The sequence below is a fragment of the Lissotriton vulgaris genome, chromosome 3_1 (assembly GCF_964263255.1).
Source record: "Lissotriton vulgaris chromosome 3_1, aLisVul1.2, whole genome shotgun sequence".
In the NCBI taxonomy this organism is placed as follows: Eukaryota; Metazoa; Chordata; class Amphibia; order Caudata; family Salamandridae; genus Lissotriton; species Lissotriton vulgaris.
Window position 1 is genome coordinate 1,769,910,818 of NC_141689.1, and position 1,153,433 is coordinate 1,771,064,250.

Here is a 1,153,433-nt window from a genome sequence, read left to right on the forward strand (position 1 = left end):
TCCTCTATTCTGAATGATGGATCCCATGGAGTTGATACCGCTACGAGTAATCTGCCTGACTATAACATGGACTCTGCTCATAGCGTGGCACTGTGTTTAGATTAGAGACCAATAAACACACCCACACGTGTTGATCGCAACAAGCGGGAAATAATGTCACTGACACTTAGCGGCCATCTTGGAAGGACAATTTCTCCATCTGAACGGGTACATGGTTTTCGCCAGCAAGATCAGGAAAGAATCTTTTTTTTAATAGATGCATCTGTTAAAATATTCCTGTCTTATAGACTGTTTAAGTTATTTTTTGTAATCGATTTCGAAATCTTAGTTCCGTCCGCTTTGTTTAGGGAGGGGCTAAATCGGCTGTCACTATCTAAAACAAAGTTCAAGTGACAGGTGTAAGAGATGAAGCGTTTAAGGTTTTCGAGACAACAACGAAACTACTTTCGTTTTGTCTCAAGCTCGTTTAATATTCTGTGCACGATTTTATTTTTTACTGTTTTGCATACATGCCAACATTTTAGGACAGGGACGTGGGAGATTTAAAATAAAAAAATCGGGAAAACGAAATTTCCCCATTGACTTCTACTATAGAAAATGCAATATCAGGCGGGAGACAGCTAAAATAAAGTCATTTTTGGCTTGGAAAATCGTTAGTCTCCCGCCTGAATCGGGTCTATTGGCATGTATGGCTTTTGATATTATCACATTATAATCAACAGTTTGTCCAATCAGTGGCTTTTGGTATAAATTTATCACGACACCTGTTTTATGGTCGTCAGTGTCTAGGTTCTTTAAAGCGAATAAGTCTCACACATTTGGAGGTCTGGCGGAGCTGTGTCACTCGTAATTGCCATGACAAGCGCATTTAATGTTCATGGTTATTAATCTGTTCTTTTCAACCGAAGAAAATTGGAGCGTTATAACACATTTGATAGGGTCAAATTTACACTGTTAAGGTAACACATGAAAATATTCTTATAGAGTAATCTAGTTTGTAGTGAAGGGGTTGTTTAGTAAGCATAAATAGGAACAAATGTGCCCAATAAGGAGGAACATTGGGTTCAACTGAATTGAAAACCTGGAGGGAAATACGAGCATAACGTGGAAAATATGGGCTATAGTCAGGGCTGGCCATGAGCAAGCTGGGCGCCGTCCCGGGGCGCCAATATTACAAGGGGTGCAGCATGGAGCTGCCTGACTTAATGTTATCCAAACAGCAGCTCGTCCATCCCACTTGGTCTCAATAGGGTGCCATTAACGGCTTTGTAATCAGTCTTTAATGTACCTCAGCCAAATTGTTATCAACCCCTAGCCCTCCTCCCATCTTCCTCACACCTCCTGTTGTCACACCGCAAACTTCGGAGTTTTGTTTTTCAGAGCTTCACAGTGTTCTTGTACTGGAGACATTTGTGATGATTTTATCACTAACAGGGGGGGGGGGGAGAGAGATATATCGAAATGGATTCGTTCTCCCTGGTCAAATGTACATAAACAAAAAGAATCCACTCCTTGAGTGTAGAGCGTATCCTCCAAATGTGGGGAACACCCTTGTTGTTTTTGGTCTCCTCACACACCAACAGGCCCCTTGGTGTCATGCTTCATCATCGGGGTCATCGTACCCCTCTACGGGGTACGGCGTGCTGCGACCTACGGATACGCGGGAGCACTTAAGATGACTATGTGTGGTGTGGATCGGGTATTTTAAATGTGAGTGTATAGTGGGGTTTAGATCTAAGTGAGTGAAGTTTAAAAAGAACCTGGCCCGTGGGGTAACAAAAAACATTTAATGGGCCCACAGGCTGGTGCTATTAAAATAGAGTGTGGGAGGTTAATAACGCAAACAATGTGCATTACCTCCTCTCTGTGTGCCTTGACATGTTTCGGTGAAAACACCTTCTTCAGGACGGGGTACACAAATCCCCACCATACTCACGTTTCTCTATCTTATATCAGGATTTCTAATAAAAGTGAGACAAGACAAGAAGGGATTCAGCTTCCGACAACCGCATAAACATGACAACTTTGCTCCCTCAGAATAAGAGTCAATCTCTAGAGTCGTGTGAAACAATAGACAGCTATTTCACTCAGTCAGTTGTGCATATTTAATTTCACCAGGGTGCAGAGAATAGAGAGACGGGCGTTTTCAATAAAAGGTATTATTTATTGAGCAGTCTTCCTTCTCATGCAAGAGAAATGAATTGTCACAATTGCAATACTTAATGTAAAGTAAAGTACGTACAGTAAAAGGAGTATTATGAAATAATACTGTAAAAGCATTGATATGGTTTCTTAGCCATAAGACACTTTAAAATGGATAAAACGAATATACATATATACATAGGCTAACGTGCTCAACTGGTGCTTCTAAAATACGCCTACCCCGGTGTACCTGACCTAAGCCTAATAAGTGGGAAGGAGCAGTTTAAGTTAAGTAGGTTTGTTTTCAAGGATCTGTTCAAGAATTCTCTCTAAGGGTTTAGTCAGCACTATACCTTGGGAATAGAATGTAGGAGGTCTGGTATCTCCCTCTCAGGACCCGATATCCCGGTCACCCGCAAGGGTAGGCTGGAAACGCCGGAGCTGGATTTTCTCGGCAGGAGAAAAGACAGCGTCTTTCTCAGCGCGTCAAAGAGGAGGGGCAGCGTCCGTGGGCTTCTCGCTTCTGCTGGGCTCTCGGAAAGTACATTAGCTGCTCTGCTCCAGAATCACCACCGTGTGTTTGCTTAAGGCAACGTTGGTATATTTATACCCAGTGGCGGCTGGTGACATTTGGAAGTGGTGGGGCGTAAAACAATTTTCGGACTGAAACACACTGGCATGGTACAGGTATTACAGCGTGTCAGTGTCAAATAAATGTACCGAATCTGATTTGTGGCTCAGATAATATTTTGCCAAACAATGTCATAACTCAATCTCAAAATCAAAAAACTAAAAATGTGCTCTAACAGATCAAAATATTAAGACTCCATCCACTACCAGCTAGGCCCTCTTACCCAGCCAAAATTTCACCAAGTATGCTGAATATAGCACATGAAAAACGAGCGTGTCCAGCAGAGACTAAATACTATCATCTGTACATCTGTGGCACTAGAGGCTGTTCAAGTTTCTAGATCTAGAGAGAGCACTGAGATGGAACAGCTACATGCTCTGATGAAACGCTCGGAATGACTGAATACGCCTGAAATATTGGAAAGGAATAAATGACAACAACAGACTGTCAACAGCACAAGAAAGGCGTGCCCATTATAAAAACTGGAGAGCAGAGGCATAAGTAATTAAATGGGAAGAGAGTTGGAGATAAAGGAGGTAAAGTTGTTATTCAGATTTCGTAAACACCACAGAGGAAATTAAATGGCAAACTAGGTGCAAGACGTGGACCCAAATAGGCTTTGCATTTTTGAGTGGGAACTTGCGAAATTGGGCAGACTCGCTGGGTCAAGCAGGAACCTGTGCAAGGGGAGCCCATAAAAGTACTACGTTCTTTTTCCAATGATTACCGCCTCCCTTTTGCCCTGGGAATCATTCATTTTAAACCAGTTTATTATGCTGCCCTACTATAGTGCAATTCCTAGTCAAAACCCGCTGCATCCCGTTGTAATCTGGTAATTACAGACAGTTTACTAATTAAATCCCAGCCCCATTCAAAGCAGCTTCAAGACAACGATACATATTCATAACCTGGAACGCCGAGGCAGCAGAAAACGGCCGCTCTGTGTTGTCCTTGCCCTTTTGTGCTTCTCCCCACATTGCTTTTTGCCCCATGAGCTGCTCCCTGTTCCACAGTGCGCTTTCTCTCACCCAAGTGCTTTTGACCCCGTCTTCTGTGATCCATCCGCCCACCTGTGTCCTCTGTGTTGTTTCCACCCCCGCTCTCTTTGTTGCTTACATGCCATACGTATTGTTTTTTATGCTTTGGCGCTAACATTTTTTTTATTTATCAACCCAACTTAAATCAGTAAATAAATAGGAAAAAACTGCAAGAAACTGTGTGATGCGTCCTCTGGGCTTTGTTAGTGTTTGGGAGGACGGAGAACCGACCGCTAAAATCACTGTAGACAACTGACCACACACACAACACACATGCATGAGCACACACACACAACCTCCCCCAACCCCACCCCCCAGCTGTGCAAGCTACGGGTAGCAGACCTTCAAATTGGTAAATACATTTTTATCGGGGCGTAAAATCGGACTGACTGCCTCATCATAATACAAATTAAAATAAATGTAAAAAAACTTACCTTGGCTTGGCTTCCCGCTCTCGACTCGAGTCCTGTCCCGAGGGCCGATACTGCAGACTCCCGCGCGCCATCCTGGATTTTTTGAATGCCTCCCTCGTCACCGAAGGCTGCAGGCAGCCTCCCTCCCCTCCATGGCAGCCGGCGCTGATTGGTTCGGCCGGCTGCCCTAAATACGTCATGTCTCCTACTCTGCATGCTGCAGAGCGGAGAGTGGGAGGAGGCTTGGGGGAGCGGCTTGCCCACTGTTGCTAATACTGTCTGTTTGGACAGCCTCTCAGGCTGTCCAAACAGTCCGTATTCACAACAGTGGGCAAGCCACTCCCCCAAGCCTCCTCCCACTCTCCGTTCTGCAGCATGCAGAGTAGGAGACTGAGGCTCGAGGAAGTTTGCTGACTGATTTCTCGCCGTGCGAGAAGGGCAGGCAGAAACAAATGGTAGTTATAAATAAATAACTACCATTTGTTTCTGCCTTCTTCTCGCACGGCGAGAAAACAGGGGGGGCGGCGCCCAAACGCCCCCACGGTAAAACCGCCACTGTTTATACCTGAAAGGTGCCGAGTTTGACGTAAGGTTTGGACATAAGACATCAATAAAGATGTCACTAAGAACTGGCCGTTCTTACAGTGCTCGCAGGAGTTCTATTACAAATCAAAACAAAGCAAGCGGGGCGTTCCCAGGTTGCTGAAGGTTTGGTGTGTCGAAAGAACTCGGTGTGCTCTCTAGGAATCCAAGGAAGTAGCTTTTGCCGAGCCTTGGACTGCAAGGGCGATTTACTGAAATATGGATCTGATTATTATGCCATTATAGGGATATTATTGATTATAGCCATATAGGGGCATAAAGTCACAATATTGAATCGGGTTCCTAGATAAAACACATCACCCACTCAACGGTTTTATGTCCATCAATTACTAAAAACTAAGTGTTGGAACCTGGGATGTCAGGTCACCTAGGGTAGCCTGGCCTAGGGTAAGTCACATTCACTAGAGGCACATGTGTGAAGGTTGCAAACCACCCCGCAGTAAATTAACGCAATAACACACAAAAAGGACACTACACCAATATTGGAAAAATATGGTCCTTCTTTATAAAAATAAATATCATCAAGTTTTCTTTTTCTGCTGGACCTTTTCTATCTCCTTCCTACTGGAGTTTCTTAATTATGTACCTCTTTGCCATTAATACATTCAATGAGGACTACAAGCGATTCACACATTTCAAATTGTCAGCAATATTTGGGTTAATCAATATTGGCACATCTCCTTTTCCCAAAAGATTCACGTTATCTCCCTCCAGCATTGAACAGTGGATACTTCCTCCCCCTGTTCTATTTAGTTCAATTACATAAAGCATTTGTCGAATGGCACTTTCACTGGTTTCCTTCCTTGACCCCCTCTGAAAAGGAAAACAGGCATCACACTCAACAGTATTGACAGGATTTCTGAATCGACAACTCGCTCTGCCCTAATGACCAATGAGGCTTTACTGTGCAGTGTTCGAGTACATCGGGTGAATTCCCAGTCTCAATATTTTGAATTAGTCAATTCTGCCCCTCGGATCCACCCTAGGGTCTTGTGGGGAACTCTTAACTTTTGGACCTTTCAGTACTGTGGTCCGGTCCTTCACCAACCCAGATTCCCACCTTACTTGTGGTTCGTTGAAGGTGTTCGTTTCAGCTGTTGTGGGAAGTCGAAGGTAACTGGAGCTCACCGCCGATCTCTTGCCTACCAGCGTCGCCTCCCCTCCTCACCAGCCAGGCCACTCAAGAATAGGGGCCGTGCTGAGGAGAGGTCGCACTGGTCTGATCTCACCGTTGGGAGCTTCCGACTGTGTCCCGCTGATTCCTCGTCAGGGAGCCTCCGTAGATTGTAGGGCAACTGCACCACGGGACAAGCGCGGGGAACAGCGGCTCTGAAGTAGCACCACCTCTCTTTGAAGACTGCTGTCTCCTCACGGGGCCTGCGCGGGGATTAGCGGCTCTGTAGAAGCGCTGCCCCTCTCTAAGACTGCTGTCTCCTCACGGGGCCTGCGCGGACTCGCGTCTCCTTAGCTCTTCCCTGCCGCTGATTCCGCCTCCGCCCCAGAGCCACTACAGCTTCCGGCTGCCTTCTTCCCTCTTCAGCAGGAAAGATCTATCACCCCTGACTACGCTACCGGGATGAGGGCTGCGGGTCCGGCAGCTCTCCCACGACGTCCACGCCACCTTCCTCCCGCGCCTCAAGAGGACAAGGCGAGCACCTGACAGCAATCCCAATCGCAGGTTAGGGGGCAGATGGTGAAATGGGAAGGACAAAGAGGAAGGAGGGGTGATCAGATCCCTCTGGCACACACCAACCCCTGGGGAGCTGCTTAAGATTCTCGAGCAGTTACCAGTCACTGGACAGAGGCTGGGGACAGGGGGGGCACACTCCTCCAAAGTCTCTCCAACTGGGCAGAGGACTGCGCTCCACAGCGCCACAGTCTCCTTCTCCTACCCACACCCCTTACTTCCAAACTAAGGGTTGGACAGGTACCCAGGGTCTTCCGCAATCCGAAACAGCAGGGACAAGTCAAGTAACCCAAGGGAGGAAGGGTGGTGAATCAATAGGTCAACCCTTTGACTATCCTACCCCCCGCCTTCAGCCACAGCTTGTCCTCCAGCTGACTCTCTCTGGTAAGACAAAATGGCTGACCAGCATTCCGCCTTTTATAGGCTGACCCTCAGAGGTCCAGAAGGGACCAGAAGGTTCTGGAATGCCCTATTCTTCTCTATGGGACAGGTTCTAGGTTTGTCAGTTAGGACAGTTGGTAGCCACCATTTTGTGACTCCAACTATATTCCTGTCAGGAAAGGCCTCTAGGCCTGAGGTGAAAAACTATGAGGGTGAAAGAACACCTATCCCCTTGACCAACACCTTGAAAAAGCTAGTGGACACAAAAATTAATAAAGGTATGAGGGGCAAAAAGGGGACAAAATAAATAATAAGTTGAAGGGACTATGCAAAAAGTCAGACAGGTCTAACACGCGTACCCCCCAGCTGAAAGTGGGGAGAACTACCCAACCCCTTGGGAGTCCTCATCACTAAGGCGGAAATACCTAGAGAGACCGTCTGCATTGGCGTGGTCAACTCCAGGTCGATGTTCCACCCGGAAGTCCATTCCCTGTAGGGAGATGGACCACCTCAACAGCTTGGGATTCTCCCCCTTCATTTGCATCAGCCAACGAAGGGGTCGGTGGTCCGTCTGAACCAGGAAGTGCGAGCCAAAGAGGTATGGCCGCAGCTTCTTCAGAGCCCACACCACCGCAAAAGCTTCCCTCTCAATTGCACTCCACTTCTGTTCCCGGGGAAGCAGTCTCCTGGATAAGAAGACCACAGGTTGATCCAGGCCCTCTTCATTCAGTTGCGATAACACTGCCCAAATGCCATGTTCTGATGCATCTGTCTGGACAATGAACTCCTTGGAGAAGTCTGGGGCCCTCAGGACCGGTGCCGCACACATTGCCTGCTTCAGTTTCTCAAAAGCTTGCTGACAAGCGTTCGTCCAAACTACCCGTCGAGGTTGTTTCTTAGAGATGAGCTCTGTGAGAGGCGCTACAATAGTGCCATACCCCTTCACAAAGCGACGGTAGTAGCCTGTGAGGCCCAGGAAAGCTCGGACCTCAGTCTGTGTCTTGGGGGGTTCCCAGGCCATGATTGCCTCAATCTTTGCCTGCAGGGGCTGCACTGTCCCCCTACCCACCAAGTGTCCAAGGTACACAACCGACCCCTGCCCAATCTGGCATTTGCTGGCCTTGATGGTCAATCCAGCTTGTTTCAGGGCCTGGAGAACTGCTTGCAAGTGTTGCAAATGGTCCTCCCAACTGCTACTGAAGACAGCAATGTCATCCAGGTAAGCAGCAGAGAAACTCTCCATTCCAGAGAGGACCTGGTTCACCAGCCGCTGAAATGTGGCAGGGGCATTTTTGAGCCCAAAGGGCATTACGCAAACTTGGAAGTGTCCCTCAGGCGTGGAGAAGGCTGACCTTTCCTTTGCTCCATCTGTCAAGGAGATCTGCCAGTACCCTGAAGTGAGGTCAAAGGTACTTAGATATTGGGCAGCTCCTAGCCGGTCAATTAATTCATCCGCCCTAGGGATCGGACAAGCATCAGTCTTTGTAACTGAGTTCAGTCCCCGGTAATCCACATAGAACCTCAGTTCTGGTGTGGTGCCTGGTGGAGCGACTTTTGGCACTAGCACCACCGGACTGGACCAAGGGCTGTTGGAAGGTTCTATAACTCCCAGCTCTAGCATCTTGGCAACCTCTCCATGGATGCTAGCCTTCACCTTGTCGGACAGCCGGTAGGTCTTCGACTTCACTGGTGGGCTGTCCCCTGTGTCCACATCATGGGTACACAGGTGAGTCCTTCCCGGGACAAGGGAGAACAACGTAGAGTACTGCTCCAGTATCTGGCGACAGTCCTCCCTCTGCTCAGGAGTTAGAGTGGGAGAGAGAATCACTCCCTCCACTGACCCATCCTTCTCTTGAGACGAGAACAAGTCCGGGAGAGGTTCGCTTTCCGCTTCCTCTCCCCCATCAGTCACCATCTTCAAAATGACCTCGGGCCTCTCATGGTGGGGTTTGAGTCGGTTGGCATGCAGCACTCGTAGGGGCTGTCGAGGGGTCTTAAGGTCCACCAGGTATGTGGCCTTACCCTTCTTTTCCAACACTTCAAATGGGCCTGTCCAGCGATCCTGGAGGGCACTAAGCTCTCCAGGTTCCATCACCCACACTTTCTGGCCAGGCTCCAATTCCACCTGGCGAGCATTGTGGTCATACCACTCTTTCATGACTGCCTGGCTGGCCTCCAAGTTGTCAGAAGCTTGCTTCCACAACTTCGCCATTTGGCTCCTGAAGGCCAGCATGTAACTCACCACATCCTGGGGGGGGTTTCCTGGGAGACTTCTCCCAACCATTCTTCACCAGGCTGAGAGGTCCGCGTACAGGGTGCCCATACAGAAGTTCAAAGGGGCTGAAGCCCATTCCCTTCTGTGGCACTTCCCTGTAAGAGAATAGCAAACAGGGTAGGAGGACGTCCCATATCCTCCGCAGGCTTTCGGGCAGACTTCTGATCATGCCCTTCAAGGTCTTGTTGAACCTCTCAACCAGTCCATTCGACTGGGGGTAATAAGGAGTGGTGAACCGGTAGGTCACTCCACACTCCTTCCACATCGCCCGCATATAAGCTGACATGAAGTTGGTCCCCCTGTCAGACACAACTTCCTTGGGGAATCCCACTCAGGTAAAGATCCCCATTAGGGCTCTAGCCACCACAGGTGCAGTGACTGTCCTCAGAGGAATTGCCTCTGGGTACCGTGTGGCATGATCCACCAGAACCAGGATGAACCTGTGACCAGCTGTTGTTGGTGGATCTAAAGGCCCTACAATGTCGATGCCCACCCTTTCAAAGGGGGTGCTAACGACTGGAAGTGGTTCCAGGGGAGCCTTCAGCTTCACCCCTGTTTTCCCACTGGCCTGGCAGGATACACATGTCCGACAGTAAGTGTTGGACGCCACTTTCATCTGAGGCCAGTAAAAGTGAAGGACAAGCCGAGCAAAGGTCTTGTCCTGACCTAAGTGTCCTGCCAAGGGTATAGCATGAGCCAATTCCAGCAGACAGGCTCGGTATTGTTGCGGGACTACCAAGGCCCTGGATGAACCAGGTAAGGGTACCTTGGGTTCACTGTAGAGGAGTCCATCCTCCCAGTAAATATGGTAGTGTCCCGTAACATCACCTGCTGCCTGGGCTTCAGCCTGTCGCCTCAGTCCCTCAAGGGTAGGGCACTCCCTCTGCCCCTTACATAATTCCTCTCTGGTAGGACCTCCCTCCACATGCCACTCAGCAGGGATGGGTAAATCCTCCAGAGAGTCTACTTCCCCCTCCACGGACTCCTGGTCCACCACCGCAGGTGGCCGATCTGTCACATGGGGTGTGGAAGCCGAAGCAGGCTCTTCCTGTCTCCGGGTCTGTCCCTTTTTGGCAGCGGGTTGGGCCATTGTTCCAGGCTCCAACCCAGGCGAACTCCCTCTCTGGGCAGTCGCAGACCGCGTGCTCACACAGGCCCAGTCAGGTGTACCCAGCATCGCAGAGTGCGTCCGGTATTCCACCTCTCTCCAAGTGTTGTGCTCCATGTCATTCCCCAGCAGACAATCAACTGGCACGGCAGGGCTTACGGCAACTCGAAGTGAACCTGCAACCCCCTCCCACTCAAAGGGAACCTCAGCCACTGGATAGTGGCCCATTCTGCCGTCAGCCATCGCGGCGGGGTGGAGTACATGGGGAACCACCTGCTCTGGAGACACCAGTTGACTTCTCACCATAGTCATACTGGCTCCTGTATCTCTCAGAGCCTCCCCTCTCTGGCCATTGATGGTGACCCATTGCCCATACTTTGCAGTATTTGGGGGCACCTGGATCTTAGGAACCATCTCCCGTTCTCCCAAGGACACTAAGGTGACACCCGCCCACTCACCCCCCTTATCTAAGGGCAACTCCTCCCCGAGCGCTACACTAGCTACTCCTGGTGGTTTTCCTCCGGTGGGAGGGGGTGGTCTCTTTGGGCATCTGACATCTCCCTTATAATGTCCAACACCACCACACTCAAAACAGTGGAGAACCCTTGGTTGCTGGCTTTGGCCAGGATTAGGGTTTCTGGGCGGGTTTGCCTTAGGGGTGAAACCTGTTCCCTTTCCTTGGAAATTGTTTTGGGGACCATTAGAGAACTCCCTCTTTTTCTCTCCCCCCTCCTTCTTCTGGGGGGCTCCCTGTCCGGCCTTTTGGGAATCCCCTCCAGTCCCCTTTGAGGACACCCGGGTACTTGCCCAGATGTCCGCCTCCTCTGCAAGCTTCCGGGGATTGGTCAGCTTGCTGTCCACCAGGTGTTGGCGCAGCTCGGGAAAACATTTCTCGAGGAGGTGCTCTTTCAAAAATAGATCATACAACCCCTCATAATCCTTCACCTCACTGCCCTTGACCCAGCCCTCTAAGGCTTTCTTTGCGTAATCTAAGAAATCCACCCAATTCTGGGTACTCAGTTTATGACTTCCCCTAAATTTTTGTCTATATTTTTCGGGGGTAAGTCCAAACTTTTTCACCAGCGCCACTTTCATTGTAGGGTAGTGGGTTTGCTCATCCCGCTCCAGAGCCAACAAGGTATCCCTGCCAGCAGGTGGCATATACTTATACAGCCCACCCCCCAGTGGGTTTCTGAGATCCCATGAGCCCTTAAAGAGACCTCATATGCGGCTAACCATTTGGCAATGTCATCACCTGGGGTGTAACTAGCAATAACATCCTTGGGTAGATAGGGTCTGGGTTCTCTGGTGTTTTATTTGGTTTCGCTGCCACCATTGTTTGGATTAGGAGACCTTAATGTTAAGGCTTGAAGGTCTAGCTCCTTTATTGTTCGTTTGTGGGCCAACCTCCTGTCCTCCCGCTCCATTTCTAATTTAGCTAACTCCAATTTCAGTCTCCTCTCTTCCCTCCTGTCTTCCAGCTCGGCGTCAGTAAAACTCCTCACTGAGACGCTGCTGCCCTCCCTTGAAAGTGTCCTGGGACCTGTCAGCAGATTCCCCCCTTCAGCTTGGTACAGCATTGCGGTCTCAATGACAGTGTCCCTATCACTCTCTTCTGTGTCCCGTTCCTCCTTTTTATGAGCTTCCACCCATGCCCTTATGCTTGTCTGTAACTCGCTTTTCTTGGCACCTTTTTTGAAGAACACCCCCTGTCGTTGACACCACTCTTTAAGTTGGGTCACAGTGTAGGTCTCTAGCTCTTCAAGGTTTAATTCCATTCTTCAAATATGGGATCAAATGAGCACTCAGGAGAGAACTAAGAAGCGTGATCTGAGGATAACCTCCACCCACCACCAGGAACAAATTTGGAAAAACAAAAGTAAAATCAGGAGGGCCGCTAGGAGAAAACTCCTGGTGTAGGCTAGTGTATTACGTTCAATTACTACTGAGTAGCTGCAACCACAGTCAGGATCCCACCGCTAGACACCAACTTGTTGGAACCTGGGATGTCAGGTCACCTAGGGTAGCCTGGCCTAGGGTAAGTCACATTCACTAGAGGCACATGTGTGAAGGTTGCAAACCACCCGCAGTAAATTAACGCAATAACACACAAAAAGGACACTACACCAATATTGGAAAAATATGGTCCTTCTTTATAAAAATTAATTTTATCAAGTTTTCTTTTTCTGCTGGACCTTTTCTATCTCCTTCCTACTGGAGTTTCTTAATTATGTACCTCTTTGCCATTAATACATTCAAGGAGGACTACAAGCGATTCACACATTTCAAATTGTCAGCAATATCTGGGTTAATCAATATTGGCACATCTCCTTTTCCCAAAAGATTCACGTTATCTCCCTCCAGCATTGAACAGTGGATACTTCCTCCCCCTGTTCTATTTAGTTCAATTACATAAAGCATTTGTCGAATGGCACTTTCACTGGTTTCCTTCCTTGACCCCCTCTGAAAAGGAAAACAGGCATCACACTCAACAGTATTGACAGGATTTCTGAATCGACAACTCGCTCTGCCCTAATGACCAATGAGGCTTACTGTGCAGTGTTCGAGTACATCGGGTGAATTCCCAGTCTCAATATTTTGAATTAGTCAATTCTGCCCCTCGGATCCACCCTAGGGTCTTGTGGGGAACTCTTAACTTTTTGACCTTTCAGTACTGTGGTCCGGTCCTTCACCAACCCAGATTCCCACCTTACTTGTGGTTCGTTGAAGGTGTTCGTTTCAGCTGTTGTGGGAAGTCGAAGGTAACTGGAGCTCACCGCCGATCTCTTGCCTACCAGCGTCGCCTCCCCTCCTCACCAGCCAGGCCACTCAAGAATAGGGGCCGTGCTGAGGAGAGGTCGCACTGGTCTGATCTCACCGTTGGGAGCTTCCGACTGTGTCCCGCTGATTCCTCGTCAGGGAGCCTCCGTAGATTGTAGGGCAACTGCACCACGGGACAAGCGCGGGGAACAGCGGCTCTGAAGTAGCACCGCCTCTCTTTGAAGACTGCTGTCTCCTCACGGGGCCTGCGCGGGGATTAGCGGCTCTGTAGAAGCGCTGCCCCTCTCTAAGACTGCTGTCTCCTCACGGGGCATGCGCGGACTCGCGTCTCCTCAGCTCTTCCCTGCCGCTGATTCCGCCTCCGCCCCAGAGCCACTACAGCTTCCGGCCGCCTTCTTCCCTCTTCAGCAAAAATTAATAAAGGTATGAGGGGCAAAAAGGGGACAAAATAAATAATAAGTTGGAGGGACTACGCAAAAAGTCAGACAGGTCTAACACTAAGCAATAAAGATGCATGTGTATTCCAACCCACCCCAAAATACATTTTGCATTCGAAATGGTGTATGCGAAATACACGGAACGTTATAGGTACTGTACGACATCCATTGGCACTGCTGATTGTAGTGTAAGACAAGTGTCTAACACGCATTCTTCTCCGCATAGCATACATCGAAGCACAGGTAAGATGCAGTTCTGCCATATAGGTCTGAATAAAAGAAACCAGGTCATATTCAGATCTCTTAGCCTGGATAATCCAAGGACTTTAGTTATGTGGTCCAGGTAGCGTATTGCTAGGATCGTTTCTTCCATCGTTGCCGGAGTCATGTCTCCGTTTTGGCTTGCCATATCGGAGCAGAAGAGTCAAAAATAAGATTCCTGCTACGAGTCCCAAAAGCAGTGGTAGGCCACCAAAAACCGAATGGACAAAATTGGGAAAGATGCCCAGGACTGCTTCGAAGGGTGTTAACAGTCCCGAAAAAATTGTCTTAAATACATTTGAGATACCACTGGCATCTGACATATTTAGGATTTGGCTTAGCATTTCTATGAAATGCACGGGCAATTAGTTGATAAAAGTGTATGTATCTCTGCCGTTGTCCTTGCAACTTGAAGATCATACGTTTCTTTTGATGACGTGATGGGCACTGTTGTCTGTAAAAGCACAGACTTCATTCTGCTTAAAGTATCAATTCGTATAGAAGAGATATTCAACGGAGGCCAAATCGTCGCCTCTGAGTCTCCAGGGCCGTTTGGATACAATGCTTGCATACAGCAAGTGACCATGGAACTAACGCTTACGAGATATGCTTTCCCTGGCACCATGCCACAACAGCTGTGGTCCGTTATTAGAACGTAACTCCTGTTAGAAAGTTGTCTAAAGAATGGCTCTATCTATTTTGCAGGTGTGCCGTGCTGGTGGCATGAAAGGTTATTTGAAGTCCCCTCACAGGCCCCATGTAAATTAATACCTTGGCACAGAAGTATACCGCTTAGTGATTGTTTACAATTATTACCACTAAGAAATACATTCTGGTTTTTGTCACTAAAACATGTTAGGTAATTTCCATGATGACTTAATGTACCCTTTACCCAACCTTTCATACTGGCCTGCTGGTATATACTCTGGGCATTTTTTAAATTGGAAAGTTGTTATCGGAATTGTGATAATCCCGTGTATTATCCATTCAATGACAGGTCTTTCTGACATCGTCAATGGTAATCTCTCAAGTTTTTCAATGCTCAGAATCGTATAGTCTGCTCCTTCCTGTGCCAAACTGATTTGTTTATCAGTAAGGTTAAAGATAGAGAACAATGACGTTGTGTTGATTAAACGCCAAGGCACATAGCCTGAACGCAGGTTTTGCAACGTCCAGCCTAGCTGTACAATAGAACGTAATTGGGACTGACCATGTTGTAACATTAGCAAGTCCTGATCTATTATGATACAATACTGTCCAGTGAATATATTCTGGAGGACAGAGTCATTAACCCGTTGTCCACAACAGAAAGTGATTTTTCCAAATTAATACGATCAATTTTTTCGTATTTTCTCTGCTGTCTCAATTTGAGTCACTTTCCATGCCTCATTGTAAGCAGCGTATATACTGGCCGCTATGAAACGTTTTTGACGCTGTTTGCGTGGTCCCATTATGAAATCGCGCAAGTCAGCACCATCTTTAAGTAAAGATAAGTGTTGCTTAATTTCTGCCAGTGTGGATGTTTGTAGCCATTCAAGGCATAGTTTCCCTACACTGTATGTTGTTACTATCCCTGGATGTTGTCTCTGGGAGTATCTAGGGTCTGGTCTGGTCATTTTTAACCCCTGTGTTTTGTTCAGGAATCTATCTTTACATTTATTTGTGTCTGTTAGCCAGATTAACCACTTTTTCCAATCAGGATGTGTTCTATTTTGATGTAAAATTTTGGATAAGTCTATCTCAATATCTGTGGTTGTGTTATCAGGTATTGGCTTCGGAATGGACGGTTTGTTTAAGTCTTTGATTTTGGCTAGGCCAAAACAGGTAGTTTGTTGAATGGTGTCATTCAAGAACATTATTTGTTCTGGTATCATGCAGGCTCTAAATGATGCTTCTAGGCCTTGTACCTGCCATTCTTTTGTACCCCAGATGGTTTTTGTTTCAATGTTGTTTTTCCAGAAATCAAAACCAAATGTAATCATTTTTTCATAAAATGTTTCAGAATAAATCAGTTTGGTATTTGTCAGCATGTTTTTTTCCCTGTTTTATCTAACAGTTTATAATAAAAGGTTTCTGCATCACTTGTGTTAAACCATGAGAAGTATTGGAATTTCTCATAGAATGTTTTTGAACTGCTTTTAGGTGGAGTTGCACAATGTTCCCATTGATTATATTTAAAAACATTTCTAGGTTGAGCAGATTTATGCAAATAGTGGTCTGCATAGTGGGTATAGCAATATATCTGTTCATAATTCTATGAACCTTGCAAATAATCATGTTCTGTAAATTTTGCTTATAATACTAAATCTGACATCATATTATTTATGCTTTCAAAATCCCAATCATCAGAGAATGTACTTGATTTTACAAAGTCACTTAATGAAACCTTAAACTGATGAGGATATTTCAAGAGTTCGACCGGTCCATATATTTCGTAATCTGTTTTGTCCCAAACTACCCCGCCGGGTATTGGAATTGCTGTGACATTCACTGATGATAGTTCTCTTTTCTCGATGTGAGATGACTTGTGTGGCTTCAGAACTAAGTTGATGTTCTGACTTGCTGTGTCCATTGTACTGTAATACATTTTCCTAAAATTAAAACTAAAATGAGGCAGAGTAGGAGTATGAATACCCCTGATACAATCCAAATCAATCAACGGTGCATTTAGATATGCTTCTTGTAGTTGATGAAATAGTTCTGTTGCTTTGTCTTTAAAAGTCTTTGTTGCTGGTGTTACTTCAGGCTCGCTTTGATCTTCAGAAAAGTTATTGAAATTGATGAAGTAGCCAGATGCAGTTCTGTCAATTGTTGGAATTGTTTTTTCAATTTGCCTTTCATTAGCACATTCTGATGCTACATCATTGTAGACTGGTGTTTCTTGACGAACTGTTTCAATTTGGGTTTCAAGAGGCACAAGTTCTATGGCATTTCTGCATAGTCCTTTTTTAGGTCTCGTAGCGATACAGCGCGTCAGCGCTGTACTCGCCGAGATCTTTTGTCATGGACTGTGCTTCCCAGGAGACAGCCTCGGCCACGCGCATTGCCTCTTCAAGGAGGCGATTTCCGCTGGTCACGCGCTCGCGAACGCGCTCAGCTGCTGTCTCCTGGGAAGCAGCAACACCACACGCGCATGCGCAGAAACAGCGACAGACACACACACGAGCGCTCATGCACGCACGCACCCACACATACAGCGAACCCACCCCCGCCGTCGCATGCATACACACACACACACGTGCACCGAGCATCCCCCCCACCCCTCCGTTGTCGCACCCCCCACCCCTCCCCTCCGCCGTCGCACCCCGCCCCCCACCCCTCCCCTCCGCCGTCGCACACACACACGCAGACATACAGGCATTCTCTCCCCCCCCCCGCCCTGCTCACCGGTCAAAGGCCCTCCGGACTTGTGCAGCCTCCGACCGCGGGGCTCTCCCTCGGTGCTGCTCCAGGCACTCCGTGGGCGCGGGCTTCACAAAACGGAAGTCCCGCCCCACGATAGGTTTCGTTTTGTCAGTCCCGCCCCACGATAGGTTTCGCATGCAGCTCGTCTGTCTGCTGGGCCGGTGTCGGCTCGGTTTGTATCCTCGTCTCTCCTCGCTGTAGTCCGTGATGTGGCAGTAACTTGTACAGCTAGTGCATTGGTGAGTAAGTCAGTGTTCAAAAGCGTGGTAAGCCGGGGTGGTTCCATACATGCAACTTGGTTGATCCAGGGTGTGATCAGTGTGTTCCTGGGTTGATGAAGGGGAGAGTGCTTTGTTGGTCCATGGGTCTTTCGATTGCTGTTTGTCTAGTAAATGTTTTATTTGGTCGGGGTATTCCTCAGTAATATTAGCAAATTCATGAGTGATTTTTGTGGGATGTGGCGTCACCTTGGAGGTCATTAGGGATACCTCACGGTTAAAGGGATATACCTCAGTGGTCTAGGCACTTCATTAGTCTTGTGACTTTTTTTGATGCCTCTTTTGGTCGAGTAGGGGGACCATTTGCAGTCCACCGTCGAACATTTATTGTGATCCTTCTGGAGGCTAGAGCAAGTAACAGTGTCCCACAGGGGAAATGTTTCAGAAGACCGCAAACCTAAGACCCTCAAAATTTGTTATCCCGGACTCTGAGTGCACCGAGTGCGAGTACTGTGCTAGATTACTATTGTAAATTATGAACTGCACAGTAATAAAAGGCTCTTTGTGACAAAAGCAGTAACCCACAGACCTATTCACATAAAATACACTGTTATGCTCTGCGTGGTACAAGTTCGTTGCAGCAGTCATTGACTCTTAAAAATGGTTATGAAAAGAAGGCATAAAACAACTAGCTTATAACATGGAGAAAATAAAAAGTGCTGAACAAGCACTCTAAGACAAAATCACAGCAAGAAAACTAGAATGTGTGGCGCTGCAGAGAAGTTTCCAATTCAACAGTTATGTGTTTTAACCACTCAGTCTACTTTTTTTTATCTGCAATGCCATGGATATCTGCAATCTTGATTGAAGAGATCGGCGACTTCTTAACTTTGACAAAGGAGTTTTTGTAAACTAAATGGCAAACCCCCAGCTGTTCTCATCGCGCTGCGAAAAAACTGCTTATTATGAAAAAGTGAATCACACAGCCATCGACACACAAGAATCCCGTTTGCACTTCCTGGTGCACTAAATGCCACTCAAGACTCAAGTGCTTCTGTTCCTCCACATAATTTGCCTCATCAGAAACGGGTCCGTAAAAAAATTGACAAAGAAACTGTTTCACATCAAAGATTCAAACGTTTGCATAGGAGAAAAACAAGGCTTTTGTTCATGAGCAAAAATAAATCCATATGCATGGTGAAGGAACAAGATGAGTGATGTGGGTTACTATTTCCATGACACAAGTGAGGTAAATGGTTAAAACATGTTTACAGTTAATAGTACCCATGCTTTCCTTTTTGTAGTAACACCAAAAATGAGTTAACGCCCCGTCTTTTCATACATTTTATGTGATAAATGAAAAGAAAAATAAATCATTTTTCTTTCCCTCTAAGCATGACACCTGGCAAACGTACAACATATTTCAAAGTTGATTGATCAGGAAATACAAAACTACACATCCTATAAACGGGGCTGCCTCAAAACTAATGGGACCGTGCATTCTTTTACATATGTGATCATCGAAATAATGTCTGAAATATTGATAGCTTTATATAGCATCTAATTTTTCTACGTTTAACTAGAGAAACTGGTTCGTCCCCCACTACAAAAGCGGACAATGACATTGGTACTAAAATCATACAACATGGTAGCTGCAGGAACCAACTGGCTCCGTGTAATTTTCCTCATCTATTGTTGACGTTTGCACCCTTACACCCCTGTGTCCTCACCTCTATGTGCAAGAACCTGCCCCTCCCGCTGCACCTGTTAGGCTCGCTTGTGTGCACTCCTCTCTGCCTCCCGCTCTGTGCACCTCTGCGCCTTCCTATGCATTCTTCTGTGCATCTCTACACTCCCTGTCTCTTTCGTGCTGTGCGCATCCATGTCCCTCCCCATCCCCGCTTGCACCTCTCGGCTTCTCTTGTGTGCATCCCTCTGCCTCCCCGTGCCCTGAGTTTATGCTTACCTCTGCGCTTCCATTGTTTCATGTGTGCACGTCCCTGCTTCCTTGTGTGTGCACACCTCTATCCCTTCTCTCTTTGTGCATGCTCCTGTCATAAGAACGGACGTGGTACAGGTAGGCTGTTTTTTATTTATTTATTAGTTTTCACTTTTATATAGCGCAAACTTTACCCGCAGGTATCCGAGCGCTTTAAATCAGCATGCTTATAACAAGCAAGACTAGCACTCTATATTACTGCCAACTTAGCTTAGCATAAGCAACAGCTAACCACTCACAAACAATGTTTATATATCGATTGCAAATGTAAAAAAAATTAATGCAAAGCATTGTCATTTACAATGCCAGTAACTCAAACTTTATTGCTGCGAGACCTATTGCATTGCAAATGCTTGTTATTCACTGCAGGTTATCAAATGTGATTAGTCTCTCAGTTTGAACCTCTTGGATTATAGCAAATTTTGGTATTCTGCTATTTCTTGGGAGTCCACTTGGCCTACTACTTATTATTGGCCACATGATTGTGGTTTTACCAGGTCGATGGATACAACTCGGTTCTCCTTTTTACCAGCAGGGGGCAGTAGTACAACTGATCTTGTTCCGTTGATTGCTAAGACAGGTACTGCTTTTCTGTAAGAAGGCCCAAATTCCTTCTTCACCGCTATTTTCTCTCTGACCAGATCCCCAATCTTTGGAATCCAGACAGGTCTTGCTGGGACAGGTGGTGTGTCTTCAGTGGTTGTTGGCTGCGGTTTTAACTTTATGTTTCTCAGGGCGTTTCTTGTTTCATTTAAGTCCTGTAAAACAGCCAAACGATCTTTGATGTCAAAGCATTTTTTCTTATCTTCTACCACTGAAGCATGACTATCTAAGTCCTGAACATACATTCTAGTTCCGAACAATAGTTCGTACGGGCTGAAACCTTTTAGAGAATTTCTTGGCAGATTATTAAGACTATGTTGGACACTTGTTAAATGCTGGACCCACCCATCACCCGAACCTAATACCTTTGCCGTTATATATTGCTTTATGTCTCTGTTTTTTCTTTCCACAACCCTGTTTCACTCAGGATGGAAGGGACAAGAGTACCGCAATCCAATGCCCATGCTGGTCATGGCCTCCTTATAAGCTCGAGAGCTAAAAGCAGGACCCTGGTCAGAATGAAGCATGGCAATTGCGTATGTGCCGATAAAGACTAGCAAATCTTTTATAATAGTTCTGGCGTCAGCCGAGCGCTGGGGCTACATTCTTAAGTGATTTTAGTCTTAAAAGGAATTAATAGGACGCTGGAATTTATGTATAGATAGCCTTTTGCTAACTACAGAAATGGCCATGGCAATACTCCGGTTGGCTCGTTACTGCGGTCTCTGTTGCAGTCTGGACAGCTCATCGCAAATTTATAATGTTGCAGGCTCATCCCCGGCCACCAGTATTCTGATTGTAATTCTGTCAGAGATTCCTTCATCTGTTTGTGCCTTGGACCTTCACCCATGTGTGCGTCTGCTATTAATAAGACTCTCCTGTTCGTGTTTGGAATTACCCAATCCCCCACTCCAGGGATTCGAGCAAAAGGAACGGAGTTTGCGTCAATTATGTATGTATATTTGAGTGGATAGTTCACGGGTAGTGCTTCACAGTTGCCTTTTGAAGACGCTTTTACCACCAGCATCGTTTCCCCGTCTATGTATTTTTCTGAACGCTTTTTTGTGGCTACCGAAGCCGGTTTAGTTGCTTCCGCTGTGGCTGTATTAGCCAATGAATTCCCTGCAACGTGAACGCCATCACGTTGATGACTCAGAGTGTGTATCACGTGAGTCTTTTGTAGTTCTTTCTGTGAAAGAACTATTTGTTCCCAAAGCATTTTATGTTTGATTGTGGCACCTGTGTCATCTTTGTAATCATTTTGAACCCAGTTCTGCAAATCATTATTGTAAGATTTGACGCAGAAATGCGAATCACACATTATTAGTGTCGGGAATTCACGTTCCGCATTTTCAAGCGCCATCTTTAAAGATCTGATTTCAGCTCGTAGAGCCGAACAGTTTCTCAGAGTTTCAGTTTTTGTTATTTTCGGTCTGAATTAACCGCAGAGCCAGCGACCTTTAACAATCGCGCAGGCTGCATTGTAGGATTTATCATCTACATTGTAATGCTGTACAAATCTGTCTGTATAGATTATACAAGAGTATTGTTGGAGAGGCAGAATTTCGATTGGTAGAGGATATTCTTCTTCATATTTTAAATCATTCAGTTTTTTCATGTTCGGGACAAAATAGTATGTCACGTCTTCTGCAGCAAGAGAATTTTCCCACTGTATCCATTTCGGATCTAGTGCCAATGTTTTTAGATTTACTGGGCTGAATAGTGCCTCGAAGACTGATTCTGCTGTGAAAACAGTTATTCTTTTGCCTTGGGCTAGGGCTCGTTCTCTTGCTACAGCAGTTTGAACTGCCTTTACAGTATTTTCTGTGAGACTGAATGTTTTTTCTGCTTGTGTGTACAAATGTGATTTGTAAGCTATTGGTACCGTTTCTCCTTCATTAGAGGTCAGGTACGTGAATCCGCATCTTCCTGGGATGACTCAGATTACAAGGTTGCATGTATTGTCACGTGTTTCTAATTTTGTTTTAGCTAACATGTCTGTTTGCTATGATCTCAAAATTTCTGTGTTTTTTTTTGAGTCCAGTTGATTGGTTTAAAATCAGGTTTTATTAATTCGTAGAGAGGTTTAACTCTCTCTGCATAATTTAGAATGTAAGTTCTTCCGAAATTCAGGAAGCCTAGAATCGATTGTAAGTTCATCAGCGTTTTTGGTGCTTGGAGTACAGCGCACTTCTCTAAGAAGTTGTCTGCTAGGCCTTTGCCTTCACTTGACAATTCGTATCCTAAAAATAGGACAGTTAGATGGGCAATTCGTGACTTTTTAAAGTTGAATTTGTAACCCTCTGCTGGGAACCCAAGTATTATGGTGTTCACTCTTTTCAAGTGAGTATCCAAGTCGTCGTCTGTGAGATAGATGTCATCGACATAAGATAATGCCTTATCATCATACATTTGTAGTAACTCTGTTACTCTGGCTGAGAATAATCCTGGGCTGTTCTTGAATCCCTGTGGGAGTCTACAAAAATTTTTCTGTGACCCCATTATTGAGAAAGCGGTCAAGTATCTGCTTTCCGGTGCAATATTTTGACAAAAGAACCCATTAGAGATGTCTAATGTTGTTTTGTATTTTTTGCGAACTATGTTATTCATTAGTGCCGCACTGTGCGAAATTTGTACCGCAAATGTTTTGCAACATGAGTTAAGGTGTCTGTAGTCCAAGACTAGACAATACGAATCGTCTGGTTTGGAGACAGGAAACAAAGGATTGTTCATTTGAGAGGTGCATGTTTCAATCACCCCTTGGTATTCAAGTTGATCTAAAATCTCCCTGACTTGTTTTTTAGCTTCTTGCTTAATCGGGTACTGCCTTTGTGCAGTAGGTTGACATTTTAACTGGATTTTGTGAGGAGGAAAGTCCTCATCCCATCCTACATGATTCTTATATAATGCAGGTGCTTGAGCTACTGCCCATTTTCTTGGATATATATATTTTCTGTGAATTGGAATATGTTTTGAGAAGGCAAGCATAATCATTTCTTCGCCACGAGGGCACTCCCTGACAAACTCTGGGGGGCCAATCTTTCTCAGCTAACAGGATGTCATAGCCTTTTGAGAGGTTATCCCAAAACAGACCCCTTATTTTCCTAGTCTTATCTCCCTCTGTACGCAATGTTATTTCGTATATTTTATGAGGTTCGCTAACTCTGGTATCTGCAGTTTCCACTTGAATGTATTCATTTGTGTCCACTGTCTCCAGATGATTCATCAGGATCTTGCGAGCTATGCTGATTTCTGCTGCGCTGTCTAGCATTGTCTGTGCCCACTCTCTGTTTTTCAGCTGTGTCCTCAGTATCCTCGGCATGTTTGATTATTTTAATACTGGCTACCTTCTTTTTTGGAAATTGTAATTTTTTACTTTGAGCAGGTTCCTTGTCTTTGGACTTGGTTGCTCTTCCCTGTGTTCTGACCGTCCTCTTCTTTCCGATTTCTGCGAAAAAGATCGAGAGGGACGTGTATCAATATCTTGATATCTATCAGGCTTTTTCAAATTATCCCTATTTCTGAGGTTGTATCTTTTTTCAGAGGGCTCCCTTTGGGGAGACTGGTGTTCTCGATTCGGAGTTTTTCCTCTCCGCCGAGGAGACCTTCCTCTGAACTGGAAACTTTTTTCTTTGGGAGTGGATTGTTTATTTCCATCCCAGCTCTTTTTAGGAGTGTTTAGATTATTTTTAATAAATATCTTTTCAGAATTTTCAAGTAGTTGGGGTTTTACCGGTTTCCCACCCAAACTATCTCTACCTAGTTCTTCATAGCATTTTTCTATGATTCTGGCAAGCTCAATTGGTTGATCCGTTATATCTGTTTCTTTCAATTTTTGGTGGATCGCCACAGATGCTGCTTCTCCTTTTATGTTGGCTAATAATATAGCCGAGACTTGCTTGAAGTCTTTCAGTAATTTCATACCAAGAGTTAAAGCAGGTTCTGAACCGTATTCATTCTGAATTTGTTTTAGCACATCTGGTATTACCACCAGAGACGGAACACCATGTGTTTTTGTGTAAATGGAAGCAAAGACCGTGCCCCAAGTGTCACAGTCCTCCACATATGGTGCGACCCCCATTGGAAGGCAGATAGTCAGAATCCTGTGTTTCTCAATAGGGGTAGTATTCGGGAATACTGCCTCTATTTGAGTTATTTTCTGTGCTAGCCAGAATGGAATTTATTCCCGTTTTGCGGGTGTTTTTCCCAGACATGATTGTATGTTCTGTGGTGTAATTTTATTTGTGTTCCCCTGATGAGGGGTCAGCTGTGGAATATTAATAGCTGGTTGGACTGTTGTAGTCCGCATTACATATTGGACTAACTGTCTGTGAATTTTAATTAGTAATTTTAGCTGTGCTAAAAGCTCTTCTCTTGACATTTTTTCAATGTCTGGATGTGGTGTGTAGCTGACTAGAACCGGCCACGTTGCTCCTGGTCTACCTAGTGGACCGAGTCTGGTGATGTGATCATTATGTTTTAGGGCGCCTTTAAACCAGAGCAGGTGCTCTTGGTAATTTAGTGGTATTTCAATATCCTCGAAAGGTGTATATTCTTCCGGTGGTTCCTCTATTCTGTAATAGTGGAATTCGTGTGTTGTAGCGTTTGCCGCTGGAAAGTTTATCCATGAATAGAATACCTCTGTCTGCCGATATTCGTGTGCCTCTATCACAAAAATGACTGTACCACCTCGTGATGACAGTCCGTTTTCTATAAGTTTTAAAGTTATAGTTTTTCTTATGTTTGCCGGGATGATAATTGCATCCGGTTCATTAAACCCTGTAACATCGAAACCCCGTTGATTCGCATATACTGCGGCTTCACCGGTTTCGTTGTTATCGCCATTTTCTGACATTGTTTTAATAAAAGTTTGCAGAGCAGGTTTCCAAGGAAACAAAATATTAGGTGCACAATATTTTGGAACACTGTATCTTTCAACGTTGACTAAACCAGAAACTCTACATAGGAATCTCTTCCTACTAAGTTCCGGCGGATTTTAACCTTTCACCCACTCCAGACGTCTATTGGAGTATTTACGGGAGAAAGGGTCTGTGTGAAAAAGCACGACTGAGTTACTCTAACGTCTTGCGTTAGTTTTATCGCCTTACCAAACGTTGGGCGCCATGTAGTGTAGTTCCTATTTTACCAATAGGCTCTGCGCATTGGAATAACATAAACAGCAGTTTAGACGTAGGACTGCGGTCGTCTATGTCTCTACTGACTATGTTAGATTTAATTTAGGTTTGCGCCAGCCAGCTCAGAGGTCACTGGAAACTTTCTTGACTGAATTGGAAGTGATCAGCTTCCCTGGCTCAGACAAGAAGGGATTCAGCTTCCAACAACCGCATAAACATGACAACTTTGCTCCCTCAGAATAAGAGTCAATCTCTAGAGTCGTGTGAAACAATAGACAGCTATTTCACTCAGTCAGTTGTGCATATTTAATTTCACCAGGGTGCAGAGAATAGAGAGACGGGCATTTTCAATAAAAGGTATTATTTATTGAGCAGTCTTCCTTCTCATGCAAGAGAAATGAATTGCCACAATTGCAATACTTAATGTAAAGTAAAGTACGTACAGTAAAAGGAGTATTATGAAATAATACTGTGAAAGCATTGATATGGTTTCTTAGCCATAAGACACTTTAAAATGGATAAAACATATATACATATATACATAGGCTAACGTGCTCAACTTGTGCTTCTAAAATACGCCTACCCCGGTGTACCTGACCTAAGCCTAATACGTGGGAATGAGTAAGTAAGTAGCAGTTTATAGTTAAATAGGTTTGTTGCCAAGGATCTGTTCAAGAATTCTCTCTAAGGGTCTAGTCAGCACTGTACCTTGGGAATAGAATGTAGGAGGTCTGGTATCTCCCTCTCAGGACCCGATATCCCAGTCACCCGCAAGGGTAGGCTGGAAACGCCTGAGCTGGATATTCTCGGCAGGAGAAAAGACAGCGTCTTTCTCAGCGCGCCAAGGAGGAGGAGGGGCAGCGTCCGTGGGCTTCTCGCATCTGCTGGGCTCTGCAAGGGACAGCTGTTCTGCTCCTGTATTCTCTACCACCACCGCTGTGTTTGCTTCTGCTGGGCTCTCGGAAAGTAGATTAGCTGCTCTGCTCCAGAATCACCAAAGTGTGTTTGCTTAAGGCAACGTTGGTATATTTATACCTGAAAGGTGCCGAGTTTGACGTAAGGTTTGGACATAAGACGTCAATAAAGATGTCACTAAGAACTGGCCGTTCTTACAGTGCTCGCAGGAGTTCTATTACAAATCAAAACAAAGCAAGCGGGGCTTTCCCAGGTTGCTGGAGGTTTGGTGTGTCGAAAGAACTCGGTGTGCTCTCTAGGAATCCAAGGAAGTAGCTTTTGCCGAGCCTTGGACTGCAAGGGCGATTTACTGAAATATGGATCTGATTATTATGCCATTATAGGGATATTATTGATTATAGCCGTATAGGGGCTTAAAGTCACAGTATTGAATCGGGTTCCTAGATAAAACACATCACCATCAACCCTTTTGAAGGCTTGAGCAGCACAGAACCGGGACCTAGCGTGGCCGACTGGGACGAGAACCTCAGAAAAACACAGATCAAAGTAGCTCTCCGCGGCCTCCTTATGACAGAGTATTTAAGAAATAAAATAGCACCTCAAGGTTTACTGGTCAAAAACAAACCTTTCATCTTTCAAAATGATAAAATTTTCAAGAAAGAATGGTCACTAATCTCGTGGCACTGCACACGAGATTGGTTAGTGCTAATATTAAAGACAGCCAAACGGATCACGCAAGAGTTAAAGATCGACATACAAAAAATTGAGGTCCAACTAAAAACGTATATAAAACCAGCTGAACTAAAGAAAAGATTGGACGAACTGAACCAACAGATGTCGGATTTCGAGGCCACACTTAAACAGAGCAAATTAAAAAAACTGGGGAAAGACGAGGATCGCTTTACCCCAGAGACTGCGTACCCTTACACAAAAGATGACTACGTTCCACGCAACATGAACAACGACATTGACAGCGACGGTTCCGACACAGGATCGTCTGGGTCAAGCACAAACAGCAACCCCAGGTATAGTGGAACACCAAGACAACGAGGTCAACAATACCCTAGACAAAGAGGATGGAGAGGTTATCAACCGCAGCCATACTACTCCCAATTTGGGGGGCCGGGCCCTTATCCTCCATATAATTATGGTCCACCACCACCAGGTCCTATGTACCCTAAAAGGTCAAACGAGTTCGACACTGGGTTCTGTCAGGACCAATCTTTTTTAGCGTCACCTCCAGGAACACGCCGCGGCCGAAACAGAAAAGGAAGCACAGTAATGTGGCAAGACCCAATACAACCGGATCCCCGTATGAATACGAGGAGCATGACAGGGGCCCTACCGGACAACCCATCAACCAGCCGGAAGGGGACCTAGTGATAAATATCACCCCGTGGGAACTATCGGACCCTCAAAAAGAGGTGTTGAATAAAGGACTCGGTTTTGTCCCCACCAACAAATTGGATATTTTCAGGTTACATTCTGAAGTACAGGAGTTCATTCGAAAGATCAAACTACAAGTCTTTTTCAAAGGGAAAGAGAAGAGCCCCGAAACCGACACATGTTTGAGACCTAAGTCCACCTTCACACCACCAGACAACACTCTTCCAGTCGAGGTTCTGGCTTTTGAAAATGCTGTAATGGGCGAACTAAAAAATATGACCAGAGTACACCAGCAAGTGTTCCACAACACCAGCCGCCGGTAACAGGAGGCTATTCGCGAACTGTCTAACAATCAAGACATAACCATCAAACCCGCTGACAAAGGAGGAGCTTTAGTGGTGCAGACAACAGAAGCTTACAAAAAGGAGTGTATTAGGTTGTTATCAGATGAACGCAATTACACCGTCCTTCCCACAGACCCAACAGAATCCATCAGGATCACCATCGGAGGCATGGTGGAGGAAGCCCTAGCACACAACTGGCTTTCCAAAAAGGAAGCAGAATTCCTAGTACAAAAAACTCTGAGAATACCATACTTTTACTGTATTCCCAAAATACATAAGAGTCTGGAAAATCCACCCAGTAGACCAATTGTCTCAGGCATTGGCTCCATTTTGGAACCACTCTCGAAATTCTCTGACGCATTTTTGCGCCCCCTGGAGATAGAGCAAGTATTCGCAGGTGACGCGACTTGCTTGTATCGAGAACCTCGAATAACATTAATGAAACTAACTCAACAAGTTTTGTCTTTCTAATATTGCATTTTACACTACACAAGGGTGTCCCAGTGCCGCTTGCCTATGTGTCTACTTATATTAATGAAGCTTGCAAATAACATGGTTGCTGCTTTGCGGGAATCTAGTCTGCGCATGCGTCGGTCATGTCCACGTGATGTGACGCACTCGCAGTTCTGGAGGGAATTTTTCACTCATGCGCAGTATTGCTAAGTTGGCCGCTTTGTTTCTCACATGCTCCGTGCTTGCACTGCTGCTTTGGAAAAGCAGTTTTTTCTGCTTAACTCCTAATGCTATAGTTATTATAAAGTAAGGGATATAGTATAGCCATTCACGGTATACAGTGTATTCATTTTATTCTGTGTCTCTAATTTGTTTTCGCTTACTTTTCATGTACCATCCTCGGGGGGGTCTGGGAAGCACCGCTACTCCATCTTGAAGTCAGGGTAGAACCAGTCATGTGACGGGGGAAGAGAAAGTCACGCAGCAGAGGAACCCAGCCAGCTGGCAGCCAAAGCCAAGATGTTCATGGGAACCTGCTCCCTGACCTAGCTGAAGAAACTGAACAGTTACCTGCAATTGCAACAATTGTATTTGGTTGTGTATGTACCCCATTGTCTGCCGAAACCTCCCTTGCCATGGGAACTGGAATGTAAGGGGTGGGTTCGAAAATGAATATTAAGTCTGAGAAAGTCCAAATTCAAGGAGGTACCATGACCTAACCTCCTCACTTGCCCAATCAGAAATTAGGGAACTTGTCACTTGCAACATTTGTGGGTGGTACATTGTTCCCAAAACAGTATAATTTGCCCAGGTTTAGCTAGAGAAATTGTCCGACTTGTCCGAATACCTGACGTGTCACTGACCCAACGAACTCTATAGGTGATTGATACAGAGAGCGGCGGAGCACTCTGTCCGTAATTTCCCCAGACTCAGTCGGAGTTTAGGAAACCTTAAGTGCTGGCGAAGCACTTTGCTTGGAGGTTCGAGAACCCAATCAGGGTTATTGGCAGATTCCTTGCAGAGAGGGGATAGCGCAGGCGTTGCATCCGAAGCTGAAGGTGTTGGTCGTACCCTTTGGTGAGCCCAGTCCTGATTCCAAATCCTGAGGTTATCCTGTCCTGACTGTCTATGAGCTGTACCTGCTCGCCTACTGGCTACCTAAGTCCTTTAGGGTCCTTTCCCACCTTTCCCAACTAACCCGTGACCAGGGTTGGTCTTCATTCTGTCCTAGGTAAATATAAATTGCGTGGGTGTTGGTCTATCGAAGTTTCTCTTTTCCCCTTCCTGAATACAGAAAAGTTACCTATTTGTCTTTTACCCTGTTCCTCTCTATAAATAAGTTTCTTGTATAATTGATGCTTTAGCATGTTTCATTCTCTCCCTACCCGTAGCCGAATTTAGAATCACATATGCATATATAGTTTGTCCCACTCTTACCCTCCTTTTAGAAACTAAGCACATCTGTATGAGTAGATTGCATAAGTTTCGTTTCCCATAGGCTGTTAGTGATAACTGAAAGTCTGCTCTAAATAGTATGTTCCCTCTTCTCACCCGCCTTTAGTGAAGTGTACAAAATCTGTTGATCTATATTTAGCGGGTTCCTTATTTTTCCCCTTCCTTTTATTTCCAAATCTCCGAATGTTTCTTACCTTAATTCATTGTTATACTATTTTCTTAATCTTAGTAATAGATAGTTTGATTTGTGTTAACCTGTGGCTCATCGAAATTGAAGAAAACAATAACTAGATAAAGGTTTTCGAAACTTCCTGCATTTGCGGTTATTATAAAGAGTATAACGTAATTGAAATGATATATGGTATTTGTGTTATCTACTTTCTCCACAGCTAGCTCCTCGACCCATTGTGGTCTTAGGTACCTGAATGAGGATTGGTAAGTCAGGTACACGGTAGTAAATAGAGAAGAACCGAACTGCTGATAGTAGTGTGTGGGTTACCTGATTAAAATATATCGAAGAAATTTGTTTTATGGGCCCTAGTGTGCATATTTAGTAGCAATACTGGTCGGGTGACCTGCGCGCTCTATCAGTAGTTTTCTGGTAGCAGAGGATGGTTAGGACTAGTTGAGACAGGTAGATAGGTCAATTGTTGATAAACCGTGAAAAATGTAAATGTGCTGCTAACAATAATTTGTTTTCCCTTGAGATCGATCAGCTATAAAAACAAATTGCTTTGAAATGTTATGAAATGTTTAAAATGTTTTTTTGAAATGCTGCTATATGATGTTTTTGTATTAACCATTTGTTAAAGTGATTGTTATATGTTGTCTGGAAAATCCCCGGGGGCAGAATAGCGGGTGGTGAGGAGAATCCACTTGCAGTGAGGTCACTTACATTGAGGAAAATTAGTGCATGGTTAGGTAGAACTGGAAGCGCTAATTAGGGTTTTCTGAATGAGTAGTTGAATAAATGATAGCAACGAGTTCCCTATTGAAACTTCAGTTGTGATATTACCTGGTAAGGATCACACGAGGAAGGAGTAGTAGGTTAATCGGAGCTTGAGTGATAGCAAAAGAGTTCGCTAGTGAAACTTTGGACTTAGTATATATCCCGGAAAGAGTGGATGAGTCAAAGGAGTAGCAGGTTCTCTAATGCTTGTGTGAAGGGTAGGCAGGAGGGTCTATTCGTAGCGTTTGAAAAGTAAATAGAAGAGGTTTACTTGCAGTGAAACAAATACTTTCTGTCTAGACACTCAAGTACAGTGGCGAATGTTATACGTTGTAAACTAAATAGAGCACTTGCACTTTAAGAAAGAAATCAAGTTTCCGTTACCTTGTGAAGGAGGGAGTCAGTCGCGGAGCTGCGCTGACGTCACTCTGTGCCGCGCTGGTATTGGTCAGAACAGCGGGTGTGTAGCGGAGCTGGAATTGTAAAGGAGGGGCGAGTGCCGGAGCATGAGATCGAATCTCACGAAAGGGCCACGCACCCATTGGTTGAAGTTGTTTGCAATCTCCGTATTGATTGGTCATTGAGATTTACAAGGCACGCTAGTATTGGAAGAACGTTTGTAAACAAAAGAACATACTTTTTTTTTTAGTCTGAGTCAGATTTACGAGGTATATGTGGCATTCCTTTAATCCAGAAACTCGACCTGATCCAAGGTACTTAGGGTTTGTAAGAGATCAGTGGAAGGGTCTTAAAATAAACGGAATGTACGGGAGCAAGAGAAAAATGACTCTTGTAGACAAAATGAAGAATTATTTCAAGAAAGACAAGCCCATAAAAACCAGAGAAGGAGTTATTATTCCACCACCTAATACTCCTGCATCCTTTATGATGTTTGACAAAGGGTATCATACCTGTGTATGGTTGGGAAATTGGGTGGAATATACTAAGGAGGATGGAGTTTTAGCTTTTCCATTAGATGGTACCTTTAATGGTAGAATTTTGTTCAATTTGAGAACCAGAATGAATGATTTACACCCCAGACCAAGACTGATGCAATATGAGGCCCTAGACGAATGGGAAATTGAGGCCTTCGAGAGAGATAGACCCAGAATGGATAAAGGGTTAGCGAAATTTTATCCGAAAAATCAGAGAGAAACTAAAGAGAAAAAGATGAAGCAGTGGAGACAGAATATGATGGTAGAAGGACTATTCCCAGTACGAGGCGTAGATGAACCCATGGGAGGGAAAAGGACAGAGAAAACCCGACACTTAATGACTGCGGGGGATTCGGGAGACGAATATTTGGAGGATTTATTAATGAAAAATCCACCTCCATATGATGAGGAGTCTAGGTCCTTGAGTTCAAAAAATCAATTTATCAAGCCGTCCAGTAATAGGAGGGCCAGCACAACTGATACAGCAGGTTCAGGTTATAGGCCTAGTAGCAAAGAGGGATTCAGCATGCCCGATACAACTGTACCATGTTATAGACCGTCCTGTGGTGAGGGACCAAGTACTACCATTCCAACTGCCCCGAATCTTTATCCACCCTTAATTCCACAAATAGTACATGAAACTTCTATGGAAAAGGTTTTACAGGACCGAGAGAAAGAGACCTTAATTAAACAAAGAACTGAATTGATACAGAAAATATCCCAGTTAAATTCAAATCCCGAAGCCCTGACAATTCCAGTAACTATTGGCCCAGTCGTTCCTCTTTATGGGGATAGACAAGCTAGTCCAAAGACTCCAGTTATTACTCCAGCTGTAGTGCCGCCAAGAAGAGAGCCCCTAATTGTTGATGACCAAACCAGTGAATGTGAATCTATAATTTCCTTAATGGACTTGCCTATAAGAGAACCAGAAGTTAGTGCATCAAGAAAGAACACTCAGACTAGTGCCCGAGAAGTCCTGATAGAAACAGCTTCAGGTACTCGAAGTGCCACTGTAGTGACTCCGGAGGAGATAGATCGATGGACTCGAGAATTAGAAAAGGGAACTCCTCAGCCAAAACCATTAGATATTTACAAATTAAGAATAGAACTGGAAGAACTAATGGCTGGGAACGTGGGATTAGACAGGCTTAACACTCTTAATGAAGAAGAGCTGTTGTTCATATGTAAGAGCATTACAAGAAATACCAGAGCATTCCATGAGAGATTGATGGACACTGCAGCTAATATGGGAATAGATGTCAGCAGGTCTAAGGTATTGCAGAAACCATACAGAGCAGAATTTTCTGACAAAGACTTGGAAAACATGAACGTGTCAGGGAAAAAGGTGCAAATAAGAGAATTATTACACCTGTTACAGAAATGGGGAGATCTAGATAAATGGAAAACAAGGTGGGCAAAGAAGAAAGAAGACAATAGGTCCCGACATGTGTCCACTGAGTATGTCCTAAAAGAAACAGATAAAGTTGAACCATTGTATCCCATGAGAGAAGTGCCAGGTGGAAAATATGTACATCATCCCTGGTCCCGGCAGGATATTGTGTCCTTCACAAATGATTTCCCAAAATTACAAAAAAAAACCTGTAGAATGGTACAGGCAGGTTGAGAGGTTTATTAAGGTTCAAAAATGTCTCCTGAAAGATCTAGATGGATTCTTTGATATTGTAGTTCCCGTAGACTTGCGGACAGAATGCAAAATTGCTGTTGACTGGCCTAGTGAGGAGTATGCCAGAGACACTAGGACAGGAGCCCCCTCAGCGGAAGTGATGAGGAAATATGACCAGGTCATACTGTACTTAAAAGGAAAGGTGCCCGCTAAAGAAACTGATTGGACCCGCATAGATAGAACTACCCAAAATCGTGATGAAACAGTTCATTCATATTATGAACGACTGTTACAGGTGTTCAAAACGTACAGTGGAATAGATAACATTGAGATGAAGGATATGACCCATTTCATTTATCAATTCGTGTTAGGGTTAAGACCTGAAATTTCACAGTGGATTAAGGACAATAAAATTTGTTGGCAAGCTAAACCTATAGATGAGGTCCTGAAATACGCCAAGTATTGTGAAGATGAGATGGAAAATAAAAGAAAAGCATTAAAGGAGAAGGTCATGTGGGCACAAGTGAAACTGGCAGAGCAACAAGAAAAGCAGTTAAGTAAACTGAATAGTAATACCCAGAATCAAAGCCCTGGGGGTGGAGGGAAGCCCAGAGTTAAAATGAGCCGAGAGGAAGCCAAAAAGAGGTTCCCCTGTCACGGTGCGGTCAGATAGGGCACTGGAGAGACGAGTGTCCAATGTTGTTGAATGGTAACATGCCCAATAATGATTTGAATCCACAGGTGCAGAAAGAGGGGCCACAAAAGACTCAGCAACAGGTAAAGCAGCCACAGCTGCCTCGCGCACCTAGGCCAAACTATAAGAATAGAGCACAACAGAGTGAGGAAGTCGAAGTTTGGGAAGGGAGGATAGAAATGCAGCAACTTCGCAATTCCTGTTGAATGATACATTTCTCTGTGATGAACCTTATTGACGGGGCCTGAGAGGGGAGGGCGAGGAGTGCGTGCTTGGCGCCTCCTTGCCGGTAGACCAGACAGGGCCATATATTGTAGGAAAGGTTGAAGGGAATGATGTCACCTTTCTGTAAGACACTGGTGCTACCCGTTCTACTGTGAGAACAGCAGATGTCCCAACCCTACCCCTCTCGGGAGAAGAAATCCAAGTAGTGGGTGTTTCTAATCAGATAATTAGTAACCCAGTGACCGAGCCCATGGAAATCACGATAGGAAATTTCAAAGAGATGCACAGATTTGTCGTCTGTGACTCCAGTCCAGTGAACCTGTTAGGACACGATTTGCTGTGCAAAATGAATTGCACCATCTTTTGCACACCAAAAGGCGCTGAAATTCAGACCCCAGATGAAGATGGAATTTACAAACTAATGTTAATAAGGCCTGACACAGAAATTCAAAGACTGACAATACAATACTTACCTGAAGAACTCCAGCAGACAGTGAAACCTGAGGTGTGGGATTTTACTGGTAAAGATGTAGGATTAATGGCAAATGTTGACCCAATCAAAATAGCCATAAGAGAAGATGCAGTCTATCCTAATACCAAACCGTACAAAATGAGCACAGAGGTAAAGGCAGGGGTTGCCATTGAAGTAAAAAGATTGTTGGAAGCAAACATCATACAGGAGGTAATGAGCAGTCCTTGTAATTCACCTATAATTGGAATCAAGAAACCAAGTGGTAAGTGCAGGGTAGTGCAGGACCTGCGCAAGGTAAACAAAATTGTGGTTCCTTGCTCTCCTATTGTACCAAATCCTGACGTAATCTTGTACCAAATTCCTTGGAATGCTGAATGGTTCACCGTCATTGTCTTGTGCCACGCATTCTTTTCAATCCCATTGCATCCAGACAGTAAATTTATTTTTTCATTTGAATTCGACAGTCATGTCTATGTCTGGAATCGTGTCCCTCAAGGGTACACAGAAAGCCCTTCAATCTTCAATCAGATTCTGAAAAAATGTCTTGAATCCTTGGTCCTACCTAGGGAATCAGTGCTGGTACAATACATAGACGACCTCTTGGTGGCGTCTAAAAGTCAGAATGACTGTGTTGTTGACACCATTGCCTTACTGAACCATTTGGGGAAAGGAGGGCATAAAGTATCACCAGACAAATTACAATTCTGTACCACTTCAGTGAAATATCTGGGGCACCAGATAGAGAAAGGTATCAGGAAAGTAACCACAGAAAGAATCAGGATAATTAAAAACCTGCATCTACCCCGTACTCAAAAAGAGATCAGAATGTTCCTTGGGGTTGTTGGATACTGTAGACAGTGGATTGTGGGATTTGCAGTTTTAGCAAAACCATTGATAAAAATGACCAAGAAAGGAGCAAAGGACCCAGTATAGTGGGATGAAGAAAGCATGTCAACTTTTACAAAATTACGAGACTGCCTGTGTGCTGCTCCTGCACTGGGAATGCCTGACTACTCGAAAGAGTTTGCACTGTTTTGTGACACATGCGACAATTGTGCATTGTCGGTTCTGACCCAAGCGCATGGTTTGACTAGACGTCCTGTGGCATATTTTTCTGCCACTTTAGATCCAGTGGCTGCTGGATTACCCGGATGTCTGAAAGCAGTAGCTGCAACTTGCATGAGTCTTGAGCAAAGTGAATCCATCGTCATGGGACATCCTGTAACTGTGTATGTTCCACATGCAGTTGTAATCTTGCTGACCCGAACTAAAACCCAGTATCTCACTCCTAGTCGGCTGACTAAGTATGAAAGGATCCTGGTGGGTGCAGCAAATGTGACCATTACTCGCTGTAACTTGTTGAATCCAGCTACCCTATTGCCTGATTCCCTCATTGCGGAAGCAAAAGGAGAGGTCGAGCATGATTGCATAGACCTAACTGAGTTCAGTACCAAACCACGCCCAGACATTAAAGAAATGCCCTTACCTATTGAAGATTACCAACTGTTTGTGGATGGCTCATGTCTAAGACATGAGGATGGTGGCTTAAGTGCTGCTTATGCAGTGTGCACACTAGAACGTGCAATAGAAGCATCCTGTTTGTATGGAGTCAAGTCTGCACAAGTGGCCGAATTGATTGCATTAACCAGAGCCTGTAAAGCTGGGAAAAATAAGAGAACAACCATATATACGGACAGCCAGTATGGTTATGGGGTTGTGCATGATTTTGGCCAATTGTGGCTGCAAAGGGAGTTCCTGACCTCTTCAGGTACTCCAATCAGAAATGGGAAGGTTGTAATCCAGTTACCAAAAGAATTGGCAGTGGTCAAGTGTGCTGCTCACAAATCTGGCAATGACGATGTGACAGCAGGTAATCGATATGCTGACCAACTAGCCCAACATTGTGCACGTTACCGAATGTCAGTTAACATCAAGTTGGGGGGACATGGAATCAGCTGCCAACTTGTGGTGTTTGAAGATGTGCAATCATGGGAAGAACTGAAAGATTTGCAAAACGCAGCAGGACCAAAGGAAAAGAAAAGGTGGAAAAAGACTGGTTGTCGGGAAAGGAGTGAAGATGGTGTCATGGTTTACACCCATGGTATGCCTGTATTGCCTGACAGCTTGCTTGCTCCTATGGCCTGGCTGATACATGGGGATACACACATAGGCAGGGACGCTATGGTTAGTGTCTTTAACGAGACATGGTACAATTCGAAATTCAGGAACATTGCAGAGGCACTTTGCCAGAGGTGCTTAACTTGTCAACAGTTTAACCCTGGAAAGAAAACAGTAGTTACGCCAGGTACAATTGGAAAGGCAGAAGGTCCCTTTGTCAGATTACAAATTGACTTTATACAATTGCCCCTCTGTAAAGGAATGAAGTACGTCCTTGTCATTGTCTGCTTATTTTCAAAATGGGTAGAAGCTTATCCTGCCAAAAGAAATGATGGAATTACAGTAGCCAAATTGTTACTGAGGGAACTGATACCTAGGTTCGGTTTTCCAGTTACAATTGAATCAGACAGAGGTGGGCATTTTCACAATGAGATAATAGAACAGCTCTGTGCAGCATTCAAAATCACCCAAAAGGCAAGGCGCTGTGTTAAAACCTCTTCCTCGCCCCAGTTGGTATAAGCCCACGAGTTCTCATATGCGCGGCCGGCCTCAGCACGAGGTTGTAGGCTTATCGCTGTGTTCACAATAAAAACAGATTTGAACAAAATCACCCAAAAATTGCACTGTGCATATCGCCCAGAGGCTTCTGGAGTGGTAGAACAAATAAATGGCACTATCAAATCAAGATTAGGGAAGATGTGTGATTCCACTGGAATGAACTGGATAGACGCCTTGCCCCTTGTCCTGATGGGAATCAGAAGTATTCCAGATTGGAAGACAGGCCTGAGCCCCCACGAGATACTGATGGGAAGAGTAATGCGACAAGCATGGGTGCCAGGACACAAACTGCTAAGCATTTCTGATGATTTGGTAGAGTACTGCAAGCAACTGGGTGACCAAGTGCGTTCTATCTCTCACCAGATTGGGGAAGACGCCGTCTCCAGGCCAACAACTCCAGCCCATAATCTGAACCCAGGGGATTGGGTTGTGCTAAAGAAACACACTTGATCGAGTTGCCTTGCACCGAAGTGGGGAAAACCGAGACAAGTGATTCTTGTTACCACGACAGCGGTGAAGTGTGCGGGTGTGCCGAAGTGGATCCACGCCAGTCATACCAAAAGAGTGACTGAAGACGAAGGAACTGATGCTGAAGGTTGTGCAGCTGAGGGGTCTCCTGACGTTGGTCCTGAAGTAGCTGATGACGAGCAACCAAGCACCAGTCAAGATGAGTGGGTCCCAGTAATTGATCTGACATTTGATCCCATAAGAACCAGAAGATACACCTATTTAGATAGAGAGTGGAGTAGTGAGGACGAGACCGGAATAGAAAAAAGATAACCAGATTATCGAGATTCATGTCAGATCAGACCACGAAGAAGGACAGACAGGGACAGAACAGGCTATCGACACGCCTCCAAGAACTCCTGAAATTGAAAAGGGACAATTAGGAAACAGAGCAAAAGTTCAAGCGGAAGAAAATCAAGGGTTCGAAATGCTTGAACAGGATCAGATAGGAATAGATAAAAGAGTTCAGGAAGAAGAAATTGAAACAAAACAAAGCCAAATCTGACATACCCCTGAACAAGCACCAGCTTAGTGACCAGGCAGAAGAAGAAGACTTAAGACCTGGAACTAGTCAGATAGGTAGGGAACAAGAAACCCTCGAAGCAGATGTACCCCAAGTGAATGAAAACAAAAGATCATTAGACGAAAGCCCAGTAACAGTGCCAGTTAAGAGATTCAAGAAAAAGAAAAGTGAACCCAGATACATCAAAAGACTGAGACTGAAAACCGTAGAGGAAAAGCTTGAGGACAGAAAAAAGGCTGCTAGTGAGAAGGAAAAATCTGGAACTAAGCCAAAGAGAAAAAGTGCCCGACTAAGGAAACAAAACAGTAAATATCAGGATCCTGAGTGGACTTTTCTGGTACTAGAGGAGTTCGAAGATCTTGAAATAAGTGACGAAAGTGAAGAAGAGGTGATTGCCATTCAGAGCACCGAAGAAGAAGAACCGACCTGAAGTTGCTCGGTGTAAGAATTTTGATAAAGTTACAAAGAGGGGTTGAAAACTTCTCTTAAGCCCAAGATGTCTGATTCCAGTGTAAATGGAAGACCTAGGCGTAATTGGTGTAAAACGTTTTGTCAAATATGTGTGTGTAGTGTAGCATTAATTATAATACTTTGGATAGGACTTACCATAACCATTCCCTCTACGATGAGCGAAAACCCAAGTCTGTACCCCAATAATAATTTACCGGACGACACTGTGGAATCTCACACTAGAAACACTCCAAAAAGTATAGATGCATTAGACAGACCACTTAAAATGAAACAGAGACAAGTAGACTCAGAAGCACCAGATGAGGAAGACTTACACTTCAATAAAAGGGACAAATACCTACCTCAAGGACACGAAATCTGTACTGCAACTATTACAGAACCTCGACTTTGACTCCAGCAGCCAACTATTACTAAGCCTAGATGTTGAAAGCCTGTACACAAGCCTCCCTCATGATGAAACCATTAACATAATTGAGGAGGTGTTGTACAGTGCCAACTGGAAGTACCAGACCCCACGTGGTGTGGTAATGGAGTGCATCACTCTGGCACTAACAAAAAACGTTTTGGAGTTCAAGGGAACCCTCTACCTCCAGAGCCATGGCATCAGTATGGGCAGTACATTCGCGCCGAGCCTGGCAGGACTATATGTCCATCATTTGGAAAGCACGAAAATTCTACACACCGACAACTCATACAAACAACATATCGTCACCTGGAGGAGATATATTGACGACGTGCTTGTAATCTTGCAGGGTGACCACCAAACAGTAACAGAGTTCATGCAGTGGCTGAACCAGCAGAATCATTTCTTGAAATTCACCCACACAGTCTCTAACAAAGAACTGGTGTTTCTTGATCTAAACATTTTTTCTAAGGATGGCAAATTGCACACTACCACACATTTCAAACCAACTTCAAGGAACTGCCTCCTCAGGTATGACAGCTTCCATCCGCGTCAACTACGGACCAATCTACCGTACGGACAATTTCTACGACTAAGGCGAAACTGTACCCAGGTCAAGGCTTACAAAACACAAGCACAAGATCTGAAAAAGAAATTGCAAAAAAGACGGTATCCAGAAAAGATCATTGATGTAGCGATGAAAAGGGCCAGAAACAATAACAGGGAAGCTCTGCTGGAGAACAAAATCCCAACAAATGCGGTAAACACTAGACCTATATGTGTTACCACTTACAGCTCCAGCACCAACGAAGTGTCCAAACTAATGAACAAACATTGGCGCATTCTAAACAGTGGGACCCTGAACATTGAGAAGCCAAGGTTTGCTCACAAAAGAGGTAAAAATCAAAAAGACATGTTGGTACACACGCACCCAAAACCACAACAGCAAGTTCACCTCTCACAACATGGCCTGGGAGGCCATTACCCTTGTGGAAACTGTGCAAGCTGTCACCTCACTCAGAAAAGTAAACATTTGAGCTTCAGCAACGGTACCAAGTGGGAACAACGAAAACTAACTAACTGTAATAGCAGAAACGTTATTTACATGATTACCTGCCCGTGTAATTTAGAGTACATTGGCATGACAACGAGACCAGTGAAGGTGAGAATAAGTGAGCATAAGAGCAATATACGTTGCAAAAAAATCACAACGAAAATGGCGACCCATTTTTTGGAGAACGAGCATTGTGTCAACGACATAAGGTGGACAGTGGTTGAACAACTACAATCAGAACAAGGACTCTTTGAAAAAGAGCAAAGGTGGGTTTTCCGCCTGGGGACCAGTACCCAAGGCCTGAACGATGATATTCCGTGGGGACAACTGACCTAGGGATGGTCTACCCAAGCATCCCCACCTACACTCTTACAGACCATAAAAAACCACGTTAAGGTCAAGCGCGTGGATTGATACTGTAATACTCACTTAACTTAGAAGAACCCCATCCGACCGGTTCCAATGTACTATAGAGCTATGAGCGTAAGACTGAGCCATTACATTGATGTGCCTAACATTGAACCCAATCTAGCCTTACCCGATCTACCCAGTGAACTACACCTTTCCATACACCATAGGATCCCGTCCTGGATTTCTTAGGATTTATCACTAATATCTAGTGGGTTTTACCAACCCCCACCATTGGTCAGGTAACACATCCATAACGTTATCGTAGTAACATCTTTTTTCCAATAATTAGCCTGAATAAAGTTCAGGAAAGAAGAACGGTACACGCATGCGCCCGCCCACTTCAACCTAACGAGCGAAATACACGTGAGGGTGAGCAGAACGCATGCGCGGCTCAACAGACACACACATCTGTGCCGCCCGCTTCAACCCAACGAGCGCAACACACGTGAGGGTGAGCAGAACGCATGCATATACGTCTGTGCCGCAGGCAGCACGCATGCACGATAACGCAACACTAAGGCATGGGGACGCGAGCAGTACCGGCATCAAGCCCTTACAAGGGCAGGCAGGAAACGCCAATTATCCAATCTATCAATGATCGGAACCTGAAAAAAGTACAAATACCGGTACCTGGCACTCCCTTTGACACAACCACCGGAGCCACGGAGGGGTCGGTCGGGAGGAATTTCCTCGCTGAAATCGTCAGTAGAAAAGATAGAGAGCAGCATTATCTCCACGATGCCAATGTAAGTAAAAATGAGACTCTGAAACTCCATTTGTTTGACAGGTGCTAAATAGCAGAAAGGGACCCTGACGTTGGGCTCATGAGGCATTTCTACCTCTACAAAACAGTATGTTACCAGTGTATAGGGGCATGTAGTGTCTTTTTTTCTTCACAGGAGCACCCAACATTATATTTGACAACCCCTAACCACTAAGGGTGCAATGTTCTAAATATCGCTAAAATGCCGAATTTACAAAAAAAAAGTGTGTGTTTTATGTTATATGTTAGTGAGTCTAGTTTGTCCTTTTTTTCCACTATAGGCACAATGGACACCTATAGTCTGATACTTTTACCGCTATCATGTCACCTGTAACCACCGGTCAACGTAACCTATGGTTTTGAAAAGTAGACCACCACAAAAAAATGTGTTGTCTATTTCTCTCAACAGGTCGACCAATAAGCGACGTTTTTGTTAGGTACATTATTACCTGCACTTTAAAATCTAACTTTTATTAGAAATCCTGATATAAGATAGAGAAACGTGAGTAAGGTGGGGATTTGTGTACCACGTCCTGAAGAAGGTGTTTTCACCAAAACATGTCGACGCACACAGAGAGGAGGTAATGCACATTGTTTGCGTTATTAACCTCCCACACTCTATTTTAATAGCACCAGACTGGGGGCCCATTAAAAGTTTTTTGTTACCCACGGGCCAGGTTCTTTTTAAACTTCACTCACTTAGATCGAAACCCCACTATACACTCACATTTAAAATACCCCATCCACACCACACATAGTCATCTTAAGTGCTCCCGCGTATCCATAGGTCGCAGCACGCCGTACCCCGTAGAGGGGTACGATGACCCCGATGATGAAGCATGACACTAAGGGGCCTGTTGGTGTGTGAGGGGACCAAAAACAACAAGGGTGTTCCCCACATTTGGAGGATACGCTCTACACTCAAGGAGTGGATTCTTTTTGTTTATGGACATTTGTGATGATGACTTTCCTTTTGCCCCCTACTAGCTCAGCCACCCCTATATCTTTATTTTCGACATTGCATCTTTTATTCTTGAGGTCCCCTTAAAAATATTTGACTTGTTATTTGGGTGACACTGTGAGGTTTACGTATTCAAGTGGCTGAAAAGAACTGTGATTGTATTTGGATTTACCACTTAAAAGTTGGATTAGATTCAGAAGCCTAAATTTGAGAGAGCAGAGCTTCTTTGCTTTCTAAGCAGACGACATCTGAAGGAGTCTTGTGGTGTACTTCCTTTCCTCTTCAAAGCAGGCTTTGTGATGATGATCGTCTGAGTTCCACAAGTTTTAGTTTTCTTTCACATTTTTTTGATAAATACAGAGGAGGTTTGCTTGTATTTGACAAAGTGCAGAGTTTTTTCTTGAGAATGCAAATCTTTCATTTTGCCCTTTAACTTAGATCAGAAGTTCTTTGTAGGTAGTATTAGGGCCTTCTTCGGAGATATGGAGAAGATGTATAATAGGGGAGATGTATGCAAAAGAAACAATTGATGGACGGAATGCTGGACAATGCAAACATTCACCCCCAGTCATAAGGATCTGGGTTTAATCCATCATTCTTTTGCTCACCACACCACCCTATGGCACGGTGAGCAAAAAAACGATGGATATAGGCCCAGATCTCTGTAGTTGGGTGAATTTGAATATATGACATTGTTCTGCATTCCATCAATTGTTCTTTTTGTAAAAGGGGAGATTTATACATATAACATATAAAGTGTGGAGAAGTGTGGCTCACCGGTTAGAGGAGGCAGACCCGGACGCAGAGGTCAGACCCGGGACCAGGGTTCAATCCCCGACGCGGCAGGGTCTTGAGCTCAAAATGTCCGCGGACTCGATAATTATCGCCTCAGTGCCTACTCGAATCATGGGTTCACACTCTGCAACTCTGGGCAATAGCTTGCTTAATCTCCACTACGGCCACACCGCGAGGGGATGCCTGGCTTTCACCTTGGGGATGCCCAGTAGGGGTTATCTCGCGGGGAAAAGCCAGGACGGGTTCCCAAAGCAAGCGCCTTGAGACCTTACGGTGAAAGGCGCTATATAAGAACGTATGATTTACGATTTATTTATTTATAGTGGTATTGTAGTACGGGTCAGATCACTGGGGGGCATGAGCTGCCGGGGCCACTCGGCCTGCGTTCTGCTGGGTAGGGTGAACGACCCACCGCCATGCGGCATGCCCTCCCTCGAGTCGGACGGTCCATGCTGGGTGGAAGCTCTTTGCTTGAAACAACAGCCGAGGCTGGCCAAGCAGTCCATCCCTAAACGGCCCGAGACTGCCCAATCGATCAGAGTACAGCCGAGGCATCCCCTGGCAGGCCACCCTGCGCAGGGGGGGGGGGTATGCTGGTTTAGCATTCCCTGCCTGCCTGCTGCCGGAGCAAGCAGACTCAGAGAAAAAGGACCATCGGAAAGGGGCCCAAGAAGCAGGTGCGTTCCAGGACCCCTGGGGGCCCGGCGGGCAGTCCCCTGTACTGCCTTCCCCCTCTCAGCATGGCCGGACCTTACGGAGTTCTGCCTGAACAAACTCTGAGAAAAAGGACCATTAACAAGGGGCTGAGAGCCAGGTGCGTACCCGGGCCCCTGGGTGTCCCGGCGGACGGGCCCCCGTACTGCCTTCCCCCTCTCAGCATGGCCAGACCTCACGGAGGTCTGCCTGAGCAAACTCTGAGAAAAAGGACCATCGGCAAAGGGCTGAGAGGCAGGTGGGTACCCGGGTGCCCGGCCGGCGGACCCCGGTACTGCCTTCTCCCTCTCAGCATAGCCGGACCTCCTGGAGGTATACCTGAGCAAACTCAGAGAAAAAGGACCATGGGCAAGGGGCTGAGTGGCAGGTGCGTACCTAGGCTCCTGGGGGCCCCAGCAGGCGGGCCCCGGTACTGCCTTCCCCCTCTCTCCATGGCAGGACCTCACGGAGGTCTGCCTGAGCAAACTCAGAGAAAAAGGACCATCGGCAAGGGGCTGAGAGGCAGGTGCGTACCCGCCCCCCTGGGGGCCCCAGTGGGCGGGCCCCGGTACTGCCTTCCCCCACTCAGCATGGCCGGACCTCACGGAGGTCTGACTGAGCAAACTCAGAGAAAAAGGACCATTGGCAAGGAGCTGAGAGGCAGGTGCGTACCTGGGCCCCTGGGGGCCCCGGCAGGTGGGCCCCGGTACTGCCTTCCCCCTCTCAGCATGGCCGGACCTCACGGAGGTCTGCCTGAGCAAACTCGGAGAAAAAGGACCATTGGCAAGGGGCTGAGAGGCAGGTGCGTACCAGGGCCCCTGGGGGCCCCAGCGGGCAGGCCCTGGTACTGCCTCCCCCCTCTCAGCATGGCCGGACCTCACGGAGGTCTGCCTGAGCAAACTCAGAGAAAAAGGACCATCGGCAAGAGGCAGGTGCGTACCCTGGTCCCTGGGGGCCCCGGCGGTCGGGCCCCGGTACTGCTTTCCCCCGTCTCAGCATCACCGAACCTCACGGAGGTCTGACAGAGGAAAAAAACTCAGAGAAAAAGGACCATCGGGAAGGGGCTGAGAGGCCGGTGCGTACCCGGGCCCCTGGGGGCCCCAGTGGGCGGGCCCCGGTGCTGCATTCCCCCGTCTCAGCATCTCCGGGCCTCACGGTGGTGTGCCTGAGCAAATTCGGAGAAAAAGGACGATCGGCAAGGGGCTCAGAGGCAGGATCGTACCCGGGCCCCTGGGGGTCCCGGCGGGCGGGCCCCGGTTCTGCTTTCCCCTGATTCAGAATCGCCAGACCTCATGGAGGTCTGACTGACCCTCTCCCTAGTGATCCGGAGGAAAATTACCCCCCTTTCTTGTAATCCATTCACTCAAGGTGACAGAGGGAACCCAAGGCGCGAACGTATCCGACCTCCTGGAGCCCTCGCTGGGATCGGGGAGGCAAATGCCACCTCATCGGGACTTCCAAAGAAGCTCAGCCATCTGGTCGCCCCATAGGAAAGCATTGGGTGCGACCAGATGGCCGAAGAACAGGTGCGACCAGATGGCCGAGGGGGAAACGGTGCGATGGCCGAGGGGATCCGGGCGACCAGATGGCCGGGCACGAAAGGGAAGCCATCTGGTCACCCTGTGCCCCAACGAAAGAGTGAGCAGGCGCCAGGGCATGGGGGCATGGAAGCATGGGGGACAGGAGGGCCAGGGCCCCAGCTGGGCCCCACGCCATGGAGGCTGAAAAGGGGACCCGACAGGCCAAACTTGCCCTGTGTACCATTCTTCACATCCACAGTACAACTGCGTACGGTAGATAGTTCTCCCACATCAACATACAGACCTAGTACTCCCTCCCTGGGCACCTCCACATGACCCATGACCTCTACACCTTCATTACACTCTTCCAAAACTGTCTGTCTGAGCAGTATGGCAACCCCCCCCTACCCCCCCAGCAGATTGAAACCATTACAGGTGAGTATAGCGCTCCATATATGTATTTGATGATACATTGTGACCTATGTGTGTTCTCGACCGGACTGTAGTTCCGTGAGTTGTGGGTCTGGTTCAGTGGTTCCGAACCCGCTCGAATAAGGTCGTCGAAAATAGACGATTTTGGTGTCAGCGGACCGCAAATGACGAGTGTAGCGTGTATGAGTGTTTTCGCATGAATCGATCTATGAGAACACTACATATTCGGGGATTTCGTTTGAACCTTCGGGTTCCATTTTGTGTACGGCAGCCATTTTGAGTGGTTGCCCTCACATAGGCCGAAGACTACGGCCGAACGAGTCCTTGAGGCACATATGTCTTAGCTGACTTCTGAATGACCTGGCCGAACTGACTCCGTGCCCGAGGCTGACCTCGCTGAGCCAGTTCCTTGTTAAGCAGCTGGTCAGATAAAGATCAAAGAGTAGGGCAGGCCGAGTTTATGGTACACTGCTCCCACCTTTCTATCTCACTTTCAATCTGCTTCTGTTCCTTCCTTTACAACATAATTACTGATTTGGGTTGAGGGTTTATGATGGGTTTGTCCGGCCTGACTGAACAGGATAATGGAATGTGCTTGGTCATTTCTGGTGGGCTGGACAACGGAAAGTGGGATTGTCGTCATACGCTACTTTCAAAATGTCACTCTGCGATTGGTCAATTTGTATGAACCCAATGCTAATTTGGAATGTTGCCTGAGGCTTGATTTTTGGCATAAAAGACAATGCTCCACTCATTGAATTTGTGCAGTCTCTAGCGAACCACCCGTGTGTGCTTCGTAGATCTCTGTTCCTGGTTGCAGCCAATAAACTTTGGTCTTTGACGTCATCAAGAAGTATTTTGTGTCTCTGTTTGCCAAGACAAGGGAACTCAAAGGCATCGGGCGTTTTCCCTGATGCCGCTGGGTTTTAAAACCCGGTCCTTCAGGACTTGGATCCCTGTGTATGGATGGGTTGAGTTTGTTCCACACTGTGGAATGCTTTGACATATCCCCACACATTTTTTTTTATTGTGATATCAACAAAGCATACAAACGAATGCATCTGGTCATACATAGGCATATAAGAAATCAAATCAATTGAGGAGCATCACACGGCCTGTCTGCCCACATCCCGAAGGCCGGGCGGCGTTGACCCCAAGGTCTCTTACGATACATGCAACGCTTCTACTCGTGTATGCAATCAGTGTAGTAATAGTACAACTTTACTTTTTAGAAACCTCTAACAACTAGAGGTGCCAGTCCTACTCCCAACCTTACTGTAATCATGTGGTGATTTAACGCCTTCAGAGTCCAGTGACACATCACAAGCCATGCACCAGATAAGTGCTCCCAGACGTGAAACAGAAGCCAATACACTTTCTCCATTTCAGACACGCTCAGTACCAGCAGCCCCACCACCACCCAGCCCAATAAGGGAGCCCTCCGCCCAATCTGCCTCTGTTCCTACTGCAGGCTCATCCTGACGCCTCCACATATCCCCACACATATGTTGTAGAATGATGGTAATTGACTGCAACATCAATTTCAGTATTGGTTTTGTTTATTGATCGTTTTTGTGCGGGGAAACGTGAGTTAGTGATGGGTGCTGGACAAAATGGGGGGAATCCAAAGTTCACAAAGGGAGATGTGATGCCTTGCAGTTTGAGTCACCAGAGTCCACACAACAGTGCTTGCCATCATTGGTCAGACTGCAACCAGCAAGTCCATGTGGGGGAGTAGGAGAGTCAATGAGATGATTCTGTTGCACACAGGCTCCAGGTGCCAGACCAGGTGTCCTGGGAGATGTGCATGGCCCGCTGCCTCTCAGTGTGTCTTCCGTGGACAACCCACCTTCCTTGGGGGACCCTCATATGCAGGCGTTGACGATGCACGGGACGCTCCGTCGGACAATTCCTCCTCCTCCTCCCTCCTTGTGCCTGGTGGCCGTCTTTGCCTTGAAGTGTCTTGCCTGGTGACACAGGGAGGGTGCTGCATGTTGTCAGCAATCCGACGGAGCGAATGGCTAATGTCCCTTTGCACCGCCAGGAGCTCAGACAGTCTGGCCTCCATCTGTCCTTAGTGTTGTTGTTGATTGGCGTGTTGCTCGGCCTGCAGGTTTTTTATCTCTGTGAGGGCCCCCACTACCTGGCTGAACTCCCTGGTGTCCCGCCGGTATGCCTCCATGATGTTGCGGAGCTCAGACATACCGGGACCTGAAGCTGTCTGGTCAGGTTCTCGCCTCCGCCTGCTGCCACTCCCGCCACCCCTGCCCACAAGAGCCTGGCCTGCCGTTGTGGGCACATCGGCTCAACGGGACCCCTGAGTGATGCCAGTGGTGGTGTTGTCTGCCCCCTCCCTGGTGCCCATCGAACCTTGTCCCTCATTGTCAAACTGCTTCAGTTCTTGAGTGTGGGCAGGGCTCCGAGCTGTCTGCTGAGATGTGGCAGGAATGGTGGTGGCAGTGGGTGCAGGTGCCTGATCCAGATGCTGCACGGTTTGGGGCACCAGAGGTGCCAGGTCGGTGGGGGTCATCCATGGAGTGGTGAGAGGCGTCGCTGTCGGTGGGATGAGGGTCCTGCAGAGCCTGGGACTGTGAATCATCTTCCCCATCGTTGGGGTTTGATTCCGCACGTTGCCCTGTGGGTGTGAGAGACAGACAATGTTAATGCCATGTAAGCAACATCCATTTCTCATACACATTGTAGTTGGCACTGTTCCACCTGGTAGTTGTCCATGCTTTGGATTTTCCTCAATGTTCACTTGTGGATGTGTATGTTGTGGGGTCCGATTGATATGTGCTCCTGAGTCATTGACATGGGGGGGCATATTTACTATAACTGGCACAGCCCTGCATATCGGTACAAAAGTGGGTGGTGATGGACGGAGCATCTGAACCAATCAAACACTCACACCCAGTCAACAGATCTGGGTATAATCCATCACCGTTCTTTAGCCCACTCTGCCACCCCAGTTCAGACATGGCCATTTGAAAATCAGTCTGACCCTGTGCCTCATGGGAACATTCCAGCCCGAACTGCCAAGCCATGCCTTCCCTGGACCGGTCTCAAGCTTCCTAGGACCGGTTTCAAGCGACTCACGTCTGAGCATACCCTGCCAACTTATGGCGAACAAAGCGGTACAAAAGGGGGTATGCTCAGACGTGAGTCCCTTGCTCACTTTGCCACTGGATTCAAGCAAGCCTGGCTGAAGACGGCTGTAATGCCAGAAACCGGTCCTAGGAATCTTGAGTCTGGTCCAGGGAAGGCATGGCTTGGCAGTTCGGGCTGGACTGTTCCCATGAGGCACAGGGTCAGACTGATTTGCATATGGCCATGTCTGAACTGGGGTGGCAGAGTGGGCTAAAGAACGGTGATGGATTATACCCAGATCTGTTGACTGGGTGTGAGTGTTTGATTGGTTCAGATGCTCCGTCCATCATCACCCCCTTTTGTACCGCTTTGTCCGCCATAAGTTGGCAGGGTATGCTCAGACGTGAGTCCCTTGCTCACTTTGCCACTGGATTTAAGCAAGCCTGGCTGAAGACGGCTGTAATGCCAGAAACCGGTCCTAGGAAGCTTGATTCCGGTCCAGGGAAGGCATGGCTTGGCAGTTTGGGCTGGACTGTTCCCATGAGGCACAGGGTCAGACTGACTTGCATGTGGCCATGTCTGAACTGGGGTGGCAGAGTGGGCTAAAGAACGGTGATGGATTATACCCAGATCTGTTGACTGGGTGTGAGTGTTTGATTGGTTCAGATGCTCCGTCCATCATCACCCCCTTTTGTACCGCTTTGTCCGCCATAAGTTGGCAGGGTATGCTCAGACGTGAGTCCCTTGCTCACTTTGCCACTGGATTTAAGCAAGCCTGGCTGAAGACGGCTGTAATGCCAGAAACCGGTCCTAGGAAGCTTGATTCCGGTCCAGGGAAGGCATGGCTTGGCAGTTTGGGCTGGACTGTTCCCATGAGGCACAGGGTCAGACTGACTTGCATATGGCCATGTCTGAACTGGGGTGGCAGAGTGGGCTAAAGAACGGTGATGGATTAAACCCAGATCTGTTGACTGGGTGTGAGTGTTTGATTGGTTCAGATGCATCGTCCATCGCCACCCCCTTTTGTACAGCCCTGCATATCAGCAGGGATTCACCAGTCATTGTGCACCACACCTATGCCAGCACAGATGCAACGCATTCACATTGTGGAGCACCCTGGTGGAAAAAATGGGTCAGCAGCATCACACATCTGTGCTGTATAAGTAGGCGCATTGCTGGAGTAGCGTCACCAGCGCAAGAGAGCCCCAGCAATGGTCTGTGGGGCCCTATCTGCACAATGTTGCTTCATTCCTTATGCCTGCATCAGCCATGCACAGGGTTTTGACGCAGCATGTGCTTAAAAGTGACAGAGTTAAATCTTGTAGATTTCATATAGCCACTTTTGGGAGGCGTGCCTGCGCCATTATGCCCACCCCCCTCTGGCCCTGCACCAGTACACCTACTTGTGGCGCAGGGCTTTAGAACGTGACACATCTCTCAGATGTGTCACCTTGTAAATTACCAGCACCATGGCGCCTCTTTTTTGCCGCAGCTGTGTCAGCAGCGTGTAAGAAGCGCAAGTGACGTGTGAATGTGCACTATGCATTAGTTGCTTGGATGCTTCATCAGACCTGAATTGGTTTAGTTGTGTTACATGACCATTGTGACAGTGCGGAACTCCATTGCCTATCTCAGGTGGGTATGTTTGTGTAAGGGGTGTGTGTGACAGCCTGTGGTGGTAGTTGGAGTCTGAGTTGGCACTGGGCCTCCCTCGTAGTGTGGCTGTCCCCCCATGGAGCATGCTGCCATGACAGTGGCTGTGAGTTCCTGCCCAAGATATCTGACCTTGTTGTCCTGGTGTTTGTGTTTGCACTGGTCACTGGAGGGCCTTGTGCTGCCTACACCAGAGCCCAATCTCAGCTAACTTGTCAGTACATTCACACTCCATGTGCATTGAGTATGGTGCATGGTTGTGTACCTGCACAATATTTGATGAGTACAATTGCACATGGGCATCCACAGATGTTTATAGGGGTGGGCAGATTTTTAGCTTCATCACCATCCCCCTTGCACCCTTCTCACCCTCCGCCTTGCACCCTTCTCACCCTACCCCTTGCACCATCCTCCCCTCCGCCTTGCACCCTTCTTACCCTCCTCCTTGCACCCTTCTCATCCTAGCCCTTGCACCATCCTCCCCTCCGCCTTGCACCCTTCTCACCCTCCCCCTTTCACCATTCTCACCCTACCCCTTGCACCATCCCCCCCTCTGCCTTGCACACTTCTCACCCTCCCCCTTGCACCCTTCTCACCCTACCCCTTGCACCATCCTCCCCTCCGCCTTGCACACTTCTCACACTCACCCTTGCACCCTTCTCACCCTCCGCCTTGCACCCTCCGCCCCTCTGTCTCGCACCCTTCTGGCCCTCTGCCTTGCACCCTTCTCACCCTCCCCCTTGCACCCTCCTCCCCTCTGTCTTGCACCCTTCTGGCCCTCTGCCTTGCACCCTTGTCACCCTCTGCCTTGCACCCTCCTCCCCTCTGTCTTGCACCCTTCTGGCCCTCCGCCTTGCACCCTTCTCATCCTACCCCTTGCACCATCCTCCCCCCGCCTTGCACCCTTCTCACCCTCTGCCTTGCACCATTCTCTCCCTCCGCCTTGCACCCTTCTTTCCCTCCACCTTGCACCCTTCTCACCCTCTGCCTTGCACCCTCCTCCCCTCTGTCTTGCACAATTCTGGGCAACCCCCTTGCACCCTTCCCATCGAATGTAGGGTGCTGCCATCTGGGACAATGGGACCATTTGTAAAGCATGATGGACTAGGGCCGGCCCTGATTGGTCCGACACCAGAAACACTGGCGATCCAGGAGGGGCCAAGAGCCCCGCTTGCCCCCCCCCTGCGGACACACAGGAAATTGGGTCCGATTTGGGGGTCCCACAATGCATTTAGTGACACCCACCCTCCCAGAATACTGGATGTCTATTCTTGGGTCTGTGCTTCCTATAGCATGGGACATGGCATTGCCTTGGTTTGTCAATGGGACATACACATGTTAGTGGCATTTGCGTTCTTTTTGCCTGTAGTTATGGGCAGCTGGCGCTTGGCGCTTGTTGCAGGCATTTCTTGTACTTGGAGCATAGATGCCATTACCCCCACGTTACATGAGTTGTTTGTATACTCACCAGGCTCTACGACTCCTTCAATGCCATGTACTCTCACCGGTGGTAGCAGGGCCATGACCTTCTCCTCCCAGGGATGGTACTGTACTGGTCTGCGGGGACCACCGCCTCCAGTACCTTGGCTCTGTAGGTAGTCGTCCATCTTCCTCTTCACCATCCTCCGCAGATCGTACCACCTTGCCTGGCAATCCCTCCTGGTGCGTCTGATGGGTGCAACAGCATTCACCTTATTGACGATCCTCTCCCACATGCGTGTTTTCTCCACTATGCTGGTCTGTCTGACCAATGCACCAAACAGCTGTGGCTCGACTCTGATGACTTCATCTACAAGGATCTCCATCTCCTCCTTTGTGAACTTTGGATTCTTGTGTGCGGACATGGTGTGGGGTGAATGTGATTGGGGGGCTGAGGGTGTGTATGGATGTGGGTGTGTGGGTATGAATGTGAACGGGGGTGTGGGTCTGAATGTGATTGGGGGTATGTGTGAAGGTGGATGTGTGCAGTTGTCTGTCTCTGTGGCTAAATGTGTGTTTTGCAAAGGATCATGGTTTGTGTGTGTGGTCCCTTTTTATTGGTCCATTTGTGGGTGGGGCTTAGTTTGAATTTTTGGTGGGTGTGTTATAAGGGGTTGGATCTGAGTTAGGCCCCCTGTTTGCCTGTTTAGATCTGGCCAGGACATTCATTTCCAATGGTTTGTACACAGGAGATATGTTTTATGGTGTTGTGCGAGTCGTTTGCACCCTCCTTATGCTGTTTTAATGGGTTTGGTGCGCTTCGTTCAGGGGGGTTCGAATCGTATTTGCTTTTGTGGCTCGCTCATACGTGACTTTTTTCGAGGGTTCGCATGCGCTTCGTTCAGGGGGGTTCGATTCGTATTTGCTTTTGTGGCTTGCTCATATTCGATGTTTATACGGGGTTCCCGTGCGCTTCGTTCAGGGGGGTACGAATTGTATTTGCTTTTGTGGCTCGCTCATATGCGACGTTTATACTGGGTTCGCGTGCGCTTCGTTCAGGGAGGGTTCTAATCGTATTTGATTGTGTGGCTCGCTCATACGCGATGTTTTCCGTACAAATCGCAGCTCATACACGAAGACATTTACCAGTACGAATCGCGTTCTCGGTCCCCGGCCAGGATCGTACTTGTCCCGAGTCCGTATCGTACGGATTCTCGCTTGATTTTCGTACGGTTCGCAAGGATTCGGACGTATTTTTGAACAACGGATCATACTACGCGATTCAGACGGATTTGTACGATTCGTACGGAAACGGCTACGAATACGAATCGTCGGACGGTTTTCTTTCCCGAATCGGAATCGACCCCTTAATATGGAAAACCCGTTTTTTTAGATATTTCAATCCTTTAAAAGAAACTGGCAGGCAACTATCTCAAAGTGCTTCATGGAAAATGGTTGAGCCCATCCTGGTTTGTAGGGACCAGGATGCAAACGGGTGATGAAGCATACCACTACTAGAATGAATCAGGGTCTTAAAAAAAGATCCAATGTTTTTTGTCCACATGATTTGCTTACCATATGCTTTGCTGTGACTTACATCTTGAGTCTTCAGACATCATGGTTATAGACTACCTTTGAAGTGTATATAATTAAGTTAGGGAGACAGCATCCTATACTGCTGAATTTCTCTCGCCCTTTCCCTTCTAAATATTCTCTGGTTGTATTCAGGGTTAGTAAATGTAACTGGATGTTTAAGTCATGTGATTGCGGTTCTTTCTCCCATGGTATTGTAGTTGGATAACACTGGTATGATGCGCTGCTGTTTAATGTAACAGGGATATGACAGCATAATCCTCCCCTTGGTGTCCTTAGGAGAGTCAAAACTTTCAGACACAAAAAATAGTACATTTTACTTTCTTAATAATAATGATGCTTGTGGGATTAAAAAACATTACTATTGCATGCAAATATTTGTGCCTGTAAACGACCCTGTACCATTAATGTGGAGCACAAGCAAGATTACTCAATAAAAGGGGTCCCCTCCTAATCTTCCTCTGCTTTGTAGTAACAGGGTAAGCTGTGCCCTCTCTAGAGTTAGTGTCCCAGGCCAGGGGATACTTTCAACACCCATGGTCTCCCCCACATGTGCACTGTTCTTCACAGAAGCTATCTAGAGATAGGGTCGCCACCTGGCCGGTTTTATACCAGTATGGTCGATATTTTAATGTACCTGCCGGTACAAAAATTGGAAAAATCATCCAAAGCAGATATTTTCCCCTTATTAGTACATAGGGGACGATTACAATGTAGGTGGGCTCGACACCGACATCTATAAACACAGTCAGACCGCCGCATTAGGATGCAGTCGGTGGGACCGCGTTGCCCTAGCTTCCGACAGGCTCAATGAGGCTGTCGGGCTGTTGACCTGATCTCATTCCCCACAATGGAGGCAGTGACTTCTCAGGCACCACCGTGGGGATTAGGATCCACCTTTCTGCCAACCATTTCATGTTGGTTCTTCTGACATGAAAGGGCTGGCAGAAATACTTTTTTGGGTGCCTGTTCTTGTGGCACTCGGCTATGGGGAGGCACCACAGGGGCACCCTTAAATATACCTGCATCGTGTGGCCTGCACCGAATGCTGCCTACCACAGGGTGCAGCGATGTTTAAAAACATGCCTTTTGGCATTGGAGCTTGTGTTGCGGCCCTTTTCCGGGCGGCAGTTCAAGCCTCACTGCAAAGAGGCATGTTTCCGACCGCCAATCGTAATTTGTCGGCCGGTCTCGTACCTGCAACGATGGCGGTCGTATGCTCATCCGACCTCCATCGTAATCAGCCCCTTAGTTTAAACTGTCAATGTTTAAGGTAAAACACTTTAAAATGTGTTCTACATCTGCCCTAGTGACCGGTAATTAAAGTAAACAAAGACAAAAAGGGAATATTAATAATGAATAAAGAAAATGTTATATGAGTTACGTTCGGGCCTTTGCAGAACCTTAAAACGTAAACAGGTGTCTGGTCAGGGCTGTTTCTGCCATTAGGCAAGACTAGGCGGCCACCTAGGGCGGCAAAAGGGGGAGGGCGGCAAAAACCAGGAGTTTGAGTTCGCCTGTCACTTTCTTGCAAAAGCTTAGGGATGCAGTGGAGGAGAAAGTTAAACGCAGCCCATCTTGTCACCCCAAGCATGTTTCTGAAGTAAAGGGAGAGCAACAATCCATTTGTGTTTCAGTTGTATGTGTATCTTTGGCGGCTCGGGAATTATGGTTAGGCTCATCACAGCTCTGACACTCCGAATAAACGCTGCTGTTTGGGGGCGGTCGGCTCCAGTGGAGGGAATCGGAAAAAAATAACAGTGTTCCCCGGAGGGAACTAAAGGTACCGTATCAAGACAGCGTCTGATTCGATAAAGATAATAGCTTCAAATTCAATTTTCATCCATGTCACCAAGGACCCAACGGAATTCATCCAGAAAAATCTGACACCACCGTTGGAGCGGCTGAAGCAAGATATCAAGTTTTGGGCGACGCTGCCCTTGACACTACTGGGCAAAGCGGCGCTCTATAAAATGATGTCGCTGCCGCGCTTCCTATATATCCTAGAAAATACACCATACCCGGTACTGCCAGGGTACTTCAGGCAGGTGTCAGCATTGGTATCCGGTCTCATATGGAGCAATCGCCCGGGGCGCATTGCTCAGGCTAAAATGTACAGGGGTTGGTATGACGGGGGGATTGCGCTGCCGAACCTGCAATTATATTACTGGGCCGCTCAATTAAAGCCCATTAACCAGTGGCTGCATGCACCCCAAGAAGACCCGGCATACAGGGCTGACAGGGCACAATTGGGTACTAATAGCATACTGGCACCTCTGTACAATCAATGCCTAGTGCACAAACTGGTGGGACCCATGAGACTTACCGCAGCACTGTGGCACACAGCACAAGCAAAACTGGGGTGGAAGGGGCAAATCACACAGCTAACCCCATTGTGGGACACCCGGGCCCTGGGTAACCTGAGATGCAGTAAGGGTTTTACACACTGGGACAACATCGCTATATCCACAGTGGGAGACCTGTGGGAAAAAGGAACTGTGATCCCCTTCGCCCAGCTGCGACAGCTATATGAGCTGGGACCCACGGAATCGTTCCGGTATGTACAGATCCAGCAGGCCCTGCTTACAGCCATCCCACTAGAAGCAGAGGTCCCAGAGGCATCCCCACTCGAAGATCGCCTCCTCATAGATTACATGCAAGAACATGCTACGGCCCTCACTTACCGCAAAATGATTAATAACCTACCAGACCCTATGCTAAAACTGAAAGACAAATGGGTGGGGGACTTAGGAGAAATGGACGAATTTGAATGGAACGAAGCACTGTCGTCGCCTAAGGAGGTGGGCATATCGGCAAAATTCCGGCTTGTGCAGCTTAAAATTTTACACAGAGTGTATTACACAAGGAAAACACCACACTTAATACAGCGGGCACAACATCCCTATTGTCTTAGCGGCTGTGGGGAGGAGGGAACTTTATTTCACACTATATGGGAATGCCCACACATCCAGGAGTATTGGAGACAAATAATGCGCACCATATCCCAAACATTGGGAGTGTCCCTGGTCCCTGAACCACGTAAGTGCCTACTCAACATCTGGGAACCGAATGACCTCTCCAGACTCGGGCACCTATGGTCCACGTTAGGTATGATGATAGCAAAACGTGATATAGCACAGAAGTGGGGTGCAGTAGAGGCCCCCACGTTGACACAGTGGTGTATGAACATGGACAGGGTGATGATAACAGAGAGGGCAGTGTACATCAGTAGGGCCTGCCCACGTAAATGGAACAAGATATGGACTCCATGGAATGGGTTCAGGGGGAGATTTGTGAACCCCTGCAGAAGGATGACCCACTGACATCAGACGAGGAGGGGGAGGACGAGTAGGAAGAATGAAGGAGGAGGGGCGGATTAGTGACCCTTCAGTCCAACTCAGATTCATGATAGGGAGGGGGAGGGACTGGCAGACAGGCTAGTCTGACTTAGTAGTGCATTACAACAGAGGCACCCACCTACAAGGGAACATGGTAACAGCCGATCCAGTGGTAATGGCTCTGCTCACCCACAAAAGACAATCCACACGTGCAATAATGGGACAGGGGCTGCGCTCTCGTTTCCTCGTTTGCCTTATGATCCAAATGTGGTAACTTCCTTGTTTTTTGTTAGGTTATTGTTACAAAATAGAAAAACCAGACCTATATACATCAGGAGTCAGGATGCGAGTGATGTACACACATTATTCTGTAACGCCGCCGAGCCCCCGGGATGTCAGCACTTGGGCTGTGTTATCCAGACAGATTTGAATGCATGCGAACGTGATGCGACCGGTCCCTGGGGTTGTAGGCCAGAAGCTGTGTATGATTCGAAAGGTAAAATAAAGGTCTTGAAAAAAAATATATATATTTTCATGGCCCTAGGGAGGTGCCAACTGAACTCGGTACTACGCGTTCCGCTTCAATTAATATGTACTGCATTGGCTAAGGAGCCGTGGCCTCCTTTAATAAACACCCAGCGACTCGACAACCTCCCTACTAACCTCTGCATAAAATATTAATCAGACCTGGCATATATTGGCTCAGCAGCAGGTGTGCAATAAGCGGCAACTTATGGTCTGAAGAGCAAAATTAAATCCCTGGTCAATAAAATAACATAAATGCTAAAGGAGGTGCAAGTCTGTATGAGTTATTATACATATTCCAACAGATCTGCAATTATAACAAGGATGTGGCTATCAAATACCCATGGGCATATATATCCAGATAGCCGTGCTATGCTATCCAATTAAAGCCCCAATGTCCAGTTACTGCCTCAATACCAGCCACAGCACCACATGAAAAAGCACATCTATGTATGAAAGTCACAGCGATCAGGAACAGCATCGATGGTAGCAGTGCAGGTTTCAATCATATTCATAGACTTCTGCTATAAGGGCTCAGGGAGATTCTCCACTGGGAAAATTTTGAATGATATGGGGGTCAAATTTTACATTGATTGGCTCAATAGCCATTGGTGTGCCAAGCCAGTGCAGCCTGACGCTCCCCAGGCGTGGACCCCATTCATTCAAAATGTGCAGTGGATACACTGTGTATGTCAATTGGTGCACCTAATATGAATTGGGTGTATTCCCTTATGTTAACAATTACATAGAGTATGCCAGTGCCAGCATTTTGCCAAGAATTACTTTACATATGCCGTTGCCAGAAATGTGTAATTTCCACTCACAAACACACGTGCTCACATGTTCATACAGACACACATTCTCTCTCTCTCTCTCTGTCTCTCATGCATGCATCACAATCACACACACACACACAAACGCATACACATGCACTCACGGTCTCTCTCACACATAGACAGTTTTTCCCCAACTTTCCAGGCATCAGCTGCCAACATCAATCCACTACTGCTACTCAACTGCTGTTGCATGGACCCTCAGGCAGCATGCAGTTACTTCTAGGCTCAGGCTCTGAGGCAGGTAACTGAAAGCTGACAACTGGCTGTCTTCACTGCGCAGAGTTCAGTTTTTCACTTCTCGATTTTTCTCTGTACCCTCTCAAATCATGTCACAGGATCGAGTGAAGTCCGAGAGGCTCCTGAGCTCACCCTTTGATGAGATGGAAGACGATGAGATGACAGCCTGGTCTAGGGATGGGCCAGTCGCCAGGGCCAGTCTACTCTGCAACAAAACGAGCAGAGTTGCCACTGTAACTTGGCAGTTGAAGTTCTCAAAGAGTGCTAAACGATTTTGTTGGAAGACAAAGAATGAAAGTGTATAGAGAGTGAGAAACTGCAGAGGCCTGGATGACAGGGGGACAGAGTGATGGTTGTAAAAGGGAGGGGGCGGCATTTTTCAATTCTCGCCTAGGGCAGCAAAACACCTAAAAACGGCCCTGTGTCTGGTATTTTTTCTATGGGAATGGTCACAACCCTGTTTAGAGACCACTGAAAAGGCCACAGTATATTTGCCTCATTTTCACATAATCAATCAATCATACAATTTGTAAAGCGCGCTACTCACCCGTTAGGGTCTCAAGGCGCTGGGGGTGAGGGGTGCTGCTACTGCTCGAAGAGCCAGGTCTTGAGGCACCTCCTGAAGCTGAGGTGGTCCTGGGTCAGTCATAGGTGGGTGGGGAGGGAGTTCCAGGTATTTGCTGCCAGGTAGGAGAACGATCTTCCTCCGATGGTGGTTCTGCGAATCTGTGGGATGGTGGCGAGAGCGAGGTTGGCTGAGCGGAGCTGGAGGGCGGGGGTGTGGAACGTGAGTCGGCTGTTGAGGTATTCCGGGCCCAGGTTGTGGAGTGCTTTGTGTGCGTGGGTGAGCAGTCTGAACGTGATCCTTTTGCTGACGGGGAGCCAGTGGAGATCTCTCAGGTGGGTTGAGATGTGGCTGTCGCCGGGGATGTTAAGGATGAGTTGTGCGGAGGCGTTTTGTATTCGCTGGAGACGGTTCAGGAGTTTGGTGGTTGTTCCAGCGTAGAGGGTGTTCCCGTAGTCCAGTCGGCTGGTGACGAGGGCCTGGGTGACTGCTCTTCTGGTTTCGGTGGGGATCCATCGGATGATCTTCCGGAGCATGCGCAGGGTGTTGAAGCATTAGGAAGAGACGGCGTTGGCTTGTTTGGTCATTGTGAGCGACAAATCCAGGATGAAACCCAGGTTGCGTGCTTGGTCTGTGGGTGTCGGTGCGGTGCCCAGTGCCAAGGGCCACCAGGAGTTGTCCCATGCTGAGGGGGATTGTCCGAGGATGAGGACCTCAGTTTTGTCCGAGTTGAGTTTGAGGCGGCTGTGCTTCATCCAGTCAGCTACCTCCTTCATTTCTTCCTGGAAGTTTGATTTGGCGATGGCTGGGTTCTTGGTAAGGGAGAGTATCAGCTGGGTGTTGTCAGTGTAGGAGATGATGTTGATGTGTTTTCTTGCGATGGTGGCGAGGGGGCTCATGTAGATGTTGAAGAGTGTTGGGCTGAGAGAGGATCCTAGGGGTACACCGCAGAGGATTTCGGTTGCCGAGGATCGGAAGGGGGGAAGGCGGACTCTCTGGGTTCTGCCAGTGAGGAACAAGGTGATCCATTCCAGAGCCTTCCCCTGGATGCCTGTGTTGTTGAGGCAGTGTACTAGGGAGCGGTGGCATATGGTGTCGAAGGCTGCAGAGAGGTCCAGGAGGATGAGGGCGGCTGTTTCTAGCTCAGAATCTGGACTGGGAGGGGTCAAGCAGGTTGTTGTCCTTGAGGAAGGCGGTCAGTTGTTTGTTGACGGTCTTCTCAATGACTTTGGCCGGGAAGGGGAGAAGCGAGATGGTCTTGAGGTCCCGGGAGTCTGCGGTGGGTTTTTTCAGGAGGGCGTTGATCTCAGCGTGCTTCCAGCTTTCTGGGAAGGTGGCTGACATGAAGGAGCTGTTAATGACGTTCCGTAGGTGGGGTGCGATGGTGGTGTCGGCTTTGTTGAAGATGTAATGAGGGCACGGGTCTGCGGGGGAGCCCGAGTGGATGATGTTCATGATGTGGATGGTGTCTTTACTGCTAATGGGGGTCCAGGAGTTGATGGTGGTGGTGGGGGTTGTTGGGCTGGTGTCCGGGGGTGGAGATTGGGGTCCGAAGCTGTCGTGTATGTCTGTGATCTTGCGGTGAAAGAACGTGGCGAGGGAGTTGCAGAGGTCTTGCGAAGGGGTGATGTAGTCGTTGCTGGAATCAGGGTTCGAAAACTCTTTGATGATGTTGAAGAGTTCCTTGCTGTTGTGGGTGTTGTTGTCTAGTCGTTTCTTGAGCGAATTCCTATTGGTGTTCCGGATCTGCTGGTGGTATTCGCGGGTGGCGGTTTTGAGGGCTGTCATGTTCTCCGATGTCCGTTCCTTGCGCCAGATCTTTTCGAGGGTGCGGCAGGATTTCTTTGCGGCTTTGAGGGCGTCTGTGAACCATGAGGGTTTTCTGGTGGTGGTCTTGCTGTGGGTGTTTTTTAGTGGGGCGACGTCTTCGGCGCAGTTGGTGAGTGTGCGAGGTTGAGTGCTGCGAGTGAGGATGTGGTCCGTCGGCATAAACGCCTGACGCTGGTGCTGGAAACCAGGGTCCGAGCCTCGGGGTCGCGTCCACATCCTGTGATTCTGGGTAAATCACTTAATCTCCCCGTGCCTGAATGTGTTATGTAAATACGGTGCTCATGTAAAACGCTCCAATACCTTCGGGTCGAGTTCACGCTATATAAAATATGCACAAAAAAAACCTCTGTAAAACTTCCACATCCCTTGCATGGTGATGTCAAACTAAGTAACGCTGTACTAGTGGAGGAAATATATATACTGGAGCAACTTTGCTGAGTTTGCAGGTGTTGTTTATTGCGACAGATAGTAACTAAAGTTTGTTAGTGAAAATATGCGAACTGAAGCAGTTGTTATTATATACGCTTCTCTTAACAAAATTACGGGACATTCTGTAGAGTGCATTTCTGCGCCTTTATAAGAAAGAGTACGGTAGTTTGTAAAGCGCTGTATTTGTCTTGCGCGTCTATTAAGGACAGCATCGGGGCTGCTGAGGGACACGTCTATCACGTGCTTTACGGGTGCCCCCTGCTCAGCAGTCCTGGCCCCTCTGCTGGGAGTGGACTCGCCACATATTACGCAACCCTTGCAGTAGGCTCGCCACAGTGGCCGTCAGAGACCATGCTGGCTCAGGTGTTGATGCTCCGGCGGTGGCTTCTCGCCGCTCCCCCTCTTTCTCTGGGGTGTGTGCCCAAAGCTGCCTGCTCCTCTCTCGGCTTCGCCCTTCAGGGCCAGCTGGACAAGTTCGGGGGAGTCTCGGTATCTCTGGACGCCCCTCACCCGGCTGACCGCCTAGACCCGGCCTCCTTCCAGCGCCACCTACAGGGCAAGTGTGATCCTCGACACCGCACACAGGTAGCCCTGCTTTTACAGGGCGTGCTGCTTTACATTGCATAACATCTCGTGTCTGCGATATCACAGGTCACCGAGATCCCGACCCCTTCAAAACAAATCTAGTTACACAAGCAATCTCCGGAAACAAACTGACACCTAGTGTACAGAGCTGTGAAATCTTTCTGAAGGTCTTTCAATTATAGGTTATTTATTGTCCTTAAACCCGAGCTGGGATGTTAAATACAATCACGTACGAATGAGCGACAGTAACAGAAAATGTATTGAAGGCATGTAGTTAAGCTCTTACGTTTACACTAGTGAATAACTTGACACCTCTACTGTTGTTCCTAGCACAAGCACCCTTTATTAATTTAAATAGAAATCGTTACATAGTTACTCATTATCCTGAAAATGTTTCAGGCCAGCCTTCTTCATACAACGTTGTACACCAAAGACCCAGGGCTCATAGACCTGGAGTCAGAGCACATTTTTTATTTTCGTTTTTTTAATTTAATGCGATTTTATATAGCGCGAATTTTACCCGAAGGTGTCAGAGCGCTTTACATAAGAACCAGTTGCAAAACATAAGGACTTAGGATTACATGCTTCGACACAAATAATGCTAACACGCACGCTTTAAAAAAAAAAAAAGTGTGTGAGATGGTGTTTCTAAAAAGGGTCGTTGCCTACATATTTTAGGTCGTGGATTAAAATTGTAAACGAAATGTCTGCGAGTGCGATTCCCATAGTGTGCAGCCAAGCACCGTACTGACATTTTGGTTCATATCTGAGCTTTGTTACTGCATCCAGCTATATACCACAATAACTGACATACCTAAAACCAACCAGGACTACTGGCTTTGTCTTTGGTTGTTAGTTGTTTAAGATACATGAGTAACCGCAATGATATTGTGCTGAAAATTCATATTCAAAATTTTTCAGTTCTGTAATTGAGAGACTGTGAATTAAACATTACCAAGGCCTATGGAAGGTGTAGCGGTCTTTAGAGTGCCTCAAGCACTCCTGTTATGTTCAGTCTGTGTTAGACATGTACGCACTTTTTATTTCTCCACAACTCATCCATCTGCATATCTAGCACCTCCAAACACACAACGCACCCACTCACCGTAAGCACTGCATTTTCATTTACTTTCGTCTGGCCAATATTTTGGTAATTGTATACCTCCTTCACGCACATTTTCAGAGAATCAGAATTGCAACTGGAATACATGCCCTTTGCGCTGTACACTCTGAAGAGAGGCTAAGGGTTTGATGACTATGAATTTTGAACACCTTTATGATCCACTGACGGGCACAGTGAGAAATTCGCATTGCCTTTAGCCTCAACTCTGTAGTGCTCAATTGTGTTATCAGTTGTAAACAACCAGCGGCAACTCAGTTCAAAGTATACACTATACAAGAGTAATATGCGACACAAAGAAAAAAAACATAACACCCTGGAAATAGCTAACACTCTTATAGAATGTAAGATTAAGTAAAACACGTAAAATATAAACAGGAACTAAATTGCTGATGTTGATTACCTTCTCTTTATTTACATAGATTTTTTAGTATTCTATCAGTATGTTTGCCATTACAACTAAGGACCAGTGGTATAACAGTAACCCTTTTAGCCCCCGTGGTGCGGTGCCCCCCAAGCTCCAGGTAGCCCCCTCCGGCACTATGCATGGGCGGCCCATGACCTGAGATCTTCTGACTGGTCTGGATCATGGGGGCCACTCCACTTACTCTAAAGGTAAGGGCCCCTTAAGCTTTGTTACGCCACTGGTAAGGATGTGAATAGAGGGCCTGACAGGGACCCTTTTCAACTATGTATTCTTTACTTAAGGTGCTTTGGGTCATCCTCTTCCAGTCGTTGGCTTCATTTGCCTTCCTTGGAAGTGCAGCTGTTGACCAGCAACATTGTCCATCGTTGACGAATATTGTAGTCTATTTTACTGTAGCATTGTATTGTACTGTATAGCATTGTATTGAAGCATATGTATAGGTCTTACTTGCAATATGTTTACTGGTTAAGTGCTTACTCATGGATAGTAGGATATATTGTGTAGGTAGGGTGTGTGGTTGAAAGAATATTGTTTTCGCTTTGAACCTGTGTTGGAAGTGTTTTCATATTGCTCATGATGACCTCTTCCTCGCGTTCTTCTTCCACCCAGCCCGTGGTGCTTCCCACCTCTCCTAGCTTGTCTGTAAAAGCAAAGTTTAGGTATATTTTTGCTGGGGCAATACACAAATGCAGACATTATGAGGATAGGTTTTTTCAATTCTAAATATTACTTGAAAGAACAGTCTAGGCACACAAAGGCATAGCGCTGATACCCCATAGCCCCCTAGACTCCCCCTTTGCATGCAACCCCAGGGTTGAGAAAAACTGGAAAAAGACAAGGACACCAGAATTGTTGTTGGAGAAAACGTGTTGCAGGTTTATTATTGCACATGTAGGCAAGACAAAATTGGGTTAACTTACGGACGATCCAGGATGGCCAGCGGATAAACAACCTATCCTTACCGCCCATCTAATTGGTCAAAGAGCGCCTGAACTACATACCAACGGGCGGTATACCTTTTGGCGTCCTCCACCCTGTGACCCCCTAGAGCTGAACTCACTCTAGTGGTGGAACAGTACAGAGCAATTCTCCAGTTGCTCAGATTTACAACTGCCCGTGGGACAAACAGGGCGCTGTCACTTTTTTCCCGGGGTCCTGCTGTAAGGACTTGTGGGTAGTTAGCCTGGAGCACCCCATCTGGGCTTCCTCCTTGGTTGCTTTCTGTACCAGAAACCCTTGGATCGCACGTAAGTCCACCTGCAACACAAAAAAGTTACCACATTTGCCAATATAAGAAAAACCTTCCATCTCTTGAAAACATAGGTAGGTGGAGGGTGGGTTGTCTTTAAATGTCCGCCAAAGATGGTGATTGGCTGCAGGTGCCGGGTATTTATCCCCAATTCAGCTCCTCCCCCCAAAGGTGCGTCTGCCCCCGTAAGTGCTTGCCTTGGTCCCGGAAGTGGGCTGGAGGCTTTCCAACCTGTCTGAACCCCTCTAAAATGGGATGGTCGTTGGAGGGGGGAGAGGGTATTGTTCTGAGGAGCATGTGGATGCCGCGCTAGGCCTCTGCCCGCCAAAGTGCTCACGCGGGTAGCCCTATAGTGCTGATACCCCATAGCTCCCATTGAATCCCTCTTTGCATGCAACCCCTGGGCTGAGAAAACCTGAAAAAAGACAAGGACAGCAGAATTTGTGTTGGAGAAATCTTTTTGCAGGTTTATTATTGCATATATAGGCAAGACAGAATTGGTTTAACTTACGGGCGATCCAGGACGGCCAGTGGGAGAACAACCTATGCTGACCGCCCACCTGATTGGCCAAAGAGCACCTGGACTACATACCAACGGGCTCTCTACCTTTTGGTGTCCTCCACCCTGTGAACCCCCTAGAACTGAACTCCTGCCAGTGGCGGAGTGGTACAGGGCACGCCACCAGTTGCTCAGGTTTACAACAGCCCATGGGACTAACAGAGTACTGTAATTTCTTTACCCGGAGTCCTGCCGTAAGGAGTCGTGGGTAGTTGGCCTGGAGCATACCCTCTGTGCTCCCTCCTTGTTTTTTTCTGCACCAGAAACCCTTGGATTGCCCCGTAACTCCGCCATGCCCCTAAGGGCAGCAGTACCGTTGGGTCATCCTCCTCCAGTAATTGGCTTATTTTGCCTTGGAAGTGCAGCTGTTGGCCTGCCACATTGTCCATCATTGACGCTTATTGTAGTCTATTGTACTGTAGCATTGTATTGTACTCTATAGCATTGTATTGAAGCATATGTTTAGGTTTTACTAGCAATATGTTGGCTGGTGAAGTGCTTACTCACATAAATAGTGGATACATTGTGTAGGTCAGGTGTGTGGTTGAAAGAATGTTGTTTTTGCTTTGAGCCTCTGTAGGAAGTGTTTTCTTATTGCACATGATGACACCTTCCTCACGTGCTACTTTCACCATCCCCGTGGTGCTCCCCACCACTTCTAGCTTGTCTGTAAAAGCAAAGCATTAGGTATATTTTAGCTGGCGCAAGACAAAAAATCAGACATTAAGGCTTGTTTTTCTCCATTCTTCATATTACTTGAAAGCACAGGTCTAGGCACACAAAGGCATGGTGCTGGGCGGCTGCTGCGTTCATTTAACTAGTGTTTGAGGAAGATGGTGTCTCTTCTCCTAGAGGGCTATACATTTGCTCCTTTGGCTACAGCAGAGGACCAACTGGTTGAGTATTTGTTTCAGTTCAGAGTCCTGTTGAAAGTAAGTTAGGCCTGGGCAAGCATTTTACTTTAAATTCTGACACTTCATTATGATTTGTAGATTCTGTTCAGAGTTTCCGGTGTAAAAATATTTTAAAAATAAAACCATGGTGTTTATAGTTAGTCAGTCAAAAGCTTTTATTTCGGTTAAAAACCATAAAAAGGCATATTTACATACAACAATGCAGTTTTAGTAGGATTATACATGATAAAATATTAAAAACCTCAAGGGATCGAATTTCTTAAATAAAGATTAAAATGTTATAATTGCATGGATAAGTATTTCACTAACGCTCCAAGGATTCCCACCGGGCTGCCCAGTTTACTTTTATAAAGGAAACCCTCCTAATTTCTTCACAGCAGGTTACCCTGAGGGTAATAATTGGTGAGAATACCTTTTTTTTAATGTTGCACACCTTGTAAACGACATGGACAGAAGGAATTTAGATGTTACCTAGACTGTTAAAAAGGCAGTGTCCGTTTTAAGGATTCTATAGTTCTCCCTATAGTCCCTAATACTCCTGGACTTACAAAATTGAATTATCCATTTCGCTCTAGCCCGAGAGTACGAGAGGCAGAAGAGCAGAACATGCAGATCTGTCTCTCCGCTTCCCTGGCACCCTGGGCAAGTGCTCACTGGAGGTGTGACTTTTGACCACTTAGCTGTTGCGTCCCTAATGGGGAGAGAGCCATGCCTAAACTGGGTATAAAGTTTCCTGGCCAGGGGGGGCTGAATATCTTCCAGAAATCTCTCAAAGTTAGGGTGGGCCTTGGTCGCTAGGAAGGTGTCAGTCAGCCTACCCAGAGAAGAACTTGAAGCTACGAGAGCCAAACCATACTCTCTGAGTGCCATACTCAGAGTTTTCTTAGGGAACACAGGGCAGGTCTGCTCGGGGGAAGACCACAGATCCCCCCCTGCCAATGGCCCTGGAGAGGTGCTGGATGTGCTTTAGCCATGGAATATTGCCCGCACCCCTGGTTACTAACAGGTCCCGTAGATCCTCCCTGTAACTCTAGTTCCGGGGTGGCCCATAGTCGTCTCCAATAAAACAGAGGATGATTCGAAATGACATCTTGGATAGGGTCCAAACTCAAATCTAGCCTTAGTGGGGTAAGAGGTGTGCTCTGTGGTAGCCTCGAAAGGCGCCTCATAAAGCTGTTCTCGGTGAGGGAGAGAGGGGACACACTTGCATGTCCCCAAATGTCCGCGCCAAATAGTGCGCCACCTCTTGCCTGGGCTTTATATATTTTGACAGGCGGTCCCACCAATTTGAGGGAGGATTCGTTAAAAGCTTTTAAAATACTGCCCGAAGATTGGGCAAGCTTCAGATTAGCTTTGGTAATGTGCGACCCCCAATCCATTCTGTCATTTAAGGTGACCCCCAGGTACTCAAAAGTGGACACCCGGTCCAAGGCCACTCCATCCAAGTGCGGGTGGGGACAATTGGAGCGTTTCAAGTTGAACACCATGTACTTGGTTTTAGTAAAGTTAATTTCTAGGTTCCTCACTTTACAGAACCTAGAAAAGGCCTCCAATGTATGCTGGATACCCCCCGATGATTTAGACAATAGGAGGGTATCATCAGCGAACATTAGTGCCGGTACCTTCAGATCTTTTGCTCCCAGTAGGAAGGGAATCAGGCCATTAAGAAATAGAGAAAATAGCGTGGGGGCAAGGACACACCCCTGCCTCACGCCCCTTTCCACTGGAAACGGGGTTGACAGCTCAACACCCCTCCCGTGCCTCACCCTGGCATACGTGCCCTGGTGCAAACGTTAAAAAAGATCACACAGGTAGGCCGGTGCTCCCATCTCCTTTAAAATAGCCCAAAGCTTGTTCCTCTGGACCAGGTCAAAAGCGGACCTGAGATCCACAAATATCAGGTACAGGCTGCCCTCGCCCAAGATGACCGTTCTCCAGTATACCAGCTGTAAGCCTGAACAGCTGATCGATCATAGAAACCCCCGCCCGAAAACCTGCCTGCAGGGAGGTTAGGATGTGGTGGTCGTCCATCCAACACTGCAACCTGGTTAGGAGGACTATGGCAAAGAGTTTATGGAGGACATCGATCAGACTTATGGGGCGATAATTGGCCGGGTCCAAGGGAGACGCCTTCTTGTGGATGGGTATTATTTCTGCCCCTAGCCAGGTCGGGGGGATGTCCATGCCCTGCATGATTCAGTTAAAAAAGGTGCAAACATATGGCGCCTAAACCCCTTGCTCGGTCCAGTATAGATCCCCAGGAATCCTATAAGGCCTGGGGCCTTCCCCGGTATCAGACTCCTGATTGCTGCCTTGACTTCCAGTGTCGTGCATGGATAACTATCATGGGCACTACCCAACGCAACGGCTAGATCAGGGGAGTTTGAAAATTCAGCTGCCACTACTGGGGGGGGGGGGCACGCAATCTAGTGAGTAGAGGGGCTTAAAATGAGCAAGCCACACCTCTTCACAGAGGTTGGGGACAACCGCGGACAGCCCTGTGGCCGGACCTCCTCTTCTCACCAAGTTCTAGAAAGCCCTTAACTCCCGGGCATCGAGTGCTGCTCTAATTTTCTCCCATCTGTCGGCTTCCCACTCCGCCTTAGCCGCTTGAGTTAGATTTTTATATATTTGCCGCGCATTCCTATTAGAAATCTGTGTGCCCGTTTTCACCTCCTTTAGGAGGGATGATTTTGCCTCCCTACAACTTTTATTAAACCAGTGGTCTCTCTTGGAGGTTTTCCCCCTACCAATTTCGTGAGCTGTGAACAGACCAGCCAGTGTCGTAAATAGCGTAATGTGAGTGGTCTGGAGGGCCAAGAGATACCAGGTCTCAGAGTTACTACTCCTCAACTCGCTAACCTCAGCTAGGGCCCATGCAACCCGATTATATATCTCTGCCAATTTATCAGGTGCCTGGGCGACCCTCTCCCACCTGACTCGCCTGCCACCCGCTGTTAGGAGTAGGTTCTGGTTAATAAGGGGCCCTACTCCGGCCTGTATAGTTTGGTTCTGGGGGAATGGGCTAATTTGAGTGACAGCAGATTATGGTCGCTGTCGACTCTTGGGATTACACGGAACGTTTTTAAGTGAGCCCAGAATTCCACGTTGGTCAGAATATAGTCAATTGTCGTGCTTTTCCCTGGTCTATTATAGGTGCGAGCGCCCAGTATATCAGATGGGAGCCTGCAATTGCAGGCCCTTAGGGAAAATGCTACGACTAACTTATTAATCGCGAGAGCCAACGGCATCAGGCGGTTTTCTGGGTACATGGAACATTCCGGGATTAGCCATGACTCATCCTCCTCAGTAGTGACGGATGGAATCCCCGTGAGCGGCTCAAAATGGCAATTGAGATCAGCCCAAATAATGAAGTAATACAGGGGGGGGAAAGAGGATAAGAGTACCTCCAGGGCTTCCAAGGCGGATAGACCTTTTTGACGGGAAAAGGGGCGTAGATAGATATTAATTACTGCCAATACCATACCCTCTTTGAATGACAATGTGATGCACAAGATGTACAGGCAGTTAGTATCAATTACCTTTTCTGTGCACCCCAGATGGACTGCCACCCAAATACACAACCCTCCAGAGGGTCTTCCTCTTGGTCCCTGGACTGCCGCTCTATGGTATGATGCAAAACCTACCCTCACAGGGGCAGGCAGTAGCCAGGTCTCTTGGAATAAACAGAAATCATACCCATCCACCATCTTCCTCCACTCAGGGTTTAGTTTATAAACATTGAAAATAAGGTTTTGAGCTTCCTTAAGATATATGTTTGCTTTTCCTCCAGCATTTTGAAATATTTTCTCTTTTACCTTTTTTAAACAGTGCTTTACAAACAAGCATGGGCAAAACCAATATCTTTGCACTTACATTAGGCATGCCGGACCTATTTGCTTTGCCTTTGCTTGTTCCTTTTTCTTTCAGCACTCCATGGCAGTGCACATTTTCTAGATCTCTCCATCGAGTGCTGCTTCCACCCCACCAAACACCCCTGTATGTTCCTTGTTATTCCCTTCCTTCTCCCAAGCTTGCTCATTGCTTTCCCCTCTCCTTTCTGGGTTTTCTTTTTTGTTGTTTTTTTTGGCCTTTCCTGGGCCCAGTGAAAAGCACCTCTATTGCTTCCTCATCACTGCCCTCTCCGCATTGCTTTCCCCACTCATTCCTCTGTTGGTCTCTGCACCCCTCTCAGTCCTTCAATTAAAAAAAAAATATATTACTTTTTTTTGTATTATCTGTTGCTACCATGTGCTGCGCCACACTGAAACGTCAATGACATTTTTTTTATTCACCAGTCCAAATTATGTGCACCATCTTGGTTTGGTAAATAAACAGCCAAAACATTGTGCCCGAGTATCCATGGTGATGCGTGCAGTGGCATTTTTCATCACACAACCATGTGTCTAGGAAATGACATTGCTGCCAGTACTGTCTGCGTCATTGCGCCTTTTGTTTTCTTTTTTTTCCCAATGGTACGCAATATCGGCAAAAAGCATTGGCAAAGCGAATAGGTCAAAAAGGTGAGACCTATTGATTTTTTCCAATGCTTTTTAGGTCTCGCCTAGCGTTGGAGCGTGCATGCTCTCCTCGCTCTGCGAGGCGTCTTGTAACCGATAAGATTTCTGAAGTGGAGTTGAAGCCCCGCCCATCATTTTGATTGGCTGCCATCATCATTTATGCTAAACACTGGCCTCCGATTGAAAATGAGGCTTTTTTGTTACTGCCTTGACTCCTTTTGGCCCCGCCCATCCCAACTGGATCGTTTCCTTGCGGCGTTACATGGTCTCCTTGAATTGCTCAGTGGGCACTTTTTTCTTGTTCGCGCAACGGGTACTGCTTGTTATTAGTTGTATGTTCATGCTCAGCGTGGCTACCACTTTAGGGACACTACGCTCCGTTTATTTATTTTTTAAACTTTAATTTGGAACGCGGTGTCCGCTTTAGGGACACCACGCTGCGTTTATTTGTTTATTTTTACTATAATTCGGCGCGCGGTGCCCGCTTTAGGGACACCGTGCCCCGTTTATTTATTTTATCTTGTAATGATGTGGCGCAGTGTCGCAAACATACCATGGCACCCTGGACAGCGCCGGTTGTTGTTTTTATTTTCAATGACCTTCTCTGGCATCGTGTATCCCCCTCTGTCTCCTCACTCCCTCTCCCCACACAATTGTCAGTCCACAACTTCCGCCCGAAGGCTGGTGTCCTATTACTGCTCTTGGTGCCCTTAGCCCCCACCTTCCAATTCCTCACCGTGAGCGGGGGCTGCCCTAGGATTATGAGAACCACGACTTCCTAGCGCCCCCCATTTGTCACCAAGAGCTGGAACGTCCGTGTTATTATATTCCCTTCCCCCCTAGCCCCAGCATTCCTCCCGTAGAGCGGTTGGTGTACTGGCATTTGAGATTTAGAGCTGTGCAGTGCGGACACAACGTGTTGATTAGGCAGGACAGAACTGGAGTCCTGTTTTCAGTTAAAGCCCCTACCCCCAGAGCGAGGGCTAGGGCAGCTGTCTAGGACCCCCTTGCTTTCAGATGCGGCCCCCTCCCTCCTCTCTGCTCGGTGCAGCGGGTGGGGCAGTGGCAGTTCTATAACTTCTATTTATGGATTCAGTTCATGGTTCAGCGCAAGGCTCGGCACGGAGATTTACATACTGATTTGTTTGGGTTAAAAACGGAAAGGCAGCAGAGCATCAACAGCACGTCTCCAGCAGCCCCCTGAATGTTTAACAAGCATTCGCAATGCAATAGGTCTCGCATTTACGCGAGTTTAAGCTATTGGCATTGTAAATCACAATGCCTTTTATTTATGTTTTAACACCTTGGCTGCTAAAGAGATTATCCTGCTGTGCTGGGCCCCTATGTAAATGGGTGTGGTCGTGACGGAACCATTCCGTCATCAGCACAGCCCAACCGTGACTGATGACGGAATGGTTCCGTCAAAAGCATCGAAGGGGTTAAAAACAAAAAACAAAAATAAAAGGCAAGGTCATTTGCAATGTCAATAGCTCCCACTTGCGTAAATGCGAGACCTATTGCATTGCAAATGCTTGTTCTATTGTCTATTTAGGCGTGCACTTCTGCCTGGATTGAAATGTAAGAGGGATTGTTTTGCAGTCTGCAAGTGTTATGGTAGCCCACGCGAGAGAACGCTGTCAAAATATTCTGATAAATGGATGCTACAGTAAAGAAAGCAACCTTTTTCTGTTGCATCCATCCCTTGAGTGTGATGTCTAGCATAAGTTTTGTATTGGACTAGGATACTTGCAATCCAAAATACTATGCTTTGACATATTTCCACTCTTTTATAACTTTGTATGTGTGCTGTACAGTATAGCATGTATACAAATGTAGAAAAACTCTGAGAAAAGAAAACCTTTCTCTAACGTTATGCCTGTCTCGAGGAGGTGTATAATTTTGGTGCAAAACCAATGTTAGTAGATGGGGATTTTCTTCAAAATCCCACAGATAGTTGCATGGGAATAACCATGTACTACTAACTGTATGCCCCATTTACGCAAAGTAGTGCTACATATTGCAATGCGATATTTTGTGTTACTTTGAAGCTACTTTCCAGCGCAAAGCATAGATGGGGGAGCAACTGGATCCGGGGGTACAAATAGTATGACTCTGGCTCCCAAGCATCACATGGATAGAAAACAGCAAATAAAAAGATGATTCTCTTCCAGTGGATTTGCGTGATTGTTAAGTTCACTAGAGAAAAAACTGTGGGTTAGGTTACAAATAAAATAAACACCATAGGAATGAACAGCTTTTTTTTTTTTTTTTTTGAAACTTTTTTTGATACTTCAAGTAAATACAAGCACGGGCCTATAACCATCCCGGCCGGCCACTAATCAAATCATAAATGCAGCAAATCAATATAAGGAGATACAGCAGCCAAGCTGGGGACGCAGAAGTGTCCAGGTTATAACTTGTATTTCAAGCAGAGCGGTTGAAAAGCAGGATCAAAGAAGGTTCATTTTCCAATAAAGAGAGACTCAAAAATCAGTGCCGTACAGTCATACATGGTCCTACAATAGTAAGCCGGAAGCAAGTATCCGCGCGAAATACAAAAAACGTTCGAGATACTGGGGTAAGGCATACGAGTCAGGATAAACGTACGAACAAACACTTGCCGTGGCAAAGCTGCATCCCACCCCTCGACACCAAACATACTGTAGGAGACACGAAGCTTGATGACACCAGAAGGAAAGAAATACAAAGGGCCATAGAAACAAAGAAAAGACAAATCAACAATCCCCAACCCCCTACCCCCACCCTGCACCCCTGCAGAAGGCTATGGCCTACCCCCCCAGCAGCGTGCCTGTCGTCCTAAAGGAGAAAACCCGAAATGTAGAAGAAGGGAAAGAGAAAGGAAGAAAAGAAGAAAAATAGAAGAGTATGGAGGAGGGCCATCAATCTGGCCACCCGGCCCCCCCCCACCACCGCACAGAATAAACATCTTAAATCAGAATCAGTGTAGTCATGGAAAACATTAAACACCAATAGCACCATCAATGACATCCCGACCGAGTGTCCCCCAAATCACCATCAGCCAACAATCAGTCCACTGAGTCCTAGGCAGTCTCACCCCTGGCCTCTTCGGGCAGTTATACCAACATATGTCCATCCATCAAGCAACGGACAAAGCAACATAGAGAGGTCCAATAATCCGGGCAGACCGGGTAGTAGTGTTACTCCATGGGACTCCAGCCACCATAACTCAGCCGAAAAAGTAAAGCGGAAGCCCGCCCTCGGCAGTATCAAATCCGGAAACAGCCTCCAGCCCGAACATAGTCTCACCAGCCAGGGAAAGAAAGTCATACCATCCGTCAAGCACTGAAACCTCGCCGGGGCGGCACGAACCATAAATCTGTGTTGTTTCTTCAGCAGCTGATGAGATATGTGCCCCGACGAGTCGCCCACTTGTACAACAATCTGGTCGACAGCGAGGTCACGGACCGGGTCTCCCAGCGTCTCTATGAACATAGGCAGAGCCGCAACACCCATCACTGACGCGGAGACGGACTCGTCGACTCGTCGCGGAGATCGAACTATGTCCGCACGGGACGATGGGACAACAATGGCAGCCATCCTTCTTCCCAGATCCCAGGCATTACAGATCAGGGTCGAATGCAGAGTTGTTAACGCAGCCAATATATCCTCGGAGGTGGGTCCTTTCTCATGCCAACAGGCCCCAGGATTCTCCCGTACAGCGGCTTCTCTGTCCGGAGGTGGCCTGCGTAGGGGGGTGCCCGCCGCCATCTTAGTTAACACGGCCCAGCCCTTTTCCACAGCACCGAGGGATTAGGCCCCACACCAAGACGCCAAGGTCCCAAGGAGTCAAGGCAGGCGTCCCAGGGAGGGGCCACCAAAGGGCTAAACAAAATCTCCGCCGCTCCCTGGGAGCCGCCCGCGGATTTCAGGCAGGGCCATTCGTTATGTCCGGACACAATTCTGGAAAGGGGGCCTCCAAGATCGGGCACTCCCCTCGATCCTGCTTCACCGCACACCCCACGAGGCACTCCGTCAGATGGACTGGGTCATCACCGTCGCCATCGGCCCATCGGACCGCCGGTGCTCTCCGGCCGACTCCTCGTCACCACCAGTGGCCGCTGTTGTCGCACTTGAGGCCGGCTGCCCTGCTCAATCGACACCCCGGTCCCAGCTCTACGAAGGCCTCAGAACAATCGGGGACAATACCACGGGATTGTCGCACACAGAAGCCTCAGGAGCAAACGGTTAGTGAAAGTTTTCCATTGCATATTCAGATATGCCGTTACGGCTCAGGATAAGTGCCAGGATATATGTGCGGGGCGAAAAGGCTCCCGGAGCCGAGCGGCTATGCGACCATCCCGATTGCCATCTTGGCTCCTCCCCCCTGAACAGCTTTTCTAAGCAGTGCAAGGGACTTCTATCGTGGCACATTTATTTCTAAAATTGACAGTCCTTTGGGAAAGAGGGAAGAGAGGCAGGATAATTATCAAAACAGGGGAGGAGAGGTAGACGGTAGGGCTTTAATGATAGGTCCAGCGTACTTGCCCAAATAACTGTGTAACAAGAGGAGTGGTAAGCAGTTCCTAGGTGAGGTAGTAGTCACCTTTACCCACCTAGACAGTTGTATCTGATGGAGAGAGTAAAACAGGGGTTGTGTTAGTGTAGGACGAGGGGGATTCCTCCATTTGGAACTAGGGCGCTCACACACCCAGCACGCTAGGTGTCATGCTTCATCATTTGAGCCTGCTCCTCGTTGGGCCGGCGCTGGAATGCCCAACTGGCACCCTTAAAGGGGCTCTTTGTCTGAGATCTTTTATTCCTTGCCGTAAGGGTGCAGTGGGGGTGAAGGGGCCTAGTCTAATGTAGATGTATGTGTTGTGGTTTAAAATAGGTTAAGGATTCCTCTGAGAGATTTTATTTTGTTGGGTACCTTACCTTGGATAAAAATGAATGAGGAGGGTAGTGGGTTCTTTGTGTTAAGTGTAGGAACCTCTACTCTACTCCTTGGTGGTCGACATGTTTCTCGCCATTTTATTGTCTAGGAGAGATCATTGGCAATTCTTCAGGACTGTGAAAAAGAAGGACATTGGTGAAAAGAAAACTATCTACAAGTGGGGGAGGAAAGTAAATGGAATTCTACTTGCCACCTTCAAAACACACCTAGAGTGAGCCTCCTAGGTGATAGAGACCGCCTGGAAATAAAAAGAACAGACATCCACATGCATACCAGTTAGTGTGTAATTACTCTTGGAACATTGTGTTAGCAAAAACACAGCAGGATAAAAATGCATATAGTGTCTCAAAAAGTTAGTTAAGTTCATACCTAGCTGAGTGACATAAATCATCCAAGTGTGTGGAAGCAAGCAAACACAGTAAAAACACCAAAACAGGGGCTCACCCAAACCATGAGGCTGATATGGACTCACCTAAACAGTAGGGAGTGATGGCCTCATCTGGTGCAGTGGTAAGAAGAGACATGCAACAGTAGTGTCCCTATGATACGGGTAAGAAAACAATCAATGTAAGTTTAAGAATAGCAAGCGTAACGGTGGGTAGGACGGAGGTCAGTGAGAGCAGCACGCACCATGCAACACGTGGAGAGACTGACCCCGCTTGTTGGCCCACTCGTTTGCAAAGTAATGAGGAGTTCTTGTAAGCTAATCTTGCCATCAATGCAGAGGGAGGCGTGCCACATTATCACTTTAATTCCCGGTGCCAGACTCGTCCACCGAAGCTGTTGGGGCAAAAGCGAGGTGTCCGCGAACGCTCTGTAGGGATCAATAAAGTTTGACTACCCGAGAGCGTACAGAGGAGCAGACTCTCTTAAAACCCCGGCTCTTGAGGGCATTGAGGCGCCGGGGGAGCGGGGACTAAGTGATACTATAGTAGGAGCCCCGCCATGATGAGAACAAAACCAGCCCACTGTTACCGCCCGCACAAAGCAATTCGCAAAATCAGGGAAACACAGCGCGAGCCGTGAAACTCGGGTGGCGAGCGGAGGTCACCTGTCAGACTCTAAAACCCCTGAGAGGCCCCCCGTGCTACGCTTAACTGTTCCGAAGTCCGGAACTGCTGATACGACCTACCCCAACCGCTGCTCCTCAGGATAGGAGCGAGGATAGTGAAGCAGTGATTTAAATACACTCTCCACTCATAGGCCTAGTGGAGGGAGGGGGAGTGGTCTAGAGTGAGAGGGGTGTGAGTTAGTGTTTGTCGGTAAACTTTAGTGAACCGCCTGTAGGAGAAAGGTGGCGGCCATCTTAGAGAGGGGAAGAAATTCAGTATGGCAGTGCGCGAGTGTCAGGCAGAACACTGTTTGAAGATGTGTCAATTAGTGTGCCGCAGATAGGGTTAATGCGCTCTGGTGAAAATAGAGAAGCGACCCAGAATTCGCATCAGTGGTAGTAACACCAGTAAGTGTTATATGTAACTAACCCAAAATGAGGGGGCCGAAGGGGTTACGCAACGGTCATGCCCACTCGTGGAGGTGTGTTAGGAGGACCCTGTGGATGGCCCTGGAACGTGTGTCCAGGAGGATACTGTGGGCCAATCAGGACAGAGCCAACTGAGGTTAGTAGAACAAGGGGGTTGGCGATTGTGAGGGAAACTTGAGTGGGGACCAGTCAATGTGACCGAGCACCCCACGGGATTTTGTCATTTAACCCATTTAGAACTGTTTTCAGGCGATATATCCATCTCTGTTCAAGTCTGAATAGGGCGTTGGATGTTATCGTTGGATGTGATTCAAGGATGAGCCATTTGATGCTTTCTGGTGTGTGCCTGCTCTCTAAGCAGTGGGTGTAGAGTCTAGTGGTGGTTTTCCCACGTCTGATGTTGCTTTTATGATCTGTGATCCTCACTTTTGCTGCTCTCATAGTCATTCCCACATAAAGTTTTTCGCAGGGACAAATCAGTAAGTAAATGCAGTGACTTGTGTTACAATTAGTATGTTTCTGCATCACCCATGTAAAAGTGTCAGTCAATCTGATCTCCTTATGGACGGAAGTCTGCGGACAGGCTAGGCAGGAACCGCAGAGGTGGTGGCCAGTCACAGGAGGGAGGCTCCACAGGTTCCTTTGTGTGTTGCAGCTTGTCGGACGCGGTCTAGTGTGTATGAGCAGGTCCTTGAGGTTATTGGATCTCTTGAAGGCAAAACGTGGTTGTGTGATTGTAAGATCACCTGCACTTAGGGTTCACAAGAGAGGCAGGATGCCAGGTATATGGTTCTTTGAGAATGGCTTGAGTGCAGAAGGATACCTGCAATAGACCTTTGGGAGGAATAAGCTCACTGTGCTATCCCTAAAGAAAGAAAAGAGACAAAACAGTTACATACTGTTGACGCAAAAATGCTGTAATAAATGGAATTGTGAGACACAAAAGGACAATTTTTATGCTGCAATTTTTTTTTAAATCAATGCCTCAATATCCTAGGGGGAACCTGGCCCTCATCATGAATGTTGCAGTATTTGACTGTGGCTTAAAGAGTCCAGACCGGTTTTGCCGTGGTGCAGTTTTATCGTCCACGTCCTGAGTTCTGCAGACCAGAAAGGGTTTTTTCACGGTAATATACCTAGTGGAGAAGTGTGGCTCAATAGTTAGAGCGTCAGACCCTGAGGCAGAGGTCTGGCCCGGGACCAGGGTTCAATTCCCCGCCTCGGTGGGTCTTGGGCTCAAAATTCCACGGACCTGATAATTCTCGCCTCGGTGCCTATTCCAATCATTGAGTCCCACTCTGCAACTCTGGGCAATAGCTTGCTTAATCTCCACAACGGCCCCCACAACGCTAAGGATGCCTGGCCTCCACCTTGGGGGTGCCCAGGAGTGGACGCCTCACATGGAAAGCCAGGATGGGTTCCACAGCGGTATTCGTACAAGCGCCTTGAGACCCTTGCGGGTGAGTAGTGCGCTATACAAGTATCAATTTACATTTACATTTTTACATGTGTCCTGTTTGCAGAGGGAAAACTCTGACTTGTGCATTTTTTTCCTGCACAAATTTTGCCGGGTTTTCCCAGACAAAATATCTACCTGGAAATTACACGGGTTGGTATGAAACTACTGCACCACTCAGACTTGCAAATGTTTAGGCCTAAGTTCGAGAGTCTTTGCTATGCATTGATAGGAACAATGAGTGGTAATGTGAAGGCTGTACATTTTCCTCGTAAGGGTAGGTAAACTCACCATTCTGAAAGAGGTGTTAAGAGTCTGCACTGCTCTATAAAAACATTTCTTAAATAGGAGAAAACACAAAAGCTTGGATTGGTATGGAGAATATGAAAATTTAATGTTGTTGGCCAGTGTAGATTGTATACATGTATTGGTAATTATATAGCATGATCCTAGCTGTGGAACAGTGGGGCGCTGAACGCCGTACAAGCCCATTGATCCAAATTGACATTGTTTACAATGATTCAGAAAAGGGGGTGGTGATGAACAGAGTGTCTGAATTAAGCAGACCACTCTTACCCAGTCCAAAGATCAGGGCTTGATCCATCACCGTTTTTTAGCTCACTGCACCATCCCAGCTCAGAACTTGGCTATTTGCAAATTAGTCTGACCCTGGCCCAGTGCATCATGGGAACAGGGCAGACCAAACTACCAAGCCAATTCTTATACTGGGAAGGAAACAAGCTACCGGGGACCGGTTTCTGGCATTTCAGCCGTCTTCGGCCCGGCTTGCTTGAATCAATGAGTCAGCTACAAATAGGTTCCTATTGTGTAGAATTGTAGTAATTTATGAATAGATGCATGTTGAGTTTTTTCCTGAATTGCAAAAGATTTAGTGCTGTTATAATGTAAATTGAGATGTTGCTCTTGTATTTGGTTTGTAGGTAGAAATTATGTGTTTCTAGTCTTTGTGCATTTCTTCATTTCTGTCTGGCGGTGACTTCATGGCTCCTCTTGTGGCGCTGCCCATCTGAGGTCTTAAGTTTCTTGGCCTGGTATGCATTGGCTTGGCTTTGGGTAGCCTTATAGGTTATGCTGCTGGTCTTGAAGATAATACAGTCTTGGAGTGGGAGCTAATGTAATTCTTGGGTTGATGTGGTCAAACCTGTTTATGGCCCTGATGATTCCAGTTGCAACTTGTAGTATGCTTCTCTGGGATACCAGTGTGATGTTGCGGAGGCACAAGAGCAATGTTTGCACTATCATCATCAAGTCAGATGTGGCTTGCATAGTTTCATTTTTTCAGGAGAGAGCTGGTACCATGCAGTCTTAGTTTTGTTGTTGGTATGTTCTTTGCAATAGGTGTGTGTTGAACGTGTATCCAATAGATTTTGCATTAGTTGTAGCTGTATGGAAAGCCATCAAGGTTCACGTCAGATAGCTTTTATTTTTTTTAAATGTCCTTTTGCCATTAATATCTGCCTATTTCAATAGATTTCTACTTGCGTTTTTTGAAAGCCAAATTTATAGGACAAGCACGCAAGCATTGTAATATGAACTGTTGAGTCGCTAAAACCTCACCATTTAGAATTCGTTACTCTTAAGGACTAGAGCAGCGGTGATCATGGCTGACTTGTGTCCTCTTGTCTTCTCTAGATTCCATAAAGCAATGGAAAGGAGAAGGCAGAATAGCAGTGTGGCTCCACATTCCCATACAGCAGAGCAGGTTGATTCCCAGTGCTGCATCAGAAGGCTTCACTTTCCACCATGCAGAAGCGACCTGTGCCACCATGACACTGTGGCTGGGAGACGGGCAGAGCAGACTGCCAGGATATGCGACCCATCAAGTCGGAGTTGCAGGTTTGTTCTTAGTACTACTCGGTGATTTATGTTTTTTGGGACCTGGCCCCAAACATCTGTTGCAAAAGTTTAATCTGTGCACGGGATCACAACTTTCATGATTTGATTGTTTGGTAACTGTTTTTCACAAAGGATTGAATCTACCATGACATAGATTAAATTGGTGAAGCAATTCATAATTGTGTAAAATAAACAGTTATTAGGCAACTTATTCTTGTCTACACACAGGTCACCAGCGTGTTTATGTACCACATTAACCGAAAGGTGTGGTGGGTATAACAGTTGTAAGCTTTCTCAGGACTGTCCAGCAGCTGTCCAGAAGCAGTTGAATTCTTGCCACTTTTCCAGGATATCCTCATCAGATAAATTTAAATACATCAAATGTAATGGATCAAGTTCGCATAGTCGATGGTTAGCTTGAAAATCTGCTGGGGGTCCAGTGCTCCTGGAGCAGCATTGGACATCTCTGGTTTAAATAGTAAAAAGAGATTCGCAAGTAACTTACATTTATATGGATTTTTCTAACCTTATCAAATGTCGATGTTTTGAGTTCCCTGACTAACCTGGGCACCAAGTCAGTCTACGACTTATGAATAAATGAATGAATGATGAGACTTATTAAGCTCGAACAAATACCTGGTGGCGTCTTAACCTTGGGCGAAACATATGAAATATGAGGTGAGATGCTAGCAGTTGTGCCACCTACTACAAATCGTGATAATATTTAAATGTGAATTTGTGTCTTGCGGTTTACAAATCAAAAACTCAAACTCAGAGGGTGTTTGTGGAGGTAACGAAAAGATGAAACAAGCCCGCCACCAGTCGATACTTCTATTGTTCCATCCCGCTTTCCTTGTATAGCTCTCTTAGTGACATCCTCAGGGTGTTCTATTCCTCACTGAATTTTCTAGCTGTGCTTTGATATTACGACCTGCAGGTTATTGGCAGTTCATTGCTTCAGGTGCATTACTCTGAGCTATTCCCAACATAATGATCCTAGACAACTGAACCTTCCAATGCCGGCACCAATCCTGATCACAACAGAACACTAGCCAACAGTGACTAAATTCCCAGGAATGCTACAGTGGGATCAGTCATGACTGAAACAGGACACTGCACCAGTGACTAACCTAAGGTCCTGGTACGCGACAACAGAATCCTTTCCTTGCTTAATATAATGAAGGCAAAATGTACAACAGTGGTGCACAGACTGAATAGGAGCTATTGCATTGGAAACGTGATCTATTTCCACTGATTAGTTATGAAATTGGGAGTGCACACCTATTAGAACACTGTAATAAAGCTTATCTCGTTTCTGACGTTTATGGTTAAGGTGCTGCAGCGAAGCACACCCTGTCAATTTTTGTGTAGGAATTAAATAGGTTAAGCCGAGTACGTGTACCTGGTGCGCTGCGCACAATTCACTGAAGGACTCCTTTCTTAGTTTAAGATTTTTAAATGTTTGCTATAAATGAATTCTCAATAGTCATCATATGCACAATTGCAAAACTTAACATGCTATATACAAAATGGTAAATCAAAAGGTTATGCTCAAAAGCAACATCATGTATTCACTTTCATGAGATATAACATATAACATCATATCATTTTTCTATTTCCAAATTAACAATCGTTGGCAGATGTTTCAAAATTTCAACGGCTTGTTTGAAGTTGAGCCCAATGCATTTCGGGACTTTCTTGTCCCTTCATCAGGGGCAAGTCTTGTTGCGGTAGTTCAGTGGTTCGGTGTCTCTAAGGATTGGGAGATAACCCGGACAAATTCTATCTGCCGCTAATCCCTGAGGGTAAAGACTGTACTCAACTACTCCCAAATGCATTGGATACTAGTAACGTAATCCCACGATCGCTTCTTCCTGCTGCACTATTGCCACGGAGCCACATTACGATCCTGTTGTGGATGGCTGTAATCACTACAGGTCAGACAACTGTAGAGAACAACCTGCAAAGGAATCTTTGCTACTGGAGGTTACATAAAGCCTTCCCAACTGTGCTTCTCAGCACCTTCACCCTGGTGACCTCCCCATCTTGATTCATTTTGTTAACATTGCATAGTTCGGTGGTGAGTTTCTTGTCAGTTCGTAGGAGCGATTTCTCAAATCTCACCTGAGGTCAGGATGCCTGAGGCCCGATTGAGTGGTGGAAAACCCAGTGACAGATCTTACAGTGCTGAAATCTTTTGCTGCAAATCCAACATCAGTTTTAATAAATTCAGCGGATTTAATTCCATAGGCGTCAAAGAGGTCCCCCACCCTTATCCACCTAACCTGTCTCCGTTCATTAAATCTAGTCTATATACAGGGAAAAGACTGTAGGGCCTCAAGGGGAAGCCGTAGTGAAAGTGAGGGTACTGCCAACCTATCCCAAATGCCGACTCTTCCCTTGGTCACTTGGGAGGAGCCAACGTTTCTGTAACCACAGGTCCTTCTACACGTGCACCTTTGCTATCATCTGGTCTACAAAGCACCGTTGGTTTTCAGACTCTGCCCTTCCCCATTCCACCATGTACCATAGTTGTGCCACATGATAATATCTCAATAAGCAGGGTAGATCAAGCCCTTCTCTTTTAGGTTTAACTTTGTTTTTATTGGCATTCAGCAAAAGGATAACATAGAATTCCAGAAGTTTGCACCATGCTGTGCACTGTACGGAGCATTTTGCAACACATACTCATTCTTGACATGCAATAAATGGGCGCCCCCAGTATGGCCCCAGGTAGGCTCACTAAAATGTAAGTAATGTCTCTATGCTTTCTGGAATCACGCGCCAACTCGTAGACAGCAATGCTATTAAAAAAGATAAGGAAAAGAACAGACCCCCTCTCCCCTTCCCCCTCCCTCGAACTGGTGTGCTTGGGAGCGACTGTCTTCTAATAGGGACACAAGCAGAAATATACTGCAGCTTTGCTAGGCTGGTGATGCAGAGCCTGTGAGGCAGAGCAGGCGTAGGTATCTAGGGCATGTGATTTCGTTCATTTCAGTTGACAAAAGTGAGAGCAGCGGTTGCCAGATTTCGTTAAAACTTGTCATGGAATTGGTGAGTGAGGCCTGTATGTGTTCCATAACTAGAATGTACCATAGCCTGTGTAGCCACCCTAAATATGTCGGCTTTACCCATGTTCCCCGGTGTGATAAGATGTTTTGGAGAGCTGCCCCCAATGCTAGCCCCATTTGTTACCCTTTTCGGGACCTTAGTGGATAGGTCAGTAGGTTAGGTTCACCCAAAACCATTTAAGCTGGGAATCTCGGGATCTGTGTGTCAAATTGGCGATCCACATCGTCCAGGATCGCCGACCAATAGCTCGCCAATTCTGTGCATTCCCACATAAAGTGTACTAACATGCTGTCCGCTCCGCACCCACGTCAACAAGTTGGGCTGCGATCTTGGTTCCCCCTATAAAGACGGACCGGAGTCCAGTACCAGTAGATAGCAACCTTTACTGCCATCTCTCTGCTAGCTGTATTGCATGCGGTGTGAGTAGCATGGTAGTAGATATCTGTCCACTCCGGCAGTGGGTTCTTTTGGGGCTTGAGGGTGTACCACCTCATATAACTCAGAGATCATTTTCTTATCCGTGTTCTTCGTATAAAACCATTTTTCAAATTTTGGCAACTTTTGTAAGACCTTTGTTAGCACCTCTGTATTGAGTAACCAATGCCATAGTTGCAGATAGTGAAACCGTTCGGTCTCTGGGAGGCCATAATCTGTGCGTATGTCATGGAAAGAAAGGATCCCCTCCAGATCGAAGAAGTGCCTTGCTGCCTTGCATACCGCCTCCCTCGACCTCGGAAACGCCCTTTCGTCAGCCCCCAGGGAAAACTCCTTGTTGTCGAGAACGGGAGTCATGGGCGAAGGAAAAGAGGACAACCCCTTCTTAATGGCGACCCTGTACCCGTCCCAGACCTTAAGCAATGAGTGTGTGATGGGGAGCCCCTGAGATTGAGAGGTTGATCTTCACTCTTAAGGACTGGAACCTTCCAAAGCGATAGTTTGACCAGCGCCCTGTCTTGGAACAGCCATCTCATTTCGGATTCAGATATGCTCCACTCCACTAGATATCGGAGCTTTGCTGCCCTGAAATGTTCTAAGACATTCAGTATCCCCAATCCCCCCTCTTCCGGCCATAAGTAGCCCAGTTCTTTCCGCAGCCGAGACCTAACTCCGGCCCTCACAAAGTGCTGGAATACTTGTTGCAGTTGATTGCTGCCACTCTTCCCAGAAGGGATAACTCGTGATGTTTCCACTGGTGTAGGTCCTGCTCGATTTGAGAGGCTAGTCTGGTATAGTTGAGCGTGACCGTGTGGGACACCGACGGGCCCAATTCAATGCCTAAATAGTGCATGGATGTCTTTATCTGTATACCCGCGTACGTGTTCCGGCCTGAGGCAAGTGATTATCTTGTTTGGTTCAGCCATAGGATCATTGATTTCCCGACGTTAACCCGGAAACCCAAGACCCGGCCAAAGGCCTCCAGTTCCCATATAAACGCTGGGATCAATTGCGCTGGTGCTTCAAGGGAGACGATAATGTCATGCTCATAGAGACTTATTGTGTGTCTTTCCCCCCAAATGGAATGCCCAGTATGTTGGAATTCTCTTTGATCTTCTGGGCAAGCGGCTCAATTTAGAGGGCAAAAAGAAAGTGTGACATTGGGCACCTATGCTGGGTTCCTCGTTGTATCTCAAATGGTCTGGATGTAACCCCATTCACCGTTATAGTTGCCGTAGGCTTGTTGTAGCAACTCCCCACCCAGGGCCGAAACGTCCCACCTAGCCCAAAATGGATCAAGGTTTTATCCAAAAAGTCCCAGTCTACCTGGTCAAATACCTTTGCGGCATCTGCTGATAACAGGAGGGCATCCATATCCGTGCGGTGAGCCTTATCATTGAGGTGGAATAGGTGTTTGGTATTATCGCTGCTTTGCCAGTTTTGAATAAAACCGGACTGGTCGGGCTCTATGATGCCCAGCATAAGGGGTCCCAGTCGAGCTGCCAGTATGCCCGTGAGCCACTTCAAATCCACATTAAGCAGCGACACCAGTTGATAGGATCCGCACAGGGCTTTGGCAGTACAACTAGGGAACCCGCTAGCATGTCCGTGGGAATCGTCCCCGGACCCGTGAAGGAGTTAAAAAGTTTTGTCAATACCGGGGCCAACACCGTTCAGAATGTTTTATAAAACCCGGCTGAGAAACCGTCCGGTACTGGTGACTTCAGAGGCTTGAGAAGCGAGATCGCCCCAATGACCTCCTCAATACATATAAGCTCATCTAACGTGTTTCCGTGGGTTGGAGCTAGGGCGGTTATGTGGGACCCCTCGAGATAGGCGTCGACATGGGCAGGTAAAGGGGTCTTCCTGCGATACAGCTCAGCATAAAATGATTGAAAGACCCAAGCTATCTCCTCATCGCTGTCGGCAATGGTGCCCGAGGTCGAATTGAGAGAGTGTACTTTGGAGTGTAAGGTGCGGACTCGCAGTTTGCTCGCAAGCATGAGCCCTGTCCTGTGGCCTCCTATGTAGTACGAGTGCTTAAGCCTGGGCACCGCATACTCTGCCCGGTCGAGGTCGAGTCCTGCTAACTGGGCCCGCGCTGCTTTCAGTTGACGCCAGACATTGGGTGACCCAGTCCTGCTGTGCACCCTTTCTAGTTCCAAAACTTGGGCAGTGAGCTGTTTGCGTTTAGTCCTAACCTCTCTATTCTCTGCAGAGGAAATCACAATCCGTTCTCCCCTTACAACCGCCTTAAGAGCCCCACACAAGGTGGACTTAGAAACATCTGGGGAATCATTCGTGTCGAGGTAGACTGTGATACGTTTGAGTATCTGTTTCTACACAGCTGGTTTGTCTCTCAATCTCCAACCCCCACCCGTCCTATGTGATTGCGACACCCACAGGGTCGCTTGTACTGCGTCTTGGTCGGATAAGGTCGCCAGCGTTATATTGACATCTCTCACCGATGCGTTCACCTCCGCTGTACTCAGCAAATGGTCTAGAAGGGAATACGTGTGGTGTGTGTGGGAGTAGTAGGAAAATTGCGAGGCGTGGGGATGAGCTGCCCTCCATATATCTATAAGCCCCTGGTTCTGTAGCCACTGCCGACCCTCCCCAGAGATTGCTCCTATCTGAGCATATCTGTGGCTAGACTTGTCCGCTGACAAATCCATATCTAAGTTCAGGTCACCTCCTACAATTACCAATCTCTCCTGAGGCCAGGACATCAGACAGGGCCGCTTTGAGGAACTTCTCTTGTCCAGTGTTGGGTACACAAAGAGACCCCACTACCAGGGACGAATCCCAACCCACAGCTTTTATGCTAAAAGCCGGCTTCTGACTTCCGCTACTTTATCACCCACTTTCCTGGCGAAGCTTTTAGCCACCAATATAGCAATCCCTGCCTTTTTGTCCTGGGTGTAAGAGAAAAGCTGTTGAGGGAATGCTCTGGACTGCAGCCTAGGCCAATCCTTGGACAGAATATTCGTCTCCTGTAGGAGACATACATCCGCCCCTGAGTGCTCGAGATATGACAATATGGATTACCATTTGTTAGGGCTATTCAGGCCGTGTACAGTAAGGGTTAGAATGTGCATCTCTGAGTGTGTCATGTAGTGTAGGTGGTTGATCGCAGCTGTATCTACCCGCTGGCCAGCCCTCGCTGTTAAACCATGCCCCTCCTCACCATGCCCTCAGCCAGCCGGCTATGCCACCTACGCTTGCCTGGACTCCCGGTTAGCACACTAGTTCCCCTCCTCCCCCTCCCTAACCCCCCCCATTGTCCAGAGCCCGCTGGGCTTGATCATGCGTCTCTGGAAGAAAAATTGAACAGGGACATCTCATGGCTTGAAAGATGGAATCTCCCTTCCCCCACCCCAACCCCCCCTACCGCTCTTCGTATGGTATCAGTCCCCTCTTCAATCAGGAGCTATCATTAGACGCTGTATCCTTGAGCACCAACTCCAGTGCTGCCTTTCGTTCCTGCGCCATGTCTTTGGGGTCTGGCCCACCAGAAGCTCCTGAGAGATGTCTGGTGCCAACTCTATGCCATCGTTCTCGGGGTGGCCGTTGACTAGTGTTGAGCTTATCATCAGGGCTAGGAAGTGGAAGGCCCAGTAGCTTACAGGCCTCTTGCAGTGATCGGATCTGGTGTAACCTGCCTTCCCATTTACATAATATTCTAAATGGGTGCCCCCAGGAATATGCCACCCCTTTGTCTCATAGGTGGGAGGTCACTTCTCGAAAGTCTCCCCTTTTTGGAGGGTGATGGCTGCCAAGTCTTGATATAATGCTATGTTGTGGCACTGGTATTGAATTGGTTGTTACATTCTGGCCTCCCGGAGAAAGAGTTCCTTCAGGGGTAGTCCGGCAAGAAGGCGAAGATATCTGGTGGTGGCGCCGGGGCACTCCGTTGCAGACCAACTCTGTGGGCTCTATCAATGCAGATCTCCAGGTCTGCTGATTTCCCTAGTATGTCTTGAAACAGGGCCTGCAGGTATTGGACCATGTCTGTTCCTTCTGCGTCCAACGGGACTCCCCGCACCCGTATATTATTCCGCCTCGAGCGGTTTTCAAGATCCTCCGTATGGGCCTGGGGGTCGATTTGCTGCTCTCTCAAGCGGATCACCTCATGCTGAAGTTCTGTCATCTCCTCCTCCCTTGTTTGCTCTTGATCCTCAATCGCGGGCATTTGGTCTCCTAAAGTGTCCACACCCGTCGGATCACTCTCACTTCCCCCGCCACTTCACTTTTCAGGGTTTGAAAATCGTCTCGCAGAGTGTTGAATAATGTCTCTAGAACAGCACGGGTAATCGGGCCCTATGCCCCCTAGGCTTTGGAGCTTGTCGGTGTGGGTTTAATGAGCATATCCTTTAATGTTCGGTCCTTCTTGGTTCACTGCGCCGTCATGTCGGCAGGGGACAAGGTGGGTCCGCGGCTGAGTAGCCCACCTGGTCGCGATGAGGGCCAGCTTCTGACTTCTTGTACGCTGGTATGTGGCACGCAGCCATACTGTCTTCAGTCTCCTTGGATTCGCTGCTCCACTCCCTAAGACATCGCAAGTGAGAGCCCCCCACCCCTTTCCACTTCTTCAGAGGGTCAGTGGTAGGTGGTCGTACCTCTGATGAGCCAATGTGGATAGAGTCTTTTAGGATCCGAGCTTCTGCACGACTGAGGGGGCAGAGCTTACAATGATGAGGCTAAGCTTTATCTGTTATGTGGTGGCCCGTCCCCAAGGGTCTGCCCGTGCCCCCTTTTCTGAATGATCTGGCTCTCCGGGTCCCAAAAGCCCTCAATCTCCAGGCAGTGGTCCCCGTTGCTGTCCCTCCACTCTGAGTGGGGCGCCCCCCGTAAATATCCACCTCGCCCCGTCTGTAGTACTAGCAAGCCTGGGTTTCCTCAAAGAGGGATACCTGCTGCACCCCCGCTCCAGCTCCCAGGGTTGGATCACGAGAAGTCATGGGCCCCAATGCCAGACCCTCTCACGTTCTCCAGGATACGGTCACCAGCCAAACCCCAATTCCGCCGTCTCTCTGGTTAGGCCAGGTTTGCCTGTGTGAGTGGGCCTCCACTGCCCTCTTCATGCCAGGCCTCGCCGCCTTCTGCCTGCGTTGGTCAGAACGCTATGAGGCCGAGTTGGCACTTCCTGAGGCCTGTGTCAGACGCTCGGATGCCTGTGAGCCTCCCTGCCTCTGAGCTCTTGGTGGACGAGGCCTCCGACTTTCTTCTTGCAAGGCCTGCTGCGTGCTCCCTTGGGTAATTCGATAGTGGCTGGGCCCTAATGCTTCCTCGCCTGACCCGCGATGATCACTGCCAGGCCCCCCCCCCCCGCTGTCGTAGTTCTGGCTGCTGACCTTGTTCCATGCTCCTCCGCCGACAACCATGCCCCAGGCAGATCAGGTGCCAGTCGATTTCCCTGGCTGATGCCCCTTGTGTGTGACCGTTCGCAACTAGGCTCACTCCGCCTCCAGCCCTGTTCGCCTTCCCTTGCTCCCTGTAGCTGGGCCCTGCGCCGCCGTATCTCTGGTCGCACCCTGGCGAAGCGTGCCAGCTGGTGTGGTTCAATGGTGGTGTACGCCCGGGCCTGATCACGCTGCCGCCCAGGCCGTGCGGGTTATCGATAGGCCCCCCCCCCCCCGGCCACCGGAGCAGTCCCTGGGAGCTTGCTGCGGTTATGTGTGGGCGCCAGCCGGTGAGTCTGACCGTTGCCCTCCTGCGCTGCGCCCAGCCTCCTTCCCCTGCTTATTGCCGCTCTTACCGCCTTTAGGCTGCCTACGTGCGTCCTGCGCCCTCCGCTGTCTCACCGGCCCCTGATGGCGAGGCTCCGGTGACCTCTTTTGTGGCCTGTAGCCCAGCCTGTTCCCAATGATTTTTACCATTTTATCATAATTTGAATTGAATGGAATCCGGATGAACAAGGATATTGCTCAGAGAGACAAAGGAAGAAATGACTAAATTCTCCACTTGTAAGTCCAATGAGCGTCACGGGGGCCGTAGTAAATGACAGTCAGAATGCAATAGTATGCAAGTTCCTATAGATTCTTCCTTTGTCTCTCTGAGCAATATCCTTGTTTCATCCGGATTCCATTCAATTCAAATTATTGATTTTGCACCTATCAAGCCATATTATTTTGACCTAAAAACCCACATAGGTTTCAGATCACTTGACCTTGCCCTGACGAAGCTCCCAAGTTAGGGGAGCGAAACGCGTTGGCTGTCTTGTGCACCTTCAAAAAGAAAAAATCAATAAAGAAAAAAATATATTTTTTATATGACTCATTGCCTCTGGAATTTACTTTGACTTTGGTGCTGCCTCCACGTGTCTTCGATCTATTGTAGTTCTTTGAGATGACAGGCTAAGGGAAGAGGGAGGCAGTGACGTCATGAATTCTCTGCTTTAGCAGCTTAAGTGGGGGGGAACCACTAATCGTCTCGCTATCTGCATGGCTGCAAGCAAAACATATCTTGTGGATAGCAGGACATAACTTAGAGGTCGGGTCAAATGCTGTTATGTAACCCAAAATCAGTAAGGAAGAAATAAGTTATGTAAATGGGGAAAAACAGACAGAAGGAACAGCAAACAGTTAGAGAGACCAAGACAAGTAAGAAAAAAATAATGTCAGAAATGAAAAAACTGTGGTAGTATCTATAAAGGAGAAAGTGGAGAAGGGAGAAAAATTGAAAGGAAGACAGTATGAAAAGACTAAAGTAAAGGTAACATGGAATTGTGGGTGAAAGAAAAAAGGAAGGATAAATTCAAGGACTGATAATTGAGAGAATGAAAAGTGAAAGAATGAATGGCTAGAATGGTAAAAGTATGGATAGATTTATGTTTGAAGAAAATGGTCGATGGGTGGCTGGACAGATGGATGAAAACATGGAAAGGGGAAAAGATGGATTGATGTGAGAGCAGATTGATGGATTTTGCCATTTTTATTGCTGCCATTCTGCAGAGCCAGCACAACTCTTGAAGTTTCTGATGAATTGATTTTATTAATGGAGTATAATTACTAGGAGCTATCTGTTCTAAGGCGAAGGGGATATGAAACCATAAATATAGGATTGATGCGACAGTCTCCTGAAACAGAAAGCGTGCACGCAGTATCTTTACTCGCTCGTCCTGCAGCAGGAAATTCAGTATCTGGAATGTCATCATATTGACTTTGAACAGTGGCGGCTCCTCATCAGTGACGGAGGAGCGTCGCCCCACTTCCTGGCTCAGTCAGCAAATGAAAAATAAAACAATGTCATTGTTTTTTATTTTTCATTTGTCGGCTCTGAGCCAGCTTACGCAGGGAGGGGTGGGGCATGGAGAGAAGGCGTGCTATGTGATCTCCGTAAGTGTGCATATGTGTTTGGCCGGCCGTCTCAGACCAATCCCCGCGCTGCTCTCACATGAGAGCAGCGCGGCGATTGCAGGTAGTCCGTGACGCAGCCCCATTGCTTGCTAGGACCAGGAAGGACGAGGCACGATGCGGGAGGCAGGCGGCAGCTCCAGGTAAGTGTTTAATTTTAAAATACATTTATTATTAAACTACCCCGCGTGCGCTTCCCTTCATTCACTTGCATAACTAGAAAGTGCCAGTGACTTGTAAAACTTTGTCTCTGAGTGAAAGGTCGGTCACAGTGGGAATGCAGCCCTAACTGTTACCCCAAGGCCTGTGCTCCAATGGAACAACAAGCCTTCTTGATTTGCTTTGGGGACAGTGAACAGCGTCTGCTTTGACCCTTGCACGCTACAGTCAGGTCTTTAAGTGTGGTGACCCTGCCATTTCTCAGACCCAGCAGTAATTCATATAAAGGAAGAGATAGGGACATATTTTCAAGTCCTTAACTTAAGCAAAACACTGATCAATTTCTTAACAATGACTGAAAACACTTTTCTAATGTCAGTAATGTGATACGTATTTACATTTCACATTTCCTTTCATCCTGCCTTGCCTATGCATGTTTTGTTCCAAATGTGTGTTGCAGGTGTATTTTTTCATGCAACAGATGAGTCTTTTACAGCACATTCTGTGAACTGAGTAATCTCTTCCTGTCTGGGTGAGATCAGGGTGTGTATGGCTCTTCTTGATGGGGCACAATTGAGAGCTCTGGAGTTGAGGCTGGAGGCAGTGCTAGTTTCTCACACTGCATGCCAGTTGGTCATAAGTGGTCGGATTTCATGCCTATGAAATCGTTAGGTCTCCGCTGAGTGCCCAGAGCAGTGGTCACATATGTGGCAATTGTAATTGCCATTTTATGTGAAAGTGGGTATACAGGTCTGTGAGATATCGAATTACACGAGAAGAGTAAGGATATCACTGCGTTCATCACCCCATTTGGTTGTTTCAGGTGTAATAGGATGACCTTCAGATTAGCGTCTGTTGCTGCAATTTTCCAACGTGTCATGTAGGACATTTTAGTAGATTGTAAAAATGCTGTCTGTTTTCAAGACGATATTTTAGTATTTGGAAACAGTGAACAAGAACATATTTCTACTTTAGAGAGCGTACTTTGTGCTCTTAATGACCATGGTTTAACCATTAAGCATGCTAAATGCAAATTTGGAGTACATTCAGTAAATTATCTTGGTCATGAATTGTGTGAGGAAGGTATTAAACCCAAATCCGATTTAATTGAAGCCATTAAAGCAGCACCACATCCTTTATCCAAAGATGATGTCAGATCTTTTTTGGGTTTAACGCTAAATACATCCTTAATTTTTCTTGTCGTACGTATAACATTAGACAATTGATTAAAAACAAAAATTAATTTGCATGGTGAACTGACTGTGAAGCAGAGTTCAGGGATCTTAAAAAAGCAATTGGCACTGCCACTGCACTTTCTTGTTTTGATCCTTCTCTCATGTGCATCAGCACTAGCAATGCAAGTTCAAAAGGTTTGAGTGCTGTGCTTGCACAAAAATATGAATCTGGAAAGAATGCATTATTTCACATGCTTCTAGAGCACTCACTCCAGCGGAAGAGAAATATTCCACAATAGAAAGAAAAACTTGAGCCTGCGTATGGGCGTTATAACACTTTAGAGCGTTGATATGGGGTAAAGCTTGTATAATTAGAAGTGATCACAAACCATTAGTGCGTTTACTCACCACAGAGGGCATGTTAAAGGCTTGAGCGCGCATTGCACCCATGTCAATGCGTTTGCAGGATTTAATTTACACTATTATGTATGTCCCTGGAAAAGAAAGTCACAGCTGATTTTTTATCCAGAATGCCTTTACCCATCAAGGAAGATCTTTATAATGAACTAGCAGCCCGTCCCGACGTTGTCCGGGTATGAATTGCTGCCGGCCAATAGTATATTGTTTTGTAGGATTTCGTTTTGATTGCATTTCTTATCTGTGACAGGCCTGTGAATCGCTCCGATTCACAGTGCACTGCTGATGCACTTAAGAGTGCGCGTTCAGTAGTGTGTGAACTCGAGTTTCCCTACTTTATTTTTCCTTGCAATATTATATAGCGCAAACTCGACAACATGGCATGAGCACAATTTACATTACAGAAGAACACATTCATTTGTGGTAGGCACGGGGAGACAAAGCGATTTGCCTGGAATCACAGGATGTTGAGCTGATGCCGAGATTTGAACGTAGCTCCCCAGCTCTAAAGTTCGCAATTCTAGAACTTGTGGCGGGAGGTGTGTCTAAAAGTGTATGTCGGTGCTGGCCATCAATGAGAGAGACCTGTGCATTTTTCATATCGGTGGTGAAAAAATATGAGTATGTTGCTGGAGATGTGGGCCGCCGGGCCACCAATGTACTTACTGGGGGAGGGTAAACACCCATTATTCCGCAACTTACTTTCCGCATACCATCACTCCGCATACTTTCATTACGAAAGTACCATGACTCCGCAATGCCATTATAACGCATGCCATCACATTTTATATGCTTTTACCACGCATACATTTACAACGAAATTCGTTGTAAATGTATGAATGGTAAAAGCATGTTTTTTTTAATGTTTGGATAAGGTAAGTATAGGTATAGGGGTATATGTTTTGGGGTACTCGGGTATATGTTTTGGGGTGTTTGGGTATTTTAAGGGTTCAGATATTGTTTTGGGTTATGGGGCACAGGGGTAGTTTTAGGGTTTAGGGATAGGTATGGGTTTTGGGGTACAGGGGTATTTTTAGGGTTCAGGGCTAGGTTTGGGTTTTGGGGTATAGGGGTATTTTTAGGGTTCGGGGGTAGGTTTGGGTTTTGGGGTACAGGGGTATTTTAAGGGTCCAGGGCTAGGTTTGGGTTTTGGTGTACATGGGTATTTTTAGGGTTCAGGGCTAGGTTTCGGTTTTGGTGTACAGGGGTATTTTTAGGGTTCAGGGCTAGGTTTGGGTTTTGGGGTACAGGGGTATTGTAGGGTTCAGGGTAGGTTTGGCTTTTGGGGTACAGGGTTATTTTTATGGTTCAGGGGTAGGTTTGGGTTTTGGGGTACAGGGGTATTTTTAGGGTTCAGGGCTAGATTTGGGTTTTGGGGTACAGGGGTATTTTTAGGGTTCAGGGGTAGGTTTGGGTTTTGAGGTACAGGGGTATTTATAGGGTTCAGGGCTAGGTTTGGGTTTTGGGGTACAGGGGTGTTTTTAGGGTTTAGGGCTAGGTTTGGGTTTTGGGGTACAGGGTATATTTATAGGGTTAAGATGGGTTAGTGTTTAAGGGTGTTGGGGTATTTTAAAGAGTAAGGGTGGGTTATGATTATGGGGTGCAGAGGTATTTAAAGGGAGCATGGTGGACACCCGGAGCTGGAATGTACAGAAACTGGGAAGAAAAAACAATGAAATATTGGGCACAACGCTCACAGCACAAGATATGAGACATGGCATGAAGGGCGGAACGTACCACACGCCCCCAGCGTTTGTCACACCCACAGCACACGCCCACAGCACAATGCAGACACGCCCACAAGGGACTACTTTGCTGGCACGGTTCTTTTACCTTTTAAATGTATATGGTGGGCGTCTGCATAGCCTATGTCCTTCTGCTGCAACTGCCCTTTCCAACGCTGTATTGGGTGTTGTGATTGGTGCTGTGGTTCCTGAGATTACCCGCCTCAAAGGTTTGGACTCTCTCTTTATTATATTAGTATAGATGGGAACTTTTACACATTGCTATGGTACACAATGAAGGTCCCATGCCTATTGATCAAACTTTGTTGGTGCAGAGAATTTAACAATGACATGCTTTTAAAACAACAAGTTACATTTCAAGTGATTGGCCCAATAAAAAGAACATTAGTTCAGAACTCAGGAGTTTCTGGGAAATTGGAGATGAACTATCATGTAATAACAACATTATCAAAAGAGGTGATTGGGCTGTTCCTCCCAACAATTTAAGATGTTCCATAGTTTTACAAGGCCATGAAGGTTATAGTGGGATTGTAAGAACTAAACAGGCTGTAAAAAATTTATATTGGTGGCCTGGGATGGACATGTTCATAGAACGTATTGTAAGAAACTGTATTATTTGTGCCAAGTCTGATAAATCCCTGGTTACCTTGTATGAGTAGTCATGTAATTCCCGACAATCCATGGAATACCATTGCCATGTACATCATGGGGCCCGTTGGTTGTAACTCAAAGTTAATTTTAGCAGCAATTGATGTTTTTTCAAAATGGCCAGTCATCAAAGTTGTTGAAAAAATTGACACTGACTCTGTTTTAACTTTGTTAGATAAGTCGCACCCTCTTCAGTAAAAGTCTTATTACCGACAATGGTGTTCAATCTCTTTCCAATAAGGCCAAAGAATATTTTAAAAGAGCTGGTGTAATTCATGCTACAACTTCTTTATATAATCCTAGTGACAATGGCGTTATGAAGAGATTTAACAGGGTTCTCAAGAATGCCATGCAAGCTGAAGGAGTAGAAAACGACAAGTGGGAGTTACAGGTTCACAAAACTGTATGGATGTACAGAACCACCATGAATACTATGACAGGCTGTTCTCCTTTTCAAATCATGAAAGGGAGACTTCCCAGAACAAAAGCTAATCCTTCAAGGTTAGTTCCTTCCACTTCATCTACTTTAGATTTGGAAAAAGTAAAAAAAAATATTGAGAACACTCACACTATTAATAAAGAGTATTTTGACAACAAAAAAAGTTGAAAGTTTGACCCTTCTGTAAAAATTGGTATGCTTGTTAAGGTCAAAAAACCGTGAAAGTTAAAAAAGGTGAAAGTCAATTCATGGGTCCTTTTGCAGTTATGGAGGTATTAAAAAAACTCTGTAAGATTATCTGACAACAAAGTTTGGAATTTGAGTAGGATAGCAATTCTCAAAGCTGACAAAGAAGTTGTTCTAGCACTGATGATAATAGAAATGGTAATTTGAATCACTCTGATTTTTCTTATTTAGACCACTTTGATAATAAAATTGTGGAAAGTGACTGTGTTTCTACTGCAGACAATATCCAAGAAAATGTAATTAACACCGATGATTTAGGGAAAAGATTGATAAGAAAACCTAAATGGATGTCAGATTGTATTTCATTTGTTAAAGGCAGAATTGTAATGTAGATCTTGGTATTCTTTAAGGGGGGGAGGTGTGTTACATTTGTGCTTACATGCGCGTGCAGTTATTTTCAATGTTCTATGTTTTTCACATGCTTGCATGCACATGTCTGTTCTTCGTATGTATTGTATTTCTTTGAATGCTCCGTCTCATGGCACGATCCCTTCGTTCCAAGCTTGAGCTTGGGATCAGGCCGTTGAATAGGAGCAAGCAAAGTGGACAGTTACTTGAGGCTTCCCAGTGCTTCCAGACCTGTAATCGTTGGTGCTTCTTTACTGCAAAATAAATCTTCTTTTCATCATATTCCTGCATTTGTATTACTTGACACAGATACATTGTTAATTTCAAATATCTGAGTCATGCAATGATTACAGGTTAATTTGAGGAAGAAGGCAGTGAGCAATGTACAGAATGACAACCTCCCACCCTGACCCTTACAAACCCGGATATGCCTGCCAGGGACACCAAACTTTCTCCCATTTCCCGGGCCAACCTATAGACTGATAAATAGTCTGCTCTGCTTGCGGGCACCAATCTAGGTTTGTTTTCCAGCCTGATACTTTGGGGGGTTGGGCTGCTCCCCAGTGTTTCGCGATATTAATAATAATAATAATAATAATAATACTGATATTTGTAGAGCGCGAACAGCTACCTCGCGAGGAGGTGTCCCGGCGCTAAATGAGCAGTTTTAGGCAGAGCGAGAGGGGGGGAGAGTGCTTAGGTTTTCTGCATAAAGAGCCAGGTCTTTAGTTGCTTCTTAAAGCTAGATTATGTTGTGGCAGATTGGATGGTGGAAGGCAGGGCGTTCCAGAGTATCGCCGTGCCAGCAGAGAAGGACCTGCCACCAAGTCTAGCTTTTCTGGCTCGTGGGACGAGTAGCTGAAGCAGGGAGTTGGATCGCAGGCACCTCTCCTGATGGTATCGGGGGAGTCTAAGTTTTAAGTAATTGGGACAGGTCCCCTTTAGTGCTCTAAATGCCAGAGTTAGAGCTTTGAATGTTATTCTGCTAGCCACTGGGAGCAGATTTGGAGAGACATGCTGTCTAAAAGGGATGTGTTTTATCAGTCTTGCAGCCGCATTCTGCACGATCTGCAGGCGTTGAACCAAATATTTAGGTAGGTCAAGATAAAGGCCGTTCGCATAGTCCAATCTGGATGTAACTGTTGCATGGACTACCATTTTGCGACAGTCTTCTGGCAGAAGAGAAAGAAACTTACGGAGGTTCCTAAGTTTGTAAAGACACCCAGTTGTGACCTGCTGTATATGTGAAGAAAAAGAGAGACTCTAGTCCCATCTTACTCCCAAATTCTTCGCATTGGTGCTAGGTGAAGGAGGTGGACCCATTTCAGGAGGCCACCACAGGTCCGAGGGGGAATGAGTGTGTTTGCCAAAGAAGACGACTTCAGTTTTGCCTGCATTCAGTTTTAATTTGTTAGCATTCATCCAACTGGCCACATCTCGAAGGCAGCCCCTCATTTTACTAAAAGCTGCCTCCGACACATCAGGAAAGGGGAAGACTAATTGCTTATCATCTGCATACGAAATCGCCTTGACCCCCCATTTTGCAATCAGGGTAAAGAGTGGGGCTAAATAAACATTAAATAAACAAGCTTAGCGACTACAGCGGCAAGTGTCAACCATAGTCTTGTGTATCTAGGCCATTCTTCCTCTACTGAAATTTTTAATAGGAACCATTCAGGCTCCAGCGGGACCCCTGCTCCCACCACCATGGCCATAGTTTCCCCTATTCCTGTTCAGTGCCTTTGTCTCCTTGGGCATTCCCACAGTAAATGGAGGAAGGTCCCCTCCTGCCTGCAACCTCTTTGGCATAGCCCACTCTCTGCTCGGCCCAGTCTATGTAGTAATTGCCTGGGGTAGTAAACTCGGCGTAAGACCTTTAACTAGCCTTATTTTCAGAAATAAAACATTTGTTACTTATTTATCTGATACTGCTAACAAGCATTGGCAACATAAATAGGTTTCCCTTGTTTTAGGCATAAGTCCATTGTTGTCTGGCGGCCTTAATGGAGTGCACACAAGTAAGCTGGCTTTTACCACAATATATAGTAATTATCGTACCCTGACCTAAAGGTGCCTCCATGGTCTTGTGTCTTCTCCTGCACTTAGATGGACTCCATAATGTGGTCTACTGTAGCCATATTATAGAAGTGCCCCGGGGGTGCAACGGGCGTTTGCGCCCTCTTTGCGCACCTCAGGGCACTTTCGTGTTACAGAAGAGGTCGCAGATGCTTGTGCCTCCCCTGCTATAATACTGAAAGCGCTGGTGCTTCCTCAAGAAGGCGTTCTCTCATTTGCATAGGGGCGTGCCCCTTGCAAATGAAGGAATCCCTGTGCCTCTCCGCCTGTGCCGTATTACAGACATGTGCGCAGATGCAAAGAAGCTCTCAGGAGGCGCACTAACAGTGCCCCACCTAAAAGGTGGTGCACTGTCAGTACGCCCACTGATTGCAGCCCTCAGGTGGGGGAAAGGGGGTCCGTGGACCTCCCAGACAGCCCCTTGCAGGTGGATGCACGCACTCACTGCACCCACTTGCAAGGGGATCCTTAAAAAATCCCCTTCAAAAGTACAGGCGGATTGCCGCTTGCACTTTGAAAACACAGAGCGGCTTTAAAACAGCCGCTCCGTTTTTTACATGAATGCCCTGCCCTGAGGGCAGCGCAAGTTCACAGCTTCCCTGGGGGCAAGGCATTTACCCTAATACTGCACATTTTCCTTGATTGCACCAGGCGCACGTTTTAAAAGGTGCTCCCGGCGCAATGAAGGAACATTCGCCGTATGTATATTATGGCCCCTGGTGTTGTAAAAGCACATCCACTGGTTGGGCTCCTTTTGCTCTTGGATGGACTCAATAAAGTGATTCATTTGGTGGCCTAAGAGTGCTACCAGAGGTTAGGCTCCTGTCGCAACAGGGTAGACTCCATGAAATGGCTTACTGGTGGCCTGACAGTGCCTGCAGCGGGTAGATTGTTTTTGTGTAAACACTGACTCCAGCCATATCCCCTTCAGGGCCCACCTTTTCTTGTCCTGCCAAGTAAACCTTGGATCTCGCCTCCATAACGAATAATCAGTGTCAAAGCCACTGCTGTACGGATCCCCAACCAAGACAAGGGCTCTCCTAAAAAGCAACGCAGATGAACTCCAATGACACTCACACTCACCTATGTATGTCACTTTATATGTGGGCGTGTTTTAATACTGCTGTGGCAAATTTGAACCACACTCTCAGGGCACTCACCCATGACATGAAAACTCCACAATATAGATGACCCTGCAACCAACACCCGTCCACATGTAAGATAGCGTCCTACCTAGTAGCCCACTTGGAGAGCGCCCTGAGGCCTCACCAAGAAGTGTAGAATGCAATATAGAAATGCTACAATACAATTGTTGAATAATGGTTATGAGTAATTACAGATGGTGTCTCTGAGAGGTTGATAGGGCTGTGTCAGAGCCAATCACATGCTAGTGAATACATAATATGTGTGGTTCTTGGTCATGTGGTGGAATCAGTCCCAGGTTGTTTCCACCTTGATACATATCAACTTCTTATACTTTCTAAGTGCATTGTAAAATAATTCTCTTATGTGCTTCTTCCTCACACCCTTTCAAGTGTTGATCACTGCTACGGTCCCAAGTGGTTTAAATGCACTCTGCATTTTCTTAAAATAAGTATTCGAGAGAAGCAAGAAGTCCCATGTAAAATCGAGTTTAATCTTTTGTATTTTAAGCAAAGTTACTGGCCCAGTGTGCATGAAAATACACCATTCGCCGGTTTCCTTGAAATTCGACCAAAGACCCATCTCCTTAAAAGTACAAAACATATTTTGTTTTGATCAATGTTACTTGCTCACACTGTTTTGAAAAGCTTCATTAGTCACTAATGCTTCCAAAAGTTCCCAAATAGAACTCCTAACCATGTGTAAAAATGTATTTAAGTACTCTCAACTTTTGACCACTGACACTGCTATATCTGTTAAAGTGAAACATGTGTGGATGTTCCAAAACATTTTGACTGACGGCCAAGAATGAGATCCTGCAAGTAGTCCTTCACCCGGGCCACACAAAACCTTCTGACTTGTCTGCTATATGGATAGAGTTGAATTACAACACTGCACTCCAACTAAACACATAGAGTGCAAGCTCCCATTAAAAGGTAGTTTCAAGTCCAAGACAGAAAAGTGGGCAGTAAGCCTTATTTAGTAATGCTGGATGCAGTGGCTGCAGGTCGTACCCACAAGATGCAACATTACCAAAGATGTTACTTTTTATTCTTAGACATGTTCATATTAGACAGATTATGTCAAGATAATAAGTTAGGGGTACGAAATCGTCAAAAGTTTAGTTATATTTTCAATGTGGTCGCATTTTAGTCATTTAGATTGTGGCTGTGGCTGTTCAGGGCAAAAGCGCGCCTTTTTCTTTCTAAATTCCGTTCAGTTCATTACATAAAGTAATTGTAACACCTTACTAGTAATAGTGCTGCGAAATAAGAAAAACACTGCAGCCTGAGCCGCAGACACATGCCTTGTAAGAAAAGCAAACCACCATTCTATAGTAACTTGGGCTTATGTTTCGAGTCACCAAAGAAATTACGTGTACATATCCGCAGAAATGGTAGCACTGATTGTTTGACCTGACGGAATGTATTGCAGGTTAGAGTTTGTAGTAATTCCCAGCACGATGCAGAAGGGGGCAGCATTGTCTTACAACTGTATTGGTTCACCTTTGAACATGTTTCAACATGTCTTTCTCAGTTCTGAAAACGATATCCAAATAAGGCTTCCAGCAAATGTTTATCTACTTCTGGCAGCGGTGCGACCCGGTATATGCCCTCCAATCTGTGAGCACCAGTAAAAATAACTTTACATTAAGTATAGGGGCGAGTTTATTCTCTGAAACATTTTTCAAAATAGTGGGAAATAGTGCCAAATCATGCATTTAGAAACAAACTTTAATGCGCACACCAGACACTAAAACATAGCCTTCCCACAAAATAATGCAGCATGCACAGCACTTTGTATCGGGTAAACCTGGCAGAACTGTCTTAGAGGTCAGAACAATATTATTGTGGTGTCCTACTTAGCCATTAACTTATTCCTTCTTTAAAACCGGCTGCAATCATTTACAAAGCCAAAATGACCAGCATCCCTTCTTATCTTACAGAGAAGCTCTCTGTCTGTGTTCTTGGCGACCCCACAACCAGGATACCATCAGGCTACAGACTAAGAAGTGCATCGTTGCCAAGTATCACGCATCAGGCGTGATACTAACGCATTTTTGAGCAGTGGTCCGCATCACTGCAAAAAAATGTCAGGTCTCGCATTTGTAGCGGCTCCTTGATACCGCCGCCGGTGTAGAGGAAGAGACGAGCAGGACCGAAATTGCCGCCTTGGCCAAATACTCCTGATGAGCACGCAGCAGCGGATCGCATGGTGCTCTGGCGAAGTGTCTTGCATAGTCTAGTGAGCTAGAATGACTGGCAGGTCAGGGGTGACGCGCCGACCCGGTGGCTCATTGCTGCGTTGGCTGCACCAATAAGCATTCATTATAGCACCGCTGCTGCAGGCCGGCCTGGGGCATTGCATTCACTTGACGTGATTGCAACAGTGTATCCATAATCTCTCTGAGTGTGCGGCAGTTATTGTTTTTTTCGTTTGCTGCCGCTGCCCGCCACGCCGCAATAATTATTTTGGTGCCTCCTCCATAATTGGCACTGGCTTTCACTGGACAGCGAGATGGACCCGCACTGAATCTTGGTAGAGGCAGCTGAGGTTATGTGCAAGCCACTGTGACCCACACTATGACAACTTGCACCACCGCAGGCTTGCCTCGGCCTCCTGAGGCTCACCAGACCCCACCAGTGTTGGTGGCAGCTGACTCAATTGTGAGCCTGCTGCACGCCACTTTCGGCCCGTACTGTCAGTAAAATAATGATCCCCTGTACTAGGGGTCAACCAACTCGGGCCCGACCGGAGTCTGCTGGCGGGCTGCTGCCTGCAGCTGTGAGAGCATGTCCCAGCCCAGGGGGAGGCATCTATTGTCATGGCGCCGTCTTCACTCATCGCCTACCTCAAATTGAAGTAAGTGAAAACTCTGAACTCGTAAAACTATCAGTGTTCTTAAATAAAACGGATGTCCCTTTACTCATTTGATTAGGCCAGATTTGTAACAGCCGAGCAATCAAGAAAGCGATTAGGTAAAGCTTGTTATTTTACATTAGTCAGAGCTGAAGAAGTTAAAGAAGAACACCTGCTCAAAATTTCGGTAGTGGAGTCTGCAGCGCACCGTGGATACATTCCGTACCCCACAGAACGTTGATTGCGCTTTCAAGTGAGGAGACCCATGGAAGACAGTCCTTTCCGCGTCCCTCTCTTTTTATCTCCCACTACAGCAGTTCATATTATTCTCTGTACTTGAGGTGAGCAAGAGGCAAGCAAACTGTGCCGTGTTTTAAAAAACATAATCTAATTCTATTACAATAACTGACCGCTAAAATTTACAGAAACATTCTTTTGTTAGCAGTGGCGCAGTGCACACTGTAAATGACTGGTGCAGACCTGAGTCCTCGTTTTTTAAACAAGGTCAAGGTGCACCACTTCAATGTTTCCAGAAACTGTTAGCTCTGATGAGGTTAACAGAAAAAATCACATTAGTTGTTACTTGTATTCTTTAAAAGTTCTTTTATTCAGTTCAGTCGAAAGTGAAAAACACGCACAGGAGCTACAGCCGACGCGTTTCGTCCTCTTGGGACTTCTTCAGGGCAGAATCAATCTCAAGTTAATATTCTTAGGTCTTCTCCCGTAGTTATTGGGTACGTAGGTGTGTCCGTGACGTTCTAATATGCTGAATGGAGCATCCTGTTTGAAAAGCAGTTCTCAGAGGAGGAATTTGTCAGAGCCGTTCTTGTTATTAGGCAGTGTATGTCTGTTTGTAGTCACATTAAGCCAATATATTCATCAAAGTCTGGATTATATTCCAAGATAATGCTGGAACCAGGGTAGTAAGCATGGAATGACGATACTGTCTGATCTATTTTTATATATGCTTGTTGTAGGGGAAATATTTGGTAATCCTCCTGCTTGAACACTCTTAATAAAGTGAATTAGTGCATCCCCTGGTTCCTAGGTCAGCTTGTAACGCAACGTCCTCCTCCGTCAGGTACCGGCGGTATATAAAAATAGATCAGACAGTATCGTCATTCCATGCTTACTACCCTGGTTCCAGCATTATCTTGGAATATAATCCAGACTTTGATGAATATATTGGCTTAATGTGACTACAAACAGACATACACTGCCTAATAACAAGAACGGCTCTGACAAATTCCTCCTCTGAGAACTGCTTTTCAAACAGGATGCTCCATTCAGCATATTAGAACGTCACGGACACACCTACGTACCCAATAACTACGGGAGAAGACCTAAGAATATTAACTTGAGATTGATTCTGCCCTGAAGAAGTCCCAAGAGGACGAAACGCGTCGGCTGTAGCTCCTGTGCGTGTTTTTCACTTTCGACTGAACTGAATAAAAGAACTTTTAAAGAATACAAGTAACAACTAATGTGATTTTTTCTGTTAACCTCATCAGAGCTAACAGTTTCTGGAAACATTGAAGTGGTGCACCTTGACCTTGTTTAAAGTACTGTATAGTTCATGTTTTGAACCAACATTGTAACGGTGGGTGTTCTTTGAAGTGTGCACACATATTGTCCCATGTACTACAATGTGGGTCTGAATTAATTTTTGGGAGAATATTTGACTAGGTGCTGCTCTGTTGGGAATCCTCCACCGTTGTTTTCTTCTCAAACTGAGTCCTCGTTTTGTTTAACAGTACGATCAGCTTAGAAGAGAACTAGGTGCTTCAGTTTCTGGTGCTTTGCTTTTCAGCAGTTTTAACATCTTTTTAGAATGTCTTGTTGCTCAAATGGGTTTAACTGCTCATATTTATATGTTTTCCTGGTTTTCATTGCTTGATTTTGGTTGCGACAAAGTGTCACTCATAGTTGTTGAAATGCCACACATAATTACATTGATTTTATGAAAATGTCACACACAGCAATCTGAAGCCTCTGTAGTTATGGAAGTGTGCAAAAATTTCAAAACGAAGGCAAGGAAGCCTTTTCCATCTATGCATTTAAGATCTGGAACACACCCCCTGTTTATCCAGTATTATGGGTATCTTTCATAGATTCACATGCCTGAATCATTCCCCGTCGTCGGGGTGGGAGTCCCCGGTAAATAATTATAGTAATGTCACATAGACATATACTTAGTACTAGGCCAGAGGCCTCACATTAGTAGCCTATCTAGGTCCTTATGTAAAAAGGACCAAACTTTGGCCAGGAGCCAATCAGCTACTATCACCCTCCTCACCTTCCTGGAAGGAGCCCTAGTCCCTCAGATTTTCTACCGCACGTCGTGCTAAGGGAGTCTCCACTGAGCTCTGCTCAGGTTTTTTCCCATATCTTTGGATTTACCCTAGCATCTCTTCAAGTTTCAGCTTTGAAAGGAGTATTGGTATTTATTATGTCTACTACTCCTAAAAAAGGGCTCTTTAGACCCTGTGCCTCTTGTAGTAAAATGAGGTTACATATAGAGGACAAGCATGAAGACTGCTTGTATTGCCTCTATCCTCAGCATTCTGCCAAGGAATGTAAGATTTGTCGCACTCTCCCGGTCAAAACATTGAAGGACAGGGACGGGCGCCTGCTTCTGTGGCTCCAGAGACTAAAGGACAAAGATCAAGCAGTCTCTTCAGGTGAGAGCGAGTGTTCCTTCAGGAGTTTCCAATCCTCTCCTAAAAGGCCTCGACAGACATCTCCAGGTCAGTCTGCTGCGCCTCCTCACAAGAAGCCAAAGTCCATGAAGGGTCATCCTAAGGTTAAGCCTCAGAAACCTTCTCTTCAGAAGACAGACTTTAAGAAGCCTGCTATGGTGTCTTCTGGCCTGCCTGTGACGGTGTCGACAGTCTCCATTTCGACATCCACGGCGTCTACTTTCTCCATGGCATCGACTTCTACAATATCGTTGACGATGGGTAGGTCAATACCTTCTATTATTCCTGTCACAAAACCGTCGACGACGCTTCTGACGACGCTCCCGTCGACGTCTGCTTCATCGTCGACGAAGGCGAAGCTTTCAGCGTCAACGAAAATACCATCGTCGACGAGGACTTCAGCGTCGACGAAGATCCTATCGTCGACGAAGATCCCATCGTCGACGAAGATCCCAACGTCGACGAAGACTACATCGTCGACGAAGACTACCTCGTCGACGAGGACACCGTCGACGAGGACACCGTCGACGAAGCCATCGTCGTCGACACCACCGTCGACGAGCCCGTCGACGGTCTCGACGTCGACGGGCTCGGTGGTGGTGTCGTCGACTACTACAGTGTCGACGCCGCAGTCGACGAAGAAATCATTGTCGTCGACGTCGTCGTCGTCGTCGACGAGAACATCAATGACGACGATACAGTCGACGATGAAAATGCCTGATAAATCTTCCAAAATAACAGACGCTCCACCGTCGACGGACGCCGCGTCAACGGATCTACAATCTAAGGGCTCTCCCTCATTGAAATATACATATACACATTTTAAAATGTCATCATGCCTGGTGACACCAGAGATGACCTCACCTTGCAAGGTTCAACAGCTGCTGCCAACGCAGTTTCTAGAATCAGAAGATCCTGACGTAGAGACCATGTTTCCAATAGCGTCCAGTCCCTCTCATCTTAACATAAAAGTTCATGCGAGTTCGGGCTGTGAAGATTTGGAAGAGGTTACAATTCAAGAGGAAGTTCAACAGCATACTACTGTCCAGCCTATGGTGTGCCTTCCAGCGTCAATTGTCTCTGACCTCCAATTTCTAATTGCGGACTATAAACAAAGATTTCCATCATATTCTCCTGCATCAGGAGTACAGGCACAACAGGAAGCGCCAACTCCTCAACATCAACTGCGGCCACCTCCGCTGGTTGTGCGTCAAGAGCAAGAGAAATTACCTCCTCAAATTTCTTCGGATGAGGATGAATATGAGGAAGAAATGAGAGATGATGAAGCCCAAGAGGAGGAAGGTGAAATACATGATGATGATGATTCTGATGATAACGCCAACCCAGATTCAGCATCACTAGACCAAGTACAGGACGATTCACCCCCTGAGGATTTAGGGGGATTCCATAATATCGTAGGGAGAGCGGCTGCAAGATTCAACATCCAAATAGCATCGGAAACGCAGGACTGTTTCCTTCATGATTTTAAAGAACCCTTCAAGAGATCGGCTCGCTCCATTCCAGTAATCGATTATATATGGGAGCAAGGACTAAAAATAATGAAAAATCCTTCCTCTCTCATTCCAGTGCCGGCTAGGCTTGAAAGGAAGTACAAAGCCCCAGACACTGCGCCCGCATGTTTAACTGGCCAAACTAAACCTGACTCGGTTATATCTCAGGCCGCTCAGCGGAAGTCCAGCAACCCGTCAGCGGCAATAACAGCGCCTCCTGATAAAGAGGGGAGAAAACTTGATGCCATTGGCAAGAGATTTTCCTCCATGTCCGCCCTATCAGTCAGGGCTGCAAATTCTCTGGCATTACTAGGTCGCTACAATCGGCCGATATGGGCAGATATTGCCCCATATCTAGGGGCGATCCCAGAAGACCAAAAAGAAGAGGTTAAGAAGATTTTGCTGGAGGGCGAACGCTCTGCCTCAGAGATGATCGATGTGGCCTTGGATATCGCTTCCACAGGTTTTCGTCAATTGGCAGGGGCAGCGGTTTTGAGACGCCAGGGCTGGCTTAAAGCCACCGCATTCCGGCCTGAAGTGCAGGCCAAGGTTCTCAACATGCCATTTGATGGGGAGCTACTCTTCGGTGAGCATATCGATGACATGCTGCAAAGTATTAAGAAGGATACCGAAACAGCGAAAGCCCTAGGCACCCTGCAATACAAGAATAATTCCTTTCGAGGATCCAGAGGTAGAGGGCAACAGAATTGTGGCAACTATCAAGGTTACAAGTCCTCTTATAACTCTTCCCAGCAGTACAAACCTTAGTATCAGTAGAGGCTACAAAAAGGACAATCCTCATACAACAAGTCGTCCTTTTGAGGAAAAGGAGGAAAGAAAGACAATTACAGACGCCAATGACTGCTTTCTCCAGCAGGCCTCCACCTCTTCTCCACAGTTCGTAGTTGGAGGGAAAATTACCAACTTCCTTCACAATTGGAAGCAAATTACGACAGACCGTTGGGTGTTGCAGTTAGTTCGCTTCGGACACACTTTGGAGTTTGTGGAACATCCTTCTCCGAACGCACCATGTCCTATGAAGCACAAGAATCTAAACCTACTTCTACAGGAGCTCTCACTAATGCTCCAGAAGAGAGCAGTGGAAAGAGTTCCTCGAGGTCAGAAGGGGAGAGGATTCTATTCACGATTCTTCCTGATCAGAAAAAAGGAGAAGAAGCAGTGGAGACCAATACTGGATCTGAGAAACCTAAACAAATACCTCAAGAAGCAGTCATTCCGTATGGTTACCCTCCAGGAAGTATTGCACCTACTCAATTCAAAAGACTATATGGTATCCTTAGACCTCCAGGATGCTTGTTTTCATATCCTCATTCACAAGAGTCATCGACAATTCCTGAGGTTTGCAGTGTGTGACACGGGGGACCCGGACGAGGGGCCATTGGTATGCCTATTAACGTGTCTGCCCTTTTTGTCCAGCATACAGAGGCGTGGAACACCCCTGATGTCGTGAGGAGACGGCCTGAAGCGGAGACCCGACAGGACTACACCTTTAAGGGGGCGGAGTTTGATTGGCGCCACGCCCTCCCCGACGAGGTAAAGCCCATCCCGGAGTCCACCCAGGGGTGCGAGACACCCGGAGGCGGAGTAGGAGGTTGGTGGAGCGAGTGGCGAGACAGCGGAGCGGAGTGGACGGAGGAAGACGACGAGAGGAGGACGGAGGAAGACGACGAGAGGAGGACTGAGGAAGATCGGAGGACGGAGGACGAGGAGGACGGAGGGAGTAGTACGGAGGTGGAGGAGGTGCAAGATCATCACAGGCACGGCGGGGACAGCGGAGAGAGACCTCGAACGTGGACCCGGAGAGAACCGGAGGCGAGGCGGAGCTACGAGACGACTCCAGGAGGGAAGGCGGCGGCAGGACCAGAGAACGAACCTGAGGGTGACTACCGCGGGACGCCAGGAGGCTCTGCGGGACGCGCATCGCCCAGCCACACTAACACGGAAGTGTGGCTCACCCAGGTACGGTCCAAAAGCACAGGGTGGGGAGGCGATAGACGAGGGAAGCCCTCTCAAAGACGAGAACACCCCTGCACACCCTTGTTGTTAAGTTGTTTGGCACAAGGGCCCACGTCCCGAAGTCAGGGTAGAAGGTTGCACGTGTGTTTTCCCTCACTCCCTTCCCTGAGAGAAGTTCTATTGAGCACCTATACTAAGACGGACTCTCCTCTTTCCTTTTGTTTCGGTGTACCGGCGCAACGAGACCAGCGAGACGGCGGGGAAAAGGCCTACAACTCCCAGGAGACCTTGGGACAGACGATCCGGAGGAGGAAGATCCACGACAGAGGAGGCGGATCCGCCATTACCATTTTACAGAGTGCCTGTTCAAAAACGCCGAATGTACAAAGTAATAAAACCTGCACTACCCAGACAACCCGTGTGTGCGAATCTGTTCGAGACCCCCTCGGTACACCCACCGAACCCCCACAAGTGGTGGAGAATGCGGGCAGTGTGCCAGTGAGTGACATCGAGGACACAACGATGGACGCGATCCTGCAGGCCCTCGTGAAGGGCCAGGAACAATTGGCATGGGCAGTAGAGCAGCAACTCGCGGCGGCCCAATTGGACCGGGACACCTTCCGAAGCACAGTGGTTCAGCAACTGGAAGGCATGAGGGTTACGGGAGACCCCGCCACTGTCCCCGTCCGTGAGACCAGGGCTCCCCCAACACCCGCGGGTATATCCTTACAAAAATACGTCGCGGGGGAGGACCCAGACGCCTTCCTAACGAACTTTGAAAGGGTGGCCCTGGCGTGTGGATGGCCTGTGGACAAGTGGCCATTTTTCTTGGCACCATTGTTGAGCGGAGAGGCACAGGCGGCATATCAGGTAGCCAACAGCAATGGCACTACCCCTTATGCACAGATCAAGACTATAATTCTGGATCACCTAGGCTTAGATTCAGAAGCCTATAGGGTTCGGTTCCGCAAGGAAAGGGGACAAGCCGGAGACAACCCCAAAACCTTGTTCTTTAGATTAAAAACCGCAGCAGACAAGTGGCTAACCCCAACTACGAGTTCCAAAGACCAAATCATGGACAAAATTTATCTCGAACAGTATCTGGAAGCCCTTCCCTATGGGACACAGCGGTGGCTACGCCAACATTCTAACCTGACCACGGCTCAGGCCATGGAGATGGCCACCACCTACGCCCGAGCCCAACCCCGTCTTCACAATGTGGAAACCGACAGGTCAACAAAGGGACCGACTAGACCCGAGCGCCGAGTGAGGGCTCAACCTGGACCCCTTCCTCCTCTCCCTCGACCATCGGCTGTCGAACACCCCCCTTTCCGGGGTCCGCAATGTTTTGACTGTGGACAGTGGGGCCACATAGCCCGTCTGTGCCCCCAGAAACGAACCCAGGAAGAACCAATGGACATCAACTATCTCCCAAAGGCGGTGTTGTATTCAGCTGAACTAGGAGGCTCCTTCCATGTGAGTGTTACGGTTAATGGGGTGGTGGTCAGGGCCCTCCTTGATTCCGGCTGTAAGCAATCAGTCATCCAAGGGACTTATGTGACTCCACTACAGTTGGTACCGGAGAACAGTGTGTTTATAAAATGCGTACACGGGGATGTGAAGGAATACCCGGTGGCTCACATTCCCCTAGGACTAGAGGGGATGGAAAGGATGGTAGTTAAAGTGGGAGTAATGGACACCCTACCCGAACCCCTGATCCTGGGCACCGATAATCCGAACTTCCTGAACCTCTTCAAAGGCCAGTTACGCCAGGACAGTGACCAGGGGGAAGCAGTAAATAACCTATTGTCCACGGGTCCTTGGGAAGGGGACAGATCCTTCCGATTCGCCCAAGCCAATGACGACACGCTCGTCAATGCCTGGGAACAGGCACATGTCAGTTTAGCCAATCCTAATCCCACTTACCCCAGTTTTGTGATTAAGGATGATCTTCTGTATAGACTGGCCTCTAAGGATGAGCCGATGCAACTGTTGGTGCCAGCCTGCTTTCGCGAGCAGATTATGTACTACGCACATACCCACCTACTGGCGGGACACATTGGGAGTGAGAAAACGACCCAAAACGTCCTCAGGAACTTTTACTGGCCCGGTATCTATAGTGATATAAAAAAACATTGCCAAACCTGTGACCTTTGCCAACGGAAAAATACCCAACGACCTGCCGCAGTACCTTTACAACCTCTGCCAGTCATCGGGACCCCATTCGAGAGAGTGGGGATGGACCTGATAGGCCCCTTAACCACCACAAAAAAAGGTTTCAGATATGCTCTCATCATTGTGGACTACGCCACTAGATTTCCTGAGGCGTTCCCTTTAAAATCGCCCACCTCCAGGAACATAGCCGACAAGTTTCTTGAATTATTTTCTCGAGTGGGGTTCCCTAAAGAGATCCTCACAGACCAGGGGACCCCATTCATGTCCAAGGTTATGCAGGAAGTTTGCCAGATGTTGGGTTTACACCAGATCAAGACGTCCGTGTACCACCCTCAAACAGACGGGTTAGTCGAACGGTACAACCGGACGTTAAAAACGGTCCTGAAGAAAATGGTGGAGGTGAATCACACCGACTGGGATTCATTGTTGCCACTAGCCCTGTACGTGATAAGAGGCCAGCGACAAAGTAGTCTTGGGTGTTCATCCTTCGAGATGCTCTATGGGAGACAACCCAGGAGCTTGCTAGACATGACAAAAGACATGTGGGAAACGGAACAAGGCGGAGAAACCAGAACTCTTCTCGAGTACAGCTCGAACTTGAGGAACAAGTTAGGAAAAATCAGGGAACTCGCTTTTACCCACTTGGAGGAAAGCCAGAAACACCAGCAGACCCAGTATAACAAGGGAAAGAAATGGAGGTCGCTAAAAATCGGTGACTGGGCCCTGGTATTACTGCCTTCAATGGCCAAAAAGTTCCGTAATGAGTGGCAGGGCCCCTATGAGGTCATCGAGACGATAGGCAAGACAACCTATCGGCTCCGTCTCACCACCAGGAAGACCCAGATTTTTCACATAAATCTGTTGAAAAAATGGCTAGGAACGACTCCTGTGGCAGCAAACCTGGTGACTAACCCCAAGATGGCCCTCTCAACCACCATGGATGATTTGGTTGTCAGTGAGGAATTATATGAAAACGAGCAGGAGGGGCTCCGACAAGTTCTGAGGAAATACGCCCACATTTTCTCCGACCTTCCCGGTAAAACCACCTTGGCAGAGCACAGAATCGAGACGCCCGCTGGTACCGTAGTCAAGCAGCGTCCGTATAGGATTCCCGAGGCAAAAAGGGAAGCCATAGCTAAAGAGGTTGCAGAAATGCTCAGGTTAGGCGTGATTCGGCCATCTAGGAGTGAATGGTCATCCCCTATTGTCATGGTGCCCAAACCAGATGGCAGTAGCCGTTTTTGTATGGACTTCCGGGCCTTAAACGAAGTGTCAGCGTTCGATTCGTACCCAATACCCCGGATCGATGAACTCATCGAGAAACTCGGGGATGCCAAATATATTAGTACCCTGGACCTGACCAAAGGGTATTGGCAGGTACCCCTGCGCGAGGAAGACAGGAGAAAAACGGCATTCGCTACTTCTGAGGGGCTGTTTGAATTTACAGTTCTACCCTTTGGTCTACACGGGGCCCCCGCAACGTTTCAGAGACTCATGAATACGGTCCTACGGGGTCATCATCAATATTGCTCCGCATATCTTGATGACATCATCATTTTCAGTCCCTCCTGGGAGGCTCACTTGCACCATCTGGATGTCGTGTTCAATCTACTCGCATCCGCAGGTCTCCATGTCAACTCCAAGAAGTCCAGAATCGGATACCATAAGGTCAAGTATTTGGGGTACCTTCTGGGACATGGTATCATTGAACCTCAGGTCGAAAAAGTGCGGGCTATAGCGGAAACTCCATTTCCTAAAACCCTGAAGGACATGCGTGCCTTTTTAGGCCTGGTAGGGTACTACCGACGTTTCATACCCTCCTTTTCGGAGGTCGCGACACCCCTGACCGATACACTCAGGAAAACGAAGACCCGCCCGGACTTCCACAACCCAACGCCGGCCATGTGGACGGCCTTTCAAACCCTTAAAAAGGCTATCACCACCAGGCCGGTTCTTACATCGCCCGATTTCAACAAACCCTTTGTGTTGCATACTGATGCGTCCGACTTTGGGATCGGGGCGGTGTTGTCCCAGGACACTGGGGAGGGGGGCCTTCGGCCCGTTCTCTACATCAGCCGAAAGTTGTTTCCTCGGGAGGTCAGGTACCCGACTATTGAGAAGGAGTGCCTTGCCATCAGGTGGGAGGTGGACAAGCTGCGCTACTACCTGGAGGGGCGGTCTTTCCTGCTGTACACCGACCATGCCCCTCTCTTGTGGATGGCAAGGAACATGTCCAACAACCCTCGTGTAATGAGGTGGTTCCTGGCCTTGCAGCCCTTCCGGTTCCAGGTCCGGCACCAGAAGGGAGCCGAGAACGTCCATGCGGACTTTCTTTCTCGGTACCCTCTCCCCGATCGGGAGAATCCTAGGGGGGGGATGTGTGACACGGGGGACCCGGACGAGGGGCCCCCTGGTATGCCTATTAACGTGTCTGCCCTTTTTGTCCAGCATACAGAGGCGTGGAACACCCCTGATGTCGTGAGGAGACGGCCTGAAGCGGAGACCCGACAGGACTACACCTTTAAGGGGGCGGAGTTTGATTGGCGCCACGCCCTCCCCGACGAGGTAAAGCCCATCCCGGAGTCCACCCAGGGGTGCGAGACACCCGGAGGCGGAGTAGGAGGTTGGTGGAGCGAGTGGCGAGACAGCGGAGCGGAGTGGACGGAGTCAGACGACGAGAGGAGGACGGAGGAAGACGACGAGAGGAGGACTGAGGAAGATCGGAGGACGGAGGACGAGGAGGACGGAGGGAGTAGTACGGAGGTGGAGGAGGTGCAAGATCATCACAGGCACGGCGGGGACAGCGGAGAGAGACCTCGAACGTGGACCCGGAGAGAACCGGAGGCGAGGCGGAGCTACGAGACGACTCCAGGAGGGAAGGCGGCGGCAGGACCAGAGAACGAACCTGAGGGTGACTACCGCGGGACGCCAGGAGGCTCTGCGGGACGCGCATCGCCCAGCCACACTAACACGGAAGTGTGGCTCACCCAGGTACGGTCCAAAAGCACAGGGTGGGGAGGCGATAGACGAGGGAAGCCCTCTCAAAGACGAGAACACCCCTGCACACCCTTGTTGTTAAGTTGTTTGGCACAAGGGCCCACGTCCCGAAGTCAGGGTAGAAGGTTGCACGTGTGTTTTCCCTCACTCCCTTCCCTGAGAGAAGTTCTATTGAGCACCTATACTAAGACGGACTCTCCTCTTTCCTTTTGTTTCGGTGTACCGGCGCAACGAGACCAGCGAGACGGCGGGGAAAAGGCCTACAACTCCCAGGAGACCTTGGGACAGACGATCCGGAGGAGGAAGATCCACGACAGAGGAGGCGGATCCGCCATTACCATTTTACAGAGTGCCTGTTCAAAAACGCCGATTGTACAAAGTAATAAAACCTGCACTACCCAGACAACCCGTGTGTGCGAATCTGTTCGAGACCCCCTCGGTACACCCACCGACCCCATCCGAACCCCCACACAGTGGCAGGCAGACACTACCAGTTCAGAGTATTACCATTCGGCCTGAAGTGAGCTCCACGCATCTTCACAAAGTGTCTGTCTCCGGTAGCGGCATACCTTCGCCAGCATCATCACCAAGTCTTTCCCTACCTAGACGACTGACTCGTCAAAGCTCCTACTCGGACAGGCGTAGCCAGGTCCTCTACGGCCTGCCTTCATCTCTTCAAGAACCTAGGCCTAACACTCAACCAGGAAAAATCGACTCTACAACCGTCACAACGTCTCAATTTCCTGGGAGCAACGTTGGATACACAACAGGAGAAAGCCTTCCCTTCCAGGAAACGTCAGGTCAAGCTGAAGACCCTGGCCGTCCACATTCAGACCAAAAAGAGAGTCAAGGTTCGACTCTTCAAGTCGTTGCTAGGAATGATGTCTTCCAACATTTTTCTCATTCCTCACTGTCGCCTCCACATGCGGCCTCTACAAGAAGCTTTAACAAATCAGTGGATCCAAAGTACAGGATCCTTCGACGACTGGATCAATATCACGCAGGTCATGAAGAAAGCTCTGAGATGGTGGCTTCGGGGCGACAACTTAAACAAGGGCTTGCCTTTTCTACTCCCAGTCTCTCCTCATGTGATAACCACAGACGCTTCACTGGAAGGATGGGGGGCGTTCCTTCAAGAACTGCAAGTACACGGTCAGTGGTAGAAAAACATCTCCACATCAATCTGCTCAAGTTACGAGCAGTGCGCTTGGCACTTCGAGCATTCCTACCCCGAATCAGGAACTCCCCAGTGCTTGTGAGGACGGACAACACCACCACAATGCACTACCTGAACAAACAGGGGGGTACTCGATCCAGGACGTTGTCTCGAGAATCTCAGCAAATTTGGATCTGGCAGCTACAACACAACATTTCTCTGCGGGCAGAGTATGTCCCAGGAGTAGACAACACCCTGGCAGACTCGTTAAGCAGGCAGCGCTCCATTTGCCACGAGTGGGAGCTCGACCAGAAGACGCTCGACTCAGTGTTCTCCCGTTGGGGCAAGCCTCACCTGGATCTCTTTGTGACGGAAGCGAACGCGAAATGCCAACATTACGCAAGCTGGCTTCCCCAGAGAAGGTCCCTAGGGAATGCCTTTTCGATGACATGGTGCAACGTCTTTGCTTACGCTTTTCCACCGTTTCCCCTGATCCCCAGGGTTCTCCGGAAACTGAAAGCAGAGAGTTGTACCATGATCCTGATAGCCCCAGCGTGGCCGCACCAGCACTGGTATACAGAACTACACCTTCTATCGCTGGAACCTCCAATTCTATTCAGGACATGCCCACATCTCCTCACAATGAACCAGGGACAAGTCCAGCATCCCGATCCAACATCTCTCAAATTATCGGCTTGGCTCCTGAGTTCAGAGAGTTCCAGGATTTAGATATTCCGCAGGAATGCAGGGTCGTCTTAGCCCGGGCCCGGGCTGAAAGTACTAATAAGACGTATTCCCTTAAGTGGAAAAGGTTCTGTTTGTGGTGTAGAGCTCAGAAATTACATCCGTTCACTTCTACTCCAGCACAAATTCTACCCTACTTGCTCCACCTAGCAAATTCAGGGCTGGCACACGCTTCCATAAAAGTCTACCTGGCGGCCATATCCAGGTTCAGACGTTCTTCATGTGGAGCTTCACTATGGACCAACAGGCTGGTCAAGCAGTTTCTGAAGGGATTGTTCAGGACTTTCCCTCCAGTTCGAGCGTCACCACCTACATGGCAACTAAATGTGGTACTAGCTCAACTAATGAAACACCCGTTTGAGCCAATCCACAGAGCAGATCTAAAATATTTGTCATGGAAGACGGCTCTCTTACTGGCGCTCACGTCAGCAAGGAGAGTGAGTGAACTGCAGGCCTTTTCTGTGCAAGACCCCTTCATCCAGTTCAAGAACGACAGGGTCATTCTACGGACTAACCCTAAGTTTATACCGAAGGTTCCGTCCTCTTTCCATCTCAACGAACCTATTGTCCTGAGATCTTTCTTCCCGAATCCATCATCTGCGGCTGAAAGATCTCTACACTCATTGGACCTCAAACGATGTCTCAAATTCTACATACACAGGACGGAGCAATTTAGGAAGTCCAACCAATTGTTCGTTGCATTTAGCAGGCCCAGGAAAGGCCTAGCATTGACAAAACAGAGCATTTCCAGATGGATTTCAGCGGCCATCGCCTTCTGTCACCAACAGGCGGGCCATCCTCTGCCTTCAAAGGTTCGAACATCCTCCACTAGAGCGGTATCCACATCCATGGCGCTCTTCGCTGGGGTACCCATTGTCGACATCTGCAGAGCAGCGACATGGAAGACACCACATACGTTCACCAAGCACTACTGCTTGGATTCTGAACTTATGAAGGATGCAGCAGGGGGGGAGGCGGTCCTACGTCATCTATTTCATTAGTGGTGAGCCTTCTTCCTATCATCCCACCTTCCAGGTAATTTATCTCACATTTCTTATCAGGTTGTATCATGTAATCTGTGTAACAATTTATGATAAGATTATTATGTCTTTATGGATGTATTATGCGAAATGTGCTCATTATTGTTTGCTATTCTGATTCAGGCATGTGAATCTATGAAAGATACTCATAATACTGGATGAGAAATGCGTTACTTACCTGTAACAGCAGTTATCCAGTATTGGTATCTTTCATAGATTCACATGCAACCCACCCGCCTCCCCTGGAAGGGCTCACCTTTACCCTCTCAGTAGGTACTACTTAGCACTGTGCTTACGAAAATCTGAGGGACTAGGGCTCCTTCCAGGAAGGTGAGGAGGGTGATAGTAGCTGATTGGCTTCTGGCCAAAGTTTGGTCCTTTTTACATAAGGACCTAGATAGGCTACTAATGTGAGGCCTCTGGCCTAGGCTACTAATGTGAGGCCTCTGGCCTAGTACTAAGTATATGTCTATGTGACATTACTATAATTATTTACCGGGGACTCCCACCCCGACGACGGGGAATGATTCAGGCATGTGAATCTATGAAAGATACCAATACTGGATAACTGCTGTTACAGGTAAGTAACCCATTTCATCCATCAGGACTGCCCAAAGATACTCCACTGTAGGAACATGTTGAAAAGCACTGCTTTGAAGAATACTACAATCTAGTGCATTAACATACACTCCTTGGCTTTATGCCTGTCTTTGAGCCTGTACAGGACTTCACTGATTTTTGGCTAGGTTTGTGCTATACAAATACTGCATACATTCCAACATAATACCCCTAGAGATAGTGGTGCAAGTTCACTCTGATGTCTCAGCTCTTAACTGCCATTCCCCTCTTATGGCCTCCAAGTGACAGTCGTTATACATTCACTCCTACCAACGTTAGCCTAAGACTCCGTGCCCTGACCCCCCCCCCCCATGTCAGAATCCCTTTCGTTTTCAGCACCAGAGACTGGACTGACTTGGTTTTCTCATCCCCCTCATATCAGTCAGTGAGGAGGGGTCCTTTGTGACTCTTAGTGCCCTCCTCCTCAACGCTGCACAGACTCTACCTTGTTTCATACAAAAGGAGACAAATCAGTTCACCCTTTTAATCCTTTTTGTGTCTGATTGCCCAACAAAGGTTCCTGATGCCCATGCCAGCAGCTCTTGTTCCTTTTTAGGTCTCGGCTTAGAAACGCGCGAAGCGCGTTCTCGCCAGAGAACTATAGTGATCAGTTCAGCCGACAAAGAGAGACCAGAGCTGTGCACGCGCGCAGCATTGTCAATGGGGGAGGGAGCGACAAGAGCTGGCCACGCGCGCATAGGATTTGGTCGCGCGCGTGTGTCAGTCTCCATTTTAGTCTCGGAGCTGCCGATGTGCACGCACACGGCGCCGGCGTCTCCGCCGCGCGCCGTTAACTGCTCTCTTCCTGGCCGGCTTCACGGAAGGCAGCATGCTTGGAGCCCGTAGGCGCCCCCTGTGCCCAGCTGACAGATGCGCTGCGCGTGGTACCCGGCGCACAGGGCATTCCTTTCCCTGTCACTGGCTGGTGCGAGCGGCTCTCAGTCCCATCGGAAGCCCCAAATGTATTTCGGCAGAGCTGGCCGGTCCCTCTCTAAGACTCGGTCCGCAAGTGTTGGGCTGGCATAACATAGGGCGGCAGCAGAAGCAGCACGCGGACATGCGTCACGCTGCCCCTAGCACTACCAGTGCTTACAGGCACTACATGAGCAGAGCTAGACAGCGCAGAGGGCAGCAGCGCCGGTTCTCCCACTGCGGGACATGCACACTCATCCGGCCACAGAGAGTGCTGTACTGAGAGCTCACACCCCCTCGGTAAGCGGCTACTGGAGCCTCAAAGCAGCCCGTCCCTCTCTAATAAACACGCCACAGGATGCGTTGTGCTCGAAGCACCCTCCCTCCCCCCTATATTTTAATGGCCACAGGAGGTGCCCACGCAGCCTGCGGCCTCCAATTAATACCGGTCCAGGAAGTGCTGGCGAAGGCATCCCCCACCCTGCAGTTCAGTACTCCTCTGCGATGTGCTGTGCGGACAGGGGCCTACCCTTCCTGTATTACTCACTCCAGAAGGTTCTCTGCTTAGTAGCAGCACCCTTCCCTGCAGTGTCAGCTCTGTACAACAGAGACACAGACCTACGCCCGTCGGTTGCAGGTTCAATCCTGTGCAAAGAGCAGTCAGGCCAGCACACCGCCTCCCGTGCAGGGCCCCAGCCACCCCCACCCCCTTCCTTGCGCTCCAGAACCCCGCCATTTCCCTGCAGAGCCAGCCCCAGAGGGTCCCAACCGCAGTGTCCAGTGGACAAAGCTACAGCTTGGGATATCTTGTTGGAATGCCTGAAATTACCTGATGCTGATTCCCCTGACAGTTCCATACACACTGGTCTAAATCCCAAGGATGACCAAGCAGCAGAGATACCGCATGAGGCCTAACTTCATTCATACTCAACCTGTGCCCTGCCCACACTGGAGGTAGATATACTTGGTATTATGTTTTGCTGGAAATTCAGGAGGCACGGTAAGGGGGAATAACTTGGGGGGAGGGGGTTGTTGAAGTTCCGTGCAGGAATGGGGCACAAGCACTATTTGTATATGCATATGCTATCGTGGCCTACGAATACTCAAAATATGAACCTGATGCGGAAGTTGAGCAAACAGTATAATGAAATATAACTGTGAACGTCTTGTTATGCCTGCATAGTATATAATTTTGTTGCCATACAACAATTAAACATATGTTTGCAAAAAAAAGAGAAATTATGCGGTTGAGACTTTTGGACACTATTGAACTGACATGTTTGATTGGCAGAGTGGAAATGTCATATTTATATGATATCTAAACACAAAAAGGGAGGTACCCTATAAACCAATATGGGACAGGGTAAACAAGTTTAAAAGAAAAAAGTCCCTGAGCTTGAGGATATCCCTTACGTCGTCATACAGCCGGCCTGAACTGATTAAGCGAGGCAGTATCCGACCCAAAGAATAACCTTACGGTCTAGTTACAACTATAATTCTTCACTAAATAATAGCTAAACGTCAGTTTTAGGAACTCTGTGTAAAATAAAACTATGCAGCATTACAAAAAAACTATTATACATAAGTAGTAAAAACATCAGTTTTTTTGAATTTTTTTTTTTACAGTACATAATTCCAACATTTCATAATCATACAACAAAATACAATAAAAAACAAAAGTCGACGCGGCGTTTCGGTGTCTTGTGTGGATAGGTACACCTTCTTCAGTACGTTTTTTTTTTAAATCACTGGATCCAAGTTTTTACATAAACTGGATAATTCGCTGTACCAGGACTCGGTGACAGGGAGGCCGCTGTTTTTAAATAAGCTTATAAAACCGAAATTCGGACAGAATACAACACGACATAAGCAAGCAAGCATCAAGACGCTTTCATCTTTTACGAGTACAATAGTCACATGACTCCTCCTGTAACTGACTCCATGATGGGACCATATTCAGCTTTTTATTAAAAGCGAATTTGTACGAGATTTCATTACCCACACGGTGGTCACCCCTGGTACAGCGAATTATTCAGTTTATGTAAAAACTTGGATCCAGTGATTTAAAAAAAAACGTCTGAAGAAGGTGTACCTATCCACACAAGACACCGAAACGCTGCGTCGACTTTTGGTTTTTATTGTATTTTGTTGTATGATTATGAAATGTTGGAATTATGTACTGTAAAAAAAATTTTTAAAATAAACTGATGATTTTACTACTTATGTATAATAGTTTGTTTGTAATGCTGCATAGTTTTATTTTACGCAGAGTTCCTAAAACTGACGTTTAGCTATTATGTAGTGAAGAATTATAGTTGTAACTAGACCGTAAGGTTATTCTTTGGGTCGGATACTGCCTCGCTTAATCAGTTCAGGCCGGCTGTATGACGACGTAAGGGATATCCTCAAGCTCAGGGACTTTTTTCTTTTATATTTCTATGATATACAGTGGGCACAATATGATTATTCACACAGCTCTGATGATGCACCTCGGGCAGGGGCTCACAGCTGTTATTATTCACACAGCTCTAATGATGCACCTCAGGCACGGGGCTGAAGCAGTTATTATTCACACAGCTCTGATGATGCACCTCAGGCACGGGCTGACGCAGTTATTATTCACACAGCTCTGATGATGCACCTCAGGGAGGTGCTCACAGCTGTTATTATTCACACAACTCTGATGATGCACCTCAGGCACGGGGCTGACGCAGTTATTATTCACACAGCTCTGATGATGCACCTCAGGCACGGGCTCACAGCTGTTATTATTCACACAGCTCTGATGATGCACCTCAGGCATGGGCTCACAGCTGTTATTATTCACACAGCTCTGATGGGCTCTCTAATACTCTTTACTAATAACTCTCTCCTATTCACTATCAACTTCTCACTCTACTACTTACTGTGTGTGTGGGTGCTAATGCAATAGGTCTCGCATATGCACGCGATGAAGCTATTGGCAATGTAAATGACAATGCCATTTATTTATGATTTAAAAAAAAAACATGAGCAATGCCAATAGCTCTACCTTTGATGCTGCCGAGACCATTGTATTGTAAATGCTTGTTTTTAAAACCAATACCCTAGCCAATTGTGGCCTTGTTTCTTCCTCACACACATTTTTGTATCAGCTGCTGAATGTTGTTGACACATACACCCAACCGCTCTGTCATTCATTTATCCACCCACTCACCAGTCATTGATGGGCACTCTCCTATCTACTTACCAAACCATTCTCCTCCTTCTATCCACCCACTTGAGTGCTTTACTCATCCACTTAATGACTGGTGGACTTTCAAACATCCATCCACTTACCTTACCATATGCCTCCCTTTTCCAGCTCTCACAACCAACCACACAAACATACGTATAAGCAAAGTTTTTTACTTAACACTGCAGTAAGTAAATCTTTTATAGTTCATAGTTTAAAACAACTATTATGAAGCATATATTTCCTTGTGGTTCAGGAAGAAATGTGCTTGGCCCCTTGCGTGTACCGTTTACTCTCCCTGCTCTAAATTTGCCGATTGCACTTTTTGTCTAGATGTACCCTCGTTATACTTCGACTAAATATTCCTTTCCTTTTCAATCTAAATTTTTTAGAAGACTGGACCAAACAGTAGATGCAGAACTACTTTTCCTCACTCAATCATAGTGCAAGCAGATTTTTCTCATCAGGCAGCAATGATGGTAGCTCCAAACAGGAGTATCCAAAACAAGGGTGCAATGAAGTGTGAGATGTCACCACCTGGCTGTCAGTATTTCTGAAGCAGTGATCGTAGACGGACAAAGGAGCAGGTCCTGCCTAGAAATCCTCTACAACTTGAAAAACAGATCCACCCCTCACCCCTATACTTTATGGCAGTGTTCTTCAATAACTATTCAGAAGCTCTTCTGTTAACAAGGACATAATTGATTTCTATGGGCAGCCCTGTCTACTTCCCTCACTTCAGTGTCTGGATCTCTACCCTGCAGCCAAGGGGAAGCAGTTAGTACATATATGTTCTATGGGGTGGGTATATCCACCCTCCATCGCATGCCAGACTAAATCAGGGATCATCGAAAATGGATCCTGCTGGTCCCAGTTCTCCGACTCTCACCTCACACCGAGTCCTACTACCACACTTGTGCTATACATGTACTGCACATAGATGGACACAGAATGTCAGTGCAAGGGTTGGCGGTTTACATACAAGCAGAAATTTACACAGGATAGTCCGTAAACAATGTTTTCATTTTACACAGAAAAAAATGTCTGGTTACACTAATGATTCAATACCACCACTGCTTTATGTGACTTACCTAGTGTATGAACAGTAGTGCTATGCCTGCTGAGAGGGCACGCTTGTGCAACCCTCAGGCTGCGGAACAGCTCTGGACCTTGTGTTACAAGGGACAGGCCCAGGCCTCTGTTCACACGTTTGATGAACATCATGGCAGGACCAAACAAAATTCAGGATACTAGTTTCACCTGCACTCTGACTCTCAGCGCAGAGGTACACGCCCTTTTGCCATAACGAGAACATACATATCACATCAGTGGGCACAGGCTTTATGATTGCGATGTCTATTACAAGGTTGCTGAGACGTGATCTTCCTCCAATCGTGAGAAGACTTTGAGATTTGCAAAGCGGCGCCTATCAACAACAGCAGTGGAGGAAGCAAGGGCTGAATGCAGTGTTAACATTTACTGCATTTGTTTGGTTGTTTTTTGTTGATGGAGAGGCAGAATTAACTATTGCTTAGAAGGTTATTATCCAGCGATGAATAGGTTTGTAGTTGTGTTAGAGATGTGTTTGAGTAGAGACTTCCCTATTTTAGCCAAGTGCGAAAGGATAGAAGGGGGGTAGGTGCTTCTCCATCGTGTGTGGACTTGAGGATTTGTGTGGCTCAAAAAACATGTATAAGCAATTAATCCAGAGTAATAGTGCTGGGATAATAGGATGATCAGAATAAAAAATTATAGGATTATTGATCAGTGCTGCAACTTTCTAATTGGGAAATGTATCCTCTTGTCTTTGGCACTTTCATCTGCACATGCTTAGACCAGTGCTGCTAATTTGTGAGTACAGCTTTTGTGTAGAATCCTATCTTTACTGGATGTGTGTCCTCTGTCTCTAGAACTTGATTCAGCTGGACACCTCCTACAAGTTTCCTACTGTGGTGTCCATTGTTATGTTCCTTCGCCTTGTTGTGGCTCTTTTATAATGACCATGAGAGGTTGCACATGCTAAGATTTATTGTAGGACTTTGTGATATATTTGGAACCTACATTATGGCACTCTGAGTTAGTTCCCTTTCTGACATCATTGAAGCTGAAGTGTAAAATCATTGGCTCAGTTGTTATTACTGTGAGCGGGGGCACGGATTCTAGGACAAGGCAGTGATAGGCGGCTGCCTGGGGGGTCAACCAGCAAAGGAGGCTGGGGGTAGATTACAAATAAAAAAGCAAATACGGGACCTGTGCCATTGATGATGTCGCATTTGCTGGAATTTTTTTAAAACCGAATTTCTTTCCCCGAAATAAGTATAGGAGTCATCATGGTGAATGCAGGTCTCGGTGACTTATACCGGGATTGAGGGAGAAGCGAGGGTGACTGTAAAGAACGAAATAAATTCAGAAAAAAATAAAACCATGGTGTTGCTCATCCCAGAATGCTGCTTGTTTATCTCTCCATGTTAGAAAAGCCTGTATAATGGATAATGTTTAGTCATTCAACAGCTGCACTTAGTCTGAACTTCTCACGAAGGCAAGAGTTCAGAGTTTGAGCTGTGCCAGACCATAGTTTGTGTGCCAAAGATGGAAGCTTTTTTAAAGAAAATTAGTTTAAATGGTTTTGGTTGGATAAACAATTGTCTGTGTGGAGGAAAGGCTCCAATCATTGCTTCTACTGTGCCTCTTTTTTAATCGATACAGTGTACTGAAAGATTAAATCAAGTAATTCCACTGCCTAACTAGGTTATCAGCTTGACAGAACTGGGCCAAAAACTATCCTCTTGCTGATTGGGTGGGCGGAGGTCTAGATTCCGTATGGTAATGTTCAAGATAAAGCTTGGTGTAAAGCACTAAATCTTTTGAGAAAATCTGAATATATTAGTTGCCATAAATGCTAACACAGAAAAAATGACATTGAACCCATAATTCTAACTTAGCAACTATTTGCTTCTTATTTATATCACCCAAACTATAGAATTCACTCTCCTTAGAGTTGCATGTATGTATGTGGTATTTGTATCTAGTGAAACTAGCCAGAGGGCCATGGAGCGCCGTAGTAAGGTATTACAAACTGGGGTCTCATGTTGGCAAGGGTTTGCAACTTTGTTTAAGTAGGGACCCTCCTTCCTAGTCAGGGTAAGGGGGATACACTTCTGAAATAAACCCTGCTCCCCGCTTGGTAGCTTGGCATGAGCAGACAGGCTTATCTCAGCGGCAGTGTGTAAAGCATGTGTGCATGCATACAGTAACACAGTGAAAACACTATAAATGGACCCCACACCAGTTTAGAAAAATAAGCAAAACTTTATCTAAACCACACAAGACCAAAAATGAAATAAATTCAACATATAATACTGTAAAAATAGTTACTGTGCAAAATAACCTTTAAATTGCAGGAATAACGTGAAAAACTCAATTACTCCGACTCGGTAGCTCCTTTGGGGGCTACCGCTATACTGAACACAACAGAGTCTAACAATTCCAGCCAATCGCGTCAGTACTGGTTAGCGAAAGCATCGACAGACTCAGAGACAGTACCTTTTTTGTTGCGGCTGACACGATTGTATGAGCCAGTCAGGGTCAACCACCACGGTTGCGATGTGAGTTGGAAGCGTTGCAGCATGCAGTGTCCTCACGGCTCGGTGCTTGCAGCGGCTCGCTGACTGAGTCGGTGAGACCAGGGTTGTGTTGCGAAGTGAGGCCGTGCTCTCTGCGGTGCCTTCAGGACACTGAGTCGGCGACGGACTCGGTGACCGAGCCGGTTGCCCTTTTCTTCTGCGACGACTGGAACCCGCAGAACTAGAGACGGTGCCCAGAAGAACGTTGAGGTCTTTGCTGTTCCTGAGACCTCTTGAACAGGGGGCAAGCTCCTCTTCAAGACCTTGGAGATACTTTCTCAAGAAGGATACACACACAGTTCCTCTCTGTGGCAGAAACAGCCACTGCAGGCCAACCCCAGACAGCACAAAGCAAAGGGGCAGTACTCCTCCTCCATTTTCTCATGCTCTTCTCCTTGGCAGAGGTTCATCTTGAAGTCCAAAAGTGATCTAAATTTCCGGGGTCTGGGCCCCAATATTTATACAGCAAAATCCTTTGTTCTCTGAAGGCAGAGTGTCTGGGGCCAGCCAAAACCAGCTCTGTCTCACTGGTGCAGCTTCCTGGCACGAGGTGGAGACACCATTGTGGAAGGCAGACCAGGCCCATTCAGGTGAAAGGAAATATCCTCTCCCTACTCTAAATGCAGTCCAGGTCTATTCAGCCCAGCCCTGACTCATCCAGACTCTCTGGAGCCACTGCACCTCCCCAGCCCCTGTCACACTAAAGCCAGACAGCCAATACACATCCTTCCAGAAGCACACTGGATGGCTAAGCAAGAAAATACCTACTTTCTAAAAGTGGTATTTTAAAATACAGAATGTAAAAATCACCCTCACTAAAAGATGCATCTTAACATTCTGAGTTCAGGCATATCAAACTTTATTTTCCGATCTTATTCCCTGGGGTAGTTCTATTGATAAAATGTTATAAGCCAACTCTCCCATTTTATCCTATGGGAATAGGTAGCCTTGCAATAGTGAAAAATGAAATTAGCAGTATTTCACCGTCAGGACATGCCACACACACAGGGCATATCCTACTTTTCACATACACTGCACCTTGCCCACAGGGGTTTCATGGGCCTACCTTAGGGCTGACACACATAAGAAAAGGGAAGGTTGGGGCCTGGCAAGTGGGTGCACTTGCCAGATCGACATGGCAGTATCAGACAGCACACAGGCTCTCCAGTGGCAGGCCTGAGTTACATTTAGAGGCTGCTTATGTGGGTGGCACAATCAGTGCTGCAGCCCACCAGCAGCTTTTGATTTACAGGGCCTGGGCACTCACAGTGCACTGTACTAGGGACTGACTAGTAAATCAGATATGCCAATACTGGAATCACTTATCCATAACTACAATTTACAGGGAGAGCATACACACTTTAGCACTGATCAGCAGTGGTAAAGTGCTCAGAGTCATAAAACCAACAAAAACAGGTCAGAACTGAAGGCTACAAAGCAAAAAATCTTGGGATAAACCCACTGTAAAAGCCAGGTCTAACATAAGGATAGTAAGTTGTGCAGATACTTAGCTAGTCTGTCCACATTCTCAGCCACATAGAAGCATTTTACATCTTAAGGTTCATGCCACTGGACACCCCTTCCTTTTAAGCAGACGCAAAAACTCCTGCGCATAAAAACTAATAGTTAAATATACATAAAAACTAATAGTCTTAGTTATTCAATCTGCCATACTCCGTGCACTATTCTAGCAGTTAAAGACCGAGGTATCCTCATTAATGGACCCGAAGTCATCGCTGCCAGTAAAGCGGACTGGGCTGTGAGAGGTTCCCTTGCCCCTAGGGCTAGAGAAACAGTTGTGACACCAAGGGAGCCGAATCAAGGGAAGGGTACGGACCAGCAGACACCCCGATGGTCAAGGATAGTATGTTCTTCCTAATTATAGTCCTCCCTGCCACCGCCAGGATGTTGAAAAGTGAGTTGTCTGGCTCAGAATGCACTTCTGCTGATAACCTGTATGAGCAGCAGCTTTAGAGAATTGATGATCTGTCCTGGTGAATGATAGGAAGCAGCCAACACATGTCGAGGTGAGTAGTTCTAGTCCGAGCCCACCAACCCCCCAATAATCTGTTGACTGGATTAGAATTGAACTGCTCAAAATAGGATGGTATAGTGAAGGGTGTAATGTAAGAAGGAAGAGTAACCTCCCTGGTAGAGGAAGTCGAATAAGACCCGAACCAGAACAAGGTCAGTAAGGCATCAAATGCAGGAAGGCAACAGTATGGGCAACAGAAAATTCTAGCATGTCTTATTTCATCCTGAGGAAGTTGCTTAGACATTACCCTTCTGTGGCTGTGCCTGTTTGTAGGAATTCTCCCGATTGCTAGTTTATCTCATGATTTACTGCCTGGATGTGTGATCACCAGGGACCTTTGCACTATGAAAGCAGACCCAGCTTGCCATTGTCTTCCCGCTCCCTGCTGGAAGGGGTGTATTTGGGAACTCCTTACTTTGTGGACTGCCATCCACCATAATGACCACCGTCTCTGTGCTCTTGTCCGCTGCTGCAGTCTCCTGATAGGACAAGTGTTCATACTCCTGCAAATTGATTTTAGGCCAATAGCTGTGAACTTTCAGGAAGTTAGAATAACATTTATGGATCCTTGCTCTGCTAAAGGGTGCTTCTTCTGCTCTGCATGCATGATTAAATGCACCAGTGACAGGGAGGACGAGTGAGTGGCATCAGTGCTAGCAAACCCCCAGCTCACCCAGTGCTTCTGCTTTTGAGGCCTGACTACCCATTTCTCACCGCCCAGATGGTTGCAGATGGATACATACAATTTTTCACGGAAATAAAATAAAAATACTTATTCCTAAATGCTTCCTCTTTAGCAACATACCAGCATTGCTCCCGTGTTTGCTAATGGTTTCGCTGGGGATAGTCAACATAGGCTGTCTGTGTTTGTGTTCCTGTGTTTCCAGTTTTGCAATGAAAACATAAATACGTGCTAGTGCCTCACCCATAAGACTTTTGAAAGGCAAATACCGAAGTATTCTAGTAAAAAACTAGAACGCTAACTGCTGAAAGAATGTGCCAGCGCTGGGAGCTATGATGGATTAGTCCACCAGGTTCCAATGCAACAGGCGGCAGAAAATTGTACATTTGTGCTGTTGTTTGCTGTACAGGCAAGAGTGAACCCAACCAATATCCTTTATTCTTCCGTGATTTAGTCATAAACATTGTAATTTTTGTTCTGTAGAAAAATATTAAACGGTGGCAATTAATAGATTGTTTATTCCATGTAAATTAATTGACACATTGTTTACACTTGCATGGACCATTTCTGTGGGAGTAGCCACAAACGAGAAGAGGTTTCGGGTTTAATGAATTTGGCCATTTTAGAAATGCATGATTTATTGTCTGCCTTATTAAACATTATCCACCTCTCTTGGTCTGTACATTCTACAGATAGGTGTATACTAGATTATTCAGTGTTTGACTGCACTCGTCAGTAAAGCACATATAGAATTATGTAGACGGAGAGGTGCTAATAACTTAATTTCAATCAAAGCCAGTGATACGCGACACCTCAAGAGATAAGCTTAAGTTTAATTTGTACTTATTTTATTTGCAGTGTGTAGGCTGTCAGAAGAAGTCAAGCTTCCGAGCGCAAAACAAACAGTACAGTCATAGACAATATTTGGAACAAAAAAATCATAAAAAATACAGCAGACATATGTTCGAGTTCGAAATTGAACAGCGTTACGCAATAGAATGCAGAGAGTACAATTTCAGTTTGTGTTTGAATAAATCTGTTGTATATTTTGGAAACTCTAGCTGGAAAATGTCACATTATGAATAAATGAGAGGACTTTGTAAAGCACACACTGTTATCTGATCGGCGTGGCCAGGCACTACATAAACTGCTAACTTGACTAAATTAAATCTTGTGAATGCCCACTCGTAAGTGCCGCTCTATGAGATGATGTCATGTGTCAGCTGTGCAGAAGGGGAGAGGATGAAGGAAACGTGCACTTTATGGCAGGGGCGGCTCCTCAATTAGGGCGGAGGAGCGTCGCCCCACTGCTTTCTTGCAGTGCGAGAAGCAGAAACATAAAATTGTATTTTAAATACCATTTTATGTTTCTGCTTCTCGCGCTGTGAGAAAGCAGAAGGGTATGCCTGGTAGGGGGCAGGTGGGTCGGGGAGAAGTGGCTTGCCCAATGCTTTGGGCCCTGATGTTTGGTCAGCCCCCTGGGGCTGACCAAACCAGCCATGCGCACTCTGGATTTTCTCTATGTAGGCTGCATGCAGCCTAAATAGAGAAAATGACCTTCCCATAGGTGTCCGGCTGGGCGCCGTCCTCCCCAATCACAACGCTGCCATTGCAGCATTGTGATTGGCTTAGGGGAGGGGAGGGAGGCTGCCTTCTTCCTGTTCCTGTTGGGGGCAGGAGAGCAGGAAGGCAGCAGGAAAATGTGGGATTCGGCCAGGAGCGGAGGCTGCGCGGGACCCGGTAAGGTACGTTTGAATTTTTATTTTTAAAGCCCCCCCTCGCGCAAACCTCCGCACGACCCACCTCCCCTCCCGCGAGTCATGCCGGCCGTGACTGCTTTATGGCTATCCATAGCTTTGTGAACCTGCCTCTTCCTGCCCCCATTCCGTACCTTCAAAACTGTAGCTGGTGTCTTGATACACTATCCCATCTCCCTATTTAAAGCCTTCCCTCTTTTCCATTTGTTTTTTAAGAAATACTTGCAATTCTCCAACATTCCTCCACCACGACCAGGAGTCCATCCTCTAAAATAGAAAGATTTCTGGTATCCTGCAAACCCCCTCCCCCAAAAACCGAACCACCTTACCATCATACCTGGTATCCTGTCATCGTCCTCCACCTCCCACTGAGCCTTACCTCTCCCACCACCACATGGTAAACAACCCTTACCCCAAAACGATTTCCTCGCAGGGAAACACAACTCAGTCATTACAACGACCGCGTTGTGAAAGTGGAGGTGTTGGATTTAAAATCCAACACCTTCCCTAGTGTCCACACAGACTGGAGTTGGAATAGTAAATTATACTATTTCAACATCCAGCGCCCCCCCTCTGCAAGTCGTTGTTCCGACATGTGGAGTAATGGTATGCGGAATCACAACGTGGTCGTTGTAACGACCGCGTTGTGATTCCCTGCGGGGTAAAAAGCTGCGGTTAGCTGTGCTCTCCGCTTTAAATAGAGATTCTAGAGTAGGTGTCATTCTGGTATTATCTTGATCAACGTCAGTGAGATCTCAGAGAGAACTGTGATGATAGAGGCTCAACGCAGCTGCTGCCAGACCCATGGTGGATTGAGGAGATGGTGTTCGTATCACCTGCCCTCTCCGGTCTGCAGAGAACCAGGGGAGCTGGAGGAAGGCTGGAGAGTCGGCGTACCACCATCTGCTATTCCACTGCCTCCTGCTGGTCTCTGGAGATCCCAGGTGATGTTGTAGATCTCTATCCTAGTGAAGTAGAGAACTATGCCCTTTGTTTCTGATCCCCTAATTGTGGCCCCTCCACCACTGTGCTACTTTCGCCTCCTTGCTCATGCACTCTGTGTCTCCAGCTCATATATTGCGTTCCTGCTTACCTCAATACCCACTAGGCCTCTTGCTCATTGTTAGAATCTCGTTCAGAGTACCATGGGGGAAGAAGCAGCTGCTGGGCCCAACCATGGGAGTTGAGAACATTTCCTTCTGATGTCCTGGGACCAGACCTGCTATGGATCCTGAGCAACTGGGCAAAGTCCCCTTCAGTACTTGACTCTCAGTGGTATTGCGGGTAGAGCAGTCCAAGGATTTTCTGGTTAGGTGGGGGGTCGATAGGTAGACACATGGGAGTGAACACAGGTTCACAACTTAAAATATGTTCAGCAGCAACAATAAATGACTGCCCAGTTAAATACTTACTTTTACCAAAAAAGGATTATTTATGTACAAACGCAAAGTGCAACACAACATCCACAAACAATACACACGTTCTGCTGAGGTCCAGGATCTAATGTTTTAACAGGCGGGTTCTTCAGTCCCACTTCTCTCTCGCTAGCGGTAGTGGTTATTCCTACATTCATGTAAAGTTCCACTCCGACTCTTTAGTAAAGTCAAAAGTGTCCCAGTGGCAACGCGCTGTATGACAGGCAAGTTCTTCTGGGTCAATCTAGCTCACAAATCACTCTTACAGCTCAGCATGATCTGAACAACCAGGGTTTTTAAACAATCTCCTTTGTGGGCACATAGGCTGCAGCAGCTGTTGCTGGTAAGTTGTTTACATGCATCCCTGGAGATGCAACGCTCAAGTTTCCTGGAGTTCCTCACACAAGATCCTCCTGAGGCAGCGGCCAGAGGGTCCTCTGATTGCTAGTAAGTTTCTCGTGATCCTCCCAACAGGTGGGGGGAGGAAGCGACGTGCCAGGTGCTGGTCATCAGTTGGGGCTTGGTCCCGCTCTAGTCCTTTCGGCAGTCTCCTCCTCACAACGATGGTCTTGACCACATCATGCTCCTTGTATGGTCCCAGTGACCTCACCATTTGGAGTCCCCATCCTCACTGTACACAGGTTATCACTTGATCAGCACAGCAGCAATATTCACGGCAACAGCACCTGACATACAAGGTTGCCGTCTTCACTCTGCACGTGATCATAATGGCTGCAATTTTCACTGTGACTCCACCTGACATATGTGGTCACCGACTTATCTCCATTCACAGGCTACTGCCCAACAGCATGGTAGCAATCCTCATGGAGGACCCCCTGGCACATGAGGCTACCAACCTCAAATCTGCACACAGGTAATGATCCGATCAGTGCAGCCATGTTTACGGCTGTCTTTACAGATGCCCTCCTCTATTATATGGGGACTGCTGAGTTTTGCTTGCACACCTGCTATGACCCAATCAGTACAGCAGCCATCTCCTCACACTTTGCTGCAGAGATCCAATCACCAGGATCCGCCCCTGGACCTCGCTCCCTCCAGCCCTCCTCTTCCTCACAGGGCTCACTTGTCTTGGCAAGCAGGCAGGCGCTGGTGCACCAGGCTTCCGGTGCATGTGGTCTTGGATTCCCAGAGTGATGGCCCCTCACCCAGCTTGGAGACTGGCAGGCCTCGGCCCCCAGTCCTAGTCACAGGCAAAGTCTTACAGAGCTTCTCCTCCTCGCACAGCCCAACTGGCTGCTTCACAGTTTACCGTTTTGGGGGCCTTGAGAGACCCTTCTTATACTCTATTCCCTGACACCAAACGTGATTTAGAGACTGATATTTGACTTTTATGTTGGGGGTCTGCTTCCTTTTGAAGTGCCCTGGCTTTCCTCCAGAAAGCAGTCTGTCACAGCAGGAGTGATTCCAAATCTGATAGCCTCACAACAAAGGCAATGGGAGTGGCTAGAGGTTCCGACCTGGATGTCAGCCACAGTGATTTGTGTATCAAAAGGTTACTACAGGGCCGCAGTCCTACTCTTAATGATTCTCTTATTAGCCCCATCTCGTTCCTGAGAAGTGTCCAGGCCCCTTCCTAGAGACCCTTCTCTTCTCATTCCTGAGAAGTGTCCAGGCCCCTTCCTAGAGACCCTTCTCTGAATTAAAGAACACCTTTTGAAATCCACTGAAGAGCCTGGTTCTCCTTTCCTCCAATGTATCCCACCTAGCTCACAAGAATATAGCAATTCACTAATCTGTCTGGATGGGATTCATCTACCTCCCCATGTTTCTCCAGTTAGTCCTTGTTCTCCCAAAATAGAATCCAGATTCTCCCTTATGTTGTACCTTTCACAGGCACAGACACACCAGCACGTGCATTTAACACACACACACACACACACTGCACAGCACTGCGTCATCCCTGTATTGTACACACCCATCCAATGTAGGCCAAGGGTGAGTTAAGTACACAGCAAAGGAACTGTTAATGAGTGAGCCTGTAGGCCTCATTCCAGTGACACAGGTAAAAAGTCCTGCTTACTCCTACTGCTCACTACATGGTATGCTGCACCACCGCGTTCCTGGAGCTCAACTCCTGTGAAAGGCAGTAGCCTTTCACCACCATAAGGGTAGCGCTCTGGGCGCCCCTCCAGGTCCAAAAAGACTGCAGTGTGTGAGACAGGCCTATGTCATGGCGCACACGCATGATCTTTGTTCGCCCATGATAACAAACATCAGCATCAGGGATCCAAGCATCATTACAGTTGGAGCACTCGGGGCAGGGGAGCACATCCATCACCATGCGAGTGACTTTTCTGTCCCAATACCCATGTGGTTCCCCCACACTGTGCCTGTTTATCCAATGGCCACTTTTTAACCTTGCTTGCATGACTTCTGCATCTCATCTCTAAAGCAGTACCAGTACAGATCTACTCTTCACATATCTTAAAACCAGAGCTTCCTGCTTCCTGCAACACAAACAACTGACCCATTTAGTAATTTGTACCTGAAGCTTCCAGTGCTCCTATTCATTATGTGTCTCAAGCTTGCATACTCCAGTGTATGTGATGCACCTGGGCTTATTGTAAATGTGTCTTGCACTGCTGCTACCAAAGTATTTCTCTTACTGAAGCTTGTAAAACCCTTTTCGATGCACAACAAGAATTGGCAAAGCCAATATGTCTCACCTATGACACCAGGCACAGACCTATTGACTTTGCTGCGGTTTGTTTTGGTTTTGCTACTGTTTATGGGAAACCCCGTTACAATGGTCACATGTCTGTGTCCACATGAGGTGGCCTCCTTGTTTTATTTTTCATAAAGCATTGGAAAGGGATTTTTTTAAAGGCCACTGTGTGTTTCTTCCACATAGGACCGTTTTTTTTGTAAAGTATAAGAAAATGTATTCCAAGATGCCCTCCAAATGTGCACACATGCACAAGTATAGGTGGCCATTACTGATTTTCTGATAACGGAAGGTTTGAACCCTCAATAAATAAAAAACGTATTAAAAAAAAGTATAGGTGGCCATCTTGTAATATTTAAAATAACTAAATGCATTCACCGTCCACTGTATTAGTGGTGGGAAGTAGACAACGAGCTTATGGGGGGTCGGTCAAACAGGAGCTAGGAGAGATCTTTTAGTTTTTAATAAGTAATGAGATTCAAGCAGAAAGAAGGGTGCTTTTTGCGCTTAAACTTCTGCAGTTTCAATCAAGATTTTATTATGTATGACAATAAAACTTAGTAAAAAGAGATTGGAGCAGTTCCTCTATGTTTGGTGTCACCTACCAACTAATTAGCGGCTGTGGGACTGGCGGCGAGGGTAGGTTGCCAACGTGGACTTATCCGGCACAAGGCTCCTACTAACGAGGCGCCCCGGCGAACCGCCAGCTCATGTTGAAGCACCTCGCACCATTGAGTGAGGTCCTTCAATTCTTGACTACACAAACTTGGACATGTAGTCAACCATTAATGGTAGCAACTATCTAGAAGCACCATTTAGTGTAGATACTAAACACCACGCTTCATTCACACATTGCACATATATAGGTCCTGAAGAATTTCCACGGTATTTACTGACCAACAGGGCAAGAAACATGTCGACCCATAGAGTAGAGCACAAGATTTAATAAATACCCCTCACCAGGGCTGTTGCCACTCTAATATATTTCATTTTTATTAAGGTGGATTACCAACCAAAATAAACACATTTATTTGGAATATCCATCCTTTTTTATAACAACGCACTCACTGCACCACCCTTTTTATCTACACACACAAGGGCCACATACCTACACTTCATCATACGGCAAAGGAACAAAAGATCTCCGACAAAGAGCCCCTTCGCGGGTGCCCGTTGAGCATTGCAGCGCCGGCTCAACGAGGAGCAGGTCCATATGATGAAGCATAACACCTAGCTTGCTGGGTGTGTGAAGACCCTAGTTCCGCCCTAGCGGGATCCCCCATCCGTCTACCCTTCTCCTTCCTCACCACCACTAAGTAGTTGGCAGGTGACACCAAACATTGAGGAACTGCTCCAATCTCTTTTTGCAGAACATGACTCAGGTGGGCAGGTAGTCTGGACCTCTTTAAAAAGCCCCCCTTAGTCCCCTTTCTTTTTGTCAAGAATAAAACTTAGTAAACAAAAACAGAAAAAATGGACAGAGAAAATACAGTATGCAGGTGTAATTTGAGAGACACAGCATAAAATGTGATATTTTAATCTCAATTAACAAAGGTGGACCTGATTAATTCATAAAGTTTAGTTTTAGAAGAACACGCTCTAAAAAAGTCCACAGTATATTGTTGTTCAATATTAATTTGTAGGGCAAAACGGCATCCATCAGTTTAATACTGTTTTGGAACTCCCATTGAATATGATATTTTATGCTGGCTTTTAAGTTCAGTAAAACAGCATTGAGATATTACAAAATGTGGTTGTAGCATTTAAAATGCTACTTTCTTTTAGTGGTTATATGTTTGGGCATTGTTTTATTTAGTACGCTTACGTTTATTTTGGCCGAATTTATTTTCAACTAATTTCTTTTTCTTTTAATGGAACATTTCCAGGGAAGGAATCGTATATTTAATCTTTACCCAGGTTAAGCTTCGGGTTTTCCACATTACACTGATGGTTATATTTGTCTTGTAAAAAGCTTATCTCTGCAGACATTGAAGTAAGTTTTCATAGTGTAATAACCAAACAGGGGTCCTGAGTTCCTTTCCTATGAGTGTTGTCTCGTGTACAGCCGGAGTTTGCAATATCGCACTGTTTGCATTGCTATTTTCAGTCATGTTGTGCTATTTGTTAAATAATACAGGTGTAAGGAAGAACGCAGCCACTTGTTTTTTCTTCTGTGATTTCTCGTATTTACTTTCCACTATTGTTGTCTTTATTGTTTAATCTTAAAAAGTAGCATTTTGCATGTATGTCTCCTTCATCAGTTGTGCAGCGCCCCTTTTCCAATGGAGTGTCACTGGGCCTTGCTTACATACCTTTTCCCCCAACGTCAAAAAAAGTCCGATTTGTGTGCATAAAAAGTCTCAATTCAGCTTGTAACATCCTGATTCAGAAATGCTTGCTCTAAAGGTGTTTTTCATATGAAAAAAGACAAACAAACATAAATGTGAAACCCCAACCATTCACCTTCAGATTTATTTATGATGCAGACTTACACCAAAAAAAGAAAGACATACACCAGCAAAAACTACTACAATTTACCTGCTGTGTGCCCAGGGCTTCCATGAATAGGGCGAGATGTTGGAAATCTACACGAGTCATAAGTATATGCCCACATAATTGTAAATTCGGCCTATTATTATTTAACCTATTGCAGCTTCTCCTAATCCTGTGATAATGCGCTCAGTTACTTCACTATCTGACCAGGGTAAATGTAATCAGTTATCCAAGCTCTAAATTCAACTAGGCGCTACTGCAGCGGAGTGAAAAGCGAGTGAGCAGAACGTTGCAGTATCTGATCATCTTTTTTCCGTTTTTTCAGGTGCCGTGTTAGACGAAGACACTGGTAAAGTACTGGTTGTCCAGGACAAGAATAAAGTAAGTTAAGCACAAGCTGTTCTTTCCCTGCCATAAGGATGCCTCTGAGCGTCTTCTCTGTGCCAAGAAGTTGAGTGACTTGGGTGGGAGGAAGTATAAACAGCAATGCACTTATTGCACAAGTTTGGAGATTTAGCAATTTCCAGACCTTCTAAGGAACGTGGATTCCTGGAAATTGTTTTGGAAATATCTGGGGGCAGATTCTTATCTTCCTCCCTTCAAGTCGGCCAGTAAACATGACCCAAATCGTTTTTTTCTCTTTTTAGACGCTTACTTTAATTTGCAGTAGAAGATCACTGCTGTAAGACTTGCGTCCACTACTCTTCAGAGAGCCGTTTATCCAGCCCTAGCCAGTGTTTTGCAGTTTATACTTTCCCTGCGCCCCTTTGATCCCACCTTCCTGCCCTCTCAGGGCTGCATAAGCACAATCAATAATTCCTCAGCTGGTATAGACAAAATGGCACCCCACCTGCCCGGTTTCTGACATTGAAGCACGCTAAGCTGGAGGGAGGCTCGAGGGTGAATGTACATTATCTGATATGTCAGAGTTTGGTATTTTATTGTTTATCTTAAAGTTTTTTTTCTTCTGATGTTCGTTTCCAATATCCTTGGCTCTTAAAAGCACCCCCTTTAATTCTGTTTACTAACATTTCAAAGGTTCTTGTGCTTCAATCTCAGCTGATCTAGACATGAAAAGGTCCATGATTGGGTCCCTCCACCTTGGTTCCAGTAACACAAGCAAGAAACAAGAGTTGGTTATAATACACACTGTATGCGCGTTACAGCAAATGTGCAGACACAGAGAACTAGCGTGGGTAGTGGGAGAATGGTGGATGGTGGTGGGCACACACCTCATTATACATGTGAACTGATAAATGTCTCCGAATTGCCAGTGAGAACACCTCAGCCAGTGTCAGCAGCTGACCCCTCTTCCTTCAAGTTCTCCGCTGCATCCTGATCAGAGTTCTCCTTGCGGGGAATTCTACTCCTTGCTTGTTCCAGAAAGGGAAGTGTTACTGTGTGGCAAAGTTAATCTGAGGTACTCTGACGATCAGATCCGTTGTGGAATTCGGTGCTACGTAGAAGATCACCTGAGAAGCAGATCAGCTGCAGCCTTTGCTTCTACATAGAAGCTTCTGAGAATCAGATCAGCTGTGGCATTCATTTCTACATAGAAGCTGCTGAGAAGCAGATCAGCCTTGGCCTTGCTTCTACATAGAAGCTGCTGAGAAGTGGATCAGCTGCAGCATTCAATGCTATCAGCGATCACACTCGGCAACTCTGGGCATTAGCTTGCCTCATCTTCACTAACGGCCCCACCAGACTGCCGGGGATGCCTGGTCTCACCCTGGAGATACCCATTAAGGGACCATCTCTCAGGGAAGCCAGGAAGGGTTTCGCAGCGGTCAAAGCGCCTTGGGACCCTCCGGGTAAGTAGTGCGCTATATAAATGCCTATACATACATACATACATACATAGGTGATCACCGGAGCAGCAGATACGCTGTGGTATTTGCTTTTACATAGAAGCAGCTGCTGAGGTGCAGATCAGCTGTGGCATTCACTTTCACTTCTACACAGAAGCTGCTGAGAAGCAGATCAGTTGTGGCATTCAATGCTACATAGGTGATCACCTGAGAAGCAGATCAGGTGTGGCATTCGCTGCTACATTAAAGCTACTGAGAAGCAGATCAGCTGTGGTATATGATGCTGTGTAGGTGATCTCGTGAGCAGCAGATCAGCGGTGGCATTCATTGCTATGTAGAAGCTGCTGAGAAGTACACAAGCTGTGGCATTCGCTGCTACATAGGTGATCACCTGAGGAGCCGATCAGCTGCTGCATTCATTGCACCGCGTCTCGGATATTAAAAGCTTTAGTGAAAATGTGTTGCAACCTCTAAGAGTGCACTGCATTGGTTGTTACCCTGGGGTTCTCCCTCATCGCTGTGCTTCACTTGACTTCTGTAAGTGTGTGATTTGGTCGTAGGGCAGATTTCGTCTTTCACACAGAGCCCTCCTATTATGCGGGGGTTCTCACTTATGAACCTTGTATTTATCTCTGTTAAATGATTCTTAGTCATTAGTAGATCGGAGACAACCCAGAAGCCATGGTAGTAGTTTTCCTACCTGCTGCTGTTGTCAGTAGAGATGCTGCTAGTCATGTGTTTGGCTCCCTCTGCATAGAATAGGGGAGGTCACTAGAACGTTAGCCACACCCTACTTTTGCAATGATAAAACATGCAGCACCACGCAGCAGCAAAGAAGGCAATGCAACAGCTTCTGGGAAAGAGCTTGTTGTAGGTTTATAGGTAAAGGTAATGGTTTAACATATGGGTGACCCAAATGGGGCTGTTGATGATGACATCCCTAACTTACCAGCCCACCAGATTGTACAACAAGCATCAAGCAATGTACACTGCAACAGCCCAAATGAAGCAGTTTTGTAACAGGTCTTCCAAGGTGTTAGAACTGGGGGTCTCTCGTTGGCAGAGGTAGGTACCACTGCCCAAATAGGGACCCTTGCTTCTAGTCAGGGCAAGGAGTAAACCCTCTGAGATAACCCCTGCTCACCCCCTGGGTAGCTTGGTACAAGCAGTCAAAGCTTATCAAAGGCAATGTGTAAAGTATTTGTACCAACACTCACAGTAACACAGTGAAAACACCACAAACTGACTCCACAACAGTTTAGAAAAATAAAGGTATTTAATCTAAACTACACAAGACCAAAACAACAAAAATCCAACATACACAGTTCACGAATATGGTTTCAAAAGTGTTCTTACGGTTGCGATAAAATAATACACTGTTGCTTGAAACGTTCAAAGTTGCGTCACGTTTAGCCAACAGTACCTTTAAATGCGACAAAGTTCCAAAACAGAAACTGGTGCGGTGGAAAACAAGAGATGCGTCACTCCTGAGACCCTGGGGAGGTGATGCGACAGCCCCGCTGGATGTAGCGGGCGTGATGACTCCGGTCTGTATGGGGAGGGATGCAATACCTTGTATGGATTCCGGTGCGGAAGTTCCGTAGTGAAAGAAGCTTGCAAAGGCACGATGCGAGGATCTCTGGAGTTGCGACGATCTCCTGGGCGACGATGCGCGGACCAGCGGTGATCTTCCTCTCGCAGCTCCTCGATGCGATGGCTCTGCGACGACACTCGCAGCGACGTGATGCGGGCCGCAAGCAAGCGGTGCGACGATCTCAACCAGCGACGACAGACTCTGCGATTACACTCGCAGCAATGGTAATCTTTCCGCACCTCTCTGGTGCGTCCCGCAAACGAAGGATGCGACGACTCTGGCAGCGGTAACGGGCGCTGCGATGATCTCGGCCTTCGTAGCTGCGGGAATTTCCTCGCACTGTTGGGGATGCGCTCCGCAAGCGAGCGATGCGACAAAATTTGCAGAAAGTCTTTAAAAGCTTGGTTTCCAGCTTCCCAACACACTGACAACTTCCAGAGGCACCTCAACTGGCCCAAGCACTTTAGAATCAAACATTTTATTATGCGGCCAGTTAGCATCATACACAGCCCTGCTGCCTACATCGACTCGCCGGCTGGGCGTAAGCAAGCAGTGATTAAACACTGCATTCGGACCTGCAACCCGGAGAGTGGTCCTGCTTAGTAAAAACCATAGGCACTCCCCACCGGCATAGCGGGGTCTGCAATTTTCATAGAAGAGAAAACCAGCAAGAACCAAGAAAGAAAATAGAGGAATCACCCCCGCCCCCCCTCCACCCATCCCCCCCAGTCGATCCCTCCCATTCCCCCCCACCCTCCCTCCCCACTCCGCATCAACCATCAGCCCAAGTGCATCACACCCACCACTCTGATCCAGACAGATCCATCCCTAGAAGCTAGGGCCCTGGCACAGCACCCATCGGATCCAGGGGAATAAGCTGTAGAACTTGTAGGTACTTTGGGCATGTAACTTCTCTAAACTCCCTAGACAGAAGTCGCAAAAACGGGGCCCACAGGGTAGCATATTCAGACCCTCTGCCATCCATATTCAAGGAGAGACGTTCCATCGCCAAGGCATGCCACAAGCGCATCAACCTGTCATGCACTTCCGGGACGTCCGGGGAGCTCCAGCGCGCCAGCAGGACCCGTCGTGCAGTCAGCAGTCCTAGTGCAATTTGTCACCCTAGCGGCGTGCGCAGAGGGAAACAAGCAGGATGTGGGAGGCCTAGCAGTGTATGCTCGGGGAGCCTAGGCAATATGATCTGGAATGCAGCGTCTAGTTCACCAAGAACCGTTTTCCAATATCGTTCTAGCTTAGGGCAGTGCCATAACAAATGCAGAAGATTGCCCCACATACCGCACCCTCTCCAGCAAAGACTGGATTTAGCCCTGTCCCAGGATGCAATGCGCGGTGGTGTATAGTACCAGTACGTCGCTAGCTTGTAGGCCGACTCCGGACTCGCTGTGTTAGCTGTCGTGTGATGTGCACGTTAGAATACCTGCTCCCACTCTCTCTGCGAGAGTGGACGCCCCAGCTTCACCTCCCAACGCACTTGCGCCTTTGTACGCTGCCGCTGTGGGTCACGCAAAATCATGGCATATAGTTCAGAGATAAGGCTCCGATCATTCTTTTTGCGCAGGAGCCATTGCTCGAAAGTTGTGAGGGAGCGCAACATCAATGCCACGTTGGCCGGGTGTGTCACCCAGTGTGCCACCTGTGCATAGGCAAAACCATCTGACACATCCAGTAGAGAATGTTCAGATCGTAGCTCAGAGAAGGGGACAAGCCCTTCAAGATCAAAAAGCATACCCACCCTCTTACAATCCTTCTCTCGCCAGCGGTGGAAGACCGGCGATGCAAGGCCAGGGGGGAAGGCGGGATTGTCCACAATCGGGGTCATGGGTGAGGGGAAGGTCGTCCAACCTTTACGAAGTGCTAATTGATCCCATGCCTTGAGTGTTGGTGACGTCACTGGCGAGGAGTATAGCCCCCATGCCCTATCTTTGCGAGGCAACCAGAGTTCCCGCCAAATGTTGCAACCCGCCACAGTCTGGTCCATGAATAACCAATGTTTACTCGAGTCCGGCCTATTCCATTCAACCACGAAGCGAAGGCAGGTGGCTTGAAAATAGGCAGTGAGATGAGGGAAGCCCAAACCGCCAGCTGCTTTCAGGAGTGTGGTCGTCGCAAATGCCGCCCGGGGGCGCTTGTTGTCCCAGAAAAATCTATTCAGCAAGCTCTGGAGTTTCTTCAGAGCTTCCCTCGGTGGTGTGAGGGGGAGCATTTGAAAGACGGAAAGTATTCTGGGCAGAAAAGTCATTTTAATAGCCGTTAACCTGCCAAACCACGACAGGTTGAGGCGCGACCATGCGGAGATAGATTTGGTAGTCTGCTCTATCAGTTTGGTGTAGTTCAAGGAAAGCGTCTGGGGCACAGTCGGCGCGAGGCGGATGCCCAGATACGTGATGTCAGATTGTGTCCAGCGGAAGTCAAAATCCCGCTGCAATTCTGCCACCTCCTCCGGCGGAACAGAAATGTTTAGGATTTCAGATTTAGTAAAGTTAACCTTAAAGTCAGCCGCGTCATGGAAAACCCGAATCTCCGCAGAGAGGCAGCGGGGTTCTGTAGAGCCAGAATAGCATCATCAGCGTACAGACTTATTTTATGCTCGTCAGCTCCAAATCGAATGCCCAAAATGTCGGGGTGGGATCTGACACTCTGGGCAAAGGCTCCATATAAAACGCAAACAGGAGCGGCGAGAGAGGGCACCCCTGCCGCGTCCCCCTGGTGATAGAGAATGGAGCCGATCTACAGCCAATGACCCGCACGACCGCTTTCGGAGACGCATATAGGGCCTGAATCCAGCGCAAGAAATTACCCTTTAGTCCAAAAGCCTGTAATACTCGGAAAAGGAACCCCCACTCGACCCTATCAAAGGCCTTCTCCGCATCGATGGATAGGAGGAAGGCCTGGGTCTTTGCGCGGTGGACTTCATCCAGCAGGTGCAGCAATCTCTTAGAGTTGTCACTGCCTTGGCGGGTAGGAACAAAGCCCGATTGGTCCGGTTCAACCACGCCATCCAGAAGGGGGCTAAGCCGCGCCTCAAGAATGCCCGCGAAGAGCTTGGCATTGATGTTGAGGAGGGAGATTGGCCAATAGGAACTACAATCAGCGGGGTCCTTGCCAGGTTTAAGTATGAATGTTATGGCGGCATCAGACATAGAGGGCGTGACCAAGCCCGTGTCCAGGAACGAATTAAAGAGGCGGGTCAGAAACGGAGCCATTTCCCAGCAAAAGTTTTTATAAAAAAGTGCTGCGAAACCATCGGGCCCGGGGATTTAGCTAACTTTAGTCGGGCAATGGCGGAAATAACCTGTTCCACGCGGATCTCCATGTTCAGGTCTTCGACAGCATTCTCTAATAAGGGGGTAATGCCAGCCGCCTCAATGTACCGGTCACAATCTACGGGCGGTGTACCCTCCTTTGTGTACAAGGTTTGGTAAAAATGGTGAAAGGCCCTAAGCACTTTAGGAAGGACAGAACTCTCTCAGCAGAGTTTAGGGAAGCTGGGGGTGAAGTCCTTTTGTTCCTGGAACTTCTTAACAGGGAGCCAGCTCTTCTCAGGCCCTTGGAGATTCCTTCAAGCAAGGGGACACAGCACCAAAAGCAAAGTTCTGTCCCTCTCCTTGGCAGCAAAGCAACAGCAGGTCAGTCCAGCAGAGCAACAGCAGGACAGTCTTCCTTCTTCAGTTTCAGCTTTCTCCTTGACAGAGGTTCCTTCTTGATTCCAGGATGATCTAATTTTCTGTAGTCAGGGGCCCTGTACTTTTACCCCTAAAAGTCTTTGATCCCTTTGTGCAGGAGGGCTCTGAGCCCGGTCTGAACCAGTTCTGGGTGTTCCTTGAGCACTTTGTTTTCCTGGCCTCTCCTTTCCTTTCAGAGAGAGAGGCAAGGTCGTCAGCCGCCCAGCAGGAGGTGGAGCCAGCATTGTGGAAGGCAGGCACAGCCCTATTCAGGCCCAGCTGCTACCCCCTCCCACCACTCTAGATGCAGATGGAGCTATTCAGCCCAGGGATCGCCCACTCAGACTCTGGGAGCCACCCAGCCCCTGTCACTCACAAACCAGACAGTCGATTCACAAACAGGCCAAGGCACACAGAAAGGTCAGACAAGAGAACAGCAACTTTCTAAAAGTGTTCTTCTCAAACACAGGATTTTAAAACAACCTTTCCTGAAAGATGTGTTATTAAATTCTGAGTTTAGGGATACCAGACTTTTATGTCCTATCTTGCTCCTATGGGAAGATATGCTGGTAGCCACTGTAGCCAGCATTCCCCATGATAGCCTATGGGGCAAGATAGCCTTACAATAGTGAAAAACGAAAATGGCTGTAATTCACTACCAGAGCATGTCACCTGCACCAGTACATGCTCTACCTTTCACATACACTGCACCCTTCCCAAGCGGGAACCTTGGGCCTTCCATAGGGGTGACCAATGTGTACAGAAAGGGAAGGGTTAGGCCAGGCCAGTGGGGACACTGGCCAGGAGGATATGGCAGTTTACAGACTGCACACAGGCACTGTGGTGGCAGGCCTGAGACACAATTTTAGGGCTACTCACGTGGGTGGCACAATCAGTGCTGCAGTCCCACTAGTAGCATTTGTTATCACCAGCCCTGGCACACTCAGTTCACTTTACTAGGGACTTCTTGGTGACACAAATATGCCAATCATGGATAACCAAGCATAATAACAATGTACACAGGGAGCACTTGCACTTTGATACTGAACAGCAGTGGCAAGGTGCCCAAAGCATCTAAACCAGCAAAAACGAAATCCAGCACTGCATCAAAAATACAGGAGATAGAGGCAAAAAGATAGGGGGAAACCACACCAAAGATGCCGGGTCTAACACAAGGGCTTACCCCACTGCAGGAGACCAATGATCATAGGAAGCCCCAGAGGAGTTCCACTGTCTGGTTGGAGGGCGGGTGGGGCTAAAAAATGCATGGCGCAAGGCAATGCAGTGCTATGCTGTCACACACTAAAAAAGACCCATTGAGACATGGCAGCCACATATCAGACTGAAGATGGTGTTGAGGGCTGTCTCATGTCCCTATGCTTTTGTGGCAAAGATCACTTCTAGACCAGACAATGACATTTGGAGCTCCCCCTTAAAATTGTGGACAAATGGGAGCCTTATTCTTAGTCTGCCTTCCTTCACGATGAATCAGAGTGGTTATAGGTGTTCCAGCTTCTAGATCTCCTGCTTAACATGGCATACAAGACAGCTGATTCTTATTGTTTACTGGCTGTGGAAACTGAAATTTTAAATTAATAGAGAATGTCCACAAAATGTCCTGATCACTTGCTTTGACTGCCACAAAACATGACATTTGCATCCCCTGTGGATGAAATGGCCTCTGTAACAATAAATAATCCCAGAGCAAGAGTAGGTATGGCTGCGGATGGTCGCACTAGTGCTAGCCTTGTATGGTGTTGTTAGTAGGTACTCACCCTCTAATGGTCAAACTACTATAAAACCATAGATCAATGTAAACAGAAAAAAAACTCAAAAGGGGCTGCCTCAATGATAAACACGTAGTTCAATGGTGTAAATCCCAATATACTCTTCTCCAATACCGAAATAACGTGAAAGGCGTTGTGTGAAGTCTCAAAAACAGTTCTCTTTATTAGCTTCGATACATCAATGAAATAGCCCAGCTTTTTTTGTTTTTGGTTATACATTTCATGAGAGTCCATATGTTTACCAGCTTTCGCCTTCTCTTCTCAAGTGCCCTTCCATATGGCCACCCCCTGCACTACTTGTTTCTCCCTTGTGTACTTCTCCCTCATGTTGCTGTCACTTCCGTGTGTTCTCGATGTCTCGTGTGCTTCTCCTCTCTGGCTCCTGCGCGCCGTATTCTTCTCTCCTTCGCTCCGTGCGCTCTTCACCTTATATCAGATGTGTTTCTTCCCCGCCCCTATGTTACATTTTCCCTTCTGCTATGCTTTACCACTCCTTGCCCCATCTCCTCCCCCACCCCCGAATTTAGTCCTTTGTTACTCTGCTACCCCTCCACAGTTCCATGTTTGTTTACATTTTTGTTTGCGCTAAAAATCTTATTTTTTTATTTATTGATCCAAGTTGTGTCCACAATTTTTGATCCGTAAATACAAAATTAAAGCAAATGCGCCTGCATCATAACGCTGGCACGTGGCTCTATCATCACATGCACTTTATTATTGTGATTTTTTTTACCACTATGGTGTAGACCATCTTCTAAAGACAGGTCTGAAAGGTAAGGCCTGTTGGTTTGGCCTTTGCTTGTTTATTTTATTCCTCTAAGTATATGTTTACATAATGTACAGTCCTGTAAAGTAGGGATATCCGGCTGATTCGGGAACATTAGGAAAATAATTTTCTTCAAGGAAAAAAGTTTGATTAACTGGGCATGTGCATTTTTTTTACGTTCTTGAATAAAAGTTGATTACTTCGACTTGGGGTACAGCTGCTATTTTAAGACTGAAGCTAACGGGGTAGGCCGAAGCCTCGAATCAGGGACGCAGATGATATATTGGTAGGTAATGCGGAAGGCCTGCCCACTGCTTTTCTGCAGACATATTCACTTTCTGTTTTCTGTCAACTCTCACTGTAGTTATTCAAAGTGCACACATAACTTTCATTGCTTTTTAACTTGCAAAATGCATCTCACACTGCGGGAGGCCACAGTGGCAACTGAAACACGATCCACGGGAAATTAAACTTTTATCAAAGATGATGTGACATGAATTGGCCTGTTCCTTGTTATTGCTGACTACGTCATTTGGTCACTCTTGTTTTTAAATTATGAAAAAAAAAGTTTTTACTGTGGGCATAGTTAGTAAATGCGGAGAAAGACGGAAAAGAGTATCACCGGCTTTTAAAAAAAATTGTAGTTTCACATTACTAATATGAACTCGGAGCGCGCACGTATGGTACCTGTAACCGGAGGACACCATGTGGAACCCATTACGGCAGCTGCGCGAGCCCAATTTAAACGTAAGCATCCGCTCCCCCCTCCTGCATCACTTCACATGTGCCAGCCCCTCTCCAAGGGTGCGTTTATTGCCTTGTCTAAAATAACGAGCTGCAGACCTTTCTCCAGCTCCCGGCCCTCCAGGCTCAGTTCTGATGAAACGCCTGAAAGGGCGCATTCATGCTGCAGGTATAGGCTCACTTGTACAACATCCCGAAATTCAAACCCTCGATGACGCATGGGATTAGGGGTGCCCCCCCAAGCAGGAGGAAACGGTACAAGTATATATTTTTTTGGGAGTTGTGAACAGCAACCCCGTTGCAAGGATGGGGCCCTTCGGAGGTTATTGTAAGGTTGTGCCAGGACTTGGCAGGGAGAGTCAGGCTTGTTAGCTTATTGCAAGTGTTGGCTCTATCGCAGCATGATGCAAGCTTCTGAAAACAAAAACCCACAAGGCAGATAACCATAGCAGCACAGAAAGCCCGTGTGCCCGTTCATGCGCGTGTGCGTATTCAGTGGAAAGTTATGGTTCTTTGTGGGCAGGAGAAAATAACGTTACTTATAAGCTAGAGCCGTCGACCTCGAAGCTAGGGAACTGGGTTCGAGTCACGGCAGGGACGCCCAACATCCTGTGATTCTGGGCAAAATCATTTAATCTCCTCATGCCTAGATTTTAATGTGTCTGTAAAGCAACTAGTGCTTACGTAAAGCGTCTGATACCTCTGGACCTAGTTTCACGCTATATAAAACGAAAAAATAAAAATCTGTGGAAATAGCCTTAAAACGTTTCCGGGGTATGTGGGGACAGAATAGTTACAGTGGAAATCCTAAAAAGTTCTTAAATGCATTGCTTGAGTTGTGCAGTGACATCCAAACTATAACGTTCTCTCTGATTGGACGACTCTTACTCCTCAGCACCTCACCACTCATGATGTCACAGTTGACATCATTCATCTCATCGCACGTAATAGCACAGCACCATTCATTTAATCAGTAACATCAATGAGGGTGCTCATCAACCCTCTACCCAGAGACCCCGTGACCTTAACCTTCAACTTCACTTAGAAGGTCTGGACCTGGGCACTGGACTCACACACGCCCCACTGTAAGTGCGCGTCGTTGCTGAGCACAGAGCGCACTTCTGTGGTGCACAAGACCGGAAGTTCACATGTCTCTGCCTGGGTACACAGCTGCACCATGTGCCTAGATTCTCTGCTCAAGTCATAAGGCTGGTGCTGTAGGTTCTAAAACACAGGGACTGTGCACAGGGTGTGGTCAAGAGCATTGCTGGTCATCACCTTCTTCAGGGTTTTATGGTTGGTGCAAGAGCCAAAGTATATCATTTATAATGTCTAAAAATCAATGGAAAACTTTGTTAAATAGAAGTTCTTCTTCTATACTTACAAGCGGAAGCTATTTATTATTAAAAATACTTACTTGAAGGGATGATATGGTTATATTGAAAAAGCATTGGCAAAGTCAATAGGGTTAAGGATAATATGGCGTGCCGATAGGATGTGGGCATGCCATGCAAACTTCAAAATTATTGTGCTAAAGTTCGATTGACAGAAGCATCAAAAAAATGAATGCTACAGAAAAGGTTGCTTTATTTTCTGTAGCATCCGTATTTTTTAATGCATGGTTTTGTCAACATTTGCCCCTTAGGGCTGCTGGGCCGCTTACCTACTGGTTTTAGGAGTAAAGTAGTCCCATATGCATACCAATAGAGGTGGAAGGACACACCAAACAGCAAAAAGAAAAGCGGTCAGGCATAAATTCTCCCTTGGGCTGATCAAAGGTGTGATTTACAATTTCCTAAACCAGAAGGTTCCTTAAGAAAATAATCTAATGGTTTAAGGAGGCCTATCCACAGACCCTTAAAGTAATTTATAAAATATGTTGGCCATCAATGGTGCTAATGTTATTTATGTCGCACCTAAAAATCTAGTCTTTCATCTTATGGTATATCATGGTGTAAGGCGCTGGTTATCTAAGGAATCCTTACTGGCAGATATGCTGGTTCTGCCTGAGGGGTGTGGATGAGGGAACGGGTGATTTTTCATTGGGATGAGGTTTGCAGGTGTGGCTCGGTCACCAGAGGCGCATGGTGTTAAAAAGAAAAAGAATAGATTATCAGTCACACCTGGCACTGTGAACACATGTTTTCTTCCAGCAGGGACCCAGGTCCAATATAGCTGTAATAACTGTGTGTCCAAACGGTAAGAAACCATTCCAAGATTGCACCTGGGACCTTTAGAGTTTTGTTTCTGGGTTAATCAAGTTAGTAGAGGTACATAATGAAACTGACCATGCACTTTTCTTCACTGGTAAGTAGCTGGTTGTTCAGGTTTCCTCAAACATCCGATTTCTCAGCTGCCTTCCCACGTAGTTCGCCATTAATAGTTTCCTTGAGTATAATACTTTAAAGAGGCTCTAGCCCGGTCCTGAGCAGGGCCGGACTGGGAAATGAAAGCAGCCCTGGCAAATTTTGGCAGACCAGCCCCCGTCCGGCGCGCAGCGAGCGAGCGGAGCGAGCGAGCCCGACCGCCACTAGGGGGGTTTGGGGGAAAATTTTGGAAAACGACAGACCAAAATGGTGAATTTTACAGCACATTTTTGATTACATATTCAAATTGTATCAACTTTCAAAGCACAGAAAATAGTAGATAATGACCTTAAAGAACATCAGGTTACCCATCCAGTCATATGTATAGGACATTCTTTCAGAGAACACCAAAAATAGACACAAGTAGTGAATCAGAGAGAACAAAGTGAGACCAGCCCCCACACGGTAGGTAGCGAGCAAGCGCAGTGAGCAACCACTGCTAGGGGGAGTTTGGGGAGATGAGCTTCTCCCCCCAAGAAAATTTGGGAGACAGAAAGCAAAGTTAGCAATAACCACAAGGATTATAATGCACTTAAGAGTATATGGTATGGCGAGATCATAGAACAGCTATAAGGACATGGTTCCGCAAGCAGCAGAGGGCCTCAGCTCATGCTAGGGCACCCTCTCACACAAAACCAAGCACTCTGCCTCCAGGATTGTTAAGGTCTGCCATAGGAGTGACCTACAGGTTACTATGTGTCTATATATAAGTTAGATATAGGTATTCTATATCTAAGCAAAGGGTGATTACACCACCTTGCCCCAGCTGAGTGATCAGCCAATTGTGTCAATTTAGGAATGCCAGCCAGGGGTGGCATAATACATGCTGCAGCCCCTGGTAGCCCTTGGGTGCACCTATACCCTGGGTACTTAGGGTACACTGTACAGGGACTCACAAGGGTGACCCAATATCCAATGTGGCATGTACCTAAAGTACATGCTATCAATTTAGAGAGAGCACAGCTGGGCTGTGGGTCTGATTAGCAGGCCCACAGCCACACTAAAGTCGAAAACCAGTGGAGCAAAAAGTGGGGGTTACCATAGGAAGCAGAACCTACTCTCTTGAAATAGAGATAGAGATAGAGAGAGGGGAGAAAGGGAGGAGAGAAAGAGGGAGAGAGAGGGGTGAGAAATACAGGGATAGAAAAGAGAGAGAGGGAGGGATAGAGAGAGAAAAGGATAGAGAGAAAGTGTTAGGGAGTGAGAGAGGAACCAAGAGAGATATGGGGAGAGAGAGGGGGAGAGAGTGAGAGAGGGATAGGTATAGAGAGAGTGAGAGGGATAAATAGACAGCGCGTGAGGGAGCGAGAGAGAGGGATAGAGAAATAGAGAGAGAGGGAGGGAGCAAGAAAGTGAGAGAGAGGGGGCGAGAGAAAGAAAGAGTTGGAGGGCGAGAGAGAGACAGTAGAGAATAGCGATAGAGAGGGGAGGGAGGCGAGAGGGAGAGAGAGGGGGAGAGAAATGCAGGGATAGAAAAGAGAGAGGGATAGAGAGAGAAAAGGATAGAGAGAAAGGGATAGAGAGTGAGAGAGGAACTGACAGATATGTGGACAGAGGGAGAGAGGGGGATAGAGGGAGAGAGAGAGGGGAGAGAGACTGAGAGGGGGATAGCAATAGAGAGATTGAGAGGGATAAAAAGAGCATGTGAGGGAGTGAGAGCAAGGAATAGAGGACTAGAGAGGGAGAGAGAAAGAGGGAGGGAGCAAGAGAGGGAGAGAGAGAAAGGGAGTGAGAGGGGGCGAGTGTGACCAGAGAACATGGGCTGTTCTGGCAGGTTACTTGCAGTTTAGTTGCATCTCAGTCCTGGTAGATTAGACATAGATACAGGCCAAGTATTGCAAGCAGTTAAATACATTTCCGTTCCAGTTGTTTTGAGAGGGGAGGTAGGAGCTGGATTACACTGCACTTCCATAGCTGGGAGTGCCAGTTGAGACAGAACATGGGCAGTTAATGACATTTCAGTTCTAGAGGACTTTTAAAATGGTTGTGATAGACAGTGACTGTGGGTGCAAAATAATCTCTGATAAATCAACACACACCGTAAGGCAGTATTACAGAAATTCTAGGAAGTTGCACAAAGAAGAAAAAACACGGGTCAAATACATTTGCACACATTTTGATGCTGGCCCAAATAGAATATAAACAAAATTGTGTCCAGTTTACAACACAGAAAAACACTGTTCAAGCAAAACCATAGAAGAAACCGATTCTGAAACACAATTACCACATCCAGAGAGTTTAAGTGCCATGATACCCCACTGGTGATAACTATGTTCTATTGGAATCCTAGTTAACATAATATGGCATCATTTTAACACATTTGAACAAATGGAGTTAATATTTCCGAACTCACTTTTAGTCAGTTGACTTCATACAGATGAAAGGCGGACTCACTACTTAAATGCTTCAACTTTAAAGGGACCCGCTAAATGCTGAACTATAAAACCCAGTGGGATAAAAATGAAGTCAGCTAGGCTAGTTCCTCTGACTGTCAGGCTTGTTGTGGTAGAGGCTGGACTTTGAAAAGGTTGGCAGGGACTTGAAAAAGTAAGTCACAGGCCCGTGCAGTTGAAACGCCAGAAGGCTCTGGTGGAGTCAGTTAGATTAGTCAATAATCTGAATTCCTCCAAGTTGAGCCTGGTATAGAGTTAGTCACATAACTGGCACGTTTTTTTCTGTAAACCCAGGAGGACAGTACGGTGTCTGTCGCATCTGAAAGAACAGCGGGGCTTTGAAATTGCAGAGCTCCCACGTTTTCCAGTTCCAAGCGTGATTAGCTCATCCTGTCAGGCATTCTGGGACCTGTAGTTCTGGTTCTATAATTGATTAAACAGCACTGCAAATCACAGACAGTAATAAGAAAACAGAGCTTCACACCCACAAAACTAGAGATCTTAAAAGCTCTGAAAGAATCATTCACATGTCAAGTTTACTTATGATAACCCCGAAAGTCTGGGGGTTTTGTCAGAAACTCAGAGGCCTCCAGTTTTTCATCACTCCTCATTTACTTTTTATTTCTAACGTCCAGCCATGCATGTACTTTGAAAAGCAGATGTACGCATTTCACAAGGCAAATAATGTCATAAAATAGGACTGGGTAAGCTATGTGGATGCCTGGTGTGTACAATGATTTGAGAATTTGAGCAATAAGGACCAGGAGTAGAGTGGCTAAACTGTTATAAGCGAAAACTAGGGGTGGAAGGAGAGCTGCTATTAACCTAGGGCGTGTTAATGAAGGACTGGTGTGTCAGTGAGGTAAGGCGACCTCTCTAGACTAATAACAGGAATAGGTAGGTAGGTAGGCAGTGCTAGGATGAAGGTGGGCGTGAAGTGCTAGGTTTAATGTGCCAGGTTACTGCCCATTCCAGCTGTGCTCCATAAATCCCTAGTGGCTCCCCCACTGAATGCACCTCAAGACCCACGCCCAGGGCGTGCCCTAGCACCCCAACAATTCTTGCCCATGAGCAGTCTGGTGCTTTGAACAATAGAGGTAACCCTTCGCCGTGGGTGCCAGGCTGCTGGCGAACGAGAACCAGGATGAGCATGTTCAGTCCAAACCATGGCAGTCAGTCGTGCAATGATATTGGGAGCTATAGGTGGAAGATGGGAAAGAAAACAGAAGACGATGGCTTTCAAATAAAATATTTTTGCCAAACAAGCAGGATAGCTCATAAGGTTAAGCATTTGCGACTGAGACATGCACTAACATTTGAGCCACTGGTTTGAATGAAGGAAGAGCTAGTTTAACCTTTCATTCTTCAAATGTTGAATGTCGATCAATAACACTGCAGAAAAAACAGTGGAGCAGTAAAATGTGCACCCCTCTACTCCGACTTCACGCCAGATTTACAACTGGTGCCTGTGCAAAGAAGATGCTGTGTTGTTACGAATACGGACGGACCGGACAGTACTCCCTTCATCTACCTCGGAAGGGAGCCAGCTTGGGGGCAGAGGAGAGGCTGTGCCACTGAATACACAGCAGCTGAGTGATACACCAGTGGGTACAGTTCCTGATAAAAAGCTTTGCTATGGGATGTTCAGAACCTGGGCTCGGATATACTGTGGTGACAAATAAGTATCAGCGGGCAGCCACAGCTTGCATCTCACCTATCGGGGCGGTAACAGGACTTGTGAAAATCAGCCACATCCCATGAGGGTGCCTCCTAGCACTAGCAGGAGGGCAGAGACACACACAGTCACGTAATTCAAGAGACAGGTTACTGGAATCACATGACGCAGGCCAAGGGAGAAATGTGGCACCCGCCCCACAAAAGCCTCCGACATGCCTCCTGCCTGCAGGGTGTCGTGACTCGAGTCGTGAGATGTACAGATAATTATTCTCTCTCAGGAGTCAGGACGACTCGGGGGCCTTTGAAGTACCCAAGGCTCTGCTCTGCACAGGTGTGCTCAGGCCCTCTCGGGGGCCGCCGGCCAGAAAAACGGACTCACCTCAGGCCTGCTGACTGCTGTCTGCTGTTGTGGTGGTGGCACTGCAGACAGACACAGGGGGGTCATCGGGCTAGGCGCGGCGGCGCCAGCCAGTAGAATAAAAGTAAGGCCGCTTCAAGTACCGTGCACACCTATGCTCCTCTCGTCACTCCTGTAGGCAGTCACGCGCAGTTATTGCCCAATGCGCATGCGGGACGCACCCTACAGCGCGCAGACGCCGCAGAGGAGGAGACAGGGCATAATTCTGCGCGCACAGGCACCTCCTCCTCCTGAAACTTTTGTCTAGGGTTAGGTTGCACAGTCGGAGGTCAATCAGGCTTGATGGCGGGGCGCTAGCGTATTAGTCTCAGACGATGATGAGTCACATCAATGACATCATCATGACTACGAGTACCCAACACCTGGACCTGGTGCCGGTGGTGACTTCTAATCTCTCTGAACTAACTACTGTGAGTGACGCTGTAGTGTTGTTGTGCCTGGGGGCCGATTTTCAGTCCGACCGTCACAGGCTGTGACAGTCGGACTGAAAATCGGCCCCCAGCCACAAAACCGGCCCCCTTTTTGAAAACCGGCCCCCACCCCCTCCAGCCGACCGGGGGATTGCCCGGTGCCCGGAATCACCAGTCCGGGCCTGGTCCTGAGAGGTATATGTCTACTGCTCTGTTTCGTTTTTACCGGACACCTTGCTCCTGCTTCCTCCCTTGTAGTTGGGTACAGGATTCGTTCTCTTGTAGTGTAACTTGTTTGCCAAATTTAGGGGATGCCTAGGTCTGTCTGTTGTATCCACTTCATCTTGCGTGCCCCACACCACGGTCCAGGACAGTTATCCACCTCAACCGGGCCACCTCCGGACATTGGCCCACTTGGAGGCCGACTAACGGACTACTTAGACCATGCTTACGCTCCCCACTTTGGGAACCCTGTGACCCTTGAGATGCCACTGCACAGGATCTTGCTACACAACGTTAACTGTTTGGGCAGCCAGATGTTACTCTGCCACCCTAGGATTGGGAGTTGGGAAAGTTGTGTTATTGTTAGATACGAGCCTGCCCTTACAGGCACACAGTATTATGCCTGGGGATCGCCCTTAAGCCCAAATTTACTGATGGTTGGGGATCCACCCATCTAGCCTGCGCCCCTCTGCTCCTTAGGAGAATTGCCATGGGTAGAGTATTGTTCCTAACCTGGAATGTCCGGGGCATGGGCACTGCCAGGATGTGTCATGCTGTCCACCAATGTATCAGGCGGTGAGCGTTAGAGGGTTAAATGTATTGGTGCAAATTATTCAGGCTTTAAGAGGGCAGTAGTTTGGATATGTCCCTCTGTGACTTTTCAGAGCACGGGTTTAGGTGGACCTGGGGGGGCAATATGTGTTGGTGGAAGTGAAGTTGGATGGACGGTAGGACATGCTGGGCACCATGTACGTGCCTGATATTGCACAGTCACGGTTTATCGCACACATATCGGCACTGCTGACAAATGGCCCCACCTGCCATGGATCATTGAGGCCAACTTTGACTGCATACTGGACCCCTTAACTTGATAGGTCCGACCCCTCCATCCCAATTTCCTCACAGCACGCCCATTGACACAGCTAACACAATGGTTTACACATTGGTCAGTAGTAGATAGTTGACGGACCCTCAACCCGATCACTAGAGAATGTTCCTTTTATTCCCCACCCCATAATCTTTATGTCCGCTTGACCGTATCCTTTGTCACCCTAACATACAGCTTAAGGTAACGGGCAGAAAACCTAAGCAAGACCATGTTAGACGATAGTTCACTACTGCTACACACTGAATCGGGGACATCCTCCCTGCCTTCCCTGCACTTACAACCTGCACGTGAGGACCTAGTGTTCTGTGAAACAGTCCGCAAGTCATTAACTAATTACATTACCGACAATAGTAATACAGCCACCACATGCTTGATGGAGTGGGAGGCGCTGAAAACCATGATCCGTGGTCATTGCATTCACTCAGTCATGGAGGTACGGGGTAATAGAGCTGGGAACTCACAAAGGTGGAGTCCATAATTGAGGGCATTGAGAGGGCAGTGCTGTTGGAAGACACAGCACGAACTGCCCTGTCTGATGCATGGGACTGCCATGCTCAGTTGCTTGAGTTGCTGCATTGCCTAGACTACAAGGCATACCAAAAAATAGGATTCATGCAATGCGAGAGAAACTTGGCTGGCTACTGGTGTGGCTGCTTAGATGTGCGAACATCGAACTGATCACCTGTATATGCACTTACCCTAATTCATTTCGGTCAGAACACTCTACCGAATCAGCTTTACTATACTCTGCTGAAACTTTAAGAGCAGCAATGGATCGGGGAAAACAGGCTGTCCTTATCCTTCTTGACCTGTCGGCAGCCTTCGATACCGTGTCCCATAACATCTTACTGGACCGGTTGGCTGCCGCAGGTGTGGGAGGACAGGTGTTGGCTTGGTGTAGGAACTTCCTTACAAACAGACGCCAAATAACAGTGCTTGGCCCATATCAGTCTGAGGCTAAAAACGTCAGCTCAGGGGTGCCACAGGGCTCCAGTTTGAGCCCTGTCCTTTTCAATCTATATATGGCACCCCTGATGAACTTGATCGAGTCATTCAGGATCAGTTCTATTTCATACGCTGACGACACCCAACTGATTTTGGTGCTGGATAAGGAACAACCAGGTGCTGAGGAAGATCTTAGGAACTGTCTTGCAGCAACATTCAAATGGATGAATAACAACCATCTAAAGTGCAACGCCGGAAAAACAGAAATTTTACCCATAGGGATCAATAATCCTTTTTCCCCCACAGTATGCTGGCCATCGGATGCAGAAGCTCCACCTAACACAATTGCATCCGCCCGTAACCTAGGCATAAAGTTTGACAACTGCCTATCCTTCAAACCTCAGGCTGTAGCAGTGGCAGGTATGTGCTTCCAAATTATTAAAGCACTTAGGACATTTTTTGACCTCCTTCCTCTTTCGGCGAGGAAAACAGTCGCAGTGGCCTTAATAAATTCTAGGCTGGATTACTGCAATGGACTTTATGCTGGAGCACACAAAATCGTGCTCCACAAATTGCAGATGATCCAAAACGCGGCTGCCCGCCTCGTACTGCGTCTGCCCCGTATATCATCTGCCTCTGCAGCTCTAAATATCTTACATTGGCTGCCAATAGGAAAGAGAATTTTGTTTAAACTTCTCTTGATCACTTTTAGGGCCTTCCATCAACGTGGCCCGACCTATTTACGAAGGGGGTTCAAAAGATACTTCCCAGCACGCTGCTTAAGATCCGCTAGCCAGAACTTACTTACCATTCCCCGCTTTAAACTGGCTACAAAGGGTGGCAAATCCATCTTTGTACTAGGAACCAAGGCCTGGAACAAACTCCCCCTTTCCTTGCGGTCTTTCTCCCAAGAAGCCCCTTTTAGGAAGGCATTGAAAACTTGGATTTTCTCCATGTCTGACACTCTGTGTAGAACACTAGTGTAGTGGCTGTGTTTAAGAAACCTGGACTTCTTTCCCTATCCAACTCTTCCACCTGGGTTGTGTAAGCGCCAAGATACTCCTTGGAGTGGTAGCAGCGCTCTATAAATGCCCATTACATTTACATTTACATTTGCCACCACTCAGAAGACGATCCTTGTGGCGTTATATGGACATTTCCAGACACTCTTCAACCCCACGCCTGTCCAGCGGTAGGCTGCTACTCAGTAATTCCTTTCCACCGTTGTGCTGCCGGGGCTACCCACAGAACATAGGGAAGCCTTAGAAGGCCCAATAACTGCGCAAGAGATATGGGGTGCCATGCATGCCTCTCCCACATGCAAAATCCTGCCCTTGATGGCCTACCTATCGAATTCTACAAAACTTGCAAGACCCTCCTAGTACCCTGGATGGCGAGAACGCATTCAACACCCTGGACTGGGACTACATGATTGAGGTCCTGCTGGGAATGAGTATTCGCGGCAGGCTCCTACGATTGATTACATTTCTTTACACAGAGCCAACATCAAGAGAGAAGATAGGGTGACATATCTCGCAGTTGTTCCCTATAAGCAGAGGAGCACACTGGGGCTGTCTCCTCTCGCCTTTGTCTTTAGCCCTGGCGATGGATACCCTGGCTCAGCCGCTGCAGCAGTTTGGACACACCCTGGGCATACTGGTTGGTGGCCAGCTTCATGCTGTTTTCCTCTATGCGGATTACATCCTAGTGTACATCAGGTATGTACATGCTGGCATACTACATATTCTAGACCGCATCAAAGGTGCCTCAGGATTGGGTATCAACTTGGCTAAGTCCTGCCTATTCCTGCTGCACCCTGACTGCCCTGCGCAGGTCGTCAATGCTGGAGCTCATGTTCTCTAGTGGGAGCAGCAAACCTTCAAATATCTGGGCTTTAATATATTCTATTTGGCGCAGGACCTAATAGATGGCAATCTCACAAAGGTGGTTTCCTCCCTGCTGCCCCAGAGTGCCTTCTGGTGTTCCCTTTCCCTCACAGTGCAGGGCTGGGCGCTCTCAAAAATGGTGATGTTGTCCAGGTTCCTCTATTACTTCCCAACCCTACTGCTATGTATCTCTCACAGCATCTTTAGAGTTTTGAACAGTATGCTGGGCGGATTGATTTGGAATAAAGGGAGATGGACGGTGGCCCTCTCTAAACTGCAGCTGCCACCTGTGCATAGAGGGTTGGGGGCCCTAGTGTTTTTTTTTTAAATTTGTTTATTGGTATTTTTACAGCCATACATATAGAAGTATACAACATTTTCAAATCAAGCATAAGAGCATCTGGGCAAGCATTAATCAAGATTAGTCGTTACACAGCAACACAATTCTCATTATTCCTCCGCATCTCCAATTCCATCACAGGGGATATACAAGGATCACCATGATATTTTTTCCACATCGACCACTTCCGATCCCATTTTTTGGGGCACCCCCTAGCCATAAACACTCCGGTCTCCGCCAGCATGCACCTGTCCAGTTCCTTTGCCCACCCGGTTATGGGCGGCGTGCTAGATCCCCCCATCTCCTCGCCAGATACTGTTTAACCAACGTGTACCCCAGTGTTGTGAATTGTTGTTCAATTTCAGTGAGATCAGTCGCCTCCCATATTTTAAGCAGTCCCAATCGGGGTGTCAACACTACCTCCTTGTTCAAGACCGTCTGCATATGATCCGAGGATCCCTCCCAAAGTGTACGTATTCTCAGGCAGCTCCACAGAATATGATAAAAGGTTGCCTGCTGTCCGCACCCCCTCAAATATAGATCGTTGGGTCTAGAACCTATTTTATCCAAGGTCTTCCCAGTCATATATGATCGGTGAAGTATCCTGTGCTGTATGAGCCTAAACTTAAGTGTAATGGCTGCCTCTCGAGGAGACATAAGAGCCGCCTGCCAGTCCTCATCACTTATCGGGCCCAGATCGTCCTCCCACCGCTCCTTGAGCTTTGGAAAGGTGTCCGGTAGGTTATTGCAAAGCTTTTTATATGTGAGGGATATCGCTTTGGAACTTAGAGGCCCATCTAACAACCGGTCTTCCAATGGAGAGGAGTCTGGTATGTCTGTAAAGGATGGAAAATCCGCCAAGAGCGCGTGCCTAGTTTGCAAATATCTGTACAGTTCTCCCTGAGCCAGATGATATCGGCTATGAAGCTCCCCAAATGTTAGTATGGCCCCCTTCTTGACAAGGTCTTTCACAACCGAAATCCCTATGAGGTCCCACTTGTCAAACCCGGGCTGATAGCACAATATTTCTCTGTGTACCACAACAGCGCAACCTTTGTAAGGACGCCCGCCCAGCCCAGACGGGAATGTACTATATGCCAAATGTCTAATGTATGTTGGGTGGGTCCAAAGAATTTCTGTTTCTTTTTCCTGTCATTGTTATAAAGGGCTCCTTGGTACCAGGAGCGGTCAGTTTGGTAACCGTCGAGAGCATACGCTGGGTCATCGGGCGGGTGGTACAACCAATGGTTAACGGTAACCAGCTGCGCCGCCCAGTAGTAGAGTTGTAAGTCGGGCAATGCTATGTCACCATCATACCACCCTTTCGTAAGTTTCTTCAGCACCACCCGGGGGGCCTTCCCATCCCACAGCAGTGTGCAAAGTTCCCTCTCTACTGCCCTAAAATGCGAATCAGGGACTCTGTGTGGGCAGTTGTGAAGAATATAGAGGAAGCGAGGGAGGGCCAACATCTTAAAGAGTGCAGCTCGACCCACCAGCGAGAGAGGGAGGGACCTCCAATGCTTCACATCCGCACGCAGACAAGCCAGTTGGGGGGCTAAATTAGAGCTATAGAAACGAGCTGGATCCGGAGTGACAAAAATCCCCAAATATCGGAAGCCCTCCTCTGCCACCGCTATGGTGTATCCAGCCGAAAGCCAGGGAACCGGACGATGCAGCATAAACAAGACGGACTTGTGCCAGTTGATGGCGTACCCAGGATATTTCCTGAAATTCGTGAATATGTCAAGTACCACATTAATTGACTTGTACAGGGATGCTAAATACAACAGTATGTCGTCCGCATATAAAGATATACGATCCTCCACATCAGCCGCCCAACGCATACCCTGCACCATCACATCTCGACGCGCCCAGGCCGCGAGGGGCTCCAGTAAAAGGGAGAATAGCAGCGGGAATAACGGTCATCTCTGTCTAGTGCCCCTGCGTAGTCCGAATGTCCGGGACGTGTAGCCGGTGACCCTCACCTGCCCCAAGACATCTGTGTACAGCAGCTTTACCCAGACTACAAATTTAGGACCCAATCTCACCCTTTCTAGGACCTCGAATAGGTAGGGCCGCTCTATGGAATCGAAGGCCATTGAGGCGTCGCTGGACAGCACCGCAGCATCTTCCTCAATATATTCCCTCTGAGCCAGCATGTTGTGTAAGCGCCAGATATTGAGGGCCCTGTTTCTCCCTGGCATAAACCCAGACTGGTCCAGGTGAACCAATAATGTGATAACCGTCACTAACCTGTTAGCTAGAACCTGAGCCAAAACCTTTGCTTCTACATTTATCAACGAGATGGGCCTAAAGGAACTGCAGCTATCTGGTGGCTTACCCGGCTTATGGATCACTACTATGGTATCCAATCGTTGGTCTACTGGTAGCCTGCCCGCCTCCAAGCTTTCCAAATACATGGCCTTTAGGTGCGGCACAGTCAAAGAGGCAGTGGCTTTCAGAAACTCAACCAGGATGCCATTGGGCCCCATCGCTTTCCCAGATTTAATCAGCCCTATGGCCTTGCTTATTTCGTCATTCGAGAGGTCACCATCTAAGGTCTCTCTCTCCTCGTCCGAGAGGGCTGGTATGTCACTATCCTGGAGGAGCTGTCGTGAATCTTCAGCTGTGTAATAGGTAGACGGGGGAATACACCCCCTCTAGGTGGTTAGCGAATTCCTCCGCTATTTCCCGCGGGTGCGTCACAGTGTCACCCTCCGGCGTTTTCAGTTTATGCACCCATCTCCTTTCATGTTCTCGCCTTTCCAGCCACGTTGTTGTCCTGCCTGCTCCATCTCCCATCTCATATATTTTATGTTGGGTGTGGCGATATTTGGTCAGCATGTGTTCCCTAGTTTTTATTCGATATTCATCTTGTTTCAGTAAAAGCCTATGGCTAGTGTCTGGCGAGGGATCTCGTGCATGTTTCAACAAATTGCTCTGCCACTAAGAGGTCTTCTTCCACCAGGACCAGAAGTTCACGATTCTTGGCAATATACCCCATCTTCAAAGATAAGGCTTGTCCTTTCAGAACTACCTTATATGCTTCCCAAATTGTCTGCAAGGACTCAACTGAGCCCACATTTTCAGTAAAACAGTTCTCTGATTGCGTGCGTAGTTCCTCCCTAATGTCCGGGAATATGCAAGAGCCAGGGATTGATTGCAATGGTGGTAGTCATCTGGCGCTCCCAAAGTGTGAAGTCTACCCAGATTGGGGAATGATCTGATATGCCTCGCGGTGTTGAACTGTACTGAAAATGACCACAGAGACTCCATTTTGTGTTGCCATGCTCTCAGCAACCTGGTAAAGAATTGCTTTCTGTGTCTCTGTTGGAGCTTGCTTAACCCTCCCCGCTCCTTGTGGTTGAGCCGATTGAGAAGATGCTTGTGTACCCGCCCCGGGTTGCGCCAGAGACTTAGCTGCATCCTGTTCACTGTTGGTAATTCAGCCTCCCACGACCAACGACTGTGCCCCATGAGCACGCCATCTGGGCACGGAAGTCAGAGGCTGTGTGTATTCTGCAATTGGAAACAGATGCTCTGTGACAACGCCATCTGGGCACGGAAGTTAGACACAATGTACATTGTGCAACCAGAGGCAGATGCTCCCTGGCCATGATTGCGCCACCCGAGACTGATGAGGAACTTGCCTGATTAGGAACTTGTCTAATGAGGAACTTGTATTGTGTAAAGGCTGTAGCTAGTACTATAATTATGTGTGCGCTGCAGAGTGAAGCAGCAGTCTTCGTAGAATTGTCTTTGTGCCATTCTGGGACACTCTCCTAAGCTCGAGCTAATAAAATAACTTACTCCCCTCCACAGCGAAGTTGTCCTGGTCTCATTGGTAATGCACAATTGAGGAGAAGAACCCGTAGATTCTAGGTGACCCCTGCACCGCTGGCTTTGAACCTCCAGTGGGGAGGGGTTTTGAAAAAGCTGGTTCTACAATTTGGCGCCCACGTGGGGCGTCTTCGGTGGTCGTCATCAAGCCTGAAGGTCGTGAGGGGTCCGTGATCGAATTCCAAGGGAGGCGCGCCACTACATCGACTGAAAATTGTCCTTGTGGGCCCGAGGTCTATGAATGCGTTATTCCTCCCTCCTATGGGCTACCCGACTGCGGCCCTGGCTGATGCCCCCGTTCCAGTTCCTAGTTTTGAGAGATCGAGACCTTTGTGACACTTGCCGTGTGAGGGAAGATTAACGGTCAGGTAAGAGTGGGAGTGACCCACTTCTTTGGTGAATTGCATTGGGTTTTGGGTATTGTTCGACTTTTGCAAAAGCCGAAGCCAAGGGGTAAGTACAGTTACATGCTGTAAATGTTTGACTGTACCCCTTGATGTTTGGAACCAGGATACACGTCTAGAGATGCCTGGATTTAGTAAATTTCGGAAATGGTGCTGTTGTTATTGTGCACAGGACTCCGCATTGGAGGAATCTTGTCCGATTCCTCCCCTGAGGACCCCTAATCATGAAGTCTATGCTAATCATGGTATTGGCCCGATTGTGTTTTCCTCACTCTGGCACAAGTATACAAAGGGTAATGCTGAGTTGCAATGGCCAATGCACGCTAGTTTTGAACCTCCTGTATTTGACAATCTGGAGCAGAAATTGTTTTTAAGATAAGCTAGGCCTGCTATGCTTGATTCCTTTCGGGTTTGGCGCAAGGAGTCCAAGCAGAAGGAAATCAAACTCAAAAAGAGCGAAGCTAAAATAATGCGTATGAGTGTGATTCAGAAGGGCCATGATCATGATGAACAGAAAATAGAAGAGGGTATAGTAATACATGATAGATTACATCGAATGCAGGTAGACGGATGTCATGTTACAAAAAGGTTCCCGAAAAGGCCTGGGACAAGGAGGATGACCCTCTCATGTCCTCCATGTTAGACACCCCTCCACCTTATGCTCCCACCATGTATCCGGCCCTTGATCCCGCACTGTTGGCCCTCGCTGCCGCACCAGTTGTTGCCCCTGCCCATGCCCTGGTTCATCCGATACCTCAGCCACTCGTTCCAATGCCCGACTGTTCAGGCCACTGTACCGGTGCAGGTCCACCCTTCCCTTTCCCTTGTAGCTCCTTCCACTGATCCCATACCTGTCCAACCCAATGTGCCTTTAACTCCCGTCACAACTAACCCGTTTCTTGTTGAGTCATCCAACACCTTCCCCAGTGCAGGGCTATTGGCGAATGCTTGGTCAGTGGTCAGTGATTATATCCCTTATGTAACTCAGCATAGACCACCTGCTCCCAGACGACGTACTTTGCGCAGACAGATAGGTAATACACAGGAACAACTCGTTATGGGTCAACAGGCTCGTATGTGGGTTGAAAATGGCACTATGTACATCGCTCAGGATATATGGATGACCATGGATCAGTGGATGCGCATCCAACAGATTGACATTTTTTGTGATATGTGTGACATACTGATCCAAATGAGGGAAGATTCTGTAGAATCAGGACCACCCCCAGGTCTGTCTGACCTCCGCAATCAGGTTGCGAAGGGGGACATTCAGGGCCCCACACTATTCTGCGATTTGGTAACGTTAATAGCCTATAGGGACTCTTTATCTGGTGTCATGCTAAATAAGGGTTGTCCAATGAGGGAAGTACAGCCTGTTTGGAGGGACCGCGTTGTTGGCGTGGATGGCCAGCCTGACATACCGGCCGGTTTTAGGAAAATGTGGGTCCATGTCCCTTGAAATAGGTCTGATGTCCTCCAACTTAAAAGCCAATTGCCTGACCTGGGTAAAAATCCAGCAGGTTATTACAAGGAATTGACTCAGACCCTCCAGTCTTGCGTGATGACTTTAGCAGATATCAATATGTTAATGGGACAGGTAGTACCAACTGAAGTATGGTCTAGAATACGTCATAGTGATCAGGCACAATTTGGCCATACTTGGAAACAATTTGAGGAGGCCGACAGAGCTCTAACTGGTGGTGAGAAGCCTGATCCCATGATCTTGGCCCTTCCGGCCCAGATACTCACTGCCATGAAAAAGATGTTAACACCCCACCATATTAATTGGGACAAATTAGCTGCTTGCAGGCAAAAGAAAGATGAAAGTGTCTCAGACTTTTTCACACGATTTGAAAGCACGTTCACCGACTACAGTGGACAGGATATGACTTCAGAGGGGGGACAGCGACTGTTTGTGGATAAATTTGTGTTCAATTTGTTACCAGAACTTGGGACTAAGCTCAAAATGTCGGAAAGTGCCTGCCCCATTTCCACCCCATCTGGCATTTTGACAATGACCCAATATTATGAGAATAGGGAGAATGAAGAGCGAGACAAAACCAATAAGAAGACTAATGATCTTAAAACAAAGGTATTACTCCAATAGGCATACCCGACCCAGACTCAAAACAGGGGCGCCCGAAGTTTCAACAAATTGCTCAGAAACCTGCTCCCATAACTTCCCGCCCACCACTGGGGCCCAATCAATGCGCTTATTGTCGCCAGGAAGGTCATTGGCGCGATGAGTGTCCCTTGTTGGCCCGGAACCACTCTGCTCCTGATGATTGCTTCACAGAGCAACGGCCCCAGAGGACGAGAATGAGGCGGTCCTACAATGCAGTCACAGGACAGGCGACCCCTCATGCTTGAGAATAGATTTGATACAGCCAATTATGAAGATCGCACCTATTTTACTGAGGATTATGAGCCTGAAGAAGGGACGGGGTTTCTGTCCCACTAGGATTGCCAAGGACAAGAGAAGGGACCCGTGCCTATTCCTGTTGACCAGAAGGGACGGTATGTTCATGTTACAACACTGGGCTCTACGGAACCATTCTTGGTCAACACTGGTGCAAACATAAGTTCTATTGCTAGGTCTAAAGTCCCTGGGGCCCCCTTGTCTGGTGCAAATAACATTTCTGTGGGGTTTTCTGGTACCCCAGTGTTTAGCCCAGTCTCACAACCACTGAAACTAACGATAGGACCCTACACGGTTGATTTCCCTTTAGTTCTGACTTCCACATGTGGCAAAAACTTGTTGGGTTTAGGTCTATTAAAAAGATTGTATGCCACCATATATTGTTCTCCTGATGGTGTTTACATCACCATGGGCCCCCCTACCACACACCCAGTATATTTAGCCTCCTCAGATCCCATTCTCCAGGAACTTCAAAATGTCCCTCCTACCCTTTGGGCCCAAAGTGATACTGATGTCGGCCTTTCGTCCATACACCCCTTTTCTGTTACCCTGAAGGAAAATGCTCGCCCTCCCCGACATCCCCGATACAAAATACCCAAGGAAGGAGAAAGGGCATTACTCTAGATCATTTCTGAACTTATTGACAAGGGCGTGGTTGAAGAGACAAGAGGCAATGTGTGTATAGCCCAATTTTGCCTGTCCTCAAACGCACCGACCTTTCCAAGGCACCCGTTGATGAACAGAGTAGGGATCTTTTTGAATTCTCATTGGCAGGTAGAAGTTTCCGGTTCTGTAGAGCTCCACAAGGATATACAGAGAGCCCTTCCATTTATAGTCAGGCCCTCAAGGGCCCACTTGATTCCCTGTCCCTACTTCAAGGTACCGCATTACTCCAGTATGTTGATGATTTGCTCATAGCGGCAGACACCGAGGCGTTATGTAAAGAAGCTAAGATGAAATTGCTCCTGCATTTGGCACAGTTCAATCACAAAGTTTCCCTCTTTAACCCCTTTACTGCGGCGGCTATTCCGCCGCAGTGCTAAGGGGGCGGGGCGGAAGAGCGGCGGGCGCATGCTGGTGACTGAACCGCTCCGTCACCAGCGTCGGTTGCGCTGTGCTTATGACGGAGCGGTTCCGTCATGGCCCCGCCCGCTCAATAGACCGCTCAGTGCAGGCGTGGAATTCTCGCCGCGCATGAGCGGCGGGCGGGCCATGACGGAACCGCTCCGTCATCAGCACAGCGCCACCGCAGCTAATGATGGAGCGGTTCCATCATCAGCGCTCAAGGGGTTAAACTCCGATATTGTCAACATGATTTTACCTACTTAGGTCATCTCCTGTCGATGGAGGGACGCCGCCTCACCCCGGAAATGGAATACAGACTATCAGTAAAATGCCCCCACCAAAAATGCATAAAGAGGTCCATGCTTTCTTTGAAATCACCTCCTACTGCCGCCAATGGATGCCCAATTTTTTTCTACTCATTAAACCTTTGTTGACTCTCACACTTAAAGATGTTCCTCATCCACTCCCTTGGACAAATGAGTGCTAGCGTGCATTTGAAGAACTAAAAAACGCCTTGTGTTCTGCCCTGGTGCTAGACACCCCGAGCTATCATAAGCCCTTTACTCTTTTCTTACATGAGCGTGATGGTTGAGCCTTGTCAATATTAACACAGCGTTTTGGTGACAGACAACGCCCCTGTGCATATTTTGATGCAGTTTTAGATCCCGTGGCACGTGCATGCCCAGTTGCTTGAGAGCAGCAGCCGCAGCTGCCATATCCATTCGCCAATCTGCTGGTCTGGTTCTTGATACTGCACTTACAGTTATGGTTCCTCACGCAGTTGATACTTTATTGAATAGGACAAAAACTCAACACCTTACTAGTGCACGTTTGTCCGGATATAAGTTGACTCTCTTAGCCAGTCATATCACCATCTGCCGCTGCACTACACTGAATCCAGCCACATTGTTACCCTTTGTTGATGGTGACACTAGTTCTGATCCACATGATTGTGTCCTCCGGACGTAGGAAGAGACTAAAGGCCGTGTGGACTTGACTGACACACCCCTTACTGATCCTGATGGTACCCTGTATGTGGATGGTTCTTGTTTCAAGCTTCCTGATGGTAGCACAACTACCGCCTATGCTATTACCACGTTACAGACAGTGGTGGAGAGTGAGAGGATTCCTTACCAATCAGCACAGGCCGCTGAGTTGGTGGCGCTGATAAGAGCGTGTGAATTGAGTGCGGGGATGGCCATCAACATCTACACCGACAGCCAGTATGCTTTTGGGGTGGCCCATAGTTTTGGGCGACTGTGGGAAGAGAGGGGATTTTTAACCTCTCATGGTACTAAGATACAACATGGTCAACTGTTCAGCAGGCTGTTCATTACCTCTCTGTTCAAAGATAGCTGTGGTTAAATGTAGCGCCCACAAGAAAGTAACAGATGACATAGGGAGAGGTAATGCATTTGCTGACCAAACTTCGAAGGAAACAGCCAAAAATTCCTCCTCCCATTAGATTGTAGCTGGCCCCTCAAATTGGGTACCGGGGGGAGGGATGCATGAAGACACTCTTGAAAATGTGAAGGAAATACAGGCGAAGGCAACTAGAGAGGAAAAGGCTCTCTGGTAAGAGCAAACAAGCCTATTAGATGAGAATGGCTGTTGGACGGATCTGTCTGAACAACAGCGGTGGTTGTTACCCGATGCCTATGTTTTGCCAGTGATCATAATGGCTCATAGCCCAGCTCATATTAGTGCAAAAGGTATTTGCAAATTGCTAGCTCCAGTATGGCAAAACAAGCATATCTCAAAATATGCTGAGAGGCTAGTCAGGAATTGCATGATTTGTTTGATGCACAACCCAGGTAAGGGCACACCAACACCGGCTGGGAATTTTGTGCCCCCATCCTGCTCCTTCGAGGTGCTCCAAATAGATTATATTCAGATGGAAAGATGTAACAACCTCCGATATGTCCTGGTGGTTGTGTGTGCCTTTAGTAAGTGGTTTGAGGCATACCCTCTTAAGGACAACACTGCTATCAGTACTGCTAAGATCTTGTTGAAGGAATTTTTTCCCAGATTTGGAATGCCCAGAATTATGTGGAGCGACAACAGAAGCCACTTTACAGGGGAAATAATGAAGAAAGTGTGTGTAGGGAGGGGGATCAAACAGAAATTCCATGCCGACAATCACCCCCAGTCAGCAGGTTTGGTTGAGCGCCACAATGGGACATTGAAATTAAAAATGGCTAAAATACAGGCTGACACAGGACTATCTTGGCCGGACGTCCTGCCTCTTGCCCTTTTATCTACTAGAGCCACGGCACATTCCTGCACCGGACTATCGTCTTACAAAATAGTATTTGGACCACCAGCAAATGTTTGGGGAGTGCCTCGCCCAAATAAATATTCTGATATTCAATACCCATTGTTGATTGATTATTTACATGAATTGACCACTAACCTGCGTCTTATTCATCATCAGGTACAAGACATCCTTCCACCCAAACCCAAGGGCCCTGGCCATACCATCCAGCCAGGTGATTGAGTCTGCATCCACAACTTCTAGAGGACCAAGAACCTGGAGCCGAGGTGGAAAGCACCCCAACAAGTGTTGTTGGCTACCAGATCTGCATGAAAGTGGCAGGAAGAAAGAATTGGGTACAAGCGACGCACTGCAAACGAGTGCCTCTGCCACTGCCATACGACCAGTGGGTCAAGTAGGGCCTGGGAGACAACGAATGTGAACAAGTCCCACGCATTGTACCCTTCAGTGACGCTGACGTTGCCTGGGCTTCATCTGAGCAAGAGGACGATGACATCCTGCAAGCTGCTGTTCCTCCTCGTTTGAGGCTATGGGACACTCAACAGCCGGAGCCTTTGTTTTTTGATCAAACATCGCCCGGATACACTAGGTAAAACCTTCGTCAAAGAAAAAAGGACTGAAGAGACAAAGGTTTCTGCCCTCTACCTCACCCGACCTGACGTACGCTGCAAGGCTGTGATATTTGCCGGCGGATATATCTGACCGGTGCCGGTTCAGCGGACCAGAGAGTGTCAATAGGACTGCTGGAATCACTGTCCGGTGAAGTCCAGGTGAGGCATTACGGTGACAAAAATGAACGCTGAAGGCATGAAGGACAGGAAAATGAAGAAGAGAAAGTACATAAAGGTAATACATGGCCGGCACACGATCTGTCTACTTGTACTCATAGTTATTTTACTCGTACTAACCTGCCTCAGGTGGATAACACATGCTGCCATTGCAGCACCTGAGTCTCCTACCTCTATAGAATCGTCTCATCAGATTGTGTCATTGCCCCCCCCCCACGTGAAAACCAGAAGGGCAGAATTTTTTAACAATACTTTCATTCAGATGTTACACCAGTACCAGCTTGGGGTGAATACAACAAACTGTTGGGTATGTGGGTTCCTGCCCCATACTGCGGAAACAGGGATGCCCCTGATTCCTGCTCTCTTTTCTCGAGCCGGTTCAGCCTACGGATGGTATATGGTATTCTTTGACATCTTGTATTCAGGTAACACATCTCCACGATCCCTAGGGAAGATTAGTAGCAAGCAAGCATTCACCCACATTATGGATGCACAGTGGCCAAATATGACTAAGGCTTCACCCGAAAAGGATGATTATGACAACAACCACGGGTCTTTCTATCCGTCGAGCCTCACCAACAGTGGAGCAGGACGACAGCTGCCACACCTCGGGGACCTCCATGTCTACCAACATTTTGGCAAAACTGCATCAAGAGCAGTGGAGCAGTATGGGTGGGGGAGAGTGACTGCGCGTACACGCTCCAGCTTAATGGCTCGACTCGCCCAGCTCTGGTGGCTTCGCTCAATACCTATTTTGTGTGTGGGAGCAAGGCCTACAGCCGGCTGCCCAAGTCATGGGCTGGCACCTGTTATATCGCTTGGTTGCTTCCCTCGACCTACACAGCAGATGCAACACACCACATCCAGAAGAGAGGTGTAGTTGACGCTGAAGACACAGCCGGGCAAGAATTTGGAGACTTTGCTAAAAGGTTCCTCCCCTTTTGGGGCCCTATGGTCAATAGTCGCAATATTCGACACCTTACAAGAGTGGTAGAGGCCACCATCAACGTGACTGCCGGTGCTCTCAGTAACATCACTGCTGAACTTCAAGCAGACCGCCTCATGACTTTGCAGAACTGGATGGTTCTTGACATAATCCTAGCGGACAGTGGAGGAGTCTGTACATTGATCAAAACAAGCTGCTGTGTATACATACCGGATAATGTACCAACAGTTTATCACGCAATCCAGAAGCTCCATAAGATTGCTTCCAACATCCATCAGGATGAGGGTTCATGGTTCCTAACCAGTTGGTTTTAGGGCCTGGTCTCTCAGTGGGGATGGAAGATATTGATTTTCGTTGCCATCATTGCTGCCACATTCTTTTCTTGCTGCCTCTGTGTTCAATGTATGCCCGCGCTATGTGGCATCTGTTCCACCTCCTTAACGCCCAAACTAGTGAATTCACACAACCAGAATGCCATGATGATGCTTCAGAAGGAGGTCCAGAGTATGATGGATATTGACCTAGGTGATGACTAATAGTTGCCTCTGCATGGCAAAAGGAGGGACTGTTGAACTGTACTTAAAATGACCACCGAGACTCCATATTGTGTTGCCATGCTCTCAGCAACCTGGTAAAGAATTGCTTTCTGTGTCTCTGTTGGAGCTTGCTTAACCCTCCCCGCTACTTGTGGTTGAGCCCATTGAGAAGCTGCTTGTGTACCCCGCCCCCGGTTGCGCCAGAGACTGAGCTGCATCCTGTCCACTGTTGGTAATTCAGCTTCCCACGACTAACGGCTGTGCCCCATGACCACGCCCTCTGGGCACGGAAGTCAGAGACTGTGTGTATAGTGCAATTGGAAACAGATGCTCTGTGACCACGTCATCTGGGCACGGAAGTCAGACACGATGTACATTGTGCAACCAAAGGCAGATGCTCCCTGGCCACGATTGCGCCACTCGAGACTGATGAGGAACTCGCCTGATGAGGAACTTGTCTAATGAGGAACTTGTATTGTGTAAAGGGTGTGGCTAGTACTATAATTATGTGTGCGCTGCAGAGTGAAGCAGCAGCCTCCGTAGAATTGTCTTTGTGCCATTCTGGGACCCTGTCCTTAGCTCGAGCTAATAGCTAATAAAATAACTTACTCCCCTCCACAGCTAAGTCGTCCTGGTCTCTTTGGTAATGCACAATTGAGAAGAACCCGTAGATTCTAGGTGTCCCCTGTACCGCTGGCTTTGACTCTCCAGTGGGGAGGGGTCTCCAAAAAGCCGGTTCTACAGAGGCAGGACTCAAGACTGGGCAAAATTCCCTATGGCAGACACGTGTGTAAGAAAGTAGTCAATGTGCGACAAACTACGGTGCACAATGGAGAAGTATGTGAATAAGTTCTCGGTGGGTTGAAGCGCCCGGCCTATATCAGCCAACCCCATTGCCTTCGCAAAGTCAGCCAATTGCCCATCAGATTTCGCTTTAGGCCTCGGCAGGTGGCGATCCACTGTATCATCAAGTCATATTATAGTCCCCACCCATGATTAAAGTGCCTTCCCCGAGTGCAGTCAGCTTACAACAAAGGTCTTCTAGTGCTGTTTTACCCAGAGCTGGAGGTAAGTAAACTGAAAGTATATTTATATCTCTACCATCCCATTGGGCCTCAACCCCCGCGAACCTGCCTCCCGGATCCGCCCATGTCTTATGAACTATAAGAGGTGTTTTCTTTTTTTACCAGGATTGCCGTCCCTCGTGAACCTGTGGTGTAGTTTGCATGTATCAGAAGTTTGTACCCCCATCTAGTGAGGGCCTTAGTCTTCTGTCGCACCAGGTGCGTTTCTTGCATCAAAACCACATCAGGTGCGTGTCACTTCAAATTTTGTTGCACTATTCCTCTCTTGATTTTATCACCCATCCCGTTAACATTCCAAGTCAATACCGAAAGCACCCGGTCTCTTTCCCCCCCCCCATAATCATTTGCAACCCCAGTCTCCAACCTACGGATCAATTCAAACTGAGAAAGAATTTGCAATACCCCACTTGTCTGATGTCGTTGTAGCTTCAGTATGGCCAAACTTCGCAGTATAGTATCAAAACCACATTCTGCACCAATAATACAATAAACGTTTAATGAGTGGCCTTGGCGGTGCTCCCGGCTTCGGCCTCCCTCCTGGCACTCTGTGGGTCCTTTCAATGGAGAAATAGCTGGACAGTTTTAGGTTTGAGGTGCTTGGTAATGAGATCTTCTACATAAAGGTCCGCCGCCAGCCCCTCCGCCCGTTCCGGAACCCCCAGGATGCGAAAATTATTACGGCGTGCCCGGCCCTCGTAATCATTCAGCTGTTGCGACATGTATCTGTCTGAAGGGCGCTTGTAACTATCTTAAGCTCCTTAACTTTCTCATCCTTCTTCCGTAAATCCGCCCTAATAAGGGAGACCTCCACCGTCACTGAATCCAGCGAGGCACGCACCCCGTTAATAGCCGCCATAACATCATGCAAGGTTGGCTCCGATCTCGGCCCCCGTCTTTCTCCATTTGTGTCAGGTCACCTTTGTCCCCTGCCTTAGACCAAGCAAACTTGGCAAGCTATTTTTGAGCATTAGCCTTAGGACCTTTCCCAAGGGTATCTACAACTTGTTAAGAGGAGTGGCCAGGCTGCACTGCAACCCCTCTGAGCTGTATCTTGTCCGTTCCTTCCCCGGTCACAGGTTCTGTAGGCCTGGCTCCTCCGCTAGGCATGATTTCCCCCCTGCATGTTGCAGCTCTGATCACTGCCCCTGTCAGGTGCCACCTTTGCGCTCAATTCGCACCACCATGGTTGAGTGCCCCCTCCTGGATTCGATCACAATTCACCTCCTTTTGCTCACATCAGGCCAGGTCAGGCACACCCTTTAAGCCCCAGATACGGCACCAATTACAAAATCTAGGCCATGTCCACACGCAGCTCCACCGGACCCCAGAAGCCCCACTCCGCACTCAATGAGTTGACTAAGGGAATTCAGCACTTCAAACACTTGGCAGACTGTGTGTCCTTCAGGGCCCCTCCAGTTTGGTGCTTTAAGATGGGACACTCCTATCCCAAGACCTGCTTTGCTGCCCACAGTATCCGCACAGTAGTAGGACGTTCGACACCAATGTAGCCACCGGGCCCGCTCACACCTAGCGCTTCCTGCCAGTTGAGTGAGCACCAATCCCCAAACAGTAGTGCCAAGCCCAGCCAAAGACTCAAACCCTATGTGTAGCCATGTAGGCCTTACTGCTCTATCTCATCAGGCACCCAGGGCAGTAATTAAGTCTAGTTCTGCACTGTTAGGCAGCAGGCAGTGCCTACTCCTACTTGTGAGCAAACCACAGTGCGTGCTTGCCAGTTCTGGGTACCCCTCACCAAGTTCGTGAAGTGCCGCCTCGCCTGCCGTTTTCTCGCCCCCAGCACCTCTCCGTTCACCGCAGGCATGGTTGGCTGCCGAGCCGGAGCCTCGATTTGCGGCGAAGCGCCGCCTCTGGCAGATGTCTGGCCTCCACGCTCCCTCCTTTCACCTGCTTTGGTCGCCCAAGTGTTGCGGCCGAGCCCCCGGGCCGGGCCTCACTCCTCCGCAACGTTGGTAAGGCACTTCAATCCGGGCCTCTGCACCCTCGCGCCTTTCAGGCCTATGTCGGCTGCTCCGCCTGGGTCATCAATCTGGGGCCTCTGGCTACCACTGCGCCCCCTCGGCACTCACCAGGTCTCCACAGTTCGGGCGGCCTCTAAGAGGGTGGCGCCGCCCGATCTCCTCCGCAAACCACCGACTCCTTCCGTGCACGGGCCCCACTATGCTTCCACTGCTTCGGCTGGAGCCCTGGAAAAGAGGATAAGACTCTTCACACAAGCTGTGGGACTGGCCAATCTTCTTGGGGGGTGGTAAGGGAATAGTCACAGCACTTACAGCATATTTGTAGCCGTGGATGGCGCAGGATATGGCAGGATAGAAGTTCGGGGAACGGGAGCTTTGTTAGGTAGCGGCCATTCTTGGTGGCTGCTAGCCACGCCCCCAGGCCCTGGTGTTTAAGCACTACTATCTGGCAGACCAACTCAAGTGGCCGGCCTGGTGGTTAACAGGGCACAACCTAGTGTGAGTGCGTAGACAGAGGCTGAAGTGCGGACTCAGATGCAGAAACTATTTCTCCCCCGGCACTGCATTGCTGGCTTACTCAAGCAACCTCCTTTGGATGACTCACGGGAGCCACTGCAAAGCATGCAGGTGTTTCCTGGGGTTCTCAGGTACACACAGGAGATACCCCTTGGGTCAGTGGGCCCGGCGGGATCTAAACTCTGGGAGGCTGCGTAGGGGAGCACTCTGGGTGATATTTTCCAGGGCGGAACAATTATCCTGTTTGGCCCACTGATGAAGCAAATCAGTTTCCTAGCGGATCAGTTCCTGAACATAGACACCTTGTGGTGGAGTTGAAGTGCCTGTGAGCCATCATTGCCATGGAGCCTGTCCTGAACCCCCTGTACACAATAGAAATTGGACGCCATCTGATTTCCTGGCTTACAAAAGCCATTTTCTATAAGACACACAACCGGGAAACATCCTTTACAACAAAACTTTTACCACGCAGTGCTGTCACAACGCAAGTATTACAACGAAAACCTTTACAACACATTACACTGGGGGGCGCTCTAGGATAGGGAATAGTTTTAATTTACTATCCAACACCTTCCCTAGTGTCCACGGGGACTAGAGTTGGAATAGTAAATTAAACTATTCACTATCCAGCACCCCCAAGTGTAATGCGTTGTAATGGCTTACGTTGTAATACTTGCGTTGTAACAGCATGCGTGGTAAAAGCATGCGTTGTAACGTCATACATCCCACACAACCAATTGGCGACGCACCTAGAAACAAGATATTGAACACGCTTTGACTGCGAGGAAGTAGGGGAAAGCACTGGTCTACCCATGCAAGACTCCCACAGATCCCGGTTCCAATATATCCAACATTATATAATAAGTCTACCTAACATCAGCCAGATTATAGTCAATATGCCCTGCAGTGACAACGGAGTGCCTGCAGTATTGCGCCTCTGAGGCAGATATGATACTTATATTTTGGAGCTGTTCAAGCGCCCCCAGGTTATGGGTGGAAGTCTGCCCAGCCCTTGGTGTCACAGGCCATTCCGACCTGGACAATACAGCTAGCTGCCTGCAGGGCATCTACAAATGTAGAAAAGCAGGTGGCCCCACAAATGGCTTCATAGGTTTTGGCGGGCAATTGCAAAGCATTGAAGGTCCTGGAAATTCAGAGTGTGGCGTAGTGACAGGTGTTGGTAGTCCAGTGGAGAGGGGTGGAGACAGCTGCGCTTCGAAAGGAGTAAGTGTGGGGAATGAGGAACCGTGCCTGAGCTTCTCTCAGAGCTTCAGCGTGCTGCAGAGAGCAAAAGTAGCTCTACATAGTGGAGTATTCCCTGGCGGGATAGCTGCACCCCCTCTTTCTTTGTTCCTCCCCACCCCATTTCCCCTGGGTGGACCCGGGGGGGGGGACCGCGCCTTCCTCTGCGCAGCAGCGGTTTGACATTTTTGCCCCAGACGTGACATTTATCAACACACCGTGGCTAGTAATCTCTAAAATGGCAGCATGGCTATTTCCTAGTCCTGCAAGGCATTAGGGCATGATCACGAGGAGGGATCCAAGCTGAAGGTTTTTGGTCAGGGAATCATGTTCTAAAACTGTTATACCATTTTCATACACTTGGCTATGTTGGCATTGAACATCTATGTTATACTATACAGTGTGTACACTACTATAATGTGATGCTCGTCATGGCCGATGAATGAATAATATATAAAAATAAACTATAAAGATGATTTAAAATAAAAAATCAGGCTGTACTTACACTGAAATAAGTTACTTTTTATTTTTCCAAGAAATTTTTAATTTTTTACCACTGGTCTAAGCATTTTATATAATTTCACAAAAGTTATGTTACTGAATAAAGCTGTTCATTCTGCTTGGTGTGAATTTTTATTAAATTGTTGCCTGCAGAGTTAAATCCAACAATGCGTACCGGGGCTTGTTTTACTGCGTTCTATTTTGTAGTCCGAATACTTTACTTACCAGTCACTTATGTCATGTCATTTTGCAACACTTTCTGTGAAATTATTAACACAGCCTCCCAGTTCTTGTCACTTAGATCACTTTCCATGTTCCTAATTGCTTCCCAGTCCACTATGGTCTCTTTTTGACTGCTCAAGCATGCTCCGATGCAGTGTTGTTCATTGCCTCTTTCCACTCCATACCACTCTTGGGAGTAAGAAGACGCTACCCGCGATTCGTCCACGGGTTGCTTTAGTATATGAGTGAAATGGAGAGTAACCCCGCTGCACCGATTCAGAGGTGCCCTACAAATCCCCCACCACACACCCTAGTCCTGAAGAAGACCCCACAGTAAGGTGCTTCGTGATCTACACAAACTAAGGGGTCGAAACGTCGACTATCTCTCACAATGCCTACCCATTTACAACAGATTATTGTTACTGTGCTTTATAACATGGGATAGGACTACAAGAATGTTAACTAATGTATGGGGCTACAAGAAATATGCCCATGTGATGTCAACTATCTGAATTTGTATGTGACCACACAAAACCACAATATCTGACTTTACACTACCTTGATCCTCACGTATCACTCCCCCCTTCCTTTACCCCTTTTCAGGCACTAATGCTTATATATGCTGAATTTGTGTATACATAAAATGTATGTGAAGGAAGATGTGAATAAATAACATCACTCAGTAAGTTGTGGTACAAGTTACATAAATGTCTTGTATTCTCGCATATATTAAAGAAATACATAGTCTGGGATCCATATCTATGTAACACTATATACCCAGGTCCCAGTACCGTAGGGTCAATCCTAAATCTGTAATGTGTTCAAGTAACAGCTCTTTGCTGGCTCGTATTTGTGTGGTATTTTGGCAAACGTTTTAAGTTTAAGTTGTATAACTCTCCCATTGTGTGTACTCCCGCTCTTAGCCACATGGTCACAATATTAGTTTTCTCAGTTGTTGCTGTGCCTGTCAGGCTACGCAGTCCCTGGGTTTAAGTTATCATGTTGCTATGGTTAAAAAGACAAATCGACTTGATAGCACAGAAATTTATGAACAGTTAAACCCTCTAACTTATGAAGGAGATCTCCAACTCTGCGCTAACTCCCCCTCTTGGTCGACAGATCTTTGCAACCGTATTAGAATGGAGCACAAGTCAACATTCATCAACTTACAGACGTTTAGAGTTCAGTTAATGCTCAGAGGTTTAAAGTTTTATTTCTCATTAAGAAATTAGTAATAGGGGGGAGGAGCCAAGATGGCGGCAGAGACGGACGTGTAGTCTCCCGGCTCCCTGAGCCTTTGTTTCCCTCACAGATATCCTGTCTTCTATCCTGCAATAGCGCACCAGCGGGATGTTGGTGAAAGCGTGCTGATGCTGTTGGTGTTCCTCCGGGGTCCCTGCCTGCCTGCTAGCCCGAGATATCGTCGAGCTGGTCTGCCGACGTTTACCCTAGCCCTGGAACCGGGACCTGTGTTGCAGTGCACCGCCGGATACTGCTGGTGCTGTGGGGGTCGACCGAACAGGAGCGGGGCGGACATCCTGCCCTGAGCTGCGTGCTGCGAGGGTATTTGAACCGGGCCACTGAGCGGAGGGGTAATATTGACCGGCCGAGAGTCGACTTTGCTGTTCCCTACCTGCGGGACGCTGAAGGTGAGCCGCGCTGTGCTTCCCCCGTACCGGCATTGCTCCGGCTGCCAGGGCTCATTTTTGATCACCTCGGCTGGGACCGAAGGAGAGGGTATTCTTCGCTGTTTACCGCCCACGATTGCGGGCCCAGACTGTCCCGATGGCTTTAACCCCAGCAGCTCCGCACTAATCTCGCCTGAGCGCCCCTGATAACCCCCGTACGGAATGGCCATGGTGGTTGGCTCCTCTGCGACGATGGTGGGTTGCACCTCGGCTCCTGTCTGGGACGCTGTAATAACCGACTTTTCCGACCCTTTTTAGAAGGAGGATGATGAATGATGACTCCAGCCTATTATCCCCTATGGTATAGGGATTAGGACTATAAGTAGGACCTATCCATAAGGCACAGTAGTGCATTTCCGTACCCTTTTCTTTAGATCAGGGCTTATAAGCTAAAGCTAGGGGATAGATATATAAGTATTAGGGATGATCCGTCCTTTTGTAAGAGTATTAGTACATTTTCTATGGAGTCATGCATATTTTGGGCCTTGCAGGCCTTAAACGGGACAGACTCCATCTTGCCCTCTGCCAGGTAGCTGGAGAGGCTTTCTAGGTTAAATGTAATGTTTTAGTTTCAAGGTGTTGTTCGCTTGGAGAGAACCGGTTCAGGCTGGCCCTTATCGAAAGACTGTATTTTTCTCCACTCCGAAGACACAACTTCAGGCCGGCCGGCTGGGAACGTGTCCTTGGTACGGGGAGGTACAAGAATTTGGTGGGCGGCAGGTTACTGGCCGTAACTTTCCATGAAGGGACAGCTTCCATATTAGTGAAAGTGTTAGGCACTGAGTCAGTCAGTCCGTAGGCGGCAACTAGCCGTTAGCATCTCTGCCATTAATTATTTCTGCGGCAGACAATCGCCATTTTGAAGTCTGAGAAAAGCAGAGACTCTCTGAGAGCTAGAGAGAGAGAGAGAGAGAGAGACGGTAGTTAATAACGAGCAAGGTTCCAGTGCCTTGGAGGGAAGCAGAGGAGGTTGAGCCTAGCGGTGCAGACGTGTACTTGTGACGGCTGAGGTGGACCCCGAGACGAGCCAAGACACAGAGAGAGACGAGACGAGAACCTAGATGACTGCCGAGTCCAAACTTCATATTAACCAGGTGATATCTGCCCCTTCCCTTGCGAAGCGTGCACCTTAACTTCTATCTTTTCTTTGCAGCATATATACGTATAGATATATATATATATCGTGTAGTATTGTGTTTATTCTTTATATTGTAATAAATGCCCCCATTCTTGGTGAACCGACATGTGCCTTGTATTCTTGTTCAATCGTTGTGATCTAGTTCTTCTAGTCAGGTGTTGTTTGCATGAACGGATGTGGATCCCGGTCAGGTAAGGAATGACTGAACAAGTAGGGAGGCAGAAAACAGTTGATGTCGAGAGCAGAAGGCACACCTTGTGATTCGAACACTATACTAATTACCATTGCCGTAGTTTTACCCTGAATAGATAATTGCAGATTTCATCCCTGAGGATTCATAGGAAAGTGATCGTCGTTGGTACACGGCGCTAATGAGAGCACCTAAGGATAGGTGTGTAGGTCTGCTGGATTGTAGACCGTGTGTAAATGAGAGCACCGGGGGGATACGGTGCAGAGGCCTGCCAGATTGTAGGTTGTGTGTAAGTGAGAGCACCCAAGATTGAGGGGTGTGTAGGTCTGCTGGATTGCAGATCGGGTATAAAGGAGAGCACTGGGACTGCAGGCCCACGTGTGTAGACGCGCCGGATTGCGTGTCAAGTGAATAAAGTGCGAAATGGTACATTATCAGACCTGCCCCAGGGTAGACTAGTCTGGGCTTATGTGGCCGCGAGACTAATAGGTGTGAATAGGATGTTGTAGAACCAATGCTTGTTTATTGCTATCTGTCCCATCCATAGGTACGAGATGTTATACATATGCCTATATCCATTGTAAATATGTTCTAAGGAGGGAGTTGTTTACGTTCCGGCTGGATTAGAGGGGCTCCTAGGAGCGGATTCCATCTGGTCCAAAAATCTGGTCGTTACATCTGGCGTCACGAACTGTTTACGAAGCCTGTGTGCGCTGTATTGTTTTTATCTTGTTGGTTTGCGCTCGGCTCATACGTATCTTCTTTGTTGATATTTGTATATATATTTTTTGTGTGTTAAAATGTTTTCGAAAAAGAAATCAAAATCTACTTTTAAGTTGCCTGTTGATATTCCCGGCTGGGAGTCAACGCCTTATGAGGCTCTGGCCCGTGAGTGGGCCGATTCTACTGGTTTGAGTGAGAATTGGACTTCTTGTTTGGAGCAGGCGGAGCCCGCTGATGTGGCTTCTTGCTTGCAAAAAGCGCCAGTAGTGAAGGGTGATGAGCTTCCTATTTTAGGACGCAGAGGTTGGATTGTGTTGACTGCGTACAGAATTCTGCATGAGAAGTTTACTAAATTGCATGCAGAAGCGGTTTGTTGACATGGAAGAAAAGTTTATTGAAGTGCAAAATGCGCACACTCTCTTGCGATGTCAAAATAAATTGCTTGCCGATAAACTTGAAACTTATCAAACTATAGCCGAAAGGGCTGCAGTACGCATTGCGAAATATAAATACAGACACCGTCGTGGTCGTGTGTCTACGCGGAAAGTGCGTCTGGTCGTGGCGAAAGCCGGACTGGATTGGAACCCCAACGAGTGGGATGGTAATATCTGGGATTCGAATGATTCTGGCACCTCGGCTGAGGAGGGTGACAAGCGCGAGTCTTCTCGCTCCGGACGTGATTGTAAGTCTGCTTCTTGTGACAAAGATGACATTTCTGGCAATGGTTGTCGCTCTACCCGTTCTGGTGACGTATCACGCCCTGATTGTTCTTCTAAATCTAAGGACCGGGCTTCCTCGGAAGCTCTTCCGGAGGTTTCTGCTCACCCTGTGTTTCGACGTAAATTACAACAGACTCCTGGTATGCCGAATGGTATTCAAATGGATAGTATTGAAGATTTTACTCAACAGGAGGTTAGTGACATTTTACAACGATTTCGTCAACGGCCCGGTGAAACTTTGCTCACATGGATGGTGCGCCTTTATGAACTAGGTGCTGCCGGTATTATGCTTGATGCTGGTGATTGTTTACGTTTTTGCTCTCTGAGTTCCGATTCTACTGTACAAGATCATTTTCGGAATTATAATGGTGCTGGCCAGATTACTTTGCTCCAGCTTGCGAATGATGGCTGTAACCATAAATACCCTACTGAGTCTGATTGGCCTGTCAATGACAAGCCATGGTACACTTTGCGCGATGCGTCGCAACGTTTGAAAGAGGAAGTGATGAAAACTGCGATTTTTCTCAGTACTTCTGATAGATTGTTGGATGGTCTTTTAACTTCTTCTGTGCGTAATCGCATTATCCGTTCTTCGCCTGTTGCTTATAAGCAGGTTATGATGACTTTGTTGATCAATCAAACTGGCAATCCTTTGTCCATGGTGCTTGAATCTGTTCGTCAGCTTGGTGAGTTGGGTGAATGATTTAAACCTGAAAGGCAATCTCGACCCGAGGGTCGTACCGCTGGGGATTATAAATTCTCTAGGCGTGACATGTTTCTTGCACTTTTGGATTATGGTGTGAAAAGAGAGGACATCGATGGTGAACCTAATAATCGCTTGTGGGAAATGTTTCGTAAGCGTGGTTTGGATCGGAAGGAGGGTGCCCGTCGAGTACGAAAGAATGATTGTGATCGTGGTTCTGATGACAGTGGTGATGAGAGACGTCGTGTGGATGCTGATCGCCGTGATGACCGGCGCTATGAACGTCATGCTTCTCCCCGCCGCGATAATACAAGGGTGAGAGAGGGGGAGAGAGACAGAGGGAGAGATGATCGTGTCTCTAGTAGACGCAGAGATGACAGGAGTTGTTCCCCTGACGTTAGACGACGGGATGATTGCCACAGGCTTTTTGACCGCAATTCTCAGTTTTTTGAACATGACAATAATCCATTTCGTAATAGAGATGGATATGAACAGGACGTTCTGATCCCGAAGAAAGTTGAAAGCATTTATCCCGATTTATTGTGGTTGTCTGACCACAGTAAAAATGACTAGGAAATAGGTCAAGCTCCAGTACGCAGGTGGGCTCACAGAGACAATAGACCCTATGTAGATATCGAAATTGTTTGGAAACATCGTAATATCCAAAGGGCCCGAGCATTGGTGGATACTGGGGCGGAGGCCACTTTAATTCATGGTAAATCTAAGAAATTTAAAGGACAATTTTTCACGATTACTGGTTTAGGTGGAAAAGAGACCCCCGCGGTGCAAACTACTCTCGACATGAGAATTGGCAGACTTCCCCGCAAAGAATATTCTGTACTAGTTGTGCCACTTCTAGAATACATAATTGGAATTGACATTTTGAAAGGAATGACTTTGCATTTAGATGATGGTTGTTATCAATTTGGAACGAAACATTACATTTCGTCCAGACCCGTACGGGTTGGTCGTTTACGAATGCCCCCCATTCACATTCCCCTGGCTACGAAAGTGGTTTCTCAAAAGCAATACCGTATTCCTGGTGGTCATGAGGAAATTACTGCCACTATTCAAGATTTGGTTGATGCTGGGGTTATAACTCCAATTACTTCTGCTTGGAATAATCCCGTTTGGCCCGTGCGCAAAAGTGATAATTCTTGGCGCATGACTGTTGATTATCGAGAATTGAACAAACACACTCCACATTTGGCTGTTGCAGTGCCAGACATGGTTACTTTGATTCAGAGAATTCAAAAGCATCCAGGTACATGGTATGCGTCCATTGATATTGCTAATGCTTTCTTTTCAATCCCGATTGCCCCCGAGTGTCAGGAACAATTCAGTTTTACCTGGAATGGACGTCAAATGACGTTCCGGAGTCTTCCTCAAGGTTATGTACATAGTCCTACGATCTGTCACCGGCTGGTGGCGGAGCATTTATCCGAAGTACCTGTTCATCCCCAAATTCAGGTGTGTCACTATATTGATGACATTTTGATTCAAGGTGAGACGCAAGACCAGGTTCAATCCCATTTAGACCAGATTCTCGACTGTTTACGTGCTAAAGGTTGGGAGATTAATGCCGATAAATTGCAGGGCCCTTCCCAGAATGTTAAATTTTTAGGAATTAATTGGCATGAAGGTCACAGAGAGGTGATCCCGCAGGTGAAACGTAAAATTTTGGATTTTGCTGTTCCGAGGAACAGGAAGGAGGCTCAATGTTTCATTGGCCTATTTGGTTTTTGGCGTCAGCATATTCCCCATTTGAGTCAGATTTTGGCCCCATTGTATCGAGTCACCCGTAAAAAGAATGCGTTTGAATGGGGTGAACCACAACGGAATGCTTTTAATTTGGCGAAAGAAGCAATTCAGTATGCCTTGGATTTGTGGCCTGTGAGCGAGGGTGATGTTGATTTGAATGTTTCTGTGGATGGTCTGTATGCCAATTGGAGTTTATGGCAAAAGCAAGGCAGACAAAAAGTGCCGTTGGGTTTTTGGACTAAAAAGTTACCTGAGGCTGGTGAGCGTTATACACCCTTTGAGAAACAGTTGCTTGCATGTTACTGGGCTCTGGTGGATACCGAGCAATTGACCCTGGGTCATACTGTGATTTTGAGACCTGAAATTCCTATCATGCAGTGGGTGTTGAGTTCGCCGAAATCCCATCGAATTGGACATGCTCAAGAGGCTAGTGTGATCAAATGGAAATGGTATATCCAAGACAGAGCGCGTGTGGGACCGAAAGGTGTGGCTGTATTGCATGAACGAGTGGCGCAAGCGCCCTCGAATGACACTGCTGATGAATGTTCTGTGCCTGTGGTTCAGGAATCTCCTGTCAGGTGGGGTAAGCCGTTTGATGATTTGTCCGCGGAGGACAGAAAACATGTGTGGTTTACAGATGGTTCAGCGAAATTCATTGGTGAAAAACGGCACTGGAAATCAGTTTCTTACAATCCGATCACACAAAAGTTATTGAGTACAACTGGTGAAGGAAAGAGCAGTCAATATGCTGAGTTATACGCAGTTTACCAAGTTTTGAAATAGGAATTACCTGGCACATGTCATATTTTCACTGATTCCTGGTCCACTGCTAATGGACTGGCGATATGGTTACCAACTTGGCATTCTCATAATTGGGAATTGCATTCAAAAGAACTGTGGGGAAAGGAATTATGGCAAGAAATTTGGGAATTACTCCCACAGAGTACTGTGACAATCTTTCATGTGGATGCTCATACCCCGATCGATTCCCTTGACAAATTCTTTCATAACATTGCAGATGAAAAGTCTAAAATTTCTGAGGCAGTGATGGACATGCAAGACTCTGATTTGGCAGGATTGGCGAAATGGGCCCACCAAAAAGCAGGACATTTTGGAGAGAGAGCCACTAGCAGGTGGGCTTCCGATCGAGGAATTCATATTCCCTTAAATTTGATTAAAGATGTCATTCTGCATTGTCCTATCTGTCAGCATGCTAATAAACGATCGGTGCCCCATATTGTTAAAGGCCATTTGCATCGAGGAAAAATGCCCGCTCAAATTTGGCAGATTGATTATATTGGTCTGCTCCCTATGAGCAGAAATTGCCAGTATATTTGCACGGCTGTTGATACTTTTAGTGGCCTGTTGGTCGCTTTCCCTTGTAAACAAGCTACCCAAGTTGATACCATTAAAACTCTTGAATTACTCATACTGTACTATGGTGTCCCATTCCAAATTCAATCTGATAATGCATCCCACTTCCGTGGAAGATTGGTGCAGGAATTCTGTGTGGAAAATAACATTGAATGGATTTTTCATATTCCATATTATCCGCAGGCCTCGGGCCTCATTGAACGCATGAATGGCTTGTTGAAAGAACGGTTGCGTAAATTGACTAATGACCATTATACGAATTGGAAAGATTTTTTACTTCAGGCATTATTGATCTTAAATAATCGTCCTTTGTTGCATGCTGAATCTCCTTTAATGCGTTTGTTTCCTCCTGCTGTTGATGCAAAACCTAATTCGATGTCTCATACTGTTATCTATTGGGAGATTACCCCCGGAGCTTTGGCTCCATGCAGAGCGACCCCAGGTTCCGCAGGCTTGGACCTGCATGCTATGAATGATGCACTTTTGAAAAGTAGAGATTGGATCATTGTCGAAACTGGCATTGGTGTCTGTTTACCTGCCGGTAGCTTTGGACTGATTGCCCCTAGATCGGGCCTTGCCTTGAAAGGCATTCAGGTTCTTGGAGGAGTAATTGACAGCGATTATCAGGGAGAGATTAAGGTTCTCCTGCTTAATAGCAGTGAGCTTGATTTATCAATCAAGAAATCTGACCGTGTTGCTCAGTTGCTGATTATGCCTGTCTTCAGTGGTGAGATTAGAAGAGGCACTGCCCCAACTTTGCTGACGATACGAGGTCAAAAAGGGTTTGGTTCTTCGGACAACCCTGGCACCAAAATATGGGTGCAATCGCCTAAACATCCTCCTGAACAGGCTGAAGTTATTGCGATCGGTCATGACAACACCATTTTGGTGATGAAGCCAGGGAAAGATAGCTGGGAAGCTGTCCCAGCTGACAAATGTTATTTACGAGAGTGATTAAGGCCTATGTTTGTATTTTTTCAGATCATTCTCTGGACTGCTGCTGCAGGATATGCCGGCGTTGGACTCCTTTTGGTCTGCTACACCGGGAGAGAAGAGGACCCACCGACTTCGGTTGATTGGAGAACCCGAGTTCCGCGTTCCTTCGCTGCGTGGGATACCTCGTCTAATTTTTGGATAACCCTTGCGAAAAGGGTTACGAACTCTCCACATTTCTGTCTTACCCCTATGAGATCCGTGACTGATATTTTAGCGACCTGCTTGGTTGCTGTCCCTGCTTCTACTGAGACTTTACGGCACATTTTTAACATTTCGAGTGCCCGTCCTAATATTATTTTGGGTGATTTTCCCGCCCATGAATTTTGCCCTTTATGTTCTACCCTTTCTGATTCTGCCCTTCCGATTCCTTCCCAGATTACTACATATAACATTACACAGGGCGATTTATGTTTCATTTTCACTTGTGATCCTAAGGCGATTTCGGAATGCCTGCGTTTAAAATTACGAGCTGCCACGACTTTTTCTGCTCACCAACGATTGCTTTGTTTACGAAGACTTCCGAATTCATGTACTTCTGTTAAAAATAATATGACATGTAAAAGTTTATTAGTTGTTCCTAGCTATTATCGTCCTATGTTGTTACCTAATGGCTGGCTCTTTTCATGCGGGAATACTTCTTGGCCCTATATTCCTGCTAATGTTACCGGAGGTCCGTGTGCTATCACTAGATTAAGTTTACTGATGTTTTCCTCACACCCTGGTTCCCATTCCCGTGTAGTACGAGACTCTATGACATTACAAGACGACTGTGATTCCTCCGTACACCTTTACTCTAAATCGGAGTATCTTAGTTTAGCTTTTTCTATTATTGGTGTCCCAGCATTGGCTGTTTATAATGCTAAAACAATTGGCAAGATGGCCTGCTGGATGGTTAAATCCATTAATCAGACCTCAACTGTATTATCTGACTTATTATTAGATGCCCAGGGTGAACGACGAGCCATTTTGCAAAATCGCGCTGCGATTGATTATTTGTTGTTGAAACATGGACATGACTGTTCTGACTTTGAGGGCCTCTGCTGTTTTAATTTGTCTGACCATTCTAAATCAATCCAAGCCCATATTGACAAACTCCACGATTTGACTACAGAAGTTAGACAACATCTTGATCAGGGCTGGTTCGACTGGCTCTTTAATTGGTTGCCAGACTTACATTCTTTACGACAGATTTTAGGGGGTATTATAATTTTTATTTGTATTTTAGTAGCTATTTGCTGCTTTATCCAGTGCATTCCCTCTTTATTGCAATTTTGTAGACTTGGTAGAAAGAATAGATCAGTTAATTTTGTTTCTTATTATTCCTCCACGGATGTTAGTTCGATATAGAATCTGGCTAATAGACTGGAGTCAAGGGTGAAATGTAATAACCGACTTTTCCGACCCTTTTTAGAAGGAGGATGATGAATGATGACTCCAGCCTATTATCCCCTATGGTATAGGGATTAGGACTATAAGTAGGACCTATCCATAAGGCACAGTAGTGCATTTCCGTACCCTTTTCTTTAGATCAGGGCTTATAAGCTAAAGCTAGGGGATAGATATATAAGTATTAGGGATGATCCGTCCTTTTGTAAGAGTATTAGTACATTTTCTATGGAGTCATGCATATTTTGGGCCTTGCAGGCCTTAAACGGGACAGACTCCATCTTGCCCTCTGCCCGGTAGCTGGAGAGGCTTTCTAGGTTAAATGTAATGTTTTAGTTTCAAGGTGTTGTTCGCTTGGAGAGAACCGGTTCAGGCTGTCCCTTATCGAAAGACTGTATTTTTCTCCACTCCGAAGACACAACTTCAGGCCGGCCGGCTGGGAACGTGTCCTTGGTACGGGGAGGTACAAGAATTTGGTGGGCGGCAGGTTACTGGCCGTAACTTTCCATGAAGGGACAGCTTCCATATTAGTGAAAGTGTCACTGAGTCAGTCAGTCCGTAGGCGGCAACTAGCCGTTAGCATCTCTGCCATTAATTATTTCTGCGGCAGACAATCGCCATTTTGAAGTCTGAGAAAAGCCGAGACTCTCTGAGAGCTAGAGAGAGAGAGAGAGAGAGACGGTAGTTAATAACGAGCAAGGTTCCAGTGCCTTGGAGGGAAGCAGAGGAGGTTGAGCCTAGCGGTGCAGACGTGTACTTGTGACGGCTGAGGTGGACCCCGAGACGAGCCAAGACACAGAGAGAGACGAGACGAGAACCTAGATGACTGCCGAGTCCAAACTTCATATTAACCAGGTGATATCTGCCCCTTCCCTTGCGAAGCGCGCACCTTAACTTCTATCTTTTCTTTGCAGCATATATACGTATAGATATATATATATATATATCGTGTAGTATTGTGTTTATTCTTTATATTGTAAGAAATGCCCCCATTCTTGGTGAACCGACATGTGCCTTGTATTCTTGTTCAATCGTTGTGATCTAGTTCTTCTAGTCAGGTGTTGTTTGCATGAACGGATGTGGATCCCGGTCAGGTAAGGAATGACTGAACAAGTAGGGAGGCAGAAAGCAGTTGATGTCGAGAGCAGAAGGCACACCTTGTGATTCGAACACTATACTAATTTCCATTGCCGTAGTTTTACCCTGAATAGATAATTGCAGATTTCATCCCTGAGGATTCATAGGAAAGTGATCGTCGTTGGTACACGGCGTTAATGAGAGCACCTAAGGATAGGTGTGTAGGTCTGCTGGATTGTAGACCGTGTGTAAATGAGAGCACCGGGGGGATACGGTGCAGAGGCCTGCCAGATTGTAGGTCGTGTGTAAGTGAGAGCACCCAAGATTGAGGGGTGTGTAGGTCTGCTGGATTGCAGATCGGGTATAAAGGAGAGCACTGGGACTGCAGGCCCACGTGTGTAGACGCGCCGGATTGTGTGTCAAGTGAATAAAGTGCGAAATGGTACATTATCAGACCTGCCCCAGGGTAGACTAGTCTGGGCTTATGTGGCCGCGAGACTAATAGGTGTGAATAGGATGTTGTAGAACCAATGCTTGTTTATTGCTATCTGTCCCATCCTTAGGTACGAGATGTTATACATATGCCTATATCCATTGTAAATACGTTCTAAGGAGGGAGTTGTTTACGTTCCGGCTGGATTAGAGGGGCTCCTAGGAGCGGATTCCATCTGGTCCAAAAATCTGGTCGGTACAGACGCCCTACACGGTCTCGAATGGAGTGTGGGGCTGAATGACGCGCCTCGAAACGCCGATGCACTGGAAGACCAGTCTACATTAACTTGCGCTTCTGTTCTCGTCGCCCTTGCTGCATTGAGAGAAGAATGTCGTGAGAGCTCTCGAATACTGGAAGAGAAGCTTGACGCAGTGGCACTCGGATCGGGACATGTATTGCCAGCTTACTTTCATCGCAGCGTTGATCAGCCTCCGCTGAACCCTGACTGCGATACATTGTTGCCGCGAGAGTGTACGACGGAGCGACTTTCTGGTGGTGCTACTGTATTTGGATTGTTATCTGACTATTCCAGCGCTGCTACAGTGTGTTTCTCCCTACTGCAGTTTGCAACCTCGCCCAAGGTATTCATGGCGCCACGGGCGCTGCAACTGGGTATCTTGGCTGCCTGTGCCTATCCAGCACCGATGTTGTCACATTGTACTTTGCAACGTACAGCTGTTTTGAAAGCGCAGCTCCTTTGATCAATGGCACTGTTTGGGACTGGCGATGTCCATCTTGTTTTTGGGCATCTCTTCTTTGCCGAGTGCGGCCATTTTGCCTCTTTGTTCTGGTTTGGGCGGGCCCTCTGCGGGCGCCATGTTCTGGGACACGTTTGCGAACTGGCCAGGGCTAGGGGATTCCTCACTACAGAATTGTAATTCGATTGGCAGGTGGGGACTTGCGATGGGGCGCTCCTTCAATGTCTGCTGATATGTTGCGAGATGACTCTCCCCAATTCTTCCTGTGCTTGATGATTACTGTGTTTTTTTGCTTACATATGGGGTAGGGTGTATTTTTGGCTGGGAGTCCTGGAGACTCGGGATTTGGCCCTCCTCTGATGTTAAAATGTCTTCCATTTCTTTTCTTCCTTTCATGCTTCTATATTTCGGGTTCTTATTGGGCGACAGGCACACTGATGGGGGGAGGGGGTAAGGCCGTAGCCTCCGCATGCGTGTAGGGTGGGGGTGGGGATTTAGTTTTTCCATTTTCCGTTTCTATGGGCCTTATTTTTCTCTTTATTCTTGTGCGCTTTTCTTTTCTTATTCTGTCTTGGGTCCGTGAAGGGGTTTAGTTGGGGTGGGTGGCGGTGTACATTGATCATACCGGTTGGGTGACAATCCTGTTGTTTATCTTCCTGTACCGCCATACTGCCTGGGGGATGGCGGCTTCCACTGTTGGTCTTCACGTAATTATGTTGGCTGCTTTATGGTGCATCGTTTGCCCGGACTCGGCTCTCCTTGACTTACTATTCTTCAATTATTTTATATTGTCTCAGAAAACCCTTAAAATTAACCTTCAATGCTCCTATTTCTCGGTAGCACGTTGATATCCGAAGTAACATTGATAGATTGTCCTTTCGTGCTGAGGTGCTACTGAGGAACTGTGCTTTTACAATGTGGTGGCCGGCCTGATGGTTGTAGGCCCGTATTTGTTCTTTTCTTAATGCACAATAAAGGTTTACAAAAATTAAAAAAAAAAAAAAGAAATTAGTAATAATTTTTGTCTTTTATTCAAATTAATCATATATATCCAGTTACAGAAATATTGTGAAAATTTGGTTAGAGGCAGCATAAAAAATAAAAGCGTATTCCATAAAGGAAATAGTCCCTATCTTAATCTAAACAACTAACTGAATATGAAACTCATTAAGAGTTCCTTTTGAAAAGAGCAAGAATTCAGAGCATCAAGCTAATAATTGCAAGAGAGCAAACGCCTCATTAAGAGTAGTTCTAGAAACTCAGCCGAGTTCCCCTAAAGCTGCAGTAGCAACCTCAAATCCAAGTTAAAAGGGATTAAACACAGCAGTAGCTATGATCAAGCATAAAGAAGAAAATGTCCTCACAAAGGGTAAGGAAACAAGGAAAAATAACTCTTAGCAGTAGTTCACAGAAATTCGGACAACAAAGTGCTAAGGGGCGTGGCAGGGTAGGTGTGCATAGAATGCATGCATTAATTCTCTGTAGCTAGGAACACGTACTATATAGAAAGGCACAAAACATATGTTGCAAAAAACAGGTGTTTAAGTCCTTTCCAACCAATGAAGCAGGATCTTCCGATGGTCCGTCGCCTCTCCTCTGAGTTCCCATGAATAGCATGCGAGTAAAGTTATCTGAAGACGGCTAAAGTTTTATACAGTAGATACATTTGAAGAAGGTTCTCAAGAGAACCCTCAGTCAGCCTATTCTGCGAGTTTTTCAACATCCCATTGTTCAGTGGGCTAGTCTAATAAATGAAACATTTTCTCTTCGCAATGTCCTGGTTAAATCGTGAGAAATGTTTTCTTCAACAAGCCTTAATTCTACTAAACATTTTATGTTATTATAACACATACCAGGGGACTTGATCTAATTTGATGCAATCATATGGTGTGAGGAAAGAAAGAAATGCACTTTTTTAAACAGCACATTTTCTAACATTGACATGTACTACAGTTAAATATTAGAATAAATCAGTAGTTCTAAAAGGCATTATTTTATTAAAGGGAATGTGAAGGGAGAGAAAGAAAAAAATATGAGACCTAGTCATATAAGCACAATAAACATCGGAGTTTTCTGCTGACTAATAGAAATGCACATATTCCTAGGGTTTGTTTTTATTAAGCATTGTCTACGTTATTTGCAAGGTACATGTTAACATCCATGCAAGGGTACCATGGTCTTAAATGTTCTGCTCTATCAACATTCTTAATCTTTAGATGTGCCATTAAACAGTGTTCCAGTGCATTCACCAAATGTGCTTTGTAGGGGGCTTGTCGTTGCTGCCCCTTTTTGATATTTTGCTTCACCCCTCCCAGTTTTTTGACAGAAATTAAATTAAACTCTTGCTCTTTGACCAACATAAGTGAGCTTGTAATGTTCCTTCCTTGCCCCCACACTCAATACACTGAGCCTCTGTAAGTGGAGAACTGATTTATTATTGCTTTGCAAGGTAATCATGAGCTTAGGGCGCCGAGCGTCTATTCTGCACAAGCTCCGGTCGCCAACTCCGTTTTCCCCGTTCGCGCCTTCCTTCTCGCTCTGCTGCGCATGCGCGCACCTACCGCTCCAGTCTATGGCGTGACGCGTCATCGCGTACACGCTCATAGACTAGAGCGCACACCACATATCTCCCCCCTTTAACATTGACAACATAACAATTCCCCCCCAGCTCGCTGCGTGTCCATAGTCCATGAGTCTATGTCTCTGGAGGGCACCATGAGGGTGACAATACATATAACTAGTGTCCACTCATTTCAAAGTCTCTATATCGAGAGGGCACGGTAACTGCCCTGCCACTGCGGGTGTGTCTTACCGGCATGTTCTCTTCCACCTCTGTCTCTCCTCGTGATCTCTCACCGTCTCTCGAATCTCCTCTCTGTACTACACCGGCCGGTGTACCATCTCTGTCGGTAGACTCTGTGTTAGGAGTTTCTGCTTCACTGTCCTCTCCTACTCCATCCCACAGGTCTTCTGCGTTATGCCCCATTTGAGGTCCTGCTTCTTGGGAGTCCACCCGTATCTCTTCCTCCTCGGACTTGGGCCACACTACTATCTTGTTGACTCTGGCCATGCGGTCTTGGGACCACACCTTGCCGTCGCTGAGGAGAGCCGCCCTGCCTCGGACCTCTTTGACCTGTAAGGGTTGGCTATACTTGCTTTCACCTTTCTTTTGTATGGTAGGGAGTTTGACCCTGACCCATTCTCCTTCTTCCAGCTCTGTTCCCTTCGCGTTGCGTCGTTTGTCGTAGTGTGCAGCATAAATCTTCTGGGCCTTCTCCAGGTTGTGCTGAACCACCGCAGGGGACCACTTGCTGGTGATGGTCTTCTCCCTCCACACTACGTTGTCCCGGGTGAACGGATGTCGTCCTCTTAGCACTTGGAACGGACTTTACCCCACCACCGTGGGGGTAATCCGGTATGCCCACAGCATACTCATCACTTCGGTCTCCAAGTCTTTTCCCTGCGTGATGGCTGCCTGTATAGAGCCCATTAACACGCGGTTGAACCGCTCTACTTGGCCATTGCATGCTGGGTGATAGACTGCCGTGTGTTTTGACTCAATCCCGTTCCTCCTCATGAATCGAGTCCACTTGTCCGAGACAAATTGCGGTCCATTGTCACTGAGAATACATTTGGGTATACCTTCTCTTAAGAACACCGACGTCAGGAATTTCAGTATCGTGTCCGTGTCCATGGACTCTTGTATGTCCACTTCGGGCCACTTGGAATACTTGTCTATCACCACACATAGATACTTGTTCACACCTCTGCTGTCCAGGACGGGCCCAAGTATGTCGATGGCCACGTTCTCCCAGGGGCTTTGTGGGGTGTCAAACTTTCCCAAGGCAGGTCTGAGTGGTCGTAGCACTTTGTCCGCTCCTTGGCACTGCCCACACTCCCTCACTTGTCTTTCTATGTGGACATCCATGCCTGGCCACCAATACATTTGCTTGACTCGTGCTTTGGTCTTTACGATGCCCAAATGTCCTTCATGCAGTTGTTTCAACAACTTGGGAATCAGTGTTTCCGGTGGCACGACTCTTTCTCCTCTGTAAATGAAGATTCCCGAATCGCTCAGGGACAGTTCCTCTCTCATCTCATAGAATCTCCGTACTCCTTCCGTGAGCTTCTTTTTGTCAGGCCAGCCAGCCGTAAGATGCCTTTTTATCTCTACCTTCTCCTCATCCTGCTCGTAAGCTGCCGCCCATTCCTGACGGCTTATCGTCGTCTCATGGTCCTCCATGCTGGCCACCATCTCCTCTCTGTCCGGGGCCTCCTCTGGCGCATCCTCCATCGCCGCAGCCCGACTGAGGTAATCTGCAACCCTGTTTTGCGTTCCCGGTAGGTACTCCACATCATAGGTGTAATCAAGCAGTTTCAGAGTCATTTTCGCTATTCTCGGAGTCGCTGTATCGTGGCCCGAGGACGTCAAGACTTTGATCAAGGGTTTGTGATCGGTTTGCAGCTTGAATCTTGTGCCCCAAATGAACTGCCGAAACTTGCCCATGGCCCAAGTGACCGCCAGCATCTCTTTTTCAATGACGCTGTACCTTTGTTCCGTCGGGGACAGCGCGCGTGAAGCAAAGCTGATGGTTTCGATGGATCCATCTTCCCTTTCCTGTGCCAGGACCGCCCCTAAGCCCTTGTCGCTTGCATCCGTCGTTACTATGGTCTTGCTTGTGGAGACGTACCCTTGCAGTGGAACAGCTTGGCTGATGCAATCCTTTATTGTATCAAATTCTGATTGCGCTTCTGAGTCCCAATCAAACTTCGCCTTGTCTCTGATGAGTTGCCTCATTCTGTATGTTCTGGTGGCAAAGTGCCTCACGAACTTGCTATAATACTCGGCCATTCCGAGGAATGACCGCACTTCCTCCTTGGTACTCGGAGCTTTGGCATTCCTGATGGCCTTCACGTTTTGTTCCTTGGGTGAGATACCATGCGTGCCAATTTCATGACCTAAGTATGTTACTGAGTGAGTCCCAATCTTGCATTTGCTCCATTCTGCCGTTAACCCTTTGCTTTGCAGCACTCCCAGGGCTCTGTGTAGTTTTCTGTCGTGATCTCCCTTGGTGGAGCCCATTACCAGAATGTCATCCTGGAAGTACTGCACCCCCGCGATGTCCTTGAACAGCCGATGCATCAGCTTCTGAAATACGGCCGCTGCGGATGCCAGACCAAAGGGCATCCTCCGGAACTGGTAGCACCCAAAGGGCGTAATGAAGGAGGTGTACTTCCTACTCAAGGGATGCAGCTCAATTTGATAGTACGCTGACGTGAGGTCTATGGTGGAGAAATGGGTGACACCTTTTGTCCTTGCCAGCATCTCCTCGATTCTTGGGAGTGGAAATCTCTCCACAATGAGGTTTTTGTTGAGCTCTCGGAGGTCCACACAGAGACGCACCTTACCATTGGGTTTCTTGACCACCACCAAGGGGGATAGCCACTCCGCACTGTCCACCGGCTCTATGATGCCTTGTTCCTCTAGCCTCAGAAGTTCCTGTTGCACCGCACCGCTTGTGGATATGGGTATGTTCCTGACCTTGTGTACTACTGGTACTGCTCCCTCCTTGAGGACCATTTTGTGGACGAATTTGTCCAGCTTACCGACTGTGCCCTCAAAAACTTTGGGGTATGCAGATTTCCAGTCTTCATCTTTCGTGAGGGCCACTCGTCCGTTAATAGTATCTGTTCCTTCCCGCCTGGATTGAGTATGATTCCTAGATCCCCTGCGTCTCTCCATCCCAGCACCGATGGGCCTTTCTCCGCCACATACAGGGTGCATGTGGCCGACCTCCCTCTGAATTCGAATGTGAAGTCTCGGCACCCCACCAGGGGGATGGCGTTCTCTGTGTACGAGATGGGTTTTATGTCCGGCGGCATTAGGTCTGGCCCCACAACTGGTGCGAAGTCTTCTTCCCATATGGATCTTTGTACGATGTTCCAGGGAGATCCTGAATCGACGGCCACGTGTACCTTCACTCCCCCTATAAGCATGTCCGTGCGAGGCTTATCTCTTCGCTTCCCTGTCACCTCCAGCACCTGGTCCTCAATGCACAGCACCAAATCACCATCGTCTAGGTCGTCTTCCTCGCTGATGTCCGCGGTGGCTGATTCAACGCACTTGACCGTGGACTTCTTCCCCCTCTTGCGGCATACCTTTTCAAAATGGCCGACCAGGCCGCAAAACGCGCATCTGGCGCGGAACGCGGGACAGCGTTTATCCTGAGCAGAATGCGCCGTGCTGCCACATCTGTAACATGCGAACTTACTGTCTGTGCTGGGGCGGACCGTTTGTTTCCCAGTCCATCTTGTATCCTTCCTCTGGTCTCCATACGTCCCCTTAGGTTTACTGGACTGTGATGCCTCATCTATCTTGTTAATCATCTGCCTCGGTGCGCCTTCCCGTTTGGCTGCATCTGCGCCGCGTTTAGACATTTCCGCCTTCTTGACCATCGCCACTACTTCCTTGAGTGATGTCTCGTTCTGCGCCCATAGTTTGTCTTGGACGGCCCTGCTGGTGGTATGCATAACGATCTGGTCTTTTATGTACTCATCCTGGAGAGCACCATACTGGCACGTGATGGCCAGGCGTCGGAGCGCCGCCACGTAGTCGTCTATGGATTCGCCAGCCTCTTGTTTCCTCTGTTGAAAATTATAACGGTCTATGGAGACACAAACTGCTGGGCGGTAATGGTTGTCCAAGTCGTCCAGCGCATTTTTGAAGACATCAGTCTCGGTTGCGTCCCTCTCCTTGGGCACCAAGTTCTTGAACACTCTCACCCCTTCCGGGCCTAAATTGTGGAGTAACAGTCTCTTTTTCCTTGCCGGGGAGTATTCCCCATCATTTTCGTCCTCCAGCGCCTCAATGTAATTCTGAAAGTATTCCTTCCAATCCTCCCATTTTAACTGTGGTTCCCCCGGTCTGGGCAGGAATGGGACGGGGGCCATCAGGGCTGAAGCTTGATTCGCCATTTTGACCTCGCCTCTGGGGTCTACCGCCTGGGCACTATGTTGGGCAGGCACACCGGATGCTCCTGCAATCCCTGCCGTGTCACCTTGACCTCTGGGACTACCTGGGGTATTGTCCCTAGTAGCCTGCGTGGGGTTATCAGCCTGCGCCCCTTCCTCTAGCTTGGGGGTGGTGCCTTTGGTTGCCAGGGTGCTGGCTGTAGGCTCTTTTCCCTTGGGCAGCACTGACCTGAAAGGTTGGGCTTGTGTTCTGGCTTATATTCGTGCTGTTGCGCTGCTGCCACGCCCTTTGCTCATCCTTGTTGCTGTTCTGTCCTCCTGGCTGGTGTGGTGCTGTAGGAGGGTGCTTGCTCCTGTCCACTGTGCTTGATGGTGTTCGTGGTACCAGCCTCGTCGCCAATGTAATGTTCCTTCCTTGCCCCCACACTCAATACACTGAGCCTCTGTAAGTGGAGAACTGATTTATTATTGCTTTGCAAGGTAATCATGAGCTTAGGGCGCCGAGCGTCTATTCTGCACAAGCTCCGGTCGCCAACTCCGTTTTCTCCGTTCGCGCCTTCCTTCTCGCTCTGCTGCGCATGCGCGCGCCTACCGCTCCAGTCTATGGCGTGACGCGTCATCGCGTACACGCTCATAGACTAGAGCGCACACCACAGAGCTTAATTGCTGAAGTGCTTGTGGAAGGATCACAGACTTTATGGAAAAATGATACCCACATTGGTCTTTTCTTCTATGAACATCACATAGAATAGGTCTAAACTATCTATATAGAAGCAAACCCATTCTCCGTAAAACAAATAGAATTTAATTATTACTTTGATTGCTTGATCTAAATTGTACAACACTTAAAACACACAGAATGCAAAAAAACAAAAAAAACAATAAAATGTTTCTAAGTTGCTTTATTTAGTTCAAAGAACACAAATTAAATATTTCACCGTACAGGTATTAAATATTGTACATGTAATAAACCATTATTAAATAATGCATATGTACTATATAGTTATTAAATACTCTACTTCTACTTCTACTTGATAAACAATACGTGAACAAACAAGTTCACCTTGAAGCCAGTGCAGGGTAGAACAGCACTACCCCTAAAATATATAGCAGTTCAGTATCTTCGAGCTTAGATTAATGTGTGGGTGATTGAGTATGTGTATAATTAACAATTGCATGTACACATAGCAGCTTTAAACGTGTCTCCTTCTGTGAACAAATGAAATAGCAGCAGCTTCATAAAATTGTGTCCGATTTTCAATGTATGCCTAAGGTCACAAGAAACCTTTATTAAAACAAAGTCATACGCAATAAAGATTGTGCTTGGTGGCGATAGAAAATATTTATGACACCTTGTTTTTCCTCGTGTTAGGTTTCCAAAACTGTTTTTTATTCGTATTTATTATTCTAATGTTGGAGAAGGGTCGTACATTTCGTAATTGTTTATTAGACACTTCCAAACTGGCAAGTGTGCTGTGCTGCAGTCGTACCAGCCCACACATGAAATGCAGCATCCTCTGTTAATAACTATCCCGGTGCATCACAGGAAATGAGTGCAAGCTTCAGCCCACACAGAATGGAATGGAGCCCTTTCTAAAAATGACTTAGCAGCCAAATATCCACACAATTGTCCAATTTAAGGCATGTGACTTGTAGATTTAGATTTTGTTATATCTACCTCTAGGACACCATTCTCAGAAATGTGGGCAGTCTCACTTATTCAGGATTGAGCGATGCTTCAAGGATCAGTTTAATTTCTGGTAATAATGGGTATAAGAAATAGGACACTTAACAAGGTTGAGCCATGTTGTGATGGATCAAGTGAAAATAACAGTGTTACTGATAGTTCATTTGATCATTTTTTGTCTTTTGTCAGTTTTTTTATAGTACTAAATGTTATTAATCTAATTACAAATGGAACACTAATTTGTGTACATGTTCTACTGTGCAGACAACAAACGCATGGAAATTTCCAGGTGGACTGTCGGACCACAGTGAAGACATTGGTAAATATTTCCATATCATTGTTTCATGCCAATATCAAAATGTGTTTTTAGTAGAGTTATCATGGTTACACACATACACATATATACAAACACTGTAAATTCAAAATTTAGCAATACATTATTTGAAAAGGCAACGGTGTATTTATTTGTGCAGTTTGAGGACCCTATCAAGCACATGTTGCACTCACTTTGAACTTGTTTTTCTCCTCATAACCATTATTATTATAAACAGCTCGGCATGTCATGACTAATTGCTGAAACCCAAAAGTGGGTTCCAATGAGATGCATTGCAGTAAAACAAATTTGAAAACTGTGTATTGTTAATACTGAAAACATGCTGAGTAACATTGCATTTGCAGGCCTATTAATAAGACTTTACTGACTCTACGAAATACATTGAAATAAATTGAAATAAATTGAATCGAAATAAATAAATGAGGGTTCACCTGACTTGCACAACACTAATTCATTCAGTTCTTTCTACGGTGAATTACATAAATTCAGTTTATTAACAAACTAAGTGATAAGTGAAATGTTCAGTTTCCTTAACATTTTACTAATGATCTGCTTACAGCTGCTGAGGAGATTTGATAATGACCTTTTTCCCTGTTACGCATTACATCTATTTTGAAATCGGTGATTGTCCAATGCCAGTGTTTTTGCAATAAATGTGCACAAAAGCTTCCCAGATACTCAGAAAGCTTGATAATTGACATTTAAAAAGGCTGGGGATAGTTTCACAATGAAATATTCCACAGAACAAGAAAATTGTTGTAACTAGTCATGGAATAACCAAGGTTGCAAGGACTGTCCGTATCAGATCAGGGCAAAAACAGACCGCATGCTGTTACTATTAGAGTAGCAGCCATGCACTGTAGTTGAGGCATTGGACACCATACAGCAGGAATTCATGCCCCCCAGAACTACACATAAGACAATAGATTTCCACTGGAGGCCAGCTCATACCCAAATCAGTGATTGTATACATTTAGAATCAGGAACATTATGTGACTGTAACTCCTACATATGATAACATTCTGGAACAGGGTTAAACAGAAGAGTGCCCGGACCATAACACCAACAATGAAGTGATGCTTACTGGGCTGCTGCTCCACTGGCTATGGACCTGTCAACACTAAAGTTTTATGACTAGCTTATCGAAAGTGTATTATAGGCTATTAAGAGGGATTTTATAGCTGAGGATGTACGTCCCATTCCCATTGCATCCGGGTAATCAACCACTTACACCAAGCCATCAAAAACCATGCAAGAGAAGGCAAATAGTACTGCCACAGGTGAACACCACCCTTAATATACTGGTGTTTTATGAACATTGTTAACTGCATTGTTAACATGATACTGAGATCCCTTGCATGATCCCTGAAACCTACAATGAAGTAAGATGCTGTCCACGAGGAGAAAGGGTAAGAGCGAGAATTTTGTCCTATCTACTGATTTTTGTAATGACTTCAAGATGTATCTAATTACGTTTTACTTCAGCATGAATATTAGTCTTGATGCACAGCTACTGTCAAATGGGTCCCCTCATGCGATCAATAGGTTTGCTGAATGAGTAATGCTGGTTTCTCAGCCAGACAAATTGCCAATGTTAGGGGAGATCCTACAGGTTGAGAACCTGTTTGGAACACTCTATGCAGTCAGGGCAGATCTGCGAGGTTACGCTTTGGAAGAGCACTATAGCAGAGCAGAGATGGAAGCCTTAATAGCATGATTTATTATGGCTTCTGTACAATATTTTATAGTTGGCACAGTGAGGCAGTATACCATACAGGTGCTTGTGTGTATGCTGATGTGATTTCCTTTTGGTACACAGTTTTGCCCCGAAATCTCCATACAGCCGCACCCTAAGGTCATGCCCGAGGCATGGCCTTTAGGCATGCTCAGCTGAGTTTGAGTGCAGGATGGGCACTTTCGACCACGTTGTGAGACCAAAGGAAATGGCCTTTAGGCAGCAGTTTTTGGTTGTTTGCTTGCCAAGACTTTTGTGTTGTAATTCATTGAAAATCCAACTTTTAAGTGACCACGTAGTTGCCTTCTCTTCCCTCTCGACCAACCTGCATGTATGTACATTTGGAAGGTCAAACCTAGGTAGGCCTAGGTAGGCCGAGTTTTTGGAAACTCTCATGCAAAGTTGTCACATAGAGCCAAAGACCATTGATTTTTTAATACATGGAGCATGCACATATCCCTATGGAAATGTGTATGTATTATAAATTCCGTTTTTGGGACACTTCCATGAAATTCGTCATTAATCAATCTGCACAAAACTATGAGCATGTGCACATTTTTGCATGGCTTTCTATAGATTCACCACCAAGGCCAACATTATTATCAAATGTTTTTTGCCAATACAAAGTTCAATTCAACAATACCTACAGGGTCATTACCACAACTCTGTATAGTTTATATGTTGAAGAGTCAGTGAAATTTACAGTTGTTCTGACTGAGTTGATTAGTCAATAGGGAAAATCTAAATTTCATCTCTGATAATTTTGGTCCTGTTTGATTTATCTACATGAAACAGTACTTATGTACATACGTTTCACTATAAAATTTCATGAACTTACCACTGGAATATTTGGTCTCCACTGCAGTATAAACTAATATTCAGATTTGCACCAAGATATGAGGATAGAGCTTGAGTTTGGACTGAAATAAATGGATCATGTGGCATGGTGTAAATCGGCTCATTAGTTTTTGTGAAAGTTAAAATATGTGGTTATATCTAAGTGAAGCCTTAGTGTTCTTCTGGGTGCCATTATGGGCTCCATGCGTTGGGATCGGATTGGCAGAGAGACTCAGCAGGTGGCGCATCTGAACTAGTTCACATCCTGCAAGAAGCTGATTGGATGGGAAACGTTATGTTTTTTCAGCTCGCAAACGTATATTGCAGGAAACAAAGTGTGTGAAGCGGAACACAGTCCGTGAGTCGGGTGGTGGGGGTGTCAAGAAGAAACTTTAGAAGAGTAAAAAATATCTTCAAAGCAAAATGGAGGACCTGGGATTTGCAAGCTAGAACATGTAGTTCACAAATCAAATTGCATCAGAGCATGCCTAGTTTGTGAAGCGAGTCTCAGTTCCTGAACTGACTGGTAGGTTAAATAAAGGATTTGTTGAGGGTGTGGACAAAGGAGACTGAGAGAGCAGAAAGAGGGAGGACTGCTGTGGTCCTCGGTTTCTGGGGCTGGGGTACTCTGGAGTGGCGTATTTGAAAGTGGAGGATTCTCATTTTCCTGCCTCCCTACTCTACTCAGTGATTTTCAAGACCTTTCTCATTCAGCCACGGATGTTAGGTCGCATTGTGTATTAGAATGGAATAATACTCTTTCCAAGGATTCTTTGCATTTTAATCTGCTTGTACTTTCTTCACTATCATCAGGCTACTAGTAATGGCTTTCCGATACCCCATGGGCGCTCTTGCTGCATATGCCCAATCCTCCTCAGCTGTGCCCATTGTCTTTGTCTCCGAATACTCACTTCATGGTTTTTCACACCACCACCTAGTGGACTACCACTTAGTGGTAGGTTTTGCCATTCTTCATATGTTCGGAAACTTTATGAAGAGAGCTGCTATGGCCTTTTTCTTTATATATTTGCTCTCCAGAATTCCCAAACCCGCTTATGTATCGGCCCAGTAGTGGCATCAATTGCTGCCCTGTATCTAGCCCTTCCAGTTGCGTTGGTACCTGGCCTCATTTCAGCCCATATCCTGCACTAATGCCTACCTCTTCATTCCATGCTCCATGTCCTTCACTGTGGATTCTGCTTCTGGCTACCATTGTGAGCCTCTGCCTTAATGGGTTAATTCAAAAACATGAAATGATGACTCAGATCTTGATAAGATGCTATCTGTTACATCACAAGTCAGCACTTCACTATTTATCTTTGCAAAATGTCATTGTCTGGTTCGTTATATAATGCTTAGATCTAGAGTGACGTGCTCTGCCAAACATGTTCTTTTATTTTGAATTAATCTAAAATTCCACACCCATCTCTCATGCCATAATGACATGTTTTGAGCTTTCAATTTATGACAGGATTTGTTAGTCATTACCTTGTGTCTTTACACTGTGAGGTGATCTGCTGGGACATGCAAAAGCCTACTTTTGAAAAAAAGCCTCTCTTCTCCATGAGATAGCGTTAGTCTTTCTACTAGTTCTATGCCTCCTTCCCGGTAACCGCACTTCTGTGTCACAACACTTTCTACCTTTTTACCTGTTGTCAAATGAACTTCAGTCCTCAAGAAACCCTCTTCTTTGACTGGTTACCTTCATGTTGACACAGAGCGTTTCCTGAAGGGGTAGTCCCTGTTTCTCATTTTCAGTTGCCTGAGGGTAGGATTCCTTTGGGGTTCTTCTCTAAAGTGTGAACGGGCATCAGCTAAGGGCTAGAGAGCTTCTTGGGGTTTGCTTTCTACTGTGGATAACTGGCGTATTCTTTGCTTTGCAGCTTTCAGTTGTGCAGACCTTTGTGTTTCAAAGGCCTTCTTTGTGACCATTACTCAATAGGTGGTTGAAAGGAGATGAACAGGGGTTGTTCTGATGATGTCTGAGCCATACATAAATCGTAGAGGCGAGTGTGATCTTTTTTCTGGGATGGAGGTTTGTTTATAGATTGGCATCAAGAAAATTGGCTTCCCCCTTTCTTACCATTAACACCTTCCGTGCGTCCCCGATTTCCTCAGTGTGCTGGACATTCCTTAACTGGGTGCGGTCGTAACCGTGACTGATGACGTAATGGTTCCATCACCAGCATCGAAGGGGTTAATAAAAGACGAAGATTGGGAAGGCCCTGCACACTCTGTGTCATGAGAGCCTTATGACGTCTCCCTTCCATAAAAGTATATTCATTGTTTGTTGTTAAATTAAATTACTTAGTTGTTCCTCTCAAACCATCTGCCATAGGATGATCATCCTAGGCAGAGTGGAAAGGGTTCCTCTTTTATGAAGCTTGGCTGGTTCTCCCAGAGCAACAGAGCATTGTTAGTTGTAGTTTCCCTCCTGGGAAACTAGGTCCTTTGTCAAGGAAGTTCAGTGTGAGGTCTAATTGTAATATAGCTGTTAAATCTATTTGTAGCAATACTCTGGTGTAGGTATCCTATTTCATGTTCAGTATGGTATTATCGCATGTGAAGACTTGGCTTAAACTTGTTTCATTCCAATGGTGTAAAGACTGGAACAAGGAAGTTTTACAAGGGGGTTGGGCCCAATCAATTACTAATAACTGCATTACTTCAAGTACAGGTTTTCCTAAGTCCTACCGTCCCCCCAGATTCTTGTTTCTCATGCTTGTGATTACACAATATTGGTGCTCCACAGATGTGAATTTATGGAAAGGTGGCTTAGAACAAGTGGAAAGACTGGCACTACAGAGTATAGGAAGAAGAGATTTTCTTTCGGGATCTTAGTGATTCAGGGTGACTGCTTCATTGTGTTAAGGAGTAATGAAGATTAATGCTGGTAAGTAAATAGGCCATTAATTCATACTGTTGCCTACTCTAGTAAAATATATATTGTAAAGTAGTAACCCCTACTTGGGAACCTGGAATCATTGCAAATGCAACACTGCATCTGATTCCAAGATGTAATACCTTGCTGAATGAAACAGGATTGCAAATTGTAAGGTATACAATTAAAATCACTGCCATTGGCATTTGTCTTTATTATCTTTCTAATTTTATTTCGTTCACTAACTAAGATATTGGTATGTCTGTTGCTTCTACTCCTATTTTGTAGCAGGTTGTGTTGGGGTGTTGCACCTCACATCGGAATTACTACTCATTAAGGGGTCTATTACGATTGCGGTTTTTCCGCATCCTCCGGGCCGGCGGATGCCACCGCCGGCCCGGAGGATGCGGAAAAACCGCAGCGGACCCACCAAAGACCCACCACCACATTAGGATGGCTGGTGGGTTCTGGTTTCCGTCCGCAGCTTTTCCGCCGCGGTTGGCTTACAACCACAGCGGAAAAGCTCTAATATGGTGACGGTGTCTCTCAGACACCGTCAGCCATATTAGGATGGGCTGTTAAAAATGCTTTTCCACAGCAGGTTTTCCGCTGTGGAAAAGCATGTGTAACTTCACTGCGGGGGCCCGTTGCGGGCCCCCTGGGTGAAGGGGGTGTGGGGGATGCACATGTAGGGTACCTATGGTACCCCCCTGCATTTGTATGCAGAAATCGGCAGGCACCGCACGGTGCCTGCCGCTTTCTGCATTCAAATGCAAAGTATGCATTTTTACCATTGCGGCGGATGCAGCTTGAAGCCGCACCCGCCGCAATGGTAAAAATAGAGGATGTGACCGCCAGGGTGGCGGTCACATCCTAATTGCACAGGAGGGAACTCCGCCGGCCATGCTGAGGTTCCCTCCTATTCTATGGTGGCGGACGGACTCAGGTCCGTCCGCCATCATAATCGGCCCCTAAGGGTGCAACTGTGGAGTAGCAAGCAGTGACAAAGGTAGAGTCCATGCAATATTGTATTTGGAGTCTGCTTATAAAATTAGGCGCCATCAATTATGAAAATTTGTGGAAGCATTTACTTTGTATCATTAACACATTTGAAAACATAAAGTCGTGTTTCTTTTTAAAGTGAGAAAACATTACTGCTTGTTTCTAAAACAGAAATGGTGATCTGCATGTAGAGGAAAACTGTTACCGGCTGGCTCATAAAGCTTTAGTCACAGTAAGGTTGCCAGCAGCGTGCACTGTAGGTCTTTCTACACAGTGACTAGGTGTACAACCTCCACCACTGCGCGTACTAAATTCCTTCATGCCAGTAGTCTAACAATCTCAGGTTATTCACCAAAGTATGACTATTTGTGTTGATGCTAAAGAAAAAGACACGTAGAATGATATGTGAATGTGCACAGAGGTTAATGCAAAGGTGTGATAAAAGCTATACAAGCATTTTTGTACCGAACATCCAGACCAAGCTCTTTTCTTGATTTGAGCACCAGGGAAGACCTACAGTTTAAGCAGGCCATCCAGTGTAGAGAAAAGCAGTTCTCCTTGCCAGCAGTCTAGAACATTTGCTTTTTTTATGATAGCAGCTGGGGTTTTGAGACGTACTGTGACATCAGTCACTTCATGACTCCTTTAACATCACAAACCTTGATTTGTTATAAATACATAGAAATGTCTGTTTTGAATGAAGCAACAGCAGACTTACTGTTTCAAGAATCTAGCCAGCAAAACCTTCAAAAATGATCATGCTCAGAAGAACATAAAACACAAATGTCCACTTCAGTTTTGTAGCTTTGACCTACATTGAACTTCGGCGGTAATATATTCATCGTGAAAGGGTCTATCTTTATGGCGTGAAATAATGTTTTCATATATGTTCATTTCCTTTTAGGAGACACAGCAGTCAGGGAAGTGCTTGAGGAGACTGGCATAACGTCGGAGTTTAAGTCCATCTTGAGTGTAAGGCAGCAGCACAATCACCCAGGAGCCTTTGGGAAGTCTGATATGTACATCATCTGTCGGCTGGCACCTCTGTCGTATCGCATTAACTTCTGCTCACGTGAATGCCTCAAGTGCGAATGGATGGACCTTGTCAAACTTGCCACAACTACCCATACCACTCCAATCACCAGCAGAGTCGCTAAGTTGCTGCTGTACGGGTATAGACAAGGGTTCGATAAGATTGATCTAACGATGAAAGAGTATCCAGCAGTTTACTCAGGCATGGTTTACAAACTCTATCACAGGGAACTGCCAGACAATTTGGGAAACTCTTCTGAATCAAAGTGAACTTCATCTTTATTATTTATTAATCGGTTGAAACAAGTGCCTCATTTTTACTCTAGATTTCCAATATCCGCAAACAGAAGGCAGCTAATGGCCTTTCACTAGACTAATTTGAAATACAAAAAACATGAATCCAGCCAGAGCTACAATGCTCATGAAGACCTGTCCATTTTCTTGTTAATTCAATTTCCTTTCCACATCTTTCATGGGACTTGTATGACTACTCATTGAATATTTGCCTAACACTTATAACTTTTTTATTTTTTGCTTTTTTAACCCCTGAATTATCACTTACATAAATTGTGGCAGGAACTACACTATTGTAAGCTTCTTCTCTTAAATGTTGGCATTTCCGTATGTATGTATTCTTGTATTTATGCACAACCCTAAAATTTATAAGTACCATGAAACTAATTAATGCAGGACAGAAATCATTGTTCCGCATACCAAAGTGAAAAACATGTGGATCTCAGTTAAAGTGAACATTTTGTTGAATCGTCCGAAATGTATTGTCGGGCAGGTAGAATGAATTTCAATAACATATAGTGAGGGTATATATATTTGATCGTTGTTTCTACTTCAGGAAAATCTTCATTACACTATATTTAAAGGTAAAAATGGGCCTTCAATAACAAATAGTGAGGGTATATATATTTGATCGTTGTTTCAACTTCAGGAAAATCTTCCCTACACTATTTTAATAGGTAAAAATGGGCCATTAAAATCAGCTCTTGGCCGACATGGGTAGAAAAAGGATTGCTTTCTGTCCTGCTCCGGTTTTTGATCCATTTTTGTATTGTCCAGTTCGTTTCAGCGCCACATACCAATCTGAATATTTCCGTGATCGGTACGTGTTATAGTTGTTGGACTCTAGTCGCTCGAAAAAGAAGCATTCATCGGTTATCCATTTCTGCAAAGAAAATAAAATTAGGTTAGCACTCTTGGATACAGCATCTGTAGCACAAAAAAACATCTCTTTGTGAGTATAAACCAGGAGTGCTATAAGATGCTAAACTGTGTTTCCGTAGATCAAACCTATGAAATCCTAACAGAAGTAGAGATTGCCAGTGGCTAATCAGTCGTCCACGGAAGCTGGGCAAACATAAGATACAAATAATAACAGAGGTGTAAAAAACTGGATTGTTGCTGAAATGGTCAATCTTAACTGTAAAACAGATCGTAAGGAAATAAACTAAAAGATACATTGAGACACACCACTTGAACTCCAGAAATAAATCATCATTTGCAAAAATAAGATGCTGTGAAGTGAAATAGTAGTTATGTAAAAACCTAATGCATGCTTGTTTTTCACTTGTGTAGTTGCAGTAATGTCACAAACACACAGGCAAGGAATATGGTTCTTAAAGTCCCATTAGAGTAGGAGGAAGAAGAAGGAGGATTTCGGATCACATGCTTATCTCACTGGTCCATTCTTGCTAAACAAATTATGTCAGCTCAGAACAGGGCTGGATGGGGAATGAAAAGCAGCCCATGTAAAAATGTTAAGGTTAGTCCTGCTTCCTTCCTCCCCTTGTTTTTCTTCTATCCAACCTCTTTCTCTGACATTTATGGTAGCTTGCGTGTGTGAGAGGCACTGCTGGTGAGTTGTGCTCTTGATCAGCCAGCCATCCAGGTAAGGGAACACATGGATGCCCGTGTGCTTGAGGGGTACCACCACTGTTAAACATTTTGTAACCACTTTAGAGGAGGTGATGACCCTGAAAAGCAAAACCTTGAACTGATGTTTGTCACTTACCACATACCGGAGGTAATGATTTTGAGCTAATTGGGATGTGGAAGTAGGCATCTTTGAGATCGAGGGCAGTAATAAAGTCGCCTTGTTATAGTAGAGTTATGACATCCTGTAGAGTGACAATGTGGAAATGTTCTGATAGGATTTATTCGTTGAGGAGACTGAGGTCTAGGGTAGGCTGGAGGGACACATTTTTCTTTGGTATGAGAAAGCAGACAGAGTTTACCCCTTGAAGCTGTGATGGTACTGGCTCTTTGGTGCCCTTGAGTAGAAGTGTCTACCTCTTCCAGAAGCCTGCCATCGGGGATGAACCCTTGGAATCGACCCCAAAAAGGTGTTGTTTGGTCACGGGGAAGGAGGAGCAAGTCTTTGCTTGGCAGAGGCAGTTCCTTTGGGGGAATTTCCGTTACCTCTACCTTCGGAGTTGTTGCCTTTGTATGAGCCTTGGAATTAACACATTCTGGAGGGTTGTTGAGGCTGCTGATGTTGGAAAGAGATGCAAGCATCTGAGGAAGAGGCTATGGAGCCACCTTGGTTGGCTGGATGCTGAAAGGACCAACAAGGGAGGGTGTTTGGAGGGTGCACATGGCCTTGGTGGTCTCAGTGTTCTTCTTTAATTTCTCCAGCATCTGATTAACCTGCAGCTAGAAGTGGTGCACCCACTTAAAGAACAGATTGAGGAGATGCTATTGAACGTCTGACTTGAAGCCAGAGACACGGAGCCAGGCATGCCTTCGGATGAGGACCCTGGAATTAATGCCAGGAGCCGCAGTGTCTGCAGCATCTAGGGCACAGGAAAATGTGGTATTCAAGATGAGTTTGCCTTCAGAGACTAACTCTTGCCCCGTTTGCGGCACTCATCTAGGAGGAGTTCCTCCATTTCATCCTAGTGAGCCCTGTAATACCTGGAAAGTAATCAAACTGAAATAGCAATGTGCCAGAGATTGACAGATTGCGTAGTGTTGTGTTTGCCAGCAGCATCAGTCTTTTTGACTTGTCTTATCCAGTCCTGTTGCATGACCGGTGTCCTGTGCATGCGCCCATTTGTGGGAAGTATGGACTACCAAAGAGTAAGGGGGAGTGGCCATGGCATCTGTAGTGTGTGCTCGGTGGCGACCATGGCCAAGAGGCAATGTTGGACTAGAAGCCTGTTGGGCTTCGAGGCTGGATTACTGGCTTATTGAAGGTAGGTGTTCGGAGTGCGAGCTGTGCCGTGGAGGAAGGGAAGCAGAACTAACCACCTGGGTGGAAGTCCTCAATTTCCAGGTTGGAACCAGTCGCTGGGTTCTGGCGAGTAGGCCTCTTTCTCTGCACCTCACTGTTCCGGCTTGGGCTTGGCCTCAAGGTCCTTGGCGGCACAAATGTTTGGAGTGTCGTCACCACTTTTCCACAACATTTTAAGACATCTAGCCGACAATACCAAGGAAGCTTCTTCGAGCTGAAGGAGCAGCAGGTGTCGAAGGAGCCCTCGTCAGGCTCTGTAGAGAGGCAGAGGTTGCAGACCTAGTGGAGATCAGCCCAGGGGTATTTGGTACTACACCGAGGACCGTAGCAGAATGGCGTCCATTCCATCAAAGACGAGATATGCTTGCCATGGAGAAACAATGGGGCAGGCTTCAAAGGGCAAGGCCCACATGGTGGTGTCGAAGTCATCCCAATCCCCGACCGATCAAGTGGACGCATGTTGAGTGAGAAAGGGTGACCCGAGAGAATGTTACCAATTGAAGAGAGAGAAACCGAGAAAGCTCTAAAAGACCACTGCATTGATGTCCATCCGGAGTTAGGTAACACATGCCTGAAACCGATGGAGGAAAGAAAATGATCTAACAATGGAGCTGATGCCTATGCTTGTTACCAGCAATAAGAGGAGTTACTACACCTCATGACTCGATAATACTTCTTCGAAGAAAATCAACTTGCACACATCCTGGCCCAACATTAGATGGCAGCAGTATGCACAGTATGTGTGTCAACAACCATACATGTATTAAACTTGAAGTTTAGACTCAAACTATTTGTAATTTAAAACCCTCTTCAATGGTAAAGTCTGATTTTTAGTCACAATTCTGAAAATGACACTTTTAGAAAGTTAGCCTTTCCTTGTCCTGACCATTTGGTGCATGCTGCCTGTGTTCTTGGTCACATGACTGTGAACATCTTGTTAGAGACCAAGGGGGACTAGATGTTGGCAGGATGGGCCATTCTGCCACAAAGGTTGGGGCGGAGTTGTTCCCTACTCCACTTAAATTTCAAAGGGCTGCCTCCAGCACACACACAGATGAATTTGGCACCAGCCTTTTGCCACCCTAGACTACTTGGATCCTTGACAGGGGAAGGAGGAACTTTCCAGAACCAGATGTGGGGACTGTATAGGGAGTCCCCCCCCCCCCCCCCCCACTTCAAACACTGGCACCAGATATAAATATTGGACCTCTTGAATCACTCATCAGATCACTTATGGATCTGTGGAAGACTCAGAAGAAGGACTGCGCCGCTACTTTGCTGCTCGAAGGACTGTCTTGCTTTCCTGCTCTTGATAGGAATGTCCTGCTTTTTGAGGAAGGAATCCTGGACCTGCTCTTTGAACCCGAGACCACCAGAGTGACTCCAAGTGCTAGCTGGCTGGCCTCCTGTTCTAACCAACAGGGACACAACAAGCTGCAGAGGCCTCCCTGCAACTGCCCAGCTGGCCTGTAGCAGCTGGACCTGCCTGAGCTCTGCTGGCCTCTGCTAGAGTGAGTCCCTGATCCCCAACAGGTTCCTCCCCAGGTCCTGGACCCTTGACTGGCATCAGAGTACATTCCTCTGCCAAGAAAGGGATAATTCCTGATGTTTTGGGGTCTTCATGACTGCAAGTATATTCCAAGGCTCTGCCGCCCACGACAATCGCCAATACGAAGATCGGGTGAACTTGACTCTTTGCGCTACAATGACCGCCAGCGATGAAGGGCAACACAAGATCTGCACTTCACAATACAGCAACCACAGCCCCTGTTGATCACTAAATTGTCATCTTACCAGATATTGGTGCTATAGTGAGGACTGTCTGCAATGCCTGGCCTGCTTCTCGCGCTACAGTGACAATCTGTGCTCTCCCTGCTCGTCGCTGCCTCCTCCACCGCAAACTGGACTCTTTACGCTGGACATTGATAAGGTGACTTTTTTAGCTGGGCTAACCTGGACCTTGTATCTGACCAGTATTCCATCGCTGACAGTCTGAACGTGTGACTTTTCCCCAGTCTATCACGACCAGATGACAGCGAATGGCGCTTTTAGGCACTATACTACTTAAAAGTTAGAAATTGCTCTCTCTGATTCTACTGGTTCTATTTTTGTCATTCTGTATCATTGTATTTATTAAAGTTCACCCTATTTTTCTAAATTGGTGTTGGATTTTTCTTGTGGTGTGTTTTCACTTTATTACTGTGGGTGTGCTGCATAAATACGTTCCATCCCCATAGCAACTATATCAACCCGGAAGCTCGGCTCGCCCTTGCGAACTCGAGCTTTCCAGTCAGCGAGATTAATTCCACACCGGATCTCCTGTGATTACTCCGTGATTCACCGCCTAGAGCCTGACTCTCACGTTGTCAACATCATAATTGATAGATTCAATTCTCACGTCGGTTCGTCCGACTGGCCGACTGCCTTTGAGCTTTGAACGTCGATGGCGTTCTGCACCTAACTGATTGGTTGTTTGCCCCGGTTTCACGTCCTGATGAAGACCCTACTGCAAGGATAGTACTAATACCTGCGTATAACAAAGGGTCGAAACGTCGACAACCTCATGCTTTTGCACGTCAACTTCACGCCCGAATGTGTCATTAATTGATTATTGTCAAGTATGCTTTACTTCAATAACGGACTAACATGTCATATGTTTTGTACATAAATGTGTAACTTTGTCAACGAGAGGCTCCACATTAGTTGATTGTACTGTTATTCCCAATTACTTTTTCTGCTTCACCTTATCCTCACACGATCACACTTCCCCACCCCCTCTTCCCTTTCTTGGGGCACTGCCTTAATTATATATTCAATGTTCCAACGTTTGTAAAATTCAACTTGCTTTCCCACTGTGAATAAAACAGTGTGGTTGATTCATCATCTGTGTTATTAACTACTTTATTTGTGTTTTAATCCTTGTCCTATGTAACTGGGACCCCCTCCTCTAAATACTTATGCATAAATACGTAACACATAACCGCGAAGTTAAGCCTGACTGCTTTTGTGCCAAGCTACCAGAGGGTTAAGCACATGTTAATTTAGTGACCTATGTGGTTCACCCTGACCAGGATTGTGGCTGTTGCTTCAGAAGCTTTTTCACCCCCTCAACCTGTGGCCCAATTTTCCACACACAGCATACATAAATTAAGGCTGTTTTGACAGTCTTTCTAGGTGGATCGGTAGACTCTGCCTTAGTGTTGTTATGTGAAGAAGAAGTAGCCAATTTATGATGAATTCATATGTTTTTCCTAAGTTAACAGTCACAGAGTTTTATCAGGCACCAGTAGTCTGCTTTAAATGGTAGAGTAGAGTTGCAGAGTGGTAGCAGGAAATGTTGGATGAGAGTCAATTGAAGAGGTATATATCTGCGTTATAACCACAGCCATGAAAAGTAATGCGGGTCTGGTTACACTTTGCATATTTCAGACTCCGTATTTGATGCACATATTCAAGTGTTGAATACCTGCAAGTTTGAAAAATCTTGCATGTCTTGTTGTAATGTGATGTCCATCACAATCCACTGTATTGGCTGTTCGTTCTTTATTTCAAGGTCTTCATGGAATATATAAACAAGCATTGCCAAAGCAATTAGGTCTTGCCTTTGGGGCCTATTTGCTTGTCATGTCCGTGCATTTTGGTGATGCTGCACAGCATTCAAAAAAGCATTGCCTGATGGTTGCTCAGTGGGCAGTGATATGTCCCCACTTGAATGTCATAAAGAATACATCAATATTCTAGCCCCTCACCTCCTTAACCCCTTCCCTGCACCGCGAATTCCGCCACAGCGAGGGGAGGGATAGGGGGTGAGCACGGCGCTTCCGTGCTCATGACGGAACCACACGTCATGAGCCACTGGTGGCGTGTGCTCATGACGGCGTGGTTCTGTCATGACATCACCCGCTCATCAATTCGCCGCACAGGCGGGGAATCAGTGCCACGTGGGCGGAGCGGCCACAGCATGACTGAACCACGCTGTCATGAGCACACACCGCCCATGGCTCATGACGACGTGGTTCCGTCATGAGCACGGAAGCGCCACGCAAGGGCTTAAGTTATATGAAGAGTCACTAAATAAAAATATTCTCAAAAACATTCCTCCACCAACATTTCGAGAAGTTATAGCAATCACACTGCTTAAGCATGGTAAACCTCCTCAGTGCTGTGATCTCTACAGACCCCACTCCCTAATCAATGTAGAAACCAAAATATTTGCCAAAATGATGTCGAACGGTCTACTTTCTCTTCCTACCTTCCAGGATTGGTTGTCTTAAACAGTGGTGCTAGAACAATTTTTACAATGAGGGTGCTGCCATAATAGTTACATTACTGAAGCAGGGATTGTGAAAAATCCAAGCATCACACAAATAACAAGTGTAGCAAATGTATTCAGTAGGAGAGTGGTAAGGGTGTGGCATGTAGCTGGTGATGCATTTTGGAGCACACTTGTGCTATATTGCTACATTACTAAACATTGTCTGGTGGCACACTCTTATTTATAGACACCACATTTTGCATTGAAATGGCCACTAGATTTGCCCAGCCATATGGTTTTACTGCTAAAACTATATAGTGCCCAAACAATATTGTATTGAAAACCAGGTTTCAGTGAATATTTCATTTGTGCAACACCAAGTGTATTTATTTGTTTGATTCTATTAAAATGTTTGCTTCGATCACACATCGAATTATATAGGAATGCCATTATTTGTACTTTCCTAACTGCTGATATAGGCTGAAATATTTGTAGAGTTGATTTACTTGTATTAAAGTTTTTAGTTTGTTGTGTTAGAAAAAATGATATCCTACAGCCTTTGCTTTTACACTCACTGTATCCAGCAAGATTATTGCATAGTTTACTATACAAAATCCTGTAACTTTGCAGTAAGAGAAAGAAAAGTAAACACAAACCTCCCTTTCAAAACAATAAGCAGCAATTTGTCAGTAGACATAGCCTGACATTCGACCTCTGTGTTTGAAGGCACAGCAAATGTGACAAGATAAAATCAAAATGTAAAGATATCTTTATAGCTTATTATCTTCTGAATGCTAGCATGGTTATTTTGGGGGACTGTACCCCCCCCTACACCCGTAACTCCAGTGCCTATGGTCACTGACCAGTGTGGCTACATCCCTGGTAGGTCATCCTTTCACAATATTTGAAGGCGGTCTGCGATCACGCATCAAATTAATCCTGAGACTCCTGCAGCAGCTGTGTTTTTGGATGCAGCCAAAGCGTTTGATTCACTAGAGTGGCCAATCCTATTCATCATTCTTAATAGAATGGGACTGAGGAATCAACTAAAATATATGTATCTATTCAGACCCAATCGCTAAGGTTAGGGTAAATTCAATAATGTGACGTCAGAAGCCATTGTGACTGCTAGGGGTACCTGTTAAGAGTGTGCCCTGTTTCTGTTATTATTTGCTCTGGCGATTGAAGCACTTGTATCCTTCACGGATATCACCAGGATAGAGGACTGTGCTTTGGCAAAGGCCAGATACTGCTCACCTGCATGTGAACACAATTTTATTATTTGTCAAAACCCAAGAAATCTGTGTTATGGGAGATTAAGCAATTCAAGGACAAATCTGGACTCACAATTAATTGGTCAATACCCATAATGATGCCCCTAACACAAATATCCGCAGCCCTAGGACTAGACTATTCTCTCACATGGCAAGTAATGCCAGTGCGCTACCTCAGTATCCAATACCACTGGGGCATGTACTATGTAGGTAGAGAAAATTACAGAATAGCCCTTGATACAATAATAGAATGGATTGATATATGGATAAAACTGACATTGTTGCTAGTTGGCAGGATATTGCTGACAAAAAATGGTGATCTTGCCAGGCCTGCTTTACTTTTTCCAATACATCCCTATACACCTCATTCGAAGATTTTTTGACAAACTCAGAGTGCCATGACCAAACTGGTACAGCATGTATATCATGGGTACTATATAGGGTATAACTTGCATAAGAAGATTGGAAAAGCCCTTTCCTATCCTGTACCCTTAAAATCTGTCCTCACTACCAAGGCAAAAAAACTTCACAGTGAAATAAACACAACAGCAAGCACGAACAGGGCATGACCCATACTAGTGAAACTAGGTGCTGTTGAGATAATGTATTCTCCTGCCTGAGAATACCCATCTAATGAACAAGTTACTTACCTTCGGTAATGATATATCTGTAAGAAACATAGGTTAGTTATTGATTCCTTACCTTAGAATATCCCCTAGGCGTCAGACTGAATCAGGAAAGTTTTCGTCAGCAGTACCCCTGGGCGTCGGTAGGTGGCGTCGGTCGACTCTGCGTCGTCGTCGACGTCGTGGTCGCCAGGATGATGTCTACTGATTACTTAGACGCCGCCCTTGCGCATTGACGTCAGTTCGGTACACGACTGTCCGCGCCAGGAATGCAGAGCCATGCAAGACACAGACCATTGGTGCACAAAACTAGGCCCCTGAAAGGATGTCCTTAACCCTAGAAATCAGTTCGCAGAACGGGGAGGATGGGTAGGGCGGTAACGTATCTATAACCTATGTTTCTTACAAATATATTGTTACCGAAGGTAAGTAACTTGTTGATCTGAAAGAAACAGTTAGTTATAGATTCCTTACCTAAGAATAGATACCCCAGCAATACCAAGATCACACCAGAAAGTCTTGGAGAACAGAACGGCCAAAGAAGCCATCTCTCCAGACTTGACTGTCCAGGCAGTAGTGTTTTGTAAACCCGTGCAGCGATGCCCAAGTAGGTCCCTGACAGATGTCATTCAGAGGGACTCCTCGTCCCAAAGCAGTAGTGGCTGCCGTCGCCCTGGTGGAATGGGCACGTAGCCCCACTGGAGGCTGCTTTTTAGCAAGAGAATAACCGGCTTTAATACACAAAATGACCCATCTAGAGATGGTCCGCTTGTGTACGGCCCGACCTTTCTTAATGCCCACGTAGCCAACAAAGAGCATCCACCTGGAACTGTTATGTGCGATCCAGATCGAAGGAAAGCACACGTTTTGGATCTTGACGGTGGAGCCTATCTTCCTCTTTATAAGGATGTGGAGGTGGAAAGAAGGTGGGCAAAGTGATGGTTTGCCCGATGTGAAAGGAGGTGACCACTTTGGGAAGAAAGGATGGATGAGTTCTTAGGACAACCTTGTCCGGATATACAGCCTGAAAAGGAGGCTTGGACGTAAGAGCCTGGAGCTCACTCACTCTTCTGGCAGATGTGATGGCTACCAGGAATGCAGTCTTAAGAGTTTAGAGTCGTAGAGGACAGTTGTGTAGCGGCTCAAAGGGAGCGCACATCAAATAAGTCAAAACCAAATTCAAGTCCCACTGAGGCATCATGAAGAGAATAGGAGCAAAGAGATGAGTGATACCTTTTAAGAAACTATTTACAACTGGGAACTTGAAGAGAGAAGGCTGATCAGGAAGCCTTAGAAAGGCAGAAATAGCCCTTGAATAGTGCCCAGAGCAGAGCCCTGCTGGTCCAATGAAAGGAGGAAAAAGAGAACCCCAGAAAGAGGGGCAGAAAGGGGATCCACAGCCTTTGCTGCGCACCATGCTACAAATTTGTTCCATCTGCAGGCGTCTACCATCTTAGTGGAGGGACGCCTGGCTGCCAAGATTACATCGCAGACTTTGGGAGGCAAGTAAAATGACCTCAACTGCTGCAACTCAATCTCCACGCAAGGAGGTGGAGGCTGGACAGGTTTGGGTGGAGGACCATCCCCTGCTGCTGTGACAGAAGATCCTCCCGAAGAGGCGGTCTGATCGGAGGACCGATGGCCATGTTGAGCAGCTCAGGATACCAGCCTCTTCGTGCCCAGTCCGGGGTGACAAGAATGACTTGGGTCCGGTCGCCCTGATCTTCTTCAGCACTCTGGGCAGAAGATGTATAGGCGGAAAGGCGTCTAGAAGACTGCAACTCCACTTGCGACGAAACACGTTGCTTAGCGAGTGCCGCCTTGGAAATTCCAATGGGCAGAATTGCTGACATTACACGTTCTCTTTGTTGGCGAATACCGAAAAGAAAGACTGCAGAAAGAGACCATGCACCACCTCCGAGTGAAGACACCTTTCGTGATCCATCTTGCATTTGCGGCTGAGTCCGTCCGCCCAGGCGTTCAGGGAACCTGCCAGGTGTTGAACCACCAGGGATATGCCCTGATGTTCTAGCCATGTCCAGAGGCGCAGGGTCTCCTGACATAGGGTCCACGACCCCACCCCACCCTGTTTGTTGCAGTACCACATGGCGGTGATGCTGTCCGTGAACACCTGCACTATTCTTCCCCGGGCAGAGTGAAGGAATGCCTTCAGGGCAAGACGGATCGCCCAAACTTCCAGAAGGTTGATGTGGAGCTCGAACTCCGCCAGAGACCAGAAGCGTCTGATCTCCGCGTCGCCCATGTGGCTGCCCCATCCCAGAAGGGATGCATCTGTCACCCTTGTGTGATCTGGTTGGGGAAGGGAAAGGGATCTGCTGTTGCCCCAATACTGGTTCGTGAGCCACCACTGCAATTGTCGTGCAGTGCACTTCGAGATTGAACGCAATTGGACAGATTCTCCCGAAGCTACTCCCACTGGAACTTCAGGTCCCACTGTAGAGCCAGCATATGCCACCTTGCATGCTCGACCAGCAGGATGTAGGAGGCCATGAGGGCCAGCAGCCTCTGGGTCATCCTGACTGAAACCCAGGATAGAAGCTGAAAGAGCGGAATCAGCACGAATATCCCGGACTCGCTGTTCGGGAGGATAAACCGGAAACTGCGTTGTGTCCAGAAATGCACCGATGAAAAGGAGGAGAGGAAAGCAGGTGCGACTTCGGCACGCTGATTGAGAACCCCAGCAAATGCAGGAGATTGGCAGTAGTCTGGAGGTGGGAGACAACTGCCTGGGGCGAGCCTGCCTTCAACAACCAGTCGTCGAGATAGGGGATGACTGGAACCCCTGATCGGCGCAGATGAGCTGCAACCACCACCATCGCTTTCATGAACACCCAAGGGGCACTGGTAAGGCCAAAGGGGAGCAGGGTAAACAAAGTGCTCATGGCCTACTGTGAACCGCAGGTAATGCCGGTGGGCCGGCAGGACAGGGATGTGAAAATAAGCGTCCTGCAAGTCCAACACTACCAACCAGTCTCCAGGGTCGAGGGCAGACAAGAACTGAGTGAGCGTCAACATTTTGAACTCCTTCCGGAGGAAGCGATTGACGTTCCTAAGATACAAGATAGGATGCAGGCCTTTGTCCTTCTTGGGCACTAGAAAGTAGGGGGAATAGCAACTACGACCTACTGCTGGGATAGGAACGCACTCGATTACCCCCTTGGCCAAGAGGGCCGAAACTTCCTGTTGGAGAAGGGCCAGGTGATCCTCCGACATGCAATGGTTCCGAGGTGGCATGGAGGGAGGGGTAGTCTTGAAGGGGAAGGAATAGCCTCTTCGGACTAACTGCAGAACCTACCTGTCCGACATGATGGTGCACCAGTGGGGGGGAGGTGATGGCACATCCTGCCGTCCACTGGTGTTTGGTGGCCCTGGAAGGTCGGACTAGGAGGGTTTGAAGGCTGATGCAGAGGGGGCTGAGGTGGACTGGCCCGCTCACTGGCCCACAGAACCACGCTGGTGGTTCCCACATCCCCAGCAGAGCTGGGGCTGAACAGCCTGCGCCGGCTTGTGGCTCTAGGCAGGACGTGGTGGGGCACACCTTCCGTAGCCACGAAAGGGGCGAAAAGCAGACTGCGCAGGGTGGGTGGTGTAGAGGCCCAAGGACCTTGCTGCAGCTCAAGAGTCCTTAAAACGCTCCAGCACGTTGTCTGCCTTTTCGCCGAAAAGGCGACGGCCGTCAAAGGGCATGTCCATAAGTGTGGATTGGACATTCCTCGGAAAACCCAGTGAAACGCAACCAGCCAAACGGCTACTGACGTGGCAATCAATCTGTCCAGTGCATTGGCGGTATCCAGCCCATAGCGGACGGTTAACTTCACTGCATCTCCCCCCTCGGCGACAGCACAGGAGAGCATGGCCAGGGCCTCCTTCGGGCACTGAGGCAGCACTTGCGCCACCGTATCCCACACAGAGTGGAAATAAAGGTCCAACAAACATGCAGTGTTTACTGACTGCAGTCCCAAGCTGGAGGATGAAAACATCTTCTTCCCAAGTTAATCTAGCTTCTTGGATTCCCTATCAGATGGAGCTGTAGGGAAGGCACCCTTGGACTTAGAGACTTGGACCACCAAGCTCTCAGGGGTAGAGTGTTGGGAGAGGAAAGTGGGGTCGGCAGGGCCGTGGCGTCGGGCAACCATCCTATCCACAGGAGCCCCTGTGTTGGGCTTGTGCCAGGTGCCCAAAAGGATGTCCATAAGGGCTTAACTGAATGGCAGCAGGGGCTCCGAAGAGCTCACTGCCAGCTGAAGCACCTCTGTCAGGTGGTTAGTCCTGACTTCTTATGTAGGAAGCTCGAGGCGGAGATCCTCGGCTGCCTGACCCAACACCACTGCGTATGACGTTCCCTCCTCTGTAGCCACAGTAGGAGGAGACCACATGCCTAGCTCTGGGGAGGTATCCAGACCACTAGCATCCCCCAGTTCCTCTCTCCAGTCCGGCTCATACTTTAGCAGGCCAGTTCAAAAGGTCCTCAGAACCCTCCCAGTCTTCCTCACCCTCCTCTGGCTGCCAAACTGGCTGAAAATGGGCAGGGTGGAATGCAGGCACAAAAGTACCCATCAGTGTCGGATCTGGCATCAGTCAACGCTGGTCCGGCTACGTATTCCACTGGTGGAAGCCAGGGTCGACGTTGGCTGGAGGTCCAGCTGGCTCCGGATACGGACGTGGTGCCGGCAGAATCGATGCCGGTGGAAGTGTCATGAGATCGACCGGTGCCGATCCGGATCCAGGCCTGGATCCAATGGGTCCCTGTGGAGCCGAGTCTGGAGCTGCGGTCGTCGAAGGCCTAGGGCCCCCACCAAGTCCATGGGGCCCAAAGATGCACCGGGGGAGTTGGGCTGCCCAAAGATGGCATGCATTGCTTCATAAAATTGACAATGCTGGGCAGGGGTTGCTCCCGGTCCCGGGAAAGGAGGGAAGGCCAGAGTAGACCCTGAAAGCTCCGCACATGGAGCTGTGGGAGTGGCACCACCCACACCCTTCGTCGCGTCTGCCGACTGACGAGGGTAAGTTGAAGAGCAACGATGCTTCTTTGACTTCTTTTTGTGCTTCGACTTACCTGACCCCAAGTGTGAAGACTTCGATGAGGATTGATGATGGCTCGCCAATCGGTCCTGTGACCTCCAACGCGACCGCAAACGATGTGGAGCAGCCTGCCGCGCTTCAAGGAGCTTTCGGGACCACTCCTGCAAAGACTTCAGCACCATGGAGCACGACTTGGGGTCATTGTCACGCTCCAGGCAGTAGAGGCACATGCGTTGCGGATCCATTACCGACATCAGGCGGTTACGGGAACCACAGGACTTGAAGCCGAGCATCCCTCATGCACCAGGAGTTGAGTAAGACTCAAAAAGCTGCAAAAAGTGAGTCAAAAAATGACTATGGGTACGGCTCTCTCCGGATATGCGCTTGCTGGCACAGAAAAAGAAAGAACTGAAATCAGCGCACGAAGGCAGCGTCTAAGTAACCTCTGCGAAGTCATCCCAGCGACCACAATGCTGAAGACGGACGCAGAGTCAACCGACGCCACCAATTTTATTTAGAGTTGAGTCTGTATTTATCTTGAGTTATGTTGTGGTATGTGAAAAAATGAAGTAACCAAATACAGTAGAAAATCTACTGGTACAAAAAATTAAACAGTAAAAACATATGTAAACATCACTATTACTTAAGGACATCTAGTCCCTTTTTAGGTCGAAGGCCTAAAAGGCTGCGCTTGCGCAGTCTTAGGCATGAGATTTAATGATTCTTAGTAGCGCAGAAGGTCCCGCCTCCCTGCCCTCTCACTCCTTCATTGGCTGGCTTCCTAAACGGAGGCCAGCCATTGGAGGAGAGATGCGTCACTTCAAACAAGCCCCGTCTTTTTCGGATTTGGGGGCGTGATTTTTTGCATTCTTTAGCCCTGTGACGTCGTCCGTCACTCAGGACAGCAAAACCACGCCCCCAAATCCTCAAAATCCGGAAGCTTGTGTCTGCCATTTTCTATCCTTCGCAGTGAAGGTAAGACCGTGTTTGTTTCCCTCCGTGCCTTCTTCCCCCTGTTTCCCGCCCCCCTCCCGCTCTCCGTGTATTTTCGCTGTCCGTGTGTGTTCGTGCCTTCTTCCCCCTGTCTGTTTCCCGCCCCCCTCCCGCTCTCCGTGTATTTTCGCTGTCCGTGTGTGTTTGTGCCTTCTTCCCCCTGTCTGTTTCCCGCCCCCTGTCTGTTTCCCGCCCCCCTCCCGCTCTCCGTGTATTTTCGCTGTCCGTGTGTGTTTGTGCCTTCTTCCCCCTGTCTGTTTCCCGCTCTCCGCTCTCTCTTCTTTCAATGGGTTTGGGGGTGGGTGGCTGCGGCTGGCCCCCTGGCGCCTCCCGGGGGGATGATGACGAAGAGTACTATGGGCCGGGGTGGCCGACCCCCCGCGGCCCCGCAGAGAGATGACTGTCCCAACTGTTTCCTGAATACAGCCCTCTTAATTGTGATCATCTTGCCAGTATTCACGAGTGTGCCGTCAGCAGGGCCCTGAGACACATCAACTCACGGATCTTCCAAATATCCCCTGCACACAATCTTGCACCCAGAATTTGTTGGAGATGGATTCCCGGCAGCGTGTCAAGAGCGAGAGAGAGGAAGAGATGACAGGTACCTGGGGACCACAGGGTACAGCAGAAGCCGCCCTCCTCACTCACAGCAGCCCCACAGAGGCCCACTGTCAGCTTAAATGCTAGTGGGGGGCTGGGCTCTGCGTTTGTACAGTGCAAAGAAGTTGGAACGCAGGGGATGGTCCACGCTTTTATGTCCCCACAATCCAATCAGCAGGGGCAGCTCATCAGAGACCACTGGCCATTACAGGCCACTCGAAGACTCGGTCGCACAGGGAGATGGGAGTGCGCCGTGTAAGCCGATTAGCAGGACCAGGTGCCCATCAGGAACCACCGGCAGCAGCCTGTTTCATAGCTCCGCAGGAGGTGCGACCGATGACAGGCACTCCCACACACCGGTCGGCAAATGTGGAGCTTCGCCAACCTTAACACCCCCTGGCCAGTGACAAGGTTTTCTTCGGTCTCGGTGCACACCATCGGTGTTAATAGGAGGCAGGGACTCGGGAGATAGTTACCACCCGCCGTCTTAGCAGAGCAATGCGTCCGCAGGCTGGCATGTCGAGTAGTTGTCTACACCGACCTCGGCTCCCCAGTGGGACGAGAGCCGGCTGGTCAGAGGTCTCTTCTCTCTAAGTCAGGACTGTGCCAGGATCGCGAAATTGCAGCTCACCTCATTGGCTGCTGTGGTAAGCATTGTTCGCCATCTTGGAAGGGTGGCGTGGCTGCCGGCCCATTTGGCCGGAGATTGCTGTCAGCTGGCTCATCCACTCAGTGGGACATTCTTTTGTACTTACATGGCCCACGGTGTTTGCACCGCAGGCCGGCTCCCAGATGACGTTAGGTGGATGTGATTACGGCTGGATTACGTGGCGCAGGGCCTCGGCCTGGAGGAGAAGGTGGCGCCTCCCTTGGACGTGGTGTCCCTCAGCAGCAGTCTGGACAGCGGCATGCGGACCCCCCAGTGTTGGATCTGCTTCCAAGGTCCCGAGCAGGTGAGTGCGGGACCCCGTCCCACCTGCGGCGTCAGGCTGTGTGACCCTGCTCCCCGGGGGGAGCCCCCCGAAGGGTGTGTGATCCTCCAGGGGGCACCGTATTTATTGTTTAGTGTCTTGGCGTTTTTTTACAAACAGCTGGAGGAGTACCACCCGATGAGGGAAGAGAAGGCTCTTATCCTGACAAGGAAACACTGTTCCTTTGTTAGTAAACCCCTCACTCACCACCTAGTGGTGACTTGCTTCATCATCGGGGCCCACCCAAGTGGCCTAGCGTCACTTGGGTGTGCTTCAACACATGGGTTACAGTGGAGCAGGTAGTGAAGTGTGGGGTGCAAAAAAACAGTGTGAGTGTTAAAATTGTCCTGGTTAGCACTTCAATATTAGCTTTAATAAAAAGGTAACTGGACAAAATTTAAAACGTATGGTGAGATACTGGCAGGGGAGTTACGGCCTGTGTATCTCTGCTATGTGTTGGTCGACATGTTTCTACCATATGGGGTAATCCCCGGTATTCCTCAGGACCAAAAACAAGGAAGTGGGAGGTGTGGGTCCCCTAAAAGACGCACCCTGTCCTAATTCCTTGGTCTTCCAGGAGATAAAACTGTATCTCTGGGAATTCACTCCTACATCTACCTTCCGCTCGGCGGAAGGTAGATGTAGGCTATCAGCCTTTCCTCTTCACGACGAACTAATATGTTGTCTGACGTGAAGCGCCTACCCCGAGCTCGATGAAGTCCATCACGAGCATTACCTAAGTTTTTTGTTCATCTCCTAAACCTTAGGAGTGAATTCCCAGAGATACAGTTTTATCTCCTGGAAGACCAAGGAATTAGGACAGGGTGCGTCTTTTAGGGGACCCACACCTCCCACTTCCTTGTTTTTGGTCCTGAGGAATACCGGGGATTACCCCATATGGTAGAAACATGTCGACTAACACATAGCAGAGATACACAGGCCGTAACTCCCCTGCCAGTATCTCACCATACGTTTTAAATTTTGTCCAGTTACCTTTTTATTAAAGCTAATATTGAAGTGCTAACCAAGACAATTTTAACACTCACACTGTTTTTTTGCACCCCACACTTCACTACCTGCTCCACTGTAACCCAGGTGTTGAAGCACACCCAAGTGACGCTAGGCCACTTGGGTGGGCCCCGATGATGAAGCAAGTCACCACTAGGTGGTGAGTGAGGGGTTTACTAACAAAGGAACAGTGTTTCCTTGTCAGGATAAGAGCCTTCTCTTCCCTCATCGGGTGGTACTCCTCCAGCTGTTTGTAAAAATTCCTTGATCAGGGGATCAGGAGTATTCCCCGTCCAGCTCCCTTGGACGAAATTCCTTACTCTCTATTTTGGTTATAGATAGTGTCTTGGCGTGCCATCCTCATCTGCAAATGTGTCTGTGTGTCTGTGTGCCGTGGCCAAGTCTTTGTGATCAGGCGTGTGTGGGCCTGTGCCTGGTGTATAGGGGGCCTCAGCTTGGGGACTGAGCCTGGCTTTGTGATCCTCTGGGCATATGATGTATTCGCTGCTATAAAACGCTCTGCTGTGTGGCCATGCCATTCAAAACCCTAGGTGACGAGGGCAGTGTGGTCGGGTATCACAACCAGAAGCAAGCATATGTTAGTGTGTAAACACGTACTTAAAATGTATCTGGGCCTGCACACTTCACACCTAACAGTGTCTTGTTGTAGACAACAGGAGCAAAAGCCCATGAGTTGGTTCTCACCACAAACAGTTGTGTCTGGGTTCTCAATGCACACTTCAAAAAAATACTCGAGCGTTCCATCTGTGGGGTGAATGGTGTCTGGTTTTGTTATGTGTAGTGGGAAAGGTGTGTGGGCGTGACCAGCAATGGCACGTGTATCTGGACGTGACTCCAGGGGTGTCTGGATGTGTTACCACCAGTGGCAAAGACAAAAGGCGCCTGGGCGTGCCATGCCCAGGAGCAAACAGGTGTATGTGGACCTGCCGGACCCAGAGACTTCCGTCAAAGATGAACCGCGCGCGAGACTCGCAGCGCCTCGCTGTGCTGGGCTTCAGAACGCCGGGCAATTGTGTGCAGTATGTGTCCGAGGTGGGTGCTGCACGAGCACCCCCATCACCATCCGAAGCCATCTCTGTTCCCATTGCTGAAATGAAGCTGGAGGTTGTGTGAGTGTCGGTGCTGGCGTGTCTGGAGACAGGGCCTCCTCTATCACTACCACTAAAGCTGACTGATTCAGCCGGCCTATCAGAGGCACTAGTTCATTGAACAATCTCTCCATGTACCTAGATGCTGATCGAGCTGTGATGCAAGAGAGCCACCATTGAGTTTTTTTTAGGGTACCCTAACGGATATGGCAGTTATATTTCTGCATGCATGCATTATGTCCGTCTGTGAGGGGGAATATGCTAGGAGGCCCATAATGCTTGTTCGGAATTGCTTCCTGTCGCTGAATGAGAGAAATCTGCACTATCTTGGCAGCCTGTCTTCAGAGATCCGTCATTCCAACTTCTTGAAAGCAAGGTCGATTCCCTGATCAACTAGGGTTGATGCTTTTAATGACAAGAGCATCTCCTGTTAACAGATAAACTCTATTGCCATGGAGCAGAGCTCACTCACTTATATCACAAAGATGGTTGCCTTGTATATTTTAAGTTGTCGTGTACAGTGCACTTAACGTGGGTGGGGCTGAAAGTAATCCATGTGTGTGTACTTTCCTTGCTTTTGCTCTCTATTTTATCGATTAATTGGCACTTTAACACACAGCCTCACTCTCCTTCAAAAAGAAATACATCAAATTAAACACTTGAAACAACTACTAGTTCAGCTCTCTTATTGCCTATAAGGAGTAGGGCTGTCCACTGATAGCACAATGTGCCCAGGTAAGGTGTGCTGGGTTCAGTTTGTGTCAGTACAAAGTAATACAAATGTATGTACAAAACAAAAAACACAGGGCATACACCCGAAACTAGGAAATGGCAGCTTCTTCTGGGAACTGCAAATGATAGAAGTAACTCCTGCCACACCCCTCCTGACCAAAGCTGTCTATAAGCTTGTGATCACGGGCAGTCTTTCTTTTGTTTACTGGCAGGAAGATGTCAGCTTTCAGAGGCAGCTGCCACATCCTTTTTAGTAAAACAGGGCCACAATCTCGTTGTTGTTTTAGGTATATTTCATTTTTCTGTATGTTAGTTATTTTTAATGGCATATCTTTCATACGTGTTTATATCGAAACAAATTAACATTTAGAGTTACCTTTAAACATACAGAACTAAATGTCTTGTTCTAATGGGAGTAATTCACACTAACTGCGGTAACTTTTATCTTTAATCCAAACTCATGTTTGGGAGAAATTGGTGACAAGTGATTGAAATAAACTAACACCGTAAAAAATGTGCATTCAACACATTTATTTTTAAAAAAAATTTAAATTGCTTTCCAAAAAAAGGATCTATGTTTGGCTTAGTGGATTCATTGTCGGCTGGAGAGCCATCCCTCCAAAGAAGCCCCGTCTTTTTCGGATTTGGGGGTGTGATTTTTTGCATTCTTTAGCCCTGTGACGTCGTCCGTCACTCAGGACAGCAAAACCACGCCCACAAATCCTCAAAATCCGGAAGCTTGTGTCCGCCATTTTCTATCCTTCGCAGTTAAGGTAAGCCCGTGTTTGTTTCCCTCAGTGCCTTCTTCCCCCTGTCTGTTTCCCGCCCCCTGTATGTTTTTCGGCCCCCCTCCCGCTCTCCGTGTATTTTCGCTGTCCGTGTCTGTTGGTGCCTTCTTCCCCCCTGTCTGTTTCCCGCTCTCCGTGTATTTGAGCGCCTCGGCTGCTCCTCCTTATTTGTAAGATTTCATCTTCATACCCACATGCATTACCACCTTTTCGCTTCTTTAATGGCTTTTAGTGACCTCAATATCCTCAGTAGCTCCTCCAGCGCTGATAAATAATTGTTTTACATTCTTATAAGAGCCTTTTCATCCGGACTCCCTGGGAGCTCGGGTCATGCTTCATACGACAATCCTATCCCTCTGGGAATTGACCCCCTTCATATGATCACTTTCGAAGCGACGGGGGACCCCACCCGCTAAAACGAGAACGCTGTTTACGCGCTAATCAATAGGCGTTTAGAATCTCGGTTCCCGCGAACAGTGTTCCCTGGGTTATGTTTACCTTAAAGTGCAAACTCTTTTTTTAGCCACTGATACTCTACATCAACTGACCGTTAGCCCATGTATGCAGGTTGACTCTACTACTCCTCCCTATTTAATCGGCTGCCAACAGCTCATATAGGTGTGTAGCTTTAAAATAATAGAAATTGCACAGCTCGCAAAATATCTAAAAGGTCTGTACGTGCGTGTGACACAGACAAATGATCAGACATAATCGAGAGATTCGGGTGTTGACTGTACGATGAGAATATATCTAATTTTTAAGCTTCTGTGTAGAGTTAAACGTTCGGTGCAACACGTGAACAGAAATGACGTAGTTTATTTTTGCCTCTAAACCGTTCTGAAATAATTTTTGTGCGCACATTGAAACGTGTGTGGGGGTGTGTAAATCTACACCATTCATGCAAGTGTGTGCGTCAAATTATATTTAACTCCAAGTGGGTGCACTAAACATCCAACCTGGAAATGCAATCGCCCTTTGACATAAGTCATATGCTGTGCTTCTATAAGAAAATTAACGCTAACAAACGTGTACCAAGCCACTGTTTACTCTTGGGTATTTTGTGCCCTCTCCATATGGTAGTATTCTTATATCCTGAGTCAGTTGCCAGCGCTAATAATCCTGGCATTTGTGGGCTGTGCTCTAGGAATGGTTGCACAGCAGACGCCACCCTCCCAATAGTACACTTCCGTGCTATGTCTCTTTATGAAGGAAGGCATTTCACATGCTGACAGGTCCTGCATCAGGCCCACAGTGTTGGTAGTGCAAGTCTGAGCACACTGCTTTCAGCGTAACAAGGAAGAGATGTTAGAATTGACATAAGAGAAGCTAGTGAAAACTATTTTCTTTTTAGAAGGTGACTGGCAGAAAAAAAATATGGCTATACCACACCCATAAATAACACCGATAAGAGGCCGCTGTTCTATGTGTGTTTTTTTCTGTTCATGTTTTGCCTTTTGTGGCATTCTTTGAATTGTTGGCTTGATAGCACTTACCACTTAATATTTTATGCCATTTTAAAAGGGTTTTGGTTTTTCGATTTCCAAGAATTGCTCGCCAGCCTGCGTCCAGGAGGGTTGTGCATAATTTATATTGTCTGTGTTCCTGTTATATCTGAGGTAGTGGTGGATGTTACAGCTAGAGTAAGGCATCTCCATGGAAATAAAGCCCTCGAAGGGAGAAGGAGAGAGGGCTCTCAAATTCACTACAACACTCTCTCACTACCTCACAACTTCACTCTCTCTCTAACTCACTGCTTCACTCTCTATCTCACTACCTCACACTCTCTCTATATACTACCTCACTCTATTTCTATCTCACTATCTCTCTCTCACTATATCACAACACACTCTCTAAAGTTCACTACATCACTCTCACTACCCCACAACTTCACTCTCTCTCTAACTCACTACTTCACTCTCTCTATCTCACTACCGCACTCTCTCTCTCTCAAATACACTAACTCACTTTCACTCTCTCATACACTACCTCACTCTCTCTCTAGCTCACTACTTCACAACATCGCTCTGTTTCTATCTCAATACAGCACAACAACTCTCACCCTCACTACCTCATTCTTTCACTACCTTACTCTCTCTATCTCTCACTACCTCACTCTATATCTACTTCACTCTCCCACAAAACAAAAATAACTACATCACTACTCAAATTATATCTATGAAACTATCTCACTCTCTCTCTCACTAACTCTCTCCATAACATCACTCTATTTCGATATCACTCTCACTACCCAACTATAACACAAGTCACTCACTCAAAAAATAACTACAACACTCTCTCGCTGACTCACTCTCTATCTCACAAGTTGACTCTCTCTCTCCAACTCACTACGTCACTCTCTATCTCACTAACTCTCTCTTTCTATCTCACTAAGTCACTTTCACTCTCTCTTACACTACCTCAATCCTTCTCTCACTACGTCACAACATCACTCATTGTTTCTATCTCCCTACCACCAAAAATCACTCCATCACTAACTCACTCTTTCACTACCTCACTCTCTCTGTCTCACTACCTCACTCTATCTACCTCACTCTCTCTCACTACCTCACTCGCTCTCTTTCTATCTCACTAAGTCACTTTCACTCTCTTTCACTACCTCACTCTCTCTCTATCTCACTACCTCACAAACTCACTCACTGTTTCTATCTCACAACCTCAGAACATCCCTCTACCTCACTCTTTCACTACCTCACTCTCTCTCTATCTCACTACCTCACAAAATCACTCACTGTTTCTATCTCACAACCTCAGAACATCCCTCTACCTCACTCTTTCACTACCTCACTTTCCCTGTCTCTCACTCTCTATCTACCTATCTCTCACTACATAACTCTCTACCTCACTATTCCACTCTATCTCACTATCTCACAACTTCTCTCTCTCAAAACATCACTACCTCACTCTCTCACTACCTCACTCTGTAGCTCACAACCTCACAACGTCACTCTCTTTCTCTAACTCACTACCTCAATCACTCTCTATCTCACTACCTCACTCTTTCTATCTCACTAACTCACTTTCACACTCTTTCACTACCTCTTTCTCTATCTCACTACATCACAACATCACTCTATGCTTATATCTCACTACCTCACAACATCCCTCTCCCTCACTACCTCACTCTTTATCTACCTCACTCTCTCTCACTACCTCACTCTCTCTCTATTTCAATACCTCACTCGCTCTCTCTATCTCACTCTCTCTCTGCTAATGCAATAGGTATCACATATGCAAAATACAAAGCTAATGCCAATACAAATGACAATGCCATTTATTTAGGGATACAAAAAAGATAAATAATGAGCAATTCCAATAGCTCTACCTATAATATTGCCGAGACCATTGCATCGTAGAGAGACCTATAGTGGTGAAACCACAAAGTTAAACCATCCGGATTGCAATGCGGTTTTTTAACAGTTCACGTGAAATCACGTGACCACAAGCACGAGCATTTCCCCACCTCAAAGCCATCAGCCTCCCTCCCACAGCTTCCCCCAGCTCCCTTCTCCTCCCCCCTAATTGCTTTTTTTTTCACGGTCGCCAGGCCGTGAGCTGCTTCAAAGCGATCCGCTCCGCCCCCTGCTGCACCCAGCGCTGGCCTCACTTCTCCCCCCTAATTGCTTACCAGCCATGTCACACACCACCATTTGCTGTGCCTCGCATCGGAGCATCAGACCTTCTCTTTCCCCTCATTAACAGGCTTATCTCGCCTGATTTCCTGCTGTGATTTCCGAAAACGCAAGCCCAAGTTAGACAAACGGAGGTTCTGAAATACACGCACATACAACTCGTGGAACAGGGGTCTTTAAAAATATGTTTGAAAAAGACAGTGGAGCTATCTAGAATAAGTAATCCATGGCACAGACTGCTCGGGGGCTGATCCATGCTTACAAGATAAGACAGGCCTCTGCCTTTCTTTGATCCGTTACAGATGAGTCCTAATGACAGTTTCTGCCCCCTGCTTGGAAACACAGGAATCCCCTTTGTTGCATTATGCAGAACATCATTACTGACAAAGTACAAACTGGAAGCGCGCCGTTTGCATAGCCTGCAAGCACACTCCAACCCGATGGGAGATATGCGCGTGCACCGCCCTTGCCTCTGTTTACATATTGTGGCATTGATGGCGCTGATGTCTGCTCTCTTCAAATAAAACACAGATCTCACGCCCTTTTGCCCGAATGCACCGCGGGTCGAAGGAGACGGCTGGGCCCTGTGGAAAACTCCCTTGCAAGCTATGCATTCATCCTAATAAGTCAGGTAGTGGTCAACTGAAGAGGCAGGGTTTGTACTCCCTACGTTTAAGATGACTGGAGGAGGCATGGCCTTTTCTGTACAGAAAGTATTGCCTCGAACTATCTGCCACAAAACATCAGAGCAACAGCAGACCACAAGCGCTTTGAAAAGGCAGCCCCCCCATGATCCAACCTGCAGACAAAGCCACATTTGCGCACTTAGCTTGGGAATTTGTATGAGATTTGCGACCCTCGTGGTCCTTCGTGGGCAAGTTGCTGCGCTTTACAAACCCGACTAATAAAGCAGACCAAGGCCACAAACACAACTAATTTGAATAAAAACGGAACCAAACGGAAAGCATAACTTCTCGCCCCGCTACCCCACCAGACATTCGCTGAGGAAATCTTCAAATGCCAGCTCTTCGCTCTGGTGAAGTCACACTGGCGCAAAATCGATATCTGGATGCTCAGCAAGACCAGCAGAACCCATCACTCGTGTCACGACCTTGTGTCCTGTTGGCGGCAGTTTATTCTATGCATAATGTATGACACGTGGTAAGTGCGTCAAGGAGACTATCTCCTCTGTACAGGGCTCACAGAAGTGGAATGGATTTGGGAATACAAAGAAGTATCTAAATAGGAACTAAAATGCGGTTTTTATCTGTACTAAGAATGTTTTTGTTCGGGCTGCGCCTTCAGTGTTCCCTGGACTGCCTGCTTTTACTCGCCCAGAAGGGAACCTCCATCTGTCACCTGACTTATCCTCTGCAGAGGGCATGTGTAAAAGGAGTCTTGGCTCTTGAGAAATGAGGGCGCGGCGATTGCTTTGCGCCTCGCAGCTTTAGAAAATGTAGAGGTGCAGCCCGATGGTAATAAATAAATCCGTCCCGCGCTGCTGTGCTCTGCAGCTCCTAGTAATTAACTTCATGTAATCACATAAAAAGGCTGGCTGTCAAGACAGCTGCAATTACCTGCTGCATTGTTATCACATTCCCGCGCGCTCCCTCACCGCAGACAGCATTTGGCATTCATCTGGGGAAGGTGACATGTCTGGGGCTCTCATTCTCAAGGTAATGTGCCCCTCACAACTCAGAATTAGCTATAGTGCAAATGGAAAAAAAGCCAGAAGCAGTTACGTGGAAGTTCTCTGCTTTTGGGTTTTCAACGAGCTTTTTCACTAAATGTTTAGGATAGATATAATTTATGAGAGAGGGATGTTGCATGAAAATCCAGCGACAAAAATATATGTTAACCTAAATCCTGGAGAAGAGTTCAGCTGACAGAAATGATAGGTACTTGATGCTGTTCAGTTATTGTTGTTTAAGTACAGTGAACTATACATATACAGCAAAAAAGGGGGAAATATTACCGATTGTAAGACAGTCCTAACAAAAAACATTAGTCACCAAAGAATTTAAAGGAGTCTTCTGTAGCCTCATGGCCAAACAAGGCATGTGTATGCAATGGCAGTACAAGTCACAATACTGTTCTAATCCACTCACAGTGCACCAGAGACTACCAGGCACTGACAACACCCTTGCATGAGAGCAACCAATGGCAACAAATGGACTATGACTACTCTCACGTACCACTCGTTGAAAAAACAAATCCTCCATGGACTCTGGTTTTATATTTCCTCTGCTCCACTTCCCCATGTCTAACACACGCCCCAAATGATCCTGGTTCAGCACCAAACATTGACCACTGCTGGTCGACTATACAGAAGTTTTGAACCACATCTAGTGGTGATGCAACAAGAAAGACATTTCCTGCGCTCTACTCCAGTTCAACCTTGTAATAGAAATAGGTTCTCGTATAAAATTAGACCTAAACATCCACATTTGTTCGAAAACAAGAGCTTTGGACCCTTGGTTTAACAAACATTGTTCCATGACAACTAGAGTACTTTACCATCAATGACATCGTTACTCGGGTCTCAAAATCATCTATAGACAAGCACTGGCGTTGCCAATTGGTCTCGCAGTAGGAAAGTTGGAGCTATTGGTTTTGTAAATGACAAAGCCCTTTATGTTTTTAAAATGAAAACAAAAATAAAAGGCATTGTTATTTGCAATTGTAATAGCTCCAACTTTCCTACTGCGAGACCTATTGGCAACGCCAGTGCTTGTTTTTTTTTTACATCCCTGTGCTGTTAATTTGCACCTATACTGGTGCAGATATTGGCATGTCAAACGTGAATAACAGCATAAGTAGATCTCTGACAATTTTTAACTACCATCTCATGAATGGGTAAACAAAGGAATTAAGACCATTGAACAAATGCTGGCAAATGATAAAACCCTCACTTTAGCAGAGCTAACATCCCAATATGAACTGGATGAAAATCTGCACTGGTGCTATTGCCAACAGAAACGATGCCTCTCATTCTCACTAACTACACACTCACATCCCCTGGGAACATCACCAATATACAACTAAGTTAAATACTGGGGAAAACTAGGCTGTAGTAACAAGCTATAAAACGATCAGCGAACTCCATTCCCATGATACAACAAACATGGACAAAGAATGGACAATCCTACTATAAGCTCGTGACCAAGGTCTGAGGGAGCCAAATCAAAAATTCACAGTTTGGAGATCTTGCATAAATGGTATTGGACCCCAATATGATAGTCTGAAATCTGGTCTAACCTATAGCTTGCATTGCTTGAGATGTGAACAGGTTGAGGGCACACTTCTCTGCAACTACTGTTCAGAAGTATGTGATACTCTCTCTGTAGCATCAGTTGCCTTTCAAATTGTCTATGAAACTGCTAATATTACTTGATGTAAAAAAACCTTCTTAAGAAGATGGTTGGCTACTTCGCTAGTAGTAGCTCAAGTGTGCAACATTTGCCGCTCACAAACCTGAACACCCCCTGCACATATGAACCTTCGCTAACTGAGATTTTTTTTGTTTAGCGTCTTATGAACGGATAATACACATAATACAAGACTTGAGAAACCTCTTCAAAAATATATGGTCCCTCTTACTTGATAGTCGCTAAGACATGGTTACACACAGTACCAATTAGCAACAACTCAATTTGATACCCAGTGAACTGTTGATCACGACAACAACAGGAAAACAATTACCATCCTACCATACCACTAATACACCAATCCAACCAGATTATTGTGGTAGTACACACCAACACTTTGTTATACCTTTGCAATTATCACCACACTAGCTAAGACACTAGGGGCCTCATTTATGAGGAAGCCATGCAGTGCAGTGCAGCAAGTCACCTTGCTGCGCTCCACTGTGTGACAGGGAAAGGCCAGGAATGCACCATATTTAAGGAAATTGCGCATTCCTGTCCTTTCCCCTGCACTGATTACCTTTTGGCAGCCTAACCCCTTCGCCGCGCGGCAAATTCTGCCGCGGTGCGAAGGGGGCGGGGCTGGGCATGGCACTCGGGTACCCAGGACTACTCCCGGCTGTCATGAGTCACAGTAGGCCTGTGCTACTGACGGCCGGGAGCCGTCTGAACTCCGCCCACTGATCAATTCTCCCACGGGGAATTAATCGCGCGTGGACGGAGCGGCAGCATCTAGACGGCTCCCGGCCATCATGAGCATACGCCTACTGTGACTCATGATGGCCGGGAGCCGTCCTGAGCATGGAAGGTGCTAGAGCCAATTCTACTATGTTGCATGCAGGATTGTTTTTGTCCAGTAAGGGTCACCTTCCTACACAAAAACAATCCTGGGAAGCATATTCCACTCTCTTTGTGTGCAGCAGAATACTCAAAGAGGAAGAAATTTGAAGAAATCGAGATATTTCTTCCAGCAACGCCTCCCCTGGTGTACGTTTTGGTGCATCCTCAGGATTACAAGTTTTTGTAAATCTGGGGATGCATGAAAATCCACTGGAGTTTCGTGGGGACAACCACGTGCCTCCCCAGGGCAGAGTAACGCAGTGCTAATATTTATGCTGCATTACTCCAGATTCTTGAAGCCATCAGAGCCATGCAACGTGGCTTTGCGTGGCTTAAATAATTTGATTTAGAGGTTTGCGTCACACATGTACCACGATGCGTGGTACACACGTGACGCAACCCTCTCATAAATGAGTTCCTAGGTGAATAACCCAGAATCGAAATTTGCCTAGCGTAGTAACGGTAAGTTTCAATTCTATTAAGGACACGGAGGCGAGGATTATGCTTTTCTCTCTTCGCTGTTTATTCACATAACACCACACAGCAGCCAGAAAAGCATCAAAACTTGAAAAAAAAATTGTATTCCAAACACAGGAATCATCAGAAAAACATCATAATAACACTTTTATAACTACAAGTCCCATGAGACCAACATTAGGCAGTCCTTTCTTAGTGTCCATAAATCCCAATATAAGGCGTCCATCTTGTGAACTCCTCCTCTTTCTTCATCGCGAGTCAGGCCAAAGTCTCAAACATCTCGTTTCGCACCATCATTTCCTGGCGGAAAAAAGAACAACGTGAGCTATGCCATACCCGCTAGGCTTGAAGGCAAGACAACGAAAAACATTGCTACAAGTCAAGGACATGCAATCAAAGAGAACAGTAATCCACATTGAAATCCGGAAAGAGATTACTTACACCAGTACGGGCGGGATCTCCGCAGGAGGTATGGGTGGGATAATCCTCGCCTCCGTGTAGAATTGAAACTTACCGTTACTACGCTAGGCAAATTTGGATTCTATGTCAGGACCGGAGGCTTCGGATTATGCTTGTTCAAAGCTTGTTCACCACCAAACTAGCAATATCCACCACCGGCTTGAAATAAAACCTTTTGAAGGTGGAATCCGAAGACCAGTCCGCAGCGCGCATGAGGTCTTCTAAACGTGCCCCAAGGGCAAACGCTTTGGAGGCCATGGCCCCTCTTGCGGAGTGAGCTCCGAACTGCTTTGTATCAATACCAGCTTCCTGTAATACCCAACGCACCCACCGGGCTATAGTGGGGAAAGAGACAGCCTTGTGAGGTTTGCGCAACACAATGAGTAATTGCCGCTCGCCCGGAGGGCGAAGTTCTGTCGTGACATCCTCATATGTTTTTAAACACTGTACCACACACAACTTAGGGACATCCGCAAAAGCCGAATAAGAAATAGACCTCGTAGCCGATTTCGTGCGGCGGCCCACGGTAAAGGTCACCCCATCCGGGGAAAACGCTCTTGCCGTGACATCTAGGGCACGCACGTCGGACACTCTGCGACATGACACCAAACAGAGGAGCATCGCCAGTTTAGCTGACAGTTCCTTTAAGGAGAGATACTTGTTAGGCTGCCAAGAAAGAAAAAAGGTTCAATACCACGTTAACATCCCACAGGACAGAATATCGTGGCTCCGGTGGTAAAGCCAGACGCACTCCTCTGAGGAGCCGACACACAAGGGGATGTTCCCCGACCGCCACTCCATCCAACTGCACATGAGCTGCTGATATGGCAGAACGAATTGTGTTAATAGTCCGGTATGCTAAGCCGGCAGTAGAAAGTTCCGCCAGGAAATTCAGGATGGGAATGAGACCTGCGACCATGGGATCCAAATCCCGTCGAAGACACCAATGAACCCACCTGGTCCAAGCCGATCTATACCTCTTGGCAGTGCTGCCTGCCCAGGCTTTGGACAAAAGGTGCTGAGCTGAGTTCGAAAGGCCAGGGAGCGACCAGCGTCTCCTGAAAGCCTCCATGCCATGAGGCGGAGAGAACCCTGGAGGAGATGGTGAGGGACCCCGTCTGGATTGAGGAGAAGACGAGGAAGCCAGGGGAGTAGGATTGGAGAATCCCAGGAAAGTTCCAGAAGAACTGGAAACCACACTTGCGACCTCCACACGGGCGTCACCATCACTACGTCCGCCATTTGACGGCGAAGCTGGGCCGCGGCCCGCACTATCATGGAGAAAGGCGGGGAGGCATAGGTGGTTACTGGCCCCAGTCCTGGAGGAACGCATCCATCGCCTCCGCCAAGGGTCCGGTCTCCAGCTGAAGAACCTCGGTAGCTGGAAGTCCAGACGGGATGCAAACAGGTCTATGGAAAAAGGACCCCAGCATGTCGCCAGCCAGTGGAACACTTGAACATCCAGCTTCCACAGGCTGGAGTCTCGCAGGTATCTCGAGTGCCAATCCGCCACTTGGTTGGCCCGTCCCGGAAGGTATTCTGCCGTTACCGAGACCTGATGGGCGAGACAATAATCCCAAAAGTCTTTTGCCAGATCCGCTAGCGCCCGCGATCGCGGGCCCCCTAAATGGTTCACATACCGAACCGCCGAAACATTGTCCATCCGCAGAAGGACACATGACTTCACAGAATCTCTCGTCCAGCAACGGACGGCGAAGGAACCCGCTAGAAGTTCCAAGCAGTTGATGTGAAGCCGCTGCTCGTCGGATGACCAAGCGCCGCCTGTGGAGAAATCCCCGCAGCGGGCGCCCCAGCCGGACCTGCTGGCGTCGGACTCGATCACCAAGTCCGGAACGGACCCGAAGATCGCTCGGCCGTTCCACGCCTCCATGTGGGCGAGCCACCAGGACATTTCCTCCTTGACCTCTACCGACAGGGGAATCAAGCAGTCGTAAGAGAGCCCCCTGCGCAAATGATGCGCTTTCAGGCGCTGGAGGGCCCGATAATGAAGAGGGCCTGGAAATATCGCCTGAATTGACGACGAGAGAAGGCCTGCCACTCTGGCAACCTGCCGAAGGGAGGTGTGCGACATGGAAATCGTCTGCCGCAGTACATGTTTGATTTTGGCCATCTTCCTGGACGGCAGACTGAGAGTCGAGTTCACCGAATCCACCACGAAGCCCAAGAACACCATTGTCTGGGCGGGCGTGAAAACCGACTTCTCCTCGTTGACAATAAACCCCAGGCCCTGCAACAGGGAGACCGTCTGGGACAGATGAGCGGCCAACCTGCTCGGGTCCTGGCCCAGCAGCAAAATGTCGTCCAGATAGACGATCAACCGAATCCCCTGACTCCGCAGGGTTTCTATGGCCGGGTGCAGAATTTTGGTAAAGCACCAAGGGGCCGAGGAAAGACCGAACGGAAGGGCCTTGAACTCGAAAACCATGCCTTTCCAGCAAAACTGGAGGAAACGGCGATGCGGAGGGTAAATGGGAACTACCAAATACGCATCTTTGAGGTCCAGGTGGACCATCCAATCGTTCGGGAGCAAAACGTCTCTCAACAGATGGATGCCTTCCATCTTGAAGTGGTTGTACACTACCCAGCCATTAAACTCCTTGAGGATGATGACTGGCCGTCTGCCCCCGTCCACCTTTTCCACAAGAAAAATATTGCTCAGGAAACCCCCGGGGTGACGCGTTGTTTGACAAATAGCCCCTTTGCGCAGCAGCGCCGAGACTTCTTCGTCGATCAACAGCACGTCTGGCTGAGAAAAAGTTATGGGCCGAGGAGGCTGTAACTGGCGCGGTTGATCGTAAAACTCTATGCGGAACCCCCGCACGGTCTGAAGGACCCATGCGTCCGTCGTAATAACCGCCCATGCCTGTGGGAAACATGCCAACCTTCCCCCAATAACAACTTGATCCGCAGGGATCACACTCACCGTGGGAACTGTTGCCGCCGGAGTCATTCCGGAAGTTTCCGCGTCCTCGGAAACGCTGACCTCTTGTTGGGTAGAAGTTGTTGTAGTTCGCAGAGGAGTTGTAGTTTCCTCTGCCGGAGCCATGCCCTTTATTGGGTTGCTGCTGACCGCCACGGCCGGTCTTGAGGCCCCTGCCACGACCAGCCCCTCGGGAAAAACGCTGGTGGAAGACCCGCTTGATGGTTGACTGGGCCTTGTCCAGGGAAGTGAAGGTGGAGACAAACTTTCCCAGCTCCTTTATAAATGGCTCCCCAAAGAGACCCCCTGGCGCAACAGCGCCAGCCTCCGAGGAGGCCAAATCACCCAACTTGGGGTCCAGTTTGATCAGAAGAGACCGACGCCGTTCGGTCGAGAGGGCGCAGTTAGCGTTCCCTAGGAATATAACGGCCCGCTGCGCCCAATTGGACAACACCTCCGGGCATATGGCGTTGCCCGACACCTTGGCTTCCTCGGCCATATCCAGGATCTTGGTGAGGGGGCCAATGGTGTCCAATAGCTTGTCCTGACAGGAGCGCCAAGAACGGTCGATCCCCTTACGGGGGTCCTTCACAAACTTCGCCATGAAGGTGGCCATCTTTACATCCAGTTCCGGCGTCATAGCCACCTTTCCATCTAAAGTCGGGCGGGGGCATTCACCCCTCAAGCAACTGCGCGCCTCCTTCTCCAAGGGCTTGCGGAGGCGGCCCGCCACAAACTGCGCTACCTTGTCCCCAGGCGCCCAAGCAGCTAACCGTGGGTGCATGATTTCATCCGGGTCGAGCATGCCCGAAGTGTCCTTGGGCAACTCCGTCGAGTTTGATGCCGGTCGCCACGACCGCACGGAGTCTTCGTCGTCGTCGTCCGTATCCGCGGGGGAAATACCTCCCGGGGAGGCAGGGACAGCATCCGCTGGCGTTGAAGGGACCTGAGGCGGGAGCGACGCGGCGGCAGGCCCGGTCGCCTTAGCCAGGAAAGCGTCTCGTAGGCGCTCGAAGGCGTCCTTGTCCACGCCCTGCGCACCACTGGGACCCGCGTCCCTACATGCCTTCTTGGCTGCCGGTGGCTGGCTAGGATCGTTGGCGGGCATCCCCGCGAGGCCCGGCGCCAACTTGGCGCACTCTTCAACAATGCGGGCTGATAGCCTGTCCTCCATAGGCCCTACGATTTCCTGCACGCAACGGTAAATCGACTGATCCACAGCCGCATAGAATTCGTCGTCTTGGAGGTACTGGTGGGACTCCTCCTCCTCGACGTAATACCCCTCAGCCATGGCGTCCACGACGCAGCAAACAAAAATAGGTATCTGAGGGTTCCGATGGCGTAGACAACTGCCACGTATGGGCCAACCGGAGGTTAGCAAGGTTTTGTAAGCCGGCGGAACCAGGCAGTCACGAAGGCAGCACCAGCCTTCTCAGCGCGCCGACCCTCTCTCCAGAGACCGGGTCGCACCGCCTCCCAGCGCGTTTGAGCGGGTAACAGCCCAGCGGAAGCTGATGTAGGAAAGGTGCTCAAAATCGCCCGCAGGTGTCAACGTGGTCACAACCACCAGTACAGACCCCAACGGGGCGTTCAAGCACAGGACAGTACAACCCAAGAGGGCGTCAGGGTTAGGCGGCAGCAGGGCTCCGGCGACGTCATCTCCCCAGCGCGGCTCCAATCAGCGAGACGGAAGCCGCGCGAGGGCAGGCGAGACGCTACGGCGCCCTCTAGCGGTGATATCAACACCGCGGAACACACGGGGACATCGCGTAAGGGGCGAAGGCGTCCCCGCGATGGGAGGGGCTCTGGAAGGGAAAAACCCCACAGACCCCCCAAAGCAATAAGCAAGAATCTATGCAAATAGAATATCAAACATGCAAGAAAACAAAAACCCCATCAGACACAAAATTGTGAAAGAGAGGGAGAATAGCACTTAACTGGCTGCGAAGCAGCGAAGAAAGAGGAGGAGTTCACAAGATGGACGCCTTATATTGGGATTTATGGACACTAAGAAAGGACTGCCTAATGTTGGTCTCATGGGACTTGTAGTTATAAAAGTGTTATTATGATGTTTTTCTGATGATTCCTGTGTTTGGAATACAAACATTTTTTCAAGTTTTGATGCTTTTCTGGCTGCTGTGTGGTGTTATGTGAATAAACAGCGAAGAGAGAAAAGCATAATCCGAAGCCTCCGGTCCTGACATAGAATCTCAATAACAATTCTTCACATCCTCCCTATTCAAATCCTCCCTTCCTAGGCATCAACCGTTTCTAAAATATTTGTACCTGGTTGTGACTGATATTGAGTGTGCCCAGATTGTGTATTCATCTTCTTAATACTAACTCTGGTTACTTGTTTAGCTGTGCTTGCATGTAAGCTAGAGAAGAATTGTTGTTGGGTGCTAAGATACAGAATTCCAATATTAATACATATTTGAAATACTAAATGAATTAGTTAGTTACCTTTGGTAACGCTCTTTCTGCTAGAGACTATATCTAGCTGCATATTCCTCACCTTTTGAATATTCCCCAGGTGTCAGACTGGATCTGAAAATGTTTCCATAGTACCTCTGTGTGCTGGAAGGTAGTGCAAAGCAGCTCAGTGCTGCCCGGTCCGCTTCAAAAGTGATGTGCTGGGCCTAAATAGGTGCAACCCCCCATGCGCTGACATCAGTTGCTTTCGAGGCTGTTCGCAGCCCCAGATGCGGAGCACCAAAAGTGAATTGATAGACCACCATGCAGATTCCTAAACTTAGGATCTTATTAATAAATAGAGTCCAATCACAGAAACTGGGAGGAAGGGAGGGTTGATGAGGAATCTGCGGCTGGATAAGAGTCTCTACCAGAAAGAATGTTAGAAAAGGTAAGTAACTTTTTCTTCTGATAGAGTCTTCTAGCTGCAGATTTCTACTCTTTTGAATAGATACCAAAGCAGTACCTGTGGTAGGTGGGCTGTGAATGGGCTCAAACTAGAAATTCCTGCAGAACCGAGATGGCAATGAGGCCTTCTTGTCGAACTTGGCTGTCCAGACAGTTCTGCTTTGTGAACGTATGGGGGGCTGCCCACGAAGCTGGGTGGCAGATGTCTAGGACTGGGACTCTGTGTGCTAATGCAGTGGTAGCAGGTTTGGCCCTGGTGAAGTGGGCTTGCAAGCCTTCTGGAGACTGCTTCTTTGCCAGTGAGTAACAGATTTTAATTTAATGCAGAGCACGATCCTGCAGGAGTTGTTAATCTTCTGCTAAAATGTGCCTTTTTTCACACTTGCAACCCCCACAAAGAGCCGATTGTCAGTGTTCTTCGGTATGATTAGTGTAGATACTGAGGTCTCGTTTGGAGTCTTTCCTCCTACTTAGAGGGGTGAGGTGGAGCATAAGACACCAGCAGGGTGATAGTTTGACAGACAGGGAACAGTGTCACAACTTTCGGTATAAAAGAGGCTGTAGTTTGCAGAACGAGCTTATGGAGAAGAAGGTGGTGTATGGCAGATGAACAAACAGAGCCTGAAACTCACTCACGCGCCATGCAGAGGTGATGGCAATAAGGAACCGAGTTTTAATGGTGAAAAGTCGCAAAGGACAGCTGTCGGGCAGCTTGAATGGAGTACACAGAAATAAGTAAGGACATGATTAAGGTCCCAGGAGGCCATAACCCTCTTTGTCATCTCCTCCTACAGGAAATGAGAGCATGTCCAGGGATGGGATATCTGGTGCAGGTGTATATGATCTGCTCAGTGCTGGTGTTGACGTTGAGCGGCGTTGATGGGGTGTTGTCTCGGTGTAAGGACAATAGGTTTCTCTTCTATCAGCACCAATGCAGCCAGTGTCAGGTGGAATGGAACCGGGGCAGTAGTCCGCACCAGTGTCAGTCCATATCTAGGAGTGGATCCAGAGTGTCTGGCTAGAGTGAAGTAGGAACCCGCCAATGGTAATCCAGCTAGGACATTGGGGCCTGAAGGCACCTCACAGGGAGCTGTGGGTCCAAAGATGGCGTGCATGGCATCATAAATCTCTTTGAGTTGGACAGGATGCGCTCCAGGGAACTCAGCGAAGCATGGAGTGGACCTGGCTTCTGGCTTCGTAGGTGGAGTGTGGGAGACAGGCCTAGAAGCACAACGGTTACTAGGAAAAACAGAAGAATACATCTCCCACTTCGACTTACCTAACTTTTTTTTTTTTTTTTTTTTTTGGTGTTCAAACCGCTTTATTGCATAATTTGAAAATTACACTGCAGTTGTCGCCTACAACCCGGAGGCTGGCAGCATCATGACAAAAAAAAATATGAAATGACAGTAGGTAGAGGTATACACAGCCTTTAAACCGGCATCCCGGAGGCCCGGTGGCGACAAATCGTAGCAGTGCAGGGTTGCCTGGTGGTGGGGATTAAGGGAGGAAGGGAGTAGGAAATGAAATTAGTAAGGCTAGGGAGTGGACCAGAATCGGAGACAAAAAAAAAAAAAAAAAAAAGGAAAAGAGAAAAAAGAAAAGGGGAAGGGGGGGAGATAGGGTGAGGAAGTACGTATAATTTAGGATTTACTGCAGCAGAACAGGTTTTACATGTTTTTTTTTCCCCAGAGTTTGTCTATCCCCAACAGTGAACAATACAAATAGGCCTTATACGCACATCAGAACGAGAAAAACCGGATCAATATGGTTGCTTATGCGAGAGAACTCATAGGAAGTTACATGGTCTCCCAGTGGCGGCCGCAGCGCCGGACAGTCATGAATATAAATAGAAGAAGGCTCGTGTGTCGTGTCCCAAGGGGATAAAAGTATGTGGGATTGTGGGACTGTGATGTGCATTGGATGGTGAAGCAGCTTGTGTACGCACCAAGTGTGAGGCCAATACCGATACTAGAACTAGCGGGGGAAATGTGTCAGACCTGGGGCGTGGAGTGCACATGTGTCAGGGACAGACGCCTCTCAGTTCCCGAAGTTGGTAGCCTGATCAGTCAACCCCCAGCTGCGGCTCCGAGGCAGCGTCGTCGTCTCCCTGAGCAAGCAGGTAGGAAACGAGCGGGCTCCAGATGTCTTTCGGCTTGTTAGGGAGCGGCAACAATTCGGAATAAGTGATGTGTTGGGTCTGACAGTAAGTCACATCGAGATCCAGTCCTTAAACTTCGGTGCCCTGCCTCGGCCCCAGCGGCAAGCCACGCGTCGCTTAGCCAAGAGCAGAGCAGTGTCAATGAATTTCCTGCTGGCTTTCGGAATGTGCGGTGTGAGTCCCAAGAGTGTGAGACGCGGCTCCGCCTCAATGGTGACCTTGGTCATCGCTGTAAGAGCAATGGTTACCTGTTGCCAGTACGATGAACAGCGGGGCACTCCCAGGCCAGGTGCAGAAAGCCAGCGTGTCCAGCTCGGCATCGCTCACATCTGTCATTATCAGCCAAGCGGAACCTGAATTTTCTGACCGGAGTATAATATAGCCGATGAAGGAACTTATAGTGTATCATCTTGAGTCTGCTACTGGCTGATATCCTGGCCGTGAGGGAGCAACAGTATTGCCACTGCTCATCAGTAAGCGTGGAGGACAGGTCCGCATTCCAGGACGCCCTAGCGCCCGTCACAGGAGGGTCAGTGTCTGATCGAAGTTGGCGATAGAGGCCAGAGACCAAATGCGCACCGTCTTGCGAACTAAGCAGAAAGTGCAACGGACGAAGTAGCTCCGGTTCATTCGGGTAATCAGGCAGGATATCCTTCATCCCCTGTCGGAGGCGAAGATAATAGAACACATCGAGCGGCGAGCGATCACGCGTAGCAAAGAGTACCTCCATGGATTTAAAAGTTTTGTCCGCGAACAGATCGCCCCAAGAGACTAGATTTAACCATCCGCAAAGCAGCCGAAAGCCGCGTTCCTGCAATAATGCGAGTGTAGGATGGTATGTCAGGGGGAGGCGGGGGGAGTAAGGGAAGGAGCAAGACAGCCTCTTGGCCAAGCGGCGCCATGCGTCTAGAGTGCATGAGACAGAAGTGTTTGGAGTCTGGATCACCGACTCCGGACAATGGAGTAGCCCATTTAGCGGTCAGGGTGCACTATCCAGTCTTCCACAGCAGGCTGTGGCATAAATGGTGTGGGGACCATCCAGTGGAACGCGTAGTGGGCCTGCGCGCAAAGATAGTAGGCCTCAAGGTCGGGAACGTCAAAGCCTCCAGATTCGTAAGGTAGTATGAGAGTGGACCATTTCAGTCGTGGGGCCTTGCCCCCCCAAAACAGACGGCAGAGCTCCGACTTCAAAGTCTTGAAGAAAAAAGCACCCGGGTGATACGGGATATTGAGGAATAGGTATAGGAAGCGGGGTAGCACCACCATCTTGATGAGGGAAGCTCTACCAGCCATGGAAAGCGGTAATGTAATCCAACGATCAACCGAGGCTGTAAGGGTCGTGATCGCTACCCCGTAGTTGGAGCGGAGCATCTCCTCTCTATCCCGCGAGATTTGTATGCCAAGATATCGGAGCTCCGATCGACACCACTCCAGTGGGTAGTCGAGAGGGAAGTCGACTACTGAGTCGGTGAGGGGGAAGAACTGTGACTTGGACCAATTTATGTGAATCCCCGACATACCTCCGAAGGCCACGAATTCTCGTAATAAGGGATTGAGGTAAAGGTGCGGGTGTTTAACATAAAGCGTGATATCGTCTGCATATAGTGATACATCTATTTGGCGCTGCAGGCATTGCACAGCACCTTTGCGGTGCAGTTTGACGGAGCCGACAGGGTAGGGGCTCAACTGCAATCGCGAAGAGGAGGGGGGACAGGGGGCATCCCTGACGCGTGCCCCTTGTGAGGGCCACTGAGTGAGAGAGGCGGCCATTGACGAGGACTCTCGCCGTCGGTTGTGTATAGAGGAGTTGTATCCAGGAGAGAAAAAGCTTGGGGAATCCCATGCTCGCCAGCACTGAGAACAAGTAGGGCCATTCGACAGAGTCGAATGCTTTGGTAGCATCTAAGAATACAGCAGCCACCGGGAGATCCGGATGCACCGTGCGGAGGAGTGAAAACAGGGTGCGCAGGTTGTGAGAGGTGGATCGGCCCGGGACGAATCCCGACTGGTCGGGTAACACAATCCTGGTCATGAGGAGGGATAGCCTGGTGGCTAGGATTTTAGCTAGTATTTTCACGTCACAATTCAGGAGGGACAGAGGACGGTAGGAACCACAGGAGCCGGGGTCCTTACCGGGTTTAAGGAGGGAGGTGATAACCACCTCTCGCATGGAGCCTGGAAGGACTCCATCAGCAAGCGATTCCTCATAGACCTCGCGGAGGACTGGGGCCATAATGTCGATATATGTTTTATAGAACTCGGCCGGGAGGCCATCTAGTCCAGGCGCTTTGCCATTCTTAAGGGACATTATGGCCTCACGGATTTCGTCCAGTTCAAATGGAGCCGCCAAGAAGGCCCTGTCTCCGTCGCTAAGCCAACAGAGCGCTACATCGCCCAAATAATCAGCATAAGGTAGATCAGCTGGGGCATTGGTAGTGTAAAGAGTATGATAGTGTGAAGTAAAGGTGGCCAGCAGTGCGTCTGAATCCCTGATTCTGTGTCCCTGGTCGTCAATGAGTTCAAGGACGGTGTTACGATCACGGGAAGTGCGCGTCAACTCAGCAAGAGCCCTCCCCGGTCGGTCACCCTCACAGTATCTTCTAGCCTGCCAGTGTTTGCCCTTGAACTTAGCTTCCCTGTCAGCTTCCTCTTCATATTTAGTCAGTGTGTCCCTGAACTCGGCATGCAGTGTAGGGTTATCCTCTGCCACCATCCGAACCTCCAGTGCCCTCAGCTCTCCATGCAGCCTACGGATTGTGGCTTGAATGTCTCGAAGGACCCCAAAACTTTTAGCCATGCAATACCCCCTGACAGTGACCTTAAATGCCTCCCATATATGTTCCACTGAGTCAACCGATCCCTTGTTTCTTGGAAAGAAGTCTGCTATTTCCTCCCCCAACTCAGCCCGGAACAAGGCGTCCAACAAGGCAGTCGGCTGCAGCCGCCATTGGGGTCTAGGGCATTCCCACCCGGGTATCCGAGTATGCATCAGGACAGGACTGTGGTCAGAATATGTTCTCGGCAGATGTGTGACTGTCAGTACCTCCGGTGCAACCCCAGTGGAGACAAGGAAATAGTCCAAACGCGCCAATGTGTTTGTCTGCGATGTGAAGTGGGTGCCTTCCAGTCTAGCCAGATGTAAGCACCGCCATATGTCTACCAGGGTCCCCTCAGCGACGATGCCCTCTAGGGCTTCCCTTGCTCTGGGCTTGTAATGGCAAGCCCCATCCGCTCTATCCAGGCCAGGTACCAGTGCCAGGTTGAAGTCCCCACCCCAAACCACATGGCGGGAGCCAACGTCCACGATTTTGCCCCAGAGTGTAGTGAAGAAAGTGGGCGCGTCTACATTGGGTGCGTAGCAGTTTACAAAGGTGACGGCATCTCGCCCCATTCTCCCCCATAATAGAGCGTAACGACCCTCCCTATCCGACAGTTCCCCACATTTCTGAAATTGTACAGTACCTCGCAGCAGGATGGCAACCCCCCTGGCATATGTGGAATAGGATGAGAATAAGCGGGTACCAGCCCACTTACATGCAAATGTGGTCTGTACTTGTGGCGACAGATGCGTTTCTTGAAGCATGGCAACATGTACGTTATGCCTGGTGAGGTAAGCTAGCACATCACGACACTTTTTGGCGTTATTAAGCCCACGAACATTCCACGACATGCAATGTAACTGTACATCAGACCCTAAGACCGCCATGGAGAATAGAACAGCAATGCTTCTCTCTCTGAGTATGATAAAGCAGTAGTTCTCAAATCGCGTGTGAAAATCAAAGCAACAAGGTGCGTCAAAATCCAGAACATCATCCAGCGTGTAGGCTTCACCCCCCAAACAAACCCCCCCCCTCCATCCACTACAGCATCCCAATCATGTCTGCAGCCAGTCAATCCCACCCTCAGTCCCTCCCCGCCACCCCGCCCCCCCCCAACACCCAATTCAAACAGGTTAACAATGAGCATGGGGTACACCCGACAGGGTAACAACATCAAGGGCGCACAACCACTGTACCCGCCGATGGCCTCCGAAACTGTACCGCCCTCTATGGAGGCCAGGGCTGGGCAAGCGGAGCTTGCCATACGTTACCACAGAAGCGACCAGGCACCGCAGGTTTCTTGTGGAGTAGATAGCATCTTCGGAGCTCGCAGGCCGAGCAGGGAGCGCAACAGCACCGAGCAGTCAAAGGTGCAGTACAGGTGAATGTTCATAGTCAGTGTTGGTCCTCCGCGGCGGATGGATCACCATCCCTCAGGTCCGCCGCAGCAGCATGGTCGCCTCCTCTGGCCTTGCGAAGTGATTTCAGATAGTCCTCAGCTTTTTGGGGGTTCGTGAAGAAACGTTGCTTCCCTTGGTGTGTGATCCGGAGCTTCGCGGGGTAGAGTAAGGCATAGTCAGTTGTGCGTCGCGCAGTTTCTTTTTCACAGGGATAAATTTACGCCGTTCCTCCTGCACCATTGGGGTAAAATCTGGATAAATGGAGAAGGCGATGCCATCATATTGAAGGGATCGTTGAGTGCGAGCAGCTCTCAGTGCGACATCCCGGTCGCGATAGTTCAACAATTTGGCGATGATTGGCCTAGGCGGTAGACCAGGCTTGGGGACTGGTGCCAGCGATCAGTGCGCTCGCTCGACGATGAATTGTGGAGAGAAGGCATCTTCACCTATGGACCCCTTGAGAAGCTTCTCGACATACAGTTCCATCCTGCCCGTGTTGGTGGACTCCGGAATACCCGTGACGCGGATGTTGTTGCGCCGACTACGGGCTTCCAAATCCTCGTTCTTCGCCGCTATGATCCTGAGTAGATTGTCCATACGGGCCAACTGAGTAGTATGAGTGGAGGTGATGTCGTCTGCATCAGAGATACGTTGTTCAGTAGCCGTGAGTCGTTCCTCATGCCGGTCTACCTTGTGGGCCAGTGCGTCTAGTATGGCGGTCACGCCATCCACCTTCTCCACCACGGTCGCAAATCCCTGTCGCATTTCTTGGAACAGGTGCTGTAGATCGAGTTCTTTGGTTGGAGAAGAAGTAACGGATGATGTAGCGGCACTGGGACTGGGGTCAGTAGGGACCGCTTTCGTAGATTTCCTGGCGCCGTCGAAGCTGATCTTCGTTTGGCGGTTCTCAGGACGCACCATCCTGGCCTCCTGGTTCAACGCCGCAGTCCGCAAAGGCCCCACTGGTGTGGCACCCACCGGATCCAGTCGAGGAATATGCGAAAAGCACGTCAGTAGGATCTTATTCCAGGCGTGTTGTCCACTGGGGTGTCCAGCTGCGGTCCAGGAAGGCAGCTCAAAAACGTGTGTGCCGCTGTGGGGAGCACCAGGATGGCTCAGGCCAACAACCCCAGCAAGCAATAATCCAACCAGGACGGTGCGCAGGCGGCAGCAGGCATAGGTAGGACTAGTATGGCGTGAGCAGCCTGATGAAGTGGCAGCAGCAATGGTGACACAGTGTGCAGTACCGAGGCTGCAGTCTGCGGGGCCGCAGCGGGGATACCGGCCTGTAGCGGTGCAGCCCAGGGGTGAGCAAAGCAGAGTCTAAGCAGCAGTGCCAGCAGGAGCCGTGTAGTGAAGCAATCAGGCAGAGCGGGGCCAGGGGTGAAGCAGTGTGGTGCCACAGTGATGCGCGGGTCCTCGCATCTCCCCAGCCGTCGGCACCAGCCAGCGGGAGCAACTCTGTGGGGCGCCGCAATGGGGGAGGGCCACCCACCTCTTGTCCAGTCCGTATTGGCAGCCTCCAGCAGCCGCCGGCAGCACGTTGTCCCCCCACACGGCAGCGCCGAGTCCCGGAATGGTCAGCGGTGAGGTCACCCGAAGCAGGCACTCCCGGCGCAGGGGGCGAGCAGCCAGGCAGCAGGGTCTCAGACAGCCCACGTGGCAAGAGTCCGGGTAGGCGCCGCACAGCAATCACGAGCGTTGGGGTGGGTCGGGCCTTCCGTCACTTGGCAAGCCCCGACCTCGCGTAGCGTCCGGCAGCCGACCTCTGCAGTCTGCAGTCACCAGGGCATCGCCGGTTAGACCTCACCGGGCGAGAACTCCGTCTCCGGAGCAAGCAGCAGGACAGGCTCTTGGGCGAGTATAGGGGACTGCAATCCGCTTCTGGCGGTAGGCATAGAAACGATGTAGGACGCCTGTGGTAAAGGATTATGCCAGGATTATTGGCGTAGATAGCATCTTCGGAGCTCGCAGGCCGAGCAGGGAGCGCAACAGCACCGAGCAGTCAAAGGTGCAGTACAGGTGAATGTTCATAGTCAGTGTTCGTCCTCCGCGGCGGATGGATCACCATCCCTCAGGTCCGCCGCAGCAGCATGGTCGCCTCCTCTGGCCTTGCGAAGTGATTTCAGATAGTCCTCAGCTTTTTGGGGGTTCGTGAAGAAACGTTGCTTCCCTTGGTGTGTGATCCGGAGCTTCGCGGGGTAGAGTAAGGCATAGTCCAGTTGTGCGTCGCGCAGTTTCTTTTTCACAGGGATAAATTTACGCCGTTCCTCCTGCACCATCGGGGTAAAATCTGGATAAATGGAGAAGGCGATGCCATCATATTGAAGGGATCGTTGAGTGCGAGCAGCTCTCAGTGCCACATCCCGGTCGCGATAGTTCAACAATTTGGCGATGATTGGCCTAGGCGGTAGACCAGGCTTGGGGACTGGTGCCAGCGATCAGTGCGCTCGCTCGACGATGAATTGTGGAGAGAAGGCATCTTCACCTATGGACCCCTTGAGAAGCTTCTCGACATACAGTTCCATCCTGCCCATGTTGGTGGACTCCGGAATACCCGTGACGCGGATGTTGTTGCGCCGACTACGGGCTTCCAAATCCTCGTTCTTCGCCGCTATGATCCTGAGTAGATTGTCCATATGGGCCAACTGAGTAGTATGAGTGGAGGTGATGTCGTCTGCATCAGAGATACGTTGTTCAGTAGCCGTGAGTCGTTCCTCATGCCGGTCTACCTTGTGGGCCAGTGCGTCTAGTATGGCGGTCACGCCGTCCACCTTCTCCACCACGGTCGCAAATCCCTGTCGCATTTCTTGGAACAGGTGCTGTAGATCGAGTTCTTTGGTTGGAGAAGAAGTAACGGATGATGTAGCTGCACTGGGACTGGGGTCAGTAGGGACCGCTTTCGTAGATTTCCTGGCGCCGTCGAAGCTGATCTTCGTTTGGCGGTTCTCAGGACGCACCATCCTGGCCTCCTGGTTCAGCGCCGCAGTCCGCAAAGGCCCCACTGGTGTGGCACCCACCGGATCCAGTCGAGGAATATGCGAAAAGCACGTCAGTAGGATCTTATTCCAGGCGTGTTGTCCACTGGGGTGTCCAGCTGCGGTCCAGGAAGGCAGCTCAAAAACGTGTGTGCCGCTGTGGGGAGCACCAGGATGGCTCAGGCCAACAACCCCAGCAAGCAATAATCCAACCAGGACGGTGCGCAGGCGGCAGCAGGCATAGGTAGGACTAGTATGGCGTGAGCAGCCTGATGAAGTGGCAGCAGCAATGGTGACACAGTGTGCAGTACCGAGGCTGCAGTCTGCGGGGGCCGCAGCGGGGATACCGGCCTGTAGCGGTGCAGCCCAGGGGTGAGCAAAGCAGAGTCTAAGCGGCAGTGCCAGCAGGAGCCGTGTAGTGAAGCAATCAGGCAGAGCGGGGCCAGGGGTGAAGCAGTGTGGTGCCACAGTGATGCGCGGGTCCTCGCATCTCCCCAGCCGTCGGCACCAGCCAGCGGGAGCAACTCTGTGGGGCGCCGCAATGGGGGAGGGTCACCCACCTCTTGTCCAGTCCGTATTGGCAGCCTCCAGCAGCCGCCGGCAGCACGTTGTCCCCCCCCACGGCAGCGCCGAGTCCCGGAATGGTCAGCGGTGAGGTCACCCGAAGCAGGCACTCCCGGCGCAGGGGGCGAGCAGCCAGGCAGCAGGGTCTCAGACAGCCCACGTGGCAAGAGTCCGGGTAGGCGCCGCACAGCAATCACGAGCGTTGGGGCGGGTCGGGCCTTCCGTCACTTGGCAAGCCCCGACCTCGCGTAGCGTCCGGCAGCCGACCTCTGCAGTCACCAGGGCATCGCCGGTTAGACCTCACCGGGCGAGAACTCCGTCTCCGGAGCAAGCAGCAGGACAGGCTCTTGGGCGAGTATAGGGGACTGCAATCCGCCTCTGGCGGTAGGCATAGAAACGATGTAGGACGCCTGTGGTAAAGGATTATGCCAGGATTAATGGCCAAGGTGCGGGAGCTGCGACGTTAGGCAGCCATTCCGCGTGTGCGCCCTCTAGCGCCCCCGACTTACCTAACTTTGAAGAGGAAAACTTGGAGTTAGAAGACCATCATTCACGGGAACAGCTCTTGGAATAGTCCCGAGATCTCCCTCAAAATCTGAACCATGATCAGTGCAGAACCTTCTTCTACTGCGCCACCAGAAGCTTTATCGCGTGCTTGCAATTCGTCTTCAGATGCATAACCTGCAGTCGGTGGAGACCTTGGGGTCATGGCTCGATCCCAGGGACCACTGACAAATAAGTGTGGGTTAGAGACATTCCTTGCAAGGCTTAAACCCTCTGGGCCTAAATTATGAGGTTTTGACACAGGGCACGCTGCAAGAAATCTTGCAGCACTGCCTTATGTCAAAACAAAAGGGCAGGAATGTGGTTCGGCCCATTCCTGTCCTTTTCCCCAAAATGGGCTGCCATGCGCCAATGCAGGGAGCATTAAAGTTTAGTTTTTCCATAAAGCCAGGTATTTTTTAAACTCATTCCTGACACTTCCACTCTCACACCAAAACGCATAGTTTACTTCACTCCATAGTGCTCCCACGTATTCGTCGGTCATAGCACGCCCCGTCCCGCAGTGGGGCGGGAAGAACCCGATGATGAAGCATGCCACCAAGGGACCTTTTGGTGGGTGAGGGTTATTTTAAAAAACGTTATTGCTTTCCCATGCAGAGCCCTCCACCCCTCTGCAAACTCGTGTTATCATTCCTACTGTGTAGCGCAGATGTCTCTCCTCACTGTGTTGAGAATAGTCAATCCAGTTACCATGTCAAGCTTTCTCCGTATGTTTCTTCAGCGCTTTGTATGTGCCTTCTTTTATGTGGTTTTTGTCCCGCCACCCGTGAGCCCCCGTGTTTAGTTGCCCCGGGCCCCGGGCACAATTGTCAGTAAATAAATAGTAAGGGGTAGCCTAGAGGTTGGAGTAGCGCAGGGTGTACCTTACCTCTTCCAATATTTATTTATATTTTTGGTGTTCTTACTCAGTGTAGACTTAGGCTCCTGCTGTCTCAGAGAGAGAAGAGGAGATGTACAAATAATACACTTTGCATTAAAGAGTTGAGAGTAAAACCAAACGGAAACCACCGTCTCTGCTTGGAATTGCGCAGTCTTTCGATTCCATCTTCACAGCAATGCACCTGTTCTCCCGGTTCCATAATGGAAGCAGAGGGCCATGGTCAGCTGGTGATTGTTGGGGAGGGCTTTGGCAATTGAGAATCCTTCATGCATGCGTGTCATCGGAACCCCCGGAGAAGGTCTGATGGACAGACGGGGTCGCTGCCTCTGACAGGCCACAGCAAAGGGAGGCGGGGCTCCGAGGGGCAGCCGCGGACATCTGTGTGCGGGTGCCGGGCAGCAGCTGCAGTGGCCCCTCGGTAGCCGGAATGCAGGGAATGTCGCCCGATGGGATGCAAGGAGGGTAGGGAGGCAACCAGAGGGACACGCTGGCATATCTTTGTGGCAGTGACTGGACTATCTTCTTGTTTTCAGGAGATGCTTGAAGGCACGTACAGTAGTGATTCATGGAACTGGACAGGCTGTCTAAACAAATTGCTGGTGCGGCCCGGGGGCAAAAGCAGGAAGTCAGGCATCCTTGGCCGTGACATGGACGGGGCCTGTGATGCGGCCGGAAGAGGCTGGTCGTGCTCGTTCATGCAGGCTCCCATGAGGAAGGGAGAGCCCTGCGGTAGCGGTGAAACTTTTGAGAAGTCAGAGAGGCGGGTGTGTTTCTGCAGGGCTCCCGTATGCTGAGGGAGCCCTGCAGAGTATTGCATTGGAACTGCGAGCAGGCCGCTAAGAACCTTCTGCACAGCAGCCCGATGACTCGGGCTGCATGCTGGCAGATGTGAACGGCGTTAGAGGTGCGTGTACAATTTTGCATGTTTCCTCTGGGCGGGTGGGGGGTCGTGGTTGTGTCAGGGAGCCGGTTTTAGGAGACGCGCGTTGACGGGGCACGTTTCCTCTGGCCAGGTTGGCTTGGTCGTGGTTGTGCCAGGGAGCCAGTTTTAGGAGGCAAGTGAACGAAACTGAAAGCTACTAAGCTAACGGCAACAGTTCACAGTGGAAGCACGTGTTCACAGGAGCAATGGGCGTGCGACCTGATCCGATTCCTGAGGCTGCGTGTGCCCATCTCTTGTCTCCCTTTTGGCTCCTTGGAAGCAGAACCGCTGACAATAGGCTCGCTCTGCGACAGGGCTTTCGCCCTGTATCGCAGGTGCGAGACCTAAAAACAGGGTGTTTCAGAAATAGTCGTCAGATCACCTACACTCGGTGCAACGTTAGTCAAGCACATGAACACCGCCACCAAGGCCAGTATGCTGGTCAAGAGACCCTCCCTTTTTAAACATCAGCTAGACCATATGTGGCGTAAGACTATTCATGCTGTCCCTTGATGCTGACCATTACCCACATTAACGATTTATGCTTATGTTTTATTCTGACAACTTACATCACACACAAGGAACTACTGATCTCTGTTCCTTTACAAAGCAGTATAGTAACATAGGCAGCATTAGACAGAACTAGGATTTTTTTCACTACAAAGAGACCTTTTATATACAAAGTGTAGACATGGGATGTACCTTTACGTCAGGTCTGACAACTCAGTTCCTAGGCTGCTATACGGAGATGTGAATATGTAGCAGTCACAAGTCATTTGAACGCACGAGTAAGATGCATAGATTGAACTTCTGAATAAAGCAAGTACCAGAAACAGAAATGTTGAATTTCCCTGAATGGCTCCATGCACGATGCCCAGACCTCAAGTTTACCATAAACTAAAACAACAAGCATTTGCAATGAAATAGGTCTCACATGTGTTAAAGTTAGAGCTGGTGGCGCTGAAAATAACAATGATTTCTACTTTTGTGTTTTTATTTGCAGAGGAGTTATTATATTTGCATAGCACTATTGCTAATGGTATTAAAAAACAAAAGTAAAAAACAATGTCATTTTTAATGCCCAAAGCTCTAACTTTAACAAATGCGAGACCTATTGCATTGGAAATGTAGTCTGTCTCGCATTTGTTGGAGTTGGAGTTATTCGTATTATAAATGCCACTGTTTTTTACCTAGCCATGTTGCAGGGTGCAGTACCATATGTGACCAAAAGAGGTTCTATTGGACCTCTTTTGGCCACATATGGTACTGCATCCTGCAGAAGATATATTAAATCCACCTACCCATAATGTATTGCATGCAAGACAGTGCCACAAGTACATTCAAATAGCTATGTCAATATATACAATTAGCTTTGAAATGTGACAAAATAATTATTATATTAATTCTGGATTAGGTTGTACTATGTGTGGAGCTGATGAAGGGGAGTTTATAGAAAGTCTCATATAAATTTAGGATGTGCTAGTGAGTAAAGTAACTACTGCCAGCTTTGCTTAGGACCAAGGATGTGTCCTGTCTGAAGCTCTTTAAGAAAATTGTGCTCTGAGGCTGTAATTAAAACCTAGGGAGCAACAATAAATGTAACGGGGGTGTCCTCGTGGGAGGTTACAAGAAGAGACAAGGCAGTACTAAGGAGGGACTACTAAGCCTATAGACCAATGAAAAGGCACCATTAACAAAGGACAGGACCAGGAGCCAATTAAAAACATAGGTGGGAAGTGGGGGGAGCTTTCTGCCCATATCCTGAATACAGCAAACACAAGGAGATGATGGACGGTGCACTGAAACTTATCAGATACTCACCCCAGTCACAGATCTGGGTTGAATTCATCATCATTCTTTAGCTCACATTGCAAACCTCCGTTCGGACCCAGCTATATGCAAAACAGGCTTGACCCTGTGTCTCATGGGAACAATCCAGCCCGAACTGCCAAGCAAGGTCTTTCCTGTACCGTAAACAAGCATCCTCGGACCAGTTTCTGGGTAACACCCTTCATCAGCCAGGCTAGCTTGAATCCAGTGGCAAAGTGAGCAAGGGACCCACATCTGGGCATACCCTGACAACTTAGGACGAACAAAGCAAACACAAGGAGATGCTGGATGGAGCACTGAAACTTTTCAGACACTCACCCCCAGTCACAGATCTGGGTCGCATCCATCATCATTCTCTAGCTCACTTCACCACCCCAGCTCAGACACAGCTATATGCAAATCAGTCTTGGCTGTGTGCCTTATGGGAACAGTCCAGCCCGAACTGCCAAGCCATATCTTCCCTCGACCGGAAACAAGCATCCTGGGACCGGTTTCTGGGTAACACCCTTCATCAGCCAGGCTAGCTTGAATACAGTGGCAAAGTGAGCAAGGGACCCCCCCTGCCAACTTAGGGCGAACAATGCAAACACAAGAAGATGATGCACGGAGCACTGAAACTTTTCAGTCACTCACCCCCAGTCACAGATCTGGGTTGAATCCATCATCATTCTTTAGCTCACTTCACCATCCCAGTTTAGACACCCTGCCAAGTTAGGGCGAACAAAGCAAACACATGCCCCCTGCTGTAATTGGAGCCATCTCAAATTGAATGCTTCAAAAACGGAAATACTCATGTGTGGCGATTGGAAACATTACAACCTGCTTGCCGCATGGCCTAATGAACTGGAATCACCGCCTAAAGTATCGAAGGAAGTAAGAAACCTCAGAATCACTATAGACTCCAAGCTGTCGATGAATGCCCAAGTGGACAAACTAGCAAGATCAAGCTTTGTCACTATAAAAACGCTGCAACTAATTTTCCCTCATTTGAGATTTCCACACAAGGTCCAAGCTACCATCTCCCTTGTTCTGTCCAAACTTGATTACGCCAAATGCCTCTACCACGGATCAGCTTTAACGACCATGAAAAGACCAACGGATTCAGGACTCGGCTACCAGACTACTCTTGCATATCAAACCGCGATACCACATCTCCCCTGCCTTAAAAGCCCTGCATTGCTTACCGGTTGCCAGAAGATTCACGTTCAAGCTGCTTTGTATCACCCACAAAGCAATACATGGAATGGGACCGCTCTTCATCAGGAAAAAAAAATCACCAAACACATTCAACAGAGGAACTTCAGCTCTAAAGGAGCATCTTGCCTAAAAATCCCAAGATACAACTAAAAAACAATGGGTGGCACATCCTTCTCTGTTCAAGCAGCCAAACTATGGAACTCTTTACCTCCAACATAAGAACCACAGACAACCACCTTATCTTCAGAAAACTACTCAAGAATTGTCTATTCCCCACATAAGCACCACACGCAAACAGAAATTTACAGCATAGCCCTCTGTATATAAGCATTTTTTTCACTATAGATATGTACCTGTCTTTGTGTATTGCTTTGTATAAACATGTAGAATAATTATGTTGTTGAGAAAAAAAAAAATAATAATAAATAAATAAATAAAAATCATCTTTGGTCTACATGTACTTACTTCCATTGTGCATCTATGTACCTTCCATGTACTTAGATCTGTGTGTTGCCCTCATCCTACTCGACCTCTCCGCCGCCTTCGACACAGTCTGTCATAGCACCCTCATTCAACGCCTCAACAACGTCGGAATACAAGGAAAAGCCTTGAACTGGATCATCTCGTTCCTCTCCGGGAGAACCCAGAGAGTCCGACTCCCCCATTCAAATCAGAGGCCACCGAAGTCATCTGTGGAGTCCCACAAGGATCTTCACTCAGTCCCACCCTCATCAATGTTTACATGAGTCCCCTCGCATCCATCGCGCGACAACATAACCTCAACATCATCTCCTACGCTGACGACACCCAGCTGGTCCTTTCCCTCACCAAAGACCCCAACACCACCAAAACCAATCTTCATGAAGGCATGAAAGAAGTAGCCGAATGGATGAAAAACAGCCGCCTAAAACTTAACTCTGACAAACCGGAAGTTCTCATCCTAGGATCCTCACCCTCTGCCTGGGACGACTCATGGTGGCCATCAGCCCTGGGCACAGCACCCATACCTACAGACCATGCACGCAACCTGGGCTTCATCCTAGACTCCTCCCTCTCGATGACCAGACAAGTTAACGCTGTCACATCCTCTTGCTTCAACGTACTCCGCATGCTCAAAAAAATCTTCAGTTGGATCCCCACCGAAACTAGAAAGACAGTCACCCACGCACTGGTCACTAGCCGACTGGACTATGGAAACACCCTCTACGCCGGAACCGCAACCAAATTACAGAAAAAACTTCAACCCATCCAAAACGCATCTGCCAGACTCATATTAGACATCCCTCGCCAAGCTCACATTACCGGTCACCTGAAAGACCTCCACTGGCTTCCCGTCATCAAGAGGATATCGTTCCGCCTCCTCACCCACGCTCACAAGGCCCTCTACAAACTAGGACCCGAATGCCTCAACACACGACTGTCCTTCTACACACCCACCCGACAACTAAGATCCTCCAACCAAGCGCTTGCCACAGTTCCGCACATCCACAGATCCACCATGGGAGGAAGATCCTTCTCCTACCTGGCGGCCAAGACCTGGAACTCTCTCCCCACTCACCTCCGCCTCACACAGAACCACATTTCCTTCAGAAAGGAACTTAAAACCTGGCTATTCGATAAATAAAACACCCCCTCACACAAGCGCCTTGAGACCCTATGGGTGAGTAGTGCGCTATACAAATTACTGAACTTGAACTTGTCTGTTACTTTTCTCCTGAAAAAGCATATCCAATGCACTACCCTATTTCTCATCCTGTGCCGTTATCAGTATCTTTAATCTACATATACTTACCTCCTTTATGTATCTATATACTTTCAATCTACCTATGGATCTATATATTTATCACTTTCTTCTAATTTAGCATTTGCAATGCACTACCCTATTTCTCAGCCTATACTTCTCTCAATATATCTTCTAGCCCAACCTTCTGACTCATCTCAAACTTCTTTCTACTACTTTTTCCAATGCACTACCCTATCGCTCATCCTATACATCTATCAATATATCCTCTACATCCACTCTCTCATTTATCCCAAACCCCATACCACTACTATGATCCCCAAAATAACTCTCTCTAGACTCTCTCCTACTCTACCCCTGCTTGCGTATTCTGACCCCTCTTTTACTATACCAATCCCCTAAAACAAATCTTTCTAAACTCTTCCTCTGACTCCTCACCTCCAAAACTCCTTTTTACTCAATCAAAAGCTTCCTCCTACTGCTAAGACCTAAAAAAATGTATATATATATATATATACAAATCCTTCACTCTTTTATCCCTCCACTATCCTTTTCAATCAAAATTAACATACTAACATGTTAACTTCTCAAATTCCATATTTAACTATACTAATTCACCACTAATCCTTTATGAGTTCCAGAGTAGCGTGCTACTCACCAATAAAGCGTCTCAACACCCCATCAGGGTTACAAGTGCTATATAAATGCAAACCTTTTCCCTTTTTTACCCCCTCCATAACCTTTCTCAATCCAAATAACTGACTAACATATCCACCACTAAAATTACTTTCATTTTTCACCATACTAATTCAACACTAATCCTTAGGGGTTCCAGAGTAGCATGCTACTTGCGCTTCAATACCCCATCAGAGGTAGCAAGCGCTATATAAATACAAACCTCTTTCCCTCTTCTATCCCGCCACCTACCCTTCTCTACCCAAATAACTGAATAACATATCCACTACTCAAATTACTTCATATTTTACTATACTAATTTTCAACTCTAATCCGGTGGAAGATTAGCCCAGCACCATGTGACCCTGGGCAATAGTTTGCTTAATCTTTCCGACGGCCCCCAGCGCCTAGAGACCCTTACGGGTGATTGTGCGCTTTACAAATGTGGATTATTATTATTATTTATGGGTTCCGGAGTGGCGTGCTACGCGACAGAAAAGCGCTTCAACATCCATCAGGGGTAACAAGTGCTATATGAATGCAAACCTTTCTTCCCCTTTTATCCATCCGCTTCCTTCTCACTCCAAATAACAGACTATTATCCACCACTGAAATTACTTTCATATTTCACCATATTAATTCACCACTGATCCTTTTAGGGCTTCCTGAGTAGCATGCTTCAACACCCCATCAGGGGTAACAAGCGCTATATAAATACAAACCTTTTTTCCTCCTCTATCCTTCTGCTATCATTCCAAATCCAAATAACTGACTAACCTATCCACCAATTAAAATGTACTTGCATGTTTCACTGTACTAATTCAACACTAATCCTCTATGGGTCCCGGAGTAGCGTGCTACTCGCCGAAAAAGCGCTTCAACGCCACGTCAGGGGTAGTAAGCGCTATATAAATGCAATTACAATGTAATACAATACATGGAAGTCATAAAATGTCATTTTTTTAAAAAGAGTGTTCAAGTGCAGGAAGGGTGAACTTCCTGTGAATATACAATATAAGGCTTTTTGCCTCTTCCATGTGTGCTGCACAAGGCAGCGCATATGGAAAAAGCAAATACGAGGAGAAATATAGCATTTCTCCTCGTTTTGCCAACTTAAGTCCAGGTTTTCCTGGTCTTAATTTTGAGGCTGCCTCCTATTTATGCCCTCCTTGTAAATAGGGAGCAGCGTCAAAATCAATGGGTGTTGCAGTGGAAAGCCCACTGCAACACCCACTGCCCACCCCTTTCACGCTAAGCATAGTGTGAAAGGGGCCTTATTTAAAAGACCACGTTAAGCCACGTTACGTGGCCTAACGCTGCCTTGTAAATAAGGCGAAGCCCCTTTCGCCAGGGAAACGTCACAAAAAGTGACGTTCCCGTGACGATAGCGGCTTGTACAGATGCCCTAGAGTGTCTGTATTCAATGACGAGCTACCAGAACAGTGGATTAGAAGAGTGGTTGGTGATCGACAAAAAGTAGTACCGAAAAGCATGTTTTCATAAAAAGGGCATTACCAGTGATCTGTTGTGAAATTCACGGGTATTATGTATCCCTGCGGAGTTTTCACTGATACCCGGTGAGTGATCATGCACCTCTTAGCACACAGGGCTGATCACAAAAAGAGGCATTAGAAAGTGTTTTTATGTTTGCCATCAGCCGGACTACGTCGAGCATACAGAAGTTCTTTTTTACTATATCTATGGCACTGTGTAGCAATGTTGAAGAATTGTTTTAGAGCTAGGTGAGAGGCATGAGTGATACTGCAGTGTGCTTGGTAAGAGACAGGACATGCTTGGTAAGAGGAAGGAAATATTTACGTGTGTGTAGGTGGGTAGAACTGACAGCACCTGTACTTTGGCGAGTGAGAGGAAAATAATCCTTTCTTGGGAGTGATCACAAGGAAAACACACAGTAAACGGGGAGAAGACAGTTCATCGTGTCAACTGCATGCTGCAGTGGCGTGGAGGAGAAGGAATGCTGGTGCACAGTGTATTTGAATCTTTTTATCCTCTCCGCTTTGCCTACCTGTCTGACTTTCACTTTCCCCGCTCCGATCCACTGCGGCATTTTGCCTATTGTTGTGAAGGGCGGTCACTTCTCTGAGCACTGTCACCTGCCTGGTGACACATTTCCAGGGGTGGAGGGGGCAGAACTGCTCACTTTGCTGGCATTTACGCATGAGCAGCCCGCACGCCAAAGGCAAGCCTGCCTGCGCCCGTCCTCGCCTGGACGTCGCCAGACGCCGGTTTTGGGAAAAAAATGCTCTCCTATTTCCGAGATGAACTTCTAGCCATTAGGCCAGCAAGGAACACCTGTGGCCTTCCCCTCTGCAGTCTCCCTGTGGGTCCATTCTGCTGTAGGAGCTGTGGCTTTAACTCGTGGGCGCCCACGTCCTCTCTTCCCACCCATCCATCTGACCCTGGTCAGGATATTAAATTGCTTAGTCTCAATTGCCGGTCATTAGTCAAACACTATCTGGATCTGCATGACCTGTTGCGCGACAAATCCCCTAATGTTCTTTGCTTGACAGAGACATGGTTGTCAGCTGACACTGTGGCAGAACCAGGGTTGGCACTCCCAAAGGGCAATAACATCATCACCCTTAATCAGGAGACTAGAGGTGGTGGTGTGGCAGTTGTTTAGGTTTCGCCTCGCCGAAGGATGCGCTCTGCGCATCTTTTCGGCGCAGGCGAAATCCTGTTGAGAACTGTAAGGTGGCTTTGTCCGGCCCTCGTCCTTGATTGGCTGGCTCCGTAAACTGAGCCTTGCCATTGGACGAGGGGCCTGTCCGTCAATGCCGGACCAGACACGGGGGCGTTCCCGACATTCTTTGGCTTTTGCCGACGTCACGGGACGCCGGGAACGCCCCCGTGTCTGGTCCGGCATTGCCGGGACCTGCCTTTGGCATCTCATGCCTATGTACTCTTCAAGGAAGCTCTTTTTTGAGGTTTGAGCCTTTCTGATTGATGGTCAAGCGAAGGGTAGCTCTCCGAGTATGGAGACCCTAAAAGAGTGTCCGTCTGAAAGATAGCTCTGCTGTGAAGACTGCGTGATGTGTGCCAGTCCCGCCCTGTGGGAAGTTCGTGTTGTCTGGTTTGTGAATGGTGGCAGTTCTGATACCCCGTACCTCACTCACACTGCCTGATGTGTCACTCAGAGGGATAGCTCTGCTGTGAATGAGTATGTATGATTGTGAAAGGTAACATAACTCTGCCGGCCCGGACTTCTCTGTGTGAGGTGTCAGAAGGCTAGCTCTGCTGTGTGATGTGTACAAGTGGAATGTGTCTGCCTGAAGCACAGCTCTCCAGGCGGAGGGATGTGACAATCCAGCGTCCCGGGCGGGGACGAGGGTGTGTGAGTTCATGATACCTCCCGGCCATGTGCCCTGCTGGGGCAGGAAGAGCAGAGAGGCCCCCCGTGCAGCCCCCGCCCAGGGCTCCCTCACACACAGAGCCGGCTTTGAATATGCACCAAACGGCCCAGGTGTGAGAATTTTGAACAGGCAAATGTGGCGAGGAGGCGGGGCCTCCCAGCAGGACGCACACTGCCGAGGAGCCCCATGCGTACCCCTCGGACTCGCAGCTTCCCAAGCCCCCACAACTGCGTCACCGAGGGCACGCAGATCTAAGGTTAAAAGACCAGAAGTTACCCCAAACAGCTCGATTCTCGCAGTCCGGGCGCTGCGGTCCCGCCCCCGGCCCCTCCCCCGGTGCCCAGACTTGAGCTACTGCAGGAGTTAGAAACTTTGGAGCATGTGTCTCGGTGCAGGCGCTTACCTTGTGTGACTTGGAAAGCTCTCGGTCTCCTTGCCCGGTCAGAGCCCGTCCATCGAGCCTTCTCCTCCCAGGGGTGTTCTGTCCTCCTCCAGGGGTGTCGTGTCCTCCTCCAGGGGTGTCCTGTCCTCCTCCGGCAGGGTCTGTCCTCCCCTGGACTCTGCTCTCTCTGCTGTCAGGCTCTTTGTCTCGCGGGCTCCCGGGTCGCTCTCTCGCGCTCCTTATCTCGGGTGCTCTCCCGGCCTCCTCTTCCTGCCTCTGTTTCCCTCGCACGTCCAGCTCCACTTCACAAATCTCAGCCCTGCCTCCTGCGTCCCCCGCTGTCTGCTTTTCGCACCCTGTCCCACCTCGCCCCCTCCTTCCTATCTGTCTCTGCCCCTCCTTTATTTTCGATGTCCTTACTCCTCTCTCCACTTTCTGTCTGTCTCGCCCGCTTCCCTTTGTCACTCTGCTCCTGTCTCCTTTCCAGTGTCTGTTTCCTAATACTTCGCCTCTTCCCCTCACCTTGCTCTCGGTTTTCTCTCCTCAAGCTCCTAACTCGTTTCCACTTGTCAGTCCTTCTCACGCTCCTTCCTATCTGTTGCTTTCTCCCTTTGGTGTAATTACCACCTTCATTCTTTTCTACGTTCGCCCTCCTGTTTCCTCCTTGTCACTCACTGTCACTTTTATTCCTTGTTACCCAGGCTCTTTCCACTTTCTTATCTTCACATCTGCCCCTGGCTCCCACTAGACACACGTGTTTCCCTCTGTTTACCTGTCTCTCTGTCTCGACCTCCTAAGTTCCCCTTCCTTTCACACTCCCTCCTCTCTTTCTCCTCTGACTCGTTCTGTCTCTTCCGCCTTTCTTCCCACTTCTTTGTCTCTCTGCTCTTCTTGTCTCCGGCCTCTTCTCTCCTCCTCACTTCATACCTCTTCCCCCCTCTCCAACTCCTTCTTCCTCTCTGTCTCGTCCCCTCGTTTCCTCTGCCTTCCCCCCGCCCTGTTTCGGAGTCTCACTTACACCCTCTCCCTGTGTGTGTCTGACTGAGCCCTGCCTTCCAGCGCAGCCCGGGCTGAAAATACAAGGATTGGGTTTCTCCTCTGCGCTGCCCACTCCCCCTGTCCACCCCAGGCGTGTCTGAGAGAGGGAGAGCGCGGCCCGAGCCAAGGGGAGGGGGGGGGCGGAATGCGCTGTGTGTGAGTGATTCACCTCGCGGAGGTGGGGCGCGGAGAACAATGCAGGCCTCCCGGCGCAGGCAGCCGGGAGCTCAGGGCACCGCGCCTCCTGCCACGACCCCCCATCGAGCAGGCACTTACTGAGCGGGAAAACAATGCGCAGGAGTCGCAGGCATTGTGAGGGTGAGACAGGGGAGGGGGGCTGCACACAACACAATCCGACCAGCTGAACGGGACAAACAACAGCAGCGCCAGAGTGAATTATTCAGAAGTGGCCCATGTGATTACACTAGAAGCTCTGCGCCTCGGGCGCAGCTCTATGCGCTACCTATTGCTACATGCAGAAGGGGGTGGAGCTGCATAGATTAACGGCTCCTGTTGTTTCAGCTGGCCGATCAGTGTTTGGGATGAAGACACTGGGTCTGTAGGCTCGCAAGCCCTCTGTGTGTTCTGGGGCCCAGAAGTGAAAGGATTATAGGGGAACGCCTGGTTAGTCTGAGACAGGGGCAGTGTCCGTCACCTGGGACGCATGCATGTTGCAGGACCCAGCCTGTTGCATGTCCAGGCGCTCGCCTTAGTGTTTAGCCCCCACACTGCGAGACTTCGATGTGCTGCTCAGGGGTAATTTTGTTGCATTTAGTTACCGATCGTTACACCACTGCTGCAGGAGGGTGGTGCCCTGTCTTGACCGCCCTTTATGCGAAGACTGTCACCCGGATCCTACAGCAATTCGAACTCCATGCATTCCTGCCATTGGTGCAGCAGGTGCAGTAGCACCAGAGCCCGGAGGGGCCCACTGATCACCGATGATTGCTGTGTATTACGATGCAAACATCATTCCAATGCACCACTGTCCTTGCTCGCACCAGGGCCCATGGGACCCACCCCCGCCGGAATACACGCACTTTCCACGACCGCCTCTACTGCTGATGGGTTTAAAGGTCTCGTTGAATCTCGCATTTTCATTTTCTCTCCCGGAACGGACATACCATCCGTTTCATCCCAGGCATGGCTGGCCTCTGCTTCAAACAAAGTCGGTAGTTTGAGCACCGCCCGTGTGAAAGTGACACTCCTCCTTTTTTTCCACAAGAATTGAATACGCCTGCCTATACGTTTAGTATCACTTTTAAGACGGCACACTGGATTCAGGCACCTGCTGCAGAGATCTGTGACTGTATGTCCAGGAACTCCCAGGGTGTAGCGCTGACACATCCATCAGTCATCCATGCAACATTTAACATCAATCTATGGATTCTTCAGAACTTATGGTTTTTTCAAACTAGTAAAGTCACTGTGCAATATTGTACTTATGCATGGTTCGGTGTGACATCCTCAAGTGCCTTATTGATGTTTTCCAACAATACATGCAATTGCATTCTAAGACCTTCACATCATTGTATATGTTCTTTAAAAAAGTTTCAAAGCAGCTGCCTGCATCCATCTAAAAGTGGCTTGTACAAGATATGTTTCCATAAGTTGAAAAAAAGTACACAAAACTTTACTGTAAATTGAACTACAAAAACATAAGTAAATTATGTTTCATACAAAATGTAAACGTATTTTCAGTACAGTTTAATTTGCTTACAATAATAAATATATTTACATAAATAAAAAAGATAAACATTATTTTGTCTTTGCATTATTATTTACAAACAACATAAATGTTACTATGCAAATCTAGTTTAACAAAAATACAACAAATGCACTCATTCTATGTTCTATAGCAGAGTGGAGCTTCAGAGTGGAGCTTCAGAGTGCAGAATGTTAAAAGCAATGCCAATAGCTCTAACTTTAACAAAGGCGAAACCATTGCATTGTAAATGCTTGTTTTAAATCATGCTATGCCTCTACATTTGTTAAGGAAACTGTAATGGGCTGTGAATGAGGACTGTTTGGGGATCTCTTTTAATTCCAACCATACCATGTCTGGCATACTGGTATACCGCCCCTAAGGCCCTTCGAAGGAATGCAGGGCTGCACTGGTTGACATAGTGGGCTTTCTGGTCGTGAGATATGCCAACTTTTCTGTCAAAGGTGACTTAAATCTGCATCTTGACAGTCTCCATGACCCAGAAGCAGTCAACTTCTTAGCTGACTTAGCGGCCTGCCAGCTGCACCAACTGGTACATGGTTCCAGCCACTCTGCTGGACACCCAGTCTTTTCCAATCTTTCATGTCTCTCTGCCTCAAACCCTAGTCTGATATGTTGGTCTGATCATTACTTGATCCCTATGTTGCGTCCGGGGTTATGCCCTCTCGCAAATCACCTCAGAAGCTCTTCCTCCGTTGCCCCTCACACAAATTAAACTTTGATCATCTCAGTTCAATCCTCTCCTCGAGCGTACTTAGCTGGCCGGAAGATCCAGATGCCGCCAGTGAAGCACTATCAGACTGGCTACGACATCCTTTGGATGATCCCTGCCGCACAATCTAAGTGTCGGAGCACTAGATCCAACCCATGGTATAACACCAACCATACCAATATTCGTAAAGCATGTAAACAGATGGAGAGGGCATGGAGGCAAGACTTTGATTCCATATTGAAGAGCTTCTATCAGTCAGCCATTAAGAAATACCATAGAGCTGTCCAGAAAGCACGGGCAGCACATTTTGCTGATGAAATCAGGAACAGTCACAATCCTAAAATAATTTTTTTCTATTCCTAAAAATCTTTAAAATGCTGGGGCACCTGTGACGTCTGCCATCAAGTCTAACAAACACTGTGAGGATCTTGCTACCTTCTTTATAAATAAGGCGGATAACATCTATAAGACCTTCCCTCAGGTTACCATAAGCTCCTATCCTGGGGATGCACCCCCTGCCGCCCATTCAGTGGCCACCTTTCCACTAATTACTGAGGATGTACTACGGGTACTCTGCAGAAAGGTTAAATCTGGCTCCAGACTGACCCTATGAAGCCTGACCATCTCACGAGACTGCTCCCTGTGCTCTGGGCCAGGTTATCAACATGTCCCTGTCTATGGTCATGGTTGCCAGGTTATGGAAGCAGACTAGGGTAGTGCCACTATTACAGAAGCCCACCCTCGATCCAGTTAAACCCGAGAACATTTGCCCTATTTCCCTGCTTCCCTGGGCCTCTAAGATCTCCGAAGCGTATATTAATTCCATCTCGTCAGGCTCCCGGAGGATAATAACATACTGGACTCCTCCCAATGCGGGTTTCGCCCGGGCCTGAGCACGGAATCTGCCCTCCTAGCTGCGAATGAATACTGAGAGCAGCACTGGATGAGGGACGCACTTCGGCACTGTTCCTATTGGATCTCAGTGCCGCATTTGATACAGTCTCGCACCCGATTTTGATGCAGAGGTTAAAGGAGGCTGGCATAGTGGGCCTCACCCTGGATTGGTTAATCTCCTTTCTTTCGGATAGGTCCTTCCAAGTGTTGGCCTACCATTTCACCTCCAGATTCCATCCTATCAAACAGGGAGTGCCGCAGGGCTCTGCGTTAAGTCCAACACTTTTCAACCTGTATGTTCAGCCCCTAGCTGCGGTAGCAAGAGGAGAGGGTTGACTATAATATCATATGCTGACGACACACAATTAGTAGTCGCCCTCTCCGATGATTGTTTGAATGATGCTGCAAAATCCCGGAGCGGTCTTGCGGACGTCGCAGGGTGGATGACGGCCAATTATCTCCGGCTCTACGCCAGCAAGTCCGAGGTCTTGCTGTTTGGGAAATATCCTGAGCTATGGAGTGAACAGTGGTGGCCCACCACTCTGGGCCTTGCACCCACCCCCAAACAGGTGGTGAAGAACCTTGGGGTCTGGGTTGATTCAGCCCTGAGTTTCGAAACCCAGATTAAGAAGATGGCGGCAACATGTTTTGGCATCCTGCGTGGGCTGGTTTTTTTTACCCTTCCATCCGACAGATGATTGTCCAGGCATCCGTGCTGTCGAGACTGGACTATGCCAGCTCGCTCAACTTGGGGGACAACAAGACGGAGATTTTGAGACTGCAGAGAGTCCAAAATATGGCCGCCAGAACTCTTCTTGGCTTGCCTAGACGCTGCCCCACCTCCACCGTCATTTGTCAGCTTCGGTGGCTGCCAGTGGCAAAACGGGTGGAGTTCAAGTCTCTCTGCTTTGTGTTCAGGATCTTGAACTGCCCTGCTCCTGGCATTCTAGCTGGCCTGCTCTCCACCCACGCTCCGACTTGTCACCTTCGCTCAGCAGGTCAACACCTGGCAGTTATCCCCCGGATCAGGAGGGCTCGCGCCGGTGGGCGCCCCTTTCGCACACTGGCAGCTAAACTGTGGAATGCCCTTCCTGTTCACATCCGGAGCATGGATAACTATCTGACATTAGGAAAGCACTGACGATTCATATTTTCTCATCTCTTTAGGTGTGGTTGCCCATGCCCTCTGTCTGTCTCTGTGGCTCTTTATGGCTCTCGGGCCTTCTCTCTCGCTCGTCTTGATGGGCTCCTTGCTATTAGAGGCCTTTATTGTTTTAGCGCCGGGACGCCCCTTTGCTGGGGCAGCTGTGCGCTCTACGAATCAGCCTAACCTAACCTGACCTAACCAGTTGCTACACTGTGATGACATGCTCCACTCTGTAATTTCCTATGACCAATTCACAGCATTCATACAACTGCAGATTAAACACACATCAATGCAGGCTGTATAAATCGGGACAATTCTATGCAGTCAGAACAGGGAAAGAATGACAAAAAAACATTCTTGGTTCTCCCTTTCTCTCTGGGTAGATAATGTTATCTTCGTGGAGCTATGGTGGATCTTCTCTGGATCTCAACTAAAATATGTCCATGATTTGCGTACTTTTTCATTTAATACTCTAATGCTACAGTAAAGTCATAACTTATTTATAACTTAAAAATGAAAGATCTTTGCATCTTAATACTGCTCTCCAAACATCTAAAACATACACAATAAAAAACAACTGACATTACAGAAGCCAATGTTTAATAATATGAAATAACCTACTTAAGATGGAAATGCGGTCTGTGGTTAAGCCTGGCTTGTTCAAAAGAATCAATGAAGCCAAGCTATATGAAGAGAAAGAAAGCAGGCGCCTCTCCCCCACGCTGTAGATTATTAGTTCCCATGATAAACTGTAAAGCAGAAAGACTGATGCCAGATTCTGTTCTCTTTATGTGACTAGGGATGAAAGGCAGAGTTTTAGTTTTAACTACAAAAGATGACATAAAAACAATAAATCTAAAATGGTTGTACTGCACTTTAAACAACAACCTGTTTATGTGCCAAATGAATAAATACTGAGGGGCTTATCCACAAACTGCATTTTGTAGGACGTTAAGTAGTATTACAATAGTATTACTAACATGCAACAAAATACTATTCACAAACATAAGCGTTTGTGGTCCACATCCGCCTCTCCTATTATTTTCGGCGCAGAGCTCTCTTTCTCAACTGTGGAGTCTTCACACACGTAAGTATATGTTTTAGTAGTATATGTGAGAGGGACAGGGAAGGGTGGCCGCGAAATGGGGAATACTTACTACTAAAGGAGAGGGGTTAAGGGAAGAGTTAGGATGGGTTAAAGAAGAGTTATTGAGGGGTTCAGGGAGGGACGTGCACCCATCCACAAAAAAGTAATCCCATTCCTTTTCACCAACAGCAATTCTTAACTTACTACAGCTGAAAAGAACCCAAACAGTCGTAAATGCACTCTAGCTCAGAGCAGGAGTATGTCAAGTACCATACATGGGTAGTACTGCAACATCGTCCCATAGGAAATAAACCTACAATTAATAAAATATTTGAAACTTTTAACATATATACATAAATAGAAACAAATCTAAAAGGAAAAGTTTTTTATTTTAACATATTGTAGTAGTTTTGTAGACCTTGGGGTCTGGGTTGATTCGGCCCTGAGTAATAATCTAACCTTATTTTATTGAAATATGAATAAATTACTTTTAATTGTTCTCTAAATTACTTTTAATGATCATTTATTCATACAAATATATATGTTCTACTTTAGGCAAGTAATTTTCTTATCATTTAAACTTCAGAAAAAATTTTTTATTTAATCAAAATAATTACATTTTAAATTTAAATTAGGTTATTAATCATGTAACATAATTTATTTTGCACTCCATTAATAAAATATCTAACATTAATTTACATTAACATTTCACATAAATTATTTTTGCAAATTTTTTCAGGTTTATTAAACTTTTTTACTTTTCCCTATACTTTACCTTAGAGAGCTCGCCCTCTCTGAACTACACACACTACTGAAAAGCTCTATTCCACCGTCTCACGTGCAGCACTAATAAGATCTATGAGGAGCAGGAAAAACCTTGATAAAGATTATGTCAAGTGCCAATGAAGGTAAATATCTGTGTGGGGACCAGAAGGAATTTCCTGGCGCTGAATGTGATGTTAAATCACGGAGAAGGGTCAATCTGTGCTGAAGATGTGCAGGGAATTTTTTTCTTACGGACCCAGTCTTGTGCTTAGAGGATATAGGAAGCAATGCTCTCGCAACCACATTACAGTGTAAAACAAGCAATAAACAGTAACAACAAGTGGGTAGCGAACAAAAGCAGATCTTTGTGTTTCTATTCCTTTTCAAAAGACGTTTATTGGATCCACATTCAGCCGACACGTGTTTCGTCGTGTTCAAAAGTGGAGTCAACACGACTCTTCAGGGCTGGTAGATAGACCCAAGCATCTATGGGTCGATGCGAAAAGTGAATATTGTTGGTAGAGGAATCCTCTGTATGCGCTGCTGAGTGTTCAATAAAATTAAATGAAGAAAACCCTAATTACGGGTTTGGAGCGACAAGTAGGTCTTCTTGGATAAATTTACAAGCCCAGTGTGGCTTGTCAGTACCAAAATGAGACTAGACACGTGTGTGTGTCTGACTGTACCGGGAGGGGATCCAAAATTAAAAGTTAGACCTGGTTCATAGTTCGATCCCTCTGTGGATATTCAAACTGTAGCTCGGTATCCCTCCTCTGTGTGTTCCCGGTCGCCGTGTTCCAAGGACCGTCCTTGGAACACGGCGACCGGGAACACACAGAGGAGGGATACTGAGCTACAGTTTGAATATCCACAGAGGGATCGAACTATGAACCAGGTCTAACTTTTAATTTTGGATCCCCTCCCGGTACAGTCAGACACACACACGTGTCTAGTCTCATTTTGGTACTGACAAGCCACACTGGGCTTGTAAATTTATCCAAGAAGACCTACTTGTCGCTCCAAACCCGTAATTAGGGTTTTCTTCATTTAATTTTATTGAACACTCAGCAGCGCATACAGAGGATTCCTCTACCAACAATATTCACTTTTCGCATCGACCCATAGATGCTTGGGTCTATCTACCAGCCCTGAAGAGTCGTGTTGACTCCACTTTTGAACACGACGAAACACGTGTCGGCTGAATGTGGATCCAATAAACGTCTTTTGAAAAGGAATAGAAACACAAAGATCTGCTTTTGTTCGCTACCCACTTGTTATTACTGTTTATTGCTTGTTTTACACTGTAATGTGGTTGCGAGAGCATTGCTTCCTATATATTGTGAAAGTCTTTTAGATTTTCGTTAGAACGGTTTGGGGCTTTCCCGTTCGCTCTTCACGCACCACGCCTAAGATACCTTTTCCCTACGGAGCGTAACGTAGACTCTAGGTAGAGCGCCCAACATATCTGAAGCTCTAACAAAACCCTACCAGCTGGTTTTTTTGTGCTTAGAGGATATTCATGATTTGAGGAATCAGCACCTCTCACGTGAAGCCCAAATGAAATTAATTTGTTCTGGGTGGCTTGTTTTTGCATTCAGACTGGACCTGCTTCAAGCAGGATTGCTGTAACTGGACTGGGCAAAAATATCATGGACTGGATTGCGACCCAGAGTAGTTGCCAGTGACCGAGATTATGTCAAGCTTTCCACCCATCACCCTTCTTTATCCCTAATGCAACACCCTAAGTTTAACATGGATGGCCAGACGTAAGTCCTGTGTTCAGTATGCTAAAGAAATCAACTAGCACTCCACTGATGACGCGGGAATAAGCAGAAACCTATCTGGGGTTGCTTGTTTTCATTCAAGTGGGACGTGGCCAAGCAGTTTGGTCTGAAATGTTCCTATTGGAGAAGGGTCCAGCTTCGTTTGCAGTGGTACAGTTGGAAAAAAAATGATGGACTGGAATCTGACCCATAGTAATTGCCAGTGACTGGTGTTAATCAAGTATTTCACCCATCACCTTTTTATTTTCCTGTGACACTCTAAGAGCAATGGGTATGTCCAGATATAGGCCCCTTACTGATGATGCCGAAAATTACCAGAAACCTATCTGGGGTTCCTTTTTTTTCTCTTCAGAGGAGTCTTAACCTGGCAGTTCAAACTAGATAGGGGTTGTTGTCAGGAGTGACATAGTGGTCAAAAACTAGTATGCTGGGATGTGTCCCACAGTAAGTGTCAGTGGCCGAGAATAATTCAACATTCCACCTATGTGTTTCCTTTCTCCTCGCTCTGTCTATGCACATTTACAAACCATATGAGAGACCCAGTTATAATCCACCAGTATGATTTACGGATATTATTGCATAGGTTAATGCATGGCTTCACTGTGACACCTTCACATCACTTATTCTGCTCTGGAAATCAACATTTCCTGTAACACCCTTCTCAAGCGGCTTAACTTTGATATTCTGCATTTACAAATCCGTGCCACAATAGGTAACCAATCGACTAGCCTTCGTGACGACAGAGGGGAGAATAAGATAGAGAAACTATTAAGGTTTTGGCAGCATAGAATAAGGATATAATATTCAGAAATATCTCCAAGGACACGTTTCCTCAGAGGGGTGTGTGTTTATTAGAAACCTTGCTGAGACTCTGCCATAGCAGCAATTTGTTTTATTTGGGGGAGTTTTATATAGCGCGAAACAGACCCAAAGGTATCATCAGAGCGCTTTACACGAGCACCAGTTGTGTTACAGACAGAAATATTTTTGTTAGGCATGGGGAGAGTAAGTGATTTGCCCAGAATCAGAGGATGTTGAGCGTCCCTGCCGATACTCAAAACCGGTTCCCCAGCTTCGAGGTCGACTGCTCTAGCAGGTAGCCCACATCCACTCCCCAAAGGCACAAACCACTCTCAGAGATGTAAATATGTGGGTGTTAGACACTTTTGATCTCCTGACAGAGGAAAGTCTGTCCATTAAAGATAACTTTAGGAAACGTGGACATTATGCTGCAGGAGGAGCACAGCAGAATACTGTTGCACGGACCAACTGGTAAACATATTTGTGCCTTAGTTGTGACTGTTTGATATTATGTGCCCAACTGACAAAATGGGAATTGAAAATACTGTGCCAAAGTAACGCAGCTCAAAGTGCTGCTTTGTATCATTTCAGTCTGTACACAAAAGAAGGTATTGGATCCTACAGCTGACCAGCCTGGACCTCAACAATTGCAAAACAGAACATGATGGCTAGTCAGGATTGTTTTAAGAAAAATTAGGACTCACACAGCCCGTGTGTGCTGCGTGACCCAAAAGCTTTGTATTACAAATAGTTTATTTTCATTTATAAACAAGTTTCATTAGTTCATCCAAAATGTCTTCAAAGGAAAAATCCTGTCAAAACAGTCAGGTCAAAAACATACATACAATTATGTGCGCAATATATACAGGCGTACAGACATTCACAGTAAATACTCAAAAATTTACAACACCAAAATGAAACTTAGTACAAAGTAATTACATTCAAAGTCAATTGCAACATGAAAAACATTTACACAAAGCACAATACTACATAAGGGGAGGAACCAGTCCTTTAACTAGAATACCAGTGGACAGGCGGAACTAAAGGTGGAATAAGACTGCTTGCCTGTCTCACAAAACCTGTGATGGAATGTTTTATAAGATTGCCAGCCAGGGCCCACGACAGTGGTATTAGTTAATCCCTAGCTGCACCCTTCTTTCTTGTCACAGGCTGGGGGTCAATGCGTTTCGAACCGTAGAAATTGTAGGTTCTCCTCAGGACAGGGACTGGGTATAAGCTTCTCTGTAAAGAAATGAAGGGATGGTGTCAAACTAGTATTGCCACAAAATGAATGCCCTCTCTGACTACACAAGGAAAAGTGAAGGCAATTTACCTGCACAACGAGCACAAAGGCTGCAGGAGTGAAGGTTGACTGCAATTGAAAGAAGGTTGCTTTGTCTGAAAGCAACCTTCTTTCAATTGCAGTCAACCTTCACTCCTGCAGCCTTTGTGCTCGTTGTGCAGGTAAATTGCCTTCACGTTTCCTTGTGTAGTCAGAGAGGGCATTCATTTTGTGGCAATACTAGTTTGACACCATCCCTTAATTTCTTTACAGAGAAGCTTATACCCAGTCCCTGTCCTGAGGAGAACCTACAATTTCTACGGTTCGAAACGCGTTGACCCCCAGCCTGTGACAAGAATGAAGGGTGCAGCTAGGGATTAACCAATACCACTGTCGTGGGCCCAGGCTGGCAATCTTATAAAACATTCCATCACAGGTTTTGTGAGACAGGCAGGCAGTCTTATTCCACCTTTAGTTCCGCCTGTCCACTGGTATTCTAGTTAAAGGACTGGTTCCTCCCCTTATGTAGTATTGTGCTTTGTGTAAATGTTTTTCATGTTGCAATTGACTTTGAATGTAATTACTGTGTACTAAGTTTCATTTTGGTGTTGTAAATTTTTGAGTATTTACTGTGAATGTCTGTACACCTGTATATATTGCGCACATAATTGTATGTATGTTTTTGACCTGACTGTTTTGACAGGATTTTTCCTTTGAAGACATTTTGGATGAACTAATGAAACTTGTTTATAAATGAAAGTAAACTTTTTGTAATACAAAGCTTGTATTATTTCAGACAACTTATGAAAGTAAATTCAGAATAAACATTGTGTGCCGGTTTGCATTACTTTTGTCACGTAAACTTAGAGGTGGGATAGCGAACAAATTACCAGGGAGAGCCTAGCCACGGGTATGGCTCGGATCTTCGAGCTCTTGCACGAGCCGAGCCCTAAAAAATATTTGCTATGTAAATCATACAACAAACATTACGTAAAATAAGATAAAGTCTCTTCAAAATAAAAAAAAGTGTATTTTACATGTGGAAGCTTAGACATAAATAGGGCACATTATTGCACTGCACTGAGAAGTACTTATTAAAAGTGATAGTTTTCTACAACTGGTAGTCTGAACTCACACATTTGAAAGTGTTTTTCAATGCGCTAATGAAGAAAATTGTTTTATTGAAATGAAATATTTGCCTAAGAACTCACGATTTATCTGAGTTTTTTGGTTACACTTTGTACAAATCAGCCAATAAATGGGCATCCATATGTCTTTCCTTATGCTTTGCTTTTACATCTTTGTTCATTTTTCTGTAGTTTCTAAATATAGCACAAACTTGACACAAAGGCAGAGTGCTTTACTGGAGCACCAGTCACATTACACAAGTTCACATGCATTGTTTACAGGTTTGGGGAGATTAAGTGATTTGCCCAGAACTAGAGTACGTTGAGTCAACGCCAAGAGTCAAACCTTGTTCCCCAGTTCTATATCAGCAGCTCTGACTGTAATGCCACATCCTGGGTAGAGGGAGGAAGGCCGAAACCACGAAAAAGCTCGGCTCATTGTGGGCTCGAGGATCCAACAGGACCTCGAGCTGAGCCAGAGTCAAGTTTCAGGCTGGAGCCTGGCTCGAGTTTTCAGTGGCTCGCCCACCTCCATGCAAATCTGATGCAAAATGCAAGTAATTCTTCCCCAGAGTGCCAAGGCTGCAGGCCTACTACTAGAGACAAGGGGGGAATACTGCAATAGCATGTTAGCCTGGTGAGCAAATAAATAGCTTACTATCAATTTCAACATCTGGCAAATCAGCAAAATTAAGTCATCATGACTTCTTTTCGCTAATGGTTCCATAAAGGGCACATGTCCTCCCACATTCTTCATAATTTTAAATGAACACACATTATACAATCTTTATCTAAGACCCAGTTTTATTTGTGAAAAAAAGGTGTTATTTTAAGACTAAGCAATTACTTTGAGCTGGGTTACACTCTACAGACCTTAAGAGTGTAAAAACACATTGGATTTGTTGTCATCTGAGAACATGCCCCCAATACTATTATTTATCTCATGCCTTCGTTGCTAGGAGTAACTGAGCTCTGGCAGAGGCAGTGTGGAATAAAGCGTCTGTTTTATATTAAGGAACTACCGACACTATGTTTTACAAATATAGGTTTTGGCAATAATTAAGGTAGCAAAAATGTACCCTTTTCATACACTTAACTTTTATTTCCTTCTTCGAAAAAATAAGCTTAGTATGAAAGATGACAAAATAATCATATTTTGATCTTCAAAACCTAAAAACCTCCTCACATCTGTTCTGATTCATTGGGAAGGCTTTAAAAACGATCACAGGAAACCTTTTTCTTAAAATACTTTCCCCACTACGCCTACAGAAGCTATTTCATACATGTGCCACTACATTTACTTTTTTATTATTTTTCTTTATTTTTAATTCTTTTTATTGAACAAATGCTCAGTATACAGCAGATACAGTTAATGGATTGAATGTATAGTGAATGCAAGTGAAAGAGCATATCGAATAATATACAGGAAAGCAATTATTGTAGCATGCAGACTTACCAATGTATACCGGTGTTCATACCCTTCCATCACCCATACGAAAGAGATACAACACAGTTCTACCCCCACTTTGAGTCCAGGTGTTTACTGGCCTCTGCAAGTACACCAATCACCGCCACTACATTTACAAAGTGATTTGCCAAACTTCATAACAATTTCTTTTATTTGATAATTAGCATCCACCATGGCCTTGCATATTAACCCCTTCTATGCTGGGGACGGAACCACTCCGTCACCAGCCTCGGATGTGCTGTGCTGGTGACGGAGTGGTTCCGTCCCGGCCCGGCCGCCGCGCCTGCGCTGCACTGATTCTATTGAACGGGCGGCGCCGTGACGGAACCACTCCGTCACAAGCACAGCGCCACCGCGGCTCGTGGCGGAGCGGTTCCGTCACAGGCATGGGAGCGCTGTGCGCCCCCCCCTAGCGCTGCGGCGGAATTACTGGCGCAGCCAAGGGGTTAAATAGGGGATATGTTGTATATTTGTAGCTGAGAATGTTTTCTGAGTATCCTGTGCAATCATCTGTTACTTTTTTCAACAGTAAATATTTTTACTAAGCATTAATGTAATAAACTATAATTAATATAAACATATCGACACTCCCTCTCCTCTAAAAGCCATAATAGAAGCAGTTATGGGTACAAAGTGGATATGTGACAGAGGGTTCCCTGACACCCTAGGCCCAATGGAGGGGGCTCTGAGCGACCCCCCAAACAAAATCAGCAAAACATGCTGCGATCCCGCTAGAGTCTTGTGATATTGAATTAAAAAAAATGGGGGCCAGGCCACAATTACTATCTTTATCCACCGGCGAGTCCACCCCCAGGGCTGTTTTCATGAAGGGGAGATGGGATGCATGGCCCACCCCGGGCCAGAATTTCTTTACATGGGGAGACGGGCCATGCAGTACCCTGCCACAAAAGGCCCCAGGGAGTCAAACTACAGTGGATAAAATTTAGGAAAAGGAGAAGGGGGGGTTTTACGCAGCATCCCTCCCGGAGCCTTAAAAGGCCCGGGGAGTTCACCCTCAGAGCAGAAATGAAACAAAATGGAGAGAGGGGGCCATGTGGCCCCTCTCCCTGGCCGTGGCTCAGCAGCTGTGTCCCGGGGTCCTACCCCAAGGACATAGCAGGCAGGGAAACCTGTGTGTGCTCTCGCTTAGTGGGCGAATTTTAGAATTTCCCGCCAAGTGGGAGTAAACACAAAGTCCGCTCGCAGCAGGTTAGGGCTTTGAAAATACTGTTGGTTTGTTTCCCTGCCTACACTGAAGTGGGCAGGGAAACAGAACACGATATTGCTACTGCCCAGATAGAGCAGCATTAGGACCTTAACCCTGTGGACAGAGAAATGCCGACTCCCGCTGTTGGGAGCCGGCATTGGCTGCGGGGACCTTGGGGCTCCCCTCACAGCCCCCAACAAGAGTATGGTGGGTGCCCTGGGTGCGCAACAGGGAACCCACCTTTAAGTTTTAGGTCCTTGGGGAATGGGGTCCCTGGAACAGAAATCAGCCCTGTGCCGGGGGCCGGGGCCGTGTGCCCCATACCCCTAAATATCTCGCCTGGCCACAGGGGGGGGGAGGTCCCTAGGGCTGATATTGTCCCAAGGAGGGGGGCAGTGTACCCACCGCCCGCTGACAATAATGCTGGGCCCCTGGGAGGTGGTCCCTTGGGCTGATAAATTATTGGGTAGGGGGGCAGCACAGCCCCCCACCTCCCCTTTATTTTAGTAATGGCCCTGGGGGATTAGCCCTAACAAGGCTCAGGGAGGGGAGGGCACGAGCCCTCCCACCCTTTTACTTAAATAAGTGTCCCCTGTGGATGGGATCCCCAGGGTCAAGTAATGGCTCAGGGAGATGGCCAACTCGCTCCCCCTCCCCTTTATTTTTAGAAATGACCCAGGGGATGGGTCCCCAGGGCCTAACAAGGCTCGGGAGGGGGGCTGCGCACCCCCCCGTTTCGCATATATTTATGGCCCTGTGGGATGGGCTATGCAAAGCCTAATAAGGCTTGGGGAGGGGGGCCATGCAGCCCTCCTCCCCTTTAGTAAAAAAAAAGTCCTTGGGATCCCCAGGGCCAGGCAATATATAGCCAACCCCCGCTGTACATGTCCATAAACTATGTGCAGTGTGGGGTTGGCTACCTTTGTGGGGGTTGGCCACGGAGCTTGGCCACAGGCCAGACCTTGTGGCCAATCCCCAGCATGCACAGCTAAAGGCCAACACCTCGCCATGCATGTCCGAATGTCCTGATCAGTGTGCGGTTTGCTGACTCTACAGGAGTTGGCCACAGGGCCTGGCAGCAGGCCAGGCCTTATGGACAACCCCATTCTGCACACAGCCAAAGGCCTTGCACAGCATGGGGTCGGCTACATGTGGAGGGTAAAAAAAACTAGAAATACACTGAAAAAAAGTTTCAAGTAACGTTATGGTTAGGTGAATGTCATTGATAACATTAACGTTTTGATCTAAAAAATTCACCAGCTTTATTTAGCAGAGCTAACAATAACTAGGGCCCCGTATGGATTGCTTATGACCTCACATATTACATCACTCATGACATGTTCTATGACATCATTGATGACATCACTGATGACATCATACAAACTTTTTTTGTACACATTGCTCTATCAACGGGTATACCATTAGAGCTCTGAATTAAGTACAAAATTGCTCAGAAGAATATGAAGCATCATTAATGCATCGCACAAACAACTCCCTTAGGTGTAGAAAGCATGGGTTATGTGCCATATTGAGCCTATACCATACACTTCATGGGTAGCGTAGTTCACATTAACAATCAACTACAGATATTGGGGAAACCCTTATTGCATACGGGTGTTCAATCTATACACAACAGAGAAAGCCAAGTGCCTAAAAATACTTAACGTCAGTTCCAAAACGAATGCCCTACTACAGACACCTTTTATCTCCATCAAACCCCTGACAGTCACCAACCTACATTGAGAAATGAAGTTGATATAAGTTGAGAAGAGGGTTCTGAAAACAATATTCACTATATAGAGAGGGTTTACTCTGTACCAGACTGTTTGCAGTCAGTGAAATTATTATGAGGTATACACTATAGAGTATTAAAAAGTATCTACTGGAAGCCGGAGTCCGCGATGGCCGCTTAGGCTCTCAGCTCCGCCGTCTCCGCTGCGTTGTGCACTAATACTGAAACCTATCCTGACCCCGAGCCGCATTCCTATGAAGGGGAAGGGTGGCGGCTTTCGGTGACGTGTTCCCGAGAATTTCATCAGCGGTAGATCCGGAGAAATGCTTCCGCTATCTATCAGGCCCTCCATAGTCGTGAATCCGGGGCTTTGCGTGCGAGGAACAGCCAGCCCCTGATACAACAACAATGGCTGCCTGTGACGGGGAGGAGCCGACTGACCGGAGTGATTCGCCCGCACTGTTTGACTGTTGCCACAATCTCCGGTCCACTAAGCGGGTCGAGTGCCGGTGGCTCATTAAGGAACCATTGGATTACACCTTATTTGGGTTTTTCCTCCCGTGCACTGCTCGGCTGCTCCTTACACTTCTCCCGACGTAAGTGTGAGCGCCATTTTGTGCACCTCGAGATATGTGTTTGAGATCTGAGGGCTTTGGAGTGCGATAGAGATCCTGTCATCGCTGAGGCCGCCTCTGTGGCAATTTATGCATCACCATGGAGTTCGCCACTTTTGCAGTCGTGACTCAATTGTGCTCCGATGGGGGGCGAGAGGATGCCCGATCGGATGCGTGGGACAGTGACACCCTAACTAACATGGCGGAGCCTGCTGAGGAGCCTCTGGTAGGGACGAGTGCCGTGGATTGGGCTCATGGAAAGTCGCAAGGGGTCCGGGATGTTATGATTGCCCTTGGTGCCCTTCGCGTTGCCATGGACTGCAGTGCTCGCGACCTGGGAAGCAAACTGGAGGCCATTATTCCCGTGGCTGGACACGTTCTACAGGGCTTTCCATGCATTCAGGACATTGTGCCACACCCTACACTTGAGCGATGGGTTATGCTCTTCCCGGTGGACATGGTGGCGTTGGAGGGCCAGGCTCCTACGATGACTACGGAACTGCTGGCTTTCGCTGGGAACTGGAGCTTGGTGCTGCTTATGGAACTCTCTCACAGTACCCTTGACTGTACACTGTTGTTTATGGCTGGCGTTGGAGGACAGCCCACCGGCTTTTCTTTGTCGCCCGCGTCGATCACCATGGCGGCTGGTTGGATGTACTTTGTTGGTGCACTCGATCGCACGGGACAGGGCTGAGACTGCTTCCTCGATTAATGGTGTTGGTTTACCTGGTGACTAAGTGGGGCTCGCACTGTCTTGACTGCCACTGTTCTCGCTTCTGTGTTGATTTGGTTGTCCTGGGCTCGGGTGGTGGGTGACTGGGTGCTGACATATTGATTTTTCTCCTCCGCTTTCTTTCTTTCTTTTCTACCTTACTACATTTCGGGTCTCTCATTTAGGGCGACAGGCACACTGCTGGGGGGGGGGGGGGGGGGGGGGGGGGTAGGCCGTGGCCTTCTGCAGGGGTGCGGGAGGGATGGGGGGGATTTTTCTTTCTAGCTCTTTGTTTCCTCCTTGGTTCTATGGCCCTCTTTTCTTTTTCTTTTTCAGTATTACCGTTCCCTAAGGTCTCTGCAGTGTTTTCGGTTTTGGGGGATGGGGCGTTGGTATGTTATGACACGTGATTGTGCTGGGGTTCATCCTGATTTGTACGCGTAGCCCTTCATCCCTACTGCATTTGTGTTGCTTGTTGACCTCTCCGTTTGTGCGGACTACCTACAGGACCTGGAACGATTGCTTGGTAGTGATCCTGTGACTTAAAGATTTGAAAATGAACCTTCATTACTCCTGGCTGCCTACATACATGCTTGCTCATACGTTCTGCCCTGCCTTTGCAGGAACAACTGGCCGTGTGCTGCTATGTTATCCTATTATTGCTTTGCTATTATCATGACTTCCTTAGTGGCCGGCCAGGTGGTTGTAGGCCTCTGCCTGTACTTGCTTGCGCTAATAATAAAGGTTCTCCAAAAATTTTAAAAATAAAAATAAAAAAAGTATCTACTGAGAAGAGTGTACACTCTATGCAACACTTTTCACAAAAAACACTTTCCACTTACAATAAGCACCGCTGGGATGTGCAGGGCTACAGGTGGAGCAAATCTGAGAGTGGCACATGACAGGGAGAGATGCAGGACTAACTGAAGCATGGGGTAGGTGTAACTGTAGCACAGAATCACATAAAGGATACGACTATGTAAGAAAGTGATTGAAGTGCCACAGAACATGGGGTCTCATTTATGAGGCTGTGCGTCACTTTTACGCCATCGGTGCGTCACTTTTTGTGACGCACCAGAGGCGTAAAAAATGCGCCTTGTTGCGCCATATTTACATAGTGACGCATCTAGGTAGATGCGTCACTTTGTAAACCCCTGCGCCACATTATACCTGCGCCAGGTATAATGTATGCAAGGGGGGCGTATTGACGCAAGGAAGGGTAGTAGAAGTGACGCAGTGAAATCTATGAGATTTCACTGCGTCACTTTTAGGACGTTGTTGTGTCAAAATCTTGCGCCTGCCTCACAGTAGGCGTAAGACTGACGCAGGCCCTTTCACATGGGGCTTGCCCCATGTGAAAGGACGCATTGCTGGAGTTGCGTCACTTTTGTGACACACTCCAGCAATGCGTCACTTTGCGCTTACAGATACGTCAGAAATACTGACGTATCTGTAACTCCTTGCAACATGATGCGTTATACATTAAATATGATGCATCAGGAATGTCACAAGGAGGGCGCACTGAGAAGTGACGCATCGCTGCTTTCACTCAGCGATCCGTCATTACTCATAAATGAGGCCCCTGGTGTTTAGTGGGACCAAGACTGTCACTCAACCAGTTGATGTATATAGCGGGGAGTGGCTTGGGATCAGCTTCATCGTGGAATTAAGGCCTGTAAGGCACTGGAGTGCAAGAGGGTCGTTTGACAGTGGAATGAGACCAAGGGTGGCAAGGTAAATGTATGCAAGCAGTGATGCAGGGTCAAAAGGTGTGCAGAACTGATGAGGCATACGATTGGGTGAAGTATGGAGCCACGAGTGAAGCATACAGTATTCCCATGCAGGCCTGGACCAGCAGATGGGCAGCGCCAGAAGTGGCATTCAGCCATGTGAGGATCCGCAGAAGCACAGCACTAGGGTGCATGAGTAGGGTAGGACCGCAAATACATTGCACGCCGATTCATAGAATGATTGTGTTACATATTATGTATTTTAGTATAAGATTCAGTCATTCTAAATTGCTATACAGATGCTTTCTTACTTATCCTTTTATTGCGTCTGCCTGTTTTGGTCAACATGTTTCATTCAGTGTATGCCATTCAACTAGACTTCATTTGGATATTAGTGGCCATTTGTTTCTTACCTTTTCACGTAAGTCTTAAGGCTGAGCACGTCACACAATCATTGCATGGACCCTTCTGACTTATACCTGAAGATATAAACAGGCTAAATGGGAATCAATCACCATGACGTATCCGGAGGTGCAAACTTAAAGGTCCAAGGTAGAGCAACCAGTGGGGTGGGAGGAACATACAACCAGTAATGGCTGCGATGAAGAGTAGAGTAGTGTTATGTTTTTGCGAACGTTCCCAATATTATTGATGGAAAGAGTAGCCCTTGCACTAACGGTAGTCCTGCTCAGACTTTTATATAGTTTCATAACACTTCCAATCAAGATATCAGAACGGCTGTTTCAGGAATAGGAAGCTATCCGATTAAAACTTATATAGGATGCAGATAGGTCTGGAGTAACACTGGCAAAATGACAACTTCCATAATTAAGGGCGGACTAGCCGCTTCCAATTTTTAGCTGTATTAGCACAACTGAGGTGGGCCACTAGGTGGATCAAGTAATAGATAATAAATCCCATGAGATTAACCACGAGTACACCCACATTAACAGAACAGGTGAGCATAATGCTGAAACTCATCCCAAGGGGAGACCTGGGGAAGATGAAATACTGTCAGATTTTGTTGGACGAGAAGTCAGCAAAGAAAGCACATACAGGTGTCATACGCCACAAAGCTTCATTTAGCAAGTAAGTATGCAAGCTTGACAACATAAAGGAGGTTGGAGGGGAAATCTAAGTTGAAAAGATAGTGGAGTGGAAAGAAAGGGTGTGTTATATAAAGGATGGACAGTAGTTGCGTTTGGAGACTGATCTTCTAGTGAGACACTTCCTCCCAAGGGCGGGTCCTACGTGGGAGCGAGGAGCTTTGCCCCCCCCCCCCCCAACTCCCCCCACGCTGCTGCGCAGAAAGCTGGAAAAATGAAATGATAATAAAAGGATTTTACTACTATTTTATTTTTAGGGCAGGGTGGGGCCAGTGCGTCATTGGCAACAATGACAAATGGCCCCTTCTGAATGAATTGCGCATGTCGGTTTGGCTGGCTACATTATTACGGCCAAACAAACATGCATAATTCAATTTGTCCAACCCGGCTATCATAGCACGCACAGGCTTCAGTGCTCTTCGGTGCACTGAGGCAGTCTGCTCCAACCAATCCAGACACTTCTCTCAGCATGCATGAGCAGAATGAAAACAGTGTCTGGCTTGAATAAGGGCCCGTGGGACGTTGCTCTTGGAAGAGTTTGGAGCCGGGGCCAGAGAACACCGAGGACGTGCTGCAGGCTAAGGTAATGACATTTTGTATATATTTTTAAATGGTTATTTGCATTTTCTATTGTATTTATGTCGTCCTTTAAATTGTATTGATGTGGACCCACCCATTTTGTGGGTCGCAAACTGCTACTGCTTCCTCCTCCATGGCTTCATCAACAGGGCACTACGGAAAAGTGGAAAATAGGCCGCAGCAAACCAAAAGTACACCAGGGTCTTTGAGTAATTTGCACCAGTGGTAGCACACATAAGGCAGTAACACTAATGTACTGGGTGCTCTTGAGACAGACCAAATGCTCACAAGACCCTCTAAAGGATAAATGGGCAATGGACATGAATACATTCTGTAGTAAGGAGGAATGGGGTAGAATTTTAAATGATGCTCCCAAAATTTCGATATGTGCCCATTTCAAATTGATCTATTTCTACCATATTCACCGTGTCACCCCTGAGAGATTAATAGGATTTGCCAAGATGCACATACAAAATACTCAGCAACTGGCACCGACAAAGTACCCGCTTCTTTACCTGCACTATAATGTGAATACTGTCTTTGATTTGTACTCCGACATAAATCTTTCTGCTTCATTCTGCACAAACACCTTGTACTGTGTTCTGCACTGTTGCAACCTCACTGTACAGCACTTTTTCTAGTGAAAACTTTCTCTGATGGACGCTGCATTTCATTTGCACTGGGTTTGTTGTTGCTTCACAATCAAGCTTGAACAAATCTTTGAGAAGAAAGCAAGATTTCTGAAACTGTGATTTCAACTGCTGATGTTTGATCTGGTGATGCTGCAATAAAGTTGCATTCACCATCCCAGAAAACACAACTGGTAGGTAGCTAAAATCAGGAAAAATCTGTTGGGCCTCTTCAAGTCTTAAAATCCCACAACCTCTTTATCATATTGTAATTTCACATTTCAAAGCAAAAGTCTGTGGGACATCATGTTCTAAACCACCAATGCCACCAGCCTCTCCAAATCAGCATTGACTGCAGACTTAAAACAGACATAACTCAAGTACCACATAGTGGGCTAAGAAGCATTATTTGTGGGAGGGGGGTTCTGTTCAGGTCTGTTCATGTCTGACAATGATAACAGGCATCCCCCAATAAAACCTATCACCCCAGAAAACTATTGTGAATGCAAAAGCAAGATTGTTCTCCAATACAAAACGAATTAGCACATCTCTGCAATTATAAGATCTCCAAATTGGACCCCATGGACAGAATATGCACTTTGAGGACTTTAGGCATTACATATCAAGCCATTCCTCATAATTTCCAACCATATGTAAAGAGAAAAGGAAGGTTCTAGGAAAGAACACAAAAAACCTAAATGCTCACCCTAAATATCCCTAAGTTCAAGAAACAAAAACCCTGATCCAATCCTCTTGAGGGACTCCTCTACGAATCTGGAGAGTCATCCTCCAGTACACTGAAACACTACCTTAGTAATACATTAGGGTATCAGTCGAGAGGGCAGGTACCCATCTCACGTAATTACCACAATCCTTATTAGGGTAAATCACTAAAGTCACTCAATTAACCTCAGTACAAGCTCCCGGTAGCTATGGCACAGAGCAGACAGGCTTAACTTAGAGATAATGCATACATTATTTATGGAGTACTAAAACAGTAATAAAGTCGAAATGCAAGAAAATAAAAATCCCAAAACAAATTAAAAACGAATTAGAGAAATAAAGTAAAATGTAATAATCAAAATGACAGAAATGCAAAAAGGGGAACCAGTGATACCATTTTGTAAAGTTTTACGTAGAGCCTTAAGAAGTACTAAGTACCAATGATAGTCAACGGATGCAGTAGAACAGGGCCAATTTGATGCTGATAGCAATGAAGCACCAGTCAGATACACTAACCAAGTTCGTCCTGGTCAAAGATTTTACCTTCTAATTTTAATCCTTCAAGCCTCAATTCACCTTATGAGTGCACTTCTAAAGACCCCCCAAGACCTCATGGGAAGCACTTTGAGACTAACAAGGTAGCAGGTTGAGGCCCATGGGAGGGTCAAGTCCAAATCCAGGTACCAGTGGTTAGCTAGGCAGTTGCATGAAAAGGCCTCTTGCAACTTGTTGTATCCCTGTAGCTTTAATAGGAGGTCCTCCTTATGAGTCAACGTCTTTGTCCTGGATACAAGAGGAGGACTGGGACAGTTTTCTAGACTCTTCTCAGGTCCCAAACAGAAGGTTCAGTCCTCTTCTGATCTTCCAGGAGTGTTCCTGAGTGGGTGCCTGGTGATGCCAAATTTATGCCTGGCATGCGCTCGTGGGTGGGAATGACTGCTGGGGTTGCTCCAACCAATGGGTTAAAAGTTCCTGGGGATAACACTACCCGCTTTGGGCATTTTTAAGATGGTGAAAGTCTTTGGCTACCCTCAACTTGAGCTTTGAGGGCTAAGGCTATGAGTATGGAGGGTACAATGGTATTCCTAGTATCCTCCCACAACACTAACATCCAGTTTGAGGAACGTCCCATACCCAAAATAACTTCGACAACTTCTGGAAGAACAAAAGCTGAGTTTTCAGCAGCCAGGCACTAGACACACAAGAACTGCTTTGGCATCCTGTTACCCTCTTTTTTAATTGCACCCAAAGTGTTATATGTAAAACTAGCAGACCTGTCAAACAGGCTTTGACACTGTAATGTAAGAAGAGAATCACTGTGATTGGGGCCTGTCTGGCTGGGGGGGGGCCTAAGAAAGGCCCTGCCGAAGTGTCAGCTAACGTTTGCTTGTGACAGGGGAGGCCTCTTTGAAGTGTGGAAGTGTCATATGAAAGACCCCAACAGACCTGTCAAGCAGGATGTGGAATTCAAGCAGGATTCTGTACTTTAACATCAATTCTTCTGTCAGGTTCAGAGGGGTAATCTCTGCTCGTTTGGGTCAGTCTATTGTTTGCTCCAGGAAGGCATGTCACACCAATTCACGCTCCTGGGAGGCAAGTCACACCAATTCAAATTTCTTTCAAATGTTAATTACTGGCTGGCAGCAGTGGGAGAATATATGCAAATGGGCCTCCAAAGGCTTTAGGCAGGGAAAAGTCGCTTTCTAAAACTACCTTTTCCAAAATATTTAGTAAAAATCAGACCTCACCATCAAATTGTATTTTCAATACCTATCAAAAACAGTTGTTTAATAATTTTTTTTGCTAGTCCCATTCCAGAGAACCAGCATTCCTATTCAATAATGCTATTTTCTTATGAAACAATCAGCCGTGCTACACCGTAAATAGCTTTTGGGACCTTTTCACTGTAAGGATATTACATTTTTACATGTCCTACTTTTAATTACCATGCACCTTGCCTTATGGGCAATAAGGCCTAAATGGGGGTGGGTCCTAAAAATATTTGAAAGGGAGGTTTACGTCTGTCAAAAGAGGTTATTTTGACGGGTCAAATTTGCAGTTTTAACTTGCACAGCCTGGCTACAGAGGCAGGCCTGCAGTCAGATTTACTCTGTCACGGTAGTGGATGACACAATTCTATGCATCATTCCACTGGTGATATTTAACTTACAGGCCCTTGGTACACATTTTGTATCATATACTAGGGGCTTGTAGGTATATTACATATGACAATTAGAGGTATACCAATCTCATCATGTTGAAAGGGTGTGTGCAGATGCTTTACCATTGGTAAGCAGGTATAAAGTGCACAAAGTTCTACAGCCAGCAAAGACAGTTAAGGCAAATATCAGGGGGTAGGCCACAAACAATATGGTAATTTCCAACAGCCTTCAAGAAAGGGATAACAGAGTTCTAACTAGACAGTGCACTCAATGGGAACAGGTGAAATCTTCAGCTTAATTGCAACTTTCCTATCCGGAAGACTAGTGTTATTGCATTGTATTATATATTTGTAGCAATTACATACCACCTTATACCTCATTGTGGGGTGCCAAAGCGTATTTTCAGATAATTAGCATGCTGCATCAGAGGAGAGTGCTTAGTTGGCAAACTGTAACAGCAAAACAATGCTAAATGGGAGTTGGTAACTGAGCAGTAGCTGGGAACCTTTTTAAAGTAAGGTATACTGCCTACTGCTGTACAAATGCCCCTCATGTGCAAGGAAAGAAGTGTAAAAGCAATCAACATTGACAGTCTGGTCTGAAACTACACAAACCTTAATAGGTTCAGATTTCAGCTACGCCTTATAGGATGACGGAGGTCCAAGTTTTGATGAGGTGTTCGTTCCCCAAGCCCATCTAATGCTCCCAAATTATCCAAAACGCAGATATGCACCATCTGGATGAGCTCTATTCGTGCCTTGACTCACACCCTAGCCAGACTGGCACCCTGCACATGCAACAATGAAAGGTGAAGCACTTAGTAAGTGTTTGCCCTGACAGCACATGAACCGATCCACCCACCAATGTGACCCTTCTATCGTCATTTCTCCAAGAGAGCCCAATACTCTTCATGGATCCCAGAGGCCCTTGCTCTTCATAGTTCACACGAGGAGGCATCCCCCTGCCATTTTAGAATTTCCTCCCAGACACCTTCTACTTTTTATAATTAACAAGGAATGACATTTCAGGGTAAAACAAAATAGAGGCAATGTGGCTTAGCCTGTTTCCACTGTTTCAGCTACAACAGCAACGTGGCATATATTTGTTAGTTCTAATGTGGTTCAATCTTAACCTGGCTTTTCTCTGGCCCGTAAGCTTTATGAAAAACAGATATATGTCTCCACAAGCTATTTTCTCCATTCTGATTTCCTCTGTCTAGCATCTTTCCACTTTCACCCAACCACTCAGCCACTAACTCAGCTTTCACCTTAAGCAAAAAGGCCTTTAATACAAGACAATACTAGCCACTAGGTGTGAGTCATTTCCTGTTCAGGACACTGTTAATTCAGCCTCCGTGGATCCTGGTTCCAGCAGGAAAGTGTGTTCACGGAGTCCGCTGGATACCGCAGCTCTCATCTGTCCTTGGAGAGCACAGCTTTTGCCTGTCTTTTTCATCCAAGAACTCTGGTTTCAGGGTCTACGAAGAAAATTTTAAGGAAAAGTCAAACTAACCCCTACTACTTCAACACTGGCCGCAATGATTTGGGCCAGCATTACTTATTCGTTCAGGATGGCAGTTGGTCATATACTGCTGGTACTTACTATTGTTAAGTATCACTGAAAAGCTGCCTTTATCAGCATTTGAAGTTGAAGTATGTTGTACGCTGCCACCTAGGAAAAACTAGGTACCCATCCTCCTTCAAGGCTGATCATAATTGCCATGGGTAGCATTCCTGTTTCTTGGGTGCTTGATCCAATCCTGCTGATTCTTACAACTGAAGCTATGTCACTCGCATCCTGCTTATATGGCCCTTACAAGGTGAAGTACGTTGAGCCCTGCCAGCTCGTAACTTTACACACTCTGACAGATTACATCAGCCCTTTAACACAGGAATTTTGGCACACTGTATTGTGGAGTTATCCAAGTTTTATAATACTATAAAAATCCCCACTTTATCATCAGTTACCAGCAGACAGTTCTTCCAATTATCTTGCTGATGTTTGCTGAATACGTTTATATTTTGCATTTACATCTACTTTGCTTATTATTATTGTATGTTGCCCCATGCGCATGTTGGTTTCGATAATTAGCTGTACATATGTCTTATTGATTATGAAGCACTCTGTTGTGGACATGTGGTCTGCACTACATAAAAAAATCAGTGGCCGCTGGTGACATCCATAAGTAGAAGGGTAAGAAAAGAAATCATTTTGACCCACTGACAGGCACTGTGGGAAATTAACAATGCCTTTAGAGTTGACGCCAAAGCTTTGAATCATGGCTCATTATAAACAGTGTTTATAATGAACCATGCCCGACAGCTCTGGAGTTGAGGCTGAAGGTTGTATGAATTTATAAGAGTACCTGTCAGTGGGTCATAACATTAAAAATAAAATGTTTATTTACCCACTGGCTCGCCGCCTCTGGTCCTTGGTGTGCTTCCAGTTTGTTTGAGTGCGGTTTCAGAGCTAACTCCCCTCTGCCAATCCAGATGCTGATCTCATGCTGATAATATTAAGCATTAAGAACACAGGGGTTTACCCAAATGAGTCACTGGGACCTGGGTGAATTAAGGATACAAACAAAGGGGTCCCAGAACATGAAACAATATAAAACAATAACAAATAATTATAAACTGAATTAGGGAACAGTTCGCAACATTGTTTTTAATCACAACCAGCAAATACAATAAATTGGAGATAATTCATAAAATGCATAAATATATATATACAACTAGTGCTCCTAAAGGGAGGGAGAGGTCAGGGTAGTGATGGAAGGTGTGGGAAGAACTAACCAAGTGACAAATTAATAGTCAGTTTGAGCCTTAGTACATAAAACTGGCATATAACCAAAGGTTCACAAACAAGTCAATTTCAATCTCATGCTTCAGCGAAAATGCAAAATTGGCAAATAACAGAAGCTGAGGAGAGGGAAGTTGTGTCGACGTTTCAACCCAAAAATTGTTGCAGGTACTAGTTGAGACCTTGCTGGGGGGTCTTCATCAGGATGGTGGCGGACAGAATGGGGCAGACAATCTAGAACAAAAAATATAATCAATAAATCATTGGTCGTAATAATCCATATATCTCGTTACAGACGATTGTAGTAGATCGAAAGGGGGGTTACCAAAAGGTCGTGTGGAATCTGGCTATTTATGGCACGGTTCCTCAAAAGAGGGTGTAGGGTATCAGGGAAGCGAAACTGCAGTGAAACAAGGAGAGACCAAAAATGATCATTAGCCAAAGTTGTCTAAGCATCACTTAGACATGAGTGTTACTTGGGGTAAATAACTCACAATTATAGAGCCAGAGGATGACTGGAGGATGGAACGTCTGAGTAGTGGAGGCAACACAGTCCTATATAGGAAAGAGCCAGAGTATATCGCCATAAGACGTGGTCAAAGACGGTAGTTTGAGATAAAATCTCCAAATAAGGAGAAAGAGAACTCACAGATGTTGCACGTTGTTTTGTGAAGTTTAATGACAGCGCCAACAGGTTATCGATCTATTGGGACAAAGAAGTAATGGAATTACCCACAATAATTATGAAGTATTGGGTATATGTCGTTGGAACACCTCGTTATTGTAAAAGGTACCTGTGAAGGGTGTGTCTCAGCGGGATAATGGAGTCTGCCGCGTGGGTGCGGATCCTGAAAGAACAACAGGGGGAGCCGAGTATTAACTGCGATATAGGCAGAATGACTAAAAACTATGGGGTACACCTCATTATTAAAAATACCTGAAAAGAGCAATGTTTCAGCGGGATAATGGTGTCCGCCGCATAGATACGGAACCTGAAAAAACAAAAGGAGGAGCCACTCAGAGCCAAGTATTAACTCCGATAAAGGCAAAAATCCCAAACACAGTTAAGTACACCCTATTGCAAGACCAGGCGTACCTTAATTAAAAGTCACACACGGTCTCAAAAGGGAGGTCCGGTAAGAGGTAATGTTAGGGAGATCCGTCGGGTAGATCAGGATCCTGAAAGACACGAATAGTAGAGATTGCGTGTCATAATCGTGGGCGATAAAATTGGTTAATAACGGACAGAGGCTGATAACGGGGCTGCACATACCGTAAGGAAAAATCTTCGAGTTGTCAAAAGGGGGGGTCAACATGGGTCGCATACGTGGTCCACACGGATAGAACGAGCCGGGGAATTGCAGTTCCGGTATTATGGCTTGTCAAGTCACGTGTCCAACGAATAATGGGCAGCGAGGAAAGACTCCATAATGGAGGTATAGGAGTTCTAATTTGGAAGAAAAGTGTTTAATGTAATAAATCCATCGACTGTCAAAATATGATGATATTAAAATAATTATCTCATTCTGAAGATGAACATTAATTGTGGTGTTCGTTGTGCATTAGCAAGTGCCATCCACAAATGAGTTCGAGAGTCAAGAGGTGGTAGGCGTAATATAATATTGGTAAACCACGCCTGGATGTGGCAAAGTGGGTGGAATTGCTGGGCGCCGTACCAGACCAGATATACAATTTGTCAAAAGGTGTTGTGACACAACTTCAGTAGTATAATTAGGTCTATGGCAGAAGGAAATAGTTTGTAATAGGCAGAAGTTACAAGCATCCGTTGACAGTCCTCTGGTGTAGATCGGAGTACCACTCACACAGGATGGTAAAGGCCAACCAGCGAGAGGATAGATATCAAATATCAATACACAAGGAACAGTGTTGGTTACAATCAAGCAGAATAGTATCAACATCAGAGCAAGCTCCAGGTTGTAAACAGTGGCAACAAAGTTCAATAGAACATGAAAAGTATGTCAAGTGATTCATAATGGGGTATTAATCAGAGAAGACAGGTTAGTTCAGATTAGCAATTTGCACAAACGTACTATCATTTTCGTTCAGCCCAGATCTAACAGAGTAAAAAAAGAACATCCATTTGGATTCTCGAAAATTCAAAATATTAGCAATGCTGCCACCCCTAGGACCCAGTAAGATTTTTACTAGAATAACCCACTTGAAAGCATCCGGAGGATGCTGGGCAGTTTTAAAGTGGTCGACCAAGGGGGCTCCAGCTACTTCACACCTAATTCTGCTAGAGTGTTGCAAAATTCTCATTTTAGCTTTCTGCTGTGTTTGCCATATATAAATCAAGTCACAGTCGCAAATGATGGCATAAATAACGTTGGAAGAATTACAGTTGGTGTGTGACTTCAAGGGTATCCTGTGTTGCTTATACTCAAAGACTTTAGTCTGAATAGAATTAGAGCATGCTTTGCATTGTGTGCATTTATGATAGGCAATAACAGGTGGGAGATTCCAAAGGAGAGAACAGTGTTGTTTCGTTGGTAAAAAGGATCGGACCACATGGTCCCTGATACTTTTGGCCTTTTTAAAGGCATGCAAGGGTGGTGTAGTCAGTGCAATATCGTCTCCGACGATTGTCCAATGTTTATTCACGATCTTTTTGACTCTATTGCTCTCAGTTGAAAATGTGGTAACGCAGACTATTCTGTCCATCTGTGATGTGGCTTTTTGTTTAGGTTGTAAGAGCCATTCTCTGGGGTTGTACCAGGCTCGTTTTTTAGCTCTTTTTACAAGTCGCCTAGGGTAGCCTCTTTCAATCAACCTATGCATCAGATCCTCGGATTGCTCCATGTAATGATGTTTTTCGGTACAATTCCTGCGGTGACGCAGGAATTGCCCGAAGGGCAAATTGTCCCTTAAGGCTCTGGGATGGTGGCTGGTGTATTGCAGGAGAGAGTTGCGTTCGGTTGGCTTCCGAAATAGTGTTGTTTGTAAAAGGCCATTGTTATCATAGATTGTAAGGTCGAGGAAGTCAACCTGTTTGACATCAGACTTAAAAGTGAATTTGATATCAACAGACCGCGTGCCTAACCAAGAACGGAAGGCAAATAGTTGGTTTTGGTCGCCATTCCATATTAGCAAAATATCATCTATATAGCGGACCCACAGGCCCAGATGATTATGGAAGGGATTCTCATTATTCAAGATGATATCATCTTCAAATGCCGCCATATAGAGTATTGCCAAGTCCGGGGCAAAAGTAGCCCCCATTGCAACTCCTTTTGTCTGCAGGTAGAACTGATTCTGAAACATAAAGAAGTTGTGCATCATTGCCAATCTCAATAGTGATATGATGAAATTCGCCGGAACAGCCACTGGTGCAATTCTCTGATCCAGGAAACGGGCAATTGTTGTCAAGGCCTCCTCTTGAGGGATGCTTCTGTATAGGGAAATAATGTCACAGGTGACAAGGTTCTGTTTACTGGTATCAAAGGGGAGGCCATCACCGATGGTGATGGTATGCATCGGATCACGTAGCTATGTTTTAGTGGCCTCATCCAAAGGTTTCAGAAAGAAATCAATATACCGTCCTATGGGCTCTAGCATGGACCCACAACCTGATACAATGGGTCGGCCAGGTGGTTCTTCAAGATTCTTGTGGTTCTTTGGTAAAGTATATATAGTCGGTAGTCTCGGATTCTGTTGGTTGAGGTAGTTGAATTCTTGATCGCTCAAGAAACCTTCCTCTAGTCCTTCTTTAGTTAGCTTCAAGTTATCCAGGGCCAATGTCATGGAGGGGTCTGTGTTAAGCGTTCTGTAACTGATACCATCCTCTAGTTGTTTGTAAATCTCAGTTTTATATTTAGACACATCCTGGATAACGATGGCACCCCCTTTGTCCGCGGGTTTGATTATTATTTCGCGGTTCTTCCCTAAGGAGTGAAGAGCCATCATTTCGCTCTTACTGATGTTGAATTTGCTGTAGTGTCGTTTGTTCAAAATTTGGTCGACATCCCGTAGTACCACCGACTCGTAAGCTAGAATTTTGTGGGACATGGCCCTTGCTGGGGGCACAAAGGTGGAGGGAATCCTCAAACCAGTATGAGATTTAGTTAGGTATGGTGTACTGTTCCGAAAATAGTATCTTAAACAAATTTTTCTGAAGAACTTAAATAATTAAGTTCTGATGGTAAATATGTCCGGTATGTTAGTCTGGACATAAGATAGACCTTTGACAAAGACTTTAAGTTCTTCATCTGTCAAGATGTGGCCGGAGATGTTGAGCACCGGATTGGGTGGAGGGACTACCACCGGTAGACATTCCGGCGGGTCGAGATCTCGCCGTGTTGCTCTGGGGGGAAGCGTACCTGCTTCTGCGGTCTGCCTCGTCCGTCATCCCAGGTGACATTGCTCGATTGTTGGCCCCGTTGTTGACCTCTGGAACAATTGTTGCCCCGGTTCCTGGGCGGTTTCCATTGGCCTTGTCCCTGGCCTAAAAAAAGACGGCTGGTATGTGGGGTAGCCGTAGTTCTGTCCTGGATAGGTATGGCTCAGACCAGCTTGGTCGGATTCACCCTCGGAACTATAGGAGGAGTCAGAGAAGGTCGTATAGGTCCGTCTACTTCGTGATTGTCCTCGTCCTCTGTTGGTAAACCGTCCCTGGGTGTCCTGACGATAATAATCCTCCTGTAAATAGGGGTAGGTCTTTTTCTTATCGTATAAGCGTAGATCACGAGCCAATTTTTCAGGCTTCTTGTTTTGGGTGGTAAGCTCAAAATCTTTGAGAGTGGCCTCAAGTGTAGTGAGTGTTTCTTTGGCGTTGGTAAGAGCCTTGTCTCCGTTTATTTCAGCTCTTAGAGCTGCAATCTCTTTAGATATCGACTGGACTTGTTCACTAGCAGTTTCCACCCCTAACACCATCCAGTGTCTAGAGCAGTTATTGTCGACGTAGCTAAAACCTTCCTTGAATTTGGGTACCTCTACAAAAATGGCAGGTTCGATTTTAATTTGTAAGCCTAGCGGGATGATGTTTTCTTGGAGATAACGAGTAAAGAGGTGGCCATGCCACCTGGTACGAATACGTTTTTTCTCTAGTCTCTCCAGACAGGCTATCTTATCCGTAAGTGTAAAGTCAATAGCAGGGACAGAGGAGGAAAGGAAGGTATTAGCAGGGTCGCCTATGAGTTGGGTAATGTACTCCTCTGAGTATGACAGCAATTCCCTTTCAACCATAGTACAAGACCAGAGAGCAATCTGATGGAAAGGAACCTCGCAAGCGAACGCCTGCTCAGGAAGTGTTAAGAACACGGGGGTTTACCCAAATGAGTCACTGGGACCTGGGTGAATTAATGATACTAACAAAGGGGTCCCAGAACATGAAACAATATAAAACAATAACAAATATCAGCCTCTGTTCGTTATTAACCAATTTTATCGCCCATGATTATGACACGCAATCTCTACTATTCGTGTCTTTCAGGATCCTGATCTACCCGACGGATCTCCCTAACATTACCTTTTACCGTACCCCCCTTTTGAGACCGTGTGTGACTTTTAATTAAGGTACGCCTGGTTTTGCAATAGGGTGTACTTAACTGTGTTTGGGATTTTTGCCTTTATCGGAGTTAATACTTGGCTCTGAGTGGCTCCTCCTTTTGCTTTTTCAGGTTCCATATCTACGCGGCGGACACGATTATCCCGCCGAAACATTGCCCTTTTCAGGTATTTTTAATAATGAGGTGTACCCCATAGTTTTTAGTCATTCTGCCTATATCAGAGTTAATACTCGGCTCCCCCTGTTGTTCTTTCAGGATCCGCACCCACGCGGCGGACTCCATTATCCCGCTGAGACACTACCCTTCACAGGTACCTTTTACAATAACGAGGTGTTCCAACGACATATACCCAATACTTCATAATTATTGTGGGTAATTCCATTACTTCTTTGTCCCAATAGATCAATAACCTGTTGGCGCTGTCATTAAACTTCACAAATCAACGTGCAACATCTGTGAGTTCTCTTTCTCCTTATTTGGAGATTTTATCTCAAACTACCGTCTTTGAACACGTCTTATGGCGATATACTCTGGCTCTTTCCTGTATAGGACTGTGTTGCCTCCACTACTCAGATGTTCAATCCTCCAGTCATCCTCTGGCTCTATAATTGTGAGTTATTTACCCCAAGTAACACTCATGTCTAAGTGATGCTTAGACAACTTTGGCTAATGATCATTTTTGGTCTCTCCTTGTTTAACTGCAGTTTCACTCCCCTGATACCCTACACCCTCTTTTGAGGAACCGTGCCATAAATAGCCGGATTCCACTCGACCTTTTGGTAACCCCCCTTTCGATCTACTACAATCGTCTGTAACAAGATATATGGATTATTACGACCAATGATTTATTGATTATATTTTTTGTTCTAGATTGTCTGCCCCATTCTGTCCCCCACCGTCCTGATGAAGACCCTCCAGCAAGGTCTCAACTAGTACCTGCAACAACTTTTGGGTCGAAACGTCGACACACCTTCCCTCTCCTCAGCTTCTGTTAATTGCCAATTTTGCATTTTCGCTGAGGCATGAGATTGAAATTGACTTGTTTGTGAACCTTTGGTTATATGCCAGTTTTATGTACTAAGGCTCAAACTGACTATTAATGTGTCACTTGGTTAGTTCTTCCCACACCTTCCATCACTACCCTGACCTCTCTCTCCCTTTAGGGGCACTAGTTGTATATATATATTTATGCATTTTATGAATTATCTCCAATTTATTGGATTTGCTGGTTGTGATTAAAAACAATGTTGCGAACTTTTCCCTAATTCAGTTCATAATTATTTGTTATTGTTTTATATTGTTTCATGTTCTGGGACCCCTTTGATAATATTAAGCAGCATGAGGTACGTTTCAGGATTGGCTGGAGTCGGCTGTTTCAACGCTCCCTCAGCCACTGGGGATCTGTGCCTGCTCTCCAGCCAGCTGTCTAAGACAGCTTGAGTTGGAGAGATTTAAAGTGCGCACTTCAAGATGGCAATTGCAAGACAGGGATGTATGAGGTTACAACGCATACTTTTACAACGCATGCCTTTACAACAAATCTTTTACAACGCAACATCCTTTACAACGCATTCCATTACAACGCATGCCATTACAACGAATTTCCAAAAACTACCATGACAACGCATTCCATTACAACGCATACTACCTTTACAACGCATACCATTACAACGCATGTTTGGTAAGTATTGGATAGTATAGAGGTAAAAATTACTATTCTAACTCCAGAGGGTGCAACAGTAGGGTAAGTGTTGGATAGTGTAGGGGTAAAAATTACTATTCTAACTCCAGGGGGTGCAACAGCAGGGTAAGTGTTGGATAGTGTAGGGGTAAAAATTACTATTCTAACTCCAGGGGGTGCAACAGTAGGGTAAGTGTTGGATAGTGTAAGGGTACTATGCGTTGTAATGGTATGCGTTGTGATGGTATGCGTTGTAATGGTATGCGTTGTAATGACTGCGTTGTAATGACATGCGTTGTAATGGATCTTGCGTTGTAAAAGTTTCGTTGTAATGGTAGTGCGTTGTTAAAGTTGCATTGTAAAGGTTGTTTTCCGCATGACAGCTGGCAAAAGTGACATCCGCACTTAAGAGTGGGAACTACTTGTCCCCTATTGCCAATCAGCAATAATGGCCTCGCCCTGATGCTCGGCTCTGGCTGGGAGCAGTGAAAAATAAAATGGTAATAAATTAATGTTCCCATTTTATTTTTCACCTTTGCTGGGATATTAGCAGTTGGGCGACACTCCTCTGCCCTAATAGAGGAGTCGAGGCTGTAAAAAATGGAAATCTGGCCCTAGTGTGCATACTACCAGCGGCGGCTCCTCCGTTATGGCGGAGGAGCTTCGCCCTGCCTGATGCCAGAGCAGCATGTACATACATTCTTAAAATGGTAAAAAATATAATGTTATCATGTGTGGCAGGCTCGCGCAGCTACAGCACGAGAGCAGGGGGTGGGGCTGATTAGTGGAATTGCACTATTACGTCGCCCCCCCCTCTAGTGTGCATGAAAGATTGGCTGGGTGTCTACAGCCAACCAATCTGACCTGCGCACTTCAGCGCCTGCAATTCCAAGGCTGAGTAACAGCCAATTGATTGCAGCTGCAGGCCCCCAGGTCAAAATGAGTGCTGGGTTAGCCTGCTCCAACCAATCCTAGAGCTAGCTCCAGGATTGGTTGGATTCGCGTGGCATGAGGAAGGAAGTCCCTCCCTTTCTGCCAGAGTTTAAGAGCATTAGAAGAGGAGAGAGACGGCGACCCGACCCTGTGCCCAGCAACATAATTATGGTGAGTTTTTTGGGCATCGTGCCACACCGGATGTTAATGTTGCTGGCCGCTACTGCATACTACTGATGTTATTTCAACATGATTGGGCCTACTACTGCTAGTAATATTTCCAAGTGTGATTTATACCCAGAAATACATGATGTTCATTTTGTCTGGGTTACTGTGTGTGTTTAGTACAAACATTATTTACATACATCATGTGTGAAGTGTCCTTTGTGTGGTCCTGCATATTTATTGTGAGTAAGAACTGTGCCAAGGCTTTACACATTGCCTCTGCGATAAACCTGACTGCTCAGTGTCACGTTACCCAAGCGTGAGAGCAGGTTATATATATATAATCACCCACCCTTGATGGGAGTGGTAGGTTCTGCATGGCTAGGGCCTCGTCTCAGCTAACCAGAAAGTGGCAGTTCCAACAAGGGTGAACAATGTCTGAATAAAGGGTGAGAGTGCAGATAGACGGATATCTACAGACAAGGTGAGTGTTTTTGAGCACAGAATGAGTGGTCCTTGAATGCAGGGTAAGCAGTGTGTGAGTACAGAGAGAGCATTGTGTGTAGGATGAATGTTGTGTTCAAATTGCATTTATATAGCTCTTACTACCCCTGCCAAGGCGTTGAAGTGTGAAAATGTAGGGTCAACACTATGTGTGCACGCAGGGTGTGGGGTGCATGAGTGTGCAAGGTGAGGTCTGTGTGCAGGTGGAGGGTTCACCATGAGGTATGTTAGTGTGTGATTGCAGGCTGAGAGGCATTTGAGGAGCATGAGTGAAGAGTTAGCGGTGTAAGTGCAAGATGAGCAGTGTCTAGAGTGCAGATTAAGCTGTGTCTATGCACAGAGGGAGCAGTGCATGAGTGTTGAGTGAGTGACTGTAGTGCAAGGTGAGCATGCTGAGAGAAGTATGTGAGTGTGCAGGATGAGTTCAGTCTGAGTGCAGGGCGAGTGATGTACGACTGTGCAGAGTGACTGGCCAGTTTGACTGGTGTGTTTATAGTGTGTAACTACAAGATGAGACTTATGAGCAGGTGGATGAGTGCAGGGTGAGATGTGGATGAGCGCAGAGTTGGAGTTGTGTCAGTAGACTGAGTTTGAAAATATTATTTGAGAGGCATGTGTGAGCAGGGTGAGCGCTGTGCAAGAGTGAGGTGTGTGTTTGTAGAGGGAGCTGTATGTTTACAAAGGGGGAGCGGTGTGTCTTGATGCAGCATGCAGTGTGTGAATGCACCGTAAGAGGTGTGAGAGTAGGGTGAGAACTGTGGGAGTGCATGGTGAGTAGTTTGTGAGTACAACATGAGTGGTTTGTTAGTGCAGGGTGAGCAGTGGATGAGTGCAGGGTGAATGGTTTATGAGTGCAGGGTTAGTAGTATGTGAGTGCAGTGGACGTGGCTGAGAGCAAGGTGAGGAGCATGAGTGCATCTTGAGAAATGTGTGACTATGAGCTGTGTGAAGGCATGATGAGAGGTGAGAGAGTCCAGGGTCAGCAGTGAGGGTGAAATGTGAGATGTGTGAGCAGACTGAGCGGTGTGTGAGTGCAGGGTGAGTGACGCTGGTGTGGGTTAAGTCTGCACAGTGATCAGTGCATGAGTGTGCAGGGTACGCAGTGTGCGTATAGGGTAAATGGCATGCCTGTGTGATTGAAGGGTGAGTGGGTTGTCTGTATCTGTGCAGTGTACAAGTTGTGGCCAAGCGAATGCAGAGTGAGCTGAATGGTTTTGTGAGTGCAAGATGCAGAACATTAAAAGCAGACTTAATGAAATTGCCACAGCTTGTTTATATTAGTACAATAACTAATTGTAACTCAAATATCAACCTGTCATATTATGGCAGTACGGTGTACAGACAAAATATCGACTCCAAAATATCGACTGGACATAATATCGAGTTTTAAATATAGACTGGACAAAATATCGACTGGACATAATATCGACTACAAAAATATTGTTTTTCAGGTAAGTGAAGTAATATCGACTGTATAAAATATAGATAGCAAAAATATCGAATTTTTAATCATATATAATATTTTATAGTGTATTTTTATGTAATAATATGTGTGAAAAGTGTGTCTTAATGTTATAAAATATTTTATTAAATGAATTTTGTTTTTATAATAATTGCGTAATGTAATTCTGTAGCGGGTTGTGGGTTTATAGGAGAATAGGGTGGGAAGTAATTTAATAATAATTAATTAATTAATATATGTTTGTTAATATTTTTAATTAATAATTAATTGATAATTAATTAATATTAATTAGTTAATTAATTAATATAATTTTTAACATATTTTGTATTAGTAATTAATTGGTAATTAATTAATTGTAATTAGTTAATGACATTAATTAGAGTAAATTTTTAATATATATAATTTTGTGTTATTTTTAAGTAATTAATTGGGAAAAAATAATATTAATTATTAAAATAATTACAGCTAATGTGCTAATATATTTACTTTATTGTTATTGTTAATTATTAATTAATTGGTAATTAAATAATATTGATAAATTTTGGGTAAAGGAGCATTTTTAGGGTTCAGGGTCAGTTTTCAGTTTTAGGGTAAAGGGGTATTTTTGGGGTTCAGGGTCAGTTTTCAGTTTTTGGGTAAAGGGGCATTTTTAGGGTTCAGGGTCAGTTTTCAGTTTTAGGGTAAAGGGGTATTTTTAGGGTTCAGGGTCAGTTTTCAGTTCATGGGTAAAGGGGTATTTTTAGGGTTCAGGGTCAGTTTTCAGTTCATGGGTAAAGGGCTATTTTTAGGGTTCAGGGTCAGTTTTCAGTTCTTGGGTAAAGGGGTATTTTTAGGGTTCAGGGTCAGTTTTCAGTTTTTGGGTAAAGGGGCATTTTTAGGGTTCAGGGTCAGTTTTCAGTTTTTGGGTAAAGGGGTATTTTTAGGGTTCAGGGTCAGTTTTGGGTTTTTGGGTAAAGGGGTATTTTTAGGGTTCAGGGTCAACAAATAAGATTGTAAAAAATTATTTTTATTATTTTCATTTATTATTTAATTATTATAATTTAATTTAAGTATTTTTAAGTATATTTTAGTAATTAAATTTTAATTTTAATTTAATTTAACACTGTTTTTAATAAAGTCGATATTTTTTACATCTATATTATTGTTAACGATATTTTGTACTCGATATTTTTGTACTTACCTGTTTGTAGATACAAACTCGATATTTTGACTGTCGATATTTTGTCCACGATATTTTGGCAAGTCGATATTTTGTCCCTCGATATTATTTCAGTGATCCTGGCAGTACACCGTTTGTCCACAGATACCAGCGTTTTCCTCTTTACAAAATAAACTAATATACAGCATGGGTCCAACCTCCCAGCTCATGTACTGTTTCAAAAGTGCCAGGACACCGTCAACAGCTTCTGCCCAGAGGCTGCAATCATCTCTCGCTTATCACTTTCACAAAGCTTTGTTTGGTGTCTAGGTTCAGCCCATCTATCGTCTAGTATCCACCTATGCAGTCTCAAATACCCTATTAACATATTTAAATATTTTTACCAGAATCTGATGCCCAGGTTTAGTCTTGACGCCTTTGCGAAGTGTCACATGTCCCTTTACATTCTCAAAAACAAGCATTTGCAATGCAATGGTCTCGCATTGATGAGAGTTTGAGCAATTGGCATTGCAAAGATCAATGCCTTTTATTGATGTGTTGTTTTTAAAACAGATAAATAAAAGGCATTGTCATTTACGATGGCAATAACTTAAACTCTTGCAAATGTGAGACCTATTGCATTGCAAATGTGTGCTATAAGTTTTTTAAAGAAGCATTAGGAGAGAACGTGTCCTGCTTGCTGTTGCAAGCAGGACAAAGCTATTTAAGAAAATAGTGCTGGGAGGCTGTAATTAAAGCCTGCTGAGCAACAGCACACGTAACAGGGGGTTTTGCCATAAGACTTTACAAAATGAGATAAGGGGGTACTAAGGGGTACCACTAAGCCTTTTGACCAATGAACAGCCACAGTTTACAGTGGACAATGACACAAGCCAATTAAAAATAAGGGCGGAGATAAGGCAGAGCTTCAAGTCCCTCCCTTAATACAGCATGCCTCATAGAGCAGCGCATGCGATGCCCAGGCTCGACCTAACCAGTGTTGAAGTAATGTGCCAAGGACAACTTCCAGTGTCAAAGTTCGGCGTCATGTCCTATATATGTCATCAGTAGTTAAGTCTGATATGGTAGAGTAGTCAAGTCTAAAGCCAGCCCATATCACAAATGCAGAGACGAACATCCACACAGTAACAAAAAGGCACACATGCACATGTATCATATTTGCACGTGTTACATTTGCTAGCCCAAGCTTTATGGTGTTTGGGCTTTCTTTTACTGTTTATGTGTACTTGCCAAAAACAGAAGCAAATATGTTTGGGGGGAAAGTCTAAAAAAGTACTGTGAGACTACTTCTTTACATGTAACACGACAAGGGTCTCTTGAATCAATAACGTTTTGTAAATGTTTTCAGAGTAAGTGGAGGAGAAAATACTGCAGCGTGATCTGAGGACTGCTCTATTTATCTTGTCTGTCAATGCAGCAGCCTACCGAAGTTTCTGAGTCTCACATTGATACTCAGGGTACCAGCCTTGCTATGCAGGTAGGAATGCCCGGCTGCAGATTGTCCATCTTTGAAAGCCTTCAAGAGCATCGAAATGGCATGGACTCGAAACACTTCTAAAGCTGTCTTCTCAGATATGTGAAATCTGGATAGCTACTGGCGATGTCACCATCACTAGCGCCATACCAATTGCTAAACTGTTCATCTGGAGTAAATGTATCACCGAAGACAGCATGCTTGACTTTCAAAGTTTGCACAGGTATTCACCAGACCACCATCTAGATTGCTGTGTCTATTCTTTCAATGCCGTCCTGCGCTTCCTTGCTCCTCTGGATAGGCTTGTGCTGTATACAAGCCTACTATTCATTCAGCAATCCACACATTTGTCACTTAGCAGTAATACCTCCTGCAATACACATGGATGTGAATGTTCATGAAAGGCAACTAACGCAACAGCATGTCTCAGATACCTCTATAGCACACTTTTTGAAAACTGCCACAAAACCAGAAACCACTCAGGGGGCTTCACGTTGCGGTCTAACATCCAAAATGAACATTGCCGACATACTGGGTAAGGGCAACCATAGCCACGTCCCTCTAAAACACAAGGGCTATTTTACACATAACACTCAACATGTTATTCATGCTCCGGCCTACTATGAACCAAGACCAGGCAGGAAGGCTCGCGCAAGCCAACTCAAATACAATGAGGCCATACCAATGGTAAACTAACACTACACAAGAACCACTTAACATAGTAGACATGTAGGAGGTCAGAGATAAGGGCGCAGATGCACTTTATACAGTACTAGGGGCCCTGAATGTCAGAGTCCCCAAAAGTGGTAGACTGTCCCCAGGTTTGCACCTCCTCAGACTCCTGGGCTCAAAAGACAGATTGGGACATGGGAGGCACCAAGCTGGTGTTGAATGTTCACGGGCTCAGGATGCCTCTGCCGTCTCCATTTCTGGAATACACGCACCTCCCCTTGACATTGCAGGACTGGTTTTTGTTACCAATTGAAGCATAAAATATAATAGCATTTGTTTCCCACAACTTCATCTAGCCAGTTACTACCAAAATGAAAATGACTCCGACTTCTGTCTATTAATGAGAACAGCTGCTTAACACCTAATTTAGGGGCCGATTAGGATTGCGAGGATGTGGATTCACCGCTGCGGTGATTCTAAAGACCCACTGCCAGATTAGGATGGCTGGGGGGTCATCGGCGGACAGGAAGACCGTCCGCCGCTTTTCCGCCGCAGTCGCCTTCCGACCGCGGCGGAAAAGCTCTAATATGGTGGCGGTGTCTATCAGACACCGCCAGACATATTAGGATTTGCATTGGGACATGCCTTTCCGCGGCGGCAATGCCGCCACGAAAAGGCATACTGTCTTTACTTTGGGGGCCCGTTGCGGGCCCCCAGGGTGAAGGGGGGGTGGGTGGTGCACATGGGGGTTACTATGGTACCCCCCTGCATTTACATGCACAAAGCGGCAGGCACCGCGCGGTGCCTGCCGCTTTGTGCATGTAAATGTAAAACATCCTTTTTTAACCTTGCGGCGGGTGCTGCTTCAAGCAGCACCCGCCGCAAGGTTAAAGATCCAGTATATGACCGCCAGGGTGGCGGTCACATCCTAATTGCATCGGAGGGACCGCCGCTGCCCCTGCGGACGGTCCCTCCCCCTCTGGGGTTTTTTTTTTTTTATTAAATTTATACTTTATTGCACTTCCAAGTTACATACACAGCCGACATCGCCTACAACCCGGGGGCCGGCGGCAACAAAGAAAAAAACCATTCTCCAATCCCCGGGTGCGGGTAAGTTACACAGCCATAAAGACCAACAGCCTAAGGGCCTGGCGGCGAAACTGCAGGTGTTGAACAGGTGTACAGAAGCAATCGATCGTAGCATCTACTATTGGATGACCGCAACTCATAAGCAGGATGCACACCCCACCGCACCAACAATATCAGACCCCAGGGGAGCAGGACGCGCCAGATTGGCAGGATCAAAATAGCCACCTGTGAAGAACTGCGTAGAAACCCAGAATCTAGGGGAACAGCAACAAGTATTCAGGGAATGGTGAATAAAGGGAAGGGGACCCCCCAAACAATAGCAAACCCACCCACCCCAAGAAAGAACAAGCCAGACTACCGAAACCCGTGCCCACTACCCACCACCCGCCCCGTACCTCAACCATGTGTCCCTCAGACAGACCAAGGGAGATCAGCAAGCGCCCGCTAGGGCGGGATTACGCCCTGGGAAGGGGACAGAGGTCGCCATAAACCAGAACAGCTGTCACAAGCAACTCTTAACGCAGAAACATCTCAAACAGTCAGGCACGAATCACCACACTGTCACAACTGTAAGATCTTCAGCCGGCACACTCCTCAACCACCGCTGACTCAGCCCCCTCCTCCTGCAACAAATCTGCCTCCACACTCTCAGGATCCGACTCACCATCCTCTTTCGCACTTTGAAACGCTCGAAACAAACCCCAAAAGTTTTTGGGCCTACTCTTTGGAGGTAGGAGTTCGCTATACACCTCTGATTGCGTGCAGCAGTAAAGCAAGTCTGTTTCCCACCGTTTTCTAGTCGGGACTGGTCCCCGCATCCAGCATAACGCCACCAGTCGCTTTGCCGTCAATAACGCCATGTCCGCTAGTCGCCGCATAGCCACAGGAAGTGGTTTTGAAAAACTAAGTAAGGCGAGCGCCGGGTTAGGCAAGATCGTGTCACCGAGGATAGCACTGAGGCCCGCAAAGACCTCAACCCAGTACTTATGTATGGCAGGACAGGTCCAGGCCATATGGAGAAAGTCTGCTGTGTGAAAGTGGCAACGCTCACACTCCGCTGACTCTCTAAGGCCATACCTATGCAGCCTCTCGGGCGTATAGTAGACACGCTGTAGGAATTTAAAATGCACCAGACGGTGCCTACCATTGAGCGAGATTTTCTTGGTATTAGTCGCACAATAACGCCACATGTCGTCTGAGATGGGAGATTGGAGGTCAGCCTGCCAGGCCAAACGGGCCTTGGAGGGGGGATATTTCCGTTGCCTGTCACCCAGTGAGCGAAGGGCCGTGATCAGTTTGCGAGCGGAGGGGGTCTTGATGACATAGGTGAGTTCCGGGACCTCCGGCGGCTCAGCCAGGTCCGGGCCTAAAACGGCAAGGGCCGCTCTACGAACCCTGTGATATTGAAAACTATGAAGCAGCGTTGACCCGGGGCAGGAGTGAAGGACCTGCTGCAGCGTTTTCAGAGTGCCGTTTAAGAAGAGATCACCCATGGTAAGAATGCCTAGGTCACGGAGTGCCTTCAGGACGCCCTTCTCAGTCAGCGGAGCCAGCCAGGCAGCCCATTCTACCCGGAGCAAAGGTGAATACAGCAGCTTGCAATCCCGGGAGCCAATCAGTGCATGCCAAGCATGATTCGTGGTGGCTATAGAGTCCAGATTGCCGACCCTTCTATCAGGTGGATAACACACTGTCGCCGGAAGCGGGACAGGGTCTGCAAAGAGTCTCTCCAGTTTCACATGAGGGATACCCGGGTCCCCATGAATCCAAGTATGCAGGTGTGCGCCCTGAGCAAGTCTGTAGTATCGCTCCAGATCCGGTGCCCCAAGGCCTCCCTGGTCGTACGGAAGGGTGAGTGTTTGCCACTGCACCCGCGGCTGTTTGCCCCCCCACGCCAGGCGGACGAGTGTTTGGGTGAGTTGCCGGAAGAAAGCCTTGGAGAGGACTACTGGAATATTCACAAAGAGGAAGAGGAACCTGGGGAGTACCACCATTTTCATGAGCGCAATCCTGCCCATGAGCGAAAGCGGGAGCCTAGACCACACTTCGACGTCGTCTACCAGTTTGGAGTAGGCCACACCATAGTTCTCGCGTATCAGGACTTCCGGGTCCGTATGTATGCGTATCCCCAAATAGCGGATAGCATCCGTGGTCCATTGCAAGGGGTACTCCGAGTCGAAAGGGAGCGTCACCGGCGTCAGGGGCAACGCTACTGACTTATTCCAGTTGACGCGAAGACCAGAAAGAGCCCCGAACCTAACCACCTCCCGTAGCACCGCAGAGAGATTAGTCTCCGGGTCCCGAACATATAGCAGAGTGTCGTCCGCATAAGTGGAGATACCGATCTGGTACGTCGGGAAGTTGATCCCTTCAAACCGGTGGTACTCTCGTATAGCGCAGGCGAGCGGCTCCGCTACCAAGGCATACAGCAGGGGAGAGAGGGGGCAGCCTTGACGTGTGCCCCTCCCAATATCGATGGGAGCAGTGACCAGGCTACCTATCTTTAGCCTCGCAGTAGGTTTGTAGTATAGGGCGCTCAACATTTGCAAAAACGGCTCTCCTAGGCCAAATTTACGGAGGACTCTCAGCATAAACGGCCACTCAACGGAGTCAAAGGCCTTCTCCATATCCAAGAAGATGGCCACCGCTTTGTGTTCGTGTTTGACATGCTGGATTGTGCCCAGGACCGTGCGAATATTATAAGTGAGATTGCGTGAGGGGACAAATCCCGCCTGCTCCGGGGCAACCAGATCCGGAACCAGCAACGCCAAACGAGTCGCAAGAACTTTAGCATACAGCTTCGCGTCCACATTTATCAGCGATAGCGGCCGGTAGGAGCCACACTGATTCGGGGGCTTGCCAGGTTTCGGGATGGTAATAAGCAACGCCTCTCTCATGGATTTCGACATGCTGCCCTGCTGGCAGATGTCATCGAACAAGAGCATCAAGTACGGGACCAGTTGCTCCTGGAAGGCCTTATAGAAGGACACCGTGAGACCGTCCGCACCAGGAGCGCTACCAGATTTCATGCCCTCCAGCGCTTCCGTTATCTCCTCTTTCTGAATGGGGGCCATTAGAAACTCCCTCTGCCAGTCAGCTAGGAAGGGCATTCGGATGTAGCTCAAGTAGTCGTCTATTTCGTCCTCAAGGCGTGCGTCCCTCGAGGAGTAGAGGGCAGTGTAGTAGGCATGAAATTCCGCCAAGATGTCCTGCTCCTCCGTAACCACCGCCCCAGTAGCCGTCTCCAACTCCTCGATAACCAATTGGGGCCTACTGTTGCGCATAAGTTTGGCTAGGAGTGCACCAGGCCGCTCCCGTTCCCCATACACACGCGCCGTCGCGTATTTGCCCATATGCTTAATTTCCCTGTCCGCCTCCTCCTGAAATTCATCTAGCAGGGACTTAAGCGTGACCATATTGGCTGCGTCCCCCGTGTCTACCGCCTGATTATCCAGGCTAGAGAGCTGAGTCTCGAGCACTTGCAGGCGTCGCCTGATAGCCTTGAGCACCCCAGAGTGTTTCGCCATAGTCATCCCTCTGATGAAAACTTTAAAAGCGTCCCAGAGAACTTGGACGCTGTCCACTGAGCCCACATTGGTCGCGAAATAGGTCTCTATGTCTTCGGCGAGTTCCCCTCTGAAAACCTCATCTAAGAGGGAGTACGGGGGGAACCTCCACGTGAAGGGGGGGATCCTCCTGGGAGGAGCCACCAGTTGCAAGAGCAAGGGCGAGTGATCAGACAGCGTGCGCGGGAAAACCGTGCAGGCTTTCACCATATCTAGCAAAGAGCGGGAAACAAACCAATAATCTATACGTGTGTGAATGTTGTGATAGGCCGAGTAGTGAGTGAACCCACCCCGCCCCGAGTGTCTATGTCGCCACACATCAAGCAAATCAAGTTTCACACATTCCGACAAAAGGAGGGACGCAGAAGCAGCAGGGGACCTAGGGGGGCCCGCAGATCTGTCAAGGTCCGGGTTCAGCACTAAGTTAAAGTCCCCCCCCCACAGCATTCTAGCGCCCACAAACTGCCTGCAACTGTCAGCAAGCGAAGCATAGAACTCCGGGGAGTCGTAATTTGGGCCATACACATTCACCAGCAGAAGATCATGATCCTTTCCAACACAGCGCGCAACCACAAACCTCCCTTCAGGGTCTACCGCCAGTCGGGTCAGTGACAAACGGGATTTGGGATTAGCCCATATGAGCACCCCCCTAGCGTGTGTCGTGAACCCCGCAGCGACACAAGCGGGGCCAAGGCCCCTCACCTGTAACATAGGGCTGGATAGTGGCAAATGTGTTTCCTGCAGTAACGCAAGGTCAATGTGATGTCGATGCAAATAGGCTAAGACCTTCCTGAGCTTGCGGAAATCGTTGAGCCCCCTTACATTCCAGGACAGTAATCGCAGGGAGCTCGGGGAGCACTCCGCATTCAATGATTCAACAGTCGACATGGTAGATTAGAAGGAAAATGTTGCAGAGCAGACAGCGTGGCAGACACAGTGCAGTAGTCGGCAAAAACATACCCCCCACCCGGCAAACCCTGAACCCCAAACAGCATGGCAGCAAGAATACACAAGCACAACCAACAGCCACCCACCCACAGCCGACCAACCCCAACCCGGTCAGACAGAGCTTAGCACTACCCACCCTGAACCCACCCGAAACACCCCACTACAAACCCAGGACCCCCTAGAGGGTCGAAAAGCCGAAAGCGCAGGGGCAGAGGTACTGGCCAGACAACAATATACTCCAACAAAGGCCAGAAACAGTCGGTGCTCCCAGCCCTACCCCCATAGCGTTCGGCACCCCACCCACGCCCCAGCAATAGAACAAGCAGAGTGGCGAATAATCAGTCCCTACATACCATCGGGGGCACCCTTCCGACAACCAAGGAAGAACAGCAAAAGTTCGAGCCCCATTATGTGGCACCACCCCGAACCAGGCAGATTAAGGGGCACAAACCAACATGTCGTGAAGGCAAAGGAGAGTCATATCAAAAACTGGAATCCAATACATACAGTGACAGTAAAATAGCCAAGCCAAGCCACGCAGCGTGAGACAGTTCAGCCTTGGCCCTCCGAAGATCTAGCCTCCTCATCCTCCGTACGCTGACCCCTCGGGTTGTTGCGCTGTTCTTTGGCCCATTCCTTAAGCGACTTTTTCAGATCAGCCGGGTCGGTGAAAAAATGCGAATGTCCTTGTTTATTTATCCGAAGTCTCGCCGGGTATAGCATGGCGTAGTCGAGCCCCATGTCTCGCATCTGTTTCTTGTAGGGAGCGAACCGCTTTCGCTCCTCCTGCACCCTAGCAGTGAAGTCAGGATAGAGGGAGATGTTCATTCCTTCAAACTGCAATTCCCCCTTCTCTCGCGCCAGACGGAGGGCCAGGTCGCGGTCCCTGTAATTCAAAAGTTTTGCGATGATTGGTCTCGGCGGGAGGCCAGGCTGCGGCTGGGGTCCGAGAGTGCGATGTGCCCGTTCAACAATAAACATGGGGGAGAAGACGTCCTCCCCCAGGAGCTTGTGAAGCAGCTTCTCGACAAACAGTTCCATCTTACCGGTGTTGGTGGATTCCGCAACCCCCGTGATGCGGATGTTGGAGCGCCGCGAGCGCGCTTCCAAATCCTCCGTTTTGTCTTGTATGACCTGGAGAAGACGGCCGAAGTGCTTACGGTCCCTATCCCACTCCGTTTGGGCCTCCTCTGCCTCCGTCAGCCTACGCTCCGCCATGTCCAAACGTTCCGCATGTTTGTCCACCCTTTCGGACATCCGGTCCATACGGAATGATAAGGCGTCGATTTTCGAGCCGATCGCCGACATACTGTCCTGCAGGCCTTTCTCCATGGCGCCTAGCATCTCACGAATGTCCGCACAGAGCGAGCCCTCCGCCGCCTGCGCTGATGTTTCCGGAGGAGCATTCTCCGCGCCCTTCGGCCTCCGCTGGTCGAACGTGAGCTTCGGTTGATTTCTGTCTCCTTTCACCATGGTAGAGGTCCCAGAAGATATGGCAAGCAAAGAGCAAGAGGTGGCTCGACGTAGGAGAAGAGCCAGGGGAGCAAACTCCGCGAAGCAGTCCGGAGCAAAGCAGGGGACGACGGCCAAAGATGGCGGCCGCGAGCCTCGTGGCACAGACTAGTCCAAGGGGAGAAGCCCAAACTCCAGTGTCACACTACGGTGCAGGGCACACCGCGGGGTGTCGAGAAGCGCCAGTACACACAGAAGCACACGGCCCAATACCAGTGTCTTTCCAGTCCTCGGGGCAATCCGAGTTGCGGTGGAGCCCGTCAACCGGCAGCAGTAGGGCGCTACTTCCCGCGGTCCAGCCAGTAGGTCACTTCAGGGAGCCCCAGGTCTCCACCAAGGGGTCGCAGCAAACACACACGAGGCAGAGGGGCCACAGTGAACTGGCACTGGTGATGACCGGTCCAGAAACCGCACAGGGTAGTGGGTCGTCCGGCAGGACGGGGCCACGCAGGAACCTCACGCCGCACGTCGCGTTACGCAGGGCAGGCAGCCCCCAAGGATAGTCCGCGGATTGCGGCCTGGTCCGCAACTCCAAACACCGCCGGTCCGGTGATCGATGCCACCACCGATTTCGATCAGGAAAGGTGCCCCCAGCAGCTCCAGGGGTCGTAGAAGCAAATTCCGCTCTCGCTGGAGACCGCGAGGTGCCAAAAAGGATCAGTTTGATGGATATTAAAGGGGCTCAGGCGAGGAGCTCAGCACTCACACGTCTTGCATGGACGCCAGCAAGCTCCGCCCCCCCCTCTGGGGTTTTAATCATTTCATTTCTAGACAAACGTCTAAACTCAGAGGAAAATGCACAGGAGGATTTCCATCCAGAAACCAGAGGATTTTCCACCCAACTCTAAATCAGGCCTTATGCCATCTCACGCAGTAAAGCAGCTCTTGGAAGACACGTATCATGTAAAAACATTATAGTAATAACATATGCAAGGGTTTAAAACAAAAGAAGTGAAAGTCAGGCTTCCAGTTCAGATGACAGTTCTATTAATTAGATCAATTTATCACTGAACTGACTCATAAGTGGGTTGGCTGGGATCTCTTCACAAGAACATTTTTAGTCGTCCTGTTTAGTGATTGCCCCTAAACCGTGGCAGGAAATTGAACAGAATACTCAAAATGTCACTACAAAATCGAACTCTCTTTTGGATATTGCTCAAGATTTATTGGCCTGCTTTACAGTTTGGAATTAACATATAATCGTCGTATCCTTTGTGTGTTTACAGCCTTTTATATGTTTTACCTGTGTGTTTGGTTGTTTACTAGCTTCCATCCCGTTACATCACCTCTAAAAATAAAACGTGGTCTTTCTTCCACGGAATCTTCACTGTGTTAAATAAGACTGGGCCTTGTTCTGTCGCCCTGCTTTCTCCACGTCCCACGCTGGTCCAGTTACCAGTCCTGCCTGTGGTTACGTACAACCACAATTTCGAAACTCACGACCCCAGTTCACTTGCTGTTTTTCGCGCTGCACATTAACACTTTTTATTGCTTTAGCCTTCGCGCGGAAGGCTCTCTGGTCGACAAACACGTCATCATATCCAAGACGGCTTTGAGATGTGTTTCAAGAATAAACATACAAACTCACCAAGAATACCAAAGTTACGTAGCAAAACAACACTGTTTGATTTACTGCGCCACGGTAAACAGCAACTGTATTTAAAGCCATAATATTCCTCCTCGCTGGTAGAATGTCAACACTAATGTCCAAAATTCGCATTTAATTTTTATATTTAAACTTCAAAAGTCAGAAGAATATTGCATAAAAATGATGGTACATTTGTGAATAATTTCTGAATACAGTTTTGTTTTGTGGAAACAACAGTTGAACAGTTTGAACATTTATACTAACTTCTTTTTTTTTTAGATTTCTTTTTTTATTAAACTGTTCAGTTAACAAATTAAACACATCAAGTGACATACTTATAAGTCTTCAATGTTTCTTAATGACATTCCATACATTTCAAAACATGTACAATTATAATATTTAGTGGATCAAGGGGACTCGTGCGCCTCCGCTTGTTCCTGACAGGTCGGTGGGGCGCAAATATCACCCCTGTAGTGATTCCAAGCCTCCCAGACCTTGTCCCACCCCTGGCAGAATAGACTGATCTCTCCCTGAACATACACCAGTCCAAATCACCCTTCCATTTCTCTATCCGGGGCGGCTGGCTGGACCCCCATAGTTGGCCGATGTTTCGCTTCGCGATCATGAATGCCAAGGCCGCCCATTGCGTTTTGTACGAGTTTAGGTCAGTGTGCTCCCAGACATTTAGGATGCATCTATGGGCCTCTGGCTGTAAGTCTATCCCCAGGACCGCCCGTAGCGTGCGGTGGACATCACCCCAATATGCTTGTACACTGTGGCAGTGCCACAGCATATGTGTGAACGTCCCTAGTTCCCCACAGCCCCTCTTAAACTCACTGCTCTCTGAGCGACCCATCCGGACCAGACAGGGCCCCGTGACATATGACCTGTGTAGTATCTTAAGTTGCACCAGCCTCAGCCTCATTTGGATTACCACCACCCGTGGGGAGGAGACCGCCTCCTGCCAGTGCTTATCATCTAACTCCAGGCCGTCCTCAGTCCAGTGTCGTTGACAGTAACTAACGGGTCTTCCATGTTGTTTATCAACTTCTTATATATCAGAGAGATAGTCCTCTCGGGGAGATGACCATCTAGCACTCTGTCCTCGAGAGGAGAAGCGTCTGGAAGTGTTGTGTCCCTGGGGATGTGCATGAGCAGTGCATGACGGACCTGGAGGAAGCGGAAGTACTCACTGTCATTCAATTGGTACTGCAGCTTAAGAGCATCAAATGTGTGTATTGTCCCCGCCCCCATGTATGTGACTCGAGTGATCCCTATGAGGTCCCACTTGTCGAACTCCTTAGACTTCCATAGACTTCCCAGCCTCTCAGAGTTCCAAAGCAGGGTGGCAAGTGTGAACTTCCCTTCCCATTTAAGGTGCCTGTTGGCCGCGTGACACACGTGGACGGCGTGCGCCGTAGGTCCTGTAAGTGGAAATCTGCGGGGCCCGGCGTACAGTGCCCTGGTATAGTCTCCCCCGAGTAACTGCCATCGGTCCATAGCATATCCAGGATCCCCTGGGGGTCCGTATATCCTGTGATTCACCGCAGCTAGCTGGGAGGTCCAATAATATTTCCTTATGTCCGGCAATCCTATTCCCCGTCATACTAGGGAAGGGTAAGTTTAGAAAAGGAGATACGGGGTTTACCATCCCAGAGTAGCTGTCTCTGGAGTAGGACGCTGGAACCAAATCCATCGCTTTCTGAAGGTGTACAAGAACCAGGGCAACGCCATCATTTTAAAACGTACCGCACTACCCAACAAGGAGAGTGGGAGAGCCTTCCAGCGCGCCACGTCACCTCTAAATCTCGATAGGGGGGGGGGGGCTCAGGTTACTAGTGTAACAGAGTTCGGGTCTAGCTCAATGTAAATACCAAGGTATTTAAAACCGTCTGGAGCGATTAGTGTCGGGAAAATGTCCGGAATGACCGGCTGGCTACCCCTTAGAACATATAGCACAGATTTAGACTCATTTACTGCGAAGCCTGAGTACCTCCCGAAAATTGCCAACACGTCCAAAAAGCAGCTCAGGGACCCCTTCGGGATGGTGAGGTAGAGTAGAATATCATCTGCGTAAAGTGAAATTTTGTCTTCCCACTCCAACATCCATCTCATTCCACGTATAGAAAGGTCCTGGCAGACCCACGCCACCAACGGCTCCAAGGACAGGGTGAAAAGTAGCGGAGATAGGGGACATCCCTGTCTGGTGCCCCTGCTCAGATGGAAGTCAGGGGACCTGCGATTGTTCACCACCACCCGGGCCATCGGAGCAGAATACAGAAGGCGTACCCAGCCCGTAAATTCCAGGCCGACAACCAGTTTGTCCAATACTGCGAAAAGATAGGGCCATTCAACTCTATCGAACACCATGGTGGCGTCCAGTGACACAAGTACCGCTGGCTCCTGAATCGACGGAGTCCTACCCAGCACACAGTTCAACCTTCACAAATTGAGCGCATTATTTTGATGTGGCATACAGCCCGACTGATCCGGATGGATCAAGGTGGTAATAACTTTGGTCAATCTCGTTGCCAGCAGCTTTGCCAAGACTTTAGGTTCCACGTTTAGCAGCGAGATGGGCCTATATGACGAGCAGCTTGCCTTAGGCTTGCCATCCTTGTAGATGACCACTGTATTAGCCACTCGCTGATCATATGGAAGTTGCCCCCCTTCCTTGCTTTCCACAAACATAGAGCGCAAAAATGGCGTACGTTTACTAGACCTCAGTTTATAAAGCTCTATTGGGATACCATTTGGTCCCGAGGCTTTCCCGGAGTGCACTCCTCTAATGGCCTGTGCCACTTCGTCATCAGTGAGCGGGGATTCCAAGTAATCTAGATGTTCCTTCGATAGCGTGGGCATTTGGATATACCTGATCAACTCCCTGTTGTCCGCTTCCGTGTACACACCCGCCGAACTGTACACCTCACGATAATAGTCTGCAAAAGTGTTGGCAATAGTTTGCGGGTCTGTGATAGTACTGGAATTTTCCCACGGTAACTCTGGCACCAGCCTCAACGCCCATTCCCTCCTTTCCAGCCATGCAATTAGTTTTCCTGCCTTGTCCCCATGCTCATATACCCTACTCTGAATCTCTCCGTTCTGTGCCCTGTCGCTGTCCCTGGCAATACGACCAAACTCATCCTGGCGCAGTTTCAAGTGGTGAAGACCCTCAGGGGTCACTGCACGAGACACCTCCCCTTCCAGCTTTATCACTTCCTCTTCAGCTTTTTTCAATTCAGCCTGCCGTTCTCTCTTTTTTTCTGCTATCAGAGATACAGCCTCCCCCCGGATAACAGTCTTATATGCCTCCCACAAGGTTTGCACCAACTCCACCATGCCCTGATCCTCCCGGAAATCCCTATCCGTGGCTTTAACTATGCTTTTCTTCATTGTAGGGCCTCTCAGGTGCCACAGACTGATAGGGGCTATCCTGCCTGCATTCACCTGGTCAAATTCCATTAGGAGCCAAACTGGGGAGTGATCTGAAACGCCCCTCCCAAGGTGTCGCACCTCCCGAAGGGCGTGTGCCTGAGTGTCCGGGACCAGAACGTAATCTGTCCTAGACAAGCTATGGTGTGCGCACAACACGTGTCTGTACTGCGCGTTACCTGGGTTGCGTGCCCGCCAGCTGTCTGACAGCCCCATTGTATCCAGAAACTCAGGGAGCCACCTCTGTGCTGGTCTCAGCGTACAAGCAGGGTGCCGGTCCAGCTCACCATCCATTACTGCGTTAAAGTCGCTCCCCCCCACACCAGGAGGCCCAAGGGCAGGGTCAAGAAAATGGAGCCCAGATCCTGAAATGTCTCCGACTGTAGGCCAGGCAGTACGTAAATGGAGACAAAGGTAGCCGTCTTCCCTTCCCACTGTCCAGATTTACCGATATACCTACCCCTCTGGTCGGACCGGGTAGACTGAATAGTTAGGGGAAATAAAAGGGCATATTATCAAGACAGGAGATAAAATTATCGCCGCTTTATCAGCAGAAAACTTCTGATACAGCAGCGATAATGGGCTTGATAACATGCTCTATTGAATTCCAATTGAAGCCCATTTTAGATGTCTTCACATCTAACATGGGCTTTGATTGGAATTCCATAGAGCATATTATCAAGCCCATTATCGCTGCTTTATCGGCAGTTTTCTGCTGATAAAGCGGCGATAATTTTATCTCCTGTCTTGATAATATGCCTGAGGTTTTTACCAGTATGCCAACTCCCCTTGACCCTGTTGTAAAACCTGCATCCGCCACCAGCTTGTAACCACCTTTATGGAGGGCCATGCACCTATTTCCAATCAGATGTGTCTTCTGTAAGAGTACCACGTCTGGCAAATGTCGTCTGATAAACTGGTTAACCATCCTCATTATTTTGTCACCCAATCCATTCACGTTCCAGCTCAGCACTCTTATCCTCGATCCCCTTCTATCATTCATTATTTAACTGGTATAGAAACGTCTTGTACACTTTGCTGTCACCTCATGTAGCAAACCTAACTAAAACTACAAACAATCCTCCAAACGGTGCGCCTCCAAAAACAGGGAACAACACGAACCCCGCATCCAACCCCTCATAATAGTCGTATGAATCATGCGGTCTCCTTCATTCCTGCTCCTGGGGTGCGCTTTCTCCATGTTGATCTCTTCCCTCCGGGCCTCTAGGGGGATGGCTGTCAATCCAATCCGATGTCACCTCCGGATTATCGAAAAACCAGGCTCTCCCCTCGACGTCCACCCTCAATTGTGCCGGAAACATCATAGCATATTTCATCCCTTTGTCTCTAAGTTTTTTCTTCACTGCAAGAAAGTTCCAGCGTTGTTTCTGGACCGTTTGCGTGAAATCAGGGAAAAATGAGAGGGTGGCATTTTCATACCGTAGGGGGGCTCCGGAGCGGGCCACCTGTAAGATCGCATCTCTGTCTCTAAAGTTCATAAACCCTTGCAATCATCAGGCGGGGGGCGCTGCCGGCCTGGGTCACCCTCCCGGCACCCTGTGCGTGCGCTCAATGGTGAAAAAGCTGCCCAGTCCCTTAGGTTTAAGGCGATTAAGGATATGGTCCTCCACAAATAGGTCCGGGGCTGGGCCTTCGGATTTCTCGGGTACCCCTAGGATACATATGTTGTTGCGTTGGGCTCTCCCCTCGTAATGAAATGAAATGAAAATGAAATTAAATGAAATGAAATGAAATCCGATTTGTATCGCGCTACTAAGCCCAATGGGCGTCAAGGCGCCTAACCAAAAGAGAATACTAGATGGAACAAATATGAATCCTTACTGGTAGGCCTTGATAAAGCACCAAGTTTTGAGCGCTTTTGAGGGCCAGAGACGGTTGGGCCTTAATCTCCAAGGGGAGGGCATTCCATAACCAAGGGGCAACAGTGGAAAATGCTCTACTACCCCATCTGACCTTCCTCGCGCGGGGAACTACAAGCAGATTCATCTCAGAGGATCGGAGAGCCCTACTAGGGACATGGCGGGTTAGAAGGGAACCCAAGGGATCCAAGGGACCAGCCGAGAGAGCTCTATAGGCCAGGCACAGGAGCTTAAATGAAATCCTCTGTTGTATGGGAAGCCAATGCAGGCTCTTCCTGGCCATTGTAGCAGAGGATGCATTAGGTAGTGCCAGAACGAATCTCGCGGCCGCGTTCTGCACAACCTGAAGGCGCTGGATGAGGCCCTTGTTAGAATCTGCATAAAGTGCATTGCAGTAGTCCAACCTGGAACACACCAATTCAACCACAGTCTGCTTACGTGCCTGGGGGGACAGATAGTGAAGGATTCTTTGAAGGATCTTGATGACCCCCCAGCAAGTGGCCACCGTTCTGTTGACCTGGAGAGTCATGGAAAGCGAGGTGTCAAATATAACGCCGAGATTCCCGGCCAATGGGGAGGGAGTGGGGCAGGTTCCCAGGGAAGGAGGCCACCACTCGCTAGGCCAAATATCCTGGTCCTTGCCAAAGACCAGGACCTCTGTTTTATCGCCGTTCAACTTTAGGGAGTTTTGGATCATCCACTCCGCGACTGTCTGCATGCATGTCCTAAAGTTGACCGCGGATGTAGTAACAGAGTGAGCCAGGGACACCATGATCTGGGTGTCATCGGCGTATGACACCACCTCCATCCCCTGCGATTTTACTAACCTAGCAAGAGGGGCCACATAGATGTTGAATAGTGTTGGACTCAAGGCCGATCCCTGTGGCACCCCATATTGCAAGGATTTAGCAGGGGAGAGGAATTCTCAGAGCATGACCCTCTGCTCTCTTAGATGTAAAAAAGAGTCCAGAAGGCTCAAGGCCGGCCCCGCTATCCCTGCCTCCCTCAGACGAGATATTAAAGTCGAGGGAGACAGGGTATCAAACGCTGCTGTAAGGTCAAGTAGGACCAACAAAGTGGTTTGACCCAGATCCACCTTCAGGCGAATGTTATTCACCACCATAGTAAGTGCCGATTCAGTACTATGGGATTTCCTGAATCCATGCTGGGAGCTATCCAAGAACCCCGAAAAATCCAGGAAAGTGGATAGATGAGAATTCAGGTGTGATTCAAGCATTTTTGACGGGGCAGGTAGCATAGATATGGGTCTAACGTTTTTAAGCTGTCCGGGGTCCAGGGTGGGCTTTTTAAAGAGGGGCTTCACTATCGCCTTTTTCCAGGCCGAAGGAAAGGTACCCTGAGCCATGGCACTGTTCATCACTTCGAGAAGAGGCGGCAGAAGGGTGTCCCTACATACGTAATCATCCAGGTTTCGTTCAGTCAGGTCACGAGAAGCTTTGAGGTCTCTCACTTCTTGTTGGAGCAACACCACATCGTCAGTTAAACTGGCAGTCTTGATATCCAGCGACTTGACTTTTTCGTTTATTTCCTGAGGTCTGCCCGGATGAGGTTGACCTCTATTGTAACTGTGTCCAATTTGTTGTCAACCGACTTCATTTTCTGTCCCAGTGATGACTTGATTCCCTCTATGGCCGCCATTACATCCAGAAGCGTTGCCTCGACCGTAGGGCCCGAAGAGTCTCCCCCCGCCGACTGGGCCTTTTTTTCGAGTCTGTAGGGGAACCCCTAGGCACTATGTAGCAGTCCAATTTGTTAGTCTGGATCTGCCTTGTCCCCTTAGAGTTTTGCGGTTGGTGCCTGTCAACCTCTGGTTTGGTCGCCATCAGAGATGCCATGCCTCGAGTGCTTCAGCACTCGTTCCTCCTGCGGGTATGATGATGGTTCCAGGCCAAGCCGACCCCGCCAGCTGTTCACCCCGCTCTGTATGTACCTTGGTTTGCCCAGGTGAACCCAGTCCAAAGGCACGGTAAACCTGCGGGCAATGTGGTGTCGCGTAGCCTCCGACGCCCGAGGAACAGCTTGGATTTGGCAACGCCGGGGCCCGCCGTGGCCCACAACAATGTCACTCCAGTGGTAGTGCTCTTCAGAAGGCCGCACTGTTTCAGTGTACTTCCGGTCCCACAAATGGTCACCGAGGGGCCCACCAGTGATCACGGACCCCCCTGGAGCCACAAACCTCGCCACAGGGCCAGCTGGCAGGTCACTGTCTTTGGCTCTTTTCACTGGCGCGGGAACTCACCCCTTACGCTTCCTCAGGATTTAGGGGGTGGGTGGGGGGGGGGTGCAACCAAACAAGTCTCTGCCCTCCAGGTGCCCCGGACCCCAGGTACCTCTGGAGTCCCCCTCTGGGCCTCGCCGCCTCTTCACTACCCTCGCGCAGCCCACTGTTCCAATGAGTTTCTACTGGTTCATACCTCACCGCCTGGGGGATCACATGTGAGGGGATCAGGATGAAGGACAGGATGATAGGGCTGGGGGATGGGTGCCGCAGAGCCGAGGTCTTACGCGGCCATCTTGGGCCGGCACGTGGCTGCTCCTAAGCTAACTCTTCTAAGGCTGGGGGTTGTTGCTTTGTACTTGAGTTCTGAAATGGATCAAGAAGAATTCTTTAGTCATAACTATACTTCTCATGCACATGTTTGGTAAACAGAACAAGAAACAAAGACGTGAAAATATAGCTTGCCATGCCAAGGGAAAGCTATAAAATGACCAATAGTTTAAGATAAGTGGCTATGAATGAAAGTTTGAAAAGTGTCTGGGCATCTTGGAATTGCTAAGAATTTGGAAACAGCAAGGATATATTTTTGGTGGTCAGGCCTATTTGCTGATGTTAAGAGGTATGTACAAACATGTTCAATCTGTGCCAATATTAAGAGTTTACACAGTAAACCAATGAGTTCATTGAGGTCCTTCCCTGTTTCATTTGGACCATACCCCATGGTGTCAATGGATTTTATTGTTGAGTTCACCAAAAGTCAAGGTAAACAGTACCAGTGGTTGAGAATCGTTTGATTAAGGTGGGCCATTTCATATCTCTGCCTTGATTGCTTATCTCGTAAGAATGATCACAGAATATTGCACAACACATTATTAAATTGCAAGTTGTTTCACTGGCTCAAAATGACTAGGAGATACATAAAAGTCTAGATGCAACAGTTGTATGACAATGTCTGCATTTCTCACAGTTATTTTAAGTTGTGTTGTAAAAAAAGCTTCTGAGCAATGTTTTCCTTAGTGTGGGAGTCACCAAGCCTAACAGCCATCTCGTCATGTGCTAAGCCACACCACAATATTTGTGTTTTTGGTTTCGTTTATTGCCACGTGTATATTTACTTATGGGTTAACCTTCAGTTTGTGTTAAGTACCCAGACATTCCTGCTTCTGGTGCACATACAAATACAAAGTAGCTAATAGTTTATAGGACTATGAGATACAATTTCCTTTACAAGAATTGAAAACGAGAAGCATATTCATAAAGATAAGACTTTGTAATTCAGAAGGAAGAATGCTAGGCCAGTAACGATATACAAGAGACATCTCAGACTCTAGCCACCAACAGCAAAGGCCAGGTTTTTCAGTTGAATCAGCTGCAATAACCCAATTTGCACTGTAATAGTTGGATGGAAATTATAGCTTTTAGACAGGTATAAAAGCCTTCTCACAAAACTTCCTGTACATGCTGTACAAGACTTTATACAAGATTCTGCTCATCATGTGCAGGCAGTGCGAATGAACCCTTCCTCGTGCGATATAACAATTATTTAAAATCGTAGGAAGAAGGGATAAAACAAAACATTTGGGAAAATCCATAAAAGTAAAACAGAACATTCTTAGGAGTGTGGCCTATTAGGCTAACAAGGTGGACACAGCTTATTGAGTCTCCTGTCTGGCCCGTAATCAATCCTGCACAATTCTGTATACCTGCAGCAGGCATAATTCACCTATTATTAAGCACAACTTACAGATAAGGGAGAGCAGCCGTAGGCATGCAGGTAGACCAGGGAGGTGCTGAGTGAAGCTGCAGCCTCTCCACCATGAGGAGGAAGCAAGAAGTGATGGCGCTGCAGATCCCGTGCTCCAGCTGCTTGGGACTCAGCACCCTTTGGGGTGCAGAGACATGGATCTGGGCCTGCCAGGAACACAACTCCATTACAAGCTTGAGAGCAGTAGGCAGGCAAATGGAGAGGAGGGTGACAGCCGGGTCCAATGCAGCTGAGGCTTCCATTATTGTGGAGCATGGTACGGAGTAGGTGGACCTGCCTGATGATGAGGTGGGGTCTGCACTTGGACAAATGTTTCTGCACAGCTTGAGGAGAGGATGAAGTGGAGTAGGACCGACACCTGGAAATGGAAGCAGGCAGCAAAAAGATGTCTGGGTGGCACTGTGCCATCCCTCCCCCGTGACTGCAAGAATAAGCAAAAGGGATAAGTAGCAACATTCTCCATTAATGGTGATAGTCTATTAAACAGGCTCCTAGGGAGTCCTGTGGGGGCTATCTGTGTCAGCCCTGTGGGAGTGAGGTACTTTCCAAGAACTGTAGGAAAGCAGGAGCACCATTGCTGACTGCACAGAAGTGGCACACTGCACCAAAGGTAGGCATTGGTAGGCCTAGTCTGACCTCTACTGTTCCTCCCGGACACTGACTTGGCATGCCCGCAATACCTATTATATAAGATATTTGGTAGAGATAGTGGAGGAAGTCAATATGAATACCCACTTGACCAGAGGGTGGACAACTGCTGGTAACGCTTCAGGGAAAAACTCTCCTGAACCATTCAACCTCATGGAGACTGATAGAACTGGAAACCTGGGAAACCCTAAAGATTGATGCAGGTAAGGGTTAACTCACAGGATGTAGGCAAGTGGAGGGCCTATGGGGATCAATAACTGACAACCACTAAAAAACTGAACCAGGTAGTGCAGCAACGAAAAATTGACAGGTTCACGAAACCCACAACTTTGAATGACCATCCACGTGGTTATGAGCATACAGCAGGCCAGAGGTGGAGCAACACTGACCAATGAAATTGCAATCATCCCCAGCATATTAAACTATAAGAAATGTGACTCCATCCTAAAGGCAGCACACAGAAAAAGCTCTATCGACTATGACTCTACCCGGCTACCCATCATCCTGGACTTCATAACACTCATGCAACAAAAAGGAAAAACGTTTGATGGAGTTAAAAAAAATGATTAAAGACTCCGCCACCCAGTGAAACTCAAAGTTCTCCTAAATGCCAAAGCGTATTTCTTCAACACTAAATGGAAGATGCAGGAGATAGACCACCAACCTAAGGACAGCCCTTCAGAGCAGACAGACTGGGAAAAACGAACCAATAAGAGATTGAAGGAAAGACAGTCAGCAAAGGAGTCCTAGGCCTGGGGAGGAAAAATGGGAAAAGACCAGTACCTGGACCCAGATTACGAGTCGGCGCACATCAGCTCCAATCAGGATTATGATATTGTAACTTGTGTGTCCAGGTTTGTCGCGTAATTGAGACCTGAGGTTAGCTTGATGATTCACAGTATTTATTTTGTTGCCAAAATAAGTCAATTGATGAGATTTTGAGGTACACAGAATATTGTAGTAATGAATTGCAAATGAAACAGAAACGGTTGAAGGAGAATTTGAAATTGGTGCAAATGAAAGCAGCACAGAGAGGAAGTCAGAGTCAACTGTACATAGGGAATGTTGATGCTATGCAAGGTGTATATTGCAGGGAGTTCCTATGGTGCAAGGTGGAAATTGTTATCCACAACAGGGTATAGGACGAGGTGGTCCAATTGATCAGAGCGCTGGAATTCATATTGCCACATTAAAGAAAATGAATCCATATAATTATTGTAACAAGTTAGGGCACTCGAAGATGGAATGTAGTCTTAATCCTAACAGAGTAATAAATGAGAATCGCGTTCATAATTAAGAGTTCGTACAGACACAGTTCAACAACTCTGTACAACAGAAAAATGTGCCAAGGACGAGAATGCAAAGTCTGAATATATACAAGTCCCAGTAATTTATTTCCTCAAGCCCCGATTCCACAGCAATATGTAAATGTCCCTAGATTTACTTCTAACCAGGTCCTGAATTTTAATCTGAATCACTTCCATAACAAAAACTAAGGGTGGGAGGAGTTGGCGGAGTGCCACTTTGCGGAATTCCACAGCTAAAAACTCTGTGGAATTCCGCTCCATCCCCTGCCACCTGACCTGAACCGCAGGCTTACCTGGTCACGGCGCCACGCTTCCCCGCCTTTGTGCCCTGCCTCGGATGTCCTCCTCCTCCTGGCTGTCTCCGTTTCCACTCCAGGCTCACTCCCAGGCAAAACAAAACTCCTATGTTCTATGTCTATGGAGAACTGCGCATGCGCGCGCGAATGTGCAGTCGTCCCGAGAGTGACCTAGGGATTTTGTTTTGCCTGGGAGTGAGCCTTGAGTGGAGAGAAGACAGCCAGAAGCTGGATGACAGCTGTGGCAGGGCACAGAAGCACCGTGTTATTCCCACTAACCTAGTCCTGATCTGGATAGGCTCTATTCCTTAACATCCTTTGCTGACTCGTAAGTGTGGCTATTCTTAACCTAACACCCACTCTAGGAGTTACAACAAGGTGTGCCTACTTTTAAAATGTCCTCGTACATTCTGCGTGTGTCGCCTCATATATGTCTCTATTCCTTCTCTCAGTCAAAACTCAAGCAGGTCCATGCAAGAAGAAACAGAGAAACAAATTAGGAAAAATGTGAGGGTGGCGGGAAGGAACCTCACGGGAGCAACCACCAGGGAACTGCTGACAGGTTCTCGTCAGTATGTTCCACTTCTCATCATTGGCTCCATCCCACCAGAAAAAAACAAAAATTGCAAAGTAGGAAAATTATATAAATAAATACTAAGTAACTCAAAGGTGTGTATCCCAATCGCACTCATGTGCGTCTACCCCCGAGGTACCACCACCGCTACTCAGTGTGTTCCCCTATTTAAAAATGGAGTTAGATATCCCTAGCTACTTGAACTACTTTATTCCTTGCTGGGTATCTACTCCCTTTAAAACAAACACTCTGCCATTGTGCTTCGTTTTATATTATATGAAGCCAACATGTTTCGTTGCCTGTCTACATTGGTCGGCAACTTCTTCAGGGCTGGGGGTATTTTCTTTGTCACACAAAACTGGAAACTGCCAGCTTCCAAATCTTCACAACGGGCTCGGGCCATTCCCGCTTTGAGCGGGAACGGGAGCCCGAGTAGAAACAACGGCCGCAGAGGCGGACGGTTGACGAGAAGTGACCACTATACCTAAATAGAAAGTGGACTAGAAGAGCGTAAGGGGGTACGACGAACCCCAGGTATGCTGGTAGGCACCGTTGTGAAGATTTGAACGCTGGCAGTGTCCAGTTTTGTGTGGCAAAGAAAATACCCCCAGCTCCCCGGGGAAGAGTTGTGTGTCTCAGAACACTGGACTAAGGTGGCTGACTCCATATAGATACTTGAACATGCAAGGCTAGTGCTCACTGTTGGGGCAGTCTGATAAGTGTAGTTTTTGAATAATAGTTCACGTGCTAGTTGATGCCCCCGCTCTCCATGATACCACTGAACTGAACCTATACGAGATTCTGACAACACTGCTGTTACTATTACTCAGCAGATCACTAATCATCTACACATAAAGGCTCTTGACATATTAATACTGAACTTTTAGAATATAATACAGATGTCCAGGAGTTAAACATGAAGGATGCTTTATTCATCCAAAACAGTGCAAATTCTGTCTCCTCCCCTGTTAGTTTTTGAAATTCCCTGAAATGTGCCTGTAGAGCACATTGCATTAGTGGCTTGGCCAGAAGAAACAAGCTCGAGCAAAATACTATGGCAAAATAAACGCTCGACAGACAAGCAAAGGACTCATCTCTTCTCGGTACCCTCAAACTTCTCAAATATGAATACAATAAGATTATAAGTAAACGGATTTTAAACTCAGAAGAGCAAAAAACATTTCTACCTGAATAAAGCTGGGAAAACACGAGCAGCCTACCTAACAGCAGTCTAATAACATCCATTAAGGATCGCCATGAAATATTTAATCTAAAACAATAGAAATCTTTGAGGTATAGAAATCAATGTATGCTACGTCTATATAGTTCCATTAAAAACATTAAGTGAAGGATGGAATGCGTAAATTAATCTCAGCCACTGGCAATCACTAGGGCTGCATCCCAATGCATTCTTTTTCGACCACCAATCCACCTCAGTTTGGACCCAGCCATATGTAAATCAGCCTCAACCCTGCTCCGATCCAGCCCAAACCACCAAGCCAGATCCTCCCTGAGCCGGAACACAAGCAACCCGGGATTGGTTTCACCCTTGTTATAGGCTCATCAGCCAGGTATCGCTTGATTTCAGTGGCACAGTAAGCATGGTATCCACTGTGGGCCTACCTGTCACACTTAGTGCATGAAAAAACAAAGAGAATGATAGAATGTTTAAATTACTCTCAGCCACTGGCGATGGCGCACCATGAAATCTTTATCTGATGATGCCAAACTTTCTTTAAACAAGCCAGAAGAGAAGAGAGAAATCCTGAATACAATTAAACTCACCCTCAAGGGCAAAGACCCTGGACTCGATAGTCTCTCTATTATTTTTTACAAAACAATTGGTCCCGCACTCTCAATTCCACTTGATTTGTTGCTTAGTCATTTTGCTTCTCCAGGGAAAGTATCTGGCTCCGCAGCTGAAGCTACCATTGTTGTCATCCCTAGAGAAGCGAAAGACTTTTCGGATCTAAAAAACTTCAGACTCATCTAATAATAATAATAATAATAATAAAAGCAGCTTATATAGCGCCTCGTTACACAAGGAAACAGTGTGTGCCCGCGCTGTGTAGACAGTAGAGTAATCCGTATCAGAGAGATTATAAATGCCTGGGGTCGGTCAGAGAATCTCATCGTTTCGGAAAGAGATGTGTTTTTAGTTTTTGACGGAACCTTGTCTCCGATGGTTCCATGCGTAGTTCAATTGGTAAACCATTCCATTGTTTGCTGGCCAGATATTTAAAAGATCTTACCCCCATACGCGCCCGGTAGATTCTGGGTACTTGGAAAAGCATACTACCCAGAGATCTCAACTGGCGCTTGGGTTGATACTTGGTCAGTAGTTTTTGGAGATAGATTGGCCCCTTCCCTTGAACAATACGATGAGCCTTACAGATTGTTTTAAATACAATGCGATCACGAATCGGCAGCCAGTGAAGGGTTGCCAGGGCCCGTTTCCCTGAGGACTTTCTAGATAAGTTCAGTGCCAGTCTGGCAGCGGCGTTCTGCACACACTGTAAACCATGGAGACCTTTTTTACTCAATCCCATATACAGTGAGTTGCTGTAGTCTAGGTGGGGAGTCAGAAGGGTTTGAATCAGGGTTCTCCTACTGGTTGTAGGGAGGGAGTCTAAAGTTTTCCGCAGGGTTTTCAGGATGCTGTAGCATTTGCCTGCTATCCCTCTAATGTGATGTTCAAAGGACAGATTAGTGTCCAGTTTGACCCCTAAGTTTTTCACTTGTTCCGAGGGTATCGGGATGGGACCTAGTTCCAGAGGCCACCACGCGGAGGACCAAATAGATGGTGCTTTCCCCAGCACAAGAAGCTCAGTTTTATTCGCGTTAAGGCGTAAGCAGTTATTATTCATCCAGCCAGCTAGTTTGCTTAGACAGGCTGAGAAATTTGCTGAGGCTTCTTCAGAGGGCTGGGACAGTGTCACCACCACTTGGGTGTCGTCCGCGTAGGACACTATATCCACCCCATAAGTCTCTACTATCTTGGCAGGGGGCTCCATATAAAGATTGAATAACGTAGGGCTCAAGATGGAGTGATCGTACTTCAGACTTATAGGGGGGACAGTGTACTTGAAACTGTCTGTCTGCAAGAAATGAGCGCATCAATTCATGAGCCAGACCTTCAATCCCTGCTTCACTGAGGCGAAAGAGCAGTAGGGGGTGCGACACAGTATCGAATGCCGCACTAAGATCTAATAGCAGTAGCGCGGCTGTCTTCCCCTCATCCACTCTTCCTCGTAGTATTTCTGTGGAGAAGAGGAGTGCTGATTCTGAAGAATGATGTGCTCTAAAGCCAGACTGCGAGGGGTGGAGACAGTGGCCCTCTTCTATGTGTTTTATTAGCTGAGCATTAACTATCTTCTCCACTACCTTAGCATAGAAAGGCAGAAGTGAGATGGGACGGAAGTTGTCTAATTGGGCTACACTAAGATTGGCTTTTTTTTTATAGGAATGATCTGTGCTGTTTTCCAACCTTGCGGGATGTGGCTCATCTGAAAGGATAGTTTAGCCTTGTGACTTATATATTATTAACAAGGAGTTCGGCCTGATTCCTAAAGCTCTTAGGTCGAGCTGCATCTTTGGGGGAGCCTGATTGAATGCTGCAGATGATTTTCAGTAACTCAGTGTTATCCGGCACTGTGAACTGATTAAGGCGGTGGGTAATAGTCAGTTCAGTGGGAGTGGTGTAGTCTATGAGCAGACCTTCAGTTTCCCCGGTAAAGGTTTTGTAAATGGTCTCAACTTTTTGGACAAAGAAGTCCGCAATTGCTTCACAGGTTGCTATGGAGTAAGTGTCTGGGGCTATGGTCCTCACAAGTGAAGTGAGTTCCTTATAGATAACAAAGAGTTCTTTTGAGGAATTCTCAGCGGATTCAATATTTATCTAACTGATAAATATTGAGGCACAAACATATGTGAAAATTCTAGCTAAACATTTGTAACCCCTTAGAACCAAATTAATTAATACTTCACAATTTAGCATCATCAAAGGCAGGTTAGCTAGTGATAGCATTCAGATGTTTTGCTATGTTATCAATTGAACCTTGCTACCTCAGTCACCTGCTACGTTACCCTTGCGATAGACGCGTAAAGGAGTTTGACAAAGTCACCTGGACTTACTTAGAAACCGCAATTTGTAGAAATAATCTTGGTGAGTTTTACTCAGTGATGATCATGGCTCTGTATACCAACCCTCCTTCGTGAATTACAATTAATGGTGGCATCGCTATCCTTTTCACACTGCAACAGGGAACTAAACAGTGATGCCCACATTGATGCTACTATTTCTCCTTGCTACAGATCCTCTACTGATAATCCCTAACACTTAATTATAGATTAAAGGTGTTTACTTTTGTTCATCCACTTTCTAAAACAGCAGCATTAGCTGATGATATATTAATCTTTTCGGAAGATCCAGACTCAGCCATACTGACTATCATCAAGAATATACATTCATTTTCCAGCTGCTCTGAATAGTCTTGGAATAAGGAAAAACACTGAAGCATTGCCACTAAATATTCATTGTCATCCCTCATGCATTGAAGACTTGGGCCTTCAATGGCAATCTAAATGTATCAAGTATTTAGGCATATGGATATCTGCTGATTTATCTGAGTCAGTGAATTATAATGTACAAAAAGTGTTCAGAAGAATAAGGATCTACTCTCAGCTTGGTCTTCTAAACATATTTCATGGTGGGACAGATTGGAATCCTTGAATATGCTGGTGACTTCTCTTGTCAATTTTTTGTCTGCTATCTATTCATCTCTCTCAGACGTTTTTCTCCGTAAACCTGCTGAAGTTTCTCTTGTGCAATAAAATATCCAGAATTGCCCTTAAAAAACTTTGATTCCTTTATAAGAAGGTGAATGTGCAATTTCCCTAATTGGTTTGACTATCAAACTTTATTTTTATCATCTCAAGGGGCCTGATCTTAGAGGTTAGTCTCATATGGATAATTATGCAACGTTACATCTGCTATCCCTTCTCCTTGGTTGAAAAGTAACAATGTCTTGTTGCAACTTAGTTCACTCAGAACACATTATTTCTGACACAATCCGAGCCTTGCAACTTCTAGATAAGGACCTTTCCTCTAACATCAATAGCTCCTTTGCTCTTTCCTCATGGAATAATAAGACAGTAACAACAACCTATGCGTCTAGTGGTCCAGTCTGGGATGCTAGGGGCATTTGTCTGAACTCGGATCTCTTCTCAGGCTCAAAACCTCTTTCTTTTGCCTCTCTCCACATGAAGCACGCCCTCTCATATCTAGACTTCTATGTCTTACTAAAAATTAAATCGAAAATAACCAAGTTAGGCCTTCGTCAGAAGCCAATGCACCTTACTTACCTCAAATTAAATCTTACCAAAAGGACACATAGCATCAAAAATATATAGATCTATGAGAAAAGTCAAAGCAACTCCATTATCCCATGCAGAAAGAATGGTCTAAACATTTTCAAAATTTGAACTATTCCCCGCCATCGGAAGAGACCTGGCCTACAATCTGCTTGAATTTCCTAAAAAAATAAACTAATTCCGCCATTAGCCCAAACCAAATTCTTCGCGGCTCACTTTTTATACTGGACCCCAATGAAGTTGCACAAACTAGGACTAGTTGACTCTGATAGAGATGCTGGTCCTGCAAAGAGCCCTGCAGAGATCCTGAAAGCAATGTAAATGGCTGAACCGATACTGGTAGAAAGTAACTAACCAACTCAATATAATTTTTAACATAAATTTACTGTAGATTTTGTTTTTATAGTGCTGGGTCCATATGATTCTCCTACTCCTTATCCTCTCAGATATGGACACAGCTCTCTTTGATCTCTTAGTAATCATTGCCTTAACATCATCTTCCTAGAATGGAAATACACGAATAAAGTTTAATTCCATACGTGTTGGGCATGGGTCACTTACCTTATATGCTCTCACAAAGACCTATCCCAAACTTAAGGGATTCCCTTAATTTCACAAAAAAATTGGTAAACGCTTAACAATTTTATTGCGACTTAACAATAGACCTTGTTTCCCTACCATCCGTCCTTCTCAAACTGTCATGGTAATGAAGGGGTTTCCCAGTCACAGACCACATGACTTTCCTCCCCAATCCCGTAAACATCCTCTTCCCATTTTCCTTCCCCTCTTTTCTTTACTCCCCCCCCCCTTTCCTGTTTGATTTTGTATATTTTTTATCGAATATAGATGCTTTCTGAAGTTGGATATTTTTAAAGAATGTTTCAGTATATAGATGATTCCACCCGCTATATATCTCTTTTATCATTATTGAAAATTTCAAATGGAATTGATGTTATTTTTTTACTGCTATATCTACATTAGGGTTTAACATTTAAAAACGCTATACTACTTTGATACATAATTGGTATGACCGGACAGGATCATTACTTACAGGTTATATGTTAGTATTCTTCGACAACCAATGAAATCTTTGTAACAAAAAAGAAAATTAAGTAAATGGAACACAAAGGCCTTTACTCCAAGGCACCGTTTGCTGGCACCTGAGCGACATGAAACATGAATCCTACTTTCCAATAAGGAGTTGTTCACACTGCAACACACCCCTAATTAATAGTAACTAATTGCCTATATAGAGGCTTGTCAATTACACGGACTGCTTGTAAATGGATACCGGGTCTCTCCTACAGCTCATCCCTCTCGTGCTGAGTACAGGCGGCTCTGCCCACCCGCTGGTAATTGTGCACTCCGTACTCATGTATGTAGACAATGCGCTCAGTGCAGCCTTTTTCATACACACTAAGTTCTTTATGCACACTTCACTTAAAAAAGCAATGGATCTGGACAAATAATATTTGAAATAAATGGAAAATCGCAGCAAGAGTAATCGTCATCCTCAAGGGAGCTGTGCGCCAGAGATACCATCCGTCGCAGAAAGCGAACTGTTTTAACAGGATTACAGGCGTCATGGCAGGCTGGTGTGGCTGAATGGTGCCGGAGTGTGGCGCCCCTCTGCGGCCGCCAAGCCAAATATACTCCGCAAATACCACAACCGGCATGACTCACCCACGCAAGAGTGAAAGGACTGCAACGGGCGCCACATCCGCACTCAGCATTCCTGCTCCTCCTAAGAGCGAGGAAATCACTCTTGAATAATCACTCGTAGAAAACTCCCCAGTCCATGTTCCTTCGTCTCCTTTCAAATACTCACGCAGAGCTGTGCTTTCGCATCCTCAAGGACCAGTGCGAGGCGGTGTAAATCACACTCGAGAGTGACAGATCATTTCACTAAAATAATTTTGTTCATATAAAGTGCACCTAATAAAATGAGTAGGCAGGGGCAGCCCACGTCTCCTCTCCTAGCTGCATGGAGGTTCGCATTTCCCTTGCACCTACTGTTCTGGCTTTACTCAGCTGCAGCCAGGAAGGATTGTCAGCGCCACAGTCAATGTTGTCTTTTTTGTCTGTGGTAACCTTTGTACATTCCTAAAATGATAATTTACAGAAATACGGTGCTCTGTGCTGCCCCAGCTAATGGTGCCTATGGCTTTGGTCTGTCGGCCATCCACCTTCAGGAATCCACAGAGCGGTCTCAAGGTGGGGGCAATGTGTGGGATTACAATTTGCCTAAGGCACCATCCTTGGCCTTCCAACCTATTTGGTACCTGTTTGTTGGGGTGGGGCACAGGACGCGTCACCTTCCATCAATAACCACAGCCAGGCCCTACCCGCTCCACCTCGTGCTGCATTCTTACTTAAGCCTCAGAGCCTTCCTTCCTACCATTATTAGTCATCCAGGACCAATCACCATCTTGACAAGGAGCTTAACTTTCAGGATAAGAGTGCCCTTATGGGGTAGAAATGAACAATGGGCTGTACTTATACCTGAGACCTGCAACGGCACGTATATTGTTGTTGCCTAGTTTTAAACAGAAGTTGTATAGGGTGTTCCTCCACTACTCTGTTGTATATTGCTGAATTATATTATTGCTCGAAGTATTTTGCAGAAGTCAGATTGTGTTCTAGCTACTACTGCAAAAGGCATGTCATGTCCCAACTAGATCTGTTGGCCATCTCACTCTTGAGTACACAGGTGAGGCCAAGTCCCTTCCCCTACATTATTCTTTCAAACAGGAGGGTGAGAAACCTTGTACAAACTCTCCTGGAGGCACTTACATGAGACCCTCTGCCAGGCCCCCTACCCCCAAGTGAACTAGCCAACCCAGAGGATGTGGTCCGTCGCCATAAATGCCCAACGCTGGTGCTGGAAACCAGGGTTCGAGCCTCAAGGTCGCGTCCACATCCTGTGATTCTGGGCAAATCACTTAATCTCCCCGGGCCTGAATGTGTAATGTAAATACAGTGCTCATGTAAAGTGCTCCAATACCTTCGGGTCGAGTTTCCACTATATAAAAAATGCAAAAAAAGAAAGGAGACTGTAGAAAGCTATTGCTCACACCAGAGTTCATCTAGATACTGCAAACCACTTGCTACAATGAGAAATGTTCAATGTGAAAAAGAGGCAGGAAATAAAAAATTTCCTAGTAACCATGACGGAAAGTTTCAATTCTATTAAGGACGCAGAGGCGAGGATTATGCTGTACTTTCCCTTATTCCTACAGCCAGCAGTATTCAACATAAACTTTTTTTTTTTTTTTACAAAAAACTAACAGTCCCAAGATGCCTTAGGTAGGTCACAATGACCACCAATCAGCTCCCTCCATTGCTCCTGAAGGTGTGTGCAGTGGCGTCACTAGGGGGGTGCGGGGGGTGCGGTCCGCACCGGGTGACACCCTCACATGGGGGTGACACCATCTGGTTATTGTTACGCTGTGCAGGGGCGTAACAAACTCCCCTGCAGCCCCCCAGTCTTTAGCACTTGAAGGGGGCCCCCTTTGAGAAATTAATCCTTCCTGCCTGCGCTGGGCTTGGAGGACTCGTTCTGATTGCCAGGTACCAGCCACGGATCTATTGTGTATTTTCCTGCTGCTCCCTCTGTCAGACTATCAGCCCCGTCAGCCTGCCTGGAACAAACATAGTTGCGAATCTTCGGCGCGGGCGGGGCTGCTCAGAAAGTCATTGAAAGAGGCTGTGCTTCCTGCTCTGTCTGGTCTCGTATTTCCGTGGAGCAGAAAGCCATTGAGCGCGAAACAAGGAATTACCAGGTTAAGTGTGCCTGCTGTTCACACTTAAAATATTCAGATACAGTTCGTGGCGCTGCCGCCTGCCCTTCCAGCGTTATACCCACCTGGAGGAGAACTGAATGCGACCCTGCACCCACTAGAAAACAAGCATTTACAATGCAATGGTTTTGCCTTTGTTAAAGTTAGAGCTATTGGCATTGCTCTTGACATTATTTTTATTTATGTTTTTTAACATAAATAAATGGCATTGTCATTTACAATGCCACTAGCTTTATCTATCGCAAATGACACACACAAACACACACAGAGCCGCCCCACACACACCCCCACACAGAGCCCCGCACACACAGCCCCCCACACACACAGCCACACAGAGCCCCCCACACACACAGCCACACAGAGCCCTCCACACACACAGCCACACAAAGCTTCCTACACACACAGCCACACAGAGCCCTCCACACACACCAACACAGCACAAGCAGGCAACAGGGGCAGACGGAGGCACAAGCAGGCAACAGGGGCAGACGGAGGCACAAGCAGGCAACAGGGGCAGACGGAGGCACAAGCAGGCAACAGGGGCACACGGAGGCACAAGCAGGCAACAGGGGCACACAGAGGCACAAGCAGGCAACAGGGGCCCACAGAGGCACAAGCAGGCAACAGGGGCCCACAGAGGCACAAGCAGGCAACAGGGGCCCACAGAGGCACAAGCAGGCAACAGGGGCACACAGAGGCACAAGCAGACAACAGGGGCACACAGAGGCACAAGCGGGCAACAGGGGCACAAGGAGGCACAAGCGGGCAACAGGGGCACAAGCAGGCAACAGGGGCACGAAAACGGAGGCACAAGCAGGCAACAGGGGCAGGTGGAGAAAACACAATTTTCAACAGCCCACTTGGCTCTGCAACAGTTGCCTTTGAAAAGCAATACGGCGTAAAAAAGTGACATTAAAAATCCTACTGGCAGCTTGTAGAGTTTGGTATCAATTAAGAGTGATACTATGAATCCCCTATTATAGCACTTATGCCCCAATATGGAACTCACCCGAACACCAGTATGCTTATAAGTCTCTCTTGCAGTTCCGAACCAAGCAAAGGGAATCGAGAGATGGGGTGAATTGCTAGAGGGGTCGGAGCTAATTTCATGGAAAAAGTTACAGGACATTACAGAGGGGGCTGTCTCTAAATTTAAATTCTATCAATTATCAAGCTGGGCCAAATCACTGAGAAGAGGCGGAAACGGCAATGAACTTTTTGAATGTAAACTTGTTTCCATTTCTTTGGGGCGGAAAGAAATTGCTGAATGCTAGTTCAACCCCATGAGGACTCAGCCGTGGTTTAACCCTTTCGCTGCGGCGGATATTTCGTCGCAGTGCTAAGGGGCGGGGGGGCCACGCGGCGCTCCCGACGCTGGTGACGGAACCGCTCCGTCACGCCCCTCGGGTGAGCTGTGCTTGTGACGGAACGGTTCCGTCACGGCCCGCCCAATAGAACGCACCGCGCAGGCGCGAAATCAGCGCCGCACAGGCGCAGCGAGCGGGCCGTGACAGAACCGTTCCGTCACCAGCACAGCCCACCCGAGGGGCGTGACGGGGCAGTTCCGTCACCAGCGTGGGAGGGGTTAAATCAATTTGGAGGAAGAAGCTGCTGAGCTACGACCTTGATACTTTATGGCAAGTGTCTCTGTGTTTTTTATGGCAAAGTGTTAAGTCTGCACCTCTAAGAAAAAAATAATTTATTTACTATCCATAAAGCGTATTGGACCCCGCGAAGGTTATCCAAAATCGGTTCCAAAGGAGCGAAGTGCCTTAAGTGTGGGGAAGCTGATGCAGACGTAGCACATGTTTTGGCAGTGTCCTTCAATCCAAACCTTTTGGGGAAAAGTAGGTTAGACGATTTCCAGCATTATGGGGTATGAAGTCACGGTGAGTCTTTCACAGGGCATTTTTGGTGTAACTCAAGATGAGGATGTAACAACTAAAGTATCTAAACACCATAAAATTCTTATGTTTTTGTTAATTTTATTGGCGCGTAAGGAGCTGTGCATTAGTGGATTCTGCCTGTCCCCCCCTCGCCCCTCCTTGTGGAGTGTGAATGGCTCATGTCGATACTTAGGATTGCAAAACTGGATAGGGTAATACGCATTACAAAAAAAAACTACATTCAGGAATGTTTGGTGAAGTAGGCAAATGTAAAAAAAAAACTGCCTAAAGTATTGTTTTTAATTTGTCTTCTGTGGTAGCTTTTTTCTCTTTTTAAATTTATTTTTCTTTCAGTTAAGGGTGTCTCTTTCTCCAACAATTTTTATAGTGATTAATTTAATCCTATGATTATGTGGTTACAGGCCAGGAAAGTCCAATATGGTTTGGACTGACAGCCCTGGAGCGGATTTTCCGTGTGTCCGGTCATAATGGAGAAAGAGAATCGGAAGGAGGGAGATAAGAAAGGGGTATAAGGTTGGACCAATTGAGGGTCCGAGATGTCTAGTGCATACCCTCCGCAAAAGGAGTGACTAGATTCCCTCACATATTGGCGCAACCAAAACTGGAAGTTTAAAACCTTCTTTTCTTGTTGCTCTCTCTCCTTTTTTGCGTCTCCAATTTATATTGGCCAATTACAAATGAGGAAAAAAATTGTTTATTTCTATCTCTACAGTCCGAGATCAAGCACTAGCCCGTTGTGGGAATGTGCAAGTGAAGGAGTGGCTAAGGTGGTCAGCAAAACTGCAAAGTAGACCGTCCCTTCCAATCGGATTAGGCTGAAGGGATATCAACCTACAGTATACAAAGCATAAAGAACTAAAGAAATGAGTACATCATTTGTGTTCCATTCTCAGGGGGCACATTATCTTTAAGGATATTTCACAAGCTGCGAAGACCACCAAAATAAGGTAAGCTACTTTTCCGGAGCTAAAATGATCCAATAGCACATTATAATTATAAATAAAACGGATTATGACTAAATTCATTACCCGGGCACGTAGGCTTCCACTTGCTTGCAAAAACGAAATTATTTTGGCTTCACACCCTTGATATAAAATTAAGCAACACAGTTTGACATCTTATATAAATAGCTGCAAATGATGTATAACAAAGAATACTACTATGATTTCATCCTGGTTACCCTATCATTTCACACCTTCAGTGACAATAAGATTACATCCATTTTATCGACCGAAGATGAGTCCCAAAAGCAGAAAAAATATAATTGCGTGGGTTCCTTACAATTGGTAATTGCTAAGAGGTGAGTGACCAATTCAGAGACCACTAAAGCTGGCTACTTTTAATTTCTACTGCTATGGTCGCACACTATGTAAACTGTTGAGTTTGTGCTGAAAGTGGTAACTGAACTGTTCAAAATAACTAGTAAAACACGTGTCGGTTTCAAAAACATAAGAGTAAAAAAAAACTGGAGTTGTGGTTGCACGTCTTTATGTCTAATGAGAACAACTCCACTATGCAGAGGTTACAGAAATAAATTCCCGATTGCTGCCAGTCCAAAATAAATCGTGAATTTGTCATCCAAGCAGCACGAGGTAGGAAGGCTCCTCCCAACACAACTACCCAAGGCATCAATAGGGCTCACTCGTTTTCTGAGGAGCAGCTGTTTTCACGCCAGACCCAAAAAAAACATTTGTCGTGCTTGTCAATCTTAAGAGCCCTATTGACAATGCGTTTGCGATGCTAATTGTGCTTGCCGACTATTATTAAAAGGATCAAAATCCATCTCAATTCCAGAAACATCCAATATGGCTATCATTAGAAACAAAATACATGCAAATAAGACCGTTATTTTTTACCTCATCAAAAAAATACTCAAAAAAAAACACCGTCAACACCTACTCAAAAAGGAGAGTAACGAGATTAACAGAGAAAAGTTAAGAACGTTACAAAACATAGGAGCATTTCGGCACTATCGAGCAGTATTCAGCCCCTGACGGTACTAGTACAAGGGACTACTCTCTCTTTCCTCTCATTGATAAAGTTGCAATATAGTCAGTAGCCAAGACTCGGAGTAGTACAACTAGAAAAACCCTTTCAAGTCACCTAAACTTCAAGAACATTGCTGAAATATGCAAGTTCGCTTCGTTTCCCAAGCAACAGTAGGAATAATAATCACACCGGCTTCACGATGCAACGGTAGCATTTCTACCAACTCTCCCTGTAACCAAATGAAATAAAACTTAGAAATGGAATAATTAATTTCTAATCCCCCACAAGAACATACTTCCTATCATCTCCAAAGAAACTTTCAAATCCTACCAAACAACGAGTCCAACACCCGTCAAACTGATCCATAGCAGAACTACTAACTTTCTAAACGTGGGAGCTTTTTTAAACATTTTATTTAAAACGGCTCTTCCTGCCCTACTCGCTCTGAACGAGAGGCTTCTAAACCCTCAATTATTTTTCCATCCGCCTCTTCTCCACAACACGCACATTTCCTCGTAGTGTACACCTGCCTGCCGGTTCAGAAAAAAAGGGTAATCTTCCATTCTTTAAATACAACACTCCTCCGAAAAGCGTTCCTTACACAACTGCAAAACAGTGCATAGTCACCCACACTACCTGCTGCGTTCTGCTCGGTTCCCCACAATTAGGGATGCAAGTTCAGTCCCACGCACACTATATACCACGACTCATACCACTGAGCTCACACAAAACTGACATGGCCTCTACCCCACTCAAAGTGTAGTTAGCCTTCAATTTGACACCCCAACTTCTCGGAGCATGAATTATCAACCCACAGCGACTCTATATTGCAATACCCAGTTCTTTGCATTGCCTCAACCCATCGCAATTCGTAAACATGGTCACATCCACAAATCTTTGCAAGCACGGTCCACTATCTCTAGCCATATTTCGATATGAATGTATGTGTCCCCTCTAGGGTCTTCCACAACCCCCTTCCATAACCTCTCTCCCCTTCCTAGCGCCTCTAGGCTCTAAACCAAGCCGCTCATCTTCGTCGTCTGGCTTTCAGTGCACACCTCCTCCTGCTCAGTTGCAACACCGACCTGTATCAAGCTAGATGTGTATGGTTATACCAATATGCTGAGTTAATAATTACTTATGCATCACATAGTTTGTTTATACATAGGTCTAAGTTATATATATGCCACATAATGAGTGCAAATGCACTTATTAATCTACAGGCACGTATCCTGAATGGAGTGATTGGGCACAAGGGGAACCGCAGGAATATACAAAACCTTCGTTTATAGTACAGATATCCCAAATCCACTGCCACATGTCACTATCTAAAAAGTTTCACAGGCATTGCCTGTTCAGGAATAGGTCACATTGTTAGACACGTAAAAGAGGAGTAACCCGAAGAGATAATAAACTACCAGCAAGACCATGCCATAATAATACACAGCTACCTAAAGTTCGCAAAGCTAGTATCACACCGTTTCTTGCCGACAGTAGTGATGCTAGAAACATAACTAGGTTGAACGAAATTTATCCAAAGCATTAGTAAAACAGACATATTGGATTAAGTTAAATTCCAAAGCAGTTCACTGCCCAAAGATAGCGCGTACCCATCATATTAAGCAAAATAACAATTGTAATGGCCCCAGACAAGCCTCACGTTATATTAAACAGCAGTACGCCGAATTGCCGTAGACCGATGTTAACCGAACCAAGGGCAACCCGTCAATGTTTGTAAATAGCCATGCACCATTATTGATATGCTCACAAAGCCATGTTTGTAAAAAGAAGAGGAGATATATGCATAATCAAAAACACCTCCCCTTGGTAAGACATAAAGTTAAACGTCCTATATCGAAAAACGGGATCCTAGTTTATTTATTTATCTATTTATTCATTTAAAAACTGTGAAGTTAAGCGGAGTAAGGGAGCCAACCCTCCAAAACGACGAGTGGTAATCCTATATTAAGCACCTACTATTCAAAGAGAATCAAACCAGCCGTGTCGTATCCAGCATAGATCACTCACCAGAATCAGCCGACATCCTCTTCATCGATCGTCTTCCTTCTTCCCCCGGGCTGCCGGGGGCGGGCACTTCCGGCCGGCCGCGCTAGGATTGGCCGGCCGGCCAGTCACGGGGCGGGAAACGGGGGAGAAGAGACGCAGTAGTGCCGGCAATGCCGGACCAGACACGGGGGCGTTCCCGGCGTCCCGTGACGTCGGCAAAAGCCAAAGAATGTCGGGAACGCCCCCGTGTCTGGTCCGGCATTGACGGACAGGCCCCTCGTCCAATGGCAAGGCTCCGTTTACGGAGCCAGCCAATCAATGACGAGGGCCGAACAAAGCCACACTACAGTTCTCATCAGGTTTTCGCCTGCGCCGAAAAGATGCGCAGAGCGCATCTTTGGCGAGGCAAAACCTAAAAACATTGAAATGCTCTACTGCTGCAGTCCTGCCCGTTTGGTCATAAAACTTCCAAAGCTGGGAACGTCGCTGCTCAAGGGAAAGGAGCAGATAAACCGTAAGCATGAGGATTATTAGGCAACAACTCCGATCTTTCTTTGTTACTTAATGATGTGCATTTTAGTCATTGCATGCCAGGTTATCAAATCCGTGGCTTATTTTGGGAGCAGAGCAGAACACGAGTTAGCAGGTCACATTATCGGCCCGTTTTAGAATCCTAAGCACACAGGAAGTGCTCCAGTGACTGTGATTAGAAAGCCTCCACTTGATGGGGTCATGATAAACTTTCCACACAGCACCTGCTCGGGCCTCTACATGCCCCCCACCCCTCCACAATGGGAGGGTCCACGGCTGCGTCAGAGGCCTACACATGTTTGTTGAGTAGGCTGGGGCACGACATGTACAGACGCTCCGTAAGGCCAGAGTTTGGCATGCACAGAATAAGGTAAGGTGAGTCCTTATTATTATAGTCTGTTCTACGTGCTGTAGCTGCTTGATGGCTGGCACTGCACCACCTGTATTTCTGCAACCACTACCTTAAATTGAGAATATCACCCTGAGAAGTTGCTGTTGGGAGCTGGATAGCAAGCCTCCAGCCTAAGGATGAGTTTGCAGGAATAGCAAAATGCAAAGTAAAGGACAAAGTATTGGTAACAAAACCATGCATGTCTTTAGTTTTTCCTGTTCAAACCATCAAATATAAACCATGCAGTTGCAGATATGAGTGTCTAAGCGCATTAAATCAAATAGCAAATCAGGAATAGACTAATGTAACTATAGGGCTGTTTTTGAAAGGTCTATTGGTTGAGAGGGGAGATGGTGCAGGCAGAGGGTGGATGGTGCAGGCTGAGGGAGAGATGGTGCAGGCAGAGGATGAGATGGTGCAGGCGGAGGGTGAGATGGTGCAGGCGAGGGGAGATGGTGCAGGCAGAGGGGAGATGGTGCAGGCAGAGGGTGAGATGGTGCAGGCAGATGGTGGGATGGTGGATGCAGAGGGAGAGCTGGTGCAGGCAGAGGGAGAGATGGAGCAGGCGGAGAGAGAGATGGTGGATGCAGAGGGAGAGATGGTGCAGGCAGAGGTAGAGATGGCTCAGGCGGAGGGGAGATGGTGTGGACAAAGAAGAGATGGTGCAGGCAGAGGGGAGATGGTGCAGGCAGAGGGTGAGATGGTGCAGGCAGAGGATGAGATGGTGCAGGCGGAGGGTGAGATGGTGCAGGCGAGGGGAGATGGTGCAGGCAGAGGGGAGATGGTGCAGGCAGAGGGTGAGATGGTGCAGGCGAGGGGAGATGGTGTGGACAAAGAGAGAGATGGTGCAGGCAGAGGGGAGATGGTGCGGACAAAGGGATCGATGGTGCAGGCAGAGGGGAGATGGTGCAGGCAGAGGGTGGGATGGTGCAGGCAGATGGTGGGATGGTGGATGCAGAGGGAGAGATGGTGCAGGCAGAGGTAGAGATGGTGCAGGCGGAGGGGAGCTGGTGTGGACAAAGGGAGAGATGGTGCAGGCAGAGGGGAGATGGTGCAGGCAGCGGGTGAGATGGTGCAGGCAGAGGGTGAGATGGTGCAGGCAGAGGGTGAGATGGTGCAGGCGGAGGGTGAGATGGTGCAGGCGGAGGGGAGATGGTGCGGACAAAGGGAGAGATGGTGCAGGCAGAGGGTGAGATGGTGCATGCGAGGGGAGATGGTGCAGGCAGAGGGGAAATGGTGCAGGCAGAGGGGAAATGGTGCAGGCAGAGGTGAGATGGTGCAGGCGAGGGGAGATGGTGCGGACAAAGGGAGAGATGGTGCAGGCAGAGGGGAGATGGTGCAGACAAAGGGATCGATGGTGCAGGCAGAGGGTGAGATGGTGCAGACGAGGGAGATGGTGCAGGCAGAGGGGAGATGGTGCAGGCAGAGGGGAGATGGTGCAGGCAGAGGGGAGATGGTGCAGACAAAGGGAGAGATGGTGCAGGCAGAGGGGAGATGGTGCGGACAGAGGGTGAGATGGTGCAGGCAGAGGGTGAAATGGTGCAGGCAGAGGGTGAGATGGTGCAGGCAGAGGGTGAGATGGTGCAGGCAGAGGTTGAGATGGTGCAGGCAGAGGTTGAGATGGTGCTGCCAGAGGTTGAGATGGTCCATCCGGTAAGTTGTGAGGGGGTGACACCATGAGTTACCCGCACCGGGTGACACCAGCCCTAGTGACGCCACTGGGTGTGTGCTTCCCAGGTTAACCTCCTCTTTCGAGACTTCGACCAGAACCAGAACTCAAACCATCACTTATTTCTGGCTCCATCAGAACCAGAAAGAAAAGCAGGAGCCATGACTCTGCTTCCTTAAACTAAACAAGCAAGCAAGCAAGAAAACTCAACCAACAAGAATGATTACCAAGAAACATACATTATCATGAAACAGTAATAACAATAAATTTAAAGATACTTATACCATACGAGGCCTCACTCCTAGAAAGTGAAGCTCACCCGGGCGGGAACAAGAGTTCCGTAGAGCCCTGGGCGGGAATAATCCTCGCCTCCGCGTCCTTAATAGAATTGAAACTTTCCATCAGAGTTACTAGGAAATTTTTCATTCTATGGCAGGACCGGAGGCGAGGATTATGCTCTTTCAAAGCTTATCCACCAGCGAGGCCATATCAACGACTGGCTTGAAATAAAATCTCTTGAACTTGGAGTCCGATGACCAGTCAGCCGCGTTCAAAATAGCCTCTAACCTGGCCCCCTGGGAGAAGGCTTTGGACGCCATGGCTCCTCGCACTGAATGGGCGCCGAACTGTGAGACATATATGCCTATTTCTTGCATTACCCATCTCACCCAGTGTGCAATAGTTGGTGGGGGAACCGCTTTGAAGGGCTTAAGTAAGGAAATCAATAACTGCCGCTCACCCGACGGCCGCGTCTCTTCAGTCATAGACTCATACTCCTTGAGACATCTGACCACACATAACTTAGGGGATTGATCAAACGCTGCATAGGAAATGATTCTGGAATCTGTTTTCGTCCTACGGGACACGTAAAAGGTAACCCCCTGAGGGGTGTATACCCTGCTCGAGATATCCAGAGCCCGCACGTCGGAGACTCCACGACAGGAGACCAGGCATAATAGCATTACTAGTTTCGCAGAGAGTTCTTTCCTTAACAAGAACCTATTAGATTGCCAGACCTTAAACAAGCGAAGAACCTTATTAGCGACCCAAAGAGACGAATACCTCAGCTCCGGAGAAAGCGTCAGCCGAATACCTCGCAATAACTTGCACACCAGAGAACGCTCCCCAGCAGGGTGGTCCTGAACCGGCATATGACTTGCCGAAATCGCCGAACGGTACGAATTAATCGTCCTATAAGCCAAACCCTGGGCTGCCAGAGAAGCCAAGAAATTGAGGATGGCTACCACTTCGCATTTCATGGGATCGAGGTCGTTCCGTACACACCAACCGACCCATCTAGCCCAGGCTGACCTGTACCGCTTGTGAGTGCCATTGGCCCACTCTGCTCCCAACAGTCGTTGACCATCTTGCGATAGGCCACCGACTCTTCAGCGATGCCTGAAATCCGCCAGGCCACCAGAGGCATCGACCTTGATGGAGGAGGGGGTGAGGGAGACCTTGAGGATCCCTCAAGAGAAAGGGATTGCGGGGTAGAAGGATTGGAGAATCCCAAGAAAGTACCAGAAGAACTGGAAACCACACTTGAGACCTCCAATACGGAGTTATCAGGACCACCCGCGCTTTCTGTCTGCGGACCTGAGTCGTGAACCTCATGATCATCGTGAAGGGGGGAAAGGCATAACCTATGTCCGCTGACCAGTCCTGCAGGAATGCATCCGTCTCTAGGGGTCCGGCTTCCAGCTGTAAAACTTTGGGAGCTGGTGATCCAGCCTGGACGCAAAAAGGTCCACTGAGAACAGCCCACATGCGTCATTCAACCGCTGGAAAACCTGCGGCTGAAGCTCCCACAAACTCATGTCCGTCCAAGACCTGGAATGTCTGTTCGCTACAACACTGACCACCCCCGGGAGGTATTCCGCCATCACAGAGATATTGTGGGCAAGACAAAAGGTCCATAAATCCTTGGGTAAATACGACAGAGCTTTGGACTTCGTGCCCCCTAGGTGGTTGATATAACGCACCGCAGAGACATTGCCCATCTTGAGAAGGACATTGCATGAGACTTTGTTCTTGGTCCAACACCGGATGGCAAAAGATCCCGCCATCAATTCCAGACAATTGATGTGCAATTGACTTTCCGCGGCAGCCCGCTTTCCTCCAGAAAAGGAGTCCCCGCATTGAGCCCCATAGCCAAGTTTGCTGGCGCCTGACTCTATGACCAAATCTAGCTTGGAACCAAAGATGGCTCTGCCGTTCCAGGCCTCCATATGGTCGAGCCACCAGCGTATTTCCCTGCGCACCTCTTCCGTGAGAGGGGCCTGATCCGCATATTGGAGACCTTTGCGGAGATGGGCGGCCTTTAGGCACTGTAAAGCCTTTAGTGGAGCAGCCCTGGGAATATGGCTTGTATCAACGAAGACAAGAGGCCCACTACTCTCGCTATCTGTCGAAGCGAGGTGGAGGTACGAGCTAGGGTGCGTCTGAGCTCCCTGCAAATCTTGACAATTTTCCTGGGGGGAAGGCTCAAGGTACGGGCCACCGAATCGATGGTGAACCCCAGAAAAGTTACCTGTCTGGATGGAACCAAGAGAGACTTCTTGTCGTTGATTACAAACCCCGGGTGTTGCAGGAAATCTGACGTCTCCTTGAGACGGTCTGCCAAGCCAAAGGGGCACTGCTCCAGAAGCAGAATATCTACTAAGTAAACAATGAGCCGAAGGCCCCTCGCCCGAAGCGTTTCCACCAACTGTTTGAGAACCTTTGTGAAACACCACGGGGCGGAGGAGAGCCCGAAAGGTAAAGTCTCGAACTTGTAAACCTGACCCCTCCACAGAAACTGCAGAAACCGTCTCTGTGGGGGGTAGACTGGCACCGTCAGGTACTCGTCCTTCAGGTCCAAACGCACCATCCAGTCACCGGGTTGCAACAGATCACGAAGAAGATGGATACCCTCCGTCTTGAAGTGTTGGTAAACCAGCCATTGGTTGAATTCCCTCAGATCTATGACGGGGCGTTGTCCGCCGTCCGCCTTGTCCACCACGAAAATATTACTGACAAATCCCCTCAGATGTAAGGAGGTGGGAACTATCGCTCCTTTCCGCAAGAGATCGGCCACTTCCTTGTCGATAATGGCGGCCGTGTCCCAAGTGAAAACCAGTAGTCTGGGCCGGACCGTCTGCGACGGCGTCCCGTAAAATTCGATCTGAAAACCTCGAACAGTCTGTAACACCCAGGCATCTGAAGTAATGGTTCCCCAATTGCTCTCCAAAAGAGCTAGCCTGCCCCCCACCCTGGGTAGTCATGAAGGGGAGGCACTCACCTGCTGCGGCCATATGTTGGCCTCGACCTCTGCCACCACGACCTCTGCCTCCACGACGGGATTGGAAGAATTCCTGTCGTCCTGAGTCTGTGGACTTCTTAACCCCCTCTGAGGGCCTTGGGTGAAGAACTTGCTGGCCAAGCGGACTCTGCCACGACCGGCATTGACAAAAACACGTGGGTTGAAAACCCTCTTGATAGAGGATTGAGCCTTGTCGAGAGAGGTGAACGTTGAGACGAATTTCGTCAACTCCTTAATGAATGGATCACCGAATAAGCTGCCCTGGGCCACCGCTCCGAAGAGGCCAAATCTCCAAGCTTAGGGTCCACCTTCAGCAAGAAGAAGCAGCGCCTCTCCGTAGAGAGGGCACAATTTGCATTGCCCAAAAAGACTATAGCCCATTGGACTAAGCATGGGCGGAAAATCCGTTTCGCTCGCGGATTTTGCGGATTTTCGGTAAATTCACAATCCGCGAGATTCGCGAATCTCCCGCAAAATCCTCAAATCCGCGAGCAGCGGATTTTATAGCTTGCTCGCACTGTTCGCGTGAGTTCGCGGCTTCCCAGTACAACTTCGCGCCCCGCGAATAAGTGCTAAATTGCAGAAATACGATCTTAGCAAAACTGAAACTACTTACCAGGTTCAAAAGTTCAGGCTCATCATTAGTAGCCATTTCCTGTAGTGCTTCCTGAGGGGCCCCTCCAGAGTTCAGTTGCCAGTTGCAACTATTATGTGACCCTGCTCTGAACCTCAGAATAGTTACACATATGCCACAAAGGTCCTGAATTACAGCTAAGGGAGACAAGCAGGAGCCAGGCTGGAAGTTCAAATCCATTAATCAGCCCCTAATTCATTATTGTCAGTTGGGGCAGGGCAGGTGTTGTAACTAATTTTGCAACAATGAAAGCACTTAGCAAGTGCAAAAGATCACTAATCAGGAAGCACTAAGGAAGCAGGTGCCAGCTAAAAAAATATTCTGTGACACATTAATCAGCCCCAAATTAATTCAGGTCACTTGAGGCAGGGAAGGTGTGCTTTGCTTTGCCACAATAATGTACACTGACTGGACAACCAGAGGGTGCTGTGATGAAACAGAGGGTGGCATGGGTGGGCCAGAGGGTGGCATGAGTAGTCAGAGAGTGGCAGTGGTGACAGAGAGTGGCAAACACAAAAAAAAAAAATCCGCAAATTCGCGAGAATTCGCGGATTTTGCGGATTGCGAGTTCGCAAATCCGCAAAATTCGCGAACGCGAGATTCGCAAAATTCGCCCATGCTTACATTGGACCCAGTTGGAGATCCGATCCGGGGACAAGGTCAAACCTGACGCTTTCGCCTCTTCAGCCAACTCCAATATCTTCGCAGAGGCTCGGTCATATCCAGGAGCTTATCCTGGCAGTTCTTCCAGGAACGAACAATGCCTTTTTTTGGGTCTTGGACGTACTTTTGCAAGAAGGTTGCCATTTTGGAATCGACCTCAGGAGTCGTGGCCACCTTGCCCAGGAGGGCTAGTCTAGGGCACTCTGCCCTAAGGCCGGCCTTGACTTCTTTTTCAAGGGGCTTGCGCAGCCTACTGGCCACAAACGCCGACACCTTTGGAGAGGGGGTCCAGGCCGAGGACCTGGGGTGGACCAAGTCCTCTGGTACCAACATATCTGAAGGCACTTCAGGTTGAGAAGAGAGCTCCGAGGGGGGGAGCAGGAGGACACCAGGGAGCAGACGGGCCTGACTCGTCCAGAGAATCCCCTGCCGAGTCATCTTTGTTGTCCTCACGGAAAAACTGTGGTCCCTCTGTCGCGTCAGGGGCCGATTCATGTTCAAGACGCTGAGACTTCGCCAGGAACGCTGACTTCATGTGTTGAAACGCATCCGGCGCAGGCGCTGTGGATGACTTGCGCTTTCCCGCGCGTATGGTCTTCTCGGCCTGCTTAGCATGAATAGCATAAGCATACTTCATTATGCGCCGTTCAAATGGCCCCATCGCCGCCTCAACTGCCCGGTGGATAGATGTATCCATCGAATCGCAGAATTCGTCATCCAGGGGGATGACCTGGGGGGTTTCCTCTTCCTGATACTCCACCTCCATTGAGATTAATGGCCCCTTTCAAAAGCAACGCGTGCCAAAAAAAAAAAAGATATATATACATATATACAAGCACAAGGGCAACGAAGGCCGATGTTAATAGGCGCTCAGCGCTAAGTTTTGTCCCGTCCAGCGGTAGGTCAAAATAATGGGGCGACTCACCCTCAACTCACTGGGTGTCAAAAAAGGTCTGGGCCCGCCCCCACCACAGCAAGCAAGCGGTAAATGAGCTGAGGCGCTTGCAAAACTGCCTTATGGCAATCAGGCTGACCCAAACGGGTGTAAGGCTGTGGCGCACCAAAAGGTCTGACCTGCAAGCAGGTGTCCGGGTTCCACAGACCGTCCTTGGTGCGGGAAGCGCAAAACTGCAGTGACTCTCGGGCGCTAACAAAACTCGATGATCCCCGCCTCATGAGCGGCCTAGATCATCGAGTTCGCACCTGCGCCCCGTGAGCCGACACACACTGCACCAAGATCGGGGCCGCGAGCGGAGCTAATCTGACGGAGCTCCTGCGGCCCCATCTGAGATAAAGACTCGATTTGAGCTAAAAAAAACATGCCACACCAAGAGATGAAAAAATACACCAAATCGTGAACCGCGGTCGCAGTCGCGGTAACTGCCAACGTAAACGCCACACCACACAAGCAACTCTGCTACACAGCTGCGAAATACACAATAGCGCCCCTTTCAATACCGGTTAAAATATAAACACCACAGCATCCACAACGTGCTCTTGTACAAAATCGTGAGAGGAAAGGGGAAAAGGTACTTAGCTTGCTGGCAGCTGGAAAGAAAGAGGAGGTTAACCTGGGAAACACACGCCTTCAGGAGCAATGGAGGGAGCTGATTGGTGGACATTGTGGACTGCCTAAGGCATCTTGGGACTGTTAGTTTTTTGTAAAAAAAAAAAAAAGATGTTTATGTTGAATATTGCTGGCTGTAGGAATAAAGGAAAGTACAGCATAATCCTCGCCTCCGGCCCTGCCATAGAATGCACCTGAGATCTTGTTAGCAACAGGAATCTAAAAGTAACAAAAACCTTCTAGACTAGAGTCCCTGCTTTATGTATTGGCCAAAATTTCAACAACAAAAAAAGATTCTAAAAAGTCCATGAAAGAGAAATTAGATTGCTCAGTGATTTAGCACATATACATTGCTTTTCAACTGCCAGGGCTCTGGTGCGAATCTCACCCAAATCGACAATAATTACAATATAATATCATTTGTATGTCATCATTACCTACAAATCCTCATTAAATGGGGACCATTTTTGGAAGCTTAATTTAAATGGCTAAAGAAAGAAGCAAGATCAAATGTGGGTTGATCTCCATCATTCTTCAGCACACATGACGTATAGAGCTTGATGTATGTATTGCCTTGGACTGTTGGTGGAAACATGCACTGCTAAATAAGAAACAGCAATCACTTGTGCCTGTGTAGAAACATTTATTCGTTCGTCCATCATGTTCCCTCCATTAAACTTAACATAGTAACTGTGCTGATTCATTTACTTTACAACAAAATGTACCAAAGTTAGAAATAATGAGAAAATGAACATCTCTGCCAAGTGTCCCCGCTAAGTACCCCCACACACACTCTGTCAAATCGCAATAACATAATCTATCATGCCCCTGATTTCATGTTTGAATGCACCAGTTTGGACAATGGACTCCTGTAGTCAGGTGCTTTAGGCACAGTGCCTGCAGAGAGAGCCTCTTTCAAGTTCTCAAATGCCTTGTGGTAAAATCAACTACCAATGTTTGTTTCCTGAAGGTTAGTTTAGTCAATGGTGCCACGTTGTTCAATGTAAATGCAGTTCCTATTTACCCAGTGAACCCAGTCTTTTTAGTGATCTGGGTTTTGGAGATTCACAGTATTCAACACACTTGAAATTGGCCTGAAGGCCTTGTATCTTCCCAATAGGCATTTGATCGCCTAGGCAAGCATCAGGTATGTGCCCTATCAGACACTCGCCAGCCTAGATACAGTATATATTTTTTAGAGTGCCTGAGACACTTTCTTGAGGTGTACAAGGAGGGCTTTCCATGTGCTACCAAGGACATGGCTGGCTTCAAAATAAGTATTTAGGGATCTGAAACTCAAAGTATGTCCTGGCCTTAGGAATTTTGCACTGCCCAGGGACAACCTGATTTGGCCCAGGAGCATCTGTGTCTTCAGGACGAGGTTTCATAAATGTGTTAAGTGTGGTATTGGTTTGTATGTGTCGTGTTGTGCGCGTGGATTGTCTCGTGGTATGATAGTGTATGATAGCGCGTGTTTGTGTGTGCACGTGTGGAGTGTGTGGAATGTATGGGATATGAGAAGGTTTATGTCGTAGGGAAGGCAGTTGCTGAAGGAGGAGGGTTGGAGGTCGGAGGCGTGTTTGGTGCCGCTGTATTTGTACTACATTGAAATAAAGAAGTAAGGAACTGGATTTGCCAGTGTCTTCCTTTCTGCACATGGCGACGAGCGGGATTCAGCGGCACTGAGCACAGTTTTCTTGTGGATTTTTTTTTTTTCTCAAGGATTTTTTTTTTGCCACATTGGATTTGCTAGTTCTGCGAGTTTCTTACCGATCTTCAGATCTGTGGATTTTCTGGGGCGCTCTTTGAGCTTTGTCTCGGGAGAAACTCTTAAGTGGCAAAATTTTGCTCGGAACATTTATCTTCAGTAACGCTTACCTATTGCCGTTACATCTTGCATCTTTCAAGTGCCTGAATTGTTTCCATCAATGCGTGAGTAGATTGAGCGTGAGCGTACTATGATGCACGTTCTTATTGCATCCTAGCAACTGGATGACGTGAAGGACACGCTTTTGTTTTCAAGCTTCCGTAGTGTGTCATTAACGTCTGTGCATCACCACGCACTACTACGCAACGTGGCGGCCATTTTTAATTTTATTTAAAGGTATCCTAGCAACAAGTGCCGAGCGCCGAACATTTTATTTACCTTTACATCGTGTGCATTAAGGAGCTTTTATCGTCCAGCGCTTAATACATGGAAGTAAGCGTTTATTTTTTTTATTGACTTTTCCTGGCTATTGAACTTAATGTTTAATTCTACTGTATTATTTGGATCTACAAGCCAATTTTCTTTTGGGAAGATTTGAAATAAAAACTGTGGTGAACTTTTTGCCCAAATTGAAGAACAACAAAAGATATAACTGGAACTTTGGTGAACTTTTTGAGCAAGAATTGTATTTTGGAAAGAAATATAATTTTTTTAATATATTTATTTTGAAGCGATTGCATTATATTTCCTTTACGTATTTAAGATGTCTTCGATTCACCCACCGCCATTTTTTTTAGCAGAATCTGGTGAACCTCCTATTGCATGGACTTATGGGTTGAAATGTTTGAAGCTTATGTAGAGGTTTTAGATGAAGAAGAATGTTCACAGGAAAGGAAAGTGTCTTTACTTAAACACAGACTAGGTGCAGTAGGTTTAAGGGAGTTTAAGAATTTACCTAAAATTGAGAATGCCGGCGATATGGGTGTTTATCAATGTGCTGTTAAACAAATGCAGGAAAGATTTGGGAGGAAAATTAATGTTGTTATGGAAAGGTTTAAGTTTTATTCGAGGGCTCAAAAAGTGGATGAGTCGATTGATCAGTATGTTTCAGTCTTGAGAGGTTTGGCTGTTACGTGTGAGTTTGAAAGTATGACATATGACCAGGTTTTACGTGACCAAATTCTTATGAAAACTAAATCTAAAAAGATTCAGGAAAAGTTATGGTCATCAGGTAGTACTTCATTAAAAAATGCCATTGAAGTGGCTAGAGGTGTAGAAATTTCGGACCAATGTATTCGTGAAGTTAGAAATGAGAAAAATGACTCTGAATCTAGTTCAGTCAATGTGATTAATAAGGATGACAAATCCAAGTACAAGAATGATAATAAGTTGTTTAGTAATTACCCTAACAAGAAAAGTTATGAGAAAAGTTATGAGAAAAGTAATGAGCAAAAGAAATTTGCATGCTATAGGTGCGGATCTAGCAACCATTTAGCAAATTATAAGTGGTGTCCTGCACTTGACAAAATATGCACCAACTGTAAAAAAAAGGGAAATTTTACTAGAGTATGTCACAACTTTAAAGCTAAGGTTAATTGTGTCCAAGAAGATGATCAAGACAATATTTTTCACGTTGTAGGTGAAATTTGCAGTGTGCATGATGAGTCAATTAAGGGGACGAGTAAAGTTAAAAAGCTACCATCATGTCTCATCAACATTGACGGTCTAGAAGTTAAAGTAATGGTAGACTCTTGTGCATGGTATACCATTATGGGCTTGGATTTATTTAAAATACTTTGGCCAAACAGACCATTATTGGAATCGGATGTACATCCTGGAAGTTATACTGGACATAAAATAGCTTTAGAAGGTTTTATTTTGGCTAAGATTAGTTTTGGACATAATTCGTGTCAAGGTAAAATATATGTGGCTAACAAAGGTGCAACTATTTTGGGATGGCCACACATAACCGACTTAGGTATGAAAATTGATCCTAGTTTAGATTGTTCTGTTTATTCTATTCAGGATGACTGTCGTGAGATGGATAACTATTCATTTCTTAAGGAAAAATTTCCTGATGTGTTTTCCAATGGCATCGGCAAGATGGTTGGATTTAAACATAGAATTATTCTAAGAGAAGGTGCGTGTCCCGTGAGACAAAAACATAGGAACGTACCTATTAGTTATAGAGAGAAATTGGGTGAAATACTAAAAAAATTGTGCAAGAATGAAATTATTGAACCAGTTGAGAGTTCAGACTTGGTTTCTCCAGTGGTGATTTCCCTTAAACCAAATGGCGATTTGCGCTTATGTGTCGATTTAAGATGCCTAAAGGACGCCATTTGGGTTGATACATTTCCTCTTCCGAATTTACAAGAACTTACATCTTCTGTTGGTGGGTCCTCTTGGTTTTCCAAGATAGATTTGACAAGTGCGTATCACCAAATTGTTTTTGATGAACATTCTTAGCATTGTACTGCATTCATTACCACAGAGGGAATGTTTAGATATAAACGTATGCCGTTTGGCCTTGCAAGCGCGTCTGCAGTATTTCAAAGAGAAATGTGTAGAATTTTGCAAGGGATTAAAAATGCAAAGGTATTTCACAATGACATTTTAATATATGGAAGGAATAAGGAATGTCATGATGAAAGTTTATATGCTGTCTTAGAAGCATTGAGGAGTAGTGGATTAACTATCAAAAATGAAAAGTGTGTCTTTGGAAAACCTGAAGTGGAGTATTTAGGACATGTCATATCCAAGAATGGTATTCGACCAAAAGTTGGTCATGTGGATGCAATTCTAGCTGTTCCTGAGCCTACAAATAAGGAACAATTAATGTCTTTCTTAGGATTAACAGAGTTTTACTCACGTTTTATTGAAAATTATGCATCTAAAGTTGAACCATTAAGGTTATTGTTAAAAAGGGGTGTAGCATTTGCATGGGATGAGCAACAAAAAATGTGTTTTGAAAGGGTGAAGAAAGAGATTCTCACAACACCGTGTTTGAAACCCTTCTTGCCAACTGCTGAATGTGTATTGTCTGTGGATGCGTCTGGGTATGGCATTGGTGCTGTGTTCTCTCAGCATATCAAATCAGAGAAGTGGGTAGTTGCGTATGCTTCACGCACGTTGACAAAATCAGAACGCAATTATTCTGTAATAGAATAGAGAAGGAGTTGTTGGCTGCTTCATGGGCTGCTGAGAGATTTAGGATGTATGTGTGGGGGAGGAAGTTCAAAATTTGTACTGATCATAAACCCTTGGTAAATATTTTGAGACCTGAAGGTGAGAAGAATTTAACTCCTAGGTTAGCTCGCTTAGCTTCAAAGTTGCAAATGTTCAGTTTTGACATAGAATATATTCCTGGTAAGGATAACGTGGTTGCGGATGGTCTTTCGAGATTACCAAATGTAGATTCGACAGGAACTGAAATCAACAGTGATTATGAAATAGCTTTTACCATCAAGGATGTATTTTTGATTGATGAAAAGGATGTTAATAACATATTATCCGAAGCGTCATGGATGTGCGAGATGGACAAGGATATTGTTTTGAAAGAGGTTAAACAATTCATAATAAATGGTTGGCCAAGAGAGTCTAACTTACGGGGTGAATGTGCTGCATTTTGGAAAGTCAAAGAGGAACTGTGTGTTGTTAAAGATATTGTTTTAAGAGGGGACAGAATTGTGCCTCCATTTAGTTTAAGAGAGAATATTGTTGAGAAGAGTCACATGGGGCACGGTGGTATGTCCAGTACAAAAAGGAGAATTAAAGAGTGGTTTTGGTGGCCAGGAGTTGATTCTGTGGTGGATCGTTTGGTGAGGAACTGTAAAGTTTGTTGTACCAGCGATAAGGTGGCAAAGCCGTTGAGTGTGCCTTTAACTATGGTGGAGTTACCTGAGTATCCATGGCAAAAAGTTGCTATTGATTTTAGGGGTCCATTTTCAGCTTTATCAGTAAAGGATTGTTATGCCATTGTATTAGTCGATTATTATTCGAAATGGCCTGAGGTGAGAATGGTAAATGGGATGACTACTGATGTGGTCATTGAGTTTTTAGAAGATCTGTTTTCAAGGGAAGGAGTTCCGGAAGTTCTTGTTTCGGATAATGGGCCTCAGTTTGTGTCACAAAAAATGGAAGAATTTTTAATGGTGATGGGCATCAAGCACATTAAATCATCACTATATCATCCCGAGGGTAACGGTCAAGTTGAGCGCTTCATTAGGGTGGTCAAGGAAGTGATTGAATTAGCATTGAGTGCAGGTTTACCCTGGAGGAAAGCTCTACAAGAAAGATTGACAGCATACCGTGTCACCCCACATTCTGCTACAGGAAAAACACCTTTTGAGGTTTTGAGAGGTAGGAAACCATTCACTGGATTAGTTCCATGGTGGTTGAGGAAAAGGAATGGTAAAGTGCAGTCCAATAACAACAATATTGATAAAGAAATTAGGTCTGAGGTCAAAAAGTATCAGGATCGTAGTCAGCAGTATCATGGAGGTAGATGTAGTTGGCCGTTGGTTAAGATAGGTCAAATGGTTCGGGTAAAGAATCCTAGAATTGTGTTGAAGGGTGAAAGTGTATGGTCTAAACCCCTGAAAGTAATGAAAGTGTTTGGCAGTGCAGTAGAGTTGGAGGACGGTAAGAGATGGAATTTTCGCCAATTGAGTCTTTGCAATGGGAAGGATGGCGGGGTAGGTACACGGTCTGGTGATGATGAAGGAGTGTGTAGCGGATATATGTTAGGTGATGATTTTGGACTAATGAGGGAAGTGGTGTCAACTGGAAGTACAAGTAGTTGTAATGTCAGATGTGACACATCTGGTCGTGATGAAATCAGGAGTAGGAGTGGTGTTAGTGATGTTATTGAATCTTGTTCCACTCGTACAAATATGGGTGTTGAAGGTGAGGCTTTACGCCGTGGTAATAGAACGAGGAAGTTGCCTGTCCGGTTTACTGATTTTAAGTTAGGTTAACTTTTAGTCAGTGTCGTGTAAGTTGTTGAGGAGGAGGGTGTGTGGTATTGGTTTGTATGTGTCGTGTTGTGCGCGTGGATTGTCTCGTGGTATGATAGTGTATGATAGCGCGTGTTTGTGTGTGCACGTGTGGAGTGTGTGGAATGCATGGGATATGAGAAGATTTATGTCGTAGGGAAGGCAGTTGCTGAAGGAGGAGGGTTGGAGGTCTAAGGCGTGTTTGGTGCCGCTGTATTTGTACTACATTGAAATAAAAAAGTAAGGAACTGGATTTGCCAGCGTCTTCCTTTCTGCATTAAGCTTTGTACTTTTATGGTTTAAATATTTTATTGAATTTTACCAACATACAATACGTTCCATGGTGCAAAAGCTGAATCACAGCCATTTTCCAGTTTAATACAATCAAAATTAAGTGGCTGTGGCAGATGAGGAAAGTGATCAAATGAGACAAAACAAAACATAAACTGCAAAGGAAACCTAGCTCACCTCTCGCTCCCACCCCCCACCCCGTCCCTTGTCCACCAAAGAAAGATATATATTCAGTGTTTGAGCCTCGTAGTTGGAGCTCAGGCCTCATCTCCCTCCCTATGGGGATCAGAGAGCTGCAGAAGGCGGAGATACCTTGGGCAAGTGATTTCCCTGAACTCGGAGGAAAGAAGGGACAAAAAGGGTTGCCAAAAGCTCCGCAAATGAGGAACCCTTCCCTGTTGTTAACGTCAACTTCTCCATCCCCAGGACATGCCACAACCGATGGAGCCAGCCTTTGAAAGTAGGGGGTTGTGAGGTGCGCCAATGTGTTAGTATGTTTTGCACTGCGGAACCCAAAGCTATTGCCATCAACCAGCCTCGTCGGGATTTGATTGGGTAAGTCAAAGGGTAAGCGTTGTACTTTTAAATGGATAGCTTAAAAATACAATGAGCTTCAATAGGCCAAGAGAAACCAAACAGAAGACGACTGAATAAGAAGGTCCCGTCTTTAGAGTATCACATCACCCTGATCTTGGCATCGCCTCTCTTACTTCTGCTGGTCCGAATTTGGTACAGTTGACGACATACGTTTTTAAACAATCAATGTCCAACTGCTATTCAAATCCTTAATTCTTCGCCTGTTTGTCCCTTTTCATTTCTTTTCGATCTGTTGTTCTTTCTATTTTTTTCTAACATCTGCCTCCATTTTGCCGAATAGACTGTCTTGCTTCTTCTCCTCTGATTATTCTTTTCATCATCATATTTGCTCTACGTCACCTATTGCTTCTTCTTTCGTTTTTGTACCCTCACTTTCATCTCTTTCCAAATATATTTTTCTTTATTCTATCACCAGTCTCGCCTGCCCTCCTTCTCATTTTTAGGTCTCGCTTACGCAGTGCGCAAGTACTGCTAGGAGGGACATCTTGGAATAGCTCCAGGCTTTAGTTGAAACACGTGCATGTTTTGCACTGTTTATTATTAGTGCTCGTGCATGTATGGTGTTTACCTCGCAGGAGCCAGCAGCGGCGCCATCTGTTAGTAATTATTGCGCTGGCTCCCGCAAGGTAAACGCCATACATGGACTTCCGGCTGCGCACGGCACTGAAACACCTTTGAGTGGTGCCCTCAGCCTCGCTTTAACTTTGGCGGCCGAGGGGCCGCGCTTGATTTTCACCGCTTGTTTATAAGGATGTTCACTCAGATTTGTTCTTCTTAACATACTTTTATTCTTTTAAAGTGATGTGCAGCCTGTTAGGTAAAACTATGAGTAAGTTAAGAGCATTTAGGCAGATCTTCTACGAAATAGAGAGAAGTCTGATTAATGGCCCGTGATTTATTGCTGTGCAGCACGAAAATCCATTTAGCTGCTTCTATAACCCCTTAAGTGCTGCCTCGGTGCATTGGCCGACGGCAGCACTACCTCCCCAGTGCTGCGCACGACCATTGGACGTCCATTCAGCACTAGTTCCAATGGACAGCGCAGCACTGGGGAGGAATGTTTAATAGCATCTATGAGGTTATAGGGGTCCTGCCATGCGGGAGGAAATCGTAAGTACCTTATCTCCCTCAGGCCTACTAGGCATCATGATTTTATTGGAAATGTGTCGATTCGTGATTTTATTTTCAGCTTTTTCACTGCTTCCTTATAGGCAACATATTATCAACACGGATTAGGAAAGCAGTGGTTCTACAATATTTTTGATTTGTTTCTGTTTTTGGTCTTGAATTATTGTTCAGAAATTATTAAGTCATATTTTGATTTTCTTCATTTTATTTTTAGGATTGCATTTCTTGTTGTACGAAATGTGTAGGTTTTGGATTTCGTTTTTTATTTATTGAAACAAGAGAACAGCACCGGGTTCTGTGCATAAGTATCTAACAGACCAACAAACCGTTGTTCACTTGTGAATATATTTGACAACAATGTAAGTTATTTGAAAAATTATTATTTTTTATTAAATTATATTTTGTATATATCTTTTCTCTTCTTTTTAAAAAAAAGTTTTTCAACTTGTAATTCTATCTTTAGTTTAATACTCAGTCTCATATGTATATGTAATCAATTTTCAATTTTCATTCCATTTGATATATACATCATTTCATCAGATGAATAGACGAAAATAGAAAAGTTGGATTACAGTTACGTTGATTATATACAGAATTGATTATATCCAATGTCAACGCGTTTCGGCGTGTGCCTTCCTCAGGAATTCTGTATATTATCTCTGATGTTCTACTCGTGTGGGCGATTCTGAGGTGGTTAATCTTGATCTCAATGCATGAAAGATTTCTATTGATACTGCACTCTACACTTTATTATAAATTTAACACCTATTGGGCCAGGAGTGTTATTAGTATCCAATGTCCATATCTTAACAGATGAATTATACTTGATACTCTCGATCTTATAAATGTCAGGTATGGTGGTTACACTTCCTTCACCACGTTCTTTCTGTATCGGACTGCTGTCGCCAATACCATGGATGATGTAGGAAAGTGTATGGGTACTCGCACCTGGGTCTCTCCTCTTCAGATGAATTTGTGGTATTGGTGCTGCTCTCGCTATATCACACGACGTGATGTTTCCATCAGTCAGGTTTTGGATTTTGGTACAGATATGCTTGAACGTATATCAATTATGCATTGCTCAGTTGTGATTGCGTGGCTAATGTTGGTTGATACCAGCTCATTTCCAGTAAAAATGAAGGGTTGAGAAGGCAATAACTCATGATCGCCGCTGATATACCTTATCCAGTGTATCCATTCGTAAAGGCTTGTTCACCTGGGGGTAGGTATCATGAATAATCAGAAAACTGACTATGCCAGATTGCAGGGTAAACATTTTAGAAGATAATGCCAATAGTTTCAGAACGTCAAATCTTATGGAGTTATGATGTATTCTAAATAAATTAAAATTAGACAGCAAAAAAAGTGATGTTCTAGTGACGCAGAGCTGCCAAGGTAGCACAGCGAGATAAGACTATCTGGTGAGATATCTCTGTGCAACCTGCGGTTCACAGATATCAAACTTGCCCTTTCAATTTTTATTTTTTTTAGGTTGACATTTTAAGTACCGTTATCTGGGCAATCGCAGCAACTGTTACTCGCTGTTCTGTGAAACTGGTATAATCTGCGTGAGCGCTAGCAGCGCAATGTATAACATAACAGTCTTTTCCAGCAAGTCACTTTCCAAAGGGAGACCAGAGCGCAGTAATCTTTAATGCATATCAGCTTTCGTAGTTCATACCACTTTTTTCGAAAAGGATGCTTTATCTTTGGGTTATTCTGATAACAAAAGGTTGAGTGCACTTTTTTCTTTTTTAGTCAATTTTTTTTATTTCGAGTAGGTACGAATTTGACATCAAAGATTTATAAATTAACATCGTAACGGCTTGGCTCTTCTAAGTTCATAAAACATATGAACAGCAATAATAACGAAGGAAAAAGACCAAAAAAATACATTACCTTTCACCGACTGCAACTTTACTTGTGCTTTTGACATTGCAGGTGAACCAGAACAGATCAATAAACAAGGTACGTCACGCATCTCAATACAACATCATGCAAAAGCATTTCAAGGTCAGTACAACCTACTCAGCGCGGGTTATTTTTGCATTAAGCTGAGTGAAGGCCGTGCCAGGGAGAAGGATAGCAGGGTTGTGAGGGTTGTATTCAGATACAGAGTCTTGATAATCCAGACCTTGGAGCCTCAGGGTCATGAACCATAAGTAAAAGGAAAGGAGAGAAATTCAATGATAGTGCCAAAGAGATGGCCCGGAAGAAGGGGAGCTTTATGCAGGCTCACTTAAATCATTAGAAATGGGCAGAGATATATTCCTTGGAAAGGTGGCCCCTGAGAAGAGGGCCATATATATGGGTCCCTTTTTTGTAAAGTCAATTACTGCCATTAGCACAATAGGTGATGTGGCACCGAGGCAAGGGGTGTGAGTGCCCACTGGATTCCGGTTATGGCTATCTTACTAAGAAAAGTAGAGTGGGGGGGGGGGGGCAATTTTAGTTGCTAGCATTAGAGCCAAGGCCACTCGTGCTACACATTGAGCAGTGTCCAAGCATAGGTGGGAGGGTTGCTAGATGTGGGTTTTCTATTTTTTCCACAAAGCGGCAGAAAGCATGCTTTGGTAGGCACCAGGCCTAGCAGTGATGCCCATGTAGTGGGCAGAGTACACAGCCTGCTTCACAGAGCTGTAAGTATTATTGGTGCTGGAACTGTGAAGAATCCTGTCTGTTTTACTATCATTTATTTCTTGCATTAGGGGACGAGTGCATACTAGCTGTGCCAGTGTTGCTTTGGGTCTCGGAGCATTGGCCCAAGGGAGTGGGGTCGGGGGCAGGGGGGAATTGAAGCAGCGGAGACACATTGGTTTGGGCATTAAATATATGGAAGAGGGTTTGCATGAGACAGGAGTCCATTTTGTCAACAAAGGGTAGAGGAGACATCCTGATTTGCAAGGCAGTAGTACCATTAGTGAGACCAGGGTTTTGAGGGCCCCACTAAATTGCAATTATGAATGTCTTATTTTAAACAAGCATTGACATAGCCAATAGGTTTCACCTTTGGGGCCTTGTAAGTAAAAAAAAAAACTGAAGTGTAAGACTTTAGGTTTACATTTAGTGCATCCTACATACGAAGTATATGTAAACGTAAAAATTATTATACCTCAGGTTTTTTTTTTACTTACAAGGTCCCAAAGGCGAGACCTATTGGCTATGTCAATGCTTGTTCTGCTACTTTGCGTCTTTGTAGCCCTTTCCTCCCAAGCTGGCCTTTCACTTCGAGTGACCACCTTAACGACCACATTTGGCAATGAGTCAAAATGTCTGTCATGTCCTAATAATGTGCGCCCATAATGTGCCAGTTGGAAGGGCCTTTATTAGTGCAAGGAAAAACAACAAAAATCCCCCAAATTACACTAAATTCATGCCGAATTGATAATCGTTCTCCCTTTCTTTATCCGAGTTGCAATTAGAGGCCCCGGGCAATGAAATACCTTAACATCTTTAACTATCACCTCCATTCATTTTACTGGATTAATATTTTGGAAGATGGGTCAGAATCAACATTGCCCACTTTTTTAACCACTGTTTTAACCGGAGCTGTGCACTGGGTACTTTGGTATTTCACAGCAGGAAACTGGCCAGCGTAGACTGCGAAGGATTACTATTTTGCTGCCATTTATTTTACTAAAAAACACAACGTAAAAGTAGGTCCGCTTAGAGACATATATAGTATTTAAATGCAAGTGATCATACATTGCTGGTCAGGCTTAACAATAATAAAACACATTTTAACGCATGGGAAATAATTAAAAGCAGGAAACTGTTGACTGCACTGGTAAATATTTTGGAAGGTTATAGCAGACACTGGACTATACAACAAAGAACTCCGAGAGTTGAGTGATTCACCACCCTTAAAAAGTGATGATAAATCAGTGTCCTTGACTGACATGCTGGTGAAACATAATTTCACTATTTATACAAACATATTGTGACAGCAGGAACTGGACTATTAAGCGAGATATCGCACAGGCCTCCATCTTAAAAATATGCAATCTGGCTGAATAGTTTGTAAGTGCAATAAGAAGGCTGCCAGCTGCTAAGTTATAGAAGAATAGTGCACTTCACAATGGAGACTAAGCTTTTCCCTCGATACAAGCAGCTCTATTTGTGAGGTAAGCAACGAGGACTGTTCTGGATGCAGGTCAGTGCCCTAAATTCTGTTTGCACTGCCCAAGCTGCTTGAGACCTCAAAACGTGTCTTTTTTCTTTCCCTTGATAGACACCTCAGATTGGGGGCCTTTAGCAGAACACCCCTTGTGGACGCCAGCGCAAGTCGGGCATTCGTCGCACTCTACAAAAATCAAATCAAATCGAATGGCTAGCTCCATGGTGAGGTACAATATCTGGTATTAGGAGTATGGTGGGGGAGTGTCCTCCTGTTCTCCTTGTGGGGTGCAGGCCATCATGAGTGCCCGGGTGGACAGCTTTTCCAGGTCGTCTGTACATGAGAAAACTGCACTACAGGAGACACATGCCACCTTACACCTCAGCAGCCGAATGTAGCCCCCACATCTCCCCTCCACCATGGTCACTCTAAGCAACAAAAGGTGATCTTATTAAAGGAAACCGTTTGGGGATTCACATGCTGGGCTCCTTTCCATCTGGCTACCCTTGCTGTTCTCTGCCTGACTTCAACAATGGACTCCCCCCTGAAAACTGCCACTGTGACCAAACATTAAAGAAAGAAGCACTCTACTGCCGCCTAGCAGCCATTTTAATTACAGCACTTACTTTGCACTGTTACAGTACCTGCAAATAAGGGGCAAATGCCCTCTGAAGGCTTACTAATGTTTCTAAGAGGCTGCTGATGAAGGTACAGCACTACTGATTTTGGTCTATGAATGAATGTCAACAAAAGATGCCACACCGCAATTGTTCCATTCCATCCAGGCCCTGGCTTAGTAATCTCTGAAAGGTGGCACATAATCATTTCTTCTAAAGTCTATTACTTGAAACTAAAAGTAGCCCTCAGGGGTGAATATTGTTTACCTCTTCCTGAAAGACAACGTGTTCAGTCAAATATAATATTTTGGTCTCTAATATATTAATGAGCTTGTCAGCTTCAGAATCTTCTCTTGGAGACAATCAGTGGCAACACACACCCAACTCACTTAAATATCATCATAATCAACATCGAAGACAAAAGGTATCTTTTGAAAAAAACGAGATTGCCAGCAAACAAGAGCACAACAATTAATTTCAAAGTCCGCTCAGGTGAATCCTAAAGCTCTGAGAGGGGACCAGAGAGAGGGAATTGAGGGATCAGGAAAAAGAAAAGAACTGACAAGAGATTGGGCATGAGGACGCCAAATTGTTATTCTGATGGCCCTCCTCAAAATCCATGTATCTCAGTGGAAGGGACGATAATGCATTGTTGGTGGCCAACCTTATATTTATGATTGGCTGGACAGGAAGTACAGAGCAAGCAAAGTACAAATGAAGGACATGAAGTGAAGGGGGTGAGGGAGCAGTGAGTTACATCAGTAATTAGCAGAGCTAGAAATCATGGTAGACAGCTACAGTGACACTAGTGCACGCCAAAGAGAAAGAGAACTTGAAATCTAATTCAATGTCCTCTTGCTGCTCACCATAGTATCTGCAGTCAGAGCGTTTGTGGTGCCTCTGCTTTACTAATAAATTTACATGTTGGAATATGGCTGAAATGGATGAAGGAGTTGAACATGGAGGGCTTGGGGTGACTAGGTACAATTCCTCACTCCTTGTGTCTTGGGGCTCAGGCGTCTGATAGGCAGGGGCGGTGGGTGACATTTGAAAGTGGTGGGGCGCAAAGTGATTTGCATACAGCACCGTAGCGAGCGAGCGCAGCGAGCGAGCCCGAACCCCAAAAGGGGGGTTTGGGTGGATAACCCCCCCCCCCCCCCAAGAAAATTTTGAAAAAAAAGAAGAAAAATCGTGCATTTTCAAGCAAATTTGAGAAAGCAGGAAGGTTAATAAAGCAATTGTGAAAGTGCAGGTATTACATTAAAAGATGGCATAACATAGGTAGCTGCTTATTCAGTATAACCACAGAGCTTCATACATTCCGTCCTATTATGCTCAGACTGAATCCTGTCACCAGGCCAACTGGCTCACTTTCAAGAACAGGACCGTATTCAAACCACTTACATGGACATACAAATCAGCAAATGACATGGCATTCAACCTACTCTCTGACACCCTACCATGCTACACACCAACTCGGAACTTTTGAATCACCAATCACAACTTTCAAATCAGCAAATGACACGGCTCCCAACACCCTCTCTGACACTCTACCATACTACACACCAGATCAGAACCGTAGATCCACCAATCACAACCTTCAAACAACACCAAAGCCACCATGTTTGCCTCCTAGTTCTGGGACTTTTACATCTCCGTCCTTCTACACTGAAACTCCACATCACCCAATATGTGGCCCATCCAATCTCTGCAGGAATTTCAGATGGCATTGAAAAGACATGTGCTTCAAGGAAAAAGCACAGCGGCATGGCGGATGTCGACAATGGCATTTAACCCCTTCAGTGCTAATGACAAGGGTAACTCGTCATGGAGTTTCCATTGATTTCAATGGAAATTACATTGATTTGCAGGCACCACCCTTAGCATCCAAGTGGTTAAAGAATGTGCAATACAAAATACCTTATATGGGCAAACATTTTTGTTGCTTTCCCCAAACATTTTTTATTAAGTAAATAGAACACTATGAGCGATCCGTACAGGAGAGCTTCATAATTGTGACCAATTGACTACAATCAACAATCAAGGGGAGATGATGTAGCCTTACGGCTAGAGCGGTCGGCTTCGAAGCTGGGTAACCTGGTTAGAGTCTCAGCAACAACACTCTACATCCTGTGATTCAGGGCAGGAAAGACACCTAGGTCATGGAATAGGGCAAAAATAATATTTTTTTTGAAAAAAGGCAAACCGAAGGAAGAGAGGGGGTCTTATCGCCCCATCTCCTTAATAAACACAGATGCAAAAATCTTCGCTAAAATTTTAGCACTACGATTAGCTCCTATTATGCCTCAAATCATCAATCCACAACAGCATGGTTTCATAACTGGTAGGGACACCACTATACATATGAATACGGCAATAACTGCATTAGATGTGGCAGAGACAGAATCCACCCCACTTGGCATAATTCTATTAGATGCTGAAAAAGCTTTTGATCGAGTGGGGTGGGACTTTCTCTGGCACATACTTCTTAGGACTGGGTTTAAAGGACAATTTTTACGGAGTATTCAAGCACTGTATGATAAACCCTCAGCATATATCAGCTATGGGGGACTGAGATCGTCAGACTTTTCTATCTTACGAGGTACCCGTCAGGGATGCCCCCTATCCCCTCTTCTATTTGCCATTTCACTGGAGCCTTTTCTGTTCGCACTCCAACTTCAGAATCAGATCGCACCCTTTAGATCAGGAATACAAGAACTAAAAATAACAGCATACGCAGATGACATCGCGATCTACACTGAAGATGTCGTGAAAGCACTAAAGGGAATAGCATTAGAAGCCGAAAAATATGGTAAGGTGGCGGGCTATAAATTAAATCTACTAAAAACACAAGTAATAGCTAATTACACACCTGCAGTGGCTGTGCCTGAGATCTGCCACTCCGCCACATATCTCGGGGTTAAAATCACGGCTAAAGTACGTGAAATAAACAATCTAAACTATGACAAATTAATTAAATCAACCAGTCTACTGCTAAAAAAATGGCACAGATTACCTTTGAACCTAACTGGCAGAATTAACTTAATCAAGATGAAAGTTTTGCCCAAATTTATATACTTATTTCGGTCTATACCACTAGCATTAAACAATCAATTTTTTTAAAAACTTGACGGTATACTTAGCAGTTTTATTTGGGGGTATAAAAAAGCAAGAAGATCACTGGCCCTTATGAAAAATAATACGAACTTTGGCGGACTTAACTTCCCCGATTTCAAACTATACTTTTGGTCTGCTTTTATAATCCGTCTTCGATCCTTATTAAATGAAGGTAGGACTCTATTTTTTCATTTGTTTATACTAAAATCCGACTCGAATATGTTTCTGTTCCGAATTAACGACCCCAATTACTACAAAAGGGTTAGATTTAAGACTATAAGAGACTTAATAAAGATCTGGGGTAACATACTTTCTTTTTGCAACACTAGCTTTTTTCACCCAAAGCTTCCACTTTGGGGCAATCCAGGCCTACCAAACATTTTTTCTGACACTAATACTCGCTGCTGGCTAAGATCGGGCATCACGGTTTTAGGGGATTTTTATGGAATACAAGGTTTTTTAGATTTCAATACTCTCAAACTATTATATAATCTATCTGAAAATATGAGATATAAACACTTACAGATACACAATTACCTAATTAATAAAAAACAATTATTGGAGGTCACTGAAAGCGATATCTGGACATGTTTATACTCCTCCAAAAATAAATCCACAATAAGCGAAGCTTACAAGCTCTTTGTTGGATTTAAATCAAATGATTGTATTAAACTGGCTGACAAATGGAGCAGAATGCTGGGGTCAAATATAACATCTAAACAGATTGAGAGCTCTTTAATAAATATCAATAAACGAGTGCGATCTTCAAACCTTAGACTACAACAATTTAGAACAACCTGTATGTTGTACTATACCCCGGAAAGAATCTCAAAATGGCCATCTAATAATAACATTCATAGTGATCGCACAAAATGCCCTAAATGCTCTGCCGAAGCAGCTGACTTAGCACATGTTTTATTCTCATGCCCGAATCTCAAAACTTTTTGGCATGATGTAGAAAAAGTTCTTAAACTGAAACATATTCAGCTACCTACATTTACGGCCACTTCTGTTTTGTTAGATACTTACTCGGCATCTTTTCCACAAGCTGCTTTGGCCACGATATTAATGTCCTGTGCTAAGCTAACTTTGGCCAGAGCATGGATTAGTCCAGAAATACCTAAGGTCTGGGATTGGTGGGCCCTGGTAGTCGAGATATACTCAATGGAGCTAGCTCTAGCTAAGATCAGGGGCTTACAGTCATTGAAAAAGCACCAAAAAATTTGGGGTACTTTTATAGATTTATGATGCTTTATTTTGTATATATTATATTTTCTCTTTTCTTGTGATTCAGGGGGGGGGTTTAGAAAATAGTTTGAACTACATTATTCGCATCAACGTTGAAAAGAAACTGATATTATATATATATATATATATATATTTTTTTTTTTTTTCTCTTTTTGCTGATTATCTATTTTCAAAACAATATTTCATGATTTAGCTGTATTTATTTTACATGGAAATAATTTATGTATGTCAAAATGAATTACTTATGAATTAATTCACTCATCCCTTGTACGCCTGCAAACAATAAAAACATTTAAAAAAAAAAAAACATCCTGTGATTCAGGGCAAATCACTTAATCTCCCCGTGCCTACCAATAAAAAAATGAAGGTGTTCATCTATAACGAAACTGGTGCTCATGTAAAGCGCTCCGATACCCGATGTCTCAGGTCTAGTTCGCGCTATATAAAACTCAAAAAAGAAAAAAATCTGAACTTCAAGGTCTGCTTAGCCATACAATATGACTATTCAATGATCAAATTATACAGGTCCTACACATGGTCACTGCGAGGAACCTATGAAGCAATGACTGCTGACTCATATGCCTTCCCCATAGGCCTATACACCCAGGAAGCAGCACGTGACTCTTGCTGTAGCTACTCTGCGAGTCACTCTTGTGGAATGCTCAAGAGGAACTGCCCCTTTTCTAAGCGGAACAGCTTTGAAAAACCGGAAAGAGAATGAGCTTTACTCTTTAATGCTAGGAGTGTTGTCTTTATATCTTTGGCACCTCACCTGTCCTATGGCCCTCCGGTACGCATGCTTGAGCGTGGAACTTCCCATTATCAGAATAAGTGAGTGGATGTGGTTCTCTGCTTGTTGGTCTCTGGTGTTTGTGGCTGTGTGCATGTGTGAGTATGGTTGAGTTTACATGTGCTGGTGTTTTTTGGCTGTTTGCATGTGTGAGAAGGTTTGCGTTTACATGTGCTGGTGTTTTTGGCTGTTTGCATGTGTGAGTATGTTTGAGTTTACATGTGTTTGGGAAAAGAATTACAATCAGTGCAATGAACTCCCCACTGTATTTATATCCTGAGTAATTTGCCACAGCCTCCTGTGCACTGAGATATCTACACAACAATATTAACCTCCTCCCTGCAGCTAGGCAACATGCAGAAATGCAATTTCATAAAAACTCATACTTACAGGCCTTGGGGATAGCATTTATACCAGATAAAAGCCAGCCACTCTGTTTCTATTAATGTCAGATTTCTGCATCCGTTATCTCTCTAGAGGAACCATGACCAAGGCTGAGAGGTAAAGTGGGCATAAAATTAGACTTTAAATTTGCTTTTGAAGTGAGATGAAATCCAAATATTGGCAAATCGAATGTGTTTGACTTTTATAGTAAATACAGATACACACCATCCAAGCACATGTTGACTCGACATAGATGATACATGCATGTAAACATCCATACACTGTCAGACTAACAGACCTACAGTACCACATGCATACATACCATCGGGCAGACCCCCATGCCGACAGAACAACAGACCCCAGGCAAACAGAACAAGAGACCCCCCCACACACAGAACAACAGACCCCCATGCACACAGAACAACAGACCCCCCCAGGCACACATAACAACAGACCCCCAGGCACACAGAACAACAGACCCCCATGCACACAGAACAACAGACCACCCCAGAGACACAGAACAACCGGCCCCCTGGCACACAGAACAACCAGCCCCCTGGCACACAGAACAACAGACCGCCCCAGGCACACAGAACAAGAGACCCCCAAGAACACAGAACAAGAGACCCCCAGGAACACAGAACAGACCCCCCACAAACAGAACAACAGACCCCCCCACACACACAGAACAACACACCCCCATACACACAGAACAACAGACCCCCAGGCCGACAGAACAACCGGCCCCCTGGCACACAGGACAACAGACCCCCATGCACACAGAACAACAGACCCCCAGGCACACAGAAAAACAGACCCCCAGGCACACAGACCAACAGACCCCCAGGCACACAGACCAACAGACCCCCAGGCACCAAGTTCCCTATTCCTATTGAGCAGCAGTTCATGTTAGTAAACGGAACGCGTGTCACGTCGAATCGGACAGCTGGAGAAAAACAGATCGGGTGTGCCCCAAGTCCTGGTGACAAGGCCACACATTAGTGTGTCTGTGATATTCATCAGGACAGCAACATGTGGCACACATGACATATCACACCCAGTGTCTACATACTGCTAGCACTGGGACATGTCTATAGATTAAGGTTGTACAATAAAGCTTTTGTTCTAAAAAAAACAAAAAACGGGCAAGACAGATTACTTTTGCAGTTTTGTACAAAGCGAACTCTTCCCGAAGGTATTGGAGAGTTTTACATTACAGACAAACAAATTAATTTTTGATAGGCGCGGAGAGATTTATTAAGTGGTGTACCCAGAATGGCATGAGGTTGAGCCAAGGTCGAGAATCGAACCTTGGTTCCCCGTTGCAAAGTCGGTAGCTCTGGCTCTTACGCCACATCTTCTCACAACTTCTAACCGAAAACAGCCTACAAGGATACGCCTGAACATATTTTAGACACAGTTTGGCGCTAATTAAATTAAAAGAGTCTATGTGGTATAAGAAAGAGAGTTTTCGCTGCCATAAAACATACCAGACTGGGTAATACATTTGGTTAAAACGTAAACAGCTGCACGGAAACAATAGTTGCTCTACTTTGTAGTGTAAAACAATGATTTGTATGGCTATGCGCTGTAGTGGAAGATTCCATAGGGTACATTACAATGTGCTGTAAAGCCCTCCGTTCTAAAATCTGTGATGTAAGCACCACAATATACTAGCCTCCCTTGAAGTAAGAACCGACATTCATGGCAGAGGCAATACAGGCAAAACATGAATTTCCAAACACATGCTCTCTCCATACTCTGAGTTCATGTCCCTATTAATCCTTCCCTTGCTAATCTTCTTCATATGTTTGTTGTCAACCTCCTCAACATCATGCGACACTCAGTAAACTGGGCAAACATCGACATCTTTGGATCAACATGTCTTTATTCCCGATCGGACAAATGTCGTCCCAGTTCTCTCTGTTCCTTCACTTACTAATGGGGCGACAGACACATCTTTTGTAGACGGAATTTAGCTGGGATACCTCTGGACGTTCCCCATTGGGTAGCTGACACACAGATTCAAGCTTCTCCACAAGGTGCTTTCATGAATCAAGGCCATCCCGTGTCTGAGCGCAGGCCATGAGGCAGAAATACACATTGTATTGTGCGGCAGATTTTATTTTAAATGCTATATTATTTGGTTTATATATTTTGAAAAAACGGTGCATTCTTTTAGGACCAGCCATTTGACCAATTCATACCTCTCTTTTATTTGAAGTGACATCATTATTCGACTCTTTTTTAAATGTCAACTCTTTAACAGGTGCAGTTCTGGATTGTTTTCCGTGTGAGTGCAAATTCCACTGCTTATATAAAATAAGTCAAAAATTTGCTGGCAATAGAAATGATTTCAAACAAAGATGTTGGCTTTACTGAAACAAACGTTTCTCCAGTATAATTTAAAAATGTGAGTGAAAATGTTACTGTTTTTTGCTTTGTCCCATTCCATCATTTGTATTGAAAGTTGCTCTGGGCTGGCAGGTTAATTAATGCCAGAGGACGGGTGGACATGGTAGGAGCATGAAAACATATATATCTGGAGTTGCTAGACATTTAGCCGAATAGTCTCCCAGCGTCTCTTTATTTATTTGTCTTCTACAATTAGAGAAGGATCGAAAATCGATGTTAATTCCTTTAAAGTGCTCATTTTTGCTGCACCCATTCCCCCGCACTTAAATACCCCCTGCTTTCACGGTTTTCATATTTTACATTGACATCGAGGTCCCGGTGTCACTTACCTTTCGGTCTCCTTTGTTGGTGGTCTCTCTTCGGGCACCCCGCTGAGGTGTAAATGTCTCTCCTGATCACCCCGAGCCTCACCGTCTCCCGCCTCTTCAGGTGTGCAGCGTTTCCAGGCTCTCCCTCTGCCCAGGAGCCTCTTGCCGGCTCTCGTAGCCCGTGTCCGGCTCCAGGCGCAGTCTCTGCCCTGCTAGAGCTGTCAATCTGTGTAGCACCTCCGACAGTCTGTCCGCGATGCCCCGGCCACTGTGTACGCTGCCCTGGGTGTCTCTCCCCGGATCCCACGGTCTCTCCCGCACTCTGCGTCCCGTCCTTCCTTTTCACGACAGAGACACTCACACTGAAAGTGGCAGCTCTGCCCGGCTTCCCCTTCCTCCAGAGTCGCGTCTGTCTCACCCGAGAGTCCCGCTTCCTCCTCTACCGTGCCTGCCTGTAACTTATCCCCACACCGACTCTTCTGCGCTGCCTCCGGGCTTCTCTCCTCATTCTCTCACCTCAGTCCTTCCCGCTTCTCTGTTCCCAGTCTCTGCTTCCACCCCTGCTCTCTCAGTGGCTTCCCTTCCTTTCTCTGACGTTTCTCACTCTCTTCTTCGCTCCTTCACTCACCTTGGCTGACTTATCTCTCCCCTCTCACTATCTCCATCTCCTCTTCCCCCACTATAGTTCACTTCCACTTCCTCTCTTTCCATAGCTTTCCATTTTCTTTGAGCCTGCTTACTTGTCACATTTCCATGTCTCGGATGTGTTTGCGTGTGACATTCACATGCTTTAGCAGTGACACTTTAGCACGAGTAGGGGCAAGTGTAACGCTCATCTAATGAGATAAATGCTCAGAGTTGCCATTTGCAAATTCTTTTTTTTTCGCTGTAAAACGAACAGAACAGGAATAGCTTCGCACACATGGTTGTTGTGTGCTCGGATCCATGTATATATAAAAACATGCTTTTAGCGCTGCAACAACATTACTTAAAAGAATAGCCATTCATAATGATGTAACGGAATCTGATTAAAACATGGTATATTCCAACTTTCAGGTAGACTGACGAGTTACTCATTAAAACGTAGTCAACAATAGATGTGTTTTTTGAAACAGACAAGAAAAAAATCAGTGTTGTTCAACACAAAATTGCCTCGGTATTTAACCCCTTAAGTGCGGGGAACGTTCAGCGGTCGTCGCGTGCACTACCTCGCTAGTGCTGCGCACGTCCGCTGAACGTTCCAATCTCATTAGCACAATGGAACGTTCCGCACTAGCGCGGAATATTGTCAACGCTGGCAACGGGTTAAATACACCAATGTCTGGGTTTTATGTAAGTACTTACTCGCCTAAAAATGCCCGGATTTGGTCTTGACAGTGCGCCAGCCGTCTCCTTGACCCCATTGTCCGCTCGCCGACCGACCCTGCAGCCAGGAGAGATTGAGAAAGAGGGAAGCAGGAAGCTGTCACACCTGCCTTCGGGAAGCAAGTAAATGCCCGCCTTTGCTCCTGACACCTTGGAAGCCGTGGACTAGCCAATCCTGGCGCTGCATGCAGCGCCAGGATTGGCTAAGGGGGCATATTTACTACTCGCCCTTTTCAACCTGTTTTCAGCGGCGGCGCTGCTGTAAGATGCAGCACCCCCTTGGTCCCTCTCTATGGGGAAAGTCTAGCGCGCATGCTCGGGCAAGGTGGCACCATAACTTGTCATGCGCAGTGTGGACTGTCACTCACGCTGCAGCAGCCCAGCCAGCCCCACCCCCTGCGCACTCCCGATTGAGTCGGTGTGTCCCACTACCGGCGGATTCCCGGCCGGTACTAGCGCTAATAATAACACAGGTAATAATTATTGCCAAAAATACCACGGTGCGTCCCTGTGGCTTAGTGGGGCTACGCCCCTACGCCCCTACGCCCCAATGGACCCACCCCGGCTGCTGATAGGACAACAGCCTCAAAGTTTGAGAGGGAGCCATTCATAGGCTGTCGAAGACCAAGGCCTTTACCTAGCATGAAGCAACATCACAACAAAGGTTACGATACTGATTATGACCAAGGGGAAAGATGCAAAGAACACTAGAATCGCACCATTAACATCCATACAGACAGGAAAAATCATAGTACTCCACTCTACAGTCAATAAATGTAGAAAGGGCTGGATCAACAGAATCAGCAAAGTGGCATTTCTAGATATTGCTATAGTTTCTTTAATTAAACTCCTCACTTCCCTAAATAGGATTTTATAAATCAGATGATAATATTGTAGGGCCTCTAGGTCAGGATCTAATTCCTCCGGAGTAGTGAAGTTTGACCTGCAATGAAACTGATCCGGAAACAGCCAAACCAAATGGCTGTACAAAACACAGCAACACCTAACATGTTAGTTAGATAATTCTTTGAAAACCGGGGGCCAAGAAATGTTTGCAGTATATAGCAGAAAGATGTTTATTATTTTTATATCCTACAGGGTTAAGTACATCCCTCATATCACCATTGTCTCACAGGTAGTCCCATGTTACATGCCTATCAACAATAACATTGTTTATTACAATTGTATCATATTATGTCTTGGCTTGTGTAATAACATTATTCATATAGGTATCGTGCCACCAAGACACACAGTGCTAGAAAGTCAAATCCGTTATTTGTTTTTATCCGAAATAAACTCTAAATTGTCCAAAAGCATTTATTTCATTTCCCCTAAAAAGCTACACACCTCATTTATAGCTCAAAATCAGATATTTCTTTGAACGTTTACTGTTCATAGCCAATATCAGTTAAAAAACTGTACAAGGTACCATCACTTACTACTCATTCTAAGATACCGTGTGAAATGTATGTCAGGTTAATCGTACATCACACAGCCAACAGCAGATTGAATAAATAAGGTTTCATGCAGCCCCAACGGGGTCTCCACATGATATAACGGGTGTCCTTTTTAAGAACTTCTTCAGTCATAACATTAACATACGGCCGAATAACTGGAGACTACAGAATTATCTCAGAATTGTTTCCATGTTTTCTGACTCGTTCTGCATTGGCCGGAGTGGGTGGTATATTGTCTCCTTTCAAAATCTGCCCAGTTCATTATAAGCTACAGCACAGCTTTCCAAACTTTTCATGTTGGTGACACACCTTTTTGTGCAAAATTTTTCAGGGACACGGTAACGCGGGCGAGTGCAGCGAGCTCGCCCGAACCACCCACAACCCCACACACAACCCCACACACACACACAACCCCACACACACAAACCCCACACACACACAACCCCACACACACATCCCCACACACACACACACAACTCCACACACACATCCCCACACACACACACACCACACCTCGCCCCCCCACACACACAACCCCAGACACAACCCCACACAACCACACACACAGACAACCCCACAAACCCCCACACACACCTCCACACACAACCCCCACACAAACAACCCCCACACAAACAACCCCACACACAACCCCCCACACACACACAATCCCACACACACACACACACAACCCCACACAACCCCCGACACACACAACCCCCCACACACACAACCCCAGATAATGTACGTATGTTTTGTATGGATCTGAAGAAAACCCACATGGTTCGTAACAGAGCATGAACAGGAGATTTGCACATTTGTGATATTATATATTATATATTTACAATCATGATACATTCCACACATATTTACAATTTTATGCACAGTGAGGTCAACTCATTTGCCCAGAATCACACATTTTATAGTCAAGTGCCAGAGCTGGAATTAAAACCAAAAGTTCACAGATCACCTGATGTCTCCAGTTTATTGGTAACATTTGCAGAGGTGGCTAAGGTTGTCCAGGAAAACACTAATGCCACTAAAAGTCCAGGAGGAGTGGGACTGACTTGTTAAAATACTGTGAAGCAGTCCAATTTAGAATCGTACCCGAATGGTCCAAAAGTGCCCTGATGAAAAACGGGGCTTCGTGGCTCAAGGAATTGATGAAAAAAAATCTGTGGGATCGAACTTGGATGAAAAAGTGAAAAAAGTCCAGAGACCATATAATCTGTACATCTACTTCGTAACAAAAAGCATAATGGATGTTTAGGACATATAGCTACAAGGGCTTGACTGTGTTCATGTTCCAATACACAAGAATATGTGACAAGAGAGGTCATAGGTCAGGGGTAGAATGAGGATGTAGGACGAGCTCAGATGGTAGAATGTTATGTCTTAAATCCTACTGATAATATAAAACAGGAAGCAAGAGAGGATGAGATTCACATGTGATCACACAGCAGATATATTGTTTCCCTTTAGCCACTGTTTCACACCATGTCCCAGTAGCCCGACCAACCAGTCACATTAAAAAAAAGTCCAAAATACAGCACTCAAATTAGATAGCAGACTAAAACTATTGGACTTCTGACGTCTGGGTCATGTATAACTGGGCTTACTCACTTTAAAGTTGGGCAGCCAGGGAATGAAATTAGACATGTAAATATTACTTCATTGGGAAAAGGCAGATACTACTTAAAACTGACCTCATTTTCCTTCAGTTCAGAATGTTTTTTACATAAAAGTCTATTCTTAACAAAAATGAAAAAGCAAGCTGTAACTGAAGCTAAGTGCTGTTTCCCGTCTGGTGCTGGTTTCTAATGAGATCCCTTCTCACCAATCCGTTAAATGTCAAGCATCCCAACACAAGATAAGAAAGCTCGGCAGTAAACATGCAAATGGTATCAGAAACTAAGACTTGCTCATGCCAAACCGTGACAAATACATATGGATTTGTAATAGCGAAGGCCAAGGCATTATTTCTGTGAAAAGGAAATCTTTGAGATGACCAGCCTGGTTTAAGCTCCTCTTCTGTTTGTCCTATCCAGGGCTCAAACAAGACAGATCGCCAGTGTTGCAGCAGACAGCGCCTTGCCACCCTCTCGGCTAAGGGAAATGCTTGTTCCCAAGATTACAGTAATTACAACTGCAGCGTGAGCTCCAAACACGCGCTAAAGGAAACGTCAGCATGTCAATGGGCAGATAAACAGCGCATTCATGCTTTAAGACAACCCCCCTTCCCTGCAGCCCTAACAAGCGCAACACACCTACGCATGGGGCGCGACACAGTAACGTGTCGCGCCACACAGTTTGGAAAGCTGTGAGCTACAGACTCACAAGCTGTTTATTTAAAAGTGCGCTTCAAAAACCCCAGGGGGAGGGTGGCGGTTTGCTGGTCCGACTGGGCGATGTGGCTAATTCGAAGAATTGAATGCATGAATGTATGTATGTGTATTTGTGAGTGAGTGTTGTGAGTGTGTGTGTGTGTGTGCCTGTGCGCGTGTGAATGCATGAGTGTAAGTGAATGTGTATGTGTGTATGTGTGGCCCCATACCCCTCTACCTGCTAAAATGACCAACCACCACTGGGTGAAATATATCTTTCTTCAAAGGCTATTTGTTTCATGAGTACAGGAGAAATCGGGGAAGACAGAAGAACTGGGGAACAGCCAAGCATAGCAGTCCGCAGACACTCACCAGCGCCATCAGCCGGCCGTCATCCTTCATAGCGAGATAGCGGTTTGCACAGACTCCCTTGATGGACACCACACCGCGCTCTTCTGCTTGAAGCTGGAGTTTAACTAGAGGTAATGAGGAGGGTGTGAGTTAAGTCACAAGAACTATAACATCTCAAATAAAAAATCATTTCTGTAGCCTAAAACATGAATGACGTATTCTTTTCAAGTTTTAAACAAACCACTCATCAAAGCAAACAAAACTAAGCGCAAACACTTACAGCATGTAAACAAACTTTGCAGTATGTGTGGAAATCTCGGAAATGACATGATTAAAGAAGTCCAGATCTCATCTTTCATCCTATAGGTCACAGGTAAAAGTTCCTTTCTGTAAGTCAAGTTGTAATCATACAAATTGCCCCTAGGTGCACAGCCTGCCCCAATGAATGTCTCCACTCAAACGTGCTTTATAAGAGTAGGAATAAACTGCGTTTTTCTGAAAGTATTATTATTATTTTTTAAACAAGTGCATTGTAATGCATCAGAATTACTGAAAGTTTACCAAAGACACTCTAGGCTTTATTATTTATGGCTCTGAGCTGTATCATTTGATTTAGCGTTTCTGTGACGTAAGAGGATCAAATTAATTTTGCACTTGATATCATGGCTTTGTTAATGCACCTTTTAAAAAGAAAAAATTGAAACTTTGAAGTTGAATTTTTTAAAGTAGGCAGTGGTCCTTGGGACCACTGAATGCTCTTAAAAATATTTTTCAACATTCTCAAAGGGTAAGGGGTCCCAAGGGCACTCATTCCCATATACAAATCGGGTACCACCACTTTTAAAATGGTGGTAAAGTATTATTCTTTAGCGACCGAAATTTGGTAGCAAAACAGTAATACATACCACACTGATTCGGTATTTGGAGGGGACGCTCAAAACACGCCCCTTCCAAATACTGAATCGCAAATGCAAACTGTGATTTGGTAACAAGTTACCAAACTGCATTGGTTACCTTTGAAAAAGCATTTTTCTGGTTAATAATATGCCTGATTCTCTACTCCGACTTAGAGCCAAATGGGATCATGATGTGGCTGGATTTGACGAGGAATGGCTCGAAGCCCTAGCTTCAACTAGGGAAACAGCCATTTCCTCCAGGCTCAGACTTGTACAACTCAAAATACTTCACAGAACATATCTTGCAGGACCAACACTGGTCAAAATTAGCTATTGGATCAACTCGGACTGTATTATGAAATGTGGGCAGGAGGGCTCTTTTATACATATACTCTGGGATTGTCCGGTAATCCAAGGGTTTTGGGCCGAGGTGACTAGAAGCATGAAGGAAGTGATGGGTATCCAAATAGATAACACTATAAAGACATGTCTTATTAATATCTGGGACCCTACTGACCTCAACACTAAAGAAAGAATATGGGTGACACTTGGACTGATGAAAGCCAAAAGGAACATAGCCAGATTGTGGGGGGCGCACAAATCTCCGTCCTTGGGAATGTGGGACAAGGATATGGATCATTGTATGTTTACTGAGAAGACAGTGTATGAATCTAGAGGCTGCCCTAACAAATGGACACAAATTTGGTGTAAGTGGAATGAATATAGGGGATTGATCTGTGAACCACCATTGACTAGACGAAGGCAGGAGTCGAAATAGACGGGTCCTATATCGATGGATTGTGTATTGTTTTAACTGTTTAACTGTATATACAATTATGTGCCTAAAGGGAATGAATCAGCGGAGAACCAACTAGTACATTGTTTGTAAATTCATTTTACTTATGTGACCTTGTCATTAAACAATCAAATTATTAAAAAAAAAGAATAAAACATTTTTCCAGTCACGAATCGGGCCATTTGTGACTGGAAAAAATGCTTTGAACATCTGGCACCAAGTTAAAAAAAATATAGTGCAAAGCAGTGCAAAAAAACCCAAGCAAAAGTGTTGGTCTAGCCACTGAAAAAACAGCCTCCTCAATGCGCATGCTGGTTGAGGAGAGAAAATATAACTGTTGTTTGGTTCCAGTACCTCCAAGGCTGTACTGCATTTCCTTTTGTTTGAGTGAATGCTTTTCTGTTTACACAGGTCTCTATAAAATGCCCCTTGCCTTCCCCAAACCACCAGAGCTTTTGGCAGAGGCCCCGTAAACCGAAAATAACCTAATTAAATAAAATGTACAGCATTCAGATTAAAGAGATCCTCATTCCCCACTCCTAATCCTTACTTATGCCGATTTCTCGGCCATCATCCCTACTTCTTATCCATCATCCCTACTTCACATCCATAATCCCTCCATCTCATCTCTACTTCTCATTTATCACCCCTACTTCTCATCCATCATCCCTATACTCATCCATCACCCTTTTGGCAAAAAATTGGCATTTGGAAAAAATACTATCATATAAAGGAAGCAATTACACCCATGACCCTGTCTCAGTAAAATACATTTGTAAGCAGATAACATCTATTGTCACAATAAAATCTTATGTTGTTAAGATAATCATCCATTTCAAAGGGGAAAATGGCGTTTTTGAAGAGTTTGGGGCATGGTAACTAAGTTACAAATGGCAAGAGGCTTAACAAGGATGACAGGGTAAAGGAAACAATAAAAGTAGTGCCTCAATCACAGTGCAATCAGCAGAAGGACAGCAATCAAGCTGAAGCAATCAGTACTTGGTCCATGCTCTAGTTAAAAGAAAAGGACGTGAAGTCAGCATGCACTAGCCAATTAAAAGGCAGCAAATAACATCGACAATTAAACTAACACATTTTGCTGAGAATGGACAACGTCTCTGGGTTTTGTTACATCAACTGCCTGGGAGGGTCCAAGTCAAGGACGTTGCCCGAACTGGCCAAAGATTTGTTGCATTTGTTCCAGGGCTTTTGAGCCGAGCTGTGCAAATTACCCAGTAGGCTTACAGTATCTGTATGACAGTGGACGTTCATCTCTGTCGAGTTCACCAGCTTCTGATTTCTATTAAGAAGCTGTTGCATTGCTTTATTTGTATCGCTCTTATTTATTGTTTTGACACCCTTCTCTCGATCAATAAAATTCTTTTTGAACTTAAAGAATCTGTTTGAGATGGTTTTGTCTCTTCAATTCTAGGTGAGTATGGTGGACCATGTCAGAAGCAGTTATTGATGTCTAGATACGAGCACATTCTGCTACTGAGGCTATGGTTTCCAAAGTAGGGGCAGAACAGAGGATATACTCAATGGAGTGGAATGGTTTTATAACTGTGCCATCAAAAGGTTTTACTTTATACCGGTGGGAAATATAAACTCTTTGGTGGTAAGCAAGCTTCGAACTAGTATAATCCTTGCATCCGTTTCCAATGTAGAATGAAAGGTTTTCTAGTTAAAATAAATAATGAAGCTCTTGAAATTGTTGAGGAGTTTCATTATTTGGGGTTGCGGTTCTGTACAAGGGGGTTTGCCAGCGTGTGGTGAGATTAGGGTCTTTAATGCAAAATCTGTAGTATAATGTTGCTAGTCATATTGTTTAATGTGCCCACAGAAGGTAAAGGGGTGGGCTCTGGGTTAGGTGGAGAGTGGTTTTCTTGTAATTAGAAACTGTATTTCTTCCAATGGCAAATTGTTCGATTTAGCTGTAAATAGATATGAGGATTTTTAAACATGGATCATTTTTAAACATGATATATGGATTTACTGACTACTGGCTGATTTATTTTGTTTTATTCGGAATAAACATAGTGACGATAAAAAAATAACAGAGAATTTACCAAGGATCACGCTGCCAGTCTACCTGATGAGGGGCAAGGCAAGTGGAACTAAATTAGTCTGCACAGTCATTATTTGACTTCAATTGCCAGCTGAGAAAAGAGCATGAAGATAAGAGGTTTAGAATGTAGTCTGACAATTAAAAGCAGCTTTAACTTGAAATAAAAGGAGCTACAGGTTCCAAGGGAAAACTGGCGCTCTGGGTAAAGCTATTGCAAAAGGGGTGAACATTCCAAATGGCTGATACAGACATGCCAAGGTTTGTGGGTCTAGGCCTATGGTCTCTGGCCCGACGTCAAGCGCTTTGCAGGCTTCCTCGCTGAGTATTCATTGGCTGTCAGTGCTGCTATAATAAAAAGTAGAGGAGATACACTGAATAGATGCTTCTACTAAATAAACTGAATGGGGCATATTAGCAAGAAATGGCGATAACTATCGCTAACCTAGGTTAGCGCTAGTTTTTTATCGCCGTTGATCCCTGCAAGTTATCGCCCTGTTAGCGATGTATTATCAACGTGTTGCTGATAAGGTGATAGCTTCACGGAAAACTGCCGCTAACATTAGCGCGATGGCCCTTAGCGACAGAAAAAGGCACGCTAAGCAGCAAGTGTGGACTTAGCCTATCAGCCCATCTCCAACATAAAAGATGTACAAAAAAAAGATGAATGCAGATTTGAGCAGCCAGGGCCAAGAGCAGCAAACATCAACAACCCCCTCAAGCCACCCAACATCCTTGTTGACCAGGATGAGACTCTGGATGCCTCGCTGGACCTGCGTATGGTTCCTGCATCCCTCGCTGGACCTACGTCTGGTTTCTGGATCGCTCGTTGGACCTGCGTCTGGTTCCTGGACCCCTTGCTGGACCTGCGTCTGGTTCCTGGATCCCTCGCTGAACCTGCATCTGGTTCCTGGATCCCTCGCTGGACCTGCATCTGCTTCCTGAATCCTTCGCTGGACCTGCGTCTGATTCCTGGATCCCTCGCTGGGCCTGCGTCTGTGGCCTGGAGTGGGATGTGGAATAGCTGTGGAGTCGATGAGCCATGGCGGGAGACATTGATGTGAGACGATCGCCCGTACCTGGTGGTGAAGTCTGGCAGTTCGCATGGAGACACGTAGCTGACCTGTGTGAGAAGCCTGCCTTGTGCAACTTGGTGCAGTCAATGGTAGAGGTGATCCTGCGCACCAACGTAGTGAGGTCCGCTTCGCATACTATAATTCACCACTACACTGGTGTGCACGGAGGGGATTACCAACGGTGGGTGCCGTCTCCCTGCATCACAGGACGGATAATGTTGGGTTGGCCGGATGCTCTGGAGGCTGTGGCTCCTGTGCTACGCTGAACTTGTGTGCTCTGAGCGCTACAACTACACACCTAAGGGAGTCCTGCTGCATCAACTGCATCAGGTGGTTCACCAGCGCACTACGAGGTGACTGCTGTACTCAGCCCAGTGAAAGCACACCTGCTCAGGCTCCTGTTGGCTAAGTCACAGATTTTGAGCGAGTGCAGTGGACTGTGCCACGGGGTCAATGTCCAGGTAAGGAGAAGGTGGTACGTGTAGCGCAGGAGGGCCGGGGGGGAGTCGCTAATGCCAATCACACGTAGATGACGCACCCCCAGTGGCGGCTCCACCTCTATGTTGGAAGAGCGGTCCCACCACCGCAAGCAGGGCAGAAGAGGAACAATCATCACATGATGAAACTCAATCAATCACTCACTCAGAGGAATTGTAAGCGCGCCACTCACCCGTGAGGGTCTCGCGTCACTGAGGGGGTGGGGCACAGATCTGTTAGCCGAAGAGCCAGGTCTTGAGGGTTTTCCTGAAGGTGTTCAGGGCGGGGGAACCTCTGATGTCTGCCAGTAGCTCGTTCCAGGTATTGGATACAATGTGGGAGAAGGATCTTTCGCCTGTTCTGGCTCTGTGGATGCGCGGGGTTTCTGACAGTGCGAGGTTGGAAGATCAGATGTCTCATCTGTGTATGTGGAAGTTGATTCTGTTGTTGAGGTATTTGATTAAGTTGTTGTGTAGGCATTTGTAGGCATGAGTGATGAGTTTGAAGGTGACTCATTTCACCACAGGAAGACAGTGGAGTCTACATAGGTGTTGGCTGATATGTCAGTGCCGGGGGATGCCGAGGACGAGTCTGGTGGCGGTGTACTGTAATGTTGGTAGTTTGCGGAGTAGGGACTTGTAAATGGCGGCATAGAGTGCATTCCCATAGTCCATTCTGCTGGTGATGAGTGCATGGGTGACTGTCTTCCTTGACTCAGGGGGTATCCATTTGAAGGTCTTGTAGACGATGCGGAGGGTGTTGAAGCAGCTGGAGGTGACGGCTTAGACCTGTCTGTTCATGGTGAGGGATGGGTCGAGTATGATGCCAAGGGTTCTGGCATGGTCCGAGGCTGTAGGTGGGCTTCCGAGGGCGAAGTCCAACAGGTGTTGTCCCATGCTGAAGGGGTGGTTACAAGGACTTCTGGCTTCTCGGAGTTGAGCTTCAGGCAGCTGTTGGTCATACAGCCTGCGATGTCCTGCATTCCTTTATGGAAGTCGAGTCTGGCGGTGGTGTGGGTCTTTGGTGAGGGAGAGGATGAGCTGGGTGTCATCAGCGTAGGATACGATGTTGAGGCTGTGTTGTCGGACAATGGCGTTGAGGCTGCCATGTAGATATTGAAGAGGGTTGGGCTTAGAGATGAACCCTCTGGGACTCCGCAGGTGATTTACGTGGTATCGGAGAGGAAGGATGTCAGTCTGATCCTTTGGCCTCTTTCGGGGAGGAATGATCGGATCCAGTTGAGGGTTGTTCTTTGTATGTTATGTTATGTTATGTTATAGGGATTTTTATAGCGCACAGCTGCCCCAGCAAAGGGGCGTCCCGGCGCTTTTGAACAGGCAGATAACACACATAACGCCACACAGATTGCGGATAGGAGCAAGAAGGGAAAACATTAAACAGCCTTAGGAAACAAATGAGTTTTAATGGCCCTCCTGCATGCAAGCAAATTGTCAAATGCACGGATATGGGGCGGAAGCGAGTTCCAAAGTATGCCGGACTCGTGTAATTTGGCGACTAGTGTGCGGTGGGAGACGGTGTTGAAGGCCGCTGAAAGGTTGAGTATGATGAGGGCTGTGGAGTGGCCTTGGTCCAGGAGGGTGCGGATGTCATCTGTAGTGGCAAGTAGGGTGATCTCTGTGCTGTGGTAGATGTGAGGAGGGCAGGGGTCGGTGGGGTCCCCAGGGTGGATGCCTCTCATGGTTGAGGCTGTGTATTTGGCTGTGACCAACGTCCAGGTGGAGATGGTGGGCTGGCTGGTGTGTTGGGAGGATGGCCGGGGGCCTGCTGTGGCTTCTGGTGGATGGACAGCAAAGTTGTTATGGAGTATTTCTGATCTTGCGGTGGAACTAGGTTCCACGCTTATCGCAGAGCTCTTCAATCAATCAATCAATCAATCAATCAATCAATCAATCAATCAATCAATCAATCAATCAAGCATTTGTAGAGAGCACTAATCACCCGTGAGGATCTCAAGGCGCTGAGGGGGGGGGGTGCAGCTACTGCTCGAACAGCCAGGTCTTGAGACAACTCGTGAAGGTCAGCAGGGTCTGGGTCTGTCGCAGATGGGTGGGGAGGGTTTTCCATATCTTTGCGGCGAGGTAGGAAAAAGACCTGCCACCGGTGGTCATCCTGTGGATGCGTGGAACGGTGGCAAGGGCGAGGTGAGCGGAATGAAGCTTGCGGTTCGGGGTGTAAAAGGGGAGTCATTTTTTGAAGTATGCTGGACCAGCGTTGTGGAGTGCTTTGTGAGCGTGAGTGAGGAGCTTGAAGGTGATCCTCTTGTTGACTGGGAGCCAGTGCAGGTCTCTCAGGTGGGCTGTGATGTGGGTGTGGTGGGGGATATTGAGGATGAGGTGTGCGGAGGCGTTCTATATGCGTTGTAGTCTCTTCTGGAGTTTGGCCGTTCTTGGGACAGGGTGATGACTGTGGCTTCGCTGCGTGGGTCGGTGAATTCATGAATGACCTTGAAGAGTTGCCTGGAATTGGTGGAGTTATTGAGGATTTGATTGTGGTAGTCCGTCATGGCGTCCTTGTAGGTGGTGAAGATTTCAGGTGTCTTGGTGTTTCTCTAGTCCTTCTCCAGGCATCTGCAGGTGCGTACTGCTTCTTGGAGATCTGTGGTGAACCAGGCAGCTTTCCTGGGGTGCTGTTTGTCGGGCTTGCATAGCGGGGTGAGCTTGTATGTGCAGCTGGAGATCCAATTGTGGAGTTCCTTTCTCCAATGCTGGCGTTGGCTGTGTTGGCTGTGTTGGTGGTTAAGGTCTGTCGGCAGAGGAGGCAGGTGAACTGGCCGTGGGTCATGTTTGGCGAGGCCTGTTGTCAGTCTCTGAGTTTTCCGTTGTTGAGTGCGTGGAGGGTGGCTGAGCTGTAGCAGTGGCTGGCTCGAGATCCAGGGTTCTGTTGTATGGCGTTTTAGGATCCAAGTGAAATTTCCCGATTCATGCCCTTACATAGGTACAATTCACATTGCCCTTATATAGGCATAGAAATCATAACCTTATTTAGACACAGCCCAGGCAGTCCAAATACAGGCATGGCTACTTCCACCCGTTCCAAAAAGCCACAACGATTTCTTGGAAAAATCGGCTTCAGCAGTCAGGGACATCCCCTTGCTTGCATATTGATTTGTCCAAGAACTCATGGAGTTTTCAAACTACCATTCCCTTGGGGTTCTTTGATGACGTTATTATGCCCGACTTTACGTCAAACTAGGCACCTTCAAGGTATAAATATGCCTACACTTGCCCTAGCAAAAACACGGTGGTTCGGAGCAGCTCGACTATCTACTTGCCCGATGTAGCTCGTTACAGCAAGTGCGGAGAGAAGCCGACCCTCCAGGTGACGTACTGATCGAGAAGCCGTCCTTTCTCTCGCTGAGAATCCAGCTCCAGTGTTCCAAGCTCCCCTCACGGGGTATTGGGAAATCGAGTCCCGAGACAGAGATACCAGACCTCCTTCATTCTAAAACCAAGGTGATTAGACCCTAAAGAGAAATCTTGGATAGATTCTTGGCAAAGAAATTAAACCTATGCTACACCACACTTACTTCTTCCCTCGTACTAGACTGAGGTTAGGTACATAGGGCTAGGCGTATTTTAGAAGCACCAGTTGAGTACTTTTAGCCTTTGTTATTTATGTATGTATTTATCTATGGTTTAGAAGCCATACAATGCTTTTACAGTATTATTTTATAATACTCTTCACGCTGTACGCATTATACTTAAAGAAGACTGTTCAATAAATCCTTTTATTGAAAAAGCCCATCTCTCTATTTCTCTGCACCTCTGATGAAACGAAGCATGCACGATTGACTGAGTAAAATATCTATCTATTGTTTCCACGACTCTGAAGATACGTTTATTCTTGGGGAAACAAAGTTGTCATGTTTATGCGGTTGTCAGAAACTAATCCCTTATTGTTTATTCAATAAAGTTTCTAGTGACCTCTGAGCTAGCTGGCACTCACAATTAAGTCTAATATATTCGATAGAGCCCTAGTAGACCTCAGTCCTAAGTCAAATCTATAGGATATATTATTCCAATGCGCAGAGCCTATTGGAAATATAGGAACTACACTACAGTTCCTGGCGCTGGTCACAGTCGGGACACGGCCGGGCGCAGATGGGCTTGCCTTAGGCACGCTGCCAGTGCACCAGCAGCGCGTGTCTGCTTCGCAACTACGCAGCGACTGCTATTAAGTAGGGGAGGGGGGAGGAACGATCATCTGGGATGCGGGAATGCGCGAGGACAGTGGTGCGGTGCCCAGCCGCGGTCTGTAGTGGGAGTACCTGCCGGGCGGTGTCGTGGAGAGGGGGAAGGGCAGGCAGGGGGGTAGGAAACTATGGATTACGGAGGTTTACAGTTAAGTAAACATATACATAAATAAAACGAATTTTGTTGCGCGAACTGCATCCCCACATGCGATGCAATGCTCGCAACAAAATGTTTTATTTATTTATATGTTTACTTACCTGTAAACCTCCGTAATCCATAGTTTCCTACTGCCCACCCTGCCCCTCCCCATGTCACCGCCCGGCAGGTATTCCCACTACCGACCGCGGCTGGCGGGGCCGCAGAGGTAGCAGCCGCGGGAATCGGGAAGTGGGGCCCAGAGAAGACAAAAATACAGAATGAAAAGGGAAAAACAAGGGATAACTAACTGAAGTGATCATGCTGTGTATCCTCAGGGAGTGGGAGGGTGGGTAGGACTGCTCCAAACACGGAGCAGCACATGGGTGGATTGGCATGCCAACTCAAGTGCGCAATGACTGATTGCTCAGCCCACTCATGACGCCCAAAGCAGTCATGCACACTTCCCTGTTTGCTGCAGGCTGCATTTCAGCCTGCATGGAGTACATGGCCACCCCTCCGGCCCCTGCCTGCATGACTTGTCCCTTTGCTGATTACCATTCACACCGCCGCATCGCAGAGTTGTGATTGACTCAGAAGAGGGAGCCTGGCCGCCTACTTCCTTTTCCTGGAAGCAGACGCAGGAGAGCAGGAGCTACGAATACATGAGACACGGCTTCGAGGTAAGTCTTCACTCAATAAATTTTTAGCAACACCCGCTCAAACACACATCCCCGGGTCCATACACCATCCCGTGTTCTTTCAGGCATTTACCACCTCAAAACTGTACACCCCCAGCACTTCTCAATGGTGGCCGCGGTGCGCCCATGCACAGCGAGCGTACCACTCTTGTGCCAAAGGAACATGTGTACTTGCAACGCCTTCCATAACATTACATTCCATTCCAATGCTCACAATACGTTGTATTCAAATGCAAAGTAACAGCACCAGCGTTGTCAGAGTTGCGTTGTTAACAATGTACTGCCTGCATTGTAATGGTCGTCTCCCGGGCCAAAGGCAACCACAGGCTATGTCGTTTAAGTCCGACTGCCCCTGGACAGCGCTCAGCACCAACGATCATTCCTCTTGGACACTCCACAGATAAGACACCAGCAACCTCCTCGCCATCAACCCTGGACTCCACATCGCCTGCCAGGACCAACCTCTGCTCGGACATCGCGATCGTCGTCACTGATGACTGCAGTGTCACTCTCAAGGAGCACCCGACCGTCAGAGAGGAGGCATTGCCATCACCTGCAGAAGCACACTCTGACTGACCACACACTCTAATGACCCAAGGGTGACCATGGACTATGGAAATTCCAAGATCTGACCAGGCACCATGAACATCCTCTGCAGCACTCTCATGTGCAGGCCCCCCAGGCCATGGCCCCCATTTGCCAATTCCACTGTAGACCTCATTGCATCTCAGGGTCTTCATTCCACAGATGACATTCAACTCGGTGACCTCAAGTTCCACCTGGGCAACCCAAGTGACCAGAGCACCACCCCCTCCTGGGGAGGGTCACCGACATCAGACACAAGAAGCAAGGCACCACAACATGCCACATAGCAAGACACACGGTCGAGCAAGTCACCTAGGTCATCATGGAAATCCACTACAGCCATGACCCATGACTCCGGACTCTCCTGGCACTACCGTCATTGGATGAATCACGTCTTGACCTTGCCCACTGGACGCCAGCGCCATTATTGCACCCCCTTGCAGCTGGATCTAGGCTACCGGAGAACATCTTGTCAACTCCCTCCGAACAACACTCCACCAATGCTTCCAAAGAATGACACCGCAGCATGCAACCACCACCGATGTATCTCCAACAACGCCGACATGGCACCGCTCATGAACGGCACTGCGTCAGGGCGGGGCAGTACCATAGGGATAGGCTGGACCTATGCATTGCTGGAGTTGGGTCTTGGTTGTGACATGACTGCAGCAATGCGTGACTTTAGTGCAGACAGATATGTCAGGATTCCTGACGTATCTGTCATTAATTGTGTCATAGAGCACTGTCCAGTGAGTATAGCCCATCCATGCTGTAGCAAGGGGGGCGTAATGAGAAGTGTTGCAACGCTGTCTTGTCACAGCGCAGCACTTTTCATGGCTTAGGCACAGGAATGTGCACTATCTTATTGATGGCGCGCATTCCTGCACTGTATTTGTGTTACAGGGCAGCGCTGCAACATTGCCTGCATTGCTGTCCAACACCAAAAACATGCATAGATGTGGGCCCAATACTTATCCCCCTTCTTAAGACAAGATATTTTCAGGTTTGAAGATCCTGCAGCTAACGGGCCTTAGCGCGACTTTTTTTCCCCGCAAGTCCAGGCCATCCTTTCTCATAGGGATAGTGCGGTTAGCGGGAGGTCTTATATATATATTTTTTTTTTAGATGGATCAACTCTGTTAGCGGGAGTTTTTGGGAAATTTAGAGATGGAAAGCCTACCTTGCATGTCATTAGCGAAAATTATCGCTGGCATACAAGTCGATAGAAAAACCGGCTGCCATTGCCAGAAAGCTGTCGCTAACGCCTGTTCGTGACAGCTTGCTAATAGGGAGATAAATAAATCGCCACTTTAGCGGAAAAAAAGTGCTGCTAAAGCGGCGATAAGCCCTTGCTAATATGCCCCAATGTGTTCACTGCTACGAATAAAGATTGTGTTTCCAATTCTCTATATGATTTTATTTTAAGACGCTGCAAGATGGCCTACCCTCAGACTCGATTCTAAGGACAGGATTATATGGTCCTGGCATGTTCTACAAAATGCAAATCCAAACACTAAGTTTCACTTTATGTTGTAATTATTTTTTGTGAGGGGCAGACTTTTTGGAAAAGCAATAAAAACAGTGTGTTTCCATTGATTCCTTGGAGCTTTATTCTTCATTCAGTGTTTTAAATTCAGGCCATTCCCTTGTACAAAGAAACAATCTCTCACACACACTGACATATTATAGAAACTGTAATTTCCCGAACTTGCTCTGGAAAGGAAAACAATTATGTTGTTTTGGTTACATGCTCCAAAACAGGCAAGTGAAAAATTTGAAACAGGTAATTGATGCAATTAGAGCCTTTAAAAGTACAGCAAATACATTTGCAGCCAATGTCTTACAGCTATATTTATGTTTTGGTACAAATATAGACTATTTCTACTTTTAATACAGAAATTTCATAAACTAGTCAAAGGTTACTTATAAATGTCTTGATTACTCACTGGTAATATTAGGTTTTCCTGGGTCCAGGGTGCAAAGTGACCTGCGGGTGCAACGTTTGTGTGTGCCCTCTTTATACACACCACCGTCAGGACATTTTGGTATAACAAAAGGGGCTGCAGATGCTGGCACAGCCCATTCTGTAATAAAGATAGTGCTGGTGCATATTTAGCATCAAAGCTTCAAAGCTCTGTGTGGTGTTGTTGTGTCATGCCTGGAATCAGGAACACTGCTGTGTTCCGGATTCCATGGGATGACAGTTACGACCCAGGTTAATTGATATGTACTGTTTTACTTTGCTCTTCAATAAATTACTTATAATCAGCTTTCCTGACTTTGGAACCGACTTCATTTCACTGGCGACGATTGGGCAAGAACCTAAAGTCAACCTGGAGTCCCTACCTGCATCGTTACGCCTCGTCAGATGCGGAGGATCACGAACAGGCGAGAAGAGTTGAAAGAGGTGTCTGCGCTGTGTCACGGTCTGTGTCGGCATTGGGAGAGTGAAACCGCCACTGTTTTATGACCTTAATTGAGGAGGTGAAGTAATTTTGAGCACTTTTGTGATTCCCGGTGAGTCGCGCAGCTCGAGCCAGTGCGCATGCGCGTGACGTAACAACGTCTACGCGAGTCTACGCGAGCCTAGCAGCTCGAGCTGATGCGCATGCGTGTGACGTCACGACGTCGTTTCACGCATTTTGACGCACGGCGGCCATCTTTTGGGATAAAAACCAATGCAAAGCAATGACGATCTGGTGACTTCGTGGATTTGACTGGTTTTCGCGCATTAGTTTATCTCTGGGCATAAATTTCACATGAATCCTGCGAAAAGGTTAAAAACTTCACATTAACTCTGAGTGAAAGTTTAATTTTGGTTGACAATTTAAATAAAAAAAAAAAAAGAGGAAATACATAAAGGAAAGCGAACACTACATTTATCCATCAAAGTGTGTTTTAAGACTTTGCTTTATTAAAATGGAAAGCTTTTCAGCACCACCACCATTTCTTCCAAATCCAGGCGAACCTATTCTTGAATGGAAAAGATGGAAAGAAGGCTTTTATGCTTACATTGAAGCTATTGGTGGAGATGACTATACTGATAAACGTAAACTTGCCATCTTAAAACATTGTTTAGGTGCTGAAGGAAGACATGTCTTGAGTCATTTACCTTTGTCTGCAGGTGGTGTATCTTCTTCTGAGGAAGCAATCGATGTTTTCGAGGAAGCAATCAAACAGTTGGATAAACAGTATATTAAGAAAGTCAACGTTGTAGTTGCCCGTCATAAGTTTTTAAGTAGGGGTCAATTATCAAGTGAATCCATTGACTCATTCATGAATGACTTAAGAGTTTTGGCATCCAAGTGCAATTATTCAACCTTTCATGATCAGATGTTGCGTGATCAAATGGTCCACAAAATTGCGGATGTCAAGCTGCAAGGAAAACTGTTAGACACTGAGGATCTGACTTTAGACAAAGCGTTAGATATCGCACATCGTTTTGAAAATATGAAACTTGGAGTGAAGGAACTCGCAGAAAAAAGCATTGCTGAAGTCAACATTGTAAAGAAATCTAACTTTGAGGAAAGATCTTCTTTCAGAAACAGAAACCAACAGTTCCAAGAGAGGAGAGAATTTGCATGTTTTAAATGTGGTAGTCCGGATCACCTAGCAAATGATAGAAAGTGTCCGGCAATTGGCCAAGTGGGCAGATATTGCAGAATGAAGGGTCATTTTAGCAAAATGTGTAAGAATAAGAACAAGTTTAAAAGTAAGGGTTTTAGTCAAAAAAGGAGTTCTGATGAGCATGTAAATGAAATTGAGGATGATTACTTAGAAGAAGAATTTCTTTTTGCAGTGTATGAGGTCAATGCTTGTGATAAAGATTCTCCCTACTGCACTGTAAATGTTGGAGGGAAGGAAATCAATGTCATGGCGGATTCAGGGGCGCAACACACTCTCATTGGTGAAGAATGGGTAAAAGAGTTTCCTGGTTTAAAATTATCTCCTCCAGACATAAAGTTGCTTGGGTATGGGAGGAAACCCATTGACATTCTTGGTTTTTTTACAACATCCCTAAGTTTCAAAGGTAAAACTATTAATTCCAAGGTTTATGTGGCTAAAGATGGTTCTTGTTTATTGGGATGGCCTCAACAGAGAGACTTAATGATAAAATTGGATCCCAATCATCCTGAACAAGTACTTGGGTATTCTGATCTTGTCATGAGTGTAGAGTCTGATCTCGGCTCTGAATGTGAAAAGAAATTTCCTTCTGGTTTTTCTACCTCCACGTTAGGTCTTTTGAAAAACTTTGAACACAAAATCATTCTTAGGGAAGATGCTGTACCAAAAGTCCATAAGGTTAGGAATGTCCCTTTACATTTAAGAGATGCTGTAAAATCTGAACTCAAAAGGTTATGTGATTTAGACGTCATTGAGGAGATAGAATCCTCTGTTTGGTTATCCCCAGTCGTTGTCGCTCACAAGCCCAACGGCAAAGTGAGACTCTGTGTGGATTTGAGGGATTTAAACGGGAACGTTTGGGTGGATAGACATCCGCTCCCTAATATTAATGAAATGTTCACTAAATTGAAGGGGGCATCCATTTTTTCTACTTTGGACCTGTCCAATGCTTATCACCAGATAGCATTACACAAGGATAGTAAGCATTTGACATCTTTCATCACTTCAGAGGGTGCTTTCAGGTACAAAAGGATGCCTTTTGGTCTAATATCAGCATCTTCCGTCTTTCAAAGGGTCATGCACAATCTTTTTAAGGATTTTGACAATGTCTTGTATTTCCAAGACGACATTTTGATTTTTGCATCCAATCCATCTGATCATTCCGAGATTTTGTATAAAGTTTTATGTGTGTTGCAAGATAGTGGTCTAACACTTACAAAAGAAAAATGTAAATTTGGTGTATCTTCTGTTGACTATTTGGGGCATACCATAAGTAAGGAGGGCATTTCCCCGAAAATGAATTTGGTCAAGGCCATAGAGTTAGCTCCAGACCCTGTGAACAAAGATCAGCTCAGATCTTTCTTGGGGCTTGCCGAATATTATTCGAAATTCATTCCCCTGTTCTCTGATAAGACTGTGAGCATGAGGAATTTGAGGAAAAAGAATGTTCAATTTCTTTGGGATGATAATTGCAAAAAAGAGTTCTTGTTGCTGAAACAAAACATCATATCTGCTCCTGCTTTAGCAACGTTTAATACTGCTCACTGTTCTTTTATCATCACTGATGCTAGTAATGTAGGAGTTGGTGCAGTTTTAATGCAGCGTCAAAAAGGCCAATTGGTGACAATTGGATTCGCATCTAGACCCTTAAGGGATGCTGAATGCAAATATTCCACCCCTTGCTGGTGGGGCATAGAATACTTCTGCAAGTATGTGTATGGCACTGTTTTTAAGCTCTGGTCTGACCATCGTCCTTTGGTGGATTTATTTACTACCAAGGGTTGTGGCAAAGCGACTTCAAGAATTGCCAGATGGCAGTACAAGCTTCAGGACTTCATTTCAAAGTAGAATATATCCCTGGTATTAGGAATGTATTAGCTGACTGCTTGTCTAGATTGCCCATTCCTGATGACAATGTTGTGGAAGAAGATAAGGATGATGATAATGTTGTGTCAATTTGTGAAATCTCCAAAGGTTGTATTGATGAGGATGCATGGAAATTGGCGTGTGGTAATGATTCTGTTGTTGGTGATATTTGCAATTTTGTAAAAACCCAGTGGCCTCGTAAAGAGTTGTTGTCTGATGAGTTTCTCCCTTTCTTTCATGTTGCGCAGGAATTGTCGGTAGTAGAAGGTGTTTTGTTTAGAGGTTTGCAATTAGTGGTCCCTCGTGACTTACAACCCAAGATTTTAGAAATGGCTCACGAAGGCCATCCTGGAATGACATCCATGAAAAGAAGGGTTAGAAGTGAATTCTGGTGGCCAGCAATGGATAAGTGCATAGAACGACATGTCAGAGACTGTTTGGATTGCTGTTTGAGTGATAAGTCTCAAAAGCATGTTCAGTGTGAACGGTTTCCCATATCTAGACCTTCACGGGTTTGGGAAAGTGTATCATTGGATATTGCTGGTCCTTTATCGTTTAACAAGAGTGTGATGTACGCTATAATTTTGATAGACCAGTTGTCTCAATGGCCTGAGGTAAAGATGGTTTCTAGCATAACATCTAGTGTAGTGATCAAGTTCTTGAATGAAGTGTTTGAAAGGGAGAGTTTTCCAGAATCTTTTACAACTGACAATGGTGTGCAATTTGTATCCTTGGAGATGAGAGAGTTTATGGAGCGTCATGGTATCAAACATAGACGCGTGTCAGTGTATTATCCTAAAAGTAATGGCATCGTTGAGAGATGGATCAGGGTATTTAAGGAAGGTCTTCAACTTGCCTTGCAGAATGGAAGAGATTGTAAACAAACCATTAGTGAGGTTCTGTGGTGTTATAGAAACACACCCAGGAGCATGGGTGACCTGTCTCCTTTTGAGAAGATGAGAGGGAGGAGGAGTGGTTCCAACTTGTCTCAACCTTGGGTGAGAATGCTTGGTTCCAGGAGGGCTGTTGACGTTGATCGTGCCCCTTGTGGTGGTTCTTCCCAGTTCTGCGTCAATGATTGGGTTGTCGAACTTTCAGACGGTAACGTGTGGAACTTGTCTAGGGTGGTTAAGGTTCCTAGGTGGTTGTGGCCCAAGGATGTGTCTCCAGGGTATAAGGTTTCATCCGGCTTGAGGTCTTCCAATGGTGCAAGTAATTGGAGGAAATTCTCGGGTTCTACAACCCTTCACAGTTTTCCTGAAAATAAGTCTTCCTGTTCTTCTGATGACAATGTGCCTGTCCAACGTGTACAGAGGAAATGTCATGTTCCAGTCTGGTCTAAGGACTATCATCTTTATAGATAATTCAATCTGTGTATTATGTAATTTGTTTTCCAGATATTTACACTTATGTCTTTTCTTTCCACAATTCTCATTATGTAATATTTGCTAGTTCTCGTTCTTTATCATTTCCTTGTGTCTCTGTAATTTTTCTTTACGTAGGGGAATGTGTGGTGTTGTTGTGTCATGCCTGGAATCAGGAACACTGCTGTGTTCCGGATTCCATGGGATGACAGTTACGACCCAGGTTAATTGATATGTACTGTTTTACTTTGCTCTTCAATAAATTACTTCTAATCAGCTTTCCTGACTTTGGAACCGACCTCATTTGCATGGAAGCATCGCTCAATGCAAATAAGAGCACATTTTTCTCTGTGGCCACAACGTATTATAGATGCGAGCACAAAGGCAAAGAGGCCATCATACTGATTGTGTGCCACTTGGAAGAGAGTAAGGGGGCCCAAGGGCCCTCCCAGGCATCACTGTACAGGCTGGTGCACTTACTCACTGGTCTCACCTGCAGGGGGATCTCTGCAGCCCTTTCAAATGCAGGACGAATTGCTGCCATCACAGTGAAGGGTGGACTGATTGCTTCAAACAGCCAGTGCACCTTTCAATAATCCACTGTCGCCAGGGCAGGTGCCAGTTCGCAGCTGCACTGGCAGCAGTGCGTTCAGTGTGACAGAAGGCAATGTCCCACGCTGCACCCTGTGCAGCCAGCTAAAAGTGTGCTTGTTGCAGCGCAGACCAGGGCAGTGCACCCTATCTGTAATTGAGGCCCTCAACTTCCCTGTCACTTGCCTTACCACGTGAAGATGAGTCTTTAGTAATGAGACAACACCCCAATCTGCACTATGATTTTGTTTCAGACTTCTTACTTCTATAATCCTGGACATAGGGGCATATTATCAAGGGGTTTTATCTCCGCTTTTTTGGCTTTAAAAGCCAAGAAAGCGGAGATAAAATTATCTCCCTATTACCTAGCTGTCGCTAACACCAGTTAGCGACAGGTAGTAGGAGATAGCGACCATCTTGGGCCCCACTTTGCATGTCAGTGATATTTATCACTAATGACATGCAAAGTGGGCGTGCCAAGATGTTAGGGACTGGAAACAGTCGCTAACATCGCTATCTCCTATTACCAACTTTTGGAGATATTCGCGCTAAGCGCGAATATCTCCAAAAGCTAACACCTGCCCTGAGCAGTTCTTAGCCATGTTATCCAATGGAAGGTGGATAACATGGCTAAGAGCATTAGCTCGCTAATGCATGAATATCGCTGACTTTTCAGCGATATTCATGGATTGCGGCCGATTTTTATCGCATTTGCGATAAACCTTGGTAATACCAAGGTTTATTTGCGATAAAAATCGCTGCAGCTTAGCGGTACATTTTTGTCTCCAACCAAGCAATAGCGATAATTATCGCTATTGCTTGGTAATATGCCCCATAGTTCCTTTTCTATTCTCCATGACCAGGGCTAATACCATCAGATAACATTAAAAGTCTACGGTCTGGACTGTGTCCAAGAAAACAGGGACTCAGAACATTGAAGATTACTGTTGACTCAACAAATCATTACGACTTTGCACTGTTTTCCTCATTGCAGTCCCTACCCTCTTCGATGCATCGGAAGGCCCCCGGCCGTCACACGTCATGGTGCTCGTGTGCGTCGGACGGCCGCGGGCCGTTCGAACTGCGCACAAGTCAAATTCCACCGCACCTCGGCGAAATTTGCACCACGTCTAAGAGGCTACTGAGAGGAAATTCTCCAAGCACAACTAGTCTGCTGGCTGCCAGGCCATAAGAACCCAAATTTACTTATGAGGGTGATTTATTGGTGATAAAAAAGTGACAAATTCACAGTGACATAAAACAGAACTTCATAAGAACATGCATATATAGCACATTCAAACTAAAGAGTCAGACAAGTGTGTGAAGGGAGAGCACCTGCAATTGCTTATCCTCAGCCCAGAAATCAGACATGTCCACCGTTAAAGCACATATTAAACTGCAGATTCATAAGTGGTAGAGACAGCAAACTTGACCAATTGACTCTGGGTTCCAGAGATAGGCTTCCTACCCTCCCCACCAGACACAACAGTAACCGAAAAAGACTGACAGGAAAAGCAGGACATAGAGCAATCTTAATACAAGCAAATTCCTCCAAATATCTACAATATGCAAGGCAGCCTCCTCAGGAACAAAGTGATTCTCATCAACTCCCAGCAAACAATGCCTTCTTTCAAGCAGAAACTGGAGCAAACCTTAGGGCAAAATGCCCACCCAGGACTCAGGAAACCTCGATCAAGGAGGAATGTGAAGTAAGATTCATCAATAATAATACAACCATCAGTGTGTCCAAATGCTGAGCTGTAGGACTAGCCAAACAAAATCAAACTTTAGCTGACAAAAAAATAGAGGGGCAAATCCTCTGAATGCAAAGGGATATGTAACACTAGCCTTCATGGCTCAAAACACTGAAGCAGCAGCCTGCCAAAAAAAACAGTGCAGCCATTTGGACCCTGAGATGGATAGATCTTTTGGGAAACCATCCCTGAGGACATCCAGAACAAAAAGGAGATCACATGAGTCAGACTGCAGACCTTGAAGAGGGATCACTTGGAAAATGCTGCTAAAGTCTGACGTAGGAGACCCTAGTGGAAGAACAATTATGTTGTTGGACACAGAAAGCTACCTCCTGGAAATAACCCAGATGCTGGAGAGCTAACAGTTTAACCTCCAGGCAGAATGAAGTATTCAGAGCACAATGAGAAAGACTTTGTCACAGAAGGAAAATCTTGTCAAGGGTGATTTGATAGGGTTTTGGAGCTCCTCAACGATCCAACACATTTCTAACTTATTCCTATCTTGGTTGCTGTGCTCTAAAAGGTAGGGAGATTCACACAACTCCCTAAAATGTTATGACCAAAATTAAAAATACATGACATTCCAGCCTCAAGCACATGCTAAACTAAATGTCAAAATACACAAACATATATTCTATAACAGGATTTATATTTTAGTGATCTTTATTATTTCTCGGCCTGAAGGCCTCTTCTTTGTTTTTAGCCTTAAAGCTAACACGATTTTTCATCGTATTGGGTTATGCCCCACGACTTTCTCAGAGCTGTATGTTCAATTTAGTCTATTTACAATTTAGTCTATTTACTGGATTAACCCCTAAATCCCGCCTGTACTTCATAAATAAAGATTTTCATAAGCGTCACCACTGTCCTCAACCTTGTTATACATCATGAGTCTGTTAAATTAAAAAAGTAGCAAGGTATCCTATAAATCCAGAGAAATCCTACCTTTACGGAACTGCCTGTCCCTCTACGACGTGAAAGGGGAGTATGCTCTAATTCCAGAGTTCTAGAATGGTATTCAACAACTTTCGCTTACTATCAAGGTCAATAATTAATTTAGTGTATATAACCAAGGGATGAAGTGCGACCATGATTTCCATATGTAGATACCCTTGGGCTATTGTTAGCTAATGAGGATTGGGAAATTCCTCACCATATACTTGTAGAAAATACTTTTATTGCTCAATATAAATCAGTATGAGGGAAGAAGCTGTTCCAATTTTGTTGCTCATCAATTAGCTTGGCTAATAATGAAGCAGGGGCTTAGAGTATGCAATGGACATACTTCCTCAAATCATACTACTACCGCTACCCATAGGGCTACAAATCTTCAGAGCCAAATTGATCATATCTGGATTATACTATTCGGACTTGGTGGACTTTAACCAAGTTTTAATTAACTTGAGAGCCAATGGGGACAATAGTACCATAAAACTTCCTTGCCTTCAGATACTTTTCCTTAGATATGATAAGAAGCAATATAATTTGGGTCTGCATCTGAATGTATCTAACAGTCATGTTCTGCGGACCTCAGTATTGGGGTTGGTACTCCAGGATGGGTTACACAAGTGGAGTACTGGGAGGTCATCAGTCAACCGCTAGTCGGGCAAGCAGTTTGTACTATTATTCCACCTTGAAACAATGTAGAAACTCTTGAAAAGAAGGGAATTGTAAACTATTTTGTTGCAAGGGCGATGCAAGATACGTAAAAAAAGCAATTCTGACATTTTTGCTAAGAAAATTTAACTTTTTTTTAACTCAGTCTGCCATATATTGTTTTATCTGAGGACACTGAAAAAAAACAATGGCCTTATAGATTTTGAAAGATACCACTGATTCAGGAGGGATGGGCCCTCCTGGAGTTTTAACTTGTAGTGCTGAGCAGCTCTGGAACATAGTAGGATTCTATTAATGAGGGGTGATGTGGCTCATTGTCCTTTCTTCTTTTCAATATCTTCAACTAATAAGGACAGGTAGTTCTCCCTTGGAATTCAAGATAATAAATCTCTTTAATGGGTTTTACGGACTTTCTTACGTTTGTATGGAATCCTTGGAATTTCTGGCAATACCTCTGTCTAACATAACATGGATCGGCCCAAGATACTTTGGGCCTAATTATGAGTCTGGTGGTCCTCGGACTGCCAGACTCCTAGTGCGGTGGAGATGGTGGTCTTCCAACCGCCACATTATGACAGCGGCAGGCTTTAAGCAGTAATATACTTGGCAGGACCGCAATGGTCCTGCCAAGCATATTACGACTTTCCTCATCATTACTGATTTCATGGAGGTCTTTCCTCCGTGAAAACAGTGACTTGTGCCTCACTAAATGTGGATGCACACAGAGGGGAACAACATGCGCCCCCTGTGTGCATGCACCCCCAGTTCCAGCACGGCATGGATTTCACAGTTCATGCTGTGCTGGAACTTCCTTTGACATTACGACGCCAAAGAAATCAACCGTGCCTGAAAAGTAATAATACGGTGGGCGGTTCTCACGTGGGTCTGGCGGTGGCGGTCCTGCCGCCACACAGCTAAACTCGTAATCCGGCCCTTAGAGATCCGGGGCGTATATATATATATATATATATATATATATAGGAGATCTCATGTATTCACCAGTTCTCACAGGTTGTTTAAAAAAAATACCTTCAGCTATATAAAGCCATATTTAAAACTTTTTTTTGTTGCAAACATCAGTCAGCCTAACCGTGTAGTGAATCTACTTCAGTTACAATGGCTTCCTGACAATAGAACATTTAACTCATTGCACATTATGTTATTACTGAAAGATGTACGAGATAAGGATGTAAAATGGCATGAGTCTGAGTTTGACATGGTGAGATACAATTATCTATACCGCTAATGCCTTTTTAGATTGAAGCCTAATAGACAGCTCAGCTGTCTTATCTGCAAACTACATCTTGGGGACATTAAGAAAGCTTCCCTGGGGGGGGAGGAGCCAAGCTCGCGACCGCGATGGCCGCATTGTAGCTCGGCTCCGCCAACCTTCCTGCCCAACACGCATATCCTGATAAGTATCCTGCCCCGAGGCGACACACTCGGGAAGAAATGGAAAGGTGAAGAAACGCTCGTACTCACCGTCTGTCCCGGGGGCTCCTGCGAGCTGCGGATCCGAAGCTGTGACCCTGTTTGGTCCGGGGCCTCCGCGGCGTGGAGACCGGGGACTTGCCTGTGAAGGTCGGGCGGAGTGAAGGTGTCGGCGGTGGCCCATGGTGGAGGAGAGGGGTCGGCTGGGAGAGGCCATTGTGCGGTTATGCCGGTGGCGACTGACCGGGCCCGGTCTGGCGGCCTGGGGGCCTGTGGTAGGGCGCGGCCCTTCGTGGATGGGGGAAGACCGCGCTGGAGGCATACCCCCTTTGTTGCCCTGTCCGACCATCTTGAAGCCCTGCGCCCGGATTCGGCGGGCGGCGTCCATGGGACGCTGGCTCTGGCGGTCCCCACTTTTGGTGGCCCTCCTTTCTGCACCCAGGTTGCCATTTCTGGGGCTCGGGGGGGCTCCAGCGGTGGCCTTGCTTGAGAGCCCGCTCCAGAAGTTGAGGCGCGTGGAGACGCGGCTAGACCTGCAAGATGGCGACCGGCGCCCTGGGTCACAGATCTACTCAGGGCGGCGGACTTGGGTCGCTAAAGTGCACGGGGGCCTGGTCCTGTGAGCTCGAGCCCATGCTTGGCGATGTCCGTGACGCCCTACAGTCTTTACGTGCGGCCATGGCCCTCGACGCCTCTGTGCAAGATAGAAGGTCTGCCGCCATTTTTGCTGGGCCGTCCCTCATGGACGCGGCTCGACTTCGAGTGTGTGCTGATTCGTCCCCCTCGGCTGCTACGAGGAGTGCTGCCGCCGGACATCGACAAGACTGTACGCCTGCGGCCCCGGATCTCCAGGTAGCTTTGATTGTGGCGGGCGCGGGTGTGGGCTCCGCGCTGGGGCCCGTTCCTGCTCGAATGATTGGGGAGCGATGTGGATTTTCGATTCGAACTGCCTCGGTGAGGTCCCGCTGTTACCTTGCGGGGGAGACCTCACCTTCCTGGACGGCGAGACTGCACCCGTACTGTTTGCTGCTCCTGTTGTCGCTATTGGAAAGTCTGGACTGCCGCAAAAAGTTCTTGCTTTGCCGTTTGTTGCTGGGGTCCTCTGGTTTACACCCTTGGCCTGTTTTGTTCCGATCCTGTGGCCTCTCCTCCTCGAAATGTTTGCTACCCAATACTCTACTACGCGTGGTAGCGATGACTAGGAAAGGACAGGGGTGAGCCGTTCTGAATCCGGAGGACTACTGGTTAACGGATGGAGATGAGGAATGCCCCCAACCACGACAATATGGCTGATTCCCTCGATTGTTTCTGATACCTGAGACTGTGTCGATTTCGTTTTGACGTGGTATAAATGCGTGTGAAGGCAGGGGGCAGGGGCCGAACGACTCGATTGATGGTCTCCTCTCCCCCTGGTTCCTTTCCCCTTTTTTCTCTTTTGTTTCCTTTCCCTCTTTCTAACTTTTTCTATATTTCGGGTTTCTATTTAGGGCGACAGGCACGCTGCTGGGGGAGTAGGCCGTAGCCTTCTGCAGGGGTGCAGGGTGGGGTGGGTGGGACGGGTCTCTTTCCTGTTCGTTTTTCCTTTAGTTCTATGGCTCTTTTGTATCCCTTCATCGGGACGCTGTGTCTGTGCGTGTCTCCCATGAAGTGATAGCTGGTGGGGATGGGGGGTGAGCTGCTTTCTTTTTACGGTATTGATTGCACATATATCATGACTCGCATGCCCTACCCCCGTTAGCGAGTCTTTCAGTCTTGCGCGCCTTTATCACTGTGGGGCGCGTGCAGCAGCGCGGCGTTCTTTCTTTTCCTCTTTATAATATTTCCCCCCCCTTTTCCCCTTTTTTTCTTATTACTTGGGTTAGTATAGAGGATGATTGTAACTACGTTGCTGTTCTGGTTCCTCCGTTAGGTATTAGCATAATAATTAGGTGGTCGATGGGTGCGTGATGGGCCACGGTGGGCACTGATTTGAACTATGGCGTCTATAAGTTGATTGCTGTGAACCGCTGCTTATACCCGTTTTTATCGATGCCCTTATGTCTTGATGCTTGATTCGTGGCCCGCTATGGGAACTTAGATGACTAAAAACTGCAACTGATCCTGCTATACTTCCTATTATAAAATTAACCTTCTTTAATCCTGCTTCCAGGAGTCGTATTCAGCCTTTCTAAGATTGGACTGCTCGCTTGCACAACGCTGGGCAACTGCCGGGAAACCTCCTTATTGTCTCATGTGCTTCTCATAATGTGCTGTGGCCGGCCTGATTGGTTGTAGGCCCGTATTTGTATGCTTTCATCTGCACAATAAAGGTTTTCCACAAAAAAACCAAAGAAAAAAGAAAGCTTCCCTGGGAACGCACTCCAACCGTTGCTTACCACTGGCTTTGTGGTTTGTAACTCACATTTTCTGGATTGCTATTTGCTGGCTTTGTTTGTTCCAGGGTGAGTTTGTCCCTCCCAAGGAGCAAAGCCTTTTCACACCAACTTCCCTTGTATCCTTCCACAAGTGCTCCTTTCTGCAAACAGGCCTGTAAACTACGATGTTGCTTTCCAACAGCATTTCCGCGTTGGCATGTATGACACAGAAAAGTTGAAAGTGGGCACCTAGCCCTGCATCCTACAGTTGGTGGCTGAGGGGATACCTAGGGTACCCCCCTGTGAAACCCTGCACTATGTGGCAGGCACCATGGGGTGCCTGCAACAGGGTGCCAGGTTTTCCACCTTTTTGGTTGTGGGTTTTTTAGGGGTATGAGTTGGGAAGTTAAATTAATTGTAAGTAATTAATAATTGATTTTTTTAAATGATAATAATTATCAAATTGATAATTACGTATATTATGTAAATAATTTTATGTTGAATTTTATGAGTGTGTTGTGTGTTTTGTGGAGGCATATATAATCCGATTGTCGCCAATGAAAGCTTCAACTGTTGGATAGAGGGTACCTTTGACCGGGTTTCCCCAAAAAAGCTGGTTCAGATGAAAGGATGGCCCAATAAGACAGCCTGGTAGTACCCAAACTTCGGGAGTTAAAACAGAATTGCAAAACACTTGAAAAAGCCTGGAGGAAAGATTTTTTCCCCAGCAAGAAATTAGATTATAGGGAGGCAGTTAGAATGTTTAAAGTAGAAATCAAAAGGGCCCAGGCCTCGCATTATGAGGAGAGGATTTCCCTAGCCTTCAACTCTCCACGGAAAACCTTTCGCATTGCAAAAAAACTGTTGAAAGCCTCCATCCTTCCAGACACTCCAGATGTGTCAGGCCATCAATGCAATAAACACGCAGACCATTTTCATCATAAAATTGAATCTATATACTCTTACTTCCCCTTGGTTGACAATCTCCGTAACCACTACCAGGAGAATATTGGTCTGCTGAATCAGGGACACCTTTTAGAAGTCTTCTATCCTATTAGCCAGGAATCCTTCCAGCCCATTCTAACACAGGTCAAGAGCGGATAGCCTTGTAATCCGGCTCCTCCCAATATTCTGAAGCTGGTAGCCTATACAGTTGCACCAATTAATATTGACTTGATTAATGCCTTGCTCTCTAAGGGTGTAGTCCCTCACCAATGGAAAAGAGCCTTGGTAAAATCTCTCCTGAAGAAACCGAATTTGGACCCGGATTGCTTGAGCAATTACCTCCCAATTTCGCTTCTCCCCGGGATTAGGAAGACTGCGGAGAAATATGTCAATCTCACCCTCTCCAATAACCTGGAATCCAATAAACTCCTCCACCCCTCTGAGATTGACTTTCGACCACGCCAAGGTACCGAAACTGCACTACTTTCTGTAGTCGAGGAGTCCAGAAAGATCCTCGATGTAGGAGGATCCTCTGCTGTGATCCTCATAGACTTAAGCGCAGCATTCGACACGGTTAACCACCAAATCTGGTTTCACTGACTTAGAGCTCTGGAGGTAACTGGTACAGCCCTGTTGTGGCTACAGTCCTTTTTGGAGGAAAGACCTTTCCAGGAGGTTTGAGGGTGAGGCTATTTCAAAATCTCTGCCCCTTCATTGTGGAGTTCCTCAGGGATCATCCCTGAGCCCCACTCTTTTTAATGCCTACATTGCCCCATTGGTGGAGATTGTGCTTCCCTTTGGGGTTTACATAGTTACCTATGTCGATGACACGCAGCTGGCTGTGGCTCTGAATCATCCCGACCAGGTATCCATGGTTCTACGCCTGTGCCTTGTGGAAGTCGCCAACTGGATGAACTTGTCTCACCTGAAACTCAACAGCGACAAGACTGAGCTCATGGTTCTTGAAAATCACATTAATTTTAAAGCAAATACTTTGTGGCCAGCCAGCATGGGTCCTACACCTGCCGTAAAAACATAGAAAAAGAGTCTGGGAGTCTGGCTGGACAAGGACCTCCATTTTGAAATACAGGCCAGGAAGGTGGCAGGCTCGTGCTACGGCAATCCTTAGCATGCTGCGCAAAGTGCTCCCTCTTTTCCCTTTCAGGCGAGAAAACTGATGATTTAGGCTCTCGTCTTCTCGCGAATTGACTATGGAACACTCTATATTTAGGTGCGCCTAGCTTGGTAATTGTTAAACTTCAGACAGTGCAGAACTGTGCAGCAAGAATGCTCATGGGGATCTTGTCTTGCCCTTCGGCAAGGTTCGCCTTGCAGTCCTTACATTGGTTTCCTGTTCAGGAGAGAATCCGCTTTAAATCCCTGTGAATTGCCCTCAGGTCGCTTGGAGGGAACAGCCCTCCAATCAATCACTCCTTGAACTAATAGGTAACTGCGCTCTGACGATCTTTCTTTAGCCGTTGTTCCCAGGATAAAAAAAAGGCCAGAAGTGGCGGACGGCTTTTTTCATATATTGTTGCCAGATTGTGGAATTTGCTCCCTCTGCCCTTGCGGAAGGAACTCAACCATTTGGCCTTCCGCAAACAGCTAAAGACGTGGCTTTTCCCCTAGATGTTCTCTTCCACCTCTATGAACTGTTTCAGAGCTGGGATGCATTCAGGTAGGTACGCGCTTTAGAAGTGCTATTTCATTCATTCATTCATATTGTGGGAAGTGAATTGATTATAATTAATTAATAATTAATAGTTAATTAATGATAATTTGTTTGTTCATAAAAATGCATATTATTAGTTTTGCTTTTTTTTTTTTCAAAACAGATTTTATTTGTCATAGGTCACATATATTGCAGAGCTCCGGACCCCGGAGTACCCTGCACACATCAACATGTCAGCAATACAATCTTAGACATTTTATACTAAAACAAACAACACCCCCCACCCTCAGTTTGTGCCGATGCTGCCACCTGTTTACAAAGAGTCAGTATAGTGCATGCCAAGTCCAACGAAACACTCCCTCCCTTCCACCCAGGAACCACCGATCTCAGCTCCGGGGGGTCGGCCCTCTCAGGCGGCGGGTCCAAGTCCAATCCACGGTAGTCCGCCCATCTCTTCCAGATCTTAAAATGCTTACGGAGGCACCCCCTAGCTATGAATATAGGCTGCTCAAGTCCCATAGAGAAGTCCATCCCATTCTTCCAAGCATTCACCGCGGAGCTTGAGGTGCCTTCCACGCTTTGGCAATGTCTCTCTTAGCCAGTGTTAAGCCAAGCAATAGCAGGTGGCGCTTGTACCTATTGCCCCCTATCCCTTCCATCACATGCAACAGGGCTAATTTCGGCGTACGTTGGAGTTCCCACGCCAGAACCTCAGACATACAGGCAAACACCCCCCTCCAAAATCTTTTCAAAGCCGAACACCCCCAGTCTGTATGTAATAGTGTGCCCTCCTCCACTCTACAGCGGAGGCACTCGGGGGGAGCCAATCATGCCCGCCCTCCAGAGGCTCTCTCGGGTGAAATATGTGCAGTGCAAGTATTTAAATTGGATTAGGCGCAAGCACGTGGAGATAGCCACCCCCCTTGGACTTGCCAGTGCCTCGGCCCAGTCGTCTTTGTAAAGGTCCCCTACGTCCAACCCCATGCTGCCCTAAGTCTGTGGAGGTCGGTAGAGCAATGGTGTACCAGCGTCTGATAGATACGTGAGATTTTCTTGTCTGGGAGGTCTCCCATGAACGCATTGGCCTCTATCGGACTAATTCAGGCAGAGGCCCCACGTCCGTTAGGTGGGGCATCAGCGCGTGCCTGAACTGAAGGTATTTTAAAAATTGTGAGCGTGGCATCCCATATTCATCTTGCAAGTTTTTAAAGGATTTCAAGATACCACCCGTCATGACATCACCCAATGAGGAAATCCCTATCGCGTCCCAGCCCCCAAAGCCCTGTAGGGCATTCAGTCCGGTGAAATGACCATTGCGCCACAGGGGAGTCTCTTGGGTCAGCACGTTCCACCACCCCATCCTTCCCAACGCTCGCCTCCAAAAATAAAAAAACACCTGCGTGGCAGACGGAAGACGCTTCCGAAGTGGTGCAGAATACAGCAGGGCGTGGACAGACGCGGAGCCCATTAAGTGTTGCTCGACCGCGTAGGCCGGGTCACCCCTATCCCCATACCACTACTCATTGAGTACCAGCAGGTGCACGCCTGAGAGTAGGAGAGAATATCAGACGTAGCAAGCCACCGTGTAAGATGATAAGAAACACGTTCGCAGAGCCACCCGTGCAATCCCTCCCTCCCACAGGAACCCACCGAACACAGAGTTGACCTGCTGGAACCATTGGGGCGGAATCCGGAAGGGATGATTTTGTAGTTGATACAGGAGACGGGGAAGCGCCACCATTTTAAAGATAAACAAACAGGTGATGGACAGAATGTGGATCAATGTCACACATTCACCCCAATCCAAAGATCTGGGCCCAAATCCATCGTTTTTTTGCACTCCACACCACCCTGGGTTAGACAATGGCGATATGCAAATCAGCTCTGACCCTGTGCCCCATGGAAACAGTCCAGTCCGAACTACAAAAGCCATGTCCTTCCCAGAACGGAATCAAGCATCCGAGGACCGGACCGGTTTCGAGGTAACACCTCTCATCAGCCCGGCTAGCTTGACTCCAGTGGTGGGAGTGCCTGGGACCCACGTCTGAGCATCCCCAGCGCACTTATAGCGGTATAGCAAACAAAACAGGTGATGGACAGAATGTGGATCAATGTCACACATTCACCCCAGTCCAAAGATCTGGGCCCAAATCCATCGTTTTTTTGCACTCCACAAAACCCTGGGTTAGACAATGGCGATATGCAAATCAGCTCTGACCCTGTGCCCCATGGGAACAGTCCAGTCCGAACTACAAAAGCCATGTCCTTCCCAGAACGGAATCAAGCATCCGAGGACCGGACCGGTTTCGAGGTAACACCTCTCATCAGCCCGGCTAGCTTGACTCCAGTGGTGTGGAGTGCCTGGGACCCACGTCTGAGCATCCCCAGCGCACTTATGGCGGTATAGCAAACAAAACAGGTGATGGACAGAATGTGGATCAATGTCACACATTCACCCCAGTCCAAAGATCTGGGCCCAAATCCATCATTTTTTTGCACTCCACACCACCCTGGGTTAGACAATGGCGATATGCAAATCAGCTCTGACCCTGTGCCCCATGGGAACAGTCCAGTCCGAACTACAAAATCCATGTCCTTCCCAGAACGGAATCAAGCATCCGAGGACCGATCAGCCCGGCTAGCTTGACTCCAGTGGTGTGGAGTGCCTGGGACCCACGTCTGAGCATCCCCAGCGCACTTATGGCGGTATAGCAAACAAAACAGGTGATGGACAGAATGTGAATCAATGTCACACATTCACCCCAGTCCAAAGATCTGGGCCCAAATCCATCGTTTTTTTGCACTCCACACCACCCTGGTTTAGACAATGGCGATATGCAAATCAGCTCTGACCCTGTGCCCCATGGGAACAGTCCAGTCCGAACTAGAAAAACCATGTCCTTCCCAGAACGGAATCAAGCATCCGAGGACCGGACCGGTTTCGAGGTAACACCTCTCATCAGCCGGGCTAGCTTGACTCTAGTGGTGTGGAGTGCCTGGGACCCACGTCTGAGCATCCCCAGCGCACTTATGGCGGTATAGCAAACAAAACAGGCGATGGACAGAATGTGGATCAATGTCACACATTCACCCCAGTCCAAAGATCTGGGCCCAAATCCATCGTTTTTTTGCACTCCACACCACCCTGGGTTAGACAATGGCGATATGCAAATCAGCTCTGACCCTGTGCCCCATGGGAACAGTCCAGTCCGAACTACAAAAGCCATGTCCTTCCCAGAACGGAATCAAGCATCCGAGGACCGGACCGGTTTTGAGGTATCACCTCTCATCAGCCCGGCTAGCTTGACTCCAGTGATGTGGAGTGCCTGGGACCCACGTCTGAGCATCCCCAGCGCACTTATGGCGGTATAGCAAACAAAACAGGTGATGGACAGAATGTGGATCAATGTCACACATTCACCCCAGTCCAAAGATCTGGGCCCAAATCCATCGTTTTTTTGCACTCCACACCACCCTGGGTTAGACAATGGCGATATGCAAATCAGCTCTGACCCTGTGCCCCATGGGAACAGTCCAGTCCGAACTACAAAAGCCATGTCCTTCCCAGAACGGAATCAAGCATCCGAGGACCGGACCGGTTTCGAGGTAACACCTCTCATCAGCCCGGCTAGCTTGACTCCAGTGGTGTGGAGTGCCTGGGACTGCTGTGGTGTGCAAAAAAAACACCATAAGTGCGCTGGGGATGCTCAGACGTGGGTCCCAGGCACTCCACACCACTGGAGTCAAGCTAGCCGGGCTGATGAGAGGTGTTACCTCGAAACCGGTCCGGTCCTCGGATGCTTGATTCCGTTCTGGGAAGGACATGGCTTTTGTAGTTCGGACTGGACTGTTCCCATGGGGTACAGGGTCAGAGCTGATTTGCATATCGCCATTGTCTAACCCAGGGTGGTGTGGAGTGCAAAAAAACCAATGGATTTGGGCCCAGATCTTTGGACTGGGGTGAATGTGTGACATTGATCCACATTCTGTCCATCACCTGTTTTGTTTGCAATTGCCGCCATAAGTGCGCTGGGGATGCTCAGACGTGGGTCCCAGGCACTCCACACCACTGGAGTCAAGCTAGCCGGGCTGATGAGAGGTGTTACCTCGAAACCGGTCCGGTCCTCGGATGCTTGATTCCGTTCTGGGAAGGACATGGCTTTTGTAGTTCGGACTGGACTGTTCCCATGGGGCACAGGGTCAGAGCAGATTTGCATATCGCCATTGTGTAACCCAGGGTGGTGTGGAGTGCAAAAAAAACGATGGATTTGGGCCCAGATCTTTGGACTGGGGTGAATGTGTGACATTGATCCACATTCTGTCCATCACCTGTTTTGTTTGCAATTGCCGCCATAAGTGCGCTGGGGATGCTCAGACGTGGGTCCCAGGCACTCCATACCACTGGAGTCAAGCTAGCCGGGCTGATGAGAGGTGTTACCTCGAAACCGGTCCGGTCCTCGGATGCTTGATTCCGTTCTGGGAAGGACATGGATTTTGTAGTTCGGACTGGACTGTTCCCATGGGGCACAGGGTCAGAGCTGATTTGCATATCGCCATTGTCTAACCCAGGGTGGTGTGGAGTGCAAAAAAAATGATGGATTTGGGCCCAGATCTTTGGACTGGGGTGAATGTGTGACATTGATCCACATTCTGTCCATCACCTGTTTTGTTTACCATTTTAAAGATAGCTGATCTGCTATAGATCGTGATCAGTGAAGCAAAGTTGACGGCCTCCTTGCACAAAAAGGAAACTGACCGAAACACAATTCTCCACTACCACAGCTCACATCCACAAAGTTTGAAGGAGAACTTACCATATGGCCAGCTGCTTAGGATCAGACGAAACTGTACGAATGTATCTGATTTTGAGTTTCATGCAACATCCTTTTGCAGCGAAATGGCGAAACGTGCCCCAAAAAACTTTTAAAACATTCAAAAAATAGAGCTCGATTTACTCCGAGAGAGACTCTACTTAAGGTCAAGGAAAAATGTGAATCGGACAAACTGGTGTGTGTGACTACTTTTAGTCAACATACTAACCATTTCAAACGCATTATTCTAAAAAATTGGCACCTATTAGAAACGTTGGAGTATCCCCTAGCCAAACCAATTTTTGCAATGCGCAAGAATAGGAGCATAGGGCAACAGCTCATCAAAGCGGACAGTTACATCCCGCCACAAAAAAGTGATTTAAGAACACAGTGGAATTTGAAGCCAATATGTGGGCACCACAAATGTGGTAATTGTGTTTCTTGTTCAACCACTATTGAAGGCAGTGTGTTTACCCATAATGGCATACAGTGGAAACACCAGGTATTTACAAATTGTAAGACAAAAGATGTTGTCTATGCTGTGGTCTGTCCTTGTGACAGAGTGTACATTGGGAAAACGAGCCAGGCAGTCAATGTCAGAATAACTCAACATCGTTCCCGAATCAAAAAGAGAGTGCTGTCCGCACCAATGGTTGACCATTTCATGGACAAGAATCACAGTGAAAGTGATTTTAAGTGGACAGTACTGGCCAAGATAGACGCAAAACATCAGTCCGATGTTGATAACATGTTGTTACGCAAAGAGGCATACCTCATATTAAAATATGACAGTGTCAACAAAGGTTTAAATACTCTCAGTGAAATAAATAGGGCTTGAGAGACAGGATCCAGCTTGGGAACTACATATCCCACAAGGCACCAGAACACAACCAAGGCCGATATGGCCCTGATTGGCTAACTAACAATCACACCCTCGATGTACTCAATCCAGGCATTGCCGCGGACACCCACATCCAGAGCGGGCCGTGTAGCAGTGTGAGCGCGAGAAGCCAGAATTCGAACACCGCTGGTAAGCTCCAGCTCCGCCACATGTTTACCCCCCTTTGCCTCAATTATGCACGCATTTGGCCAGTGTAGTGATCCTTTCCCTTTTATCTGACAGAAAAACCGCAGAAACTCGGAGCGGACTTCATGCGCCACCGGAAAATAAGACAAGTAAGTCTCCCGAGTGCCTGCTTAAAACGTAGACACTTTAGCGGTATAGACCCACCAATTCATTTGCTTGTCTTAAACTTAAATCCGTAGACAGAATATCTCGGACCACGACAAGCAACATCCGGACTAAGGCAGCCTTGCCGCCGGAACAAGAAATTCCCAGGTAACATTGTACACTGCGCTCAAAACCAGGCAACTAATTTCTGTCCCTCCAAATTGCCGGTCACACCAATTTTCGTTCTGTTGCAGCGCGGGCCCACAGCATAGAAACATCTTCTTCCACAAAACAAATGCAACCTTGGATAATTCCCACACAAGGTATGCCGCCTTCAGTTATGCTATTTAACATAACAAATGGCTTGAGGAGCATTTCAATTAAAACAAACCTTTCCCTTTTTTGTTTTGTAAATAGTGTCCATGGACTAGATTTATACTGCCCTGATGAGAATCCTGTGAATCAACAAACAGGATTCGAAACGCGTCGGCTTTCCATCTTTACATTTATTGTGTATTTAACATTTGAATTCGAAGCGATTGATGCATTTGAATTGTGCAGTTTTTCTGATTTGGTCAGCTTGAGTGGCCAGGGGTCATATGCAAAAAGTGCTCACCCTTGAGCCTAAGTATTGTTTAATGATGTGTTTTTCCAAATCTAATTGTTACTCTAATGTCCATGTTTTTTGTGATAATCATGAGCACTTTATGATTTAAATGTTTTCACATATCCTTGTGTTTTATTCACTTTTTGTAAATATTCACACAATTGTAATGTATTTCACATATGGCTATATGTGAGGTTGATGGCGTTTTTCTTTTTCTGTGTACAAAAAGACAAGAGAAATTGATATAAATCAAAGACAAAATCGATTGTCTGGATAAACAAATAAAGTTGTGTTTATCCAAAGAACATTCAGTGTTTGAATTAATCCGTAGAGGCTTAGGTAAAAATCCCCTGTTTTTTCATTATATTGGCCCTACCTACCCTCTTTCCCATAGGGCCTAACCACCCTTGTTCCTTGACATAGATCGTGAGGGGCATACGGGACCAGACCTTCAAATCTTCGCGTTTGCGATCCCAGACTGACGTGAGGTTGCGGTCTCGGGAGGCAGTCGCCTCCTCCGACAGATAAACCCTCAGGTATTTCACCCCCCTGGTCGCCAGCTGCAGTCCAGGGGCCCATGCACCCACCCGCCGCCGTCTGCCCAGCACCCACAGCGTCAACTTGCCCGGATTCATGTATAAGCCGGAGGTCTCACCAAAGATGTGCAAGATGCGAAGCAAGCGCGGTTCCGACCGATCTAAGTCGGTAATGAAAAACAGGACGTCATCGGCATGAAGTGCTATCTTGTCGGTGAGACCCGGTGCCCACCTAAAGCTCTTGGGCTGGGCATCTATACGAACCCACGCCGCCAAGAGATCCATGGCCAGCGCAAAGAGATGAGGGGAGAGGGGACAGCCCTGCCGGTTGCCCCTCCGGACCGAGAATGATAGGGAAACTGCTCCCCTCACTCGTACTGACGCTGTGAGGTCTTTGTACAACAACCGTAGGTACGTCATGAATCGCGGACCAAAATTAAGGCGCTGCAGCAGGGCAAAAAAGTATGTCCAACTCAGGGAATCAAAGGCCCTGTCCATATCAGCTAGGAACAGCGCCGCCCGTTCCCCCAGTTTTTCCCAAGCCGAGATCGCCACATGTGCGCGTCTAATATTGTGGCGAGTCGCCGTTCGCAGCATAAAGCCCGCCTGATCAGGGTGAACCAAATCCGTAATATAGGGCTTCAGCCTATTAGCTAGGGCCTTGGCCAGAACCTTGGCCTCTGTATTGAGGATATAGGGCGGTAGTACGCGTGGTTATCGTGGGGTCTTCCTGGTTTTAAAAAAACCACTACCTCTGCATTCCTCCAATCGGGGGGGGGGAGCAGTCCCCCCTCGTACGCCTCCTCAACTACCGGGCAGAGATGTGGACCTAGCTGGACATGGAACCGCTTGAAAAACTCAGGTGGAAAGCCATTGGGACCGGGGGCCTTACCGGGGGCCTTACCGGGGCGCAGTTCCCCCAGTGCTGAGCCCAGCTCGTCATCCGACAGCGGCCAGTCCAATTGCTCCTGTACATCTTCTGTGACCGACCACGGGGGAAGGTCGTCAATAAACCGCTGAATTACATCCTCCGCCAGACACTCCCGAGACACTCCTCATAATATGTGGCGAAGCTCTCCGCAATAACCGAGGGCTCCGTGACGGGCACCCCCTCCGAATCCACCAACTGGGGCAGAGGCTGGGCGTAGAGCGTACCCTGACACAGTCGGTGCAGCATCTTACTGGATTTATCGCCCCACTGGTAGACTCTGCTGAGCGTGGCCAGCCAGGCCTGCCGTGCCTCCTCCATCAAAGCTGCGGTACATTGCTGCTGAGCCAGCGCTAGTTGCCGTCTGGCCGGTCCATCGCCCTCCTCCCGACCCCTCCGCTCAAGCGCCTCAATGGCCACCTCCCGCTGCACCAGGTCTCGCTGCCGCTCCCTACGCACCGCTGCGCACCAGGAAATATCAACACCCCGTATCGTGGGCTTTAGCGCCTCCCAGAGGGTGGCCGGGGAGTCCACTGAGCCTACATTCGAGACAAGGAAGTCGTTTATATCTTTAGTCAGGTGTTCCCTATAGTTACCCTTCATAAGATGCCACCCCGACATTCGCCACCTGAAAGGCTGTCTGCCCGGACCCATCCTAAATGTGAGGACCACCGGCGAGTGATCGGAAAGGACTCTTGGCAAGATGTCTTGCGACTCTATCCTATGCTGCAGTCCCCTATGCACGAAAATATAATCTAGTCTGGAAAATGAGTCATGCACTTTTGAAAAGTATGTGTATTCCCTATGCGTGCTATGCATATGTTTCCATACGTCCGTCCAGTCAGGTCCTGTAGCCAGGGCGCGCAGCTTAGTGGAAGGGCCCTCCACCCCATGAGTCGCCCACTCCGCCACCTATCGCAGCTCAGATCCATCACATCGTTCCAGTCACCCCCAACTATCGCTAAGGTATCGGGCATTCCGCCCCAGAAAGCCATACGTCGCTCCACAAGCGGCCACTGCAAGGGCGGCGGAGCGTAGACACTGCTCAGGGTCACCCTGTCTCCCCCTATCCTCCCCTGCACAATCACGTATCTCCCCTGTGTATCGGTCCAAAGTCTGTCATGTGTGTATGAGACCCTGCGGTGTAATAAGATCGCTACCCCTCTTGACCCGCTGGCGAACCCAGAGTAATACACCTGGTGAAACCCATAACGTGGCAGACATAGCGCCTTCATGCCCAGCATATGGGTCTCCTGAAGCAGGAGTACATCTGCCCCGGCCTTTTTGCCATGATGAAGCACTGCCCGCGTTTCACTTTATCCAGCACCCCACGCACATTCCAGCTAAGGATGCGTAAGGAGCCAGGGGCTACCCGCCCTCCCCCCTCGGCTTCAGACATGGCAAACAAACTCTAAATAGGCTGGTAGTGTCTCTGCGACTCAGCACACAGGCAATATGACATATAGGCAGAATCAACCCCACACACAACCCCCCCTCCACTCCCTACCCCATACCTCACCAACATGGTAGCACCTGTCACGGGCAGGGTGTAACCAAGACCCCAACGAGGGAACAAAGGCTACCCCCTCCAATGGATCCCCAAAATGATAACCCCAAACTCTCGTGCTTCACTCCCACCCACCCACTCCACAGGGCCAGGCTCCCAGCCCAAGGAACTAGCCCAACAAGACATCTCCCCATACCATACTTCAAGAGCTATTCAAAAGTCTCCATCGTCACTTCACCACAGCTTGCTGCTCCGACGGCGGATCCGCCCGCCGAGCTGCAGAGCCGGAGCGAGAACTGCGCCCGGACCACGATCTCCTGTTCCAACGCCGCTGGGATCTGAGGCCTTCACGGGCGATCCTGCTGGAGGAGGAGTCCGATTCCCTCCCCGGCGGCGTGTTGACATGCAGTTTCACTGTTTCATCCGTCCATTTGAACACTTTCTCCAGGGAGTCAAAAAATAGCGTGCGGGATTGGAAGATGACCCTAAGCTGGGCCGGGTACAACAGGGCATACTGGAGCTTGAGACCACGAAGTCGCGCCTTGGCGGCAAGGAAGGATTGTCGCTGCTGTTACACTAGGCGTGTGTGATCCGGAAAAATGAGAATGGTCACGTTATTGCACGTGAGGGAAGCCTTTATCCTCGCCTGCCGCAGGATAGTGTCCCGATCTGAATAATTGAGGAATTTGGCTATGATGGGCCTCGGATGTGCCCCTGGAGGGGGCTTCTGCATCAGGGCCCAATGGGCTCGTTCCACCACAAAGCAATGAGATAACACCTCCGAGGGGAGCCAGCCTTCCAGCCACTGGGTGAGGAAACGTTCCACGTTGTCCCCCTCACAGCCCTCCGGAAATCCCACAAACCGTAGGTTGTTCCTTCGGGCCCGTCCTTCTGCATCCTCAACGCGCATAGCCAGGCCCTACTGCAGTCTCTCCATGTCCGCCACCTTCTTCTTTAGGATAGTCACATCATCCTCCACCTCTGAGATACGGGTCTCCGTGCCAGTGATGCGTTCCACTGCGTTCCTTAGAGCCTGTCGAAGCAACATCACATCGAAGCCCACTACCCCGATCTTGACGTTGAGCATATCCCTGGATTGGGTAATCGGAGCCAGGAGCGCACCATTATCAGGTGACTGGTTCTGCAACCCAGCCGCTCCCGCCGCTGGCCCGGCCTCCGTGAACTTATCCATAGGCCCCTGCTTGGTCTGGCCTCCACCGGGGTGGTCCCGTGTCATTGCGGCACTGTCAGTCTCTCCCCGCGGCGAATGACCTCTCGAACAGGGACACAGCAGCAAGCTACACTGCAGCCGTGCAGACTAACAGTCCCTCCAGCAGCTTCCTTCCATCCGTCCCAAGCAGACCAGCGTGACACGCCTTAGCCCCAGTCGCAGTAACACGGGGCCATGCGCCCGCTCCCACTCCACGTGTACTGAGAAGGTGTGGTAACTAGGGGACCCAACACGTCGCCGTCGCGTCTCTCCCTCCAGGCACCTCTTGAGGGCCCCTCAACCCACTGCTGCCACTGTGGCCCAGTCCGATCACCGACCCTCCCAGCTGCCCTATACAGCCACCACCAAGAGATCTCCACTAGGGAGGGGGGACATGAGGAGGCCCGGGGTGCACTCTCCACTCCATGCAGGTCTAATCCAGTTCACCGATCTGTTCCAGAACCCTGGCCTCGCCCTTAGACTTCATGGGCCAGCATCAACAGCCACAATAATCTCGTGCCTCCCCTGCGATGTCCACCGGTCCGGCCGACCCGCCACATCTAGATCCCTAAGGGGGGGCCCGCTCAGTCTCACACCCCCACCAGCATCTCCCGGCAGCAGCCAGCAATGGGTCGGGCACCCGCCTTGATCTGTCCCTACTGGGGGCCCAATGCGCCTCAAAATGGCGGCTGCACCCACCGGACTGTAGTGGTGGATCACACGATCCTCCTCGAGCCAGACCCGCGGTGCCTGCCGCCTCCGCGATGCCTCTGCAAGCTCCGCCTGGCTGGGGGGGAGTGGGGGGAAGCTCTGCTCCTACACCAAAGCATCGCCGGTCCCTCTCCGCTCAGACTGACCCACCGCAGCCGCGCCGATCACCAGACGCCCCTCGCCGGACTGGCGATTCACTGGGGGCCCGACGCGTCCTCCCCCGGCGTCACTGCAGGCCCCGCTGTACCTCCGCAAGTCCGAGAGCCGCCGCCACAAGAGGAGCGCTGAAAGGTAGGCGACCTCAATGAGACAAAGCATTGCGCAGCATATGTCTAGGGACAGGATTAGATGATCAGGATACATGTCAAGCCGGTCGGAGCTCTCGCCTCACACGACCCGCATAGTTGCTGGCCAAGCCACGCCCCCTATTAGTTTTGATTTTTAAAGTTAAGTTTTAGGTGCAGGTTTGAGAGTTTTGTTTTGTAATCCGCTTCCTTCTTTTTTTTGCTTGTATGTGGACACGCCAAGCAATAACGGACAGCCTAACACGGCTCCGTAATACCATAGCGTTATACCAATGCACTACGATTATGGCCAAGTATAGCCACAATTAGATACTCAGGACTTACTTTCTTCTTTGTTTCTTGAGACTTGGATGATACTTTGACTGCGCCTATAACCTAATCCTGGGTTAGTGCCTTGTGTATACATCACTGGATTGAATTACGCCCTGCAGAAGCCAGAATGGGTGAAACGTTTTGGCTGTTTTTGTGTAACCTACATGTATAAAAAGAAGCAAAGAAATAGAAAGAAATTCTGATCACGCAAAAGAAATACTATGTCTCCGTCATGGTGTTTGTGTTGCTTTATGGACCTTTCCAATTATTATGCTTAAGTGTCTCTATTCGTGTGCCTCTCTATTCGTGTGTTAGTATGTTTTATTGAGGACCTTTAACGGTGGCTGGTTCTGAAAGGTGGGCACTGCCTTGGAGACAAGAAAAGACAGAACAATTCCGTATTTTACTTAGTCTACACAGGTTGTAGTGCCGCAAGCTAGACACCCTGCCATCATGTAGCATTTTGTTCTGTAGCCCCCTGTGAAATCCTGCACTGTGTGGCAGGCACCATGGGGTGCCTGGAACAGGGTGCCGGGTTTTTCACATGTGGGTTGTGGGTTTTTGAGTGGTATGAGGTGGGAAGTTAAATTAATAGTAAGTAATAAATAATTGATTATTTTCAAATGATATTAAATATCAAATTGATCATTAATTACGTATATTATGTAAATAGTTTTCTGTTGAATTTTATGAGTGTGTTGTGTGTTTTGTTCAGGCATATTGTGGGAAGTAAATTAATTATAATTAATTAATTAATGATTAATAGTTAATTAATGATAAATAGTTTGTTGATAAAAATGTATATCAATGGTTTTGCTTTTTAAAGGTAAGTTTTAGGTGCCGGTTTGTGAGTTTTGATGGGTTATCCGCTTCCTTGCGGCACACATTTCATCGCTGCGCGGGCGAATTCTACATGTGTGCAAATCGGATGGCCCCCGGCCTGACGACCGGGGGCCGTCTGACGCAGGGAAGAGGTTAAAGGGTGGGAAGCGACTAAATAAAATGTATTTATGAAAACACTTTGTTAATAAATAATTTCTAAATAAAAAATGTATTTGTATGAAAATTATTTCTGTCTTGTATTTACAATAATGTAATTATTAGTTACATTTTTTTATATGAAATATATTTGTAGTTGTTTGTACATATTTATATTTTTCTTTATTTACTTTGTTTTTTTATTTTTTTTATTTTGTAAAAGATATTTTGTCTGTTTTTAACGCTGCACTGACTAGATTGGGAACAGAAAATGTTACCCCTCCACAATCCAACACTTTCACAACTGTTGCACTTACTGGAGTGTGAAAAGTAACTTTTACCCCTCCACTATCCAACAATGTCCCTACTGTTGTATTGACTGGAGTGGGAATAGTAAATGTTACCCCTCTGCAATTCAACACTTTCCCTACTGTTGCACTTATTGAAGTGGCAATAGTAAATTTTCCCCCTCCGCTATCCAACACTTTTCCTACTGTTGTATTGACTGGAGTGGGAGTAGTACATTTTACCCCTTCTCAATCCCTACTGTTGTATTGGCTGGTGTGGCAATAGTACGTTTTACCACTCTGCTACCAACACTTTCTCTACTGTTGTACTGACTGGAGTGGGAATAGTAAATTTTACCTCTCCGCAATACAACACTTTCCCTACTGTTGTGTTAACTGAAGAGGAAATAGTAACTTATACCCCTCTGCAATCCCACACTTTCCCACATGTTTTACTAACTGGAGTGGGAGTAGTACATTTTACCTATCTGGAATCCAACACTTTCCCTACTGTTGCATTTACTGGAGGGAGATTTGTAAATTTTACCCAGTAATTTTATTTTTCCATTGCGTGAAGTGGGAGTAGTAATTTTTTTATATATTTAACATAATAGTTTGCGTAGTTTATTATGAATTGTAGTGGGAATAGTATATGTATTAAATGTTATATTGTTATAATTTATATTATGTTTTCATTTATTCAAAATTATAATATTTGTAATTATTAATGTTTTAATGTGTAAAATATTCTTACTAAATTTTGAGTTGTTTACTTTTTTAATTAAATTAGAATGGTTTAAAAAAAAAGATTTTTTGTTATTGTTGTGTAGATATATATATATATATATATATATATATATATATACACATTTTGTTGTTATATTTGTATATTAGAAATGTTGAAATAATAATATAAATTACAACTATTTGTTTAATAATTGTGTAGATATATGTAATTATATATAATAATTAATATATATGTGTGTTTAACTTTTTTTATTAAGTGTATTTGTTATATTTGTTAAAATATATATGAAATCTATTTTATTTTTTTAATTCATGTTACTATACAATATATTTAATATTTATTATTTTAATTTATAAATATTTAGAAAACAATATTTAATACAACCATATTTATAACATCTGAAATCAGGAAACCGCACTTTAAAACTTTGGGGCTGATTCCAATCTGGGTCAGAAAGCACCCCGACCGAGCCAGATTTGGGGTATTTTCCAATTGATCTGGACTCCTGCAGTTTGACCGAGTGAGTACGATGCGGCCATATGCTGTCGGACTCGGTTCGGTCAGACTCCCATAGAAGTCAATGGGAGCCAGTTGTACGACGTGTACATGGGCTCCCATTGACTGAATGGGTACTTTGCGGACAAGTGCACCCCCTACAGTGGGTACGCGTCGGTGCCATCCGCACCGTACATGCCTGTGTTGGGGAGACCCATGGGTCTCCCCCTGTGTCCGAGTCTGCGGGTAACAGGGGTCCGATGCGGACCCCGAAGTCCAACTCCGGGAGCTATTGTGAGCCGGACGCTCCGACTCGATCCGGCTGTCCGTATCGAGCATCGTACTAGCTCGGTCGTGAAACGTCTTCATTGCACGCCACTGTTTGCTTGTGACCGAGTCGTATGGAGCGGTTCGGACTCGGAAATGATTTGGACGAAGATTTTGCGCTTGTTCACATCGTACTTCGATGTCCGGACCCGTGTACGACTCAGACGGAAATTCAGCCTCCGAATCGTATCTGCTAATGCCGAGGCCGATTCGGTGCCTTCCAACTGGAATCGGAATCGGCTTCATAATGTGCAACTGCAAAAATACCATCAGCTAATTAAAAAATTGTGGGAAAATGACTCCATAATAATACGAAACTCCGCAAAGAGCGGAAACGTGGTCCTCTGGCAAAACAACAGTATAAGGAGGAGGCCATGCATCAACTGGGAGACCGCAACTGTTACAAACTAAGCTCAAAATCTATCGTAAAAGTAAAGCCGGAGGAAACATTTACTTACTTCAAAGGCTGAAAGTTCTTCCTTTATTATAGTAGTATAGATATATAATAATTAATATATGTGTGTGTATAACTTTTTTTAATTAAGTGTATTTGTTATATTTGTTCAAATATATATGAAATCTATTTTATTTTTTAATTAAGGTTACTATTTAATATATTTAATATTTATTATTTTAATTTATAAATATTTAGAAAACAATATTTATTACAACTAAGGGCCTAATTACGATGTCGGACGGAAAGCCTCCGCCCGACACCATCTCGGATTTGGGACCGACCGACTTGCAATCAGCAGTTCCAACCGCCGGATAACAATGAGACCGAACACTGTTGGGTCATATTCCCATTGTTTTCTATGGGAGCTCGTGTTAAGCCCCAGAACCGGCTGTAACACAGGCTCCTATGGGGAAATGGGGTGTGTGTGGAAAACACGTCAACCTGTCGCAGGCACCCCATGGTGCCTGCCACACAGTGCAGCATTTCACAGGGGGGTACATTAGGTACCCCCTCGGCCACCAACCGTAGGCCGTAGGGCTAGGTAGCCTGCCAGGGGCCCCAAAGTCACTTTGCAATGCCTTTCTGTATCAGACAGGCCAACACGAAAAGGCTGTTGGAAAGCGTCATCTTAATCCCGACAGTGGAAACGCCGTCAATAGGGGGTTATGATGTGGTTCCGGCCAACAGGAATACTCTGCAATTCGGGCAGGAACCAAGTGGGAAAGACCGGCTGGTTTACTTTCTGACCACGAACATCGTAATCGGGCAGTCGTACTGTAAACCGACCGAGTCAGTAGGAAGGGCTACGATTTGGTTGGGAAAATTCCGACTGTCGGGTGGTGGCTTTTCACCCGACATTGTAATGAGACTCTATATTTTTCCCGATATTATTGTACTTACCATGATAAGTATAGGATGACGAAATTTTTAACATCGATATTTTGGTCACAATATTTCGGTAAGGGGATATTTTGGGGGTCCATATTCAGTAAGTGAACCATGCCAAGGCACTCAACTGTAACATTCACCTCAACGCCCCTGCACTCTATGCCAATCCACTTTAAATATATACACTACAGCGGAATATCACTTTCAAGGAAGTTTACTTTCAACAACTAGCTACAAGTATAACCACTTTGATCCTCGCGTGTCAGGAAGGAGATCGTAAATCAATTACATGTTTTAAGGTGTAATATTGAGATTCGCAAATAGTTGTTATATTGGGGTTGCTGTCAACTACCTAATCAATTTTCTTGCTGTAAAATGTTGCACAAGGCATTTGAGCATAGCCACAAATGCTGAGAAACTGTTGCTGCACTCTCCAGATGGTTTTTCATGTAACGATGGCTGGATGATGCTCAGTGAAGAGGACACTACCTAAAATCTGTTGGGGCGATTGTACTAATCTTCACCTATGGTGGATACAATTGAATACTGACTTGATTTAGTGGTTCCCTATAGAATTAGGAACAATTGTTCTTTTCTTCTTTGCTCCCAATTCATAATGAATGTTATTGTTTGATGTAATTAATATTTTGGCTTTTAATTCTGACGTTTTTAATCAGCTATGTACTGTTGTTTAGCTCTATTCAATTGAATTGTATTTGATGTATGTTTTTTTAAATAAATTGAATATAATTTCTAGTGCAGGTAACTGTCGATCACATCCTACTCTCTTGTTACTGGTGTGAGGTAGTGTGGAAGATCTGTATGATGAATGTACTAGTAACCATAGGGGCACTTTTTTCGTGACTGAAGTCTTTAACGGTACCCCTCTGCTTTGGCTGGTGGGTCCCTCTCTTCTTCTTGGTGACGATGGCTGGATAAACCATAGAATGGATTCGGAAGGGATGAAACGGATGTATGACGGTACAACGCGGTATAAAACACCGCAGACCATCACAACGCAGGTTTTATAACGCAAGTCGTTACCACGACTTGCGCTGTAGGGTGCTGGCCTTAGGAATAGTAAGATTTACTATTCCAACACCCGCCTACGTACAGTAGGGAAGGTGCTGGAATAGTAAATCTACTATTCTTAGCCTACAGCGCCCTCCAGCGCAAGTCGTGGTAACGACTTGCGTTGTGAAACTCGCGTTGTAATGGCACTGAGGTGTCATTACCGCGTTGTAAAGGATGTTCCCCCTGTGAAATTGTCTAGCTTGTGTGTGAGTGTGTGTAGACACACACATGCTTTCAAACGAAGTATCATGTCTTGAAATCATGAACCTGGAAGTAGGCATTTATTTTCACAGGTGTGTGAGTATGAAAAAGATCACTCGGTATTCAAGCAAATGTTGGCATACAATAAGAAAATACTAAAATAAGTTAAACTATCCCAAAGAGAACTCTAAAGATAAAAAAAGAGAAGAGCAACTCACACGACAAACAGTACAAATGTACGACTGAGCCAGCAACTCACAGGAGTAGTAATGAAAATTAATGAAAGCAGAGTCGCGCCAAACACATATAGAATAACACGGGATCACAGAGAAACTATACTCACAACTGTAAGAATAAGTAAAGGTGAAGGATAATGCAGAGAAACCCGATACTGACTTTAAAAGATAGTGACTTCAAAAACTCTATCACTTGAGATTGTACAGGTCAGAGAAACACACATGCAAGGGAAGAGGAAGAGTTCAGGGGTAGCTAAAGGACAAGACAAGGAGAAAGGAACGCTGCAATAAGCATCATAAAAAGACAATCTGCCTCGCAAAGAATCGCACAATAGACTGCTGCTGGCAAGCAGCCCAGCTAACACAGAAATTCAAAGAGGTAGTTTGTAAGTAAAGCCCATTTGAAGTTAAGTGATGACTATAGTGAAATTTGGCACCAACAAAGCATTACATATGTTCCGTCTCTCCAATACCCCCTATTTCCTGAGGCAAACTTGGTGGGGACTGCCCTCATCAAACTCCCAGACAGAGAATTTACAACAGGTACATTACGTTTTATGAACCACTAAATACAAAGAGGAAATATGGTGCGAACCCGGAAGTGTCCTTTCTTCAGCTACTTGTAGCATCAGTTATTTTTCCAAGCTAATAAACTTCAGGATGTAGTGAACTGCTCCGAGCCAAGGGGCACAGCTCATAAAGCAAGTGTATCCATAAGCAAACATCTGCATTTGAGACTCAATCTGGAAAAATATATATTTGATGGGATTTACTATGATATATTGTCTAATTAACTACAAAGTTTGGGTTCTCTACAATTGCAATTACTAGCATATAAAACATGTAGCGAGTCATGCTTCCAGATTGTCAAATGAATGATTTTACTGTTTTATACTGCATCTCACAGCCAAGAAGTGGAATACACTTAGACGGCATTCACTAATAAATCGCAGAATGGGATTTTTTCCGGCCAAGTACAACTCATATGCTTGCAACAGCACATTTTCACTTAAGGACAATGTTTTTTTGTGAAATGCCTCAAATGTTGGAAAGCAAGATTACTTGATATTAACCCATGCTGTCTTCTATTATTTGAAATAACTTCACTCATCTCTGCAATTTAGCTACAGAAGCAAAATCCTATCATTAATAGTGCATAGTGCAATTTCAGGATTATGGATTGATGCCAAACAATGACACAATGAAGCTAAAATTCATTCATTATTGCTTCTAAAAACAAATGGATATGTTCAGATAGGATACTTTTTTTAACAAGCATCGGCAAAGCCAATAGGCCACAACTTTAGTTTCAATAGTTTTTATTACTGACTGAATGAATATAAGGAACAACATTAATGTGGGCCTACTTACTGGAACTTGGCCCCGTAAGTCACCCATTATCGAAAACTATCCCCTTACTTCCCCTACCCACACATATGACCACTCGCTTATATAACCACGAATGCTGTTACACCTCAATTGCCTCGGCAAATATCGTAGTCTAATCAACAAGGCCTAGAGCTTGCAAGGATGATGGACAGGTAAGATTCTTATAGTCCCTGTTTAGATATTGCAAGATTGGATTCTATATTTGGTCAAATTGACTGGACTTTTCTGCTAAATCATATGCGATTTTCCCATATCCCAACAGTGTCCAAAGGTAGTGCAGCCACACCTCATATGTCTGTGCTGTGGTTTACCTCCAAAGGGACAGAACAGATTTCTTGGCCATCAACATGAGGTTGTGTTTTTATTTGCCGGTGGAGGAGCGTATGGGGTGTACTCCCTCCACCGCTCTGCCTAGTAGGGTGAACTTAAGCAATTTGTCTATGGTCTGGCCATTACCGTGCATGATGGCTCGAAGGACTTTGTGCCAAAAAATCCCTCTCCCGTCGGCAGGACAACAGGACATTAAGCATAGAACCTCCTTTGCAACAACTCCTCCAGCAGGCATTGGTATGATAGTGTGGGGCAATGAAGGTGAAAGGTACCAGCAGAACAAGGTTTTGTTGTCTCTTTACCCTTGGTGTGTCAAGCAAAAATATTGGGTCGTATGACAATAACATGCTATTGTTCTACGTCAAGGGAGGTCTTGAGGTTTTTTCCCATTGTGTCAGAAAATAGGGCTTGCTTGTGTTTACTGAGGAGTTAAATAGTGCATATATTTTAGCTGCCTATTAGAGGATAGGCGTTGAAGGAACTTCTCAAAGCATATTAGCTCCCTAGTGGGTCTTTCTTTAACACCACTCTGAGCTATCAAATGCCTAATTCGGAGGTAATGGAAGCGCTTGGTTTCAAGAATCCAATACTCTTGCTTAACTTTCTCAAATGATTTCAAGGTGCCTTTAAAGTAGACATCCCAGAACTTGAAGCATCTTCTGCTCCAGATCTGGAACTTGTGTATCTCCATCCCAGGCACAAAATCAGAGTAACCAACTACCAGTGTGTGTGGTAATGGGAGTGTGGTAAGACCCACCTTATGCACAATGGAGTACCTGACTGCTAGTGAAGTCCTAGTGACTGGGGAGGCCTTATGAGCTCGCAGGGACCCAGGGTACTGCATCCAGTGGTCTAGCCACCAGGTTCTGGTCAAATAAGAACCAGTGCTTATCAGTTTGCCCACTCAATTATGTATTTTAACAGGGAGGCTTGGTAGTAGCACAGTAAGTGAGACACTCCCAAACCCCCCATTCCTCGGGTGTTGCATGAGGAGCAGTGACAGAATATCGAGTCAAAAATATTGTTGACATAAATATCGTTTTTCTATACTTATAAAGGTGAGTACAAAAAAATAGTAAACGTTTACTATTTTAATACAGAACTATGATATTATATATATTACATAAAATCAAGTAACATTTCATAATAAAAAAATAAATATATACTTATGTAAACATACCCACACAAAAACATATGTGTTTGTTTATATATACATATCTTTAACAAAAAACTATTAAATATATATTGTACATTACTGTAATTTTTTTATTTCCTAATATAAAACATATATATGTAAAACAATTAAAGAATTAAGAAATGAAAACAAAGAAAACTTTAAAAAACACATTTACAAAAAATATTAATATTTGTTTTAAATGTTTTATACACATATACAAATTATATAACATTAAAAACAAACACATATTAATATTACATATATTTTAACAATATAAAAAAATTACAAAACTGTGTAAAAAATACACATACCATTTCCACTTTAAACTGTGCAGAAGGAGGGCTCCGGAAGGTTAAAATGTACTATTCCTAACCCAGTCTGTGCAGCAGTAGGGAAAACGTTAGACTTTGGAGGGGTGCAATTTACTATTCCCACTCCAGTCTGTGCAACAGAAGGGAAAGTGTTGGACCCCGGAGGAGTACAATTTACTAATAACTAACAATTTACATAATTAATAATATATTAAATATATAATTAACAATTACTAATTAATTGATAATTACTTATTACTTAAGTAACATCCCATACCCCTACAAACACAACCCACACCTACAAAATAACATAAAAGTAAAAATTATACAATTTACCTAATTAATGATCAATTCAACATTTAATATTAAATTAATAATTAATCAATTATTACTTAATTACCTTCACACCCTATAACCCCTACAAACAGAAAACACCCACCCAAAATATCAGTAAAATATATAATTGCACAATTCCCATAATTATCATTCAACTAATTACTAATAAACAATTAATTAATAATTAATAAATGATTGCTTAACTTACCACCCTATACCCTACAAGCAAAACAACACAATAAATAACTTAAAAAATATAACTACCTAACTTACATAATTATCATATAAATATTTAATATTAATTAAAAATGAATTATTAATTATTTATACTTAATGAACTTGACACCCTGTACTGCTGCAAATCTCACTACCCGCTACGACACTACAAATTAATATTGGCAATTAAATAAAAAATTATAAATAACAACATTAAAAACTATAATTGAAAATGAATAACAATGATTATTCAAACAATATATGATATACAATTCAAATATGATTTAACATATATACAAATAATATATATATATATATATATATATATATATATATATATATATATATAAATTACAATAATATTATTACAAATGATATTAAAAAACACTGATATTCTTGTAAATGATATTACTTACCTAAACATTTATATTTTTGTCCAACCGTTTTTATGCATCACAATATAAAAAATTCAATGTTTCTGTAAATCAATATTAAACCCTTGGATGCGTCAGATGGCCGGGGGCTGTCCGAACCACTCTCCACCTTTTATTTCGCCCGCAAGGGTTAATGATTCAATATTATGTCCAAATACTGTTATAGACCAGGCAAGCTGCCTGTAGACATGCACATTCTTCCTCCTTTGGTGGAGTGGCAGGACCTGGAAGACATACAAAATCCATGGTAGTAATGCCCTTTTCACTACAGCTTATCTTCTCACCTGAGAGAGAGCGTGGATTTTTTGTGGCAGGCACGGTCAACCTCTTCTCACGAAGCAGCAATTCGAAATTCAATCTTGGGCTCATAAGAAGTCAGGAGTCAGGTATTAGTTGAATGCATAAATATTGAATGCTATCCAGAGTCTAACAAAATGATGTGCCATTTTTTAGGTTTGCAGCCAGAGTGCCACCTCCAATTAACACTAGGCCCTTAGATTTAGTCATATTCATTTAGTGGCCTGCCACCCCCTGGTATTCCTCAAGGAGTGGGATGAGAGCCTGGAGTGAATGAACGGGTTCAGTGAGGTGAAGGAGCATATAATCTGCGAAAGTGGTCAGCCTAAATGTATCTTGGTAGAAGCACATGACCCTGATATGGGGATGGTCTCTAGTTTTCTGTAAATAAAATGAAAAGAACATTTATATAGCGCAATAGCTACCCTGAGGCATCCCAGAGCTGCAGACGAAACACAGACAGAAGCAGGACTCAGCGGTTTGAAGGTAATAGTTGAAAAGCAGAGTTTTTAATAGTTTGCGAAAGGGTAGGAGATTGGGCTCCGCTCCGCATGCGTGGGGGAAGAGCTTTCCATAGCTTGGCGGAGCTATAGGAGAAAGAGCATCCGCCGCATCTAGCTCTCTTTATTCTATGTAGTAGGGCGAGGGAAGAGGATGCTGAGCAGAGGTGCCTGCTGGGCTGGTAGGGAGTAATCATGGAGCGGCCAGAAGGCCTTGTGCTTGATGCACATGGCTTAAAAATTGGATTCTCTCCCTGACCGGTAACCAGTGGAGGCTCCTCAGTGCAGGAGCTATGGATTGTCGATGAGGGGTCTGGAGGAGCGTGCGAGCTGCACAGTTTTGAATTATCTGGAGCTTGCTTATGGTGGATTGAGGGGCTCATAGATACAGGGCATTCCCATAATCCAGGCGGGATAGGACAAGACCTTGGGCCATGATTTTTTTTGCTTGAAATGGGAGAAGAGAGAGTATTTTACGTAACATCCTCAGCAGGCCATAGCAAGCAGCCAAAAGTTTTGCCACTAGTTAGTTAAAATTAAGGGAGTGGTCCAACCACATGCCCAGGCTTTTGATCTGGTCTTTTCGGACTGGAGCAGTGCAATGCATTTCAGCCAGAGTCACTCCAAGTTAAAGGAGGGGGAGTGCCCGAGAAGCATAGGCTCAGTTTTATCCACTTTGAGCTTTAGGAAAGAGAGTTCCAACCATTTTGCAACCTCCTCTAGGCAGTTTCCAAGGTTGCTTGGTGACATCTCAGGGTGGTTTAGTGCCACCACGAGCTGAGTGTCATCAGCGTAGGTGCTGATTTTTATGCCAAATGGACTGACAATCTCTGCCAATGGACTCATGCAAATATTTCATAGTATGGGGCTCAGGGAAGAGCCCTGAGGCACACCACAACTGAGGGGCATACGTTTGGAGACAAGATTGCCTTCAAAGACCTGGAAGGATCATTCACCTAGGAAGGATTATATCAAGGCAATGGCACTGCCTGACACACCCAGGTTCCCAAGTCTAAGAATCAGCGTGTTATGGTTTACAGTGTCCAATGCGGCACTGAGGTCGAGAAGAATGATTGCAGCAGAACCCCCAAGATCCAAAATTCTCCTGGCCTCCTCCGTTACTGCAAGGAGGGCAGTTTCGGTCCAGTGTTGGGGACGGAAGCCGGTCTTTGAAAGATGGAGTAGATTGTTGGTTTCTAGAAACTCTACCAGCACTGAGTTGACGTCTTTCTCCAAAATCTTACTCAGCCAGGGAAGGAGGGAAATGGGGCGGTTGTGGCTTAGGTTGTCCTGGTCGAGATTGGGCTTTTTTAATAGAGCCTTTACCATGGCACATTTCCATGCCGGGTGTCACTCCAGAGGAAACAGAGGCGTTCAACAGGTCGAGAACCGTTGGTAGGATGTTTGCAGTGACTAGTAACAAAGCACGGGTCGCAGGATCTAAAGGGGAGCCCTATTTTACCCGGTGCATGATGGAGTCTAAAGTTACGATGTCCAGGGGGAAGGGAGTTGCTCCGATATAGCTTGAGTTCCGCATCCTGTGCTATTAGTTGGGAGTAGAGTTAGTTCAGACTGAGTAGGAGTAAATGTGGAGTATATAGTTTGTATTTTCTGGTGGAAGAACTCCACTAGGTTGTTAGCAGGACCGAGCATTGTCTGGGGTCGGTTGCTTCTGGGGCAGTTTTTTTTTTTGGTGTTCAAAACTGCTTTATTGTATAGGAAAAAGAAAAAACAGTACACAGCTTCTTACGCCTACAACCCGGAGGCTGGCAGCATGATACACAAACATAACACAGCCTTGTGACCGGCATCCCGGAGGCCCGGCAGCGCCACATAGGATCAGGCGATAATAGCAGCACAGCCGGCATTGTCAAGAAGTTGAGGATGTACTGCAGCAGAACAGTGTTTTCAGTTATTAGTGTTTAGGTTGAAGAAACTTCCCAACATCCAACAAACTAAGAGGCATTATAAACATGTTTAGATATGAATGCGCGAGCCAGCAGGGTATTACAAATAGGCAAGGTCGTACTCATCTTAACAGTCATAGAACAAGAGACCTGGCAGCGTATAATCAATGCTATTGTAAGCTACATGTATGGTGTCGCGGAGTGACAGTGAGTATGTGGGGGGGAGTACATGTCATGGATGGCATGGAAGGATCCCAGATAGAGCAAGGGGGGAAGGCGTCACTAATAGGGAGGTCTGGGGTTGCACGCAACCTATGGAGTGCACTAGGTGGGGCGGCAACACACGATTTGGGAACAAGGGGATAACCCCCATCAGCACGGAGGGAAGGTGCATATGTTTAGACGGGCATTGTGGTCATTCTCGGAATATCCGCATTGTCGCTAATTGCTAGTAAGGGTCCCTTCAGGTGCATCGTCGCCATCTGTCAGTGCGAGTATGTAGCACTCTAGGGGGCCCCAAATATCTTTAGGTCGACTCAGAACCGGCAGTAATTCAGCGAAGGTGGTATATTGCTCTTGACAAAACGGTGATGGATCAAGCCCTGATCTTTGGACTGGGTAAGAGTGGTCTGCCTAATTCAGACACTCTGTTCATCACCACCCCCTTTTCTGAATCATTTTTGTCCACCATAAGCGTGGAAGGGTATACTCAGATGTGAGTCCCTAGCTCATTGCACCATCAGGATTCAAGCAAGCCGGGCCGAAGACGGCTGAAATGCCAGAAACCGGTCCCCGGTAGCTTGTTTCCTTCCCAGTATAAGAATTGGCTTGGTAGTTTGGTCTGCCCTGTTCCCATGATGCACTGGGCCGGGGTCAGACTAATTTGCATATAGCCAAGTTCTGAGCTGGGATGGTGCAGTGAGCTAAAAAACGGTGATGGATCAAGCCCTGATCTTGGGACTGGGTAAGAGTGGTCTGCTTAATTCAGACACTCTGTTCATCACCACCCCCTTTTCTGAATCATTTTTGTCCACCATAAGCGTGGAAGGGTATACTCAGATGTGAGTCCCTAGCTCATTGCACCATCAGGATTCAAGCAAGCCGGGCCGAAGACGGCTGAAATGCCAGAAACCGGTCCCCGGTAGCTTGTTTCCTTCCCAGTATAAGAATTGGCTTGGTAGTTTGGTCTGCCCTGTTCCCATGATGCACTGGGTTCGGGGTCAGACTAATTTGCATATAGCCAAGTTCTGAGCTGGGATGGTGCAGTGAGCTAAAAAACTGTGATGGATCAAGCCCTGATCTTTGGACTGGGTAAGAGTGGTCTGCTTAATTCAGACACTCTGTTCATCACCACCCCCTTTTCTGAATCAATCTTTAAATTTAGGCGCTCTGCCTCGGCCCCATCGGCACGCCACCCGTCTCTTAGCCAAGAGCAAAGCAGTATTGACAAATTTCCGACAAGATTTAGGAATATGCGGAGTGTGCCCAAGGAGTGCCAGTAGGGGGTCTAGAGGCACGGTGCCCTTCGTCATCACCGTGAGGGCATCCGATACCTGTTGCCAATAATGCAGTACCTGAGGACATCCCCACGCCAAGTGCAGGAAGTCTGCGTGTTCGGCGTGGCAGCGCCCATATCGATCATCGTCCGCTAGTCCGAATCTATGTTTCCGCACAGGTGTATAATATATCCGTTGTAGGAATTTGTAGTGTATGATTTTCAATCTACTACTTGCAGAAATACGAGACGTGAGGGTACAGCAGTATTGCCATTGCTCATCGGTAAGTTCAGCAGGCAGCTCAGCACTCCAATGTGCCCAGGCACCAGCCCCAGGCACTGGAGATGCAGCCCTGAGCTGACGGTATAGGCCAGAGACCAGATGTGTCCCATCCTGCGAGCAGAGTAGGAAATGGAGTGGAAGTAGGATTTCAGGTTCTTCGGGGAAATCAGGCAATATGTCTCTCATCCCCGCGCGCAGTCGCATATAATGGAACACTTCGAGTGGAGTGCGGTTATGAGATGCAAAAAACAACTCTGCAGATTTAAACTGACCGTTCGAGAATAGGTCATCCCAGCAAGCAATTCGTACTTTCGCACAGAGGGTGCGAAATCCCTGTTCCTGTAGCAGGGCGAGACCGGGATGAAAAGTCAGCGGCAGCTTGGGTGAGTACGGCAGGCGGCAAGACAGGCTCTTGGCGATACGACGCCACGCGTCAAGTGTACACAATACCGAGGTGTTCGCTGTAGGTATGGACGATTCCGGGCAGTGTAGCAGCCCACTGAGCGGAATAGGACGTACAATCCAATCCTCCACCGCAATGTGAGGCATGAAGGGGGTGGGGGCCAGCCAGTGATAGGCATATTGTGCCTGTGCACATTGATAGTACGCTTCAAAGTCAGGGACATCGAAGCCTCCCTTATCATATGGAAGGGTGAGCGAGGGCCATTTCAACAGTGGGTTCTTCCCTCCCCAGAACAGCCGACGCAGTTCCGACTTCAGGGTTTTGAAGAAGAAAGCCCCAGGATAATATGGGATATTAAGGAAGTGATAAAGGAAGCGAGGAAGAATCACCATTTTAATAAGGGAGGCCCTTCCGGCCATGGAGAGCGGCAGTGTTATCCAACGATAAACTGTGGCAGCCAGTGTAGTGATTGCTACTCCGTAATTGGAACGTAAAGTTTTGCTCCTATCTCGGGAAATTTGTATCCCCAGATATCGAAGTTCGGTCCGACACCATTCCAGCGGACAGTCAAGGGGAAAAACTGTAACCGCCTCTGTTAAAGGGAAAAATTGCGACTTGGACCAATTAATATGTACCCCCGACATTCCACCGAACACATCGAACTCTCGGACACAGGCGAGAGGCTCATCGGCTATAGCAAATAGAAGGGGAGATAGGGTGCATCCCTGACGCGTGCCCCTAGTGATGTCTATTGGGTGCGAGAGACGGCCATTAATGAGTACTCTCGCCGTGGGTCGGGTGTAGAGCAGGCGGACCCATGAGATGAAGAGTTTGGAAACCCCATACTAGCTAATACAGAGAATAAGTAGGGCCATTCAACCGAGTCGAATGCTTTGGACGCATCGAGGAAGATGGCCGCGACCGGCATGTCCGGGTGCACAGTGCGGAGTAAGGAGAATAAAGTTCGGAGGTTATGGGAGGTGGAGTGGCCAGCCACGAACCCAGATTGATCGGGCAATACGATCCGGGACATGAGTAATGAAAGACGGGTAGCCAGGACCTTAGCGAGTATCTTGACGTCGCAATTTAGGAGGGAAAGCGGGCGATAAGAATTGCAGGAGCTAGGATCCTTGTCTGGTTTCAGGAGGGAAGTAATAACCACCTCTTGCATAGAGCCAGGGAGAACGCCATTGCACAGCGACTCCTCGTAAACCTCCCGGAGGACAGGGGCCATTATATCTATGTATGCCTTAAAGAACTCAGCAGGGATGCCATCGAGGCCGGGGGCCTTGCCATTCTTAAGGGACATGATGGCCTTGCGAATTTCATCCAGCTCAAAGGGAGCCGCCAGGAATGCCCTGTCCCCATCGCTGAGCCAGCAGAGCACTACATCCCTTAGATGGGCATCATAAGAGGTATCGGGCATAGTGTCAGTGGTATAAAGTGTGTGATAGTGAGATGTAAAGGTGGTTAGCAGCTCGTCCGAGTCCCTGACCATGGCTCCTTGTGAGTCAGTAAGTTCAAGTATGGTGTTGCGTTCCCGTGAGGCCCGCGTGAGTGTTGCAAGGACCCTCCCAGGTCTATCCCCCTCACAGTATTTTCTGGCCTGCCAGTGTTTCCCACGGAACTTAGCCTCCCTATCAGCTTCTTCCTCATACTGTGATAATGTTTTCCTAAAAGCAGCATGCAACTCAGGGCTACCGTCCACCACCATGCGGAGTTCCAGTGTTCGTAGTTCCCTCTCTAGTGTGTGAATTGTGTTTTTAATGTCTCTTAGTACTCCAAAGCTTTTGGAGATGCAGTACCCTCTGATGGTCACCTTAAAGGCTTCCCAGATGTGTTCGATCGAATCCACTGATCCCTTATTCCTGGGGAAAAAAGCAGCTATCTCCTCGCCCAACTCAGTTCGAAACAAATTATCAAACAGGATTTCAGGCCGAAGTCTCCATTGTGGTCTGGGGCTATCCCACCCAGGGACGAGGAGGTGTAGCAGAACGGGACTATGATCAGAGTATGTTCTCGGCAAATATATCACATGCAACACTTCTGCGGTAATCCCTCTGGTAAGGAGAAAGAAGTCTAGTCTCGCCCATGTTCCCGTGTGTGAGGTAAAGTGTGTGCCTTCCCTCCCATGGGGATGTAAGTGCCTCCATATGTCCATCAGTTCACCCTCCGTGATCACTCCCTCCAGCGCCTTGCGCGCCCTGGGCTTATAGCTGCACATTCCATCCGCCCTTATCTAGATGTGGTATCAGCGCTAGATTGAAATCACCACCCCAGATAACGTGGCGCGAGCCTACCTCCATGACCCTCCCCCATAATGCGGTAAAGAACGCGGGTGTATCCACATTAGGGGCATAGCTGACAACGAATGTGAATGTGTCCCGACCCAGTCTGCCCCACAATAAAGCATACCGCCCCTCACCATCCACCAGTTCACCGTATGTATGGAACGGCACGCTGCGTGCAATAAGGATGGTGACTCCTCTCGCATAGGTGGAGTATGAGGAAAAGGTGCGGACTCCAGCTAATTTGCTCGCAAATGTGTTTTTCCCTTGTGGTGACAGATTGGTTTCCTGCAGCATGGCTACCTGGACACAGTGTCTATTGAGATAAGCGATGACATTGCGACATTTTTTAGCATCATTCAGACCTCTAACATTCCATGACATACAAGTCAATTGCGCGTCAGCATTCAATGCAGCCATGGGTAGAGGGATAACAAGTACACCAGTTCTAACCTGTGCGATGAGACAGAGCCCACCCTAATCAGCCGACATAGTTGACCATGCCTATGCATAATCCGAACAAACATTCCAAACGAAAAAAGCCTCTTTCGGAACCAGCCCACCCCCCCTCCCACCCCAGCATCCCAATCATGCCAGTAGCCACCTTTCCCCACCCACTGTCCCTCCCTCCACCCCCTCTCCCCCAACCTCTGCAACAGCGTCAACAACATAAAGATTCACATGGGGAACACCCAGTAGGGAAGCAGCATAAAGTACGCACAGCCACTTCTTCCGTCCATGGCCTCCAAGTCTGTACCGCCCTCGGTGGAAGCCAGGATCAGGAGAGTGGTCCTTGGATTACGTTACCACAGGAGTGATGAGGCATCGTGAGTTCATCGTATATGACCGTCTCTTTTTCCCCGCACTCGAAGCAGGAGTCAGTGCATGACAGCGCAGGTGAACCAAAGAGTTCAATAGGTACGAGCGTTCAATGTCCGTCCGCTGCCGAAGATGGGTCGTCGTCCTCCAAGTCCTCTGCATCCCGGCGTTCCCCCCTCCGTGCTTTACGGATCGACTTTAGGTAATCCTCTGCTTTTTGAGGGTTCGTAAAGAAACGCTGCTTCCCCTGATGTGTGATACGCAGCTTCGCCGGGTAGAGTATGGCATAGTCCAGTTGAGCTTCTCGCAGCTTCTTTTTCACAGGCATGAACTTACGCCGCTCCTCCTGTACCAGGGGGGTGAAGTGCGGATATATGGAGAAGGTAACGCCATTATGTTGTAGGGACTGCTTAGATCGGGCCGCCCTCAGCGCGACATCGTGATCCCGATAATTTAACAATTTAGCGATAATAGGCCTAGGCGGCAGCCCGGGCTTAGGAACAGGTGCCAATGACCGGTGTGCTCTCTCGATGATAAATTGAGGACAGAAGGCGTCCTCTCCAATCGAGCTCTTGAGCAGGTTTTCAACGTAGAGCTCCATCCTGCCCGTGTCCGTGGACTCTGGAATGCCCGTGACGCGTATGTTGTTGCGTCGGCTGCGGGCTTCCAAATCTTCGTTCTTGGCAGCTATGACTCTGAGCAGATTGTCCATCCTGGCCAATTGTGTGGTGTGGGTCGAAGTGATATCGTCGTTGTCGGATATGCGTTGCTCCGTAGCCGTCAACCGTTCTTCGTGGCAATCCACTTTATGAACCAGGGCGTCTAGCCTGGCGGTGATGCCGTCTACCTTCTCCACCACAGTGGCAAACCTCTGCCTCATCTCCTGAAACAGACTATGTAGGTCAAGATCTTTAGTAGGAGTAGCAGCAGCCCTCGAGGACGTATCGCTGGGCAGGCACCGTTTTTGCACCCTTTTTAGCGCCATCAAAGCTCAGTTTTGTTTGGCGATTTTCTGGTCGCACCATGTTGGTGGCCGGACGTAGCCTCACCGCTGTCACGCGTCCGAATGCTGCTGTGCTCCAAAATGTTCGCCAAGGGGGAGGCGATATAGTCTCAGAGAGGAGGCGCGAAAATGTGTAGATACAGTGCCACACGGTATGTGTCGGGCGAAGATCCTCTATTATGCGGTGAACAGTGCTTGGGGGGGTTATATGCCGCTCGACAGTCCTCGCGCCTGGGGCCCCTCCAGTGGTGATGGGTTACAATGCCCAGTGGCATTAGTGGCAAAGAGAGTCACCTTGTAGGAGAAGTAGGCCTCACAGTCAGCTCCAGTACGTGAGAATAAGTGCACAGGCCGTCAGCTCTTGGTAATGGTGTAAGGCAGCGCCTACTGTAATCACAACAGAGTCATATGCCTCACCGCGATCCGAACGCGGGACACAGCCAGGCTCCGCAACCTGCCAGTGAGGGGTGAAGCAGTTCACAAGGTCCCCGGCAGCCAGCGCCGCCTCCAGCGCAAATCAGGGAGCGCGCAATATAGCGGGTCAGCGGGAGGCCCTCCCGCAGTCCGGAGGGCTGTTGAGCGCGGCCGTCCTCGGTTCCCCCACCGCATACAGTGATCACAGAAGCGGCCGTCTCCACTCAGCTCGGGTACCTGCCGGCTTGCGTTACTCCGCAGGAGGCGCCGCTCAGGTTCGGCTCCCCGCCCCAGCCTCAGGGGCCGCCGTACTGCCCCGAGCTCTCCCGCTCCGTGCAGCGTCTAACCTCTAATCAGTAAGCTACGAGTCAGTCATCCACACAGGGGTGATGTCCACTGAAGGGTGGTATCGCCGCACCACAGCTTCAAGGTCCCCCGCAGAGGCCGTCCGGGCTCCAGGCATTCACCCGAGTCTGGCCTATTCCCTCGTGGCCAACCGCGGGTTCGCGTTGTCTCACACAGCCGGGCACCTCCGCTCACGGTCTCCGTGCAGGCTTGTGGTGAAGTTTCAATCGGCGCTACCGCCGGTTACGGGTCATATAGCGGCTTCAGAATCAGGTTGAATGTTGAGGCACCCCTCCACAGCAGTTGGGGGGGTGAATCCGACGGTTTCTCACCCTGTGGCAGAGGATAGTTAACGGATAGGTGGCCAAGGAGCGGGAGCTGCTCGACTAAGCAGCCATTCCGCTTGTACGGCCTCTAGCACCCCACGCTTCTGGGGCAGTTTTGCAAGGGTTTTGGGGATACGAAAGATTTCCTTAGGAGAATTAGAAGCTGCTTTATTTTTTTCCTCGTAGAAGGAAGATTGAGCGATTATGATTTCGCCTTTATAGGTTTTTATTGCCTCCCTGTATTTGGATTTGCTAGAGACGGCATAGGTCTGTCTCCATTTCCTCTCTAGCCTTTTGCAGTGCTGTTTGAGTTCCCGTAACTTTGGGGAGTACCAAGGGGACGTCTTTGCTCTACATTTTTTGTGGGTGTGCCTGATGGGGAGCACATCATCTAAGGAGCTCTGGATCCAACAATTACATTTCTCATTGGCTGAGATAGGGTTACGGTCCTTGTCATGTCTGGAAGCTTCAAGGACTGAGATCCATAGTTCTCTGGGAAGCTTGGACCAATTGCGTTCCCAGCATGAGGTTGAGTTAGAAGGAAGGGTGGGGTCAGGGAATTCCCAGGCCAAAGGAATCAAGAAGTTATCAGACCAGGGTAGCGTTGATGGTGCTCCTAATGTAAGTTGGATGCATTTGCTAAAAAGGGGATCGAGTAAGTGGCATTTAATGTGGGTAGGTTCAAATACTAACTGCTTTAGCTGAAGCGCGGAGAGGCTTATGATCCGCTCATTAGTGGCATGATCAGAGGTGTTGTCTAAATGGATGTTAAGATCCCCTAATACTGTGAAGTTGGATGGTGAGCAGGCTAGATTAGCTGTGGTTAGCGGAAGGGTATTGAGGAATTGACCTAGGGCCCCGGGTGGGCGGTCTATTAATAACCCAGAGAAGGTGATAGTGGGGGAGAAATCAATGGAGAAGAAAAGACTCTCGCAGTCTGGTACCTGGTCTGGGGAAATGCGACAATTGAAGTCGTCTTTTAAGACAATCGCTAAGCCGCCCCTCTGCCTTTCTTACAGGCCTCTCGTTGTATGACGTAGCCGTGAGGGAGATTTTGAGTGAGGAACGGCTCAGGCTCATTATTAAGCCACGTTTCTGTCAAGAAGAGAGCATCAGGTTTAAGTTCTTCCAATAGTAAGGCGATTTCAGCGGCATACTTAGGGAACGATCTGCAGTTTAACAGGAACATCTTTATAGTGAAAAGCTTTACAGAGGGGTTCTGTGCCTTAGTGACCGGCCGAAAGTTAAACCCACAATGTGGACAGTCGATATGCTCAGCTGTGATGTTCCAGAAGTGTCAGCAGTTGTCAAATGTCGTTCCTATTAGGTTGTATTGGGAATGTGGGCTGTAGGATCTGATATGGGTCAAGGAATGGGCAGGGGTTGTAGCCCCTGGCCCCGGCCGGACGCGGACGGGCACAGAGGGGCTTGCCTTTGGCGTGGCTTTGGTGCGCCAGTGGCACACTCGATGCACGCGTCTGCTGCGCGAAGATTGTGGCATGTGAACTAAATAGTAAAGATGCTCCACCCCCTCCGGTCTCCTGCCCGGAAGTGGGTGAGGATTGTTGCCGAGTACTCCCTTTACGCAAGTGGGACAACCCGTGGTGGACTGGGGAGCAGTGCGGTTTAGTAGTGAAGACATGTTCCCGAAAGAGATCAAAGAGAAGAGGGGAGAAAGGGAATCCCTGTCTGGTGCCGCTTGCTATGTGCAAGTGGGTTGAACACAGGCAGATGACCTTGACTATCACTTGACAGTTGCAGTATATGGCCACAATCCAACCAGGGAATCTAGCGCTTGTTTTCGTGGGGAATATTTTTGTTTTAGTTTAGGGCAGCAAAAGAAACTTAAAACAGAGTTGGCAGGGCTATCTGCAGTCAGACGGAGTCAGAGAGCTCGTTAACTAAGGGGATTCTCTTAAGAAGGAACGTTATATTAGACTTAGAGAATAAGGTGGCTAAGTAAATGTAAATGTAAATGTAAGGTGTTTTGTAGCGCGCTCAATTACTACCGGAGTATCCTGGCGCGAATGACCGCTGGGGAACCCGTCCTGGCTTTCCCTGTGAGATGGTCCCATGCTGGGTATCTCCAAGGTGAAGCCAGGCATCCCCGGCGTCTGTGGGGGGCCGTTGTAGAGATGAGGCAAGCTTAATGCCCAGAGTTACCGAGTGTGATCACTGCCCAAAGTGGGCACCGAGGCGAGAATTATCAGTCCGCTGACCCTGGTCCTCGACCCTGCCGCGTCGGGAATCGAACCCTGGTCCCGGGCCGTTCTCAGCCTCCGGGTCTGCCGCCTCTAACCAGTGAGCCACACCTCTCTACTAAGGACCGGGCTAGGGTTCTGGATCACTGAGAATGCTAGAAAATACTTGATCTCTAAGCGCCAAAGCCATGAATTTGGTGAAACTATTGGTAAACGCTTGGCTGTTCGGTTACGAATGAAGGAATCAGCCCGAAATATCTTGGCAATGAGGGATGCGGATGGGGTGATGCACTCTGATCCTCGTGAGATTCTCTCAATTTTTCAACAGTTTTATACTGACTTGTATACTCAGCAGGTGACATTGGAGGGGGAGGGGGTTCATATGGCGATTTTTGATGTAGGCTTGAAACAATTAGATCCTATTTTTTTAGAGCAACTGGATGCACCGATTTCTATGTCTGAATTAGAAACCACAGTTAATACCTTGGCGCTAGGGAAAGCAGCAGGACCAGACCGTATACCGCTGTAAGTTTATAGGATATTTTTCAATGCTGTCAAACATGAAATGCTGAAAGTTCTACATCTGGCACAGGCAGGACACCCTCCAAAATCTTGGTCAGAGGCCACGATTGCAGTATTCTGTAAAAAAGGTAAACCTTCGGATCTTGTAGGATCATATCGACCAATTTCGTTATTGAATAGCGATAATAAAATGTATTCTAAAATATTGGCTAACCGAATGGTTATCACACCTTTGGTTTCACCAAATAAACATGGTTTTATACCAAAAAGGGGCACGGTGGACCATGTAAATAAAGTTATAACTTTGTTTGATATTGCAGGGGCAGGAAAAAGGGATTTAGTGTTAATTTTATTGGACGCAGAGAAAGCGTTTGACCGCGTCCATTGGGATTATATGTGGCGACTGATAGATGAAAGCGGATTTGGCAAAAATGTATTGCAGCACTGCAGTCGCTATATATGTCTCCTACGGCTAAAATCTCGGCAACGGGAATGTTATCAGATTCCCTGAGTATATCTAGAGGAACCCGGCAGGGTTGGCCCTGTTCTCCTCTTTTGTTTGCTTTATATATGAACCCCTTTGTAGAACAGTTGTCACATAATGTATCTATCCCTGCGTTTCGAGTTTTTGATTATTGTTTTTCAGTTTTTGCTTACGCAGATGACATAGCGGTAGCTGCTGAGAACCCTTCTCTCGCAATTAAAGAGATAGAGCGGTTAGCCAAAGAATTTGGCAGAATCTCAGGGTATAAACTCAATGAGTCAAAAATGCAAATTCTGTGTTCTGATAATGTAGCATGGTAAGATGACCGCGTTGTGAAGGAGGTTACGTACTTGGGGATACAAATTCGAGCTTCTATGTCCAAACTCATTGATGTTAATTAGAATGCACTTGTCCATAAGATTAAAACTTCTTTGGACAGGTGGGTTGAATGTATTTTACTATTATTGGATGTTGCAATATTGTCAAAATGAATGTACTCCCTAAAGTTCTTTATCACTTTCGGTCAATACCGCTGGAAGTTTCTAGACCGAGACTACAGTATCTACAAGCTATTTGTGGGAAATTTATATGGAGCCCTGGGAGGCCTAGGCGAGCGATGAGATTAATGACTTTAACGCGAGATAGAGGAGGAATGGGTGTACCAGGTTTTCTTTGTACTATGTTACATGTTTTTTGTTGAAAATGAGGGTGCTAATTACGGGGGAGAGTGCTGCCAACACTGCTACCGCTCCAACAATTTTCGAAATCTTATTAGGCTCAGTTGCAAAACAGTGTTTTTTTATAGAACTGGATGGCAGCTATTATAAACGAACACAATTTAAAGTCTTGATTAGTGCATATAAAGTGTAGAAATATAATTTTAAATCAAATGCGCTTGGGAAGATCTCATATTATACTCCTCTCAATGCTTATAAGCTTCTACCTGGAATTTTTGGGGATAATATTTCAATAGGTTGGCAGAGGAAGGGGGTTAGAAATTAAGGAGAGTTGTGTTCTGATTATGGGAATTGTAAATCATTTGAAGAGTTAACTACCTTATTTGGTATTCCCAGAACTTATTTTTTTTAATTCTTGCAAATAAGGGACTATCTGGCTCGAACTAATGTTGTGATGCGATCTAATGTAGTGGTAAAAGGGGTTAGAAGGCAGGTTAAAATTGGAGCTTTATATCAACTATTGCTTGCAGAAAGGCCAGATTATCTTGAAAAATTTAAGATTAAATGGACTGCAGCGCTTGGAGACACTGATATTGTAATTGAAGATCTTCTTATTATGTCTAGGGATGTATTAATGTCTGCAAACCTGAAAGTCCAATTTTTTAAGACTCTTTTTAATTTATATTACACTCCTGCACGGATGGCTAAATGAGGGGGAGGGTATGACGGAAAATGTTTTCTCTGTGGGAAAGATAATGCTGATAGTGTCCATATTTTTTTTAGTTGTAATAAATTGCATAACTTTTTTGTAGGTATAGAACAATTTTTGTCCTTGGTTATAAATAATTCCTTGACCATTACTCCAGCTATGATGTTATTGGGAAAGGTTACAATGACTAGTTCAACGAATGGACTATATCAGTATCGCTATTTGATTTTTTTTTCTATGACTGTGGCTCGCCTATGTATCGCAACGGAATGGTTGCAGGATAAACCCCCGGTATTTGAACATTGGAGAGCAAAAATGTATAACTTATATAAACTAGAATGGGGTTTAATTTTGGTTAAAGGCGTTAGGAAACAAACAAAAAAATTGGTTTGGGTATATGGGGAGCCTTCCGTGATTACTATGAGGCTTAAAGTTATTGGAATGAATTGAATTGAGTGATTTTTTGTGTGGTTTTTTCCGTTTTGTTTTGTTTCGCATTGATAATTGTTTTATTCCGTTCCTATGCACTATGTTTGATGAGTATAATCTAAGCTGCCTTTACTTATCCAGATATGAAATTCTGTATCCTTGGCTGTTGGCTCATTTATGTATTTATGTTTTTTTTTTTTTTTGCTGTTGCTGTGAAACTATAAATAGAAAATAAAATAAAAAAGGAATCTAGCGCCAGAGACAAATTACTTTGCATATCAAACAACACCCTCCAGTCCACCCTGTCAAATTCTTTTTCAGCATTAAGAGACAGGAGAACTGCCTCCCTCCCTTTCTTCCTAGCAACAGCTATGAGATGTAAGGCCTACTTGGTGTTATCGCTTTAAGTTCGGTGAAGTATAAAGCCTCCTTGGTTGGGATGAATCATATCTGTCTTCAATTGGTCTAATCAACTGGCTAAAACTTAAGCAGAAATTTTAATATCAAAATTAAGCAGCAAGGTGAGGCATTAGAAGGGGCACACCATTGGATCTTTTTTGCTAGCTTTGACAGCAGCATAATATTTGCCTCAGTCATCCCTAGTTAGACTTCCTTATCTGCATTTAAGTGTTAAATAGTGCAGTCAAGATAAGAAGGAGTTGAGTCACAAAGCGCTGATAGAAAAGAGCAGTGAATCCATGCAGGTCCAGCATCTTAGAAAGTTTTAGTTGCCAAATGGCACCCAATACTTGTGGTGTGGTGAAAGGATCATCTAGAGTGCTAGAGGGCTTTGAAGACAATTTAGGGAGTGAAACCTAGTCAGGATAGGTTACCCGTGCCGTCTAGGTGGTGTGGCGTCTGGGAGGTGTGGTCAGTAGTATAGAGGGTTTGATAGAATGTACGAAACGCCAGAAGTCTGCTCTCAGTTGTGTTGTGTATGGTACTGGTCTTGCCCCTATTCTCTCTAATGTGCCTACAGGCCTCTCAAATTATGTGCCAACAGGGTGCCTGGCTTGTTTCACCCTTTTTGGAAACAGGACCCCAGTCTAGTAAGTATATTATATGCTTTATCTAGTTTTAAGATGATGAGCTGACAATGTATGGCAGTCTGTTTCCTCCAGATCTTGTTGAATGGTATCTTTTTGTGCTGGTTTGCTAATTCTTTCAGCTGCGCAGCTAGGGTATTTTTGGTTAAGTCCTGCATGTGCTTAATTCTCGCTGTCTTCTGTATGAGGATCTCCTAATGCCAGCTTTAAGTATTTCCCAGATCACTATCTTCTCCAGTGTCATTGAGCGTCAAGTATTCCGTGAGTTTCTCGCACACTTCGGCAATAACTACTAGATCTATTAATAATGAGTCATTCAGAGGCAAGGAGCCTTGTTGGTGGCTCCAAGACTCCCTCTCACATTGTAATGTCATTTCTACAGGACCATGGTGTAAAGGTTTCGGGGCTGATCAACCTCTTTCAGTGAATAGTCAAACCTCTTATCAAGCGAACCAGATCGATTCTGGCGGATATGTGGTGTGCTGCTGATTAGTGGAAATAATCTGTTGTTAAAGGGTGTTGAGTGCACCATGAGTCTATCAAACCCAGATCGCTCACCAGATATGCTCCACAGTTGACAATCCTGGGGTCCGGCAATGTTGTTCGGATCTATCTTGGGCTGCATTCAAGACTACATTAAAATCTTCCCTGTTAAACAGGTGCCCCGTGGAAAAATCGGTATTAGTTTTTAGAACATCATTTATTAACCTTTTCTGTTCTAGATTGGAGGCTGCCCTCTGAGAGACCTTTAACCACCACACATTTCCCATGCTCTTGGGCTTTGTATAATCTCTCTCACTAAAGGAGCTGTGGGGCAGAGGATTATTGCCTCTCTTGGATGGGGTGGTCCCATGATATTGGAGAAGGAAAAGCCAGAACTTCAGTCTGGCCCTGTCTACCCTGAGGAGGTGTCTCCTATAAGAATCAACCATCAGCTATGGCCAACCATAGCTCCCTAGTATACTTAGTAATTTAAAGTGGTTAAAGAGACCCCTGATGAGTCATGATTTTCACTGTTGTATACCCACCAACCATTGTGTCATATCTGTAGTGGCCCAAGGGATCATCTGCTACTTATCCAGATATGAGGAGTTTCTTAAAAGAAGTGGACTTCGTTTAGTGGTGTGTTCGTCCACTCCTCGAAAACTCTAAACAGGGAAATAATAACTATAACTAAATACAAATAGCGTATACCACCAATGGCCAACCCACCATGGTTATGCTGAGTGTAGTCTGCAGATACGGTGTGGAATAATCCATAATGGACCCATTTCAGAAAGGGTTATCAGCTTTGTCAACACTTCAATAGACCCTCAGCGAACCCTGTCACCCTTGCCATACAAAGGAATACGAAGGGTGTCAGCCTCCAGGGATGCCAAGCTAAGTCTCACCAATAAGGGGGATCTTGGCTGCGTTCAAGCACCTAGTTCAATCCATCTTCTTCTCTTTTTGTGGACCTGATCTTTATTCTTTATTTCTTTTACTCTATTTTGATTTTAAATCAACAGTACAAAGGATAATAGCTAGAAATTCACATGCAATGGCCAGACTGAGCAGGTACAGATGGTGCAGATGAACGAACAACTGAAACATATTGTCAAGGTTACAAGAATGCAGTCAAGAAGCATAACAGTGCAGAAGGCACCAGTCTTTTCTGTGACATCATCCACACAGGTTGCCACCCCTCCTCAAGGAAATTGAGTACACTGCCCCTCCCCCAGCAGGAGTTACAGACACAGTTATTCCCTCCTAACATCTCATAGGACTACGCAGTTCATTGGACAATGCGCACACCAAGCAGTCCAATCCATCTACTTCTCTGCCATTAGTGCTGGATCTTCAAAGGTGTTCCAGAAGTTGTGTCTTGTTGCTTTTGATCTCAGTTGCACTTGGTCAGTGTTCCTTGGAGCAATTTGTGACTGTTTACAAACCTCGTCTGTGGCGTGTAGGTTCTTCTGGCTGTGTGAGGCTTAGACTTCCTCTTCCTCTAGTGGTATTCCCTAGGATCTGCTTGGTCTCCCTGAGAGTTTGTGAGTGTGACCCAGGAAAGGCCTTTCCACAAGATGATTATATGGACTGGATGGCCCCATTTGTATTTTGTATTTTAGGTGATGGGGAATTCTGAAGGACTTAAATAATCATCTCACCTGCGTTGTTGCCGAGAGGTCCTGAAAAAGAAGGAGTTATGAGCAATTAAAAGAATAGGGAGTCTTTCTATAATCATCTCACCTGCGTCGTTGCCGAGAGGTCCTGAAAAAGAAGGAGTTATGAGCAATTAAAAGAATAGGGAGTCTTTCTGCCTTGCTTTAAACATGATGGTATCCTTATCTGAGTATCGTGGATGGTGACCAGGAAACTAGGAGTTCTCTTCCCAGCTCTTCATTTGGGAAAACTCTCTACGGGCTCTGTCCATCAATCAATCAATCAGAGAGTTTATAGAGCGCGCTCCTCACCTGTGAGGCAGAGGTGGTGCGTCCATTGGAGGCGTTGGGGCGTTGCCCCACTAGCCACATGGACGACCGTCACGCTAACATCCAATTTGGTAACATTAACAAAATAAAAAATCTGAGAACACTCGCAGTCAGCTCAGAGAGCTCTACTGGGACAAGCCCGACTGAATCGGACATCGCGGAAGGGTGTGGGGGCGGGGCTACGGCAGTGAGTGACAGCGCAGCAGAAATAGTGCAGCAGCAGTGTGCGCATGTCAATTTTTTGGCTAGTCATTTTTATGACTGGGCCGCACATGCGCACAGGCAGTAGTACCGTCCCTCCTCCTCCCCTATAGCGACTCAGACTGACGAGGGACCCTCAACCCCCGGGTCTCCTTATGTGCAGGCAGTAACCCTGCTCTTAGCCAATACTGGCGCAGTGGTGCTGCTAATGCAGCTCCAGGATTGGCAGAGACACCTCGCAGCCTGCAGGATGGTGCCGCGCGTGGGTGGTGGCACCGCCCAGTGCCGCACTTGTATGGCCAATCACACTGTAGCTTATGTGAAGCCATGAGGTGGTGATTGGCCATTTCCTCTACGCTGTCGTCACATCACCGCGCCAGTGCCACACGAGTCGTTCACGAGAGTCGTAGTACCTCACAGACTGTAGACGTCGTGCCGCTGGTGTGTCTTGTCTACACAGTCAGTCGAGTGAGTCACTGTCAGTCTACACACTTATAACATAAGTTTTTAACACAGACAGTCAGTGACTGTGTACAGTGCGTTGCATGAATGATGTGAGTGTGTCAGGGGCCCAAGTGCAAGCAAGGAAAATTGTCCGCATATATAAGCCTGCTGCCTCAGTTAGGCCTCAGGTCGGGATACTGGTGATTGATGCAGAATCCTAGTACAGTTGACTGACTTGCTGAATTGAACCCGGTAATATTTAAAAGCACGCTCCTAAGGCCTTCCCATCTATTTTATGTGACCCGGCCCGGCGCTGCGGCGCAGCCTCCTTTGGCTGGCCTTCGTTGTAATGTGATGCTAATAATTATTAATATATATGAATGATGACATCATCACTTTTGTTGAGGTCCCAGCTGGCGGCCGGGTGTAGGGGGGTACAAGTACTGCCTTTCAGAGGAGGGAAACAAACCACATGTCCTAAAGTCCGGTATTTGTGGAATTCCAACGGCAACTAGATAAGGCCCAGGGCTTTTTACTACAATCCCTTTAAAGCACAGCAGCCCTGGCTCCTCACCCTGCCACCGGCGTTGGACTTCAAGTCCTGCAACTAGGATGAGAAATACTGGCACTGTTACAGTGAAAGTATCAGGAACTGCAGAGAGTGCTGCTGCTACGGCCCAGTCTGTCAGTATTTCTTCCATATCAAGAACTGGCGTCCTCAAACAGTTGTCTGCTCTGGTTGGCTGTGTCTATATTCGGTTGTTGGAATAGGAAGCATTAATGATTTATTTTGTGTTTTTTGAGCTAATAAAAAGTGTTTGGGCGTGAGTGTACCAGTTTCCCCCAACACATTCAACTCGACTGCCTGCAAATTTGTCTACATGTATGTATCACTGTATATGAGTATAGTTTCCTGCCAAACTCAAATCATGTGCTAGAAATGTTGTTATTTAGGAAATACAGTTCTGACAACTACATTTAGGCAGTTTGTAGACTCATTCTTTGTCATGGCGGGGATATTGTGTTAAAGGCATTATTGCACTGAGGGTGAATACTTTGTATGTGTGAATGACAATTGTGGAGTTTCGGCTGTTGGTAGACTGTGGATTAGGAAACTGTGGTATGGAACTGCATTGTTGTATAACCGGATGTCTTGCGTTAGATTATCGCCTTACCAAACGTTGGGCGCCATGTAGTGTAGTTCCTATATTGCCAATAGTCTCTGCGCATTGGAAAAATATAAACAGCAGTGTAGACGTAGGACGGAGGTCGAATAGGTCTCTACTGACTATATTAGACTTAATTAGTTTCGCCAGCTAGCTCAGAGGTCACTAGAAACTTTCTCGAATGTTCAGGAAAGAGTTAACTCTCCGGATTAGACAAGAAGGGATTAGCTTCTGACAACCATACAAACATGACAACGTTGCTCCCTCAGAATAGAGTGTATCTCTAGAGTCGTGTGAAAACAATAGGCAGCTATTTCACTCAGTCAATCGTGCATACTTATTTTCACCAGAGTGCAGAGAAATAGAGAGACGGGCGTTTTCAATAAAAGGTGTTATTTTATTGAGTAGTCTTCTTTCTCATGCAAGAGAAATGAATTGCCACAATTGCAATACCTATTATGAAGTAAAGTGCGAACAGTAAAAGTAGTATTAAGAAATAATACTGTAAAAGCATAGATATGGTTTCTTAGCCATATGATACTTTAAAATAGATAAAATATATATACATACATAAAACCATTGACTAACGTACTCAACTGGTGCTTCTAACTACGCCTACCCCGATGTACGTGACCTAAGCCTAATACTTGGGAAGGAGTAAGTAAGTACCAGTTTAAGTTAAGTTGGTTAAGATTGTTTTTTGCCAAGGATCTGAATCAAGAATTCTCTTTAAGGGTTTAGTCAGCTCCGTACCTTGGTAATAGAATGTGGGAGGTCTGGTATCTCTTTCTTCAGGACTCGATCTCCCAGCAACCCGCAAGGGTGACTCAGGAACACCGGAGCTGGATTTTCTCGCGTGAGAAAAAGTAGCTTCTCCAGCGCGTCAAAGGGGAGGGGCGGCTTCCGTGGGCTCTCGCATCAGCTGGGCTCTCGGGCAAGTAGATAGCCGCTCTGCTCCAAACCACCGTGTGTTTGCTTAAGGCAACTGTTGGTATTTTATACCTGAAAGGTGCCTGGTTTGACGTAAGGTTGGACATAAGACGTCACTAAGAACTAACAGTTCTTTCTGGACTCCAGGAGTTCTTGTTCAAATCAAAACAAAAGCAGGGGGGAACTTCCCGGGCTGCTGGAGGCTTGGTTTGTTTAAAGAACGCGTTGTGCTCTCTAGGAGTCGATGGGAGTAGCTGTGCTGTGCTTTGGACTGCATGGGCTATTACTGAATATGGATATGATTCTCATGCCTTTATAAGGATATTATTGATTATAACCGCACAAGGGCATGAATCTGGAATATCGAATTAGGGTCCTAGATAGAAATACAACACCCACTCCACGGATTAATGTCCATCATTACTAAAATACTAAGCAATAATAAACATATAACAATGCATGTGTGTTTTCCAACCCACCCCAAAATACATATTTCGCATTTGAAATGGTATATGGTAAATACACAAAAATGAGTATTGGTACTGTACGCTTTTCAAGCAGTGTCATCATTCATTTAAATGCATATATATATCAACTGAATGATTTGCGAAAATTACATATGAAATGGCTCTGAATACAGAAAAGAAGGTTGGGACCATTCCATCACAATGCTGTATATGTGCTAGAGGCTGAGGTAAAATATTGTCTCTAGTATCCTAAAAATAGAAGCTCTGTTCTCTAAGAATAGTTTTACTTTAAGCAGAGTACCATGTGCCCAAAAAAAAGGTAAATATTTTGGAAATGGAAAAAATAATTTCGCTTTCAGGGGCAAAAATAGTTCCAAATGTATTCAGTAGCTTTGTTTATCAAAACTGAAGGCGAATTCAGAGTTCAGGGAACGCTGCGTGATCATTGTTTTTTAAGAGTTGTTCTCATTGACTGGAGAGAACATCATATCAGACAGACTCGCAAAAAAATGGTCTACAACATCAGGTGAAAGTTCGACCAAGTTCGAAAATGCTGCGACTGTGCAGTTTGGAGCGTGATTGCTATCATCGATGTTTGGATCAGCAATGCTCACAGAAGGTTGTACCTGTTTGGTGCTGCTTTCCTCTCGTACCTCACCGCTACCTACTCGTAGTGGTGAAGTCTCAACGAATGCCGTCATCAGAATAGGTAGCCGCTGGGGACAACACAATGCATGAGTCGTTACCGGACCTAGCAAAGTATCGATATCCTTTGGTACTGCTGATGGTAGTGTAAGACAGATGTCCAACACGCATTCTTCTCCGCATAGCAGACATCGAAGCACAGGTAAGATGCAACCCTGCCAGATTGGTCTGAATGAAAGAAACCAGGTTGTACTTAGATCTCTTAGCTGGGCCAATCCGAGGACCTTAGTGATACGGTCTCGGTATCGTATTTGCTAGGATCGTTTCTTCCACCGTTGCTAGAGTCTTGTCTGTGGATTGGCTTGCCATATCGGAGCAGAAGGAACAAAAATTAAATTCCTGCCACGAGTCCCAAAATTAAGGGTAGGCCGCCAAAGACAGAAAGGACAAAATTCGGGAAGATGCCCAGAACTGTTTCAAAGGGTGCTAACAGTCCCGTAAAAATTGTCTTAAATACATGTGCGATGCCACTGGTATCAGACATGTTTGAGATTTGGCTTAACATTTCTGTGAAATGCACAGGCAATTTGTCGATAAAAGAGAATGTATCTCTGCCGATGTCCTTGCCACTTGCAGATCATACGTTTCTTTGGATGACGTTAGAGGCACAGTTGTCTGTAAAAGAATAGACTTCATTCTGCTTAAAGAATCAATTCGAATAGAAGAGATATTCAACGAAGGCCATAACGCAGCCCCCATATCTGGATTGCTGTGTGGATACAATACTTGCATACAGCAAACGACCCTGGAAGTTACGGTCACGAGATAAGCTTTCCCTGGCACAATCCCACAACAGCTGTGGTCACTTATTAAAACGTAACTCCCGTTACTAAGCTGTCTAAAAAAGAGCTCTATCTGTTTTGCAGGCGACCATGATATAGTTATTGTTGCCATCCCTTTGTAAGGGACCACAGTGGTCCAGATAAACACATGCTAATGGTTTATATAAGATTAGAAGGGGCGTTTGTAATGGTCGTTTTACTGTTGATACTTTCATTCTTTGGCATATTTCGCATTCAAGAACATAGTTCTTAGTTTGCTTTCTCATGCCTGGCCACCAATATCTCTGTTTTAATAATGATGTTGTGGCGGAAATACCAGCATGTGCAGAAGCTAGCCCTTCGTGTGCCGCTGTAATAAATCCTAATCTGTGTTCCATGTTTGGAATTGCTCTATCCCCCACTCCAGGGATTCGAGCTAATAGAACATTGTTCGCATCAGTTATGTATGAGTACTTTACTGGAAAGACTTTCGGGAGTGTATTTATGTCCTCTTTTACTGAAGTCTTTTGTAGTTCTTTCTGTAAAAGAACTACTTGTTCCCATAGCGTTTTATGCTTTATTGTGCCACCTTTTGCATCTTTGAAGCCATTTAGAACCCAGTTCTGCAAGTATTCATTATAAGACTGAACACAGTAATATGAATCGTACACTATTAATGTTGGGAATTCGCGATCGGTATTTTCAAGCGCCATCTCAAAAGCTAATAGTTCACCTCGCTGAGCTGTACAATCTCCTAGAGATTGAGTTTTAGTGACCGTTGGTCTAAATTTCCCTCCGTGCCAACGACCTTTAACGATCACGCATGCAGCACTATATGCTTGTTTACCCCCAACTGCCGGTTGTGCTGATCCGTCTGTATATATTATACAGCCGTAATGTTCCAGAGGAAGTATTTCAGTCGGCAGAGGACATTCATATTCATATTGCAGAAATTCTTGTGTTTTTAAATTAGGATCAAATTTGTATACTACGTCTGTAGCAGCAAGAGAATTAACCCATTGTATCCACCTCGGATGTAATGCTTTGGCATTTGGAATGCTTGCTTTTGTCACTGCTTCTAAGGCAGGTATCGGTGTAACGATTATTATTCGTTTACCTTGTGCTAGGGCTCTTTCTTTTGCTACAGCAGTTTGAAACGCAGTCAGAATTTTTTCTGTAGAACTGAATTTCATTTCAGCTTTAGTGTACAAATGTGATTTGTAAGCTATAGGTACCGTTTCTCCCTCATTAGAGGTTAGGTATGTGAATCTGCATCTTCCTGGGATTACTCGGATTACAAGATTGCGTGTGTTTTCACGTGTTTGCAATTTTGTTTTAGTTAACATATCTGTTTGTAGTGATCTTAAAATTTCTGTGTGTTTCTGAATCCAATTTATTGGTTTGAAATCAGGTCTTATTAATTCATAGAGAGGTTTAACTCTCTCTGCATAATTTAGTATGTATGTTCTTCCGAAATTCAGGAAACCTAGTATTGATTGTAAATTCTTCAGCGTTTTTGGTGCTTGGAGTACAGCACATTTCTCTAAGAAATTGTCAGCTAGGCTCTTGCCTTCACTTGATAATTCATATCCTAAAAACAGGACAGTTAGATGGGCAATTCATGACTTTTTAAAGTTGAATTTGTAACCCTCTGAAGCGAACCCAAGTATTATGGTGTTCTCTCTTTTAAAGTGAATCTCCAGGTCGTCATCTGTCAGATAGATGTAATCAACATAGGATGATGCCTCATTGTCGTATATTTGTAGTAACTCTGTTACCCTTGCTGAGAATAATCCTGGGCTATCCTTGAATCCCTGTGGGAGTCGACAGAAATGTTTTTGTGACCCCATTATTGAGAAAGCGGTCAAATACCTGCTTTCAGGTGCAATGTTTTGACAAAAGAATCCATTAGAGATATCTAATGTTGTTTCATATTTTCTGCGCACAATGTTATTCATTAGTGCTGCACTGTGTGAGTTTTGTACTGCAAATGTTTTACAACAGGAGTTAAGGTGTCTGTAGTCCAAAACTAGATGATATGAATCATCTGGCTTGGAGACAGGAAACAAAGGATTGTTCATTTGTGAGGTGCATGTTTCAATCACCCTTTGATATTCAAGTTGATCTAAAATCTCCTTGACTTGCTTTTTAGCTTCTTGTTTAACTGGGTACTGCCTTTGTGCAGTGGGTTGATTTTTTAACTGGATTTTGTGGTGAGGCGAATCCTCATCCCATCCTACATGGTTTTTATATAAAGCAGGAGCTTGGGCTACTGCCCATTTTCTTGCAAGTGTATATTTTTTATGAATTGGTATATGATTAGAGTAGGCAGGCATAATTATTTCTTCGCCATGAGGGCACTCCCTGACAAACTCTGGTGGCCAGTCTTTTTCAGCTAACAGGATGTCATAGCCTTTCGAAAGGTTATCCCAAAAGAGACCCCTTACTCTCCTCGTCTTGTCCCCCTCTATACGTAATGTTATTTCGTATATTTTATGGGGTTTGCTAACCCTGGTATCTGCAGTTTCCACCTGAATGTATTCATTCTTGTCTACTGTCTCCAGATGATTCATCAGGATCTTGCGAGCTATGGTCACTTCTGCTGCGCTGTCTAGCATTGTCTGGGCCCACTCTCCGTTTTTCAACTATGTCCTCAGAATCCTCGGCATGTTTAATCTTAATACTTGCTACCTTCTTTCTGGGATATTGAGATTTATTACTTTGATGAGCAGGTTCTTTCTCTATGGACTTGACGTGCTCTTCTCTGTGTTCTGACCGTCCTCTTCTTTACGATTTATGTGAGGAAGATCGAGAAAGATTGAGCGAGAGGGATCGAGAGGGACGTGTATCAATATCTTGAAATCTATCAGGTTTTCTCAATTTATCCCTATCTCTAAGGTTGTATCTTTTTTCAGAGGGCTCCCTTTGGGGAGACTTGTTTCCTCTGTCTGGAGAATTTTCTCTCCGTTGAGGAGACCTTCCATGGACTGGAATCGTTTTTCACTGGGAGTGGACTGTTTATTAACCTCCCAGCTCCTTTTTGGTGTATTCAGATTATTTTTAATAAAGGTTTTCTCAGGATTTTCAGTTAGTTGGGGTTTTGCCGGTTTCCCACCCAAACTATCTCTTCCTAGTTCTTCATAGGATTTTTCTATGATTCTTGTTAGTCTGCTATATCTGTCTCCTTCAATTTCTGGTGGATCGCCACAGATGCTGCTTCTCCTTTTATGTTTGCTAATAATATAGCCGAGACCTGCTTGAAGTCTTTCAATAATTTCATACCCAGAGTTAAAGCAGGTTCTGGACCGTATTCATTTTGAATTTGTCTAAGTACATCTGGTATAACCGCCATAGACGGAACACCATGTGTTTTTGTGAATATTGAAGCAAAGACTGTGCCCCAAGTGTCACAGTCTTCCACATGTGGTGCGATCCCCATTGGAAGACAGATAGTCAGAATTCTGTGTTTCTCAGTAGGAGTAGTATCTGGAAATACTGCTTCTATTTGAGTAATTTTGTGTGCCAACCAGAATGGAATTTGTTCCCGCTTTGTGGGTACTTTACCAAGACTTGATTTTATGTTCTGTGGTGTGATTTTGTTTATGTTCCCCTGATGAAGGGTCAGCTGTGGAATCTTAATTGTGGGTTGGACTGTTGAAGTCCACATGACATATTGGACCAATTGTCTATGTATTTTAATTAATAGTTTTAGTTGAACTAAAAGTTCCCGGGCTGGCATTTGATCAATGTCTGGATGTGGTGTGTAGCTGGCTAGAACCGGCCACGGTGCTCCTGGTCTACCTAGTGGACCGTGCCTGGTGATGTGATTTTGATGTTTCAGGGCGCCATTAAACCAGAGCAGATGTTCTTGGTAATTTAGTGGTATTTCAACGTCCTCGAAAGGAGTGTATATATCCGGAGCTTCCTCTATTTTGTAATAGTGGAATTCTTTTGTTATAGCGTTTGCTGCTGGAAAGTGTATCCAAGAATAGAATACCTCTGTTTGCCGATATTCATGGGCCTCTACCACGAATATGACTGTACCACCACGTGATGTCAGTCCATTTTCTATAAGTTTAAGAGTTATAGTTATCCTTACGTTGACCGGAATGAGTATAGCACTCGGGTAATTTTCTTGGATGGTTGTGTCATCCGCTATGATTTGAGCTGCTATTCTAGCTTGCTCCCTTTCTTCATCACTTTCTGACATTTTTACTGACAGAAAGCTCTTTGTTGCAGATCAAGTTTCAAGGAAACAAAGATTAGGTGCACAATATTTTGGAACACTGTATCCTTCAACATTGACTAAACCAAAAACAAATACATAGGAATCTCTTCCTAATAAGTTCCGGCGGATATTAACCTTTCACCCACTCCAGACGTCTTTTGGAGTTTTTACGGAAAAAGGGTTCTGTGTGAAAAAGCACGACTGAGTTACTCTAGTGTCTTGCGTTAGATTATCGCCTTACCAAACATTGGGCGCCATGTAGTGTAGTTCCTATATTCCCAATAGTCTCTGCGCATTGGAATAATATAAACAGCAGTGTAGATGTAGGACTAAGGTCGACTAGGTCTCTACTGACTATATTAGACTTAATTAGTTTCGCCAGCTAGCTCAGAGGTCACTAGAAACTTTCTCGAATGTTCAGGAAAGAGTTAACTCTCCAGATTAGACAAGAAGGGATTAGCTTCGGACAACCATACAAACATGACAACTTTGCTCCCTCAGAATAGAGTGTATCTCTAGAGTCGTGTGAAAACAATAGACAGCTATTTCACTCAGTCAATCATGCATACTTAGTTTCACCAGAGTGCAAAGAAATAGAGAGACGGGCGTTTTCATTAAAAGGTGTTATTTTATTGAGCAGTCTTCTTTCTCATGCAAGAGAAATGAATTGCCACAATTGCAATACTATGAAGTAAAGTGCGAACAGTAAAAGTAGTATTATGAAATAATACTGTAAAAGCATAAATATGGTTTCTTAGCCATATGATACTTTAAAATAGATAAAATACATATACATACATAAAACCATTGACTAACGTACTCAACTGGTGCTTCTAACTACCCCTAACCCGATGTACCTGACCTAAGCCTAATACTTGGGAAGGAGTAAGTAAGTAGCAGTTTAAGTTAAGTTGGTTTAGATTGTTTTTTGCCAAGGATCTGAATCAAGAATTCTCTTTAAGGGTTTAGTCAGCTCCGTACCTTGGTAATAGAATGTGGGAGGTCTGGTATCTCTTTCTTCAGGACTCGATCTCCCAGCAACCCGCAAGGGTGACTCGGGAACACCGGAGCTGGATTTTCTCGGCGTGAGAAAAAGTAGCTTCTCCAGCGCGTCAAAGGGGAGGGGCGGCTTCCGTGGGCTCTGGCATCAGCTGGGCTCTCGGGCAAGTAGATAGCCGCTCTGCTCCAAACCACTGTGTGTTTGCTTAAGGCAACTGTTGGTATTTTATACCTGAAAGGTGCCTGGTTTGACGTAAGGTTGGACATAAGACGTCACTAAGAACTAACAGTTCTTTCTGGACTCCAGGAGTTCTTGTTCAAATCAAAACAAAAGCAGGGGGGAATTTCCCGGGCTGCTGGAGGCTTGGTTTGTTTAAAGAACGCGTTGTGCTTTCTAGGAGTCGATGGGAGTAACCGTGCTGTGCTTTGGACTGCATGGGCTATTACTGAATATGGATATGATTCTTATGCCTTTATAAGGATATTATTGATTATAAACGCACAAGGGCATGAATCGGGAATATCGAATTAGGGTCCTAGATAGAAATGCAACACCCTCATTTAAGAGACTCTACTGCAGAAACCCTTACTGTAGCTATACTGCGTCACCTGAACTTCATTTTTCCTGAGGTGCATCAACAAAAAACTTATTGCACAAACCTATGATGGTGCATCCGTAATGAGTGGAAGCCTTGGTGGAGTACAGAAAAGAATTAGAGCTGTGTATCCTTATGCCCATTATGTGCACAGTTACACTCACCAACGTAATCTTACTATGCAACAGGCAGTATCAAAGATCTCTGAGACACAAATTTTCTTTTGGGATGTAGGAGGCATGGCAGCATTCTTCTCACGCTCCCCAAAAAAAACGGAAGCACTTCAGGAGATTGTGAACAAAAGGGTTCCAAGGGGATCCTCAACTCGTTGGAACTTTAACATACGTACAGTCCAACTAATACATCAATATAGGGAGGACCTTGTGAAATGTTTTGAAGCCATAGAAGCCAATGAAACCTTTGATTTAAAAACTCAAAGTGAAGCCCGTGGCTTTGCTAGAACACTAAAAGATAGAGCGTTTCAGTTCTTTCTGTTTTTATTTGAAGACATAATGTCATCTGTCAAGAATTTATACAATCAGTTACAAGCACAACAGATAGATACTGTCTCTGTGAAAAGAAATACTGCTATGTTTGTCGAACGCATAAGCAAAGTGAGAGATGAGGTTGACAATTTTGGCAGCAAACTGCCAGAGGATTCTACTTTTTAAAATCTCAGGAAAAACATCACCACTCTGGTCCGAAATGTAAAGGAGATATGTGACATTGTAATTGTGCATGCACAAGAACGTTTTGCTTTCACAAAACATTTGGTGAGTGCCGCATTATTGGAAAGGGAATACTTTGCAAAATATGATGAATCTTTCCCTGAGCATGCTCTGCATGAGGCTGTGGAAGCTTATCCTATGCTCAACCAAGAGAACCTGAAAACTGAGTTGACTGTATGTACTCAATGCCTGTGTACCAGAAGGCCAAAGATGCCAGGTCTTTGCTGGCTTTATTTAATAAACTTAATATGGAAAAGACATTTACAGAGACAGTGGCTTTACTAAAAATTGGCATTGCCACTCCTATGACAACAGCTGAGGCAGAACGATCTTTTTCCAGCTTAAAGAGGATTAAGACATTCCTGAGGAACACCATGCTTGAGGAAAGACTAAATGCTTGAGCAATGCTCTCTATAGAGAGCAAGCTAGTTTAAAATATCTCAGACTTTAACATTGAAGTTATTGAGAAGTTTGCTGCTCTTAAAGACAGACGTGCTGATTTTAGATACAAAAAGTAAACATATGTTGAATGCTGCTAGTTTGCGACCTGTTTAGTTGTTTGTTAAATAAAAAACATCTGTGAGGTACTCAGAAATGCATTATAACTCAAAGTCTGTTATGAAGCTCTGTGATTATACTGAATAAGCAGCTACCTATGTTATAAGACATCTCTTTATTAATGTAACTAGCTGCCCGTCCCGACGTTGTCCGGGTATGAATTGCTGCCGGCCAGTAGTATATTGTTTTGTAGGATTTCGTTTTGATAGCATTTCTTATCTGTGACAGGCCTGTGAAACGCTCCGATTCACAGTGCACTGCTGATCCACTTAAGAGTGTGCGTTCAGTAGTGTGTGAAATCGAGTTTCCCTACTTTATTTTTCCTTGCAATATTATATAGCGCAAACTCGACAACATGGCATGAGCACAATTTACATTACAGAAGAACACATTCATTTGTGGTAGGCATGGGGAGACAAAGCGATTTGCCTGGAATCACAGGATGTTGAGCTGATGCCGAGATTCGAACGTAGCTCCCCAGCTCTAAAGTTCGCAATTCTAGAAATTCGTTGTAAATGCATGAATGGTAAAAGCATGTTTTTTTATGTTTGGATAAGGTAAGTATGGGTATAGGGGTATATGTTTTGGGGTACTGAGGTATATGTTTTGGGGTGTTTGGGTATTTTAAGGGTTCAGATATAGTTTTGGGTTATGGGGTACAGGGGTAGTTTTAGGGTTTAGGGATAGGTATGGGTTTTGGGGTACAGGGGTATTTTTAGGGTTCAGGGCTAGGTTTGGGTTTTGGGGTATATGGGTATTTTTAGGGTTCAGGGGTAGGTTTGGGTTTTGGGGTACAAGGGTATTTTAAGGGTTCAAGGCTAGGTTTGGGTTTTGGGGTACAGGGGTATTTTTAGGGTTCAGGGCTAGGTTTGGGTTTTGGGATACAGGGGTATTTTAGGGTTCAGGGGTAGGTTTGGGTTTTGGGGTACAGGGTTATTTTTATGGTTCAGGGCTAGGTTTGGGTTTTGGGGTTTCGGGGTATTTTTAGGGTTCAAGGGTAGGTTTGGGTTTTGGGGTACAGGGGTATGTTAAGGGTTCAGGGCTAGGTTTGGGTTTTGGGGTACAGGGGTATTTTAGGGTTCAGTGATAGGTTTGGGTTTTGGGGTACAGTGGTATTTTTAGGGTGCAGGGCTAGGTTTGGGGTTTGGGGTACAGGGGTATTTATAGGGTTCAGGGCTAGGTTTGGGTTTTGGGGTACAGGGGTATTTTTAGGGTTATGGATAGGTTTGGGGTACAGGGTATATTTATAGGGTAAAGATGGGTTAGTGTTTAAGGGTGTTGGGGTATTTTAAGGAGTAAGGGTGGGTTATGATTATAGGGTGCAGGGGTATTTAAAGGGAGCATGGTAGACACCCGGAGCTGGAATGTACAGAACCTGGGAAGAAAAAACAATGAAATATTGGGCACAACGCTCGCTTTATTTTTTCCGTAATCCTGTCCCCCGCACACGCCCACAGCACACGATATGAGACATGGCATGAAGGGCGGAACGTACCACACGCCCCCAGCGTTTGTCACGCCCCAGCACACGCCCACAGCACAACGCAGACAGGCCAACAAGGGACTACTTTGCTGGCACGGTTCTTTTACCTTTTAAATGTATATGGTGGGCATCTGCATAGCCTATGTCCTTCTGCTGTAACTTCCCTTTCCTTTCCAACACTGTATTGGGTGTTGTGATTGGTGCTGTGGTTCCTGAGATTACCCGCCTAAAAGGTTTGAGCTCTCTCTTTATTATGTTAGTATAGATAGATAACTGCACTTTCACAATTGCTTTATTAACCTTCCTGATTTCTCAAATTTGCTTGAAAATGCACAATTTTTCCACTCTTTTTTCAAAATTTTCTCGGGGAGAGAACCCGCCAGAACCCCGCTTAGGTTGTTTGGGCTCACTCGCTACTGTGAAGTATGACAATCATTTTAGGCTCACCACTTTCAAATGTTACCGTCCGCCACTGCCGTGAGGGTCTCAAGGCGCTAGAATAGAATAGAATCACCTTCTGATCTTTCTAAAATAGCATCAAGAATCTCTGTGAAGTACTTCAGTAGGTCAATGTTGCGAACATTGTTGGGGAAGACGTAGATGCAGATATTGTTGCGACAAGATCTATTTTTAAGATTTTTGCACTTTTCCTGTAGCAGAAAACACTGCTTCTCATGTAGAAGGAGGTAGCTGCTGCTGCAGAACTTTGTTCTCCTCAGACTGCTTGTTGACAGATGTCTCAGTTCTCTACCTCACATTGTATGGCCCATAGGTCATGAAGGGATCCGTTTTGAACCCTTTAATTTCTTTTATAAGTTCTTCGAAGGCTTGAAGGGGAAGATCTCCGGTAATTGCCTGTGACTGGTCACCAAGGGCCTCCACAAGTCCTCCCGCCCCCCCCTCTGGGGTGCCATCCTCTTTCATCTTATTGTGGGAGGCCTCTTAGAAGAGCGCCTTCAAATTGGAGTCCTTCTTGTGACGACCTCTGTCATGGTTGAGTAGAAGATGGGACTCTTGCTACAGGTATAGGAAGCGGAGTTGAGCTATATCTATACCAGCTGTATTGCAGCACATATTCGTGGTCAGCCCCAGAGTGTATGGGCGGAGGAGGGTGTCGCTCCAGCAGACCACAGGCAGGAAAAACCTCCAAGAGGTAAGAGTGTGACACTGTCTTTTCACAAGACGCTCTACTATGTGATCACTTTAGAGTTTTACATTTAGAATTGCTGAGCAACATCCACCCACCACCGCTCAGTAAATGAGAGAGTGACGGAGCAGTGCTACCCCTCACATCACCAATGGTTATGAGCTGTCTCTTCAAGTTAAGGTACTGGAGGATCCAAAGCAGCCCTCGACTCATCGGACACCTCTTGTGTCTCATCTGCAAAGGGGGTGAACCTAGTTATATATGCACAGTAGGTCCCCATTGATTCTCTACTTGATGAGTCTTTGCTGTCTCCAGGGGTACAGGGCGCGACCCGTCCCATTTCACTACAAGGTAGCAAAGTGGGAATCCCACTCCCCACCGCAAGTCAGTTGGCTAAGGGCCCGCAGATTGCCATTACAGAGTCCAAGATGTCATGCACCTTATGGTCCTGGAGTTCTCTCAACCGGTCTCCTTGTCTGCCACACCTTCAATTTTCCCCAGAAGGCTTCTGGGGCAAGATCATTGCCATTGCTCTCGCATCCTCCATGGCAGGACCAGTGTATGCTTGTGCTGTGGAGTATCATGTGGCAGACCTCACGTGGACCATCTCTGGACCTGGGGCTCCACTTGGCCACTAAGCTGTCTAAGCTATACACCCTTCCTCCAACACCCTATCAAACCCAAACCCATTTGGTCCTCTACTGGTGAGGATTACTCTGACTGATTCTGGCCGGCTGTTGTAATTGTGCAATCAGCTCCGCATTTCATACACTTCCCTGACCTGGGACCTTGGATTGTTTAGACTGGGAGTCATCATAGATCCCCTTGTCTTTTCCTTTTAGATAAAGGTGCCAGTTACAATTGTTAAACATAATACATTTGGAGGACGGAAGCATTTCTGTATTCCATACTGGACTTACTAGGTGGCTTATTTTCTAAATAGAAACAGTATTAAAGACCCAATTCGCTCTGAAGAAGTCCTTTTAATAAGGACAAAATGGGTTGGATGTGTCTCAATCACCCTGATCATGTTTTAAAAAGACTCCATTGAAAATAAAGGAAGAAATTTGGAAGAATACTTGTGGACATGGATTTTATAAAATTCTTTGCCTAAGCCTTTCTGTGGTGCACCTGTGCTATTGTGTTAAAAATGTGTACAAATGTTGTTACAATTTCAATAACGAAGAATCCACCATTAAAGATCAACTGCAGCAGGCTAAAGGTTGTTAGATTCTCCTCACGCTTTTCCAATTAACTTCCCAGAGGGTTCAGAGTATTTTCTTCCTCAGGGAGGCTGCCAACTTTGCCTAAAAACTTTGTTTAATTTTCATTTTGTCCAATCCAACTCCCTAACTATACAATAACTGATATCTTTCAATTAGGAGGTAGTGTTTCCTTTACTTAAATTATTCTAGGTAGTTTGAAGTTTGAAGTTTATTAGCTTGTATAGCGCTGAATCACCCATGAGGGTATCTCGGCGCTTTGGACGGTGGAGAACATCAGAGGCCAGGTAAAGATTAGAAGAGATGGGTTTTTAACATCTTCCAGAATTGGGACAGATTTATTCCAGAGCGTAGATGAGAGGGTAAATTATTCCAAAATACCGGGGCGAGATAAGAGAATGCTTTGCCTCCGCAACGTGCCTTTTTGACTCTGGGGGGTGCTGAGCAGGTGCTCAGAGCTTGACCTAGGAGTTCGTGCCGGCGTGTAAGAGGAGAGTTTGTTAGAGAGATACAAAGGGCCTTGACCATTGAGGGCTTTATAAATAATACAGCCTATTTGGAATTTTACCCTTTTTCTTATTGAGAGCCAATGGAGTTGGTTCAGGAGGGGTGCCGAGTGTGTTCTAGCTGGGGCGTCGACAGTGAGTCAGGGACAGTATTCTGCACCACCTGAGGTCTATTTATGGAAGTTTCATTAGCTGAAAATAGGAGGGCATTACAGTAGTCAAGTCTACTAAATACCAAGGCCTGCATCAGTGTTTTCTTGGTAGAAGAGGGTAAGAGGGGGAAGATCCTTCGCAGGAGGCCAAGAATGTAGAAGCAGTAGTGTTGGCGTGTGTATCATGAGTGAGTTTGTGATCAATCCTGACACCTACGTTTTTGACCACTTCTTTAGGGGTTGGGGCAATATCCAGCTCTTCCGGCCACTAGGTAGGCGACCAATGAGTGGCAGCTCCTCCAAACAACATGATTTCAGGTATTCTTACGTCATTATCAAAAGATTACTTTCCTTCGGGTTTGGTGGGCCCAGTAATAACTTCCCTTTTATTCTTTTTAGGAAAGAATCATAGACATAAAGTGTATCCCCAGGATTTACTGGGTTCATTAAGAACACTGTAAAGTACAATATATATATTGATTTTTGTTCCAATTTCGGTTCACACTATTCTCTGTGGTTTAGATATTTTCTTAAACACTACATCTGTTTAGGTATTATGAACTTCAAACTTTAAGTTTGTTGCAATTCTCATTGAACGACGATCACTTTTATATCATTCTCCAACACATATACAGGAAAAGCTGATAGGAAAGATCAAAATATTCTCATAGAGAGATTATTCTCCCATTGCACAATGTGTCATGACCTAACTAGTCATTATGCAATCTGCTTTCTTTTATTTTTTCGAAATTTATTGGCAGAATCCTAACATTCAAATCACCACCAAAACGATTTGTCAGTTACACCATATGTTCGGAAGGAAGCCACTTTGTCAATGTAGACAATTACAAACGGATGTGCCATTTGATCACTTAAAGAATAGTTGAATTTTGCCAAACCTGCCATAATTGCTTTGGACATTGACCTTCTCAAGAATATTGGTGGTGTCCATATCCGTTGATAGTCAATTACATGGCCAGAATAGTTCTATTTGGTCACTACCTCCACTTCTGTGCCATTATAACTACACAAACAAGGGCAATTTTTATTTAATAAACCTCATCACTTTGTTTTCTACATGGGTAAGAAGGAGGAGATTGATTTTAGGCAAATACTGTAGCCCAATGGTTGTACGGCTAATAAGCAGCATATCACCCACATAAAACTGAATATGGATATACAATACTCCTATATTGGGGTAGGAGGTTAACTGTTAAGTCATACAGAATACAGGCCAGCAAAGTAAAATAGTGAGGCTGATCGAAACCCTTTCTTAACAGCTATCAAGTAGATTCTTTTTTTTTTAAAGAAATATTTCATTGATTTTATCGCAAATAACATATCCGCACCAACAGGTTTCAAACTTTTCATAAGAATCCATAACGTCACAGTAAAGCTTAATGTTTCACTGTAATATTATTGAAATATCACCAAGATGATGAATCCAGTATACATCAGAACAGGTCCATTATAGTACCATCTCGGCCTCCCTCTTTCCCAGTCTCCCGACTTACTATCAACCTACTAGGACAAGTTCATCTCTCAGACGCACCTGCAGATCCTTCATCCTATGATTTCGAGACAGTATGCTCCCCCTAGGTATGTATAAATGGATTTAATAATCCAACCCATACCTCAATGTCTTTTTGCATCCTCTCATCACGTCGGCACCTCCTCAAACGAACCTACTCAGCCGTGGCCCATTCAACCACATCCGCCACCCATTGTTCCTCACTTGGTCCAGCTTGCGCCATCCAGGTAATTGCAACCTGTCTCTTGACTAATAACAGCATCAGGTGCAAGAACTTAAAGTCCATTTTTTGTCCCATTATGCGCCGGACGTACCCAACAAACATATCAGAGGGTCCATCTCCACAGGGATCTGCACATTGGTCCTCACACAAGTCACAACATACACCCAATAATCATACATCTCAGGTGAGGACCTGGCCAAGTGGAGGATGGAAGCTGTTGGGGCACGGCACCTATGACATGAATCAATCCTACCACAATCTATCCTATGCATCAATACCGGTGTGAAGTATGTACGATGAAGGAAATGGAAATGCAGGAGTTTGAAGCATCCATTACTTGACATCGTCTTCACCAGTGCACACATTTGTTGCTATGAGATCTTACACTTTACAACCCGCCCCCAGGCAGTCAAGTGCACAGACACCCACAATGCTCAAAGGGCAGGGAACTCACAGACGACCAAGTCAAAAGCAAACAGTGCCCTACCCAGAACACTTTTAACAGTACGTTCCCACAGGGAAGCAGTACGTCTGACCAAATAAGGGGCATACTCAACATCTCGGAACCCCACCTTCAAGAGCTGCAGTAGATTCACCCGTCCCCCAAAATTTCCCAACAACAATTTCTCCCAAGTGTTTTCTCTGACCATCAATGCGCTGCATGCTTTATATATGTGCAACAGCTACAATGGTTCCAGGAAAAAGTTACCTAAAGAAAAAACATATATGCCAACATCCAGTGACAAGAGTGTGTTTACTCAGTGCAACAATTGAAACCCCCACCACAAATAATAAAGTAATACGGTACCCACACTAAAATAGTTTTTTTTGCAACAAAGCTGTTTGTCACTGCGAATATGTTTTATAACGCAAAAATAATACAAAATCTAATAAAAACATACACTCGTTTCTCACAGAGTAACACATAACACATATATAATCGTAGAAATCACAGTGTAAACAATAAACACACAGTGGCAAATACAAAGAATACAAATGTTTGTTCATCTTAAAAAAATGCAACAAATGCTTCTTCTTGATTTGCCAACGGAAAACGCCAATGCCGTTTTAGACCATGTCAGTTCTTTAGGTCATCATCAGGACAATGAATTAAATTTGGGATCAACCATGAAATCAAATTTGCAGCAGGGTCAAAGACTAAATCACAAATGAAGTTCAGCTAAACAATGAGTTTTTCATAATGTATCCATAAACCCAATTAGCCACAGTTGTGATACAATATGTCAGCCCAAATACACAGGTATATGTATGTAAAATTCCAAGCAACAGGAGCCAATAGTATGAGGACCGCTTCACGAGTACTAATTAATTCCCAGGGGAAAGGCACAGTGGTGAAGTACGCCTGAGGTATATGAACCCCGAGAAATCAGCAGCCATCAGGGTATATTTGGGCAGCACAGACGAATGTAATCCCTCAAACACTCTGTCGATGTTGCATTGTTTGCAACTGTGCAGAGTATGGGCGATAATAATCCCAAAATACCAGCGGTGAGCTACGACAATAGGACGGGCAGAGACCGATGAGGAGGCAACAGGTAAAAAAGAGTATTGTCCGCATATAAGGAGACCATATAAGTGACCCTCCAACCCCACAACAATCCCCCACTCGTCATATGCTGCTGGATCTGCACCTCTAGTGGCTCCAATACAATAGCAAATAGGAGGCGGGACAACGGATGCCCATGTTGCATGACTCTTTCCACCTCCCACAGTGAAGAGCAGTGCCCTCCCACTCGAACCCGAGCAGTGGGCTTTTTATGCAATAGACATACCCAGGAACAGAAGTGGGGTCCAAACCCCATAACCTCCAACACCTGCATAAGATATTGCCACTGACCTGTATCGAAAGCTTTAGCTATGTCTATTGACACCACAGCCAACTTTTCTTCACAACCCTCCACTGCATGTAACACATGTATCAAGCATCAAGCACCACAGGTTCATGGAGGTACTGCAACCAAGTATGAACCCGCATTGGTCTGCATGGATTAGCTGCGCAACAACTGGGCGCAGACAAAGGGCAAACACATTACAACGCATTACAAAGTATTTTGGTGTCGAATTGATCATCGTAAGTGGCCAATATGCCGAAGGATCAGAAGAGACCCCTGGGCTTCGGGAGCATGGTAATGCAGCCCTCTGTGATCGATTACAGAAGCATCCCCCTCTCAAGCCTCAAGGTGAACCTCCAATAAGTGCTGCGCAAGCACTGATGATAAGGAAACCCTTGTGACCCAGAGCTTTCCCCCCCTGTAGCCTCTTCAGAGCAGTATGAATCTCATCTAACATTAGGGTCCCATCCAGATCTTGCACCTCCATGTCAACCAGACATGTGAGCGGTAATGATGCTAGAAAGGCCGCAGTCGTCACCTGCGAAGAAGGAGCACGGTCATGATATACCTGCTCCAGGTATGTCAGCAAGGTATCCACTATACGGCCCTGCGTGTAAACCTCTTGGCCTTGAAATTTATGGAGGTGCAGAATGACAGTATGCAGGACCTTCCATCTTAGGAGCTGGGTAAGGAAGTGCCTGGATCTGTCCTCCTCCCTATGGAGAAGCTGGAGATATTTAAGGTTCAACCGCTCTAATCTAGCCCTAACCTCAGTAATTCACACTATCCTCCCTGCGTCAATCCTCACTGTCTGGTGCTGAATGCTGGGCCCACGTCAGGGCATTCTCTTTTTGAATGAGCTCCAATGGCAAAGTGCGCCGCACCCCACATGACACCCGTATACAACGGCTTTGGAGCACCACTTTTATGGCCTCCCATCCGGTCCCCCGAGACCTCGTTGAGGACCCTTTAAGCCCAAAAAGTCGTTCAACACCCCAGAAAGTATTTCCCTCCAATCAAGTTCCTGCAGTACCTAAGGGGATAGTCTCCACGCTCTCGGAGTCTGCCAAACCCCCCAATGCATATTCACAAAAAACAGGGCATGATCCGACAGATAGTGGGTGAGATAGAAGATATCAATGACATCAAGGCCCACTGAATGTGATCAAGTCGGCCATAAGTACAGTGTGCCAACGAGCAGCAGGTACAATCCTTGGCCAGGGGGTGTTTAGCCCGCCATACATCACAGAGGCCGAAGTGTAACACTGAGTCACTGAGGGCCATAGTCATTCTAGGTTTAGTGCCCTGTCTTGGTGGTGCCTATCTAGGGCCACACCTCTCACGCAGTTAAAGTCCCCCACCCACAGTACCCGGGCACCAAGCACTGGTGTGATAACATCCCAGACTGTCAGGTAGGGCCTCATCATCAACACTGGGGCCATAGGTATTAAACAGGACCAACTCCTCACCGCAAGCCTGCCTTGGGCCAGAACGTATCTCCCCTCCACATCCGCCTCCATTTACAATAGATCAAAGGGAACCCCAGGCACCACCTATATCAGCACCCCACAAGAAAAGGTGGAATAGTTAGCAATGTACATCTGATACCACCATTTCTTACCTTTTGTGGCTGGCTCACAATCGGAGATGTGAGTCTGATGCAACTCAAGTAGATTCTTTACAGGAAAGCTCAATAAGAGCTTCAGTCTGTATAGTGGCTGAAGTCTGGCGATAAATTAAGATAATAAAGGCTTTGGGTTTTAAAGTAAATCTGAATAAGTCCATGGATCTCAACATTAGGTAGAGTCCTGCTGCAGTGTGCTCCTCTCGGCGTACACCTCATTGCGATGGTCTACAGCCTCAACCATATGCTTCAGGCTTATTCTAACATCCACACTAGAAGGCACTAGTGATGCCAATGTGAAACTCCTCCAAAATGTAGCATACACTGACTTGTCAGTCTGGAAATACTGGACCTTGCATTGGGTGGGATGCAAAGCAGCACTTCAACTCAACTGTTCATTCTTTTCAAAATACACTATATCTTGCAGGTGCTCCCCTTGAGCGTCCAGATGGAACTGTTGTTACATCTTGAAGGATGCAAAAGCAAATGTATCGGGCAGGGAAAGGAAGCAAGACTGAACTATACTCAAAGTGCCACACACCCACAAGACGGAGGCTTAGGAATGTCGGACATAGTGGAATACCAACCCTCCAAGCAACATTACTATGCTATCTATATGAATCAGTAAACAGACAAATAAGGAGTGGTGTATAATTGAGTGGGAGGCCAGTGTGGGAGGTACCATGGCTACGAAGATACCAGAGGGACTTAAAAATGGCTGTACGCTTCTACGATTAGAAGGAGGATATTGAGGGAGTGGGTCTGCTTAAACCTCCATAGTAATTTGACAACCTTTCCAATTCCCCTTTACCCCATAGTGGAGAATACCGATTCGATGTTGGCCTTGAAAGACAAGCATTTCTACAATTTAAAGAAGTGTAAAACCATGAGAGAGCTCCTTCACATCTGACAAAACTTTAAAAAACGAATTAAACCCCTGACTAGGCAATGGATAACTTTAGACTATGCGAGGAGAAGAGTATGCACTATAATACAACTTTGACATTTGATGCAGAACGCCCTAATATTCTACAAAACTTGGCAGAAGGAGCTAGGTGCTGTCACCACTGAACTTATCTTCTGCTTTTAACAACTGGGGCAAAGGATCGCGATGTGAACTCCCATTTTCCACTTTTTCTTAGAAGCCACGAATATTTCTAATCCCCTTTATACATAATACAAGTTGCTGCAGTGCTCAAAAGCAACCAATCAAAATGGGATTAGTGTGAAAAACAAAAATGAAATGTCTGCTGGTCCCCTAACGTGCTGGAAACATAGCAAACGCAACAGAAACCAGGTAAATATCGCTCCAGTATAATCAGCTGCACACAGCTAAACTTTTAATGTTCTCTTTCCCAGATCTACCATTTTACCGGCAAAAACCAGAGACTGAAAGTGCTCATGGAAGGAAAAAAGAGGCCGTGGTGGTGGAGGCAGCGGCAGGGAAAACCACAATACAGAGAAAGGGTTACTGGGATCAAAGAGTTTGGACGGAAGGGCAGAGAGAGCAGATCTGACTACTTTTTAAGAACAAATTAAGGTGATATTTGCTCGAAGTTGCAGCCATTCACCGTAGGTCGCAGGGGTAAAAATGTTGGTGCAGTAGTACACTTAAAGTAGTGTTGCCGATTTGTTCCCTACCATGTCAACATACAGGCCCTCATTCGAGGGATTTTGGCGCAGGGCAGTGCAGCAAAGCACCATGCTGCACTGCCCCATGCCAAAGTGAAAGCGCCGAAATGCACCCTATTTATGAAAAACAGTGCATTCCTGTCCTTTATCCCTGCCCTGGAGCTGTTTCAACTGTCGAGCGCCAACGTAGGCACCCTTAAACCAGGGTGCCTCCATTGCATAGAGGATTGTTTTTGAACAGGAAGGAGAACCTTCCTGCACAAACACAATCTTAAGAGATGTTTTTCTCCTGCAGCACACATTTGAAGAGGAAAAAATGAGGAGAAAAAAAGTTTTTTCTCCTCGTTACGCCTCACCTCGGGAGGCGTAAGGTTTTAGCACTTCCCTGGGTTCACATGATTTTGTAAATCTGGGGTAGCGTCAAAATCTATGGGTGCCTTTTTAAACAGAAAGGAGATAGGAGCACACTGCCTCACATCCCAGCAGAGGTTGCCCCTTTGCAGTAAGGTGAATGCAGTTCAAAATTAGCTCTTACTTGAATATTAGTAGAAGTATTTCACCAAAGTTGGTGCAGGTAGTGCTGTTATCTCTAGACACATGTTTCTGGGGTTACCAGGATGCAATGGGAAGAACTGTGCTTGGATGAGAAGCAGTGTGTTCCCACCCCCCTTGTGTTTGAAAGGCTCCCTTGAGCCAATGAGCTGACGAGCTCTCCTGGGATGCACATGTGTGCCTGTAGAGTGGTACTGTGACCTGTGAAGACTTGGACAGCATTTCAGCAATTCCAGATTACTTTTCTCTGCTCTCTACTGATGAAGGGTTAGACCCAGAAACACATGTCTAGAGATAACCTACATGTACCAACTTCAGTGAAAAACTAGAAGTTAGCGTACCGAATTTACCTGGATGCAATGGGGTGAACTGTGCTGGGATGAGAGGCAGTGTGCTCCCTCCCCCCTGTGTTTTAAAGGCTCCCTTGAGCCAACAGGCTCACCTTGCGTGCACATGTGTGCCTGTGGAGTGGTACTGTGACCTGTGAAGCCTGGGCACCTTTTCAGCAAACCCAGTTGTCTTTTCTCTATTCTCTACTACTTCTGCTCTCTACCGATGAAGCGCTAAACCCAGAAACACATGTATAAAGATAACAGCACTACCTGCACCAACTTTGGTAAAAAACGTCAGCAACTTTGAAGTAAGCGTACTGCATTTACCAGAAAAGAATGGGGGGGAACTGTGCTGGGATGAGTTGCATTGTACTCCCTTCCCCCTTGTGTTGAAAAGACTTCCTTGAGCAAACGAGCTCACCTGGGATGCACCTGTGTGCGTTTTCAGTGGTACTGAGACTTGTGAAGACGTGGGCAGCATTTCACCAACCCCAGATTAAATGTCTCTGCTTTCTACTATTTCTGCTCTTTACTGATGAAGGGCTAACCCCATAAACATGTGTCTAGAGATAACAGCGCTACCTGCACTACCTTTTGTGAAAGACTACAACAACGTTGAAGTAAACCTACTGAATTTACCAGAATGCAAGGGGTGAACTGTGCTGGGATGAGAGGCAGTGTGCTCCTTCCTCCTTTGTGTTTAAAAGAGTTCCTTGAGCCTACAAGCTCACCTCGGATGGACCTGTGGGCCTGCAGAGTGGTACTGTGACCTGTGAAGACATGGACAGTATTTCAGTAACCCCAGATAACTTTTCTCTGCTCTCTAATACTTCTGTTTTCAACTGATGAATGGCTAAATCCAGGAACACGTGTCTAGAGATAACATCACTACTTGTATCAACTTTGGTGAAACACTACAGCAACTTTGAAGTTAGCATACTGCATTTACTAGAAGACAATGGGGGGGCTGTGCTGGGATGAGTGGCAGTGTGCTCCCTTCCCCCTTGTGTTGAAAAGACTTCCTTGAGCAAACAAGCTCACCTAAGATGCACATGTGTGCCTGTGGAGTGGGACTGTGAGCTGTGAACGCGTGGGCAACATTTCACCAACCTCAGATGACATTTCTCTGCTCTCTACTACTTCTGCTCTCTACTGATGAAGAGCTAAACCCAGAAACAAATGTCTAGAGATATCAGCCCTACCTGCACCAACTTTTGTGAAAGATTACAGCAACTTTGAAGTAAGCGTACTTCATTTACCAGAATGCAATGGAGTGGATGAGATGAGAAGCAGTGTGCTCCCTCCGTTCTTGTGTTTGAAAGGCTCCCTTGAGCCAATGAGCTCACAAGCTCACCTGGGATGCACCTGTGTGCCTATAGAGTGGTATTGTGACATGCGAAGACTTGGGCAGCAGTTCAGCAACCCGATATGACGTTTCTCTGTTATCTACTAATTTTTCTTTCTAATAATGAAGGGCTAAACGCAGTAACACATCTCTTGAATAACAGTACTACCTGCACCAACTTTTGTGAACGACTACAGCAACTTTGAAGTAAGCGTACTGCATTTACCATAATGCAATGGGGTGAAATATGCTGGGATGAGAAGCAGTGTGCTCCCTCCTCTCTTGTGTTCAAAATCAAGGGGTGTTGCATGGGAATGCCCATTGCAACACCCATGAATCTCCCAGGAGCCGAGTAAGGTGACACAGCAATTTGTGCTGAGCTGCCTTACTCAAGATTTATAAGGCCATGCAGAGCCACGCAGGGTGACTTTATGTGGCTTCATTACTCTGGTGCAAAGTGACGCAGGACTCTTATAAATTAGCCCCACAGTGACCAGTCATGGGCTTTCTTTTAATAAGTGTTATAAGTTATACTAACCAAGTTTTTATAATGAAGCCAAAAATAGCATGCACAATATTTTTTAAATAAAAGAACAGGTCTCATACATTGTGCCCTTGTAACATGGAGCTGGGTGGTATTTTAAATAATGTTTTATGGAGGGAAATTTCATGTAATTGGGAGGGAAATTATGTCTTTAAAGCAGGGGCGTAAAGCAGGCCAATGCAGCCCCTACAGTATGGGACGGTGGGGTGGGGCAAAACTTCAGGGACCCCCATTCAGCCCATGTCCAAGGGCGATCTCTGAATAAGTGACTCATGTCACCTTGTGTTACACCACAAACTTAAAGCCTTTTGGTCAATGATAATGTGATACTGATTACAACGAAGATCTAATAAAGAACACTTCACAGGGAAAAAAGGTCCCCTTCGGTAACCTTGTGGAAAATAGTGCATTTAAAGAAACTTGGGCCAACATGATTTGTCTGAGCGGTACAGACAAGGTTACGGATATTGCTGAAGATAAGGTTTGGAAATGTTACTGACAACAGCACATTTTAAATCACATCGACAAGTGGGTTTTCCTCACTTTACATTGCTTCCTTTTCATTTTATGATATTTGTTTGCTTTGCACCTAAAACCCATTACCTCAAACTTCAAATAAATCTATCTTCTCCTTTTACCTGCTAGAAATGTGACTGAAAGTCAATTGTGAAACAGTGTAGACAGCCTGCTTTGGAATTTTAAGAGAAAAAGAATAAGTAAAGTACTATAGAGAATGCCTTCACCTTGTTAATGTCTTAATGGATCTAGTTCAAAGCAGCAGCAGGCAACATAATATAGTAACTTTTTCTTTGTGTAACATATTTTACTGTTTTATACAAAGAAAAGGCAGACCAACGCATAACAAATACGATGCTTACATGTCTTAGGCCCCAGTAACCCCACGCCAAAGCACAGGGCTCTATACACAAGGTGATGTGTGATGTATGGTAAGACCATGCAGTTACATACAGCATCAACACAAGAAAATAACAGCACAGGGTGCATCTCGCTGACAGAAAGCACCTGCTCCATGAGAATAGCCCCATCCCACTGCAATGTCCAGCTCAGTTCTTCCAGGGAACCTATATGCGCTCGTATTTATGTGGGACACCCATGCCTTAGAGACTAGCTTCTCCATTGCCTCACAGTAGTCCATAGCTCTTGCCCACTCATGTAGCGGCGGCACCTGTTCATCTCTCCAATGCCTAGCCAGGTCTCTCTTAGCTACCAGATATGCTGTGGCAATGAGGGTGCGCGTAGCATGAGTCTCCCCGATTGTATCCATAATCCCCAGCAACATAGTTTTGGGATCTAGCGCTAGACTACAGGAACCACCCACCCAATTCTGTATGACCTGCAATCAATACTGTCTCACCATAGGACCGTCCTATATTATGTGGTAGAGGGAGTCGGGGAGCGGGTGCAGCTAAGACACTCCAGTCCCAGGGCACGTCCCATGTGCCACATTCTCTCTGGGGAGAAGTAAATCTGATAAAAATATCTGAATTAGATCAAGCGCAATCGCGCTGAAATAGCCAGTTTATGTGCAGCCATCATTGCTTCTACCCATTCACTGTCATCCACGGTTCCCATGTCCTCCTCCCATCGGGCTCCAAGGGTGAGTAAGAGATCCGGTGTGTTATTAACTACGGTTTTGTAAAGGCGTGAGATGTCGCCCCTTCCCAGTTCGTCAGTGGCCAGTTTGCAGTCTTGGGGTCTGTATTCCAGGAGAGGGTCCAATCTTGCTTTGTATTTTTCAAGTGCATGACGTAGTTGGAGGTACTTATACAATAGAGAAGAGTATAGATCGAACTCTGTGGCATGTTCCTGGAAGGATTTAGGGGCATATTACCAAGGGCCTTATCGCTGCTTCAGCGGGAATTTTTCCCGCTAAAGCGGCGATAATTGTATCGCCCTATTAACTAGCTGTCGCTAACACCAGTTATCGACAGCTAGTAGGAGATAGCGGGCATTTAGGTGCCCACTTTGCATGTCAGCGATAATTTTCGCTAATGACATGCAAAGTGGGCGTGCCAAGATATTAGCGACTGGAAACAGTCGCTAACATCTCTATCTCCTAATGCCAACTTTTGGAAATAATCGCGGTAAGCGCGATTATCTCCAAAAGCTAACGCCTGCCCAGAGCTGTTCTTAGCCATGTTATCCAATGGTAGGTGAATAACATGGCTAAGAGCATTTGCTCGGTAATGCATGAATATCGCTGACTTTACAGCGATATTCATGCATTTCGGCCGATTTTTATCGCTTAGGAGATAAACCTTGATAATAGCAAGGCTCCTAAGCGATAAAAATCGGCGGAGCTCGGCGATATTAATATTGCCGCTAAACCAACATAGCGATAATCATCGCTAATTGTTGGTAATATGCTTATTAATGTGTAAACCCCACAGACAACCCCAATGTGGATATGTCGATGAGGTCCCAAGAGTGGAATCTGGCCAATCTAGCTGGCTCAGACAGCCACATCCTGTGCCAGAGTGGGATTGCCCTAGTAAGGGTACCGCATCCAATGGGGGCACAGCAGCTCCATCACCAATGTATGAGCAGGGTCATTTCTGTCTGCATGAAACCACTAGCTGTGACACCCAGAAGTACAGCTTGACATCCAACCAGCCCAGTCCCCCCTCAAAAGGGGAGAACCTGCATTTTACAAAGAACACTCAGGGAGATTTGCCTGCCCATAGGAAACTGGTGATCTGAGTTTGCAAGTCCGTGAAGAACATGGGGGGCATTGGGTAATGGTAGCGTTGCAGCGTATACAGAAAGCTGGGAGGGCCACCATTTTGAAGAGAGCACCCCTGCCTGCGATCAAGAGAAGTAGTTTTGACCACCTGGTGCCTGGCGATATCCGCCTTGTCTTGACCAGCAATAGGGCACTGTTGAGATCCCAATATCGCATTTCAGTGAGAGCTACTGTCATGCCCAAGTAGAGTAAGCTGTCGCTAGCTACATGTAGGCGGGAGTCCACCTTTCTGCCATCCAGCGCCCCTCACAGGGACACTAGGATCGATTTCCCACAGTTCACCCAGAGGAATCCCCATTGATTGCTAATATTCCTGCGAGCCGTGGGATTGTCTCACTGGGTCTCCACTGAAAAAGGAGCATATTGGCATACAAGGAGATGCAATGCTTTGTTCCCTCCTTCCAGTTAAAACGCCCGATCAGACATCGACCCTGATAAGTTCTGCTGCTGAGTTCTATCACAAGAACGGATGAACAACAACGGAGAGAGTGGCCACGTCCCTTGCTCTGTAGGAAATTTGGGCGATAGGGCTCTATTCACTTGGACCTGAGACCACAGGTCAGTATACAAAAGTGATACCCATTTCTTGAATCTCGGGCACCTTCTGAAGAACTGCCTGCTAGAAAGGCTAAGATACCAAATCGAAAGTCTGCCTTGTGTGAGTACCTTGTCCAGTTTCTTTCCTTTGTATTTTGGTAGTTAAAGTACTGAACCTAAAATGGCATACCCTGGACTACATGTATCATTATGCAAAGACAAAACCAGGTATGGATGAGCAACTCCTACATGGATTCAGAAAATGTGAGTGTTTCTCTTTTCAAATATTTACTAACCACAACATAAGCACAACTGTCAACCTAGAATAAGAAATGTGGGTGAAATCAGGTGTTTAAGAAGGCAATACCATTATGTAGATGTGGAATGAACAAAAAAACCTAACACCCAACAAATGCGGGTGTGCAAACTGATAGGAGCTAGGGTAGGGGTGTCGCTTTGGGGGACGGGGTGTTTAGAGTGTGCTCCCTCAAATATATTAATTCTTAGTATGGTAGTTGGGTCTAAGCCAAATCTGCCAAGAATATGTTGGTTTTTCTCATGGTGAGCCAAGAATGTAAGACAAACTGTGACTTTTTAAGCAAATGCGAGCGAGAGAGACAGAAATTCCTACCTGGTGGCTGGATTTCAAAATGTGAAACCAGACGACATGAAATCAATACAGCTGTCCTGCTTGTACAAATTGTTTGATGGGAGGCAAATATATTCTTCCACAGAGCTTCCTTTTTCTTTATTATCAAATTTCAGTACACTTTTAAATACTTGAATTCAGGATCTTCGCTGTACAAGCACCTCTTTTATTTGATGTACTGTAATATTGATCCATCTATAAAAAGAATCTAAGCCACGTTTCAGGCTTACATGACTACTGACTTGCCTCTTAGTTCATAAATGGCATTGTCATTGGGAGGTGAGCCATAAGTGTTTTAAAAAGCTATCACTTTTGTTAAATGTCTGTTTATGCAGTTAAATATGATCTGATGTACTAATGTAAAACACTTCCACGTGTTAAAGAAATACACTTTTTTTATTTAGAATTTTGTATTATTTTTTTACATAATGTTTTTTTGTATCATATACATGCCAAAAAATGTCATGGCTCAGCTGGTGCATTTAGTCTTGGAGCCAAGCCAAATCCATAGCTCGGCCTAGCTACCAATTTGCCTACATGCCCTCCTTTATTTGGACTCAGGATTAATACATGGAGCCGCCAGTCACTTGATGAAATGATTTGTAAAAGTCAAGGACTAGAAACATAGAGCCATGCCCACATGCACCAATTTGACAACCATACCATCAAGGCTTCTTATAGCAGAGACTAAGAAGAGTGCATGCAATCAAAATACTTTTAAAATAAGGATCCCAGTGCAGGGACTCCAGGCTGCTGTGCTGTATGTGACGATAGTCATGAGTTGTCAGGTAGAACTACAAGGCCAAGGTGGAACAGGCAAGGGCGTAGCATCACCGGGGTTGTTTGGGTGTGACAACACCCAAATGGATTATTGGTTCGGTAGGTGAGTCTGGGGCACTTAGTTGCAGGGACATCTTAAGGATTTTAGGGGCCTTAGGCCAAACATATTTTAGGACCTCCTGTTCGGAACAGCTCTGAATTTATGATCCAATGTCAGCTCTTTCATATCTTCTTTGGCCAGGTCACTGACAGTGCACAGGCCCACTCGGTCAACATCTAATGGTGTTTACATCTAATATTCAGGGATAGTGATGTGTGTTTTTAATATTGTATTTGTAAGACAGCAGCTGTTCACTAATATTACTTCAAATAATCAATGCGACACTTCCTGTCTTGATTTAAATGAAACTTTTTTTATTGATGTTGCATCAATCAATAAATCAAGGATTTGTAGAGGGCAGTAAATCACCCGTGAGGGTTTCTAGGCGCCGTAGCTGCGATGTTGAAATCTGTTCTTTTAAACAGCCAGGTCTTGATTCCTGAATTCCCAGAGTGATGAAGCTGTCCTGAAGTGCAGGAAAAGGTCGTTCCAAGCTTTGGCCACCAGATGTGAGAAGGAACATCCTCCGCTGTTGCCATGGCGGATACAGGGAGTGTCTGCGAGGAAGAGGACGGCAGATTGTAGGTGTCTGGTCGGTCAGTGGAGGGTCATGCATTTGTTGATGTATACTGGTCTTTTGTTGTGCAGGGCTTTGAATGCATGGGTCAACATCTTAAACTGCCATCTCTTCTATTTCAGGAGCCAGTGTAATTTCTTGAGGTGTGGTGTCATGTGGGTCTGTCTGGGGAGTTCGAGAATGGGTCTTGCTGCTGCATTTTGTATTGTCTGTAGGCTTTTTCAGAGGCGTGCAGTAATTCATGAAACATAAACACACATTTCTCTTCAAAATGTCTGTAATAGACTCTCACACATTAAAAATAAATTAAAGGAAAACAGCATTTAAAATAATCTATTTCAGAATTATTGAAGCTCATCATGGCAAGACTCTCTGCAGAAAAGAGCTGGCTCTATCAGGGGGCCCCTGAAAGGCTCGAGCCCTGGGCCAGAGCCCACTTTCCCCATGCCTTAAAACGTCTCAGCTGAGTTGGATCTGCTGTCTGTGTCAGGTGTTCCCACCATTCTTATTAGATAAAAAGCCTCTCCCCTCTCCTACTATTTTTTTTTACCAGTATCTGCTGGCATGGCTCATGGGTGGTGAGGGCGGGGAGTGGCGGGGTGGGGTGTTGGGGGGGGGCATGGAGGGTTGCGATAGTTGATTGTATTGGTAGGCACCCAGGCTTTCCTGACCAATCACAATGCTGCAATGCAATGCAATGTTGTGATCAGTTTTGAACAGCCCCTGCATGGACAACGGGGAAAGTGCACATGACAGGTTTGGGCAACCCGAGAGGGCTGACCAAACAGTCATTGAGTGCTTAGGAGTGGGCAAACCACTCCTCCCCTGACCTGCCCAGAGAGCAGATCAGCCCCGCACACCCACCTGCAAAGTACACAAACATTTTATGTTTTTACTTCTCGCACTGCTTGAAAGCAGTGGGGTGGCGCTCCACTGCCAAAGCGGAGGAGCCGCCCCTGTGTTTTACCAGATCAACATGTCAGCTGTCTGCCGAGTTACAGCTGCATCTGACTTCTAATTTATTATTGTTTAAAGTTTTGAGAAGTTGTGGAGCTCGTTGCATTGTGGTGCAGCCCTGTCTGATTTTATCTAGCAGGGAGCAGGTGTGAAGAGGTTTCAGGCAGTTTCGGCAGAGGTTTGTTTGGACCAGAAGTGACAGGGTCCTGGCAGTCCTTGGGAGATGGGAATGAGCTTACTAGTTCAGGGAGGAAAGCGAACATGCAGACTCTAGCCAGACACAGCACTCCTGGGCTTTCCAGGATTTGTGCGGCTTTCCATCATTTGTGCATTGATGCAAGGAAAGTAAGTTACAGGGTGTCTTTTCTGTATTTATTCCAAATATTATGGCTCATTGTCTGTTTTGGGATTGCTGCAATTTTGTTTAACAGCCATAGGGTGCTTTAACAGCTTGGGTGGCGGTGTCTCTATTGGTTAGCTCCCCAAGGCCTAAGTAATGTATTTAAAGCTATCCTGGCAGACTGATTCAGCTTAAACGGTGGTAATGGAGGGGAAGAGAAGTTCAAGTGGAGTCCTACTTCCTCTTCTTTTTCTGACCATGAAGGTCCCATTCCTATTAGACGAAGTAGGTATTCTGCCTCCCCTTCTGCCACAGTGGACGTGAGAGCTTTCACGATTGTATTTGAAGTACAAAGCATGATAGCGGCAGCAGTCACCTAAGCACTGACAGAAAAAGCTAGGTACAAGCCAGCCAAAGATTCTAGAGTTCCTACGATAGTCCCCAGTAGAATATTTGACTACTAAAGTGCGTCCCCAACTACAACTTCGTACAAATATATATGAAGAGAGGAGGTGCCAGTGATTTGGGGGCATATTATGAACAACCTTGGTTTTTCGCCATTCCCTTCTGAGGAGGAGGAGGAGGAGGAGAAGGTGGAGGAGGAGGAGGAGAGAGATTATTTCCACAATATGCAAAGCCTCTACTATTTTCAATGCTTCTTCGTGGAAAGATCAGGTACTTTATTTTTAGAAAGTGGAAGGTCGCGCGCATAAATAGATCGGCAGCGTGACCTGTAAGTGAACCTGCTTTGTTTGGAGAAATACTGTTGCTTTTTAACTTCACTGTAATTCATTTTGTAAAAGTGCTCAAAACTTACTGGCAGCCTTACTCTCTTTAGCAATCACCCCGGTCCACCACAAGCACTCGGCTTGATTGATTGATTTGGAGGGTATAGGGCGGAATCTGTCCTCCCTGGGAATAGCGCGATTGGGCAATCAAGTAGAGGCGGAGCTCCGTCGGTCATCTGACCTAAAGCCCGTCCTCTACTTAAATCACATGTCAGGCAACCCGCGCAGCGGAGGCGCGCATTAATAGATCGGCAGCGCGACCTGTAAGTGGACCTGCTTTGTTTGGAGAAATACTGTTGCTTTTTAACTTCACTGTAATCCACAGTGCTCAAAACTTATTGGCAGCGTTACTCTCTTTAGCAATCACCCCAGTCCACCGCAAACACTCGGCTTGATTGATGTGGAGGGTGTAGGGTGGAATATGTCCTCCCTGGGAATAGCACGATTGGGCAAACAAGTAGAGGAGGAGCTCCGACGGTCATCTGACCTAGAGCCCGTCCTCTACTTAAATCACATGTCAGGCAACCTGTGCAGCGGACGTGTGCAGCGGTTGGGCAGCTGTCGCGCCGAAGACGAGCCTAAGACTAGCCTGTCTGCGCCCGTCCGAGCCCGGATGGGACCAGGGGCTAGAACCCCTGCCCTTATAACCCCCTACACAACCGTGCTTTCATCTGACCAATTACGAGCACTTAGGCGCCCCATTTTAAAAGAATCCCAAATTCTCTCAGCAAGACACACAGGTAACGCATCATGCCGAAATTGTAACTTTTCGCTCTTAAACTTTCAGCCGTACCCTCCCAATACCAAAATTTGTATCATGCACATTCCTCACTTAGTTCCTCACGCTGACAACTTCCTGTTCCTAAGTTTAAATTGTCGCTCACTTCCCAAACATAAACTTGATATTTTTAACCTCATCTGTGAAGAACAGCCAGACGCTCTCTTTTTGACTGAAACATGGCTGCATGACAGTGCTGGCCCTGACATAGCCACAGCTCTCCCCTCCAATTATGCCATCATGCGGAGAGACAGAGCACTGAAAACAAGAGGCGGTATAGCCATTATTTTTAAAAATTACCTGCAATGTAGATTTGATCCTCTGGACATTTCCAACTGCGAAGCTGCTTCTTTCAAATGAACTCTAAACCCTAATTTTACTTTATCGGGTATGCTGGCCCCCCAGTAAACCCGACACCGTGGGCCAGTACCTTCGTCAACCACATCACTCCGCTTCATTTAAGCTCTAAGAACTTCTCTCTCATTGGAGACCTACATCTACACCTAGAGGATCCTTCCAATAAAACCTGTAACAACCTTACTGATGACCTTGCAGCCCTTAATATCAAACTTCTTAACTCCGGCCCTACACACAAAGCAGGGCACTTGTTGGACCCTAATTTTTCCAGTCTCCCTGACATGGTTTGCTTTTCTGCCATTCCTATTTGCTGGTCAGACCATTTTCTATCTAAATTTAGTCTTAGATTACCCACTCCTACTACTCCTGCTTTCGCTCCTATGATAACCCCGAGAAGGAATTGGAAAAAAGAAAAAAGAAAAAAGAAAAAAGACCTTATTACCTAAAAGTCGAAATTGCTGCTGAGACCACGCAGTCTTGGCTCTCCAAAGCCGTAGACCTATGTCTTCTCTTATCTCACAAAAAATTTAACAATCATCAGCCCTCCTGCCCCATGGTTCAATGATTCCCTCAAAACTGAAAAATCCAAATGCAAAGCACTCGAGCGGAAATGGCGAAAAAACTACTCACCTGAACTAAAAATTACTTACACCAAGGCCAGAAACAATTTCCATACCTCCTGCATTAAAGCTAAAGCCGCCTATGTTTCTAAAACCATCACGGAAGCAACCAATCGCTCAAAAACGCTTTTTGGAATGGACAAAGAACTGGTGGGATCTAAAACAGTCTCAACTCCCCGGCCATTAAACGACCAACAATGCGACAATCTTGCACAATTTTTCAGTGGGAAAATTGAAAGAATCATTCTGGAAATGGATATTCCCAACCCAGATACCACTTTTTCCACTAACCATGAGGACACTGTAATTCCCTCTGTTCCTACGGGCCACCTAGACTGTTGGCCTCCTATTAATATGGACGAATTTAAAACTATTTTTGGAAAAATTAAATCAGGGTCACCTAATGACCCCCTCCCGATTACCATCATAAAGCAACTAGATACCCCTCATCTGCAGGTGATTCTTAACACTCTAAATGCCTCACTAGTACAATCTGTCGTTCCTGCTCCTTGGAAACATGCAATGGTGACCCCCCTCCTGAAAAAACCTATGGCTGACACTGAGGTTCTTGCAAATTACAGACCCATTTCTCTCCTACCAACATTTTCTAAAATACTGGAAAGACACGTCCACTCACTACTCTCACAATTCACTGAAGATAATAACTCTCTCCATACCTCTCAATCCGAGTTTCGAGCCAGCTTTACTAGGAGTTACGGAAAAGCTCCGTCAACTTCTAGATGAAGGCCAGACAGTCGCACTTGTTCTATTAGACCTTAGTGCGGCCTTTGATACCATTTCGCACAAACTGCTAATACACACGCTTAAAAATTCGGGCATTTGCGGCCTGGCTCTTGATTGGATCATTTCCTTCTTGGACAATCGTACTTTTCAAATCATGTCAACCACAGCCTGCTCCAAAACTTACAGCGCGCCACATGGAGTACCACAGTGCTCGATCCTCAGTCCATGCTATTTAATCTTTACGTCAGACCTTTGGCGGACATAGCAGACCAAGCGGGACTAACTCTTTTTACCTATGCCGACGATTCGCAAATTATCTTTTCCCTCTCTAATCCTAACCCCTCGGCACCCTCATGTCTTAGACAAGGCCTCAATAACATTTCCAACTGGATGACCAAAAACCATCTGAAATTAAATGGTGAGAAGACCGAGGTCTTGATCCTGGGTAAACAGAAAGACCTTTGGAAGCTTTCTTACTGGCCTATTCAAATGGGAAACCTCCCCAAACCAACTAGCCACGTTCGGAACCTGGGCGTCATTGTTGATGATACACTATCCATGCATCAACAAACCGTCAAAGTGACTGCACTTTGCTTCACCATTCTGAAATGGCTCAGGAAAATCCTATGGATGTTGCCCATCCCTGCCCAAAAGACCGTCGTTCACACGCTCATTACATCAAGACTTGACTACGGCAACATTCTCTACCTGGGGTCAAACAAGGCTGTGATCCGCAGGCTGCAGCTAATTCAGAATTCAGCTGCCAGGTTGCTTTGCAGAATTCCTAAAACCTCTAACATTTCTGGTTATCTACGTGATTTACATTTGCTCAGGTTGGAGAACCGTATTAAGTTCAAAGCCCTGAGCTATATGTTCAAAATAAAAGCAGGCACAGTTCCTCAATATCTACAAGCATTAGTACGCCCTTATGTACCTTTCCGCCACTTACGATCTGAAACCTTAGGCAACTTTTTTGTGCCCAGGATCAAACTCTCCAGAATGGGAGGGAGATCCTTCTCCTATCTGGGCCCCTCCATTTGGAATACTCTTCCCACCTTCATACGCAAAGAAACAGATTACGTTCGCTTTCGCAGAAATCTGAAGACCTGGCTGTTTGATCAGTAACGTTAACTACAGGATCCGCAAGCTCTGCCTATGTTCGTCCTGGTGCTGGGAAACCCTTTTTGGGTAGCTGAGCGCCTTACAAATTCAATAAATAAATAAGTAAATAAAAGGTGTTAGAATGGACATTAGTGCTCAGATCCTTGCAGAAGTTACATAGCGTGGAAGAATCGCAATAGTCTACTGCACAATCTAAGGGTAAGGAATATGCTACTTACCAGTATGCATCTGTTCTTGGCATAGAGGGCTGCAGAGTGGTACATTATGAATAGATCGCCATCTGGTGTTGGGCTCGGATGATTGCACTTTGTTTTTCTCTTGGAGAGTCTTTTGTATCTTGGTGACTCCTCCCTTGGTTGGTAGTGCGCATGGGCATCGGCTCCATCCTTAGATTGTTTTGCCATAGTAGGGTTAGATGGAGTAGTGTAGTAGAATACAGATAAGAATGCCCATGTAAGTGTATCTAAATAAGATAATGTTGGAACAGACACAGGTTTCCGGGGAGGCTGGGAGGGCATGTACCACTCTGCAGCCCTCTATGCCAAGAACAGATGCATACTGGTAAGTAGCATATTCCTTTCGAGGCATATGGGCTGCAGATGGTACATTATGAATAGACTATACAGCAGTTCTCTCCCTAGCGGTGGTCGCCCGTGTCTGTTGCAACTGTCTGAAATAGAGTTTTTAATACTGCTTGTCCCACTCTAGCTTGTTGTGTTGTGTGCACATCTACACAATAGTGTTTTGTGAAGGTGTGCGGTGTAACCCAGGTAGCTGCTTTGCATATGTCATCGAATGGAATGTTTCCCAAAAATGCCATAGATGCTCCTAGTTTACGTGTAGAGTGAGCTCTAGGAGGAACAGTTAATGTTCTCTTTGCTTTTAAGTAGCATATTTGAATGCATTTTACAATCCATCTGGCAATGCCCGCTTTAGAGATGGGATTGCCCTTGTGTGTTGGAGAAAACGCAACAAATAGCTGTTTTGTCTTTCTAAAAGTTTGTGTTCTTTCTATGTAGTACAATATGGCCCTTCTAACATCTAGTGTATGCAGGGCTCTTTCTGCTACTGTTTGTGGTTTTGTTAAGAAAACCGGTAATTCCACTGACTGATTGATGTGGAATGCTGAAATTACCTTTGGTAAGAATTTTGGGTTTGTTCTAAGAACCACCTTATTTTGGTGTAACTGCATAAATGGTTCTTGAATTGTAAAAGCCTGCAACTCACTTACTCTTCTAAGTGACGTGATAGCTATGAGGAAGGCCACCTTCCATGTGAGGAATTGTATTTCACACCTATGCATAGGTTCAAAGGGTGGCCCCATTAGTCTGGTAAGTACTATGTTGAGATTCCAGACTGGGGAAGGTGGTCTTCTTGGTGGAATGACTCTTTTGAGTCCTTCCATGAAAGCTTTAATTGCTGGTACTTTAAACAGGGAAAGATGTTGCCTGTTTTGTAGGTACGCCGCTATAGCTGCGAGATGAACTCTTATAGAGGTGTATGCTAAGTTACATTGCTGCAAGTGTAGTAAATAGCAAATGATTTGTTTAGTGGATGCGTCCAGAGGGTTGATGTGCTTACTGTTACAGTGTATAGCAAACCTTTTCCATTTTGCTGCATAGCATGCTCTGGTGGTAGGACGTCTTGCTTGTTTAATGATTTCCATACATTCTGGTGGTAAATCTAAATATCCAAACTCTATGACCTCAGGAGCCAGATCGCTAGGTTCAGTTGTTTGGGATCTGGGTGCATTATTTCTCCATGGTTCTGTGTAAGATGCATGGGTAATAATCTTAGCTTTTGATGTGGTACTTGTGAGAGTTGTAGCAGTGTGGTGAACCACGGCTGCCTTGCCCACGTGGGTGCCACTAGTATCATTGTCATTGAGTGTTGCTGCAGCTTTTGAACCAGTAACGGAATTAGTGGTAGAGGAGGGAACGCGTAAGCAAATTTGTTTGACCAATTTATCCATAGTGCATTGCCCTGGGACCGTTGGTGTGGGTACCTGGATGCGAAGTTTTTGCATTTTGCGTTCTGATGATTGGCAAACAGATCTATCTCTGGTTGCCCCCATTTTTGGAAGAATGGCTGCAGTATTTGGTCGTGCAGCTCCCATTCGTGTACTTGTTCTGACTGTCTGCTTAGGATGTCTGCTATCTGGTTTTGAACTCCTGGTAGGTGTTCTGCTAACAGATAGATCTTTTGAGGAACGGCCCATCTCCAAATGTCCTGTGCTAGTTTGGATAGTTGGAGAGAGTGTGTCCCCCCCTGTTTTTGAATATAATACATTGCAGTCATGTTGTCTGTTCTGATCAGGACTGCCTTGCCTGTAATTTGCATTTGGAAAGCTTTTAGTGCTAGAAATACCGCTAATAGTTCTAGGTAGTTGATGTGCAGTTTCTTTTGCTGCACACTCCACCTCCCCTGCACTGTGTATTTGTCCATATGCGCTCCCCATCCTGAGAGCGATGCGTCCGCTGTTATTATCATTTGTGGAATTGGCTCTAGGAACGACCGTCCCTTGGAAATGTTTTCCGTGTTCCACCACTTCAGAGAGCGATACGTCCGGTCGTTTACCAACACCAGATCTGTAATCTGACCTTGAGCCTGATTCCACTGTGTCGCTAGACACTCCTGTAGTGGACACATTTGTAGTCTGGCATGTGGTATTAGCAGTATGCAGGAGGACATCATGCCTAATAGTTGCATAAACACTCGTGCTGGTAGTGAGTGTTGTGGTTGAAATCTTTGTATTAACCCGACCATTGTTTGTATCCTGATTGGGTTGGGGTATGCTATTGCCTTTTCTGTGTTTATCGTAGCCCCCAGGTATTGCTGAATCTGGTTTGGTTGCAGGTGTGATTTTTTGTAGTTCACCGTGAACCCTAGGTGGTGCAGCAATTGAATTGTCTTCTGTGTGTTGTGAAGACATTCTTCTTTTGACTTGGCCTTTATTAGCCAGTCGTCCAAGTATGGGAAGACATGTACTTGTTGTCTTCTTAGGTGTGCTGCCACCACAGCTAGGCATTTTGTGAAAACTCTCGGTGCTGTTGTGACACCGAACGGAAGGACTTTGAACTGATAGTGTTGTCCTTCTAATACAAACCTTAGGTATTTTCTGTGGGCTTTGTGAATTGGGATATGAAAGTAAGCGTCTTTTAGATCCAGTGTAGAAAGAAAGTCCCCTTTCTTCAGTAAAGGGAGTACTTGTTGGAGCGTGACCATGTGGAAATGCTCCGAATTTATGTAAGCATTGAGAGGTCTGAGGTCTAATATTGGTCTTAGGGACCCGTCCTTTTTGGGGATCAGGAAGTATAGAGAGTATACTCCTGTTCCTTGTTGATCTTTTGGGACCTTCTCTATTGCATGCTTTTGTAGAAGTGCTAGTACTTCTTCTCTTAACAATGTCAGATGATCTTGACTCATTGGACGCAGTTTGGGGGGGATGTTTGGTGGGGTAGCTGTGAGTTCCAGGCAATAACCATGTTGGATAATTTGTCTCACCCACTTGTCTGATGTGATGTTCTCCCAGACAGGTAGGAACTGTGATAGACGTCCCCCGACCGGTGTTATGTGGTCTGGGGGGAGTTCTATGAAGTCACTGTTTTGGGGTTGAGGCGTTGCGGTTGTTATTATTTCCGCGGCCTCTACCCTTGTTGTTGTTACCTCTGTAACTGCCTCTTGAATTACCTCTGGGTGATGTTGGTGTGCAAGAGGTGGATTGCTGACTTGTTCCTGTATTCTTTGAGCCCCCTCTATAGGTGGATCTACGAAAGGAACCTCTTTGTGTTGGCTGTTGCAATGCTCCCATTGACTTAGCCGTTTCTGTATCTTTTTTCATTTTTTCTAAGGTCTCATCTGTGCTTGAACCAAACAGTGTCTTTTGATCAAATGGTTTGTTCAGTAGAGCCGTTTGTACTTCCTGTTTGAATCCTGAGATTCTAAGCCATGCATGTCTCCTTAACATGACACTGGTGTTGATAGATCTTGCTGCAGTGCGCCCTAGATGCAGTGTCTGCTGCATCTAGGGCGCACTTAATGGAAGTATTAGTTATTATTTTACCTTCCTGTATTAACTGATCTGCCTTTTTCTGATGTTCTTTGGGGAGATGTGTGATGAGTTTTTCTAATTCATCATAATGTGCCCTATCATAACGTGCGAGTAGTGCCTGTGTATTGGCTATACGCCAGCTATTTGCCGCCTGTGATGCTACTCTTTTGCCTGATGCATCTATTAATTTTGACTCTTTATCAGGTGGAGGAGCCTCTCCTGTAGATAATGAGTTTGCTCTTTTACGAGCGTTTGAGACCACCAGCGAGTCTAGAGGTACATGCCCTTTAATAAATATTGGATCCTTTGGAGCCGCCTTATATTTTTTATCAATTCTTGGGTTTAACACCCTAGCCCTCACTGGGTCTCTGAATATTTCTTCTGTGTGACTGAGAAGACCCTTCAACATAGGAAGAGTACCTGATGTTAGTTGTGCATTAGGTAGCGTCTCTAACAGGAAATCCTCTATTTGAGGTTCTGTATGTATATCTACTTTATGATATTTTGCTGCCCTATTAATGAGCTGCACAAACCCTGTATAATCATCAGGTGGTGAAGGCTTTGAGGGATATAACTCTGGGTCGTTGTCCTCCTCTGACCCTACGTCATAATTTTCCCATGGGTCATCCTCATCTGGGATGGTTTCGTCATCCCCTTGAGGTTCTTCCTCCCCTAGATCACTGTCTACATCAGACTGAGGTGTAGATGGTCTTGGTGTGGAAGGTGTAGGGATATTTGGCCTAGTGTGAGGAATAGGAGAAGAGGGTGTGACTTTAGGTCGAGGAGAAGCAGGAGGAGTTATATTTGTCCCCATTGTTCTCTTTTTTGAAGGAAGAGATTTATCTTCTGTCTGTTCATTCTTTCTCTTCTTCGTGACCACTTTGCCAGTTTGCGGATCGATAAATAAGATCTTTTGTTTGGGATCTGTCTGTTGCTCCTGAATCGGTACCGAAGGTCCTGGTTCCGAAAGGTGCTTATGTTTTCGATCGTCCGTGTTTGGTGTTTTCGGCACCGAATGTCTACTCAATTCCAACTTCCTGGGTATCGAGTGAATCTTGGACGACGAATCATATTTATGTTTCGACATGGAATGTTTCGATACCGAGCTTTCCCTTGTATGTAGCCTCGGGGCCGAAGTCGATGTCGCCCTTTTCTCGGATCCGACATGGTGGGAGTCCGAGTGTTTTGGTTTCAGTTTCGGTTTCGTTGCCGGGCCCGAGGGCGGGGCGTCGGAAACTTTTTTCTGCGGTTTGACCGGACCCGAAGGCGGGGTCGTTACCGCACGGGGTCGGTTTTTCGATAAGGGGACGTAGTCACTCATGGTTTCTTGCTCGATGAGTTCTTCAACCTCCGACTGGTCCCCTTCCGACCCCGACTGATCCTCTTCTTCCTCGATTTGCTCGTCTCCGAACAGCTCCGGGATCGCCTCCGACTGCATTCTGGAAACCTCGTGTCTTCGAGCTCGACGATTTCTAATCGTTAGCTTGTGTGGGAACTTAGCACCACACGTTGGACATTTTTTGAATGGAGTCCTTTCCATGGACTCCGGGCTTGACTGCGTCGAGAAAGGCCTCCTGTTCGTCGACGTAGATCCAAGTTTTTTCTCTTCGATTTTGAATTTGCAACGCGTCGGAATGGAAATGAAACGCGTTCGATAACAATACCGTCGAATTGGAAAGGGAATACGCGCCGATAAATCACTTTTCTCTGAAGTTGATCTGGAGCGTCTCGATCCTCATCCGAACCCGATGGCGGAAAAAAACAATCTAAGGATGGAGCCGATGCCCATGCGCACTACCAACCAAGGGAGGAGTCACCAAGATACAAAAGACTCTCCAAGAGAAAAACAAAGTGCAATCATCCGAGCCCAACACCAGATGGCGATCTATTCATAATGTACCATCTGCAGCCCATATGCCTCGAACACACTATTCTGGTTAATTTAACAGGAAGAACGTCAATAAACCCTGAGGATTGCTCATCATCAGATGCCACAGTTAAGAAGATGGAGAACACTTTAAAGAGAGCCTTTTCAGCAGAAAATGTGTCCTTAAAAGCGGCCACCTATTCTGTATCAGTAGAATTTGTGTGTGCTGTCAGTACACCCTGTTGACTTCTACTAGCTGGGCATACAGTTTGAGGACAGATTGTATGTAGACAAAGCATTGCCAATGGGGTGCTTTATTTTCTATTCTCTTTTTGAGTGTTTCAGCACGTTTTGCAATGAATTGTCACATGGAGCACGGGACATGAGCACATAACACATTACTTGGATGACTTCTTCTTCGTAGGTAAACCCTGTTCTGCAGACTGCCAGAGTACGCTGGTAAATTTCCAGGAGCTCATGGTTGACCAAGGCATACCACTGGCATCAGAGAAGACGATGAGACCCACCACGGTCTTGTCTTTTCTGGGTATTGAGATTGGTTCAAGGTCTATGGATGGCTGGTTGCCTGAGGAGAAGAAGCCTACGATGCTGAAGCCTCTGCATGCAAAGCTGGGGAAGCAAAGTCACAGTGAAGGAGGCACAGGTCCTGTTGGGCCATTGGAACTTGCGTGAGAGCAGGGAGGATATTTTGGCAGTGGTTGGGCCGATCACTCAGGGTTCATTTTACCACACCATCATATCAGGCTGTCAGCAGGCATCAGAGACGACTTGCGGATGTTACAGGCCTTTTCACGAATGGTTAATAGGGTTCCCATAGCAGCTTTGACAGATATGGATTTGGATGCTCTGATATTTTGAGACACAGCAGGAGGTTCAGGTTTTGGACCTTATTGGTAAGGGCATTTGTGTGCAGAAGAGTAACTGGCCGAGTGGAAAAGGGGTCGCCACAGTATTGCATTTCTAGAGTTCTTTCCTTGTTGTAGCAGTGGCACTGTGGGCCAAACGAGTGAGTTCTCTTCTGAATTGACAGCATGTCAGTTGTGCAGGTGGTTAACAGGCTAGGAGGAAATCAGAGGGATGGGACAAGACAGGATGTAGTTCAATTGAATGTCCCTCACAGAAAAAGGCCAGACGAGGGTGACTATTTCTGGAAAATTGTCAAGCATTGCATTTAAGGGAAGGCTCTAATGGGGCTACACCCCCTTCAGGTGGTGAGTTAGGGAGGAGGGTTTTAGAAGGCTGGGCTAAGGAAGTGGGGTGATGCCGAAGGCTCTTCTAAGCATTTGCAAGGGAGAACGTGAGACAGTGATATTCACTGCAGTTATTTCGTGGATGTTCTTTGGCTCCTTTTGGGTGTATGATCTTCTGGGGGGCAGAGGGGTAGGGGAGTTATTTAGGGAAAGTCAATTAGCAAGAAGAAGGTCTGTGATTCTTAATATACAAGTACAAAAGATATTAGAGGTGTGAAAACAGGAGCATTCTGCTTCGGGTATATCTTGTTGCCAGGCTCGGCCCGGTTTGCCGGGGGTAGCTATTCTGACTCAGTGGAATTCTTATGCGCGCATTGGGTGCATTTATCATTCATGAGCGTAGAACTTTACTTGTTGCGGATAAAGCTGGTGTTGGCTAAGGTGCCTAATATCAGTTAATCAGGAAGGATGTAATCCTAGTGTAACAGTGTGGAGGGGGACAGAAAAAGGTGGCAGGCTCTTAGGCCTGCCTTCATTTTTTAGGGTGGCGGTTGGCCGAGAAGTTGCCCATGGCTTACCAAAGATTATTGTCAGCAGCAGTTCAGGTTGAAAGGGAGCAGGTAGGCAAATTCACGCCTGGACAAGCCAGATAGTTTGAGGTTCTGTAAGAAGTTTAATGGGTTAGGAGGTTAATATATGTAGGAAAAAGGGAAGGGATTTTAGACGTCTCATTGGCAGTTGACCAGCCCTGGAGCATATATAATATTGATGTATTACGTTGTTATAAAAGGGGAGAAATATCTTAGAGGTGGAGGCAGCCTACTATAGGTGAATAACTTTGTATAGTGAGGTTGTAGTTTTGTAAGGTGAAAGGCAAGTTTGCTTTCTGTGATGTGCATCTGTTTTAATAAAGCGGCCTTTTCCACACACACCTGGTGTCAGTGGTCTTTGCAGCTCTCCTCTTCCCCAATCTTGAAAACTAAGAATACATTTCCTAATCATGTTACTTAATCTGCACTAATGCCTAGAGGAGTCCATCTTTATTTGCCAACTTAATTATGTGTAACTGCATACTTGGAGAAAAGAGGTACCATTGCTTCTTTTCAGGGATCCCTCTATTAACCTTAAATCGGAGCAAAAGGTATGTTTAAATAGCCAAGATTAGACATTTCTGTCTTGCAAACAAATGTCTTTCTGTCAAATCTTTTCATTATCTACCTTATGTGTAAGCTCTAAGGCACTCAGTCTTAAAGATATCTTAAAGATATATATTTTCGGTAGCAAAGCCTTACTCTGTCAATTTGCCAAAGTTCTTACATTCGTTGAGAGTAGAAATGAGAACACTACCTTTTCATTTTTCCGTAAAATAATGATCACAAATACTTTTGCTTAAGTAATGGACTTTTCGTGCTGTAGTATCTATCAACATCTGAATAGTTAATTCCTAGGTAAAATGTATTTACAATTACCAATGTGCATGCTACAAATCCCTGAAATACATAACTACACTGTATGCAGTAGAGGCAAGCGCGTAATATTAGCCCCCGCATCCCCTGCAGCCCCTGCGGAGTGGGCCAGAGCTCCAAAAGTGGTAGGTGGTGGGCCGGTGGTGGGAGGGGGGGTTTGATGCACTTTGCAGCCCCCCCCCCCCCTCCCCTAGCCCCCAAGTTGCTGTAGGGCACTAATAGAGGGGGTCAGGAAAATAAAATGTTTAACATAAACTACTTCATACAGCTCACACTAGGCTTATTGCTATTAAGCACCCTTGCACTGTTGTTTTGCTGCATGAATAGGGCTTCAAAGCTTTCTGCAGCATCCAAAAGGCAACAGGTCGGCCCTTAATATATAAATAATTCTGCAAGAGTCAGGAAATAGGAGACTTATTCAGTTAACATTATCTTTTAAAGCTAACTTGAATCAGAACAAGACCGTATAGAGATGCTAGACTCCTTTGTAGTTTACAATTGCAAACTGCAGCGGACTGTATCAGGACAGAACAGGAGCCCAGGTGGCAGTGCCAAAGTAAAATACAGTGGTCTACTGTTTTGGTTTTTAATGCAGCTGATGTTTTCTTGTTAAATTCCTGATACTTGTTGCGGTGAGAGTCTGGGAACTCTTTTCTGCAGAAAAGCAATTACGTTTCACTTGGCACAGAGTTTATTTTCCCCAGCGTTCCCTTCCTTCCTACTATTCCGTATGTAAGTATTTGACAAGTTGGACCAGCAGAGGTTTATGGAAGGGGTATGTTTGGTTTGCAGAGCCAATCACGGAGCTCCCTGAACAGCCTCGCTCCAAATGGAAACAGAGCAAGATCTGGTCTGCTGATGTGCTTCTATGACATCTATACTTTACTGATGCTGAATCTCGGGCTACAACTGCTTAAGAGTTCAAAGGGAGTGAGGGCGCGTCTCCAATCACAATCGAGTATACAGCAAGAGAGGTTCAGATTCACAAAATCTTTCCCATGCGTAAGCAGACTTTGGAAAGGAAAGAGAGACCCCTGAGAGCAAAAATCAGATCTAGATTCACAAAAGGAAACTTTTTAATGTAGAGCGGCATTTAAAAATGCGACAGTAGCGCTGGAACAACTAACTCAGGAACTCGTTGAAATAGGAGACAACCCAAGTCTAATCTTTCAAAGAAAATCTGAAGGAAACTGAGTTTAGTGAGAGGTCAACGGCGTAACCCGGAAAATAATAGATCAAACTGTATATTATCTACAAAAGGCGTCCGATTTCATGAAGGAAGCAATGAAGTGGGTACCCCTAATCAAGCCTGCAAGCATATAGGTGAGATCATGTTTCAAATCTTTATTTGCACTGTTAATTAAAATCAGTGCATTTATAAAATAGAAGAAAAGGGACTACAAATGTAGTCAGTATTTCCAGACATTTGTTACAACCATAAAACCAAATAAGAACTAGAATTGTAAAGTGCATGACATCAACGGAAAAAATATTATGCAGTAAAAACTAAAATACATTCGACAACAATTTCAGAGCACCAAGCCATGCGCAGATTCCTTTCATCTGTGTAACCATCCCTAAAAAATTAATTTAGACAGAGCCAATCCAGACTAATGCAACATAAACATTCGATTTAAAAAACAACTCCCCCCTTATGTTGCAGCAGCTGAAACTTAAATATATATATATATATATGTATATATATAATATATATATATATATATATATATATATATATATATATATATATATATAAAAGGGAAATGTGTTAATTAATACGGATGGTTAGAAAATCCTCTCTTATCATCAGGCCAATCAATAACAGCTAGCCAATGAGTGCAAATTCGCTAAAAAGACATCAACAAAGTCAATGTAGGCTAGTGCATCGTAAACATTCAATTTAACAAGCATTGGCATACCCAATAGGTCCCGTCCTATGTTCCTTATAAGTATTAAGCCATACAGCACATTATCCTGGGTGCTGTGCTGCCAGGGATTGAAGACCTATAAAATTACTATACACTGGGTCATGCAGTGTGAGTCAGGAATACATGCTTGCCTCAGGAAACATTTTTGACACATTCAAAGGCTTTTTATGAACAAACCGAAAGACAAGTGACAAGTCAACAGCACTATAACATTCTGTGTGTGACTGCATCACTAGAGTGCTGATCAGCCTGAAGAATCAGCATCAGGGGCAAGTTATGTTTAACACGGGCGCTAGAGGGCGCACTAGCAGTATGGCCGCACTGATGTGAGGCTCCTGCAGCCGGGAGATGACATCCGACATTTATCCTGCATATTCACCATCTGTGCTCGTCCTGACCACGCTACTTGATTGAGCCTACCTTAGTGAAGCCTCGGTGCAAATTTCAACCGTCCACGACGTTTCTGACCGAAGATACGGCTGCTGGAAGTTCCGACCGAGGAGTGGCTTGGAAGTGACTGGTGCTGCTGATGGGACTGGCAAACTACGGGAGTCCGCGGCGCACCACGAGGCGAGTGGGCCTCAAAGCAGGCTGCCGTGCGGAGCCTCTCGGATCGGCGCTGACCACTGGACAGTCCCTGGTGATGCAGGCGGGACGTCTGGCAGAGATTTCGCCTTTAAGTGCTGGGCGGCGGCTGAGGTAATTTGAAGCAGCTACTGCCGAGAGGGAAGCGCTGCGATGACTGGGCTCCGGCGGCCGTTGCGCGTGGCGGCTGAAGGAAAGATTTGGCTGCTCGAACCCCTGACGATCGCACTCCTTGATCAATGCTTATGGAGGCTGGCAGGACTGCACCTGATCGCCGGGGTTGGTGTCCCGAGCACTGACTGTTGTGTCGGCCGCTTCTTATGCCCACGCACGGACCCATGGCCAGCCGGTACAGCTGACCCTTCCCGTGTGCACGAGACCGGGGGAGCTGCCCGTGGAGAGCGGTGTCTTTGCCCTGTGATCTGTAGCTCTAGCAGGGGACGCTCCGGATGTCTGGTGGGGCAGTCCTCTTTGATCTCTCTTTGCTACCAGCCTAAGGTGAGGCGGCGGTGCTGCGGGGCGCTATTCATGCCTGCTGTGTTTGCTGGGCGCTGTGGAGTCGCTTGTGGCCTGATCCTGGTGTCTCTGCCGGCCCCTAATGCTCCCACGAGAGACACCGGCTGTTGGAGAGAAGTCTGTAGTATCATTGCTCCTATTTATTATATGCAGCGCTGCTGGACTGCCTCAGTGCCTGGGGGAGCTGAACGAAGGGGTGTCGGCTACTGATATTGACAGCCCTACTCCCTGCTGGATATCCCCTGAACTGGACTGCGCCCTGTGTGCTCCGTTACTGGCGTGGGGGCTGCCTGCATGCTGCATGACCCGTCATCCTTTCTACATATAGGGATACTTGGGGACGGTGGCGCTTTTGTGCCATCACATTCTTCGGCTGGTGATCGCTTATTGCAGCAGATGTCTACCAGTGACTGCTTTGGAAGTCTGCTGATGACCAATCATGGGCAAACCGGACAATAAACAACCCAAGCTATCGTTTGACTCAATGGCGGCCAAGAGGGGGCTGCGAAATGCGCAGGACGCAGGAGGATCTCGTCCCCTCGTTGTGTCTGACACTGTCTCCCAACCCGTCGCTCCTGACTTTCAACAGATGATGCAGGAAATGAGGCAGGGGTTCGCCACTATAGTGGACAAAGTGGACAAGATGTCATCAAGAATGGATGCCGTGGTGCAAAAAATGGATGTCCATGAGGAACGACTTACAGCGGCCGAGCAGCGTATATCCGACGACGGCCACCCACACGACGCAAATTGCGAGAATGGACAATGTGCTCCGGATCATAGCTGCGAAGAATGAGGATTTGGAAGCCAGAAGTCGTCGCAATAATATACGCGTGGTGAGAGTGCCGGAATCGACCAATGTGGGGCGAATGGAGACCTACATGGAGAAGATACTGATTGCGGCGATCGGCCCGGAGGCATTCTCCAAGCAATTTATAGTAGAAAGAGCGCATCGGTCACTGGGACCGATGCCTAATCCTGGGGCTACGCCGCGACCCATCATCGCCTGACTCCTAAACTATCGAGATCGAGACGCAGCTCTTAGGGCAGCTCGCACCAACTGCACACTATCCTGTGAGGGGGTTAACTTCTCCATTTATCCGGACTTCAGCCCTGTGGTACAGGAGCAGAGGCGTAAGTTCATTGACGTCAAAAAGAAGCTTAGAGCGCTACAAGTAGACTATGCACTGTTGTACCCAGCTAAATTAAGAGTGACACACCAAGCGAAGCAACATTTCTTTACCAATCCGCAACAGGTGGAGGATGTTGTGAAACAACTTAAGAGAGAGCGTGCGGAGGTACGGCGTAATGGGGAGGACAGACAGGAAGATCTCCACTCGGCCAATGAGGAAGAATGACGCTGAGCACTGCAGGCATGGAGTTCGATCTGGCGCTTGCGAGGCCCCGTTGTTTTTATTTTTTTTTTTGTTTTTTTGTTTTTGGATCCACTGAGGAGGCCTAAGAGATGGACATATCGTGTGCTGCCAGAGGTCATTGGACGAACACTGGACTACGGTGGTAATCTACTCCAGGCACCCCCCCCCACACTACCTGGGCCGCGCCTAGTGTGTGAAATAGAGGTCAAAGGCGAGGTGTGGGGGGTGGCTATGTGCACTTCTAGGATACACCCTGTTGTTCGTTGACGAATTAATGCCTTCCTAAGGAAGAGGTCCACATCCCCCTCCTTTTATCGGGGTTACTTGGGCTCCCCTTGCCTCTTTTCATCCCCGTTTGCTTCTCCTTGGTGGGTGCAATGGGTTTCAAAGCGCAGCTGCCTGCTGCCTGTATAATCAAGTGTTTTGGCGTGTGGAAAAAATATCTCCTCGCAGCTGCCGAGTCCGAACAGCTCACTTCGAAAATTACTGGTGAGAAGCGACAATTTGCTGTGACAGTGGGAGAGCTGCGGAGGGCCCTCCCTCTATGGGCAGGTGGGAATATTTAGTAAAATTATAACAACACACAGGCATTGGGAATTGGCCGCTCACATATTACTTTTCAGAGCTACGCTGTAAATGAAAAAACATTTCCCATTTATTCCTTTACCTTCGTGTCTGCTTTTTGTGCGGTAAATGCATTGCAAATTTCCGAGGCTCGTAAAGCCTGTATTGACGTCAGTTTGGGGGAGGAGACTCTGCTGAGGAGACTGATGTGGCGCCCAAACTCACAGGCTGATAGAGTAACAAACAAGCACAAGCATAAACAAAGTACCTTACCTCCCATTTTCTTCCTTCGGAGCCCGCGCACAATCTCCTGTCCAAGCAGGCACGGTGACGCGCGACCCGAACACATGTGCACATTGGCTGTCTGAGCAAGTGCACATCATAACGCACTATGAGCGTGCACATCTGCTGTCCGGGCACAAGCTGAGATCGCCAGAGAAGACACGCCGTGAGCGTGCACATCGGCTGTCCGGGTAAGTGCACATCTCCTGTCCCCCTTTGGACGCAAAACCCACAACAATAGATCTCGCCAAGGTGCGCAGCACATGTGCTGCGTCGCTAGGCGAGACCTAAAAAATGAATTACCCCCACACCTTGGGAGATTCCTCCCGGGTGTGAGGGTCATTATTATTTCTTTCTGTCCCTCTCTGGCAGTGATAGATAGAAACAAAAAAGACATTAGACCTCTCTCCTCCCTAAATAGGGCAGGCGAAATAATGTGCTTTCTTCAACAGTTCCTACCCAGCCATACTGGCAGGGGATGTTTCCCGTTGCCAAAGGGGAGCGGCTTCTTCGATGGAAATAAAAGGTCCACCCTCTCTAAATGAGGCAGGGGGACCAAGGGTTTTGCACAAAGAGTAGTCCATCGCTAATGCGATAGAGTACCTTGTCTGCCGAACTCTATATCGGGCCCTAAGTCGTGAAAATCCTAAAAAAAATCTGTATCAAGAGAATTACACAGAGCTTTCAAGAATGCTTGCATTCTTCACACACCGGCGTTTACTAAAGAAAGGTGCCTCATTTGTAAGCTCTGTCTCTTAGCATTGTACAGACCAAGGAAGAAGACCACATTATGTACCATTTGGGCTCTGTTATCCCGTATATACCGCTGCAAAACTATGAGTTGTTTTTAAGCCATATGCACAGTTGAAGTACCAGAGTGGACTAAAGGTTGAAAAGATGAAGTGTAGTGTAGTTCCTATATTCCCAATAGGCTCTGCGCATTGGAATAACATTAACGATAGCTTAGACGTAGGACTGAGGTCGACTAGGTCTCTATTGAATACGTTAGACTTAATTGTGAATGCCAGCTAGCTCAAGAAGGGATTCGTTTCTGACAACCATATAATATGGCAACTTTGTTCCCCAAGAATAAGAAATATATCTTCAGAGTCGCGGAAACAATAGATGGCTATTTCACTCAGTTAATCGTGCATGCTTCGTTTCACCAGGGTTTTTGCAGAGAAATAGAGAGACAGGCGTTTTCAATAAAAAGGTTATTTATTGAGCAGTCTTCTTTCTCATGCAAGAGAAGTGAATTGCTACAATCGTAATACTTGCTATGAAGTAAAGTGCGTACAGTAAAAAGAGTATTATGAAATAATACTGTAAAAGCATTTATATGGTTTCTAAGCCATAAGATACTTAACATAGATAAAATACTTACAATGATAAATAATGACTAAAAGTACTCAACTGGTGCATCTAAAGTACGCCTACCCCGGTGTACCTAACCTAAGTCTAGTACAAGGGAAGAAGTAAGTGAGGTGTAGCTTGAGTTAAATAGTTTCTGCCAAGAATCTATCCAAGAATCCTCTAAGGGTCTAATCAGCTCGGTACCTTGGGTATAGAATGAAGGAGGTCTTGAATCTCTCTCTCAGGACTCGATCTCCGAGTAACCCGCAAGGGTAGCAGGGAAACAATGGAGCTGGATTTCTCGGCAGGAGAAAAGACAGCATCTCTCTCGGTGCGTCATCTGGAGGGTCGGCTTCCTTAGGCACTCGCTACAGCAAGGCGTCGGGCAAGTAGTTAGTCGATCTGCTCCAAAACCACTGTGTGTTTGCTAGGGCAGATGTGGGCATATTTATACCTGGAAGGTGCCGAGTTTGACGTAAGGGTGGACATAATAACGTCACTAAGAACTCGAAGTTCTTTACACGCTCCAGGAGTTCTGGGACAAATCAATACTGAAGCAGGGGGAATCTCCGTACTGCTGAAGGCTGGTTGTCTTCAAGAACTCGTTGTACTCTAGGAGCTTAGTGGAAGTAGCCATGCCGTATTTGGACCGCATTGGCTGTGTCTAAATATGGTTATGATTCTTATGCCTATATAAGGATATGATAAGTTATATCTATATAAGGGCATGAATCGGGAAATTTACACTAGAGCCCTAGATACGTTCACAACAGAAGTAATTATGTTTGTATACCTGGCATGATTTTGAAAGCTACCCAACGTTTTTGGTTGTACATTTATTCCCTAGACCCTTCCCTTCGACATTCATTTCATATCCTAAGAGGTAAGCTTTGCAAAAGTTGCATGTCACTCTCTATGTATGCCTGGGGCACCCAGACAGGGCCATTTAGAGAAGCTCTAGGCATCGAGTTGAAAACTTATGCTTAACTGCTACAAAAGTTCTTTTGACATATTGTCGTTTAATAATTCACATTTGCAGGCTCTCTTTTGTTGTTAGGAGTTATAAAATTTGGGGTAGGAGAGTAGCCTATTATTCCCTTCCTCTCTTGTTGTATATACATACACAAAAGTTCTCCTCCCAGACATGTGCTTGGTACAAATGTGCACTGGGGAACACGGAAGCTAAACTAGTTACCAAAAACTCTAACACTGGAAATATCTGCAACTGTCATCGATAAACTATGCAGGAGGACATCCATTACCTGCCAGACCCCCATGTCAATGCCAAGGCTGGGGCTGATAAAGGGATATGACGCATATCTAGCTTATGAGAGGACTACCTTGGTGCTCGACTGATTTCACAGGGAGACACAAGGTTTTATGGTCCATTTGTGGACACGGTCCTCTTTCTACATGGGACTCAACTAATTCCACAAAAGAGTGGGATTCAATATGCAGGACTTCCTCAAAGACATGTTAAAAAAAGATGTATGATAGATCAATAAAGAGTGACGTGGGGGAAGGAGGAGTATTTAACATATGCTGAACACTTTCATTGCTCTTCTCAGAGAGAAAGATGATTTCCACCAAATGAAGCCCCAACGTGATGAATGCCAATGGAGGACTGACTACCAACCTTCTTCTGCTCCCGCAAGACAATACACACCACTGGTAGAACAGAGTCCCTAATGTGCCACCCTAACATGCAAGACCAATAATGTTCAGTTAAAATCGGGATGGTTACAGAGTATCACAAGAGGCATCTAGTGTCTTTTCCTGCACCCTGCTGAACTGATTACAGTAGATCTCCAAATCAAGCCGTGAAACTCAATATAAATGCAACTTGCACTCATAGCAACATTAATATTGAAAACAGGTTAAGAGAGCAGCCAGGATCATTTGTGCTTCCTGCATTTCAAAATGCATAAAGCTACAGAACCTATTTAATTTTCAGCTGCTTGCTTGCTTTGTTAACTACTGCTATGATTTTTGTTTTTGTTTTCCCTATGTATGCATTCATGAATATTGAAATCAATATACATTTTTATCACACTTGGGAGCCATCTTGTATTGCATCATGACCTCTATATTGCCTGCACATGTGTGTTGGATTAAGCAGATGCCTTTCCAAAAGAAGCTTGTAACTCGCTTATAGTATGCCTCAAACTCACTTCCACTTTAACATCAAAACACAGTGAGATTAAGTATTTCTGTATGAAGTCTGACAATGGGGTGCAAACTCTTTAAGATGATCTACATGGTGGAAGCAGGGCCAGACTGGCTGGACCATGCATCGGGCATTTGCCTGCGCAGCGGCACGCCAAGGGCAAGCCCATCTGCGCCCGTCTGCGCCCGTCCGCGCCCAACCGCCGCCAGCCGTCAGGACCCCTGCTTCTCTAACATCGTATTTTTTGGTAAGGTTCTCCATTATCATGTTGTTTTACTCAAGTGCTGGGTTGAGATCTCTGAATCCTCTCACCCCACAAAATCATAAATGCTCCCCTCACATGGTAGAATCCTCTGCCAATTATCAGTCCGTTACTCATAGCGGTAAAAAGACGCCTGCACTGATCCTTAATCTAATAGATACATGTGTCACCGATATAAAGGTAGCTCCCAAATTGCTAACTGCTTTATATCTCAATGCTAGGTCCATACCCAAACATGCATTAGAACTGTGGAGCCTTCTGGAGGCCGAAACCCTGATATTTGTTTTATAAGTGAAACATGGCTTCACTGCCATGCTTCTTCTGATGTAACTATAGCCTTGCCCCTCCAATACCATCTAACTAGATTGGACAGAGAAGTTGGTAGCGGTATCGCAGTTGCCACCAAGGCCCCCCTTGAGATCATTGTACTAGAATCTTTTACTACCACGATGCTCAGGATATTAATCTTTAAGATCAGTACTCCAGACTCTGAAACCTGGAGCGGAGCCTTAGTTTACAGACCCCCAGGTCCTAAAGCGAAATTTGTAAATCACCTATTAGAACTGGTAGTGCCACATGTACTAGCCACTGATAATTTCATCCTAATTGGAGATTTTAATTAACATGCTGAGCAATTTTCTGATCCTGACACTAGCCACTTAGTTGAAACAATGGAAACATTAGGAATAGCTCAGAAGGTAGCTGCCCCTACACATTTTGCTCGGCACATTTTAGATTTAATATTTATGAATTCCTCTAAATTGAAAATTTAGTCATCTTCTCCATTATTATGGACTGATCACCATCTTTTAAAATTCTGTATGCCCATTAACTCCTGTGAGAAACTTGGACTAAATAAAACCACTTTGATTCGGCCCTGGCGTAAATTAACACCAGATGTCTTCTCAGCCCATTTCAAACCACAGGAGATATGCCATACCGACACTGTGGAACAGGCCGCAATTATTCTAGAAGACTCCATTATATCCGCATTGGACATGGTTGCCCCTCTAGCCAGGGTTAAAATAAAAAAGAAAGCTTCGCCCTGGTTTACGACATTATTAAAAATGGACAAACAAATTTGTAGAACAGCCGAACGCCAGTGGAGGAAAACCAAATCTGACGTAGATCGTAGGAACTACAGACAGTGTCACCTCAACTATATAAAAAACATTAAACTGGCAAACAAGTCACACTTAACTCAGCGGATAAATAATGCAGCGCATTCCAGCAAGGAACTCTATGAAATACTGAAAGAGTTCACATCCCCTCAGGTTGAGCAGTCTTCCATCCTCCCTACCCAAGAATGGGTAGATTCAATATCTTACTTCTTTGACAATAAAATCAGAACTATTTACTAATTTCCCCCCCAACACGACACATACTATTATCAGCAAATTGGTAGCATGTCTATGCCATCCTCACCGTCTGAAATAAATGATGTGCCCTGCTGTTGGAATTTGAACCCTTAACCATCACTGAAAACAGATTCCACGGTTGACTCCCTTACGCCCCGATCTTGTTTAAAAATAATGCCCCAACTTGCTAAGATACTAACTGCAATCTTTAATATGTACAGCAAGCCAAGGTCCCCACTAGATGGAAAAAGCCCAAGTCAAGCTCATTCTTAAAAAACCTTTGGCTGACCCCAACCTACCAGCTAATTATCCTCCCATCTCATTGTTACCTTACTTTGGGAAGGAGTTAGAACATCTAGTTAATAAATGCCTCACTGCCCATCTTGAGAACCATGATCTTCTAGACCCCTCACAATCGGGTTTACGCACCGCTCATAGCACGGAAACCACAGTTGTTGAGATCACTGATAACATCAGGCTTGCACTGGATAAAAGAGAATCAGCAATGTTGGTTCTCTTGGACCTGTCAGCAGCCTTTGATACCATATCACACAGTATCTTGAAACATCGACTGTGGGAGGTGGGAATCAGAGGGAAGGCCCCGGACTGGTTTGAGAACTATCTAACCGACGCTCTACCACCGTTCACGTAGACTGTATAGCTTTGTGCAGTCAAACAGTCATTGTAGGTGTTCCACAGGGCTCCATTCTCAGCCCTATGCTATTTAATCTTTCTTTAACACCTTTAGCTGGTATCATCAGATTATATGGTTTGGAAACCGTGTCGTATGCTGACGACCCCCAATTGCTTGTCACCTTTGGTCCTGATAACGTTGATACAAAATCTTGTTTCAAAAACTGTATGGTCCAGGTGAACGATTGGATGGGTAGAAATAAATTACAACTAAATGGTAGCAAGACCGAGATTATCCTGTTTGGCAGAGCAGAGGAATTCTGGGCACAGGATTGGTGGGCCCTGGAATTGGGCCCATGTCCTTTCCCCAAGCTAGCAGTCCGCCACCTTGGAGTTACTATCGACACTTCACTGTCATGAAAAGCCATGTCAACCTGGTCCTTGGTGCCTGCTATGGTATCATGCGTAATCTTTGTAGAATCTTCAAGTGGCTACCCATTGAAGCCAGGAAACCTCTGGTGCAGGGCCTTGTTATCAGCCGACTGGGTTATGGGAATGCTCTGCTGGTGGCACTCGATGAGGATCTGCTTTCCAAGCTTCAGATTCTTCAGAACACTGATGCCAGACTCATTCTCCATCTTCCTTCCAGAACGCCTTCCGCCCCAATTCTTAAAACTCTTCATTGGCTTCAGGTGCGGCAAAAAGGCCATTTCAAAATCCTATGTCTTACACATAGGATAATGTACGACACCGGCCCAAGATATCTAGCTAAAAAACTTCAATGGTACACGCCTGGAAGATCTTTACGGTCTGGTACCAAGAACTACCTTGTTCGGCCTCGCATTCGAACTTCTCGAAATGGCGACCGATCATTTTCCTACTTGGCCCCTGTGTTCTGGAATAAGCTACCATCACACCTCCTTTCCATAGTTGACCATAGTTGCTTTCGTAGAGAACTAAATACCTGGCTCTTTCCCCAGTAAGCGTGCTTTCACTGTTCTTGCTGCTGTCTTTTTTGCTGTTGCTCAGTACCATGAGACCTCCCCAGTGATATGTGCGCTTAACAAGAACATTTGACATTGACATTGCCATTGAGTGGAGACAAGGGAGCTGAACTTAATCTGCCGGTGGCCGTCTGCCGGTGGCCGCTCTCACCAAAGGCCTCGAATGGAGTCAGCAATTTCAGCATCCAGTGCAGAGAAATTCAAGCCTTAGCGTAGCCGAACGGGGCTCCCCAAGACCGACTGTACTGTACTGGCCTGGCAGCCACTCAGCACAGTGCCCAGTCAATAATAACCTATGAGGACGAGACTTGGTGTATGGCACTGCAGCTTAGCAAACACAAGGAGATGATGGACGGAGCGCTGAAACTTTTTAAACACTCACCCCATGTCAAAGATCTGGGTTGAATCCATCATTGTTCTTTAGCTCACTTCGCCACTCCAGTTCAGACACAGCTATATGCAAATCAGTCTTGACCCTGTGCCTCATGGGAACAGTCCTGCCCGAACTGCCAAGTCTTGTCTTCCCTGGACCGGAAACAAGCATCCTGGGACCGGTTTCGGGCTAATAGTCCTCATCAGCCAGGTTAGCTTGAATCCAGTGACTTCCATCAGCTCTTAGGTGCTGGTGAAGCAAGGCTGTGACCGCATCAGGGTCTTAACAGAGAAAAGTCTAACATTTGTAACATGCGGGTAAATATATTGCCCTTCATCATTTTTTAGTAACACAAGGTACCGTGTAAACGTGAAGTCTTGTGTTGACTGCATTGTGCATGAGAACTCTGCTGTCTAAATGAGCAAAATATGCATTTAAGTGAACTCAGTATCAGTGTGTGTTCAGTAAGTCCCTAACTTCGGCACAGTGGCATAAACGTCAAAAGAAGTGACACTGTTGATTAGTCACTCCTCTCACACACATAAATCATTACCAGTCACCTGTGTGCTGAGTAAAGGAGGGGGACAACAGAGGAGAGAAGGAAAACTGGTAGAAGGGAAACAGGAAGGCGGTACAGTGAGGAAGGGGGCAGAAGGGACAAAGTAGAGAGGGAATGTAGCAAGAACAAGAAAGAAACTAGAAGGAGCAAACATGAAAAAAACAAAGACGCAAACAGAATTACTCAGGAAACGAGGAAAAACAACGAAGCGAGCAATGAAAAGGAGACGGTAGAGAGAAAAGGAGTGAAGGTAGTGTGAAGTAATAACATGGGAAGTAGAAGGACAACAAAACAACAAAAATAACCAGGAGGAAGCATAAGAAGGAGGGGCCAAAGAATAATCATTGAGATGCTGTAGCTAGAGAATAGGAGGTGAGAGATGAAGAGAAAGAATGAGCAGGCAGAAGAAAGGAGTACTGAGATGCGAAAATGCTAGTATATGATGAGTAAAGTGTTGATAAATGCATCTATTTTTAAAAAAGTGCATGACAAACCTCACAAACCTGCCATGCAGTGGTCGGGGTCTCTCACTTCACTTTGCTCTATCTTTATGCAGTGTGGGGGCTGGTATGACACAACTCGCCTGGGCTTCTTTTGGTTCTCAGTCCGACCTCGGAAAGGGATCCTCAACATTTGACAATGTAAGAGAAACCTTTGGTATAGCCGAGGGCCGCTTCATAACTTGTTAAGGCAGTACAGCTGATATGGGAATCAGAGATAAAGGAGCCTCGGGCATTACACTTCATGCAACTAATAATTACACATGGAGAAGACAAGAGGAGAATATGTCAAATATCTAAAAAGAAATCTATTATAGTTGTCTCAAGTAAATCAGGGAAGTGTGGACTGGACATATCCAAAGTGCAATAACAGACACGGAATAGAAGAAGTTGCTTGAACATACAAACAGGGTGGCCAGAACAACTCAATTTAAATTCACACAGTTCAACTACCTACAACAAACATACGTCTCCCCACAAATGACTGGCAAAATGTATGCCGGAGCAAACACCACATGCCTAAGAGGCCAGACAGACAACACCACCTATTACCACATGTGGGGAACTGCACACAGATTAAAGAAAACAAGAGCATTAGAGAGCACAGTAGTAGAAATAACAGACTGTAAACTTAGGTATACATAGGATCCGCTGGTGTTAAGGGGCGTTTCTCTACAATTCATGGAGAAGGAGGGAGGAACACAACAAGCAGGTCACGCTAAGATCAGTAGGGTGCCCGCAATAAACCAGTCGAGTTTGTGTTTTTAGAGGTGGGAGGGGGGGGGGTGCTATTGCATATGTACCAGGTGAGATTTTTCCTGCCCCTAAAGCCCAATCCAGAGCAGTGATGTCAGAAATGGTGGGCATGGCCTGTTATAGCAGCATTGCATATATCTGCCCTGGCCCGCAATTGCTGTGGCCCAGAGCGGAGTCAGAAAGTTCAATATGGAAATCAGGCGCGCAACACCCAATGGGCTCACCGTGCTTCAATCCTCCACGTCGTGTGTGTCAGCCTGGGCTGAGACAGCTTCGCGGGCTGGCATCGTCTAATTGCAGCCGCACCCAAGTACCTCACAGGTCTTTAAAAGACCATTTTCTTGTTAATGAGGTTTTTGTTGCGTGTTCACCCCTTCTTAGAGCCACTCTGCCTAGGGCTGGAAGAATTAGCCACCCCCCCCCCCCGAAATCTTTTCCAGCCCCCCGAAATGTGGCTCTAGTTGCCCGCCTGATGGAAATGAATGCTGCTGAGGGAGAAGGCTGGGGAGGAGTCTGGCAGCAAGTTCAGACCCGGGAAGACTAGACTGGTCTCAACTAGTGAATAACATGTGTGCAGCACCATGCTGAAGAGAAGCTGCTCCTCTCAGTTGTGCTGCTGATGGAGTGTTCCCATCTCCTTCTGTGTAAATTGGCAGTGATCGATGTTAGCATTTAGCTGAAGCCATCTTGGTTTCAGCAGCCATCTTGTCTGCCATGTGCTCACCATGTGCTCTGTTCTTCCTTACTGTTGTTTACCCTCGTGCTCTGCTTATGGACTGACTACATTTAGGCTTTGCCACTTTGCTCTTGCGCAGAAGACACTGTAACTGTTCGCACATGTTTTAGTCTGTAACTGTCAGGATATTTTTACCGGAATTAGCAAACTGCTAAGCTCCTCCCTACTGTTGACTGTGAATTTCTGTATGACCTTTTATGCATGTAAACTTCTCTTGTGTACTTGTACCGCCTTCTTTGAGCCCCTGTGTGGGTATAAAAGGTCCATATTCCTTCTATTCAGAGTGCTACTTCATACACTACAGAAGGGTGTTGTGTGAATGTAGTTTCCCCTCATGATGTTTAATAAAAGTACTCTGTTTTATATTCCAGTTTCCGTGACAACTTCTATTCTATTGGTCTGAGGACTTGTGCAGAGAAGGGCGAACCCCTAGCACTGGTAGGCCTAGCAGAGGCCCACCATGACAAATTGGCGCCCAACGTAGGGCTTATCAGCGACTCGGATGCCCGAAGGAGTGGTCGAAACGAAGGATTGGAATCTCGCTGCGGACGATCACTGCCCGAGGAGACCCGCTTCTTGGCACCCACAACGTTTTTCCTCTCTTTCTGATCTGACCCTCCAGGTGGTGCCGGTCTTCGGCTGAGATCTCTTCTGTTGTTCGCCGTGCAGTGACCATTTGGTCGATTCAGGACTTGGCAGTTGGAATCTGGAGACTTGTGATTGGTAAGGTCGTTTGATGCGACGTTTTTGGAATTATGTAGCATTGGCCAGTGATTTGGACTTGGAATTTGGAAATATATAAATAGCAATTTATATAGGCAGGTAATCAGGAGAATTTTCTCTACTTTGTATAAGATTTGAACGGCACAACGTGATTTAAGTGCTATTTTGCGTATAATACTGCATATATTGCACTATTTTTGGCATGCCTGTTTCTAGCACACTTCGTAGAATGTGTTGTTTTTGTAGTGGTACCAGTTTGAAACTCGATAAGACTCAACTGGCTCCCCCGTAGGGGACGCCTACTAGGGATATGTATATTAAACATGGTATTTCTTCTACAATGTACATGTAATGTAGAATAAATATACTAGCAAGGATCCTGAGTTGCGTTGGCCTATGCATGGGTCATTTGATCTTCAAAAGGTTCAGTATGTGGAACAATGTATGTTTAAACGAAAGACTAGACAAGATATGTTTGACTGTGTACGAATGTGTGAGAAAGAAGTGCGTGAACGAATGAAACGAGAGCAAGCTTTGATCGATAAGGAACAACGAAAAAGTATTCATGCAAAAGCATTAGAATTGAAAAATAAAGAAATTAAGGAAATAAAAGAGACTGAGGAGTGGGAGCGTCATTTACAGGTAACTGGCCAATACCCTGTTCGGCAACCCCTCTATCCTATCCATAATAAACCACAGAATGATTCCCTTTTGCTAGAACGTTCTCCGGCTCCGTATACTTTCCCCTCTGCTCCTCATGATTCAGATGAAGATTCTTCTACAGAGCAGGAGAAGGCACGGGAAACTCGCTCTATGTTGACCGCTGAGTGTGCGGCTGAGCTTAGAGCCGCTGCTCGCAAAGCCGTTTGTGGTACTACTTCTGCCCTCGAACTTATAGATGACTTACAAAAATGTCAGGACAGGGAGCGGGGTACGGGAACAGATGATGATAAGAATTCCACTGACGCGAAGGGTTATTTCATATATAATTGGGTTTACACTCTTTGGAATAGAGCGGATGTTATGGCTCTTAAAGCTGCTTTGCCCGATCCACGGAAAAATCCAGCCGCTTTTTATGAGGAAGATGAGGGAGCTATTAGCTCTTGTACTATGACTCTGTCCAATATTGCCACGTTTTTCAGATTAATATTAACTCCTGACATGTGGAGAACTGTTCGTAGAGTTGATGATCATCCGACCTTTGGGGTGATATGGAAAGATTTAGAACAAATGTATGTAGAACAGGAACCTGCACAGAAACCATGCCAGCTAATTTTAGACCTTCCCACAGCTATATTAGTTAAGTTGAAGACAATGATTCCTCCTAAAAAGATAGGCTGGACTGTATTAGCATCTTGTAAGCAAAAGACAGATAAATTGGTCTTTGACTTTTTCACACGTTTTGAGGAGGCATTTCACGACTTTAGTGGCCAGTCATTGACAGATGACACGGGCAGGCATCTGTTTGTCGATAAATTTGTCGCAAACCTGTTGCCAGGAATAGCTAGTCACCTAAAGGCCAGCGAGAGTTCATGGAACATCTTCCCCAGTCTCTCTTTTGACTCTGGGTCAGTATTATGAACGGCAGGAATCAGAAGCTAAGGATAAAAAGACGAAGAAATTAAAAACAAAGGTAATGTTAGCTCAGGCTTATGGTCCGCCTTCTAGAGGTAGTGACAGAGGTGGACGTGTGTCTTATGGTCCATCTTTTCCTCCTTATACTTGTCCGACTTTGTCTTCTGACCAGTGTGCGTATTGTAAGAAATGTGGACATTGGGCTGTTGATTGTCCAGCATTGCATGCTCAGCCGTATCCGCGGGGACGGGAACAAATGAGAAATCGCTCCGGATATTCAGGGCCTAGAGGAATCACGGACTACAGTGCTAGGTTTGATACTTATACGCATGGACAGAATGGTTTTAATACTTTTGATAGATGGAACTAATATCAAATGTCTGACTATTTTCCATCTGATTTGAAAGATTCTGCTAATGCATAGGACTGCCTAGGATGTGGTAAGGAATTAGTTGAAGTTCCAGTAGATCAGAAGGGTCCCTATGTGACAGCACATGTTTTGGGTTCTACTGATCAGTTTCTGGTTGATACAGGAGCTACTCGTAGCACCTAATCTAAACAATTAGTTCCAAGGGCTCCCCTGTCTGGCTTAACCATTACATCAATAGGTTTTGATGGAACACCTTCCCTTAGCCCACTGTCACAACCACTTGCATTTCATGTTGATAAATTTACAGCTCCATGTTCATTTTTGCTTTCTCCGAACACACCGGACAATATTGTGGGTCTTGATATGCTCAAATATTTCAGGGCTACGATACGATGTTCTCCAGAAGGTGTGCGTGTTGTTTGAAAAGATAACTACCCAGTGATTGAGAGATCTTGTCTCGTTAAAGAGCACATTGCATTAGCTTCACTCCCTAGTACTTTGTGGGCCACTTCGGAAACCGATGTAGGGCAAATGGTTATTCCACCAGTACATATTAGTGTCAAGGAGGGCGCTTCATTGCCACGCTTGCCTCAATCTAAAATTTCTCAAGAAGGTGAAGAGGCGCTTGTACGCATTGTTCATGATTTAATTGAAGTGGGGGTTTTGGAAGAAGTTCCTTAAAATATTTGCAATAGCCCTATTCTTCCTATTCTGAAAAAAGATACTGATATTAGAATTTACAGGTTTATCATGGATTTGCGAACAGATATAAGAGGACAACAAGCACTGAGGAAGTGGACCAGACTGACACCACATTGCAACAATACGTTGATTTCAATTTGGGCTTGTTTTTCTTTGTGGGTGCTGCATTAAACAGCAGGAAAATAAGACGATTGACTCGTTTTGTGGAAGCTGTTACCAACCAAACAGTTATGGCACTTGGGAACATTACAGAAGAACTGCAAATTGCAAGGATGGTAGCGCTTCAAAATCGTATGGTTCTAGATGTGATTTTGGCTGATCGAGGTGGTGCATGTTGCATCATCGGGAGTGTAGGAAGGTGGATATCTGACTATATGGTTACCCCAACATTTTTGCCTAGTGTTTAACTGGTTTTTGACTTAGTTGGCCTGGAATCCTGATATTCAGGGCCCCAGGCTATTTGCTCTCTCTTTAAAATGGACTCCATGTACTTTAGGTACATATCTAATTGGAAACGGGGTCACCTTGTGAGCCCCTGTATAGTGTATCATAGGTACCCAGGGCAAGGCCTACCAGGGGCTGCAGCATGAATAATGCCACCCCTGGCTGGCCATCCAAACTGACACAACAGGCTGAACACTCAGCTTGGGCAAGGTGGTGTAATCACCCCTTGCTTAGATATAGTATTCCTATATCTACCCTTATATATAGACACATATATACCTATAAGTCACTCCTATGGCAGGCCTTGGCAATCCTGAAGGCAGAGTGCTTGGTTTTATGTGAGATGGTGCTCTAGCATGAGCTGAGCCTGTCTGCAGCTTTCGGAACCATGTCCTTATTGCTGTTCTATGACATAGCCATACCATATACTCTTAAGTGCATTATAATCCTTGCGGTTAATGCTAACTTTGGTTTAGCTTTATCAAAACATGTCGTGTAAGGTGTCAAACACTTTGGAATACTATCCCCCACCCCCCGCCAGTCCTGGCAGCGGGGGTAGCATTCCACCCTTCTAGAGGGAGAAGACATGTAGTTACTGCTTTACCTGGTTAAAGTTAAACAGAGCCTCAGCATCACAAAATGGATGCTGCTGCCACAGACACGAGTCTGACCTCCTGCTACTGGACGAAACTCCGGCAGGGGAGGCCTGGACAATGGGTTTCCTGTCGAGGGAGGTGCTGGCACCTCCCCAGACAGCCTGTAGTGGATTGGGGCAGGGTGGGTTTAATGGAAAGATGTTTTTCCAGACACTGCCTGGGGCACACAAGGTGCTCCATGCATAGCTCAGTTCAAACCAGCTGCTGGGGCAGCTCTGGTGCGAAGCTGGACAAAGGGAAAAGGTTGTAAACACCCCCTTCCCAGGTTCCACCCATAGGAGGGACCTAGCAGGTAATCCAGCCCCTTAGTTTAGTATAAAGATAGGAGCTGTGTCTAGAGACATTAGATTATCCTGGAAAGAAACTCTGAAACAAACTCTTGGACCTTCGACATTCCATTTCGACTGGAAGACTGAAGACATCTCCCTTGTGGTCAAGGAGTGACCACCCTATGCAAACAGGCACCACCAGTAACTTGCCGGGTTGCTTTGTCGATGCTCCCGCCGGAACCCGAAGACTTAGCGATGCCAGACTTCTCTGACTCCGACCCACATCCACAGCAAAGCTGAGACCCATGGCGGACACGAGAGACATGGGACCGGACATCCTGCACTACCTGCTTTTTGCTACCTGTGCAGCTTCTGAGGCACCCTCGAAGTTGTGCATTGGGGTTTGAGAAGCCTCAGACCCGAGCAGCATTTGTACTGAAGCACAGCCCTCCACACTCCACGAGTGCCGCGTGGGGCCTGTGCCTGCTTTTCAGCTCAACGCGTCTTCGTGGTTGCTAGCCCATTAGCTAGTGGCCCCTCTGTAGACTTCTTTTTGAAGCACCACCGCTTGCCTGATTGCTCCGGGCTTGCTCCTGCTTCCCTGCAAAGGAGAAGCTCCCCAGACCTTGCTGGTCTGAACAGAAGCCAATCTTCCAATCCTGCGTGGATTGCTTTTTGCCAAGGTTTGTTGGGTCCAATCCGAATACCGACACCGCCAACAGCTAGATCCGTCGTGGGATAGCTGGACTCCAGCTCCTGGTCATCGTCGACGCCTCCTGGACCTCGTGGCTGCAGAGACAAGCTTCACCTGATTGCATCTCGACATCGCCTGGTTCCTTCCTTGTTCCTTCCTGGTCACTGGCTGGTGACTCAGACTATGTCCCCTCTGCTTTCAAGTTCTTCACTGCTCCGATCCACCCTTGGATCCATCCGGACACTTTCCTCCTGGTCGCTTGCAGCCCTTTTTTGCAGCTCTCCATAGGATTCAGCGACGAAACCCGTCAAAAGAACACCTATGCACCCGGCTTCCCTGGGTGAGGTAACTCGAGCACTCCGGTGCTCCCGTGGGTAATAACTATCCAAGTGTCCTAGTTTAACAGGGTTTTCCCGTAGTCCACCCGGAAGTGTCCAAAATCTACTACTTTGTAACTTTTACGTTCCCATTGAAACTCTATGGTAACTCGCGTGTGTGTTTAGACACTGCACACGCATCCTGTGGGACTCCTACTTCCTAACCTTTGGTTGTTTAGTGAGTGTAGCCCCAGCGATTTCCTAGGCCCTAGGCTACTCACCTTTCCTGAAGTGGTTCTGATACCACTTACTTATGGTTCGTGAGGCCCCTATGGCAGAATTGTATTTGTGCAACTTATAATATGCTTATTGAGTAACTTGTGCTATATCTCGAACTCTGACCTCATAAAGAGTGCAGAGGGGTTGTGTTAGTAATAAATACATATATATTTGATATATACCTTGTGTGGTGTCCTTTCATATGATATTCAAGGGACTATTATTGGTAAAACAGTTGGCTTCACATGCTCTCTGAAGTTTTAGCCTAAGACTGCTTTGTCCATGCTACCACTAGGATAGCTGGTCTATAAGGTTGACTTTCCAACCATCCCCATAAGGGTTGTTTGGACTGGTGCAAGGTGCCCACTAGAATAGGCGACATCATATATAAGGCCAACTTCTCACAGGGAGTAGTTATTTTTTCTTCAAAAACCTTTATTAACATTCTTACACTTGTACACAGCTTGCGCCTCAACCACAGCATGGCCGGCAGCATGTTATCAACATCATTTAGCATCAATATGCGAGTATTATTGAATAATAATCTGACACAGCAAGCTGCCTACAACCACTTTGGGCCGGCCGCATATTGAGCTAGTTCATTATATCAGCAATAGCAGAAACAACATGACTGTGTAGTACGGTAGCTTGTTTCCTTCCCAGTACAAGAATTGGCTTGGTAGTTTTGTCTGCCCTGTTCCCATGATGCACTGGGCCAGGGTCAGACTAATTTGCATATAGCCAAGTTCTGAGCTGGGATGGTGCAGTGAGCTAAAAAACGGTGATGGATCAAGCCCTGATCTTTGGACTGGGTAAGAGTGGTCTGCTTAATTCAGACACTCTGTTCATCACCACCCCCTTTACTGAATCATTTTTGTCCACCATAAGCGTGGAAGGGTATACTCAGATGTGAGTCCCTAGCTCATTGCACCATCAGGATTCAAGCAAGCCGGGCCGAAGACGGCTGAAATGCCAGAAACCGGTCCCCGGTAGCTTGTTTCCTTCCCAGTATAAGAATTGGCTTGGTAATTTTGTCTGCCCTGTTCCCATGATGCACTGGGCCAGGGTCAGACTAATTTGCATATAGCCAAGTTCTGAGCTGGGATGGTGCAGTGAGCTAAAAAACGGTGATGGATCAAGCCCTGATCTTTGGACTGGGTAAGAGTGGTCTGCTTAATTCAGACACTCTGTTCATCACCACCCCCTTTTCTGAATCATTGTGTAGTACGGGGCGGCATCAATACAAGAAAGCAGATGTCCAAACCTCATAAGTTAGCATACAAACATATATCTCTTCCGCTGTGTTCACCGCTCGTCAGACTGACATTCCTTAATTACATCCGCAGTAAGTGTATGTCATCTAAGACACGGGAGTGCGGTTTCAATGCAAAAGATAAGTGAAGTTAGATGTTAGTGTGTTGTCTCATGGTTAGGGAGACTCTTCATTTGTACCGTGTGCATTTAGCACCTGACTGGGGTGTCAGTATTTCGGCTCTCACTAATGGCGTAGGTATCCACTACCATCTGGATCTTAGGAATTGTTCTCATTGTGCATACCCAATACCTGCCCAGTGCAGGTTGAGTGAGTGGGGTATTAACTTCTCTATTGGGTCCTGCACGTGGATGTAGCAGAAAACAACCAGGACTAGTGTTCATGTCTGGGAACGCCGACTTTCTGAGTCCGATAGGGCATCTCCTGCCAATTGTGGCACCGACCGCATGAGGTAAGTATGTAGTGGGCCCCAAATGTCTGCCGGTCTAGATGCCATTGATTGCATTTCCGAGTAAATCCCATATTGCTCCTGACAGTATACCATGTCTTGCACCCAATCCTTAAATTTGGGAGCACGCCCCCTCCCCCATCTACACGCCAGTCGTCTTTTGGCCAGCAGTAATGCTACATTAGTGAATTTCCGGTTACTCCTCGGGATGTGCGCCGTATAGCCCAATAAAAACATAAGAGGATCCATCTCTAATGTGTCATCTATCATGAGTTCCAGCGCTTTATGAATCTGTTCCCAGTATAGTCTCACCTGCGGACATTCCCATGCCAAATGCATAAAACCAGCACCAGGTTGCCTGAAGCGTTCACAACAATCTGAGTCTGTGAGGTGAAATCGAATTTTTCGGGCTGGTGTGTAATATATTCTATGCACAAACTTGTAGTGGATTATTTTAAAACGGCAGCTAGATATCAGTGTTCCTGCCAGTCCACAGCAGTATTCCCACTGCTCATCCGTCACTTCTCTGCCTAGATCTTCAGCCCAATGCGCCCTGGCCGTACCTTCAACTGCTGGCATATTACCACGCATGCTGCTGTATATGCTAGATACCAAATGCGTACCATCTACGCTATTTAGTACCACCGTGAGGGGAGCAGTGCAAGGGGGCTCTTTGGGGTACTCTGGGAGCACTATTCTTAATCCTTCCCGCAGCCGGATATAGTAAAAAACCTCCAGAGGGCTGGGGCGGGGGGCGTTCACCAATAAATTGCTCCTGTGAGAGGAAGTTACCTCCAGAGAATAAGTCACCCCACATTCCTATATTGAGTCGACTACACATATTGCGGAATCCCACTTCTTGAAGTAGGGCCATCCGAGGGTGGTAGGACAGAGGCATTCGGGGCTCATAGAGTATCGGTGTCTGCAGCCGCAGTCTCATCCTCTGCCATGCATCCACCGTGCACGTCACCGTAGTTGGCAGGGTGTCCAGAGCATTTGTAGGACCGTATATGATACCAGTTAGAGGCAGCGGGTGGGCTATCCAGTCCTCAACCGCTATCTGCGGCATAAAACTGGTGGGTTTCACCCAGTGATATAAATAATGCGCCTGCGCACTCAGATAGTATATTTCAAAGTTGGGGATGCCAAAGCCCCCCACATTATATGGTTGTGCCATAACATCCCATTTGAGTCGGGCCTGTCTACCCCCCCATAACAACCGAATCAGTTCAGACCTCAACGTCTTGAAAAAAAAGGATCCCGGGTAGTATGGTATATTGAGAAAATAGTAAAGAAATCGAGGCAAGATCACCATTTTAATCAGCGAGACCCTAGCAGCCATTGATAACGGAAGCCTGATCCAGGGCGAGACCGAATCCTTCAGCTTGGTAATGGCAGTTCCATAATTGAGTCGGAGTGTCCCGTCCCTATCTCTGGATATTTGAATACCAAAGTATCTGAGATCATTGTGACACCATACCAATGGATAATCCAGTGGAAATTCCAATACTGCAGCAGTCAGTGAGAACAGCTGTGACTTCCCCCAGTTTATCGTTATACCAGATATCCCACCAAAGGCAACAAATTACCTCAATAAAGCATTTAGGTTGTGTCGAGGGTCTTTGACATAGAGGGTTACATCGTCCGCATATAGCGAGATTGAAAACTGTCTCTGAAAACATCGAAAAGAGCTATATTTGTGCAATTGTCGGATACGACAGGCCAACGGCTCTATCACTATAGCGAACAGGAGAGGAGATAGAGGGCATCCCTGGAGGGTGCCTCTAGTGATCGCAAAGGACTCCGACAAGTGGCCATTGGCCAGGACCTTGGCTGTAGGAGCAGTGTATAATAAACATATCCACTCCACAAATACCGGTGGCAAGCCCATCTTATGCAGAACAGTGAACAGATACCGCCATTCCATGGAATCAAACGCCTTGGAGGCATCTAGGAACACCGCAGCCAAAGGGAGTTCCGGGGCCACTGTTTGTATGAGTGAAAAAACTGTTCGTAGGTTATGGGAAGTCGACCTCGTAGGAACAAAACCAGATTGATCGGGCAGTACAATGCTGGTCATAAGTAGGGAGAGTCTCATAGCCAACACTTTGGCAAGGATTTTAGCATCACAGTTGAGTAGCGGCAAAGGTCGATAAGAGTCACATTGTGTCGGGTCCTTACTTGGCTTAAGGAGGGAAGTAATAACCACCTCTCTCATGGATCTGGGCAAGATCCCAACCTCCAACGAGTCTTCAAACACCTCCCTCAACACTGGAGCCATTATATCAATATAGCATTTATAAAACTCAGCTGGGAGTCCATCCAAGCCAGGCGCCTTCCCATTGCTGAGGGACATTATGGCATCTCGGATCTCATCCAGTTCAAACGGGGCGCTGAGGAACAGTCTATCGGTATCACTTAACCAGCAAAGCGCCAGCTCTCCCAAAGATCCCTCGAGGTCGACGTCATCGGAGGAGCTAGAGGTGTACAGCCGCACATAGTGAGTTTGGAGCGTGGCCAAAATACGATCATTATCCCTACAGGTCTCCCCCAAGTCATCTATTAGTTCTAGTATAGTGCTAGCACCACGTGTATCCCGTACCGCCATTGATAGCGCCCTACCAGGCCTGTCCCCCTCATTATATTGGCGAGCCTTCCAATACTTGTCTCTGAAATGCACCTCTCGCTGCGCTTCTGCCTCATACTCCAAGAGTTTTGTTCGAAGTTGTTGTTGTAATAGTCTTGAGCTCCCTCCCAGCAGCTGCCGCTCCAGCCCCTGCAGCTCCTCCTCCGGTTTCCGCATTGTGCGCTGTATGTCCTGTAAGACACCAAAGCTCTTGGCTATGCACCAGCCCCTGACCGTAACCTTAAAGGCCTCCCAGACCATCTCTACACTATCAACCGTGTCTTTATTGCGGGGGAAAAAAATCTTCTATGTCTGTTTTCAGTTCTTCACGGAATACAGTGTCCAACAGGGCAGTAGGCTGCAACCGCCAAGGGCGCCGGGGACGAGCGTAGCCCGGCATAGCTAGTGTAATCAAAACCGGACAGTGATCTGACTGGGTCCTGGCCAAATGTCTAGCAACTTTTATACAAGGAGCCAGTTCCCTGGACAGGAGACAGTAATCTATTCTTGCCCATGTTCCTGTATAGGAAGTAAAATGTGTCCCTTCCCTGAGTCCGGGGTGTGTATGCCTCCAACCATCTACGGCACACTTCACACCGCAGGGTGGTATTTCGTTCCCGATGTTGCCTGCGCAGGCGGGCACGGTGGTTCGGGCTGCTGGAGCCGCAGCCGCGAGACTCGCGCCGCTCGGGGCCTTAGGCCTCGAAGGAAGCCCCGGCCTCACGCGGCTGGTGCGGCCGATCTCCGATACAGTGCGCTCCACAGTTCCAGGCCGCTGAAGTCTCCGCAACGTCTCCCCAGCTCAGTTCCACTCCGTTTCTCCCCAAACTTGGCCAGAATACACCGGAGGGTATGTGGTGCAGTATCGCATAAGCACAGCGCCCAAAAGTGCCGAAAAAAGGATGTTTTACAGGATAATTATCGCCGGACAGCGGGAGCCTTACACGGAGGCTACCATTCGCTAGTGCGCCACCTAGCGCCCCCCTCTCACAGGGAGTAGTTGTTGTGTCTATATTCCATATCACTCTCCTGCAGTGTTTGATGCAATCTCCCAAACTGCATAAGATTGCTGCTGAAATTCACCCAGATACTGGCACAGGGACTTTTGCCAGCTGGTTTTGGACATTGTTTGTTACCTGGGGCTGGAATCTATTGACCATCCTATGTGTTATACGTAGAAATAACCTGTGTATAGTAGGGATACCAGAACGAAAAGAGGGGACAGGTGCGGTCCAGTATTTAGAAGCTTGGAATCATTGGAATGAAGATCTCTGCCATTGCATCTCCCTAGTGTAGTCCGGGAATATCATCACCCTGCTGTTCCCGATCTGTAGGTTCTGTCTCTCGCGGGCCCGCTGCAGTAGGAAGTCTAGATCCCTGTAGTGTAGTAAGCGCACCACCATTGGGCGGGGTGGGGCACCAGGTTTAGGCGGCCTGCCTGGGATCCTGTGGGCACATTCTATGGCATAGAAAGGGGAAAGGCCTTCCAGGGCCACTTCTGTTTTCAGTCAAGCTTCTAAATACTGGACCGCATCTGTCCCCTCTTTTTGTTCTGGTATCCCTACTATACGCAGGTTATTTCTTCGTGAGCACCCTTCGCTGTCTTCGGCCCTCACTTTCAGTACTCTGATACTGGTTTCTACTGCTTTTAGGGCATCTTGTAGGGAGGTGACCGTTTCCGGAATTTCCTTCATGGCGTTCTCGTTGGTCATCACCCTTTCTTTAAGTTTGCGGTGGTCATCTTTTAGCAGGGTGAGGTCCACCCCTATGGTGTCCTTCTTCTTTTCCAGTGCTTATATCGAGGAGGTGATAGCCGTCATGATATCAGTCAGGGTAGGGTCTCCAGCTGCTTTCTCCACTCTACCTCCAATCGCACTCACCTCATCGTCACTGTGGTGCCCTGGGTCGTCCGTCCACAGGACCTCAAATCCCTTTTTCTTGGATATTCGTTGCATCGTGTGGCCTGTTGAGGTAGACAGGAGGCTGATGCAGGAGTTCTGTGCGTCCCAGTCCCCAGAGACCAACGTGTACAGAATTGTCAGGATTCCAGCCCTCGTGGACACTCACAGAGGTTCGATTGTGCCTCCGTCTAGCAGGTACTGGCGGAGATCCACACGTGAATGCCAGCCATCTTCCAGAAGCAGGGGTCCTAAGTGATCTCCTCCGGGTTCACAGGGGCACAATCGCAATTCCATGAGTTGCATAATGCAAGCAGCACGCGGGGAGTCAGCAGGGCGGCATCAGTGCAGTTTTATTTGCTTATCGCTGCCCACTAGCAGAGTCCCCATCTATTCATGTGGGGGTCCTAGCCCAGCTCTAGTCTCTGATGTGTGTCCTCGCCTGCCCCCCAGCTGGTCCGGACATTTCCTTATTGCCCCCAAACACGTTGTCCGCCCCACTCAGGAGCGTCGCAGTCCTTTCATCAGGCCCAGCTTGGCGCGGTCATCCCTCCAGCTTCACGCGCATTCCACCTTCCGCCACATCGTAGGCCACAGCTCTCTGTCAGTGGAGCTTCCCAACTTGCCTCAGTACCTCACCGGCATTGTGATCTCACCTAGCTCAGGCTGATATGAGAAGTTCAGCAGGGCAGAAGAGTTAACCAAATTCCCCCCGTGGGGAAATCAACTCTGTGATGTGTGGCCCTACCGCAGAGCTTTCAGAGCCTCCAGCACCACCATCTTAAGGCCAGGCAATTACCGCTGAACGGTTGAACGGTTGAACGGTTGTGGATCCCACTATCACTCTCACCGCAATTTGACTGTGTCATCCCTCCATACCACTGATTGCAGTTTCGCTCTGTCCCTGGGTATTGTTCCGCTGATCAGAAGGCGCCCCAGACTCCACAATACATCTCAGTGAGTCGCAGCCACCATTTTGTTCAGTGTTCAGGAGGGATGCAGTCCGGGAGACAGATCGCCGTTTTGTCCTCGGTTCATCCCTCAGGTGTCTCGAGAGTGTGTCCTGTAGAGCACCCGGTATTCCGCTACAGTATCCGGTGCCGGGGATCCCCTCTGTGTGTCAGGATGGCTCGCGGCGGAGGGAGGCCACCTACTGAGACTTTCTTCATGCAAGTGAAGTTTTGAAAAGTTGCAATCACTGTCAAAAACATAGCTAATTCATGTCAAATTTACCTTTTGCACGGCTGTAAGAATCATCCCCGGATTCTTCCCGGCTCAGATAAATTGCTTTTTTGTAGTTCAGTCAAGCCAGAGAACCCATGAACCTAGCAGCATTCACCCTCCCTCCTTCTTAAACTCAGTGAAACTGAGCTACAACAGGAGGGAATGGTAAAGGCTCTGTGTCCTACTGCACAGCCTCTGCCTTTCGCTTTCCCCGGGCCAATTCATATATTTTGGAGAGGCAGGGTAAAGAGAAAGGATGAGAACATTGAAATGTTTAGAGTGAAGGGTCTATATCCGTTTGTATAGGCTGCTGCTGCTCCATTGTCCTCAATGGGGCTCTCACTATGCCAACTTTCTAATAAATTAAATTAAATGATGCAAGGCTACTGCTTTTGCCATCATTCCCATTTCTGCGCTTTCTGTATTCTCTTGCATATTTGACAAAATCTCTGTCTGACGTATGTCGCTGTATGGATTACTGAGCCATCTCTGGTTACCTCCTTTTCCGAATACAGAAACACAACATCCCTCTGCTCTTGGGCTGGGTATTCCTTATCATAATTATAATTTGCACGCCTATCTCTCACATACCCAACCCACCACACCAACAGGTGCTGCATCCCATAGCACGATAACTGCACCTCGGTGGGCATCACACATAACAAGAAAACACTTCCTTTGTAGACTCAAAACAAAAACTCCCCTCCTCCAGACCCACGTCCTACATCGTACAGCTTGCTAACTGTGTGGTTAAGTACCTCATCGCCCCACATTATTATAGTAAGCACTATACAAATGTTACAAGAGTGCAGAGAAATCATTTGATCTACATTTCAGTCAGCGGTTTGCTGTTGTCCTCTTTTGAGTGACTTCGGTGACTATTCAGCCGTCACCTAGATTTTTTATTTGTAAACAGAATTTTATAAACATGTATGACATAATAATAATTTGTTCATGATACAAAGATACATCTACACAGATAATCACTGACACCTCCCATTTCCCCAACTTCCCTCAAGTGCAGCCCCATCACAATATACATTAACCCGTTCGCTGCTTCTGTCGGCCAACGGCCGTAGTGCTGCGCACATCCGTTGGCCGACGTGGCCCCGCCCGCTTAATAGAACGATTCGCACCAGCGTGGAATGTTCGAAGCAGCATACAGGTTAAAGTGTTACACACCTTTTATATTTCATGTTCTTCATACAGATTCAAATTTTACTATTACCTATTTTCCATGTTATTACTACATACTTTCCTCTCCATATACTTCATCCATATCGGGCTCTCTAAGACAAACCAAAAGATAAACCCATGAACGAGCCATGGCCTTTACTCTCTTCTCTTTTCAGGACAACACTCTCATATCCCGCCCACTGAATCAACTACTCCTTCCATCTTTCTGCCCAGGATCAAGTACCAAGCCCAGGTCAATAAATATTGTATAATTTTTGCATTTGGCAGTTCTAGGAAATCCTCCCAAGAGACAATTCGAGGGAGTACAATCAATTATTCTTTGCGTGACCTCATTTATACAGCTCACCACATTTCTCCAGAAATCCACCAATTCAGGACAAGACCACATCATGTGAAACATTTCTGCTCCCTTTTCCCCACATTGAGCTCATGTCACATCAGCTGTTTGAAAAATCCAAGTAAATATTTTGGGAGTCAGATACGCTCTATGTAAATAATAGAAATGTATCAATTTAAATCTAGCATTCCTAGATACTGTATGTGAGCAAGCAAGTATTTTCTCCCAATTCATTTCTGAAAAAGGATGTCTACAATCCTTTTCCCATTTCGCACGCAGACCTGCTAGAGGTGTTACAATGTTGTTCCATAATGCCTGGTAAAAGCATGTCACTGCCTTAAAACAACCATTTATAGTACATAATAACTGACAAGCACTATGCTGCTGTGGCTCTTTTGTGCCCATGCCCCAGTAGACGAACTCTAGCTACCACCGCCAGATGTAACAAGAATTTCCCTCTCGGAATCTCAAAAGCGGCTGAGAAATCCTCAAATTATAAAAGCTCCACTTCCCTATAAAGATATCTAAATCTATCCACCCCATGATTAAACCATTCCACTAGACCTCTCAATCTATCACCCTGTATAATTTGTCCCAAACTTCTCAATTGATTTAATGTGCATAGGGCACTGGAGCATGAGTTTGCTGGAAAACAGGGCACCAACAATGCTACACAACCTGCAATGCAGTGTGACACTCTCGAATAGTCCCCTTTGGTGCCAAGAAGGTTCTATAGAGACTACTTAATTCTGGTAGCCCCACCCTAACTATCTTCTCTGGAAATCTACGGGAATGGGTCCATTGTTCAAACCACTGCAACTGCGCTGCTAAATAATAAGCCTCAAAATCTGGCGCCTCTAATCCTCCCATGGTTGTTGGTCGTTGCAGCTTGGATTACGCCACTCTGCATCTACCCAGACCCCATATAAGACTAGTCAACAATGAAGTAAGTTTTCTAAAAATCCTACAGGGTACTACAATAGGCAGAGCATTGAAGAAGTAAAGCAGACAGGGGAGCATCATCAACTTGGCCACTGCTATATGTCCTGCCACCAATAGCGGCAGCGTCCTCCAAAATTCAGCAGAAGATCGGAAACTTCCAGTGTTACCCTCTAGTAGGTCAGAGGGTTCATGGTATAATTTTACACCAAGGTATTTTAAGTATGTCCCCTCCCAAGTAAGCCTTCTTAAATCCACAGGCTGTGGTGCATTTTTTGTAATAGAAACAGATGTGACTTACTCCAATTAATGTTAAATGTTCAAGCAGATCTATCACATATGGCAAATCTGCATCACATCTTTCAGAAAAAGCAACATATCATCTGCATAAAGAGTAATGCCCAACGTCCTGTATTTCTAGACCCCTATAAGCTCCTCCTGCCTTTGCACAACTTGCGGGTGGCTCTAGTGCAATAGCAAATGATAATGGGGAGAGGGGGCAGCCTTGATGTGCCCCCCTCCCCACCATATATTATTCTGAAATATACCTTCAGAATAATATATACCTTTCAGTTCGGATCCGAGCAGTAGTAGCTAAATACAAAAGTTTTGTCCACTCCGCAAACCCTCTCTCCATGCCCATTTTTCAGTCCCTTATAAAGGAAATCCCAGCAAAAACTATTGAAGGCTTTTTAGGTCTCGCCCTGGAATTCGCATCCGAAGGATGCGTCCAGGTTGGAGACTTATAGTTATCTGACTCGGGGGAATGAGGACAAGAAAGTGTTACGAGCTTTTGAAGGCAGCTTTGGGTGCGTGAACGCGCACGTTCCATCCCGCGCCGTGCACATGCGCGCGCATATACACAAACAGCAGACAGACACTCGCTCACACACACCCCCTCTCCCCCCCACAGTCACACACACAGACTCCAAGACACATACACACACGCACGCACGCTCACACACATACACAGCCCCCCACCGCCGCACACGCACACACACATGCCCCCCCCCGCCCTCGCAGCTCAGGCGCGCATATACACAAACAGACAGACACTCGCTCACACACACCCTCTCTCTCCCCCACAGTCACACACACAGACTCCAAGACACATACACACATGCACGCACGCTCACACACATACACAGCTCCCCACCACCGCACGCGCACACACAAATGCCCCCCCCCGCCCTCGCAGATCATCAACAAGGCGAAGCCACACTCACAGGCTTCCTTGCGGCGGCGGCTCCTCTCATCGGCAGCTGCAGGGCCCGGCAGCAGGACTCTTCCTTCCTCCTTCGGCCCCGGGGCGCAGGGTAGGCTCCTGCCTGCTCCGTTGCTCCAAACAGCTGCGGCTCTTCCGTGGGAGGCGGGGTAGGCTCACGCCCTCCTACTTTCTGTTTCCGGTTGTCCCGCCCGGCCTGCCTGACTTCCTGGTCGCAGGCCGGCGGCGCGAGCTCTGGACGGACTGCAGCACGTACTCTTGCGAAGATTTCCCTGCCCTCGCAGTTGTTGTAAGGTAAGAGAAAACTGCAATACGAGTGCTCGGCCTTTCTTTTTAAGGCCTGCTAAACGAAGTGTCACGCCTTATAAGCTGTGAGGGTTTTCATTGTGACCTATGGAGCCACATTGTCCCTATACTTCGACTGATGTGTATCTAGAGCATTCATCCCTCATGAAGGTGTAAAAACTCAAAAAATGGTCAACATGCCTTAGTCGTCCAAGTCGTGTTTTTGTGCAGCTTACATTAGAAAGTGCTATTGTACTGTAACATTTGTGTAGCACTTACTAGCCTTCCGTGGAGTGCTAAAGCCCTTACTGGCACGGATGGTAAGCTACAGCATGTGGGAATGTGGCTGGGAAGGTGCGTTCCTTGTTTTGAGCGTTTGTGGGAAGTAGTTGTAGGTTGTGCAGGATGAGTACCAAAGTGCAGTTATCGAGTTATTAAGGATCGTGTGCTTAACATTGTGATGGAATGGAATGTGAGAGTTAAAAGCACACCTGTAGATGTGTGGTATGTATGCCGGCAGTTCTGGTTAGCTCTGCATTTCCCCATATGATATATATGTTAGGCAGAGGTCTAAAGAAGGGAAACCAGTTGCATTTTATGATAAATGAGATAATAGATTTACAGAGGAGTACATATTGCATTACAAATGCTATAGGTATCACATTTGCAAAAGCTATAACTATTGGCATTGTAAATGACAAAGCTATTAATTTCGCTATTTTCAAAAACAATACATAAATAAAAACTTTGCCATTTACTTTGCCATTTACAATACCAATAGCTCAAACTTTCCTAATGCGAGACCTATTGCATTGCAAATGCTTGTTCAATATCCATTGCTGCTTTTACTGTTTTCTCTTTCCCTGCAAATTCAACTTCCATAAACGCTAGAACCATCCTGATGTTGTCTGCTGTACTCTGCCCAGTGATGAAACCAAATTGATCTGTATGTATTAACTTGAGCATTTATGGTAGTAAACGTGTAGCCAGGATACCACCAAGGATCTTATAATCCAAATTAAGCATGGACAGAGGGCGATATGCCTGAACATTCACATGCACCCTCCTTGGCTTTAATAACAGGATTACTAACGCTTCAGCTGTAGTTGGGGGCAAGTGTCTCTCTGGGCTGCAGAAAATGAGAGTGACCAATCTCGGCGACAACCGCTCCACATAAGCTGCAGAAAATTCTACCGGAAATCCATTGGTCCCAGGAATTTGACCTCTCCCCATATGTTTTATGGCAGTCTACACTTCCTGAATGGTAATGTCTCTTTACAAGTCACTTGATTGATCCACAAGCTCTTTTGCTTCCTCATAGGAGACCATTGGCAATTCCACATGCTCTAATGACTCGGAAATAAACTGAGTATGCAACACACAAGGAGGCACATATAACATATTATAAGAGTACCTAAATCTACTACTGATGTCCTCCTGTGTATAAAGGTGTTCCCTATCCTCCGAGTTCACATTAACGATCTGTGGGCTTCTATTTGTGAGGTTAGTAAGCAAAGCCAGCAAATTATCTGTCTTATCCCTTTCTGTATGTGCTTGAGCCATATACTCTCTATAATCAAAGAAGCATAACTTTTCCATATCTACCGCTACTTGTTCTCTGACATCTATAAGCTGCTTTTTCAGTCCTGTGTTCCCAGATCTAATTTGCTCTAGCTTCCGCAGCACCTTCTCATGCATTTCAATATCTCTCACCAGGGTGCGCCTCACCCCCCACTGTTTCTGCAATACAACGTCCCCGAATGGCTGCTTTGAACGCTTCCCATTCTATCAAGGGTGACGCTGTTGAAACCTCATTGTCTATGAAGTAATTCCGCACAGCCTCTCCAATAGTGTGGAGAAATGCTGAATCTTCTAAGTTTATAACACTTAAACACCAATCCGGTACCAAAGGCCGCTTTCTATTCCACCACAACAACAGCAGTACCGGATCATGATCGGAGACTATCCTACATACCTACACAAGTACTCCACATTCCTTATCTCACTATGCACAGTGAGCTCATAAATATATATAGTCGCACATGCAGATCATGCATCCTTGAGTAAAATGAGTAATCCCTATAATCAGGATGTCCCCACCTATGCTGCCCATGTTTAAATCGCCGAGCAATTCTATAAACTGTTGAACCCATAAGAGGTGGGTGAGACCTATCCCGATCCAGGTATCCAGGTCTGTAATATGTTTAAAGTCTTCTCCTGAAAGTATATTTTAAGTCATATATGTTGCCAATACTAGCAAAGCAGAGGCAACAAGAAAACGGTTCTGCAGCAAGTTTTCATCACAAGTGCATGGGAAACCGGAAGAGGTAATCTGACTGATCTGGCTGTCAAATGCCAGCCTATTGTCAAACATGATACCTAAGTTCCTTACTTTTTAGATCTCGCACCTGGTGATTACAGCGCGAAGCGCTGTCTCGCCGCGAGACCTATAGTCACCGGCTCTGCTTCCCAGGAGACAGGAGATGGGCATGTGCAGCATGCCGGAATTGGATCAGGACGCGCGCGTGAACACGCGCTCCAATTCCGGCATGCTGTTCAGTCACAATGGTTCAGGACGCGCGTACACACACACAGACACAGACACATGCGCGCGCACACAGACACACGCACACACAGACACACGCCTGCACACTCAGACATACATGCACACACACAGACACACGTGCACACACACACAGACACGCGCACACACACAGACACTCGCGCACACACACACGCACACAGACACACACGCACACACACACGTGCACACACTCCCCCCCAACTCACCGGGCTCTTTCCGCATGTCCCTCTCTCCCTCGGCAGAGGGTCAGTCTCAGCAGCAGGCGGGGCTCTCCACAAGCACGGGAGCCCAGCTAGCTCACACGCTCACTTCCGGCTGGCTTCACGGGCACAGGAACGCGGGGTAGGCTCCTGTCTGCTTCCTGTCTTTTTGCGGTCCTGCCCTCGTCCCAACACAGGTTGCCTAGCTTCCTGTCCAAGCCGGGCTGCGGCGGTGAGTTTCTCAATACGTGACTTGTTGTTTTTATTCAGGGAACGCATTAATCATTCAGTCAATTAAGAAACCACCCAGTTATTTGCTTATTAAAGGGGACAACCTTTGATTGTTGCAAGTAGATTTAAAGGTATGGCTTTAATACATACATGTGTCCATGAACGAGCCCCAGCATGTCGCTTGCAGACTAAACCAGGAAGAATATTGCAACCAGAAGAGTATCTCCCAGTGCGATCGATGTTGTGAGGACCCAACAGACACTACTGCTCCACCATGGGGTGTGTTTAGTGGTGAGGCCTGAATGCGGGATGCTGTGCTGTTGAGTGTTTGTGATCATTGGAACAAATGGGCTTCATAAGCCTGCAGACCCTGAAATGGATGGAAGATTCATCCAGATTATGTCTAAGTTAGCGCCTTGAGGTGATGGGATCCGCAGCTTGGCCGCTATGAATCTTACCGAAACCATTACAGTAGCTTAGTATGGATGCAGTTCTAATGTACAGCCATCTATATTGTAGGAAGGACGCTAGAAGCAAAGTTAGCGTAAAGAGTGCAGGTGTGTGGATTTGAGCACCAACTCCCTTTTGAAAGAGGGCGAGTGGTGGAGTCTGGGATAGCTGAGGGCTGTTGATTGGCTGCATGTCCTTCCCCGTGATGACGTGAAACAGATCTGAGCAACCTCTGAATTGTACGTTATTTCCTGCACTGTGGCTCCAATCCCTAATTTCACTTTTCAAGAGGAAATAATAAGGTCTGAGAGGGAAATTAAATGGACCACCAACTCCAGCTGTAAGCTATCTTGTTTTCAAGTGGAGCTGTGCACTAATTATGTGAACACGTTTATTTTTCTTCAATCTTTAATCAGAGAGGGAGAAGAGATCTGGAGATAGAGAGCGAGAATGTGTCAGAGGGGGAGAAGAGAGAATGAGAAAGAGAATGGATCAGAGAGGGAGATGACAGAAGAAGACAGAGAATGAATCAGAGACGTAGAAGAGAATGGATCAGAGAGGGAGACGGAAGAAGAGAGAGCATGGAGAGAGGAGGGGAAAGAGAGACAGAAGGGATGGATGGACAGAAAGAGAGACTTAATGTGAGGAGACAAAGGCAGAGGCTGGGTTGAGCTGCCTTGCCAGCTCTGCTTACAGTTCCCCACTCTGGCCTTAAACACACGTAAATAACTATCTCTGGTTTTGCATGTATTACACATCACGTCACTTCAGAGACCTCTGCCCCTCTTATCATCTGCTTCTTTTGAGCCATGAGGGGCACATCACCTGGGTTTAAAATCACCTTCCGTTACTGGCAGGTGTGTCGTGGATGCCACCACAGTGTCACATGCGCTGTTCAATAATGCAGCCTACCAGCCCGAGGGGGCACGTTGCTGACCAAACTTCACATCTCCCCTCGCTCTGCCTGGCGGTGCAACACGGGAAACAGGGTGCAGCGTTGTATGGTATTTCAATTGCATTGATATAGCGCCTACTACCCACGAAGAGTAGTTGAAATGCAAACAAGCATTTACAATGCAATCAGTCTCGCATGAAAGTTTGAGCTATTGGCTTTGTAAATGACAATGCCTTTTATCCATTTGCATTGATGCGTAAACAAGCACTTTGTACTTATAGTCCATGCTTATGAGAAGCAAGGCTGGCAGTCTTTTACTGCCAGCCTTGCTCATCGTAAGCAAGGACTATACGTTCAAAGGGCGTGTTTATGCACTGATTGCAGGTTTTAAAAACAAATTAATAAAAGGCTTTGTCATTTACAATGCCAATAGCTCAAACTTCAATAATGTGAGACCTATATCATTGTAAATGCTTGTTTAACTAGTGTTGACAAAGCCCTCCTATCCTAGGGACACTAGCTAGGGAACCAAAAGGAGGCATTGCTTCCAAAAAAGTAGGATCTCAGTCTTTCCTGAGTTCAATTTTAAGCAGTTGTTATTCAGTTGTTATTCATTCAGACTCCTATATTTTTTATGCACTTATGTAATTGGATAGTAGTGTACTCTGGGTTGCCTGAGACCGAGACCACAATTTTGGTGTCGTCAGCATAAGATATTACTGAGAACCCAAATGCTTTTATCAGCTTGGCCAGCGGGATGATATACAAATTAAAGAGGTTAGGGCTCAGAGAGGAGCCCTGAGGCACTCCGCATGGGAGGGTAAATGAGTTTGATACAAATTTATCCAAAGCTACACTTTGACAGTTTACAATACAATACAATCTAAGTTCATGCAGAGTGTACCTCCGAATCACAAGTCTTTGGAAAATGGATAAGATCCCCTTACACAAGTGCCTGGGGGTTCAGGCGTGTGCACCCAGGGCACTTAGGTATAATAGAAGGGGCGTGGAGGCTTCTGGGACCCCTTCTGTAATATTGATAGCGCTGGCGTGCATGCAGCGCCATCACTATCTTAAGAGGGCATTAACTCATTTGCATGGGGGCTTGGCCTCATGCAAATGAGGGAATCCTTTTGCCTTTGCGCCAGCGCCATATTATAGATGTGGACACAAAGGCAAAGAAGATTTCAGGAGGCGCACTGACAATGCACCACAAAAAGGCAGCGTACAGTAAGTGCGCCCTCCAAGGGCAGCCCGCTGGAGGGGACAAAGGGGGTTCTATAGGCCCTCCAAGGGTGCAGTCGCTCACTGCACAAGCCTATAGGGAAATCTCTGCCCCATCTCTAAAGTGCAGGTGGGTGGCGCCGGCACTGTGAAACAGAGAGCAGCTGATTAAAACAACCACTCAATTATTTCACTAAAAGCGCTGCCCCCACGAAAACCCTGAGTTTGTGGCTGCCCTAAGGGAAGTACATTCATTGTAATCCGGAGCACTGTTCATGTTTGTACCTGGCAGACCTATTTAAAGGTGGCACAAACGTGAACAGTGCACCAGATACAAAATATGAGCCCTCGTGTCAATCTCCTATGGAAGGCTTTTTTCCACTAAATCTAGGGCTGTAGAGATATCCCTGGTCTTCATGCTGGTCTTTAGTGGCCTGAACATTAACTGAGGTCTTTCAGCTCCCCACTGATTTGTCTGCCAAACTGGCACTGCTGGGAATTATTGGGTGGGGGGGGCATTCCCAAGGAGAGCCTCTACACTCATAACCTGGGATTTCTTCTGCCTAACTGAGACATTGACAGCCTCTGCCTCTAACTTGCAGAAGGACCACCAGGGAATGGACAGATGCCCCATGTTTGAAAAAAATCTATTTATCAGGCTACGGGTTCTCTCCAAAAGCATGCAAATATTTCGAAGCCACGGTTGACCCATTTTACAATCAAGCTGCATCCATTTACATGGGAGGTACTGGCCCACCAATATGCCATGATATGATGCTATTCAGTGAACGTTCCTCCTGGCACCAATTATAATCACTTCATGTGTTGAGCCACCCACCTCTATAAAGTCTATCTATGCTTAACTAGTGAACAAATATGAATAGAGAGTTATGTGGCTGGGTGAGGAGGAGACAGGATGGCTCTTCCCGGATGGCTCTTCCCGAAACAGGACACTCAGTACTGGTGGAGGTTAGCAATTGGAAAACGCTTATTGGTATAACCCTATGACTTCGGGTCAGGACCATCCTGTATAAACCGCTTGAGCACGGACAGAAGGAAGGAAAAACAGCGAGAAGACGAGAAGTAGATTATGGTCCACACAGATGACAGAAAATAGGGACTGATAATAGTGCAAGCAGCTTTTCAGAAAATATATAAAAAGCAGTTAGGGTGGCACCACTGCGGAGCAGGACACTCACTAGATTATCACAGCAGAGAACCTGGGGGCAAAATACCTCACTAAGCAAGAGATGCTCCTAGCTAGTATAATGTGTTTCTCGTGAGTTACTGGTAAAGGTGGGTGTAATTTGCGTTGTCGCGCTACGCAAAGCTCAGTGAAACGGTAGTAAAAAATCTCTGCGAGCACACAGAGTTCCGCGAACACGCGGAATAGCTTGTTCTGCCCGTTGGCAATGCTTTTTTCCTGTTCGTGAACGCTGTTTGCCTGCTCGGGGGGAAATATCTTGAGAACACGCATTTTGAAAGCGCAAACAAGCAAAAAATTCTGCATAAGCACGGATCGCAGAATGTTTGGCACTTCCACTTTCTCCGCAAAAAGCGAAATTACCCAAATTCCGCGAGCGGAAAGCAATTTACTTCCCAGGCCTAGTTACTGGGCAATGAAAACATTTGGAGGGTCTAAAGACAGTGGAAAGCTGCTGTACAATTGGGTGCAGTATGTGTGAGGTAACTAAACATATGAGATGCGAAAATTTAAAAGACAATGCCCCTGTGGAAAGTGTGAGAAACTTTGTGAGAAAAATATAACACGTGTATCCCCCCAAAAAAATCGATAACTAGAACTATACAGTTGTAATTAAAGGAAGTCCATAAGCCAGGTATAAATATCACGTAGGTTTAATTAGGCTTAGTTACAAGTTCAGGTTTAAGCACATAATTTAAGATGAATAGAAATAAACCCCACCAGGAGTGGCCTCCCTGCCACTCAGCCTGCCTGCCATCAACTGCCACTCCACACAAGCCGGACACACAGGATTCTACTATGACATCAGGCATTCCAAGAGCCACACCAGCTGAGTAGCAGGGAAAGCACCAAAGCTAAGTATAACATATCCCCCTTCCTTAGGGAAAAGACAATTCTCAAGTGGAGGAAGAAATGTGAACAAAAATCAAAAACATACAAAGAAGATATACAATGTATTCTAAAAAGAAAGGATTAGTGTTGCAAATACAATACATTGTAAAAGAAAGCATTTACGTTGCAAATACATTGCATTGTAAAAGAAATCATTACATTGCACATTAAAAGATAAACATCACCTCCAAAGATGAGCAATGCCTTTCCAAACTTAACATTTACATTGCCCATCCCCCTCCCTCAGAAAAAAAATTAAAACATGCATAAATAACACTAGTTATATAACTATTAGTGCATGAATGCACGGGGCACTCACCACCCCAAAACTGACCACTATAAGGGCACTCACCACCCTAGACGAACATCATAGGACACACACCGCCTTAAACAACATATAGGGCACTCACCACCCTAATATAACTGCACGGGGCACTCACCACCCCAAAACTGACCACTATAGGACACTAACCACCCTAGACAAACAACATAGGGCATCCACCACCCTAAAACTGACCACTATAGGGCACTCACAACCCTAGACAAACAACATAGGGCATCAACCACCCTAAAACTGACCACTATAGGGCACTCACAACCCTAGACAAACAACATAGGGCACTCACCACCCTATAGGGCACTCATCACCCTAGACAAACAACATACGAGTCACCACCATAAACAACATATAGGGCACTCACCACCCTATACAAGCAACATACGAGGGCACTCACCACCCTAGACGAACAACATAGAACACACACCACCTTAAACAACATATAGGGCACTCACCACCCTAATACAACTGCACGGGGCACTCACCACCCTAAAACTGACCACTATAGGGCACTCACCACCCTAGACAAACAACATAGGGCATTCACCACCCTATAGAGCACTCACCACCCTAGACCAACAACACACAAGTCACACCAAAGCTAAGTATAACATATACAGTGCAGAGAGGTGCGCTGTGAAAAGTACCTGGGGTCAGCTTTACAAGCCCCTTGCGCCACTTTTGCGTTACTTTTCCCATGTTAAACGTGACGCAAAAGTGGTGCAAGGGTCCGCCTGGGTTTTAGAAATCAGTCTAGACACGCATATAAATGTGACTGAAAACAGATTCGAGAAGAACAAGAAAAGTGTGAAGTAATCTGTACACCATAAACACCCTGCAAGTGCAACGAGCTTAGAAGTCTGAAAAGAAGCAGCGATAACTAACGGGTAGCGCTAGCAGAACAAAAATGTTCATTCGGACTAAATTTGTTTGGGGGGCTTAGTTTACATAGCATAAAGGTTTTATGCTGTGTGCTCTGTGGTGGCGCGAACTGTCACTAAGAAGATTCTGGAATCCCTTCAAATTTGCACCAGCAATCAGATTTCCGTGGTGTCACTAGGCAACCGACAGGCTGTGGTACCCAAACACATACAATATGAAGCCAGTCGGCAGAACGGGTAAAAGGTTTGACATGACAGCGGTTTCTATCATTACACTATTCGGTGTTCACTTTTTTTTGGGATACTGAATAGCTTGTTCGGATCGAAAAGTGATATGTTTACATGCTGTTTAACATTAAACAAACTGGGAGCATGGAAAATAAAATAATGTGGAACAGTAGTTGGCCTCCTACACACACAAATTAGAATCCAGGCCACACTGCGGAAGTCGCAGCCACAAAACCTTAAAACCTATAATTTAAGGTAATATCCTTTCTGTGAATTCTACTCTTTAATTTAACACTGCACAGTATAATCCAAGACTTGGTAAACATGACATGCTGCCGGCACACCATCTATGGTTGACCATGTCGGGGAGGACATGGATCATATATCCGTGGGAGGATAAAATCATGGAACCAGGAGTCAGCTGTTCCAAAATGTAGGTTTGTGTTCTGTCCCTTGGATGTAGCTGCTGTCGTCATATTTTTGGATCAGAAGTATTTCTTCCACGAAACATTATTTTGTGCATTTTACATAATTTAAATATTCTAATTAGTGTATTTTGATGTAGTGCTGTTGCATTCCCTATAATAGCCCCATCCTCTGCCTCTCCTGTTGCTTTGATCTATACAACCAGTCCAATAATCAGAGCACCTCTAAATAGTTAATGAAAGTGTATCCCCGATGCGCAATTTTGGCAGATACATAACTTGCGTGTTATGTCACTATGTGAATAAATAAAGGACCCAAATTTCATTGCTAAACGCCTCTCCTTACTTCGTAACCAAGTCACGATCTTCTCCATTGCCAAAGTGTTTCACACTTATATATACCATTTGTATATGGTTAGTAATAACTAAGTAATAACTTAGGCCCAAGGAGTTTTTGCCCAATCCGATTTCTGTCTGCTTGTGTATCCACTTCTAATTTCTCCATCCATAACACTTGCACTAAACTCTCAGGGCATTCTGGAATGAAATCCCAACAATATTTCAATAGCGGCTGGAGTCTTCTTCCAGGAGGCATGGCCACCAGGTGTGGAGTCATGCCTCATTCACCACAGCCTTTCCAGAAACTCATCCAAAGCATCTGGATACATTTCATGTACTGTCACACAGTTTAGATACCTGAATGACATTATTTGCACACCATTCTGTATTTTCCAGGTCCCACCATAGGCTAGACCAGAGATGGTCAGCAATCATTGGAGGTTCCAGGCTGTCTTCTCTGAAAGATGGATGTTGTTCAAAAGGCAACTCCTGTGTTGAGCCCAGTACAGGCCTAGGTTTTACTGCTGAACCATCCCATCATGTGCCACCGGGCAAGGGGGACCAGTTGAATGTCTGAGGCCAAGAGCTCAAGAAACATGACAAACGCCCACACATGGAACCTAGCATCACACTGGGATCCTAAGTTAAATGTCCTGGACTTGTTGTGGGGGTGCAACAGCTTTGCATGCCACTGTGTCAAGGACAGCTCCTATAAAAGAGATGCTCTGTGTAGACTGAAGGTGGGACTTCAATTCGTTGAATGACAATACCAGGGAAAACAGACAGCTGACAGTTGTCTGCAACGGCCTGTGCCGAGCCCACCTTCAGTATGTAGTTGAAGAAGTACACAAATACGTGTATCTGGCCGCAACTACAACCATCACCTTCGTAAACACCCAAGGGGCAGAGGTGAGGTCAAAGGCCAGGAAGGTGAAGTGGAAGTGCTCTGACCCTACCAAGAACCGAATAAACATCTATGTTCATAATGGGTACATGAAAGTCAGTGTCCTGCAAATTCAAGGACACCATCCAGTCCCCTAGAACCAGGATGGAAAGAACTTGGCCCAAAGTTATCATCTTGAACTTGTCCTCACGAAGGAAGGTGTTATCCTCGGTCTTGCATCCTTTTTGGGCACCAAAAAAGAGTGGGAGTAAAACCCCTTGCCTTTCTCTGCCTCTGAAACCATCTCTATGTCCCTTTGGCTAGCAGAAACTAATTTTCCTGTGCCAGAATGGAAGCCTGATCTGCTGATGTCTGAACAGACACAGGTTGAAAACAAGGGGGGAGGGTGGATGCAAGGGGAAGGGCATAACCCCCTGAACTATCTGTTGCACCCACTGGCCTAAAGTTGTAGCACAATGGTCAGACAGAAAAAAAACATATTCTGACACCTTTCAGGCACACAAGATTATGGGAGGAGGAATTAAAGAGCTTTGGGCCCATCTTGGGCTATAACAATATGGAAGCTAGGAGTAGAGCACTTTGTTGAACACATTTCCTTACCGGGATTAACACATACCCTCAAAACAGAGTGTTTTAAAAAGGAGTGAGATGATGTAATTTATATTTTAACTGGTGAAATTAAAAGGCACGCACAGTAAAATACTGCACAGTAGACACTTTTTACAAAAGGCCTATATTTTTGTTGTATCCTTAAGAAAGTCTATGCGTGCTAGCTTTTGCTATGAGAACAAAAAAACATGAATCCAACAATATGTTGTCATGACAGCAGAGTAAAAGAAATACATGTGCAAAGGTGATTAGAGAATAGTGCTGTCTTGATGATAAGCTAAGGCATCCAAATAGTATATACTTCATATACAAAAAAAATCCATAAACAAACAACTAAAATGTCACTCTGTCTGCAAATATATATATATATATCAAAGAACACCCACTGACTCTCATGTTGCACGTCCAGTCTAACAGAAGAGTTATTTAATTTCCTATCACCAAACCCTAAGGGAAACACAAATGGAACAATGCAACCATTCTCAAAATACTAAGGACTTGATGGATAACTCGTCCAAGCAATCAATGACAAAGTGTGACCAATACATGAAAGACAATGGCTGAAGGGGGCTGACCCAAATCCAACTGCCTCTCTGAACTTCATATTTATTGCACATTTAAAAAAGAAATGATGACATGCAGTCTCAACAGAGCTAAACAAGTCTGAAACCAGATCTAAACAGTAGTTAAATCATCAAGTTCCATCATCAGCCAAATTGCACAAGCCTGTTCATCACAAAAACAAATGCACTGACCCCGAACTAGGATCTGTCCTGACACAAGAAAACAGCTAAGGAGAATCATATTTTGTTGGTTTCTTTGTATAGGAGTCCTCCAATAGCAAATGAAAATAATTTTGTGATTGAATAGGAATTATTTGCTAACAAAGAAGCATTCATTACATTGAGACATCCTCTTCTAAGACTGTGATTATAGAGAACGGTTCGAACAGACCATCACTGCCAGGGAGTACTGCAAGAACTCGAGTGCCGAAACACTCAACAGACCAGAGAGGCCTTCATTTTTTCACAGTACATTTTTCTTTTCTTTACACTCTTTTATAGTATTTCAAGTTGCTCAGCCACATACTTGTTGTCAGAGTATTCGATGTTGCGCATTTTACAAACTCTTAGACCAAACTGCACTCTATATTTCCCAGTCCCTTCCACCCTGAACTTCTTCCATTTCATCATGCACACCACATCCTCTCAACTTCCCCAACCAAACACTTGGGGGTTCTTATCCATAACATATAGAAATACTTCTGTCATGGCATAACACTTTTTGAAACTTTACCTGGGTGATCTCTATTCTTAAATACCCCCTTTTTCACTAGCAAGCAATAGAACATACGCCTCAACCACTTGGCAATGCTTGGTGCATCCCTCAACACTGATTCTATGGTGTATTCCAGTTTTGCAATCATCATACTCTGACTCCACAAAAATGATTGAGTACTTTGCTGGCACTGACAAGGACAGCAAGCTTAGGTTCCATATCACAAGCAGAATGATCTTAGGCTAATGCCACACACAAAGCGGAGCTTAGCCTCAAGCTATTCTCCAAATGCAGTCACTCTAGTCTAAATATCTCCCACCTCCCTCCAAAACTGATGGATAATGTGCAGTCCTAATGCAAAAATGCCAAGTCCTTCTCTCCCCCTACACATTTAAAACATGGGTCCCTAGCTCAATCTGCCATGGGTTTACAGCGGCATCTCATTGATGAGGCCCAACAAGGGTGAAACTGCTCTGGAGCTGCTTGTGTTCAGAGGGAGTTAGTCCAGTGCTTAATTTGTGAAAAAATTAGTAGGGCTCAAAGCTTTGCTCAGAAGCCCATGGCTGGCGCAATCCAAGGTCAGGGCTGGAATATCAAGGGCGTATCATCTGGATTCCACCTGATGCTTCTTTAACCCCTCCCCTGCTGATGACGGAACCGCTCCGTCATCAGCTACAGTTGAGCTGTGGTGATGACGGAGCGGTTCCGTCATGGCCCGGCCGCCGCGCCTGCGCAGTATTCCTCTCTCCAAGTATTGTAGTCTGAATTAATAGATCCAACAGAACTATGGTGTTTTATGTACTGTAACTAGTCCAGGATCACAGGGGGACACCACTGATTGCTGCATGGCATTACTCATCTCATCACATGCATCAATAGAAGGAAAAGAGAAGCGACCAATTAATTATTCTATACAAAGCATACTAAAAACGAAATTTTCAGAGATAACTAAGCTGCGTTAGTAGCTTTGCTATGTGAGAGACAAGCTTAAGAACAGGTGTTATTATCACCCAGTTCAGAAGGACACGTTTTTTTTAGCTATGTCTTTATTAGCATTTTTCTTATACTTATCCAACAATCATACATACAGGAATTTTGGCCCGAAACACCACCTTTTACATGTCACTCTTATCTTTGATTCGCCTACTCCTCCAACATATTACTACACATAATTCACAATTCTATCTCTGGGTTGCAGTACACATACAATGTGGTTTTACAATCTTATTTTTCAAGCTGTCATTCCTGTTTTCGATGCCAAAAAACTATCTATTGTGGAGAGTTACATCACTGTACATTCTTTTAAGCCATATCTTGCTTTAATGAACATTCACACTGTCCAAGATCTTGGGAAATCATATAACATAACGTTGTCCAGTGGTGTGCCATTTGTATCTAGGATATTTTGAATAGTCTGCTGTCGGGTATGGGTGCATGGGTACGTCCCTAGTATTGTCACATGTCTACCCACTGCAAACCTTCAGAGCTGTCACTATCATTACCTGTGCTCGCCTCTATGTCTCCCTGTTCATTGTTATGCACATCTTTCCTACCAGCCCAGGTTCTCATTATTTCTGTCCATAGCTCGGCAATAGGGCGTTTATGGAGCGCTCTAGCCTCCTCCCTTTGCAAAGCTCTACTCTCTGCCTTGGCCCATCTACCACTGTCTGTTCCCATATCATTATTGGAGGACTGGTCGGAGCTTTCCAGTTTATGCCGATTTATCTACGTGCCAAAATTAGCACCAAGTCTATGAATGGGGAACCCACTTTCTTAGCCTTCAGTCTAGGAAACAGTCCCAATAAACATACCTCAACCGTGCATGTAATTTGTCTGTCCAGGGTGAGATTTATCTGGGCCAGCACCTCTATCCAATAATTTTGCAATACCCCACATCCCCATGTCATATGCGTGAACCCCACATCTTGTTGGTTGCATCTAAGGCATCCCCGGATTTCGCCTCCATGCATAACGTTTAACAATTGAGGCATAAGATAAACCCTGTGCACATAATTGAATTGGGAAAGTTTCAGTGCAGCATTTCTAGAGATTCGTTTCGGGCTCTGCAACATCTGCATCTAGTCCTTGTCCCGTAGGTCTCTCCCTACTACTCTGCTCCATCTTGCCCGCAGACCTTCCAAAGGTGTTTTCACCATATTAATTAGTTCCCTGTATTGCCCCTTCACTAAGTGTCTAGCGGACTCCAGTGTTAGCAACACCTGTAGACTCTCATGCGTTTGTGGTTCTTAATGAGCTCTGCCCCATAATTCTTTAAATGTGCCTACTACTACTGCATGGTAGGTAAGGATTTGGCCGCCAAATAGGTCATAGTGGGCGAGAAAATCCCCCAATGAGATGAGCATATCGTTGTGATAACAATCTCCCACTGTTGCCACCCCAGCTTCTATCCAGCTGGCCATTTAAGCGCCTGTAAACAGAGTGGGCAGTTTACCTCCGGAAGCCCTACCAGAGCCAGGCTTGGAGCGTACAGCAAACGTTTTGCCGTGCGCTTACAGCACCTTTTCCAGCAGTAAAGTGCCACCCGCAGCAGCACCCCGGGGTCTTGTGTGACCAATGCGGGGTGTAGTATTCCAGCCATCAATTGTTGGCGGGTAATAACCGAGTTCGTAGTGTGCAGTGACTCCGCATTCCAATCTTCTAGCCACTGGGCTAGCCTTTGAATTTGGGCCACCAGATAATACAATTCAAACTCTGGGGTCCCAAGTCAAACTCATCTGTGGTTCTTTGTAGTGTAGCCAGCGCGACTCTATGTCGTCCCCCATCCCAGATCAATTCACTTACTAATCTATTAAGCTTGGAGAACCACTGAGGAGGAATTATCAATGGGAGATTTGTGAAGTAATATAGCAATCTGGGGAGCAAAATCATATTGGTCAGTGTGATCCAAGCCCTCGAGCACATTTTAAGTGAGCGCAAATTCAGAAGGACAAATTTAGTCAATATCAGACCAAGATATGGCTCAGTCATCAGCACCGAGAATGAAACCAATGACCTTTACGTTGTCTACAGATCTCTGCAGTGGGAGCATTGTTTTTGACCAATTTCATCAACTCAAAAACGGACTTCTCTATCTTTTCCCAAAATCGTTTGAACAATTCGAAAAATGTCACAGATCTAAGAGGTTAAGAGAATAACCCAAGTCACTAGTAGGATGGGATGAGACACATGCCCTCACGCCCCTCCTGACTCCACACCCCCGCCACCGCCCAGCCAACAGCACAGGATTTCACTAGTTGCTGCTGATACAATCTGAGGGCACATTTTATAAATTGTACCAGCAGTAACAGGCAACTCGTTTATTTGTGCCACCACCCTGGTGCAGTAATCTTTAAATCAAACAAAATTCCCACCGATTACTGGCCTAATGTGCTAACAAATGCACCACCTGCAGAAATAGCCCCTAAATAATCTTCGGGCAAATACCCCAAAATGCCTCCTTAAGTAGTCTTTAAATGAAATACGTTTTGGGCAACAGGTACTGCCATAATGTGTGTACATGTGGCCTATGTGCCATTGCATTTGTGCCCAGCGCCTCCTGCTAATGCCTGCCAGACGCCCACCTCAAAGTAAGTTATCAAAGTATGTCACACCCCCCCGACACCCATCTCCTCCCACCACCACCCATCTCCTACCATCTTGGATACATACATTCCTGATTTGTAAAAAAGTGCTGTGTTTGAAGGGAGGAAGCACAGCATATTTGCTTCTATTGTAATATTAAATGCGTCAAGATAAGATGCATTCAACCTCCCTGCACATTCCTCACACGCATTCACAGTGCCACACTGGAACATTATAAACTGGTGTAGGCTGTCGACGTCGCATTTCCAGGAGCACGTTCACGGTCGAATAAATTCCAGAGGGGCTGCCAGCAAAACAGCATACTTTAGAAAAATATGTGTATCTAGTGAACTGAGAAATACCTTTCCCTCCCTGCCTGCCTGGCGCGTCTTGGGCACTGAGTTACTCGTTAAAGCAACGGTGTGCACAGACTAGTATAGAGCGACTTTTCATCTTCTTTGTAAGAGTGAGAGCTCTAACCCATACACAATCTCTGAACACACCTCCCCCGTCCCAATTACACACCAACGCATTCATGAGTACACACCGCCTAACTTGTCCATTTAAAGGCATCCAGAAATATGTGTGCGTGCCCTGGACTGTGGCACATCTGTAAAATATTGTAAGAGGCCCACTCTGAGGAAACGATTAATGTAAATTCTTCTGAGAGCGCTTCCTAGGTAACGTGGAGGTGGCGCAGTGAGATCACTGCCCCCCCCCCCAACCCCCCCTTCATCGAGCAGCTAATTCTGAAAAGCAGGCCCTACTGCCAGCGCCTCCTGACAGTCCCACTCCAGAACGTCTGAGTCGACTGAGGGCCTCATGCATCAAAATAGCATTTTGCGACTACCACATAGCAATTTTTATGAATCGCTATTTGGTAATCGCAAAATGCCATGTATGTAAGGAATCGCCAAACATTTTGCGATTCCTTAATATCATCTAATAGCAATTCGGTATATACCTATTAGCAATATTACAATAGGTGCGAATGGTTTTGCATTCGCTAATTTGTGATTACCTAATTGGTAATCGCAAATTAGTAAATACAAAGGCAAGGGTGCCCAGGGGCCTTAGGCCCCCCTGAAGCACCCCAAAAAAATGACTCAGCACATGTAAAGCGCAAACATGTCCTAGAGGCATGTGTGCGCCACATGGAGCTTCGAAAAATGCAATTTTGTGCATTTTTCAAAGTTTGCACATGGTTACCATCGACTTGAAATCAATGGTAAATACATTTTTCTAAATGCACAGTTTGCATTTGAAAAATGCTTCATACATGTGCTTACAGAATCGCAAACTGCGATTCCCTATATTTATTCCCTTTCTTTCACAGACGTTTTCAGCCCTTTTTTCTTACTTTTTCCTTGACTGCGCCAACCGATTTTTCCAAACATTTAATCACACCATGCAAATATTGACTTCCCTTTCTGCTGGTCTGTAATATTTAACTAAGCACCGTTCATTTTCCTAAGGTGGCTTACTGCACAGTGAAGAAAAGGGAGGAGTTCAGAAGGAAAGAGTACAAGTAATGAAGGGTAAATATCTGTATACAGGATAAGGCAAGGAGACACGAAAAAACAGTAGATGTGAATGGGTGCATTGAAAAGGTTGGTGAGGAAAGGGAGACAGTGAGGAGTGGTGAAAAGATAGAATAGAGAGAATGAAGAGAATGAGGAACTTACAGCAAAATTGCGAAATGGGGAAAGAAGTTGGGGAGTGGTGAGTGAACTTAGAAGATGAGACAAGGTGAGAAGGGCAACGAGAACTGAGGAAACTGAAGAGAGCAGGGGAGGGAAAAAGGGGAATGAGAAACCCCCACAGAAATGGAAAAATGATGGAGGGAATAGGAAAGAGGAGAAGAACAAAGGAGAAATCAACACCAGACAGACTTGTTTTATGGGCAATGATTATGTTTTATGGTCTGTAATTGATTAGCTGATATATATGTTTGTATGTAGAATTGTTTTATGATTTTATGGCTCAATGCCGACGTTCGTTTTGACAGACTGACCTGTGCTACAGTTTAGACAGATGACTCTACAAGATTCCTTGCATTAACATTTCCATTAATCTAGTTACTTTTCGGCTGAATATACTTATAGACCATACAATATGTTCTTCATGTTTATTCATCTGTCCAACTAGCAGTCAGAGTGCTCTGAATCACACCATTCCAATTCCAGCCAGGACACAACACATCCTCTTCTGTCTCTCCCCTGGAAGTAGGCGAAAGTTGGATATTTTTAGAAGGTGCTCCCATCAAAGACTGGGAAATTATCACATTTTTGAACTGTGAACACCTCCACCACCCACTAATTTATATTCAAAGCAATCAGATTGTTAGGGTATGAAGAGGATGTTATAATGCATTCATTGCAGGTATATGACAAATAAGTTCTACACATTACCATATTTTGTCCGAATGCGCAATATGTCAAAATCTGTATTGGGAATGTCTCGGTCGCTTGCACTGTGGCGGTCAGTTTTATCACACACATGCTCATAATATTCCATGCTCTCAAAACACACTTTCTGCAGCCCACATCACTTGGCGCTCAATACCATAAGCAGCTAAGAATTGAATGTTGTAAGATTAGCCTTTGGAAACCTTAAGCTGTGTACACGTTTGGTTTCATTTCACATTAATATAGAGAAGATGTGGTTTAGTTACTAAATGGAACAGAAAGAAACCAGGGAAACAGGATTCTTATGTCTTCTTCCAACCTTGTCTACACTGTGTGATGCTGGGCAAGTGCACCAATCACCACACCTTTAACCAGCGGCCATTCTAATAACAAAACCTATTTCTAAACTTTCTAATTCTACCTTATTTTAAATTTGATTAATGAATAGGTAGATTACAGAAAAAGGATTCCCTTTATAAAAAAAGACCTCACTTATCAAGGGTCACTAGAATTTTGTGGGCCAATTAGCTGTCAATTACACAGCTGCGAAACACTTTTTCAATCGGAGAAAAAATAATTGTTAATTATTAAATATTTGGGGGGAACGGGCAATCTATTGTAAAAGTTGCCCAGATCTCAGTGAGTGAACAACACTAAAGTGAATACCGGATCCTAAACCTGGGTATTCACTGCTATGACGTAGCAAGTTTCCCACTGTTGCTACTTTAGAAAGGAATTCCAGGCAGCTTTGACAGGACTCTCTGTCAGTGTAGTGCTGGTTCTCTGCTCTGATGGAGAGCAGAGTACAGCTTGGGCCCGGGCAGTGCTTAATTTGTGCCGGTGTTTGCCAGTGCTCAGCACTAGCACTTATTTTACCCGGCCGGGTCTATACGATTTTTCTCTTCCGGCAGATGGCCCGGTAACTATTCAAAATAAATTCCTGCTCTCCTGTGGCTGTCTGGTATGTCCTCATAGGAAGTCCCACCCTGGTCCAGACATATTGAAAGAGCGTTGTCATCACGTTAGTGGCGCCACGTCACCAGATTGTGCCTGCCTTTCATGGAACATTGTTTAATTTCCGATGGAGAATGGCTGAGGGCGGGCTTTTGGCTGAGCTGGGGCAAGGAAAGGCTGGAAATGTGTAGGACTGCCAATAAACGTTTTATAGTATCATAAAACGCAGAGCAGAAATTAATATATACGAACGCCCGCAATCAATACAGGTATAATTCTCATAGATTGGATGTACTTGCTTCATAAAAGCATGAAGAGCATCACAAAAAATAAATATCCGGCATGAAGGCACGTTCTATTAATCTCCTGTCTCCCGTGCTGAGGCCCTGCGCTTCATATTTAGTGCCTTGTAAAATCCGGCCGTTGATTGCCAGGCTGCGCTTGAGTCTCATAGTTTGGGTTTGATTGCAGCATGCTATGGATATTAAATCCTTCGTAGATTTATTTTGCTCCCCTGCCTTTCTGAAATGAAATAAAAAGTGTGTAGCATTCATTTTTATCAGCACTGACCTAGAGCTGTCTGTAATGGTGCATTTGAAGTGCTCAGGGCTCACCACTAATTACGTTGTGCACGTGTTGCTCTGCACTTATTAGTCTAAGTCAGTTTGTGTAGGTCGGTGCTTACAATGTTTCTTTTGGTGGCTTACAAAGGTTGAAAACGTATTTCTATGCCTTTAGGCTATGTTTGGAACATAAGCATATTTTAATAGGATCACTTTTGACTTTAACATTTTTTAATACATTAAGGATGCGACCACGGGTCTGCAATGCCGGAAGAATGTTGAATACTTTTGTCCTTTTGCTGTGAAAGGAGATAGCTACACTATAAAAGAACACATTAGCATAGCTGTTTAGATCTCTATCGGGGCGAACACTGGCATATGTGATTTCTTGACATGTAAACATTGTGTGACCATTGTCTATGCTAGTGTGTCCTTTCATTTAATTCCCCTAAATTCAATTACAAGATGAATGAATACAACAGCTGAAACTGATTGACCCAAACATACATGCCTGTAATTAAAGTGTCCAAAAGCAAAATGAGCAATAGTATGCTGCGGAAACCATTGTCCGTCTGTTTAATTAAATCCACTTATGGTAAAATGCCACCCCTGACCCACTAGATTGTATGTAATTGGCTTATTATAGGATGGAAAGGATTAATTGATTTTGAAAAAAGAATTATCATTTAAGAGCTAAATTGAAAGAGTCATAAATGACTTTTTCGTTCTTCCACCACTGTTGCCGCTTAAGGACTAAAGAGTCATTCATGATGTGCAAAGAATTAGGTGCACACTTGTTAAAATGTAGAATTTTTAGGGTAGGCGGCACAGGTAGGTAGACCTGTGCAAACATGCCTGAAGTGGACAAATTGTAAAAGGAAGCCGCAATTTAAAAATATGACATTGTTTCTATCTTCACATGGAGTTAGTTAATTTGTGATGCATTTTTCAATACTCAAGTCATTGTGAGTGGGTGAATTAACGAGTTTCTAAGTGAATGTGTTGACAGCGCCTGCTCTGGCGCTCCTGGCGCCCATTGCAACAATCTCTTTTGGCGGCGCATGCACCAAGCTCGAGGAGGTGGGGGGGATCACTATGTTCACATACACTCTAAAAGAAATAGTCCATAAAATAACAATGGTACATGCTTTCAGAGAGCATGGGCATATAGCATCCCCCAAACTTGCTACCCATTGATTTGGTGTCCTAAAACGTTACTGCGTGTCTTGGACAGCACAGCTATGCATTGATGAGACAGGCCAAGAATGATATAGTAACTGAGCTCTTGCCAGGTTGAGGTGGAGTCCTTTACCCAGCAGTTGCGGGTACAGTCACCTTTCGAAGAAGACGAACCATTAGTATCATTGGTTTAATATTTTACTTTTTGTTTTTTCAGTTAACACTTTAAGCAGCAGCATCTCAAAAGGTCCTGACGAAAGCCTTGCCCAATCCCTGGGTATTACGTCTGAAACATGTTGACCACAGTATTCCACCACACACATGCGGTTTAAATCCATACCGCATGTGCACTGTTTTTAATCCTGGCAGGGAGTACATTTCAATAAAGCCTATATCGTGTCCTCTCTAGTTAGTTTTATCACCACTTCCTTCCAGACTTTATGTCTCATTGTTTGTGGATTTAGAATATCCTAGCAGAGAAGACATTAAAACATCCCTGTGCTGCTCCCTCTCAGAGAGGGTGTTGTAGCCCTCAAAGGAACTAGGGTCTTCCTTTGAGAGGATAATCCCAAATGATGAAGCATGTCACCTCTGGTGAGTGAGGGATTTCGTCCTGAAAAGGGAATCTCCCACAGCTAGGTCTGTGTGATATAGTCTGTGGTTGTCCTGTCCTTTTTTCTCTTTGAACAGACCCAAGGATTTTGACTTGTTTTTTCAAGAATGCTATAGCCCTGTCACCCCTCAACTTTACATAATGAATTGCTCTATATTTAATAAAGCAAAGGTGTACTCTTTTCTTGCTCTTCCTCAGTATCTGCTTTTCTTCCCCCTTCCCACCTTACTCCTTCCCTTCTCTCCATCCTTTTCACCTTATGCCCTATGTCCACGTTTCCTCTTAATCACCACCTCCCCTCATTAACTGCTTTTCATTTTTCCCCTTCTCATCTTTCCCTTCCACTCTCTTTTCACACGCTCCCCACTGTCTGCTCTTCTTCACTTTCTCCTCTTTCCTTTTTTCATTCTCATCATGTTCCACTCCAGTCTTGCTCGCCCTATCTCTTCTTTCCTCACTTCTCTTCACATTCTTTATCTACCGTATCTATCTTTGCCTTCATACCTCTCTTCCTTCCTCGCTCTCCCTTTTATGTTTTTCCTTCTTGCGCATTTCTTTATATCCACTCCAGGAATCAGTGTTTGTTCTCAGGGTCATAAATTTAAATCTTGGTGCGGCAACTCAGTCTTTCATCTTTCTGAGGTCGACATAATTTGTGCCATTGTGCTGGATAACAACATATTAAAGTCAGTGTCAAGACCTCTTTTGGTGAATATGTGCTTTACAAATATGCAGGGTATTTTAAGGACACAAATGTATTTCAATCTTTTGTTTTTCAACTTTTTTGCAATATTACACTGTCATTATTCTCTCTGTCCCTCCTTGAGCCTGTACCTTTCATACTCGCATCCAATCCCGACCTTTCTTTCCTACGTCCCATCTTTTTCTTTTCCTTTTTTCTCTTCCACAGCACCTCTAGCCGTGCCTCCTTTCCCCTCTTGCTTCTTGGGTCCTTACACCCTCATTTCATTCTTGCTTCCTTATACCCTCATTCCTTCCCCATACTTCCTCCGTGGTTCATTTAGTCCTTCTTCCTCCATTCTTTCATTACTTTCTTTTTTCCTGCTGCTTCCTTCACCTCTTCTTTAATTTCTTCCTTTCTTATCATCAACCTTTGCTTATGCTTAGCTTGCTCCTTTACGTTCTTCTTTAAATTTATCCATCACACATCATTCACTTCCTTTCTCCCTCAATTCCTTCATTCCTTCCTATTAACATTATTTTCTTCTTTCCTCCTTCTTTCATCCATTGCTCATATATTTCCTCACTCCAGTACTCCCCTTCCTGCCTGCTTTTGTTGTGCCTTCTTTAATGTAGTCCTTCCTTCACCTCGTCCTTTCTTTAAAACAGCACAGTACATGCACATTCTCTTTAGATCGCGAAGCTGCCTCAAGTTCTCTAATTACCTTTCCCAAAGCTGCATTTTGAGATTTACACACATTCTCTAATTTGAGGTCACTTTTAAGTTGTTGACATAGGCTTCCCATATATTACATTATGGTATATTGATTTGTAGAAATACTAATCGCCCGAGAGGGTATCCAGGCACTTGGGCAGGTGTGTAGGTGTGAGGTCCTACAGTTGCTTATGTGAAGACTCAGGTCTTCAGCTTCTTGCAGAACTCTAGATGTGAGGAGGTGGCTATGGTGTGTTGAGGCTTGTAGATGTAGGTGAGACTAATAAAGGAAGTGGAAGGAGCCCCTGGAAGAATTGGGCAGAGCCGGAAAAGTGGGTGTGGCCTCCTAAAAAAATTTGAGCACCTGCACTTATTATTTTACAAATCAAGCACTGGGTCCAGGAGCCAGAGAGCAGGTAGGAGGGTGGTGACTGTGGGTGGCAAGAGGCCAGGTATTCTTTTTTACATCTAGAAGAAGGAGGTGACGCTAAGCTATGCATAGCTTGCCATACTCCTCTGCCCCTGCATGGCAACTGAAATCAGGGTCACATGTTTTGGGGCCATACATAACACAAAAATATAGATGGGTAAAAAGCAAATTACTGATGTTTTTCACCTCAGGGTTCTAAAAGACATCATAGACAACTCAAGCTAACTTTCACTGTCTATTTGATGTCACTCAAAACCTCTTGGTTACATACATTTTTCTTATTTACTGTTACCCAAGGGACAGACTGGCGTATAGGGCAATCTAGCAGTATCAGAAGGGCTGGTCTTACATATCAGTGTTTGGGCTGTTATTTTGCCATTTGTGGACCTATTTTATGATCCGGTGTCCCGGTTTTTACTGCTGATTTCTCTGATACTACCACAAACATTGCATGCAGCAAGCACAAATGAACATAAACGGCCAGTCTTTACAAGTTTGAAACTGTCCTCATTTGCAAATGTGAAAACGTTTTTAGCTATCTGATTAGCTAATGTGTAACATTTTTTAATTGGTGCCCTGGCCTATTTTCTGTTTCAGTTTAACTCGGTCCATAATTCTGTATGATAAACATGTACGCACATTATGTCTGTAAAGACCCCGACATATAATTCAATGTGTATATTCTAGGAGTGCACCATAGTGGAACAACTCCTGTATGAAACCTCAAACTAATAAAACCTTTACAAATCGCGGGTGCAGTTTGTAAAGTGATATTGAAAAACAGTGGTCTGTGACCCTTTCTTTCAAAACCCTAAAACCTTCTATTTTGAGATAGTTTTTGGGAAATACAATGAATTAAAATTGTCCCTGATTTTGTAATTATCGCTGTTGCTTTTTATTCTTGTGTGAATTTGGTACATTCATTGATTAGGGTTGATCTAAGAGATATACCCCTTAATAATGTGGAAATATTGATTTTGTACTGATTAATTCAGTTTAATGAAAGAAAGGGTCAAAGACCACTGTTTTTCAATATCCTATTATACCCAGGTCTATGACTTCTTTTGGGTCACCCCATTTTGGTAATGGCAGTTTGTAAAGTGGCAGTTCTCTTTAGCAGTATTTTCGTATCAGACGATATTACATTTTTTGTCACATGTTAACACAGCCCTGCTATATACATAAGAAGGGCCACATGTAAAGACAAGACTTTGATCCAATTTATTTGTTTCCTTCAGTATGTGTTTTTGAGAGTCAAGGGGTTATTTTCTGAAGGTTCTGGCGACTGAGTTCAGCTTTTGTTTAGTTATCTGAGGCTAGGTTGGGTGTTTTTTACGCAGCTGTGAAGAATCTATGCTCATGTGAAAACAACTCTTTTTGATTGGATGGCAAGCACTCAGGGCTGTGATCCTAAAAGATTCATGTTACCAACAGATTTGGTAGTGCTGCTTGTCCTCCTCATACATCTCTTCCATATGACCAGCGCACCCGCTTGTGTGGAAATATCCCTTTTGGCGATGAGAATGATGGTGAGATTCGTGCAGCACTCTCTACGCAGGCGTTCCTCATCTGATAGACTTTGCTCAATGGTTCCTTGTGTGTACACTCAGTTTCAAATGCTGCTTTTAGATGTCTTCTCTGACTACGTCTTTGCCTGGTGTTTGGATGCCAACGCACTCTTTGTCAGCACTCAGGGGCGTAACACAAGCCCCTGCAACCCCTGCAGTACATTGGGGTGACCCAACCCTCCAGGGGGCCCATTCGAAGGGACCCAACCCTCCAGGGGGCCAATTCGGAGTCCAACCCTCCTACGGGGCCCATTCAGCCCAAGGTGAATGGATATTTGTGAGATATGGGAGACTCATCGCATTCTGAAGGACTTAGGGACCCCATCATTTCGCATTATGCCACTGCCAGTACTGTGCTTCGTCAGTTATTAGAGCAGAAGTTGCTGGAATTTTGTATCCCTAATTAGCCATATTAGAAGTGAAAGTTACAGAAGCTCTGCTTCAAAAGCTCCTTGCCTCTAGACACTTGAACCTGCTCGAGTATTGCATTCTTTGTTATTGAAGTCATCCAAGAATGGGGACCTCATCCGACAAGTCAACACCACCGTGTAGAAGCAATGAAAGGGTTAAACATCACCATTTCAATTAACAGACGGCATCCGGTTTCACTGGAGAAAGAGGCACCAAACAGGAGCGCCTGCTATCCCTGTAGCCATTTGCCTGTACTCCCCACCTGCACCACAAGTACGGCTCCGTCCTGGGTCCTGCCGCCCGGCAGGGTGCCCGGGACGGGACGGGGTCCGGAGGGTCCAGGCGACTTTCCTTTCGTGCCCGGCCATCTGGTTGCCCAGATCCCCCCCCCCCGGCAATCTGGTTGCCTGGATCCCATCGGCCATCTGGTCGCCCGCAATGCTTTCCTATGGGGTGACCAGATGGCCGGACTTCCCTGGAAGTCCCGATGAGGTGCCATTCGCCTCCCGGATCCCAGCGAGGGCTCCAGGAGGTCGGGTACTTTCGCGCCTTGGGTCCCCTGAGCTCGCGGTGCGCACTTGTTCCCAGAAAGAGGGGTAGCCTTCCTCAAGGATTACTAGGGACAAGGTACTCTGGGACCCCTCAAGGCCTAGCAGTCCTCAGCCGGCAGCTGGCTGGGCCAGGATGCCGCCCTAGCCCCGGGTCCGTCCCTGCCGCGTGGCAGAAGCCCTGGATGGGGTCCAGGAGGGCCCGGGCAGGTGTCCCTTGCGCCTCCGGGCTCCCGGCTGGGGCCAGGGGCCTGGCCGGGCCCCAGGTTGGGTGCCCCGGCTCTGGGCCCCGTCCCCCAGCCTACCGCACTACCAAAGGCCCGGGACGGGAGCCTCCCCTTGCTCGGCTGGGTTCAGGAGCTCCGTCCAGGGCCACTGAGGGGCCCCGGGGAGGGAGGCCTCCCCACCCAGGGCTCCGTCCTGGGTCCTGTCGCATGGCAGGGTGCCTGGGTTGGGGTCTGGAGGGCCCGGGGTAGGCTTCCCCTGCGCCTCCGGGCCTGGGAGCCCCGGCTGGGTCCAGGGGCCCCGCTGGGCCCCGGGTCGGGTGCTCGGGCCCAGGGCCCTGTCCCCCCGGCCTGCCGCACTGCCAAAGGCCTGGGACGGGGGTTCCGTGGTGCCTGGGGAGCCTCCCCTTGCTCGGCTGGCTTCAGGAGCCCCGTCCGGGGCCCCTGAGGGCCCCGGGGAGGGTGGCCTCCGCACCCGGGGCTCCGTCCTGGGTCCAGCTGTGTGACAGGGTGCCCGGGACGGGGTCCGGAGGGTCAAGGCGGCTTCCCTTTCGTGCCCGGCCATCTGGTCGCCCGCAATGCTTTCCTATGGGGCGACCAGATGGAAGGACTTCCCTGGAAGTCCCGATGGGGTGCCATTCGCCTCCTGGATCCCAGCGAGTGCTCCAGGAGGTCGGGCACGTTCGCGCCTAGGGTCCCCTGAGCCTCGTGGTGCGCACTTGTTCCCAGAAAGATGGGTAGCCTTCCTCCAGATTACTAGGGACAAGGTACTCTGGGACCCCTCTCGGCCTAGCGGTCCTCAGCCGGCAGCTGGACGGGCCAGGATGCCGCCCCAGCCCCGGGTCCGTCCCTGGGCCTGCCGCGTGGCAGGAAGCCCTGGATGGAGTCTGGGAGGGCCTGGGGAGGCTGGGCCCCGGCTCCGGGCCCCGTCCCCCGGCCTGCCGTACTGCCGAAGCCCGGGACGGGGTTCCGTTGTGCCCGGGGAGCCTCCCCTTGCTTGGCTGGGTTCAGGAGCTCCGTCCGGGGGCCCCTGAGGGGCCCCGGGGAGGGTGGCCTCCCCACCTGGGGCTCTGTCCTGGGTCCTGCCGCGGAAGCAGGGTGCCTGGGACGGGGTCCGGAGGGCCCGGGGTAGGCTTCCCCTGCGCCTCTGGGCCTGGGAGCCCAGGCTGGGTCCTAGGGCCCGGGCCCTGTCCCCCAGGCCCGCTGCACTGCCAAGGGCCCGGGTCGGGGTTCTGTTGCGCCCGGGCAGGCCTCCCCTGCTCATCAAGGTGTCTGGGGGCCCCGGGTTGGAGGGCCTGTCGGGGCCCCCTGGCAGCCTCCATGGCTGGGGCCCAGCTGGGGCCTTGGGCCTCCGGTCCGCCATGCCCCGGCGCCCGTTCACTCCTTGGTTGGGGCACAGGGTGTCCAGACGGCTTCCCTTTCGTGCCCGGCCATCTGGTCGCCCTGATCCCCTCGGCCATCTGGTCGCCCGGATCCCCTCGTCTATCTGGTCCCTCGCAATGCTTTCTTATTGGACGACCAGATGGCCGGACTTCCCTGGAAGTTCCGATGAGGTGCCATTTGCCTCCCGGATCCCAGCGAGGGCTCCAGGAGGTCGGGTACTTGTGCGCCTTAGGTCCCCTCTGTCACCTCGTGTGCACGGATTACAAGAAAGGGGGGTCATTTTCCTCCGGATTACTAGGGAGAGGGTCAGCCAGACGCTCCTGCCTCTCAGCCCCTTGCCGATGGCCGTTTTTCTCCGAGTTTTCTCAAGCAGTCCTCTGTGAGGTCTGGCCATGCTGAGAGGGGGAAGGCTGCCGGGGCCCCCAGGGGCTCGGGGACGCTCCTGCTTCTCAGCCCCTTGCCGATGGTCGTTTTTCTCCGAGTTTTCTCAGGCAGTCCTACGTGAGGTCTGGCCATGCTGAGAGGGGGAAGGCAGCCCCGGGGTCCGCCCGCCGGGGCCCCCAGGGGCCCGGGGACGCTCCTACCTCTCAGCACCTTGCCGATGGTCGTTTTTCTCCGAGTTTGCTCAGGCAGACCTCAGTGAGGTCCGGCCATGCTGAGAGGGGAAAGGCAGTCCTGGGGCCCGCCCCCAGGGGCCCGGGACGCTCCTGCCTTTCAGCCCCTTGCCGATGGTCGTTTTTCTCCGAGTTTGCTCAGGCAGGCAGTCCTCTGTGAGGTCTGGCCATGCTGAGAGGGGGAAGGCAGCCCCGGGGCCCGCCTGCCAGGGGCCCCCAGGGGCTCGGGGACGCTCCTGCTTCTCAGCCCATTGCCAATGGTCGTTTTTCTCCGAGTTTTCTCAGGCAGTCCTCTGTGAGGTCTGACCATGCTGAGAGGGGGAAGGCAGCCCTGGGGCCCACCCGCCGGGGCCCCCATGGGCCCGGGGACACTCCTGCCTCTCAGCCCCTTGCCGATGGTTGTTTTTCTCCGAGTTTGCTCAGGCAGACCTCAGTGAGGTCCGGCCATGCTGAGAGGGGGAAGGCAGTCCTGGGGCCCACCCGCTGGGGCCCCAAGGGGCCTGGGGACGCTCCTGCCTCTCAGCCCCTTCCCGATGGTCGTTTTTCTCTGAGTTTGATCAGGCAGTCCCCTCGTGAGGTCTGGCCATGCTGAGAGGGGGAAGGCAGCCCCGGGGCTCGCCTGCCAGGGCCCCCAGGGGCCCGGGGACGCTCCTGCCTCTCAGCCCCTTTGCGATGGTCGTTTTTTTTCGAGTTTTCTCAGGCAGTCCTCCGTGAGGTCTGGCCATGCTGAGAGAGGGAAAGCAGTCCTGGGCCCGCCCGCTGGGGCCCCCAGGGGCCCGGGGATGCTCCTGCCTCTCAGCCCCTTGCCGATGGTCTTTTTTTCTTGGAGTCTGCTTGCCCCGGCAGCAGGCATGCAGGGGATGCTAAGCCAGTGTACCCCCCTGTGCAGGGTGGCCTGCCAGGGGATGCCCCGGCTGTACTCTGATCGATTGGGCCTTCTCGGTCCGTTTAGGGATGGACTGCTTGGCCAGCCTCGGCTGTTGTTTCAAGCAAAGAGCTTCCACCCTGTATGGACTGTCTGACTCTAGGGAGGGCCTGCCGCATGGCGGTTAGGTCGTTCACCCTACCCAGCAGAGCGAAGGCTGAGTGGCCCTGGCAGCTTGTGGCCCCCAGTGGTCGACCCGAGCGGAAGGGGCCCGGTGGTGCCAGGCCCTCGGATGCTGCCTGGCCGGCAGGTCTGCGGGCCCTGTGTGTCACGCTGTCGCCCCTCGCTGCCCAGCACGTTTCCACAGCAGCTCGGAACGACTGTTCCGAGGGGTGCCGCCAGGCTCCGGCACCCCTGCGTCTCACTCAGGCTGCGCCTCGGCCAGCCTCTCCCTCCCGGGGGCCTACCAGTGCCCATGTGACCGGCGCACCTCTCCACACCCCTCCAGTAAGCCCTCTCGCCCATGTGGGTGGGCTCCTTTCCCTGACAGGCTTCCGAGAGACAGAGGGTTGCACAAAGGTTGCCGGTCGGGGAGATGGGCACGTGGCTCCCACCCAGTCGTCAGATTTTGGCAAATAGCCAGGTTTTTAGGCTCCTTCTAAAACCTATCAGGGAGTCGGCTTGCCTGATATTCTGGGGCAGCTCATTCCACAGCCGGGACGCTACTGTGCAAAAAGCACTACCTCCCATCCTGTCTCTCATGAATCTGGTAGTTGCTGCTAGACTCAGACTAGAGGAACGAAGAGGCCTAGTGGGCTTGTACCATGTAAATTTCTCCTGCATTGGTAGGGGGCCCGTACTGTGCAGTGCTCCATAGACAATACACAGTGATTTAAATGTGACTCTGTCCCTCACAGGCAGCCAATGGAGGTCTCTCAGAGCCATTGTGGTAGAGGAGCTATGTGGTCAAGTGCCAGCTTGGCCGCAAAGGTCTGGACTCTCTGCAGTCCCTGCAAGATATATGAGGGGGCACCTAAATATAGGGAATTGCAGTAATCCAGTCTGCATAAGAATATATTACTCCTTACCACCAGGGGCCTGGTCTCGACAGGGAAAAGAGGGAGAATCTGTCTAAGTGCTTTTAGCAGACCAAAGCAGATGCTGATAGTTTTGTTAGTTTGCGATACCATTTGAAGATCTTCATCAAACAGTACTCCCAGGTTACACACTGTCTTAACTGGGACACATAAATCAGCCCCCGGGGATAGCCTAAGCTGACACTGTGGCTGCTGATTCAATTTCGCAGTCGAGCAGTAGACTATCTCCGTTTTCCCCTCGTTAAATTGTAGGGAATTTGCATTGAGCCAATCAGAAACCCGGCACATGCATTCCTGGAAAGTGTCCATAGACACTGCATGTTTCCCTTCAAGGGAAAACACCAATTGGGTGTCGTCCGCGTAGTTGATCAGGTTGATCTCATAAGATTTTATAATGGGGATCAAAGGCCGCAAATATATGTTAAAAAGGATAGGGCTGATCGCCGAGCCCTGTGGCACTCCATGGTGAACTAGGGATTTAGGAGAAGCATACGGACTCATGGTCACTACCTGTTGTCTACCTGACAGGTATGATTGTAGCCATGTCAGAGCTTTGCCCCTCACCCCCAGTTTCTCCAGTCTGCCTAGCAGGACTTCGTGGCTTACTGTGTCGAAGGTGGCCGACATATCCAACAACACTAGTATTGATGAATTACCATGTCCAGCATGGTAGCCAACGCAGTCTCTGTCCCATGGCCTGGGCGGAACCCAAACTGATCCTTATCCAGTAGGCGGTTATCTTCAAGATAGCTCGACAAAGATCTACTAACAGGCTTTTCCAGGATTTTTATAGGGTAGGGCAGGAGGGATATAGGCCTAAAATGAGCAGGGATAGTTGGGTCCAGTGAAGGTTTCTTAAGTAGGGGAGTTACCGTTGCCTGCTTCCATATCTCCGGCACTACTCCTTCCTCCAGTGACTGGCAACAGATCAGTCGCAAACAGGGAAATAGCTCTGGCCCATACTCCTTCCAGATCTTATGAGGAAGGGGGTCTAAGGGGGAGCCAGAAGATACACTAAGAGCAAGGCTGTTAAAAAGCTCTTCTGTGAGAGGTTGAAAACTCTCAATAGATGATACTGCCCATGGTTCCTCCTCAACAGTCAAAAGGAGAGTGTCCTGACTGCTGGCTTTATCCTGAACAAGTCCCCCCACGATTTTGGCAATCTTTTCTTCAAAGAAGATAGAGATTTCGTCACAGAGCTTTTGTGTTGCAAGCACCCTGTTGCTCCTGCAGTCCGGGTTGGAGAGGTCCCTTATAATATTAAAGAGAGTTTTTGTGCTGTTCGGTGATTGAAGTATAGAAGTGGCATAAAAAAGAGCTTTTGATTTGACGATGGCCCCTTTATATTTATTCTGTGCTATCTTTAGCAGTCTCTTATCTGACTCTAGATAGAGCCTTCGCCACTTCCTTTCTGCCTGTCTACACTGATTACATAGTAATGTCAGCTCCTCACTGAACCAGGGGGCTGACGGTTTCCCTGGGCGGCCCACAGGATTTTCTCTTCCTTTTCTTCTTATGCGAGAGGAGTGGCGATTCTGATTAAAAAGAACATGCCATTTGTATTAGTGGGAACCGCCTGGGATACCCAGGGGAGGTACTGCTTGGCCTGGGGCAGGCTGGGGACGGACTCGGTTACGTTGGCCTGCTGCTATGGCCCAAATGTAGATGACCCACAATTCTTTGCCGAAGTGTGGGCAAAGATTGTAGATGTGGGCTCCAATCATATTGTGTGGGGTGGGGACTTTAATATTGCGCGTACTCCGGACGTTGATAGATCTCATCCTGCTCCCCATCATTATACAAAGGCCTGTGCCACGCTCAACTCCATACTTACTGACCACAATATGACAGATGTGTGGAGGCACTTACACCCCGATGTCCTACAGGGTACCCATTTTACTGCCCACGCAGCGACATGGGTGCGACTGGACTACATATTCCTGAACATTGAGCTAAGTCCGGCAATTATGCAGATAAAGCACCTGGCTAGGACTTATTCGAACCACTCACGGGTCCGGCTCACCCTGTCCTCTGCGGACTATGGTCCCCCGAGGAACAGCTGGAGATTGCAACCTACTATACTGTTGGACACAGTGTTCCAGGAAGAACTTAGGGAGGAAATTACAGACTTCTTTTCACGTAATAAAGACTCGGTTGACAGTGTGGAAGTTGTGTGGGAGGCGTTTAAGGTGACGTTGCAAGGCTTTTGCATTGCGAAAGGAGCAGTGGTACTTAAGGATATTAAGAATACCCTCCGCACGCTCGAGTCCGAACTCAAAACTTTGGAGGAGAAATTGGCAATGAGACCAGATGGTATGACACAATCTCAGTTCTGCACCAAACTTACAGCTTATACAGAAGAGGCTTGTAGAGAGGCAAAATGTCGAGGGCGGTATTGGACAGCCTGCCGCTATGGCGAGGGGGAGAGACCAGGGAAGACACTGGCGGAGACAATCAGGAGATCACGCAGTTCTAATATAATACTGGAGTTGGAGGGATTAGATGGCGTCATGTACAGGGACACCGCAAACATACTCAACACCTTCACTGCGCATTACACAGCATTGTATACAACCACGAGGACGGAGACACATAACCTAGATGAGGACTTGGGGGACGTATCATTGGGTTGGTTAAGCGATGTGCAACGGAAATTCCTATGTGCCCCGTTCGAACTATATGAAGTCCGGGATGCCATCATGCATATGCAGTCGGGGAAGGCTGCGGGGTCGGATGGTATCCCTGTGGAGTGTTATAAAACCTACATTGACATGATGGCCCCCATACTGCGCGAGGTATATGAAGACGCCCTGGAAGTGGGCCTTCTTCCCCCCTCTATGAGGGAAGCAATTATCATCTCCCTTTTAAAGCCAGGGAAGGAGCCACGCCACTGCGATTCCGATAGACCCCTGTCGCTGCTCCACTGCGATGTAAACATTTTAGCTAAGCTCATAGCAACCCGCCTCGGACTACTCATGTTGGAAGAGCGAAAACATCTGCTAAAGTTTAAATTTAACCAACGAGGAATACGCTCACGAAGACAAGCAGTTATGCCTGCTTTGCACCCCACGATCCGCAGTTGAACTGTAGTTTTGTGAAGTTTATGAAGGAGGTCGAAAAGAAAATGCCAAAACTTGACTCTTAATTGCCTCTCAGAAAACACCATAATACAAGATATATCTAATTTTAATAATGGTTGTCTAAAAATTGCTAGTCAACCAGTAACCAAACGGCTGGGTTCCACAGAATCTACAGAGACTAGTAGAAGTCCATTAGAAGGAAAGAGAAGTCTGAAACAAGAAAATCCCCCCCTTCCAGTTCAGTAGAAAAAACTACAACAACACTCAAAATCTAAAATCAAGGGGCGTGTGAGTCACTTGAGTGCTTCCATGTGGCCAGCCGGTATCCTGCCCATCCATCATTGTCAGCTTTCAAGGGATGTGGGTGCCACTCGCTCCCTGTGACGATGCCCCATCAGTATCAGGATCGCCCTCTAGTTCATGTATGGCCACCACCAACGGGTGTAGTGATTGTTCCTCTGCCTCGTCCACCTCTGATGTTTCACCTTCCGCTGCGCTCCCCCTCTCAGTGGTGTCATCTAGAGGAAGGACGGAGAACCTAGACCCCGTTGCGGTGTCAGGCTGCAGCGTGCCGGGGTCTTGACGTCTCCCTGGAGACCTGTTCTGCGGGGGGTATGGCGTCACTTGAGTCTCCCTCAGTGCCCTCGCTCTGCGTCTCCTTTGCGGATGTACCTTCTCCCAGAAAGTCCCGGATGGTGGGCCAACCCCCAGCATCTCACGTCCATTCCCTTCCATTCTCCGAAGGGGCGGGCGTTCCTCTAACCAATGCCAAGCGTCGTCCGGGTGCACAAAGAAGTATGTTTTTTCCTTGTAAATGACCTTAAGTTTGGTTGGGAATAGAAGCATATACTGGATCTTCAGGTGCCTGAGTTTAGCTTTGACCGAGTCAAATGAGCGTTGCGCTTTCTGTACCTCCTGGCTATAGTCAGGGAAGATCATGATTTGCGAGTTCTCCAGCCTGATCTCACCCAGCCTTCTAGCTTCTCTTAGGATCAGGTCTCTATCGGCAAAGTTCAGAAACCTCGCAATGATCGGTCTCAGTCGACCCCCCACCAAAGGTTTGGCCATGAGTGCTCTGTGTGCCCGTTCAATGATAAAGCAGTTGGAGAATGTCACTTGGGGCAATGCTGCGATGAGCCAGGAGCGCAGGAACTCCGCCATATTCGTCCCTCCAATTCCTTCTCTAAAGCCTACAAAATGGAGGTTGTTCCGTCTTGCCCTGTTTTCCGCGTCGTCCACCTTCCACATCAGCAGTTATTGGGCATCCTTCAGATCTTTTACGTCTTTCCGTATGTCTTGTATGACATCCTCCGCCTCTCCCAGCCTCGCCTCCGCTGTGGTGACCCTCTCTGTGACGTTTCGAAAGTCCTGCCGCAGCAAATTGACCTCCACTCCCACTTCGCCAATCTTCGCCTCAAGGGCCGTTCTAGACGACTGGATGTCCGCTCTGGAGGCCTGTATCGCACTCATCAGGAGGGCCGTGTCTGTGGCTGCCCCCGTCTCCTCCGCGCCTCCCGTCTGTGGCGCCACCGCAAATTTGTCAATGAGCCCTTGTTTCTGTGTCTTCCGCACCGCGTCCTTCTTCACCATGGTGGTCTGGCCCTCCTGCCGCAGGTGTGGGGGGGAATCTCGGTGGTCCTCGCGGCAGTCCGACGGCCACTGCAACGCTCCACCGTGTCGCCTCCCTGTCCGCCTGGCCCGCGACACAGGGCCTCACGTTGTCCCGTATGCAGAGGTGGCCCACCAGAGTAGGGCTATCCATCGTGATAGTATCCCCCAGCGGCGTGACCAGTCGTGGCACCTCAGTGGCGGTCAGCGCTTCTGCAGCTGAGCCGCAGCCCCTTCTCGGACGCTCCGCCAGCCCCCCGGAGTCGAGCACCAACGCAGCCTGCCCCTCAGAGAGCCCCTGGCTCGACGCCGCGTCGGTCCGATGGCACAGGGCCGCCCTCGGCGCTTCGCCGCGGCGTCAGTGGGCCCCTCGTGGCCAGGCCCAGCTGGGCAATGTCGCGGTAGTCTGGGGTTAACTGCCTCCCCTCTGTGCCGCAGAGCAACCACGCTAACGGGCCCATGGACAGCTCATCCAACTGTCGTATCTTGCACCGGACGTAGCTCCTCCGCCTCGGCCCTCCAGGTCCCTCAGGCCAACTGTGGTAGGCGGCCCTCCCTCTGGGGTTCCCACTCGGGCTCGCTCACCTCAGGAATCGTCCTCGGAGGCTCTTTCCTCCGTAAATGCAGTCTCCAAGCCCAGGCACTCCACGGAGCAGGCCGAGGGGGGGGGAGGAGTCAGGATTGCGACCTGCCTCATTAATATTATTGAGGTAGGTCGATTTGCAAGCCATGGGGAAATACTAAATGATACTCATAGTTTCATATATTCAAATCGCGATTTCCTAATTGCGATTCGCAGAGAATCGCAATTAGGTAATTGCTATTTGAAATAATGATACATGTGGCCGATTACCTTTTGTGTGCATATATTCAGTAAAACTGTATGTTTGTGCAAATTTAGTGGCCCTTTCGATGGAAAAAGTGGTGTCTGGAAATGACAGTGTGCTACCACATGATGTTTTAGTTACATTTAAAAAAAACCATCAACCTCATTTCCATTTAAGCTAGGTGAGTCGCGAAAGTTTGTCGTTGTAAAAATTGGGCCGCAGGTTTAAAACGTTTGGGGAGCACTGTCGTACAGTATTTCCTGTAACTGTTTTTGTACTTGTCTTGTTTTTCAAATGCATTTCCACAGGGAACCAAACATTTAAAACCAACTCCCAAACAACCTTTTAAAAAGCCATAGTCAGAGCACATGTACTGGAAAAATTTCTGCTGGCAGCGAGTTTAAAAACGGATTAATGCCAGTGAACGTATTCAAATCGTTACCAATATTTTATGATTTTCGTCGAGACCTTGAATACCAATCAAATCTATATTCGATAGAGGTTATTTAATTTAGAGCAGGAGCACAAAAGGCCCAAACTGGGTTCATCCCATGACATTGGGTAGACTTTCATGGCGTGAGCCAAACATGCGTCAAGAGTTTGCCTGAGTGAAGCCCAAAGTATATAAACCCCGTGTATCGGAGTGTACTTTCCAAACACTCGGACAAAGTCAGCCTTCATACAGCGAATCTGTGAATGAGAATATCCCATGAATCCTTGCATTCATGCGTCCTTCATTTAGTATTATTACCATCGGGCTACACGGCCTGAAACTAACAAGTGCCCTTGAAACGCTTCTTGAAAACAGCAGCAGCGCAAGACGAAATATGCATGCATAAAACGTAATGCACGGGCTGTGCGAAGATTCCCATGCAAAAGCCAAAGTGTAAAAGTTCCCAACCATAGCATATTTTTTAAGTTTGTGGCAACATTTCCCTTAGTTTGTCAAGAAAAAATAACTTCGCACAAAAAGAAATTTGGCATTGCTGGTAAAAATGTGATGAATATTTTAACTCAAAGATACAAAGACTACCATGTACCAAGAGTGTGTGTTGGTTTGCTCCATCTAATAGAAAATGTAGCTCAGAAATAAATGAATTTTTGTTAACATTAAGAAACTTCCTTTTTTGTTTTTGCCTCAATATTCCTGCACAACATTACCTAGAGGCAAAGGGTTATAGTAATAAAGTGAAAATGAAATCCTTGACACGTCGCTATAGGAGGTGGAAAACAAATCTCCAACTTCACAGCAAATGTAAAAAAAAAAAAAGATTCTGTCCCGTCTTTCTTGCATGGGTGGGGAAAAAAGAAAGCAAGCAACTAGGGGCTAGATGTAGGTAATTGAAATTTACCGATTCTAAAATACCGAATTTTACCGATTTGGTATTTTAGAATCGGTAAATGCAATGTAGTTAAATATTCGGTAACTATTACCGAATCATTACGATTCGGAATTTACTGAATCAGTATTTACCGATTCGGTAATTCCCATTCATTCCTATAGATCTGGAGGTCCATAGGAATGAATGTGAATTACCGAATCGGTAAATACAGAATCGGTAAAATAGGGAAACATTCAAGAGTGGCAGGGTGTCACATTGACACCCTGTTGCACCCCGGAATAGCGCTTGTGTGCACATGTGGCACACATACATGCCCTAAGGGCATGTATGTCTGTCACATGGCACAGTTGAAAATGCACAGATTTTCCTTTTCAAAGGTATTCGTAATTTACCACCAACTAATAGCTGGTGGTAAATAACAAATCCTTAAAGCACATGAGCACTCTTTAAAGTGCTTCCTACATGCCATTTACTGATTCGGTAAATACCGAATCGGTAAATAATGATTCGGTAAATACCGAATCGGTAAATACCGATTCGGTATTTAGCGAATCATCCCCTACATAGAAAATGGCCCAATACCGGTCGGTAAGCCTGAAATGTACCGAATTTCGGGTTTACCGACCGCTAATGGGCCACCTACATCTGGCCCTAGGTCATGCCTTTCATATGAACGCAGTTACTGACTTTGCCAGTCCTTATTTGTTTTGGCATAGTTTATGGCCAAAGTTATTTGAAGGTGGCCCCAAGTGCATGTGTATGTGTCCGGACGCAAGAGTGAACTCTTGAGATTTTTTTTCCAAAGTATAAAAAAAAATCCAAGATGGTTGTTTTGGTGTGCACATACATGTGTTCGCATCAGCAGTCACCTTAGAATTATTTTTGTTACAAGTTGAAAAAACCCTCCAAGATCAGCACTGTGAAGGATTCTTTTATACTGTATTTTTAATTTACAGTTCCAAGATGGTGGACAGCGAGAGCTGCCAATAGACAAGACCTAAAAAAACAAATTGTTCTGGGGAAGAAGCTGCCAAAAGAACCAGAGGTTCTCATATTGAAGGCAATTATGCCCACCCCAAAACGCATAAGACCCCCCTGTACCCTGCCTTTCTCTATCCTCCAGAGATGCCCAACTCATCCTCCCTTCCTTCAAGACAAACACACACAATGGCACACTGTCCACTCTTCCCATGTTCCGGTGCACTAATCAGGGATCATCTACTAGCCATATAAGGAAAAGGAGAGGCAGCCAGGAGCATCAGCGTCAGGAAGGGTGGCAAATGCAAAGTCTGGGCATCCATGCCTGATACCCATTGCCGCTCCTACTAAAATGCTGACCCTGACACAATGATTGTAACTCTTGCCAATTTGTAGGAATCAATTGGATGATGCCCAAAGCCCATTCCTGTTAAAATACTGCCTAATATTGGTAATTCTTGGCAACTTGCAGACATCCATGATCTGATGCCAATTGCCCATACCTGGTAAAAGACTTTCACATATATGTGGTATTTCTTAACAAGCTGGCTACATCGATGAAATTGTATCAAAATCCCACCAGTGGTAAAATCCTGGTCCAATGACAACAGTGGCAATATTTGGCAACTTGTAAAATTGTTAAATCTGCCAGTACAGCCTATTCCATAAATGGGACACGTCAGTCCTTTATTAATTGTTATCTTATGCAGTCAAATGTTCACTCTGTCCACACAGTACATCTCATTGCAGTAAAACTGCATTGGCAGATCCTCGCAATCCTATGTCAATGTGCATTATATAGCAAGTATAACGACAGCCTTAGTTCAAAGACAGAAAAAAATAAAACTGAATACATTTTATACAATGCAATCATATTTAAAAAAAAGGTGTTTTCCTGCACATAAATCTCTCTCGCTTCCACAGGATTCATTTAGTAGGAGCAGTTTCGTTACATTTCATTATTTAGAATTCAATTAGCGTGGGAACACAGCTATAACTGTTGCGATCTAATTCCGACCTAACGAACACCCTGCACTTACAAACAAGGGTGTCGAATTTAATAAAATGTCTACTTGCCCAAGGGATCGGTTGCTTAATGAATCTTCTTGTCTTGTAAAAAAAATCGCTTGTCCCTTTGGTGCCACATAGTGCGGCGATAAATTATGGCAGCAATCTCATTATATAAGAGCTCTGATAATACCCTCTCTGATTATGCCAGGGCTCATACTATAGTAGAGCTTAAATCCTAGCAATTCCCTCATTTTGCCACCTTTCCACAGATCTACCAACTGGGGCTAGAGGTAGTATTAAGCAATAGTTCCAGGGTTGGAATGCACTCTAGAGTCTGTGCAAACCTACTAACTTGCATGTTTTAGGGGGTTTCACCAGTTTTTCTCTTTTTCAATACTGAGAAAGGTTAGACATTTACTCCTGACAAGGACAGAAATAAAACTTCTTTCATGGTTAGGGCAAAAGTGGTTGGAGGAAAAGTGAACTTGTAAACGACCAACAGAATTTTGCATGATTGAATTCTACACATGCATATTTGCAACTGCTAAAATGCAATTCACAAACATTTTCTAGGAATTCGATTTCATGGCCTACTTCTGTAAATTATTGTGAATTCATGAAAGCTGTAATTCTGCACTAATGCAAGGGCATATACCATGACTGCACTTCTGTGACTTTATTTAAGAATTGGGCCCCTAATTAGATATAAATTTCCTGTTTTGTCTCCTTGACAAAAAAGTCATCGCCGCCTCCAGCGTGAGCGTTGACGTCAATCGGACCCTCAAGGAGCAGGCCTGTAAAATTCAATCCACCTTTTCCCAACCGGGAAAGACGACAACATGAGGGGTGCAGTTCAAATCTTTTTATTTCAGGCTTCTGTCAGACGCGTTTCGGAGCTTTCAACTCCTTGCTCATCATCTTGCATGGGTTGGGTATATATATATACTTTGCATCATCATTAAAATGGCAAAATCGAATTTTCCTGTTTGTGGCTCCCTCATTCCAGGCAAGCCTTGTGTGATGGATGTATATATATATATATACATATATATATATATATATATATATATATATATATTCACAGTTTCTGTTTCTGCATCGAGGCTTGCCCACTTGTAGCGCCCGCCCAAAACAAAAAGTACAGACACACACACATATATATATATATATATATATATATATATATATATATATATATATATATATATATATATATATATATATATATATATATATTTACACAACCCATGTAAGTTACTTTGTTATTGATGCTGTGCTAGTTAACAGAAGGGGTGGTGACCGTACTAGGAGACTCCGGGATCTGGAAACCAGATACATTCTGGCATTAGATAGTAAGGCACCGAATGGATTGAACCATGATGAGGAATTGTACTCCTGTCTGTAGATCTGGTGGTTAGAACACTTAACAATAGGCAGGCTGGCCTAATTTCACATGACAATCACGAATGAGGATAAACTTTAAATTGGCAAAAGGGATCAAATGTAAATTAATTCTTTTAGGTAAATGTAGTGCAGGGCACTTGCCCAAAATTTTGCACTTCAGAAATTGATGGGACACACAAAGGATGTAGGGACACAATCAATAGTTTACCATGAATTGTAATTAACAAAATTTCAACGGGCACTGGCCCATAATTGTGATGAGATAATGCATAATTAATACGGTTGCACGTTAAGACAATACAATGGTGGGGGGAAAAGATTTTACTAAATATAATGCACTTCAAGCACTTTCAATAAGCTCAATGGGTGTCTCTGCATTTAACAACAAAATGGGTGTAACCGATTTATAAATATGCTTTTTACATGATCTAATGTCTATAATCAATGAGCATTACATATAATTTTGTTATGATTCATAATGCCAAAATTATGAACTTAACGATGAATATCGATATTTGTGACGACTTAGGATTCTTTATTTGATGGTAGTTGGACTCCGGTGGATAAAGGACAGTCCTTAATTTGAAAAAGAAGCATGTGCTCAAGGTCGCTTGGATGACCAAAACACGTCTTGGTTGATGATGGAATAAAATAACAAAACGGCATTTAAGTCGTCTCTGTTCTTGTCATTTTTGATACTGACAAATCCATTTGAATATATATATATATATATATATATATATATATATATATATATATATATATATATATATATATATATATATATTGGCAAGCAATTAAATAAAGACACCGCACTCGTCTCGGGTCTGGTTAAAGCGTTTTAATCCAGCTCAGAAAAAACTTCCTTCACCTACGCGTTTCGAACAGTAAATGTTCCTCATCATGGTAGTGATCAGGAACATTTACTGTTCGAAACGCGTAGGTGAAGGAAGTTTTTCTGAGCTGGATTCAAACGCTTTAACCAGACCCGAGACGAGTGCGGTGTCTTTATTTAATTGCTTGCCAATAAATCACGAGTCTAGGTATATATATATATATATATATATATATATATATATATATATATATATATATATATATCCAACTCTCCGTTGTTTTTTGTAAGTCCTCATTCAACACACGGACCACGAGGTAAGTGTTAATTTGCATTATTTTATTTCGATGCCGCAATAAGGCGTTTCGGCTCCACTACAGATATATATTTAAATGTGTAGTATGTTTTCCATTTCTATTGCTGCTGTACATTGCACTTTAAAAGGAGGTAATGCCGCCCATGCTCTGTCATGTGATCAAGGCTGTCTCTACCGGACGAAACGCGTCATGGCGACATGGCGATTGCTCATTAAAAATCACTTTGGAAGAATCTGGGTCTACTCTTGCCTTCTTGTGCGCTGATATTATTACCGGATTGACCTCCTCCGGTGTAGTGGACCCCCTCTCCACAAGTTGGCTCCGAGGCAGGTGGTCTCTGCTTTCCGAAAACCCCCGGCAACCGGTGCTGGTAGTCTCGACGAGGGGCATCGGGTAGCAGGAGGATCGGAAGTCTGTTTGTTTACTTCCGGGTCAGAAATCCATGGAGCCCCCTGTGCTTACGCAACGGAAACGAAAGAATTGAACCAGTGGGAAGGGGCTTGCGGCTTTGGTGCAAGTCTCGGATACTCCGGTAGCGGTTTGGCCGAGCTGCTCAGGAACAGCGTTAGAGGTTTCCCCTAGCAGATGCCCAAAGAGCGAGGTAATTTCTTTGCACACAAGCGTAACAGCACGGCACAGGCGGGGAGGTGTCAGCTTAACCTCCGGTCCCAGGGACATTAGAATTTGGGACTGTGGGTTGTAGCAATCTACTGCAGTGTACTATTTAGCAATCACCATGTCTGCCGCAGCGTTCTGAGATTGAGAGAGTGCAGCGGAGGAAATGTTTACAGACATTCCTCCTCAGAAACAGCAAAGCAATGACCAAGGGGCCGTGGAAACATCAACGGCGGTTAAAGGATTGAAGGATAATTACCGCACACTTGAGAAACTAATGAAACAGGAAACTGCCAAGTGGTGGGAGGCAAAGTCCCTCCAGAAATATTTAGATGCAGGTAGAATCCCGAGGGGGCTGAGAATCATGCTAGCCCCCAGCTATGATACTCCAAACCCACGTATGATGGCTGAGTGGGCAGAGTGCAACCTGGACTCCTCCCGCAGATTGGTGGAAATACTGGTAAAGTATACGGAGGTGGACAGGTTGGAGCTACAGAAAAAAATCAAAGTTCTCAGTGAAGAAATAGAACAACAAGAAGAGAGACAGTTGAGGAAAAAAAATCATGAAGAAATTACAATCAGGCTCAATAAAGAGGAAGAAAAAATTAAACAAAGAAAAATATACAAGTTTCAAAGAGACAAAGGTGATTACGCCAGCAGCCAGATATTCACTGTTGCTCGCAAATATGATGTATACAAAAATAAATCTATGAGAGGCAATAAGTTACAGCAAGAACGAAATGGAGAACAGGGGGGGGTGCATCATCAACCTCAGCGTCAGACTTGAGTTCTGCTGTTGAGAGCGAAACTGAGACGGAAAACATGAGGGGCAGACCAGCCCAGGCACAACAAAACTATCTTTGAGAAAGAACTGGACTGCCTCAGAATAAGTCGCAAGGATACTCTCACACCCAGGGTCATTAAAACGTCAAAAAATGAAGAACCAAGAACAGGTGGCAACGAAGGAGGGCAGCCAGAGAAAGGTGGCAGCAGCGGGAATACGAAACCGATGAGAAGACGGGGACAATGGAGGAAAAGATAACACCCCTAGAGCAGGATAATCAAGGGGCTACAAAAATTGAAAGGACAATCAGTCATAATACTACCATCATCAATCTCACTGATATGGATCTTAATCCTTCAGAACAACAGATCCTTTTACTTGGTTTGTCATACTGCCCCTCCACAAATTTTGACTATACGAATACCCGGGCTGACATCTACAAGTTTGTCAGGAAACTTATACTTCAAAAATGTCATCAAATGAGGACGAGCTCTCCAAATATGCCACAAACAACACAAGAAATCAGCAACCAAACAGCAGAGACTGGGATGGGCAGTCTGAATGTGGCCGACTTGAGATCACTAAAAGACTTGTATAATCTGGGTAAAGAATGTGAAATAACCAATGGGCGTGAATCAGGTGCAGGCGAATACCCGGAATTGCCAACTCAGGATTTGAAACATGTGCCAAGCCTGAAACCAACTTCAGGGAAAAGTCTAAATTCACACCTATTATGCCTCATGATGCCATAGATTTATTTAATGAACAAGTAGTGGCAGAAAGCAAAAAACTCTATGGGGAGACCAGTAAAAACAATATACCTGTCAACAATCAAGAGCGGAAATACCACCAATTGATGGAAAAAATAAACAAGAATAAACAGTTTGTAGTCAGAAATGAAGATAAAGGGGGAAATGTGGTGCTATGGACACTTAAAGATTACTCAGAGGAGGCAGCTAAACAATTGAATGACATGGACTGTTACAGCAAAAGCTCCATGCAAAAATTCAATCAGGTACAAGATAATTTCTTTGGGAAATTGCTGGCATGGAAGAGCACATGCCTCCTGCATTTACAAGAATTCAAGTTTTTAAAGAAGGAGAATCCAACCATCCCCCTATTATACTTTGTGCCAAAGGTACACAAATCAATGGTGAAACCACCAGGCAGGCCCATCATTTCTGCCTGTGATGGCCCTTTAGAAAATATGTCTGTGTATATTGACTCTTTTTTACAACATCATGTGAAATCTTTCAAATCCTATGTGAAAGACACAAGTGACTTCATCCGCAAAATTGAAAAAATCAGCTGGCAGCTGATTATTGCCTTATAGCCTTGGATGTTACGGCGCTATATATCTGCATACGCAATCACGATGGAGTCAGAGCTGTGGAGTATTGTTTGGCAAATCGGCCCATAAAATTCACCAAAGACAAACAGATGTTATTAGACTTATTGACATTTTGTCTGGAAAATAACATATTTTTGTACAAAAATCAAGTCTATCAACAAATACAAGGTGTGGCAATAGGGGCCAGCTTCTCCCCCAGCTATGCCTGTCTCTTTATGGAATGGTGAGAGGAGCTGGTCCTCATGAAAAAGTATGCCTGCACATTCTCCAGCAATATAGTGGCATGGTTACAATTTATCGATGACCTCTTTGTTGCTTGGAATGGGTCAATTCAGAGTGCACAGGATTTTGTTTCAGAGATTAACATAAACAACCTGAATTTAAAGTTTAAATGTGACATCAGCTGTGAGACTATCACATTTTTAGACACCAAGGTATATATCACCCACAATGGTCTGGCAACAACCACAGCGGGTAATTCGATATTGCATGCGACAAGTGCCCACCCCCTCACTTAATTAACAGCATCCCCTATGGGGAGATGTTGAGAATTAAGAGATCTGCAGTGAAGCACATGATATGCGGGAAAAACAAGAGCAATGTAAAAATAGATTTTTACAGCGTGGGTACAAAAACCGCACTACTGAAGCAGCAATATCTAAATCTAGATCTAGAGTAAGGCAGGATTTATTACAATACAAATCCAAGCCTAACACAGCAACGGGTACCACCCCGATGGAACCAACTAGATTGATACTGGGGTACAATAGACAGGAAGGACAGATTAGGGCAATAATAAGACACATTTGGTCCATACTAATAGGAGATCCTGTCATAGGTGGAGCCATACCTAAAAAACATTGATTACGTTCAGAAAAACAACATCTATGGCCAATGCACTAATGAAAAACAACCCAGAAGATGTGGACTCCAACACATGGTTGGCCCCAGAACAGGTTTCTACAAACGTTCCAATTGCAAGGCATGCCAATTTGGTGTGAAAACCAAGAATTATCAAATGGCGTTCAACCCTAAGCAACACACCATATCCAAATATATGTCTTGCATAACAGAATTCGCTGTCTATGCACTTATGTGTAGTTGCAATCTCACATACATAGGTAGTACTAAACTACCAGTGTGTAAAAGAATTTTACAACACACCCGTGCAATTGTAAATATAGACCCTAGTTACCCAGTGGCGAGGCACTTTAAGGAACAACATCAAAGTAGTCTCAAACATTTTAATTACTATGTGTTAGACACAGTGCCTTTTAATAAAATGGGGGGCAACAGAGAAGCCAGACTTTGGGGCTTGGAGACTAGATATATATTAGAACTGGACACCAAGCAGCCCAAGGATCTTAACACCAGTGAGGATTTACATACATATTTATGATAGACACGAACAGCAACTGTTTATAACTATTTCTATGTTATTTATTCTGTACATCTATTTAATATTTATTTGCCTATTTATTTATTTATTCGGCTAATTAGGTATTTACGCTATATTATTAGATTGTTGGTTGTAGTACTGTCTCATTATATAGGGGAATTACTGAGATAAGATCTTTGCCCCCAATTTTTGGACAGTTTAATAGAGGTATCCAACAACTTGAATAGACTTAATAACTAACATTGTTGGGAAATACTACATATTCAAAAACTAGGAGTCAAGAGGGGCAGAAAGGACTGGATCGCCCTCCACTCAATCCAACAATAGTCAAAAATTGACCCAGTCCTCAAGGCAACACAGAAATATGTGGGGCTGTAAACAGTTCTAGATCGTCCAAAGAGCACTCTAATTATATCTCTATTTATAGAGATTATAACACTGTTTCAGTCTATTGCCAACGTTAAAAATAAGCCCTTCTCTGATAAACAGAAAAACCGTCCAACACAGTACAAACATTCACTAGAAGGACAACATTTAGAAAAAAGTGTGAGTAGCTAGAAGACACCTCACGGGCGCACCACCAATGGGGCCCCTGGTTGGTACTCACCAGGTCGGCCCTGTTCTCATCATCGGTGTCAAATAGCTTAACGAAAACGTGTCCAAAACCCAAAGTAAAGAAAGTTACAGTGAATGGTGCAGTGTACAAACAACATATATGTGACACGGACTAACAACATTCAACATATAACATACTACCTATCGCCTCATACTCAACCCGCTGCGGGTTGAGTATGAGGCGATAGGTAGTATTCATAACTCACCCTTTTTATATTACATGTTAAACTGCAATGCAACAAGAATATATAAATAAAGTAAGAGTAGTATCTTGCTGCGCAGTTTTGTGTATGTTATATGTTGCATTACAGCCGTCTTCAGCCAGGCTTGCTTGAATCCAGTGGCAAAGTGAGCAAGGGACTCACGTCTGAGCATACCCTGCTAACTTATGGCAAATAAAGCAATACAAAAAGGGGTGGTGATGGACGGAGCATCTGAACCAATCAAACACTCACACCCAGTCAACAGATCTAGGTTTAATCCATCACCGTTCTTTAGCCCACTCTGCCACCCCAGTTCAGACATTGCCATATGCAAATCAGTCTGACCCTGTGCCTCATGGGAACAGTCCAGCCCGAACTGCCAAGCCATGCCTTCCCTGGACCGGAAACAAGCTTCCTAGGACCGGTTTCTGGCATTACAGCCGTCTTCAGCCAGGTTTGCTTGAATCCAGTGGCAAAGTGAGCAAGGGACTCACGTCTGAGCATACCCTGCCAACTTATGACAAACAAAGCGGTACAAAAGGGGGTGGTGTTGGACGGAGCATCTGAACCAATCAAACACTCACACTTGCATTTAGGCACTTTATGGAAATTGGCATTGACCATACCTATAATACTGGTCGTATATATGCTATGCTGCTTGCACTCGCTTTGCACATATGAACCATTTTGCACTTTTTGCACATTTGCACATAATTTTAATTTATATGGGTCTCGTTTTTTAGGAAAATGCAGGGTAACCTTTAATTAAGCACTTAGTCACTTTACTTATACAGCAGCAGGAAATATTTAACCAGCATAACTGGAATTTATACATGATAAAGGGGTTTCAGTGGTATTTAGACTGTAATATATCCCCGTACCTAATATTTCTCAAAATATTGCACAGGATTATATATATATTTTTTAATAGGTAATTTTCATGTATGTTACTGTATTTTACAGTGATTTGTTTACTGTTTTTTACTGCAAATTGCAATGTCATACGCACATTTTTTAACATGATTTTAGCATGTATGCTGTAATTGATGTGACTTTTTAATTGTGTAGTATGTTTTCAATTTCTATTGCTGCTGTACATTGCACCTTAAAAGGAGGTAATGCTGGTCATCCGCTTTCATGTGATCAAGGCGGTCTCTACCGGCAGAAATGCGTCATGGCGACATGGTGATTGCTCAATAAAAATCACTTTGGAAGAATCTGGGTCTACTCTTGCCTTCTTCAAGCAGAAACAGAAATAACAGGCAAGCGCGCTGATATAATCCTAACTATATATACCTACTGGCGGTCGCCAGTAGGTATATATAGTTAGAATTTTTTCTCTATGGGATTTTTGAAAATTCTATGTCTAATAACTTTGGTGTTTGTGGACGGAATTGGCTGAAATTTTCAGGAAAATGGAACATTTTGTTTCTGAGCAGCCCCTGACAATTTGGGGGGGTTTCATCAAGGGGGGGCCGAGAAAAAAGGGGGTCCCAAAACGCGTTTTTCCCATGTTAATTTCCATAGGGCGGTTGACCTCACTTTTAGCTCGAACGGCTGAATGGATTTGCACGAAACTTGGCAAAATTGTAGGGACTGTTAGCCCGATGTGCCTTTGCTAGGTCTCAATATATGTGCTCCAGTGGATTTTGAGTAATTTAGGTTCAAAAAATATATATATCTGGGCGGAGCCTAACCACACATCTGATCTGATTGGCTGTCAGCACTTCATCCAAGAAGTGTTGGCAGCCATCTTGGGACCAATATACATGATAGCACCTCATTAAAAAGCATTGTAGTTAATAGAGGGTTTTAGGACTTTAGTTACATTATAAATCATTTGTTGATGGTACCATACTCGTTTTAGGAATTGTGGTGGGTTCTAAGGTGATTTTACCATGTGAAAAAACCTTCTGCTGTGATATCATGAATATTGTTTGAAAGAAAACTAATATCTAATGATTTTCCCACAGTGGTTTGAAAGGGGATCTATAAGCTAAACTGAAAGCATATTTTCTGTAAATTCACATTATCTTTCTCAGTCATGTGAAAATGAAGTCTGACATTCTCAGTAAAACATGTACATCCAACAAGGACAGAGACTGTCAGTTGATTCCTTTGTGTTCTACTGCAGCCTCCTAGAGTGTTCTAAAGAACAACTAGAGCGCTAACAGTCCTACTTATTACAAAGGTATGGCACACCTGAAGCCATCTTGATTGGAATAAAGTGGTAACTCTTAAAACATTTAATTTAAAAAGAAACAACATGAGGGGGTATATTTTGCCATAGAAAGTATGATTAGTGCTGCAGAATGAAGAATTAGGGCACATTTTGAGTGACTTCTCAAATCCTTTTCTATTTCATTAAAACATTCTGACATGCAGTCTCCCAAAATGGCCACCAGAGACAAAAGAGCCCAAATGTAGCCCAAATATCACCCAGATGTAGCCCAAGTATAGCCCAATGACAGAATGTCCCAGAGTGTTCTAAAGAACAACTAGAGGGCTAACAGTCCTACTTATTACAAAGGTATAGCACACCTGGAGCCATCGTGATGGGAATAAAGTGGTAACTCTTAAAACATTTAATTTAAAAAGGAACAAAATGAGGGGGTATATTATGCAATAGAAGGTATTATTAGTGCTGCAGAAAGAAAAATTAGGGCACATTTTGAGTGACTTTTCAAATCCTCTTCTATTTCATTAAAAAATTCTGACATGCAGTCTCCCAAAATGGCCACCAGAGACAAAAGAGCCCAAATGTAGCCCAAATATCACCCAGATGTAGCCCAAGTATAGCCCAATGACAGAATGTCCCAGAGTGTTCTAAAGAACAACTAGAGCGCTAACAGTCCTACTTATTACAAAGGTATGGCACACCTGAAGCCATCTTGATTGGAATAAAGTGGTAACTCTTAAAACATTTAATTTAAAAAGGAACAAAATGAGGGGGTATATTTCGCCATATGAATTATGATTAGTGCTGCAGAAAGAAAAATTAGGGCACATTTTGAGTGACTTCTCAAAACCTCTTCAATTTCATTAAAAAATTCTGACATACAGTCTCCCAAGATGGCCACCAGAGACAAAAGAGCCTAAATGTAGCCCAAATATCACCCAGATGTACCCCAAGTATAGCCCAATGACAGAATGTCCCAGAGTGTTATAAAGAACAACTAGAGCGCTAACAGTCTTACTTATGACAAAAGTATGGCACACCAGAAGCCATCTTGATTGGAATGAAGTGGTAAGTCTGAAAACACTCAATTTAAAAAGGAACAACATGAGGGGGTTAATTTTGCCATAGAAAGTATGATTAGTGCTTCAGAAAGAAAAATTAGGGATAATTTTGAGTGACTTCTCAAATCCTCTTCTATTTCATTAAAAAAATTCTGACATGCAGACTGAAACATGCACTTTGAATACCAGCAGCAGACGTCCCTGGTGAGCAGTAGCTTTACTACAGTGATCTAATGTGCAACTAGAGTGCTAACATTCAGAATTTATGGCAAATGTGTGACACATCTGAATGCCTTCTTGATGGAACCAAAGTAAACAAGCATTGAAAATGCAATAGATCTCGCCTTCGTTTAAGTTAAAGCCATTCTGTTTGTAATGAGGTGGCTTTTTAGCTTTGCTTTTATTAGTGTTTTTTCAACTTTCATGTAAATAACATGCATCTGTATGCATATAAGTATATGTATGCATGCATTTATGTTTGTATTTATATAGATATACAGATGATATATGTTTATATATGTATGTATATATATATATATTCACTGAAAAAACCATAGGCTATAGACCATATATAGTTAGGAATTAGCATTTACAAAACATTGAAAATTCACTGAAAAAACCATAGGTTATAGACCATATATAGTTAGGAATTAGCATTTACAAAACCTTGAAAATTCACTGAAAAAACCATAGGTTATAGACCATATATAGTTAGGAATTCGCATTTACAAAACCTTATTTTACTCACACAAAACCATTGAAATTCCATATAGTTAGTTGCACTAACTATATATTGCGCACCCGCAGTCCACTGCTGATGATGTCACATATTACATCATTCATGACATGGTCAGTGACATCACTGATGACATCACTGATGACATCTCAAATGACATCACTGATGACATCTCAAATGACATCACTGATGACATCACTGATGACATCTCATTTGACATTACTGATCACATCACTGATGATATCATTCATGTGATAATACGATGAACCTCTTCAGACTCTAATATAACCTTAGATACAATCAGTGTAAACAGACACTCACAGACTGTCACTCATCCATGGAGTTACTCACACACCTAGTCAGTCATGCAAAGAATCAATCACACCTCCATTTCCTCAACTATACAGTTATACAAACTTTACTTATTCAAACATATACTAACACATATTTACTCTCTTATACAATCCCTGATACAAGTTCACAATGATCCATACAGCCACTCACACATTCACTGGCTCTTATGCACAGTTATTTATATATGTCAACTCTCACATGTACTGTGTTTTACATATGTACTTACTTTGACATGTAGCACTGAGATATCCATTCACTCACCAATACACTCATGCACACAGTCAACCGCCCATACAGCTGTTTCCACATGCACTTTTGAAACCATACATCTAGTGAATCAACTGCTCACACATCTATGCACAGAGTCATACACCTCCCAGCCACCCACACACACACTCAGTCTCCCATACAAATACTTGGGCAACCAATCAATAACCCATATAGTTACTCATATAGCTACTTATCAACACATGCAACAGTTTACAGAACAACAGACATAATGATGCACAAATTAAGACAGTTTAGTCACTAACCCATGCACTCAGTGAGACACATTTAATCACTCACTCATACAGTCAGTCATGCACCTACTAAATCCTTCATCCAGACACTTATACATCCACGCATTCTTCAATATGTAAGACATATTTTAACTTTACAGAAACATACAGTCACTGGATGTTGTCATCAGTGATGTCATCAGTGATGTCATTTGAGATGTCATCAGTGATGTCATCAGTGATGTCACTGACCATGTCATGAATGATGTAATATGTGACATCATCAGCAGTGGATTGCGGGTGCGCGATATATAGTTAGTGCAACTAACTATATGGAATTTCAATGGTTTTGTGTGAGTAAAATAAGGTTTCGTAAATGCGAATTCCTAACTATATATGGTCTATAACCTATGGTTTTTTCAGTGAATATATATATATATATATATTATATATATATATATATATATAATATATATATATATATATATATATATATATATATATATATATATATATATATATATATATATATATATCTGGTTATGGGCGGCCGCCAGCTTCCGAGGAGGGGGTCTTGAAACGGAGGTAACCGTCCTCTGTAACAATATCCACAACAGTCTGCTCCCGCAACTTCTAACCCCCACACAGCGGCGGCGCCGGCGAAGAAGGAGGCACAGACCCCACAGGACGCAAAAAAACAGCGCTAAAAGATAACAGTGTTGTCAATCTATCCACAGTGGTACTCACAAAGGCAGAAGAACAACTGCTAGCCCTGGGACTTAATTTCTGTCCAGGAGATGATTTCATCTATGCACGAACACGTATTGATGTATATTGTTATATCAGAAAACTTAAGTTAAAGAAATTCTTTGCTCTCAAAACTTGTAAAGAAAACATTTATACAAATGTGGGGCAGGAAGAAGAAATGGACCCAGTGTTGGCAGCCTCAGACATTCCTAATTTGCTTCTGTTGCATGAACTTAATGAAGAAAACGATTCACAAACATCACAAGTGGACATAGATATGGTCACTCAAGAAAGATTAAGAAAAATAAATCGTATACAGAAAGGAGCTGGGATTATTCCCTTTAAATCTAAAACTTGTTTTGTACCCATCATGCCAAAAGGCGCTATCAATATATTTCACGATATGATCACCAATGACTTGATAAAATTAAATTACACTGTGAACAAGAACAGAAAGTAGAGAAATGTGTTTTTCAAAAAACGAGCATATAACAATTTGGTGAAAAAACTTGGTGAAAATCATGATGTTGTTATCAAAAAATCTGATGAGGGGGTAATTTGGTATTGTGGGCAAAGAAAGATTATATCTTGGAAGCACAGCGGCAGCTCAATGAGGGAAGCTGCTACATAAAGTCGATACTAGAGAATATGAGAAAGCTAAAATATCACTTCAAAAAAATTTGGCACAATGGAAAAGACAAGGCCTAATTTCCAATGAGGAATATACGTTTATGTACAATGAATTCCCGGTATTACCTGCATTATATCTAATCCCGAAAATACACAAAAATGTTTTTCCAGTCCCTGGTAGGCCAATTATATCAGCAATAAATAGCTTAGGAAAAAAGTTGGCCAATATATAGACTTCTTTTTGCAAAACTTGTTGAAAGATTTGCCAAGTTACGTAAAAGATACCGGAGATTTCCTCAAGAAAGTTGAGGATTTAACATGGACAGATTCTCTATATACTAGTATAGATCACACACAAGGAGTGAGAGCGGTAAAACATTTCTAGGATACCAGGTCAAGTGAATTCTATGAGCACAACAAGGTGATTCTTGAGTTGATTACTTGGTGCCTGAATAACAAATTCTTTCTTTTTGACAAATATACTTTTAAACAAGTGAGGGGTGTGGCAATGGGGGCCTGCTTCTTCCTCAGCTATGCATGCTTGTATGTTGGCTGGTGGGAGGAGCAGGTCCTCAAGACCACCCATCAGGCGTTCTTTGAATCCCATGTCGTAACATATTTAAGGTACATTGACAATGTATTTTTGTTATGGAGAGGGAGTGAGGATGAAGCATATTGCTTCATAAAGGAAATTAACAACAATTCCTTAAATCTTAAATTTTCTTCCCATATCCATAAAACACAGATTGATTTCTTAGATGTAAGGCTTTACATTAATGATAGAAAAATTGAAAGTACGTTATACAGACAACCAACTTCTGGTAATATTACATTACATGCTACTAGTTCCCACCCTAAACACCTCATTGCTAGCATACCGTAGGGAGAAATCCTTAGACCTGAACGTATATGCAGCAATGAGGTGGATTTCAACAAATGTCAGACTGATCTGGTGAAGAGATTACAAGCCAGAGGGTATACTGATAAAATTATTGGTGATGCTATAACTAAGGCTAATACACGATCTAGGACAAGCCTTTTTGAAAACCATAATAATGAGGAAGAAACAGAATCTCCTATAACATTCAAAAATAAAAAATACCCCCAGACTGATTACAACTTACTGTAAGGAGGAACGTAGAATAAGATCCATCATCAATAAACATTGGCCAATAATACTCACAGACAATGTCTTCCGAAATAAGCTGACGGAAACATCCATAATTACATTCAGAAGGGGGAAAACTATGGGTACTACTCTAGATAAGGCTTCTCCAGAATCAAGAAAGGCAGCCTCATGGTTACAACCTACAAAGGGATTTAGGAAGTGTGTGACCTGTAGGGCATACAAGTTTGGCCGAAACATTATTCTACCCCATTCAGTGAAACATCTATTCCTATTCAAGGTAACTACAATTGCAAAACCGAATATGCTGTGTAGGTTCTGACGTGCACCTGTGGCCTTAACTACATTGGTGGGCCAAAGCTGCAGGTGTACGTCAGAATTTTACAGCATAGAAGGGCCATTCTCCACAGTGATCCAGCATATCCTGTGGCACGACATTTTAAGCGAACTCATGCAAATGATATAAATTGCCTTTCCTATTATGTCATCAATGCCATCCCTAAATCTAGGTGAGGAGGCAATACAGAACGCCAACTTAGGCAACTAGAAACTAGAATCATCTTAGAGTTCGATAGTAAATGGCCCAACGGATTGAATAATACAGAAGACATGCATAACTTTTAATGAACATGATGGCTTTATTCGTATTGTTCTGCATAAAAGGCTTAGTTGAATCTATGAACTGTATCGTATCCTGTAAACCGCTTTTTGTTCCATTTTTTCTCGAGATCTGATTTTAGTATAATGGAATTGTTTTAAAGCAAACTAATGCTTTTTATATGTCTTTTAATAGTATTTTGTCCTGTTCAGGACATTTTACTGTTATTAATATATTAGCTTTTAAACGTTTGCACTATCACTGTACTTCATCTGATCTATTTTTAAATATATATATCTATATTCACAGAAAAAACCATAGGTTATAGTGGATATATAGTTAGGAATTTGCACTTACAAAACCTCGAAAATTCAATGAAAAAACTATTGGTTTTAGGCCATATATAGTTAGGGATTTGCATTTACAAAACCTTATTTTACTCGCATAAAACCATTGAAATTCCATATATAGTTATAAGCGCTAACTATATATCGCGCACCCGCAATCCACTGCTGATGATGTCACATATTACATCATTCATGACATGGTTAGTGACATCACTGATGACATCACTGATGACATCTCAAATGACATAACTGATGATATCACTGATGACAACATCCAGTGACTGTATGTTTCTGTAAAGTTAAAATATGTCTTACATATTGAAGAATGAGTGGATGTATAAGTGTCTGGATGAAGGATTTAGTAGGTGCATGACTGACTGTATGAGTGAGTGATTAAATGTGTCTCACTGAGTGCATGGGTTAGTGACTAAACTGTTTTAATTTGTGCATCATTATGTCTGTTGTTCTGTAAACTGCTGCATGTGTTGATCAGTAGCTATATGAGTAACTGTATGGGTTATTCATTGGTTGTCCAAGTATTTGTATGGGAAACTGAGTGTGTGTGTATGGGTGGCTGGGAGGTGTGTGACTGTACATAGATGTGTGAGTAGTTGATTCACTATATGTATGGATTCAAAAGTGTATGTGGAAACAGCTGTATGGGCGGTTGACTGTGCATGAGTGTATTAGTGAGTGAATGGATATCTCAGTGCTACATGTCAAATTAAGTACATATGTAAAACACAGTACATGTGAGAGTTGACATCTATAAATAACTGTGCATAAGAGCCAGTGAATGTGTGAGTGGCTGTATGGATCATTGAGAACATGTATCAGAGATTGTATAAGAGAGTAAAGTAAATATGTGTTAGTATATGTTTGAATAAGTAAGGTGTGTATAACTGTATAGTTGAGAAAATGGAGGTGTGATTGATTTTTGGCATAACTGACTAGGTGTGTGAGTAACTCCATGGATGAGTGACAGTCTGTGACTGTCTGTTTACACTGATTGTATCTAAGGTTATACTAGAGTCTGAAGAGGTTCATGGTATTATCACATGAATGATATCATCAGTGATGTTATCAGTCATGTCAAATGAGATGTTTTCAGTGATGTCATCAGTGATGTCATTTGAGATGTCATCAGTGATGTCATCAGTGATGTCACTAACCATGTCATGAATGATGTAATATGTGACATCATCAGCAGTGGATTGCGGGTGCGCGATATATAGTTAGCGCTTATAACTATATATGGAATTTCAATGGTTTTATGCGAGTAAAATAAGGTTTTGTAAATGCAAATCCCTAACTATATATGGCCTAAAACCAATGGTTTTTTCATTGAATTTTCAAGGTTTTGTAAGTGCAAATTCCTAACTATATATCCACTATAACCTATGGTTTTTTCTGTGAATTTCATTGGTTTTTTAATAGCAAATATGAAAAGCTTTAAAATGTCAAGTACGTGATAGATAAAAACATTTTCGTATTTATGCACGCTGATGTGCTTTGAACGCTGCCCCCCCCCTCCCCTCTTTTCTCTTAGTAGTACTCTCTCTTTGCAGATACTGAACAGTAGTTAACGCAGGCCTTTGCCCCCGTTGTAATCCGTCGTGCCTGCTTGCCTCTCCATTTGATTGATTGTTATCCAAGCATTTACTGTTTTAGAATTGGTTCTCTTTGGATCATTCTCTATTTACAAACAAGCACAAAGTCGCAATACTCTGTTTAGTTTTTGCAGATAGTGAAAAATCGTGTAAAAAAATAAAAGTAATCGAGCAAAATCAGTAGGCCACTAATTGGATCTCTTTTTGACCTCGCTAAAATAGAAATATTAGGAACAACCCTTCATGAGAAATACGAAAATAGTGAGATGAACTGAGCTCCACACCATGAGGGCTGCAAGACAGCTCGACTCCGTCACCCACCCCGCCCAAAATAACGACAAACCCTATGCAAATATTAAAAATATAGACAACACACCAGCAAAGAAACAGGGTAAAACATTTTATTAAATAACTATTTACATAACTATTTTATACTTTTTATTGCCCGATCCGGCTAGCTCAATCGATCGAGCATGAAACTCATGCACTCTGATAGCAAGCGTTGCTACTGATGCTATGCAGACCAAAACTGGTTTTCAGTTTGTACATTTTTCTAGATTTTTCAATCCAAGGTTGGTTGACTTTGTAGAACGATGGCTTCAGATTTTCAACATACGGTGTGGTGGCGCGGACTGGGAGGGGGCGCTTCGCTCCTGCCCCCTCCCCAAGTAAGTTTTTCATACGTGAAAGTACGTTAATGGTTTGGGTCCCTGAGTTGCTTCAATGTCACTGCCATTCTCAAATGGCATAAGTTCTGGATGTTGGGTGCCATAGTTAAGAGTTCTGAGCAGTGCTTGTAACACTGTCTGAAGCTTATTTCCACCTACTGCAGCTTCACTATTCTCAAAGTAAGTGAGTGTCGTTTGTGGACCTGACTGCATTAGAAAACAATGTGATATGTTACCTTCCTAAACAGCTTGACGGAGGCCCCTGAGGGGCGGTGTGATGGCCATGGACTCGGAGAAGACGCTTGGCTCCGACACCCTCCCCAAGTCTTATAGCACTGGTGTAGCCTGAGATCGCCCCCGACATAAGCGGCCGGCTCCCGGGGTCTGGCGGAACTTTTTGCCTTTTGATGACTCTTCAATTCTGGACCTTGTCCCACAATCCGTTTGACCTGAAGACACGCTGTAGTGGGGCGCCCCTTTACCGTTTCAGTTGCTATTCCGCCCGCTTTTGCTACACTGTGCCTCTTCCGCCATTCAGCTGATTACCGCCCGCTCTTGCGACTACAGCGTCTCGCTCATCATGTAGTTGAGTTGCTCCCGCTCTTGCGGTGCAGCGATAGGCGGCTGCCACAGGACTCTCAAAATGGCGGCCGGCTCTTCGGTTTTGGGCCTGGTCCACTAAAATGGCCCTGGGACACCTTTGAACTCGGACGCTTCCCTGATAGGGCTTGGGTCCCATTCTCGAAAGCGTCCCCTCAGCCGTGAAGATTCTACAAAAGTCTTGGGGGCCTCCGACTCCCGCAGGCTTCTGGTGGGGAGCGGCTGCCATGATTGCTCGTGGAATAGCCACGACGGAGCTACGAGACGGTAGTGCTCTCATGCTGACGCCAGTTTTAGTCTGAAACATCCAGAAACACTGTAGACTACCAATTCGATCAGTTCCGGTAGCGCCCCAACATGACCCGGAAGAGAAGAACTTGCCCTCCCCTCTTTGACTGATGGTTCTTCTTGCCTGTCCCCTCTGTTGTCATTTAACAGAACTTTTTGGACTGCTGAAAGGGGTTGTGTTCCGAACGCTGGTTGGTGGAGACATTTTGACTATATTCTTGACCTACGTTGTCGCGTAATGCGTTATATGACACGCCGCGTTAGCGCACCCGGAAGTGATCCGAGGCGCGGCGCGCAGCGCGTAACGTAAGCATAACAGGTCATGTGACTTGTTAATAAAACTTTTCATTGGTTCTTTTTGCTTTTGTTATTTTAATGATGAAAAGCTTGGTCATATGACCTAAAAATTACGCTTTTTATTGTTTTCGAACATTATTTTTTTTAAAACATATATGTTACAATATTCCAGGCTAATGTACTTTCCCGGAAAATTTACAACTGTCCTGCAAGTAAAATATATTCCTTTTTCGAGAAAAAGGTCGTTTCTTCATTCCATGACGGAGCCGTTGAGTAAAAGAGACTCGGCCTGCTGTCTTAGTCGCCGATACGCCTGATTATCAGATTCTTATCGATCACTTTATGTTGCAGAAATGAAAAACACAACTGCCCTTGACCATTTATCTTTACTGCGTTCCTACATATTATACCTTTTATCCGTCATGTAATTGGACTGCTTTATTTCACTTGCCTTTTACTGATTCGAAAACAGTGACTAAAAGTAAAAACTTTACCAATGTAAATACTACTACCGTGTTTTGTTTTAAAAACCTTTATTGTGAAAATGTCAGTATACAAATACGGGCCTATAACCACGTGGGCCGGCCACGGAGCAAACTGAAATCGTATATGATGAGGAGACATTTACACTGAAGAGGAACGTAACGAGCGGGCCATTAGGTTGCAAGAACAAAGGTGTCTAACAGTTGCGGAATCGGTGGACGTACATTTTGTAATTAAAATACGACAGGGCCACTTACAATAACATTTTCTAGATATACATTTGCGGGCAAGGAGTTACGAGTCCCATTTATACCGGCGCCATTTTGTGCGAGGCCGGGCAGGTCCAAGATATAGTCAAAATGTCTCCACCAACCATCGGCCAGACCAGAACCCCTTTCGGCCCTTTATGCTACAAGATGGTGTCTTCCATTCAGAAAATATTGTTGGCAGCATTTTGAAAGGAAACAGAAACAGCCGTTCTCCTAGTGAGTTTCACATTGTTACATTTAGGAAGAATGTTGAAGAGTAGTATGTGGAAAATCTGAAGCCATTTTTCTACAAACTCTCAATCAGACTTGGATAGAAAAAAAAATCCTGAAGAATGTACAAACTGAAAACCAATTTTTGTCTGTATAGCATCAACAGCAACGCTTGAGTCAGCTTTGTGTCAAGCCGCCATTTTCATTCAATCAATAGCGTCCCCCTGCACACATTCAGGGACCTGGTCGTGTCTTCAGATGAAACGGATTGTAGGAAAAGAAGCAGAAAGGAAAAGGAAAAAAGTTCCGCCGGACCTCGGGAGCCGGCCGCCTATGTCATGTGCGACCTTTGGCCACACAAGGGCAATAGTGAAGCTGCAGCAGGTGCAAATAAGCTTCAGACAGTCTTACAAGCACTGCTCAGAAATCTCAACTGAGGCACTCAACATCCAGGACTTGCCATTCGGATCTTGGCGCCTTGTGCTGGTTCCGACCTATTCACACATCGGTCCACTACTGACATCACCTCATAAGCCAACGGGGCACCCCACGCCGACTTTCGGCGCAGCATTGTAGGATGGCCACACCAGTGCGGCAAATTGCTGGACACAACCTCGGTGCCATCCGGATCTCGGCGCGTTCGACTCACTGTACCGCAAGAGTGACCGCAACTCAGCTGGACACGCCGTCTTTCGGCGCAGCATTGTAGGATGGCCACACCAGTGCGGCAATTTGCTGGACACCACCCCGGTGCCATCCGGATCTCGGCGCGTTCGAGTCACTGTACCGCAAGAGTGACCGCAACTCAGCTGGACACGCCGTCTTTCGGCGCAGCATTGTAGGATGGCCACACCAGTGCGGCAATTTGCTGGACACCACCTCGGTGCCATCCGGATCTCGACGCGTTGTGCTGCCTTCGGCCTATTCGCACATCGGTCCGCTACTGACGCCGCCTCACGTGCCAACGGATTTTCTACGCTTTTTGTAGCCCTATGCCGCATAACAGGTCATGTGACTTGTTTATAAAACTTTTCATTGGATCATTTTACTTTTGGTTTCCTAAAGATGGAAGGCTTGGTCATATGACCTAAAAATAACACTTTTCATTGGTTTAGAACATTTTTTTTTCCCAAACGATGAAAGCCCCACCTTGTTTCTGGATCATTCAGACTGAAGTTGGCGTCAGCATGAGAGCACCACCATCTCGTGGCTCCGTCGTGGTCATTCCGCGAGCAATCATGGCAGCCGCTCCCCACCGGAAGCCTGCGGGAGTCGGGGGCCCCCAAGACTTTTGTAGAATCTTCACGGCTGAGGGGACGCTTTTCGAGAATGGAGCCCAAGCCCTAGCAGGCAAGCGTCCGAGTTCCAAGGTGTCCCAGGGCCATTTCAGTGCACCAGGCCCAAAACCGAAGAGCCGTCCGCCATTTTAAGAGTCCTGTGGCAGGCGCCTATCGCTGCACTGCAAGAGTGGGAGCAACTCAACAACATGGTGAGCGAGACGCTGTAGCCGCAAGAGCGGGCGCAACTCAGCTGGATGGCCGCCACCTGGGGAGGCCCGTTCACGCCGCCTCCCCCACGGCCCCCCCCCCCCCGGGCCGCCGCACGCCAATTTTCGGAGCAGCATTGTAGGATACCAAAACCAGTGCGGCAGTTTACTGGACATCACCTGGGTGCCATCAACATCTCAGCGCGTTCTGCTGCCTTGGGACTATTCGCACAACAGACCACTACTGATGAGGCCTCCCCTCGCCCCACCCGGGACGCCCCACGCCAATTTTCGGAGCAGCATTGTAGGATCCCAAAACCAGTGCGGCACCCAGGCGACATCACCTGGGTGCCGTCCAGAACTCTGCACGTTGTGCTGCCCTGGGACTATTCGCACAAAAGACAGCTTCTGACCATTGTTGCTTTTTTGGGTGAAAAATGTTTAAATGTTTTTACAGTTTTTGTTCCGTTCATTATAGTTAAATGTTAATAAAGTTTTAAAATCTAACTTTGTTGGAGTGCTATATATGTTTTTACAAAATCGGGTGAATGGGGCCTTGAATCGGGTTATTGTCATGTGTGGGCTTTGCAAGTGTACTGCTACAAGATCGGACATTTCAAACTCAAATGCACGTTCTTTTTCTTACCTTTCCGAAGCATGGAGCGCAATAGCAGGCAGAGAAAGGGTGACGCACGTGTTGAACACTGCCTGGCCTGGCAAGTTGCTGGCAGTGCCCCCCCCGCCCGCTCCTGAAAGAGGGCACACACACACCGCCGCCCCGAGTACTTCACAAATCTTTAAAAGACCATGCGCTTGTTCATGAGGCTTAAATGGTTTATCACCCCTTCTAGAACCCCTGCATCGACCCTCTGACGTTTCCTGGAAGAATTAGCACGTAACACAATACCAAGCCCTGTCAGCTGAAACTCCCGAGAAATCATGGGGCATATTATCAAGGGGGTTTATTTCCGCTTTTTGGACTTTAAAAGCCAAAAAAAAAAGAGATAAAATTATCTCCCTATTACCAAGCTGTCGCTAACACCAGTTAGTGACAGCTAAAAGGTGATAGCGACCATCTTGGGCCCCGCTTTGCATATCAGTGATATTTATCACTAATGACATGCAAAGTGGGCGTGCCAAGATGTTAGCGACTGGAAACAGTCCCTATCCATCGCTATCTCCTATTACCAACTTTTGGAGATATTCGCGCTAAGCGCGAATATCTCCAAAATCTAACACCTGCCCTGAGCAGTTCTTAGCCATGTTATCCAATGGGAGGTGGATAACATGGCTAAGAGCATTTGCTCGATAATACATGAATATCGCTGACTTTTCTGCGATAATAGCAAAGTTTATCTGCGATAAAAATCGCCGATGTGCGGCGATAATGTTTGTCTCTAAACAAGTTAGAGACAAAAATTATCGCTAGTTGTTCGTAATATGCCCCCGGGTTTTTGCTTGCAGAAATCGGGAGGCGGGAGACTAGCACTGAAATCAGTAGTCTCACGCCTGAATCGGGAGGGTTGGCATGTCTGAATTCTCTACAGCTGGGGCCATAAACTACATCCGCAGGGGTAGGTGATAGCCTGGGACCAGCCTGGCATCTAAAATGGCTGCCGTGCACGACAAAATTGTGGCATTGGAAAAAAGGCAAGATGGCGCAGCCGCTGGAAGAGATGTATCAACATATATGAGCCTCCTCAGCCACCCTCAGGAAACATAGGGGATTAGGATACGTCTCCCGCACCCCCTTATACCTAGTAATTTAATTAACGAAGCACAAAATGGCGAATTCCCGTTTCGCTACCAGTTTGCGGCCCGTGAAGCGCTTCTACCGTGAAAAATCATTTTTTTTTTTATTTTCCCCACGGGACCCTTTAATAACCCCAACAACATTCCTAGGGGGTCAAGAGGGGGATACCTTGCCCCCTTTCATTAAATTCCCCCTTCGTTTTTCACCTCTTCTTCTCTCTCGATCCTACCGAGAGATAAGATGGCGGCCGCTCCGGACTGTCACGCAGCAAAAAAAAAAAAAGCTCACGCACAGCCGCTGGAAGAGATGTATCAACATATATGAGCCTCCTCAGCCACCCTCAGGAAACATAGGGGATTAGGATACGTCTCCCGCACCCCCTTATACCTAGTAATTTAATTAACGAAGCACAAAATGGCGAATTCCCGTTTCGCTACCAGTTTGCGGCCCAGTTCGCGGCCCGTGAAGCGCTTCTACCGTGAAAAATCATTTTTTTTTTTTTTTTCCCCACGGGACCCTTTAATAACCCCAACAACATTCCTAGGGGGTCAAGAGGGGTATACCTTGCCCCCTTTCAATAAATTCCCCCTTCGTTTTTCACCTCTTCTTCTCTCTCGATCCTACCGAGAGATAAGATGGCGGCCGCTCCGGACTGTTTAGAATGTTGACAGACACCGGAGAGCCAATCAGCTTTCTGCGCGCAAAGTTCAGTTTCGCGAAAAGTAAGCGGACCGGATCGCTGCCCAGAGCGCTGTTACAGATATATATCTTGTTTTGAACGTTAATTTCTCAAAAACTACTGGAGCACATATATTGAGACCTAGCAAAGGCACATCGGGCTAACAGTCCCTACAATTTTGCCAAGTTTCGTGCAAATCCATTCAGCCGTTCGAGCTAAAAGTGAGTCCAACCGCCCTATGGAAATTAACATGGGAAAAACGTGTTTTGGGACCCCCCTTTTTTCTCGGCCCCCCCTCGACAAAACCCCCCCAAATTTTCAAGGGCTGCTCAGAATAAAAATGTGCCATTTTCCTGAAAATTTCAGCCGATTCCGTCCACAAACGCCAAAGTTATTAGACATAGAATTTTCAAAAATGCCATAGGGAAAAAATCCTAACTATATATACCTACTGGCGATAGCCAGTAGGTAATGTATATATATATATATATATATATATATATATATATATATATATATATATATATATATATATATATATATATACATATATATTACCTACTGGCGGTCGCCAGTAGGTAGTTATAGTTAGGATCTACTTTCCATAGGAAATCCGCAACATTCTATTGGGTATTACTTTGGCGCCGGTGGACGAATCTTTGCGAATTTCTCAAAGAAGGTGGCCCGGTCCGCTCCTTCCCTGAAAATGTGGGGGGGATTCGTCAAGCGGGGGCCGAGATAAAAGGGGGGTCCCAAAACGTGTTTTCTCCATGTTAATTTCCATAGGGCGGTCGAACTCACTTTTAGCCCGAACGGCTGAATGGATTTCCACAAAACTTGGCAACATTGTAGGGACTGGTAGCCCGATGTGCCTTTGCTATGTCTCAAGATATGTGCTAAAGTGGTTTTTGAGTAATTTAGGTTCAAAAAAATATATATATCTATAGGCGCGCCCCGGGGAGCGCACCGGGCGTGCTACGCGAAAGCTGATTGGCTCTCGGGTGTCTGTAAACATTCGAAACAGTCCGGAGCGGCCGCCATCTTGTGTCTCGGTAAGATCGAGACACAAGAGGTGGCAAAAACAAAAGGGGAAATGACCATAAGGGGGCAGAGTAGACCCCCCCCTGACCCTCTAGGAAATAAATGGATGTTTAATAGTTTATTTGCATGTGTGAGTATGTGTGTGAGTAACTTTTGGATGACTGTCGGTGTGTAACAGGATGTATAGGTGTATCACTACATATGATGAGTGAGTATATGTATGAGTGACTATATAGAACTGTTGGTGAATGAGTGGATGTGTATATAGATGGCGGAATTACTGAATTGGTTGTGGTAACTGGTATGGGTATCTCCATGTTTTTGAAAATGTTAGTTTCTATTTTTGAATATGTGTTTCAAGGGTTACATTACACTGAAAGGAGGTCTGTCATTCTGTCACAAGGATGGTGTCATCAGTGATGTCATGAGTGATGTCACTGACCATGTCATGAGTGATGTAATATGTGACGTCATCAGCAGTGCATTGCAGGCGCGCAAGTTACAGTGAGTCCAACTAACTATAACGTGGGAATTTCAATGATTTTATGTCAGTAAAATTTCCAGGTAACTATAACTGGTGTGAAACCTATGGTTTTTTCAGTGAATATATATATATATATTTTTTTTTTCTCCTCCAGTGCCAGTTTGCGCACCTTGGGCTGTCGTGGAGCGGTCCCGGATAGGCCACCGACCGGCCTTCAACATGTACCAAAAAAATACCTCTTCTATTCCGAAGTAAGCCAGGACACCCAGAATGTGTTTGCGAAAATTTATTCAGCAAGTATATATATATATATATATATATATATATATATATATATTTTATATATATATATATATATATATATATATACATATATATATATATATATTACGCTCCAATTCCTCCTGATATAAACAAGAAGACAAACAGCACTCGGAAAAGGTAGATTTGCCAATCATGCTGATTTTATTTTCGCGGAAGGGGCTCACACATATATATATATATCTCCAACAAAAAAGCTGCTCCCAGCATTTGAGGCGCCACACACTTCGTGCTTCAATACCTTTAATTGAGGATTATCACAAGGTTGCAGCTGCATGTTAAAAACAACGAATTCTTGAGCCTTCACACCACACGCGTTTTGAGAGTTCATCTTCCTTTCTCACTGGTACAGGCATTGTAGGGAAAGAGCAGCAATGTTCTCAGCACAGCTGCGCAGGTTTATCTATTCTACCCGGATGGGCGTGAACCAAAAGTGCATGCTGGTATATATAGTTCTGCATGGGTAAATTCATAGTGATTTCGCCGCCAGTCAGTTCCCTTACAAAAAATTATAAAATCCATAGTGGACAGTTGTTAAAACATCCTACTTACCACCTTGAAGTTTCAAATCCCCAACAGGACACGAACTTCCAGCAGCGTCTTTAGGTACTTCACGTTGCGGATCAGCTCTTCCACCGCAGGGCACCTCACGATCAGAGATGCCCGACAAAAATCCAACAAAAAAGCTGCTCCCAGCATTTGAGGCGCCACACACTTCGTGCTTCAATACCTTTAATTGAGGATTATCACAAGGTTGCAGCTGCATGTTAAAAACAACAAATTCCAAGATGGCTAGATGGCTCTGTACTAGCTTGTCTTTTAGGGACCTCGTCTTTCTGAAAGTAATTAGGGGATGATTCGAGAGTTCCTTCCCAATCACTGCGTCTGACTTCAAGATATTCCAGTTTCTGCACATTATTGCTCTCACCTTATTGGCTGCCACTGAATAATTGGTAATGAGCCTTATAATGCCTGATCCTCCCTTAGAATTACGACCCTGTCCATCTCTCAATAATGTTTGTCTATTTGTTATGTTGACCTTACTTTTGGCGTGTTGGAGTACCTTCTGTGAATAGCCACGTGATTTGAAGCGTTTCATGCTCTTCTCTGCTGCCTCCTCAAAATCCTTCTCCATAGAACTGTTTCTTATTATTCTTAAGAGTTCCCCATAGGAGATACTATTTACAAGAGTTTGGGGGTGGCTACTTCGACCGTGAAGGACTGAGTTACCAGCCGGACTTTTCCTGTACAGGACAGTTTGAATAGCCCCTGATTCTACAAACACCCTAAGATCAAGGAAATTCACTTCTTCCCTACTCATTTCTTGGGTGAAAAATAGATTTAAGTCATTCTGATTCAGGGCTGTTATGTAATCATTCGCTGAGGACTCTGATCCCTTCTAAATAATAAAGAGATCATAAATGCCTGAAACGGACTCCTGAGGGGGAAGCCGGGAGCGACGCTTTTAAAATTGTATTCTCTGTCACTTGTACTTTGTTTTTACTTTATTGCTTGAGCACTCACCCCCTGTTCTCCGGATCGCTTGTACCCGCGCAGCCGAATAAGGCGCTGCTGCGGGCCAAGGGAAGGATTGCCGCCATTCTCGGGGGAAGCCCTGGGTTTTGGCCACGCCCACTGATGCTAGGCCACGCCCCCCTCGCTATTTAAATCGCGCGTCTTAGCCTGAAACTGACTCCTGAGGCGGAAGCCGGGAGCAACGCTTTTAAAATTGTATTCTCTGTCACTTGTACTGTGTTTTTACTTTATTGCTTGAGCACTCACCCCCTGTTCTCCTGATCGCTTGTACCCGCGCAGCCGATTAATCTTCACGATTGTGCACGAGCTAGCTGCCTCCGACAGAGTTGCTTCCAAGCCCATTCCTTCCCAATCCCTCTGCAACGCTCTCAATGACTCAGTCCTGAGACCTCCCCGAAAACCGAAAGCACTCCCTCGGCCCCTGTCAGTGCTCCGTCAGCATCTTCCAGAAAGAGCAACAGGTCATCCGCGTACAGTGATATGTAATTTGACCATCTCTGCTTTTTAACCCCCTATAGTGGGCACCCGTTCTTATCGCCACCGCCAGGGGTTCAACTGCCAGGGCAAAAAGAAGCGGGGACAGCGAGCATCCCTGTCTCGTACCCCGTTCCACAGGGTACAGTGAGGAGATCAGCGTGCCTACCCTCACTCGGGCTACGGTCTACGTATATAATACTTTAGTCCATTGTAGGTAACCGTCTCCTAGCCCAAAGCATCCCAATACTGTATATAAATAGTCCCATTCCAGACTATCGAAGGCTTTTTCGATGTCTACCGAAAGTATCACTGGCTGTTGCGCCCCCAAGTCGTCCTCTACTAGCAGACGTACCAGTCGCTGGATGTTCGTAGTTGTGTTTCGCGTTGGTATGAAGCAAGCTTGGTCTTCATGGATTAGTGCGGTCATGTGGTGCAACAATCGGGACGCCAGGATACTACTCAGAATTTTGTAGTTTGCTGTCAGCATCGACAGTGGTCTGTAAGAGGCTGCATCCCTGCCCTCTCTTCCCTGCTTTAGCAACGGTATTATCAATGCTTCCCGCATTGATTGCGGCAACTGGCCGGATTCCTACGCTTCTCTGTAGACCTCTTGGAGTCTTGGCGCTAATAGGTCCACGTATTTCCCATAAAATTCTATGGGCAGCCCATCCAGCCCTGGGGTCTTGTTTCGGGCCATACGTTTTATTGCCCCTCTTATTTCCCCTAACTCTATGTCCTTTCCCAAGGCTTTCGTCTGCTCTTGGTCCTGGCCCGGAAGCTGCAAGTCCCTGAGAAAAGTGTCTATGTGCGGGCCTTCGGTCGTCAACCTGCTCTTATAAAGAGCTTCATAGTAGTTCGTGAAGCACTGAAGGATCTCGTTTTGGGTGTGGACTTCCCCCCTTCCGCCGTGTCTAGGGCCACTATAGGGGAGCTTCTCTTCAAGGGATTTGCCAGCCAGGCCAACAGAGTTCCAGCTCTGTCACCCTCAGTGTGGGCTCTCACCGTATGCGCTCTATAATCAAAACTACGTAAGCGCTCCACCTCTACTGCTACTGCTTCTTTCTCTGTGCAAACTTTTTCCTGAAGCTCTGGGTGGCCGGGTCGCGCCAGCTCTGCCTCCCTCAGCGCCTTATCAGCGTTTTCTAAGTCATTTAAGAGTACCTTCTGCACTCCCGCATGCTTCCCTATGCAGATCCCTCTGACTACCACCTTAAAGGCATCCCATTCCATCGCCCTCGTTGCAGCCATTCCAGCGTTCTCCGCAAAGTAATGCGTAATCCCTTCCTCTATCGGGTCTTTCAGCGTCTCAGGTCGTAACCCCCAAGTAGGGACGCAAGGCACGAGACCCCAGGCATCCACTGCATGGCAACCAATAATGGGTTGTGGTCCGATAGCGTTCTGGTCAGGTATTCGGACCGCAAATGGTGCCACCACTACGGAGCACAGCATTGCATCCAGTTGGACGTGAAGCTCGTGCATGCCCGAAAAATAGGAGGAGTCACGGCCCTGCGGGTGGTGTGCCCTCCAGATGTCAATCAGCCCCCACTGCGTCTGCCAATCTAGTCTCTCTTTGGTTAAACGGTGTATCGTGGAGTCGGCCAGAGGTGGGTGCGATCTTTCCAGGGCGACATCCGTCACAGAGTTAAAATCCCCACCCATCACTAACGGACTTGCGAGATAGTGCGCCAGAGATCCCGACAGTCCCGCCAGGAATTTTAGCTGGACGATATTGGGCGCGTACACACTACAGAAGGCCACTTCTTTTCCTCTTAATTTACCTTCAATGGCCACAAACCTGCCTTCGGGGTCGACCGTCTGCTTAGTCAGCTCAAAAGGGACTCCCGCCCAAATCCATATCAGCGCGCCTCTGGCATATGCCGAATACGTGGTGTTATACACTTGGCTCCTCCACCTACGCTGCAGCGCTATCCCTTCAGCCTTTGTCAAGTGTGTCTCCTGGAGCATTGCAATGTGTATTCCTCTCCTAACCAGGTAGGCGTGTATTTTGTGCCACCGTGTCATGGTGTGTAACCCTCTCACATTCCAGGTTAAGCATCTCAGATTAGTAGAATCACCCATTCTCCCACAATTGCCTGCACATCACTCCCAACTCGTCCCCAATCAACTTCCACCCATCTATGCCAGTGACAATCCACCCCTGCAAACTGCCCGAATTTCCCTTAACTCCCTCCCTCCCCCCAAGAACAGGACCTAGCAACAACCATCTAGTCCCCGTCCAAACTAGTGTAACTTGCAATACAACTCTACGCCCGTCAGTAGTCACCGCAGGCATGCCTTAAGGGCAATGAGGGGGTGCCGGCAGCCAACCGGTGGGCACCTATTCCAAGTATTCTCTCCGAACTATTGAGCCCTCGATCTTTATGCTTCCCCAGACCCCCCACCCCCAACCCCCCCGCCGCCAGCCAAATAACCAACTTCCCTTAGCAAGTCTTGTCTGGAAGTCCACCGGGGTTCTGAACCACCGCCAGTCGGTTTTGTGAATTTGCCTGGACGTCGTCCAGCATGCCCTCCGCAGTCTCTGTCGTGACCTTCGGCAATCGTACACTATTCGTTTCAGAGCGTCCGGAGTCTGACTGGGAATTATCCTTCTTCGAGTCCGTGCTGCTGAATGACGGCGCCCGCTGCGTAGTTGATATCGTGGTCATGGAAGTCAGTGCATCTCGCCGTTCCGCTGCCGTCTGGGATGCAGAGGGCCTCCTCGTCCTCCGCTGCCTGCTGCGTAGCCGCCTCGATTTCCTCTGTGGCAAGCTTTCAGCCATAATTCGTGGCCCCTGCTCGCCTCCATCTTTTCCAGCCCCGTAAAGCTCCAGCCAGGTCCCGGCGTCATCCGGGGTATCGAAAAAGAAAGTTTTGTCGTCCACTATGACCCTCAGTTTGGCCGGGAACAGGAGCGAATACTTTAGTTCCTCCGTCCGCAACTCCCTTTTTATAGCTCGGAAAGAAGTCCGGCGGCGCTGCGTTTCGTAAGTATAGTCAGGGAAGATGTTGACCTTACTGTTTTCCACCTGGTACGGACCATCCGCCCTTGACTTCTGGAGGATCAAGTCCCGATCCCTGAAGTGTAACAGCCTAGCCACCACGGGCCTCTGAGGTCTACCTTGCTGGGGCGGCTGAGCCGGTACTCTGTGCGCTCTGTGCGCTCGCTCCAATGTGTAGAAGGTTGACAATCCCTTTGGCGCCACCACTGTCTTGAGCCAGGATTGAACTATGAACCATGTCCGACCCTTCAATTTTTTCGGGCAGGCCAACTACCCATATGTTGTTTCGGCGGTTGCGGCCTTCAGCATCCTCAGCGTGCTTTTCTAGGGTGACCATTCGTTCCAGTACGTTGGCCAGTGTTACCCCAAGTTTCTGTTGTAGTGGTTCCATGGTCTTGATCTTGTCCTCCACCTCCACCACTCTATCTGATAGTTTGCCATGGTCGGCCCTGAGCAAGCCCAGCCCCTTAGCCACCTGTGCTATGTCCTGCTGGAGCGCTGTGCAGGTATCAGTTATCGCCATTAGAATTTTATCGAGCTGTTGTTGCAGATGAGGGTCCCGCGCCTGCTTGGGCTCCCCCCGCTCCTGTCTGTCCGGCATTTCTTCTTCCGCAGGTATCTGACTCCCACCCTTAGGCCCTTTTGGTTTCCCCATCAGCGATCATCGGCGGGAGGTTCCTGCCTCCCTCTTCCGTTGGTGTGAGTTCACCAGGAGAATGCCCCAGGGGATGGTCTCAAGCCTTCTGATCTCCCACACCGACCGTACCCCGGCTGTCTGGCGAGTCTGCGGCGGGCGATCTCGCCCCTCGGGTGTCATGCGGACTCAACGGTGGCCGATCCCGCACATCGGGTTTCGTGGGAAGATGACTCGGCCCCTTTAGCGGCAGCCCCCTCTGGGACCTAGTAACCGCACTTCGTGTCCTTTGCCGCTGAGAACTCCATTCCACACTATCACACCCGATTGACCATGGATGTCTGGTTTCGCATCCCCTTCTCCTCGCCATACAACATGAGCCGGGCTTCTCCCATCAGTCCCGCACTCAGGAAGGTGTTTCCTTCGCCGTTCCTCTTGGGCAGCTTCCAGCTAGGAAAGTAGCGCAGTTGTAGCCCTGTCCCCGCGGTCAACGTGTCTGGCCTTGCCCAGGGGATCCTCTCCACTCTCCCACCCAGCAGCGTTCTGATCTGCTGTCACTTCGCCGCCTCTCGCTGTGTTCCGCCTTGTATGGGGTCTTTGCAACTCCCCTGCGGGTATTAAGAGGCCTAGCGGCTGTGCTCCTCACTCTTCGCCGCCTGGTAGTTGTCCCTCACTCGATTCGCTCCAACCCCCGATGACAGACTTAGGCCTCAGGTCTCCCAGGTCCGATCCCAGCCCGCAGCCGAGGTCACGTACTCCCGCAATTAGAGTCTCTTGTGCAGGTGCGCAGCGAGGCCAGGGCAATGCTCCTCCAGCTCCACCACTCTGCCCCAGGCCTTCGCAGGAGCCGCCACTCAGCTCAGTGTAAGCCGCCACCGTCCAGGACCCATCCGTCCCCGCTTCGGGCCTGGTACCTCCGTCCGACAAGGAGGCCCCCTCCAGGTACAGTCGCCAGCGTTTGCCCCTTCAGCAGAGGCTCCGCCCGTCCTGCGCCACTTTCTCGCGGAAATCTGTGGAGCTGTGGGGGTCCGCCGCAGGCCCCGTCTCCGTTCTCAGCTCCAGGCGCGTTAGTCAGTCCCGATGCGGTCCCTGGGATACGCTTCCTATCACTGCAGCTGTAGTACCGTCGGCTACTTCAGGCGCATCCACCCGCCAACCTCGCGCCTCAGAGCACAAGTCTCTCCGGTCCCGGAGCTGCGCACCACCGCCACGGCGGGTGCCCCGTTCTCTTCCAGCTACCTCAGCACTAGCTCGGAGGGGAGGTCCGGGCAGCTAACACGGCTGCCATCTTCGTTCTGTCCCCACGTAGCTGCACCTCCTCTCCCCCCACGGCTGGGAGTTCTCCGGTCCTCGCCACCGACTCCTGCAGCAGTGCCAGGGCTCCACCACTTCTCAACTTGAGTCCGACTCACGGAGCAGGGGAGCTCTGATCTCGCTGCTCAGATGCCATTTTGGTGCTTGCGCTCGGGCACCCGGCCAGTCCTCTGTCGCGCCCCAGCAGGACTCCCAGAGCGCCGCCACTCACTGACTAGCGGCCCATGGGGTGGTCGCCCCTTCTCTGGGCGACTTGCTTGAGCTGGGGGGTCCTGGTTGCCGGATTACAGGATTAATTGCAGCTCAGTCTCGGAGCCCTCAAATCAAGCAGCCACCATTGCCGGCTGCTAGCCACGCCCCCCATGGTTATGAGTCATGACAGAAATTACAGTACACATGAGAATTATTAGTACATAAAAACCATGCTAAAAATTATTTGTGATATAAAGTGCAAATAGTTACTATATTAACAAAAAATAATCCAATATAATTGGAACTGTGGGAGGTCTGGTAGGCTGTTCTAAGATGCAACTTCAATTAGACCATGAAAGAATTATCTGTCTGAAGACATATTTCATATAATTCAGAGACAGCATCCATGGACTGGACATCATATCTACAAGAGAGCAAGAAAGGTTTGTATATGTCACAATATGTGTCTAAAAATTATATGTATATATATACATGAACATATTCACCAATCTACTGTATTAGTAAAAGTTAAATAGAAGATGCAGGTTAAAATATGTACAACCCCTGTGGATGGAAACAAGGATACAGATGGCCGACCTTAAAATGCTGCATTGGGACATAGAGGACATACATTATTTAAAAACGAATGCATTACACTACAAATGTCTTATAAAAAGTTGTGTAGGTCTTCTGTATTATTAAGACCATTCGGGGCCTTGCTGTCGAATTCCAAGATGTATGTTGACTCTAGCTGCCTAAAAAGTTTTTCTCTGTTTCCACCTCTATGCAGAGGGGGAACGGCATCAATAACAAAATAATTGAGACACTTCAGATCATTGGTATGTGTCTTTTTAAAATGTTGTGCCACCGAATAGCTAGAGTCACTGTTGACAATGGCCCGAAGGTGCTGTAAAATACAGGCATGTGCCTGCAATTTCCTGCTCCCAATGTATGAGAGACCACATGTGCAGGTTAAAACATATATTGCAAATTCAGTGCAACATGTAAAGTGTCCTGTAATTGGTCTCTCATTAGGGCTGAACGGAACTTTATATTTTGTTTTGTTCACCCCAAATTTGCAGGCTCTACACGTAAAACATTTAAAAACCCCATTCCTGGGTTTGAGCCAAGTCCTCTTGTCCATCTTACAGACACTGTCTGATTTAAGATCCATTCTTATTGATTTAGCCTTTCTGAAGGCCATGGCCGGCCTGTTGGCTATGATGGGGGCCAGCAAACCATCTGTTTGTAAAATTGGCTGTTTTTTATTCATAATCCCCCTGATCTGTTTATGCTGTTTATTAAAGGTTGTGATAAATCTGGGGGCTGATTGGACCATAGGTGTGCTGCAGGATGCAGATAACGTCTCTTTAGAACTATTGTTTGCATTTAATGGAGACTCACGAGACCTAGTTTTCACCTTAATTTCTGCCACATTGAGGACTTTCTCACTGTACCCTCTCTTTTTAAATCTATCAATCAGGTCAGCCGACCATTTCTCACATTCCTCAGTTTTACTGCAAATTCTCTTTACCCTGAGTAGTTCACCGTAAGGGATGTTGTTTATGACGTGTTTGGGGTGGCTACTGGTCGCATGGAGGGTTGTACTGCCCGCTGTTATTTTCCTATGCAGTGTAGTCTGAATGGTGTTACCCTCAATATAGACTGTGGTATCAAGGAACTCTACACTAGATTCACTGATTTGCGATGTGAATTTTAGATTCAAAACATTGGGCCCGATTCACAGAATGAACTTAAGACTAAATCCTAAACTTACTTCTATTTGGTATTCACAGAATGCACTTACTTTCGGGATTCACAAAGTGAACTTACTACTTTCGGGATTCACAAAGTGAACTTACTACTTTCGGTATTCACAGAATAGATTTAAGACTACTAACTTTACGTCCGCACTCGGGCCGTAAATTCCGGCCCGGAGGCGGAGTTTCCGGCTTGGGGCGGAGCTTCCGGGCCGGAGGCGGAGCTTGCGGCTTGGAGGCAGAGCTTCCGGCCCAGAGATGGAGATTTCAGCCATGGCTAAATACCCATTTCCGAGTCGGAAGCTCTGCCTCCAAGCCACAAGCTCCGCCTCCGTGCCGTAAGCTCCGCCCCCAAGCTGGAAACTCCGCCTCCGGGCCGGAATTTACGGCCCGAGTGCGGATGTAAAGTTAGTAGTCTTAAATCTATTCTGTGAATACCGAAAGTTGTAAGTTCATTCTGTGAATCCCGAAAGTAGTAAGTTCACTTTGTGAATCCCGAAAGTAGTAAGTGCATTCTGTGAATACCAAATAGTAGTAAGTTTAGGATTTAGTCTTAAGTTCATTCTGTGAATCGGGCCCATTGTCATTAAGTACATTGATGAATTCCTGTGCACTTGCAATATTTCCATCCCAAATTATAAAACACATCATCAATATATCTGTACCATTTGATCACATTGGTATTAAAAATTACACCATGCATGCCCCTGAGAACCTGCTCCTCCCACAAGCTAACATGCATAGCTTGGGGAGAAGCAGGAACCTATAGCCACTCATCGTTTCTGTAAAAATAGCTCTTTACCAAAATTGAAATAATTGTTAAAAAGAGACACCATTTGATCAGTTCTAAAAGCATCAGATTATGGGGATACAAATTCAACGGTCTTGTCTCCAAAAAATGTTTTGCCGCTGTAATGTCAATTTGATGGTCTATGCTGGTATACAGCGCTTCAATGTCTAATGTAATCAAAAGCTGCCCTTGTTTCCATTTTGTAACTTTCAGTTTATTCAGAAAGTCCCCAGTGTCTTTTAAGTACGAAGGAAGACCTTGTACTAAGGGTTGAAGGTAGAAGTCCACATATCTGCTAATGTTCTCACTGACCCCCCCTATAGCCGAAAAAATTGGTCGACCCGGAGTGTTTTTGACTTGTTTATGAATCTTCGGAATAAGGTACAAATATGGAGTAATTGGGAAAAACAGATATTCCTGATTAGATATTAGCCCTTGCCTCTTATAATCCAAAAGGGATTTCTTTAGGGACTCCTTAGCTTTTTTTTAAAATCCGACATACTTGCCATTTGATAGCATGACAAATCATTTAATTGTCTTTTGGCTTCCATCACATATTCCTTTCGTGGCCAAATCACAATATTACCCCTCCGAAATATCCCATGCATCAATGCCGATTTGAAATACCAACACATTCATCCAAAACATTGAGCAGGTCCTTCCCAAACCTACGTCCTGATGATGAGCCTGTCTAAATTGTATGCTTAGGGTTGAAACGTTGGCATAGCACATTAACAGTGTACATTTTTTATTTGATTCTGGAGCATTTCACTTTGTTTTAGAGTGTGTACCGTCCACGTCTGACTCTAGTGGTCAGCCATTTGATTTTTGTCAATGTGTATCTTGTTTTGACATGGTTTTTGTAACATTTATTCTTGTGGGAGAGGCCAGGCCCTCATCTTTATAACTAACATTAGCAAAAAGCATGATCTGAATAGTAGCAGGTTGTAATCTGACCTATTTCATGAATATTAATGAGATAGGTCGTAAATTGCTACTCACCCTTACTATTGGAGGCCATCACAGAAATGGCGACCTTCTGGGGCCAGCAGATCACAATGTCTGTGGTTGCTTTTAAATATACCAAAGACTTGTGTTTGAATACAGCGTGTTTTTCTTAAAGGAAATGGGCTGTGTTTGGGAGGAAAAATGGTTTTATTTATTTTATTTTATTTTATATTTACGGGAGGCACCCCTTCCCTTTTGCAAATACGTTACCATTTCCTATGTGTTGTGGGTAAAATATCAATCTGATTGCTAACCATTGATTTGGAAGGGATGTCTACAAAATACTTCTTCCAGATACCAAATTGATATCCATTCAGAATTCCAGTTTAAGAGATGGACAAACTTTTCGGACTCCTAAAAGGGTATTATTACACAAAAAATAATTTTAACAGTTGCAAACACCAAATTGGAGTGCGTGCGACCGTTACATTTCTCAGTACATCTGGCCCTGAGTCTTGATTGTTTTACTTGCTGATTATTTGTCCAGGTCATGGATCTCATAACAGCATTCGGATAATTTTTCCTTTTTGCTAAGGAAAAAAAAGTAACTTTCTGTCAAAAATTGATTTCAATTAATCATCCTCTTCAGTCATTTTCCAATGCAGTAGAATGTTGGCTTTAGTTCCGTTGTGTTGATGAGAATTTCATTACATGAAGTAATGGAGACGCCTCATGTTTGTTCCGTTATTATAATAATCATTCCTGTTTCTACAAAGGCTAAACACCCTTTGTTAATAATACTTCATCAGAGTAGCCTCTTTCTCTAAACGTATTTTTCACTAGCAATCATTCTCTGTGAAAATGTTCCAAATCTGTGATGATGAATTTAAGTCTGAGCATTTGACTAAACAATGGATGGTTTTTAATATATTTTCGCTAGAAGCAAGAAATATGAAGTAAATTACTACTGTTAGTAGTTTTTTTTAAGCACACAAAAGGTGATGTTGTGAGGAGTGCTTGAAATAAGTCTAACCACTGGCAATCACTCGGGCTAGCAATCCAGCCCATAATGCATTGCCCACTATGCCACACAAGATGTTGCTCAGCCATATGCAAATCAGTCTTGGTCTTGCTCCAATAGGAATGGTCCAGACTGAACTAACAGATCAAGTCCACGCTGAACCAGAATACAACCAACTCAAGACCGGTTTCTGCCTGATTGGGTCTCTCCAGCTGGGTGTAGCTTCGTTCCTGTGGCACAGTGAGTAATTACACAAACTAGGGTGAAACAGGCCTTGGGTTGCTCTGGTGAATGTGGTCTGGCAAATAATGAAGCATGACATCGGGGTGGTGTGTGAGGCCATGCCTTTCTATTTTGGGTTAATCTCCTTGGTCCGATTCGTACTGTGAGACATAACATGGACCTGAGGGTTCACAGAAGATGGGAAATTCTGTGAGCGACACTCAATCTAGTCTCCTGTGACTGGTCACGTTTTCCTTTGGTGTTCTTAGTGCACAGATAGGAAGAACATAAATTTTAACAGTCCCTCTTTTCCTCTCGTTTCCCTGGATTACTCTCCATTGTTTTACATAGTACCCAATAACCAGTTGATGCCAGTCTCACATACTTCAAACTGGACTCATCACCCAAATGTTCACTGACCTTAACAAAACGAATGCTTCTTCCTTAGTAGCTTCCTTCAATGTGGCTTTAGGGTTGCAACCAAGATTTTATAGAGCTTATAATTGTTGTAGAGCCATATTCATATTTCTTTTAAATTGTTCATACTTTATTTGTGGAAGATCTTTAAGACGTAACTTCATAAAAAATATATTACCTTATTTAAGCAGATAATAGGTTTAGGTGATTTAAGACAGATTTTCTCTCATTCCCTTCCTGGATGATTCAAAGTCTGTGATTGTTGTCAAAAAGAATTGCTATAATTTAAATGTTCAAATCAATTAAAAAAATTCTACTTGTGTTCCCAACCATGTTGTGGAAGACTTATGGAGGGTGGTAGCAGTAAATACATGTTGGAGCAGGCGCTTGTGGACCACCCATGCCACTTTTCGGGTGATCTGGAAAGAGACACTGAGGCTCTGCAGCTGTGGCTGACCGAAAGGTTGGACGATCTTGCCCCAAGGGCAGCCCCCCGGTCCACGGCTGTACGGCAATCTGCACCGTGGTTCACGGAGGCGCTGCGTGTGGCTCGCAGCCAATGTAAGGTGGCCGAGCGGGCCTGGCGCCTTATGTACGACGGGGAGGCCAAACTTGCCTATAGGGCGGCTGTGAAGGCCTATCACCGGGACATCTTGGGAGCTAAGAAGGAATATCTGGCTAGGAGGATTGAGGCGTCTGCGAACTCCTGCAAGGAGATCTTCACCATTGTGAAGGAGTTCACGACCCCCAGCTCCCACTCGCCCCCGCTAGTATCATCGGATGCGTGGGCATGCGATCTCGCTAGCTTTTTTACCGACAAGATCAAGGCGATTCAGGCCTCCTTCGTGGAGAGATCGGAGGAGGGATGCCGCGGCCCCGGGGCGGGACGTGGTCCACCGTGCACGCCTGTTGCTGTGCTGTCAGACTTTCCAGCTGTCTCCAGCGATGCGTCCAGGGTGCTGCTGGCCAATCTTAAATCAGGCTCGCCACTTGACTCCTGCCCTGCCAAATTCTTGGCCGGGATGGCGGCAGTGGTGAACCCCTTGGTCAACCCCATCCTCAATGCCTCCCTGAGGGAGGGGAGTGTTCCTCGCACCTGGAAAAGGGCGATGGTGATCCCCCTCCTGAAAAAGCCGGGTCTTGACGCCGAGGTTCTGGCCAATTATAGGCCAATTTCACTCCTCCCGGCTCTAGCCAAGATCACAGAAAAACATGTCCATGGTGTCCTGTCGAGCTTTTTGGAAGCTAACAATCTGCTCCATCCATCCCAATCCGGATTCCGTCCTAACCTAAGTACGGAAACGGCTTTGTTGGAGGTCTCTGAGATCATCAGGGAGACGTTGGATGTTGGCGGCAAGGCCATGTTGGTCATGTTAGACCTGTCGGCGGCTTTCGACACCGTCCCCCACGAGGCGCTTCTTGCCAGGCTTTATGACATCGGCCTTAGGGGGACGGTGCTCAAATGGTTCACATCCTTTCTTGAGGGCCGCCGCCAGACGATCTGGGTTTCCCAGAGCTCTGCCGAGATGCCGCCACTGGGAGTCGGGGTTCCACAGGGCTCTGTGTTGAGCCCCACACTGTTTAACATCTTCATGTCCCCTTTGGCGGCCGCGGTGGAGGCACATGGGGCCCAGATCGTGTCCTACCCCGACGATACGCAACTCCTCTTCACATGCGGTAAAGACCAGGTGTTTGATGGAGAGAGTATTCGGGGCTGCCTGGGAATGGTCTTCGACTGGTTCCAGCGGAACAGTTTGAAGGCCAATTCGAGTAAGTCGGAGGTCTTATTCTTCGGCTGTGCCACCGATCCTGAGTGGCGGGAATGGTGGCCGTCTGATATGTGTCCTCCTGTACAGTCATCATTGGTTGCCAAAAACCTGGGAGTCAAGCTGGACAATCAGCTTTCGTTGAGAACGCATGTTCTCGGTCTGGCTGGCACCTGCTATGGAATTTTGAAAATGCTCCGCAAGTTCCTACCACTGCTGTCTGTGGAGCATAGGCGGATTACTGTGCAGGTTCTCATTGGATCAAGGCTGGATTACGCCAATGCCCTCTTCCTTGGCCTTCCTGATTATCTGGTCCAGCGCCTGCAGGTGGCGCAGAACTCTGCCCCCGGGCAATTTTCGGCCTGCACAGGCGAGCTCGAGCTTCCGGGTTGCTACAGACGCTCCATTGGCTGCCTATCCGGAAGCGGATCATGTTCAAATCCCTGACGCTGATGCACAAAGCATTGTTTGGCTCAGGTGCCGGATATCTGCAGCGGAGATTGGCCTTCTACCGTCCAGCCCGCTCCCTGCGGTCTGAATCCCTCTTTATTGCTGTGGTTCCGCGTGTGAGGAAGGCCCGCGCTGGGGGGCGCTCTTTCAGCTGAAGGCTCCCCAGCTGTGGAATTCGCTTCCGCTGACGCTACGCAGCACCGCCAATCTGTTTCACTTCAGGAAGAGCCTGAAGACCTGGCTTTTTAATCTTTGGCCTTTTCTGTTTTCCTCTTCTTTTCTGGTGTTTGTTTATGCCCTGTTGTGTTATTCTACTTTGAGCTGCATGTGGAAAGCGCCGGGACACTCTTTTTGAGTAGCCGTGCGCTATATAAACGCATTATAACATAACATAACATACTTGATGAGGGGAAGCAACGCGAGTAAGGTAAGGGGTAGGGAAGCAGCAAAAATGTACAGCCGGAAGAGAGGAAAATATTGGGAAAGTGAAATGAAGGGAGGTGCGGGGAGAAGGGAGAGAGCAACAAACAGAGGGCAGCGACATGGAGAAGGGAGGGGAAATAAGCACCACGCACAAGAAGTAGTACGAGGCGGGAAGAAGAAATAGTACCCCAATCACCGCGTGACCAGGACAAGCACTAATTAAGTTGAATCAATCTGTGCTTGGTCGATGCTCCACTGAAAGGAAAGAAAGTGACGCTTGGCACGTGCTGGCCTATTAGGAAATAATAAAGCAAAACAGGGGTCCCTCAAGGTGGAAGTGTGAACCTCTACTTTCAAGGAGAGAATACCGTTGACCATCAAGAGGTTGGCTCCATTTCTCAATAAGGCAGTTTTATTTCAATTTCTTAAACAATAGAAAAAAATTATTGCAATTTTTTAATTAAATCCATTTGCAAGTAAGAAGGTGATCCCAAATGCACAATGACGCAATGCGAGTGTAATTAGTGAGTATAAAGTGCATTGGTGCAATACAATCTAGGTACATAAAATAGTGACTGATCCAGGATGCACAAGTGGTGGATACACACTCTGACAGAGTGAAAAGCTCCAGAATCAAATAAAAACATAGGGGCATATTATCAAGGATGGGCGATACACTATCGCCGCTTTTATCGGCAGGAAGCCACCGATAAAGCGGCGATAATGGGCTCGATAATATGCTCTACGGAATTCCAATCGAAGCCCATGTTAGATGTCTTCACATCTAACATGGGCTTCGATTGGTATTCCATAGAGCATATTATCAGTTTCCTGCCGATAAAAGCGGCGATAATGTATCGCCCGTCCTTGATAATATGGCCCATAGTACACTATTATTGTGTCATGTCAACATTTTGACCCTAAGCATACAATTCAGACAGGTTCATCATCAGGAGGTAGATTTGGAAAGCACCTGTCCAATATATAGGATGAATGCAGAGATATTTCAAAGCACTACTAACGCATGGGATGCTGCAGAGGGGCACTGGCACATGGGATGGCTCAGAAGTTGCTGGGAGTAGAGCGAAATCTAAGTTGTGTGGTCCCCAGTTAGAACATGTATGCAACAGTGTGGGATTCCAGGTCGAAGCCGTGCAGAATACCGTAGATAGCCCTACACGGTTAGGTTTCTCAACAAGAGAAAATGGGAAACAGGCATCCTCTGGCAAGTAGGGAAAACAGTCATTGCAACGAGGTCATAACCACGCATGACCATTACCATGCATCCTTGACAACAATTATGCCTTTTTCAAACATGTACGTTACTGGGGGGTTTCAGGGAGTTTAGGGCTCAGTGCCGGGAAAAGGGCAGATTTAGGGATCCGAGCCAGGCACGGGCTGCGGCAGGGGCGGTTTTAGGGCTCATGGCAAGGAAAAGGGGCTGTTTTATGGTTCAGGGTGGGCAGGCAGCTTTAGGGCTCAGGACTAGGTGAAGGATATTAGGGTTCAGCGTTCCTCACACCCCTGCCACACGGTAATTTTCATCAGAGCTGAAACTGTATGGTGGGTCCCTCCAGATTTAAAAAAGACTGCACAATTATTTAATCACTTTTAGTGTGGCTTCAGTTAATTTTCTCCTTAAATAATTCAGTTGAAACACAGAAGCACACATTCGTTCACAGTTTCTATTTACCTCTTTGACCAGGTCACATGAGCTCTCATGTAATATTCGTTCACTCGCTAAGGGAGTGCAAAGGACCCATGGCTACTCCTTATTTAATTAACAGCACTGTGTCCAAAGACAGAGCCATACTTGCGAAACAAAGACTGCACTTACATGGCAAACAACATTCCAGTACTGTGATTTTGCAATCCATGATAGGACTGCTCGAGTAATGGATTACAACGAAACAACAAGAAAGACAAAGAACAGGGGCGTCGAACAGACAAAAGTGTGTCAGCGACCCCCAACTGCATGCATACCATTATCAAGCATATGTCTGTACCCCCCATGCAAAAATATTCACTCGCATATGTTTTTACCAACCATGACTTTAAAACAAAATTTACGTGGTAAAGGCATGCGTTGTAACGCCATACACATACACGTGGTAAAAATGTTTGTTGTAAATGCATGCATGATAATGACACGTGTTGTACTGACGAAAAAGTAAAGGCATGCGCAGTAATTGCACGCGTTGTTCCGTCATACAACCTCAAGTAGTTACCCCAAAGCGCTGTGCTGGATCGTCCCTGACTGTGGAACCTCAAATGAGGGCAAAGATAAATCAAACCATCTAGGGAGAATGTGGTCACTTGAAATGAATTAAGCAAAGATTCCTCCAGCTACAACAATCGCTTGACTGCCACAGCACAGGAGTCAGATGTGTGTGCCTGAGCGCTTAACTTCATTCACTTAAAATGATAAATTCAGCAGTCAACCGATCGTTGTGGTAAGAAGAATCTTTGCTCCATTTATTTTAACTGGCCACATACTCCCTCGATGGTGTGATTTATCTTTTCCCTCATTTGAGGTTCCACAATCAGAGACATTGCAGCACAGCGCTTTGAGGCAACTACTTCCCACAGGTTACCTGTTTCCCATTTTCTCTCATTGAAAAACCTAATACGGAGGGTTATCTATTACATACTGCACAGCTCTGATCCGGAATCCTACACTGTTGCATACATTGTCTAACTGGGGACCACACAACAGAGATTGGACACTACTCCCAGCCTGAGCCATCTCATGTACAGGTACACCTCTGAAGCATCCCATGCATCAGTAGCAGTTTGAAATACCTCCAAATTTATCCTATAGATTGGGCAGGTGCGTCCCAAACTTAGGTTCTGATGAAGACCATATAAAAATTGTATGCTTAGGGTCGAAACCGCTGACATGACATAATAATAGTGTACTGTTTTTATTTGATTCTGGAGCATCTCACTCTTTGTCAGAGTGTTTACCAACCACTTGTGCATCCTGTATCAGTCACTATTTTATGTACATAGATTGTATTGCACAAATGCACTTTGCTCTTACTTATTTCACTAGCACTGCGTCGTTTGGGAACACCTTCTTACTAACAAATTGATTTAAATATAAAATTGACATTTTTTTTCTATTTTACTGAGAAATTGAACCAATCTCTTGATGGTCAAATTTACTCTCTCCCAGGACGTAGAGGTTCACGCTTCCGCCTTGACGGACCACTGTTTTGATTTATTACTTGATTACCCAGGTCCCAGGACTACTGGGTTGACTCTTTTCTTGTACAGCCAATAAGGAGTGGAGTGGAGAAGTGTGGCTCACTGGATAGAGCGGCAGAATCTGAAGCAGAGATCAGGCCCGGGACCAAGGTTCAAGTCCCGACGCGGCAGGGTCTTGGGCACAATGTCCGCGGACTCGATAATTCTCGCCTCGGCACCTACTCTAATCATGGGTCCCACGCTGCAACTCTGGGCAATAGCTTGCTTAATCTCCACAACGGCCCCTACAACACTGGGATGCCTGGCTTCACCTTGGGGGTGCCCAGGAGGGAGAGCCAGGAAGGGTTCCACAGTGTTATACAGCGCCGGGACGCCCCGTTGGGGCAGCTGTGCACTTTACAAAATGCACTACATTTACATTTACATAAGGAGTCAGCAAAGAAGTGTGCCAATGAAGCAACAAATGGTATGCAAATGGTAGGGTCCAAGCCTTTATTGTAAACAATACATCTCGCAAGTGAAATGCATGCAGCACATGTGCTGTCGCAGTTTCAACCTAGAGAGGAGATATCATCTTACACCCTAGCAGACGAAAAAAAATCACTTTAACAAACGTTGGCACTTGAGATAACATGAGCAGCCTTTAGACCATAATATGTTCTTGTACAAAATATTATATAGAGATGACTGTGAGATTGGTGAACCACAGGTGGATTGAACATTATTAGAATATATGCGTAAAGATATGTCCTGCCAAAACGCATTTCTTGGAGGCACAACATGATTTGAAGCAGATTTGTCTTATAATCCTGCAAACTAAACAACGGTGGAGATCATGGGAAACTGATCACACACAACAATGTCTGCTGGATTGAGCTATTAAAAGTGATAAGACCTAATGGCTTCGAAAGATCTCAGGGCCAGATGTACGAACACATTTTCCTATAGACACAGAATGGGTAAAACTGTTTGATACATCTTGCCCTTAGTGCATTATTACGACTTTGGCAGTCCTCCAGCGGGCCGTCACTCCAGCGCCCTGCAGGAGGACCGCCAAAGCCGTACCTACACCCTCAGCAGTATTACAAGTATAATCCGCTTCCGGTGGTGGCAAGGCGGCGCTGCAACAGCGGCGGTAAGGATCATTGGAGAGCCTTACATGCAGACTGCCACTGTGACAGCGCCGTTTGCAAGCTCCTGCATGGTGCGGCACTTGGGTGCATAAATACAGTGGGGCATAACATGTGCCCCCCTGATTACACCCCCCGGCCCTGGAGTGACAGCGGGCCCTGTTAAGGCTCCCTTTGTTGCCTTTCGCCACACTTTTCATGGCGGTCTCACCGCCATGAAAAGGCTAGTGGTGAGCCAACTCAAAACATGCGCAGCTGTGCCGGCTGCGGCACTGCCAGCATATTTTTCCCAGGGAAAGACTGCCAGTCCAGTGGTATCCTTGATCCTGGCAGTGTTGGCGGTCTCGTGGAGGTCTGACCACCACAGCTGTAATTCTGCGGGCGGTTCGGCAGTGCTGCAGTTGTCGGACTGTAATAAGTTGCCGTAGTTGTAATAAGGCCCTTAGTCTTATCTTATGTTACTTAGATGACTTATGGGGTGTGGAATTTAATAAAATATATCTACTTGTCCATGGGGCAGGTTGTTTCATAAATCTACGTGTCCTGTAACAAAATCTAATTGTCCCTTTGTGCCATGTAATGTGGCAACGTGGCAACATAAGGGAATTCATAGTATTCAAACCCTACTATGAAAGGAGCCCTGGCATCATCAGAGAGGCTATTTCAGAGCGCTTAGATAATGAGATTACTGTCATACCGTTGCCACATTACATGGCACAAAAGGGACAATTAGATTTTGTCACAGGACAAGTAAATTTATGAAGCAACGTGCGTGCCCATGGACAAGTAAATATTTTATTAAACAATAGGTTGTGTTTTCATACAAAAAAATGTTGTCTCATAAATTGAATTTTTTTAATGTTTTAATGAAATATTGTGAATATTTACGTGAAATGTGATATATTGCATATGTTTTTAACATTAAATGTGTTAAGAAGGTTTTCTGAAATTTTAATTGGTGAAATAAGAAAAACTCCCTTTTTTTATATACAGAACAAAAAGAGTTTAAACGTCATATCTTAGTGTTGGTGTTATATATATACAAAATGTTTTTTCCTATTAAGACTTTCTGTATGTATGGAATGCAGTAGTATTGAGAAAGAAATTGTCAGTCCAGGGATTTTCTTTGACTTTGGATATTTTATTAAATTCCACACCCTGACCCTGTACCTCTGAGACCCCACCGTTAGTCTCAATCTGATCCTGAGAGAGTTTATCTGGTTCGGTCTTCTCTCTGGGATGAAACTGATCTGGAGCAAGTCGCAGATTTTCCCACTCACCCCTAATACTCCTAGATTTACTCCTGATTATCCGCTAAGTTGGTGTGAAAACGAAATCAAACACCTGGGAGTTGTCATAACTAGGAGCCCTGAAGAGACGATTAGATCTAATTATGGGGCTGCGATAGACCGATGGATCACCCTTCCATTCTCCCTGCCGGGCAGAGTGGTCTTGATGAAAATAAATATCCTCCCCAAATTGCTCTACCTATTTCTTAATACACCCTATCACCCAGGGCGCAATTCTTTTTAACACAATTCGATCATTGCTCACCTAGCTGGCCTGGGGCGTGAGGCAACCCTGATTGAACTGGAAACTTATGACGCAGCCATTCTCCAGGGGCAGCTTTCAAGCTCCGGACATGGAATTATACTATCTCAGTGCCCAGGCTCATTATGCTGTATACTGGTTCCACCCACCGCTCTTCATGCCACATCTGGCCATAGAGCAAGGCTACCTGTCACCCACACCACTTGCGTCCTTGCTAGGGTCGAAAGTCCCAGGCGAGAAAGTAATGCACCATACAGTCTCCTGCATCAATGGTGCTTGGCTACACTTGACAAAGGCAATGGATAAGGCTCTGCCCTATTCCCCACTAGTACCATTGCCATACCTCCCATATTCCCCAGTCACACAGGAAGTGGGGTGCCGGGACATGCTGTGCAAGAGGGGGGCTGCACACATGGGGCGACCTCTACCACGGGGGAAGGTTTAAAGACCAAAAGGAGCTACTGACAGGGGACAGGGTCACTCCCCTGGAGGTTTTCTTTTACATAAGGCTCAAACATGAAATGAGCCAATACATCGAGTTTTCCGCATGAGCCTACACCATTGGAGGTCCTACACACTACATTAAGGATGTCGGCCTCTCACATGCTGTGTCTCTCATCTATCATGGGGCACTGCTGGAAAGGCCACCGGTGCCATCAGGTGCCAGATGCACATGGGATCGTGACCTGGAATCCCTCTTAACAGATGCACAATGGGATTACTGGTACGTGTGGACCCCAGAAATCACAGCTAGCAGTAGACTGTGCATAATTCACTTTGAGATTTTACATAGAACTTACTACATGCCCACACTGCTGGGTAAATACAAACTGCAGGAAGATGACCGATGTATGCTCTGTCAACAAGAGGAGGCTGACTTCGTGCATTTGGCGTGGTCCTGCACGCAAGTCCAGGTTGACTGGCGGAAGGCCCTAGCTGAAATGACTACACTACCCTTACGTCTATCCCCCTTGCTTGCGCTGCTGGGACACACAGCGGACATTCCTAAGGTGCACAGTGATGGCCCTGTTCCTGGCCAAGCGGAGGGTGGCTTGCAGATGGGGAAGAGGTAGAGCCTCCAAATGTAGACTGGTTACATGACTTAGTCTATAGTAAAGACCAAATAACAACCTATGCAGAGCTGCTACCGATTACATCCCGCCCTAAAGATATTTGGGGACCACTAATATCATACCTTCAGGAACACAGCGAGGATGCTCAGGGTGCTACATCGCTGGGCAGGGGGGGGGGGGACACATGTAGTATAGCACAGTAGATTGTTGTAATAAATGTATATTGTGAACGTCATGCAGAGCTGAGCAGCAATTAGACCAAGAGGGTCTTCTGTCTCGCTCTCCTTTTCTCTTTTTTCTGACTGTACAATGACCTAATGGTATTCCATGGTTAGGCCGAATGCCGGGAGGGGGAGGTCAGGCTAGGCCAAAGACCTGTGCAATTAAATGTAAATTAAGATGGACTGCATACGTGAGCACTAATGCATACAATTTTTATCGGATGGATTTAAATACCATGTGAAGAACGCTATAAGGTGATACTATGATCTTTATGACGTTTGTCTGAAAATGATTAATAACGTTTTTCTTTTAATTGATTATAGGTAAATATGTAAGAAGTCACAAAGACTATTAAGTTGGATTACAAACTGGGTACTCTTTGCTATGATCTTTTCACTGAATAATTGAACCTTTTCAATTTGTGTAAATGTACGCATCATGGCATGATGTCAATCTCTGACTCACCATTGCATAATGGTAACCCTAGCATAAGGTTCACCCTGGCGCAATGGCAGTATTTTGTGGTATAGTGTAGGCATCCAGGTGCAATGATGGTGTGGCGGTATTCTGGTATTTTTGCCTTTTTGGGGGCATTCTCTACACAATTATGTTAATTCTTGGCATAATATTAGCATCCTTGGCTACCACAACTGCTACAATGCTTGCCTCTTATGATGGCTGTGATTGATAACATAGTTTTGGCATGCATGGCATGACGAAGCCCACCTTGACATAATGCAAGCTCTGACTTGAAGGTGGTAATTCCTGGCATACTCTGCACAAACACTGTATAATGATGCAAAGTCTTGAATGTAAATAATTTTCAAAACATTAAAATTCAAGCAGGCTGAGGAAATGAACCTGCGCAAATGGGTGTTTAGCCTATCCTCCCTCCAAAGCCAAGCACATATACGCGCTTGCCAATGCCATGTTTTGGAGGCATACATCGTTGGACATGGTGAACGCTACTGCATTTGTAAAGGTTTCTCTTTGTGCACAGGTGACCATTTTAAGGCACATCAACTACACATGTGTAGATTTTTTGTAAAACTGTACATGAATTATTTGGAGGCCGATAGGACAATTATTCATCCAACACTTTCATACTATGGGTGCAAATAGCTTGAGAGTCAGGTAGTCTAGTGCCTAACCGCTGAATTATTTGCCATAGACTCTGGTTTCTTCATGGACATGATACAACCCATGTTTGGCAAGGGCCCCGCTGAGGACAAGGCCTGCAACAACAGACTGAATGTCAACAAGTAATAAACACAGCTCTACTTACATCAACGATAGCCCAAAGCAGTGTGAACACAAAGCAAGATGGAGCCCTTATAAAGAGGATACCAGTATTCGACCAGGGACAACATCTCATCTTAAAGGTGAAGGCAGCATTTTTTTCATCATTGGTATGGATCTGTTTTCAGATCATAGAGTGACGCTGGCCTCACTGCAACCACAGAGGGGCACAGCAGCAGTGCCGGGCACTTGCACGCACACATCTCAGCCTTGTACAGGCAGGCTTGCTTAGGTCCACTCTCGCAAAGATGACTTCAGTGAAAGGAGATCTCATTAGGGCCAGTGGTTAGGGGGTTGTGAAAAAACTAGACTCAAGGTAAAAGGAACATAAGTAACAAGTTTCTCATTGCAAAACATGTCACATGTGCACTGCAGCCTGTGCAATCCTACCCCCTCTAGCTATTTTAACATTTTCTTAATGTGCGGTTTGCACCTCTATCTCCTCAGCAGAGAGTTGATATATGTTCCCTTTTAGTGCACCCAGCCCTGCTATTTTCTTTTTATTAATGTATTTTCATTATTATTTTTGTGACCAAAACAGCCAACAATACAGGCACGTCAACAGATTCAGATACAATATGCATAAAAACCATTGTTTTCATATGTAGACATGATGACCAGCATCAGACATCATTATGCTCAAACAATGAAAGTGCGCAGGGATGAAGATAATAACATAAAAATTAATTCATCCAGTAAGAGAGACATCGAGCCTGGACTATGACTGAGCTCCATATTTTGTCTGGGTATTTTCTTACGCGTGACTCTACATGTCCGAAAGAAACCCGAACAGTTCATGTCCAAAATCACGCTTTCTTTGGCGGGTGAACACTGATGAAAAAAAAAATCACAATCTAAAATTCATTGTGTTTTTGAGTTCCTGGACAGAACTAGAGCAAACAAGATCATAAGTGCAGGACCACTTAATAACGCAATGAGAGTGCTTGTGCATGAAATGCAGGCTTCTCGAGAGGAATGTAAAGATGCTGTGTGGGTAATGATGCTGTGCGTGTGACGGTGATGCTGTGAGCTCTGCTGCTGACGCCTCTTTGCTGACGTAATGAGTAGTGGTAATGTGGCAAATGGAGGGCAAAGTTCTCATAGGGCAAGTGATACTAAGTGCTAACGCAGGTATGTATACACGTGCTGGTCTGCCAGGGTACCTGCAGGGAGCGCTGCTGACAGGCCTTTACTTACTGTAGGCGTCACTCTTCTCCCGGGCTCCGTCCACCCTGCCGTCGGGGTTGATCCGGAGAAAGAAGCCCCCGTTCTTGCAGTACAGCCTCTTGGGCTCTTTGAATCCGCCGGGTGTGAAGGAGCCGCTATTCCCGTCCTCGGGGAGCGCAGGGAGGCTGGTGATGCTCCCGGCAGCCATGCCCTCCAAAAGACGACCCTCCTCACCCCCACCAAGACAGAGTGGAGCCGAGACACCAGAACTGAAGGTCCCTGCCAGCAGCCGCTTTTACCTCGGGTTTCTTTCCTCTCAGCTACTTCTCGCAGCGAGAAGGACGGTAACTGGTGCCAAACATTAGGAGGTCCCCTGGACCCGAGCAGGATGCCTTCCCGGTGAATTCTGTGCACTTCCCTCCACTACCCCCGTCTCACTACGGAGCATCTTCACAAAAACTTCTCCCTCCTCTTCATTCCCGAAGGCTCTCCTCCGGCCCTTTCCGACAAGCACTTCGCCACGGTGACCTCTAGACTGCCGAGCGCTGGAGTGTAAACACAGCGGCACACGTGGGCAACGAGCACCCCGAGTCTGCTGCGCCACCGGCCGAGCCGCCTCGAACTCTCTCTGGTGCTGACTGAGAGCGGCCCCACGAAACGCGCCCCTCTGTCCGCCCGCGCTGCTGGCTCGCGGCCTGCAGGGGGAGTGCGTGTGCCGCCAGTTTCTATTTCTTCCACCTCTGTGGTCCAAGTGACGGCGTTGTGATAATTAATTTACCTCAAAATATAAATCTGCTGGAGAGTCATATTTTTTAAAACGAAAGGAGTTAAGCGCAATCTCTGGTTAAAATATATACTTAAAGCTTTGGGATAACAGTACTTATTTTCCTGTGGATCCATCTGAGGATGAAATAGTCACGTCTTCAACCGGTGAGATATTGGCACAAGCGCAACGCCTATGGTCAGACGGTAGCTCATGTTTATTTTCTGAGGAAGGAGCAGAAAAAAAAGAAAATAGGAGTAATCCTGGCTGGTACATAGCGCATCGTTTAGTGCTAAGCGTTTTTACCGCTGTATCATATAAGCAGGTATTTTTTTTCTAATCACTTGTCAGCAGACGAGAGTCTGCTTGAGGGCACATGATTTCACCTAACAATATAACAACAGTCGTGGAGAAAAACACAACCCAGCCACAAAACACACCAACACAACAGACATCAAGGGCATGGTACAAAACACAAACAAAATACAACACAACTAATTAAAATAAATCAACAAAACCTCAGCACACCAAGACAACACAAAAACTCATCAACACACCAAAGAAATAACAAAATAAAACACACTAACAAAACAGCAAACAAACTGTAGCGTCTTGTGAGTTGGGGATGACAGGACCCTTTTGGTTCCTGATGTGCTCCGTAGAACTCCGTAGAACTGTGATGTAAGCGCAATGGTTGATAGAATTCATGATGGAGAATGTTCAGTTAACAGTTAAGTGCTGAGGAATAAAGACGTGTAATACCAATCTCTGTGTGTGTCATTTACATACTCCTAGGCAGGGAAGGATGCTACAACTGGCGATAAAGATGGGATACTTAACCCACTGAAACCAACAGTGCTCTCCCAGAGAGATTGCTGTGGTCCATAAAACTGCTTGTGCATGCCAAACACATCTCAGTCGAAGTGAAGATTGACGGTTGACGTATGTGGAATCAAATCAAGCCAGTGCAAAGCTTTGGAAGAAGAATAGAGCCTTATCAAAAATTTGTGTATAATCGGCTGGGAACCTGCTGGTGAGGCCGTGAAAGAGATACAATGCCACACGCAACACAGAGCCATACAGAACAATGATGCCAAAGGCAGCAACAACCTGGTACAGAGACGCGCTAAAGGCAGTGAAAGCCAGGAACAAGAAAGCGCTAGAAAGAAATAGCTAGATATAATGCAGAAGACTGAAAATGATGACAAACATGCAAGATACAAAACAAGTACTTACTGTAAAAGAGGAAGAAGGTGCTGAGTGTCTGCTGAGTGGACTAGACAACCTGAGTGTCAGTACTGAGTCAGCATATGCTCTCACCGTCAGTAAGTTCCACAACTGGTTATAATGCAGCCCCTTTCCTTTCTCACTGCACCATCAGGATTCAAGCAAGCCGGGCCGAAGACGGCTGAAATGCCAGAAACCGGTCCCCGGTAGCTTGTCTCCTTTCTGGTGAAGAATTGGCTTGGTAGTTTAGTCTGAGCTGTTCCCATGATGCACTGGGCCAGGGACAGACTGATTTGCATATAGCCAGGTTCTGAGCTGGGATGGTGCAGTGAGATAAATAACGGTGATGGATCAAGCCCTGATCTTTGGACTGGGTAAGAGTGGTCTGCTTAATTCAGACACTCTGTTCATCACCACCCCCTTTTCTGAATCGTTTTTGGCCACTATAGGTGTGGCAGGGTATACTCAGACATGAGTCCCTTTCTCACTGCACCATCAGGATTCAAGCAAGCCGGGCTGAAATGCCAGAAACCGGTCCCTGGTAGCTTGTCTCCTTTCTGGTGAAGAATTGGCTTGGTAGTTTAGTCTGCCCTGTTCCCATGATGCACTGGGCCAGGGACAGACTGATTTGCATATAGCCAGGTTCTGAGCTGGGATGGTGCAGAGATATAAATAACGGTGATGGATCAAGCCCTGATCTTTGGACTGGGTAAGAGTGGTCTGCTTAATTCAGACACTCTGTTCATAACCACCCCCTTTTCTGAATCGCCCCTTTCCTGAAAACACAGCTTCCATGAAAAAGCAGAATATTTGTGCCAGAGAGAATATTGGGGCCAGATGGACTGCCTGGATTGAAACCTTTGATGAGTTTATCGATGCATTGGAAGAAACAGATATCAAAAAGATCATCAAATATCTCAAGAATCCTGTAGGTGAAGGAGAAAATGAAGTAATAAAGAACATACCACACACTGATGAAGTCTCATATCATCAAATTAAAGAGTCTCAAAATATCCAGTTCAATCCAATGCCGAATGTCGATTATGAAAGATACATTTTCAACCAAGAAAGGCAGAAAACTGGTGAAACAATGGACAAGTTTGTAGAAAGACTTGATACACTCATCAAAAGATGAAGACATCATACGTCTTAGAGTTATAGAAGGTTGCCTATCCGTTTCATTCGAACGACGAATGCTGAGAGAAACGCTCTGCCTGGAGTGAGTATTTATGGCTGAGAGAGCTGAAGAACGTGCAGACCGACAAGCTACTGACATGGAGGCCAGAGGAGTCAGAGTGAGTCATCCTTGAATGTGAAAAGTAAGCAGAGACGAATAGGACACTTAACATCTCATGTGTTTACAACGCATGCGATTACAACGCTGCTGTTACAACGACCGCGTTGTTACATCGCAGTACATTACAACGCAAGTTGTTACATCGGCTTGCTATAAGGGGCGTGCTGGACTTAGGAATAGTATAATTTACTATTCCAACTCCAGTGTGTGCAACATTAGGGAATATGTTGGAATAGTAAATTATACTATTCCTTATGTTAGCAGCCCCCTACAGCAAGTCGATGTATGTACTGAGATGTAACAACGCAGTTGTTGTAACGACCACGTTGTAATCGCATGAGTTGTACCGCACGCGATGTAATGGCTGTATCCAGTAGAGACACAAGGCTTAGGGGCACAAAGTGATGTCTCCAAAGAAAAATAAATTGTGCTTCAGAAGTGGCTTTTCTTTTCCACTTGAAGGCAAATGTCCCACCATTGGACAAGTATGCACAGGCTGTGGGAAAGAGAACTATTTTGTGACGGTTTACAACCAGGGGGGTGCATCCATTAGGGTATGGGGGCGTTGTCCCACTTATTTTCTGCCCCCCTGGCCAGCCAATTACATTCAAGAATGGCGTATCTGTATTTAGCTGACTAAGTGAAAAAACAACCCAATTTTGAAAACTTCAGCCCCGACACTGCAGTATGTAGAAGCAGCCTCAGGGGGTGGGTCTTATATATGACAGGCACTGCAGACTCCGGTATTAGGAAGTTAACCAGCACAAGTGCGCATGTTGGATTGGATGGCGGCCTTTCTCCGGCCAGCCCGCAATGCTCACTAAAGGGCATCCACCTACTCAGTACTTAGCCGGGCGGTGACTCCTAGCTGCACCCCACCGGTCTTAGAAATGAGCGGTGAGGTCCCCTGCCCAGCCAATCCTGTGCTGCTGTAACAGCAGGAGCAGCGCCAGGATTGGCTTAGAGAGGCAGGGGGTAGGAGGAGGCTGTCTCTTGAGTCAATTCAATAAAAACTTTATTCGTTACATATAAATAACCATAAAAGCACACAATAAAAACATATACAGGGCAAATATCAGTATTTACACCAATTAAGACCGTTCCTCATACGCAGCAAAGATTTCATTGTCATAATCATCACATCACAATCAATTTCCTTTATGTAAACATTTTTTTTTTAAAGCGGAAACAGAGGCTACAACAAATATTGTATCTAATTGTTGGAGAGCCACAAAAGCTGGGCGACATGACCTCATACCAAGTGTTTTTAAAACTGGAACAATCCACCTTTTTCTCTGTACAGAGTAAAATTTACAGAAAAATAAAACATGTATGGTGGACTGATCAGGAATGTCGTCACACGGGCATTTACATAGCTGTTTTGACCAGTCATTAATAGTTGGGAAACTTAAGGATCTATACAGAGTCCCGATGCGGAAGTGCATCAATAAAAATTTATCATAGTCGTTAGTTATAAGGCATAGGAATGGCTGAATTTTAAAAGTTGTGCTTGTACCGTAACCGTACTCATTTCAGCATTAAGTCTCTGTTCGCTCAGGTAGAGCAAACATTCGTTCTGAAGATCTTTCCTAGAGTGCCTTGTCATAGTCAGCGGATCATCATAAAATTCTCGATGGCCTATATTGTATAAAAACATTTTAACATAAGACAGCCATCTAATATTTGCCATTCCATCTAGGCCTGCACAATCTAATAAGATCCCCCGATTAAACTTTGTTTCTTCTGTTGTCCATATCCTATGCCACAACAGAACCTGCTGAGTCTTTAGGATATCTTCCAAAAATGACAAACCTAGTTCCGTGTGGCATATGAAAGAGGAGGTACCATTAGGGACCATTAATAAAAATCTCAAAAACGTGTTTTCAGCTACCTGAAGGGAGTTTACATCCACATGTCCCCAAACACCTGCTCCATATGAAGCTACAGTAAAACTTTTTGCCTTATAAATATTCAATAGTTCCACCGTGGGACGTCTGCCAAGTTTCCTACTAAAATCTGCGAGTTCAGATAGAGTTTTTATGTACAGTAGTCTCCTAGTTTTTACAACCTGCACCCATGACCCCGTACGGTCAAATAAAATTCCTAAATAAGAAAATATCTTAGTATTTTTGATACGTTTCCCCTTGATGAAAATTGATCTGGTCTTATTACATCCAGCTCCACAATTCATAATAAATCTTTTAGTTGAATTAATAGTAAGTCCCCGTTCTGTCATAAAATGTGTAAAGCTGGATACAACTCTTTGGAGTCGTAGTGGTGTGCGAGCTATTAGGACCGCATCATCAGCATATAACAATGCGGAGATAGGGCATTTACCAGCCATAGGCAGGTCATTACATTCCTTGACTAAAATCTTTTCAAGGTCATTTATATATAAGGTAAAGAGGAACATGGAGAGGACGCAGCGTTGCAGCACACCACTTCTTACATTAAGATGACCCGTGCATTCCCCGCCCACCCCAAATCGTACCCTAGCCTTTGCCCCCAAATATAACTCTCTTAGAAAGGAAATTAAAACTGCTTCAACACCCAGCTCCTCTAAAATCAACCACCATTTATTGTGCCTCACACAGTCAGATGCCGATGATAGGTCGACAAAGACAAATACAGGGCTCCCCTTTTTGCTTTAATATATTTATTCTGAATAATGTCTAAATTTAGACCGCTCCTCCATTTTCAGGAGATTGGAGACGGAGACAGTCGCTGATAGCAGCCAACTAGGAGGACGACTGATTCAGCGGCTGCTTCTGCCACCTTCAGTATTCCCTCATGGACTACTCACCACACAGACTGGTAGGCTGCAAGGTGAATAGTGTCGATAGTGCGTGCTCCAGTGCTCAAACTTTCCACTCTAGAGGTCAGCCACAAGTTACACCCGATCGTGTTTTCACCTGGTGGCTTAGAAACCACACACATGCCATATTTAGTTAATTTCAAGATGCCTAGAGCGCTTCGACTTTCGCTCTCAATGAGTAATGTTTGTGCTGCACAATGGGGTCACCACCTGCTTAATAGCGATTCTAAATGTTTTTGTACCCTCTGGTTTGCTGCTACTCCTTTATAAAACTATTTGATCAATACAAATAACATCCCCCTCCCCCAAGTGCCATTATGTGTGTGTGCTTTTTCGGGTCCACTATTCCACATACTAACTATGCCACTGGTCAGATCCTCGGTTTGCATATTATGCGTAGATGAGCCTGCTGTTAACCCACTGAGCTGGCTTACAGTATCCCCAAGCAAGAGCATCCTTGGATGTGGATTGAGTTTTTTGTTCTGATTTATTAAACACCTTGAGCTGCTGTTTGCCTTGTAATAATGAACAGCAAGCCCAGGACAGGTTGGTTTACTTCTTTCCTCTGATAACCACCTTAAACTAAATTCCCTCAAAACCGAATTCCTACTAATCGCTCCCCCTAACCAAACAGACATCATTCAAGAATGGCTTAAACAACTTTCAGCGCTCAACTGCCAACCTCTTTTGATCGATTCAGCAAAATCACTGGGAGTAACTCTGGACAGTAACCTAAACATGCAAAAACATATCAATTCTGCAGCAAAAGGAGCAAACTTTCAGATTCACACCCTGAGAAAATTAAAACCCTTCCTCCCAACAAATGACTTCAAACTGGCAGTCCAAGCACTAGTACTTACCAGACTGGAATATGGTAGTGAAACACTTTTAGGACTCCCTAGATCGACAACTGTCCCGCTAAGAGCATCACTTAACTCAGTGGCCAGGCTCATCACTGGTTCCAAAAGACATTGCCACATTTCCCCCGACTTCAAAACGTTCAACTGGCTACCCTTCGAAGCAAGAATTCAACAACAAATCGCTTGCATGACACACAAAGTCCTACATCACAACACCCTGAGGTACCTGACCCAGAAACTGGAGCTTTGGTCTGGAAACAGATAATCTAGGAGCGCCAACAACCGTTTATTTTTTGAAGCCTCAAAGATTTGCTAAGAAGAAAACACATAAGTGCGCCTTCTCTGGAAATGCTCCAAAGATTTGGAATGCACTACCCCCAGAAACAGACTCAACCCATTATCTGCATCCTTCAAAAAAGAAGTGAAATCTCTCCTCATCACGAAATTCACGTGAACATTATTTCGACTCCTGGATCAATTCAGCTGTAACATATGTCTTTATCTCGAAATACTATGTTTCTTTTGTACAATTTTTTCTTTTGTTTAACTACCTCACTTGTAAAGTGCTCTGATACTTGCAAGGGTCTTGTTCGCACTATACAAAACCTTTAAAATAAAATAAACATAAAAGGTATATTGGAGCATTGAAGGAAGCACTCATGCTATGTGGGAAACAGTGATCTCCATAAATCTCCATGTTAGCAACAGAAGTGTAATATAAGAATGCAGTTTTTCCTCATGGAGCCACTATCACTGCACATTTCTTCTTCCACACCTTCCAAAATGGAAGCAGACCAGAAACAATAACAGGGAAACAGTATCAAAAGATGCTGGTTTGAAGGACTCCAAAATCCACCATTACTTGCATTCCAAATTAGACTGCCATACATTATTCAGTATTTCAGCTGCATCACTCATAATGTGCATATCGAACAATAGTGCTCTATGGGGCATAAATGCAGTTGGAATGCTTAAAGCAAAATTCCTTTATAGGTCTGGCTTCTTGGGGTGGCCTGTTGACTTTTTCAAACTCCTCTGTGGAGTGGGAAGGGAAAAATGTATTTTTGAAAAGCCAAACGCTGATCAGAAAGATCACCAAAACAGGACTTGCTAGGGAAATGCCTTAAAGGTGTTCAACATGCTTTTTAATTTGCATGGTTTCTCGTACCTCAGTATACATGTCTGTGGCCAATTCTAAAAAAGTGCAACATATAACTGCTGTTTTTCACAAATGGGAAAGTCTACATTTCTTCTCTAAAAGATACATTTAGTGTATTTCAGTACTGTTTACGTGATTCATTTTTGGAGTAGCATACTTTAAACTTCAACCATCTCATATAGATTTCTATTATACAATAAATCACTAATTACTGAAACTGTGGAACTTCAGACTCAGTACGTAACAGTGGTCAATAACACTACAGTATGTGGCAGAAACAAAACAGTTCCCACATTTTATTTATTCAAAACATTTGATGGTAAATCCATGTTGGGGTACTATTCCTAAATAATTAGAGCTCCATGAACTCTCTAGCAAAATATTTGTCACTTTAAACAGAGTGCTAGTTTCATAACGGTTGGGAAACAGTGACTTTTACCAATTTGTACTATACTATGGCAGGCAGTCTTGTAAGTTATTATGTAATGCTGCTTAACAAAAACACTTGTAATCACAATTTAATGCTGATCAACAGCAGCAGTGCATTGGCACAGTTATGGGTAAACCTTGTAATCCTACACTTTACACTTCTGAAGCAAAGCCTTTACTATACAGTTGCCCCCAAACAGGACACAGTCAGGCAAGGGATATAGTGTGAGAATCCACAGCTAAATAAACAGAGAAAATAAATATATTACTGGGTTTTGAAAAGAACATATTAAGTTCCTAAAGATTTTTAAATTGTGACAATACATTGGTTTGAATTGAATTCCTCAAAAATAGTTAAATGTATCTTATTAACAGTTTTAATGCTTCATTTTCAAAAATACATTATTGCATGCTACTTTCTGTAATAGGGACTACATTCAAAGTTTCTTTAATTCTGCTACACATGCTTCACAATTCACTAGTTATAGGCTGCGCCGCTATTTACATAGGGCTTGGCCTTTCTAAATCACCCCCTCAGATTTTTGCGCTACTTTAAGCCCTGCCTTGTATGTACACACAATGTCTATGTCTTTTTTGGCGAAAAAAAATATGATAGCTTAACTAACACTACCTCAAAGGACAAACCTTACAGTAGTAGAGTACAGCAACAATCTAACATATACTATACATCAACATTTTTCAGTGCACACATATTGCCATATTAAGTGTGTAACATTCCGTATGTCTATAAAGTCAAGGGACACCAAAAGTCCACAATAACTGTGCTTCAGGTATGCCTCTGTTTCCAGGGATAATACCTCATTCTTTGTCCTCTACTCAATCCTGTATGATACTTCTCTAGTCCCTTTACTAACTCATCATTATAAGTCCTCTAAGCAGTGCTGCTACCTACTTCTCTATTCCCTTCAGTAACTGTCCCATTATAACACCTCAAACCAGTGCTCCGGCTATACTCCAATTTACCAATAAACACCACTAGAATACAACCCAATTTAGTTAATACCAATATAACACACCACACTATGCCCTAATCTACCAAACGCAAAAACAACAATTGATGGACAGAATGTTGCACAATGGCAAAATATTCACCCCCAGTCACAGATCTGGGTTTTATCCATCATTATTTTGTTCACCACACCACCCCAGTTCAAGCATGGCCATATGCAAATCAGTCTTGACCCTGTGCCTCATGGGAACTGTCCAGCCCGAACTGCCAAGCCATGTCTTCCCTGGACCGGAATCAAGCATCCTAGGACCAGTTTCTGGCTATCAGCCGTCATCAACCAGGATAGCTTGATTCCAGTGGCACGGAGAGCACGGGACTCACGTCTGAGCATTCCTGTCCTTCTCGGGGTGACAAATGCAAAAACAACAATTGATGGACGGAATGTTGCACATTGGCAAAACATTCAGCCCCAGTCACATATCTGGGTTTAATCCATCGTTATTTTGCTCAGACGTGGGTCCCTTGCTCACTCTACCACTGGATTCAAGATAACCTGGCTGATGAGGATTATGAATCCGAAACCGGTCCCAGGAATCTTGTTTCCGGTCCAGGGAAGACATGGCTTGGCCGTTCGGGCTGGACTGTTCCCATGAGGCACAGGGTCAGACTGATTTGCATATGGCCATGTCTGAACTGGTGTGATGGAGTGAGCTAAAGAATGGTGATGGATTAAACCCAGATCAGTTGACTGGGGATGAGTGTTTGATTTGTTCAAACGCTCCGTCCATCATCCCCTTTGGTATCGCTTTGTTCGCCCTGAATTGGCAGGGTATACCCAGACGTGGATCCCTTGCTCACTCTACCACTGGCTCCATCATCCCCTTTGGTATCGCTAATCTACCCAACAACACTTCTGTCCAATCTCGCTCACTACAATAACACTACACTACAATATAACCCAATACAACACAAACTACCACTATCCTTTATAACACTGCTACAAAACAATAAACATAACTTCAATGTACCCCACTATACCAAATTCCACTCCACTTCATCCTACCCTATTCCACTACTCTCCAATACAATACACCCCACTTAAATCAATCTCATTACACTCTACCCAACGTACACCACTCCATTCAAGATACCCTACTATAATCCAACCCAAAACCACAATACAACTACCCCCTAGCCTCCAATATACACCACTCAATTACAATTTACCCTACTCAGACATACCTACTCTAGTTACATACAACTACCCCACTCCACTTCAATTTAAACCACTATAAACTAATACACTCTATTCCATTCTACCACACTCTACCTTTCCACAATCTACCCCTTTGCAGTACCATACAATATACTTCATTACAACCCAATCTACACAAATCAACTTCACTCCTACTTACCGCAATACATCCAAAGCTACTACTAACTACCCAAATCAAACCAAATACACCACAATCCACTAACACTCTATACCACTCCATATATTCACACTACTCTCCAATTAATTTTCTTTTTTTGTTTTTTAATTTATTTTTATTTGCATTTCCAAACCAAAAAAACATAGTAAGCATGTCACATCAGATTGTCCATCACATCCTGCCCTTCCTCCACCCGCCACCCACCTCTCCTGGCATAGCGCAAAACATATCACTTCACCTGTATATAAGAACAAGCCATCCATTTCCAGAAAATATAGCAGCTTCAAAGTCCTTCCCACATACAGTCGAACTGCCAGTGTAACATTCCCTACCCCCTCAGAGCCCCCCATCCAGGCCATAATAACGTCACCATTTCCCCCACACTCTATAAAACTTCCTCGGGCAACCTCTCGCTTTATAGGTAACTCTTTCAGGTGCCATATAAATGTCCATACCGCTCCTCCAGTCGTCAAGCCTCGGGGGGTTCGGGGCTCCCCACTCCTGCTCCACATCCCTCTTGGCCACCACTAATGCCAATGTTAGAAAAATGAGATGGGGTCGAGTCAGATCTACCTCGTTCGTTATCCCCAGTAAGACTAATTTAAGCTCCAGGGGTAGGGTCGTTTTGAGTATTTCCCCCGAGTTCTCTCAATATCCTGGCCCAGTAATTTTGGAGGACCCCACACTCCCAGATGGTGTGATAAAAGTTGCCCTCGGCATGTCCACACCGCAAACAAATAGGTTCATGTGTAGAATTTTTAATTGAATGAGTCGGAGTCGAGATTTTATCGCCACTTCTCTTGGGTGCATCAGGGCAGTCTCCCAGTCAAGCGTGTCCATCACCCCTAGGTTCAATTCCCATACACTTTTCAGTTTCACAAGCCCGTCCGGCATGTTGTTAAGTAGGGTTTTATAAGTAAAGGAAACTAGCTTAGCCTGGACCTGATCCTGCAGCAGGCGGCCCTATAGCGGAGCATACTCCGGCAAGGGATCCAAGAGCGCCTCTTCCGCCTGCCAGGCGTGATGTATTTGCGCATACTTTAGAAATTGAGAGTGGTGCAAACCGTACTCTGCCCTTAAATCCTGGAAGGACTTCAGGGCTCCCCGCTGCTGGAGGTCACCCAACACTGAAATACCTATATATTCCCACTGTCGGAAGCCTTGCAGCTTATGTAATTCCCGTAGCCATGTACATTTCCAAATTGGGGTTTGTCTCGATGGTTTGTGCTGCCAGCCGATTCGTCTTGTCGCCCTGTCCCACAGCTCTACGGTCACCCTTGTTGCTGATAATAGTGCTGCTTTCCCCTTCCCTCCATATATGTAGTTGATAGATTGTAATTTTCCTGTTATAGAATGTCCTAATTTATGTTGTGAATATGTTAGCCTAATGTGTCTAACCAATATGCAGTTACAGTCTATTTATTCATGTGCTGCAACCCACTGAGCTATTTTTGTAATATGCAAGCTTCATTTGGATAGAATTGTTTCTCTAATGGTTAAGCTTTTGTCTTATTATTGCCTTCTAAGTTAGAAGACTTGTTCTAGTACATTGCCTTCTATCCGTTAGGTTCCCATTATTGATATTTTTGTATACTTTCCTATAAGAGAGAGAAGCTTGTCTATGGCAGACAGATTTCTGATGCTGACATTTTCTCTGCAGCTCCAATGTCTCATGGTACAGTTTTCCCCCCTCCCTTATGAGCAGAAAATCCCTGTTTCAGCATTTCTTGCCTCAAGCTAGTTTTGCAGAAATGTTCCATGCCCTGGAGTAGCAGAGCTTAGGCTCAGTGGCCTTGAGGGGTGATAACAGTGTTGCCTTCGCAGGTGCAGATACCTCATCTATGAGTTCATTGTTCACCCTCTGCTGAGCCCAGTACTTTTCCAGTCTGGGCGTGGTTTTACTTTGCCATGCTATGTGATAATGTATTGCTGTGATGAGAGAAGTCAGTCCTCTCGATGCACTCCCTGGGGTGTAGACCTGACAGGGCCCATCTGCAGATGAATATTATGGCCAATAAAATATAATACTAATTCTTCTCCACTGCCTGGCTGGCTTATTATATGAGAATGATAGATGAGTGAGGTAAGTCGCTCAGGTGGATTTGAGCCACTCTTATCAGATGGCGCCCGCGATTTCTCACCCGTAGGTGGGTAGCAGAAGGCCGGGGACCCTCTGGTCGGCACGGTGGGTCTGGGTACCCACTTTGATGCCGAGCTTGGTTCTCGCAGAGCTGCCCCACCCTGCTGATCAGGAGAGGGCCCGGTTCATGATCCTGCGCCGGGGTCCAGAAGGCGGAACTTTGGAGCTGACCGTGTTGGTCCCAGCAGCCGGCGGTGGAGAACAGTGGATGTCGGGTTCCGCGAACAGGAGGTGAGTGGTCCGACTGGTGATTGAAGGAGCTAGGGTGCTCCAGGGACTAGTGTGTCCCCAGTGGTTTAGAAATAAAAGGGATTGTAGAAATTTGGGCTGGGAAGGTTTAGAATGACAGTGTGTGAATTCTATTCCGTTCTGGAAGGGTTAAATAGAAAAAGAGAGAATGTGAGCAGGGCTATTGTGGAAGATTATGTAGAATGGAAATATAGATGCTTGCAAAGCAGGGCAACTTCCCTACCCCTCCCAATGAGAGAAGGAGAAGGGAGGGGGGATAGACGAGCAGAGCAGCGGTGACCTTGTGTGATAACAGCATTCCAATGGGTTCTCAGAGCACAGACAGAAGATTATGGGAGGGGGCTAGGAGGCCCAGCTATTGGCACGGACAGGCAGAGATACACAGTTGGAGAACATGTGAATTGTGAATTTGGAGCGAGTCTGCATAATTATTAGTGCAAACTGCTGGTTTAGACTAAAGTATAATGCAGTTTTTCAGAACACATGTGGTTTAGTATCAGGAACAAACTTATGAATAATTTTCAACAGGTTATTCCATTTGGACATAGAGAATTACACTTTAAAATGGCCCAGTCTGAGAAAGGAAGGATTGTTTTGAGAAAAATTAATTTACTAGATATATTAGTGAGTGTTTCAGATGTAATAGTATAAGAAAATGTTACTCCTATTGTTTGAATAGTATTCAGAATAAGTGATTGATTTGTGTGCAGTTTAAAGGCAAGAAGAAAAAGAGATTTATTGGTTGTCTGTTGTGTCCATTTTTGTTGTTGATTTTTTTTTGTTTCACTGTTGGCCCATGTCATAGTATACAGGTTTTCTATTTAAATAAATATTGAGTTGGGGGGTCTCTGATTGGCATACTGATTAGTGTTTTTGCTAGTGGATCCCTAGTGGAGAGAACTGATCATGCGAGGGTAGGTATCTAATATTGATTGTGTTGCTCATAAGAGTGGTCTGGTGGGAATGTATATATGCGTGTATATATTGGATTTGTATAAAGGTCTTTGTATGCAGTTTGTCCATGGGACACCATTGCAGTGGGCCCAGTGCCCCACCCGCTGAGTAGAGGTGCAGAGTGTGTTTGTGCAAATGTCAAAATGTTAACATAACACAGTTAGAGCTGTGATTTTACCCAGAAGTAAGATGCCTTTTTTTTGTTTAAAGATGAGAAAGTGCATTGGTTATAAAAAGGCCCATTTAGATAGGGACAGATGTCTGTGCAGAAAAAGATTTGGTACCTTTAATAACAAGAATAAAAGGTTTACGCACAGTATGGAACTTCCTGGTTCATGACAATTGAAAGCTGTGAAAGTAAATGTATATCTTTTTCTCTTTTTGATGCTGCCTTAAATGTTATTATAAGATAGTCATGTGATTTTCAATGATGCTACATGTTTTGTCCTTTTGGCTGGAGGTTGGGGTCAGCCCCACCATGTCAATAAATCGTGCTAGAGGGGAGTGTACCGAGGGGTCCAGTCGTTCCCTTGACCTGTCCAGTGAGGAGTGCACCACATCGTTGAAATCTCCACCCACCACGTGCAGAGAGTCCGTTGTGCTCAGAATAATATCAGTCTCCCTTGCGAGGGTTCTAGCCTGTAGCCTAGGGGGCGTATACACTGACACCACCGTCATCTTCTGGCGTCTCCATGTCCCCGTTACTCCAACGTATGTACCTTGTGGGTCCGTCCAGGTGTCTGTAACTACGAAAGGGGGGATTTCCTGACCAGAATGGCCACCCCTCTGGATCCTGATGTGTACCCCGCATGGGCCATTACCTTGTAAGCCCCTCTAGCCAAGAAACTGCATCGTGTCCCTTGTAGATGCGTTTCCTGCAGTAGTACTATGTCTGGGGCCATCCTTTTAACTAAGGCCAGGACCAGTCCCTGTTTTATCTTTGTGCCCAGGTCGTTTATATTCCAGGTAAGGATTTTGACTAATCCGTCCTCTCACGCCCCTGTCTCGGGGTCACCCACTCTTTCAGAAGACATCAAACTGGGTCAGGACATGTCTTGGCATGTCCCCGGTGCAGGACATATGGGTGTAGTGAACTGTCCTGTCTGCAACATGCTTAAAAAAGGTAACCAGAACCTCAAACCCCCCCCAATCTACAACCCCCTGAACCCCCCTCCCTTTCCCGGCCCCCCAACTGATTTACCCCTTCCATAGGAGTTGTTTATGTGAGGCTTGGAGATTCACCAGGTCTTTCTTCAAATCCTGCACCGTGTCTTCCGCCTCCCCTATCCTAGTCTCCGTGTTCGTCACTCGTTCAGCTAAATTGCGGAGGTCCTGCTGCAGGAGCGTCACCTCTGTCCCCACCTCTCTGATTTTGTTTTCAAGAGCCTCACGGGACGCTTGTATGGTACTCAAATCAAATCAAAAAGGCTTTGTTCGATTTTAGGTTTAAAATCATAAAAGCATACAGACTAAGCATGGGCGAATTTTGCGAATCTCGCGTTCGCGAATTTTGCGGATTTGCGAACTCGCAATCCGCAAAATCCGCGAATTCTCGCGAATTTGCGGATTTTTTTTTGTGTTTGCCACTCTCTGTCACCACTGCCACTCTCTGACTACTCATGCCACCCTCTGGCCCACCCATGCCACCCTCTGTTTCATCACAGCACCCTCTGGTTTTCCAGTCAGTGTACATTATTGTGGCAAAGCAAAGCACACCTTCCCTGCCTCAAGTGACCTGAATTAATTTGGGGCTGATTAATGTGTCACAGAATATTTTTTTAGCTGGCACCTGCTTCCTTAATGCTTCCTGATTAGTGATCTTTTGCACTTGCTAAGTGCTTTCATTGTTGCAAAATTAGTTACAACACCTGCCCTGCCCCAACTGACAATAATGAATTAGGGGCTGATTAATGGATTTGAACTTCCAGCCTGGCTCCTGCTTGTCTCCCTTAGCTGTAATTCAGGACCTTTGTGGCATATGTGTAACTATTCTGAGGTTCAGAGCAGGATCACATAATAGTTGCAACTGGCAACTGAACTCTGGAGGGGCCCCTCAGGAAGCACTACAGGAAATGGCTACTAATGATGAGCCTGAACTTTTGAACCTGGTAAGTAGTTTCAGTTTTGCTAAGATCGTATTTCTGCAATTTAGCGCTTATTCGCGGGGCGCGAAGTTGTACTGGGAAGCCGCGAACTCACGCGAACAGTGCGAGCAAGCCATAAAATCCGCTGCTCGCGGATTTTGCGGAAGATTCGCGAATCTCGCGGATTGCGAATTTACAGAAAATCCGCAAAATCCGCGAGCGAAACGGATTTTCCGCCCATGCTTAATACAGACAAATAATACAATACATTTTAGAATAAACCTCATATTGGCTTTAAAGTACACAGTTAAAAGATAAAAAAAAAAAGGACTTTAGCCCTACCTTTAAGCTTAACAAACTTTAGTAATAGCATGCTTTACACAACCTTTAGGCAACATTGGAGGTAACAGTGTTCTGAAAGATTTAGTAGTTACAATACATAAAACGGTTGTACGACGGTTTGAGACAATTAAAAGCCACTGAAAAACTACTGCCATTACTTAAATGGTTTCCTCTACCCACTGGGTTGTTGTCAATGCCCCGGGGACTAGGGGAAAGCATGTAGGACGTATTAGGGTAAAAGTCATGTAGATTCCAGGTAGAAATAAGTCCATCGTCGTTTTGAGATAGCCATGTAAATGTAAATGTAAATGTATTGCGATTTATATAGCGCACGTATCACCCGAAGGCATCAAGGCGCTTGCCTTGGGAACCCGTCCTGGTATTCCCCTGTGAGATAACCCCAGCAGGGTATCCACAAGGTGAAAGCCAGGCATCCCGCCGCGAGGGGCCGTAGTGGAGATTAAGCAAGCTATTGCCCAGAGTCGCAGAGTGTGAACCCGTGAGTCGAGTAGGCACCGGAACGAGAATTATCGAGTCCGTGGAATTTTTTAGCCCAAGACCCGCCGAGGCAGGGAAATGAACCCTGGTCCAGGACCGATCTCAGCTTCCGGGTCTGCCGCCTCTAACCCCTGAGCCACACTTCTGCATGTCTGCATATATGGCACAATGTGTCTGCTCCTAAATCGTATCAGGATCAGATCGCCCAAGATGTCTTTTTTAACGGGTACAAGCCAGCCCACTCTCCGGATGCTTATTATTCGGCCATCAAGATGGTAGGGCAGAGGTCTGTTTTTAGATAGCCAGAACTTGACCTTGTTCATAAGGTCATGTTGTCTCTCAGCTTTACCTTGTGTTAGTTCAGGGACTCCCGAGAGAACAATTACAAAAGGCGCTGCTTCTGGAGGTAAGTGTATATGGGTGGTGCGCACATGTTTAGATGAAATGTGACGTGCTGTTGTCAATTTTGGGGGGGCTTTGGGAATGATAGGCAGCAAGGAGGTGGGAGTTGGCAATTGAGTAAGCACCGCTTCATAAGGTGTGATCAGTTTAGGTAGGTTTGAAGGAGCGATTGTCGGCGGGCATTGAGTTGTTGCAACGTGGGTTGAGGATTTCAGGAGAGATTCAATTGAGTTCTCCAACCCCGTCAGCTTCTCCCCCAACGTAGTGATTTTGTCGATCAAGGGGTGTATTAAAGATTTGATCAGATGCTCGATCATAGGCAGAAGAGCCTGATGGGAGGATGGTGATAAGTCGTCCAGGTTAGCAACAGGTGGCGGGATAAAGGCCAAATTAATTAAAGGTGGGATAGGACTTAGAGATGGTTTATCAAGTTTTTGTGTTTTAGAAAGACTCCCATTTTCTTTGTCCCCATCGAGCTTCCTTTTGGCAGGTGTAGCCCTGGGAGGTATTGCGCTAAGGATGTTGGTTTTATGGGTTTCAGGAAAGGATTTCAGCTCCCTTGGACATGGTGATAAGCTGCTGCATTTTAACGTGGGGGAAAGTGCTGCTGGAACGTACTTAGCCTTACACAGGCTATTTAAGTCATCCAGCCAAGAAAGGCTAGATGGTGTACTGAAACTGCTATGACTCACATAATTGACGACGCCCTCCAAATCCTAGATCATAACGATACTTGCCTCCTCATCCTCCTTGATCTCTCCTCCGCATTTGACACCGTCAAAAATGAGAACTTACTCGAACTATTAAACACAAGAATGGGCCTATCTGGAACTGTGCTCAAATGGTTCACGTCCTTTCTGCATAACAGGACGCAGAAATTCAAGAGCAACAACTTGATGTCCGCGCCAAGACCTGTATCGCTAGGCGTACCACAAGGATCAGCCCTATCCCCAACTCTGTTCAACCTAGTTATGGAACCTCTCACCACCTTGCTACAAGAATCCAATGTACACTTCCACATGTATGCCGATGACACCCAACTTTACCTCAGACTACAATCACCCAAAGACATCACGCTCTTGAATTCAACGATCAGAAGCACCCAATCCTGGCTGGCCGCTAATCATCTCAAACTCAATGCCCTTAAAACAGAGTTCCTTCTGATCTCACCTCCCGCGAAGATCACTACCGCACAAATGTGGCTTAAACACCTAACGGCACTCAATGTTCAACCCACCATCGTGGACTCAGCAAAATCTCTGGGCATAACACTTGACACCAATCTCAGCATGCAGGAACACATCAACAAAGCAACTAAGGGAGCGAACTACCAAATCAACATCCTTAGGAAACTTAAACCCTTCCTTCCAGCCAAAGACTTCCAAACTGCGGTACAATCACTAGTTATACCTCGAATAGAATACGGCAGCACCGCCCTATGCGGTCTCTCCCTAGCTACTACGGCACCCATAAGAGCCTCTTTAAACGCCGCAGTGAGACTTATCACTGGTTCAAAAAAACACTCGCACATTTCCCCTGACTTCAAATCCCTGAACTGGCTGCCTTTTGAAGCTAGAATACACCTGAAAATCGCTTGCTTGACACACAAGGCAGTCCACCTGAGCTCACCTAGATACCTAGCTCAGAAGCTGACGATTTCTGGAGGCTCCGGAAACACTAGAGGCACAAACAATCTTTTGCTAAAGCCTAAAAGATTCCGCAAGGAAAAAACCTATAAACGCTCTTTCTCAGGAATGGCTCCCAGGATTTGGAACTCACTCCCCCCTGAAATCAGGCTCAGCCCCTCTACCATACTTTTTAAGAAAGAAGTAAAAGCGATCCTCATGGCTAAATGCACCTGAACTACTACTGGGGACTAACTTCAAAGACTCGACTCTGATTTGTACTACTTGTTCGAATCCTTGCATTTTTGTTTGACATTGAAAATGACTTACTAGATTGTTTATGATATCACTTCACTGTACTTCTAACACTATTTATGTATCTGTTTATATATGCTCCCCTACTCTGTAAAGCGCTCTGATATCTGCGAAGATCTTGTTCGCGCTATATAAAACTTTCAAAATAAATAAAATAAAATAAATGTGCAATTAAATCATCCCTGGGAGACCCAACCGAGGATAGACGAGGAGCATTTTTACCCACGTCTCTGAACAGGGGGAACAGTTGGCTAGTTGTGGTAAGGGGGGTTTTGTCGAACATATCCCCTGTTTGGGGCTTAGGCATAGTTAGAGAAAGTACAAGTCAAAAATTTACCTCTAAACAGACAAAGGGGGTGGCCCGTCCCCGTCCTCCTCAGTCCGCTGAGGGCCGTAGAGGGCCGCCCTTTGCCCCGGCTTAGCCCCGGCGCGACTCCGTGCGCGATCCCGCGACGTGGGAGTGCAGGCTCAGCTTTATGCGCCGGCGGGCGCGGAAACTCCGTGTGCGTCGTCCGGCCGCTAAGAGTCTTGGGGGGTGTAGTTTTCCCCGCTCTACGACCGCAGCCTCAGCCACAGGCGGCGGCGGCGGCGGCGGAAAACTGCTGGCAATCACCCTGACGCTCTTCTGTGGTTCCCGGTGGCAGCAGGCTACACAGCGGGTAGGTGTTGGCCCCCGCTCCTTGCTTGTTCAGGGCTCCCCTGTATGGTACTCATTAGAAGGGCCGTGTCCGAACTTGCCCCACTCGGTGCCGGCTCCTCTGCCAGAGGGGCCAAGGCATACCTGTCCAGGGTGCCCTGTTTTGGGGGCTTGAGGTCCAGGTTTTTCTTGCCCATCGTGGGCTGCGTTACTGTTGTTCCTCCACGGGGCTTTCTCTGCTCTGAACCGCCGTCACGTAGAGTTCTCGGTACCCGCATCGCCAGCCACCTCCCGCGCCATCTCCAGGCGGTGTTGTCCGAGCCCCACGTCTGCCCAAGCACCGCAAGCGGGACCGCGGCACTCCTCACCTTCAGGGCCCTTAGGTCTCAGAAGGCAGCCGCCGGCCCATGCAGCTCGCCCCAGCCCCCGCCAAGTGCAATCAACCGGGGCTCCTTCTTCACTATTCGGCACCCTACCTATTCACAGGGGGGGTCTCACCGCCCTTCTTTCATCCAGTCTCTACTCCTGGCAAGCGCCCGGCCCTCACGTCCCGTCCACGGCCCTCCACTGAATGCCTCAGCCGCCCTCCCTGGGGATCAGGGTTTCGCTGTTCCATGGGGGAGGTGGGGTCCTCACCAGCCTTCAGCCCCGGAAGTTGCCCTTTGCAGTGCTGCCTTTATCTCTTTGTCCCAGGATATCCAATATGCAGACTTCTGCCTCCAAGGCCTGCTGACCTCTCCCATTAAGCTCCTGCCAGGATATGGCAATGCTGATCTTCCGCCCGTGGCTCCCCCAGTAGTAGTCCCAGTTGTGGTGCAGACGGGGGGGGCACCCAGTGGTTATGTCCAGTCTGCCCCTGGGCTCAGCATGCAGGCAGCGGGGAAGGCATCGGAAGGGAGCTCACCTCCAGGCTAGCGAGTACTGCAGCGTGACGGGCGCCTCCGCCCAGCCCCAGCCGTCACTGCTTCCAGGGCGTTCACTCCCCTCAGGCCGCACTCCAGGGGGGCCGCGCCACGTCGCGCCAGGCCCTGGTCATCCTCGCTCTCCTCCCGTCTACCGCACCACTCAACGTGAGCGGCCCGATGCCATTAGCCGCCGGAGCGCACATCGTTCACCAGCAGACGTCAGGGGCCTGCCCGGTCTCACCAAGCCCCAGAGCTCGCGCCGTCCTCCTCTGCACTCTCTCCGTAGGCACCTCAGAGCTCAAGGCAGGGTCCCACCGGCCCTCTTGGACCCCGTCGAGGCCGCGGACCGCCCCAACAGCCCGCACCAGCTAACTCAAGGAGAGCGGGCGGCCACGCCCAAGGCACATGCACAGCAAGTATCCGTCGGGCTTCTCCCTGCAGTGCCATCCTCAAAGTCACGGAGCCGGCGCATCTGAGGTCGCGCGTCTGGCCTCCTGATCAGTCACCGTTTCTCTAGGAAAGCGGGTCTTTCACGGCCCGGTGCACGCCCAACAACAGCTAGGGAATGCAGGGACCACCAAAAAAGCAGACATGTGCATTCATCGGGACTCAGGGTCGCCGATATAAACATTGGATCACAGTCAGTAGCCGGAGCTAAGGAGCTCACGTCCTACTCGGCCATACTGCTAGCCACGCCCCCCCCTCTCCAATTCATTTTTAAACACTCCACATCAAACCTCGACAAACCAATCACCTTCACTATACGCCCTCCACTCATCATTATAACCCACTCCAGTATAACCACAAACCAGTCTATCTCCGCTCCACTATAACTCTCTCCACTACACCATCAGAATTCAATAAAACATTCCAATATACCCTACTCATATCAACCAACTATACTCCACTACAATCCACTCAAAGTCACCATATTCTAACACATCATACTACACAACTAGATAACCCACCATACTCCTATCCAAAATACTCAACTCCAATCTAGCCCACTCAAATTCTACTACTCACAATCTAAACCATTGTCCTCTACCCTAAACAACTCCAATGTATTTTTAACACAACTCCATTATAAACAACTTAAATTTAACAGAAACTAACACACTCCCAAAACATCAAACTCTATCGTACTATACTTCTAGCAAATCTATCTCACTCCCAGCAACAACATTGCACTACAATGTAACAAACTCAAACAAAACAACCACAATCCTCTCAAATACAAATTACTTCTAAACAATACACTTCACTACAATGTACCACAAATCCACTCCACCACAACCCAATATATCCTACCCTATTCCACCACACTCCAATTCAAACTACAACACTTAAACAGCACCACTTACACATATATTACTACACTCTATACAATTAGCTACACACCAATCCAATATACCCTACTAAAATCCACATGAAACAAAACACTACAACTACCCCAATACACCATATACCCCACTACATTCAAACATAAACCACTTCATCCAATTTACACATATTAAATACACCCAATATACTTCACTACAATTACCCAACTCCACTTCAATATATCCCACTACAAACCAATCAAATCCATTCCAACATACCCCACTCCACTCTTACCAATCTAACACATCCCAGTATATAATAATATACTTCAACACAACACAACACAATATACACCATTCTACCTCACTCTTATCTAATATCATACACCCAAAAATAATATCTACCCAAATCAACCCAAAAATAGAACACTCGACTAACAACACCCTAAGTACTCAATATCACTCATCTTTTCCACAATCTACCACATTACAATAAACCAAAATATACTACACTAAAACACAATCTCCACAACTAAACCTCACTCTTACATAACACAATCTACCAAACCTAATATTATCTACCTCAATCAACTAAAATATATCCCATTCTATACCACTACATACATTTAATACAACTTTCCATTCCAATATAACACACTCAATTACAACCCTCACCAATCAACTCCCCTCTACTCCTTTTATTCTACCCCACTCCATTTATACCCGCTCCACTCTACCGCCAACCCAATTTACTGCCACTCCACTATACCCCAGTCCACTTCAATACAATTTACACCAAACCACTTCAATGTAACAATCCAAACTCCACAACTCTATTGCACCAAATCTACTCCACTACAATCTACTCTGCTTCACCCTAATCTACCCCACTATACCACACTCCAATACACCCCAACATACTCCTCTTCAATATACTCCACTCCTAGCTACTCCACTCAAATTCAACATACTCCAACACACACAATCTACCACATTCTAATCTGCCTTACTATACTCAAATTTAACAAAAGAATCTCAAATACAATTCACATAACTTTACTTTAAACTAATACACTCCAATAAACCTTAATCTATCCTACTATACTTCAATCCAATCCAGCTCACAGCAATAAACATTACACTACAATATAACACACACACCACAAAATACCACAATCATTAAAAAAACTTCTAAACAATTAATTTCACTCCAATATACTCCACCCTGCCCCATTTAACTCCAACTTACTCCACTACATTTTACCATACTCCACTACACTCCAAAGCAAACTAAAACACTTAACCTATCACACTGATATCTATATCACTACACTATACCCAATCTGCCACACTCAATTCCAATATACCCTACTATAAGCCACCCTAAATAAACCAATACTACTACACACTACACCCCCTTATACCCCAATCCATAACAACCTATACCACTCCGTTCCAATCTAACATACTCAAATACATAAAATACACTTCACTTAAATTACCCCACTCCAGTTCAATATATCCCATTTAAAACCATTATAATCCTTTACAACATACCCCAAACCACTCCTCCCAATCAACCACATTCAAATATATGCTCCATTTTATTCTAACACACTTCACATTTCCACTGTCTTTTTCATTACTATAAACCATAATATACTTCACTACAACCAAATCTACAGAACTCAAACTTACTCATACTTACTGCAATCTACCGAAATCTACCACTATCTACCCCATTCAACACAAATATACCCCACTCCACTTTCATTATATACCATTCCATTCATTCCCACTACTCACAACTCCACTATAAAACACTCAGCAATAACCCTCACAAATCCATACATATCTACTCCTCTTATTCTCCCCCACTCCATTCCTAACCACTACACTCTATTCCCCAACCCAATTTGGGTGGAATTTGTGTAGTCGCGCTATGCAAAGCTCAGAAAAACAGTAAAAAATCTCTGCGAGCACACAAAAGTTCAGCGAACACACGGAATTACTTGTTCTGGCCGTTCACAGTGCTTTTTTACTGTTCGCGAACACTGTTTTCATGCTTGGGGAGAAATATCTCACAAACACGCATTTTGAAAGCTCGAACAAGCTAAAAATTACGCGAAGCTGCGGATCGCGGAATTTTTGGCAATTCCGCATTGTCCACGGAATGCGAAATTACCCAAATTCCGCAAGCTGAACGGAATTTACCTCCCAGGCCTACTCCACTATACACCACTCCACTTTAATACAATCTACACCAAAACACTTCAATCCACCATCCCAAACTCCCCTATCCACATAATGTACTCCACTACAATCTACTCCGCTTTACCATAATCTACCCCACTATACTACACTCCAATATACCCCACCATACTCCTCTCCAATATACTGTACTCCAATATACACCACTCAAATGTAACATACTCCACTACGCACAATCTACCCCATTCTACTCTACCATTCCCTACTCCAATTTGCCCAAAAACTCCACTCCAATATCACTCACTTTACTTTCACCCAAACTAATACACTGTGTTATATACCCTAGTCTATCCTACAATACTCAAAACCAACCTATCTCACCCTAATCAACCACATTACAATACAATATAACACACTCCACAACAAAATACCACAATCATTTCAAATCCAAACTACTTCTAAAAAATAAACTTCATCCCAATTTACTCCACTGTACACCATTTCACTCCAACATACTCCACTCCACTCCGCTTTACCCTACTCTACTCCACTCCACTCCAATCCAATCCAATCTATAACACTTAAACTATCACATTAAAACCTATCTCCTGACAATATACACAATATACCACACTCCATTACAATATACACTACTAAAATCCACCAAAAAAAGCACCAACACTACTAACCCATTACACTCCCTATACTCCATTCCATTACAACATACACCACTCCGTTCCAACGTACCCTACTCGAATACACCCAATATACTACACTTCAATTAGCCCACTCCACTTCAAATCCATCCCACTCCAACCCTCTACACTCCATTCCATTCCACCCCAACCCACTTTTCCACTATGTACCATATTACTATAAACAATAAAATACTTCACTACAACCCAATCTACACACCTAAACCTCAATCCTTACTACCACTATCTACCCAAACCGTATACTATCTAACACAATCAACACAAATATACACCACTCCTCTTCAACTCTATATCACTCCATAAATTCCTACTACCCTCCAGTCCACTATAAAATACTCGACGACAACACTCAACAATCTATGTCCCTCCAATCCTCTAATTCAACCCCACTCCATTATTACCCACTACACTCTATCTCCAACCCAATCTACACCTACTCCACTATACCGACTCTGCTTTTATACAACCTACAGCAACGCACTTCAATCTACCATTCCAATCTCCCCTACTCTAATTCACCAGATCTACTACACTACAATCTACTTCGCTTCACACTATACTATACTCCAATATACCCCACCATACTCCTCTCCAATGTAGTCTATTCAAATCTACCCCACTCTACACACATACTCTACTACAAACAATCAATACCTTTCTACTCTACAATACCCTACTCTAATTTCCAAAAAACACAATTCCCATGTAAGCCACTTTAATTTACAAAAAACAAATACATTCTAATATACCGTAATATTTCCTACAATATTCAAACCAATGTATCTCACTCTAATCAAACACATTACACTACAATATAACTCACTGCACTGCAAATTAACAGAATCCTTTCAAATCAAAACTATTTCACTGCAATGTACTCCACTCTACCTAAATTCACTCCACCATACTCCACTCCATCCTACCATACTACACTACACTGCAATTATCTACAATACTTAAACAATCACACACAAATCTATCTCACTACAATATAATATCCAATCTACCACACTCCACTCCAATATACCCTACTATAATCCACAAAAAATACACCAATACTACTATTCTACTACCTACTACACTCCCATCTACCCCATTCCATTACAACCAACTCCACTCCATTCAAATCTACCCTACTCAAATACAACCAATATACTTCACTACAATTACCCAACTGCACTTTAATATATCCCACTCCAACTCTCTACACTCCATTCAATTCTACCCCACTCCACTTTTCCACAATCAACCACATTACAATAAACCATATTATACTTCACTACAACACAATCTACACAAATAAACAATACAACTACCTACCGCAATCTACCCAAACCTACTAATATCTTCCACAATCAACACAAATAAATCCCACTCCACTTATACTCTACACCACTCCATAAATTCACAATACTCTCCACTCCATTATAAAACACTCAATAACAAACCTCACCAATCCACACTCCTTCACTCTTATTCTACCCTACTGCATTGTTATCCTCTCCACTCTACCCCAAACCAATCTACACCTTCTCCACTGTACCCCACTCCACTTTAGTACAATCTACACCAAAATACTTCAATCTACATTCCAATATTCCCTACTCAAATCCACCAAATCTACTCCAGAACAATCTATACCGCTTCACCATAATCTACACCACTATACTACACTACAATATACCCCACCATACTCTTCTTCAATATAATCTACTCCAATCTACCCAAATCACATTCAACATACTCCACTTCACACACTGTACCCCATTCTACTCTACCCTACCCTAATCCAATTTCCCAATAAACACTACTCCAAAATAACCCACTTTACTTTACACCACAATAATACACTTTAATATACCCTAATCTTTCGTACAATACCTCATACCAATCTATCTCACTCCAATCCACATCACACTACAATATAACACACTCCACCACAAAATGCTGCAATCCTTTCAAATACAAACTACTTCTTCACAATAAACTTCACTCCAATTGACTACACTCTACCACATTTCACTCCACCATACTTTATGGTGAAAAACAATGTAATTTTGATCACAAAGCAAACTAAAGTCACCCAGATCCCTCCAATAACAGTTCTAGACACCATTGTGCAAGAGGCTGAATATTTACTGCAACCACCAGCTCCATCAGTATCGCCAATAAAAGCTATAACGGAAATCAAAACACTAATGACAGTTTGCGGAACAGTGACACATGTAAGACAAATACCACACTTAACTCTACTATACCACTCTCTAAACCAGAGATCTACAAACATTTTTGCTCAAAACAACCGTAAACAAGACATTTTAAAGCTAGGCTACCCCTAAAAAATTAATGTTAAAGATAAGGTATGCGGGAAGGAAAAGGCAGGATACATACCTTATAGCATCATTTTAGGGGTTCTTATTCTAAAATTCATAACCCACAATAAACATTATTTCCTACAAAGGTGACCCCTAGACAAAATCTTTACAAAAAATGTGTCCCATAGCCATTTCTTACAGTGAGGCAGTCACAATTCTAATGCAATACATTCCTTTCACACCTGGAATCCAAAGGTACTAAACCTGCTTTATAAATGTTAACAAATGCCTTGCAAAAATCCAAAATGCACTACCCTTTCTTACAAATATACCCTCTCATCTAGCCACAACCCATCTCTAACATATCTCCAAGGCCAAACAAAAGTGTTTACACTGGTTTAATTTTCCACTCCCATAAGCCATTCCTCTGAAGCCAAAATAAACCCTAGCAATTATACAATACATCCTAATACAAACAAATAAAATATAAATAAGTGAAACTTAAGGTTAAACTTTCTTCTCATACCTCTGGGTCACACTGGCATTTTAACTACAATACCAATGTTTCTATCTAAACTAAAAATGTAACTTCTAATTCAACTGCTTTTATTGTACAAATTTACAAAAACATGTACCTTACAAAATTAACTGTGTCAAATGTATGTTTTACAGGAGGACACTATAAAAAGGTATTTATTGGAGGACACGAAACAAAACTTAAATCAATAACAATCAACGATGCTACAGACTATGTCAAAATCACTTTATGGAGAGAAGCAAGCGAATTCCCCATAACAATTGGACAACATATCAAAATAACTCAAGTCACAGTACATATATTTAATGAAGAAAAGATTTTGAATATAACGAAACACAGCAAAATACAAGTAATTACAAAACAATGCAACTAACATACCCCTTCAAACAGCACAAAACACATTTTTCCACACATTTATCACTTCCAAAATACACCACCAGCTTAATTGCAAAAAAAATTAACATAGTATTTTTAGAACACTTAGGAGCATATTTAAAAGCGCCCATCACGAACACAACCTCACTCTCAGTAACATTATAATGGCGATAGGGGCCTCGCCTTATTTACAGAGCAGCGTTAAGCCACTTAACGTGGCTTAACGCTGGCTTGTAAATAAGCCACCCTTTCACATTGTGTTTAGCATAAAAAAAGAAAGGCTATTGTTGTTGCAGTGGGCATTCCACCACAATACCCAATAATTTTGACACTGCCCCCTACTTACAAGGGCAGCGTAAAGAGGAGGCAGAGCCAAAATTCCAAGGAAAACCTGATCTTAAACAAGTGAAACCAGAAAAAATTCTTTATTTCTCCATGATTTTGCTGCTTCCATGTGTACTGCCTTGTGCAACACACGTACCAACAGCAAATTGCCTATAATTGTTTAAGTGCAGGAAGGTCCAATTTCCTGCACATAAACAATCACTTTAAAAAATGCTCTTTTGAAACTTCTAATGTGTGCTGCATTAAGCACAACACATAGAAGTTCCAAACAGGATCTAAAAATTGTTTATGTAATGTATAGGAAGACAGACCTTCTTTCACATAAACAACCTTCCTCCCAACACCGGCACTCTTGCACTAGAGTGCAAGGGTGCCTGCGTTGGCACCAGCGCAGTGGAAAATGCAGAGTTGGACCATATTCTAGTAAATATGGTGCAGCCCAGCATTTCTAAAGTACAGAAGCGTGTCGATAGCCTTCTTGGTTTAGCAACACACTTCACCACTTTATTGTATATAAGCCCCTTGGTATGCTTAGCTCCTAATTTATTCTCACCTAAATGTAGTTTTCACAAAATTAAAAATTAAATTACAATACTATACAACATTAACTACAAAAATACGATATGCAAAATATTCCTATATACATTATACAAATTCGCTTTCCAGCACTTAACCTTAAATAATTTAAAGCTCACTAAAAATATTATTAATTCCCATTCTATACTACATATTAAATCAGCGTTTGAAACATACAAAGCGCTTTAAAAAAATAAGACAACAACAATCCAACATAAGATATTGCTTCCTACTACAAATACTGTAAACAAATATTTCCCATTAATTACAGGCCCCAAACTCAGTTTTATCTAACTTAGTACACTCAATTTTCTAGAGCCTTTTCCAATCACTAAATCTTACTATTACTTGTCTCCCAAATTGTACCTGTAAAAGGATTTCATGCCAAACTAGTAACTAATTTATACAGTTCTAACGACTAAATGCATTTTCTAAATCATAGTCTAACGCCACCCTGCTAGTGAAATAATTTTAACATTACATTAAAAGTAATTTGAACATTTACAACATCTTAGTGCCCTTACACATTTCTTTCCTGTCCTAAACTTAAACATCAAAATGCTCAATTCAACAAAACAAAAACATTAAAAATTAACATGCCTCACCATCTGAGGCGAGAGGGAAAGTGGGATTGGAGATCCCAGGAAAGTTACAGAAGACCGGAAATCACACTTGAGACCTTCACAATGTGTTACTATGACCACCGCCACCCTCTGGTGCTGCACCTGTGCTAACGCTCTGGTGATTATTGAAAAGAGAGGGAAACACCTATCCCTTCTCCCGGGACCAATCTTGGAGAAACGTGTCCTTTGCCACCGCCTGAGGGTCCGGCCTTCAGCTGGTGGTTGAGTTGAGACGCAAACAGATCGATTTTAAATGGGCCCAGTCTGTCCTAAAGTTGCAGAAACACCTGCAGGTCAGCTTAGCCATCAAGAGTGCAGTGACAATATATATACGGGATGGTTTAGGGATTACTTTGGTATAACTCAGCAAAGCTAGCAGTGGAGAGCGCTCTACAGTGGGGATTGTCATCAGTGCTATGGCATCGAAGACTTGCACCCAATATTCGTGTACTTCTGAGCAATCCCAGGCCAAGTGGAGAAAGTCAGTCCCAGGAGATCCACATCTATCGCAGCGATCCGAGACTTTGAGCTTGTATTTGTGCATCTTAACAGGTGTATAATACAGGCAGTGGAACAATTTAAAATGAGTGATGCAGAGTCTGCTACTGGCTGAAATTTGTTCAGTTTGTGAGCAACAATATTCACAGTCCTCATCCGATAGCTCATAGCCTAGGTCTGAGTCCCAGTGTATGCGCGACGGACTTGGAGGTTCTTGTCTTTGTTTATGTGTTGTGTGATATAACATAGAGACCGGATGCCCTTGGGAGGTAGCACATAACATCAACTGAGGTGAAGTGAGGACAGGGAGTTCTTGGGGGAACTCCGAGGTGACGGAACAGTTGCCCTGACGGAGTCGCACGTATAAGATAATGTCTAACGGAGAAGGCTGGAGCCAGTGAAACACCTGCTTAGATGTTCAAAACTTTCCATTGTGATATAGATCACCCCACGTGGTAATTTTGGTCCGTTCCTTAAGTTTCCAGAATGCCGTCTCCTGAAGGATCTGTATGTCGGGATGATGTGAGAGTGGGAGTAACGGTGAATATAGTACAGGGCTTTGTAGCAGGATTCAGATACGACTCCAGGCATTAATCATACACATGATTGTGGTCGGGCCTTTTCTCTTAGGCTGGGAGTGGCGCACAGCATGTCGTCAATGGAGATTGGGTCGGCCAGCCAGTGTTCTGCCGCAACTTGTGGCATGTAGCGGGAGGGGGTGGACCCAGTGATAGGCGTAATGTGCCTGCGCACTCATCTAGTGTAGCTCGAAATTTGGAATATCAAATCCCCCTTGTGAGTATGGCCTAGTGAATATATCCCATTGCAGCCTGGGCTGCTTGAACCCCATACCAAGCGGATCATCTCCGATCGGAATGTTTTAAAAAAATACTGTCCTGGATGATATGGCATATTTAAAAAAAGATATAATAGCTGTGGAAGGATCAGAGAGGTTCGTCCTGCCAATGAGAGTGGTAGTGAGATCCATCGGGTGACACAGCCCACGATACGGTCTATGGCAGTGCCGTAATTGAGGCGAAGCAGCTCCTCCCTGTCCCTGGAGACGCAGATCCCCAAATAATGCAGATCAGATTCGCACCAGTCGAGTGGAAAGTCTAGGGGGAAACGTATCGTTGCCGTAGTAAGGTTGGAAGATTTGGGATTTCCCCCAGTTGATATGAATTCCAGACAATCTCTCGGAGATTAGGAATTCTCTCAGAATCGGATTTAAGTTTTGTTGCGGGTCTATGATATATAACGTAATGTCATCCGCATAAAGGAATATAAGGATCTGACGTAGGTGACAGCGGAGTGTGCCATCATGATGGTGTTGCCTTAATTTAGCTGCTAGTGGTTCTATCGCCAGGGTGAAAAGCAGGGGGGATAGGGGGCACACCTGCCTGGTGCTTCTGGTGATTTGGAAAGCAGGTGATAGGTGACCATTTATGAGGAATTTGGCTGTAGGGAGCTGGTATAAGAGCTTTATCCAGGAAAGAAATAATGGAGGAAAGCCCATTCGTTGCATTACCCCAAAAATGTAATCCCATTCAACTGAATCAAATGCCATGGTTGGCATCTAAAAAGACTGCCGCCAGTGGCAACTCAGTGCGACAGTATTCAGTATTGTAAAGATGGTTTGTAAGTTATGTGAAGTAGCCCTCCCCGCCACAAAGCCGGACTGATCAGGGAGAACCAGTTTTTCCATTAGTAGGCTAAGTCGGTTAGCTATGAGCTTAGCTAGGATTTTAGTGTCGCAGTTGATGAGGGACAGCGGCCTATAGGAGTCGCAGTGAATGGCCAACTTACCCGGTTTGAGAACTTAAGTAATAAGCACTTCCCTCATGGAAGGGGGGAGTCAGCCAGATTCCAGGGAGTCCTCGTATACCTCACTGAGAATAGGGGCCAATTGATCTATATACGTTTTATAGAATTCTATGGGTATACCATCCATACCGGCGGCTTCGCCAGATTACATTTACATTATGGCCTCCTGAACTTCGTCTAGTTCAAGGGGGGCACATAAGAATTCTCTTTGCGAATCTCCCAGCCAACCCAGTGCTACATCTCCTAGGTAGTTGGTTAGGTCCAGTTGATCGTCCCTTTGGGATGTATATAGAGAACAAATAGTGCTCAGTGAATGCATTAAGTATGTCAGTAGTATTTGCGGTAAACTACCTCGCCTGGCCCAGCCAATTCCAAGACATAGTTAGAGAAGCGGGGTTTCCCTATAGTCTCTGCTAATGCTTTCCCCACGCGTTCGCCCTCCCCGTACCGGCGGGCCACCTAATATTTGCTACTGAATCGTGCCTCCGATTAGCAGTTTCTGTGTATTCTGAGAGTTTTTAATGGAATTCCCGTTGAGCACTGTTGTCCTGCCCCCCGATAGTCGCAACTCCAACGCCTTAAGCTCTGACTCCAGCTTCGGCAGTGTGCCCCGTATGTCACGAAGTACCCCTGTTCCTTTGGAAAAAAAATTTGATTTTTTTCCTCCAGTTCACTGTGGAAGACCATATCAAGTAATGCTGAGGGTTGCAGTCTCCAGCCACTGCGAGGGGTGCCATATCCCGGGGAAACCAATGTGAGCTTAACTGGGGCATGATCAGAATAGGTTCTCCCTAGATGAGTGACAGTGGTTATGGCGGGCTCTAGTCCTCGTGAGAGTAGCCAGTAATCGAGGCTCGCCCAGGATGCAGCTTGAGCAGTAAAATGGGTGCCCTCAAGTGTGTGGGGGTGTATTTTTTCACCAGGCATCAAGTAAGTGGTTGGCTGTTATGATATCATGTATGACTTTGCGAGATTTTGTATAATTATGAGGGGCTGGGTTCAATCTGTCGATAGAGGGATCATGTGTTGCATTAAAATCTCCCCCCAGATGACATGAGTGGAGCCTATCTCTGCTACTTTGCCCCAGAGTGAGGCGAAGAATTCAGGGGCCGTAACAGCATGCTAATGTAACTGAATCCGTTCCCATCCGACCCTAGGCTAGACAATACCGCCCGTGTTGGTCCCAGTAAGCGTCTGCTAAAGCAAAGGGTGTGTGTTTTTTGACAAGTATGGCCGTCCCTCTGGCATATGAGGAGAATATCCTATGGTCCGCCCATTTATGCGCAAATGAATAGCCTGGCGAGGCTGAGATCATGTTGTTCTGTTTGAGGCGTTTCAGGAAGTCCTCCACCTGCTGCTGCTAGGTGAAGAAAGTCTGCTTGCCCTGGTGAGTGATTCGGAATCGCGCTGGGTACAGGAGTGCATAATCTATTTGGGCCTGTCGCAATTTTTGCTTGATGACCTGGAATTTACGTATGTGGAGTGGTGTGGCTCACTGGTTAGAGGCGTCAGACCCGAGAGCAGAAGTCGTACCGGGACCAGAGTTCAATTCCCGACGCGGCAGGGTTGTGGACCTGGGTCAGCGGACTCGATAATTCTCGCTTCGGTGCTTACTCTAATCAGGGGTTCCACTCGGCAACTCTGGGCATTAACTTGCCTAATCTCCACAACGGCCCCATCAATTCCGGGGATGCCTGGCTCCACCTTGAGGACTCCTAGCATGGACCATCCCACAGGGAAAGCCAGGACGGGTTCCCCAGAGTTATACAGAGCCAGGACGGGTAGCAGTGCGCTTTACAAGCTCAAATACATTTACATTTACATTTCCTGCACCGTCACTGTGATATCGGGATAGAAGGTGAATATGACGCCTTCGAGGCTTAACTGACGTTTATCTTGGGCCATTTTTAGTGCAACATCTCGGTCTCTATAATTCAAGAGTCTTGAAATTATGGGCCACAGCGGGTTCCCTGTGGCGGACGGGGCCCCAGCGAGCGATGTGCGCGTTCAACTATGATTTGGGATGAAAATGATTCCGTGCCCAAGGTGGCTACCAGGAGCCTCTCAATGTAGTCCTCCATTTTCCCGGTTGGTACTCTCCAGAACCCCAAGGACGCGAATATTGTTGCACCTGCTGCGCGCTTATAAGTCTTCATTCTTAGCTGCTATTAGTTTCAGAAGTTTGTCCATTTGTGTCACATTTTTCTGGGTATGAGAGGCTGTGTTCTCAACATCTGAGATGTGACGTTCGGCCTCTTTGATGCTTTCTTCGTGGCCATCTAGTTTATGGACTATGTCGTCCATCCGTGTCGTCATGGTGTCCATCTTTTCTGCTATGGTGGTCAGTCCATGTCTGACCTCCTGAAGGATGGCTTTCACATCAGCATTTAGTATAGTGGAGGAGTCCTGTGCAGGATTTTGTGCGGCGTCAACAACGGACGTGGTCTGGTCTTCCGGGTGTAGTTGAGTGTTTTTTTTGTCATCAAAAGTCGGCCATGGCTGTCTCGTGTCTGGTTTTTCCATGGTTGGCGTGAGGATGTGATAATTGTGCAGCCCGCAGCCAATTGTAGTGTGGCGGCCGCACTTATTATTATGCAGTTACTGTGGCCTTCTGGTGCTCCAGCAGGAATGGTGGCATGTGTCGTCTGTTCGATCGTTTCACTGTTAATACTGGGGATTACTGGTACCTGAGGGCTGGCGTTGTGTGTCGTGGATGGCTTATGCCACGGGTGGTGAGTGGCCATCCTCGCCCGCTCGAGAGGTAGTCGCCCCTTGGCGGGCAGGTGGTATTATAGAGTTATTGGCCAGTCGGTCCCAGATGAGAACCGGTATTACACCCAGTGATGTTCTGTGGTCCCGCTGCCAGAGGTGGCTGTGCTCTCCGTGGCACATAGCAAAACGTAATAGGGGTAAATGTAAATGTAAATTGATACTTGTATAGCGCACCACTCACCCGCAAGGGTCTCAAGGCGCTTGTACGAATACCGCTGTGGAACCCATCCTGGCTTTCCCTGTGAGGCGTCCACTCCTGGGCACCCCCAAGGTGGAGGCCAGGCATCCTTAGCGTTGTGGGGGCCGTTGCGGAGATTAAGCAAGCTATTGCCCAGAGTTGCAGAGTGGGACTCTATGACTGGAATAGGCACCAAGGCGAGAATTATCAGGTCAGTGGAATTTTGAGCCCAAGACCCGCCGAGGGGGGAATTGAACCCTGATCCCGGGCTAGACTTCTGCATCAGGGTCTTGAAGGACCGGGTTTTAAAACCCAGCAGTGTCAGGGAAAACGCCTGATGCCTTCGAGTTCCCCTGTCTTGGCAAACAGAGACACGGGACACTTCTTGATGACGTCAAAGACCAAAGTTTATTGGCTGCAACCAGGAACAGAGGTCTACGAAGCACAACACGGATGGTTCGCTAGAGACTGCACAAATTCAATGAGCCGAGCATGGTCTTTTATGCCAAAAATCAAGCCTCAGGCAACATTCCAAATTAACATTGGGTGCATACAAACTAACCAATCGTAGAGCGACATTTCAAACATATCACATAACGACAATCCCATTTTCCGTTGTCCAGCCCACCAGAAATGACCAAGCACATTCCATATCCTGTTCAGTCAGGCCGCACAAACCCATCATAAAACCCTCAACCCAAATCAGTGATTATGTCGTAAAGGAAGGAGCAGAAACAGATTAGTGGCAAGATAGAAAAGTGGGTGCAGGGTACTGTAAACTCTGGCATGTCCTGCTCTTTGATCTTTATCTGACCAGCTGCTTAACAAGGAACTGGCTCAACGAGGTTAGCCTCGGGCAAGGGAGTCAGTTCGGCCAGGTCATTCAGAAGTCAGCTAAGGTGTACGTGTCCCAAAGACTTGTTCGGCCGTAGTCATTGGCCTATGTGAGGGCAACCATTCAAAATGGCTGCCACACACAAAATGGAACCCAAGGGTTTGAACGAAGTCTCCAAATACGTGGTGTTCTCACTGATCGATTAATGCGAAAACGCTCGCACATACCGCATTCGTGATTTGCGGTCTGCTGACACCAAAATCGTCTATTTCCGACGACCTTTATTGAACGGGTTCGGAACCACCGTACCATGGACCCACAAACCACGGAACTACAGACCCTCCTTTTGCCCTTACATAGGCAACAGACCCAAACCCATGTCAATCTGAATCTGGATCTATATTCATCAGATCATCGATGTGTTGCTGTAGCATCATCCTCGTACTTAGTACCTCTCCCTGGACAGGTCTCCTTGCACACGAAGTAGCACAGAGGCCACAAATAGCAGGAGCACACTGTACACAGAGACAGAACATGAAAAGGATAGCTAAGACCATTCCAATTACCATCAGAATCTTCCAACCCCACGTGGATATCAATCCCCATAACCATCCTATCAATGACCAATCTCCTTTATCCAAATGGACCGAATCGGAGATCTTATGTAGCTTGGAAATGGCCTGGAAGACTGACGGAGCATTGTCCGGAATGAAAACGCAGCAGCTCGATTGAATCAGTTTACATACTCCACCTCGATCTGCGAGTATGACATCAAGGGCATCTCTATTTTGGAGTGTCATAAGTCTATCCGACTGGAGCTCAGCAGTCAAGTTACTAAGGGCACCGGCAGTTTCGACTATGGTGGACTCAACCACTCTCGTCAACTGGCGAATATTCCTGCTGTTAGCCATCGGTTCCCTGAATGGCAGAAACCCCTTAAAGAAATCTCCCAACTCTTGCCCTGCAGTGTCTTCCTGACTGAAAACACCTCTGGCAACTCTCGTCTTATGGTAATCTGCTGCAGCTGTAAAAGTGGGGGGCAACAGGAAAGAAACAAAACATGTGCCCGCAAAATCAGGGGGCAACCATGTATACGCATTGTCATAACAAACAAAGTAGGTACCCTTAGCAGCTAGGAATGCTGGGGAAGACTGAGACGTAAATACGTAGGTATCAGTACAAACGCTCTTCCCTAGCTGAGCTCTCGGATTCTTGCCATTACCCTGCAGACAATAGCGACCCTGATGGGGCACTATCCAAATCGGTGGAGAACTTTTCGCTCGCTGGTTAACACTCAGACTAACTCCATATCCAGTAACGTTCCAACCAATATATGCTAGTGTCTCATCTCTCGGGATAGTCTCGTAGGAATCTATTCCTCTAATCATGTCTACTATACCCTTGACCAGAGCACTATTCTTCGGATTGTCCTTCGGTGAACGTTGGGGATGAACACTATGGGCATAGATGAACATCGTTCTATAAGCCCAAATAGAACCATTCAAGCTAAAAGGCAAAACCAAATACGGAATACCCTTATCAGTCGCATGGGGCATTGGACCACAAATCCAACAGTTCGTTGTGTTCATCACTAACTGGTGTTGGTGCAAAAGTTGAATAAAGGAATTATTGGCAAATTCCAATCGTCTAACTACCTCATGTTCAGGCAAAGGATGAAAAGAATGAGAAGAAATGGTGGGTGTAGGTGTAGGTTGCATAGTGGGATTAAACGTCACTTTAAAAGAGAATGTCACATAACCAATTATAAATATCAGTAAACTCAATAGCAAAAACAACCACGGTATTATAAAACGTTTCTTTGATATGAGTTTGCATATCTTCTTTTTAAAAAACATTGTCCTTGCAGGTCTCTCCAACTCGAAGAAATCCATCCTAACTAAATATGCTGCTCGCAATGGTAGGGTGTTCTATGCTAAGGAATGCCTCTGTCAACCCAGGGCAACTCCCTTAGGCCAACCAGAACCCTCGACCTAGTGTCTCAGGCTTGCACTCCAAAGACTTTCGGCAACCGCGACCCTACAGCTGAACCCGGATGGCGGTTCGAGAAACAAAAATGAGTAGATCCTCAGTGGAGAGTTAACCTGCAGACAGAAAAATCATAAAAGCTTTATTTGTACTTTATTTGTCCATGACTCTAGGTCGCAAATTATAGCGGCTCTTTCCAGGAAACGTTTGGTCCTTAAACAACAAATCAGGCTCAATAGTGTTCAATCGATTCAGAGGAGGCACAGCTTCTTGTAAAATATCATCACTTTCCTTCTCAGAGTTCGTACCAATCAGACAGGCATCGCTGAATGGCAAAAATCATGGAACAATGTCTGTTTCAGAGTCTTGAAGTTCTTCCTGGACCCACTGGTCGTACGGTAAGGGCAACGGAGCCCGCTTGCAGTGTACGCCGTGGATCCAGTGTTTCTTGCCTTGTACTCGAACTGCAGAGCATGTAGACAGGAGTACTTGATAGGGTCCTGTCCAGCGGGGCTGATCGTTCTTGCTCCGCTGAAAATTCTTGACAAGGACCCAGCTTCCAGGTTCAATTGTGTGGCCTGGATCCTCAGAAGCTTGAGGTAGGGTATCATGCACCTGTTGGTGTAAAACATGCAATTTAGTCGTCAGTTCACGCAAGTAATCAAGCAACACAGGGTACTCAATTTCACTAAACCTAATTGGCCTTGGTACGCCCCAAATATTCGCTGGGCGACCAAAGACAACCTCGTATGGACTCAGACCCATTCTTGAATGCACAGTCATTCTTGTGGACAAAAGCGCTAAAGGCAAGGCATCTGGCCATTGTAAACCAGTGCTCGCTTGAATTTTTGCTAACTTTAGCTTTAAAGTGCCATTATAACACTCAACTAAACCAGCTGATTGGGGGTGATTTGCAGCGTGGAATTTCTGCCGAATTCCTAATCCCTCACACACTCTCTTCATGACTTGACCCACAAATTCACTCCCATTATCACTCCAGATGATTCTCGGCATTCCGAATCTAGGGAAAAATTCCTTGATTAGGGCTTTCGCTGTGGACAAGGCAGTATTGTCCTTAAGGGGATAAGCTTCTACCCATCTAGAAAAGGAGCAAACAACCACTAAAGCATATTTCAAGTTGTTGCATCTCTCCATGTGAATAAAGTCTAGCTGCAAAGCCTCGAACGGATACGTAGGAGGAGCAAAATGACCAGCTGGTGTTGGAGTTCCCTTACCAGGATTATACATCAAGCACACCATACAGTTCTTAACCAAGTTCTCTGCACATTTTGGAATTCCCGCATTCTGCCAAACCGGAGCCAACAACTTGCAAATCCCTTTCACGCTGATATGTGCCATGCCATGAGCCATTGTAACAACTGGAACTTTCTTATGGGCACTACATTTCACAATCGCTACTTGCAATGGCAAAGTAAGAGATTCAAGAAGTTCATTCACCAACTGTCAATGCTGGATCTTCGTTCCATGCAAAGACAAAAACCCACGTTCACTCCACAAACGCCTCAAAAAAAACTATGAGCCACGCCAAATGCATATTGACTACCAGTGTACACATTCACTCGTTTACCTTTTGCCAACACACATGCTCTTGTTAATGCAATCAACTCCGCTGCTTGTGCTGAATTATGTGGGATACGTGCAGCTTCAACAATCGTATACAAAGTCGTAACAGCATATGCCGCAGTCGTATCACCATTCGGCAACTTAAAACACGAACCATCAACCCACAAAGTACCATCACACTCTAGAAGAAGAGTGTCCCTAAGGTCAATCCTCCCTTTCGTTTCCTCTTCAGTTCTCAGAAAACAATCATGTTGTTTTTCAATGTCTGTCTGAGGTTCCGTGAATCCTGAACCCGTTTGATAAAGGTTACCGTGCCACGACGATTTTGGTATCAGCGAACCGCAAATGACGAATGCGGTATGCATGAGTGTTTTCGTCAAGTTACACCGATGGATTCACTATGCGTTTGACGATTTCGTCTCGAACCCTTGGGTTCCATTTTGTGTACGGCAGCCATTTTGTGTGTTGCCCTCACATTAGACTGATGACTGCAGGATGACTGTGGCCATGCAAGTCTCTAAGGACACGTACACCTTTGTTGACTCCCCTGTGACCTGGGCAAGCTGACTCCACTGCCCGAAGCCTAACCTGTTCGGCCAGTTATTTTCCCAGTGGCCGAATGAGATTAGCATCCAGGTGCACATATCGTAAACCTTTCATCGCACACATACTATGCCTAATCTTACACACACCTGTCTGTGTTTCTTTCTTTATGACTTGCTTTACGATGAGGAGGTGCCCGTTTTTATTGGGGGTCTGTCGATATCTGATGGAAATACTGGACCTTGCCGGGTAATTGATTGTGGGCTGAACAAACTGAAATATGGGCTTGTCATCATGACCCTGCTTTTTCTTTGTAGTAAAAATATGTGAATGATCAACTGTAAAATAAGGAATGTTTGCCTGAAGCATAATATTTTGTATAAAAAGGAAAGGCTGGCTTTGTAAGATTGAGCAGTCTCCTGAGAACCTACATGCTGTTGTACTTCTAGGACCTCTGTTACTGGCTGCAGCCAATAAATTTGATCCTTGAAGTCACCAAGAAGTATCCCGTGTCTCTGTCCTGTAAGACAGGGGAATCCGGAAGACTAAGGGCGTTTTCCCCTGGCGCCGCTGGGTTTAAATACCCGGTTCTTCAGTTGGAGGAAGGCCAGCCACTTCATCGACCCCTGTATGTCGTCGTGGTCCGAAAGTCTTTGCTGCGAAGTTCTCCGCTTTCCAACGGCTACGAAGGACTGCTGCACTGACTGTCGCCCTGTCTTGGAGCCTTTTGATGATTTGTAAAGCGAGACGATAGACGGGTCTTCTGGCGACTTCCTCGATACCTCAGTTAAGTATGAGTGGAGCGTCTCCCAGTCCTTAGTTTGTTTTTGGTATCCTTCGGGATCACTTTGATTTGGTACCTGCAGGCCCCAAAGCCGAGGGACTCGTGTTTTCACGAGGCTATCATGTTCGATAATCCTTTGAAGTTTGAAGCTAGACTAGTGAGCGAAGATGCCTGGTCTTAGCAGACTTGGAAATTTGTTTTGTCTTTGGTTGTACTAGGGATTCCCGATTGGAGGATTCGTGTCCGGTTCCTCCGATTGGAACTCCGACCTATGAATTGTATGTGAAACATGGAATGGGCCCCATTGCTTATAATGACATCTGGGTAAAATATACCAGGAAAGACAGCGTCCTACAGTGGCCCCGTTATGGTAGTTTTGAAACAGAGATTTTAGATAATCTCGAAGTTAAACTGTTCAAAAAGAAAGCCCGGCCGGCAATGTTTGACTCTTTCCGCCATGGCGCAAGGAAGCCAAACAGAAAGAAATTAAATTAGCGAAGAAGAATTAAAGAGAGCGAGGTTTGTCAATGGTGCAAGCTGCTATAGCGTTTAGGGATAATGAGGAAGAGCAAGAGAGCAAACAGATGCTTAGGGTCAGGAAGTTAGCGGTAGACAAGTGCTACCCAGCTTTACCGCCTCAACAGCAAGTTGAAAAGAAAGACGCTGAGAAAGATCCTTTAATGTCCCATCTGTTGAGTTCGCCACCCCCTTATGCACAGAGTGCTACGGCACCACCGCCATCTTTAGCTGCGCAACATCCAGTTGTTGTGCCACCTGCGATTCCTCTACAGCCAGCTCCTGTTCCTTTGGCGCAGCCTTCTCAAGGGCCGCCAACTTTGCCTACTACTTCGTCTGCTACTCCTATGCCTATTTACACTACTCCTTCTGTTTCGACCTTGGATTCCTCTACTCTTGTTCCGTCTTCTCTTATTCTTTCACCTTCTCCTTCTGCAAGACAGAAAATGAGTGCTGCCTTGTCTGGTCTTCTTTCTCCTTTATGGGGACATTTGAGTATGTCTCCAGTTAGTGAGCGTAGACAGTCACGTAGTCAGTTGCCTGACACAAATGAACGTACAGTTTTGGATCATTTGGCGCGTAAGTGGATTACGTATGCTTCTCAGTATGATCTGGAGGGTGTTAGGGATGTCTCCCTTCAATGGGAAGAACCAAAGCAACGGTACGTTTTTGAAACGATGTGTGGATTCCTCCATGAACAATGGGTTGCAGAAGTAGGTAAAGCTCCTGATGAGTTGTATCGTGTGCATTCTGAGTTTGCGAAAGGGACCGTTGTGGGTCCTCAGGATGTTGGAAGAGCAGTTGCGACTATTTTGTCGTTTCGTAATGACACTCCTTCCGAGCGATTGTTTGAGTCTGACTCGTCAGATAGGAGAAAAGCGCTTCAATATCCGATGCGTGAGGTTCCTCCGGTTTGGAGACCTCAAGATGGAAATGTTGCAGCACACTTTCAGCGTGTGTGGGTACATGTTCCTTGGAAGCGTGTTGAAGTTTTAGCTATTAAGCAGTCTTTGCCTGATCCGCGCAAAAATCCAGCAGGATATTATAAAGAGCTCACCCAGACTGTGGGTTCGTGCATTATGAATCTGGCAGATATAGATATGTTGTTTGGAAATGTTGTCCCACAGCCTATTTGGAGTAAGATTCGACATGCGGATCATGAGTAAGAATTGGGTGCTACGTGGGTTAATCTTCGTGCTGTGAATGATAGACAAGTTGGAGGTGCTAAGCCTGAAGATCTCATTACTGAACTCCCTGGTAGGATTATTGCTTATATGAAAACTTTGATGCCTGAAGTGCGCGTTAATTGGGATAAGTTGTCTGCGTGTAAGCAGAAGAAAGACGAAACGGTGTCTGACTTTTTCACGCGGTTTGAAGAGACTTTTGTAGATCATAGTGGTCAGGACATGGCTACTGAGGGTGGCCAGAGATTGTTCATTGACAAATTTGTACATAATTTGCTTCCTGAATTGTGTAACAAGTTGAAAGACTTTGAGAGTGCTTGAGCTGTTTCTACGTCAGCGCAGATTTTGGCTACTGCCCAGTACTATGAAAATAGACGTAAAGATGAGAAAGAGAAAGAGGATAAAAAGACTAAAGAATTGAAGACCAAGATTCTGTTGCAGCAAGCTTATTCGCCTCATAATAATCAGCGCGATTATCAGCAACCTCAGCAATATCAGAGAAACTCGCAAAGGTTCGAGCCTTCTCAACAGCGTTTTCCTGTAGGCCCTAATCAGTGTGCGTATTGCAAAGAAGAGGGTCATTTCAAGAATAGTTGTCCGGCTCTGTTACAACGCACGAATGGTGCTTCTGGTGCAAGAGGTCGAAGTGTTCAGCAAGCTCCTAGAGGTAGAGGACGTGGTGTGGTTCCTCAGAATACGCGTTCTTTGCCTCCACAGAATTCTATGAATAGCTTTGATCAGCAGAATGGTGCGTCTGGTAGGACGCCACAGTACTATGTGGACGACTATTATGCCGAAGGTGAGAATATGGATGGTAACGATTGCTAGGACAGCCATGGACAAAGAGAGGGAGTTGTTTCAGTTCCAGTAGATCAGAGTGGACCCTATGTTGAAGTGATTGCATCAGGTGTGTCAGAACCTTTTCTGTTGGATACTGGTGCTGCGAAGAGTTCTATTATGCACTCTAAACTCCCTGGCGCACCTTTGTCTGGCTTAAAGAATGTTTCAGTAGGTTTTTCTGGCGCCCCGGTTACAAATCCGATTTCTAGTCCGTTGCCCATTTCTGTTGGACCTCGTGAATTTGAAGCACCCCTCATTCTTACGACAGGTTGTGGTGAGAACTTGTTGGGACTGGACTTGTTGAAAAGATTATATGCAACGCTATATTGTTCTCCTTCAGGAGTACAGCTTACATTAGGGAAGAGAGTGATCTCTCCAATGTATGTATCTAAAGATCGACTTCCACCTGAATTGTCTTCTCTCCCTGATTCTCTTTGGGCTACTGGTCCTAATGATGTGGGTCTTTTGGAGATTCCACCATATGTTGTGACACTGAAAGCGAATGCTAGGTTGCTGCGTATTCCACAGTACCGCATTTCTAGCGATGGTGAAAGAGCACTTTTGGCGATCATTTATGATCTAATTGACAAGGGTGTGATTGAGGAAACGAGAGGTAATGTGTGCAATAGTCCTGTTTTGCCTGTTCTAAAGAGAACTGATTCTTCACAGCTTCCTGTATATAGGTTTGTGATCGATCTTCGCGAGGCTAATAAGATTGTTGTTCCGCAATTCCCTGTTGTACCAGATATCACCGCTTTGTTGACTTTGATTCCAGGTACAGCCATGTGGTTTTCGGTGATTGACATGAAAAATGCTTTCTTCAGCATTCCGATTGCCGAGGAGCGTAGGGATATTTGTGGCTTCTCTTTAGGAGGCCGAAGTTTCCGGTTTAAGCGCGCTCCTCAAGGCTATTGCGAGAGTCCATCGATCTATAGTCAGGCTTTGAAAACGCAACTTGCCCTGTTGGTTTTACCTGATGGTGCTGCTCTTATTCAGTATGTTGACGATCTGTTAGTTGCTGCTGACAATGAAGAGATTTGTAAAGAGGCTACTTTGTCGTTGTTACGTCACTTGTCTGATTTTCATCATAAGGTTTCTCTTTCAAAGTTACAATATTGTCGACAAGAAGTAACCTACTTAGGTCACCTCTTATCGAAGGAGGGAAGGAAACTGACCCCAGAAAGAATCAAAGCTATTGCGAAAATGAGTGTGCCAACGACACAGAGAGAAGTACGTGCCTTTTTAGGTAATACATCGTATTGCATACAGTGGATTCCTAATTTCTCGTTGCTAGCGAAGCCTTTGATAGCTCTTACTGTTAAGGATACTCCAAATCCTATTCCTTGGTCTGACGAATGTCAGAAGAGTTTTTCAGAATTGCGTGGTGCGTGGTGTTCGGCTCCTGTGTTGGGTACTCCCGACTACAGTAAGACTTTCACATTGTATGTCCACGAGAGAGAGGGATGTGCATTGTCAGTTTTGACTCAGCAGTTTGGCGATAAGCAGCGTCCATGTGCTTACTTTTCGTCGACTTTGGATCCGGTAGCTAGAGCGTTGCCGAGTTGTTTGAGAGCTACAGCGGCAGCGGCTGTTTCAATTCGACAGTCTGCTGGTTTAGTGTGGACAATACTTTAATCGTAATGGTCCCACATGCAGTGGATACCTTGTTGAATCGTACCAAGACACAGCACTTAACTAGTGCTCAGTTGTCAGGATATGAGTTAACCTTGTTAGCAAGTCATGTACATATAAAAAGATGCAACACGTTGAATCCAGCCACGTTGTTGCCGATTTCAGCTGAGACAGATAATGTTGATGAGCAACATGACTGTTTCCTTAGAACTGAGGAAGAAACGAAAGGGAGGATAGACCTTAGGGATACTCCTCTTCCTGAGTGTGATGGTACATTGTGGGTTGATGGTTCGTGTTTCAAGTTGCCGAGTGGTGATACGACTGCGGCATATGCTGTTACGACTTTGTATACGATTGTTGAAGCTGCACGTATCCCACATATTTCAGCGCAAGCGGCAGAGTTGATTGCATTAACGAGAGCGTGTGTTTTGGCGAAAGGAAAACGAGTGACTGTGTACACTGGCAGTCAGTATGCATTTGGTGTGGCTCATAGTTTTGGACGTTTGTGGCGTGAACATTGGTTTCTGACTTCTCATGGTACAAAGATCCAGCATGGTCAGTTGGTGAATGAACTTCTTGAATCACTCACTTTGCCGTTCCAAGTCGTGATTGTGAAATGTAGTGCGCATAAGAAAGTTACTGATGATGTTGGCCGTGGTAACGCGTTTGCCGATGAAGTTGCGAAAGAAACTGCGAGAGATGTGATGAGTCAAATGTATCTTGCGGGTCCGGCGAGATGGGTTCCAGATAGAAGTATGTGTGAAGATACGATTGAGAGTGTGAAATCCATCCAAGCTGAAGCTACAGAGAAAGAGTTGAATGAATGGAGAGAAAGCAAGGGTAAATTGGACTCAGATGGTTGTTGGGTTGAGTTGTCAGAACACCAGAGATGGTTGTTACCCGATGCGTATGTCCTTCCAGTGGTTACAATGGCGCATGGAATGGCACATATCAGCGTGAAAGGGATTTGTAAGTTGTTGGCCCCGGTATGGCAGAATGCTGGTATTCCCAAGTGTGCAGAAAATCTGGTTAAGAACTGTATGGTGTGTATGATGTACAATCCTGGTAAGGGAACTCCAACTCCAGCTGGTCATTTTGCTCCTCCAACGTATCCGTTCGAGGCTTTGCAGCTAGATTTCATTCACATGGAGAGATGCAACAACCTAAAGTATGTGTTGGTGGTTGTTTGCTCTTTTTCTAGATGGTTGGAAGCTTACCCTTTGAAGGACAATACTGCCTTGTCCACAGCTAAAGCCCTTATCAAAGAATTTTTCCCGAGGTTTGGTTTGCCGAGAATTATCTGGAGTGACAATGGGAGTGAATTTGTGGGTCAAGTGATGAAGAGAGTGTGTGAGGGACTAGGAATTCGGCAAAAGTTCCACGCTGCAAATCACCCCCAATCAGCTGGTTGAGTAGAATGCTATAACGGCACCCTTAAATTGAAACTGGCCAAAATTCAAGCTAGCTCTGGTTTACAATGGCCAGATGCTTTGCCTTTAGCTCTCCTGTCCACAAGAATGACTGTACATTCACGAATGGGTTTGAGTCCGTATGAGGTTGTGTTTGGCCACCCGGCGAATATGTGTCGCGTGCCAAGACCAACAAAGTTTAGCGAACTTGAGCACCCTGTGTTGCTTGATTACCTTTATGAATTGACGGCTAAACTGCGTGTCTTACACCAACAGGTTTGTGACACTCTGCCACAAGCTTCTGACGATCCAGGACACGCTATTGAGCCTGGAAGCTGGGTCCTGGTGAAGAATTTCCAGCGAACCAAGAACGAGCAGCCTCGCTGGACGGGACCCTACCAAGTCTTGTTAGCAACCCGCTCCGCAGTCCGAGTGCACGGCAAGAAAAACTTGGTGCACGGCGCCCATTGTAAACGGGTTCCGTTGCCCTTGCCGCACGACCGATGGGTCCAGGAGGGACTTGCTGATTCTGAGACTGAGATCGTGCCCCGTTTTTTGCCATTCAGCGATGCTCGTTTGACTGGCACGAACACTGAGCAGGAAAGTGACAATATTTTGCAAGAAGCTGTGCCGCCGTCAAATCGATTGAACACTATTGAACCTGAACTCTTATTCAAGGATCAAGAATTGCCTGGAAGAAACCGCTATAATTTGAGACCGAGATCTATGGGCAAATAAAAACTCTTTTTATTTTTGAAAGTGCAGCTCTCTCATCTGAGAAACTTGCTTATTTTTGTTTTTGAACTGCCATCTGGTTCAGCTGCTAGGGTCGCCGTTGCTTAAGACTTTGGAGTGCAGCTGAAAACGTTAGGTTGACAGTTCTGGTTGGTCTAAGGGAGTTGCCCTGGACTAACAGAAGCATTCCTTAGCAGAATCAACCTACCGCCACGGGCAGCTACTTAGAGAGGATGGAGTTTTTCAAGATGGAGAGACCTGCAAAGATTGTGAACTTTAAAAGCCAGATACGAAAATTGATCATTCAGAAAAGATTTTTAATATTGTGTGTATTTTTGCTACTGAGTTTAATGATGTTTTTAATTGGCTATGTGATATTCTCTTTTCAAGTAATGTTTATGCCTACCATGCAACCTACACCTCCTCCTACTGTTTCTTCGCATTCTTTTCACCCTCTGCCTGAACATGAGTCCATTAGGAGAATGGAATTCGCTAATAATTCATTTGTTCAGCTTCTGCACCAACACCAGCTAGTAGTGAACACGACAGATTGTTGGCTGTGTGGCCTTATGCCCCATACTACCGATAAAGGTATTCCTTACCTGGTCTTGCCATTTAGTTACAATGGTTCTTTGTGGGCGTTTCAGACGATGTTCATATATGCCATTGATTCGTATCCCCCACGTTCCACGAGAAGTAATTCGAGCAACAAAGCATTAGTAGTGAGGATCACAAACATGAGCAGAAACATTGATTCGTATAGAACGATTCCCAGAGATGAGTTGCAAGCTTACGATAGATGGAACATAACAGGATATGGAGTCACTCTGAGTGAGAACCAGCGAGCAAAGAGATCCTCTCCGATTTGGATAGTACCCCATCAGGGTCACCTATGTCTGCAAGGTAATGGCAAGAATCCGAGAGCGCAGTTAGGAAAAAGTGTTTGCACTGAGACGTATGTCTTTGCATCTCAGACTTCCCCGTCGTTTCTAGCAGCTAAGGGTACATATTTCATCTGTTATGACAAGGCGTATACATGGTTGCCCCCTGACTTCTCGGGCACATGTTTTGTTTCTTTTCTGTTGCCTCCCACTTTTACAGCTGCGGCAGATTACCATAAGATGAGAGTTGCTAGAGGTGTCTTCAGTAAAGAAGATACCGTAGGGCAAGAGTTGGGAGATTTCTTTAAGGGTTTTCTGCTGTTCTGGGGACCAATGACAAACAGCAGAAACATTCGCCAATTGACGAGAGTGGTTGAGTCCACCATAGTCGAAACTGCCCTTAGTAACTTGGCTGCTGAGCTCCAGTCGGATAGACGTATGACATTGCAGAATAGAGTTGCTCTTGACGTCATACTTGCAGACCGAGGTGGGGTATGTAGAGTGATCCAATCGAGTTGTTGTATTTTCATCCCAGACAACGCTCCGACAGTTTTCCAGGCCATTTCCAAGTTACATAAGATCTCCGAGTCTGTACATATGGCTGAAGGAGATTGGTCGTTGATGGGATGGTTCTGGGAACTGTTATCCACGTGGGGATGGAAGATTCTGATGGTCATTGGGATTGTATTGGCTATCCTTTTCCTGTTCTGTCTCTGTGTACAGTGTGCTCAGGCTATATGTGGCCTTTGTGCTACTTCGTGTGCGAGGAGACCTGTCCAGAGAGAGTTACTAAGTACTAGGATGATGCTATAGCAACATCTCGATGATCTGATGAATATAGACCTGGATTCAGATTGAAGTGAGTTTAGGTTATTGCCTAATGTAAGGGCAAAAGGAGGGTCTGAGGTTCCGTGAATCCTGAACCCGTTTGATAAACGTTACCGTGCCACGACGATTTTGGTATCAGCGAACCGCAAATGACGAATGCGGTATGCATGAGTGTTTTCGTCATGTTACACCGATGGATTCATTATGCGTTTGACGATTTTGTCTCGAACCCTTGGGTTCCATTTTGTGTACGGCAGCCATTTTGTGTGTTGCCCTCACATTAGACTGATGACTGCAGGATGACTGTGGCCATGCAAGTCTCTAAGGACACGTACACCTTTGTTGACGCCCCTGTGACATGGGCAAGCTGACTCCACTGCCCGAAGCCAAACCTGTTCGGCCAGTTATTTTCCCAGTGGCCGAATGAGATTAGCATCCAGGTGCACATATCGTAAACCTTTCATCGCACACAAACTATGCCTAATCTTACACACACCCGTCTCTGTTTCTTTCTTTATGACTTGCTTTACGATGAGGAGGTGCCCGTTTTTATTGGGGGTCTGTCGATATCTGATGGAAGTACTGGACCTTGCCGGGTAATTGATTGTGGGCTGAACAAACTGAAATATGGGCTTGTCATCATGACTCTGCTTTTTCTTTGTAGTAAAAATATGTGAATGATCAACTGTAAAATAACGAATGTTTGCCTGAAGCATAATATTTTGTATAAAAAGGAAAGGCTGGCTTTGTAAGATTGAGCAGGCTCCTGAGAACCTACATGCTGTTGTACTTCTAGGACCTCTGTTACTGGCTGCAGCCAATAAATTTGATCTTTGAAGTCACCAAGAAGTATCCTGTGTCTCTGTACTCTAAGACAGGTGAATCCGGAAGACTAAGGGCGTTTTCCCCTGGCGCCGCTGGGTTTAAATACCCGGTTCTTCATGTCTCAACTGAAATTGGCAACAACGTGGCTGGATTCAACGTGTTGCATCGTTTAATATGCACATGACTCGCTAACAAGGTCAACTCGTAACCCGACAACGGAGCACTAGTTAAGTGCTGTGTCTTGGTACGGTTCAACAAGGTATCCACTGCATGTGGAACCATCACCACTAACGTGTTGTCCATAACCAAACCAGCAGACTGTCGAATTGAAACAGCCGCTGCTGCTGTAGCTTTCAAGCAACTCGGCAACGCTCTAGCTACCGGATCTAAAGTCGACGAAAAGTACGCACATGGACGCTGCATATCGCCGAACTGTTGAGTCAAAACTGACAATGCACATCCCTCTCTCTCGTGAACATACAATGTGAAAGGCTTACTGTAATCGGGAGTACCCAACACAGGAGCCGAACACAACGCTTTGCGTAATTCAGAAACACTCTTCTGACATTCATCAGTCCAAGGAATAGGATTTGGAGTATCCTTAACAGTAAGAGCTATCAAAGGTTTCGCTAGCAAGGAAAAATTAGGAATCCATTGTCTACAGTACGATGTAATACCCAAAAACGCACGTACTTCTCTCTGTGTCTTAGGAACGCTCATTTTCACAATAGCTTGAATTCTTTCTGGGGCCAGTTTCCTTCCCTCCTTCGATAAGAGGTGACCTAAGTAGGTTACTTCTTGTCGACAATATTGCAACATGGAGAGAGAAACTTTGTGATGGAAATCAGACAAATGGTGTAACAATGACAATGTGGCTTCCCTACAAATCTCTTCACTATCAGCGGCAACTAACAAGTCATCAACATATTGAATAAGGGCTGCACCATCAGGTAAAACCAAAAGATCAAGTTGTGTCTTCAAAGCTTGGCTATAGATTGATGGACTCTCGCAATAGCCTTGAGGAGCGCGCTTAAAGCGGAAACTTCGTCCTCCTAAAGAGAATCCAAAGATGTCCCTACTTTCCATGGCAATCGGGATACTGAAGAAAGCATTCTTCAAGTCAATCACCGAAAACCATGTGGCTGTAGCCGAAATCAGAGTCAACAAAGCGGAATGTCAGGTACAACAGGAAATTGTGGAACAACAATCTTGTTCACTTCGCGAAGATCGATCACAAACCTATATACAGGAGGTTGTGAAGAATCAGTTCTCTTCAGAACAGGCAAAACAGGACTATTACACACATTACCTCTCGTTTCCTCAATTACACCCTTTTCGATCAGATCATAAATGATCGCTAAAAGTGCACGCTCACCATCACTCGAGATACGGTACTGTGGAATGCGTGGTAACTTAGCATTCGCTTTCAGTGTCACAACATATGGAGGAATTTCTAAAAGACCCACATCGTTCGGACCAATAGCCCACAATGAATCAGGTAAGGAAGACAATTCGGGTGGGAGTCCATCTTTCGACATGTACATTGGAGAGATCACTCTCTCACCCAACGTAAGATGTACTCCTGACGGAGAACAGTACAGCGTCGCATACAATCTCTTCAATAAATCCAATCCCAACAAATTCTCACCACAACCTGTAGTCAAAATGAGGGGTGCTTCAAATTTACAAGGTCCAACAGAAAGAGACAAAGGAGCAGAAATCGGATTTGTAACCGGGGCGCCAGAAAAACCTACAGAAACATTGTCAAAGCCAGACAAAGGTGCGCCAGGGAGTTTAGAGTGCATAATAGAACTCTTTGTAGCACCAGTGTCTAGCAGAAAAGGCTCTGACACACCTGATGCAATCACTTCAACAAAAGGTCCACTCTGATCTACTGGAACTGAAACAACTCCCTCTCTTTGTCCATGGCTGTCCTAACAATCATTACCATCCACTTCCTCACCTTCAACACAGTAGTCATCCATATAATACTGTGCTGTCCTACCAGGCGAACCTTGCTGCTGATCAAAACTATTCATCGAATTCTGTGGAGGCAAAGAACGTCCATTCTGTCCTCGACCTCTACCTCTAGGCGCTTGTTGAGCACCTCGACCTCTCATACCAGAAGCACCATTCATGCGCTGTAACAACACCGGACAACTATTTTTGAAGTGACCCTCTTCTTTGCAATACGCACACTGATTAGGCCCATACGGGAAACGCTGTTGAGAAGACTCATTTCTTTGCGAGTTTCTCGAATATTGCTGAGGTTGCTGATAATCGCGTTGATTAGTAGTACGGGGAGGATAAGCTTGTTGTAGAAGAACTTTAGTCTTCAATTCCTTAGTCTTCTTATCCGCTTTCTCTAACTCATCTTTGCGCCTATTTTCATAGTACTGGGCCGTGGCTAAAATCTGCGCTGACGTGGAAACAGCCCAAGCACTCTCGGAATCCTTCAACTTAGTGCACAATTCGGGAAGCAAATTATGCACGAATTTGTCAACGAACAATCTCTGGCCACCCTCAGTAGCCATATCCTGACCACTATGATCTACAAAAGTCTCTTAAAACCGCGTGAAAAAGTCGGACACAGTCTCGTCCTTCTTCTGCTTACATGCAGACAACTTGTCCCAATTAACACGCACTTTGGGCATCAAAGTCTTCATATAGTTAATAATCCTACCAGGAAGTTGAGTGATAAGATCTTCAGGCTTAGCACCTCCAACTTGTCTATCATTCGCAGCAACGATATTAACCCATGTATCACCTAATTCCTGATCATGATCCGTATGTCGAATCGTACTCCAAATAGGCTGTGGGACGACATTACCAAACAACATGTCTATGTCCGCTAAATTCATGATGCACGAACCCACAGTTTGAGTGAGCCCTTTATAATATCCTGCCGGATTTTTGTGCGGATCAGGTAAAGTCTGTTTAATAGCTAAAACTTCAACACGCTTCCAAGGAACATGTACCCACACACCCTGGAAGTGCGCAAAAACAGGTGGAACAGCATTTGCGTCAGCAGGTCTCCAAACTGGAGGAACCTCACGCATCGGATATTGACGCGCTTTTCTCCTAACTGACGAATCAGGCTCAAACAATCGCTCAGAAGGGGCACTATTACGGAACGACAACAACGTCGCAATTGCTCTCTCAACGTCATGGAGACTCATAATGGTCCCTTTCGCAAACTCAGAACGCACTCGATACAATTCTTCGGGGCCTTACCCACCTCGTCAATCCATTGTTCATGGAGAAACGCACACATCATCTCAAAAACGTACCGTTGTTTTGGTGCTTCCCATTGACGGAAAACATCCATAATACCCTCAAGATCATACTGAGAAGTATACGTAACCCTTCTACGCGCCATATGATCCAAAACTGTACGCTCATCCGTATCAGGCAACTGACTACGTGATTGTCTACGCTCGTTAACAGGAGACATACCCAATTGACCCAACAAAGGAGAAAGGAAACCAGAAAAAGCAGCAGTCATTCTCTGTCTAGTAGAAGGAGAAGATGGAAGAATAAGAGAAGATGGAACAACAGTAGAAGAATCCAAAGTTGGAACAGACGGAGCATTATAGGTAGGCATAGGAGTAGAAGACAAAGAAGGGAGCAAAGTTGGCGGCCCCTGAGGTGGCTGCGCCAAAGGAACAGTAGCCAACGGAAGAGGAGCTGGCTGTGGAGGAATCACAGGTGGTGCAACAACTGGATGTTGCATAGCCACAACTGGTGGCGGTGGTGCCGTAGCACTCTGTGCATAAGGGGGTGGCAAACTCAATAGATGCAACATTAAAGGATCTTTCGCAAGTTCTTTCTTCTCTTCCTGTTCTTTAAGCGGCAAAACTGTGTAGCATCTATCTACCGCTAACTTCTTAACTCTAAGCATCTGTTCGCTCTCTTGCTCTTCCTCATTATCCCTATATGAAATAGCAGCTTGCACCATTGACATACCTCATTCTCGTTTATTCTTCTTCGCTAATTTAATTTCTTTCTGTTTGGCTTCTTAGCGCCATATGCGGAAAGAGTCAAACATTGCCGGCCGGGCTTTCTTCTTAAACAATCTCACTTCAAGATTATCTAGAATCTCAGTTTCAAAGCTACCGTAACGGGGCCACTGTAGGACACCGTCTTTCCTCGTATACTTCACCCATATCTCATTATAACTAATAGGCCCCACACCATGCTTTACGTATAATTCATATGTAGGAGTTCCAATTGGAGGAACCGGACACGAATCCTCTAACCGGGAATCCTTAGAAAAATCAGAACTAAACAACTTTCCAAGTCTAATAAGACCAGGCATCTTGCTCACTAGTCTAGCTTCAAACTACAAGGGAAATCTCAAAACGATAGCCTCGCAAATACACGAGTCCCTTGGCTCTGGGGCCTACAGGTACCAAATCAAAGCGATCCACTAAAGGGATACCAAAACAAACTAAGGACAAGGAGACGCTCCACTCATACTTAAATGAAATGTCGATGGCGTCACCAGAAGACCCGTCAATCGTCTCGCTCTACAAACGTCTAAGGCTCCAAAACAGGGCGACAGTCAGGGCAGCAGTCCTTCGTAGCCGTCGGAAAGCGGTGAACCTCGCAGCAAAGACTTTCGGACCACAACGACATACAGGGGTCGATGAAATTGTTGGCCTTCCTCCAGAATTTTCACACGAAGCTCTCCACAATCTTCGGGCTTGGACCGGTAACGCTGAAGTCGCCCCACATTGGGCGCCAACTGAAGGACCGGGTTTTAAAACTCAGCGGCGTCAGGGAAAACGCCTGATGCCTTCGAGTTCCCCTGTCTTGGCAAACAGAGACACGGGACACTTCTTGATGACGTCAAAGACCAAAGTTTATTGGCTGCAACCAGGAACAGAGGTCTATGAAGCACAACACGGGTGGTTCGCTAGAGACTGCACAAATTCAATGAGCCGAGCATGGTCTTTTATGCCAAAAATCAAGCCTCAGGCAACATTCCAAATTAACATTGGGTGCATACAAACTAACCAATCGTAGAGCGACATTTCAAACATATCACATAACGACAATCCCATTTTCCGTTGTCCAGCCCACCAGAAATGACCAAGCACATTCCATATCCTGTTCAGTCAGGCCGGACAAACCCATCATAAAACCCTCAACCCAAATCAGTGATTATGTCGTAAAGGAAGGAGCAGAAACAGATTAGTGGCAAGATAGAAAAGTGGGTGCAGTGTACTGTAAACTCTGGCATGTCCTGCTCTTTGATCTTTATCTGACCAGCTGCTTAACAAGGAAATGGCTCAACGAGGTTAGCCTCAGGCAAGGGAGTCAGTTCGGCCAGGTCATTCAGAAGTCAGCTAAGGTGTACGTGTCCCAAAGACTCGTTCGGCCGTAGTCATTGGCCTATGTGAGGGCAACCATTCAAAATGGCTGCCACACACAAAATGGAACCCAAGGGTTTGAACGAAATCTCCAAATACGTGGTGTTCTCACTGATCGATTAATGCGAAAACGCTCGTACATACCGCATTCGTGATTTGCGGTCTGCTGACACCAAAATCGTCTATTTCCGACGACCTTTATTGAACGGGTTCGGAACCACCGAACCATGGACCCACAAACCACGGAACTACAGTCTGCCGCTCTAATCATTGAGCCACACTTCTCCTCCGCACTTCTCATGGGCCCTGCGCTTTTCCGTTGAGAGCAGTGTGCGAGAGGTGATTCAGGGAAAGAGAGCGCTGATGTGTACCTACTTGCACCGTTCCTGTTCAGCGAGCTCAGAGCGTTAGCGATCAGGGCCTCACGCTGTATAATTGCACCTGTGTCTGGTGCAGCGCCCAATACAGTTCTAGCAGGGTCACTTTGGTGTCATAGTTGACGGCTTCGCAGTGGTAGGAGCGCTGTGGTGTGCGGGTTTGTTAAGTCACTGGGCGCAGACCTCCTGCAGAGATTAGCGCAGCACATTGCAGCCCCTGCAGTTCGGGGGTCATCCGATAGCGATAGGCCGGATATTGTCTTTTTTTGTTTTAGTGGGTCTGTTTTCCCCTGTAGCTCAGTTGCACTTAATGCTGGGGCATTTTATAATGCGCCTGGTGAGCGGTGGTAGGAGAGCCACCTGGCACAACCTCACCCTCTGTAGTCTCTCTTCGCATCTGCTTCTGTCTCTCAGCGGGGCCTCTGGCCACGTGGACGCCTCGTGTCTCACGCAGTGTCTCGCGCCGAGCAGCAGCTTCAGGCGAATGAGGCAGATGGATCGGTGGCAGCCTAATGCAAGCACAGCGACGGCATGGTTCTTTCCACACACCTCAAAATCACAGCAGAGTGGCTAGAGGCATCAGGCCCTCGAATGTGATGGTTACCCGAGTAGTATATTCAGCTGGGCAGGATTAATGAAATATCTTGAGCGCTGAGCTGCAGGGAGCCTCACGTCAGTACGGCCATCTTGCTTGTGCACCACCCAACGCCCTCCCAGGCACATTGTTGCATCTCTTCTTGAATAACAGAACTAAAATGCTTCCAGTCCAAGAGGGAGGCCTCTCTAATTCCTGTAAGAGCTTTTAAATACCAGGAGTAATAATTTGCTCCAAAAAGCTGCTTCCTGTTTTATTACTGAGATGGGGACTTCATCTGGGCACATCCCGGTGGAGGTATGCATTCCTCGAATAGCAAGCTAAATTTCCTTTACTGATGGGGAGTTATGGGTCTGAGTACCTTCGACTAGCTTGAGAGGATCAACCACCTCTCCATTTGCCGCATAAAGGTCAATCCAGCTAGCTTCATCAAAGGGCGAAGGAAGAGATCTAACTCTTGGCCCAAAAAGACCAGCAGCCTCTCATAGATTGACCCATGAATGGTCACTCATCATTTTTTAGGCGGGCCTTTAACCGGCTCCTTTGCCTCTTCAGGAGAGACACTCTAGACTTTCTCTCAGTGGAGTACCGCACATATTGTTTCCTGACTAGTGTGTTTATTTCTTTATTTAATAAGAGAATCGAAGGAGCGTTAGGCATAAAGGTGCCCTTGGGAAAGGTTTGATTGGCCCTTACTCTTATCTGCTTCATGAATATACTAAAGCTGTCCAATACATCACCCGCCCATGCATCCAGATTTTCAATTACAATTTCTAATTTACTCCTTAGGTCAGTAATTGTTCTGTGGTCCCAAAGGGTTCTCACAGTTTTTTTATTGAATTTAGAGGAGGTCTCATTGAACCTCCATGGGCAAATGGGAGACATATGTAGACACTAAGTACAGTATCTACTACCTTTAAATCACGTAAAAAGTCAAATGAAGTAATGCTACCCATCACATAATCCAAGATAGCCCTCCACTCTGCGATTTATGTGTGTATTGTGGAATCTCCCATGTACAATAAAACAATAGTTGCGTCTCAATTGATCAAATAACAGCTTCCCCCTCTCATCAGTTCTTATCTTTGCTGGAAGGATAATAGGGGGGATACGCAAGCCCTACTCATTTTCATCAGTATGCAATTGATCCAAAGCAAGGTTGAATTATTTACAATTTAGATCCCCTACCAGTATTACATGTGGGATCTGTTCTTTATCTAAAGAGTTTTTAATAAAGGAGAAGATCTTGCAGTAAAAGTGATAGTGCATCTCGCTCCCCATGAAGATGAAACAAAGTTATCATCATAAATAGATTAGTGGGATCTCTGTAACAAACATACTTCCACTTAAGGGTGTTTGTCAGCAGAAATGCTACCCCCCCTCCTTTTGCATGTCCCTTGGTAGAAGGGTTCGCATCACAATTTAAAATAAAAGTCTTCACACTGAAGCTCTTCATCACATCAAGTTTCCTGGAGACAAACCACATCTGCCTTTAGAGAGTTTAAGAATAGTAGCTTCTCCATACTATTTTTTATTGCTGCTACATTCCAGGAGGCAATTATTAGCTCAATGCTAATTACAGAACAGCAATGGGCAACTAGAAATGCAGGCATCGTTTAAAACTCCAGGCAGTCAATTCCACCTTTGGGATTCATCATTTACACAATCATGACTGACATTTTTTTGGGTTCCCTTAAAGACACCTGTCTATCATTTTCTCCTAGGCAGACTTTTACCACTTTGGATTTATTTATTGTTCGTTGTTTGGGGGTGAAAAGGGTGAGGGGGGCAATCACCCAGTCCTCTCGCTACTCTAATGGCGATCTAGTTCTGCGTCCTGTCTGCGCCCTTCTTCAGGTACTGGGAAAACATCAATAATACATCCATCATAAGTATCCAAAGAAAGAATGTTTATCTTCTAGATTGGACAATGAGGGCAGATCTTTCTTCTTGGTTCAGTCCGCAAGCGGAGCAGCTACCAGATTCAAACAGGATGGGATCAAGCATGTTGGACTAGTGGTGAGCCCTACCATTGGCTCCACTGCATTCCTCTCAAGCAGAGGGCTAGAGATTGCATGTAATGGGCCCACCACCGGAGGGGCTGATTGAAGATTTTTTATTGAACCTTCTGGCCTTTCTGGAATGTCTAGCCATCTCCAAAACCCCATTTTCTATGGAACCTTTGGCGAATAAGTCTTTTCCACTATCTCCTTTTTTTGACTCACCTTTAGACTTAAGATTGGGAAGAGTTTGAACCTCTACATGTAGGTCCTGCTTAGAATTGGATTTAAATCTTATGGAGCTAATAGGGCTTTCAGCAATGTGGCCTTCTTTGGGGCTAACTTTGCAGTATGATTTTCTTGCTTGAAAGCCAAAGTCAGTATGCATATGTGTCTCTTTGTGTGTATCCTCTAACTTTGTCACCAAAATCGCCTCTTTTGCGGTCATTTAGCCAGACCCATGTAGTCCATTTTGTATTACCTCTCCCTTATTTTTTTTCCATTAAAAATTCTCTCAATACTGCTATTACTGTGTCATGGATAGCATCAAACTCCCCTACAAATTTTTCCAGAAAGTTGTGTCATTGATATTTTTTCCTCCTGGTCCGAGAGGTAACACAACAAATTGGCAGCTACTTCCAAATCCGGCATCACTGATTGGAGAGTAAAGATGAATGATTCAAAGGTGCACTACTGAAAAGTTTCAGGCCAGTAGGTGTATCGCGAGCTGTAGATTATTCCACTTATCTTGAGCTCTGCACTTCCTATCTAGCTCTAAATCTGTATTTGGAAGCGTAAAGTCCTTGTGTTAAGCCCAATACTTCTCTTTGAGGGGGATCTTTCCGTGGTTTTGCTGTTGATTTACGCTCTACACGTGGACTAATCCTAGGTGTATTTAAAATTGAGCACCTTGAGGAAGAGGATTTAGGGGAATGAGACAACTCTGCGCATAATGTACATGGTACTTCTCTTTGAAATAAGTCCTCGTGGAGTGCTACTGCATTCCTATCCTCTTCACACTGCATTACTGTAGGCATAACCGCTACTAGACTTGGAGCATGAGAACTTTCAGAAAGAGTGGTCCCATTTAGCACGTAGTTCACACTATCCTTCTGTTCTTCTTGAGTTGTCTTCTTTTTTCCCCAGAAGGAAAGGATTTGATTCTTGTTTTTCAGAGCAATGGCCGAGTGGGCTCTATTTCACAGTGGATTCAATTTACTTTTGAGGCACTGCTGTCCAAAGAGCAAAAGCTGAGACTTAGAAACTTTTTGCAGAGTTTTTCACTAAAGAACCGGCAGTAGAGCGGGATGGCTTTCGAGCCAAAGCTGTCGAATCACTGGTTGATTCAACTTGCTGGTTTGCCCCGCTGAAGGAGCTTTGACTTCCACGTAGTTCTGATACATTGGGCTGTGTTTTCTGCAAGACACTCCGAGTTATCTGGGGCTTACGTTTTGCATCCTGGTGTACTCTGATAGTAAAAGCAATTAAAAAAGATATAAAAAATACTGTAAATTGTTTGAGGTTCCAAACCTTGTATTGTTTTGGCTTCCTGAGTGGAGGTTTGCATTAACATCCTGAGAACCTATTATAAAATCCACGTTTATTGTTTGCTCTTCGCATGTCTGCAGTTTAGAAAAATATGTAATTGGGTTGGCGGGGTTTCTATGGTGATTATGTTGAATCAAGGGCCAAGTGAGCTACAGTCAGCTCAGGCCGATAGTGCAAGTCACCAGACCTGTAGGTCTAGCTCGATTTTAAAGATTTTTCGAGGCCTGTGCTATCCATATAGTCTCCCCTTTCATCAGCAGGAGACACAGGCTTGGACTGACCCCCCTACTAAGACTGCATGAGATTGGCCACCCCCAAGAATCATGGAAGGGGAAAAGGCCCTCCAGCCTTGACTCCCCTCGAACACAGGCCTTGATAGATTTGTATATAGTTGGCTTACCTTGACTGCATGATTCCCACTGCACCATACTCTATTGTGATTTATACACAATTCTCGAGACTCCCCCGCCTGTTATTATGTGCTTTAATTACACACTGTACTGCCTTTGATTTGTGCTCTACCTTCAACTGTCCTGTGCACATGTTATATTGCTGCTAGGTTATGTCATTTATTGCTCGTGTTACATGCCTTCCCTCTGACTGCCTTGTGCAGATTTATCGTTATTCTGTTGCTGTGCTATGGACTACATTGCCTACTATACATGCCCTACCATCGACCGTCCTATGCATACTTCTTATTTTGCTGCGGTGTTATGTAAAGCGCTCTGATGCTCCAGGGCCCAGTACAAGCTATGTAAAAACATAATATTATGACAAAGGTTTAGAACCGAACATGAATAAAATAAATTAGATATGTATATAAAAAAAATTACAACGAAGAATGAGCAACTCTGGTTCATTGGAACAAATGTTTTTCAACAGTTTACATTGAAAAAAAAAGACCTAACAGCCAGTAGTTTAAGATTAATTATAGCATAATGGGAATGGGTCAAATCTGCCATCTTATCTAGCGTACTATCTCTTCTATTTATATTATTTATTCCACATATAGATTGAAATGTGTGTTTTATTTCTAAACCACTTCTACTTAAATTCCATTACTCTCCATCATACTAAGTTCGATTAATCACATTATGAGGCAGCCTGCCTCAATAGACACCAACTACCACTCACCGTTTCCAATAAAACTGACCCTCCCTTGTCCTGTTGATCTTAAGCCCAAAGATACAACCTTAACCAGATGGCTTGGGATGGACTGGGTAGGAGGAAGGGAAGTAATTAATCAACGCAAGAGAGTATGACTCAGAGTAATGCAATTACCAGCCAGTAATTGGAGCCTGTCCCTCCATCAATTAAATTCATTACATTATAAGAGATACTTAATCAAAGTCCAGGACAACCAAGGCTGCATGCTGAAATAATTTATTTAAAAAACACAAGCAAAACATTTCCCCTCTATTACTCCATGGAGGAAAGAACCTTGGAACCAAAAATATCTTTTAAATCCAACTCACCCATAATCCTATAGCGATGAACAAATGTACTAAGAGTAGACCAGGTGGCTGCCTTGCACATTTCCATGATGAAGGCCCTCTGTGCTTCTGCCAGAGAAGCTGACATGCCTCATGTGGATCTACAATGAACACCAAAAGACACCGAAAGAACCTACTAAGTGGTATATTTACATGGCTTTATCTCCACTAATTTGGCTTAAAAAGCCCAAAAAGCGGAGATAAAACTATCGCCCTATTTACAAGAGGGTGCAAACATGCATAATCGCATGTTAGCACCCTTGTTCCCAGCGCCTCCCTTTGCATCTCTAATGAGATGCAAAGTGGGCGTCACTGGGCGTACCATGGATGGACTACCTTGCAAATATCGCTGATGTTCACATCGCAATATTTACAAGGCAGCCCACAGGACTTTAGTAGATGTTAGCTTTTGGCAAAAACAGCAATTTTTGCCAAAATCTAACATCTGCTAAAATCTTGACTTACCTATGTTTGACATAAGGGGTGGATTATGCTGATACGACCACAGGGTCGTATCAACAAGGTTATCGCCGTTTTGCAGGGAACATCGCTGGAAAACCAGCGATGTTCCCTGCAAAACGGCGATAACCTCGCTATCTCTGGAATTTTTATCGGCTGGAGAAACGCGTTGTTAATAACGCACTACCAGGGCGTTAAATTCCAGAGATAGCCTGCAATAATATAATTATCTCTAAGCACGGCCAGCGATTATTATCACTGGCCGTTGATAATATGCCCCCCTAAGGGAGGCAGACTATCCATGGCTTCTTGCCTTTTTTAGGATTAACTCTTTTTATTTGATATTTATTATATGTACACACACACACCTACATCTACTGCCGATTGTAAGTAGCTGTGTATTAAACAGCATTATGCATAATGTGGGTCACATTGCTCAGATTTATTACATAGAGCGAGGTGCTAAAAAGAAAATTAACTGAAGGACAAAGCTTACACAACCTCCCAACTCACCCACCCCTCCAACCCACAATCCTGGAGATCTCCCTTCCCTTCCCAGTAAGTGTTAAATTACATGATGCACATCGATCAGATCCCCTTATTGGCACTAATCCTGCTTGTGAGGGCTCGTGTGTGACATCAATGTGATATGCAGAACTCGTAGATATTTGGGACCAGCAACCTACATTAATTCTGTTGTCAGCATGTTCAAGCAGGTAGTCCAAAGTGACTCAAAGCTGTCCCATCTGCCAGCTAACCCCAGAGAGCCATTTTTATCCTAATCATTTCTCAAAATTGGTATAACCAGGTTCTCTACATAGCCACATCTTCTCTGCCCCAATAACTCAAAGTAGCTTGTTTAGCAGCACCTAACAGAAGAGTGATCTGGTGGCCTTTGTGAGATTTCAAGGGATAGGAAAGGCAGTGCCCCACTCCCAGGATAAGGTATGCTGGAAATCTTAGCAGTTGAACAAACATATGGTCAATCTTGTCTCTGCTGCAGGATATGGGATGGGGGGTGGGGGGCGACAGAGGATATCACTCTGCCTCATGCGGCAACCATCTAGGGAGGGAGGGCAGGTTAAAAGCTGCCCATGAGACTTAGGGGCATATTTACAATAACTGGCGAATCCCTGCAAATCAGCAGGGATGCGCCAGTTATTGTGCGCAGCAACTCCGCCATTATGGATGCGCCGCATTTACAATGCCTGACAATTACGACAAACAACACGAATAATTAATCAACAATGGTTGTGTGCTCGTGCCAACGCAACGTTGATGGAGATGATGGGAATGTTGACGTTTCGGTCTATGATACTGCATCGACCGGAGACGGGTAGAGTTTAACAAACTCCACCCGTCTCCGGTCGATGCACATAGAACCGCTGAACCACAAGAAATTAAATTTCTCTCGGCATCCTACCTAGGACGATTTTCAATTAGCGGAATACATCACAGCGTCTATTAATACGCCGTAGTCCAGATCCACTTCCCGGTTCCACCGTTCGCCACTTCTTATTTCAAAGAGAAGGTTTCAAGTGTGAATTCTCAGGGGGTTTTTACCAGCAATGAATTGTTTGGTCCTGATGATGTTCTACATGACGGCAGCATCATAGACCGAAACGTCGACATTCCCATCATCTCCATCAACGTTGCGTTGGCACGAGCACACAACCATTGTTGATTAATTATTCTGGTTGTTTGTCGTAATTGTCAGGAGTTGATGTTTAGTTTTGAACTGATGTGTTTATGTGGTTTATACCTCTGTTAATAACTTTTTTGCTTAAATTCATTTTTTCATTTGTCTCCCCATATTTCTATTTGCAAATTGTATTTTTGAACTTATAAAACTTCTATTGAATACATTTTTATTCTTTCCGTGTATCTTTCTCCTTCCAGTGATTTATTCTATTTTCTGATTTTTCTTCACATGTGATATCTTGTTGATACACTTGAGTGCGATTATCCAAATACGACTCCTAACTGAGTATTTTTGCCTTCAGAATCAAGTCCCTTGTAGCACCCCTTGACCTTAATGATCTAGTGCCTAAGCCTACAAGGGTAAATTGGGTTTCCCCTGCCTTAATCGCATTTACAATGCGGCGCACCATGGTGCAAAAACGGCACAGATGCGTGACGCATCTGTGCCGTAAAAGTGACGCACAGCTCCAGCAATGCTCTGAGGGGGCCCTATCTAGTTAATGCTGCGTCAATCCTTACGCCTGCTTCAGGCATACGCAGGGTTTTGACGCAGCATGGGCCTAAAAGTGATTGAGTGAAATCTTGTAGATTTCACTCAGCCACTTTTAGGAGGCGTTCCTGCGCCGGAACGCCCCCCCCCCCCCTGCACTGGAACGCCTACATGTGGCGCAGGGCATTACAACATGACGCATCTCCCAGATGCATCACGTTGTAAGGACCCCCGCACCATGGAGCAGGATTTGCGACGCCAACGGCGGCGTAAATGAGGCGCAAGGGGCTTGTAAATCTGCCCCTTACTATGCTGAAGCGCTATTGCAGTGGCTGACCCAGTGGCTGGGAGGTGAGAGGAAAGAGAAGCTGGGCACCCTGGAAGATCATGGCTATGTGTGTTCTTCCAAATGTAAGCAGACTACCGGACAATTACCTTATGTGAGTAAGTGTCCATCAGTTACTTTTCCTGTACCGCCCAATTCATCATGTGGTCTACTTCACAGTAGGTAGTCCAAATTTACCATCTCCAAAGGTGTTACTAGGAGATGGTAAATTTGGACTACCTACTGTGAAGTAGACCACATGATGAATTGGGCGGTACAGGAAGAGTAACTGATGGACACTTACTCACAAAAGGTAATTGTCCGGTAGTCTGCTTACATTTGGAAGCACACATAGCCATATCCACACACACACACGTAGTTTTCCTCTCGTCTTAGACCCACAGTTATTCTTTGTGTTTTCCAAAGTCTGTCAGGGGGATTATAACTGTGCTGAGGTCGTTAAATATTCCCTCGGACCCTCTTCCCATCTTATTGTTTGTTGTACACCCTGGAAGATCCCCAGAACAAGGAGGCTCCAAAGGCCCTAATGATGGGTAGGAACACTAATGTACCAGATCACAAGGAGATACTTGCGGCTGGAAGAGGTGTTGGAGAAGGACAATGTGAAATACTGTGGGAAGACCCCTGTAAAACTTTGCTTTTCTGCTGGTAGGAGCTTCGATAGTCGGGATGGGGGGGATATCTCACTACCTGTCAGTTGGTCGAGTGGAGGGCTCCAGCGATACTTACTATTGAGGACTGTTACACAAACAACACACTGCAAAGCTTTTAAATCCTAAAGATCGCGGAGGGCCTACCGAGATCTCAGTTCCTGACAGATGGGACTCTCATAGGCGCAATACGGACCCCAATCACAGGATACCCTCCAGACACCTCTTGCATTCGGGAATGGCAGAAAGCTAGTGCACTGGCTCTACAAGAATATCCTTGCAATGGCACATTAACTGTGTCAAAACATACTGGGAAGGCACATTGGAATGAAAACTGGCACCCAGGGAGTGGAAAATGGTACTGCAGCATACACGTCAAGTTTCTACAAATGCCAGGTTTAAATACACCAACTTAGTTACCTCCATACTACCTACCTCACACCACGTAGACTAACTGTTATAACGGGCACCACCAACAAGTCATGGAACCAATTCTCCATGGTCGGTGCAAGTTTCACACACATTGTGTGGAACTGTCTGCCTATCTCTGCTTACTGGTGCCGAATTGGAACAGGTCAAGAACCGCCCAAGACTCAAAACTCTAGAGAGCTGGTCTTTACGCCTGCACCCCAATAGTGTGGTTTCTAAATTTATTGACTTGGGACTAGTGTCAGCCAGGTGACCAATCACCATGCACTGCAAATAGAAGAACAACGGGCCTAAGACGTAAACCTATTGCAGCTGACTGGGCAACCCTTATTGCTAAACTTAATAGACGAGAGGGAGACCAGCTGCAATACAATCTCCTATGTCAAACACCACACAGGCCAGTAATACACAATCACCACGGGGCATAGACTGTTACACAAAGACTGAAAAATGGGGTGGGTCAAGACCGAATGAGACACACTGGAGGACCTTGGGCTATCGAGATGGCAGGACATTAACTGAGTAGGACTAGTTAACGATTTCTATTGTTTCAAAGTTACAATCTCCAAACCTCTGAAAAGAATATTGACTAACTATATTTATAGGATCAAAAGGACCCGTATGGGTGGCAGACACTTCTCCGTATAGGCAGCAACATTTTGGAACCAGCTCCCAGATGCCATCCGACTTGAAGTTAACCATCTGAGGTTCAGGAAACTGTTAAAGACCTTCTTGTTTGCCTGAGTCGTTGAGAAATGAATAGGTTGTTTAATGCACTGGGATGCCTCCGGGTAGCCATGCGCTATACAAATGTGTAGTCATTCATTCATTCATTCATTCATTCATTCCTAGTGAAAAGGTATACTACCAATGAAGATTAAATGTATTCAATGTAACTATCCCGATCTTAAAATTAGGCAATGCTGTGATAAGATAGGCCTGCAGGGCCGGACTGGGAACCAAAACCAGCCCTGGCAGAGGGCTCGGGCGCCCCCCCCCCCCCCCCCCCCCCCCCCCCCCGGCTGCCGCCAAGCTTTTTGCCAGGGACGGTTTTCGTCCGATTTTGTTACAGGGCCGATTTTGCAGCTAGGCTGCAAAAACGGCCCTGTAACAAAATCGGCCCCCAGGGGCCCAAAACCAGCCCCCACCCGTGCGGCGCACCAGGGAATTGCCCGGTGCCCGCTACAGCCAGTCCGGGCCTGTAGGCCTGTCTGGCTAAATTAATGAATGAACAACAGCGAAGCGGACTGGAAATAATTACATATAGTGATTTGTAAACTTACTCAAAAGATATTTTAGAAAAAAACACGACCAGTCTCGTCCATGACTCTTCCAGTTCCTCTGGAGGTTGAGGCAATGCCATAGCAAATGGAGAAGGGACCCAAAATTGGCACAATCCCTCCAAAAAAGGTAATTCTTGTTGAGAGTCCACCTGTTTAGTCTACAAGTTCAACAGGTTGCAGTCTTCATAGTATCTCCCTCATTGTCGTGCTAGAAGCACTTAACCGGGGTCTCGCGGATATTTCCATCTATCCTTTGTTTGTGATCCTCCTCCGTTCAATTCCTCCTCCGTTCAATTTCTGCATCCAACTTTAGCTGGCCCACTGTCCTTGTCCTTTCTTGCCCTTTTTGGCACCCAAAGTTAGAAAAAGAAAGTCAGCAACTCAGAAGGAGGAAACCCTTTCAAGATATATCACACCCAACCTGTGCAGACTGACCTCCTCCTCTAGTTCAGAAAAGGGAAAAATTACTGGACCTGGCCTCAGTACAATTCTATAGTCACAAATCTTACAAAAAGGATGTCTGCAAGACAGGAAGTCTAGCGTTTCTCACCTTCAAGCTGATGCAACTGCCACTAGAAAAAAGATCTTTAGTGTTAGACTCTTAATGTCAACTGTGTTTAAATACTCAAAAGGTATATCTTTTAACGACTCCAAAACTAAAGAAAGATCCTAGGAAGGAAATGTAGGAACTGCAACAGATGTTATAAAACCCCTTAAAAAGTTTAGGAACCACACCTTCCTTATCTAAAATGATTCCCCGGGAATTGCTGAAAACCCTGATGCCCCCCACTCATTGAATCTTTAATGGGGAGATCTTCTGACACATCCAGAAACCATCCTGAAGAAAAGAAAGGATGTGAATCTACTCAACCATGTGTAGATCACACTGATTCATTTCACACCATTTATGAAAAGATCCCCAGTGCTTAACATAACATTTTAATGCGGGTGGTCTTCTAGATGCCTGAAGTGTAATGGCTACCAAATTTGAAAAACTCGTAGATTTCTATCCAAGACTTTCAACCTCTAGCTCACTAATCAGAGTCTTACTAGAATCTCTTGATGTACTAATGGAAGATCCAGTGCTGGCAAATAAGAAACCAACAGGAGCAGGGCTATGCAAGTACAATCAAACTCACTGACACCTTCTTCCTGCTTACTCTGGTCAGAAACCTGAGGATTAGTGGCACAGGAGAAAAGGCATAAAGGAGCCTCTGAGGCCCGTGGCAGAGCAGAGTATCCACTCCTCCCAAGCTCATGGAACACTTGGCCACTACCTTGATTTTCCTTTCTTAGGTTGTTCAATCTTGTTGGAGCAAGATGTGTTCCCAGAATCTAGTTCCCAATGCCACCGAAACACTGACACCACCCGAATCCTGACAAAAGGTTTAAACTGCACAAGTCTTCAGGGGAAAGAGAATGTTGATTGAAAAACAGAAGAGAAACCTCCTCCTCTTAGCCTAGGTACTTCACATTGGTTCCCACTCAGGTTGTTAGTGTAATGTGCCTGCATATGGGGGCGTGGCTTGAGGCATCAAGATGGCGGTCGCACTCTAAGAGTGCTCTGGACCCCCTCCGTCATCCGCCTCGCATCGGCCCAGTTTCTCTAACCATCGATGCCCCAGAGTTTCAGGGAAACATCCTGTATCATACCTGCATCGCCTCGCTCCTTTTGGTGATCTACCCGATGCCTGTGTCATCCTCGCCGGCCCTCTGCTCTGGCCGGCCTTCATCCCTCAAAATGCAGGCTCTCTAGGCCTGATCTCGCGGCCGGGAACCAGGACTGGTGTCACCAGCTCTGCCCCCAGAGGCCTTTCGGCGGCGGCCTGAACGTGTGGCCTGTCCTATCTGTCCCAGAGCCTGCGGAGGAGTGAGGGCCGGCTCTGAAGTGCGGTGGTGGTGATTGGGGAGCGGGGTGGTGCCGGGTGCGGCGTTTCCTGACCGCCGAGCCGCATTGGGGTCTGGGCTGGCCCGGGAAGACGGGCCTGAACCTTGCCGCCTTGGGGCACAGAAGTGGTCGCGAGGCCGATGGAGCGACTGTGGAGGGGCCCGGAGCCGGAGACGTCCGGAGCTGCAGCTGGCGGAGGTGAGGAGGTGGGGATCTTGATGAGTGGGCCTCCGTTCCCCTGAACCTTTCGGTGGCCGTGACGGGCCGCAGTGACGCGAGCTGGTGGGTCTGAGGCCGCGGCCGCCGGGGGGACTGTGTGCTGCGGTGCTGGCGGGCTGGCTAGACCGCCTTCGGGCCTGACCTTGCTCCGGAACCTGCGTGTTTCCCCCTTCGGGCCTCAGTGTATGCCCGGCTGGAGCGCTCCTCTCCACCCCTTTTTTTGTTTTGGCTTGCAGTGATTCCTCGCATCCCCTCGTTGCCTTGGGGGTGCAGGGGGGGAGGGTGCCTGGAGACCGGTGATGGGGAGGGGGCGGCGAGCCCAAGACTGTCCTGCATACTGGGGTTGAGGCATTCATCTGCTGGCGGCGGTACCTGTGGTGACGTGGGCCATCTTCCTTGCCTGCCTCAGGACCGGGGAGATGGAGTGCCTGATTCTGGGGGCCCGGCAAGCTTCCTAGGCCGCCTTGACCTTGTGGTCTGAGAGGTCTTTCCTCATCCTGCAGCTGCGGGCCGTGAGGTGCGTTATGATTGGGCGTGGGGCAGATCGGCTGCTGTGTCCAGTGGTGCACGGGTGTGCCTGCCCTCCCCTGCCCTCCCCTTCCTTTCCCTTAGAGACCGAGGACCTAGCGGTTGTGGCCTGTGAGAGGCCCTGGGGCTGTGAGCTCACAGAGACTGCCCGAGGGCTGCCATCGCCACGAGGGGTGGTGTGCCTTGGAGAGTGCCCGCCTTCCTTCACTGTAGGAAAGGGGGAGGAGGATCGGCCACCACACCGGGTGGCTGCGACGTCACCCCCTCTCCTCCCGTCACTTACCCTCACCGGCCCCTTCGAGACCATGGGCAGAAACCGCGCTACTCAGGCCACCACCTCCTCCACCCAAACAAGAATGGACCAATATACCAAGCCTGATCGCGATCCAGCGGTCGGGTCTACGGTCGCCCTTGAGGCGGCCGGGGGCAACCTCTCCACTATCCTGCAGGCGATCAGTGCCTCACAGGCCTCGGTGGAAACCAAGATCGGGGAGGTGAGGGTCGATGTGGCACTGATTCGGCAAGACCTTTGCAACGCAATGGCCCGCATTATAGAGGCAGAGTCTCGTCTTTCCACGGTGGAGGACGCGTGGGCAATCTCAAATCCCAAGTGGCCCGCCTGCAAACATAGACCGCGGAACTGCATGGAAGAGCTGAGGATGCAAAAAACAGGGCCCGGAGAAACAACCTGCGCCTCCTGGGCTTTCCGGAGTGAGTGGAGAAGGGACGTACGGATACCTTCATCGAGGTGTGGGTCTGGTCTTGGATCCCCAAAGAGAAACTTTCCCCATGGTTTGGGGTGGAACGAGCTCACCGCTCCCTTGCTCCCTAACCCCCTCCTGGAGCTCTCGCTCACCCCATTATCCTCCGTATTTTTTATTTCCGGGACAGGGAGGCGATCCTGGAGGCTGCCAGGGCGCTAGGTCCACTGCACTTCCCAAACTCTAAAATTATGGTCTTCCCGGATTACTCTAGAGAGGTGTTAACTCAACGCCAGTCTTACGAAAAGGTCAAACAGAAACTCAGGGCCATGGGCCTCCGCTATGGACTCCTTTTCCAGGTTCGCCTTAAAGTGTTTTTACAGGCCAAGACCTTCTTCTTTGACACCCCGCAGGCGGCATGAACCTGGCTAAAGGAGGAGCGGCGCCTCCTACCTCACACGCCCCCTCCCCTGTCTGGAAAACAGCGACCCAACCCGGCCAAGGGACGCCTAAGGCGCAGCGGCGCCAAACTTTATCCAGAAGATGAGGCAACCACCGGGGGGGGGACTCTCAGTCGCAGGGGGCACAGTCCCGACACTCCCCAATTCGGACCTCGAGCCAGAGGGCTTCTTCCCCCACCCTAGTGTCTTCACTTATCGACCTGGGTAGCGTCCAACGTTCGGACTTCCCTCAACGGAGGGCCATTTCAGCCTCGGACCTGTCTGGAAGCCCCGTGATCCGTGGCTCTGGTGGGGAGGAGGGGGTGTGACCCGTTCTGCAGGCTGTTTACCTCCACTCCGCCCTTCGGGGTCTGATGTGTCGGACCGTCCCTGGCCCCACAAATGGGGCCTTTCCCTGGCTCCTCTGGATGACCCGGCCAGGGGTTACCTTTTCATTGCCATCCTAAATCTGTACCATTCTGTGCCTTTTTGTTATCCACTCCATGTTTTGCTACTGTGGGCATGCATCCGTATACATGGAGGGGGGTCCACCTCAGCCATGCTCTTGGTTGACTGTTGCTAATTGCTAATCATTTTAGAGTAGCGAATCACCTCTTGGTGGGGTAGTTAGTTGCTGGGGTTTTGGGGCGACAGATGCTTCCACTTTGGAAGTGTAGGGTGGGGGGCGTTGGGAGGGATGGGGGACCGTTGTTCCTCGACAGTTTGTTTTGTTTAGCCACCTACGGGCCGCTGGCTGCAGTTCTCCTTGGTAGCTATGTCTCGCAAATAGGTCCACAGCTGACACGCAGATCACATCTCCCACCAGTTTGTTATTTTTGGCCGCCTACGGGCCGCCATCAGGGGCGACCGTTGGCAGTCGTGCTTCCTCCTCCCCCTGGTTTACACAGTTGACGAGCTGAACACCAATTTCCATGGCCCCTTTTCTGAGCCTGCACTTGGGTGGGTACCCTTCTCCGGCTGGGAGGGGTCCCATGTCCCTATCTGTCCCTCCACATTCCATTTCCTCTGATGACACACACTCTCACTCGACCTATCCACATCTTTTCCTGGAATGTTAATGGCCTCTTAGACCGCATCAAACGTACGGCTGTCCTCCGCGCTGCTCACCGCCATACACCAGACATTCTCTTCCTCCAAGAGACGCACCTTCTAGGTACACAATGCAACTTCCTAGCTCGTTATGGATTCAACAGGGTCTGGCACTCTGGCTTCACACGGGAATCCCGGGGGTGGGTATTTTACTCAGGAAAGGCCTCCCCTTTACCCTGGCTAAAGCCGAGACAGATGAACAGGGCCGCTATGTGGTAGTCTTGGGTACCATAGAAGGACGCCCCTTGAGCCTCCTAAGCCGTTACATTCCCCCGGCACTCCTGCCTCCGACACTTCGCCATCTCACACAAGTGGTCTCCTCCCTCCCACAGGGAATTATGGTGGTTGGGGGAGATTTCAACGCCGTTTTGCAGTCCCTGCGTGATAGGATGGGGACCCCGCACGGTGCCCGTGTCACCTCTGCTAGGATCCTCTCAAGCTGGTCCTCGGCCCTGGGTCTCTGCGACGTGTGGCGGGTTTGGAACCCCCGTGGGGAACAATACATCCACACGTCGGCAGCCCACTATACCCACTACCGAATTGGCCTTCTACTGATGCTGGCCACAGACTGCCAGCTGGTTTCTGGAGCCGGGATACTGCCCAGGGGGATTTCAGACCACATCCCCTGCTCCCTCCGGCTAGGCTTTCCCCCGACGGGTCCACGGGCGATTTGGCGACTGAACGCCTGGTTCTTGCAGGACTCTGAGTTAGTGGAGTCACTTGGTGAGGAGCTGCGTCACTATTTTTCCACCAATGCGGGCTCGGTCCCCTCGCCGGGGACGCTGTGGGAGGCTGGCAAGGGCGTTGTTCGAGGAGTGGCCAGAGGGTTGGTCCACGCGAAGCGATCAGAGCAGAGGACCCAGCTTGCGCAGCTGGAATCCTGGGCGGCACAGTTGGAAGCCGCTCAATTCCCTGGCGATCAAGGGAATTCCTCCCGGCAACTGGCAGCGGTTCGCGAAGAGATCTGCCTGATCTCGTTGGAATCAGCTAAGATGCTCTGGCGCTCGTCGGTGGCTCGTGTTTATGGGTGGGGGGATAAGAACGGTAAGCTTCTCCACAACCTTGTGTCCTATCCCAAAGTCAACCGTATTATTCCTGATGTCCGTTCCGACACTTGGGACTTTTGCTACCTTCTACGTGAACCTCTATACTGCTCGTTCTCCGACCTTTCCTCTGGCTGCTTTGCTGGACGGGACTGGTACCCGATTGCCTTGTCTCCCTCAGGAGACCGCCGAAGCTCTGGACCGTCCCTTCACCCTGGAGGAAATCCAGGATGCCATCTCGCTCTTACACCCCGGTAAGACGCCTGGTCCCAATGGGTACCCTCAGGAGTACTATGCGGCCTTTCGGGATATCTTGGCCCCCCACTTGCTGGACCTCTCCCGTCATATGGCGGAGACAGGAACATTCCCACCTGAGTCGGACGTGGCCACGATAGTGGTTATTCCGAAGACGCAGCCGCCCTCCTTGAGCTGTGCGAAGTACCGCCCGATCTCACTGCTCAACACGGAGATCAAGCTCTTTGCCACTGTCTTGGCTCAGAGACTCTGACCCCTCCTGCAGGACTTGGTCCACCTGGTCCACCCTGACCAGTGCGGGTTCATGCCTGCTAGGGGCACTCGCCACTGCTTCCGCCGTCTCCACCTGCCTCTGGCCCACCGTGATCGGCTAACCCCATATCTAGCGCTGCTTTTTATAGACTTCGAGAAGGCCTTCGACGCGGTGAACTGGGATTATCTGCAGGATGTGCTGGACAGGATGGGTTTCGGTCTCTCGTTCCGCCATCTGATCAAAGTCCTCTACACTAATCCCAGAGCCCGTGTACTCATTAACGGAGAGCTTTCTGAGGCCTTCCCGACCTGGAGGGGCACACTTCAGGGGTGTCCCCTTTCACCCCTCCTATTCGGGTTAGCCCCTGGTGGCACTCATCCGGCAGGATACACTTATCCGGGGTTGGGCCTGGGACTCGAGCCAGGTGGACAAGATAGCCCTATATGCAGATGACGTTCTGCTATACCTGGTGGACCCAGATAGTTCTGGCCCCAGGTGCCTGGAGGTTCTTTCTGCTTTCGAGCGGGTCTCTAGGCTTCGCCTCAATGCGACGAAGTCCACTTTGGTCCCACTGCATCCCTCCAGGGAGTGCTACGACTAGCAGTCGGATATCCCCTTTAGGAGACAATCGGTCAAATACCTTGGTGTCTGGGTAGCTCTTCTATCGGCGCCTGAGTGGGCCTTGAATGTTACGCCGTTGATCATCAGGATGAAGGAGGATCTCTAGAGATGGCAGACCCCCCCAAGCCCCCTGGGCAGAAGCGCACGCTTCAAAATGATGGTCCTCCCCCGTTTCCTTTACATATTGCAGAACATTACTATCCATCTCCCGGGTAGTTGGTTTCGCGAGCTTCACGGCTTCCTCATCCGGTTTCTCTGGAGAGGAGGGAGATCGCTCTTATTCCTGACACACTGTCGTATCCCCCCCTTTGACTGGGGTATGGGGGTGACCAATCTCTCTCCACCTTTACTACCTGGCCACGAAACTCATCGTCATCCACGACTGGTATGCAGGCGGCTGGGCCGAACCTGCCTATTGTGTGGAACTCAGTATGTTGGACTTCACGCTGGTCCAGGTGCTTTTATATGGTAGCCCAGTGCCACAGGCTATGCCCCCGGTCACCAGGACGGTGTTTCTGGCCTGGCGCACGGCCCTATGTCACGTGGGGTGGGACCGGAAACTCACTCGACAGACAACACTTAGGCATGGGTCCTGGATGCTGGACGTTTCGTCCCTGCAAGGGTTCCAACGATGGGACCTCATTGGGGTTTCAGTGCTCAGAGAAGTTTGGGTGGGGGATCACATCCGCTCCTTTGCAGACCTGCAGCAGCGCCACACCCTTCCTCCCTACAAGCTCTATAGACATGCCCTCTACATGCATGTTTCACCTCCTGTCTCCCTTCCAGAGTTCAGCCCGCAGGAGCCCCAGGTGATGATGGGGAACCTAGGACGGGGGGGGAGTGTCTCGCATATACCTGTCCCTGGTAAACTCATGGCACCCAAAACCCTGACCACACCCTCCAAGTTGCACCTGGTCCAACTGTACTACCTTCATGCGGCATACCTCACCCCGGTGCGTCTCTTTCGGGCCCGGTTGAAATCCTCTCCAGCATGCCCACGATGTGCCTTCGCCCCTGCCGATTTTTATCACATGGTATGGTGCTGTCCGGCGCTGGTGCCATTTTGGAGGTGGGGTGGAGCATGAGCTTACGCAGACCCTGGGATGGGAGATTCCCCATGATCCAATACGTATGTTGTTGGGGGTGTTTGATGGCTTGGATGGCTCTAGGATGGATAAGCGCCTTTTGGGGACGGCTGTTGCGGTGGCCAAGAGAGACATAGCAGCGCACTGGTCCCTGGCCAAGGGCCTACTGTGCGGAAATGGAGGAGGGAAGTGAACTGGTGTGGGATCCAGGAGGAGGCCCTATTCGAGGCCCGGGATGTCCTGACTTATTCAGCAAAGTGTGGGGTAAATGGTTTAATATGATGCCACCATGATGATCTGTTGTCCTTTTATTCCAGGTATCACTGTAATTAGTATATGGACTGCTGTGCTAAACCCTGTGGGACCGCCCCTCTCCCTGGCAGCAATCAGTCTTGTCATGTTCTTCCCAATGATTATTATGCTGCAACCAATGAATTTTTCTTGTTGTAATTCCAATAAAGTTGATTATTTAAAAAAAATGTCCCCGCATATATCTAACAAAATATGAAGACAATTGTATCAACTATAGGGTACTTTCTAGTTCATAGTTCAAACAAAGAGCTTTATTAGTAAACTCAGATCCCACAGAGTGCAAGGCATAGGCCAGCATAACATGAACGGAATGGCCCAGCAACTGTGAAACACCAACCGTAAAAGTCACGCAGCGTCACAGCGCGAGCCGGGGGCAGCCCGAGCCATCACATGACAGAGGGTCCTCCGCAGGGGCGTGAGGACAGCCTACTACATATCTCCTTTTATTACAGAGGAGAACAGGGAAAGGGGAAAAGAAGAGAGAGAGAGAGGGAGAGAGGGAAAGAGAGAGAGAGAGCGAGAAAAAGAGAGAAACAGAGAGAGAGAGGGGAGAAAGAGGTTACCTGAATCTGACAGGCAGTATGATGTCCCTCTCGCTCCTTCTGGGAGTACTAATGGGAACATTATCAGCGCCAGAGGTACTGGTTCAGCAGTTACAGACTTTCTTTCTCCAGCATCCAAGCTTTTTGGGGAGTTGTCAGGCACCTGGGCATCCACTCTCACAACCTTATCCATATTCCACCAGTTGCAACGAATTACACGGACGGCACTCCCACAGACTTTGTCAATCATTACAGGTTCACTGAACTTGGAGTCACCCTTTCATACAAATCCTGATTTCTTTATCTTAACTACATCACCCTCAGAAAATTTCTTGCAGGCAGCGTGTTTAGTTTTGTCAAAGTATACTTTTACTTAGCTTGAGAAGTTTCGACTTTGTTTCTTACCGTCACATCTAACTCTTGGGCAGAGAGTCTGTTTCTAAACCATTTGGACATCTATGCCGGTCTGAATTCAGAACATGCCTTTTTCCCTTTGAGCAATTTGAAAGGTGACACATCAGTGGAGGAGTGTGGCGTGGTTCTGTAGAACTATAGCATCGTTCTGACAGCAACGGGTATGACTTTGTTGCGAGAGATAGCCCACCCTATGCAGTCACCAATCACTCAGTTGAGCATTTCTTCTAAACCGTTGGTTTGGGGGTGATATAGAGAACACCTAAGATGGGTAATGGAGGTTTCTCTGAGAAAATGCTCAACTTCGGATGACACAAATTGGACTCCATTATCTGACACTAAGGTTTTTGGAAAACCCTTCCGCATGAACACCTCTTTCATGAATTCCAGAATGTCATTAGAGTCAGCCTTGGCAACAAATTTTACTTCGCGCAACTTAGAGTAGTTGTCCACCAAAACTATGGCGAAACGACACTGGAGGGGGAAGGCATGGAATGGACCCAGAACATTAATACCCAATTTCTCCCAGGGTTTGTCAGGAAGGGGAATGGATGTGAGGGGTGGATTAGAGACCCATAAGGTTTTGTCGCTACTGGCGCAAATGGGACCGCCATGTACGAGACTGTCAATGTCTCTATCCATTTTGGGCCACCAAAAGTACTCACGCACTCTGCATTTGGTCTGAGTGGCACCTAGATGACCTTGATGGGCATCCGACAAGAGAGTATCCCTGAGGGTGAAGAAGGGTATGACATTCTCTTGCTGATGACATGGTCATCCTCAAAAGACAATTCATCACATATTTTTACAAACGGTTGGATGTCCACACTCACACTTTTCTCTCTGGGCCACCCTTCTGCAATGTACTTCTTGACACATTTTAGAGTCTCATAATTTTGCATAGCCACCCTCTAATCACATTATTTTAACGTGCAAATGTTTTGCAATTCTATTGCTGCAACTAAACAGTCTTCGAGCTCATCTTCACCATTAGGTTTCTCAACATAGCCTGTGTTGTTACCTGGAACCGGAAACCATGACAGAGCATCTGCTCGTACATTCGTACCCCCCGGTATGTGTTCAATGTTGAATTGGAATTGAAGGAGCCTTGAGGAAAGTCTTGCTATGCGTGATGTGCTGCTACGGAAATTGATATTTCCTAGGATGGACACAAGAGGCTTGTGATCAGTTTGAAGTGTGAATTTTCTTCCCCAGAGATAGCATTTGAATTTTTCAATTGCCCACCAACATGTCAATAATTCTTTTTCAATGATAGAGTAGTGGATTTCCGTTTCTCTCAGTACCCTGGAGGCAAAACCTATGGTGTGTTCTAGTTTGCCAATAGTCTGGGTTAACACGGCCCCTAGCCCATAGTTACTTGCGTCAACAGTTAATGTGCCGGGTGGTGGTGGATCATAAGATTTCAAAGCTTTGACATGACTAAGTTGAGTCTTCAACCAGGTGAAGGCACCTTCACACTCATCGTTCCATACAAAGTCTGTCTCTTTTTTTAATCAGATTAGAGATGGGCCGTACTTTCGTGGCATAGTCTGGTATAAAATGTGAGTACAATTCGCTCAACCCTAGAAATGACTTGACCTCAGATTTGTCAGAAGGTGGAGGTGCCTCTACAATGGCTTGTACTAGCTCGGGTCTCGGTGTGACACCTGCACTCGAGATAATGTGGCCCAGATACTCCACTGGATCCTTGTAGAACTCACACTTTTCACGCTTAAGCACAATGCCTTGTTGTTGGAAAATAGTTAAAACTTTATGGAGCACCTTGTCATGGGTCATCTTGTCAGGGGCATGTATAAGTACGTCGTCTTGTAAAATTGCAACATTTTTCTGACCCTTGTGTAGGTTAACCATAAGACGCTGAAAGACTGATGCCGCTGACGCTAGTCCGGAAGGCATGCGACAGAATTGGAAAATACCAGATGGGTAATTGAACGCAGTGAGATGACGTGACTCTTTGTCCAATTTCACTTGGTGGTACGCTGAAGCAAGATCAAGTTTAGTGAAGAACTTGGCACTTGAGACCATGGCTTACACTTCAGTGATGTTGGGAAGTGGGTGAGAGTCCACCCATATCTCTTTGTTTAAACTGCGCAAGTCTATGCAAATTCTGAGTTCATTGTTCCGTTTCCGTGCCATGACCAATGACCTTAACCCGTCTGAAGATTCGATGGGCTCTATCACAACTCTGTTGCATAGCACTGCGAGATCTTTCGAGAGAGCCTCTCTGATAGAGAAAGGAACACTCCTTAATTTGTGTTTAACAGGGGCGGCTCCCTCTTTTACTTTAATTCTGTGTCTGAAACCTTTTATTTTCCCAAGGTCACCAGGGAATACTTTGGGATAGTTGTTCAATAACTCCTCAACCTGAGAAACATCATGTAACCAGGAAACCCATGGTGTCAGTGCGCTTTACAAGCACCCCTTACAATACAATACAATACACGTTCGCTCCAGGACACAGCATAATTTCAAAAAGCCGCTGATGAAACCATCCTAGTATTTTTAGGCCTTTGATTGCTACATAGATTTTTCCATGGATGCGTTGGCCTTTAAATTCCATTATGTCTTCAAAATATCCCAAGAGATCAATGTTACAAACTTCATAGGATACTGGTGCACGATCAGGAGGCATTAACTGCCTCTCACCCCAACTTTCGACAAATAAAGTTTGGGTAATAATAGTGATGCGCACACCTGAATCCACAAGAAGGCGTAAACTCTTCTCATCCACACGGATGTTGGCATAGGGATCCACACAATCTGCTGGGTCACCTGTTCTGACATCACTATCACTAACCACTAGGACCATGTCTTTCATCTCTGACATAAGGTCTTCGGTATCACTGTCACTCCTGTCTTTGACATGACTCACCCTGACCTGCTCTTTCCTCTCCCCCTGGCATACTTTAGAAAAATGCCCCATTTTACCGCAAGATTTGCATACAGCATTCTTTGCGGGACACTGTCTCTCATTTTTGTTGTGTGTAGGGTAACCACACCGAAAACAAATGTCTGTCCTTCTAAAAAAACTATTCTGAGGGCCTTCCCTTTTTGGGGGGAAAATTGACACATACTGGTGTGATAGTCTCTATAGGTTTGTTATCTAACTCTTTCACAGACACCATGGCTGTCTTAATACTCTTAGCAATGTAGATAACCTGATCAAGAGTAGGGTTCCCTAACAACAGGAGTTTCTGCCTAATGTTTTTATCACTGCATTGACCAATAAGCTGATCACGAACCAACTGTTCACTAGTTTTCAAATTCACAATCAGCAATTAATTTTCTGAGTGCGGTAACATATGTGACTACATCTTCGTCACTTTTTTGTATACGCTTAAAAACTTGTGTCTAGTTACTACTAAACTTGTGCTATACATCATATCTACTGGCTAAATTCCTTAATGTTTCTTGGTACTCATCTAGCTCCTCATTTTCACCCCTCACAGGCTCGAGGGTTGTTTAAGGGTTGCCCTCCCTTCAAAACCTAGCGAGTGCAGAAACAAAAATGTTTTCCTTTTAGGCCTGAATCTATGTACTCCTATTGCCCCGGAGTATTTTTCAAAACCGCCAAACCAATGACGCCAACTAATGGGGGGGTCTACGGGTAAGTCCAGAAAAGGAGGCAGTGGTTTTACTGCCTGCAAACTGTGAGGAGTTGAGAACTGACAGGTTTTAACAATAAGCAAAAATGTGGAAACGTACAATCACAAGAGTTTAGCATGTTGATACAAGCACAATCTACATGTTAAAGTATACTACAGTGGGTGTGCAAAGCTGCACCGTAACTTTAATGTTAATATCTTAACGATCCTGTAAACAGGAGCAGTGGTGGCTGGTGGATTTTCAAAGTGGTGGGGCGAAAAGTTTTGTACTATTCAGTGGCGGCTGGTAGATTTTCAAAGTGGTGACATGCTCCTATCACTCGAGAGTACTGCTCTGCTTCCTGAGATGTGTACCTGCCCCATAGAATAATACTGTGCCCCATGAGACGTACACTGCCTGCCCCCCAGAGAGTTCTGCACTGGCTCTACTGGCTCTCTCTCGGCCCCAGAGGTGTTTTGCTCTGCTCCTACCCATGAGGTCACTATACCCTTTAGGGGGCTCCGCGCCAGTCACCTTTGTGCTCTACTCTAATCCCAGAGAGCTCTCCCTGCCCCCGACCTCCGGACAGTTTTGTCCTACTTCCATGGGCGCTGCCTGTTCCCCAGGGAGATTTGAACCTAATCTGCAAGAGTTTTGCTTCTATTCAGGACGGCCCTGCCCTCCTTCACTATTCGGATGACTTCCCAGAGCTCTGTTTCTACCCCTCACCGCTGAAGTGCCATTCATTCACCCCTGTCCCCACCCCACGGCGTGCACACCGAGAGCTCTCGTGCTCAGCACACTGCAGTCCCGGCCGTGCGTGCAGGTAGTTGTTTCCAGTGGGGAGAGGGGAGTGTTGTAAATGTGGTCTGACACACCCCCCTCCTTGCCTCCCGCGCTCAGCTCTAGAGCTCGCAGTCGCAAACCCTGCTAGCCCGACTCTGTGGAACAATCTCGATTCCTCACTGGTTAATTTGGGGCCCTTTTGATTCTGGCGTGTGTCGATGTTTCCGTGCGGGCAGAACTGAAACAGTGTACAGCTAGCCTCGGTTTATTTCTAGACAGTCACGGCTCGCTCACAGGGGGGTGGGGATAAATAAAATAAAAAACTTACCTTGTCTTCACTTGACCGGGTCCGCACCATCTCTGCTCTGGGGTCCCGTTGGCGCCTAGACTGATGGCTGCCAACTTGCCGATGACGAGACACAGTAGTAGCCAATCCTGATGCTGCTCTCTTTAGAGGAGAGCTGCTCTCTAAAGAAAGTAGCATCAGGATTGGGCTGAGCATTAAAAAAACGTCGTTCTTTTTTTCAGCACTGGGGTACGTTGCATTAGGCAGGCAAACCCCTAATCGGTGGTTTTTTTTAAAACCACATAGTTTGCTAGTTAAAGAAGCCCTGCCGGGCAAACACCACATGCGCAGTGAGTGCGCACTGTGCCGGCACAGAGTCAGTCCAGCGCCACCCAGTGTCAGACAGTACATACTGTCCAAGTCCATGACACACACCACGGCCGCAGGGCAATAATTATCGGGCAATTTATTTGAGCGGCGCGTTAATTTATAAAACTTTTATTAACGCGCCGCTCGAATAAATTGCCTGATAATTATAGGTGGGGCAACGCCCAAACGCCCTAATGGTAAAACCGCCACTGAACAGGAGCAACCTGGTGACAGGGCACAAGACGTAAATGAGGGTGAAAAGGAGTCAAGTTCTTACTGCCACTGGTGAGGAGAAGGAAGTGAACAGCTCTGGAGAGAGTGGAGAGGCGAAAATGATATGCTTTGAAGAGATGGGAGAACAACACTAAAACAATGCAGAATCCCACCCGCTAGTTGCGGTGTCCGGCCACTGAAAGCGAGTGGAAATAGATGCGTCAGATTTCTGGCAGCTCTCCTTTTCTCGTGGATGCAGATATTCTCATCTTTGTAGCTGACAGGATGCAGCAGCTGATCTTGTGTTAACGTGTGTCGAAAGCTTGCAGCTCCCCTTGCATTGATGAAGATTTCCCTCATCTCCATAGTAGCTGTGCTTCACCTCACGAGGCGGGAAGACAGGAACAGACTTCGCCTAACAAGGTGTGAAGCGCCGGCTGGCAACTCCCCTTGCGTCGACGTAGATCTCCCTCACCTCAGTAGCAGACGTGCTTCTCCTCACGGGGCGGGAAGATGGGAACAGACTCCGGCTAACGAGTCGTGAAGCACCAGCCAGGAATCTTTGGGGCTGGGTGTCAATCTCTGTTGCTGACAGGTTGACGAAAGGAGAACTCTCCACACGGGGTGTGGAGCTGGATCCATGCACCGCCTACGCCTGTGGGCGTGTGCCAGCTCAGAGGTTTGGTTCAAATGTTTCGCAGCCAGGCTTGTGACGGGAATCGGTCATTGGGTTGCGCAACCCTTCATTTCCTCACAACGATGACCATGGGCGGAGAAAGACTTCGACAACATGAGAGGAAGAAAATTGATGAATCATCCGGAGCTCCGGGCTACTTTCTCCACGCCGGCCCTCTGGACAGGAATGCTAGGTCAACCAGACTTGCTTCTTCACTTTGCATTCGCCGGCATGCACAAACCGCAGCGGTGTGCTAGCCTCCTTCTCTGGACAGCCTCGGTACCTCGCCTCCGACCCAAGTCGTCCACCATGGATCACTTGCGAAATGGCGGTGAGTGTCGTCGTAGTCTGTGTGGGTCGTCTGTGGGATCAGCTTGTCACCAGTAAAATGTAGTAATGACTTCTGAGCCGACGTAGTTCAAACAAAGAGCTTTATTAGTAAACTCAGATCCCACAGAGGCATAGGCCAGCATAACATGAACGGAATGGCCCAGCAACTGTCAAACACAAACCGTAAAAGTCACGCAGTGTCAAAGCGCGAGCCTTGACATGACAGAGGGTCCTCGCGGACGAGCACGAGGACAGCCACCTGCATACTACATACTTCTTGATAGATAACTCTGCCCACCTAAAGCCCAGCTTGCACTTTCCCACCTAAGGCTTTGGTGTAGGCAATACAACAAAGGTGTTCAATGACCCCTGGAGGAAGCCAAACAATTCAATCAAGTGTGACACGCTGGGGGCAATGTTTTAACAAAAATACTTACCCTTGTTGGGACGCTCTTTAATACTTATTGTGTCACTCAGGGGCACCTTTCACTATGCCCAGGACTTGAGAATCTGTTACTCATTCCCTAAATACTCCCAACTATTAAAGCCAACAATTAGGTGAGGCTGGATCAGGAGAAACACAAATCAATTGTATCCAAATATAAAGAAAGGAGATTTTAAATAATAATCATGAAGCCATACATTTTTCATAATCACATGTAATGTCTTCCAATTTCCAAGAACTTCAAAATCTGGAGATAGTGACACACAGAAACAGGTATCCATTACGGTAAATAATTCTCCGAACAAGAATTATACTTTTCACCTTATCACCTAGTAGCAACAGTTCTACTGTTGGTAAGGAATTCTTCTTTGTCTTATAGATCCCAAGCATTCTTCTGAGGAGTGGTGATGCAGGTTAGAAGACATACGCTGTACAAAAGGGGGTGGTGATGGACGGAGCATCTGAATCAATCAAACACTCACACCCAGTCAAAAGATCTGGGTTTAATCCAACACCCTTCTTTAGCCCACTCTGCCACCTCAGTTCAGACATGGCTATATGCAAATCAGTCTGACCCTGTGCCTCATGAGAACAGTCCAGCCCGAACTGCCAAGCCATGTCTTCCCTGGACCGGAAACAAGCTTCCGAGGACCGGTTTCTAGCATTCCATCTGTCTTCAGCCCGGCTTGCTTGAATCCAGTGGCAAAGTGAGCAAGGGACTCACGTCTGAGCATACCCTGCCACACTTATGGCGGTCAAAAGCGGTACAAAAGGGGGTGGTGTTGGACAGAGCATCTGAATCAATCAAACACTCACACCCAGTCAAAAGATCTGGGTTTAATCCAACACCGTTCTTTAGCCCACTCTGCCACCCCAGTTCAGACATGGCTATATGCAAATCAGTCTGACCCTGGGCCTCATGGGAACAGTCCAGCCCGAACTGCCAAGCCATGTCTTCCCTGGACCGGAAACCAGCTTCCGAGGACCGGTTTCTGGCATTCCATCCGTCTTCAGCCTGGCTTGCTTGAATCCAGTGGCAAAGTGAGCAAGGGACTCACGTCTGAGCATACCCTGCCACACTTATGGCGGTCAAAAGCAGTACAAAAGGGGGTGGTGATGGACGGAGCATCTGAATCAATCAAACACTCACACCCAGTCAAAAGATCTGGGTTTAATCCAACACCGTTCTTTAGCCCACTCTGCCACCCCAGTTCAGACATGGCTATATGCAAATCAGTCTGACCCTGGGCCTCATGGGAGCAGTCCAGCCTGAACTGCCAAGCCATGTCTTCCCTGGACCGGAAACCAGCTTCCGAGGACCGGTTTCTGGCATTCCATCCGTCTTCAGCCTGGCTTGCTTGAATCCAGTGGCAAAGTGAGCAAGGGACTCACGTCTGAGCATACCCTGCCACACTTATGGCGGTCAAAAGCAGTACAAAAGGGGGTGGTGATGGACGGAGCATCTGAATCAATCAAACACTCACACCCAGTCAAAAGAACTGGGTTTAATCCAACACCGTTCCTTAGCCCACTCTGCCACCCCAGGGAAGGCATGGCTTGGCAGTTCGGGCTGGACTGTTCCCATGAGGCACAGGGTCAGACTGATTTGCATATAGCCATGTCTGAACTGGGTTGGCAGAGTGGGCTAAAGAACGGTGATGGATTAAACCCAGATCTTTTGACTGGGTGTGAGCGTTTGATTGGTTCAGATGCTCAGTCCATTACCACCCCCTTTTGTACCGGTTAGAAGACATACAGCATCCAAAAATAGCAGGCATCATGGCTCTGGGCATGACCAGAAAGAGGAGCTGCAGAAGGAGAATTGAGTTCAAGAAGACTTCGGCATGGTAAGTGTTGAAATCAGTACATTTCATAAATATCAGACTACTGCTGGGCTTCCATACACAGCTTTTATTCTCTGCTGTGTCCAAAACCCCCTATTATGAGGTGTGCTGACTTCCGAGTAGGGCAGTGCCTCTGACACACAGGATGCGACCGCAAAGGCTAGGTCGCATCCCACCAAAGGAACCAGCTACTGGCCATGGCTACGTCACTGCGCTCACTGAGAAGCTGCTGCAGCTGTGTAAGGTCCTTCATCTTTCCCACTCAAACAAAGGTCTTTACTTAAGCGTCAGGAGGGGAGGCAAAAAATCTGTTATCTCCTGACTTCACTATTTGCAAATCTGGACAAATGCTTGGGAATGCAAATAAAACTCTTGGAATGTCAGAATGGCCCTGCTCAAACTGCTTACAATCATATTGCAGATCCGCTGATTGTGGACTGCTGAGAGAGATTGCATTTGGCTCTATCCATGAGCAAATCTGGTCTGAGATTTTGGAAAGAGAATGAGATTTTGAACACCCCCCTCCCCTCCATTTGTTTGCATAGAATTTTGCTGTCAAGCTGTCCATCCTGATTAAAGCCACCCCCCCGCCCCCCCCCCCCCCAGAAAATGATGAAAATGATGAAAGCCTAAGAGGGCTTGACGAATCGGCTCCAATTTGCTCCAGTTGTAAGATCAGAGGCTCTGAAACAGAGGCCAAATGCTCTCCACCTGATGATATTCCATCCAGGCCACCAAACCTGTCAGACTGGTATCCGTTGTAATGATTACCGGAGAAGGAGGAGAAAGAAGAGTCCCCTTAATAGATTCTGAGTGTCCAGCCACCAATTCAAGTCCTGTTGATCCGATGAACCAAATAGGATGAGATCTGAAGAGACACATCTTTTCACACATGATTCCAACAGCTCAGAATGTCTTTAATTATCATGTAAAGATGAAATCTTGCCAATGGAACCAAAAATAAAGAAAATTGTTGTCAGAGCTCTCTGAACCTCCAACTATAAGACAGCTGTTGGCTTTACGTGAGAGAGAAGATTCAATACATGAAATTAAATGTTGAACACTCTCTCTACTGATAGTTAGGACACCCTTGTTCATGCAATGCCTTGCACCCATGAAGCTTCTGTCCTGGGATGGCATCAGCTCTGGTTTCTCCAGATTTATTAATTTGTCATGGTTCCTTAAAACTGAAAGAACCCTCTCCATCTGATGTTGTGATTGAACTCTTGAGGAAGAGTGAATTAGCCAGTTGTCCAGATGGGAGCGGAGTAATATCCCCTCATGGTAGAACAGTGCCAATAATGTTGCTAACACTTTTGTGAAAACTCTTGGCACCAATTTCACTCCATAATGCAAGACTCTGAACTGAAGTTAGCTCAATACAAATCACAAGAACCTTTGATGCTTGTTGTGAATCAGAATGTGCAAATATGCATCTTGAACATCTATGATGGTCAGATAGTCTTTGGAGAGAATCACAAGAATGATGCTTTGTAGCGTTTACCACGTTGAAATGGTCTGTCTCTACTGAGGAACTCAGCCTTTTCAAGTCCAGTACAGGCCTGCAAGATCCCAAAGACTATTGAACCAAAAATAGGATAGAATGCACCCCTTGTTCAATCTCTTTCTGCAAGACTGGAATGATAGCTCTTTTTTCTAAAAAATGTGAACCCCTTCCTACAGTGCTTTGTGTTTGACAGAGATCCTGGGAGCAGGAGTAGGGATGAGCCACGACTCTGTAAGATAATCTAAGAAGTCTGTGATTACCTCTCCTGATAATGTTCAAACCCATCTGTTAGATTGTTCTTTTTGCCAAATCCGGAAAAAATATCTGACTACTTTCACCTACTGCCTCTGGTGGAGTTAGAGGATCATTTTCAGAACATCCACTTGGAATCTCCTGTTTGGTGGCCTGAGTTGTCCTTTCCTCCTGAATTCCGGCTGTAATTTCTTCTTATGGTAAAAAGAACATCTGGTATCCTTTCTAGAAGGGTCGTAAGTATATCAACCCCAAGTCTTATAAGAACTGGACACTTTTCCTTTGTATGGTATTTGTATAGTAGAACATGCTATCTTTCCTTAAAAGCCTTGGTAATCATGGCATCCATCCGATCCCCAAACAACTTCTTTCCATCACAGGGAATTTTCAAGAGGGATGACCTCTCTGTACTATCTGTTTTCCATTCACACATCCAGAGGTTCTTCTGGTTAAGATGGTGGTGGTTGCTGCTTCCACAGAAGTTGATCTCAGCACATCAGAAGACACATTAGTCAAGAACCTGTTAGCATTGCATGAAGTGTGATGTACTTTGCTCCAGATGGAGTTCCAGGTATGTATTAAAAAAGAAAATTGTAGGTCCGATTCCCAGAGAATCTCTGTTTTGCTTTTGGGACGGTTTGGTATAGAGTAGTGAAGATATTTGTATTTTAAAGAAGCTTCAAAAGGGAGAGATAAAATAGATAGAGGAGGAGACAGAAAAGATGTAGAGGAAAGAACTTGTGAAAGAGAAAAAATGTGTTGTGTTAAAGAGGTCTGTAATAGTTCATAATTACGAAGAGAAGCATCCGAGAGAGCAAATTCTGCCTGTAGTTCATGAGGGGAGAGGAGGCGCGTTCCTTGAAAAGGTGCTTAACCTGAAGTATTCTGTTCGCAACCCAATCTTTCCCAAAAATTGTACAATTCAAGTTTTTTAATATGTTTATTGTGTCATATTGAGGATTCTAAAAAAGCATATCATGGAGTGAAACATTTAGTAAAAATGGGAAAGAGGGTGGAGATAGAATGTGTGATGGTGGGTGATGTAAAAGACGAAGGTGGCTGAGAAAAATGGGCAAGAGAATGAAAGGGAAATACTTTTATCATAGACTATTCCTGACCCCTACTTCTATTTGTAAATATAATCCTAGCCTATCACAGTCATGTTGGACCTGTACTAGCACTCCTGGCATGTTTTTTCATGTATTTTGTTATTGCACATATATTTTTTCCTTCTGGAATCAAATCTGTAAGATGATTTCTAAGTCAGTCAAGTCAAAGACTGCTTTATTCGATTTTGATGAAAAAACCATAAAAGCATGATAAAAAAAAAATTACATTAAAAATTGACCATAAAAGTTACATAAACATGACTATGAATCATTATAATACAATAGAAAAAAGCAGCTCATATTAGGTACATAGAATTTTTTTTTTTTTATAACTGGCTCAGACAGACTAATTATAAATTAATTCATTGTAATCCTATGTCTGATTACAGCTTTTAAAAAAAACGACACGAGTAACATAATCAGTTCTTCCTCCAGCATTTGAAGCCTCAGAAAAATGCTGCTCTACACTGTCTAAGACCCCACTTTTTCAGGATAAATATTAAAAATCTTTCCTTGGCAGATCATAAAATTAGCAAAAAGTTGTACAATGTAACATTGATTGAGCAGATGTATGATCACATGGACATGGTGACAAGTTTTTAGACCAGGAGTTAACCTCTGGAAATGTAACCAGTGTAAAAAAAAGTCCCCCCACGAAAGTGTGCGAGTAACATGCGTGAATAACAACTTTGGACCTGCGTTAGATACGGTTGAATTCCCTGACCTTGAAGCATCAGATGGTTTTCCATAACTGATGTCTTACATTTCTCTGTAAGCCAACTCTTGTTCTCTAGAAAGTTTAAACAAATTTCTTTCAAGGTCTTCCTTGATATAGTTTCTAGACAGTTTGGGGAATCGAATTATTCTGGATAACCAATATCATAAGATAGTTTCTTTACATATTTAATCCAGGTCTCATCCGTGGACCACACCTCATGCCATAAAAGGAGGGGATTAAGTTTAATAAGGTCCGATATATATGGTAAGCCACGTTCCTTGTGGCATGCGTAAGTAGAGGTGGAACTTGGGACGGCAAGGAGATAGCGCAAAAACGCATTCTCACAAAGTTGTATATTGTGAACCTCTGCTATTCCTCAGATCCCCGCCCCGTATATCGCTGTGGACACACATTTAGATTTATATATGTCCACAAGCTCTGGAACTGGTTGTCCACCCACCTTGTCGAAAAAGTTGCAAACAGCACCTCTGGCTTTGGAAAAAGACAATTTTCTTGCATGTGTCGCAGCTGACCATGTGCCTGATTTCTCAAAGTTGATACCCAGATACGAGAATTTATCAATCGTATCTATTTTTGTTTTTAAAATGAAAGTTTTGCATGAGATGGTTTTACTTGTGGTACATCAAAGTGAAAGGGGCAACATTTCTGCCCCATAACCAGTTGCACAGCTAAATGCGCAAATATACACTATTTTCAGTTAATCAGTTTTTCAATAAATACGTAAATGCTTATATTCAAGTTCCTTTTTTGAAGTTCAACTCCACTTCATCCACACGTGAAGTATCATGCAATTGGGTGAAATAAAGAATATGCCATGGATGAATTATGCGTATGTCGTGTTTTTGATAGAGGTCCGGATGGTCACATCATCAACACTTGAAACTTGGAAAATTGCATGATATTTCACGTGTGGATGAAGTGGAGTTGAGCTTCAAAAAAGGAACTTGTATATAAGCATTGACGAATTTATTGAAAAAACGGATTAACTGAAAATAGTGTATATTTGCGCATTTAGCTGTGTGACTGGTTATGGGGCAGAAATGTTGCTCCTTTCACTTTGATGTACTATCCATGTACCACGAGGGCAAGCACAATTCCAGTAAGCACGCACTCTTGGAGGATGTTAGGATTAACGTAAATTATCATTAAAAAGCAGGTGTGCATTCTATTACCCCTTTGAACATTTACTTGTGGTACAACACATAGTAAATGTTTTGCCTGTATTTATTTTTAGGCCTCTATCATTCATATAATTTGAAAATTTAGTGATAGCTCTTTGGAGGCCTATCTGAGTCCGTGCCATAATTACTGCGTCATCCGCATATAATAAAATGGGGACTGGGGCGTTCCCAATCTGCGGATAGTCCTGCTTATCCTGAACCAGGTGGGAACCTACACTATTTATGTATAAATTAAACAAGACTGGTGCGAGTATGCATACTTGTCTAACTCCTTTATTTATACTGAACTTGGCTGTACACTCGCCCAGCTTCCCGTACCGCACCCTCTCCCCAGCCCCCTGGTACAACTCCTTCATAAATATAAGCAAATTTGGATCCACACCCATTTGTGACAAGGTACTCCAAAGTTTGTCATGATTTAAACAATCAAAAGCAGAGCTTAGGTCGACAAACGTTAAAAACAAGTTTTCCCTTTTGGCTGATACATATTTAGCAATGATCAGCGGTCAATTTAAACCTTGTTCTGTCGTTCCGAATCCTGCCCTAAAACCATATTGGAACTTTGAAAGTATTCCCCTTTCTTCCACCCAGAGTTGTAATTTATTTAATATGACCCTCTCAGCAACTTTCATAAGTGAGTCCAGTAGTGATATCGGACGGTAACACTTTGGTTCATTTCGGTCACCCTTTTTATAGATGGGAATCACAATTGCCTCTAGCCAGGTGTAAGGGAACATGTATTTATTACAGCTGTTCGAAACATTAGTTAGGAGTGGAGCCCATAAGTCAGTGTTAGATTTATATATGTCCACTGGCACACCATCGGGTCCTGGGGCTTTCCCTGCAGCACTCTCATTAATAGCAGTTAAAACTTCTGCAAGTGAAAATTCAATATTCAGGGGAAAAGACGCATGATTCAAATATTCATCTTGTTCAGTTATGTCTATTCCCTCATTCTCAATTGGATCATCTGCCTGATAGAGGTCCTTAAATTAGTTAACCCATCTATCTTCCGTAATTGCCACTTCAATTGTATCAGTTACCCTATGTGCAAAAAAGGAGCATTTACAGCCTTCCAGAAGCCCGTGTTGTCCTTGATTAAGCAGGCTTGATGTAACGCCTGCCATGCTTCCAGTTTCAATTGGCTCTTGCGCTTTTTAACTGCTCTTTGGTAATCAGTTCTTGCTAGCCTCACTTCATCCCTACATCTCGGCTCACCTTTCACCTTTCAATACCTTCAATAAGTGTGCATGGGCCTTGCTACAATCCCTGGCAAACCCCCCCTGTGGCTTAATAATGTCCCGTTTTTGTGTCCCTGTGAGAAGTTTTCGTATTTCCTCAGTAATCCTAAGGAAAGCCTCAGGGACTAGGGCGTTTTCGTCTGTCTGGGCTAGACAGATTTCGAATTCCTTGTATTTATTTTTTACAAGGGTTTCAAAAAAGGCAGTTGGTTCCACTTTATTCCATTTTATGGCATATCCATTATTCCTTGCAAGATTTAGTTTATAGTTATATGTTTGTTCTATTACTTGAGATGTTTTTTTAGTCCCTGCTAGAGAAAATAGTAGCCTATTTGGAAGGTGGTCGCTAATCACTGTGTCATTTGTTTCACAAATATAAACATGACAAGAGTATCGATTTGACATGAGAACGAAGTCAATTACTGATTTGCACCCCCTCCCACTGAAAGTTGGCTCAAAAGGGACTGGGAGGATACATTATTCATTTGTAAATCCCAAGTCAAATTGAAAGGTCAATTCATTCAACCAATTACCCAGAGTAGTGTGTGAAAAATGTGTTAGGGGGTCCTCTTTGTCTGTGTTCAAACCACAAATGTCTAGGTGGCTATATGGGCATAGAAAACAGTTAAAATCACCCACCCATATTACACACATGTCCACAGACAGATGTTCTTCAGTGTGCTTCAGGGCTTGACATAACTCTTCTAGTACCTTACTAGTTTCCAATTTTGGGATGTTATTATAAAAATTTATTAAACCTGTTTTCTTTTTTCCCTCATTGCTTATTAGCAGTATCTGGTAATATACAGACCCATTTTCAAATTTCACTGCCATATTGTTCACATGGTTAGACACATAAGTACATAATCCCCCTTTGTTGTGACCCCTTATGCTTGATCTGGCAGGGGTATGGAGAGTGCGGTAACCATTTATATGTATGGCCTCGATTGCCCATGATTCCTGCAAGCAAATGATGCAGAAATCCTGTATAAATGTTAGCCAAGTGGGGTCCCTTGCTCTAGAAGAAAGCCCAGCGATGTTCCACAACATCAGCTTAAGAATATTACCCATTTCTGGTTTATTGATTTTTGGGCTAACAGCTGCTTGGGTGGTAACATCTCCCAATGGGCTCCTTCTTTCGCTATACCGTTCAGCTATAGTCAATCTATATTGACTAGCCTGATGTTTGCTTTCCAAGAACTCCTCCCTTTCTCCTCTTTTCAGATTTATAATAGGCTTGTGGTAAACTTCGCCCTCTCTCGGTGTGCATGATTAATTTCAGTAGTGATAGTAGCATATCCTATTTCATCGCAAACACCCTCTATACTGTGTTTGGTACAATTTTCAAACCCCTCAGAATGCACATTGATCGATTTGTTGTCAGGTTGTTGCCTCATAACCTCTACTCCTGTATCCAAAATGGAGACATTATGAACGTTATTTGGGGTAAGTCAATCCACCATATCAAGTACACTGTACCTGTTGCCAAGGGGAATACTGGAAACAAAACCATAGCCATCTATCCCGGTCCCATTTCTAACATTATTTTCCCCAGTACACCTGTCAAAGAAATTTCCATTACAAACAGGATTCACTTGTTGTGTTTGGGGAGTGTAAAAATAAGTAAGGTCAAATGGCTGAATTCTAGTTCTTGTAGTATGGGTCCACCTCTCACAAATGTATTGCACTACTCGCATATCTCTAAAATGTATGACAATACAGTCACTCTGTATGTCTTTCCTACTCCTTCCCACCCAACTAACTTTGCGTGCAAACAGAATTTGACTGTGATTGTATGACGGGAGGGGTCTATTGGCATCTAACCAGAGAATTGTTTTATTCTTCAATTCAACAAACGATTCCACACTGCCTTTCTCGAATTCTGGGACCCCTGCCAGGACAACGACATAGGGTATGGACACTGGTGGTAAATCAATTTGTGGTAGCAAATGCTCATGCTCATCAATGTTACAGGGTCCCTTCCGTCCCCCCTGCAGGGTTTTAGTTATACACCCTCCCAGCACATGATGTTCAGTAATTTTACCCTTAACTGTGTCCATGTTTCCCTGAGGAACTACATCATCCTTAGTACTCAGTCCGTTTCCAACACGGGCCAACAAGGTACCTTCCGTGGGATCATGTTCCGTTGTATGGGGGATCGGGTTAAGGGCGGGAGTATTTCTTATGTCACTTGGCAACAGGTTCTTATCTTGATTGATTATTGGCTGGATCTTCTTAATACACTCAAGACTTGATATACTCAGTTGTTAGAGTTTCTCCTCAATTGACAACAGTCTTGCCAGAATAGGCTGCATGGAAAACTTAATAAGTCCGCCTACTTTTAACCAAAATCCCTCATCCAATATAGCTGTGGTATGGACAGAAGGAATGTAAGATGGGGTACTTGGTATCACCGACTGATGTTCCGGGATAGCAGATATGGCACATGCCGATTTACCCATGTTCTAAATTTTGGCCATCTTAAGCTGTTTTCCCTTTGGGACATCCCCACCTTGCTTCCTCTTAGGGATCGCTCCTGATATATGCCCTGGTTGAGGTGGCGCAACCTTGAGAGCAGGCATCGTAGATGCGCAAGTGGATACCCTGCCAGGTACAGTTGGGGCCTTAACACTGAGAGCCCCATCAATCCTAGTATTTACCATATCCTCCATAGTTACACTACTATTGTGACTTGAAGTTCCCAGTTCTATAATAGCATTTGTATGTTGCTCCGGGTTAACAGACAACATTAGATTTTCCAGAGAGGATCGTTTGCAAAATGCTGGATCTAAAGAGAGGCGGCGCTCCGTAAGTTTGATTTCGTGTGCTAATACCGAAGTGGCCCTAGTGATAAATTGGTTGAGTGTTCCGGCCACATAGCCTCCCATTGCAACCTTCCTCCCCTTCCCTGCCCGTCCAGCCATATCAATTTTATTGAACTACTGTGACGGAAGACTTACTTTATCTTTCAGGTTGTCGACGTTAGAGAGGGGGCCCAGCCCAGCCTCTAACAGGCTCAAACGGGCCCGCCCTTGGTCCGGGCTTCGCCCGGCGCGCGCCCGCTCGCGTCCCGCATGGCCGGGACCGCGAGGAGTGTTATAAGGCTTGTGGGCAGGTGCAAGAGCGCTGAGGGCTCCTGGACCTACGAGTCCCGACGATGTAGATAGGCTGCTGCTGCCCCAGACAAACAAACAAAGTTCCTCTCCTACAAGCGGCACCCGATGATGAGTCCTAACTTTAGGACTCCTAAATGCCTTCTGTGAATACCGAAAGTCTTTAAGTTAGGAGGTTTCTCAGTTTAGGAGCAGTAAAGTTAGGACTTCTAACTTTAGGACTCCTAAACTGAGGAAAATCCTAACTTTAAGACTTTCAGTATTCACAAAAGGCATTTAGGAGTCCTAAAGTTAGGACTCCTAACTTCTGTGAATACCGAAATGAGTAAATGTCTTCTGTGAATACCAAAATGAATAAGTGCTTTCTGTGAATACCAAAATGGTAGTAAGTTTAGGAGTTTGTTCTGTGAATTGGGCCCACAATGAATACTTGAATTTTTCTGTATTACAATGTTTACTATGCTTCTTGTTTCTTGTTACTATTCACTTCATTTACATCTTGTTTTCTCTTTATCCTTCTCTTTATTTTCTTTTTCTTTACTCTCTTCCTGTTACTTTAAATTATAAAAAGCAATATTATTATGGTACAATATTCTTTATTCAGGAAATTCCCCTTTTATTTTTGATTTGCATAATATATAACGTTTTTATCTTCAATATTTTCCAAATCTTGGCTAATATTTTCATTTACATAATTCGAGTATTATGTATATTATTTCCTTTTCTTCGTTGTTGACATGATGCCTTCAGTTGTACCCCTTTTGTTGAACTTATGCAAATAAAGCTTTCTTAAGGTCAACAGATCTGAAGAGTCAGTGCCATCCTGTAGCGCCAAAGACAGACTTCAACATTTTTAACTAAGGTCTGCTCGGCATTAGCTGAATAAGTGCCTACTTTACGGCACATATTATCAGCAGAAAAGGCTTTCTCTAAAGCATTATCTACCTATATGTCCTCTGCATCTATTGGATACAGTCGTCTGAATTATTTGTGGTCCGCCCATTCACCGTCTCCAGAACAGAGGCCACATTTAGACGGTGAGGGAGCACTTCTTCTGATTCTTGTAAACATTATAATTTCTCCAGGAACCTGTGCACATTCACTCTCTTAACCTACTTCCATTTGTAAAAGATTAGGTCTCTGATCTTTTTGTGGAAAGGCATTGTCAGCTTGAGAGGTCATTGTGCAGGAACAAACTCCCCACATAATCTGGAGCTGAAAACAGAAAGATGCCTAAACTGACCCTAATGTTCTCCACAACTCCAGCATCTCCTCTCTTCAAATGAACTTTCTTGATGAGGAACTAACGAGGCCTCAGAGTCCAAGTGAGAGGAGTCACTGTGAGGGGCTGTAGTGCTAGTTTTAGTGCATTTTTCTTGGTTTTATCCTTTTCTTTAGCAGCTAATGCTTTCAAGACTGCAGCTTCTACCACTTCCTGCACTTCTTTGCTGTCATACATGGTAGAACACTAGGGGGTAAAGCTGGTGCCCCCCTCCCCAACACGACAGTTCTGCTGCTTCTCTTAGCAGGTATGGGCTACTCCTCAGAAGAAGAGCCTGAAGAGATATGCTGCCCCTTGACAACTCTCTTTACTTCCATTGCTGTTAGAAACTCACCATCTACCTGTCAGTGTTATGGGATTCACAATCACACCTCCTTAAGACTCAGTCAGTGCTTTCAATCTGCTGCCACCAATAGAAAATAGATATGTGGAATTATCATAATTGCTAAAAATGTCCCCTAAACTGCAATTTACTCATTTCCTGTGAGATTCAAGAAACACTGGAAGAGATACGCACCAACCTATGCGTCAAAGCCGCTGCTCTGACCTCTGGTCTGCTTGTCCTGAGCTCAAAGACAAGCCCCAAAGCCTTCAGGCCTGCCGTACACCAACCTGGCCTTTCCCAATGACCTACCTGCCAACAATCGCTACCACAACCCCTCAACAGAATAGCAGTGTAAAGAAGAGTAGCCTCCATGCAAGCAAGTGGGCCTTAAAATCGACACGAAGAAATCAGAAGTCATGCCACTCAGCATCCCGACCCTTCATCAATCAAGGTGGATGGAGAGGACCTAGCAATGACTGAAGAGTTCACCTACCTAGGCAATACTAACCGACATTATGGAGGAGCAGGTGACATCAAGACCACACTGAATAAGGTCAGGAATGCCTTTAGAATTGTGAACAATGTGTGGAGGTCATATCAGTTCTACATTGACACCAGGCTAAGGCTTTACCGGAGCTGAGTTCTGGTCACGTTCTTGTATGTATCAGAATAAGAATGGATGACAAAAAGCAAATTCACCAAACAGTCAGCCTCCCACACCAATAACCTGAGAAGAATCTTGAGCATTTTCCAGCCGTAAACAATCTCCAACCAGGAACTACTTACCAGATGCAAGCAGGAGAGCATGGGCACCATCATTATAAGAACCACATTAAACTGGATCGGACACACGACCAGAAGAGAACAAAACCTCATCACAAGAACAGTTCTTCACTGGATCCCAGAAGGCAAATGGAAGAGAGGAAGGACAAAAAACACCTGGAAGCTAACTGTGGAAACAGAAAATAAAACCCTGAACCACCTCTGGGGCACTGTACAGAAACTTACCCAAGATAGAGAGAAGTGTAGGTCCTTCGTATCTGCTCTACATGCCAGTCGGCATAACAGGCAGTAATTAAGAGGTGGGGCAACCTGTCCTACACCATCCCACCTCTCATTAAACAATTTTTCTGAGTATCTTGAGATCAGCACACAGGTGCCTGGGCGAGGCCTATGGAATTATATATGAAACTGGATGAGGGAAAGCCCTTTTTATTGTAATGGGTGAATGGTGATTGGCATCCATGGAGGAAGGTCTGCCTCATTATGTAATGAATTTAAGTGAATAAGGGGCGGCAGTGTTGCACGCCTCCTGTTGGGTTATACACGCATGTTTCCCTCAAAAGCTCATCCGATAGAGCATAAGCAGCAACTGTGAAAGTATTTTTTTGCATAATCAAGAGATGGTACAATCTGCAGAAGTGCAACCTTCATTAACACACTGAAGGGTGTATAACAATCAACAATAGTACATTACTCTCAAGTACAGAAGGTACATACTTCCCAGCATATACGTGGTTCTTTCTCAGACAGACACACGGAAACAGAAGTTATCAGGGCAAGTAGCCCTCATACACCAAAAACAATGCAAGCTTCAGTCAGCCATGGGATAGATGCAATACAGAAACATCCATTGGCAAAACCAGTAGGTCTCACCTTTGAAAGCTATTGCGGTTGTCATTATTTTAGTCATGTTGCAGAGCAGTGTGGCTGCTATGTCACATTGGCTGAAGGTAAAAAGAAAAGGACTATTACACAGCCGCCAGTGGCCACCATGGGAGGGAATTTTAAATGGCAAACTGACAACCTAACTGGGCACCTTCAAAATGGCAAAGTATCCCTGTAAAAGAGAACGAAGCCCGTGAAAAGCGCATAGGCAAAATGGTACACAGTCAAAATATCGAGTATTTTATGTCGACTTGCACTAATATCGAGTTAAAAAAATCGAAGGTAAGAAATGTCGATGTGGGAAATATCGTAGTACTAAATATCGTTTTTTGTGTATAGAAAATAATATCGAGTTAAGTAATGTCGAGATAACAAATATTGATGTATAAATATCGAAAAGTCAAAATATCGCCATGTAAAAAAGTGTTTGTTCAATGTTTGTAAAATAATAAATGTGTAAAATTTTAGCTATAATAGTTTATAGTAATATTGTATACTTTTATAATGTATTATATATTTTTAGGAGCGGGATGTTGGGTTTATAGGGGATAAGGGTGGGGAGTGTTTTAAAAATATATACTGAGATTTTTAATTTTTTTTAAATAATTAAATAGAATTTTGAATTACAAATTAGAAATTAGAAATTATTTCGAAATTAGAAATTAGATAATATATTGAAATTACAAAATAATTATTCATTTTTAGTAGCGGGATGTAGGGTTTATAGGGGATAATGGGTGGGGAGTGTTTTAAAAAAATATATAGAATATTTTATATTTTTAAAATAAAAAAATTGGAATATTGAAAATAAATTTTGAAATTTTAAAATATCTAGAAATTAGAAATTTGTAAATATTTTGAAAATTAAAATTATTATGAATATTTTTAATAATTATTATTTTTACAAGCGGGATGTAGGGTTTATAGGGGATAAGTATGGGGAGTGTATTAAAATATATATAGAATGTTTAATATTTGTAATTAAAAATTAAATTGAAATAAGAAAATAAAAATAGAAATACGAAAATATTTACAAATTTTTTAATTTCTAAAAATGTTTACATTTTGAATTATTTAGAAATTACAATTTTTTAATTTTTATGAGTGGGATGTAGGGTTCATAGGGGATAAGGGTGGGGAGTGTTTAAAAAAATATATAGTATATTTTATAATTTAAAAAAAATAGGAAATCAAATTTAGAATAGTCAAAATATTTAGAAATTAGAAATTTGTAACTAATTAGAAAGTTAAAATTATTTTGAAATATTACATTTAATGACATTTTTAAGAGCGGGATATAGTGTTTATAGGGGATAAGGGTTGGGAGTGTTTTAAAAATATATGTTGTATTTTTTTTGTTAAAAAAACTTAATGAAATAGAGAATTAAAATTCAAAATTAGAAAAAAATTCCAATTTTGAAATTTGATCATAAAATGAATTTTTGTTTTTACGAGTTGGTTGTAGTGTTTATAGGGGATGAGGGTGGGTAGTGTTTTAAAAATATATAGAGAGAAGTTTAAAATAATGAACATAACCAAATTGAAATTTGAAATTAACATTAGAAAATTGAAATTAAATCTAAATTTGAATATAGTGTTAATTTTGCTAAAAAACAAAAAATTTTAGGAGTGGGATTTTGGGTTTAGAGGGGATATGGGTGGGGAGTTTTTAAACATATATATGTTTTAAATAATTTAATCTAAATTTGAGGTTGAATAGTAAATTAAATAGGTGCAGTGTCCAGCACCTACCCTAATTCACTGTAGATTGGAGTTGGAATAGTAAATTAAATAGGTTCAGTGTCCAGCACCTACCCTAATTATATGTAGATTGGAGTTGGAATAGTACATTAAATAGGTTCAGTGCCCAGCACCTACCCTAATTAAATGTAGATTGGAGTTGGAATAGTAAATTAAAATGGTTCAGTGTCCAGCACCTACTCTAATTAAATGTAGATTGGTGTTTGAATAGTTAATTAAATTTGTTCAGTGTCCAGCACCTACCCTAATTAAATGTAGATTGGAGTTGGAATAGTAAATTACATAGGTTCAGTGTCCAGCACCTACCCTAATTAAATGTAGATTGGAGTTGGAATAGTAAATTAAATAGGTTCAGTGTCCAGCACCTACCCAAATTACATGTAGATTGGAGTTGGAATAGTAAATTAAATAGGTTCAGTGTCCAGCACCTACCCTAATTATATGTAGATTGGAGTTGGAATAGTAAATTAAATAGGTTCAGTGTCCAGCACCTACCCTAATTAAATGTAGATTGGAGTTGGAATAGTAAATTAAATAGGTTCAGTGTCCAGCACCTACCCAAATTACATGTAGATTGGAGTTGGAATAGTAAATTAAATAGGTTCAGTGTCCAGCACCTACCCTAATTATATGTAGATTGGAGTTGGAATAGTAAATTAAATAGGTTCAGTGTCCAGCACCTACCCTAATTAAATGTAGATTGGAGTTGGAATAGTAAATTAAATAGGTTCAGTGTCCAGCACCTACCCAAATTACATGTAGATTGGAGTTGGAATAGTAAATTAAATAGGTTCAGTGTCCAGCACCTACCCTAATTATATGTAGATTGGAGTTGGAATAGTAAATTAAATAGGTTCAGTGTCCAGCACCTACCCTAATTAAATGTAGATTGGAGTTGGAATAGTAAATTAAATAGGTTCAGTGTCCAGCACCTACCCAAATTACATGTAGATTGGAGTTGGAATAGTAAATTAAATAGGTTCAGTGTCCAGCACCTACCCTAATTATATGTAGATTGGAGTTGGAATAGTACATTAAATAGGTTCAGTGCCCAGCACCTACCCTAATTAAATGTAGATTGGAGTTGGAATAGTAAATTAAAATGGTTCAGTGTCCAGCACCTACTCTAATTAAATGTAGATTGGTGTTTGAATAGTTAATTAAATTTGTTCAGTGTCCAGCACCTACCCTAATTAAATGTAGATTGGAGTTGGAATAGTAAATTACATAGGTTCAGTGTCCAGCACCTACCCTAATTAAATGTAGATTGGAGTTGGAATAGTAAATTAAATAGGTTCAGTGTCCAGCACCTACCCAAATTACATGTAGATTGGAGTTGGAATAGTAAATTAAATAGGTTCAGTGTCCAGCACCTACCCTAATTATATGTAGATTGGAGTTGGAATAGTAAATTAAATAGGTTCAGTGTCCAGCACCTACCCTAATTAAATGTAGATTGGAGTTGGAATAGTAAATTAAATAGGTTCAGTGTCCAGCACCTACCCAAATTACATGTAGATTGGAGTTGGAATAGTAAATTAAATAGGTTCAGTGTCCAGCACCTACCCTAATTATATGTAGATTGGAGTTGGAATAGTAAATTAAATAGGTTCAGTGTCCAGCACCTACCCTAATTAAATGTAGATTGGAGTTGGAATAGTAAATTAAATAGGTTCAGTGTCCAGCACCTACCCAAATTACATGTAGATTGGAGTTGGAATAGTAAATTAAATAGGTTCAGTGTCCAGCACCTACCCTAATTATATGTAGATTGGAGTTGGAATAGTAAATTAAATAGGTTCAGTGTCCAGCACCTACCCTAATTAAATGTAGATTGGAGTTGGAATAGTAAATTAAATAGGTTCAGTGTCCAGCACCTACCCAAATTACATGTAGATTGGAGTTGGAATAGTAAATTAAATAGGTTCAGTGTCCAGCACCTACCCTAATTATATGTAGATTGGAGTTGGAATAGTAAATTAAATAGGTTCAGTGTCCAGCACCTACCCTAATTAAATGTAGATTGGAGTTGGAATAGTCAATTAAATAGGTTCAGTGTCCAGCACCTACTCTAATTAAATGTAGATTGGTGTTGGAATAGTAAATTAAATAGGTTCAGTGTCCTGCACCTACCCTAATTAAATGTAGATTGGAGTTGGAATAGTCAATTAAATGTGTTCAGTGTCCAGCACCTACCCTAATTAAATGTAGATTGGAGTTGGAATACTAAATTAAATAGGTTCAGTGTCCAGCACCTACCCAAATTACATGTAGATTGGAGTTGGAATAGTAAATTAAATAGGTTCAGTGTCCAGCACCTACCCTAATTATATGTAGATTGGAGTTGGAATAGTAAATTAAATAGGTTCAGTGTCCAGCACCTACCCTAATTAAATGTAGATTGGAGTTGGAATAGTCAATTAAATAGGTTCAGTGTCCAGCACCTACCCTAATTAAATGTAGATTGGAGTTGGAATAGTTAATTAAGTAGGTTCAGTGTCCAGCACCTACCCTAATTACATGTAGATTGGAGTTGGAATAGTAAGTTAAATAGGTTCAGTGTCCAGCACCTACCCTAATTAAATGTAGATTGGAGTTGGAATAGTAAATTAAATAGGTTCAGTGTCCAGCACCTACCTTAATTAAATGTAGATTGGAGTTGGAATAGTAAATTAAATAGGTTCAGTGTCCAGCACCTACCCAAATTACATGTAGATTGGAGTTGGAATAGTAAATTAAATAGGTTCAGTGTCCAGCACCTACTCTAATTAAATGTAGATTGGTGTTTGAATAGTTAATTAAATTTGTTCAGTGTCCAGCACCTACCCTAATTAAATGTAGATTGGAGTTGGAATAGTAAATTACATAGGTTCAGTGTCCAGCACCTACCCTAATTAAATGTAGATTGGAGTTGGAATAGTAAATTAAATAGGTTCAGTGTCCAGCACCTACCCAAATTACATGTAGATTGGAGTTGGAATAGTAAATTAAATAGGTTCAGTGTCCAGCACCTACCCTAATTATATGTAGATTGGAGTTGGAATAGTAAATTAAATAGGTTCAGTGTCCAGCACCTACCCTAATTAAATGTAGATTGGAGTTGAAATAGTCAATTAAATAGGTTCAGTGTCCAGCACCTACTCTAATTAAATGTAGATTGGTGTTGGAATAGTAAATTAAATAGGTTCAGTGTCCTGCACCTACCCTAATTAAATGTAGATTGGAGTTGGAATAGTCAATTAAATTTGTTCAGTGTCCAGCACCTACCCTAATTAAATGTAGATTGGAGTTGGAATACTAAATAAAAAATTTTCAGTGTCCAGCACCTACCCTAATTAAATGTAGATTGGAGTTGGAATAGTTAATTAAGTAGGTTCAGTGTCCAGCACCTACCCTAATTAAATGTAGATTGGAGTTGGAATAGTCAATTAAATGTGTTCAGTGTCCAGCACCTACCCTAATTAAATGTAGATTGGAGTTGGAATAGTAAATTAAATAGGTTCAGTGTCCAGCACCTACCCAAATTACATGTAGATTGGAGTTGGAATAGTAAATTAAATAGGTTCAGTGTCCAGCACCTACCCTAATTATATGTAGATTGGAGTTGGAATAGTAAATTAAATAGGTTCAGTGTCCAGCACCTACCCTAATTAAATGTAGATTGGAGTTGGAATAGTCAATTAAATAGGTTCAGTGTCCAGCACCTACCCTAATTAAATGTAGATTGGAGTTGGAATAGTTAATTAAGTAGGTTCAGTGTCCAGCACCTACCCTAATTAGATGTAGATTGGAGTTGGAATAGTAAGTTAAATAGGTTCAGTGTCCAGCACCTACCCTAATTAAATGTAGATTGGAGTTGGAATAGTAAATTAAATAGGTTCAGTGTCCAGCACCTACCCAAATTACATGTAGATTGGAGTTGGAATAGTAAATTAAATAGGTTCAGTGTCCAGCACCTACTCTAATTAAATGTAGATTGGTGTTTGAATAGTTAATTAAATTTGTTCAGTGTCCAGCACCTACCCTAATTAAATGTAGATTGGAGTTGGAATAGTAAATTACATAGGTTCAGTGTCCAGCACCTACCCTAATTAAATGTAGATTGGAGTTGGAATAGTAAATTAAATAGGTTCAGTGTCCAGCACCTACCCAAATTACATGTAGATTGGAGTTGGAATAGTAAATTAAATAGGTTCAGTGTCCAGCACCTACCCTAATTATATGTAGATTGGAGTTGGAATAGTAAATTAAATAGGTTCAGTGTCCAGCACCTACCCTAATTAAATGTAGATTGGAGTTGGAATAGTCAATTAAATAGGTTCAGTGTCCAGCACCTACTCTAATTAAATGTAGATTGGTGTTGGAATAGTAAATTAAATAGGTTCAGTGTCCTGCACCTACCCTAATTAAATGTAGATTGGAGTTGGAATAGTCAATTAAATTTGTTCAGTGTCCAGCACCTACCCTAATTAAATGTAGATTGGAGTTGGAATACTATATAACATTTTTTCAGTGTCCAGCACCTACCCTAATTAAATGTAGATTGGAGTTGGAATAGTTAATTAAGTAGGTTCAGTGTCCAGCACCTACCCTAATAACATGTAGATTGGAGTTGGAATAGTAAGTTAAATAGGTTCAGTGTCCAGCACCTACCCTAATTAAATGTAGATTGGAGTTGGAATAGTAAATTAAATAGGTTCAGTGTCCAGCACCTACCTTAATTAAATGTAGATTGGAGTTGGAATAGTAAATTAAATAGGTTAAGTGTCTAGCATCTACCTAAATTAAATTTAGTTTTATGTGTGAATATTAAAAGGGTCAAAATATTTTACTTTATTTTTTTTATATATATATATAAAGTTTACAATAAAATTTTTTTATATATTTTTAGTCATGATTTAATAATAGGTAGTAGACAAAAATAACACAGTTTTTTTAGAAATAAAATGTTTTATTTGTTCATATAGTACATAAATTAAATTATAAATGTTTTACAAATGCATGTATAATATTTACATAAATAAAAATAAGTACGATAGTTGTTCAGTAAAGTACATTTTAGGTATATCCAAATAATATAGTAAATGAAAATAGATTGAAGATTACAATACATAGAGTAAATACATTTTGAGATGAATAAAAAGATTTATACATTGATATTAAATGAACATTTATTAAATTTTTAACATATTAATGCGCTGTACAAATGATGTTGTACAGGTTTATATATTTTTACATTGCAACATTGATATTAGAAATTTTGAATATCATACAATAAACATATTTTCAATAAAATGTTTACATTATAATATCAGTTACATTTTTTAAATTTATTGTTACTTTTATATTATTAATAATAATACATTTAAATTATTAGTAAAAAAGGTAAAATAAATACAGAAAAATTATACATTTAGTTTCACAATTTGTAACAAAACATGTTTTCATAATTATAAAATTAAATATGAAACAGTAATAATATTTAATGTAATAAATATAAAAAATATGAATATAATAATATAGTTATGGAACAAACATAAATAAATAGTAAAATAAATTTATTTGACATTTATTTCACTATTTCCTTGATTATACTATTATTTGGGTCTTTTATTTTGTAACCGCTCATAGTCATTTTGGGTCATTTTGAAGATTGAAGCTTGCGGTTGGAAGCTACTTCACGTCTGAGCAGGTAATAGTGCTTTTCGTTATATTTTAACTATTTTAACTAAGTTTTGAAGGTAGTACTTTGTTATTTAGGGTTTGTGGATCACTATATAAGGATTTAGGTAGTATGTAGTTGTTTATGTACGTTTTTACGTTTTCTTTGCGTTTTGTCGTTTCACGGCCTTGGAGTTATTGTGTTTGTGGCTGTTTATTTAGTTTTGGTTAAAAATATGTATGTTATAGTTATTATTAATGTATTGTTCTAAGTTTTTTGTGGGTGGGAATGTTTGTTTTTTTCTTCTAGGTTTTTGGATACAGCCTTTTCCGTTTCCGAGCTGTGACTTTTTTTTTTAAAGGAAGTGTGTTTCAGTTGTTTTAACTGTGATGTATTTTACACTTCCTTTTATTTTTCGGGTTTTCTGGAGCGTTTATTAGATTTTTTATCCATTTTCGGGTTTTTTATGGATTCTGAACTATTGATTTATTTGGATGTTGGATGGATTTAGCACAGTTGTATTTTTTCATTTTATTGGGCCATTTCTTTTATGCTGTTGATTTATTACTACATGGATTGTTATGGATAATTGGATTTGCCTATGACGTTGCTGTGAAAGGAAAGTGATTTAATATTAATATTTTTGTGGGTTGGGAAATGTGCTATTATTAAACATTTTTAGTTTAGTTAGATATTTATTTTGTCTACATATTATAAATTAATTAAACATATAGACAAAATAAATATGTTATGATTTGTTATGGAGATGCGTGGTGTTATATTTCAGACTTTTTTAGGATTTTGATCATTTTATATGGTTAGTGTTTTTAGTTTAGCGTTTTGGCTATCATTTTCAAGTATTCTAGTCCTCTTGTTGTAGGGTAAAGTTGTACTTGTTGTTGTAAATATTGGTACATTTGGGCAGTTTGTCTTGATAGTTTGGGTTTTAATTGTAAGACAGATTGCTCCGTTCTTAATTCTTGAAAACTTTGCTCTTTTTGGATTACTGTTAGGAGTTTGTGTAGTGTGGGAGTTGTTCGTCCAGTTGAAGATAGGAAGGCATTATGCCAACCCTCAACTGCGTTGTTTGTCTTGGCTTCTTGATTTAGGGTTGGTAGATATACATTCCACCAAGGTATTAGGAATTTAGGTTGGCGTCTGTAGCCTGACCTGTGTAGTCTCCCCACCCAGGTGTCTTCAAAATAATCCAAAAGTGAAGCTAGTTTTTGTTCGTTTTGTGTATAGAAAGGACTTTCTATTAAAAGGTTATAGTGTTCAGCCACATCGGTGATTGGTACGTATGCTAGGGCTATTAGGTGTTTTATTTGGTATGCAAAGGTAATATTGGTTGCATACTCAACACTAAGGGGCTCATTAGGATGGCGGACGGAAGTGCCACGGCAGCCCTGGAGTATGCGGAACATGCCTTTTCTGCGTCCGCCTGTCGCGGTCACTCCGTCAGCCATATCAGGATAGGAAAGATTGTCCAAATTCCGTCCGCGACGGAAGAGCACGCTCCGCCGCCCAATTACACCCGACCACACGGCGGACGTAACCAATCCAGAGACTCCGCCGTACGGACTGACGTCTACGACCGTCCTCCAAATCAAGATGGCGGAAAATACACATAAAAGCGCTGCGGAAAAACAACCCGCCTGAACACTGCGGATGCCCCACAGCGAAGATACCATACATAGCTGAGATACCCACCACGAGCTGCTCGCCGACATGGACCCAGCACTACACGCTTACCCGATACTCTTCGCGATCCACCACGTCCTAGTCTTGGCCCACTATCGAGGACGACGCAGGTACGCTACAAACCATTCGCTGTCTGGAGGGGAGTACCTGCAAGGGTCGTGACGTTGGGAGGGGAAGTGTCATGTATCTGAACCACCACCGCCCTCCCTGTGGACATAGGGGCCTGTTGGGAGTTGTAGTGCCATCCTCTCACACACCCCACCCACCCCCACCGCCCTCCCTATGGACATGGGGGCCTGTTGGGAGTTGTACTAGTGACCTCTCACACACCCCACCCACCACCACCGCCCTCCCTGTGGACATGGGGGCCTGTTGGGAGTTGTAGTGCCATCCTCTCACACACCCCACCCACCACCACCGCCCTGCCTATGGACATGGGGGCCTGTTGGGAGTTGTACTAGTGACCTCTCACACACCCCACCCACCACCACCGCCCTCCCTGTGGACATGGGGGCCTGTTGGGAGTTGTACTAGTGACCTCTCACACACCCCACCCACCACCACCGCCCTACCTATGGGCATGGGGGCCTGTTGGGAGTTGTAGTGCCATCCTCTCACACACCCCACCCACCACCACCGCCCTCCCTGAGGACATGGGGGCCTGTTGGGAGTTGTACTAGTGACCTCTCACACACCCCACCCACCACCACCGCCCTCCCTGCGGACATGGGGGCCTGTTGAGAGTTGTACTAGTGATCTCTCACACACCCCACCCACCACCACCGCCCTCCCTGTGGACATAGGGCCTGTTGGGAGTTGTACTAGTGACCTCTCACACACCCCACCCACCACCATCGCCCTCCCTGTGGACATGGGGGCCTGTTGGAGTGGTTTACACATTGGTGAGTATGTGGACTGCATGCATGGGTTGGGGCATGGGAGATGTGTCTTTTGAGTTGTGTGAGGCACACCATGTCGTTGTGCTCGTGGTGCTTGGTTTGTACTTACCAGCATCTTCTCCTTCCTCAATTCCTTCAAGGGTCTCTGGGTGCAGTATGCCCAGCACCTTTTCCTCCAAATCGGTGTAGGGTAAGGGCTCCGGGGGTGTTCCGCCGCCAGTGTGATGTGCCCGGAGATGGTTTTTGGCCCGGATTCCTTTCACCCTGGTTTTAAGGTCATGCCGCCGCCTCTGTATCTCCAGCTCTGTCCTCGGCACGGTCCCTGACGCATTCACCCTAGTAACTATCTTGTCCCACATGTGATTTTTTCTGGCCACGGTGGTCTGCTGGACTAGGGCCCCGAATAAGTGGGGTTCTACACGGATGATTTAATCCACCATTACCTTTAACTCTGTGCCCGTGATTTTGGGGTTCTTTTTGGGTGCCATGGTGTGTGGTGCTCAGGGTGTGGGTTTGAGTGAACTGGGAGGTGCAGGTGTGTGGTGTGTAGGAATGGTGTGGTGGGTGTTTGTGTTGTGGGAGTGTTTGGGTGGTGGTTGTGTGTCTTCTATAGGTGTGTGCTGTAGGTACTCTTGGGCCTCTTGCTAGCAGCTATGCTGTGATGCAAAGGATTTCGGTAGTGGGTGGGAGTACTTTTATAGTCTGTGTCTTGGTCCTGTCTCAATGGTTATTGGCAGTCAGGTGCTAGGTGGGTGTGTTGACTAGTGTGCATTATTTGGGACTTGGGGGTGGGTCATTGTGTCTTGTGATTGGTTTTTAAGTTTCAGGTGGGTGGTAGTTCTGTTTCCTGTGTTTGCTATTTACTTCTGTTGCACTGTTTGTCATTGGTTTGACGGTAGTGTGGTAAATTAAATTACCTATACATTTTTCTATACATGAATATCAATAAGAATAGCTCATAAAATGAGAGGCAGAGTCCGTGGTATCTGAGTCATACGGGCTTTATTCCAATGGCTCGAGCCTGGGGAGAATCGGGTTCCATCACCACTAAGGTTCAGGAAGGGATATCCAACGTTTTATTAACATCACACATTATATATAGTAAAATCACATAATTGCAATGAATACAGTAGGCGTAACACTCCAGGCGGAGCAAGTGAAAAGAGAGAGATAAGAACATATGGGCGTAGAAAGAGGCGTACACGCGGGTGTACACTCGGCGTGTCATAGGAGTGTCACAGGTGGGTGGATGCATGGGGGAGATCTGCAGGGTCAGCAGAAACCTTTACTCGACATGCGCGCGCAACTAGCCATGACGTGTAAATGACGTGTAACTGGGGAGAGCTGGGGGGTTGCCTTTAGCACTAGAAGAGGAGTCTGGAGTCTGGGATGTCAGAACGACCTGCACCTTTGGCATATCTGATATCTTGTGTTTGGAGGATGTGTAGTCTGAAGTAAAAGGTCTCTCGGGCAGAGGCCGTTCATCACTAATGCTAGTGTGTGCATATATTTCTCCGTGCATTACGTGGGGGCATGGGCCTACTATGGCAACGGGTTCAGGAAATCACTTACATGGAGACAGAAAGACTAGGCCCTATGCTCTGCAGGCGGAAAGTGTTTACCTATTTCACTAGACTGGAATGTGTTTTTGCGGAGGCTGAACAGATAACTGTAGGCAAAATACCGTCTTGGCAGGCAGGCCAGGCCGGGCACCTCTCGGCTGGGCAAGGAGTAAGGGAGAGGTCAGGGATGCAAACTGCAGCTCTTGGAGACAGAAGAGGCTCGGAGCCTGAATTCAGGGCCTGGCTCGACTGGGCCACAAAAACGTGTGTTTTGCGTTATTTAAACGTGTACCATGTAAATGCATTGGAAAAGCAGGCCTTGGTGCAGAATTAACGTTTCATTCAGGGAAGGCCTAATAACTGACATGTTAACGTTAGACGGAAATGCAGAGACATTATTATGCCAAGCATGGAAAAAGAATTACATGGTAACATGGACATACATGGAGCATAGGTACGTGGATAGGGTGTGAGTGGGGGGACACATTGACCATAAAAATTTCTATTTCCTCATTCCCTCCTTGGCCCCTACTGCACCCTTTAGGATATGTCTATTTTCATGAGACCATCTATTTGTTCATATAACATCATTTGCTCGTCTTTTTTCATTCGAGCACGGGAACGTGAACGTGGACGGGGAATGCAAGCGGTGGCGCACAAGCCGCAAATCGCTGGGCCACATTGCAGACAGAGACAGCAACTGAACACTATGAGCAGTACTATCCCTAAGAATGACAGTACGGTCCAGCCCCATCCTGCTATTACACTCCAGAGCCAGCCAGACCAAGACCACGGGTCCTGATGCAATGCACGGGCTATCTTATGGAGTCTTGTTATTGCTGCATACACTGATGGTGCGTTATTAGGAATAAACACACAACAACTGGAGCCGATCACTCTACAAGCTCCACCCCTATCGGCCAGGATGACGTCAAGAACAAGGCGGGTCTGAAGAACAACAAGTCTCATAGCAGACTGCTCTTCGGTCAAGTTTCCTAAGGCAAAAGTAGTCTCGTTCACTACTGCCTCAAGAGTTCTAGTTAACCTACGTATTATTTTACTATTTTGGACTGGACCTATGAACCAGAAGTATCCTTTAATGTAATCCTTGTACTGGTCCCACGCTGACTCAGAGTAATCGATAACCGGAGGAAGGTCTCTCTTGTGCCTTACATGTATGAGTTGTGGATTTCGATGATAATCGGATGGGGCTAGAAAAACAGGTGATAATAGAAACGCGATATAACACGTTCCACCCCAATCCAATGGCAGACGTACATAAGCTGTCTGACCACAAATAAAATAGGAATGACGGGAAGCTTTGAAAGTAGACTTTCCTTTATCACTGAATTCGACCACAGTATTACAATCACTGTGTCCTAGATGTACTGAACCATTTTTCCTAATGCATAATTCACCTTTCACTGGTAAAACTGTAATAAACGATGAACCTGTATTGGTCTCGGACTGGACGTTCAGAATCATGAGGTTGAGGGAAAAATTGCCTAATTCGTACACTTCATTTTCTAGATCGGTCCCTTTCCTTTGGGGAAGTCCGTCTGCATCTGGAAAACATGCTTTATTCATGACTGTATTCAGGTCTCCCCATATCCAATCACCCTGGGAAACTGTGGACTTACTGTCTAGTGATGACATTAAAGCAAACCATGCTCCGCACGAACCATTGTGTGTAAACGGATAGGGAAAGAGGGGCAGAGCTCCCTTGAATTTCTGATAAGGTGGGAGTCGGCCGCATACCCAGCAATTTGTGGCATTGCTGGTCTGGTGAGTATGGTGTAACATACGAATGAAAGTGTTGTTGCGCATTGCTAGTCGATAGGATAGTTCGTGAGGTGGCAGGTCACTGAATGTGTGCTCTACGGTGTCATTGAAAGAAGAATGTACATGTAAACCAAGAGGAGGAAAGAAAACATGTAGTATTAAGCTTATACATATAATCGATATACTTAAAAAAACATAATGATTAGGAATATAATGCATCTACTGCGCAAGTTCTTGCAGTATTTGTTTTTCATTACTTTCTGTCTATCTCTCTCACTATTTGGGTCTACAGTCACATACATGTCAAGAACCTGTCTAACCGCTTCACCCGAGGGGGACTTAAACAATTAAACGCTGTCTGACTTACTAGACCGTAGTTTGGATCGATACTCCTGCTGCAGAGTTTTTTCTAGCAAGGGGAGTTTAGTGTCAGTATCAGGATCAGGGCAGTTCTTGGGAAGTGTCTCTGGGCAAGGTCCATGGAATCTTTTCACATGGCTAGAATGGAGCCAGCCTTTCTTTCCCTCGACTTTAACTGCGGTCCTCGTGGTCATCAACACCAACTTCGGCTCCCGCCACCTGGGCTCCAGAGGGCTTGAACGGTCAAAGTCCCGCACACAAACAAGGTCGCCTGGAACAATTTCATGCGGTTTCACTTGGGTGTTGTCTGGGAAAGCAGCCGCGACCTGTGAACGACAAGAGAGTAGTGCAGACATCAAGGAAGCCAGGTAATCTGTCAGCATGTTACTGTCAACGTCTGTTATTTTTCTAGGCATAGGCGTACCCCACATATTTGGTGGTCTACCGAAAACAATCTCATAAGGAGATAGTCCGGTTCTGGAATGAGCTACCATACGCATGTAAAAGAGGGCAACCGGCAAGGCTACCATCCAATCTACACCTTTTTCTGCACAGACCTTCGCTAACCGTGTTTTCAGAGTCTGATTGTTTCTCTCAACGAGACCAGCTGCTTCGGGGTGTCGTACGCAGTGGAATTTCCACTGGTACCCTAACAGGAGTGATACCTGTTTCATCAGTTCGGACGAGAATGGATGTCCATTATCTGAGTACACGACACGGGGCAAGCCGTATCGCGGGAAGAATTCACGAACCAACTGCTTGGCAGTGGTCACAGCAGTGTAATCTGGGACTGGGTACGCTTCTGTCCATCTAGAAAGGGCACATACAACTACGAGGACATACTTGAATCCTCGACATCTGTCCATCTGAATATAATCCATCTGGAGGACTTCGAAAGGGTGGTCAGGAGGATGGAATCCACCTTGTTCCACGGGAATGCCTTTGCCTGGGTTGAACTAACAACAGATCATGCAAGTACGCACTTTCTGTTTTGCTGCTGCACGTAAATGCTTGTTGAACCAAATATTCTGTATACTGTCTAACATGGCTTTTTCTCCTAAGTGTGCTGGACTATGTGCTGTATTTATGATAACTTGAACCATAGAGTCAGGTAGAAACCATGTGGCTTTTCCCTTTGTCATCCATCCCTGATCTGTCTGGACCCCTCCTTGTTCAGTCCATTTCTTAATTTCGTCTGGAGTGGCATGTGTCTGTATGTCGAGTACATCTTGTGAGGGATCCCTGACTGTCATACAATGTGTCTGTGATGGTACATCAGTCATAGTCGTGTTAGTCGGTATGTCTGTTTGAGTCTGAGCCGTAAGTTTAGCTGTTCGATCTGCCAGGTCGTTACCCTGTGAAATGGTGTCAGTGATTTTCGTGTGTGCTTTGCACTTCATGATTGCTATGGCTGTAGGCAAGTGTATTGCTTCTAACAGAGCTTGAATGAGGGGACCATGCTGAATTTTGGCTCCGTGGGAGGTCAGACAACCTCTCTCTTGCCAGAGGACACCGAAGTCGTGAACGACTCCAAATGCGTACTGCGAATCTGTGTATATATTTACTCTCAGGTTCTTGGCTCGTATACAGGCTTGGGTTAGAGCAATGAGCTCTGCTGCTTGGGCAAACAGGGTATCAATTCGATGCGTCTCTATGACTTCAGTATCAGTGGTCACAGCATATGCGGCCACTAACTCTCCTTTGCTTGTTCTCATGCATGAACCATCCACATAAAGCGTCAGGTCTGGGTCGGGTAATGCAATGTCTGTCAAGTCTTGTCTTGGTTTTGTTACAGTGTTAATTACTTCCACGCAGTCATGTGGTGCAGGGTCTGTTGTACTCGAAGGTAAAAGTGTAGCAGGATTTAATGTGTTGCAACGTCTGATCTCAATGTGTGGCTGAAACAGTGTCAATTCATATCCTGTCAGTCTTGCTATGGTCAAGTGCTGTGTCTGGGTTCGATTCAGGAGAACCTCCACTGAGTGTGGAACTTGTACTGTCAGGGGATGTCCTAATACTATAGAATCGCTTTGTCTGATTGCTAGAGCTGTTGCTGCAACTGATTTTAGGCACGCAGGCAGAGCCTGGGCCACTGGATCCAATGTACTCGAAAAGTAAGCACAAAACTTGTGTTTGTCTGCCTGATCTTGAGTGAGAACCGATAATGCTGTGCCATCGCGTTCAGTGACAAAAAGTGTAAAAGGTTTACTGTAACATGGTGTCGCTAAAATAGGTGCCTGACATAGAGCTCTCTTTAGTTCATCAAAAGCAAGTGTATGTTCCTGAGTCCATGGGAGGACAGTCGAAGTCGCTGCCTCCTGTGTTGTCAACTGTATGAGTGACTTTGCTAGATATGCATACTGGGGAATCCATTGTCTGCAGTAAGAAGTGAGGCCAATAAAGGCCCGTACTTCCTTTTGTGTCTTGGGCTGTGGAAGATGTGCAATTAACTGAATGCGATCAGGTGTCAACTGTCTACCCCTCTTGGACAGCAAGTGTCCAAGGTATACCACTTGCTGGGCACAGAATTGTACCTTAGAAGGGGACACTTTGTGCCCCTTTTCCGCCAGGAAATATAAGACTGTCAGTGATGCACGTTCGCAGTCTCGTTCTGTCCGTGCTGTGATCAATAGATCATCAACATATTGGAGCAGTGCAGTGTCAGTAGGCATGTGAATACTGTCAAGTTGTCGTTTCAATGCTTGGCTGTAAATACTAGGACTTTCTGTGAATCCTTGAGGAGCTCTCGCAAATTTGAAGCTTCGGCCATTTAAACAGAATCCGAAGAGATACTGGCTTTCCGGATGTATTGGGACACTAAAGAAGGCGTTCTTGAGATCGATTACAGTAAAGAACGCTGCTTCTGAGACGATAGCAGTCAATAGTGAAGAAATGTCTGGGACCACTGGGTACTGGGGTATTATGCATTTGTTTAATTCCCGGAGATCAATCACTAGTCTGTAGACTGGTGGTGCATTCGGGTCAGTTCATTTAAGAATCGGAATGATAGGAGAATTACATACATTGGAGTCAGTTTCTACAACCACTCCTTGTGCAATGAGCTCGTCAACAATTTTCAGTAAGGCTACTACAGCGTCAGGTGGTAATTTGTATTGTCGGATTCGTGGCAGTACAACTCCTTGCTTGAGTGTGACACGGTATGGTGTAATGTGCATGTAACTTACATCAGTCGGACCTTGTGCCCATAAATGCTGTGGAACATTCTGAAGTCTGGGGTCGAAATCTCTCAAAACATAATGTCCTTTAAAATCACGTAAAAACAATCTCACTCCTTCCGGAGAACAACAAATCACTGCTCCTAGTGCTTTCAACGTTTTTATTCCAAGCAAGTTTTCAGGACATGATTTCGTAAGCAACAAGTCTGTAGTTCGAGACAATGGAACAACTCCTAGGGGAACTGGTTTTGATACTTCGTTAACAATAGGCTTTCCTGAAAATCCCAGGGAAACATTCTGTGAGCCTGAGAGGGGTGCCCCTGGAACCTCGTCATGACTGATGGTAGTTCTGCTCGCCCCTGTGTCAATCAAAAATTTTCTGTCTTTTCCCAATACACGACTATGTACATAGGGACCCTCTTGATCTACAGGTACCTCGATAAGGGGCAAGCCAACCTCCCTCTCTAGGCTGTTTCATGAGTACTGCTGATAGTCTGGGTAGTCTGACTGTGCATACTGGTACATTTGTTGCGTAACATGTTGTGTGGCAGCAATGGGTTGGGGTTGGGGAACAGCTACTGTCTGTTGTGGGTTCTGTGGAGGTTGCGTGTTCTGGGGGATATCTTGTGGAACATGTTCTTGTCTAGGAGGTCGCGGTCTTTCTTTCGTCTTGCCTGTAGCGATATTGTGTCTCAGGACAGCACATTCATTTATATAGTGACCTGGCTGCTTACAGTAGTTGCAGTTCCCTTTAACAGGAGCTGCAGAATGACCGGGCGGTGCCGTACCCCTTTTCTGACCATCAGCTGGGACGGACTGAGCAACTAGTACTTTCATTTTCGTGTCTTTTATACGTCTCTGTTCGTGTTCATGTTCTTCTCTAATTCGGTTTTGATGGTACTGTAACATTTGTAACATTTGGGAAGGGCTATTTGCTTGCCAGGTACTCTCAACCTTCAGTACTCTATTTTTAACCTGTCGTAAGGAATTCTCTACTAATTTAGTCACAAAAAGATGTGGGTACGATTCACTACTTGTCTTCAGGCCGCTATTAATAATAAAACATTTCTCGAATCTGGAATAAAAATCACTAGTGTCTTCATCTTGTTTCTGTTTGCAGGCTGAGATAGAATCCCAGTCTTCCTTTTTAGTAGCTAGTAATCTTGGCAAAACCTGTATCAATAACTCGGGCAATTCTCTAGCTTTTTCCCCGAGACCAGTACCAGGGACTCGTGTATTATCTTTGTTTTCTAATTCTGCCCAATAATCTTTTTCTCTCCCACCTCCCACTCTTTTTCTTTAAGTTTTTCGTAAATGCCTGCTGGTAACAGTACTTTTAACATTTTAATAATATCGGGATACGTATACTCCCCCATGCGGAGCATGTCCTTTAATTCACGGTGGAACCCTCCTGGGTCCTTATCGTGACAGGGCACTAATTTTTTCATTTCCAATAATTCCATTTTCGTTAAGGGTGTGTAAACGAATACTCGTTCAAGCTCACCATCTGTTGTCCGAACGGGATGAACCTCTCGTAAGGGATTCTGTCTGTCTATGTAAAAAGTCTTTCGTTCTCGATTAGGGACAGGAACAAAGTGCGGAGTTAGAAAAGTCATGTATCTATGTCGTTGTTCCAGAATTTTATGAATTAATTCGGTACCCAAACCTCTCCATCTTGCTAGGAGTAAATCTTCCAATAAGTTATACAAGAGACCTGGATCAGAATGCTGACTCTCATATAGTGTGATGAGGTGCTGGATCATGTACATACCAGCTAGTCGCTGTTCGTCTGGGGAAAGATTCAAAAATGTTTGCGCTACCACGTCATCTTTATATATGGTAGAATTGCTAGCCCATTGAACTGCTGACCGGGCTAGTTCCTGTTCGTGCAAAGTACTAAGCTCACTACTCCCTATTCGTTTTTTCAGTGCTTGGTCAGTGGCTTGAAATATGCGTTCAAGGGAATAGTGTTCTGGTATGGGAGAGAGAGAACGTTTCTTGTATTCTAGGCGTATGGGTCTATCAAACGGTCTTGTTCTACCTACCTAACTTATTTTACTGATGTCCGCTGGAGCTACATCCTCGTCCTCTGAAACTTCGTCGTCCTCTTTCTCAGTTTCGTTCTCGTCGGCCTGTGCCAAGGCCTGTTCTTTCTCAAGTATGTCAAGAATTTCCTTACGAATTTTCCTGTACATTGCCTCTACACTACTTTGTTTATCATGTCTCCCGACCGCTATGTTGTCACTCCAATTTAACATACGTTTAGTTACTTCTCTGTGTGGTTGGTCTTGTTCCCTGATCAAACAATTTATCAAGAACTGTAAAATCATGCGTTGAGTCTCCACCTTTCTGTGTGCTATGGCCTCCTGTATACTTTCTGGTCCCTCCCCCGTTCTAATGAAGTTATATATCTTGTCTAAATGCTCCCTCATGCCTGGTAAAGTGATCAAATATTCTACAACGCGTCTTAATCGTAGTGAGTGTAAGACCATTGAATCCTCACCCGGCACTGGATCATATATACAATCGGTAAGGTTCTTTCTAAGGGTTGCGTATGTTGCTTTTGGCGTTTGTTGCAGTGCTAAGTCTCATAATGATACTCGTTTTAATGGAGGAGGGGTGGAGAAACCCCCTCCCGCGGCTCCTAAACTTCAGCCGCCGGGGCTTGAATCGCTTTTTGCAGGCGGCGCTGGCGCTGGTAATGTTGGTGCAGGTAATGTAGGTTGATCTTGGATTACTGGTGTTGGATTAAAAGGATTGGTAGGGCCAGTGGTAGGAGGAACAGTATGAGGATGAGCAGGAGCGTCGACCGGAACGGTGGGGTTGGGAGGATGATTATTTGGAGGAGGATGGTTATTAGGATGAGGGGGGTTTACATTTACGTACTCTGGGGCAGTATCATCTAAATAGAAAGAAAGAAAAATCTCCGCTGCGGTCTGTTTATGACGGAATTTAGTCGGGATCAATGGTGGCGGCAAGTTACTGGGTACTTCCGGGGTCACTTTAGGTAGGCCCTCGGCGAGGAGGGGATACATGCCTTTAATAAGGGCATTTCTTTGTCTGTCTAATTGTTCTGTTTTAACTCGTTCACCTTCTTCTAGTAGTTCTTTTTCTTTAGCTTTTTCTGATTCTTCTCTACTTCTCTCTGCTTTCTTAATTTCTTTCTCTGTTCTTCTATGCGCTTCTTTACGCCACAATTCTATGGCATCTTTCTGAGATTGTCTAGCTTTCTTTTTCCACAGTGCTTCCTCTACTCTCATGATGCACTCAGCATCGCATGTCCCTGAGACAGGCCATCTATATTTCTCCTCTAGATCCTTAGTATAATCAACCCATAAATCTAAGTACAGTATGGCGTCTAAGCCATGTTTGTGGTACATAAAATGTCCGGGAGTGTCCCTAGGCGGGACGGGAACTGCCTCTTCGAGTATCCCTTTCCTGGTTCCTATCTGACGTAATTTCGAAAACAGCGGCATGTTTAAACTAGCTTGAACAAAAACACAATAAGCACAATAATAGACTACAAACAATCATTCGTACCACGATATTAAAACATTTTGAAACAAATACTAACTAGTACATAGAATAACACAATTATTAACAATCCTAAAACACAATACTATACTGGATGCACTGCTGGAACAGTACAGTCATACCGGTCCCATAAAGAGACACGTCATACCGCATCCACCTAAGTGGACACGTCTATACTGGATCTGTGTACCCAGACCCGTCTTGACCGGGCTCAATTTAATGAACCCGTCTATATGCGTTCCCAACAACGGTACTCACCGGGAAGCAAAACTGAAGGCCTCGGAAACTCGATACTGGACTGGACAGCTACGGCTTCTTGCTGCGCATGCGCCTTGGAACAGGTGGGCCTCCGGATACCTCGGACCTTGCTCTCTTGTCTCGGGCTCTGGTCGGGATAGTCCGCAATCCTCACCGCCTCGTGTGGATGCCTGGTCGCAGTCTCCGTCTCCTCCGTGGGCCTGAGGGAATTTGCAGGAAAACCCGCGGATGTGCACAGAAAAGAGTCTGTCACGGCTATAGAAGGGGTCGGGGGCTGCGCCTACATCGGCCGGCGCGTGGGGAAGGGGACAGGTCCCTATTCGGGCGCCAGTGTCCTGTAGCCAACCTTCAGGCATGTCACAAAGTATAAGGTCAAGTCTTTGATTGTCCTCCAGGAGATTAGTGTTCTTTGCTGGCGCCATCATCCATTATATCTCCGTCTTGTGAGAGTTCTTCCTCCGTTCTGTGAGACGTTTGTGAGCCTTCCGGAAGTCCCGTGCTTTTGTCCTTTTTTGATCTGTTCGATCTGCTGGGCTGTGTTGCCGGTCTCCATCCATCGAGCCAGTCTCTTGCTAGTTCAGGAGTATCAAAAAACCAAGTCTTATTGTCTGATACCACTCTCAGTTTAGCCGGGAAAAGCATGGAGTAAGGGATCTCTCTCGCTCTTAGTTCCTTCTTGACCTCCAAAAACGTCCTCCTGCGGCGCGCGACTTCTGCCGTATAGCCTGGAAAAAAGGCCAGTGTGGAGTTGAGGATCTTCACCGGAGAGGACACTCTAGCTGCCTGCAAAATGGCATCTCTGTCACGGAAGTTGAATAGACGGGCCAAGATGGGTCTTGGGTTCGCGCCTTGCTTAGGTTTACCCCCCTGTACTCGATGCGCTCTTTCCACAGAGAAAAAGGCAGAAAGTCCCTTTGGTTGGAGCTCTTTTTTAATCAGGTCCTACACATATAGGTCTGTTGCTCTATTACCTTCAGATTCTGGTACGCCAAGAATTCTTATGTTATTCCTTCTCGAGCGACCCTCCTGATCGTCCAGTTTCTCACGTAGTGCTTTGTTCTCCACCGCCATTTGTTGCATTGCCATTTGGAGCTCGGAGACGTCTTCCACTAGGGACTTCGTGACCACCTCCATCGATTTCATTTTTTCGGACATTTTTTGAAAGTCGGCACGGATCAAAGTGATTTCAGTGGATATTGAGCCCACCGTGGCCTGTACTTGAGCTAGCCCTCTCATGATATCTTCCAAAGTTGTCTTCTACGTGTTCGCCCCTTCCGCCATCTTGCCGGCTGGGGCCGACGGGGAGGATGACGCTCCACCACTGGCAAATCTATCAATACGGGTCTGCGTAGTGCCTCCCCTTGTGTTTTTTCCAGCCATCCTTGCCCCTTCGTACCCCAAGATTCTTGCAGGTTACATCTCCCAGTCTTCCGGGGTTCCGTGGATTCTGGCGTGCAACTGGTCTTCACCTTTCTCTTTGCATGGACAGTAGGCCCATACCACCCGTTACGCGCAGGTTCTCGCAGTGTGTAGCTTTACAAGTTCCTGAGCTAGTCGGGAGCAGGTACTATAAGGCCAAAGGTCCCACTTTCAAAGGTCGATCTTGGTACTGTGGCGATGATGTTCAAAGGCGGCTGATGCACTGAACACTAGGGGGCCCATTAGGATGTCGGGCGGATTGCCTCCGCCAGGGTAGCGGTGGCCACCACCACCCTGGCGGAGGCAATCCGCCCGACATCCTTCCCTGCATTCCCCCCGCCATATTACGATGGCAGAGGGGACCGCAGCGGTGAGAAAGACCGCCCACCTGTTTTCCGCCCCGGTCGCATAGCGGTCGGTGCGGAAAAGGGAGAACATGGTGGCGGTGTCTATCAGACACCGCCAGCCATATTAGAATAGGCATTTGTCAATGCCTTTCCGTGGCAGCAATGCCGCCACGGAAAGGCATGCGGTGTTCACTCGGGAGGGCCCCCAGAGTGACGGGCAAAGGGGGGTGGCACATGGGGGGGTACCTGTGGTACCCCCCTGCATTTGCATGATCGCAGCGGCAGGCACCGCGTGGTGCCTGCCGCCTCGGTTATGCAAATGCGTGCATTTGTTTTGAACATTGTGGCGGGCGGTGCAGTGAGCACCGCCCGCCACAATATTAACTTGAGGAATGCGCCCGCCACTGTGGCGGGCGCATCCTAATGCCATTGTCGGGACCCCCGCACTTTAGGCGGGCGGTCCCGAACTCCGTTAGGGTGGCGGGCGGACTGTTTCTGCCCGCCATCCTAATGGACCCCTAAGTGTTAAGATGGCGGACCGACCCTTTGCTCTTTTTAGATTTTTGTTTCACCTGTTCGTCGTCTGAAAGAAGTCTTTTCTGATCGTATTTAGTTTGTCCTTTTATATGTGGCAGAGTCTAATCACAACTGCTCGAGCAATCCTCACTGTCATCGAGCCCTTGACCAACTTTTTGACCGTGGTCGTGCATTTCCGGTGGGCTCAAGCCGAGTTGCCTTCGCTCCTTCTCGGTCAATCATTCAGGATAGGTCCCGGCTTGTTGTGATCTTCCAGGCCTCAGTGTCGCCACAACATAAGTTTCGTCTCCGGTGTCGGACAGTTTCCAAAGTTGCTGCCCTCGGTTCCGCCCGGTCCTAGGCTTTGGGACCCTCCGTTAGAGCATCTTTCCTGTATGGATAATTGGTCAGATATTAGGAGAGGCCGTCCATTCTACGGAGCTCTTCTGTTAGGCTGCCGCCATGCTCGGCTGCTAGCCACGCCCCCGTGGATATGTTTTAAGAATGGAATTTATCATTGCTTGTTCGAAGTCTATTATAATTTTTAGGGGAAAGAAGTCTGATGTTTCTTCTTTTATTTTGTTTAATAATTCTGTGTAAGTAGATGTTTGTTTGTTTGGTAACAAACAATAGATGAATGGGATACAGGTATTATGGTATTGCCCATGTATGGTATATAATTGATAGAATGGTTTAGGGCATATGGTAAAAGTGCCATCCATCATCCATGTTTGACTTTCTTTTAATTTTTTAAGGTTGTTGTTTGTAGAAAACATTATTATCCTTTTATCTTTGTTGTTGTTATCATAGAAGATAAAAGGTTCATCATTATGTGTTATGGTAAGCTCAGGTGGAATTATGATCTCTTCAAAAGTTTTAAGTATTGGTAGTGTTGGTCTAGTGGATTTTTTGGTCCTAGCTATGGTTCTTTTTATAGCAGCTATTGATGGTAACTGACCTCTTGCCTCTCTAGGTACTCTAGGTAGTAATTCTTTAAGTATTACACTTGTTGGTAGGTCAGAGGTGCTGCTTAATTCCTTAATATTTTCTAGAGTAGATCTAACCTCTATTTCTGAGATATTAGGTGGATGGTTATGTTCAGTAGTATTAATGACACTTGTTTCTCTGGTTGTTGCACGCCCATAGCCTTTGTTAGAGTAATACTTAGAACATTTCCAGTTAACTTTAAGGTCTTTTTGTTTTTCCTGAGTATAAGTATACCCCATATAGCACAACAAAAATGTTCCTTTTTGTGATGTTACAAATCTTGCTTCTTCTGTCATTGTTGTTTTCTTAAATCTAGAAAGGGTGAATTAAATATTATTACGAAAAGTATTTACTTTAAAACAGTAACTAATTATTTATGTACACTTTGTAGGTACTTACCTATAGTAAAATTGTAGATGTTGAAAGTAGATGTCTTTTTTGCTTGATGCTTTTATAGTTTTACTGGTCTGTTGAAAGAAAGTAAAGAATGTTTTAGGGAATGTTTATATGTGCACTTTGGTAACACATTTGGTAGGGTATTATCTTTTATTATGAAAAAGTTTAGTTTATTTAATTTGAAATAGAAAACATTTTGTTAAGACACATTTATAAATTTTATTACAGTCAAGTACTAACATTGTGGATTTTGAGAAGCTAAATAATAGTATATGTGTATGTATTATATACTTACCAAGTGTTAATTCTTAGTTGTTGAATGTAGATTCTTTGTTGATATATTGCAGCTTTTCGTTTTTCAGTTATCTGTTGGGAAATATAAATGTATGAATAATAATTTGTTCAGTATTTTTAATAGAAGTTGCATTTTTTTAAAAAGCATTTCACTTTTTGTGTCTTTTAAACCTGTGTTTACTAATTTAAAAAAATTATAAAGTGAAGTCGGAATTTCTTACATGTTTATATCATTTTAGATATTTATTTAGCTTTCCTTTAGTGTTTATAAAGGATATTTCATATACTTACGTTGTAAGTAGGTTGTAATACTTTTGTTGAAAATGTTCATCTGTTTTTATAGTAGAATCTGTTGTGGAAAAATGTAGAGATAGAAAGAAAGAATCAGTTATAAACGTTTGACTATGAATAGTAGGTTACATTAGATAAAACATTTTATTCTGACCCATAGGATTACTTACTTTTTGTAGTTTGTAGTATTTTCCTTCACAGAGGAATCTTTAAGGTAGTCGAAAATTTTGCAGTATATCTTGAAGCTGAATATTTTCTGCTGGTTTTAGGGTATTATTTTACCTTTTTTATATAGGGTTTGTTTAATTAGTGTTTGTTTGTGATTGGTTACGTACCTTGAAATGTGTTTGTATTGGTTAGTTTGAATTTTTTTAAGTTAATTAATTAAGTTAGTTGTCTGTTAAAAGTTTATACAGAGAAGTAGTGTATTGGTAAGTGTTTTACGAATACTTTATTTAATTAGTATAGTTTGTAAAATAAGAATAATATTATTTTAAAAATGTGTATATATTAAATGTATGTGTATATATTTTATTGATTTATGTAATAATTTTTAATAATTGTTTTAGAGAGATATATTCATATAAATGTGTTTTGTATGCTAAAACATATTTATATGGGTGTTTTTTAATATTTTTAATGTGTAGTGTGTTTAAAATTTTTTTTTATTCATTTAGAGATGTCGATCATAAAGTAGAAATATTTGCAGTCAATATTTGTGTAATCGATATTATATTTATGTGCTATATTTAATTATAAATGTCGATATTTTATACTTTGATAAATGTGCTATCGAAATTTGTGCAGTCAATGTTTTTGTATATCGATATTGTTTTATCGATGTTTTAGTATTTTTTTAAATAAATATAGGGTGTCGATGTAATTGTAATCGATGTTTGAGACTCGATATTTGTGTAGGTCAATTTTAGTGAAATCGATAATTTTTCAGTGATTCAGGCAAAATAATTATCATCATCTCCCCCAATATACAGTATCTCAGAAGATTTTATAGGAAAATGGCACAATCTATTAATATAAAATTCAGCATAGCATAATCATGCTTAGGGTCGCATTTGGGAAATCAAAATCAGCAACGTGGTATTTAAAAACTAAACAAATAATTTAAGCACTAACCCAATTTGGGAATTCTATTCCGGGTGACCTTAGAAATGAAACAAATGAGAACCACTACAGGAAAATGCTTAAGACCTGGCTATTTCCTCACTAGCCAATCTGCCCAGTATTGATTTGTCAAGCATGGTGTATGCCTCAATTAGCGCTGGGAAGCCATTGGGTAGCTATGCGCTTTACAAATTAGCATAACATAAGTTAAGAGAAATCTACCATTGCTTCCTCAGCAACTGCATTCCGGAAATGTATTACACGAATGAAACATGTCGTGAATAATAACTCCTATAACTCACACGTCTTCAGCAGAACTTCCAGCAGAAGTCCTTGAAAATGATACTTGGAGTACATCATGGAAACCTGATTCACATTGCATACTTTTTAACGAGATATTATACAATGCTAACTTATTGAGGACATCTGCTTGATTCTCTGCGGAGCAAGAGGAGAGATGGCTTCTTAGCGGGCACTGATCGGGAAGGGAAATTAGCAGGAGCAAGTTCAATAGAACACAAGAAACAGCATCCATAAAAATAATGGTGTATCACATGAAAATAGTCATAACTTATTCATAGCATTATCTAGACTCCTACATGGCCTTAGTGTATCGTTTCAGATATAACCTTATCAGTTAATCAGTTGCAACTCTCTATGAATCTTTAAAATAAAGCATTTCATAAATGATTTTTTCACAATATTTGCACATTTTTGTAGATTTGAAAAATGCTTCGACAGAGCACATTTTTGTATATTTGAAAAATGCTTCGACAGACCCCCCTCTGAATATTTGAAATAATCAGTCAAACCCCATTAATAAATGTATTTATTGACCTATACATCAGCTTATCTCATTTCAAAATACTTTATTCGGTTTACATAATAGAAAACCTTAAAACGTTGCGAATCATCTTAAAAATGTACTCAACGCCTGTATACATAATCCGGACATACTATACAAACACCCCATTTTATATACAACATTTTTAAAACATAAGGACACCACATTGTCGAAATTTAAAAAGTTATTTCATAAAATACAGCTCCAACTTTTACGGTTCCATACAATTTCTAAACCGTAGAGAACATTTCAGGAAACCAACCACAAATGGGATACATTCTGGTTTTAATAATTGTAAAAAATAGAGAGCGGGCTGAACCTGTAAAAAATTTAACTTTTTTAAAAGGGATTTTAAAAAAAGCCTCCGAGGGGTTTCATAAAAACTTAAAAAAATACAAAGTGCAGCAGATCCTGTGGAGACATACCGTCGCAGCCACAGGGTGCTAATACTTGTCCTTTGTGACTCCCCTTTGGTACAGCAAGTAAAAGATGGAAATAGTCCAATCGGAACCTGATCAGTAAAAAGCGCTCGTGAGCCGACAACGGCCACTAGAGATAAGGCTCTATGTCTGGGGTGGATTTAAGCATCATGTGCTTACGGATGCTATTTTTTGACAGTTCCATCTCATCTCTTTGTAATTTCTTCTGCAAAATAAAAGCTTGCTTCACAAAAGCCACATCTGCTCTGGTAATAGAACTAGGTATTAAAAACAGGTCCGGATGCCCCAGCTCTCTAAAGCAAACCCTTAGATACTTTAACCAAGGTATTTCAATCATGTAGTCCAGGCTCAGAATCTCTTTCAATAACTCTTGAGTTAGGCCAAGATCTTTATTCAGCCAACATTTGAGCCAAAAAAGCAATGGGCGCATAGCCAGAATATCACAAATGAATGTTAGTCCCAGCTCTTCATGAACTGTTAAGTTCGAAGTCCCTTTAGGAACCCCCAGAAGCTGTTTTAAAAAATTATTTTTCGCCACCTGAATAACCTTCAAACCTGTAAAACCCCATAATTCGCTCCCATAGCTGGCAATTGATATACTCTTTGCTTGATATATTTTTAACATCGCTGCCATTGGGCGCTTGCCCATTTTAGCTGCGAAATTAAAAATCGCTGCATTAGTCCAAGACACCGCCCCCCTTTTCTTGTTAAGTAGAGGGCCTCAATCCAGACGGTCATCTAATAGTAAACCCAAATAGGAGAAAGTTGGTGTTATGGGTACTTTTTCTCCATTCACCTTAAAGGTATACTGCCTCTTGGGGCGCAACCCAACTTGCACTACGTAGGATTTTGAATTGTTTATGGCCGGATCTTGATCGGCCATAAACCTACGAAAGGTGTCAAGCAAAATCTGTAAACTTTTAGGGATGCGGGCCAGGAGAACCGCATCGTCTGCGTACAGCAAGACGGGCAGGCCCATGCGTCCCACATATGGGAAATCAGCCCCGGTTTCTATCAAGGTCTTATCTAAATCGTTGATATAAAAGTTCAAAAGAAAAAGGGCCAAAATGCACCCCTGCCGAACACCCCTTTCTGTGCTGAAGTCCCTAGTGACCCTCAGGTCCTGAGCATATCTGACGTTTGCCTTGGTCTCTCCATGAAAATCCATCAGGAAGTCCACCAGATTTGCCTCCACCCCCATAGCCCTCATGGACTGCCACAACTTCCCCCGATTGACACAGTCAAAAGCAGAGGAAAGATCCATGAATGCCATGTAGATTGTCCCCTGGCGGGCAACAGTGTACTTTCGAAGGATCAGATAGAGATTAAGGCCTTGTGCTCTGGTAGAATGACCTGGGCGGAATCCATACTGAACGTCAGAAAGAATCTTATTTTCCTCCATCCAGGCCGCCAATCTATTTAATACTACTCCGCCTACAACCTTAACCACGGAGTCGATAAGGGAGATAAGTCTATAATTCAAAGTGCTATTATGATCTCCTTTTTTAAACACAGGTACAATTGTGGAGATTCCCCATGACTCTGGACACCCTGCCTTGGCAGCGGCGTTAAGCACTGCCACCAAGATCGATGCCCAGAGGGCGGGATTAGATTTAAAAAGGTCCGGTGGAACACCATCCGGACCGGGTGCCTTATTAATCCAAAGACTAGCAATTCCTTCCTTCACTTCTCTATGGGTAAATACAGTCACTTCTTTATACTGAGTTCTTGTTTTTTTTTTTTTTTCTGGGGATCTACATTTATTTTCTTGAAAGTGGTCAAGTTAATTTACACTGGTAGGCATAACAAAAATACATGCGTAGTCGGTTCAAGGAAACCAAGAACAAGAGCAACCATGGGTCTCACTTGAGGTTTAGGGAAAAGAGTCAAACAAATTATAGATTTTCATAAACTGCAGCACAAGTTTCAACATTCAGGAGTCAAGCTAACCTGCTCGTAGCCTCCTGAAATGAGACCACTGCATCCAGGAGGGATAACCATGGAGGCGGTAACTCTGAAGATCGAAATGAGAACCCACTCATGTCTGATCCTATAGATGATGCGACACCTCTAAGTGGAGTGTGAGATCTGAAACTGTGTGACCGGTCAGAGCTTCTCTCTCTCTCTCAAGCAACAAGGCTTACACCCACTTTTTTTTTTCCTAGCTAGTTTTTTTTTTTTTTTGTAAGACCTTTATTACAATTCGTTAATCATACACAGCCACGAGCCTACAACCCTGGGGCGCGCTGCAAACTGATAGACAGGACATAGTGACGAGTTATATAGACATTTCGAAATGCAATAATGTTAGTTCCGGCATTATATTGCAGATCGTGAGGTCTTAGAGTGTTATAATTTTGTAGATTGTCAACAGTGAACACAAAATAAACAAAATAGCAACCTAAAGATGAGACTCTTACAAGCTAACTGGCGCAGTAGTAGTATGACATTGAATCATGGTGTCTATAGACATATGGAACTGAATGCTGCATAATTCCTATAGAGTAGCCCTTACATCTGGGTCATTCCTCCTCACTTGTATTCAGTGTCAGTATATAGTCCGTGAGATAGCACCAGAAGTCCTTGGGCCTGGATTTTGCAGGCAATTCTTCTTCGTAGGTCTGTAGTTTGTCTCTACAGCTGGCCATATCTTGCAACCATCTGCATGTTTTGGGCACTTGCCTGCTGTGCCAGCATTGTACAATCTGTCTCTTGGCCAACAATAGTGCTATGACACAAAATTTATGCCGTGTAGCTCTGAGTTGCGGTACTACACCCAGCAGACAAGTGCGGATTGTGCACTCCATCTCAACCCCCAACATAGCGGACAGCGCAGTTACCACTTCCATCCAATAAGCATGAACCGCAGAACAGGACCAAGCCAAATGTGCAAACCCTGCGCCCTCTCCATTACATCTTTTACACCTGTCGTTATCCTGCAGACCAAATTTGTACATGCGCGCAGGTGTGTAGTATGCCTGATGTACAAACTTGTAATGAATAATTCTTAAATTACCGTTTGGAGTAAGGATTTGTGTTAATGCACAGGCTTGCTGCCATTCTTTTTCGGATAGTGGTTCCTCCAGTACCTCGTCCCATCTTGCTTTTGCCTTGTCAGTGGTGTACGGTATCTCAGCCTGTGCTGTGGTGTATAATCTAGACACCAGGTGTGATAAATCTTGTCTGGTAATGATCAACTGTAGTGTGTCCAGGCTATCGGGTTCAATAGGGAACGTTGGATAGTGTACCTGCATAGCACGTTTCAGTCTGTAGTGCGTGAATTGAAACATGGGCGTTTTATTTTGGATATACGTTAGGTCCTCTGTGTTTACAAAGGAGCCCTCATGAAACATGTCTCCCATTTTTTCAATGCCCACTTGTTGCAACAGAGACATGCCCACTTTTTCCCCCGTGACCGATAGTGCTTGATGGTAATGTAAAGGCATTGCGGGTGCATACAATGGGGTCTTATGCGCTATTTGTCCCAATTTTCTCCAAGCCTTAACGGTGGTGTCAACCGTGTTGATGTCTTGAGCATGTAGGGGCTGACGGACATGGGATAGGATCGCCGTCAATTGTACCGGTAACGCATCTCCCTCTTCAATAGCAGTGTGCGTGAGGTATGGTATTTCGTGGTACCAATATGCAGCGTATTGCGCTTGAGCGCATAAGTAGTACAATAGGAAGTCTGGTACTCCGAAACCTCCCCGTATATACGGAAGTGTTAGTGTTTGAAGATCCACACGTGCTTGTTTTCCAGCCCATATAAGCTTTAGTACAAGCGACTTTATACAGCGGAACACCTCTTTCTGGGGCTCAATAGGGATGTTATTAAAGAGGTACAATAGTTTAGGCAGTATGTTCATCTTCACGATCGCTATACAATCCGCTAAAGATAGGGGCAGTTGTATCCAGCGTGTTATCTTATCTTCCAATTTGGATATTGCTGTGCCATAGTTTGACCTGATAACCACTTCGGGATCTCTATGGTACATCACACCTAGATACCTCACAGGGTCTGATTGCCACTCCAAAGGGTATTCAGTGTCTTGGGGGGTTGTCGTATCTGTCAGGGGTATAATGGAGGATTTGGACCAGTTTATGGCCAGACCTGAGTGTCCACCAAATTTAATATATTCACGTAATATTGGATTTAAATGTGTGTTGGGGTCGCGGACATATAGCAGCTTATCATCTGCGTATAGAGAGATATGTAATGGCCTGGATGGAAACTGAAGCGCCGACGATTTGTAGTTTTGTCTTATGCAGGCTAGGGGTTTGAGTGCTAAAGCGAATAACAGAGGTGAGAGTGGGCATCCTTGCCTGGTGCCACGCTGAATGTGGAATGAGTCTGATACATAACCATTGATACGCACTCTGGCACACGGTTTGGTGTATATGAGTGATACCCACTGTACGAAGCGTTTGGGGAAACCCATTCTATGTAAAATAGCAATTAAATATTCCCACTCAATAGAGTCAAAGGCCTTGGCGGCATCTAGCATTACCGCCACTGCCTTTGTGGATGGTTGAAGATAATGTGAGAGGGCGAACAATGATCTAGTATTATGTGAAGTGGAACGCGTAGGGATAAATCATGCTTGATCCGGTAGGACCAGACTCGTCATCAGTGGTTTAAGTCGTACAGCCAGTAATTTCGCCAATTTTTTAGAGTCTGCATTGATAAGTGAAAGCGGCCTATAGGAGTCACACACCTCTGTGTCTTTGGTAGGTTTGAGGAGCGCTATTATTGCCGCCTCACGCAGTGTTAGGGGTAATTCCGACTGTTCAAATGCTGCTCCATACATTTCTACCATATGTGGGGCAAGGATGTCCACATATCGTTTATAAAATTCATTGGTGTACCCGTCAGGGCCTGGTGCTTTCCCATTTGGGAGAGACCCAATTACTTCAGTTACTTCCTCTACCGTGAAGGGTGATGCTAGCATTTCCCTTTGTCCATCCAATAGCCATCCCATTGCCACGTTTTCTAGATAGTTAGAAATGTCGTCCATCGATGCTATTGGTCGTGACCTGTATAGCTCCTCGTATCCTTCCGCAAAACATGTTAAAAAATGTCTGTAGCCCGTGTGTGGAGCAAGCCATCATCCGATTTAATACGTAGTATAGGTGTGTGCCCTTTGCCATCGCAAATTTTGGCCGCCAGGACGCTGCCTGGTCTGCCACCCTCCCCATATGACCTGGCTGTGTGTTTTTTGTCTAGGTATTTAATTTCGTCGTCGACGAATGTCTGATGCTCTGAGTGTAGTTTCCTCAGTTCACCCAAAAGGGTGATATCTTGGGTGGTTTCATAGGCCATCTCCAGTTCCCTCATACGTGCCTCACAACGTGCAATTTGCCACCGAATATCCTTTATCCTTTAAAATACCTATTGTGGTGCTCATGCATACTCCACGTATCGTGGCCTTGAATGCTTCCCATAATAGTCCCGGGTCTTCCACCACAGGTTTGTTTAAAAGGAAGTATTCTTTAATCGCTTTGTGGATGGTGTCTGCATAGACCGTGTCTGTGAGTGCGCGGGAATTAAATCTCCAGTGAAAAAGGGGTGTGGTACAATTCGGAATCACTAGGGTTAACAACACAGGGTTTTGGTCCGAAAGTGTCCTGGGTAAAATCTTTAGCTCTCGCGACCACAATGCAATGTTATCCGAACCCAGCCAGTAGTCTAGGCGTGACCAGCTATGATGGACCGCAGAAATGTGTGTAGCTCCTGGGTTATCAGGGAATTTGTGCCTCCAGATGTCTGTCAATGATAGATCTGTGAGCATGTGCAGAAGTTTAGCCCTGGCCTATTTATGTGGTTCTGATGAATGTAAGGAACGGTCTACCCCCTCCGCCATCGTCACATTCCAGTCCCCCCCGCATATGATGTGCGTGTTTTCCAGTGTTTGGAGATGTACCCACAATTCTTGGAAGAATTCCGGGGCGTCCGTATTCGGACCATACACATTAAGAAGCGTTATCCGTTACCCACGTAGTGTGCCTGACACAATAACATATCTTCCACTGGGATCACTTATAACCTTACCGTAAAGTTCACACCTTTACGGATTAGTGTGATCACTCCCCTCGAGTAAGATGGGTAGTTAGCCATGTACGAGGACTCCGACCATCGACCTCCCATCTGCGCATGCGTGATAGGTGCAATATGTGTCTCCTGTAATACAGCAATATCCACTTCCCATCTAGTTAAGTAGGCAAATACCTGTCTTATTTTTTTCGGCTGTGTTATCCCCGTACATTCCACATGAGTAGGTTGATATGATTCCTACCAGTACCTCTAACTACCTGAGCCATCTATAAAATTGAGGGATCCATCTAAGTAACAGATGATAATCAGATACAAAACACAACTCCATTCCCCCAGTCGAGGACAATTGTTCTCTATCAGTCCTTCGTCTTTTAACACCTCGTAAATGATCATGCGGTATTTGCTTTGGTCTCATAACCTGAACAATTCCCCTGTGCCCCCCACCCCCTCCCACTCCAGCATCCCAATTCTGCCAAAGCCATTTTCCCTTTGTAAACATTCCCTAAAAACAGTCAAATACAAACAACTTTTGTGGGGGTTACCCTTTTGGAGGCCCGCCTGGGGCACAACTCTACACCCAACTAAATGGGTGCGGACGACTCACATATTTTACCATTCATACATGCGTACTCTGTCCATCCACCCCGGTTCCACCCGCAGATCCCTAATGCCCTGATGGAACAGTGTAGACCTCGGTAGCAGGCGACTCATTATATACATCTTAGCAACGCTTCATCACCATACAGAGAGGGTGGGCCTACAGAATCAACATTAGTGTGCAACACATTGGTTTGTAGTATCGCAACCCACAGTCCCCCATTCATGGTCTTCCACTCAGAAGAGCGACAACACGCTGTTTTATACATTCCAGGTCACCAGTGTAAGTGTTCCTGCATATTAACATTCAGGAAATAGGAGTGAATGGCCCATGTAGTGCATTTGAATGTCAATCATTAGCACTGTAAATTGAGACAAACATGGTTCAAAGATGCCAACCCCGGTGGGGTGTGTGTGGTCCTAATGGCCATTGCGGCCCTTGTTTGAGCAGTGTCGGGACCTGTGGGAGCAGAATGTCTGAGGTAATCAGGATGGTGGTGCAATACATCGTGTATTGTGTAACAACAACGGGCCCTCTCGATTTAAGATTACGGCACAGTACCCTCACAGATATGAGGGCACGGACACCACGTTCTGCCCGGCAATATATCTGAACAGTTCAAAATGTTGTCAGTCTCAATGTTCCCACACGTTAATAATCAATGTTCCAAGATTATAAACTCCACCAACTTCCCAATCAGACAGTTCTGGCCGGTAGTTGTGATTCCAAACGAGAACATCAGGTTGTCACAACAGAGTCATTGTTATTTCCACCATTGGAATAGTAATGCACATCCCAAGCATTCAACATCTTACCGCAGGTTTGGAAGTGGTACAATCTAAGCTTGCCTCATCTTCAGTCTGATTCCAGATGTTGCTCCTCACGTTCCGTCGCCTTAGCCTGCTGTTGCACTTTTTTAACGAACTCTTGCGCTGCTTTTGGTGTGGCTAGCAGCACGGGCTTACCTTTCCAAGTTACCCGCAGTCTGGCCGGATACAGCATAGAGTAGTTGATGTTCATTTCTCTGAGTTTGGCTTTCGCAGACGCAAATTGCTTCCTAGCTTGTTGAACAGCGACAGTGTGATCCGGATAAAACTCAAAGGTGTTTCCCTGATGAGTAATCGTTCCTTTCTCGCGGGCTAACCGTAGGATGGTGTCTCTGTCACGGTAATTTAGAATCCTCGCCACTATGGGCCATGGCGTAGCTCCCGGCGGTGGGCGTGGTGCTAGAGATCTATGCGCTTGCTCCAAGATGAAGATCGGAGAGAGTGCCTCCTCGCCAAATATATCTTTGCACAACTGTTCAATGTAGACCTCCATGCGACCGGTGTTGGTCGATTCCGGCAGGCCAGAGATGCGTACATTGTTGCGTCTGGAACGCGCTTCCAATTCCTCCTCCTTCGTCTTGATTACTTCTCATACGCGTTCCATGCCGGTGCATTTAGTGGAAGTTGCATGTGATTCATCCTCCACCGTTGAGATTCTGTGTTCGCCCGTGTCTAGTCGTTCACCATGCTTGTCTAGTTTTGCAGACATGCCATCCATCCTGCATGTTAAATTGTCTAGCTTGCCATTAATGTCTTGTAGGTTTGCTTGTATGGCCATCAGTATCTTCTCCATGTTAGAGTTAGTCGCCAAGTCAGTCGGTACATCGCTATCCGCCATCTGCTCCGTAGGTTTAGGCACTTTCTTGCTTTCAAATGAGATCTTTTGTTGCTGTTTATCAGGCTTGCCCATCTTAGTCAACAGCGGGCGCTTTGATTGTGTAGCCTGGAGCGAGGACCTGGTTATTCTGTCCGATGACGCCGTGTTGCCTGTTTGATGGTATGTGACTGATTGCAGCACTCCTGGGCTTGGAACACCGTGTCGCCGGTCCTCGGGATCCCCTGGAATGTGAATTAGGTTGTCAGTGGGTCTGGTGAGCACTCCAGCTTGCAGACCTCAGTTAGGTTGAGTAGCTGCAAATTATCTAATTCACCAGTAGTTGCACGATGTGCTACGCAGGACGTAGCTCAATTCACTACCAATTCCGGGCGCCCGCGCCTCGGCACCGTAGCGGGCTCAACAGGTTTCCCGCCAAAGCGCCCACCGCTCGGCTCCCGCTTTATATGGGTATCACCTCGAGGCCACCTGTTTCTCCCAGTGGCAGCTGATATGTGCCCTGATCCAGCCGATCAGATCATGTGTAAATGTCCGATCCAACACTCGGACCGCGTACTGTCTCGCTGTCCAGCAGTTGAACATGAGAGATGTGGCACCGTGCTATTTATCTCTGGTGACGCAGGCAGCGATCGTTCCGCACAGAAACAACACGAAGTCCACCACATCACAGTTGTGCAGGCGTATAGCGGGGCTGCATGTCGTCGCCGTCTCGATGGTAGGGTATTACTACTCCTCGGAATCCTCGCCAGCCCGCCTCAGAGACAATCGACTCCATGCCACCGCGAGGGTCGCGCTCACCAGTGCAATTGCCTGCTTTAACGTCAGGTGTGGGGCAGTACACGCTTCAAGCTGGGGTCGCAAGGTGCTGCAAGTGTTCTACTCGTGTTCCGACTCTCGAAGGAATGTGCTGTATTGATGCTTGGTTCCTATGCCCAATAATTCAGAGTTTAGCCGGTATATCGATAATCTGCTAGGGCGCCGCCATTTTGTTAAGGTCGCGATCCGATCCGAGGATCTGGCTATCAGTGTGGGGCAGCCCTAATATCAGCAAAGAGTACGTGCGCATCGCAGGTCGCAGTTCAAAATACAGCTTCGCCACTTCAGTCGCGCTCTCGCACCCTCCTCTGGTGCTCTTACATCGCTTCACCAAAACCCTCCTGCCAAAACATCGGACCCAAACCTAGCAGCCACCAACCTCACTCATTGGATCACCCACAGCGCTGACGAATTAGCACCCTTGAAAAACCATCAAATCAAGCAAAGCAGCAAAAAAGCCCCCTGGTTCAATGATGACCTTAAGAAATCCATAAAGATCTGTCGCACCCTCGAGAAAGCCTGGTGACAAAATACAACCACGGACAACCTAGCTAGCTTCAAGAACGCCACCCGCAAACACCACCAACTAATCCGATCCACCAAGAAATTAGCAATCAAAGATCGACTCGACAACAACGCCCACAACAGCAAGGAACTAATTAACATCGTCAAAGAGTTCACCAACCCCACCGCCGGCACCAACGACATCACTCCCTCCCAAGACCTTTGCGACTCTCTAGCCGTGTTCTTCCACAACAAAATCGCTGACATACACAACAGCTTTGGCGACCTATCCACCCCACCCTCCTCCGAACCAAAACCCCCCTCCAACAACCTTTGCGCCTGGAACCCAATCACCACCGAAGACACCATCCGCTTGATGAACTCCATCCACTCCGGATCGCCAACCGACCCATGTCCCCACCACATTTTCAACAAAGCAGACTCCACTATCGCACCCCATCTCCGAGACGTCATCAACTGCTCCCTCAACTCCTCTACCTTCCCGGATAGCTGGAAACATGCCGAACTCAGCGCCCTCCTGAAGAAACCCACAGCAGACCCCTCTGAACTTAAGAACTATCCCCCCATTTCGCTCCTCCCATTCCCTGCAAAAGTAATTGAGAAAGCCATCAACAGTCAGCTCGCCGCCTTCCTCGAATCCAACAAATCCCTCGACCCTTCACAGTCCGGCTTCGGAGCCAAACACAGCACCGAGACCGCCCTCATCGCAGCAACAGACGACATTCAAACTCTACTGGACAACGGAGAAACAGCTGCTCTCATCCTACTTGACCTCTCCGCAGCCTTCGACACAGTCTGTCATAGCACCCTCATACAATGCCTGAGCAACGTCGGAATACAAGGAAAAGCATTGGACTGGATCATCTCGTTCCTCGCCGGAAGAACCCAGAGAGTCCGCCTCCCCCCTTTCAAATCAGAGGCCACTGAAGTCTTCTGCGGCGTACCACAAGGATCATCACTCAGTCCCACCCTCTTCAACGTATACATGAGTCCCCTCGCTTCCACTGCGCGCCAACACAACCTCAACATCATCTCCTACGCAGACGACACTCAGCTGATCCTCTCCCTCACCAAAGACCCAAACATCGCCAAAACCAACCTACACGAAGGGATGAAAGAAGTAGCCAAATGGATGAAAAACAGCCGTCTAAAACTGAACTCAGACAAAATGGAAGTACTCATCTTAGGATCATCCCCCTCCGCATGGGACGACTCATGGTGGCCACCGGCCCTGGGAAACGCACCCAAATCAACGGACCATGCACGTAACCTGGGCTTCATCCTGAACTCCTCCCTCTCGATGACCAGACAAATCAACGCCGTCTCATCATCATGCTTCAACATCCTACGTATGCTCAAAAAAATTCTCCGTTGGATCCCCACCGAAACAAGAAAGACGGTCACCCATGCACTGGTCACAAGCCGACTGTACTACGGAAACACCCTTTACGCCGGAACCACAGCCAAACAGCAGAAAAAACTCCAACGCATCCAAAACGCCTCAGCCAGACTCATCCTAGACATCCCCCGCCAAGCTCACATTTCCGGTCACCTGAAAGACCTCCACTGGCTCCCCGTCAACAAGAGAATAACGTTCCGTCTCCTCACCCACGCACACAAAGCCCTCTACGACCTAGGACCCGAATATCTCAACACGCGCGTGTTCTTTTACACCCCCACCCGACAACTACGATCGTCCAATCAAGCCCTCGCCGCAATCCCCCGCATCCAAAGATCCACCATGGGGGGAAGATCCTTCTCATATTTAGCGGCCAAGACCTGGAATTCTCTGCCCATCCACCTCCGCCTTACACAGAACCACCTCTCCTTCAGAAAACAACTAAAAACTTGGATATTCGATAAGTAAAGTACCTCCCCTCCCTCAAGCGCCTTGAGACCCTCTGGGTGAGTAGTGCGCTATACAAATTTTAAACTTGAACTTGTTCATAAGAGCTCTGGGTCCGGTCGCCATCTTAGCTGTAGCTGCCGGCCGTCGGGCCGAGTTCTTGTCGTCCCCTGTCATTAATTCTTCCACTCACCGCACCACAATCCGACACGGTGTGCCCAAGATGTACATACACCAAATCACTTCATTTTTGGACGGTTTCACAGGGTCTGGACGGGAGAAACACGCATTTTTGCGGTCGTTCGGTGGAGCTGCGGTATCACACAGCCATTCCTCTGTGCGCCCCCTAGCGCCTTCCTTTATACTGAGTTCTTGCTTGCAGCCGGGGTAAGGTTGAGACACTTTTAAAAATACTGCTAAAGTGAGACCACTTTTCCTCTTCCGTTATATTAGTGCCAATATCCTCGGCTTTGTCCCTTTCAAAAAAAGAGGTCTACTAACGAGGCTCCAAAATCTAGAACTGTTAGCTAAAGTAGAAGGATCTAAGAGTTCCCGCCATGTGGCCTCCTTCAATTTCGTTTTGCGATTAGCCAGTGTCTTTTTTAGTTATTGCGGAGAATGCGAATCTGAGATTGGTCCCTAGGGTTCGCTTTCAATGCAGCCTTTAATTCTCTAGCAGCTTTGGAGCATAATGGGTTAAACCCCTTAGGGTCATCATTAAACCTACTTTGAGCCGGGGCAGATAACAGTGCCCCCACCTTGGAAACAATCCCATTAAACACATTAAGAATACCCTTGGCAGTGGAGTCAGGTTCGACACAATAGGTAAGTTCTGTCGTACAAGATTCATAAACCTTTTCATAAAAAATGGATGGGGTTACTTGGGCCCATTTAAGGCAACGCCTACCATCAGTAAGCTTCAACGTACCGGGAGCTACCACTCTATTCTTCTTTTTCAGTATATTACCCCCCAAATACACACACACAGGATTGTGATCACTGAAAGCACTCTCTAATATTGTAAACCCCAGTAAAAGGGACTGAATACCTGTAGAAATGAAGTATGATCTATAAAGGATCCGCCACTGCGGCCTTTAAAAGACGGGACCTTTTGTTTACTAGATGGTGCTACAAACAACATGGAAGAGAACAGATCATGCTCATTAAGCAGTTCATTGAGAGACGGGGAGGGAGGACCTGCAAATGATATTGAATGATGACCTAGAGCCCAGAACTTCAATCATAGTGGAATACTGAATAGGGGGGGCTTGACACTGTAGCGGCAGGTCCGGTACAGGGACCTTGCGACATTGATCGGACTTCCATAATTGATTTGTCGGATTGCTGAAATAATGTAAATGTTTTTTTTATTACTAAATGTCGAGCTCTATGTAACTATGCTGGTCCTTCCTTATGTCTGTTTGTGTTTTAAAACAATAAAAAGATTTATAAAACAAAAAAAAAGAAATTAAGCAGATCGTTGAGTACATCTCCCTTTCGAGAGTGCTCAAAATGGAGATCCTGGATCCTTGCACAGCCCAAAACACCCATGCTAGTAGATTCAGGATCCCCACACGGGTAAACATTAAACTCCCCTACCATCATAAGGCTATTTCTAAAGGGGCCACAAAACTGCTTAACAAAGTTGTTCAGCTGTGTTATTTTGCAAATCCCTTGTCTGTACACTGCATTGTAAAAACTAATCAAACACAGACTGAGATTTCCTCGCCTTAAAACAATTGCTTGAAAATCACTGTAAGCAGAGAAAATATTCTTAATTCTACAATTCACGGACAAGGAAATAAATATAACCAAGCCGCCCATAGCTCTTCCACTAACTGCTGGGGTTGCAGGGACAAAAAAAGCTTTATACCCTTCCAAGAATAGGTTACATTTCACCAACCATGTCTCCTGGAGACATATCACAGGGAAGTGCCTGATGAACTGCACCCATAATGGGTCTACGATCTTCTCTGCCAACCCCGCAATATTCCAGGATAGAACATTTAGGTCCTGGATCATGAGTTTGTCCACCATAGGTACAGTAAGTGGATCCTCCAGTAGCACGGGAATTAGTATTTTTGGCTGCTCCTGAACTAATAGCCGTACTCCAGATAAAACCTCTAGTGATCCTGGATTTGATATCACAGGTAACATTTGGTTTAGAAATCCAGCATCCGATAAAATAAGATCAACAGACACAGGTTTCTGGGCTATAGAGTCTAAAGGCTCTGCGTTCTTACTCAGTCGGTCGCAATCATTCAGCCCTGAAAGAACTGAAAATCTATTTTGGCCCTGTGTATTGGAGGGAAAATAACAATCACCCCGAAGATCATTCCTTTCTGCCCAGGTGTTAAAAAATCCGGTCCTTGTCTGCTCCACCGGCTTATGAGGCCAGGTATAACACTCTAAATTCAGTTTATTCCATCTGGGGTTCTCCGCCTTGTAGAAATATCCCAAGGGCAGTATCTGAATACCTTGGCCCCTGTTTGCCAAACCAGCATTGACCTCCCTAAAAATTCCCTCTACCAACAATGGGTTATTAAAATTCACAACAATACAGTCCCCCTCCCTAGTTTTCCTTGAGCTTCCCAACCAGGCAACACGACGAACCATATTAATATTGTGTACGGTCGCCTGACCAGCAGCAGTATTACAGGACAGCCAATGAGTAACCTTATTTTTAAGTTGAACATAATCCTCCTTGGTTCCAATTGGGAGAGATGGCACATTCCCTAAAATAAGCCACCAACAGAGTAGATTGTGGCGGTAAATCAATAACTGGTAAATTCTGCTGTGCATCATTGGTGTACCCCAGCAACAGGCCCCCTTTCTTTTCCACAACATTGGGAGCTGCACAGGGTTGCTTTGCTGCCAAAACTCCATCTGATATCAAATAATCAGGAGCCTTGTCATCCAACCCCCAAAACCGCTATTAATCATATCTGTAACAGGCGGAGAACTATTAATTGGAAGGCAGGGGGCTCCAGACTTCCCCTCTATAGGAACTTTCGGCAGTTCATTGCTGGAAACGAAGGGGCTGACGGTGACCAGCTTCAATTTTGAAGGGGTTGTATAATATTGTGCTGATCCGCTATACTTTGCTCAATATTTTGTAGTTCAGTCATAATTGGGCGTAATTTATCTTCCAATATACTACATAGGGTAGATTTAAATACTTCCAACAATGGCAGTTCAGTCACAGCAGAGGTTGCCCTACTTTCTGGTACTGGTATCATTGGTGCATTAGCTTTAGTCTATTTTGCTTGACTGCCCATTTCTTACCCTTTTCTCTAGGTGCTACTATTTGAGAGACGTGCCCCCACAATTGTTGTGGCGGAATAGGGTTACTAAAAGCCTCGCTGAGAGTAGTAGAGGTCGTCCTTCCTTCCACACTCTTTCTACTGGAAACTGGAGGGACAACCCCCTGCCTATTTGTGACAATAACAACAGGAGACAGGGGCATAGCTGAAATATTCTGCCAAGGCTCCAAAACAGAGGAGAGTACAACCGTATCTTGAATAACACTTCCCAACCCCTGTGCATGTGTGGTGCTCGCAACATCATCTGCGCAATTTTTTGATTGGTTAATAACCCCGTCCAGGAGAGGTATGGAACCGCTAGTAGGTGATCTAGATAGACGTCTATTTACCATCTCAATATCTCTGTCTATCACTGTAGCAGCTCTAGACAGGAATGCATCCATAGCAGACACAGTTGCTCTAGCGTTACCCAAGACCCCATCCTGATTTGCCTGTGTCTTACGCCTCCCCATAATTGATGCACCAAAATAGTGTCAAAAATAGTACCCCAAGCTTGCCTTGCACAGTTAATACCCCAAGAATAGATATCAAATGACAAATTTGAGCAATCCTTCCTAATACAAGCGTAAGTATATTTCCATTGACTAGCAATTTGAGATAAAGTCACCGGGTAGACAAAAGAATCCAAAGTCACTAACCAAGTCTTTAGGGGCACCGATACAGCGATGGAAAGCGGGTGGCCCCGCCCCGCCTCCTCCTGGCTACGACAAGCATGGATGGGCCCGCCCTTGGCCCGCGCGCTTCCCTCGCTGCGGGAGCCCTCGCAAGTTCTTAAAGCGCCTCCTGGCGCAGGCGCTCTGACGCGGTACTCTGCGTCTTCTGGGGCCGATGGGGAATGTAGTCCCCGCTGTTGGCTGTGCGCGTGGCGTGCACGGCCGTAGCAGTCCCCCCCAGGACTGTTTAGGAGCAAATGGATCCGGTGGCGTGTGGCGTGTATAAAGCAAAAGAACAAGCGTCCTGTGCCGCGGGAGCCCACGCAAGTTCTTAAAGAGCCTCCTGGCGCAGGGGCTCTGACGCGTTACTCTGCGTCTGCTGGGGCCGATGGGGAATGTAGTCCCCGCTGTTAGCTGTGTGCGTGGCGTGCACGGTCATTGCAGTCCTCCCGGGACTGTTTAGGAGCAAATGGATCCGGTGGCGTGTGGCGTGTAGAAACCAAAAGAACAAGCGTCCTGCACCACGGGAGCCCTCGCAAGTTCTTAAAGCGCCTCCTAGCGCAGGCGCTCTGACGCGGTACTCTGCGTCTGCTGGTAGCAGATGGGGAATGTCGTCCCCGCTGTTGCCTGTGCACGTGGCGTGCACAGTCGTTGCATTCTCCTCTGGGACTGTTTAGGAGCAAATGGATCCGGTGGCGTGTGGCGTATAGAAACCAAAAGAACAAGCGTCCCGTGCCACGGGAGCACTCGCAAGTTCTTAAAGCACCCCTTGGCGCAAGCGCTCTGACGCGGTACTCTGCGTCTACTGGGGCAGATGGCGAATGTAGTCCCCACTGTTGGCTGTGCGCGTAGCGTGCACGGTCGTTGCGGTCCCCCCTGGGACTGTTTAGGAGCAAATGGATCCGGTGGCGTGTGGCGTGTAGAAACCAAAAGAACAAGCGTCAGCTTATCAAAATCTTCTGCTGTTAAGTTCTCTGGGCATTCTCCTCCAACTGTTGATACATCTGGTCCTAATAATCATCAATTTCAAAATAGTCCTCTGATCTCCATTTTTAGGATTTCAACTCATCTGACTTCTTCTCTTTCTTATCATCATATCCTCTCACTGTATATCTTATTAGAAATTGCACAAATCAGATTTTGATCACTGGTGTTAGAAAAAGCTTGCAAAATTGGATCACCAATACTATCTAGCCATTCAACTACTTTCCAAAACTATTCCCTAAATTCTTTATCCAGGATCCTACTTTTTTCCAGATGCCTGGCTCTTCTAATGAGTCAATTTCATGTTCCAGATTAGTTATGGTAGTAATACAAGAATGTATCTCTCTACTATAATCAGGGATATAAGTACAGCACTTCTTTCCCCAAATACCTTACAGATCCCGCCCTCCTTCACAAAGATAATATCTGAGGAGAGATGGTTCTGCATCACCATCTCCCTCATTGCCAACATCTCTACATTCACCAGCTTAAAAGACTAATCTGTATCCATGGCAAGTCTATCTACAACTCTAGATCATTGTCTAATCTTGATATCATTCTCAGCTATCCCCATTGGAGGAATAATAGCACCTAACATATTAATAACTATTTGCCCAAAACTTCTTCTGACTCTCCCAAACTATGCCCATCATTCAATTCTTCCACATTATAAATTCTAGGAAAAACTAAAGCTAAAAAACACGAAACTGAAATAAGCAGTCTTCCTAATAAATTCCCTTCAATACAGCCCCCCAAAGTCAGAAATTTCCGACTTGATAGGTTCTGTCACATATACTTTCATGAACAAACTCCACTTTCGCCTTACCAAACACATTTCTTCTTTTCATTCTGAACCATGGGTTTAAACTCGAAAAAACTAAATTCTTCTTTTTCCTTGGTTTTCTCCACTGCAATCTGACGCACTTCTTGAATCCTTACCACCTTTATACCTCTATCATTATATTGCAAGATAAAATCATGCTATTCTTCATTTATTAAACATGAGTAGGGAGCCTCTTTATTAGTCACAGCACCAATTTGTACAGTCTCTTTCAAATACTTACCATATTTTGTCATTTCATCTTTCTTGCTAATGAATACATTTTCCAGTGTTGCATTATAGCTAGACAGATATGGAGAAAGAATTGTTTTATACTTATTAACCGCCACAAACACACTACTAAAAAGCACGTAGACAGTTCCAGTTGCTCATAGGTAGCCTATTCTCCAGTTGATTTAGGAAGGAAAGTGCAGACAAAAACAATCACTAACATGCATTATATTCACATATTCCTTAATCATGCTTGCATATACATTATCAGTAAAACTGTTAACCATTAGTACTGGTATTCCCAACTCATTATGATCCTTTCGAACTGCAGCATTTATTAGTCATGTTGAGCGAAACCTTTCCCACAGGAGGCAGTAAGCACACCACCAGGCCAACTAATATCACCAATATTATAGTTATTAAAGTCATCCCTACAATTTTACAGCTAGTACTGTATCTTATCTTCATATTAGAGACCAAAAGACACAAAACAAAGGCAAAATAAATTGGTAGACAAAAATAAAGTTTTTATGTGTCTTCCTTCTCAAAAGATAAGCAAAGGGAAAAGTCAAAACAAAAATTTGAAATTGGTTTTCTCAAAAATGTTCTATCCGTTCAACTTTGGTTTTTTTCTCTTCTATCTTTCAAAACTCAGTTCTTCTCAATGATTAAATCAAATATTATTAAAGTAAAAATGTACTAAATCAGTTCCATTAAACTAACTTAAAGAATTTCTTTGCAACAGTCTATTTCTAAGGTTATTTTCAACCCTTGATCAACTTTTCCATTGTATCTTGAGGTTTTATCAAAATCAAACACAGTCTATAGATTTCCCTTTAGGGTTGCTCTTCTTCTGTATCACTTTCAGATTCTAGATCTTGATCATTTCTACAATAGCTACGCCACTTGTTCAATGGGAAGTTAACGTCCTCATCTGTGACATCCTCTGGGATTGTAGCCAGATACACCCATTCTGGTGAAGAATACTTCTAGGTGATAAGTCTCTCTCTGGTCGATCTCTTATTAGTTAATACTTTGCTCTTGTCTGGTTCCCAATCTGCCTACTTTTCTTTAATTCTGACTCTCAATGCTTCAGTTTACAGGTTCTCTTTCTGGGGATTTCTCCAGGCCTTACTTCTTTGAGGACAACCTCTAGTTCTTTGCTGTTCACAGAATTTTGAGTCTCACTTGACCTTGCATATTGTTCAGACGTCCGTTTGTCAGTCTTTCCACAGCAAGCTTTCTTTGTTTAGTGGGATCTTTTCAGCTCTGATATTTAGTTGCAACTTGGCAGGTTCAATATTTTGATCAGAGTATACATTTTCTTGCTTCCACCTATGCTTTGCTTTTTTGCATGGCAACACCCATTCACTCTGATCATTTTGTAACTGGATTTCTGGATTTTCAAACTCATCATCCGAATTCTCACTCACTTGGAATTGCCTCTTTAGAGTAATATTAGAGTTTTTAAATCAATTTTCAACTGATCTTCACCAGTTACAAAAATGTTTTCAGAATGTTCTTCATTCCCCCCACCCCCATATACCACTGCGGACGTGGCCAGGACTCTCACTTGCACTGTCACTTTGTTCAGCAGTCTGTCCACTTTGATTATTATCTTCTGCCTCATCAGTTTCTGCTTCTTCAACAGTTTCTTTGTGTGAGCAGTGTGGATCCATTGAGGCACACCCATACACTTGACTGCACTATTTGTAGTAAAATGAATTGGAAAGCAACACTCCAATGTTTATCCAAGCATCCCTTGTGGTCATGCTTGCAGAGGATTGTCCACACCCAAGCATTCAGGATGTAACATGGAGTGTCTCTTAAATCTTCTGTGACTACATTCACCTGGCGAGAGACAGATTTCATCACATCAGCTAGACCCTTATAATAGTCCAGGACAGTATAACCAGTTATTGAAACAAATGCAGCTGAAGGTACATGTGCAAGCCTCAGTGCCCTTCCCATGACAAACACATGAGGTAATAGGCTGTCTGTCTGTTTGGAGTACTACTCATCTTCATCAACACCAAGGGAAGTGCTTGCAGCTACTTTAAACCTGTTGAGGCACAGTCTTTCGCTAGCTTATTTTTGAGGGTGCCATTTGCCCTCTCAACAATGCCAGAAGATCGTGGTCGATAACTACAATAGAACTGTAGTTTAATCTCAAAAGCTGTATAAATATTCTTCAGCAGCTCAGTCTTAAAATGAGTGCCACAATCGGTCTCAATAGAAGTTAGGAAGCCGAATCGTGGCACCAACTCTTTTAACAACAATTTAGCTACTATAGGGCTATCTGCTCTCCTTGTGGGAAAAGCTTTGACCCACTTTGAGAACAAACAGGCTATTATTAAGGCATCTCAATAAAGTCTGCATGTAACCTTCTGATTAGCCAACATGATTCATGACAGTAAATGTTTTTTTTTCCCTTGATTGTTCAAATGGCAAAGCAAACATCTGTCACACTCATCTTCAGAAACATGTCAAACATGTCAATATTTTCAGGACATGCTGGCTAGACTATCCTTCCTAGCATGAGTTTGCTTATGCAAATATTTACACATGGGGTGAAACACTGAGTTGGGTAAGATATATTGTTGATCCTTGTTCTCATTCAAATCTTGATAATTATTCTTGTAACCCAACCTATTCCACTTTAATTTGTTTATCATCAGGAATATTATCTTGCAGGTCCCTCAACTCAGTCAAAGATGTGTGAAAAGACTTGATAAAATAATTCACATTGTTTGAACTCTGTACCCCAGTCATTTATAAATCCTTCATTTTATTTTTCTTGAATGACAGTCCTTCCTGCAAGGTCAGCATACTTGTTCTTCAATGTGACCAAATACTTCTCAGCCTTATGGGCTTGACACTTTACCACTGTCTCTCCTTGGGTTTCTGAATAGCATCCAACAAATCTAATATTTCCATATTGTTTTTATTGACACACCTGAGGATGTAATGAACCCTCTATGTGACCAGAGTTGGCCATAGTCATGCACAACACCAAATCCATATAGTCATACTCAAATTCTCTGACATGCAGCAGGCCCTCGCTTTAGCAACTAATTCTGCTACTTGTGCTGACGTCACATTCAGTAAGGAGGATGCCTGCAATGACTCTGAAACAGAACAGACTGCATAAGCAGTCCTGAATTCTGCATATGGATCCTTCAGACAGAAACTATCAACAATATCAAATCTGAGTTCTCTAAAGGAACTTCTCTAATGTCTGCTCTTGGTTTCTTGCATAACTAGGTCACCTTGATATAATCATGCTCAAACTTGTCATCAGCTATGTTTCCCAGCCTTCACTTTTGTCAGAATTTTGAAGCAGTGTTGCTGGGTTTAAGACACTGTACCTTCATATTGAAATGTCCTCTGCTCCAAGTATTACCTGCTCATATCGAGTCAACCTGCTGTTTTTAATGTGCTGTGTTTTGGTCCTTGTCAAAAGAATTTCAACAGAATGTGGAACACAGACAATCAGAGTATGACCCATCACAATCCCTTCACTCTGCTTTATTGCCAGGCAAACTGCTGCAACCGATTTCAGAAACCCAGGAATATTTACAGCAACTGGGTTCAGTACTCCTGACAGGTAGGCTATTGCGCATAAGCCCTCTATATTTTAGAGCAAGTATTGAAAGTGCACATCCATCCTTCTCATTTCAGAATAAGTAGAAAATCATATTGTAGCCAGGCATCCTGAGTGCGGACGCATGGCAAAAACTCTCTTTAAATTTCTTAAATGATTCAAGGCGCTCATCATCAAATGGTGGATCTTGCACATCATTACATGTCACCCCTTGTAAAGGCTTTGCCATCTGAGAAAATTTTGAAATTGATTACCTACAATAGATAACAATTCCCAGAAACATCCCAACCTCCCTCTGGGTGGTTTGGGGATTCAATTTGAGAATGGCAGAAATACGTTCTTTTGTGACATTTCGCATACCCTTTTCAATATGTTGTCCGAGATAAATTATTTATTTCTCACAGCATCTTTGTTCTGCTGATTTTATGGCAATTTTCCAATAAATGATTCAACAGTGTAATAGTGTCAAGTTTACAATCCTCTTTCGACTTAGATGCCAACAAAATGCCATATATGTATTGGACTAGGACTGAATTACATAACAATTTCAAACTTTCTAAATCCTTCTTTAAAATCTGGGAGAAATATGAAGAACTCTCTGTATACTCTTGTGGTATTCTACACTGCACACGTAATTTATTCAAAAAACTGAAATGCAAAAAGGAACTGTAAATCTTCATGAAATGGTATTGACAAGAACGCATGGCACATAGCAGTGTACCATTCTGCCTCAGTTGGAATTTGGAATAAGATCACTGTTGGATTTGGTACCACAGAACAACAGGGAACCATAAGTTCTTATGATGGTCTTTTACAATTCTCCATTTGCCATGTTAGTGTCTTTATTCCCATAACAGGAGAATTGCATGGACTCCTAGAACCTCTCGTAGGATTTCCTGCTCAATGATTTTCTGAATCACTAATTTGATTCCCTCTTCTGCTTCTTTGGAATGCCTGTATTGTCTAGTGCTCTGACATATTGCATCTTGTTCTACCTTTATTTTCACTGGTTCTGCTGTTTTAATCAATCCAATTACCTTTCCTGAAAAATCCCATATCTCTTCTCCTACTGTGAGCCTTAAATCAGGAGGGAGATCATTTGTTGACAAAACTGAGACATTTTAATTCTAAAACCTTCGATGCTAATTTTAAAAAGTTCATCTTCATCATGTGTTTCTACTTCCACACCATCTGGTGTGCAGTAGATAACACAGTCCATCTTGGAAAGAAGATCCCTTCCAAGCACGCATATTATAAACTGATCTTTATTCTGCACCTGTCTTATTTTGACTGGCACATCTGCTGACACTTGATGTACAATCTGCCCATTACTAATCCCTACAACTCGGACTTTCTTTCCCAAGACGGGTAGATTCAGAACTTCAACAAAATGAGCTGTAGAATGGGTACCCCCTATATCAATCAAAAATTAGACAGGATGGCCACAGGCTTCTCCATCAATATGTGGGCCTTTTTGATCTGCCTCCAAGACTGCTCCAAGTAAACAACCTTCCTCCCCTCTCAGACACAGTCATTGTGAACTGGTGCCCACCATCTCATCATTGATGATCATACTAATCTGTGAATAATCTAAGTTTTATGGCATTTTATTTCTCATATTCTGCAGCATTATTGGGATGTGGCAACTGGCATTGAGAACCTTTTCTGATGGTCATATTCTTTCCCAAATTCTGCATGTCTGACATTGCAATATTTCTCTGCACCACCTGTGGTATGACTTGGATTCTGTCTAAATTCTGTCTATATTACCTCTTTAATGCCGGATCCACCCACACAGATGACAAGCTTCATCATCTCAACGTACCCAATTATACCATTTACTTTATCGTTCTGCATCAGGTGAGTCATGAAATTAATTCCATTAATCTCTTTATCATTTCTCACAAAATTTGTATTTGGACCCATATGTGCCCTTTCAAACTGCTTCATTTCATCAACTTCGTTTCAACAACTTTTTCTGTTTCTTTTCCAAATAATCACTACTGTTCCTTGCCAATTTCAAAATCACACCAATGTCCTTCGTCCACCAACATAATTCACTTTGCTGAATATGATTAAGTATCTCTGGCTTCAACCCGCTCACAGATGCAGAAATATAAATCCAACAGCATCTTTCTATGGATTTTTGACTCCGCTATGTTTCTTGAATAGCTGCATCACCTCTCATAATAGGACTACACTTACTCCTTGAGCTCCTGTGGTGTTCTCCAAAGCTTATCCTAATTTAGGTCCCTTTCTATAATTCGTTTCTTCAAATATTCAACTACTGCCTTATACTTTTCAGCTACATTTGGTGATGGTGAATATTAAGGACCTAATCTAGATGGTTCTTGTGTCAGGAACTCTGAGACCACCTTACATTTCAACCACATGTTCCTTGGATCAACAATTTCAAACAACAAATTCATGTCAGTGTGCAACATCGGAGAGAGTCACATTCATTTAGTTTCTATGTTCCCAATAGGCTCTGCGCATTGGAATAATATATTCTATAGAGTTGACGTAGGACTTATGTTATTTTATATATAATAATCTTTATTCGGCAAAATTGTTCACCATAAAAGAGTACATATGCACAATAAATATTCAATTCCCCCGCTAAAACAATAAAATATAATACAGCATAAAAACATATCCTGAGGTAAGGAATGCTCCACAGTCACTAATTTAAGTGAAGGTATCTTCGGTTACATGCATCAGTCCGTTGGTAACCTAGAATGCAATTTCAGTAACCGGGAGCGCGTCAGCCAAACGCTACCCAAAAATGTTGCCACCCCGCATATCATGACAGTGGATGATGAATCGGTGGAAAGTACACGTAATGCCAGACTATGACACCTCAACCCCAGCTCCCTACATACAGGTTTCAACCAGATTTTCCGGGCCACTTTATAGGCGGAACAGGCAAAGAATAGGTGGGCCACAGTTTCCTTTGGTGCTGCACAGCCTGGGCACGAACGCAAGGGGGCACCAGACTTGGACCACCTCATGGTGAAATCATGCACCGGGAGCGTTCCGTACCTCAGTTTTAGATACAGCGCTCTATATAGGGGTTTGGTTATCAGGTCTAGGAAGGGTTCCAGTTTTTTCACCCATTTAAATTCCAAAAACCGATCCGTAAGTGAACCCCCATCCGAACCACTCAGTGCCTCGCCCTGTACCCAGTCCCAGTAAAGCTTTTTAATCACTTCCTTGGGCGGCGGCATCTGAGACTCCATGCGTCTCTTAGTCCTCATTTAAGGACCAGGTCTCTCACATTGTTCAGCCATCCAATTTTTTTTCCAGTGTCGAGCAGTAGAAGGTCATCCAACCCTTCAGCATATTTAGCAAGCTCCTCAGTCCTTCTTAAGCGGGTCCAGAAAAGCAATGGGCGTAGCCTCAGCAAGTCCTTAAGGGCTCTTCTGCCCAAATCTAATCTCAGGGGGACCAACGGAGTGGAAGCGGGAAGAGCCACCACCTTCCTCAAAAAGTTATTTTCCGCTATGGAGAGATCTGATACATTTTCGAACCCCCAGAGCTCGGAGCCATATAATGCCACCGGGAGTATCTGGCCCTCATAAATCGCCATGGCCGGGGAGACAGGTTTACTACTTGACTCACAAAGCTCCCTCAGAGTCACCCCAGATACTCTTTGGTGGCTGAGTAACATTTTGGCCAGATGGTCCTTCCAGGTCATACGACTATTTATCCGAACTCCAAGATAGTCAAATGAATCGACCATCTCCAGGGGAGCCCCATTAAGCGAAAAGTTATTTTTAAATCTTTTGGAGGGTGAGAATGCCATCAATTTAGTTTTCGAGGTATTGATGATTAAGCCTCTGTTAGTGCAGAAGGAACTAAATCGATTCAAGAGTTTTTGCAGACCCACTGGGGATTTGGAGATCAATAAGGTGTCGTCGGCGAAGAGTAAAGTGGGGATTCTTTCCCCCGCCAGGGATGGGGCATCCGACTCTTCCCCTTTCAGATAGTCCACCACCCCATTCACAAATAGGGAAAAAAGAGTCGGGCCATAACACAACCCTGGCGTACTCCCCTCCTCACATGGACCCTATCCGTTAACTGGCCCTGGGTACCCCATCTGATCCTCGCATAATTCCCCTCATGGAGTTTTACGATTAAACTCAGGAGTCTACTGGGGAATCCCATCCCTCCTAGGATCTCCCACAATTTAGCCCGGGGGACCAGGTCAAAAGCTGTTTTAAGATCTATGAAGGCCATATATAAACTGCCTTTTTTGATGGTAACTGCCTTCCAATAGATAACAAAAAAGCGGAAGACCTGGTCCATCGTGCCTACCTTTCTTCGGAAACCCGCTTGAAGGTGGGAGAGGATACTAGCCTCCTCCATCCAATCGCCAACCCTTGAGATGATGACCCTGCCGACCACTTTCTGGATTATATCTATCAGACTAATAGGTCTGTAGTTGGCAGGGTCATCCCTTGCCCCTTTCTTAAACACTGTTACCACCTTGGCCCCCTTCCAAGAATCTGGCACCGGGTGTCCCCTAGCAATCAAGTTCATTATTGTGGCGATTAGATTGGACCAAGCCAGAGGATCCGCAATCAACAGGTCCCCAGGGATCCCATCCGGACCGGCCGCCTTCTTGGGGGTTAGATGTCTGATAGCCATTGCTACTTCAGAGGCCGTGAATGGGAGGTCTTCCGCCCCTGTGGTATCCCCATCTCCAAAACTTGCTACCCCGGGACTGTTTATCTCTTCATTACCGCCATATAGGGCTAAAAAGTGGTTAAACCATTGCTGGCTAGTTATGTGAGCTGCTAATGGTTGCGATCTCCCCTGCCTGGCTCTGTTAATCAGATCCCAAAAATGGTTCGGGTTCCTCCTGCTCACAGCATTAGTTAAGTCTTGCCAATGCTGTTCCTCCCATTCGCGTTTAGCCAGCGATAGTACTTTCAAGTAGTCCTTCCTAGCCGCTCTAACTAGCAAAGGATCCCTGGAAAGTAGAGCTTTTGTCAGATTCTTCCTTTTGCCCTTACACTGGTCCGAATACCAAGGTTTATTTGTGATGGGAGGTGTGGTGTTTTTCCTATGGCTTTTCCCTTTGGGGGTAAAGAAGTGACTAACTTGCTCTATTGTGGCTTTATAAGCTGAGTCAAGGGAAGTGTGCGGATTCATACTAATCTGATTTTCACAATCCCAGACCTCCAGATCCAAGCGCAGGCCCTCCACCAGGGATTTAATGGTCCCTAGATCGTCCTCCTTCAGGTTTGCCTTGTCCCATTTCAATCTGCGGTTGTTATTGTATGGGATAATCTCTTTAGTTATTTTTGTGGGGGCATTCACCCTCCTGTCTTTAGAGATGCCCCAGTTAAACTTGCTACACAGGGGGTTATGGTCGCTGTCCTGACTTGGGAGCACCTCCATATCAATTAGGTCTGCCCACAAACTAACATCCATTAGGATGTAGTCAATTCGGGACGGCCCAATTAGCCTATTGAAAGTCAGTGCACCTGCCCGGTCGGACATGGTCCTGCCGTTGAGGGCTCTTAACTTATGATCTCGTAGGACTTATGTCTACTAGGTCTCTATCAAAGATATTAGACTTAATGGTGAGTGCCAGCTAGCTCAGAGGTCACTAGAAACTTTATTGAATTCACAAGAAGGGATTAGTTTCTGACAACCGCATAAACATGACAACTTTGTTTCCCCAAGATAAAACTGATCTTCAGAGTCGTGGAAACAATAGATAGATATTTTACTCAGTCATTTGTGCATGCTTCGTTTCACCAGAGGTGCGGAGAAATAGAGAGACGGGCGTTTTCAATGAAAGGTATTTATTGAACAGTCTTCTTTCTCATGCAGAAGAAATGAACTGCTACAATCGTAATACTGGCTGTAAAGTATAATGCGTACACCAATAAGTGTATTATAAAATAATATTGTATAAGCATGGTATGGTTTCTAAGCCATAAAATACATAATGAATAAATAAAGACTAAAAGTACTCAACTGGTGCTTCTGAAATACACCTACCCCGATGTACCTAACCTAAGTCTAGTACGAGGGAAGAAGTAAGTGTGGTGTAGCATAAGTTTAGTATTCGTTTGCCAAGAATCTATCCAAGATTTCTCTTAGGGTCTAATCAGCTCCGTACCTTGGTTTAGAATGAAGAAGGTCTGGTATCTCTCTGTCTCAGAACCCGCAAGGGGAGCTTGGAAACACTGGAGCTGGATTTCTCTGCAGGAGAAAAGACAGCGTCTCTCTTAGTGCGTCTGCTGGAGGGTCGGCTTCCTTCGGCACTTGCTGTAGCAGGATGCGTCGGGAAAGTAGATAGTCGAACTGCTCCAAACCACCGTGAGTTTGCTAGGGCGAGTGTGGGCATATTTATACCTTGAAGGTGCCGAGTTTGACGTAAAGTTGGACATAATAACGTCATTAAAGAGTCTCAGTTCTTTGAATACTCCATGAGTTCTTGGACAAATCAATATTCAAGCAAGGGGAAGTCCCTAACTGCTGAAGCGAGTTTTCCAAGAAATCGTTGTGGATTTTCGGAACTAGTGGAAGTAGCCATGCCATATTTTGATTGCATGAGCTATGTCTAAATATGGTTATGATTTCTATGCCTATATGAGGATATGGAGATTTATACCTACATAAGGGCATGAATCAGGAAAATTACACTGGGGTCCTAAAATGCTATACAACAGCACCTCCTCATACTACTTTGGAAAATTGTGTGCAAAGGCAAACAAATCCGCCCTTGTTCAAGGATCATGCATCAGATTTAGTCTGTGTACTTCTGTCAAAGGAAACTCAGTCATTGTACTTGTTGCTACTTCTAAATCACTTGCTTGGACTTTCCCTTTTTTCGCCCCACTGTTCTTCATCTTTATTTAATTTACAAATCACTCCAATCCTTTTGTTTTCCCAACCAAACCTGTAATGTAATGAGTCCCATCTCCTCGATTTCATCATGCGCTAAATCCATTTTATAATTTTGTTTCATATTTTGAATTCTACTTACGTTAGCATCTAATTCATCTGCTATTTCTTCCAATTTGTCATGTTCTTCATTGGCACATCTAGCTGCTTCTTTGGTCAAATATCTCATTTCATCAGCATTGTATGCATGTAGTCTGTTCAAATCTAAATGATCCTGAAGCATGTCTCCAAATTCTATCTTCAGAATGCCAATGCAGACTTCTTTAGGTGGTATTTCTATCACTGCTATCTTTGTAACTTTCTCTATGCCACTCGTGATAGGCACCGGCTCAATAACTGAAGAGGATGATGGGCCACCCTTACAACTCTAGCAAGAGCTTGCACTGCCACCGTATCTCCCCCTCCATCAACCCAAGCAATAGTCTAGGTAGGTGTTATGTGTTAATTAGTGTACGGAGGAGAGCTCAAAATCAGTAATTCACTAAAAGATTTGTCATTATCATCATCCAACTCTTCTCCATGTTTCTTCTCTTTTAACTTAACTGTTTTACCATGCTCTATTTCCAGAACTGTAGCAGAAAAATGTCTTAACAGTCTCCATTGTATTCACTCTCTGTGCCTTCTCTTCACTGTTCATTCTGAATCACCCTCTAAAACATTTCTCAATTGATCGGTCTCTCTCTCTCTCTCTTTTTCAGTTGCCTAATGATCCCATTTATAAAACACTTTGAACTTTATAGTTCTCGCACTGGATTCATGTCATACATAGTCTGTTTCAAGATTTCTAGTTTTTTCAAAAATGTAAAGTTTTCTCCATTAGAAACTACAGTTTCACATCATTTGCTGGATATTTACTCCATTAAGGAATCCAAACACACGTATAATACCAAACCTTTTCCACCATTTCAAATGCTGGTGTGCCCTCTTTAGGCATGTTTTGGCCTTCCTTAAGCTTTTCCTCTTTCTTAGGTTTATGTTTAGTAAATATTTCTCCAATGTTTACACTTATTCACACTAAAAATAATCCAACAAGTCAGAATAATGCTAAAACAACTGACGAACAACAACCAATAACAGCCCGTCTCTGTCAAAGGTTAACCAACCGTCAAACAATCACAGCACAACTAGTTGTGACGAATCACCAATCCTAGCATGGCTCTCTGGCTAAACAGAAAATAACTTCAGAGCCACAATAAACCTTAAAAATCAATAAACCCCCTTGTCTGTTTAGCCTTAAAAGGAAATTTAGATCAGTAGTTCACAGTATAAAGTACTCTCAACCAAAAAGGAAATGGAACTCAGTTCAGAGTAGACAAAAGAAATCCAATATTAGAAACTAAGATTGAATCTCAAATAGTCCAAATATTGTGCTAGGCAACTTCTGACTTGCAGAATTCTTCCTCCCGAGTTAATGTACTACACCCCAAGCACTCAAGGTAAGCACAGTAACCCACAATTAATCTCTCAACTGTGCAAAGAAATTCATTAAAGCAGGTCCTTTTTAATGTGCAAATAGCGTCTCACTCTAGAAACCACAATATAAGCAGGGTAATAATATCTCTAGATCTTGGAATTTCTTCGAAATTTGATAACCAACTTAATCTTTCCAAAATAAAATCAAATTAGTTCACAAATACGAGTAATACATTAAAACAGTAACCAACCCACCAACTGAAGCCACAATCATCATTGCATAACCAAACAACTCATCACAGAAACAAAAATGTATCATGTACTCATACATCCATATTCCCTATTTATATTTACTCTCCAAACTCATTCGGGACTGCACAGTGTGTTAGCTGGGATTCTTCAATCTCAAACGTCAGCTATAATCGTCAAACAAACCTCGCCAATGGTCGTATGAATCTTTGTCCGCCGACAAGGAGAGTGTACTATGAGCAATCATTTACATTAACTTCCATAGACATTACAAACCAATTGGGACTTCACAGGAAACGACAAAGAGAGCTGAAGTGAGTTTAAAAGGGATTTATTAGTAAATTAATCTAATCCAAATCACAAGTTCGCTAAGTATTAACATTTTAGTCATCAGTATTACAGGTTTAAATGGTCTAGAAGTCGATATTCCAAAATAAGCTAAAACAGAACATTAATGTGAATTTCAAATAGAATACAAAATATGCAACACACGTCTTCTATAAAGGGAAATCCCTAATCTAACATACAGAAGGATAGGTCAAGAAAGTCTAGTCTAAGGAACACGTGATATTATATTTGAACAAAATGACTAATTGCAACATTTCAGCTTGTTCCCATTCTTTTGTACCAATTTTTCCTTCAAGCTCTTGGAACAGGGAAACTCCCATATTTCTCCGACTTTGAGATTGGTGCAAAAATGACTACATCCTTGTGTTGTTACAGTGCACAAAATCTGTAGTATAGCCAGCTCTTCTAATGAGTCGAACATCCTGGAATCTTCCTCTCCTCCCGGTGAGAGCCTCACCATCAGTTATATAATACATAACAAATGCCTATTCATTAGCCAATAGAAGGCTTCTGGAAAAATACAGCAACTGCAGTGGGAAGCAGAATTTAAATATTATGTGCAAAACAACAGTAAAAAATAAATGAGCAGGCCTCTTAGCCTTAAACACGTAAAGCTGACTTTCAAGGTGGCATTAATATTAAACTATGACAACGAGAAGGTCAAGCAAGTAGAACTCACCACCACTAGTCTCGTTGGTGATGTTGCCCAGCTTCAGGGGGAGATTTGGGACCTCCAGGACTTCCGCAAGCTTACAGACCTCAAGCTGGACGACTACAAGGGCCGCTTCCGCGACGCAACAACATCCGCATCCTGAGTGTTCCAGAAAAATTGGAGGGGCAATCCCCTGATTTCTTTGTCAAGGACCTTTTTCTGAAACATCTACAGCCCAAAGGCCTCAGTAAGTGTTTTGTTATTGAACGTGCCCACAGGGTCCTGGGCTGCGTCCCAAACCGGGCGCTCCCCCGCGCCCCATGCTGGCTAGGGTCTTGAACTATCGTGACAGAGACATTATACCTCAAAATTCCAGGGCGGGCGCACCCCTCTGGTACGAAAACGCTGATATTTCCTTTTTTCCGGATTTCACACAGAGGGTACAATGGCAGAGGAGGTTGTTCCTATCGGTCAAACGAGACCTCAGGGAGCGGGGCCTGAAATATTCCATGTTGTTCCCGGCATGTCTGCGGATTAAAGCGGAGGGGAGAGCGTGGTTTTTCGAGCATCCTGAAGCTGCAGCAGAATGGATCGAACGCCGAGGAGTAAGGAGCAAAATCGATCATGGCGGCGGTGAGAGTGCGGACAGTCGACCAGCCTGAAACGGTGACCTGTTTGGCAGCTGAGTTTGAACGGAGTAAATGGGGCCTGTAATGGGGTGGGCCTGGGAGGGTGGTTTCTAGTTTTGTATTGTCGGAGTTCGTGGACTCAATTGGACCTGAGGTATTTGCTGTCATGTGGGTGAACATTTGACCTGCTCGGGGTCGGGAAATGGAGTGCTTTAATTTCCCCCCTTTCTCTTCCCTTTTCTATCATGAACCTTTTCTGGGGCACTCTGCAAGTTTTTGATGGGCAGTTCTAGGCCCAGAGTGCAGGGTAGCGGGGTGGGGGGTTGTTGGGAGGGGGTGTTTTGTTATGCTTTTGTGACATTTATTACTTCAGCGACTTCTAATGCAACTTTAGTTGGGGAAGTAGAAACAGGTACTGCATTCTCCGCAACCGGTATGTAGAATTTTATAACTTACTACGGCAACATGTTGGGACAGAGGGATGAAACTGTTAAATTGGAATGTCAATGGATTGGGGGTTAAGATTAAATGTAGTGTGGTCCTTCAATACATGAAGCGCCAATCCCCTGACGTTGTCCTACTTCAGGAAAGTCATCTTATTGGTAATGCATGTAAGGCACCGCACAGAGGAGGTTAGGTGATGTTGGCCCATGCAGGATTCACCATGGGCTCCCGAGGGGTAGGCGTACTGATGAAGAAGTCCTTCCCCCTTGTAGTGCAGGAGACCTGGACAGATAACAGGGGACGATATGTTGGGATCTAGGGCACCTCGGATGGACAACCAATTACATTTGTGCCAGTTTACGTGCCTCCGGGCCTCCAAGCCGTCCCCTTTAGGGACCTGGGAACACTATTATTGAACATCCCAGAGGGTTGGGGGAAACTTAAACTCAGTGGTCTCCGGCACATTAGATCGTCATCCTCCGCGTGAGATTGCTTGCCAATCTTCCTGGTTACACGAATTCCTTGAAACTTTGGGGCTGGTGGATGGTTGGCGGGCCTTTCACGCTGCCACTCTGCAGTACACCTTCCATTCTGGGGCACACGGGAGCCTATCTCGGATTGATTATTTTTTTAATCCTGCATCTCAAATTGCCCATGTTCGGGAAGTTAAATATCTCGCTAGAGGCATTTCTGATCATTCGCCGGTCTGGCTTCACGTGTCTTATAATTACAAACAGGTTGGACGGGTGGCCCCCATTAACTTGTGGTATCTTTGGGATCCTAACTCACACAAAAGGGGAGAGGGTCAAAAAGATTCTCCACTACCCCGAAACCCCTACAGTAATATGTAAACACATAGAGGGGTAGGGAGAAAGAAAACACCAGACGCAGAAAAAATATAAATGTAAAGTGACAAAACTGATTTGTTTTGAAAACTGCCCTCACTCACACACAAATATGTGTGACATGCTTCATCCTCGGGTCTGCTTACAAAACGCCCTGGTGTAGCCTCGCACAGGACGGAGTATAGGGGAGGGGAAACAAAAAACATACACAAAACAACGCAAACGTGACAGAACAGTGATAACACAGAGAGTATCACCCTGTGACTGGGTATCGTGATAGAACAAAGTGCAGCATAAGAAAGTGCCGGAGCTCCACGGGCAAGGAGGTAGGTCCATTACGGACCCACAAGACATTGTGGACCTGTTTGCGACCCATTTTGACACAGTCTACTCTTCGGTTGTTCCTTACTCTAAAGAAGATTCCCACCAAATGCTTGCTGACATAGTACTGCCCAGACTGTCGGTGGACGACCATGATTTCATGGAGAGTGACATGTCCAACGATGAAATCGCAGCAGCGATAAGGTCCCTTACATCTGGCAAGGCCTCTGGCCCTAATGGGTTGCCGATCGAACTTTAGAAACTCAAGCCAGACAGATTGGCCCCATACCTAAAGCTATGTATGAGGACTCTAGAGACACAGCACTCCTGCCCCTAGACCAAAGGACGGCCAATATTGTAACAATTCATAAGGAGGGGAAACCTAAAACCGATTGCAGATCATATAAACCGATTTCGCTATTAAACGCCGTACCCAAGATTCTCGCTAAACTCTTGGCCAACCGGCTTTTAATGGTGGTTGAGACCCTAGTTCATCCGGATCAGTCCGGTTTTAGTATGCATCGTAATACTGCACTTAATCTGCGCAGGGTGCATGGTGTGTTGGGCAGAGCAGGCTCTATCCTCAAGCCGGCAGTCATAGTCTCCTTAGATGCCGCCATGGCGTTTGACACCAGTGAATGGCCACATTTGTGGGTGGTGTTGGTAAAAATGGGATTTGGCCCGAAATATATACAATGGGTGCAACTACTATATTCTAAACCTTTGGCCCAGGTTGTGGTCAACAATAAAAAATCTGCCACCTTTGAGTTGGGTAGGGGGACCCAACGGGGATGCCCCGATCCCCTCTTTTATTTACCTTGCCATTGGAGCCTTTGGCGGCTTGGGTACGCAGAGACCTGATGATTCGGGGCATGCGCTGGTCTCCGGAATGGGAAGACCATATCTCCCTTTACGCTGACGATATCCTCCTTTATTTCACCCATCCGAGGCGAGCCCTGATTGTGGTCTCAGATATCCACACGATCTATGGTAGATACTCTGGTTACTCCATAAACTGGAGCAAGTTCCTCTTGTTAGTAGTGGCAGGAGAGCCGCCGATCCCACCCCGGGAGTGTCCTATACAAATATGCACAAAACCCGTTAAATATCTGGGAATCTTTCTTTCACTGGACCCCTCCCTCCGCTGTAGCCATAACCTCCACCCACACTTGCTCAGGCTGCGTAAAGATATTGACAGATGGAAATCGCTCCCCTTTTCCAATTTTAAAATTATGTCTCTACCCCTGTTTTTGTATGCCCTGCACAACTCTTTAGACCCGGTACCTGCGTCCTATTTTAGAGAAGTGGAAGGCATTCAGCGAGATCTACTATGGAATGGCAAGCCGCTTATTGCTCTCTGTAAACGTTCCTTGAACTGGTATGACGGAGGCATCAGCCTTCCTAATATCAAACTGTACTACCAGGCGGCTCACTTATCTCTGCACTAACGCCCAAACAGGAGACCAGGGTTACAGTATGGATAGATGGTTCCTTCCTGGAGGGAACTTCAACAGAGCCCTCTATTCTAAGCCCCGGCGCTATACACTTACGGGCCCCACCATACATGCTGTACATGTCTGGCACACTGCCACTAAATGCCTTGGTTGGGGGTGGAGGCTTACACTTGCAACACCACTATGGGATTCTGAACAGTTGAGTAATTTGTAGAGGAGTAAAGTGTTCGACAAATGGGATCTCATAGGCATTTCCCACATAGGTGATCTGCCGGAAAAATCAGACATTAAGTAATTTGCCGTATTGCAGCAACAATTCAAATTGGCCGACTCTGAACTCTTCCGCTATACACAGGTCAGACACGCACTACGCACTCATCTGCAACCCAGGGCCACTCCACCTGAATCCTCCCCACTAGAGAATAGAGTATTGGACGGCCATATCCCTCACAGCTCCATTTCATTGATACACAAACAGCTGGTTAACAACATGTCGGATCCTCTCCGGGCCCTTCGAGAGAAGCGGTCCAGGGATGGCATTGAGATGGACAATGAGGAGTGGCAGGAGACTATCTCCTCGCCCAAAGTAGTGCAAAATACCAGCTTGTCTCCGACTTGTCCAACTCGAATTCCTACACAGGGTATATGTGACGAGGCCTCAATTGGAGCGGATGGGGGGGGTTGACGGGGGGGACTGTAGACGAGGATGTGGCCAATTGGGTACTTTTATCCATATTGTTTGGGAATGCGAACTGATCCAACTCTATTGGCGTAACATTCACGATATTATTAATACTGTTTTATCCACACATCTCCGTATGGAAGTCCGCAGGTGTTTATTAAATATCTGGGAGCCAACAGATTGTAAAGTCTGCTTGACACATTTGGTCACTTTGGGACTAACGCTCTCAAGAGAAACATTGCCCAGCGATGGGGAACGTTGCTTCCTCCTACGGTGGGGGATTGGGAAAAAGACTTGGATTGGGCAATGTTTCTGGAAAAAAACGGTGTATGTGGCTCGTGGATGTCCCAAGAAATGGACCAGTGTTTGGGGCTTATGGAATTCCTACCGAGGAGATATATGTCAACCCCCCCCTTGTCTTCAGTAATGATGATCCCGCCTCACCCTAGACCTTCCATAGTATATTCTGTATGGCGTGTATTTCCTACTGTTGCCATGAAGCCTGATGTACTACTTCCTCTGAAATGTGATTGAAATGCTGATGTCTGTGTATCAATAAAAAGTTTAAAAAAAATATATATATATATATTAAACTATGACATGTTAACTCGAGTGTTTGCTTATAATAGCTATGTGTGGTTACCTACGACAAATGATATGGTAAACGTGCAAGTAATTTAATGCTGTAAATTGCACTTAGTAATGACTGCGTTTCTTTACAAAATGAAGAATTACACTCCATCAAAAGCAATACAGCTCATCACCCTACCAGAGAATCCCGCACAGAGAAAAACTGGCAAAAATCCACAACTCCTTTCTCCTTCAATTTGGGAATGAAACACCAAAAATTGTCCAAAAATATTTTGGGGATCCCTTAAATAGGAGGTTCTTTAACACTAACTATTCTCTGCTACCACCTTTGTGGGGGTCAACCCTCAATTATCATCTGAACCCCAATGTTATGATCATCCCAATTTTTACCAAAATAATTGACTCTGGAATCTTCAATTCATCTAGGGGTTAGACACTACACTCCTCACAAGAGAAATAAGATCTTAGCAGGGTTGTTGGAAATGGCCCTTTTTGCAGGGTTATCCCCAAACGTTTTGCTTCTTCGTCCTATTTTCCTGACCTGTTTTTGTTGGTTTTAGGACTCTGGACACTTTACCACTGATAATCAGTGCTAACGTGTATATGCTCTCTGCGTAAATTGTGTTATGGATTGGTTTTTCCATGATTGGCTATTTGATTTATCTGTTAGTCCCTAGTAAAGTGCACTGAGTGTGCCAGGGCCTGTAAATTAAATGCTAGTTAGTGGGCCTGCGGTACAAAAGGGGGTGGTGATGGACGGAACATCCGAATCAATCAAACACTCACACCCAGTCAAAAGATCTGGGTTTATTCCATCACCGTTCTTTAGCCCACTCTGCCACCCCAGTTCAGACATGGCTATATGCAAATCAGTCTGACCCTGTGCCTCATGGGAACAGTCCAGCCCAAACTGCCAAGCCATGTCTTCCCTGGACCGGAAACAAGCTTCCGAGGACCCTATTCTGGCATTCCAGCCGTCTTCAGCCCGGCTTGCTTGAATCCAGTGGCAAAGTGAGCAAGGGACTCACGTCTGAGCATACCCTGCCACACTTATGGCGGCCAAAAGCGGTTCAAAAGGGGGTGGTGATGGACGGAGCATCTGAATCAATCAAACACTCACACCCAGTCAAAAGATCTGGGTTTAATCCATCACCGTCTTTAGCCCACTTAGTTAGTGGGCCTGCAGCACTGATTGTACCACCCACGTGAGTAGCTCTGAAAAGGTAACTCAGACCTGTCATTACAGAGTCTGCACGCAGTTTGTAACTGCCATGTCGACTTGGCCAGTGCAAACACTTGCCAGTTCCTAACCTTCCCTTTTCTTACATGTCAGGCACCCCTAAGGTAGGCCCAAAGTACCCTGTGGGCAGGGTGCAGTGTATGTGAAAGGTAGGACATGCACTGCTGTGTGTAGCATGCCCTGATAGTGAATTACGGCCAATTTTGTTTTTCACTTTTGCAAGGCTACCTGTTCCTCATAGGACAAAATGGAGAGTTTGTTTTTAAAATCTTATAAACATAACTGGCCCAGGGAATTTGGTAGGGAAATAACTTTTAGTATGCCTGAACTCAGAATCTAAAGATGCATCTTTTAATGGAGGTGATTTTTACATTCTGTGTTTGAAAACACCACTTTTAGAAAGCAGATATTTTCTTGCTCAGTCATCCCCTATGCATCTGCTGGAATGTGGATTCCCTGTCTGGGTTTTGAATGTCAGAAGGCTGGGGAGTAGGTGTGGCTCAAGATAGTGTAGGTGGGTCAGGAAAGGGCTGAATAGACCTGGGCTGCAATTGGGGAAGGGGGAGGAGATTTCCTTGCACCTCAAAAGGCCTGGTTTGCCTCTGACAATGCTGTCTCCACCTCCTGCCAGGAAGTCACACCAGAGAAGGCAGAACTGGTTCTGACTGGGCACAGACACTCTCTGCCTAAGAGGTCAAAGGATTTTGGGATATAAATAGTGGGGCTCAGACCCCTGAACTTTAGAACTCTTTTGGACCAAGAAATCTGCTGAGAAGAAGCTATGAGTGGGGACTACCACTTTGCTGTTTGCTTTGCGGTGTTGGCCTGCAGTGGCTGCTTCTGTCTTGGGCAGTGAAAGGACTGGACTGAACTTTCTGCAATCTACTTTTGTGAGTTTCTCCATGGGCTTGAGGTAGAGCTTGCGCCCTGTTCAAGAAGTCTTAGGAACAGCAAAGACTTCAAGCTCTTCTGCCCTCAGCACTGGGGACTGTGTGTTTTGTGGAGCAACAGAGGAAAAAGCAACCTGACACCGTCTACGACGCCCCTGCTGACTCCGTGTCCTGAAGGCACCGCAAAGGGCTCCGCCACAACGCTGCACCGCGACCCTGGTCTCACCGACGCTGCCTGCTGATGCCGCTACTGAGCCGTTGCTCGCACCGCGACCTGTGGGCCCCGCACTCCGCACCACTTTGCTTCATGACAACCCCTTGGTATCTACAGAAGAAGGTGACCAGGTCAAGGGAAGTGTGTCGACCTGATGATGCCAAAAGGATTATAGGGCAGTGTGTGCCAAAGAGTAGAAAGAGTCACTGTTGGCTATTAGAATTCCCATCTGACCACCCTCATGGCGGAATTTCATCATGTGGGAATTGTAGATCGACTAAGGCACCGTCCAAACCATGAGGTAGCGGTGCGGAGGTAAATGTCGATACATTGGCCATATTGGTGCTCAGAGAAATCATACTGATAAAGTGCAGTGCTCAAAAGATAATGTGTGGATAAAAGTGGCTACCTAGAACAAAGAAAATATTTAATGTGAAATGTCTAGGTGTCAAAAATAAAAACCCGCCTGGTTATCAAAACATGGGACAACATTATGGCGATGTGAGATGGTCAACATGTTTCAGCCGGATGGAGCATTGCTCCGGCTTTCGTCAGGACCTAAATGCTACTGCAAACAGATTACACAAAACACTCAAGTATGTATAAGCATAAAGTTGTTATTTTACATTAAATATTTTCTTTGTTCTAGGTAGCCAATTTTATCCACACATTATCTTTTGAGCACTGCACTTTATCAGTATGATTTCTCTGAGCACCAATATGGCCAATGTATCGACATTTACCTCCGCACCGCTACCTCATGGTTTGGACGGTGCCTTAGTCGATCTACAATTCCCACATGATGAAATTCCGCCATGAGGGTGGTCAGATGGGAATTCTAATAGCCATCAGTGACTCTTTCTACTCTTTGGCACACACTGCCCTATAATCCTTTTGGCATCATCATGTCGACACACTTCCCTTGACCTTGTCACCTTCTTCTGTTGTTAGCTTATTAGTAGGGGCATAAGGTGACAGGTCTTTAAACAACACCCCTTGACCCTCCACACACCTGTTTTGTTGAAACCCCTTGGTATCCCCAATGACGCCACTCCACGCAAAAATCTATGCCGCTGCTTGCACCGTGGTTCAAGGGCACTGCTCGTAACGTTACATGGTTACATGACGCACCGCCCTCATTCCTCAACACAGCTTTGGCCTACTGATGCCGGTACCATCGACTCCAGTTCGTCAGCCGACAACAGTGCTTCAGCCACGGCGCCGCTGCTGCTTGCACCGTGACCTGCCAGCACTGCCTTCACCTCACACCATGACCCTGGTCTCACCGACGAAGCCATTTGACGCCGCCACCGAGCCGCTGCTCGCACTGTGACCTGAGGGCACCGCACCCAGCATCGCTGCACTTCGCACTGCAGCACCCGACGCCTGCCGACGCCAGCGCTCCTGACTTCAACAGAGGGGAGTTTGACCTGCAACGCCTGTGACTTCAAGGGCTCCGACGACTCCTACACCGACCTCCTGAACAGACGCCTGCAGACGACGTACTTTCAGAAGTCAACAAGAGGTTGGCGATGCTCTGCAGTTCTAAAAGTTACTGTTTGCGGATCTTCCCGACACCGTAGCTGGCCCGCGATGCCGCGGTCAGCCAGAACTGTTTGGATTTGTTTGCTTACGATGCCGTGATAGCCCCGGACGGAGCTATCAACATCAAGGAACTATTTTTCAAGCATATTTTGATAATTGAAGATTTTTAAGTACCGTATTGTAGATTTTTTTATCGTTTTTGGTCTTTTCTTAAATATATAAAAATATTGGATATTTTTCTAAACTGGTGTGGTGTCTTTTTGTAGTGCCTACAATGTATTACTGTTTGTTATGTGCAAATGCTTCACACACTGCCTTTAAGATAAGCCTAACTGCTCGTGCCAAGCTACCAAGGGGGTGAGCAGGGGTTCTTTTAGGAGTGTAACTCCCTTATCTTAACTAGAGTGGTGGTTTCTGCCTGACTTTGGCACATGCCCTAGCCGACTAAAAATCCCATTTCTAACAAGAGTTGAATGGAATCAAAATATTAGAGCATTAAAGGACTGAGTTCTAGATCAAAAATAGGCAAAGAGGATTTTTATTACAAAATAATCAAAAAGCGGTACAAAGGAGATTAAGCATAAATTGCCGTTAGGCGAGTGCAAAGGTAAAAAAAATAATGCCAAAACATGAACCTAGTCAGAGATATGCTAAACCAGAATCTTAAAAGTTAAACTCAAAAAGAGTACTGACAACCTAACAGAACACCTTCAATCAAAATGGCAAAGTATCCCCATCAAACAAAATGGAGCCCACGAAAAGCGGATAGGCAAAAATTGAACATTTCTTGAAAAATAGCTCATGGAACTCACACGTCTTCAGCAGAACTTCCAGCGGACGTCCTTCAAAATGATACTTTTGGTACATCATGGTAGCCTCATTCACAAAACACAATTTCTAACAAGATATTATTAAATGCTAATCATTGACATAATCTGCCTGATTCTCTGCAATGAAAGAGGAGCGATGGCTTTGCAGAGGTGCGCTGGTTGGGAGGGGGAAATGAGCAGAAGCAATTAGAATAAAACAGAAGAAACAGCATCAGTTAAAAAAAAAGTGTATCCTACGAAAATGTGGCATAACTATTCTTAGCATTATCTATAATTCTTCTATATAACCTAAGTATTTTCTTCCAAGTACAACCTTATCATCAGTTTCAACTCTATGCATCATTAAAACTAAACAATTTCAAAAACAATATTTCATAATATTTGCACATTTTGTACATTTGATAAACGTTTTGGCAATTAAATAAAATATCTTGTTTAAGCGCTGTCTCAGGTGAGACAAAAAAAGATTAACGGTTAACTCAAATTTCCAGATGCACTCAATTATTTTCTTGAATCTACTTAACCCGCCGCCAACACACACACATGTGTGACCCGTGGCCTTGCTTATCTCTAAACAGACTTTGTCCTTGACAGAGTAGGTCCAATGGACGCCACTGAGTTGGGGTAGACCATTTGTACATGTCCGATGGCAAATCATGGCACGCCTCGTTACACATGTTTGATGGCACACGCGTGCTTCCTCTCAAGTGGTACAGCACAGACAGACTAGACTACTACACTAAAGTATGTAAAAATAGACCATGTCAAAAAACAGAAGACTCTTACACACCTGCATGTTCCTCAGAGGCGCAACTAGACTGGAACTTTGGGGGGTGGGCTGACAAACCAAGCAATGGAGGAAGAGCTAATACTTCAAACAATTAAGAGCGGACTTATCCTCAGAGCCAATACAACAAAATAGTGACAAGCTGTATATTTTAAACATATTGGAAAAACCAAATACTAATAGAACAAACATGATTTGGTGGATTTGAAAATGTTTATAGACTACTTACAAAGAACATTAAAGGAGGAGTTTGAGAGAAGTGAAGTAACAAGCAGTTTGAACAGATTTCAGTACAAAGCACATTAAACAAGTTGTCATAAAGTTACTTCAAAATGTTGCCCATTATCGCCAATTCTCTGACAATTCCTTCCTGGCAGGATAACATGCCCCATTAAGTATTTATTATTTCATGCCTAGAAAGGCGCTCATGTCTGATTGTTGGCCAAAGGTATGTTTACTGCCTGCTTACCAGGATGTGGCAACATATGCTTACTAGAGGCTTCACTCATGCACAGCTCTCACAAAACTGAGTTTAGTGGATTTACACATCTGTTAGGGGTGTATGACTGGCAAGTGACAAGTTTGATTCCTTAATCTTTGTTTATTCCTAATGAAAATTACTGATCACCACTCAATGGCCAATATTCTAACATGTTACTTGCCCTGTCATGAATCTGCACTATCTGAAACATAACATAGTTGTTAGTGCCCCGCATTGAGCTGTTCTCATATGCAATGCATGATTCAAAAAACATCCATGCAGTAAGCCACTAAGCTGGTGCTTTGTCCTGTGTTGACATCACTCCGAGAGAAATAGAAATAGTGTCTCGTAATAACATACATTATAACAACCAGCTTTCAATTCTTTTCTAAGACCCACAGCACATACAGTTTCAAAACCACTAAAATATAGTGGTGTTAAATCTTGGATGTGCTATGTGCTTGATAAAATGCATAATTAGTTACTCTGTAAAGGTGGTTCTTAAATGTATGTAGTTAATACAGAAAAAGGGTGATGTACATATTGAAACGTGTTGTGCACAAAGAAGTGTCTTTTCCTTGTGTAATGTTTTTGTATTGGTAATCTATTATGCACAGATGAAGGCTATATTTTACCAGGCCCTGGTTTAGTTTGACAGCAGAGTTAGGTTTGCAAGTATTTTGCTGCTACACTACGCTAGTTAGGAAGGCATGACATGGTGATGCAATACCTATACAAGGGAAGTGCTGATGTTACGCTGTACTGCCTCTCATTAGACACCATTCCAGCATTTTCCATATCTGTTTGCAGTATGAGAAACGGATTGAAGTGATTCATGCTTGAGGCAGCAGTTTACACATACATTTTATATACAGCATTCACATAGTCAAGCTGCCTCCTAGTTCCTGCTCCAAACACCTGAGCTACCCTTCACAGGACAATGCTTCTTCACCAAAAGACAAGAGCCACAACACACTATTACTGCTTGATTTATTCCAACATTGCCACCAGCCCTGTATTTAGCACCTGTAGGCAACCACTGAACACAATGAAAACCTATGCATGCCACGCATCACCACCAAGGACCACAGCACAGAAAGAACGCTTATCACTGCCACAGATGACATCCGCAAGGTCCAGTACAAAGGAGACATAGTGGTCCTCTTCCTCCTGGAACTCTCTGCAGCATTTGATACTATTTATCATCCCATCCTTATCTGACTCCTGCAGGAGATTGGCATCTAAGGACCTGGCATCCACTAAATCTGCTCCTTCCAGACAGACAGAACATAAGCTGTCAGTCTGGCCCCATACTCATTGGAAACTCACAAACATGTCTGTGGAGTGCCTCAAACTTGTCCCTCAGCCCTACCCTCTTCAATACTTACATGATCCTTCTAGCCATAGCCATCTATGCCCACAACATCAACATTCTCTCCTACGCCAATGACATGCAACTCAAAATCTCTCTCTCGGACCAGACCCTTAATGCTGGGAAAAAGGTCACAGACTGTATGACCGAAGTCTCCAACTCGATGAAGTTGACTATCTCAAGCTAAACACCAACAAAACAGAAGTAGTGTTTAGCATTCATTTATGAGCATTTTCTCGTAATACATTTGACCACTTTTTTGCAGCAAAATGCGTTAAGGGAAAATTGTGCAGTATAGTTACAGATACACAATTTAGAATCCGATCGGTGGACAGACTTCTATTTGCACTTTGATGGAAATTTAAAAAACAGCTTGAAATCAGGGCCTGAGTAAAGTCTGTAAAATTATAGAAGGTAGGTAGGTAATGCTATGTTAACAGAGAATTGTCCATCTCTGTGTTGCTATTATTATAGCCCATTCGTGCTGGTGGGTTCAAGTATATTGTACTCCCTTTTAATTGTATTTCTATGAAGCTTAATACTCCTTATGAGATGCTGAAGCACGCTGCTCTGTGCGAGTGCTACGAATGAAATGTGTTTGTCATGGGACCTATAAAGTTTTGTATATTTCATGCATGCTGTTTACAGTTGTGCTCTTGCCATGTGTTGTTGCTAGAGGTGCCAGTAAATGTATAGGGAGAGTCTAGCCAAGGGCCTGGCTCAGATCTTGGAGCCCATGCAAGAGCTGAGACCCTGAACATGTTTCCTACATAAATTACAGCAGAAATATTACGTAAAAATATGATAAAGTTGGTCAAAATTTCTTTTACAAGAGAAGCTTTGCCATTAATACATCACATTATAGTGCTACACTGAGAAGTATTTATTAAAAACTATGTAGAAGAAAGAGCTTTGGTGAAATGAAATATTTGCTTACAATCACACAATTTAAGCAGTGAAGCTGCTATTTATCAATCAATCAATCAATCAATCAATCATTTTATTTGTAAAGCGCGTTACACACCCGTGAGAGTCTCAAGGCGCTGTGGGGGGGCGGGGGGGGGGGGGGGGGGGGGTTGGGGGGGGGAGAGAGTTGCTACTGATCAAAAAGCCAGGTCTTGAGAAGTCCTCTGAAGGCGTCAGGTCCTGGGTCTGTCATAGGCTGGTAGGGAGAGTGTTCCAGGTCTTGGCGGCAAGGTAGGAGAAGGATCTGCCGCCGACGGTAGTTTTCCGGATGCGTGGAACTGTGGCGAGGGTGAGGGTGGCATCGCGGAAGCTGCGGGTGGGGGTGTGGAAGTTGAGTTGGTCATTGAGGTATGCTGGTCCGGTATTGTGTAGGGCTTTGTGTGCGTTGATGAAGAGTTTGAAGGTGATCCTCTTGTTGACGAGGAGCCAGTGCAGGTCTCTTAGGTGGGGTGTGATGTGGCTGAGTCGGGGGCGTCAAGGATCAGTCGTGCCGAGGCATTCTGGATGCGTTGCAGCTGTCTCAAGAGCTTGGTTGTTCCTGCATAGAGGGTGTTCCCGTAGTCCAGTCTGCTGGTGACGAGAGCCTGGGTGACGGTTCTTCTCGTGTCGGATGGGATCCATTTGAAGATCCTGCGGAGCATTCGGAGGGTGTTGAAGCAGGAAGCGGAGACAGCGTTCACCTGCTTGGTCATGGTGAGGGCGGAGTCCAGGATGACCCCTAGGTTGCGTGCGTGGTTGGTGGGTTCTGGGGCTGTTCCTAGCCATGTTGGCCACCACGAGTTGTCCCAGGCGGAGGGGGTTGAGCCGAGGATGAGGACCTCCGTTTTGTCTGAATTCAGCTTCAGCCTGCTGTCCTTCATCCATTCGGCGACGGCCTTCATTCCTCTGTGGAGGTTGGCTTTGGCGGTGTGGGGGTCTTCGGTGAGCGAGATAATCAGCTGGGTGTCGTCGGCGTAGGAGATGATGTTGCGGCTATGTTGTCGTGCGACGTGGGCGAGAGGTGCCATGTAGCTATTGAACAGCGTCGGGCTGAGGGATGATCCCTGAGGAACGCCGCAGATGATCTCGGTGGTCTTGGAGCAGAAGGGTGGGAGGCAAACACCCTTGGTTCTGCCAGAGAGGAAGGATGTGGTCCAGGCCAGGGCCTTCTCTTGGATTCCTGCGTCATGGAGGCGTGCTGTTAGGATGCGGTGGCATACCGGGTCGAAGGCTGCTGATAGGTTCAGAAAGATGAGGGCGGCTGTTTCTCCTTTGTCCATAGGGATCCTGATATCGTCAGTTGCGGCGATGAGGGCGGTCTCGGTGCTGTGGTTGCTGTGGAAGCCGGACTGGGATGGGTCCAGGATGTTGTTGTCTTCGAGGTAGCGGGTCAGCTGCCTGCTGACGATCTTCTCTGTGACTTTCACCGGGAAAGGGAGCAGGGAGATGGGCGGAAGTTCTTGAGGTCGTTCGGGTCCGCTTTGGGTTTTTTCAGTAGGGCGTTGATCTCGGCGTGCTTCCAGCTTTCTGGGAAGGTTGCAGTCTCGAAGGAGATGTTGATTGTTTTCCGGAGGTTGGGGGCGATGGCTGTGCTGGCTTTGTTGAAAATGTGGTGAGGGCCTGGGTCGGATGGGGATCCAGAGTGGGTGGAGTTCATGGTCTTGACGGTGTCTTCGTCATTGACGTTGGACCAGGTGGGTGTGGTGGTTGCAGAAGTGGTGGTATCGGCGGTGGAGGTGGGGGTGGTGGTGTTGTAGCTGTCGTGGATGTTATTGAAGCTGTCGTGGATGTTGGTGATTTTGCGATGAAAGAAGGTGGCCAGTGAGTCGCACAGGTCTTGTGATGGTGGAATGTCGTTGGTGTTGGCGCTGGGGATGGAGAGTTATTTCATGATGTTGAAGAGCTCTTTGCTGTTGTGTGCGTTGTTGTCTAGGTGGTCCTCTTGGCGGTCCTGATGAGTTGGTGGTGTCTGTGGGTGGCGTCCTTGTGGGCTGTGTGGCTGTCTGGTGTTCGGTTGCGGAGCCAGCTCTTCTCCAGCTTCCGACAGGTGCGCTTGGAGGTCCGGAGGTCTTCGGTGAACCAGACGGCTTTCTTGTTGGTGTGATTGGTGGCGTAGGTCTTGAGTGGGCGGTGGTGTGGGGGTCAGTGGGGGCGGCGGGTGGTCTCAGGGCAAGGGGGTGATCAGTTGGTCCTCGGTGACCTTGCCCCAGCAGCAGCGTGGTATCAGATGGGTGCGGTGGTGTGTGGTGGGTTTCCTGAAGATGTAGTGGACGCATCTGTGGTCTGTGCAGTGGGGTTCGGTGGGGTGGTTGTAGGAGACGTGGGGACTTGCGGAGAAGATGGGGTCCAGTGTGTGTCGAGCGGTGTGGAAGGGTGTCGTCACAAGCTGTTTGAGTCTGAGATTAGCGAGGTTGTCGATCAGGGCGGTGGAGTTGGCGTTGTTGTTTTTCTCAAGGTGGAAGTTCAGGTCCCCAAGGAGGATGTAGTCCATGGAGGCGAGGGTGTGGGTGCTGATGAGGTCGGCGATGGAGTCACTGAACTGTGGCCGGGGCCCAGGTGGTCTGTAGACAAGTGTTCCTCTGAGGGTGGTGTTGGGGTCGGTGTGGATCTGGAAGTGCATGTGCTCGGCAGTGGTGAGGGTGTCCTCAGTGCTGGCCGAGACTCTGAGGGTGTCCTGGTGGATGATGGCAATTCCCCCTCCCACTCCGTTGGAGCGGTCTCTGCGGGAGATCTTGTAGCCTTCTGGGGTGGCTATTGCGATGTCTGGTGCCGAGGTGGTGTTCAGCCAGGTCTCCGTCAGGAAGGCGACGTCGGGGTTGGTTGAGTCTAGGAGGTCCCAGAGTTCGATGGCGTGCTTGCGAGCAGAGCGGATGTTGAGGAGGATGCATCGTAGGTGGTTGGGTTCTCTGATTGATGGTTTGGCGGGCCGGATGCTGGAAAAGCTGCAGTTCTGGCAGGTGAAGGGCCTTTGGGTGCGCTTCGGTGTGGCCCGGTAGCAGGGTTGATCTCGTCCAGGATTGAGTGCATCCAGGATTCTGGAGTGGTAGTGCAGTCTGGTGTGGCGGCTTCGGGGTCTAGGGGTTCTGGTGCTGGGCGCGGTCCCCGCGCGGATGTGCGCAGACGGGCTTGTCTTTGGCGTGTCTTCGGCACGCCAGCGGCGCGCCCGCTGGGTGGCCGCTGTGCGGCTTCCATATGAGGGGTTGTGGGAGGGAGGAGCAGCTTGGAGGCGGGAGTGGGGCGGCGAATGGGAACGGCGTGGGGGCGGTGCCGCAGGGAAGCAGCGGTGGGAAGAAGGCACAGAGGGAACCGGAGAAAACGGGGGACAGGACACGGGAGTCAATATGGGGGAACAAGGGGGCACAGAAGGTAAAGGGGGTACAAGGCACAACAGGAGAAATTAAAAGTTGTCACAAAAATACAAGAAAAATACAGCGCCCAACAGAGGGGACTCACGCGGCACCAGGCAGCGGCAGGGGCAAGGCAACAGCGAGGGCAGCGAAACAGGAGGACCGTGTGGCGGCTGGGGGGAAACCTACCTGAGGAGGGTCAAAGGTCACTCCAGGTTTTCTGGTTTCACTTTTTACAAATCAGCCAGGAAATTGGTTTCTCCTTGTCTTTCCTTATGTTAAGGCTTTGTTTTCACCTCTTCATGACCTCCACCCAAAGAAAAAATTGGAGCACTTTAGATGAATACGACTTGATTACGTTAATTGTTTATAGGCATGGGTAGATTAAGCGATTTGCCCAGAATCACAGGATTTTGAGCTGATGCCAAGACTTGAATCTACTTCCACCGCTCCAAAACCGGCAGCACTGGCTGTATGTAACACCACATCCTGGCTAGAGGGGGGCAGGTAGAATCGGCATTAAAGCTTGGCTCATTACAGGCTCCAGGTTCCAAAAGGACATCAAGCTGAGCCAGAGCCAGGCTTCAGGCTTGAGCTTTCAGCGGATTGCCACCTCTTGTCGACACTGCTATTACGCATGACTTTGAAGTGAAGAGGAGTGAAACATAGGTGCCCTCGACCGATTCTAATGGATGGAAGTGAGTGTGTGAGTGCATTGTGGGCTTTATTTGGAATGTTTTGGTATGAGATGAAGGGTTCTGTCCTTCAAGGGTGTAAATATAGTGATTTCAGCAGTTTAGGAGCACCAACGTTTACCCAATCACCCGCAAAGCAGCCTCTATGGAAGGAAAATTCCAGATGTACTTTGCAGTACAACCAAACCTACTGCATCCACAATAAACTGTGCTAAAAAGCAACAACTACCTGTAACGAGTGGATGAATGTGGAGGGCTTGCCAATAATTAAAATCATTGATAGAACCTCATGACCGAATGCAACTCTTCTTTTAAGATTTTGTTTAATTGGCGCTTTATGTTAGAAATTATTTCGAAGGTACTAAGATAAAAGTTCATTAACGTTTATTTTCTAATTTCTTAAATATGTTACTTTTAATTGAATGTAAAACCCTTTTTAAATTGTTTCCAGGGCATTGGGAAAGAGCTATAGAAATCACAACATAACACAATATCACTAACTGTCTTGTTCAATTATATTTTAAAGGAAAGGTATGTATAGTATTTCTCCTTTTTAGAAGTTAAGCTCTGACAAGGTACTGCTGCAGTGTGTTTATCAGTGGGGAGTGGGGCGAGATCCAAATTGGGCCTCCCACCTGTCCCCCACCAAGTCTATGACGCCGTGCGAATGGGTTGAAGACAGCTCGACTGCAGGGGGCACAAGAAGAAATTTAAAAATAAAAACAGAGCCTCCGCCACTTTTCGAATGTGTTTGGGTGGCCAGCAAAGCACAATAGCTCAGCGTGAAGGTCTGCTTAAAGAAGAGAGTAGGAGGTGTGTGGGGGTAGGTAGGTTAGGAGTAATTTACAGCCCTTTCAGCCCAATGGGGGTTGCGCGCCTAATGCTCATACAGTTAACCTCAGCGTGGCGTTCTTCAGTGTTGGACTGCAGGTAAGTTTTCATCTTGGATGCGGGCACCTGACATGTTTAAAAGCGTTTCTAACTGGGAAAATAATTTTCTAGTCTGAAGTAGCCTAACCCATGGTGCCACCGTCTTGCGGAAGCTACCACTCTTACTTCACTTCCTGGGTGCAGATAAGAAATGCGAGGCCGCGGATGAATTACCAGCCTGTGTTTTCAGCAGGAAGAGCCACTTTTAAAGCTAAAGCCTTACATTTTTTTTTATTAATTGCCCGTTTTCCATACAAATTCAACTCAGAATTGGCTTTTGGTATCGTCCACCCGCGCGTCTTTTTTCCTCACAGTAGAGGACAAAGGCTGGAACTATTACGTCATGTGAAGCGTCACTGGGCGCTAGTAGCATCCGCTCAACGCCCCTCACTCCAGTCCCCTTCCCACCCTTAGCCTGCAAGTGCTGCCCTGTTCTTTATCTGTCTCGCGCACCACCTTTTCCATTGCTAGTACCCGGCCTATTTTTTTTTTAATCTAACTTAAACCATGTCTACCTGTCCTGTCGGCTCTGCGGCCGACACCTGCACCACTGAGTCTTGTCCTGGGGATACCTGCCCCACTTCTAATGCTCCTAAAGATAGCTGTCCCACGGGTAAACCTGACTCCTGTGACTCGGGTGCTTCTGGTCCTGCTGCTTGCCCTACTGATACATGCAGCACTGGCAACGCGTGACACTACGATAATCTGCCCTTTAGCCCCATCTGCTAGCATTTATCCTTCACAGGCTCTTCATGCACCCGGGCGTTTACCAGCCATTAATGCCTACCTGTCTATCTGGCTGTCCCTTTTGCTGGGGTGTCCCTGCGCTCATTTTCCTTCCCAGTAATACCAATTCTGTTCATACTCTGTGATCTCACCCATTGGTGTTACTGCACTGTTTTTCTCACTCCTTTTAAACCCTATAACGCGTTATTTCACCGAAGGGTGTGCATGCGACTGCCCTTTGTTTGCTTGCTAACTATAATATATGCCCCCTCTCCCCATCCATGGATGGGGCGGTAAACATGACACCGACCTATCTTTTCATGTACTTTGCGTGTCTCTAAAATGTTTGCCCCCAGGGACGTCACCACTCAAAATATCAAAGTTCTTGTCATCGCCTGATGGTGTTACAACCCCTCTGCTGTCTAATCACAGACTGTCTTTAATTCATTCTACATGTGATTTGACAGGCGTCCTTCCGCTATCTCATTGCTTGTTTGAACACGGGTTACTTGTTTAGGATTACAGTCACATCACAGCAGGGTTCCTTCCTCGAGGCTGATGTAATGTCTCACATTCTCTTCTCAACAGATGAAATCAATACCCAAGGTAAGCAATCAGCAGTTCTGTTTTGTGATGGTGGAGGGCTGGGCATTAATTCTGTTCCTCAATTGTGAAAATCTAACTGGCAACGGCATAAGACATATTGAGACACCTGTGTACCCATGATGCCCAACAGCAGAATGTTCCATCCTGGTGGGACTCCACAGAGTAGAATTGGTCTGGTTCGCCACTTAACGACTACACGCAGAGGTGAGACCAGGTGGCTGTAACAGTGTATGAAGAGCAGAATGGCATTCTGAAGATTATGTGGACGAATTCTTAACTGTTTTGGGGTATAGTTGCAGGGAGGATAGAAATGCATAACCTGCATGAATGCTCGCCCTTTGTGTGGGCCACATTGTGTGGGAACTTTAGCTGCAGTACACTTGCTTTAACCGAGAATACCTTTAAAAAACTGCTAAACCTTCCCACTAGCACCCATTTTGTCCCTCTCTTACTGGTTTCGAGTTAAAAGATTTTTCACATTTATGTTTTAAACATCTAGCCTTTTAGATGCACATCTGGATTGGTTTTAAATTTACTTCTTCTGTGAAGCTACCAAAGATATGAAGGTGTGGCGTTATGCCCAATTCCTGTGGTTAGAATACTTAATTATGTTTAAAGAGATTGACAAAATCCGCAGCTGGTTCCATGAGGAGCAAAAATAGTAGCTGCGTGAGGACTATTTGGATATTATGTAACCAATTTTGTCTAATTTTTGTTTGAATATGTTTTATTGCATTTTTTGTTGTTTAGCATCATTACACATAAGGTTAAATTACCAAGCTGTAGTACAGGATATTCGTTACATGTCGCATCAGTTGTACATATACATGAATGAACATGACTGAGAGGAGCGAAAATAAAAGGCAAAGTATGTAGAACAGCATGTCGTAATCATCAACTACAGGTATGCTAATAAGAGAATATAGAGTAACAGCAGCAGCTCACAGAATAAATCAACTGTGTCCCCATATCACACCAGTGAGTTGTTCAGTTTGGGGCACGTGCTATGCTATGTCAACAGATCAAGGCAATTTAAGCGCGTCAGCAATGCAATATATATTCAGATCTTTTATTCAAAACGAAAAACTGCGAAGAACAACCTGAGAGTTCAGTAACAAGAGGCTGGGTGGTGTCAGACGATGAATGTGCGTGCACGTGTGTTGCCCACGGGGCAGGAAGGGGGCAGGCATGCGTGGTTCTATGTCAGTAGTGGGGGTCGCTCAGCACAACGAGCAATATATGTAACGGGAGGCAGGTGGGGGGAAGGGGGGCGGGGGGAGAAACCCGGCTGGTACTATGCGCAATATGTTATGAGGGTCTAAATAATGCCTCTCTGCAGGCACCCCTGGTGGTAAGCAGCCAAGGCATTATCCCAGTCCTGCGCTATGGGTTACATGCGAAGTCCCGCTGTCTCCTCTCTGTGCAATGCTACACTTTCCACCCTCGCCCAATTGTCAAACGAGTTACGCCAGTGTGTCGTCTGGGGGGGTGCACTATTCTTCCAGCGCTTGGTGATGAGGCGTTTTGCAGTTATCAGTCCCAGGTCCCAAAACCTCGCCTGGACCTTCGTCTGTTTTGTCCTCTTAAATAAGCCTAATAGACAGGCTTCCCATGTGTGTGGCAAGCTACCTCCTGTCGCCACTGCCAAAGTGGCTGACACTGTGGTCCAGTAATTATGTAGGGAAGGGCATGTCCAGAGTACGTGCAGGAATTGTGCATCTACATGTCCGCATCTGGGGCACGCCGATGAGTCAAGACCAAAGTAGCGGTTAAGTTTATCTGGAGATAAATACGCACGGTGCACAATATAATATTGTATGATCTTAAAACGAGAATTGCGCGGAACATTCTGTGCCCCAGCTAGCACCTTCGCCCATTTTCCATCAATCCAGTCCTGGCCTCTATCTATCGTCCATTTGTCTCGCAGTCGTTGTGAGGAGAATTGCATGTGTAAGTGCAATGCTTGGGCGAGCCAGTGTACTATGTGGGCGCCGTTGCCCATAGCGTGTAGGTATTGAATCAGCAGGTGTGTTGGTAGCTCTTCTGTTAAGATACCCCAGGCTCGTGTCAGTGTACGGAGGAGCGTCGCGTGTGTCAGGAATTGTCCATCAGGCAGTCCTGTGTTGGCTGCCAGGGTCTCAAAAGAAAGTAGAGTACCCTCTGCAAACAGGTCTCCCAGGCTATCTATATCAACGGACTACCAACTGCCTAGTGCAGTCTCCGTAAGTGCACCTCCCTCCCAGGGTGTCCCCAACAGCGGCAGATTGGGGGCATATGGTTTGGTAGAGTTTGTAAGCTTTAGGCTTCTCACATAGCACTTCCTCGCCACCGCAAGGTGCAATTGATCAGGGCAACGGACCTTAGCTAAAGGGTGGAAAAGCGCGTGTATCTGCACTACTGTCATGACTGTGTCATCCGAGGCAGTATCGCCCAAGTTCTTCCCACTCAGCCAGTAAGTAACCCACTGTAACTGCGCAGCCAGGTAGGAGAGCTCCTGGTTAGGAACAGACAGCCGCCCATTTTCCGTTGCAGCATATAGCATCTTCAACGCGACTCTGGGTCGCCCCGTATTCCAGATCAATCGTCTGGTCAGAGTCTCCAGCTCCAGGAAAATTCGGGCCGGAACATATACTGGAAGGTTTGCATAAAAGTATAGCAGTTTAGGCAGTGCGACCATTTTTGTAAGCGTAATACGACTTGGGACATTTAACGGAAGGGTGTTCCAAAAGGACACCTGAGCCATGAGTGATGAAACTGCTCTCGTGAGGTTACCCTCCAGTAGGTCAGCGGGCTCGCGATAAATATGGATCCCCAAATAGCGAAAAACGGTTGGATACCAGAGGAGTCGCTCTACCATTACTACAATATCGCACTCCGGCGTGTCTGCAGCGAAAGAATATACACCTGACTTCGCCCAGTTAACGCGAAGTCCCGACATGTCACCGAAGCTGCTAAATATGGCAGTGAGCGCACGTGGGAAGCAGGTCAGGTCTCTGATGTAGATCAGTAAATCATCCGCATACAGTGACACTGAATGTATTCCGTCAGCTAAAGGAATACCCCAATCGGTACCGGAAGCACAGAGTTGCGTCGCCAGGGGCTCCTTCATGGGAGCAAAGATTAAGGGGGAGAGGGGGCACCCTTGTCTGGTGCCTCTGCGAACATGGACCGAGTCTGAGAGAAGCCTGCCCGTGAGTACACGCACTACGGGATCGTGGTATAGAAGTTCCACCATCTTAAAGTAGGCAGCACCCAAGCCAAACTTCTCCAGCACCTTCATCAGGTAGGGCCACTCCACAGAATCGAATGCTTTCTCAAGATGGAGAACCACGCACCCCGAGCGAGGCCATCGGGACGTAGCCAGGTGTTGCACTCAAAATACACGTCTAATGTTATAAGACGTACTGCGGGTGGGCACAAAACCGTTCTAGTCAGCATGTATTAGCGCAAGAACCAGAGGCGCCAGTCTCTGGGCTGGTGCAGATGTCAGGATCTTATAATCCGTATTAAGGAGAGCAAGCGGCCTGTATGAGCCCATATTAAGCGCATCTCTGCCCGGCTTCAAAAGAGATATCACGTTCACCTCATTCAGGGTTGGCGGGAGAGCAGAACCCTCGATTGCCGCCCCATACGTCCGTAATAGTTCGGGTATGAGAATGGTGGAGTAGGCCTTGTTGAACTCCGCAGGTAATCCATCTGGACCTGAGGTTTTACCATTGGAGAGCGAAAATGTAACCGTTCGGAGCTCTTCCGCCGCTAGTGGCGCGCCCAACTCTTCCCGCTGCGCATTAGTAACCACTGGCAGGGGTAACGCCGATAGTTATCCCGAGATGTCCTCCTCAGTGACTTGCAAACGAGAGCGATATAGGCTCTTGCAGTGATTCGTGAAGGCCTCGTGTATAACCCTCTGCGTGTAGACAGTGGTGCCCTGCGTGGTATGGACAGACAGTACTGGCGCCGTTTGGGTGTCTTGCCGTATCAGCCAAGTCAACAGCTTGCCTGGTTTGTCTCCGATGTGGTGTGTGCGCACCGAGTGTGCAGCGTAATTTAAGTTCTTCAATCTATCTAGTAGTTGAGTGTGCTGTTCTCGAGCCGTCACCAACCTCGTATCGTCTCCTCCAGCTGCTTCCTGTTCGCCAGCTAGTAAGGTGGATTCTACTCTTGTCAAGTCTCTTTCCACCTGGCGTCGCATTCCCGCCTGCATGCCCAGGCAGTGACCTCGTGTGACCACCTTAAACACGTCCCACTCAACCTGTGGGGTGGATGCAGTGTGGCTATTGTCCTAAAAATACTGCAAAATGCGGGTCGAGAGCGCCTCTCTATATGGGGCATCTAATAAGACATCGGGTTGGAGTCGCCACATGGGAATCGGCGGGTGTGGGTGCTCCTAGGCAAAGTCAAGGGTGTTTGGGTTATGGACTGAGTGAGTGCGACCCAAATATCAGGTGTCTGTAACATGGGGTAGTAAATCACTTGACAACATAAATCTGTCCAGTCGGACATGCAGCGAGTGGGCACCTGAATAGTATGAATAGACTCTCATGCTGGGGTTGTGATTGCGCCAAACATCATGGAGGTCCCAATGTGTCGCCCAGTCTATGAGTGCCTTCGATGCTCCACTCACCGGCGCAATGGCCAAGGGGGGGAGCGATCGATCTAGCGTAACATCCAGCACACAGTTATAGTCGCCTCCAAGCAAAAGCGGCACACCCGGCCAAGGCGCTATCATTGACGACAATCGCGTAAGGAATCTCCCCTAGTCAGTGTTAGGAGCATAGACAGAAGCTATAACTACCTGCTGTCCGTTCAGCCTACCCTGAAGAATCACATATCTGCCCTCAGCGTCTATTCTACTGTGAGCGAGTGCGAAGGGGACCCCGGGGTGTATCCAAACTAAAGTTCCACGCGCAAAAGCTGAGAAGCCTGTGGCATACAGCTGTCTCCTCCACTTGCAACGTAGCGTGAGTACCTCTGGGTCAGTCAAGTGGGTCTCTTGCAACAACGCAACTTGTAGCTGGTGTCGCTTAAGATACGAATAAACCTGGTAACGGCGCGAAGGCGTATGCATACCACGCACGTTCCAGGTACAGAATTTAATCGTAGTCATTGCATCTCCACTCTCCCGTGTCCCATTCCAACCACCCACACACAACACACAGCCCGGCTGCGCAACAGATCAGACACCCACTGTAATCACTGCAAATCGTTTGCACTCGTTCGCTGCCCTGCGAACACACAAAAAACCACCAGCCTTATAAACATGAGAAACATAACCACAATTCCAAAAGGTCGACAGCGGAACATGCTGTCGTCCAAACGCTCTAGTGAGCGCTAATAATCTGTAAGTTCAAGGGGGGGTCACTGAGTCCTTAGCTCTAGTCTTACAGTGGTTTCATGAAATCAGGGTGAGGGTGCTGTCCCCCACCACAGGCAGCCATAGTTATTCAGCCCATCGCCAGCGAGAGTTCTCAGTGCATGGTGCTGCCATTCCATCCAGTTCAGGGACCAAATGTTCGGTAGCAGCACTGGTCGGGGCGCAGCCAGCCACTCACCTCTGGGGGGTACATCCACCTCTCTGATGCAGTTCCGCAACTCACCAATAGTGGGCGCGCCCATAACATGTCACAAATGCTAGGTTCGGTCCGCACTCCCACAGCATTCAGAGCCGAATGTCACCTCCGGGCTAGAGCGGCACTACCAGTTACACTTCAACTTCTCATGTAACCAGCAGTTTGTCAGCTGCAGATACCCTTAGCGTCCAAATGGCAGGTCGATTGTTTTGAGACACGTTTAGTGGACTATATCAGCAGTCTGTGGTGTAACGTTCGGGAGGTCCACTGAGTCTTGGGAATCCGGCAATCCGTAAAGGTACTCATCATCGCTCGCAAGGGCACCAGGGCTAGCCCCTGGGGCAGGGTCCGCCGTCAGCGAGCCGCTGATCTCCGCCTCTTGTTGCTCACTTTGTATAAGTTCAGGTGTGGGACCCACTTCTGTCTCCGCGTGCGTCGAAATGGTCTGCGAGGGTCTCCTGCGGCGGCGCCGTCGAGCTCCCCGGTCAGGGCGCATCTTCGGCGGCATCTCACTAGGCTCCTTATCGATGCCCGAGTCGAGCCAGGTCTCGACCGCCTAAGGGGTGTTAAAAAAGTGTGTCTTATCCTGAGCGACCACCCGCAGGCGGGCCGGAAATAGTAAGGAGTATTTGAGAGCCAGGCGGCGGAGTCGCTGTTTCACCACTAAAAAAGAGTGGCGCTGCCGTTGTACTTGCCCAGTCTAGTCGGGGTAGAACATGATTTTTGCATTCTCAACTCTGATGTCGGACAGCTTCCTAGCCTCGCGTAGTATGGCATCACGATCTCGGTAGTTCAAGACGCGAATGAGCATGGGTCTTGGGTTTGAGCCTGCAGGACGAGGTCGGGCCGGCACGCGGTGGGCCCGTTCCACCACAAAGTGCTGTGAGAGGGTACCCTCCAGTAATAGAGCCATGAGCCAACGCTCCACATGTTCCGTCGCTTCTCTGGGTTCCCATCTCTCCGGCAAACCCACGATGCGGATGTTGTTCCTTCTCGCCCGTCCTTCCGCGTCCTCTGCGTGATCTTCCAGGAATTCCACCCTATTAAGAAGATCTTGAACATGCTTGTCCATCTGAGTGATCTTGGGCGTCAAATCTGTCATTGTGGTTTCTAGGGTGGTCGTCCGTTCAGAGAGTTTTTTGTGGTCAGCGTGAAGGCATTGAGAAAGCTCATGAATTAGGAACAATTAATGATAAAACCAAGAATTTCCTGATGAAAACCAATCCGAAGAGTCCGGTATTATATATGATACCAAAAATACACAAGAATCTGTGGGATCCACCACTACGTCCAATCGTATCAACCTGTGGAAGTCTGCACGAACCAATTGGACAACTACTTGACAGGTACCTTCAACCCATAGTCAGAAACATAAAAACCTATGTCAAAGACATCACTGACTTTTTATTGAAATTGGAAACAATACAAATTGAACCAGGTGAAAAACTCATTTTGTGCACAGCAGATGTTCGTTCACTTTATACATCAATTCCCCACTCATTGGGGATAGACGCAGTGGAAAAGGCTCTACTCAATTCAGATCTTGAATTTTCTTTTCAAATGTTCCATATGGAGTTGATGGTGTTTACTTTGTATCAGAGTTACTTTCGCTATCAAGATGATTGGTATCAACAATTGGTTGGAACCGCCATGGGCAATTCAGCGGCACCGGTGTACGCAAATATATTTATGCAGGAATATGAAGAGACACACATTCTAACTAAAAAAGAATGGCAGAATAACTTGAAGTTCATCATAAGATACATAGATGACATTCATAATTTGGAAAAATTCAAAACAGAAATTACAGGAGAAACTAATGGATTTCAATAAAATTGATGACCGTATACAATTAACCTGGGACATTTCAGAGAGAGAGGTCAAATTTTTGGATGTTAAGATTTCAATTACTGACAAAGGTTTTGAGACGGATATATTCAAAAAAAGCACAGACAGAAACAATCTGTTGCATTACCAAAGTTTTCACAACCAAAGCCTGAAAAAACATTTACCATACTCACAAATGACACGAGTCAAAAGAATTACTTCCGACAAATCCAAACTAGAATCTAGAATGGATGAAATGGCTAAAAGATTCTCTAAAAGGGGATATCCAGAACTTGTAATTGAAGAGTCAAGAAAACTTGTTAACTCCATAGAGAGACAAGAACTTTTGAAAACTAAACACAAGCCTGAAGAAACCAGACTAGTGGCGGTTTCTAAATTTTCAACTTTGAGTGAACGTTTCAGAAAAACCATTGTAAAAAATTGGCCTATGTTGAACCTTGAACCGGATTTTAACAGAATTTTCGAAAGAGTGCTACTATTCGCCTACACCAGAGCTTGGAATATAGGGGAAATGCTTAAAAATAAAGCCACAAAGGAGGAAGTATTCAAAGGAACAAAACCTTGTTTAAACTGTTGAAACTGCAACAGTATTATCAAGGGGAATAAGATCAACCACCCTATGAAAGGAAATGAAATCAGACTGAAAACCAACGCAACATGTGATACATCCAACATTATTTATGCTCTGAAATGTCCATGTGGAAAACTTTATGTTGGTAAAACAGAAAGACGCATAAAAACTAGACTCGTTGAACACAAATCCAACATTCGGACAAAGAACATGAAATCCACTGTAGCGACTCACTTCCTGGAGGCACAACATAATATATCACAGCTAAAATACATTGTACTAGAGACTGTGATTAAGAAAGAAGGAAGAGACAACACCAAATATCTCTTACAAAGAGAGAATGTCTGGATCCAGAGATTGTGCACATACAAGCCTAATGGGCTCAATGACCGGATGGAACTATCGTGTTATCTATGAAATTTATGAAATAACCTTGGTGCTAAACAGTCGATTCTTGCCATGTTTGTAAATTTTGCAACGTTTAATTTCTGTTTTTGAACTGCATGTACGATCCAATTATCTTATTTGGTTCGAGGTTTATGCTGTATTACATACCGCATTCACTACATTTCACATAGCTCAATCCTTTAGTCACCCTGAAAGAGCCATTTTTTGACATCGTAGGTTCCTGTCCCCTAGTTCGCTTTTGACCGTAATTTTTTTATCTTAATAAAAAAATGTTTAATCATTTTTTGGAACCTAGAATCGTTCTGTGCATAACCATAAGCTACAGCACTCGTTGCAATGTTAATTAAAGTCCTTTCAGAGAATTCCTATTGTTTATATCTATACCCCACATGATCGGAACTGGGGCCAATGAGCGTTGGTAGAGATTAAAACGAGATAGCGGGTAGGACAGGTTTTTTGAAAATTCGGCGCACTGTTGAGGAAGCAAACAGCGAGCAGAAATCAGGTCAGTCCACGCTTACAAACCATTCAGATGTGACTTTGCCAACGCGCGATTGTAGAGCGCTGTCACGAACGCGGTACTCATTATTTTCATTTTTTATAGCTTTTAAGCATACAGAGAAACGCCGAATACATCAGAATCGGCATGTGAGTGAACCCAGCAGTTAACTTCTTGTTTTTGCACGGATTATAAGGTCACAGAAGGTGATAGATAAACCTCACACTAGTTAGCATTAGATAGTTGATACTATTTTTCTAACATTTCTCAACACGGAGAATGGTACATATAATACAACAAAAGTTCACATTATGTTTGATAAAGTGTTTATGATATGTCGATCGTACATCGCTGTTGCTTTTGATTTAGTTTCAATATTTAATTTTGCAGTATTGTTCCCTGATGAAGGGCAGGTTGAAATGCCCGAAATGCATTGGATCACAGAATAATGTCGTTTGTCACAAGTGAATATAATGGATTATAAATTAAGAAAAAAACATTGAATTCAAATCAAGTGAAAAATGAACTAATTGCATGTGAATAAAACATGGTATAAACAACCGCATAAACGCTATCAAGAACCATCATTTCACACTGAGGGGTGAAAGGTGTTCCCACGGGAATGGTTCTAGTGGTCCACTAGAAACACGTTTCTTTTTCAGCGTGAAGGTGCGTCAGATCTATGGCCACACTGTCGATTTTAGTCTCTAAGGAAGTGCAAGTCAGTTGCATCGACTCCTCCAGTCTTTCCATTGCTGCCAGCATTGTGTCCAGCTTGGAGACGGTGTGGTCCAGTTCAGTCTGCTTCGCCATTTTCCCCTTCACCTGTGCGCCTCCGGCTCCAGCTCTTGTCTTGGGACCCCCAGACATGGGAGGCATAGTGGCGTCTAGGCAATAGTACGGCTTGAGGAATCTCCCTAGGTGACTGGCGAAGCTCCAAGGCCTGCTCCAAGGGCGACACAGCCCAACTGTGAAGGATCGTAGGTCGTCCGCTCCCTCCAGGCACCCAGCAGGCGCTCGCTCAGGTAGAGCGATCTCTGTTGGGAAGGGCACCGGGTCCGAGCAGATCGCTTTTTTTCTTTTTTTCCCCCCCTAGTTGTAAGTAGCGGCTAACAGTGTATCAGGTTAGCAGGCGGATTTCTGGTGTAATGATCTCGCCCGGGTGGGTTCAGTCCAAGAGAGCGGCCCTCTCCGTCAGCCGCACACGTGCCCGTGGTCGTAGCCAGTTCCTTCAACATGCAAGTTAGAACAGGTGGCGGCTGTCACATCGCACTCCTCCGCACCTCAGCCCATGTGTTGACTCTCTCTCGGAGATAGTAGACCCTTCAGCGCTCGGGTACCTGTGCTTCGTAGTCCAGTGTGATGATCAGGGCCAGACGCACTCCCGTCCAGGTCAGCAGCGTCAGTCGCTGTCCCCGCTGTAACTGTCATGAGCGAGCTATGGAGGTCCAGCTGCTCCGAATGTACTCCAGAGAGCCCGTGTCTGCGTGTAGGACAGCAGCTTTCAAAGGGAGGGCGCAGTTAGCGGTACCCCACAGTAGGCCCACATCGCCACCAGGCTCCGTATCTGTAGCTGCAGGACCATATATCAGTGGAGGCGGCGTAGAGAGTGCGTCTGCGTGCCCCAGCTGGGGTAGGTCGTCAGGATTCACTTAAGAACAAGTTGGGCGTTATATAGTAGTGCGCCTCGAAGGTATGCCAGCGCCAGAAAGGGGTGAGAGACAGGGCAAGGTTGTAAGAGCCCTAGTCTCACCTTCGCAGATGTTCCGACGTCAGTGGCACCGGCGTGATCCGAGTCTCAGCCGCAAATCCGGTCACACAGCAGTCGGAGTGGGGGCCAGTTACAACATGTGCCCAGTGTCGTTTTTCACGGCATAGTCCACAGGTCTCGCCTTGGCTCAGCCGCAACAGGGGAGCCGATGTCTGCACCGTTTTGAGCACAGCCGGTGGTGGGGCTTTGCCGATATCGTTGAAGCCCCAAAAGTTTCCCACCGCAATCCGCCGCCGCAGGCCCTAGTGGGCAAGGGACATCCCTGACCTCAGGTGGCTGCTGGTGCCGGCCGGAAGTGCCTGCAGGCAGGGCGTCCAGTCTATTTCTCCCGGCGGGGCAGCCCGGTGCAAGAGTCCGGCCCCAAACCACACCCGGCAGGGGAGGAGTGCTTCCGGTCCCCTTGCCGATGGTGTCAGGCAAAATCGGGTAAGTTCCACGGAGCAATGGTGTTCGGCAGGGGAGCTCCGACCGCAAAACCCGCCCACACGGCCGCCGGAGGGGGGCCAGTCACAATATGTGCCCAGCGCCGTCTCCCCGGGCACCGTCTACTGCTCTCGCCTCAACTCAGCCTCAACAGGGGATTCAATGACTTTTCCGGCATTAGCACAGCTGATGGTGTGGCTCCGTAGAAAGTGTGGAAACACCGAGAGCTTCCCACCGCTGTCTGCTGCCGCAGGGCCTAGTGGGCAAGTCACATCCCCGACCTCGGGTGATTACTGGTGCCGGCCGGAAGTGCCTGCAGGCGGGGCGTCCAGGTTTCTTCTCCGTTGTGGTGGCCAGGTATAAGCATTCAGCCCCAAACTTCACCAGCCGAGGGAAGGGTGCTCCGGGCCCCCTCGCTGACGATTTCAGGCAAAATCGGATGATTTTGGTGGAGAAATGGCCTGTCGTAGGGGAGCTTCCCACGGAGCTCTACCCAGGCACGTCTGCTACGATCGCGTGCTCAGCCACGCCCCACCAATTTTGTCTAATAAGACCATGCACAATAAGATTAGTTTGGGATTCTTACCTAATGGTGTTGTCGCTTCTATCTGTTACCCAAAATTGAGTATTGTCTGGTCTGTATGTATTGTAACTAAAAAAAATAAAATTTTCTTTTTCTTTGTCCACTTTGCATGTCTTTGAGAATGTACCCATGACAATCAGCTCTTTGCAATGATAAGATCAGTGACTCTGCAAAATGCTCAACGATCTAAGCACATCCAAACTGCAATATTTAGGATAGGCATGGGGCATGAAAATAAAATTCATCAAACTATGTGTAGGACCATAGTAATAGAAAAGGGACTTTACAGTAGAGATGCATTCATAACAGAAAGAATTAGCAACTACAAATTATTAATAACATTGCTATGCATTATTTGATATTTTTCTATTTTTATAATGTTCTCACTATTAAAGAGGGATTTTATTTGGTGATTAGCATTGAATTGTATCGTTTAGTAGAAAGCACTAGGGATTCAAGAGCTTGCTTGACGTCCTCTTGGTGCAATACGTCTGGACCCATGAACATCACTTTGAAACCGGTTCAAATATGTCCCATTTTCATTTATGTAATTTGCACGCACTAAAGAATTTTAAGTATTCTTTGTCAATTTCATTTGATGTATTATGAAATTAACGTAGGTAATATCTAATAATGACAACATTATTTACAGATTGTGTCACAGTAAAAGACAATCTCTGTGTGAGAAGTTTGGTAAGAAATTAAATCTTAAAGCTTGTGTATTTAATTGACTTTTATTAGATTATGTGTCTGCTAAATAGAGAATGTCCCCACAGACTTCAAGTCAGGGAGGTTTTCAGGCGTTGAAACTCCAAGTTGGTTGCATAGTGTAGACTCCTCCAAACCAGATAGATGTCCCAAATGTAAGCAAGTTACAGGGACGTATATACATATGTGGTGAGAATGCCCAGAAATAAGAGATTTTTGGGAGGGAATTATAAATACACTAAAAGCTTTGACTGCCCTGCCTCTGCAATGCTCTTTTCAGATATGTCTACTAGGCTTGGTACCTCGCACTAAATTTACCAAACATGCATAAAGAATCGCTGAATTGGGGCAAGTGGTTGCTAAGACAGGTATTGTGAGACGTTGGATTACATCCACGCCACCCACCAGTAAGCACTGGTTACGGGAGTACGTACGATGGATGAGTCCTGAATGTGGGGTGAGAAGTAAAATTGGTTTGTACTGGGCAGAGTCGGGATGGTAGGATGGTATGGGAATTGGCGGAGATACAATTGTAATAAATCATAGATGATATGACAACGGAACAAAATATTATAGAGGCTGAACCGTAAAATGACACTATTGTTAATTTATCTGCAATGCCGCCTACATGCTTGATGATCGCTGATATTTGTTTTTACTGTGATATTGCTGGAATTTTTTGGGACATTTACAGATGGATATTGTAGCTTGCTCCTTCTTGGGTAGAGTAGAGAAAGGGGTGGGGGGCGGGGGGGACAGTTGAGATGCATTATTGTATTTGATGTAAAACTCAATAAAAATATATTTAAAAAAAAGAATGAAAACGGAGATTAGATTACAAGATAGATGATAAAGAAATCGACAAAGCTGCTATACAAACATATAAAAAAGCTAATAAAAGCTGAAAAAGATCGCAATTGTACTGCCAAAATTGAAGCTGCAAAGGAATCATCAAAGGAACTGTTTGCAACAGTAAAAAAACTTTCTAAGCTCCTGGAAGCAAAACATCCCAAGGTCAACTAACAGTTCTGTAATAAACTGGCATATTTTTTTCAAGAAAAAGTAAAATCTGTATATTACTTCTTCCTAGCAGTAGGTCAATCTGATGGCCTGACAATAGGTCAAGAAATGACAGGGCCTCCTTTTGGTACAAGCTCTATGATGAATACATCTGGTATGAAACCTCATACTGAGGCAGCAGCGGTAAATGATTGCTGCTCATTGGCGATTTTGCCCCACAATATGAATGTTAACACCATATCTCACTTCTCTGACTTGTCGATAGATCAGACAGGAAAGCTCCTAACACAAATTAAATCAGGGTCTCCTCTGGATGTATATCCCCCAAAATTATTCATATGGCACTCAAGGTCATAGCTCCCTACCTCACATTCTTCTTCAACAACTCAATCAGCGCAGGATATTTCCCAAGAGAGTGGAAGATAGCAGCGGCGGTCAGCACAGGTAAGTGCGGTGAGGCTTTGGGGTGTCGACAGACGATGGAATACTTTCATTAAATAAATAAAAAAACATCTGCTGCACCCTGCCCCACCTCACCATGCTTACCTGTGCTACTGAAAGATAGCCTTTGACCTCCCACATCTGAAAAAACCCAATCTCGATGCTAAAATTTCCAACAACTATAGGCCGATCTCCCGATTGCCATTTCCAGTCAAACGCTAGCCAGATGCTGGATTCCACGCAGTTTGGATTTCGTAGCCATCACAGCACAGATCTTGCATTAATCACAGTCACTGAAGAAATCAGACAGACCATAATTGGCAGGGGAAAGGCAGCCCTATTTCTACTGGTTATTTCAGCTGTGTTTGACATGGTCAACCACACCATCCACAGCACTGTGGTCATGAAGCAGAGGGTTCTATGGAGTCCGGGGCAATGGCCTCCACATGATCCTGCTAACCAGGGACACTTGTTTCCTCACCATTGCTGTAGGGAGATGATCCCCTGTTGTCTCCCTCACCCATGATGTGTGCTGTAGTTCCTGGATTGTGATCTTTGTCCAGTTGCCTTTGAAGAAGGCCCAGAGTGATTTATAGGCCCTTTCAGGGTCTTCAACTCCTTTACCCAGTCTCAAATTGCAAAAGGTGTTTCGAAGAAATGGGTCTTGCCTCGACGATAACTCAGAGTTTAACAGGGTACATCAGGACATGTTCCTGGTAAAGCGCTTTGGATTTTTGCTTAAATGTAAGCAAGGAGCATCTTTTCAAATGTGCCAGGTGTGTGTAGTTAGATAATATCAATATTTTCCAATTGTTGAACAGCAACGCCTCTCTCACAATGACAATTCTGTCCATGTAATTAAGGGAGCGGGAAATGGTAGGTCTTGGGCGGGCACCCTCTAAACAACATGGGTGGTAAGTCTCTGTACGCCCACTCAATGATGAAGCATGGTGAGAACTTATCATCAGGATTCCAAGCGTGCAGCCAGGTTGTAAGAGCACATTCCAGCAAAGTGCCCTCTATGGCTTCAAGTATGACCACTACACAGATGTTGTTTCTCCAGGCTCTTTTTCTTTGTTTTGCAAAACTTTTTATTGGCATTCAACATAACACCATTTGTTATATAAGAAACAACTAACCTGCCCATGTAATTCCCCCCCCCCTCCATCTTGAACCCCCCCTCAGACAGCCGATGTGATGCAATATGTGGCTGCGTGAGGTTAGGGTGGCTACCCCCAGGCCTCCAGTCTTAATTGAGTGTCAAACAGAGGTCAGCACCCGTGCATTAGCAGCTCTTTAGGTCTGCGGGCATGATGTCTGGGCTTCTGTCCATATATCTCGCATAGTCTCTTCCTGTTGTCTGGCCCCCTGTCTGCTAGCCCGAGCCCTTCAGGACTGGCCGCTACTACTGGCCCTTCTCTCCTCTCTCCCCCTCAAGCCTAAACTCTGGTGAGACGGCCGTTAGTGACCAGTGTCCTCACTTTCTCCAGGCTCTTCCTCCTACCTCTTCCACTCTCTGTTCCTGGCGCCTCAGCACTTCTATTAATTATGCAAGTGATGTAAGCATGATCTGTGTTCTATCTGCCAATGTTGATATTGGGTTTTCAGCATCAGTGAGCATTTCACTTGTGATGCATAAATCTTGTCATAAGAGTGAGACATCTGCTTCAACCTCTTCCATTTTCACCTCTAAAGAGGGTCGGTGTCTAGTATTGTTTGTTGGATCATTTCTTCAGAGGTGGCAAACTCGTCTGTACCCCTAACCAGAGGCACCTCGCCACCCACAGCACCCTCCTCTTTTGAGTTTTTTGCGTATATTTCAATCTTTGCTTGAGACTGATGAATTGCTATTCCTTGTCCTTAACGATGCTTGCATCTGCAGGGGCACTGAGAGAACAACGGCATTCTTAGATGTCAGCAGTCGGAGAGGAGAGGAACGAGGGTCACATAGAAACTGCACAAACGCGGAGAAATAAAACATTTCTCGTTGCACCTGTTTAAGACTAGGATTTCCATGATCTTAATTATTGCCCTGCCCCATATTTACACTGCCCTTGTAAATATGGTGGCAGCATCAAAATGAATGTCTGTTGCGGTGGAACGCCCACCGCAAAATCCATTGCCCACCCCTTTCATGTTAAGTATAGTGTGAAAGGGGGCCTTATTCACAAGGCCATGTTAAGTAGCTTAACACCGCCTTGTAAATAAGGCAAATCCCCTATCGCCACTGCACCGTTCTAAAAAGTGACACTGTGGTGGTGATATGGGGCTTGTAAATATGCCCCTATGTTCACAAAGTTTGCCTTCTCTTCAAAGTATTGTTCTAAAATCATGGAGACACTAATCAATCAACATCTTTCTAGCTATCTAGAACAGAACAAAATCCATCTGAGATCCATCTCAGTCGGCTTCCGTGCATCTTAGAGCACAGAGGTCGCTTTACTAGAGATTACTGATACGCTTAGGATGGCACTGGACAAGGACCCTCCAGTTATGTTAGTGCTGCTGGATCTGTCGGCAGCCTTTGGAACCATCTCTCATCGTATCCTGCTGAACAGGCTTCGAGAGATTGGTGTTGGAGGTCTGGCCGTTAAATGGATTCAGTACTATCTGTTCGACAGAACACAATGCATCCAGTTGGACTCTTATGTGTCACATACAGCTGCAGTGGATAAAGGTGTTCCACAAGGCTCTATATTGAGCCCCAAATTATTCAATCTATGTGTCGCCCCCTTGGCCTCAATCATCAGGAACTGTGTGTTTGAAACCATATCCTACACTGATGATACGCAGCTCATAGTGCACATAGGGAATGCCCCTGCAGTAACCAAAGCAAAGTTCATAAACTGTATGACTAGCATAGCAAACTGGATGAGGAACACTTTTCTGCAACTTAACTTTTCCAAAACGGAGATACTGCTGTTTGGCAAGGCAGAATAATTGTGGGCCTCTGATTGGTGGCCATCAGAACTAGGAGAAGCTCCTTCCCCAAGAGGGTGGGCTAAGAACGTAGGGGTTAGAATAGACAATAAGATATCGATGGAAGAACAGGTGAAGATTCTCGCAGGCACCTGCTTCGGGACCATGCAGATACTTAGAAAGATCTTCCCGTGGATCCCGTTAAACTTCAGGAAGGCCCTCAATCAGTTGCTCCTAATCAGTCGCCTTGATTATGGCAACTCTTTGCTGGTAGGAATTAGGGAAGACTTGTTATCCAAACTGCAGGTCATGCAAAATACGGCAGCCCATCTTGCCCTTAATAAACCAGCACAAACCCCTTCTCTTCCTCTCCTACGCCAACTACATTGGCTTCCTGTTGGGAAACGAGCTATCTTCAAGCTGCTATGTATGGTCTTTAAGTCCCTGCATGGATCAGGACCGGATTACTTGACTAATAAAATTGAGCGTTATCAACCTGGACGAAAACTTGGATCTAGTAATCGCAGCTTACTCTGCAGCGGGAGAATAAGGAAAGCTAAAATGGGTGGGCGTGTCTTTTCATATTTGGCCCCCCAAACACTGGAACGAGCTCCCTGACCAAATCCATGCCTGCCCTAACCTTCCTCAATTTAAAAAAATGCTCAAGACCTGGCTATTCTAAAGATCTTACTTTACATTTGGTCGCTCTTTCTCAGGTGCCGAGAGATCCCCCTGGGGATGATTCGTGCGCCATACAAATGAGTTTAAAGTAAAGTAAATTGTTCCTACCTTCGTGTATAACCAAATGGCTGTCGCTCTTTCAGAGCCCTTTCCGCACCATGGAATGCTAACAACCCAGAATTTAGGTAAAGAAAGGCCCTGAAAACACCATACAATCTGGCAGTGAATAATTACACTTTTAAGTTTGTGAAAGGATGCAAGCCATCAAGGAACTCTATTTAAATAAGAAAGAATGTCCAGCTTCAACAATGAAAATCATGTAAATGCTCTATAATATTTGTCAGGTAAAATGTTTAAAGAATGTTGTTTCAGTTTTTTAAAGTGGTTTTCAGCACACAAAAAAATATTTTATTTCTAAGAACGATACCTGACAAATATATAAGATTCGCATATTTATTTACATATAACTTCAAGTAAGCCTTTGGGTTATAAGACAGAATGTATTGCTTTTAGAGGGAAAAGTCGTCTTTTGAAGATGGCTTCTGTGTTCTACAAATAGTCCCTGGCATATTCTGAAAAAAGCAACAAAGCAACTCATTCATTGCAATGGAACCACTCACTCCCTAGGAAGCAGAGTCATACACCCAATAACCAATAGCATGATGGTGAGACAGTCCTCTTAGCTGATCAAATACACAATTGACGCTGTCTTAAAGCAGTGGCTGGAAAGAAATGATCTAGAGTCCACTCTGTGTATTTTACAGAGGAGGTTGACATTCGTGGGCCTGGAAAAGGTGAATGCTCTTGAAAAGTATTCTACACTTAGTGAAGTTTGTCTCAAAGAGTTAAGTACATAAGACCTCATTTTACATCGGTTCTTTGGTTCTGGTTCTAATAGACAGGAACACCATCTTGTGTTTTCTACCTATTTTTTTTTTTTTTTAGGTCGAGCTTAGACAGTGCATGCGCTGTCGCGAGACCTGGAGTAAGCAGTATACTGGCCTGAAATCTGCCTGCCGCTTGCCGTTGGCAAACTCCTCCGTTGCTCTTCTTTCTTGACTCTGAATAGGTTGGCTGTTCCAATACATCACTTCCGTTGTATCGGAAGTAGCACCGACCAACTACGGTTTTGTTACGCAGTAAAGTGTCTAGGTCTTTCGTTTGGGACTATTTATTCTGTTTTGTGCTAACGGTATTTTATCAAAACAGCGCCAAGCGCTGCACCCGGTTCATGTTATTTTCTTTTTTTTTTACAACATGGTGCCGCTTCATGGGCCGCCATGCACATATCCTAAATATGCACGGGCGCTGCGCTTTATTGGTTAGGGCTAGCTGTGCTGCCGCTTTCATCATTATTGTCGACTCCTTCTCGTTTTTTTCTTTCACAGGTATACTCTGGTGTTCCTCGTGCGAATTATAAATGTGATTTAGAAGAATATTCTTTTTGCCTGTATGTTTACCTTGAGCGCTTTCGCCGAATGCAAATTGACATTATACCCACATTTCTATAGTAATTTATTGCCATGGTCATGATGTGAAGGCTTTTTCAATGCGCCTAGTGTAAAAGGCAGGCCCGGTTCTAGCGGGTGGGCCGGGTGGGCCAGGCCCACCCAAACATGAGCCTGGCCCACCCAAACATGAACCGTGGCCCTGACGTCAGGGGGCAACAGCAAGAGGCCACGGCAATTAAAACGTTCATTTGAACGTAATTTTTCTAGGAGTTGCGTGATTGGGCCTGGGCCTTTTCTCACAGGCACCCCCAATCACGCATCTCCTTTCAGGAAGGTGGGTTGTGTCCCAGCCCACTCCTGCAGGTACAGGGGCATGGCGAAGGGGAGAAATCCTCTTTGGCGCCGTAATGTGTGCGCACTGTCCTACTGCGTGGATTTTTCAGCGCTGGAGAAAAGGAGTTTGTTGATCCAGATTCACCTTTTTCCTGTCCTCGTCAGCAGTTTATGAGATCGGGCTTGCCACAGAGTTTGAACGGAGTAGTTAAGAGAATGTGTGGCTATTGTTACGTTTTTTAAAATCTGCAAAGGCCCAGCTAGATGTATGCTTCGAGGATGTGTGTATATTAGTTTTTTTTTTTTTTAAATCTATGAGGGCCCAGCATGACACATACTTCGTGCATGCTGTGTATATTTTATATCGTTGTATCGTTATCACGACGGATGCAAGACACAACTACTAAAATGTCCAGATAACTCTGGTGATTAATGATCCTGCTGGAGAGCAATATTTTGTCTGTTCCTAATTTTTAAATGCAGATAAACTGTATTTATGTGGATAGCTCAGTGGGTTACTTGCAGTACAGAAGTTACAATCCTCAAATAGGACAGTGACCTATGAACCGACATCAGAGAGCTGCATTCAAACCTGAATGGTATAATTAGAACTTATTTTTTTTGGTGTTGCAATATAGTTAGAATTTACCCTGTCTTTCATTACTCTAATGTTGCTATAGAGAGTTTGTTTTGGCAGATATACATTTTAATCTGTAACGCCAACTCCGCAACCACTAGGGTATGCTTTAAGTCCTGTGTTTGTGCTTCTCCAGACCAAACTCTCTTAAAACATGCTGCCCACCAGTATGGATGACATGTGATACCTACACCTTGTAATCCTCATTGGCTTATGTGGCATTACCTATAGATTGATTTACATACTTGTATGATTCATTGTCTCTGCATGATGTAAGTACTGTGACACCCTACACTATGAGTAGCGGTATACAACAAATGAAATTGAATATGAGAGAGGGGCTACAGAGAGATGAAGGACACTGTTGGAGGGTGACAATTAGGAAATCTGAGGAGGAGGTCACGGGGGGCTACGGAAAGATGAAGTGCACTGTTGGAGGGTGGTAGTGAGGAAGTCTGAGGAGGTGATGAAGGGGGGGCCATGGAGCGATGAGGGGCACTGGTGGAGGGTGGCAGTAAGGGAATCCAAGGAATATGCCATGGGGGGCTACAGAGAGATGAAGTGAACTGTTGGAGGGTGGTTGTGAGGAAGTCTGAGGAGGAGGTGATGAGGGGGAGAGGCTATGGAGCGATGAGGGACACTGGTGGAGGGTGGCAATTAGGGAATCCGAGGAGGAGGTCATGGGGGGGCTACGGAGAGATGAAGTGAACTGTTGGAGGGTGGTAGTGAGGGAGTCTGAGGAGGAGGTGATGAGGGGGAGAGGCTATGGAGCAATGAGGGGCACTGGTGGAGGGTGGCAATTAGGGAATCCGAGGAGGAGGTCATGGGGGGAGGAGGCTATGGAGCGATGAGGGGCACTGGTGGAGGGTAGCAAATAGTGAATCCAAGGAGGAGGTCATGGGGGGAGGGTGGGAGATACGGAGAGATCAGGGGCACTGGTGGAGGGTAGTAGTGAGGGAGACTGAGGAGGAGGTCATGAGGGGGAGGGGCTATGGAGAGATTGTGAGGGGCACTGTTGGAGGGTAGCAGTGAGGGCATGCGAGGAGGAGGTCATGAGGGGGAGGGGCTTTGGGCCAATGAGGGTCACTGTTGGAGGGTGGAAGTGAGGGAATCCGAGAAGGTGGTTATTGGGGAAGGGCTACGGAGGGATGAGGAGCACTGTTGGAGGGTGGCAATATGGGAATCAGCGGAGGAGGTCAATAGGGGGAGAGGCTATGGGGCGATGAGAGGCACTGGTGGAGGGTGGCAATGAGGGAGTCCAAGGAGGGGGTCATAAGGAAGAGGGCCTTTGGAGAGAGGAGGGTGCAGTTGGAGGGTGGTACTGAGGGGATTCGAGGACGAAGTCATGAGGGGAGGGGCTTTGTAGAGATGAAGGGCACTGTTGGAGGGTAGCAGTGAGGGAATCCGAGGAGGAGGTCATTGGGGGAGGGTGGGAAATACCGAGAGATGAGGGGCACTGGTGGAGGGTAGTAGTAAGGGAGTCTGAGGAGGAGGTCATGAGGGGGAGGGGCTACAGAGAGATGGAGTGCTCTGTTGGAGGAAGGCATCTATAGAGATAGAGGTTAGTGGTGGGGCGCCAATAAATAACTCTCCACATGCTCTGTATACACACAGAAGCAATCCTTGTATCTTGGTGACTTTTTGCAAGTAGATATGATGTAATCTATGGCTTGTAGACACCTCCAGAAGCGACAAATTGGGCCGGCAGTGGCCCACTCGAAAGCACCCTTGGCCTACCCAAATAAAAATTCCTGGAGCCGGGCCTGGTAAAAGGGGAAGCAAGTTACTGCAAAGAGGCATCATTGTGCCGGGAATGTATAAACAGCTGAGAATAAAGGAGCGACATGCTCTTAATGGAAACAGAAAGCTCTTCCTTGTGTCTTTCCTTCCCAAACAACACACATTTTTTCTCCCGATCAATGCAAAGTTCTTTTTGGCAAAATGAAGTGCATTCATGCTACCTGCAAGGGCTTTAAAGTTGAGCCGTGCCCAGACAACAGGCGAAGCAGCGGCGGAGCCCTAGGAGCAGAAGGAGCAACATTTGGTCGATGCTTATCACTCATAGCTCGACGCTGGTGAATAGGAAGGTGGGTGCAGAAGGAGCCCCACATCATTATGTACGGCTGTATAATCTGCAATGCACATGTGTGCGCGCACACACACACACAAAGCGCAACATTAACAATGCAAATACACCCACAAAAAAACAAGAATGTGCACACATATAGACACAACACATACAATCACATCACACAAATTAAAAACCCACAACACACACACACATGTATAAAGGCTCACAGCACAAACGCACACACACACCACAGCACACACAGCAGCAGCACACACAACACAGCACATATACACACACCAGACATTCCCAATATTTGTTCTTGACTATGAGTTGATTTTTTCCCCTTTTCGTTCTCAATCTCTTGCCTGCTTACAGAGGCACTGGAGAACAGCCCTTGGCCTGATTAAATGGGCCCCTTATGATCGGAGGCAGGTTTCAGGAGCAAAAGATAATGGTATGCAACCTTTACAACGAATCATTTACCACGCACTACCATTACAACGCAAACCATTACAACGCATTGCGCTGGGGGGCGCTGTAGGATAGGGAATAAGTTAATTTACTATCCAACACCTTCCCTAGCGTCCACGGGGACTGGAGTTGGAATAGTAAATTAAGCTATTCACTATCCAGCACCCCAAAGCGCTATGCATTGTAATGGTATGCGTTGTAAATACCGCGTTGTAATGGTATGCGTGGTAAAAGTATGCGTTGTAACGTCATACATCCAAAGATAATCCCTGGTAATGTGGACACAGTTTTCATTTCTTGTCACCCAATTAACTGCAATTATACGGTGCGCAAGAGAAGAAGAGCTGGGAAGAATGGATGCGGGATGAGGAGCTGTGCCGCCTGGAGAGCCTTTATGCAGCGCACAGTAGCGCAGATTCATTCTTCTCTGACAATAAAGTGCCAGTTTCAGCACTTAGCCGCACACAGCAAGGGACAAGCCAGCTGTAGTCTCGGAGTGAAAAGCCATTCAAAGATCTTTTAGGTCGAGCCTAGACAGACCTGGAGTAAGCAATATACTGATGTGCAATCCCGCCTGCTGCTTACCATTGGATAACTTCTCAGTTGCTCTTCTTTCTTGGCTCTGTATGGGTTGGTGGAGGTTAGCTGCATGAGCCAAGGTTTGAGATATGAGGTGGTGGAGGGAACATTTAGGAATAAATGACTGGCGGGCTTCCTTTAGCAATGTAAAGCTTCCAACCCCCACCAACAGCCCCCCATCTTTATTGTGCTTTAAAAAAAAAAATATTCCAAAACCTCAATATAGGAAACATATTGTAGTTTTGTATATCTGTGAATGCCTGTAAGACTAGCTGGCATGGCATGATTGTTGTTTTCCACAACGGGTGGTTCTACTATGCAATAAGAAGAATGAGCATTTGCTATGCAATAGGTCTCGCATTTGCGAGAGTTTGATTTATTCACATTGTAAATACCAATGTCTTTTATTTATGTATTTTAAAAACCTGCAAGCGGTGCATAAACATGCACTTTGTATCGGCAGTTGTTGCTTACGAGAAGCAAGTCTGGCAGGAACTATGCCTTTTTTACTGCCAGCCTTCCTTTTCGTAGGTCAGGACTTTAAGTACAAAGGGCGTGTTTATGCACCGCATACAGCTTTTCCAAACACATAAGTAAAAGGCATTGTTGTTTACAATGGCAATAGCTCAAACTCTGACAAATGCAAGACCTATTGCATTGCAAATGCTTGTTCTTTTCAGTCACCATTTTGTCTTGCACTTTGGCAGGACAGGACATTTTGTTGTGCGTGTATTTATGATTAAACTTTCCCTGGAAGCATTTTTTCCTCTTCAGCTGAGGGAGACAGATTTGTCGGGGTTTTCTCATCTGATTTCTTAGTAATCTGCCATCGCACGCCACAGCAAACCTTTTTAGATGTTTTGAGGGACTTTCACGTTTCTTTGTGCGAGGCAGATCAAGGCGCTCATAGTGCCACTGACTTGTCATCTGCCGTCCACAGGTTAACTCGCACTGGAATTCTGTCCATTGAGGCAGTGGCTGGTAAACCTGCTGTGCTTTTAGCGCCATGTAGGGCGTTCGGGGGTACATTAAAGGCTCTTTTAATCGGTAGGAACTTAAAAGTTCCTTGAATAATCCATGATTACGTTCTGTCCCCTCTGTTTTAGAAGCACTGGATGTGCATAAAGCCTGGAAAAGTAATAATTCAGTTGTCCATTTCATACCAATTTTAAAACCGCTTTTACAAATAAACACATAGATTCATCATCGGCATGTTTTGCGAGTCTGCAATAGCGATTATTAAGGAATCGCTATTACAAACTCGCAAAATGGGATTCATGTAGAAATCGCAATATTTATTGCGATTTCTACAGCTTCCTTATTTGCGATTAGCTAAAGGCCCATAGGAATGAATGGGAAGACATATCAATGTGCGAATCGCTATAAGCGATTCGCATGTTGAGTTTGCGATTTCAAGGGTGCAGGGGTGTCCAAAGGACACCCTGTTGCACCCCTTAAATGATATTGGATGCTGGTGTTATGCACACACATGTCCCAAGGACATGTGTGTGTGTAACATACAACTTAGAAAAATGCACTGAAGTGCATTTTTCAAAGTTTCCGCTATTTACAACGAGGTTTGACTTCGCGGTAAACAGCGGCCCAAAATTGCGAATTCACAATTTTTAAATGTTTCATGAATTGCATTTATGGAATCTGAAATAGAGATTTCTTAAATGAAATTCCTCGCAAATTTGCGAATTCTGTAATAGCGAATTTTGCATTTGGGATGATGAATCCCAAATGCAAAAATTGTGCTCGCAAAGGGCCAGATTCTCAGAATCTGGCCCTTTGCGAGCCGATTTTCCGTTGATGAATCTGGCCGTAAATCCATAGAACTGGACTATCTGGCTTGCGGCAAAATGAAATTCCGCAGACTAGTAAAGCAATGAAACTCTCCGGGCCTGGAAGAATCAAACTTGCCCCTTCAAGTTATCACTGCTTCTGAAAAAAGATTGGGAGTTGCATTTTGGTCTATTCGATTAGGTGGATGCTGAAAATCGTGGAAGCGTCTGATTAGCTGAGCCTCCTCCAGGCTCTGCTGGAAAGTCCAAGAAAGTATCCTGCATGCCTTTTGCTGTTGCTGGACTCTCCAACAGAAATCATTTTCTTCCTGAGGACGCCATTTTAAAAACTGGATGTTAGAACATGCCGTGACATAGTCCATGAAAGTTGTTGGCAGCCAAATGACTGAGGCCTCTGTATTGCACAACAATTACATTTAACAAGAAACACCCACCTTAACTAACTTATTTTTACTTTCTGTACAAGAGAACAGATCTATGCCTCAATTATTCCTATGTTAAAATGTTATATTTTAAACTTTTTTCTTTCTTTTTTAGACAATGCTAATATTGAAAAGGTTTTTATTAACTTGTCAGTAAATTAATATTTCTTTCAGCGTCTTTCGGTTCTGGGACTGTTTGAGATCTCAAAAACCAAATTTTCTTTGCATACATGTTCACTGCAGAAATGTACATAAGATTGCAAGGTTTTGTTCCTTTTATCCGTTTAGGAGGCTGATGAAAATAAAAGAATTTAAGGGATAGTCGAGTTCAATTCCCCCTCCCTCCAATTAACAGAGACTTATCATGTTCTTTATTCTGGGCAGCAGTAATTTACCAGATGTGGTGAAGCTCTATGCATTGAATTCATGTTATCAATTTCATTATAAACTGTCCTCTCTTTTAGAGTGCTGACCTCAACATCAGATGTTCGTGCTTCTTGACAAGGCAAACTCATACACTTATGAAGGATTCAACCTGGAAATGTACATCAGTGGTAGAGAGGACCTTTTCCATTCTTGGTATACCTGCTGCCACAGTTATCCTAGAAAGAACAAGGTAAGAAATGTTGGTACTACAGCCGGTAAAGCAAATAACGCCACTGCCAAGCAGTAGACTGGGCAAGATGGTTATCATGGTATAATACTGCTTTCAGGAACATAATTGTAGGTGTATGTACTGTATGTATATACATATATGTGAAGGCAACCCAATTTGCATGTAGTTCAGAGCATTACATTTTCAAGGCAAGAAGAACATTTTTGCAGGATCAATATTTATCTTTCAAATTCTTAATAGCATTGATGGATATTTCTCACAATAAACCCATTATCACGTTATGTTACAAAGTGAAATCACAGAAGTAGGATTTTAACAAAAACATCAAATATCAAAGAATTTTCTTATTGTTAGCGCTCTATCAAAGTATTTTGTAATCATTTTACAAGAGAAAAATTAACTATACTAAATGAATATTCTCCTTCGATTTGTTAGCTTTTTGTTTCGGGCATTTTATTTTTGAATGAAGTAATGAAATTGATTAGGTTTAAAAAAATAAAACTTGGTACTAACTTAAAGGTTTTTTTCTCTAAGAAAAAAAAAACGTTTTGTCATTAAATAAAAAATTGTTATGCTCATTGCCACCACATAAACAAAACACACTGCAGATAAATTAGCATTAGCCCATCAGCACATCCACCTGATACATTCTTGTAACTGGGCACCTGCACGTGGGATTGAGCGATCCATTGTGGTTGCCTCAGTGAAGAATGTCTTTGATCCAACCAAGTCTGGGAGCTGAGGTGATTTCTGATGGTGTTGGCCAAATATGTCCTGTTTGGTTAGATACTCTCAGCAGATGCTGTAGAAGAGCACCAAAAGGTGGAGGGATATGCAGGGCCGGACTTGCTGTAGCAGGCACCGGGCATTTCCCCGGTGGGCCGCTAGGGTGGGGGCCCCTTTAGCCGTTTTTGTTACAGGGCCGTTTTTGCAGCATAGTGGCAAAATCGGATTCTGTAACAAAACCGGCCCTGGCAAACCGCTTGGCCGGTCCCAGGGGGGCCGGGCGAGCTCTTTGCCAGGGCCAGTTTTGGTTCCCAGTCTTGCCATGGGGATATGATCTAAATCCCTGTTTATCTGTGCAAATAACAGGGAAACGGGCAATACAACGCAGCCGTTTCTACAAAAGGCTTTACCACGCATGCATTAGAACGCAGGCGTGGTTACCATGAAAGCCTTTACCACGCATACCTTTACTACGAGATGCGTAGTAAAGGCATGTGTGGTAAAGGAAAAAAAAGGGGGCCATCGGGGACCTCCCCCCTCAAAAAAAAGTGAGAATAAAAAGGGGGGTCTTCCCCCTTAAAAAAAGAAAATGAAATAACGAAGCAAAGTGGAGACAATCGGCAATCGGCGTCGTTAGAGAGTAAACAGAAAGAAACGTCTGCTTCCTCTTTACGACGTAGTACGTCATCAATGAAGATGAAGGAGAAGAGACAACGATGTGAAGAGGTAAGGGAATTAAAATAAAAAATAAAAAAAGATTGAGGGTTAAGGGCAGGGGTAAATAGTTGATGGTTTTGGGGGCTGGGGGACACGTAAGGCTACAGGGGAGGGGTATAACCTTTCCTAAGAGTATGCCCTTACCATGCATAAATTAACAACGAAAATCGTTGTTAATCTATGCGTGTTAAAGGAATATTCGTGGGAAAGGTTATGCGTAAAAAAATCATTTCGTTGTAACGCATGTGTGGTAAAGGCATGCGTTGCAAGGGAATGCGTTGAAATGGCATACAACCAAAATAACATAAGCCTGGTCTTTTTCTCACACGTTTCTTGGCTGAAGTGATTGGACAGAAGAGTATCAAAACTTTCAGTGGCAGCCATAACTGCTACACTCGCTATGTACGTGAGCTGGAAATGGTACAACGGGCCAGTGCCACTTCTGGGTAATTATTCCAAGTTGTCTAGCAAGTTATCTTGCTTCTATCTGGCAGGGTTTCCATCAGCTAGTTCCACAGGCCTCACCCATCCCCGTAATTTAAAGAATATGAAAAGATTTGCCTGCACCAAATCCAACCAACACATGTCACAGTGTAAACCCACCACACATCATCTTTGTCTACAGCATGCCTGTGAATGCTGTTCCTGCCTTCAATGCCCTCCGCATCTTAAAGAAACATTTTTGTGTGAACTTCCTCTTGTATGTAGTTGCAGCACTTGAGTATGAACATCTTACTCTTTTCTGTAGCGTAAGAACAACTTTAGTATATGTAATATTGTTTCTGCTTTTTATGTAGTGAAGTAGCCGGGTTCCACCTTCTAGACTTACTCTGGAACCCATAGCCGATGGCTCTTTGTTGCCTGCTTGTAAGTGTTGAGGGGGAGAAAATCACTAGCCAATTATACATTACCATTACAATTGCTCATTTCACTAAAGTAACACAGACTCCAGATCCAAAGTTTAGTAAATATATTACAAAGCCTAGAAAAGTTGGGCATACAAACACCTCAAGACGAGGGTGTAAACGTATATGGGCACTAATACAAAGCTAAATCTACGAGTGAAATTTAGGCGGTGCAACATGCACAGGATGACCAATTCCAGAATCAGAACGGAGAATATAACTGCCCCGACATCAATAGCCCCCTACATTGGTGGTTTGTAAGTGAAAAGCATTAGTCTGTCCCTACAATACAGCTATCGTGACATCCCTACTTAGCATTTCCCAGGCAAGTTCTGGAAAAGGTGTCAGCACATGGTCGCTTTCTAAGAAGAACACTCATGTTGAATGGGTCAAATAGCATAAAGCTACAGAACTCATTCTAAGATGCTCTCTCCTCCCAAGGCACAACAGAAGTCCCCCGACTCTGTCCCTAACTCCAACACAAAAGTCATAGGTCATACCCCTCAAAACATCACAAGATCATCCTATCCAACAAGACACCTCCTCGTAGGTAACTTTCCATACAGAAGCGGTGCTCCCAGGCTCTAGCTCGATGACCTTGATTCCCAGGCCTTCTCAGGTGAGAAAGAACACCATCCCACAGTATCAGCATAGCTTGTTCAAATGTATCTTCTCCTCCCTAAGCCTAGCTCCTAAAACAAAAGCGTTATTCTAACTAGCAAGGATGAATTCCTCCACTTACAACAGAAACGTGAGAAAGATAAATTACACATGCACATAAATTCTAATAGCAATCCTTAACATGAGAGCGAGCAGGGAGAAATACACATTTAGGTCTACCGAAATTGGTCAACATAAAGGCAATGCATAAGCTTTAGGAAGCACACCATGTATAAATCATTAAATTGGACTTGTTACATAAACATATTAATATTGAAAATGTTCATTAGCTAAGGATGCACTTTTATACGTTGGGATTTCATCTAAACATGAATAACCACAAAATGAATCCTTTGTTTCCTTGGAAGAATACTTAACACTTCACTTTGCACGTTATTACAATACACAATCTAATGACCAAATGTTAACACAACAAAGGATTATATGTGGGTGCGATTTACTCATGATTAAAATGCACCCCTACAAATGAAAGAGCAAAATCACGCTCTATCAGTAGCCAGTAGATTAAAAAAATGTGTTTGGTTTGATCATTTCTTACGATTTCAGACCATTTGTTTGCCACAGTTTTTGTCAGTCATCCTACAAGTGCCTTTACTTCGTTTATGTCATAAAAAGGACTTCAGGATTTAAAGATGATTTTTTTTCACAACAAATTTTATTGGGTTTTGAAAATGATCCGTGGCCTTGCAGGCCAACGAATATACACAGTGTGATCGTATCAACAGACCTATAAGCATTAACAAGAACCTGCACATCTGACAAACCAAGCACAACACAGCGAAGCATAACACTGACATCAACTTGGCCATTGATTACTTGTCCTCTCCCCTTCCCCCCACATTCATACATTTTAATTTTCTAATCAATATACGATCTCGAGGAGCAAACAGGCTCTAAAAGAATTCCCCTGTATTCTGCCAACTTCTGCCAAATTTTAGGATGTGTCTGTGGACATTCCCTTGCCTGGTACACCGCGACCTCCAGTCCCATTCAATGGTCCATCCTCAACGATGATTTTTACTTGGTCCAAGCTGGGTTTACTAAACTGATTTTGTATGTAGGCAATGAATTTCGTGGAGTAGTATAAAAAGATATTGGTCTTGCCTGGTATAATCATATTGACAAATGGCAGGTCAATCTAGAATCTCCGTATCAGCATTGAATCTTGATGTGCATCACCCTTAATTCAATACACTTATATAGATAGGTCAGACTTCCCTTTACAGTTCAATGAGACATTGTCTGATAAAAAGGTTGGATTCCTATTATTTTCTTGACAGAAAAGGTAATCTGCATCTCCATAACGAATCTGACAAACTGCGCCTAGTTTGAGGAACACAGTTCTGTCTTGTTTTAGCAATTTAACTGCTATTTGAGACAGATCAGATTTAGATATTTGTGATTTTGTGTTGAACCGAAGAAGCATGTTTCTGGTAATAGCCATTTCTTTGGGCTTTTCACATTTTACAAGTCTTCTGTTGAAAACGTTCTTCCCCAGACTTTCCACATGTCTTTCTATTGACTTAATTGAATCAACATCAGTCTCATCCACTCAGCACAATTTAGAAACAATAGTTATTTACCTGTGCCTTAAAATTAATTACTCTTTTTTTTAAAGGCAGCTGCCAGATCAAATCTTTTATTCAGAAACTTTTGTTGCTTGCTAGGAGTGGGGTCACGGTTAGAACTTTGCTCGTTTTTGCGCAGGTGTGGCTAGCCTCACAGACCCATTCACAATCTTAGCTATCTCTTGTGCACACACAATCCATCTTAGTAGGGAATCTGATATTTTTCTGTTATGGCTGTAGCGCCTCTTGTGACTTTTGCTTTGGCATTATTATGCCCATGTTCTTCACTGAGAGTCATGTTGGAAAATAAATCAAGAATCTAATTTAATAGCTGAACTTTCCATTCATAAATGTTTCAAAGACATCTGGGTGGGACACTGCACAGCTGGGTACACAGAGAGGCTTTGACAAATGGAACCTTATTGGCTTTTTCAAGGTCGGAGACTTCTGGACACAGGGACAAGTGGTTCTGTTCACAGACTTACAAAGCAAGTTTCAACTGGTGCCAACTGAAACCTACTGATACTTGCAAATGCATCATGCATAGCAGAAGGTGCTGCCAAAGGGAGTGGTGCTCCCGAATCGTAACCGCACCAGGATAGATTATTAGATGATCACATGTCCAAAAAGTCGATCTTCCTTATTTATCGTCAATTTATTAATAACGCACCTAATCCCCTAGTTCGGCTACAGGAACATTGGAAGCGAGATCTTCAAGGCCTGGAGGATGGCGAGTGGCGATGTAAGCTCTAGGTTCCACCTAGTGCAGCTACAAATTCTACAGAGATGCTACGATGCTTGCACTACTATGGTGATGATGGGCAGGGCAATGTCTGCACTGTGTCTTAGGAATTGCGGCCAAGTGGGCACATTTTTCCACATGATATGGAGCTGCCCGGTAATTCAGTACCAGTGGTTGCTTGTCTAAAGAACATTTGTGGGAGCAACATGGAGAACTCCGCGAAGTTATGGCTCTTGGCTGTCTGGGAAGCAACCTACCTTACCCGTATGGATCAGATCTGGATGACATTGGGGTTAATTGTGGGCAAGCGTAATAATGCGTGTGGAGGGCGGAACTAGCACCGCAACTGAGTGATTGGAAGTGAGACATGGATTGTTGAGGGGTCTATGAGTGAAGAGGCTGTCCAAAAATATGGGGGAAATGGAATGATTTAGGGATGCTAATCGATGGAAAGCTGAACTTTGGGCAGCAGGTCAATGTAATTGTCTCCTCTAGTTTTTATTTACTCAGAACAATTAAAAGAAATCCTGCCTTTTATCCCTGTGCACATCAATAGACTGTGATTTCCACCTTAGTTTCATCCAAAATAGACTATTGCAATGGTCTATATTTGAACATGCAGGAAAAATAACTCAATAAGCTCCAGACAGTACAGAATGCGGCAGCTAGGATCCTCCTAGGCATTTCTAAATTCCAATCCTTCTCCATGATATTCAGAGACTTGACTGGCTTCCTGTAAGAAGCTGTATCAAATTCAAAGCCCTCTGGATGGCCTATAAGGCTTTTCATAACACTGGCCCTCTGTTCTCTGGACATTCCTTCAAATGCTACACCCCAGTAGACCGCTGCATTCTGATAGGGCAAATAAAATGTTGCTACCCAGAATACAAAAGGCTAACTTGGGTGGCAGAGGCTATACAACAGGAACCATTAAGCTCTGGCATAGTCTACACTTCGGTATATGAGTCCTGCCAACTTTGATCTCCTTCATGAAGGAGCTCAAAACATGGCTGCTTATGAACTAGGGGTTTCCCACTCATGCTCAGCACCAAGACACCTTATGGTATACATTTACTTAATACATCTATATAACATAACATAACATAACAATGATCATCGAGGTAGATTATGTGCCCCTATTGAAAACATTAGTCTTGATGCTGAGTACCTGAAGTGCCCAGACCCCAGTGCTGCCCTGTGAAACCTCCCTCATGTACAGCTCTATGACAATTGAATAGTTCCAGTTCTGTGGCACATACAAGGTTTCAAATCTGAAACTGTGGCTACTTTTCCTCTTGAAACTTCCACTGGTCCTCAGAAAGGATGTCAGTTTGGTCTGCACTCCCACTGTAGTACTCCAGGTAAACTTCCTGCCTAAGCCTGCTCGAGGCCATGAGAGAGTATGCTCTCTGTGGTTATGCAATTTTTACCTGTTAAAGATACTGTTACGTAAGAGTCTATTGTGCACTTCAGGAGTTGATGTGGAACCCACCAACAATAACAACGAAGCAATCCTCTCATAAGTATCAGGCCTCTGTGAAATGATGTAGCATAGAAACTGACTTAGCATAATCTTGAAATAAGGAGAGTAGTGCAGTTGTCATGATATGAATATATGTGGTTTCTCATTGTTTTGTTCAGAGTGGAGAGCACACCCACTTGTATTAATTTTTGTCTTGTCAGCAATATCTGTCTTTTCAACCAGCTCAGGGACATGCCTGCACTAAGTATGCTCAACTCATTAAAGTTTAATTTCCTAGTTTTCCAGGAGCATATTCAAGAGCAGTGCATTTTTGGGGAAAGATTTGCAGCTTGGTAAGAGTAACTGGAGGTACTAATAAATGACTTGCAGGCAATTACATCACCCTTTTGGAAGAGTATCTTCTAATTCTGATCATTTCACTTGCACCACTGGTTTTCATGTCAGGATGTTGGAAATAGAAATTATGGTTCCCTGGAATGATCCCTCTGCTGTTGTGCAGAGGATCTGTGATCAATGGTATAAGTAGCAGAAATTGTAAATATACCCATTTGCAGCCGCTGCAGGTAAGAGAGGTGGGGTGGTGGTCGTCTCTCGAAACCCCCCCCAGCTAGCCCCATTGTCCCACTGCTCTTACCTGCAGCGGCTGCGGCTGCCCATTTGTAAGTATAGAGGGGCTACATCACCAATATCAAGATAGGACATGTGGATACACTATCTGGCTGGCGAAGGTCTCTGCCTTTGTCCTACTAGACGTCTGTCGCTGGGCTTACATAATAACCCATGGGGCACACAAGAGGAGAGAAAAGGATACCAAGACAATTCTTGTGGAGCAACTGTCTGGTTGCCAAAGGACTCTGCTTTTGTCCTACTAGACGTCTGTTTCTGGTGGGAATAGTGGCTACCTCAATCTGGATTTTAGTGTTAGATGTGGGAAGCACTGGGATTTTCATAGAACACTCCCTCATATAGCCCTAGCCATCATAGCCCATGTTCAGTGTGGCTGAAAACTTTCACCATCTTGAAAATGCCTATCATTGGTAGAGTTGGCCCCAGGAATGTTTACCTCATTGGTTATGCCGTGCCCAAGAGTCATTCCCACTCAATAGCTAGTGCCAGGCATAAATGTGGCACCCCTAGATACCCACTTCAAATCAATTTCAGCGTGTGCAGAAAATCAAGAGGATAAGTCCTGCTGTCTGTGACCTGAGAGGAGCCCTGATGGACTGGATGTGCTCCTTTTTGTACATAGAACAAAGAAGTGGAATCTAGGGGTAATAAGACAGACCTACTGTTCCAGCTACAGAGACTGAAAGAGGCCTTTTTCTGGTAGTACCTAGCTGATAATTGGCAACTGGACCTGGACTGGACCTGTGAGTCTTTAAGTGTCTCCCCTGTGGAAATGAGGGTCTTTAGAACTGTACTCCTGTGCTGAATTGAGACTTAAAAGAACTAAGTCAGAAGGTAAAATCATTGACAAGGACAAACCTGGTTTGTGTATCCGACCCGTGCTCCATTGCAGTCAGTCTCAAATTGCGCCTAAGTCCTGGTCTACTGCAACCATTGATTATCATTGGTGTGTTGTGCTTTTTGGTGCTATTTCTACTTAAAACTTTAAAAAATCATATCTCTAGTTTTGCTTATTGAATTTTTGTCATTTTGATGTCTTAAATTTACTTTATTTTTCAAATTTAGGTTACATTTTTTATTGATTTTCATTTTGACTCTATCACTGTTTTGGTACTGTTTAAATAATGTATACAGTGCCCTAAATTAAGCCTCTCTGCTGTGTGCCATAGCTATCAAGTGGCTGTGTTCATGTTAATATAGTGACTTTGAGGGTTCACCCTAAAAGGGAATGTGCTTTTTGCTTGAGGTGGGTAGTCACTCACCCCAAATAATAATTCAATTCCTTGCCCTCTATGTACACCTCAACTTAAGGAAACATGTTAGAATTAGTTGTTTTAGCATTGTGGAATGTACACTGGATGATTTTCCTCCAAGCTGCTTAATTCTTCTACAGTAGATCTATTTAAATTTAAACAGTTGAAAAACGGGTGTATTTTCTTCCCATTCTAGAGAAGATTTAACGAGAGCCATAAGCCCTGCAAATGCACCCTGAATATCAATGCTGTGAGTCATCGTGGCTTGTAGTTTGCTATTTGTACAATACAAGCATGTGAGGTACACTACTTGGGTATGCTGCATCCCCAGCAATCATATCTCCCTCATGTAGCTTGGCAGTTCTTCACAGATTAAAAGTTATCCGCTTCACTAGGTGAAGCACGGGACAGTATTTGTATCTGCATCTCTTGGACCTTATTTTCACAAAATAGATATTTCTGTTCTGACTTTTATTGAGTGGAAGCATAATTTCCCCTTGTAAATAAACTTGTAAAAGGGGTATTACATTTAACTTTTTGATACCTGTGTATCAATAGACTCAGAAGGATCCAGTTGCTTATTTTACTTCCTCCAATGCGCAGCAGTACGGTCCGTTTCCTTCTGATTGTATCGCAATTGTGCTCTCTGTCGAATTTAGCTTTAAGTTGAAGGAAGTTGGCTTTAATTCCATTGCCAACATTAAATCAATCTAGTATCATTATTTATTCTGGTAAGTTAGTTGCAGATTCAAGAGCCTGAATATATTTCTCTATATGTCATACCCTGCAATCATGCCCCTATAGCATAATCAACAGGCGTGTCTGTTTCTCAGTTTTTGCGTTTTTTAACCAAAAATGTTTCTCCATGTCAGAAAATGCCCTTCCTGGTGGGTCAAGTACACCATCACCTTCTACTAACTAAAACCTGTCTTCATAGTTTCATCCTATACATTCAATTTTCCATGAACAAATACAAGTACATGTCCCACTAATTCCACTTTTCTTTAGATATTTTTCTTCATCTAAAAATGTAGACCCTGGCTATGCAGTGATACTTATATCAGTACTTTTGCCTGATTTTTAGGTACAACAGTTGCTTATATGCCAAATACTGATTTATAGCCAACCGAGAAAATAAACACCTCAGCTGGAAATTGAAACAAAGGCATATGGATGAGGAATGGATTAAGATGTATGAGCTGAGCAAAAATAACAAACCTAAGCAATTCTGGGATTATGTGGCCAAATTGGAGAACGAAAAAACACAGATCAGTGCAACTCAGTAATAGGCAGAAGCATGCCTAGGTCACGTAGCTGAATATACTCAACCAATCCAGGAGCATCGTGGCAGGGGGCCAGTGAGAATCCATTGGCAGATAGCGTTTTAGCAGGCAAAGGGTCTCCAAAAATTTTTGCACTTAAGGCACAGAAATAGCAGGCTGTCATAAAAGTTATAAAAAATATAAGAAGGGATGTGGCACCAGGGCCCAACTGCATTCCTGGGGGCATGTTCAAGGAAGATCCAGCATATTAGGCGGCGGTCTAAGCATGGGCGAATTTTGCGAATCTGGCGTTCGCAAATTTGCGTATTTGCGAACTTGCAATCTGCAAAATCCGCGAATTCTCGCTAATTTGCGGATTTTTTTTGTGTTCGCAAGGGTTTCTGCCAGTTTGCGAGGGTTTTGTACCAGTTCGCAATTGCGAGCTTACTTGTCGGCTCGCAACGGTCGCGACTATGTTGTTTCTACGTCTGGTTCATCATCACAGGTTCACAGCACCCTCTGTTTCACCACTGCCACCCTGTTTCACCCATGCCACCCTCTGGTACATCAATGCCACCCTCTGGTTCATCACTGTAGATTATGGGGGGGAAAAGCAAGCACACCTGCCCTGCTTCAACTGACATGAATTAATTTGGGGTTGATTTATTAATGTGTCACTGTTTTAAAATTCCAGTCTGGCACCTGCTTCCTTATCTGTAATTTGCTTTCTGTTGCAGTGCAATTTATTTTCTCCAGGACCTTTGTGGCCTACTTGTAGCTATTCTATGAGCTTGCTGTGAGGGTCAGAGCAGGGTCATAGAATTGTTGCAACTAGCAACTGAACTCTGGAGGGGCTCCAGTCAGGAAGCACTACAGGGAATGGTTACTAATGATGCAAACTTTTGCACCTGCTGAGTGCTTTCAGTTTTGCAAAACTCGGTTTTTTCTGCAGAACAGCAACTGTAATGCCCCAAACAAACATAGGCAACTGAACTCTGGAGGGGCCCCTCAGGAAGTACTACAGGGAATGGTTACTAATGATGAGTGAACTTTTGCACCTGCTGAGTGCTTTCAGTTTTGCAAAACTCGTTTTTCTGCAGAACAGCAACTGAAGTGCCCCAAACAAACTTACTTGTGAAAGTTGATTTCTAATCCAAAAGTGATCAAAGAAAGTCAAAAGGCCTCAAATCCAAAAAAGTGCAGGCAAATGTCAATCTGAGGAGTTATTCTGATAAAAATCATCATTTTCAGAAGGTCTATGCTGCTTGCTAGTGGATTTCTTGTGCAGAATTGCAAATTTTGTAATTTCGCGAGTGCGAGATTGTTGCTGCCCGCCGCACCTACATGTTCGCAATTGCGAACTCTCGCGATGCGTCGCCAAACTCCCGCGGGATCCCGCAGCAAGATCCAAAATGGTGCAGCACTCGCAAAATATCGAGAAAAACAACTCGGCAAACGCGGAATGACGGTAAGTGAACGCCGCACACCGCAATATTGTATCACCAAGAAAAAAAATCCGCTGCGTGCGAATTTGCGGATTTTTCGGTAAATTCGCGAGAGTTCGCGGATTGCGAATTTACCGAAAATCCGCAAAATCCGCGAGCAGAACGGATTTTCCGCCCATGCTTAGTACTATCTATCTTGTACATGGAATGTAGGTTCCAAGCAGATGTTCCGGGCTTCTGGTTAGGCTCCTTGCTGCAACGAATATCTAAAAAAAGGCGATAAAATGGATCAAAAGAACTACAGGCTAATCGCCCTGTTAGACATAGAAGGGAAGGCATATGCCAGCACTATACTAAATTACTGGATTAAGGAGAATTATATCCTACCCTTCTACTAAACTGGGTTCTGTAGAGGTGGTTCAAATGTCGTTAACATAGTAGAATTACTATAGTAGCACTATTGTCATATCTAGCTCAGCAAGCGAACATCAAATATAATTTGCCAGTGTTCACCCGCTTTGTGGATTATTCAGCAGCGTTTGATGGTGTCTCCAGAAATAAGCTTTGGAAAAAATTGAAGAGCTGAATATCCCAGATAACCTCTTGCAGGCTGTTATCTCGTTTTACAGTAAAACCTGGGTGAGAATAAAGCCAACTGAGGACAAGATCTCTCAAAGGCTAGACACAGATCAAGGCTTAAAACGGGGACTGCGTCTTAGCCTCAACACTTTTTCACCTCTACACAGCGGACTTAGGCAAGGCCCTTCAAGGAGTGATTTTGGTCACCCCAAAAATAGGGGCCCACAGATTACATTTACTGTAGTATGCGGATGACCTGGCAAACTTCAATCATACCGGAGTAGGCTTACAAAGGGGAGGGGATGCCCTGAACCTATATAATGAGGGCAATGAGTTAGTTGACATCGCAAGTAAGACAAAGTGGTGGTTTCCGGTATACATGTAGAAAACATTCACCTCAGGTTGAGGCTGGAAGATCTGTCCTTAGGAAAAGTAGAAACCTACAAATACCTGGGGCCATGGCTAAGTGACACTGGGAAGGCAATGGTACACCAGGCCAAGATGAAGGTAAAAACAAAAGCAACCATATATGCGTTAATTAAATTACAGGAGAGACTACGCAGTCCAACCACGTCACCCAACAGGAGAGTAATAAAATCTAAATTGCTAGCGGTTGCAGGTTATGCGAGGCAAGCTTTCCGAAGGCAAATGGAATCAGCACTGGAAAAAGCTCAGTGCCAGGGAACAAACTTGTCTTCAAGTAACCAAAGCACACACGCAACAGTTTGACCCGGCTGGAGTTCAGATTGGTCCAGCAAAAGTACGACTGCCGAATGCATGAGCACCCAGGCAAAATATTATTTCCAGATCCTTAGAGCCCGCACAGGATCTTTAAAGAAAATACTCATTATTTGATGGGGCTCCAAACCCCTGAAATAGCTATATGCAAGTTGGGGTGACAAAATTGAATTTAGTAACCACCAGTTGGTCTTTGGAAGAAGTAGATTTTGCGGTAATAAATAAAACACTGAATAAGTAAGTCTCTCGACTTTCAAGTAAGGAGACAATGGGTAGATACATGGAAAACAGAGGAATACCAGGCCTGACCTCTTCCTATGAGCCATACTTTATTCAGCCATATTTGAATAATGCACTGGGTGAGAAATGCCTGAAAGACATCCAATGGGCCAGGATAGTACAACTCCCAATTAAGGAGTTGAACCCTGGATGGAAATACCTACAGCAGGCAATTGAATGTTGACTGTACAAATATAGAACAGAGTCCCTGCTACATCTCGCATGTTGCTGTCTTGTTTTGTTTCTACAAATCTGATGTCTTCTAAGGCCAATGTTTCTACAGTACAAGGTTAGAAAATGTGCTGAGGCCATTTCAGGGCTCTTTGCTTGTAAAGTGCCTGGAATTTGGCCAAATTTGGAAGGTATATAAGAAAGGTTCGTAATGAGCTGAACAAGATAACGGGCCGGCAAGTTATAGCAAATATTAAAACAAAAAAAGTGGAAATTGAGTAAGCAACTGTGAAGAGGCAAGTCAGCTCAGCTACCTCCCTCCTCTCATGTCCATCGTGGAGAAGGCACATACGGTGCGGTTCAATACCTTACCTTGGTGATAGCATAGTAGGCCACAATTGGAAATGCTGAATATCAATGCCCAAGCAAGTGAGAAGTTATTCTTGGGAAACCTGCATGTAGCACATGCACCTTTTACGCTGTGCCCATTAGTAGCGCACAGTCCATGGGTGGGCTCTATCTCCAGGACTATATTCAAAGGGTGGGGAAAGCTCGCAACAGCTATGCCAAAGCACAAGTTAGAAATATTTTTTATACTAAGACTATCTGAATGTACGAGCCTGACTTTTTGGACTAGATTGGTTTTTATGTTTAGTCTTAATTTCTGGGAGGCAATCAGAAGAGAGGAAACAAAGATGTATTGGCTTCCCATTTCATCTTTTATCCTTTTATATCACTTGTGTATATACATGTGAATATGCAAATACTTTAGGTAAATATGCAATAAATTGTTTCATTCATTCATTCATACTGATGTATGTTTTTTGTAGGGAAATAAGCGCTGAAAAAACTAAAACAAAATAAGCGAAATCTGTTGTTCCGTTCAGGATTTATAAGCGAAAGATTTATTTGGCCAACCATTTTCCAATATGGCGTCTTGTGGTGATTTTGCCTAGTCACTACAACTCCAAACAATTCTACTTGGATATAAGAAATACTTCTGCCATGTTTCATACCTTTACCTAAATAAATGTACAATTTTAGATCTTCCTCTGGAGTAATGTCTTTAATCAAATCTCTAATCAAGGAAAGTGCTCTGCTGAGAGACTGGCCTGGTTTATCTTGGATGTGCATTTTCTGCTGCATCATCTTATGTTCCCACTTGTAAAGTACCTGATTTCTATACGTTTTCTTACTGTAATCTCCATCCAGATTTTTTATGTTTCTGTGAAAAGCCTTTTACTTGTTGGGGACATTTTTGTCTTTCCTAAGGCATAAAGTGTTTGTACTTATGGCTGTGGTTCTGTAGCAGTGTGCAGATATTTTGGTACTTTATTTTAAGAGATGGTGATTGGTTCTGTGAGAACTAACCTAGAGTGTTACAGCACACAACTGAATGTTTTGTTGTGCAGGAATGTTTGCATGGCATGTTCTCTAATATTCTTTCCCAGTGCTCCGTACCCTATTTTAAATTTGTTTTTTTTTTAGCTTTCTCACTTTTACATCACTGAAGTATGCTTACAACAAGCTGAAATAGAATGCCCAGCCTACGACACTTGAAGGGCTCATAATTGCCACCTGTATGAAGCCCTCTCAACCACCAATGATTGATGTATCCTCCACTGTCATCAAATTATGCAAGCCTAAATATTAATTCCTTTAATTATGCAACCAGAGAGGACCCATCAACTGATATGATGCACTTATTTGCACTTATATGATGCAATTATTTATGATTTTTACCAGGGATCTACTTGACCTTGCCTAGTTCCTTCATTCAAACTCTAAACAGGGACTACCACTCTAACGTGTGCCGAAGAAATCATTGCCTCCATGGACTACCTAGGCCTAACTCAAGAAAAGAAGAAACCAACTCATTGTGGAGGTGACACTGTTGATTTTTTTATTGCTATTTAAGGCAGAACTCCAAATTACTAAGGGCCTGATTACAAGTTTGACGGTGCAGCACCAGGTCTGCCATGCTGCCACACTGCCAAACCCGTGGTCAGACCGCCCACCAGATTACAAGTGCTTCTCATGTCTTGCGTTTTTTTCTTTTTTTACGTTCCCGGGCGGTGTCTTAGAAAATGGGCACTGCAATAGGAACGCCAAAAACAGTTCCTGCAAGGCATGGGCTGTAAAGTCCATGCCACGCTGGAACTGGGATGCATATACTCCGGGAGGCACATCTTGTGCCCCCCTGCAGGCACCCCATGGCCCTCAAGCACAAACGGGCCCTGCAGGGCCCTCTTTGTTTCCTCTCTGCCATGGTTTTTATAGAGTCGGAACCGCCATGAAAACCATGGCGGAGAGGTAACTCGTAATGTGATTGGCGGGACCGCGTCAGTCCTGCCAAGCATATTGTGGCCTCAAGACCACCGCAACTCCGCCAGGGAAAGGTGTTTCGCTGGCGGCTCCGGCAGGGGAAATGGCAGTCGACCGCCCTAATTGTAATAGGGTTGTGGAAGACCACCGCTGCCTTGCCCCCGCACGTCTGGCAGTCCATGGACCGACATACTCACTCATAATTGAGCCCTAAGTATTTACCCATCTCTTTGGCAGACTATGCATTTATTTTATAGACCTTCTTTTATCGAGTTTTTAGAATCAGGCAGAGTATACAATTACATAATCATTTGCGATTAATTATCTTTTAGTACATTAAGTTGCCAGAATATAGTTCAATTCAGATGGATGTGTGCTTGGGTGTGCATTGACCGGCGATGGCAGTCTATGTGTTAGTAAATTCCAGTATCAACGGTGAATTCTGCACAAAGCCCAAGCAGACACCTTCCAGGGCTCTCAACCTCATTTATAGACATTGTAAGATCATCAACACAGGGACTTTAATCGCACAAACCCTCAAAGCTCTAAAGGGACCCGCCTGTGTCTACCATCTCAAAAATTCTAACTCATCTGGAGTGTAAAGCCACACACTCACCTGTGTCTTGAGTAATTGGTTTCTCCAGTGCTTCCCATAAACCACTCTAGCAGTAGGATGGAAAACCACTAAGACCTCTTACCTACACCATTTAAAACACAGAAGTGTGGATCAAATCTCAGTCTTTTGCTGACCATGTTATCTGACAAATTCACTCTATTGTACATAAGGCTGCTTGTACCAGAGCTATAAGAGCACAGTTTCAAACTTGCATTTGCCAAAATAACTTTTTAGAATACATACCAAACCTCGCTTTAAAAAAACTGCGCATTCAACACCGTTCTTCTTCTCTAGACCCATGAAACAGCCTCAATTCCGTATTTACCAATACAATCACCACCTTAAGAGGCAACTACCCACACACCTCTTGGACTACTCAATACAGTAGTGGGAGCTTGCTAGTCTCCTCCCTCTCAGCAGTGACTACACCCTTATTCAAGAACCTGCTATCACTAAGATTCTGTCATTCTCATAAAGATCTTTCTTCACACTAACATGTGCCACTCTAAAACCATTATTTCCTGCCTCTCTTCTCTTAATCCTATCATCCATGTATGTATATGTATGTATAAACCATTTTATAGCGTGCTCTGTTACTTGTGAGTATCCTGGCGCGGGAACAGGAGAGGCAGACAGCAGAACAAAAAGAAGGCATCTTAGCTAACACTCTTAAACAAATGAGTTTTCAGATGTTTTTTGAATTCAGACACTGAAGGTATAGAACGCAGATGTAAAGGGAGAGCGTTCCAGGCCCGTGCCCCGATCACAGAGATCGATTGACCACCGAGTCTTGCTTGTTTGAAACGGGGAAGGTGCGATTTGAACAGAGTGGAAGATCTGAGGGTGCGTGCAGGGACATATCTGGTGAATCTCTTTCTCAGATACAGGGGGCCTTGATCGTGAGTAGCACGAAACGCAAGCACCAGGGATTTGAACAAAATGCGTTGAGCAACCGGAAGCCAGTGGAGCGTGCGTATCTCTGCACGGACGCTCTTCCATCTAGGGATGCTAAATAATAGACGGACAGCCTCATTCTGGATAATTTGCAGGTGCTTCACCAGATAGGCCGGAATGCCACTGAACAGTGCATTCGCATAGTCCAGCCTTGCCAGAATAAGTGCCCGAGCAACCATCTCCTTAGCATCCCTTGGGAGCAAGGGGAAAAACTTGCGGAGCATTCTCAGAGTGGCAAAGCAGGTGCCTGTGAGTTTTTTTATATGGTCCTCGAATCTGAGGTCCACAGAGAACCAGATACCAAGGTTTTTGGCAGGTCTCCCCATCTCTTTTGGACTGGGAATATTAGGAGGCCACAGAGTGTTTTTGAATGATGGGGGGAAGGAACCATAGAAAAGCACTTCAGATTTTTCTTCGTTGCATTTCAGCTGGGCCTGTGTTAGCCAGCGGAATACAGAGGACAGACACAGATGAACTGCCGACGTATCCAAGTTGTCGTCTGGCCAGGTGAACAGCAGTTGGGTATCATCTGCATACCCTATGATCTTAGCCCCAAACTGTTCTGCCAAATAAACCAGGGGGGTTATATATACATTAAACAGTAAGGGGCTGAGAGTAGACCCCTGAGGGACCCCTGTAAGCAGTGGTTTGGGCTCAGAGGCGTGAGGAGGCACCCAGACCTGCAGAGTCCTGTCAGAAAGAAAAGAGGACAGCCAGTCTAAAACAACCCCACCCATGCCAATGGCCGACAGCCGGCGGAGGAGAAGCTCATAAGGGACGGTATCGAATGCGGCAGAGAGGTCCAATAAAATTAGGACCGCTCTGCCGCCTCCGTCTAAGCAGTCCCGAATTGCCTCGGTCATCTCCACCAGCGCCGTCTCAGTGCTGTATGCAGCCCTGAAGCCTGATTGGGCAGGGTGGAGGGCATTGGAGGCTTCAACAAAGCTCTCCAGTTGTTGAAGAACTACCTTCTCACAGATTTTCGTGAGTGCCATACCCTCCTCAATACCTCACTGCCCACAGGTGAAACCCCTCACAAACTGAAGCACGATATTACCATGCCACTTCTGAAATAAATTGAACTCTGACCTGCAAATTCTATCCAGGACTGCTGTTGGTCAGGACATTGCAAGAGTTTTGAAATCAGTGGTGACACCACAGCTCATTTCGCACCTGAAGATCAACAACCTGCTAGGCAAACTGAAGGTCGGGCTTCCTTTTAGGGAACAAAAAAAACCCTTGTGAAGAGAGTTGAGAGAGAATCTCCTAATTGTTTGAGACTCAGGCTTATTGCGTCTTCTGTTCTTGGATCTCTTGACAGTTTTCAACACCATAGACCACAATGGGCTGCTCAGTCGGTGGACTATAAATACATGTGTCAGTGGGACTGCTTTTACCTTACTTGCTTAATTTTTGAGCATATGCAACAAGAAAGTTAAATTAGGTTCCATTCTATCTGAAATCACTTCCGGTGAATGCAGGGTGCCCCAAAGATCAGCATCTAAATTGTCCACCTCCCTTATATCCTGAAAGCTCGTCATTCTAAGGTAGTCCTGGCAGTTTGTGAATTTTGTTTCCACCCAACAACTGATTCAGTTCCTTATTGGCACACAGAAAAGCAAAACACTCACCACATAGGTCTGAACCCAGTTACATCAATGCTCTTAAAAGGCTCTAGGCCTTCAGACTTTGTAAAGTTCAGAGGAACTATGTTATTTGGAAAGTAAGTTTCTTGCTAGTTGGGAGGAGAAGTTAAGCACGTTTACCTTGGCTTAATTTTAATTGCTGCTGTAAGAGGGCACAAAGAATGTTCTAACTCTAATGTGCATAGACCCACAATGGGTAACAATTTGCCTTCACACCTAAGATTTAAAGAACATTTCCAGACTTTTTCGCGAAGTGTGAATACCTACCTTTTCTTTCTAACCTGCGAGTAGAGCTCCATCACTGTCTCTGACCCTTTAAGATTAACTCAACACAACAGTCTGGTGACATGCTTATGTCTAAACCTACTGTGAAGCCAATCCTATGCCGGTGCAAATATTTATTGATCTTTAATGATAGTTTTCCATCTTAACCATAGTAGTTGCTTTGATTATTGAATTAATATGAGAGGAGAGCATTTTCCTGTGTTACACTGAAAATCTATCCTTGTACCTGCAGTACCCAGGTCATCCCACACAAGGCACTCGGAGGTGGCTCCCAGTTGTGAGATACTCTTTACAAATGAAACAAATAAAATAATGCTCAGCAGTCTATACGGGTGAGATATCTGCCTTACTTTGATGGATATTTCATGTTTTTCCCCTCAATTAGTCTTCCTCTAGGCTATTCCTTCAGTCAAACAGTAAATGAGGGATTCTTCATCGCAAATTGATCTCCCTAAACAAATGCATTCCTAAGAAATTTCAGTATCGGCTTCTCAATTTACTTTATGGTCACACATAAATCTTGAGCGAAGTGTGATTTGTTTCCTCCAAGACCTATTACCTCTTTTATATGGAAGAGACTGTGCTCTCATATGTTACAAGGAGCAGATTGCAGAGCCTTATATTGTGACCTCTAAATACATTGGGCTGTCTTTATCGTTCTACTGGAGCTCTACTGCTGTCAAAAAAGGTATTCAAAACATATCCCTATCACTGATCCATCTTTACATTCCTGGTTGTTTATGATCCTCTAGTGACCCTTGAAGGAACTTTACTTTAGTTGAAATACTAGCTCCTTTGTACAGTCTTATTGTGGTTTTCTTTATGCTAATAGAATGCACCTTTTAATCTATAGCATGAAAATGATCTTGCATAAATGAGATGCAAAGTGCCATTCTCCTATCAGGATGAAAAAAAGTTGGGCTTCTCTCTGTTTCTTACCCTACGTGATTTCGAAGTATCAGGTGAATGAGTACATTAACATTGTTTATTCTACAATATGCATTTAATGGTGGAGCAAGGTCTCAATTTCCTAATTTTTTTCTCGGATTTGCCAAGAGCTTAGAGATGATAATGATGAGAACATATAACACGAAGCAGTAAAGAGACCTGGAGGATAGATTAGGAGAGCATATAACATGAAGTGATGTAATCATATGATGGTCAGATCTGACCAAGGTAGCATTCTGTAACCAATGACAAACCAAACTGTCAAATGGATGTTGAGTGCATAAAATTGTATTTGCAGAGAGCAGAAAAGAGTTTCAGGAAGCTGTAGCAGCCTGTCAACTGAAGAGAAACCTACAATAACGTCTCTATTTTCACAGCATTATTTCTACATTATAACTTTGCCTAATATATGTATAGCCATGCCTTGTAGGTTAATTCATGCTTTCTGAGCCCATTATTTGTGGGGTTCTAAGGTTGGGACTAATATAGCCTTATAGCTGCCGTATTGGGCTATACCGGTCATTGAATACCTGCTTCAGTGTTAAAGACCAGAGCCGAAGGCGTGGGCCTTCAACAACAGAGCAGGCCTTTAATGGCCGGTTTAGCCCAGCTAGGTTATGTTATGTTATGTTATGTTATGTTAAAATGTGTTTATATAGCGCTCGGCTACTCTAAAAGAGTGTCCCGGCGCTTTCCACAAGAAGCTACAGTGTATAACAACATAACAAGAAAAACAAAAGCCCAGGAGGAAACAAAGAAAGAAAATCCACCTAAACAGAAAGATTAAAAAGCCAAGTCTTCAAATTCCTTCTGAATTGAAGCAGATTGGGAGTGCTGCGAAGTTCCAGTGGAAGCGAGTTCCACAGCTGGGAGGCCTTGAGGCTGAAGGAGCGCCCCCCTATCCGGGCCTTCCTCACGCGTGGAACCACAGCCGTGAAGAGGGATTCAGAACGCAATGAGCGGGCAGGGCGATAGAAAGCCAATCTCTTCTGTAGATATCCTGCGCCTGAGCCAAACAGAGCTTTGTGCACCAGCGTCAAGGATTTGAACATAATCCGCTTACGGATCGGGAGCCAATGCAGCGTCCGCAGAAGACCAGATGCCCGTGCGCGTCTATGCAGACCAAAGATTGCGCGCGCTGCCGAGTTCTGTGTCACCTGCAGACGCTGGACCAAGTACTCTGGAAGACCCAGGAAAAGAGCATTGGCATAATCTAGCCTGGATCCGATAAGCGCCTGCACCGTAATCCGTCTATGCTCCGCAGAAAGAAGTGGAAGAAACTTGCGGAGCATTTTCAGAATGCCGAAACAGGTGCCAGTCAGGCCAAGAACATGTGATCTGAGAGAAAGCTTGTTGTCAAGCTTAACGCCAAGATTTTTGGCCACCAAGGAAGAATGTGCCGGAGGGCACATGGCAGCCGGCCACCACTGCCGCCACTCGGGATCGGTGACACAGCCGAAGAATAACACCTCCGACTTACTGGAGTTGGCCTTTAGACTGTTCCGCTGGAACCAGCCAAAGACCATATCCAGACAGTCCCGAATTCTCTCCCCATCAAATGGCTGGTCTTTAGCACATGTGAAAAGGAGTTGCGTGTCATCGGCATAGGACACGATCTGGGCTCCGTAAGCCTCCACCGCTGCCGCCAAGGGGGACATAAAGATGTTGAACAATGTCGGGCTCAACACAGAACCCTGTGGAACCCCGACTCCCAATGGCGGCATCTCGGCGGAGCTCTGGGAAACCCAGACCGTCTGGCGGCGGCCCTCCAGAAAAGATGAAAACCATCTGAACACCGTCCCCCTTAGGCCGATGTCATGAAGCCTAGCGAGAAGCGCCTCATGAGGGACGGTGTCGAAGGCCGCCGACAGGTCCAACATGACAAGCATGGCCTTGCCACCCACATCCAAGGTCTCCCTGATAATCTCAGAGACCTCCACCAACGCCGTTTCCGTACTGAAGTTCGGACGGAACCCGGGACATACGGCTAATAGAACATTCTGCCCCATCAAGGAAGAATGTTCTTAGTAGTGAAACATTGGCCTCATGGAACCCGAGGGGGTTGAAACCCCATCAGGCTCCGTGAGGCCTTTGTTCACAGCTGTTGCTGTTGAAGACAAACATTGGAATATTGGAGCTCTGGACTTTTACCAGCCATTAGAAGCCTGGAGCTACTACATTCTCTTGAGTGGAGTGCTCAATATTGAAATGTTCTAATATAGTCTTGGAGCCCGCTGTACAGGGCTCTACTGGCCATTAAAGGCCAGATCCAGCATTAATAAGGGAGCGGGCCTTTAATTGCCGGTAGAGTCCGCTACAGAGGCCTCTAAAGCTGTAAGAACATTCCACCCCTAGAAGACAGAATGTTCTAATTTGTGAAACAAAGTTCTCAGGGAGCCGGAGGTGATTGAAAATGCCTTGGGCTCCATGAGACCTTTAACAAATATTGGAATGTTGGAGCTCTGGACTTCTACCGGCCATTTGTAACCTGGAGCACACCATTATTTACAATGGAGCTCCCAACATTCCAACATTCCAATGTTTTAATACTCAAAAGTTATACATTCTTCAGAAGCTTGCTATTAGAAACCTCCAATACCGACCCGCCAGTGGATTTAAATATATTAGTATTAAAGACAGCTTAATGTTATGGATCTGGGGAGGGTACTTTGTTGGAGAAAGAAAAGATACTTATGATTTTATTTAGCTTTACTTTTTATGTTGTTTGAACAGGAAGGATAGCAAAAACCTGGAATTGAGCTTATTTCATGCCATTCTTAGCATATTAGGATGAAGCCTAGCTCTTAATGGTCTCCTACCAGTCACTTTCCCTCAATATTTTATTTTTATAGTTTCTTTTTTTTGTGGAAAAACCTTTATTTTCAAATCAAAGTACACAGCTATTTAGCCTTACATCCCGGAGGCTAGGCAGCATAGTATAAGTGGAACGGCTGGTGCACACAGTACATAGTGTAAAATCGTACCAGGTTTATTTTTATGTTATAAAATAAGAAAAAACGAAATAGAACACAATAAAAAGAGCACCAAAACTAGTGCTAGAAGGCAAGGCAAAAGAACATGATTGCGACAATACCCAGGCCAGGGGAAGGCTAGGCCAATAAACCCGAAAAATACACGTATGAACAGCGCAAAATGGACGATCATGGGAGGGAAAGAGTGCAGGATGTGCATAGTAGTAACATTTGGGTTGGAGCCATAGGCTACGGGGATAGTCGTTCATCCAAGGGGGCAGTGTCAGGTGGGAGACAGATATCACCCCTATATTCATTCCAGGCCCCCCAGATCTTATGCCATTTCTTGGGTTTACCCCGGGCCACATACACTGTTTTCTCACGAAACATACACCAATTCATATTGGTCTTCCACAATGTCACAGAGGGAGGCGATGCCGCGCCCCACTTCTGGGCGATGTCACGCTTTGCCACCATGTTACCCAAGGTGATCCATTGGGTTTGCGCACTGTTGTAATCCGTGGGGCCCCATACATTCAGCAGGCAGCGCCGGGCCTCGGCCGGCAAGTCAACTCCAGTCACCTCTATCATCACCGTGTGGATACGCCTCCAGTAGGAAGCGACCGCGTGACACTCCCAAATGATGTGCATGAAGATAGCCAATGCACCACAACCACGCCTACAGAGGCCATCGACCGAATGGCCCATATGTATCAGCCGGGGACCGGTTACATACACCCCATGTAGGATTTTCTGCTGGACCAAGCGCAGTCTGGCCGGGATCGCTACCTCCGTGGGGGATGATACCGCATACTGCCAATCTTCGTGATCCAACTCAACACCATCACGAACCCATTGCTCTCTCACACCCAGAAGAAGGTCAGTGCGGACATTGATCAGTTTTTTGTAAATAAACGAGATGGCACTGTCCGGCATATAACCGTCCAGTACCCTGTCTTCCAACGGGGACGACTCGGGGACCTTCTCACCCTTCGGCTTCACTGCCAAAAGGGCTTGCCGCAGTTGGGCGTACCTAAAAAATTCTATCGCTCCCAGCTGAAAGTCCGTCTGTAGAGCAGCGAAGGATTTTATTTCACCCTTGACCATCATGTCTTCAACTTTGGAAATACCAATCAGGTCCCATCGATCAAACCCCTTGGTGTGCCACAATTTGCCCAGTAGATCCGAATCGTAAAGTGGGGTGGCCATCGTGACTCTTCCTTTCCATCCCTGCGCTTTTGTGACAGCCCTCCATATGTGAACCGCTGTCCTAGTCGGACCTGTCATTCTGCCATCCAGAGATCTCGAGTACAACGCCCTGTAATATTTCCCATCGTCAAGGAGCCACCGATCCATGGCGTAACCTGGACTTTCAGCTGGACCGTAGAAGCCATGATTGAGGGCGGCTAGCTGGGAAGCCCAATAATACCTCCGGATGTCAGGCAAAGCAATACCTCCGTCATACCACGGAAGCGTAAGTTTAGTGATAGCAATGCGCGGCCTGCCGTCCCAGAGAAGGGCCCGCTGCAAGCCCTCGACCTCTCTTAAATACCCGGATGGGACCGGGTCCTGGGTATTCTGAAGCGCATACAAGAATCTGGGCAGGGACATCATTTTGAACAACGCCGCACGTCCGGGCAGGGAGAGCGGCAGCTTCCGCCACCCCTCTACATCCCGCTGTAGGCGCGTAAGAGGGGGAAGCAAGTTGTTCGCATAACGTGTCTTGGCATCGGCTAAAATATAGATACCCAAGTATTTAAACCCCTGCCTTGCAACCTGTATGTTGCAACCCCTCGGGAGCCGCGGAACCTCACCTCTCAGAACATATAAATGTGATTTCGACCAATTGATGACCAGGCCTGAATTTATTTTAGCTATTTTATAACGCGCTCCGTTACTACCAGAGTGTCCTGGCGCGGTAGGAAAAAAAACAGGCATGTGGTCAAATAAAAGAGATTGAGAGTTAAACTAATAAGCAGACCTAAAAAGATGGGTTTTCAGGGCCTTCTTGAAAGGGACAAAATTCTGGATAGATCTCAAAGAAAGTGGTAAAGTATTTCAGGCGGAAGTGGCAAGAACGCCGATAGACCGACCACCAAGTCATACCCGCTGAAAGCGCGGAACCTCCAGCAGACTCAGATCAGCCGATCGAAGAGCGCGATTGGGGACATAACGTCTAAATCTTTTCTTCAGATACGAAGGCCCCAGCTCATTAACTGCCTTAAATGCCAATGTCAATATTTTAAAAGTAATTCGTTGAGAGACTGGTAGCCAGTGTAGTTGTTTCAGATGGATTCTAGCACTTTCCCTGCTAGGCACATTACAAAGTAGTCTCGCTGTAGCGTTTTGAATGACCTGCAAACGGGAAACCAAAAAAGCTGGAGTCCCACTGAAGAGAGAATTGGCATAGTCGAGCCGTGAGAGTATAAGAGCTCTCGCGACAGACTCTCTAGCTGCGGAAGGAAGATACGGAAAGAACTTCCTCATAGCCTTAAGAGACCCAAAGCACATGCCCGTAAGTTTCTTTATATGTGCTTCGAACCTCAGATCCTCCCCAAACCATACACCTAGGTTCTTTGCAGGGATGTTCACTGAGCAAGGTTGGGGAAAATCGACAGGCCACAGGAGTTCTCTAAAGTTTGGGGGGAATTGCCCATATAGCAGGATTTCAGTTTTATCTTTGTTACACTTCAGTTGCGCCGCCGCTAACCAACTGAAAACTGAAGACAAGCAAGAGCGAATGACCTCCGTGCCAAGGGCAGCACCGGGCCAGGTAAATAATAATTGCGTATCATCCGCATACGCCATAATTTTGGCCCCAAGTTGTTCTGCCAACACAATGAGCGGAGTAAGGTAGACGTTAAAAAGCAGGGGGCTCAGCGTGGATCCCTGGGGTACCCCTGTCGTGAGTGGTTTGGCCAAAGAAGAGAATGGAGGAAGACAAACCTGCTGAGATCTATCAGACAGAAAGGATCCTACCCATTTCAATGCCGGACCCACCACACCTATCTCAGCCAAACGTGCCAGAAGAAGAGAGTGCGGAACAGTATCAAACGCGGCAGAGAGGTCCAATAATATTAGCGCCGCTCTGCCGCCACTGTCCAAACACTCTCTAATGGCCTCTGAGATCTCAACGAGGGCTATCTCCGTGCTATGGGCTGCACGAAAGCCCGACTGGGCAGGGTGAAGGGCCTCTGAGGACTCAACAAAGGCGTTCAACTGGCGAAACGCAAGTTTCTCTCCAACTTTCGCCATTGCTGGCAGCAGGGAAATAGGGCGATAGTTGCCCGGTGTAGTTGGATCAGCACCCACTTTTTTCAGCAGGGGAAGCAGCTTTGCCTGTTTCCATTCATCGGCAACCTTAGATGTTTTAAAGGACAGATCCATTATTTGCGTAATTTCCTTCGCCACTGATTCTGCCACTGCTGCCAACACACGAGCAGGGCAGGTATCCCCGGGAGCACCGGATCTCAGTGACTTAATCGCTCCCAGAGTGTCTTCAAATGAAGGAGGAGTGAATGTCTCCATCAAATGTGTGGGAGGATTTTTTTGTAGAGCATTCTCAGCATTATCAATCCCACCCTTAATTTCTCTAAGGCTCTGCTGGATTGTGGCAATTTTATTTAGGAAAAAAGAGGAAAGAACCTCACACCACTCCGTAGAAGGCTTCACTGACACTTGTTCCACACAAGGGGAAAGAAAACACTTGACAATGGAAAAGATTTCCCTGATATTGTTATTGGCTTTCTCTATTCTATTGGCAAAGTAATCAGATTTGGCCCGTTTAATACTAACATAATAATCTCGCTGTGCCATGCGATATGCCTCCTTAGCTTGTGGACAGTACGCGACTCGCCATCCTCGCTCTAATTTTTTACAAGCCAACTTAAGAGTACGTAATTGAACGGAGTACCAAGGTTGGGAAGGAGTCGCCCTGCCTCTGTTCAAATTAGACACATTCGAGGAGGCGGACATGCCGGACCCCATCCACGCATCAAATGATTGAAGAGCAGAGTCTAAGTCAAAACCCAGAGTAGGCCTATTTTGATCTAACCAAATGGCTAAATTGCCTATATTGATTTTCTGGGGGCACATGTTCTTACTAGGTCTAGGCATATCTTTCACGGCCAACCACGAAAATCTAATCAGACAGTGATCAGTCCATGTCAGAATTTGAGGGGTCTCCACACTCAAAGGAAAATTAGAGCATATGACATCCAAGGTATGCCCACCCAAATGAGTGGGGGAGGAGATCCATTGGGTAAGAGAGGCTAGTTCCAAAAAGTCAAGTAGAGCTTTACTATCGTGGAGTTCAGGATGATCGACATGGATGTTCAAATCCCCCAACAGTAAGAAACGGGAATATCTCACTGCCCGGGGAACCACAATTTCCAAGAAGGCTTTAAGAAAAGGTCCAGTTGGGCCAGGCGGACGGTAAATAAGGGACCCCCCCAAAGTAAAATGTGGTGATATAACCAAAGAAAAATTCACAATTTCCCCCTCATCAATCTCCTCAGCGGTTTCAATGTTGACGCCCCAGGCTTCCTTGAAGATAATGGCCAATCCACCACCCCTTCCTTTGGCTCTGTCTTTCCTCCTAATTTTAAACCCTCTGGGTATTGCCAGCTCAATGTCAGGGGCACACAAACTATTCAGCCAGGTTTCGGTTATGAACAACATGTCCAATGTGCCATCCTCAAGTAGCATAAAGATCTCTGCCGTATGTTTACTCATTGAGCGCGCATTGATTAGGGCAGCCGAAATAGAGTCCTGAGCCAGCACAGGTCCTGACGGAGTAAATCGTTTAGTACAGCAGTGAAAGCCGCAAGCAGAACATGAATTAAGTCTGTCGGGATCAACCTTAATGCATCCTGCTCCCCTCCCGGCCCGCGGGCAGAACTCTAGCAGCCTCTCACGAGTATAGGTCCTCACTACTTTCTCCGGGCATAACACCCGAAAGGCAGACCGTCCTGCGTCCGTCACGGCCATAGTGCGGACAGGCGCAGACAGGCTAACCTTTGGCTTACCTTCGGCGCGCCTAAGGCGCGCCCGCCATGCGCGACCGCTGCGCGCTGTAAGTGGCCTGCTGATTTAATACCAAGTCCTCTCTCCCCCAGCTAGAACGCTGCCATCAGTTCAGCTGGGGAGAAGGACTACTCTCAAGATGGCCGCCCCCTCCACACGACCGGCACAGCAGCCGGGGTGCAATGGGGCAGGAGAGCCTCCCAAAGAGACCGGGTGAGCCAAAAACACCCTCGCCGGTGATCCTGCATAATTAAAAGGGATTAGCAACAAAATATTCTCACAGTAAAAAAGCGCTAATATAAATTTCTTATACACGATTAAAATGCATATAAATGACCACAGGCACAGCGGGTGTATTTAGGCACTGCCACCGCCTAATTTCGCTGCCAAGACTGGAAGCTAGCCCTAAATGTATACCGAGTCCTCTCTCCCCCAGCTAGAACGCTGCCACCAGTTCAGCTGGGGAGAAGGACTACTCTCAAGATGGCCGCCCCCTCCACACGACCGGCACAGCAGCCGGGGTGCAATGGGGCAGGAGAGCCTCCCAAAGAGACCGGGTGAGTCAAAAACACCCTCGCCGGTGATCCTGCATAATTAAAAGGGATTAGCAACAAAATATTCTCACAATAAAAAAGCGCTAATATAAATTTCTTATACACAATTAAAATGCATATAAATGACCACAGGCACAGCGGGTGTATTTAGGCACTGCCACCGCCTAATTTCGCCGCCCTACCTGAATACCTACCGAAGATATGCAGCACGTCGCACACCACGATAAGGGACTTGCAGGGAGAGGTGAGATAAAGCAAGATGTCGTCCGCGTATAAAGACACACGGTCCTCAAATCCGGGGGACCACCGTATCCCGTTAATGTCCGGATGAAATCGCAGCCACGCAGCCAGAGGCTCAAGTGCCAACGCAAACAACAAGGGCGACAGGGGGCAACCCTGCCTGGTGCCCCTGCGGAGAGCGAATGACGCAGATACGCGGCCATTGACCGTAACGTTAGCAAGTGGACTGGCATACAGAAGCTTGACCCATCCTATGAATTCCGGACCAAATCCAAACTTCGTCAGCACCGCCCACAGGTAGTTCCACTCAAGGGAGTCAAAGGCCATTGTGGCATCCAAAGACGCCAAAACGGCCGGCTCCCGGAGCGTACGGACCCTCGCGAGGGCCCCGTGGAGTCTCCTAAGATTAAGGGCGGTGTTGCGGTGAGGAATAAAGCCTGACTGATCCGGATGAACCAAGTCGCTAATCGCGCCAACCAGTCGGTTAGCCAGCAATTTAGCTAAGATCTTAGGCTCAGCATTCAGCAGAGAAATGGGGCGATACGATCGACACAGGTCTCTTGGCTTCCCCTCCTTATGAATGACCACGATGGTGGCCAATCTCTGGTCCGGGGGAAGCGTGCCCACCTCCCGCGCCTCCAGGAACATGTCCCGTAAGGGCGGGGCGATGGCGTTGGGCTTTATATTATAGAGCTCCACCGGGATGCCGTTGCGGCCGGGCGCCTTGCCGGACCTCAGGGAGCGTATCGCGAGAGCGATCTCGTCAGCAGTTATATCCCTATCCATGTCGTCGCGTTCAGTGTCCGACCGGCACGGAAGGTCCACCTCTCTCGGTAGGGCATCGGAGTCCACCTCAGACATCTCAGAGACCGAGGTGTAAACGGACTCGAAGTACTCAGCGAAGACATTGACTATAGCGCTGGGGTCGGTAACAGCCAAGCCGTCCTCCCCCAGCACCTCAGGGACCACTCGGGAGGCCCTCTCCTTTTTGTCAAGCCATGCAATAAGCTTGCCTGCCTTGTCCCCGACATCATAGATCCTCCCCTGCTGTTCTTTGCCCATGGTCTTAGCTGCGTCAGTAACAGTGGCCCGGTACTCTGACTGCTTAAGCGAGAGAACATGGAGCAGGGCCGGTGTCGGATCGGTCTCCAATTGGGAGTCGAGGTCCGCGATCTCTGATTCAATCGGCACCACGTCCGCATCCCTACGTCTCCGCACCTCGGCTATTAAGGAGAAGGCCTCTCCTCTCAAGACAGTCTTAAAGGCCTCCCATAGGGAGACAGCTGATTTGACCGAGCCCGTGTTTTCGGAGAAATAGAGCTCAATGGCTTTGGCCAGGAGTCCACGCATCTTAGGGTTACGGAAGTACCACAGGTTAACCGGCGCCACCCTCTCGGCTACCACAATGTCAAAGTCAAAGGACACCCAGACCGGAGAATGGTCCGAGATGCCCCTGGCCATCAGTCGGTCCTCAGAGACCGCCGATGCGTGGGCCGCTAGAGCCAGAACGTAATCAATTCTGGAGAGGCTACCGTGAGCCCCGGAGTGGAATGAGTATTGACGCTGGGTAGGATGTAAAAGTCTCCAGCAGTCAATAAGCCCCATAGTGTCCAAGAAGTTGGGAAGCCAGGACTACGCACCTCGAAGATCTCTGGATGGATGCCTGTCTAAGGTCCCCGAACCAACCGCATTGAAATCACCACCCACAATAAGCAGGCCCTCAGGTAAACCCAAAATGGCGCCCCCAAGATCCTGAAACGTGGTTGATTGCAAACCAGGAGGGACGTAAACAGAAACCACGTAGCGCCCCCTCTCATCAGTCACGCTGGATTCTATCTCGAATGGGAGAGACACGCGCACCATGATCCCCGCCCCCGGGACCCCGAAGAGAACCCCGAGTGTGCCACCATCTTGAAACCCTTTCTATTAAGCGCATGACACGTGTTTCCTACCAAATGAGTTTCCTGCAACAGAATAATATCAGGCATACATCTCTTGAACATTTGTAGTACTACACCTCTCTTAATACGATCCCCCAGCCCATTAACATTCCAACACAGAACATTCAATTTGTTACCCCCCATCGTCAAAATGCAGGCCCATGCCAGCCCTGTCGGGTGGCGTCGCTACGACAAAATAAGCAGCACAACATTTACCTTGCCTTGAAGTAAAAAAGTGGAAAAAGAAAACAAGTGAACAACAAACAACCCAACCGCCCCCCACCCTGCACCCCTGCATCAGACTAAAGAGCCCCCCCAACTAGCAGTGTACCTGTCGCCCCTAGAAAACTACACTACGAAAAGCCCCTAGAGGAGGAAGGAGTCTATCCTATCCCCCCCGAATCCCCCTTTCAAGAAATAAGGATAGTAACCAAAAGTACAGTACTGTGATACCGACTGCCATGGGCAGTCCCATTGTCCGAAAAAGGTCCGAAGGATCATTCTACTCCTGTTGCTCAGGGCCACCCCCTGCTCCTTCCGACTGTTCCTCAGGTTCCTCGCGCCGCTGAGGCAAAGTGTCCAGCCAGTCCCCCGCGACCTCAGGCAAGTCAAAGAACAATGCACGGCCGTCGTGCTCTATACGCAGTTTCGCGGGGAACAACATGGAGTACTTCATCCCCAGCTCACGCAGTCGCCGTTTCACGCCCGTGAAGCTTTGCCTCCGCCGCTGAACCGATTGGGTGAAGTCCGGGATAAAATTGATATCTGCGTTCTGGTATTTCAGCGGCCCACCTCTCCTCGATGCCTGCAGGATAGCGTCCCGGTCCCTAAAGTTGAAAACACGGGCAATGATGGGCCGCGGAAGGGCCCCAACTTCAGGCGGCCTCCAGGCAGTCGATGGGCCCGCTCAACGAGAAAAACTTGCTAAGGCCCCCAGGGGCCAGATGATTCTGAATCAAGTCCTCGACAAAGAGGTCGGTGGCAGACTCCTCGGCCCCCTCCGGAACACCGACAATACGGACATTCTGGCGCCTGGCACGTCCTTCAAAGTCCTCAAGCCTACAAGCAAATAGCGAGTTCGCAGACTTCAGGTCCCGGACCTCTGATTGCAGGTCCGAGACGTCTGTGGTGAGGCTCGAGGTTGCTATGTCAAGTGACTTGACCCGATCGTTGGTCTTGCCCAAATCGGCTCTGATCAGGTTGACCTCAATGGCCAGTGTCGACCTTGTGCGCCAGGACCTCGTGCTGTTTATGCATCTCGGCTTTTATACCCTCGATGGCGCCCATAACGTCCCGGAGGGTTGGAGCCGAGTCGTCCGGCGACACCTCTCGATGTATGTCCTTAGGTCTCGCAGCGGCACCAGGCGAGCTCTTAGGGTGGGCATACCGTTCCATGTTGTTGGAATGGGAGTAGGTTGATTTCCTGCTGGACCGGGGCTTCCCTCTGTCGGAATCACCTCTGCCCGCCATGATAGGTGAACGACCACCACGGTTGAGAATACCCCGGGGCCTCACCGGCTCACCAATGTGACGAGCGGTCGCAGCTGTCCCCGCCTTCCGTTCTGTACTAACACACTGCGGAACTCCGCAAGCTCCGCTTCGAGGCGGATTAGTCACTCTCGTTCCATGCCACCTCCGCACGGCTGTGTCGCACTCGCCGGCTCAAGCACGGGCGCTGGTCACGTCGCCGTCCCCAAACTTGCACACGGTGTAACTCCACCTAGGAACGTCGAAATCTCAATCAGACAACGAGTCCCGCACCAGCAGCAGTTCACCTACAGTTTTCCACTGTCGTGGATCAGGATAGATGACAGGATTAATGCGGAGGATCGGAGGGTCTTCGGAGCACCGAGCTTACGCGGCCATCTTAGTTGCCCGCGAAGCTCCTCCTTTTATAGTTTGTTTGAAATTTTATTTAAAATAATGATAAAGTAATTCTTGCTCTGGCACATACATAATTTGAGATAGAAATTGCAATTACGCACATTGTGATGGTACTTGAGCTCATGGCTATTACAAATTTGAAAATAAACACTTTGCCTTTGTGTGTTTGATGGCTTTCAATTAATTGGATTGTGTAGATTGAAGCCTGCTCTGGAATAAACTGTCATCTGTGAATTTATCTTTCCCCATAGGTTGCATACTAAGTTAAATGTATTAACATTCTTTGAAATAAATAGGTACTACAATTGGTACGACTTCTGCTGAGATCCCCTGTTTAGTACGGTATTTGGAACCCATGCTAGAAACATTCTACACTCGGTATAAATAAGCTGTGAGGGCTTTATTACGTTAAAACAATGCCTTTAGTACATCGATTATCTCCATGTTTTGGTGAGGCGTAATACACAAAGATAATTGAAAATCATTTATGATTAGACTCAGATTCTCATTTTTGGGAGGATACCTTCTGAGCGTGTACAGCATACAGCATACATTGTTTTTAAACCAATGTATTATTTTATGTTAAGCATATTGCCACTTAATACCACACTTTTTGAATCTGTACAAAATACAACACTATCATACCAAAATCAATTAGTACAGTTAAGGATTTTAAAGAAAACCCTCAAGGGGGGCCTGAAAGGTAAAGTACAGCAATATTGTGGGAGGTGGTTCCTATAAAGAGAACAAAGCAGGTGCATTCATGGTGGCTAGTGTGCAAGCGTGGTAACATTTGTATTGTTTGCTTATTCTCCTTTCTACTCTAATTGTACTGGGCCCTTTACGATTAGACAATCTGCAGCATTTTCATTTTTCACAGAGGCAATGATCTTCTGATGAATTTTTCTCCCCAATAGAAAGGGGGTAAATTAGGGTGGCCAAAACGCCACATTAGCTGTCCAGTGAGGACCATTAATTGACAGCCAACTCACAAATTTGAGATGAGACTTAGGTAGACCATTCTTAAAACCATGCTACAGAAATAAAGAATAGAAACGTGAAGACCCAACCTCCTGGTCAGAATTATGCCCACCAGATGTTCTTGTTAAACTTACAAAAGTCAATGACCAGGACAACAGTATAAGTAATTCTGTTTATTAACCATCCACTCTCCTCACTGGAGAGTGTACCAACATTCCATGGCAAGCTTCAGGGCAGGGCACACCAACTGGGTCATAGGGGAAGGGGTGGATGGGACATACCATTTGGGAGATTAAATTACAACAGTTCTGCAACAGCAACACAAAATAAAAGAAGTAATACTTGATGTTGTGATATAATAGCTGATTCTCCCTTTAAACATTTGTAAAAAGCACAGTTTAAATGGAAGAACTGACAAGACCCAATAAAAGATTTGGACTGTTATTAGATTAATTATGTTATTGTATTAAAGATCCAGAATTTATAGCCATTAGCAGTCTTTTGAGAATTTCAGTTAAGAATATCACAGCTTGCATTAAAGCCGGAAACATTTAGGCAAGGCTTTATCTGGTGGTTATTATCAGAATCAGTTTACAAAGTTATAGAGTCCCACTACCATTAAGGTAGAAGGATAGATCGTTGTCTAACAGCTCAAATCCTACACAGAAGGGGAACGTATTCAGATGCAACGTCCTTTAAGGGTGAGTCTATTAGCATACACAAGGAAATAAAAGAAATAAAAAATGAAAATAGTTTGGCAAAGAAGGTTTCAGTCCATCAGCTACCAACTGTAGCATCAGCAAGGCAGTCCAAAGTAAGGAAAAGTTTCTCAGTAAAAATCCATCAGCATAGCATCCTCTCACAAGGGGAAAAGAAAAATTATGCTGTTGCCCCTCCTTTTGAGGTTTTCCTTTTATGCAGTCTCTAGAAAATTCCAGTGATGTAGCATCACACCACCATTGCACAACTGTTGTGTGCTCAAATTCACATAATGTCACCTAGATCTCGTCAACAGTGAGTTTCTTTCCCGTGCTGGTCATGAGAAACAGAATATTTGAGAGTCCACATAGGCCTAGTATCAGTGAAAAAGAAATACAAAGTATCCATCTAAAGCAACAGCTGAAATCCTGTTCCCACAGGAAAATTTCACTGTGAACATTGAAAAAACATTTAGGAATGTCGATATAAATACATGTACAGAACAAATAAAGCAACATATCACTATTTCTAAATGGTTTAATCGTATTCGGTCATGGTAAAGGTCAGCCTTTAAGTTAGCAATAAACGTTTTAAATTAAATAAACTCTAAATCATTATCAAATGCACTGTAATAAAAACCATTCAAAGTGCGAATATGTAGCATTTTCACCAAAGAAGATTATATGGGAATAGCTAGAGTTAGAAATACCCAACTACCACAATTTTTCTCAACAATCATATAAGTGTATATTTTTCTAAGTTTATACTACAAAATTCGTTTTGCACTCTTCATAAACTATAGAATCTCTACTATTACTATGTGAAATGTCAAGACTGTACCAGCTTTCTACACATTTTTGCACTGACATTTCGAATTGCTGCTTTCTAACAGAAAGCACAAAAAACACTAGGCCACTTTAATTTCATCAGTAAACGTTAATAAACAGCATATTCATAAGAAACTCTTATTAGTGCGCCTTGTTTATAAGTATTAGAATCACTTTACTATGTATGTTTTCTTTATCTTGCATTTTAAAGCACACTTTTAGAGTGCTTCTACTACACTTGTCTCTTTTTCTTGAGTCACAGCCCTGTGCTGAGTGAAGACACAAACACACAGCCTGTATGCACAGCACACTTGCATTGCTGAGTGCAGGCACGAGGCAGAGACACAATCTCTAAACACTAGGCTATTTTTTTATGTTGTGCACAGTGCAAGCTAATGTACAGACAGGTTGTACCTTGACATTATTGAATGGTAATGCGCTTCTCCATGGGATTGCATACGGTTAAAACTTGGTTATTTGTAGCATTTATTCAGATGTCAATGTCAATGTCAATGGTATTTATAGAGCGCAAGCAATCATCCCCAATGGGATATCACGTCGGTGTCCTGACAGTAGTGAGTAGTTAACAGATAGCAGAGTAAGGATTGTATTTAGTCAGATTTTGGAAAAATAAATGTTTTAATTGCTTCCTGAAGGACAAATAACATTCTGTTAGTCTGAGTTCCTGCGGCAGCTTGTTCCAGTGGTTTGGCGCCAGGTGGGAGAACGCCCGTCCACCCATCCTAGCTGTTTTCACACGAGTGTTGCTTGCTCTAGCAGCCGTACAGGAACGCAGGTTCCTCGTGGGAGCATAGAATCTGATTTTATTTTTTAGGCTGCGAGGGCCCGTGTTGTGCAATGCTTTATGCGTTATGCGCATTAGCTTGAAGATAGCTCTCTGTCTCATTGGTAGCCAGTGAAGCTCACGCAGGCAGCTCCTCCTTTTCCTGACCTAAAATGGCGGCCCCGATCAGCCTCTACTCGGCTGTAATCAGGTAAAACAGAGTGCAAGTTTCTTTAAAACCTAGTAATCAGTTTTAAAATTGCAAACAATTAGGTAAACTCCTCTTCCTTGCTTGATTTTGCTCGCTAGTGTCACTCATAGTCATTGAAATGTTACTCATAATTAGACTGAATTTATGTATATATCACACATAGCAATTTCAAACCTTGGCAGCTATGATCAGGTTAGAATATGAAAAGTCTCTTTAGAATTGAAAACTCCGTATTTCTTTAACACACTGAAGTGCTTCAGCTTAATTCATAAGATTTTGTGAACTTTACTCTTTAAAAGTCTATGTTTTCAAACTTCAACTGAGTAACGTTCCTGTGCTTAACCTCTGCCCGGATGACAACAGCACCACTGCTTAACTTGGGCTGTTATTTGCCAGCGAAGGTTCTTATTTTTTTTAGACCAATGCTCATTTTACTAGTGCTACGGGAGGCCATCCTGATCCAGTCATTCAAAAGTGGAAATGTCACATGGCTGCATTTCCTTTTGGCAAGGATGCCAAGGCACTATGTTGAATACTCTGCACCAATATGCATTAGGATGCAGTTGAGCTTGGGCATTGTGTGTTGTTATACAGCATGGGCACAGACAGTACTGTGCAGTGCAAGTAAAGTATTGTGTTTGATGCCCTGGTAGTCTTTCTTTACAATGGCCGTGGTGTCTCCGAGAGGCTCATACTATCTCTGACACCTTTTAAATTCTGCATTTATTAAAAAAGAAATAATGCATTCAAAATGCACTGCACGTAAAATTAAAGTTCATTTGAAAGTCTTTATCTTTTCATGAACAAATCTTTAATACCAGGATTATGTGGATTTTCTATAGTTGGAAATGTACTTGGGATAACAGCAATGAAACTCTTGCTCCTAATTTTCCTCCTGGGGCTATCAAAGGATCATTCTTGGTGTGTGTTTCTAGCTTTCAGGTACAATATTTCGTGCCTCATTTTTCTTTGTTCTCAACCTTCAGAGCTGAAGCACCTGACAGTACAATGAGGGGCTATATGAACCACCCTAAAAGTAATTTAAATGTTGAAGGAAGAGATCAACGTGTCTGTGGGCCTCTTCTTTATTCATTTATTCAATCATTTACAGTGTTAACCTATTGAAGGCCGAAACATACCATAGAACTGTAGAAAGCGATTGCTGTTAGAAAGTATTCTACAAACATACAAGTTTTGTAATGAGATCTTATGGCTATTAAGGCAGTGCATACTTGTGTTTGTGTGCAGTTATGGCTAGGTAAAAATAATGCGCACTGTGCTACTGCTCTACACGTTACCATGAAATGCAAAGTTTTCCATGACTGGCAGTGTGTTGTGTAATCCACAATTTGAATCAGTTTTTTTCAAAAGTTTTCTTGGGGGAGAGGGGGCAAGAAATACAGTTGCGTAACTCTTTTGAGTTTGGTTGGCTCGCAGCGCTCACACATTTTCATCAGACCTACAGTTTTCGCCTCACCATGTTTAAAATCCACCAGCCGCCACTGCTTTAATTGCTGTTTTCAATAATGCTTTGAATTAATTTAACACCTCACAAACACTGAGTCCACTTATCAGATTCTACCATACTGGTTACCTCATTAGACTTCAGTTGAATTTCCATCCAGTTGGCCATGGGGCCTTGAACATGCATTATTGTGGTATTTTATAAGCAGTAGATCACTAATTAACCTCTGAAGTGGACTTTAGTAGAAATTCAATTTGACAGTAAAGGAAAATATGCAAATTGTCACTTTTTATAAATGATTGTTTAACGGGTTAAACCTTACTTTATAGTAGAAAACCCTAGCAGGAACATCAAATGGTTAGCTATTTTAGTGAAAGCCACTGGACAAAAGTTCTCCCAGAAGTAGAGCAAAACTAAAACAATATACCATTATTAAATTACTTACAATATAGCACCCTATCGCTTTGGAGCCTATCACATAATTTTGTTTTGCAGCTTGGTAAAAAATTATATTTGAGGATAGGAACTGCAGACTGTGTAATGGGGCTGTTGAGTCATTGTGTTTGTAGTTTGGTCTGCACGATTAGAGATACATATAAAGATACTCTTCATATACAGTTTGTATACAGGATTTTGCTTCTAGATTACAGATTATTAGTGAACTGGTATGTTAGTTTTACAATTATTTTAATTAGTATATATGCTATTTTAAACCACTTATTAACGATTAGTGGTTGGGGAATTTCTGATGTGTTTAAAAAAGACTGAGGTTCTATAGACTTTTATGTGCTACCATGTGTTAGGTATGTCTGCATATCTATGTTTAGTCTGACCCGTGTGGTGCAGCTGATGACCTTAACTTACAAACTATACAGTCTATCATACCAATGCACATATTTTGTCACAGCCACGTCAGCATTTAGTACCAAAAACACTGACTGTTAACTAGACAGGCATCATGGAAGCACTTGAACACACAGCTTCATTACTGGCTGCCCTGTATAATAAGAAAGTGAACCGTGCAGCTTCTACTTCTTACTTACTACACACATTTACAGAGCATGCAGTGTGAAACAGAGGTAATCTAATACCTATAGGCTTCTTTGCATGTGACATCAAAGCGTACCCCTAAAAAGCACTGTACACTCATTGATGTCTTTGGAAAGATGCTGAGACTCACATGAGGGGCATGACAAGAGTCGATCTTTCATTTTGGCTTAGACCTGGCATTGTAAGCTCTGCCTCTCTAATGAAACTGGTAGAGAAAAGCAAGCTTTAAATCATGTTCAAGATGTATTAACCTTTACCTAGTCCGTATAAGTCTCTGCAACGGTACAATGCAAGTAGGCCGCACTGAGTGATGTGTGTGCTTTAAACTGAAAGCGTACTCTGTCAAGTTTGAATATTTGACTGCTACCATGCCTCAGATATGTCTGCACTTCTACATGTAGTCTGACATGTGTGGTACTGCTGATGACCCTAACTTAAAAAGAATACAGTCTATCATACCCCTGCGCAAATTGTGTCAGCTTGCAGTCCCACAACCACAGATCTCTTAGCTAGGCAGGAATCATGGAAGCACTTGAACACACAGGTTTATATGTGGTTGACTTGTATAATGAATACAAGTGATGCATGCAGCTTCTACTACACCCATTTGGGGAGCATGCAGTGTGAAAAAAATATAGTCTATTACCTAAATGCTTCTTTACATGTGACATCTTGTTTCTGAAAAGGCACTGACGCTCTCATTTAGGTCTCGAGAAAGATGCTGACACTCAGAAGAGTAGCATGAAGGTAGTCAGTTTTTCATTTTTGCTTAGGCCTGGCATTGCGAGCTATGCCTCTCTAATGAAACTGGTAGAGAAAAGTGAGGTTTAAAACATGATGCCAGATGTATTAACCTCTATCCGAGTCCATATAAGTCTCTACAAAAGTACACTGTAAGAAGGCCATAGATAGTGAGGTGTGTGCTTTAAACTAAAAGCATACTCTGTCAAGTTTGAATGTCTGACTTGTACTATGTCTTGGGTATGCCTCTACTTGTATATGTAGTCTGACACTTGTAACATTCAGTCCCAAAGGCACCAAACTGTTAGTTAGGCAGGTATCACAGACGTACTTGAACACATAGCTTCATACCTGACTCCCCTGTATAATGAGCAGAAAGTGATCAATGCAGCTTCCACTACACAGATTTGGAGACCATGCACTGTGAAACAGAGATAAATGAGTACTTAAAGGCAATTTTATATTTGTCATGTCACGCCTAAAATGCACTGACACACTCATTGAGGTCTTTGGAAAGGTGCTGAGACTCTGAAGAGTGGCTTGACAGAAGTCGGCCTTTCATTTTAGCTTAGGTCTTGCATTGCGAGCTCTGACTCTCTAATGAAACTGGTAGAGAAAAGTGAGCTCTAAAACACGTTGCCAGATGTACTGGATGGTAGAAGCCTGAACAAAATAATGTTTTTTTCCTTTCACAGGTGTTGCTGTGAACAAAGGCCTCTCGGAGGTGATTCAAACCACCTTGGGCTCCAAAAGGCCTTTGTTTTTAGTAATTATAACATTCTGCCCACTACTCGAAGAATGTTCTATTATCCATAAAGCCCTCTGAAGGGGGCTCTATCTGTCATTACAAAAACCTGCTTCCTTGTTAAAGATCTTCATCTTTGGTTCAGGCCTTTAATGGTAAAGCGTGCCTTTAATGGGCGGTAAAGCCAGCTATGCTATATTAATTTTGTGCTGGAAGGGACACCTTCCTGTACAAAATCACAGTGCACAATACAGCACACATAGAAAAAGGAAATAACACAGAGAAATAAAAACATTTCTTCTTGTTGTGCCTTTCTTACGTTACCACTGGGGTGGTGCTAGATTCTGACACTTTCCCAGATTTACGATTTTCGTAAATCTGGGCATGGTTCAGATTTCATGAGTGTTGTGTAGGGACACTTCTGGCAACAACCAATACTCATTTCACTCAGTGTTGTGCATCAAAGGGGCACATATTTACAAACAGTGGAAAAGCCATGTAAAGTGGCTTTACCTAGTCTTGTAAATATGCTGCTGCACTTTTACACCTCCAAGTATCAAAAAAATGACACTGTGGTGGTGCAAAAGTGCCCCCAGGACCCTTATAAATGAGCCCTCAGTGACAGACTCACACATACAGACATACATTTAACAAATAATTAATCTTTCTTTTAAGCAGAATAGGTGGTTCTGAAGAGAACCGTTTTTTTAACAATTTTTGTTTTTACTTTTCTAACTATTGTTTAGATTTTTGTGGGTGTTTTTATTTTATTTTTCCCCCCAAAAAAGTTAAAAAATCACAATACAAACCATCTGTGCTTCAAAAATAATGAAAAAAAAAGTTGCACTTATGTGCATTGATGGTTTGAATCAGGGTTGAAACGACTTGTTCACCCACTCCAACAGAAGTACTGCATTTGGGACAGTATATTTTGATTTTCCCAAATTCAGTGATGGTGATGGATTATTGGTCAGTACAGTTCCTGCAGATGTTTCAGCAGCACTTCCTCCAGCAGCAGCCTCTAGATCTCTAAGTCTCTGCATATAAGTCAGTGAGATGATAGTACATGCTGGAAGAACTGCAGCTTTACTTTTTCTCACCAGCCCGGGAAATAATTTTTATGAAAATGGAACAAATAAGTAAGTAACTTTCTGGGCGTTGACCTTAATTTCACCTTCTGGTATGGTGAAGAACTGCCGCGTAACACTCTCTTTCTTCTTCCTGGGTGGCTCTTCTTCCTCTCCTTCCTCTCCTTCCTCAAACATTCTCAATTCCACCTCCTCCTGTTGCCTGGAAGAACCAGCCATAGTTTTTCTCAAACAAAGTAAGCACACCAAAAAAATCAGCCTGCTTCCTAACTGAAATCAGAATGAGAATCACACCCTCCTATTTCTAGAAACAGGTGGAAGTTTGAAGTTCCTATGATTGAAAGGTGCTACACCAATCAAATTCTTTTTTTGTCAGTCACATGGGGTGCTCCAGTGCGAATCCATCACGCTGAGAGCGTGATTCGGTAAAATATATCTATACTACTATTATAAAGGAAGAACTTTGAACCTTTGAGGTGGGTAAACTCGGGTACCACAGCGCCAATCCACACACCCGATATATCGTTGTAATCGTCAGGGTGTGCAGATGGACATAGGCTATATAAACTTAATAAATATACGTTATTTAAAAAATTTACCGAAAAGAAGTAGTCCCTTGGAAGAAGCGCTGGCCGCGATGTGCGTGCTGACGTGAGGAGCGCGGGGAGGAGCGGCATCCAGGAGCGCGAGGAGGACCGGCGGACATGGCGCAGGGAGGAGCCGCGTTCAGGTGGTGAGGAGCGGCGGACAGGCGGGGAGGAGCGGTGAGCGGCGGATGAGGTAGGTTATTTATTTATTTAGTTAGGAGCAGTGAGCGGCGGAAAAATGAAGCAAAAATGACAATCGTGAGCAAGAGGAAGCAAATGGAGCATTACAAAAGTGAGCCAAACGGTGCATTACAGGAGGAAAAAGTTACGTGTGCAGGTTACAAAAGCGTAGAAAGTAAACATAGAGGTATAGGAGGAAAAAGTGACGTGTGCAGGTTACAAAAGCGTACAAAGTAAACATAGAGGTATAATACTGCAATATATGGAGGAAGGCTCCGGGGGACCCATGGACAACGTCGGGGCGGGCGGGGGCCCTGAAGCCTAATTGCTCCCGGACAACGTCGGGATGGGCTGCTAGTTAAATAATAATCTAATTGACAAATTATTGAAAATGTATCTTTTTTTAGTATTGTTAATAACCCTCTTCAGGATTTATTGCAATTTAGAACGTCTATATACTGATTTAGAACTTTTTTCTGATTCATAGAAATTGCAACCCCAACACAACCACGGAAATACGTAACGTTGCGGTGCTCGGTGGTATTGCGGTTCCTTAAAATACTATTAAGATTAACATTAACAAAAAATATAATTTACTGATTAATGCATTATTATTGTACTAGCAGCCCATCCCGACGTTGACTTTTTTTCGGTAAATTTTTTAAATAACGTCTATTTATTAAGTTTATATAGCCTATGTCCATCTGCACACCCTGACGATTACAACGATATATCGGGTGTGTGGATTGGCACTGTGGTACCCGAGTTTACCCGCCTCAAAGGTTCAAAGTTCTTCCTTTATAATAGTAGTATAGATAACTTATGAATTCCACTTTTATAACTAAGTATGTACACTTAACAATATATATCTATCGCTAAAATTGCGTGCGGGTATAAAATTGTAAAAAATTAGAAGTGAAAACTATTATAGATTAATTGTTAAATAACTATATTAATCTTTTTTTAACAAAAATGTTAGTAAGAGACGCGTGGGTTCCTGCGCCTCATCCCGCACACGATGGTGGCGGTGATTTGATCGAGCTGCTTCATTCAGCCACAGACTCACCCGGATTCTTCACTGGATTCCATGGACGCCGATTGATGTCCCTGAACCCTAGTTACGCTTCTCCCACTACAGGGTTTCCTACGCGGACATTCAGATCCTATTCCAGGCATTCGCATCCTCCACCATTGGATTCTCTTCTGACCTACTGGACAGCACTGCTCCTACCAAAACAAACTCGTCCTGCGGATGATCCTAACTAACCAGGATCGAAACGTCGTCGACTCCCCAGCTCATTAAATGGCACAGGAACCGTATTAGCTCAAAAGAAATGTCTCAGGATATATACAAAAGTGTATAATTATGTGAGCCACTCGCTTCTCTAATTCACTGTATATAATTGCACTATTTGCACCTCACGCGCCGTCCTAGCTGGTTCTAATTGTCACTTGCGTCGCTACACGTATGTCCCCCTTCACATACTTTGCACCAAGTCCAATTGGGTTTTTTTCTCGTTGTACAGTGCTGATACTACTGTTCTTTCTTTAAATACCTTTTTGAATACATGATGCTTTAAGCACTTATATCAGATAATTGTGAGTCTCCTTCTTGCTGTTCGTGTAATGCGTTTGCATACAATTGTAACTGTCTCCTATTAATACCAGTGGGGTCCTTGTTGATTTTCTACAATTCCCTTACCCTGTCCTTATCTGGTATAAGGGTTGATGCTCCTGTAGCCTTATACAAGTTTTCTTTTCAGAGGCATAAAGAATGATGATGCTGTTAGTTACAGAGTCCGGTATTGAGTACTATTCTCAGGTGAGACCCACATCTGTCTTGCTTAGGTCTTTGAGAGAGGTGAATGGCAGACCTGAAGGGCGTCCCCATTCCTGTTCCTAGAGATCTCACCCGCGTGGCCACTTCAAGCTGCGAGATAGTCAGTGACCATGGGTGAGGCATGCTACCAAAGAGACCGACACGAGGCTCCACTCCCTGTTCTGCGCTACCTGTATACTTTGGTAGCAGTTGACTACTCCTGAAAGCCCCATGAAAGCCAGGTCTGGTCGATAATCTGAGCGTAAGTTGTGCTCCTTCATGCCCCCTCCCAAAGTCTCTGTGCAGCCGCAGGATATATGATTTACGCAGCGGTGCTTGATTCAGATTGAGGGGTCTCTGAGGCTTATCCTAGATGCTTGTTTCCTTATATAAAAATGGTTTTACACACATGCGCTAGCTGTGGGGAAACCCAAAGGGTAACTTTACCAGTCTTGGGAGGACCGCATCGGATCTGCGATTTTGCGATCAGGCAGTCGGGAGGTCCTCTCCCTTGTGATGTGGACCGCCTTACCCAGAACACTGGTGCAGAGGTCCTCAGGTATCTACCAGAACTTTATGGGAGTGGGGAGAGAGCTATTGGGGGGAGGCAGGGTCAGCGTGCTGGGCACCTTTGTTCCTGTGCATCCAGAAGTGCTGCCACGTCTGGGATGTGAATGCCCAGACGTGGGTCCCTTGCTCATTGTGCCACTGGATTCAAGCTAGCCTGGCTCATGAAGGGTAATACCCAGAAACCAGTCCCATGATGCTTGTTTCTGGTCCAGGGAGGACCTGGCTTGGCAGTTCGGTCTAGACTGTTCCCATGAGGCACAGGGTCAAGAATGATTTTCATATGGCTGGGTCTAAACTGGGGTGGCATGGTGAGCATAAGAACGATGGATTTAACCCAGATCTCTAGACGGGGGTGAATGTATGATTTATTTAGCATTCCGCCCATCATTTGTTTGCGTAGTCATCTAAAAAACAAGCAAGCCATTCCCGCGGTCCCTGGTGCTCACAGCTACTTGACTCGGTGTGGAGGTCTTGTTATGCCACCCGTGCATTCCCTCCCAAAGGTCACATCAAAAGCTATCCAAGGTTGGTTCAGCTCAGTAGGATGGCTCTATAATGCGGGGTCGAGCTGCGGCAGGCCCGGGTGTGGGGACGTCACTTACAGTGCCCAATTCTGTGAAATCTTCAGTAGCCCCTCTGCACCTCCGGTGTAGTACTCTGCTCAGAGCCACTTGGGGCAGGGTAAATTCATCTCAGCCCTGGTCCTCTCCACCATTCAGTCTTGAAGGCCGATGTTACACGAGTCTGCCGCCATCTTGTAACCGGCCTCATTCTCCGACTCTGTGCTCATCCGCCTCACTACTGGGCCCACCATCACTCAGTAGGTTGTCCTCGGTGACTCTGCATGTTTATGTGGCCTCTATGGTCCAAAGTGCTTTGTTAGCAGATGCTTTGCCATAACTTTGCTAATAACAGTAGAGGAGCCTCCATTGATTATGTCCACTCGCCCATCTTGTCTGGCCACTCCCCCCTTGTTTTTGTTTGAGTGCAATAGTTCCTAAGGTCCTCCTACATTAGTTCTCTCCAGGAATTCTTCCCCATAATCACTGACTTCCACAGGACCTCCAAAAAAGTTTAGGCCGCCAGTTGTCATCATGATTACTATCTTAACACAACACAAGGGTAGCAATTGTGTTTAGGTATCTTTCATAAAAAATATGATTGAAGTTTGAATGTGTGCATGTAAACACAACAAAAATAAAAAGGCTTACCGGGCCAGATGTACGACCCTAAATTGCATTTGTAAGTGTCTTTGCGACCCATTTGTTCATGCAAAATGTTACAGGGCCATGTACACTTCCTAATTAGCGAGTCGCAACTTATTTGCGACTCTCTAATTAGGAATTGCGAGTCACTATTAGGAAGGGGCGTGCCAAGGGCGTCCCTTCCTAATAAATAAATTAATATTTGTTTGTAAAGCGCAAACTACTCACCCTTAAAGGTCTCAAGACGCTGGGGGCCATCATGGAAATTAAGTGAGCTTTTGCCCAGAGTCACATGGTAGTGAGCTGAGCACCCGCCTGAGCCACGGATCGAACCGTGAACCCTGTGTTCCGAAGTCAGATGCCCTGGCCGCTGCACCACACATCTCCACACTTAGGGCATCATTAGGATGGCGGGCGGATCCTCATAGTAAAAGGGACCACCCGCCATAAGGGTGGGGGTCCCGTGGGGGCAATTCAGATGCACCCATCACATTGGCGGGTGCATCCTGCATTCCTGGCATTGTGGCGGGTGGTGCACTCAGCACCACCCGCCATAATGCCAGGAAGGCATGTTGTGCACCTCCATGCACAACATGGCAGGCATCTACCCCCACCCTAACCTAACCCCACCCCCAGAGTACCTTGGGGCCCGCAACGGGCCCCCACCCACCACAGAAAGGCATCTCTCCGCACCCATGTTAATATGGCTGGCGGTGTCTAACAGACCTGGCCACCATTCTAAACCCTTTTCCGCCTGGTCAACTCGTTGACCGGGCGGAAAAGCGGCGGACGGTCTTTCCATCCGCCGCGGTCCCCCGCCATAGTAATATGACAGGGGGGAAATGGGTGGCGGGCGGGGTTGGATCACGGGCGGATCGCCACCGCCATGCGGGCAGTGGCGATCCGCCCGTGATCCTAATGGGCCCCTTAGCGAGGCTCCACCCTATGTAAGAATGTTTTGCCACCGCGATTGCGGTCACAAAACACTTGCAAATTACCGCCCTCTTCAAGAGGGTGGTAATGGAGTCCCAAATGGGAAGGGGTCCCCACGGAACTCCTTCCCCTTTGTGACTGGGTCTCAATTTTTTTTTTGAAGTGCAGGCAGTGGTCCCAGGAACCACTATCTGCCCATAAAAAATGAAATGAAAACGTTCAACTTGTTTTTTTTTTAAATGCATCCTGTTTTCCTTTAAGGAAAACAGGCTGCATTTTTTTTTAAACTGCTTTATTGAAAATCAGTCCCAGCCATGAAGGTCTGCTGAGCCCAGCAGGCCACAATCCCTGGGAAGTCCAGCCATTCCAAATGGGGTCTCAACTTTCGAGTGGCTCATTAAAATTCATGAGCCTCGCATTTTGCGACCACATGGGGAATCACTAACAGTGTCTCTGACACTGTTGTACTTTTGCTTTTGCGACTCGCAGTTTTTTGCAACTTGCGAGTTGCAAAAGCAAATGGTTGTATATCTGGCCCACCATGTATAGGTGATTACCGTGGCATGTTTTTAAAAGGCAGGTGTATTTTTCTGCTGTAAATGTAGATTTTTGTCAGCAGGATGCAATTCACATTCATGGCTCAAGTCTGTGCTTTTTCCTCCAACTGCAAAACTGCATAAAACTAAGAAAGGGAAAAGCAATACTTATTTAGGTGACAGGGTAATATTTTAAATTAAAATCAAATGAATTGCATTTATAGCCCACTTAAAGAAGCCACTGTAAGATGCAAAGTTAGCAAGCCTAGTGCACGATATAAAAAACGGTAAGGCAAACTGCTTGATATACCTCAGCTCCTTGCACTGTGACCTTTACCATGAGGTACTTCCAGGGCAGCAGGGTTGAATCGGGATTAAAAATCGGCCCGGGCACACTAAAAAGAAGTGGCCCACATTTGCATATTGTCTTTCCGCAAAACACTGCTTTGCCAAAGTTTTATAAAAAAGAACGGGGGGTTCTCTGACAGAGGCATGTTTTCTTAACTTTACTTAGATAAAAAAATGCACAGATTAGTTCAAACTGGTGAAACACACCTGAATATAAGTGAGGTCACTTCTGCTCAGGCCCCCGGCCCCTAGTCAATCTGTATACATCAATGGGCCAGCACAGCGAGAGACTGGGAATGACACCTCCACCCTGTTGATAAATGGGAGGTAATAGAGGCCCATCTGCCTCCAGAAAGGCCACTCAGGCACCCACTGGGCCACTGGCGGCATCCGAAAAGAACAGATACCCACCAAATCAGCCCCCAGGCTGCCCAAAAAAGCAGCCGACAGCTGGAACTCGGACACTGGCCTCTCTGCCATTGCCCAAGTGCCCGCCTTACCAATCCGACCCTGCAGGGCAGTAAAACATCTCCCCTCTCATGAATGCATGTCTTTGCGTTATAACTTCCTTGACTTTATGTTGTTGCTGCGCAATATGCTACTATAAATCATTTTGAATCTATTAAATGGATGTTTTGTCTTGCAGGTGGCATGGTGATTGACCCGCTCACACTCTAAAACCTGTGGCTTATAAGGAAAACAACAGTCAAGAAGCACACAAGCTCCAAAAACATACGGATGTCCATAACACACATCCCTTGACCTGGAAGGAACCGCCAGAGTCCAGAACACACATCCCATCACCTGTAAGGAACCGCCAGAGTCCAGAACACACATCCCAAGGACCCGCCAGAGTCCAGAACACACATCCCTTCACCCGGAAGGAACCGCCAGAGTCCAGAACACACATCCCTTCACCTGAAAGGAACCGCCAGAGTCCAGAACATACACCCCAAGGACCCGCCAGAGTCCAGAAACACATCCCTTCACCTGGAAGGAACTGCCTGAGTCCAGAGCACACATCCCTTCACCCGGAAGGAACCGCCTGAGTCAAGAACCCACATTCCAAGGAACTGCCGGAGTCCAGAACTCACAGCCCTTCATCACTGCAGTGGCACACCCTCTTCTACCTAAAAATAAAACATGACAAATGTGGCCTCTTGTGTTTGTCTCTTTTTAACTATGAAGCAACGAAGCCCAGTGCTTGAAATGAAAGTATAATTTGTGCATAACTTTATTTGCAGGGCCCCATTCACCTCTCCCGTTCTCTCTTATTTGCCAGCTGAAGACACGAAAACAACTTGGATATTATAAAGCAACAGCTAATAGCCTGTTATAAACAAGGCGGTTAGTCTCTGTTACAAATAGAATGTTAACTTCCAAAAGTTGCGGTGTTAATTGCCCCTCTCCATAAAACCCATAGAGTAAGCAAGCATTTAACCTTCAATGACCCCACATAATGAAAGTGAAATGCTTTAAATTAAAATGTTTTGTTCGAATATGTGTTCTTACAACGAATTGCGTTGCAACGCATGCCTTTACCATGCATGCGGTACAACGGGATGGGTTTTCTTCGCATAGCTTTTTCCTCTAATACTTCCGTGGTGACGTCGTACATCTTTAAGAGGAAGCGGAAGTTTCTTTCCGTTTCCTCTTGAAGGACGCCGTTTGCCTGCACATCTCGACGTTTTTTGAGGTGAGTTTCTTTTTTGGGGGGGAGACCCCCCCAAGCCCCCCTTTTTTTTTTTTACCCTTTACCACACAATCTCTTTACTACGTACCTCGTAGTAATGCTATGCGTGGTAAAGGCTTTCGTGGTAACCCCGCATGCGTTGTAATGCATTCGTGGTTAATGTTTCCGTGGAAAGGGCCGCGTTGTAGTGGCGTTTCCCGTTTTGTTCAGACCCATTACATCTCACTCATGGAAGCTACTGAAAGGTGTAGAGGTAGGCCAAGTGCAGACTAGAAAGTGGGACCTATTTCCCATGGAATTGGTTCTGCTGTCCTTTTTTCAAATATTTTATTGTATTTGGATGAAAAGAAATACAGTTTCGAAGCAACAGCCATACATAAAAAACAGAAATTGATGCATACAGGTAAGGAGTTAAAAAGTTAAAATGGGTTACATGACAAGCAATATTTGAGCTAGGATGAAAATTATCATATACAAATGATCATGTAAATCCTAACTTTACTACTCCCAAACTAAGAAACATCCTAATTTTAAGACTTTCGGTATTCACATAAGGCATTTAGGAGTCCTAAAGTTAGGAGTCCTAACTCCTGTGAATACCGAAATGAGTAAGTGCCTTCTTTGAATACCAAAATGAGTAAGTGCCTTCTGTGAATGCCAAAATGGTAGTAAGTTTAGGATTTTGTCTTAAGTTAGTTCTGTGAATCAGGCTCAAAGGGTCTGAGCAGTTCTTCACCATTTGGGAGTAAACCTCATAATGGCCAATCTTTTGTGTGGAGATACAAGCCACTACTTTTAATTCAACCCCCAGTATCTCTGCACCAAAGTCCGACAAACCTTTAATGAAGGTCAAAGTGTGCAAAGTTAGATAGCATGCTTTTCCCAGGGAGCAGTGTTGTAAATATTAATTTCAGTTACAGAATTTTAGGGTCACAGATGTACTCAAGAGAATAAAGAATTGATTATTTAAAATGTTAAAATAAAAATTCTTTAAAATTTTAAATTTAAAATGTTCCATTTGAGGGTTAAAATTGGATTATTGCACATCTCATGAAAATGAATAATACAGTATGAAAATCACAAAAACACCTAATCACTTAAGTTCTAGATATTACAAATATCCCTTCTCAACTAGCTAGAAAGTATAAAAAGAGGGTCCTACTCACTAAAAAGCTGTTAGGAAACTACAGGTGGAGACCCCACACAGCTTTAAGGTACTTTTCTGACTTTTTGCTATTTATCAACATTCTTAGGAGTACACCTGGAAAGCTGTGTCAGGTGCAAGGTTCTAGTCGAACTCCTCGGAAGACCATGTAACGTTTCCAGCAGGCTTCAGTCCTGCTGTGCAGAGGTCTCCATAGTGGAAAACTTCACAGGTGGAATAGGAACCCCTCATGCAAATCCACATTTTTTTTGTCCGTGAGACAAAATATTTTTCCTCAGGAAAAAGCTTTTTCCCTACAGCCCTAGCAAATTGTTACCCTTCCCACCCTGGGAGGGCAGTAGCCTAAACTCCTTCCTAAAGAAAATGTATGATCTATTCCAGGGATCAAAGTGCAGGCAAATGTCCAAATTAAAGTGTGTTCTCAAACTTCCAAGACAAATTCTAATTGAACACCATCTTCCTATCCCTGGCGTGGGATTTATGAAAGAAGAAATCTTTGCTCTCATAAAAGCATTTTCGCCTGCCAGGAAACCCTTTGTGGATTCCTGAAAAGCATGAGAAAGGTATGTATATAATCAAAATTACCTTTGTGAATAGGCCCCACAATTTTCTAACTCTTCCCAAGGCAAGCACTGAAAATGCAATAGGTTTCGCCTTTGATTAAGTTAAAGACATTTGATTTACTAATGGTATTGCATAGCAAAGCAAATGGCTTTGTAGGATCATCTTGTGAGCTGCCGGGCTCTTGATAAGTAAAAAAAAAGGTTGCTTTTCAAGCTGATGTGGCGTACTTTTCATTTAATCCAGGTGTTGCATTGCATTTAATAAACCAATATTTTAATTTAGTAATATATTTTTCTTAATCCACTGCTCTCTGCTATTGATAAAGTGTCACTGAAGGTGTCATACGTGACGCATGCATGCCAAAACACCCGATTCGGGCGGAAGACTCCCGATTTCTGATGCAACAATTAGCTTTACTTTTGCTGTCTTCCGCCTGATATGGCTTCTCCTTCCAATTTCCTCCCTAAAATGATGGCATGTCGCTCAAAGGTACGTGCTGAAAACTGGACAGGACAGCTATGCAATGTACACCTTTAACGTGTATCCACTAATGTTTCACCAGCCTCATCAAATTAAATATTTGGATGCATGCGCACATTATACCATGATGCAGTCACGTTACTGTTTTAACAAGGCATTACAGAGGGAGACCATTCAGGAGTTTACCGCCACGCTGGCCCGCTATAAGTGCCATCCCCGCATTAGGGGCCAGGAAGAAACGCACAGCCACACTGGCAATGGGCAAGAGGAGAGCCATGGGGTTCACGAGATGGAGCTCGGAGGACAGGAGCGAGGCCACGGATATGAAGAGAGCCGTGGACATAGCGGCCATGAAAGAGAGCATGGCGGCCACAAAAGGGACTATAGGCACGAGAGAATGATAGAGAACATGGAGGCCTTGATAGGATTCATTGGCATAAGCAAAAGTGTTCACCAGAGTGTGAGCATGGGCATGAAAGGTGGGAGCATGGCGGGCACAAGCGGGAGCATGGTGGGTATGAAGAGAGCCATGGACATGATCGCGACACCCCTTTCAAGCAAGGGAAAAAGGGTACTCCCTAAAATTATGTTAGGTCTAGAGGAGGGAGTGGCAAACCAGCAGCAAACAAAGGGGAAACCTCTATGATGACCTATATTTCTTTATACATGAGCAATAAAGTTACTTCAGAATTACATACATGATGCTGCAAGAAACAAAAACATTCACTTAGACTTAGTATTGATATTTTATTTATTTCAGTTATTTTCTATCATTTTCAAAACAGTTTAATTTTTTCTCATTTTTTGTGATTATTTTATCAAAATTACAATACAGTGACATGGTAACATATGTACAAATCAATTAAAATGCAAGAATAAATCATTCCTGGACAAAACCCCTACACTTTACATATACAGTTATTTTCACTCATACCAACATTCATACATACTCAATCTTTCATACTAGTGGTGCTAACATATCTAACAGAATACACAACAGTGAGAGAAAATGAAAAACAAGTAAAAATGTCCTCTAGTGGACTCCTCGAGATGTCGTTGAGACCAGTTATTTTTAGATCATTCTTTTTTGTGCGAGCGTTATTGGTCTTTTTTGATCCTTTCATTTGTTTCTCCAAAGTTTGAATTGGTTTGTGCGTGAGGGTCTCTGATGCGTACGGCCTACGTACGTTTCAGTGATATAGTTATTTTACTTCACCTTCTTCAGGGCCAACAAAATACTGGACAACAAACAGGTGCATTCATATTCTTAAAAATAAGGGGTTCTCCTTATCTGTAATGGGAACATATGTACCATTATTAGTTTCTGAGTATCTCTGAAATAGCTCAAGGTCCGACAATGTTTCTCAGATGAGGACTATGCCAATATGTTAGGGCAAATCACAGGTAGTAGCACTACCAGTACCAACCCCCCATCTAATTCCAACAGTGAATGGTTCAAATTGCTCAATTTAAAAAAGAAAGCTAAACGTATGGAATCTCACACATTTTTCATGTGTGAATACCTTAAAGCAGGGGTAAGAAATATACCGGCCTTATTCATAGAAGTGCGTAAATTCCTCGAACGCTGGTCACTCATTGCCAATAGATGCTCGCAAGACTGGATGCTATTAATTATAGACTCAGTCCGAGAGATGCTAGCCATACTAAACAAAGAAATAGCAGAGCTAGAAGAAAAACTAATAGCAAATCCAGCTGTAGAATAAGCTAAAAAGACATTACAAGAGATCAATGAAGAAATAGAAGAGTTTAACACCTACCTCATAAAGAAGAAAATGGACAACTTAAAAAAGGATGTTAGATGGTTCACACGTGAAAAAATCTACCCTTACTTAAGACCAGATTCCTACCAGACAGGCCCGAATGATCAAACCCCCATAGGAACTAGAACATATAACCAAGGGCCCCCAAATCAGAAATATAACAAAAGAGTAAGGATCCAAAACTTCTCAGAGACAAATTCCTCAGAGTCAGACCCAGATGCACTTGAGGCAGAAGATCTGGACTATGGCTACTATGACAGCAACCAAAGAGGACAACAAACAGGGAGATTCAACAGAGGTCCTAGGCGGTCCTCTTTTTTAGGGAGAGGCCAGGGTCTGCACAGACCCCGTTACCCAGGAACGAAGAGGAACCAATACCAGCAGCCGAACCCTCCACATCCTCAGCCCTATGTACAGACCAGGAGGCAGCAATATTGGAAACAATAAAGCCAAACAATACACCAGCTATTCCTATATTCAATCTATCCAAACACAAACTATCATCAGAAGAAGTACGAGTTCTAAGCAAAGGACTCTCTTTTGTTCCAAGCTCATTTGCCAATAGGTACAAAATCAACCAAGACATGTTCTCGTTTTTCCGTAAAGTGAGGCTCAAAAAATATTGACGGGATAACAGACCAAGAAGAAGAGGCCAACCTATCAGGATGTAAGCCTTCCTCTACCTTCACGCCTACACTTGAAATGCTAGGCCCAGAAGTTAGCATCTTTGAAAAAAATGTGCTAAAAGAGTTAGATAGAATACTAAAATACATCCCTAAGCCACCACAAAATCTGAATATGTCAGAAAGAGCAGCCCTTAAGAAGCTACAAGAAAATGTAGATATTACTATCAAACCGAGCGACAAAGCAGGCGGGATAGTAATCATGGATACTGATAATTACACCAACAAAATACAAGAAATGCTAAAAGTAGAAGAACACTACAAGAAAATCAATAGACAAGCTTTATCTGAGCTCACTAGACAAATAGAACTGACAGTCAACAAAGCATACGAAGAAGGCTTTATTTGCCAAAAAGAGATGGACTTTCTGATCAAAACCAATGCAGTAACACCAGCGATCTATGGGGTCCCTAAGACCCATAAAAACATCCTAGATCCACCACTCAGACCTATAGTGGCTTCTATCAACTCCAACACACAACCCCTCTCAAAATACTTAGATACTTTCTTATGCCCCCTTACCACCACCTATGACTCCTATGTCAAAGATACTGGTCACATCATCACCATCTTAGAACACGTTACCTTTAATGAGAACACACAATTCTTAGTCACTTGCGATATAGAATCTCTCTATACCAACTTTCCCCAGGACCTAGCAATGGAAGCAGTGGCAGCGCTCCTTGCTAGGACACCGGGACAGAGACCAGATACATTCATCTTGGAATGTTTGGAAATTGTTCTCCACAACAACTTCCTTGAATTTAGAGAGAATTTATACCAGCAGATCAAAGAAGTTAGCATGGGGGCATCTTGTGCCCCCAGCATCGCAAACATATATATGGGCGAATTTGAATTAAAAAACATATTTAACGAATTAGCCCCATTCTATGAAAATGTCACAATATGGCATCGTTTCATAGATGATATTTTTTTCATATGGACGGGAGCAGAAGAAATGTTAAAAGAATTTATGGAATGGCTAAACCTTGCAGATCCGCATTTGAAATTCACCTGTAACTTCTCAGCCAAACAGGTTGAATTCCTGGATTTTTGGATCCAAAATACAGAAGGAGAAATTACTGTTAGCCTATACCGTAAGCCCACCGCGAAGAACACCATCTTAGAGCACGGAAGTTATCATCCCTCGTGCCAAAAAGATTCTATCCCCTTTGGGGAATTTCTAAGAATAAAGAGAAATTGTACCAACATCAATGATTTCATGATACATGCCAACAAACTACAAGCTCGCCTATTAGAACGAGGCTACCCCAAGAGATTGGTTTGCCAATCACTCAAAAGAGCCAAGTACTATAACAGGGATGCCCTTCTAAACCAGACAACAAAAGTCCCTAATCAAAATCTGGTCTGTGTCCTGAATCATACCACCGTAAACAATAAAATCAGACAGATTATAAACAAAAATTGGAAACTTTTAAACAGCAACGATCATGAGACAGAATTGAGAAAGCCTCTGATTGCATTCAGGAGGAACTCAAACCTTAGAGACAAATTAGTCCACAGTAGGGCGAAACAAAAAGACAAATCACTCCAACGTACCATGGATGGAAGACCCTTACCAAAAGGGAACCACAAATGTGGTACTTGCCATGCCTGTGACCAAGTCATTTCGGGTAACCTTTGGACCTACAGAAATAAAAGCGGACAGTTCAAAGAAATGACAAATTGCAAAACCTCCAATGTAATTTACCTCATTTTATGCCCCAGCAGCCTAGGGTACATAGGAGAGACAGCCAGAGAATTTTGAGTAAGGTTTTCTGAGCATAAATCAGCGGTCAGAACCAGAAAAACCAATGCCCCCATGGTAACACATTACATCCAATATGGCCATACAGAAAAGGACATGCTTTGGCACATCCTTGAACGAGTACAGAGTATCCCAGGTAAAGACATGACTAAATACAGGAAACAACGAGAAACCTTCTGGATCTACCATCTTGACACGGTGCGTCATGGGCATAATGAAGAAATATGTTGGATTACCACAGACTAACCTTCACATTTCTGGATAGCACTCTGAAACACAGTCCAACCTATAGAGCCACCTGACGGATAATAATTCTGTATTAACGCCTAGTACTCTTCGTCAATCACTTTAACATATGGCCCATAAAATCATCAGTTTATCAAAAAGGAGATAGGACACTTGTGACCACTTATTCCAAGAGATGATTTGAAAAGCCCTCATAAACGCTGCGTATCTCGAGAAGCGGTATATCTTATTCTCCGCCCCACGCAAGCGTTATGGCAACAGTCATTGGGCTTATTCAGTCAGTGTCTTGCCAGCCTCACCCGAGGCAATCTCTGGTTTTTTCGTGGCAGTATCCAGAGAAACAGGGGTTAACCCACTGAAGCTGAATGATAGGTAAAAAAGTGTGCAGGTGATTGTAAGTTTTATTCAGTTCACTTGACCACTCATTAAAAATTAATTGGTATGCTCTGGGGATAGTTAGGAATCCTTAGCATAGGTCATTTGGACAAAAAATAACGTCAACATGTTTCTGCTCTATCGGCCCGAGGGTCTAAGAGCTTTCGTCAGGACATATAAACAGGAAAACACACAGTGAATAAAAACTAATGTCACAATTTATGACAAGAAAGGGTCTCTATTATTTGATAGTCTTACCCTTGAAGGTTTTCGATTTTTACCTGAGGAATTAGAAAAATTGATGATAAATGGGGGTAACTTGTGGCCATTTGACAATTTCATATTAGAAAAGTGGTCTTTATAACATGCATTGTGTCAAATATGCATATTGCGTAATTTATACAGACATTTGTGCAATTTTTAAGAAACACACAACAATAGTGACATTATGGTGAGTTAAAACAAGGGGAATAGGGTGATATCAAGGCAATGCACACTCCACTATATGGTATGTAGAATCATACCACTGAATTTAGGATTTTTTAACACGATTTATTTACTCGAAAAGCCCCGATAGAAGGGGGGCGGTGGAAATGCAAATTCGCTCTTTCACATGAGTTTGGGTTGGTTAATACCTCATAAAGAGGTCTTACCTTAGGTAGAACTTTACCGCGTTTCAGCAGGAGGGTTCAGGCTGAAGAAACATCGAAACGGGATTAGTATCACGAAGTGTGCCGGTAACTGATACACGGCGGTGGAGGTGGAAACACTCACCCGCTATAGAAGCGTGTTCCGCGTCTTGTGCTGGCTCTGCCTCCTGGACGCTAGGAGCACGCTTTCGATGGCGTTTTCACCATGTTCAGTCATAGAGATAGAAAGCGGACAATTGTTTATTAATAATCGGGGCACATTCAAAAACATAAAAATATGGATTTAACTCCCTTTCTGTTTGACAATAACTGATTTTGGGTGATTAGCGTGACTTGTCTGCAATTACCACAACGTAAATGAGGAGATTTATTATTTTAGAATTTTTGAAAAATCGGCGAAAAAGGTGCCGGACTGGGTAGCTATATGCTGTTTATTTCTCACTATAGTTTAATTAGTGATCTGTATCTTAATAGTATTGAGCTTGCATTTAGTTTGTAAGAGCTCATGTATTTCAGGAGGCTCAAGTTGTTTGGGCTTAAAGTTCAGCGTGCAAAATGATGCCATGAGATCTCGTCATTCAAACCAAATTTATTGGTTTTAAGACGGTCCACCCAACGTTGTTCTTTCTCATATAGTATTTTTTCTGCGTTGGGTGTCGCTTCCGATATCTTCTCTATTACTGTCCATCTCAGGTCTTCAATGCTGTGATTTTGTTCAGTGAAATGGGAACAAAGTTTAGTTGTATTCTTTTTGAGGCGAATGTTACTTTTGTGTTCCCCTATACGTAGTTTCACCTTCCTGCAAGTCATCCCAATATATTTTTTATCACATGGGCAGGTGACCATATAGATCACATGGGATGAATTGCAGTTACTATGTTGTTTCTGTGTCCATTTAAGTGTAGGGGACAGTTGTAAAGTTTTAGTACTGGTAGTAGATTTACAGGCCAAACAGGAACCACATGGGTAATGTCCTGTTACTGGGACCATGTGGGCATTTATTGTGGATTTTGCCATGATTGTTTTTCTTGGACGCGTATGTACCAATAGATCACGTAAATTCTTTGTGCGTTTGTTTGCCATACGTGGTTTTGGCCAATTGAATTTTCCGGTATTGACAATATGCCAGTTTTTATGGATGAGTTTGTTCACCTGGTATGATGCTTGGCAAAAGGTAGTTAAGCATGTCATGAGATCCACAGTTTCACTTTTTTCGAAAGTTGTTAAGAGGTTGTCTCTAGGCTGGTTCATTGCTCTTTTTCTGCATTTTGCTATGGTTGATGTCTTGTACTCCCTTTGATGCAGTCTAATGCTGAGATCTTTTGATTGAGCCAGGTAGTCCATTTTTTGACTGCAGTTCCTTTTCAACCGTAAGAACTGACTATATGGTAAATTGTCCCTTAACGGTTGAGGATGAAAACTCTTGTAGGACAATAAACTGTTCTTGGCAGTTGGTTTCCTGAATGATTTTGTTTCTATTTTCATTTCTTTTGAGTATATAGTCAGGTCTAGGAAGTCAATGCTTTCTTTGTCAGCTGTGTGTGTGAAACGAAGCCATGGATCACGAGTGTTAAGCCATTCCACAAATATTTTTAGATCTTGGTTGTTATGCCATATCAGGAGAACGTCATCAATGTAACGTTTCCAGTAGAGTATACTGGAAACGTAAGGGTTGGTTTGTGTCAATACGTGGTTGGTTTCGAAATTACTCACGTAGAGCCCTGCCACCGAAGGGGCAAAAGCACTTCCCATTGAGGTTCCGTGGCTTTGTAAGAATAACTGATCCTCAAATTCAAAGTAATTTTCAGTGAGTGCCATCCGGCAACACTCTAGGACAAAGTGTCTAGGTGTCCTGAAGTCCCAATTTTCAGTGAATAGAACGTCTTCCAGCATTTCTAACGTTTCTTTTTGGGGTAGGCTCGTATATAAGGACTCGACGTCCAGTCCTACCAGGAGCATTGTGGTGGGATCAAAGGATTGGTCTTTGAGTTGATTTAACAAATCTCTGGTATCTTGTAAATAGGTGGGGGGTTTTTTAACCAATGGTTGGAGAAATTGATCTGCAAATTTAGAGAGAGGTTCTAAAACTGATCCTATACCCGAAACTATTGGGCGGCCTGGCGGTGGAACTCTGTTTTTATGGGTTTTGGGTAGCGAGTAGAAGTATGGAATTTTTGGATTCTCAGTTAGTAGGAAATCTGCTTCTTTTTTGCTTACCCATTCATTTGTTTCTGCTTCATAGACCATCATAGCTATTGTTGTTTTTAGTCTGGGTGTTGGATCAGTGTTGATTTTTGTATAGAACTTTTTGTCCGCAAGTAGCGTCAGGCATTGGGTCCGATAACCTTCTTTTCCAAGGATGACCACTCCTCCACCCTTATCTGCGGGTTTGATGACAATGTCCGTATTTGCTTGAAGTTCTTCTAAAGCTTTTCTCTCCAATCGGGTTAGATTTTGATAGGGTCTCTTGACATTATTTGCCATCTCATCAATTCCAGTGAGGATGGCCTGTTCGAAGGTTAGTATCTCTACTGGTACCATGTTGACAGGTGGTGTGAAATTTGACTTCTTGCGGAGGTTGGTGTCTCCAAGATCAGTGATTGGTGCAGACTCAGAAAAGTGTGCTTTCAGTTTGAGTGAGCGACAGAATTCAGATAGTTCACATTTTAATCTGAAGAGGTCAAGGTTGGGAGTAGGGACATAACCAAGTCCTTTGTTTAGGACGTTTTCTTGTTCTTTTGATAGGGTCACTGAACTTAGATTAACTATTAGTGACTCGTTTTGCTGGTTCCTGGTTTTGATGATGTCATGCTCCTGGTTTGAACATTCGGCTGCTGGTCTTGCCATGATATATTTCTTCTTCCTCTTTGGTTCTGGCCCCTCAATAAAAAAGGATCCTGATTCTGGTTATTAATCCCCTGCGGTGGTATGCCCATGAAGTTCTGCATCTGCTGGGATCCTTGATTGTACGGATTCATCCATCCGGTATATGGTTGCATGGATATACCGGATGGATGAATCCGTACAATCAAGGATCCCAGCAGATGCAGAACTTCATGGGCATACCACCGCAGGGGATTAATAACCAGAATCAGGATCCTTTTTTATTGAGGGGCCAGAACCAAAGAGGAAGAAGAAGAAATATATCATGGCAAGACCAGCAGCCGAATGTTCAAACCAGGAGCATGACATCATCAAAACCAGGAACCAGCAAAACGAGTCACTAATAGTTAATCTAAGTTCAGTGACCCTATCAAAAGAACAAGAAAACGTCCTAAACAAAGGACTTGGTTATGTCCCTACTCCCAACCTTGACCTCTTCAGATTAAAATGTGAACTATCTGAATTCTGTCGCTCACTCAAACTGAAAGCACACTTTTCTGAGTCTGCACCAATCACTGATCTTGGAGACACCAACCTCCGCAAGAAGTCAAATTTCACACCACCTGTCAACATGGTACCAGTAGAGATACTAACCTTCGAACAGGCCATCCTCACTGGAATTGATGAGATGGCAAATAATGTCAAGAGACCCTATCAAAATCTAACCCGATTGGAGAGAAAAGCTTTAGAAGAACTTCAAGCAAATACGGACATTGTCATCAAACCCGCAGATAAGGGTGGAGGAGTGGTCATCCTTGGAAAAGAAGGTTATCGGACCCAATGCCTGACGCTACTTGCGGACAAAAAGTTCTATACAAAAATCAACACTGATCCAACACCCAGACTAAAAACAACAATAGCTATGATGGTCTATGAAGCAGAAACAAATGGATGGGTAAGCAAAAAAGAAGCAGATTTCCTACTAACTGAGAATCCAAAAATTCCATACTTCTACTCGCTACCCAAAACCCATAAAAACAGAGTTCCACCGCCAGGCCGCCCAATAGTTTCGGGTATGGGATCAGTTTTAGAACCTCTCTCTAAATTTGCAGATCAATTTCTCCAACCATTGGTTAAAAAACCCCCCACCTATTTACAAGATACCAGAGATTTGTTAAATCAACTCAAAGACCAATCCTTTGATCCCACCACAATGCTCCTGGTAGGACTGGACGTCGAGTCCTTATATACGAGCCTACCCCAAAAAGAAACGTTAGAAATGCTGGAAGACGTTCTATTCACTGAAAATTGGGACTTCAGGACACCTAGACACTTTGTCCTAGAGTGTTGCCGGATGGCACTCACTGAAAATTACTTTGAATTTGAGGATCAGTTATTCTTACAGAGCCACGGAACCTCAATGGGAAGTGCTTTTGCCCCTTCGGTGGCAGGGCTCTACGTGAGTAATTTCGAAACCAACCACGTATTGACACAAACCAACCCTTACGTTTCCAGTATACTCTACTGGAAACGTTACATTGATGACGTTCTCCTGATATGGCATAACAACCAAGATCTAAAAATATTTGTGGAATGGCTTAACACTCGTGATCCATGGCTTCGTTTCACACACACAGCTGACAAAGAAAGCATTGACTTCCTAGACCTGACTATATACTCAAAAGAAATGAAAATAGAAACAAAATCATTCAGGAAACCAACTGCCAAGAACAGTTTATTGTCCTACAAGAGTTTTCATCCTCAACCGTTAAGGGACAATTTACCATATAGTCAGTTCTTACGGTTGAAAAGGAACTGCAGTCAAAAAATGGACTACCTGGCTCAATCAAAAGATCTCAGCATTAGACTGCATCAAAGGGAGTACAAGACATCAACCATAGCAAAATGCAGAAAAAGAGCAATGAACCAGCCTAGAGACAACCTCTTAACAACTTTCGAAAAAAGTGAAACTGTGGATCTCATGACATGCTTAACTACCTTTTGCCCAGCATCATACCAGGTGAACAAACTCATCCATAAAAACTGGCATATTGTCAATACCGGAAAATTCAATTGGCCAAAACCACGTATGGCAAACAAACGCACAAAGAATTTACGTGATCTATTGGTACATACGCGTCCAAGAAAAACAATCATGGCAAAATCCACAATAAATGCCCACATGGTCCCAGTAACAGGACATTACCCATGTGGTTCCTGTTTGGCCTGTAAATCTACTACCAGTACTAAAACTTTACAACTGTCCCCTACACTTAAATGGACACAGAAACAACATAGTAACTGCAATTCATCCCATGTGATCTATATGGTCACCTGCCCATGTGATAAAAAATATATTGGGATGACTTGCAGGAAGGTGAAACTACGTATAGGGGAACACAAAAGTAACATTCGCCTCAAAAAGAATACAACTAAACTTTGTTCCCATTTCACTGAACAAAATCACAGCATTGAAGACCTGAGATGGACAGTAATAGAGAAGATATCGGAAGCGACACCCAACGCAGAAAAAATACTATATGAGAAAGAACAACGTTGGGTGGACCGTCTTAAAACCAATAAATTTGGTTTGAATGACGAGATCTCATGGCATCATTTTGCACGCTGAACTTTAAGCCCAAACAACTTGAGCCTCCTGAAATACATGAGCTCTTACAAACTAAATGCAAGCTCAATACTATTAAGATACAGATCACTAATTAAACTATAGTGAGAAATAAACAGCATATAGCTACCCAGTCCGGCACCTTTTTCGCCGATTTTTCAAAAATTCTAAAATAATAAATCTCATCATTTACGTTGTGGTAATTGCAGACAAGTCACGCTAATCACCCAAAATCAGTTATTGTCAAACAGAAAGGGAGTTAAATCCATATTTTTATGTTTTTGAATGTGCCCCGATTATTAATAAACAATTGTCCGCTTTCTATCTCTATGACTGAACATGGTGAAAACGCCATCGAAAGCGTGCTCCTAGCGTCCAGGAGGCAGAGCCAGCACAAGACGCGGAACACGCTTCTATAGCGGGTGAGTGTTTCCACCTCCACCGCCGTGTATCAGTTACCGGCACACTTCGTGATACTAATCCCGTTTCGATGTTTCTTCAGCCTGAACCCTCCTGCTGAAACGCGGTAAAGTTCTACCTAAGGTAAGACCTCTTTATGAGGTATTAACCAACCCAAACTCATGTGAAAGAGCGAATTTGCATTTCCACCGCCCCCTTTCTATCGGGGCTTTTCGAGTAAATAAATCGTGTTAAAAAATCCTAAATTCAGTGGTATGATTCTACATACCATATAGTGGAGTGTGCATTGCCTTGATATCACCCTATTCCCCTTGTTTTAACTCACCATAATGTCACTATTGTTGTGTGTTTCTTAAAAATTGCACAAATGTCTGTATAAATTACGCAATATGCATATTTGACACAATGCATGTTATAAAGACCACTTTTCTAATATGAAATTGTCAAATGGCCACAAGTTACCCCCATTTATCATCAATTTTTCTAATTCCTCAGGTAAAAATCGAAAACCTTCAAGGGTAAGACTATCAAATAATAGAGACCCTTTCTTGTCATAAATTGTGACATTAGTTTTTATTCACTGTGTGTTTTCCTGTTTATATGTCCTGACGAAAGCTCTTAGACCCTCGGGCCGATAGAGCAGAAACATGTTGACGTTATTTTTTGTCCAAATGACTTATGCTAAGGATTCCTAACTATCCCCAGAGCATACCAATTAATTTTTAATGAGTGGTCAAGTGAACTGAATAAAACTTACAATCACCGGCACACTTTTTTACCTATCATTCAGCTTCAGTGGGGTAACCCCTGTTTCTCTGGATACTGCCACGAAAAAACCAGAGATTGCCTCGGGTGAGGCTGGCAAGACACTGACTGAATAAGCCCAATGACTGTTGCCATAACGCTTGCGTGGGGCGGAGAATAAGATATACTGCTTCTCGAGATACGCAGCGTTTATGAGGGCTTTTCAAATCATCTCTTGGAATAAGTGGTCACAAGTGTCCTATCTCCTTTTTGATAAACTGTACCTTGTTCTGGGGAACCGATAGGACAGCCATTCCTCCGCCCTCCTCTTGATAAATAAGTAAACCATAAAATCATCTTCTATTACCACAAGACCAGCTACTCTGGCAGCACTTTTAAAAGCCCAGGTCACCTATTCAATTGCATATGAAAAGATTGCATGATATTCTCATTGTTAAATCCTATGCAGGACACATTTGCTAATAACTACAGCATGCATTAACTACAGGCATGACGCTCAGACACCGCATAAGATGGATCTATATCTTTACACCATCCTCCATCACTCCTGTTAGACTAAGTAATAAAAGTTGTACTATTGAATACTTTTATTTATCATCTTCGAGCTCAGTAATTAGTATTTGTTAGACTCTCCAACTCAACAATTAAAATTAAATGTAGCATAAGTCTCGACATAAGAGAACACCACAACATCTGTGTCTCTCTTTTATTACTTTGTTTTTACAAAAACATCTTATGATTTAAACACAGGAACAATAAAATAGACGAGGTCGTCACTACAGGCAGTGAGCGCCATATTAGAGTGTCTCAAAACATACACTGACGAGTCCCCTCTCAGTGTTTACTCTCTAGGACCTAACATTGTCCCATCTCTATGATAACGCACATGACTCGGTAATCTCGCTTTCGGTATTGGCCACAGCTGCATACAATCAGACGAGACCTCCGCTATAAAAAACGCGCACAGCAAGGCTGCCAGTTGTCAGTGGCAGTGACATCAGCCGAAGGCGCCCCCTTGTAGACTGGAATAATCTCCAAATCAGAGGTAAGAAACTTCGTTCGCAGATCCCTCTCCTTTTTGTTAATGCACCCGAGGGCATACTGCAACAGGACAGTTACCACCTGTCACGAGCCTTTTAGCACTGTATGCTAGTAAATGCTCAGAAAGCTGGGACTCTGCAAGCATGTATCACCGCCCAGCGTAGATTAGGACACTCTATTTTAGCATTAGAAAGCCTATAACGGATCACGGCACCATAATAAATGACTAAGACGGCTGGGAGTTACATTAGCGTTTTTCAACGATAGCCCTGTTTCCATTAGAATATCTTATCCTGAGGGATAGGTAGAACGCACATAGTAATCATATGCCAGCTTGACATTTGACTTCTGTCCCTTTTAAAGCACAGCTTACCAGAAAGGACTCTCTAGAGACACAGTGTAGACACACGCATACACGCTCAGTATACGCGTGACAGACATAACTATGTTGCAACGCCAGGATAGAGATAATAAAAATACTGCCTGTCATCTAGTACACCCACAGTTCAGAGCATTTAACATCTCCAATCTCATACTTTATACCCTCTCTGAGGTTAGCTTAGAGTCTGACACTTTTTGTGTTGCTTTACGAATTGAGGGAAAGATAATAAAGGATGACCATCAGGCACACAAGATACATCTTGGTATTCTGTGATTTTTCTACTACAGGTCCTCCTACAGCCAATAGTGAGCACCTGCATGGAGCCAGAAAAAGCACTACAGTTATATACTTAAAAAACTGACCCTATACTGTGGATCTACAACTCCTAGGTATACATCCAACCATATATAGAACATATTCGAATATATATAACCTATATGCAAAATAACTAATTAGGTTCCTTCGCGTTTCAATTGCAGGATTGCATATTTGTTCATAGGATCAGAACACTAGCGCCCAGTGATACTATTTTTTCTAAAACGTGTCTATAAAACTTCGATATAGACAAAGGTAGCTATAACTTGCCATTACTTATTATTAGACAGCTTACACTATACCACTTTGCATGTCTTGCATGTATACACATGTCAGCAAGCAAATAAGGACCTAAATCTTCTTTCCGCCTTTCTCTGCCCATTGTCCAAACACTCTGGGAAGCACAATATTCTATGTATTCTCTCACAAGCCTTTGTATGACTCTGGGTAATAAGGAATCTAGCTTCTCATTGCACTCTCCCCACCCGACTACTTTTTAGACTGCGGCACAGGAGAGCAACAAGCACGTTAAAATTCATTAAAATTGTCGGACATTGTGCTATTTCAGAGATGCTCAGAAACTAATAATGGTACTTATGTTCCCATTACAGATAAAGAGAACCCCTTGGTTTTAAGAATATGAATGCACCTGTTTGTTGTCCAGTCTTTTGTTGGCCCTGAAGAAGGTGAAGTAAAATAACTATATCACCGAAACGTACGTAGGCCGTACGCACCAGAGACCCTCACGCACAAACCAATTCAAACTTTGGAGAAACAAATGAAAGGATAAAAAAGACCAATTACGCTCGCACAAAAAAAGAATGATCTAAAAATAACTGGTCTCAACGACATCTCGAGGAGTCCACTCGAGGACATTTTTACTTGTTTTTCATTTTCTCTCACTGTTGTGTATTCTGTTAGATATGTTAGCACCACTAGTATGAAAGATTGAGTATGTATGAATGTTGGTATGAGTGAAAATAACTGTATATGTAAAGTGTAGGGGTTTTGTCCAGGAATGATTTATTCTTGCATTTTAATTGATTTGTACATATGTTACCATGTCACTGTATTGTAATTTTGATAAAATAATCTCAAAAAAATGAGAAAAAATTAAACTGTTTTGAAAATGATAGAAAATAACTGAAAGAAATAAAATATCAATACTAAGTCTAAGTGAATGTAATCATGTTTCTTGCAGCATCATGTATGTAATTCTGAAGTAACTTTATTGCTCATGTATAAAGAAATATAGGTCATCATAGAGGTTTCCCCTTTGTTTGCTGCGGGACACCCCTTTGGCCATCGCGATTACCACGAGCAGCAGCAACAGCCTCTCCCATACTGCAAGGGCAGCCAAACCCAAAGAACGAAGGGAGCGATTCCCAAGGAAGCAGCGCTTGACTCGCTACAGATGGAAACAAGCTGTCGCCACGCAATGGAATTATAAAGTGAAAGTGTGCCATGCGCTTTGTGCCTGCCTGCAGCCCTGCCTCCTTTTGGGACTGGACCACGGCTTGTTTATATAACACGCCTCATGAAGATAAGAAAGTGCTTCACCACAGACGTAAACCAAGCCATCCAGTCCGGAGGGGCCGTCCTAAAAGGCGAAATGGCGGCAACCAAAAATGCTCATTTCCAATGGCAGGCTACCGTTTAGCATAAACTGTGACGCCAGCCAATGGAAATGAGGGGCGGGGCTTCAAGCCCCCGTCTGAAAGTCCTCATCCACAATATCTCTCGCTGGCGAGCAACGCATGCGAGCTGCAATGCCAGGCGAGACCTAAAAAAAGGGTAGAGCAAAGTGGAGAGTAAAGAAAGTGACCACACATTTCAAGAACACTGCTAGAATAAAAAGAGCATTTCCCCCACACATCAACTCAGCGTAGGGAGGAATCACACAGAGCAAATAATGTCTTCTTGGTTAGCCAGGTTACTTATGTAGCACAGTTTACGGGACTGCTTCACAATGGTTACTCGTTTGCTCTCTAGGAACTCTTGGCGGACTTGCTTCTATGAAAACATAAGGACCCAAGATTTACAAAAGTGTCACACAATGTAGCAAAGCAACTAAAGTAGTGCTAGTGCTCCCAAAGTGGGGCTGGACCCATTTAGGACAATGGCAAAAAACCAGGGTGACCCCCCATTCACCATAGATTATTATAATTTCTTTAGTATATGAGACATCTGGACCTTTTTACCATGTCATTATCATTGATTTTGAGACTATGAATTTCGAGGAACATTTCGTGCCAATTTTTTTTAATAATACATTTATTGTGTTCAGCACTGTAATTCGTTTTTAACATTAAACAAGGTCATAAAACAACAAAACATACATTCAGAATAACAATGCTGTGTGAACGCAAAATATTTTTTTCATAACATGTAAATTACATTTTCAAATATTTAACACGTCATTTGGTTTTAATCCCGACCTATTCCTATCTATGTTTAAACAAAGACTTTGTCCACTTTGGAAAAACAGTTCCTCATTTTTTTGGGGGGGCGTCCCCTGCCTCGATGCACTAGCCTAATGTATTCATGTAATCAGTCGGCAAAAATTATATGCTTTGTTATTTTGATAGCGTTTATGAAATATTCAGATTCGTGCACCTCCCAATTCCCTTGATTTTGGGGCTTGGTATTTTGTTTACAAAAAACTCAATATGGGCCTAAGTTACTTAAAAAGTGCATTAACACCCAGTGGTGAAATCCTTGTGTAAGAACTATCACCTATTGGGTCTGTCAATTTACACTGCAGGAGAAAATAACTAAGAAATGACGAGAAGCGTGAGTCATCCTTCTAGAGGTAGAAGTGGTTCCATAGCTTCATTTGTCAAGTGACTTATTGGTTCTCGCTTCCAGTTGCAGTAGCGTGTGCTCTTGCTCCTTTCAAAAGCGCCAATCTCCAGCGTTGGTGTTTGAATCTGCTTCGCTTTTTGTCTGGGCAACCCACAATTGACTTGTGTGGCGTTATGGGCAGTTCTGCTTGCATAGGCCCGCTCGTCAACTGCTTTACTTCGTTTGTAAAAGTCCATTGCTTCGCTGTTATTTTGCCTCCTGTTGTGTGCTGAAGTAATGAGCACTTCGGGCCGCAGGCAGGCCTAACGCCGCAGCGCGGGGGCAGGTAGCGCTCAGCGCAGTGACTCAGTCCGACACACGACAGGGGCGGCTCTAGGGTCATGGTGGCCCTGGGCAGGGAGCGTAGGTAGGGGGCCCAGGAAGAGGGGGTCCGCGTGGGGCAGAGCGCGGAGGCCAGTAAAGAGGGGGGGGTGTTTAGAAGTGGAACTGAGCCGGAGGCCGCCAAATCCCTGCCAGGGGCCGCCACACAAATATGTATCCATCCTCAGAGGATAAATATATTAAGGATATATATTGGTGTGGTGGCCCCTGGGGTTTGGTGGCCCTGTGCAGGTGCACAGCTTGCACATGCCTAAGGCCGGCCCTGCACACGAGTCTTAGTCGGAAGTGACGTAGCGGCATCCTGCAGACAGTGGGGTAACACAAAATGATGGGGCCACCATGCAAAATATGATAGGGGGCCAATCAACTCCCAGATCGCACAGAAATTCATTGGTCTTGGACTCAATGGGGTCCCACTGAAGGGGTTGGGACCCACCTATGCTGCAGGTGGCCTGCTCCTGAAGGCAGGGTGACTTTCCCAAGCAGTCACCTATATCTTAGTCCATGCCTTTGCACACATTCTGCATGGCATGCAATGGCATACCTTGGGAGGTGATTGGGGCCCCCACCAAAACAAAGAACCCATAGGCCCCCGAGCATTGCGAGGGGACTCCGTTATGCCCCTGCTTGCAGATCATGAGTCCTTGTCCATGCATTGTTCGGGCGATGTGATTCATCACAGATATGGAACCTGTTGTTTTGCCGCCAAGCGAGCAGTTTCATTAAAGTGTCATCAAGGCTGCTCTCACTCCATCATTAGTGAGCTGGTTCTTTTGACAATTATACTTGGTTGAATAGACAGAGTTGTCTCTATTTATTTAGAGTTTTTCATGGTGTTTCTTCACACCAAGCTTCCTTAGTTTTAGTTCTCTCACTTGTATTAGTCCTGCTTTTGCATTGTGGTCATGAAGTTCGGTTATACCATGCCAACAAGGAATCTGTCACTCAATTATCAGTTAACTGGTTCTTTTGAAAATTATACTCGGATGAGTGGACAAAGTTGTCTCTATTTGTTTGGAGTTATTCAAGGTGTTTATTCATACTGAGCATTCCATGAGCTTTTGTTTGTGCGAGTCATCAAAGATAACTCATTCGTTATAGTTTTTTTAGGGCAACTTTTGGTCCAACAGGACAACATGTATCTCTTTTTGATATGTTCTTGTGTGAATGTTGGCCCTACTAGTCAGTGCCATTGTTTGGAAATTCCAGTTGTTTGAGGTCGATAGTAAGTCGGGGTCACCATTTTATATGGAATTGTTTTCCAGTCTAGTTGATGCCTTTTTTAGATGTTATTGTTCTCTGACATCTCATTGAGATCTGTCTGCTGTACGCAGCTTCAAGATAATTATTGCTTCCACTCTCAGAAGTTCCACTTCTATTTCATTGTTTCTTGCAGTTGCATGTTTGAGGATGCTCCATGCAATATAATTTTCTGTGTTTTTGTCTGTGTATTGTTTTACTAGTGGAGCACTCAATACTATCTTGCATATCCGGGATTTTAGGTTGGATAATGTGAGCCTTGATCTCTTGTGTTGACTTTCCGACATATGCCTTGTTACATGAGCATTTAATGATGTAAACTAAATTTGTAGTATTGCAGTTCATGAACTCTGGATGTGGAATTATGTGTTGACTGCGCATCATTTTGGTTCTCTCTATGGTCAATTGCCATACTGAACAGTTGCCACAACTTGTGGTGTCCCTTAATAGGGGGTAAGCCAAGCATTGTAAATATGATTGGTTTCTTCTTTATTTCTTTTTTGGAATGAATAATTATGTCCTTGATGTTTTTGTTACGTTTTAGCACAAACTAGGGTTTCCTATTGTAATTCTTTACGCAATGCCAGTTTTTTCAGCTGATTATTTGCCTTACGCCTCCAATTTTGCTAATCTTGTTTGTGTTGGTCTCTGGACTCTGTGCACTTTACCACTGCTGACCCGTGCTAAGATGCAGGGGCTCTCTCTTTTAAACATGGTAAAAATGGTTTTCATCCAGTCAACACATTTAATTTACTTGTAAGTCCTTAGGAAAGTGGTGCTACGTGTACCCAGGGCCTGTAAAGTATATTCTATTAGGTAACCAGCAGCACTGTTTGTGCCACCCACTTAAGTAGCTTTCAAACATGCCTCAGTGCTGCCATTGTAGTCTGCATGTGCAGTTTTAAATTGCTATTTCCACCTGGCAAAATAAACCTTTTTCAGGCCTAAACCTTTTTTTTAATACATAGAAGTCACCCCTAGGGAATGCCCTAAACAGCCTTTAGAGCAGGGTGCAGTGTATTTAAAAAGTTGGACATGTACTTTTAGGTTTTGCATGTTCTGGTAATGAAAAGCGCTTAAATGAGTTTGTCACCACTGCAATGCCGACCTCTCCCATAGGATAGCATTGGATTAACTTATTTACATTTAATGAGTGATAACTTTCAATTGGGAGAAGGTAAGAATGTTGAGTTTGCTGTTTTAAGAATTTTAATGTCAAAGCCTCTTTAATTGCAAAGTCAGATTTTAAGTGCCATTCTGAAAATTTCACTTTTAGAAAGTTGCATTTTCTTGTCCCAACCATTTGGTGCCTGCAGCCTATATACAGGATCACATGACTAAGTGTAGCTGGCGGTTGGTCTTTGTGTATTACTCCCAGATAGTGAGACACAGGGAGAATAGATGTTGACAGATGGGCCATCTTTGAATTTATAAGGGGGAGGAGCTATCAACTTCCACACTTGCACATCACAAGGCTGTGCCATGCACTAGTTTTGACATTAGTCTTTTGTGTCCCCAGACAAGCTAGGGCCAGGGCATGGAGGCAGGAAATTCCAAAAACCTCTGAGGCTGGAAACCTCCAGAACCTTTTCCTATTTCAAATTGAGCACTGGGTATAAATAGTGGATCATCAGATTCAACCCTTCACCACACCTTTGGAAGATTCCAAAGAAATGCTGTGCTGCTCTGCAAGAAAGGCTCCTGTCTGAGTGAGAAGGACTGGACCTGCATCTTGAGCCCAGGACCTCCATAGTGATTACAAGGGCTGGTTGGCTGGACATCTGAGCAGAGCCGCAGGGAGAGAAAAGGCCCCAGCTACCTTGAACCCAGCACCTGGACTCTTGCCCTTCCCCCGTTGTATGGCTCATACTTTGAGTAAAACTGTGCGTTTGTTGGACAACATAAACATCAAAACTGTACGAGACTGATTCCATGCACACCATCCCAAAATGTTATGTTATGTTATTTATTCTTTTGTATAGCGCGCGGCTACTCAAAAAGAGTGTCCCGGCGCTTTATGGAGAAGGAGGGCTGCAAGATAATAACATAACACCATTAAAAAGAGAAGAACAAAAGGCCAAAACAAATACATACAAGAATAAAACAGGCTACTGGGTAAACAGCCAGGTTTTAAGGCCTTTTCTGAAAGCGAGTAGGCTGGTAGCTCCTCGCAGATGTTGGCCTGATTCCTTGCTACCTCACAGTGCACAATCTGTACCTCTAACTTAGCAAGTGGTATGTGTAACCTCAGAACATGACAACCCTGACTCCCCAAGGAAATCGTGAAAACAGATCTAAAACCCTTTCGTTTGGAAACTCATGCATGGCTAAAGGTAGACACAAGAAATAATCGAATTGGCATTTCAGTATTTATTGAAGCAATAAGATTCTTGTGTAAAATACGTGTGCTGCAATGATCAATTCAAGGAAACAGAACCATGTACTCAGTTTTAAAAGAATGGTAATGAAAATGAACAGTTCTACCATTGTGCTGTTATGTAGAGTATAATCTGGCATATGAGTATAGTTATAGTTATGTTCCTACCTAGTGCTCCCTATCCTAGTGTGCCTAGGGTCGGTGAATCTGCCAGAAGCCCTCTGGATGATCGACCTACCCAGTCACCTGTGGATATGTTGGATTCAGCTGGGCTGGAAATCCGCCATGAGGCAAACACGACAGTGTCAGCGCAATGCTCCTCTTGCTAAACAAAGAAGTGATGTCATTTATATAATAAGCTTCACCCATGTTGCCATGCTGAAGCCCCTGTCAGGCCGACATTATGGATTTTATCCTGACAAAGCTGTCCCAGAGCGAACAATAACAAACAACAACATTTTGCACAGTGAACTTAGCTCCCATACAGAATGTTAAAAGCTCTGATACTCTGCCTTTGAAGATGTGTAAATATTTGCAAAGTTATTTAATAGAACATTATCCCATAGAAGCATGCAAACAAAAGTGTGTGAAATATTAACATTCGAGAAAAGATGTCAATTTTAAACGTGAGTGAGTAAAATGGTGGAGTTCCTGTCCAGGCGTAATGTGACCACATGACACTCCAAGTGGTGCAACTCCAGTCCTGGACCCTTAGAAGAGTGCCTGAAGGTGCTCTGTCTGCCAGCTGTGGTCCTAGCAGACCCCACGCAGCATGACTCATCTCCCCACAGCCCATCGTAACTGTCTCTGTGCAATGCACCTCAATGCAGGATCTCACATCGCAGCCCCGCAGCTCCTTGAAACTGCCCCTGGCGAAACATCTCAATGCATGACCTCACAGCGCAGTCCCACAGCACATTGGAACTGCTGCTGTGTGACACATCCTCTACATGAGATCCGGCAACAAGGATTTAAGGTACTTGGTTTGGTGGGCATAACTTGGTCCATGTACACGGCCTGCGCCCCATTGCGGGCAGCCTAAAGTTGTGAATTTGTCCCGGTCCGACTTGACCAGATTACCACAGTTGGCACTTTGTGCTTCTAGACACTATTTGCACCTAAATCTTTAAAATTGCATATCTCCGGTTTTACCGATTGCATTTTTATCGTTTTGCTTTCAGATAATTTATTACATTTTACTCTATTTTTCTGAATTGGTGTGGGATTTTTCTTGTGTTATGTTTCCACTTAATTTCTGTTTAAAGTGCTGCATAATTACTGTACACATTGCCTCTAAGTTAAGTTTGACTACTTTTGTGCCAAGCTACCAGAGGGTTAAGCGCAGGTTACTTTGGGGCTTGCTTGTGTTTCTCTCTGACATAGATTGTGGTTGCTGCTTGGGTAGGGTTTCACCTCCTCAAACATTAACCCAATTTCCTGCAAAGTTCATGGAGGTTGTACATTGCTACGCACACCAGTCTGTTAGTTTTTGACATAGGTTTCTTCTCCATTAGCATTTCTCTTGGAGTACACCATGCTCTTTTTAATGTGGGGGGATTTATAGCCTGTCATTTCTCAAGAAGTTCATTTGCATGCTTGAAGTAATCCTCTTTTTTGTGGCAATTTCTTAGGATTCTGTGAAATTGGCTATATGGCAAATTATTTATAAGATTGCGCGTATGAAAGATTGAAAAATTGAGAAATTAGTTCCTGTCAGTGGCTTTTTTATACACTGTGGTAAAAATTATTTAATCCTAATGTTTTGTAGACTGGGCCCAGAAATGTATTTCATGTTTGCTAAAATTAAATTGAAATTTTGGGAACGGGAGACATTCCGTTATCTCGGGATCCAGGTGGCCCGACGGACTCACAGCTGCTTCTCCGGAATATCGGTCGGATTCTCAAGTCCTTACAGCAATCGGTGTCCTTTTGGAATTCCTTGCCGCTTTCTTTAATGGGACGGCTAGCCGTCGCTAAGATGGTAATGCTTCCCAGGACGCTATACGTCCTCCAGAATTCGCTGTGCAGAGGAAGCGTATAGGGTCTCTCATGCACAAGGTATCATGCAATGCACGGTTCAAATTAATACACTTTAATTTCATGCACCATACCTATCTGACCCCGATAGCATTGAAACATATCTCTGGGGACAGGGGGGACAGTTGCCCCAGATGTGGTGTGGGGGGAGCGGGCTTCCTACATTTAGCCTGGGACTGTCCTTTGATCAAGAACTTCTGGACGGGGGTGGTAGAGCGCATAGTCAGCACCACAGGCCTTCGGATAGCCATGAATCCCTTACATTGTTTACTGGCTTTGGTTCCCAAGCCCAAGAGAAGGAACCTTTCCTATAAGCTATTGCAGTAATGTTGGTACTTGCTAAGCGTAGAGTGGCGATTACCTGGATGGGACAGAGGGCCCCAGAGGTGCCCACCTGGCTCAAAGATGTGAGAGAATGGTCACTGGCTGAGGAAACGCATATGCAGCTTATGAGGAGGGACGAGAAGCTGCAGGATGATTTAGTCGCCTGGCGAATCATGTGTGCCTCGGGGCTGGCGGACAGGGTGCGGTCTTCCCAAAGTGGGTCTGATGGGACAAGTGACAAATTTTTCTCGCCAGTGGGGTTGGGGTCTGACGGGGAGGGAGGGGGGGACTGCTAGGGCTTATTTATTACAGGGAATTGGGCGGTGCTCTGCTGCTTCCTCATGCTGGTATTTATTCTCGGCTATTCTGTTACTCCTCATGTGTCTTACCTATCCAGGTGATACCTGTGCCCTCAGGTGCCGTAATGAGGTTATCAAACTGTCTGCATGTGCTGTAACTATGCCAATTTGGGGGGGGGGGGATATACGTGTTATATAACCAAAAACGAAAGTTTAAAAAAAAAATGTGAAATTGAAATTTGATGTCAGGAGTCCCCGAATTGATCCACTAATGTAAGTTTTTTAATTCCTCTTTGGTTCCTCTCCAAATTAGCAAAATATCGCTGATAAATCTTTTCTTCTCTTTACATGGTCTGTTTTCATATACCCATTTCTCCTCATATTGTGCCATAAATTGTACCGGTTCAAAGGCGCATCCCCTCGCTGTTCCCTTGACCTGGAATGAAATATTCTTGATTGAATTGGAACAAGTCCTTTCTTTTAAACAAAGTCTTGCCAAATCTAAAATACATTCTGTAGGGTCCAGATGAGGGTGCGTCGTCATGTCTAGGAACCATTCCAAAGATTCTGGGGCGGTGTCTTTTGGTATTTTGGCATATAAGCTTTCCACGTCCATAGTTACGAAAGTATCCCATTCTTCATCATATTCCATGTCCTCAATCTTGATGTCTGTTGTGTCCTTGACGTAAGGTATAACCTATTTTATGAACAGCTGTAGAAAGTTGTCGATGTACATGGCAAAGTGTTCAGTGTTGGAATTCTCCCCTGATATAATTGGTCTTCATGGAGGCTAGTTAGGGTCCTTATATATTTTAGGCACTGCATATAACACCGGTGTCCTTGGGCTGCTAGAACCAGATATTTTGCTTCATTCTTAGAGATCTTCCCCTCCCCTTAGCGCTGGTGCACAATTAGGCTGCCTCGTGCTACGCACACACCTTTGCACCATAGCATGTGCTTAGGGGAGTCTAGCATAGGTATTCTACTGGAAGGGAACCTTTACAGCACAAAATTATATAGTTAGATAATCATTAAAACTTTTCCCACTTCACTTTTCCCCTGTACAGTAGAGTACAATTGAAAAGTGGGAACATTTAGGAGTATTTCTCCTTTTCAACGCCTGTTTCCAAGTGTGCTTCCAGAGAGCCTTGTTCTTTCTAGTTTACTTAATGAGGCATATTTTGAATTTCCGCCCAGAACCACTACCACTTTCATTATTAGTAGGGAATAATAATTCAGGGTAAGAAAGAGGCAATGCACTGAAAGGAGAAGTACACTGCTTCCATTATTTTGGCTAAGACTATAGCAATGCACCGATTTGGTAGTACTCAATTTTCTCAACCTTAGCCCAGCTCTTCTCTGAACTGTGAGTCTTGTGAAAAACAATTTTTATATATGTCTCCACAAGTCAATTTCTCATTCAAGCTCCTTTGCGTGGTCTGTTTCCACCCTACCCCGCCTCTGTCCATAACTTTGTTGTCACCTCTAGCCTGAAGCCTTTAAACTAAAACAATAGTAGCCAATAGTTGTCATTATCTGTCCTGGACAACATCTTACTCTGCCGCTCTGAAAGCTGGCTCCAGCCAGCACAGTGTGTCTGTGTTTATTAAATACTGCAACTTTGGTCTGCTCTGGGAGAGCAGAGCTTTTTCCTGCCTTAGTCCTTAAAGATCTTTGGTCTTAGGCCACACAGGCACACTTCTGGGAAACATTAGACTACCCCTTTAAGGCTGGGCATTATGTCTCAGGATAGCCTTGCTAATTTCTGGATCATTAGTCCTTCCTGCTGACACCTCACATTGAACAGATATGATCACAATCTGCCTTTCTCAGCATTAGAAGATGCATGTACATTAAGCCCTGCCAGCACACCCTACCATGTTAACGCTAGTTGCAATGTCTTGGGTTAGGCTAGCTGAATCCTATGGAATTGTTCCTGACCTGCTGATCATTCCCATTGTGAACATATTAACAGACACCAATCTCTCTTAATGAGATTGGGAGGGGTGTTGACAGGCGTAAGTGAGCGACCCTTTGCAGTAAGCAAATCCCCCCTCGGTATTCAGGACCTCCATTGTGTTACGCTGTCGTGGGTACCTCTGTTTCCTCTTCACTTCTGGGCCTGATTCTGCCCGAGGACTCCCCCAGGAGTGGGTACCAAATGCTAGACCCTTTATCGCATGAAACCACAGGCCAGAAGAGGGCATATATTGAGCTTGGTCTAAAGTGTTGGGCTGTGTCTGGCATTAAACAGCTCCTGAGCAAGAAAAATACCATATAACGAGGGTCAAGGGGATGTTTACCGACCTAGCATCCCAATCCCCTATAGATAACCAAACCACAAAAAGGGGATGCCCGGTCAAGGAGGTGTGTGTTGTAGTAAAGAAAACTAAGGTAAGAAGAAGCGACATGCTATATGTGATGAGTCATATCTGGCTGGGAAATTCCCATCTGACCACCCTTATTTTGGCGGAGTATCGTCATGTGGGAGTTGTAGTATGATCACAATATCACCCAGACCATCAGATGACGGTACGGATATGGATCTACAAAAAACTATTGCCAAGATAATGCTCAAAGAGTTGAAAAATGAGGTGCAGTGCTTAAGTGAAAGTGATGATTAAAATTAACTAACTTGACAAAAAGTATGTTTATTAGAGATTGTCTAGATGTCACAGTTAAAACCGCACCCTGTAGTGGAAATTAATAACTACAAAGTGGCGCTGTGCAGAAAGGTCGACAAGTTTCAGCCTATTGGATAAATTATCCGGCTTTCTTCAGGACCCAATGGTGAAATTAGCTACTGCAAAATTACACTGTGAAGTGAAATAAACAATGATACTTTACAGTACAGAAGTCTCAGAGGACCTTGGAGCCCCAATGTATCCTTGAGATATGCGTATTTCTGTTCCTGTTGATAAAAACAATAATAATTCACAACAAACATATATAGCTACTCAAAACAAAGAAACTGTACACACAACACACAGGCGTAAGTTTTACTCAACGCCAGATAAAGAGTATTAAATCTCTTACACAGAGAGGTATTGGCCTCCACTGAGAAACTCACCCAGCTCTATGTGGGAGAAGACCTCACCTCACCCGGCAACCTACTCGGGAAATTGAGGCCCCGCTCTAGTATGCAAAAGAACAAAAAGGACACACATTAGATCAAAGCTTTGTGTCCCGCTCAATGGCTCTGCATAGAAAACCCGGTTCACAGAGTACTAGACCCCACACCATCAGGACCATGACTAACCAAAACAGGACCAGCATAGTGTCCCATTTGTTAATGTTATTATAAGAAACAAAAAAAGGGGAAGAATAACAAAGAAGAATCACAGCCCCTTTCTGATCTTATTATTTACAAGAAGTTATGCAAGCAGGATGGGAAATTTGGTAAAATAACAGGCAAAATGTGTCAGATAATGTTAAGCTGAAGGAATATCAGACCAAAGAGGAAAGACTATTCTTTCTCTGTAAACAACTCTAACCTGCTCAACATAGCACCAGAATGACTCACCTGTCCGTCGGTACCTCTTTCAGTCATCCAAGAGGAAGTGGAGGTACCGACTGGACAGTCATAGGTGTATTTATACTACCATTGATTGGACTAATCGCCTGTTAGGACAGCCAATTAGTATCTTAAGAGGGACATTACCGTTCGCGCATGTCGGCAAACACTACTCTCTGCGCCGTAGTGCGCGTGTGTAAGATAGCACCAGTTGAAGTGTGCTTCAGAAACGGGTGGCCGCACATGCGCAAAAGAGCTGCGCCGCGTTTGTGTTGCTACGCGCATGGACAGTACGCGTGTGTCAGGAGACAACGACCAGGCGCGATTACAAGGAGAACCGCGCATGCGTCAACGATCAGCGCGTTTATGCTGGATACGCACATGAGCAGTGTGCGCTCACGTTTGTAAAGGACACTGAGCGCTGGCTATGCGGACGCGCATGGGCAATGGCGATTTCTCGCCTGTTTGTTTAACCCCTTGCGTGCGGCGGGAATTCCCCGCCCATGCTGACTCCGCCTTGCATGGGCGGAGTCATGACGGAACGGTTCCGTCATCAGCACAGCTCACCCGTAGCTGATGACGGAACCGCTCCGTCATCAGCATGCAAGGGGTTAAACAGAGTTGTTGTTCTCTGGATAGAGAACTAGGCTGCTGCACATATATGCAGCAGTAGATAGTTGTGTAAAAATAAACGTGTATTAGTATAACAAGACCCTCTAAAAATAGAGGCCAGCATGGTGTTGACAGATATGCTTGCTAATATCAGGTTGAATACTCTTGGAGATAAAAGGAAAGACATAATATAAAGCTGAGGAGGAGTGACATTATGGCACAGCTATATAAAGGCTCATGGTTGTTATATTAAAAAAGAAGAAAGAGAAGAAAGGTGCATACCCTGAATACGTGGTTTTTAGGAGGTACAGCTATATGTAAATGGCTGAAGCAGTGAGGCATAATTTAGAGGGAACCCCAGGGGATAGCATCGTTCAATCCCTGTGTATCACATTGAAGTTTATACATCCACTTCTGTTCTTTCAAGAATAGAAATGTAGAAACATCACTAATGTGTGGTGGCACGACGGGATGTTCTAAGATTACCCACCACAACTCCTCAGCCTTGTGTTTCATAGAGAGGAAGTGGTTGGTGAGGCATGAGGATTGTTTTTGGCGTCTATGGTGCTCTTATGTTCGCTGATTCAAACTTTCATTTTACGAGTAGTGTGGCCAACATATTTGAGTGAACACAGACAAGTTATCAAGTATATCACACCTTCAGTGTTGCAATTAGTGTGTTTCTTGAGCAACCACGGTCTTGTAGTGCCTTTTTCAACTTGGTCTGTCTTGTAAGTTTGTGGACATGCGTTGCAGGATCCACAAGGAAAATGCCCTTGCACAGGTGGAAGATTCCACTGTGTATTTGTAGTATCTGTGGTCTGTAATCTCGGCCTTGTATGTACCAAAGAATCGCGTAGGTTTGGAGCTCTTTTGAACGAAAACAGAGGTAGAGTCACTGCAGTTTGAGCCACATTCAAAATATTCCAGGCCTTCTGACAATTTTCTGGATTTGGTTTGAGAGGGCACTGAAAGTGCTAACAAAGGTGAGCCTCTCTAGTGGTGGTTTTTCAGTTTTTTTCTCCAAGAGGGCCTCACGATTATTACTGGATGCTCGTTTCCATGCCTTTTTACAAGCAACTTAGGATATTTTCTCTCCTGAAGTTGTCTGGACAGTTGTACAGCATGTTTCTCAAAAAGTGGTCGGGATGAACAGTTTCTGCGCACTCGCAGAAACTGTCCCACAGGTAAATTCTCGCGCAAGGACCGAGGATGATGACTATTAAATGCAAGTAAGGAGTTTCTTGACATAGGTTTTTTATACAGTTCACTTTCAAGTTTGCCGTCACTGGGAAAGATGGAAATATCCAAAAATGACAACCGTTGTTTGCTGAATTCGACTGTGAACTTAAGGTAGCGGTTCTGCGCATTGAGCCAAGTATGGAATGCTTCAATTTCAGCTGGAGTGCCCCGCCATATCACCAAGATATCATCAATGTATCTCTTCCATAGCAACACCTGATGGTAGTGTGGGTTGCTATGGTTGAGTACATGATCTTGTTCAAACTGGTGAACATAAAGGTTGGCAAGGCTGGGGGCAAAAATGCTCCCCATGGAAGTCCCTGAGGTCTGAAGGTAGATTTGATCCTCAAATCTAAAATAGTTCTCCTTCATTGCCAATCTGGCACACTCCATAACGAAGTTGACAGGAGTAATACTGTTGAGGTCTTGGGCATCTAGAAGTGATCTTATAGCCTCTAGGGTTTTGTCTTGCGGAATGCAGGTATATAGCGACTCAACGTCAAAACTAACCAAGAGGTCAGTCTCAACGTTGAAGTACACTTCTGGTAACAGCCTAAGTACATCAGCTGTATCTTGCAGGTATGTTGGCATTTGTTTTACTATTGGCCTAAGAAAGAAATCCACGAAGGTGGATAATGGTTCCAAAAGGGAACCAATTCCCGAAATGATAGGTCATCCAGGGGGTGGCCTGGTTGCCTTATGGATTTTAGGTAGGCAGTAGAACCCTGGCATCACAGGACTGGAGGTTACAAGGAAAAGTGCTTCCTGAGGCGTAATCCACCCTTCCGCGTTGCCTTCATCAAACAGAGTTTTGATCTCTGTAAGTAACCTAGAAGTAGGGTCACTTGGTAGGCGTTGGTAGAATTGTTGGTTATTCAATTGTCTCAGACACTCCTGTCGGTAAGTTGTCATGTCCATAACCACCGTGGCACCACCCTTGTCTGCCGGCTTGATTATAATAGATGGATTCGAAGATAGAGTGGTGAGAGCATGTTTTTCTCTGGTGGAAAAATTTTGGAAGGTTTTCTGGTTGTTTTCAAAAAGGATCATTACGTCATGTGTTACAGCCTGTTCGAAAGTACTCACTTTAGAGGGAACCTGATGTGACAATGGAGTAAATGTGGATCTTGGTCGTAACCCTGTATTAATAATGCTTTCATCTCTAGGTAGCACATCACTCTCTTTAGATTTAAAAAAGAAGTGAAGGCGGACCTTTCTGAAAAACTTTTCCAACTCACATCTGGTCAGAAAAGGGTCGCCTTGATTGGTAGGGACAAAACCTAATCCTTTACTCAAAACACCCTGTTCATCACTGGTTAACATTCTGGAGCTGAGATTAACTATTAAGTTCCTGTTGTCTCTGGTATCGGTGTCTGCTGTGCCACCCTCCTGCTCCTGGTGTTCTGAAAAGGCTGTTCTGCTTCCCAATGGACGCTTTGTTGCCCTCTCCCCCTGCCAAAACTGCGTCCTCGGCCCTGCAATAAAAAAGACGGATCTTGAAAGAATTGCGGTGGGGTGGAAAGCCTTGCATATGGTGCCATGGGACCATGGGGTTATCAACCACCACCATACATGCAACATATGCAAGGCTTTCCACCCCACCCGCAATTCTTTCAAGATCCGTCTTTTTTATTGCAGGGCCGAGGACGCAGTTTTGGCAGGAGGAGAGGGCAACAAAGTGTCCATTGGGAAGCAGAACAGCCTTTTCAGAACACCAGGAGCAGGAGGGTGGCACAGCAGACACCGACACCAGAGACGACACGAACTTAATAGTTAATCTCAGCTCCAGAATGTTAACCAGTGATGAACAGGGTGTTTTGAGTAAAGGATTAGGCTTTGTCCCTACCAATCAAGGCAACCCTTTTCTGACCAGATGTGAGTTGGAAAAGTTTTTCAGAAAGGTCCGCCTTCTCTTCTTTTTTAAATCTAAAGAGAGTGATGTGCTACCTAGAGATGAAAGCATTATTAATACAGGGTTACGACCAAGATCCACATTTACTCCATTGTCACATCAGGTTCCCTCTAAAGTGAGTACTTTCGAACAGGCCGTAACACATGACGTAATGATCCTTTTTGAAAACAACCAGAAAACCTTCCAAAATATTTCCACCAGAGAAAAACATGCTCTCACCACTCTATCTTCGGATCCATCTATTATAATCAAGCCGGCAGACAAGGGTGGTGCCACGGTGGTTATGGACATGACAACTTACCGACAGGAGTGTCTGAGACAATTGAATAACCAGCAATTCTACCAACGCCTACCAAGTGACCCTACTCCTAGGTTACTTACAGAGATCAAAACTCTGGTTGATGAAGGCAATGCGGAAGGGTGGATTACGCCTCAGGAAGCACTTTTCCTTGTAACCTCCAGTCCTGTGATGCCAGGGTTCTACTGCCTACCTAAAATCCATAAGGCAACCAGGCCACCCACTGGACGACCTATCATTTCGGGAATTGGTTCCCTTTTGGAACCATTATCCACCTTCGTGGATTTCTTTCTTAGGCCAATAGTAAAAGAAATGCCAACATACCTGCAAGATACAGCTGATGTACTTAGGCTGTTACCAGAAGTGTACTTCAACGTTGAGACTGACCTCTTGGTTAGTTTTGACGTTTAGTCGGTATATACCTGCATTCCGCAGGACGAAACCCTAGAGGCTATAAGATCACTTCTAGATGCCCGAGACCTCAACAGCATTACTCCTGTCAACTTCGTTATGGAGTGTGCCAGATTGGCAATGAAGGAGAACTATTTTAGATTTGAGGATCAAATCTACCTTCAGACCTCAGGGACTTCCATGGGGAGCATTTTTGCCCCCAGCCTCGCCAACCTTTATGTTCACCAGTTTGAACAAGATCATGTACTCAACCATAGCAACCCACACTACCATCAGGTGTTGCTATGGAAGAGATACATTGATGATATCTTGGTGATATGGCGGGGCACTCCAGCTGAAATTGAAGCATTCCATACTTGGCTCAATGCGCAGAACCGCTACCTTAAGTTCACCGTCGAATTCAGCAAACAACGGTTGTCTTTTTTGGATATTTCCATCTTTCCCAGTGACGGCAAACTTGAAAGTGAACTGTATAAAAAACCTATGTCAAGAAACTCCTTACTTGCATTTAATAGTGATCATCCTCGGTCCTTGCGCGAGAATTTACCTGTGGGACAGTTTCTGCGAGTGCGCAGAAACTGTTCATCCCGACCACTTTTTGAGAAACATGCTGTACAACTGTCCAGACAACTTCAGGAGAGAAAATATCCTAAGTTGCTTGTAAAAAAGGCATGGAAACGAGCCTCCAGTAATAATCGTGAGGCCCTCTTGGAGAAAAAAACTGAAAAACCACCACTAGAGAGGCTCACCTTTGTTAGCACTTTCAGTGCCCTCTCAAACCAAATCCAGAAAATTGTCAGAAGGCACTGGAATATTTTGAATGTGGCTCAAACTGCAGTGCCTCTACCTCTGTTTTTGTTCAAAAGAGCTCCAAACCTACGCGATTCTTTGGTACATACAAGACCGAGATTACAGACCACAGATACTACAAATACACTGTGGAATCTTTCACCTGTGCGAGGGCATTTTCCTTGTGGATCCTGCAACGCATGTCCACAAACTTACAAGACAGACCAAGTTGACATAGGCACTACAAGACCGTGGTTGCTCAAGAAACACACTAATTGCAACACTGAAGGTGTGATATACTTGATAACTTGTCCGTGTTCACTCAAATATGTTGGCCACACTACTCGTAAAATGAAAGTTCGAATCAGCGAACATAAGAGCACCATTAGACGCCAAAAACAATCCACATGCCTCACCAACCACTTCCTCTCTATGAAACACAAGGCTGAGGAGTTGCGGTGGGTAATCTTAGAACATCCCGTTGTGCCACCACACATTAGTGATGTTTCTAAATTTCTATTCTTGAAAGAACAGAAGTGGATTTATAAACTTCAATGTGATACACAGGGATTGAACGATGCTATCCCCTGGGTTTCCCTCTAAATTATGCCTCACTGCTTCAGCCATTTACATATTGCTGTACCTCCTAAAAACCACGTATTCAGGGTATGCACCTTTCTTCTCTTTCTTCTTTTTAAATTTAACAACCATGAGCCTTTATATAGCTGTGCCATAATGTCACTCCTCCTCGGCTTTATATTATGTCTTTTCTTTTATCTCCAAGAGTATTCAACCTGATATTAGCAAGCATATCTGTCAACACCATGCTGGCCACTATTTTTAGAGGATCTTGTTATACTAATACACGTTTATTTTTACACAACTATCTACTGCTGCATATATGTGCAGCAGCCTAGTTCTCTATCCAGAGAACAACAACTCTGTTTAACCCCTTGCATGCTGATGACGGAGCGGTTCCGTCATCAGCTACGGGTGAGCTGTGCTGATGACGGAACCGTTCCGTCATGACTCCGCCCACGCAAGGCGGAGTCAGCATGGGCGGGGAATTCCCGCCGCACGCAAGGGGTTAAACAAACAGGCGAGAAATCGCCATTGCCCATGCGCGTCCGCATAGCCAGCGCTCAGTGTCCTTTACAAACGTGAGCGCACACTGCTCATGTGCGTATCCAGCATAAACGCGCTGATCGTTGACGCATGCGCGGTTCTCCTTGTAATCGCGCCTGGTAGTTGTCTCCTATCACACGCGTACTGTCCATGTGCGTAGCAACACAAACGCGGCACAGCTCTTTTGCGCATGTGCGGCAACCCGTTTCTGAAGCACACTTCAACTGGTGCTATCTTACACACGCGCACTACGGCGCAGAGAGTAGTGTTTGCCGACATGCGCGAACGGTAATGTCCCTCTTAAGATACTAATTGGCTGTCCTAACAGGCGATTAGTCCAATCAATGGTAGTATAAATACACCTATGACTGTCCAGTCGGTACCTCCACTTCCTCTTGGATGACTGAGAGAGGTTCCGACGGACAGGTGAGTCATTCTGGTGCTATGTTGAGCAGGTTAGAGTTGTTTACAGAGAAAGAATAGTCTTTCCTCTTTGGTCTGATATTCCTCCAGCTTAACATTATCTGACACATTTTGCCTGTTATTTTACCAAATTTCCCATCCTGCTTGCATAACTTCTTGTAAATAATAAGATCAGAAAGGGGCTGTGATTCTTCTTTGTTATTCTTCCCCTTTTTTTGTTTCTTATAATAACATTAACAAATGGGACACTATGCTGGTCCTGTTTTGGTTAGTCATGGTCCTGATGGTGTGGGGTCTAGTACTCTGTGAACCGGGTTTTCTATGCAGAGCCATTGAGCGGGACACAAAGCTTTGATCTAATGTGTGTCCTTTTTGTTCTTTTGCATACTAGAGCGGGGCCTCAATTTCCCGAGTAGGTTGCCGGGTGAGGTGAGGTCTTCTCCCACATAGAGCTGGGTGAGTTTCTCAGTGGAGGCCAATACCTCTCTGTGTAAGAGATTTAATACTCTTTATCTGGCGTTGAGTAAAACTTACGCCTGTGTGTTGTGTGTACAGTTTCTTTGTTTTGAGTAGCTATATATGTTTGTTGTGAATTATTATTGTTTTTATCAACAGGAACAGAAATACGCATATCTCAAGGATACATTGGGGCTCCAAGGTCCTCTGAGACTTCTGTACTGTAAAGTATCATTGTTTATTTCACTTCACCGTGTAATTTTGCAGTAGCTAATTTCACCATTGGGTCCTGAAGAAAGCCGGATAATTCATCCAATAGGCTGAAACTTGTTGACCTTTCTGCACAGCGCCACTTTGTAGTTATTAATTTCCACTACAGGGCGTGGTTTTAACTTTGACATCTAGACAATCTCTAATTAACATACTTTTTGTCTAGTTAGTTAATTTTAATCATCACTTTCACTTAAGCACTGCACCTCATTTTTCCACTCCTTGAGCATTATCTTGGCAAGAGTTTTTTGTAGATCCATATCCGTACCCTCATCTGATGGTCTGGGTGATATTGTGATCATACTACAACTCCCACATGACGATACTCCGCCAAAATAAGGGAGGTCAGATGGGAATTTCCCAGCCAGATATGAGTCATCACATATAGCATGTCGCTTTTTTTTACCTTAGTTTTCTGTACTACAACACACACCTCCTTGATTAAACAGCTCCTTCCACTGCCACAATGGGAGACGATCAGATGGAGGGACCCCTGAAGGGAGAACGTGATGCGAATACCATGGAGATAAAAAGATTGCAGTAGATACAACCTCAGATTAGGCATTTGTCCATTGTTCTAACTGCAGTGGGTGCCATAGTCAGCCCCACAGACTAAATCGACTTGCACTGAGAGATCAGGGCCTTTATATACATCCAGCAGTAAAATATTCTAAAGTGGCTGTCATGATGTGAGCTCTTGAGATTCTTTTGTGACGAAGATTATTAACAATAATCTGCCAATCTCCTATCTGAAAGGAGCCTGATGCAGAAGAGAAGGTAATCCCGCAGCTACTCTTTCTCCAGGGAAAATGGGGTGAGGAATCTAGAGAAACACTGGATATGACCCCATTGGCTTGATCGTAACTTGGATCTCACCACTCATCCAGTAACTCCTCCAAAGACTCAAACAGACTCACACTTCTCATGTAGGTCAAAGATAGATAAGGTGATGGGAGCATTTCTTTCAAATTGCCGAATCCACTGGCAATTGCTCTAAGTAGCATTCCAACCAATAATGTTTCACCCTCTGTCACATTCTAGACCCGCCTTATGGGAAATGTGTGGTCATAAGATGGATAAGGAGAATTGTCCAGACGCTCATATTAGGGCATAATTTTTTGCATATCTTAATGGTAGGTTCTTTAGTGTTTTCCTCAAATGGGCCAGATGTACACCCCCACCTAAGAACCACTGGAGCAGCCTGAGGGAACAGGGGGCTTAAAGGGACGGATGGCTGTGTAGACAGCAGGTTCCCGCTATCTATTGTGGTGCCAGCCGAAGATGTTGGATATGGACTAGCTGGCAGCAGGTGGTGCTTGACTACGCAAGATAGCGGCTACATCGGATACTGCTGCACTCAGTATTTTTAAGGCAACATGCACCATCCCAGAATGTACAAATTGCACACTCAAGTGATGCTCCTGTATACTGTTCTGGGCCTTTAGGAATTGAATAAATTGGCCTATCCGAGCTTTCTGCCATGTAGTTGCACCCATCAGGTCTCTACTCATGATTTTGACATTGTTGCCTGCACCCTTCACCTCCCTCTCCGCTGCAGGTACGGCCTCGGTTGTTTTCGAACCCCCCTGTGACCTTGACTGGGTGGCTATAGGTATAGTCTGTTCCTGACTGAACAACAGGTTTTGTGGCTATGTTTCTCCACAGATGTTGCTGGGATGGAGCTAGAGGGGGATAACTGTGACAGAATTCTGTTGGAAATTCTGCCTCTTGTACTGCTGGCCAGCCAGACCTGACTGGACAGGCTGACTGTCAAGATGTTCCTCATGGGCAGGAGTAGAGTGCTCCAACTAAAGTTTTGGAATATTATATTCCCGGGCAGAGTGAACAAAACTGTAGAGCGAGATGATTGTGATCCTACAACATCACTTGGAAAAGAAGGAAACAAATACACCATTTTGTAATTTTGGCACTGGTAGCTTCTTTTATACATTCTGTAATTGTATGCTTTTGAACACTGGCCCTTTATTTATGTTTGTAAAATAAAACACCTCAACTCTTTTCCTCACCTTACTTATGAAATGGAGGGTCCTACATGTTTGTGTAAATTAATATTCCTACGGTATCATGAGTGGCCTATTGATACAGGGTAAAGTAGTGTTACTGAATGTTCTCCCTTTCAATATCCTTTGGTTCTTTGTAGAAAGACATATAGTCAGGGTTATCTGGTGTTTTTAGATAATATTATAATTCATGCTATTGGTTTGTAGCATACTGATATCGCACATGTGATTGTTTAAAACTTTGAAGAGACTTATGGTGGCACAGTGGTTGTATGCTTTTACGCTCCTTCCATTTCCTGGGAGAGGTGTGTATTTTGTGTTAGTAAAGTGTGTCACCGATCACCTTAGGTATCTTCCATGTCTGATTTTATGGAGCTAATTTCTAATATACATACATTTTAGCAACATGGAGTCAAGTCCAACCTCTTCAGCACCTGGCTGTTGGCTGTTTAAAATATTGTACATTCCAGTGCTTCAGTAAAAGCAAGGACTTGGTCAATATAAAACACAATTATACACATACAATAGCATATAGACAAAATGCAGATGGGAGGTGAAGACATCTAGGTTTACTGATTCCCTGATTGTAGTGTAGGGTGTATTAGGCAAGATACACAGTGCAGATGCAGCACTACACCTCAGTTATTACATGACTGTATTTTTAGTACACACTTTCACTCACTCTGGGGTCACTGTGGGACTCCAACTTACTGGTCAAGTGTGTGATGTACATATTCTGTCTCAGTTAAATCTACCTGAAAACCAACATCAGTGTTGATGTGCCTCCATATATAGAAGTCCCTTCCTCTACCAACCACAATGTCTATTTTCATCAAGGTAACAGGCAAGTAGATCCTTTTTTATGAGATATGTTGTGTGTTATCTGACTGTGACCCTGAACTACATATGGAAAATAGGGGTAGTAATGACTTTTAGTGTGGCATCTGCATTGGTCCTGACGAAAGCCCCAGACCCACAGTAGCTTAACCATGAAGGCTGAAACATGTTAATGCACATTAGGTTGTAGGGGCATTGCATCCTCTAAAAAGACCTGAATGACAATTTTAACTGTTCCGAAGGCATCCAATATTAAAGCGATACTGGAATGTTCTTCAGGTATTTTTATCAGTAGACATGGTTTATTTAGTATCGCTAGTGCTCTCTGGAAGATGGTTAATCTTATCCTGGTTTATAGGGACCAGGATGACACCCGATAATAAAGCATGACACCAATAGGTAGTGTGAAGTTCAATAACTAACCTTAAGCAGGTCTTCTAATCAAGACTGAAGTATACTTAAAACAATAGTGCTCTGTGAATGAAGTTCAAATTCCATCAATAGTATATGGCAAAAAGATGTCACTGAAATTAGGATGGCCATATAGTAAAAGTTTTGTTTGTTAGTAATTCATTAGACTTGTACATGCTCTACGGAACAATTATTAAGTATATTTGGCTGATCATTTCTGCATATTGCCTCTTTTCTGATCAGGTGACTGGCCTTACTTGGTTTATCGTCTTTGTCACTTGCCCTCTGTGATCACTTCATTCACAGAGCATTGTTGTTTTTTGTAGATCTTCTGTGCAGAGCTTAATATGTAACATAATGAGTGCATGTGCCCAAAGCACTACTCAAAATACATCACCCACTGATGTTAAATGTCCCCGTCACGAACACCAAGTTTGCGTAGTCCTGAATTCACCTCATGCCATGCACCATGTATGCCTGTGCTGGATCTGCATGTGCCTCTGAGTGGTAGAGTACCTGAAGGGAATGTAGTGTTGTTCTGTGTGTGCAGTATAAATGCATCTGAAGGGTGTATGTGTACCTGTAGGTAGTTCAGTACAAGAAGGGTATAGTGCATGCATGTTAAATGCATATGATGAATCTATGTTGGCCTAAGAGTGGTATCATACATAAAGGATACAGTGCTGGTCATTGCGTGCATGTTAAATGCATATGCTAGATGTATGTGTGCCTGTGAATAGTACAGCACAAGGAGGGTACAGTACTGTGCAGTGTGTGTATGCTGTATACCTGCACTGGGTGTATGTGTTCCTGTGGATGGCACAATACATGGGGTACCCTGGCCCCATTTTGAAGACTCAGGCCTGCACAGTGAAACATGGAGAGGAGATAGAGAGATCCCCGCCAGACACATTTGTGTACTGCTGCATTACTTTAAGCTGGCTGGGACACACACCCTTTGAAGTGTACAGGGGATTGGAAAGGGCCAGGCCTCTCCAGTACACTTCAAAGGGTGCTCTTTGATTCAGCGAGAGGTCACACAGATGGAGCCAGGGCACATCTTAGGAAGGAGATTGGGCTGATAAGTGAAAGAGCAGGGCTGGGGGCCTTGGACTAACCTTTTGATACACATATCACTGTGGCTGACATCCAAGTGTGAACTCTAGTCGCTTTCAAGACTTGCATTGTGGGACTATCAGCTTTGGAGACACTCCTGCTGTGACAGACTGGTTTTTCAAGAGGGAGCAAAAGAGTGGATACTTCAAAAGAAGCAGTACCCCAACATAAATCTTCAAAGACTCAGACCTGAATCATTTATGGGATCTGGAAATGGAATATAAGAAGTGGAGGTTGAGACCCAAAAAACTGTCATCTCCCAAGCAGCCAGACAGGCTACATAAGGAGTGGATGGTCTGCAAGACTTCTGCCGTGCCCAGGATTGGGAGAAAAGCCCTGCTGGTCTCCCTGCTGGGTGAGGGGACATCACCCAGGGAATCCAGGACCACCTGCCCTAGAGCCTGGAGCACCAGTTCCTGCTTGCATGCCAAGACTAGTTATTCCTGTGAGGAAGAGTAGAACGTTGGAGGGAGCGAGATCCAGTGGTGTGCCCTGTTAAGTGGACTCCTTGTGCGAAGTGTAAAGAAGAGGCTGCTGCACCGATCGATCGGGTCATTGGTCATGTGCAGGACAAAATACATCAGGAGAGGGGCATCCTGAATTTTCCCATGTGTGGTGCTGCTCCAATCGGGCCGCAGCCTGTGTGTGGTATTCGGGCAGTGACCCCGTATTCCAGGAGGAGCTGCTGGGGAAAGACTTGTGTGGAAAGGGGCCGTAGCGCTGAGTGGTAGCAACGCGATCCTCCCATATGGAGGCGCTGCTGTGGAGAGTCTCACTTTTGCTGATCAGGCCGCGTCTGTGGACTGTGAGTTGGTGTGATCCTGTATGCAGAAGAGAGTCACTAGGAGCCCCAAGGACTACAAGTTGCTCTGTCCCACTGGAGAAGTGAGGATGCCGTAGGAGTACTAGTGCATGTGACCCATGAAAGGGACCCAAAACAGTATTGTCGTAGTCACCCCTCACTGGGAGCCAAACAAACTCTTACCCCACAGGAGGAGCCAAGGAAAGCCTCTGTCCTTCATGAGCATGACCACAAGTGAGAGACTCTGCATCCACTGGTTGCAGCCACCTGGGCCACTTGTGGCTGACTTACTTGAAGTTGGCTGTGGCTGCTGCAAACTACCCTGAACAGGGCGTGCTCAGGAACTCTGAACGTTTCACTCCTGCCGGTGCAAGTAAGACTGGTTTTGGGCATGTCTGCCCCAGGGTACCTTGCTGCTCATAGAACTACAGAACAAAACATTGTTGACTTTAACGGAGAGGCAAAGTGGACTTTTGAGACTTAGACTGCTAGTGGGGCATACCATTGATGTTACTAGTAGTGAATTGGGAATAGCCACTATTGCTAAGACAAGGAGGGAGTGGGGCATGGAATTGCCATAGAAACGCTAGAGCCCGACCTCAAGAAGAATTGTCTGTGAATGTCATATTTCTCCTTTGTGTGGGTAGTGGAAGAATAACATACTTTTCTTTCCCTAAAAGTGAGTATTGGGCTGGACAATGATTTATTGCTGGTGTTGTGCACATTTTGAGATGTGAGGATGTGGTCACTGCCCTTTATCCACATCTCCCCCTAAAGGACTTCTCAGACATGCAACCCTGAGAGTGAAGTGCAGAAGGGGTATTTGGCCCAGTTACTCAGGATCCATAGAAAGCCGAGCCCCGGTACATCAACACTAAAAGGTCTCAACCCCAACGGTTGGGCCCAGGAACCCCTGCATGCCCCATGACCCCCTGAAAAGGGTTCTGACACCAACTTTGCCAAAACATCGTCCTTCGCTCTTGGAGGGTCACATAACCACAATATTCTGATATGTAAATGCCCCTATATTTCAGGAAACAACACATAATAACATCCAGAATCATGTCTTGGACACTGTAAATGGAGGGATGTTTTTATTGAGACCATCACTTCTCAGACCCTCTAGCAATACTAGCTTAAGCTACTGGTGAACATAATGTGTGCCAGTGCAACCACATTCATCAAGGAACATCAGCAATTGCACTATCACCAGCTGTTTGTTATCAGATACTATACATGGTACATAAAAATAAAAAAGCTACTAAAGAATGCTTCCCTCTTCCTATAATGTGGCACTCAGGACCCAAGAGATGAGCCTCTTGAGACAATAGTAGTCTATGAAAGGAGTCTCCAAACTTTTCTCTAATGAGTGCTACTTCTGATCACTGAAAATCTTTGTGAGCTACTGAAGGCCATGTAAATCACACATTGTTACTAGACATCCCCTCACCCAGCATCATTGACTTTAAACCTAATGTCTATGGAGCCCGATAATATGGCTTAAACAAAATACTGTGACTAGGGGTACTATGATAGGGCTGTCATGTGCATCAGCGAGTGCATTATTTGTGGGGATGTATGAACGTGTGTGAAATAATGGTATATATGTGCATGGATGACTGAGAGCCTGTGTCGTAGGTACTTGTGGCACATGACATAGCTTTCGCCATATCTGGCAGCATTTGATGAACTACACAAACATACAATCATTTTTTTTTTTAAATGGGAGAAAGTTATAGTGCTGAAAATTTTCTGGAGACATGTTCATGATAATGACATTTTTCTGCACTTAATGGAACATTTTTCTGCACTTTATATTTCTCCCATTAAAAAAACGTCTGTATTTTTCAATTATAAATATTGAAGCATGCCTACCAGCCACTGGGGGAAATATGCGTGCTGTTTGCAAATGTGACACTTTGAAATGGGAGAAAATTAAAATGAAGAGTTAACCTAATCATTAAGTTAGCTCTTCATTTTAATTTTCACTCATTTCAAAGCATTCAGAAATATCATTTTGTTCCCATGCTCCAATATTTAGTTGAGACAACTTTTATTTAAGAGTTAAATACATCATTGCTTCAGTTCTGAACCTCTGTGACCCACAATGGTCATTAATCAGAGTGGAGCACTGCTCATTATCAGGCTCTGCTATCTGCAGCCTAATAATAATGTGAAATAAACAAAGCATTTCCTTAACTTCAAAAGGAAAACGCAACACTTATTCATTGCAGTTCTCGGTTAAAAATGAACTCAAGGCTGGGAGCTACTCTGAAGGTTTCTCTGATTTACTGGTAGCTTGCGATCTACTGTTTGGAGACACCTGGTGTGGTATGTAAAAACTGTGTTTATTTTATTTATATATTTATTAAATTTATATGGCGCACAGCTACCCGGAGTTTTCCCGGCGCCTACGGACAATGCAAGACAAGAGGCAAGGGCCAGAAGTAAGGATTAATGGGTTCTACTGATTAAAAAGCCAGGTTTTCACATTTTTGCGAAATTTGAGGTACTGCTTTTCAAGGCGTAAGTGAATTGGGAGAGAGTTCCACAGGGAGGGAGCTAGATAGTCAAAAGAGCATCCTCTCATTCTGGCTCGTTTGATTCTGGGCACCTGGAATTTTTATTGATTTGAGGATCGTAGTAAGCGTGAAGGGCGATAATGTTGCACCAAAGCACTTAGATAGTGGGGAGCTGAGCCCATGGTTATACTTTGCATATAGCAGAGGGCTTTAAATTTGGCCTTATTGTCAATTCTTAGCCAGTGTAGTTCACGAAGTACGCCAGAAGTGGGAGCCATTCTAGGTAGTTGGCAGAGCAGTCTTGCTGCAGCGTTTTGGACTATCTGAAGCTTGCTGAGCACTTCCTTGCCAGCACCCACATAGAGCATGTTACTGTAATCCAGGCTAGACAATGCTAAGGCCTGGTTAACATTTTTTTGCGTGGCGGAAGGAAGCATCCAGATGATTTTCCTAAGCCACTTTAGAGTAGCAAAGCAAGTGGAAGCAACGTTAATCACTTGCTGCTTCATCGACAGTTGGTTGTCAATAATAAGGCCAAGGTTGCGGGCTGATTGTGCTGGAAGGGAAAGATCACCCATCTGTGGTGGCCAATGTTGGGGGCCCCAGAGAGTTTTATTGTTACCGAAGATGAGGAGTTCCGTTTTCCCCCCATTTAGCTTTAGTTTATTCGCGTGCATCCAGTCAGCTATCCTTATTAAGCCTGGTTGGAGAGAGGATGTCTTTGAAGTTTCCTTTGAGGAAAACGAGAAGATAAGCTGGGTTTCATCAGTGTAGGAGTAAATTATTAGACCTGCTTGCTCTGCTATCATGGCCAGTGGGCTGATGTAGATGTTGAAGAGCAATGGAGTGAGAATGGAGCCCTGGGGGACTCCATACGGGGACACCTGAGTCTGGGAATGAGCAGTAGGGGAGAAGACCTGAAAGTTCCTATTAGATAGAAAGCTGGACAGCCTCTTGAGTGCCATACCGCCGATGCCCTTAGATTGAAGAATTTTTAGAAGCGAGGTGTGGGAAACAGTATCGAACACTGCACTTAAATCCAATAAAACTAGTGCCACTGTCTCTCCTTTATCGTCTTGTTGACGAATATTCTCAGTAACTCCCAGTAATGTCGATTCTGTGGAGAAACCTGCTCTAAAACCCGATTGAGATGGATGTAAAAGGTTTGGTGCTTCAACAAACTTCGTCAACTGGCGGTTAATGTGCTTTTTCAAGATCTTAGAGAGAAGAAGAAGCAGGGAAATGGGGCGGAAGTTAGAGAGGACCTCAGGGTCAGAGTTGGCTTTTTTAAGCTGGGGAGGACCATTGCATGGATCCAGGCTGCAGGAACCCTAGCTTCATAGAGTGATGTGTTGAGGAGCTCCATGATAATGGTGAGGATATGGAGGTCTAGCTTTTGAGGCACAGCAGGGGGGACTGGATCCTTAGGGGAGCCAGACTTGATGCTCGTAAGAATATTACAAAAGGAAAGGATGTACAGGGGAGTCCATTTGTCTAACAGACTGTTACTACTGACTTGAGCTACTACCTGTGAGGGACATGATGTTGTAGAATAATTAGGTTGCGGATTTATTATTGTAGTTGTATGTTTATCAAATTCAGAATACATATTGTCAATTTTATCCACATAAAATACCACCAGATCGTTATACTGTTTGGAGTCAAGCCCTGGAGGCTCGGGTTGACAAGTGGCACCAGAGAGTTCCTCCACTAATTATATAAAACTTTATAAATAAATAGATAAACAACACCTTGGGGCAGTTTTGTGAACGTAAAATAATGTGATTGGCGTGCTCAGCCAGAGCAGCGTTGCACATTGAGTGATAGCTGTTCAAAGCTAATTTATACGAAGATTCTTTTGCCGGCTAGTAGTTTTTTGGACAGCGTCTTTCTAAAGTTTTACATTTAGTTTTTTCCATTTTAAGTTTTTCTGAGAACCAAGGAGCTGGAGGGTGATGATGATCTAATTTTTTGTTGGACAGTGGGAGGCATGCATCAATGGCAGAGGTTAGCCATTTATGGATGACCTCATTGTCATCTAAGATTGCTATCGGAATTACCAGCATGGTGATATACAGAAGAAGGTTCAGACTGTTAATATCTGGATTTTTCAAATTTCTACAGTTTCTTGAACCAGAGAGAGGAGCTGAATTCTTCAGGCACAGTTCATGTTTAACCTTAAATTCGACAAGAAAATGGTCGGAAGAAAGAATGGGAATAGCTTGCATGCAAAATATAGTAGTAAGGTTGGAAAAAATGGGATCCAATAAATGTCCAGCCTTATGAGTGGGGCCTGAGTTATGGAGAGAGACATTCATATCGGCCAAGTTGGCGATGAGAGTAGAGCTGGTAGTGCAAGAGTAATCATTAAAGTGCTGATTCAAGTCACCTAAAATCAAGAAATTAGTAGCCTCTAGTAGTAAGGGGGCAATGAGGTCTGGGAGTGCTGCTTCTGGGATTGGATTACCCCCCATGAACTGAGCTTGAAGGTACTAGTTTAACCTTGGTGCTTGTAGTTTTGGAATCTTCACATCACTCTTGCATGTTCTTCACCATTTCTCTTCTAAGTTCGCATCGCCATTGCAGGGTAGTTGCTTGAGTTTGGTGGTCACATAGTGGTGTTTCTTTGGTGTGTCCCCTTCTCAGTGTTGTTTTTTCCTTATGGTGGGCACTGAGGCAACTATCACGTGGTTTTCTCTTTTTGGTTTTTTGGCGCCTGGCACTGCATTATCACAGACGGGTGAGAGTTGAACTGGCAGTTGTATTTTGTCTCAGTATAATCTATGTTCCTACTATTATTTTAGTACCCTTGTCCTGATAATAATAATAATAATAATAATATGAAATTTGTAACGCGCTCAGCTTACCCGGGGGCATCCCGGCGCAAACAGACCAGAAGGAGAGACTCAACTAATCACTACTATGGAAACAGATAGGTCTTAAGAAGTTTCCTAAATGGTAGGATCTTGGGCTCTGAGCAAATCTTGAGGGGCAAAGAGTTCAAAAGAGTCGCCACCTGCACAGAGAAACGCCTGCCCCCAGAGCGAGCTCTCCTTACTCTCGCTGACTGCAGAAGATGTTTTTTGGTCCGAGCGCAAAAGGTGTGGGGGCTTATAAGGACGGGCCATGTTAGCAAGGATGGGGGGACTTTTGCCATGCAGAATTTTGTGGGCCGTGCATAGCGCTTTAAATTTCACCCGCTCCTTCACGGGGAGCCAGTGAAGCGTTTTGAGGGCCGGGGCGGCGGACTGCCTTCTGGGAACATCCATAAGGACTCTCGCAGCTGCATTTTGCACCTGTTGGAGGGTTTTAAAGGTCGCTTCGGGAGCACCGAGGAACAGCGCATTCCCATAGTCGAGCCTCGATAGGATTAAACCACGTATCAAAAGCTTCTTTGCTGGATCAGGAAGCAGTGGTAACACCTTTCGGGCTGACCTCAGCAGACCAAAGCAAACCCCCGCGGTCTTCCTGGCGTGGGTCCTAAAGGACAGATCTTCCTCCAACCATACTCCCAAGGACTTGATCTCCTTCTTGGGAGATGGTGGATCACCAAGAGACCGGGGCCAACAGCTAGCAATAATGGAGGGACTGGAATTACCCAGGAGCATCAGCTCGGTTTTTCCTCCATTAAGCTTTAGGGCAGAGTTAGACATCCAGTGATAGACATTGGCAAGGCAGTCGTATAACACCTCAGGTTGTTCCGCCAACTGAGTGAGGCCCACCACCAGCTGAGTATCATCAGCGTAGCTGATGATCTTCACCCCCGAAGGGACGACCACTCTTTCAAGTGGAGCTATGTATATATTAAATAAGGTAGGGCTCAGCGATGAGCCCTGCGGGACTCCACATTGAAGAGGGAATAGGGCAGACTGCTCTGCTCCTTCCCAGACTTGGTAGAAACGGTTGGAGAGAAAAGATCCCAACCATTTCAGGGCCGTCCCTGAGACACCTACCTCTGCCAGACGTTGGAGGAGCACCTGATGACTCACGGTGTCAAAGGCAGCACTCAAGTCCAGCAGGATCACTGCCACTGACCCTCCTGTATCTAGAGTGCTCCTTGCTTCCTCCACCACTGCCAGCAAGGCTGTGTCCATTCCCTGGCCGGGGCAGAAACCAGTCTGGGAGTCTCCCAACAGGTGGTTGGACTCTAGATGGTAAGAGAGCTGACGGTTAACCAGCTTCTCTGCAACTTTTGAGAACCCAGGCAGAAGTGAAATTGGCCTGAAGTTGGTCAAGTTGGATGGATCCAATCCTGGCTTTTTCAATAAGGCTTTTACCACTTCCTTTTTCCATCTCTGGGGCACTGTGCCATGAGAGAGTGAAAGATTCATGAGGTCGGTCAGCGGGGTTGACAAAGTGTTAGCCACAAGCTTAAGGTATTTTATGGGCACTGGGTCACTCGGAGATCCACTCTTCATCTCTGACAGGACTTTTATGACCTCCTCTTCCGAGAAGGGGCCAAAGGAGGCTAGCTCAGTCGGGCATCTTATTGGACTAGCAGCCGGCTCAGAGATTTGAGGGATAGCGGGCAAGGAGGATAATATTTTCTCTATTTTAGAATGGAAGAAGCTAGCCAGTTCCTCACATTTTTCTTTAGGATTATCATGCACGACTGGCGGGACCGGGGCTTTCAGAAGTTCCTTAAAAATTTTGAACGATTCTCCTGAGGAATTACTTGCCCTCTCAATCCTATCGCTAAAGAAGTTCTTTTTAGCATCCTTCAGTGCACTTTTATATTTCCTCATCTCTCTTTTATAGTTGGCCCGGCTTTCTTCCATCTGCTCTCTCCTCCAAGCACGTTCAAGCCTTTTACAAGAGGTTCTGAAACTCCTAAGTTCGGGGGTATACCAGGGGGCAGAGCCAATTCTTCTCTCGCTGACAAGCCTCCTTTTATTAGGAATCAGTAAGTCCAGAGAGTTAGTTAGCCATTCGCCCAAATGCTGATCAGCGATATTGGGGTCATCTACAGGGTAAGGACAAGTTCTAGCTAGCTCTTCCGCCCAACTGTCCACCGGCAGCTTCGACCAGAGTCGTTCTACAGTATGTTGTCTAGGTGCGGGGTCTCTCCGGTTCCCCAGCAGCCAGCTAAACGGAATGAGATGGTGATCCGTCCAGGGGAGAGCCAACATCTGGAGAGCTTGCGGATTCGCAGAATTGGCAAGAACCGCATCAAGCTGATGACCTCTATTATGAGTAGCTCCCACATTAGCAAGATGTAAGTCCAGTGCACCAAGCGAGCTTAGTAAATCTCTTGCTACTACATCATTGGGGTCATCAAAATGAAGGTTAAAGTCCCCAAGAATAACAAAGTTGGACGAGGCAGCAGCCAGTGGAATAACAGCCTCAATTAGAGAGTCTACGAAATTCCCCAGCGTAGCGGGAGGCCGATACACAAGGAGGCCGGAGATGGAGACAGTAGAGGATATGCAAAGGGAAAATTGACAACTTTCAGAGTTGTTAATGCCGCAGTCTACTGCTTTGCATACGAATGTGTCTCTATACACAATGGCCACTCCACCCCCTCTCCCATCCGGCCTATCCAGATGAAAAATGAGGTATCCCGGAGGGAGAGCGTTGACAATGTCGGGACCAGAACACGTGGTCAACCACGTTTCCGTCAGGAACAAGGCATCCAAACTATGGTCCAAAAGGAGGGAGTGAATTTCCATAGCGTGACAAGGCAGTGATCTGCAATTAAGCAGAGCCATAGTGAGTGAATCATGGTTCTTACAAATATTATACGGGCGACATCCAAGACAATGTTTGAATGCAGTACCCTCCGCCCAATAGTAGCAGCAACTGGGATGTTTAGGCGTGTGTAGCGAGAGCAGAGAGTCCCGTGAATACCTGTAGGAGGGGGCCAGAGGTCTAGATGGATTGAGCAGAGTGGCGTGCCCTGGGCCCGTCTGGGCCCGGACGGGCACAGATGGGCTTGACTCTGGCGAAACTCCGGCGACAGTCCGGCGATGGCGCTGCGTGATGACGCTGCGCGTCAGCATGGCTGCCTTTATGTTCGCCGAGCGCGTGGACACTAGAGCGCTAACTGCGCCGCCTGCAATGTCCCCCCTCCCAAGATGGCCACCAAACGAGACAGTGGGCAGGGACCCGCTAAAACGCGGTGATTTCACCAAATTAGAGTGGGGGTAAGGTGGCAGCAATGCGGGTCTGCGAGTGGCCCTAATTAAAAACAAGGAACAACGAGTAAATAAAGAAAAAAGAAATGGACAAAAACGGGGATGTTTAAAAACAGATTAAATTCTGCAGCCAGCAGCAGGGTAGCAGTAGGTGCAAAGCTTTCCTAGCGTTTTTGGTCAGAGATGTTAAGGGTGCTCACCTGTGGGTTGCCTGCCTTTATGCTCGCCGAGCGCGTGGACACTAGAGCGCTAACCGCGCCGCCTGCAATGTCCCCCCTCCCAAGATGGCCACCAAACGAGACAGTGGGCAGGGACCCGCTAAAACGCGGTGATTTCACCAAATTAGAGTGGGGGTAAGGTGGCAGCAATGCGGGTCTGCGAGTGGCCCTAATTAAAAACAAGGAACAACGAGTAAATAAAGAAAAAAGAAATGGACAAAAACGGGGATGTTTAAAAACAGATTAAATTCTGCAGCCAGCAGCAGGGTAGCAGTAGGTGCAAAGCTTTCCTAGCGTTTTTGGTCAGAGATGTTGCCATAAGAGACAATTGGCTGAAACACGACAGCCACTGCGTCAACACTTTTGTGATAAGGAGTCCTCATAAATTTACAACTCAATTTATGTTTGATTTTATGCGCCTTGATAAACATATTTTGTTTTAGAGAAGTTATATTTCTGGCGCAGCTAGGACTTCCCTTTGAAGTGTATCACTCTTAGGGGCTCATTAGGATGGTGGACGGAAGTGCCTCCGCAGCCCCGGAGCATGCGGAACATGGCTATTCTGCGTCCACCCGACACTCCGTCCGCCAGATCAGGATAGGAAATATGGGCCAAAATCCGTCCGCGGCGGTAGACCACGGTACGCCGCCCAACTACACCCAACCACGCGGCGGACGTAACCAATCCAGAGACTCCGCCGTACAGACTGACGTCTAGGGCCGTCCTCCAAATCAAGATGGCGGAAAATACACATAAAAGCGCTGCGGAAAAACAACCTGCCTGAACACTGCGGATGCCCCACAGCGACCATACCCACCACGAGCCGCTCGCCGACATGGACCCTGCACTACACGCTTACCCGATACTCTTCGCAATCCACCACGTCCTAGTCTTGGCCCACCATCGAGGATGACGCAGGTAGGCAACAAACCATTCGCTGTCTGGAGAGGAGTACCTGCAAGGGCCGTGACGTAGGGAGACCGGAAACCACTGATTCGTGTGGAGGGCAGCACCTGCAAGGGTCGTGACGTAGGTAGGGGGGAGTGACATGTATCTGAACCCACTGCCTTGAAGTTAAATACAAATACACACCAGCATCACACACGCAAGAATGACTCCGACAACCCACGACACATGATTGACAAGTTTATTTACACATAATCGGGGTAACATCACAGTCTAGGCTCGAGCATGGGCATTGTGGACACCAGAGCAGGTCAATCAGAGGCAGTACATGAGAGGGCATACAGCAGTATCTGAACAGCAACAGGGCATTGTGGACACCAGAGCAGGTACATCAGAGGCAGTACATGAGAGGGCATACAGCAGTATCAGAACAGCAACAGGGCATTGTGGACACCAGAGCAGGTCCATCAGAGGCAGTATATGAGAGGGCATACAGCAGTATCAGACCAGCAACAGGGCATTGTGGACACCAGAGCAGGTACATCAGAGGCAGTACATGAGAGGGGCTAAGTGCACCAACAGTCGATGGCAAGGCACAGGTCCATCAGAGGCAGTACATGAGAGGGCATACAGCAGTATCTGAACAGCAACAGGGCATTGTGGACACCAGAGCAGGTACATCAGAGGCAGTACATGAGAGGGCATACAGCAGTATCAGAACAGCAACAGGGCATTGTGGACACCAGAGCAGGTCCATCAGAGGCAGTACATGAGAGGGCATACAGCAGTATCAGAACAGCAACAGGGCATTGTGGACACCAGAGCAGGTCCATCAGAGGCAGTACATGAGAGGGGCTAAGTGCACCAACAGTCCATGGCAAGGCACAGGTCCATCAGAGGCAGTACATGAGAGGGCATACAGCAGTATCTGAACAGCAACAGGGCATTGTGGACACCAGAGCAGGTACATCAGAGGCAGTACATGAGAGGGCATACAGCAGTATCAGAACATCAACAGGGCATTGTGGACACCAGAGCAGGTCCATCAGAGGCAGTACATGAGAGGGCATACAGCAGTATCAGACCAGCAACAGGGCATTGTGGACACCAGAGCAGGTACATCAGAGGCAGTACATGAGAGGGCATACAGCAGTATCTGAACAGCAACAGGGCATTGTGAACACCAGAGCAGGTACATCAGAGGCAGTACATGAGAGGGCATACAGCAGTATCAGAACAGCAACAGGGCATTGTGGACACCAAAGCAGGTCCATCAGAGGCAGTACATGAGAGGGCATACAGCAGTATCAGACCAGCAACAGGGCATTGTGGACATCAGAGCAGGTACATCAGAGGCAGTACATGAGAGGACACACAGCAGTATCAGAACAGCAACAGGGCATTGTTGACACCAGAGCAGGTCCATCAGAGACAGCACATGAGAGGGCATACAGCAGTATCAGAACAGCAACAGGGCATTGTGGACACCAGAGCAGGTCCATCAGAGGCAGTACATGAGAGGGGCTAAGTGCACCAACAGTCCATGGCAAGGCACAGGTCCATCAGAGGCAGTACATGAGAGGGCATACAGCAGTATCAGAACAGCAACAGGGCATTGTGGACACCAGAGCAGGTCCATCAGAGGCAGTACATGAGAGGGGCTAAGTGCACCAACAGTCCATGGCAAGGCACAGGTCCATCAGAGGCAGTACATGAGAGGGACTAAGTGCATCAACAGTCCATGGCAAGGCACAGGTCCATCAGAGGCAGTACATGAGAGGGCATACAGCAGTATCAGAACAGCAACAGGGCATTGTGGACACCAGAGCAGGTCCATCAGAGGCAGTACATGAGAGGGCATACAGCAGTATCAGAACAGCAACAGGGCATTGTGGACACCAGAGCAGGTCCATCAGAGGCAGTACATGAGAGGGGCTAAGTGCACCAACAGTCCATGGCAAGGCACAGGTCCATCAGAGGCAGTACATGAGAGGGACTAAGTGCATCAACAGTCCATGGCAAGGCACAGGTCCATCAGAGGCAGTACATGAGAGGGCATACACCAGTATCAGAACAGCAACAGGGCATTGTGGACACCAGAGCAGGTCCATCAGAGGCAGTACATGAGAGGGCATACAGCAGTATCAGAACAGCAACAGGGCATTGTGGACACCAGAGCAGGTCCATCAGAGGCAGTACATGAGAGGGGCTAAGTGCACCAACAGTCCATGGCAAGGCACAGGTCCATCAGAGGCAGTACATGAGAGGGGCTAAGTGCACCAACAGTCCATGGCAAGGCACAGGTCCATCAGAGGCAGTACATGAGAGGGGCTAAGTGCACCAACAGTCCATGGCAAGGCACAGGTCCATCAGAGGCAGCACATGAGAGGGCAGACGGCAGTATCAGAACAGCAACAGGGCATTGTGGACACCAGAGCAGGTACATCAGAGGCAGCACATGAGAGGGCATACAGCAGTATCAGAACAGCAACAGGGCATTATGGACACCAGAGCAGGTACATCAGAGGCAGTAGATGAGAGGGGCTAAGTGCAGTATCTGAGGCACCACAAGTACAAATCACAATTAACCCGTCCCAAGGACCACAGCAGTGGAAGACTGTTTACAATGGACAATGTACACACCATGTCCAATGACATGTGAGTGAAGACAACAGCACCTTACATCACACTATCAGGTGGATTGCGTGAAGTACCCGCATCGGACAGACTGCCAGCACCAGAAACCGGAGTGTGACACACAGCCACAGATGTAGTGACTGACACGTGAGCCACAGACCCAGACACACTGCCAGCACCTGATACAGGAGCGTGAGAAACAGCCACAGCCCGAATGACTGACACATGGGCCACAGACCCAGATACACTGCCAGCACCACAAACAGGAGTGTGAGACACAGCCACAGCTCGAGTGACTGACACATGGGCCACAGACCCAGATACACTGCCAGCACCTGATACAGGAGTGTGAGACACAGCCACAGCTCGAGTGACTGACACATGCGCCACAGACCCAGACACACTGCCAGCACCTGATACAGGAGTGTGAGACACAGCCACAGCTCGAGTGACTGACACATGGGCCATAGACCCAGATACACTGCCAGCACCAGACAAAGGAGTGTGAGACACAGCCCCAGCCCGAGTGACTGACACAAGGGCCATAGACCCAGACACACTGCCAGTACCACAAACAGGAGAGGGCACAACTGATACAGTGCCACTACATGATGCATGACAGCAAACAACAGACACAGTGCCACTATCTGACACATGCGAGTCAACTGCAGCGGCGCCACTGGGACCACTGAAATGATGTGCCACAGGGCTGTATGGTCCAGGAGGCAGGGTGGCTCTGGGAGCGGGGGATAGTTGCAATTGGCCGACATCGGGTTGGGCATGTGTCAATGCTGTGTGTCTACGTTTCTTGGGGACATGTGACTGCACCCTGGACAGGACAGGACTGGCAAGTGGGCCGGACTGAAAAGAAATATCACCCACCATGGGAGGTGCATCTGCTGGCGGGGGAATGCTCTCTGGGGACGTGCTGGAGCCTGCTTGTCGTTTGCTGTGTGGCTGCCTTCTGGCCTCTGCCACATGTGTCATGGGGGATGCTACTACAGGGTCCACCTGCATCCGCTCCTGACGGGCCCTGATGGGAGTGGAGGTAAGGGGTGACTCCACTGCGGAGACATCTGTATTCCGTTCCCTCAACAACAGCAGCCTCAGTGCATCAAGGGGTGATGTATGCCTGTCCTTGACAGCGCCACTGTCCATGGGAGATGCCTTGGCCCTTGGATGTTCCATTTCCGTAGGAGGAATGTTGTCTGTGGACCTTCCCTGTTCCCTGGATGGTGCCCTGTTCCAGGCAGCAGACTTGTCGTCTGTGGTGTACATATCCCCAGAACACACCTTCTCCCTGTGTGTGTCCCTGCCCCTGGGAGTGTCCGTGCTCTTCTTAGGTGCGTTAGTCTTGTGACTGTCCTTGTCCCTGCCCTTGGTAGAAGCTCCTTCCTTCCTAGTCTCCCTGGCCTTGGGAGTGGGTCCTTCCTTCCTAGTCTCCCTGCCCTTGGGAGTGGGTCCTTCCTTCCTAGTCTCCCTGCCCTTGGGAGTGGGTCCTTCCTTCCTAGTCTCCCTGCCCTTGGGAGTGGGTCCTTCCTTCCTAGTCTCCCTGCCCTTGGGAGTGTCTCCTTCCTTCCTAGTTTCCCTGCCCTTGGGAGTGTCTCCTTCCTTCCTAGTCTCCTTGCCCTTGGGAGTGTCTCCTTCCTTCCTAGTCTCCCTGCCCTTGGGAGTGTCTCCTTCCTTCCTAGTCTCCCTGCCCTTGGGAGTGTCTCCTTCCTTCCTAGTCTCCTTGACCTTGGGAGTGTCTCCTTCCTTCCTAGTCTCCCTGGCCTTGGGAGTGTCTCCTTCCTTCCTAGTCTCCCTGTCCCTGCTCTCATGAGGTGCCTTCGTCTTCTGACTGTCCTTGTCCAAGGTAGTGTCCATGGAACTGGGAGTGAGGCTTGCCTTGGGAGTACCTTGTGTGTGGGATGCCTGTGCAGCATGTGTAGCCATTACACCCAACCCCTCTTTTGGATCCTGTGTGTGTACTCCAGTGCATCTGATGTTGTCTTTGTGAACAGATTTTGCTGACCTAGGGGATGGTGTCTGAGCCCTCCGTGCCTTGACGTGCTGGCTGACGCTGCTTCTAGTGCAATAACCTGTATTAGAGTCCTGGTCAGAATATTCACTCCCCCCTGAGACATCCAGTGTTGTAGATGGTGGAACAGAAGTAGCACCCAGTCCATGCGACTGTACAATGGCAGACGACACACTGTTAGCCAATGACTGCACTGTCCTGTGTAGACCAGCCAGATCGCCATGCATACCTTCCATGAAAGCCACCACCTGCCCCAACTTCCTATCGTGGTCTTGGAAAGCATTTATCATATTGGTCTGCCCCACACACAGCTGTCGCAGCAGATCAACAGCCTCTGCACAAAGAGCATTTTGGCTCACCGAGGCTGGGGCAGCGGTGCCGACACCGAACGCCACTCTGCTCCCCCTACTCCTGCGTGCACGTACAGTACATGGTGCAGTTGGCGCCAGGGTGGGCCCTGTGTGCTGTGTCCCGACCGAAGGTGTTGATTGCCCACTCCCAGTCTCTGACAACAGTGCTGACTCACCAACACTGTCGGAAGATGATGACGATGTTGTCTCCACATGCGAGTCCTCCGGGATGGTCCTGTCCCCCTCTCCGGCGCTGGCCTCTTCTGTGTCAGTCTGCGTGTGCGCGACGTCTGATCCGGATGCATTGGCTTCAATCATCTCCTCCGTCTGTGGCTGAGTGCCCTCTGCCAATGCTGAAATGCACAGGAAATGGGTGTAAGTCATGGGCACACTCACGTACAGTACTGCAACGGAATCCCTAATGCCATTGATGACAATGTACATCGATCCCCCAACCTGCACACGGGCCACCCCTACCAGTCATCCTCACAGGAAATAAGTGGTGTTGGCCGTGCTACATGTACAGCATGCGGACAGGGCATGAGCACCTACATCTGCACACCAGTCTTGCCATGGGGTGACGGAGCACTATAGCATGTGCATCAACACTCAACTGCTTAGCGAGTGGCGTCTCAACATGCCGGACCGGGAAGTGACATTTCACTGCGCCAATGTCACCAACATGGCATTGCAACGACACACACGATACACGGAAGTCACTAATGTGTCTGGCCAACAATACATGCATTGCACTCACAAGCAACATACACTGTTAGTATTCTTACCGCCACGTTGCTGTTCATCCACACGCAACCGCTCGGACAGCTCAGGATGCGTCACAGCAATGATACGGTGCATGAGAGGGGTCATTGAGCGTCGGGCCAGACGTGCCGTTCTTGGAATCATCCCTAGTGTCACTTCCGCTACAATCTTGCTCAGCCTGGAAATGTCGTCCCAGCGTTTGTGGCAGTGTGTATGTCGTCTATTGGACACCCCCACTGCTCGTACATCACGTGCAATGCTCCTCCACACGTCCTTGCGAAGGTGCAGCTTGACCTACCATGATGGGAGACAAAAGGGTGCAAGTCAGTGGACAGTTGGCCAGTCACACAGATAGGGGAAACACGTTTCTCTCATCAGCCATGCACATTTCGACTCATGTGTTGGTCCCACATCACACCGCCAAGATTCCAGAGCCCAGGTGTCATGGGCCACCTCATGCACACCAACATGTCCCCCACTGCACTTACCACCTGTCCGGGTGCGCCGTACAGGCGTCCGTAGTTGCGGAGCACACCGTCCACGAGGACATCCAGCTCCGCGGCGGTGAAGGGACGAGACCGGATCTCTTTGACTCTCGACATGGCAAGGTCACGGAGTATGGCACTAGAGCGGCAGTCGGTGGTCAGCTCCGCAGCAGCAGGTGGAGGTGATGGTCACAGGCAGCAGTCGGTGGTCAGCTCCGCAGCAGCAGGTGGAGGTGATGGTCACAGGCAGCAGTCGGTGGTCAGCTCCGCAGCAGCAGGTGGAGGTGATGATCACAGGCAGCAGTCGGTGGTCAGCTCAGCAGCAGCAGGTGGAGGTGATGGTCTCAGGCAGCAGTCGGTGGTCATCGTAGAATGTGTGCTTTTGCACATCACACATATATAGGGCCCTGTGGCCATGTCAGTGGCATACAGCGGCAGCCATTGGTCAGCCCTGGATGCATGTTTGGAAATGGGCCAATGACTGGCCCTGGTGTTGCGGTGCACAGCATACGCTACATTAGATTGGGCACATGCGGCCCTTGTTCACACCTCCCATTGGCTGCACGTGCACAGACCGTCGCGGTCACACACCGGCACCCGCATGTGGAAGCTTCCGGGACGGATGCTTCATTTGCAACAATGTTCTATCACTGGCGCCAACATGGCGGGGCACGTATTCGGCGGGGGAGGTGCAGGTCAACACATCCATTAGCTGATGTCAATGGACATGGCATGTCATGACCCCCCTTACAGTGACATTGCATCATCCAGCCTACACCGGCCGGCCCAGCCCGGCCCAGGATCGCCGTGCCGGCCATGTCAACTACCGCCGTTTCAGGCCCCGTCCACTAAAGCCGTGCCAGGCCCTGCCCAGGACCGCCGTGCCGGCCATGTCAACCACCACCGTGCCAGGCCCCGCCAGGGCACGGCGGTAGTGGACGGGGCCTGAAACGGCGGTAGTTGACATGGCCGGCACGGCGGTCCCGGGCAGGGCCTGGCACGGCGGTAGTGGACGGGGCCTGAAACGGCGGTAGTTGACATGGCCAGCACGGCGGTCCCGGGCAGGGCCTGGCACGGCGGTAGTGGGCGGGGCCTGAAACGGCGGTAGCTGATATGGCCGGCACGGCGGTCCTGGGCCGGGCTGGGCCGGCCGGTGTAGGCTGGATGATGCAATGTCACTGTAAGGGGGGTCATGACCTGCCATGTCCATTGACATCAGCTAATGGATGTGTTGGCCTGTACCTCCCCCGCCGAATACGTGCCCCGCCATGTTGGCGCCAGTGATTGAACATTGTTGCAAGTGAAGCATCCGTCCCGGAGCCTAGCACTTGCACTTGCCGGTGTGTGAGCGTGACGGACTGTGCACATGCAGCCAATGGGAAGGTGGAACGTGAACCGCGTATGCCCAATCGTAAACAGTGGAAGCAGTGCACCGCCATGGCGGGGCCAATGATTGTATCTTTGCTGACGATGCACCTTGTTCCATTGTCTGCAGCTGCCTGATGACGGTTGTGTGTGTGATTGCGTGACTCCACATGTCATGCTCTATACCATGTGTGTCCATACCATGGCCATCGGTGTGCCACAAATGTGCATCACATGTGCATGTCGACATCGGGTATTTCCCTACACAAGTTTGTAGTACCTCACATCTACACAGTAGATCCCGGATGTATCGGCACATTCTGATTCAGTTGTCAGTGAGTGGTATATGTGAGATAATGACTATGGTGGGGGTACACTTGTGTTCAGTGCGTGTCTTGCCTATTGTGTCACCATGCATGTGATGTACGTATGACCACCATTATTGGTGTTGCCATTGTTGCATGATGAAATGGTGTGGGTGTGTATCTTTTCGTTTGTGTGCATACACTTGCATGTGTGTATTTGATGTTGCGCCTACACATGTGGGTCATGTCACATGTCTTGTTGGCAGTAATGTTGAGGTGAGACAAAGTGCATTGCACATGTTGAGACACATCATGTTGCTAGTGGCTGCACATTGTTGCTACGTCAATTCATGTTGTAGTGACAATCAGAGATGTCACACATATGACAATTATACACTGCATATTACGTGTTGGTAGAGTTCGTTGACATGTGAGTGAGTTGCACAGACATGCGTTGTATGTGAATTGACTTCCATTCCATCTACTCCCACACAGGAGGGCTCCAAATGTCCATCGCCCATACACTGTGCTGGAGGATATGGTGGACGAGGAGGGGATCAGGAAATTCAGGCTGGATCGACGTCGATTGATGGAGCTTGTGAACCAATTGTCTCCTCACCTGCAGCCGCGAAGAACCTATCCAGGTTCCATTACACCCACGGCAAAGGTGATGGCGGCACTCCACCTTTTCGCTACAGGCACATTTCAGTACACAGTTGGACATGCCGGGGGATGTCACAGGCCATGTTCAGCACGGTACTTCGGGATGTACTGAGAGCCATTATGCTGTACAAGCATGACTACATTCATTTCCCACAGGCAGCAGAGTTGGCAGCGGTCAAAGTAGACTTCTATGCACTGGGTCGGATACCACACGTTGTGGGTTCCATTGATGGCACGCATATCGCAATCATTCCACCACGGGCACGTGAGCAGGTGTTTAGGAATCGGAAGCACTTCCATTCCCTCAACGTGCAGGTGGTGTGCCAGGCCGACAACATAATATCACATGTGTGTGCAAGATTTCCAGGCTCTGCACATGACGCCCACATCATGCGGAGCAGCATTGTCCCCAACTGATGGCAAATCTGCGTCCGACACAAGCGTGGCTTGTTGGTGAGTATGCTGTGGTGACAGGAGTGATATCTGTGTGGCATGGTGTGCCCACCAATTCTGGTTGTGATGTTTCTGTCTCTCTCTCTCTCTTCCACCAACATAGGCGACTTGGCTTACCCAAACAGGCCTTGGCTGCTGAGTCCCATACGCAATCCGACTACAGCGGGAGAAATGCGATACAATGATGCCCATGGAAGGACACATCGAGTGGTAGAACGAACATTTGGCCTGCTTAAGTCTAGGTTTCGGTGCCTGGATAAGACTGGAGGGGCCCTGCCTTACTCACCAGGCAAAGTATGCAGGATCGTGATTGCCTGCTGCATGCTCCACAACCTGGCTGTGCGCAATAACATTGAACTGCTCTTGGACCCTGATGAACAGCAAGTTCCTCGCCCTCCCGACCCACCCATGTCGACTGATGAGGATAGTGGTGAGGAGGAAGGTGTGGACCAGAGGCGCCAGCTCATTGATCACTACTTCCCTTGAATGTGAGTGTGCTCCTCTTGTGCTGCTTGTGTATGCCCTGTGTATGTTTGCTGGTGTTGTGTCATTGTGGTGTGCATCATCTATGTGTTCTGCAATGTGATGTATGCATGTGTGTGTGTGTGTGTTCATTTATTTGTACATGCAAGTCTCCATTATGTGTGTCCTCTCATCCATTCATGTTGTGATGAGTGTGGTTTGTGGAATGTTGCACTGCAGTGTGTTGTGATGAGTGTGAATCTGTTTCCTGACGTGTCTTTGCGGTTTCTATATTTCCCTAGGTCACTCCCGCTGCGGCATGATTCTGTACGAGTTGGATCCCTGCACCTGGTAACGTCTGTTTCTGATGCAATCATGTGAATAAACATGGAGGCAACACATCATTGAGTGAGTAAGTGGTATTTATTTACAGATTGTGCATAGGTGTTGGTGCATATTTACAAATGAGTGAAGGGGTGGGGGAGTGAGAGTTAAAGGTTATGGCAGATGAAATGTCCGTGCTGACACCACATAGGGTGGTGTCTGCCTAGTGCAGCAGGCCTGTACCAATGATTGGCTAGGTGGGACCGGATAGTTGGCAGGGTGAATGGCAGGCTCAGGTAGTGTAACAGTCATTGTCGGCTCCTCTTGGAGCGTGTGGAAGGAGCTTCCACACTGCTCTCGCCCACTTCCAGCCTTGGACGGCCCCTCCGTCTTTGAGTCGGGACGGAGTCAGCTGGGGGCGCAGGCTGATCTGGTACCACATCCATCGGCAGGGGCGCAGGTGGCGGTGGTGTTGGTGCCCGTGGCGCTGTTTGAGGGGGTGTGGGGAGGGTGGTGTTGGCGGCTATCCATGGCATCCACATGGTATTGTTCAGGGTAAATATGTCCACTAGTTGGCCAAGCCGCCTCTCAATGGCCCCCAACATTGCAGTGTTCTCAACAGAGTCCTGGTGGGCCCGGTCTGCCTGTGCCTGGCCACGTTGATAGGTTTCCTCGACCCTGGCTAGTGCTTCCAGTGACTGTTGCACGGCATTGGGTGTGTTTGTTTCCTCAGGACGTCTTTGTGCTGTTCTCCTGCCTGCCGGATGTGGCCTTGCATCTCTGCTTTGCCTCACACTCTCCCTGCGTGGCTGGGATGGCGCAGGCCCGGCGTCGTGTGGTGGGTTGGCCAGGGTGGCAGGGGGAGGAGTGGTGGTACTGGTGGTGGTGGAGGTGGTGCTGGTAGTGCTGGTGGTGGCTGTGCAGGTGACAGTGGCCGGTGTTGTGGGAATGGCAGAGGCCGTAGTAGTCGGTGCAGGTGTGACCTGGGAGCCAGATGGCCCTGGCTGCCTGCTTGGGCCCGCACCATCCTCAGCCCCGGAGGTGGCTGGGCAATCGTCCCCTGAGACTTCTGAGTGAGGCGAGTCTGGAGGCCGGGTGTTGATTCCAGCTGTCAGATTACGATCACCTGCAAAACAAAAATGTGAAGATGAGTCATGTGGCCATTACGTCTTATTTTCATTTTGTTGACTATTCAGTAGGCACTGGCACTCACCCCACCCACCACCACCGCCATTCCTATGCACATGGGGGCCTGTTGGGAGTTGGACTAGTGACCTCTCACACACCCCACCCACCACCACCGCCATTCCTATGGACATGGGGGCCTGTTGGGAGTTGGACTAGTGACCTCTCACACACCCCACCCACCACCACCGCCATTCCTATGGACATGGGGGCCTGTTGGGAGTTGTAGTGCCGTCCCCTCACACCCCCCACCCACCACCACCGCCATTCCTATGCACATGGGGGCCTGTTGGGAGTTGGACTAGTGACCTCTCACACACCCCACCCACCACCACCGCCATTCCTATGCACATGGGGGCCTGTTGGGAGTTGGACTAGTGACCTCTCACAAACCCCACCCACCACCACTGCCATCCCCATGGACATGGGGGCCTGTTGGGAGTTGTAGTGATGTCCCCTCACACACCCCACCCACCACCACCGCCATCCCTATGGGCATGGGGGCCTGTTGGGAGTTGGACTAGTGACCTCTCACACACCCCACCCACCACCACCGCCATTCCTATGCACATGGGGGCCTGTTGGGAGTTGTAGTGTCGTCCCCTCACACCCCCCACCCACCACCACCGCCATTCCGATGCACATGGGGGCCTGTTGGGAGTTGTAGTGCCGTCCCCTCACACCCCCACCCACCACCACCACCATTCCGATGCACATGGGGGCCTGTTGGGAGTTGGACTAGTGACCTCTCACATACCCCACCCACCACCACCGCCATTCCTATGGACATGGGGGCCTGTTGGGAGTTGGACTAGTGACCTCTCACACACCCCACCCACCACCACCGCCATTCCTATGCACATGGGGGCCTGTTGGGAGTTGTAGTGCCGTCCCTCACACCCCCCACCCACCACCACAGCCATTACGATGCACATGGGGGCCTGTTGGGAGTTGTAGTGCCGTCCCCTCACACCCCCCACCCACCACCACCGCCATTCTGATGCACATGGGGGCCTTTTGGGAGTTGGACTAGTGACCTCTCACACACCCGACCCACCACCACCGCCATCCCTATGGACATGGGGGCCTGTTGGGAGTTGTTGTGCCGTCCCCTCACACCCCCCACACACCACCACCGCCATCCCTATGGACATGGGGGCCTGTTTGGAGTTGTAGTGCATCCCCTCACACCCCCCACCCACCACCGCCGCCATTCCTATGCACATGGGGGCCTGTTGGGAGTTGTAGTGCCGTCCCCTCACACCCTCCACCCACCACCACCACCATTCCGATGCACATGGGGGCCTGTTGGGAGTTGGACTAGTGACCTCTCACACACCCCACCCACCACCACCGCCATCCCTATGGACATGGGGGCCTGTTGGGAGTTGTAGTGCCGTCCCCTCACACACCCCACCCACCACCACCGCCATCCCTATGGACTTGGGGGCCTGTTGGGAGTTGGACTAGTGACCTCTCACACACCCCACCCACCACCACTGCCATTCCTATGCACATGGGGGCCTGTTGGGAGTTGTAGTGCCGTCCCCTCACACACCCCACCCACCACCACCGCCATCCCTATGGACATGGGGGCCTGTTGGGAGTTGGACTAGTGACCTCTCACACACCCCACCCACCACCACTGCCATTCCTATGCACATGGGGGCCTGTTGGGAGTTGTAGTGCCGTCCCCTCACACCCCCCACCCACCACCACCGCCATTCCGATGCACATGGGGGCCTGTTGGGAGTTGGACTAGTGACCTCTCACACACCCCACCCACCACCACCGCCATCCCTATGGACATGGGGGCCTGTTGGGAGTTGTAGTGCCGTCCCCTCACACCCCCCACCCACCACCACCGCCATCCGTATGCACATGGGGCCTGTTGGAGTGGTTTAGACGTTGGTGAGTATGTGGACTGCATGCATAGGTTGGGGTCTGGGAGATGTGTCTTCAGAGTTGTGTGAGGCACACCATGTTGTTGTGCTCGTGGTGCTTGGTTTGTACTTACCAGCCTCTTCTCCCTCATCAAGTCCATCAAGGGTCTCAGGGTGAAGGATGCGGTGTACGGTAAGGGCTCGGGGGGGTTCCACCGCCTGTGTGATTTGCCCGGAGATAGTTCTTTGCTCGGATGGATTTGACTCGGGTCTTGAGGTCATGCCACCGCCTCTGAATCTCCTGCTTCGTCCTCGGGACGGTCCCAGACACATTCACCCTGGTGACTATCCGGTCCCACATGCTGTTTTTCCTGGCTATGGTGGTCTGTTGCACTAGGGCCCCGAATAAGTGGGGTTCTACACGTATTATCTCATCTACCATAACCTTTAACTCGGTGTCAGTGAATTTGGGGTTCTTTTTTGGTGCCATGGTGTGTGGTGCTCGGGGTGTGGGTTTGTGTGAATAGGGAGGTGCAGGTGTGTGGTGTGTAGGAATGGTGTGGTGGGTCTTTGTGTAGTGGGTGTGTTTGGGTGTGGGTTATGTGTAAGATATCTGTGTATGCTGTAAGTTCTGTGGTGTCTCCTGCTAGCAGCTATGCTGTGATGCAGAGGAGTTCTGGAGTGGGTGGGAGTTATTTTATAGTCTGTGTCTTGGCCCTGTCTGAATGGTTATTGGCAGTCAGGTGCTAGGTGGATGTTTTGCCAGGTGTGCATTATGTGGTACTTGGGGGTGGGTCATTGTGTCTTGTGATTGGTTTAGATGTTTCAGGTGGGTGGTCGTTCATTTTCCTGTGTTTGGTGATAACTTCCATCGCAATGTATGGCATTGGTTTGACTGTAGGGATGTTGTTTGTGTTGGCCTTCCGCTGTGGAGCACGGTTTCTCGTAGCATTGGTACTGCAGCGGACGTGGATCGCGGTGGCTACCGGGGTACTTGCGGAGTTATCCTAATTGCGGACACGGACACTACGCAGGTATCGCGGGGGAAGTGGATGTTCTCGCGGTCATGTGCGTACGCGGCGGTCGGTGTTCTTTCCGTTCCGTCCGCCTGCCGCGGGCTCAGGTGTACTTCGACCGCCGCGGACGGGGATTGGTGTGCTTCGTCCGCCGCGATCGGTGTTTCTATCATGTTTTATCCTAATCGCTATTGCGGTTTTTCCGCGGACAGGTCCGGAGTATCTTGCCACCTTCCTCGGCGGACGGAACACGTTTCCGTCCGTGATCCTAATCGACCCCTAAGTTAGGAGTAGATACCATGAGAAGTTTGTATATTTCTTTAGGGTACACTTATATATAGATACATTGTTGTATATGTAGTGTAAATATTGTAGATGTGATATGTATATATATTGTATGTTGTACTGTGATATTATTTAATATATTTTTGTTTTGTGCGCCACTTTGTCTGTTGACACGTATATATGTCAATATAAAATGTTGAACATTAATGATTTCAAATATTTGTAACCAACAGGATAATTGATTATTTCTTATTTGCAATTAAATGTTGGATTGATCCCTCAGTACAATTTCTCTCTACTTTTTCATCTCTTGATGTCCCTTGCTCAGGTATGGGAGGGTGATTTTGGCAGAACCCCTACATAATTTTCTAGTAGCTGCCCAAGGTCCAGCAGGTCCAGGGGGTGCTAAATTAAGGTCCCAGAAAGAGTGAAGCTATGGGACAGCAAGAGTTTAAACAGGCCGACTTCACAGTCCTTGAAGTCCAAGTCCTCCCATTTGCACGTGTAGGATGTTTTAAAAATTATTGCTATGCCTCCTCCATTCCTGACTGAGCGACTCTTACCAAGATATGCGTAGTTAGGGGGAAGTGCATACGCAATATCGGGTCCGGAACTCCTATTTAGCCAGGTCTCAGTTTAGAAGATGGTGGCGGGTTGACAGTCGGTAATGCGATCAAGGATATCTCCCTTATGTTTAGGGAGTGATTTACAATTAAGGCTAAAGAACGTGAATTGAGTATGGGTCTCATTCTTCTTCTTAGTCGTAGTAGATGGTAAGTTGTATTCATGACAAGTAGATTTCAAGTGGTGAGTGCGGTGGGAGGGTATATCCACAGCAGGGGCAGTTTGAAGGAACAGTATCGGGAAAGAAAGGTGAGCAGTGTGGGTCGGTGTCAGGCTGAAGGGTCAGAAGGGTTTTGCAGGCATAAGTAATGTGGCCGTTATGGATTCGGGCAGGGGTTCTGGCCCCAGACCCCGTCCGGCCGCGGATGGGCGCAGACGGGCTTGCCTTTGGCGCATCTTTGGCGCGTCAGCGGCACGCCCGCTGCGCACATCCGCTGCATGTAGCGAGAGGTATCTTCTTTTAAGAAGGGTAAGTGATTTGGGCCACAACCGGAAGTTGTAATCACTCCTCTAGCACGTTGCAGTCCCTCCATACAAATCCAAAAGTCGGCGGTGGACCGGGGACACAGTGCAGATAAAGGTGGTGCGTTTGTTATATTAAAAAGCTAGTAAAAACATCCTTAGATAAAATCAAGTGCAAATTAAAAGGTTTGAGTGGTTAAAAGCAGTGCTTAAGAGTTGTGAAAATAGCGAGATGGGAGCCCTTTCCCAAGCGCTCCTCTCACCAGCAGTGCCAGCGTCTCCCTCTCGTCAAGCGCGTCCACTGCGCGTAGCAAGAGGCATCTTCTTTTAAGGATGGTGAGTCCTAATCACTTCCTCTAGCACGTTGCAGTCCCTCCACACAAACCGAAAAGTCGGCGGTGGACCGGGGACACTGCGCAGGTAAAGGCGGTGCGTTTGTTTTATTAAAAAGCGAGTAAAAACGTCCTGAGATAAAATCAAGTGCAAAATACAAGGTTTGAGTGGTTAAAAGTAGTGCTAAAGAGTTGCGAAAATAGCGAGACTGGAGCCCTATCCCAGGCGCTCCTCTCACGAGCAGTGTCAGCGTCTGCCTCTCGTCAAGCGCGTCCGCGTGTTACCACATCTCATTTGATTTTTCCCAAATCCCATTAACATGCCAGGACACAGCACTCCAGAAACTAGGAGCACTGGTGCAAACTGTACCCTACCATCCTGCAGTCCCCCTACTCCACAGCATTGTGTGGCACCTTCCCAGTCATCATGCTTTCAAATTTATAACAGAAACAAAATGAGCGGCAAGTGCCCCTTAGGATCTCAGGTCTCAGCTGACACAGGACTGTGCATTTGTAAAGAAAAGTTACATCTACAGAACTCACAGACACATTGATCAACTAAGAGTTCCTGAGGCCATTCATCATCCCATCGCAACACGATGCACGTTCAGCAAGTCAGTAAGGTGGTGGAGTCCATCAGTAGTGAGTCCTTGACAAGCCCCTCGTCTGAGCCTGGCCCCACTCGGACTGCCAAGGGCTATCATCTACCTTTGATAGATTTTCTAATCATCCCACAATCTACCCTTAACGACTTGCGGTCTTCGTTATCTGTAATGTACTCTGATGTACAGCAGCCTCCTCTATAAGGTCTGAGTGGTCTTTCGGACACTCAGGCAGTGCCCGATGGGCTGGTCTGACGGGTCAGTCTGTGGGCCTGTTATGTGGCTTGCTAGGCCGCTTTATACGGTTGATTTTCCCGATATTAATATAAACATTGCCTGTAGTCAGCACAAATCCATGCAGTTTTCCGTACTTTGCAAAACACGTTTGCAGTGTGTCTTTACAAGTTCAAAACTGCCCCAATTTGCAAAGACGGATCACTTTTTTAGCTACCTAATTTACTAATGAGGGCACTTTTAGTTTGGAGCCCAGGCCTACTTTCTGTCCCAGTCTGACCCTGCTCCTCTATGTCTTTTGATCATGTTAATGTATGTCACAGGTCTTAGCATATATTAACACAGACCATATGTGTGCTTTTAACTGTATTCATTTATCATTTGGCTTTAAGACGTGGTCTTAAAGTGAGTATGTTCAGTCCGCACAAAGTTTTGGTTTGCTTCTGCAAAGTCTGTAGGACGATTTTTTATATGTGCGTGTGCAAGATTGCAACAAGCTTTGTAATCCATGATGCTTAGTTTGAGGGTGAATTTTCCATGTTTGATTGATTGACATTATGGTTAGCTTTTAGTCAGTGAAAGAACAGTAAAGTGAGTTATCTTACATTTTGCTGAGGTGCACGAAGTATGAACCAAACAGTTGCAGGATGGCATTTTTTCGTAACACACAGCAAAATGAACAAGCACTGGCGTTGCCAATAGGTCTCGCAGTAGGAAAGTTGGAGCTATTACAATTGCAAATAACAATGGCTTTTATTTTTGTTTTCATTTTAAAAACATAAAGGGCTTTGTCATTTACAAAACCAATAGCTCCAACTTTCCTACTGCGAGACCTATTGTGCACTGCACAGTGTGGGTGAAAGTGGCACTGCGTGGGTGTGAGTGGATTTGTGTGAGTGAGTGGCGTTGTGTGTGTGAGTGGTGTTGCGTGGGTGAGTGGCGTTGGGTGTGTGAGTGGCGTTGCGTGTGTGAGTGGCGTTGCGTGTGTGAGTGGCGTTGCGTGTGTGAGTGGCGTTCTGTGGGTGAGTGGCGTTGCATGGGTGAGTGGCGTTGCGTGGGTGAGTGGCGTTGTGTGGGTGAGTGGCGTTGCATGGGTGAGTGGCGTTGCGTGTGTGAGTGGCGTTGCGTGGGTGAGTGTGGCGTTGCATGTGTGAGAGTGGGCTTGCGTGGGTGTGAGTGGCGTTGCGTGTGTGAGTGCCGTTGCGTGGGTGAGTGGCGTTGCATGTCTGAGTGGCGTTGCATGTGTGAGTGGCGTTGCATGTGTGGGTGAGTTGCGTTGCATGTGTGAGTGGCGTTGCGTGTGTGAGTGGCGTTGCATGTGTGAGTGGCGTTGGATGTGTGAGTGGCGTAGCATATGTGAGTGGCGTTGCATGTGTGAGTGGTGTTGCATGTGTGAGTGGCGTTGCATGTGTGAGTGGCGTTGCATGTGTGAGTGGCGATGCATGTGTGAGTGGCGTTGCGTGGATGAGTGGGGTTGCGTGGATGAGTGGCGTTGCGTGTGTGAGTGGCGTTGCGTGAGTGAGTTGCGTTGCATGTGTGAGTGGTGTTGCTGTGAGTGAGTGGCGTTGCATGGGTGAGTGGCGTTGCATGTGTGAGAGTTGTTGCGTGGGTGAGTGGTGTTGCGTGGGTGAGTGGTGTTGCGTGGGTGAGTGGTGTTGCATGGGTGAGTGGCGTTGCGTGTGTGAGTGGCGTTGCGTGTGTGAGTGGTGTTGCGTGGGTGAGTGGTGTTGCGTGGGTGAGTGGCGTTGTGTGGGTGAGTGTGGCATTGCGTGGGTGAGTGTGGCATTGCGTGGGTGAGTGTGGCATTGTGTGGGTGATAGTGGGCTTGCGTGGGTGTGATTGGCGTTGCATGTCTGAAAGTGGTGCTGTGTGGGTGAAAGTGGCACTGCGTGAGTGTGAGTGGCTTTGCGTGAGTGAGTGAGTGAGTGAGTGGCGTTGCGTGTGTGAGGGGCGTTGCATGTGTGAGTGGCATTGCATGTGTGAGTGGCGTTGCATGTGTGAGTGGCGTTGCATGTGTGAGTGGCGTTGCATGTGTGAGTGGCTATGCATGTGTGAGTGGCGTTGCATGTGTGGGTGAGTTGCGTTGCATGTGTGAGTGGCATTGCATGTGTGAGTGGCATTGCATGTGTGAGTGGCGTTGCGTGGATGAGTGGCGTTGCATGTGTGAGTGGCGTTGCATGGGTGAGTGGCGTTGCGTGGGTGAGTTGCATTGCGTGTGTGAGTGGCATTGCATGGGTGAGTGTGGAGTTGCGTGTGTGAGAGTGGGCTTGCGTGGGTGTGAGTGGCGTTGTGTGTCTGAAAGTGGTGCTGTGTGGGTAAGGTGGCACTGCGTGGGTGTGAGTGGATTTGCGTGAGTGAGTGGCGTTGCGTGGGTGAGTGGCGTTGCGTGGGTGAGTGGCGTTGGGTGGGTGAGTGGCGTTGCATGTGTGAGTGGCGTTGCATGTGTGAGTGGCGTTGCATGTGTGAGTGGCGTTGCATGGGTGAGTGGCGTTGCGTGGGTGAGTGGCGTTGCGTGGGTGAGTGGGGTTGCGTGGATGAGTGGGGTTGCGTGGGTGAGTGGCGTTGCGTGGATGAGTGGCGTTGCGTGGATGAGTGGCGTTGCGTGGATGAGTGGCATTGCGTGGATGAGTGGTGTTGCGTGGATGAGTGGCGTTGCGTGGATGAGTTGTGTTGCGTGTGTGAGTGGTGTTGCTTGGGTGAGTGGCATTGCTTGGGTGAGTGTGGCATTGCGTGGGTGATAGTGGGCTTGCGTGGGTGTGAGTGGTGTTGCGTGTCTGAAAGTGGTGCTGTGTGGGTGAAAGTGGCACTGCGTGGGTGTGAGTGGCTTTGCGTGAGTGAGTGAGTGAGTGGCGTTGCGTGGGTGAGTGGCGTTGCATGTGTGAGTGGTGTTGCTTGGGTGAGTGGCGTTGCATGTGTGAGTGGCGTTGCATGGATGAGTGGCGTTGCGTGGATGAGTGGGGTTGCGTGGATGAGTGGGGTTGCGTGGATGAGTTGCGTTGCGTGTGTGAGTGGTGTTGCTTGGGTAAGTGGCGTTGCATGAGTGAGTGTGGTGTTGCGCGGGTGATAGTGGGCTTGCGTGGGTGTGAGTGGCGTTGCATGTCTGAAAGTGGTGCTGTGTGGGTGAAAGTGGCACCGAGCCTTTGATGTGGCCTGGCGCAGGAGAAATGCTGCTGCTGCTAATTAAATATAAAAAGTGTTTAGGGACTCATGGCTGCTGAGAGTAACAAGGCAGTGCTGGGAGGGGGGCTGCGCACCAACTGAAGTGCTCTGGTTGCACGGCCTGCGGCCGTGTGAAGTGATAAGCCTTTGAAGTACACAGGCATGCTGTGACGGAGGTGTGAGAGGTCTGGCAGGGAACAGATGGCCTGGCTGTGAAGCAGGGGGCGGGGCAGCGCTGGGGAAGCCTGTGGGAGGGTGATTGATGCCTTTGATGTGGGGAGGGAAGAGAGCCTTTTGCGAGCCTTGTGCAGGAGAAATGCTGCCGATGCGCGTGCATGTTTAATCACGTGATTCACGTGAACTTCATGAAAACCGTGGCTGAAAGCTCTTGGTTTGACGATGATTTTGGCCACTTGAATTCTCGTTCCCTCAATGCGCTTGCGCGCATTGTAGGTCACGAGACCTAAAAATACCAGTAAATGAAAGATAGACATTCATCAATTACGGCCCCTCGCGGTGGGATGCCTGGCTTTCACCTTGTGGATACCCTGCCGGGGTTATCTCACAGGGTAATACCAGGACGGGTTCCCTAAGCAAGCGCTTAGAACCCGCTCGGTGATTTGCGCTATATAAATTCATTTACATTTACATTTACAATTAGGAAGGGAAAAATTAAGCACTTTTTTTGTAAGTCTGATATGTGATAGAAACAAAGATGTCAATAGGATCAGAGCAAATAAAGACACTTTATTTAGTGAGGCAAAATAATAAATATTCGCTGAAACCCAATTTTCACATATTATCATTTGTGTGCAATATATGTTATTCAGTAAAACTGTTTGTCTCTTTAAATTTAGTGGGCATTTCAATAGAAAATGTGCTATGTGTAGTTACATTAAAACATTGCCCACCTCATGCCAAAACAGCTAGGTGGGTGGTGAACGTTTTTATGGACTAATAAGTGGGTCATAATTCTAAAATGTTTGGGAAGCACTGAGATAGCAACACCCTGATATAAATAGGAGGACGCTATACCATGAGCTGTGGGGGCCTCCTGATTGTGTTTCTGACCCTTCTAATTGTGTTGAAGTCCCTGAGAGTAGGAGATCAGCATGAAGTTTCCAGGAATCACTCTGCATCTTATGTGTGCCTGTTACATTTAATGTGTCGTTTCAATAGCATACCATGACTAAAGTATATTTCTTTTGAAGTATAGCAACTGCTGGTATAATTATTTCTTGATTATTATTTGTTTTGTCAAGTGTTGAGTTTCCTCACTATTGCCCCTTCCTGAATAAGTCTTGATCTCCTTGACTTCACTAGCCGGAGAGTAAAGTACTAGAGGGGCGTACTTGTTGCTTAGTTTCGGGTTCAAATGTAAGGTAAAAACCCAGGCCACCAGAGGCAAAATGCTCCCATCATCACAGTTACAGCCCAGTAAGCGTTGATGTCCCTGGGACTACTAAAACGTTGTAACACATTGACTATGAACTACAGTGTATGTAAGTATCCCCCGCCAGAAGCCTGTCAAAGGGATATTGAGAAGTCAATAGATGATGAAAGGGGGAAACATCCTTTACCACGAAACTTTTACAACGCGGTACCATTACCACACAGGTTTTACAACGAAATTGTTACAACGACTTTCGCTGGAGGGCGCTCTAGGATAGGGAACAGTTTAATTTACTATCCAACACCTTCCCTACTATCCACGGGGACTGGAGTTGGAATAGTAATTTAAACTAATCACTATCCAGCCCCCCCTAACGCAAGTCGTTGTAACGACTTGCGTTGTAAAACCTGCGTCGTAACGGTACGCATTGTAAAAGCACCCTTTGTACCGTCATACATCCGATGAAAGGTACATATACCTTTTATTTGCAACGGCAGAGGGATGTAATGTTGAGAATGCTACTTATATTTTGTTTTTCTGTCAAGGCACTACCCAGTGGCCAGATCGGATGTGCAGAGAGTAAAGAAGGCGTTAGAGTACATGGGTGCCAGTCTACGTCTTGCACTCATCAAGTGTGACAATGAGTTTATTCAGTAACACATTCATCACTGTGACTTTGAAAACTTTGACAGCTATAACTAATAAAAGGCCCTGTGCTGCCAATCTGCCACTTCTCACCAAAAACTGCCACAAATGTCTTGTGGGTCATGAACTTACAGAAGAGCCAAAGATTCTACACCCACCAGTGAAAGTTGATACATGTGCAGTGATTTCTGCCTCCCAAATTCAGTGCTTGTTCTACATCTGTAACATGCCGAACACTTCCAAAGCAGCTGCTTAAGTCATAATAAAAGTAAAAAATCTCAAAATGATTCCTCCTTGAGCCAGAACGACTAAATGGCTGACTGCCACGCCCATCTGTAAGCTTAGAACATGATACCCACTCTGAGACACATCAGCCCACTTCAGCGCATTTTCATCAGATAAAGCGTCAAGAATAGCCAAAGTTTTCTCCATCTGAGAAGCATCCTCACAGACAATGTCAATGACAATGAATTGTTTGAACTAGTCCTCAGTATTGGAACGAACGAGGTACAAATTTTGCTCCTTGTGGACACCAGTGCCACCATCATTTACATTATGGATGCTGCCTTTGCAGCGCTACATGAAAAGCCTTTTTCATTAGTGGCTGATATGTGCATATGTGTACATGGTCCAAAAAGACCCCTCTAGTGCTTGCGACTTTCTATCCGCAGCTCTCCCATCAGACTCATTCATTTGACTTTGATGTTATTGTTGTTAAGGCTGTTGCTTGCACAGAGTTCTATATTTCAAATCTATAATTGTGATTGGCCTCCAACAAGTCCTTTGACAATGCAAAAAAAGTAAACAAAGATGAAAGTATTGGTGTTGTGAAATGTTTCTAAAACTTTTTCAAGATATTGGCAAACAGACAAATTTGTCTAATTAGAGATGATGTTGCTTAGCATTTTTGTGGCATACCTTTCAACATTCAAAGGCAAAATTAACAATCCCGTCAATCAGGAAATCATAGAACTGGTGGCTGGGCCTTTGCTGTGGGTGTCCCGAATTTTTCATGTAACAAAGCATAATGCTGTCGGAAACATTTGCATATGTGTTGTTATGTGCCAACCTAAGTTGGCTTTCCAGTGGGAAAAGAACATGGCACCTCAAATCCAAGACCTAATGCATCAATTAAATGAGGCCATTTATTTATTTATTTCTCAAACCTAAATCTGAATAAAGGTCATCATCACCTCGACATTGATGAAGAATCATGGTACCTCACCACATCTGCTACTTATTGTGGCCTATGTTACGAGAATGCCAATTCTCAAAGCAATTGTGAATACGGAATCATGATTTTATTAAAGACAGAGAGGCTAGTATTATACATAACCTTTTACTCACCAATTCTAAGCAGCAAAGCTTCCAAAAAAAGAACACTGCATGAAAATAAAAACAAAATAGAACACCCAGTCCAAATAATCCTCCAACACTACAACTTCTTCGTCTTTTAGCGCTTTCCTTGGTCATCCTGCTTGATATCTCTTCCGAATCCAACGCTGTAAATTGTCAGCAAAAAAAATTATACACATGCTGTAAAATTCTAAACCAATAACCTAACTCATATATACCTTATTACCTTATTGCTGCCATTCCAACAAAAACACATTTAATTCAAAGTAATATTTGCATATATCGTATCAAACCATTATATTATACCCCCTACTTCAAATACCACATGGGGTAAGAAGGGAGAGATAATGCTATCCTCCTTGCCTTTAATAATATCAAGATTCTCTATTCACAATTGCTTTGATAATTGATATTGTATGGCTTTGTACATGTTTAAAGCTCCTCTATAAGAAACTAGACATGTTCAACTGGTTTGAAATAGAATTTCATGAAAACGTCTGCATTTGACCAATCTCCCGCTTTCATTATCTCCTCCAACTGAACCTCTGCACAAAAGACCCCAGAAGCCATATCTCCCCTCAAAGAATTAGATATAAATCTCTCAACATCAACTCCTGCTTCCTTCATGACACTCTTCACCCATCTTGCAACAGTTGCCCCTGATATTGCCCTTTAGGACTTTACATATGAAATCAACAGTTTAGTCATACCATCTGCTCTAAACTCCTTTACCCTTGTCTCATTATTCCCTGACGCAGCTCACCACGCAAAACTTTGGGAACTCCTAAAAATTTGAATAAAACACTGATTCTAACATAGTCTTAGTTCTGTGCCTAATTTAAAAAAGAACTCCATCTGGTTGATAAAACCTACTCCCTAAGTCCAATGCTTAAACATTATACACTCGGCCAAAATGAAATCAAACAAAGAAGAGTTGCCAAATTCCAAGTCAGTTTTCTCAATGCTAGAAATGTATTTCCTGGCCAATCATTGAACAATTTAAAAACTAAATTTACATCCCAAAGACTTCCATATCTGGATATAGGAGGTCTTTTCAAGCGAATACACTTCATTACTCAACAAATCAATTAGCTTTTACCTATAGACAAACCCTTTAAAGAGAGTGTCCTGCTGCATTTGCTACCCCGGTAACAATTCAGTATCCTATAAGAAAAACCTTTGCTAAGCTATTTTGCCAAAGTCTACCTCTGTCTTATCTGCTTCCACTGGATCCAAATCTCTTTCCATGCACCAACGAAACCAGACATTCCATGGACCATGATATCTCTTGCTTCTCCCCGGTTCAAAGGATTCATTGAGAAGCCCTATAGCATGTCCCAAGAGACCTCAGCCATACTGCCATACCTGCTATTGACCTCTGCCTTCACCTGTCCTGGCCCTAGTCCCCACCCTATTTTATTTCCTCGCTCTACTCCTCTCCACTTTCCTGCTGCTGACCTCTGCCTTCACCTGTCCTGGCAGTAGTCCCCACCCTGTCTATCTGCGAATTTTCCCTTGTCATTTGAGATCTAGCTATTTTGTCTGATGCCCGATGGAGCTACCTGGTTTAGCTATAGGGGAGACAGGTCGGGGATTCCCTCCTTGGACGTCACCTACCCAGTCGGTCTTCAGCCATACTTCCTTTCATCTCTCCTGTCGTCTCTTTCCGCATCCTCCCTCTATTTTTCTCTCCCCTTCTCTCCTCTCTCAATGTATTGAGACTGAACTATTCTGTCGAATGCCCGATGGAGCTACCTGGTTTAGCTATAAGGGAGATGGGCCGTGGGCTCCCTCCTTGGTAGTCACCTACCCAGTCGGTCTTTAGACAGACTTTCTTTCGTCTCTATGGTTGTCTCTTCCCTTATCCTCACTTTCCCTCCTCCCCCACCCCCCCTACTTTTTCGCTCCTCTCTCTCCTCCCCTAATGTATTGCTGATTGTTTTGATATAATGTTTACTTGTTTGATCTTTTCCTGATATATTGTTGAACCACATTGTTGCACTTCCTTTCGTCTCTCCTGCAGTCTCCTACCGCATCCTTCCTCTATTTATGTCTCTCCTTCCCTCCTCTCTCAATTTATTGAGACTGAACTATTTTGTCTGATGCCCGATGGAGCTACTTGGTTTAGCTATAGGGGAGATGGGCCGTGGATTCCCTCCTTGGTCGTCACCTACCCAGTTGGTCTTTAGACAGACTTCTTTTCGTCTCTCCTTATTGTCTCGTCCCTAGCTCCTATCCCCTCTCCCCCGAATCTCTCCCCTTGCCTGCTACTCTGCCAACCCCCCTGTCCTTTGTGCCCTTTGACTAAGCACTCCTTCTCCCCTTGTTGGGGAAAGATCCAATATTTACAGTCTGGAGTCTCAGCGAACCCGCTGAGTGAGTCCATTGCGCCAAGGGAGCCACTCACAGCTGAGGTATATTAGGGCAATCCTTGCCAAAGCACTCCCTCTCCCCTTTCTGGGGAAGGATCCAGTATGTAGGCCTTGGAGTCTCAGAGACCACTCTGAGAGAGTCCACTGCGCAAAGGAAGCCTCTCGCAACAGAGTTAGGGAAGTAATACCACTTCCCCTGGAATCACAGCTTACCGGACTTTGGACGTTTTCCCTGACTCGTCTACCGGTTTGTGTCCCCGTCACCTCTTTCCCGCCTTCTTTATCTGTCTACTTCCCCTGCTCAAACCCCCCCTCCTCTGAATCTCTCACCTTGCCTGCTTTTTCCCTTTCGTATTTGTGCTTATTGTTTATCTCGACCTTACAAGTTACTATGTAGCCTTGCTGTACGAAATATGTAACCTTTGTAACGATGTAACCTGTGACTATGATCTGATACCCATGTAAAGCGCTCTGATACCTCCGGGTCTAGCCAGCGCTATATAAAACTTTTGAAATAAATAAATAAATAAATATCTAACTAATATATTTCCCAAATGTTGCTGCCTCAAAATACTGCTTTCCAGACTTAGAAAGAAGCTAAGAATAATGAAGCCCTGTTATTCAATGCCCTCCAATACTATATTGTTCATTATTTACACAAAATAATCAACATCGCAACTCCAAAGATAACGGAAAGAGATAGGCATAGAAGAGCATACCATCCCCTAAATGGGGGGGGGGGGGGCATGGGTGCTCGAACAACAAGGATTATTATTTAGCAGCACAGCTGCAGTTGCTAATGCGCTGGATAGGTGGGGCTTTCGATGCAGTAGCTGTAGGTATTAAGCGCTCTATTGGGCAACAGGAGTTCTTAGATATTTTATGGGGGTGTGCGTCACTTCCCTGGGCTGACCCAGAGCACTGCAAACAATTGTGTGGTGTTGTTAAAATACGCTAGACACGCAGACACAAATATTCCATATTTCCCAGAATTATCTATATGGGCTATCCTGGGTGTTAGGAATGAATCATTGCAATATACTGAGAGGATCTGGGCCGACGCAGGCAGAGATACGGCTGGAGATCTGTCCAGGGAAGGTGCTCTTGCTTTTTTAGAGGAGTGATGTGCTGATTTTGACTCGGCATTGGTCAGTTCCTAACGTTTGGGGCAGTGGTGGATAATAATAAAACATTGTTGTGGCTGGCTGGGGTGGAATGACGTAGGAATGAGGAGCTCCTTCTGATAATAACACTTGCACTTGAAATTGGTAGAAAGACAGTGCCCGTTTTATATTCAGCATTGGCGCCAACCTTTTATTCAGATATAAATACGATTAGAGCACATTGGAAAGCCAACTTGCAAACACAATCAACAGGAGGGGACTGCTCTCGTACCCTAGAGTATGTGAAGACAATAAATAGAAATCAGTGGGGCATATTATCAAGGAACAGCGTTAAAATTATCGCCGCTTTAGCGGCAGGAAACTGCTGCTAAAGTGGCGATAATGGGATTGATAATATGCCCTTGAGAATTCCAATAGAAAGCTATGTTCTGGTGTTAACATGGGGTTATATTGGAATTCTCTACGGCATATTATCAGGCCCATTATTGCTGTTTTAGCGGCAGTTTCCTGCCTCTAAAGCAGCAATAATTTTAATGCCATTCCTTGATAATATGCCCCAGTGTCTCACATTCACACAGTTTAATTACGTCCACCAGAATAGCACGGGCACTAATAGCTAGATTATACCCCACAGCGTCAGATGTTTGTTCACGTTGCAGCTACCCCGAGCTGAGATCTATCGTATTGTGTGGGAATGTTTGGACCCGGGGCCTTGACATGAAAAATGACCTGGGGGGCTGCATTTACAGGTGTCTCCAGAGCTCTGTTTGCTTGGTAGGGTGCCAATGTCTAAGGGTAATAAGCAGGCCTGCATGTTTGCAGATTTGGTTTTGATATTAACAAAACACAGCTGGTGATGAAATGGAAGGTACGTGGTGGCCCCTGAGTGGAGGAATTGTTGTTTGATGTGCGAAATAGAGCGGTGCAGAGGTTGTGGCTACAGTCAACAACAGTGATTGGCAAACCTATACTGCTTTGAGATTCAACAATAATTCTAGATCAAGCATTTGCAATGCAATATGTCCCTCACTTACATGACTTTGAGCTATTGGCATTGTAAATGACAATGCCTTTTATTTATGTTTTGGTTTTTAAAACAAATAAAAGGCATTGTCATTTACAATGCTAATAGCTTAAACTCTCGCAAATGCGAGACTTTTTGCATTCAAATGTTTGTTCTTAGAGATTCCGTTTTAGTTTGTTTCTAAGCTCTCCAATTTCTGTAAACTCTGAATGTTGATGTATTTTTTTTTTCTGTTTTTGCACTTGCAGTTCGGCCCTGTTTCAAGCTCCTGTCAGTACTCATCTGATTCTCAGCACTGCCGATGTTTGTAAAAGCACCCTATGCCACGCTTTCACTTTAATAGTTGCCATGCACCTTTCTTTAGACACCGCTTGTCTAAAGAAAGGGTCGTGGCCCCTATTAAAGTGAAAGCACTGCATAGGGTGCTTTTACAAACATCGGCGGTGCTGAGAATCAGTCAGAGTGGTACGAAGAGCAGGCTGGGCATCACAAACGGACAGGCTGGAGCTTCGGACAGGCAGTACCCCCAGGATGTTGATGCTGCTGTGCAAAGAAGTGGACCGGCTGTGGCTCACGCTGAGTTTCGGTGTGAATGGGGCGGTATTGTTGTGCATGGGCCCATTTGCGGTTGCGAAGAGCCCAAAAGCTTGATTTCAAAAACTTGTGAGCCACACCAAAGGTTAAGGTCCTTAGGGACACCACTTGGGGGTCAGGAACTCACTGCAGCTGGGTCTAGTTACTGGCTGGGGGAGCCTTTTATGTCCCTAAGGCTCAGATCAGGAGGCCAGCAGACTAACCCTTTAAGTCACTCTGGGGTCCTGGGTGCAAGATGAAGTTGCAGGTCCAGTTCTTCTTCCCCAGGTAAGAGGAGAGCAGGCCAGAACAGTAGGGCGGCACTTCCTTTTAGAGCAGCAGTCTAGCAGAGTGGCAGGTCTTGTAGCAGCACAGCAGTCCTTCTTCCTGGCAGAGTGTACTGACGAGCTGGTGTATGTGGTCCTTCTTTCATAAACAGGTGTGCCTTTTAAGTGGAGAGAAGCTTCTAGAGGCTTCACTTTGAGTGCATAGATGCCCTGCCTTCCTGGCTTCAGACTAACTATAGGGTGTATGCAGCCTTTTCTGTAGAGGCAGGACACAGCCTAGCCAAGTGTAAGTAGGTTTATGCCCAGCTCCTCCGTCTCATCCTGACACTGATTGCCCATCCAGTTTGTGTGTGGCTGTCTAGGAGGATTACACCAAGCCCAACTGTCACCCACACCCAGTCATGTGACCCAGAGACAGGTTGCAGTTACCAAATGGCAAAGGCAAGAAGATGTCAACTTTTTAAAACTGGCATTTTTAGAATTGTCAATTGAAATCTGAATTCAACATTAGTTAGAATTTAAAATTAGGACTCCCGAGATATCAACATGTGGTTATCTCTTAAGGCAACTCCAATGTTATGGGAGCAATCGGTATTGCAGTAGTGAAAAACAAATTTAAGAGGTTTTCACTACCATGGCATGTAAAATGTAAAGGAACGTGTTCTACTTTTTAAATACATTGCACCCTGCCATCGGGCTGTCCAGGGCCCAGCCTATGGGTGACTTATATATTTTAAAAAGAAAGGTTTCGGCCTGGCAAAAAGTTTATTTTGCCAGGTCGAAATGGTGGTTTAAACTGCACACAGAGGCTCTGCGATGGCAGGCCTAAGACATGTTTAACACCTTGGGTGCTAAGCTGATCCCCCTCCGCACCGAAGGGGTTAAAGGGCTACTTAAGTGGGTGGCACAATCCGTGCTGCATTTGCATATGGCTGGGGCCAAACTGTGGTGGTGTGGTGAGCAAAAGAATTATGGATTAAACCCAGATCCTTGTGACTGAGGGTGAATGTTTGCATTGTCCAGCATTCAGTCCATCAATTGTTTCTTTTGCATATGTCGCCCTAAGTGGAAAGGGTATGCCCAGACGTGGGTCCCTTGCTCACTACATCTCTGGATTCAAGCTAGCCTGGCTGATGAAGGGTGATGCCCTGAAACTGGTCCCAGGATGCTTGTTTCCGGTCCAGGGAGGACCTGGCTTGGCAGTTCGGGCTGGACTGTTCCCATAAGGAACAAGGTCAAGGCTGATTTGCATATGGCTGTGTCCAAACTGGGGTGGTGTGGTGAGCAAAAGAATGATGGATTAAACCCAGATCCTTGTGACTGGGGGTGAATGATTGCATTGTCCAGCATTCCGTCCATCAATTGTTTCTTTTGCAGTCCCACTAGTAGCATTTTATTTACAGCGCTGAGTGCTTGCAGTACCACTTTACTAGGGACTTATAAGGAAATTAAACATGCCAATTAGGTATAATCCAATATAACCATGTTTTAGGGAGAGAGCACAAGCACTTTAGCACTGGTTAACAGTAGTAAATGCACAGAGGTTCAAGAGAAATGGAAGGTGCACTCGTTACGGAGTCAATCAAGCAAGCCAAATTCGTTCCAAAAATACTTCTTTATTTGATTAGTCTTTAAAACTGGTACACAGCCAATGCATTTCGTTCCCAATGGCCAGGAGTAAGTTTGTCAGGGCTGTAACAATTATAAACAGAACGTGACATCAATAACACATTAACTTTACATCCAAAAGACATTAATAATTAGAGGCGACCCACAAAATAATATGACAAAACAACACATAAACATTACATACATAAAGCAACTATAATTAAAAAGCAAACAAGACCCACATGTTCAAAGCAAATATGTTAAAAAAATACATATTTTCACATTGAAAATACATATATTTAAATTACAGAGACAAGGACGACATTTTTTGTAAAAGGGAGAGAGCATTCATATCAAAAGTGTTAAACAACCCAAAACAAGATGATTGAATATAGTAAAGACCCAACATATACAGTACATTCACCCTATGAATAAATAAATAAATTGTATGAGAAGGGCCCTCACCCAGTATGAGCAGTAAGGAAACCCAAAATTAATGAAACTCTCTAGTTGCAGATTTCAGGTAAGGGAAACCATTAGGTGAAGTTACATATTAGTGTAGGCTTTTCTCACCTCTTAAATATCCAACTGATTGGTCGATATGATTTGTATGGTAGGTAGGTATGAACCTCGGAAGACACAATCAAACTCAAGTAAGAAGACAGCATATATAGCGGGATCTATAACAAAAAGGGAAGTAGGCTGGTAAAGAGAATTTCTTCCTGAAGACGGCAAAACTAGTGGCCTGGTGGTAGCAACATAGTACCGATGCCAAAGAGTACAGAAATGTGATCAGCCTCATAGCTATGCACACAAGGCAACAATAATACCCATCAGACAATTATGGCTCCCCAAGAAAGGATACTCCTAAAGAAGTACCTAATGCTTGTCACAAAGGTAATCAGACTAACCTCGCACCCAAGAAATGGAGGGTTCCAAATAGCCAAAAATTATTTGAAATAAACCAAGGTCCAAATAACCACTTTCACTTCAAGGGACTTATTGATAAGAAGTTCCTGATGTGTGGCCTGTCAATAAAGATGACAGATATCAGTAACTTCACAAAGTATTCCAGTATGTCCCGAGCGAAGAGCCAGAGACAATTGATATAATTGATATAAATATACTAACCGTCAACAAAAATTTCAGAGTCACCCTTAAAAATTGTCAGCCAAGTATAGGACCAAAAATAAAAACATAGGGTTAACATCGGGCCAGGTAATAACAGTACAGAGAAGGAACTACTGTAAAGAAAGCAATCAATCAATCAATCAATCAATCAATCACTTGTAAAGCACAGAACTTACCTGTGAGGGTCTCAAGGCGCTGGGGGCAGGGTGCTGCTACTGCTCGAAGAGCCAGGTCTTGAGGAGTCTTCTGAAGGTCATCAGGTCTTGGGTCTTCCGTAGGTGGGTGGGGAGGGTATTCCAGGTCTTTGGCGGCGAGGAGAGAGAAGGATCTGCCGCCGGCTGTCGCTCTTTGGATGCGGGGAACTGCGGTGAGGTGGAGCGGAGCTGGTGGGTGGGGGATGTAGAAGCTGAGTCGTCAGTTGAGGTATGCTGGTCCGGTGTTATGGAGTGCTTTGTGTGCGTTGGTGAGGAGTTTGAAGGTTATCCTCTTGTTGGCGGGGAGCCCGTGCAGGTCTCTCAGGTGGGGTGTGATGTCGAGGATCAGACATGCAGAGGCTTTCTGGATGCGTTGCAGACGTCTCAGGAGTTTGGCCGAAGTTCCTGCGTAGATGGCATTTCTGTAGTCCAACCTGCTGCTGACGAGGGCCTAGGTGACCGTTCTTCTTGTTTCGGGGGGGGGATCTTCTTGTAGATCCTGCGGAGCATGCGGAGGGTGTTGAAGGAGGAGGAGGAGACGGAGTTGACCTGCTTAGTCATGGAGAGGGTGGAGTCGAGGATGACCCCTAGGTTGTGTGCGTGGTCGGTGGGTGTTGGAGCTGTTCCTAGTGTGGCCGGCCACCAGGAGTCGTCCCAGGCTGAAGGGGTGGATCCAAGGATGAGGACCTCTGTCTTGTCCAAGTTCAGCTTCAGTCGGCTGTTCCTCATCCATTCGGCGATGGCCTTCATTCCTTCGTGGAGGTTGGTTTTGGCGGTGTAAGGGTCTTTGGTGAGGGAGAGGATCAGCTGGGTGTCATCGGCGTAGGAGATGATGTTGAGGTCGTGCTGTCGGGCGATGTGGGCGAGAGGTGTCAGGTAGATGTTGAACAGTGTTGGGCTGAGGGATGAGCCCTGGGGTACGCGCAGATGATCTCGGTGGCATTGGAGCGGAAGGGGGGAGATGGACACTCTGTGTTCTGCCAGAGAGGAAGGATGTGGTCCAGTCCAGGGCCTTCTCTTGGATCCCGGTGTCGTTTAGGTGTGTTAGTAGTGTACAGTGGCAGACCGTGTCGTAGGCGGCTGACAGGTCCAGGAGGATGAGGGCCGCTGTTTCTCCGTTGTCTAGCAGGGTCCTGATGTCATCGGTGGCGACAATGAGGGAGGTTACGGTGCTGTGGTTGCTGCGGAACCCGGACTGGGAGGGGTCCAGGATGCTATTCTCCTCGAGGTAGCGGGTCAGTTGTTTGTTGACGGTTTTGTCCATGACCTTCGCCGGGAACTGGAGCAGGGAGATGGGCCTGAAGTTCTTGAGGTTCTTGGGGTCCGCCTTGGGTGTCTTGAGTAAGGCGTTGATCTCAGAGTGCTTCCAGCTTTCCAGGAAGGTTGCTGTCTCGAAGGAGATGTTGATTACTTTCCGGAGATGGGGTGCGATGGTTGTGCTGGCTTTGTTGAAGATTTGGTGTGGGCAAGGGTCTAACGGTGATCCGGAGTGGACGGTGTTCATGATTTTGCTGGTGTCCTCATCTTTGATGTTGGTCCAGGAAAGCCGGCGGTTGGTGCGGGTGGTGGTCACCTTAGTTGTCAGGGCGTCGTGACGCTGAAGCTGTCGTGGATGTCGGCGATCTTGCGGTGGAAGAAGGTGGCCAGAGAGTCGCACAGGTCTTGCGAAGGTGGAATGTCATTGGTGTTGGAGAGTTCTCTAACGAGGTTGAAGAGCTCTTTGCTGTTGTGTGCGTTGTTATCAAGGCAGTCTTTGGCGAATCTGATTAGGTGGTGGTGTTTGCGGGTGGCGTTCTTGTGGGCTGCATAGCTTACCGGTGTTCGTTCACAGAGACAGTTCTCCAGTTTTCGGCATGTTCGTTTGGAGGTCTGGAGGTCTGGGTGAACCAGGTGGCATTCTTGCTGGTGTTGCTGTTGGAGGGTTTCTTGAGCGGGCGAGGGTGTTGGCGCAGTCGTCGATCCACTGTCTGAAGTTGCGGGCGGTGGTGTCGGGGTCACTGGGGTCGGTGCGTGGGCTCTGGGCGAGGGTGGTTGTTAGCTGGTCTTCGGTGACTTTGCTCCAGCTGCGACAAGGCATCTGCGGGGTGCGGTGGTGCGTGGTGGGCTTCCTGAAGGTGAAGTGGATGCAGTGATGGTCGGTCCAGTGGAGTTCGGTGGTGTGGTTGAAGGAGACGTGAGGGCTTGCAGAGAAAATGGGGTCAAGCGTGTGGCCAGCAGCGTGAGTGTGTGTGGTCACGAGCTGTCTGAGTCCGAGGTTGGCGAGGTTGTCAATCAGGGTGCTGGAGTTGGTGTTGTTGTTGTTCTGGAGGTGGAAGCTCAGGTCCCCATGGAGGATGTAGTCTGTGGAGGCGAGGGCGTGTGTGCTGATGAAGTCAGTGATGGAGTCGCTGAACTGTGGTCAGGGTCCGGGGGTCTGTAGACAAGGGTTCCTCTGAGGGTGGTGTTGGGTTCGTTGTGGATCTGGAAGCGCAGGTGTTCCGTGGTGCTGAGGGTATCGTCAGTGTTGGTCGAGACTCTGAGGGTGTTCTTGTGGACGATGGTGATTCCTCCTCCTACCCCGCTGGTGCGAACCCTGCAGGTGATCTTGTAGCCTTCCGGGATGGCTATGGTGATGTCGGGTGCTGATTCGGGGTTCAGCCAGGTGTTCGTCAGGAAGGCGACGTCTGGGGAGGTTGAGTCGAGAAGGTCCCAGAGTTCAACTGCATGTTTGCGGGCTGAGCGGGTGTTGAGGAGGATGCAACTGAGGTAGTTGGGTTCTTTCTTGGCTGGAGGTTTGGAGGGTCGGATGTTGGTGAAGCTGCAGTTCCGGCAGGTGAAGGGTCCTTGGGTGCGCTTCATGGTGGCCAAGTAGCAGGTGTGTTCTTGTCCGGGGTTGAGTGCGTGGAGGGTGTTGGCATTGTAGTAGAGTCTGGCATCGTGGCGTTCGTGGGTGCCAGGGATTCTGGCGTTGGGCGTGGTCCAGGCACGGAGCCGCAGTGTAATTAACATACGCTCGATTTCAAGTCAAAACAAAAAATATTATGTTACATGTCATACGGAGCAACCATAGAGAAGAGGCCGCAACGACATTAAAACCTGCTTGTTACGAATTAGAGCTTGTGCATATGACAAATTAATATGCCCAGTGCCGACCCCCACAATCTCCATTTTGATGTATTTCACAGAGTGTAAATAGCAATCAAAGTAAAGTCTAGACCTTCGTCTTGTGGAGAGCTTATTCTAATATTCAAAAAACGCTAAAGTTCGAGGTGATCGGGCACAAATCTTACCTGTACTGCATCGTAGTCTCACGTAATGGCATAATAATTGGCAGGGCTGACCCGGGTGCAGTGGTGCCATTATTTAAAGCCCACAACACTCGCTACGTCACTCCCATAATTCCGGTCACCTGGTCGGGTGGTAGAAGTAGAGACAAACATAGGACAGCGTCTCAAAGGTGAAAAGTGTAAACTTTAAAACGGAGGCGGCCATCTTAGAGTGACTTCCTGGTTCTGAAGCGCAAGGGGGTTATAAAGCTGGATTGTGTAAAGAACGCGCCAAAATGAACAAAGATTCAGACATTAAAGCCATTATACCTAATATATAAATATCAACTAAGTATAAAACAAGCAAAAGTAGCGCATAGAAGCAGCATGAGGGTCAATCATGATACAGGAGACCCCTCCTATTATCAGTGATGGGCCAAGTACAAAGTTCGACAGAGTATACATAAACATGATGATGGCATTATAAAGAGAGGGGGGGGGTTCAACAACAACCCAAACAAATTTCCAAAAGAAAGGACTATTTCACCCAGTTTGAGTGTCAACTGATTATGAAGAGAGCACAATAGAAAAATGAATATGGCAACACCATTACTTAAGAGCTAGTCCTATATATGTAATGGGCAGTCATTATATGGAGGGCCAATAAGAAGTCAGCGTAGCGCCAAATCCAAAATGTGACATCGTATAGAATCAAAACATGAAAGTTCCAAATTACTAAAAATTACAGTAAAGGTCAAAGGAGCACTTATGGAGGAGGAGGCAAGTCCACCCCGCCAAACTAACACAGGGGTGGAAAATACTGCTATGTGCTTAACTGAACAAGAGAACAACACAGTAATGAAGCAGTATTAAAGCACCATTATAAAGGCAAGGACTTATGTATACCTTACAGGTCAGTCATGATATAAAAGCCTCTAAATAACAGCGATGAGCCAAGTATAACCTGTGGATTGGTGTACATGCACATCAGCAATAGCCCCATGGTAAATCCGAGTTGTTTTTAACCCAGGGAATAGTGCAGCTCCCTGTCTGTATTGTGTCCCATCAGGGTGGCTTGAAGGCAACAAATCCATTTTACCTCCCTTCGTCTGACAAGCAGTTCACGGTTCCCACCTCTGTTTCCAACTGGAATGTGGTCAATACCATGACACCAGAAGGTGTTGTTATTAGGGTGTCTATTCCTGTGGTGGTCACTGAGCGGGTAACAGCTGTCTTTGTACCACCAGGCCACTCGTTTTACGGTCTTCAGGTTGAAATTCTCTTTACCAGCTTACTTCCCTTTTTGTTGTAGATCCGACTATATATGCCGGCTTCTTACTTGAGGTTGATTGTGTCTTCCGAGGTTCATACCTACCTACCATACAAATCATATCGACCAATCAGTTGGATATTTAAGAGGTGAGAAATAGCCTACACTAATATGTAACCTCAGCTAATGGTTTCCCTTATCTGAAATCTGCAACTAGTGAGTTTCATTAATTTTGGGTTTCCTTACTGCTCATACTGGGTGAGGGCCCTTCTCAAACAATGTATTTATTAATTGATAGGGTCACTGTACTGTATAGGTTGGATCTTTACTATATTCAATCATCTTGTTTGGGTTGTTTAACACTTTTGATAAGAATGTTCTCTCCCTTTTACAAAAAAACGTCTTCCTTGTCTCTGTAATTTATATATATGCATTTTCAATGTGAAAATGTGTATTTTTTAACTTTAGTGTTATGCAACATATTTGACTTGAAGATGTGGGTCTTGTTTGTGTTTTAATTATGGTTGCTTTATGTATGTAATGCTTATGTGATGTTTTGTCATATGATTTTGTGGGTCGTCTCTAATTGTTAATGTATTTTGGATGTAATATTAATGTGTTATTGATGTCACATTCTGTTTATAATTGTTACAGCCCTGACAAAGTTCCCTCTGGCAATTGGGAACGAAACTCGTTAGCAGTGTGCCAGTTTTAAAGATTAATCAAATAAAGAAATATTTTTGGAACAAATTTGGCTTGCTTGCTTGACTCCGCAACAAGTGCACCTTCCATTTCTCTTAAACATTTGGCCACCATTAGCATCTCCGGATGGTGGGTGCAGGAAGTAATTGCACCACCTACTAATAGATTGTACATAAGGATTTGATGTGCTTGACCCTGGTCAGTCGTTTGTTCTTTTGCTGTTAGTAAGTGCACAGGCTCCTGGTGCCAGCAAAAATGATGTTAGCAAATACAGGATGTCTCATGGCAAAATGTTAGGGGGAAATCACTCCAAGGATGCCAGGTCTAACACATATGGAGATTTATTGATGTACCATTGTAAAAACAAATGCTTAAAGTGAGATATGAAGAAATATTACAGACATACCCCTGCCCTGATTGACCCCGGACAACGTGATTTATTAGACCAACCTATCATGCTAGAGGAAGTGGGTAAAGTTTTCTGCGATGTAAACCCAGGTGAAGCTCCAGGGTATGATGGATGTCCAGTGGACTATTGCCATAAGTTCCACTCAGAGATCCTCCCCCTATTCTGGATCTGTTTATGGAGACCACCGTTAGAGGGAGCTTACTACTAGAGACAGACTTGGTAATAGTAGTGGACCTGCCAAATCCCGGCCACCCTGAGATCAATGTGCACTCTATCACCCCATCTCTCTAATCAACACAGAGTTCCAAATATTTTTGGTTCAAAAGAAGAGATAAGCCTTAGCTGTAACTTCCTGTGCTATAACTCACTCCTCTTAAGCCTCTATTGTCTCTGGATCAATGACACAACAATGACTTCAATAATATCGACCTACAAAATGATCGAATCAATAATATCATATACAAAAATACCGACAACCAACACCCAAAACTACAATAACACAAATATCGATAAAAAATCTTGTTAGAAAAAATATTGACCACAAACATATTGAAAAAAAAATTTATAAAATTAAAATAGCATGTATAACAACAAAAATATCGATATGCATAATATCCATAATACAAACATAACAAAAATGCATATAAAGTATAAAATAAAATAACATTTAAACATTAAAATAAACTATTTTCAATAATATAAATAAATAACATATTTCGAACATAAAAAAACACTAACAAAAAGAATTAAAATATTATTAAAACTAAAACACAAACAAATATGCTTAAAAATCCAAAACAAATAAACAAACAAACACTACAACATAAAACAATTACCACTATCAAAAATAAACAGACAAATATACATAACATATATAAAAAATATATTAAAACATTTTAAACAAACATTTTAATTATATTACTAAACAAAATAAAAACAAAAATTAAATAAACATAATTAACATTAAACAAATTAAATTATAACGGCCAAAAAATACTAAAAAAGCCATCTCAACCAATGAATTTAAACAACACCAACACAAATCAATCGAAATCCCTAAATAATTAAATAAACACTATAAAAGCAATTCATTAATTAACACAAAATTTAACGTGACACGGACAAAAACTACAGGAGGATGAACTTTGCGAGATGGAAAACAAAACAAAAAAGATCTACACATACAAGTAAACAGAGAACCTCTCATTAAAGGCAAGAAAATAACTTTTTAAAGAAATAAATAATATTAGCTTAAACAAAAAAATATAACCTAAGGGGCCCATAAGGATCACGGGCGGATCGCCACCACCCGCATGGCAGTGGCGATCCGCCAGTGATCCGGCACCGCCCGCCACCAATTTCCCCCGCCATATTACTATGGCGGTGGGGACCGCTGTGGACGGAAAGAAAAGGGTTTAATATGGTGGCGGTGTCTGTTAGACACTGCCAGCCATATTACCATGGTTGCCGTAACATGCCTTTCCGTGGCGGCATTGACGCCATGGAAAGGCATGCGGGAATAGACTGTGGGGGCCCGTTGTGTTCCCCAGGGACTCTGGGGGTGGGAGGTGCACATGGGGGGTACCTATGGTACCCCCTGCAGTTCCATGCACAACATGGCAGGCATCGTGCGGTGCCTGCAAAGTTGTGCATGGAAGTGCACAACATGCCTTCCGGGCATTGTGGCAGGCGGTGCTCAGTGCACCGCCCGCCAGAATGGCAGGAATGCAGGATGTACCCGCCACTGTGGCGGGCGCATCCTAATTGCCCCCACTGGACCCCCGCCCTTATGGCGGGCGGTCAAAGTCCGCCCGCCATCCTAATGACCCCCTTCGTAACTCAAAATATATGCTTTCCTTTCTATTTCACAGACTAACCTTAACTAAAACTCTACTTAGAAATTCAAAACAACGATTTTCTACCAAAACAACTACAAAATCAACAACATAATATACAACAAAGTATATATTTTAACTAATAGAGTTTACTTATTAAAACAAAAAAAGCAAAACATAACTAACACACACTTTTATTTTAATAGCTTCTATAGACTACTACAAAACAACATCAAAGAAACAAACTGCATTAACTAAAAATATTAAGTATATTTATTTTTTAATAAACACAACTAAATAAAAATAGGGACTAAATAAATGAAACTAACAAACTAAACTTTTTTCATAGCAAAGTAAAGTAAAATAACACTTCAATATAAATAACATTTTATTTTTTAACCAACTGAAATAAAAGAAACCAGTAAATAACCCTCAAACTATGAAAAAGCATCCAACAAGAAAAGAAAAACAAGAAACAAGTAAGTATATTTTAAAATGTAATATTTATATGTAAATGTTAACTCTTCAATAATAATAATTAACACATATATATATAAATACATTCACAGATATACGAAGAAAATGACAGAAGTGGCAAAGTTCATTTCATCACGAAAACGAAAATTACGTCTGTGCTACATGGGCTACACTTATACACAAGATAAACCAATCGAAAATAAAACACATTAGAGATGTAGTAAATACTACTCCAATTCTTGCTATGGGAGGTCCACAACAGTAGAAACAAATGTTATTAACGTTAGGGAACATACCCATCCCCCTAACGTCACAGAAATTGAGGTGAGAGATGCTTTAGAAACCATCAAAGAAGCAAGCACCAGCTCACAACTAACCAGTACCCAAATATTTCAAAACATACTAACTAGAGTCCCTGAACATGTAACAGGACAATTAATGACCTTCTATCTCAACTCTAAAATGCTTATAAACAGAACTAAAAGAACTACTGTTCAAACACCACCCAAACCCAAACTTTTGCCAATATTGAAATATTACAAGACTATGCAGTCACACACAAAGATGAAAAATGAATTCTTTATGACAATAACGATCATGAAAAAATAATTATCATCTTTGCCACCAACCCCATTATCCAAAAGTTAAAACAATGCAAAACATGGACATTTAAAGTTCTCCCCAAGGCTTTTTACCAAACTCTACGCCATGTATGGCAAATTTCGAAGACACTACTATCCCCTTCATAGGCACTACTCCCCAACAAAGAAAATACTACTTACATAGAACTACATACAATAACAAAATAACAGACCGACAACTACTTCCCACAAAAAATAATAATCGATTTTGAACAAGCAATGATTCAGTCAATTTAAAAAATATACCCACACACTGCAATACAAGGTTGCTATTATCACTTCAACCAAAATATCTGGAGACATCACCAAAAATCTACTTTAAGTATAGATTATGCCACTAATAACAACTTTGTTTACCAAATAAAAAATATAATGGCCCTGGCAACAACAGAAGTAGCCAACCACTATAATATACTTATTGAAAGTCCTTTCTACCAAGCCAACAAAGCAAAACTAATACCCTTCCTTGACTATTTTGAAGACACCTGGGAAGGAAGACTCCATAGGTCAGGGCACTGAAGACAACGGAAATTCCAAATCCCCTGGTGGAACAGCTATGAGAGCACCCTAGCCCAAAAAGCAGAGGAAAGATGGCATAATGCCTTCCAAGCCACACTAGGAAGAGGACAACAAACTTTCCACAAACTAATAGAAGCCATCAAACAAGAACAAAGTTATCAAGAACTAAGCTTAAAACAATGCCTCACTAAAATAGGCTCTAAACTTAGTAAGGAAACAAAAACAATGTATGAATATCTACAACACAAAACTAGACTCTTCCCAAACACCAAAGGACTAGAATACCTAGACATAATAGCTAAATCTATACATTAAATATAATACAAAACACCATGCAGCATTTTAAAATGACAAAACAATTGAACAACATTTTTTCTACAATGTTTAAATTAATAAATATAAGTATGTCATTGAAAAAATAAAAATTTACATTAAAAAATGAAATCATATAATGATTACAAATAAACACATTTCCCACCCTTAATAATTAAAATTAACTTACAGTTCTGTCACAGTAGATGATTCTCAAAAACTAACAAATCCATAGTATATAAACAAAATCCGAATCCATTTAAAACAGAAAGCGCCAAAAAAATGTAAAAATACAACTGTAGCAAAAGGCTCCAATGATGCAATCCTAACAATAACAGAACCCATGCAAGCCGAAAATTAGTTTAAAAAAAAACTCTCCAACAATCCCAAAAAATAAAAAGAAATGTAAAGAAGTAACTTGTTTCAAAGAAATAAAACATATTTCCCATTCCTGAAAAAAAAAACATCTTCAGCACCATAGCTCATCAAAACAGTAAGCCTGCAAAAAAATTAAAGCAACACCCTCTCACATAAACGCATACAAACCTACTCACATTTATTACAACATTAAATACAACATAACATAATTAAACATAACATAACTAACATTATTTAAAACTCTACTACTCAGCAAAACGATGTCAAACACATTAAAAACTAAACTACCAACACAATATTGACTACACAAAAAACAAACATCTAACACTATAACAAGTCTAACTACACTATTACTAAATTTCGGCTGCCCTAAAATTACCTTGAAAGTAAATTATATCAAACTTACCTTAAGCGACGAAACACTGGTCCTAACCGCAAGGCTTTGTCTTCCAAAATGATCTCAAAGTGAACTAGATAAACAGAAAAGTGAGCATTTAGAAAAAAAGTAGGCTGCATAATAAAAATGAAAAAGTCTACCTCCCCATAGACAATTATATAAATGCATTAAAAATATATAACAAATTTACTAAAAAGGTTCACTTTTATTTAAATAAATAAAAAATAAGAAAAATCAAGAAGTCTGTAGCGAAACAACTAACAATATATTTCCTTTACTACTGTATAACTATGCTTTCATAAAAATGTACCATAATTCAAATCTGTTTTAAAAAAAATATATGTATGTTGTGTTCTTTACAATGTATTCTAATTAAAATCAAAGTTTGTTAATCTTGTTTTCCATTGTTTTCAAAAATTGTAAAATAAATAAAATAAAAAACGAATTGTGAACGATGGAAATGAACATATTTTTGTGAATAAAAATATTAACAATAAAAACTCAGATATGTCTCCTATTTTATTTGAAATGTACGCATACATTCAGAAAATTGCAATATAATAAAACATGAAAAAATACTATTCCAACTCCAAACCAACTAAATTCAGAAAAAGTGCTGGATAATAAACCATAAACATTTACTATTCCAACTCCAAATCAACTAAACTCAGGGAAAGTGCTGGATAATAAACCATAAAAAACTATACCAAATCCAAACCAACAAAATTCAGAGAAAGTGCTGGAAAATAAACCGTAAAAAAGCTATACCAACTCAAAACCAACTAAACTCAGGAAAAGTGCTGGATAATAAACCATAACAATGTACTATTCAAACTCCAAACCAACTGAAGTGAGGGAAAGTGCTAGATAATAAACCATAAAAACATACTATTCCAACTCCAAATCATCTAAAGTCAGGGAAAGTGCTGGATAATAAACCATAAAAATATACTGTTCCAAATCCAATCCAATTAAACTCAGGGAAAATGCTGGATAATAAACCATAAAAAAAACTATTTCAACTCCAAACCAACTAAACTCAGGGAAACTCCGGGATAATAACCCATAGAAATGTACTATTCCAACTCCAAACCAACTAAACTCAGAGAAAGTGCTGGATAATAAACCACAAAAAAAACGATTCTAACTCCAAACCAACTGAACTCAGGGAAATTGGTGGATAATAAACCATAAAAATGTATTATTCCAACTCCAAAAGTGCTGGATAATAAATAAATCAAAATAACTATACAAAATCCAACACAAATAAACTCATGAAAAGTGTTAGGTAAATTAAAAATTATTTAAACTTTTTTTTTTTTACTAATTCCAAAACTATGTTAAAAACAAAAGTTTATAAAAATATATACTTTTTTAATAACATTAAAAATATAATTCAATCATTTTTAAAATATTTTAAAAAATGCATATTATAAATCAAAATATTTCGAAAAAGGTTACAATAAAAAAAGTTTTTAATGTCTATTCAAATTTTTTTATAAATATTTAATTCTCAATATCCCGATTTTAAAAAATATTTAAAGATGTATAATTTTAAAAATAAAATACATTTTTTTAGTGTATTAATATTTTAAATATTTGAAAATAAATATTTTTTTTAAAGAAAATTAAAACCTAATTTTTAAAAAAAATTACATTATTTAGATTTTTTTTACATGACATTTACAATTTATAAAATATATATTTTAATTTTTTGTAATTACTTTAAACAAAAATTTTTAGATTACACCCCACCCTTTTCCCCTATAAACCCAATATCCGGCTCCTACAATTATGCATAAAATGTAAAAAATAATTAGTACTATAAACAAATATTTTTAAATTACTCCCAAACCTTATGCCCTATAAACCCATATCCTGTACCTAAAAGTAAGTGAAAATACATTGAAAACATACACTTTAATATTAAAAAATTAATATATAAAAGGTGTCCGGGCAATCTGTTCGCAGTGAACCGATGTTGGAGTCTATATATATATATATATATATATATATATATATATATATATATATATATATATATATATATATAATAACTACTCCTAAAATATTAAAAACACATTTTAAACAAATAAGAAAAAGTCAATATTATTTACAACAATATTTTTTACATCGATGCTTACAAAACCGATATTTCTAAACTACACAAAAATTGATATTTTTAAAAGCGATAAAACTTACCTCGATATTTTACACCATCAATATTCTTTTTTTGTTTGAATATGTTTATTGCATTTTTGTCATTTTTATAGCATTACACATATGTGAAAAACAAAAAAGGAGGATTAACTATACCGTTGGACAGAATATTCGTCACAGATGGCTCCAGCTATTCATACACAAAAGGGAGCTCATTCGTAAGGATCAAAATATAAGTAAAATAGGTAGCATGTCAGTATCATCGGTTACAGTTACGCCAAAGAGAGAATATTGATCATCAGTGGCATTTCACAATATAAAAGGAAAAATAAGAATAAATCAATAGCTGTTTCCCAGTATCACATCAGAAATGTGTTCGGTTCAGAGCATGGATTATGCTATGGCAGCAGATCAAGGCATAACGGGCACATCAGCAATGCAATATATATCCAAAGCTTTGATTCTAAACTAACAAATGTAAAGAACAATCTGAAGAATTCAGGAACAAAAGACTGGGCGGTGGCTAACAGTAAATGCGTGTGTACGTGAGGTGTGCATGGGGCAGGTGGTGAGCAGGCATGTATGGTGCTATGTCGATAGTGAGGATCTAACCGTATCTCCAGCCAGGCAGCAGTGGGAGGGGAGGGGGGAAAAGAATGGAAGGGGGGAGAGCTCAGTCGGGAGTATGCAGAGAGCGGCACGGGCGTCTAAGCAATGCCACTCCGCAGGCACGCCTGGTGGTAAGTCGTCAAAGTGCTATCCCAGTCCAGTGTTAAGGGATGCATTCGGAGCCCCGCTGTCTCTTCTCTATGTAGCGCTACGCTTTCCACCCTTGCCCAGTTGTTAAATGAGGTACACCAGTGAATCGCCTGGGGGGGTGCACTATTCTTCCAGCGCTTGGTAATGAGACGTTTCGCAGTTATCAGCCCCAGTTCCCAGAACCTCGCCTGGACGTTCGTTTGTTTCGTCCTTCTAAACAGTCCCAATAGGCATGCTTCCCATGTATGCGGCAAGCTGCCTCCCGTTGCTGCTGCCAAAGTCCCCAACACTGCAATCCAGTAGGTGTGCAGTGAAGGACATGTCCAGAGTACATGCAGGAGCTGTGCGTCAACTAGTCCGCATCTGGGGCATGCCGATGTGTCAAGTCCAAAGTAACGATTGAGCTTATCCGGGGATAGATACGCACGGTGCACAATATAATATTATATAATCTTAAAACGTGCATTGCGCTGGATATTCTGTGTCCCAGCTAGAATCTGCACCCATTCCCTGTCAGTCCAGTCCTGGCCCCTATCAACTGTCCATTTGTCTCGCAGCAGCTGTGACGAGAACTGTGTGTGTGTGTGTGTGTAGTGCTTGGGCGAGCCAGTGTACTATGTGAGAGCCGTTCCCCATCACATGCAGATACTGGATAAGTAAATGCGTTGGTGGCTCCTCTGTTAGAGTTCCCCAGGCTCGTGTCAATGTATGCAGGAGCGTCGCATGGGTCAGGAACTGTCCGACTGGTAGCCCCGTGTTGTCCGCCAGGGTTGCAAAAGAAAGCAACTCACCATCCGCAAACAAGTCTCCCAGGCTCTCCAAATCAATGGCCGCCCAGTTGCCCAATGCTAGTGCCGTAAGTGCGCCTCCCTCCCAAGGTGTACCCAGCAGCGGTAGATTGGGAGCATATGGTTTGGTAGCATTTGTAAGTTTCAGGCTCCTTACATAGCACTTTCTCGCCACCGCGAGGTGTATCTGATCAGGGCATCAGATCTTAGTTAAGGGGTGAAACAGCGCGTGTACCTGTGCGACCGTCATAACTGCGTTGTCCGAGGTAGTATCCCCTAAGTTCTTCCCACTCAACCAGTAAGTGACCCACTGCAGCTGCGCTGCCAGGTAGTAGAGGTTGTGGTTAGGGACAGACAATCCTCCACTCTCCGTTGCAGCATAAAGAGTCCTCAACGCAACTCTGGGACGCCCCGTGTTCCAGATCAATCGTCTGGTTAGAGTTTCCAGCTCGCGGAAAATGCGAGTTGGAACATAAACCGGTAAATTTGCATAAAAGTACAGTAACCTAGGCAGGGCAACCATCTTTGCCAGCGTAATACGACTGGGGACATTCAGCGGAAGGGAGTTCCAGAAGGACACCTGAGCTGTAAGTAACGAAATCGTTCTCGTGAGGTTACCTTCCAACAGATCAGCGGGTTCATGATAAACCTGGATCCCCAGATATTGAAAAACGGCTGGATACCAGAGGAGTCGTTCACCCATTACTTCAATATCGCACTCCGGTGTGTCCGCAGCAAAAGAATATTCACCTGATTTCGCCCAATTAACGCGAAGTCCCGACACGTCCCCAAAATTGTTAAATATGGCAGTGAGCGCGCATGGAAAACAGGTCAGGTCTTTAATGTAGATCAATAGATCGTCTGCATATAGTGATACTGAGTGCACCCCGTCAGCAAATGGGATACCCCAATCCGCACCGGAAGCGCGCAACTGCGTCGCCAAGGGTTCCATCATGAGTGCAAAAATCCAGGGGGAAAGGGGACATCCCTGCCTGGTACCTCTGCGAACAAGAACCGGGTTAGAGTAGAGCCTGCCCGTGCGTATACGCACTACAGGGTCAGAGTAGAGGAGTTCCACCATCCGAAGACAGGCACCACCTAGATCAAATTTTTGAGGCACCCGCATGAGGTAGGGCCACTCCACAGAATAGAACGCTTTCTCGATATCGAGAACTACGCACCCCGAGCGAGGCCACCTGGATACGGTCAGACTTTGCACACAAACTAACCGCCTAATATTATAAGATGTGCTGCGGGTTGGCACAAAACCGTTCTGGTCGGCGTGCACTAGCGTAGGGACCAGAGGCGCCAATCTCCGAGCCAGTGCAGACGCCAGCATTTTGTAGTCCGTATTGAGGAGGGCAAGCGGCCTGTATGATCCCACGTTGAGCACGTCCCTGCCAGGCTTCAAAAGTGATATCACGTTCGCCTGATTCAGGGTCGGTGGGAGAGCAGCATCTTCTATTGCCGCCGCATATACCCATCACGCTTTCTAAAGTTGTATAATTCAAGACTCCCTCATCGTTGTAGGTACATTGATTATTTCTAGATACGACATCGATGTGAATACATAGGAGTCAGAATATACTTTAAGTATTGTACAATTTTGATGTCTTACTGTTTCTGTCTCTCTTACCAATTATGCGGGTCATAATTGAATGTCATGTATTTTATGTATTGTATTGAATTTTTTTAAACTCTTCAACTGTTTTTAGCTCAAGAACATATTGTTTTTTAGTGTAATTTGTTTTACTGTAAGTTCACATAATAAATTGTGATTCCATTGTTAATTCAGTTGTCGCTCTATGTATGATTTCCTGTGATTTAGATTTAGATTTTTTCTTACCAAATGTTGTATAGTCCTGTTTAAGGGAATTCCTTTTCCTGGTAACCCATCTGGGCCTGGGGTCTTACCATTGGAGAGGGAGAATATAACTGTCCGAAGCTCCTCTGTCGTAATTGGTGCGCCTAATTCCTCGCGTTGTGTATTTGTGACCGCTGGTATTGGTAGGTCCGACAGATACCTGGAGACATTGTCCCCAGAGGCTCGTAGCCGGGAACTGTATTGATTCTCGTAGTGACCCGTAAAGGCCTCATGTATAGCTCTCTGTGTGTAGACAACGTCGCCCTGTGTGGTGCGGACCGACAGTACCGGTAGTGTTTGGGTGTCTCGTCGTATCAGCCAAGTTAATAACTTACCCGGCTTGTCACCGGTGTGGTGTGTACGCGCCAAGTGTGCAGCATAGTTCAAGCTCTTTAGTCTATCTAGAAGGTGAGCATGTTGTTCGCGGGCTGTCACTAACCTCGTATCGTCACCCCCCACAGCCTCCTGTTCGCCAATCAGTAAGTCGGACTCTACCTTCGTCAGATGCCTATCCACCTGGCGTCTCATCCCCGCCTATGTGCCCAGACAGAGACCCCGTGTGACCACTTTAAACGCATCCCACTTAACCTGCGGTGTGGATGCAGTGTTAGTATTGTCCTCAAAATATTGTAATATGCGAGCCGAGAGCAATTCCCTGAATGGGGCGTCCAGTAGGACCTCCGGCTAGAGTCGCCACGTGGGGATCGGTGGGTGCGGGCGTTCCCAGGCAAAATCAAGAATGTGAGGGTTATGGTCTGAGTGGGTGCGACCCAGATAGCAGGAGTCTATGACATGGGGCAGCAGGTCGCTCGATAACATGAATCTGTCAAGTCTGACATGCAGTGTATGGGCACCTGAGTAATTAGAATAAGTTCTCGTATTGGGATTACGACTGCGCCAGGCATCGTGGAGATCCCACTGTGTCGCTCAGTCGGCGAACGCTCTCAATGTTCCAATCATCGGCGCGTTGGTCGAGGGGGGGTAGTGAGCGGTCCAGCGTGACATCTAGGACAAAATTATAGTCGCCTCCAAGCAAAAGTGGCACACCCGGCCATGGCGCTATCGCCGTCGACAATCGTGTGAGGAAACGCCCTTGATCAGTGTTAGGTGCATAAACAGAGGCCATGACTACCTGTTGTCCATCAAGTCTACCCTGAAGCAGCACATATCTTCCCTCGGCATCTATGTTACTGTGAGTGAGAGCAAAGAGGACCCCTGGACGGATCCATATTAGGGTTCCACGCGCATATGCTGAGAAACCCGTGGCATACAGTTACCCCCTCCACCGGCGGTGCAGTGTAAGTACCTCTGGGTCTGTCAAGTGGGTTTCCTGCAGCAGCGCTATCTGTACCTGGTGCCGCTTGAGATATGAGTAAACCTGGTAACGGCATGAGGGGGTATGCATGCCGTGCACATTCCAGGTGCAACATTTAACTGTAGACATTGTAGCTCTGTTTCCCCACGTCCCGCCCACACCCCCACCCAGAGCACCCAAACCAGCAGCACAACAGATCAGATTGTCATATAATGCACAGTACATTGTCCGCATTTTCCCACCGCCTCGCGTGCACACATCAGGGGGAAGGGAAAAAACCACCAGTCTCATAAACATGGGGAACATAACCACAATTCCAAAAGGTCGACAGCGAAACATGCTGTCGTCCAAACGCTCTAGTGAGCTCTAACAATCCGCAAATGCAAGGGGGGTATACTGAGTTGTTAGTATCAAATATACAAAGGGTTCATGCAATCAGGGTGAGGGTGCAATCTCCCCATCACAGGCAATTATTGTCAGTTAGCCTATCATCAGCAAGAGTTCCTGGTGTACGGGAGTTCCAGTTCAAATAGTTCAGGAACTAAGCGATCAGCTGTTACGCTGGGCGGGGCGCAGGCAGACACTCACCTCTGGGGGGGGTACGTCCACCCCCTGTATCTAGACCTAGAACCCACCAGCAGCGGGTCTGCTCGTGACAGGACACAAATGTTAGTCTCGGCACATGGTCCCGTAGCGAACATGTCCAAGTCATACTGTCGCGTTAGAGCATCACTTCCATCAACCCTTCAGCAAGTCGTGAATTCAGCAGCACTGTAGCCAGTGCTGCGCTACGTTTTTGCGTCTCCCTGGCAGGTTGCTTGTATTGAAGCGTGGTCAGTGGACTAAGTCAGCGGTCTGTGGTGTAACATCTGGGAAATCCGCCGATACTTGGGAATCCGTCAGTCCGTAAAGATACTCATCATCACTCACAATACCTTCAGGGCTAGCTCCAGGGGCAGGGCTCTCTGTCATCGAACCACTGATCTCCGCCACCATATGGAGGGCCTCTAGTTGTTCACTTTGCCTAAATTCAGGGGTGGGGCCCACTTCCGTCTCTGCATGCGTCGAATTTGCTGTTGAGGGTCTCCGGCGTCGGCGAGCTCCTCTATCTCGGCGCATCTTCGGGGGCATCGCACTAGGTTCGGTGTCAATGCCTGAGTCGAGCCATGCCTCAGCCGCTTCAGGGGTAGTAAAGAAGTGTGTTTTGTCTTGAGCCACAACTCGTAGGCGAGCAGGGAACAACAGGGAGTACTTGAGAGCCAGGCGGCTGAGTCGTTGTTTCACCGCCAGAAATGAGTGTCGTTGACGCTGTACTTGTACAGTGTAGTCCGGAAAGAACATGATTTTTGCAGTTTCGACTCTGACTTCGGACAGTTTCCTAGCCTCACGTAGAATGGCGTCGCTATCACGGTAATTCAATATGCGGATAAGCATGGGTCTCGGGTTTGAGCCCTCAGGGGGGGGTCGGGTCGGTACACGGTGGGCTCGCTCCACAACAAAGTGCTGCGAGTGGATACCTTCCGGGAGGATGTCCATGAGCCAGCGCTCCACATGTTCCGGTGCTTCTCTAGGTTCCCATCTCTCCGGTAAGCCCACTATGCGGATGTTGTTTCTTCTCGCCCGCCCTTCCGCATCCTCTGTGCGTTCTTCCAAAACTCCACCCTGTTAAGGAGATCTTGGACATGTTTGTCCATCTGAGTGATCTTAGGAGAAAATCCGTCATTGTAGTTTCTAGGGCCGTCGTCCGGTCGGAGAGTTTTTTGTGGTCAGCTCGAAGGTGTGTCAGATCTATGGACACACTGTCAATTTTAGTCTCTATGGAGGTGTGGGTCAGTTGCATCGACTCCTCTAGTCTCTCCATTGCCGCTAGCATCGTGTCTAGTTTGGAGGCGGTTTGATCCAGTTCAGCCTGCTTTGCCATCTTCCCCTTCACCTGCGCGCTGCCGGAACCAGCTCTTGTCTTAGGTCCCACCGACATGGGAGGCACCGAAGTGTTTAGTCAAGAGTATGTTCCAAGGAGTCTCCTTATGCGAGTCGCAAATGAAATCTTGTCGTGGGGGTGACTCAGTTCAACTGTGAGGGAGCATAAGTCTTCAGTACCCTGCAATCATGTCATGAGCAAGCACACGTTAGGACCGGCCGCTGCTGGAGGGCACACCCGTCTCGAGCCTTTCGCGTCAGCGCCCAGGCGCAAAGGGGGGCCAACGGTGCAGCCAGCCTGCGAGCAGATGTCCGGTGTAGGGACCCAATGCCGGGGAGGGTGCGATCCAGGAGAGATGGTCCTGTCCGCTAGGTGCACCCCCGATTGTTGCAATAGGCAATGACTTCAGCGGGAAAGTGAGGTCAATTAGCGGTTTCCACAGCACCCTCTTCCACCTCGTAGTGCACGTGCCAGTACTTCCGTGCCACTAGTAGCCTCGATCGGTCTCGGGCACACGTGCACCGCCTTTACATGGGAGGTTGCAGTGTTCTTGGGCAAGTGCCACAGCAGGGCCACAATAGCCTCAGGGCTCGCCTCTGGCACCTTATGATTATGAGTCCGTGGATGTAGCGTTTAGAGCCTGCCTACTGTTCCCTGGCAGGGTAGGTATGCAGTACACAAATGGGCACGGGACGGGGTCCGTGCAATGGAGTACCTCAGAAGGCGTATCAGTGTCAGAGATGGGCAGGTGGTGCGGCGAGGTGTAGAGAGAGTCTCGACTGCACTCCCACAATCATGGCACTGTTCGAGTCGCCAGTGCAAGCAGTAGTCTAGACCCAAATCCACTCACTCAGTATTCAGAGGGTAGCCAGGCGCAACACACCCACAGCGTCGCCTCCCTCAGCTCGAGTCCCAGGTGGTATTAAATCTCTGTCGCTGTGGGGAAGTTGACAGTCGCTCGCCGCTGTGCCCAGCACACAGTGAGACTCCGGCCAAGGCACCGCGGCTCCAACCGACCTCCGTCTCCCAGCGTCTCCGCAGGGCCCAGCAGGCAGAACGCGTCTCCGGCCTCAGACAGGTGCCTGCACCGACCGGAAGCGGGCGCATACGGGGGGGGACCACACCTCCGTCCCAGCAAAGCAAATCAGGGCAATCAGTCGGCTCCAGGCTCCGTCGGACGAGGGAGGAACACCGCAGCACTAGCAGGTTTTCCAACAGCATGGAGGGCTGTCACACAGAGCAACTAAGGTTCCAATTAGATTAGTGGCTTCCTCAACCTATTCACAGAATACTGGATGACTTTCTCTGCTGGGGAGCACTCCAAAGACCTGGGGTGAGAGGGGGCTTCAGCCACACACAGTGTGACTTTTTCTGCCTGGGATTACTCGGAACATCTGAGCTGATAGAGGTCTTCTGGTTCTAACAAATGTGATTCCACAGGGGTTTCAGGAGCTGGGTAAGAAGTGTTGAGTCTCTTACAGGGTGGGACAGGCCACCATGCATGCCTAGGGCCCAGCTTCTCATCAGAGGCCCTCCTTCTGATCTTGCGTCATCCCCAATGTCATCTTCAATCAAGGTCTCAGAGCCCCCAGAGACACTGGTACACTGTACTGTACCCACAGAGTGGTAACTTTTGCAAAAGGCATCTCTCCTAAGCTCACAGGCATCATTGGGGTCCTTCCTAACCCTGAGCAGTGAACTCCGCTGGAGTATATTGCGGAGTTTTCCGCACTACGCAGAGCTTACGGAGTTCTGAAAAACTCTGCTCCAGTTTTTTACCTCGCTCTAGTTCGTCAACGTCAAGTTGGTGACCGTGATCGAGGATAATCAACCTCCTGGCGAGATTTTTCCTCGTTTGCAATTGCCAACATGAAATTGGCGAGGGCATGCATGAAAAATCAACTTCTCAATGAGTTGGGTCAGGTTTCTCATTGCGAGTGGTCGCGTATGCTCGCATTGAGAAACAGCCCGTTCGCATTGAGAAAGCTTCTGCTCGAGTAACAATCTACTCGAGCGGCAGAAAAGGAAAGCAGGGACCGCTTGCGCTGTGCATGGTGCCATTCGAGATGATTGCACAGTGCGGACAAGCATCCATCACTGTGCAATCACTGCGGACAGCATTTTTCTATCGTACTCCGCTGCTTGCGGAGCTCCACATAGTGCAGCAGAGTTTTTTTTGCACTTCGAGGAGTTCCGCATAGTGCAACTCCATGAACTCTGCCCAGGGTTAATCCTCTCATGTTGGAATGGACTTCACCCTCCCCTTCTTATGGCCTAATGACAGAACGTCAGCCCCTTGGGGTACAGGGTTCAAGGGAACCTGAGGATCTTCTCACCTATGAAGGGGATCAGAATGGGCAGCTACAAGAAGCAGCAATTGTCTTCTCAAGGGCTGCAGAGTTTCTCACACTACCAATAATAGAGGAATTAAGGCTTCCAGGAGTGAGCCATTTAGGTAGAAGGGATCCATCATAACCTCATCAAGGAGGGCTTCAACAAAATGACAGCAATTGTGCTCAGAGTTCTTAAGAAGGGCACTATGTCCTTAAATGAACACTTCAGATTAACTGATCACAGCAGTGACCATCCCAGAGAGCTATTGCTGAGTAAGAGCCTTGCACTGACAGAGTATAGGCTTTGCACAGCGCTACCACACCTCCTCTAAGAATGAGCAGTAAACTTGCCCTACAGCTGCTTTTTGCTGGGGTGAGCCTGCCAACATGCAGGGATTAGAGGCCTGTTACTGACAAATGTTAGCTCCAACCATGAGCTGGGAAAGCGGTGTGGCTGCATTTAGTATTATTTAGCCCAAACATGTTTACTTCCCAAATAAACATTTTGTGGCAGCACAGTGAGGTCAGGCTTGCCACTCCGCATTGTGTGAGGCACTTCTATGCCTGTGAGCACCAACAGTCAAAGCCCCCTCTCGTGCACTCCCAGGTGGTTGGAGAACGGGACTGTGATGTGCGTCCTCCCAACATATAGCAAACACCTCTCTGACACACCTCCACAGGGGCAGATCTATGTGGATAAATGAATGGAGATGCTGCTGCGAATAAAACAGAGGAAAATAACAGGGAAGGGGGAGTCATGGAGGCACACAAATTACAACAACCCAGAGAAGAACTTATCTTGTTGCAAGAGCAGGAAGTAATACGAATTGGCAATAGCAATAGGTCTCGCCTATGCAAGAGCTATTGGCTTTTCCAATGTGTTTTAGCCATATTTTACACCAGCGTGGCTGCTGTTCAGCATGGCTAAACGTTTTTAAAAAAAACTTTTTAAAATATTTTTATTTCCTGCAACATTCAGCTCAGCATTACAGCATCGTATTCATTGTAATTTGCAAAACATTTGTACATTATCCATAGGTAACAAGAGGTGCGTATGACATTGCAGTTTTCCGTTTCATAACTCCCTACACAATATATATAACCCCCACCCGCAACTTCCCTAGCACTTCTCTGGATCACATTTTTATTACACATTGTACCGGTATTCTCTAGTCATTACGGTAATATCCACTGCTCCTCCCACTTCCAATGCTCCTGCTTACAATAATACACTCATCTGATCTGTCTCCAGCATGACTAAACGTTTGTGGTGTAGATTGGAGAGTCAAAAGTGGCATAGAGTGTCATTGAGTGGAATGTGTTGAGTGGAGTGCCATAACGTTGAGCGCCGTAGATTAGAGTGGAGCGTCGTGGACTGGAGTGGAGTGGTGTAGAGTAGAAGCACGCAAAGTGGGGTGGCATAGAGTGGAAAGGCAAAGGGCATAGAATGGTGTAGAGAGGCACAGAGTGTTGTGGCATAGAGTGGGGTGACAAAATCTGGAGTGGAGTGGTATTGAGTGGCATATAGTGGAGTGTTGTTGAGTATTGTAGAGTGGAGGGACACAGAGTGGAGTAGAATAGAGTGGATTGTTGTAGAGTGGAGTGTCCTGGAATGGAGTGGCATAGAGTATAGGGGAGTTCTGTGAAGTAGAGTGGCGTAAAGTTGAATGACATAGAGTGGAGCGATGTACAGTGGGGTAGCATAGAGGGGAGTAAAATGTTGTAGAGTGGAGTGCAGTGAAGTGGCATGGCATAGAGCGGGGTCGGAGGGTAGAGTGGCATAGAGTGGAGTGGCTTAGAGTAGCAAAGAATGTTGTGGAGGTTTGTGGCGTGGAGAGTTGTAGAGTGGAGAGTCATTTAGTGGAGGGTCGTAAAGTGGCTTAGAGTGAAGTGGAGTAGAGTGGAATGGAGGACAGTGTTGTAGAGTGGAGTAGAGTAAAATGAAGCAGAGTGAAGTAGAGTGGAACAGAGTAAAGTGTTGCAGAGTGGAATAGAGTGGAGTGTCATAGAGTGGAGTGTGGTGGAGCGTCATAGAGAAGAGTGCCATAGAATGGATTATCATAGAGTGGAGTGACATGGAGTGGTGTAGCATAGACAGGAGTAGAGAGGAGTAGCATAAAGTGGAGTGACCTAGAGTGAAGGGGTGTAGAGTGGCATTGCATAGACTGGGGTAAATATGAGCCGAGTGCTGTAGAGTGGAGTGCAGCGCCGGAGAGTGGAGTAGAGTGTCAAAGTAAAGTGTCGTAGAGTGGTGTGTCATAGAGAGTCACAGAGTGGAGAATAGCAGAGTAGAGTGTCAAAGAGGAGGAGTGACGTAGCAAAGTAGAGTGAAGTAGCGTAGCATAGTGTGGAGTGGAGGTACATAGAATGGAGTATAGTCTCCTAGAGTAGAATGGCCTAGAGCAGAGTAGAGTAGAGTGACGTGCAGTTTAGTGGAGTCGCTTGAAACAGAGTAGTGTTTCCTGGAGTAGAGCATTGTACAGTGGACTGACACAGAGTATCGTAGAGTGGAGTTGTGTAGATTGGAGTATGCATGGTGTGGTAGTGCACTGCCATTACAGACAATACATTTTCAATTGAAATGACCATTACATTTGCACAGACATACAATTTTACTGATAAGACTATACACTGCACAGATGATAATGTGTGGAAATGGCATCACCAAGAGTATTGCTTTGTTTTGATCAAATTAAAATATTTGGTTCCACTACACTTCAGAATTACAAATAAAGTGTGCTTCATTTGTGCTTTCCTAATTCTGATATATTTTAAAATATTTGCACGGTTAATTTACAAACATTTAAATTTTGTTGTGTGCTAGAAATACAGCCTCACCTCTCACATGGATATGTCGCAGGATTGGTACATAAATCCTATTGCTTTGAAGTCTGAGAAAGAAAAGTAAGCACCCTCAGATGGGAGAGCATGACATTTGACCTCTATCTTTGAATACACAGCAAATATAAGTTAAGAACAAGATTCACAGGCTTGTTTACAGAATGTGAGCGGTGGAAAAATACAGCAAATAGGGTATGCTCCACAGGAGGGTCAAACTCAAGCTGGGCAACCTAAAACAAATAAAGCCAGCAAACCGAAAGTAAGCAAATGTGAGTTGCAAAACTCAAAGCCTATTGAAAGCCATAGGCAAAATTAATTTCCTGGGAAGCTTTCAGAATGTCCCCACGTTGCTATTAGTAAACCAGACAGCTGCTCTATCTAGTAGGCTTCGACCAAAAAGTACCTCTTGGAGAAATTTGTGTCAGTTATGGAGGAAGTTGACTCCTGATTAAAGGGTGCTTGATGCAAGTTGTGCTGGGATTTGAGGTTGCTTTTCACTTACTCTTGTTGCTCTTGTGTGAATGGTGATTTTATTAGTGATACTTTCAATGATGCTGGAGTTTGGAATGAAAAAAACATTAATGCAAAATCCTTGCCTCTGGTCCCGGCATAGATTCCTCCTTCACAGACAATTCAGAGGAAATACTTTGCAACATTTTTTTTAAACCATCCCTGTCCACTGAAAACTCATCCTTAGCTTCCCAATAACTCCTTTTTGCTTTGCTTAAAATGTTTTTGGTCAGGCTACACTCCCTGGATAGGTTTACATACTTTGCATAGAATAGAATTATTAGCATATTTTACACTCCATGCACTCCTCACAGTTGAACAAGTGTCACCAGTTTCTTCCCAAGCTACTGAACATTTGTCCTAAAAATCAGGTTGGTGTCCTCTCACTAGTAATAGGGATCTGTTTACGTCTACAACCCTACACTTAGCATTAGTATTCTGTAATTGAAATATAGCAATCTTAGCAACATTTTGCTATTTGTGTGGAGTAGCTACTTAAGCATACCACTGGTGATCAGAAATTTAGTGAGTCATTTGTGATCTAAATGGAGAATTAGGTCACAAACCCAAATGAACTGCTTGAATTTCTCCATTCACCAGACGTACACTAACATCTCCAACTCTATTGCAGAATACTTTTCCTCTGAAGGAGAAAGAGAATAAGAAGCAAATGTATTTGTGACTTCATTATCTTGCCTCTCTATTTAAGACAAAACACTACCTAATCCCGTAACACTGGCATTGTGTGGACAGTTTTAGTTCTAGGATCGAAACTTTGTAATGGTATGCAAAAAGGACAGAATGCAGAACAGTGTCATACATTCACCCCAGTACAGAGATCTGGGCCTAAATCCATTGTTGTTTTGCTCACCATGTCATTCCAGTTTGGACCCAGCCATATGCAAATCAGTCTTGACCCTGCGCCCAATGGGAACAGTTCAGCCCGAACTGCCAAGCCAGGTCCTCCCTGGACTGGAAACAAGCATCCTAGGACCCGCTTCCGACTTTCATTCCTCATCAGCCAGGATAGCTTGACTCCAGTGGCATGGAGAGCACGGGACCCACTTCTGGGCATACCCGTCCCATTCGGGGTGACAAATGCAAAAAGAAAAGAAACCCGTCCCAGGATGCTTGTTTCCGGTCCAGGGAGGACCTGGCTTGGCAGTTCGGTCTGGACTGTTCCCATGAGGCACAGGGTCAAGACTAATTTACATATGGCTGGGTTTAAACTGGGGTGGCATGGTGAGCAAAAGAATGATGCATTTAACCAAGATCTCTTGACTGAGGGTGAATTTATGATTTATTCACCATTCCGTCCGTCATTTGTTTGCGTAGCACTTTTCACCCTAAGTGGGATGGGAATGCCCAGACATTGGTCCCTTGTTCACTGTGCCACTGAATTCAAGCTATCCTGGCTCATGAAGGATAATACCCTGAAATTGGTCTACCAGGATGCTTGTTTACTGTCCAGGGAGGACCTGGCTTGGCAGTTCAGGCTGGACTGTTCCCATAAGGAACAGGGTGAAGACTGATTTGCATATGGCTGGTTCTGAACTGGGGTGGCATGGTGGGCAAAAGAATGATGGATTTAACCCAGATCTCTTGACTGGGGGTGAATGTCTGATTTATTCAACATTCCGTCCATAATTTGTTTGCATAGCACTTTTCACCTTAAGTGGGATGGGTATGCCCAGACACGGGTCTCTTGCTCACTGGGCCACTGGATTCAAGATAGCCTGGTTCATGAAGGGTAATACCCAGAAACTGGCCCCAGTATACTTGTTTCCAGTCCAGGAAGGACCTGGCTTGGTAGATCAACCTGGACTGTTCCCATGAGGCACAGGGTCAAGGCTGATTTGCATATGCCTGGGTCTAAACAGGGGTGGCATGGTGAGCAATAGAATGATGGATTTAACCCAGATCTCTTGACTGGGGGTGAATGTATGATTTATTCAGCCTTCTGTCCATAATTTGTTTGCGTAGCACTTTTCACCCTAAGTGGGATGGGTATGCCCAGACTGATTTGCATGTAGCTGGATATTAAGTGGGGTGGCATGGTGAGCAAAAGAACGATGATTTAACCCAGATGACTTGACTGGGGTTGAATGTATGATTTATTCAGCATTCCGTCCATCATTTGTTTCCATAGCTCTGTAATGGTATGGGCTTACAAATGTCTTCCTTAATGTCAATAAAGCACTCCTGTAACTTTTCCTTACACACAAACTTACCATCATTTTTAAATATTTGTTCCACATCATGGTTCTTACATGCAAAATGTCTTACAAATTTGGCACAGAATTCTGCTAGTCCGAAACGTGTTCTCAAATTCAGCTTCGGGTCCAAGAGATGGTGCATTTATCATTTCTTCTACAGTATCTTTCTTGGGTTACACCCCCTCATTTCATGTGCTAAATATTTTACCATTTCTCTCAAACACTCTTTTTCCTCAAAAGATGAACATGTTTTTTCCTAACTCTTCCTATGACCAATATGTCATCCTGACAAAAGAGGACACCTGTGTGATCTTTAAAAAGTATATTATTTGTTGAAAGTAAGCTGCACCTTTAGACAATCTGGAGGGCGATCGGATAAACTGAAAACAGTTGAATGGTGTAATAAATACTGTCAACCTCTTACTGTTCGGATTCAGAGGTGATTGGCGATAGGCTGATGTTAAGTCCAAAGAGGACAATGGAAAACCATTTACCCATTTGGTTGTGGTCAGCATTTCATTTATTTTCAGCAATTGAAACGTCTACAAATATGTAACAGTTTTAATCCCTTCTATCGACGTATAACCAGACTTTCCCCTTGGCCCACCGGGCAACCAACAAAGAGGACAACGTTTCAGTAACCTTCAATTATGCCATCACTTACGTACTTCATCAGCTTATTCTCTACTTCTTCCTTTACTCCAATGGAAATAGTCCTTACTTTATGGACTATGACACAGGCCCCCTCTTTAAGAATAATTTAAAGTTGAAAAACATTTCTAGTTTATTGATGGTTCGAAATAAAATATTTCATCATCAAATTGCAAAAAGAATTGCAATAAAAATTCTAAAAACTATTGGGATAAAATATACACAAGTATAAAACATTAACAAATTATACATTTTAAAAACATATGATATACAAGAATATATATGACCTTGTGAATCCCCATAGAAGCCCAGGTTCTGGTGTGAACCTGGGCTTCTATGGGAATTCACAAGGGCATATTATCAAGCCCATTATCGCCGCTTTAGCGGCAGTTTCCTACAGCTAAAGCAGCGATAATTTTAACGCTGTTCTTGATAATATGGCCCCTTTAAGCTTTTCCACTAGCTGTTAAACGAAGGGTTTGGCACAGAGGCACTAGCCACCTACTTCTGGCATTGGGATATGGGGAACAGAATTATAGAAGATGTTCATCTGTTTCAATGGAGGTTTTACAATAAAAGCAATGGCATGACCCCTGGTGCGAGCCCCCCATATGTTATAGTAAAAGCAGCTACTGGGAGTGTCCCATACCTGAACTGGAGGAAGACTGATCGTGTGAGGGCCAGGCATATAACATCTCAAAGCTCCTCAGCCCTGATTATAGATTTGTGAAACAGGAAGGTACTTACTAAACTGCCTGTAGTCTGTAGTATTTCGATGGAACCTACTGGTGGAAACTTTCTCATAGACCAATTCTTTTACTAAATTGACATCACCTAAACGAATAGTGGTTCTTCCCAAACTTTTCCTAAACCCAGGTATGTCCATGCCCTTTTAATGGATCCTATTCATAACATTTTTAGTGCTGAACTTGTTCTTAGAATGTCTACTAACCTCTCTCTGAAATGGTAGAATTCACGGGTGCTCCAGATGCGCATCCAGTGCTTCATTTTAGCCTGTGGTTTTGGGTGGTCGGCACCAGCACTTAATTGTCAACATTGGTGCTTATGACAGTCTGCTACATGGTGGCGCTCTTTGTCTGAAATAGAGATCAGCACGACAACGGTTGGCTATTAATTCAATATACCCGAAATCAAATCAAATTAGGTGTTTGTTAAGCGCGACTACTCACCCGTAAGGGTCTCGAGGCGCTGGGGGTGTGGAGGGGGTGGGGGTTTGCAGGTTCCAGTCCATCAATAAGGGGGTCTTTCGAAGAGCCAGGTTTTGAGGTTTCTTGTGAAGATGGGGAGCGATGTTATCTGTCTCTGGTGGAGCGGAAGATCGTTCCAGGCACTAGCCGAGAGGAAGGAGAAGGAACAGCCTCCCAATCTGGTCTTTTTGGTGTGGGCGACCACGGTGGAGGAGAGCTGGGTTGATCGTAGGGTCCTTTGGGGTGCGTGGAATTTTTAGTTGGCTGTTCAGGTATGCTGGTCCGCTGTCGTGGAGGGCCTTGTGAGCGTGGGTTAGCATCTTGAAGGTGACTCTAGCTTCGATGGGGAGCCAGTTGAGTGTGCGCAGGTGCTGGGAGATGTGGCAGTGGCTTTGCAGGTTGAGGACCAGTCTTGCAGTGGCGTTTTGGATGTTCTGTAGCTTAGGTGTGAGGTTTTTGTTTATTCCGGCATAGAGTGCGTTGCTGTAGTCAAGCCTGCTGGTGACCAGGGGGGTGTGAGTGACGGTGTTTCTGTGTTTGAGGGGGATCCATTTAAAGGTCTTACGTAGGAGGCAGAGGGTGTGGAAGCAGGAGGACGAGACAGAGTTGATCTGTCAGTCCATTTTAAGGTCTGAGTCAAGGATGATTTCCAGGTGCGTGCATGGTCCGTGGGGGTGGGCGGGCTTCTGAGGGTCGGGGGGCGCCAGGTGTCGTTCCAGGTGTCTGGGCCCATGATGAGTACTTCCGTTTTGTTTGTGTTTAGTTTTAGGCTGCTGCTTTTCATCCATTTGGTGAGGGCTTCCATGCCTTCTCGAAAGTTGTGTCTGGCGGTGTTGGATTTGTTGGATAGGGAGAGGATGAGTTTGGTGTCATCTGCATATGACACAATGTTGAGTCCTTAGGTTCTGACGATGGGGGCGAGCGGAGCCATGTAGATGTTGAAGACCGTAGGGCTGAGGGAGGACCCCTGGGGGAGTCCGCAGGTGGTAGGTCTAGGGTCTGAGAGGAATGGGGGGAGTCTGACCCGCTGCGTTCTGCCGGAGAGGAAGGAGCGGATCCAGTCGAGGGCCTTGTCTTGGATCCCTGCGTCATGGAGTCTGCGTATTAGGGTGCGGTGAGAGACTGTGTCAAACGCAACTGAGAGGTTGAGGAGGATGAGGGCTGCTGTTTCTCCTTTGTCCAGTAAGGTACGGATGTCGTCTGTTGCAGCAAGAAGGGCGGTTTCCATACTGTGATTTTTTCTGAAGCTGGATTGGGAGGAGTCGAGGATGTTGTGCTCTTCGATGAATGTGGCGAGTTGGCTGTTGATGGCTTTCTCTATGACTTTCGCTGGGAACGGGAGCAGGGAGATGGGTCTGTAGTTTTTGAGGTCGGTGGGGTCCGCTGAGGGTTTCTTCAGGAGGGGGTTGATCTCAGCGTGTTTCCAGTCATCAGGGAATGAGGCGGTTGCCAGGGAGAGGTTGATGGTGTGGCAGAGCATGGGTGCGATGGTGTCGGCGGCTTTGTTGAAAACGAGGTGGGGGCAAGGGTCCGTGGGGGCCCTGGAGTGGATTGACTTCATCGTCTTCAGTGTGTCTTCGGTGGTGAGGGCTGTCCAGTTGTCGATCGTTGGCTTCAGCCTGTCAGGGTGGTTGGTGAGGGTTCAATGTGTTGGTTGTCTTCGTCAAAGTTGTCGTAGATGCTCTTGATTTTGTGGTAGAAAAAGGTGCTGAGTTTGTTGCTGAGGACTTGTGAGGGAGGGATGTCGGTGGACTCGCTGGTGGGTTGGGCGAACTCCTTGATGATGTTGAAGTGTTCTTTGCTCTTGTGTGCATGAGTGGAGATTCTGTCTTCAATCACTTTTTTCCTTGTTTTTCTGATGAGTTGGAGGTGGGTGTTGGAGGCGGCACTGAAGTTGTTGTGGGCTTCTGTGGATTTGGTGTTTCTCCAGGCCTTTTCGAGGCGGCGGCAAGTGCGTCTGGACTCTCAAAGTTCGGTGGTGAACCATCTAGCATTCCTGGCGTGGGTGTTGTTGTTTTTCTTGAGGGGGACTATGGTGTTGGCTCTGTCGGAGATCCATCTGTGCAGGGTTTGGGCTGCGGTGTTGGCATCGTTGTTTTCCGCGATGGTTGGGGTGGAGTTGCTGAGTGATGAGGTTATCTGGTCGTCGGTGATTCTTGTCCAGTTTCTTTGTGGGCGCATAGTGTATGTCATGGATTTAGTTTTGAAGGTGTTCATTTCAAGGTCATACTCTAAGCAAAACTAATTGAAACTATCAATTAGGTTTTGGAGGCCGCTCCTAGTTTTGGACAATAACAGCGTGTCATCTGAAAAGAGAAGCACCAGGAATTTTTCTTCTGCCAGCGAGGGGGAGTCATGAACTCAATTCTGCAGATATCTGACACAGTTGTTAATGTATAGGAGGAAGAGTGTTGGGGCAAGGACACCCTCTTGTCGCACACCTTGGATAACGGGGAGGGGCTCAGTCAGTTCCCCACTCATGCCACACCTAACTCTAGCAAAATTTCCCTCTTGGAGTAAGAGAATTATGTTCAGTAAATGAGGGGGGATCCCATCCCTCAGAGCACGCCCCACAATATCGTCCTGGGCACTAAGTCAAATGTGGCATAGAGATCGACAAATGCCACAAAGAATTCAGTCTTGCCTAGTTCCACCATCCTCCATTTACCAAGGAGTTAACTGAAGGGCTGGTCAACGGTGCTAGTATTGTGCCTAAAGCCAGACTGAAGGTTTGAGAGGATATGGTTCTCTTTGCACCAGTCTAAAAGCTGCTCCACAACTTGTTCGCAAAAAAACATTTGCAAGTTGTCTATAAGGATGATTGGGAGCTAGTTAGAGGGAGTACTAGGTTTCTCCTTTTTGAAGATCAGCAGAATCTTGGCACCTTTTCAGAACTAAGGGATGGTCTCCTCTTTTATGATTGCATTATATACAATGTTTATGTAGGGTACCCAGACAGCTAGATCAGGTCAGGTCAGCAAGGATCTTATCAAGCCCCTGCACCTTCCCTTGTCTAAAGGAGGCTACTGCACATTCAGTTTACTCCAGGGAAAAAACTAAAAATGGCAAATTGGGATTCCACTGACAGCTGCCATCCCTAGTGGCAGCCACTTTATCTATTTCTCGAGGTGTTGAATACAAATTTCCAAAGTGGGTGACCCATACACATGGTAAAGTTGAGGACTCTGCCAGTTTACCTATTCTCCCATTGCCTAAACTAACCAATGACCAGAATTTCTTCTGGTCGTTGGTTGCTGAAGACTTCAGAAGTTTCTGCCAGATGCCATTTTCTCAAAGTGCTTTGGCGTCCTTTAGGGTGGCCTGGTAGGTTCCCCCATCTTTTATAACATCCTGGAGGACTCACTTTCTTAATGCTTCTAGCAGCTTTGCTGTGGCAATTTTACAAGACCTGTTGAACCAACCCTTTGGGCCGATTAGTTCAGGGTGCCCCGAAACTTCCTCAGTAAAGCTATCCCTTAGCTTTAGGAAGCCAACGTTGTGGTCTGTCAGAATTAATGTTTTGCTCCCCCAGTTTGTTGCATATTTTCCATGAGGGTGGCAAGGTCTATGTATAGGTCCATAACTACCTTAGGTGAGGAGCTAACAGTTTCCCACTTGACATTCCTTCTATTATTTGTTGATTCTAGAGCATGCAGGGAGCTATCGGCTTCAATGATGGAAGGCAGGGTTGCTAACTGCTTCAAATTTAGTATTAGGGGATTGTGAACACTCTTGTCTCTCTCTACCACTAACATATCTCCCAGTTGCTCCATAATCTCACATCCAGAAGGATGTAATCAATAGTGTTGATACAACCCTCGTCTGAATGTGGGAGCACATCATTTGTCATAGGGTAACCGGCCATTGCAGGCACACAACCTATGAGGCAAAGTAAGTATCGTTCAGGTGTGGGTCACGCACTCCTCAGTGAAATTTAAGGTAAACAGGCTGTGGTGTGCATCAGAGATATCACCCCCTGACAAAGAAGGTGTGGGAATCCAATTCGTGGTTAGTGACACCTAGCGTAGATGTCAACTCCCTGAGCACAACCTAGGAGAAACACACAATGTTTCTATATCATGTAATCCAAATGTCGCCAAAAAAGTTGAACCAAAATTGTTGTTGTTTATCTCATATTTTATTCACACGAATTTCATCAATATCCATGAAGTTCCATAATGTGTGTACATCCAAAATCAATATATGGTGATAGTATCCCAATGCATTTCGGACACATGGTCCTTCGTCAGGGGATCCTAAACAAAATGAAAATGAGGCAATCTAAGTATAATTCACCGGGTAGCAAGTTTCAAACAATTCAAATCATGTTCTAACGATTATGCATGTCTATTATCTATGGTACTGTTTAATGAATGCAGCATAAGCCCAAAAACGTGTGTTAAATGAAGTGGATCCCAATGTCCATGCTCGTGTAACATAGATAAAACAAGCCCAGTTTGCAATGTACATGAAACGTTCAACCAAATGCGTTCGATAAAGAGAAAGAGATAAAGAGGTCACTGTGCACGGAAGATAGTTTCGGTGATGAAAATGCTCCACGTTATAGCCCAAGTTAAAAACGCAAATAATCAAGGTGTTGGCATTTAACGAGGAATCAAAAGCGAGAAAGAAAAGCGTCTACAGCGGTCGCCGTAAGTGAAAGATAGTCTCCGTGATCAAGAGGTCTGCGTGTGATAACCCAAATGGAAAACGTGAACAATCAAGTAAAGACACTTACAAGAAATTCAAAGCGGGGTTGCGCGTCTAGCCAGTGCGCCCTTCGCCGTTTAGTGTGCAATAAACGTTCAAAGTATACGGAAGTAGATAAGAAGCAAGCAGCGTGCATAGAAAGAGGACTGAGTATAGGCGGCCATGTTAGAGTGGTGAAACGAACACCCGAGGACAAAAGTGAACAATAAGCTAAAAGTTAGTAGGCAATACAAAAAATGAAGAACGAAATGAAAGGGCATTAGATTGGAAAATAGGGAAATTATTATGATAGAATGGTGGTGTAACAATGAGTGGGTGTAACATGTCTATGCAATGAGTAGTTGGCAATGAGGGGAAGTATAAAAACGGATAAACAGAGTGCATGGAATTAGAAAATAAGAGGATTAAAGTGATTGCATGATGGTGTATCAATTGATAGATGAAGAAAATTTATACATGTCATAACCATGTTTACACAAAAATAGAGGGAGATTCCTATAGGTAACATTGAAATTCCATCCGATCATTGAGACCAGAAGGTTTCATTGATTGAAGGAATTTGATCCAATGGTTTTCACGCTGTAATAAGAAATTGTTATTGTCTCTGTCGTCTCGCTTATTGACCACCTCCACTGCAGCAAACCTAAGCTGACTGATGTTGTGTCTGCTATCCTTGAAATGTACAGCCAGGTTGGATTTCATATTGACAGTCCTTATATTGCTCTTGTGTTCATTTATTCTCTGTTTTAATTTGTGTGTGGTTTTTCCAGTATATATCAGCCCGCAGGGGCATTTCACAATATAAACCACATTCTCAGTGTCACAAGTGGCATTCAATTTCAATTTGATGTCAGTTCCTTTCATAGGATGTTTAATCACTGGACCTTTGATCATGTTGTTACAATTTTGACAGTTCAGGCAAGGTTGGTTGCCTTTGTATTTGATCGTTGATATAGATTTGGGTTTCTTTATGAGTTCCTTCAGGTTGTTGCCTCTTTTGTAGGCAAACAGTGGTTGCTCACTGAAAATACCGTTGAAATCCTGTTCTCGACAGATAATGGGCCAATGTTTCAAAATGGCATTTTTGTATGCCCTTGACGACGCAGAATATTTAGATACGACCACCGGTCTGTTTTTGCTGTCCTTAGGTTTAGTGATTAGGGTTTCCTGCCGTGTGATACTGTCACAACGTTCTTTTGCCTGAACCAAGATGGATCGTGGATATCCTCTCTTAGAAAAGCGTTCCAACATGTTGGTGGCTTGTTCCTCATATTTGGTAGTGTCAGATGTGATACGTTTCACACGTAGTAATTGCGAGAATGGCAGATGATTTTTCAATGGTTTTTGGTGAAAAGAACTGTAGTGCAACATGTTGTTTTTGTCGGTTGTTTTTCTATAAAGATCCGTTTCTAGGTGATCTTGAGATCTTGTCACTCTCACATCCAGGAAGGTGATTGATTGTTGACTCATTTCAGATGTAAATTGAATGCGGTTGTTAATAAGGTTGAGATCAGTGACTGCTTTGTGTAAGGAATTGTAGTCTCCTCGCCATAGGACGAAGATATCGTCTATGTAACGCAGGAATGCCATGGCATGCTTGATCCAAGGTGTCTGGTTCAGGATGTTGTTGTTCTCAAAGTATATCATGAATGCGTTAGCATAGACAGGTGCCGCACAATTGCCCATGGAAGTCCCGGACAACTGTGCATAGAATTGGTTATCCCAAGAAAAATAACTCTGATAGAGGGTGAAATGCGTGAGTTGCATTAGGAAAATTTGCAGATCTTGTGAAAGGTCAGAGTGTACCAAAATGTTCTCAATTGCTTCCATGCCCAAGTCATGAGGGATGCTAGTGTATAAAGATTTCACATCTATTGAACACAACCAGATAGTTTCATTTTCTCCAAACCTGATCTCGTTGAGAATCTGTAGGAAGTGGGTGGTATCTTTTATGTACGTGCGAGATTGTTGAATTAGCGGCTGAAGATATCTGTCAATGAATTTGCCCGTGTTTTCATGGATGCTTCCACGTGTAGACACAATAGGTCTAAAAGGAGGCTGGGTAACGCTCTTATGAACCTTGGGTAGCATGTATATGCTTGGTGTGCTCGGATTGATCGGTGTCAAGAATCTCCTGGTTTTAGGTTCAATAGTTCCGTTCTCTTCTGCCATGGTTAAAATGTTCATCAACACTTCTTTGTAGCTGTTGGTAGGGTTGGCATGAATTAGATCATAGGTGCTCTTATCTGAAAGGTGTTCTCGGACCTGTTCTTTGTAGAATGTAGTGTCCATGAGGACCAGCGCGCCCCCTTTGTCAGCGGTTTGGTATGTGATTTCCACCTTTTTGGCTAAGTTGTTGAGCAACGAGTATTCTTTTTTGGTTAAGTTCAGATGTTTCTTCTTCCTGGTAAAGTTGATGTTGTTGATGTCATTTTTTACTAAGCTTTCAAAAATGTCAAAGGATTTGTGACTTGTGGGTGCCATGTATGTACTTCTGGCCCGTAATCCCCTCAATTGGTCTTCCTGTTCCTTATTTTGTGGAGGAGAGATGTTCTCAAAGAAATGCCTTAAACGTAGGTTACGCATGAATTTGAACAAGCTGATTTCCAGCTCAAGCTCGTTGGTATGGCTAGTGGGAATAAATGACGTACCTTTTTGTAGTACATTTTGGTACACTCTGACCTTTCACAAGATCCGCAAATTTTCCTAATGCAACTCACGCATTTCACCCTCTATCAGAGTTATTTTTCTTGGGATAACCAATTCTATGCACAGTTGTCCGGGACTTCCATGGGCAATTGTGCGGCACCTGTCTATGCTAACGCATTCATGATATACTTTGAGAACAACAACATCCTGAACCAGACACCTGTGATCAAGCATGCCATGGCATTCCTGCGTTACATAGACGATATCTTCGTCCTATGGCGAGGAGACTACAATTCCTTACACAAAGCAGTCACTGATCTCAACCTTATTAACAACCGCATTCAATTTACATCTGAAATGAGTCTACAATCAATCACCTTCCTGGATGTGAGAGTGACAAGATCTCAAGATCACCTAGAAACGGATCTTTATAGAAAAACAACCGACAAAAACAACATGTTGCACTACAGTTCTTTTCACCAAAAACCATTGAAAAATCATCTGCCATTCTCGCAATTACTACGTGTGAAACGTATCACATCTGACACTACCAAATATGAGGAACAAGCCACCAACATGTTGGAACGCTTTTCTAAGAGAGGATATCCACGATCCATCTTGGTTCAGGCAAAAGAACGTTGTGACAGTATCACACGGCAGGAAACCCTAATCACTAAACCTAAGGACAGCAAAAACAGACCGGTGGTCGTATCTAAATATTCTGCGTCGTCAAGGGCATACAAAAATGCCATTTTGAAACATTGGCCCATTATCTGTCGAGAACAGGATTTCAACGGTATTTTCAGTGAGCAACCACTGTTTGCCTACAAAAGAGGCAACAACCTGAAGGAACTCATAAAGAAACCCAAATCTACATCAACGATCAAATACAAAGGCAACCAACCTTGCCTGAACTGTCAAAATTGTAACAACATGATCAAAGGTCCAGTGATTAAACATCCTATGAAAGGAACTGACATCAAATTGAAATTGAATGCCACTTGTGACACTGAGAATGTGGTTTATATTGTGAAATGCCCCTGCGGGCTGATATATACTGGAAATACCACACGCAAATTAAAACAGAGAATAAATGAACACAAGAGCAATATAAGGACTGTCAATATGAAATCCAACCTGGCTGTACATTTCAAGGATAGCAGACACAACATCAGTCAGCTTAGGTTTGCTGCAGTGGAGGTGGTCAATAAGCGAGACGACAGAGACAATAACAATTTCTTATTACAGCGTGAAAACCATTGGATCAAATTCCTTCAATCAATGAAACCTTCTGGTCTCAATGATCGGATGGAATTTCAATGTTACCTATAGGAATCTCCCTCTATTTTTGTGTAAACATGGTTATGACATGTATAAATTTTCTTCATCTATCAATTGATACACCATCATGCAATCACTTTAATCCTCTTATTTTCTAATTCCATGCACTCTGTTTATCCGTTTTTATACTTCCCCTCATTGCCAACTACTCATTGCATAGACATGTTACACCCACTCATTGTTACACCACCATTCTATCATTATAATTTCCCTATTTTCCAATCTAATGCCCTTTCATTTCGTTCTTCATTTTTTGTATTGCCTACTAACTTTTAGCTTATTGTTCACTTTTGTCCTCGGGTGTTCGTTTCACCACTCTAACATGGCCGCCTATACTCAGTCCTCTTTCTATGCACGCTGCTTGCTTCTTATCTACTTCCGTATACTTTGAACGTTTATTGCACACTAAACGGCGAAGGGCGCACTGGCTAGACGCGCAACCCCGCTTTGAATTTCTTGTAAGTGTCTTTACTTGATTGTTCACGTTTTCCATTTGGGTTATCACACGCAGACCTCTTGATCACGGAGACTATCTTTCACTTACGGCGACCGCTGTAGACGCTTTTCTTTCTCGCTTTTGATTCCTCGTTAAATGCCAAAACCTTGATTATTTGCGTTTTTAACTTGGGCTATAACGTGGAGCTTTTTCATCACCGAAACTATCTTCCGTGCACAGTGACCTCTTTATCTCTTTCTCTTTATCGAACGCATTTGGTTGAACGTTTCATGTACATTGCAAACTGGGCTTGTTTTATCTATGTTACACGAGCATGGACATTGGGATCCACTTCATTTAACACACGTTTTTGGGCTTATGCTGCATTCATTAAACAGTACCATAGATAATAGACATGCATAATCGTTAGAACATGATTTGAATTGTTTGAAACTTGCTACCCGGTGAATTATACTTAGATTGCCTCATTTTCATTTTGTTTAGGATTCCCCTGACGAAGGACCATGTGTCCGAAATGCATTGGGATACTATCACCATATATTGATTTTGGATGTACACACATTATGGAACTTCATGGATATTGATGAAATTCGTGTGAATTAAATATGAGATAAACAACAACAATTTTGGTTCAACTTTTTTGGCGACATTTGGATTACATGATATAGAAACATTGTGTGTTTCTCCTAGGTTGTGCTCAGGGAGTTGACATCTACGCTAGGTGTCACTAACCACGAATTGGATTCCCACACCTTCTTTGTCAGGGGGTGATATCTCTGATGCACACCACAACCTGTTTACCTTAAATTTCACTGAGGAGTGCGTGACCCACACCTGAACATTATCTTGATCCTGACCAGGGTCACGGCACCCCAACTTACTCGATTGTCGATTTCTCAAAATGGCATATGACGACATCACAGCGTTAACTGATCTCAAAGCAGACACTTTTGCTTTCAACACAGACGACGTGGACAAAATCTATGCCCTAATTCCCGAGGTCGCAAGTCCGCAAGGATCCACCAGAAACAAAGAAAGCTGTTTAAAACAGTTACTTTATTTTTCTAAGAAGGAGATAAGCCAAAGGCTTCATGCCAGTACTTTAATACGATACCATCGCGCTCAACGCATCCCAAGGGGGCTCCGAGTCCCGCTAAAACCACTTCCGTGCAGGAACAGCTCGAAATTTGTTGAAAGATGGTACGCCATCTTAAACAAATGCTCGCTAGATTTAATTTTACTAATAGTCGATGAACTCTCCAGAGCTTTGGAGGAACTCAACAAGGACATTCAACAATGTAAGCAAGAATTAAGTGACATGCTGCCCAAGGAAGACTGGTCCAAGATACTGGAGGATATCACCGTCCAATTGGACAAACACACCAGGGAGATAAACGAACGGAAATTACGCAAGTATCGAAGAGATACTATAGATTATAAACTGGGGGAAGTGTACTCTTGGGCTGAGGTATATGCCAGAAGGCGACAGAACAAACCACCAAAAACCAGCACCAACACCACGACTGAGACGTCATCTTCAGAGGAAGAATCACACACTGATCAAAGAAGAGTCAACCTACAAAAACCTTCAACCAGCACAGAAACCTCCACTCTCTCCACGGTTCCTTTTTTAGGGGAAGGCCCGGGAGAAAGAGACGACCCAGGAGGAGCCAGGTCAAAGGAAAAAGAAAAAGAGAAAGAGAGCGAGAGAGAGAGGGAGTTGAGAAGCACAACATTGAATCAGAGAGTGGACAAACCAAAGAAGAAGACAACTTAATCATTAACATATCTTCATATACCCTAACAGAGCAAGAAGTCAATGTACTACAAAAAGGTACGTCATTTATTCCCACTAGCCATACCAACGAGCTTGAGCTGGAAATCAGCTTGTTCAAATTCATGCGTAACCTACGTTTAAGGCATTTCTTTGAGAACATCTCTCCTCCACAAAATAAGGAACAGGAAGACCAATTGAGGGGATTACGGGCCAGAAGTACATACATGGCACCCACAAGTCACAAATCCTTTGACATTTTTGAAAGCTTAGTAAAAAATGACATCAACAACATCAACTTTACCAGGAAGAAGAAACATCTGAACTTAACCAAAAAAGAATACTCGTTGCTCAACAACTTAGCCAAAAAGGTGGAAATCACATACCAAACCGCTGACAAAGGGGGCGCGCTGGTCCTCATGGACACTACATTCTACAAAGAACAGGTCCGAGAACACCTTTCAGATAAGAGCACCTATGATCTAATTCATGCCAACCCTACCAACAGCTACAAAGAAGTGTTGATGAACATTTTAACCATGGCAGAAGAGAACGGAACTATTGAACCTAAAACCAGGAGATTCTTGACACCGATCAATCCGAGCACACCAAGCATATACATGCTACCCAAGGTTCATAAGAGCGTTACCCAGCCTCCTTTTAGACCTACTGTGTCTACACGTGGAAGCATCCATGAAAACACGGGCAAATTCATTGACAGATATCTTCAGCCGCTAATTCAACAATCTCGCACGTACATAAAAGATACCACCCACTTCTTACAGATTCTCAACGAGATCAGGTTTGGAGAAAATGAAACTATCTGGTTGTGTTCAATAGATGTGAAATCTTTATACACTAGCATCCCTCATGACTTGGGCATGGAAGCAATTGAGAACATTTTGGTACACTCTGACCTTTCACAAGATCTGCAAATTTTCCTAATGCAACTCACGCATTTCACCCTCTATCAGAGTTATTTTTCTTGGGATAACCAATTCTATGCACAGTTGTCCGGGACTTCCATGGGCAATTGTGCGGCACCTGTCTATGCTAACGCATTCATGATATACTTTGAGAACAACAACATCCTGAACCAGACACCTTGGATCAAGCATGCCATGGCATTCCTGCGTTACATAGACGATATCTTCGTCCTATGGCGAGGAGACTACAATTCCTTACACAAAGCAGTCACTGATCTCAACCTTATTAACAACCGCATTCAATTTACATCTGAAATGAGTCAACAATCAATCACCTTCCTGGATGTGAGAGTGACAAGATCTCAAGATCACCTAGAAACGGATCTTTATAGAAAAACAACCGACAAAAACAACATGTTGCACTACAGTTCTTTTCACCAAAAACCATTGAAAAATCATCTGCCATTCTCGCAATTACTACGTGTGAAACGTATCACATCTGACACTACCAAATATGAGGAACAAGCCACCAACATGTTGGAACGCTTTTCTAAGAGAGGATATCCACGATCCATCTTGGTTCAGGCAAAAGAACGTTGTGACAGTATCACACGGCAGGAAACCCTAATCACTAAACCTAAGGACAGCAAAAACAGACCGGTGGTCGTATCTAAATATTCTGCGTCGTCAAGGGCATACAAAAATGCCATTTTGAAACATTGGCCCATTATCTGTCGAGAACAGGATTTCAACGGTATTTTCAGTGAGCAACCACTGTTTGCCTACAAAAGAGGTAACAACCTGAAGGAACTCATAAAGAAACCCAAATCTACATCAACGATCAAATACAAAGGCAACCAACCTTGCCTGAACTGTCAAAATTGTAACAACATGATCAAAGGTCCAGTGATTAAACATCCTATGAAAGGAACTGACATCAAATTGAAATTGAATGCCACTTGTGACACTGAGAATGTGGTTTATATTGTGAAATGCCCCTGCGGGCTGATATATACTGGAAAAACCACACGCAAATTAAAACAGAGAATAAATGAACACAAGAGCAATATAAGGACTGTCAATATGAAATCCAACCTGGCTGTACATTTCAAGGATAGCAGACACAACATCAGTCAGCTTAGGTTTGCTGCAGTGGAGGTGGTCAATAAGCGAGACGACAGAGACAATAACAATTTCTTATTACAGCGTGAAAACCATTGGATCAAATTCCTTCAATCAATGAAACCTTCTGGTCTCAATGATCGGATGGAATTTCAATGTTACCTATAGGAATCTCCCTCTATTTTTGTGTAAACATGGTTATGACATGTATAAATTTTCTTCATCTATCAATTGATACACCATCATGCAATCACTTTAATCCTCTTATTTTCTAATTCCATGCACTCTGTTTATCCGTTTTTATACTTCCCCTCATTGCCAACTAATCATTGCATAGATATGTTACACCCACTCATTGTTACACCACCATTCTATCATTATAATTTCCCTATTTTCCAATCTAATGCCCTTTCATTTCGTTCTTCATTTTTTGTATTGCCTACTAACTTTTAGCTTATTGTTCACTTTTGTCCTCGGGTGTTCGTTTCACCACTCTAACATGGCCGCCTATACTCAGTCCTCTTTCTATGCACGCTGCTTGCTTCTTATCTACTTCCGTATACTTTGAACGTTTATTGCACACTAAACGGCGAAGGGCGCACTGGCTAGACGCGCAACCCCGCTTTGAATTTCTTGTAAGTGTCTTTACTTGATTGTTCACGTTTTCCATTTGGGTTATCACACGCAGACCTCTTGATCACGGAGACTATCTTTCACTTACGGCGACCGCTGTAGACGCTTTTCTTTCTCGCTTTTGATTCCTCGTTAAATGCCAACACCTTGATTATTTGCGTTTTTAACTTGGGCTATAACGTGGAGCTTTTTCATCACCGAAACTATCTTCCGTGCACAGTGACCTCTTTATCTCTTTCTCTTTATCGAACGCATTTGGTTGAACGTTTCATGTACATTGCAAACTGGGCTTGTTTTATCTATGTTACACGAGCATGGACATTGGGATCCACTTCATTTAACACACGTTTTTGGGCTTATGCTGCATTCATTAAACAGTACCATAGATAATAGACATGCATAATCGTTAGAACATGATTTGAATTGTTTGAAACTTGCTACCCGGTGAATTATACTTAGATTGCCTCATTTTCATTTTGTTTAGGATTCCCCTGACGAAGGACCATGTGTCCGAAATGCATTGGGATACTATCACCATATATTGATTTTGGATGTACACACATTATGGAACTTCATGGATATTGATGAAATTCGTGTGAATTAAATATGAGATAAACAACAACAATTTTGGTTCAACTTTTTTGGCGACATTTGGATTACATGATATAGAAACATTGTGTGTTTCTCCTAGGTTGTGCTCAGGGAGTTGACATCTACGCTAGGTGTCACTAACCACGCAAAGTAAGTATCACCACTTGGAGGTCTGTCCTAGTAAGATTTATTCTTATTGGGGCTGTAAAATCAGGAATCCCCCATATCAAATGCTCCATGCTCGACAATTATTGCGCTAAACCACTAGATTCGAAAGAGAGATTGAAGTCCCCGCCATGAAGATATGGCGTGATTGGGAATGAACTGCCAAAATTCTGTCCAATATTTGTAGGATTTGGGACTCCTGCTTTTGACTTCCACTCCTGTTGTATAAATTAATTATCAGAATGGGTTTTGGTTCGAGCCAGGAAAGAAATAGCCCATGGACATCTGGGGAACCTGTTTTCAAGTATAGAGATGGAATACAATAAGGTGGTCCGTACCAATATGAGCAACCCCTCAGAGGCACCCAGCAACAGATTTAAAAGCAGGCATGCTATTGCTTTTGTCTTGACTTGATCAATCGCCCAGGTCTCTTGAAATGAGCAGATATCATGGCCATCAATTAATCTGCCCCGAACAGTATCTTCTAGTTTCCCTTTAATGCCTGAGATATTTCAACACAGCAGGGCATTCTTTGAAAGTGACCATTAAGAAAAAATGGGGTAACCCGTAAGGTATGGACCTGGGTATATTATAATATGGAGAAACAATGGTCCTAAACCTATTGATTATAATAATTGACTTAATCAATTGTTATTTCCAAGAATTTTTAGTCTAGAGCAACAGCAACAAGTCTACTCCAATATACTCAGTTGTCTTAGTACAGAAACGATAAATCTCCACCACAGTAAAAGGAAAAAAGGGGTACAATGTGTTTAATTCATTGATTCAAATTTAACAGTTAATTTTTGTACACAATATATTATTTCAAAAATAGGTAAAAACAAGTGGTTGCCCAAGGGGAGCGTGCAAAGAAAAAAGGGTGATTAAAGTGTGTGATGAGTGAGCAGAAAGGGAATTCACAATAGTAGACAAAAATAGATTCACATTATTTTTCAAGCAATACCGGACATATAGTTTTTTGCCGTATTGAGTCCCTGGCCAAACATGAAATTCTTTTTAAATTCTTATAATCACGATGTTGTTAAATCCAGACATATATGCCCAAATATTTTTGCACTATATGGAAGTCTAGAATAATTGGTCCAAGGTGAAAAAAGGTAGCGTTGACCTTTCGACTCGTCTTATGCCCGACCGGTGATTTGAACCTGGGGAGTGCGAGTCTTCATCAGAACTGGAGAAAACAGATGAGGGCAACCGAGGGATAATAATAACCCTATGAAGAGACAGAGGAGGAATTAAGAACCGTGGTGGATAAAGTTTAATTCAAAAAAGGCCCATAATCGGGCAGGGTCTATGCTTACCCTTCAATGAAGAACAACACGGAAGAGGTCCTTAGTAACAACTTCCAATCAAGTCTCCTGTAAAACAAATTTTTCCATAAAACTTCTAGACCTAATCAATGTCATATGTCTAACCTTACCAGTGTTAAAGAAGAAATTGTTTACCTTAGTGTAAGATTCTCTCCTCAAATATATTGGGAAGGCACAATACTTCAAGTTTGTATCCAAACGAAGAATTACCTACAAATAATTGTGTGGCAATATCAGTACACAAAGTGCCCAAAGTGTAACATAAGGGATAAGGGAATAAATTCCCAAATTTTTACCATAGTTTACTTCCTGCTTTTTGAATTCCTACTTTGGGGAGCTCCTGCTGATAATGTCAGGTAGCTGTATGGTGGAGACACAAAATGAGGTCTCACTTAGATTATACGATCCGATTTGCGGTGTGTAATGGCAATAAGCAGTGCTTAGTATGTGCACACAAGGTTACCTTCTTGCAGGAGTTCCAGCAACGTATAGATAACCAAGCCTTAAGTTTTGCTACGACGCCTCTCAGGGGTAAGCTCCTACTAGTGATTTCAGGTGGCTGTTTTGGAGACACAAAGAAGTAAGGTCTCACTTTAATTTTAAGCAAAGAGATGTAACTCGATCCAATTTACGGAGCGAAGTCTTTCTCCCGTATTGTGCAGAATAGTAATGCATAATGTATACAAAAGGTTACCTTATTGCCGAAATGTCAGCATGTAAGGGTAGCCAAGCCTCAGTGTTGCAAGGACGCCGCCGGTAAGAAAAACGCGCTTCTGCGTTTGGTTATATTCCAGCCCACCTCTTACGAATAGTGATAGAGAGAGGACTAACTCCTTGGATATAGATCTCGAAACAACAGCTTCAAAACTATTTGTATTTTTACATAAGGAGATATTAAACCATGAATAGATCAAGATACTACTAATTTCCAGTTTTTTAAAAATAAAAAACGTGTTTTGGACAAAATAGCTGCGGTAAAAAATTGCGACTTCGGAGTGGCAAAGCGGGTTATTTTAATCTATTAATTTCCCTATTATGTCTGCACACAGTGTCTGTGTTTAACGACACCCTGAAATTGCACCGGAGCGTGTTGTGGGCGCACCGATTGTATATATCAGGGACACGATCGTCTTAGAAATAGAGAACGGACTGCTCTTTTTCTATTTCTAGCTCATACCCTGTAAACATTAAAGTATTTTACGAGGAAGATTTTTTTCAAAATGTATCATTGTAAGTAAACCTGCACTTGTGATTTGGGTTATCAAAGGGTCACAATTCTCACACATATGATGGTGTCTAAAAAATTCTATTTTAACACAATTTATCCAGAATTTGACATAGTGTCCTGTATAGTGAGTCAAGGACTTATCAAACAGTTTCTGCAGTATTTTAACAATGCTGTCATACATGAGTATATGGTGTTGAACGGGTCATATCTTTTCACAGCTATACATGAACACGGTGATAATCTCATATAGATTTAGTCAAATATGCTATGGGTGCATAATATTGAGAGGGTCATGTATTTACACAACTGTACAAAAACATGATAATAATCTCATATAGATTTGGTTACATTTGCTGTAGTGAATGCAATCAATGATCGATACATAGTTATCATGATACACTGTAACCACGTATCCATGTGTATGTAAAAACATTTCGGAGACATTCTGTTCTATACAGGTCACCTAACACCTAACACATTGTATGTTCTGCTTCAATCATATATTCTCATTCATGATCCCAACAATGCCACTTGTTTATTTATCTCCTCAAGTTCATTAAGGCCCTTATTCACTGTGTTTAGAAAGTATATCCACTTACACTCTCTTCTATTTAAGGTGTTGTGTAGGTCACCTCCCCGTGGGTTTGCTGTTACTTTTTCGGTGACCCACCACCTCAAGCTGTTCTCTGAGTGTTCAAATTTACTGAAATGATCTACCAGTGCGGCTCCTTGGACTTTGCAGCGTATCCCACTCATGTGCTGCAAGATCCGACATTTTATTTTCTGTGTGGTCTGACCAACATACAGAAAACCACATGGGCACATGATTGCATAAATTAACCATGAGGTGTTACGTTGGTGTGCTGTGTGAGTTTATATGTCTGTTCTTTGTGGTTAAACGTATTACTCTCTATTGTGCGGGGACAGACTTTGCAAGACCCACATTTCTTGAGGCCGATCACTGTTGGTGTACCCCACAATGTGGATTGACTTAAGGGCTGTTGTGTGGGTAACAGTGATTTGACTAAGTCATCGCGGATGTTCCTTCCCTTACGGAATGCATGTAGTGGTGGTGGGATCCCCCCCAATTCACTACTGATCAGGTGCCAATGACGGATCACACATTTTTTGATGGCATTACTTTTTGTATTGAACGTCGTTACACAGACTAATCTTTCTTCCTTAAGTTTTTGGTTAACAAAGATTAAGTGCTCTCGGTGATTATGCCATGCCCGTTTAGGAGCCTTTTTGAGTAATCGAGTGGGATACCCACGTTCACCCAACCTTAACATCAGAAGTGACGATTCATCTAGGTAGTCCTCCTTCTTGAAACAATTTCACCGAGAGCACTTACTCTGTGTTAACCAAAAACCTAAGGAAGAAAGATTAGTCTGTGTAACGACGTTCAATACAAAAAGTAATGCCATCAAAAAATGTGTGAACCGTCATTGGCACCTGATCAGTAGTGAATTGGGGGGGATCCCACCACCACTACATGCACACCTCATGGTTAATTTATGCAATCATGTGCCCATGTGGTTTTCTGTATGTGGGTCAGACCACACAGAAAATAAAATGTCGGATCTTGCAGCACATGAGTCGGATACGGTGCAAAGTCCAAGGAGCCCCACTGGTAGATCATTTCAGTAAATTTGAACACTCAGAGAACATCTTGAGGTGGTGGGTCATCAAAAAAGTAACAGCAAACCCACGGGGAGGTAACCTACACAACACCTTAAATAGAAGAGAGTGTAAGTGGATATACTCTCTAAACACAGTGAATAAGGGCCTTAATGAACTTGAGGAGATAAATAAACAAGTGGCATTGTTGGGATCATGAATGAGAATATATGATTGAAGCAGAACATACAATGTGTCAGGTGTCAGGTGACCTGTATAGAACAGAATGTCTCCGAAATGTTTTTACATACACATGGATACGTGGTTACAGTGTATCATGATAACTATGTATCGATCATTGATTGCATTCATTACAGCAAATGTAACCAAATCCAGGCCCGGACTGGCCGTTGCGGGCACCGGGCAATCCCCCGGTGGGCCGCAACGTTGGGGGCCGGTTTTGGGCCCCTGGGGGCCGTTTTATGTTACAGGGCCGTTTTTGCAGCAATGCTGCAAAAACGGCCCTGTAACAAAAAACGGCCGAAAAACGGCCGTGGCACAGAACGCGCTCGCACCCCACCCCCCCCCCCCCCTTCCTGTGGGGGGGGGGGGGGGGAGGGGGGCCGGCCGAGCACTTTGCCAGGGCCGGTTCTGGTTCCCAGTCCGGCCCTGACCAAATCTATATGAGATTATTATCATGTTTTTGCACAGTTGTGTAAATACATGACCCTCTCAATATTATGCACCCATAGCATATTTGACTAAACCTATATGAGATTATCACCGTGTTCATGTATAGCGGTGAAAATATATGACCCGTTCAACACCATATACTCATGTATGACAGCATTGTTAAAATATTGTAGAAACTGTTTGATAAGTCCTTGACTCACTATACAGGACACTATGTGAAATTCTGGATAAATTGTGTTAAAATAGAATTTTTTAGACACCATCATATGTGTGAGAATTGTGACCATTTGATAACCCAAATCACAAGTGGAGGTTTACATACAATGATAAATTTTAAAAAAATTCTTCCTCGTAAAATACTTTGATGTTTACAGGGTATGAGCTAGAAATAGAAAAAGAGCAGTCTGTTCTCTATTTCTATGATGATCGTGTCCCTGATATATGCAATCGGTGCGCCCACAACACGCTCCGGTGCAATTTCAGTGTGTCTTTAAACATAGACACCGTGTGCAGACATAATAGGGGAATTACTAGATTAAAATAACCCGCTCTGCCCCTCCGAAGTCGCAACTTTTTACCGCAGCTATTTTGTCCAAAACACGTTTTTTATTTTAAAAAAAAAACTGGAAATTAGTAGTATCTTGATCTACTCATGGTTAAATATTTCCTTATGTAAAAATACAAATAGTTTTGAAGCTGTTGTTTCGGGATCTATATCCAAGGAGTTAGTCCTCTCTCTATCACTATTCGTAAGAGGTGGGCTGGAATATTACCAAACCCGGAAGCGCGTTTTACTTACCGGCGGCGTCCTTGCAACGCTGAGGCTTGGCTACCCTTACATGCTGACATTTCGGCAATAAGGTAACCTTTTGTATATATTATGCATTACTATTCTGCACAATACGGGAGAAAGACTTCGCTCCGTAAATTGGATCGAGTTACATCTCTTTGCTTGAAATTAAAGTGAGACCTTACTTCTTTGTGTCTCCAAAACAGCTACCTGAAATTACTAGTAGGAGCTTACCCCTGAGAGGCGTCGTAGCAAAACTAAGGCTTGGTTATCTATACGTTGCTGGAACTCCTGCAAGAAGGTAACCTTGTGTGCACATACTAAGCACTGCTTATTGTCATTACGCACCGCAAATCGGATCGTATAATCTAAGTGAGGCCTCATTTTGTGTCTCCACCTTACAGCTACCTGACATTATCAGCAGGAGCTCCCCAAAGTAGGAATTCAAAAAGCAGGAAGTAAACTAAGGTAAAAATTCGGGAATTTATTCCCTTATCCCTTATGTTACACTTTGGGCATTTTGTGTACTGATTGCCATGCAATTATTTGTAGGTAATTCTTCGTTTGGATACAAACTTGAAGTATTGTGCCTTCCCAATATATTTGAGGAGAGAATCTTACACTAAGGTAAACAATTTCTTCTTTAACACTGGTAAGGCTAGACATATGACATTGATTAGGTCTAGAAGTTTTATGGAAAAATTTGTTTTACAGGAGACTTGATTGGAAGTTGTTACTAAGGACCTCTTCCGTGTTGTTCTTCATTGAAGGGTAAGCATAGACCCTGCCCGATTATGGGCCTTTTTTTAATTAAACTTCATCCACCACGGTTGGCAATTCCTCCTCTGTCTCTTCATAGGGTTATTATTATCCCTCGGTTGCCCCCATCTGTTTTCTCCAGTCCTGATGAAGACTCGCACTCCCCAGGTTCAAATCACCGGTTGGGCATAAGACGAGTCGAAACGTCGACGCTACCTTTTTTCACCTTGGACCAATTATTCTAGACTTCCATATAGTGCAAAAATCTTTGGGCATATATGTCTGGATTTAACAACATCGTGATTATAAGAATTTAAAAAGAATTTCATGTTTGGCCAGGGACTCAATACGGCAAAAAACTATATGTCCGGTATTGCTTGAAAAATAATGTGAATCTATTTTTGTCTACTATTGTAAATTTCCTTTCTGCTCACTCATCACACACTTTAATCACCCTTTTTCTTTGCACGCTCCCCTTGGGCAACCACTTGTTTTTACCTATTTTTGAAATAATATATTGTGTACAAAAATGAACTGTTAAATTTGAATCAATGAATTAAACACATTGTACCCCCTTTTTTCCTTTTACCGTGGTGGAGATTTATCGTTTCTGTACTAAGACAACTGAGTATATTGGAGTAGACTTGTTGCTGTTGCTCTAGACTAAAAATTCTTGGAAATAACAATTGATTAAGTCAATTATTATAATCAATAGGTTTAGGACCATTGTTTCTCCATATTATTCTTTGAAAGTGGGCAACTAAGTGACAGAGACCTATTGCATACAACATCTATCTGAGGGCATTCTGGTGTTTCAATTACTGGTAATTCTCTACTCGAGCTATAATCACCCAATATACCCATGTGTGCAATAGGGGGTCTAGTCTCGCAAGTTGAGACAGTTGAGTTTCTTAGACATGCTGGTACTCTTAACACAATACCCTCTAGTGATAGTGGCTTATTCTCTCTGTGTGAATGGGTAAAACATCAATCAACTTCGGCAAGAGGAGAAGATATTCCTACCATAGCAAGGGGATTCTGATGTGTGGCCTTCCCTCCTGCTATAACCATAGTAATGTATTCTGTGGGACTGGGATAATAACCTATGTCCATCCCTCAGATGGCAATAAAAAAACTGGAGAAGAGAAGTATTGGAGCATGACACTTGTCATTGCAAGCGATTGGCTAATAAGTTGTGTACAACATTGGGTTGCCTGAAGTTTACAACACCCTTCAAGGAGTTGGTAAAATCCAATCACCCATCACAGATTTGGTCAAAGGTCCAAACCAGCCCACCCTCCTAATCATCAAAATGTGGTGGGCATCATAGTATCTCAAGGCACTTTAGAGCAAGTCCATTGTAAGACCTTATTCTTCAATGCAATTACAGACTCCTCTACATCCTATGCAAGGTGGGGCACATTTGATAGCACAATCACATTTGGAGCGGCATCTGGTGGCAGGTTCAAAGATTTCAATTTGGGACCAGCTACCTGGCCCTCGCCTGCACAAGCCTGCACCCCTACTTCATCACCACCACCACCCTTGCTCCTCCTGCTGAACTTAAGGGTTTTGACTTTGTTTTCCCTGTGCAAACACGTAGATACAATGGGTTGGATCAGGGGCGGCTCTAGGCTCATGGCGGCCCTGGGCAGGGAGTGTAGGTAGGGGGCCCAGGAAGAGGGGGTCCAGGCAGGGCGGAGCGCGGAGGCCAGTGAAGAGGGGGGGTCAGAGTGTTTGGAAGTGGAACAGAGCCGGAGCCTGCCAAATCCCTGCCTGGGGGCGCCACGCAAATATTCTATCCATCTTCAGAGGATTATTATATTAAGGATATATATTGGCGTGGTGGCCCCTGGGGTTTGGTGGCCCAGTGCAGGTGCACAGCTTGCACATGCCTAAGGCCGCCCCTGGTTGGATAATTGGTACTCTAAACAGAGTCAGAGTTCTTGCCGGCTCACCTAAAGTAAGCACTGACTGGGAAAGATTGCCCTTAGAGGTTTGGGTCGTGGTGCGAAGTTCAGTCACTGGGCACTTTGCTGATTGTTCTTCCGTAACTCTGCTTCTATGGCAACCAGACACTTGTAGATGGGCTCTAAGTTGCCCAGAACAGCTGAAATGAGATTTTTGCACAAGTCCTTTACTGCTTCATGCAGTGTTTCCATTTCCCCTTCTTTGAGGACCTCAGGCACAGTAGGTGTAGCAACACAGTCTTTTAAGTTTGGTGCCATGATCTGTTATCTTTACCCGCTACCCTCTTTGTTAGGCCCTTTGCTACCCTTCTACGTCAGTGTGGCATTCGTTGTGGTCCTGCATGTTTTTGCAATTGGAAACCTTTTAAACTTCTTGCTGCTCTGGAAAACACACCAGGAAATTAATTGCAGATATTGTGGCTGGAAAATCCATTCCCACTAACAAAAAATACATGTTATTTGCTATTGGGTTCTAAGGTGATACCTAATGCTTTCAGGTCGATCCATCCCAGGATCAAAGGGCCTTTTACAGCAATGTACAACTTCCCTAAACTATCCTTCTTTAAAATTAAAGGGTTACTGCTATACCCCAACATGGGCACAGGATCTCCTGGAAAACTCTTAGGATCCACAGCAGGAGGCACTGAATCCCCACCAATCTCAGTTGCCAAATTCTCCAACTATACACCCCTATCTATGATGGGAAAAGGTGAGGCAGAGCCTGTGACAATGCTGAAAGGAATCCCTCCTAAATGTATATTACATCCAGGTGCAAAGCATTAAATTCTACAATGCGTTGCAGTCCCCCACGGACTGTTTTCAGGCAGAGGAGCAGTCTGGCGTGTAACAGGTAGGCAAAATCGCGATTCTACAATGCACTTCCTTTCTTTCTGACAGGCTTACACAGTCAACAGAACTAAGGTAAAAATGTTTGCACATTAGTTTATATAACAGCAGGGATACAACAGATGTGTGAAGAATACCTTGTGTCAAGGCACCATGCTGAAGTTCATCACAGAGTGGTGTGCCCGAAACTCTTGATGGGACCTAAATTGTAAGACGATCTGTGAATTAAGGGACGCCAGGATACATAAAGCTCCATAGCCCTCCTAAAATGGCCGCTATATAAAGGTCAGGCTGCGAGACCCGTGTGGTGACCACACACTACATCCATCCCTAAACTCCTGTGATGCAGTATGGATCTCGTAAGTTAAAATGCTAGATGAGCACGAGCTCTGCAATTCATGCACCTGGAGGTAACTGCAGGTCATAGCGCACCTAAAACAGCAGCTCCAGTAAACAACTGTAGCGACCAATCCTCTCTGCACAAAAGCCTTCTAAGAACCTTCACGCTCTAAAACCCCGAAAAAGGAATGTGTAACATCACAATACATGGCTGACACAAGAGACAGACATTATTAGGCCTTCTGAGTGGCCATCACTGTCCTACAATAAAGTGGGTAGTGTTCCCAGTTCTGCCTGACTTGGATGTTGTTTCCTAGGAGGTGGGGTCTGATACTCCCACCTGCGGTCGGTCGGTGTCGCACAGGATGCGGGAAGGCGGGGACAGACAGAGGTGCACCAACACAGTCCACGGCGTTCCCAAGAGCACACCGTCCGCAACTAAGCAAGGAGCGCACCTGCACCAGATTGCAAACCTGTCCAGTAAAATAATATGGAAATAAAGGTTTCCGGTTCTCTTTGAATCCAAAGTGTTACTTTGCGATATTGTCATTAATTACATTGACCATGATACCATAGATTCAGTGGAGTGGATAAACGATGCCCATATATCCTTTCCAGTGTATTCTGGACCTTGTACTTTTAAAAAAAATTACAAACAGAACTACCAGTCGAGGCGTTCATGAAATAGGCGTAATTGTTTTTTTTTCAACTCAACCCGAAGGTATTGGAGCGATTTGCATCCGCACCAATTACATTACACAATGACGCATTCATTTTTGTGTGTGCTTATGCACGGGGAGATGAAGTGATTTGTCCTGAATCACAGGTTGTTCAGCCGACGTCAGCTTTGGCCGTTGCGCCACATCCTCTCCCTCGTTATCGAACAGTAAAATATGTCCGAAGAGTTCGTGGCTATTTTTCGGTGAATTGAGTGAATTTGAGAAATACGCACTTAACCACGCCTGCAAAGGCGTCACTGAATCCTCACAATGGGAGACAATGCCACTCATGCAACGTTACGTCCTCGGTCTTAGGGGCACTGTTTAAAAACGTCCTTTCGCTCCCAATTACTAAGCTGTCTTGCTAGGCGAGCGTGGGCGCCTTCCCTTGTTTTTTCTCCTTCCCGCCCATCCCCCTTTTTTCCCGTTTCCCTCCCCTTTTTAAATGGGCACCATCTGTTTCACTACTTGCTCTGTTCCCTATCTACCCTCACCAGTCAGGCATGGGCAAGAAAACAGACGAAGAGCCTGCCAGCTCCTCCTCCACAGGGAAGCTCAGACGGCACCGCTCTGCATCGTCTTCACTTAGGGATGAGCCCAAGAGAGCTTCGTCAGAAGTCACCGACCCTGCAACCAGTTCCGGGAAAAAAGAAAAACACAGCAGTAATTCCCAAGGAAAGTCTTTAATCCGGGATGTGTCCAAGAAAGCTTCATCAGAGAAGGACTCCGACTCTACAACGAGTTCCAAGAAAAAAAGCAACAGTAAGGCCCATGAAAAATCTTCAATCCAGGATGAGTCCAAGAAAGCTCCCTCTGAGAAAGACACTGACTCTAAAACCAATTCCAAGCACCAACCCAACAGTAAAGGCCAAGAAAAATCTCCAAACAGGGATGAGTCCAAGAAAGCTCCCTCGGAGAAAGACACAGACTCTACAACCAATTCCAAGCACCAACCCAACAGTAAAGGCCGTGAAAAATCTCCAAACAGGGATGAGACATGCTCTACCACGAATATCAGGCACCAACCCCACAGTGATGCGCAAGAAAAATGTATCTCATCTGATGCTTCTCAGGAGAATTCTGACCTAGCTTCAGACTCCGCAAGGTGTCACTGCTACGTCACCATCTGTCCTTGTCCAGAGGAAAAAGCTTCTGATTCTGACCTGAAAGACAGAGATTCAGAATGCTCCTTCTCCAATAAAACATCCTATCGCAGGAAATGCCCTGGCCCATGTCCCTTCCCAAAATATGATGATACCTGTGCTTCTGCTGCAGAAACTGACGACCCAAACAAACACCCTAAAAAAAAAAACAGGCACCCAAAGAATGCCACTCATGGTCCTAACCCAGACGAGTGCCATTCCTCTACTGCCGATCTAGACAACAAGCCCTCTGAAGAAGATAGTGGCCCCTATCCTTCTTCTTCATCTTCCTCAACCCTAGAGAGCAACAGGCCCTCTAAAGAAGATAGTGGCCCCTATCCTTCGCATTCGTGTTCCTCAACCCAAAAGAGCAACAGGCCCTCTAAAGAAGATAGTTGCCTCCATCCTTCGCATTCGTGTTCCTCAACCCAAAAGAGCAACAGGCCCTCTAAAGAAGAGAGTTGCCTCCATCCTTCGCATTCGTGTTCCTCAACCCAAAAGAGCAACAGGCCCTCTAAAGAAGAGAGTTGCCGCTATCCTTCACATTCGTGTTCCTCAACCCAAAAGAGCAACAGGCCTTCAAAAGAAGATAGTTGCCGCTTTCCTTCGCATTTGAGTTCCTCAAACCAAAAGAGCAACAGGCCCTCTAAAGAAGATAGTGGCCCCTATCCTTCCTCTAAGTCTTCCTCAACCCTAAATAGCAGCCCCTATCCATCCTCTTCGTCTTCCTCAACCCTAGAAAGTGATAGTTTGCCTTCTTCTACAAACAACACACCCATCACTCGTTCTTTAGAGAATGTTGAATCTACTGAATCAGAGGATAAACTTTGTGAACCACCATTAAATAATGCCAAGTCTTCTGATTCTTCCAGGAATCCCAAGCGAAGAGCTCATCGTGATGGCACCACGTGCAGAACCTGCCCTACCCCTGTTGCACAACTCCGAAATATAGGCCCTTGTCCTATCCAACCCAAAAACATCTGTTCCTCCATTTTGGGATCCAGGAATAGATGCACTTGTTCTAGTAATGACAGATGAGGCGCTCTTAACTCGTTTCGGATCCCCACCAGGTCTTAATTTCTCAAGAAATTTCAAGTTCTCTGCAAATACTGCATTTTAATGTTATGTATTATTTATTTTTTACCACGTATGCTCCTGGGCTAGATCAACTAATATGTAACTCGTGTCCGCTTGTGTTGGTGTTGTCCCTTGTACCTTTTTACGGAATGACAATCCACCTCAGTTTTCATATTAGGGACTATTTTACATTTGCTATGGAATCTGGGTTCTCTACTTATTTCTTAGGAATCATTCTCAACTCCTGCCCAAGCGCCACTACGTTCTGTAAACTAATATTGCACAAAGACAGCATACTAAGTGTAAGTGAAAGACGTAGAATTCAGAATGCTGATAAGTCGGATACCTGAGGGATGCCGGTAAAGAAGCAGATAAAAACAGGTACAGTGAACCATTCTGGAACGTAGGGTTTTCACTGATATGTCAAGGTGGATGTACTATTGTGCACAATAGGGTTGGCGGGGGGTTAAGATTTAGTTACAAGTTGGGATTTGTTACGCTGAGATGTTATTGCAGTGTGAGCAGGCACGATCAAATGCACACATTTCCAGCTTCTCCACTAAAAGCCAATTATTGTTCTTATTATTGTGCTAGCATCAGAGGTTGGTCCCAGTAATTAATCTTTCAGGTGAAACACAACAGATTGGTAAGAGTTCTCACTACCTCTTGGAGTACTAATTCCCATGTAGGTTGTATTAATCCTTGACTTCTAAGGCATTCTCCCTTTTAGGTAACCACGATTATCTGTACCAGAATCCTGTGACCATGAGATTGCTTGATGAATACTTGTCTACTCCTCTCAAAGTAGTAACTATTAGTCCCACATTTCTCCTGCTCCTCATGTTCATTCTTGTAAGGTGGTTTTGCCTCACTGACAGGAACCCTGTTCTTATATATACATTTTTCTGTACTGATTTAGCCTAGCTATGACTTCCTTCTTTGCCATAGGGCGTCATGGCTCAATTTATTCGCAATCCTCCGTTTTTGTTCCCGGACTCAGTTGTTTCTTCCCTGCTTGATTTGGGATGCACATACTTAAAATAGTGTGCCTGGTTACTCTTGAGAAGATTTTTTTTCTCCCAAATGGTCTTTATTAAAGTTTATTAATATACAATGGGAAAACAAGAAGACAATGTCTTGAGACATTTGACAGTCCGATACGACACTCAAGCATGCAACTTTTTGGCATGAAACGTGGTGGTGGTTGCTTTGCACTAGGATCTTGGGTATTCATGCGCATAGACGTGAGGTGGGGCTGGGTCGGCTAGTCTGTGTGCAGTTTGTTTCTCAGTTTCTTTATATCCGTGCTACTCTTGAGAAGGCTATTGCAAGTTCACCAAAATTTGCTAGCATGTTATACAATACTTTTTGGAGATGCACCAGGAAGAATCCCAATTGTATGAAATTCCTATTGGAGGGATAATATGCTTAGCTAATTCATTGAGCAGTACATATTTAAATGCAGAGATCACCCAACCTATTTCTGCTTGAAATATGTCCAGTGTTTATAGGACTGCGCTGCTCATTTCACGAACACCGAAAAGTCTGCTCTCCTGAGTGCTACTGAAAGTCTCTTACAGAATGAGCACACCAAAGACGGAGAGCCACAGAAACGGAGGTCGTTGCTCTTGGGTTTACATACGAGACCTGTATTACATCTAGAAAATCTTCACCCAAAGTTTGCATTAGATTGGAAGGGGGTTATTTATTTCAAACACACCCATCAAGTGTTTTGAGCTTTAAATGCCAAAATTGTGAAAGGAGGTCTACTTGGGATAGAGGTTGTTGGAGAGAGTATGATCAGAGGCTGGAACTTGTGGAATATATAAGTTAAAAAGCCTTGCTGGTCGATGTGACTATGAGCAGGTTCTGTTCTATTTGACCAGTTAGAGGGAACTTATTATACACTTTAAAATTAAATGTAGTTAGGTCTACACTTTATGAATGCCATTTCAGAACGTTTTCTGGCTTCTGGTTGAAATTCTTGTTAATTAAAACCTTTTAAATGTAACCAGATAGCATGATATTTTTTGTAGGATTATGTTCTGAAGACGTTTGAACAAATCCATCTCTGTTACTTTCACGGTGAACCACTTGAATCACACAAAACATGCAGAATTCCCCAAGATTTAATTCACAAACAGCTACATGCATCATTGTAGGAATTTGCGATTCCTAAATTGTGAAAATTAAGGAATCGCAATTTAGGAATCGCAAATTCCTATGCATCAAAAAATCGCAATTTTTTTGCGATTCGCTAATTTTCCTTGAGATTCCTTCATTGCGAATCGCAAATAAGGAAAGGCTTTACATTGATTCCTATGGGCCTAGAGGCCCATAGGAATCAATGGGAAGGCATTCTCATTTTGCGAATTCGCAATTAAGGAATTGCAAAATGAGAAAGCAATTTCAAGGGTGCAGGGGGGGGTCCAAAGGACCACCCCCCCCGCACCTCTGGAATGTCATGTAAGTACATTTTACTCACACACATGTCCCAAGGGCATGTGTGTGTGTAAAATGTAAGTTTCAAAAATGCATTTATTTGCATTTTTGAAACTTTTCGCAAATTACCATGAAGGTGTACTTCATGGTAATGTTTCCCTTTAAAATTGCGAATTCCCCCCCCCAAAAAAATTATGCATAGCATTTAAGAAATCGCAAAATTTGCGATTTCCTAAATGCTATCGCAATTTGAGAAATCGCAAAAAATTGCGATTTCTTAAATTGCGAGAAATGGGAAATGAATGATGCATCCCAATAAGTGATTTTGGAATTGCAAACGGCCGAATTTTGCGATTCGCACCGTTTGCAATTCCAAAATCGCTTGATGCATGTGTGTGTGTGTGACGCAAGTGCTTTCCAGGTGTAAATTTGAAGAACTACCAATACCTTCAAGATTCGTTTTACACAACCCCCTTCTTCTAATCTGAATGTGGAGTTTTCCTGTACACAAGGAAATTACACCTTGATCTTAAAAAAATGCAGCATAAAAATAATCATCTACTCATAGAATATAAAAATTGAGGAACATTCCCATATTTTAATAATACTAACTCTGCCTAGTTGTGGCTATTTGTGTCCAAATCTACAAGGACTTTTAGATCAATCAAAAGCTTGTGGACATTTTCTGAAAGTAGATCAGGTTATTTATGCATTGATGAAATACCTCATAACTAATATGTTGTGTTGAGAAGCACAGGAATATAGGGCCATATGTATGTAAGCAATTTTGCGAAATGCCGAAATTCGCAGAATTTCGTCGTTTGCGATCACAAAACAGCAGGGTCATATGTATGACACAATAGTACCCCTCGTAAAATAAGGAATCACACTTTTTGCGATTTCCCCATTTTGCGATGGCATTTAAGGAATCGCAAATTGTGATTCCTTAAATGCAATGTAAGAAGCACAGAAAAAGTGCAATTTGGACTTAAGGAATCGCAAATTACCACCAACTTCAAGTTGGTGGTAATTTGCGATTCCCTTGAAAAATTCACTTTTATGCAAATTTTCAAAGTGCCATGTGATTCACATACATGCCCTTAGGGCATGTATGTGCGCAACATCTACACCCATGCTAATTTCAGGGGTGTAACAGGGTGTGTCTTTTTGACACCCTGGCACCCTTGAAATTGCATTTGCAATTTGAGATTCTGTAATTAGGAATCGCAAATTGAGAATGTGTTTCCATTCATTCCTATGGGCCTCTAGGCCTATAGGAATGAATAGGGAGGTATTCCTTAATTGCGATTCGCAATTAAGGAATATGTAGGATTCGCAAAATTATTTGCAAATCCTACATACATGGGTTTTGCGATTCTCAAATAGCAATTCGCAAAAAATCGCTATTTGTAAATTGCAAATGGTACTTTTCATACATATGGCCCATAATGTTGTACATTTCATCATTTTTATCCAAATTTTGTTTATATTTTTATCGTAGTCCGTTATCTTCCCAACGCCCATCTGGAATTTATAATTATTTCCTGAAGTGTAACGCCATACACTGTACACTGTGGAGTATAGGACAGGATGCTAACGGCAGGACTTGACATGTTGCACCACTAATTAACAATATTGTGAAAGGGGTTCTATTTGAGCTTGGAGAGACATCTGTAGGAGAGTGTAATATATATTTTATTTATTTATTTAATGAAAAGTTTGATAAATATATGAACAAGATTCAACAGAAGGCTGTACGTATAGGCTAATCCATAAAAGAAGTTAAACAAACATAGGGTAATCATATTAGGTATAAAGTATCAAAGCATTGTACAGTTGAAAGGTAGACCCATGATGTATACATGAAGCAAAAGTTAGTTTGGTGACTTCAAGTCTATATGTTTGCACCTTGAAGAAACTATAAGTTAAAAATCCTTGCTGATCGACATGACTTGTTGCAAGTGCCACTGTCAATCTTGTTAGCTAACATTTTACTATATATTTTAGAGTCAATATTTATTAACAAGGACTTCAGTTTGGGATTGCCATTTTCAAACTGTTTTCTTGTTTCAGCATAACAAGCTTCTTGAGATAACAAATACTCCTAGAGAGGCCTCCATGCATATTTAAAATGTAATATTCAGTGCCTTAATTTTTTCATAGCTCTCCTTAGATCACTTTGAGTCTAACCTTGAATTTTCTGTGTGCTTCTTGCTCCAGGTTAGGCTGAATTTTACAGAATTGGTTTCAGCTCAGTTTCGTTTGGTTGCATAAACATTATCCAATGTATTTGGTGTTTCTGCTATGCTCATACAAATCAGCCCTGACTTGCAGTCATGCAACACTGAACAACAAAGTTCTTTGAAATAAGTCAGGGGCATATTAGCAAGAACCTTGTTAAAATTATCGCCGTTTGAGCGGCAGGAAACTGCAGCTAAAACCCAGATAATGGGCTTGCTAATATGTGTTATAGAATTCCAATAGAAGCCCAGGTTAGATGTGCAGGACATCTAACTTGGGCTTCTATTGGAATTCTATAACGCATAAAACGGCGATCATTTTAACGAGGTTCTTGCTAATATGCCCCTCAGTGCGGCCTAACGGTAACCATTACAACTCTCTTACTTGTTGTGTTGACACTTCACGTTTTCCATAACAGGTGAGTGTGGCTACCAAGAAATAACACACAGTTTCCCACTAAGCTTTGAGGAACGAGACACTTTAGGGATGCACACTTCAGTCATTGTTTTGTTTTGAATGCTGACATACCAGGGCCAGTCTTGTGCCCTGATTCTGCTGGATTTGTTGACTGCTTTCAATGTTGTCTCATAAGATCTTCAAATGCTTGGATTGGATGAGGCTGGCACCTGGGGAAAGGAGTTAAACTAGCTATCATCATATTTATCACATATAAAGCAATCAGTGTCATTTTCAGATGTGGGTTCAAGAGCCTGCCACAAGGGATCCCACCGTGTTCGTCTCTCAGTCCGACACTTTTTAATCTCTGTATTAGACCTCTGACTCATTAGTTACGGTCATTCGGATTGAGATTCATGAACTAGGCAGAAGATACCCAAATACCTATCTCATTGGATCACAATTCTACAACTGCCATGGAAGCTTCCAGCAATTTCCAACAGTGCCTTATTACGATGATGAGCTGGCTTGCTGACAATATTCAGTTCAGACAATGCAGAGGTTTTGATAGTATCCAGATGTAAATCTGTTTCTAGATTACCACGTTTTATGGCCAATTGAATACTGAGAAGTTCCAGTACCTTCTGACTCAGTCCATAATCTTCGATTTCATTTTGATGTCAAATTATCTTTGACAAGCCAAGTAAGCCAACTGTCAGCTGCCTGCTGCCTTTTCTGGAGACTGTTATGTAAGATTCTATGTCAGGACACGGAGGCGAGGATTAGGTATTTCTTTCTTCTTTATTTTCACACAGCAGCCATGTTAACCAACAACAAAACCACATCTAATTTAATTTCCCATGTTCCCAGGGAAACCATGATGTTCCAAAGACAACAAGTTCTTCCAATCAGGTGCCTCCAGCCTCTGTAACTGGTGTTGTCCCTCTTTGATCCTCCTCTTTCTTTACTGCTGCAGCCATGTTCAGATGAGTGCAGGGAAGATGGGCCCCTTTTCTTTTCCTTCTCTGCTTGTTGTGATTACTATGGTCTATGGGTTGCAATTTGTCGTTCAGCAAAGTCTCTACTTCGCTTCCACAGCTTTGGGAATGCTCTGTCGCTCCTTTGCGGCCGCTCCTTTAATTATCTTCCCTATCAGGGGTTCCTAGGCCAGAGTGCGAGTCGGTACGCTGGCCGCTAAATGGCGTGCCTCCCGTGTCAGTTTCTATATGCGCTTGACTCGGCGTGGAGCAGAAGGTGCGTCAGTTACGGTTTGAGTTGAGCACATTCAACTGCATTTATGGTCTTGCCGAGTGTGTAGGCCCCTGTCAGTCTGGAGCATGACATCCTTCAGGTTAAGGTCGACAGGGTAATTAAACCTGCACATTGACAGATGTGTCCAGGCTGCCTAAGTTCCTTCCTGCCCGTGTTACTTTGAGGGGAACTGGTCTGCCTTGGTCCTCGCTGCAGCATATCTCTGTTGTGACTGTACAGGGCCTTCTAGTGCCTCTTTACCCCTGGGGATGAGAACCTGGGATTGTCTTTACCTCATAAGGGTTGTAATTACCTGTGTACTGAAGTCCTCACGGGATCTGTGGTTGTACAGTTGCCTTCTGGGTTTTCCCCAGTCATATTACTCAGTCTTACCTGGTGAGTAGCCACCCTTTCCGATTTCTACCTCCTACAGCCTGCTAGAAAGCTGTGATACTGTGATACTTACCTTATGGAGCAGTTTGGGGACTATTATGAAGAGGAGGAGAATGTGCAGTATTTTCCGGTCACAGATGACTTCTGTGACGCGGTGGACGTCTCCATTGTCAGGGCGGTCTCGGATGCAATAGCCCCTCTGGAGAAAAGACTAATGGATTTGGCACAACGATACCTACTACCCCTCGCACCAAGGAAAGACCTTCCAAGGCCCTCAGCCCCTAAACCACCAGAGCAGACCACTATAGCCCCCCGCGTAAATGCTCACAACCTAAAGGGTGGACCTGGACGCCTTTGACAAGGCTTAAGAAGCCAACAATCCCCCCACCTTGCCGCTAGAGGTCCCAGCTGGCTTACCGGTAGTAAACCACTGGACCAGGAGGTCCGCTCCCAACTTAGGGCAGAATTCCCCCGCCTTCTTTGAAGGACAAGGTGAAGGTCACACCCTGAGATAGATGCTCCTATGGCTACTTTCTTGATCAAATACATCAAGGACCCGAAGAAGGGCAGTTGTGCCAAGATAAGCTCCTGGATATTACTACCCTTTGTGAAAAATCTTTGATACGGTGTCCAGAGCTCTGATTCCACCCCATGTCCTTACTAGTTGGGCCCAACAAACATATTTCTCGGCAATGCCAATTGTGCCATTTCCATTGTTCATCAAACCCCTAAGTTGGGGGAATTTGCCACGTCTGAGGCAGGTCAGGTGGCTCAGGGCAGGCTCTTTGGTGATTCATTGGTCTAGGAGCTTAGCAAGTTTGTGTCCACATTAAATTCCCTGTCCCAATCGACTTATAAGTGCATATGAATGTATACGCTTTCTTTGGGGCTGGCTGTGTTGGGGGCCCTCGGCTGGCTGTTCCTCCCAGTCCACCTTCCGCAGAGGCCAACCTTCCCAGAAAGGGCAGTGGCAAGATTCTTCATGCTTTGGAGGATACTACTCTACCAGGGGCCGATCAAGCCACAGAGGATAGCGCAATGGCCCAGCGGCGGAGGAATGCAAACTCCCATGGTGAGTTCTTTAATAGTCTCATGCTGTCGCTTGGGGGGCCAGCTAGTGCAGCTCATAGACAACTGGGGGGCTCTTACAGTCAATGCCTGGGTGCTTCAGATGGTGCAAGAGTTTCAGGTGAAGTTCTATGGGTCTCTCTTCCAACTGTCCTCTCATCGAACACTCCTCTTCTCCGGCTGAGTAGCTGCTCTCATCCAGTGGGAGGTACAGGAGATTTTGTTCAAGTGGGCGATTTGTCCTTCCACTTCACATTCCTTGGGATTTTTAAAGTACCCTGTTCTTGGTGCAGAAGCTGGACGAGGGTCAGGCCCGTCGACAAATCTCCGGGAGTTCAACGAGTGGTTGGTATACCAACACCTCAAGATAGAGGGGATCCATCTGCTCTGTGACCTCCTTTGGCCCAGCTGGACCTCAAGGACACGTTTCTCACATTGCATGTTCCTCTAATTCCAGTGGCAGGACCAATCTTTCACATTCACCTCTCTTCCTTTCGGCCTGCCGTCACCACCCTTGCTGTTTCACCAAGGTTCTGTGCCAGTGGAGGAATGCTTAAGGGAAGTGGGCATGAACATGATTGTGTTCCTGGACGACATGTTGTTCATGGACCAGTGTCCTCAGACCCTCTCTCGCCAGCTGTGAACAGCAGTGGAGCTTCTCAGTCGCCGGGTTCGTTATCAACCAAGCAATGTCTAGTCTCTTGCCCTCCCGTTCGATCACAGACTGGTCATCAAATTCAACCTTCATAAGGTTCTGTTTCAAGCCAGTCTCCTCCATTGCACCTCTAATGGTGGTAGAAAAGACTTGAACTAGCCTAATCCTCGCCTCCGTGTCCTGACATAGAATGAAAAATGTCCTTGCTTTTGTACCGGAAAGTTTCAACTCCATTAAGAACACGGAGGTAAGTATGAATCATAACCCGCCCTGGTTATTGGATATAAGTCTTGGTGTAAGTAAATGGTTTTCTCTTTCTGTGTAATGACATGTTGCATAGTTATGTTCACATAGTGCTGATTGCCAGTGAGTTACTTCCTTGTGTTCATTGGTGCTCTCTGACTTACAGGAACGGAGCCTTCCAAACATGAGTGAGAATCTTCCACGGTCGGCTTTGTCGCACAAAGAGAGAGGAGGATTGACCAGGGACAACACCAGTTACAGAGGCTGGAGGCACCTGATTGGATGAACTAGTTGTCTTAGGAAATTCATGGTTCCCATAGCAAATGAAGTCCTATGTTGTTTTGTTGTTGATTAACATGGGTGCTGTGTGAAAATAAAGAGGAAAGAAATGCCTAATCCTCACCTCTGTGTCCTTAATAAAATTGAAACTTTCCATTACGACAGCTAGGGAATCTTTAATTCTAATACATTTACCAACAAAAACACTTACCTAGGTGGTTTAGGCGACTATATTAAGACACCTTGGGGGTTTACCAAAGAATGATTAGGTGATTGCAAAGAAATCAAAATATTGCAGTTAAGCTTGCACTACAAAGACGTTGAATCGCCTCTGCCACTGATGGATTGAATGATCTACACTGGTTACTAGTCGAAAAGAGGATTCTTTTCATGGCCATGTGCCTGGGTGCTTAGAGAAATTATCAGAGAAAAAATATTGTGTGGACAAAATATTGTGTCAAGAATATCGAGGACAACATTTTTATGAAGTTAAGTTTCTATAGTTAAGCAAAGTTTTACTATATATAACTCCACATATGTTGACCTTGATGGGATATATATATATGACAGGCCTCCGTACGTATTCCAAGGAAGCACGTGACGACGTCACGCTACTGAGACCACGCCCACCCCGACGCCGATGGCGGCTGCCTTAAACTTCGTCTCCCCACTCGGTTCCTTACGGGCGCATGGAGGGGTAAATAGGTACACGGCCTAACTAACCACTGGAACTGTAAGTAGACCTTGACCTTTTGGAAACGAGACGCGAATTCGCCCGTTTCCCAGCCTTTTAGAAGCTTTCAAGTACCGATAAGTACACTATCGGGTACTGAGCATTTTTTCCCGCTTCCCTTTTTAAATTGCAGAATATGTTCTCCAACTGTGGCCTCCCTTCCCTCTAATCCCGTGCAGCCTAATGACCCCTGATTGGGAGTAAGCACGATTTTCTTATACTGTGTGTTACATGTAGTGTTTGTTATGTATTGTCATGTCTGGATCATGTTGAAGCATTAGCACATTGGTATTCCTTTCCACCATAAGGATATGATTGTTGCTTAATCACGCACCTATATTCTATGGTTGCAAGTGAAAAACGAAATCACGTTATTGTACCAAGCATACTTATATTTATAGGTGTGTCAGGAAAAAACACTGGATGCACTACTCCAATTTGATACTGTCCTCTAAATCTGAGCGGCACAACCACAACATAATAGTCCGCATTAATTGAGTGTGGGATGATTCACAGAGAGAGCAGATTCCGTCACTTCACTACGTTGCAGGCACGTAATGAGTTTTTGTGACTTATACATTCTCTTTCTTTACAGGTTTTTTCCCTACTAGCGTAACCACCCCCGGGTTACCCTGTTGCTTATTTGCCCTGTGGCCATTATGCTCAACAGGGAACAAAGGAATGCAGGTATGGCAGGGCGTTAGTGTACCCTGACCACCCATTTCCTTTCTGGTCCTGAAGAAAAACCGGCATTTTCCATTCGGTTTGAAACATGTAGACCTTGCACATATACCACAGATACACTTGGTCATAATTAAACCGTCATTGTATCTACACTGTTTTTATTATTGTCCAGTAGTCTTAAGAATACATTTTTCACATATAAGCCATACCAGGACAATTTTTAACACACCTACTTTTTTTCTTGCATTCATCACTCACATACCCGCTCCACTGTATTCCAGGTGTCGCAGCACACCTTGATGGCACTCGGCTGTCAAGGTGGCCCCGATGATGAAGCATGTCACCGACCAGGTCGGTGAGTGAGGGGTTTATAAAAATCAAAGAAGGACTTTCTTCTTGTTCCTCACTAGAAACTCATCCGTCCAAAAATCGCCTTCTGAGCCTTTTTTATGGTGGTACTCCTTCTTTTTGTTATATAGATGTCTTTGATAGCAGGCAAAAACATATTTAACTTGTCTAGTTTAATGGTGTGTTTGATTCAAATGAAATTGCATGCTTAATGTCAGAAATATGTTTGAATACTGTTTCAAGCAGTAGAAAGAGCTTCAAAGAGTGGGGAGATAAAGTTCAGTTATCTTAAAATTATTCAATGTTAAATAAATTAGGGGGTTGCTAAATGGTATTACATTTGGACAGACACTGTCACCATAAATACTGTTTTGATTTTTCGAGAGTCCTGGATACAGTGAATGTTCCTAAATGACACAGTTGTCTGAAGGTAAAGGGTGTTAGGGTTCCATATTTATAGATCAGAGGGACATTGAACTCTTTCATAAATATACATGTTTGACCCATACCTAAATTAGAACTCTTTGATGGCTTCTGGCTGCTTTTAATTAATGTTACCAAAACTGACACATTTGTTTAGTCTCCACTCGGGTAAAGGCGTTTGCATCAGTGCTTTGAAGATTTTGGTATCATGTACCATCGTCCTTATTTTTTAGCCACCATAAAGTTTCTGTAGTTTAGTGTTTTCATCTATTATTATGTAGTTTCTCCTCATAAACCCTGATCCTCCACCTGACGGTATCTCTTTTCAACCTTTTCTAAGGCTATGAATCTGTTGAGGATTGTTTGCTGGAGAAGACAAAGTTACTTACCAGCAATTTTGTTTCACCGAAGGCACTCTTAATGTGTTCATAACTAACTATTTTGTCCTCTCCTCCCTTTTCTTCCTTGTGAGCACAAAACTTAAGTGAAGATGTTTTCCCTAATAGGAGCCCCCGGGGGAGGGGGGGTTATGTGGGGGGAATGGGGGCTTTAAAAGCTGGCTGGCTAAAAAATATTAATTGACAGCCCAATTTCACTTTGACCATTCTAAATGTTTCTTCTTTTTCTTTTTGGTCGAAAAAGTTTGTTAGAAAAAAACATTTCAATGTATTTACTTGAGTAAAATAATAGATATTTCTTACGTTTAATGTGTAGGTGAGGACATTATTGAAAGTTATGAATCGAGGTAAAATACCCTATTTGGAAGGCTATTTTTGAGGTAATTAGTATTTCTTTATAGTTAAATGTATTCTGACAAATGTCATATTGGATTAGGTAGGCCTTTCTCTTCTGATAAAGCTTGGCATGAAATTAAGAGCTATTTCTGAGGATTATATTTCCAAACTGTTCATGTTTTATTTGTTGTTGTTGAAACAAAAGTACAGATGTGCAGAGTGTCAAATTACAAATGTCCATAGTATACATCACATTCTATAGCAAAAGACATTTAGCTATTTTTGAAGAGTTAAGGACGTCTGCTTCCTTGGTGGCAGTTCAATTATGTGTTAGGCCCAAGAAGGTTATTAAAGTGTTGGGATGGGGGCAGAAGAACCAGCCCAAAATCTACGAAAGTTGCTGAGACTTTGTATTTAAAGTATGCCATCTCAAAACGTTCCTAATGGTGTGACCTGCTTCTACTGGCAGTAGAAAGGTAGTTACAGACAGCCTGTATTTGTTCGGCTTCTCTTTCTTTTCATATGTGAGGGAACTCTGTACTCTTCTTAGTACCAGGTTTATACATTCTTGTTGAAGGATCTTGGCCATGCATCACTGCGTGAATCTCAAAATGTAGTTATATTTTAAATGTTCTCCTAGCACCACTGTACATTTTATGAGTTAACAGTTCAGCCCAATCAGCCATAAATGTTATTGTGTTGGATTAAATCATCTTCGAAGATAAACAAATAAATTAATAAAATCAATATGTTAAATATCCCAAACGTAAAATTCAGGTACTAGGCTCTCTGACAGCTTAAGCTCGGACTGTTAAAATTATTGTGAACCTAAATTCGAAATTTAGAGGGCACGGTTTATTGACTTCTTTGCTGAATCACTCGCTGTAATTTCCCATTATCTCAGCAATTAGCATACTTTAACAAGTCTCTCTGTGGTGACCCTCCAGATCTTTGATATGCGTCTAATAATGTGTTTACTTTTATTAATAAAACATAGTGCAGCAGCAATGTTTGTGGTCCTGCAAGATTCTTCATTAAATATTAAGCACAGATATTTTTGTGCAAATATAGCAATGCAGGACAAATTCCAGTTAACTGGTCAACTATTTCTAATTGAAAGCCACAAAGGTGGCAAAAAAGATTCTGCTTGTTAATCCCACTCAATGAGCTTTCACATTCTCAAAATAGGAATGTGTAACAGACGTCAACTGAGAAAGCCGTGTTCGCATGTGCATCAAGAGAAGATATCAGATTAGGCAACAACCTGCAACGTAGCTAGATATTATACATTTTGACCCGAGGTTCTACAACAACTTTGATAAATCAGACACAAGCCTTGTGGTTCTCCTAAACAGTTGTTTCCATTCAGCATTAACCAACTTCAACAGTAGATCCCATGTGTCTATCACACTGTTTCAATAGGTCTGCTTGATCTTCATGGTGTTAAAAAAAATCGTTGCCAGTCTGACCAGCAGCCAACCCACTGTGGTCTACGTGGGTCAGGAGCAAATCTGGTGCATGCCATATAATTTTTTTAAAAACTCTTATCAAATATGAATGTGAATTTTAATTCGAATTCTTTTCTGTGGAGGTAGGCGGATTGTCGAAAACCAAATAATTGCTGCACACAAGTCATATGAAGTGTTTCGAAGCTGGTATTTCAATTACTTGCTAATATGGTCATGTCATAGGAAACAACTGCATTAATTATGGCTGAAACAACAGTTTTTTCGTCTGAGATAGCACTTCCATAGTCTAAAAAGTGAAAATATTTAAGCCCTCATGTTACACTGTGGCATCTACAGGACAAAGCTTTGATGTGAGCTTCCCCCTTTACTCTATGATCAACTGGCAAGCCCAGATAATTGTATTGCTGTTGCTAGTCAAATTTATATTCCATGTAAACCGTTACATTTAAAAAGACCATAATATTTGTTTCTTAGAGATTTTATGAAGATGATTCAGGTTTTTTTTATTAATCCACGGTTGTGAACAGTTTTTGTAATACAACAGATGTGGTTGGTAAGAGAACTGATTCGTTTCCATTGGTCTCACTGAAAATATGACATTTAGTATTGTTTAAACCATTAGATGTTGGAATTTTAGGTGACACCAGCCATCATGTGACAATTTGCTTTTGGGAAATTTTCCTTTACAGTCCAGAAAGCTGAAGTATTCCTATATTTTGGTAATAGTTTATATGTGAGACCTGTGTTACTTGGTTTCACTCTTTCTTGTCTTCTTGTCTTCTAATGAGAGTGATGCCCTCCTCTCTCCCCACAGATTGTGCTCCCCATGTACTACAAGTGCCGCAGATATTGCACGAAATGTGAGCAGGCACGAATTACCACCTTTTATGTTTGAAATCTTTTATACATTTTTAAATGCATAGGTTAACCAAAAGCCGCCACCTACATCAATTGGCCGGTGGGGAGTAGAGGAAAATACGTAAGATCTGGATGAGGTGAATGGAAAGGGAAGTAAAGAAATAAAAAAGATGAGAGTCAGAGGTCTAGAAATGGTCTATATCCCATTGTGTGAGCATCAAACCACAGGGGGAACGGTCTGATCTGCATGGGTGTAATCCTCTCAGGGGGGTTGCATTGGGGTGTCTGAGGACCTGTAGATATCTTGGACACTTGAAGTCTATGAATTAAGAAGATAGGTATGCAATGGTGGTGCCCCATGTCTTATCAAATCTGGGTAGTGTGTGGGAGAGGCCTGCCGTAATCTTCTCCATGCCCACTAACTCCCAAACCCTATGTAGCCAGTCCAACTTAGTTGGAATCTCCTCTGTTCCCCATCTAGACAATAGCACTTGCTTAGCGGCGCCCAACGCTAGAGTGATTGCTCTACCCTGGCAAGACTTGAGGGGATATGTAAGGGGGTTGGGAACACCCAGTAAAATATAACTGGGGAATCTGGGTATTTCGGTATGGTAGATAGTGTCAATGTCTGGCAGTATGGATTCCCAGAAGGCCTGTATCTTCGGACACTGCCATAGGATATGTGTGAGGGTCCCAGGTTGTCCACATCTGCACCAACAAAGGTCACCCCCCCAGGTCTCCATCGTGCAAGTCTGACAGGGGTGTAATACCAATAATACGCTATTTTTAAGAGTATTTCTTTACAAGCAGTGCTACAGGAGAAAGGTCTGTCCCTATGAACAATGTTCTGCTACTCTTTAGGGAAGAATTCCAGTTCCGATTCCCACATACACTGAGCGGGGGATTTAGTGTTGTTTTTAGCCTTTTTCAAAAAGGTGTAGATATCTGACAGCAGATGCTTGTCTGAATCACGGGTAATGTACCATAGCTCAAATTTAGTGAAGGGCAGCTTGCTTGGGTGTATACCTGCGCTTGGGTCACCCAATGACGTAATGCCAGGTATTGCTAGTATGCGCCCTTGGGGACCCCAAAAGCTGATGCCAGTTGGGGAAAATCCATGACTCCCTTCTGATCGAACAGTTCGCCAATTCTTTTGCAGTTTGTTTCTTGCCATTTAATATAACAATTTCCCTCGATAGCTTGGGGGAAGTCCGGGTTGTCTATGAAAGGGGTATGGGGTGACACGGCGGTTCGAAAGCCTGCACGTCTCCTGAACTCTTTCCAACACCCGAAGGGTGGCCCTCAAAACCGGGGAGATATACACCCTGACTTGGCGATGCCGTTTAGGTAGCCAGGGTGTTTTCCAAATATGCATGCCTGTGATAGCGTGATCAATAAAGCACCAGTGCTTCTCTGATTCCAGTTTGTACCACTCTGTCATGTAGCGCAATTGCGCTGCCTGGAAGTATCGCGCTAGGTGCGGGATCCCGAGACCCCCATCTTCCTGCCTCAGGTGAGTCCGGTGTCGTGCCATGCGCGCCCTCTTCTCTCCCCATATAAAGCTCCCGATAAGTTGCTGTAGTTGGGCCACCATCCAGGGCGGGGGATGCAATGGGAGCGTCTGCATTACATATAAGTTGTGGGGCAGAAGTGTCCTTTCAATAGCCGCAAGTTTACCCAGCCATGACATTGTATGCTTCTTCCAGCAAAGGTGCTCCCCCTGGACCTTGGCTAGGAGCTCTGAGTAATTCACCTGCGCTACCTTCTTGATCGTGGGGAGTATCCGTAGTCCCAGTTTAGTGATGATCCCAGGGTCCCATGCGGATGGGAACTGCTTCGCCAGGTGTTGCTGGTAAACCTTGGGTAGGGTTAGGCTGAGGGCTTGTGTCTTCCGGATGTTCATTTTGAAGCCCGAGACCAGGCTAAAGGCCTCTATTTCTTCTAACAGGGGGGCAAGGAGAGTGACGGCTGTGTGAGGAAGAACACCACATGATCCGCATCGATCAAGATCTTGTGTTCTCTGTCCCCAATCCGAATCCCGTTGATGGTGGAGAGATGCCTGATTCTTTTGGCAAACTGCTCCATATAGACCGCAAAGAGAAAGGGGTGAAAGCGAGCACCTCTGTCTAGTACTCCTCCCAATCTGGACGGGCTGAGAAGCAACCCAGTTCACTCTGATACGCGGCTCTGGGCCTTTGTGAATACAATTCACCCATTGCAAGTATCACTCCCCAATACCGAATCTATACAGGACTTGTCTCAAATAGGGCCAAAGGACCCGGTCAAATGCCTTCTCAGCGTCCACCGACAGGAGCACTGCAGGTTGCTGAGTGCGGTCGGTTTTATCCAAGAAGTGGCACATTCGTCACTGCAGGTATGTTCCGGGATAAACCCCGACTTGTCCGGGTCCACCAGTCCCTGCATGTAGGGAGCAAGACGGGCTACTAGGATACTGGTAGAAATCTTTAGATCCATGTTTAAAATGGATATAGGATGATACAAAGCGCAATCCAGTGGGTCCTTTCTCAGTTTGGGTATGACCACCTCCACCATAGACATCAAAGGGGCCAGACTACCGATATCACTGAAGATGTTGAACAGTCAGATAAACAGAGGGATGAGGTCAGAAGCAAATACTTTATAAAAATCGGCCGAGAACCTGTCCTCTCCCGGAGCTCTCCCAGGGGTGCGTTCCTGAATGGCCCTCAGGACCTCCTCGGGTGGATATCCGTGTCCAACTTGGTTGTGCCCAGGGGAGGGAGAGAGGACACCGGCGCCCGGCGAGTGTATTCCTCAGCTGTAGCTAATCTAATTGGTCCGTCATATAAAGGGCAGTGTAGAAAGTCTCAAATTCGAAGAATCTCTCCTCGAAACTCATGATCCCTGCAATGTGACGAACATTTGTCTGGGATCGGAGCAGGTGTGCGAAGAGCTTCCCAGCTTTGTTTCGGCCCCTCATAGTAATGCTGCTTAGTGCACAGCAGGGCGTATTCGGTTACATCGTGGTCCAGGGCCCTCAGGTGCTTCCTTGCTGTGCTGAGAAGCCGTCTTGTCTGGAGCGCTCCCGTTCGGCGATACACCCCCTCTAGTTCCCTGATCTGTGCTTCCAAATGCTCCTGTTTGCACCTCCTATCTTTATTTAGGCCCACCACAATGGCCAGAAACTGCCCCGTATGACCGCATCCCACACCATGGGAGTGGCAACGGAGCCATCATCATTGGTTGCCAAATAAGCTTCTATAGAAGCACGTATCTCGGTAATGTTGGATTCGTATGTGAGTAATTTGTAGTAGAATCTCCATACTCTCTGGCGCGGAGAACCCCCAGGTAGGTGTAGTGTAAGGGAAATCGGGGAGTGATCCGAGAGTGCCGCTGTCCCTATCATGACATCCCCAGTGACCCTCGCGACTCGCGGGAAGGTCCAAAACAAATCTATGCGAGCATAGGTTTGGTGCACCCCAGAGAAGAACGCATACTCCCGAGCCATAGGATAGCGATGTCACAAGGGTCCGTTAACCCAACCTCCCCTAATCTCTGTAGCATGGAGTCCGAAAGAGACCAGGAGTGGCCCACACGTTGAACAGACCTGTCCATTTGGGAATCCGGAACTATATTGAAATCACCTCCCACCACTAAATCCTCATCCGGGGATTCAAGGATAGTAGGCAGTGATTCCCAGAAAAAAGTTTTTGGATGTTCGTTTGGGCTGTAAACAGAGGCTATTGTGTATGTGCGAGTTCCCAGTGATACCCTTAGTGCCAGCATCCTACCTGGTGTTTTCCGCATGCACGCCCATCATGGTTCACTGGAACAGTGCTGCTAAGAGGATGGCCACACCCACCCTCCTCCCGGCCACTGACAAGAAGTACTGTCTATCAAACCATTTAGACCATAGGAGCTTCCAATCGGCACGCATCAGGTGAGTCTCCTGTAATAGGCAGATATCGCATTTGGCGTCTCTCAGCATCATAAGGAGCGCCCGTTGTTTAATAGGTGAATTAAGGCCCAGGACATTAAAACTCATAATCAAGACCTTAAGAGCTGTCATAAGGGAGTGTTTAGGAAGATGCCATGGGATATCACAAGTAGGCACCTACGGACGTGAGCGGTCATCTGATACCAACCCAAATCCCCCTTGGGGCATGGCAAATGGTCATGACAAAGTAACGGGGCCTACCACCCCATCCACCCCATTTGTAGCCAGAGAGGGGGGGACATAATGAACCCTGTGCTAGTGCACCAAATGTAGACTCAAATATAGGCATGTGTGCAGCTCAGTGATCATTGAGATAACCCATCAAGTAACTGAGAATGGGGAGATAACTCCCACCAGCTATGATCCGGCCCTCCGTGGTTATGTTACTGTGCCCTCTGGACCACCTTGTGTCACAAGATCGTCTAATGGGGATCTGTCCCTTTCTGTGCGGGCGGTGACCTCTGAAATCAGGATTATAAGAGAGAGTGAAAAGAATAAGAAAGCGACAGAACAAGGGAAACAAATTTAACAGGTGATAAGCCGCCCATCGGCCATACGTCGCACTGTCGTGCATGGGTCCATGTGTCCAGTAGTCAGTCATCGCATCCAAGGGAGCGGGCTCCCTCTGCCAAGGATGAAGTTGCTCCACCCGAGACAATACAGCCACTGCCCGTGTACACCAGTTAAGTAAACAATGTGAGCTCAGTCATTCAGGGGGCTGCGGGCACCATCACGATTTCGTAACTGCCGAAGCAGGGCTTCTCTCTCTTTCTGGCTTTCTAGATCAGAGGGTTTTTTGCTTTGCTCCAATCTGGGCCCACGTCTTCGGTTCATTTTGGGTGGCACCTTAGACAATGGATCGTCTTCTGGCAGCCCAGAGCCTCCTTCTTCTTCCAGATCAATGCCTAGGATGTCCTGTGCTTCTTTGAGAGACCGCACCATCCCAGGTGCCCCCACCTGTATCGGACTCTTTTATTTTGAAGATAGGACATGATTGGCTTCAGGGTTTTACGCCACTGAAGAGTAAGAGGCAAGAGATCTTGGTAGATTCCAGCCTGAAGACCCTCAAACGCGATGGTCGCCTTGTCCCGGGTTGCACTCATAATGACCTCCTTCTGCTTGTATGAATGAAGGCAAGTGAGGATGTCTTGTTGCTGACTCTGGCCGGAGGCGGGTTGTCCGGCAAGGTGGGTGCACTCCAATCTCTTTGTCCCCAAGCGCTGGTGCAGCGTGTCGAAAGAAGCGAATCACCCAATCCTCCAACTTGCAGCGATCCGCCTAAAGTGGAACACCTGTGATGTGGATGTTAGATCACCTAGAAAGATTTTCAAGATCCTTCAGCTGGAGGCAGAGCTCCTCGTTGCAGTCTCTAAGGTCCATCAGTTCCCGGGCCTGTTCAGTGGTCTTTTCTTCTCTGCTGTCGCCGTTTCTTTCCAGGGAATCAACTTGGTCCCCAATTTCTTGGATCTCCATTCTAATCTGCTTAATATCAGAGGTGACATCTTGCCTTAAACCCGCAAAGTCCTCCCTGAGCATGCCAAACAGCTTTTCCAGGGAGCCACGTGTGATCTGGTCATCTGGATAAACCCCAGTGGGTTTCATGTCCTTCTTGGGGGGTTGGGCCGCCTGTTGCTCAGAGACATGACCACCAGCTCTCTTGGTACCTGGTTTCTGAAGGAGGCCCTTAATTGTGGGGTCCTTTTTCGCTCGCTGCGTGGTCATCTCCGGGAGGCACCTCCGTGAGGGACCAGGAGTCTCTCCTAGTCAGTAGGCCGTGTTCCGACCTCATCAAGCCAACAGGTAAGCCGGTGTCCCCCCACACTTGACCAAGTAATCACAAGCCCTAGGAATCCCGAGGTAAGGGCCAAGATGAGCACACCAGCCCACTAGGACCTCACACCAGCCTCCTCCCCGGTGATGACTTGCTTGTGTATCCGGGGGGTGAAGATACCAGCCTCAAGGTCCAGTTCAAAACAACAGTCAAGATGGATGCAAGGACCCACAGTCCGCTCAGAGCCCCACATCACCACCCTGGAGCCTTCCTCGATCACCGGTACTCCAATGCCTCAGCTACAGCTCTTCAGAGCGGCCTCAGCAGGACCGGGCTGAAATTCAAGTCAGTCAAGACCATGGGGGTACACGAGAGTCAGCTCCTCAATCCCTGATTCCCGATGTGGCTGCACCGCTCCTTCACGCGTCTCCAGGGCTCCAGCAAGGGACCCCGGCCTACCAGCTGGTGGATCCCCGTTTGTGTCCACCGGAGCTTCTCTCTACAGGCAGCGGCCACTGGAAGACACAGGGCCAGATTGCTCCTTATGGCGGCGCACTGCCTGAGGCTCTCCTCCAAAGGGTTGCCAGGTGAATGTCTGACATAATATCGATAGACAAAATATCTACCTACAAAAAAAAGTGTTGGATAGCGTAGGGGTTTAAATTACTATTCCCACTCCAGAGGGTGCAACAGTAGGGAAAGCGTTGGATAGCGCAGGGGTTAAAATTACTATTCCCACTCCAGAGGGTGCAACAGTAGGGAAAGCATTGGATAGCGTAGGGGTTTAAATTACTATTCCCACTCCAGAGGGTGCAACAGTAGGAAAAGCGTTGGATAGCGTAGGGGTTTTATATTACTTTTTCCACTCCAAAGGGTGCAACAGTAAGGAAAGCGTTGGATAGCGTAGGGGTTTAAATTACTATTCCCACTCCAGAGGGTGCAACAGTAGGGAAAGCGTTGGATAGCGTAGGGGTAAAAATTACTATTCCCACTCCAGAGGGTGCAACAGTAGAGAAAGCGTTGGATAGCGTAGGGGTAAAAATTACTATTCCTACTCCAGAGGGTGCAACAGTAGGGAAAATGTTGGATAGCGTAGGGGTAAAAATTACTATTCCCACTCCAGAGGGTGCAACAGTAGGGAAATCGTTGGATAGCGTAGGGGTAAAAGTTACTATTCCCACTCCAGAGGGTGCAACAGTAGGGAAAGGGTTGGATAGCGTAGGGGTAAAAATTTCTATTCCTACTCCAAAGAGGGCAACAGTAGGGAAAGCGTTGGCTAGCGTAGGGGTTTAAATTACTATTCCCACTCCAGAGGGTGCAACAGTAGGGAAAGCGTTGGATAGCGTAGGGGTTAAAATTACTATTCCCACTCCACAGGGTGCAACAGTAGGGAAAGCGTTGGATAGCGTAGGGGTTTAAATTACTATTCCCACTTCAGAGGGTGCAACAGTAGGAAAAGCGTTAGATAGCGCAGGGGTTTTATATTACTATTCCCACTCCAAAGGGTGCCACAGTAAGGAAAGCGTTGGATAGCGTAGGGGTTTAAATTACTATTCCCACTCCAGAGGGTGCAACAGTAGGGAAAGCGTTGGATAGCGTAGGGGTAAAAATTATTATTCCCACTCCAGAGGGTGCAACAGTAGAGAAAGCGTTGGATAGCGTAGGAGTAAAAATTACTATTCCTACTCCAGAGGGTGCAACAGTAGGGAAAATGTTGGATAGCGTAGAGGTAAACATTACTATTCCCACTCCTGAGGGTGCAACAGTAGGGAAATCGTTGGATAGTGTAGGGGTTATATTTACTATTCCCACTCCACAGGGTGCAACAGTAGGGAAAGCGTTGGATAGCGTAGGGGTTTAAATTACTATTCCCACTCCAGAGGGTGCAACTGTAGGGAAATCGTTGGATAGCGTAGGGGTTAAAATTACTATTCCCACTCCAGAAGGTGCAACAGTAGGGAAAGCATTGGATAGCATGGGGGTAAAAATTACTTCACACACTACTCCACCTTTAACACACAACACAGTACACATACAAATAAACACAATTAATATAAATATCAATTAATCAATTAATAACAATTAATATTATTAAATTGATGTAATTTTATTTGAACTAATTAAAACATATTAATTACCAATTAATTAACAATAAATACCAATAAATAAATACAATCTCTTTAACTATTTACATTTAATTATATGACACCCTATTACCCTATAAACACACAACCCACTACACATAAAAAACATCATATCATTTAATCACTTAATAATTATTAATTACCAATTAATTATTAATTAACAATAACAAAATATTAAATATATTAGCACATCAACTCTAACTAATTTAATTAAATAATTAATATTCTTTTATTGCTAATTAATTATGAATTAACAATAACAAAACATTACTTTTATTAGCACATTAACTCTAATTATTGCAATTAGCTAATTATTAATAATTAATTACCAATTAATTATTAATTAACAATAACAATAAATTAAGTATATTAGCACATTAACTCTAATTAATTTAATTAACTAATTAATATTAATTAATTACCAATTAATTATTATTTAAAAATATTTAAATAAATACATACATTAATTAATTATTATTAAATTACTTCCCACCCTATTCCCCTATAAACCCACAACCCGCTCTGATACTAAAACGCAAAATGTAAACTAAATTACTAATTTACAAACATACATTTAATAACATATTTAACAAACATATAAACAACATAATAAAATACATAACACTAAACATAATTTCGATATTAGTAAATTTCGATATTAGTAACATACATAACATAAAAACGATATTCTGTCTGTCGATATTTTGGACATCTATATTCTATACCATCGAAATTTAAACTTCGATATTATTGTATATCGATATTTAAATTTCGATAATTTGTCTCCCTACCTTGCCAGGTAACTGGCCTCACACCACCGCACAGGCCGCACATCATCTGCACCCCCCGCGGTGCCACCAACCCTCCGTCTGGAGCGACACTCGCGGCAGACCCCGTCTACTCACTCGAGCAGGGGTCACAGCTCCCGTCAGCTCCACAGTTTCTCTGCCCAAGTGTAAGACCGCACTCCGTACCCCGCCAAACCTGCCTCAAAGCCGCTCAGACCACCTCACCCAGGTCGGATCTCTGTCTCCGAGATCCCTATCGCTGGCTCTCAGTATCGCCGTCAGGACTCAGCAGGAACTGCTGCCGATTATCAATGCAGGCGTGGTAGCCCCCTCCAGCGGAATCCGTCGAGCGCTGCAGCCGCGTTGCCTCTCAGTTCACTGTCCGGCCCAGCTGCCACAGCATCTCTGCCTCTGTTCCCAGCCACACCGGAGTACAATCTGCAGCTCCGTCCCTGCCACTAGTGTTCCGGGCCATGGACCACTGTTCTACAGCCCTCTTGGTCCCTGGACAGCTTTGTAGATGCCTTTGTTGGCCCTGGCGAGTGGAGCGCCGGAAAAAGCTACTCCGCCGGCTTCTTCGCCATGCCCCCAATTACCACTTTTTAGGTCGAGGACCGAAAGGCTGCGCTTGCGCAGTCTCCGGTCGGAGATTTAATGTTTTTTAGTACGGGGCTTGAACCCGTCTCTCTCCTCCATCTCTCCTCCATTGGCTGGCTTCCTAAACGGAGGCCAGCCAATGGAGGAGAGGGGCATCACTCCAATCAAGCCCCGCCTCTTTCGGATTCGGGGGCGTGTTTTTTGCGTTCTTTCCACCTGTGACATCACCCGTCACTCAGAACGCCAAAAACATGCCCCAGAATCCGAAATTTTCGGATGTTTACGGCGGCCATTTTTTTTTTAGCTTCGTTGTCAGGAACAGCCCCGCTGCCACTCCAGGTAAGTTTTGACCCCGCTCTTCCTCGTTGTGCTTGTGTCCGTTCTCACCCCTGCTCTGCTGTTTTTCGTTGTGCTTGTGTCCGTCCCCACCCCGCTCCTGCTCATCGTTGTGCTTGTGTCCGTCCCCACCCCGCTCTGCTGTTCATCGTTGGGCTTGTGTCCGCCCCCACCCCGCTCCTGCTCATCGTTGTGCTTGTGTCCGTCCCCACCCCGCTCCTGTTCCTCGTTGTGCTTGTATCCGTCCCCACCCCGCTCTGCTGTTCAGCGTTGTGCTTGTGTTTGTCCCCACCCGCTCTGCTGTTCCTCGTTGTGCTTGTGTCCGTCCCCATCCCGCTCCTGTTCTTCGTTGTGCTGGTGTCCGTCCCCACCCCGCTCCGCTCTTCTTCGTTGTGCTGGTGTCCGTTCCCCCCACCCCTGCTCTTCTTCGTTGTGCTGGTGTCCGTCCCCCCCACCCCGCTCTTCCTGGTTGTGCTGGTGTCTGTCCCCCCCACCCCCGCGCTTCTTCGTTGTGCTGGTGTCCGACCACCCCCAACTCCGCTCTCAGCTGTTGTAAATAAACTATAAAATGAATCATCTTCCTGAAGTACTGCAATATAAATGAAGTTTATTCCATCACAGTGTGCACTTCTCACTTCAGGGAAATGATGCATAAATGTATGTTTACCCTTTTTTTTAAATTTCAGTGTGATCTTGGTGTCTGGGCGGAGCATCTGAATACGCCAACGTATTGTTATTTGAAAGCTTGAGAGCGGGATGAAAAGGACTGATTTCCAGGGTTTTTACATGTATTATGCGGTGAAACAAATGTCTAAGGCCCTCGTTATGACTGGCCAAGCAAAATGGGCAGGAATGTCCCACCCCCAGAGTTACTGATACCGGGAAAATCCAAGTTGGACCCTAACAGACCACTAAGAAATATAGAATTACTGGGTAAAATCTGTAACACTGGTAATAATTCCCCTGGTATTTTCACATTTTTTCCATGCTTTCACACAGATTTTGTCTGTTTTCAGCAGTCTCCGGGTAAAATAAAAAGATCCGTGGTGCTTCCACAAATCTCATAATTCCGAAGCGGTTTCGGGCCCCATGGGAATTAATAGGTCATTCATATTGAGGGCCTTATATGCTTGCAATTAGGAAGACTGCCTTGAAAAAGTATCAGCAAGTGGCAACCCTTCCTTCTGCTGTAAGAAGTAACTGCTCCTAGCAGTCAAGTGCTGGGCAGAATAATTAAATATAGTAGGCTGTGAGCTTTAGGCTTCATTGAGGTTTGTTTTTGACCTCAAATTATAAATCACGCTGTTCCTCGTTGTGCTTGTGTCCCCCCCTGTTCTTCGTTGTGCTGGTGTCTCCACCCACCCATGCTTTTCCACGTTGTGCTGGTGTCCCCCACCCACCCACGCTGTTCCTCATTGTGCTGATGTACCCACCCACGCTGTTCTTCGTTGTGCTGGTGTCCCCACCCCCCACGCTGTTCCTCGTTGTGCTGGTGTCCCCCCCACCCCCCACCCACGCTGTCCCTCGTTCTGCTGGTGTCCCCACCCACCCACGCTGTTCCTCGTTGTGCTGGTGTCCCCACCCACGCTGTTCCTCGTTGTGCTGGTGTCCCCACCAACGCTGTTCCTCGTTGTGCTTGCTTCCCTGACTGTGCTTGCTCCCATGCCCCCTGGCTGTGCTTGCTTCCCCTGCCCCTTGGCTGTGCTTGCTTCCCCTGCCCCCTGGCTGTACTTGCTTCCCCTGCCCCCTGGCTGGCTTGCTTTCCCTGCCCCCTGGCTGTGCTTGCTCTCCTGGCTGTGCTTGCTCTCCTGGCTGTGCTTGCTCTCCTGCCCGTGCTTGCTCTCCTGCCCCCTGGCTGTGCTTGCTCTCCTGCCCCCTGGCTGTGCTTGCTTCCTTGCCCCCTCGCTGTGCTTGCTTCCCTGCCCCCTCGCTGTGCTTGCTCCCCTACCCCCTCGATGTGCTGGCTCTCCTGTGTGTGGCTCTGGGTGTGTGTGTGGCTCTGGATGTGTGTGTGGCTCTGTGTGTGTGTGTGGCTCTGGATGTGTGTGTGGGGCTGTGTGTGTGTGGCTCTGTGTGTGTGTGTGTGTGTGGCTATGTGTGTGTGTGTGTCGCTCTGTGTGGGTGGCTCTGTATGTATGTGTGGGTGGCTTTGTGTGTGTGGCTCTGTGTGGGTGTAAATGCAATAGGTCATGCATTTGCGAGCTATTAAGCTATTGGCATTGTAAAGGACAATGCCATTTATTTAATGATTAAGCTATTGGCAATGTAAATGACAATGCCATTTATTTATGATTAAAAAAAAAGTCATGAGCAATGCCAATAGCTCTACCTTTCATAATGCTGAGACCATTGCATTGTAAATGCTTGTTAAACTATGCCCACGACTACACAAGAAACAATGCTATATGATCTGTCTTCCAGTGGCACTTCTTATATTACCTCCTTGTCAGACGTCCCCGTCACAGTTCTTACATATGTGAGTGTCAGCTCCCCTGCAGACATCCTCAAGCAAAAAATTCCCCTGCTCCCATCCCTACCCTACAGGCCACGCCCACATCCTGTGGAACATAAACCCTGACCTCACCTCCGGAAATACTGTTAATCAAAGCACAAGAAGCCGAACGCAGGGAGGGAGGGATGGGAAACAGGACTTTGATGGGGAGGTCTAAGACTTGGAGTAATGGATATTACCAGTAAGTAACCGTTTATCATCACTCATGTCCATGTATCCTGTCAGTGAGGGTGCTGCAACTAGAAATCCATATCCTTCGTTCTTTATTTGGGCTGTTTTCACTGTCATTGTAAAATGAATTTATAATGGTCTGTCCCTATCTGTCGTTTAGCTGTTGATTAAGTACTGTATAACCAATACAAATGCGCGGGCGAGATTTTGATCGATACCTTATCACTATTGATCTAAACCCCGATCTGGTCGACTGAACCTTTATTGCCTGTCATTGAGGGAAGAAAGTGCATCTCTTACCAAGTTAGTTCACCCAATAAAGGACTCCGCTCCGAAAGATCACAGACAACTTCTAGCTTTCAAAGATTTATTATATAGTCAGGATAAGCTGCTGGTACAGGCATCTCAGAATGAGATTCACAAGATACACGGGCCCAATTACATACATGTGCTCTCTGAAAACCCTCAGACGAGCAAAGAAGACTACTAATACAAGTTCTAAGAATAATAAAGCTATCAACATAGACACGTATTGAGATCTCTCCGACATTTAAGTTGGAGGAAAACCACAGGTTAGGCTGTCCCTACCCTGCTCTGGATGGTATCCCTACTTAACAAAGTCCCAACCTATCAAAAGGTGTCAGCGGTGAATGACCCCTTAGGGAAGTCACCCACTCTTAGTCTCTTGGTGAAAACCTACAATTCTCCAGTCATGACCCCTCTCTGCCTACCCATCCGCTCTCTAGAGGGTCCTCAGGCATCTGCTCTAACTCCACCCAGGGGTGCTGTCCCTAATACAAAACAGTCAACAACATTTGGGACGCCCCTCGAGAGACGCCCCTCACGTGGTATATTTTCTGGCTTTTTCCATGCTGCTTCGTGTTGGGCTTTGTGCGTAAGAGTTGACCTTGCTTCTCAGACTCTTCTCCGGCCCGCTGATACCCCTTAAAACATTCCGGAACCCTCCTCCATGTCTGGGCCTTCTCTTGAACAACCCTCTATTCATGTCTTTATAATTGGATCCCCCCTTTCTCTTGCAGACAGACATCTGCAGCCAAGATCCCAATTCTCATAGACTTCCAAAAGGTCTGCAACATTTCTCGGCCCAGACTAATACGTGTAAATCAAAGGCTATAACATTTTCAGGCCTACTGCATTTCTCATAATGATTATAACATTCAAATCCTACATTAATTAATAGCATGTTAATACTCTTGTTCTGTTATCCAATAAACACATCTATAAATCATGGCCCATCAATTCTTATTGCTAAAGCATTAGTGCAATCCATGTCGTGAAAGGAAACACATCTCTGGCCCTGAGGCCTACCACGTTCTACGTTTACCCGCATGCCATCTTACATTTAGCAGCTACACGACATGGATTCAGGAATTATCACATCTAATAAAACCATATGATTTCACACATTTCTTCATTAGTTCCACTTCTACTTAAATTTCTAGGTTAATTATACATTTCAGAATATATTTGCAGATACTATGAGCACTCATGGCATTTCTCTTCATGACTTGTGCTTACTACATGTAAGTGTGAGGTACTTATACATTTAAGTCAGTTTGCGCTCTCTCAGTTCCCCCCTTTGATGACCTCTCGGGGTCATCACTAACATTTAAACTGCAGTGATTGCTAGCATAGCTCGTTTCTGCGTTTCCAGAGCCCTCAGACTCCTGTACTGATTATCTTGTATGGCAGCCAATCTCTGCAGCTGTTCCTCCCGAGCCTTTTCACGTTTCCTGACTCTGTACCATTTGAATACCCTCACCAATCCCCACAACACGATCCCACAGATCAATATTATGATGATAGGTTTCAGGATATACCACACAAAGCTTTTGCCTAATGAGGTGAGCCAACCTCCAGCTTCACTCATCCCTTGGCCCACCTTTTCCCAGACATTTTCTCTACTCAGGTCTTCGATCTCCTTGTGAATATCAGTTATGTTCCTAATAACCTTCTCAAGGGGTTTGGAATTGTCTGGAATGTAGGTACAACATTCCTGGACCTTCAAAGCCTTACAGACTCCGCCCTCTTTTGCTAATAGGACGTCTAAGGCAAGACGGTTCTGAAGAACCATGGCCCTTATCGATTGCATCTCTCCTTCTACCAGCATTAAGGACTGAGCAGTGCTGGCAGACAACCTGTCTACGACTGTTGCCAGTCGTCTAATTTTGACATCATTAAGGATTAATCCCAACATAGGGAACACAGCTCCAAATACATCTCCGACCATTTCTGCGTCTCCTATACCTCTCCTTCCTCTCGCTGATGTCTTGCCCTCGATGATCTCTAAATCTTGGGCATGATATATTTTGGGGAAGATAATTGCCAGGTAACATGATCCATACCAGTTATCAGGTAGTCTCACATAGGCATTCCTTCCACAAACAAAATATACATTTGGAATCACTTGCATTCCCTTCAGGAAATCTTTGGTGTAATACTCTAAGTTGAAAGCATGTTCACAGCTGACTTCTCCCACGTATACATTTTCATAATACGTTTTGGCTCGGTGAAGACATAACTTTCCTCTCTGCGTTTTATCTAAAGCTATTGGACCACTACTACCCTTTCTTTTATGTGCCTTCTCTTCCTCGGTCCAATCTGTTTTCCATTGTCCAGATTTTTTCAAAATCTTTTGTCTCCTGTATCGATCATCCACCTGCCCTATGAACCTTTTCTCGACTTCTGACACCTTGCATGTCAGGTTATTTCTACGGGCATGTGAAGTATCTAGAGTAATCCAAGGAATGAAGAACTTGGCCAATCTGTCTTCACTCTTCCAGTAGTCCCATTTGTTCATCTGCTTATAATTTGGGACTTCTGGCAACACTGAGTCATAATTGGAGAAGTAGTATTCAAAACTATCTCTCCCATAGAATATACTAAGCAATAAGCTACATGTAATGCCATATGTCAGCGGGAGGTGATGATATCTAATGCCTTCATCTACAGACGCCGGCAACTGCATGCAGACGTAGCAGTCCTTTACCTCCATGGCATCCACGTATTCATATAGAAGTTTAGCATAAGCATTTGACCTAAAGTCGCCTTGGGACTCATCTACGTGTAACCTGCGAGTCTCTGCAGCTAATAACGCTTTCTCTTGAGTGTTTTCCCCCTTTTCACCAGCAACAGTGGGTGTAGGCGTTTCTACAGCTTTCACATCGGTTACCTTTGCCTCTTCCTCATGTCCCTCTACATAAGAAACAGTGACAACTAAAACTATTAATATTATCACTCCTACTATTAGTGTGCCTATTATACATTTAGCTCTGCGGTTCGAGGTGCCGGCTTCCATTTCGTCAGACAATATGGCTCTCTCGTATCCCAGCACAAAGTTCCTTTCTTCCCGCTCCTTTACAGTCTCTTTTACTCCTTTTGTCCTTAGAACCACACACTGGAAGCTGACAACCTTCTTCGCAAAAGGTCCTTTAATAGCTCAATACAGACAACCCTAGCCCTTCTCCGTCAACTCAAGGGAAGGTCCCTAAAATTCTCTGCTTCCTGGGCGCTAGGTAATCTTCTTTTTCTTCTTGCTTATTTACAAAGTCTCTAAGCATCCACAATCAGGTTTGGGCCTGCAGCTTCGACAGCATAGTTCAATATTTCCAAACGAAGATTGTGCTCTTCATGGGCTGTTATCTTGGTACCAAAATCGGGGAATTGCAATTCTGTGAAAAACATGTGCTTTATCTTACTGAGGCGGGGAGGTCTGGGGAGCATGAATGTCAGTGACCCTTCTTGTTCTATTCCGGGTACTAACAGTCGTATCTCCACTGTGATGATGGGCTCAGAGCTGGACACCACCACCGCTCGGATCCTCCCTGTTTTCTGTTCCAAAGACATTTGTCGCCAGATATGTCCACTCAGGGGTGGAGTATCTGCGGTTAGGCACACGCACTCTTCTTGACCTTCTCAAGGCCGGTGCTTCAGCGCCCTGAGCACCTTCTTCTGGGTCTGAATCCTCTGATATCGGAGGAAGGGTTATCTCTGGAGTTGACCTCAGGCTAGAGCTCCTTCTTTGTGGCCAACTAGCTTCTCCACGTACCCTTCTACTCCTTCTTCTTCTGGTCTGTTCACTTTCTCTGTCAGACCGATCAGGGTCTGACTCGTACTCCCAGCTACTTTCTCCTTCAGTAGCGTCGTCCGTTTCGCTGTTGTGCTGACCGTATTCAGCTTGGTCAGACTCGTACCCTTCTTCTGTTGGCACCTCTACAGCTTGGCTAGCCCCCTCTATGGCTTCTCGGTCCTCAGCTGGACGTCTATCCGAGAGAGGAGCTGTTTCTTCCAGAGGTGCTGGAACCCTCCGCGTATGTGACGCGTGGATCCAATTGGGCAGGCCTCCCACCTTCACGGCAGTGTTCGTGATCAAGATGATCTGGAAGGGCCCACGCCAACGAACATCCAGGCAGCTACTCCTCACGTGCTTGCGCACAAGCACCCAGTCTCCAGGGCACAGGTCGTGGCACAGGTCCTGGCACGATGGAACTTCGGCAGCCTGCACCTGAAGGGACACAGAATGAATGGCGTCAGACAGCCCCTTGCAATAATCCAGGATCATATCATCTGTGATATTTAACAGTGCAGTAGTTGGTACAGACGGCAACCTCATTGCTCTCCCCATCAACACCTCATGAGGTGACAGCCCCGTTCTTCTATCTGGGGTACTACGGAGGCTCATAAGGACCAATGGCAGAGCGTCAGGCCAACTCAGAGACGTTGATGCACACACTTTTGCAAGTCTGGCCTTAATGGTGCTATTGATCTGTTCCACAATTCCTGAGGCTTCTGGTCGATAGCTGCAATGCAATTTCTGATCTATGTTCAGAGCCGCACAAATCATTTTCACAAGCGAGCTGTTGAAATGCGTTCCCCTATCCGATTCCAAAGAGGCCGGCACCCCGAAGCGCGGAATGAGCTCCCTAAGCAGTAACTTAGCCACTGTGAGGGTGTCGCACCTACGTGTAGGGTATGCCTCAACCCACCTGGAGAATACGCAAACAACCACCAGGACATAACGGAGGCGGTTGCACCTCGGCAATTCGATGAAATCCAATTGCATGCGATTGAATGGGCCCCCCGACCTCCCTATGTGGCTCAGTGCAACTGGTGTCTTTTTCCCTACATTCAACTGCTGACAGGTCACACAACGCTGGCACACTGCTTCTGCCGCTATTCTGAACTTAGGATTGTACCACGTCTGTCTAAAGACTCTCAACATAGCGTCCCTCCCTAGGTGTACAGGACCATGTATTTGTCTAGCCATTGGGCTCACCATCTCATTTGGTAACACTGCTCTGCCATCTGCTGAGACCCAGAAATGAGCCTCACCCACCACACATCCTGCCTTTTCCCATGTTTCCTTTTCAAAATCAGGAGCATTTTCTTGCATGCACTTCAATTCATCCCAAGAGTCGACAGTCTCCAGTATCATAGCTAATTCAGTTCTTACTTTTACTCCACCCACTTCCACCTCTGTGAAAGAGTACCCTTGTTCTGCACAAAACCGTGCGACTTCGTCGGCATATCTATTGCCTTGTGACACGAAGTCCATGTTTCTGGTATGTGCGGTGCATTTCACAACTGCGATACCTGCTGGGCATTGCAACGCTTCTAACAACAAGCGCACAAACTCTCCATTGCGAATGGGAGAGCCTGAAGAGGTCATGAACCCTCTTTGAGACCACAACTGCCCGTAATCATGAACTACCCCGTAACCATATTGGCTGTCGGTGTATATGGTGACTCGAATTTGGTTGCTTGCCAAGCAAGCACGCGTCAGGGCAATAATCTCGGCTACCTGAGCGGAGTGTACTCCTTCCAGGCATCCTGCTTCCACAACTCCAGTAATTGTACAAACAGCGTAAGCTGCTCTCAACTGCCCAACTTCGTCTCTTACACATGAGCCATCGACAAAGAAAATTTCGTCTGGATCAGTCAGTGGCTCATCTACGATGTCGGGTCTTGGTTTGGTGCATAGTTCAGTCACATCGAGGCAGTCATGGTCTGTACATTCATCATCGTCTATGTCATTTGGAAGTGGCATCAAGGTGGCAGGGTTCAAAACAGAGCATCTCCTGAGGGTCACGTTCTCTGCAGCAAGAATAACTTGCTCATAGCGCGTGAGCCTGCTATTGGTCAGATGCTGTGTTTTGGTCCTGGTCATCAACAGTTCAACAGAATGGGGCACGTATACCTCTAACGGGTGCCCCATAACAATATTTTCACATCTCTCAATGCTGACACCCGTTGCAGCAACGGATTTGAGACATCCGGGCAACGCTGCGGCTACTGGGTCTAAAGTAGCCGAGAAGTAAGCAACTGGTCTACGGGCATTCCCATGGATTTGGACTAACACAGACAACGCGCATCCCTCTCTCTCACAACAGTAGAGCAAAAATGGTTTATCGTAATCAGGCATTCCCAATGCCGGAGCACGACACAGGTCCTCTCGCAGCTGTAAGAATGCCATCAAACAGTCCTTGTCCCATGGTACCGGATCACTCACCTCCTTGTGCGTCAGTTTTTGCAAGGGTTTTGCTTTCAGTGAAAAGTTCGCAATCCACTGTCGGCAATAACCCACCATCCCTAGGAACATCCTGACTTCTCTCTGTGTTTTAGGCGCATTCATTTTCATGATCGCCTCTATCCTGTCTGGTGATACTTTTCGTTTGCCTTTCTCAATTCTGTGTCCCAAGTACTGCACTTCTGTCAGGCAGTACTGTAACTTTCCCGGGGACACCTTGTGCCCATTTGCAGCTAGGTGATTTAACAAGGCAATGGAGTCCTCCCTGCAAGCTTCTTCTGTTTCTGACGCCACAAGGAGGTCGTCTATGTACTGGACCAGAACTGACTTCTGGGGCAGCACTAGACTCTCAAGATTTTTCTTCAAAAGCTGGTTAAAGATCGATGGGCTCTCTGTATACCCCTGAGGAATACGACACCATGTTAGGACGCAACCTTCCAGCTTAAATGCGAAAAGAAAATGGCTTTCTTCGTCCAGAGGGATCGAAAAGAAAGCCTGACAAAGATCAATCACAGTGAACCACTCAGCTTGGAATGGTATCTGAAACAGTATCACTGATGGATTCGGTACCACTGGACAACACGAAACAACAATATTATTAATCTTTCGGAGGTCCTGCACTATCCGGAATTTCCCATTTGGTTTCTGCAAACCCATAATCGGGGAGTTACATGGACTACCCACGATTTCCTTCAGTATTCCCTGCTTAATCATGGACTCGATCACGGGCTTTATACCTGCAATCGTTTCTGGGGTTAATTTGTATTGGGGTGTTCTTGGAAACTCAGCATGTGGTTTTACCACAATTTTCACTGGGTCCACCCCTTTGACCAATCCAATCTCTTCCCCAGTGAAGTCCCATACTTCTGGTGCCACTGTCTCTCTCAAGTCCCAGGGGAGCTCGTCTACTGTCAAAGTGGGGTACAGTTCCACACAGATTCTGGAATTTGCGACTTTGAAGTCAGCATCGTCGTCATTGGTCAGTACTTCCACTCCTTGCGGGGTGCAGTATATAGTGCAATTTAACTTGCACAATAGATCTCTTCCTAGCAGACATACCGGACTAGAATCGCAAACCACAAATTGATGCTCATCGCTGTACTTCCCTATTTTCACCTGGACTGGTTCTGTCAATTGGCTGGTTATTCTTCTGTTTGCGACCCCCACCACTTGTATGGTCTCTCCAGACATGGGTAGGTCTGGAACTGCAGCTGATCTGATCGTGGATCGAGTGGCTCCTGTGTCCACTAGGAATGTCGTGGGGCACCCTGCTACTTCTGCCTCAACGTAGGGTCCCCTCTGATCTACCTCCAAGGCTGCCCCGAGGGTGCAGTCCTCTCCCTCCACTCTTTGTCCAGTTAGTGGATCTACGTAATAGCATTCCTCTCCACCTACAAACAGGGGCATCTGTCTATATGTCTTGCCCATAGTCCCTACTCTGGGTGGCTGTGGGAACTGGGCTCGGGGAGGAGGACCCCCCCCTTTGAGCACCTTTCCCTGGTATGGCGTTACCCCTCTTGTAGGCGCACTCTGGACCTCTTCCTCCTCTAGCTCTTGTTCTCCTATTTCAACGTTATAGGGACACTCGCGTTTCCAATGCCCCACCTCGTTACACTGGTGGCACCTAGTCGTTTTCTTCAAGGCAGCTATGTCTATTCTAGGTTTAAAGGTGGAGTTCTCCTCACTACCCTTATTCTGGCTATACTGTTTCTTGCCTCCTGTACCTGTGCCTTGTTGCTGTTGCTGCGGTCCCCCCTTCCCGGCTGCCTGCATCTGTACCACCATCAGTTTCTCTTTTAGTTTCTTTGCCTTGGAGTCTATCTCATCACAGCAGTACCTGGCATACCTCAGTATTTCATCTAGGGGTTTATTTTGCCAGCAAATCAAGTGTTGCTGAATCATTAAACTAATATCCGGTCTCAAACCCAGGACGAATTTGGACACAAATTGCCCTATGTCCTTTGGATCCATTACATCCAGACCGCTATACTGTTTAAACGCTTTCAACAATCTTTCGTAATATTCATGAACTGTCTCTTTGGGTTCCTGTCTTGTCCGGTCTATTTTGACCCAATCTATGTCTTGCATTGGCACTTTCTCTTTCAGCCAAGTCATCACTCTCTCGAATTTTGCCATCACAATCTCGGACGGCCCATTTGTCTTAGCATCTCTCTCCGGCTCCGTTATGGGCCACTCAGCGCTAACCTTACATGCCGTCCACAAATCTCCTGGCACTACAATGTCAAACAGCGTGTTCAGATCTATCCATAGGACCTTTGATATTTTTACAAATCTCTCAACTTGCTTGTACCACTGCACTGGGTTTTCCCGCAATTTGGGAAAGGAGGTGGTAAAAGCAGCTAAGTCTCCCCTACTCCAAGGGACGTGCACATAGTTCCCATTCGCGACTTCACGCAAAGGGTATGCCTCTATTCCCTGCAGTCTTCCTGGCGTCATACCAAGCGTGGTTCTCCTGACGGTCCCCTTCTTGGACCACCTCTCTTCCCACTTATCTAGTGCCCTCCATGTCCTGATTCCAGTGATCAATTCCCTTATGTGTGTTTTCAATCCTATTGTTCTCCTCTCATCTAGGTCTCGATCTGAATAATGTAGCCTGTGGTTCCCCTGTAATGCTTTGGTCTTTGACAGGTCCACCATATATTTGCCTGCTAGTTCCACTAACTTCTCATGAATTGCCCTCGCTTTTCGAGTGATGTCCTTTGCCATGAACAGTATTTCATCTTGCTCATACATTTCCATTCTTTCCAACGGCAGGGTACCATCTACCATGTCATCCAGGTCTGACCTTAAGCCGGCGACATCGAGCCTCTTGGCTTTCATCTCAGCTCGTAGTATCTCTTTCGAAGGGGGCTCACTGGTCTCTCTACCATCCCAACTCCTAGCCCTACGTTTGGGCTCGGGAGAGTTAATGAGTGCCCTCCCTTGCTCCCATCTTTCCAGGTCCCATGCTCGGCCATCCGATCTTGGAAGGTGATGGAACACGGGCCTGTTACCCCCAATCTTACTCTGCTCTTTCTCTCTTTCTTCTCTCTTTTCACAGTGGGACTCTCTGCTATTCTCCCTCCGGTCGCCATCCTCTCTCTGTCTAGTATCACTCAGTATCTGATATGATCCTTCTTGGTAGCCCATTTTCCCTGGACTACGCTCATGTCCATCATCACAGGGACTGTGGCGCGGCCTCTCACAACTCCCATTCTGTTCTCTGGTGCCGGGCACACAGTGGGTGCACTTAAAGCTGTTTCTGTACTCTTGCGTTCTCCTTTCCCCTTCACTGAGTATCAGGCGGGACACCCCTCCACTTTCGGGATCCCCGTTTTCTAGGTCTGATCTACCTCCACTCCGGGCCCAGTGGGTGCCCCCCCTACTGCCCTTCTCTCTCCCGCCCCACTCCGGGCTGCTCTCTCCAGCCCCGCAGTGAGTCCGGGCTCCGCTATCCTGGCTTTCCCTTTCAGCTTCTGCTGCTATGATGTTCCTGTGAACCTCGACTGCCTCATCCCACTTCTTCATGTACTCATTCAGCTCCTGAAAGGATTTTCGTCCTGATCCCCTCATATCCACCGGCCATCTATGGCCCCCAGGATCCCCTCCTTGATCCCCTGCTGTGTGCACCGGGGTGCTCCACTCTCTTGGTATCGGCATCTGACTTGGGGAATTGATCGTATCGTTCCTTCTTGCCATTTCTGTTCTTTCTCTGTCCCTCCGTACCCGTTCCTCCCCTCTGGCTCTCTCCGGGTCATATATCGATACTATAGGACCTATGGTAACAGGTACCTGTAGTGCATCTGGCAATGCGTAGGATGTGGCACACTCCGTTTCCGGCGCCCTTTGTACCACAAACCTCCCGACCACCTGCTGCACCTGACCAGGCTGGGACAGTTCTTTCTTTGCAACGGGATCCCAATCGGAACTGGGAAGTGGCCCATGCTCTCCTGCACTGCCCCCCTCCTTTTCGCTATGCTCGACATCTCCCCCTGCTCTGTTATACGGGGGTGGCCTGTCTGTCAATAATCTATTTATCAGGCTGTCCTCTGTTTCGCTCTCATCATCTTCTTCTAGGGGGCTCTTGTTCCCGGGCATCTCTAACACTGGATATAATTTATTTACTTCCATGTTATGCACCCTCCATCTTTTTGCATCCGCATCCCACTTGGCATCCTGCACTGCCCTTACCGATCGTTTCACCCTTTCCTGTCGTCGGTTCAGGTTCTTTTCGTGCGCTGCCCTAATCCATGCATTAAGGGCTTCAAACTGGGTTGGTCTAGGCAAGGGTCTCGTTGCGGTCATAACTGCTTTTAGTCGGTGTAGTACTTCTAATCTAAACGTCCCGTACTTCGGGAACGTCAGTTCCTCATTTCCTTCTGTAATCTTACTCCACTCTGATATCCATAAGATCGTATGCAGCCCAACATTTACCGCCATGTAACGAGCCGGCGTACCCTCCGGCGGGGCTTCTTCCCCTTCATACGATCCCCGCCTCTCTTTTTTTAAACACGGCTCTCAACCATTTAAAACACTTCATAATTGTACGCACAATTTCCAGCCTCAATACTCTGTTTGCTTCCTGATGACAATCCACCAATCCTAGCGCGGCTTTGCTAGCTTGGCCTATCGCAGCGCGGTCTTTCTCCGGCCGGCCAATCCCAGCGCGGCACTTTCTGACGTCTTTACTAGTTGGCCTATCGCAGCGCGGTCTTTTTCCGGCCGGCCAATCCCAGCGCGGCACTTCCTGACGTCACTCGTCTCCGCTTCGCAGCAGCACCCCTCCTTTTCTCAGCTCTTCTCTCGGTCATGCATGCGTCCCATTCATACACTGAAAAGAAATGACTACTTCCGACCAAGCGGTCACTTCCCTCGACTGTACGTCCACAGTCTATCTGTAATTGTCAATACAACTGACGAAATGTCTATCGTCTCTCTGATAGGTTCTTTACACACACAGTAACCTCCGACCAGCGTTCGTTACTCACGCACTCACTCTTTCGTTCCCCCTATCTCGGTCTTTCGGGCGATCAATGGTACCTCATGACCCCCTTCACACTAATTGACAATTACTCTGGGTGTCCGATACACCCGAACCACTTAAGCTCTCCTTGAACTTAAGATTTCCACCGGTTGCGCGCGCTCACAACCTGTTCCACAATCTCTCTACAGGCATTCAACTCCGCCAGACATTACAACATAGATACAACACAAAAACACCGCAATCTAGCACGCATGACCCTTTCTACTCACTCTCGACCGATACTGCTGCTTTTCTGTCTTACGTCATCCGGACCTTCTTCGGCAGGCGGTTCTTCCGATCATCGATCTCTAGGGGCCTTGGGGTAATCTAACCTGGCCTAGATCACCTTCCTCAAGAAGGCAACCATCCTCTATAGCTACCAACTGCGCGGGCGAGATTTTTATCGATACCTTATCACTATTGATCTAAACCCCGATCTGGTCGACTGAACCTTTATTGCCTGTCATTGAGGGAAGAAAGTGCATCTCTTACCAAGTTAGTTCACCCAATAAAGGACTCCGCTCCGAAAGATCACAGACAACTTCTAGCTTTCAAAGATTTATTATATAGTCAGGATAAGCTGCAGGTACAGGCATCTCAGAATGAGATTCACAAGATACACGGGCCCAATTACATACATGTGCTCTCTGAAAACCCTCAGACGAGCAAAGAAGACTACTAATACAAGTTCTAAGAATAATAAAGCTATCAACATAGACACGTATTGAGATCTCTCCGACATTTAAGTTGGAGGAAAACCACAGGTTAGGCTGTCCCTACCCTGCTCTGGATGGTATCCCTACTTAACAAAGTCCCAACCTATCAAAAGGTGTCAGCGGTGAATGACCCCTTAGGGAAGTCACCCACTCTTAGTCTCTTGGTGAAAACCTACAATTCTCCAGTCATGACCCCTCTCTGCCTACCCATCCGCTCTCTAGAGGGTCCTCAGGCATCTGCTCTAACTCCACCCAGGGGTGCTGTCCCTAATACAAAACAGTCAACAACATTTGGGACGCCCCTCGAGAGACGCCCCTCACGTGGTATATTTTCTGGCTTTTTCCATGCTGCTTCGTGTTGGGCTTTGTGCGTAAGAGTTGACCTTGCTTCTCAGACTCTTCTCCGGCCCACTGATACCCCTTAAAACATTCCGGAACCCTCCTCCATGTCTGGGCCTTCTCTTGAACAACCCTCTATTCATGTCTTTATAATTGGATCCCCCCTTTCTCTTGCAGACAGACATCTGCAGCCAAGATCCCAATTCTCATAGACTTCCAAAAGGTCTGCAACATTTCTCGGCCCAGACTAATACGTGTAAATCAAAGGCTATAACATTTTCAGGCCTACTGCATTTCTCATAATGATTATAACATTCAAATCCTACATTAATTAATAGGATGTTAATACTCTTGTTCTGTTATCCAATAAACACATCTATAAATCATGGCCCATCAATTCTTATTGCTAAAGCATTAGTGCAATCCATGTCGTGAAAGGAAACACATCTCTGGCCCTGAGGCCTACCACGTTCTACGTTTACCCGCATGCCATCTTACATTTAGCAGCTACACGACATGGATTCAGGAATTATCACATCTAATAAAACCATATGATTTCACACATTTCTTCATTAGTTCCACTTCTACTTAAATTTCTAGGTTAATTATACATTTCAGAATATATTTGCAGATACTATGAGCACTCATGGCATTTCTCTTCATGACTTGTGCTTACTACATGTAAGTGTGAGGTACTTATACATTTAAGTCAGTTTGCGCTCTCTCACAAACATATATCGAAAAGAGTTGAAGTCAATGAGAAGATTGCCACTTAGCTTGCTAATTGGCCACTAAACCGGCCCAATCAAGAAAAAGCTTGCTGCATCATCAGCATTATCAATACAATTAAAACACACAGCCACATGATTAAAGTGGCACCTTTAGTTACCCGAACAAAGGAAGCTTGCCAATCCAAGGGAGTTAAAGGATATCATCCGTGGACTCTGAGCTGTTTTACATTTTTGCAAAAAACGTTTTAGAAGCTACAACAAAAGAGACACATGAGCGGCATGCATTACCACCACATCAATAGCAATTAGAGAAGGAGGCACTAGAGGAAACGCACATGGCAACAATTGTCTTCAAGAAACAGTTTGTGCAGATTATAAAGTATTCCATAGATAATTACGTGGTGTCTGCTAATATTGTGTAGGGTATCAAGTTACGTCCCTGCCATTTTCATTGTGTATAGCAAATGGTGTTAGAAAAACCAACTCTGCTAAAGAAAAAGTGTCAAGACCTTAACAGTAAATAGTCTGTAGCAGTGGTACTTAATATTTTGACTTCGGTGGACCCCAACCTAATCATTGCTGGTACTCTGGTACCCTCATTGATTTGTTATTGAAATCTTGGGAACCCCCACTGAGATAGTACTTGAAGCCGGGGACACCGGCATAAACATTTTCAATTATGTGAATCGCAAAACAATACACAATACAAAAAATATACAGAAACAAGCATTGATCAAACAAATACACAAATGATAAAACATTGTATTTAATTCAAAAACAATATTTGGGGGTAAATAAGATGAGTGCCCCTGTGCTCTAGTGGCTGCAGCGAGGTGAGGGATCAGTCATCCTCTTCATTTGCCATGGCGTATGCCAGTTCAGACCCCTTCCCCTCAGGGTCCCAAGACCTTCGCTCATGTCACCAGCACTGCTGCGTGACCTAGAGAGATCCATCAGTGACGCATTCCATTTCTAAGCACTCACTGTTGAGGATTCAAAGACCTCTTACTCAAAGTTGACGTACTGTTTACCATCAAGGCCCTTTGTGACGTTTAAAGCTTCTTTGCCTAAGATGGTGCCTGTCCCGGTGCCTTTAACTTTGAGAGGTTGCACCCCAGTGTCTAATGGAAAAATGAGAAATTGGAAGCAGATCCCGAATGTTACCACTTCATAGGAGCATGAACAACCTACTGAAGAGTTGCCACCATTACAAATGACAGAGGTTCAGCTTGCGGCAGGTTCAGAAGATTGTACCCTAGTAGCAGCAGAAGCTTTACCCCATGCATACATACCCAGTCTTTCCACTAAGACAGTCACTTTGCCTCTTCTGTAACCTCCTCTTCTGCCTCCACCTGAGTTACCTCCTCTTCTGCCTCCACCTGAGTTACCAAAAGACGATAGAGATGGTACCAAGAGACATGAGGGTAGAGAAGATGATCCTCACAAGAAGAAAAAGAAGAAATTAGGTCAGGGTGAAGACACAGATAAAGGAAACTAGAAGCTCTTCTTCCTCCACAGGATTTTCTGCGGAGAAGAGATGCCTCAGCATCCACTTACTCCTCTTTAAATAAAGGCATAAGCATGTATATATTGACCGCTCTGGACTTCTGGACTTCCAGGGTGTCTCCGGTTAATGACTTTGCTTTACCATAAATGACAAATGAGACAGCTAAGAGGCTTAATATAGTAGCCTCAACTCCTGTATTCAAGAAACGTCTCCCACAGTTAAGGCCTGTTGTTGCCTCCGTTTTTGTGGTTGTTGTAATTTTCTCCTGCAGAAACCTCGGCTCAAGAATACCTACGTGTGCTATATGGTCAATGTGCCTTGAAGGTATCTTCAAGGTACCTAGACGTGAAGTTAAGAATAGTCAACCTATACTTAGTCGTGGAGCTCTAACTTGATGATATAGTGATAGCCAACACTCAGCTAGTGGTACACAACTCACACTCAGGGACTTATATCTAATCCTGGTTGTCTTGGGCTGGGGTATAGCATTAACAATACAATGGCTAATAGACATTTCAATAGATAAATGAGTAATTTCACACGATTTACTAGCTACAGCGTGCCAATACATCTGTATGTGATGACAACTCCACACCATATGTAAAACAATCAGCACTACCCTCTCGAGATCTGGGGCATTCTTCTGACAAACTGGTTGGGTAGCTCTTGTTCGAGGGGTGAGATAGGTACTAGGAGGAATTTGAAGTGCGCAAGCTGAGATCGGGCATTGCTAGAAACTAACTGCACATACGCACAGGCTTGTTTTCAATCACAGTTTATCGATGATGTTGATAATTTCTCGTCTCACATTTGTTGGACTGGAAACATCAATATCTCTCTATCAGCCTTAAGTGTTTTATAAATTCAGGATACCATATGGGCAGTATGACCCTGCTTCAGGATTCCAGTCAGAATCTCAGAAGTAGGGGCGGTGTTGGAAACTCCATCTAAATCTCTCTTATTGTTCTTGTCAGATGTGCATACTGTAGGAATTACCATGCTCCCACTGTGAAGCAGAGCTGTGCATCCTCAAATGCAGGAAACTATCTCCTGGAAAAAGGTCACCAACTAGTGTGCACATCCCGCCACTGAACCATGGACTTATCCCTCACAATCTTTCTGAATGGCTGTAGCTACTAATACATGTTGTGTTGCTATGTTTTTTCTTACGTGCTCACAATCATAAGGCAATTTCTGCATGAACTCCCATCCATGTCTTTGGATCTTTATACCAGATCATTCGCAGGAGGCATCAGTTTCTGGGGATTTCAGATCAGTTACCTTTTTTCCAGTTCAACTATTTTGTTTTTGTCTCCTTTCCTCTCTAGCACCTTCTTCCGATCAGTGTCCATTAGAATCACTTTAGTTGCCACCATGTGCACTTTATTATCTGGGAGACCAAAGTATCTTGATTACCCTTCAGGACATCAAGTGGGCATGGCTGATCAGGCAACATGCTGGATGTCATTGATCTGCTGCCAAATTCCCCAGCTAATCTGGCATAATCCATACTATGTGCCGCCATCCAATATTGTGCAGTGCACAGGTGGCAAAAGAATAATGCCCTGATCCGGAATAACCCCCCCACACTCTCTCTCGAAGGAGGAGGTGCAGCGTAGGGTGATGAGGGTCAAGAATGTTGTTGAGGATGCAATGAGGTTGAAAAATATGACAGCTGACAGAGAGTTTGGGGATGCCTGTAGCGCACAGAGTGTGCTCATTCAAAAGGGCGGCCACCTTAGTGCCACATTAGGCACAACAACACGTCTAGATGTGGGGACCCCCAGGGAGTCCTCAAAGTCCAGCGCCGATCCCACGTAACTTCTGGTGCATCAGAGGGTCGGGCGAGGTACTTATACCTGCCCCCGCCCATCTGGCCTTCCTCTTGGTTCCTCCTGGACACGCCGTCTGGTCGTTGGTCACGTTGCCGTCGGAGAGTGTGGGTTGGTCTGGAGTCGTTTTCTGTGAATTTATGGTGAGTCCGGCCATTGTACCCCCCTTCATGTCCCACCCAGAGAGGCCATTGTCCCTGTGAAGGACTCCCACTTCAAACAATTCCCACCCTTTCCTGGCCACAGCGACAGCAGCTCCGCACGAGGTCTGCAGGGACTGGGTAGGGCGGCCTTTCATCTGGTCCCAGTTTAACCTGCATCTGCCTGCTGGCATGTCAATTTGTGATACTCAGGTTTAACAAGAGGGTATTGTGTATGTAAAATTAAATGGTTTGTGAAATTTTGCACTTCTTTATTTCACCAGGGTTCAAGGTCTGGGTGATCGGCCACTCAGGCATCACTAGGGTGACGCAGTGGACCACGACTTGGAGGCATGGGTTCTCCTGCACACAGATAGCCTGGTTGGGGTTCCCGCGCATGTGATAGCACAGCTTGCTCAATAAGCTGCAGCAGAGACTAGCTGGGGAGGACCCCCCTAACATTTTGGTCATTCACATTAGTGGCAATGACCTGACATCTATGAGGAGAAGGGCACTAACACAGGCAATGAAAGCCATGATGGGTGAGATTAGCAATTTCATGGGGCAATGTGAGTTATGGTCGACAGTGATCACCCTGTGTAGGATCTGGCATGGGGCCAGGTCGGGGGAGCCCATTGAACATTCCCATAGAAGGGTAAACAGTGCCATGCGCAAGTTCACGGAGCTGAGGGGTTTTGACTTCATTAGACATGGAATTATACATGCCAATGCCCCGGGGTATTTGGAGGAGGAAGGGGTTCACCTGTCAAAGGTAGGCACAGACTAGTTCTTGTTGGACCTGGGCAAAGCCCTGGAGCCAGTGGTTTGTAAGTGAAGAAAGTTGCCTACCTTGGTTGGGGGGCCCTGGATGTGACAGCTGCCACATTTACATACAGAGTTACAGGGCGATTTGGAGGCTGAATGGTACATAGGGGTACCCTCTTCAGGAGCACAATTTGGGTGCCTATGCCAAACCCCAGGTGTCTTTACGGCAGGACCCTGGATGAAAATGACGGCGCCCCGCTAGTCCTTCTTGCGGTTGTAAGCCTGGGAAACCAGGGGCTTGCCTTGCCAGGCTCCGCCCCTAAAAAGGTGTGAGTAAAGTGATGGACTGATGGTCCACAGTATTTAAGGGGGATAATCCCCATAAAATGGTAGCACCGATTGGGTTGGCCATGGTGCAGTTGGCTTATCAGGTAGGCAGGGAAGCTTAGGTTAGTCACCGCTGCCTGCCATTGGATTGCAAGTAAGTTAACCCACCACTTTGGCATAATGCTTGTATGAAATAAACCTGCATCAAACTGTTTTCCAATAAACCAGTCTTGTGTGACTATTTATTGCAGCGCATGCTATGTTCATCATGCAGGGGGAGGTTGCCCATATCAAAACTATGAGGCTGCCCGAGGTGCAGGCAGTGTGGCAATTAAAAAGGGCGGCCACCTTACTGCCACATTAGGCACATCAACACGTATAGGTGCAGGGTCCTCCGGGGAGTCCCCAAAGTCTGGCGCCAATCCCACATCACTTCCGATGCATCAGAGGGTCGGGCCGGGTACTTATACCTACCCCTGCCCATCTGACCTTCCTCTTGGTTCCTCCTGGTCATGCTGATGCCCTCCCTACCTCATACCCGGCATGTTGGCTGGAGGGCGCAGCCAGATAGGGAACATGTTAACTTGTTAATTTTGTGTTGCTGGCGGAATTACAGGGCATTTAGAGGCTGAATGGTACATAGGGGTACCTTCTTCAGGAGAACAATAGGGGTGCCAATGCAAAACCCAAGGAGTCTTTATGGGAGGACCCTGGATGAAAACGACGGCGCCCCGCTAGTCCTTCGGGCGGTTGTAAGATTGAGCAACCAGGGGCTTGCCTTACCATGCTCCGCCACCAAAAAAGGCGAGATTAAGGTGATGGACTGGTGGTCCACGGTATTTAAGGGGGATAATCCCCACAAAATGGTAGCATCATTTGGGTTGACCACAGTACAGTTGGCTCATCAGACGGGCAGGGCAGCTTAGGGAAGTCACCACTGCCTGCCTTTGGATCACTCATAAGTTAACCCACCATATTGGCATACTTCTTGTATGAAATAAACCTGCAGCAAACTGCTTTCCAACAAACCTGTCTTGTGTGATTATTTATTGCAGTGCATGCTATGTTCATCATGCGGGGGGAGGTTGCCTATATCAGCACTATGTATGCCGCTCACAGAACCCAGTGCAAGCACAAAATACAAACGCGAAGCAGGGCTCTGAAGACAGTGAGATACACACTCTGTGCCACTCCTCACCCCTCCCACCCACTGACTCCCAAGGAAGCCACAGAGAGGAGGGCCAAGTCCCAAATGGGGAGGTCTGAAATGAGAGGATGATGAGCAACACTGGTGAATCTGGCGTTCTGCAGCATGGAGAGTGTCATAAATAAAGTAGTCAGTGGAGGCGGCCCAAGCAGGTAAAGACTTCCTGGCACCTGGGGATGTAGGGGGACGGCTGACCAGCTGTGGGATAATTGAGAAGGGATGGTGGAGGAGAGAGAATGCTACCCTGCCTGGGAGCCTCTGGAGCTGACACGTCGAACCCGAAGGGGAGAAAGTGCATGGTTTTGACCAATCATCACAGAAAAAAGCGAACAGGCCAAAGTGTGCATGCAGAAACAAAAGGACTATTTTGAGGGCCAGCTGGGCAGGAAACAGAACAACGTAGGTGTACAGATAACCTGCGATGGATGGTTGGTGTACCCACTCACATAAGTAAAGTAAGAAGAATATCTAGAAAAGCATCACAGAGGGAACACAATTTCCCCACAACTTCATCTTTAGGAGAAGACCCATGAGACAGGTGAGAGTGGTATGGCAAATTAAACAACCCCTATGGATTCTCCTGTGTGTGAGGTGCAAGAAAAACTTTGGGAGGAGAAGTTAGGAAGCAAAGGGGAACCCCCGCCCCAGCTGCTCCCATCACATGCTACCTGTAGCAAGAGATAGGAAAGGGGGGACAACTGATCACAAGGCATACAAAGGGAATCCAAATAAATAAGGGAGAGAATAACAGCACTGGGTAGAAACTCACTTAAGGAATGGGAGAAGTGAAAGCAGAATATGGCCCCAAGGGTACAAAAGAAGTCCACAGCCACCAATGCTGCAAGGCTTCAAAATACATCAGATACATAATGGTGAAAAACATAAACTTGGAACAATCCCTATCAAAAGGAAAATTGGAAAATATGTCAAAATAAATGCTAGTGGAGGAAGCAGCTAAATAAATTGAGTGACACAGCTGGCAGAACAAGACCCAGGAAACGGAATCCCTGCAATCTCATATGGGGTGGCCATAGTGCAAGAAATAAAAGACATCAAAACGTCTCTAAAGGTAGGCATTGGTGAAGTTGGGTTAGATGTAGCATTACTAAGACAAGACCTTTGCAATGTTGTGGTCCAGGTACTAGAGTCAGAAAAACACATCTCTGGGTTGGAGTACTCCATCAAGACATTCTAGACTACAATCCAACTGACAAGTGCGATGGCCCTGACACTGGAGGAGAGAGCAGGGGATGGGAAACGGAGGGCACATAGAAACCATCTTGGAATAGCCTGAATACCAGAAAGACTGGAAGAGAGCCTGCTGAAGAAATTCCTTGAGGAATGGAAATGGACATTGGTAACAATGGGCAATTTTATCATCTTATTTTTTAATAGAAAGAACCGAAAGAGTATTAACTCGGAAGCCCCTCTTTGCTCCAAGGCCTATCATTGCTAGATTGTGCAGCTATGGGGATCGGGACATTATTATTAAAATAGCATATGACAATGAAGAAAATAAATACGCGTCATAGACAATCATGTCCTTCCCAGATGACATCACATTAGCCTAAAAACAAAGAGGGTCTTTTGAAAAGATGAAGAGCATGATAATAATACAGATCTGTGTTGCTCTCAGCAAGACTCAAAGTCATTTACAATTCTACAAACATATTATTGGTAAACCAGAATAAGTGTGGTACTGGGTAGCAGAAAGGAAGGACATAGAGTAACCAATGAGAAGTGCCCGGCCATAACAGACATGGAGAAATGGAGGAGGGAAAACTTGGAGACGCCAAACAAGCCAGCCATAGACCAAAACACGCAACCCATGGCAATGACAGTCGAGGACAGCTCTTCTCTGGGATCTTGAGCCTTCTTTATGTGTAGGAATGGCCTGCTACCTCCAGAAACAACACCGGATGCCAGAGTGTAACTGGAAATGTAAATTTCTCTAGAAATAATATCCAACAAGAAGGAAACAAATGGAGCCAGAAAAAACATCCGGTTGCCCAGGCCAAGCAACAAGGCAAGAACAATAACAGAACAAGCAGGAACAGGACTATCTTGCAGGAAGAAAATCCCCCAAAATACTTTGTTTACAATAAAGGAGACATGCTACAGAAATAAATTAGCCTGAGTATGCTATTGGGTCCCAAGCAGAATAAAGAAGAGACGAAGGTGGGAGCCAGTAGAAGAGAGGAGCTGTGGCGGCCACCGCTGAACATGGCTTGCAACCAAGGAGACCCATGGCACGATAAGGTAAGGGGAAGACCCTTACAAAGACAATGGAGAATGCTCCCGCACAGGGGAAAATGACACAAAACAAGAAGACAGAAGATCCGGAAACACCGAGATGAAAGCAACAGCCGAAGCAGGCGAAGGTCGCCACTCACCATAAGCTAAAGGACTTTGAGGAGAAATTACTTCAGGAATCCCATGAAGGAGGAGATGGGAGAAATGCTAGGAATTCGAACTAATTACAGAAAATTATAAATTAAGAAGCTGCAAGATAAATAAGATGGTTGCATGCCAAAACAGATAGAGAACACACAGGAAACTTTAATTAGAGGGGTAGGTGACAGAACTTTACACTTTGGGGAGCTTGATAGTTTAAAACTCTCAAAATGGAAAACGGGGAGGCAATGGGGTGTGGAGATGTTTGTAGAAATGTAAATTGTTCTGTTGTTGACAAATAGGGAATGATGGAGACATGACAGATTGAGATCACTGAAGTATAAAAAGTAAGGTTAGAAGACACTGCAACCACCGAAGTGAATGAGAAATTGAAAATCCTCAACTGAAAATGGCCTGAGTAATGAGATTAAGAGAAGTGTAGTAACCCAATACATTTGACCTCAGTACCCCAATATAGTATAATGGCAGGAAACACACTTGATGGGCATGTAAATTCCTGGCCTGAGGGAAAAATATTCAATTAGCATTTGCAAGTTACTCAAGAGGCTTGAGAGGCTTAGTGATTTTAGCAAGGAAATCACACCCATTCCAGGCCCAGAAAAAGTGAATACATCTAATTGGGTGTGTTGCAGGGGTCTAAGGTACATCAGGAAGATTCAGCATACTTATTGATTGCTCTGGATTCTTATCTCATTTTATCAGATATTACCATTCATAAGAATTCTCGGCCGACTGGATCTTTTTATCAGCTGAGAAGTGCAGAGGGGAGAAAACCAATACATTCACCACCATTTGTAGATACTAATCAATTCGGGCTCGGAAAGGACCACTGACTCCGACTTACAATTTTAGAGGTTTATTACAAATCAAAGAAAAACTGAACATACAAACACCTCATGACAAGGTTGAAAAAATACATGGGCACTAGTACAAAGTTCATCCTATGAATCAACCTAATTTGGTGCAACGTGAAAAGAATAAGGAATTCTAAAAAGATTAAACAAGGAAAAATTGCTCGGATATCCAAATTAGTCTTCATCAGTTTTACAGACAGGAAAATCAATCAGTTAATTCTGTTCCTACTCTAGCACTAAGGTGACATCCCTACATAGCATCTCCCAGACAAGATCAAGAAAAGGTGTCAGCTCGTGAAGACTTTCTAAGAAGTAAGCTCACTTTGAAAGAGTCAGAAGCCAAAGCTAAGTCTTCATTCTAAGAATCGATCCCTTCTCATACCCTGCCAACGTCTCTCTGCTCTCATCTGCCGTTCCCTCTCTCAGGGCACTGTCCCTAATACAAAATGATCAGCTCAAAGAACATGCCCCAAAATACCTCCTTTGGCTGGGCATCTTCTGTAGGTAACTTTCCACAAACATGCACTCTGTCCACGAACGATTGAGCTGTCCTTGGGTCCCAGGCTTCTTCAGCGAGCTCTTAATTATCAGCATTCCATGAAACAATGCTTCAGGTCTGTTCCATACCTAATCCCTAAAACAAATAGCATCAGTCTAACTAACGAGGGAAATGTCCTTGCACCTGCAACGGAAAGCATGTGAACGAATTAACCTTGCATGCACAAAATCTGCTTACTGCCTTCAACTGAGAGTTCTTCCAGGGAAAATATATTTCAGGCCTACTCAATTCAGCTAACATAAGAAATCACAGATGGCCTTTTGTGGCAAAATGTGAATATTCATTTAGGCCTTTACACAGAAAGGATTACATGTCTTAATCATTGAAATTATAAGCATTGCATTTCTTCACCTTAAAATTTATTTAGGCATCTCTACTAATCCAGACTTTTATGGTGTACGTTTAAATCTAATGCACTACATTACACGTGAACTAATTCGTTAAGCGTTTGCTATAGACAATTACATATAAATGTCGTTTTACCCTTTCAACTAAAACAAACTAATTTCCTAGCATTACACATACATTGTTCATTATTATGTCCACATTTTCTAATGATTAATACTTAGTTCAACACAGGAATATGTGTGGGTGCAGACTATCAGTGATTATAATGCACCCCTACAAATTTCAGAATATCATGACGCTCTATCAGTTCCCCCCTTTGATGGCCAGTGTCATCACCAAAATCACAATTCCCTGGAGAAAGACCCTACCTAAACAGAGCTCGTACCCACTCTTCCCTATCAGAACTAGGGGGCATATTATCAAGGGGGTTTATCTCCGCTTTTTTGGCTTTAAAAGCCAAGAAAGCAGAGATAAAATTATCTCCCTATTACCAAGCTGTCGCTAACACCAGTTAGTGACAGCTAATAGGAGATAGCGACCATCCTGGGCCCCGCTTTGCATGTCAGTGATATTTATCACTAATGGCATGCAAAGTGGGCGTGCCAAGATGTTAGCTACTGGAAACAGTCCCTAACATCGCTATCTCCTATTACCAACTTTTGGAGATATTCGCGCTAAGCGCGAATATCTCCAAAAGCTAACACCTGCTCTGAGCAGTTCTTAGCCATGTTATCCAATGGGAGGTGGATAACATGGCTAAGAGCATTTGCTCGATAATGCATGAATATCGCTGACTTTTCAGCAATATTCATGCATTGCGGCCGTTTTTTATCGCATTTGCGATAAACCTTGCTAATAGCAAGGTTTATCTGCGATACAAATCGCTGATGTGCGGCGATAATTTTTGTCTCTAAACAAGTTAGAGACAAAAATTATCGCTAGTTGTTGGTAATATGCCCCTAGATTCTTAATATTCTGATAGTGACTACTGTCCTGCATTCTAGCCATCCTTATCTCTTACTCTCTAAGAGATCTTTCAACTTGATTTGCCCTGTACCACTGATAAGCTCTGGCTAATCCCCACAAACAAACCACACAAACCACAATGATAATGAAAGGATGATAGGCTTCAGAATATATCCAAGCATACCTTTCCCCAAATTCGCAAACCAGCTTCCCACCTTTCCAAACCCTTTACCAACATTTTCCCAAACTCCCTCCTCAGTCAGATCCTTGATCTCATGATGGATGACAGTGATGTTACTGATATATTTCTCCAGATACTTGCTGTTATCTAGTATATAAGGTCTCACTGACATAATATCGAGGGACATAATATCGACTACCAAAAATATTGGCGAAAAAATATCGACAGACAGAATATCGACTTTGTATCTACAAACAGGTAAGTACAAAAATATCGAGTAAAAAATATCGTTTACAAAAATATCGTTTGTAAAAATATCGACTTTATTAAAAAAATGTTAAATTAAATTAATATTAAAAATTAATGACTAAAATATACTTAAAAATACTTAAATTACCTTATAATAATTAAGTAATTAAAGTTATAAAAAAAATTGTACAATCATATTTGTTAAAACATATTTATATAGTAACATAATATAATTAAAAAATATCCAATATTATTACCGTAGGATAGCAGAACTGTAAAATTACTATTCCCACTCCAGAGAGTGCAACAGTAGATAAGGCGTTGGATAGCGTAGAGGTAAAAATTACTATTCCCACTCCAGAGAGTGCAACAATAGGGAAAGTGTTGGATAGCGTAGGGGTAAAAATTACTATTCCCACTCCAGAGAGTGCAACAGTAGGGAAAGCGGTGGATAGCGTAGGGGTAAAAATTACTATTTCTACTCCAGAGAGTGCAACAGTAGGGAAGGGTTGAATAGCGTAGGGGTAAAACTTACTATTCCCACTCCAGAGAGTGCAACAGTAGGGAAAGCGTTGGATAGCGTAGGGGTAAAAATTACTATTCTCACTCCAGAGAGTGCAACAGTAGGGAAAACATTGGATAGCGTAGGGGTAAAAATTACTATTCCCACTCTAGAGACTGCAACAGTAAACAAAGCATTGGATAGTATAGGGGTAAAAATTACAATTCCCACTCCAGAGAGTGCAACAGTAGGGAAAGCGTTGGATAGCGTAGGGGTAAAAATTACTATTACCACTCCAGAGAATGAAACAGTAGGGAAAGGGTTGGATAGAGTAGGGGAAAAATTACTATTCCCACTCCAAAGAGTGCAACAGTAGGGAAAGCGTTGGATAGCGTAGGGGTTAAAATTACTATTCCCACTCCAGAAAGTGCAACAGTAGGTAAGGCGTTGGATAGCGTAGGAGTAAAAATGACTATTCCCACTCCAGAGAGTGCAACAGTAGGGAAAGCGTTGGATAGTGTAGGGGTAAAAATTACTATTCCCACTCCAGAGAGTGCAACAGTAGGGAAAGCGTTGGATAGCGTAGGGGTAAAAATGACTATTTCTACTCCAGAGAGTGCAACAGTAGGGAAGGGTTGAATAGCGTAGGGGTAAAACTTACTATTCCCATTCCAGAGAGTGCAACAGTAGGGAAAGCGTTGGATAGCGTAGGGGTAAAAATTACTATTCCCACTCCAGAAAGTGCAACAGTAAGGAAAGCGTTGGATAGCGTAGGGGTAAAAATTACTATTCCCACTCCAGAGAGTGCAACAGTAGGGAAAGCGTTGGATAGCGTAGGGGTAAAAATTACTATTCCCACTCCAGAGAGTGCAACAGTAGGGAAAACATTGGATAGCGTAGGGGTAAAAATTACTATTCCCACTCTAGAGAGTGCAACAGTAAAGAAAGCATTGGATAGCATAGGGGTAAAAATTACTATTCCCACTATAGAGAGTGCAACAGTAGGGAAAGCGTTGGATAGCGTAGGGGTAAAAATTACTATTCCCACTCCAGAGAATGAAACAGTAGGGAAAGCGTTGGATAGCGTAGGGGTAACAATTACTATTCCCACTCCAAAGAGTGCAACAGTAGGGAATGCGTTGGATAGCGTAGGCGTTAAAATTACTATTCCTAAGCCAGAAAGTGCAACAGTAGGTAGGGCGTTTGATAGCGTAGAGGTAAAAATTACTATTCCCACTCCAGAGAATGCAACAGTAGGGAAAGGGTTGGATAGCGTAGGGGTAAAAATTACTATTCCCACTCCAGAGAGTGCAACAGTAGGGAAAGTGTTGGATAGCGTAGGGGTAAAAATTACTATTCCCACTCCAGAGAGTGCAACAGTAGGGAAAGCATTGGATAGCGTAGGGGTAAAAATTACTATTCCCACTCCAGTGAGGCAACAGTAGGGAAAGTAGATACTTCATATATTATTTAAAAAAATATATATATATTATTATCTATTAAAAAAATAATTAAAAGTAATTACCAATTTAATATAATATAATAATTTATTAATTAAAAATACTAATTTAATTTAGTCATTACAATTAGTTATCTATTAATACTAATTAATTACAAATTAACAATAATTAATTAGTAATTAAAAAGTTACTTAACAAATAAAATCTAATAAATACACAAAAAAAGTAACTTATGTAATTAGTTATAATTAAATTACTTCCCACCCTATTCCCCTATAAACCCACAACCCACTACAGAAAATAAATTAGTAAAATTAACATAATTATCAATTAATCAATTTAATAAAATTATTTCTCAATTAAAATGTAATTAGTTACCAAATAACAAATATTTAACAATTAATTATAAATAAATAACACTACATAAATTAACATATTTAATTAATTATGATTAAATTACTTCCCACCCTATTCCCCTATGAACCCACAACCTGCTAAATAAATTAAATTAGTTAAATTAACATAATTATCAATTAATCAATTAAATAAAAATAATTGGCAATTCAATTTTAATTAATTACCAAATAAAAATTATTGAACAATTAATTATAAATAAATAACACTACATAAATTAACATATTTAATAATTATAATTAAATTACTTCCCACCCTACTCCCCTATAAACCCACAACCCGCTACAGAAATTAAATTAGTTAAATTAACATAATTATCAATTAAATAAAATTAATTGACAATTAAAATGTAATTAATTACAAAATAAAAATTAATTAACAATTAATTATAAACTAATACCAATAAATAAAGTTACATATTTAATTAATTATAATTAAATTACACTACATAAATTAACATATTTAATTAATTATAATTAAATTACTTCCCACCCTACTCCCCTTTAAACCCACAACCTGCTACAGAAATTAAATTAGTTAAATTAACATAATTATCAATTAATCAATTAAATAAAATTAATTGGCATTTAAAATGTAAGTAATTACAAAATAAAAATTGATTAACAATTAATTATAAACAAATACCAATAAATAAATTTACATATTTAATTAATTATAATCAAATTACTTCCCACCCTATTCCCCTATAAACCCAAAACCCGCTGCAGAATTAAATTACGCAAAATGTAAATGACATTAAATTCATTAATTAAATTACATTATAACATGAATAAACACTTTTAACACATAAAATACACTATAAAAATTCTATATTATTACATTTTCTATATTTTTATTAACCTATATTATGTACTTCGATATTTTGACTATCTATATTTTAAAATTCGATATTACATTACTTACGTTCAAAACAATATTTTTAATGTCTACATTCTGTCCATTCGATATTCTGTCCAGCCTATATTTTGTACTCGATATTATGTCCATTCAATATTTTGTAGTCGATATTTTGTCTGTTTACTGTATATAAGTACAGCACTCTTGAACCTTCAACATTTTACAGACTCCGCCCTCTTTTGCCAATAAGACAACTAAAGCAAGACGGTTCTGCATCACCATCGTCCTTATCAATAACATCTCTCCATCAATGAGTATCAACCACTTAGCTGTATTTGTTGACAATGGGTCTACAACAGTCACCAACTTTCTTATCCTCACATCATTTTAAATCAATCCCAACTGGGTATTACCGCTCTAAAAATGTCTCTAATCACCGCTCCTGTACTTGCATCTCTCTACCGCCTAGAATGCTTTTATCTTCCAACAGTTCCAAATGGTCTGCATGGTGGATTTTGGGGAAAATCATACCCAAATTGCATGTACCATACCAATTCGCAGGCAATCTCACATAAGCATTCCTTCCACACACATAATATACTGTTGGCACCACTTGCACCGTACCTTGTGGAAAATTCTTTGTGGATGCTTCCATAGTGAAAACAGGATCACACGAACTTTGTCCTACATAGACCTTATCATAATAGGTCTGCACACGTCTCAAACACAACTTTCCCCTCTGCACTAGGTCCAATGCTATAAGGCCATAGCTTTCCTTCACTCTGTGAGCCCTTTCTTCATCTGTCCAGTCTACTGGACTATCTCCGTTGTGACGTGTTTGTGTTAGCTGTCTATACCTATCTTCTATTTGATCTATGAACTTCTTTTCTACATCTGTTAGTGAACATGTCAAATTATGTCTATTGGTGTAAGAGGTGTCTAGCGTTGTAGCTGGTATGAAGTACTTCCCAATCCTGTCTTCCTGTTTATAATAATCATACTTATTCAGGTGCTTGTAAGCTGGCACCTCCGAAAGCACTGCATCATAATTTGAAAGGCCTCTCCCATAGAATATACTAAGCAACAAACTACATGTAATTCCATAAGCCAGTGGAGGATGGTGATACTTAATACCCTCGTCCACTGAGGCGGGCACCTGCATACACACATAACAATCTTTCGCATCTATCGCCTCAACATACTCATATAGCAGCTTGGCATACTCATTAAGCTTAAAAGCACCTTTAGACAAATCTACATGCAAAATACGACTATTTTGATCTAGCAAAGCCTTTTCAGCTCTTATGATGTCCTCGCTCTTGGTTGAAGTGCTAGGTATAGGCGTTCCCTTCACCTCTCCGACTTCTAACTCATGCGGAATAGCAACTGACACTATGATAACTACGACTATTGAAACTATCACTCCTACTATGAGTGTGCCTATCATACATTTGGACCTACGGCTTGGATTTACAACCTCCATTCTCGTTGTCGCATTTGATTTTCAGCAACCGAACACTTAGAGTCTCTGTCTCCACCACAAATTGCAGCTTAACCAGTCCAAATGCCACTCTTAATGTGCTGGAAATCCCCTTTACAGTACTTTTGTACCTTATTTACGCAGTTCACAGAAGACTTCCTTAACCCTCTTTCTTCTTCTACGGAAAAGTCCCTACGTTTGTTCTTCTTCCACTCGGGCCTAGATAATCATGTTTTAAACACCTTTTTACAAACACAGTTCATTCACAATCTACAATGAGTTCAGATCCAATTGCAGCTAGAACATGTTGCAAAATTTCAAAACAAACAGTTACCAGTTCATGAGTTGAAGGTTCAAATCCAAACGTCGGAAAAATTAGTCTGTGTAAGATCAGGATTCGCACCTTGCTCAAGACTGGAGGTTTCGGAACTGTGATCTTCAGCGCCCCTTTGATTTCAAGACCGGGCACCAGCAGTACCACCTTCATCTTCAGTAGCAGATTCCTGCTGACCACACTCACGGACCTCAGCCTCCCAGAATAAACTACTCCCAGCATCAGTTACTGCGTATGTCCACTTCGGGGCAGCGTATCTCTGGCAAGGCATCCTTGTCCTTCTTGATCTCCTCAGGCGCTGATTCTACTCTTCTTTGCTTTCCTCCGATTCAGAGACCTCAGACACAGGGGCAAGACCTCTCTCGGGAGCCAGTCACAGATTCAGCCTTCTCTGCCTCTCGGGCCATGCTTCTTCTGTGCTTCTAGCCCTTCTGCTCTCCTCTCGGTCACCCTGCACACTACTTCCTTCGGGTGAGTCTGACTCTAGACCACTCCCAAAATGACTTTCTTCCTCAGAGTCAATGTCTGGGTTCTGGATAGCGTAATCCTCTTCAGCTTGGCCTGGTGAGCACCTAGCTTCGTCAGCAACCCTCAGAGTTTGGCTTGTCCTCTTTCTTTGCCCTGCCGCCATAGCTGGATTTTCATTTGTGAGAGGAGCTGTTTCTTCCAAGGGTGCTGAAACTCTGTGGGTGTGAGAAGAGTGCACCCAGTTTGGCATTCCCCCACACTTCACTGCCGTGTTTGTTACAAGTATCACCTTGTAAGGGCCTCGCCACCGAGAGTCCAAGCAGCTCTTCCTCACGTGCTTGCGCACAAGCACCCAATCCCCTGGGCACAGGTTGTGCCAAAGGTCTCTTGAAGCGGGGACAGCGGCAGCCTGCACCTGCTGAGACACAGAATGGACCACATCAGCTAGTCCTTTGCAGTAATCAAGGATTAAGTCACCAGTGATGTTTATCAATGCTGTGGCTGGCACTGCTGATAACCACATCGCCCTCCCCATTAAGATCTCATGTGCGGAAAGACAGCTCCCCCTATCTGGGACACTGCGAACACTCATCAACACCAAAGCCAATGCATCAGACCACTTCAGGGATGTAGACGGCTACACCTTTGCCATCCGTGCTTTCAAACTTCCATTAATCTGTTCCACTATCCCAGAAGTCTCTGGTCGATAGCTAAAATGGAGCCTCTGATCAATGCTTAAACCAATGCAAAAACATCATGAGCTTGCTGTGGAAGTGTATTCCTCTATCCGACTCCAAAGAGGTTGGAAAATCGAACCCAGGAATCAGCTCTCTCAATAACAGTTTCACCACAGTGAGGGTGTCACATCTTCGTGTTGGATAAGCTTCCACCCACCGTGAAAACAAACACACCACCAGTAAAATGTACCTCAATCCGTTACACTTGGGCATCTCAATAAAATCCAACTGCATCCTATTAAAGGGTCCCCCTGACCTCCCAATATGCCTCAAAGTAACTACAGTCTTCTTTCCAGCATTCATTTGTTGGCAAGTAACACATCTCTGACACACAGCTTCAGCAACTGCACAAAACTGTGGATTGTACCACATTTGTCTGAACACTCGCACCATCGCATCTCTTCCAAGGTGTACCGCACCATGAATCTGTCGGGCTCAAAAGGTCATCTGGTAACACTGCTCGACCATCATTCCAACCCAAATGTCAACATCCCCTTTCTCACATCCTGACTTCATCCATACATCCTTTTCCTGCTCTGAGACCTCTTCCTACAGGCGCTTGAGTTCATCCCAAGTGTCTGCCATGGCTAACATCATGTTGAGTTTGGTTCTTTCTTGGCTCTCTCCTGTGTAATCTCCAGTGAATATACACCCTTGTTCAGCACAAAAACTTGCAACTTTCTCGGCGTACTTATTGCAGCGAAACAAAATCCGTTCCACTCTTATGTGCCGCACATTTCACAACAGTCATTTCTTTGGGACATTGCAAAGCCTCTAACTGTTGTCTCAAATATTCTCCATTTCTTATGGGAGAACCAGATCATGTCATATAACCCCTCTGTGGCCATAGCTGTCCGAAGTCATGAACCACACCAAACCCATACTGGCTGCCAGTGTAGATGGTGATTGGGATCGGATCAGCTGTCGGACAGGCGCGAGTCAAGGCAAGGATTTCAGCCGCTTTTGCTGAGAATACTCCTTCTAAACAAGCAGTTTCAACCACTCCTGTGATGGTACATACAGCAAACGCTGATCTCAGCTGGCCAACATTGTCTCTTAAGCATGAACCATCAACAAAGAAGCTTTCATCAGGGTCAGACAGAGGTTCATCAACAATGTTAGGTCTCGGTTTGGTGCTAAGTTCAGTCACATCGAGACAGTCATGGTCTTCACAATGATCATCATCTGCATTTGGCAAGGGCATCAGTGTAGAGGGATTTAAAACAGAACACCTTCTCAGAGTCACATTCTCCGCAGCAAGTATGACCTGCTCGTAGCGTGTGAGTCTGTTGTTGGTCAGGTGGTGTGTTTTAGTCCTCGTCATCAACAGTTCAACAGAATGCGGAACATACACAATCAAAGGGTGACCCATAACAATGCTTTCACATCTCTTAGTGCTGACACCGGTTGCAGCAACGGATTTAAGACTTCTGGGCAACGCTGAAGCTACTGGATCTAAAGTAGCTGAGAAGTAGGCAACTGGTCTAAGGACACCTTCATAATTCTGAGTCAGAACTGACAATGCGGAACCTTCTTGTTTACAACAGAACAATGAAAAAGAGTTGTTGTAGTCAGGCATTCCTTGTGCCAGAGCACGACACAAGCCCTCTCTCAACTCTAAACACGCCATCAGACAGTTGTTTGCCCATGGTTTCGGATCACTCACATCTTTGTGCATCAGCCTCTGCAAAGGCTTCACCTTCAGGGAGAAATTATGAATCTTTTGGCGACAGTAGCCAACCATCCCTAGGAACATTCTTACTTCCCTTTGAGTGGTAGGTACAGACATATTCATGATTGCCTCAATTCGGTCTGGTGACACCTTTCTCTTGCCTTTCTCTATTTGATGACCCAAGTATTGTACTTCACTCAAACAATACTGCAACTCATTTGGGGACACCTTGTGTCCATTCTCTGACAAATGATTCAACAGGGCAATCGTGTCAATCCTGCAAGCATCCTCCGTTACTGACGCAAACAAGAGGTCGTCAATGTATTGCACGAGAACAGAGTTCTGCGGCAACACGAGGCTCTCTAGGTTCTTTTTCAAGATCTGATTAAAGATCGACCGACTCTCTGTATACCCTTGAGGGATGCAACATCATGTTAACACACGGTCTTCCAGCCGGAAAGCAAATACAAATTGGCTTTCCTCGTGAAGAGGTATAGAAAAGAATGCCTGGCACAAATCAATCACTGTAAACCACTCTGCTTTGCATGGAATCTGGAACAGTACCACTGATGGACTCGGTACCACTGAACAACATGAAACCACAATCATGTTAATCTTTCGCAGGTCTTGCACGATTCTAAATTTCCCACTCGGCTTCTGTAATCTCATAATGGGTGAATTACATGGACTGCCCATTATCTCCTTCAGGATTCCCTGCTTGATCATGGAATCGATTACAGGTTTGATCCCTGTGATTGTCTCTGGTGACAATTGTACTGGGGTGTTCTTGGGAACTCAACGTTTGGCTTAATCTGTATCTTAACTTGTTCACCTCCTTGATCAGTCCGATCTCTTCTACTGTAAAATCACACACATCCAACGAGACTGAGTCTCTAAAGTCAAGTGGAAGCTCTTCCACTGTTAACACAGGGTACATTTCTATGCACAAGTGTTGGTTTTCAACCTTGAAGATGGCATCATCGTCGTTGGTCTGCAATTCCACTCCCTTGGGGGTGCAATAGATAGTAAAATTGAGCTTACATAAGAGGTCTCGTCCTAACAGGCAGATTGAACTTGAGGCGCACACCACGAATTGGTGTTGGTCTCGGAAAGTTCCTATTCTCACAGGAATTGGCTGGGTCAATGGGTTAGTCATTTTCTTTTTTGCTACTCCTATGACTTGGATTGATTGTCCCGAGAGGGGTAGGTTGGGAACTACTGCACATCTCACAGTAGAACTGGTAGCACCAGTATCAACCAAGAAAAAACATCCGGTTGCCCAGGCCAAGCAACAAGGCAAGAACAATAACAGAACAAGCAGGAACAGGACTATCTTGCAGGAAGAAAATCCCCCAAAATACTTTGTTTACAATAAAGGAGACATGCTACAGAAATAAATTAGCCTGTGTATGCTATTGGGTCCCAAGCAGAATAAAGAAGAGACGAAGGTGGGAGCCAGTAGAAGAGAGGAGCTGTGGCGGCCACCGCTGAACATGGCTTGCAACCAAGGAGACCCATGGCACGATAAGGTAAGGGGAAGACCCTTACAAAGACAATGGAGAATGCTCCCGCACAGGGGAAAATGACACAAAACAAGAAGACAGAAGATCCGGAAACACCGAGATGAAAGCAACAGCCGAAGCAGGCGAAGGTCGCCACTCACCATAAGCTAAAGGACTTTGAGGAGAAATTACTTCAGGAATCCCATGAAGGAGGAGATGGGAGAAATGCTAGGAATTCGAACTAATTACAGAAAATTATAAATTAAGAAGCTGCAAGATAAATAAGATGGTTGCATGCCAAAAAAGATAGAGAACACGCAGGAAACTTTAATTAGAGGGGTAGGTGACAGAACTTTACACTTTGGGGAGCTTGATAGTTTAAAACTCTCAAAATGGAAAACGGGGAGGCAATGGGGTGTGGAGATGTTTGTAGAAATGTAAATTGTTCTGTTGTTGACAAATAGGGAATGATGGAGACATGACAGATTGAGATCACTGAAGTATAAAAAGTAAGGTTAGAAGACACTGCAACCACCGAAGTGAATGAGAAATTGAAAATCCTCAACTGAAAATGGCCTGAGTAATGAGATTAAGAGAAGTGTAGTAACCCAATACATTTGACCTCAGTACCCCAATATAGTATAATGGCAGGAAACACACTTGATGGGCATGTAAGTTCCTGGCCTGAGGGAAAAATATTCAATTAGCATTTGCAAGTTACTCAAGAGGCTTGAGAGGCTTAGTGATTTTAGCAAGGAAATCACACCCATTCCAGGCCCAGAAAAAGTGAATACATCTAATTGGGTGTGTTGCAGGGGTCTAAGGTACATCAGGAAGATTCAGCATACTTATTGATTGCTCTGGATTCTTATCTCATTTTATCAGATATTACCATTCATAAGAATTCTCGGCCGACTGGATCTTTTTATCAGCTGAGAAGTGCAGAGGGGAGAAAACCAATACATTCACCACCATTTGTAGATACTAATCAATTCGGGCTCGGAAAGGACCACTGACTCCGACTTACAATTTTAGAGGTTTATTACAAATCAAAGAAAAACTGAACATACAAACACCTCATGACAAGGTTGAAAAAATACAGGGGCACTAGTACAAAGTTCATCCTATGAATCAACCTAATTTGGTGCAACGTGAAAAGAATAAGGAATTCTAAAAAGATGAAACAAGGAAAAATTGCTCGGATATCCAAATTAGTCTTCATCAGTTTTACAGACAGGAAAATCAATCAGTTAATTCTGTTCCTACTCTAGCACTAAGGTGACATCCCTACATAGCATCTCCCAGACAAGATCAAGAAAAGGTGTCAGCTCGTGAAGACTTTCTAAGAAGTAAGCTCACTTTGAAAGAGTCAGAAGCCAAAGCTAAGTCTTCATTCTAAGAATCGATCCCTTCTCATACCCTGCCAACGTCTCTCTGCTCTCATCTGCCGTTCCCTCTCTCAGGGCACTGTCCCTAATACAAAATGATCAGCTCAAAGAACATGCCCCAAAATACCTCCTTTGGCTGGGCATCTTCTGTAGGTAACTTTCCACAAACATGCACTCTGTCCACGAACGATTGAGCTGTCCTTGGGTCCCAGGCTTCTTCAGCGAGCTCTTAATTATCAGCATTCCATGAAACAATGCTTCAGGTCTGTTCCATACCTAATCCCTAAAACAAATAGCATCAGTCTAACTAACGAGGGAAATGTCCTTGCACCTGCAACGGAAAGCATGTGAACGAATTAACCTTGCATGCACAAAATCTGCTTACTGCCTTCAACTGAGAGTTCTTCCAGGGAAAATATATTTCAGGCCTACTCAATTCAGCTAACATAAGAAATCACAGATGGCCTTTTGTGGCAAAATGTGAATATTCATTTAGGCCTTTACACAGAAAGGATTACATGCTTTAATCATTGAAATTATAAGCATTGCATTTCTTCACCTTAAAATTTATTTAGGCATCTCTACTAATCCAGACTTTTATGGTGTACGTTTAAATCTAATGCACTATATTACACGTGAACTAATTCGTTAAGCGTTTGCTATAGACAATTACATATAAATGTCGTTTTACCCTTTCAACTAAAACAAACTAATTTCCTAGCATTACACATACATTGTTCATTATTATGTCCACATTTTCTAATGATTAATACTTAGTTCAACACAGGAATATGTGTGGGTGCAGACTATCAGTGATTATAATGCACCCCTACAAATTTCAGAATATCATGACGCTCTATCAGTTCCCCCCTTTGATGGCCAGTGTCATCACCAAAATCACAATTCCCTGGAGAAAGACCCTACCTAAACAGAGCTCGTACCCACTCTTCCCTATCAGAACTAGGGGGCATATTATCAAGGGGGTTTATCTCCGCTTTTTTGGCTTTAACAGCCAAGAAAGCAGAGATAAAATTATCTCCCTATTACCAAGCTGTCGCTAACACCAGTTAGTGACAGCTAATAGGAGATAGCGACCATCTTGGGCCCCGCTTTGCATGTCAGTGATATTTATCACTAATGGCATGCAAAGTGGGCGTGCCAAGATGTTAGCTACTGGAAACAGTCCCTAACATCGCTATCTCCTATTACCAACTTTTGGAGATATTCGCGCTAAGCGCGAATATCTCCAAAAGCTAACACCTGCTCTGAGCAGTTCTTAGCCATGTTATCCAATGGGAGGTGGATAACATGGCTAAGAGCATTTGCTCGATAATGCATGAATATCGCTGACTTTTCAGCAATATTCATGCATTGCGGCCGTTTTTTATCGCATTTGCGATAAACCTTGCTAATAGCAAGGTTTATCTGCGATACAAATCGCTGATGTGCGGCGATAATTTTTGTCTCTAAACAAGTTAGAGACAAAAATTATCGCTAGTTGTTGGTAATATGCCCCTAGATTCTTAATATTCTGATAGTGACTACTGCCCTGCATTCTAGCCATCCTTATCTCTTACTCTCTAAGAGATCTTTCAACTTGATTTGCCCTGTACCACTGATAAGCTCTGGCTAATCCCCACAAACAAACCACACAAACCACAATGATAATGAAAGGATGATAGGCTTCAGAATATATCCAAGCATACCTTTCCCCAAATTCGCAAACCAGCTTCCCACCTTTCCAAACCCTTTACCAACATTTTCCCAAACTCCCTCCTCAGTCAGATCCTTGATCTCATGATGGATGACAGTGATGTTACTGATATATTTCTCCAGATACTTGCTGTTATCTGGTATATAAGGTCTCACTGACATAATATCGAGGGACATAATATCGACTACCAAAAATATTGGCGAAAAAATATCGACAGACAGAATATCGACTTTGTATCTACAAACAGGTAAGTACAAAAATATCGAGTAAAAAATATCGTTTACAAAAATATCGTTTGTAAAAATATCGACTTTATTAAAAAAATGTTAAATTAAATTAATATTAAAAATTAATGACTAAAATATACTTAAAAATACTTAAATTACCTTATAATAATTAAGTAATTAAAGTTATAAAAAAAATTGTACAATCATATTTGTTAAAACATATTTATATAGTAACATAATATAATTAAAAAATATCCAATATTATTACCGTAGGATAGCAGAACTGTAAAATTACTATTCCTACTCCAGAGAGTGCAACAGTAGATAAGGCGTTGGATAGCATAGAGGTAAAAATTACTATTCCCACTCCAGAGAGTGCAACAGTAGGGAAAGTGTTGGATAGCGTAGGGGTAAAAATTACTATTCCCACTCCAGAGAGTGCAACAGTAGGGAAAGCGGTGGATAGCGTAGGGGTAAAAATGACTATTTCTACTCCAGAGAGTGCAACAGTAGGGAAGGGTTGAATAGCGTAGGGGTAAAACTTACTATTCCCACTCCAGAGAGTGCAACAGTAGGGAAAGCGTTGGATAGCCTAGGGGTAAAAATTACTATTCTCACTCCAGAGAGTGCAACAGTAGGGAAAACATTGGATAGCGTAGGGGTAAAAATTACTATTCCCACTCTAGAGACTGCAACAGTAAACAAAGCATTGGATAGTATAGGGGTAAAAATTACAATTCCCACTCCAGAGAGTGCAACAGTAGGGAAAGCGTTGGATAGCGTAGGGGTAAAAATTACTATTCCCACTCCAGAGAATGAAACAGTAGGGAAAGCGTTGGATAGAGTAGGAGAAAAATTACTATTCCCACTCCAAAGAGTGCAACAGTAGGGAAAGCGTTGGATAGCGTAGGGGTTAAAATTACTATTCCCACTCCAGAAAGTGCAACAGTAGGTAAGGCGTTGGATAGCGTAGGGGTAAAAATGACTATTCCCACTCCAGAGAGTGCAACAGTAGGGAAAGCGTTGGATAGTGTAGGGGTAAAAATTACTATTCCCACTCCAGAGAGTGCAACAGTAGGGAAAGCCTTGGATAGCGTAGGGGTAAAAATGACTATTTCTACTCCAGAGAGTGCAACAGTAGGGAAGGGTTGAATAGCGTAGGGGTAAAACTTACTATTCCCATTCCAGAGAGTGCAACAGTAGGGAAAGCGTTGGATAGCGTAGGGGTAAAAATTACTATTCCCACTCCAGAAAGTGCAACAGTAAGGAAAGCGTTGGATAGCGTAGGGGTAAAAATTACTATTCCCACTCCAGAGAGTGCAACAGTAGGGAAAGCGTTGGATAGCGTAGGGGTAAAAATTACTATTCCCACTCCAGAGAGTGCAACAGTAGGGAAAACATTGGATAGCGTAGGGGTAAAAATTACTATTCCCACTCTAGAGAGTGCAACAGTAAAGAAAGCATTGGATAGCATAGGGGTAAAAATTACTATTCCCACTATAGAGAGTGCAACAGTAGGGAAAGCGTTGGATAGCGTAGGGGTAAAAATTACTATTCCCACTCCAGAGAATGAAACAGTAGGGAAAGCGTTGGATAGCGTAGGGGTAACAATTACTATTCCCACTCCAAAGAGTGCAACAGTAGGGAATGCGTTGGATAGCGTAGGGGTTAAAATTACTATTCCTAAGCCAGAAAGTGCAACAGTAGGTAGGGAGTTTGATAGCGTAGAGGTAAAAATTACTATTCCCACTCCAGAGAATGCAACAGTAGGGAAAGGGTTGGATAGCGTAGGGGTAAAAATTACTATTCCCACTCCAGAGAGTGCAACAGTAGGGAAAGTGTTGGATAGCGTAGGGGTAAAAATTACTATTCCCACTCCAGAGAGTGCAACAGTAGGGAAAGCATTGGATAGCGTAGGGGTAAAAATTACTATTCCCACTCCAGTGAGGCAACAGTAGGGAAAGTAGATACCTCATATATTATTTAAAAAAATATATATATATTATTATCTATTAAAAAAATAATTAAAAGTAATTACCAATTTAATATAATATAATAATTTATTAATTAAAAATACTAATTTAATTTAGTCATTACAATTAGTTATCTATTAATACTAATTAATTACAAATTAACAATTAATAATTAGTAATTAAAAAGTTACTTAACAAATAAAATCTAATAAATACACAAAAAAAGTAACTTATGTAATTAGTTATAATTAAATTACTTCCCACCCTATTCCCCTATAAACCCACAACCCTCTACAGAAAATAAATTAGTAAAATTAACATAATTATCAATTAATCAATTTAATAAAATTATTTCTCAATTAAAATGTAATTAGTTACCAAATAACAAATATTTAACAATTAATTATAAATAAATAACACTACATAAATTAACATATTTAATTAATTATGATTAAATTACTTCCCACCCTATTCCCCTATGAACCCACAACCTGCTAAATAAATTAAATTAGTTAAATTAACATAATTATCAATTAATCAATTAAATAAAAATAATTGGCAATTCAATTTTAATTAATTACCAAATAAAAATTATTGAACAATTAATTATAAATAAATAACACTACATAAATTAACATATTTAATAATTATAATTAAATTACTTCCCACCCTACTCCCCTATAAACCCACAACCCGCTACAGAAATTAAATTAGTTAAATTAACATAATTCTCAATTAAATAAAATTAATTGACAATTAAAATGTAATTAATTACAAAATAAAAATTAATTAACAATTAATTATAAACAAATACCAATAAATAAAGTTACATATTTAATTAATTATAATTAAATTACACTACATAAATTAACATATTTAATTAATTATAATTAAATTACTTCCCACCCTACTCCCCTTTAAACCCACAACCTGCTACAGAAATTAAATTAGTTAAATTAACATAATTATCAATTAATCAATTAAATAAAATTAATTGGCATTTAAAATGTAAGTAATTACAAAATAAAAATTGATTAACAATTAATTATAAACAAATACCAATAAATAAATTTACATATTTAATTAATTATAATCAAATTACTTCCCACCCTATTCCCCTATAAACCCAAAACCCGCTGCAGAATTAAATTACGCAAAATGTAAATGACATTAAATTCATTAATTAAATTACATTATAACATGAATAAACACTTTTAACACATAAAATACACTATAAAAATTCTATATTATTACATTTTCTATATTTTTATTAACCTATATTATGTACTTCGATATTTTGACTATCTATATTTTAAAATTCGATATTACATTACTTACGTTCAAAACAATATTTTTAATGTCTAAATTCTGTCCATTCGATATTCTGTCCAGCCTATATTTTGTACTCGATATTATGTCCATTCAATATTTTGTAGTCGATATTTTGTCTGTTTACCGTATATAAGTACAGCACTCTTGAACCTTCAACATTTTACAGACTCCGCCCTCTTTTGCCAATAAGACAACTAAAGCAAGACGGTTCTGCATCACCATCGTCCTTATCAATAACATCTCTCCATCAATGAGTATCAACCACTTAGCTGTATTTATTGACAATGGGTCTACAACAGTCACCAACTTTCTTATCCTCACATCATTTTAAATCAATCCCAACTGGGTATTACCGCTCCAAAAATGTCTCTAATCACTGCTCCTGTACTTGCATCTCTCTACCGCCTAGAATGCTTTTATCTTCCAACAGTTCCAAATGGTCTGCATGGTGGATTTTGGGGAAAATCATACCCAAATTGCATGTACCATACCAATTCGCAGGCAATCTCACATAAGCATTCCTTCCACACACATAATATACTGTTGGCACCACTTGCACCGTACCTTGTGGAAAGTTCTTTGTGGATGCTTCCATAGTGAAAACAGGATCACACGAACTTTGTCCTACATAGACCTTATCATAATAGGTCTGCACACGTCTCAAACACAACTTTCCCCTCTGCACTAGGTCCAATGCTATAAGGCCATAGCTTTCCTTCACTCTGTGAGCCCTTTCTTCATCTGTCCAGTCTACTGGACTATCTCCGTTGTGACGTGTTTGTGTTAGCTGTCTATACCTATCTTCTATTTGATCTATGAACTTCTTTTCTACATCTGTTAGTGAACATGTCAAATTATGTCTATTGGTGTAAGAGGTGTCTAGCGTTGTAGCTGGTATGAAGTACTTCCCAATCCTGTCTTCCTGTTTATAATAATCATACTTATTCAGGTGCTTGTAAGCTGGCACCTCCGAAAGCACTGCATCATAATTTGAAAGGCCTCTCCCATAGAATATACTAAGCAACAAACTACATGTAATTCCATAAGCCAGTGGAGGATGGTGATACTTAATACCCTCGTCCACTGAGGCGGGCACCTGCATACACACATAACAATCTTTCGCATCTATCGCCTCAACATACTCATATAGCAGCTTGGCATACTCATTAAGCTTAAAAGCACCTTTAGACAAATCTACATGCAAAATACGACTATTTTGATCTAGCAAAGCCTTTTCAGCTCTTATGATGTCCTCGCTCTTGGTTGAAGTGCTAGGAATAGGCGTTCCCTTCACCTCTCCGACTTCTAACTCATGCGGAATAGCAACTGACACTATGATAACTACGACTATTGAAACTATCACTCCTACTATGAGTGTGCCTATCATACATTTGGACCTACGGCTTGGATTTACAACCTCCATTCTCGTTGTCGCATTTGATTTTCAGCAACCGAACACTTAGAGTCTCTGTCTCCACCACAAATTGCAGCTTAACCAGTCCAAATGCCACTCTTAATGTGCTGGAAATCCCCTTTACAGTACTTTTGTACCTTATTTACGCAGTTCACAGAAGACTTCCTTAACCCTCTTTCTTCTTCTACGGAAAAGTCCCTACGTTTGTTCTTCTTCCACTCGGGCCTAGATAATCATCTTTTAAACACCTTTTTACAAACATAGTTCATTCACAATCTACAATGAGTTCAGATCCAATTGCAGCTAGAACATGTTGCAAAATTTCAAAACAAACAGTTACCAGTTCATGAGTTGAAGGTTCAAATCCAAACGTCGGAAAAATTAGTCTGTGTAAGATCAGGATTCGCACCTTGCTCAAGACTGGAGGTTTCGGAACTGTGATCTTCAGCGCCCCTTTGATTTCAAGACCGGGCACCAGCAGTCCCACCTTGATCTTCAGTAGCAGATTCCTGCTGACCACACTCACGGACCTCAGCCTCCCAGAATAAACTACTCCCAGCATCAGTTACTGCGTATGTCCACTTCGGGGCAGCGTATCTCTGGCAAGGCATCCTTGTCCTTCTTGATCTCCTCAGGCGCTGATTCTACTCTTCTTTGCTTTCCTCCGATTCAGAGACCTCAGACACAGGGGCAAGACCTCTCTCGGGAGCTGGCTTCTCCCAAATTGGTCGACGGACTAAGTCGACGGAACCCCTCCGTGAGGAAACAGATGTCTGGAAACAAGGTGCGCTAGCAGTCGGCGCGTATTGAAAACGGCCGTTTAAACAACAGGGAATTTGAACCAGAACGAGCCCGGCACCAAGACGCCCTCCCGCCTATATAGAGGCATATACGCCCACTCTGAATATCTGTGATATCCAAGAGTTTCTACGCCGCCAAAAGTCTGAAAGGCCATTCTGTGTGATCAAACTGCTATCGTGACCTATCAGCTACCAGGTGGAAGACCACGATATTTACGAATAGGAACCTAACCACAAATTTTCAACCATATTCAGTTCCATGAAACTACCACAGCGGAGACGCTGATGTACCTGACGGGGCCTTTTGACGCCCGCTTCCCCTAAACAGCAGAACGGAATAAAGAACTAGAGTGTTTTACCTTTGTGCCCGCCCCAGTATACTGCCCCTTGCCCTGACGAAGGTGCGGCCTCACTGGCCGGTCACCGAAACGCGCGTCGGCGTATGTCCCCTGGAATACAGCTATTGCCCGCATAACACCAGGACTTGTAGCTAAAAACCAACTACCCGGATGAACATCCCGACATGATCACCTATGTGTTATAATTGCAAGGGAAAGTAGAATGAATGAGAGAGTGATTGGTGTATGCAACTAAGAGTGGGAGTGTAAGTAGGGTTGAAATGAATGAGTATGTGCTTGTGAATTGAGGCTGTTACTGGGTAGGATGAATTGTTGTGAAAGTTTTGCCTTCAAATTTATCTGTTTTTATATGCACCTGTGATAGACCATGCCTAATATCTATTTTGCCCCACAATAAGAGAAATCTTTGTACTATAAAACAATAATAAAAATAAAAAATATATCTTCATAAAATGAAGTTGTTGAGTTCTCTTGATTCGACCATGTGATTCTGCTATGTGCCGTCAACCCCTTGGTTAATCACCCCTCCATATATATCAGTTTGGACCCCATAGCTAGGGCCTATATATCTTGAGGCAGGGCTTGCTCCCTTTCTATAATTGCTCTCTCGGGAGCCAGTCACAGATTCAGCCTTCTCTGCCTCTCGGGCCATGCTTCTTCTGTGCTTCTAGCCCTTCTGCTCTCCTCTCGGTCACCCTGCACACTACTTCCTTCGGGTGAGTCTGACTCTAGACCACTCCCAAAATGACTTTCTTCCTCAGAGTCAATGTCTGGGTTCTGGATAGCGTAATCCTCTTCAGCTTGGCCTGGTGAGCACCTAGCTTCGTCAGCAACCCTCAGAGTTTGGCTTGTCCTCTTTCTTTGCCCTGCCGCCATAGCTGGATTTTCATTCGTGAGAGGAGCTGTTTCTTCCAAGGGTGCTGAAACTCTGTGGGTGTGAGAAGAGTGCACCCAGTTTGGCATTCCCCCACACTTCACTGCCGTGTTTGTTACAAGTATCACCTGGTAAGGGCCTCGCCACCGAGAGTCCAAGCAGCTCTTCCTCACGTGCTTGCGGACAAGCACCCAATCCCCTGGGCACAGGTTGTGCCAAAGGTCTCTTGAAGCGGGGACAGCGGCAGCCTGCACCTGCTGAGACACAGAATGGACCACATCAGCTAGTCCTTTGCAGTAATCAAGGATTAAGTCACCAGTGATGTTTATCAATGCTGTGGCTGGCACTGCTGATAACCACATCGCCCTCCCCATTAAGATCTCATGTGCGGAAAGACAGCTCCCCCTATCTGGGACACTGCGAACACTCATCAACACCAAAGCCAATGCATCAGACCACTTCAGGGATGTAGACGGCTACACCTTTGCCATCCGTGCTTTCAAACTTCCATTAATCTGTTCCACTATCCCAGAAGTCTCTGGTCGATAGCTAAAATGGAGCCTCTGATCAATGCTTAAACCAATGCAAAAACATCATGAGCTTGCTGTGGAAGTGTATTCCTCTATCCGACTCCAAAGAGGTTGGAAAATCGAACCCAGGAATCAGCTCTCTCAATAACAGTTTCGCCACAGTGAGGGTGTCACATCTTCGTGTTGGATAAGCTTCCACCCACCGTGAAAACAAACACACCACCAGTAAAATGTACCTCAATCCGTTACACTTGGGCATCTCAATAAAATCCAACTGCATCCTATTAAAGGGTCCCCCTGACCTCCCAATATGCCTCAAAGTAACTACAGTCTTCTTTCCAGCATTCATTTGTTGGCAAGTAACACATCTCTGACACACAGCTTCAGCAACTGCACAAAACCGTGGATTGTACCACATTTGTCTGAACACTCGCACCATCGCATCTCTTCCAAGGTGTACCGCACCATGAATCTGTCGGGCTCAAAAGGTCATCTGGTAACACTGCTCGACCATCATTCCAACCCAAATGTCAACATCCCCTTTCTCACATCCTGACTTGATCCATACATCCTTTTCCTGCTCTGAGACCTCTTCCTACAGGCGCTTGAGTTCATCCCAAGTGTCTGCCATGGCTAACATCATGTTGAGTTTGGTTCTTTCTTGGCTCTCTCCTGTGTAATCTCCAGTGAATATACACCCTTGTTCAGCACAAAAACTTGCAACTTTCTCGGCGTACTTATTGCAGCGAAACAAAATCCGTTCCACTCTTATGTGCCGCACATTTCACAACAGTCATTTCTTTGGGACATTGCAAAGCCTCTAACTGTTGTCTCAAATATTCTCCATTTCTTATGGGAGAACCAGATCATGTCATATAACCCCTCTGTGGCCATAGCTGTCCGAAGTCATGAACCACACCAAACCCATACTGGCTGCCAGTGTAGATGGTGATTGGGATCTGATCAGCTGTCGGACAGGCGCGAGTCAAGGCAAGGATTTCAGCCGCTTTTGCTGAGAATACTCCTTCTAAACAAGCAGTTTCAACCACTCCTGTGATGGTACATACAGCAAACGCTGATCTCAGCTGGCCAACATTGTCTCTTAAGCATGAACCATCAACAAAGAAGCTTTCATCAGGGTCAGACAGAGGTTCATCAACAATGTTAGGTCTCGGTTTGGTGCTAAGTTCAGTCACATCGAGACAGTCATGGTGCTTCACAATGATCATCATCTGCATTTGGCAAGGGCATCAGTGTAGAGGGATTTAAAACAGAACACCTTCTCAGAGTCACATTCTCCGCAGCAAGTATGACCTGCTCGTAGCGTGTGAGTCTGTTGTTGGTCAGGTGGTGTGTTTTAGTCCTCGTCATCAACAGTTCAACAGAATGCGGAACATACACAATCAAAGGGTGACCCATAACAATGCTTTCACATCTCTTAGTGCTGACACCGGTTGCAGCAACGGATTTAAGACTTCTGGGCAACGCTGAAGCTACTGGATCTAAAGTAGCTGAGAAGTAGGCAACTGGTCTAAGGACACCTTCATAATTCTGAGTCAGAACTGACAATGCGGAACCTTCTTGTTTACAACAGAACAATGAAAAAGAGTTGTTGTAGTCAGGCATTCCTTGTGCCAGAGCACGACACAAGCCCTCTCTCAACTCTAAACACGCCATCAGACAGTTGTTTGCCCATGGTTTCGGATCACTCACATCTTTGTGCATCAGCCTCTGCAAAGGCTTCACCTTCAGGGAGAAATTATGAATCTTTTGGCGACAGTAGCCAACCATCCCTAGGAACATTCTTACTTCCCTTTGAGTGGTAGGTACAGACATATTCATGATTGCCTCAATTCGGTCTGGTGACACCTTTCTCTTGCCTTTCTCTATTTGATGACCCAAGTATTGTACTTCACTCAAACAATACTGCAACTCATTTGGGGACACCTTGTGTCCATTCTCTGACAAATGATTCAACAGGGCAATCGTGTCAATCCTGCAAGCATCCTCCGTTACTGACGCAAACAAGAGGTCGTCAATGTATTGCACGAGAACAGAGTTCTGCGGCAACACGAGGCTCTCTAGGTTCTTTTTCAAGATCTGATTAAAGATCGACCGACTCTCTGTATACCCTTGAGGGATGCAACATCATGTTAACACACGGTCTTCCAGCCGGAAAGCAAATACAAATTGGCTTTCCTCGTGAAGAGGTATAGAAAAGAATGCCTGGCACAAATCAATCACTGTAAACCACTCTGCTTTGCATGGAATCTGGAACAGTACCACTGATGGACTCGGTACCACTGAACAACATGAAACCACAATCATGTTAATCTTTCGCAGGTCTTGCACGATTCTAAATTTCCCACTCGGCTTCTGTAATCTCATAATGGGTGAATTACATGGACTGCCCATTATCTCCTTCAGGATTCCCTGCTTGATCATGGAATCGATTACAGGTTTGATCCCTGTGATTGTCTCTGGTGACAATTGTACTGGGGTGTTCTTGGGAACTCAACGTTTGGCTTAATCTGTATCTTAACTTGTTCACCTCCTTGATCAGTCCGATCTCTTCTACTGTAAAATCACACACATCCAACGAGACTGAGTCTCTAAAGTCAAGTGGAAGCTCTTCCACTGTTAACACAGGGTACATTTCTATGCACAAGTGTTGGTTTTCAACCTTGAAGATGGCATCATCGTCGTTGGTCTGCAATTCCACTCCCTTGGGGGTGCAATAGATAGTAAAATTGAGCTTACATAAGAGGTCTCGTCCTAACAGGCAGATTGAACTTGAGGCGCACACCACGAATTGGTGTTGGTCTCGGAAAGTTCCTATTCTCACAGGAATTGGCTGGGTCAATGGGTTAGTCATTTTCTTTTTTGCTACTCCTATGACTTGGATTGATTGTCCCGAGAGGGGTAGGTTGGGAACTACTGCACATCTCACAGTAGAACTGGTAGCACCAGTATCAACCAAAAAGGTGGTAGGATGACCATCAACATCTGCCTCCACAAAAGGTCCCCTCTGGTCTACCTCTAAGACTGCCCCAAGAGTGCAGTCTTCCTCCCCTCTCAAGCACCGTCATTTTAATGGATCTGAGCTGTACTCATCAAAATTCTCAAAAAGGGGCATATGCTGGTATGTCCTAACTCCCTGCGGAATTCTCGGAGGTTGCGGAACTTGCACCTTTGGTGCCAATGTGCCACCTTGCATAGACCTGGGTCCCATCACTGTATTCTCATCTTGCACCGTTTCCTCCTCCTGTTGAACCTGATCGGCTGGGTTCAACCTACATTCGCGTTTTCAGTGCCCGATTTTGTGACAAAGGTGACACGCAGTGGTCTTTTTCAGTGTCGCCACATCCATTCCTGTCTTGTGCTCTACAGGTTTCCCTTTCCTTGGCACTGAGAATTCTGTGCCCCTCCCTGATGATTGTTTCCCTGCCTTCTTCCTAGTGTCCCTCTATTTTGCTGTATCTGGAGTTCCCTGTCAGTGATTTGCATTTGGACTAACATTAGCTTATCCTTATGCTTTCTGTGCTTCGAGTCCACCTCATCACTGCAGTACCTGGCATATTGCAGTATTTCGTCCACTGACTTGTTCTGCCAACAGATCAAATGCTGCTGAATCCTGAAACTGATTTCTGGGCTCAGACCTAAGACAAACTTGGAAACAAACTGTCCCATATCTTTAGGGTCTAGTGTGTCTAACCCACTGTACTGCTTAAAGGCTTGTAGGAGCCTCTCGTAGTGCTCATGCAAAGATTCCTTCAGTTCCTGAATGGTTCGATCTATCTTAACCCAATCAATATCCTGTGGCGATATCTTGGATTTCAGCCATGTGATTGCCTGCTCCAACTTTTTCATGACAATAGGTGAAGGACCATTAGTAACAGAATCCCTATCTGGATCAGAGGTAGGCTAATCAACTGCAACCTTACAAGCTGCCCACAGGTCGCTTGGTACTACAGTGTCATACAATGTATTCAAATCAACCCACAACACTTTCGAGATCTTGACAAAACGATCAACATGCTTGTACCATTTGACAGGCTTCTCCCTCAGCCGAGGAAATTTGTTCGTAAACGCTACTCCAAGGCACATGGACATACACTAAGTTAGATACCTCACGCAAAGGGTCATTTTCAACTCCTACTATTCCCCCTCCTGGAGGAGCTCTCTCTCCTATACTCTTTTTGGTGCTCCTCTTTTTGGACCATCTTTCCTTCCACTTATCAAGCATGCTCGATGCGCGTATCCCTATGATCAATTCTCGAATGTGAGCTTTCAGCCCTATAACCCCTTTCTCTTCTAATTTCTGGTCACCGTACTGAAATATGTGACTTCCCTGTAAAATCTTAGGCTTGAACAGATCCACCTCATATCTTTTTGCCAAATCTGTTAGTTTCGCATGTGCTGACCTTGCCTTGCGAGTTACATCTTTTGCTACAAACAGAAACTTGTCAGGTTCGCAAAGATCCACCCTTACCAAAGACAGGTTCCCGTTAATTATCTCATCTACCTCAGCTTTCAACCTCACCACGTTCAACATCTTTGCTCTTATAGCAACTTTCAGGGTCCCTCGACTAGATGCTCCACTCAATTCTTCATTCGCATTGCTCTGGTCTCCACATCGGTTCACTTCTGCTGAGTCCCTAAGGGCTGGTCTATTCCCTGCATTCCCATGGTCTCAACCTCCTGTCATCCTGTCATTCTGATTCCTCACCAGTGGTTCCCACATCCTTAAGTCAGATCTCGAATCAGCAAAAGAGACCTTGGCCTCACCGTCCTTACATCTACCTGTCCCCTTGAGGAGTCTGCAGTGGCTGGCAATGGCATACTCGATTCTATGGGTCTTGGTAGGTGAGCTATTCCACTCACTGTGCCATTCCCTCCAGAGCCATTTCCTCTCCTGCTACTGACTGTGCCAGACTCCCATTCCTGACTTGATCTGGATCATATACTGACACTATGGGGCCGATGGTGACCGGCACTGTAAGAGCATCCGGCAACCTCGTGACACCCGTAACTCCATGAGTTTCTGTACCTGTGAGGGTCTGCGTTCCTATCCCTTCTGTTCCTGTTGAGATTCTCCCAACCACTGTTGCACTAGGTTGAGTCTGCAATTTCCCATTTCCCTCTGTGCTTCCTGCCTTTCTCTCTACTGAATCAGGATTGTATGGAGGTGGTCTCTCTGACAATAGTCTATCTATCAGGCTGTCACCCGTATCACCATTGTCCTCCTCACCACACTTCTTTTGGGCATCTCCTACTTTTACCAACAAAGGGAACAGCCTATCCCCTTCAATAGTTTCCACTCTCCATCTTTTTTCCAAAGCATCCCATTTCGCATCTTGAAATGCCCTGATCAACTTTTTCACCCTTTCCTGATTTTGATCTCTTTTCCTGTCATGGGCTGCTCTAATCCACGCATGTAGCGCCTCAAACTGTGTTGGTCTGGGTAGGGATCGTAAGGAAGACATCACTGTTTTCAACTGATACAACACCTCTAACCTGAAAGTACCATAGCGGGCTAAAATCAATTCTTCCTTTCCTTCAGTCATTTTATGCCAATTCTTGAGTCAAAGTATAGTATGCAACCCCACATTCGTAGCCAAGTAATGGGTTGGGGAATCTTCGGGCCGAGCTTCTTCTCCTCGAGTAGCAACCCTTTTATCTCCTCTACACATATCTCGTAAAACTTTAAAACAATTCATGGTGAAATCAACTTTTCCTCTTTCAGCAACGTTTCGTTTACTTTCTGATGTCAATCCACCAATACCAGCGATGGCTTCACACCACCCGACCTATCGCTTGCAGCAGTTTCCCTCCTTTACCAACTTGTCTCTCGCACACTCACGCGTCTCTTTCATACAAATGAAATAACTGTTTGTCCGAGAAACGACCGAACAGTCACTTCCCTGACTGTCTGTTCACCAAATGACTGGACAGTCTTTCCTCTCACAATTGTCGACCTCAACTCTGGCAACCGTCTGTCCGCGAAGCAACCGGACAGCTACCTCAGACTGTCCACCCACGAACAGCCGGACAGTCAGGTGCCTAATCGATAGGATCCAATCACTCTACTTCCCACATACAGTAACCCACGACCTGCGTTGGTTACTCATGCACTCACACACACGTTTCTCTATCACCAGTGGGTCAGTCAACAACGTCTCATGATTTCCACAATCACTGGTCAGACAATTTTCAACTCTGGGTGTCTTCTGCACCACAATCTCGGTATATCAAAATCAAATCTCATGGACCGCACGCGTTCGGCCCGAAACCTCAATCACTCAACTCTCATTCCGACTCCACAAGACATCACACAACCAAACAACACCGCAAACAGATTTTGTGAAAAAGACTGTTGACGCGGCATTTCGGTGAAGAAGGTGACGATATTTGAGAATACCGAAACGCTGCGTCGACAATCTGTTTCACAAAATATGTTAGTTTTATTATTATGTATTGTATATGTTTTTTAATAAATAACATGAAAAGTGTTTTTAACTGATATGAAGTAAAAAATAATGTACTGGTAAATAAAATAGGTGAATATCTCATTCCTTTGCAATTGTGTAATTTGAGGGTATTGTTGTGTAACTTAAGGTATCGAAACAATATATTGTAAATTTGTTAACCTGGGTGAGACTCCATCTCACACTTAACCCCTTCTCTCATAGGAGAGAACAGAGGCTTTGGAGGAGATAATCTCTTCCCAATTATATTAATAGGAGAAGGGAATTTGTTGTTTTCCACTAAATGGCTTGCACCTCCACTGCAAGATACACTGCAGTAACAACCTAAAGTCACTTCACGCAGGTTTTGCCATCAAGTCGCATTAACTCTATTTCCCTTTGCAATGTAATTGCAGGGGAAATCACAAATCTAGAATATATATCCACTCTCAGTATCATGAACATGGTCTGTTGGATTGCAGCGTTTATGACACTCCGCCACAACAAAGTCAGTACACCACTCTTATGGAAGGCCACAGGTCACCTCACCATAGGACTGGAGATAAGTGCAGTGCTCTTTGCTGAAGTGCTTGTTATTAATATATGCAGGCAGAACATTTGAAGATCATGTTATACCGCCAAAAAACATTACTGCTTAGAAGTTAAAGCCAGATAAGTATCCAGAGGGAGACAGGTAAAGCTTAAAAACCTTGTCCAGTAAGATGAGCCTCATTCCTGTATTTCACAATTGTTTATACTGCCCGCTACTAGTCTCAATCTAAGCATCCGAATCTATGAAAGCTCCACTACTAAAGAAGAAAGGATAGTCATCTTTAAATTCATAGATTCACATATGACCCATCATCTTCTATGAGGATTTTGCACTATGGACTCAGTCTGGTGCCCTATGGAGAAAGCGACTTCCAGCCCTCTCCGCCGTACTGGCTGCATGCCAAACCCAAATTATGAAATAAACAGGCTACATACAACGTTGTATACATTTTGTGCATTGTAACACTTCTCTTTTTAATGTTGAATGGGATTCCCAGCCTGACAGCAGGGAATAATTTAAGTACGTGAATATGCGAAAGACGCTAACTCTGAGAACTCTAGTTACAGGTAAATAATGTCCTACTATATGCATTAAATAATACCTGGGTTAGAAAATGGAGTGTTTGAAGTCTCTGTATAGAATGCTTGTCTTTTGTTGCTATGCCAAGAATTGTATATGATATTTAATTGTTCTGCTGCCATAATTCAATCTCTGGTGTTTTCCATTCCATAACATTCTGACTACCGGGTGCAGTTTTGAAGTAACAGCCTGATTGCTGTATGTAAAAGTTTGTGGTTTCTGTTCTTCTCTTTTAATTTTAATTAGTTGTAATCTTTTTCTTTTTGAACTGAATACGTGTAGAAATGTTCTAATAAATATATAAATGATTCATGTATGTTTAGACTCATTCCACTTACAAAACACCGCTCATTGATCTGATCCTGCCAGGTATCTGCATACCACAATATAAACGAGCAGTTTCATCGACTGCTCTAGAGTTTTGCTTTCCATCTTGTTCCATCAGTTTATTGGAACACAAACACATTGCGACGACTCACCTCCGAGGTATTAGGTTCTTTTTATGACATCAGCGTATTGCAGTTAAACGGTCATGGGACTCGAATTAGTCACACCATATGTGTGGGCCAGTCTGCTCCGCGGGATTGCCAAGAGGTCTTGAAATCATCACTCTAATACATCTCAAATTGTAAATGGGAATCTTGACCATTCGTGTCCAGAGGTGAATCGGTCCTTCGAGGCATTTTGGAATCAGCGCGTTCACCAGCTCCTGTGCCAGAGGTCAAGGGTCAGCTTCTCGTTCCCAGCGCATTACCCGTTGTTCCCTGAGCCCGCGCGCTCGAGCCGGAGGCTTATGACGTCCTGGCGCCGATTTCCATCACTTTGCTTGAACATAATCAATCATCTTTCTGGCGGCCTGCCATGCTTGTGTTACCGCACCGATTGTCGTCAGGAGAAACAGTGACCTGAGAGTAGGCAACCTTTATTCAGAATATTAATTTTCCACTTCTATTTTAATCTCTTTACTAATGTGGAATGGAAATTACAGTATCACTTTTAAGACTCCCCTTGTTACATACAGCTCCCTTCAAATGTCATATTGTTCCTGTTACATCTTTGCCAAGACACAAAGCAGTTTTAAATGTGGCAGGTAGAGAAAATGGGCCAGAACCTAGCCTTTAGACCAGAGGTCTTCAAACTTTTTGATGCCAGGACCCCCTTGTAAAACATTTTTAGGCGTAAGGACCCCCTTCCGACAAAAGATTTTAGAAACTGGTACTCCTCATCATCAACTATCTACAACCATAAATGCGCCTGTTAGACCTCATCACATCCATCCATCCATCATTCATCCATCCACACTTCTACACATCCATCCATCCTTCACCCATCCACCCTTTCATCCTTCCTTCCATCCATACATCCATCATCCATCAATACTTTCATCCTTCCATCCATGCATCCATCCTTTACCTATCCACCCGTCCATCCATCCACCCATTATTCATCCACCCGCCTTTTCACACATCCATCCATCATTCATCCATGCAACCTTTTATCCATCCATCCATCCATCCATCCATCCATCCACCCTTTCATCCTTCCATCCATACATCCATCCTTTACCTATCCACCCGTCCATCCATCCACCCACCTTTTCACACATCCATCCATCATTCATGCAACCTTTTATCCATCCTTCATCCATCCACCCTTTTATCCATCCTTCATCCATCCACCCTTTCATCCTTCCATCCATACATCATTCATCCACCTTTTCACACATCCATCCATCCTTCATCCATCCATCCACCCTTTCATCTTTACATCCATCCACTCATCTTTACATCCATCCACTCATCATTCATCCACCCACCTTTTCACACATCCATCCATCCTTTCATCCTTCCATCCATCCTTCATTCCATCCATCCATCCATCCACCCTTTCATCCTTCAATCCTTACATACATTCATCCTTCATCCATCCACCCTTTCATCCATCCATCCATCCACCCACCATTCATCCCCCACCTTTTCACACATCCATCCATGCAACCTTTTATCCATCCATCCTTCATCCATCCACCCTTTCATCCATCCATTCATCCTCCACCCACCCACCTTTTCACACATCTATCCATATATATATATATATATATATATATATATATATATATATATATATATATATATATATATATATATATTACCTACTGGCGATAGCCAGTAGGTATATATAGTTAGGATTTTTTTCCTATGGGACTTTTGAAAATTCTATGTCTAATAACTTTGGCGTTTGTGGACGGAATCGGCTGAAATTTTCAGGAAAATGGCACATTTTGTTTCTGAGCAGCTCCTGAAAATTTGGGGGGGGGTTCGTCAAGGGGGGGCCGAGAAAAAAGGGGGGTCCCAAAACGCGTTTTTCCCATGTTAATTTCCATAGGGCGGTTGGACTCACTTTTAGCCCGAACGGCTGAATGGATTTCCACGAAACTTGGCAAAATTGTAGGGACTGTTAGCCCGATGTGCCTTTGCTAGGTCTCAATATATGTGCTTCAGTGGATTTTGAGAAATTAACGTTTAAAACAAGATATATATCTGTAACAGCGCTCCGGGCAGCGCTCCGGTTCGCGAACTTTTCGCGTATCGGAACTTTGCGAAGCGAAGCTGATTGGCTCTCCGGTGTCTGTCAACATTCTAAACAGTCCGGAGCGGCCGCCATCTTGTCTCTCGGTAGGATCGAGAGACAAGAGGAGGCAAAAACAAAGGGGGAAATGAAGGAAAGGGGGCGAGGTAGACCCCTTGTGACCCCCTAGGATTGATGAGGGGGATATTATAGAGTCACGCGGGGCACAAAAAAAAAAAAAAAAAAAAAAAACGATTTTTTCGCCGTAGAGACGCGTCCCGGTTCGCGAACCGGGCAGCTAACCGGGCAGCTAACCGGGAAGCTAACCGGCAGTGTAACGGGAGTCTGAGGAGTAGCTGATTGGCTGTCAACATTGTAAACAGTCCGGAGCGGCCGCCATCTTGTCTCTATATAGTTAGGATTTTTTCTCTATGGAACTTTTGAAAATTCTATGTCTAATAACTTTGGCGTTTGTGGACGGAATTGGCTGAAATTTTCAGGAAAATGGCACATTTTGTTTCTGAGCAGCCCCTGAAAATTTGGGGGGGGGTCGTCAAGGGGGGGCCGAGAAAAAAGGAGGGTCCCAAAACGCGTTTTTCCCATTCATTTTTCCATAGGGCGGTTGGCCTCACTTTTAGCTCAAACAGCTGAATGGATTTGCACAAAACTTGGCAAAATTGTAGGGACTGTTAGCCCGATGTGCCTTTGCTAGGTCTCAATATATGTGCTCCCGTGGATTTTGAGTAATTTAGGTTCAAAAAAAGATATATATCTGGGCGGAGCCTAACCACACATCTGATCTGATTGGCTGTCAGCACTTCATCCAAGAAGTGTTGGCAGCCATCTTGGGACCAATATACATGATAGCACCTCATTAAAAAGCATTGTAGTTAATAGAGGGTTTTAGGACTTTAGTTACATTATAAAACGTTTGTGATATGTGCACGTGTGGATTTTGTCTCATTAAGGTTAAAAAAAATATATATATCTTTAAGCGTGTTCTGGCGCGCTTACGTTTTGGGTTTGGTTTGCGCTGCAGAGACGATACGTCACGGTTATGCGATGCATCATGAGGCGTCTCACGGGCTACGTGATACGTCACTTAATAAAGAATATATTTTACAGCTATAGATATTAGCTTTTAAAAAACCAATGAAATTCACAGAAAAAACCATAGGTTATAGACCATATATAGTTAGGAATTTGCATTTACAAAACCTTGAAAATTCACTGAAAAAACCATAGGTTATAGACCATATATAGTTAGGGATTAGCATTTAAAAAACCTTATTTTATTTGCACAAAACCATTGAAATTCCATATATAGTTAGTTGCACTAACTATATATCGCGGACCCGCAATCCACTGCTAATGATGTCACATATTACATCATTCATGACATGGTCAGTGACATCACTGATGACATCAGTGATGACATCTCAAATGACATCACTGATGACATCACTGATGACAACACCCAGTGACTGTATGTTTCTGTAAAGTTAAAATATGTCTTACATATTGAAGAATGAGTGGATGTATAAGTGTCTGGATGAAGGATTTAGTAGGTGCATGACTGACTGTATGAGAGAATGATTAAATGTGTCTCACTGAGTGCATGGGTTAGTGATTAAAGTGTCTTAATTTGGCAATCATTATTTATGTTCTTCTGTAAACTGCTGCATGTTTAAATCAGTAGCTATATCAGTAACTATATGGGTTATTGAATGGTTGCCCAAGTATTTGTATGGGAGACTGAGTATGTGTGTGGGTGGCTGGGAGGTGTATAACTCTGTGCATAGATGTGTGAGCAGTTGATTCCCTAGGTGTATGGGTTCAAAAGTGCATGTAGAAACAGCTGTATGGACAGTTGACTGTGTGCTGAAAATGGCACATTTTGTTTCTGAGCAGCCCCTGAAAATTTGGGGGGGGGTCGTCAAGGGGGGGCCGAGAAAAAAGGAGGGTCCCAAAACGCGTTTTTCCCATTCATTTTTCCATAGGGCGGTTGGCCTCACTTTTAGCTCAAGCAGCTGAATGGATTTGCACGAAACTTGGCAAAATTGTAGGGACTGTTAGCCCGATGTGCCTTTGCTAGGTCTCAATATATGTGCTCCCGTGGATTTTGAGTAATTTAGGTTCAAAAAAAGATATATATCTGGGCGGAGCCTAACCACACATCTGATCTGATTGGCTGTCAGCACTTCATCCAAGAAGTGTTGGCAGCCATCTTGGGACCAATATACATGATAGCACCTCATTAAAAAGCATTGTAGTTAATAGAGGGTTTTAGGACTTTAGTTACATTATAAAACGTTTGTGATATGTGCACGTGTGGATTTTGTCTCATTAAGGTTAAAAAAAATATATATATCTTTAAGCGTGTTCTGGCGCGCTTACGTTTTGGGTTTGGTTTGCGCTGCAGAGACGATACGTCACGGTTATGCGATGCATCATGAGGCGTCTCACGGGCTACGTGATACGTCACTTAATAAAGAATATATTTTACAGCTATAGATATTAGCTTTTAAAAAACCAATGAAATTCACAGAAAAAACCATAGGTTATAGACCATATATAGTTAGGAATTTGCATTCACAAAACCTTGAAAATTCACTGAAAAAACCATAGGTTATAGACCATATATAGTTAGGGATTAGCATTTAAAAAACCTTATTTTATTTGCACAAAACCATTGAAATTCCATATATAGTTAGTTGCACTAACTATATATCGCGGACCCGCAATCCACTGCTAATGATGTCACATATTACATCATTCATGACATGGTCAGTGACATCACTGATGACATCAGTGATGACATCTCAAATGACATCACTGATGACATCACTGATGACAACACCCAGTGACTGTATGTTTCTGTAAAGTTAAAATATGTCTTACATATTGAAGAATGAGTGGATGTATAAGTGTCTGGATGAAGGATTTAGTAGGTGCATGACTGACTGTATGAGAGAATGATTAAATGTGTCTCACTGAGTGCATGGGTTAGTGATTAAAGTGTCTTAATTTGGCAATCATTATTTATGTTCTTCTGTAAACTGCTGCATGTTTAAATCAGTAGCTATATCAGTAACTATATGGGTTATTGAATGGTTGCCCAAGTATTTGTATGGGAGACTGAGTATGTGTGTGGGTGGCTGGGAGGTGTATAACTCTGTGCATAGATGTGTGAGCAGTTGATTCCCTAGGTGTATGGGTTCAAAAGTGCATGTAGAAACAGCTGTATGGACAGTTGACTGTGTGCATGAGTGTATTGGTGAGTGAATGGATATCTCAGTTCTACATGTCAAAGTAAGAACATATGTAAAACACACTCCATGTGAGAGTTGACATATATAAATAACTGAACATAAGAGCCAGTGAATGTGAGAGTGGCTGTATGAATCATTGTGAACTTGTATCAAGGATTGTATAAGAGAGTAAATATGTGTTAGTATATGTTTGAATAAGTAAGGTGTGTATAACTGTATAGTTGAGGAAATGGAGGTGTGATTGATTCTTTGCATGACTGACTAGGTGTGTGAGTAACTCCATGGATGAGTGACAGTCTGTGAGTGCCTGTTTACACTGAGTGTATCTAAGGTTATATTAGAGTCTGAAGATGTATTATCACATAAATGATATCATCAGTGATGTAATCAGTAATGTTAAATGAGATGTCAGTGATGTCATCAGTGATGTCATTTGAGATGTCATCACTGATGTCATCAGTGATGTCACTGACCATGTCATGAATGATGTAATATGTGACATCATTAGCAGTGGATTGCGGGTCCGCGATATATAGTTAGTGCAACTAACTATATATGGAATTTCAATGGTTTTGTGCAAATAAAATAAGGTTTTTTAAATGCTAATCCCTAACTATATATGGTCTATAACCTATGGTTTTTTCAGTGAATATATATATATATATATATACATACATACATACATACATACATACATACACACACATGTACACACACACACACATGTATGCATGTGAACAACCCGAATGACAGAGTGCGGGCAGCTAATGTGCGTGTTTAACACTTTTTTATGCACAAAATGCATCTTCCTGTCTAAAGCTACAAACATCATCAAATGCCAGTTTTGAATTCCGAACACAATTGCTGAAATTTCGCATAATTGTGCAAAGGAAGTTAAGCAGACGTTGAACACCCCCAGTTATAATGCGGAGAGGCTTGCAAAAGGACCACACATGTTTCACTCACCCCTTTTGCAGGTAATGTCATGCAACAGACAATCCAAAGGATGATTGAAAGGTTTTCTCCATGTCTGTTTGTTTCAAACGAGTGTTGTCATTCTCACACAGAAATCCCAATTATCATGCGGGCGGGCGGGGGGGTGGGGGGGATGGCAAAAAATCACGTACAGCGGAGTGCTGGCAGTGGGAGGGTGGTGCGAATTCCATCCAAGGACATCAGAATGCAGGCAGGGGTGTGCGAAAATGCACAGACAACGGAGTGCGAGGGGGGGTGGGACCCAGGAGAGGTGGCAGAAAGCAGGCGAGACCAGCAGCCACCATTCCACTGGCACACTAAGATACCTACAGGTTAAACTAGCGCTATATAAAACGTTACAAATTAAAATAAACTCCACAGCGAAGTCCATTGAACTCAAAGGGCTACAGCCTCCTCCCCCAGCTCGTGTATGTGAGCCCTGCTGAAACAGCCTCAGGGACATATACAAAGGCACACCAGAGTACTTCACAGGTCTTCAAAAGACCTTTACTTGTTAATGAGGCTTTAATGTTTTTCACACCTTGGTGTGAATAAGGCCTCCGCAGTGAGCACCCTCAATCAGCCCGACGCCAGGAACTGCACTCTGACAGAATCAGGGACCCCCTTCCCAGGACTCCAGGACCCCCCTGGGGGTCGCGCCCCACGGATTGAAGACCTCTGCTTTAGACAGACATAACCTCTACCACAACAAAACCAACCTGTGATGTATCACATCAACTCAGCGTACGAGACCACTGTCTACCCAAGGCCCTTGTCTAGTAGTTGTCCAGACCAATAGTTGGCCACACCGCAGAGAAATGATGAACAGAAAGCACAGCCAACACAGATTCACCCCCAGATAAGGTCCTAACATCTCAATAATCATTCACAACCCTCTGCCCAGGGGGCAGGAGTTTCCTTAAGTGAACATTGATCACCCTCTTCACTGTTGAGTTTGAGATTCCATCATGAAAGACCATCGATACAGGATCTTGGCCAAGAGGTTTCACGAAGAGTTGACTCCTTGGTTAAGTGTGAACACCACTCCTCAGTCTTACTGAGAAAACAGCAAAGCAGTCGCATTTGAGGATGCCTCACAGACACGTCGTATTGACAGAATGATTGAGACATATGCCCCGCTAAATCTTTATCAGGCAGGTGGGGCATGTGTCATTTATTCCACCCAATTCCTTTTGAGGGACTTACAAAGACTGTGGCATATGATCGAAGCATGTACGGACTTCACAGACCGCTGGTTGTTGATAGAGAATCAATTCTAGTTGTTATCAAAGACCTTGACCACCACATGTCTGCTAGGCTACAACTCTGGTTCCATGTCCTTAAAAGCATTCCTATCCTCGAGTCTTCATCGTCAGTAAACATACTGCATGGATCTTAGCTTGGGTGAACTGACAGCAGAAGACAAGAATGTGGCAGTCCCACTTTGCCCAAAGCTGGGACATAGACGTGAACCACAGAGGGGCATTGTGACAAGTGTTAGCACACCAGTAAGAGTGATCTTACAGAGTCTGTCCAGAGACAGGTGTTCCAATTTAGGATTGACATACTGTATTGGGGTTCCAGCGCCACTCCCTCCTCATGTTCTGACCAGACTGTGACACAGGCGGTCACCGTCCACTGCCTTTGTACGAGGATAAACTAGGGATTTTTATGTTTTCTGGTGTCTGACTAAGGTGTGTTTGAGGCCAGAAGATTGGTGAAGTGGTGGAACATGCACAGGGATTGAAAGCTAAGCACTTACCACAATGTGTGATCATGTTAGACAGCAAAGAGGATGGTTTTAATGGCCTTCTAATTTTTAAGCAATGAACTGTCAGCAGGAGGCCAGTGGAACCAGACAGTGACAATTAAGAAGGTAAGACTTGAGCTTTTCAAGAACAAAAAGTGGGATCTTGTTGACAGAAGGTGCAGAGGAAACACTATGAAGTTATGTTTTTTGCTGGTTAGGAAGCTTCTGTAATTCGTTTATGGCTTGAGAGATGTGGTGTAATTTATTACAACCACTTTCTGGATCAGTTATAATCTATTGACCTGCACTGCTGCTAGGCACTAGTAGAAAGCATTATTGTGGGCCAGTTGAGCAGTTGTACACTTGTTAATTAGGGGTTGACCCCTTCCATGCTCATGACGAGCTCAGCTCGTCATGCAGTTCACTGGTCGTGTGCTTATGACGAGCTGAGCTCGTCATGAACAATGGAAATCTGAAGCCTTCAACACCGAGCAGGAATTGCTGAAGCAGTCAAGGTGTTAAACAATATAAAGGAAGCAACTTTTTTCGGGATCCTCAACTGGAAGTTACAGACAGACACCACAGAATTCACCTAGGTGACCAGAAAAGATCTTAATCAGCCTAAATGCCAGGTTTTTCCTTATGGTGGCTGATACTGAGGGCTCAGTAGAAATGAAACGCCAGACTCAGGTGTGGCAATGGTCCTTGCTAAAGATCAGTCACAATACCACCATCTTGCTGGTATCCAGTTTAAAAAATGTGTGCTTATTTATTCATGTATGTCTACTGTGTCACAAATGTTACCTGTACTTGATCCAAGTTAAAAATGGTTTGCGTGCCATTTGTGTAGCCATAAAATTGGAAGACAAAGAAAGGGATGAGAGTTGGGCATTGGCATTAAACGCGAAGGACAATAAAGAGCATCCCTAGAGAACACTATGTTTGATCGGACAGCTGTGTGACAGGTAATGGGATGGCATCAAAGTCTGGATGGGAGTCTGCCATGAACGATTGAAGGCTTTTAGCATCATTCGTGTGACAGCAACCTATCCTGCAGACAAGTGAGAAAGGAATGGAACCTGTAATATTTCCATCCTGCACCAGCATTTGTAAGAAGGCTTTCAAGGGTAGCCACAATTACAGATTTGGTTCTTCTGGAAAGCTTGAAGCCAGCTTCTTGTGGGTTGGCAAACACAGAAACCTCAATGTGATCCTGTGCCATGTGATTACACCCTTCTTAGCCACCATTTCTACAATGGACCCTGAGAAATGGATCCAACGTTTGTTGAATTCATGAAGATCAAATGTGGGGAGTGTGACTTTTTTATGGCCAATGAAACGAGGGTAAAGTCCACAAAGAGTTCAAGATTTGTGTCAATGCTGGCACCACAACAGACCTGATGGAATGAACAGTATCTGCTGGGCGAGGGTCCTCTGAGATTCTAGACTTCATACTTTGTCTGAGAGCAGAGCGTAGGCTTCTGAAAGCATGGGACATTTAGACGAGGTATAACTTTGAACTTGGTGGCTTTTCCTTGAGACAGATGTTGGTTGTTCCTTCAGACAGATGGGAGCTGTGTTATCTAGGCGCATGAGGTGTGGTGTGGGTGGTCAGACCCACAGAAACAGGATTCTATGGGATAAATCCTCAACAATAGCAAAAAGTTCATTCCATGAGTTTAAAGCCTCTAAGATTTGAGCCTCAAAGGAATGCAGAGTCCATTCCTGTCTTGCTTAACAAGTAGCTTGCAATGCTGCAATTTGAGCAGTGGGAGTCAGTATATGCATGCTACCTGGAGCATTGAACATGCCTGGCCCAATCTGATTTTACCATTTGGTCATCACAAATCCATTTCTGTACCTTATCATAGAGGTTTGATGGAGCCAGTTGAATAATAGCCGGTTTCAATTTACTGGTATAGTATACCAGCAACATGTATGGGTTTCTCCCTTTAGGCCAATCTGACTGAGCCATGGATGACCATCTTCCGAGAACGAAGGCGAGATTGAACTAAATGTTGGTACCAGGGAAAGGTAGCAAGTGCAAAAGTAATGACAAAGGTGACAGTCCTATGGTCAGACCAGAGAATATATCGAAAATCTCTTACTGGCACTAAATTGAGTGGTGCAGAGATCAAGCCCAGGGTGTGAGCAGCTTTAAGTTACAAAAATGGAAAGGCCTGTAAGGTGAAGGTTGGTGATCAAATTAGCTGCCAAGGTGAGGGAGAGATTATCCACACAATTTTTGAAATCACCAGGAATGACTTGAGCACAGGAGAAAGAAATCAGAGACACTGTGAAATGTTCTAAAAGGATGATTAGAGTGCCTTCCTTTTTTGTGAGGGTGGTTTTGGTAAAATATTTTTACCCTTCAGGTACCTCAATGACCATGTCAAGAGCAGATTTTTTGCCTGTTGAGCTTTTTGTTACAACATACGTATCTTGGTTGGTTTCCTGGATATAAAGATCTGGGGCCCGATTCACAGAACTAACTTAAGACAAAATCCTAAACTTGCTACTTTTGGAATTCACAGAATACATTTAGTAGTAGTAAAGTTAGGATTTTGTCTTAAGTCTGTTTTAAGTCTGTCTTAAGTCTGTCTTAAGTCTATCCTAAGTTTGTCTTATGTTTGTCTTAAGTCTGTCTTAAGTCTGTCCTAAGTTTGTCTTAAGTCTGTCTTAAGTCTGTCTTAAGTCTGTCCTTCTACTTTTGATATTCACAGAAGGCATTTAGTAGTAGTAAAGTTAGGATTTTGTCTTAAGTTTGACTTAAGACAGACTTGAGACAGACTTAAGACAATCTTAAGACAGTCTTAAGACAGACTTAAGACAGACTTAAGACAATCTTAAGACAGTCTTAAGACAAACTTACGACAAACTTAAGACATATCATTCTTTCTAAGGTAGTTTCGGGGCTCAACATTACCCTCAGGATGTGGGATTCACTGTGTTCATCTGGGAAGGTCGTCCACAGCTCCTAGACTGTACAAGACACACTTGCCTACTGCAGAACTTGTCCCGGACCTCTACTGAAGTATATCCCTGCCTCCTCCAATGTCATGAAGGGTTTGTTCAGACACAGATGTCCTGCCCTCTGACATCCATCCTCTACCCGACGTGAAACATCCATGGAGTTTCGTATGCGTGTGAACCAATGCAACCACCAAATGGGGAGAAGCTTAGCATAGGGCGCTCTTCTCAAAGATTGAGCGACTACCTTTTCCCATGTTTGTGCGACCAAGGAAACTATAAAGGGGGTAACTGTGGGCAGTCTGCGACCTCTCAGGAGTAACTTGGGAACGTCGTCCACAACAGCCGATCCCTCCAGTAACATCTTTTCCCAATTGGGACCATCTTTGCACCACAAAGCAGCATATTGGAGCAAACCAGCCAAGTAGTGTAGTTTACGGTCCGGAAGGCCTAGTCCGCCTCGGCGAGGTCCAGTTTTAAGACCTCCAGATGGACCCTGCTCCGTTTCTCTGCCCACACCAGGGACACTAAACAGCCCATCAAGCCACCGAAATAAGGAGTTCAGGAGGACACAGAACAAGTTCTGCATAGTGTAGAGGTACCAAGGCAGCAGGGCTATCTGATGCCAGGGGGAAAAGCACTGTTTTGTAGTGGTTGACATGTAGGCCAGACACTCTCCCAGAGTCAGCCATAAACTGCAGAAAGCAGGGCACCGGGCGCTCCGGAGTAAGTTACATATGTCAGGGTCTGTCAGAACCACCCGAACTCAAATCAGAAGAAAACATTGTGTGCAGCAGGAGCAGTTAACTCACCTTGGAACCGCCGTTGGAGTTTCTTAACTCACGCGTGGAATTCCAAAATGGCCGCCGACACGGAAAACGGGTCCGTGGTCTAGCTGTTGTAAGCCGGCAAAACCCTGACAGCTGGTGAAGCGCAAACGCTAATGAAGATGTGCACTTCACCAGAGTTTCCTGAGGAGAAAGTAGCTTTTGTCTTGTTCCATTCCCTTGCCCCCTCTCGAGTCGCGTTTTTTCCCCTTTTGGGTCCACTTGTCAGACCCTTCTTGCCCTTCCATTTTTGCTCCCTCCTTTCATCCCCCTTCATCATAGAGAATTCAAGTCGTCCAGGAGATAAGAGAATAATTACCTGAGACATTAATTCAACCTTCGTCATATCAGAGTTCTGGAAGAATTTCGCCAGTCGGAGTCGGCGCATCATTACCTGAGGGAGAGATAAGAAGCTACACAGATAAGTCTCTAAGCCTAGATAATATTCAGAAGTTATGAATGTAGGGGGGCGTGGCTTGGACGCCGATCGGGATGGCGGCGTGAGCTCGCAGCTCCGCGCGGACTCCCGCTAATTCTCCTGTCTTTTTGCACCCTGGGCGACCCGAGGTCGACGCTCCTGCCCTCTGAAGGGTGAGGGGACAGCCGGGCACAGACGGAAAGTTGTTGGGGGACTGCTGGCCCCGAGGAGACCGAGTTGGGCGACGGCCGAGGTGTTGCCGAGAGTGAGAAGAAAATGGCGTCGATGAGGTCGGGCAGCCCCGGACATCAACTTTGAGCCAAGTTGTCGCCGACTGGCGGGAGGCCCTGCAGCCGATAGGTCGAGGCGTTGGGGACAGAGGCGCCAGACCCGGAGGTCGGGGAACAGTGACTCGCCCCGCCCGGACTTTGTGGTCCCTCGCTGGCCGCCATCTCTATCTCCTTCCTTCCCCCCTCAGGCTTCCGAGGGGGTCGGCTGAACAGTGCCCGCCACGCTGGCCATTGGTCCTGGAGGCATCGGTGGCGGCACTTGACCCTGCTCAGCGTCAGGTAGTTGGCGCCGGACTACGAGTGCAGAAGCTGGACGGGCTTGCTGGCCTGTGACGCAGTACCCTGAAATGGCGGCGGCCGGAGGGCTGGTGGCCGAGGAGCGCGCTGAGGGGGACCTGGCGGCATCGTCCCGGATGGGCGAGATTCCCCCGCCGGAGTTGGACCAGGAGCAGCGGCTGCACCGACGCCTAGATGCCATACTCGATGCGATCACCTCGACGAAGGAGGCGCTGCACCAGGACATCGCACAAGTGGCCACGGGACTGGGGCTATTGCGAGCGGACCACGCGAAGCTGGCGGATAGGGTCAAGGACCATGATCAGCTGTTATTGGACCTGAAGCCGTCGGTGGTGACCGCGGAACACAAGATCACGGACATATTGGCCCGGTTGGACTCGCTGGAACGACGGGCGGAGGATGCCGAAGGCCGCAATAGACGAAACAACGTGCGGGTCGTAGGCCTGCCGGAACGAATTGAGGGGGAGGATGCGGTGGCCTACATGGAGACCTGGTTTCGCACAGTGGTGGCACCGGAGTGGCTTACTCCTTTCTTTACTCTGGAGCGAGCCCACAGGGTGCCTGCTCACCCGCCAGGGCTTGGCCGCCCCCCCCGACCGATGGTGGTGCGGCTCCTCCACTATAAGGACCGGGATCTCCTCATCCAGCGGGCTAGGATGTCGGGCCCGTATGAGGTGGAAAACAGCAAGGTCACGATCTTCCCGGACTACACTCAGGCGGTCCAGAAGAACAGGGCATCGTTCCTAGCGGTGAAGAAGGAGCTCCGGGAGGAAGGCATCCAATATTCCTTGCTCTACCCGGCCAAGCTGCGGGTCATACTGGACGAGACTACGCACTTTTTCCAGACTCCGGACGAAGTTTGGCAATGGCTGGAGTCGTATAGAGCGGGGACGGACAGGTCGCATAAAAGTAGGCGAGATCAGCCTAAGCAACCCCGGATCAGACAATCGCAGCGCATCAGGTCCCGCAACAGGCGCCAGCGGGAGAAACGGGAGGCTCAAATGGCCGCGGAAAAGAGAGATGCGCTCGCAGCGACGGCGGCCATCACGGGGTCGCAACAGAACAGTGAACTGGTGGAAACGGACTCGGGCGGAGAAGGCAGCAGAACGGGAGAAGACCTCTCAGAAGCGGAAAGCTCGAAGGGGCCGGTGGTGACCCCCCAGACCTCGGATGGAATATTTTGCGGTTGAGACTGTGTTGGGACTTGCTCAAGACCTAATGGTAGGGCGGTATCCTGTTGGAGATGAGTGGGTTGCCGGGAGGGGGGCTGAGTACGCAGTAGGGGATGAGGGCGCGGGGTGCGGCCTCCGCTAGCTGGGGTCAGCGATAACTCACCCCCCTTGGGCCCTTAAGGCCTACTGTGGTGGAGACCACAGGGTAGGAGTATGGGTAGTTGGTTCGAGGTTTGGATTGGGGCTGACACTGGGTTCGTAGGCTCTGTCCTGGGGAGTGGGGTTTGGGGTGTTTTTTTGTTCAGGGTGTGTTCTGGGGGGGGCAACTGCTTTGGAGGGATGTGAACTTTTGTTATTTGGATCGGACTGCTCGATGTTGGTATGGGGACATTACCTAACCTGAAATGCCTGACGTGGAATGTCCGGGGGCTGCGAACTATGGTTAAACGCCACAAAGTACACGCATACCTGGTGCGCAGAGGGGTACAGATTGCTATGCTGCAAGAAACCCATCTGACTAAAAAAGAGTGCGCTGCGTTGCAAAAAAGATGGCGGGCCAGGTGTTCGGCACCACTTACTCAGCATATGCCAGGGGGGTGCTGATTTTGGTGAGGGCGGGGATACCGTTCCAGGTGCTGAATCAAGTGGTGGACCCTGATGGTAGGTTGGTAGCAGTGGAGGGGAGGCTGTATGGAAGGGATGTGGTTCTCTGTTGTGTGTATGCGCCAAATACTGATCAGGCTCGATATTTTGATGGCCTCTCTGGGTCCTTGGCCTCTTTCCTGGCGGGCCCGATAGTGTTAGGTGGGGACTTCAACTCGATTACGGATGTGGCTCTGGATAGGTCCCATCCCCCCCTGGTAGACTCCCCGGTGCGCAAGTTGGCCATGCACAGGAAGGACTGGCAGGACAGATGGGGGTTGCTGGATGTTTGGCGGGAGCAGCACAGAGACACCAGGGATTATTCCTTTTACTCTGCTCTCCACGCTCTGCATGTGAGGATAGATTCGGTGCTCTGTAGTGGGTCCCTAGCCCCATTGATCCCTCATACGGAGTACCTGGCTAGAACCATCTCAGATCATAACCCCCTATTGGTACACATCCAGTGGCAGCGGGAGCGCTCAGCGATACCAACATGGCGGCTCCGGCCAGAGACGCTGGAGGACTCAGTATTCAATGACGCTGTCCAGCAAGGCATCGGCCGTTACTTTGACGAGAATGAGGGCACGGCCACGAGTAGGTCCACTGAATGGGATGCAATGAAAGTGGTGGTGAGAGGGGTGTGTCTGGGTAGGTTTTCGAATGCTCGCACGTTTGTGCTGAATGCACTTATGAAAGCGGAAGAGACTTTGAGAGATTTGGAGCGCCGCAGGCCGGCCAGCTCGGACTTACAGACCCAGTTGTTGGAAGCAAAGGAAGTGGTCGCCACCGAGACGGAACGGTTGAGGTGTTACGACTACAGGCAGTACGCCATTAGAGCGCATGCAGAACGGGACAAGGTGGGCACGCTCTTGGCCAGACTTGCTAACCCGGAACTTAGGGGTTGCCCGATCCTTAGCATTAGCAACGCACGGGGGGAGATGGTGTATTCCCAGGCAGCAGTGTTGGAGTGCTTTCGGGTGTACTATCAGGAATTGTACCAGAGTCAGTTGGGAGTGGAGGTCCAGGAAATAGCAGAGTACCTAGGGGCGAGGCAGCTTCCGGTCCTGGACGAAGAGGACGCGAAGGAGTTGGGCGGTCCGATCACGCTCACTGAAATACGGGTGGCCATTAAACATATGGCTCGTAATAAAACGCCCGGGGTGGACGGGTTACCAATAGAATTTTATCAGCAGTATGTCGACAGTCTGGCCCCCAGGCTCCTGGTGGTGTACACGGAAGCTTTTGAGGCAGGGGGCTTGCCTGGGTCCATGCGTGAGGCCTTGATTGTGCCGCTCCTGAAGCCTGGCAGGGATGCAACGGATGTGAGGTCCTATCGCCCGCTGTCCATGTTGACGGTGGACTACAAGATCCTGAGCCGGATATTAGCCACCAGACTGGCCCCACACATGACGGGCCTAGTGCACAGGGATCAGGCTGGGTTTATCCCCACGAGGAGCACGGCGCTGAATATTCGCCGCCTGGTGGGGATAATGGACGCCATCTTCGATGGGGACGGGGCCCAAGCGGTCCTGTCCGTGGACATCGAGAAGGCCTTTGATAGCTTGGAATGGACCTTCCTGGATGGAGTGCTGGAGAGGTTTGGCATGGGCGAGGGGTTCCGCCGGTGGACGAGGGTCTTATATGCCTCGGCGACGGCGCGGGTGCGTTTGGGTGGTCTGGTGTCTGCGGCATACCCGGTGGGTAGAGGCACGAGACAGGGGTGCTCCCTTTCCCCCCTATTGTAAGCTCTGGCGATGGAGCCTTTGGCGGTCCATGCGAGGTCGGGTGACAAATATGCGGGGATAGCCAGCGGCGGGCAGCAACATCACATATCGCTATATGCGGACGACCTACTCCTGTACCTCGATGACACGGCGCGGGCCCTGGACGGAGCGATGGACCTGTTGTCGGAGTTTGGCCGGCTGTCGGGACTTAAGGTCAACTGGGCGAAGACCTGTGTGTTTCCGCTGAGAGCGGAGTCGCCCAGCCCTGCTCACGACCTGGGGGTGGTCTGGGAGCCATCTTGCTTCACTTATTTGGGAGTCCGTATCTACCACGCGACCGCGGACCTATTGGAGGGCAACATTGGTCGGTGCGTTCGGGCGCTGAGGGGCAGCATGGCCTTCTGGTCGACCCTCCCGCTGACGGTTCTGGGTAGGATTGCTCTTTTAAAAATGGTGGCGCTCCCCCGCTTCCTGTATTATTTCCGGACGTTGCCTATCTGGATTCCTCAGGGGATCTTTAGAGGCCTGAGGACGGTGATTATTGGTTTCCTATGGGGGCATGGCCGCCGTAGAGTGGCGCTGAGCACGCTGCTTCGCCCCAAGATCGAGGGGGGCATGGCTGTACCCGACTTTGAGCTATATTATTTAGCGGCGCAATTGCAGGTCCTCACGCAGAACGTGGCCAGGGTGTTTAGGGGGCCGGAGGAGGACCGAGAGCAGGGGATACAACGCCATGTGCTGTCCTATATCGTCATGCAGCAGAGACTTGAGTTGCGGGGCCTCACTATGGAGGAACGGACACTCAGGCTGTGCTGGCAGAGGAGCCTTAGGAGAGCGAAGGCGACGCAGCCTTATGCGCCGGAGATCCCGATCGGTATGCTGACGGCCTTGCCGCACGGGGGTGATTGGTCCCCATTGCTGGATTAAGAGGAGGCGGGCCTGCAGGTGGTAGGTGACCTGTACATCGATGGGGCTCTGGTACCCTTCGAAGTGCTTCGGGAACAGTTCGGGTTGCCTGACGGGGGGTTTCTCCTACACGCGGCGGTGGTGGCGGCTATACAGAAGCACTGGAAAGGGGGGCTCATGGAACCGACCACGACTATGGCGTGCCAGTATGTGGTGATGGCGGCGGGCACATTCATGGCTGTGACATGCCTCCATAATAGGATGCTGAACGAGGGACTGGAACCGCTCCAGGGGCTCAAGGCTAAATGGGAGGAGAGTGTGGGCAGGCCCATTCCAGACACGGCGTGGGGTCACATCTTGCGGCGCACGTGGAAAGGCACGAGAAATGCGCGCTTCCAGCAAGTGCATTTCTATGTGCTCCATAGGGCCTACCTGACCCCCGAAAAAATACGGCGGTACTTCCAGGTACAGGACGCTCGGTGCCCGCGGTGTTCGTCTCTAGGAGCGGACATGGATCATTTGTTCTGGGGGTGCTCGCATTTGGAGGCCTACTGGGCAGAGGTGGGGGACCTCTTAAACGATGTGACCGACAGGGAGGTGGATTTCGATATGGCGGCGTGCTTGCTGCTCTGGTTCCCGCACACCAAACACACCAAGGTGACGAGCAAATTTATTGATCTGGGTCTGATACTGGCGCAAAGAGAAATAACGTGGCATTGGAAGTCCAAGGGCGGGCCGTCACTGCGGAGATGGAAGAATGAATTGCTGCGGTGGTCTGAATGCGAGAGTGTGCTCCGGATGAAGCAGGCTGTCAAGCTTGGTAATGAGAAGGCTTTGGATGCAGCGCGTGCGTGGGAGTTGGTGGTGCAGGCTTTGCGTGATTCTTTGGTGGAGGATGAGGACTGAGGGAATAGGGCCAATGGACACTGCGGGGCAACGCACACAGAGTTGTCATTGACACTGTAGTGGATCCATCCAACACATCAGGACGAAGCACACACCATTAGCAGTTGCCGGGGTGGGGACATGGGGGGGTTGTTCAGTAGGAGTTTGGGGTGGGTCGGAAGCCGAGAAGCTGGTTGTCTGCGAGGGCGACTTCGAGTTGAGTAGGCCAGTAAGGGACCGCGCGGAGTAAGAGATGGCTGGGGGGAGCGGCCAGGCCTGATAGGCTCCACAGCGCTCGGGGTAGGCCCGAAACGGACAGTAGCATTGGTTACGCAAGTGGAATGGCTGACGAAGGCGTTGTTGAGGGTGGGGGGGGTAAAATGCAGATACCTAAAATGATCTTTCGACCATGGTCCCTATGGGACGCTCACCGTGATGTTTTCCTACTAAGTAGAGTATTATGCCGCCCGGCCTCCGGGATGCGGGCTGAATGGCTGTGTATGATATACGCGTTACTGTTGATCGGGGGGGACGTCACGAGTGGAATGGTTGACTACTTGTATTCTGTGGTTTCTAACTCTGCAATAAAAACAAATTAAAAAAAAAAAAAGTTATGAATGTAGACAGTAAGAGCTTGACAAAAAACTAAACTGTGAATTAATAGTGTATTCGACAACCGCTATTGCTATAGTGAAAGAATAGTACTTACCATAGAATAGTATTCCTCTCAGCTATCTACAAGAGAAAAAAGAAAGAGAATAAGAATTATAATTACTCAAAGACATATAAGGAAGAAAAGAACCAACTACAAATCTCTATAGAAGGTAAGAGTAGGAGTAGTAAAGAAAATAAGACAGAAACTACAGAAGGTGGAATGCAAGGTTAATCAAAGGATAATCATTTTGCAGATTAAAATTCTTAGAGACACGAAAGACAAGAAAAGACAGAAGAGTAGCTAGAGTTCTGGAAAGTTAGGTAAGAGTTGAAGGAAATCATTTATAGACTAGATAGAGAGAAAGGGAGCGAGTTTCTTTCTTATGTATTTTCTTTTATGCATTAGGATTACCTGAGATTCGTCGAACAGTAGACGAGATAAGGAAACCTAACAAGAACTTTCCAGACCAGTCTCTCCTTTGTTTGTTATTTTCACCAAATTCCCCCTTCTCCCTTCGAGGTCCTTGTGAGCCTAGTTTACATAACTGGCTCTCAGTGTCTTGGATGTGGAGTTGGGAAAAAGGCAGCAATCTGTTCCTGTGCAAGTCGTGGTAAGAGTCACTATAGTCTCTGACAGAGTGAAGTGCCCATGTTTATCTATTGCACCTGAACAGAATGGTTAAAGGAATCAATATGCAGAACTTAGGTCCAGTTCTAGAAGCAATTCAAAAGGAACTAATAGCTGTAGGAGGGGAGAACCAGAATCTCAACTTAGAGGTAGTTAAATCAAGAAAAGAAACAGCAGACTTAGCGCTAAGGATGGGGCAGTCTTTCAGTCCAAATAGAGAGGCTTTAGGAGCTTCCTCAGAAAGCCCTAATAGATTAACGACACAAGTCATTCATTCCTTGTCCCCAGTAATTCCACTGGCTCCTCCGGAGCATTTTAGTGGGGGCCCTCAAAAGGCGCAAATCTTTCTTACACAATGTTCCCTCCATTTTATGTGCCGCCCTTCTATTTTTCCCGATGCACATTTGACGGTGGCGTTTGCTCTTTCATACTTGAGCGGTGACGCAGTAGCATGGTCGATGCCTTTTGTCACTAGAAACGATCCAATCTAGCAGAACTATGACGAATTTAAGAAAGAATTTCTCAGAATCTTTGACAGAAGAAGAATTTCACAAGCCGTTGACAACGAATTGTTAGAATTGCGACAAGGCAACCGGGATTTGGTCGCGTACTTAGCCCAATTCAATAAGTTAGTCGTGGAGACTGATTGGCCAGAGAGCAAGAGGGATGCAGTCTTTTATCGTGGATTGCGTGAGGAACTGAAGGATGTTCTGGCACAAATACCGAATCGACCTACAGAAATCTCGGCTTTAGTGGATCTAGTCTTGGAGATAGACTTTCGTCAGGGATAACGAAAGGGTGAAAGAAGAAAAGATAAAAGACCCATCGTGCCTCGATTTGATAGAGCCCGGTCAGATTTCAATCGAACTGTCGAGGGGACAGCGAACCCATGCAAATTGGAACTATTAGGGGCTCCTTGACTAAAGAAGAAAAGGAGAAAAGGGGAGTTGGAAATTTATGTATGTACTGTGGTTCAAATGAACACTTTGTGAGAGGTTGCCCGAAGAAACCAAAAACCCTGTTTAAGCCAAAGGAAAACTTGCAGCACCACCAGTAGAAGGCGTTGTACCGGTGGTTGCGAATCAAGAATCAACTCCAATGGAGCACCAGTTGGCGAATACACTTCAGTCTTCTTCACCTCATCTGGTCCTGTCCATGACAATCAAATTTCGATAAATAACCCTTACAGACGAATCAGTGATGGTGGATTCCGGAGCTACTGGGAACTTTTGTGACCTAAAGTTTGCGGGAAGTGTAGGGTTGAAGGCCATACAAAAACTTAAAAGTGAGCCAGTGCGAGCTATAGATGCACAAATCTTTCATCCGGACTAATAGTAAGTCATACCGAACCAGTTTTGATGAGATCAAATGATGAACATGAAGAAGTTATTCAATTTAATTTAATCGACGCTCCTCAGTTTTAATTTATACTAGGGTTGCCGTGGTTGACTGAACATAATCCTACCATCGATTGGAGCGCTAGAACAATCACAATGGAGTCGAAGTATTGTACAGATAATTGTTCCGGAAGAAAAGAGGAAAACTATGAATCCAATCCTGCTCATTCGCTATGTATGATGGGAGGATCAGTGTGTGTTATCAACTCCCCAAGGAATACCTCCTGAATATCAAGATTTCAAAGATGTTTTCAGCGAGAAAGAGGCTGAACAACTGCCTCCACACCGAATATACAACTGTGCAATAGAACTGGAGCCTTGTGCAAATTTACCCTGTAGTAGAGTCTATGCCTTCACAGAAAAGGAACATCAACATTTAAAGGAATATCTAGACAAGTATTTGGCAAATGGCTTCATACGACCGTCCAAATCACCAGTATCCTCGCCCTTGTTTTTTGTGCTGAAGAAGGAGGGTGATTTAAGAACATGGATCGACTATCGTGCAATAACAAATTTACAAAGAAAAATTGTTACCCTCTTCCACTCATTTCGGTCTTGCTAGATCATGTAAAGAATGCGAAAATCTATACCAGGCTAGATCTTCAGGGGGGGTTACCATCTGATTAGAATGAAAGAAGGTGACGAGTGGAAAACGGCTTTCAGAACCAGGTTTGGATTATTTGAATATCAGGTCATGCCATATGGTCTGTGCAACGCTCCGGAAGCTTTCCAACACTTCATCAATGACATATTGAGAGACTTCATAGACCAATGTGCAATTGTTTACATTGACGATATCTTAATCTACTCAGATGATACTCAAAGACACCAGGAGCAAGTAAGAGAAATACTACAAAGACTACGTGAGAATCGGCTATTCGTAAAACTGGAAAAATGCGCCTTTGAAGTTTCAAAAGTGGAATTCTTGGGATTTGTTCTCTCGCCAACCGGTATGAACATGGATGAACGTAAGATACAAGCAGTGGTCGATTGGAAGTCTCCTCCCAGTGTAAAAGAAGTGTAGAGCTTTATTGGTTTTGCGAACTTTTATAGGAGATTTATTGAAGAATTCTCTAAGAAAATCCTGCCCCTCACTAAATTATTGCGAAAAGGAGTGAAATTCGAATGGAACAAAGAAGCCGAAGAAGCCTTCAAATTGTTGAAAAGGAGCTTCACTTCGGCTCCTGTGCTGCTTCATGCTGACCGATCTGAGCCATTCTATGTGGAAACTGACACTTCCGATTAGGCTATAAGAGGAGTTCTATCCCAACGCCACAGAGAAACAGGCCAATTGCACCCAATCGCTTACAGGTCGAGAAAACTGACGCCTGATGAACAAAATTATACAATCACGGAAAAAGAGCTTCTAGCGTTAATGGGAGCCAGACATCAAGTGACTATCTTTACAGATCACAGAAATGTTAAGTTTTTTTTTTATTTTTTTTTATTTTGCAGTATATCAATTGAGAATAGAAAGGGGGGTGGTAGACAGTAAGAGGGGAAACAGAAAGGAAAAAAGAGAGATAGGCGACATAACGCCATGAAACCCCACACAGGGGGCGCAAAAAAGGGGAGGGGTTCATCCAAAGAGGAAGGGCGATATGGCTCCATAGTCCGCAGGCAATAAAGACTCTAGTCCAGTATAGGTACCCTCAGATCGAGAGGGCCGCCCAAACTCCGCTCATGGCCCAGTAGTCCTCCCAAAGCATAGCTAGTCGCAGCGAGAGAGAAGGAAGGAAGAAGAACACAAGACAATCACCCCAACTATCCCCCACCCTCGTCCCTCCCCAACATCACCCTCCCCCCAGTGGTGGCGACCAGCAAACATAGCAAACAATACAGACATTCTGGAGATCAAATTTGGAAGAGATGGAGAGATCGCAGCGTCGACGGGCATACAGCCGAGGGCAAACCTCGGGACAGAAATCTCACAAGCGAGCCCCAATTGTACATAAAGTTCTTAAAGTTCCCCAGGAAGATGTCAGAGAGGCGTTCCATGCTCAACAGACGCCACAGTCGGGCATGCCACAAGGAAATAGCCGGGGTAGATGGGGACTTCCACGCTGCCGCCAGAGTCACCTTAGCCGCACCCAAACACAACCACATAACACGCTTATCCGCCCTGGTCTGGTGTTCAAGCAGTGGATCCCTAAGCCCTAATAGGACAAAGTCCATGGAGTTCGGAATCGGGTATCCCAAGATGTCTCTAATGTGGGACAGAATCTCAGCCCAGAACGGCTGGATGGTGGGGCAATCCCACCATATATGCTTAAAGTCTCCCAGCATCCCACAGCCCCGCCAACACCTGTCCGAGGTAGCCGGGAATATGCGGTGCAATTTGGAGGGGTACATGTACCAATCAAAGATGAGTTTCATATGTGCTTCTCTGAGGTCAGTAGAGTGATTGTGCGTTGTCACGTCTCTCCATAGGGCCCGCCATTCGGTAGCAGAAATGTCCCTCCCCAGTGTGGATTCCCAATGGTCTTGATATCGAGGTCGTGGTGACACGGCAGAGTCTAATAACAGTTTGTACAGAAAAGAAATCGTACCCCTCATGGTAGAAGTGTGAAGAAGGAAGGACTCAAATTGTGACAAGGGTCTGGTGGCCGCGTCTACTACGGCAGGCGACGTCGCCCAATGCAGGAGTTGGAGATGCCTAAAGCGTTCTGTCGGGAGGACATCATAGTCCCTCATACAGTTGTGGAAAGTGAGGGGTTCGATGCCATGGAACAAGTGGGTGAGGGCTCTACAGCCCCCCTCCCTCCAAGCGTCAAAGGGACCCTCCGCCAGGGCCGGGGGAAAAGCCGGATTGAAGTGAATCGGGGTGAATGGGGACGGGAACGTGGTCCAACGGTCGTCACCGCTCACCGTGTCCCACACCTTCAGCACCGTGCTCGTGGGGGTGCTAATGTAAGCATTCTTGGGGCGGACTGCCTTAGGCTTCCAGGCCAGATCCCAGATGGAGCGGCCCGCAACGCTACGATCCATGTGGAGCCAATGCTTTTCCGACTTCTGTTGGGACCACTCCACGATGACCCTCAGTTGGGCAGCTTTGTAATACAAATGCATGTCTGGGAAGCCAACCCCCCCTTCTAAGCGTGGGCGCCTCAGGACGTAGAATGGAAGCCGTGCTCGGCCGCCCTGCCAGACATATCGTAGCATCATGGTCTTCAATCGGCGAAAGTAGTCTAGCCCTATCGGAATAGGCAAAGCCTGAAATAAATACAACAGTTTGGGAAGGAGCACCATTTTAAGGGCGTGGATCCTGCCCAGCCACGAGATGAATTTAGGCTTCCAACGGTCCAGCTCAGTTCTTACGGAGGATAACATCGGAGGGAAGTTAGCGTGGAACAGGGCATTCACGGTGGAAGTCAACCGCACGCCCAAGTATAGCAAGGACTCCGTCGCCAAGCTAGCGGAGTGAGCTGCTTGGTCATTTGCACCTCCCCCGCCGAAAGGGTCAGGTTTAGGATGTAGGATTTATCGAAATTAACCTTGTAACCCGCCACTTCCTCGTAGGCAGAGAGCACTGAGTAGACATGTGGCAGCGACAGTGCCGGCTCCCTGATAGACAGCAAGACATCATCCGCAAAGAGCGAGATCTTGTGCTGCTCGCCCGTAAAGGGAAGTCCTAGAATCCTCTCATTATCTCGCACCGCTAACGCTAATGGCTCAATACTAAGAGCAAAGAGAAGGGGTGAGAGGGGGCAGCCCTGGCGCGTCCCTCGGGAGTGGCGAAAACTGATGATACTCAAAGACACCAGGAGCAAGTAAGAGAAATACTACAAAGACTACGTGAGAATCGGCTATTCGTAAAACTGGAAAAATGCGCCTTTGAAGTTTCAAAAGTGGAATTCTTGGGATTTGTTCTCTCGCCAACCGGTATGAACATGGATGAACGTAAGATACAAGCAGTGGTCGATTGGAAGTCTCCTCCCAGTGTAAAAGAAGTGCAGAGCTTTATTGGTTTTGCGAACTTTTATAGGAGATTTATTGAAGAATTCTCTAAGAAAATCCTGCCCCTCACTAAATTATTGCGAAAAGGAGTGAAATTCGAATGGAACAAAGAAGCTGAAGAAGCCTTCAAATTGTTGAAAAGGAGCTTCACTTCGGCTCCTGTGCTGCTTCATGCTGACCGATCTGAGCCATTCTATGTGGAAACTGACACTTCCGATTAGGCTATAAGAGGAGTTCTATCCCAACGCCACAGAGAAACAGGCCAATTGCACCCAATCGCTTACAGGTCGAGAAAACTGACGCCTGATGAACAAAATTATACAATCACGGAAAAAGAGCTTCTAGCGTTAATGGGAGCCAGACATCAAGTGACTATCTTTACAGATCACAGAAATGTTAAGTTTTTTTTTTTTAATTTTTATTTTGCAGTATATCAATTGAGAATAGAAAGGGGGGTGGTAGACAGTAAGAGGGGAAACAGAAAGGAAAAAAGAGAGATAGGCGACATAACGCCATGAAACCCCACACAGGGGGCGCAAAAAAGGGGAGGGGTTCATCCAAAGAGGAAGGGCGATATGGCTCCATAGTCCGCAGGCAATAAAGACTCTAGTCCAGTATAGGTACCCTCAGATCGAGAGGGCCGCCCAAACTCCGCTCATGGCCCAGTAGTCCTCCCAAAGCATAGCTAGTCGCAGCGAGAGAGAAGGAAGGAAGAAGAACACAAGACAATCACCCCAACTATCCCCCACCCTCGTCCCTCCCCAACATCACCCTCCCCCCAGTGGCGGCGACCAGCAAACATAGCAAACAATACAGACATTCTGGAGATCAAATTTGGAAGAGATGGAGAGATCGCAGCGTCGACGGGCATACAGCCGAGGGCAAACCTCGGGACAGAAATCTCACAAGCGAGCCCCAATTGTACATAAAGTTCTTAAAGTTCCCCAGGAAGATGTCAGAGAGGCGTTCCATGCTCAACAGACGCCACATTCGGGCATGCCACAAGGAAATAGCCGGGGTAGATGGGGACTTCCACGCTGCCGCCAGAGTCACCTTAGCAGCACCCAAACACAACCACATAACACGCTTATCCGCCCTGGTCTGGTGTTCAAGCAGTGGATCCCTAAGCCCTAATAGGACAAAGTCCATGGAGTTCGGAATCGGGTATCCCAAGATGTCTCTAATGTGGGACAGAATCTCAGCCCAGAACGGCTGGATGGTGGGGCAATCCCACCATATATGCTTAAAGTCTCCCAGCATCCCACAGCCCCGCCAACACCTGTCCGAGGTAGCCGGGAATATGCGGTGCAATTTGGAGGGGTACATGTACCAATCAAAGATGAGTTTCATATGTGCTTCTCTGAGGTCAGTAGAGTGATTGTGCGTTGTCACGTCTCTCCATAGGGCCCGCCATTCGGTAGCAGAAATGTCCCTCCCCAGTGTGGATTCCCAATGGTCTTGATATCGAGGTCGTGGTGACACGGCAGAGTCTAATAACAGTTTGTACAGAAAAGAAATCGTACCCCTCATGGTAGAAGTGTGAAGAAGGAAGGACTCAAATTGTGACAAGGGTCTGGTGGCCGCGTCTACTACGGCAGGCGACGTCACCCAATGCAGGAGTTGGAGATGCCTAAAGCGTTCTGTCGGGAGGACATCATAGTCCCTCATACAGTTGTGGAAAGTGAGGGGTTCGATGCCATGGAACAAGTGGGTGAGGGCTCTACAGCCCCCCTCCCTCCAAGCGTCAAAGGGACCCTCCGCCAGGGCCGGGGGAAAAGCCGGATTGAAGTGAATCGGGGTGAATGGGGACGGGAACGTGGTCCAACGGTCGTCACCGCTCACCGTGTCCCACACCTTCAGCACCGTGCTCGTGGGGGTGCTAATGTAAGCATTCTTGGGGCGGACTGCCTTAGGCTTCCAGGCCAGATCCCAGATGGAGCGGCCCGCAACGCTACGATCCATGTGGAGCCAATGCTTTTCCGACTTCTGTTGGGACCACTCCACGATGACCCTCAGTTGGGCAGCTTTGTAATACAAATGCATGTCTGGGAAGCCAACCCTCCCTTCTAAGCGTGGGCGCCTCAGGACGTAGAATGGAAGCCGTGCTCGGCCGCCCTGCCAGACATATCGTAGCATCATGGTCTTCAATCGGCGAAAGTAGTCTAGCCCTATCGGAATAGGCAAAGCCTGAAATAAATACAACAGTTTGGGAAGGAGCACCATTTTAAGGGCGTGGATCCTGCCCAGCCACGAGATGAATTTAGGCTTCCAACGGTCCAGCTCAGTTCTTACGGAGGATAACATCGGAGGGAAGTTAGCGTGGAACAGGGCATTCACGGTGGAAGTCAACCGCACGCCCAAGTATAGCAAGGACTCCGTCGCCCAAGCTAGCGGAGTGAGCTGCTTGGTCATTTGCACCTCCCCCGCCGAGAGGGTCAGGTTTAGGATGTAGGATTTATCGAAATTAACCTTGAAACCCGCCACTTCCTCGTAGGCAGAGAGCACTGAGTAGACATGTGGCAGCGACAGTGCCGGCTCCCTGATAGACAGCAAGACATCATCCGCAAAGAGCGAGATCTTGTGCTGCTCGCCCGTAAAGGGAAGTCCTAGAATCCTCTCATTATCTCGCACCGCTAACGCTAATGGCTCAATACTAAGAGCAAAGAGAAGGGGTGAGAGGGGGCAGCCCTGGCGCGTCCCTCGGGAGTGGCGAAAACTCGCGGATCTATGGCCATTGACCAGCACACGGGATGTGGGCCCACTGTAATTAGCCTCAATCATCTTCACGAAAGAAGGCGAGAAACCGAAGGCCAGTAGAGTCTGGTGCAAAAACCCCCAGTCGACGCGGTCGAAAGCCTTCTCCGCGTCGAGCCCTACTAGCACCGCGGGTATGCGGAAACGCTCCGCCTTTTCGATGAGGTGTATGACGCGGCGCAGGTTATCGTGGGTCTGTCTGCCTTTAATAAATCCTGATTGATCAGGATGGATCAGGGCAGGCATCAGGTCTTGCAGCCTACCCGCCAAGATAGAGGAATACAGTTTGGCGTCCAGATTGAGAAGTGCTATCGGGCGGTAGGATGTACAAAGGGTAGGATCCTTCCCCGGTTTGGGAATAACACTGATTAATGCCTCAGCCATAGAGTCCGTGGTCCTGCCATCAACCGCCATTGCGTTGAAGAGGGAGACCAGGTAGTCGCATACTTCAGAAGCAAACGTTTTGTAGAAGAGGGCCGTGTAGCCGTCAGGCCCGGGGGCCTTGTGCAGCTTCAGGCCTTTAATGGCATCCAAGACTTCCTCCCGAGTGATGGGGGAGGATAGTGACTCGTTCCATTCCCTAGAAACCTTCGGGAGAGACAGGCCCTCTAGGAATCTGGACTGTGCGCCGGGATCGAGAGCGTCACTCGAGTAGAGCGCCGCATAAAAGCGCCCGAATATAGCCGCTTTGTCCGCGTCTCTATGCTGAACAGAGCCTGCTTGATCGCGAATACCCCCGATATAGTCCTTCTCGCGTTTGTCCCGGAGTTGCCGGGCAAGATGGCGCCCGATCTTGTTGCCCTGGGAGTAGGAGGTACGTCTAAGTCGCAAAAGAGTGAATTCCGCCCTGTTATTTAAATGGGCCCTCAGCTTCCCTCGGACCGCCGTCAGGGGGCGAAGGGTCACCCTGGAGGGGTTCGCCTTGTGGGCCTGCTCCAAAGTAGCCAATTCCAATTCCAGAGCCTCCCTCTCTCCGCGCCTTAGCTTATTCAGGTTTGCGTTGAGGGCGAGGCACGTGCCCCGTAAGGAGGCCTTGCACGCGTCCCACGTGTTATACACCGACGTGTCTGAGGGCGGGTTAAGGAGGAAAAAATCATCAATTGCCTTGCGTAGGGCCTTACACGATACCTCATCTCGCACCAGTGCTGCCGGGAAATACCACTTGCGCCAACCATCCCCCCCGGTGGCCCAGTGCAGTCCCAGAACCACAAGGCTATGATCCGATAGCGAGAGTGGAAAAATGCTAGCTAATTTCACGTCCCCTCGAAGGGCCTGACTCAGCAAGATATAATCAATGCGGGAGTACGAGTGGTGTACGTTGGAAAAAAAGGTGTAATCTCTGGTCTGTGGGTGGAGAAAGCACTAACTGTCAATCAGCCCCAGGTCTCCCAACTGCCGTTTAGTTTCGTCTGAGAAGACGCCAGTGTCTGCCCTGCGGCCCCCAGAGCTATCCAGACCCCTGTCCCATACCATATTGAAATCGCCTAGTAAAAGTAAATGACCCTCCACAAAGTCCCCCATCTTGTCCAACAGATCCTGCAGAAAGCTATTCTGTCCCGCATTAGGGGCATACAATACAGCAAAAGTACACAGGCGGCCCCGCAACAGTCCCTTCACCAGTAGCCAACGGCCGTCCCTATCCTCACTCACACCCATGGGCTGGAAATGCAGGGAAGCCCGAAAGAGTAGGGCCACCCCCCTGTGCTTCGTGGCTGCAGAGGCCCTGTAGATAAGGGGGAACTGCCGATGTCGAAGCCTCAACTCATCCTTCCTAGCCAGGTGGGTCTCCTGGAGGGCCACTACATCCAGATGGTGATCTATGATGTACTTCCAGAGTTTCTGCCTCTTCTGCGGAGAGTTAAGGCCCTTTACATTCCAAGTTCCTATGCTGACAGGCATAAGGGATTACACAGATTCCACGCCATGCTCACAGCCAAACAGCCACGGTGCCCGCACCGGACCTGCACACGCTCCACAAACCAAGCCCAGGGAAGATAAACAAACACGGGGACTCTAGGGAAGAACCCCAGCCACAACCAACCCAGAAGGCCCGCCCGGTCACTCCGCAAGTCCCGTGAGGCATCCACAGTCCTAAGGTACGCAAGGGTCAACGAAGGCAGATCCCCAAACCATATATAAACCACAAAAGAAAATATCGACAAAGGTCCTCTCAACACACACTCGTCACATAACGCCGCCGCCACTCCCCGAACTCCCTTCCCCAACCCAGAACACCCCGCCATGACATCCATATTCAGAGCGCCAACAATCCCACCCCTTACCCCCCCAAGAACAAAGAATAACAAAATGCAACTCAATGCACTGAACCTGAACCACGCAGTCTTCAGTTCCAGCAGGTCATGGTTCAAAAGTTCCCCGCTGGCCTGGAGTTGGGGCAGGGGTGTCCACCTGGGGACCCCCAGGTCCAAAATCCGGGGTGTCTTCTCCAAAAGTACCTTAGTACCCCGAGGACCTCAGGCCAAGAGCCCCTCCGACGCCACTCCATAAGACCGGGGTCACGCTGCACCAGAGCTCATCTGGGAATCCGTCATGGTGGCGGAGGCCACCGAAGCCACCGCGGCCCCTCTCTCCTGCTCACTAGTCGCCGAATCCGGCCGCCGCCGCTCCGGGGACGGGCCCACCCTGTGCCATGAGGAAGAGCGACGCCATCTCCGGAATGGAGATCCCCCCGCCTCCTGCGACGGCTCCGTGTCCTCAATACCCAGAAGATCCTTCGCCTCCCGCAGGGAATTGATCTGTCGCAGCCGATTCTCCCATCTAAAGATGATCCGGAAAGGATGGCCCCAGGAGTAGGATATTCCGCGCCCCCGGAGAAAGGCGGTCACAGGACGGAAGTCCCTTCGTTTCTGCAGGGTCGTCGCCGCCAGGTCCTGGTAAAGCTGGGGGTGATGGCCCCTGAATTGCAGCGAGGCAGTGGTTCTCGCTTTTCTCAATATCTTTTCCTTTAACTGGAAGTCATGTACGCAAACGAGGATATCTGGCGGCGGTCCCCCGCCCCTCCTGGGCAGCCCCACTCTGTGCACCCTATCCATCTGGACGTCACGCACCTCTTCGTCCTCTAAGATCTGGAGAAACAGTGCCAGGACGTATCCACGCAGGTCTCCCGCTTCCCCGTCCCACGGCACTGCTTTGATACGAATGTTATTTCTTCTGGAGCGGTTCTCCAGATCCTCCGCATGGGTCTGCAAATTCAGATTTTGCTCCGTGAGGCGTATGATATCCTGTTGGAGTTGGTGCACATCGTTCGCCATGCTAAGGTCATGGTCCTCCAACGTCGCCACTCTCTCTCCAATCCCATCTACGTCCCTCCGTACCTCCCTGAGGTCCGAGGCCAGCTGTGTACGGAGCTCGGAAATGTCTTCTTTGATAGTCGCGAAGAGTTCCTTCATGAAAGCTTTAGTTGCCGGTGCCTCATCATCCGATTGCCTGGAGGAGCTGCTGGCACCGGGCGACGCCGGTTGCTGCGATGATTTGGGGGCTACCTCCTTCCCCGTCTTCCCCCCTCTGCGTTGTGAGTTGGACATGGCTGCGGTCTGCTCCCGTGCACTTCTACCTGGGCTCAGGATAACTGCCGCCGGGAGGTCGAGGCGCGGGCCGGCGATTCACCGCGTTGGGACGGTCTGCTGAAGGTGCTATTCGCCCTCTCCGAAGGTTATTTAGGTGCACCGACGAAAGTGCGGCCCCTCTTCCACCAGGCCACCTCTATGCAGTGACGCCGCTAGCAGTCAGGGGTCCTTCCGGCCCCAGGGGCAGAGAGCGGGCGGGAAGGCCTACACCCCAAGGCTGGTGACCAGGCGCGGGGCTTGTGGGTTCCCAATACAGCATGCGTCCTCACCAATGTCCAAGACCCGGGAGGAGCCGGCCCGGTCCGTCACCGTCAGAGCCCCTCCAAGGTAGCGCCAGGCGCTCAGTCACCAGTAGGGCCCACCACCGAGGCGGGCAGCAGTCCAGGTGCTCCGCTCTTCAGAAACTGCGTCAGCAAGTCGCAAGACCTTCGCTCTCCCTGGTGCCAATGCACAGCCGAGGGCCGTAGCTGCGCCGGCGGGGCTTCCCTCGGGGGGTTGCACCACAATCGCAATGGCAGGTCACTTCACAATGTCCACCAGCAGGGCCAACTGGAGAATCAAAGCCCCTTCACTACTGCGGGCCAGCCAACCGCGTTGTATGGCTCTCCTTGCGTTATGCCGGCGTGTGTAAGACCACGCGCCGGCCCTCCAGCCATTCGCATTCACCCGGCCTAAGTACGGAAGGCCCCATCGTGGCGTGTGTCCCTGGGTAGGTATTGGGTCTCGCTACCCTGCAGCTCTGCCTTCCTTCCCCCGCCGGTATGCACACCAGTCCGCTGCTTCCCGAGGGGGGGGATCTGCTCGCTCTGCCCCCGCTGGGCCTGTGTCACAACGCCCGGTGCCGGCGCTTCAGGGGCTGCTCTCCAGCTCGTCGCCGGCTCCTCCGCCAGCTCCCGGCGGCGTCCAGTCCCCGGCGCGGCCCGCCAATGCTCCTCTAAGCGCATTTTCGCAAGCGCCCCTCGGCTGGCGCGGTCCGCATCTCGCCTCACCCGCTCATCGCGACACAGCCCGCGCCGATGTCGCGCCAGGGCCCAGGACCGCTCCGCCTCCTCCGGCCTCCAGGTCACGCGAGGCCGCCGCGTCACAGGCCTCAGCTCGGCTCCCTCCAAACGGCTCCTGCCGGTCACCCCTCGCCGAGGCGACGACACCGGGACACGCCGCCAGCAAGCGGCAGCCTCCGCCGATCGAGCAGCTCAGGCAGGACGTCTCAGGACCGCGCTGTAAGTTGCTGTGCAGGATCGGCGTCGGAGAGGCTCGAGAAAGCGTCCTACTCCGACGCCATCTTGGCCACGCCCCCAAATGTTACGTTTTTGAAGTTTGCTAAGACTCTAACGCCAAGACAGTGAAGATGGTCGCTATATTTTGCAGAATATGATTTTGTAATCACTTATAGACCAGGAGTGCAAAATGGAAAGGCGTATGCCTTGTCTCGAATTGGTACTGAGGAAAAGAAATGTTTGGAAGAAAGTCAAACCATTATACCAACCTCTAGAATTGTAGGTGCCACTTCGTTCCTTACCTTTGGAGAACAGGTCTCGCAGATCATGAGTCCAGAAGACATACAAGAATGGGTAAACGAAGATGAACGAAGAGAAGTCCGCTATCAATTACCTTATTACAAGGGAGCCTTGTACATACCCACTAAAGAGTTGCAGAAAGAAGTTCTACACGAGTGTCATTATAGTCCCTTAGCTGGTCATAAGGGAGAAACTAAAACTAAAGAATTAGTTGGAAGACACTATTGGTGGCCACACATGAATGCTGATATCGAGAACTATGTGAAGACTTGTGAGATCTGTGCACAGGGAAAATCTGAACGGCGAGCACAACAAGGGTTGTTACAACCAATCCCCACCCCTCCGGGTTCTTGGCACACCAATACTATGGATCTGATAGTGGATTTACCCTCTAGTCAGGGCTATAATACTATCTGGGTGGTGATGGATGCATTTACCAAAATGGCCCACTTTGCAGCCTTAAAAGGAGTTCCAACATCAAAACAATTAGCGAGTCATTTTAGTACAGACATAGTCAGAATTGATGGAATTCCCAAGATAATAATAACAGACCAAGGTTCACAGTTTATGTCCCATTTCTGGAAGGCCTTTTTAAAGGGGTTAGGAATAGAGGCTAGGTATACTACTAGTTTTCATCCCGAGACAGGCGGACAGACGGAAAGGGTTAACCAGGAACTAGAGCAATACTTGAGACTATTCCTACTGAAGCAAGGTGGAGAGTGGGCTGATTATTTATGGGCAGCTGAATTTGCACATAACAACGCAAAGAATGTGTCCACAGGCTACTCTCCATTTTATTTAAATTACGGCAGGCACCCAAATTTTACTGTAAAGAATTCTGAACTGACTGTTCCTGCTGTTAAGGACCTAGTTGTTCACTTAAAAGAGGTTCAGCACAATGCTTCCCAGAACTTAGAGTTAGCCTAGATGAAATACAAAACTCATGCAGATAAAAGAAGGAGAGAAGGTCCAGACCTAAAAGAAGGAGATGAAGTGTGGCTAAACATAAAAAATTTGAGGATGAAAGGAAACAGAAAGTTTCTACCAAGATTCATAGGACCCTATCCTATTGAAAGGCAAATTAATCCTGTCACCTACCGTTTAAAACTGCCAGTCCAAATGAAGATTCATCCAGTCTTTCACGTTTCCTTGTTGAATGAAAGTTTCCCCAGAGTTACGGAAAGTATCACCACCAAAACCTATTTTGTTAGAATCAGGATTAGAATATGAAGTGAAGGAAATCCTAGATTCTAAGCAATCACATGGAAAATTATATTACTTGGTGGACTGGAAAGGCTATGGCCCAGAGGAGAGATCATGGGAGGTGGCCTCTGATGTCCATGCACCTTGTTTGATACAATCTTTCCACATAAGATTACCAACAAAGCCCAAGGAGAAAGGACCTCCCTTGTTGGGGGGTACTGTCAGAACCACCCGAACTCAAATCATAAGAAAACATTGTTTGTGTGCAACAGGAGCAGTTAACTCACCTTGGAACCGCCGTTGGAGTTTCTTAACTCACGCGCGGAATTCCAAGATGGCCACCGACACGGAAAACGAGTCGGAGGTCTAGTTGTTGTAAGCCGGCAAAACCCTGACAGCTGGTGAAGCGCAAGCGCTAACGAAGATGCGCACTTCACCAGAGTTTCCTGAAGAGAAAGTAGCTTTTGTCTTGTTCCATTCCCTTGCCCCCTCTTGCATTGCGTTTTTTCCCCTTTTGGGTCCGCTTGTCAGACCCTTCTTGCCCTTCCATTTTTGCCCCCTCCTTTCATCCCCCTTCATCGTAGAGAATTCAAGTCGTCCAGAAGATAGGAGAAGAATTACCTGAGACATTAATTCAACCTTCGTCATATCAGAGTTCTGGAATAATTTCGCCAGTCGGAGTCGGCGCATCATTACCTGAGGGAGAGATAAGAAGATACACAGATAAGTGACTAAGTCTAGATAATATTCAGAAGTTATGAATGTAGATAATAAGAGCTTGACAAAAAACTAAACTGTGAATTAATAGTGTATTCGACAACCGCTATTGCTATAGTGAAAGAATAGTACTTACCATAGAATAGTATTCCTCTCAGCTATCTACAAGAGAAAAAAGAAAGAGAATAAGAATTATAATTACTCAAAGACATATAAGGAAGAAAAGAACCAACTACAAATCTCTATAGAAGGTAAGAGTAGGAGTAGTAAAGAAAATAAGACAGAAACTACAGAAGGTGGAATGTAAGGTTAATCAAAGGATAATTATTTTGCAGATAAAAATTCTTAGAGACACGAAAGACAAGAAAAGACAGAAGAGTAGCTAGAGTTCTGGAAAGTTAGGTAAGAGTTTAAGGAAATCATTTATAGACTAGACAGAGAGAAAGGGAGCGAGTTTCTTTCTTATGTATTTTCTTTTATGCATTAGGATTACCTGAGATTCGTCTAACAGTAGACGAGATAAGGAAGCCTAACAAGAACTTTCCGGACCAGTCTCTTCTTTGTTTGTTATTTTCTCCAAATTCCCCCTTCCCCCTTCGAGGTCCGTGTGAGCCTAGTTTACATAACTGGCTCTCAGTGTCTTGGAGGTGGAGTCGGGAAAAAGGCAACAATCTGTTCCTATGCAAGTCTTGGTAAGAGTTCACTATAGTCTCTGACAGGGTCTCATCTGCATACATTGACACAATATATGTCACATCACCCACTTGCACACCACAATATTTAAATACAGCCCTCAGATGGATCGCCAATGGCTCCATGGCGAGCACAAAGTGGAGTAGGAACAGCAGGCCACTCTACCTGGTTCCTCTCGCTATATTGAATGCGTTGGACAACACCTGCTCAGTGTGCACCTTGCCCTGTGTTCTGTATATGAAAGATGTACTCATGATAAAAATCCTGGACCCAGTCCCATCTGCAGCAGTACTTCCCATATATTTTCCCAGGACAGGGTATCAAATGCCTTCTCAATATCCAAGGCAACCTACGCTGCTCTTGCCGCTGTGCCCTGAGTTTCGAGCAGCATGTGAGAAAATCTCTCCAGGTTCATGTGGTTCCCTCTTCGTGGCATGAAGCCACATTGATCCCTATGTACTAAGTGCATGACCACTTGGCCTAATCGCAGTGTCAGCACTTTCAAGTGTAGCTTAATGTCCACACTCGAGCATGGCCAGGGGTCGTTATGAACTGTGGTCTGTAGAAGGCACCAGATGATGTCCAGTTGTGTCTAACCTTCACTCTTCCGTACCTTCTCGCTAACGCTAAACACTTTGGTCACTTCATTAAGCTTACGCTGCAAAGATGAAACCATACCTCATTTTCCCACACACACCAGTTCACCCACCTTGATCTCCTTTGCCTTCAAATTGTTCCTGAGATTAACATATTGTTTTTATTTCATCTGGCAAAACTTTGCGCAGCTTGTGAGATCACCCATCCAGTGAGCTATAGGATTCAGGTCACAGAACTTTAGCAAACCTCGACATAAACTGGACCCTCGCAGTAGCTCAAACATAGTCTTATCTATGGTAGAGTGTGGAGTAGGGTTGGCATCAGCGCAAGAAGAAATCCCTTGATAAGCATTTAAGGTTTAATTAAACTGTTTATAAATGAGAATAAAAACAAACCAAGGCAAAAATGACATATTAAAAAACATATTACAGAGAATTTTACAAATAATCGTACTGAAGCACCAGGTACTCTTCCTTTCTGGGTACATATGGTATGCCCACAACATGATCGTAAGACTGTTGCCCAATGAGCATTCAACTTAAATCTAATTTTGTATACAATTGTTTGTCACACCATTGACCTTTTCCACTATACTGTTGGCCTGAGGAAGTTACAAAACTGTGTAAAATGGAAACTTTTGTATCAAAGAAGATGTAAAGTGAATCATTCTGTAGTTGCCAACAACATTACTTGGACCATCTGTTTACCATAAGCCTTTAAACATTCTCCAAAGCTTTATCTTTGGGCACAACACTATTCCACTGTTTCTAAGTCTGGCAAGCAGACATTGATGCAATCTCATCTACACATGTCACCAGGCAGTCATTATCATCATTCCATGAAAAGCAAGTGAGACAAACAGTCCGCCCTTACAGTTCAACTACCTGGAACGTAATTCCCTTTAAAACAATATTTTTGTAACTTGGATACATGCCTTTCTAGCCGATCAGTGGTCTTAACTCTCCCTCTACCTTCCAAAAGATATATAAGTGGTTTATGATCAATTTAAATTGTAAATTGTTCACCCCCCATAAAATGTTTTCAAAATGCTCAGATATACACTATTGACTTATGTTGGAAAGTGGGTAATTAGTAGTGGTAAATATACATCTACCTCTGGCAATAAGACGAATGACACAGTCTAGGGCTCAGTACAGTTCTCAATAAATTATTCCCATGCTAAACCCTTGGTAGCTTGGCTGCAAGCAGGCAGGCTTAAGTTGAGAGACAGGTATGTAAAGCATTTAAAAACACCAATTCATTAAATAATTAAGACAACACACAATGAAAATCCCACACCAATGTATATATATAGGAAATATTCTGTCTTTAAAATGACACCAAAACAAATAATATACAATGTAGGGAACCTGAGATATGAATTTTTTTTTTTTCATAACCAAATTTATTATCAGTTCAAGCAAAGCTCAATACAGCCCTCCACAGTCAGGAGGAGACTGTCAATGACAAATAGAAAGAGACACAGCATTAGCACAGCATCGAACCCAGCGTTATAGAGTGAAAGACATCGAACTACCCCACCCACCCAACCCCAAAAACACCAACCAACCCCGCCCGCAGCTACCCACCCCTTATCCCACCCTAACCCATTGCACGTGATCATAGTCCAGCAACAGGAGATGACCTACAAAGGTGGAGCCGGCCAGCAGCCTAGAGTGCGGGATCCACATCCAGCTGTAATGCATCATCAATATCCACGGGGGGGTCAAGGAGCAGGCCCCGGTAATCCGCCCACCGTTTCCAGATTTTGTAATGTTTGCGGGGACATCCCCGGGCTTCAAAAACAGGCTGCTCCAGCCCCATGAGGAAGTCCAGGCCCGCCCTCCAAGCCCCGAGTGGGGGGGCGCGCTCGCTCTTCCAGGCCTGCGCCAGGTCTCTCTTCGCCACCACCAGCCCCAGCAACAGCAAATGGCGTTTGTAAATATTGCCCCCAACGTTTTCAAGAACATGAAGAAGGCCCAGCCTAGGGGTACGGGGCAGGTCCCAACCCAACACCTCTGACAGGCAGTCCCAAACCCCAGCCCAGAATCGAGTCAGTCTCTCACAGGACCATACCGTATGAAAAAGGGTTCCCTCTTCAGAACCACACCTCAGGCATTCCGGAGTCGCGATAAGGCCTGCCCGCCATAGACGGTGTCTAGTATAGTAAGCCCGGTGGAGGTATTTAAACTGGATGAAGCGAAGGCGGATGGCTATAGCAGCACCACGGGGAGATTCCACGGCCTCACGCCAGTCGTCATCATCCAATGGACCAACATCACCCTCCCAAGAGGCCCTCAGCGCCGAGAGTGAAGGGGAACAGTGAGTGACCAGAGAACGATATATCTGCGAGACCTTCTTGTCCCCCAGGTCTCCCATAAACAGTTTAGCCTCGATGGGACTAAAATCAGGGAGCTGCTCCAGGCCCACCAGGCTAGGAGTAAGAGCGTGGCGAAATTGAAGGTAGCGGAAAAACTGGGTCTTGGGCATGCTAAATTCAGAGCTAAGATCCTGAAAGGACTTTAGGGTAGTACCAGAGAGGACATGACCCAGGGACGAGATCCCGATCGCATCCCAGCCGTCAAATCCGGACAGAGACGCCAACGCCGGTAACAGGCCATTGTGCCACAACGGGGTTTCAGCTGTAAGCCGACCCCACCAGCCCACCCGGTGCAGGGCCCGCCGCCAGACAGCGAAGACCATCTGGGTGACCTGCGGAAGCAGTCGCCTCCGCCTAGCCGAGTACAGCAGGGTGTGAAGGGAGGCGCCACCCATCAAAGAATGCTCGAGGGCATAAGCCGGATCACTACGGTCCCCATACCACCACTCGTTAAGCACAAGGAGATGGGAGGCCTGATAGTAAGATAAAATATCCGCGGCCGCCAAGCCGCCGCAGTAGGTAGAGAGGAAGCATGTGCGCAGCGCCACCCTGGCGGCACCGCCAGCCCATAGAAACCGGCCCAGCACAGAGTTAACAGTACGGAACCACTGCGGGTCAACCTGGAAGGGATGATTCTGTAGTTGATACAGTAGACGGGGCAAAGCCACCATCTTGAAGATGGCCGACCGGCCGTAGATATTAAGAGGCATGCGCGTCCATGTCTTGATGTCCAGTTGGACCCGATCCCACACTGGCAGGATGTTCCGGTCCCATGCCACCGCAGGCGAGGCAGAGAGGAAGACACCCAGGTATTTCACCCCCTCCACAGCCATCTGGAGGGATGCAGCCCAAGGGCAGGCCACCGCGGCACCCCCCAGCACCCACATGGTCGACTTGCGCGGGTTAAGGAAGAGCCCCGAAGCCCGACCAAACTCCTGCATCAATTCCAGGACACGAGGACCCGTACGCTGTAGGTCAGTCATGAAAAAGAGCACATCGTCCGCATATAAAGCTATGCGGTCTGAATGATCCGCACCCCAGACGAAGCCACGGTAGAGCTCATCGCGGCGCACCCTGGCGGCCAGCGGCTCCATGGCCAGCGCGAAAAGGTAAGGGGAGAGCGGACACCCCTGACGCGTGCCCCTGGACACCGGAAAACGAGCCGACGCCGTTCCCGAGATACGCACCGAGGCTGTGATCTCAGTGTAGAGCAGCCTGACATAGGAGAGGAAGATCGGGCCGAGGTTCAGCAGCGGCAACAGGGCAAAAAGAAAGGTCCAGCTGACCGAATCGAAGGCACTATCGATATCAGCCAGCAGGAGCGCCGCCGGGTCCTCCGAAGACTCGATCGCTTGTATCGCGGCCTGCGCCCGTCGTACATTGTGTCTCGTTGCCCTGCGCGGCATAAAACCTGCCTGATCTGGGTGGACAAGGGCTGAAATGTGTGGAAGTAAGCGGTTCGCCAGCGCCTTGGCCAGGAGCTTAGCCTCGAAGTTAATGAGGGATATGGGGCGATAAGAGTCATGGCGATCAGGGGGCCTACCTGGCTTCAAAAACACTACGATTTCGGCATGACGCCAGTCCGGTGGAAGGCGGCCATGCTCACGTGCCTGTTCCAGGGCCCGCAAATAATGCGGCCCGAGCTGTAGATGGAACTTCTTATAGAATTCGCTGGGGAATCCGCTCGGCCCCGGCGCCTTGCCCACATTTAGCTGACCCAGTGCGTCACCCAGCTCCTCAGCCGACAGGGGAAGGTCCAGGGCATCTCGCACCTCATCAGATACAGCAGATGGGGGAACCGACGCAATGTAATCCGCGATAATGGCGGGGGAGAGAGTCTCCCGGGAGGCATACTGGTGCCCATAATAGCGCGCAAAACTCGTTGCAAGAGTTGCCGGGTCCGTGATCGCCACTCCTGCACCATCAACAAGGCCCGGCAGTGTAAGAGGCTGTAGGTTCTGTTGGCACAGCCTATGGAGCATAGTGCTAGACTTGTCGCCCCACTGGTAGACCCGACTACGGGTGGCCAACCACGCCTGACGAGCCTCGTCTAATAGGACCGAGGAATAAGACTGCTGCGCCTGCAGGAGTAGCCGCAGCGCCATATCATCGGGTGCCTCGCTGTGCCGAGTCTCGAGCACCTCCACCCGCTCTGCGGCCGCAGCGATGCTCCCCAGCCGAGTCCGGCGAGCAGACGCACACCAAGCAATATCTATGCCCCGCAGGGTGGGCTTCATAGCCTCCCAGACGGTCACCGCATCTATCCCCCCGGTAAGGTTGTCTTGCCATTAATGGGCGATCGCGCTACGCAGATGCTGGGAATAATCAGGGCGCTGCAGATGCCACGCGGACATTCGCCATCTGAAAGGGGAGCGTGCCTTGCACAGGTCAATTTGTACTGCCACCGGGGAATGATCAGAGAGCCCGCGAGGCCGAATCGCTGCCCCCTTCACTCTATCAAGGAAGGCCCTCGGAACAAACACACAATCCAAGCGCGAAAGGGAGCCATGGACAGCCGATACATAGGTGTACTCTCGCCGCTCCGCATGCAGATGTCTCCACACATCCACCCAACCCAGACCATCAACCATAGCCCCCAACCGTGTAGGGGAGGATATAAGTGCCACTCCAGGCCTCCTCTGCCGGTCCAAAGCCACATCCATCACATCATTCCAGTCACCGCCAATCACAGCCATGGAGCGGGGGAACTCAGCCCATAAGGCAAACAAACGTTCAGCTAAGGCCCATTGCAAGGGGGGGGGGGCATACACACAGCCAAACACAACCGGCTCCACACCGACCTTCCCTTGTACAAAAACAAAACGTCCCTGGGGGTCAAGCCATTGACGCTCATGAACATATGCCAGCCGTCTATGAATAAGAATGGCCGCTCCCCTGGAGCCCCTAGTGAATCCGGCATGGAACACTTGATGAAAGCCAAAGCGCTGCAAACTCAGGGCTTTCGTACCTAGCATGTGCGTCTCTTGAAGAAGGAGCACATCTGCCAAGTCCCTCTTAGCCCAGCGAAGCACCGCTCCCCGTTTAATCTTGTCCAATACTCCTCGCACATTCCAGCTAAGAACACGTATAGAAGCGCCATTGGGCGCTGAGTGAGGAACATCAACCATTATCACAATGCTCCCAGCCCCACACTCCCTGACTCCCGGCCCACGCCCCAGACCCCACAGTTGCAAAATACACAGAGACCACGTGCACCCCCGAAACCAGAACCCCAAACCCCACAAACCCCGAAGCCCTGAACCCCACTACCCCTCCAACCCCGACCCAACCCACAAGCAACCAAACACCCCAGTTCCCCCCACCCCCACCCCCATACCTCAAGGAACAATGAAGTATCTGTCGCGGTATACGGTACTTCAGGCCCAAAACACAGCGCCCAAAGCCAGCCATACCAATGGATCCCAACTAGTCCCCCCCCGAATTAACCAGACACACTCCCAGAACCACCCCCCAGTCCCAACAGGAGGAGGCAGCCCATAGTACGTGCCCCGAACCCCAACAAACATACAGTAGAGTCATAAGCAAAGCACCACAAGCAGGTATCAGACCAGGAAGGCCCCGGCATTCGCCAAAGAGGAAGTCAATACTGCACCAGCCAATGCATATCCCACCGACCACAGCTCAGCCTCTGCAAGATATAGTCACATATAGAAGGCAACCAGCAGACAGTCCCCGTGAAGGGCGATCAGGAGCCTCTATCAGATTGATCTGTATCGGGCTGTGTGTCCCCCAAAAGGGGGTCCCGGGACAGGGACCTCCGCCGGGAGCGGGACTTGCGGTGACGTTTCCCTTTGCCTGATGGGTTGCTCCTGTCCTGAGACGAGCCACGCGACGATCCAGAGTGCAGCCCCGGTTGGACGTGAGGTCGGATTCTGACTGCCTCATCAGTCCAGTTGAAGACGGCCTCCGGCGTATCGAAGAAGAGGGTCTTGGAGTTGAAGATCACCCGGAGGCGGGCCGGGTAGAGCAGCGAATATTGAATTTTCAGGCCACGCAGCTTGGCCTTGGCAGCCAGGAAGGAGTGCCTCTGTTGGTGGACCAGTTTGGTATAGTCCGGGAATATCATAATTTTATGATTGTCATATAGCAGGGTGTCCTTAAGCCGCGCTTCCCGGAGAATGACGTCCCTGTCGTGGAAGTTGAGGAGCCTGGCGATGATCGGGCGAGTCCGTTCTCCGGCCGGCGGCTTCTGTGTCAGGGCGCGGTGGGCACGCTCCACTACGAAGCATCGCGACAGGGAGTCCGGTGGTAGCCAGCTCTCCAGCCACCGGGACAGAAAAGCGTCCATGGGCCCATTCTCGCAGTCCTCCGGAAAGCCAACGAAGCGCAGGTTGTTACGCCTCGCCCGCCCCTCGGCATCCTCCACACGAAGCGCTAGGCCCCGTTGGGTCTGTTCCATGTCGGCAAGCTTCTTCTTTAGGGCACCAACATCCCCCTCCACTGCCGTGACCCTGGTCTCAGTTTCAGTAATGCGGGCGACTGCGTTGCGAAGATCTTGACGCAACAGCATCACGTCCGCACCCACCGCGCCAATCTTCGCATCCAGCATGTCGCGGGACTGTGTAATGGCTGCCATCAACGCCGCATTGTCTGGTCCAGCAGGTTGGCCCCCACCAGCCGCCCCCGCTCCTCCACCATGGCCAGTGAACTTGTCAATGGGTCCAGTCTTAGTGGCGGCCGAGCCCCTCGTCATGGCGGCCGCTCAGATGGCAGAGCAGTGACACGCACCTGTATCAAGGCCGCTTCTCGCGTTAGTCCACCAACTAGTCCCCGGCCAAAGGCGTCCTGAGCACACCAGGCCACCCGGGAGTCCCACGCCACCGGCCCACAGATTGGGTACACCCCAGGCAATGCCGCCTCGCCAAGGTGTATGAAATCGTCTTCGCGCCCACCGGCACTCTTGGCACAGCGCAGATATGGGCCACTCTAGTCCAGGCCACAAGTTCTCCAGCCGCCGCCCCAGGTACCACAGGAGCAGGATAGGGCAAGTATCCGGGCCAGACGCCTGTTTGACCCTTCAGCTCTCGGGGGCCCTGCTGTGTCCACTCACCAGGGCAATGGATCCGGGCCGGTGACTCCGGGCGGGGACCATCAAGCTAGAGGTCCCGGCTTCACCAAGGCCAGGTAGGCCGCAGATCTTCTGACACCGCCTCCAGTCGCAGGCCCCACCGCAAATATGGTGAGGAAAAGCAGGAGATCCCGCTGTAGGTCGTCAGGAGCAGGCAGCCCTGGATCGTGGCCAGCACAGGCACCGGCCGCCCCAGTCCAAGCCACCTCTGTCCACGAGGGCGGAGGGCACAGTGCCCGCCAACAGCAGGGCACAGCGGTCCGCTGCAGTTAAGGGTGCCGAGCCTGCCGGCAGCGGAAGGCGCCGTGTCCCCCAGAAGCGGAGGGCGCCACAGCCAGCAAGAGCGGAGGGTCACAGGATCGGCGAGTATAGCCTCAGGCGGGGCCGCCAAACTCAAGGCCCCGGCTCCGCAAAGGCCAGGCAGGCCGCAGCTCCACTGAGGCCCCCCACAGGGTCAGGCCCCCGCCGCCGGCGACACAGAGAGAAGCAGGGCACTCCGCAATGGGCCGCTGGAAAGGAGAAGCCCCCGAGCGCCGCCAGGGAGCGGCACCGCTGGCCCCGGGTCAAGCCTCCCGGCCCGGACACGCCAAAATCGAGGCCCCGGCCTGTCCAACGGGCACCAGGCCGCCCGCAGCACCCACTCGTCTCTCCGCTCTGTCCGGTCTCAGCGTGTGAACACGGGCACCGGACGGTCCCCAATGACGTCCGCCACGGTCACCTCGGTCGTGAAGCTTACTTCGGGTTCAGGGACCAGGATAAGGTAAGGATAATTGTCGGGCCGGCGGGAGCTCTAACAGGCCACGTCCGCCATGCTCGCCCGCTAAGCCACGCCCCCCTGAGATATGAATTTTTAAAGATTTAGCACTATATAGCACTTAGAAAACTATAGAGCCACTTTGGGACATCTAGTCACGCCTTACTGCGACAAAGTCAAAGTTTCAGGCCAACCGCGATGGAGCCCTGCTTGGATACCCCTCTCGGTAGACCTTGGTCAAGATATTGGCTTTGACTTAGAAACTTTTCTGGAGTTTTTTCTGGCAGGGTCCCTCAATGCTCTTCAACAGTCCAGGTTCGGTGAGGGTTCGCAGACTAGCTTTCCAGGGAGCTCCCAGTCAAACTCTGTAAGTCGGACCGTCAGAGCTTTTTAGCAGGACGAACCAGCAGGGCAGGCCAGCTCGCGGTTGAAGGTCGACGGCTTGATTCTCGTGGTTGAGTCGGTCCCCTCTGGAGCTTTTTTTAAAGTTGCTCCAAACTTCTGGAACTTCTTTCTGAAGTTCCTCTTGGGGTTCCAAAGTGTCCAAAACACAATTGAAGGGTCAGGAATCTCCAAGATGATCCTTGAAAGTTTGCGACTTCAGTTCGCGCAATCTACTTGCACAAACCCCTTACAAATCCACTGGACGCACTGGCTGGGGATTCTTGGTGGTAATGGTCCAAGTGAACTCTGTTAACCTGTAGCTTGCAGGAAGTCCACTCTTTATTTCTCTTGATGCAAAGAATATCCAAAGGGCAGTAGTCCCAGATAATGCAGCAGGTGGAGTCAGTCAGAATGCAGGGCCTGATTGTGCCATTCAAGTTTCCAGCTTGGAAAGTCTTCTCCTTTCCCAAGCAGCAGATCTGAGAAGCTATGCACCTCTCACATATTTCTGTTCTCTGGGGTCAAGCAGGAAAGCCCTCCTGCCCAATGAGGTACAGTACAACACCCCAGAGCATGGCCACTTCCTCCAAAGCATGGCTTAATCTCCCAGAAAGCACTTTTTCTCCAACATTCAATATGGCTGAGCTTGCAGTAGAGGAGCAAAAACGTATTAAACCAATCTCTAGTATGGCTCATTTTCATACCTCTCCTCCCCCTACCAACTACAAATTCCTGCCTTAAGCCTGCCATATGGTTGGGTCAGGGGAGCTGGTTGATAGATGGTCCTGGCATTCCCTGCCTGTCCTATCCCCTTTGAAGCTCCATGGCTTACGGCCCCTACCCCCTGCTCTGGCATTCCTATGTTGCAGAGCTCTCTCTAAGAGATAGCCTCTCCCTGGCTGAGCAACTTATCACTTCATCAAAGCAGTCTGGCTAATCCTCTTAACTCTGGCCAATCAGAAGAGACCCCAGGAAGGCTGAATGAATTTTGGCTTACAGACAAGAAAGTCTCATAACTTCTTTTCTGTATACTTTAGGATGAATTCTACAATAGCATATTGTTCGATTATCAATACCATTCTCCTAAACCCTTGAATTATATTTTTCATAAATTCCTAGCGATAGTTATTCATTAATAAACTATTGTCATGTTAACCTATGTGGCGGGGGATCTACAATGGGGAAAACTAAATGTACAATTTCTCCAACACAAAGACCTATGAAACATCTTTTATAAGGATCCTGCTCATAGCTTCATGAACCCCCATCCCTGGCACACCTTGAGGAGACTTTAGGAGTCCTGAATATGCCAAAATGGTGTAGATCCTCACTCCACAATGCTCCTAGTCAATTTTGGGAAGCACTTTACTAAAATGGGCAAGTGAAATGTGCAATTTCTCCACCAGGGCATATAAAACCTCTAATATAAGGGCCCTCTTAAAAGTACCCGACCCAGCACCCCGGGAGACCTAGGGGATACCCTGGGGGTACCTAATATGCCAAAATATTGTAGTTTATCACTTTTTAAGTGCCCGACTACCACAGTCGGGTTGAGGTACAATTTACATTATAAGGCAGTGCTGCAACACCGGGCTGCTTTTAAAATGACTTCAGGCTTCAGCAGTGCACACATGCAAGTGCAGTAAGGTCTGCTGACCTCTAAACTGTCATGTCCTACTACATACTAGGGACGTAAAGGCACTTTTAAACCCCCTACCCTATTATGTACTCAGGACTTATAGGGTAGTCATGCCAATTATAAGTGTACCCTAATATATAGTGTACCATCATGTATGTGTATGTTTTCATAGTGTTTTCACCATAGCACTGGCTCTGAGCCTGGTTAGGCGGAGTCCAGGGACAATCAGAGTAAGTTACCACCAGAAAATGGGGGTGCCCACATACCAGGATGGCTTTGCAACATAGCCCCCTCAAACAAAAGGTGATGGATTGCTAACCCATACCCTGGTAGTCTTCATCAGCTAAGTGGAAAACCTGGAAGGTCAATCTGTATTGACATGGGCAACGCCAGGTCTTTGTTCCACTGTAAAGTCCATTCCCTGTAGGTGAATGGACCACCTCAATAACTTGGGACTCTCTCCTCTCATCTGCATGAGCCATCAGAGAGGTCTGTGGTCAGTTTGAATACGAAAGTGTGTACCAAACAAATATAGTCTCAGCTTTTTCAGGGGCCAAACCACAGCAAAAGCCTCTCTCTCAATGGCACTCCATCTCTGCTTTCAGGGAAGAAGTCACCTGCTAATGAAGGCAGCTGGCTGATCCTGTCCCTTCTCATTCACCTGTGGCAAAATTGTCCCAATCCTTTGTTCTGAAGCATCTGTCTGAACCAAAACACCTTTGTGTACTCAGGGGCCAGTAACATCGGTGCTTAGAAGTCAATTCTCTCAGGGGAGCCACAACTGTCCCATAATTCTGAACAAACCTTCTATAGTACCCAGTCAGTATAAGGAATGCTCTGACCTTGGTCTGAGTAGCAGGAGCTTTCCAATCCAAAATGGTTTGAATGTTGGCCTGGCGAGGCTGTACATGGCCTCCACCTACAAGGTGGCCCAGGTACACCACAGAAGTCAGCCCTGTTTGGCACTTACAGACCTGCCTGCTGCATGGGGAGAAGCACTTCCCTTAGGTGGCTTAAGTGACACCGCAGGTAAAACTTTATATAGCTATATCCTCCAGATATGCTGCATTGAACTTCTCCAACCCAGACAGGGCCATGTTTACCAACCTTTGGAAGGTGGCAGGGGCATTCTTTAAGCCAAGGGGCATTACCTTGAACTGATAATGTCCCTCTGGTGTGGAAAATGGTGACCTCTCATTTGATCCATCAGTGAGGGTAATCTGCCAGTAGCCTGAATTCCAATCTAACGTACTCAGTTACTTAGCAGCCCTTAACCTGCCAATGAGCTCATCAGCTCTAGGTATAAGGTGAGCATCAGTCTTTGTGACTGCATTAAGTCTTCTCTAGTTCACACAGAACCTTAACTCATTCTGTCCCGCCTGGGGATTAGGTTTGGGCACCAGCATCACTTGGCTGGCCCATGGACTATCAGAAGGCCCAATTACCCCCAACTCCAACATCTTAGCTGCCTCAGCCTTGATGCTGGCTCTGACATGGTCAGACAAGCTGTGCAGTTTTTTTCACAGGTGGGCTGTCACCAGTGTCAATGTGGTACCACACCACTCAGTGATACCTGGGGTCAAAGAGAACAGGTTAGAACACTGCTCCAGCATCTGCTTGCAGTTTCTGTGCTGCTGGTCTGCAATTTGGGAGAGAGCACCGCCCCTCCACTGACCAATCTTGCACATTGTTGGAGAGGAGGTCGGGTATGAGCTCAATCTCTTCCTCCACTCCCTCATACGTGACCAGTAACATGGTCATGTCTGCCCTGTCATGCTGGGGTTTCCATCTATTCACATGCATGGCCCTATGAGGGTTTCTGGAGGTGCCAAGGTTGACCAGGTAGGTAACCTCACCATTCTTTTCAATGATTAGATAGGGTCCACTCCATTTGTCATGGAGGGCCCTAGAAGCTACAGGCTCCAACACCCACACCAACTGTCCTGGAGTTTCTTTGAGAGGTTTTTCCAAAGACTCTCAGCAGTCACAGTGGCCCCCTCACAGGGTGTCTAAACAACAGCTCAAGGGGACTGAAACCAATCACATTTTGTGGAACTCCCTGTAGGCAAACAGTAGGCATGAGAGGAGAACATGAACTGACAATTCAAGTGTTCCCACTTGGCCTCTACGCACTATTGCCTAAACCTATTGGTTATGAACATAGATTCTAATTATGAACAATAATCACAATAAACAAAATTAGAATTTCCACAATGTTCCTTAATTGTTTATCAAAGCAAGCTTTCCTTTTTAATTAATCATACTTTGAAAATGATAATATTCTCAATAATTCAAATAACAATAAATTTCAATCATTCTTGATGAAGCTGCCCAATGCATTTCGGGCCATGGGCCCTTCTTCGGGGGCTTGATTGTTTCACTGTGTTCAATGATATGTGTTCTTCTTAGTCAAATGATCTTGAAATCCGTTCGCGTACACTGAACCTTCTTCACTTTTCTCGACCGACGTAAAGATGCTGCGTCACTACCGTTCGTAAAGGCTTCCGTATCGAACGGTGAAGGTCAGTTCCTAAGTTCCATCTCCGTGCCGGTTACGTTAATAGTGAAGAAGGTTCAGTGTACGCGAACAGATTTCAAGATCATATGAACAGACAAAGTCAAAAATTGACAAAGGGAGTGCTCCTCTACTAATATTTTTATGAGAGGAGAACATCCCATCTCTTCCTGAGTTTGTCAGACAACCCATTGATCATGCCCTTCAGGGTCTTGTTGGCCTCTCCATCAGACCATTAGTCTTCATAGTCTTCATAGGCTGACATACCGCCATTATATTATTTCAGTCCCTCAAAGTAAACGTTCTTGTGCCTCAAAAGAAAAGTCATGTGTAGCTACCCAAGCTACAAATGAAACACCCTTTACATTGTGCTTTTAATAAGACAGTTGTTTACCTGTACCTCTAAAAGCAGCATTTGTCATGTACATTTGTATATTTTTTATGATCATTTAATTGTTCTATCCTTGTATATGATTGTTTGTCTAAATCCATGTTTGAGTACTCATAACTTTGCACAGATAAACAGATTAACTGAGATGCTTGTGCCAGTGATTCTTCTTTTTAGGTCTTATCTAAGATAGCTTTATCTGTCTGTTGTGAAATACATATTGTGAACAGTACCAATACTTACAGTGGACTTTTCGTGAGTCAACTGTTTCCCACTGGTTGGCTTTATCGTCAATTTGATTTGCTTGCTTCTTATTTGATGGCTTTCTTAACTCTTTCTGTATTTGACTTCCTCTGTTGCACAGGTTCTTTAAAGCTTTTTTTGCATGACCTGTATCCTTTCACTGGTTACATTCTGAGACATTCTTTTTAGGTTTTGCCTGGGCAGTGCATGTGCTGTCCTTGCAAAATCTTTCCATCTCACTATCATTTCCTTGCTTCTCATTGGTCAGCCCTCCTGCTTCCACTCTCTCTTCCTGTCTTCCGTACTTTCACAGGAACATGGACCAAGTACAGTTTTCTGTCTGCAGCCAGCGTCCTTTCACTGGCTACTTGCTTGCAGTGGTACATTTACAATTTTTATCTAACACTACATAAGAGGGCATGTGTTTGTAGGCAGTCTATATCCCTCCCTGTCCCTCCCAACCCCTCCCCACGTCCTTGTTGCTTGTCCCCACCCCACCCCTCTCACCCCCTCTCCCGGCCTTGTTGCTTGCCCTCTCCCACTTCATTGTTGCTTGCCCCATGCTTCCTATACTATCCCACTTCGTTGTTGATTTCCCTGTCCCTCTCACGCTCTCCTGCTTCCTTGTTGCTTGTCCCCGTCCCTCCGACCCCCTCCTGCCTCCTTCTTTCTTGCCCCACGGTCTGTAAAAAAAAAAGCACAATGAAATGGCCAGAACTTTTTCAGTTTTTTAAACCATTTGGCACACTTAAATTAAGTACACACTATAAACATGCATCTAGTTTACCACTAGGCTATAGTAGCTACAGCATTCTAAGGAATTGATTTAAAAAAAAAAATCAGATTTCAGGAGCGAAAGCCATTAGGTCGATCTGTGTTAGTACAGCAGATCTTAGTTGCAAGTTGCGCCCTACTTGCCCAACTTACTGCTAATAGATGTATCTTCCGCTAGCATGGCAAGATAGGTCATGTGCGGTTTAGAGTTTAAAGCAGCCATGTTCACACTAAGGACTCTCAAGAAAGGAGCGTTCTTCTTTTTGCTGCCTGAAGCAGAAAACGTTTCCCGAGTCCTTTCGCTGCTCCGAACAGTTTGCCTCCGTGTGATTACTCGGTCATATAGGACACTCAGGCTGAGAGTGGTGTTACTGTATGTTTAATGTTACAAAAGACCATGTGGTAGGTCACAGTCCTGTGGGAGTGTGTGTGTGTGTGTGTGGGGGGGGGGGGGGGTAAACAGTTTTAGCGGTGGCAGTGTCTTTCGGCATCAGTTCTCTTGGCTCCTGGGCTCTCTCATCCTTGGTACTTCCTGTCTGCTCCCCGGGGCCTCTTTCTCCTCCCTGCAGCATCAGTGTCTCTCCTCTTGACCAGACGGTCACTGATGGCTCCTCATGGCTTGTTGCACCCACCTACCGTCCTTCGCGCTCTTCATTCTCCGCATCCAGCATTTTTTTCTCCCCTCACTGCTTCTGCCTCCTTGACCCGTCCGCATGAGTCTGCTAGGACCGCTAGAGTGCTGCTCTCACTCCCCTGACACCACAGCTCCCATGCCATGTTGGAAATCCCGCCCAGGAACAGCACAGGATTACACTGCCTTTCCTCCAAGTATGAACGATCGGGCCACACCGATACCAGACATCGTGACAAAAAGGAAAATATTAACAAAAGTCTAACTAAGATTGACCTACAATGATCACTTGTAGGAATGCTGGAATACATAGCGGACAACAGGCTAGAGATAAACACCTCAAAAAGCAAAACACTGTTGATCAGTAGACATTGGATGGCCTATCAGCAACTCCAACTAGAGGGTGAAAAACTAGAAGCTGTATCTAATTACAAGTACCTGGGTTTCTACATCAACAACAGGAATAATCACCGGGATCAAAAAGCATACATGACCCAGGGGACAAACGCCTTATTGTTCGCTGTCAGGTTGCTATCAAAAAAACTGAAGGGGCCATAATTTAAACCCCAACTAGCAGTAATAAAAGCCAAAATGCTACCAACACGATCATATGGCAACACTGCACTACACGGGAAATATGCCAACCTGCTAAACAAACCTCAAGTTTTAATTTATAAAAGAGTTTTTTAAATCCATCAGGCCGCATCTCCAGCGCAAGTAAGGCTAGAACTTGGAGTAACAAATGAAACGCTGGGGAGAATGTATGCAACCATTAAACAATGGTATAGCCTGAAGCAAAACGCAGCAGATTCGAAACTAAACAAGGAGTTGAAAGATGAAAAGTCCCCAAATAAACGTTACCGAAAAAAAGCCCTATCAGAAACTGGTACATGTGAGCTCTGGGAAACCAATTTGTCCTTTTCATCTTTCAAGCAAGCTATAAATAAGTCAGCAAAATGTGACTCTTTGCCAGTCGACAAAAACATCCTCTGTAAGAGAAAACACACCTGGATGGTAATTACCAATTATAAGACACTTACCCCGGTGCCATACTTAAATGTCACATTTTTGGCCTCTCGGTACTTACAACTAATGGCCCTGCGCCTAGGCAAACTGCCATCCATTGCAGATCAGCCAACATGGGCACACAAAGGGCCGAAGGAATGCAACCTATGCAGGAGTAGCAAAGAGGACTTTGTTCACCTAGTCTGCATTTGTCCTAAACTATCACAAGCACAAACCACCTTCTTAAAACATGCTATGAACATGCTATGAACACCAGAGGAATAAGGACATGCAGATCCGCTATTATAGCAGGCTTGGACCCAACAGACACCTTACTGAACTGTCAACTAATAAAGTTCCTCTCTGCAAACGCGAACATATTAAAAAATAAATAAATACATTATGATGTTCCTTGAGTATTGTAACTTAACATCAAATAAGACTGACTGGTCTTGACCCAGAATTTGCATTTTTAAAATAATCGAAGAGTTGGGCAAGAACGTCTTGAGAAACATTCTCCCTTGTGCAGCTGATTAGGTTTTAATTAAGCTTTGGTCTAATCAGCTGTTAACTACGAACATTTGAAAACCTTAGTACATTACTAAAAGATTGATTAACTGATTGATGATATTTTATACAGAGTTGAGAGCTGATAACTGTCAAACAAAAGGTTTTTTAAGACAGTTTTATGATTTATATAATAACAACTTTTTACTACAGCTCACTAATTTATTATAAAATGTATTGTTGTGGTTTTAATTAACGTAAACAATAAATATTCCATGAACCAGACCTGGCGAATTCTTGATGAGCTCAGGGTGAGTGAAGGTGGGCTGCTGCTGCATGGCCGCCAAATCATGATGCCTTAAAGTCTATGGGCCCGAGTCATCAAACTGGTCCACCAGGGGCACCAAGGCATCGTGAAAACCATAGCCTGCCTCAAAGATAAGGTATGGTTCCCAGGGATGGACAAGTGGGTCGAACAAAAAGTGAAACACTGCCACTCATGCGCCATCACATCTGGAGACCCTCCAATGGCACTTGTGATTACTGAAGAGACAAGCCTACAACTAGAGTTGTCTGTCAGTATGGATTTTCTGAAGTTTTCAGATGGGCGACTCACTGCCGTCATCATCGACAGCTATACCAAATATCCTGCAGAGAAACTGGTGAGGACCACATCTTTTGGAAATGTCAGATCGCATTGGAGAAAATATTTGCACTACTGGGCATACCTAATGAGACCAAAACTGAAAATGGTCTGCTGTTCCAAGGGCAGAAGTATCAAGAATACCTGCACCAGCATAATATCAACATCGGAGGATAACTCCCCAATGACCTCATGTCAACGACAAAGTAAATCAATTAATGCGAACACTCAACCGTGTGCTAATTATTGAAGTTGAAAGGGGCAAAGATGCAGAGTGCAGTCTGCACCAGTTTCGAAGGGCATATCGTCAAACACCCCATAGCACAACAGGGTGCCCCCTGAGTGACTTACTAATGCGGACAAGCACCAGAGACATCATTCTAGCACGGCTGAGCTGCCAACCTGCATTCATCGACATACAAGCTACCCAAGAGAAGTATTGAGCCACGAATGAAAGAGCTAGCAAAGATCACAGAGCGGTGGACCCCAACATTAGTGTAGGTGAAATTTCGCACCCCATTTAAAAGGCAGGTGTGGGAGGCCACCAGAGTGCAAGGAACTATGATCACTGTTGGAAGAGGAGAGTCAGCAGTGTGAAGGAACATCTCCTGGTTTAAAAAAGTCAGATCAGCAGGGCCTGAACTGTCTGAAAGCCATGACCAGGTGATCGATGACACGTGCGCCGAGGAGGCTGACCTCGATGAGGGGCGCAACACTGCGCCAGCAAGAACCACGCAAGGAGGTGGTGAATCTACAGCAACCTCCAGCCAGCTGCCGACAATGCAAGCGAACAGCAAAGAACAACCACCGAGCCAATGCTCAAATGGTTGCATCCAGAAGTATGGACTCCAGCCCAACCCGACACCTAGCCAAAGAATTTTGTTTGTGGCGCATCAATGCTATGGTTGTCTGGTGATTCCTGTCATTTTGGTTTATTATTTGATTTGTTATTTTCACATCAATAAAGATTGGAAGGGGGGTGCAGAGTGCGGCCCTGCCTCTAACAAACAATGTAAGAGCACGCAGCCAGAGGGATATGGTATAAATAAATACCCGGTGATCGCTCGTGCTCACTCGGCGATACACTGTCATTGCTGCCAGCGTGTGTGGTGGTTCCTACCAGTGCCCGTGTATGCCCAGGTGCTCCCTACACCCGTGCCTGTATCCCCCAGCTGTCTCAATCTTTTTAAAAAATATATTTCATTATGGCGAGGGTCTGGTAGGTGCAATTTGCTAATGCGGGTCATTCATTTTTTTTAAAAAGCGCTTTGGTGCACTTTCTAGTCTTTCCATTTACTGCCCCGCCATCTTGGAACGTCGTAAATTAAATGGCAAAAAAATTGCCACTGCATCATGACACATCCGATGGCATGTGTGATGGCTCCAATGTCTCACTGCGTTTTGTTCGCCAATGCTGCTTTGCATTGGAAAACAAGCAAAACAATAAGGTCGGGTAACGCCATTGAAAGGTTCGACCTATTGGCATTGTTAATGCTTGTTACTTTTGTCACTGGCTTCTATTTAAATAAAGGGAAATAAGATTTCTCAGTATCATACTGACGCGGTATAGAAAAGTGCGTTTGAGATACCTTTTGATCAGGAAACTATTTGCGTTTAATTTTCATTGAAGCATCGTAATTGCTCCCAGAAAAAACAGCAGGAATTACTGGCGGCCTAGATTGGCATTCCGGCATCTATTGTCCTTTTAACATCTTCAGATGTGCAGACGGCCTGGCCTGCAGCTATCTTGAGCTGGCTGGAGAAGTGATCCGGGTTGTTCTAATAGAGTGGAAGTTTAGGCTAAAAGCTTCTGCAAAAAATATAATAAAAATGCGAAACGGCCTGCCTTTATCTAACTTGTTCCGTCTCTTTAATTATTAAAACATGTCTAGTAGTCTTTGGAAAATCAGTTTAGATTAAGAAAATGAATTATCAGATGGCTGCATTTAAAAAGAATAATTTTCAGGCTGGAGTCGCTGTACTAAAAGAAGTATCTCATTAAAACACAACCTATTTTGGATGCTGCCCCTGAGATAATAAAACTTCTTCCCACAAAAGTAGTTTTTCTTATAGATAGCACTTTCCTTCCATCTCCGGTGTCTGGGCCACTTGCAAAGTTTAAAATCGAACCACTAAATACTCAAAAGATCTTTTATATGTGGCAGTAGCTGAATAATAAAGCGTCAGTAAGATTAATATTGACTAAATATCGGTCAGATTCACGGCCATATGTATGAAGGTACCCATTTGCGAATCTCAAATAGCGATTTTTAAGAAATCGCTATTTGATATTCGCAAATTGGTATGTATGTAGAAAATCGATTTTTTTTTGTGATTTCTTAAAACTCCTTAATTGCGATTAGCAAATTGCTAATCGCAATTAAGGAATACTTTCCCATTCATTTCTATGGGCCAGGAGGCCCATAGGAATGAATGGGAAGTTATTCTCAATTTGCTATTCGCAATTTGAGAATCGCAAATTGAGAATAATTTCAAGGGTGCAGGGTTGTCCAAAGGACACCTTGTTGCACCCCTGAAATTTGCATGGGTGCACATGTGGTGCACATACATGCCCTATGGGCATGTATGTGCTTCACAGTGCACTTTGAAAAATGCAAAAAAGTGAATTTTTCAAGGAATTAGCAAATTACCACCAACTTGAAGTTGGTGGTAATTTGCGATTCCTTAAGGCCAATTTGCATTTTTTTAATGCTTCTTACATTGCATTTAAGGAATCGCAAAATTTGCGATTCCTTAAATACAATCGCAAACTAAGGAATAGCAAATTTTGAGATTCCTTATTTTGCACGCAGATTTGCTTAATACATACCATTAGGCCAAATTGCATTCGCAAACGCATTTGCGAATGCAGTTTAGCTTGATACATATGGCCCTTAATACGGAAAAAGTGGTGCTGAGAATTCCTGATTATTACAGCTCTAAAACCATCGGGGTTAAAGACATGGAAACATTTATGGTACAAAAAGAGGTAACGGACAAATAACACACGTACTATTCAACTCATATAAAGTTCACAGTAATGATTGAATAAGTATTGGCAAAGCCAATAGGTCTGGAGTGTTTGAGGGAATGAAAGAATCAGTCAATGGCTATGTAGTTGGAAGAGTAATTGAGTGGCAGGTGGTGCAATGAATGGGTGATAGAGGAAGTGACCAAATGAATTCAAGTCTGGAGAATGCAAAGAATGTTGTTTTAATCATCGTTCTCTAGACCTGCTGCTGGAAGAAGCTGACTGACCCTGACCCTGACCTGACCTGACCCTGCTTGCAGGCCAGGTCACTCCCCTGCTGCCGCACAGCTCCACCTGAGTGTCTGCGCCTCCTTGCTAACGCTGCCACTCCGCCGTGAGTTTGTCCCTGTTGTCTGCCTTGCCCCGCTGGTCTAGTCTCCCTTCATTTGTAAACTTTGCTTCCTGTATTTAGTGCCTGTATTTTCTATTGTTGTGCCTCTGTAGGGTCCGTTGCCCCCACTTCGGCCCGTTCCCCCCCTCCCCCTTCTCCTCTTCTGTTTATCCCCTCTGCCCGTTCCCCGCCGCTGCTCCCCAGTGGCCCGCCCCCCTCGATACCCATTCGTTGCCCCGCTCCTGCCTCCCAGCTGCTCCCCCCTCCCTTCCCGCCTTAAATGGTGGCCGCTGCGTGCCGCTGGCGCACCGGAGGCACACCAGAGGTAAGCCGGCCTGCGCCCGTCCATGCCTGGACCGTGCCCAGAGCCAGAACCCCTGGCCCCCGCGAAAGCCACAACACCAGACTCTGATTTGACACCAGCACCCTCCACGCACTCAACGCCGGCCAAAACCGCACCTGCTTCCAGGTCCCCCGAAACTGACCCACGGACCCTTCTCTTGCTGCACCTGCAGCTTTACCTGCGACAGAACCACCAAACCCACGAGAACAGGACCCAACCCCCTCCACTACATACTCCTCAACACCTGCTCTGCACGCAAACACGCCATCGAGCTCTGTGATCTGCTCGAGACCTCTGCACCCGACGTAGCCTTCCTGACCGAGACCTGGTGGAACGACTCCTCAGCACCCAACATCGCCTTAGCCATCCCAGATTGCTAAAAGATGACATGCAGGGATCGCGCCAACTGAATTGGAGGAGGAATAGCCATCATCCACATCCTCAAGATCGCCACCCACACAGACGACACCCTCAAAACTGCTGAACACCTGCACTTCCGGATCCACACTGACCCCAACACCACCCTCAGAGGAACACTCATCTACAGACCCCCCGGACCCTGGGCTCAGTTCTGCGACTCCATCGTAGACCTCGCCAGCACCCACACACTCGGATCCACGGACTGCATCCTCCTCAGGGACCTGAACCTCCACCTCGAGAACAACAAAGACGCCAACTCCGCCACCCTGATCAACAACCTCGCCAACCTTGGCCTCAGACAACTCATCACCACACCCACCCACGGGTGGGTGTGGGACCTGAACCTCCACCTGAACCTCCACCTCGAGAACAACAAAGACGCCAACTCCGCCACCCTGATCCACAACCTCGCCAACCTTGGCCTCAGACAACTCATCACCACACCCACCCACGCCGCCAGCCACACGCTGAACCCCGTCTTCACCGCCGGCAACCACGTCGCCTTCGACCACACCACCAAACTCCACTGGACCGACCACCACTGCATCCATTTCACCTTCAAGAAACCAACCATGCACCACCGCACCCAACAGCTGCCTCGCCGTAGCTGGAGCAAAGTCACTGTAGACCAGCTGATCACCACCCTCGCCCAGAACCCACCCACCAATCCCACCAGTCCATACGCTGCAGCCCGCAACCTCAGACGAATGCACCAACACCCTCGCCCCATTCAAGAAACCCTCCAACAACCACGCCAGCAAGAGAGCCGCCTGGTTCACCGACGAACTCCAGACATCCAAACACGCATGTCGGAAACTGGAGAAGATATGGCTCCATGAGCACACACCGGACATCCACGCAGCACACAAGGACGCCATCCGCCGACATCACCACCTCATCAGACTAGCCGAGAGATCCTCCTTCAAAGACCGCCTGGATAACAACGCTAACGACAGCAAAGAGCTCTTCAGCATCGTAAAGGAACTCTCCAACCCCTGCGCCAGCACCAATGACATCCCGCCTTCACAAGAACTGTGCAACTCACTAGCTATCTACTTCCACCGCAATATCACTGACATCCACAACAGCTTCAACACCACGACCGCCCCTATGACGCCAGACCCCACCTACCCTGCGAACACCACCAGCACCAACCGCCTGACCTCCTGGACCAACGTCAGCGACAACGAAACACACATGGTCATGAACTCCATCCACTCAGGATCCCCATCAGACCCGTGCCCACACCGCGTATTCAACAAAGCAGACGCAGCCATCGCACCCCAACTACGGAAGGTCATCAACATCTCCTTCGATACAGCGACATTCCCGGAAGACTGGAAGCACGCCGAAATCAACGTCCTCCTCAAGAAGCCCAAGACGGACCACAAGGACCTCAAAAACTTCCATCCCATCTCCCTGCTCCCGTTCCCAGCAAAGGTAATCGGAAAAATCGTCAACATGCAACTGGCCCGCCACCTCAAAGACAACAACATCTTGGACCCGTCCCAGTCCGGATTCAGACAAAACCACAGCACCGAGACAGCCCTCATCGCCGCCACAGACAACATCAGGCGCCAACTAGACAAAGGCAAAATATCAGCTCTCATCCTCCTGGACCTGTCAGCCGCCTTCGACATGGTCTGCCATCGCGCCCTAAAGACACGCCTCCAAGAAGCCGGAATCCAAGAGAAGGCCCTTGACTAGACCACGTCCTTCCTCTCCAGCAGAATCCAGAGGGTCCGCCTCCCACCCTTCTGATCCGAAGCCACCAACATCATATGCGGCGTCCCCCAGGGCTCATCCCTCAGCCCGAATCTGTTCAGCGTATTCAAGCCCCCCTCACACAAGTGGCCCGCCACCGTGACCTGAACATCATCTCCTACGCTGACAATACCCAACTCATCCTCTCCCTCACCAAGGACCCACACACAGCCAAAACCAACCTTTACGAGGGAATGAAGGCCATCGTCGACTGGATGAGGAGCAGCCGTCTGAAACTGAACTCGGACAAGATGGAGGGCCTCATCCTCAGACGCACCCCCTCAGCTTGGGACTACTCCTGGTGGCCGACCACACTGGGAACAGCACCGACACCCACCGACCATGTAAGCAACCTAGGATTCATCCTCGACTCCTCCCTCTCCATGTCCAAACAGGTCAACGCCGTCTCCTCCTCCTGCTACAAAACCCTCCCCATGCTCCGCAGGATCTACAAGTGGATCCTGACCGAAACAAGAAGAACGGTGACACAGGCCCTCGTCAGCAGCAGACTGGACTACGGCAACGCACTCTACGCAGGAATCCCAGCCAAACTCCTACGACGACTACAACGCATCCAAAATGGCTCCGCCCGACTGATCGTCAACGTACCCCTCCACAGCCACATCGCTCCCTACCTGAGAAACCTACACTGGCTCCCAGTCGACAAGAGTATCACCTTCAAGCTCCTCACCCACACACACAAAGCACTCCACAACGCCGGACCAGCATACCTGATCAGCAGACTCAGCTTCTACACCTCCACCACCAACTCCGCTCCGCCAACCTCGCCGCTGTCCCCCGCATCCAACAAACAACCTTGGGTGGCAGATCCTCCTCCTTTCTCGCTGCCAAGACCTGGAACACCCTCCCTACCCACCTACAGCAGACCCAAGACCTACTCGCCTTCAGAAGACTCCTCAAGACCTGGCTATTCAAGCAGTAGCGGCACCCCCCCAGCGCCTTCAGACCCTCACGGGTAAGTAGCACGCTTTACAAGGACTTTGATTGATTGATTGATTGATTGACTGTATAGGCCTTGGTTTTGCTGCCCTTTTGTAATGTAGAGATGTTTTGAAATGTACGCATGGCTGTAGCCAGTTAAGGCTGGATTGCGTCAGGCAGGAATGTCCATGAGCCCAGCCTAGTCGTGCACAGTGCTTAATTTTAATCAGTAGTCACAGGACCCTTGTCTACAGACTCCCCGGCCTTCGTGCCTCTTTCGCCACCACCATTGCCGACCTCGTCGCACCCCACGCCACCGCCACCACGGACTACATTCTCATAAAAGACCTGAACTTCCACCTCGACAACCGCAGCGACCTCGACTGCAACACCCTCCTTGACAACCTCGACAACCTTGGACTGAAGCAGCTCGTCACCACCCCCACCCATAGAGCCTCACACCTTCGACCCCCATCCTTACAGGAGGGATAAACATCCACTTCAGCCACACCACACAGTGCCTCTGGACAGACCACCACTGCGTACACTTCACCTTCACCACCACCACCGCATCCAAACCTGCCCGCGCCCGCCACAAAGGAACTGGAGCAAGATCACAAAGGAACACTTCAACACCACCCTCCTCCATGACCCCCCTCTGCCACGACCGACGCCAACTCCGCAGCCACAAATCTACACTGCTGGATCACCGTCTGCGCTGACAAGCTTGCGCCCCTCCGCCTCCCCGTCAAACAACGCCCCCTGAAGGCCGCCTGGTTCACCACCGACCTCCAAGAAGCCAGGAGCTCCAGCAGATGCCTCGAGAAACTCTGGCAGAACAGGAAAACCACAGAAGACCCGAACAACTACAGGAACGCCATGAATAAATACCACCAGCCCATAAGAGCCACCAAGCGGACCTTTATCAGGAAAAAAATCCACACCAACGCAAGTAACGCAAAAGACATTTTTAATGTCATACAGCAGGTCACCAAACCCCCCAGTGAAGCCATGGATGTCTCACCATCTCAGGAATCTGCAACAAGCTTAGCTCCTACTTCAACCTGAAAATCAAGGCCGCCTACAACAACTTCAGCGAACAGACACCATCCCCCTCTCCACCACCGACAACCAGCAGACCATCACCACCTGGAAACCTGCCACCACTGAAGACACCGCTTCAACCATGAAGAACCCCCACTCAGGAGCCCCCACTGACCCCTGCCCACTGCACATCTACAACAGAGACACATTTGCCATAGCACCAGAACTAGGCAGGACCATCAACGCCTCCCTCGAATCTGGCATCTTCCCCGACGACTGGAAGCCGGCAGAGGTCAAGCCCCTCCTCAAGAAACCCTTGGCTGACCCGACATACCTGAAAAACTACCGGCTCAGCTCTCTCCTTCCCTTCACAGCCAAAGTCACCGAGAGATTCATCAACGCCTAGCTGACCAACTTCATAGAAGAGAACGCCATCCTCGACTCCTCCCAGTCCAGATTTCGCAGCAAGCACAGCACCGAGACCGCCCTCCTCGCCGCCACCGATGACATCCGCATGCTACTCGATCAGGGCCACACTGCGGCCCTCATCCTACTAGACCTCTCCGCAGCCTTCAAAACCTTCTCACACCGCACTCCCGCAGCCAAACTCCACAACGTCGGCAATACGAGGAACCACCCCCAACTGGATCCGCTCCTTTCTCTCCCTCTCAGAACTTACATAGATCAACTGTGGAGTACCCAAAGGATCTTCGCTCAGCCCCACGCTCTTCAACATCTACATGGCCCCCCTCGCCACCATCGTCAGACAGCATGGGCTCAGCATAGTATCTTACGCCGATGACACCCAGCTTATCCTCTCTCTCATAAAGAACCGCGAAGACACCAGACTCAGCTTCCAAGAAGGAATGAAAGACGTTGCATCCTAGATGAGCGAGAGCTGCCTAAAACTGAACTCAGAGAAGAGGTCCTCATCCTCGGACCCTCCCCCACTGAGTGGGACAGCTCCTGGTGGTCCCCTGCAATCTGAAACCCACCCACCCCGACGGACCACGCCTGGGAACTCTGCATCATTCTAGAGTCCTCTCTCACCTTGACCCGCCAGCTCAACGCCGTCGCCTCCACCTGCTTCAATTCCCTCTGCATCCTCCGCAAGGCCCTCAAGAGGATCCCCCACAAATGCGGAAAGCCCATCACCCCCGAACTCATAACCAGCAGACTGGACCACGGCAACGCCCTCTATGCTGGAATCAACAAAACCCTGCTAAACAAGCTCCAAACCATCCAGAACACCTCAGCTAGACTCGACCTCAGAACCCCACAACACGAGCACATGACCCAGCACCTACGAGACCTCCACTGGCACCACATCGAGAAGAGAGTAACCTTCAAGCTACTCACCCATGCTTACAAATACCTCCACAACATCGGACCCAAATACCTCAACGAAAGAGCCTCCTTCCACGTACCCAAAAAGACCCTCGGCTTTGCCGACCTCACCCTGGCAGAGACCCCACGCATCCACAGAACCAGAGCAGGCAAAAGAGCTTTCTCCTATGTCGTAGCAAAGACCTGGAACAAGCTCCCAGTAAACATCAGATGCTCCCCCACTCTGCACACCGTCAGGAAGAGCCTCAAGACCTGGCTCTTCTACTGATCCTGAGCTGCACCCCCCCCCCTTTTCTCCCCAGCGCCTTGAGACCACCATGGGTGAGTAGCATGCTTTATAAACCCCTGATTGATTGAATGGATTAATTTATTGAGGTGGGGCCCACCTGCAGTCCTTTTTGAGGCCCAGCCCATATTTTCTTTCAACAGACTTTGATACAGAGCAAGAGAGAGGAAAACAACACAAGAGGGGGGGATGAATGAAAAAAAGGAAGACTGAACCACAGCGAGAAAGGGAGAAAGCTGGGATGAATAAGAACTTGCAAGCATGGGATAAAGAACCCGTGAGTGTCTGGAGGTGGCTTAAAGAGGCATGAGGTGGAATCAAAACTGCACATCCTTGGTATGAGGTAGCATGACCTTTGATAGTGCAGGCCCCGGGCTTTTGAATAAAACTATGGACACCAGCACTTATTCTTTTACAGATTAAGCACTAGTGTTCATATCACACTCTGAGTGAGTGAGGAGGAAGAGCATCTTCAGCTGTGTTCTCTGGCTGGTTTTCATACCCTACAGGTAGTGTGCTGCATGGCAAGGATCTCAAATTCCCAGAGGTTTGTTCTGGATAATAAAGTCATCACCCATTGGTGAAAGAGGTCTGGGCTAGACTCAAGGACAGGCCCTTCTTGTTTCTATAAATTCCTAGTAGTTCCTGGGGTATGGCTTAGCTGCCTAGCTTGCTTGCTAGAGCAATGTCCCTCTGGAGCTCGTAACACGATGGCTGGTACATCGTGGGTGCCAGCCATCTGCCCCCATGCACCACCTGCCCTGCATGGGGTGCTGAAAGAGCGCCCCATGCAGGGCAGGTGGTGCTGTGCAGGGACAACTGTTGTTAACAATCAAGGAGAATCATGCTCTACAAAGATCCTGCACAGTGTCCCGATCACCTATTATTACACATAATTACACTGAGATGATGGTGTTTTTCAATTTCGGAATAAATTAGCACAAATGCTGCACTTAGTGATACCACCATCTCATTATCACACAAAAGACTCCTGGGCAGTCACAGACAAGACCCGGTGCCCCACCCAGCTCCTGCCCAGCAAACGATGCCGACATCTCAAAATACTGACTGTTTGTTCATATTTGCAGATTTTAAAAAAGGGCCAGGGGATGGTCAATAGTGTAACACAAAATGATGATCCCCCTTGCAGAGTATGTAGAGGGGACCCTGACAATCCCATATCTTACAAATATCCATTGGCCTTGGGCTGAATGTGGCCCCCTTGCAGAGTTGGGTGGCCTCTGAAGGGTGCAGGGCCTGAATTACGCACCTGGAGATGGTGCTTGAATGACGTATTGTGTAAAACTCTCTGCATTGTTTTTTATAAGTGGGCAATTCTGCCTCTGTTGAATGATAATTTAAAAACTGTTCAGACACCTTTTTAAAAGTCATTGCTTTATGTATGCTGGATTAGGCTAATGTTTCCAAGAGAAAAAAAATATTTTTGGATATTGTTTTTACTAGTTTTGACATTAGAACACAGGTCAACTGGAAACTTTGTGGCATATTTACTAAAAAAATTTAAGACGCACTGCAAACCATTGTGTGTGTCGAGCTGTGTCATTAGGAAAGTGCAGGGATGTGTCGTATTTGCAGCAAAACAACACATCCCTGTGCTTACCTCTGCGCTGGCGAACAATTGGCTACCTAGCGCCTTTCTGCACAAAAACAATCATTGATGGTGTTTTCCTCCTTTTGTGTACTGCAGAATGCAGCCCACTTAGAATGAGCAAAAAACGAAGAGAAATAAAGGCATTTCTCCTTGTTGCACCAATTTAATGCGTCCCCTGGTGAGGCGTTAGAATATAACGTATTCCCAGTTTTACGAAACCTTGTAATTCTGGGAATACGTCAGAATCCTTGGGTGTTAAACATCCAAAGCAATATCCATGGAATGCTCTTTTCAAGCAGTGTAATGCGTGAAAGGGGGCCATATTTGCAAGGCCGTGAAAAGTCACGCAGGATGACTTTGTGTGGACATGTAAACATGGCTCAGCATTATACGACACTGGTGCGTCAAGAAAGTGACTATCTGGTGGTGCAGGGGCCTTGTAAATATGCCCATTTGATGCAGAGCTCACTTCAATTTCCTCTATTCTCAGAGTCCAGACTGCGACTCCGGGTGACTTAACCGTGGTTTGGCCTGCTCTTACCACATAAGTGCTGGAAAGCCCCTTGACATTCTTGACAAGCCCCAGCCCAGCACCTGCCCAGTCCAAGCCATCTTCGCCTCTTCTCAAAGTGGAGGCTCCAGGAAGTGCAGACCATGGCAATACGTGTTACAGTGAAAGGGTGTGATTTCAGCTTAAACACATTTGTCAAACTTACTACCTGTTATGGTGTTTCTTTACCTCACCAGCCATCAAAATACCATTTCCTTGATTTCCAGTCACATTGTTATGCCTATATGTGACATTTCATGCCTTGAATAATGATGTGGACATTGTGAGTGGCACTTTCTCATGAGTAGAACATGGTTGTAAAGGTCCATTTAATAATGTACATTCCAGACAAAAGCCCCCCTCTCCCTCTGTGCATAATAAGGGCCGAGAAATAGCCTCAATAATTCGGAATGAAGTATATCTGCAATGCTTTCAATGTGGCATTTTCAAGTGTTAATGGTTCTTTTTTCTTATACCTAGGGGTCTACAGAGGGCCTTAAATGTTTGCAGTAACCCTGGATGCAAGGTATACAATTGAAAATGCTCCGATGGAGCAGAGCCCCGCTTTAGTAAATGTAAAAAAAATGTAAATTGATACTTGTATAGCGCACTACTCACCCGCAAGGGTCTCAAGGCGCTTGTACGAATACCGCTGTGGAACCCATCTTGGCTTTCCCTGTGAGGCGTCCACTCCTGGGCACCCCCAAGGTGGAGGCCAGGCATCCTTAGCGTTGTGGGGGCCGTTGTGGAGATTAAGCAAGCTATTGCCCAGAGTTGCAGAGTGGGACTCAATGATTGGAATAGGCACCGAGGCGAGAATTATCAGGTCCGTGGAATTTTTGAGCCCAAGACCCGCCGAGGCGGGGAATTGAACTCTGGTCCCGGACTAGACCTCTGTCTAGCCCGGGACCAAAGTCTGCCCAAAATGAACGGTTATACACAGGTCCTGTGCAAATGGGCTTTATCAGAGCTGCAAGGTGCAATAACCTGAATCCTACTGGCCGGGCAGAGTAGGAATAAATGGACACTGAACCTGTTGCCAGCACTGCAGCTGCTCCTGTGCTCATCCCTCTAGTGTTTCAGTCTGTCTGTCAAAAGCCAGACAAAGGAAGTTCACAGGGTAGGTACAGACTAGCAGAAGAGAGACTTCCTGTCTCCTGGCATCATGGACAGTCAGAGAATAACCTGAAAGAATGGGGGTGAGAGCATTTCGGTGCAAGTGTTCACCTGTTCTTCCTTTCTGTCTCATAACTGGCCAGTTACACACAAGGGGAAACAAAGGGGCACCTCCAGGGGCCACAGCCATGCCACCTTCTGCACCCTGGCATCCTAGGGATAGCCAGCGACTATCAGTGAAACAAGCTCTCTTGGCCTCCACTAACAACCTGAGGTATCAAGCAGCCCCACATGCCCACTCGTTATTTACTTTCCACTCTACAACTTTTAGCCCTACATTTATAAGTGGGAAAATAATCTCCTTAACTAGAGAGCAGAGATAAAGCCAGGGATGGGTATGTTACTGAGGATGGACATGCAAACTGTGTGAGCCAAAGGCACTATAAAAAGCTACATCATGGGCAGTGGGGCGTTAATGTTTTGTTAATGAAAGGGGCGCAACTAGACCCGAACTCTCTATAGCCCCTTTCTGACAAACATTTCATTTTTTTAATTTTTATAGGGATATTTGTAATTTACTCACACTCAGTTCTGTGATCTGCATGGTACATGTTCTTTGTAGCAAGCACATTAACCCTCTGCGCTGTGTGGGTGGCAGGAGTGCCCATGTGAGTGCACGGTGAGCGATGCAACAGTGTGAGAGTAGGGTAAGAGGAGTGACTGCAGGGTGAGTGAGGTGACCATATGAATTTGCGTGCGGATGTAAGTTCACAGTGGGGCGCATTAATGTATGGTTAGTGATGGGCTTGTTGGAGTGAGATTGCAGATTGAGCAGTGTGGGGGACAGGTAGGTGAAGTGTCACATGAGTGCAGGGTGAGTAGTGTGCTTGTGTGACTGCAGGGTGAAGTACAGGGTGAACAGCATAAGTGCAGTGTTAGTGCAGAGTGATCACTGTGAGTGCAGGGTGAGCGGGTGAATGGTGTGAGTGCAGGGGGATCAGTGTGGGTGCATTGTGAGCACTGTGAGTGCAGGGTGAGTGTGAAAGTGAAGGGTGAGAATGAGGAGTGAGTTGTCTGAATGCAGGGTGCATTCCCAGACACTTGAAGTAACTCAGCATGTTATTGACTGTGGCGTAGCGTTCCAGATATAAGTTAAACTATTGATAGTATGTCATTATTCAGGGACAGGGCTAGAATGGCCGTAATGGGCACCAGGTGTTTTCTCAGTGGATCGGAAGCGTGAGGGCAGGTTTTAGACCAGTGGGGGCCGTTTTTGGTACAAAGGGACGGTTTTGCAACAGCCCTTTCAGCGCCTAGTTAATGCTTTGTTTTCACTGAGATGAGCTTCTACTGTACACCAATGACAGACAGGAAATAGTCCCTTAGGATAGTTGTTTATCAGCTCAACCACTTTCTGCCACTTTCTGCCTCAGACCAACCAGTTACAAAGGCCTGGCTAGGCCCTGGGCCAGCCAAGTTGTTATCATGTTACACAGGACGGATCAGAGCCCTCAGCCACGAGAAACACTTCTCCTGGATTCGAAGGGGCAGTTACATGCGAACAGAAAGTCAGAGCTGGAATAATAAAAAACGGAAGAGCTGGCGCTAGCCTGCAAACTAGCTAGCCAGCGATGATGCCGAGCTGAGAGAGCAGCTGAGATGAATGACACGTATCAGGGCTGTAGTGTCAAAGGTGCAACAAGGAGGAGACTCCTAGATGGCCATACAAGAGCAAGAGCTAGTTTAGTAACTTTGGAGCTACCATTAAAGACACATGAACATAGAATGAGTTTCTGTGTCTATAATTAAGACTCCAAGTTTTCAATGTTTACAGTTTTTTTACAGATAAATACAGACAGAAAACAATGTGGTTTTTTTCGAGCGGAAAAATACAGAAAAATGGGGGTCATGTGAGGGACACCCCATGCTGTCTTTCATGAATTCGAGGCCAACAGCTGAGCAGACAGACAGCATGGAGAATTAAAAACACAGGATGAGATTTCCCTAAATACAGGCTTCTGTTAACTTATATTTGTAGTATACCAGTACTGTGTACCTGTGGGCGTAGGGTTTTGTTACATTTGGGTATACAAGTATGAATAAAAGAGGTAATATATCATTTCACAACTTCATTTATTCTCAAAATGCAAAATGAATATAGATAAATTCCAATAAGATGGCCAAAAGACAGGAGTCCTATCTATAATACAAACTAAGGGGCATATTATCAAGCCTGTGCGCTAAAATTATCGCTGCTTTATCGGCCGAAAACGGCCGATAAAGCGGCGATAATGGGCTTGATAATATGCTCTGTGGAATTCCAATCGAAGCCCATGTTAGATGTCTTCACATCTAACATGTGCTTCGATTGGAATTCCATAGAGCATATTATCAAGCCCATTATCGCCGCTTTATCGTCCGTTTTCGGCCGATAAAGCGGCGATAATTTTAGCGCACAGGCTTGATAATATGCCCCTAACTTCCTCGGTTTCTACAGCCAGGGAACATATAGTCACTTACAAATACTAAATCCTTTATCCTTTATTAAACTTACACCACAATTGTCACGAGGCTAAAGGGCTGAGGAAATTAAGGTGCTTTGTTTTTCAGAGTATCCGGCGCCACTTATTGAAAGTAATGCTTAACAATGGGAGTAGGACACTGGCAACAATATGACATATCATTTGTGTCAGGTGATGGAGTCTCTCTTGTGACAATTTTATTTGAAAAAGTACATCAGCCTGTTTTGTTTTTGACTCGAAGACGTCCCAGGCAGTTCTGAAGAGGGCGTGTGCTCTATTGATGGGGTTGTGCATTGCACAACAAACGATTACCAAGGACCTGTGGCACAGAACGGACTCCATTATCTTATCCCTCATTACTCTGATGAATTGTGCAACGGCAAACCCCGGATCACATGGAGACATGCTGTGTTTGCAGCCGAACTGATACCTCACAGCTGGCAAGCGGGTTGTGTAAAATCATCATTAATTATTTAGTTTATGGTTGCGAGGCCGAAGCCAAGTGTGTGCAGTCAAAATGAAAGCATACATTCTTCCAGAAGCTTGCTTAAAGCATTCTTTTCCTGGGTTTGAAAACCATAAATAAAGAGAGTGCGCAGCCCCTGCCTGTCTGTCTGATGCAGCTGGCCATTTGACGCTTTCAGTTTGGGATGCAAAAATCACACCTCTTCTCCAGCTTGGTGTCTTCATCAGCTGATGCCCCAATGCTATGGATGTGATTGGGATCCTGAAACACTTTTAATGAAGAGACATCTTTATTTCCAAAATTAACCTAATTTTAAGGCACAACTGCGTCACTGTGGAGCGGGGGTTAGGGCGGGCCGGAATAACAGGCGTGGAGGCCGTATGAAGTGCGCTATGATTAGCGAGAACTTTATTGTTCATACAAAAGAAACTTAGTTCAGAAGGTGAGGCTGTCCGGGTGGAAATCCAGGTGGGGTTGTAGGGATGAGGTTCCAGGAAGATGTCGTTGGGGTGTCCGCTGCTGGGCTGAGGTCGTCTTTCCGTGGTGTAGGTAACGGTGAGCCCCTCGGAGGGAAAAGAGAACGAAACAGGGCGATTAGTCCAAAGGATAATAAAATATCGTAATACTGACACCAACACCTGGGAGTGAGAGGGGTTGAAGTGGACGTGAGGGAGGGTGGGGTCGTAGGCAGAGAGGAGGGAAAACGGGTAACGGGAAGAGAGTGATCGGGAGGGAAAAAGAGTGCGCAATTCTATACAGTGTCGGTGCACGTTTTTACAGTGAGTGTGGTTCGGAGGGCTATTTAGACTATATACACTGCTACAAGGGGGAAACACGGAGAAAGGTAACAAGGTACTCACGTGCCCCGCTGTAACTCTCCTCCGAGTTACGGCCGCTCTCCAGCCACCTCCTGAGGACGCCACCAGTCCTCACACCAAACGTCTTCTTCGTCTTCTTCTTTTCGGTTCTTCGTTTCTTCACTGCTTTCCGCTGCTGGTTCTCCGCGTTCTGCTAACTCCTGCCACGAGTCCGCTGTTGGGAACCCCGAGTCGTCCGAGTCGCCAGCTTTTCTACCCTCCAGCCGGTATCCGGTAGAACGACTTCCGGGGTTAGGTGTGGTCACTTCCGGTCCTTCATTACCCTCCCCACTTCCGGGGTCACGAAAGGTTGCTTCCGGTCCGCCATGTACCGGTGTTACCGATGGTGCCTGTGGGAAGACAGAGAGAGGAGTAGTTCCGGAGGCATGAGAGTCCATATCGCTCCGCTGTCCCCTCGAGGTAAGGGTCGACCCTTCACATTCCCTTTCCCTAGGAGTGTTTCTTGTAGGGTTTGTGGGTGGCGGATACCGGGAGAGGTAGTCTGCATTGCCCTGTTCTAGTCCTTTTGGGTGCAATGTTCGGAAGCGAAAGGGTTGGAGGGAGAGGAACCATCGAAGCACCCAATCATTGTGTCCTCTGTTGCGAGCCATCCATTCAAGTGGAGCGTGATCGGTATACAAAAGGAATTCCCGACCCTCAAAGTAGTAACGAAGACTTTCCACCGCCCACTTGATAGCGAGTGCTTCCTTTTCAACAACAGAATAGTTGGTCTCTCTGGGAAAAAGTTTTCTGCTAAGGTACAGAATGGGCTTTTCTGCTCCTTCTGAATCTTTTTGAGACAGAACTGCCCCCAAGCCTTGATCCGACGCGTCGGTTTGTAGAATGAAAGGCTGGGAATAATCAGGACTCATTAGTACAGGTTCAGAAGTCAGGGCGTTTTTGAGGAGGTTAAAGGCACGCAGGAGTACAGGAGACGGTTGTTTGAGGATCTCCTCTGTTTTTGCTGTCTTCTTTAGGAGGTCAGTTAGGGGAGCTGCAGTATGTGAACAGTTGGGGATGAACCTCCTGTAATAACCCAACATACCCAGAAAGGCACGGAGATCTTTTCGTGTTTGGGGAAAGGGTATTGCCTGTATTGTCTTTACCTTGCTCTCTTGAGGACGAATGTGTCCCTCACCCAACAAGTAGCCGAGATATTTTACACTCTGAGCCGCTAAAGTGGTCTTGGATGGGTTTATGGTAAAACCGTATTTGCCCAGGGAGGAGACAACAGACCGCAAATGGGAAAGGTGCTGTTCCCAGGTATCACTGTATATGACTATGTCGTCAAGATAAGCGCCTGAGTACTGTGCATGAGGTCGTAAAACCTGGTTCATGGCCCTCTGAAAGGTTGCAGGAGCCCCATGTAGCCCGAAGGGCATCACTTTAAATTGGAACAAGCCTTCGGGGGTGGAGAAGGCGGTCTTATGTTTGTCTTCGGCTTTCAATGGGATCTGCCAATAGCCCTTGCATAGATCAAGGGTGCTGATGTACCGCGCCTTACCTATACACTCTACCATCTCGTCGACACGAGGTAGGGGATATGAATCAAAGGCTGAGATCTTGTTCACCTCCCTAAAATCGATGCAAAATCTGGTAGAGCCATCGGGCTTAGGGACTAAAACAATGGGCGAATTCCAGCTACTGCTGGAGGGTTCTATGATGCCCATTTTTAACATCTGGTTCGTTTCTTCTTTGATGACGGCTCTACGGGCTTCAGGGATGCGGTACGGGCGTTGCCTTACCGTCTTTCCGGGTTCAGTGTGAATGGCATGTTCCACCTCAGTGGTATGTCCCGGTAACGAGGAGAATACGGCTTGTAGGAATGACAAAGAGCGGCAGAGATCCTTTCTCTTGCACTCTGGCAGGTCTGTATCGAAACATCCCTCAAACGGGAAGGGGTTGCTACCGGATAGGACAGGACGCGGACCCTCCCATTTCTTGAGGAGGTTGATGTGATAAATTTGATTACTTCCCCTGTTGGCATCTGTTTCAATTTCGTATGTGACCGGAGTCACTTGCCTTACAACAGTAAATGGACCCTGCCATTGTCCTAGCAGCTTATGGTCCGAAGATGGGATGAGCAATAGCACCTGGTCTCCTGGAACAAAGGACCTCACTTTGGTTCCTTTGTCATATTGGGTTTTCTGGGTAGACTGTGCTGCCAAGAGATTCTGCTTCACGATCTCTCCTAAGTGGGTCTTGAGATTATCTATGTATTCGGGAAGAGGACGGGTTCGGTCAGGCTCTGCTTTCCAAGCCTCGCGAGCCATGTCCAACAGGGTCCTGGGTGCTCGGCCATACAACAGTTCGTATGGTGAGTAGCCCGTACTGCTTTGTACTTTGCAGCGGATGGCAAAAAGGGCGAGGGGAAGCATTTCCTCCCACCGTTTACTCTCCAGTCCCAACAGTTTTTTCAGAGTAGTTTTCAGGGTTGCATTATAGCGTTCTACTAAACCGTCTGTTTGGGGGTGGTAAGCGGAGGTTCTTATTTGCTTGATCCCCAGAGTAGAACAAACCTGACGCATGAGAGAGGAGACAAAGGGGGTACCCTGATCAGTTAATATCTCCCGGGGAAAACCTACTCTAGAAAAGATGGAAATGAGGGCTTGGCTATGTTCTGTGTCGTGGGTTGACGGAGAGGGACTGCTTCAGGGAAGCGGGTGGCATAGTCCACTAACACTAGAGCATACCTACATCCACTCTTGGACGGTAAGAGAGGACCTATAAGGTCCATTCCTACTCTAGAAAAGGGGATGTCTATTAGTGGGAGAGGTTGGAGGGGAACCCTTGGAGGCCTGTATCGACTGGTTTTCTGGCACACCGGGCACTCCCGGCAGTAACGTTTAATCTCTGCGTACACTCCTGGCCAGTAAAACCTCTCTAATATTGCTTCACCAGTCTTCTCGTCGCTGAAATGTCCACCCAGTAGGTGACTGTGGGCCAGAAAGAGTACCTTCTCTTGAAATAGTCCAGGAATAACTAGTTGGGCGTTTGTCTGGGGTCCCCCCTTCCTATATAGGAGTCCGTTCTTTGTGAAGAAATAAGGACCTACTTGCAATGGGTCTTCATTGGGAAGAGCACGCCCCCATGCGTCTTGGAGAACCGGGTCTTCTTGCTGCGCGGCTCGAAACTCTCGGTCTGTTTCCCATGGGTGTGTGTCTATCTGTGCAGGGCAGGCTAGGGAGAAGTCTCTCTTTTCCTTTTTCTTTTGAGTTTTGGACTTCCAGGGTTTGGGAGAATACTCTGAAGCAGGGGAGTCACGTGAAAAAGGTGCTTCAGACCACCAATTCTTTAGTGAGTCAGTAGTGTCCTGTAGGAGGTGGGGAAGACCGCTATAATCGCTACCCAGGATAGCCTGTTCGGGCAGATTGGGAGCCAGTCCGACTGTTAGGGGACTCCCGTTATTGCTGGGGTGTTGGACATATACTCTGGCAGTCAGATAACATTTTGTATCACCGTGGACGCACTTGATGGCCACTGTTCCTGTTACAGGTTCCAAAGAGTGAGGTAGATCTTGTGGACGTAGGACACTATGTCGGCATCCTGTGTCGGCAAGGGCCATCATTTGGTGTCCATCGATCTGTACTGGACAGCGGAAGGGTGGAGGGGTTGACTCGGCAGTGAGACACACATAGTTTTTAGCCACGCCTATTTCCATCGGCTCCTCCTTCTGTGGGCAAATGCGTGCTATGTGTCCATATCCCCCACAATGATAACACTGTGGACCGGGTTGTGGTGGTCTAGGCATGACCGGATACGGCATTAAGGGCACCGTGTCGGGTTTTTGGACCACTGGAGGAGGTCTTGGTGGCCGCACATGACTGCCATGGGGTGAGTGTGTGGAGTGTTCTTCTTTCCCTCGTTGGGACTCTTGTGCTCGGTTATAGGCGCTAGCGATTTCCACCGCACTATCGAGAGTAAGTCGGGCGTGTTGACGCACCCACTTCTGTGTGGCAGGGTGCAGAGAGGCTAGGAACTGTTCTAAGTAGATCTTGGCTAGTATCTCCTCTTTGCTGGATGTTGCCGGTTTTAGCCACCGGTTGGCCAAGTCTTTTATCCGAAAAGACAATGCTCTGGGATTCTCTTGGGGACCTTCCTTAGCCTGACGAAGGCAAACCCTGTACGTTTCGTCGTCGATCCCGAGACGTTCCAAAATACAAGTCTTGATATCCTC

General features: G+C 45.8%; 2 protein-coding genes across 2 annotated transcripts; one reads left to right on the plus strand and one right to left on the minus strand.

Annotated features, from left to right (window-relative positions):
• Positions 1–61,563: 61,563 nt before the first annotated feature.
• On the plus strand, positions 61,564–205,994 carry NUDT6 (nudix hydrolase 6). The gene is made up of 5 exons (XM_086962191.1): positions 61,564–61,845; positions 80,189–80,392; positions 136,569–136,624; positions 197,859–197,913; positions 205,288–205,994. The coding sequence occupies exons 1-5, from the start codon at positions 61,641–61,643 to the stop codon at positions 205,683–205,685; spliced, it is 918 nt and encodes a 305-aa protein (XP_086818317.1). The 5' UTR covers positions 61,564–61,640; the 3' UTR covers positions 205,686–205,994.
• On the minus strand, positions 205,957–612,982 carry FGF2 (fibroblast growth factor 2). Its single transcript, XM_086962190.1, has 3 exons — positions 612,328–612,982; positions 375,531–375,634; positions 205,957–206,592 (listed from the first exon to the last, which is right to left on the minus strand). The coding sequence occupies exons 1-3, from the start codon at positions 612,503–612,505 to the stop codon at positions 206,407–206,409; spliced, it is 468 nt and encodes a 155-aa protein (XP_086818316.1). The 5' UTR covers positions 612,506–612,982; the 3' UTR covers positions 205,957–206,406.
• Between the last annotated feature and the right edge of the window lie 540,451 nt (positions 612,983–1,153,433).

What these genes read in the sequence shown, in the direction of transcription:
- FGF2 (XM_086962190.1), bottom strand. Translation starts at nt 612,505, where the DNA reads ATGGCTGCCGGGAGCATCACCAGCCTCCCTGCGCTCCCCGAGGACGGG. An exon ending in GGAGAAGAGTGACGCCTACA is followed by an intron (nt 375,635 to 612,327) that starts GTAAGTAAAGGC and finishes CATTACCTCTAG; the next exon opens with TTAAACTCCAGCTTCAAGCA. An exon ending in ACGGCCGGCTGATGGCGCTG is followed by an intron (nt 206,593 to 375,530) that starts GTGAGTGTCTGC and finishes TTTTCTTTGCAG; the next exon opens with AAATGGATAACCGATGAATG.
- NUDT6 (XM_086962191.1), top strand. Translation starts at nt 61,641, where the DNA reads ATGCTGGCTCAGGTGTTGATGCTCCGGCGGTGGCTTCTCGCCGCTCCC. An exon ending in CTTCCAGCGCCACCTACAGG is followed by an intron (nt 61,846 to 80,188) that starts GCAAGTGTGATC and finishes TGTCTTCTCTAG; the next exon opens with ATTCCATAAAGCAATGGAAA. An exon ending in CCATCAAGTCGGAGTTGCAG is followed by an intron (nt 80,393 to 136,568) that starts GTTTGTTCTTAG and finishes CCGTTTTTTCAG; the next exon opens with GTGCCGTGTTAGACGAAGAC.